Below are 954,827 nucleotides of genomic sequence, written 5' to 3' on the forward strand. Positions count from 1 at the left end.
TCTCCAAATATTATGCTTTGAGGTTTACAACTCGCCGTTATCTGGGCCGGCCCGAGGGGCCATCTGTGCCGGGGTCGGTGCGCAACGCACCCTCGGCACCCATCTCTCCGAGCTTCCCTCTATTTGCTCAGCGCAACAGGAGCAAAAAATAATAATAATAATAATAATAAATCTATCTATCTATCCATCCATCTACACATACAGAAACATCCACGCAATAAACCGGAGCTTGGGCCGACTTTATGGTGGGTCCGACACCCACCATCTGCCGCACCGCCCGGCCCGGCTCTGTTTGTTCTGCGGGAACTCCGAGCTGCTTTGCGGGGTGATGCGCTCCTCCGAGCCGTCGGGGCCGCCTCTTCCTCCCCTCATCATCACCCTCCACCCGCACAGCTCGGCTTCTCCGGCTCTGCTCGGCTCCGTTCGGCTCCGAAGGTACCGAACTCACACATTTCACAGCCACCCTCCTCCCCCCCCCCCCCGGGTCCCGTTTGGGTTCGCGCTCTGAGCTGCTGCGTTCTGTTGGCTGGGTGCGCGCAGGAAGCCGCGCACAGCTCTGCGGAGAGGAAGGGACGCGTCGGGATTCGGTGCGTCCGGGTTTGGGGCTTTGGGGTTCGGGATTTGGGGTTCGGGGTTTTGGGGTTCGGTGCTTTGGGGTTTGGTGTGTCAGAGTTTGGTGCTTTGGGGTTCATTTCTTTGGGGTTTGGTGCATCGGGGTTCAGTGCTTTGGGGTTTGGTGCGTCAGAGTTTGGTGCTTTGGGGTTCAGTGCTTTGGGGTTTGGTGAATCCGGCTTTGGAGCTTTGGGGTTTAGGGCTTTGGGGTTCAGTGCTTTGGGGTTTGGTGTGTCAGAGTTTGGTGCTTTGGGGTTCATTTCTTTGGGGTTTGGTGCGTCAGAGTTTGGTGCTTTGGGGTTCAGTGCTTTGGGGTTTGGTGCATCAGGGTTTGGTGCTTTGGGGTTCATTTCTTTGGGGTTTGGTGAATCCGGCTTTGGAGCTTTGGAGTTTAGGGCTTTGGGGTTTGGTGCATCGGGGTTCAGTGCTTTGGGGTTTGGTGCATCAGAGTTTGGTGCTTTGGGGTTCATTTCTTTGGGGTTTGGTGCATCGGGGTTCAGTGCTTTGGGGTTTGGTGCGTCAGAGTTTGGTGCTTTGGGGTTCATTTCTTTGGGGTTTGGTGAATCTGGCTTTGGTGCTTTGGGGTTTGGGGCTTTGGGGTTCAGTGTTTTGGGGTTTGGTGTGTCAGAGTTTGGTGCTTTGGGGTTCATTTCTTTGGGGTTTGGTGCGTCAGAGTTTGGTGCTTTGGGGTTCAGTGCGTCCGGGTTTGGTGCATCAGGGTTTGGTGCTTTGGGGTTCAGTGCTTTGGGGTTTGGTGCATCAGGGCTTGGTGCTTTGGGGTTCATTTCTTTGGGGTTTGGTGCATCGGGGTACATTTCTTTGGGGTTTGGTGCGTCAGAGTTTGGTGCTTTGGGGTTCATTTCTTTGGGGTTTGGTGAATCTGGCTTTGGTGCTTTGGGGTTTGGGGCTTTGGGGTTCAGTGTTTTGGGATTTGGTGTGTCAGAGTTTGGTGCTTTGGGGTTCATTTCTTTGGGGTTTGGTGAATCCAACTTTGGTGCTTTGGGATTTGGGGCTTTCGGGTACATTTCTTTGGGGTTTGGTGCGTCAGAGTTTGGTGCTTTGGGGTTCAGTGCTTTGGGGTTTGGTGAATCCAGCTTTGGAGCTTTGGGGTTTGGTGCTTTGGGGTTCAGTGCTTTGGGGTTTGGTGCATCAGGGTTTGGTGCTTTGGGGTTCATTTCTTTGGGGTTTGGTGAATCTGGCTTTGGTGCTTTGGGGTTTGGGGCTTTGGGGTTCAGTGTTTTGGGGTGTGGTGTGTCAGAGTTTGGTGCTTTGGGGTTCATTTCTTTGGGGTTTGGTGAATCCGGCTTTGGAGCTTTGGGGTTTAGGGCTTTGGGGTACATTTCTTTGGGGTTTGGTGCGTCAGAGTTTGGTGCTTTGGGGTTCATTTCTTTGGGGTTTGGTGCATCGGGGTTCATTTCTTTGGGGTTTGGTGCGTCAGAGTTTGGTGCTTTGGGGTTCATTTCTTTGGGGTTTGGTGAATCTGGCTTTGGTGCTTTGGGGTTTGGTGCTTTGGGGTTCATTTCTTTGGGGTTTGGTGAATCCGGCTTTGGAGCTTTGGGGTTTAGGGCTTTGGGGTTCGGTGCTTTGGGGTGTGGTGTGTCAGAGTTTGGTGCTTTGGGGTTCATTTCTTTGGGGTTTGGTGAATCTGGCTTTGGTGCTTTGGGATTTGGAGCTTTGGGGTTTGGGGCTTTGGGATTTGGGGCTTTGGGGTTTGGTGCATCGGGGTTCATTGCTTTGGGGTTTGGTGCTTTGGGGGTTTGGTGCATCAGGGTTTGGGACTTTGGGGTTCAGTGCTTTGGATATGGGGACTTCGGGGTTTGGTGCTTTGGGGTTTTGTGTGTCAGAGCTTGGAGCTTTGGGGGGTTCAATGCTTTGGGGTTTGGTGCATCAGGGTTTTGTCCATCCAGGTTCAGTGTGTTGGGATTTGGTGCATCAGGGTTTGATGCTTTGGGGTTCAGGGCTTTGGAGCTTTGGGGTTCGATGCTTTGGGGTTTGGTGCATCGGGGTTCATTTCTTTGGGGCTTTGTGCATCTGGCTTTGGTGCTTTGGGGTTCATTTCTTTGGGGTTTGATGTATCAGGGTTTGGTGCTTTGGTGTTTGATGTTTTGGGGTTTGGTGCATCCAGATTCAGGGCTTTGGAGTTCAGTGCTTTGGGGTTCAGTGCTTTGGGGTTTGGTGCTTCAGGGTTTGGTGCTTTGGGGTTCATTGATTTGAGGTTTGGTGCTTTGGGATTTGTTGCATCAGGGTTTGGTGCTTTGGGGTTCAATGCTTTGGGATTAGGTGTGTCCAGATTCAGTGCTGTGGGGTTTGGTGCATTGGGGTTTGGTGTGTCCAGATTCAGTGCTTTGGGGTTTGGTGCTTTGGGGTTTGGTGCTATGGGGTTCATTGTTTTGAGGTCTGATGCTTTGGGGTTCATTGCTTTGAGGTTTGGTGTTTTGGGGTTTGGTGCATCCATATTCAGGGCTTTGGAGTTCAGTGCTTTGGAGTTCAGTGCTTCGGGGTTTGGTGCTTTGGGCTTCATTGCTTTGAGGTTTGGTGCTTTGGGGTTTGGTGCATCAGGGTTCGGTGCTTTGGGGTTTGGTGCTTTGGATATGGGGACTTCAGGGTTTGGTGCTTTGGGGTTTTGTGTGTCAGAGCTTGGAGCTTTGGGGGGTTCAATGCTTTGGGGTTTGGTGCATCGGGTTTTGATGCTTTGAGGTTCAGTGCTTTGGGGTTCAGTGCTATGGGGTTCAGTGCTTTGGGGTTTGGAGCTTTGGGGTTCAGTGCTTTGGGGTTTGGTGCTTCGGGGTTCAGTGCTTTCAGGTTTTGTGCATCCAGATTCAGTGCTTTGGGGTTTGGTGCATCAGGGTTTGGTGCTTTGGGGCTCAATGCTTTGGGGTTTGGTGCTTTGGGGTTCAGTGCTTTGGGGTTTGGAGCTTTGGGGTTCAGTGCTTTGGGGTTTGGAGCTTTGGGGTTCAGAGCTTTGGGGTTTGGGGCTTTCAGGATTCCATGCACTGAGGTTTTGTATGTCAGAGCTTGGAGCTTTGGGGGTTCAATGCTTTGGGGTTTGATGCTTTGGGGCCCAGACCTTTGGGGTTTGGTGGTTTGGGGTTTGGTGTGTCCAGATTCAGTGCTTTGGGGTTCAGTCCTTTGGGTTTTGGTGCTTTGGGGTTTTGGTGTGTCAGGGTTCAGAGCATCAGGGTTCAGTGCTTTGGGGTTTGTTGTGTCCAGATTCAGTCCTTGGGATTCAGTGCTTTGGGGTTTGGTGCTTTTGGTGCTTTGGGGTTCATTGCTTTGGATAAGGGGACTTCAGGGTTTGGTGCTTTGGGGTTTTGTGTGTCAGAGCTTGGAGCTTTGGGGGGTTCAATGTTTTGGGGTTTGGTGCATCGGGTTTTGATGCTTTGAGGTTCAGTGCTTTGGGGTTCAGTGCTTTGGGGTTTGGAGCTTTGGGGTTCAGTGCTTTGGGGTTTGGTGCTTCGGGGTTCAGTGCTTTCGAGTTTTGTGCATCCAGATTTAGTGCTTTGGGATTTGGTGCATCAGGGTTTGGTGCTCTGGGGCTCAATGCTTTGGGGTTTGGTGCTTTGGGGTTCAGTGCTTTGGGGTTTGATGCTTTGGGGTTTGGAGCTTTGGGGTTCAGTACTTTGGGGTCTGGGGCTTTCAGGATTCCATGCACTGAGGTTTTGTATGTCAGAGCTTGGAGCTTTGGGGGTTCAATGCTTTGGGGTTTGGTGTATCGGGTTTTGATGCTTTGGGGTTCAGTGCTTTGGGGTTCAGGGCTTTGGGGTTTGGAGCTTTGGGGTTCAGTGCTTTGGGGTTTGGTGCTTCAGGGTTCAGTGCTTTCGAGTTTTGTGCATCCAGATTCAGTGCTTTGGGGTTTGGTGCATCAGGGTTTGGTGCTTTGGGGCTCAATGCTTTGGGGTTTGGTGCTTTGGGGTTCAGTGCTTTGGGGTTTGATGCTTTGGGGTTTGGTGCTTCAGGGTTTGGAGCTTTGGGGTTCAGTGCTTTGGGGTTTGGGGCTTTCAGGGTTCCATGCTTTGAGGTTTGGTGTGTCAGAGCTTGGAGCTTTGGGGGTTCAATGCTTTGGGGTTTGATGCTTTGGGGCCCAGACCTTTGGGGTTTGGTGCTTTGGGGTTTTGGTGTGTCAGGGTTCAGAGCATCAGGGTTCAGTGCTTTGGGGTTTGGTGTGTCCAGATTCAGTCTTTGGGATTCAGTGCTTTGGGGTTTGGTGCTTTGGGGTTTGGTGCTTTGGGGTTCAGAGCTTTGGATTTTAGTGCTTTGGGGTTTGGTGCTTCAGGGTTCACTGCATCACGGTTCAGCGCTTTGGGGTTTGGCCTTTTGGGGCTCAACGCTTTGGGGTTTTGTGAATCGTGATTTCCTTCTTTGGGGTTCAGTGCTTTGGGGTTTGGTGCTATAGGGTTTGGTGCCTCAGGGTTCCATGCTTTGGGGTTTGGTGTGTGAGAGCTTGGAGCTTTGGGGGTTCCATGCTTTGGGGTTTGATGCTTTGGGGCCCAGACCTTTGGGGTTTGGTGCTTTGGGGTTTGGTGTGTCCAGATTCAGTGCTTTGGGGTTCAGTCCTTTGGGTTTTGGTGCTTTGGGGTTTTGGTGTGTCAGGGTTCAGAGCATCAGGGTTCAGTGCTTTGGGGTTTGGGGCTTTGGGGTTTGATGCATCAGGGTTTGGTGCTTTGGGTTTCAGTGCTTTGGATATGGGGACTTCGGGGTTTGGTGCTTTGGGGTTTTGTGTGTCAGAGCTTGGAGCTTTGGGGGGTTCAATGCTTTGGGGTTTGGTGCATCGGGTTTTGATGCTTTGGGGTTCAGTGCTTTGGGGTTCAGGGCTTTGGGGTTTGGAGCTTTGGGGTTCAGTGCTTTGGGGTTTGGTGCTTTGGGGTTCAGTGCTTTCAGGTTTTGTGCATCCAGATTCAGTGCTTTGGGGTTTGGTGCTTTGGGGTTCAGTGCTTTGGGGTTCAGTGCTTTGGGGTTTGGTGCTTTGGGGTTCAGTGCTTTGGGGTTTGGAGCTTTGGGGTTCAGTGCTTTGGGGTTTGGGGCTTTCAGGATTCCATGCACTGAGGTTTGGTGTGTCAGAGCTTGGAGCTTTGGGGGTTCAATGCTTTGGGGTTTGATGCTTTGGGGCCCAGACCTTTGGGGTTTGGTGCTTTGGGGTTTGGTGTGTCAGGGTTCAGAGCATCAGGGTTCAGTGCTTTGGGGTTTGGTGTGTCCAGATTCAGTCTTTGGGATTCAGTGCTTTGGGGTTTGGTGCTTTGGGGTTTGATGCATCAGGGTTTGGTGCTTTGGGGTTCAGTGCTTTGGATAAGGGGACTTCAGGGTTTGGTGCTTTGGGGTTTTGTGTGTCAGAGCTTGGAGCTTTGGGGGGTTCAATGCTTTGGGGTTTGGTGCATCGGGTTTTGATGCTTTGGGGTTCAGTGCTTTGGGGTTCAGGGCTTTGGGGTTTGGAGCTTTGGGGTTTGGTGCTTTGGGGTTTGGTGCTTCAGGGTTCAGTGCTTTCAGGTTTTGTGCATCCAGATTCAGTGCTTTGGGGTTTGGTGCATCAGGGTTTGGTGCTTTGGGGCTCAATGCTTTGGGGTTTGGTGCTTTGGGGTTCAGTGCTTTGGGGTTTGGAGCTTTGGGGTTCAGTGCTTTGGGGTTTGGTGTGTGAGAGCTTGGAGCTTTGGGGGTTCAATGCTTTGGGGTTTGATGCTTTGGGGCCCAGACCTTTGGGGTTTGGTGCTTTGGGGTTTGGTGTGTCCAGATTCAGTGCTTTGGGGTTCATTTCTTTGGGGTTTGGTGCTTTGGGGTTTGGTGTGTCAGGGTTCAGAGCATCAGGGTTCAGTGCTTTGGGGTTTGGTGTGTCCAGATTCAGTGCTTTGGGATTCAGTGCTTTGGGGTTTGGTGCATCAGGGTTTGGTGCTTTGGGGTTCAGAGCTTTGGATTTTAGTGCTTTGGGGTTTGGTGCTTCAGGGTTCAGTGCCTCACGGTTCAGCGCTTTGGGGTTTGGCCTTTTGGGGCTCAACGCTTTGGGGTTTTGTGTATCATGATTTGCTTCTTTGGGGTTCAGTGCTTTGGGGTTTGGTGCTATAGGGTTTGGTGCCTCAGGGTTCCATGCTTTGGGGTTTGGTGTGTGAGAGCTTGGAGCTTTGGGGGTTCAATGCTTTGGGGTTTGATGCTTTGGGGCCCAGACCTTTGGGGTTTGGTGATTTGGGGTTTGGTGTGTCCAGATTCAGTGCTTTGGGGTTCAGTCCTTTGGGGTTTGGTGCTTTGGGGTTTTGGTGTGTCAGGGTTCAGAGCATCAGGGTTCAGTGCTTTGGGGTTTGGTGTGTCCAGATTCAGTCTTTGGGATTCAGTGCTTTGGGGTTTGGTGCTTTGGGGTTTGATGCATCAGGGTTTGGTGCTTTGGGGTTCAGTGCTTTGGATAAGGGGACTTCAGGGTTTGGTGCTTTGGGGTTTTGTGTGTCAGAGCTTGGAGCTTTGGGGGGTTCAATGCTTTGGGGTTTGGTGCATCGGGTTTTGATGCTTTGGGGTTCAGTGCTTTGGGGTTCAGGGCTTTGGGGTTTGGAGCTTTGGGGTTCAGTGCTTTGGGGTTTGGTGCTTCAGGGTTCAGTGCTTTCGAGTTTTGTGCATCCAGATTCAGTGCTTTGGGGTTTGGTGCATCAGGGTTTGGTGCTTTGGGGCTCAATGCTTTGGGGTTTGGTGCTTTGGGGCTCAATGCTTTGGGGTTTGATGCTTTGGGGTTCAGTGCTTTGGGGTTTGGAGCTTTGGGGTTCAGAGCTTTGGGGTTTGGGGCTTTCAGGATTCCATGCACTGAGGTTTTGTATGTCAGAGCTTGGAGCTTTGGGGGTTCAATGCTTTGGGGTTTGATGCTTTGGGGCCCAGACCTTTGGGGTTTGGTGGTTTGGGGTTTGGTGTGTCCAGATTCAGTGCTTTGGGGTTCATTTCTTTGGGGTTTGGTGCTTTGGGGTTTTGGTGTGTCAGGGTTCAGAGCATCAGGGTTCAGTGCTTTGGGGTTTGGTGTGTCCAGATTCAGTCTTTGGGATTCATTGCTTTGGGGTTTGGTGCTTTGGGGTTTGATGCATCAGGGTTTGGTGCTTTGGGGTTTGGTGCTTTGGATAAGGGGACTTCAGGGTTTGGTGCTTTGGGGTTTTGTGTGTCAGAGCTTGGAGCTTTGGGGGGTTCAATGCTTTGGGGTTTGGTGCATCGGGTTTTGATGCTTTGGGGTTCAGTGCTTTGGGGTTCAGGGCTTTGGGGTTTGGAGCTTTGGGGTTCAGTGCTTTGGGGTTTGGTGCTTCAGGGTTCAGTGCTTTCAGGTTTTGTGCATCCAGATTCAGTGCTTTGGGGTTTGATGCTTTGGGGTTCAGTGCTTTGGGGTTCAGTGCTTTGGGGTTTGATGCTTTGGGGTTTGGTGCTTCAGGGTTTGGAGCTTTGGGGTTCAGTGCTTTGGGGTTTGGGGCTTTCAGGGTTCCATGCTTTGAGGTTTGGTGTGTGAGAGCTTGGAGCTTTGGGGGTTCAATGCTTTGGGGTTTGATGCTTTGGGGCCCAGACCTTTGGGGTTTGGTGCTTTGGGGTTTTGGTGTGTCAGGGTTCAGAGCATCAGGGTTCAGTGCTTTGGGGTTTGGTGTGTCCAGATTCAGTCTTTGGGATTCAGTGCTTTGGGGTTTGGTGCTTTGGGGTTTGATGCATCAGGGTTTGGTGCTTTGGGGCTCAATGCTTTGGGGTTTGGTGCTTTGGGGTTCAGTGCTTTGGGGTTTGGAGCTTTGGGGTTGAGTACTTTGGGGTCTGGGGCTTTCAGGATTCCATGCACTGAGGTTTTGTATGTCAGAGCTTGGAGCTTTGGGGGTTCAATGCTTTGGGGTTTGATGCTTTGGGGCCCAGACCTTTGGGGTTTGGTGCTTTGGGGTTTGGTGTGTCCAGATTCAGTGCTTTGGGGTTCAGTCCTTTGGGGTTTGGTGCATCAGGGTTTGGTGTGTCAGGGTTCAGAGCATCAGGGTTCATTGCTTTGGCGTTTGGTGCTTTGGGGTTCAGAGCTTTGGATTTTAGTGCTTTGGGGTTTGGTGCTTCAGGGTTCACTGCATCACGGTTCAGCGCTTTGGGGTTTGGCCTTTTGGGGCTCAACGCTTTGGGGTTTTGTGAATCGTGATTTCCTTCTTTGGGGTTCAGTGCTTTGGGGTTTGGTGCTATAGGGTTTGGTGCCTCAGGGTTCCATGCTTTGGGGTTTGGTGTGTCAACAGCTCCAGGATGAGCCCCCCCAGCATGAAGACCCCGCGTCGCCTCTCCATGCAGCAGCGAGGTGAGCCCCCCGTGCCACGCTCCGTTGCACACTCAGTTGCACACTCAGTTGCACATCCTTGCACACCCCGTGGCATGCTCTGTTGCATGCTCCGTGGCACATCCTTGCCCTCTCCATGGCCACGGCACACTCTGTTGCACACTCCATGGCTCACTCTATGGCACATCCTTGCACACTCCATGGCATGCTTTCTTGCACACTCCTTGGCACACCTGTTGCATGCTCCATGGCTCACTCTGCGGCACATCCTTGCACACTCCATGGCATGCACTGTTGCAAACTCTTGGCACACCCCATGGCACATCCTTGCACACTCCATGGCATGCTTTGTTGCACACTTCTTGGCACACTCCTTGGCACGCTTTGTTGCACACTCCATAGCTCACTCTCTGCCACATCCCTGCACACTCCATGGCACATCCCCATGGCACTTTTTGTTGCACGCTCCATGGCTCACACCGTGGCACACCCATGCACACTCCACGGCACATTCTGTTACACACTCCTTGGCTCACTGTGGCACACCCTTTCACAACTCCACGGCACATTTTGTTGCACGTTCCACGGTTCACTCTCTGGCACACCCTTGCACACTCCATGCACGTTCTGTCGCACACTCCTTGGCACACTTCACAGCACACTCCACGGCACATCCCCATGGCACACGCTTTGCTCCACACCCCCCCCACATTGCACAGCCCATCCTTGCACACTCCCACACACCCCACGGCCCATCCTTACACACTCCCACACACCCCACGGCCCATCCTTGCACACTCCCACCCACCCCAACACCACCGATCCCCCCTTCAACTCCACCTCCCCACAACTTGGCACACCTTTCTCTCCGCACACAGAGGACGGGGACCCCCACCTCCCCATCCTCACCCCTCCACCTTCCACGATTGAATTCCCCCCCTTCCCCCCTGCTCACCCCCAGGCCCCAGCAGCATCAACCAGCTGGGGGGGGTCTACACCAACGGCTGCCCTCTCCCCCCATGCAAGAGGCAGAGCATCATCCAGCTGGCAGCACACGGCGTGCGCAGCACCGACATCTCCCGCAGCCTCCAGGTGCGCAAGGATGGGGGTCCTTAGAGGGGGTGGGGGTCCCCAAACCCCCAAATCTCCCCTCATTTCCCCAAAATCTACCCTATAGGTATCCAATGGTTGCGTCAGTAAAATCTTGAGTCGTTATTACCGGACTGGTTCGTTAAGACCCAAAAGTTTTGGGGGTAGTAAACCTCGTGCTGTTACCCCCGCCGTGGTGGCACGAATCGTGCAGCTGAAGCGTGAGCAGCCGTCCCTCTTTGCGTGGGAGATCAGGCAGAAGCTGCAGCTGGAGGGGCTCTGTGGCAACCTGAGAACCCCCAGCGTGAGTGGGGATGGGGGGGGGGGAAATGGGGGTGGTGGGGATGAGTGGGGATGTGAGGACGGGGGTCCTGGGATTGGGGATGCGTGGGGATGCGAGGGTGGAGGTCCCATTTTTGGGGAGGTTGCATAGGAATGTGAGGGTGGGGGTCTCATTTTGGGGGTGAGGGACCCATGTTGAGGGTGGGTGTGTGGGGATGTGAGGGTGGGGGTCCCATTTTGGGGGGGAGATGCGTGGGGATGTGAGTGTGGGGGTCCTGGGATTGGGGATGCATAAGGATGCGAGGGTGGGTGTCCCATTTTGGAGTGGAGATGCGTGGGGATGTCAGGGTGGAGGTCCCATATTTGGGGGAGTTGCACAGGGATGTGAGGATGGGGGTCTCATTTTTAGGGGGTGGCTGAGTGGGGATGTGAGGGTGAGGGTCCCATTTTGGGGGGTGGCTGAATGGGGATGTGAGGGTGGGGGTCCTGGGATTGGGGATGCGTGGGGATGCGAGGGTAGGGGTCCCATTTTTGGGGAGGTTGCATAGGGATGTGAGGGTGGGGGTCTCATTTTGGGGGTGAGGGACCCAAGTTGAGGGTGGGTGTGTGGGGATGTTCGGGTGGGGGTCCCATTTTGGGGGAGTTGCACAGGGATGTGAGGATGGGGTCTCATTTTTAGGGGGTGGCTGAGTGGGGATGCGAGGGTGGGGGTCCCATTTTTGGGGAGGTTGCATAGGGATGTGAGGGTGGGGGGTCTCATTTTGGGGGTGAGGGACCCATGTTGAGGGTGGGTGTGTGCGGATGTGAGGGTGGGGGTCTCATTTTGGGGGCTGGCTGAATGGGGATGTGAGGGTGAGGGTCCTGGGTTTGGGGATGCATAAGGATGTGAGGGTGGGGGTCCCATTTTGGAGTGGAGATGCGTGGGGATGTGAGGGTGGAGGTCCCATTTTTGGGGAGGTTGCATAGGGATGTGAGGGTGGGGGTCTCATTTTGGGGGTGAGGGACCCAAGTTGAGGGTGGGTGTGTGGGGATGTTTGGGTGGGGGTCCCATTTTGGGGGGGAGATGCGTGGGGATGTGAGGGTGCGGGTCTCATTTTTAGGGGGTGGCTGAGTGGGGATGTGAGGGTGAGGGTCCCATTTTGGGGGGGAGATGCGTGGGGATGTGAGGGTGGGGGTCCTGGGATTGGGGATGCGTGGGGATGCAAGGGTGGGGGTCCCATTTTTGGGGAGGTTGCATAGGGATGTGAGGGTGGGGGTCTCATTTTTAGGGGGTGGCTGAGTGGGGATGTGAGGGTGGGGGTCCCGTTTTGGGGGAGAGATGCATGGGGATGTGAGGGTGGGGGTCCTGGGATTGGGGATGCGTGGGGATGTGAGGGTGGGGGTCCCATTTTGGAGTGGAGATGCGTGGGGATGTCAGGGTGGGGGTCCCATATTTGGGGGAGTTGCACAGGGATGTGAGGATGGGGGTCTCATTTTTAGGGGGTGGCTGAGTGGGGATGTGAGGGTGAGGGTCCCATTTTGGGGGAGAGATGCATGGGGATGTGAGGGTGGGGGTCCTGGGATTGGGGATGCGTGGGGATGCGAAGGTGGGGGTCCCATTTTTGGGGGGTTGCATAGGGATGTGAGGGTGGGGGTCTCATTTTTAGGGGGTGGCTGAATGGGGATGAGAGGGTGGGGGTCCTGGGATTGGGGATGCATAAGGATGTGAGGGTGGGGGTCCCATTTTGGGGAGGTTGCATAAGGATGTGAGGGTGGGGGTCTCATTTTGGGGGTGAGGGACCCATGTTGAGGGTGGGTGTGTGCGGATGTGAGGGTGGGGGTCCCATTTTGGGGGGTGGCTGAATGGGGATGTGAGGGTGGGGGTCCTGGGATTGGGGCTGCATGGGGATGCGTGGATGGGGGTCCCATTTTGGGGGGTGGCTGAATGGGGATGTGAGGGTGGGGGTCCTGTTTTGGGGTGTGTGTGGGGATGCAAGGGTGGGTGTCCAATTTTGGGGGGGAGATGCATGGGGATGTGAGGTTGGAGGTCCCATTTTTGGGGGGGTTGCATGGGGATGTGAGGATGGGGGTCCCATTTTGGGGGGATGGATGAATGGGGATATGAAGGTGGGGGTCCCATTTTGAGGGGAAGATGCATGGAGATGTAAGGGTGGGGGTCCTGTGTTTGGGGTTGGGGGGGTTGCATAGGGATGTGAGGGGGGATGATGGTGGGGGGGTCCTAGGGTTAGGGGTACATGGGGATGTGAGGGTGGGGGGTCCCATTTTTAGGGGGTGGCTGAATGGGGACGTGAGGGTGGGGGGCTCCTGGGTTTGGGGGTGCGAGGAGATACGAGAGTGGGGGTCTCATGTTTGGGGTGGGCTGCATAGAGCCAGACTAGGGAGGATTTGGGATGGGGGGGTTGGGGGTGATGCTCCTCGTGCTCCCACAGTGCTGCCCACCCCCCTGCCCCCCCCCCTTCCCATCCCATCTGCAGCCCCATCTCCTCCCCAGGTCTCCTCCATCAATCGGGTGCTGAGGGGTCTGCAGGGCACGCTGCGCCCCACACTGCTGCCAGGGGGGGAGAACGTGGGTATGTGTGCACACGTGGCTTTGGATGCACGCCTGCGGGCGTGCAAACACACGCAAGGATGCATGCACACACCTGCAGGCATGCACAGATGCAAGGGTGCATGGATATTTGCAGACGTGCATGCACAAGGATGCATGCGGGTGCCGGCAGAGATGCACGCACACGTTTGGATGCATGCATCTTTTGCAGACGTGCACACACACACAGATGCATGCACACCTGCAGACATGCACGCATTTGGATGCATGCACACCTGCAGAGCTGCACACGCATTTGGATGCATGCACACACCAGGATGCATGCACAGCTGCAAGCGTGCACACACATTTGGCTGCATGCACACCTGCAGACATGCACACATACATTTGGATGCACGCGTGTTTGCAGACATGCACAGGCCAGGATGCATGCACACCTGCAGACATGCGCACACACACAAGGATGCATGCACACCTGCAGACATGCACACACACACACACACAGATGCATGCACACCTGCAGACATGCACACACACACACGGATGCAGGCACCCACTTTCTCCTTTCCTATCCCCACCCCTCCCTCTCCATCCCATCCCCCCCAGCCCCCTCCTCTCCCATCAGAGCTGCAGAACCCCAAGCCCCCCCAAGGACCCCCTCAGGGACCCCCCCAGGAACCCCCCCGGGCCGCAGCAGACAGCGCAGCAGGACGATGCTGTCCCACCAGCAATCCAAAGCCCTGGAGGAAGGTGGGGGTCTGTTGCTGTGGGCGCTCATCGGACTTCGTTGGGTTGGGGTTGAGTCCGTGTTGTGATTGAGTTGGGGTTGGGTTAGGGTTGGTGTTGGGTTGGGGTTGGGTTGGGATTGAGTTGGGGTTGGGGTTGGGTTGGGGTTGGTGTTGGGTTAGGGTTGGGTTGAGATTGAGTTGGGGTTGGGGTTGGGTTAGGGTTGGTGTTGGGTTGGGGTTGGGTTGGGATTGAGTTGGGGTTGGGGTTGGGTTAGGGTTGGTGTTGGGTTAGGGTTGGGTTGAGATTGAGTTGGGGTTGGGGTTGGGTTAGGGTTGGTGTTGGGTTGGGATTGGGTTGAGATTGAGTTGGGGTTGGGGGTTAGGTTGGCATTGGGGTTGAGTTAGGGCTGGGATTGAGTTGGGGCTGGGATGGCGTTGGGTTGGCGTTGGGGTTGGTTAGGGTTTGCATTGAGTTGGGGTTGGGGCTGGGTTTGGGGTTGGATTGGTGTTGGGGTTGAGTTAGAGTTGGGATTTAGTTGGGGTTGGGTTTGGGGTTGGGTTGGGATTGAGTTGGGGTTGGGGTTCAGTTGACGTTGGGGTTCGGTTTGGGATTGGGTTGGGATTGAGTTAGGGTTGGGATTGAGTTGGGGTTGGTCTGGCATTGGGGTTGGGTTTGGGGTTGGGATTGAGTTGGGGTTAAGGGTGGGATTAAGTTGGGGTTGGGGTTGAATTGGGGTTCAGTTGACATTGTGATTGAGTTGGGGTTGGGGTTGAGTTGGGGCTGGGCTGGCATTGGGGTTGGGTTTGGGGTTGGGATGGAGTTGGGGTTGAGTTGGGGTTGGGGTTGGGGATGGGTTTGGGGTTGGGTTGGGATTGAGTTGGGGTTGGGGTTAGGTTTGGGGTTGGGTTGGCGTTGGGGTTAGGGTTAGGGGTGGGATTAAGTTGGGGTTGGGGTTAGATTGGGGTTTGGTTGACGTTGTGATTGAGTTAGGGTTGGGGCTGGGCTGGCATTGGGGTTGGGTTTGGGGTTGGGATTGGGGTTGGGTTGGGATTTAGTTGGGGTTGGGGTTGGGTTGGGATTGAGTTGGGGTTGAATTGGGGTTGCGTTGACGTTGTGATTGAGTTGGGGTTGGTGTTGGGTTGGGGTTGAGTTGAGGTTGGGTTCAGGTTGGGTTAGGGTTAGGGTTGGGATTAAGTTGGGGTTGGGGTTGAGTTGGTGTTGGGTTGACGTTGTGATTGAGTTGGGGTTGGGGTTGGGGTTGGGTTAGGGTTGGGTTGGGATTAAGTTGGGGTTGGGGTTGGGTTAGGGGTTGGGTTGGGATTGAGTTGGGGTTGGGATTGAATTGGGGTTGGGTTAGGGTTAGGGTTGGGATTAAGTTGGGGTTGGGATTGAATTGGGGTTTGGTTGACGTTGTGATTGAGTTGGGGTTGGGTTGGGTTGGCTTTGGTGTTGGGTTGGGATTGGGTTGGGATTGAATTGGGGTTGGGGGTTAGGTTGGTATTGGGGTTGAGTTAGGGCTGGGGTTGAGTTGGGGCTGGGTTGGCGTTGGGGTTGGCATTAGGGTTTGCATTGAGTTGGGGTTGGGGTTGGATTGGTGTTGGGGTTGAGTTGGGGTTGGGTTGGGATTGAGTTGGGTTTGGGGTTCAGTTGACGTTGGGGTTGGGTTTGGGATTGGGTTGAGATTGAGTTGGGGTTGGGGGTTAGGTTGGCATTGGGGTTGGGTTAGGGTTGGCAGCGAAGGGTGGGGGCTGATTGCAAAGCCAAGCCATCTGCAGAGTTCCAAAGGGAGCAATACCCGGACAGCAGCACGCGGGGACGCTTGGCTGCAGCCACGCAGCTGCCAGACATCACCGTCCAGGTATGGTGCATGGGCACACCTGTGTTGCACGTGCGTGTGTTGCACAGGCCCCCGTTGCACACCCCTGTGTTGTATGCGACTGTGTTGCATGTGCGTGTGTTGCACAGACCACCATTCTGCACTCCTGTGATGCATGTGCCGGTTTTGCACGTGTGTGTGTTGCACAGGCCTCCATTGCACACACCTGTGTTGCATACAACTATTTTGCACATGCGTGTGTTTCACAGACCTCCCTTGCTCACCCCTTTGTTGCATATGCCTGTCTTGCAAATGCATGTGTTGCACAGACCCCCACTGCACACCCCTGTGTTGCATATGCCTGTTTTGCACGTGTGTGTGTTGCACAGACCCCCACTGCACCCCTTTGTTGCACATGGCTGTGTTACACGTGCATGTGTTGCACAGATCCCCATTGTGCACTCCTGTGTTGCATATGCTTGTTTGCACACGCATGTATTGCACACACCTGCATTGTGCACCCCTGTGATGCATGTGCCTGTTTTGCACATGCATGTGTTGCACAGACTCCCATTCTGCACCCCTGTGTTGCACATGTCTGTTTTGCACACGCATTTGTTGCACAGACCACCATTGTGCACTCCTGTGTTGCATGTGTCTTTTCTGCACATGCATGTGTTGCACAGATCCCCATTGCACATGTATGTGTTGCACAGACCTGCATTGTGCACAGCTATGTTGCATATGCCTGTTTTGCACACGCATGTATTGCACACACCTGCACTGTGCACCCCTGTGATGCGTGTGCCTGTTTTGTACACGCATTTGTTGCACAGACCCCCACTGTGCACTCCTCTGCTGCATGTGTATGTCTTGTGCACAACCATTTTGCACACTCCATGGCACACTCCTGCACGTTGCATGACATATTGTTGGCACGCTCCATGGCACACTCAGTTGCACACTCCTTGGCACATCCTCGCACACTCTATGGCACACTCTGTTGCACACTCCTCGCACACTCCACGGCATGCTCCTGCATGTTGCATGGCACATCCTTGCACACTCCATGACACATCCTTGCACAGTCCTTGGCACACTCCTGCATGTTGCGTGGCACATCCTTGCACAGTCCTTGGCACGCTCCATGGCACATCCTTGCACACTCCTTGGCACGCTCCTGCATGTTGCGTGGCACATCCTTGCACACTCCATGGCACACCCATGCACAGTCCTTGGCACGCTCCATGGCACATCCTTGCACACTCCTTGGCACGCTCCTGCATGTTGCACGGCACATCCTTGCACACTCCATGGCACATCTTTGCACACTCCATGGCACATCCTTGCACACTCCTTGGCACACTCCTGCACATTGCATGACATATTCTTGGCACACTCCATGGCACATCCTTGCACACTCCATGGCACATCCTTGCACACTCCATGGCACACCCACACATGCTCCATGCCCGCAGCACAGCTTTCTTGCTCACCCCTTGGCACATTGCATGGCACATCCGTGCACGCTCTATTGCACACTCTGTTGCACGCTCGTTGGCATCGAGCAGGGCACAGAGGGGGCACAACCTCAGCACCCCCTCCCCCCCCCTTCACCCCCAGGTGTGGTTCTCCAACAGAAGAGCCAAATGGCGACGTGAAGCCAGGCAACGGATGGAGGCCAATGGTGCAGGTGAGAGCCCCCAGGTTGGGGGGGGGGGAAAGAGGGGGCAGGACCCCCATCTTCTGGCCTGAAGGAGGGGCTGCAAACCGGGCTGGAGGGGGGGCACGGCCCCTCCTTGTGCCCCCCAACCCAACGCAGGGTCCACCATGTAGGATCCTGCTGTGAGTGGCTCCTGTCCCCCCCTGCCACGACAGCCCCCATCTCCGCACAGGTATGAGAAGGGCTGGACCTGCATGGGGAGGGGGGGGGGGTCTGTACTGTTTCCCAGCATCTCCCCCCCCCCCCCCCCGCCCCTTCCCCCCTACAAATGTCATCCTGAAGGGCTGGAGTGTGCAGCCATGGCGACACCCTCCCCAGGAGACCTTTCCCCCCCTCCCCCAAGGGTGCAGACCCCCCTCCCTCACTATGACCCAGCCCTCCCAATGGATGTTGAGTGATGCTCTGCTCTCTGCTCCCCCCCAGCACCTCCCAGTTGCCCCCCCCAGCTTGTTGGAGCCCCTCAGAGCCCCCCCTTTGCACATCTGCACCCCCAGAACTTGCTCATGGGATGCTGGCTGCTGTGGTAAGGAGGGCACGAGGGGTGGGGTTGGTGTTGGGGTTGGGTTAGGGTTGGGATTGAGATGGGGTTGGGTTGGGATTGAGTTGGGGTTGGGGTTGGGGTTGGGTTGGGGGTTGGGTTGGGGTTGGGGTTGGCTTAGGGTTGGTGTTGGTGTGGGTTGAGGGTTGTGTTGGCATTGGGATTGGGTTAGGCTTGGGATTGAGTTGGGGTTGGGTTGGGATTGAGTTGGGGTTGGGGTTGGGGTTGGTTTGGGAGTTGGGTTGGGGTTGGGGTTGGCTTAGGGTTGGTGTTGGTCTGGGTTGAGGGTTGTGTTGGCATTGGGATTGGGTTAGGGTTGGGATTGAGTTGAGTTTGAGGTAGGGTTGGGTTGCATTGGGGTTGGGGTTGGGATTGAGTTGGGATTGGATTGGATTGGGTTGCATTGGGGTTGGGGTTGGCTTAGGGTTGGTGTTGGTGTGGGTTGAGGGTTGTGTTGGCATTGGGGTTGGGTTAGGGTTGGGATTGAGTTGAGTTTGAGGTAGGGTTGGGTTGCATTGGGGTTGGGGTTGGGATTGAGTTGGGATTGGATTGGGTTGGACTGGATTGGATTGGATTGGGTTGCATTGGGGTTGGGGTTGGGGATTGGATTGGATTGGATTGGGTTGCATTGGGGTTGGGGTTGGGGTTGTGGTTGGAATTGAGTTGGGATTGGATTGGATTGGGTTGCATTGGGGTTGGGGTTGGGATTGAGTTGGGATTGAGTTGGGATTGGATTGGATTGGGTTGCATTGGGATTGGGGTTGGGGTTGGGATTGAGTTGGGATTGGATTGGATTGGGTTGCATTGGATTGGATTGGATTGGATTGGATTGGATTGGATTGGATTGGATTGGATTGGATTGGGTTGTGTTGGGGTTGAGTTTGAGGTTGTGGTTGGGATTGAGTTGGGATTGGATTGGGTTGCATTGGGATTGGGGTTGGGGTTGGGATTGAGTTGGGATTGAGTTGGGATTGGATTGGATTGGGATTGGGGTTGGGGTTGGGGTTGTGGTTGGGATTGAGTTGGGATTGGATTGGATTGGGATTGGGGTTGGGGTTGGGGTTGTGGTTGGGATTGAGTTGGGATTGGATTGGATTGGGTTACACTGGGGTTGAGGTTGAGTTGAGATTGAGTCGGGTTGGAGTTGGATTGGTGTTGGGGTTGTAGTTGGGGTCGAGTTTGGGGTTTGGAGTTGGTTTGGGATTGAGTTGGGTTGGCGTTGGACTGAATTGGGGTCGGAGTTGGGTTGGGGTTCAGCTGGGGGGAGCATAGCCAAGGAGGGGTCTCAGGGCACTGCGTGGTGTTCAGGGGGTGCAGGGACCTCCTCCCCACTTACCTCCAGCCCCATGAGGGTCTGCAGTGGGGTAGGCACCTTCAGCCCTCCCCTACCTGTCCCCTGTGCCATCCCGCAGGCAGCAGCCCCCTCCCAACTCCCTGGCAGCCCTTGGAGGGCCCCCCCTTGGCCCTGCTGCCCTCCTGCCCCCCGCTGCACCCCACTGCCCACCTCCATGCTCCCCCCCTACCCCTGACTCTGAGCATGCTGGGCAATGGGGGGTTGCAGCATGGGGCCCCCGGATCGTGCACCAGAGGAGGATGGACACGCATGGATTCACATTGATCTGAAGACATTGCACCAAAAAGTCACTGTCCTGGAAAGCCCCCACGCTTTGTTCTTTGCTCTAAATAAAAAGTTTTGGTGTTTTGTTTCTGTAGAAATGTAATTTAATGATAGAACCACGGCCAACTCCTCCACTGCCAGCAAAGAGCCTTGTTTTATTTGAGGGAGATTGACACCGGTGTGCAGAGGGGGGCTTTGTATGCAGGAAAAAATGCTTCTTGTGAGCAAAAACTGTTCTATGGGGACCTCTAAGCAAAAAAAACCCACCATCCCAGGAGCACACAGCCCTGATATCCCAATCGTTCCGCCCTGCAAAAAGATCAGGATTGTTCCCTTCCCATTTTCCTCAGCATCTGAGTTCAGTCCTGAGATCACAGAACCATGAAAAGGATGGGATTGGGATTGGGTTGGGATTGAGATGGGTTGAGTTGAGTTGGGGTTGGGGTTGGGTTGGGGTTGGATTGGCGTTGGGGTTGGGGTTAGAGTTGGGATTTAGTTGGGGTTGGGTTTGGGGTTGGGATGGGATTGAATTGGGGTTGGGGTTGAGTTGGGGCTGGGCTGGCATTGGGGTTGGGTTTGGGGTTGGGATTGAGTTGGGGTTGAGTTGGGGTTGGGGTTGGGATTGAGTTGGGGTTGAGTTGGGGTTGGGGTTGGGGTTGAGTTGGGATTGGGATTGGGGTGGGTTTGGGGTTGGGTTGGGATTGAGTTAGGGTTGGGGTTGAGTTGGGGTTGGGTTGGCGTTGGGGTTGGGTTACGGTTAGGGTTGGGATTAAGTTGGGGTTGGGGTTGAGTTGGGGTTGGGTTGACGTTGTGATTGAGTTGGGGTTGGGGTTGGATTAGGGTTGGTGTTGGGTTGGGGTTGGGTTGAGATTGAGTTGGGGTTGGGGGTTAGGTTGGCATTGGGGTTGAGTTAGGGCTGGGATTGAGTTGGGCTGGGGCTGGGATTGGGTTGGGATTGAGTTGGGGTTGGGGTTGGGGTTGGTTTGGGGGTTGGGTTGGTGTTGGGGTTGGGTTAGGGTTGGGATTGAGTTGAGTTTGAGGTAGGGTAGGGTTGCATTGGGGTTGGGGTTGTGCTTGGGACTGAGTTGGGTTGGAGTTGGATTGGTGTTGGGGTTGGGGTTGGAGTTGGGTTGGGGTTCAGTTTTGGGGTTTGGAGTTGGGTTGGGTTCAGATGGGGTCAGAGTTGGGTTGGGGCTGCGGCTGGAGCTGGGATTGGTTTTGGTTTGGGGTTGGGGTTGGAGTTGGATTGAATTGGCGTTGGGATTAGGCTGGGTTGCACTGGGTTGGGGTTGGGATTGAGTTTGGGTTGGGGTTGGGTTGGGGTTGAGTTAGGGTTCAGTTGGGGTTGGAGTAGGGTTGGGGTTGGGGTTCAGAGTTGGGTTGGGTTTGAGTCGGGGTTGTGTTGAAGTTGGGATTGGGGTTGGGTTGCATTGGTTTGGGGATGGGGTTGGTGTTGGGCTGGAGTTGGGGTTGGGATTGGGATTGAGTTGGGTTGAAGTTGGAGTGGTGCTGGGGTAGGTCTGGAATTTTGATGGGGTTGTGTCGTATTGGGGTTGGGTTGGGACTGAGTTTGGTTGGAGATAAGAGTTGGGTTGGATTGCATTGGGTTGTGTTGGGTTGGATCGGGTTGGGACCGTGTTGGGTTCGGGTTGGATTGAATTGGGGTTGGGGTTGAGTTACACTGTGTTGGAGTCGGGTTGGGGTTGGGTTGGGTTTGGGACTGGATTAGGATTGAGTTGGGGTTGTGTTGAGGTTGGGGTTGGGTTGCATTTGGTTGAGTAGGGTTGGAGTTGGGGTTGGGATTGGATTTGGGGTTGAGCTGGGGTTGGGTTGGGATTGGATTTGCGGTTGAGCTGGGGTTGGAATTGGGTTTGGGTTAGGGTTTGGGGTTGGGGTTGGGGCTGGGTTGGGTTTGGGGTTGAGTTGGGATTGGGTTGGGGTTGTGTTGCGCTGTGTTGGGGTTGGGTTGGGGTCGGGGGCTGGGTTGTGGTTGAGTTGAAAGGATCTTTAAAGATCATAGAGCCATAGGATTGTTGAGTTGGATGAGTTCTTGAAATCATAGAATGCTTGGGTTGGAAGGGACCCCAAATACCCCCCCACCACCACCTCTTGCCGTGGTCTGAGTGCCCACCACCAGATCAGGATGCCCAGGGCCCCATCCAGCTCTATTCCTGTTTATCAGTTCCCTTCAGGAGCCAGAGAGGGGTTGGGATTGGGGATGGGATGGGGATGGGGATGGAGAGGTCTGCATGAGGACAGTGATGGGGGCAGCGTTTGGGCACGGGGTTGGGAGTCCAGAATGCATTTTCATACACAGGTCTTCAAAAGTACTTAAAAACTTAACTGCCTGAATAATAATAATAATAATAATAATAACAACAACAATAATAATAATAATAATAATAATGCAAGGGATGTAAAACACCTTCAGCTCTTCCAGTCAATATGGTGGGGATCGTGGCTGCTCGTGCTCCTTCCTCAGAGGATTCTCTCTCTGAGGATTCCTCTGGCTGTGCTGCAAACCCAACCAGTGCCCCCCATGTGGGGAAGGAGGAGGAAGGGGGGGGTTGCTGTGAAATCCCACAAATCCCACGTCTCCCCAGCACTGCTGGAGGTGTGTCAGGGTATGATGCTCATTGCAGAACGACCACGGGAATGCTGAAATCAGGGACCCCCAGGATGGTAACACCCATCGCCTGGGGACATCAGCCCCTTGTCTGTGCACTGCAGCACCCCACAGGGACAGCAGCACCCCATAGGGATGGCCAGCATCACATAGGAACATCCAGCACCCCATAAGGACAGCCAGCACCCCATAGGGACAACCAACACCCCATAGGGACAGCCAGAACCCCATCGGGACAGCCAGCATCCCACAGAGACAGCCAACACCCCATCGGGACAGCCAGAACCCCATAGAGACAGCCAGCACCCAATTGGGACAGCCAGCACCCCAAAAAGACAGCCAGCACCCCATAGGGACAGCCAGAACCTCATAGAGATAGCCAGCACCCCATTGGGACAGCCAGTACCCCATAGGGATAGCCAGCACCCCATAGAGATAGCCAGCACCCCATAGGAACAGCCAGAACCCCACAGGGACAGCCAGCACCCCACAGGGACAGCACTCCACGAGGAGAGCCAGCACCCCGTAGAGACAGCCAGCACCCCATAGGGACAGCCAGCACCCCACAGGGACAGCCAGCACCCCATAGAGACAGCCAGAACCCCATAGGGACAGCCAGCACCCCACAAAGACAGCAGCATCCCATAGGGACAGCACTTTATGAAGACAGCAGCACCCCACAAGGACAGCCAGCACCCCATAGGGACAGCCAGCACCCCACAGGGATACCAGCACCCAACAGGGACAGCCAGCACCCCATAGGGCCAGCCAGCACCCCACACTGACAGCCAGTGCCCCCCAGCACTCATCCCCTTCCAGTGCTGGGCAGGCTCTTTCCATCAGGCTTCATGCAGTCCCATTAATTGCATCCCAATTAGCTTTCCTACACCCCATAGCCGACCCCACAGTCCCAAACCTCTCCCCTGGGCAGCATTCCACTGCGGGACATCTCGGGGACAAATGCACTGCAGAGCTTTGCCCACCTCCTCTGCAGCCCAGCACGGTGCAGGCAGCACTTTATTAAACTCCCATTCCCCCATTCATTTGTGGTGGATAAAAATTGGGGTCCGTCCCAACACTGTGGGTCGGTGAGGTCCAAGTCCTATCCGAGAGAAACACACAGAGACGAGGCCACACTGGAGGTAGGGGAAGGGGAAGGAAAAACATCCCTCCCACCCCCCTCCACTTGAAAAATAAGGATAGAAAAGAAAGAGAACCGAAGAACAGCAGTTGGAGGGGATGTCCCAGCTCGTCTTAACGCTTGGAGAGCTCGTGTGACAGCCAGTCCAGCCCGTCGTACAGCCCCGTGCCCTGCGTGGCACACGTCGCCTGCACGTACCACTGTGGGACAGGAGGGAGAGGACAAGGATGGGATCGTTAGGGTTGGAAGAGATCTCTGCTTTCGTCACGTCCAACCACCAGCCCAACCCCAATGTGTGGCATCAGAGGATCGCAGAGTCGTTGAGGTTGGAAAAGAGCTCAAAAATCATCAGGTCCAACGGTTGACCCAACCCAACCATCCCCAATTATAGGGTCATTCCATCCCCACCATCCCTCTTACAGGATCACAGTCATTGAGGTTGGAAAAGACCTCAAAAATCGTCAGATCCAACGGTTGACCCAGCCCAACCATCCCCAGTTATGGGATCATTCCATCCCCACCATCCCTCTTACAGGATCACAGTCATTGAGGTTGGAAAAGACCTCGAAAATCGTCAAGTCCAACGGTTGACCCAGCCCAACCATCCCCAGTTATGGGATCATTCCATCCCCACCATCCCTCTTACAGGATCACAGTCATTGAGGTTGGAAAAGACCTCGAAAATCGTCAGATCCAACAGTTGACCCAACCCAACCATCCCCAATTATAGGGTCATTCCATCCCCACCATCCCTCTTACAGGATCACAGTCATTGGGGTTGGAAAAGACCTCGAAAATCGTCAGATCCAATGGTTGACCCAACCCAACCATCCCCAGTTATGGGATCATTCCATCCCCACCATCCCTCTTACAGGATCACAGTCACTGGGGTTGGAAAAGACCTCGAAAATCGTCAGATCCAACAGTTGACCCAACCCAACCATCCCCAATTATAGGGTCATTCCATCCCCACCATCCCTCTTACAGGATCACAGTCATTGGGGTTGGAAAAGACCTCGAAAATCAGATCCAACGGTTGACCCAACCCAACCATCCCCAGTTATGGGATCATTCCATCCCCACCATCCCTCTTACAGGATCACAGTCATTGGGGTTGGAAAAGACCTCGAAAATCGTCAAGTCCAACGGTTGACCCAGCCCAACCATCCCCAGTTATGGGATCATTCCATCCCCACCATCCCTCTTACAGGATCACAGTCATTGGGGTTGGAAAAGACCTCGAAAATCGTCAGATCCAACAGCTGACCCAACCCAACCATCCCCAGTTATGGGATCATTCCATCCCCACCATCCCTCTTACAGGATCACAGTCATTGGGGTTGGAAAAGACCTTGAAAATCGTCAAGTCCAACGGTTGACCCAGCCCAACCATCCCCAGTTATGGGATCATTCCATCCCCACCATCCCTCTTACAGGATCACAGTCATTGGGATTGGAAAAGACCTTGAAAATCGTCAAGTCCAACGGTTGACCCAGCCCAACCATCCCCAATTATAGGGTCATTCCATCCTCACCATCCCTCTTACAAGATCACATAGTCATTAAGGTTGGAGTAGACTTCTACGATCACTGAGTCCAACCATCACCCCATTTCCACCATTTCCACTTATAGGATCACAGAGTCATTAAGCTTGGAGAAGACCTCTATGATCATTGAGTCCAACAGCTCATCCATCCCAGCCACTTGTAGGATCACCAAATCATTAAGATTGGAGAAGACTTCCACAATCATCGAGTCCAACCATCATCCCATGCCCACCATACTCTCTTATAGGATCACAGAGTCATTAAGGCTGGAGAAAACCTCTATGATCAAGTCCAACCACCAACCCATCCCCACCATTCCATCACCATTATCCCCTCTTATGGGGTAACAGAGTCATTAAGGTTGGAGTAGACTTCTACGATCACTGAGTCCAACCATCACCCCATTTCCACCATCCCTCTTACAGGATCACAGAGTCATTAAGGTTGGAGAAGACCTCTATGATCAAGTCCAACCACCAACCCATCCCCATCACCCCCTCTTATAGGGTCACAGAGTCATTAAGGTTGGAGTAGACTTCTACGATCTCTGAGTCCAACCATCATACCATCCCCACCATCCCTCTTACAGGATCACAGAGTCATTAAGGTTGGAGAAAACCTCTATGATCAAGGCCAACCACCAACCCATCCCCACCATCCCATCCCCATCATCCCCTCTTATAGGGTCACAAAGTCATTAAGGTTGCAGAAGACCTCTATGATCAAATCCAACCACCAATCCATCCCCACCGTGTCCACTCATAGAATCATTAAAGCTGGAAACAAGAGTTTTCCCCATCCCACATGTCCTGGTGTCTCTGTCCCTCTGGTTCTTTCCATATGGGACATCATGAACTCACTGTTTGGGAGAAGAAAACAAGGGAAGATGCATGCGTGCAATGAGATCTTTGGGGTGGAGGAGGTCACGGCGGTGGGTGCAGCCCCATCTGCTGTTGGTGGATGGGACCCACAGTATGTGGGGTTTTAGAGGGGCCATGGGGTTAGAGGGTGCTGTCCTGACCTTCATAGGATCTCAGAACGGGTTGAGTTGGAAGGGACCTTCATAGAGTCACATAATGGATTGAATTGGAAGGGACCTTCATAGAGAAACAATATGGTTTGGGTTGGAAGGGACCTTCATAGGATCACAGAATCATTTGGGTTGGATGGGACCTTCATAGGATCATGGAATGGGTTGAATTGGAGGGGACCTTTATAGGATCACAGAATGGGTTGAGTTGGAAGGGACCTTCATTGAATCACAGAATGGGTTGAGTTGGAAAGGACCTTCATAGGATCATGGAATGGGTTGAATTGGAAGGGATCTTCATAGAGTCACAGAATGGGTTGAGTTGGAAGGGTCCTTCATAGGATCACAGAATGGGTTGAATTGGAGGGGACCTTTATAGGATCACAGAATGGGTTGAGTTGGAAGGGACCTTCATTGAATCACAGAATGGGTTGAGTTGGAAGGGTCCTTCATAGGATCACAGAATGGGTTGAATTGGAAGGGACCTTCATAGGATCACAAAATCATTTGGATTGGATGGGACCTTCATAGGATCATAAAATAGGTTGAGTTGGAAGAGATCTTTAGAGGCCATCTGGTCCCACATCTCGCAGCGATTCGCAGTGAACAGCAGCAGCTACAACTAGATCAGGTACTCAGAGCCCTTCCAGTCTAACAGCGATGTGGTCACAGCATCTGTGTAACAGTGAGTAGTGGTGTAGACTTGCACGAGCACAGCACACAGGCTCTTGATCATCACTGGTGAAATGGAAATGACTGCTGAAAACTTTGTTCTGTAGATGAGCACTTGCTCTACCAAACGGCGCTACTGCGCTCCTCGCATCTCTTGCAGCTTCCATGGAAAAGGACCTTTTCTTCTACAAATACCAGTTTCCCCCCCAGTGTTAGGACAGTCTCTCCCAGAAATACCAGTTTTATCCCCCAAAATGGGACATTTTCCCCAGAAATACCAGTTTTCTCCACCAAAATAGGGAAGTTTCTCCCAGAAATACCAGATTTCTGCCTCAAAATAGGGAAGTTTCACCCATAAATACCTGTTTTCTCCACTACATTGGACATTTTCTTCTAGAAATACCAGTTCTCACCCCAATATTAGGACAGGTTCTCCCAGAAATACCAGCTTTCTCCCCAGAAATATGTCATTGTCGGCCAGATATACCAGTTTTCTCCCAAATATAGGATATTTTTCTCCCAGAAATACCAGCTTTCTCCCCAAATCAAGACATTTTCTCCCAGAAATGCAAGATTGTTTCCCAAACGTAGGACATTTTCTACCAGAATGGTAGAAACCATGGAAATAACCAGGAGGCATTACTTCCGGAGCGACCTACGGCGTCATCTGCAAGCATCCTCCCACCCCATCCGCTTCTGGGAGCACCTTGCTTTTCCCTTCACACCCACCCAGGCCCCACCACCTCCCAACCTCCAGCACTCACGGTCCGGCTGCGCAGCGCCTGCAGCCCCAGCTTGTCGGTCAGCTCGCTCACCGCCATGGCGTTGGGCATGTCCTGCTTGTTGGCAAACACCAGCAGCACAGCGTCACGCAGCTCATCCTCCTGCAGCTATGGGGGGCAGGGACTGGTGAGCTGCAGGATGCAGCTCTGCAACCCACCTCGCCCACCCTCCCCCCAGCATCCTCCTTGGCTCAGGGTTGATGTTGCTCAGTGTTGTGACGGTGAGTCGATCATCTTGAACTCATAAATAGGGAGCAGCCCAAGAGCCCCACGTTCCGACCCTAATAGTGTGGGTTTGGGTTGGAGGAGAACCTTCATAGGATCACAGAATCATCTGGGTTGGAGGGGAGCTCCATGGAGTCACAGAATGCCTTGGGTTGGGAGGGATCTTCATAGGATCAAAGAATGGTTTGGGTTGGAAGGGACCTTCATAGGATTGTAAAATAGGTCGAGTTGGAAGGGACTTTTCATGGAGTAAGAGAAAGGTTTGGGTTGGAAGGGACCTTCATAGGATCAGAGAATCACTTGGGTTGCAGGGAATCTTCATAGGATCAGAGAATCATTTGGGTTGGGTTGGAAGGGACCTTCATAGGATCATTGAATCATTTGGGTTGCAGGGAACCTTCATAGGATCACAGAATCATTTTGGTTGGGTCAGAAGGGACATTCATAGGATCACTGAATCATTTGGGTTGGGTTGGAAGGTACCTTCATAGGATCATTGAATCATTTGGGTTGGAAGAGACCTTCATAGGATCGTAAAATAGGTTGAGTTGGAAGGGACTTTTCACGAAGTAATAGAATGGTTTGGGTTGGAAGGGACCTTCATAGGATCACAGAATCACTTGGGTTGGAGGGAGCCTTCATAGGATCAGAGAATCATTTGGGTTGGGTTGGAAGGGACTTTCATAGGATCACTGAATCATTTGGGTTGGGTTGGAAGGGACCTTCATAGGATCATAAAATAGGTTGAGTTGGAAGGGCCTTTTCACGAAGTAATAGAATGGTTTGGGTTGGAAGGGACCTTCATAGGATCACAGAATCATTTGGGTTGGAAGACACCTTCATAGGATCGTAAAATAGGTTGAGTTGGAAGGGACTTTTCACAAAGTAATAGAATGGTTTGGGTTGGAAGGGACCTTCATTGGATCATTGAATCATTCGGGTTGGAAGAGACCTTCATAGGATCGTAAAATAGGTTGAGTTGGAAGGGACTTTTCATGGAGTAATAGAATGGTTTGGGTTGGAAGGGACCTTCATAGGATCAGAGAATCACTTGGGTTGCAGGGAACCTTCATAGGATCACAGAATCATTTGGGTTGGGTTGGAAGGGACCTTCATAGGATCATAAAATAGGATGAGTTGGAAGGGACTTTTCATGGAGTCAGAGAATGGCTTGGGTTGGAAGAGAATTCATAGGGTCATAGAATCACTTGGGTTGGAGGGGACCTTCATAGGATCACAGAATCATTTGGGTTTGGTTGGAAGGGACCTTCATAGGATCACAAAATAGGTTGAGTTGGAAGGGACTTTTCACGGAGTAATAGAATGGTTTGGGTTGGAAGGGTCCTTCATAGGATCACAGAATAATTTGGGTTGGGTTGGAAGGGACCTTCATAAGATCACAAAATAGGCTGAGTTGGAAGGGACCTTCATAGAGTCATAGAATGGTTTGGGTTGGAAGGGACCTTTCAAGGAGTAATAGAATGGCTTGGGTTGGAAGGGTCGTTCATAGCATCATAGAATCACTTGGGTTGGGCTGGACGGGACCTTCAGAGTCACAGAATGGTTTGGGTTGGAAGGGACCTTCATAGCATCATAGAATCATTTAGGTTGGGTTGGAGAGGACCTTCATAGAGTCACAGAATAGTTTGGGTTGGAAGAGACCTTCATGAAGTCATAGAACGGTTTGGTGTTGAAAGGAACTTCATGCAATCAAAGAATGGTTTGGGTTGGAGGGGACTTTTCATGGAGTCATAGAATGTTTGGGGTTGGAAAGGACCTTCATGGAGTAATAGAATGGTTTGGTTTGGAAGTGACCTTCATAGCATCACAGAATATTTTGGGTTGGAAGAGACCTATAGGAACGCGATGACACTGTTGGAACAGATAAGGTATCTTGTAATCCCGAGTCAGTGCTTTTCCATCCTTCTGCCAAAATCATTTTCTCCGATTAAGCTTTGGAAAACAAAGGCATGTTGCTTTAATTAACTGCACCATTCACTAATCTAGCCACGAGCATTCTCTCCAGGCCATATTTTCTAAGAGATCCCATTTGAACATGACCAGATGGGTTGGGAGGTGCAATACCTGCGCACCCACCATCGTGATGCTTCACACATCAACCACTAAATCAGAAATCCAGGGCCAAATTGGGCATCATGCTGAATCTAAGCAAATCCCTTCCAGCAAATTGCCCCCTCCTTGTCCATGGGACTCAGTGACCTCCCAGCCCTGCACCAACAATGGGATGGAGCAGCACGACAGCACAGCATGCAAAAACCCCACTGTTTTCTTGGCTGGTTTTCCCCTTTGCAATTGCTCCTGATTGCTGCAGTCTGACCTTCAAGCCCCATGGCTAGGGACCCCCAATTTGGGGACAGCTCTTTGTCCCCAGGGCCAATCCCACAACCAGAACAGGTGTCCCCCCACCCCTCTCACCATCTTCTGCAGCTCCTCCGCAGATTCCTGCACCCTCTCCCGGTCGTTGCTGTCCACCACAAAGATGAGACCCTATAGGAAAAGCCAGAGTGCAGCAGGCATGGGGTGTGACATGAGGCGCAAACACCCCCAGCCCCAGCACTGTAGGGGGGTTAGTATCACCCCCACTGTCCCACCAAAGGACTTTCTTATTTCAGAGCCTTCCTTCCCCACGAGGAACATCCTTGTGGTCGCATCCGGATGGTTGGAACCGGTGCTGTGCCACATACCTGTGTGTTCTGGAAGTAGTGCCGCCAGAGGGGCCGGATCTTGTCCTGGCCTCCAACATCCCACACCGTGAAGCAGATGTTCTTGTACTCCACCGTCTCCACGTTGAACCCTGGAGGGATGTGGGGACAGGTGGGGAGCGCCGCGGTGGGGGCTGAATGCGTGGCTGCATCCCCCTAGGAGCATCCTCACCCATGGGTGCCATGGGTTGGCCATCTCCAAAAAGCACCAGGAGGGATTCTGAGCACCCCCTGCTTCAAAGCTTCACCCAGTACCTTCAACCAGACCCAGTCAATTGCACCAGGAGCACCCATGCTGTGACCCCCACTATGTCCCCCCACATCCCCATCCCCCTGAGGAGCACCAGAGCCCAGCCATGTCCCAGCATAGCAATGCTCTGCCCGAAGCATCGCTGCCAACGCAATGCTGGTGACCACTGGCAGCAGTTTGGGCTGTGGGTGTCCATTGAGAGGGGCCCTGCACGGTGCTGGGCGCTCACCAATGGTGGGGATGGTGGTGACGATCTCTCCCAGCTTCAGCTTGTACAGGATGGTGGTTTTGCCAGCAGCATCCAACCCCACTGCAATGGAAACACGGTGTCACCGGCACCACTCCCTGCACTGGCCCCATTCCCATCCTTGTCTTCACTCAGCTTCATCCTCATCTTCATTCCATCCTCATCTTCACCATCTGCATCTTCATCCCGTTTTCATCATCGTCTTCAACTTTCATCTCATTTTCATCCTCATTCTCATCTTCATCCCATCTTCACCCTCATCCCCATCCTGTCTTCTCCCACATCCTCATCCCATCTACTCTTCATCGTCATCTATTCAACCTCACCCCATCTTCATCTTCATTCTCATCATCACTCAGCCCTCACTCTCATCCTCATCCCCAACTCCACCTCCATCTCATCCTCATCCTCATCTCATCCCCATCCCTATCCCATCTTCATCTTCATCCATACCCTCATCCCGTCTTCCTCTTCATCCTTATCTACATCCCCATCTCCATCTCATCTTCATCTTCATTCTTATTGTCATTCCATCTTCATTCTCATCCCCATCCCATCCTCATCCTCATTTTCATCCCTATCCCACCCTCATCTTCACATGTATCCTCATCTTGTCTTCCTCTTCATCCTTATCTTCAACCCCATCTCCATCTCATTTTAATCTTCATCCCCATCTCCATCCCATCCCCATCCCATCTTCACCCCATCCCCATCCCTATCCCATCTCCATTCTCATCCCCATCCCCATCTCATCCTCATCCTAATCCCATCCCCATCCCTATCCCATCTTCCTCTTCACTCATTACATCTTCATCCCATCTTCCTCTTCATCCTTATCTTCAACCCCATCCCCATCTCATCTTCATCCTCAGTCATTCCATCCTCATTCTCATCCCCATCCCATCTTCACCTACATCCCCATCCCCAACCCCATCTCCATCCCATCTTCATCCTCACCCTCATCTTCCTCCCATCCTCATCTTCATCCCATCCTCATCCTCGTCTTTATCCCTATCCCATCTTCATTTTCACCTGCATCCTCATCCTGTCTTCCCCTTCATTCCCATCCCATCCCCATCACCATCCTATCTTCATCCTCACCCTCATCTTCCTCCCATCTTCACCCTTATCCCATCTTCATCCCCATCCTCATACCCATACCCAGCCTCATCTCCACCTTACCCTAATCCTCATCTTATTCCCATCCTTATCCCACCTTCATCTGCATCCCCACTCTCATCTCATCTTCATTCTCATTCCCATCCGATCTTCATCCCCACCCTCATCTTCATCCCATCCACATCTTCATCCTCATCTTTATCCCTATCCCATCTTCACCTTCACCTGCATCCTCATCCTCTCTTCCTCTTCATCCTTATCTTCATCCCCATCCCCATCTTCAACCCCATCCTCATGCCCATTCCCATTCCCACCCCATCCCATCTTCATCCTCACCCTCATCTTCCTCCCATCCTCATCCTCATCTTCATCCCTATCCCATCTTCATCTTCACCTACATCCTCATCCTGTCTTCCTCTTCATCCTCATCTTCATCCCACCCCATCCCATCCCATCCCCATCCCCATCCCCATCCCCATTCCCACCCCATTTCCATCTCACCCTTGTCTTCCTCCCCCCCCCCATCCCCTCACCCCATTCCCATTGTCACCTCCATCTCTCTCCCCGCCCCCCCCCCCCCCTCACCCATCAGGATCCGCATCTGTTTCTTGCCGAAGATGCGGGAGAAGATGGCAGACACGGTGAGGCCCATTGCGGCGGCGGGACGGACCGACGGACCGACGGACCGGAGGACCGGATGGCCGGGATGGCCGCGCCGGGGCGGCCGCGCTGCGACCCCAACACCTCCGCGCTCCGCGGCGCCGAAGGCCCCGCCCCCTCCCCGAGCCCCGCCCACACCTCTAGCCACGCCCACAAAACGAACCACGCCTCCAATCACCGGGCTCCTCCCATTACCGCGGCACCTTGTACTTCCGGCCACGCCCTCCGATGCTTTTAGCCCCGCCCCTCGGCTCGCCCTGCTCCGCTCTGACACCTGATTGGCAGCCTCTCCCCGAGATGTTCTTTTTGCGCATGCGCAGCGCCCGTGTTTTCCCCCTTCCGTTAAAGGGCGGGGCTTGAAGTCCGCATGCTCATTGGACGCCGGGCGGAAGTAGTTATGCGGCGAACGGAAGTAGTTAAGCGAGGCGGAAGTCGATAGTTGTGGTCTGCGCCTGCGCGCTGGGTGCCGGCACCCGACCCGGTGGTTCGGCCCGAAGGCTGCGGCCTGCCGCGCTCCGAAGGAAAGGCCCGAAACTGCCGCCTGCCAGCCCCCCCGGCCCGGCCTCCCCTGACAGCGCAGCCCCTCGGCTCCCCCTCCTGCTCTGCGGGCACCCCGCGGCCCGGCTTCCATCATAGAGCCATGGAGAAGTTTGGCATGAACTTCGGAGGTGGGCCAAGTAAGAAAGAACTTCTGGAAACAATTGAATCGCAGAAGAAGCAGCTTCTGAATTACCAGGCTCGGCTGAAGGACGTGGTGATAGCCTACAAGAGCCTCATCAATGAGAAGGAAGCCTTGGAAGCCAGCTTGAAGGTGTTGTCGGCGTCTCACGAGGCTGACGTTGGCCTGAGTGGTGCTCAGCCTGCGTGCGTGGCTGCCTCCTGCTCTTCTCCTGCTGATCCCACTGATGATAAGAGCTCGGTTCACAGCGAGGACAGCATGGGGACGGCGACCAGCGCGGACACAACGGCCAGCTTGGCCAGTGCAAAGGGCGAGCAGGGCGCTGAGGATGATAAACCTTCTGCAGCTGCACCCTCTCTTAAAGCAGAAGAGACAAATGGTTCGGAGAGCGGTGTCAGCACGAGCAGTGGGGATGTGTCCTGTGCTGCCAGTGAGGCTGATAAGAGGGTGCTTCAGCTGAAGACACAGCTGGCCACCTTGACCAGCGCTCTGTCAACGGTCACGCAGGAAAAGTCCCGCATGGAAGCCTCGTACCAAGCCGACAAGAAGAAGATGAAGCAGGACCTGGATGACGCTGTTAAAAAAGCAGAGGATGAGACCGAAAGGTTGGAGACGGAGCTGAGGTCTGTCCAGGAGCAGCTCGCTGAGACCAAAGCCCGTCTGATCACACAGCAGCATGACCGAGCCCAGGAGCAGAGTGACCACGCTGTTATGCTGAGAGAGCTGCAGAAGCTGCTGCAGAGTGAGAGGGCGTTGAGGCAGGACGCAGAGCTGAAGCTGGAGGAGACCAGGGAGGTGCTGGCAGGACGGGTGTGCATGGCTGACCGTGCGGAGGGCTACGAGCTGCAGATCAAGCAGCTGAGCCAGGAGGTGGAGGACCTGAAGAGAGAGCTGCAGGCTGTTCAGGAGGAGAGAAAGAAGCCAGACCCCCGGGTGCAAGACCTGCAGGAGGAGCTGGCCAGCCTTAAGAACCACTTCCAAGCGCAGCTGCTGCAGGAGATGAGGAAGGTAATTCCTTGGTTGAGCCCTAGAGCAGCCCGCAGTAGGGGGTACCGTGGCAGCAGCTAGAGCAGAATTTGAGGCTGGAGGAGCCCAAATTCTCCCTCTTTGCCACATGTCACAGAGTCCAAGAGATTTCAGATAGGAGAAAATACCATATCTTCGTTTGATGGGATAATATTTCCTGAGGAAAATAAAAGCTGTTAGTGATGCAGTGTATAAATCAGTTAACCATGGGTGGTGACCACTGGGTGTGGGAGTTACGTAGTGAGTGTCTTCGACAGCATCACTTGGTTCTGAGCAGCAGCTGGATTTGGGAGGAGAGACCAATGATCCAACCCACTGTGGCAATGAGTGTGCTCTCATCTCTGTAAGTGCAATGCAAGGTACAGTTCAGTCTCTCTTAAAGGGAGATAACTTCCACCTCCCCATGGGTGGAACTGTAATTGGCAAGCAGTGAGGCAGCTGGGTGAAAAGGGCAGCCTGGTGTGCGAGGTGCTGGGTTGCACATCTTGCTGGGAGGAGGGATGCAGCGGGAAGGAGGAAGCTGTGTGTCACTGCAGGCTGTGAGGCAGAGGGCTGGAGGGCTTTGCTGCCTATCACTGAGTTGGCAGCTGGAAGTACTCCAGTTTGGGATCCTCATTTCCCCACAGTCTGGAACAAGTTTTCTAATCTGAAGCTTCTAATTAGCAGCTTTGGGGTGATGGCATGCAATTGACTTTGTTTTGGAAGTGATATCCAGCAGCTTCTGTAGGACAGGGCTGAGGATGAGCTGATCCCAGCTGTGAGCCGTGTTTTGGCTCACAGTGGGGACTGAGAAGTGGTGCCACCGTTCCACTTGCTCTTGTGATCTCCATGGTGATAGAAGCTGTGAGCTCCAGGTGTTTGCTGCAGCTACTCAGAAGCCACTGAATTACGTTAATCTCGGTGCACCAGAGCGTAGCGTTTAGGCAGATTGCACCTAGGTGTGGGAAAGCTTTAGAGCACACGCACGCTTGAAAAAATCCCACTGCAGATTGTGAGGTGAGTTTTCTGCTTCGTGCCCTGTGCACACCTCCAGCGATGCAGATAATGCTGCTAACAGCAGCTCTGTGGAGCAGGGAACAAATACAGAAATGCACTCAGTTTCTTTTATCCTTGAGTCTCTGTTTTAAAGACAGGCATGAGAGAGTTGGGGAGGGGATTGTTTGGAAAATTAGGAGACAGTGTGTCCTTGTGCTTGCTTGGAGTTGTTTAGAGCAGAATGAAGGCCTTTGTAATTGCAGAGCTCTGTGCTAGGGTGGTCTAATCCCGCTGCATCTCTTTGCTCACAGACTGCACAGGCAGAGGAACAGCTCCGGCAGCACGCCCAGATGGAGGAGCAGCGTGTGGCAGACCTGGAGGGACAGGTCTCTGAGGTATCAGGGCTGCTGGGCACTTATGAGAAGGCCAAGCAGAAGGACCAAATGGTCATCCAAAAGCTGAAGGACCGCATCGTGCAGCTGGACCAGGAGAACAAAACCCTGGCCATCGCGGCCTCCAGCCGATCCCCTGCTGATGTAAACGTGGAAGAAGCCAATCTGGATGTGAACGTTCTCAAGGATAAGATGGAGAAGCTGAAGAAACTGCTGCAGGCGGCAGCAAAGAAGAGTCAGCCCGCGTTGGACATTGAGAAGCTGTGTGAGCTGGAGCTGCCGAAGGGCACCGAGGCCGGGGATGGCGAGAAGGCCACAGCTTTGTACTATCAGCAGGAGCTGAAGCAGCTGAAGGAAGAGTTTGAAAGGTACAAGATGAGGGCACAAGTGGTTCTCAAGAACAAGTCAGTCAAAGATGGCAATCTGGCCAAAGAACTGGAGGAAGCTCAGGAGCAGCTAGCTGACCTGAAGGAGAAATACGTGGTGCTTCAGCTGTCCTCCGAGGAGGTGGAGAAGCAGCACCAGCTGGACATGGAAGCCAAGAAGCAAGAGTTCTCCCAGCTGCAGCAGCTGCACAAGCAGGAGCTGGAGCGCTGCCAGCTGGAATACAGGGAACGGGCACTGAAGCTGGAAGAAGAGATGCACAAGCAGAGGGACCGGGCGTTGGCGGTGTTGGCTGAGAAGGACCAAGAACTGGAGCAGCTGAGATCCGTTATGTTGCCTTACACCGGGCTCCAGGGCTCCAAGAACTACATGACACCGGGGACTGACACTGCGAGCGGTGACCCCCCAGCTAACGGCTCCACAGAGATCCTCCCCCAGGCTCTCCACCTCTCCACCAATGCAGAGCCCACCTTCATCCTGTATGCGGAGCAGCTGGCCCGCAAAGAGGTGGAAATCGTAGCGCTGAGGAAGCAGAAGCACAAGCTAGAAATGCAAGTTCACCAGCTCCAGGAGAAAGTCTTGGTGGAGGAGGAGAGGCATCGGGAAGAGGTGTCAGCACTTCAGAACGAAATCCAGAAGAACTTCAGAGATAAGAGTAGAGAAGGAGCCAACCTGGAGTACCTGAAGAACATCGTCTATAGGTTTTTGACGCTGCCGGATTCCCTCGGCCGCCAGCAGACTCTCACTGCCATATTGACTATTCTGCACTTCAGCCCAGAGGAAAAACAGGCTGTCAGAAAGCAGTCAGCACACAGCAGCTGGTGGCTGTCGGGGAAGAGATGAGCTGGTTGTGGTTATCCCTCACTGCCTGTGTCTGGGAACACCTTTCTGCTGAGCTCTCCTGCCGTGTGGGGCAGCTCCTCTCCAGCAGCAGCAGAGCAGGGAGCTCTCAGCACAGAGCTGTGCTTGAGCTGGTGCTGTCAGCACAGATTTAAAGCAGAATTGTGCCAACCCCTCTGGTAGGATCACATCATTCTCCTGCTCTGAGCTGGAACTTGATTATTTTTAAAGAATAATCAAGTTGGGACTCTCTTGGACAGACCAGGAACTCCCTCCCTGCTTCCCTGTGTTTCCCAGGGAGGATGCTCTGAGCCCTGTAGCTGCACCAGAGCAAGCAGTGCTTCCCCTCTGGTTCTCTTAGGGCAGAGACCTCGGCTGCTGGACCCTGCAGAGATGGGAGAAGGCTGAAGTCAGCACCGACTGCTCAGCTGACATTTATGAGCCAACTTTGGGAGTTTTGCTCACCTGTAGGATTTTTGCAGTGCTGTGGGAGCAAGTCATGGTCCCATGGAGGTGGAAGAAGCAGAGGTGAGGGGCAGAAGGTGGCAGCTCAGGGAACAGCGTGCACCCTGGTCTCACCACTGAGTGCAATAAGCACTGCTGATAGACCTTGAGGTTATTGCATCAATTCATTGCGAGCCTGGAGCTCCATGCTGCTCAGCCCTGACTTGGGGAAGACATCTGCACATGTATTTTACACCAGCTTGTGAGGGCAAAGCCAGGTCTGTGTGTTAGGCGTGGACAGGCACTGTGGGAAGAGTCCGTGGGAGCAGCAGAAGGGACAGCTCAGGCAGTGCTTCCTCACCCAACAGGGAAAGGGGCAGCCCTGCAGCACAGGAGCTGCCAGAGGAGGGTCCTCATGCTGCTGTCAGCTCCTTGAAGCTCTCACAGCACAGTTCCTCCCTCTGCTCTCTCACAACCCCCCTCCTGACTCCCCTCCATCTCTCAGCCCTTCCTACACATTTCTCCCTCTTTTCCCTCTTTATTCAGCCATCGCCCTCCAAAATAAATTTGAATATGTACGTATTTTATGCCTAACTTGGCTGCTGCTTGGGAACCCATGGTTTGAGTGGTGAGCAGGGTGCTGGAATAAGGAGGGGGGAAATGGCTGTAAGTTAAGAGAGGAGACTGAAGTTAGATGGGGGGGGGGGGTAATCCTTCATCCAGAGGCAGTGCAGCCCTGGCACTGCTGCCCCACCCCTGGAGGTGCCTGAGTCCACAAATGGGGCCCTGGGAAGCTTGAGCTGGGAGGACACCCAGCCCACAGCAGTGTCACCTGTTTGGTGGCCACTGGGACTCCCCCACCACCCGGAACGAGCAAGGATTGAGTCATTTAACATGCCATACCAGCACTGCCATGGAGATACAGTGCTGGGGAGGATGGGGACAGGGTTCCTATAAGATTCTCTGAAAGCTGGTGTGCAAATCTGGACCTCCAGCCAGGGCAGGGCACGAAGCAATGGCACACAGAAGCTTTTAGGAAAGTGAAAATGGTAATTGTGGGCAGCTGGTTGCAAGAAGTGTGATAACTGACCTCCTTGGGAGGAGCACAAAGCTGAAAACACAGTGTTGAGGGGAATAACACTTGTGAACACGAGGATATTTGTACTTCTGCAGAGCAGGATGAGGAGCTGGGGCTGCTGAGTGCCACAGGGTGCACGCTCACGCACTGCCCAGATTAACGAGCAGAATAAATTCCATTTGGAGCTGCAATAGTTATTGCCATTCACACACCTGGAGCTTTGTAGGTGAAGGTCTGCGTGCAGGACACGGTGACACACACAGGAGATGAGAGCTGTGCTGCTTCCACCTGGGGCAATTCCACAGAAACAGCCCCTTAAGGGACAGAAGCACGGTGAGCTCCATGCATGAACTCAGCATCTCTGCCCAGATTCCTAAACAAATTCATCTCAGACCCCAAAACCAAGAAACAGCTTGGCCCAATTCTTTTTTTTTTTTTAAACTATTATTTTCTACTATACATTAGTGCTTCAGTCCACCACAGTCACTGCAGAGCTATCACAGCAGCAACACACGCACAAACTATATACACAATATACACTGTACAGGGAGGGCTGCTGCTAAGGAGCGTGGCACAAATGCATTGCTACGGGGCAGTACGAAGCTCCTCACTTTGCTCCTTCCAGGCAGCAGGAATTGCAGCCCCACTGCCCCTCTGTGCTGTCCCAGCCGTGCTCTGGAGTGGGAGAACTCAGGAAGGATTCCATCACCTCCACTACTTACTGACATTGCCCCAACTCTGTGGGCTGAGGCTGAAGAAGGCGGCAGCTCGCTCCACGCAAGTGCTCAGCACTGCCAACAGAGAGCTGCAGCAGCTCTGCACGGTCTGAGAGCTCACCTCTGCTCCTGGGTGGAAAGGAGTGCATCAGGCTGCCCAGCCCATCCTGAAAAACATTCTGCAGGCACACCAGGGCGCTGGTCAAAGTGGCAGATGTGGAATGCAGTAGCAGCAATGGTGAGACTGCCTGAATCAGATCCTACACTGTGTTTTATCAGCAAGTAGGCTGACCATGTTAGACATACCTTGCTGCCCAAGGCAGAGCTCCAATTCTACACGTTTCCAAAGTGCACATACTCGATTTTTTCCAAGCAGTATAAATTCCAGTTAGAGACCAGCTCCTCTCTGCAGAGCTGTGTTAGCTGATGCCATTCATAACAGTGCACATCTGCCCTCTCCGGAGAGCTCTGCTCCTTGCAGATGCACCAGCCCCTTTTTCTCTCTCTCTCTCTTTGCCTTGAAGAAAAAACAGCGTTCCATGTCCAGCAATTCAGCCTCCTACTCCCATCACAGCTGAAGCTCTCGCTGCTATGAGTCAGGCTGCTGAATGGGCAGCAACAATTCTTTTCCACGTCGTTTCTATGTGGGGAACTAGCATCCCTCTCATTACCAGTAGGATCTGTCCTGAAAACAACTCCCCCATACAGTGCTGATCCCACTTCTTCCAGGCAGGATGACGGCATTGAAATTTTGAGAGCCCAAGCACTAGACAAAGATGGATATGTGTATATATGGGCAAAACATGTTTTGCACAGCCTATCACATGCTGCTGAAAGCCTGGCTGCCGCTTTCTGACCTACTAACAGCCACAAAGGAAACTGTTTTTCATTTACGGGCCCCTAAATCCAGCTCCTTGCAGCAGGACGAGACAGAACAGCGCACGTGGTTTCCCATTTCTGCTCCAGTTCTGATCTGTGAGCTCAGAAAACAAACAGGCTCCTGAGGAAGGTCCTGACGGGGCCGTGGAGGCTGGATTAGGGAAGAAGTTTCCTTTCCAAACGTGACCACAGCTGCTGCTCTCAGCATGAGAGGGCCCTTCCTTCTGCAACAGCCCCTCAGTGCACTCAGTGGTGGTGCAGCACTGCCTGCAGATCCTCAGGCAAGGAGTCAATGATGGTCTCAATGTAAAGGCCCACACGCCGCAGGGTCTCCTCCTTTACAGGGAGGTGCTGGCACCTGGCTCTTACCTGCAGGGAGAGAGAAAAGAGGAAATGAGGAGACCTGAAACAGCTTTGTGTCCTCTTTCTGCTTTGGCGTTGGCTGAGCAAACCTCACAATGTCTCTGCAGTGGGGCTAAGGGAAAACAGATGGAAACTGCCTGGCTCAGGCTGACAGAACGAGACAGAACTTTGAATTCTCTCATAGGCAACCTCTAAGGATTCACCACTGTCCCATTTGCCAGTCCTCCAGATGAGGGAGGAAGAACAAAGCTTTGTAAGCATCAGCTGCAATCTACACCCCTTGGTCACTCCCTGCCAGAGTGATACAGGAAGGAGCGAGTACAGGAAGAGGGGAGGAAAACCTACCAGCTTCTCACGGAGTTTTAGCACCAGGTCTACAATCTCCACCTCTGACTTGTCCTTCATCCATGCCACGATGTTCTACAGAAAGAGAAGAACAGTTTCCTTCAGAGTCATTTCTTCTTTACAGAAACTTTTCTCAGAGACACCCCTAAGCAAAGCCTGAAATAAAAGCGAGGAGGAGGTTTCTCATCCTCTTTCATAACTCTGCTCACAGCACTTAAGCCTAAATGAGCAAGACAGAGCTCTCCCCACTTTTCTGCCCACGACAGCATCAAGCTCTTGCCTGCAAGAGAAGAATCAAGGAAAGATGCAGCAATACGCAGATGGTGCAGGGTTCCCCTCCTCCAGTCAGCACTCTGCATCTCGTGCTGTGCTCAGAACTTACATCTATTTGCCAGAGTCAGGCCTGTTAAGAAAGGAGACAGCTTTGGCATTCCCACACCACGTTCGAGGACCTGCACAGCTAACCAGTGAAGCAAGCATTGCAGCTGGGAGGGATGCCAGAGCTCCTGGGGTGATCCCTGCAGCAGCTCAGTTTTAGAAATTGCACCAGCGATCACTGCTAGAATTCCTACCTATTTTCAACAGGCATTTAAGGGAGCCAGCAACAGATGACGTTTCCAGTCTGGGACTCTTTTGGCTTGGGAAGGGCCTGATAAATGAGAAATAGTTGACAGGAGCAGCCAGAGTGGGTTTGCACTGGCTAAGCAAGTGAGGCTGCTTGAACAACAGCACTTGTGGGGAACAAGGACACCTCTGCACCCAGGCAAGAGGCAGCCCTGTGCTTCCCTTGGGCACGAGGCACTGTCCCCACTCTGCCAGAGAACCAAGAGGCATCAGTGAACATCCAAGGAGTGTTCTCATCTTCCAGGTGTCAGGCCTGAGAATTTCAGCCCTGGTTTGAATACCTGCAGCTGGAACGTACCGCTTCACAAATGGCCTCCAAGTGAAGGGCTTCCAGCTTCTGGGTCATTTCCTTGTGCCTCTGACGGTACCAGCCATCAAAGTTGGGAGACCTGAAGAAACGCCTGCAGAAAGCAAGGTGACAGTGAGAAGGGGACAGGAGGGATCCCAAGAAGTACACACTGGCTCCACATTTCCCTTCCCGTGCAGCAGATGCAGGCATTTTGATTTGGTGTCAACTGCTTATGAGCTAATAAGCTCTTTTCACATCTCCTCTTCCATCAGCCATTAGCACGATGCAAGCTGGCAGCCTCAGCAGATTGTGACCAACAGAGGGATGGTCCCACCTTCCTTTGCATCAGGTCAAGTCTGAGCTGATTCAATAAGCACTGCCCTTCACCCTTCTTATTTATCTACAGCCACTTTTTTGGTGGATGACTAGAATGGTCCAACCACAGGAAGAAATCCACATTCCTCTGCAGTGTCTCGCTTAATTCCCCTTCTTTCCTGACATTGAAAGCTATCAGACACTTGCTGGCACTGACCCGAACCCCAAATAATTGGTCTTTGCATCTCTCCCACATAAGCAAAATATCACCCAGGCGATGACAAAAGATGTGCAATTCCTGCCTCTCCAGCATGGTGCAGCAATAAACAGGTTTTCACTGGGCTACACAGAGAAGCAGATGGCAGCATTACTCCTCCCTTCATCTCAGAGCATTAGAGAACTTCAGAACAAAACCAGTTCTCCTTTATGAAAGCTATGGGCACACTTTCCTATATCCTAAATTCTACCCTAAACAAATCATCTTTTATGTCCAAACTGCCTTGCTGGTTTGCACTATAAACAAAGCAGTATTGAATGCTGTACCAAAGTGTACAACCACTGCAGGATGAAAGCCTACACATCTTCCTGCTCCACCTGCCAAGAACCAGGCACTTAAAAAAGAGACATTCTCTGGAAGTGTGAACAACACAGCTGACTGCAAAAGCCAAGACCCCTTGTTCCCCATCAGTGAGGACCCAGGTGTTCTTCAGTTCTCCACCTTCAGGAGGTTTGCAGGTCCTAAACCCAACTGGAGCTCCTCATTTCAGAGATTACAAGAAAGACATGATTGATTTCCAGGCTGGATGTAGCTCTGGGCAGCCAGGTCTGGTGGCTGGCAACCCTCCCCATGGCAGGGGGGTTAAAACTAGGTGATCTTTGAAGTCCTTTCAACCCAGGGCATTCTATAATTCTACGATTTGACACTCTGTTCTGATCTTCTTGACCAACACCAACCAACTCTTCATAGGAATGAGTTTTTCTTGTGACGGGCCTCTGTCCTGAAATCCCCTTTTTGTTCTCAATTCTAATTCACTATTTGATGTTCATTATAAACTGCACCAGCTGTTAAGGAGATCTTGTATGCAATGAATGAATTCATACCTGTAGAGACCCAACCAGTCACCCTTAAGGACACAGGTAAGTTGGGGACCAGCGTGCTCCAGGGTCTTCATGAAATCATCTTGTCGGAAAGGACGAATCTGTGGGGGATTCTGTGCAATGGAAGGACCACATTACACACACCCAGGAGAAATCAGGAGAAATCAAGGTCTGTATCTGCAATACAGGGGGCTGCGCAAGGCCGATTCAAAACTAAAGAGACATTAACATCTTAACCGGCCTTGCTAGCAAAATTCAAATTAGGTTCACAATAGCTGAGCTTACTGCAAAACAGGAAGCATCTGCCCTCATGTTTGTTTCAACTTTTTTTTTTTTTTGAAAGTGTAATAACCCTCTTCCTTTAACGAGGGAAGTTCACGCAGTGTATCAGAACGCACAATCAGCATATGGCAGAATCATACCCAGTCAAAAGAAAGCAGAAGAGACTGAAGGTTGAACTTACTTTCCATGGGGTAATGGCCCTCTGCAGAGGCATCAGACTTGCAATATAGTGCTCCTAAAAACAAACAAACAAATGAACAGGAAGATGTTACAACAGTCAAGGAGCCTCTTGCACGCTCACTGAGCGTTATGGGCTTCTCCAATTCACCACAATCCCTGACCTCCTACTCTCCCCTTTTCCTTTATAGCTGCATTTTACGTGAGCCTAAGCACCCCAGCCTGCTTCCCACTAGGTCACCAGACCACACGCTGCAAGAATCCTACACAGGACACAAGAAAAGGTCAGGTGGGAAGAACCATGGCTTGGGTTGGAAGGGATCTCAAGCATCAGCTAGTTCCACCTTTCCTGCCATGGGCAGAAGGTGGCAGGAAGCCCTAAAATCCCAGGAGGTGGTCTGTTGTCTCATTTACTACACCTTAAGATGATGTAGAAGAGAAAGTGAAGGAACCAGACATGTGCAACTGGATGGTCACCAATAAAGGACTAGAGGCTCTCTAAGGAAACCAGATCAGGAAGGCCCTGAAAGCAAGCACTGGTTACAGCAGTCTGCCTCAGGGGAACCACGTGGACAAACTCCTGAGCTGCTCAGCGGGGACATCTTCATACAGGCATAGGTTTGACTCTAGCACTAAGAGGAAGAGGAAGGTTTGGGGCTCACGTCTCTTCATCACTATTTATCTGCTTTGACTACCTGGGGAAAAGAGCAAAGATTTGGCATTAGAATCAAATCACGGGGGGTAACTATTTCTGCACTGCAGCAACAAACGTTCTGCCTTCACGTGCAATGCTCCACGTACTCAACCTGCAGACTTTCATGCTAATTACCGAAATTCTCAATCAAGAGACATTTAGCTCCTTTCTATGGAGCAACACATCTCCACGGTGCCACATCCTGAACCCAATACAGATGCTCAAATACAGGCGAATCAAAGAAAGCAAGTGCCAACTTGTCACTTTAGCAAGCATCCCACTCCCTCCCTTTGCTTTCACACCGCCCTGACAAGTCCCTGCCCAACTCACCAGGGGAATAATGAAGCTCTGGGTGAGCTCCAGGAGGTGCCTCCTCAAAAGGGCGCTCTGGACTTCAGACGGGCGTTTCCGCTGGATGCCCTGCGAGCACAAGCAGGGCGTTCACAAAGATGCTATTCTCTGGTATGCAGATAGACACAGGATCTGCAAACTCTGCAGCTAAAAGCAACCAGTCCTGAGCATTTTGGAAAGTGCACTGCCCAGAAAACATATTCTGCTCCCTGGTTCAAGACAACACTCACGGTTCATTACATAGAATCTGTTTCTTCGGACTCTTTTATTCACTCTTATTACTCTTTTGTTCAGTAAGGATTGTCCTCACTCAGCTTATCATCTCTGCCAGCATTTAATCTATGGTAGCAAGTGAAGAACTTTAAAGCTGGCCTGAGAAACGCATTCAAGTGCACTTGACTAAATCATTACGCACTTAAGTCAAGCTAAAGATAAATCTGCTGCTTGTGGAGTTCTGTCTGCTAAGCCAAGCTGCCAGCAGAGTTTTCCCACAACCTCACGCATGATGTGGAGCAGGGCTGGAGCTGCTCACCTTTAACAATCTTTTTATCAGAGTTTTGTCTTTGTGAAGAAACGTTTTGTAAGAAGTGTAGATTCCTAGGTTGGAAAAGAAAGTGATGTTAGAAACAAACTCTTGCCCACAAATCTAGATGAGGCACCATTACGTGGTGCAGGGAGCTGAAGTCTCTAGCACTGTCTGTGTGTGTCAGAGGGTTGATTATAAACATCATATAAAACTCATTACAAAAATTACAACATTGCTAATGCAGCCAGTGCTCACAGCAGCATCAAAGGACACTGCATTACCTCAAGGACCTTCTTATCCTGTGTTTATGGTGAGGTAACTCACTGAGGTGGGCTCATGGCCAGGCCTGACATGAGCAGCAAGTGAACTGACAAGAGCTGCATCCAGCTAAGCAAGTTCCTTTGAGTTCCACCGCATCTTAAAAGCGGACACGATACATGAAAGCAAGAAAATTAGAGTCTGTTCCCCAACACCAAAATAATTAGCCTCAATTAATGTAAATTGTCTTTTTCGATCTCAGAACAAAGATGTACAGCTTTTCTTTATTAGCTGGGGGACGTTCTTACAGAGGGCCACGTAGCAGATGGAGCACGAGGACACCAACATGTCCACTTATTGTGATACCAAATGCGTGTGATGCTCATGTCTGCAAAGCCACTAAAATCCCCTGCCTGGAAGGGTAGATAGAATTAAACCACCACAGGACATACCTGGTTTTGTGTCTAGAGTTTTTAGTTTAGTTAACTTCTTCACCTTGACTTGCTTGGGCAGGTCACCTGGGGAGGGACAGGAAAGAACTCGTTCAGGTTCTGATCTCCTCTCACAGCCACAGCACGTACAAGAGATTGCACATTTGAGAATGTCTGTGCTAAGCTTATATATCACAAACCACATCCTCTCCTAGCTCTGTCCTCCCATAAGCCTTCTCGTGTGCCAACTTTCATGCTGAAAGTTTGGACTGGGAAAGAGTTCAGGAGGCACTGCAAAGCAGCCACACAACCAATACTGTCACTTCTCAGCCCGGAATGCAGCAGTTTGTTGCATTTCATAGAGTCTCTCTTTCTACCTCACTTTTCTTGTCTATGGAATTTTCTCTTCCTGACCCAGCTACTCTCATTTTCTTCATGCTTCAGAAGAAAAACCCAGCAAGTTTTCCTCTCAACCACTCATTCTCACCAAGTTTATGCTCACTTTGCACATCAGCTGCCTCAGTCCAGCCTTCCCTTTGGTTTCCCAGCTCTCACAAGAATACAGATGTGTAAAATGATGGCTACAACTCCCTGCCAGCCCCAACAAGGCACAGCAGCACAACAGGACATGGTTCCACCCTTACCTGACATTTTGAGCTCCCCAACCCGAAGGATGTGTGGCCAGTGCTGGAGTGTTTTGATAAAGAAAGGGTTCGTGACTCCCACAACAATGTTTGGCCTGGTAAGAAGGGAAAGAGCATAGAACAACGTTATCCTCAGGGTTTCCTCCTTGCACACAGCTGCAAGTGGGCAGCATGGGTCTGTCAGCTACTTACGGAGCTTGTGTCCTGGTGGTATATTCTTTAAATTCACTGTCATGGATAGTGAAGTAGGGACGGTAGTCGCAGCAGTACCTCAGGGGAGCAAGGCAGCTGTAACAACAGACAGAATAGTTGCCATCGAAGCTTCATAAATGAGGAATGTGTGCTTACAACAGGTTCATATCCAAGAGCAGTGTTTGGTCCTGCCAGAGGTAACGCTTTGGAGGAGTGCTCAGATGTTTTAGGTTTTTTTTGCTAGAGTTCAAAGCTGGGGAGAGAAAGCTCCTCAGGGCTGTGATCCATCAGCAATCCCAACAGCAGGGACTCACTTTCACTCTTCTCTGCTGTTGGTGGAACATGAACAAGACTGTCTTGCTGTGCTAATTCCTCTCTTACATACTTTCACAGGCAAACTTAATCTAATGCAACTGACCTCTCAAAAAACCGTATCTGAAAAACTGACAGATATTGTTACCATCATTATCCGCATCTCAAAATGAGGGTGTTACCTGGTGAGAGCCAGAACCATTTCAGAAGAAACTGTAGGGGATGGTGCCATCACAACAATGGGCTCTCCCAGTAGCATCAGCTCCCATAACATCTGGACGTGAATTAGCACTGGCTGGAAACACCTGTTAATGGAAGGAAGAATGAGAAGTGGAATTTAGAGAGGCAGTTCAGAAAAGACCAGACACTATTATCACCTAACCAGATGTGCCTCTGGGCATTTGAAAACTAGGACTGATTTCTTGTATCCCACAACAGAACGTCATACATCTTTGCACGAGCTACAGCTCAACCACCTTATATGGGTGTACAGGAAATGCTTTGAGCCATGTAAAGCAATTGATTTCAGTATGCCTTTTCATCTAAGCAAAATAAAATGCATAGGGCTTACATATGTGTAAGTATCTATTAGGATAGTACCTACAGTGTTGAAAGATTTGGCTTGGATGCACAGGGTACATGCTTCAGAGCTTAAGCTGATCAACAGCTGAGATCAAGAAAATAAATTCTCCTCTAACAAGAGCACCAGCGGATGTGATAGAGACCCTCCCTCCATCCCTATGATCTACAGGATGCTCTAAGCAGGAAGGACACAAAGCAGATGGAGAGGACAGGGCTGCAGGGACAGTGGCTCTTACCTGAAGAGATCCAGTTCATGAATACTTGGGAGAACCAGTGGGGCTGGTAAGAGATTCTAAAATGAAAAAGGAAAAAAAACAAACAAATCTGATTTTGTTGTTAAATGGAAGACTAAAATGTCATCTAAACTGATGCATCAAAACAGCTCCTTCCACAATAAGCCCAAAAATAAAAGAATGATATCAGTGTTTGGAGATATGAGCCAGGAATAGACCTAGATTGGGCGTTCGAGGTTCAAATGAATTTCCTTTCTTAGATGAGAACTGAGAATCCCTTCTTTACAAGGGCCCCCTCCATAACTACTCCTTTACTTTCTGGAGCTTCCCCTGGCTGAAGGCAGAGCATAGATACAGACACAGATACAGGCATAGACAGTAAGTGTTGGAAATACGGCTACCAAAAGTTCAGAACTGTGTAATAGACAGACAATAACATTATTCAAAGGAGAGAGGAAGAAAAAATGAAAAGATAAGATGAACAGGAATCAAAATCAAAGCTGAACCAAAGCAGTAAAGATGTTCAAGCTGCAAGCACTATGAAAACAGCACAGAAGACTACATCAGAGTTCTACAAAGACCTACCCATGCACTCATTCCCAGGAAAGAAAGTGAACAAAAGCTGTGGAAACAATGCTTATGCATAACTTGAAGCACTGTGCAGAGTCTTGTTTTGAAAGACACGGACATGAGACCACGCAGTTTGCTCCAAATGAGTTACTCAGACTGAACTCATCCCACACCAAAGTGGTTTCAAATGGGACAAGGCTCAAAGAGTTGCAGTTCTACACCTCCTTTCCCAACAGTCCTTATTCTGCCCATCAGTGACTTGTGCCATGCCACACTTCATCTTACCTCTTGATTGAACTGCTTCACTGGGCTTGATCCTGGCTTATCCACCCTGGATGGGATTCTCACCTAATTAAGAACAGACAAATTAATCAGGGAGATGGAACGAGCAAGCACACACAATGTATTTTCTTCCCTAATAACCACCCTCATGGAAAGCTTTCTCAATTTCCAGTTCTAATTGCACTGTGGTTATGAGTAAAGAAAAGAATTTAGAGCCAACAGCAAAGTCAACATCCAGGAGGAAAGGAAGCACTCGTTACCCTTCTCAATTTGGCCCAGTCTGCTGCTGAGTATCATTCATCAGCAGCACGTACCTGAATGACAACCCCCATCACTGGGAGGTTCAGTGTCTGTCCTGGCACTGGAGGTGGCCACTGGTCGATCTCATTGCACACTGCAGGGATGCAGACAAAGAGAATGGTTTAAACAGAAAGCCAGTGCAGCTAATTCAGCTGGCTCTGCGAGTTCTGCCCATTCATTATTGCTCACTCCTGCTTCACGTGTCCCCATGGCTAGCTGCAAACCAACCCTACATCAAATAACTGCTCAGGTTTAGGTCAGATGCTAGATTTATGCCTGCAGCACTGCTCCCACTGCAGAGCCAGCAGCACTGCACTGACAGCAAAACATGATTAAGTTGAACAGTGCAACGAAGGCCTAAACAGAGACATCACATTAGCAAATGTTTCCCCCCTCTTTGGGAATACATTGTATGCACAACTGACAGCATCATCTATTAGGATTGTCAGACACTTCCCATTAATGCATCTTTTACAGCTGTTTATCATTTTGACAAGCCAGGCACTTGGATCAAAGTCTTTTCCCTGTTGGAATTTGTTTCGGAACGAATTAATTTGGAGCATTTCAGCTGTCTTTCAGAAACCTCCTGATAATACCGCCGAAAGATTTCAATATGCAAACTGTTCCCCCTCAATTTGATGGCTCACCTGCCTCCAGGCATGGCTCCAATTTATCAAAGTATTCCGGAGCAATCAGCTGCAGCAACGACTGGAACAAGTTCACATATGGAAGGCGTGACACCAACACCAGAGACTGGAGGAAAAAAAGGGGCATTAGGAGTCAGAGCCACTGTGCTGTGGCCATTTCTGGCACAGTATATGCCTGTGCTGCTTCCTAGAGGGCTCTGCTTGAAAACCAACATCAACAACATGAAGGTGCTCAAAAGCAGCTCTATCCCTGGTAGAATTCCTCCCAGCTGAGTCTTCAAGGAGTTTCTTCATAAATAAGCACAGCTGACAGCTTCTAGAAGGGAGCCGCTGCAAGTGAGATGGCACAGGTTTGTGACCTAGCAAAAAAAATCAACTGTAGGAGAAAATAAATTGCCAATAGGTTCAAAGCTACCAAAATAACCAGAGCAGAGAGAACAGTGCAAGAAGCAGACGGTCAAAACTGAAATTAGGCAGACAAATAAAATAAAGGAATGCTGGGGAGGAAGAATCACAGACTCATTTGTATTGGAAAAGACCTGTAAGATCAAATCCAACCATCCACCTGACAGTGCAAGTCCAGATATCCAACTTAAATCTTTCTTCCTTCAACTTCAAACCACTTTCCCTCATCCTGCTATTATCCACCCTTTCAAAGAGTTGACTGCCCTGAAATTTTGCCTGATTTCCAATCTAAACCACCTCGGTGCAACATGAGGCTGTTGCAGAATAATGTGATGATGTGTTTCTAGCAGTGGTTTTTTGGTTGTTGTTGCAGTGGCTTTTATTGCTTTTTTTGAAATACATGTGTATTTCATGTGGGTTTTTTCTTTTTCATAAGCATCTTTTCCAATTCAGTCCCACTGGGTTCCTTCATCACTACACTGATTATTCTCCACCTCTGATCATTACAGAATGCAGTGTTTGGGATGCAATGAGTATTTCAGCAGTACTCATGCAAACACCTTATTTCTGAGCCAGAGTTTTGCCACTCAAAATCAAGCAAGCCATCCAAACATGACAGCAAGTTTCACTGAGGAATTCTACGTGCCCTCTACTTCTGAAAGCCTGTAAGAGACCAAGTGCATTAGCCCACGTTATGAAGCTTCCCCAGTTCAACAACTTTTAAAGCAATCCATCCACTGCTTTACTACAGATAAAGAATCTGATTTCTATACTGAAGTGTTTCTTTGAAAGAAACTTCATGCCACTGCCTACAGAAAACACAGAAAAAGGGACAGATGGAGTCCCCACTGCAGGTGCTCAAAGTCCATCTTTTCTGAGGTGAAAGATCACTCCTGAAAGAGTATTTCTATGGATCCACAGAGGAAACAGTGGATCTTCAGATCAAAGTATTTTCCCTGGGGGAAATAAAATAAAGTATTTTCTCTGGGGAGAATCTGAAATCCCACTCTCTTGTGCAGTTACTATACCCATCTGCCTGAATAATTCTAAGCACGCTGCATACCTATACTGAAATAAAGGTTTAAATTCTTTTTTTTTTTTTTCCATGGTCTGTGTTAAAGGAGTTTACGCTGAGAGATGAGGTTTGTGAGGTAACAGCAGCATCACTGCCACCAGCAAGAAGCAGTCAGCACAGCAGCAACCCATTCCCAGATGGCTGCTAGGGAGGAGAAAGATTAATAAGAGCAGGGTTGGGGTTTAATATCACAGACAGCACTAGCTGAGTATGTCCCCTCTGTGTCTGTAACACTAGAGCACATACTGAAGGAACTATTCCAGTACTTCAGGATCTCGTGATTCAGACAGCAGGTCACCACTCATGTGATTAACACACCATGGCAACCACATCCAGGTTTGTTTGGAATTACACTTTCCACATATTCCTCTTCTCCACGACCTTTGCTGCTTCCTGCAGAAGCGCTGTGGGTGTCACGTAGGAAGTGGTGCTATTTTACAGCTATGGATAGGTGCCTTTTGACAGCTACGTACCAGTGGGGTGCAGCAAGCTATCTGGTTTCAGCACTCACCTTCTGAAAATAACCTCTCTTCATCGAGCTGTCCTTGACTTGCCTGAAGTATACGTAACCAAAGTAATGCGCCGACTCCCTCTGCAAGAGAAACAGTGCTGTTATGGAGAGCCCAAACACTGCCATCCACAAGCTCCCTCATTTCAAGCACTCTTTGCCTGTGGGGTTCCCACGGACAGCAAGAAGGAAGGAGAGCTAACAGTGCCAAACACAAAGATTATCCTTCAGGTTGCATTTGGAGGCACCGCTGGCACCACGGTTTAAGGCTTCGTTGTCTTTCAAGTGTTACTTTTTAACAATAGAATCCACTACGTTGGCAATCTTTCTTTACTGCTTTAAAGACAGTATCTCTCATCCTGGTACTACAAAGCAATAAGGATGTACACAAGTTGAAAAAAAGTATCTCTAAGGCAGAATTTTGGCAAAGAGAGCCTCCTACTCCTCCTGAGACCCACAACCCATTTCTTATTGTACACCACAAATGGATGCAGAAGCGTTGAGGTGTGAGCACAGAAAGCATCAGCTCCTGTGACAGAAAGGAGAAAGAAGAGGAATGAGCTGATCTGAAGGCCATCTGCTTCAGCAAAGGAAGCAACAGTGCTGAATGCATCCCTCCTTCTGCGTGGAATGGGCAGAGAGCTTGCAGCTGGACAACACACAGCTCAGGGATTGGTATCAGTGCTTGGGTATGGCCAAAGCAGCCAGCATGCTGCAAGACAAAGCACAGATGTGGAACATGCCTGTTTCCATATGCAAACAACTGCTCTCCCTCAAGCAAGCAGGTAAACATCTCACTCTCCACAGACAAGGATGTTCTTGTTTTGCCTCACAGTAACGCACCCAGGCAGCCGTGCAGCCTGCTGGATGTCACCTGGGACCCACCATTTCTCCCTCCCCTCTGCCCAGACAGAGCCATTGCTTTACAGAGAAAGTGGTGAGGTGCTGGAACAGCTGCCCAGAGAGGCTGCGGGTGCCCCACCAATCCCTGGAGGTGTTCAAGGCCAGGTTGGATGGGGCCCTGGGCAGCCTGGGCTGCTGTGAAATGTGGAGGTTGGTGGCCCTGCCTGTGGTGGGGAGGTCGGAGCTTTCATGATCCTTGAGGTCTCCTTCAACCCAGGCCATTCTGTGATTTAACCTGGACTCCTCCTGCTTCAGCTGCACCTCTTGGTGCAGCCGCAGCTGTCAGCATGGCCCTGCACTCATATTACTGCAGGAGGAATCCCTGCGCTGAATGCTTTCTTCTTTTCTGACTCTTTAAGGGAAAACAACCAAAGAAAATGAGTAATTCTAAACCAATTGAGGGCATATTTGGATTTTATACCCAAAAGCACTGCTGCTTGCTTTGTAGGGGTACACAGAGCACCAAAACACAACTGACCTGCAGTGTGAGGGGTGCTTCTCTGTTGTACTCGCCATCATCCTCGTAGTGAGTGGTCCTCTGCCCCCCAGACTGGCGCAGGCGGAAGCTGAACTGAGTGTCCCCCAGGCCACCTGGACAGAGAAGATCACAGATGTTCAGTGAGAAGTTTCAGCAAGGAGAAAGCAGGGAATAACCCCAATCAAAAGCACAAGACAGGAAGAACTCGTAGCTGAACGCAATAAGCAGCATCACTAAGTGACACCTCACCAAGTCACTGCTGGGAAGCTTACAGCCATCCAGTAGCTGCAGCCACCATTTCTCATCTTACACTGAAAAACCTTCGAGCAGCCTTAATTCGGGAGCACACAAATGCTGATTGAGCAGCAACCCCTTGCACAATGGCTCTAGCAAATGAGCAATACGAACACTGCAGCTGGGAACCTCCCAGGTTATACAGCATTGCTCACCAAGAACTAAAACAACAAAAAAAAGAAAGGGTGTGAAAGCTTGGGAGTGGATAGGATGGGTGGGAGAGCTGAGGTCAAGCACTTAGAAAGAGATTAGTTATGAGGAAGGAATCAAACACACCAGAGCTCTCTGAACAAAACCCAAGGCAAAGCAGACCGAGCTGCTACAGAGGGCTAAGGGGCATAATTCCTCCCAACCACAGAACTGCAAAGATTGCTGTGACTGTTATAAAGACATTCCTGCTAGAAAATAATTGGCTTTCATCAACCTGTCAGAAACTTGTGAAAGGACATCCAAAACCATCAGAACTAAGCTGGGCAAACAGCATTCAGGAGCCAGTCTGAAAGACATGAGTATTCGTATGAATAAACACAACTACTGCATCCCCTCTGGTTTATAAATACAAGCTTTGGGAATGCCTGCTGTAAGAGCATCCCCTCCCCATCTGCTCCTTTTCACTGAGCACTCAAACACAGAAATACTGACAGTCAAAAGCTGCAAAATTTGCCCTTTCTGACTCTTTTTTATTGTATTATTCACATGGGTGAAGCGTGCAAGATATCAGGAAGGCACCCTGCCACCCATTGGATCACAGATCTATACTCAGAGAGCAATCAGAAGGACAATAAGCCTCAGTGTTCAGACCTCGGGGCTGGGTGCTGCTTGGTGCCCGTGCTGCATCAGACAATGACTCACTGCTTCCATCACGAACCCGTTTCTCTCATAACGGCGACAGAGGGCCCACAGGCAAAGCCAGCAGATGCTACCTACCTGAGTAGGAGTCAGGGAAGGACAAGTAGCAGATACTGGTCTTCTGCAAGGAACCAAAAACACAGAGTGAGCAAACCTCAAACCTCCGTCGCTGCCACGCGGTGTTTTTTTAACAGGAGGAGGAACAAAACTGAGTGCTTACCTCTTTCTCTGTCAATCTGAAGTCATAAGGATACACCAACTGCAAAAGAGATGAGAGTCAGTAAGTCAAGCACTGCGTTGCTTGCAGGAGGGTCACTTTTTGTTTTGATTTTTCTGATTCTTGCTCAGAAAACTCATGGAACAATTCACCAGAAACACCAAATGCTCCCAAAGGTGAGAGGAAAGCTGGAGTTCTGAGCAATAAGGAGGTGAGAAGCTGGGGGGAACAGAGTAAGAACAGCTTTGAAAGTGAAGCTCTGCATATACACAGATGGGAAAACAACGTGGAAAACAACATACCCTGCTCACACTGAGTGCCCACCAAGCCTGGCGTGAGGCTCAGCATCTATCAGAGCTGAGGGTGAAACACTTATTTAATGGCTCTGAGCGCCTGGCTGGCCAGAGATGCTGCTCACAGCAACTCCAAAGAATAAATGATGGGCAGGAGAAGCTGGAGAGGATGCAGAGCTCAGTTCGAGCCTCGCTGATCTGAGAGCTGCTGTCAGAAAGACAAGGTTTACTGTGCATGGAAAGAGGCAGGCCTGGCACCGCGTGCTTCGTCAGCATTCCGGTGACAGCTGAACCGTGCAGCACCCTGCTTATCATCCAGCATCTCAGATAAAGGGATCTTCAAGACTTTTGAAGCATCCAGCTGAAGATCCACAGTAAATGCTGACAGTGCCATTCCTGCATTCGCTGTGACCCAATAAAAAGGAGAACTCAGTGGAAGATTTCTCAGCTCGGGGGTGAGCACAGAGCTGCACGCAATCAACACCCACAGCAGAAAGCCACACCAAGGAGCAAGAAATATCACAGCAACAGCAGCCCTGGGCTGCACGTGGCACCTGGTGAGGAGAGGAACTATAATACTTACAAATCCATGGAAGTAAACCACGCAGCCTTTGTAGCACTTACTGCTCGGGGAGTGCAGGTGGCTTTAAAGCAGATGAGAAGCAAAGGAGCCCTGAAGAAGTGCAAGCAAGGAGCTGTGCAGCTTGCAGGCAGCAGCTCTGCTCGAGGTCAGAGTGAGAGCATCTGGAACTCAGAGAGCTCTGCTCAGCACAGCTCTATAAATAGGGTGGGCACCCTGCCAGCCCCAGCACTTCTCTGCTGATTCCTTGGCAAGGTCGCCTGGGCGGCTTCAGAGAGAGCATCAAATCAACAATTAAGAATTACACCAATTAGCTTCGCTGAGAGAAGAGGGAGGAGATGATGCAGGAGCAAATTTAGCCCACACGATGCTGAGCAGGAGGGCTGGAGCACGAAGGGACGCCTCACAGCTGCCCTGCAGGAGCAGACACATTCTTCTGCACGCTTGCTTTTTGCATTAGGTGACCAGACGTTTCCTTGTGGCTGTGACTAATCTGAAGACTGCAGATAATCCACTCTGTTAATTGCTGTATTAACACAGAGCTGCATGGTTGACAATGACCCATCAGAAGTGCAGCAGCCTCGTGCTGCTCGTGATCCAAACCTGAGCTTGAGAGTCCAGGCAGAGTGGAATAGGTTATTCAAGGAGGTTGTGGATGCTCCATTCCTGGAGGCATTCAGGCCAGGCTGGATGTGGCTCTGGACAGCCTGGGCTGGTGGTTGGCGACTCTGCACATAGCAGGGGGTTGGAACTGGATGATCTCAACAACTCTTGGAAAGGGTAGATAACAGCAGGATGAAGGGGAAATGGTTTGAAGTTGAAGGAGGACAGATTGAGGTTGGATATCAGGGGGAAGTTCTGTACAGAAAGAGTGGTGAGGTGCTGGAACAGCTGGCCAGAGAGGCTGTGGATGCCCCGTCCATCCCTGGAGGTGTTCAAGGCCAGGTTGGTTGGGGCCCTGAGCAGCCTGGGCTGCTATGAAATGTGGATGTTGGTGGCCCTGCCTGTGGTTGGGGGGTTGGATCTTTGTGATCCTTGAGGTCCCTTCCAACCCAAACCATTCTGTGAAAGTTTGGTTTTTGTTTTTTGATTAAAAGTTTTATATTCTGTGAAAATAATTTGCATTATCTGACCTCAGTGTTGGGTATCTGGCTCAAATTATGTCACATCCTTTGTGCTACAGCTCTCCCCCTCAGGGCCAACAAGTGGGGAGGTGACACAAGTTGCAGGCTCTGAAGTGTGGCTGTTGGCACCAGCGCTCACAGCAACGAAGAGATCAATCCAGAAAATGACTCAGGGTGACTCTGAAGTGATGCAGCTCACGTGGTGCCTGTGTTTGGGAAGGGAATCCCCTCAAAGCTGTGCTCCCCCCTCCTCATCCTGTTATCTCAAATGGACTCTTTGAAGAAAGTGCAGGAGTCAGAATTGGGAAGGACACTCAATTTCATGGAATCATAGAATCCTTAGAGCTGGAAGGGAAATCTGAGAGCCATCCGTTCCAACTCCCTGCAATGCACAGCTCCATCAGGCTGCCCAGGGCCTGATCCAGCCTGGCCTTCAAAGCCTCCAGGGATGGAGCATCAACCACATCTCTGGGCAACCTGTGCCAGTGCCTCACCACGCTCACTGTGAAAGACTTTTTCCTTAGATCCAGCCTAAATCTCTTCACACTTGAAGCCATTTCCCCTTGTTCTGCCACCACAGACCCTGCTCAAGGATCTGTCCCCTCCTTTCCTGCAGCTCCTTGTTAGATACAGAGCACAAGTCAAGCAGGCATAAGTCATCTCAAAGGAGCTGATAAATGGGAGGAGAACAACTTCAGACAGGCAAAGAATGATAGGATGTGGGGAAATGGCTGTAAACTATAAAAGGGGAGATTGGGGTCAGACATGAAGGGAAATCCTTTCCCCAGAGGTGGTGCAGCCCTGGCACTGCTGCCCAGAGCTGTGGGTGCCCCATCCCTGGAGGTGCCTGAGGCTGTGGATGGGGCCCTGGGCAACCTGAGCTGGGGATGGGCACCACGGTGGGGCTGAGAGGCCCCTTGCAGCCCAATCACTCTATGATTCTAAGATATCTCCAGTCCTGAGATGTCCCCTAATTATTGCCATTGTGTTGCCTGCTTCGTCACACACAGATTTGCAGAGATGATGCAACCTCCAGTCAGCAAGATTTCCCTTCCTTCTGCCTCACTTTGCAGTGTGAGGTGCTGCAAGCCACTCCCAGCACTCATAGCCTGTTGCTACAGACAGCACCTGTGAACCCGCAACACCACACCAGGCTCTGACAAGCTCTGACCTCAGCCAATATCATCCACAGCAAACTTCCCCTGTAGGCTCAGCCAGGCCCAAATCCCACAAGGCGGTGCCACGGAACAACTTCTCAAACCCAGAAACGTGCAGCCCAGAGCCCTGATCACAGAACAGCCTCTTCACTGCTGCAGCCACAGTGTCCAGACCCGACCTAAACAACAGGGAAATGGGATAAGCAGAAAGATAACAACAGCACCAGATCACCGGCAATGAATCCCCCACTACAGTGGTAGGCAGACAAGAAAATGGGTAAGAAAATCCCTTTGTGGGCCTGCAGGCATTCAAGGCCAGGCTGGATGTGGCTCTGGGCAGCCTGGTCTGCTGGTTGGCAACCCTGCACATAGCAGGGGGGCTGGACTCAATGATCTCTGGAAGTCCCTTCCAACCCTCATGATTCTGTGATTCTGTGATCACTGCGTTCCTTTTCAACCCAGGCCGTTCTATGATTCTGTGATCACTGTGTTCCTTTTCAGGCCTTCCTATGATTCTATGCAGCATTAAAACACTCTTGTGAAGTAAAAGCTAATCATCACCCCGTTATTATTACCCTGGTATCCATATTCTTTCCGGGAAGATGCCTGGTCTGACTCGACAGGACAGAACGCAGTGCACGTTGGACTTCAGTCTGTAGCAGATGCCATCTTCAGACCTCGCAGAGCCGAGCAAATCCCCACCGATGGGCTGCACTCCCCATTCATTCCTTCAGAAGCTTCAGAAGCACAGAACGGCCCCATCCTTTGGGGATCAGCAGCAGCAGCAGCAGCTCTGGGACACCTCTCTCCCCGCAGGGATAAAAGGGAAACGGGAACCCCGCCGCAGCGCTGCCGGTTCAGCCCTCAGCTCCGTTCCCCCCTCACGTCCCCCGGCCCTCAGCGCGGCCCAGCCGCCTCCCGTTCAGCTCCCCGCATCCCCTTAGGCCCACCGTTCCCTCCTCGCACCTCCATGGCCTGGCCCAGCTCCAGATCGAAAGTGACCACGCAGACACAATCCAACCAAGCGGAGAAACGGGACCAAGGCAGAGGCGAAGCGGCTGCGGGTCGGCGGGGCCGGGGTTCGGCCCGGCACAGCGCGTCCATGGCAGCGCCCGCTCCGCCCGGCCCGGCCCGGCCCGGCCCGGCCCCCAAGGCTCCGCCCCGCCCCGCCGCGCTGCGCCCCCTTGCGGTTTGGAGGACTCACCCACAGCCCGGCCCATCCGCGCCTACCATAGAGACGGCTCCGGAGGAGCAGAGCGGCCCGCAGCGGGGTGTCATGGCGGTTGTTACCATGGAGACGGGCTGCTGCCCTGCGGCCTGCCCCGCTCCCTGGGCTGGGCAAGATGGGAACTGCTGGAGAGAGATCAGAGAATCATAGAATGGCCTGGGTTGAAAAGGACAACAATGATCATCCAGTTTCAACCCCCCTGCTGTGTGCAGGGTGGTCAACCAGCACACCAGGCTGCCCAGAGCCACATCCAGCCTGGCCCTGAATGCCTGCAGGGATGGAGCATCCACAACCTCCTTGGGCAACCTGTTCCAACCCTCTGAGTGAAAAAGTTCCTCCTAATATCCAAACAACCTCCTCCCATCTCAGTTTAAAACCATTCCCCATTGTCCAATCACTATCCACACTCATAAACAGCCGTTCCCCCTCCTGTCTATAAGCTCCCTTCAAGTATTGGAGAGTCACCAGGTCTCCTCTTTTCCAAGCTAAAATATCCCAGTCCTTGCCTGTCGTGCATTTATGGCTGTTAGACCTCACCTTTATGATGACGTGACACAGAGGGTGGTGATGCACTGGAACAGGTTGCCCAAGGAGGCTGTGGATGCTCCATCCCTGCAGGCATTCAAGGCCAGGCTGGATGTGGCTCTGGGCAGCCTGGGCTGCTGGTTGGTGACCCTGCACACAGCAGGGGGTTGAAACAAGATGATTATTGTGGTCCTTTTCAACCCAGGCCATTCTTTGATTGTGTGATTCTATAACAAGAGAGCTTGGATGAATGCAGGCTCTGTGCCGACTGTCCGTCCCTCTTTGGATGAAGGGTGCATTTTCACTATTAATTCAAGCCTTCCAGCTGTTGTTTTTTTACACTTCTCAGGTATTGTCAGTACTTTGGTTACCCTTTTATTCGCAGTACGTTTTTTTTCTGCTTGGCAAACCGGGAGCAACACGTGTGAAATCAGCTCTGCGCTGCTTGGAAAGCAGTTCCTGGCTGGGTGCAGAACTCTGCGTCATGGGGTGTCTTTGAAAGGGTAGATAACAGCAGGATGAAGGGGAAATGGTTTGAAATTGAAGGAAAGAAGATTGAGGTTGGATGTCAGGGGGAAGTTCTTTACAGAGAGAGTGGTGAGGTGCTGGAACAGCTGCCCAGAGAGGCTGTGGATGCCCCGTCCATCCCTGGAGGTGTTCAAGGTCAGGTTGGATGGGGCCCTGGGCAGCCGGGGCTGCTGTGAAATGTGGATTTTGGTGGCCCTGCCTGTGCTGGGGGGTTGGAGCTTCGTGATCCTTGAGGTCCCTTCCAACCCAAGCCATTCTGTGATTCTGTGGTATCTGAGGGAAGGGCTGGCGTTTGATCCCTGCTTCAATATCCGCTGCCCATGTGCACAAACTGAGTATTTTGGCTTTGATGTTGTCTAAACACGGAGCTTTTGTAAGAAATTTCCTCAGCTCGTCTTGAAACAAAAAAACACGGAGGACTTGAAATGTGCTTCTGGCTCCGCCGCCCTCTGCGAAGCCACAAAGCAGCGTTTGCCCAGCAAAACTGAGCAGCCTCGCAGCGCTGCGCTGCTCTCAGCAAAGCTGCTGTGAATTACAGGCCCGTCATTTCTGGCCTTTTAAGCTCCCTGATGCTGCTGGACCATATTTGGGCAATGAAGGTTGCGCAGAACTTGAGAACTCTGAAGATCTGATCCTCCCTGCAGCCTCAGCCTCGTGTTGTGCTGTGCAGGGCTGGTGTGTGGTTTGTGCACGGCTCCTAAGCAACCTGAGTAAATAGAACGTTTCGCAACCTTCACACTTTCATCTATAATTATCTTTTGCATCAGAGCTCTCAGGAGTGCCGGCCTACCAGATTTTGCAGGATATTTTGCATTTCTGCTTCTATTTGTCTGCCTTTTCTCTTGCACTGCCAGTCAGGGTAATATTCCCCAGACAAAAGCAGAAGCGTAAATACCCCGCAGACCGGAGGAACGTGCAAGGTGCTGTCAGCCAAGAAATGTTGGTGCACCGCTCTTAGTGCTGATTGCTGTTTATATTCTGTGTGCTTCTGAGCTCTGTTATTTGCACAGGGCCTTACAACATGCCCCAGAAGGCAGCCAGATCTCATTGGCAGTGTTTGGAAAGCCTGACGCCCAAATTTACGCCTAGGGGATTCAGAGGGACCTCAACAGACTTGAAAGGTGGGCATGGGTGAATCTAATGAGGTTCAGCACAACAAAGTGTGAGGTTTTGCACTTGGGCTGGAGGAATTGCAGGCATATATACAGACTGAGAGGAGCAGTGCTTGAGAGCAGCCCTGCAGAGAAGGACCTGGGGGTCCTGGTAGGTGGAAAACTGAACAGGAGCCAGCAGTGTGCTCTTACAGGTCAGAAAGCAAATGGGATCCTGGGCTCCATCAGCAGAGGGGTGGCCAGCAGGGACAGGGAGGGGATTGTCCCTCTCTGCTCTGCCCTCATGAGGCCCCATCTGCAGCACTGCATCCAAGTGTGGAGCCCCCAGTGCAAGAAAGACAGGGAGCTGTTGGAGAGGGTCCAGAGGAGGGCCACAAAGATGGTCAGAGGCTGGAGTATCTCCCCTACAAAGTCAGGCTGAGGGAGCTGGGCTTGTTCAGCCTGGAGAAAAGAAGGCTGCAGGGTGACCTCATTGCAGCCTTCAGTACCAAAAAGGAGCCTACAAACAGGAGGGGAATCAACTCTGTGGAAGGGTAGATAAGAGCTGGACAAGAGGAAATGGTTTGAAATTGAAGGAGGGTAGATTGAGGTTGGATGTCAGGGGGAAGTTCTTTACAGAGAGAGTGGTGAGGTGCTGGAACAGCTGCCCAGAGAGGCTGTGGATGCCCCGTCCATCCCTGGAGGTGTTCAAGGCCAGGTTGGATGGGGCCGTGGGCAGCCTGGGCTGCTATGAAATGTGGAGGTTGGTGGCCCTGCATGTGCTGAGGGGTCGGAGCTTCGTGATCCTTGAGGTCTCTTCTAACCCAAACCATTCTGTGATTCTGTGGTATCTGAGGGAAGGGCTGGCGTTTGATCCCTGCTTTGATATCTGTTGCCCATGTGCACAAACTGAGGACGTGCCCCCAAGTATTTTGGCTTTGATGTTGTCTAAACACGGAGCTTTTGCAAGAAATTTCCTCAGCTCATCTTGGAACAAAAACACGGAGGATTTAAAATGTGCTTCTGGCTCTGCCAGGCCATTCTGTGATTCTATGACTTTTGAAATGCTCAGTACTGAGCCCAGGTGGACATAAAACTACGCAAACAGCAAACTGTTTTTTATTCACAGGTGTTCATGTTTAAAAGCAAATTCAAACGTTTGTAACTGGGTGAAATTACTGTGCTGGTTAAGCACAAAACGCTGAAAATCCTTAGGAATTTTGCCTTAAAAGAGGCACTGAATTTCTGCATACAGTTTTGTTGTACAGAACACTGAATAATCATCAACATCCTTGAGTACCCCCCCCCCAGTCCCTCTTCCCCTCACATCCCCCCCTCAGACTGAGATCCCCTCCAGACCCTCCTCTGTCTCCCCATCCCCTCACCGTCCCTTCAGCCCCTCACCCCCCCCTTCAGGCTGTGAACCCCCCCCAGGCCCCTCAAGACACCCTCCAAAATCCCCTCACACCCTCTCATCCCCCCTCAAATGGCTCCCCCCATCCCCTCAAGCACCCCTAGAGACATTTCCCCCCCCTTCAACCCCTCAACATCCCCACAGCCCCTCATCCTCCTCCTCAAACTGTGACCCCACCCCCAACACCAAAAGGCCCCTCTCAACCCCTCAATCTCCTCATGACCCCTTCAAGCTGTGCCCCCCCAAATCCCCTCACAACCCCCCAAAATGTCCTCATGACGCCCTCATGCTGTGCCCCCCCAAAACCCCTCACAACCCCCACTTCCTCAACCTCCCCCCTTAGCCTGTACCCCCAAATCACCTCACAACCCCAAAATCTCCTCATTCCGTGCCCCCTCCCAAATCCCCTCTGCCCCCCCATCTCCTCACACCCCACCCTCATTCTGTACCCCCCAAATCCCCTCAAAACCCCAAAATCTCCTTACCCCCCTTCATGCTGTGCCCTCCCCCAAATCCCCTCAGCCCCCCCATCTCCTCATTCTCCCCTCAGCCTGAAACCCAAATCCCCTCACAACCCCCCAAATTTCCTCATGATCCCCTCATGCTGTACCCCCCCAAATCCCTTCAAGCCCCCATCTCCTCACACCCCCCCTCAGCCTGTACCCCCAAATCCCCTCACAACCCCCAAAATCTCCTCATGACACCCTCAAGCTGTGCCCCCCCCAAATCCCCTCCCACTCCCCATCTCCTCAACCCCCACCTCAGCCTGTGCCCCCAAAGCCCCTCACAACCCCAAAATCTCATGCTGTGCCCCCCCAAATCCCCTCCCACTCCCCATCTCCTCACTCCCTCCTCATTCTGTACCCCCCAAATCTCCTCACAACCCCAAAATCTCCTCATGCTGTGCTCCCCCCAAATCCACTCAGCCCACCCATCTCCTCTCCCTCCCATGCTGTACCCCCCAAAATCCCCTCACCCCCCATTTCCTCACCCCCCCCACGTTGTACTCCCCCAAATCCCCTCACAACTCCCAAAATCTCCTCATGATCCCCTCATGCTGTGCCCCCCAAATCCCTTCAGCCCCTCCGTCTCCTCCCCACCCTTTCTGTACCCCCCAAATCCCCTCACAACCTCCAAAATCTCCTTACCCACCCTCATGCTGTGCCCCCCCCAAATCCCCTCACAACCCCCAAAATCTCCTCATGACCCCCTCATGCTGTGCCACCCCCAAATCCCCTCACAACCCCCAAAATCTCCTCATGACCCCCTCATGCTGTGCCACCCCCAAATCCCCTCACAACCCCCAAAATCTCCTCATGATCCCCTTATGCTGTGCCCCCCCCAAATCTTCTCAAGCCCATCTCATCCCCCCCCTCAGCCTGTACCCCCAAATCCCCTCACAACCCCAAAATCTTCTCACACCCCCCGCATTCTGTACCCCCCAAATCCCCTCACAACCCCAAAATCTCCTCATGCTGTGCCCCCCCAAATCCCCTCACACCCCCATCTCCTCACTCCCCCCCATTCTGTACCCCCAAATCCCCTCACAACCCCAAAATCCACTCAGCCCCTCCCATCTCCTCCCCCTCTCATTCTGAAACCCCAAATGCCCTCAAAGCCCCAAAATCTCCTTATCCCCCTTCATGCTATGCCCCCCCAAATCCCCTCACACCCCAAATCCCCTCACACCCCCATCTCTTCCCCCCCATTCTGTACCCCCAAAATCCCCTCACAACCCCAAAATCTCCTCATGACCCCCTCATGCTGTGCCCCCCCAAATCCCCCAAAATCTCCTCATGCTGTGCCCCCCCAAATCCCCCAAAATCTCCTCATGCTGTGTCCCCCCAGCCCCCAAATCCCCTCACAACCCAAATCCCCTCACACCCCCCCATCTCCTCACTCCCCCCATTCTGTACACCCCAAATCCCCTCAAAACCCCAAAATCTCCTCATGCTATGCCCCCCCAAATCCCCTCACAACCCCCAAAATCTCCTCATGACCCCCTCATGCTTTGCCCCCCTCCAAATCCCCTCAAACCCCCCATCTTCTCACTCCCCCCCCCGTTCTGTGCCCCCAAATCCCTTCACAACCCCAAAATCTCCTCATGACCCCCTCATGCTGTGCCCCCCCAAATCCCCTCAAACCCCCATCTCCTCACCCCCCCATTCTATACCCCCCAAATCCCCTCAAAACCCCAAAATCTCCTCATTCCCCCCCCTTTTCTACCCCCCAAATCCCCTCAAAACCCCCAAATCTCCTCATTTCCCCCCCTTCTCTACCCCCCAAATCCCCTCAAAACCCCAAAATCTCCTCATTCCCCCCCCCTTCTCTACCCCCCAAATCCCCTCAAAACCCCCAAATCTCCTCATTCCCCCCCCATTCTGTACCCCCAAATCCCCTCACAACCCCAAAATCTCCTCATGCTGTGCCCCATCAAAATCCCCTCAAACCCCCCATCTTCTCACTCCCCCCCCCATTCTATACCCCCCAAATCCCCTCACAACCCCAAAATCTCCTCATGCTGTGCCCCCCCAAAATCTCCTCACTCCCCCCCCCATTCTATACCCCCCAAATCCCCTCACAACCCCAAAATCTCCTCACGCCCCCTCATGCTGTGCCCCCGAACCCCCCTCCCCACACACACACACACACACACACCCCTCACCCCCCCTCACTCTCCCCTCCCCTTTTCCCGCCCTCTCCCCGCCTCCCTCCCCCCCCCCCCGCCTTCCCCCCCCCCCCCCCCCACTCGGCTCAGTCCAGCCCCGGGGCCGCCGCCATTTTGGAGCCAGCCTTGCTCCCGCCGCCCGCTGTCAGCGCAGCCCCGGCCGCGCCGCCCCTCGTCGATCCGCGGCCCTATGCCCCGCGGGGAACCCCGCAGCCAGGCAGCGCCTCACCGCGGGCCGGAGGGCAGCGTCCGGGACCCTTCATCGACAACAGGTAAAGAAACCCTTAGGAGCCGAGCTGTCAACGGGCCGCGGCCTTGCGCTTTCCTCCGCCCTCAGGGTTCCGTCAGCAGCGCCCCGTTTCGGCCCCCGTTCTTATTTCTGCCATTTGCGGGGCGTTGATCGCGGAGCTGCGGGGCCTGGAGGGGCCGTGCCGGCACGCAGTCATAGGAGGAAGCGGGAAGGCTTGGGGTGACCGAAACGAGAAGGTTTTTTATGCTGGTGTCGGTTTATGCTGTTTCGGAGCTCAGGTTGGGAGCATGAACCAAAAAAAAAAAAAAAAAAAAAAAGAAGGGAGAGGCGTTGTCGTTATTTCGGTGTTTGTCGGCCTAAACGCCGCTCGGCTCAATGGGGTAACAACGATGTGAAGCTTCGGGAGGGTGGTGGAGCGACTCCTGTAGCGACCCGCACAGCGGTGTCGTGGGAAGCAGCAGTTTTGGCTGTGGGCGATCGCACGGCAGCGCTGGGGGTGACAGGGGGTTGGGAGAGGAGGAAGCAGTTTGGGGTTGGGAACGGCTTTGCTCGTCACGCCTTGGCTTTGAGTGGTTTTGGTTTTCTTTCGGTGGGTTAAAGCCAGGTTGGATGGGGACCTGAGGGGAGATCCTGGGTTGGGATGGGTGGGATGGTGGGGTTGGGATGGATAGGACAGTGGGGTTGGGATGGGTGGGATAGTGGGGTTGGAATTGTGGGACAGTGGGGTTGGAATTGTGGGACAGTGGGGTTGGAATTGTGGGACAGTGGGATTGGGATGGATGGGACAGTGGGTTTGGGATGGATGGGACAGTGGGGTTGGGATGGATGGGACAGTGGGTTTGGGATGGATGGGACAGTGGGTTTGGGATGGATAGGACAGTGGGGCTGGGATGGATGGGGCAGTGGGGATGAAATTGTGGGACAGTGGGGTTGGGATGGATGGGACAGTGGGGTTGGAATTGTGGGACGGTGGGATTGGGATGGATAGGACAGTGGGGTTGGGATGGATGGGGCAGTGGGGATGGAATTGTGGGACAGTGGGGTTGGGATGGATGGGAGAGGGGTTGGAATGGTGGGACGGTGGTGTTGGGATGGGTGGGACGGTGGTGTTGGGATGGGTGGGACGGTGAGGTTGGAATTTGGGACAGTGGGGTTGGGATGGATAGGACAGTGGGGTTGGAATTGTGGGACAGTGGGGTTAGGATGGATAGGACAGTGGGGTTGGGATGGATGGGAGAGGGGTTGGGATGGGTGGGACGGTGGGGTTGGAATTGTGGGACGGTGGCATTGGGATGGGTGGGACAGTGGGGATGGGTGGGACGGTGGGGTTGGGATGGATGGAATGGTGGGGTTGGGATGGATGGAATGGTGGGGTTGGGATGGATGGAATGGTGGGGTTGGGATGGGTGGGACGGTGGGGTTGGGATGGATGGGATGGTGAGGTTGGAATTGTGAGACAGTGGGGTTGGGATGGGTGGGACATTGGGGATGGGTGGGAGGTGGGGTTGGGATGGGTGGAACCGGAGCGATGTTTGGCCCTGCACAAACGCAAGGAGAAGGCAGCAGATGGGAGCACGCAGCGCTCGGCGGAGCTGTGGTTGTGCTGTGGGAGGGCTGGGCTGTGTTTCTGAGTTCATAGTTCAGAGCCGTTGGAGGCCATCGGATAGAAGTGAATCACGGAGGGTGCTTGCTATCTTTAGATGCGCACGCTTTTTATTCCCATTGCATTCGTCTGCAGACAGAGCTTTGAAAGTCATGCTAGGGAGCTGCGGGTTGCTGCTGCCGGCGCCTGTTCTGCAGAGGGAATATCTGAAGCTGAACTCTGTGCTGGGATGAATGGGGACCAACTGGGATGGATGGATGGTGGATGGATGGCTGGAATCCCTGCCAGGTAGCACAGGAGGTGGGAGCACTTCCTTGCCTCTCTCCTCATAAGGGAGACATCCCAGCTGCAGCTGATGGTGTTTTCCCGTGCCCCGTGGAAGAAACTCTTCCTTCCATGTTTGCTTCTGGCATTTATTGGCTGTCAGCTGAAGTGTCAAAGAGAAACCAAAACTGTGTGCCTCTCCTGCGAGGCAGCAGGGTGTGAGTGCTGCAAGATTCCAGCACAGAAAGTCATTTCGGTTTAAAGGGGAGATGGGCTTGTTAATTTTCTGCTTCTGGTAACGAGGCCTGTGATGTGTAAGTGTGAAAGCCGTGGATTATACGTTGCAGAAAATGGATTTGTGTATGTAATCAAGAAGTGTTTTCTTAACGCGCTGGCTTGGAGTCTGAGATGTTGGTGCCCAAAGGGCAATAGCTGGGAGCAGCACCGTGAAAATGGGTGAATGGGAATGCTGGGAGATAACAGAGTGTGTTGGTGTGGGAAATGTTCCTGAGACAACAGCAGAGTGACCAGAAGGATGGGGAAATGATGGGCTGGGTGGCACAGGAGGTGGGTAGGCACAGAGTGAAGCAGAGCTGAGCAGCTCACGGCACTCGTGGGAGCTTCAGCAGGAGGAGAACTCATGGGGAGCTCCGGTCGCTTGGTTGGATGGATGGGAGCTGATTGGAAACCTAATTGAGGAGAGCAGGGTTGATAGACTGTGTTAGGAGTGATGTCAGTGCTCTGTCTGTGCAGGCAGACGCCGGGCTGTGGTTTTGCTCTCAGCCCTGCTGATGGGGCAGCACTTTCTGTCCTTCATTACGTTTTATAGATTTGGGAATCCGTTGGGCTGCTTATTACCTCCTCTCCGTGGGAAATCCATGGATGTGAGTGGGTTTATGGAAGGATCTGGGGAAGAATGGGGCCTCTGTGTGACCGGCAAGGGATTTTGAGTGTCTTCTTTGACTCAGTGCTATTAGAAACAAACATATATCGTTCCTTGCCCGCGCTGTTTCTGAGCTGCTTGTTTCTTTAATTGTGCTTTCCTCCTTCCTCCCCGCGTTCCTCCCACTCCCCCCCCCACTCCTTGTTTTGATCTGCTGAGGCAGCCAGCAGTGCAGCAGCCAATATTGACATTATTCCTACATGCCTTGGTTATTTTTACCTGTGTGTTAACTCCGGCCTGGGGGAAGTTCAGACAGATACATAATGGGGAAACCAAGCTTCATAACCAAGGTGAAAATTACCAGATTAGCAAAGCTTGGATTTGTTGCAGAATTTGGATGCCAGACATCACGTGTGGAGTTCAGGTCTGCAAGTTGGAAGCGTGACATCACTGATTGAAGCACTCTTTGCTGTACAGAAGGGGAAACAGGAAGGCGTGAGAAAATATCATTGTGGTTAAAGGGCAAAGCTCAAGGAGTTCTTTAAGCCACGAGGCACAGCTCCGGACTCTTCACTTACCTGGGCAAAGGAAGAAACTTCCACCAGCTTCAGCTTTGCTTGGTGGGGTGAGATGTGATCTGTGCTGCTGGCAAAACTCACCGAGCGTCCCAGCTGCTTGGACTGAAGGTTTTTGTTCTGCTGGCAAATGATTGCTGCTCTTTCAGTTGTGCCCATGGAAGCCCTTTTTTTTCTCCTTCTCCCCTCTCACTTCTGCAGTTTGCTGCTTTACAGAGCATTTATGAAATCGCTTTGATTGTGATTTTATTGGGCAGAATCAGCAGTGATAGCAGCGAGGCAGAGGGAGCAGGACAACGCTGCACAGCACTGCTGGAGGAAGGGGGAAAGGAGCACAGCACTTCAGCTTCAGCCTTCGTGCTGTCTTCTTTGGTAGGTTTATGTTAACAGAGAGCACGTCTGGTGGATGTATCTTGAGGTTTTCTGATAAATGCCTTCAGTTCTCATCTATGTTATTTGTTTTTTCCTTCGTTTTTATTCTGGATCACCTGGCAGGACCTGTGGGTTGCTTCAGTTTCGTAATCCCACATGGGCTGGATAAGGAAGGTTGTGCTTCCATAGTTGCTTACTGATTCGTTTTATTCCTTCAGCAGATCCTTGGGTACCCCATGTGATGTCATTCTTTTCTCTTGAAGCAATTTTTAGAGGGCAGACTGAGGCTGTAAGCTCTCAGGTTGGAAGCTGGATGAGGGGGAATGGCTTTAAATGAAAAGAGGGGAGGTTGGGGTCAGGTGGGAGGGGAATTCCTTCACCCTGAGGTGGAGCTGAGGGTTCCCCATCCCTGGAGGTGCTCGCAGGAGAATGCAAGGATGTGTGGCCACAGAGGAGAGGAGGAAGAGAGCAGCTCTCTGTCTGCATTTAAATAAGGTGTGGTTCTCATTTGATTACTCTGAGTTTGCAGTGCAATGCATTCTTGGTTCGTCCCATCCTGTGTCAGAAGGCTGCTGCTCTGCTGCCTGCTTTGGCTCCGCACCCCAGGCGGCTCAGTGCGGGGAGGTAGCAGCGCTAACAAGTTTGTATTGCATTAAATCACACCCAGCATAGCAAACAGTTCATGAAGCACTGACACTTCAGCTCCTGAGCTGCACAGTGCCCAGTTTGTGGTCAGCAGGTGCTCAACCAGAACTCTGTTTCACAAACTGGGGAGCTCTAAATGATGGCTTTTAGGTCAACTCTATTGCACGTTACCCTCCCGGTGTTATGTGCCTGCCAGGCATCTTTACAGACTGAAAGGAGCAGTCCTTGAGAGCAGCCCTGCAGAGGAGGACCTGGGGGTCCTGGTGGATGAAGAACTGAACAGGAGCCAGCAGTGTGCTCTTACAGGTCAGAAAGCAAATGGGATCCTGGGCTCCATCAGCAGAGGGGTGGCCAGCAGGGACAGGGAGGTGATCGTCCCTCTCTGCTCTGCCCTCATGAGGCCCCATCTGCAGCACTGCGTCCAGGTGTGGGGCCCCCAGTACAAATCAGACAGGGAGCTGTTGGAGAGGGTCCAGAGGAGGGCCACAAAGATGATCTGGTGGCTGGAGCACCTCCACTATGAAGACAGGCTGAGGGAGCTGGGCTTGTTCAGCCTGGAGAAGAGAAGGCTGCAGGGTGACCTCATTGCAGCCTTCCAGGAGCCTACAAACAGGAGGGGAGTCAACTCTTTGGAAGGGTAGATAAGAGCTGGACAAGAGGAAATGGTTTGAAGTGAAGGAGGGTAGATTGAGGTTGGATGTCAGGGGGAAGTTCTTTACAGAGAGAGTGGTGAGGTGCTGGAACAGCTGGCCAGAGAGGCTGTGGATGCCCCGTCCATCCCTGGAGGTGTTCAAGGCCAGGTTGGATGGGGCCGTGGGCAGCCTGGGCTGCTATGAAATGTGGAGGTTGGTGGCCCTGCATGTGGCTGGGGGGTTGGAGCTTCGTGATCCTTGAGGTCCCTTCCAACCCAAACCATTCTGTGATTTTGTTGTGGTGTTTTTAGTTGTGAACATGGATGATTCTTTTCCATAGTGCTCAGTTCTTTCTTATGATCCATGCACTCTGTCAGTCCTTTGCAGCACCTCTTCATAGCATTCCATTGTCCATGGTGTACGCTCAGTGCTCTCTTGTCTTTTTATTTCCTCCCAAGAGTTTCTCAGCCTTTGTTTCCATAATGTTGTGTTTCAGACCCTGCCTTCATTTCCCTTGGGCTGGGGGTCAGTGCAGCTGTGATGTAAACACCAGCATCAGAGGTAACTTTGGGATTCCTTCTTAGTCAACAAGGAGAAAAAGATGCTTATTTTCTTCTAATGCCAAAGTCTAAAATAGAGTTTTGCCACAGAAGTGCTCATCATCTCTCTCCCACCACAGAGGGAGATGGGGTGACTAATTGAGGTTAGTCATCTATAGAATGCATATCTGTGCTGTTGGTGGGATCGATGCTGTTCAGATCTGTGTGTGCTGGAGACCTCACCCCACTGCATCTGCCCTCTTGGACTGAATGGTTAATGGGTGTTTGGTGCTGTGTTACACCCTCAGCTCTGCTTGGTGATTCTTCTTCCTCTTTCATAACTCACCGATAGGTCTGAGGTGGAAAGCAGCAGCTTTAAATGATGGGGAGCCATCTAGATAACTTTTTAAGACCAATAAGTTGGAGCAAACTTGAGATTTTGCCATGTGCCTGATGAGCACGGATGGATTTGGAGATGGGTTGGGACACACAGAGGACGAGCAGTGTGGTGGCTTGGATCATCAACAGGCTGTGAGCTGTGGGTTTCTTTGTGTCCCTTCAGTGGCAGCATGAAGAGGAAGCTGAAGTTTGCCATTTCTATTGGAAATACAAACCTTTTCCTTTTCTAAAGGTAATTCTGAGCAGTCCTGGGTACTATTCCACACATCTCAGTTCTGCAGAGGTTAAGGATGAAGCAGCAGAGTTGCTTACAAACATGCAGACTCGTTTAAGGATGCCAAATTGTGCAGCAAAGTGCCCGATGTTTTCAGGATGCAGCGCCAGGAAGAGATGCATATTTGCTTTCAATTGATGCTATGCTGTACCCACTGTTTCCTCTTACAACACAGGCAGCTAACTGCATTACTTCTGCTTTTCCTGTTGCTTCTGTCATCTTTGTTTTTAGCTAATTGCATTCGCTATAAAATAAGCCTTTCATATAATTAGCGTGGAGATCTGGAGTGTGCGAGTGCTGGTTTGTACAGTACCTGTAAGGAAGCATTAGGCTGGATGGATGCAGTTCTTGAGAACAAAACTATGTATTTTTAGATTTAGAATAGAAGGGGCAATACAAATGTTGAGCGTTGGGTTGGGGTTGAGTTTTTACAAGGAATTCGGGAAGGAAAGGGAATCAATCACCTCCGTGTGGCAGCACAAGTGGGGAAAGCATCATTGCACGGCCAAGTGGGTGGGTTCTGCCATCACTGTGGCTGTGCTGCTTTTATAGAATCCTAGAACGGCCTGGGTTGAAAAAGACCACAATGATCAACCAGTTTCAACCCCCCTGCTACGTGCAGGGTCACCAACCAGCACACCAGGCTGTCCAGAGCCACATCCAGCCTGGCCTTGAATGCCTTCAGGACTGGGGAATCCATAGCTTCCTTTGGGACAGCAGACCAAACTGCTGATGAACTAAAGGCAGCACTTGGAGAAGCAGGAGAGTCTCCAAGGTCCCTGGTAAGGATCAGAAGGAATGGCTTTGCACTGACCGCTGTGCTCGATGGATGGTTTGATGTGTGGAAGGCACTTCTTGCTGGAAGGAGAGCACTGCAGAGTGACTGTTGGCCACTCTGGGTGCCTGCTGGGGTAGGATGGAGGAGCTCTGAAGATGTGTGAGCTGGAAGCCAAGGAACACAACGTGCTGTTACTGGAGTGGATGCTTTTTCTGGTTCACGGTGATGTGAATGCAGCTGGAGAAGCTCTATGTTGTAGCTTTGCTGGGAGGTGAAGGTAGAAACTGCCTCGAGTGCTGCTGCTCGGGTGAGCTTTGAGTGTGACATGCACGTGTATTTCTGAGCTGAGCCCTTGTCACTGTGTGGTGATTGCAGTGGTGTCCTGGGCTCCATCAGCAGAGGGGTGGCCAGCAGGGACAGGGAGGGGATTGTCCCTCTCTGCTCTGCCCTCATGAGGCCCCATCTGCAGCACTGCATCCAGGTGTGGGGCCCCCAGTATAAATCAGACACGGGGCTGTTGGAGAGGGTCCAGAGGAGGCCACAAAGATGATCTGGGGGCTGGAGCACCTCCACTATGAAGACAGGGTGAGGGAGCTGGGCTTGTTCAGCCTGGAGAAGAGAAGGCTGTGGGGTGACCTCATTGCAGCCTTTAGTACCTAAAGGGATCCTACAAACAGGAGGGGAGTCAACTCTTTGAAAGGGTAGATAACAGCAGGACAAGGGGAGATGGTTTGAAGTTGAAGGAGGGCAGATTGAGGTTGGGTGTCAGGGGGAAGTTCTTTAGAGAGAGAGTGGTGAGGTGCTGGAACAGCTGGCCAGAGAGGCTGTGGATGCCCCGTCCATCCCTGGAGGTGTTCAAGGCCAGGTTGGTTGGGGCCCTGGGCAGCCTGGTCTGCTATGAAATGTGGAGTTTGGTGGCCCTGCCTGTGGTTGAGGGGTTGGCGCTTCGTGATCCTTGGGTCCCTTCCAACCCAAACCATTCTGTGGTGAGGTGAGGCCTTGCTTGGTGCTGTGGTCAGAGTTGAACCCAGAGCTGCTGCTCTGCTCCTGCAGCACGCACTGTGTTTATATTTGCAGAGACAGCCTGCTTTGTGATGAACTTTTATGCAAGATTGATGCTGAGGAGCACTACGGTCACACAGGTGTTGGTTTCTCCTGCCTGTTTGAAGACCCTGTGGGTGGGAGAGGTGCATCTGAAGCCCACAGCTCTTGAAAAGTGCAACAGGAAATCTGCAAATGCTGCCGGCACAGCACAGTGCTTCCTTTGTGGCATTGCTTAATGCAGTGTCTGCAGCAGAAAGCACAGCGTTGGGGTGCAGAGGGCTGTGTGGGAAGCAGCAGGCCAAGTGCAAAACAATGCTCCTGCAGCCTGGTAAGTGCCAGCAGGTTATTTTGGAGCTCATGTAGTGAATGCTGTCCTGATCACCTTCCCGTGTCGCTCTTCTTGTTGCTTGAACACTGCGTAGCAAACATCACAGCCTGCAGGTGAGGAGTGGGCAGTCCTACAGGAGATGGAAATCAATGCTTGCAGCCCTGTGATTCTGCTGCTTGGATCTGCCTGTGTGAGAGCTTTTTAATATTCAGATTCTGTTTAAAAAAGAGAGAGCTGTGCAAATGCTGTCCTTAACATGGGGTAGGGCACTAGTGAGGCTGTTGGACCAGATAGAAGACGAGGGTGAAGTCAGTGATCAAAACGAAGTGCTGCTTGATAGCATCTCTTTATTAGAGAACTTCAGAAGCACAGAATCATTAGAAGTAACTTCTTAATTTTGTGTGCATATTTGTGCAGCAGGGAAGCTTTCATTGCTTGCCTGCAGCAGTTTATTAAGAGAAGGAATAATCCTTTCCCGTGCTGATGGACCCAGTTCTCTCACAGCATTTGTGCCTTACTACAAACATAGGTGTCTTCCCCTTGTCAGTTTGATGCTAAGAGCAAAGGCAGGAATTAATATCCCTAATTCAGAAGGGGAAGACGGGAGCAGGCTCTTGGCTAGCAGGTGAAGTACTATTTTGGTTAAGATTAATTTTTACCCAATAATTATAAGCATATCTCAGTAATTGCAGGTCAGCAGCTCAGGCCTGGCAGTCTGCAGAAGCTGAACCACCTCTCACAGAATCCTGGAACCTCAGAGCAGTGGGAATGGGAGAGGACCTGTGCAGCTCCCCCAGTGCAGCCCCCTCCAGCAGTTCACCCAGGACCCCCTTAAGACCCCAAGATGTCTGAGGACCCCCCCCAGGACTCCCCTCTTCTCCTTGTTGCCCTCCATCTCCACACTGATGGCCAGGATTTGAGGGGGACCAGGGGGGTATGGGATGGAATGGGACTCCCACAATGGGCTTACAGACCCCCTGGTCAGTGTGAACCCCCCCCGAATGGGCTCAGGACCCCTCTGATGGCCTCTGGGACCCCCATGGTCAGTATGAGCCCCCCCAAAATGGGCTCAGGACCCCTCTAATGGCCTCTGGGACCCCCATGGTCAGTATGAGCCTCCCCAAATGGGTTCTGGGACCCCCATGGTCAGTGTGAGCCCCTCCTGAATGGGCTCAGGACCCCTCTGATGGCCTCTGGGCCCCCCGTGGTCAGTATGAGCCCCCCCCAAATGAGCTCTGGAACCCCCATGGTCAGTGTGAGCCCCCCCAAATGGGCTCAAGACCCCTCTGATGGCCTCTGGAACCCCCATGGTCAGTATGAGCCCCCCCAAATTGGTTCTGGGACCCCCATGGTCAGTGTGAAACCCCCACAGCAGACTCAGGTCTTCCTAATGCACTCTGGGATCCCCATTTTGGGGAGTGAGACCCTCAGGTTGGGCTTCTGGACCCTCACAGTGGGCTCAGGGACCCCTATGATTGGTGTGAGACCCTCTTGGATGATGTGAGACCCTCCTCCCCCCCTCCCCTTCCCCTCCTCTTTATCTAGTGAGGATGTATCAAGCTGTAGACCAATATGAATGGGTAGTGATGGGCACCTCTGCTGGGCTGTGCATTGGCTGTGAGGGCTCTGCTTTGCATGGCATTCTCAGTCCCACCACAGGCTGAGGACAGGGAGGATAGTGATGAATGAGCAACGTGTCTACGTGAAAATTCTGGTGTTCAAATCAATGTTTTATTCATGGTGTGCAACTTCTAAAGGCATCCTGGAGCTGCAGCGATGACTTGCAGGATTTCATAGAGAACTCTTCCTGGGTTATGTCCCTTGGTGTTACTGTCACTGAAGCAGCAGTTGGTTCTGGGCAGGGATGGGCCAATGGTATGATGTTAATTTGGGAGCAGAGGAGGCTGCTCTGAGCTCATTTGTGCTCCTGTATTAAGGTCAGCTCTCAGTTCCTTCACTTCCTGCAGCTTTTGCTTATGGAGCTGTGTTCTTGCACCAAAGGCCTGCTTCTCTTTGCTGTGTGAGCTCTGTTTGTTTCACAGAAAACACAATTCCTGCTTTCCTCATGGCTTTGTGCTCAGCCTTTCCCAATAGTATTAAGCTCTGGTTGCAGTGTAGCACCAAAGTAAGCACAGCTTTGCCTCAATGTTTGATCTTGGGAGATCAAGGCTCAGCAAACCTGCAGGAGACAGATTCATATCTTGCTGTTTTAGGGCTTTATTGCTTGCAACAGGCCGTACTTAGAATAATGCCTGCCCGTGTTTGAGCACATCAGGGAGCACTCTGCACTGCCTGCTCTCATTGGTGTGATGCTGGGAGGGATTGGAGCAGAGTCAGCCAGGGTTTGGCTGTCAGGATGGATGGAGAACTGTCTGCTCAGAAGGGCTCCTCCATCCTAAAGCTGAATTTCCTCTTGCTGTCAAAAATAGCATGACTCCAAAGGGCAGGCGTGATGCCAACATGAATTTGGAGAAGTGCATGTTAAGGAAGCCTGAGTCCTTCCAAGTTACAGATTGAGCAGGCTGGAAAGAAGTCAGAGCTTGGTGAAGAAGATCCTTCTGTACTTCCTGCCTTTAATTTTCTGTTGTGTTTTTATTTTTAACGTTGCCTTCCTGTGGCTCAATGGGCAGCTCCTGTGCAAGGAACACAGCTGGCAGTGAGGTCATGACACTGCCCGGGGAGTTGCCTGTTCCCCATCCAGCATTGCTCCAGCTCTTCCCCTTTAATACTTAAGTCAGCCAAAAGGTTGGAAGCCTGTGCTGTAAGGTCATGGAATGGTTTGGGCTGGAAGGGCCCTCTGAAGGCTGCCAGGGCTTCAGAGCAGTGAGCAGGGAGCCGCACAGCTCCATCAGTGCTCAGAGCCCTGAGCGTGGCTGTGTGCAGGGATGGGGCAGCACCAGCTCTATGAGCAACCTGTGCAGTGCCTCGCTGCCCTCAGCCCAAAGAGCTTGCTCCTTACACCCACTCTCAGTCTTCCTCTGTTGGTTGGAAGCCATCTCCTCATGTCCTGTGATACAGAGCCTGCAAAAGAGTGCATCCCCTCCTTTCCCACAGCCTCTTTAGATACTGAAGGCTGCTCTCAGCTCTCCTTGCAGCCTTCCCTTCAGCAGCTTCACAGCCCCAGCTCTCAGCCCCTCCTCGTTGGGAGCAGTTTCATCCCTGGGCCCCTCTGTGTGTCTCTTCTCTGGACACACTGCACCAGGTCGGTGTCTGTCCTGTGCTGAGCACTCCCCATCTGGACGCAGTGCTCCAGGTGAGGTGTCCCAACACAGAGCAGAGGGGCAGCTCCCCTCCCTCACCCTGGTGGCTGCAGTGCTGTGGATGCAGCCAGGCTGTGGTTGGCTCTCAGTGCTGTGAGGGCACAGTGCTGCCCTCAGCTGTCCCCCCACACAGGGCCTTTTTGGCAGGGCTGTGCTCCATCCTTCCATCCCCCAGCTCATGGTGAGGTATTGCTATGACACAGGTCAGACCTTGCACTTGAATTTATTGAACCTCGTGAGTCTGAGGTAGGATCCTGGGCTTAAATGCAGAGTGAAACTGAGAAAAATCTCCTGGAGCTCTTGAGCAGCATCTCATTTCTGGAGATGCTGAGGATTTAAATCCAGGGAGGAGAAGGCTGCTGGTGTGGCACTGCACCAACTGTGCTTCAGCACCAAAAGGTTGGAAGGAGCTGCAGTGCAAGTAGTCTGAGTGCTGCCAGCAGCTGTGCTTTGGGAGGTCACAGCAGTGAAATCCTTGAGAAGCCAAAGCCATGCGTGGCACAGCAAAAGGGAAGAATCAACACGAGCAAGCTCAGGGTGCTGAAATGCATTCAGAAGATGGCAACATCTAATTCATGCTCCATACAGCTTACGTTAAAACCTTTTTCTTTTGTTCTTCAGGGTTTCTCAGTCTGATCAGGCTAAAATCCTTCTAAACAGGAGCTGATGGGGAGGAGATTGGTGAACAGTTGTTAGCTTTGCTAACAACTCATTCCTTGTTCCTGCTCTTAAGCATGTAACGCTCTTCTGGTCGCCTCCTGTGCTGCAGCTGTGAAGTACTTGGAAAACCACAGACATCTCCACGAGTTTGGTTCTTCCCTTTTTGAATGATGCACTTTGCCTGTCCTTTGGCAAATAGCGTAGCATAACTTTTGAAAGAATGAAGTGAATGAAGCACGTCTGGGATTCACGGTGACCTAAACCCAGGGTTAGCAGAGCACGTGGTGAGATCAGCAGTGTGTGAACATGAGCTCCCCATGGAGCTCTGCACTGCTCCCAGCACAGGGCTCTCCAGTTGCAGGCAAACTGGGAACTGCTTGAGAGAGCCCAGCTGAGGGTGCAGAGATGGTGGGGGCCTGGAGCAGCTCCTGCTGGGGACAGGCTGAGAGCACCAGGGCTGCGCACATGGAGGAGAGAAGGCTGAGGGGGTCTGAGCAGTGCTGGTGGATATCTGAAGGGTTGGGGTCAGGAGGAGGGGGCTGGGCTGTGTTTGGTGGTGCCCAGCACCAGGACAAGGGGCAGAGGTCACAGACTGGAGCCCAGGGAGTTTTGTGTGAGTGTGAGGAAGAGCTCTGTGCTGTGAGGGTGGCAGAGCCCTGGCACAGCTGCCCAGAGAGGTGGGGAAATCTCCTTCTGTGCAGAGATCCAAACCTGCTGGGATGCTCTGTGCGCAGCTGCTGCAGGGAACTGCTGGGGGGGGGGGGTTGCACTTAGGGAGCTGCACAGCTTCCTTCCACTCCCATAGCTCTGAGGTTCTGAGGTATGACAAAGGGGGGGTGGACCAGGTGAACTCTGGAGATGCAGAATGAAGGAGACATGAGAGGAACTGGTCCTGGAACAGAAATCTGTTGGCTTGTGTCCTTGTTAAGGTAAAAAACTGCTAACTGTAAGCTGTACACAAACATCCTGACTGTGTCTGAATTTGCCATGCCTCTAAGCCTTCCCATGGACGATGCTGGAGGTGGCTGTGTGCCCCACAGGACCACACAGCTGGGCTGCACTCTTTCATGCAATCCCAGAATGATTTGGGTTGGATGGGATCTTTAAAGGCTGCCTGCAGTGAGCAGGGAGCCCCACAGCTCCATCAGTGCTCAGAGCTCTGAGTGTGGCTGCATGCAGGGATGGGGCAGCACCAGCTCTATGAGCAACCTATGCAATGCCTCACTGCCCTCAACATGAAGACCTTGCTCCTTACATCCAATCTAAACCTCCCTCTGTTAGCTGGAAACCATCTCCCCTAATCCTATCACACAGAGCCTGCCCAAGAGCCCATCCCCTTCTATCCTATAGCCCTTCCCCCCCTTAGTCTTGTTTGCTGGAGAACTGAATCATTCTGGTTGTGCATCCCCCGTGGGTGTGTGCCAGTTGCAGAGATCGGAGCTCATACTGGAGTGTGGGTGATGGTGTTTTTGCTTTCTGTTTCCTGGCTTTTTCAGAGCCAGCTTTAGTGGCTCTGTAGCTTGCCAGTGAGCATCGGGTTGAGTTTTGGAAGGCATTTCCTTGGCTGGTACTGTGATAGCCCAAATGATTGCTGATTTTATTTCAAGGTCTGCTTGAATCAGAAATACTCTTCCTTGAATGATGGTCAGAAGAGAAGTGGAGCAAGCAGGAGAACATGGCTTAAAAGTCCAGCAGCAGAGCAGTGCTTTCACCCTGTGCACAGCTGGTGTAATTAACAAGTAGGATTGCTGGAAAGAAGCTGCCTTTCCTTGTGCAGCTTGTGTTGCACAGCCAGACTTGGGACAACTGACTGATCCAGGATCTGGGGATAATATTGGTGCTGAAAATCCTGAGGAATAAATGCCTGTGATGTGAGGTAGCAGCATGATGTTATGTATTAAACTGGCAGCTTTCCCCAGCCTGTTGGTTGCTGAGCAGCTCGGCACATCTTTAAAATGGATCATAGTTGACTGAAAGTGTCAGCTTGGGAGTGTGAACGAGCAGGATGTGACGCTGGCAGGGGGGAAATGAGTGGAAAGGCAGGGGATGGCTGCTGTAGATCACAAGGTGATGCTTGGCATGCTCTTAACACTGGGAAAGAAGCATCAGGACAGCGTTTGGGGATCTGGCAGCTTGGAAAGCAAATGGGATCCAGGGCTCCATCAGCAGAGGGGTGGCCAGCAGGGACAGGGAGGGGATTGTCCCTCTCTGCTCTGCCCTCATGAGGCCCCATCTGCAGTACTGCATCCAAGTGTGGAGCCCCCAGTGCAAGAAAGACAGGGAGCTGTTGGAGAGGGTCCAGAGGAGGGCCATGTAGATGATCAGAGGCTGCATCATCTCCCCTACAAAGTCAGGCTGAGGGAGCTGGGCTTGTTCAGCCTGGAGAAGAGAAGGCTGTGGGGTGACCTCATTGCAGCCTTTCAGGACCTAAAGGGAGCCTATAAACAGGAGGGGAGTCAACTCTGTGAAAGGATAGATAACAGCAGGAAATGGTTTGAAGTTGAAAGAGGGAAGATTGAGGTTGGATGTCAGGGGGAAATTCTGTACAGAGAGAGTGGTGAGGTGCTGGAACAGCTGGCCAGAGAGGCTGTGGATGCCCCATCCATCCCTGGAGGTGTTCAAGGCCAGGTTGGATGGGGCCCTGGGCAGCTTGGGCTGGTATGAAATGTGGAGGTTGGTGGCCCTGCCTGTGGTGGGAGAGTTGGAGCTTTGATGATCCTTGAGGTCCCTTCCAACCCAAACCATTCTGTGTATCTGTGATTGGGGCCAATTGAGACAACGACTGGGGCCTTCCAGCCTGCTGCAAGTGGTTTTTGGTAGGCCGCAGCATTTAGGCCATAAAACACAGCCCTGGATTTCAGCCACATGTTGCCATGCATGCTGCACTGGGCCGTGTGCTGCTCACACCCAGCTGCTCCTGAGCTGCAGGTGGGACTGCTGAAGGAGTTCACATCCAGCTCACAAAGCATCCTGCAGCCTCTGCCATCGCAGCACGCTGGTGTGTGCATGGGGCAGCTCTTCTCAAACACTGCACAGTGCTCGGCCAACAGCTTGAAATAGCTCCTGGTCTCGGTTACTGCTATAATTACCCGTGTCATTTCATCTGTCTCATGATTTGCATATCGTTTTGCAGATGTCCAGATGGAGAGGAAGATAAATTTGCAGTCGCTCTGAACCTGAATTTGTGAAGAACGCGTGTTTTTTTTTAAGTGAAATTTGCTGCTGAGGGTTTGGGTGTTATGTCTGAGAGCTGGCACACAGAGCAGGGGGTGAGGTCAGCACTGAGTGCAGAGGAGCAGCACGTGTCCCACTCTGCTGTGAGCAGAAAAGGGTGGACATATAAAGATGTTAATCACAGAATTGCCAGGGTTGGAAGGGACCTCAAGGATCATGAATCTCCAACCCCCTGCCACATGCAGGGCCACCAGCCATCCTACCTAATGCCAGACCAAGCTGCCCAGGGCGCCATCCAATCTGGCCTTGAACACCTCCAGGGATGGATGGGGCATCCACAACCTCTCTGGGCAGCTGTTCCAGTACCTCACCACTCTCTCTGTAAAGAATTTCCCCCTGACGTCCAACCTAAATCTCCCTTCCCTCAACTTCAAACCATTTCCCCTTGTTCTGCTGTCACTCACCCTTTCAAAGAGTTGATTCCCCTCCTCTTTGTAGGCTCCCTTAATGGGAGATGAGTTGCTGATGGAAGGGCTGTGATCCTGCAATCCAAGGGCTGTGATAAGGCAGCCGCTGCTGGATGCCAGGCAGTTGCTGCAGAAGTGGTGTCAGCCTGCAGGTTACCCGGAAGACCTTTAAATCATTGCCTGAAACAGCATTTTGCTACTGTGGGATGTACTGAGGCCAATGCTGGGTCAGGAAGGGGAACCTTTCAGCTTTGGTGGGGCAGAGTCTTTGTGCTGTTAAACAGGATGGTGGAGTTTGATAGAGGAGTTTGGGTTTTGTCCACAGATCAAATGGTGCTTGGGCAGTTGTTCAACTTTTGGCAATTTCTGTGAAGTTTTGGGTGATCTGAAAACACGCAGGGAATGAAATTCCCTTTTGACAGTGGCATGAAGAGGCAGCAGAGGGTTGAGGAGGGAACTGAAGGGAGAACACTGGTCATAATGCTGAGTTATATGGCAATAAATCCCCAAAGTATCTGTTAGCTTCCTTTGCTGATGTGTTGTTTACTGCCTCAGTGTGCTGCTGTGGGAATCCTGAGCTTCCTATGGCACAGCTGAGCCTCAGAGGGGTGGCTGGATGGATGATGTGTGTGCTGGAAGGCAAGGAAGTGGAAAAGAGCAACAACTGTGGGACTGGTTTTAGGGCTGCCTGTGGCCTACGAGTGGGATGAGGGTTTTTAAGTGATTAAAATCAACCTGGAAGGTCTGAAGTGATGATCCCAGTCCCTGATGCTCGTGTGTGTGTGCTGCAGCCCTGGCTGAGGGCCTTTCCTTAGGAGTTTTCTCTGTTTGTGAGGGGATTTCCCAATGAGAGACATGCACAGAGTGTGGCTCACAGCTTCGTGGTGCTGGAGCTGACAGCAAAGTATTGCAGAGCTGTGAGCAGCTGACTGTTCTTGGGAGGCTGAAGGCTTGGGGAGCTTTCCAGGACACAATGGAATCATAGAATCCTTAGAGTTGGAAGGGAAATCTGAGAGCCATCCGTTCCAACTCCCTGCAATGCACAGGGACACCACAGCTCCATCAGGCTGCCCAGGGCCTGATCCAGCCTGGCCTTCAAAGCCTCCAGGGATGGAGCATCAACCACATCTCTGGGCAACCTGTGCCAGTGCCTCACCACCCTCACTGTGAAAGACTTTTTCCTTAGATCCAACCTAAATCTCTTCACACTTGAAGCCATTTCCCCTTGTTCTGCCACCACAGACCCTGCTCAAGGATCTGTCCCCTCCTTTCCTGCAGCTCCTTGTTAGATACAGGCTGCTCTCACATCACCTCACAGCCTTCTCTTCTCCAGCTGCACAGCCCCAGCTCTCAGCCTGTCCTATGGAAGCTGTTCCATCCCTGGAATTATTTTTGTGAGAGAAGAGCAAAGGTAAAGAAGAAAAGCAAGGAAGAAAAAAAGAAAGGTGTTTTTAGTAATTTTATATCTATTTGCAAACATACTGGCTGATGAAACACTGTAAATCTGCAGGCTCTTGGATTCCTTTACATTTTGCTCATGCTGAAGTTCCTCAGGTGCTTTGCCAGCCTTCTCCTGCACGGCAAAAGTGTTCCAATCCCTTCTGACAGCTGTTTGAAAGGCTTTGAAGCTGGAAGTCATTAAGTAAAGATGAGCAATGGATTTATCAGCCCTTCATTCCTCGTGTAACAGCTTCATTATTTGCTGGACAACTGAGAGCTCCTTTTTTCAGGGATGTGAAGCCACGGAGCAGGCAGTGATGGGCAATGGGACTGTCCTTGGTGCTGGGATTCCAGCACAAACTGAACAGAACTGAGGTTGGAGTGACACTGTGCTGCCTGCAGGGCCAAGACTGGGGCTGGATGCGATCTTTAAAGGCTGTTTGGTCCCACTGCCTGCAGTGAGCAGGGAGCCGCACAGCTCCATCAGTGCTCAGAGCCCTGAGCGTGGCTGTGTGCAGGGATGGGGCAGCACCAGCTCTATGAGCAACCTGTGCAGTGCCTCGCTGCCCTCAGCCCAAAGAGCTTGCTCCTTACACCCACTCTCAGTCTTCCTCTGTTGGTTGGAAGCCATCTCCTCATGTCCTGTGACACAGAGCCTGCAAAAGAGTGCATCCCCTCCTTTCCCACAGCCTCTTTAGATACTGAAGGCTGCTCTGAGCTCTCCCTGCAGCCTTCCCTTCTCCATCTGCACGGCCCCAGCTCTCAGCCCCTCCTCGTTGGGAGCAGTTTCATCCCTGGGCCCCTCTGTGTGTCTCTCCTGTGGACACACTGCACCAGGTCGGTGTCTGTCCTGTGCTGAGCACTCCCCATCTGGACGCAGTGCTGCAGGTGAGGTGTCCCAGCACAGAGCAGAGGGGCAGCTCCCCTCCCTCACCCTGGTGGCTGCAGTGCTGTGGGTGCAGCCAGGCTGTGGTTGGCTCTCAGTGCTGTGAGGGCACAGTGCTGCCCTCAACTGTCCCCCCACACAGGGCCTTTTTGGCAGGGCTGTGCTCCATCCTTCCATCCCCAGCTCGTACTGATGGTTACTGGGGGTGCAAGACTTAACGTGAGCGTTCTTCTGAAATGGGGTAACGTGATGCTGGGCTCAGCTCTGAGCTCCATGCAGGGCAGTCTGGGCTGACCCTAGGCTGTGCCAGGGTGGGGGCTGAGCAGGTTGAGTGCAGCCCAGCTCTGTGCCAGCCCTGCACTCCAGGAGCTGTTCCTCTTCTGGCTGCCTTGCTGCCTCCATAGCGATGGGGGCCCCAGGCTGGATGTGAAATACGCCTATTGTTGCTGCAATTATTCTTGGAACAAGTGAAAATGACCTTTTAGGTTTCCTTGACAACCTATAACTTTCTTTTGAAGTGATGTCAAGAAAACAAACGTGTTCTTGACTGAGGTACAAGTCTCACAGCTGAGTCTGAGGGCTGCAGAGCAGAGGGGCTGTTAACCCCTAACGCAGTAGGGCAGGGGTAATTAAAAAGAGTTCATTACAAGTTTATCTGGTGGCCAGTGATGGCTTTGCAGGGTGTTTGTCACATACAGCCCGACTCCCTGTTCTGTTTGAATAAAGGGATGTGTGGAAGCTTGTTTGGGAAAGTTGTTGACCCTGCGTTCCCTCTGGTTAGCAATAACTTTCTAACATTTTTTTTTTTTTTCAGGATAGAGAGAGGGAATTCACACTGGATGAAGATAATTATCTGAAGCTGGGTGTATTCCAGGAACCATAACCCAAATGTTTCTCTGTCTGTGGAGAAGATCTCACGTTTGAAATCACTTCTACAGAAGGTACTGCATCTGCCTTTCCTTTTAACTGGAGTGGTTGTGAGTGAGATTGTTCTTCCTATTCAATACCTGGAGGCATTTGAGAGGGTCCTGTGATGCTGCTGGAAAGCTCCTGGTGAGGTTCTGTGATCTAATACTGCAAAGACAAAGCGGTCTTACACAAATGAAGGTTTCCCAGGGGGACTGGGCTGTGAGTGATGTTGTTTCCTATGGCAGAGCACTCATTCTGTTCAACTTTTAGGTAGTGAGAAGGCATTCTTAAAGCTCCAACAAGGGCTTGGGGGAGTTGTATAGGTGATCTGTGAACAGAGGTGCTGCTGGAGCTGATCATGGTTGGAACAGCTTGTCCACAGAGGTTGAGGGTTCCCCATCTCTGGGGCATTCAGGGCCAGGTGGGATGGGATCATGAACAGCCTGATCTGACCCCCTCCAACCAAAGCTGTTTTGTGATAGCTTTGGTAGCTGCCACACCTGCTGGTTTGAAACAGGAGAAAATGGTTCTAGAAGCCATTTAAAAGCTGTAGCACGTGGGTGGTAACAAGATATTTGTGGTCATCTGTGCCAGCAAAATATAGAGAAATAGAAAACAGTTGGCAGTCACAGAGCAGCCCACTGACAAGCACGGTTGTTGTGGAGATGTAGCTGGCTCAGGGCTGGGATCTGCTCCCACTGGTGACATGGGGGGGGATCAACAGAGTGAGGGGATACTGCCAGTCATCAGCTGAGTGCTTTGTTCTGAACCAGAGTGGCTGCAAAGCAGTTTTGGGGGGGGGGAGAGGACAGGGGGTGTCTCTTACAAACCTCCTTCCTGTGAGCTGCTCTCACAAACCTAGTGTTTGAGGAGAGCAGAGCTTTGGGACTCCATAACCTCCTATGGCAGTAAGTTCCACCAGTTTTTTTCTTCCTGTGTGGACCCTAATGATAATTAATGCTCGGTTCTGCCTGTTTTATAATTGGCTGCACGATATCTTTGAGGTGTCTCCATTCTTTGGTTTGTAGGAAGCTGTAAATACCCGCCCGTTCAACTCCTCAGTCCCACTTGTGCCTTTCTTAGTCCCGTGCTGTTTTTCTGAGCTGAACTCATCCATCAAACTGAGCTGAATGCATCTTCCCTGGGAAGCTGTGCGTGTTCTACTTCTGCTCAGTCTCTTTCAGGAGACGCTGCTCCAACCAGCTGTACTTGTTCCAGCTCTGTTGGCTCTTCTCACAGAAGCAAACCAGACCGGCACTCGAGATGCAAACACACGATAGTCAGAAGTGATGTCATACCTTCTGTTTACTTGCTTATTATTCTTCCTTGTGATAACTCCTGATGCTCCTTGTTCCCCCTTCTCCTATCATTCTCATCCTGGTTCTAAGCTCCCTTTAGGAGGGGAGATCTCCCTGCTGCTGTCCCTTCTCCAGGCTGCACTCCCCCCCCTCAGCCTGTCCCATGCAGAAAGAGGGAACAATTTTTAACCCTGCAGAGAAGGACCTGGGGGTCCTGGTTGATGAAGAACTGAACAGGAGCCAGCAGTGTGCTCTTACAGCTCGAAAAGTAAATGGTGTCCAGGACTCCATCAGCAGAGGGGTGGCCAGCAAGGACAGGGAGGGGATTGTCCCTCTCTACTCTGTCCTCGTGAGGCCCCATCTGCAGCACTGCATCCAGGTGTGGGGCCCCCAGTACAAGAAAGACAGGGAGCTGTTGGAGAGGGTCCAGAGGAGCCACAAAGATGATCTGGGGGCTGGAGCACCTCCCCTACAAAGACAGGCTGAAGGAGCTGGGCTTGTTCAGCATGGAGAAGAGAAGGCTGTGGGGTGACCTCATTGCAGCCTTCCAGGACCTAAAGGGAGCCTACAAACAGGAGGGGAGTCAACTCTTTGAAAGGGTGGATAACAGCAGGACAAGGGGAAATGGTTTGAAATTGAAGGAAGGAAGATTGAGGTTGGATGTCAGGGGGAAGTTCTTTGCTCTGAGAGCAATGAGGTGCTGGAACAGCTGGCCAGAGAGGCTGTGGATGCCCCATCCATCCCTGGAGGTGTTCAAGGCCAGGTTGGATGGGGCCCTGGGCAGCCTGGGCTGCTATGAAATGTGGAGGTTGGTGCTTGTGGTGGGAGAGTTGGAGCCTTGATGATCCTTGAGGTCCCTTCTAACCCAAACCATTCTGTGATTCTGTGTGATTCTTCCCAGAGCAGTCAGCACTGGCACAGGGCAGTTGGGGTGGGGGGGGTCCTCTGTTCCCTGGAGGTGTTCCAGGACCGTGGGGATGTGACACTTGGGATCACAGGCAGTGACCACAGTGGGATGGGTTGGAGTTGGACTCGATGATCTTAGTGCTTTGTTCCAACCTTCATGCTTTTCTTTAATATCAATTAAATATGTAAAATCCCTGTTGGGGATTTCAGGTGAACCATCGATCTGTCCTTGTCCGTCTGTACATTTTCAGCTGTGTGTTCACAAATTGCATAACAGTTTGCTTTAAACAAACTTTCTGTAGTCAAGTTGGACTTGAAGTTCACCAGGTTAAATGGTGGCTTTGATTCCCTCCAGTAGTTGTTTAGCAGCTGTGTTTTAAAGCTGTAGAGCTCTTTGAATGCTGTCTAGCTCCAGTGATCTGTTGTCATCCGACTCACAGGTGTGTTCTGAACGTCTCTTTATCAATCCTACAATCAGAGAAAACTTCTCCTTTCACAAAAAAAATATTATTTATGCTTACAGAGAGAAAAAAGAAAGGGAATTTCCTATTAAAAAGTGGAGTGAAAGCCTTATAGAAGCCAGTTCATTTCAGGAATCCGTGCCTGGTAAGTCTGGAGAGGCTGAAGGATGTGAGACCCAGAGAGGATCTCCACCTGTGGTACAGTGCTGATATGACACTTTACCTTTGTGCTTTCACTAAAGAAAAGTCTAAAGAAGGACTCAGGAACATTCTCTTTTTGGAAACATGCAGGATAATGTACTGCTCTCAGCACTTCCATGTGTTTCCACTTAGTTACTAAGTGGAAAACGTTCAGTCTTTTATTTTATCAGGAACAGGCTTAAATAAGCTTAAATAAGGAGTCTGTAAATCTTGGTCATTTCCTCCCAGTTTCCAGGAGGAGATGCCAGCACTCATTTCTGGTCCTCCAATGGCTTTTTTTGCTGATCTTGTTGTATGGAGAGCATTCTGGAAGGTAGGAGATCGGTGTGCTTGCATGTACCCATGTGCAGACAGCAAAGCTCGGGGCAGCAATAATCCCAGACAAAATAAAGCAGATGTGGAAGACCCAAATATACTCAATCTCTTTCCAGCCTCCAGGGTCTCTTTCCGGCCTTGAAGGTGAATCTGTGGTTCTGTTCTATGGTTCCATGACTTCGAAACACACACGGTTAGAGGACTCTGTTTTTCTTCATGTTGTTAATCATCTACCCCAGAGTCTGTGCTGTCACGGGTTGCTTTGTGTGTTGTGCTGGTTCGTGTCTGAAGCCTCTGCATACCTTCTAAATATTAAAAAATTCCTGCAGTGTAGTGTTGGCAAATAGAGAGTGTTTGAGTGACAGTTTAATTCTACAGCAGTTAATCTTCAGAAATGGCATTGCATGGTTAGAGAGAATTCGTCTCCTGAAATCCTTAGGCTTTTCCCCATGGTTGGATGCTGCAGCTCGGAAATAACGTAGGCCTTTTGTGGAAGGCCTTCAGATGTTTGCAGCTGCGTGTGGGGTGAGCAGCAGCACCTGTGATGTGGGGATGTCAGGACAAAGGCACACTCTGCACATGTTGGACCCTCATCTTAACTGTAAGCATAATAACATGCCATTGCATACCATCTCTGCAGGTGTCTGATACCCACCGTTAACACAGAATGGCTAGGGATGGAAGGGATCTCAAGGAGCATGAAGCTCCAACCCCCTTTCTGCATGCAGAGCCACCAACCTCCACATTTCACACCAGCCCAGGCTGCCCAGGGCACCATCCAGCCTGGCCTTGAACACCTCCAGGGATGGACAGGGCATCCACAGCCTCTCTGGCCAGCTGTTCCAGCACCTCACTACTCTCCCTGTAAAGAACTTCCCCCTGACATCCAACCTCAATCTTCCCTCCTTCAACTTCAAACCATTTCCCCTTGTCCTGCTATTATCTACCCATTAGTTTATTTTAATAACCCAATAGAAAGATGGTGGCTGGAAATATTTCACCATCTATTCCTGTGTAGAATGACCAGACTAACAAGATGTGGCTCCTCAGAGGTGTGCATGTCATCCTTCTTGCCCACAAAGCAGGAGGAGGGAGAGGGGACATATTATTGCCTAGAGTGCTCTGCAGGGTGAGAGATGAGTTTATGGACTATCACAACTTTAATCCTGCTGCAGGATTGCCAGAGCTCCTCTTGCTCGGTGCCCACCTGTAGGATCATCCCACTTCTGTACTGTTTCTTGTTGCCTTTTGCACTGCTGAGGGCAATCTGTGGACTGGACAAGCATCGTAGAATGAATCATAGAATGGTCTGGGTTGAAAAGGACCACAATGCTGATCCAGTTTCAACTCCCTGCTATGGGCAGGGCCACCAACCTCCACATTTAATACCAGCCCAGGCTGCCCAGAGCCACATCTAGCCTGGCCTTGACTGCCTCCAGGGATGGGGCATCCACAACCTCCTTGGGCAACCTGTTTCCATCTCTTATAGTGTAAATTTCAACTATTTTGAAACAACAAGAATGCAAACCTCAACCCCAACGTGTTCATCATCATTCTGATTTAGCTTTTTTTTCTTTCTCCTCGTCGTCTGAGGAAGGAAAGTGAAACTTGAGCAGCGATGTAACAGAGATTGTTTTGGATACATCCACGTCTGTCAGTGACCCCTTGGTATCTCAGGCCAATTTTGCTTCTACTACAAATAAAGACAGGCTGCTGGTGGTGGATAACAGCTCGCTGAGGAAATACCCAGTTAAGGAAAGATTATTTTAAGCCGTTCACAGCTGTTAATCTCTACAACATCCTTGCAGTGCTGAGGATGTACCCAGTTTTACGAAATTGGAAATGCAAGCGTGGGGACCATAAGTGAATGTTGGTCGATGGTAGGAATGAGGTTTTCTGTGATGTGACGTTAGGTGAAGGAATGGCAAGTTGTCAGAAAGGAGCACTGCTACTAAAACGAAGGAAATTCAAGTTCGTTTTGAATAACTAGTTATGGTCTAGTCCTTCGTACTTCTTAATTGCTTTTTGTTTGGTGGCTGAAGCCCTCCACAAAGTGCTGCCACGTCAATAAGCACAAGATGTGGATCTGACCCTGCAGCTCAAATCCAGCCTTCCTCCTAACACTTCCCAGACTGTCACTAAACCATGGTCCTTAGTGATGTCCTTTAGTGCCATGTCCACACGTCCCTTCAGTGCCCCCAGGCATGGGATGCCCCCTGCTGCCCCCTGCACCCAATTTGTGAGCAAATTCTTCCTGATCTCCACTCTAAACCTCCCTTGGCACGACTTGAGGCCATTTCCTCACATCCTTTCACCTGTATCCCAAGAGGAGAGGCAGGCACTCATCTCCTTATCCTTTCAGGCAGTTGTAGAGAGTGATGAGGTCTCAGCCTACTCTTTTTCAGACTGAACAACTCCGACATTCTCATCTGATCCTCATATATCCTATTTTCTAATACCTCCACCAGCCTCGTTGCTTTGATTGAGCAACTTGTATTTACAGTCTTTCTTGTAGAGAGAGACCCAAAGCTGTAGGGTCGCCATGATGGAGATGTAGGGTTACCATGAAGAGCACTTGAGTTGCCATGATGGAGGTGTGGGGTTGCCATGAAGAGCACTTGGGTTGCCATGATGGAGCTGTAGGGTTACCATGAAGAACTGTAGGGTTGCCATGATGGAGCTGGAGGGTTGCCCTGAAGAACTGTAGGGTTGTTCTGAAGAGCTGTGGGGTTGCCATGATGGAGGTGTAGGGTTGCCATGAAGAGCTGTGGGGTTTCCATGATGGAGCTGTAGGGTTGCCATGGTGGAGCTGTAAGGGTTGCCATGATGGAGCTGTAGGGTTACCATGAAGAGCTGTAAGGGTTGCCATGATGGAGCTGTAGGGTTACCATGAAGAGCTGTAGGGTTACCATGATGAAGGTGTGGGGTTGCCATGAAGAGCACTTGGTTTGCCATGATGGAGCTGTAGGGTTGCCATGAAGAGCTGTGGGGTTGCCATGATGGAGCTGTAGGGTTGCCATGAAGAGCTGTAAGGGTTGCCATGATGGAGCTGTAGGGTTACCATGAAGACCTGTAGGGTTGCGATGGTGGAGCTGTAGGGTTTCCATGAAGAGCTGTAGGGTTGCCATGATGGAAGTGTAGGGTTGCAGTGAAGAGCTGTAGGGTTGCCATGAAGAGCTGTAAGGGTTGCCATGGTGGAGCTGTAGGGTTGCCATGATGGAACTGCAGGGTTTCTATGATGGAGCTGTAGGGTTTCCATGAAGAGCTGTAAGGGTTGCCATGGTGGAGCTGTAGGGTTGCCATGGTGGAGGTGTAGGGTTGCCATGATGGAGCTGTAGGGCTGCCATAAAGAACTGTAGGGTTTCTATGATGGAGCTGTAGGGTTGCCATGATGGAGGTGTAGGTTTAACATGAAGAGCTTTAGGGTTACCATGAAGAGCTGTGGCATTGCCATGAAAAGCTGTTGGGTTGCCATGATGGAGCTGTTGGGTTGCCATGAAGAGCTGTAAGGGTTGCCATGGTGGAGCTGTAAGGGTTGCCATGGTGGAGCTGTAGGGTTGGCATGATGGAGCTGTAAGGTTGCCATGATGGAGCTGTAGGGTTTCTATGATGGAGCTGTAGGGTTGGCATGATGGAGCTGTAGGGTTTCTATGATGGAGCTGTAGGGTTACCATGAAGAGCTGTTGGGTTGCCATGATAGAGCTGTTGGGTTGCCATGGTGGAGCTGTAAGGTTGCCATGATGGGGCTGTAGGGTGCCATGATGGAGCTGTAGGGTTGCCATGGTGGAGCTGTAAGGTTGCCATGATGGGGCTGTAGGGTGCCATGATAGAGCTGTTGGGTTGCCATGGTGGAGCTGTAAGGTTGCCATGATGGGGCTGTAGGGTTGCTTATGCAACGCAGTACTTGAAGCCTGGGCTCACCAGCACCAACTACAAGAGAAGCAGCTCTTTTGCAGTCCTGCTGGCCACACTGTTGCTTATACAAGCCAAGATGCCATTGACCTTCCTAGCTATCCAGGCACGCTGTTGGCTCGTGTTCAGCTGCCAACCAACACCCCCAGGTGCTTTTCCTCCCTCAGCTTTCAACCGTTCAGCCCAACACCTGCAGCTCTGCGTGGGGCTGGTGCGACTGAAGCGTGACACAGTTTGAGCTGGTTTCATGCTGTACAGCTGGACGTGGCCCAGCAATCCCAGACTATTCAGATCCTTCTGAAGCCGTCATAGAACCTCGTGAGACTGCAAGGATTGTTGAGTCCAACTCCTCGCTCCGCACAGCATCACCCAAAACACAAACCTTGTCTGTCCAAATGCTCCCTGAGCTCTGTCATTTTGGGGTCATGACCACCGTGCTGGGGAACCTGTTCTATGCCCACTGCTCTCTGGTGCAGAACTTTTTCCTAACCCCTCACCTGACCCTCCCTGACCTCCCTCCCTGATCCTCAATTGCGTGTTGTACACAAACTTAATTGGTGTATGCCTTCAAGTCTTGTATCCAGGTCATTGATGAAGGCATGGAAGAGAACTGACCCAAAAATGGAGCCCTGCAGAACTCCAGCAGAGTGGTCCACCCCATCCACCAGCTTAGTGTAACCCTACTGACTACAAAACTCTGAGCACAACCCATCAGCCAGTTACTCACCCAGGAAGTTATGTTTTTGACTAGCTGTATGCTACGTTGTTGTCCAGAAGGATGCTGTGAAGCCGTGCTGAAACCCAAAAGGATAACATCAGCTGGCTTTCTGTGGTCAGTTAGGTGGGCAACCCATCACATAAGAAGGCTAAATTGGTTAAACAGGACCTTCCCCTTATGAACCCATGTTGACTGTGACCAATGACTGCACTGTCTTTCAGGTGTTTTGCCAGGCACCAAGGTGAGACTGGCAGGCCTGTAATTAATTACCAGGGTCTTCTTTCTTGCCCTACTTGAAAACTGGGATGATATTTGCCAGCTTCTATAGAGTCACAGAATGATTAAGGTTGGAAAAGACCTCTAAGGTCAAATCCAGCCATCAGCCCACCCCACTGTGCCTTCTGAACCGTGTCATTAACTGCCACATCTGTGTGTTTCTTCCAGTTGACTGAGACCTCTCTAAATCATCTCACGATGACATCAGACAGCTCTCTGAGTATCCTGGAATAAATCCCATTGGGCCCCTTAGATTTACACCCATCCAGCTGGAGCAGCAAATCCTGCACAAGTTTGAGGTTCACTGGGGGTTTATCATTCCCACAATCTTGCTCCTCCACCTGAGGATCTGGGAGTCCCAGAACCCATCTTAGGTATTGAAGACAGAGCAGCAAGCTGGTTAAATGGAGAAACTTTGGGCAATTCACCAAAAGTGAGTGGAAATGTCTGTACTTAACAGCAGAGTTTTGTACCTGGGGAATTTGGAGGTAGGGTTAAAAACTGGATGAGTTCCTTGCTACATTAAGGGAGGAGGAACTGATTCATCCCTTTGATGTACATCCGTTTATTGACCTGATGTCTTTCTGTCCTAAGATAGAGGTGGTCTGGGTGTTGTAGCTTGGTGAATGCTGAACACAGTACTGTTCTTTAGGCTTCAGGACATACCAATGAGGGCCTGCTGATCTGGGGACTGGGACCTCCTCAACAGCAAAGCATGCACGTGAAAAACAGTTCCCTCCTGCAGAGACCAAGCTGAGATCTGTAAGAAGATTCAGCAGTTCTGCAAGAGGAAACAAACAAGCAGACCACGTGATTATTCAGCCTGCATGGGTTTGTTCCTTCCCCTGCTCTGAGCAGAAAATAGTGTCCTGGCCTCTGAGGAAGAGGCTTGTGCTTCAGAAAGGGCCACTTCTGCTTTTGTCCTCATTCAGTTACAACTTTGCACTGTTGGCTTTCACAGTCACCGAGCTCCTCGTGGTGAGCAGGGTGTGCTTCCTTTCCTCACCTCCCATGACTGACTTCCCTACGTGGCTCTGTTTGATGTTATGTTTCCAAAAGTGGCCTCTGCAGAAGAGTGAAGTGTGCCTTTCAGCTGCAGAGAGCCCTCTGCTTTGTGAGAGCACAGGGTTGTGTTAACCAACCCCATCCAAACCCAAAGCTGTGGCACAGATCTGCACTGCATGCTTTATATGTTTTAAAACCAGCAGAATCCCCTTCTCCGTGGTCTTCATTCCTGGAAATGTGCATATTTTTTATTTTTTGCCTTTAGAGGTATGAGGTGCCCCAGTTTGATTTAATTTCCTGCTTTTCCTTTCTTGGGCTGTGCAGAGCAAGGGAAGGATGCTCCTCTTGTTTCTCACTGACTCCCCATCTTCCTCTGCTTCTTCTGATGTATGGTGACCTTGCATTCCTTAACTTGAGCAGTGAGTTTAGTGCTTAGAATTATGCTATTTAGAAGTTCCTCAGCTTTGTTTCCTGTTGTGTGGGTTCATTTCCTAACACCAGAAATGGACTTTATTTCTTGTTCTGCATCCTGGCTCTACGAGATCACCCCATCCCTTCCACATGGGATGGCTGCAGTGCCCGGGGGTCCTGCTGAGCAGTGGATGCTGCTGTGGTTCCTCAATGAAGCTCAGGTTCTCTCTGGGGACATCTCATTTCTTAGGAGCACTTCTGTTCCAACAGACCTCAAGAGATCATTGAGTCCAAGCCCTCTGCTAAAGCAGGTACCCTACAATGGGTACCAGATCCCCACTCAGTCTTTTCTTCAGGCTAAACAACCTCAGGTCACTCCTTTCCTCATACAGGAGATGCTCCAGGCCCTGTATCATCTTTATGGCCCTCCACTGGATCCCTTCTAGTAGATTCCTGTCTGTTTTGGAACTGGGGAGCCCAGAACCAGACACGGTATTCTAAATGTCCAAGCAGTACAGCCCTGTAGCTCAAAGCTCCACTGGACAGATTCTGGGTTGAGGAATAAGAGTGCAGTGAAGGCTGAGGACAGCTCTTTGGCTTCCCCTGTGACTTGGGCAGCTTTTCTTAATAGAATCATGGAAATTTATGGGAAAAAGATGAAATGGACTGATTGATAAAGGGCTTATCTTCCAAAGGTAGGATTTACACGTGCTATCCGTGCACACACAAGGCATCGTCATGGATTCATGGTTTTTTATCAGCATTTCACATTTTGCACGTGGAATATATATGTATTTAGGTTAGCTGTGCACCCAAACATTCCTTAGATGAAGGCCTTTTATGTCAGCTTTTCTCTTGATGAATTTACAGCTAAGCACAGTTAGTTAAAAATATCTGAAGAACAGTTTGTAATGAACACACGATACGGCCAAGCAGCGTTGCTGGGAGGGTGTCACGTAGGTTGGAAATGCAGATGGCTGCTCTGAACTCAGAAATTCATTTAAGAGCATTTTCAGTAGCTGGATGGGGCAGATGCAGCAGCTTTTGCTTATTGCTGTAATGCTGAAATTTCACTTTTTTTTTTTTTTTTTTTTTTAATATCAAGAATATTGAAAGCTTAGATTAGAAACTGCTTCTTTCTGCCAGAATTTGTGCTATTTTTGGCAGGGGATTTGTTCCCAAAAGGCTGGGATCAGCCCACACTGATCAATCTGACACTTGGGCAGGTTTCTAGGCTCAGCCTTTGTTTGCACAGCTCCTGGCCTGCCAGTTCCATGCAAAACCCATGGCCTGGTACTCATATATGGCTGTCTGGGCGGCCTGATGCTGTGGGTTTGGCTGAAATGGCCAATCCTGGATGTCTGAAGGGAGCTTTCTATGTGTGCTGTGATTTTCTAGCTGTGATACGTGGTCAAGATCCTGCTTCTGTTTCTAATGGGATCCAGCCCATGCATTTGTAGGATCTTGGAATGGCTTGGACTGAAAGGGTCCTTAAAGAGCAAAGAACTATGGTATGTTTGGGTTGGAAGGGACCTTATAGATCATAGATGCATAGAGTGGTTGGGTTGGAAGGGATCTTATGGATCATAGGGCTGTAGAATGGTTGGGTTGGAAGGGACCTTATAGATCATAGAGACAATGAGTGGTTGGGTTGGAAGGGACCTTATAGATCATAGAGCCACAGAATGGTTGGGTTGGAAGGCACTTTAATGATCATAGAGCTGTAGAATGGTTGGTTTGGAAGGGACCTTATGGATCATAGAGCCACAGATTGGTTGGGTTGAAAGGGACCTTAATGATCATAGAGTTGTAGAATGGTTGGGTTGGAAGGGACCTTATGGATCATAGAGCTGTAGAATGGTTGGGTTGGAAGGCATTTCAATGATCATAGAGCTGAAGAATGGTTGGGTTGGAAGGCACTTCAGTGATCATAGAGCTGTAGAATGGTTGGGTTGGAAGGGACCTTAATGATCATAGAGCTGTAGAATGGTTGGTTTGAAAGGGACCTTATGGATCATAGAGCCATTGAGTGGTTGGGTTAAAAGGGACCTAATGGATTACAGAGCCACAGAATGGTTGGATTGGAGGGCACTTTAATGATCATAGAGCTGTAGAATGGTTGGATTGGAAGGCACTTCAAGGATCATGGAGCTGTAGAATGGTTGGGTTGGAAGGGACCTTAATGATCATAGAGCTGTAGAATGGTTGGATTGGAAGGCACTTTAATGATCATAGAGCTGTAGAATGGTTGGGTTGGAAGGGACCCCTCAGCCCTACCCCTACCATGGGCTCAATGCCCCCAGGCTGAGGCTGCCCAGGGCCCCATCCATGGCCATGGGCACCTCCAGGGGTGGGGCCCCCACAGCTCTGGGCAGCAGTGCCAGGGCTGCACTGCCTCTAGGTGAGGGATTTCCCTTCAAATCTCACCCCAGTCTCCCCTCTTTTAGTTTAAAGCCATTCCCCTCTGTCCCATTGCCCGTGTACAGAGCTGCTCTCCTCTTTGTCAGCTCCCTTTAAGTACTATAGGGCTGCAATGAAGTCTCTTGGGAGCCTTCTTCAAGCTCAGCTTCTCATAAAATGTGGGATCTCTGCCTCAGAATGCTGAAGTCCAAAGCCAGCTGGTGAATGGGGCAGAGTTGTAGGGAGAGGGATGAAGCTGGAGGAGGGCCTCAAGAAGAGGTTGGTAAGGATGGATCTGGGCATTTCCTTGTTCTGATATCATGAATGACCTGAGAAGTTGTGCTGGGGAAACTAGCTGAAAAAAGCAGCTAGTATTGGTACAGCTCCCATAGAGAAAGGTCGGGATAACCAGGAGGCAAGTGGTTGGAATGAAAGAAAGGGGTGAGGTGAAAATGAGTAACATAAAGCAATGTGCTCTCCACTTAGTGAGGAGTGGAGTGTCCCAGAACTGGTGTTTGGCTCTGCTCTGCTCTGCTGTAGATTGATGTAAAATGGCCACATGAAGCTTTCTGTGGAGGAGAAGGATGGTGAGGAGGCGTCCCTTGCAGCAAATACTTAATAGAATGTGTAGGAGGAAATGGTGACCTCAGTTGCTATGTTTGGCTTTGGTTTATAGTACCTTTTTGCCACTTCTCTTATTGGTATACACCCTTAAGTCCCAATTGGAACAGCTATAAAATGTGGAGCCCCTGGGCTGACACATGTGCAGGTTGTTGAGCATCGTCTGTTTCAGGATGGTTGGGAACAGAACTTATTTTACAGACTGGATTTTGGCTGCCCAGCCTTGCAGCCTTTAGATAATACAAACCACGCTCTGCTGATTGTAGAACCATGGGATGACTTGGCCTGCAAGGTCCTAAAAGGCCATCCTGCCATGGCAGGGACACCTCCCATAGAACAGGCTGCCCAAAGCTCCATTCACAGCCTTGGGCACCTCTAGGGGCCTCCCCACCCTCATGGTGAGGTATTTCTTCCTTATATCTAAGCTAAATCTCCCCTCTTTTAGTTTAAAGCCATTATAAAGAGGAATAACGAACGAAGGCTGAAAATTGACTGATATTCATCTGCATTCCAGCTAGGTGTGTCCCATCATCATGTTCTGGAAGTTTGATTTGAACACGACGTCGCACGTGGATAAGCTGCTGGATAAAGAAGATGTGACACTTCACGAGCTGATGGATGAAGATGACATCTTACAGGAGTGCAAAGCTCAGAACCGCAAGCTGCTGGACTTCCTCTGCCAGCAGCACTGCATGGAGGAGCTGGTCAACCTCATCACACATGAACCCCCCATGGACATGGATGAGAAGGTCCGCTTCAAGTAGGTGCTCCTTTTCTGTCCTGCATGGGGTGAGAGGTCTGGATGTGAGAAATGAGTGGCTTCGTGACGATGTTGTTTTGCAGGAGAGCTTTCAAGCACTCAAGTGAGAGATATCACAGCGTTTGTAGTGAACTTTCAGAGGTTTGTTTCTCTGTTCTTAATGGCTTTTCGTTAAAAACACGCCTTGCTGGTTGCTCAAAACATTGCACACAAGTTTATCAGTATCTCCAAAATACCTTTAGTGCATTTCAATCAAAATTGCAAGCAAAGCATAAGCATTCTGCTCAGTTACAACTCTCTGATCTCCATCAGTTTGCAGTAGTCAACCCACAGAAGCACTCAAGCTGTTCTGTGAATAGAAGATGTCATGTTTTCAGTGTGCTGCATACGCAGAACCTCTTGGTTTCATTATTCATACAGCAGGGCAGAGCACCCTTCCTTTTGATGGTGAACTCTTGGATGTGCATTTCTCACACCAAGTTGTGTTTATACATTTAAACCAAGTGCACACTTGAAAATATTTGCATTTCAGATTTGGGAAGTTTGGTTTTCTTTGCTAAGTTTACATAAAAATGAAAGGCTGCTCAATGTGTAAATAAATCAGTAGGATGCTGTGGGAGTGGTCAGTGCTGGTTGGTGCTGCATTTGCTGGCAAAATACAGAAGGGATGGTGCTGTTCAGCTTTATTTGATGGAGCAGTTGATCAGGTCTGTGCAGGTGAGTATGTGTAGGTAAGCAAATGCCAGGGAGTGCACTGTGTAGGAAAGTGGAGTGCTGTATGCATGACTTTGCAAGGCTTCTTCCTACAAAGGTGATCTACCAGAAGGCACCAGGAGGGTTAGTGTTACACTGCTGTCCTTATTGGAGAGGATGGATAATACTTTCTTTTGCAATGAAAGTTAACGAGCTGAGGAAATGGTGAATCATGTGAGACTTGTTTCCCTTTCCTGGAATGTGCACATCTTGTGCAGGAGGAGAGAATGAGGGATCCCAGTGCCCTTCTGGTACTTATTCACACAGTGCCCATTGCACTGCAGGGTACTCCCATACTGCTGTTAACCAGGTCATCTTTATGTCCTGTTCCTTGAGATTTTCATGGTGCTGTCATGAGACAGTTCACATCTCTGGTTCTCTGTGCTGTGGGGTAAGCTGGAAACCTTTTCTTATCCGTGCCAAACAGGTAAAGGATGAGAAGATGTGGCTTGACATGAGCATAAACTTCCAGCTGCCTTTAATTTCACATGCAGGTCGTGCCTTTTGCAGGCTCTAAGGATACGTGTGTGCTTCAGGCAGCTCCAGGTTTGCTTTTGGAGATACTTCCAGCACTACACACAAATGGGTAGAGAAGCATTTCCAAAGCACGTTGAGATACCAGAGAGAGGGTGTAAGCTCATTAAAAACCAAAGAGGCTTTTGGGATAGATAACACCTAAGCGGGAGGAATAAACTCTAAATCCAAAAGGAATCCAGTTTTTGGCTCTTAAAAAAAAGCTAGAGAAGTTTTTGAACTGGAGCAGGAAAGAGAAACTTGCTGAGTTTAGAAGGATGTGCTGTTTGGAGTGATGCATGCTGCAGGGCTGGAATCATCACAACACTTTGGTCCTGGAATCACAGAATCATAGAGTCATTCAGGTTGGAAAAAAAATCCTCCAAGGTCACCAAGTCCAACCCGAATCCATCCCAGCATGCCCATGGAGCATGTCCCCAAGTGCCACATCTCCAGTGTTCTGAAACACCCCCAGGGTTGGAACACATCTCCCCAAGCAGCCCGTGCCAGCTTCTGACCAAATGCCAGCAAGGTGAAAGTTCATGAATTGCAGAGAGCAGCTCAGCTTTAAATCCCCATGGAAGCACAGCAGGGAGAACATAGCAACCAGGTGAAGGGCTGTAGCAATCCAAGTGGCACGTTCAACTATTGGAACTGTAATTACTGTTTATAATTAACTTGTTGGCATATCAGGGTGTCTCTCAAACCTGATGAGTGCGTGCTGTTTGAGGAGCACTGCTCACAGGAGAGGCCCAGCTGGTGGTGGTTGTGTCAGGCTGGGTTGCATGGCAAAGAGCTGAGCGTGGAGCACAGGGACAAGTCCTCCTGAAGCACAGAAATGCAATGGATTGGGGTGCAGTGCCTCAATGGAGGGGGTGCAGCATTCAGCCTGAGTGTGAGACTTGAAGATGGAAAGGACTGCAAGAGTGGAACACCCCATAATAATGAGTGATTTCACTTGTTGCCTGGTGGCAGGGTGTGTGTCACAGGGAGGCACAGTGTGTGAGCTCGTAGGAATCATAAATGCCTTTTACATGGAGCAGTGAGCCAGAAAAAAAGGAGAAATAGCTCCTTATAACCTTAGGAGCTGTAAGAAATGTGACTGCTGTGAAATCACTTTGTAACAGTAACCATAATGTACTCAAATTTACCATCCTTCTAGGAGCAAAAAAGACATAAAAACCAAATCCCAAGCTGATGATAACGGTGTTTATAGCAGGAAGAATCAGAACTGCACGCATGTGGAGCAGCTGGTCAGGAGCTGCAGAAGGCTGAGAAGCTCACAGCTGGCCTTGGAAACGTTTCAGTCACTCCTGATCCATGCAGAGCTGGTATTAAGAATGTTTTAAGTACTAGGAAGCTGGTTTAGTTAAAGAGAGATGAATAAGCCATTGCAGGTAAAGGTATACCCTCAGAAGAGGAAGGACATGGGGAAAGATCTTTGGAAGAAAATCACTGGAAGTGTTGCCAGGCTGGTGCTCACCTGTGTGATTTAAAGGAATCCGAGTACAAAGGAGCTCTCCTGGTCAGCCTAAAAAACAGCAGAACAGAGTGGAAAATACAGCAGAGTTCTGGAGGGACTCCAGAGTGATGTCTGAGCCAGTAGATCTGGCTTCTGCATTGTGCAAGTTGAGTCCCCTGCCCCCCAAAAAAGGGATCTGTTTGTGCTTTGTAGCCAGGGCTGGCTCCTGCCATCGTACTGGGCAGATTAGCAGAGGGAAGTCGGGTTCCATGGGTCGTCAGGAAGAGCATTGAGGGATACAGCAAAGCCCATGGCATGGGAAATGTGCACTGCATGGCAGAGCAAAGGTGAGGTCCCTGAAAGCAAGTTGTGGGAGGATAAAGAAAGGCTCTGTCATCAGTAACTGCTTAAATGGAGAAAGAGAGGTGGGCTGTTCAGCTTCCTGGGTTTGCCCTAACCTGAGTCCTCTGCTCTTGGTGATGGAGGATGGAGAAGAGGATTGCCTTTCCATGTTTCCCATCCCTGACAGCAGCAGACATTCCAGCTTTCCCTTTGGGCTGTAGAGATAGCCATACTGGTAGAACAGTGTTTTATATTTCCATAGTTATGAGCTCACGTTACATAGCAACTACAAGTGGGAATTGTGCTGGTTTTGTGTCCCATGGCATGACACCATTCACTGAAGAACACACGTGCATTTGCTGCAGCACTGTTCTGTAGGGTTTCTCATGTTATTAATTGGATAGGTGTTTTTAATTATGTAGCAAATACGGGTTTTGCTGTTGAAAAGTACACAGAAGATGAGCAGCTCTGCTTGCAGACAGCAGCTCGAGCAGCAGTGGGTGGGCTTTGTCTTTCCTCTGTTTCACCTGCCTGATTATAAACAGGCTATTAATTATAAGCACATCATTATCTTTTCTGGTCATGGATGTAAGCTGTTTCTGATGAGCCCACCTGGAAGAGCAAGAAACAAGGCCAGGATAAGGAAGGGATCCATCTGTGCTCAATTGAAATACATAATCCAGTGGTAAAACATCCATACATGACATGCTAGGGACAGTGTTTCCTTAAATGCCCCGTGCACACCAATGACCCTCATTTTGCCCTCATTCTCATGGTGTTTTCTACCCCACGAAGGGCAGTGCTGCTCCATAGCCTCCACAAGTCCCCATTTCCATGAGAGTTTCCATTTCACCTTCAGTTGTGTGCCCACAGATACCCCAACACCGCCTGCGAGCTGCTGACCTCCGACGTGCCCCAGATCAACGACAAGCTTGGTGGGGATGAGACTCTGCTCAACATCCTCTATGATTTCTTGGATCATGAGCCACCCCTGAACCCACTGCTCGCCAGCTTCTTCAGCAAGACCATCGGGAATCTCATCGCAAGGAAAACAGAGCAGGTACCCATTCCATTTGCACACGTTAAGTGCTCTGTAACATCTTTATCAATGTCGTGGATGATGGAATTGGGTTCACTCCCAGCATGTTTGCTGGTGACACCAAGCTGAGTGGTGTGGTTGATACAATGGAAGGAAAGGATGCCATTCAGAGGGACCTCATCAGGCTTGAAAGGTGGGCCCAAGTGAACCTAATGAGGTTTAACACAGCAAAGTGTGAGGTTTTACACTTGGGCTGGAGGAATCCCAGGCATATATACAGACTGGGAGGAGCAGTGCTTGAGAGCAGCCCTGCAGAGAAGGACCTGGGGGTCCTGGTGGGTGGAAAACTGAACAGGAGCCAGCAGTGTGCTCTTACAGGTCAGAAAGCAAATGGGATCCTGGGCTCCATCAGCAGAGGGGTGGCCAGCAGGGACAGGGAGGGGATTGTCCCTCTCTGCTCTGCCCTCGTGAGGCCCCATCTGCAGCACTGCATCCAGGTGTGAGGTCCCTAGTACAAGAAAGACAGGGAGCTGTTGGAGAGGGTCCAGAGGAGGGCCACAAAGATGATCTGGGGGCTGGAGCACCTCCACTACAAAGACAGGGTGAGGGAGCTGGGCTTGTTCAGCCTGGAGAAAAGGAGGCTGTGGGGTGACCTCATTGCAGCCTTTCAGGACCTAAAGGGAGCCTATAAACAGGAGGGGAGTCAACTCTTTGAAAGGGTAGATAACAGCAGGACAAGGGGAAATGGTTTGAAGTTGAAGGAGGAAAGACTGAGGTTGGATGTCAGGGGGAAGTTCTTTACAGAGAGAGAGTGGTGAGGTGCTGGAACAGCTGCCCAGAGAGGCTGTGGATGCCCCGTCCATCCCTGGAGGTGTTCAAGGCCAGGTTGGATGGGGCCGTGGGCAGCCTGGTCTGGTATGAAATGTGGAGGTTGGTGGCCCTGCATGTGGTGAGGAGTTGGATCTTCATGATTCTTGAGGTCCCTTCCAACCCAAGCCATTCTGTGATTCTGTGCAAATTCATTCACTTGTGCTGTTTGTGTCACAGGAAAAAAAAAGGAGAGCTAAAAAGATCTCAGTTCATACTACCTTGAAGCAGGAATGCTGTCCCACGTGCTCTCTGAGAGGGCTCTCAGCCTGCTGGTTGAACTCAGAACACGGAGCATAGGAAACGTGGTGTTGTCACATCTCTTTTTTGCTGTAGCAGCTGATGATGATGTTTCTTTTTTCAGGTGATCGCATTTCTAAGGAAAAAAGACAAATTTATTAGCCTGGTGCTAAAGCATATAGACACATCAGCCATGATGGACCTCCTGCTTCGTCTGATCAGCTGCGTGGAGCCCGCGACGCTACGGCAGGAAGTGCTGAACGTGAGAACGTGCTGCTTTTTTCTTTTCCACATTGGGATCGAGGTTGTTTGTTTGTTGAAGGGATGCCATTCTGTTTGTCAGTTGGATCTGCTCTTCTGAGAACTGCTTTACTGGATGCTAGGGTCAGTGTGCTGGATGCGTTGGCCCTGCAGCCCGCCCAAGGCCTGCCCAGCAGGACGAGCCCCCAGCAGGAAAGGATTTCAGCTCCTTTTTCCATATAGCAACCACTGTTTACTTCAGCTGCTTTTGCTGTAGAGGTTTCACAAAGGAAATTTGTCATCTTTCCCAGTGTTCTGAATTACAGACCAATCATTTGGGGGCAGCGATTGGTTTAATCCTGCACTCTTCTCAAGAGCGTATGTGACTTTTGGAGGTGATATTTCCTCCCCCCTTCTCTCTAACATTATGAAGTACCTCACTGAGGTGCTGTTTGTTGTACAGGTAGGGCAGGTTTGTCTCCCTGGGTGAGGCTGCCTCGTCCCCTGTATTGTGAGCAGCTTTGTAGGGCTGGAGGAGAGCAGCCCGCTTTGACTCCTTGGCACTGCACCAGAGGAGCAATGCACTGTGTGGAAATCTGTACCGTGTCTCTGAAGCCCACAGCAGGCTTTGTATGTTTGGCAAGCTTTGCTGCCCAAGCCTTCTGTGTCCAGAGCACTGAGCACAGCAGAGCTTAGCAGTGTGCTTTGCAGAGCTGCACAACAGCTTTGCAGTAGCAAAGCGTAGCAATTACCGGGATAATGCGATTATTTCTCCTTCTGATCTTAAAGTAACATTTTAACTGAGCAGCATATTTGTGGATGGATGGATGGCTTTCATCTGGGAAACCTCCAAACATCCAGGCTTCCAAATAACCATCCATGAGCAGCCACCTATGTTTTAACCCTTCCTGTTACCTGAATTCCACCTGTGAAAGATTTCACACAGTCAAAAAAGAGCAAGAAAACAAATTAAAGATACAGTATGGTGCTGGTGATGCTGCTGAATTTTTTTTCAAATGGACATAATGTGAGTGCTGTCCTGGAGAAGTTAAAATTTGGTGGCTCAGAGACTTGAGAAGGGCAGAAAGTAACACAGCATTACTGAAATTCAGGACTGCACATCTGGAGCTTTCAGGTTTGTGGAGCTCTGATGTTACACCAGGGTCTCCAAGTTTATGTTCCAGCTGCTTCCCAAGTGGACTGTGAGCACCATCTGTCCAACAGAATGCCTTCTACCACGTATTTGTGTGACTTAGAAGCTGGAAATTTTGTCCAAGAAAAGTTTGAGATGTGTTTTCTGTTACCCATTAGGAAGTGCTACTCTCAAGGATACATCAGGTGGGTGTGAAAACACCACTTTTCCAGCCAGTGCTGGTGAAAACTTTCCCTGTGCTTCACTTGGGTTGTCAAACTGCTCGTTGTGTTTTACAACATCAGGTTTACAAAGATGGTCCCTCACAGCCCAAATTCAACCGAATGCTGCTCTGTGTAACAAGTCTCCCAGCATCTCACTGTGGATTTAATGTTCACATTGTCATCTTAACTTAGCAAATCAGAGACTCCCTGGTGATTGATTGCATGCGGGTCTGTCATTCCCTGCCCTCAATTTTAGAGATTCTGGGATGGTTGGGCAGTGCTGGTGGCTCTGTGCTTTGTATTCAGCTGGGTGAATCCTCCAAGATGTGTATTGGAAGTTTTCTGGGCTGCTCCTTTCTGCACAATGTTGGCCAGGGTGGAGATTTTCTCTGTCTTTAGTAGAAATGTTTGGCTTCCAGAGCTGAGTGGAGCTGGGCCAGCAATCCCACGAGCACTTCTGGTTGGCAGTGCCACAAAAAGAGGCAGTTTTCCTTCCTCTGGCCCTTCATGCGTGTTCTGCCCATCCAGCTCTTCTTGAACCTTTGCCAGCTGAAGTCTTCTTGTGGCTTCAGGGTGACACAGAGCTGGGAATAGATCCAGCAGAGAACACCTCTCTCTTACTTGTGTTCTTTGCCAGGATTGTTTGCAGCCAGATCTCTCCCTCGGTTGGTTGCATTGTTTTCTTGGTTTTCATTTTTGCACAGCCTCATAGCATCGTAAGGGAGTTACAAGGGAGCAGAAGATAAGTGGATGAGCAGCAGCAGGGAGAAGGTTGGCAGTGCCATCTCATACCTTATTAGAGCATCTGGGCTGATGATTCACTTTCTCTTCCCTCATCTGTATCTGAGGGCATACAGTCTACATGGCAAAATGACAATCCTATATCAGCTTCCTTCTGTTCCACACCTGACAGAGAAGTGTTTGGTTGGCATAGATCAGTTTTTTGTTGTTTGGGAGAGCTGTGCCAACAGGAGGAAGCCTTGCTAAGATGTGCTGTTCCTGCATACTTCTGTCTTGAGTTTGAGAAGCACCATTGTGTGAGGGAGCCTCCAGGTTCAGGGTAAGTGCACTGTAAGTGATCTGTTGTCTGCATTGCATCTTCACAGACCTGTCTGCTCCCCAGATCTGGACCTTCACAACTGGAAAGATTTGGAAGAGTCTTTGTCAGAAACCTCTGAAGAAGTCTTTCCAATGGCTTATCTTTCAGGCACTTACCTGCCAGTATCCTCAGACAAAGCCTGCACTGTGCTCACGGATGCATATTTTCTTTGATCACCATCATTTGATCCTGGAAAGTCTCCAGATTTGTGAAAGAAAGAAATAATTTGCTTCTTAAGTAGGAGGAAGACTTAAATATAGATTGCTTCCTGAAGCATTTTAAATGTTGGGACAGATAAGTGGAATCAGAGAAGTCTGTCCTCCATCTGTGTGTCATTAGTGTAGTCTTACCTGGAAAAGCAGACCTGGTCCTTAGAAGAGGCTTCCACATCTGATGGCATATATTTGGAATTGATGTGAAGCAGATCCAGTAATTCCAGGTCTCTTAAACCCTTCATGTCCTCATCCTTGTTAAAGTATAAAGTACAGCTTTATAACCTTCACAGAGGATAATTAGTCTGTCTTCCCCAGTTGGGGTCTGAAGGACAAACCTCACCTGGTGCACACAGCTGTCAGGTTTCCATGGTAATGGGTAGGATGTGATGAGAAATCTGCTGGTCCCCCATGGGTTCCTTCTCTCTGGGCACTGCTTAGGAGCTCTCCCAGCTGAGGGACTTCCATGGTTCCATACCCATCTCCTCACCTCTTGCATCTGGAGCATCGTGCAGCCTTTCCATTGGGGATTGATGTGGGCAGTGATGGTAGCACACAAAAAATGCTGCTGTGTGCTGTCCTGCTTTTCTCTGTTATTGCTGTGTCTCGTGAGGAATACCCAAGCCAAAGTCATGCTGTTATTAGGTATATTTTCAGCAGGTTTTAGAAGAAGGAGTATTGTTGTACAATGGACTCTTTCCAGCTCTGGCTTGCAGCACAGTGCAGGTTGGATGGTCCCTGTGCAGGTCCACTTCCACCTCTGAGCAGGTCCTACCAGAGCAGATTGCTCATGGCCTTGTCCAAGTGAACCTCCAGTATCTCTGAGAGGAGAGACATATCCATGCACTCATGCACTGTTTCACCACATTTTGTGGAGATTTCTTTCCCTAGCATCAAGTTGGAATTTCCCTTGGACATCTTGGGGCTCTTGTCCCATCCTGGCACCTCCCAGAGCAGCCCAGGCGATTCCTGACCCTCACTCCTGCTGTTGGGATTATTCCATCCTCGGTGCATTTTACCTTTGTTGATCTTCCCGAGGTTTCTTACAGCTTCTCTGGTTACTCTGGGTGATGGTTTTCCCCTCCTGCATGTCTGCTCCTGCCCCCAAGTTGGTATTGTGCAGCTTTGAGCAATCTGGTTTGGTGGAAGGTGTCCCTTCCCATAGCAGGGAGTTGGAACTCCATGATCTCAAAGGTCTCTTCAAACCCAAACCATTCTGTGATTCTACAATTGTACGTTCCTGAACTTGCTAAGATCTTTTTCTAAATCTTCAATGAAGAGCTTTAGCAGTACTGCTCCCCAGGGTTGATTCTTTTTAGTGGTAATATCACTGTGGAGGTGGAAGAGTTCTCTCCTTCGATGCCAGCTTCCAGGATGGAAATCTCTATCCTCTAATTCCTGTGCAGTGCTTGACTCTCCTTTCTTCCATGCAAAATGATGGTCCAGGGAACAATGAGCTTTTCCACACTGCAAAAAAAAAACCTGCTTAAATTCATAGCATCGTCTTCTCAGCACTTCTGCACATCCTGCACATCACCACTCTGGCTGTCCTGATCTGGGAGACCCTGCAGTTTCTAGCAGTGCCTCCAGGCCTCCCCATCCCTGCCTGCCCCCCATTACAGCCAACCCCTGGATTTTGGAGCTTGTAAAGGGGTAGAAATTCCTCTGAGAGCAGAGATTGGTATGGCAGGGATTCTGCATGCAGTAAAAATAGGCTGAAATACCACTGTGCCATATCTACGGAGGCCGATGCATGAAGAAAGGAAACCTGCAGGGAAAAGGAGTGTAAGTTTTCATTATCAAAGTCATGCAGTGTGTTTCTGTTGTGGGAATACAGAGGGATTGCAAAATCTGGGGTGTGTAAGTGGTGATGAAAATGAAGCATGCAGACCTAGCACAGGGGTGAGCAGTCTCATTGTTAGAAGGACTGTTGGAGGCAATGCTGGTTAGGTTTTATTGTATTGGTTTTTTTTTTTTTTGGTTGTTTCAAGTTAGAAATGAGGAGATTCTCATTAACCTCGCTGACACTGTTTTGGTGAATTGCCAGTTGAGAGCTACCTTAGCTGTCGTGGGGAGATTGAGGCTTAGGATTTGGAAGAAGGATTTTCAGTGAGCGTATCCAAGGACGTGGAGACGAGAAGGGATGCTTGTAGGTCAAGTGAGTAAATGGGGAATGAACAGGTGCCTTGTCAATGCAATGGAGATGGTAAGGCAACACATGGAGGCATGGCAGGGATCAGCTCCACTGGATGGGCTTTTGTTAGCTGGATTTCATCTCGAGGGCCTTTTCCAGCTGAAGTTGTTCTGTGATGGTTGAAGTTGTGTGACCAGGTAATAAAAAACAGTGTTGAAGGGGAGATGCACAGAGCCTTCTTGGGAAGGTGGGAGGCTGTTGGTTTCCTTCGTGACTCATCTGAAGACTGATGGCAGATCATATCATTGCAGAAACCTCCAAAGTTATTTTCTAATTATGGTTTGGTCAGTCATTTCCAAAGCAACCAAGAGTGTGTTAGCTTGGAGGATGTGAGTGATTGGTGTGATTGATGTTACACACTCAGCCATTTGCCTGGGGTGAAGGCCATTAGGAACTGGGCTGAAGATGGACTGAGGAGCAGAGCTTGGAGGTGGAGCTGGGAAGAGGGAAACTGGAAGGTGTTCCTTGCAGGTGGTGTGCTTTGTTTGCATGTGGTCAAGGAATTGGGGTGAAGTGATAGCTTGAGTTAATAGGAGGAAGTCTGTGGTGTGGGATGGGGCAAGGAGATGAGCTGTAATAACAGCATGGGCAGAGTTGGAGCTGTTTGGTGTAAACAACAGTGGCTGTAAGGGTAGGAAGTGGCAGCAGAAGAGCATCCTGATAGTTTGGCTCATGCTGCTTCAGATAAGATAGCATTTATGGCTGATCTGTTTCATGACTGATCATATTTTCCAAAGATATTTAAGTTTCATTGGCAGGGTGTGGGTTCTGATGGTAACTAAAAGACATCTCTGTCTGACAGGGGGTTTGGAACAAGATGGTTTTTAAAGTCCCTTCCAAGCCAGACCAGCCTATGATTGTGTGATTCTATGACCTGTGTCTTTAGATATTGCCCATGCCTTTGATTCTGAAATAGAAGGAAAGGGCTCTGGGTTATTGCCTTCTCAAGGATCCTCTTGTTTTGAATGCTGTAATACCAAACAACGATTTTCTTTTCCCTTCCTTTCCCTCCAGTGGCTTAACGAAGCAAGAATTATTCAGAGACTTGTGGAGCTGATCCATTCAAGCCAGGATGAGGATGTGAGTATGGCAAGACTTGTGTTTTGTGTCTGTGGGCAGCAGGTCCTGCAAACATAAAGGGCTTTATCAAGTCATTTAGTTTTCTTTGTGCAGGAAGCAGTGAGAAGGAAGGGTGAAATACTGTGTTTGAAAGTCACAAGTTAATACACTTGGTCAGAAAGTTGAAATACAGTCACTAGTTTATGAAATGCAGTCCTCACTGTATGGAATCTTTGACTGAACTTAACTGTTCTGTTCAGGAAGATCCTCTCTTAGGTTTTGAAATCTATTAATGCTTCTAATAATTCAATGTTACATTTAGCACATGAATAATTCAGAGCGTGGTAGCACTCATACAGTGACATTAGTTTCTCTGATGGTCAGAATGAGGCAGATTGAGAAGCTAGCACTGATATGTGCTCCGTGTCATTTACAGAGGCAATCAAATGCTTCCCAGACCCTGTGTGATATCATAAGATTGAGCAGAGACCAGAGCAATCAGCTGCAGGATATACCTGAGCCTGATCCACTTCTCACTGCACTGGAATCGTAAGTACTGCTCAGGGGATTATTGCTAAACCAGCTGCTGTCATTTCTTGCCAGCTGTGTGGGAAGTAGCCATGAGCCCTTGCTTAACTGCTGACAATTATCCCAAGCATTAAATGTTGCTTTTAAGCTGGGGTGTCACTTGGCCACCTCTTCTGAGATGTCTGGGATTGTAGCTCTGTGTGAGCACAGGTTGGGGTTGATGATCTGTGAAGCACACAGCTGAAGACAAAAGCAATCAGTGTCAGTGGGTGTGCTGAGATCTCACAGTGAATTTGGTGAGAGCTGAGATCTGGTGGTGGGAGCTGAGGGAAAAGCCACATAGGCAGCTCTTAGCATTCCCATGTTTCTTCATTAGTGCCACGTGTGACTTGACATGAAGATGCATAATTGGCTTTATCGTTTCCTGGCTTCTAATTGGCAGTCAGGGATTGTGAATAGAGGTGTCATCTCTTTTGAGGCCTTTTTGACAGGAAAAAGCAGAAAAGTTGTTTTGGTTTGTAAGCTGTTCTGGCATGTTTGCACATTGTCCTGTGTAAACTACATGAAGGTAATGGGTCAATGCACTGATCACAGGAGTGGAATCCAGTGAGTTCCATCATTTGGAAACTTGGTAATTGTGGGCTTTTGTAAAGATGAACATGAACATGACCTCAAACAAGGTTCCTTTAGACCTAAAGGTCTGTTGATAGGAACGAGGTGAAACAGAAGACTTGAAGGGAATAAGACAGCATCTGTAAGCAGGGCTTAAAAATTCTGCTTTACAAATCTTGTTGGCCCAGAACTTTCCTCATTTCTGTGACGTTGCTGTCTTCTCCTGATCTGGAGCCCAGTTTTGTTCACAAAGGGCTGAGGTGGTGTGTGAGGTGCAGACAGCTCATGTGCTGCATGCAGTCACTGACAGCTGTGTTCCCTGGAAAGACATGCTGGATCATACAAGCCTGCCTCTGTAAGGAGCTGCTCTTAATAAATGCTTCATTTCCTTGATTGCACCTGCAGAAATGAGGCAGGCCTGATCTTTTGTCCCAGAGTGGTGGTTTGTTGTCAGGTAGCACGGTGTTGGGTTGTTGGTATAGACAGAATCATAGAATCATGGAGCCATTAAGGTTGGAAAAGAGCTCTGAGATCACCAAGTCCAACCCCAAGCCACCTCCACTGTGCCCATGGCACGAGCTGGCTCATCTCAACCCCCTCATCCAATGAAGATATTAAACAGGGCCAGTACTAATGCCTTGTGACTGTTGGATTGAGCTCCCTCCATCACCACAATTGCATATCTCAAGTCCTGGAAACCCTCATCAGGGACTGAACCTCATCAGGGACTGAACTTCATCAGGACTGAATGGCTCCAGAGCCCTTCAGCTGTGGGCTGAGCCTTTCTCTGCTGACTTGCTCACATACAGCTCAGGTCTGCACTGTGTGCCATGGTGCACTCACTCTGGATCTTCTCCTTTCTCATCTGAACCTCCTCCTCTCTCAGAGGCTCAGCAGAGGGACACAGAGCTGTGCCTGGGGCAGAACACTGCTGCCCATGATGAGAGCTTCTGGGGGTAGAACTCCAGCTGAGGTCCTGAGCTGCACAGAGGTTGCAGAGAGCTACAGGTGGAGGTTTGGGTCATACTGCACTCAGAGCATCTTCAGCAGCTGCTTCACCTCCTTCCCTCTCCCTCTCAGTCGCCTTCTTCTGTGGTTTTCTTTGTTGCTGTTCCATTTTCATTCACCACCTGCATTTCCACGAGATAAAGAGAAATGGTTTTGCACTTTCAAAGAGACTTTCTGAAAGTCGTTACGCCGCTTCGTTATTTCAAAGGAAAAACATTCTGAACAGAAGTGACTTTTTGCACCACACGTCTCTGCTGATGATCCCCCACTGTCACGTGGCTCATGCCTTCTCCCAGGGAGTTTTTCCAAGCATTACCAGTGACCTTTTTCATCTATGAACGGTAAATTAACCATCACTTAAGGCCACTGGGAGCCATGGCCAGAGTCACACACCCCTCCCATTCCTCCTGTCTTTAATTCATAGAATGTAGCAGATAGCAGGGAGAAGAGTGGGCTTTTACCCCGTGTTTGTAATTTAGGGTGGTCTTTGAGTGTCAAAATCATGTTTAAATGCCAGAAAAGTCCATTGTAGTCATTCCTTATGACTCCAGCATTTGTCAGTACCGTGCTTGGGGGTTCCCCCACCTTCCCTTGACACTCTCAGCGTTTGGGAGGCATCTTACCCTGCTTTAAAGGCTCAAAGAGCTGGTGAATAGCTTTGAATATTTCAAGGGAGTGGAAGCTAAGACTAATAAAAATAAGCAAATTATTTACAGTTGCCTTCTTTTGGCCTCTTCTGTTGGGTCCTGGATCCCACTGTGCCAGTGGCAGATGACACAGGTTAGCTTCCAGTGCATTTTGCCTTTCTCCTGGGATTCTGGTGGATAATTTTAGACTATGAGCTCATAGCTTCATATTGTCTTTCATAAATTAAACGAACTAAGTTAATACTTGGATTGTCTTCCAGTGTATAACAAGAGTTTTGCCTTGTTGATACCGTGTTTCAGGTTGGAGCCTCAATGTCTGTAAGGAGCTCTTGCCTTAGTGATGAGGAAGCAAGTTCCTAAACCTCGTGTAAAGCCATTTTTGTCTTTACTAAGTGCAAACTTCAGTTCAAGAAAACTCAGAAGTGGGTATTTTTGTGATTAAAGCAGCTGCTGAATGTTACTAATAGTGTAAATCTGTCTGTGCTGACCAACAGGCAGGAATGTGTGGAGCAACTCCTGAAGAATATGTTTGATGGAGAGCAGACTGAAAATTGCATAGTGAATGGAACACAGGTTCTGCTAACATTGCTGGAAACCAGGCGCTCTGGGTAAGTCAGCGTGCTTCAGTCCTGACCAGAACAATTTTAGCAATTCAAATCTAGTTTTAATTAAAGATATAGCAAAGGAGAGGTCTGGGGAGGAAGGGAGATGATGAGAATCCCACTTTTTTAAAAAGGAAGAAATAAGGAAGAATGAAGGAGGTGATGGACGATTAGGAAGACTTAACAAAGGGAAAAACAGACAGGAGATGGCACTGAGCTGACAAGTTGTTAGGCAGTCATGCACGGTTCATGGAATCATAGAATGGCCTGTGTTGAAAAGGACCACAATGATCATCCAGTTTCAACCCCCTGCTGTGTGCAGCATCACCAACCAGCAGACCAGGCTGTCCAGAGCCACATCCAGCCTGGCCTTGAATGTCTCCAGGGGTTGGGCATCCACAACCTCCTTGAGCAACCTTTTCCAGTGCCTCACCCACTGTGGTTAAGGCTGAAAAGCTGAGGTACTGCATCCTCTGTGCCTTGTGCCCTGCATCTCTGAGGGTTTATGAGTTCCATGTGCCATGTAGGCTGTTGGTGCCTTGCTGAAATGAAAGCATTTCTCTTAATCCAACATGAGGTTGTGCTGTTGGAAGGGACTACTGATAGTCACAGTGTGCTGCTGACCAGCAGAGATGTGAGCCTAACTGCTTGGTTAGTATCCTTTAGTAAACTTCTGGAGTGCTTGTTACCATTTTTCACACATGGCACAATTTATTCTTTGAATATCTATGAAGTTTGAGAACCCAGAAAGCACTGCAGCAATTTGTCTTTGTCAGCCCTGCAGACAGCTTCTCCTCTGCCTTCCCACTCATCTCATTCACAATTTTGATTATGTGAATATCATCTTGCAAATAACTTAATAATATGATTATGCACTTACCTTCAGTGGCTGTCAGTTATTCTTCACATTCAGAGTTATTTTTCAAGAGAAAATAACCAACATGGGCAGTGTGAGTGGAGACCTTTTTAAGGTTTGGTCAAACCCTGACTATGTTTTCTTTGTTACAGGGTGGAAGGACTGATGGACTCATACACTCAGGGATTTGAAAGGTCTTACACTGTCAATAGCAGCATCTTACATGGCATTGAACCGAGGCTAAAAGATTTCCACCAGCTGCTGCTCAGCCCTCCCAAGGTAACGTGGCTCAGCCTTCCTCAGGAGCAAACAGCTGCTGGCTGGACATGGGGGTTTCCTCATCCTTACTCGTGGGCTTTGTGGGTATTTTCTGAAAGCACCACTTGCTGGCCAGGCAAACTCTACCTTAAATCTTTTCAAGAAAGATTCACACTTCAGGTTTGTAATTCAAGTGCTAGGAAGTTCAGGCAAAGTGCAGGGTTTTGCACTTGGGCTGGAGGAATCCCAGGCATATATACAGACTGGGAGGAGCAGTGCTTGAGAGCAGCCCTGCAGAGAAGGACCTGGAGGTCCTGGTGGATGAAGAACTGAACAGGAGCCAGCAGTGTGCTCTTACAGCTTGGAAAGCAAATGGGATCCTGGGCTCCATCAGCAGAGGGGTGGCCAGCAGGGACAGGGAGGGGATTGTCCCTCTCTGCTCTGCCCTCGTGAGGCCCCATCTGCAGCACTGCGTCCAGGTGTGGGGTCCCCAGTACAAGAAAGACAGGGAACTGTTGGAGAGGGTCCAGAGGAGCCACAAAGATGATCAGAGGGCTGGAGCACCTCCACTACAAAGACAGGGTGAGGGAGAGAGAAGGCTGCGGGGTGACTCACTGCAGCCTTCCAAGACCTAAAGGGAGCCTACAAAACAGGAGGGGAGTCAACTCTGTGAAAGGGTAGATAACTGCAGGACAAAGGGAAATGGTTTGAAGTTGAAGAAGGGCAGATTGAGGTTGGATGTCAGGCGGAAGTTCTGTACAGAGAGAGTGGTGAGGTGCTGGAACAGCTGGCCAGAGAGGCTGTGGATGCCCTGTCCATCCCTGGAGGTGTTCAAGGCCAGGTTGGATGGGGCCGTGGGCAGCCTGGGCTGCTATGAAATGTGGAGGTTGGTGGCCCTGCCTGTGGTTGGGAGATTGGATCTTCATGATCCTTGAGGTCCCTTCCAACTCAAGCCATTCTGTGATTCTATGAAGTAGGCAGTGGGATTTGGAAGGCAGTGCATCCAAGTGAAGCCAAAAGCAGAGGGATGTGGCTAATGGCTTCGGTGGAAGTGGTGAGGGGACACAGAGGAGGGAACCTGGAGTCAGTGGGCGTTCTGATCTCTTCAATTTGTGAAGTTCAGACCTCACAGTGCTCCCAGGATGCTGCCGAGTGGGAAGATGCCATAGGTTTGCCTGCAGAGAGTATTTATGTAAGAAGACATGGTGGTTCTATTTAGTCAAACAGTCGTGCATCTGCAATGGGGGAAGCGTTGACCTTCACTGATGTTCTCCACCTCCTTTTCTCTGATAGAAAACAGCAATCCTGACTACAATTGGAGTCCTGGAGGAGCCGCTGGGCAACGCTCGTCTTCACGGATCTCGCCTGATTGCTGCTCTGCTCCACACAAACACTCCCAGTATTAATCAGGAACTATGCAGACTCAGTACCATGGATTTATTACTTGTGAGTAACACGGCGTGGCACTGTGAAGGGTGAGGGGGGGAAATGGCTTCAGGCTGAGAGTGTTTTTGCTTTTCTTTTGATCTCTTGGGCACAGATTGGTTTGTGTCATGTGTGCTGGTTATGTTATGTCCCTATTATGATAAAGGAAGGTGAGCAGGCAGTTAATGGGGCAGTGTTCTGATATCATTTGATTGTCAAAAGTGGGAAGATGTATCCATAGTGACTTTTTTTGTTTCTCATTTTATTCCAGGACTTATTTTTTAAATACACGTGGAATAACTTTTTGCATTTTCAAGTGGAATTGTCCATAGCAGCTATTCTCTCACACTCTGTGCAAGAGGGAAGAACTACTGCCAATGACCCAGAAAGCAGAGAAGAGGTGCTGAATGGAAACGTGACCACGGAGAACCAAGAAACTCCAGAAAACAACACAGAGAATATCATGGTTACTCATGTGAGTCAGGTCACGTCACCAGGGAATTTCAGAACCACAGAATGGCCCAGGTTGGAAGGGACCTCAAGGATCATGAAGCTCCAACCCCCCAACCACAGGCAGGGCCACCAACCTCCACATTTCATAGCAGCCCAGGCTGCCCACGGCCCCATCCAACCTGGCCTTGAACACCTCCAGGGATGGACGGGGCATCCACAGCCTCTCTGGCCAGCTGTTCCAGCACCTCACTGCTCTCTCTGTACAGAACTTCCCCCTGACATCCAACCTCAATCTTCCCTCCTTCAACTTCAAACCATTTGTCCTGCTGTTATCTCCCCTTTCACAGAGTTGACTCCCCTCCTGTTTGTAGGCTCCTGAAAGGCTGCAATGAGGTCACCCCACAGCTTTCTCTTCTCCAGGCTGAACAAGCCCAGCTCCCTCACCCTGTCTTTGTAGTGGAGGTGCTCCAGCCTCTGATCATCTTCATGGCCCTCCTCTGGACCCTCTCCAACAGCCCCCTGTCTTTCTTGTACTGGGGGCCACACACCTGAACGCAGTACTGCAGATGGGGCCTCACGAGGGCAGAGCAGAGAGGGACAATCCCCTCCCTGTCCCTGCTGGCCACCCCTCTGCTGATGGAGCCCAGGATCCCATTTGCTTTCCAAGCTGTAAGAGCACACTGCTGGCTCCTGTTGAGTTTTTCACCCACCAGGACCCCCAGGTCCTTCTCTGCAGGGCTGCTCTCAAGCACTGCTCCTCCCAGTCTGTATATATGCCTGGGATTCCTCCAGCCCAAGTGCAGCCTGGTTGATGCAGTCTGAACTTGCATTAAGAAGGAGATGATGTGACACACTGTCCAAGAGCACAGAATTCATTTAGAAGTGTTTAGATATCATTCGTTCTGTCAGTTCTGGTGGGAACTGCATTTACTTTTGTGAATGCATTTTAGCATCCAGTTACAAAATAAACACACAATCAATCTCACGTAATTGGCTCTGAATCCCTTTTTTGTTCCATCATTTTAATAAAGGCACATGTAAAATTGGCCCACACAAGAAAATGATGATAACTGCAACTAGCTGACCACATTTTAGCTTCTCTCATGTGGTCCTAATGATGAAAACTTCTTGTTGTATTTGTAAAATGACAGCAGCGTTCTTCATTGCTGCTGTTGTGAAGCCCGGAACAGACTGAAGCTGTTGGTAGGTTTTGTTGTTTTCTTTGGATCCTCTGCATAAGATACAAGGAGAAAGAAGAAACTTGAGCTCTTGAGAAAGATAAGTGCTGAACTTCAAGTTCTTGCTCTGTCACAGTGAAGGAGTGGAGAGAAGTCCCTGCAGTTCAGTACAGATTTCTGAAGGCATTGAGTCTTTCTATGGCAAACTTCTGAACTCCTATCTCTTTTTTTTTCCTCCAGTTGTTCCAGAAGTGCTGCTTAGTGCAAAGGATACTGGATGCCTGGGAAGCTAACGACAAAATACAGTAAGTAAAGGGTTTGGGACTCAGAATGCTATGTTCTAAGGCTGCAGGCATTGAATATTCCCACAAGATATTACTTCAGTTACTTAAAGTCAGTGCAGTCTGCTCAGCAGCACGGATAGGGTGCAGCAGTTTATAGGGAGGAAAAGAAGATTGCTGCTGTCTGCTGGCTTGGGGTGTGAAACCCCAGGTCTGCACCCAAAAGGCTGTAGCTTCACTCTAGAAACTCATTTCCAGGTGTTAATTTCATTTGAATAGTTCTACACTCTGAATTTGGGGTGCAGGTTGGAGGGCTGTCCCTTGCTGCAAGTAGGTACCCTTACTGCAGTTACAGCTTTGCTTCAGCTCTGGCTGCTGCACACAGGTCTCAGAGCAAGGGCAGGACTTGGGGATCAACTCTTCATAAGGGTAGGCAGGACAAAGGGGAAATGGTTTGAAGTTGAAGGAGGGAAGATTGAGGTTGGATGTCAGGGGGAAGTTCTTTACAGGGAGAGTAGTGAGGTGCTGGAACAGCTGGCCAGAGAGGCTGTGGATGCCCCGTCCATCCCTGGAGGTGTTCAAGGCCAGGTTGGATGGGGCCGTGGCAACCTGGTCTGCTATGAAATGTGGAGGTTGGTGGCCTTGTATGAGGCGGGGTGGTTGGATCTTCATGATCCTTGAGGTCCCTTCCAAGCCATTCTGTGATTCTATTACTTCAGAGTGCACAGTGCAGCAGCTCAAAATGAATTCCCATCCCGTTAACATCCATGGAGAAATGGAAGTGTTCCATGCTGTGTGAGCAGCTAGGAAGGAAGGCTTTACTTTAAGCTGGAGACATAGCAGTGTTAGCTAGAAGCTCCTCGTGAGGGTTTCATGTTCCTGTGCTTCAATTCCCACCCAGCAATGTTATTTGTGGTGGCAGTGTGAATTCTTACTGCTGCTTGGGGTCTCTTGTTACCTTTGTGCTTTTCTTTGCAGGGCAGAAGGGGGAATGAGGCGAGGCAACATGGGCCACCTCACCCGCATCGCCAACGCCGTGGTGCAGAACATGGAGAAGGGCCCCATGCACACCCAGATCAGTGAGTTCATCAAAGGTACGTTCCTCTGTTCTGCTGGTTTGTCCTCGATGAAATAATTGGGAAAAGGCCTTATTGCCCTTTATTTTGTGAGGGTACCTTTTTGAAAGAAAAGACTTTCTCGATAAGCGCCATACATTCACATAACAAACCAGCATTTCAACCAAATTTCAGCTGCTCTTTGTTTTCATGCAGTCATTTCAAAACGGTCAGAACTTTGCTTTTACACCTAGAGGCTGAAGGTAACCACACTGTAACAAAGATTGCTTCTTCCCAGAGCTACCTGAGGACTGCAGAGGGAGATGGGAGAGCTTTGTAGAAGAGACGCTGACAGAAACAAACAGGAGGAATACGGTGGATTTGGTGAGGGCAGTAATGCACATTTCAGTGAGGTCTGCTGTCTTCTGGGTTGTCTTTAATAAAAAAAAAGGAACAATACTGCCAGTCTTCTTCCTCTGTTTGACTCTACGAAGGCAGTGTATCTAAACATATGTGTTCTGCAGTAATGCAGCAACCTTCACACGTGTTGGCAAGCTCTATTCTGTGTTTCTGTGTTACTCCTGGGACAGTTTCTGCCCTCTAGGTAGTTTTGTCTTTGTCTGTTTTTGCATGGTGGTATTTGAGCTTTCTTAGCTTTCCCTTATGCTTGTTTTCTCTGCTTCTTTCAGGTGAGCACTCACCATCTGCACTCATCCAGTGAGGATGAAGACATTGAGAGTGCTTTTCCCAATGAACTTTCTCTCCAGCAGGTGAGCTGACAACTCATTCCTTGCTGCTCCTAGGGAGTTTGCTTCTCCAATTCTCCCTTAATCCTTCCTATTATGGAACAGCTTCATTCACTCTGTCACTCTGTCAGTGTGTTCAGCCTTTCAGCATCTTTCCATTATAGTTACTTAAATGGCAGATTTCAATCTAGACTCCAGCCAGGAATAAATCTGGCTCAGGCTGCGTCCAAGTCCCAGATACAGGATGTCTCTCCAATCCCTGCATATTTCTTTCTCTTTTCCTGGTTCTCTGCACAGTAGTGGGTTGAGTGATCCTGATTCTATAGATGAGCTGCAGCTCGTTGCTGTAGGTCCCTGCCAGCAAGGTGGTTTGTGTCAGCTGCCTGCAGCGGAATTGGTTTCTGCTTCCCCTTGAGCTGTAAAGACTTCTGTTAAAAAATTGAGAGAGCCATACTAAGATGTGAGAAAAGAGCAATAAGAGCAGTAAAAAGCCTTGAATTAAAAAGAAATGGGGGAAATTGAAGGTTCACTTGAATTTAGCAAAGACCTCAGGTTCCTCAGAGTCTGATGAAGGGCCATCAAACATTTGGAAGCAGCTTTTCAGGCTGAAGAACTCAGGCAAGCTCCTCCCCACCACTTTTGACATTAAGAACATTGACAGAAAACAGAAGTATCAACCTATTTAGTGGGAGGCTGCTGCTGGGGATTAGAAAGACAATCACAGTCTGAAATGTGGTGAAGGGTAAAAAAGATCTGAAAGCAGGTTGTTGTTGTTGTTGTTGTTATCTCTGTCCAGATACTGCTGCTGGCTGCACTGCCCTTGCAAATACCTTCCCCACACCTGTGGGGTCATGACAGAGCTGCAGGGTTGGGGGTCCTCAGCTGGAGCTGCAGTGTGCTGACTGCCAGTATGCAGAATTATCCTCCAATGGGAGAAACAAGCTAAAAAATACAGAAGTGGGAGATGGTACATAGAGGAAAAAGGAATTGTTTTCATAAATGGAGAATGAGGTGTGAATGAATAGGCAAAAATGTGACCAAATCAATGTCTGGGCAGCCTGGCTATGAGATGGAGGGCAGAGGGCCTGAGCAGCTATGAGATACAGAAGTGCCTTCTGGGTGTGTGTTGTGCCTGAAGTGCTCCAGTTGCCCAGTAGCTCTTTGTGGGTTCTGTTCTCAGGCCTTCTCTGAGTACCAAATCCAGCAGATGACAGCAAACTTCGTGGATCAGTTTGGCTTTAATGATGAGGAGTTTGCTGACCAGGATGATAATATCAAGTAAGTGTACACAGCTCCAAGAGGCTTCTGTCTGGCGTTTACACCACTCTGCATCTCATCTTTCTTTTCTCTTCTGGTTTTAAAGTGAAGCTGGCTCTGCACCTTGTTTGGTGTGACACAAAAACCAAAGTGTGATCAGCAGATTGGGAAACACCCAACGTCTTTTTCACAGCATTGCTTTTGATAGGAGTCACCCAGCAGTGCTTGTAGCACCATGGAGAAGCACTTCTTCATTCTGGAGAGAAACCTTTTTAATAAAACATGCAGTTATTACTCAGCCACGTTCTAGAATAAATGGAATCGTACAAAAAGCGAAGCATTAGAGCTAACTCCAGGCAATTACACAGATATTCTCCAGTGGCATTAAGTCCTCACTGAAATTAGGAGTGGAGGAATGGTGTTCTAATGATAGCCACAGAAAAAATTAGCCATTTATTCCCATATGAATAAGGAAATGTAGATAAGCTGGGAGCAAATCACAGCTGAAAGGAGGCAGATCGGGTTGAACGTAATGTTCCGTGGCTGCTGAACTGAGTGCTATGGAAGAACTGCTGCAATCTGGTTAAAGCTGCAGCGTTGTTTTCCCACCCTACAGAGGGTGCAGAGGAATTTGCTGGGACTGCAGCTGTCCTGTTTGCCTACAGTGATTTGGAAGCTCTGAGCTTCTGCTGTTACATTTATTGACACAAGAGAGCTCCAGAAGGATCCTGAGTTGGTACAGGCCTGCAGTCTCCAAGGTCTGCTTTCCAGAAATCCCATCCAAAAGGAATGCTGGTGCTCCATAGGCAACTTTCATCCCAGCTGCTCCATGCCCTCTGCATTCCATCAGTAAAACACTTTGTCAGATACAAACTTGCATATTTTCAGAGCTAAGAATCAAGCTTCAACGTCCTGGCGATGTGCGTGACGAGGATTTTTGCTGATCAGCCTTCTGGAAAGGAAAATAGCACTGTCTGAATGTAGAAATACAGCAGAGAAGAACTGCATGAGCCCACGCTGTGACAGCAGTGTGGAGTTCCTTGACCTGCAGCACCCTCTGCTGTTCTTACAGCAGACACTCTTGAGTCTCAATGGGAAACTGGGTTATGTGATGATATTTGTTGGCCATGTTTGTGTCCCAGTAATGAGTCAGGGGTGTGGAACCACTCAGATTCTCTGAGGTTCATGGAATTCTGCTAAGAACAGGCAGGTGTAGCCCCTCTGGGTATTGCTGGGTCTGTGCCCACTATGTAGGATCCAGTCTCTCCCCTGGGTCTTGTCTCATATTGAGGAATCCTTGGTGGATGTAGGACTGGAATTGCACAGCAGTTGGATTCAGCTCCTTCTGTTGTTAATGAATTGAGGCTCTGTTGTGTTTTCATATCAGCTTTGATTCAGCTGGAAAGACTCGGTGAAAAATGTGGAGGCTGCCTTTGTACTGCATAAATAACATTAAGAGCTGCAGAGTAACAGCCAGACATTGCCAGAGGTGCCATGCAGGTACTAAGCAGACCTAGGAGTGAATATCCCACACTGTTATTGTCATGTTATTTCCAAATATTCAAAAATAGGAGATAATCTTTCATCTCAAGAAGCAGAAACCATCACATTGAATAAAGCAGTGAGCAGGGGCAGGCTGCCCTCTGGCTCCTGCTGGGGCTGCAGCAGTGCTGCCATCACTCCCTACCATCACTGAAGGCTCTCCCTTTTCTTTTTGCAGTGCTCCTTTTGACAGGATTGCAGAGATAAACTTCAACATAGATGCAGATGATGACAGCGTAAGTGGATATTTTGGGATGTTTTGTGTAATGGGATGCATTCTAGCAAGCTGGTTCACCTTTGAATCAACCAGTGGTGTTTTGAAGTTCAAAACATCTGCAGGAATTGCAAAGGTGCTCCAGTGCCTGCATGCAGTTAAGGATCTCAGGGTGTGAAATGAACCCTCCTGGTTTTTTGCCTTGGTGCAGATCTTCAAAACCAGTCCTCCTCTTTATGTCAGAAGAATTGTATTCTCTCCCCTTCTGCAGTGTAAATCTGTTGTCCTTGTTCTTACTTTGATGATCTTTCCATATATGATTAGGAAACATTACACATAGAGGGTTGGGATTGTCATGGGTCTGAATATTGCTGTGCTTTGTTTTGCTTCTTCTGTTTTACTGTCCTGCATACCCACTGAAGAAGCTGAAGACTGGCTTACAGAGGTGGTTCCAGAGTCACCTGGCCAAGCTTTGCTTTGATCAGTGCTGAGACTTAGGTGTCCTCATCTTCCTTTTTCACTTGCACTGTACCATTAGTACAGTATTCTCCCTCTGGCTGCCATAGGCATTGCTCTGTAGGTACAAAAAATCGGATTTCTTGGTGGAACTTCCAGCCACGCCTGCAGCCACCAGGAGCTGCTGACAGCTTCTGAGAAGGCAGCTGTGTGCAGGGTAGAATTTCAGCACAGCCATTCTTAGGGGAGTGCACCATCTGGAAATGAGAATCCTCTTTGCTTTGGGGCAGTGTTGGTGAGACACTGTTGTGTGTCCTTCTCGATGTCCCTGGTGTTGCTGCTTCTGCCTGGGTTGGGCTTCAGTGCTGTTGCACTTCTGAGGGCTGCTTGGGATGCAAAGACAGCATGAGATGTATGGTTAAATGCAGGCAGGGAACACTTTCCTGGTATTATTTGTGTACAAATGCTGCTGAACGAGCCTGTTACCATCAAAGCTGTTGTTTCTGTCTCCATTGACTGAATGGATTGTGATCTCTTTATGATACTGTTTCAGCCTAATGCTTCCCTCTTTGAAGCCTGCTGCAATGAGCGAATCCAGCAATTTGATGATAACGAGGAAGAAGAAGATATCTGGGAAGAGAAGGAGATAACCTATGCAACACAAGTTAAATCGAGGACGAGGTAAGGAGAAATGGAAGGATCTTTCCTCACCTTGGGGCAGGGGAAGGTTGGAAGCATTGGAAGGCTGAGGGTAGCAGGAAGAACATTCTTGTTCAAAGTGTCTAAAGAAGACAAATCATGTTTTGCATGAGAATGAGTGACATCCCCCAGCACTGCAAATCACTGTCAGCTTTTCATCCCTTTGTTACAGTCAGTTCCTATGTAAAGTCACTTCTGTAACTGTAAATCCAAAAATATGATTAAATGAGACAGGACAAATGGTCAAGACCGATGGTTATTATTTGCCTAGCATTAAAAATCAGATTGCCTTGATAGGGTACACAAATGATCACAAACCTCTGCTCCTCTCATTTGCTGCCCTTTGTCTGCTCGTATCACTCTCCAGCCCTGAGACATCACTGCAGTTTAATTCCCCTTAGGACTCTGCAAACAGGTTTTGACAAGCAAAGCACTCAGGGCCATTAGAGGAAATATCTTAAGAAGTGCCCAGCTGAGCCTTGCATCTTTTTGGGAACTGAGCTCTACAGAAGGGATTTAGCATCACTTGGTCAGCAGCCAGGTTCTGCTTTCTCCCTGGGGCGGGGAGGGATGAATTGGCTGCTGCCAGGGGTTTACTGACTCTTGAGTTCTCTGATTTAGGTTTGGAGCATCTCAGGCCTCAGAGAGTTCATCAAAAAGTGATCTCGAGAACGGAGATCACGATGGCAGCGTGGACTCAGAAGAAGAGGAGGAGACAGAACAGCAGGTGCCTTCTTCCTCAGCCAACAGCAACAAGAGCAATGCTGCAGAGCAAAAAGAGTCCAACTCTTCTGAAGGTAAAGAGTTTAAAACAGCATCATCCTGTTTGAAGTGACATCTGTAACCATCTCTGCCAGACAGCAGCTTGCAGGTTGCCTCTTTTCCATGGCTGTTCCATAATTTCACCTGTACAGATGAGAAGAGTGTAATTCAGTCTTTGTTTTTTTTGCCTCTGACACCCACCCTTGAGGTGCCCATCAGAAGGCTGGAAATAAACCAGTTTTTCCCCTACCACGATGCAAGTGGGGCTGTGTAAGTTCATGAGACACAGTGTTATCAGCAGAAGAAATTCAGCCAACAGAAATAAAGGGACAGGACTGTTTTCCCAGTAGTTCTTTACCTACTGTCGGTGCAAACCTTTTCTGTTTTAAAAAAAAGGTTTCTTTTTCTAAGTGATATCTCTAGATCTGTGATAGTGAGCACAGTCTGCTCCTGTAATCAGCTCCATGCACACGGGTTTGTATCCAGACCTCTGTAGTCCTTCTTTATTTCTTGAGAAAAGAGGATGAAAAATGCCTTGAGAAAATTATTATGGAATCATAGAATGGTTTGGGTTGGAAGGGACCTTTGAGATCATGTAGTTCCAAGCCCCTCCTATAGGCAGGGACACCTCCTTCTTAGACCAGGTTGCTCACAGCCCCATCCAGCCTGGCCTTGAATGCTTCCAGAGAGCATCCACGACCTCTGTAGGCAACCAAAGCATCTCACAGTAAGAATTTCATCCTGATATTTACTCTAAATCTCCCCTCTTGCACTTTAAAGACATTTCCCCTCGTGTTGAAGCTGCAGGAATGATAGACAGGAATAAAAGATATTCTAGTGAACAGAGAGCAGACTGAGATCTTAAACACCACGTTGCGTGCTTAGTTTTATTTGAGATCTCTTCTGTGATACCAAACGTTGCATCAGTTCCCCACCTGAGGTTGCCAAATATGAACAGTGAGTGATTGAAATGGTTGGAAACCTCACTGCTGAGGTTTTGACAAGAAACTGTGGTTCTTGCACAGATCTCAGCTGAGAAGAATGAAGAAATCCATCAAGTCGTTTTGCTTAATTGTTGCCTCTCTCTTATGGATAACATTAATATTAATCAGATTTCCAAGCTGTAAGCTGCAGCTTCCCAAGGACTGAGGAGTGCTGTTGGATGATCTCTTGAATTCCTTTGTTGCTTTGGGGTGAATCTGGGGGCAGCTGATGCTCTGGAAGCCCCAGTGTGCTGTTGTTTGCCCTCAGGTTCTGGGTGGACCGCAGTGTTTGAGCCTGTCAGCTCGAAGCCCCCCACCCCCTGCGTGGCCATGGATGTTGGATCCAGTGTGTGGGACTCAGCAGCCCCAGAGAATGCTGCACCAGAGAAGGGGTGGGCCAAGTTCACAGACTTCCAGCCTTTCTGTTGGTAAAGTCCAGTTCTTTTTGTTTCTTTTTAACTTCAGAATGAAAAAATACGTAAAGTTACGATGATCAGAATTTTTTCTCCTTGCCTTCCCCCTCCCTTTGCTGCCTGTTTTGTATTATAATGTTGTCTGAGTGCTCTGCGTCGTGGCACCATGCTTCCCTTTACCTTCCAGTCCTTCTAACTACTGGTAGCACACGTGCCTTGTGGCACAGGAGCAGCACATGTCCCATAACTACTGCTACACCAAGACAGCAAAGAATTAAAAAACAAAAGGGAAATTAATACATTTTTTCACACTTATGAAGATGTCAGAAAGGAACAGTGCCCTAAAGCCTTTTTCAGGGTCTCTTGGAAGCATAGCCAGGATTTCTGGACTTCATTCTCAAGGTGTTTTTCCCCTTTCCATTCTCTACTCAGCTCTGAATCAGGCCCACGGTGCAGTTCTCCTGCAGACACAGAAAGCAGTGATTCGGATGGCAACCCGAAGCAGAGTCAGGACAAGAACTGTAAGTGAGAACATTACAAAGGAGATGCATTATTTGTGCTGTTTGAAGCACTCTGAGCCTGCTGGGGAGAGCTTCCCACCTGCGCCATCTGCCTTCCCTTACTTTTGAAGGCTGTTTTTGTTCAATCAGGGAAAACAGTGACTCAGAAATCCCAAATGTTCATTGGGGTTCAGCAAGCAGAGGATGAACTTTGAGTTAGTAAGAATTGATGTCACAGAGGCAATTTATTTGTCAACTATTCAGAAAAAAAGAAACCCTATTTTTATCTGTGTGTTTAATTGTAAAATTACCAAAAATTAAAAGGATGTGATAACTTATCAGTAGTTGTGCCACGTCCATTGGTTAACTTCAGCCTGGTTGCCTTCCCTCCTCCTTCCTGAGTTAAAATGAAGGACTTTGATGGAACCAAACTCAGCTCTGTGGTTGGTGGACGGGACTGCAGTGGAGAGCACAGTGCATTCTTCTGCCACGTGCAAAAGCACCTCAGGATCCCGTGGGTTTTTTTGGGGCACACTGCTGACTCATGATCAGCCTGCTGGCCACCAGGACCACCAGGTCTTTCTCTGCAGAGCTCCTTTGCAGCAGCTCAGCCCCCAACCTGTCCTGATGCTGCAGCTGCTCCTCCCCAGGTTCAGGACCCTGCAGCACCATTGCTGAACCCCATCAGGTTCCTTTCTGCCCCACTCTCAGCCTGCCCAGTTTCCTGAATGGCCCTGTAGGATGTCAGCCGATCTTCCCAGCTTTGTGCCATAAGCAAACTCCAAGTGAAGAGCACTGCTGTTTGTGCTGAATGCAGACATGAGGTGGCAGGACTTTCTCAATGGAAAATGCTGATTTCTTCATCTTTTTTTTTTTTTTTTTTAAATTAATCTCAGAATCACACAGAATCACAGAACGGCCCAGGTTGGAAGGGACCTCAAGGATCATGAAGATCCAACCCCCCAACCACAAGCAGGGCCACCAACCTCTACATTCCATAGCAGCCCAGGCTGCCCAGGGCCCCATCCAACCTGGCCTTGAACACCTCCAGGGATGGACGGGGCATCCACAGCCTCTCTGGCCAGCTGTTCCAGCACCTCACCGCTCTCTCTGTACAGAACTTTCCCCTGACATCCAATCAATTTTCCCTTCTTCAACTTCAAACCGTTTCCCCATGTCCTGCTGTTATCAACCCTTCCAAAGTTGATTCCCCTCCTGTTTGTAGGCTCCCTTTAGGTACTGAAGGCTGCAATAAGGTCACTCCACAGCCTCCTCTTCTCCAGGCTGAACAAGCCCAGCTCCCTCACCCTGTCTTTGTAGGGAAGGTGCTGCAGCCTCTGATCATCTTCATGGCCCTCCTCTGGACCCTCTCCAACAGCTCCCTGTCTTTCTTGCACTGGGGGTCCCACACCTGGACGCAGTGCTGCAGATGGGGCCTCACGAGGGCAGAGCAGAGAGGGACAGTCCCTTCCCTGTCCCTGCTGCCCACCCCTCTGCTGATGGAAAAGTTAACCTCATGCACTGCGTTTTGCATCCCTGTGCATCCTCAAGGTCACCCCTGGGGGTTTCTGTTGGGTCTTTTGGTTCTGCACAGTGCCCCATTTGCTCCCCACAGTCAGCACAGCCTCTCCCTGCGTCTGGAACGTCTGCGTCACGCGGAAGGCACCGCTGGTGGCTTCAGACAGCAGCTCCTCAGGCGGCTCAGACAGCGAGGATGAGGATGAGAAAGGAGATGCCATCACAGAGACCATCAGCACGGGTGCAGGCCAGGAAACAGTCAAGCTGACGATGGATGCGAAGAACGAGAAGGCCGTTTTCACCAGGTGGGAATGGAGTCACTCAGGGGGAGCTCAGAGCAGTCTTAACCCATTGTGTTGGTGGGGATTGGTGTCATCTTCCTCATAGATCCCAAGTGTCTTGAGTGAGGATGTCTCACAGCTTCCTTGTCGAAGGGGTTCTGCTTTAATAAAATGTTTATTGCAGGTTTGTTGTAAGAAATGTGCGTGGCTCATCGTAGCTCATGTCACCCATCTGTCCTCCTTGCTGTGCAGGAGGTTCAGGACTGTGCTGGTGGTGAGGATCATAGAATCCCAGAATAGTGGGGTTGGAAGGGATTTGTACATCATAGAGCCATAGAATGCTTGAGTTGGATGGAACCTTATAGACCATGGAGTCACAGAATGATTGGGTTGGACCTTATAGGCCAGAAAGTGGTTGGGCTGGAAGGGACCTTATGGACCATAGGTTGTTTGGGTTGGAAGAGATCTTATGGACCACAGAGCCATAGAATGGTTGGGTTGAAAGGGTTCTTAAAGTAATAGAGCCAGAGGATGGCTTGGGTTGGGTCTGAGGAGTCCTAAAAGATCCTAGATCCAGAGGATGACTTGGGTTGGTTCTGAAGGGTCCTTAAAGATCATAGAGCCATAGAGTGGTTGGGTTGGAAAGGACCTTATAGACCATAGCATGATTGGGTTGGAAGAGATCTTATGGACTATAGAGCCATAGAATGGTTGGGTTGGAAGAGTCCTTAAAGGTAATAGAGCCAGAAGATGGCTTGGGTTGGGTCTGAGAGGTCCTTAAAGATCATAGATCCAGAGGATGACTTGGGTTGGGTCTGAAGGGTCCTTAAAGATCATAGACCCATAGAGTGGTTGGGTTGGAAAGGACCTTATAGACCACAGAATCAGAGTATGGTTGGGTCTGAAGGAACCATATAGATCATAGAGCCATGGAATGGTTGGATTGGAAGGAACTTTACTGATCACATGGAATGGTTGGGTTGGAAGGGTGTTTATAGGTCATAGAGCCACAGAATGGTCGGGTTGGAAGGGACCTTATAGGCCATGGAATGGTTGGGCCATGGAATGGTTGGGCTGGATGGGTCTTCATAGACCACAGAGCTACAGAATGGTTGGGTTGGAAGGGAACTTACAGACCATAGAGATAAGGAATGGCTGGGTTGGTGCAGGGTCTGGCATAGAATGTGTGCTGCTGTGCAGGAGAGCACTGACATGCCTCCAGCTGTCATTGTTCCCTCATTCTCAAGGTGATATATTGTAAGCAATAAAAGATGAATGGTGCACAGTGCCCCCAAAAGATGTCAGTTCCTGCTTGGCTGGGGGCTGCAGAGCAGTGTCATGGGGAAGAAGTGAGATTGCAGAACTAGGTAACATTCTGGGAGAAACTTCCAACTGGAAGTTTGGATCTTCTTCCAAATGTTTAAGCAACTCTGAATTTATTTCTTAATAAGGACACCAGTTTTAATTTTTGCTGTCTGTTTCAAGTAGCCTTTACTCTTTTGTACTTGCAATGAGTGAGATTCTGGAGCTGTGCTCACTGTAACTGCAGCTGTTATGGTAAATGGAGTTGGATTGTTGAGGGATGGCACCTCCAAGCAGACTGGCTCCACGAATAATGGAAGATGAAGGAGAAGCAGAATGCTGCCTGCTCTGCTAAAAGCAGCCTCTGCTATTCCAGTGTTCAGTTTGCATTGCTTCTAATTAAATCCATTGGCTCTGGTATCTGAAACAAACTGCTCCAGATGTTGCTCCTCTCACCACACGGTGGTTTGGACTTGTGTTACACGTGGAGCTCCCTGTCTTGACTCACAGCAGCAGTGTAAATTTTACTTGGCATGTTCTGAGGTTCTCTCATTTATTTCCTAGCAGGAGCAGGGATGGTGGTTTCTGATTTGGCTGATTGGCTGCTGCAGGCTGCACCTGCTGCTTCACGCAGCGCTACTTGGAATGGTTTTCTCTCTAAAGAAGTGCATATATCAGTAAGCACGAGGCGTCCAGAACCTGCCTGGTTTTTCATGATTGCAGTTCTGCAAAAATGAATTCCATTTTGGCAAAGAAATGACATACTGGAGTAACCACGGTCTCCACTTGAAAGGTGTCTGCAGCCTTTCCCCGCTGTAACCGCAGCCAAAAACAGAAATAGAAGCTGTGGGAGGACAGGACCTGTTGCACAGATTGTGATTTCAGCTGCTCCAGCTCTGCTGAGTTTCTCATAGTGTCTGAGCTACTGACCAGTGGTGACAGTGGAAGCTTCCCATGGCCTCTGCTCTCCCAGACCAGTCCATCTTTCCATGCAGCAGATGTGGTGGTGCACCCTAATGGCCAGTGGAGGATATGCTTGTTTCTCACCACGTTCCTGACTGATTCCAAGTAACTGAGCTGTACTAAAAGCTGAATATGTAGTTCTTGAAGGCTTTCCAGTGGCAAAACTCCAACTCTGGCTCTGAGTCTTAGTAGCCTTGTGCTGCAACAGCTCCACAACTGGATGCAGCAGTTCTCAGGCCCAATTTCTGCCTTGACTTTGGTGTCAACTTTTCGGTGTCAAGTTTCAAGTTTGGATGCCTAAATCTGCTTTTAAGAACGCAGTTAAAACAAAGTTGACTTCTTTCTCTCTCTCCCAAAAGCACTCAGCTTCCAATAAACTCTCTCCTTCTGTACAAACAGGTCTTCCTCCTCTATTTTTCCACCATCCCCAGGGCCACCAAGCTGCAGTGCTGCAGCAGACACCTCTGAGAGCACTCCATGACCACGATGCTGTCTGCTGGTGCTCTCTCCCTGCCCAAACCTTACACCCTGAGCACTCCATTACATCTCCCTGCACAGCTCAGTGGCACTTCTGCTTAAGGCAGCCGACGTGGCAGTAGCTTAAAAATCACATGCAAAGAAAGCATTTCAAACATAGTTAGCTTGCTTCCCATCCCTAATTGTGGAAACTCATAGAGTGGCTTAGGTTGGGAGGGTCCTTTCAGCTGTTTCTTGTGAAGAAATCATTTTGCAGAAGTTCTCTGACCAGAGAGCTTCCAGATCTGTGATAACTGAGCAGTTTGTGTGCCAGGCATGAGAAGGATGCTCGTGATGGGGTATTGAATCTTCTGCTTTTTTGGATACGGGTCTGAGTATTGCATGGGAAGTGCAGTCTTCAGTGGCTGCACGCTCTGAAACCCTTTGGAACATTCCTGCTTATTCTCCTGGAAGGAACCACCTGGGGATAAGGTTGCAAAGTGAACTCTTCTGTCTGTTTTTTCAGCCATCTTTACTGTTCTCTTTCTCTCCCTTCCTTCACTCTCTCCCTGTCCTGCCTCTCGCTGCCTCTCTCTCGTGGTGGGCATTGCTCAGAGTCTTTAGACCTGCAGGCAGAGGGTACGTATGGCTCAGGGTTCCAAACATCCACCGTACACATAGCTGCTCTCAATCCATGCTGGGCCAGAAGCAGAGGAACACTGGGAAACCTCAGCATTTCCCAATCAGTTCAAACAGATCCTAGAAAGAGCACTTCCAAGCACTGAACACGAGGGTGTGTGTTGTCCTTCGTCAAGCATGCTCACAGCCAGCCTGCCTGCTAACAGACGTGGTGCTCGCTCATGTTGTGTGTCCTCCAGCTTCTGCCATTCCTCCCCTGTCAGCTTTTCCTGCAAAGAGGAAACGTGTTGTGCAGTTGCAAAGGGAAGCTCTGCTGCTGGCTGTGGTTTGCAGTGTGGTTTCCTCTGCCCGTGGTGCAGCCACGTGCTCTGCTCAGACTTTCCCACAACAAGAGCAGATGTTTTATCTGTGTGCCGTAAATGTTTTGTTTTTTTTTTTATAAAAATATATATATTTTTGTATGAAGTTTGCTTTCTGTTTTAAACTGGGGGTTTTTACCAGTTATTTTCTAAAGCTCACCCATGTAAACCAGGTTTCCCTGCTGCTGTGCATGCAAGCAAGACTGCTTTGATTTCTATAAGATCAGAGAGCCAAAAGAGAACATAACTGCAATAAGCACATCTCAAGGCTGTTTTGAGAGCACATTAAGGGAAACACTGTGCTGTCATATCCAGAAAGGAGAGGTGTGTGCTGAACAGGAGCTGATCCCTCTGGCAGCACTCAGGGAATGCAGCTCAGCATCACCTCCATCCCCAGAGGCTGCAGAGAAATGCAACGCTTTAACAAGATGATTCCTTATGGCACGTGCTTATTAAATTTACTAATGCAATAATTAACAACTTTGGATATTTTTCAGGCCTCTTCTGTAAGCAGTTGAGCATGCACTGCTTGTTCCCAAGGGCTGCCTCCCAGGCTGTGCTTCTTGCAGGAGGAATGCAGGTGTTTGCATGCCCTGCTGCCAGCTCTTTTTAGTATTGGAGATGAAGGGCAGCTGTTGTACTTGATGCTTTCCAAGTGCTGAGCTGCACAGATGTCCCTTAAAAGATGAGGTGCCCAAAATGGGACCAGGCATTGCATTTCTGTATAACTATGGTAGAAATCACCTCTTGCTTCTGATCACACACAGCTCTGGGGTGAAATCTCCTCCTTCCCACAGCAGTGCAAGCTGCTGCAGCTGGCCCCAGCCCTGAGCTGAGCTACGTGCTCACAGTGGATGTTTTGAGCTCTCCCATTTGGGATGTGTTTTCCTTTGTGCAGCTCTGCTGCTGCAGTGCTGATCTGTTCTGCACGAGGTGGGGGTGCAGCTGCGTGCCTGCAGCTCCTTTTGCTGCTGGAATGGGATGGGATGGGTTGGGATGGGATGGAATGGAATGGAACTGAGTGGAACAAGCATGCATGGAGCATGGAATGTGGCATGGAGCATGGAGCATGACCGCAGCGTTCTTGTAGAACATCAGTGCTCTTCTATTCAGAGAGAAGAGTGAAAATGCAGTGACTTGATCAGAGGTCCCATTTCACCAGGAAACGTTTCCAACCAGAGGTGAACATTTCGTTCAGTAGTTGGCACAGATGGGATCTTTCCTGTAGACATGTTGGCCTTTCCAGTGGCAGATTGCATGTGAATTTGGTGTCCAAACCTCCCCATATCCAACTGCTGCCCACCCAACACCAACAGTGCATGCAGTGCTCTGCTCCAGTAGGGCTCAGCGTGAGCTGTGCTCAGCCATGCTTCTCATCCACATCCTGCTCCAATATCCATCCTACCTCTGTGTTTCCTGGAGCATCTTTACAGCATTTCGTTGTCTGTGACACTGATTGTCTCCCCATCAGAGCAGAGGATATCTGAAAGGAGTCCCAGAGGTGGGTAGGGCTGAGCTCCAGCTGAGGCAGTTTCATGCAACACCAAACCCACTCCTTCCTGAGGTTCTTAGAGCCCAAATTCATGGCTGCAACCTGAATTCCTTACAGGCCCTTTGGTAATGAGATGTAGATGAGCATTGCATGTGACCTCAGGAGCAGCACTACCTGCTGTCAGGTGGATTCCTTCATGGCATAGCTGGATATCCAGCAAAGCTGCAGTGTGAGTGCTTCTGCTGGATGCAAAACCAGCAGTCAGAGCTGAGAAGAGGGGCAGAAGGAGAAGCTGTGGGTTTTGCATGGTGTCATAGGAGTGAGTGCTGAAACTGAGCAGGAGAGAGGTGCCCAAAGAAGTGCAGTGCTAAAACGTTCTCCGTAAAGCCAGGGGAAACCTGCTGAGGTGCTGTCAGAAGGGGAGTGAGCTCCTGATGTTGTCTTCATACAAAGAGCAGCACGTTGCTTCATTTGATCTGGGTATCAGTTTTGCTATAGAATGGGTCTGTGGCAATTTCTGTACTTAAGGACTGTGGATGTGTTTTAGCCCTGTTTTTCCAGGCACTTGCAGGAGAAATCTCTCTCATTAATCTGAGGAAGCTTTGCGTTTTGGCAGTAGTGCAGAACAGGTTGGACAGCCATTCTGTAGCACCTGAATCTCTGCAGAGAATCCCTTCTTGTCTAAAGCAACATGAAGGCATTCCAGGCATCAAAAGCCTTCTTGAAGCCAGATAAAACCACAGCTCCATCAGGCTGCCCAGGGCCTGATCCAGCCTGGCCTTCAAAGCCTCCAGGGATGGAGCATCAACCACATCTCTGGGCAACCTGTGCCAGTGCCTCACCACCCTCACTGTGAAAGACTTTTTCCTTAGATCCAACCTAAATCTCTTCACACTTGAAGCCATTTCTCCTTGTTCTGCCACCACAGACCCTGCTCAAGGATCTGTCCCTTCCTTTCCTGCAGTTCCTTGTTAGATACAGGCTGCTCTCACATCACCTCACAGCCTTCTCTTCTCCAGCTGCACAGCCCCAGCTCTCAGCCTGTCCTATGAGAGCTGTTTAATCCCTAGGATAAGATAATGCTTTTAAATCCCACTTTATTTTTGATTCTTCTTTCCTTATGGCAATTCTGTGGCCTCTGCCAGGAGAGGAGGAGGAGGAATGTATTTTCTCTCGGATAGAGTTTAAACCCCATTCACTGACACTTTAATATGACCATAACTTCTCCCCACACAGCGATTCAGGCTGCATGGTGATTGATAAGCTGACCATCACAGACATGGGAACGACCAAAGCATCCAAACCACTGAACAATGCTTCCCAGCACCCAGAAGAGCACCAGAACACGGCGCCGGTTACGGAAATGGCCACGAAAGACAGGTGAGCTGGTCCAACCCACCAGCACTGCCCATACCAGAGCCCCATGTCAGACAGTCCCAGGTGACAAAGCCAGGCAGGTGGGCTGTCCTATGGAACCTGCTGCTGATACCTGTGGTGTGAGAAGGAAGTTAAGGCCGGTGCTTTGAGCTTTGTGCCACCAGTCCTCTTGATTCCACATCTATTCTGGATATCAGCAGCACTGCTGCTCGCACTGGAGCTGCAGGGGAATTGTAACATTTGAATCCACAGTTTGGTGAGGGTGTGTGGCCCTGCAGAACCATCCAGTGTTGGCCTTACATATCCCTGTCCTGGGATAAGGCAGGGAAGCAAGGCAGCAGGACTGCACCTGCAATGCAAGCAGAGGAGCACTGAGGGGTCTGGACTTTGATTTCACATAGAATCACACAGAATGGTTTGGGTTGGAAGGGACCTCAAGCTCCAACCCAACCCCCCAACCACAGGCAGGACCACCAACCTCCACATTTCATACCAGCCCAGGCTGCCCAGGGCCCCATCCAACCTGGCCTTGAACACCTCCAAGGATGGACGGGGCATCGACAGCCTCTCTGGCCAGCTGTTCCAGCACCTCACCACTCTTTCTGTACAGAACTTCCCCCTAACATCCAACCTCAATCTTCCCTCCTTCCACTTCAAACCATTTCCTCATGTCCTGCAGTTATCTACCCTTTCACAGAGTTGATTCCCCTCCTGTTTGTAGGCTCCCTTTAGGTCCTGAAAGGCTGCAGTGAGGTCACTCCACAGCCTCCTCTTCTCTAGGCTGAACAAGCCCAGCTCCCTCAGCCTGTCTTTGTAGGGAAGGTGCTGCAGCCCTCTGATCATCTTCATGGCCCCCCTCTGGACCCTCTCCAACAGCTCCCTGTCTTTCTTGCACTGGGGGCTCCACACCTGGATGCAGTGCTGCAGATGGGGCCTCATGAGGGCAGAGCAGAGAGGGACAATCCCCTCCCTGTCCCTGCTGCCACCTCTCTGCTGATGGAGAAGCGCAGGATTTTGTGAAGGGACTGGGAGAGGCTCTGATTGGGAAAGCTGATTGCTTTATAGCAGGTAGAAGCAGCAGAAGTAGAGAAGGGATGGCTCAGGTGCTGCTGTAGAGAAGAATATCCAGAATTAAGCTTTAGGAGCAGGAGGACCCAGTGCTGTGTGTCTCTAATATCACTCTTTGGGTTTGTCCTTAGGAAAGAAGAAACCTTGCCTTGTGCTGAAGCCACATTAAATGGCCCTGCTTGATGACACAGATGCAATGGGACGTGTGTGATCCAGGCCAGGCTGCTACCTGGTGATGCAATTTGTCAATTTTTTTTTTTTTTTTTTTTTTCATTTTAATTTTATTTTTTAATAAATGCTGCATTGATGAGAGAGCTGGCATTCAGGACCAGACCCGGAGTTTCAACACCAACAATCTGTTCTGAAAGACACTCGCATTGTCTAAATGTAGCATCGATCAGTTAGTCATCACAGGAATGATGGGGTTCTTCCCAAGCAAGCCTTCTGCCTAACTTCAGTTCCTGTCCCCTTCCCTCTCTCCCTTGGTTTTGTTTTGTATTTGGGGTTCAGTCCTATTTTCTTAGTGTTATTGCACACAGTATTCAGCTTCTCTTCAGAAAGGTAGCAGGTCTAACGCTGGGACACGGACATCACACAGCAGTCCCACAGTCGTGTGACCAAAGTTCCTGATGGAGCTGCCTTTGGGCAGCATTTGCACCGCTTTTGTATAGCAATAAAGCCTTATCAGAAACATTTCATAGGAGGAAAAAGATGCAAACACTTTAAACGGGACGAGGCAGGGAGGGTTTTTGTTGTTTTTTTTTTTTTTGTGGGATGGGAGGGATATCACTGACATCGTCCCAAGCCAGAGGCCAGGTAGCCAACCTGCCGTCGTGCTGAACTGTCTCGAGAAGCAGCCAGGCTCTCAATTAATTGCTCCGTGCTCTGCCAGTGAGAGGCAGGCTGGTTCACTGCAGGACCTCAGGTCGCCAGCAGTCGGGCCTCTGCTGTCTGAGCCATCACAGCTCCACTTCCCAGATGCCCTCCGTTGGCTGCAGAGTATGCAAAGAAGGTAACGCGGCCGAGAGGAGAGCGATGCTTCGGACTGCTGCCGTGCAGGAGCGAGAGCAGATATGGCACAAACAGGTTATCAGGTGTTTGCTGGCTTTTTTGGAGACTATTGTATTTTCAAAATGATTATTATGAAAAATCCTTTTTGTTTGTTTGTTTGTTTTTGTTTTGTTGGTTTTTTTTTATTATTTTGTTTTGTTCTTGTTTTTTTTTTTTTTCCCTTCTGTTTGTTTTGTTCTGTTTGTAAAGTTTTTAATGGATGCAGGAACAGCAACACTTTTGCACTTTGTACCTAGCGACAACATTGGAGAATGAAATGGTCCCAGCACAGGACTCCTGCTGTTACTTTACCCTCCCAAATCCCTTGGGCAGGAGGTCGTGGTGAGCTGGGGGAACGTGGGATGGTTGAGCACAGCAGCACAGAGCACCGGACTGCACCTCACGCTGCCTGGGAGCAAGGTCAGTTACAGATGGGTGCTTGCCCACACAGCACAGGACCTGCCATGCAGGCAGGAGGACCCGATCCTGTAAGGACCGTGCCAGCTCTGCTCTGGTTTTTGTCCCTGTCTCTGCGTTGAGCTCCTTGCCAGATGGACTCGTGCACACAGATCATACAGGCGTAGCTGTTGGGCTTCTGCAGCCCCCCAGGGTCACCGTTTCCTGCCAACCTGCCTGGTGTGTAAGCCGTGTGCTGACACACAGCCATCAGCATCCAGCGCTGCTGCTTTCAGTAGATCTGAGCTGGAAAATCGTTCACTTTGGAATAAAAGCATGAAGCTCGACACGTAGGTAGCCAAATAGCTTCTTTTCCAATGTATTCTCACCTGTGCACAACGAGAGACTTTACCCTGTGAGTATGAAAAGTACCTCACTCCTACCTGTTGTTATGAGCAAAGGGCATCCTAGCCAGACTTCGGGCTCCAAGGAAAACACAACCTTTATATTTAACTGTGATCTGTATGTAGTGCATATGAGATTTTCCTAACCACGGTGGGTGTGTGTTGGGGGGGGTGAGGTGAACACAATGCTTTCACTGCTGGAGTCATTTTGCTCTGCAGGGTCAGTGTCTGATGGTGACATACCTACAGCGTGAGGCTGTTGTATCCCCAAGCATCACACCTTTCCATTTTTGCTCTTAGGAAAGATGTGGCTTCAGAGCACCAGAGCTGGAGATGGGAGCACAGGAGGTGATTTGAAGGCGATGCACTGGGGTTGTGTGCTGCTGATGGCTGTGGTTTCTCCCAGCTGCAATCCCTGGGTGCTCACGTGGCACAGCACTGTTGTTCTGGAATTTTTCCCCCTCCCTCCTCGTAACTTAAAAGAGATAATTTAAAAGATGCTTTGTGCTGGAAGGAGAACACACTTTCTGCTTTGTTACCTTGCTTGCTCATTAGAGACCCGTCCCACTCTTGGCCAGGATGAGTAGTTTGGAGTTCCTCGTTGGCAACATGTTGGATTAAGTCTTAATTTTCAGAGGATTGGTGCTAGAGATTTTCTGGAAACCAGGTTAGGGCGTTCTTTAAACACCCAAAAATGATACTATAGGAAAGCATTCATTAAATACTGATCCCTGCAGCCAATGGAAGGCTGCTATGGGGCTCAGTCCCAGTAACTTCCAGTTGGTGACAGTGTACTTGTCCAGCCCCTTCTCACATACAGTCCCATCAGTGGCTGTGAGCTCTGCCGTGCTGCAGCTGTGACCAGACCTGCTCAGACCCATCAGCAGCAGCAAGATGGGATCTTCCTCCCAGCGTGAGATGTTTTCAGCTCCCTTGTTCTCCTGACACACCGTCTTTGCACGAGGTGCTGCCTTACCCTTGCAGCACAGTGCTGGCTGATATCACAGGAGCCCTGCTCCTCTGTTGGGGTTGGCTTTGGGAGCAGAGCTGTGGAGGTGTGCAAGAATTTCTCTCTCTGTGCCTTCCCCACCTTTTGGCTTTGAGTCTGTAAGTCTAAAGGGAAGCTCATCATCATCTGTTTCAAACATAGCAGGAAGCAGAATGCAAGCGTGGTGTATTTACTGAGGGACTCAGCACCAACCAGAGGGTTTCTCCCCGCTGGTTTTAGGGTTCTGCAGTGCAGAACAGACCCAGAGCCCAATTATATCCATGAGAAAAGCCCCCCTACCTGTGCTGTTTGGTCAGAAAACGATAAATTCACACTTAGCCCCATCCTTCCTCTTCTACGTGCAGCGTTTGGAATCTGTCCACATCTGTCTGGCAGATAGAATTTTAGTTCTGAACACGTGTGAGTGTGTGTCTGTGGGCACACATCTGCAATATGTGTTGGTTCCACGTGTGTTTATGCAACGCACACAGTTGGGTATTGCAAGCTGGAGCAGTGAGATGTGGTCCGAGAGCGAGATGGGAACTCGGGGAGAGGGGGTTGAAGCAACATTTCTCTTTGCTTTGGTTTTTCATTGGACCTCGTGCTTGAATTTTCCCTTGCTGCACAATAAGAGAGAGCTGGTGCTGCATTCCTTCTTCATACCAAGATGTGGCATTGAGTTCTGGGCTGGAATTCCTTTGCTATCCTCGAGAGCTGAGGTCCTCAAACCCACGCATAGGTGATCAGTCCCTCAGATGACAGCATCCCAGTACCCAGCTGGGTGCTGTGAGCTCCGAGCACAAGGTTGGCAGGTTAAAAACCATTTACAATGAGGATTGGGCTGTGATTTACCTCTGCATGTCAACTTGCAAAAAAAAAAGAAAAAAAAAAAGCAACCTTTGGTCAGGGCAGCCGTGCGTCGTTAGCTAATTATGGACAGTGCCTTAGCTTATCTCCAGGGTTATGCACCGTTTTTCTAGGTCTGAGCTGAAGTGGGAGCTTCCAGAAGCACACACAATGTATTCAACCCATCTCTGCAATGTATTTTCGGTGACCATTTTAAGACTCTCTGGGTTTGATGCAGTTCTTATGGACTCGATGTGGCTGAAGTTTCCAGGTTACAGGGAGTGAGGAGGTGATCTCTGGGTGATGGTTTCCCTCCGTCGGGTGCCATCTGATGGCAGGATCCCAGGAACCTGAGCACCATTTGCCATGTACGTATGCATAGAAACCTCCTGCCAGATGGAAGCAGGGAAAATCAACATTTAAGCTCCACTTATCTCACCCAGAATTCACTCACCTCACTGCTGGAAGGGCATTACGGCACTGCTCTGACCTCTCCATTAAGTGTTGTACAAAAATTGACCATTTCCCAATGACTGTTACCTGTCACCTTTCCCAGCCTGCATATAAAGATGTTGGTGAGATGCACTGTGTGCAAAATGTGTTTTTGTATCTCTCCGTGGAGTTGCGGGGCATTTGTAAAGGGCACATTCTCCCCCATCTCTTTATTATTTCCTCATCTGTTTGGACAGATGTCAACTATTAAAAAACCTTTTCTCGGCGGCTCCGTTCTCATTGCTGGTTGTTCAGAGCTTTCTGAAAGCTGCCCTGGTTCGTGCTGTAGGGATTTCCCATTGTTGGTGGGTTCTGATAACAGTTGACTTCTCATGCAGAACGCCGCTGATCCTCATGGAAACCAAACTCAGGATGGGATATCCCAGATGGAGCCACACATCTCCCAGGGGCTCTGAATGGCTGTTGGCAGCTCTCTGTGACTCCCAGTGGCCCTCGGTGGCTCTTGGTGGCTCCTAGTGGCTCTCAGTGGCTCTCGTGGCTCCCAGTGGCTCTCAATCACTTTCAGTGGCACCCAACAGCTCTTGGTGGCTCTCAATTGCTCCCAGTGGCTTCCAGTGCCCCCCCCCAAAGCTCTTGGTGGCCCTCACTGGCTCCCAGTGGCCCCCTGTAGTTCTCAGTGGCTCTCAGTGGCTCTCAACTGCTCTCAGTGGTTCTCAGTGGCTCTCAATTGCTTTCAGTGGCTCCCAGTGGCTCTTGGTGGCTCTCAGTTACTCTCAGTGTCTCCCAGTGGCTCTTGGTGGCTCTCAATTACTCTCAGTGGCTCCCAATGGCCCCCCATAGCTTTTGGTGGCTCTCAATCGCTCCCAGTGGCTCTCAATCATTCTCAGTGGCCCCCAGTAGCTCTTGGTGGCTCTCAATTGCTCTTAATGGCTTCCAGTGGCCCTCAGTGACTCTCAATTGCTCTCAGTGGCTTCCCACAGTCCCTGTAGCTCTTGATAGCTCCCAGTGGCTCTCAGTGGCCCCCTGTAGCTCTCAGTGGCTCTCACTGACCCTCTGAGTTGTTCCCAGTGGCTTCCAATGGCTCTGAATGCCTCCCCCCCCCATACTTCTCAGTGGCTCTTGATCACTCTCAGTGACTCTGAGTTGCTCTCAGTAGCAATCAGTTGCTCCCAGTGGCTTCCAGTGGCTCTCAATTGCTCTCAGTGGTTCCCAATGCTCTCCCCACCCCATAGCTCTCAGTAGCTCTCAGTCCCTCCCAGTGGCTCTGAGTGGCTCTGAGTGGCTCCTTGTGGTTCTTGGTGGCTCTCAATTGCTCTCAGACTCCCAAAGGCCCCCCATGGCTCTTGCTGGCTCCCAATGGCTCTCAGTGGTTCTCAGTTGCTCCCAGTGGCTCTCAGTTGCTCTCTGTGGCTCCCAATGGCCTCCCGTAGCTCTCAGTAGCTCTTGGTGGCTCCCAGTGACTCTTACTCTCAATCACTCAGTGTCTTCCAATGCCTCCCAGTGGCTCCCAGTGGCCCCTCTTAGCTCTTAGTGGCTCTTGGTGGCTCCTGGTGGTTTCCAATGGCTCCAAATGGCTCCCTGTGGCTCTGAGTGGCCCCTCTTAGCTCTCAGTGGCTCTTGGAGGCTCTCAGTGGTTCCCAGTGGCTCCCAATGGCTCCCAGTAGCTCCCAGTGGCCCCTCTAAGCTCTTGGTGGCTCTTGGTGGTTTCCAATGGCTCCCAGTAGCTCCCAGTGGCTCTCATTAACTCTCAGTTGCTCCCAGTGGCTTCCAACGACTCCTAGTAGTTTCCAGTGGCCTCTCTTAGCTCTTAGTGGCTCTTGGTGGCTCATGGTGACTCCCAATGGCTCCAAATGGCTCCCTGTAGCTCTGAGTGGCCCTCTTAGCTCTCAGTGGCTCTTGGAGGCTCTCAGTGATTCCCAATGGCTCCCAGTAGCTCCCAGTGGCCCCTCTAAGCTCTTGGTGGCTCTTGGTGGTTTCCAATGGCTCCCAGTAGCTCCCAGTGGCTCTCATTAACTCTCAGTTGCTCCCAGTGGCTTCCAACGACTCCTAGTAGTTTCCAGTGGCCTCTCTTAGCTCTTAGTGGCTCTTGGTGGCTCATGGTGACTCCCAATGGCTCCAAATGGCTCCCTGTAGCTCTGAGTGGCCCTCTTAGCTCTCAGTGGCTCTTGGAGGCTCTCAGTGATTCCCAATGGCTCCCAGTAGCTCCCAGTGGCCCCTCTAAGCTCTTGGTGGCTCTTGGTGGTTCCCAATGGCTCCCAATGGCTCCCAGTAGCTCCCAGTGGCTCTCATTAACTCTCAGTTGCTCTCAGTGGCTTCCAACGACTCCTAGTAGCTTCCAGTGGCCTCTCTTAGCTCTTAGTGGCTCTTGGTGGCTCATGGTGGCTTCCAATGGCTCCAAATGGCTCCCTGTGGCTCTGAGTGGCCCCTCTTAGCTCTCAGTGGCTCTTGGAGGCTCTCAGTGGTTCCCAGTGGCTCCCAATGGCTCCCAGTAGCTCCCAGTGGCCCCTCTAAGCTCTTGGTGGCTCTTGGTGGTTCCCAATGGCTCCCAGTAGCTCCCAGTGGCTCTCATTAACTCTCAGTTGCTCCCAGTGGCTTCCAACGACTCCTAGTAGCTTCCAGTGGCCTCTCTTAGCTCTTAGTGGCTCTTAGTGGCTCTTAGTGACTCCCAGTGCCTCCAAATGGCTCCCAATAGCTCCCAGAGACGCCTCTTAGCTCTTGGTGACTCTTGGTGGCTCTTTGTGGTTTCCAATAGCTCCAAATGGCTCCCAGTAGCTACGAGTGGCCCCTCTTAGCTCTTGGTGGCTCTCAATGGCTCCCAATGGATCCCAGTGGCTCCCAGCAGCTCCCAGTGGCCCCTCTTACCTCTTGGTGGCTCCCAGTGGCTCCCAGTGGCACAGGGCCAGTCCTTACAGAGTTTGGCTTAGCTGCCATTGCCGGTGTCACTCAGCACATGGAGGATGCTCCATTTGCCTTAAGGTGCATTGATGTCACGTCACTCGTTCATTCCAAAACAACAGAAAACCATTAATTACCCCCACAACGATCCATTTACTTAAGTCTCCTTAACAACAGATGGCTTGAATACGTGCACACCACACAAAAGAGGAGCGTGCAGTCATCAGCTCATAGCTCAGTGTTGGGTTCCATCGTGTGATTGGGAGCAAAGGCATTGGGGGGTGGGAGAGCATCCTAACGCTCCATGCTTCTTGCAGCCATCGTCCCAGCATCTCACGTTGGGTTTAGGGACACCTCTTGGGACCGGGTTGCATCCTTCCCTCCCACCACAGCCCCGGTCCTGCTGCAGGGAGAGCAATAACAGTTCCAGGCAGAACATCAGTGCCTTTCTTTGAGTTTGGAAGTGATTGCTTCTCGTTCCAGCTCGGGAATCACTTTTGGAGTCAGTTTTCATCTCCAGATACCCAGAAGTAAAGTGAAAGAGAGCCCAGAAGGATCCCGTGCCATCAGAGTAATTTTCAAGCACCCCGTTGTGGTTCCCAGTGCCTTAATTACCACCATGGATCCAACAAGAGGTATCGTGGTTCATCTCACTCTTCTCCTCCTCTGCCTCCCTCCCCAGGACTCACTCACACTGACCCCATATCCTTGGGGTGCTCACATCATCCCCACATCCCCAGAAGGTTCACACCATCCCCATGTTCTTGGGTTGCTCACATCACCCCCATGTCCCCAGAATGCTCACACCATCCCCCATCTTGGGGTGCTCACACCATCCCCATGTTCTTGGGGTGCTCACACCATTCTTATGGCCCCAGAATGCTCATACCATCACCCATCTTGGGGTGCTCACACAGTCCCCACGTCCCCAGAATGTTCACACCATCCCCATGTTCTTGGGGTGCTCACATCCACCCATGTTCCAAGAATGTTCACACCATCCCCCATCTTGGGGTGCTCACACCATCCCCATGTTCTTGGGGTGGTCAGATCACCCCCATGGCCCCAGAATGCTCACACCATCACCCATCTTGGGGTGTTCACATCATCCCCATGATCTTGGGGTGCTCACACCATCCTCATGTCCCCAGAATGCTCACACCATCCCCCATCTTGGGGTGCTCACAGTGTCCCCATAATCTTGGGGTGCTCACACCATCCTCATGGCCCCAGAATGCTCACACCATCCCCCATCTTGGGGTGCTCACACAGTCCCCATGTCCCCAGAATGTTCACACCATCCCCCATCTTGGGGTGTTCACATCATCCCCATGTTCTTGGGGTGCTCACATACCCCCATGTCCCCAGAATGCTCACACCATCCCCCATCTTGGGGTGCTCACACCATCCCCCATGTTCTTGGGTTGCTCACATATCCCCAAGTACCCAGAATGTTCACACCATCACCCATCTTGGGGTGCTCACAGTGTCCTTATGATCTTGGGGTGCTCACACCATCCCCATGTTCTTGGGGTGCTCACATCCACCCATGTTCCAAGAATGCTCACACCATCACCCATCTTGGGATGCTCACAGTGTCTCCACGATCTTGGGGTGCTCACACAGTCCCCATGTGCCCAGGATGTTCACACCATCCCCATGACCTTGGGGTACTCACACCATCCCCATGTTCTTGGGGTGGTCAGATCACCCCCATGTCCCCAGAATGCTCACACCATCACCCATCTTGGGGTGTTCACATCATCCCCATGATCTTGGGGTGCTCACACCATCCTCATGTCCCCAGAATGCTCACACCATCCCCCATCTTGGGGTGTTCACACAGTCCCCACGTCCCCAGGATGTTCACACCATCCCCATGTTCTTGGGGTGCTCACATCCACCCATGTTCCAAGAATGCTCACACCATCACCCATCTTGGGGTGCTCACATCATCCCCATGATCTTGGGGTGCTCACAGTGTCCCCATGATCTTGGGTTGCTCACATACCCCCAAGTCCCCAGAATGCTCACACCATCCCCCATCTTGGGGTGCTCACACCATCCCCATGTTCTTGGGGTGCTCACATACCCCCATGTCCCCAGAATGCTCACACCATCCCCCATCTTGGGGTGCTCACACAGTCACCAAGTCCCCAGAATGTTCACATCATCCCCATGTTCTTGGGGTGCTCACATACCCCCAAGTCCCCAGAATGTTCACACCATCACCCATCTTGGGGTGCTCACACCATCCCCATGATCTTGGGGTGCTCAGATCCACCCATGTCCCCAGAATGCTCACACCATCCCCCATCTTGGGGTGCTCACACCATCCCCATGTTCTTGGGGTGCTCACATACCCCCATGTCCCCAGAATGCTCACACCATCACCCATCTTGGGGTGCTCACAGTGTCCCCACGATCTTGGGGTGCTCACATACCCCCATGTCCCCAGGATGTTCACACCATCCCCATGACCTTGGGGTGCTCACAGTGTCCCCATGACCTTGGGGTGCTCACCCCATCCCCATTCCTGCATTGCCCCACTCCTGAGAATCCGATGATGCGTCGTCATGTGCTGGAATAGAATAGTGCTTAATAGGAAATATTTAATTGCTATTTAATTTGTAATGTAAATTAAAAAAAAAAAAAAAAAAAAACACCTCATTTGTCCATACGGCATGTAAATATTTTCCCCTATCAAATATAAATATTCCTCATCCAAATCCTGATTTTTGTAATGAAAAGATTATTATTATTATTTCTGTCGAACAGAGAGAAAATAATGCTGAGAAGCTGCAGTTCAGCTTCTCCCTCAGCAGCAAAATAGTAGAACTGAACTGAATGGAAAGGTTTTAGCGTTTACTGTTACAGTGCTGAATTTTGGCATCAGAACCTGCTCTGATGGGGCTGTGCTGGAATGGAGCTCCATGATGGGATGGAACTGGGGTGGAAAGGAGCTCTGTAGAGGGCTGATACTGGGGTGGAGCTCTGTACTGGGATGGGGCTGTGCTGGGATGGGGCAGAATTGGGGTGGGCTGGAGCTCCATGCTGGGATTGAGCCCTGTTTTGGAATGAGGCTGTGCTGGGATGGAGCTCCATGATGGGGTGAAACTGGAATGGAGAGGAGCTCCATGCTGGGATGAGGCTGTGCTGGGATAGGACAGAACTGGGATGGAGCTCTGTACTGGGATGGGGCTGTGCTGGGATGGGGCAGAACTGGGATGGGATGGAGCTCTGTACTGGGATTGAGCTGTGCTGGGATGGAGCTCCATGATGGGATGGAACTGGGGTGGGCTGGAGCTCTGTACTGGGATGGGGCTGTGCTGGGATGGAGCTTCATGATGGGATGGAACTGGGATGGAGAGGAGCTCCATGCTGGGATGGGGCTGTGCTGGGATGGGGCAGAACTGGGATGGGATGGAGCTCTGTGCTCAAATGAGGCTTTGCTGGGATGGAGGTCCATGATGGGATGGAACTGGGATGGAGAGGAGCTGCATGCTGGGATGGGGCTGTGCTGGGATAGGACAGAACTGGGATGGAGCTCTGTACTGGGATGGAGCTGTGCTGGGATGGAGGTCCATGATGGGATGGAACTGGGATGGAGAGGAGCTCCATGCTGGGATGGGGCTGTGCTGGGATAGGACAGAACTGGGATGGAGCTCTGTACTGGGATGGGGCTGTGCTGGGATGGGGCAGAACTGGGATGGGATGGAGCTCTGTGCTCAAATGAGGCTTTGCTGGGATGGAGGTCCATGATGGGATGGAACTGGGATGGAGAGGAACTGCATGCTGGGATGGGGCTGTGCTGGGATGGGGCAGAACTGGGATGGAGCTCTGAACTGGGATGGAGCTGTGCTGGGATGGAGCTCCATGATGGGATGGAACTGGAGTGGATCTCTCTACTGGGATTGAAAGCATGGTGGGATGGAGCTGTACTGGGGTGGGGCAGAACTGGGATGGGATGGAGCTCTGTGCTCAAATGGTTCTGTGCTGGGATGGAGCTCCATGGTGGGATGGAGAGGAGCTCTGTGGGAGTGGGATGGGACTGTGCTGGGATGAGACGTGACAGAGCCGTACTGGGAGGGAACAGAGCCATACTGGGATGGGATGGAGCCATAATGGGATGGGATGGAGCAGTAGTGGGGCGTAGCTCTGTGCTGGGTGGGGGCTGTGCTGGGTCACTCTCTGCCTGTGGAGCCACATGGCCTTATTCACATGTGGGGTGGGGAGCACCCAAATGCTTCCATGTCTTTTCCCCCATCCCAAGCTGTGCACACGGGGACCATTGATATAAATGGCAAATTCTGAATTCCTTCATTCCAGAGCTGTTTTTCCATCCATTTCACAATCTGGGAGTTCTGCACCCTGCCAGGACCCCAAAAAACCACTGCCAGGACCCGAATTGCTGCTTTTAATCAGAGTGACCCAAAACGTTTCCAAAAGGATCCATCGCCCTGTGGGGCACAGAGAGCCACTGCCATCCTGGGATGGTGATGGTGGTGGCACAGTGGCAGACCCAGTGGTGTCACCATGGCAGTTCCAGCATTGGCACGGTGGTGGTCCTGGTGTTGTCACCACGGCTGTCCCAGTGTTGGCACCACAGTGGTGGAGGTTTGGGCACTTTGGCAGTCTTGGTGTTGTCACCATGGTGCTTCCAGTGTTGACCCCATGGTGGTTCCAGTGTTGGCACTGCAATGGTGATGATGTTGGCACCATGGCAGTCCCAGTGTTGGCACCACGGTGGTCCCAGTGTTGGCACAATATCAGACCCAGTGTTGACCCCATGGCAGTCTTGGTGTTGTCACCATGGTGGTTCCAGTGTTGGCACTACAGTGGTGCCAGCATTGACCCCATGGCAGCCCCACTGTTGGCACTGCAATGGCGATGGTGTTGGCACCATGGCAGTCCCAGCATTGGCACCATAGTGGTCCCAGTGTTGACCCCACAGCAGTCCCACCATCGACCCTATGGCAGTCCCACTGTTGACCCCATGGCAGCCCCACTGTTGGCACTGCAATGGTGATGGTGTTGGCACCATGGCAGTCCCAGCATTGACCCCATGGCAGTCCCACTGTTGACCCCATGGCAGCCCTACTCTTGGCACAGTATCAGTCCCAGCATTGACCCCATGGCAGCCCCACTCTTGACCCCACAGCAGTCCCCATCCAGGTGCTGCCACACCAGTCCTATTGTTATCATGCTCCCACCCTATTATTGACCCCACAGCAGCCCCAGCTCAGCCCTCACCCCTTTCATCCCCCCCCTCCCCATCCCATCATTGGGTCGCAGTGTCCCCACAGCCTCTCCCCACTGAGCCTTCTGCTTACAGGGCTTCATCTTCCCCAACCCCACATTGGCTGCACTCCATATAGAGCAATAAGAATCACAGAGGGAATCCTGAGGTTTGGGGGGAGGAAGGGGGAAAGGGGGGTCGTGGCAGAGACCCACAGAGAGGAGGGGGTGCACACATGGGAGAGGGGAAGAGCCTCTTCCTCCCCACGCTGCCCTTAAAAGTCAAAGTTGGGTCTTGCAAGCAATGTCTGTGTCTGTGTGTCTACGAGGGACAGGTTTTTCCAACGACTGCCTTTTCTCCCTGTTTATTATTATTATTTTTTCTGAGTAATTCCAGATGTACTTTTAAGTCTCTCTACTGTCAGAAAATTTTATATTGTAAAAAAAAAAAAAAAAAAAAAAAAAAAAAACCAAACTGATGCTGGTGGCTCTGGGGTATTTTGGTTTTCGTTGTGCTTTTTTTTTTTTTTTTTTGTAAAAAAAGAGGAGAAAAACTAAAAAAAAAAAGAAAAAGAAAAGAAAAAATAGGAGCCTGCATCTCTCTCTGTTGTCGGTTTTAGGCTGTAAATTCCAACTATCCATCAATAAAAGCTGAAAATGGACTCACGGTGGTGGATTCCTATGGGGCTCAGTGGGGCGGTTCTGCGTGGGTCCTCAGCCCCACAGCACTGAGGCACCTCAAAACGTCTCCTATTCTTTTTTTTTTTTTTATTAAACTCAGTTAGTTTTCTCTTTTTATAGAATAACCTTTTTTTTTTCCTCTAGGCACAATACAATACAAGGACTCTGTAATGTTTGACACAATGTACAGAAACTTCAATAATCTACAACTGCTCCGGGATGTTACAAAACCTCCTTGTGATATCAGCTACCTGCCACGGCCATCGTGGGACGATAAAACAAAGGGGGGGGGGTCAGAATGGGGATGGGGGGAGGGGTTAAGACTGTACAAAGACCTCTGCACTGAAATAAAACATTGTACTCTTAAAAACAAGACGGGTCGGGAGCCGGCAGAGCTGCGGGATGGGGGGGGGGGGGTGCAGGGTGAGCTGAACCCCCTCCCCACCCCCCCCCCCCAACAATGCAGGGCCTGCAGGATTTGTTTGTGTACCGAGTGTCCCCCTTTCTGCACTGATGCTGGGACAGCAATAAGGGGGGTGGGGGGGGCAGTGGGGGCACAAAGCTGGGGGGGGCTCCCCCAATCCTGTAGGCTCAGCCTGGCAGCTCTGCAGCGCCGTGAGCTGAATACATCCCCAGGGCGGTGGGAGAGGGGTGGTGGGGGGGATGAACCCCAACTCCTGCAATGGGGTGGGGGAGGGAAGCAGGGATTGCACAGCGCTCACCGGCACCGCTCAGCCTTTGCGTCATCGCCCGGCACCGCTGCAGCTCAGCTGGACCCCCAGCCTGGGCTCAGCGTTGGGCCCCCCCTGCACAAAGAGATGGGCAGAGGAAGGAGGGCTGGCAGGTTTGCATGCAGGCGTGGGGACAGCAGCCCTGCAGCAGCACTCTGTCCAACTCTGCCATCGCTGCTGCTGCTGTTGCTGCTGCTGCTGCACGGAGCAGGGAGAGGCTTGCAGACGATGCTAACCACAGGGCAGAGCGAGGCCGTGGTGCCCAAAACCTCTTCAGCTCGGCTCAGTCCTCCACAACGCAAATCCTACCACGTGCAGGGTGCAGTGCTGTTCCCACCGGCTCCATCTCCTGCTCTGCTCTGCACTCGCAGCCCCGGCTCAGGGCTCTGCTCCGCGTTGCTGCAGAGGGCCGTGCGTGGGATCGGGGCTCCCTGAGCCGCCCTCAGGCATCCGATAAGCAGCTCTGGATGCGGTCGATCCACTGCTGGGCCAACTGCACGTCCTGGGCGCAGAAATTGTAAACGCGTTTCGTCGTCTTCAGCTGAGGAGGAGGAGGAGGAGAGAAGAGGTGAGTCTTTCAGTAGCCAAAGGGAGCCGATAAACAGGACTTGGGAGTCGACTCTTTGAAAGGGGAGATAATGGCAGGATGAGGGGAAATGGTTTGAAGTGGAAGGAGGGAAGATTGAGGCTGGATGTCAGGGGGAAGTTCTGTACAGAGGGAGTGGTGAGGTGCTGGAACAGCTGCCCAGAGAGGCTGTGGATGCCCCGTCCATCCCTGGAGGTGTTCAAGGCCAGGTTGGATGGGGCTCTGGGCAGCCTGAGCTGCTATGAAATGTGGATTTTGGTGGCCCTGCATGTGCTGGGGGTTGGAGCTTCACAATCCTTGAGGTCCCTTCCAACCCAGGCCATTCTGTGATTCTGTGAGAGGAGCAGAGTGGGTGCTGCACATCCCCCTCCCCGCAGCACAGCACTCACATCGAAGAACGCTTTCTCATCCACCGTCTTTGGGGCTCCCATGGTGGGGGTTCCGGGTGTGATGGATTCCACCTCGGCCAGATCGATGACACCTTTGCACTCCGTGTCCATCCGGCTGTCGTAGTACCGCAGCTGGGGAGAGGCCCACGTTGTGCTCAGCACCCAGGGATGGAGCACTGCGGGCCTCCCCCCTCGCCCGCCCTGCCCGACCCCTGGATACCTGGTGCTTGGTTTTATCCAGCACAAACCAGCGAGGCTTCCAGGGCTTCATGAAGGCTCCCTTCTTGTACAGAGACCCCTCGTAGGACCTGTGGGGTCAGGCAGTGCCTCAGCACCATCTGCATCACCCCAGCACCACCGCAGAACCCATCGAGCCGCCCCTCCCTGGGCAGGTTCCCACCCCAGTACCCCACGCCTGCCTGTTCTCGCTCTCTGACATCTGGAACTGGTTGTACAACGTGCTGGTGCTCCTGCGGCCGCCCTGCTTCCCGCTGGATGGGGTGGATGTGCTGCTGGTGTCACTGTCGAGGCTGAGGTTGAGGGTGGAGCCCACGCCGCTCTCCTGCAGGTACACCCCCAGCGAGCGGCGGTGGTGCGAGAGCCCCGAGGACATCAGCAGGGAGCTGGGGGTCTGCGGGCACAGAGAGCACAGCGTGAGGACGAGGAGGTTGAGGGCAGTGCCAAACCCTCAGCCAGCCCCTCTCCAGCCCTACCCGGCTGCCCTCCTGCCGAGCTTCGGTGCGCTGAGAGGCTTTGATTTTGTCCCACGTGTCCTTCCAGCGCTCCGGGACCTGCCCCAGCTCCATCTCCAGGTTGTGCAGGTCCTGTAAGAGGAGCAGTTAGGCATCAGCACAGCCTGCCTCCATCCCAGGGGGCACAACTGACTGCAGACGTGTCCACGGGCCACTGCCCAATGCAGGGGTCATCACAGAGCCGCTGAATTATAGGACCACAGGATGGTTGGGTTGGAAAAGATTACAGAACCACGGCATGGCTTGGGTTGGGTTAGAAGGAACCTTATAGATCACAGAGCCATAGGAGGTTGGGTTGGAAGGGACCCTATAGAGCAGAGCCATAGAAGGTTGGGTTGGAAGGGACCCTATAGAGCAGAGCCATAGAAGGTTGGGTTGGAAGGAACCTTATAGATCACAGAGCCATAGAAGGTTGGGTTGGAAGGGACCCTATAGAGCAGAGCCACAGAAGGTTGGGTTGGAAGGGACCCTATAGAGCACAGAGCCATAGAAGGTTGGGTTGGAAGGGACCCTATAGAACAGAGCCATAGAAGGTTGGGTTAGAAGGAACCCTATAGAGCAGAGCCACAGAAGGTTGGGTTGGAAGGGTCCTCACAGAGCACAGAGTCACAGAACCCCAAAACAATTTGCCTTGGAAGGGACCCCAAAGCCCCCCAAGTCCCCACCATTGCCACAGGCTGGCTGCCCCCCACCAGTTCTCTCCCCTCAGCCCATCAGCTCCCAGCTCACCTCCAGCAGCTTGGAGATGGCGTCGGGCTCCATGCGGCTGCGGTTGTCGTAGCAGGGCCAGATGATTTTGCGCTTGGTTTGTGGTGCGCTGGTGTCCTGCCTGTCTGCCTCTTCCATGTGCTCAGGCTGCCCCTGCACCAACTCCCAGTCGTAAGAGGGGCCCTCAGAAAGCGTCTCCTCTGTGTAGTAGTCCCACACCTTCAGGTTGGAAATGTTGCTGTACGGCCGCAGCACCTGAGGGGGGTGACAGCCGGATCAGTGATGGTTTTCTCTCCCACTGCTGGTGTTCTCAGCTCAGTGTTGGGATTCCATCCCTTCACACAGAGCTTCCCCAACAGGTGATGCTTTCTTGTTGGTACAGAGGGGATGTGAGGATGTGGGCTGTCAGCAGAGCAGTCAGAGCTGCTGCCAGCATGGGGCCTGGAGGTAATGAAGGCTCTGAGCTGCTCAGCCCCAGCCCCAGCTCACCACACAGCACAGCTCCCTGCTGGGGAACATGCTGAGCTCTCTATCCATGGAAAGATGCTTCCAAATTATGTTGATATGGGGACCCTATCCAGGCCCAACAGCTCCAGCACAGGGTCTCCCCCTGCCTGAGGCTCCTGGCAGTGTCCTGATGTGCCCTGAGCCCCCAGCCGGGCCGGGCAGAGCTCTCACCTCCCCATCCTCGGGGGCATACATGTAGTTGAAGAAGACAGGAGCTTTCTTGTTCAGCCTGTCGATGTAATCCCAGATGGACTTGTAGACCTGCTGGCATTTGCGTTCACCCTTCTCCTCATACAGGAGGCCTGGTGGGGGGGGAGGGGAGGGAGGGCATTATATGGGGCAGGATGTCAGGATGGCAGCCCACACACCCCACACGCTGCCCTCACCCAGCTCGATGCGCTCGTAGTCAGAGTCCAGCAGGAAGGTCCGGAACCGATTGGAGATGTAGTGGTAGCTGAGGAACTTCAGGTAATACAGACTGAACTCAAACTCCATGGGGAACTGCAGGTGGATCTACAAGAAGCAGAACGGCTGAGATCCCGGCACTGCTGCAGTGCTGGAGCTCAGGAAGAGCTGGGAGAGGAGCTCAGAGCTCACCTGGTGCACGCAGTCTAGGAACTGCAGGAAGATGGGAGCAAAGCCACTGCTCTGGCCAGCCAAGGTCTGGGCCCCACGGTGGCTGAAGCGGTGCCCAAAGGACAACCACTCCTTCTCCACCAGCAGGCGGAAGCCCTCCAGCGTCCGGTAGTAAGGGTCTGACAAGAGCTGCACCAAGGAGACCACCTGCAAGGACGTGGGGGCTTGAGATCATAGAACCAAAGAATGGTTTGGGTTGGAAGGGTCCTTGCAGACCAAAGGGCAATAGAATGGTTGGGGTGGAAGGGACCTTATGGATCATAGAGCCATAGAATCCCAGAATGGTTGGGTTGGAAGGGACTTTATGGATCACTGAGCCATAGAATCCCAAAATGGTTGGGTTGGAAGGGACTTTATGGATCATAGAGCCATAGAATCCCAGAATGGTTGGGTTGGAAGGGACTTTATGGATCACTGAGCCATAGAATCCCAAAATGGTTGGGTTGGAAGGGACTTTATGGATCATAGAGCCATAGAATCCCAGAATGGTTGGGTTGGAAGGGACTTTATGGATCACAGAGCCATAGAACCCAAAATGGTTGGATTGGAAGGGACTTTATGGATCACAGAGCCATAGAACCCAAAATGGTTGGGTTGGAAGGGACTTTATGGATCACAGAGCCATAGAATCCCAGAATGGTTGGGTTGGAAGGGACTTTATGGATCACAGAGTCATAGAATCCCAGAATGGTTGGGCTGGAAGTGACCCCCCCATTCCCACCCCTGCCATGCACTGGATGCTCCCCACCAGCTCAGGCTCATCCACAGCCTCAGGCACCTCCAAGGATGGGGCACCCACAGCTCTGGGCAGCAGTGCCACAGCCACACTGCTCTCACGGTGAAGAATTCCCCTCTAAAATCTTACCTAAATTTCCCCTCTTTTAGCTTAAAATGAACAGCCATAGCATCCAGTGGCTGTAGGGCTCCTACCTGTGTGGTGATGTCCCAGCCGTCCTCCAGGCTGACAAGCACAGAGGAACCCGTGTCCAGGAGCTCCACCACCAGCACTGAAATCTGCAGGATCTTATGGATCTGCCAACAAGAGAACCAGGAGCTTCTCAGGAGCAGGAAACTGCTGGATGCGAGGCAAAAAAGCCCCTTTTCCTGGAAACAGCTGAGCCAAATGATGCAGAGCACAAAGGCTCTGCAGAACACAGCTGTGGGCACCCGTTCTCCCCCAGCAGCCAGAGGGGCTGGGCCCCACAGCTCTGAAGCTGAACAGAGTTCTGAAGCAGCTGCTGGTGCACACACTTTCTGGGCCACTTCATCCTCGTTCCTCTTAGTGGCCTTGCTTGCTTTGTGTCCTCCCACCCTGTGCCAGGGAGCATCCAGACCCTGCTTGTAGCCTTTGGTTCACAGAATCACGGAATGGTTGAGTTGGAAAGGTCCTTAAAGATCACAGAGCCACAGAACCATAAGATGGCTTGCTTATACTTCAGAGTCACTGAACGGTTGTGTTGGAAGGGCCCTCAACACTCAAAGTCCCATAGAATGGTTGGGTTGGAAGGGTCCTTAAAGTACAAAGACCCATAGAATAGTTGGGTTGGAAGGGACCTTAAAGATCACAGACTCACAGAATGGTTGGGTTGGAAAGGTCCTTAAAGATCACAAACCCACTGAATGGTTTGGTTGGCAGGGACCTTAAAGATCAAAGTCCCATAGAATGGTTGGGTTGGAAGGGTCCTTAAAGGCCAAAGACCCATAGTTGGGTTGGGAGGGTCTTCAAAGGTCAAAATCCCATAGAATGATTGGGTTGGAAGGGTCCTTAAAGGTCACAGACCCATAGTTGCGTTGGGAGGGTCCTCAAAGGTCAAAATCCCATAGAATGATTGGATTGGAAGGGTCCTTAAAGGTCACAGACTCATGGAATGGTTGGGTTGGAAGGGACCTTAATGATCACAAACCCATAGAATAGTTGGGTTGGAAGGGACCTTAAAGATCACAGACTCACAGAATGGTTGGGTTGGAAAGGTCCTCAAAGGTCAAAGACCCACAGTTGGGTTGGGAGGGTCCTCAAAGGTCAAATTCCCATAAAATGGTTGGGTTGGAAGGGTCCTTAAAGGTCATAGACTCATGGAATGGTTGGGTTAGAAGGGTCCTTAAAGATTGCAGACTCAAAGAATGGTTGGGTTGGAAAGGTCCTTGAAGGTCAAATTCCCGTAGAATGGTTGGGTTGGAAAGGTCCTTAAAGGTCAAAGACCTACAGTTGGATTGGGAAGATCCTCAAAGGTCAAATTCCCATAAAATGGTTGGGTTGGAAGGGTCCTTAAAGGTCATAGACTCATGGAATGGTTGGGTTAGAAGGGTCCTTAAAGATCACAAACCCACTGAATGGTTGGGTTGGAAGGGACCTTAATGATCAAAAATTCCACAGAATGGTTGGGTTGGAAGGGTCCTTAAAGGCCAAAGACCCATAGTTGGGTTGGGAGGGTCCTCAAAGGTCAAAATCCCATAGAATGGTTGGGTTGGAAGGGAGTCCAAAAGCCCACAGCCCTGCAGCAGCCAACTGCAGCCCCTGTCCCAGACATGGATTGGGATCTCCACAGCCCCCAGGAGCCACTGACCTGTGAGAGCCACTCGGACTCCTCCAGGGAGCGCAGGTAGGCGACGCTGGGGTCTGTGGAGGGGCAGCCAGGCACACAGGCCTTCATCAGCTTCTTGAAGCTGGCCTTCACCTGCCGCACGTCAAACACCTCGATGGGCACCACCTCCCAGTGCTGCAGTGGGTCTGGCTTCACCCCCTGAGGACACAGAGCATCACAGAATCGTTAAGGTTAGAGAAGACCTCTAAGATTACCAGTCCAACCCCAACCCACCCTTACCATGTCCAATGACCACGTCCCCAAGTGCCACATCCTTGGGGATGGGGACTCCCCACAGCCCTGGGCTGCCTGTGCCAGTGCTGAGATTGTTCCCAATCTCCAATCTGATCCTCCCCAGTGCACCGTGATCCCATCCCCTCTCATCCCTGGGAGCAGAGGCTGACCCCCATTGCCACAACGTCCTTTGAGGAGGTACCTTCAGCTGTGACTTGTCCCCGATGATGTAGAGCGAGGCGCGGTGCTGACGCAGGAAGCTGGCCTCAGCGGGTGCACCGTTGTGCTGGGCACCCAGCAGATCCTTCCCAGCCAGCCGTGAGCCAATCTCCACATTCAGGGCATAGCTGCTCATACGCCCACTGGCCCGGATGCTGCCCCATTTGCCTGCAGGACAGCTGGTGTCACTGGGGGGGGTCCCATAAACGGGAGGTTCGGGGCCACCCGGATGGGTGAGCAGCTCTCCGTGGAGTGATGGCCAAGCACTCCAACCACACACCAGCACCCATGGAACACATGCGAGGTTTGGTGCAAGTTTGGTGCAGGTTTGGTGCAGGTTTGCTTTTGCTCCTTTCTCTGCTGGGTGCTGCCATGTGCAGGGAGTGCCCCGTGCTGATGCCATGCCCTGCAGCTAGCCCCTCTCCTCCACCACCGCCACCCAGAAGTGTGCAGAGCCCAAAGCAAACCTGCAGGGCGGTGTGGGGCAGTACTTACCGCCGGCACCGCGCTTGGATGGTGCAGTTATGGTGTTACTGGGTGTTGTTAGTGGTGTGTGTGGGGGGGGTGTGGGTCAGTCGGTGGGTTAGCAGCCGGCTGGGTTAACGCCCGGCGGGTCCCTACCTCGGGGCGACTCGCGGCCCTTCGGCGACACGCACTTGGGGGTGGACAGGGTGATGACCCTGGCTCTGTGACCCAGCCCTGGGGGCACAGGATGAAAGCGGCCTCAGAGAGGGTGGAGAGGAGCGGAACCAACGTTCCCTCGCTGGGTGGGTATGGGTGGAAGGGATGGGGGTGATGAGATGGAGATGGGTATGGGATGGAGATGGCACATAGGAATGGGATGGAGATGGCACATAGGGGCTGCAGACGGTCCCTCCCGCCCGCCCTGCAGTTGCCCCACACCCTGGAGCTCTGGGGGAGCACAGGGGGGAGCATCTACTCTACAGCTGCTGCTCAGGAGGCAGCGCTCAACCACACGTCCTCACCTCCACGGCTAATAGTCCCGGGCCCTTCGTCCTTCCCTCCCATCACCTGCTTCATGAGCGATCCCAGCTTAGGCTGCCTCTTGTCGGAGAAATCTGCAGCACCAACAGAACGTCAGCTCCCAGCCTGCATGCTGCGGGACCCTCCTTGCTGTTGCTTCCCCTCAGTTCAGAGGGGAAAGGGCATGGAAAGAACCCAGCGGCAAGCAGAACAGCGCGGGGCTGCACCGGGGGCCACCAAGCAGGAGCCACAGCACAACCGCACCAATAGACCTCAGCACCAGCAGCTCTGCCCCAGCAGCTCTGCCCCAGCAACTCTGCCCCAGAAGCTCTGCCCCAGCACTATGCAGGCACTTTGGACCGGGTAAACCACTTCTCCAAACCCCAGCACCATCCCTCTGTGACCACAATTCCCTTTCTTCCTGCAGCAGGGAGCCCTTTGCCGGGATCCCTTTGGCCCCAGTGCAGCAATGATGGGGTGGGATGGCAGGGACTGGCAATGGATGATAATGGAGCGTGGCCAGAGCCGCTCAGACAGCACGGACACAACACTTACCGCAGCATCCTGCACCAGACCCCACGCTGCTGCTTGGGTGCAAGAGCTTGGCTTTGGGGTCTGCCCCATCCCAGCCCACCCCCCGTGGATCAGGATTCAACCTGGAGCTCCCAGATGTAGGGCCAATGGGCTCCCCAAACCCCATCCCCACCTTCGGCCTTAAGGAGGTGCTCCACAGAGCTGAGTCCATGGTTGTGGGACCCAGCAGTTCTGGCTCTGGGATGCACCAGATCCCGGGGGTCCCTGTGCAGGAGCCCCCCGAAGTCCCCCAGCCGATCCCACTCACCTGCACTGCTCATGTGAGCAGAGGTGAAGCCACTGAGCGTGTTACGCCCGCTGGCATCGGCGTAGTGGGGCATGGAGTTGATGACAGCCTGCAGGTATTTCTCCTGTTCCAAACTGGTGGAGTCCGTCTGCGAGGGACCTGGGGGAGAGCAGGCAGCGTCACCTCACCACCAGGGCAGCAGGGAGGGATGGGGCACTGCTCCAGGATGGGGTGAAGGGATGGGTACCTGCAGTGGGAGCATTCTGTGACTTGAAGAGGCCCACGACACCCTTCCCATGCAGCCCCCCCGAGCGCAGCAGCACGGCTTTGGTGCGGGAGTTGCGCCAGCACACCACGGGGAAGCGGTTCTGACGGTAACAGCGGGAGATGCGCTGGATGGTGTTGTCCTGGATGCTCTGCGGCACGATGAGCAGCCCGGGGTAACTGCAGGAGAGAGCTGAGCTGCAGGGAGCAGTGCTGAGCACACCTGTGCCCTTGCCAGGGCAGAGTAGAGGGCAGGAGAACCTCCCTGCCCTGCTGGCCACGCTCTGCAGTGCACCCTGAGGTCCAACTGGCCTTATGGACTGCCAGGACACAATGCTGGCTCATGGTCAACGTGTGGTCAACCACTGGTCAACTGTTGGCCACCAGGACACCCAAGTCCTTCACAGAGTTTCCAAGCAGCTCTTTGCAAAGCACTCCATGGTCCAATTGGCCTTCTTGGCCATCAGGGCACACTGCTGGCTCATGGTCAATGTGTGGTCAACCATTGGTCAACTGTTGGACACCCAAGTCCACAAAGCTCCTTCCAAGTAGCTCTTTGCAATGCACTCCATGGTCCAATTGGCCTTATGGACCACCAGGACACAATGCTGGCTCATGGTCAACGTGTGGTCAACCATTGGTCAACTGTTGGCCACCAGGACACCCAAGTCCTTCACAGAGCTTCCAAGCAGCTCTTTGCAATGTACTCCATGGTCCAATTGGCCTTCTTGGCCAAAAGTGCACATAGAGAGCTCCTGGTCAACTTTTGGTCAACCATTAGTCAACCACTGGTCAACTATTGCTCAACCAGGACACCACTGGCTACCTTGGCTACCAACACACTTTCCTGGCTCGTGGTTGGGCTCACCTCCGACAAATGGCGTACATGCGGTTCACCGTGGAGATGCGGAAGGGTTCGTTCTTGGAACGTGTGAGGCTGCTGCTGAGTGTGCCCAGCCCCAGGCGCTGGTAGTCGCGGCAGCAGGCGCGCTCCACCAAGTGGTTGATGGTCATCTTCTCTGAGGGTCTGATGGTTGTGGTGGGTGTCAAAGTGCTCCTGTCCATCTCCTCGGACACTGCAGAGACAATGGGGGTCTAGGTCAGCCCTGGCACAGATGATCAAAGAATGGTTTGAGTTGGAAAGGACCTTTAAAGGCCATCTGCTCCAACGTCAAAGGCCTCGCCACAACTCCAGGTAGGTGACATCAGTCACCCCTCCTTTGTCCACCGTGGCAATGCTCCACACAGGGTCTCTCCCATTCCTGCTCCCAGTTCCCTCCAAGAGTTTTCTCCTCCCCAGCACCCTCCCAGCTGCTCCCTCCCCTTGGGATGCTCCAAACCTGAGATCTCATCCTCGTTGTCCTCCGGGAAGTGCTGGCTGCTGCGCTGCTCCCAGGCAGGCGGTGTGTATTTCTTGCGTGTCACATATTGGCGGCCAATGGTTTTCTTGGCATTTTTCACCAGGTTTTTGGAGAGCGTCCTGGAACAGGAGAAAAGTCTGAGGATGGCTGATACCCGTGTGTGGCTGCAGCCCAGCACTGCAGCAGGTCCTGGTGGTTAGAGAAACACCCGCGGTGACACCCAGAGCAAAGCAGAGACGGGAGCACCCTGACCACCATCTGCAGCCTCAGTCAATGCCACCGGAGGGGAGATGTCACCTGCAGGTCCTGGCACCAGGGGAGTGTGTTCCATGGGGCTCCAAACCCCAGATAAAGCCAACAGGCTGGGCTGGGCGCACAGCAGCCTCCCATGGAGCAGCATCCTGGGATATGACACCTGCACTAATACATCTGAGCTCTCAGACACCTCTATCTGTTACTGCCCCGGGTAATCAGAGAACCACAGCATGGTTTGTGTTGGAAGGGACCTTAAAGATCTTCCAGTCCAACCCATGTGCCACTAGACAGGTTGTCCAAAGCCCCATCCAACCCAACTCCAACACTTCCAATGATGAAGTATCCTCTTCCAACCCAAGTCCGTCACTTCCAACAATGGGGTATCCCCTTCCAATCCTACTCCTAACTCTTCCAACCCAACTCCAATACTTCCAGGAATGGGGTATCCCCTTCCAATCCTACTCCTAACACTTCCAACCCAACTCCAACACTTCCAACTATGGGGTATCCCCATCCAACCCAACTCCAACACTTTCAGTGATGAATGATACCCTTCCAACCAAAGTTCAACACTTCCAACTATGGGGTATCCCCTTCCAACCCTACTCCTAACACTTCCAACCCAATTCCAACACTTCCAACAATGGGGTATTCCCTTCCAACCCAACTCCTAACACTTCCAATCTAACTCTAACACTTTCAAAATGGGCTGTCCCTTTCTAACCCAACCCAAACACTTCCAACGATGAGTATCCCCTTTCAATCTAATTCCAACATTTCCCCAGTTGGGGTATCTTCAACTTCTCTGGGCTGCCTCAGCGCCCTCAACATGGAGAATTCCTTTATCTCAAGGTGGGCTCAGTCCCTGGGAACTCCTCTGTCTGCCACCGGCAGAACAGAAAAGGCATGGAAGAGAAATCTTCAAAACCATGCAGGTGCTTAGGCTGCATGGTCGAAGCAGAGCTCTTGAACACATCCTCCTGAAGGTAAGAATGGTCTGAGTGTGTGCAGGGCCGCAGGCACATCATCATCATCTCAGGGAGCTCCAAGAGGATCAAGTGAAGGAGAAGTAGGGGAATGGCTGACTCCAGCCCAGGATAACATCTCATCTGATGCTCAGATTTCCAGCAATTCACCTCTAGTCTACCAGGTGACTTCCTTTGCTTTGCAAAGCAGATCATGAGGAATCCAACTGCTCCCTAAACTTATCAAGGGAAGAAAAGCTTTGGGACTGAGAAGTAACACTGTCCTAAGAACAATTTGCCATGTACCGAGGCAGGTTTCAAGTAGGAGCGCTTAGTAACCAAAGGAACAAGACCTGCAGACAGTGTGGGGGCACAGATGGAGGTAGACCTTTGGGCTGGCAATGGAGCTGATATCAAGATCTAGGGCTGTGCCCAGGCCAGGAGCTGGGCCCCGCAGCTCTGGTGGCCTCTAGAGGTTAGTGAGAAGAAGCACAGCTCCCTGAGCACGTCCTGGGGCACGAGGACGGCCGCTCCTGAGGCCCCAAGCCTGAATGTAACACGCAGCCTGGACAAAGGCAATCCCGGCGTGACCGACCCGCAGCCCAGGCATCATGCAGAGCAGGTGAGAAGAAACCCCAGGAGCAGTGAAGGCCGCAGCCTGAGCCAATGCCACCTCGCAAGCTCGCGCCCAGAGGTGAAGGCATCTTACGTGGTCGAATGGCCAAGGTGCCCGAGGGACATGACCCCCACTGTCAGGCCCTGGAACATATCGGTCACCTGCTGGGAGCTGAGTCACAAACACACGGAGAGAAGCTCAGACTGCGGGCACAGCAAGCGCCAACACCGCAGCACCCAGAGCCCAGAGCCACAGCAGAGGTTCCCCTGGCCACCGAGCGTGGGAGCTGACCCCATGGCAGCACAACACAGCTTCCACGGCCCCACAGCACTCCCCATCCTCTGGCAGAGCAGGGACTGCACTCCTGTGCTCGCTGGGATGTCTCTCCCTCCTTCTGCTTTAGCCCAAGACAGCTGTGCAGGGAGAGCTGCTGAATGCACAGCATGCACAGAATGCAAAGCATTCCCAGGCCTGAGTGCTGCTTCCCTCTGTGGGAAAACCCAAAGGTAAGCAGAGATCCTGTGCAAGCTCTGGGACCCCTCGCTCCTGCCCAGGAGCCCATGTCTAGTGCTTCCCTGCTGGAGGAGGGAGAAGAGAACCCCAGCAGTGCCTGCGAGGGCCAAGCATGTCCTGTGAGCTACTCTCCCTGATCTGCTGCACACATACCTGAGCGAGGGGTTCTTCTCCTTGGCCTTGGGCTGCATGGCTTGCTTGGGAGACTGGCCCACAGTGAAGGCAAAGGTGCCATGCACATGCTGGGGGTAACGCAGCTTGTGCAGGTGCTTCCTGAAGACCTCGGCGCTGTCTGAAGCCACCTCCTCATCGAAGGCAATCTTCAGCAGCTGTGGGGACAAGCAGAGAGCAGGCTTGAGAGAAAGCAGACAGCATCCTCCTCCTGTTCTTCCCACTGGGCACAGCTCAGATCCTGGCCAGAAGTGACGGCCACAGGCAGGGGGCTGCCCCGTTGTCCCCCAGGAGCACACTGTGTTCCTGTCGAGCACTCAGCAGCCACATGCTGTTGCTGTGGTGTTCCCAGAGTACAGTTCCAACAGCCCCACAGGAGCTGAAAACCAGCCTCCAGTTAACCAGCAAGATGCTGCTCCTATAAGAGGACTACAACTGGTCCTGCACCAGGTTCACAGCCCTCCTCTGCAAAGAGCCCTCAGGTTCCACCACCTGTCTCTGAGGCTGCCTTTGGTCCCTGCCACCCCAAACAGTCTCACCTGGAATGTGCACGAGCGCAGCTGCAGGCCCTCCTGGATGAACTGATCCACCTGGGCCTGGATGTTGATCTTCTTCTCTTTGGTCAGCGAGGAGATGGGGAAGGATCGGATCACCACCTGCTCCCCCACTGGGTAGAATGGGAACGGGTTAGCCACATCCCAGTGCCACTCTGAGACACCCCCACCAGACAGTCCCATAGGATGAGAGGGCCAGAATCAGGTTAGAGAAACTACAGCCAGGCCATGGAGATGCAACCTATGATGGGCATGATGAAAATATCATCTACAAAGAATCACAGAACGGCTTAGGTAGAAGGGTGTCTTAAAGATCATAGAATCACAGAATGGCTTGGGTTGAAAGGTACCTTACAAATCATTACAGCCACTGAATAATAGAATGGCTTGTGTTGGAAGGGACCTTATAGATCAGAGAACCATAGAACGGTTGGGTTGAGTTTTGTTGGGTTGGAAGAGTCCTTGAAGATCACAGAATGACAAAATGGTTGGGTTGGATGGGTCCTTATAGGTAACAGAGCCACAGAGTGATTGGGTTGGAAGGGATCTTATAGATCACAGCACCATAGAACAGTTGGGTTGAGTTGGGTTGCATTGGAAGAGTCCTTGAAGATCACAGAATGACAAAATGGTTGGGCTGGATTGGTTCTTATAGATGACAGTTACAGAATTGTTGGGCTGGAAGGGACCTTATAGATCACAAAATCATAGAACAGTTGGGTTGGGTTGGAAGAGTCCTTGAAGATCAGAGAATGACAAAATGGTTGGGTTGGAAGGGACCTTACAGACTACAGAACCATAGGACGGTTGGGTCGGAAGGAACCCCAAAGCCACCAGCCAGCGCTGTTGTCTTGCACCCAAGGACCTCAGAGGTGACTCCTACAGCAAGGCAAGTTGCAGCCACTGCTTCAGGATGTCTTTTGGCCACCTCCTCCCCAGACACCACCAGCCCATGCAGACAGAGGATGTGGTGCATGCATGATCCTTACCCAAGGGGTCTGTGGGAGTGCCTTTGAAGATGATGCGGTACGTGGTGAGGAAGATGGCTCCTTCCGCAGGGAGAAGAGGTGGACCACCAATATTCCCCCCGGCGGCCTCCTCCCGCCCATCGGGCATGAGGTACACACGCAGCCCCTCCATCACACACTCCTCACCCACCAAGAGGTTGGGGCGCAGCAGCTTTGGCTACAGGGGTGTAAAATGAGGAGTTTAGGCTTCTGAAGACTGGAAGAACAGCACCAGAACGTTCCCCCGAAGCGTCGCACGTCAGGTCAGTACCTTCTGGATGGGAGGAAGCCTCTTGCTCTCCCTGTGCACAGCATCCAGTGTCTCTATGTGCATCTGCACAATATCTGTGGACAAACATGCAGTCAGAAACCATGAGCTGTCCCACAAATCACCCGGGCTCCACCTCTTCGCAACCCCATTGCCTCTTCCACAGCCCCTCCTATACAGTCCCCGCAGCTGACAGGGACCCCCGCTGGAACCACGCAGCCTCCCAGCCTCAGCACTGCTGCAGGGCCCATTACCAGGGATCATGACGTGCAGCCCCTTCAGGTGCTCGTTGGTGACTCCGCTCTCAGTGCAGACTTTGTCCACGAAGCGGTTGATGAACCGCACCACGTAGTTGGCCACATCTGAGCTTTCAGCATCCTCAAATCCACTTTCCGTGTCATAGCTCTCGGCCACGCTGCCAGCGATGCTGCCATGCAAGAGAGAGCAGTTAGCTCAGAGTGTTCCTCTCCATTGCCTTAACCCAGAGCAGGAGGGCCATGCCCATGCAGGAGAGCCCAAAGGAGATCCTTCTCTTGAGATGAACCTAAACCCAAAGGAATTTCCACTCCTGCCCTGGGCAGTGTAACTTGCATCGATCCCTACTCGAAGTCAAATAATCTGGATGCTCCAAGGTGCCCCAAGTCCCCAGATTGGGCTGCTCCACTCCCCCTGCAGTCCTCCAGCCCTCCTGACCTGTTGGTGACAAAGCTGTTGCTGACACTCTCCACATCCCCCAGCCCGGAGCTGCGCAGCAGGCGGTTCTTGCTGGTGTCCAGAGGCAGCAGCAGGTAACTCATGCGGTTGGCATAGTGGATGGCCTGGCTGAAAACTGTGCTCTCCTCCTTTTGGATCAGTTCTTGCTGCTTCTCTCGGCTCATGGTAGGCCACAGCCTCAGCTGTTCTGATGCTATCTCAAGGGCAGACCTGGCTTCTTGGGGTTCCTCCGTGCTCTCCTGAAGGAGTTGGAATGAATGTCAGAGGTCTGCATGGACAGGAGAGCTGCCAGCCTTCACAGGGCTTTCCCAGTGCCAGGATGCAGTCCCTCGGGCTGCTTCCAGCACCCCACCCATCCCACGGACATAAGGGGAGAGCTGCCCCCGTGCAGCTGCTCTGCAGGAACCCGGCTGCCCCCACTCACCTCGTCTGTGTGGTTCTCCTCACTGCTGTCCAGGTACAAGGCTCGGATGTGGTTCTGCACATCACTGTAGAACATAGCTTCCCAAAACTGGATGTTGGTCCACACCACGTGCTCCTGCACACAGCTGTAGGCAAACTGCGTGATGCCTGGGCTCAGTTTCTGAGGAAGCAGAAGATGGATAGAAGAGTTTTATCTGAACGCAGCTCTTGTGCCAGCCTCTCCTCTCCAGATCATTCTTGCTCTCCCCTGCTGCTGGGAAAGGCAGCGTGCCCTTTGGCACACAGGAGGGACACCAGCACCACAGTTCCTCCAAGCAGTCCTTGCAAACACTTCTCAGGTTTGCTTAGCACCTATCCTGAGGGCCCAGGAGAGCCTCATGCTACAGATGCTTTTTGGAAGGCAGAATCTTATCAAGCATTGCAATGTGCTGCTCAGGGCTGTGGTAGAGTCTCCATCCCTGCAGACATTTAAGGGACGTGGAGACGCAGCACTAAGGGACTCAGTTTTGTGATGGGACTTGGTAGGTCAGCTTGGTGGTTGGATTTGATAATACAGAAGGGTTTTTCTAACAGATAACTGTGATCGTAGCCCAGCCTGACTGATACATGAAAGCACCCCCAGTTCTGAGCAGCTTTCCCCAGGTGTTTCAGCTCGGCCAAGCTCATGCATGGGCAGGATTCCACACCCCAAGAAACACCAAGGGGACAATCTGCCCCTGACCCAGTTTATGCAGCCTCCAAGGAGTTCTGAGGCTGTGAGGACCACACCAGACCATGGGACACTGCAGATACTCACTCGGCAGAAAGCGGTGACCAGCGGCAGGAGCGCGGCTGCAATCCCATGTTCATCCATGGCCGTGCAGTCCTGGGGAAAAGAGCAGAGCTTACCAGGAGGATCCACTTCAGGATGCCCAGGTCTGCTCCCACCCCCACCCCACACTTTCTCCCACACTGGGTGATGCTCTCCTTCCCTACCTGCAAGCAGCAGTTCATCATACGGACGATGAAGTCGAACTGCTGGTGGTCCAGCACGGCACGGTTCTGCTGCACGTGCAGATTCAGCTCCTGGGTCAGGCAATGACGGGCTGCTCGACCTTTCATGGCACGCAGCACAGCAGGAAATAACTGCAGGGAAAGATGGGGACCAGATGAGCTCCTGAAGTCAGGGTCAGCCCCCAAGGAGAGGTGCAGGAGGGGCACCCCGCCCTGGCTGTGTTGGCTGACACTGTGCTGTCACACATGGATCAAAGCAGCATGGTCCACAGCATCTGGGTAGCTGTAGCACAGCCCCTGAGCTCCAGGCTCAGCCACCTCCACAGGACAGACCCTGCAGTGGGGTGAGCAGCCAAGAACCCAGGGACACAAGAAGAAGGAAGTGCCCAGAAGACATGTGGGCATGGAAACAGAGCTGCCCAGCAGAGATCTGCATACAAGCAAGGAATGCCATGGAGGAGAAGCAGAGAGCCCTCACCACCAGCTGATGGCTGCCTGCTTCTCGGGAGCCCTCCTCACCTTTTTGGCTTCTAACATTTTGTTCTCAAAGACATAGGTGATGCAGTTCCGAACCACCTCCAGGCGGCGGGCGCTGTTGGCCAAGGCATTGCCATTACGCTCCATGATGGCTGCTGGAGAGAGAAGCAATGTGGTTCAGGCAGGGCAGGGATTCAGCCCAGGAGGTGGAAGAATGGGTGCCCCAATGCTCCACACAGGCAGTGCTGTGGAGGACACTGATGGGACTTCAGTAGTCCTCTCATGCTGACTGATGGAGCTGAGGGACCTCTGAGCAGCCAGAAGGGGAGAGGTTAATGGGGAGAGTGATGCTGAGATGATGGCACTACTCAAAAGTACAAGGGCAAGAATAGAGTCCTGCACCTGGGGAGGAACAACTACAGCATTAGGACAGACTGGGGCTGAGCTGCTGCAAAAGGGCTCTGTAGAGAAGAACTTAGGGCTTCAACAGGCTGACCCATGACTGACCACACGCTGATCATGAGCCAGCAGTATGCCCTGGTGGCTCAGAAGGCCAATGCGTGGCACAGAAGATGGCCAGCAGGGCAGGGAGGTGCTCCTGCCTTCTAATCAGCACTGCACCCAGTGTGGGACTCCCCAGTTCCAGGCAGACTGGGAAGAGCCCAGCTGAGGGTGCAGAGATGGTGGGGGCCTGGAGCACCTCCTGCTGGGGACAGGCTGAGAGCCCCAAGGCTGTGCACATGGAGGAGAGAAGGATGAGGTGGGTCTGAGCACACGTACCAATGGGGGGGCCTGAGGGCACCATGCACTTCTTCTCTGCTTTCACAGCTGGAGGAGCTGTCTGTAGCTTGGCTGTGGCCTGATCAATGATCCACTGCACTGTGCCTTCATCCAAACGTGGGAAGGGCTTCTGGTGCAGGCGCAGATGACAGCCTTCCGTGGGCTTCTGCACCTTGTGCATGGTCACGGCAGGGTATGGGTTCTCCTGGCAGAGCAAAGAGAGTTTCTTTTCAGCCACGAGGAAGTCGTGCATCACCCCACAGGCTCACAGGGGCATCTCACAGCAGCCTGTGCTCCTCTCCTCTCCCAGCAGCACTTTGCAGCCCCCAGAACCTTGCAGTGCTGAGGGCAGGCTGTCGGCACACAGTACCATCATACTCTGCTCTCAGGAGCCGCAGGGACAGCATGCTGAGCACACAGCAAAGAGCAAAAAGCCCTCAGGAGCACAGGGCTGGGATGGCTAAGGGCACCCTAAGCCAGTCAGCATGGGCAGCAGCTGCTCCAGAACAAGCGGAAGGAAGTAACTAATGCCCAGACCACCAAAAACAGGAATACCTCCACTCAGGAAGCGAGGGAGAGGCTGAGGCCAGGCAGACACCCTGGGGTCCAGCAGCAGTTTCCATAACAGTGTTTCCAGCACCAGTTACAGTAACATGAGTGGAGGAAGGACAGATGGACATGGGCTCTCAGCCAAGTTCTCCCAGCCCTCCCGTCAGAGCAGGTTCCCCTCCTGCACTCACATTTTTGTAAAGTTTCTCTGCCAGCTCCTTAATGTGCCGCAATATTTTCTGCTTGTTCCCCTCTTCTGCACGCATGCGCTTCACTTCATAAGCAACAAGCTGGAAGAAGAGATGGGTGAGAGGAGCAGCTGCCTGCTGGGCAGGATCCAGCATCCTACGATTCCCTGGCTCTGTCCCCAGCAGCCTCCACCCCCATCCCCAGCAGCCTTCATCCCCAATAGCCTCCATCTTCCATCCTCAGCAGCCCCCATCCCCAGCAGCTCCCAACCTCCATCCCCAGCAGCCTCCATCCCTCATCCCCAGCAGCCCCCAGCCCCAGAGGAGCGCTCACCTCATCGAAGAGGTCAATGGAGCGGTACGGGGCTCCCCGCTCTGTCACAAAGCCAGCAAAGGCCATGCCCTCCAGCACCTTGGTGAGGAAGTCATCCTCTGTCAGCCCCCTCTGCCCCAGGAAGGCTGCCTGCAAGAGGGAAGCACGGTACCATCAGGACAGGAGCTGATGCCACGGCCACGCTGAGCTTGCATCCCTCTGCTCCCGTTGCCTTCTGCTGCGTTAGGTTTCCTCCACAGAACCCCAACACCTCCCATGTTTTCCTCCTCTCCTGCCTTGGCTTTGCCAACAGCCCCAAGGCGCTGCTGTTTCCTCTCCCCGGGTCTTGCTTCCTGTCTCCAGGCATGGGGAAAAGCCGTGGCTCAGCCCAGACACAGCCCCAGCTGCACTGTGCTCGGGCATAAACAGGGAAACGGTATCTGACCCACACAACCTTGGGACACTCAAGGACAAACAAGGGATGCAGGTGGAGCTGGCAGTGGTGCAGAAATCACCTGCTGGAAGCACGAGACTTTACTTCCAGACACAGCTATATTTATGTGACCCTTTCCACGCATTCTCTCTCCCTGACCTCAGTGCAACCCACTACAAAAAGAGTCATCCCACGGCCACGCGGGGCAGTGTGAAGAGCTGTTCTGCGATGTGGCCATGAGACCTTGGAGCAGAGATGCTGTAGGAGTGCGATCCTGCTCTATGCTGGCCCCCTCCCAGCACCAATGCTGGGAGCAAGGCCAGGCCCATGCCCACATCCAGGCCATACCTTGTGGAAGCGGATGACGGGTTCAGGATGGATGCGGATGATGTGCAGACACCAACGATAGCCCTGCAGCAGCTGTGCAAACAAGCGAAGGAAGACAGCCCGGATCTCCTTGTCCTGTGCAAAGGGATGGACAGTGCAGTCAGGAGGACAAAGGGCTCACGGGGCAAAGGGATCACAATCACGTGTCAGGATCAGCCTCTGCTGAGCAGGGAAGGAAACTCAGGGACCTTCTAAAGAATAGAGGAGGTGGGAGATAGATTTCCAGTGCTCTCCCCTTCCCAGCATCTCTGAGATCGCATGCATGCAGGATGCCCTTGTAGCCCTGTGAGGAGCTCTTGTAACCCTGTGGCTACTTGTGGAGCTCCCATCCCAGAGCAGGGTGCTGGGTGCCTGGCAGGGATGGCAGCCTTGTGCCTGGGCTCTCTGCTTCTCGAGGCCCTGTGTTGCCCCCATTTACCCACCTGCATTTTGAGAGATGAAGCAGAAATCGTAGAAGGGGGGAATGCCAGATCTGCCACCTCCAGCTCCGGGTCCAAGACCTGCAGATAGGCACAAGGCATATTTCAGGCCCTGGGGATCTGTGCTCACAGTTGGGAAATATGAAGCTGCGTTCCCCAGAAGCTCAGCAGGACCCACAAATGTGTTCTGAGGGGCCCAGGGACAGACTTGCAGCAACTGGTAGCTATGGGAAAGGCTTCTGCCATGCCAGGGGCTGCCCACAGCCAGGTACAGTGTGTGAGGCCCTGACACAGCCTGCCCTGAAAGCAGCATAGATGTCCCATCCCTGCAGGTGCCATGGATGGGGTCCTGAGCAGCGTGAGCTGGTGGGGGGCACCCAGCCCATGGTAGGACTGGGGCTGGGAGTCTCTGCAGTCCCTTCCCACACTACCATTCTACAATTCTATAATTCTGATTCTCTCCAGCTGCTGTTTGGCTGCACTGTCCCAGCACCCACTCTGCAGAGCCAGCAGCCTGGGAATGCTCTCACAGCCAGCAAAGCAGCTTCAGGGCTGCAGCTGCTTCCTGCCCGAGGGCTGGAACCCAGCCACCTGATTCCCAGAAACCTTTGGCAGTTGAACCCCCAAAGCACAGCCGTGCACCAGAGGGCCACCATGGCCAACAGGATGACCATGAGGCAGCACTGTGCCCTGGTGGCCAGGGAGGCCAATGGTGTTGTGGTCAACCAACAGCTGACCAATGGTTGACCAACAGTTGACCAAAAGCTGACCAGGAGCCAGCAGTGTGCCTTCGTGGCCAAGAAGGATAATGGGACCCTGGAATGCATTACAAAGAGGTGCTTTAAAGGAGCTCTGTGGAGGACTTGGGTGTCCTCGTGGCCAACAGTTGACCACACATTGACCATGAGCCAGCAGTGTGCCCAGGTGGCCAAGAAGGACAATGGGAGCCCAGGGTGCATTGCATAGAGCATGGCCAACAGGACAAGGAGCTCCTCCCTTCTGCTCTGCCCTGGGGAGAGCACAGCTGCAGCACTATGCCCAGTGCTGAGCTTCCCAGTTCAACACAGGAACTGCTGGGAGAGCCCAGCTGTGGTACTTACCATGGAGAGGGCTTCACGGGTCTGCTGAAGGAGAGGCTCAGGGAGCAGGGAGATGTGCACACACTCAGGGACATTCACTGTGCCCCCATCCAGGTCTGCGATAACAACATCCAGCTGAAAGGGGTGAGACAGGAGTGAGACAATGCCAAGCCATGGCCCACACTGGTAATGGTGAGCTCACAGAGAAAAGAGCCAAAGAGGGGATGTGGGGAACAACAATCTGTCTCCTCTCTGCCCACTGCAAGCTCAAGCATTCCAGCCCTCAGCAGCTATTTTCTCTTATCTATTAAATACACAAACACTTGTGATAGATGAACTGTAAGGGGTTCCCATCACTGCCTGCCATGGAGACCACAAGCTGGGTGAGCTCTCACAGGGAACACACTGACATCAGCCTCAGCACAGACTCCTTCCTGCTTCACCAGAACGGCGCTGTTCAGTTTGCTCAGAAGGTTGCACAAAAGCTTGTTTCAGTTGAGATCAGGCTCATTATGCTTTCATTTCATTCAGTTTCTACACTGAAGTCTGTCAGGCTGAAGTGCCAGCACAGCTTCTTGGACCAATGCTGCCAGCTGAGCTTCAAAATCAAATCCTCAGTTAACCCAGCTGCTGTGGCATGGAAAAGAGACCTGACCCAGGCAGAGCAGCCCCAGCCATCCTGGAGCACAGCCCAAGCTGGCAGCCAGCACAGCACCATGAGCATGAGCTGAGTGCTCAGCTGCTGCCCGAAGCGGGGCTTGAGATGTGGCTGCTCACATCGGGACAGGCTGGGGGCTGAGCTGCTGTAAAGGAGCTCTGTAGGGAAAGACCTGGGGATCCTGGTGGACAGCAAGCTGACCATGAGCCAGCAGTGTGTCCTGCTGGCCCAATGGGACCCTGGAGTGCATTGCACAGAGCGTGGCCAGTAGGGCAGGGAGCTGCTCCTGCCCTCTGCTCTGCACTGTGGGGACAAGCTGCAGCACTGTGTCCAGTGTGGGGCTCCCCAGTTCCAGGCAAACTGGGAACTGCTGGAGAGAGACCAGCTGAGGGTGCAGAGATGGTGGGGGCTTGGAGCAGTTCCTGATGGGGGCAGGCTGAGAGCCCTGGGGCTGTGCACATGGAGGAGAGAAGGCTGAGGGGAGTCTGAGCAGTGCTGGTGGATATCTGAAGAGTGGGGGTAAGAAGGAGGGGGCAGGCTGTGTTTGGTGGTGCCCAGCACCAGGACAAGGGGCAGAGGGCACAGACTGGAGCCCAGGGAGTTCTGAGTGTGAGGAAGAGCTCTGTGCTGTGAGGGTGGCAGAACCCTGGCACAGCTGCCCAGAGAGGTGGGGGAGTCTCCTTCTGTGCAGAGATCCAAACCTGCTGGACACTGCGTACAGCTGCTGGGGGGAGCTGCATGGGGACACTGCACTGGGGGAGCTGCACAGGTCCCTTCCCACCCCCATGGCTCTGAGTTCTGTGATCTCATTGCTTCCCTTGCTGCCAGCTCATGGGGTCTCACCAGCTCTTGTGTCTCCGACTGAAAGATGGAGTGGACCCCGATAATGAAGGGTGTCGGCGTGCTCAGTACCTCCAGGAGCTGTGCAGGCAGGATGGGTACGTACGTGAAACTGCAACAAGAGATGAGCATTGCTGCAGCCAGCTGAGCCCTGCCAGGACCTAGCATCTGCTCCCTGCCCTCCTGGGGGAGCACAGCCCAGCACCATGCCCACAGCACTCTCCCGGTCACCAACACCCTTCCAACCCAACCATTCTATCATTCCATGCTTCTGTGATCTTTAAGGATCCTTCCAGCCCAACCATTCAGTAGCTCTATGATCTACAAGGTCCCTTTCAACCCAGCCACTCTATGGCTCAATGATGCAGTGACACACAGAAAAGGCTCCAGGGAAGGAGCTCTGAGAGCAGCCACGCACACCCTTCACAGTGCCCACCCTGCACCAGCAATGTGTACAGCACAAATAATTACTGCCCAGGTAATTATGGAGAAAGGAGTGTTAGCCCAGGTAGTGCTCCAGCTCAATCTGAGGCTTGAGGCTCATCTCTCACCTGTACTTAAGGGGGAACATAAGTGCAAGGAGAGCCCGGCAGGCATCAGTGAGCCGCTGGTAGCTGCTGGAGAGAAACAGGATCTTGTGCTCAGTGAGTGCTGCACAGAAGAGATACAGCACATTGGTGATGCCTGGGGAGAAGGGAGAGAGCAGTGCTCAGAAAGAGGGTTCCCCTCCTGTGCTCTGGGACAGATCCTCACAAGCACAGCAGAGGAGTTGACACCCTCCAGGGGCGCACCCATGGAGCCCCATCCCTTGGAAAGGCACTTGGAGACCTCACTGCAGCCTTCAATGCTTGAAGGAGCTGACACACAAGAGGAGGGCAAGGGCAGCTCTGTACACAGAGAGCAATGGGACATGGGGGAATGGCTTTAAACTGGAAGAGGGGAAAATGGGGTCAGATATGGGGGAACTGCTTCACCCAGAGGCAGCTCTGGCACTGCTGCCCAGAGCTGTGGGTGCCCCATCACTGGAGATGCCCAAGGCCATGGATGGGGCCCTAAGCAGCCTAAGCTTGGGGGGGGATCCAGCCCAGGGCAGGGGTAGAGCTGAGGGGTCCCTTCCAACCCAACCATCTCACGGCTCAATGATCTATAAGGTCCCTTCCAATCCAATCATTCTATGACCCTATGATCTGTAAGGTCCCTTTCAACCCAACTACTCTATGGATCTATAATCTATAAGGTCCCTTTCAACCCAACTACTCTATGAATCTATAATCTATAAGGTCCTTTCCAATCCAATCATTCTGTGATCCTATGATCTGTAAGGACCCTTTCAACTCAACTACTCCATGGCTCTATGATTTATAAGGTCCCTTCCAACCCAACCATTCTATGACCCTATGATCTATAAGGACCTTTTCAACCCAGCTACTCTATGGCTTTATGATCTACAAGGTCCCTTCCATCCCAGGCCATGCTGTGATTCAGTGATTCTACAACCTCTGCCCCTACCCACTGCTAGCACACTGCTGCCCCGTGCAGGAGGGCAGAGCAGGGGTAGCTCTCTCCAGTGGTGTGCAATTGGAGCTGAGCCCTGGGCTGTTTTTGGTGCTGGACCTGCTGGGAAGGAGGTGTGGGGAAAAGTCTCACCGAGCTGCTGGAAGAGCAGAGCCACACTGCAGCTGCTGACGGGAAGAGAGTCATTGATGGGTGTCTGGATCACCTGCCTGTCCCCTGCACCCAGCGAGATCGTCCGCTGCAAGAGAATGCAGGAGGTGATGGGGAGGCACTCAGCACGGCGCCAGCACGAGGACCCAGGACCACAGTGCCCAAGAAGCAGCCCCGTGCCCCCCAGGACAGGGCTGGAGCACAGCGGGCACAGCCTCATCTCTTCTTTTCCTGGGCAGTTTTTCTCCAAACCACAGCACTGGGATGCCTGCAGGTCCTCGGCCTCCCTCCAGAGACACGAGGGCAGCACCGGCTCAACGAGCACTTCTCCAGGGCTGCGCTGCTCTGCAGTAGGTTTGGCCATGTGCCCCATCTCCCTGCTCAGCCCTGTGGGCTCAGGGGGCTGCTCCCAATAAAGGCTTCTGGCCGGACAGAGTCAGCACCCTGAGCTGCACCCGAGCAGCAAGCCGAGCCTCCTAACCATGGGGAAGCAATGCCATGGGGCAGGAACCAGCCCCATGGATGTGGCAGCACCAGAGCTGCTTGCATGACCCTTTGACAGGAAGAAGAAAGGGGGCTAACGAGGACACAGACCCCAGAAAGAAAAGGTGTGCGTACCACTGCTTCGTCGTCCGCGTCAGGCTGAGATAGAGACAGACAAAGATAGCACAGTCGGTTAGAAAGGCACAAACACAGGGGGGACAGAGGCACAAAGCGGGGAGCAGAGCTCTCAGAGGAGGAGAGGTGCACACAGACAAAGCAAAGCAGCCACCACCACACTGAGAAAGAGCATTTGGACACAGCGGGAGCAGAGGGAAAGCACAGGGAGGGGAGTGCCATCAACACACCGTCCTCCCCGCAGGGTGCTGTGTGTCCCCATGGCACAGATGGATTCTGCCAAAATAGGGAGGTGACAAATGGCAGTGCCCAAAGCACAGCTCACTGCCTTCCTCCAGCTGTGTGCGAGCTCCAGCTGGGAGGAACCAGATGAGTTGGGATGTTGTTGGGTGCCTGCACCCAGCCAGGCACGGCCATGGGCTCAGTGATGGCTCACCTGCTTCTCCAGAGCACCAGGTGTGACTGGCAGCCAGCCCCAGGGCCAGCACTGCCCTGGAGCTCTGGTCAGCACAAGGTCAGCCTGAGAGCATAGTCTGTGCCTGGCACAAAGCACCCAAATCAATAGCCAGGGAGCAAAAACCCCCTTGGGGTCACAGGGCTGGCAGTGAGAGCCTCTGCCTGCAGGCACAGAGCTGCAGTGCTGCCAGGCTCCTTCCCCCTGAGTGCTGCCTTTGGCTGAGTGCAGGGACACATGCCACCTCTGCAGCTGCCTTCCAAGTGTTAGTGTGGCAGAACAACTCCAGAGGGGCTGTGCTGCTGTCTTCAAACATCTTCTGTGAGAGGGTCTGCCTGGGAGCTGCCCACCTCTCCCATCTCCATCACTCATCCACCTGCTGCCCTCCTGGAGCAGGAGCACCTTCCACACCAGAACCAGAAGCTATCAACCTCATTTTGTGCCTTCTTTTCCAAGAGTCAGGTATGATATCTAAGTGAGAACTCAACTGCTGTGCTGCTTTAATGTTTAATGCTCAGAAAGCTTGGGAAGTTTGGACAGAGGAGTGTGAAAAAGCATCAGTGTCTTCAGGATGGGAGACACTCAGTACTGCTCCTCTGTTTTAGGACTACCTGAACACTGAAACACATGCCACTCGTTCCAAGTGCTCTGAAGACACAGCCAATGTTTCATCCATTTACCTATGCCCCAAATGTCTTTCCTATCTAAGTCTGTGCTCAAACCTTGGGACCACAGACATGCACAGCCTATGCCTGTTGACCCAGAGCAGTGTTCCTTGCGCTCAGATGGGCCCAAGAAGAGCAGCAGGACCTCTCTGATGCAGGGAGACCACAGACCACAGCAGGGATTTGCACAGCATGAACTGATCTACGCAGCTCCCAGGAAGGGGTGGAGGGAGAAGGAACAAAGCTGCTGACCCACGGCGAGGTGCTCTCAGCTGCCCTAGGGGCTGAGCTGCTCCAGCTGATGGAGCTGCATTGTTCTGCTCTACAGCACTTGGAAAGGTGCTGCCTGCACAAGCCAGGCCCTGCCAGCAGCAGGGCATGCAGCAGTCCCCCAGCAGCTGGTGCAGCGAGCTGCTGCCTGCAGGAGGGTCAGGCAGGCAGGAGCAGAACACAGCCACGCAGCATGGCTCTGCCCCATGCCATGGGGCTGGGAACGAGGCAGTGCAGGGAGGTTGGGAGGCACCCACCTGGGCTCCACCGGTGATGGGGATGGTGCACGTCAACAAGTTCCCAATGACGTTCTCCAGGGAAACGTTCAGCCCATCCACGTAGATGGTGTAGATCAAGCCCAGGCTGTTCTGCAGAGGGAAGCACAGTGTGGCTTAGCGTTGCTGCAGGAACAGCCACCTCCTGGTCCCCAGCAGCACCACGCTGCCCAGTGCCTGTCCCCAAGAAGGAGCACAGCCATGGCTCCTGGCTGCAGTGCTTCAGGTCTTTCCTCCAACCTCTCCCTCTCAGCCCTTCCCAGCAGGGATGGGGTATACAGCACGCACTCTGCCTCCAGCCAGCAACACTGACCCTCCCCGCCATCCCCACTGGGTCAGCATGAGCAGAAGGAGATTCCTGGTCCCTGCAGGTCTGCATCAGGTCCCACTCAAAGCCTCAAACACAGGGCATGAAGGAAGGAGCCATTTCTCTCCGAGGGTTGGGCACTGATTCCTCTCCACTGAGAGCCAGCATCAGCACCAGCACAGGATGCATCACGGGGCAGTGTCCAGCAGCATGTCCTCTGGGACATGGATTGGCTGCTGGAACACCCAGATTAATCAAGAATTTGAGGAATCTCTCTTCAAGGCACCCTCTGCTTTTTCTCTTCAAACCATCTCCCCACATCAGCAAGAAATCACAGAACCACACAACCATGAAGATTTGAAAAGACCCCTGAGAACACCCAGCCTGATCCCAACCCACCTCCCATGTGCCCACTGATCCCAAGTGCCCCACACTGGTGAAATAACAAGGGCTGGGAACCACTGGGAACAAACCTCTGGGGGAAATGTCTTTCTCTTGCAATAAACCAGATGACCCAATTTCAGCCAAAATCATCCCCAAGCATGAGCTGTTTTTCCCCACAACAGCCTGGCTCACCTGGCTTTGCCCTCCAACCCCAAACAAGCTGTGCATGTCAGAGCATCTCAGCTCTGCAGAGGCAAACCCCAACCAGAGGTGGCGATGCCATCTAACGAACTGCTCACAATAAGGGAAATGGACTCATGATCCAAGATCTCCGCTGCTCACATGTTCCCTTGTCAGTCTCACTGCTCTCACTTGCTGCTTTGTGACCACTTATCAGCCAACATGGGCCCAACTCATGGTCAGACACCTCCCAGCAACCCCCACCATCAGTACAAGCTGGGGGACGGAAGGAGCACTGTGTCCAGACGGGCAGTGCTCAGCACAACACAGACACCGACCTGGTGGCTTTCAGAGGGTCCCTCCAGCCCCAACCATTCTGTGACTCTATGAAGGTCCTCTCCAACTCAACCCATTCCATGATTCCATGAGTCTACAAAGGTCCCATCCAAACCAGAAACATTCCATGATTCTGTGATTCTACCTACACACACAGCACTGTGTTATAGTTCAGTGCCAGAGCACTGCACAGGCTGCCCAGAGGCCATGCAGCCTCCATTCCTGGACATCAGGTTGGGTATTGGGAACATTTCTTCCCCAAAGAGCAGTCAAGGACTGGTACAGACTGCCCAGGGCAGTGGGGGAGTCCCCATCCCTAGGCGTATTCAATAAATGTGGGGATGGGGCACGTGGGGACATGGTCAGTGAGCACAGTGGGTTGGGGTTGGACTTGGTGATCTCAGAGCTCTTCTCCAACCTGAATGGTTCTATATTTCTCTGATCTCTAACCCCCACCTGGAAGTGGTCCTTGGCACCCCTCTCCAGCTACCCTGTGCCTGAGCTGGGGTGGGAGCAGTCATCCCCATAGGATGTCCCTTCTAGAAAGCCTGAAGTTTGCAGCTTTAGGCTGAAGATTGGGGCATCCTGTGAAGCCTGACATTTGTAACAGAAGGGGTGACATTATTCCCTGACAGTCCTCAATCCCAGTGGCCGAATACCCTGATGGAACACCCCACTCTGGGACAGGCTAAGAGCAAGAGCTCCAAGCAGCTGCCCAGAAGCAATACCCCACAGTGGGAGGGAAACAAGGAGAATGGGGAGAAGTGTGATGGAGCTGTCCTCTTCCACATGGGGTGCTCAGCCAGCACCCAGGCTAGCAGCAAGTCTTCTGTATGCTCCAGATGGACTCCTCCTTTGGATCCCATGGACCACAAGCAGCAGTGCAAGGCAGCTGGTGCCACCTGCAAGCAGCTTGTGCCCTCCCAAACCTGTCACAGCCACATAACGCAGTGAGTTGGGAGAAAACAAAGGTGGCAGAGATAAAGGTCCCCAAAGGAACGGGCTGTTCTTCACGGGTGTTGCATTTACAGAATTGGGTGGCTGTGCAGTTCTGCAACGCTGGGTGCAGAGTTGGCCCCGTGCTGAGCTGCCAGCTGCTCCCAGCACTGCCAGCTCCATGCTGGGGCTGCTCACTGCTTCCCTTTGCCCCATGCACTCACCCTGAACACCTCGGCATGATCCAGCCTGGACACCAGCACCAGGCTCTTGGGAGCAAAGAGCTGTGCTGGTTGGACGGGAGAAGCCGATTCCTCTTCCTCCTCCTCTCCATTCCTGGTGTGGCTTTGAGGCTGTGGAGACACAGATATCAGCTCCAGCTCAGGCACAGACACCCTTCCCAATCCTTAATCCCAGGTTTTTCCACCAAGGGGACACCCAGAGAAGCCCCCACCCCTTTCCCAGCCCCACACCCACTGTACCTGTGTGCTTTCCACAGCCTCCCAGAAGGTGAAGCAGGCGCAGTAGTGCCTCTCTGAGTTGATGTCGGTCAGCACAGCCACGAAGAAGGTGGGGGGGTTCCTCTCTGTGAACAGCTGCCAACCACTGGGCTGGCAGAACTGCGAGACAGGGCAGGGGATTGGGTCAGCAGTGTGGATGGGGCTGCACGTTGCCCCATGCCCCTCTACTGCTGCAGGAAAAGTGGGGCTGGGTGCTGCAGGGCTAAAGCATCAGTATGTTAGCAACTGTATTTCTCTTAAAGCCCAAGCACAGCCCCACATTAACCTCAGGGAGTAGATTTAACCCAGCCCAAAGCAGGGCACGATGCTCCGGGAGGTGGCACTCCTCGCATTGCCAATGCAGCCCCACAGTGCTTCACTGCTTCCTGGGGACTTCCCGAGTGCCTGTGGGTAATTCCAGCCCCAGAACTTCTCACGTGGTTTCCAAATCTCAAGGGATTTTCCTGCCCTTCCCCTTCTCAGCATCTGCATTGGGTTGGTGAGCGCTGGAAAATTCCCTGATGTTCTCGGGACTCCATGGGAAGAGCAGAATAACAGCGGTTTCTGAGAGCAGGGTGACAGGAGGGAGGTTGAAAACAGGGCAGCAGGGACAGGATGGCCCCAATGTCAGCTCCAGCCCTCGGTGAGTGAAGCAGTTTCTAACCTACTGCAGTTCTGAAACCCTTGGCCGCTCTCCGTGCCCCATAATCACACTCTATCTACTCCAGGACACACATCCAGCTCTACTCTGACATAGCACAAGGCAGCCCTGCTGCCCCAAGCCTGTAGTGCTACACAGGGCTGTTGGATCCCTCCAAATGTCACACCTCTCATTTGGCCTCACTGACTGCTACGCAACATCGATCCCACCTATCCAGATCCTTCTGCCAAACCACCATAGAATCTCTGAAGTTCCCAGAATCAACCCTACAGAACCCTAACCATTCTGTGACTCTATGAAGGTCCCTTCCAATTCAACCCATTGTGTGATCCTATAAAGGTCCCTTTCAACTCAACACATTCTGTGATCCTATGAAGATCCTTTCCAACCCAAATCATTCTATGATTCCATTAAGGTCCTTCGAACTCAAACCATTCTGTGACTCTATGAAGGTCCCTTCCAATTCAACCCATTGTGTGATCCTATAAAGGTCCCTTTCAACTCAACACATTCTGTGATCCTATGAAGATCCTTTCCAACCCAAATCATTCTATGATTCCATCAAGGTCCTTCGAACTCAAACCATTCTGTGATTCCATGAAGGTCCCTTCCAACTCAAATCATTCCATGATTTCAGGAACATCCCTTCCAATCCAAAACATTCTATGATTCCATGAAGGTCCCTTCCAACCCAAACCGTTCTGAAATCCAATGGTCCCTTCTAACTGCAATCATTTTACGATTCCATGAAGGTTTCCAAGCCAAATCATTCTATGATTCTATGAAGTACCCCTTCCAACCCAAATCATTCTGTGATTCCATGAAGGTCCTTCGTACTCAAACCATTCTGTGATTCCATGTGTGCAAGGCAGACCTGCACTATCCTCCTGCAGACTGACGTATGGACAAAGGCTACAGGCCACAGAGGAGGAATTGCACCAACACACACACCAGAGCAGGAGGAACCAGCAGGCACAGCCCTCTGCAACAGCCTTACAACCTTCAGCATCAGCAGCAACCCTCGTTGCTGCAACGCACACCTCACTGGAGCAGCTCAAAGCTCCCAGCTCAAAGCTGCACTGACACCCATAAAACCGTGCACCCAGCTTGGAGACAACCATCCTCAACCATTGGGCACGAGCAATGCTCCCAAAGCAAGAAGTGCTCACGTCCTGTGTCTGTAGAGGAGCTTCCACTGAAAAACCACAAAGATTTCTGTCTGGAAATGCTGTCAGCAAGCAGGAGCAGAAGCTACGACACCAGAAATTGCTCTCCTTGCATAAGCCATTCAGTGCTGATGCGACCACACCATAAAGCACCACACAAGCCCCTCACAGTGAGGTCGGCCCCATTTTCCCAAATTGCCTTGGTTTCAGCTCAAAAGCTGAAGGGCTTCTGACAACTCAGGAACGCCTCAGAGCCACCCAGCAGCTCCCAGAAGGACGAGACTGCTGTTGTTTAGATTCCATGGATTTTTTGGCTGGATGATTCGACCCTTGGGAAAAAAAGCACAACTTTCCTCTTCCTTGGAACGATTCCCGAGTGCCCTACAGACAACAAGGAAGCACGAAGCAGAAAAATCATGTCTATTTTTTGCCTCAGACAAAGTAAATAGCAAAGTCCAGAGCTGTGATGGAATTGTGGTGAGTGTGAGACAGAAGAAGGGTTCACCACTGCTGCTCTGACAGTGCGGCACGCTCACTGCTGGGTGTGATGCAGTGCAGCAGCCACACGACACCTGGATGAGGTATGGGATGAGGATAGGGACTGAGAGACACATCCAGCTCTGATGTTCTCTGCTCAGTGGTCTGCTTGCTCCTACAGGAGCTCGCTGGAAGCTTTCTCTTGCAAACGCCAGCAGTGCCCAGTAGTTTCCAGGTGAGCATGAGGAGAGGTGATGGCCTGAAGATGTGCCAGGGGAGGGTCAGGTTGGATGTTAGGAAGCATTTCTTCTCCAAAAGAGCAGTCAGCACTGGCACAGGTTGTCCAGAGCAATGGGGAGTCTATGTCTCTTGGTGTTTTCAAGGAACATGAGGATGTGGCACTTGGGGAGACAGATGGGCATGGTGGGATGGATCAGTGGTTGGACTGGATGATCTTGGAGGGCTTTTCCAATCTGGATGATTCCACAGTTCTATGATTCCAAGAGGAGGGGGTGTCCTATCAGCCTCACAAGGTCACAGCCAGCGTGGAGGTCCTCCAGCACCAGCACCCATGGGATGATGGAGATGGTGGCCAGCTCTGAAGGATACCATGAAAGGTTGGAGGTGGCCAAGGCAAAAGTCAGGCTGCCGAAGACCCACAGCACAGGGGGTCAGGAGGAGGGGGGCAGGCTGTGTTTGTTGGTGTCCAGCAGCAGGACAAGGGGCAGAGGGCACAGACTGGAGCCCAGGGAGTTCTGTGTGAGTGTGAGGAAGAGCTCTGTGCTGTGAGGGTGGCAGAGCCCTGGCACAGCTGCCCAGAGAGGTGGGGGAGTCTCCTTCTGTGCAGAGATCCAAACCTGCTGGGATGCTCTGTGTGCAGCTGCTGCAGGGAACTGCTGGGGGGGTTGCAGTGGGGGAGTTGCACAGGTCCTTTTCAGCCCTCATGGTTCTGTGCTCTAAGGAAACACACTTCCAAGGCCAAGCCCTCTGTGCAGCAAAGTAGTAGGGACAAGCCTGGATGGGGACTGGATGCACCACCCACTTCTGCACCAGGAACCCATAACTGAGTGGTGCAGCCCTGGCAATGCTGCCCAGAGCTGTGGGTGCCCCATTCCTGGAGGTGCTCAAGGCCATAAATGAGGCCCTGGGAAGCCTTAGTTTGGGGAGGGCAGCCATCCCATGGCAGAGGGCCTGGACAGCCACTTCCAACCCAACCTTTGTATCACTCTATAGTTCTGCGACTGTCCTGGCCAGCACTAAATCTGCTTGGAGATCACCCTCAGCATGTCCCCAGTGGAGCAGCAAGGTGCTGCCTCTGTGGCACTAAGGACAGCAGAAAGGGCTGTGGGTAGCATTTCCACACCCCCACATCCTTCCAAGCATGGGGGGCTCTCAGTGGCACCACCTCTCAGTGCTGCAGCACAGGGTTTGCTGTGGGAACAGGCACCCCTGGAAGCAGGAGGAGCAGAGTGAGGGGAACCACAAGTCATATGGGCCCCAGGATTATCAGGGTCATAAGACAGCATAGAGCCCTCTGAAACCCCACTTGTCTTCATGTTCTGTGCCATGCTTCAGCCAGAAACGAAGAAGATCTGCAAAGGGGAAGAGGAGTGCAGAGCCTCGCCAGGTTGGAATCCACACTGCTGTCCTCCAGAGCAGGGAGAGATGCAGCAGGGAAAGGTTTTCCAAGAACTTCTGTTCAAACTTAGAAACGGAGAACAATCCTCTTAGCCTTGATTAGTTAAAAGCTGGTTTGCAAAGAACCCACACAGTGCCAAATTGAGCTGGGTGTGCCACTCTCTGGGTACGGCCCAGCAGTGGGTACAGCCTCAAAGGGCCGTGCAGCAGCAGGAGAACACGACTGGAGGGTGGGGAAAGAATATCAAAGGATGCCACCCCCCTTGGCACACAGATGTTAGCAAAGCACATCCAGGCCTACAGCAGGGCGAGCTCCCATAGGGGAGCTGCAGCAATGGAAGGTTTTGCAGGGAGGGGCTGTGGTGGGCACGAGGGGGTCCCAGTGGGGCAGACTCACCAACTCGATGCCTTGAGGAAAGGGGTTGTCCTCCCAGTCCTTCTCGGGGAAGCGCTGCAGGATCTGTCCCTGGCCGTCCCCGCTCCCTGTGGGAACAAGAAGGGCATTAGGGGCTGAAGCTGCGTGCCTGGCCACAGCAGGACTGACCCCAGCCCCCTGCACTCGCCCTGGCACCGCTCTCTGTCAGCAGGTGTCCCATCCAGCAAAGCAGAAGTGCAGCGGTGCTCTGGCCAAGTGTAATGTGAAAGTTTCCTTCCTTCTGCTCCTTATCTCTAACTTAGCTCTTGACATTTCCCTGAACAATGGAACCAAGCTGCTCAGTGTTTTTTTGAGCTCCCCTAGGGCTCGTGGCTGCCCCACGGCTTCACATCCTGAAACCCACACCGCTGCTAAAGGGCACTGCCCACGACTTCCCCTGGCTGGGCCAAACCCCAGCAAAGTGAGCGGCCTTCAAGTCATTCCCTGTCCATGCTGCCCCTGAGCACAGAGATGGGGATGTGGGGAATGAAGCCAGCACTGCTTAAGGTCACAATGCTGCAGCACGGAGTCAGATGATGGCAATGAAAACCCCAGGGGTTCTGCTCCTGCACAGCTTCTGCAAAACACCTGATGAGGGATCTGCATTGCTGCAAGACCCAACATCAGCTCTGTCCTGGGGGTATGGACATCCCCAACCCCTGCAGGAGGAACCTGATGGGGGAGTGTGTGCTGCAGGAGTGATATTTTCAGCACCCATCCCCAGCACCACCGCCCCATTCACCACTGTGTGGCCACAGCTGAATTTAGCAGGACACAGCATTGGGAGGGATGCCACTTTTAGTCCAAAAGGACCAAAACGGAAAGGTCACTGCCAAATTAAGAGGAAAACGGTGCTGAGAATCACGTCAGTCAAACCCTGTGCTCAGAGCTAGCTCCAGTGGCCATGCAGGGAACCCAGAGAAGATGTGCCAACACTGGGACACGGTGCTGCTGCTGCCACGCACACAGCACTGCAGCTAGCTCTGTGCAGTGGGGACAGGTGCTCTGTGCTTGGCTTGCTGTTGGTCACAGAATCATAGAATCATTCAGGTTGGAAAAGACCTCTGAGAGCAACCCCAGCCCATCCCCACCGTGCTCATTATGTGCTACATCTCTGCAGTTTTGAACACCCCCAGGGATGGAGACCATCCCCACTACCCTGGGCAGTCTGTGCCAGAGCTGACTGCACTTTGGAAAAGAAATTGTTCCCAGTCTTCAAGCTGGCCCTCCCCAGCACAATGTGAGGCCATTCCCTCTTACCTTAGGAAGAGCACAGAGCTCTTCCTCACACTCACACAGAACTCCCTGGGCTCCAGTTGTGCCCGCTGCCCCTTGTCCTGGTGCTGGGCACCACCAAACACAGCCCAGCCCCCTCCTCCTGACCCCAACCCTTCAGATATCCACCAGCACTGCTAAGACCCCCTCAGCCTTCTCTCCTCCACGTGCACAGCCCTGGGGCTCTCATCCTGACCTCAGCAGGAGCTGCTCCAGGCCCCACCATCTCTGCACCCTTAGCTGGGCTCTCTCCAGCAGTTCCCAGTTTGCCTGGAACTGGGGGACCCACGGTGGGTGCAGTGCTGCAGCTGTGCCCTCCCCAGTGCAGAGCAGAGGGCAGGAGCACCTCTCTGCCCTGCTGGCCATGCTCTGTGCAGTGCACCCCAGGGTCCCATTGGACTTCTGAGCCACCAGTAGACCCAGGGCTTTCTCTGCAGAGCTCCTTGCCAGCAGCTCAGCCTCAGTATTTAGAAACCTCTGTGCTTTCCTTGGCATGTATGCGTGTCTGGTGCTGGCGCAGATGCCACGCTTTGCTCCTTCCTTCCTGCCCCTTGGTGAGGCCAGCAGCATTGGATGGTAACACCTGGACACTGCTGCTGGGGCAGTCTGGACTGCCAGGGTTAAAGTCAGGCTATAACAGGAAAGTTTATGAGATCTTATCACAATACAGGAAACTCTAAATAAGCAAAAAGTTAAACATTCGGCTGACGCACCACAAGCAGTGACCTTAAGTCCAGGCAGGCAGTGCTGGCACATTGGGGACAGTGGGGACAATGGGGACAGTGGGGACAGTGCTGCCTGGGGAAGTGACAGCAATAGGGAGACCTCAGTGCAGCTCTCAGTGCCTGAAGGGGCTGATACACATCAGGAGAGCAGTTTTGTACATGGGCAGAGAGCAATGGGACACGGAATGGCTTTAAACCAATAGAGAGGAGATAGAGGTGCTGGGCAGGGTAAGTGTAGGAGGCAAGGAGCTGCAGCTCTGCTGCCATTTTGTTTTTCTGTGATCTTTAAGGACCCTTCTAACACAACCAACCTGTGGCTGTATGACCTCTGAAGACCCTTCCAACCCAACCATCCCACGGCTCTGTGATCTTTCAGGACTTTTCCAATCCAAGACATCCTAGGGTTCTTATGGCCTTCAAAGTCGCTTTCAACACAACCATTCCTGTGATCTTTAAGGACCCTTCCAACCCAACCATTCTATGCTTTGCAATCTTCAAGGACCTTTCCAACCCAACCATTCTATGCTTCTGCAATCTTCAAGGACCTTTCCAACCCAACCCAACCATTCTATGCTTCTGCAATCTTCAAGGACCTTTCCAACCCAACCATTCTATGCTTCTGCAATCTTCAAGGACCTTTCCAACCCAACCATTCTATGCTTCTGCAATCTTCAAGGACCGTTCCAACCCAACCATTCTATGCTTCTGCAATCTTCAAGGACCTTTCCAACCCAACCATTCTATGCTTCTGCAATCTTCAAGGACCTTTCCAACCCAACCATTCTATGCTTCTGCAATCTTCAAAGACCTTTCCAACCCAACCATTCTATGCTTCTGCAATCCTTAAGGTGTCCATCCCAACCACTCTATAGTTCTGTGATTCTAAGGACCCCTCCAACCCAACCATCGCATGGCTCTACGATTGATGATTACAGGCTTCAAGGAGCTCCCCACACCTCAGAGCTGACATGTCAGTAAGTTCAGCTGTCTGAAAGCACCATGGAGTACTTCAGGCCACAACAGCACTAAGCATGGTCATATAGGTGGTTTCCTTCACACCAGCATTAACCCCCATGACACAAAACCGTGGGATGATCTGGAAGGGGACCTGGGGCTTCTGCACAGAGCTCACTGCTCACACCCAGCACCACCTCCAAGCCCTCTGTGCTGCTCCTGGTGACCCCGGATCCTCATGGGGCCATGTAAGCAGCACTTGGGCAACCACCCTGCAAGCAGCGCGAGTGATTGCATCAACTGAGGCTGCTGTCAAATGCCAGGACAGCTGGCACTGCCCACTGGCACTGGGTGTTCCTCAGAGCAGACTGTGTTTAATGCCAGCCGGTATCAGAGTGCACAAGGTGTCTGAGATTAGAAGCCCACAATGCTGAGCTGCTGTGATGAAGTTAGGAATGATGCAAAGAGCAGAGGATGAGGCGGGACTGCAGAGAATGGCACAACTCTGAACTGAGCCTACCTACATGCATGAGCCCACCACAAGGCAGGCGCAGCATGGGGCTCCCAGCTCCTGCCAGTGGGGCACACATAGGAGAGCAGAACAAGGCTGCAAAAGCATGAGGCTCAACACATCCCTGTGCACAGTGCAGGTGGCACGTCACGCTAGCAGCACAGCTCCTATCACAGAGCCATAGAACCACAGAATGGTTGGGTTGGGAAGGTCCTTCAAGATCACAGAACTATGAAATCCCATGGTTCATGTCTAGCTTCTCACCTACCAGGACCCAATCCATGGGGTGAACACACACCCACAGCCTGAGTGCTCCCACAAAGCCTTCATCACTGCACAGCCCCCACCTACAGCTGCTGCTTTGCTTTCACCTTCACACCAAGCCAACACTGGCTCTCATTTCCCCTGCTTTGCTGTCATGCATCAACCCAAGGGAGCAGATCTGTGGACAGACAACCTCCCCCTTGCCCCATCCTTCTCATTTCTGTCTTTCAGCAGGAAGCACCTTTGAGGTCTGTCCCAGTCACACAATCTTCGTGTGGAAGCTTTTACATTCACTCCCCATGTTTCCTGCAAGAAGATCTGTCACACACCAAGTGGATGGGATGGGATGGGATTGGGGTGGGATGGCGATGGGGATGGGAATGGGGATGGAGATGGGGATGAGATGAGATGGGATAGGGATGGGATAGGGATGGGATAGGATGGGGATGGGATAGGATGTGGAAGGGGATGGGGATGGGATGACTGCTGGGCACTGTGGCTCAGCCAGGTCAGCACACCAGGCAGTCAAGGTGCTGCAGCCCATGGACATCTGCTCCTACTTCCAGGAGAGCAGGGAATAACTCGGGGGATTTGTAAAGCTGTGCAGAAAGAGAATGGGGCAGAAAGTGGGGATGCACAGCTCAGCTCAGGCACATGCCTGAGGTGGGCTCAGGTGGGACAGTGAGCTCAAAGATCCAGTTTCTGACTTCCAAATCCTGCCCCAAGCCTTGCTCCTTCCTCAGCACCCACTCACCCCACTGGCAGGGCCACTTAAGGAGCAGCAACAAGATGGAATCACAGAACCGTTCAGGTTGGAAAAGACCTCTCAGATCACCAGCCCAACCCCAAACCATCCCTACCATGCCCACTAACCATGTCCTCAAATGCCACATCCCCACCGTTCTTGAACATCACCAAGGCTGGGGACACCCGACCCTGAGCAGCCCGTGCCAGAGCCCGACTGCACATTCAGAGATATCCAACCCTGCACATCCTCAGCTTTGCAACAAACACCACAAAGCAGCCGGAGTGCTGTCCCTCCCACTTGGCAGGAGATGTCCCAGCACAGCGGATGTCCCTGGGGTGAGCTCCGTGCCCCCCATCACAACCACAGCCCCGTGGGCAGCGCGCAGGCGGCCCTGTCAAAGCCACCTCGCCGCAGGGCACAGCAGCGCTGGGACAACACGGCGAGTGTCTGCCCCGAGACAATGGCACCACTGTTCCCTCCTTACATATTTATGACACAAACACGAAGAATGGCTTTTCTATGGGGGAGCACAAAAGGGCTGTGTGCCGTGCTGGAGCTGCCCGTTGCGCCCTGCTCCTCGGAGGGAAGCCCGCCCGCGCCCCACATCCCCAGCACGTCCCCAGCACGGCGCTCCATGAGCCAACTGCTTGCTGCTGTTGTGGGCATCAACTGGATCTGTGCTGCCCTGAGCTGTTGCCATGTCTGTAGGCACAGGGCTCAGCCAAACCCTGGGTCATAGCAACCCCTCACCATGAGCTGGGGGATGGAAGGATGGAGCACAGCCCTGCCAAAAAGGCCCTGTGTGGGGGGACAGCTGAGGGCAGCACTGTGCCCTCAAAGCACTGAGAGCCAACCACAGCCTGGCTGCATCCACAGCACTGCAGCCAGCAAGGTGAGGGAGGGGATCTGCCCCTCTGCTCTGTGCTGGGACACCTCACCTGGAGCACTGCGTCCAGATGGGGAGTGCTCAGCACAGGACAGACACCGACCTGGTGTAGTGTATCCAGAGAAGAGACACACAGAGGGGCCCAGGGATGAAACTGCTCCCAGTGAGGATGGGCTGAGAGCTGGGGCTGTGCAGCTGGATTGCCTTTGTTTAAGGCAAAATGTTTTATAATGAACTGAAGTTGTGCCCCAGAGTAACATTTCCAATCCTGGGTACATTCCCCCTCCAAAACAAAATAGATGGAAAAAATGAATGAGTTCAATGTTTAAAGATTGCCGTAGTGATGCCTGAGGACTTGGACTCTTTATAAACACAGGATGATAACAATCAGAAGGACAAACAGTTGAGAATGGGACCGGTGGCCCAAATGTTCCCAGTGAGCTCCTCACTGCTGGGAAAGCCCTTTGCCATCAAGGAACACATCCAAGTGCAGACCAGACGGTTGAGCTTTGGTTCATAGCACACAAAGCACAAGCCCTGGGCTGGCACACACTGAGGGTCCATCAATGCTCAGCCTGAGCTCAGCACATCCTTCCCACACCACACATCCTGCGAGCTGCTCAGCAATGACACCTTTATAGCAGAGCTAAAATTAAAGCCCACATGGAGCCAGACAGCACTGTTCTGCTTCCCAGAGCGCTCATCCTCTTTTCACACCAGCCCTTCTCTCGGTCACACTGACTGTCTCCATGCTGTCATTACTGCCTCAAAGCTGCTCTTAAGCAGTCCCAGTTAAGATCCAGGAGTGTCCATGAGGATCCTTAGCTCCTGCTGCCAACACAAGCCGAGTTCTGCTCTGTCACAAAGATTTACCCTCGCTGTTCCTTGAGCGCGTGCCAAGAGGAGAGTCGTATTTGTCTTTAGAAACATTTAAAGCAGAAGAGGAAGTAATTAAAAAATAAATCATCCGTCTGTTTCCAAGATCTCGTCCCAGGGAAGTGCTGCTTGGGGCCCGTGGGGTTACTGGCAGCCACAGAGATAAGCGCTTCCCAGCTGCCTGCTGCTGCTCCACGACCATTGCTGGAAACACTCCGCAGCCGTGGGAAGGGGAAGTCCTGTGCAAAAAGCCCCAACCCACGCATGGCTCCATCCCCACAGGTTGCCCAAGGGAACACCAGGACCCCCCCAGGGAACACTGGGACCCCCAGTACCTGTAGAGGGTCTTTGGAGGAGTCTTGAAGGAAAATGGTGCAGCCACGGGTCAGGCTAGGGCTCAGTGAGGCTGCTGGGGTGAAGGCAGTGAGATTGACAGTGATGGTGTGAAGGGGAACGGCTTTATACTGGCACAGGGGAGAATGAGGTCAGATGTGGGAGAAATCCTTTGCCCTGAGGAGATGCACTGCTGCTCGGAGCTGGGATGGCCATCCCTGGAGGTGCCCAAGGCTGTGGATGGGGCCTCGGGCACACAGCCCCCAGCAGGGGGGAGCTGGGGGTCCCTTCCAGTCCAACCATTCCGTGATTCTGTGATGAATCACAGCGTCATAGAATCACCAAGGTTAGAAAAGACTTCCAAGACCAGTCCAATCACCCACCAACCACCAATATTTCCCCACTAAACCATGTTCCGTAGCACAACATCTAAATGATTCTTGCAAACTGCCATGGATGGAGACTCAACCAACATGGCAACCTATTCCAGCACCTGACCACTCTTTTGGAGAAGAAATTTGTCCTAAAAACGTGTCTGCAGCAGTTCCCCCCCCACCCAAGGCCATGCAGCACATGCAGAGCAGCAGTACCCGCTCCCCAGGGCCATGGGTGAGCCACAGCTCACTCATAGAGCATGGAGTTCCAGTGAGGACTGCACCCACACACAGGGGAATCACTTGGGCACATGGAGCAGACAGGATGGGTCAGTGCTCTGAGTTCTCTGCTCGGCACTGTGGGGCACAGAGGTCAGAAAGAGGAAGCAATGCTGTGCCCCAGAAGTACCAGAACCACCTCATTTCCTCCTGGCTGTCACAGCTGCCGTGCGATGGCCAGTGCTGATGTTGTGCTATGGTTACAGAATCAAACAATCCCAGAGCTGTGGGAGCTGGAAGAGACCTGTACAGCTCCCCCACTGCAACCCCCCAGCAGTTCCCTGCAGCAGCTGCACACAGAGCATCCCAGCAGGTTTGGATCTCTGCACAGGAGGAGACTCTCCCACCTCTCTGGGCAGCTGTGCCAGGGCTCTGCCACCCTCACAGCACAGAGCTCTTCCTCACACTCACACAGAACTCCCTGGGCTCCAGTCTGTGCCCGCTGCCCCTTGTCCTGGTGCTGGGCACCACCAAACACAGCCCAGCCCCCTCCTTCTTAACCCCACTCTTCAGATATCCACCAGCACTGCTCAGACCCCCTCAGCCTTCTCTCCTCCATGTGCACAGCCCCAGGGCTCTCAGCCTGACCTCAGAAGGAGCTGCTCCAAGCCCCCACCATCTCTGCACCCTCAGCTGGGCTCTCTCCAGCAGTTCCCAGTTTGCCTGGAACTGAGGAGCCCCACACTGGACACAGTGCTGCAGCTGTGCCCCCCTAGTGCAGAGCAGAGGGCAGGAGCAGCTCCCTACCCTACTGGCCACTCTCTGTGCAGTGCACCCCAGGGTCCCATTGGGCCACCTGCTGGCTCTTGGTCAGCCTGCTGTCCACCAGGATCCCCAGGTCTTTCCCTGCAGAGCTCCTTTGCAGCAGCTCAGCCCCCAACCTGTCCTGATGTGAGCAGCCACATCTCAAGCCCCGCTTCAGGCAGCAGCTGAGCACTCAGCTCATGCTCATGGTGCTGTGCTGGCTGCCAGCTTGGGCTGTGCTCCAGGATGGCTGGGGCTGCTCTGCCTGGGTCAGGTCTCTTTTCCATACCACAGCAGTTGGGTTAACTGAGGATGTGATTGATTTTGGCTGGTTCATGGTCAACCATTGGTTAACTGTTGGTCAACCAGTGGTCAACTGCTGTCCTCCAGGACCTCCCAGGTCCTGCTCCTTCCCAGCAGCTCATCCCCTACCTGCACCAATGCATGCTGCCATTCCTTCCCAGGCTCAGCACTCTGCACTTGCCCTGGTTGAACCCCACCAGGTTCCTCTCCACCCTCTCCATTGCACAACGGTCAGCGCTATCGGACCACACCTCAGTGGTGGAAGCCATGGCCATTAAGCTGTAACACAGAAGCAGTGTGAGTCAAAACAGGCAATGAAGGGCTGTTAAGCAGCATGCTGATGTTGGGAGGGGACACAGCTGTGCAGCCCAGGGTTACCTGGCTGTCACATTATCTCTGTATGATCTGCTATAAGATTCAGACTGAGCAAAGAGAACCTTTTTGGGATGTCAGTGGATACAGCTGTCAACTGTGCACACATGCACAGTTCCTGTGCATACAGATATTTACTGGTACTGGGTCATAACAAGAGTCGGGGCAGCCTAATTCCGGGCTTCCACATTTACAGCAATGCATGCTTTATAAAACCCCCAGCCTGAAAAGTTATCAGACACTCCTGCAATTAACGGCAGTTTTTCCTGAGAAACCTAACGAAGTTTCTTTAGGTTTCCTTTCCTGAGAAAGGGGTTTAAGATGCTGCCTGTGGGGCCACGTTCTCACGGCTGGTGTCAGTCCCTGGACTCAGAGTTTCTGCAAACAAAGTGACACTTTGTCATGGAATCATAGCAGAGGACCACAGAATTGGCAGGGACCCCAAAGCTGGGTGCTCCCTCCAGCTTAGGCTGCCCATCCATAGACTCAGGCACCTCCACAATGGGGCACCCACAGCTCTGGGCAGCAGTGCCAGGGCTGCACCACTCACTGATCTGAACAGAGGGAGCATGAAGACTGAAGTTTGCTCCGAGCAAGTGGCAATCCTGGCCCGCTGCATGCAGGCACCAAGCAAAGAGCATAGAGACAGCCACTCTGGGGAGGGACCTGCTCTATTTTTATCCAATGCCAAATTTCAGTTGCTTCCCAGGGGACCCACAGGCCGGCTCCAATGGGTCCTGTCCCCAAAATTACAGGGCTGCACCACCAGTGTTTACCCAGAGCCTAAAAACAGTGCCAGCCATCCCCAGTCCAATGACAGCACACAGCAGCACAGCACGGACCTGTTAGGCACAATGCCTGCAGCACGGGGTGTGGGGGCACCTGCTGCCCACAGGAAACAGAATCACAGAACCAATCCAGTTGGAAAAGACCCCCAAGACCACCAAGCACACATCCCATAACACGGAACCACAGAATGGAGAGTTACAGGTGACCCACAAGAATGACTGAGCCCAACGCCTGCTCCACAGGGAGTGACTCAAAAGGATATCCCAGGTTGCAAGGGTCTCACAAAGATTGTTGAGGCCAATTCCTGGCTCAGCACCTGGATCATACAGAAGAACAGCATCACAGTGCATACATGCACAGCACTCCTTGTATTGGGCACCACGGACACCGTGTGCTCATGCAGCAGGTGTTTCATCCAGGACCACAATGGGGGCACCAACACCAGCATGGCAGGAATCATTGAGCCACAGAATGGTTGGGTTGGAAGGGATCGTATGGATCATAGAGCCATAGAGTGATTGGGTTGGAAGGGACCTTAAAGATCACAGAGCAATAGAATGGTTGGATTGGAAGTGCCCTTGAAGATCACAGAGCCATAGAGTGGCTGGGTTGGAAGGGACCTTACAGATCACAGAGTGATACAATGGTTGGGTTGGAAGGGTCCTTGAATAACGTAGAGTCATAGGATGGCTTGGGTTGGAAGGGACCTTACAGATCACAGAGCAATAGAATGATTGGGTTGGAAGTGCTCTTGAAGATCACAGAGCCATAGAATGGCTTGGGTTAGAAGGGGCCTTAAAGATCATAGAGATGTAGAGTGTTTGGGTTGGAAGGGATCTTATAGATCATAGAGCAATAGAATGATTGGGTTGGAAGGGTCCTTAAAGATAACAGAGCCACAGAATGGTCGGATTAGAAGTGTCCTTGAAGATCGTAAAGCCAAAGGATGGCTTGAGTTGGAAGGGTTCTCAAAGATCACAGAGCCAAAGAATGGTTGGATTGGAGGTGCCCTTGAAGATAACAGAGCCATAGAATGGCTTGGCTTGGGTTGGAAGGGTTCTTAAAGATCGCAGAGACACAGAATGCTTGGGTTGGAAGGGACCTTATAGATCATAGAGAAATAGTATGGTTGGGTTAGTAGGGTCCTTAAAGATAACAGAGCCATAGGATGGCTTGGGTAGGAAGGTATCTTACAGATCACAGAGCCACAGAATCTCAAAAAGATAAGGGGTGGAAGGGACTTAAGAGCCTACCCTGCTCCAATCCTGGCCATGGGCTGGTTGTCCCCCATTTCTTCAGCTCAGTGCACCAAATAGCCCAGTGCTGGAGCAGTGCCCACAGCTGCTGGGAAGGAATAGTCAGAACTCATTGCAGGGAGCAGGCAGCACCAACACAGCAGTGCAAACACCAGGCGCAACGTGAGCACGGGGCGTGTCATTGGTTTGTTCTTGGTGTTATTTGTATTTGAAAACAAATCTGCTTTCATTGCTTTATTCCGTTCCACCAGCAATTTCTAAAGGCTACGTCACACACAAACCCAGGGCGCTGGCAGTGAGGCACACAGACGTCATGCAGCACTGCACACAGCACCCCATGTCTGTGCCCTGGCTGCATCAGGCCCTCACCACTGCCATTCCTGCAAACCACAGCCCCTCAATCCCATCTCTCATCAGAGCAGAGCTTTGGGGTTGGTTGGACTTCCTCTTAACCTCATTTGCATATGCAAATGGTAGCCTATTTCTGATACCCTGCAGAGTGCATTTCAAACAACTGATCAGATTGCATTAAAAAACTGCACAGCAGCACAATAGAGGAGGCAGCGAGCTCACATCCTGCTCTGGCTCCACATCTACATCCCTGCACGGAAGAAAGGTGATAAATACACGGGAATTCCAACTGGGAAATGGAAGTGAAGGCAGCAAGGCACAGTCTTGGGTGCACAGCAAACTAACAGGACATCAGCTCTGCTCCCAGTGACTGCCCCACTGCTCCCCACATCAGCAGGGAGATGAGGGGAAGCTGTGAAAGCTGGTGGGGCACAGCAACAGAAAGCACAATGCTGGGGAAAGGGAAGAAGGGAACCATGTGAGGCTGCTTCTCTCCCCAGAGTGGTGAGGGCCCAGCACTGCTGCCCAGGGCTGGAGGTGCACTGGCCCAAGATGTGGCCCTGGTGGGGGGCACCCACCCAAAGCAAGAGTGGGGCTGGGGGGGTCCCTTCCCCAGTGCTTCTGTGATTGAATGCAGACTCCCAGGCCCAATGCCATGCGTGGTCTCACCTGCACCAAGAAGAAGGAGCAGCTGGGACACAGAAGGAACCGAAGCAGGGCGGTTCTGCAGAAACATCCCCAAAGGAGCTGTGCAGCCACATCACCAGGAGGAAGGGGTTGCTCATGGGAACTGAGAGCACCACAGACAGAGAACCAACTCTCCTCTCATCCCCGGGGCTCTCAGCCTTTCCCCAAGGTTGCTGCTGCAATACCCCAGCACTAGGCTGGCACCGAGGATAGGGAGGCTGTGACAGCTCAGCTGGGCCCCCAGACTCCTCTGCCCTTACATGCCCAACCTCCTCCCCCGCACCAAAGGGATTATCCAGAAAGCCCTTCAGAGGCAGATCTGTCTCTCGAGGTCACCAGAGCTCAGAGGAAGGGCAGACAGCACTGCACCAGGTATGGGGATCACTGTGCCTGCATGGAGCTCTGCTGAGCAGCTGGCGATGTCACCCAGCTGATGGCAGCCCCAGGGGAGAAACTGCAGGCAACCCAAAGCACAGTGGTCACCCAGTGGGGGCACTACGGCACTGATAGGGCACAGAAATGCTGTTCAACACTGCTCTTGTGAGCAGGGAACTAAATCTTCCTCTTCTTCCCCCAGTATATCAGACCCATGGACCAGGTAGACACAATTCCACGTCATCATCCCTACTCACGCCTACAGAGCTGGGATCTCCTCTCTGGGTTTGTAATCCCTGAAAGGTCCCTATCAGGACAAGGGGGAATGGGTTTAAACTGAAAGAGGGGGGGACTGGGGTCAGATGCAGGGGGAAATCCTTTAGCTGGAGGGTAAGCCAAGTCATTTTATAGTTCTATGCACCTCAAGGACCCTTCCAACCCAACCAAAGCCATTCTATAGTTCTGTGCTCTTCAAGGACCCTTCCAACCATACCCAGGCCATTCTATGGTTCTGGGATCTTCAAGGACCCTTCCAACCCAACCCAAGCCATTCTATAGTTCTGTGCTCTTCAAGGACCCTTCCAACCATACCCAGGCCATTCTATGGTTCTGGGATCTTCAAGGACCCTTCCAACCCAACCCAAGCCATTCTATAGTTCCATGCTCTTCAAGAGCCCTTTCAACACAATCCAAGCCATTCCATGGTTCTGGGATCTTCAAGGACCCTTCCAACCAAACCCAGGCCATTCTATGGTTCTGGAATCTTCAAGGACCCTTCCAACCCAACCCAAGCTATTCTATAGTTCCATGCTTTTCAAGGACCCTTCCAACCCAACCCAAGCCATTCTATAGTTCCATGCTTTTCAAGGACCCCTCCAAGCCAACCCAAGCCATTCTATAGTTCCATGCTCTTCAAGGGCCCTTCCAACCAAATCCAGGCCATTCTATGGTTCTGGGATCTTCAAGGACCCTACTAACCCAACTGTTCCATGATTCTATGAAATTGCATTCTAGATCTCAGAGAAGGAGCTGGAAAGTTTCCACGTGGCCTGAGCTTTCACCATCACCATATCTACGTTTTCCTCATAGAACCAAACAGAGTCATTAGATAGTTTGGAACTGATTTGGGGGAGTGAAGAAAGTCAGAAAAGCATAAGAGACCTCTGAGAGGTCTTAAGTGTAAAATCTGTCTGCTGATAGCCTGAAATCACTGCTGATGGTTGCAGGAACCAGGGCCAAGAGTTTACATGATGGAGAGTTCAACAGGAGCCACCAAAGTGCTGCAGGATCTGGAACAGCTCTGCTGGAGGAGAGGCTCTGAGCTGGGGCTGCTGAGCCTGCAGCAGAGGTGCTCAAGGAGATTCCATCTGTGTCCATAAACCCTGCACAGAGGTTTAGGGACCAAATTGTCATAGAACAGCTTGGGCTGGAATGGTCCTTAAAGATCACAGAGCCATGGGTTGGAAGCGTCCATAAGAAGGGTCCTGGAGATGCTCCACTGGACCCAATGCCCCAAAACACAGAGGAAATTCAATGCAAAACACCTGGATTGTGGCAAACCCTGACTGGTCTGCAATACACAGAAGCAATAAACAGTTACTAACTCTCTTTTGCAAGACTGTAGATTTCACAATCTATCCCTAAAGACTCCATGAGAAAAAAAGAATTGTCCCCCAGATGGTTCCAGGAAAGGCGACAGAGAGTCAGCTTGCAACAAATTCAAAACCTTCATTTTTATTTTCAGGCCTTTTGTAAAGAGAGTCACACCTCCAGGGGCTGAGCTTCCAACTCTAGAGGAAATATTAATACACTCAGGAGTTACAACATGGGGAAAGAGCAAACGTGACCAAAATCCAACCCAAATTTGCAGAGGAAGAGCAAAGGGAGAGCAGCTCCTGAACCACACACACCTGCCCTGTCCTGAGCTGCCTTCATCCCATCCCCTCAGGGCACAGAAACACCTCTAACCAAGGAATATATCAAGCAGGCTTTGGCTTCTTCCTCTGATGTGCCTGAAGGTTTTTGTATTTTTTTTGTGTGCAGCAATGGCTCTTCAACACAACCGTGTCCATAAGGGCTGGAGGCAGCAAGGTAAAGCCCACCCTGCAGGAGGGTAGAGAACAAGGTGTTTTCCCAATCCTAGTGGTGCATGAAGCCACGGATGGGGCCCTAAGCAGGTGGGGGGCACCCAACCCATGGCAGGGGTGAGGCTGGGAGGTCCCTTCCAACTCAAACCATGCTGTGATTCTATAGTTTGTTAGGACCCTTTAAATCTAATCATCTTTTGAACCTAACCACTTGATGGCTCTGTGATCTACAAGATTCCAACCAACCCAACCATTCTGTGGCTCTATGCTCTATAAGGATCTTTGGATTCCAACCACTCTATGGCTCTATGCTCTATAAGGATCTTTGGATTCCAACCACTCTATGGCTCTATGATCTATAAGGTCCCTTCCAACCCACCATTCTATGGCTCTATGATCTATAAGGTCCCTTCCAACCCAACCACTCTATGGCTCTATGATCTATAAGGTCCCTTCCAACCCAACTATTCTGGTTCACCCTCAGCGGTTCCAGCACTGCTCACATCCCCTCCCACCCCACCCAGGTACACCGGGGCTGCCTCTATATAAGGGAAGAGAGCTGAAAAGCAGACGTGCTGTGCAGAAAACCCCAGCTTCCTGTTCGCTCCCCTTCAACCCACGTGCTTTTTTTTTTTTTTTGAAGGGTAACAATAGCAAACAATACCAGGAGCGTGATGTGGGTTAGCAGAGCGATGAGCCTGGCCAGTGCAGCAAAGAGGAGCAAGCAGGTGCAGTGCACCCATGAGCTCTGGGGCTTTGTAGCACCCCACATTAGAAGAATGCAATGCTACCACCCCCAGCTTGTTTGAGTTCCCTGAAATACAACAGCTCAGCTCACTAATCGCCGCCTCACAGGAGAGATGCTAAGAGGACCTTGTTCAGAAGCATCCCTTTTGCTTGTGAAAGCTCTGTGCTGGAGCAGGAGAAGCTGCTATAGGACATGGATACAACCCACAGGAAGCCACAGCAGTGCAAAGTGCTCAGACCGAAACCTGCTCTGCTCCTGAGCAAACAGAGAACCACAAGCACACGCCTGGTAACGAGGGTGCCACGCTGAATTCTCTTCTCTCCCAGAAGCCCAAAGGCAAAGAGTTTTGGAGCACACTCTGAGTTGGACCAGGAGAGGCTCCTGAGCTCACCTCCGTATGGTCCCAGCATGCGATGCTCCCCACTGAGAAGTACAACCTTATAATTTAGGGGCTGCATAACAAGACCGCTCCCTGCTGCTGAGTGCAGACCAAGATCTGCCTGCTGCTGCTCCTGCACTGACTCCAAAGCCCTTTAGAGATTGGGGAGTGGTTCAGAATCCCCGACCCACCCCCTGCTCCAGTGCAGTCCCACTTGCAGCCCTATGCCCCCCAGCAGAGCTGTGTTTAGGAGAGGATCCCCCACTGATACAGCGCTGCAGCCATCTGCAGCCGTGCCAAGCCAGCTCTGACAATGAGCTTTGTCAGCTCACAGCTGCTGAGCAGCAGGGACCAGGGCTGTGAAGAACCAATCTGGAGACCCTCCATGAGGTTATTTTGCAGTTTGGGGAGGCTGCAACCATGGCAGGGACAGAACAGCAGCCCCCCAAACCCCTGGAGGGCCAGCTCCTGCCCTGGGACAGCATGGCATGCTGGCACTGAGTGCTTGGTAAGGGGCTGCTGAGCACAGCATCAAGAAAACAACAACAAATCCCAGGATTTACATGGACTCCCAGCAGCCACTCCATCTGGAAGCTCTGCAAATCCCAAAGCTGTGCACACAGCCCTGACCTCAGGACTGTGCTCGTCCCGCTGCTCCAAGCACCATAAGCTCACTGTGCTGGCACAGACCAGAGTCCAGGGTCTGACTGTGAGGTGTTTCCTAGGGGGCAGCTGCTTTGTGCCACATTCCTCTGAGCACATATCCCCAAATGGTCCAGGCTGCTGCCTCACAACAGTTGGGTTATCACAGAACACCCAGACCTGGAGGGTTTGGAACAGACCTCTGGAGATGGATCAGACCCTGTGCTTTAGCTGTGCCTCCTGGGGCAGAGCAGAGAGGAGGACCTTTCTCACCCTGCTGGCCACGCTCTGTGCAATGCACCCCAGGGTCCCACTGGCCTTCTTGGCCACCAGGGCACACTGCTACTTTGTCATCAGGCTGTTGCCACTAAGACCCCCAGCTCCTTCTCTGCAGAGCTCCTTTCCAGCAGCTCAGCTCTCAGCCTCTTTTTGTGGCTTTCCTCTGGAAGCAGAGTGGAGATGAAGAAGAATAAAGGAGGGGGATGAGGTCAGGAACAGATGTCAACTCCATCGATGCACTGCAGCAGCGATGGGCACACGCCCTTCCTGCTGCCCCAACACAGCAAGATTCTTCCTGTTCAGGGGAAAAGGACACACAGACACTTCTGAAGGGCCTTTGAGAAAACATGGCTGCTTTACCTGGGCAAAAACCTATCTGAAAAGGGCCATGACCGCCAAGAAGCAGAGGCTGTGATCTTGGCTTGCTGAGTCCTGCAAAGCTTTTGCGTGGATTCTATGTGATCTGCATAACCTCATCTTTGTGCTTGTGAGCAAGGTGATGGCCGCGTGCTCTGAAGCAGTGTCACAGCACTCAGCTGCCAAAATTCAGTTCTCTGGGGTTTACTCCATCTGTTCTCCTGCCGGCCTGGCACAGGTTTGGGGCTGGAAGCTGCAGGGAGACAGGAGATATACAGGAGAGCAGCTCTGTATGTAGGCAGAGAGCAGTGGTACACAGGGGGGATGGCTTTAAACTGGAAGAGGGGAAAATGGGGTCAGATGTGGGGAAATCCTTCACCCAGAGGTGATGCAGCCCTGGTGCTGCTGCCCAGAGATGTGGGTACCCCATCTTGGAGGTGCCCAAGGCTGTGGATGGGGCCCTGGACAGCCTAAGCTGGGGGGCTCCCAGCCTATGGGGCTAAAGGGGCCCTTCCAACCCAACCATTCTATGGTTCCATGACCTCTAAGGACACTTCCATCCCAAGGAATTCCCTGACACTGGACTCTGCCACATGCAGCCACAGCTCAAGCCCTTCCCTGGAACAGCTCGTTCTGATGAGACACCAAACTAAAGCACAACACAAACCTCAAGTATGCACATCACTGTTTTAAAAACCACCCAACGTATTCATGCTGACATCCTCAGTGAGAGAAATTTCCCAGAGGTTTAACATTTTGGGAAGGCAGTTCTATGAAGTAAGTAGCCAACAAAACCCGAGGGCAAGAGAAATGCATCAGCTTCCTTCTTCTGTGTGCTGAAGGCTGTTCAAGTGACCTCAGTCACCAGCACTTGGAGAACAAACATGGGGATGTAAGAGATGACTGTGAAGTTAAAACTGTGAGGACACAGATAACCATGCAGAACAAGCAAAGAAACCTTCCAACAGCTGAAAAACAGTCCAACAGCAAGGAGAATAAAAAGCACAAACACAGAGCAGAGGAGCTGAGAGGAACTTGGTGAGCCTGAAGCCAGGGGAAGAACAAGAAGAGTGATTCCCCAAAGCAGAAATCCCCATGGGGTGCTGCCAAAGGTAAAAGAACCCCAAGCTGTGGGGGCTGGAAGGGACCTGTTCAGCTCCCCCAGTGCAAACCCCCCACCAGTGCAAACCCCCCAGCAGTTTCCTGCAGCAGCTGCACACAGAGCATCCTGGCAGGTTTGGATCTCTGCACATAAGGAGACTCCCCCACCTCTCCGGGCAGCTGTGCCAGGGCTCTGCCACCGTGAAGTCAAGAAGTTCAAAGTCAAGATGCTCCAGGCCCTGTCTTTGTATCCCCGCAGCTGCACGAAGGCTGTGGGATCACTTGGAGCCTTTTAGGGGAAAAAAATTGAGGCTGCTGCATGCACAGAGCCCAGGGCAGACTCTGTTATCGCGCCCGTGCCGCTCACTAATCTGTGCTCCAAGCTCATCACCAGCTGCACCGCAGCTCCCGAGGAACGTGGCCAAGTTTTGCTCATCCCATTTGAGATCTCTGACAGATGTAACTACCAGGAGCTGTCACACTGAGGCCAGAGCTAACCTGCAAAGTATACAAAGCGCCCACACAGCCCCCATGATGCTGGGCTGTCCGTGCAGAGGCTCCCTGCTGCTGACAGAGACTGCTCTACACAGCAAAGCAGTCTCTGCCTCCTTGACCCACACCTGGGTCACCATGGGGCAGTGAGCTCCCTGTCTCACGGCCAACCCCTGGGTAATTTCTACCCAAAACAGTATTTCCCTTTGCAAGTGGCTCACTCTGTTCGTTTGGAAGCAAAGTGAAGCAGCCCAATCCTCAATGCACCACGCTGCTGCCTGACCTCCTTCCCAAACAGCTCTGCTAAGTTCATGCTGCGCTCACCCAGCAGCTTATCTCCCCTTCCTAATCACCTGGCTCTGTGCGAGGCAGCCTGACAAAGTCCAGCATCACCAAACACAGCATTTTCACCCGCATCCACCCCATGCATGTCTCACGATGCACAGCTCCGTGTGCTTCTAAATCAATCTGATGACACAACCCCACGCTGATACCCCTTCTGCTCCGACTCCAGGAAGAGCTGAAGCAAACGATTGTGCTCCTGCTCAGCTCCAAACAGAGATGCTGTGTCTGTGGGTGAGTGTCAGCCTGCTGCCCGCAGCTGTGCCCGCTCTTCCCATCCCTCTGTGGTGATGGATGGAGCCGTGGGTGATGACAGAGCTGTGGGGAACGACGGAGCCACGGCGCTGCATGGGCAGGATGGGGAACGGCCAAGCCTGGGGAGGAGACACTCATGCACTTGGTGAGATGCTGCCTTTCTAGGGCTCCTGCTCGCCCTGGGGAGGTTCATAGACTCATGGAAGCACAGAATAGTTGAGAAGGACCTTAAAGGGTTGAGCTGGAAGGGTGCTTAAAATCACAGAATCCATACAATGGTTGGGTTGGAAAGGACCCCTCAGCCCCATCACCTCTATAGGCTGGGTGCCCCCAGCACACGCTGCCTGGGACCCCACCCACAGCCTCCAGGGATGAAGCATCCACAACTGTGGGCAGCAGTGCCAGGGCTGCACCGCCTCTGGGTTTCCCTCAAATCTGACCTCAATCTCCCCTCTTTTGGTTTAAAGCCATTGCTCCATGTCCCATCACTCTCTGCCTGTCTACAGAGCCCCCCTCCTCCTGTACATCAGCTCCTTCAGGCACTGAAGGCTGCAGAAAGGTCTTCTCACAGCCAGCCCTTCTGCAGTCTGCATGCCTCCCTCAGCCCTTCCCCACACAGAGCTGCAGCCTCCGACCATCCCTGTGTCCTCCTCAGGTCCTGCTCCAACAGCCCCACACCCAAGCCCAGCAGTTGGGCACCCACTAAGCCAAGCAGCACCAATGGGCACACCTGTGCCCACAGGGGACACACCACTGTCCTGTAGTGGCACACACTGGCAGGATGTGCTCACACTTCAGGACCTGCCCAGCCTGGTTCTAGCATGTACCCAAAACCCTGACCAGGTCCTGCACGTAGTTTACTTCACATGGTTTCAACTAACAGACACTCATCTCCATCCTTCAAACATCAGACGTTTGGCCGCACGTATCTGAATGAGAATCAAACCAAGCAGCATTAGGTCAGGACCTTAAGAATGCCAGAAATCTTCTCCCACCCTTTAAAGATTGAATATTAAGAATGCTTTCTTTTCTAAAAGAGCAGTCAGGCACTGACAGAGGGCAGTGGGGGACTCCCCATCCATGGAGGAGGACCATGGTGAGATGTGGCACTTGGGGACACGGTCAGCAGGCACAGTGGGGGTGGGCTGGGGTTGGATTCGCTGATCCTTATGAATCCCTGCCAACTTGGAATAACCTCATGGTCTCAGAAGTCTTTCTTGGATACCCCGTGCTGGGTACCAAGCTCAGAGCTGCCCATGTTGGGGCAGGGCATCCTCTGCACACCAAGAGTGCTTATCTGGGCCATCAGCAGGAAGGTGACGCAGAGATGAGGGGCGGGCAGCCCAGCTTGTTTTCTGCTCCACTTCCTACAGCTACCCACAGCACAGATGCATCTAACAAACCGAGACGCTCCATTTTCTTCCCCCAAAAACTCCCTGCTGCATCCTGAAAAAAAAGGGATAAAAGCAATGTGCTTCTCTGACCCAATCTCAGACACGAGGCACCAGCAGCTGACAAATTCACGGGCTGTTCCCTGCAAGCTGACACGTGGCTGCTTCTGAGCCACGCCACAAACAAAAGGGGATTGGGATTGGTGCAAGGAGAGGGTCTTTGCTCTGTGGGGTCAGCAGTCCCCACATGGGCAATGCAGACCTTGGCCAGCCCTCTGCATACAGAGCTGGTAGGATGCCCACACTGCAGGCCTGAGGAACGTGCTCCTATAAGGAGAGAATGAGGTCAGATGTGCTCCATACACCCTCACAATTGCACCCCTTCCTATTATGACCACCAGCATCACCAGGGCACGTCCCAGATGCAGGCTGAGCCTCCTTTGTTTGTGTTTGTTTGCTTCCAGCACCGATGAAACCGCAGCTGCTTCTCCCAGCCAGCATCACAGGGCTGCAAACTGGGAAACAAAGCTCGCCGGGAAGCAAATCTGCAGATTCCTCCTCAACTGTGAAAAATGCAAACTAAAAGTGAGAGAAATTTAGAAAAAAAAAAAAAAAACATTTCCAAAATTCTCACTGGCAGCAAACAAAATATTACTAACAGTGAAGGAATTTGGTTGCAGCATATGTTTCAAATTGGTGCTTCCTCCTCACATTCACCCACTCTGCTGAAACCGTGACACACGTGGAGGGCAGCAGACAGCACCAGCCCGGACCTGGTGGGCAAACAACCATAGAATAGTGCTGGTTCTGCAGTCCTGGCACTGTGCACCACCCAACAGCCTCATCCTCCCAACCCTCACCCTTCAAGTATCCAGCAGCACTGCTCAGACCCCTCTCAGCCTTCCCTCCTGCAGCCTGCACACCCCTCAGCCTGCTCCACGCAGAGGTGCTGCAGTCAGACGGGCAGCACTGCACGCACACAGAGCCATCCTCTCCCCAAATGTGGATGTGGCAAATGCAGCCACATGCTGTTAGCAACCACTGGAGGTGGTTCAATGGATGGGGCTTCCACGCGCGTGGAGCAGCCGCTGAGTCAAATGATGACTCACTTGGCTGGGCCGAAAGGCAGCACACACTGAGATCCCACTGCCAGCAGCTGTCCTGCAATAGCAGCAGCCCCACAGCCACCCCAGGGCAGCAGCAGCCCCACAGCCACCCTGGGGCAAATCCTCTACCAACTTCACCCAGCGTGGGGCCAGGCCTTACCCTATGCTCCATACAGAAACCCAATGATAAGCCCTTGGCCAATGCTGGACACGTTCTCAAACTACACTGCTCCTCCCCAGACCCATACAGACCATTGGGAACATAGGAGCCCCCCAGCCACAGCAGGCAGACAGCAGCCCTTAGTCTGCACAGAGAGAACCACAAGCACCAAGAGACCTCAACTCAACTACTGTCAGAATACCATGAGCCATCACGGCTCTATGGGATGAACACCCATAGGGAGCTGGGTGTTCATCCCATAGAGCCCCAGCTCTATGCAGAGCCCCACACTCCCCATAGGGTACCATGCCGGGCTCCCACACACCCCATTTCCTTTCCTGCCCATCTATGGTCTAGCAGCAGCTCCGTGTGCTTTCAGTTTCTGTGATGGCACAGAGCTGCTGGGTTCCTGGCACCCCCCCCAACCCCACAGTACACAGAGGTGGGTATGGGCAGAGCCCATTCCCAGCCCTGCCTGGGGGACTCGAGAGCAGCTCCCTCCCAGGAGGGAGGTGTGTGTTGTGTGGAGCGGGGAGGTGCAGCCCTGAGACCGACCCAACCTGTACAGCAATTAGTCACAAGGCAGAGGGGAGCAACGTGCCCTTCCTCCCAGCCTTATCTAAAAGCTGCCTTCAGGGAGGGGGTGCAGGAAATCCAGTGGGAAGGAAACGCTGTCAGATTGACCCCCGATGTCAGATAGCTGCTCAGAGACATGGGTGTGCATTCTGCAGCAGATGGATGCTCGGAGAGGCTCTGCAGCAGCAGCTCCTCGGCTTTGCCACGTTCATCTGTCAGTCAGTCTGTCTGTCTGTCCCCAGCATGCAACCAAACATCCCACAGACCCCGTGCACCTCCAGCCCCCCTGCGCTAGCGGCTCTGCAGGACTAATTAAAACCTGACCAGAGCCTGATTGCTCTGTGCTAATAGCACAATACCTGCACCTCTGCTTTGTAGCCTCTCACCAGGACAGCTCCCACCAGCTTTTACACCACCAAGAGCTGCTCAAGATCTCCAGGGTCAGGGCTGTGTGCTGTGCCAAGATCTGACATAACACAAGTGAGCACCGTGCATTCTGTGACCTACAGATGAGATTTCCAACTTCAAACACAAACCTTGAAGCCAGCAGAACAGAGCTCGTTCACTGTGAGGTCTCCTTTGTAACATCCCACCAACGTTAATGCCTTCACCACAAAGCACCTTCTGCAGACATGTCCTGAATGATGCCATGAAAATTCATGACGTTTCTCTTTACCTTCTGGGTGTGCAGAATGAGGGGCAAGGACAGGATAGAAGAGGACACTTCAGGACTGTCCCACAGGGCCACTGATAGCCACTGCTGTCTGCATGATCTGTGATCCCAGGGCAGGACCAACACAGTGCAGGAAAGAATCATTCAGGTTGGAAAAGACCTCTAACACTATCAAGTTCAACCACATCCCACCGTGTCCCTAAGTGCCACATCTCCAGGAATGGAGACTCCCCCAATTCCAGCACGTGACCTCCTTTTCCTAGAGGAAATGTTTCCTAACATCCAACGTGCTCAGAGACAGCACATAAAGCAACCAGAAACTGAGCAGCTGTGCCCCAATTGACAGAGTTCAGCATGGATCCCACCTGCAGCATGGGAACAACCTGAGGGCACCAGGGCCATGCTCCTTGGATCCTCACCAGGGCTGCAGCACTAAGAGAACTGAGGAGACAGCAACAAAATTCACTGCAACATCATTCAGAGAACACTGTGACTCCTGGACAGGTCCTGCTCTGCAGCCCAAGGCCTTTCCTGATGCTCTGCTCTTGGTCCAGCAGTGCTGAGGGGCAGCACCACGCAGTGCACTCAGAGCTCCTGCTACTTACACAGCTTGTTGGGACTGCAGGACTAAAACTAGCAGCTGGATCCCACAGTGTGACAGCACTGAGCACCACAAACACCAGCATTCATGTAAGAGAATCTCAGAACTGAAGGGGCTGGAAGGGACCTCTATACAGCTCCTCCATTGCAATCCCCCACACAGCTGCACACAGAGCATCCAGCAGGTTTGGATCTCTGCAAAGGAGGAGACTCCCCCACCTCTCTGGGCAGCTGTGCCAGGGCTCTGCCACCCTCACAGCACAGAGCTCTTCCTCACACTCACACAGAACTCCCTGGGCTCCAGTTGTGCCCGCTGCCCCTTGTCCTGGTGCTGGGCACCACCAAACACAGCCCAACCCCCTCCTCCTGACCCCAACCCTTCAGATATCCACCAGCACTGCTCAGACCCCCCTCAGCCTTCTCCCCTTCACATGCACAGCCCCCAGGGCTCTCAGCCTGCCCCCAGCAGGAGCTGCTCCAAGCCCCCACCGTCTCTGCACCCTTAGCTGGGCTCTCTCCAACAGTTCCCAGTTTGCCTGGAACAGGGGAGCCCTGCACAGGGCGCAGTGCTGCAGCTGTGCCCTCCCAGTGCAGAGCAGAGGGCAGGAGCACCTCCCTACTCTCGCTGGCCACACTCTGTGCAATGCATCCCAAAGTCCCATTGGCCTTTTGGGCCACTAGGTTACACTGCTGGCTCATGGTCAATTGCTGGTCAACCAGTGGTCAACTGCTGTCTTCTAGGACCCCCCAAGTCCTCCTCCCTCCCAGCAGCATACCCCCAACCTGCACCAATGCACGCTGCCATTCCTCCCCAAGCTCAGCACTCTACACTTACCCTCGGGGCTCTCAGCTCTCCCCCATCAGGAGCTGCTCCAAACCCCCACCATCACCTTCAGCAGGGCTCTCTCCAGCCTGCTTGGAACCGAGGAGCCCCGCGCTGGGCGCAGTGCTGCAGCTGTGCCTTCACACTGCAGTCACGGCCATCTGCCCCCCGTGGGTGAGGGCAGGCCGGGGTCAGGGCCGGGGTCAGGCAGGGGCCGGGGTCAGGGCGGGCCGGGGTCAGGAGCCTCCAGGCCGCAGCCCCGCTCCCCCCCAGCAGCCCACGGGCTGCGGCCCCCCCCCGAGCCTCCACAACCCCTCCCCGCAGCCCCGTGCCCAAACCCTTCACCCGGAGCCTCCCTCGCCCCTCTCTGAGGAAGGCCCCGCTCCCACCACGCTCCCCGCCGCCCCTCAGCTCCAAACCCTTCGGCCCTCCCCGCCACGTCTGTGGGGCGCGGCCTGCGCCCCTCCGCCCCGCTCACCGCGCTTCTCCGCGTCGTAGCCCACCAGCACGAAGTAGTCGGCGAGGCGGGCCATGGCGGCGGGCCGGGCCGGGCCGGGCCGCGCGGGGAAGGCCGCGCTCACCGCCCGTCCGCCGCCGCCGCCGCCGCTCTGCCCGCCCGCCAGCGCGCCGCCCCCGCCGCCGCCATCTTGGCCCCGCGCGCTGCCCGGCCCGGCCCGCCCGCACTGCGCATGCGCAGAAGCCGCGAAGATGGGCGGGGCCACGGCACCGCCGTTGGGGTAAAGCGAGTGGGCGGGGTTAATTGGGAGATGGGCGTGGTTTTCCGCTGAGAGGGAGCGTGGCGTGTGGCGGGGTGGGCGTGGTTTGTTGTGGGGTGAAAATAGGCGTGGTTTGAGGAAGTGGGCGTGGCTTGTGTGGAAGGGGCGTGGCTTTGGAAGCGCAGGGCGCTCCTCGGGTGCGGTCCCGGATGGAGGGAGGGGATCTTGGGGTGTTGGAGCTGTGATCCTCGTGGATCCTCTTGGGATAATCCAGCATCCCAGCATCCCATCATTCCGTGTTGCCACGGTGATTCTAGCATCCCACCATCCCATGGTTAAGTGCTGGAGACACTTATGGGACATGCAGGGGTGTGGAGATGAGCTTTGCAATGAGAGCACCCCTGGGTTGTGTCCCAGGACCCTGCAGGGCCGCTGATGGTGCCACAACTCAGGAATGTCCCAGGCAAAGTTCCACATACCACGTCCCCACAGGTGCCCCTATGTCCCCCCACATTCCCATGTCACTGCATCCCTCTGCCCCTATGTCTATGTGATGCCCCTACATCCCTCTGTGACCTCGTGTCCCCATGTCCCTACATCCCTGAATCCTTCTGTCCTCGTGTCCCTGCATTCTGGTGTCCCAACATCCCCATGTCCCCATGTTTCTGTGTCATTGCAATCCCTGTGCCCCTATGTCTACATGATGTCCCTACATCCCTGTGTCCCTGCATTCCTGTGTCCCCATGCCACTGCGTCCCTCTGTCTCTGTGATTTCCTTCCATCCCTGTGACCCACTGGGGTGCTGGGGATACCAAAGGTGCTGGGGACACTGAGGACATTGGGGTCATTAGGAGGATACTGGAGACAAGTGGAGATGCTGGGGAAACAGTGAGAACACTGAGGATGCTGGGAACACTGGTGGCACTGGGAATACTGGGGATATCAGAGATATGGGGCGCTGAGGATGCTGGGGACACGTTTTCCCCTTATACTTCAATTTTTCCCCTTAACTCACCTGGTGGTGACTGACACTGCTCCAGTGCAGTGTTTTAGTGCTCTCCCACCTGACGCATGGATTGCTCCAGCAGTGTCAGGCTGAGTGCTGCCCACTCCTGTGTCCATTGCTGCCTGCCTGCCATAACACCATTCTGCCCCATCTCCAACCCCTACCCAATCCCATGCCATCTCCACCTCTATCTTCATCTCCATCTCCATCCCATCCATCTCACCCCAATCCCCATTCCCATCCTATCTCATCCCCTCCCGCTCCCCATCCTATCCCCACTCCTTCCCCATCTTCATCCCAGTCACCATCCACATTTTATCTCATCCCTACCCCCTCCCCATCCCATTCGCATCAGCATCCCTATCCCCATCCTAATTCTCATCCCCTCCCCCTCCCCTTCCCCATCCCCATCTCCAGTCCCATCCTCATCCTCATCCTCATCCTCATCCTCATCCTCATCCTCATCCTCATCCTCATCCTCATCCTCATCCCAATCCCAATCCCAATCCCCTTCCCCATCCCCATCCTATCTCATCCTCATCCCCCCACTTACCCCGAGTGGAAAAGGGGGAAAAGGGTGGGCAGGGCTGCCCCCCTCCCCTCCCCGTCCCCTTTGCAATTAAACAGACGTTAATTAGCCGAAAATAGCCAAAGACCCGCTGTCCCATTCAGGCTCATGCGGTCACCTCTACCTCCCGGCACTCTGGGGCTGAGGTGGGGGGCACACGGGGTGCCATGGGGATGGGGATGGCACAGGGACCCCCATCCCCACCATGACGTGGCTCGGATAGGCACGCTTTGGCACTGCTTGGCACAGCACGGCTGGACGCAGCTCTCCGAGCCTCGGCACGGCTTGGCACGACTTTACACGACATGGCTTAGCTTGGCACGGCTCAGTTTGGCATAGCTCGGCACGGCACGGTTCGCTGGCGTTCAGATGAACACGGCACAGCTCGGCACAGCTCCCCAAGACGTGGCATCGCTACGCTCCAACCCGGGGCCGTGGGCACAGGTCCGAATTAGGAGCGGACCCGACCCCGCTCCCAGCCGAGCAGTGCCGTGCCAAATCCCGACGAGCGAAGCCGTGCCGAGCCGAGCCGTGCCGCCCCGTTCCCCGTGGCTCCTCCCGCTGCTCCTCCCGCCCGGCGATATTTAACCTGGGCTGGGTGGGGAGCGGCAACGCGCAGAGAGAGAGGCTTCGAGCGGAGCCGACACCGGGACCGGGCAGCCCCACAGGCAGGTACGGGTGACACCGGGCACTGGGCGGGCTGGGCACCGGGGGAACAGCGCTGCTATCGACGCAGCTTCGTCGCTGGGACCCCCGGAGCCACTTCGTGGACGTTGCGCTGAGCCGAACCGTGCCCATCTGCGCCCATCCCATTTGCGCCCATCCGAGTCCTGCCCGGCCCTGAGCCGCTCTCCTCTCCTCGCAGCAGCCGCCCCGGCCACGCCATGAGAGCAGCGCTGGGTTGCATCACCCTCGCTCTGTGCGCTCTACAGCTGCCCCACGGCCGAGCCCTGCCCCACGGCCGCTCTCCCAAGCACAGGTGAAGCGATCCAGCATTGCCCCGCATCCCGCAGAGGGGGCAGATCCGGGGGTCCGTGGAGGGGAGACGGGGGGGGGAGACTCCTATGGATCCTTTTGTGGTGGTCCCAAAGTACTGCGGGGGGTATGGGGACAGAGGGGATGGGGAATGGGAATAGAGATAGAGATAGGGATGGGATGGGGAATGGGAATAGGGGAGGGGATATGGGGATGGGGTGGAATGGGGAACGGGGGTGGGATGGAGATTTATGGAGTGGGAGGTAGAGGATGGGATGGAGAATGGGGGATGGGAAATAGAGGAGGAGGATGGGAGATGGGGAGAAGGAGGTATTTGATAGGGAATGGGGGTAGAGACAGGGGATGGGACCAGGGAATGGAGATGGGGAATGGGAACATGGATGGGGGACATGGGGGATGGGAAATAGGGGAGAATGGGAGATGGGGAATAGGAGTGATCTGGTAGGGAATGGGGACAGGGATGGAGATATGGGGAATGGGAGAGGGGATGGAATAGGAGGCAGGGAATGGAGAATGGAGATGGGGATGGGATGGGGATATAGGGAATTGGGAGATAGGGGTTGGGGAATTGGGACCAGGGATGGGGTGGAATGGGAGATGGGGAATTGGGATAGGGATGAGAATCAGATATGGGGAATGGGAGACAGGGGATGGGGGATGGGACCAGGGAATAGGGTAGAATGGGGATAGGGATGGGGAGATGGGAGATGGGGAATGGGAACACGGCTGGGGAAGGGGGATGGGGTGGAATGGGAGGTGGGTGACGTGGAATTGGGATGGAGGAATAGAGGGGAATGGGAGATGGGGAATAGGAAATATCTGTTGGGGGATGGGGACAGAGATGGGGTGGAATGGGGATAGAGATGGAAGGGAGTGGGGAATGGGACCAGGCAGTGGGGTTGGAGTTGAATAGGAGATAGCAGATGGAAGCGGGGAATGGGGTGGAATGGGGAATGGGATAGGGATGAGGATATGGGGAATGGGAGATAGGGGATGGGGAACAGGGCTGGGGAATGGGAATAGGGTGGAATTGAAGATGGGGAATTGGGATAGGGATAAGAATCAAATATGGGGAACGGGGGATGGGGAATGGGATCGGGGATGAGGTGGAGTGGGGATAGGGATATGGGGAACGGGACTAGGGCATGGGGAATGGGGCTGGGAGGGAATGGGGATGTGGGGGATGGGAGACAGGGGATGGGGACCTGAGCCTGAGTGGGAAGGGCTGAGGGGTGCTGAGGGCTGCACACACACACAGGGGCACCATGGGTGTGTATGGGGCACCTCCTGTCCGTGTGCATTGGGTGTGGGGAGTGAGGATGGCGTGGGACACGCGTGTGTCAGGTGGTGTGCACATGCCTGGACACGCGTGTAGCTGTGTGTGGGGGGTGATGGTGTGCGTGCGTGGCTGCACGCGCTGCGGCACGTGGGTGTGTGGTGTGGGTCAGGGGTTACGGTGCCTTCATGGGTGGGTGAAGGGGGAACATGACTGTATGTGTGGGGTCACCCTGTACCCATAGATGCGTCCGTGGGGGACATCTCCATACCTGCTGGGAGGTGCTGTCTCTGATGTGGGAGGGGGGCAGGTGACATGTTCTAGGGATGGCACTCTGCCCAGTGCCCCCTGTGCACAACCCCCCCCCCCCCCCACCACCACCCTACCCTCTGCAGATTCCCGGGGGCAGTGAACCAGTGCAGGATCAGGGCAGAGGATGGACAAGTGCTTGGGGAGGGGAGGGGGCAGGAGGGCGAGAGCTGAGCCAGGGATGCAGTCACGGTCATGGGCAGCGAGCAGCTAGGTGGGGGGGAGAGGGGGGGAATCTGGGGCACACGCATGGGGGTGTGGGATACAACACTCTGCAGCCCATCCCACCCCACTGACCCCATCTCACTGACCTCATGCCATTCTCTTGCAGGGAACCCCCAGATCGGAGACTCCCCCCAGCCATTCTGCGCTTACCCCACCGGCACCCACCGTCTCCCCATGGAGACCCTCTCCAAGGTCTACAATCCAACCGGCTCAGACATCTCATCATCCCTCGGCCCCAACCGGCCCTATGGCACGGCCCTAAGCTGTCCCCAAGGCACAGACACCGACACCCCCTGGGGCAGCGGGGCCGGCGTCACACCGGGGTTCGGCTGCACCGCACTCAGCCGCTGCGGGTGGGCTGCGTGCTGGGCACGTGTCAGGTGCAGAACCTCAGCCACCGCCTATGGCAGCTGATGGGCCGCCCAGGCCGTCAGGACTCATCCCCCATGAACCCCAACAGCCCCCACAGCTATGGGTGAGGGTTTTCTCCCCCCCAACCCCCCTCCACCTCCCCCTTCCCAGGACTGTGTGGGTTGGGTAGGAGCTGACACTAAAGCACTTCCAGCGGCTGTGGGGCTCCTGTGCGCCTTTCTGTGGGATCCCTGTAGGGGATGGGGCAGGGGGGTGGTGGTGAAACCTCGCAGGGATGTCCCCGTGGAGGGGATGGGATGGACGGAGCGCAGCCAGGGGGGGATATCGACCGTGGGTCCAAGCGAGCAGCACTTCCACGGAGGTAGCGGTGTGACTGCTCCAAATCTGCAGTCCCATGGCTGCAGCTCTATGTGCTCCATTCCTGTGCCAACTCTGGGGTGCACAGCTGCACGGGACACCCCTGGGAGACCCGACACCTCCTGTCCCCATTGGGTCCCCGCCCCAGCGAGGTGCCCTGGGGTCAAACACTGCGATTTTGGCACAGATGCGCGCGGCCGCGTCCCCCAACCCGTGAGCGCTGACCCGGGGGATCGCGATCCTGCGGTGCCGCCTGGCGGCGGCGCTGCTCGATCTGTCCATCCGTCCACCCGTTCTTGTGTCCGCACGGCTCCCCGTCCATCTGTCCGTCTTCCTACCTGGCTGTCCGTCCGCACATCCACTTTTCCATCCGCGTGTCCGTCCGTCCATCCGTCTATCCATCTGCCCGCCTGTCCGTTTTTCCTCCTGTCTGCTTGTTCTCCTGGCTGCCCATCCCCCCTCCCCAGGTCCATCTATCTCCCCAGCTCCTCTCCCCCATCAGGGTGCAGTGTCTCGCCCTCCAGTTCCCCCCCTGTTGGCTGCACTCCCAGGATGCGGGGGGTTCCCACGTTCCCTTTCCCTCCCCCCAGCATCCCCACCTTTCCTCCTACAGGCTGGGGAAAGCCATTGGGCCCTGGGTGGGGGGTGGCAGGGGAGGAGGGGACAGCAGCAGAACCAGGGACCCCCTAACCCCAATCTGCAGCCTGACACTCAGTGCCTCCCGCATATCCCCACCAGCCCGTGCCCCTTTGCCCCGAGCAAGGAGCAGTGTGGTCAGACTTCAGCTCACCCCCCTCACCTCCCAAAGCCCTTGGGATCCTACCTACAGATGAAGTTCCCTCAGCAAGGGGTGGAATGTGGGGGGGAGGGCTCCTCACCTCCAGGTTGCATCGTGGGGCAGCCCAGGTTGTGGGGAGCAGCTCAGGACCCCCTGTTGCAGTGACTGCAGCACCTCAGGTCGCTGTGGCCATGGGCTCAAACATTAACTGGGGGTGGTTAACTGGTGACCAATTGCCCCTGCGCCTGGGGATAAAGGTGGGGGTCCTGGCAGCTGCATGTGTGCCCCCACCCCGGACAGAAATGAAGGTCCTGCAGGCGGTGAGTAGCCCATGGAGGACAGGACAGCAGCTACCCTCCCCTAAGGAAGCCCACCCCATAACTTGGAATAGTGTAGAGCAGCTGCCCATGGGGGAGGCAGAAGAGCCCCTGGGACTCTCTGTGATGTCCTCTGTGCAGTGGAAGGGGGGAGGGGTCCCAGGGCTTCAGTGCCACCACCCCAAAGTGGGGCCCAGGCCCATGAATCTGACTCCCAGCACGTGGATCTGACCGTGCAACACTGTGCAGTGCTGCTCAACGTTGTGCAGTGGGGTGGGGGGCTTTTTTCTGGGGGTCACAACGTCCCTGAACCCTCACTCTGCTCTGGGGTGGTGGAGGGGTGGGGGCACTGGTTGGGTTAAGGGCTGGCCCTGCTCACCTGGAGCCTTCCACCAGGACCCCAACCCTAATGAGCCACAGGCCAGCAAGGACAAGGCTGAGCTGCGCAACTACACGGTGAGGGGCGGCTGTGGGGCTGGGGAGAGGCCATAGGGCTGAAGGGTCTGGGGGGGGGGGTCTGCAAGGTTAGAGGGAATCCATAGGGACGGAGGAAATCCATAGGGCTGAGGGGTCCATGGGGCTGGGGGGAATCCATAGGACTGAGGGGTCCATGGGTCTAGAGGGAATCCATAGGGCTGAGGGGTCCATGAGGCTGGAAGGGAGTCCATAGGGCTGGAATGTCTGTGGGGCTGGAGGGAATCCATATGGCTGAGAGGTCTGTGGGGCCAGAGGGAGTCCATAAGGCTGGAAGGCAGTTCACAGGGCTGAGGGATCCATGGGGCTGGGGAGGGGTCTGTGGGGCTAGAGAGAATGCATAGGGCTGAAAAGGTCTGTGAGGCTGGGGGGGTTCCATAGGGCTGGAGGGAACCTACAGGACTGAAGGATTTGTGGGGCTGGAAGGAATCCATAGGGCTGAGGGGTCCATGAGGCTGGAGAGATATCTGTGGGGTGGGGAAGAGCCCATAGGGCTGAGGGGTCTGGGGGGCTAGAGGGAATCCATAGGGCTAAGGAGTGCATGGGCCTGGAGGGAATCCATAGGGCTGGAGCGGGTCCATAGGGCTGAGAGGTCTGTGGGACTACAGAGAATCCATGGGGCTGGGAGTCCACAGAGCTGGAGGGAGTCCATAGGATTGAGCGGTCCATGAGGCTGGGGGGAGTCTATAGGGCTGAAGGGTGGCCTGTGGGGCTGGAGGGGGGTCCATAGGGCTGGAGAGGGTCCTGTGGACTGAATCCCCCAGCCCTGACCCATTGCTGCAGGAGGGGAAACTGTTGGACCGTGTCTACAACACGTATCTGCAAATGCACACCCACCAGACAGTCGATTTTGTGCGTAGGAAGGTTTGTGTTCTGTGGGGGGTCTTGGGGATGGAGAGGTGGGGGGTCCCTCTAGGCTGGTGCTCACCATCCCCACATCCACAGAGTGCTGAGTACGGGGGCTGCTCACTGCGCAGGATGAGTGCCATGCAGGCACTGGAGCTGCTGGACCAACTGGTGGATGAATCCGACCCAGATGTGGACTTCCCCAACTCCCTCCATGCCTATCAGACTGCAGAGGGCATCCGGCGTGCCCACCCTGACAAAGGTGGGGTGGTAAAGGGGGGGTCCGGTTGCCTGAGCCCCCTCCCCAGGCTCCGGATGGGGGGCTGACAGCCCCTGCTTACCCCCAGATTGGTTTCACCTCGTGGGGCTGCTGCACGACCTGGGCAAGGTCCTGGTGCTGTTCGGGGAGCCCCAGGTGAGGTGGGGGGGGTGAGAAGGGTTGGGGACTGCGGGACCCCCTCCTTGGGGACCCCTTGGGGGACACTGGGGATGTTTGTCACCCCCTGCAGTGGGCGGTGGTGGGGGATACCTTCCCAGTAGGCTGCAAGGTGCAGAAGTCAGTGGTCTTCCATGATTCCACCTTTCACAACAACCCCGACACCAGGGACCCCCGGTACAAGTGAGTGCAGCCCCTCTGCAGATGGGGAACTGGGAGGGGAAGGGCAGCATGGTGCAACTCTGACCTCCTTCCCTGCCCCCCAACTCTGCCCCCCCAGCACCGAGTGTGGGATGTACCAGCCCCACTGCGGCCTGGAGAATGTGCTCATGTCCTGGGGACACGACGGTGAGCGTGGGGGGCACTCAGAGACCCAGAACCTTTTGCACACGTGGGGGGGGGGGGCTACCCTCCATAGCCCCCCCTCCCCTCCCACCATGCACAGAGCATTGGGGTGGGGGTCAGCAGCCCAGCCCCCCAAACATCCACTTTCTCCACAGAGTACATGTACAGAGTGATGAAGTTCAACAACTTTGCCCTGCCCAAGGAGGTAGGGGAGGGTTGGGGTTGTGCAGGGGGGCCAGTCACCCCAGAAGGGCTGAATGCTCCCCCTCCCCCCTGCAATACCACAACCCTGCCCCCCTCTACCCTCCCCTTCCAGGCATTCTACATGATCCGCTTCCATTCCTTTTACCCCTGGCATGCACACGGGGACTACAAGCACCTGTGCAACGAGGAGGACCTGCGCATGCTGCCCTGGGTCAAGGAGCTCAAGTGTGTGGGGGTGGTCATGGTGAGGGGGGGGGGAAGGTGCTTTACACCCCCCTCTCACCACCTCTGACCCCCCCTTCCCAATGTGCTCCCCCAGCAAGTTCGATCTGTACACCAAGCAGGAGGAGCTGCCCGACGTGAGGGAGCTGCAGGGGTACTACCAGGCCTTGATTGATAAGTACTGCCCTGGGGAGCTCTGCTGGTGAGCTGGACCTCCTCCTCCAGCCACAGCCCTCTCCTCCTCCAGCCACAGACCCCCCCAGCACTCAGCACCCACCCCCACTGTGTTCACCTCTGTGCCATCAATAAACCCACTTGCCACGTAGATAACGCATCGGTTGTATTCAGGGTGTGGGGGGTGTGATGGGGAATCCCACCCCCCCAACCCCACAGAGGGAGGGCTGTTCCCCCCATCCCCTCTCTCCAAACCTAAGGGAGAGGTCTGGGGTTGGAATGTCAAAGGCTTTATTTAGAAAATTATAGGAAACCTCTGTGCCACCCACTGAGCTGAGGGGGGGGGGGAAATGCAATGCAGGCAGAACAACCCCACCAACACTCCCCCCTCCCCCCCCCCCCCCCAACCCCAGCACAAGGCAGCTGAGACCTAGCACAGCCCCTACCCCACAGCCCAGCCAACTGGGGGGGGGGGCACAGGGGGTGCCCCAGCTGGGGGATGGGGGCAAGGAAGCAGTCACACACTGCGCTGACCCAACTGTGCATGAAGGCACCGCAGGAAAGCAGCACGCCAGCCCTAGCCAGGAGGCCCCCCCCATGGGGATGGAACTGGGGGGAGGAGCTGGAGGTGGGGATCTGGGGGGGAAGCGGCGGCACTCAGTGCGTGGAATACGGGGCACCCAGCACTGCTACTTCCTCCTCTTGGTGCCACGGGGGCCTTCACCATCAGCTGCCCCCCGGGTTCGGCCTTCACCCTTCTCCTCCGCCTCCCTGCCCTCCTTCCTGCGCAGCTGCCCGTTCTTCTCCCCCTGATCCCCCCGCTGCTGTTTGGGTGCTTTGTGGCGGGTAGGGGGTGCACCCCCCCGGGGCCGGCGGGCCATGGCACGCAGCAGGCAGGCAGTGGCAGCCACCAGGTAGAGGGACCACAGCACAACGTGGGGGGAGAAGGGGCGGCTGAGCTGGCGCACGGAGCTCAAGAGCCAGGGCAGGAACGCATCCACGGGGCGCCTCAGGGGCAGCTTATCCTGAAGAGGGGGGACAAGGGGTTGGGGGGTGAGCTGCGAGCTGTATCTCATGGGGCTTGGTGTGGCGTGGGGAGTGGATCCTACCTTCAGCCCGTGCTGGGCAAGCAGACCATCCAGCGTTGGATCTCCCAGTGAGACAGTGGGGAAGAATTCCTGAACGTGCTGCCTCCGCCACCACCGTGCAGCTCCCGCCCTGCAGGACACAACATCAGGGATGGGGATAGGAACCCCCCACCCCAACCTGCACCACCGTAGGGACACAGAGCTGCTGGAGCCATCACCAGAGCTCCCCCTGCCTTCCCCTCCCTGCTTACCCGCTCTCGGCGCTGTGGGTGAACCAGTACTTGTAGAGCTGGGCGCGGAGGTAGACGGGCGGCTGAGCATTGAAGGGGTACTTATCCTCATCAACCTGCACCAGGCGGATCACTGCAGGGGGAAACAGGGGTGGGCACAGTGTCATGGGGGGGCTGCCCCATCCCACGGGGCCACCCGCAGCCCCGTCGTGCTCACCCCGTCCTGCTCACCGTCCTCCTTGCCCTGCAGCAGGCGGTGGACGAAGCTGGCAAACCAGGGGCTGCTGCTGTGGTGTGCCAGGGCTGCAAACCACATCTGCCAGTCGAGGCGAGGCTGGTGGGGGGCCACCACAGCAGGAGCTGCACTGACATTCCCAGGTTTGTACATGAACTCGATTTCCTGCAGGCAGGGCAGAGAGGGTTGGAGAGCAGATATGGAGCTCTGAGCTTAGACACCCCACCAGCCTGCCGTTCAGGAGGGCACAGCTCCCTTCCCCTCACCCCCAGGATGACAGAACAAAGCCCCACACCACGCAGGGACAGCCAGGTGCCTCAGCAGGATGGAAAACACAAGGCAGAGACCTCCAGCTGCCTCCCATCCCACCATTCCCCCATCCTACCTCCCCCAGCAGTAAGGGGGGCACTCACCGTCCAGCTCTGCTTGTCATAGCTGCCCTCCAGCACCACCTCAGGCCGCCCCCCGACGCCCGTCATCCTGCGGAAGAGCCCGTAGGAATTCACCACCTGGAAGCGCTCGACAGCACTGAACATTTGGTGGATGCCAGGCCACAGCTTGCCATTGGACTCGTAGTCAATGTAGGTGAAGGGCACCTGGGGAGTGGCAGAGAGGGTAGCCACGTCACCCTCCCCCCCCAAAGGAGAGGAAACAGAGGCTGGGGGGCTGGGCTGAGCCTCCCACCCTCAAAGAAATGCACATGATGTGGAAGAGCTGGTGTGCTCCATCCCCAGGGCACTGCTGCCCAACAGCAAACTCCCCCAGCCCCAGTCAAGGGCATAAAGATCACAGCATTGTGCCCCACAGCCTGGCCACACACCCCCATCTGCTCACCAAGCTGATGGCAAACATCCCCATGGTAGCTGTGGCGAAGACAGCCCACTGCAGCGTGGCCCACAGCTTCCAGAAGAAGCCACGGACGCAGGCACACCTGCAAGGGAATGGAGGGGTGGTGAGAAGTCAGAGCTGCGTGGCCCCACAGGCTGCATCTGCTTGAGGAGAGAGGCAGCTCTTGGCTGGGAGCACACTGTGGGGATGGAGACCCAGGCTAGTCCCCGCCTCAGTCAGTTTGTGGAGTGGATGGGGGTTGGGAGCAGCTCCAGCCACCCTGCTTGTGCCCTGCTCTAGCACTGAAAAAGAACCAAAACCCTCTCTGTGCCACCCCCACCCCGTACCCACAGATCCTGTACTGTCTGCTCACCAAAGCCCAGCACAGCCCCCACCCCACTCACCGGTACATAGCAGAGAGGATTTCCCAGGAGAGAGAGAGGAAGCCCAGCCCCACCAAGGGCAGCGTCACTGCTCGTAGCCACTGCGTGAACTCGTGGTAGGTGAAGGCTGCAGTGGGAGACAGCAGTCAGGGCCAGCTGCAGTGCCCATGGGGTCAGCAGGGCCGTGGGGATGGCCACCCCAGTGCAGCCATGACGTACCCACTTTGGATTCCAGCAGCTTCTTCTCCCAGTCGATCTCCAGGCTGAAGTAGTGGATGCTCCAGTAGAGCAGCAAGGCGTAGGTAGCCAGTTCCAGCAGGGTGGAGAGGAAGGAGAGGAGGGTAGGGGGCCAGGCTGCTGGAGGAGGGGTGCAGCTCAGTATTGGCGAGCACAGGGCTTGGCAAGACCAACCCATGGCACACAGTTGGACCCAGGACTGAGTGCTCATGTGCAGGGAAAGCAGAGCTCAGAGCCCACAACACCAGAACAACATCTCCTGGGGTCAGACAGTGATAGTGGCCCATCCCCTCCCCATTCCAAACATTGCAGAGGGGACTGCAGCCCCCAAACAGTGCACAAGCCCACGGACTCACAACTGCCATGCTTCCTCTTGCCGCGCCCCATCCAGCGCCCCACGTGCTCCTCATCCAGCAGGGAGAAGGCCAGGACAATGGTGAGCACATTGAAGAAGTTGTAGTTGCCCGTGAGGATGATAAGGATCTGCAGCAGGACCTGGGCACGAGCACAGGTGGGAATGGGGGCATCACAGAGCCTGAGGGGCACCCTTCTGAAGGCCACACAGCATCCCCACACACCTGGCAGTAGAAGGCAAAGAGCCGGAGGCGACGGATGGGCATGAAGAACAGCAGGGGGACAGCGATCTCAATGACATAGGTGGCCACCACGCTGAACTTCTGGAACCACACAGGCAGCTGGTGGGCATACCAGGCAGCTGGCGTGGGAATGCACTGCGTCTCGTAGTGATAGGTGAGAGCTGGGAGGACAGCAAAGGGTCGGGGAGTTTTGGAGGTTCACAAGGGAGAGCTGCAAAGAGCCCCACAGCTGCTTCAGGGCACAACCCGAGGCTGGAAGCTGCACCAAGGTGACCCAAAGCATGTGCTGCCTGCTCACCTGTGAGCCCCCACCAGGTGGGGCAGCGGCTGGTCAGCTTCACCACGCCAGAGGCAAACATGAGGCGGAAGAGCAGCCAGCGAACCAGCCAGAAGGTGATGCTGTCGTGTGGACGCCAGGCTGTGGAACGCCACTTGAGCAGGCGCAGAGGGGCTACCAGCACAGCCAGGAAGCCTGCTTCCAGCAGGAGGCTGTCCCTGGGAGAATGTCACAACCCCCGCTGTCACTCTGGGACCATAGGCTGCATCCCCGAGGTGACAACAGGGGGACAGAGCCCCTAAGGGAGCAGGTGGCAGGGGGACAGAGTCCCTAGGCAGAGCAGAGGGGTGCACGAGGGCTGACTTACCACTGGAAGTAGAGGAAGACCTGTCCTACCTGCAGGGAGAGCCAGCAATCAGTGGGAGGGAGGCCCCGTGCTGCAGGGAGTTTCCTTCCCGTCTCCCAGCCCACAGAGAACCCACCCCTGAGTGCTTTACCAGCGCTGTGCCAAACCCAAGAATGGCTGTGAGCCAAATCCAGCTGGCGAGGCAGCACTGCTCAGGGCACGGCATGGAGGAGGAAGGAAGGAGGATGCTCTGAGGCCAGATGTGCTGGCAAGACTGTGCTGCCATGAACCGCAGCCCAGGAGTGGCTCCAGAGCTCCAGGCTCAGCCACGTGGCCGGCGAGCAGCGGCACAACAGCCCTGGCTGCAGCCCTGCTTGCAAGCAGCAAGGAGGGGAGGAGGAAGATGGATTTCTCTCCAGCATCACCTTAAAAGGGAAGGACGAGGGCCTGGCACGCAGGGACTGGGAGGAGGCGGCTCCAGACAGCAGGGAGTCCCAGCCCTGTGCAGCCCCCTGTGCCACTTCCCCTCCTGCTCAGCACAATGCAGACAGCTGCACAGCAGGAGCAGTTCCCACACAGGCAGCTTCCTCTCCCATTCCCCGGTTTCAGAGGCAATCACACAACAGCTGAAGTTGGAAAGGATCTTAAAGCTCATCTGGTTCCAACTCCCTGCTGTAGGCTGGGTGCCCCCCACCTCAGGCTGCCCAAGGCCCATCCATAGCCAGGGCACCCCCAGGGATGGGGCACCCACAGCTCTGGGCAGGAGTGCAAGGACTGCACCGCCTCTGAGTGAAGGATTTCCCCCAGCATCTGACCTCAGTCTCTTTTCTTTCAGTTTAAAGCCATTCCCTCTTTCTCTGTCTCTCTCAGCCCACGTACAGAGCCACTCTCCTCCTGTGCATCAGTACCTCCTGCCTGGAGGCCTCAGTGAGGTCTCCTCACAGCCATCTTTATCCAGGCTGCACACCCCCTCCTCTCAGCCTTTTCCTACAAAAAGCTGCTGCAGCCCCCAATCATCCCCATGCCCTCCTCAGGTCCCACTCCCACAGCCCCACGCCTCTGTGCTGGGGGCCCTGACCTGGATACATTACCCCAGACAGGCCATCCCAAGGGCAGGGCAGAGCAGAGCAGGATAATCCCCACCCCGTTTCACTGCCTCCCAACCCCCCTTCTGTTGATGCTGCCCGCAACACAGTTGTGACTGAGGGCGCACACAATGAAAGAGGAACCCCCTCCTGCCGCAACTGCTCTGACTCATCTCAGCTCCTCCAACCAAAACCACAAGCAGTGGGCACAGAGCTCAGTCCCCGTGCCTCCCTCACGTGCACCCATACCTGGTAGAGTGAGAGGTAGAACACTCGCAGGACAGCAAACAGCAGGCAGTCACGCAGCGGGGCGCAGAGCAAGGCACCCATCGAGGCGACGGCACCCAGCAGGCACAGCAGCTCCATGCCCTGCTCCGTGTCCAGCCCCAGGTGTGGGCCGAGCCACAGCAGCGTGGGGACATCACGCAGCTGTTCCCACAGCCCCTTCCCGCTCAGACGCAGCACCCGGCGGGCTGGCAGGATCCCATCACGTCCATACAGCCCTAAGGGATGGAAGGGAGGTGCTGTTCAGGGAGCAGCTCCCCATGGGATGAAGCTGAAGGGCCCAGCACCCTCCCACAGCTCTAAGACTCCATCCCTGCTGTCTCTAAGCCCTTCAGGGAACCTCAGCACCTCTTCATGACACCGATCCCAAGCCAACAGCCCCCTGGGGACCTCAGCTGTCCCTCTGCCACCAGCCTTTAGCACATCCCTGAGGGGGACACCACGCCTACCAAGAGCAGCCTCCCCCTGAGACCCCAAGAAGGGCCCCCTCTGAGACCCCTCCCCAAGAAGGGACCCCCTCTGAGACCCAAGACCCTCAAGAAAGGGGAACCCCAGGCCCCTCAACCCCCAGTCCCTCAGCCCCCCAAGCAGAAACCCCCCTCCAGACCCCTTAAGAAGCCCCCCCCCACTCCCTCCCCCCTCAACCCCCTCAGGAACCCCGGCTACCGCCCCCCCCCAAAGGAACCCTCAGCTCCCCGGTCCCCCATAACGGAGAAGGAGGATCCCTCGGCTCACGCCCTGGCGCCGCTTACCGGGGATCTGGAGGTAGAGCGAGACGAAGGCGGCGAGGTAGGCCGCAGCCAACCCTGCCAGGAACAGCTCCCGCGGCCGCCGCGGCGGCTCCCCCATGGCGGGCCCGGCGGCACCGACACGTCCCCGCGCTCGCGCCTCCCGTGACGTCAGCACGCACGCACGTACGCACGCACGCACGGGCCGCGTCGCGTCACGCGTGACGTCACGTGACGTCGCGTTTGGGCGGGAAACACAAAATGGCGGCGCGGAGAGAACTGGTTACCGGGCGGGGCTGAGGGAGCGCTTCACTTTATTCCTCCTCAACCGAGGGGTTCCTGTGGGGTGAGTTGTTCGTGTGGCTCTTCGCGAGAGTGTGAGGCTGCTGTCGCAGCTGAAGCCCGATCCCAGGGCCCTGAGCCGCTCTGTGGTTCTGTGGAGGCCCTTCCCAACCCAAGCCCTTCTGCGGCTCTCGGTGCTGGCGTAGGGTTACTTTGGTTTTTGTGGGGTGTGTTTACTTAAAGCGTTTATTCTACTGAAGCTGAAAGCTTCTGCTGCCTTTTGAACCTTTTTTTGCCTTTAGGTGTGTGGAGGTGTTAAACTTGGGGCAGAATCTTAGAGTGGTTTGTGTTGGAAGGGACCTCAAGGATCAGGAAGTTCCAACCTCTCTACCACAGGCAAGGCCACCAAAATCCACATTTCATAGCTGCCCAGGGCCCATCCAACCTGGCCTTGAACACCTCCAGGGATGGACAGGGCATCCACAGCCTCTCTGGCCAGCTGTTCCAGCACCTCACCACTCTCACAGCAAACAACTTCCCCCTGACATCCAACCTCAGTCTTCCTTCCCTTAACTTCAAACCATTTTCCCTTGTCCTGCAGTCATCAACCCTTTCAAAGAGATGATTCCCCTCCTGTTTGTAGGCTCCCTTTAGGTCCTGCAAGGCTGCAATGAGGTCACCCCTCAGCCTTCTCCAGGCTGAACAAGCCCAGCTCCCTCAGCTTGAATTCGTAGGGGAGGTGCTCCAGCCCTCTCATCATCTTTGTGGCCCTCCTCTGGACCCTCTCCAACAGCTCCCTATCTTTCTTAGGGCTTAGTGATGTGGGTTGAGATCTTGGAGGTCTTTTCCAACTTCAATGATTCTATAATGCTATAACATTATAACAGGCAACTGCTGGAAAACATCATCCTGAGAGACCCGGGGTGTGGAGGGAGCACAGCGGTCAGCTGATGATGCCCAACTGTGCCCAACCTGCAGCTGCTGCCATGGAGGATGTGGAGTCACGCTTTGCACACCTTCTACAGCCCATCCGTGACCTCACCAAGAACTGGGAGGTGGACGTGGCTGCACAGCTCGGGGAGTACCTGGAGGAGGTGAGGGCTCTGCAACACTGTGGGCACAAAGAGTGTTTTTGTCAGTGCCTGTGGTTGTGAAATCCAGCAGTATCTCACATCTGTCCATTCTGCGTGTTCTCTGCTTTTAGGGGGTGCTGGGGATGTGTTTCTTGCAGTGTGGCTATGGAGAAGCTCCTTGGGCTATAAGGGAGAGGGGGTAAATACTGAACAGTATCTGAAAGGAGGGGGCCAAGCTGTGTTTGGTGGTGCCCAGCACCAGGACAAGGGGCAGAGGGCACAGACTGGAGCCCAGGGAGTTCTGTGTGAGTGTGAGGAAGAGCTCTGTGCTGTGAGGGTGGCAGAGCCCTGGCACAGCTGCCCAGAGAGGTGGGGGAATCTCCTTCTGTGCAGAGATCCAAACCTGCTGGGATGCTCTGTGTGCAGCTGCTGCAGGGAACTGCTGAGTGAGGGCTGAAATGGGGGAGCTGCACAGGTCCCTTTCAGCTCCCACAGCGCTGGGGTGCTGTGAACAGGATGCCTTCCCTCTCTGCATTCACTTTCAGTTTTGGTCCCCTGGACATCACATTAAGTACACTGCTAATATCTGGATTTTATCCTTTTGTTATGCTGCTCTCAAATCAATTCTGGAAACCAGCATTTCATTTTCCCTTTTTCTTCTGTATTTTACAGCTGGACCAAATCTGTATTTCCTTTGATGGTGGCAAAACAACCATGAACTTCATAGAGGCAGCTCTGTTAATCCAGGGCTCTGCCTGCATCTACAGCAAGAAGGTGAGCACTGAGGGCATTGCCACATCGTAGTCCTGGGGCCAAGGTTTGTGCAGGAGCTGCTCTGGGGAGCTGTCCTGGAGTTTGAAAGGCTTGGTTGTAATAAAAGCCAATGGATATAATTTCTGAATCCTGCCCTTTTATGTGTGCTGACATTGGCAAACCAGAATATCTTGGAAAGAAAACAAGAATTTGCTGCTCAACTTCTCTCTAGAGGGTGGAATATAGGGAGGAAAAAAAAAAAAAAGCCAAACCAACAACAGTAACCCTCTCCTTTCCCAAACGTGCAGTCCAAATGGCTTCAACAGGGAAAAGAACAAAGGGATTATCGACAAACTGAGCTCTGGCTGTCTGAGGATAAGAGGAGGGCCGTGGCCATCAGCTGGAGGGGTTTTTCTGGGACTTGCTTTCTCTGTCTCCAAGTCTGGTTCCTATTTTGCAGGTGGAGTACCTGTACTCGCTGGTCTACCAGGCACTCGACTCCATCTCCAACAAGAAGTGAGTAATGCCCTCCATTCTCCAGGCAGACCACCTGTGAAGAGGCCAGGATCTGCCTGCATGATTTCACTGTTGTTGCAAAAAATGTGGTCGTGTGCTTCTCGCTTGATGTCCCCTTCCCCATTACAGCACAGCCCTGCTAAGCTCTCTTCCCTTAGGGCAGTCATTTGCTTCAGCAACCAACCTTCCTATTGCAGAGTTGGTCTCAGGACCTGTAAAAAGTTCTCTGAACCTTAGGGTTTCTGTGGGATGGTGTGAAAGGACACAAAGGGCCTGGAGCACCTTTCTGATGAGAAGATGAGAGCCCCAGGGCTGTGCACGTGAAGAGAAGGCTGAGGGGAGTCTGAGCAGTGCTGGTGGATATCTGAAAGGGTCAGAGGAGGGGATGGGCTGTGTTTGGAGGTGCCCAACACCAGGACAAGGGGCAGCAGGCACAGACTGGAGCCCAGGGAGTTCTGTGTGAGTGTGAGGAAGAGCTCTGTGCTGTGAGGGTGGCAGAGCCCTGGCACAGCTGCCCAGAGAGGTGGGGGAGTCTCCTGTGCAGAGATCCAAACCTGCTGGGATGCTCTGTGTGCAGCTGCTGCAAGGGTAGGAAGCTGAACTGGGTGATCTCCAGAGGTTCCTTCCAACCCCTATGCTTCTGGGATTCTGTAGAAAGCCCCAGCAGGACTTATTTTAGTTTGGAGGGCTTGGCCAAGCTCTTCCCCCAGAGCTCTTCCAGTGGCTTTGTGCTGTGGTTTTGTTACAGCACTCTGCTGTTGTGTAAGAAGAGGGCAGAGCCCAGCATCCTGCAGAGTCCAGTGTGCAACGGCCTGGCCTACATGGCAAAGCAGCTTGTGATTTATTTCTCCACTGTTGCTGAGATTAGGGCACTGCTCTTGCTGTCACCGTTTCCCAACTGTCTTTCATAACTCGTCTGCTGCCAGCCTGGCTCAAGTTCAGAACGTGGTTCCCACTAAGGCAGGATCAGCTTACAGCAGGCAGTTCTGTCTGCCTGCAGACAGGTTTTCTGTAAGAAGATGGGTTTTTTGAGAAGAACCATATAATGGTTTGGGTTGGATGGGATCTTTAAAGGCCATCTGGTCCCACTGCCTGCAGTGAGCAGGGAGCCCCACAGCTCCATCAGTGTTCAGAGCCCTGAGTGTGGCTGTGTGCAGGGATGGGGCAGCACCACCTGTATGAGCAACCTGTGCAGTGCCTTGCTGCCCTCAGTTTGAAGACCTTGCTCCAGTTCCTCTGTTAGCTGGAAACAATCTCCCCTTGTCCTATCACACAGACACTGCTGAAGAGTCCACATCCCCCTTCTTTTTCACAGCCCCCTTTTTTTTTCCTGGGCAGCAGCAGAGGAGCACCAGGAGCACACATGGCAGCTCCCTGGACACGAGCTGATGCCGTTCATGGCTGGCTGATGGTGCTGACAGCCATGCTGTGGTCTGCACTCTCCTGCCTATGCTGTCTGGGATGCTTCTGCTTCAGGGTCATGCTGGAAACTGCTGGCTTGCTGTGTGCAGTGCAGCTGGAGGAAAACTGCCACTGCTTTGCCTTTGGCTAGCACTGGGCTGGGCCTCTGACTGTGCCTTTGCTCCTTGATGCAGGCGGGAAAAGCAGCCCTGTTCCGTGGGACCAGATGGCAAGGATGCAGATGCAACCTTTGGGATGGAGAAGGAAGAGGTAAGGAGGTGGTGGTGGGTGTGCTCCTGCAGGTGTGCTCTGTGTGTGTTCTGTGTGTGTTCTGCTGCTGCAGAGGGTGTTCAGCCCTGCATCTGCCTGCTCCTGCACCCAGGGAAAGCAGGAGCACTTTGAGAGGTTCTTGTTGTGAAATTTCTGTGCTGGCCTCCAAAGGACAGGACCTGCTGCCTTGCAGCCCTGCTGGGAGAGTTTATTCTCTCTGCTCCATTTAGAGATCTCTGCCCTGAGCCTCAGTCTTCCTTTGACCTGGGTGGGCAGAGAGGAGCCTGATGAGGTTCACCAAATGCCTGGGGAGGAACAAGGACAGCATCAGGACTCAGGCTGGGGCTGAATAGCTGGAAAGGAGCTCTGCTTAGAAGGACCTTGTGGTCCTGGTAGCCAACAGCCTGACCATGAGCCAGCACTGTGCCCTGGTGGCCCAGAGGGGAGGGTGCTCCTCCCCACTGCTCTGCCAGTGCAGGACCCCCCAGTTCCAGGCAGGCTGGAAACTGCTGAAGAGAGCCCAGTGGAGTGCTGTGGAGATGATGGGGGGCCTGGAGCATCTCCTGATAGGGACAGGCTGAGAGCCCTGGGGCTGTGCACCTGGGGAAAAGTTGGCTGAGGGGATCTCCAGAGGTCCCTTCCAATCCATGTGGTTCTGTGATTTCTCCTGTAAGTGCTGTCCAGAACAGCCCAGAACCTCAAAAGTCACAGCTGTTCTCCCACCCATATGGTCACAGCCATGGGGTTGCCCCATGTCCTCTCTGTCCCATCAGGGCCACACGGTCCCCAAAGGATACTATGGCACAATGGAATTAGCCCTGTTGATCACTGGTGTGGTCCTCTCTCTGCAGTTCCTTTCTCTGGATGACATCAGCAACACCAGCCAGGCCAGTGTGGACTTGAAAATGGACCATCAGCCCAGTGTAAGGGAAGCTGCTGTTGTCCTTCTGGTCTCCCCTCCCTCATATCAGACTCTTCTCACTGAATCCCTGCTGCCTGCCCAGCAGAGCTCTTTGACTCCTGTTCTCTTGCAGGCTGTGAACGTTGTTCCCTTGACTCCAATGTCTTTGGTTCCCCCAGAAGAGGCTGAGAAGACAAACAACCCTCTGTTCAGGTGAAAGTCCCCCAGCCTTCAGCTGGCCCCCAACTTGCTTCACAGCACAGTCTGACTGCCCCCATTCCATGGCAGAAGGGTCATTCCTTTTCCCCTGGCAGGCAGGCAGGAAGAGTAATCCCAAGTGCACTGAGATGTGGGGGTGGGTCCTGATGCAGGACAGGGAGGCACAGAGGGAGTGGCAAGGCAGGGGCTGCTCTGGGGTGGGCGGGCAGGGCTTTGCATGGCCAGGGAAACCAGAGTATGGCAAGTGGGGACAGTCTGCATTCCTGTTGGCCTGGGGATGCCTTGGCTCTGCTCCCTCTGTCCTGGGGGGGGCACAGAGCCCTGACAGTCCCCATGTCTGCAGCCGGAAGGGGGAGATCCTGGCCAGCAGGAAGGATTTCAGGATGAACACGTGCACCCCTCACACCAGTGGAGCCTTCATGCTGGAGCTGGCAGGGCTCTCCCCAGTGTGTTTGCAGGATCGGCACCGTGAAGAGAACAACACTGGTGGAGCAGTAGGTACAGTGCTGGGGTGAGGACCCAGACTCCTCATCTTGAGGAGTGGGCTGTGGGCTGCACAGAGCAGGGAGGCACTGCTGGGATGCTTCCCTTCTGCCTCGAGAGAGGATGTGAGCAAAAGCAACGAGAACAGCCCAGCTCCTTGGGAGCAGGAGATGTGGCACTGCCTTTTCTCTGCCACCCTTCCTTCAGCCAAAGATTTCTGACTCCTTGAATGGGGTTTGTTGGGCTGGGGAGGCCATCGGCCTCAGTAGGAAGGAGCAGCACCATGGCTGCTCTGCTGGCATTTGAAGTCCTGTGGGCAAAGCACAGTGACCACACCTCTGTCCCTTGGCAGGAGCACAGTCCTCTGTCATCGGTGGGAGGGAATCCCTACGTGTGAGCACCGGTGCGATGCCTGTCCAGGCACTGAACTTCTCAGATGATGGAGGTGAGATGTGCAGGATCAGTGGGGTCTGTCCCTCCATCCTGCTGGGCTGGGTTGTCCTGTCTTCAGGCAGCTGCTGCTGCGTGGGGTGCTCCTCCTCTGTCCCCCGACCCTACCTGGCCTGTTTGACATGGTTTGCAAAGTAATGCCTCTTCCTCAGGGGAAATCCTCATTGGGTAGAGTGGAAAAGGGAGATCCTTAATGATCTCATAGCTGCTGACCGTTTGCTTGCCCCACTAGGTGCTGCAGGACCAGATGATGACCACGATGGTGGGGATGACTTGCTTGTGGACCCTGAGGACAACATGGAAGTGACTCCAGCTGCCAATGAACACATTGAGTCACAGCGGGTAGGGCAGATAGGGCTTGGTAGGGCTCTGGAGCCTGGCTGCCCTGTGGCTCACTGCCTGATGTTCCTTCTGTGTCTGCTAGAGCGTGCCCCAGGTGAAGGGTTATGTGCTGCGGCAGCGAGCCCCTGCTGAGGACCTTCAGCCCCACATCAAGGTAGGGGGGACACAGAGCAAAAGCAAATCCTAGATCTTTTCCCACCTCCATGATTCTCAAAGAAAGAGAAGTCCGACTGTCAACCCATCATCACAATGCACTCTAAACCATGCTCCCAAGTGCTACATCTTCATGTTTCTTGAGCACCTCCAGAGGTGGGGACTCTTTCACTGCCCTGGGAAGCCTGACCACTCATTTGGAGAAGAATTTTTTTTTTTTTTCCTAATACCCACGCTGACCCTCCCCTGGTGCAACACAAGGCCCTCACCTCTTGTCCTTTTAAAGCCTGGACGCTGTAGGAAGCACTCTGCACTGCAGTTAGTGCTGCACCAATACCTGTGAAAGGGTTTGCAGAGCCACACAGCTGCAGTGTGCCCCACAGTGCTCTGCCAGTGCTCATACACACTCGCTTCTTCCACCAGGAGATGCTGGATCCCTGGCAAAGCCTTGACCCCTTTGGTGACTCCGAGGACAAACCCTTCAGGAAAGGTATTTGAGGTGGGGCTGTGGAAGAGTGTCTGCTCACATGCCTTGAGGCTGCTCACCTCCAAAGGCTAGAACAGGGTTCTCCCTGCAGATCATCTCCTTCTGCCCCACAGGGAGGCCCTTCCTGGTGCCACGTGGCATGGATGATGTGGTTGGTAGCAAGCGGAAAAGGAAGGGATCCAGAAAGCTTCAGGACTTCTTGAAATGGTTTTCTGCCACCTGTGAGTGTTGTGGCCAGACCTTACCTGGGTGCTGCTGCCTGTTCTCTTCACTGGACTGCACCTGTAGGGGTTTCTAACTGCAATCCTGTTCTTCTCAGACAACAACAGTGCTGACTGCAGGAAAACCAGGAGGAAAGGGCCGACGTTTGCTGGTGGGTTGGGCTGCAGTGATGCACAGGGCTCCAGGTGCAGCAGTTGTGCTGTGAAGCCCTTGTTGGGTCGGGTTTGCACTGGGAAAAGGCAGTAATCCTTACTGGGGTGACTGAGAGCTGAAAAAGAGATAAACACCTTGGAGAAGGGGCACCCTGCAGGCTGCAAAGCTCAGATTTCTGTGGTGAGGCTGTGTGAGGGCTGAAGCAAAAGACAGGAGGAATAAGCAGTTTGACAACTTAAGATGGATGAGGATTTGTTGTGTTTAATGTTCACAGCACAAAAATCTGTGACTTCCAGTCCTGCAGCCATTCCTCATTTGAAAAGCAGCTTCTAAACGTTGCTATACAGAGCCTTGCCCCTTTTTGCTGCAAAATCTCTTCTACATTCAGGGAGGCTGGGGAGCTTCCAGCTTGTTGGCACAGCAGTGGTGTGACATGCAGAGAGAAGGACGGGTTCTAAGGCAGGGCTGCAGCCCCAAAACCACACTGGGGGGGGGACCCAGGCAGCCTCAGCCTGTCAGGGGCTGCAGGGGGGTGTTGATCTGTGCCTGTGCTGTCTGTGCAGATCTGGAGGTGCTGTACTGGAAACAGCAGAAGGAGAGGCTAGCGGCACAGAGGAAGCTGCAGAGCAGGATGGTGAGCATGCAGGAAGGGTTGGGGGATGGTGGGAGACACGCTGGGTGGGGGCTCAGTGCTGCTTTTCCCCAGGGGCCACCCTTGTCACTACCACTGGAGCATGAAGAAGAGGAGGAGGAAGAGCTGGGTGCGCTGGAGGAGGAGCGGGGCAATGAAGAGGATGGGGAAGCAGCAGGTACTGCTGGAGACCCCAAGGCTGAGCTGCTGCGGGGGCCGTGGGGGTCCTGAGCACCGTCTGCTCTTCCTGCAGATGACTTTGTGGAACACGAGGACATCCAGGAGGAGGATGTGGAGAATCTAGTTGAGAAAGCTATGGGTGAGCCCCTGGGGGAGCTGTGAGGAGGGTACCCCATCCTTCAGCCACTGCGGTGCATCTTGAGCAGCCGTGGGGGTTCTGGTTTTGTGTCCCACCCATGGGGAACGTGCGTCCCTGTCCTCACCTGGTGGCACAGGGCCAGGCACGCAGTTTTTCCCCCACCACACTGGTGACACTGCCCTCTCACAGCTCCCTGTGATGCAGATGCGCTAAGCTATGAGGAGCTGGTGAGGAAGAACGTGGTAAGTGTTGTGCCCGAGCTCAGGGCAGGGGACAGCATGGTCACAGTGGGTGCTGTAGGTGTTCCTTATCCCCACGTTGTCCTTTTCTTCATTCTCCCTGTGTCCCTTTGTACTTGCAGGAGCTGTTCATTGCCAATTCCCAGAGGTATGTGCAGGAGACAGAGCTCTCCCAGCACATCCGCCTTTGGGAGGAGAAGATGGGGCCGGCACTGCAGGAGCAGGTACTTTGCTGGGGGAGTTGGGGGAGCAGCAGTGGGGCTGGAGGGAGGCAGAAGAATCACCCTGCTGTCCTGCAGGAAGAGCGCACTGCCTTCGACATCCACAGCTATGGGGACAGGCTGGCAGCTCGCTTCAGCAGCCTGGGTGAGTGGCAGTCCTTCGCCAGCCTGGTGGCCGGCCTGCCACCCTTCGAGGTGTGCCGCTACATGCTGGCCTCATTGCAGCTGGTGAGTGTGGGAGGGAGCTCCTGGGGGGAATGGTGGGAGGTGGAGAGGGGGGGGGGGTCTTTACTGCAGCCCCCAGGCCTTGCTCCTCTCCTTAGGCCAACGACTACACCGTGGAGGTGGCACAGGACCCAGGGCTGGAGGAGGCAGTGGACACAGTACGGCTGCGGCTGCTGACACGGGAGCGGGCACACGAGCGCTTCCGCACCTACATGGCTCCCTCAGCCTGCCAATGAACCTCTCTCCCCATATGCCCCCCCCATCCACTTTGTACAGCCCCCATCCCCTACGATCCCACAGCATCAAGGTTCTCCTTCCTCTCAGCAATAAACCTCCCAACTTTGGTAAAGGCGGCCTTGTTTTTGGGGATGTGAACAAAGTGTCTCTGTGGGTTGGTGGGTTATAGAAGCAAGAAGAGTCCCTTTGGGGGCTGTCCCTGTCCTGGCAGGGCTGCACTACTCAGTCAAGGAGTGGCTCATAGCTCTCCATGTGTCGCCGCACGCTCTCAGCAATCTTGTCAGCTGTCTTGCTGCGGTTGTAATAATCCAGGAAGAGCCCGTCAGGTGCCAGCAGGTAAATAATGATGGTGTGGTCCACAATGTAATCACCATCCTCATCTTTGGGCCCGGCACTGGCGTAGACACGGTAGGCACTGCTCACCGCCCTCACCTGCTCAGGGCTCCCCGTCAGCCCCAGCAACCGCGGGTGGAAATCCCGCACGTAACGTCCCACCGCCGCCACATCGTCGCGCTCGGGGTCCACAGTAATGAAGAGCGGCTGCACCGGGGGTAAAGCCGCGTCGCGGTCCAACAGCTCCACCACCCGGCTCAGTTTCTCCAGCTCCTCCGGGCAGACGTCGGGGCAATGCGTGAAGCCGAAGTAAAGCAGCACCCACTGACCGCGGAAGTCGGCTTTGCAGCGGGGCCGCCCGCGGTGATCCACCAGCTGGAAGTTGCCTTGTCCCAGCGCCAAAGCTCGCAGTTCCCGCTGCCGTCTCTCCCGCCGCTCCCGTTCCTTCCGAGCACGTAAATACAGCCACGCACCTCCAGCCGCGCCCCCCACCGCCGTCACCACGGCCAGCCGGCGGCCCAGGGGCAGAACCGGGGTCGGACCCCCCCGGGCCCCGCTCAGCCCGCGGGTTGGGGCTGGGAGCTGCGGGGGGCGGAGGGGGAAGAGGCGCAGGCAGCGGGCGGGCAGCAGAGCCATGACTGCGGGGAGGGGGCGGCCGTCAGAGCCTTATGATAGCAGCCGCATCCTCCCCCCCCCCCTCACGCTGCGTTCTGACCCCCCCCCCGCTCCCCTCTCACCCCAAGGACCCCCCGGTCTCCCGGCTCCCTGCCCTACCTCTGCGCCCTGTGACCCCGATGCCCATAGACTGAGCCCCATCTCTATGCCTCCCGTTGCTTTCTGACCCTGTTCTACGCTGCGACATCCCCTTCCCCCCCCCAGTCCCTCCTGGTGCCCTTTTACCGCCCCCCCCGACCCCTCCGCTCCATCACACCTGGCCAGCGCCGCAGCGCCCACACCCGGAAGTGATCAACCGGAAGGGGCGGGGCCAGGCGATTCGCGCGTGCGCGGTGATGAGGCGGAGTCTTGTGTTGTTAGCTGCTTACCGCCAGGGGGCGCCGTAGCGCAGCGGGATAGTGCGGGCCGCTCTGCTCTGCCCGCGATCATAGAGCGGAGAGGGATGGGAGGCAGCGCGAACCATAGAGTACGGTGGGATAGAAGGGACACCACTGCCTCGTACCTTGCTGCGGTTGCACAGCGCCCCACCCAGGTGGTGCAACCACGGCGCTGATGGAGCCGCGCTTATCCAAATGGAAACCCCAAAAAGGGGGAGCCCCAAAAAGGGGGACCCCAAATGGGACCACTAAAAAAAGGGAACCCAAAATGAGAACCCCAAAAGGGGGACCCCGAATGGAATCCTTAAAAAAGGGGACCATCAAAATGAGAATCTCAACAGGGGGACCCCAAATAGAGAACCTCAAGTGGAACCGCTAAAAAAGGGGACCCCAAAAATGTATACCCCAAGAAGGATGAAGACCCCGAATAGAACCCCAAAATGGGAACCCAAAAGGGGAATCCTAAATGGAACCGCTAAAAAAGGGGACCCGCATAATGAGAACCCCAGTAGGGTGATCCCAAATGGTGACCCCAAAATGAGAACCCCAAATAGAATCCCTAAAAAAGGGGACCCCCAAAATGAAAAACTCAATAGAGGGACCCAAAATAGAGAAACTCAAGTGGGACCCCTAGAAAAGGGGACCCCAAAAATGCATACCCCAATAGGTATGAAGACCCCAAATAGAATCCCAAAATGGGAACTCCAAAAGGGGAATCCTAAATGGAACCCCTAAAAAAGGGAGAACCCCAGCAGGGGGACCCCAAATGGTGACCCCAAAATGAGAACCCCAAATAGAATCCCTAAAAAAGGGGACCCCCAAAATGAGAAACTCAATAGGGGGACTCCAAATAGAGAACCCAAAAGAGAAATCTCAAGTGGGACCCATAAAAAAGGGGACCCAATACTTGGATCCTCAATAGGAGGGCTCTAAATGAAGACCTCAAAAGGGGGACCTCAAAATTGGAACTGCAAAATGGGAATCCCAAAAGGGTGACCCCAAAAATGCAAACCCCAGTAGGGAGAACCCAAAGGGGGAACTCCAAAAGGAGAACCCTAAATGGAACGCCTAAAAAAGGGAACCCTCATAATGAGAACCCCAAAAGGAGGATCCCAAGTGATGATTCCAAAAGGGGAATCCCAAATGGAACCCTTAGAAAGGGGGGGCCCCCAAAATGGGAGCCCCAAATGGGGACTTCCAAATTGAACCCTTAAAAAAGGACACTCCCAAAACGGGAACCCCAAAAAGGGGAACCCAAAATGGGACCCCTAAAAAAGTGGACCTCAAAAATGGTAACCCCAATAGGAGGACTCCAAATGGAGACTCAAAAGGGGGACCTCAAAATTGGAACTGCAAAATGGGAATCCCAAAAGGGGGACCCCAAAAATGAGAACCCTGGTAGGGAGAACCAAAGGGGGAACTCCAAAAGGGGAACCCTAAATTGAACCTCTAAAAAGGGGACCCCCATAATGAGAACCCCAAAAAGACACCCCCAAATGGGGCACCAAAAGGTGGACCCTAAATGGAACCTGTAAAAAAGACTCGCCCCCCCCAAAATGGGGACCCCAAATGGAGAACCCAAAATGGGAGCCTCAAATGGGGACTCCCAAGTTGAACCCATAAAAGAGGAGACTCCCAAAATGGGAACCCCAAAAAAGGGGGACCCAAAAAGGGGAACCCCAGAAGGGGAAATCTAAATGGAACTCCTAAGAAAGGGGACTCTCAAAATAAGATCTCTAATAGGGGGACACCAAATGGAAACCCCCAAAACGGGAAACCCCAAAAAGGACCCTAAAAAGGGGGAAAATAATGGAGGATTTGCGGCACTTAATAACAAAAATATTAAACGTTATCAGTAATAATAATTGTGTTGTCAATGACACGTAGTGGTATAAGGAATTGGGGCACTAATAATAATATTAATAATGGGGTAATCGTCAACAATAGGAAATAGAGTGACCAAAGTGGTGGTAATGAAGGGGTTAGGGCACTTAATAATAAAAACAATAAGTCATGTATTAATAGCGAGAAGAATAACAGTATTAAACGTGATGAATTTGGGCAGAAATCGGGAAAATACTGCTGCTAATAATAACGGGGTATTAATCAAAATCGGAAACACGGAAATGGTGATCATGGGGGAGCTGAAGCACTAAGAATGGTTAAAAATAATAATATTCGTAATAATGGGACGTGCAGCGAGGACGTGGTCCAGCGGTGGTTATCGGGTGCTGGGGATGCAGGCGATGCCCGCCCGCTGTTGGTGCTCGCATGGAGGGCGCGGAGCTGGGAGGCCAGCAGCTGCTCGGGAGCGCTGTGACGATGGCCTCGCAGAGGGGACGGCAGCACGGTGTCCCCCGCTGTCTCCATCCCTGCATCCGACACACGGTGCGCGCTGCTCTCCGGGTAGGACCGATCCCCGCCGTCTCCAGCGCAGCGGTCAGGGTGGGAGCTCAGCACGTAGTACTGATCGGCGGAGAGGTTCTCCCTGGAGGGGACAGGTTGACGGCATCCTCCCGCTGCTCCCCTCGCCGTCTTTGTCCCGCTGGCACAGGGAACCGTCGGAGATCCACCTCCCCTGGGCGTGCGGCGGGGCGGCGGGCGCTGGCTGGGGATGCCCGCTGGCTGGGGATGCTCGCAGGCTGGGGATGCTCGCAGGCTGGGGATGCTCGAAGGCTGGGGATGCTCGCAGGCTGGGGATGCTCGCAGGCTGGGGATGCTCGCAGGCTGGGGATGCTGGCTGGCTGTGGATGCTCGAAGGCTGGGGATGCTCGCAGGCTGTGGATGCTCGAAGGCTGGGGATGCTGGCTGGCTGGGGATGCTGGCTGGCTGGGGATGCTCGCAGGCTGGGGATGCTTGAAGGCTGGGGATGCTGGCTGGCTGGGGATGCTCGAAGGCTGGGGATGCTCGCAGGCTGGAGATGCTCGAAGGCTGTGGATGCCCGCAGGCTGTGGATGCTCGCAGGCTGGGGATGCCCGCTGGCTGTCCCTGCGCACCGGAGGCTGCGGAGGCACGGAATGCCGAGCGCTGCGCCGCGTTTCCGCTCCTTCAGCACCTGTCTGCAGGTAAATTGGGTCTGGGGGCTTGCAGGGACCCTCAGGGCCGGCGGCGCCCTCAGGGCGCAGGGATAAAAGGCGCAGTGCCTTTTATCCCAGGTGTTGGAGCTGGATGAGAAGGAGCTGTGGGCTGAGTCCCACTTGCTCAACAGGTGATGGGGTGTCCTCGTAGTAAGAGTGGCCGGGCTGATCCAGGCTCTCCATGCTCCCGATGGAGCTGCTCCGGTCCGTGCTGCAGTGCCGGGACCTCCCCTATGAAGACAGGCTGAGGGAGCTGGGCTTGTTCAGCCTGGAGAAGAGAAGGCTGTGGGGTGACCTCACTGCAGCATTTCAATACCTAAAGGGAGCCTATAAACAGGAGGGGAATCAACTCTTTGAAAGGTCTGATGACTGCAGGACAAAGGGAAATGGTCTGAAGTTGAGGGAGGGGAGATTGAGGTTGGATGTCAGGGGGAAGTTCTGTACAGAGAGAGTGGTGAGGTGCTGGAACAGCTGGCCAGAGAGGCTGTGGATGCCCCGTCCATCCCTGGAGGTGTTCAAGGCCAGGTTGGATGGGGCCCTGGGCAGCCTGGTGTAGCATTAAATGAGGAGGTTGGTGGCCCTGCACGTGGCAGGGGGTTGGAGATTCATCATCCTTGAGGTCCCTTCCAACCCTGGCCATGCTGTGATTCTGTGATTCTGTATTGGTTTATATGATTATATTATCTAAACATATTGTGTTACTATAAAACAGTAAATAATATAATTCTATTGTTGTTATTATTTATAATAATAATTATTATTAACATGTTATTATTCATATATAATAATAATAATAATAATAAACAACGATAACAGTATAAAATATAACGGTAATGGTAATAATAGTCGCGAAGACAATAAAAATAACAAAAACAGTAATAGTGGATGAAAAAAATAAAATATTAATGATGATAATAATAACGAAAGTGATATTAAGCACTAATCAATCAACGCCAAACAACGAGACCGGAAGCGGAAGAACCCGCCCCCGCCCTGCTTCCAGCCAATAGCGAGTGGGAGTGAGGAAAGCGCAGCCAATCGCTGCAGGCAGGGGGCGGGAGGAGCGTTTCTTAAAGTGGCAACGTTGATGTGGCCCACCTTAAAGCGGAAAGGCTCCTCCCCGTTCCTCGCGTCACGGAGCGGGGGCGTGGCGCGCTGTATGCAAATGAGATGCTAATGTGGGAGGAAGCGTGTTTGGAGGGGAGCAGCGAAGGGTGCTGGAGAGGGGTGAGAGTGGAGGGAGAGGCCCGTGAGGGGTTCTTGTGGGGCTGCAAGGGGGTTATGGGGTCTTCATGGTGGGTTCCTGGTGGGGGGCTTCATGGTGGGCTTCGTTGTGGCATCTTGGGGGGCTTCGTGGTGGCTTCATTGCGTCTTCATGGTGGGTTCTCGATGGAGGCTTCACGGTGGGGTCATGGTGGCTTCGTGGTGGCATATGGGGGGGCTTCATGGTGGCTTCTGGGGGGCTTCATGGTGACTTCTGGGGGGTCTTCGTGGATAATTCATGGTGGGATTGTGGTGGCATCCTGGGGGGCTCCTTGGTGACATCGTACTGGCATCTTGGGGGGCTTCACAGTGGGATTGTGGGTGCTTCCAGATGGCATCTCGGTGGCTTTATGGGGTCTTCATGGTGGCTGCGCGGTGGCCTCGTGTCTCCCCTCCCCCTCCAGCCCCCCACCCCACCCTGTCGTGTCACTTCTCCTTTCCATGGGGCATAGGGACCAGTTCCTCTTTCGGTCCCCATTTTTGTCCTCATCCCCACCCTGTGTCCCCAGGGATGGTTGATGTCACTGTGTGACCCATGTGACACTTTTGGGGTGGTGGGGTGTGAGGGGTGGGCGGAGGTGGCTGAGTGGAGTGGGACAGGTCACCCTAAAAAGCGTACATGGGGGGTGACCAGAGGTAAACCAAAACTGACTATGGGTGACCAAAAGTGGCAGGAGACCTTGGATGTTGAGTGGCCAGGTGTGACCAGTGGTGACCATGGGTGACCAAAGTGACAAGAGACCTTGGATGCTGAGTGACCAGGGCTGACCAGAGGTGACCATGGGAGACCCTAAGTGGCAGGTGACCATGGGCAATAGATGACCAGAGGTGACCAGAGGTGACTGTGGGTAACAGATGACCATGGGTGACCATTGGTGGCCATGGGTGACAGGTGACCATGGGTGCTGGGTGGCTGGAGGTGACCACGGGTGACCATAAATGGCAGATGACAAGGGGGTTAGGTGACTGTGGGCAATCAGAGGTGACCATGGATGACAGATGACCATGGATTTTGGGTGATCATCATTGGTGACCAGACGTGACCATGGATGTAGGGTAACCATGAGTGACCAGAGGTTGTCATAGGTGACAATGAATGACCATGGGTGACCACTGGTGGCTGTGGGTGACACGTGACCATGGTTGATAGGTGACCAGAAGTGACCACGGGTGACTGGCAACCATAAGTGATGGTGACCAAAATTGGCCATAAGTGACCAGTGGTGATCATGGGTGACAGATGACTGCGGGTGACCAGAGGTGACTATGGGTGACTTAAGTGGCAGGTGACCATGGGTGATCATGGATGACCAGAGGTGACAGATGACCACAGGTGATCAGAGGTGACCATGGGTGACCATAAGTGACAGGTGACCGTGAGTGTTGGGTGACCAGAGATGACCAGATGTGATAAGTGACTAGAAGCAACCATGGTTGACCAGTGATCAGAGGTGACCAGAGGTGACCACAAGTAACAGATGACCATGAACGATGGGTGACCAGAGGTGACAACACCTATTGGATGACCACAAATACCCCTCATTAACTATAGCATCTCTATGACTGCATCACACAGTTCCCCACGTGCCTCACCACATCCCACACCGTGTCACCTCCTCATCACCACACGACCTCTCCTGGTGTCCCCTCCTGTCCTCGATGGCATCCCCGGTGCCTCGCCGCGTGCGCCTGCGCCCATGGTTGGTGGCCCAGGTGGACAGCGGGCGTTTCCCAGGGCTGCACTGGGTGGATGCACAGCGCCGGCTCTTTGTGGTCCCATGGCACCACGCCACCCGGCACTTCCCGGCACACAGCGGCGATGATGACACCGTCTTCAAGGTGATCCTGCATGACCCAACGGCTGGAGCGACCTGAACCTGAGCTCTGGTGGCTCTAAACCCAACCCTAGTGGCCCAAATCCCAATCCTAATGACTCTGACACAACTCTGGTGGCCCAAACCCCAACCCTAGTGACCCTGAGCCAACCCTAGTGGCCCTAATCCCAACTCTAATGGCCCTAAACCCAACCCTAGTGGCCCAAATCCCAATCCTAATGACCCTGATACAACCCTAAACCCCAACCCTGCTGGCCCTTACCCAACCCTAGTGGTCCAAACCCTGACTCTACTGACCCGAAGTGAAACCTAGTGGCCCAAATCCCAGTCCTAATGACCCTGATACAACCTTGCTGCTCCTAACCGCAAGACTAATGACCATAATCCTAAAATTGATGATACAAACTAACCCTAATGACACTAACCCGACCCTAATGTCCCAACCCCAACTCCAGTGACCCTAATCCAACCCTAATGGCCCAAACCCCAAACACAATGTCCCTAATCCAACACTAGAAACCAAACTCCAACCCTAGTGGCACTAATCCCAAACCTAGTGGCCCAAACTCCAACCCTATTGGCCGTAAGTCAACTCTAGCGGCCCAAACCCAAACCTAATGCCCAAAACCCACTGACCCCAACCCAATTCTGATGACCACAACCCCAATGAACCCCAACCCTGATGTCCCCAGGAGCGCCAGTCCATGACCCCAATACAGCCATCATGACCCCAACCCAATGACCCCAGCCCAGTGACCCCAATCCAACCATGATGAGCCCACCCCCACTAACCACAACCCAGTGACCCCAACACTAATAATCCCAACTAACCCCACCTCCATGACTCCAACCTGATGACCCCAATAAACCCACCCCAATGACCCCAGCCCCACTAACCCCATTTCAATGACCCTAAGCCAACCATCATGACCCCAGCCCAATGTCCCCAACCTGATGACCCCAATTTAACCATGATAACCCCAACCCCACTAATCCCACCCCAATGACTCAACACCAGTAATCCCAACCCACTAACCCACTGATCCCAACCCAATGACCCCAATAACCCCCACCTCAATGACACCAGTGACTCCAACCCAACATTGATGCCTCAACCCCAATAATCCCAGTGATCCCAGTAACCCCAACCATGTTGACCCCAACCCAATGACTCCAACTCTGATGCCCCAAATGCACCATTCATGATGACCCAATCCAATGACCCCACCCTCCAATAACCCCATTCCAGTAACAACAACCCAATGATCCCAACACAATGTCCCCATCCCGATGACCCCAACCCAATCACCCCAACCCAACCACGATGACCCCACCCCCACTAACCACAACCCAGTGATGCAACGCCAATAATCCCAACTCCCTGACTCCACTGACCCCACTCTGATGACCCCAATGACCCCATCCCAGTCACCCTGACACCACTGACCCTGTAGGCATGGGCAGCAGAGACAGGGAAGTTCCTTGCGGGGCGGGATGAGCCGGATCCTGCCAAGTGGAAGGCGACGCTGCGCTGTGCCCTCAACAAGAGCCGCGAATTCCGCCTGCGCTACGATGGCACCCGCGCTGTGCCCCCCCGGCCCTATAAAGTGTACGAGGTCTGTGGGGCCGACGGAGCAGGTATGGGGCTGGGGAGGGCTCAGGTAGGGACATGGGGTCCGTTGGGTCCCAGCATCCCATAAGTGACATGGGGTATGTGAGGCTAAGCACCCTGCAGTGTCCCATCACCCTGTAAGGACCTGGCATCCCACAAGTCGCTATGGGTGCTGTAGAGTCTCAGTACCCCATGGGACCCCGTTCTTCCCTCACAGACACAGTGACCGGGGATGATTTCAGCTGCGGTGGGGAGGAAGAGGAGGAGGAAGAGGATGTCAGCGAGGTACTGGCCCGTGCCACACAGATGGGGGTCCCCCACTCCATACTCGGGGGTCCCCTGCCCCACATTTGGGGGTTTCCCATTCCATAACTGCCTGCTCTCCCCCTGCAGCTGCAGAAACTGACGTCTCTGAGTATCAAAGGTCAGCAGGGATATGAGGTGTCCTATAGGGGAATAATGGAGTGGGGGCAGCCTATGGAGGGGTAACAGTGGGGTGGGGACACCCTATGGAGGTCAGTGGGGTGGGGGATACCTGTGGGGGGGCAGTGGGGTGGGAATGCTTCATGGGGGACAATGTGGAGGGAATATTCCATCAGAGACAATGGGATTGGGTTGCCCCAAGGGGGACAGTGCGGGGGGAGGTATCCCATGGGGAATATTAGTGGGATGGGGGCTCCCCATAGATGATCAGTGGATTGGGAGAAAGGTGATGTGGAGAATCTCGTGGGAGGAAAACCCCACAGGGAGTCGATGGTGTGTGGATTCCCCAAGGGGGGGCAGTGGAGTTGGGGCACCCATAGTGGCAATCAGTGGGGTGGGGGCTCCCCATAGAGGATCAACGGAGAGCGGGGAGGGGTTGATGCTGGGAAGGCACTCTGTGAGATGTCTGTCTATGGGGCAGCAGTGCCCTATGGGGAGCAGTGATGTGGGGGCTCCTCTGGCCACCCCCCTCACCCCACTGTTCCCCAGACTGTGGAATGGACCCGGTGCCCCCCTGGCATGAGGAGCACCCCCCGTTCAGCAACGCCGACTCCACAGTGCCCTTCATCCCCCCTGAGCTGCCCCCTGAGCTGACCCCACAGCTACCCCCTGAGCTGAACCCACAGCTGACCCAACAGCTGACCCCACAGCTGCCCCCACAGCTGCCTCCCCCGGGCCCCCCAGCACTCCTGGAACATGGTGTCCCCAATCTGCTGGCCAGCCCTCACCTGCTGCCCCGTAAGCACCAGGATGGGGTATGGGGTGTGGGGTGGCTGTGGGGTGGGTGAATGTGGGTATGGGGTGACTGTGGGATGGGTGGACGTGAGTATGGGGTGGGTAGATGTGGCTGTGGGCTGGCCGTGGGGTGGTTGGACATGGATATGGGGTGGCCATACGGTGGATTGGCAAAGATGTGGGCTGGCCATAGGGTGGTTGGATGTGGCTATGGGGTGGTTGAATTTGGGAATGGGGTGGCTGTGGGGTGGGTGGGGGTGAGGATGGGGTGGCCATGGGGTGGATGGACAGAGGTAGCTGAATGTGATGGGAGGGGTAGGTATGGGGTCAGGGGAGTATGGGGTCACTAGCCATGGGGCTGAGGAGATGAAAGTAGGGTGGGTGGGCATGGGGTTGGGTAGCTGTGGGGTCAAGGAGGATATAGGGTCACTGACCATGGGGGTGGGAGGCTGTGGGGTTGGATGGCTGTGGGGTGAGAGAGCATGGGGTCAGGTGGCTGTGGGGTCTTTGGCCATGAGGTTGGAGGGATGGCAGTGGGGTGGATGGAGCTGGAGTGATGTGGGGTAGTTGGCTGTGTGGTCCAGGGGATATGGGATCACAGGGTATGAGGTCAAGTGGATGATGATGGGGTGGGTGGGCATGGGGTCAGGTGGCTGCTATGGAGTCGGGGGGATATAGGGTCACGGGGGCATGGGGGGATGACAATGGGAGTGGGTGGGCATGGGGTTGGATGGTTGTAAGGTGGGCAGACATGGAGTTGGGGGGTGTGGGGTGGTTGACTGTGGGGTTGGGGGGATATGGGGTCAGTGGCCATGGCATTTTGGGGATATAGGGTCACTGGGCATGGGATTGGGGGGTTGTGGGATGGGTGGCTGTAGGGTCAGGGGAGTACAGGGTGGGTGAGCATGGAGCTGGACGGTTGTAGGGTGGGTGGGCGTGGGGTTAAGGGGTTGTAGGGTAGTTGGCTGTGGGTTTGGGTGGCTGTGGAATGGGTGAACATGGGGTTGGGGGATGAAAATGGGATCAGAGGAATACGGGTTGGATGGCCATGGGTTGGGGTAGGACTATGACAGTTACCCATGCGTAGATGATCCCCCATCCCAACCCCATTCACTAACCCTGCAGTGACGGACCTGGAGCTGCGCTTCCAGTACCGCGGGCGGCGGGTGAGCGCCCTGACCATCAGCCACCCCCTGGGCTGCCGTCTGTCCCACGGGGGGTCTCTGCCCCCCACCCCGCAGCGCCCCGACCTGCTGGGACACCCCGAGCTCCAGCAGGTCCCCTTCCCTGACCCCGAGGGGATCCCGCACGACAAGCAGCGTCGCTACACCCGCACTTTGTTGGGGGCCATGGAGCGGGGGCTTCTCCTGGAGCTGGGGGGGCAGGACCTCTATGCCACCCGCCTCTGTCGCTGCAAAGTGTTTTGGGATGGGCCCTGCGCACCACCCCAGGACCCCCACCTTGACCCCCGGCCCAACCCCATGGAGAGAGAGAGGAGGGTCCAAGTGTTCAGCCTCCAGCGGTTCCTTGATGGTGAGTGGCACCGGGTGTGGGTTGGGGGGTGTGTGTGGAGATGTTGGGTGGCACTGGGGACATCAAGGAGTCCATGAGGACATCAGGTGGCACTGGAGGACACAAAGGAGTCTGTGGGATCATCAGGTGGCACCTGGAAACACCATGAATGGACATCAGGTGGCCTTGGGGGACATCAGGTAGAACTGGGGACACCAAGGATTCCATGGGGATGTCAGGTGGCACTGGGGGACACCATGAAGGGACATCAGGCGGCACTGGAGGACACAAAGGAGTCTGTGGGATCACCAGGTGGCACTGGAAGATGCCATGAATGGACATCAGGTGGCATTGGAGGACATCAAGTGGCCTTGGGGACACCTGGGAGTCCATAGGGACAACATCAGGTGGCAGTGGGAACACCGGGTGTCCATGGGGACATCAAATGGCATTGGGGGACACCATGAAGGGACATCAGGTGGTAGTGGGAGGATATCAGGGAGTCAGTAGGGACATCATGTGGCATTAGGGACACCAGGGAGTCCATGGGGACATCAGGAAGTCTATGGAGATGTCAGGTGGCTTTGGGAGACAACAGAGAGTCCATGGGAACATCATGTGGCAGTGGGGACACCAGAGAGTCCATGGGTACATCTGTTGGCAAGGAATGACATCAAATGGCACTGGGGGACACTGAACCGTCAGTAGGGACATCAGGTGGAATTGGGGGGACACTGGAGAGCCTGTGGGGACCTCAGGTGGCAATGGGGACATCAGCCAGCACAGAGGGACATCTATCGGCCCATAGGGACATTGGGTGGCAGGGGAGGACGGTGGCTGATGAGGACACTGGTCAGCACTGAGTTGGGGGGGAAGGTGATATTAAGTGACATCTTGGTGCCCCCCAGGGCTTATCCTGTTCCAGAAGGGGCAGAGCCCAACACCACCGCCCTTCGAGGTCTTCCTGTGCTTTGGGGAGGAGTGGCCCGACCACAGACCCAGGGAGAAGAAGCTCATCACTGTACAGGTTGGGGGACTCAGCGGGGACACGGTGGGGTCTTGTTAGGACACATGTTGGGGACACAATGGAGACATGAGGGGGACATGATGAGGATGTGTTGGGGACATGGAGGTGACACGTTGGGGACACATGGTGATGACGCATCAGGGATGAATTGGGGACCCAATGGGGACGCGTTGGGAACTCTCACTAGGGACACATGGGGGACATGGTGGTGACACATGGGATTGTTTGGGTCGGGGACACAATGGGGACACAATAAAGATGAACTGGGGACATGGTGATGATGTGTCAGGGATGGGCTTGGGTCCCAGTGGAGATATGTTGGGGACACGCTGGGGACATGGTAGTGACATGTCAGAGATGAGTTGGGGACCCAATGAGGACATTATGGGACATTTTGGGAACCACCCTAGAGAACAGGTTGGGGGGCAGGATGGGGTCATGGCAGTGATGCACTGGGGATCAGTTTGGGGACACGATGTGAGTACATTGGGGCAAGCACTGGGGACACAGCAAAGATGCAATGGGAGATGTGATGGGGGACGTGTTGGGGCTGCACTGGGGACACGTGTGCCACATCCATCCTCCCCTCCCAGGTGGTGCCGGTGGCGGCACGGCTGCTGCTGGAGCTATTCTCAGGGGAGCTGTCGTGGTCAGCTGACAGCGTCCCACTGCAGATCTCACAGCCTGACCTCAAGGATGCTCTGGTGGAGCAGTTCAAGGAGCTGCACCGTCTGTGGCAGCAGCAGCAGCGCCCGGAACCTGGCCCACGGCCCCCGCTGTGACACGGGGATGGGGAGAAAATGGGGTGTGTGGTCCTTCCCGGGGGGGCAAGGAAGTTTTGGGGGCATTCTTGGTGCTATGGGGATGGTGGAGCTCTGGGGACAGCTGGAGAACCACATCTGGAGCACCACCAGTGCCGTAATCAGAGCGCTAACTCTCCTGGAGCACATCTAGAACACATTTAGTGCACCAGACCTAGGACATTGCTGTACCAGGACTATGGCTGCTCCTGGAGCACATCTGTAAAACCACATCTGGAGCACCACCTGACCTACAGCATTGCTGTACCCAGAGCGCTGCCTCTTCTGGAGCACATCTGGAACACACCTGGAGCACCACCACACCTAAAACATTGACATGCCCAGAGCATTGCTGCTCCTGGAACACACCTGGAGCACCGTCTGACCCAGAGCATTGCCATACCTGTCTGTTGCTGCTCCAGGAGCACATCTGGAAAACACATCTGGAGCACCACCTGACCCAGAACACTTCCACACCTGGATCTTCACTGCTCCTGGAGCACCATATTAAAAAAAACAAGTCACACTTGGAGCACATCTGGAGCCCCGCCATCCGTAGAACATCACCATACCGGGACCACAGTTCCTCCTGGAGTGCCACATCTGGAACACAACACCTGGAGCACATCTGGAGCCCCACCATCCATAGAACATCACCATACTGGGACTGCAGCTCCTCCTGGATCACATCTGGAACACACATCTGGAACCACCCCACCTCGACCTTCCCCCCCCCAAGAAGCAGACAGGACCACCATGGGCTGGTTGGTTTTTTTTTTTGTTTTTGTTTTTTTAACTGATATATTTTTTTTTCCATTTTTGCATCTTTCTTTTTTTTTTTTTGTTTTTTTGTTTTTTTGTTTTTTTTTTATTGTTCTCAAGATGGCTACAACACCAGACGGAACCGCACACCCGGCCCCGGTTCCGTCCCTGCACTCGCACGGCCAAACCCCCCACCCCAACCCTGTGCTCTTCCCCTCAAAAAAAAAAAAAAGAAAAATCGAAACAATTAAAAAATAAAATAAAACCGGAAAAAAAAAATAATAAAACAAACCAAATTTGGAAAAAAAAAGAAAAAAAATATAATATATATTTTAAGCAGTCCGACCCACGCGGCCGCGTCCCCGCGCCGAGTCCGCATCCCCACCCCCCACCAACCCCAGGAGTGCGGACCCCCCCTTGGCTGCCCGCCCCCTCCCCACAGCTCTTCCCATCTTTTGATGTCGTTTCAGGGAAGTTTGGTACTTTTTGGCGCTCGTTGAGGGCCCAGTCCTGGTGTGGGGGGGTTGGTTTGGTTTTTTTTGGGGGGGGTCGCAGTGTTGGGACGCACGCTCCTCTGGTGCTGAGTGAGTGCGGCCCCCGGCGACAGCTGCGGGACCAATCATGGTGGCTTCGTTTCTGTCTTCTGTTAATTAATGGATGTTCCAGGGAGGGGAGAGCTGCAGGAGGTCATTTCCCCAACCAACCCAACGTGATGTCCTCAGCCCCATTCAATGTCCCCAGCTGAACCCAACCCAGTGTCTCCAATCACACACCATGTTCTCAGTGCAGTGCCATGCCCCCAACCCAACACCACGTCCCCAGCTCAGCAGCTTATCTCCAACCCAATCCAACACAATGTCCTCAACCCAACACCATGACCCCAACCCAACCCGATGTCCCCAGCTGAACCCAGAACAATGTCTCCAACCCGACACTGTCCCCAACTCACCCCAACCCAACGTCCCCAACCCAATACCACGTCCCCAGCTCAGCACCATATCTCCAGCCCAATCCAACACAATGTCCTCAACCCAACACTATGACCCCAAATTAACGCAATGTCCCCAACTCAATGTCCTCAACCCAAAACCATGACCCCAAGCCAACTCAACCTGATGTCCCCAGCTGAACCCAGAACAATGTCTCCAACCCGACACTGTCCCCAACTCACCCCAACCCAATGTCCCCAACCTAACCCAATGTCCCCAACCCAATACCACATCCCCAGCTCAGCACCATATCTCCAGCCCAATCCAACACAATGTCCTCAACCCAACATTATGACCCCAAATTAACGCAATGTCCTCAACCCAACACCATGACCCCAATTCAACCCAAAACGATGTCCCCCGCTGAACCAAGAACAATGTTCCCAGCCCACAGCTATGTCCCCAATTCAACACCATGACCCCAACTCAGAACAATGTGCTCAGTAAAGCACAAATGTCCCCAAACCAACATCCCCAACCCAACGCGATGTCCCCAGCCCAATCCAACACAATCTAACACAGTGTCCCCAACCCAATGTCCTCAATCCAACTCCTTGACCCCAACCCAACCCAACACAATGTCTCCAACCCAACACTGTCCCCAACTCGCCCCAACCAATGTCCCCAACCTAACCCAACGTCCCCAACCCAACAGTGGCATGTCCCCAGCTGAATGCAGAACAATGTCCCCAGTAAAGTACAATGTCCCCTCAACCCCACACCATGTCCCCAGTGCAGTGCCGTGACCCCAACCCAATGCGTTCTCCCCAACATGATGTCTCCAAACCAACAAAATGTCCCCAGCTGATTCCATCAGAATGTTCCCAGCCCAGAGCTATGCCCCCAATCCAATACCATGTCCCCAGTCCAATACAATGTCCCCAACTCAATCCAACACAATATCCCCAATCTAACACAACGTCCCCAATCCAACATCCCCAACCCAACATGACGCCCTCAACCCAACAGTGCCATGTCCCAATCCATTGCGATATTCCTGATCAAACCCAGCACCATCTCCCAATAAAGCATAACATCTCCAACCCAGCACCATCTCCCAGTCCAACCCAGCACAATGTCCCCAGCCCAACCTAGCACCATGTCACCAATCTAACTCAACACAATGTTCCCAACAAAGTGCCATGACCCCAACCCGATGTGATGCCCCCAGCTGAACCTAGAACAATGACCTCAACCCAGTGCCATGTCCACAGCCAACTCCATGTTCCCAACCCAATTTGACAGCTCCAGCCCAACATGATGTTCCCAACAGAACCCAGATCAATGTCCCCAACACAGCATCATGTCCCCACCACAGCATAACACCCCCAGCCCAGCACAATGTCCCCAACCCAACATCCCCAGCTGAGCCTACAACAATGTCCTCAACCTAACGTTTTGTCCCCAGTGCAACCCAATCCCACACGATGCCCCCATCCCAATGTGATGCCCCCAGCCCCAGCAAGGCCCCTGGGGGTCTGCTGCCCCCATGGTGGCCCCCAGTCCCGTGTCTTACCTGGGAGGCAGGTGCCGTGCTGGGTGCAGGGCACAGGCTATCGGAATAGGCGGGTGAAGTCCCGCAGAGCCCAGCAGACCTGCTTACATTCCTCCGCGCTGCAAAGGGACGGAGCATTAGGGGAGTGAGAGAGATGCACAGAGGGATGGAGACAGGCAGAGGGGTTGGAGAGATGTACTGAGTTGTTTAGGACAGATGGACCTGCCAGGGACAGACAGACCCCATGGGGATGCACAATTCAGTTAGGGATGGATGGACCTCTCAGGGACACACTGATCTGTCCTCACTGGGGACAGATGGACAGAGCTGTTAGGGACACACAGTCCCTCTGGGGACAGACAGATAGATCTGTTGGGGACGCACAGACACACTGGCGACAGATGGAACCCTTGGACAGACAGATGGACTCACTGGGAATGTGTGGACTCACTGGGGACACACAAATCACCTGGGAACATGGGGATGGCTTTGGCACACAGATGCCCACGTGGTGTTAGAGAGGAAAATCCCATTTGGGGATCAGTAGGAGCCTGGGTTGGGCACGTCTCGGTACAGGGTGGGACCGAAATTCCCACTGGGGGACAGCAGGCAGGGACACATCAGGGGCTGGGGTCCCATGAGATATCGGGGTTCGGGCTCTGATCCCAAACTGAGGTCCACAATTCCATCAGATATTGGGATCCAGGCTCTGATCCCAAATTGAGGTCTGGGGTCCCATCAGATGGTGGAGTCCAGACTCTGGTAACTAATTGAGGGTGAGGCTCCCAGCACTAACTAGGGCCTTTGGGCTCTCACCTCGTCACTTGCTTGTGGAAATCCGTCAGCTGCTTGTGCGTCACCTGGATGGCCCCCCCTGTCGTCTCCTTTGGCAGTGCCTTCAGGGAGTTTTCCAGCCACCGACAGAAGGTCTGCAGGGAGGGGAGAGGGTGAGGGGTGGCTACTGCGCTCCCCCTGGGTCACTCTGTATGATGGGGGGACATGAGGACCCAGGGACATAAGGACAAAAAAGTGTGGGGACATGGGGACACGGAGGAGCGGGGATATAGGGACACAGGAAAGCAGGGACACAGAGATGTGAGTGACATTGGGGACGTTAAGGACATGGAGGATACAGAGACATAGGGACGTGGTGACACAGGGACGTGGGGCTGCAGTGACATGGAGATGGGGGGATGTGGGGACACAGGTCCATTGAGGACTTGGGAACATGAGGGTATGGGGAACATAGGGATATAGGCACATGGAGATCTGGACGACATGAGGGTGTGGGGACATTGAGGATCTGGGGACATGGAGGACCTAGGGGTATAGAGACATGAGGACACAGATGTGGGGGACATGGGGACACAAAGATGAAGGGAAATGGGGGACACGAGGATGCAGATATGTGGGTCACACAGGGATAAAGGAACATGGAGAAGTGGGGATGCTGGGAATATGAGGACAGGGACACGGGGATGTTGGGGACACAGGATTGTGAAGAGACAGGGGACATGGGGCTGTGAGGAACAAAGGGGATGGAGGGATTGTGAGGAACAAAGGGGCTGTGAGGAACAAAGGGGGCTGTGGGGACACAGAGTGGACACGGTGACAGCTGCTCACCGCGCGGTCGCTCTGCATGATCTCCCAGAGCACCTCAGCCACGTCAGGCAGTGTGTAGGGTGGCAGGCAGAAGCAGCAGGTGTGCAGGAGCTGCGAGACGAGCTGCTGCCCCAACTGCCGCAGCACCTGCGCGATCAGCTCCGTGCGCAGCTCAAAGTCCTCCTCGTGCTGTGGGGGGTTGGGGTTCAGCTTCACCCTAAAGCTCTCACTCGAACTCTACAATCCTAACCTTGACCCTAAAATCCTGAGCCTAAAGCTCTGATCTTAATCCTAACCCTAAAATCCTAAACCCAAAACCGTAACCTTAAAACCCTAACTCTAAAACCTGAATCCTAACCTTAAGCCTAAAACCATAAGTTTAACCCTAATCTAACCATAAACCTAAAACCCCCACTCTGGCCTTTATTTTCACCCTAACCCTAAAACCCAAACCCTGAGCCTGAAACAACAAGCCCAGCCCCACAATTCTAACCCTAACTCCAACCCTAAAACTGTGACCCCAAACCTCCACTCCTAATCCTACAATTCTTGCCCTAATTCTCCAACTCCACACCATCTCTGACCCCAACCCACCATCATCCCCACATCACACCGACCCCAAATCTCCAACCTTAACCCCAACATTCGAACCTTAACCTGCATTACCTCCAACCCCAATCTCCTCTCTGACCCCAATACTACATCCCGACCCAGTCCCAATTCCAACCCTACAATCCCACCAAACCCAACCCTATATCCTCTCCCAACCCAACATCCTCTCCCAATCCTACATCCTTTTTGAACCCCATGTCTTTTCCCAACCCCACAACTCCATCCCTCATCTTCTTCCAATCCCACATCCTCTTCCAATCCAACCTTATCTTCTCTTCCAACTCAACTTCACATCCCCTCTCAACCCTACATCCTCTCCCAACCCAACATCCCCTCTCAACCCTACATCCCCTCTCAACCCTACATCCCCTCTCAACCCTACATCCCCTCTCAACCCTACATCCTCTCCCAACCCAACATCCCCTCTGAACCCTACATCCTCTCTCAACCCAACCCTGCCTCCACTCCTAACCCAATCCCACACCCTCTTCCAATCCCACACCCTCTTCCAATCTAACCCCACATCCTCACCCAACACTGCATCCTCCCCCATGTCCTCCTTCAACCCCAACCCCCCTCTCCGACCCCAAATCTTGTCACCCTGTCCCCTTTCCCCCTGTCCCACCCCACTCACGTCGTTGGCCACCCCGGTGTGCACGAGGTCACGCAGGAACTTCATGACACTGCAGTTGGCATCACGGTGGTCCAGCGTGGTGGCAGCGATGGCCCATTGCAGGATGGGGATCATCACCTGGCTGCGCAGCAGCGTCACCGGGCTGCGCTGGATGAACCTGGGGACAGGGACAGTGCCAAGGGGGCGGGGGGACGGGGGGTGGGGAGTATGGGGAGAGGAGAGTGTGGGGATATGACATGGGGATGGAGAGTGGGGACAGAGGGATATGATATGGGGAGAGTGGGACAGGGGGATATGGGTAAAGGGGATGGGAGGATATGATTTGGGGGCAGGGGGGTGAGGATGGAGGGATATAGGTACATAGGAACAAGGGACAGTGGGTTCTGGGGAGAGGGATAGGGAGATATAATGTGACATGGGGACAGGGGGATGTGATGACAGCATGTTATGGGGATGTCACATGCGAACAGGGGGACAAGGAGGACATGGGGACAGGGATGCAGGAAATGGGGACAGAAAGGATATGGGCATGCAGGGAGAGTTAGACACAGGGACATACAGGACTTGGGAACAAGAAAATGCAGGGACAGAGGGACACAGGGGACTTGGAGGCATGCAGATGCAGAAATGTAGATAACACAGCAATGCAGGAACATGGAGATATGGAGACACGGGGATGTGTGGATTCAGGGACATGAGGACATGGAGGACACGTGTATATGGGGATGCAGGGACATGGGGACAAAGGTACCTGGCTGCGAGGCGGAAAAGGTCATCCACGGTGTCAGGATGATTCTGGAGGCCACTGGGCTGCTCAAGGAGCTGGAAGGTGGGGATGCAGAGAGCCTAGGAGGAACACCAGTCATTAAGGCTACTTGGCAATTAATTGGGCATCCTTGGTAATTAGGACTATGGGTCAATTATGTCATTTGGTAAGCACAGCCCAAAGCTGCTCTCCCGAACTCCCCCAGACATGGGCTCATAGGCTTGGGGTTGGGATTGTAGGATTGGGGCTGGGATGGAGTTTTGGAATTGAAGCATTGGGGCAGGGATGGTAGGACTGGAGATGGGTTGAGGTTCTGGAACTGCAGGATTGGAGTTGGAATCGTAGGACTAGGGCAAGGATTGGGGTTCAGGCATTATCGGATTGGGGCAGGGATTGGGGTTCAGGAATTGCAGAAAGGGGCTGGGATGAACCCCACCTGCAGCATGTCGAGCAGCCCCTGCCGACAGCCCTCCTCCATCCCATACTCATCCACCAGGATGCTGCCCAGGTACAGGAAGCACGAATGCTGGTGCGCCCGGTACACGCTCACCATCTGTGGGGCACACACCACTTCAGCTCCTTCCCAATCTCAGCTGGTCTCCCCCATCCTTTCCCAGTCCCAGCTGAAGCTCCATACATCCCTTTCCCAAATCCCTGTCCCGTTCCACCTATGCAGTTTCATTCATTCCTTCCCCATTCCAGCTGAAACTGCACACATCCCATTCCAACTGCAGAAAGTTCCCTGCACCCCTTCCCAATCCCAGCTTCAGATTCCCACATCCCTCTCTAATCCCAGATGCAGTTCCATACATCCCACCTCAATCCCATTAAGTTTCCCTCCCATTCCCCACCCAGTTCCATTGGTTTTCCTCATCTCAACCCATTCCCACTCAACCCTCCCCAATCCTATCTGGCTTCCCCTATCCCTTCCCAATCCCAATCCCACAACTCTCCCCAATCCCACTTGGTTTCTCCCCTCTCTCCCCAGTCCCAATCCCAGTCCCCTACCCCTCCCTTCCCAATCCCAATCTCATTGGCTTCCCTCCTCCCTCCCCAATCCCAATCCCAGTTCCCACTCATCCCTCCATAATCCCAATCCCATTGGTTTCAACCCCTCTCTTCCCAGCCCCAGCTGCAGTTCCGTACACCCCCTGCTCCCCCCACAACCTGTGTGACCAGGGGCTGCAGCAGTGCAGCAGAGCCCTTCCCCACGCAGCGCACGGCGAAGCGCAGGCAGCGGCAGCAGCGCTCCACAATGCGGTTATCGGCGCTGTGCTTGTTCAGGGTCTCAGACAGCACGGGCCAGATCTGGGGGCAGAAAGTTGAGGTGACTCCCAGCACCTCACATCACTGCAGGGGATGCTGCCAGGTCCTGTCCCGCGCTCACCTCCTGGATGACTTTTTGGCACGGGTGGATCTGCCCGTTCTCCACAATGGGGTTGGTGTGCCTGCCGGGAGCAGAGTGGGGTAAGTGCCTCTGAACAACGGGGGGGTGATGGGAGGGGAAATGGGAATAGGAAGGGGACACAATGCGGACAGGACAGGGACAGGGTGGGGACAAGACAGGGACAGGATGGGAACATAATGGGGACAGAATGGGGGTACAATCAGGACACAAATGAGATAGAATGAGGACACAACAGCATGACTGGGACAGGACAGGGACAAGACAGGGACAGAATGGTGACAGGATGAGGACAGGATAGGGACAACACAGGTATATGACTAGGATGGAATGGGGACACAACCAGGACAGTACAGAGACAATATGCAGACACAACTAGGACAGTTCAGGGACTTTACTGGAACAGGATGGGGATGAGAAAGGAACAAGACAGGATAGCATGAGGACAGGACAGGGATATGTTCAGGATGGAATGGAGACAAGACTGGGTCATGAACAAGACAGGACGGGGACACAATCGGGAAAGGATGGGGACACAACCAGGACATGACTGGGGCACATCCAGGACATGACTGGGATATGATGGAAACACAACCAGGATGGAATGGGGACACAACTGAGACATGACCAGGACGTGATGGGGACACCACTGGGACATGGCAGGAGTAGGATGGCGGCACAAAATGGATAAGAACAGCTCAGACCTGAAGATGACGGCGAGGCGGTCCAGGGGCACAGTGGGGTCGGAGGAGAGACCATTGCTTGGCTCCTGTGAGAGCAGCTGCAGAAAAGGGACACGGGGGGAAAGGGAGATCAGTGGCATTGTCCCCAGTGGCAGCCCCACACAGGGGGATGTCCACGCAGAAATGTCACTGCCATTTGGGACTGGTGCCATGGCTGTACCTTTTTCAGGGCGAGCACTTGCACAGCACACAGCTCACTCAGGCACTCAGCGATCTTCTCCAGGGGCAGCCTGGCGAGGACCAACGCCGTCCCTGCAAGACAAAGGCATGGGTCTGACCCTAAAACAGCCTCGTGAAGAAAGGGACAGTGTTTTGGGGTGGGGGGCAGCAAAGCCAACACTGTTCGTATTGCTACACGAGTGGAAAAAACACTATATTGCCTCTTTAGCCACACACTCCTTCCATGCAGCTCCCTCTGCACAAGCCCCATGGCTGCCCTGTTATTAAGATTGTTCCTACAAAGCAAGGGACCAAAGGCATCAGGGATCCCAATGCGGTGAGAAGCACCTGAAGCCATCAGGTACTTCAACACAGCAGGAAGATCCCAAGCCCGCTGCAGATCCCAACAGAGTGAGAAGCACCAGAGCCCATTGGGGATCCCAACACAACAAGAAGGGAACAGACCTTCCGTCCCAGAACTGTTTGGGGTGGAATGGACCTTCAAATCTACAACGGTTTGGGGTGGGAGAGACCTTCAATCCCAAAACTGTTTGGGGTGGAAGGGACCTCCAGTCCCACAGATGTTTGGGGTAGAAGGGACTCTACAGACCATACAAGTCCCAAGCCCTGCCATAGACAAGGACACCTCCTACAGCCCACAGTACCATGGGATCATGTGGGTTGGAAGAGATCTTGAAGGGCATCAAATCCCACCACTCACCTGGCACTGCCCAGCCCACTGCTTGGCCATGTCCCCATGCACCACGTCCATGAGTCCCTTCAGTCCCTCCAGGGCTGGGGACTCAGCTCCTGCCCTGAGCTGCCATCCCAGTGCTTCACAACCCTCCCAGAGCAGGAATTATTCCTTACCCCCAACCTACCCCTCCCCTGGCACAACCTGAGGCTATTTGCTCATTTCCTGTTCCTCACAACCAACTGGATGCAGCCCTATCAGCCACCAGCCAACACAGTCCTGTTGGCCATTACCCAGCACAGCCTCATTGATCAGCTGGACACAGAGCCATTTACCACCACCCAACATGGCCCTGCTGACCAAATGGATGCTGTACCATTGACCAATTGGACACGGCCCTACTTACCACCATCCAGCGTGGGCCCACTGATCAACTGGATGCAGATCTGTTGACCACCACCCAACACAGCCCTGCTGACCACCATCCAACATGACCCCATTGACCAACAAGGCACAGCTCCATTGACCATCACCCAATGTGGCCCCATTGACAAACTGGATGTGTCCCTGCTGACCACCATTCAACATGGCCCTGCTGACCAACTGGACATAATCTCATTGATCACCATGCAACATTACCCCATCGACCAACTGGATGTGGCCCCACTGACCATTACCCAGTGAGGCCCCGCTGACTAACTAGACACAGCCCCATTGATCACCATGCAACATGTCTCCTTAAACAACTAGATGTGGCCCCACTGACGATTACCCAAGAGGCCTTGTTGACCAACTAGATGTTGCCCCATTGACCACCATCCAACACAGCCCTATTGACCATCTGATGTTGCCTCGTTGACCACCATCCAACACAGCCCTATTGACCATCTGATGTTGCCTCGTTGACCACCATCCAACACAGCCCCGCTGACCAACTAGACACAGCTCCACTGATCACCATGCAACATTTCCCCATTGACCAACTGGATGTGGCCCCACTGACCACTGCTGAATGAGGCCCTGTTGACCAACTTGATGTTGCTCCATTGACCACCACCCAATATGGTCCTACTGACCAACTGGATGTTGCCCTATTGATCATCATGCAACATGGCCCCTTGAACAACTGGACACAGCCCCACTGACCAACTGGATGTTGCCCCATTGACCACCATCCAACACAGCCCTACCGACCAACTGGACACAGCCCATCCACAGCCTGACTTGGCCCAGTCAAGGTCCCCTCCTGCCTCACTCACCCTTCAGGAGCCCAACTGCAGCCTCCGGGGACAGCGTGAAGGAGTCAAGGGATCGGGCGATCTCCAGCAGCCCGGTGAAATGCTGCGCCATGTGGTCGCGGCACACTGAGCAGATGTTGTGGATGGCCTTGGCTGCAGCCGAAGCCAACCGCCGGTCACAAAGCCCCTTCATCAGATAGCCCAGCACAGGGTCTGTGGAGGGGGAAAAACCACAGGGTGAGTGCAGGGAATGGAGCAGGGAGCAAGGAAGGGGATCGCTGGGAGGGACTGACCCAGGAACTGTGGGTTCCTGTCCACCACCTCGCTCATCTCGCCCACCAGCTCGATGCTGGTGTAGCGCACGGCCGTGTGCACCGTCTCAGGGAGACGCACCACTCCCTCCAGAACCTCCACCAGCGTTGGGTTGTTCTCCCTGCAGGATGAGGCACATGGATTAGGATGAGGCAGAAGATTTAGGACAAAGGAGACGGATTAGCAGGGTTCTGACCCCCTGACTCCACAAAGATCCCCCTGCACATGGTAGCCAGTGTTGGCATCAAAACGTGGAGCATCCTGAGTGGGAACAAAATCACACAGCAGCCTAGGTTGGAAATGAAGTCACAGAACGTCCCAGTTTGGGAAGGGAATCCCAATTTGAGAAGGGAATCAGAGCATCTTGGGTTGGGAATGGAGTCACAGAACATCTCCAGTTTGGGAATAGCACAATAATATATCCTGGACTGGGGATAGAATCACAGAATATCCCAAGAATGGAATCAGAGAGCACCTTGAGTTGGAAATGGAATCTCCAAACCTATCTGGGAATCACAGAATGTTCCTCAGTTCGGATACGGAATCACAAAGCATTCCCCAGTTTGGAAATGGAATTACAGAATGTTCCCAGTTTCAGAAACGGGATCACAGAGGATCCCCAGTTTGGAAATAGCACCCACGACCTCTACAAAGACCTCCAGCACCACTCACTGGTCAACGCTCTTGGCGATGGAGGCCATGATGAAGAGGACAGCCTCCGTCACCTCCCAGGGTGGATTGCCGTCTTTCAGTGTTGCATAGAGCTGCAAGAGAGAACAAACCAATAAAATAAGCCCCAAAATCACCAATCTCACCCCAAAACAGTGAGCCCACTGTTTTGGGACCCTGTATCTGTATGTTTAAGGGCACAGGGAGTTAATGCAGACCCACCTGTGCGAAGCACTCCACCGAGCCCACCAGGAAGATGAGGTCCTTGACCAGGTCTGAGACACGCATCCGGAACTCACCGAAGTCATCTGTCTCCTCTGGGACACCCTCCTGGGATAGAGGGGATGAGGAGAACAAAATGGGAGGAGGGAGAAGGGTGGGAAGTGAGGAAGAGCCCCCAGCCTCTAACAAGTCATGTCCCAGCAGAAACACTTCTGGGAGGACACAGCGGAACATGTCTCAACGTGGGAAATACTGCAGGGAAGTGAGACAGGGACCAGAGGAAACGCAGCAAGAGGAAGACAGAAAATGCCACAAAAAATGTGGCCTTACATGGTCTGAGTCAAGCTGGCAGTGCCGGGCCAGGGCGTGCAGCAGGCGTTGGATGTAGGCTTTGAAGATGCTGTGGATGACAGCATCCTCTGTCTTGTACAGGTGCTCCCCCAGGCGGTACCAGAAGTTAAAGGAGATTTCGACCACCTGGATGGGAAGCGAGGAGAGAAATTCAGAAATTCAATTTGTTATCAACACTGCCTGCAGGGCTTCCCATACAGGGTCTCTGAGGGTTTATGGGGTTGTGGATTTCCATCGGCACCGCTCCTTCTTCCACCCACAGCAAAACACTGAGTGGTTCCTCCAGCTTCAAGCTCCTTGTCAATTAAAAAAGGGTTTTAAACCCAGAAGACATCTAAAATTTGACCCCCACAAAAAGGATGGGTTGAAATGGGATGGAGGAGTAATCTGCCTTAGAAGAAAGTTAGGATGGAGAGAGTTACCTGCCCTACAAGAAGGATGGTATGGGATGGGATGGGAAGAGTGACCTATACTACAAGAAGGACAGGATGAGATAGAAGAAGTGACCTGTCCTGTAAGACGGATGGAATAAGCTGAATGACCTGCCCCAAAAGGAAGGCCAGGATGAATCTGCTCTCTAAGAAAGGACAGAAGGAACTGGTTCTCATCATCCTGGAGAAGATGAGGCTCAGTGAGACCTCACTGCAGTACCCCCAGGATCTTAATGGTGGCCATGAGTAGGATGGAGCTCTCTTCACAAGGACAACCAATGGAGAAGAGGAGGAACAAAGAGGAGCCGACCCCATGCACACCTCGTACTGTGGATGCCCTGCACAGATCAGCAGCAGCTCCAGTGTCCGCAGGTCGCCCAGCCCCTGGCCTGGAGTGCAGACAATCTTGTCCAGGAAGGTCTCACAGAGCTCGGTGAACACGCGGCAGTAGTTGAGCACCCTGGGGAGGGAAAGCAAGGTGGTCCATGGGGAGCACAGAGTGGGCAGTGAGGGCAACGTGTCCCAGAACCCATTTCAGACCATGGGATGCTACCAACTGTGTTGGGATCTCCAGTTGTTTCCAGATCTTCTTGTGTTGGGATCCCAAGGGGGTTTGGGATCTCCAACAGTTTCGGGATCTTCTTGTTGTGTTGGGATTCCCAGTGGGTTTGGGATTCCCTTGTTGTGTTGGGATTCCCAGTGGGTTCGGGATTCTCTTGTTATGTTGGGATACCCAGTGGGTTTGAGATCCCTAACAGTTTCAGGTGCCTTTTGCTTTGGAGAAACATCTTAAAATAAGGGCAACTCAGCTGCTTGGAACTCAGAACAGAGGGAAAGATTTTTGGAATCATTGAACCATGGACAGAACACAAAGGTGAGAAAGGAGGGAAAAAACCCAGATGCAGCAAATCCTCAAAATAACCGCATCAGAGAGCACAGCAGCCAACTCCTGCTACTCCAACCACGGTCACTCACTTGTCCAGGTCCTCCCGTGCCACGGCCATGTGGTAGGCACTCTCGAGGGTAAGGACCCCCTGGAAGAGCTGCAGGGCCAGGGGCAAGTTGGTCTCCACATTCTCAATGGCATAGAGCGCCGAGCAGACGCAGTCCGAGGCAGCCTCGTGCAGGTTGGAGGAAGTCTTGTCTTGTTGCTGCAAGAAGGAGGAAGAGGAAAAAGGGAGAATAGTTTCGGGGGAATCAGACAGATCTGTAAGTTGTGTTGGCACACGGGGCAGCCCAGAGTACTGCAGGACATGCATTTCTGCAGCATGAGTGTTGTCTGCTCCTTCTCCTGCTGAAGGGAGCTCTTGTTTGCATTCGTCATTTGAATAATTGGCATCATGGAACAGATGCAAATGAGTTTCCTGTTAACGAGGGGAGGAAGTGATACAACATGGGGCTGCAGCTCCAGAAAATGTCAGAATCCCTTTGCTGCTGGTGCTCTGCCACGTGCATAAAAGCACAGAAACTCCTTTGGAATTAAGCAATAAAAGTGTCAGCAAGGGAATTAAATTTTCTGCTGAAAACCTGAAGGATTTTCAGCATCAATTTCAGGGCTAAGCAAATGCAGTTTGTTCAAAGAAGAATACAGACAAAGAAAATGCATTTTTCTCCTTCCCAAGGAATACAGACAACTCCTAAAACCAAAAGCAACCTTGAAACTTCAATTCACAACGATGGCAAATTGATGACCAAGGTGCAAACTTGGCCATAGTGACGACCCCCAGATAGGCTGGAAACGGCATTCCTCAGTCACACCAACCCCAAAAATTGAGAGCCCAGAGCATTCCCACCCAACACAGGGGATGGAGCTGTAGGCAGAGAAGCAGCATCAGGTGGATTTAGGAGCACCACAGCAGCAGGGATACTCACCAGCACCTCAAAAAGGAGAGACAGCAGCTTGCTGTTGGCCATGAAGGTGCTGTCCAGAACCCCCAAGTTGAACCAGCTCCCCAGGCACCGGAAGATTTTGATGAGCATCTTCTCATCGTTGCCTGCTTTCTCCACACACGTCATCTACAGCAAAATGAGAACCACTTACAGCACACACATGATTTGGGAAAATGAGGTTGGGAAAGACATCCATCCTGGAGACTCTGCAGGGTGACCTTCACACCCCCCAAGAGATGCAGGGTTTGGGTTTTGGGTGGTGCCATGCAGAGCCAAGAGTTGGACTCAACACGGGTCCCTTCCAACTTAAGGTATTCTATGGTTTGATTCTAGGATCCTAAGGCACCCAGAAGTCCAGGCTGGGCTTCCAGAGATCCTCACTGGGTTCATAAATTCCAAAGGCAGATTTTGCACTTCTGTCCAGCCCATCGCTGGACCCACAGCCATGAGATTAAGGACATTTATCTGTACTCAAACACTGAGAGCCAGAAGACAAATTGGTGAATGGTTTGGGACCCTCAATCCTACAGTGGTTTGAAGGGGTGAAGGGGACCTTCCATCCCAGACTGGTTTGGTGTGGAAGGGACCTCCAATCCCACAATGGTTTGGGGTGAAAGGAACCTTCCATCCCAGACTGGTTTGGTGTGGAAGGGACCTCCAATCCCACAGTGGTTTGGGGTGAAAGGAACCTTCCATCCCAGCAGGGTTTGGTGTGGAAAGGATCTCCAATCCCAGAACTGTCTGGGGTGGAAGGAACCTCCAATCCCAGCAGGGTTTGGGGTGAAAGGGACCTTTGATCCCAGAACTGTTTGGGGTGGAAGGGAAACTGCATCAGGAGGAGACCCAATGGAGAACGTGCAGCTGCACGTGCCCTTACCAGCAGTGAGACAACAGTGCTGGAGTAGTAGGCCAAGTCCTCGATGATCTCGGTGCGGCGGTTGGCCCCGATGCGCAGCGAGCGGCTGTGCACCTCCTCGGGCAGCACCGTGAGGATTTCCAGCAGGAAGGGCAGTGAGGTGACATCATTGCTGTACCTGGAAGCAAGCGGAGCATGGAGAGCGCGTGGGCAGGGGGCAGAAAAGCAGATGTGGAAATCCTAAATGCTGTCACGCATGGAGAGATGGATGGGAATTCCACCTCAATTCGGAGGCGATCTCAGAGGTTCCTCATTACTGACTGAGCCATAGAAACACCCCCATTGCTGCCCCATTTGCTGCCATGTGTCTTTTTGAGTTGCCTGGGTCTGCCCACCAACAAACACAAACCATCACTTACTTTTCGACCAGCGTCTGCACGCAGCCCTTCCAAGAAGCCATCTGCAGGGCGAGGTCTGCTATTGCTAAAGCGAGCTGGGAAGGAGAGAAAACACAGTTTGGAGTGGAGGTGCAAATCCCTCAAATGTCCCTCATTGTGGGGGTGTTTGTGGCAAAGCTGAAACAGCAATGTCCCCTCTGCTCCACAGCCATCCCATCTCACCAAGCACCTCCACCCCAGTTCTGGAGGGGCAGTCCTAGCCAGCTGGCAGGAGGAGCTCTGCAGGCTCCCTTCCTCCAACTTGCTGTCTGTGTTCCAATAGTACTGGGGGAAAAATGAGCTCAGGTTTGGCATCCCAATTGCCCTGCTGCGTGGCTGATGCAGGCTCGGTGCCCCATGCTTGGTGCTGGGTTATTTAAGGCCTTGGCTGGACTGCATAGCACCACTGAGATTTGGGATAATGGGATGGGAGGGGTTTCCCAGAACACAAGTGTCCGCAGGGGATACAGAAATCAAATCAACAGGGACAAAGCATTGATCAGTTTAAATACAGTTATCAAATGGAGACAGGGAATAGCATTCTGTGCTTGGCAGCATGGCACCAGTGTTCTCCGCTCTCCTTGCTCTACGACGGAGAAACAGCAGCCAAGGAGACCTTTGAAAAGAGCTCTGGTGGAAAAAATCAGCAGCACCCACTCCAGGGGAAGCCCTAACCCCACTGGAAGCAGTCCCAGAGTCACCCCCTACCTGGGTGACGATGACCGGCGAGAGGTCCTTCAAGTTCTGGATGTGGGACAGCAAAGAATCACGCAGGGATGCGTGTGAGTCGGTGGGGAGCTCGTAGAATGAGGTCTGGATCTTCATCTTCATCGTCTGTGCTGCAAAGTAGCATGACTCCACATCCTGCCGGATCTGCAGGAGCTGGTCTGAGATCTCCCAGGCGTGCACCTGTGGGTCAAGGGAGATTCCTAAAGATGCAAACACACCTCCTCGTTCCCTGCACCAACACTGTTAGCACTACAGTGAGCTCCTCATCACCAAATATTGGGCTACTGAACACTGGACCACGGGGGCTGAGGCTGATGGTGGCACCCAACTGGAGTGTCAGTGGAATTGCTTAAAAAGTAACACTTTGTTCCTCTGAAATCCACCTTTCTTTCCCTCAGCCCCAACAGCTTCCTGGATCACATTTCCCATTGCTGTATGCACCAGACACAATCCCAAAGGCTTTGGTGATGGGAAGCGAGGCTGGAAAGCAGTGGATCCATCAAGGAATTGGGGAATGATTCAGACTAGATAGGCCCTGCAGCTCCTCAGCAGTTTGGGGTGGAAGGGGCCTTTGGCCCACCTTGTTCCAAACCCTCTCAATGCCAACCCTAACACACTAACTCTAATCCTAAAATTCTAATTCTGATGCTAAACCTAAAATCCTAACCCTAAACCGAAACCCCTAACTGCATATTAAAAATCAAGGCTCAACTCCTCCCCTTCCCCAGACTCAGCTCCATCACCAATCCGCATCATCCCAGAACCTGTGTGAGGATTTCTTTCACTTCCTGATCCCACCCTGGGCTTCAAAAATGACTTTGGGCTGCAAAACCTGAACAGCAAGAGGAGCGCAACCTGGAACGTCAACTCCGGCACTGAAGGTGGGTGTTGAAGGGGATGAGAAGCACCCCAACAACAAAGATGGGCGACCCAACAAAGACCAAGGCCCTAACAAAGATCACCACCCAAACAAAGTCCTCTGCCAAAGACCACCATTCAAATGAAGACCAAGACCCTAACAAAGACCACCACCCTAACAAAGAGGACCACTGCTCTCAGGATGCACCCAACTTTCAGAGATGAAGCCCAACAGCTCAGCTGAAACTGCACCTTAAGAAGAACCTTAATGATCCTGTGATTTCACATCCGTGTTTCAGGCAGGAGCCCAACCCAGTGCTCCACACCGTGGTGGCACAGCACCATGTCACCATCCACCTGCAGGGTTTCTCTGTGGGGATGATCAGTGTGTCACGGTGCCGAACATGAGGTCGGCTGCTCTGATGCAGCTGCTGTCTGGGGAAGTACCCAGATGTTATTTCCAGCATGCTTTGATTGACAGATCAGGGGTTCTTTAAGGTTAATTCAGAGGTACCTTTCTACTCTCCACTTCCACACTATTCACATTTCATTAATTCCAGGAATAGAACCAAGGAACACCGTGTCAGAACGGGCCATCAATATGAGCCCTGCCTGGCTCCCACCTATCACTAAGCCAAAAATCCACCTCAAAGCACAACCACACTGCACCAAACCATCACTAAAAACCAACCATGTTCACTGCTCTACACATAGCAGCAGCCACAAAACGCTCACTTGGAGCTTGGTTACATCCATGGGACATCCATGAGGACAGTGGGACAGTGAAGGCTTTTTTTTTTTAAAACAGTGGGTTTTTATCTTCTCCCCAAAGCCCACAGCCCCACGTGCTCTGCAGGTCAACCTCTGCACAGCTCCATTGCTGCCAATCCGGAGCATCAGAGAAGAATTAATGTGAGATGGTCCCTTATAGGATCCTGGTGCCAAGATCTTGGCACCAGCTCAGCCTGGCCTCGGCCACCTGACCCTGAGGGGAAAACACAGCCGCTCCAGGAGCATCTGGGGAGCACTGTGGACCTCCTGTAGTCACTGGGGACACTTCTAAGGGAAGCTCTGGAGCCCCAGCTCCAACCAAATCCATACCAGAAGCATTAGGTATGTCATGGGGGGCACTGTAGATCTTCAGGGGGAATCGGGGCCATTCCAGGAGCACCAGGACACTCCAGGGGGGCTCTGGGGCCATACTTGGAGCAGAGGGAGTGTCCTGGGGGATATTGGGGGTGTACAGAAGGGAATCAAGGATCTGTTGGGCGGTATCAGGGCCATTCCAGGAGCACCAGTGTTCTCCTCGGGGACACTAAGATTGTATCAGGAACTCAGGAGACCTCCTAGGGTCACCACGACACTCTTGGAGGACAGCATGGAAGCACTAGGCACCATCAAGACTGTACCAGGAGCACTGGGGATCTCTTAGAGGATACTGGGAAACTCTTGGAGGGCACCAGGACACTCCTCGGGGCATCAGAGCCACACCAAGAACTTCAGGGACCTCCTGGAGGGCATCGGGACCCACTGGGGGGCACCAGAACTGTATCAGGAGCACCAGGAACCCCCCTGGGGGGAATTAAGGAAGTCCTGGGGGACACCGGGATGCCCCGAGGGGAATCACGGCCATGGTAGGAGCACAGGGGATCTCTTAGGGGGGATCCGGAACACTCCTGGGAGCACTGAGTCTCTCCTAGGCGGGTACCGGGACATTCCTGGGGGAGCACCGGAACCACCTCGGAGCCACTCCCCACACCACCCCACCCCTCTCGCCTTCGAGAACCGTTGCCTCCCCAGCTCCAACTCCCCACCCCCCACCACGTGCTCCCCCCGCCCCCGCCCCGCCGCGGCCCGCACCGAGCGCTGCAGCTCGCCCAGCCAGCAGCTGGCCCGCTCCTTGCCGCTGGGGTCGGGGTCGTGGTAGAGGGCCTGCACGGCCTGGTACACCAGCTGCAGGCTGGGCTGGGCCCCGCCGCCCTCCATGGCCGCGCCGCCGCGCTCAGCGCCGCCCTCCGCCGCCCGCCGCCATCTTCGGGGCCTCCGCGCCGGTACCGGAGCGCGGCGGTGCGACGCGGAATGCGGTCCCCCCGGAAACTCCGAAACGGGAAGTTCCGCCCCGCTCGGAAATGCGTTCCGCGCCTACTTCCGGTTCGGCAGTGCTCTGCGAATAGCGCCCCCCTCCCCCACGGAAACAACGTTCCGCCTCAGAGGTGCAATGCGATGAGCGGTCCCCACAGAAACGCTGAGCACAAAAGTTCCGCCCCGCGCCCTAACGGGGTTTCCCGGTTACTGGGACTCTCAAAGGGGATTCTCATTGGGGGGTGGGGGGCGGGGCGAGGAGCAGCGGGAGCGGAGACCGGAAGTAGCGGGGACCGGAAGTAGAGGGTAGAGCTGGTGGCTCAGTAAAGCCGTGGGATTTCATTGTCTCATTGTGATCCCATTAACGCCACTGGGATCTCATTATACCAGCGGGATGCTGTAACCACGCTGGGTTCCTATTATCCCATTTGGATCCCATTAAGCCCATTGCGATCCAATTATCCCTCGTTGGATACCATTATCCCAGTGGGACCCCGCTGTTTCCAATGTGATTCCATTATACCCAGTGGGATCCTATAACCCCTCCGTGATCCCATTGACTGCAGTAGAATCCCATTATCCCCATTGCGATCCCATTGTCCCAGTTGGATCTCATACCAATGGGACTCCATTAACCCCACTGGGATCATGTTATCCCTGTTAGATCCTATTAACCCCCATAAGATCCCATTATCCCCGATTGAGTCCCATTATCCCACTGCGATCCCATTCACTAATGGGAAATGCGTTGGGTTGGAAGGGTCCTTCAAGATCATAGAACTACGGCATGGTTGTGTTGGAAGGGTCTTTAAAGATGAGAGAACCATTGAATGGTTGGGTTGGAAATGTCCTTAAAGAACAAAGGATCGTTGTGTTGAAAGGGTCCTTTTAGATGATAGATCACAGAATGGTTGGGCTGCAATGGATCCCAAAGCCCCCCAACACGAGCTGGGGGATGCGTGTGTCATCCCCCCCACCCTCCCCCCCCGAACCGGACGGGCACAGTTGGGTGAGTCACATCTGTCCTGGGCGGGGCACATCTGGGCGGGGCAGCCCTTGGCAGGTCCTGGCAGCGTCGCTCCTCTCCACGGCTCCGCCCGGTGCAGCGGTGGCATCACCGGGACCGGCGCCAAACGGGCGGTGCCGGAGCCGTTCCGCTGCTCCGAGCGGCGCCGCGACGCTACGGTGAGGGGAACGGGGACCCCCGGATTAGGGGAGGAGGTGGGATAGGGACAAAGGGAGGCGGGACCTCGTGCTGCCCAGCAAAGGGGCGTGGGGGGTCTGGGGGGGGGCTGTTTCTGGTGGGGCTGCCCCCAGCGATGCACTGGATGCATCCTGCCCCATAGCCTGCCCCATAGCGGCTCCAGTATGCCACATAACCAGCCTGGATCCCTGCCCTATAGCTGCATCACTGCCCACCCTATAGCTGCATCACTGTCTACCCTATAGATACCTTCCACTCCAACCTATAGCTTCCCTGAGCCTTTGCTCTATTGCTGCCCTACAGCATGTTCTATAGCGGCCCCACACTCCACCCTATAGGTGCTCTGACCCCCTGCCCTGTAGCTGCCCTACTCATTCCCCATATAGCCACACTAAGCGGATCCTATAGTTATCCTACAGCTGTCTGTAGCTGCCCTGCTTTGCCTTAGAGCCATGTCTCAGTCCACCCTACAGCCACCCCATACGTGCCCTACAGCCAGCTCTATAGCTGTCCCTCAGTCTGCCCTGTAGTTGCCCTGAATTCTTGCCCTATAGCTGCCCCCAGCTCCCCATTCCTCCTCCCCTCCCATGCACTCCCTCCCCACCCTGGGGACACCAATGGGGCGGCTGTTATGGGAGCTCAGGGATGGCACTGGGGGATGGGGTTGGGGCAGGGCTGGGGACAGTGACACCCCGTGCCCCCCAGACAAGGAACAAGGCAGCACCAGTCCCCATCACAGCACTCTGGACACTGACCCCACTCCTCACCATGGCCACCGTGTTCCCCATGGGCTCTGGGGTGACGACAGCGGTGCCACGTGAGTGTCCCCATATCATGAGGTCCCCAATGCCATTCATTATCCACTGGGGTCTAATGGGGGTCTTCCTGCAAACCATGTCCCATCCTTGGAGTGTCCCCATCACCTGCCCATGGGGTGTCCCCATTTCCCATCATTGGGGTGTCCCCATCCCCTGCCCATTTCCCATCATTGGGGTATCCCCATCCCCTGCCATGTCACATTATTGTGGTGTCCCCATCCCCCACCCCATGTCCCCATCAGGAAGCTATGGGGCTCCTATGGGGCTCTGTCACCTTTGGGGTTTCCCAGGGTTGTGGGATGTGGTCACAGAGTCCCCCTCATTTGGAGTCACATTGTAGGAGTCCCTGAAACGTCAGCTCCGGATACGGTGGTGTTGGTGTGCGCCTTCACCGCCGCCTTCGTGGCCGTGGCCATCGTGGTAGTGGTGGTGTGTCGGTGTTGGAAGCGGTGCTGCGGGAGAACAGGTGGGGACATGAGGACGGGGTGGAGTGGAGGTGGGGTTGGGACTAGGATGGGATGGGGGAATGGGGTTGGGGAGATGGAGATGGGGATGGAAATGCTGTGCGGCACAGACCCCATCTCCCTGTGGTTACAGCCCAGGACCCTGCAGCAATAGAGGGGAACAGTGCGGCGGTGCCCATGGGAGCCCCGAAGAGCCCAGAAGACTGAGCCCCGCGGGATCCCCGCGCGTCTCCCCGCCAATACAATAAAGCTCCGCTGCTGCCACCGCCTGCATTCATCATTGGAGCCTCGCGGACACGCCCCCAGCCTGAGCCACGCTCCCTGTCACACCCCCACCCAACTGCGAATGCACCCAGGGCATGGTCCCAGGCCACGCCCCCACTTAGGCCACGCCCCTTGCTACAGGCTCCGCCCCCCCACCTCCACTATCGCTGCCACCGTCCCTGTTCCATTCCCATTGGTGTCTCCATTCCCGTCCCTGCCCACCTCCCATCCTCATCTGTGGCCCCATGGGTGATGGGATCACATGGGTGGCCCTATGGGATACCAGTCCTGTCCCTTAGTGCTGTGGGAGGGCTGGGGACACTTTGGTGGCACACCTGGTGGCAGCTCCATGGGTTGGGAACCACCTGAGTGTCCCTGTGGTGGTCATGTGGTGACACTGACGTGGTGGTGGTGGCACGGTGGTGGCACTGGAGTGTGAATGGTGGTGATTCTGCTTCAGACAGGGACACCTGGGGACAACGTGGGACAACTGGAGGTAGTGGGGAGGCTGGGGACACTTGAGACAATATGGTACACTAGGTACACTTGGGGACAATGAGGGACACTTGGGAACAAGTGCCCTCCATACCAATAACGTTCTCCTCTCAGATTGTAACTGTGCCCCAAAAGCAACTTTCTCCCTCAAAAAGCAGCTTCCATTCAAAAACTGACATTTTTTCCCTTCAAAAAGCAACTCTTCTTCCCCCAAACTCATGATTTTTGCCTCAAAATTCAACTTCCCTTCCCAAAGAAACAGCTTTCCTTGCCAGAGCTTACTTCTTTCTTCAGAAAACCAACTTTCCTTCCCCAAAAAGCAACTTTCACCCTCAAAAACCAACCTTCCCTTCCAAAAATGAACATTTCCTTCCCAAAAGGGCAACCTTCCCCCTTAAAACCTGACTTTTTTTCCCTCAAAAAACTTCCTTCTTCTCAAAAAAACCTTTTCCCTATAACAATGTTTTTTCCCCCAAATAAACTTTCCTTCCCCAAACCAATTATTTTCCTCCTAAAATCAACCTTCTTTTTTTCCTTCCCTAAAACCACTTTTTTTTTCCCCTCAAAAACAACTTTCCTTCCCCCAAAACCAATTTTACTCACCCAAACTAACTTCCTCTCCTCACAAAACAAGATTTTTCCTTTAAAAAAAAAAAACTTTCCCTCCCCAAAACTTTTTTCCCCTCAAAAAAACCAAACTTTTCCTCCTCCCGTCTATTTTTTTTCCTCAAAAACCCCCTTTCATTGCCAAAAAAGCAACTTTCTCTTTCTTTTTCTTCTCAAAATACCAAATTTTTTCCTCAGAAAATTTCTTCCCCTCCAAAATTCACTTTTTCTTCTCAGAAATGAACTTTTCCTCCCCAAAAACTCAGTTGTCCATCCCTAAATCTCACTTTTCCTCCTCACAAAACCAAGTTTCCCTCCCCAAAATTCACTTTTCCTTCACAAGACCCAATTTTTCCTTCACAAAACCCAATTTTTCCTTCACAAAACCCAACGTTTCCTCCCCAAATGTCTTTTTTTCTCTCCCAAACCTGACTTTTCCCTCCCTAAAAGTCACCTTTTCCCTCACAAACCACACTTTCCTCTCACAAAACCCAGTTTTCCTCCTTAAATCTCACCTTTTCTCCTCAAAATCCATCATTTCCCTCACAAAATCCACTTTCCCATCCCATAACCCAACTTTCCCCTCACAAAACCCAACTTTCCCCTCACAAAACCCAACTTTCCCCTCACAAAACCCTTTTCCTCCCTATATCCCACTTTCTTGCCTCAAAATCTGATGTTTCCCTCACAAAACCCACTCTCTCCCTCACAAATCCCAACTTTCCCCTAAAAAAACCCCCTTTCTCCCATACAAAACCCACTTTCTCCCTCTTAAGCCAAACCTTCTCCACACAAAACTCACTTTTCCCTTCCCAAACCCAACTTTCCCCTGGCAAAAAACTTTTTCTTCCAACAAGCCCAAGTTTTCTCTCACAAAACTCACTTTTCCTCTCATGGAAACACTTTTTTTTCCCAACAAAACTCACTTTTCCTCCCGAAAATTCACTTTTTTTCTTCAAAACCTGACTTTTCCCTCACAAACTCAACTCTTCCCTCCCTAAAATACACTTTTTCTCCTCACAAACCCAACTTTCCCTCCCCAAATCTCACTTCTTCTCACAAAACCAACCTTTCCCTCCTTAAAAACTCACTTTTTGTAATATAACCTGACTTTTTTCTCCTCAAAACCCAACTTTTCCCTCCCAGTCTCTTTTTCTTTGCACAAAACTCAACTTTCCTCTCATAAAACTCACTTTTTCACCTCACAACTCAATTTTTATCCTCACACCCCCACTTTCCCCCACAAAACTCTTTCTCCCTCACAAACCCAGCTTTCCCTCCCCAAATCTCACCTTTTATTCTCACAAAACCAACTTTCCCCTCAGAAGCCCAACTTTCCTCTCACAAAAATAACTTTTTCTCCTCACAAAACCCAACTTTGCCCCTACAAAAGCCACTTTTCTCCTCCTAAACCCAATTTTCCCCGCAATAAACCAACTTTCCCCTCACGTTTCCCTCATGAACCAAACTTTTCTCTTCCCAAACTCAGCTTTCCCCTCCCAAAATCCAATTTTCTCCTCCCAAACCTGATTTTCCCCTCACAAAACCCACTTTTCCTTCACGACTGAACTTTTCTCCTTCCAAACAGAACTTTTCCCCTCACAAAATCCACTTTCACCCTCACAAAACCCATTTTTCCTTCATGAACTGAACTTTTCTCCTCCCAAACCCCACTTTCTCCTCACAAAAACCACTTTCTCCTTTCCCAAACCCAATTTTCCCCTCACAAAACCAACTTTCTCCTTCACAAAAAACCCACTTTTCCCTCATGAACCGAACTTTCTTCCTCCCAAACCCAACTTTCTCCCTCACAAAACGGACTTTTCCTTCATGATCTGAACTATTCTCCCAAACCCGACTTTCCCCCTCACAAAATTCACTTTTCCCCCCCATAAAACCCACTTTTCTCCCCCAAGCCCAATTTGGTCTCACAAAACCAACTTTCTCCCTCACAAAACCCACTTTTCCTTCACGAACTGAACTTTTTTCCTCCCAAACCCAACTTTCTCCCTCACAAAACTGACTTTCTCCAAATGAACAGAACTTTTCCCCTCACAAAATCCACTTTCTCCCTCACAAAATCCACTTTGCCCCTCACAAAACCAACTTTCTCTCTCACAAAACCCACTTTTCCTTCATAATCTGAACTTTTCTCCTCCAAAAACCAAATCCTTTTCCCCTTACAAAACCCACTTTTCCCCTCACAAAACTGACTTTTCCTTCGTGATCTGAACTCCTTTCCTCCCAAACCCCACTTTTCCCCTCACAAAATCCACTTTTTCCCCTCACAAAACCCACTTTTCTCCCCCAAGCCCAATTTGGTCTCACAAAACCAACTTTCTCCCTCACAAAACCCACTTTTCCTTCACGAACCGAACTTTTTTCCTCCCAAACCCAACTTTCTCCCTCACAAAACCCACTTTCCCCACACGAACAGAACTTTTCCCCTCACAAAATCCACTTTTTTTCTCCTCCCGCACCGAACTTCCCTCCTCCAAACCCCAACTTTCCCCTCACAAAACTTTCCCTCCTCCCCAATTCCCCTCCTCCCTCCCTCTCCCGCCTCTCTCCTCCCTTCCCTTCCCGCCCCGTCCCACCCCAACTCCCCCCCCCCCCCCCCCCCACAGGCCGGGCCATGGCGGGCCCCGGGGCCGCTCCGCCGGGCTCGGGGGCTCCGTGCGGGCCGTGGGGCGGGGGCGGCCCGTGCTGGCTGTGGGCGCTGGCGCTGGGCCTGGCGCTCGGTCCTCGCCGCTGCCCCGCGGCGCCGCTCAACGCTTCGGCCGCTCCTCCCGAGCGCTGCCGGCGGCCCGCGGCCTGCGAGCGGCTGCGTTTCGGCTCTTGCTTGGGCTCCGCGCTGCCCTACGCGCACACAACCACGCTGCTGGCTGCAGACTCGGAATCGCAGGAGGAGGCGCACGGAAAGCTGCTGCTGTGGTCCGGTACGGGGAGGGGGGGGGAGGTGGTGGTGGGGTGATGGGATGGTGGGGGGTGTGGAGGGCAATGGGGTGGGGGGGGATAATGGGGTGATGGGGGTAATGGGGTGGTGGCGGTGATGGGGGTGATTGGGGGGAATGGCACGATGGAGTGGGGGACGTAATGGGGTGATGGGGGTAATGGGGTGGTGGGGGTGATGGGGATGACGGGGGGTAATGGGGTGATGGGGGTAATGGGGTGGTGGGGGTTAATGGAGTGATGGAGGTGATGGGGATGATGGGGGGTAATGGGGTGATGGGGGTAATGGGGTGGTGGGGGTTAATGGAGTGATGTAGGTGATGGGGATGATGGGGGGTAATGGGATGATGGATGGTGGAAGTAATGGGGTAATGGGGGTAATGGGGTGGTAGTGATGATGGGGTGGTGGGGGTAGTGGGAGGCAATGGGGTGGTGGGGGGTTATGGGATGATGGGGGGTAATGGGGTGGTGGGGGTGATAGGGGGTAATGGCACGATGGAGTGGGGAAGGTAATGGGGTGATGGGGGTAATGGGGTGGTGGAGGTGATGGGGTGGTGGAGGTGATGGGGATGATGGGGGGTAATGGGGTGATGGGGGTAATGGGGTGGTGGAGGTGATGGAGTGGTGGGGGTGATGGGGGGTAATGGGGTGATGGGGGTAATGGGGTGGTGGGGGTTAATGGAGGTGATAGTGATGATTGGGGGTAATGGGATGATAGAGTGGTGGAAGTAATGGGGTAATGGGGGTAATGGGGTGGTAGTGATGATGGGGTGGTGGGGGGTTATGGAGGCAATGGGGTGATGGGGTGATGGGGTGGTGAAAGGTGATGGGGTGGTGGGAGTGATGGAGGTGATAGTGGTGATTGGGGGAAATGGGATGATAGAGTGGTGGAAGTAATGGGGTAATGGGGGTAATGGGGTGGTAGTGATGATGGGGGGTGATGGGGTGGTGGGGGTAGTGGGAGGCGATGGGGTGGTGGGGGGTTATGGGATGATGGGGGCTAATTGGGTGGTGGGGGTTATGGGGTGGTGGAGGTGATGGGGTGGTGGGGGTGATAGGGATGATGGGGGGTAATGGGTGATGGGGGTGATGGGGTGGTGAAAGGTGATGGGGTGGTGGAGGTGATGGGGTGGTGGAGGTGATGGGGATGATGAGGGTGATAGGGTGTTGGAGGTGATGGGGTGGTGGAGGTGATGGGGATGATGAGGGGTAATGGGATGATGGGGGTGATAGGGTGATGGGGGTGATGGGGTGGTGGAGGTGATGGGGTGATGGAGGTGATGGGGTGATGGAAGTAATGGAGTGATGGGAATAATTGGGGGTAATGGGACAAGGGGGTGGTGGAGGTAATGGGAGTAATGGGGGTAATCGGGTGATGGAGGTGATGGGGATGATTGGGGGTAATGGAACAATGGAGTGGGGAATGTAATGGGGTGATGGGAGTAATGGGGTGGTAGTGATGATGGGGTGATGGAGGTGACAAGGATGATTGGGGGTTAATGGGACAGTGGAATGGTGGAGGTAATGGGATGATGAGGGTATAATGGGGTGGTAGTGATGATGGGGGGTGATGGGGTGATGGGTTGGTGAGGAGTAATGGGGCAGTGGGGGGTGATGGGGTGGTGGAGGTGATGAGGTGATGGGGGATAATGGAGTAGTGGGGGGTAATGAGGGTGATGAGGTGGTAGAGGTGATGGGGGTGATGGAGGTGATGGACTGGTGGGGGTGATGGGGTGTTGAGGGTAATGCAGTGGTGGGGTAATGGGGAGGTGGAGGTAATGGGCATAATGGGGTGATAAGGGTGAAGGAGTGGTGAAGGTAATGGGATGGTGGGGATGATGGGGGGTAATGGGGTGGTAGGGGATAGTGAGGTGATGGGGGTAATGGGCTGGTGGGGGGTAATGGGGTGTTGGGAGTGATGAGGTGGTCGGGAATGATGAGGGTAATGGGGTAGTGGGGGTGATGGAGTGGTGGAGGTAATGGGGTGGTGGGGGGTAGTGAGGTGATGGGATGATGGAAATAATGCGGTCACTACTTGGCCATAGCTGCTGTGGTCTGGTATGGGGCTAGGGGATTGGTGGGGTGGTGGGGGATAATGGGATGGTGAGAGATACTGGGGGATCACAGCATGCTGAGCACTGCTGTGGTCCAGTACAAGGCTATAGGGAGTAATGGGTGATGGGGGGCTGTGGGTAACGTGGAGTCACAGCGTGGCAAGCTGGTCCAGTAAGGAGTAATGGGGTGATGTGGGTAATGGGGTAATGGAGGGCTGTGGTGCGATGAGGGGCTTTGGGTAATGGGTGTCATAGCATGGCAAGCTGCTGCTCTGATCTAGTGTGTGATATGGGATAATGGGGAGATGGGGGGCTGTGGGGTATTGGGGGTCAAGCTGCTGTTGTGGTTGGATGGGGGGTAATGGGATGGGTTATGGGGGGCATGGAGGTATTAGAGGCTGTGGGGGTACTGAGTGGGATATGAGGGTAATAGAAGGGATAAGGGGGAGTATGGGGACAGTAGAGGAATACGGGGATAATGGGAAATATGGGGAATAATGGGGTAATGGATGGGTGTGGGAGATATGGGGGCAATGGAGGTGTATGGGGGTATAAGAGAAGTTTGGAGGTAATGGGAAGGTGTGGGTGTAATGAAGGGTGGGGGGTCTGGAGGCGTAAGGGGCTGAGGCAGTAATGGGGCGTACAGTGATAAAAGGGGTGTTATGGGTGTTAAAGGGGTAATAGGGGGCTGTAATGGGTGTGGGGGTTGTGGAGGGGGGTGTGGGGGCAGAAAGGGAAGTGTGGGGGTAATGGGGGAGTATAGGGGTACAAAGAGGGGGTGTGGGGATATTAGAGTGGTGCGGGGGGTAATATGTATGGGGTAATGGGAACTTGGACTGGTAATGGGAAGTATGGGGTTATATGGGGGAATATGGGGGTAATAGAGGAGTATAGGAGTGTGAAGAGGGCATGGGACTATAAGGAAGGAGAGGTGATAGCACAGGAAACTGCTGCTGTGGTTATTATGGGATAATGGGGGGTATAAGGGGATAATAGAGGGAGATGGGGGTGATGGGTATGGGGGTATGGTAGGTATGGTGTAATTGGAGGTAATGGGGTGTGAGAAGGGAGGTTATGGAGGGGAGTAATATGGAGTGTGGAGGGCTATGGAGGGGGCTGTGGGAATAATTGGGGATGGAGGGGAGAATAGTAGGGAGTATGGGGGTGATAGCACAGGAAACTGCTGCTGCAGTCCAGTATGGGGTAATAATGCAGTGAGCTGTTGCTTAGAGGGGGAATGGATCAAACAGGGGTGTGGGGATGTGAGCAAGGTGGGGGGCATAAAGGGGAGTGCAGTGAGAATGGGAGATACGTGAGTGGTGGGTGGTAATGGGGGTGTGAGTGGGTATGGGTGGTGATGGGGGAGGTGATGGAGGTCTGGCTGCAATATGGGGCAGCAATATAGGGGAGCACTGCAGGATCACAGGAACAGACATGGCACCCGTGGATGCCCCATGTCCCCATCATGCCCCCCAGGCCTGCGCAACGCGCCACGCTGCTGGGATGTGATCCAGCCATTGCTGTGTGCCGTCTACATGCCCAAATGTGAGGATGGGCAGGTGGAGCTGCCCAGTCAAACCCTGTGCCAGGCCACACGTGCACCCTGCACCATCGTGGAGCGCGAGCGCGGCTGGCCCGACTTCCTCAAGTGTACTCCTGACCGCTTCCCTGAGGGCTGCCCGGTATGGAGACGCTTTGGGGACACACTGGGGACATGGGGCACATTTGGGGATGTGATGGGGACACGGTGAGTGCCAGCATCCTGCTGCCACACCTTCACATCCCCAGGGGTGGGTAGAATCTGGCTGTCCCCAACTTCACCGTGAGACCACTGTTCATCCTGGTGGTTTGTCATTGGAGCGCCACCTTCTCTTCTTCCTCCTCCTTTCTTTTCCCTCTGCTTCCCTTTCTGTTACTCCTGTCTCTTTCTTTCACTTCTCCCTCTTTATTTCTTTCCTTTTCTCCTCTTCCTTCTCTCTTCTTCCAACCCTTTCTCCCCTTCTTCCTCTCCCTTTTCCTCTTGCCTCTCTTTTTCCATTTCCTCCTTTTCCTACTGCTCTCTCCTTCCTCTCTTTCCTTCTTTTCCATTTTCTTTCTTCTCTCTACCTAGTCAATCTTTTCTTCCTTCTCCTCCTCTACTTCTTCCTCTCTCTTTCCTCCCCCTCTTTCCTCCTCTTCCTTCCCCTCTCCTTCTCCCTCTCCTCTTCTCCCTCCCTCTCCTCTCCCTTCCTCATCTCCTTCCCTTCCCCTTTCTCTCCCCCTGACTTCCCCTCTCCCTGCAGAATGAGGTGCAAAACATCAAGTTCAACAGCTCAGGGCAGTGCGAGGCGCCGCTGGTGCGCACAGACAACCCTAAGAGCTGGTATGAGGATGTGGAGGGCTGTGGAATCCAGTGCCAGAACCCTCTCTTCACTGAGACAGAGCACCGTGAGATGCACGTCTACATCGCCGCCTTCAGCTCCGTCACCATCTTCTGCACCTTCTTCACCCTGGTGAGCCGTGCTGCTGGGAGACACCACACATGACTGGGCCCAAAAGGAGAGCGGTCACCAATGTCCCTGTCCCACTTTAGGCCACCTTTGTTGCTGACTGGAGGAACTCCAACCGCTACCCTGCAGTCATCCTCTTCTACGTCAACGCCTGCTTCTTTGTGGGCAGCATTGGCTGGCTGGCGCAGTTCATGGACGGCGCCCGAGATGAGATCGTGTGCCGTGCCGATGGCACCATGAGGCTGGGCGAGCCCACGTATGTGTCACCATCATCCCCTACCCAGGTGGTGTCCTTGGGAGGGTTTTGGGGTTTTAGATCAAGAGGTCTCCCCTGATCCTAGGGGGGTTCTTGGGTTTCCAAGGCAAGAGATGTCCCCAGCACCAAGGGACATTTTTGGAGCTTGGGGACAAGAGTTGTCCCCAGGATCTAAGGTGGTTCTTGGAGTCTCTGAGTCAGAGATGTCCCCAGGAGGGGCCTTGGGGATTTGGGGCTGGAGTTGTTCTCAGGAGCTAGGAAGGTTCTTCCACCAATGGGACTAGATGTGTCTGCAGGTGGGTCCTGAGGGCTCCAGGGCAAGAAATGTTTCCAGGAACAGGGAGAGTTCTTGGGGCTTCAAGGCAAGAGGTGTCCCCAGAAGCAAGTAAGGTCCTCTGTGGTCTGGGGAACTGCAGGGCTCTTGGAACATGGGGATGCTCCACTTGTAGGGCAGGAGGGCCCCCGTGTCCCCTCCTAGTGACCAGTGGCACCCCTGTCTTGCTCCCCATAGCTCCAACGAGACGCTCTCCTGTGTCATCATCTTTGTCATCGTCTACTACTCGCTGATGTCAGGCGTCATCTGGTTTGTCATGCTGACCTACGCCTGGCACACATCCTTCAAGGCGCTGGGCACCACCTACCAGCCGCTGCTGGGCAAGACCTCCTACTTCCACCTCATCACCTGGTCCATCCCTTTTGTGCTCACCGTGGCCATCCTGGCTGTGGCACAGGTAATGGGGCTGCAAGCCCACCTTCCCCCTGATCCCTGCTTGCTCAGGTGGACGCAGCCAGGTGACATCCCCAATCATCAGGTGGATGGTGACTCTGTCAGCGGTATCTGCTTTGTGGGTTACAAGAACTATCGCTACCGTGCTGGCTTCGTCCTGGCACCCATCGGGCTCGTCCTCATCGTCGGGGGCTATTTCCTCATCCAGGGTAGGTGTGGGTGCACTGTGGGGATGGAGGCACTGCAGGTATCCTCACCCCTGATCAATGTGTCTCCACATCACAGGGGTTATGACGCTCTTCTCCATCAAAAGCAACCACCCTGGGCTGCTGAGCGAGAAGGCTGCCAGCAAGATCAACGAGACCATGCTGCGTCTGGGTGAGGGCAGTCCCAGGAGCACCAGTTCTGTGGGAGTTGGGGTGGAAATAGGGATGTTTGTCCCTTGGATTCAGACATCCCTGTCCCACATCTTGGCACCAAGAGGCAAAGCTATGTTGTAGATGGTATCACTGGAGCTTGACTTAGCCAGGCATGTCCAACTTCTCTTTCAGGCATCTTCGGGTTCTTGGCCTTTGGCTTTGTCTTCATCACTTTTGGCTGCCACTTCTATGACTTCTTCAACCAGGCAGAGTGGGAGCGAAGCTTTCGAGAATATGTCCTGTGAGTGGAACAGGGACAGTGAGCAGGGGATGCGTTTAAGTGACTTGTTTTGAACCCTGTGTCCCCCAAGAGGGGACTGCATTTCCTGCTGAGGGTGCTGGGCATGACTGGGCGTCCCCTTCACTCATGTCTGTCTACACAGGTGCGAGGCCAACGTGACCATCGCCACGCAGACCAACAAACCCATCCCAGAGTGTGAGATCAAGAACCGTCCAAGCCTGCTGGTGGAGAAGATCAACCTCTTTGCCATGTTTGGCACTGGCATCTCCATGAGCACCTGGGTCTGGACCAAGGCCACTCTGCTCATTTGGAAGCGCACTTGGTGCAGGTGGGATCCTGGGATGTCACCCCAGCTGCCACCTAGTGTCCCATGGAGATATCACCCCAGCTTCCCATGGGGATGTCAGCACAACACCGTGCCCCATCCAACATCTGGAGATGTTGGAGATCATCTTTAGTCTTTTGGCTATCGGGTCAATGAGTTGTGGGGTCACAATAGGTTTTGAGGATGGGTTATGGGGTGGCATGTGCCACAGGGTATGTCCTGGTTGTAGGACAATGTCCCATTATGTGTCACCACTTATCTATGCCCTGTCCAACATCTTCAGATATTGGGATGACATCCAACATCTTGAGATGCTGGAGGTTGCCCCCTGACTTTTATCCATTGAATCAACAAATTGTGGGATCACAGCAGGATGGGGAATGGGGTGGTGTGTTGTGGTTGTAGGACACCTCCACCCCCACAGGACACCCGTCAGGCACAGTTCCCAGCCCCTGGTGCACCCCTTCCAGACAGGGACAGTCCCCAGGGCCGTGGCTGTGCATACCCCGTGCCATGGGCCACCACATGTCCCCACCTTGTCCCCAGGCTGACAGGGCAGAGCGACGACCAGCCCAAGAGGATCAAGAAGAGCAAGATGATTGCCAAAGCCTTTTCCAAGCGTAAGGAGCTGCTGCGTGACCCGGGCCGGGAGTTGTCCTTCAGTATGCACACTGTCTCACACGACGGTCCCGTGGGTATGCATGGTGATGGGGAGGGATGGGGCCACTTCTCCCTGTTGTCCCCACCTTTGGGATAGTTTTCCCTCTTTGTCCACACCTTCAGGGTAGATTTCTCCCCCACCTTTTTGATGGATCTTCCCCTTTGTCTTGGCAGCTGGTTTGGCGTTTGACATCAACGAGCCATCAGCTGATGTGTCCTCTGCGTGGGCTCAGCACGTCACCAAGATGGTGGCCAGGAGAGGGGCTATCCTGCCCCAGGACGTCTCTGTTACACCGGTGGCAACACCTGGCAAGTCCCTGGGAATGTGAATGGGGGAGAGTTGGGTGGAGAGGAACCTGAAGAGGTTCATTGAGTGCAGGTGTAGGGTCCTGCACCTGGGGAGGAACACATCAGTACAGACTGGGGGCTGAGCTGCTGGAAAGGACCTCTGAGGAGAGGGACCTGGGGGTCATGGTTGACCAGTGGTTGACCAGTAGATAACCAGCAGTTGACAACAGGTTGACCAGTGGTTGACCAGTAGATGACGACAGGTTGATCATGAGCCAGCAGTGTCCAAGAAGGACTCTGCTCTGCCGTGGGGAGACCACAGCTGGAGCACTGGGTCCAGTTCTGGGCTCCCCAGTTTGTGGCAGACAGGGAATTGCTGGAGAGAGTCCAGGGGAGGGCTGCCTGCCCTAGGGAACGTGATGGATTGGACTGGATGATGTCCAGATGTCCTTTCCAGCCTTTACGATTCTGGGACTCTGTGAGCTGAGCTGTGCCACTCTCACCATCCCTGTGTCCCACAGTGCCACCAGAGGAGCGGAGCAACCTCTGGGTGGTGGAGGCCGACGTCTCCCCAGAGCTGCAGAAGCGCAGCCGTAAGAAGAAGCGGAGGAAGAAGAAAAAGGAGGAGGTGTGCCCTGAGCACCGCACCGGGCTCTCTGTGGCCCCCCCAGCCTCCAGCTCTGTGCCTCGCCTGCCCCGGCTGCCCCAGCAGCCCTGCTTGGTGGCCATCCCCCGGCATGGAGGGGACACCTTCATCCCCGCTGTCTTACCGGGGCTTCCCAACGGTGCTGGGGGGCTGTGGGATGGCCGGCGCCGAGCCCACATCCCCCACCTCATCACCAATCCCTTCTGCCCCGAGAGTGGCTCCCCAGAGGATGAGAGCCCCGGCCCCAGCGTTGGGCACCGGCAGCACAACGGGGGCCCTCGATGGCCCCCTGAGCCCCTTCCTGGTGGCAGTGGGGTGACGAGGACTCGGGGCAGACGTGCCGGCTTGGCTCCCATCCACTCCCGGACCAACCTGGTGAACGCGGAGCTGCTGGATGCTGACTCAGACTTCTGAACCCTGCATGATGCTGGGGACAGCGGATCCCACCGGCATCCAGGTAGCCCCAAGGGGACTCTGGAACCCAACCAACACCGGGGTCAGGCCCAGCGTTGTCCGGATGGATTTGATGCTCATCCCAACCCACCAGCGGGATTTGAGGATGGGAGGAGAGAAACTGGTGGAGCAGCACCCCTCGAAGGCTCTGCCAAGATTTAGGGGTGAAGGGGACACTCCCTCACACCCCAGTGGTGGTAGGCAGGTTAAAGTGTTGATTCCGATCCCCACACATGGACTGCTCCGCCACCCCACAGCTAGATGGTACGTAGAGCTTCCCAACACTTTTACGGTGCCAATAGGGTTTTTAAACAATTATTTTTTATTCTTTGTATTACACCAAGACGTGGCAGCCCTGCACGGGATGCAGCACCATCCCCATTTTTCGGGCTCTGCTGCAGGGATCACAAAGTGCCTTCCAGATCCCCTTTGTCGTCTGGGTGCACCAACCTCCTGAGCAAAGCTTTTTTTTTTTTTTTTTTTTTTTAAAAAAAACTGTTTTTTAAAGAAAAAGGAACAAATTATATCCGAGCCCTGACGTAGGAGGACACCTGTCCTTGCTGGTGCTTTGTATCTCCCCCTTAGTCCTGTAAATGTCTTTTGAGTGTTTATTAAATCCCGGTAGGTTCACGGCTTTCTCCCTACCCCCCCCAGCGACCTCCACGGGTTGATTTTTGCTGTGTAAAGCAGAAACCCTCCTGTATCAGTATTAAATTTGCCAAGTTTCCATTGCTGGCTGCTGCCCTGGGTTCTGTGGGAAGGAATTGAGGGTGGGGAAACACCGACAAAGCTCCTAAAAGGGTCGGTGTTGGCTTCTATGGGAACACCTCAGAGCTGCCCCTGTGCAAATCGGGGTGAAAACGGAGAAGGCTTTTGTGGACAACCAGAAGCAGCGATGGGAGTCGCTTTGGAACCCATTGGCACGCTGGTGGATGATTTGGGATGCTTGGAGGACTTCTTGGGGCACTCAGGACTGGGGGGATGGGGGGAAAACCATTTGCCAGCAGATGGCACTGTGGATCTGAACGTCCCCAAAGCCGTTCGTCGGGGGGTCCCGCGGGCACGGACCCACAGCCACGGATGGAGCGCAGCTCCCCACGCTCTGTCGTGCCCAGGGCGTGCTTGGGTTGTCCCAAAGTCCGGCTTCTCTCTTAAATCTGGACGGAATTGCTCCACCCCAATGCCCACCGCATTTCATCAGCCGCTCCCTTCCTGTCTGATAGCGGCTGTTTTCCCAGATAACGCCTCCGCTGGCGCTGACATCGCACCGTATCGCCGGAGAGCTGCGGCACGGCCCGTTTGCTCAGCGGGCGAACGCGGGTTGACGCCCCGACGCGACGGAGCAGCGCCCGATTAACGCAGCCCGGAGATTAAACCGTGACTTTTCCCCTCGCTGGCAGGCAGAAACTGAGATGAATATCCCGAGGGAAGGGACACGCACGGATCGCGTCCAGTTGGGACAACCCCAACCCTACGTATGAGTGCTGTTCCCCATCTCCGCATCCACTCTTGGGACGCTCCCTAACACTTCTGCTCCCGTTCCCCGCCGCCGCCATTCCGCGCCCCAGCACCGCCGCACTACATCTCCCAGCATCCCCCGCGCGAAGAGGGCGGGCGTGAGGGCGGTGCGGCGCCGCGCGGGGGCTGCTGGGAGCTGTAGTTCCCTCCGAGATAAGCGCGGCGGCCAGGCGACGCGGGGGCCGCTGGGAGTCGTAGTTCCCCTGCCCCCATTGGTCGGGCGGGGAAGGGGGCGGGAGGACTACGACTCCCAGCGCGCCCCGCGGCGGGGCGGGCCCCGAAGCTCTGAGGGAGGCGGAGGCGGCGAACGGCGGCGACGATGTCGGTGCAGGTGGCGGCCCCCGCGGTGGAGCTGAAGGAGCTGAGCGGTCCCATGGAGAAGGGCTGCGAAGCGACGACCGTTCCTCATCCCTCTCCGGGTGTTCCGTGTTCCGGAACGGAGAGGGAAGCGGTCACAGCGGCCGAGAGGCCACCGCCGGGTGCGGTGAAGGTGCCTCAGGCCTCGGCCATGAAGCGAAGCGATCCCCACCACCCGCAGCACCGGCATCGCGATGGGGGTGTCGGTGTGGGGGCGGCGGCGGCGGCGGCGGCGGCGGACGGCGGAGCGGCGGCCGAAGCGCTCGTCAGCCCCGACGGCACCGTTAGCGAAGCGCCCCGCACCGTTAAGAAGGTATGGGGGGGAAGGTGGGGGGGTATCGTGGTGCTGTCCCTGTGTTTGGAGACCTGGGTTGTTCGCTCCCAAACTGGAGCTGTGGTGGTGCGTGGGGACTGGGGTTATCACCCCCCCTCCCCCCCCCCCCGCCCGAAATAGGTGATACTTGTGGATGTGGGGGTCCTCCTTCCCTCCCCCCAGGTAGGCATTGTAGCTGTGCTTGGGAAAGGGAGTGACCCCCACAAACTGAGGCTGAGGGATAGGGACTGTCCCTCCCTCTCCCACCCTCCCCCTCAAAAGTGGGACTCTCCCTGTGTTTGGGGATGCGGGGTGAAACCCCAAAGTGAAACCAAGCTGGTACCTGAGGGCAGGGGCTGTCCTCCATTCGTGGTTATGGTTCTTGGGTACTGGGGTTGAATCTCCTGTAACTGAAGCTGGGAGGGCAGGGGAGACCCCCCCACAAAAGTAGGACTGTGTATGGGGATATTGGGTAACCCCCCTCAATCTGGCACAGTGGTGATGCTTGCTGATAGGATCACTCCCCCAGCTGGACAATATTATGGCTCCTAAGACTCCCCCCTCTCCACCCGTCCCTCCCCCCAAATAGATAACTTGGCAGTGCTTGGTGACCCTTCCTTCCCCTCTACCTGCTTCTTATCCTGTGCCTGGGGACATGAGGTGAGCCTCGATGGGAACACTGCCCTGTAGGTGTGCCCCATCAGGTTGGCTTCCTGTCTCCACCGTTATCTTGGGGACATGGAAACGCCCTGGGTACAGGAGCAGGTTATATGGGAGGGGTGATATGGTGTGTGGCTGTGCCAGGCATGTGTCCGGCTGTACTGCTGTGTGCACAGCCTGTAGGTGCATACCTTGTTTGCATGTGTGTGTCTCTATACCTACAGGTATGTGCACACCTATGTGAGCTGTCTGTGTGTCCGTTCAGACTCGCTGTGTTCTCCTTACACCCTTTGGACTGGGTAATTAGTGGCTTATCTCGCTAGAATGTGAATTGGTGAACTTTTATCTTGTTAGATCTTCAGCTGTGCCAGGATTGGGAGCAAGTTTGTGTCATGGTGATTGCTGCAGAAGGTCCTGATTGGCAGAATTTTGCCCTTCTGTGTTCAACTCAGTGCTGTCACGTCGAAGGGGAGGTCGCTCATCGTAAAATAGGAGTTGGGTTGGGTTGGGAAGGACTTTAAAGGTCATAGAACTATGGAATGGTTGTATTGGAAGGATCCTTTGAGATCATAGAACCTTAGGATGGTTTGGTTGGGTTGGAAGGGTCCTTGAAGATTGTAGAACCAAAGAACAGTTGGATTGGAAAGGTCCTTTAGGATTGTAGAGCACTTGGGTTGGAAGGGTCCTTGAAGATCATAGAACTCTATAGCAGTTGGGTTGGAAGAGTCCTTGAGGACCATAGAATGGCTGGGTTGGAAGGTTCTGTCTTGTCCCAAGCCCTGCTGTCCACTGGGATGCCCATGTAGTGTGTTAATCCCAAATAGTGCTCAATCAGAGCATTGGGCTCCACAGCCGGATTACTTCACACACAAAGCATGAGTCTGGCTTTTCTAGACTATTTTCCCATCTGCTGACCCAGAAACGTTGGGATCTTGCATCAAATCTTGCCAAATCTCAATGCATTTGCTTTCAGACATCCACTGATGTATGGACATCTTCAGAATTATTCAATTTCCCACATCTTTTTCTGAAGTTTGATCATAATTAGTGCTAAAATAGTTCCATGTGCTCTACTTTGTGGAAACAGGAGAAGTTCTCCCAAATGCTTTGAAAAACAGCTAAACACAGAACAGAAGACCCCATGGCTTTAGAGAGGCAATCAGCAACTCTCTCCAAGGCTGCCAAAGCCTTTCTCCCTCATTTCATTCCTGTACCTGTTTTTCCCTCTGTGCTGTTAAGCAGACTGACTTAAAATCTCATGGCAGCACGTAAAGAAAACAGAACCAGTCCAGACCAAAGCTGTGTTTGGGGCCATCGTTCTCCGCTCATGCTGCAGGCTGAGCTTTTGGGTGAGTAACAGCCACAGCTGAACTTACACCTGCAGGTGTGAGTCAGGGCCCTGAGTCACGTTGGCTGCTTGCTGGCCCAGGTTTGTGCTTGCACCGTGGTTGGATGGTAGCATGCTTGCTCATTGAGTTCGCCAGGTGAGCGGTTGCTGTGTTTTGTGTGATCTCTTATTGCGTCCCAAGTCGAGGAGTCCAAAAGTGGTGGAGCTGGTGGTTGTGCTGTTGCAGAATCCTAGGACTGTAGTGGTTGGAAAGGAGCTCTGGAGATTCTCTAATCCAACCCCTGATAGAGCAGGTTCCCTGTGGCAGGGATGTGTCCAGGTGGGTTTTGAATATCTTCAGAGAGGGAGACTCCATTGGTCTTTGTGGCCACAGGACACACTACTGGCTCAACACCAAATCCTTCTCTGGAGAGCTTCTTTCCAGCATCTCAGCCCCTAACTGTCCTGGTGCGTGCAGTTGTTCCTCCCCAGGTGTAGGACTCTGCAGTCACCCCTGTTGGAGCTCATCAGGTTCCTCTCTACCCAACTCTCAGCCAGTTGTTAGCGTGTGCTCTTCCATCATTCTGTGATCTTTATGATCCTTCCATCCCAACCTGTCATGCTCTATGGTCTTTAAGGACCCTTCCAACTCAACCATCCTATGGCTCTGTGATCTTTAAGGACCCTTCTAACCCATCTGTTCTGTGGCTCTTGGATCCTCAAGGACCCTTCCAACCCAACCTTCCATGACTCTGTGATCTTTAAGGACCCTTCCAACCCAACCTTCCATGACTCTGTGATCTTTAAGGACCCTTCCAACCCAACCTTCCATGACTCTGTGATCTTTAAGGACCCTTCCAACCCAACCTTCCATGACTCTGTGATCTTTAAGGACCCTTCCAACTCAACCTTCCATGACTCTGTGATCTTTAAGGACCCTTCCAACCCAACCTTTCATGACTCTGTGATCTTTAAGGACCCTTCCAACCCAACCTTCCATGGCTCTGTGATCCTTATGATTCTTCCAACCCAACCGTTCCACTGCGTGTTTCTGTGATACTTTTGGAACATACCCCATAAATGTGTGTGAATTCTGTGTGATGGAGTGGAGGGATTTTGTGGGAGCCTTGCACTCCGTTCTGCATTCCTTGAGTGCTGCTCTCTGCTTTCCAAGTTCCTCCACTTCTGCCAGGCGGTTAAATGTTCCCCTGAGGCTGCATTCTCCTAATGAGCATGGCTGGATGAACGCTGCTTCGTTAAATCGCATTGCTGGGGGCCATATGCTTTTATTGCACACAACACCCCTGGGCCCATCTCCTGGTGGAGTTTGATTTCAGGAGATGCTGTGCTTGTGGCTGCCTGGAAGAAACCAGAACTCGAATTTTGGTTGAGTAACAGGGATGGAAGTTGCGGGCAGTGCTGGGAATAACGTGACTGAAGGAAGGAAATCACTCCAAAGGCTGTACAGAATTACAGTGGTGCAGGGCATGGAAATATCTGTTTTGCATAGTGATAATCCCACTGAAATGCTTCACTTTCAGCCATAATTGAGTTAATTCCTCCTTTTTTCTCCTGTTCTGTTAGTTGAATCCAGTAGAAATCTGCGTGGGCTGCCAGGTCAACCCATGCACTGAAATGGGAGAAGGCAGCGAGCAGGAAAATGAGGCTGAGGAATGTGAGGCAGTGGTTCTGCAGGGAGCACAAAAAGCATGAGGTCAAAAATTAGAAATATATAGCTGTATTTGAGGGCATTTCTCAACTGAGCCCTTCTGCTGACAGCCTTGAAGCACTGAATTGCTGCAGTGCTTCTACTGTGCACTGGACACTTTCAGAAAACAATTTTGTTCCTGGATGCGTTCTGGGGAGGAAAATGAGGATGCTTAGGAAACGCAGTATGTGAAGAATGCTCAGAAGTTGTATTACATATTTTTAAAAATCCACACCGTCAGGTTGCTATCCTGCTTTTCCCCAAAACTAAGAGCTTTCCTGCAGTACAAAGGGAACTTTTGGCCATCTTTTCTTATATCGTTTTTGAAAAAAGTGCATGAGTGGAGTCCGTGCACACTGAAATCCTTTTTATTGCTGTAGAAATGGGCACGGGTGTAGTGAGTGAAACGGAGAGCAGCTTGGGGCAGCACGTGGCTCCGTGACGTGGTGACATTTGCAGGGACTCTGCTGCTGACCTGGTGACACTGTGCTCTTTCCCTGCCTGGGACAAACAGCGTTTTGCAAACAGAGCATTGGAATAGTGTGAGATAAGCAGGGATAAGCCTGGAAGCACACCCTGAGGAAGACGTCGTGTGTTGCTGCTGTTGCAAGGTAACTCCCCTTCGTCTTGGCTCGTGGCATGCCAAAATTAAGGTGCTTGCCGTCAGGTTTGAGCTTTCTGTTCTGAAATGAAACAGCGACCTTTTTCCTGGGATACCTCAGGCTTCAGCAGGATTCCTGCTGGATCCCATGAAAGGAGAGGAGAACAGTCCCTGGTTATGCCTTTTGCCGTGCACTTTGTGCCCTCCCAGCAAGAGGGACTCAGTACCAGTGCTTCTGCTGCTGACATCTGAGGTTCCAGAGTCAACAAGAAAACCCCTTTTGTTTTCCAGGAACTCCTGTTTAAAGTAAAGCTCCTGAATATTTCATTCTGATGCATGAGGTATTGGTGCTCTGTGTGCTTTCAGCATGCTGAGGAGTGTGTTTTGGATTCCAATAATGAAAAATGTGATATAAATAGGAACGGTTGTGTGCACCCTTTGCTTCTTAGGCAGCTGTGTGTTGTAGAGGTGCTGGGGTGAGGGCATGTCATGGTTTTATGATTTTTTTTATTGGTATTCCCAAACTGTGACAGGGCAACATGAGAGGAGCAGTTGCCATTCCATAATTCAGTGATCTTTGAGGACCCTTCCAACCCAACCATCCTATGGCTGTATGATCTTTGAGGACCTTTCCAACCCAACCATCCTATGGCTGTATGATCTTTGAGGACCCTTCCAACCCAACCATCCTATGGCTGTATGATTTCTAAGGACCTTTCCAGTCCAACCATCCTATGGCTGTATGATCTTTGAGGACCCTTCCAACCCAACCATCCTATGGCTGTATGATTTCTAAGGACCTTTCCGGTCCAACCATCCTATGACCTTTCCAATCCAACCATCCTATGGCAACCATCCTATGATCTTTAAGGACCCTTCCAACCCAATCATCCTATGGCTGTATGATTTTTAAGGATCCTTCCAACCCAACCATCTCATGGTTCTGCTGTCTTTAAGGACCCTTCCAACCCAGCCGTTCTGTGATTTCAGTAGCCCACATCTTCCATCCTGCACACAGATTCCTTTTTCTACACTGGGATCAAACATTACAAGTCATCATGCCTTTACCTATCCAAGTTAAGTGATATTTTTGTAGTTGGTCAGAAATTAAGGATTCCTAGCAATCAATTAACAAAGCACTAACAGCATACAGAAGCTCTGTGACAACATCAGCTATTTCTTCTTTTTCTTATCAGTACTGCCGTGATCTATTTCTCATTATTTCTCATTTGTTACCCCCTCAGCCCTCCTGCAATGAGAGAGGGTTGTAGCTGGTGGGAAGAACTCTGGAGAATAACCAAGCAACAGAACAGTGGGAAGAGCACCGTGCTCCCTGATTTTGCTGTCTGGCTTCGTAATGCATTCCAGTAATGCACAGATGAGCACAATACAAGCAGAACAAATTCGACTTCAATACAAGAGTTGTGGGAGGGGAACTCTATGTCTCCTTGCCAGAGCGGTGTCCTGCCTCACCCCAGCCAAGTGTGGGCTTTCGGCGTGGAAATGCTCCTTCACTTCTCCTACCTGATGCTAACTGAAGCTGATTTGCAGGTGATGGACTGCAGCTCTCACTGCACAGCTTTGCTGATCAGAAGGTGGTGTAGAAAATGGGGTTTTGTGCTGAAGAATCCAATGCAGAGAGCTGAAGGCATGTCGCTGTGCTTTGTTTTCCTTCAGAAGGAAATACAGGGAACCATATTTGTCCTAACAAAGCAATGCATTTCATTTCGGCTCTGCTCTGGCTTTGGCTCACCCAAAGCTTTGGGAAGGACGAGGGTGACAGACACAGGAGATGCGCTTCCCAGAACAAAACAGGTTTGTGTTTTGCTTTTTTTTTTCTTTTCCCTTTCTTTTTGCGTCAACAACCCCTGCAACAATTCAGGCCTTTCACTCAGTTTAAATTGGGTTATTCAGCACTAATGTTATGCAAGGCTCCTGATTAGTGGTGTGGAGTTGGAGTTTGGAGACTATTGGAGCTGCGATGGAATTAAGGTAACCCTGGCAACCATTGTCATTAAAATCAGGTTCCTCTTGTTGCATTCCTTGCAGCCCTCGTGTACTGAAGCAGCACAAGGGTTCTTCCCAGAATATTCCAGTCTGGAGTGTGGAGGCAGAGGGTTTGAGGTCGTGAACGTGGCTCACTTTCTTGTTTAATGCTCTGTGGAATCTTAGAACCATGGAATGTCCCAATGGAAGGGACCCGCTGGGAGACCTGGTCAGGAATTTCTCTTGGTGTGTTCCATGGTCCTTGAGCCCTGACCGTGTGGCTGAGGAGAAAGAGGGGAAAGAAATAAAATTAAAAAGGGATGTAGTGTGATGGCACCCCCCCACCCTCCCACTGACCTCTACGTAGGAGGACACTTTGAGAAAGAGAGAAGTAGAGGAGGAGGAAGAGGCTTTGCTTGACTGTCTTGTGATATGGAGATGAACTTGGGCAAATGGCTTTGGCTGTCGGTGCCTTCCTGTTATCCAATGAGGCGATATCAATTCTCTCTTCTCTGCAGATCTGAGGCTGGTAGATGTTTCATCTGCACTGTTTGAAGATTTCTTGCAACCATGAAATAGAGATGGACCAGTAACCCACTGGATAATCCTCCCAGTGCTTTATTTCAACCCAGCTCATGAGGGTCCTAGTAGCCAATAGGTTGACCAAAAGCTGACCGTGAGTTAGCAGTGTGCCCTGCTGGCCAGGAAGGCCAATGGGACCCCAGGATGCACTGCATAGAGCATGGCCAGCAGGCCCCAGTGCTGGGCTCCCCAGTTCCAGGCAGACTGGGAACTGCTGGGAGAGTCCAGCAGAGAGTGCAGAGATGGTGACGGCCTGGTGCCCTCCTGGTGGGGACATGCTGAGAGCTCTGGGGCTGTGCACATAGAGGAGAGAAGGCTGAGAGAGGGGAATCTGATCAACAGCAAGCCCTTTCAATGCTTGGCATCTCATTTTTCCTTGACTTCTTATTCTTAATATAAATCAACTGAAACGTTTTCTGGTTTCTCCGCAGCAGATGCAGCACAAAATGACCACAAATGAGTCACTGGGCTGTCTGAACATGCGAAGCATTTTGAACTGATGTTCCTCATGATGTGGCTTCCCCGTCACATTCTTGTTGCCTCACGTTTGTGTGGGGAAATGTTAGCTGCTGGCATAGGGATTGCAAAGTGCCAGGAGCAGCTGCTCCCATGGGAGGTGACAAGCTGTATTTGAGCACTTGCATTCATAGAATCACAAAGGTTGGTTGGTTGTTGAGTCCGACCGCCAACCCATCCCCACCGTGCCTACTAAGAGCTTGCATGGGGAAGGACTGGAGCTGTGGCAGCAGCACTCAGGCTGATTCATCACATGGTTTAGGGGTGAGATTTGGGGTTTTTCTACCTCAAATCACCCAGTGGCAATGCTGAGTGGGTGCAGACAGCTGCCAAGCCTGAGCAGAACTGAGGCAGAACATTGAGCTTCTCATCCCGTGGGGATTCTGAACTGCTCTTTCTCAGGATTCGTTTGTTCTGTGCTTCCTGCCTTTTGTCATTAGTTTGAAGGAACAGTAAGTCACTAATTGTGGTGCTGGTAAAAGAGAAGTTCCCAGAGCAGTGTGGGTGTTCCATCCGTGGAGCAACCCATGGCCATGGACAGGGTCTGGGTGGTATGAGCTGGTTGGTGGGCACCCAGCCCATGAGAGGAATGGGGCTGGGGGGCTTTGGGGTAAATTTCCACTCAACTGTGCTGGGACTCTGTGATCTTGAAGGACCCAACCCAACCATACTGGGATTCTGTGATCTTGAAGGACCCATCCAACCCAACTATTCTAGGATTCTGTGATCTTGAAGTACCCTTCCAATCTAACCATTCTTCTGAAGGGATGCCTGTTCAGTCTTGTGACTCAATTATTGTACGGTAGGGAGACAGCCTTCCCCCAGACAGACATATGTGCATAACCACAGAGCTGTGCCAAGCAGAATTTAGGATCCCCCAAACAAGTTCAAGTGCCCTTCAAAGCATCTTTGACTTAATTTGTCCTCTGTCTTCATCAGGCACAGGTGACACCTTCACAGGTGTCACGGCACCATCATTAGGATCAGATGAACTGCTCTTTTGGTTTTTTTGGTTTTTTTTTTAATGACGGTCTGGGAGTAGAAATCTCTTCTTTTCTCCTTACAGGAGTAGGGGGGAAAGTGGCGTGTTGGTCTTCATGTTAGGTTGAGATGGATGCTACCACGTCCTCACTTCTTCCTTGGAGTTGATTTAGTGCCATTCCTGATGCAGATCCTTGGCACTTCCCCATGTTGTCATGGAAAACAAATTAAAACCCATTCCCTTCCGTGAGAATAGCACTCCTCTTGGGCAAATCCATTTCTGAATTGTCAGAATCAGGAAAGCGTTCTGGGTGAAAATCAGCTTTAAATGCTGTTCTTTTTTGCATCGCTTTTGCTGCTCTCCTTTCCCACAGGCACAGCCATCCTTGTCTGATCTTTGAGAGTCTTAATGCATGTGCAGCCCCCGAGCCCTCGCATTTCCTTCTCTTTATTCAGCTTTTGAGAAACCCTGAACAGAGAAAAAGCACAGAACGTGCTTCAGCAACAAACAGAAGGAGAGGACGCGTGCCGAGAGCCAAGCTGCCTACCAGGCACCTCTTAGCACATCACAATGCATCGGGGCAGAGCCTCAATTACCACTGCAAGGATTTTGCTCCCTCATCCATCTCACCGATCCACTCCTTTTGTTTTTTATCCCCACGTAAAATGCATTCAGGTCGTCACCCACCTCCATCTGCAGAGTGGATCAGGGAGGTACGCAACTGAGAAGAACAAATGTCCATTTATTTTTTCTTTCCTTCCTGGGACTCCTTTGCTTCTGCATAAGGGCTGTTTGCTGTGATAATGCAGAAGTGGATAGTGTTGGGTTTTAGCTATTTCAGTTATTTAACTGCAGAGTTATTCTTCACGTGAACTGTTTTGGGAAACTGCAGCTGTGTAATTCAGGGGATGGTTCATGAGCCTTAAAGGGGTGGTGCTGGAAGGCTTCAAGCGTTGGATTTTTCTCATCAATGCCTAAGAACTGCTGAAACCCAAACCCAGGCCATTCTGTGGTTCTGCCATCTTTAAAATCCCTTCCAACCCAACTGTTCTGTGGCTCTGTAATCCTACAGACCCCACTCTGTGCAACCCCGTGGTGCAAAAGGCAGGATGTGTTTCCTTGGGAAGGAGCTGCAAACAAACCTGACAGACGTTTAGAGAAATCCAGCCCCCGTTATTGGCAAGCACGCTGCCACTGTGATAAATGCTGTGAGATTTGTGCCCAGGGTGTGAATGACTCACTTACACTTGATGTGTTGCTGTTCACAGTCTGTGCTTTGTGGGATTTCCAGGTTTCTGGAGGTGTGAGGTGTGCACTCGACGTGGTGTATCACAAAAGCCGCCCCTTGCGGCTCTCCTCTGGCTGAGATGGTAATGCTGGGAGTGATGGAGCTCAGATCTTAAGCTCTGCTGAGCTGCAGAGATGGAGTTGGAAGTTTGTGGGGCTATGGATGCTTCTTCCTGCAGTGTTTGGATTGTGTAAGGGAGCTTGTCCGAGTTCGTAGATCCGTAGTGTCTTCCCATGCTGCTGTGCTGTATTTGCACTTCAGCCACCCATTGGTTTTGTCCATGAAGGAGAGAATCGTGGAATGGTTGGGTTGGAAGGGCCTTAAAGATCACAGAGCCATGGGATGGTTGGGTTGGAAGGGACCTACAAGGTCACATAATGGATATTTGACCTACAAGGTCAAATAATGGATTGGAAGAGTACTTCAAGGTCACGGAATGGTTGGGTTGGAAGGGTCCTTCAGGGTCACTGAGTGATTGGGTTGGAAGGGTCCTTCAAGGTCATGGAATGGTTGGGTTGGAAGGGTCATTCGGGGTCACTGAGTGGTTGGGCTGGAAGGGTCCTTCAAGGTCATGAAATGGTTGGGTTGGAAGGGTCCTTCAGGGTCACTGAGTGGTTGGGTTGGAAGGGTCCTTCAGGGTCACTGAGTGGTTGGGTTGGAAGGGTCCTTCAGGGTCACTGAGTGGTTGGGTTGGAAGGGTCCTTCAGGGTCACTGAGTGGTTGGGTTGGAAGGGTCCTTCAGGGTCACTGAGTGGTTGGGTTGGAAGGGTCCTTCAGGGTCACTGAGTGGTTGGGTTGGAAGGGTCCTTCAGGGTCACTGAGTGGTTGGGTTGGAAGGGTCCTTCAGGGTCACTGAGTGGTTGGGTTGGAAGGGTCCTTCAGGGTCACTGAGTGGTTGGGTTGGAAGGGTCCTTCAGGGTCACTGAGTGGTTGGGTTGGAAGGGTCCTTCAGGGTCACTGAGTGGTTGGGTTGGAAGGGTCCTTCAGGGTCACTGAGTGGTTGGGTTGGAAGGGTCCTTCAGGGTCACTGAGTGGTTGGGTTGGAAGGGTCCTTCAAGGTCATGAAATGGTTGGGTTGGAAGGGTCTCTCAAGGTCAGGGAACACGTTGTGTCTGCAATAAATGGGACGCACTTGCTCTGAATGCAGACCAGAAAGCTGCATTCACTGCTTTGTGTATTCCTATGCCTTAGCCATGAAGCTTACCCTTTGCTATCAAGCAGTTTAATATTTTTAACAACTTTTTTTTTTAATGTGACAACAAAGAGAATCTTCAAAAGGATAATTGAGCTGAAAGCACAGCACAGTGAGATCGTTATCGGCAAGCATGGCTGAATGGCTTTAGGAAGTATGTGCTTATTCATTAACTTTGAAATCTGCTCATGAGACTTTGCAGTTCTCCTGGTGGTGTTGGACAGAAACGTATTTTGGAGACTGAGCCCGGGATGAAAAGCTCTTGGTGCAGTAGGTCAACCTGAGGTGGTTGTAGGCTGCTTTGAAGAGGTTGTAGGTCACAGTGAGGTGGTTGTAGGTCACCATGGGATTGTTGTAGGCTGCTGTGAAGAGGCTGTAGGTCACTGTGAGATGGTTGTAGGTCACCACAAGGTGATTGTAGGCTGTTATGAACACACTGTAGACCACCATGAGGTGGCTGTAGGTCACAATGAGGGAACTGTAGGCTGCCATGAGGTAGCTGTAGGTAAATGGTGTGCTTCTCCATGTGGCCTATATCCCAGTTCTTCCAGGAGACTCAAGCATAAGATTTTTTTTTCACTTTTGTTCAATTCTGCATGGGAAAGCCCCATTGCCTTCTGCACTGCTCTCTGCCACCAAAATCTGTTGGTTTGGGATTTCTGATGCTTGGAAAGAAAAAAGACATTTCAATCTTTGGTTCGTGGAGTGAGTGAAATGTGCTCATTATCATGAGCCTGTTCCAAGCACAGTCTGGATTTGATGCTTGATGTCAATTGAAAGCGACAGTGTATATTTCTGAAATCCATTTCAGTGTTTAATGCTCTGTTGCAAAAAAAAATGAGTCATTACGGGTAATGCTACGCCCATTGGCTTCAGTAACTCTTGTCTCAAAGGCAGTACTCCCAGACTTTGCATTGTGTCTTTTGCTGTTTTTATGGCCCGACTGCTGCAGTTGTGATCTTGGATAACAGCCTCATTCTCTGCTGAACGTTTGAGAAAGCGCTGATAGCAGAAAACAGCTTTTAATTGTGTGTTTAATGGACTGAAATATGGTGGGGCTGATCTCTTCATCCCGTGCCCTGTGATAAATTTGTCATCTCCCAGTTTGAAGACTGGAGAAGAGTCATCTTTTGGTATTCCTTTTAATTTTCATTCTTTGCGAAATCCCTTAAAAAGAGACCGTGATGCTCTTAAATAGAACTTGAGAGGTTGGGAAAAGAACATTTGAGTTGAGGAGTAATTTTTTTGGAGCAGTTTAGAACAGAGCTGCTTTATTTCTTGGAGCGGAATGACGCACGTCTGAACTCTGCACCAAAAATGACATTGGCCTCCATTCGTGTTGCAACAAGCGCTGCTGTCTGGCTGCCTTTGGATTGTGCTTCAGAGCAAGGTCTGCCTCAAATAACAGGTTTGAACAGATGGATATCTGACCGAGCTTTTCTTGCTCAGTGCTGTGTTCCTCAACGTGATGCTGAGGCCGTTCCTGACCCCGTGGGGCACTTGGATGCAGTGACGGGTGCACGGAGCCTGCAGCGATTTCAAGTTGATTTGACACGCCACGGGTTTAATTGCAATACTCTTATGTGCACAATTAAACGCACTTAACCCTTTGGTGGATGAAAAGCTTGATGTGAGCCAGCTGCAGGGAGCCCTTGTTGCAACCTTCCAGGGCTTGAAGGGAGATTGCAAACAGGAGGAGAGCGACTTTGTATGTGGGCAGAGTGTGATAGGACACGGGGGAATGGCTTTAAGCTTAAAGAGGGGGAGGTTGAGGTCTGATAGGGGATATTCTTTCCCCTGAGGCGGTGCTCAGAGCTGTGGGTACCCCATCTGGGAGGTGCCTGAGGCTGTGGATGGGGCTCTGGGCAGCCTGAGCTGGGGGGCACCCAGCCCATAGCAGGGGTTGGGCTGGGGGACTTTGAGGTCCCTTCCAACTCAACCGTTCTGTGGTTCTGTGATCTTGAAGGACCTTTCCAACCCAACCATTCTATGCTTCTATGATATCCTCAGTTAATAAGAAACAATTCAGATAAGATAAACTGTTACAGCCAGCTTTTGATGGAGTGCGCATAGAGTCGTAAGTAAGGTTGGAAGAGACCTCTGAGATCATCAGATCCAACTACAAACCCACCTCTACCACAGCCATTAAACCATGTCCCCATGTGCCACATCTCCATGTTTCTGGAGCACCTCCAAGGACTGCCCCTCCTCCCTGGGCAGCCTGTTCAGTGCATCACCACTTTTTAGAAGGTTTTTTTTCCTAAAATGGGATACGTCTGGGGTATAGCCAGCTCATGAGATTTGAGTGCCAAGGGCAATTTAAATTACAAATGCAAGTTTCTAGCTGCTTTTGTGTTGAATTTAATGACTTGGCCTTTTGTGTATGCACTTCTCCACCTAGAATCAAAGTTTGTATGTTGTGACAGGTCTGAAAGACTTCAAACTGATATGTGAACATTGTGTTCTGGGTGTAGGCAAGAAGATGTGGCTTGAAGGACATCTCTAACCTAAAGACCTTCTGGTTTATCACATTTGTTGGTGGCCTTGGTGTTGGTGTTACCAGCTGCATTGTTTCTGTACACAGTACAACACTGTTCCTAACTTATATAATTGTTAAAAGGAGGAGTGTGAATGCAGTCCTGACCTTTAGAAGCAGTTCAGATCAGCGTTCTGGGACAGATCCTAATCTCACCTCTACACAAAACGTGGCAGAGCTGCTGGCTCACAGCTGCACGCTGGCATTTGGTTTGTGCCATTTGCTGCATGGAAAACAGGCAAAATTGGCTGGATCCTTCTTGTTCTGTTTGCTGGAGCTCTTTGACATCTACATCCTTCTGAAAAGAATTTCACCCAAGCAGGAGTTCAGAAATCCTGGCAATTTGTGCTTCAAAATAGGGCCCCATCCCTGCTGCTGAGGGTCTGCTGGTGTCCCAGGTGTGGGGTTGGAGCTGCATTCCTGCTTCCTATTCTTCTTTTATCATCAGAGCAGTGCAAAATCTGATTTAATTAAACCTGAGGCACCGTCCCTTCAGGCTTGGAGGGAATCACAGCTCATTCCCATTTACTGGGACCATGAAAATCGCAGTGAGAAGTTGGCTGAGGCTCAGAGTGGTTCTGCTGTCAACCAGTGTGGCAGCCTCGATCACTTCCTTCCCACATTTCCCATTAGCTTGGACTTTTCACTCAACTTTCTTTCTTTTTGCAGAGAAGCTCATCCATGTTTGCTTCTTCCCACTTCCCCCCATTATCTCAGTAGGTTACATCGAAATGTGTGGACATTATTTGTTCAAACCAACCTTACTTACAAGCTTTGCTCTTTCAAATGGCTCCTTTTGCTTTTGCCATGTTCCCTAAACACCGTTTCTGAGCTCTAGGGTTAAACAAGAAGGAGGTTGCACACAGCATCTGTATGAGAGAGAATGAGCTGGAACCCCAACTGATGGAAGTCATGATGGTTATGGAACAGTCAGTGTTTTCATTCTACTGCTTCCCCCCAAAATAAAGGGAAAAAAGGTGAGAAATACTATTTGATAACGTGAGCTTCGAAACTTAGAGATGTTGTTCTGTTACATCTTGATCCCAGATTAGGGGGAGGAGGTATTGCCCGGTGTGTTCCCCTCCTGGAAGGAGGGGAGCAGCTCGTGTGTTGGGCTCCTGTTGGTATCTTTTTAAGAAGTGATATGTGGAGCATCTGCTTGATTCCCATAGTGATTCTTTTCATGATTATTTTTTTCCATAAGGCGTTAGTACATAAGGGGATGACTCTGTCTGCATAGACAGAAGGAAGGAGGATTTGAGGGGAACACAGATGAGGGAAAGCTTTGCAGAAGGACACGGAGCACTCTGCAAAGCACAAACAACAGAGCTTTGGCTATTATTTATTACTCACATTGTGATGAGCTCTGGACTCAGGATTCATTTCAAAAAAACAGCATGAAGCAGTCTCTGATTTTGGGAGGGCTCTGGGACAGCTCACCCTCAAAGCAGCTGCTGCCCTTAGGGACTGAAAGCTTCAACCTTGAGCTCCTCTAATGGGAGTCCATCTACTTATGCCCTGCTTGTTTTTCTGGCCATTTTCTCTCATTGAACTTGGAGAGAAGTGATACCTGCAGTTCTTGTGATGAAACTTTTTTTGTCATCTGCTGGTGACCACGTGGATCGTAGGATCACAGAATCATTGAGGGTGGAAGAGACCTCCAAGATCAGTCTGATTTTGTTGATCAGGCAAGTGAATTGGGGCATTTATTTCCACCAAAGACGGATGATCTGTGGTGGAAAATTGTCCCTGTGAAGTTCCCTGAATGCAGCTGCATGGTTTGTTCTGTCTGCATGTTGTGGATGGATTATTTCTAACCACATTCAGTGGTGTTATAGAATCAAATAACTGCAGAATGCATTGGGTTGGAAGGATCCTTAAAGATCATAGAAACATGGGATGGTTGGGTTGAAACGTCCTTAAAGATCATATAGCCACAGAATGATTGAGTTGGAAAGGACCTTAAAGATAACAGAACTATAGAATGGATGGGTTGGAAGAGGTCTTAAAGATCATATTGTTACCAAATGGTTGTGTTTGACCCCAAATTTTCCAGCCCCCCCCCACCTCCTGCTGTGGACTGGCTGCTCCCCACCAGCTCAGCCTGCCCAGGGTCCCATCCAGCCACGTCTCACTGTACCTTGCACACATCACACACTGGTGCATTTATTCAAAACATAAAAATCCCACTCATATTTCACAGTTATTTGGCAGGATTCAGGATTTCAAGCAAATAAATATCACTTCAGCTCTTGTTCTTGGCTGCTCAGCGCTGTTATAACTCAGAGATTGGAACAGAAGCAGAACTCAGTGTGTTTTGGAAGCCTCAGGAATGTGGAGTTTGGGCATCCCCATGGTCCAGACCCAAACAGCACAGACCGTGGGCGATCCAGTGCTGGTGCTTGTATTGCTCATAAGACAAAGCATCAACATCCTGTTATAAAATCTGGTCTTGAGTTTGAAGACTTTGAAATTAATAATTGTGGAGATGTGGTGTTGGGGGACATGGTTTGGTGGGCATGGTGGGGGGTGGGCTGGGGTTGGACGTGGTGATCTTGGTGGTCTTTTTCAACTTTTTTGATTCTCTTTAGGGATGTGGTTTAGTGGGCATGGTGGGGTTGGGTTGGGGATGGACGTTTTGGACGTTGTGTTGAGGGATGTGGTTTAGTGAGAACTATTGGTGATTGGTGGATGGTTGGACTGGGTGATCCTATGGGTCTTTTCCAACCTTAGTGATTCTATGATTCTACGATTCTATGACATGGTCATCTTAGAGGTCTTTTCCAACCTTTTTGATTCTCTTTGGGGACATGGTTTATTGGGCATGGTGGGGTTGGGTTGGGGATGGACATGGTGACCTTAGAGGCCCTTTCCAATCTCAGTGATTGTATGATTCTCTTTAGGGACATGGTTTGGTGGGTATGGTGGGATGGGTTGGGGTTGGACATGGTGACCTTAGAGGTCTTTTCCATCCTCAATGGTTCCGTGAATTATAGAACGGCTCCAAATGTTTTAGGTGCACTGAAAGAGGGAACTAAGTGACATAGAAACATGCTGCTTTTCCAGAAACAGAAGTGTAAATCTGATTGTTCTCAGGCTGTCAGTCCTGTTCTCCACGCCATCACCGAGGCTGTGTTCTGGGCAGGTTCTGGTTTCAGTGTTGGCATGTCATTCTTGAGCACGGGTCAGACAAAGAGCGGAGATGGAGAATGTATTTCTGACCTTCATGAGTGGGGCTTTTCCATGCACCAAGGCGCCGAGCACTTCTGACAAATGGCTCCTCTGGGATCCACGGAGCCTGCATCGCTGCCGGCACGCTGCTGGCTGGCTGCTAAGTGATTAAAACACGTCAATTAGCAGATGGTAATAGTGCTCGTTAAGCTTGATTTCACTGAGGCCTGATGAACCTGGAGATGCTGCCGTCTCATTGACAGTGACTGCGTCTTTTCCTCTCTGGGCACATTTGTTCTGCGCTGAGAGGTTTGTTGTTGTTGTTTTTTAATTTATTTTTTCAAATCTGTATTAATAACACATGAGGTTATACACCGTAGTCCTGGTGAGATGGAGGGATGAGCACAGAGCTGGGAAGCTCACGTCATTCTCAAGCAGAGGATGTGATGTGGGGAGGGATGGGAACTTCACGTTTTCATTTCTGCTAGCAGCACTCAGTAGGACACACAGGGAGAGTTATGGATTATTCGGGTGTTCCAGGAGTTCCTGAATGCCAAGAACCTGCTTTTGATGAGGTCATTAAGAGGACTCGTGAGTAACAAGGGGATAAATGATTTCCTCACTCATGGCCACAACCAGGGGTTGGCCATCCAGAGCTGTGATACCACATGTAAGGGGGGTGTAAGGCAACATTGGAATGGAATGCCTTTTTGCAACACACAGGATGTGATGTAGACGTGACATGAGGGCAGGGTATGGTGGCAGCTGCTGGCAGCTGTCACCTCCATTGGTGAATCTGCTTGGGGTCCTCCTGCTAGGGGAGGTTCAGATGGGAAATAAGGAAAAATCTCTCCATTATGAGGCAGATGAGTGCTGGAACAGGCTCCTGGCAAGGTGGTTGATGCCCTGTGATCAGCATCCAGGCTCAGAGGGGCCCTTCCCAGCTGAGCCAGTCCATCTTGAGATCTTTCAGACCCGGTGCATGCGCTCAGAGCACGGAAGGTGAACACCTGGCATCTGCATCTGCTGGTGACCGCATGGGTCATAGGATCACAGAATAATTGAGGTTGGAAGAGACCTCCCAAGATCATCACCCCAACTCATGCCCACCGTGCTCACTGAATGTGTCCCTCAGTGCCACATCTCCATGGTTCTGATTGGGGCGAAGAGCTGCAGGACGCAGCGCAGACGGCAGTAATCCCTCCTGGGAAAGCTTCTCCGTGTCCCTCAGAGGACCTGTCACTTAATTCCCATGGGAAAATGGAACAGAAGGGGGAGGCGGCCGTCGCTGCCTATTGAAGCAGCTCAGCCTCTGATTACGCCAAGGTCTGCTGATTAAAGCTTTGCTCGTTAACTTAATTTTCCCCGCTTCGCTGACAACCGAGCGGTGTGTGACGCAGCCAGTGTCATTTCCAGCACCAATTTGGGGCGTTTGCAGTCAACCTGGGAGCTTGCAGTGTGCAAGCAGGTCAGACTTGTTGATCCTCATGGACCCCTTCCAGCTTGGGTTGTTCTGAGATGCTGAGCAGGGAACCTTTTCCATCTCAAATACCCGTGTTTTGGGTTCTCTGCTCTTGTTTTATTATTGGGTTGGATTTTTTTTAATTGGGTGCTGGGATAGAGATTTGGCTAGAGGGCCCTGGAATCATAAAATCATTAAGGTTGAAAAAGACCTCTAAGATCATCAGGTCTATCTGTTGACCCATCACCACTGTGCCCACTAACCACGTCCCTAGGTGCTACATCTACATGTTTCTTCAATCCTTTTTGTTATTATTTTATATTTCTACCCTTCCTTTCTCCACCACCCCATGAAGCTTGAAGCAATTTTCCATTTCTCTCCCAAGTTGTCATCCCTTATTCTTGTGCCCAAGCAATGTGATGCTGTGGCTCAGAATTGGAATCTCTTTTCTTTTTTGTCCTAAAGCTGCTGTCAGAAGCAAGCAGCAGCACAGCAGATGGCAGCGTACCAGTATTAAATGGTTCTGAGACTGTAGGCTGCTACTGCTGGCGGCACAGTGCTTGGTGTATGGGCAAAGCATTCTGCCAGCAGAGATTTTTGGCATGTTCTCAAAGGATTGGTCAGCCTGCCCAGGGCGATGCATATACAACATGGGTTTAGGCTTGCAAGGGAATGGCTATAATAAGATTATCATCATTTTCTTTCCCTTGTAGCATTTCTCTTCTGGCTGAGCGTGTTTGTGGAGGGGCAGCTGGCATGGGATGTGCAGAGCCTTTGCTGTGAGTCACATGGGTCAAATGACCAGAGGTCTCCCTGGCCTCTTAAATCCCTTCCAACCCAACCATTCTGAGGCCTTCAAGGTCCCTTCCAACCCAACCATTCTGAGGCCTTCAAGGTCCCTTCCAACCCAACCATTCTGAGGCCTTCAAGGTCCCTTCCAACCCAACCATTCTGAGGCCTTCAAGGTCCCTTCCAACCCAACCATTCTGAGGCCTTCAAGGTCCCTTCCAACCCAACCATTCTGAGGCCTTCAAGGTCCCTTCCAACCCAACCATTCTGAGGCCTTCAAGGTCCCTTCCAACCCAACCATTCTGAGGCCTTCAAGGTCCCTTCCAACCCAACCATTCTGAGGCCTTCAAGGTCCCTTCCAACCCAACCATTCTGAGGCCTTCAAGGTCCCTTCCAACCCAACCATTCTGAGACCTTCAAGGTCCTTTCCAGTCCAACCATTCTGAGACCTTCGCCGTCCCTTCCAACCCAACCATCCCATGATTCTATGATCTTTAAGGACCCTTCCAACAGAGGTCGATTTTTTTTTAATTCTGTGATTGTTAAGGTCCTTTCCAACCCATCCATCTTTGACTCTAAGATTCTAGCATTCCATGACACAAAAGATGATGTGATCAGTTAAAGCCAACATGGACTTGCTGCGATTCTCACTCTCCTGCCCTGTGTTTCCTCTTGCCTCCTCTCCAAGTTTGATTTGAACAGAAATGTTCAATAATTCTTTACTAATTCCCAGTAATTCTTTCGGCCAACATTCAAATGCTTGTGCCAGCAGCACTTTTGCCTTTTAAAGACACAATTTCAAGCTGCATGCTCCATGGCAGAGCCATGTGATATGTTCAGAGTACACTCCTTTCTCCTAGAGGATCCTGCAGCTTTACCCAGCACTGATGTTTTACTGTTCAGAGAGCTCCATATCCCTGGAGCACTGGAAACCTCATGGGGAAAATCATTTGTTTTAAAAATAAATTTTTTCTCTGATGATAAAATCTAGCAGCAGGATCTCATAAACAGCCTGATTGGGTCAGATCTGCATTTGAAGCATTGCTGGAGTGCTGCTGGGTATTGCAGATATCTGTACATCCTGCATATTCCTTATTTCAAAAGAAGTAGTTAAAGAGAGTGGAAAACATTTCGAGAAACATTTTGATAATGCCCTCAGGAATGTGCTTTAATGTTTGGCTATCCCTGCTGTGGGCAGGCAGTTGCCCCCGATGAGTTTGTGGATCCCTTTTGAGTAATTCTTCTCTTCATTCCATTCTATTCTGTGCTTCTCCATTCTCCTCCTCCTCCTCCGTTCTCCTTCTCTTCCTCCTTTTTTCTCCTTCTTCTCCTCCTCCATTCTCTTCCATTCCAGACACCAGCAGATCCATGTGCCCTGGGAAGATGTTTCTTGCTGTTAAAGCCCCAGCCTTCAGTTTCTGCAAACACTTTTGGTTAAGTTGGTGGTTCAAGTAGTCAGCAAGCCCACAAGTATTCCAAAACTGGGCTGTGTGGAAGGCAGAGGGTGGAACACAGGCAGCAATGCAGCGAGTTAATGAGAAAATAAGACTTGAGTTCAACTTTTAAGAGCTGGGTGGCTCCGCTGAAGGCTGCGTCTGTTTTGGTGTTGAGTTGATAAAAAGTCTTGAATTGGGAGAGTTCATCATTTTCTGTCCTCTTGGGAAGGAGATCTCTGAGCACCAGGAGCTGGGAGCAGCCCGACATTAATTAACTTGTCGAACTCACTCTTGCAAATTAGCCTGAAGCTGGGCAGACCTCAAATTCACTCAGCTTCCCCTCGTTTTATTTGCAGCAGAAGACTCGAATGCTTTTTCCTCGGGCTCTCGCTCCCCCTTGTGACCATGTGTGCCTTTTGCAGCCCATCGCATGCCTTAAATTCTCATTATCTTAATTCTCCAAGCAGCCCATCGTGCTGCTGAGTGCAGCCTCATGCCCACACTTCTGGTGCCACAGCAGGAACTGAGCCATTAAATTCCATCCGACTTTTCAGCGGAGGACCTGGTGTGTAAACTTCTACATTTTTCTGCTCATTTCATCCAGAGTTGCTAATTCTCCTCCTCCAATGAGACCTTTGCTCATGTTTTTTGGTGACCGTGAAGACTTGAGCTGGTTCTCTTCTCTGCTTTGAAATATATTGCGAAGAAAAAGAGTGTCCTTGGTTCCTTGAGTCTGGTGCCCATCTCATCTCTGTGAATTGGGCTCTTTTAAAGCTTTTTCTGAACTTTTCTTGTCCCTTGAATCTGTGGCAGCCAGGCTACACAGTTGGTTGTTGTTTTTTTTTTTTTTTTTGCCAGTGAAGGGTGTAGAATAGAACAGCTCCATTAGAAGGGACCTACAAAGATCATTGAGTCCAACTGCCTGAAGGCCTCAGAGTTCACCAATTCTAAGGACACAATGTAGTGATGGGTCAGTATCTGGACATGATGATCTTAGGGGTCTTTTGCAACCTTAATGATTCTGTGATTCTCTGAGGGCATTGTCCAAATGCCTCTTGAACACTGGTGTGGGCAGACTGGAATACATGACCTGGTCTTGATGCAGATGTGCAAGGGGACAGCAATCCTTGCTGCAGATGCAACCAAGGTTGATGGTCTTTGGTGCAAATGACTGCAGGATGATGATGTAGATGTCCACCAGGACTGGACCCAATGTAGTCAGCTCACCCAAAAGGCCCATATCCCATTTGTTGACCCATACTCCTTTTTTGTTGACAGGAACAGCCAAGTGTCCTTGTTCCTTATTTAAGTATTTTGAAGGCTCAGAATAGCATGGGAGAGATAACCTGGAGTGTCAGCATGGTTTGTAAGTCAGCAGCTCTTCCTCCTTATGGTGCTGGCAAAGATGGGAGTGAGTTGCTGCAGTTCACCAGGGAATCCTGCAAGAGCAAATCCTGTAGGTTTGGAAAATCTCAGCTACTTGTCCCTCAGGGCAGCAGCAGTCAGGCTACGTGCATTTTTGCTGGTAAGTATTTGTGTGTTGCTTGGAGCTGAGGATAAAATAGCCCAAAGCTCGAAGCAGTGCTGAACAGAAGCTGCTTTCACTCAGGAAGGAGGAGTGTGCCAGCAGGGCGAAAATCTCACCAAAACCCACCAAACTTTCCCCAGTTTCTGTTCGTGGAGGTGATTCAGACAAAATCCATCTGCTTTGCAGGAAAAGATGAGTGTATAAGGTATATAAGCACTGGATTTTTCTGCCTGTTAGCAGCAGAGGGAGCTGCAGCTGAGTCAGCCAGCTCCACCTCTGCTTTTCCATGGGACTGAGCTACACACAAGTCCTTTAAGACTATTTCTGATTCTTCATACAGCCTTGGGGTTACAAAGTCAATTTGCAACCATATTGAGTTTAAATCCAGTAATAGAGGCATCTGGCTGGCTGCAGCTGCAGAAATGAGCTGGGCAAGGCACCCAGCGTGGGACTGGGGGCAGAAATGAGGAACCCAGCAAAGTCCAGGAGCTGGGCACGGGGCTGATACTGATGAAGCTGGGGGAATGGCAGTGCTTGCACTGCTGCTTTCCATAAGCCAGTATGGATGGTGAGTTACTTACCACGCTATTTTCATTCCCACATCACTGATAGCTACTGTAGGGAACTGGAAGTCTCAGGTGTTGGGCATGCTTGGGTCTCACTGATCTGCATTTGTACACAGTGGTTTTAGGATACAGTGATAGTGCCATTGGGTTACAATAACACTGGGATATGGTGACACTGGTATATGGTAATGTTGGGATACAGTGGCACTGAGATACAGGGATGGTGTTGGGATATGATGGCATTGGGATATGGTGGTGTTGGGATATGATGACAGTGGGATACAATGCAATGGGGGTATGATGGCATTGGGATACAGTGGTGTTGGGATATGGTGACGTTGGGATGCAATGACCTGGTGGTAGGATGGCATTGGGGTACAGTGGTGTTGAGATATGATGACGTGAGGATATGATGGCATTGGGATATGGTAGCGTTGGGATATGGTGACACTGGGATGCAATGATCTGGTGGTAGGATGGCATTATGGTATGGTGGTGTTGGGATACAGTGAAATGGAGATAAGAAGGCACTGAGGGTACAGTGGCATTTGGATATGATGATGTTGGGATATGGTGGCATTGGGAGACAGCAGTGTTGAGATACAGGGATGTTGGGACATGATGGCACACAGCTGGCATGAGAATCAGCAAAGTCCAACATCTCCTGGACATGCTCCCCTGCCAGGACCCTTCTCCAGCATCAGCTACCAAACTGCAGGTGACTGATAACACAGGACATGGTCCCTGCCCTGCTTTGCATTAAGAGCCAATTTTATAGCAGTTTGGGACCGGTGGGGAGGAGGAGTGGGAGAAAACATGGCACGTTTCAGGGGACTCAGTGTTTCATCAGCTACGAGATCAGCATAGCAATTACCGTCTCTTTAACTATTTCAATTCTCATTATCAAATTAATTCTTGAATCAGATTCTGACACTGCCACCTGTGACACTGCAACCATGCCTCAGGGCAGCGCGTGCTTCGTGTCGGTAGCAGAGGGGGTTGGAAACAGGAAAATATACTTTTCTCTGCTTCGTTTTTCTGATGGAAAGAATTCTCCAAGCAGCTGAAAATACATCAACCTTGCTCCAAAAAGCAGGGAGGGCTGGGAGGCAGAGGGTGTGTATCTGGAGCTCAACTCAACGTTGTCCACGGGACTCATTTTCCTAGGTTTCCACTCATCTCTTTCTATTTTTGGAGTCGTGTCTCTTGGTATTTCTTCTAAAAATACTGAGGTCACCAGAATAAGTAGTTTATATGCTCATGCAAAGCTATTCTTAGTGCTTGATCTTTGTCTACAAGTGCAGCCCATGCGTGGAGGTTGGCTGCGAACTCATCGTTCCTCTCCATGTCCTACGTTGGGTGCCCTCAGTGGAGCTTCCTGAGGCTCTGTGGATCTCACAGCTTCTTTCTTTAAGACCACACTTTGCCATTCAGTGCCTTCCTCCTTTTCTGTATTTTTTTTTATCTTTTCACCCACATTGCATGTACATCAGCAACAAAGAAATAAGTTTTCATAGAATAGAATATCTTGAGTTGGAAGAGACCCGTAAGGATCATCGAGTCCAATTCCTGACAACGTTATATTGGTAGTGATGAACTTTGCATCATGTGCCAGCTTTGCTTATTGCTTCAAATTTGGTGGGTTTTTTGGTGCTGATCAGTACCTTGTGAAGATCAAGATCCGTCGCCTCTGTGATCTTCCCCTTTAGGACCCCCAGGTCCTAGCACTGTTGAATTTGGTGCTGCTGAGATGAGCGCCACATGATGACTTCATTGAAGTTCTGAATTTAAGTTCTGAGCAGAGTTTGTGATCCCGATCACAACTCAACTGATTTGAATTCTATGTGCTTTCTCGAGTCAGTGTGGAAACGAACAATCGCGCTTTAAATAATGATTAGCCTAAGCCTCAGAATGCTCATCCTCATTAAGGTCATTATTTCAAGCAGCTTTGTATACTCTTATCTTAACACTCACCTCAAGCCTCTACATTTGTTACAGCACAGCTCTTACTATTAACCAAACATCATAAAACACATGATCCACGTGGTGTCTTATGGCTTGATAGTTCTCCAGCCTTATTTTAAGAGCAGGTATTAATCATGTAGAGCTTATTAAATTACAGTGATGTGTTGGGACTGGTGTTGAAGTCAATGGCCATTGGGCCATTGCTTCCCAGTGCCCTTTGTAGAGAAGTAGAGAATCATGGAATCACAGAATGGTTGGGTTGAAGGGGACCTTAAAGATCACAGAGTCATCGTATAGTTGGGTCAGAAGAGACCTTAAAGATCATGGAATCACAGAATGGTTGGGTTGAAGGGGACCTTAAAGATCATGAAGTCATGGTATAGTTGGGTTAGAAGGGACCTTGAAGATCATGTAATGACAGAATGGTTGGGTCAGAAGGGACCTTAAAGATCATGGAATCATGGTATGGTTGGGTTGGAAGGGTCCTTAGAGACCATCCAGTTCCAATGCCCAAATATAGATTCCACCTCTTTGGTTTGTTATAGAAATATAGGTTCTCCCTTTTTGATTCTCTGGGCAATAAAGTTTCTCTGTAGGAGTCATCTTGGGTGCATTGTCAGAGCAAAATGTTTGGAAAAAAGCTCTGAAAATGAAATGAAAGTGTCAGCAGTGGTGGGGCCAGGTTGGACTCTGGGAGTGCCGTAATGAGAACCCGCTTTGCAGCGTAACAAACACCATCATTGTTTCAGTTGCTCGTTAGTTAATGTTGTTCTAATGAGGCTCTGCTAATGGCATCATCTGACATTGGGCAAAAAGAAGGTTGGGGGAGAACCCGAGTTAAAAAGAGCCTAATTAGCAAGTTAATTATAGTGGGCGAGGAAACGGCCCAGTTATATAAATCAGCTTTTGTTACGCACACACGGTAAAAACCGCTCTGAGCTCAGGGAGCAGAAGCGGGGTTGGAGGTGGGAATGTCACACGGAGCTGGGGTTCCTCAGCTCAGAGGGAGCCCAGGAGCCTCCTGCTGCTGCACCTTCCCTGCCTCCTTCCCCAGCAGCCGCAATAGGAGCCGCCGGCACCCGCAGCATGCTGAACAAGAAGTACAATGTCGATGGCGATGCAGGGAGGAAAGCCCAGGTGAGGGCAGCCCCCAGGCACCTTAAGGCTGTTTCCTGCCCCCAACATCCCTTTCTTTCTGTCTCTGTCCTCCTTTGTTTCCCCAAAATCGCCTCTTTTGGAGCTGGCTGGGGGAAATCCTTCCTTTCTGCAGAACTCCTCTTTATTTTCTCTTGGCGCAGCGGGGCCGGTCTGTGTTGCACTAGGATGAACTGCGGGCACCAGAACCACGGTTCAAAGACCCAGGAACATCCCCAGCTAGAATCAAAGCTGCTCTCATTTGCACATGAGGACTCATGGCTCCTTGCACATTAACACTTGTGGCTCATGTTTCTCAGATTGAAGCAGCTGGAGGTGGAAAACCACAGCATCTATGCAACTCCTAAGCCACGCACCTGCAGCTCTCCATGCCTTCCTATTCCTTCCTAATTAGCACAGCCAGCTGCCACCTGTGGAGGCATTCCTACTGGAGCTCAGGTTCCACCTGCATCCTCTCTGTCTGACCCATCCTGCAACACTGCTTGTTGAACAAAGCCAACATGATGGAGATGCTCCTGCATGTAGAAACACTTTGAGAGGTTTGAATGCAATTACTGCACCACTTGGAATAACTGCACCTTGAATGGACAACATGGGAAAGGGGAATCCCAGCAGAGCTCTGTAATAGCAGTTATTCATTCCCTTGCAAACTATCTCTAGCGTATCCCATCGTTGCAAGCTGATAAACTGGTGCTTTCATGGAGTGGTTCTACTCTCAGGGGATTGGGTTTAAATGAAAGAAAAAGAGTTATTTCAGGCCAACAGCTTCTTAGGAAAGGAATATAAACCCCACTGTGTGTGCTCAGGTGCCCTGTCCTACCGGGACCCACTGTGATTCCCAGGGATGGAGGAGCTCCCATCACCTTTTCCCTTGATTTCTAGCCCAAAAATTGGCTCTGACAGTCCACTGCATGGGCACAGTGCTGCTGCTTAACACCCCCGAACTCAGCTTTATGTTCACAGAAAAGGGTCAAATTCCTTATGCATAGGTGACTTCTTCAAGCAAAACCACCTTCTCAGAATACCCCGAGGGTTCAGTTAATAGACTCAACTAATGGTTTGCAGTAAATTGGAGATGTAAATATTTAATCCCACTGTACCATGTCGCCTTGTATTTTGCCCACAGCAAAGTCCAAGGAGTTTTGCAAATCATGTTTCTGACTGTACAGAATGGGTTGGGTTGGAAGGGGCCTTAAAGATCTTAGAGTTGAGGAACAGTTGAGTTGGAAAGGACATTACAGAGCATGGAATCATTGAAGGGTTGGGTTGGAAGGGGCCTTAAAGATCATAGAGTTGTGGAATGGTTGTGTTGGAAGGGACTTTATAGAGCATGGAATCGTGGAATGATTTGGGTTGGAAGGGATTTCACAGCTCATGGAATCATTGAATGGTTGGTTTGGAAGGGTCTTTATAGATCATAGAATCATGGAATGGGTGGGTTGGAAGGGGCCTTAATGATCAAAGAGCACAGACATGGAGCAGCCCCACTGCCTGTGGAAGAGCACTGGGAACAAGGGGAGCCTGCTGGGGCCACCATCTAGAGCCTAGGAATGGGACATGGGGACAAACCCAACCTCTGTGGCCCAACAGTGGGATCATCTGCAAGAGCAGGTGTTTAGGGCAGGTGGAAACCAGGACTGGGGCAGGCACTGAATATTTGGTCTTATTCAGCCAAAATTGATTAGTAGGCAGTTTTTCAACCGAGAGTGGAGACCAATGAAACGTGGACAGAGAATTCCTGCAACAAGAGGCTTGATGAGGAACGGGTGTGAAGCTGCAGGCAGAAGCCTACCCTGTTGTAAATGCATCTCTTAAACCTCATTTCACCCTAAGAAGCATCCAGATAGGGGTGAGACTGCTCTAATTATCCCTCCTGCACATTACGAATCTGAGTAATTACTCCTAATGGCTCTGTGTGGCGGCTGCCACTCACGTCCTTTTCTTGGCAATGCTGACTGCAGCATTTGGGTCCTTGTTTGACCCAAGGTGGCCTATTTTTGAGGCAGGGGAGGGCTCAGCTATGCTCTCTCCCACTGTTTATCCAAGCATCCTTACATGACCTTGGGTGATAGAAATACCAAATCCTAAACACTCCTTCACACAGTGTGGCTGGAATTCATGACTTGGGGTGGTTTGGGTTTTGTTTATTGTACTTTTTTGCAGTAAGCAAAGGAGTTTCCCATTCATTGCAAAGAACACTGCAGGGTGGGTCAATCCCTTGTCACTTCTGCGGATGCTGGGGAGCATTCAGGCTCTCCTGCAACAAATAACTTTTATTTATAGGGAAAATAAGTTTGCGTGGAATGGGGATGAAAACCATGTAAGTTTTGTGCTGTAAGAAGGCTCAAGGAGGACCGTCAGTTATTCAGAGGAGGGCTCAGGATCCTTCTGCCCAGTCCCTGGGTTTTTCCACCTGCTCTAACTCCCTGTTTCTCTCCCCAGATCCAGTTTGCTGACCAGAAGCAGGAATTCAATAAGCGCCCGACGAAAATCGGCCGCCGCTCGCTGTCCCGCTCCATCTCACAGTCATCAACGGACAGTTACAGCTCAGGTTGGTGCCTCCCCCTGTCCGTGTGTCCCATCCCTATGTCTGTGCATCCCAACATCCCAACAACCTGTCCCATCCTGACATCCACCTGTCCCATGCCAGTATCTTGTGTCCCATCCCAACATCTGTGAATCCCATTTCAACATCTATGCATCCCAACGTCTGCGTGTCCCATCCCGATGTCCATGTAGACCATGGAAAAGGAGAAGCATGGGAAGGGATTGTTGCTTTTATCTCATCATCTTCACGTGTATTTGAGTGGAAAAATATGTTGTTCTGCTCTTAAAACTCTCCTTTTAACCCTTGTGTACGTCTCCTGCTGCCTTTCTTCCTCTCTTTCCCTTTTTCTCGTCCTGTTCTTTGCTTCCTCTCTTCCCCTTTATTTCCTCCTCTTTTTCCCCATCTGATTTCTTTGGGCACTCCCAGTTTATACTGAAAGTTCATTCCTGGAGCAGACTCTGAGGATTTATTAAAACCTAACGGGATGGAGATCAGGCTGACTTCACTGTGTGCCCCACACATGAAATGTCCGACATTTGGTGCTGATGCAGAAACATGACACAGCAAAGTCCTAGAAACAAACCTGGGGGGATTGGCTGTTTTTCTGGGAATGAGAATTGCTCATTGGGGATGTTCTCACATTTTGGGCAATAGACCCATTCAGGGTCCATGGCACAGTGAGGCAGTGCTGCTCACTGCCCGAAATGCAAGTCTTTCTCTCTCTCCCTTCCCCTTCCCTTTCCCTTTCCCTTTCCCCTTTTTCCCTCTTTTCTCATTTTTCCATTTTCTCTCCTCCCCTTTCCCTTCTTTCCCTTCTTTCCCTTCTTTCCCTTCTTTCCCTTCTTTCCCTTCTTTCCCTTCTTTCCCCCTTCCCATTTTTCCCCCCAGTTTTTCCCTCCCTTTTTTCCCCCCCTTTTTTTTCCTCCCCTTCTTTCTCCCCTTCTTTCTCCCTTTTTTTTCCTTCCCCCTCTTTCCCCTTTTTTCCTTTTTAACCTTTTTTTTTTTCCCCTTTTTTTCCCTTTTTCGTCTTTTCTCCTTTCCTTTCCTCTCCCCTCCCATCAGTGTACAAGAATCTGGATCACATCTGGGTGAGATTTGATTTACAAAAGTTGCCTTCAGCCCCAGGAGATCTGCAATTCTACAGAGATCTCTGCACAACTCTGTGATCCTCCCAGAGCCCTCAGCATTGCACAGTGGGATTTGGGGTTGAGCAGCCCTGCTGCCCACCCTTGGACCCGCACATGGGTTTGGGAACAGGCTTCTGGCAGAGACATTCCAGCAGTACTTAATTCCTGCTAAGAGCATTAGAGCTGAGCTCAGTCCTTGGGATCACTGGAGGGTTTTCTAGGAGCCAGAAGGGAAAGAAACTGGATCTGAGGTGCTGCCTGATGGCTGTGCCTCGGATCTTCTGCTGTGGAAATGCAAGCAGAGCCGTTGGTAGGGGATTGCATGGGCTCTTGAGTTCTTGGAAGGTGCTGCAAATCCTTTTTTGGTTCATTCCCATGGTCTGAGTGCCTCCATAGCACTGTGGTTGTGAGCAGAGGTAGGACCGTGGGCTCAGCTGTGATGTCTCTGCAATGCAATTCATCCACCCTTCATGTCATTCTACTCCTCTAGCATTGTTTAAGCACAGAATTGGGGTAGAAAGATACAAATCAGTTCTGGCTGCTCAGCAGGACAACGTCCTGGAGATCATTACCTCTTAGAGACCATCTCAGGAGAGATGCTGGGTGCTGAGAACCTCCAATTCTGGGACTCTTGATTCGTAATGAGTTCCAAAAGGAGCTCAACAAGGGGAAATAAACTCATCAGGGGGCATTTGATGAGCAAGCTGCAGGTCAGTGGTCTGCTCTGCTGAGCTCCCAGTGCTGCTCCAGAGGATAATTTTGATGCCAAGTCTTGTGTTCATGCAACCCACACAGAACAGTGCCACTGTGAGCTGGGGAGTGGTGAAGGGCTTTGAGTAATGCTGTGTGAGGAGTGAGTGATGGGCTCCTGAGTTGGGTGCCAAGGGGCAGCTCCTTCCAGAGAGGAAGGGATAGAAGAGGAAAAGGAAGAGAAAGAAGAGGAGGAGGAGGAAGAAAGAGGGGAAGAAGAGGAAGAGGAATAGAAGGAAGGGGAAGAAGAGGTGGAAGAGAAGGAAGAAGAGGCAAAATAGTGGTGGAATGTTTCTTCCCTTTCCCTTTTCCTTTATCAAACAAGCAAAAGGAAGGAGGGCATGGTTAGTGGGCACGGTGGGGATGGGTTGGTGGTTGGGCTTAGGGATCCCAGACGTCTTTTTCAACCTTAATGCTTCTTTGAATATGAAAGCTTTGCTCCCTCTCTGACCTTCTGTTCTCCCCCAGCTGCCTCCTACACCGACAGCTCTGATGATGAGACCTCCCCCCGGGACAAGCAGCAGAAGAACTCCAAAGGCAGCAGTGATTTCTGTGTGAAAAACATCAAACAGGCAGAATTTGGGCGTCGAGAGATTGAAATCGCTGAGCAAGGTAAAACGCCGTGTTCCTTCAGCTCTGCATTGTTCAGGGCTTGTTGCACTGCTCTTCCTTCTCCTGAAGGTGGAGATTTGCAAAAATGTGATGATATTGAATCCTAAATTGTAGGAAGAAGCTTCTTTGCTGGTAGAAATTTGGAAAATGTGATTATATTGCATTCTAGGAAGTAAAGAAAAATCCTCACAGGGATATAGGATTTGTTTCAGCTGTGTCCTGACTTCTTTGATGCCTCCGTTGAAGCCTTTTGCTTCTCCATGTGTGGCACTGATGGACCTCTCTCTATTTTACCTTTCAGAAATGCCTGCACTGATGGCATTGAGGAAGAGAGCTCAGGGAGAAAAGCCACTGGCCGGGGCCAAGATTGTGGGCTGCACACACATCACAGCCCAGACAGCGGTGAGATCCCATCCATAACCTCTTCCTGTTTTATTTCAGTGTGGGACTGATGGAAATGGGGCTGCTGAGTGCTGTGGCTGCCTGTTGGAGCTGCAAAAACACTTGAGTTCTTTAAGTCCTTTCTACCCAACCATTCTGAGGCTCTGAGATCTTTAAGTACCCTTCCAACCCAACCATCCCATGGTTCTATGACCTTCCAAACCCAACCATTCTATAGTTCTGTTATCTTTAAGGTTGGTCCCTTCCAACCCAACCATTCCATAGCTCTGTGATCTTTGAGGACCCTTCCAGCCCAAGCTATTCTACAATCCCATAATTCTACTGGTAGTCAAAATCAGTAATACAAATTCATATTATAGATTCAACGAACTTCAGATTGCCAGTGGTGAAAATGAATTACTCTCTGTCCATGGATCTGTTCAAACACCACAGATGTGTTTTGTATAACTGCAGGTGGTGTAGCAGAGATGCTCTCCATAGCTCTTCCTAACTCTTAGGATAGGACATGATCCTGAATGTGGTTCTGTGATGCTGTCCTCCCTCTGAGCTTTGTGGACATCTCTGGATGTGCTCAGAAGTGATGTGAGGTGTCTGTAAGGCACTGCTATTGGCAGTGGTAGCAAAATCAAATTTCCTCTATCAGATATGCATGGAGATGTGGTGAGCGGTGATGAATGCAGCTGTGCCATGTGAAAGCTGTTGGTTCTCCTCCAAAAACAGGACAGGAGTGGCAGTGGGGATTTAGGAGGCATGGTGGGGATGGGTTGATGGTTGGACTTGATCTTCGAGGTCTTTTCCAACCTCAGTGATTCTGTAGTTCTCTGGGCATGATGGGGATGGGTTGATGATTGCACTTGATGACCTTGGAGGTCTCTTCCAACCTTAATGACTCTGTGATTCCAAAAGTTGATATTTTCGATTTGTGTAAGGCCAACCTCAGTTTTTTTTCCTGATTTTGTTCTTTTTTTCTTTTTTTTTTTTTTTAAATCCAGGTCCTGATGGAGACCCTGGGTGCACTGGGGGCCCAATGCAGGTGGGCTGCATGCAACATCTACTCTACCCTCAATGAAGTGGCTGCTGCCCTCGCTGAGAGCGGTAGGAAATGTCACCTGCTCTGCTTTTCCTGCTTTGAAAAGATTTCTGCCTGCCCCATCGTATTGATGGGACTTACATTCACTCACATTCTCACGTGTTCACTTACATTCTTTTCTAGTTTTTTTAATTATTATTATTATTCTAAATTTAGAGTAAACCTATAGGAGGATGAAATTACTGTGTTTGGTTCTTTCCATTGGGGAGTGCATGCTGGGTGCAGTTCAATTCTATATGAAATTCAATTCTACGAAGATAAGAAATTCTTAAATTTCAGTCATGGCTTTGGCTACAGGGGGTGAGGGAGAACTTTTTTGGGCCAGCATTGGCAAACCAGGAGCTGTTGATGTCCACCTGGGAGATGCCTTAATTCAAATCCTGCTCTACCTGGGTAAATTTTGACCACTCCCCAGGCGAATTCATAGAATTGTAGAATTGTGGAATGGTTTGGGTTGGAAGAGACTTTAAAGACCATTGAGTCGTGGAATGGTTGGGTTGGAAGGATCCTTAAAGATCATAGAATCACAGAGTGGTACCCATCTCCCTCTCTGTGCCAGGATTCCCTGTCTTCGCTTGGAAAGGAGAATCTGAAGACGATTTCTGGTGGTGCATCGATCGCTGCGTCAACGTGGAGGGGTGGCAGCCCAACATGGTGAGATATTGTCATGTTGGAGCTGTGAGCCAGAGGGAGCCCTCTTCTCAACAGGGCTTAGTGCATTTCCTCTTGGCTTTAAGCACAACTTTGTCTTTTGTGGGGAAAAAAGAGCGAAATTAGAGGAATCATTTACAGCTGCCACGTGTGCAGTTTGCATTGTGATTTTTAGCCCTAGAGCTTGTGATCTAATTGAGATGAATAGTAATTAATGGGAGGAGACAGGCATGGATCCACATTGTTTGTTTGCCAGTCTTGGCTTGTTTGAGTTTCAAAAAGAATTGTGAAGGTCAAAAAGTTCGCCCACAAGTTATGAATCTCAGTCTAGATACAATATTGGCTTTTTTTCTTCTTTTTGAAGAGTAGTTTACCATTGAAAATGCCACTAATTGATAATGTAAAGCTAGGAGAACATGCATACCAATCCCAAAATATGAACCTCTGGTTTGGGAGCTCCACATTTTCGGAGACAATGTGATCAGATGGGAAGCTCTGTATGAAACATGCTAAAATAATGGGAAAATTGGGGAGCATTCTGAGCTCCTTGGGTTGGGCTGTGCATGGCTATCATGGGGCATGACACACGTGGATGGGGCTTTGCTACAAAGAAGGTCCTTTGAGGGAATATTTGGGTGCAGCTTATCTCCCTTTGTGCCTTTTTGGGGTCAGAAGGAATTCCCAGCATGGTGAAACCGTGGTTACTTTTCTTCCAGATTTTGGATGATGGAGGAGATCTCACTCATTGGATCTACAAAAAATATCCCAACATGTTCAAGAAGATCAAGGGGATCGTAGAGGAGAGTGTCACTGGAGTGCACAGGTAATGGGAAATGGCAGAGAAGAGCTGAGGGTGCTGCATAAAGGAACAGCCTTTGGAGAAAGCCCCAAAGGTTTGGACCTAAGCTCAGTCTCTGGAAAAGAGTGAGATGTGGCAGAGGAAATTATGATTGTTTTGGGGTGGGAGTGCAGAAAGGGAGAGCTGCAGAGGTGTGGCTTCATCACAGAGTCATCCTGAAATCAGGGTGCTGCTCAGATCCTCAAGAGTTTATATTTGTCCCTCCAGATGCACTCCATTCCTCCTTGCAAACCAAAACACTGGAGAACACGCAAAGGTAAACCAAAAGGACATGTTTTCCACTGATCCTCTGCTTTTCCCTTATTTCTCACAGGCTCTACCAGTTGTCCAAAGCAGGGAAACTCTGCGTCCCAGCCATGAATGTAAATGACTCAGTGACAAAGCAGAAGTTTGACAACCTGTACTGCTGCAGAGAGTCCATCTTGGATGGGTATGTGCTTCTCCCTACAGTTACACATAAACATGTGCACACTGGGCTTCAGAGTTTGAATTTTGTGCTTGTGGGAAAATCATCCTCCAGAAAATGACATTTCTTCCTCTCCTTGTCTCTGATTTTCTTTCTTTTTATGGAAGTGATTGTCCATCCCCCTAAGTTTTGGCCCAAATTTGCCAAAGACAAGTGAGTTGAGGACAGGTTGCCTTCCCACAGTTCAGACCATGCTGGATCTGGTGGTGCTTGTTGGAGGAGCTGGACTCCTCCTTATGGGTTTCTTCTGGTTGGGATATTCTATGATTCTGTGGTGATGATCCCAGCAGCTCAGTCAGCCCCAAACAAAGGAGAAACTGGACTTCACACAGTGGCAGAGCTGCACTGTGGATAATGAATTGAATATGTAGAAATGCAGACACATCTCCTCCTGCTGAATCCACTGCTGCTGAGCTATGCTCACGCTGCTATGCTCTCCTCTCACCTGGTAGCACCAGAGCATCTCAGAGCTCCAAAGTAGGCTTCTTGTTGACCACAACAGCATCTTTTTCCCAAGTCTTTATGGAGCACCTCATCCCTCATCTTGGTTTTGAAGCAGTATTGATGGTAGAGTATTGATTGGTTTCGAAGCAGTATTCTTGGTAGAGGTTGTTGTGACCAAAGGGAAAAGGATCCATATTTATAATACGTGTCCCAGTAAGAGGATGTGAAGATGACCCTTAAAACAACTGTAAGTGCCACATGAGCTATTGCAGCACCAAATCTTCTTCCCTGCATGATCTTGCAGTTTCATCCCCACAATTCTGCTGCATTTTGCCCTAAAAGATAGATAATGTCTGGGTCGAGTCAACGGCGACGGAATCCAACTCTTCATGCCAAAACATCCCATAGCATGAGCCAGCAAAGAGGCAATGACGTCTTCCTCTTCCTGCCTTCAAAACATGGAATAGTTAAGTCAACACCATCATCTGTCTGGTCCCCAAGATCCATGACATCCACAGAGCTCAACATGTCACAGCTGCACCTTGCGAGAAGCTGCAGTGGAAAGACACCTTGATGAAGTCATTCCTTGACAAAGTAATTTCTTGATGAAGTCTTTCCTCGATGAAGCCATTCTTCAATGAAGCCATTCCTTGATGAATTAATCCCTTGATGAACTAACTCCTTTAATTACACAGCTCTTCCTTCTAATTATGCCCCAGGGCCTGGCCAGAGGCAGCTGTCATGAGGCTTGGTGCCTGGTGAGGAGTTGCTCCCAAATTCTGAGTGTCTGGGGGCAGAGTTGTTATTTTGCTGCACCTTGTAGCAGACTAAAAAGGTTGGAAATCCTTAAACAGATTATTTATTTTTTGTGATTTCATGTTTCATTTATTGTTTCGATTGGGATGGGTGAAGGCTTGTTGTCTCAGTTGTGATAGGACGGGCACTGAGATGGGAATGAGGGAAACCTGAGCCAAGGTGTAAGGAAACCTGCTGGAATTTTAATCTGAATTCCTCGGGAAGTGTGGGGGAATTTCACCTTCCCTGCACTGCTGACCTATTTCTGCATGCCAAAAATAGCCTGTGATGTAGGGCACTCCTGGGGAGGAGGCAGAAGGAGAATGGGTGGGAGGGGGAGCTCTGCTGGGGGAGAGCACCAGGATTCTGGCAAGAAAATACAGCCTCTGCGTCTTCTGTAGGTGTTTCCATGAGACATCTTGGCTTTTTTTAATAAAATGAGACACAAAGAAGTTATTTTTGAAAAGATTTTAGAGATCTGAACTGAAAAAGATACATATGTGTGTGTGATCAAACCCCAAATTTGTCCTCTTTGTTCCAATTCTTAGCACCCCAAATTGGCCAAAGGGAAATTCCCATTTGGGAATAGAAATGATTCCTGTTCCTGCTGCTGGATTTTAATTCTTTGTTTCTCTTTCCTTAGCCTGAAGAGGACAACAGACATGATGTTTGGAGGGAAGCAGGTGGTGGTGTGTGGCTATGGGGAGGTAAGGGGTTCGACTGCCCAGATGAGTGCTCTTCTTGAGAGATGTGCAGCAGAAACCAAACCTGAGCTTTAAGATGTATCACTGCTCAATACTCAGAGCATTTGAACATTAAAGTACCAATACTGAAATGTTAAGAGACACAAAAATATCTGCACGTGGCAATGATCAGAGGCTGAGCTCGGTAGGTGCACAGCTGTAGCACTGTGTGCTGAAAGCTGCTCAAGAAATATAAGTGAGTTTTGCCTTATTGATGTGTTTTTCACCCTCAAATGGAGGGATCCTCTCCAGAAAGCAATCCCATTTTAGGGAGATGTCTCTCCTTATCGGTACTGCTGCGTTCCCTGGGTGGTATGGGGTGGCTGACCCTCAGAGATGGAACTGTGACACTTCCTAAACAGAGCAGAGGTTGTACAGAACTCTGGAATGTTCCCTGAGATAAATGTAATCTCTTGGTGTTGTTTGTCCTTCTGGACACAAGGACGATTTGGGGGGGGGAGTAAAGAGCTCTCAGAAACCCAAATAATCGGCACTTTCATGTCTTCAGCTTCAAGCTGAGCTGCAGCGTGACTCATGTCCTAGACTGCTCCAAATCTGAGAATTTTGGGCAAGCTGAGTTTAGCACTTGTATATTTTTTTGTGCCCCTTCCACCTTCCCATGCCCCAAATCTGGGAATCCTGCATGCCTCAGAAGTCCCTCATCTTCCTCCTTCCTGCACTCCTCTCCTTCCCAGGTTGGCAAGGGCTGCTGCGCGGCGCTGAAGGCCATGGGCTCCATCGTCTACGTGACTGAGATTGATCCTATCTGTGCCCTGCAGGCCTGGTAAGCACCTGGCCTCACTCCTTTCTGGGGATGTTCTGCAGGAAAATTGTGGCCACAAAGCAGTGGGAAGCGTTTGCAGGATGTTTGGGTTTGACCACCCTCAATAAGCAGAATGTCTGGGTTCCATCACCATCACCTGCAGAATTTTTGGGTATGACCCCCAAAAGGGATTTGCAGCAGGAAGAAGCAGTAATTGGGACAAACTGAGAGATCCAGTGGGAAAAAAAAAAAATATTTTACAGTAACTGTGATTTTATATCTCAGCAGAGACAGAAATAAGCTCTCAGGGGAACTGCTGACAAATCCTCCAAAGTCCTGCCCTGGTTCTGCCATGAGCAGAGCGCACCTTCCTCAGTGAAACAACCAAAAATGGACATTTTTGGATGCTGAGTTCACAACAGAAGATGTGAAACCCCAAAAATTCACTTTTCAGTGTCACATCTTGCGCAGCAGACCCAAATCTCTGTGCTTCACCCCAGAAATGCTTGGGTCACAGTGTCGCTCAGCACTCCATGTTGGCTGTTGTGCAGTGTTAAGAATTTAAAATGAGTATCTGAGACACTCATATTTTTTTCTCTATTTTTGGCACATTTTTTGCTGCTTTTCCAACGATCTATTTTTTCCCTCTCAGCATGGATGGGTTCAGGCTCGTGAAACTCAATGAAGTCATCAGACAGGTGGATATTGTCATCACCTGCACAGGTACGTGGTGCTGGGGTGGGCAGATGAGCACCCCATGACCAGGAAAGGAAAGGGCAAAAAAATGGGGAAAGTCAAACCAATAATTTGCATTTTATGCCTGTTGCATTCTCTTTATGCATTCTCTTTTCACAGGCAACAAGAATGTAGTGACCAGGGAGCACCTGGACCGGATGAAGAACAGCTGCATTGTCTGCAACATGGGGCACTCCAACACTGAGATTGATGTGGTGAGCACTGTGTAGCACAGGATGGGCTCTGCGGGGCCATGGGGACCTCTTGGCCCCACTTCAGCATGAAATATTGAGTAAAATAACCCACCTATCCACACTGCCAGGAATCCCAGAGGATGTCTGTGGTCTTTAAGGACCTTCCTAACCCAACTGTCCCATAGTTCTATGATCTTTAAGGACCCTTCTGACCCAGCTGTCCCATAGTTCTGTCATTTTTAAGGACCCTTCCAACCCAGCCATCCCATAGTTCTATGATAGTTCTATGACTTTGACCATTTGCATGCTATCTTTCAGGCAAGCCTGCGCACACCTGAGCTGACCTGGGAGCGGGTGAGGTCCCAGGTGGACCACGTCATCTGGCCAGATGGGAAGAGAATAGTGCTGCTGGCGGAGGTGAGAGGCACACAAAGCGACCACCTCCTGCTGCAGGAGCATGGGGAGACCCTGCCTCGCCCCAGGAGGGAGGCACAGCCTCAGGGTTTGGTGCTTTTCCTCCCCAGGGCCGCCTGCTGAACCTGAGCTGCTCCACAGTGCCCACCTTCGTGCTGTCCATCACCGCCACCACACAGGTGAGTGGGGCTGGGGTGGGCTTACCCCATAGCATACATTGCTGACTCACCAAGTGTCCCCTCCATGCAGGCTTTGGCTCTGATAGAGCTGTACAATGCTCCTGAGGGCCGCTACAAGCAAGACGTGTACCTACTGCCAAAGAAAATGGGTAAGGACTTGCTGGTTGCCTTCTCTTGTTCTTTATTTCCTCACCAATGTTGAGCATACAAAGAGGTTTTGCCATGCTGGGCATCATCCTCATCCATCCTCATCCTTGTGGCCCAGGGGTAGTGGAGGTGCTGTTGGACACTTCACTTCTCCAGACCCAGATCTGGAAGTTGGAAGAGGCACAGCTCAACAGTCTCATTTTGATAAATTTGATTTTTTTTTTTTTTTTGAGTTTTGAGGCTCCTCTCTCAATCTGTCTCAATTCCGACAGCGAGTGTTTATGGGACATGGAGTGCTTCCAAGATATGAACGCTTTGAGAAGGTCAGGGGGAGGGCAGCTTCTGTCTGGGCTGCAGAACAGCTTGCCCAAAGGTTTGTGTTTTATCAAAGAAAAGGACAAAGCCACTTCATACTGCAGCAGCAAAGGCGAATCTCTGCAGTTCCAGTATTCGTGCTGTGATGCTTTGTGAAACTATCGATGCTTTGTGCAGGGGATGGGTGGTGGGAGCTCTTTGCCTCTTTCAGAAGGGCTGCAGGGAGCTGTGCTTACAGCTCTGCTCTCTCTGCTGCTCGTTGCTCAGAGCTGTGCTCTGCTCGTTGCTTGAAATATTTCAGATGAGTACGTGGCGAGCCTCCACCTCCCGACATTCGACGCGCACCTGACAGAGCTCACGGACGAACAGGCCAAGTACCTGGGGTTGAACAAGAACGGGCCCTTCAAACCCAACTACTACAGGTGCAGCTCCTGTCGGGCACGGAACTGTGGAATGGTTGGGTTGGAGGGACCATATAGGTCATAGGATTGAGTTGGGTTGAGTTGGGAGAGTCCTCGAAGATCCTGGAATGGGTTGGGTTAGAAGGAACCTTAAAGACTGTAGAACCATGATTGGGTTGGAAGGTACCCCAGCGTCCCACCACTGCTGTGGGCTGGGTGCCCCCCAGCTCAGGCTGCCCATGGCCCCATCCATGGCCTCAGGCACCTCCAGGGATGGGGCACCCACAGCTTTGGGCATCAGTGCCAGGGCTGTATCACCTCTGGGTGAAGGATTTCCCCAACATCTGACCTCAGTCTCCCCTCTTGTTCAGAGCAGTTCCCTGTTGTTCTGTCACCATCTGTCCATGTACAAAGGCGCTCTCCTCTGTCCATGAGTTCCTCCAAGTTCCTCTCCAGTTCTCCACAGCACCTCACTCTTGCTCTGGTTGCACCCAGGCTGAGGACTCCCTGGGTGGCAGCTGTTCCCACTGCAGTGCCCCCGGGCAGCTCTCAGGCAACCAGGTTATTTTTAAAGCCTGACGCACCGGGGCTGGCGCTCAGCAGCACTTGGGCTCACACCAAAGAGGAGGCACTGAAAAACCCCACATTTTTGTGGGTCACTTCTCCCTCCAGGCTCAGGATTTGGGGTTGTGACATAGCCAGTGCAGCTCTGCACACACACACACAGTGTAACCAAAGCCACCCAACCCAAAAGCCAATGTGGACTTCTCCAAAATTTCCCCTCTTTCTGATAAGTTCTGCTGCTCTAAACCAGGTTCGGGTGCTGGAGGTGGCAGTGCAGCTCCCTGTGCCCTGAGCTGATCCCAACCCTCAGCCCTGTTGGCACCGCTGAGCTTCCCCTTCCCTCACCCCAACTAAAAATATCTCAGAATTCCGAGGGAGGAGATAGGACCTGGCTCCTTCCAACACCATTTCAGCCAACACCAGGTGTTGGATGCAATGGTCCCTATGGGTCCCTTCCAACTCGGATATTCTATCATTTTCTTAGTGTCCAGCCCAAAATTTCACAGTTTTTTGTGTGCTGAACCCTCGTTTTCTCTCTTTTCCAGGTATTAAGTTCCTACCACTGTAGCCATGAGGAACAGAACCCAAATCCTTTCTCAACTACTGTACAGGATGAAGCAGCGCAAGCTTGCTACGCTCGAGCCGGGCTTGCTCTCGTAGTAGACCGTGTGTTAGGTTATTTATTTATTGAATTAGAGTTCTGTGCGCGGCTCTGCCTCGTGTTCGTGCTGCCGCGGACTGGGAGACGCTCCGTTTCTTCCCCTTCGTTTCGTTTCTCTCTTTTTGGTCGTTCCCATTCGGGGCTGTGTGAGGATGAGGGTGAGAAAGGAGCTGATGGGGTGGGGACTCCCCGGCGCTGCGCTGCTGCTCCGTTCCCAGTGCCAAGCTTTGCCGTGAACCAAAGTTTCCTTCCTGCTGCTCGCGCTGCTCCGAATCACGGCTGGAGCGCAACGGCATCCACATCAGGTCCTCTGCAGCCTCATTGGGAACACGCAGAGTCTGATTTCCTGGTGACATTCCTCCATCAGATCCATCAAACCCCCTCTGGGCGGAGGAACCACCTGCACCCCGTTGGTGTAGAGGTGGGAATTGCGACCGTTCCGCGGTGCCAAACCGCGACGCGTTGGAGCCGATGGAGGTTGGCCAACTGTTGGCCACAAAGTGGAGCTCCAGGGCGGTGTCCCAGCACTCCACGTCCCATAGGCAGGCACTGCTTGATTCAAGCAACTTCCTGAAGAATCCTTCATCCACCTCTGGTTGCTGCCTGCCGCAGATCCTCGCCGTGTCCTCAACGTCACTCACGCACAAGAAAGGAGGAACTGTGGAAGCGCGGCTCCGCAGCCACGTCCTGCAGCAAACAGTTCTCCCAGCTCCAGAACTGTGCCCAGATTTGAGATTTTGGGAAGAGTCCACGGAGCTGTTGGATGTTTTATATTGGGGGCAGCACTGGGCTGAGCATCCCCACACTGTGTGTCTGTACATTGAGCGTTCCTACACTGAGCTTCCCAACGCTGAGCGTCCCTACATGGCTCAGTTTCCCAGTGCTGAGCATCTACACATTGAGCACCCCAACGTGGAGCTCAGCACCCCAAAATGGAGCTCAACACCCCAAAATGGAGCTCAGCAGCCAGCTTGGAGCTCAGCACCCCAATGTAGAGCTCAGCCCCCCAACAATGAGCTCAGCACCCAGCTCGGATCTCTGGACCCCAGCATGGAGCTCGGCACCTCAACATGGAGCTCTGGATCCCCACATGGAGCTCAGCACCCCAGCCATGAGCTCAGCACCCAACATGGAGCTCAGCACCCCACACTGAGCTCATTACTGCCCCAGGATCATCTCTCCCGGCGGCCGTGCTGATTTTTAAGCCCTGATTTATCTCTGTTTATCTTCCAGGTGATAGGACAAAAAAAAAATAATTAAAAAAAAATTACCCCCAAAATGGCCCCACCTTTTCCCACCTCTATTTTTAAAGTTCTTCTCCGTGTCATTCTGCTTCTCCTGTCAGCTTTTCCGCTTGCTTGGCTTTTCCTAATCAATCTGGAATTATAATATTCTGTGATCATCTCTAAATTAAAATGTGTAATTTTTTTTTTTTTCTTCTTCTTTTTTTAACGTAACACATTTTTAAAGAATTAGGAAAAGGAGATTTAGGTAACACCAGCAAAATCGCATAAGGAAAATAATTCAGTTCTGATCTTTAGAAACAAATGAGACAAACCCATCATCGTCAGCTGCAGAGAGGGCAGCAAAACTTGGAGAACATTTTCAAAAGGATGTTTTAATTATTGATGTCTGAGTGATTGTATTAGAGCAGCAATAAAGACTCTGTAATCTCAAAACAGAAATAAAAAACATTGGAAAACCGATGTGCTCCAGAATTGGGGATGAGGGATGGGATGTGATGGAGGTGGGGATTGGGATGGGGTTGGGATGGGAATGGAGTTAGGGTTGGGCTTGGACTTGGAATGGGGAAGGGGATGGGGATAGAGTTGGGGTTGGGATAAGGCTGGGATGGAAAAGAGAATGGGATGGGATGGGTTTTGGGTTGGGATGGAGATGGGAGTGGAGATGAGGATGGGATGGGAGCCCAAACCCCATCTGGATGTGGCAAATGTTTGTTGAATGGGACCAGTGTGGGGTCACTGTCCTCCCCTCAACCCACTGCCTCATTGACAGCCTCCAGCTCCCACAGTATAGGGTCACCCCATAGTCCCCCCAGCCCCTTCTATGGGCACCAACACGTGCCCCCCCAGCACCCTTTGTTCCCAGTATCCATCCTCTCAACGGTGCCCCCTCTACACCCCAACACCCCCATAGACCCCACCCCACCCCCACCCAATAGCAGGACGGGGTGAGGAGGTGTGTCCCCCCCAGCTCCGCCCCCTCCACTGAACAGCCAATAGGAGCGGGGGGGCGGGGCGCGAGGTGCGGCCCCCACGTGCGCGGAGGGGCGCGGAGGGCGCAACGCATGGAGGAAGCGGCGGGGGGGGCACCGAACCCGAACCCGAACCCCAACGCGGGGAGGGCCCGAATGGGGCAGCTTCCAGCGCAGCCCCCCGCTAAGGGCCGGGAGCTTTTCAGGGGACAGCGGAAGGAGTCCGAGGTGAGGACGGGGGACACAGAATGGGGCTGGGAGTGCTGTGGAGCTGCGGGTAGGGAGAGGGGGTCGGTTGTTCTGTGGGTGCATTGCTTCCATCCCACAGGCACGGGGAGTCCGAGGGGGTCCTGGTCCGGGGGGGGGGGTTCCCTGAGCAGTCCCCAGGGTCACAGTGCTGGTTATCCTAGTTGTGTGTCCCCTCCCTCCCTGCACCCCAACGACCCCCAGAGCCCGTGGCTGCTTCCCGCACCCCCAACACCCGGGGGCCAATGGCACAATGGCACCGGGGGGACCTGACCCCATCGCTGCGGAGCAGCCATGACCCACAGTGGGCTCCTGTGTTGGGTGCGCTGGGGCTTCACTCCCCTCTTCGTGGCCCCCCTGATCCGATTAGTCCTGAATTCCTCCTGGGATTTAGGATCCCGAAGGGGATCCGCAGCCCTGGGCTGCAAAAATGGGGCAAAAAAGCGGAGTTTTGGTGCAGAGCGCTCAGCCCCGTGCTGCACATCTTGGGGGTACCCATAGAAATGGGGCCGATGTACCTCGCTCCGCCCCACAGCCGGAGGGGAGCGATGGATCCACGACCCATTCATGCGTTCCCTCCCCGGGGTTTCACGCTCCAGTTCCGCTCCCGCTGCGGGAAATGGGGGAGCGGGGAAGGGGGGGGGGGGTCTGCAGACCTGGGGAGGGACGTATGGAGAAGGGACAACCGTGGAATTGAAGCTGGAAGGAACTGGGGAGCAAACGTGGGGCTGTGTGCAGGGTGGATGCGTGCATGGGGCTGTGCTGGATGGAAGCCATGGATTTAAGACGGGAAGAACTGCGGTCCATGCACGGGGCTGTTTGCAGGGTAAAAGCTGCGGGTTTACGTTGGGATGGACTGGAGTGCGTGCGTGGGGCTGCGTGCAGGATGAAAGCCGTGGATTTAAAGCGGAGGGGAGGTTTTAGGCTGGGGAGGAGCGGAGTGCACATGTGGGGCTGTTGGCAGGGTGCAAGCCATGGATTTGAGCGTGCACGGGGCTGTTTGCAGCCAGGGCTCGCTGCTATTTTTACGCACCACTTCCAAACACGCAGGGCTCTGTGGATTTCCCCACCGTGGAGTTCGAGTACGGGGACACCGACAGCCGTGGTGCAGAGCTCGCAGGTGGGGTTATGGGATGGCAGCATCCTGGTAATGAGAGAGAGGAGGGTTTTAATTAACAGAGGGGTTAATGACATAGGAGCATAGGGAATGTGTAGGGAAAATGATGTAGGAAACGGCGTAAAACCCCAAACCCTGGAGCTGTTTGCAAAATTACTGGGGCAAAATTACCCTCCAAAAAAATTCCTATGGCACTGCAGATGCAATGGGGCAGTGGGGAGGGGGAGATGGGAAGTTCCCTTAGGTGTGGCTGTGGGGCTCCTGCATGGCTCTGGGGGTCCCAGATCTTATGCCACACTGGGATATCCACGCTGTCCCCATTGCCTCATGGCAATGCGAAATGGGATCAAACACGATGGGTTTGGGAGCGTTGAGTCAGAACCCAATGCCCAGTGGAGCTCTAAAAGAGCTCAGGGACATTGAGATATCAGCACTGTCCCCATTAACCCATGAGCACCCACCGGGAGAGCTGCTGTAAGGCTCTGTGTCCCAGTTGGTTTTATTGGATTTTAATGCCACGTTGGGATATCTGCAGTCTTCCCATTGCCCCATGACAGCATGAAATGGATGGATGTGGAAGTGTTGAGTGGGAACCCAGTGCCCAGTGGAGCTCACAGAGAGCTCCAGGACAATGCTGGGGTTCTGCTCCACATCTTGGGCACATGGGGATATCTCAGAGGAATTTGGTGGTGATAAGAGGGGTGAAAACCTTTCCGGTAACCAATGACCCTGTTCCAGCAGAGCTGTACAGCTACACTGAGGAGCCCGAGCTCAGCACCAACCGGCGATGCTTCGAGGAGGAGTTTTGCCCCCAAGGTATGGGCTCTGTGTTCAGTGCCCCATGGCACAGGGCTGCCCTATGGCCCACACATCGCTCTGTCCCCTCTGCAGCGCGGGGCCGGCAGTGGCCTGAGCTGGACAAAGCGCAGCAGAGGGCCCAAGTCCTGCGGCTGCTGGAGGGGCTGGAGGTGGTCAGCAGGGAGCGGCGGCTGCGGGCAGCGCGGGCCATCCTCTACCTGGCACAGGGTGAGCACCTGGCTCAGCCTGGACCTGAGGTCTTGGGAGACCAGAGAGATCCTGGGGGGTCCCAGGGCGGCAGTCGCTGACCACATTCTTCCCTGGGCCTCCCCAGGAGTGTTTGGAGACTGTGAGAGCGAAGGCGATGTCCTGCACTGGTCACGGCACAACAGCTTCCTGCTGTATCAGCTGGGCACCTTCAATGCCTTCCTGGAGCTGCTCAGCATGGAGATCGAGTGAGAGGACAGCTCCCACCTTCCTCACCCTCCTTTTCGTCCTATTCTCCTCCACACCCTCCTCTTCATCTTAGTCTTTTTTCCATCCTCATCTTCCTCTCTTCCTCATCCTCCTGGACCTCTTCTTCATCTTATTCTTTCTCCCCATCCTTCACCTTCTTCATCTTATTCTCATCTTCCTCACCCCTATCCTTCCTCACCCTTTGTCTTATTCCTCTTCATTATCCTTACCCTCTTCATAATATTATTTCTCCTCATTCTCCTCACCCTCTTTTATCTTATTCTCCTCATCTTTGCTGTTTTCTTCATTCTCCTCACATTCTTCATCTTATTCTCATCCTCCTCTTCTTCATCTCACTCCTTCTTTGATCCTCCTCACCCTCTTCCTCTCCTCCTCATCTTCTCCACTCTCCTCTTCTTCGTCTTATTGTCCTCATTCCCCTCCTCCTTTTCATCTTATTCTCCTCATCTTCTTCATCTTCCTCTCCTCCCTGTCCTCCTCACTCTCCTCATCTCATTCCTTCTCACTCTCCTCCCCGAGGCCACCACCATGGCTGTATTTTGGGAGTGGGCTGAGGATGAGGAGCCACCCCACTGAGCTCATCCCCTTCCCCACAGCAACAGCCAGGCATGCAGCAGTGCGCTGCGGAAGCCAGCCATCTCACTGGCCGACAGCACCGAGCTCAGGTACCTGTGGTGGTGGCACTGGGATCCACTGGGGATGATGGTTGGGGACCATGTGTCACGTCTCCACCGCACTGTCCCATAAGGGTGCTGCTCAGCGTTATGTATCTGCTGGTGGAGAACATCCGTGTGGAACTGGAAACGGATCCCCCGGAGTGGAAATCCTGCCGGGAGACCTTCAGGACAGAGCTGAGTGAGCCATGGGGGTCACGGTATCCTTCAGTGGGGACACCCCTGGGATGGGGACAGCCCCAAACTCACTCCTGCTCCCTCCCTGCCAGGTTTTCCCATGCGCTCTGATGAGCCCTTTGCTCTCTTGCTCTTCACGATGGTGACCAAGTTCTGCAGCGGCCACGCTCCACACTTTCCTATGAAAAAGGTCCTGCTCCTGCTCTGGAAGGTCCTCCTGGTGGGTGCCCAATTTCCTTTTCCAGGCACTGGGAATGCAGTGAATGGTGCTGGATGCAACCCAGTGCTTAATCCAAACATTGTGGGGCAACGTCATCGAGCTGTAGATGTCCCTGTCATTGCAGTTGGAGTGGGTGACCTCTCAAGGTCCTTTCCGACTCCAACCATTTTGTGATTTAGGATGGCACAAGGGGATGACCAAAGGTGAACCATTTCTTTTGGGATTTCTGGAATGCAGGGTGCAGAAGAAGGCTGGAGAAAGTGCTGTGCTTTCTTCCTTCTCAACTCCCCGCTTTGATAACCTCCACCTAGAAGCCCCAAATTGCTGCGCAGCCCTGGAGTCCATCCCCTCCCCACTCTGCCACCTCTCTCTTTGGTCCCTAGTTCACGCTGGGAGGATTTGAAACCCTGCAGACGATGAAGGTGAGAAGGAGGGAGGAGCTTGGGCTGCCACCCCTGCCCGAGGACAGCATCCAGGTGATGCGCAGCATGCGTGCTGCCTCACCGCCCACCTGCTCCATTGAGCTGGCTGAGCAGCAGCAGAAGCGTGGGCACCGCAGCCGCCGGGTAAGGGCCTCCTCCTTGGGCATGGCCAACCCTTCTCCAACAGGACCTATCATCCACTTGAGATGCCATTTTCCTTCCCATTTTCTAAAAACCTGAAAAATAAAAGCTGCTGCAGATCAGCCCTGTGAAGCAGTCGAGATGGAGGAAGTGAGCAGACAGCCCTGACCCTATGGCAAAGGGCTGATAAGCGCTGAGACCAAACTGCTTGCAGCAAACTTGTCTTTTTTTAGCTCAGTTCCTGGTGTTGTGGTGGTGTGGTCAGAGGATGAAAATGCCTCTTTTGCTGGGGTAGGATGTTGGATGGTATCTCCAATAATTAAAATGGAAAAGGGGGTGACAGAGAGTTTGTTGTACAGAGAGGGGTTGTTTCTTGTCCAGGTTCTGGTGGCAGCCAGAAGGGAAATTCTCACCCAGGGCATATCTGGGAGCTCAGTCCTTTAGGATGGAGATGTCAGGAGCTGTTGGCTGGGAGGAAACTGGAATCCATGGCGTGACATTGATTTCTCCATCCCCTTCTGCTGCAGCCCCTGATGAAGCAAGACAGCCTGGATATCTACAACGAGAGAGACCCCTTCAAGAACGATGAAACAGGAGTTGATGAAGAGGAGGGTGATGAAGTGGATGGTGGGATCGAGGGGGAGCTGGACCTGATGGAGCGGGATGCTCTCCTCCCTACCATACCAGCCCAGCGTCCTCCTATTGAACGGGTGTCATTCCCCAAAGGGCTGCCCTGGGCCCCCAAAGTCAGGTAGATCGTGGGATGTCATTGCCATCCTCCCCAGCCCTAGCCAAGGCTGGCCAATGCATGGAAATGCCATTTGGGGAATCCCGGGTACAATGGGAAGGGATAGAGAGCATGGGCTGGGAGCTTTCCCAGCCAGCTGCAAGGGTTTAAGTAGGGCAGTGCCCTAGGTTAATTGTGTGGTTAATGAGCATGCCCCTTATGCACTGAGTGGTACTCGTGTGTGGCCAAATGAAATCTTCTTGAGGGGCCTTGCTCTAGAGGGTGAGAAACAGGATAAACATGGCACAGTATGAAGGATTGGTGCTATCCCTCCCAAGACCAATTCTGCTACTTATGATATGGAGGGGGGGTGTGTGGAAAAGAGGGTGAAATCTTCAGTCCCATCTCTCAAATCCACTCATGCTGCTTTTTGCTTTTTGCTGCTGATCTCATCCACTATCTGTGAAACACAGGAGCACACATGGTGCCATTCCGCTCCATGTCAACATGCTCAGCTCTGGTTTTGGTTCACGTTGTTCCTAACCAATGTGAGCGATGGTGGCTGTAGTCAGTAGCTATGAATACCTCTAGAAATTGATCCCAGAAAGCTAAAAGTTTCTTGTCCTGCACCAGTGCCCTTTCTTAGCAGTTCAGATATATGTGTGTTTTTCTCCTTGTTTTCATTTCTCTGATGCTGCATCAGGCAGAAGGACATTGAACATTTCCTGGAGGCAAGCAGGAACAAATTCATCGGCTTCACTCTGGGACAGTGAGTGTCATGTGTGAGGGGCCACCAGAGCCTGTCCCCCAGCTCCCCTCGGTGTCATTTATCTGCCAGCAAGCACCCACAGAGACTGGGCTGTTTCAGCTCACCAGCTGTGTGCAGTGTGTGATGCTCATATGTGATAGAAGCGCCCCAGATCTCCTCTCCAGTCTTGCAGTCATAGAATTATTAAGGTTGGAAAAGACCACTAAGATCGTCAGGTCCAACCATCAACCCATCACCATGTCCCCAGGTGCCACATCTGCATGGTTCCTTTTGGAGAAGAAATTGTTCCTAGTTACCTGAACGACCCCTGTTGCAATTTAAGGGCATACCTCCCATATTATCTCATCTTAGCCTTGTATTTACCTTCTGCCTTCCCCTCCAGGGACACTGAGACCCTGATAGGGCTGCCACGGCCCATTCATGAGAGTGTGAAGACACTGAAGCAGGTGAGACAATGGCTCTAAGATGGGATCAGACCAATAGGCATCTCACAGAAATGAGGGAATCTTTGGCCAAGATCACCATGGCCATGGAGAGACTGCGGGGCATCAAGTTTCATATGCATCAGCTTGGTGATACATCACTCACAAAAGGTTTGGAGTTGCTTACGTGCATGCTCTCAGCCCACAGTAAAGGTCTGATGCAGATTCAGTCCTCAGCAAGCTCAGCAAATGCTGTCGTTGCTTGGTGTTGCATCCTGTATTTGTATCATTGCTCTGCCTCTGTGTATTTTTCCAGCACAAGTACGTTTCCATCTCAGATATCCAGATCAAGAATGAGGAGGAGCTGGAGAAGTGCCCCATGTCTCTGGTAAGATATGCTCCCCATCACTACATGGACACAGGGAAGAGATGCCACAGAAACCTGTACAGTTTGGTCACACCTCCAATGCTCTCAAACACCACATCGTGACCCAATCATTAAGTCCCCTAGTTGATTTTTGGGGAGGTTATTGACATATCTCAAGTTTGCAGACCAGAAATACATTTTCCCCCCTTGTTTTCAATGTTTCCCTGTGCTAGGGTGAAGAGGAAGTTCAAGAAACCCCTTGTGAGGTCTTGTATCGAGCAATGCTATACAATCTCCCCCAGTATATGGTAAGCCTGTGTTTCTTAGAAATAAAAGAGAGTCTGTGGGTGTTTGGGATCTGAACACTGGGATTTTGGTGGGAATCAAGAGTAGAGCTGGGTGGAAAGTCATCTCCCAGAGGAGGGTTCCATAGGATCAAGGTGAGCAGATATCCAGGAGTATGGTCCAATGTTTGGAGATAGGACAGTAGGCATCCCTTCCGTCTTTCCTATGGCCTCAAGAGACTCCCACACAATACAATTAAAAAAAATCAAAATTCAGCTCTGTGAAGATGCTTTTTGGGCCACCTACAGTCTATCTGTAGGGAGAGACAAACATTTAAATACATTAAGCTGCAGCGCTTTTATCCATACCACTAGAGCTCAATGCATCAACTTAATACAAAAGCTGAGCTGCCCTGCTGCCTGCAGTTGGGTACAAAAGAAGAGCTGAGCATTGATATAGCTGGCCTATCACCATGAGTGGACCTTGGGCTGGTGGAACCTTCTAGAGCTGGCTTGAAGTTGTCCAAGGAAAAGGAAGGGATTCCCCCTTTGCCTTCACACCTGCCTCCTCTGCAGATCGCTCTGCTGAAGATCCTCCTTGCTGCAGCACCCACCTCCAAGGCCAAGACTGACTCCATCAACATCCTGGCAGATGTCTTGCCTGAGGAGATGCCGTAAGTCCTCAAGGAGATACCTTCAGCTGTTTCAGCCTTGGATCAAGTAGGAAAGCTGGGGGTTGCAAATAGATTCAGGGGGCTCCAGAGGTGGGCACAGAGCTCCAGATGTGGGGATGGCCAGATGTTCCAAGGGATGTGGGTCGGTGATGGTCCCATCAGGTTGATGGTTAGCCTTGATCTTCCCCCACCACGCCAGCATCACCGTCCTGCAGAGCATGAAGCTGGGGATTGATGTGAACAGGCACAAGGAGATTATTGTGAAGAGCATCTCGGCACTGCTGCTGTTACTCCTCAAGCATTTCAAGCTGAACCATATTTACCAGGTGAGCACCGAGAAGGAGTCATGGTTGGTGCTCACAGGGTTGGCACATCCTTAGAGGAGCTCTCCAGGAAGTGTTTCCAAGAGGAGCTGTGGATTGTAGGGATGAACCCTCGCCCTGGGACATGATTTTTAGAGTGTTACTCATGCAGAAATAACCTGCCTGCAATATATCTTTGGCTGTGTGTTGACAGGGTGGTTTCCACTCATGTGGAAAGAGCTCTCAGATTTGTGGAAGAACACATGCTGTGGTTAATCGGGTTAGAATTCCGGAGATGTCAGGAGAAAGAGCCTCTCATGGCAGCAGGGGTGGGGAGGAGCTAAGCAGGACCCCTCCTGCTCTGCCAACCTCCATGACAAGCAGTGGGGCTGGGCAGGAGTCATGAGGTCCTCAACAGGGTTGAGCTCTCAGGGCTCTGGTTTCAGTAGAACAAACTCAGGGTCCTAGATGCAGTTTGATTTGTGCTAAACAATTAGTAGGTGAATTTTTTTTTTTTTATTATTTTTTTTTTTCTTTTTCTTTTTAAAAGAAGTTTCAGTGTGATACAAACCCATGTATGCTATGACATATATAGGAGGATTAACAGAAATCCATGTATTGGATTGGATAGAATAAAAAATATATATATTTCCAATCCTACCTTTGTTCCACGTTCCCCTATATCCTAGCTTGCATTCAGTCCCTTTTTTCACACCAAAGCAGCTCCTTGCATTTCTTCTCCTGGGTGGCAGCACTCCTGCAGACCAGTGTTAGGTCTGGAGAAGGTCTGTTGTTGGGTTTCTTTAATGTTTTCCCCTTCGTTCCGATTTTGGGTTAGCTGTCCAAGCTTCTCAAGCTGCTGGCTGCTCTTGGTGACGCTGATCTGTGCAAACTGGTCTAGGGAGCCTGCTTTGGCAGAGGGGTTGAAGTCAATGATCTCTAGAGGTCCTTCCAGCCCCTACAATTCTATGATTCTGTAATCTGGGAAGGGAAGTTACCCTACATCCTTTGTAGTAGTTAATCTCCTCCTTTTCCTTCCATATATAATGCTTTCCAACAGTTTTTACCTTGAAAGGTGACCTGCAGTCGCTGAGCGCACCTCTTCTAGAGTCTTGCCATGAAATTCTGCATGGCAATGCACTTTTCCAGCTGCTGGGAGTCGTTGTATGTGATGCAAGCCTTACACAGCAGACTTGTGCACAAGGAAGATGGTCTGCCAGGTTCAGAGCAAACCATCCAAACTGGAAATGGAAATTCCCAGCACACGCTTCCAGTTGTTCCTGTTGACGCTGATCCGTTTCGCTTCTCTCCCCCAGTTTGAGTATGTGTCCCAGCATTTGGTGTTTGCCAACTGCATCCCGCTGATCCTGAAGTTCTTCAACCAAAACATCATGTCCTATATCACTGCCAAAAACAGGTACAGCCACACATGTGATGGCCAGTGAAGCTGCAGTGGGAAATACAGCACGATGCTCATACAACGACAGCGCGTGGCACTGAACCCTCTCCATGCCACATGCTCTCAAAAAAAAACCCAAACATTTATATATATAAATAAAATGTATGTGTAGAGTACATTTTATTATTATACACACATACACATATAATATATATATATGTGTACACTTGAGGGTTTTTTGGTTAGCTACTCTTAAAAAGGCAGTAGATCCGGAGGCTTGGAAACCTTCTTGGGCAAGACTTGATGCCCTTGCCATGCATTATCTTGCTGGTAATATTCTTGCTGTCAGATATTTCCATTTTAATCTAAAATTTGCTTTTTGTATGAGTTTTTGTCTGTTTGTTTGTTGGTTTTTTTGTTTGTTTGTTTTGGTTTTTTTTAGTATGCACACAAATAACTGATCTGCCATGTCCTAATGGATCCACCTCCTCCGAGCCCCCACTAATGCATGCCTGGGAGCAGGGAGGGCTCCGCTCATTAGGCTCACACACTGACTGTCCTTAATGAGTCTCTTCTTTCCCATCTTCCACAGCATCTCTGTCCTGGATTACCCGCACTGTACAGTCCACGAGTTGCCTGAGCTCACTGCAGAAAGCCTGGTAAGCAAAGCAGAGCACTTGTGACAGTACTGCTCTATGCAGGTGGGCGAGGAAGGATTTTTCTTTTATTTTTTGTGTTCTTTGCATCCAGCCAGCCCCAAAAATAGAGCTTCTCCTGCATAAAGACTTGAAAATTTCTCTCATTGCTGCTGCTAAAATCTCGAGCCTATGTCATTTTCCTTGGCTGTGGACACGTTGCAATCATAGAAATAAAGGGAAAGGCTTCTTATGGTTTTGATGAGCTAAAGCTGGCCCGATGGGGACATCTAGTGACACATCGTTGTGAGCTCTGGTGGCACACAGTGCTTTTTTACCTTTTATCCTTGTTTCTTTTTTTCCTTTCTCTTGTTTCCTTTTTTTTTTTCTTTTTTCTTTTTCCCCCCTTTTTTCTTTTTTCCCCTTTTTTTTCTTTTTTCCCTTTTCATTTTCTCCTTTTTTCCTTTTTTTTTCTTTTCTTCCCTTTTTCTTTTTCCCTTTCTTTCTCCCTTTCTCCTTCCTCCCTTTTCTTTCCTCCCTTTTCCTTTCTCCTTTTTTTTCTTCTCCCCCCTTTTTCCTTCTCTTTTTTACCCTTCTTTTTATTTTTACTATTTTTTTTTTCTTCTCCTCTTCTTCTTTTCCTTCTTCACTTCCTTGTTTATTTATTGCCTACAGGTCCAGGAATGATGTTAGGTCTATTTCTATAAAAATCCAGTGCCTATTTATAGAAATCAAACACACCCTGGTTCTTCAGTGACGTTTGTGCATGTAGTTGTGTTTCTGTTCCTTAACCAATATTTTATGCTGTTTTTTGTTTGTTTTAACTCCGATGCACTGATTTAACATCACAGCCGTAACACATTTCCTAGCAGATGTAACAGATGATAATGCTTTCAGGGGGCTGCACACAGCAGGATGTGCTTGGTTTGTTTCTGTGAAAAACTAGGACATACTCAGCAGTGCTGTTTCCAGAGTAGGGACTGTGGGAACTGCTGTTCCTACATAGGAATGGATAAATAACTCAGCTGCAGTATCCAGAGGTGGTCGTGTTGGGAAAAGCCTCCCACACAGCCATGGCCTCTGCTGGCAGAAAAGCGCATTTGCTCAGAATGACTTTCACCAAATCCCAGAATTTAAGTGTTTCCTATCAGCAGATTCCTTCTTTTTTGGCCTCCAAAGAATGATATGCATGCCACTGCTTTCACCGTTGCTTACTGGGGTGATATGCTTGGTGCTTGCCTTTAAGAACAAAGACATCATGCTGACAGCATTTTCTTGGGTAAATCTTGTTTTCCGACACTTCCATCAGTGTCTAATCACACTCTTCACCTGAAGATGCCCAGAAGGTGGAATTCTCAACAGGCTGTGATTTTTCCAGTGGTCATTAAGGCTGTAGCTTGCTGTAACTGGCTTATTAAGCTGGCTTTTAAGCTGGCCTATAAAATAAGCAGCACTTGTTTCTGCTCTTACCCAAATAGGTTATCTGTGGGATGCTTGTGCTGCACTCAGCGCTGTGCAAGCATAAACCAAGTGGCTGTGCTGATGGAATTAGTGCTCAGATGTGCCACGGGCACTACTTCCACACACTGGTGCTGGGGGTGCTGACATGCAGCTCATATTTAAAATAATGCATGGGCTGCACTTAAGCTGGATCTTTGCTATAGAAAAATCTTGTTCTCCCAACAGAAATGTTGCTGGTTTCTATCCTTTATTATTTTGTCATTTCTTCTTATTTATCTATACTGTCTTCTAAGCATGCAGTAATTTACGAAGTGATTTATATAATTAGCAACAAAATGTTTGCTGAGCAGTGATGACTAGGCTGTAATTTGCTTGGCAAACAATCAATACAAATCTCCCAAAACACACGTTTCCCATGACAAAGCAATGTGATTTCTCCTGGATAACACTCTAAACCAAAGCACAAATTAAAGCACTGAGGATTTCAGAAGGGTTTCCCTGTCTCTGCGTGCCATTGGCAGTGTGATGGTGAACCATCAGGCCTCTGCTTTCCCCTCTTTTCTTGCAGGAAGGTGGAGACAACAACCAGTTCTGCTGGAGAAACCTATTCTCCTGCATTAACCTGTTGAGGATCCTCAACAAGCTGACCAAGTGGAAGCACTCGAGGACAATGGTAAGGAGGATCACCGTAGTAAAGTTGTCAAGGAAGCAATATGTACCTTCATCCAAGCCACTAATGAATGAGTTAACCCAATGTGGACAACAGTGGACCCAGTGCTGACATCTAAGGACAAAGACCACTTCTTTGTCTTCCACATGCTTTTACAAAGTGGTGCTGCCCAGAGCTGTGCAGGCAGCATTTCCATTGTTTTGTTGAGCTCACTGCGCTGATTTCCAATGCCTTTTTTGGCAGATGCTAGTAGTCTTCAAGTCGGCCCCGATACTGAAGCGAGCTCTGAAGGTGAAGCAGGCCATGATGCAGCTGTACGTTCTCAAACTTTTGAAAATCCAGACCAAATATCTGGGGCGCCAGTGGAGAAAGAGCAACATGAAGACCATGTCGGCCATCTACCAGAAGGTGCGGCACCGCATGAACGACGACTGGGCGTATGGCAACGGTGAGTCATGCTGGGAGGAGTCCTGTTCATGGGCAAGTTTAGCCCTAGGACCTGTTGGAAAGCTATAAATTTGCTTGGGCCAGCACTTGAGTTTTCTTTTTCTGAAGCCTTAATGCACCATCAGGAGGGAACTAATTGCATGAGGAATAATCGGATCAGGATGGGATGCAGTCAGGTCTCCAAGATGAGTTTCTACCAAACCCAGCCCTCCATTTTCATTTTCCCAAATTGATTGCTTTTACCACTGAGGCATCAAACTGCTCTGCACCAAACTTGCATGCCTGGGATGGCCACAGAGGGGAAATCCAAGCAGTGACCCCATACTTCACACCAGAGAGACAGTGTTGGTTACAGCCCAAGGTTGTGAATCCATAAGCTGAAGCACACACTGGACATGCTGGTCTGTTTAAACAGCTCTTCTGTATTTTTAGAAGGCTTTTCCCTCCTTTGAGTGCTGCTGAGACCTTGGCATGAATTTTTTAAATCTTCATGGAGCAAACGATTAGTTTGTGTAGAGCTAGAGCTCCTAAAGGCCAAATATCAAAACACTACTTTTTTGTGTTTATACAATATTAACATATTTAAAGTATTGTGGTTATTATAATCAATTCCTAGTTTTCCAACACTGTTAAATTTGCCCAAAATTTCAATTTTTTTTTTTCAATAGGTTACAATTTGTGACGTTTTAGCAGTGTGCTTTAAATCTTGATCTCTGCTTGAGAAGTCTGTGGAGATTTTGAGCAGAAGTGATGAGGCCTTTCCAAAAAAAGCAGCTTTGTAATTGTTTGGAGTCCTCAAAGCAGAGAACAGAAATAATTGCATTTCTATAGGAAGCTTTCTAACTCTGCTGAATTTACAAGTGATTTTAATACATTTCAGTTAATTACTTCAAATTAAAATGCATGCATAATGGGAACTCGTTATGAATAATTATCATAGAATTAAGAATAACGAACTGGCGAATCAATGCAGGCATGTGATGCTGTAAAACCTTCATCCTTTCTTTTGTTCAAACCTTATTTTTTTCCACAATTCTATGGTCTTGCTTGATCTTAAACCTAGATATTGACGCGAGGCCGTGGGACTTCCAGGCTGAAGAATGCACACTGAGAGCCAGCATCGAAGCCTTCAACAGTCGAAGATACGACAAACCTCAGGATTCAGAGTTTGCACCAGTGGACAACTGCCTGCAGAGTGTGCTGGGCCAGAGGCTGGAGCTTCCTGAGGACTTCCACTACTCCTATGAGCTGTGGCTGGAGCGGGAGGTGTTTTCCCAGCCCATCCGCTGGGAAGAGCTGCTGCGCTACCAGTGAGAGACACCACTCACCCGTCCCATCCCAGCAGGGACTCCAGGTGCTACACAGTGAGGAAAGGAAGATAATTTTAAGTAAAGCTGGAAGAAAATCACCTTCTTAAAGAGTCCAGGCCTCTCTGTAACCATCCAGACACCTCAGCTCTCATTTTCTTGGAGGTCTTCCCTTTGTTGTGACTTCTTGGAGGCCGAGGACCAGGTTCCAGCATCTCATTCAGGAGTGGCCTCACCTAGTTTTCACTGCAGATTTACAACTGTGTATGAGAGATCTGAGTCTGTGCTGTCCCTCAGCTTGTTAAGTCTGCTGTAAGAGTATCTCAGCCTTGATAGGTCTTCATCTCACCCAGATGCCTCAAGCTGAGCTGATGTGTTTTCATTTGTTCAGTTACGATGATGTGTTTCAAACACCACACTGCTATGATGAAGTAAAAAACACAAAATAGGTGGCACCATCTATGACAGTCCCAAGTAGAGTTGGATGACTTGGCCAAAGGGGATGACACTACCACTTGTCCCCAGGGCAGCATCACTGCTGGGATTGTACAGCAGATTTACAGATTTCTTCCACAATTTTTGCATTGGTCATTAGGTATAGTAATGCATTACCTTTACCACTGTTCCACTTTCCTTCACCCCTCTGCTCACTGCTATGAGAGTAAAATGAACGAGTTTGCAGAGCAAAGAGCTGCAGAGGAGGTTCACTGCCATGTTTCTCTCCACCTGCAGTAATCAGAAATATCAGCCCAGAAGTTACTGACCCAAACTACAGGATGTCTAAACATACCACACAAAGGCTTTTTTTCTCATCAAGCAAGATGCTCCATTACAAAGTCCATACAGGGAAATAAAATGCAGCAGGCTGATTGTTTTTGAAGGATAATTACTTCAACATTAGGTTTCCAGAGAGCTTTCTTCATTGCTCTATACCCTTTGCAGCCCTACAGGAGACAGTCTTCTGGAAAATAACCTGATTTTTGCACAGGTTTTTGGTTCTTTGGGAGGATGTTTGTGCTGAGTCTTAAAGTGGGAAGGAAGAGTGCTTTGGGTACCACTTTGCTGCCATCATATGACAGAAACAGCAGATGGTGCAGTCCAGAACATTCAGACTCACACAACGAGCTGTGAGTATGGTGACAGGGTATGAAAGATTATAAAAGATAAAAGATTATATCTTTTTCTACAAAATGTTGTCAGCCATGCACAGGGAATCCTGGTCTAATTTTTCCTCCCTTATGAAATCAGTTCTTTTGTCAAAGAAAAATGTGTCAATATAGTGCAGGCAAAAGTGGACTTCTCCCACACTGTACTGTTACTGATACAGCGAGCATGCAGGTGATAAAACCACAGGTATTTGTCATGGCAGGATTTGTGCTTATTGCTGTGGAATTGAATTGAGAATGTTTCCTTGATGTGGTTTGCAAAAGGCACTTTTCAAAGAGCTGCCATTAGTAAACCCGCTCACCCTTTTAAGAATGCTTCTGTTCACAATAAACCAGTGTGACTTTTCAAGTCTGTTCATTCACGTAAACTTTCTTCTTCGTGCACCTTAATTTACATACTAATTTTGGTTGGTTTTATTTCTTTTTAGAACTCTCCCTTCAAACTAACCCAAAAAGTCAGGTCTCTTGCATATGTAAGTGATAGAAATGCAGCTGTTGTGTGAAATACCACTGTTTTCAGCCACATACTGCAAATAAAAAGCCCAAGACTAGCAGGACAGCTTAGGATTTTCTCTGTGATGATTTATCTGATTTTCCTACCAGATGTGCAGCTTTTACCTGGTGTAGGGATCCTGCTTTGGCAGGGGGGTTGGACTCGATGATCTCTGGAGGTCCCTTCCAACCCCTACGATTCTGTGATTCTGTGATTCCTCATTTCCCTGCAGGTCAGCATCTTGTAGCTGGGATTAATGAACTTGCAAACTTAGAAAAGTCCTTTGTATTTGCCTCAAAACTGTTTTTTTTTTTGGTCTCTTCCCTGCAGTGTTAGTGTAGGTCCTGGTTATTCTGTTTGACGTAAGGTTCGTTCTTCTACATTTTATATTTAAATTGTGCTTCATGTGAGGGTTCCACAGCTTATCATGTTTTCTATCTTTACTGAGAACGGAAATACAAATTCTTGACTGAATCTCTGTGTGGTAGAAAGGTGGAAATAACTGTAATGTTTCAATACTATTTCCACCACCAAAAATTTAAGCTCTGTAGATATTCCCTTATGTGAAAACTGAGCCCATGTGTAAAAAAAAGTAAATAGGAGAAGGCAGAGCTTTTAACTTTAAGTTCTTTTACCCCGTCGTGGCTTTATCTCACTTTTATTGAGGCAGGCCATGCTTTGTAAGGTGGTGTTGGGCTCATGAAAACCACTGTTCTCACTGCATTCTGCAAAGCAGCTGTGGGGCTGACACACCAGTTTAACAGGAATAGGGGGAACCTCTTATTCTAGTTACAACCAGATGTGGGTCAGTCAAACAATGCAATAAGCTCAAGACTTTCCCTCAAGGTGTTTGAGCACTGAGGCCCCTCTGCAAAACTCTCTTACCAGCACTTCCGAGCCCAAGGTGCTGCTTCTCCAGCAGAGCTAGGAAATATTCCATCCTGAGCAATTGGAAATTACCCCCCTTCACAGTGGGGGTTTCCATCTCCCTAAAAGAGAGGTAGGAGGCAGCAGTTATGGGAGAATCATTTTGATGCAGAACAAATGAGTTTCAGAGCAAAGTTTCTAATAGCTTCTGTGCAGCTGAGGGAACCATATCTGTTATCTTACCTCGAACACAGCTGTTGGTTCCAGGAATGGCTATGTGCTCAGTTTCTGTTGCAAACAGCATGCAGAGCTTTTTCTTCACCCTACAGCTGGCCGCAGAAAGTTTTGCTGTTTGCAAGTTGTCTTCTTTACTGCCTGAAGATTCTTCTCCTTCCGTTTTTAGCCTCATTTCCTAGGGACAGAATGTGCAAAGACATTATAAGCAGCTTATGAACTGGTTAGCCAATGTCATGCAAAGTTGAGCAAAGGATAAAAGGCCTCAAAGATATTCCCTAAGTTCCCTTGAAGACAACTGGGTGGGGGGGAGACCACATTAAGGTCTCAGCTAAGGCCCTGGTTGCCCTAAGGAAAGGATGTCATTAATTCCACAGCTTATGGAGCAGCTTATAATGACAGTGAGACGTGCTGGCCTGCCAGCTGCCAGAGCTGGTGCGCTCTTTATTTATCAAACTGTAACTACAGCAGTGACTGTATGAGGTCAGGCTTATTATCCTCCCAGTTTGCACAAACTTCCCTTAATTATTTATCTAAAGCCTTGCATGTGCAAACAGCAGCTTGTTTTTCTTAGCCTGGTTCAAGCATGTTTATGAAAACCAACAGCTGAGTTCACGGGCTGATTTTTGAGTGCTCAATCTAATATTGCTGACACACTTGTCATTAGTGCTACTTCTTTGTACCCTGAGTAGTTAGAAAAATATGGTATCTTGCCAGTTGTTTTTGCTAAAAGGAGATAATTATGATTGCTTCTTTCATGCCATGTGGTTTGTTAACAAAAATTAAACATCATCATTTTTTCTATTAACATAGTAAAAATATGAATTTTTGTATTATTTATCATTTTTCATTCATGATTTCTTTTATTATCTCCAAGCCTCATTCAGAACTGTTCTACTTAGAAAGTCTGCAAAGTCTACTGAACCACAACCATCACATCCTTTCCTCTCCTGTCCTTTTTGGCTCCTTCTGATTCCTTTGAGCTTTCCCTCAGCAATGAAAGTTCTGGCAGGGCTGTTTACAACTCAGAAAGCAAACTGCTGCAGTTACAGGCAGGAGCGGGAGAGCAGTGAGCAGCACAACAAAGAATGGGAGCTGAGCTACCAAAAACTCAACACCCACAACACAGCCATGCCCTGTCCATCCAATACTGAAGGCCCTGCTCCTATTCAAATGGCAAGGAACTTCTTAAGCTTACAATACACCTTCTGCATCACCCTGATAAGCTCAGTCTATGATACAGGGTAACAATATCCCTCATTTTCCTTTGCCACTCAATGCCAGAAGTTCATCACTGAGTGTGAACAGGGAGATAAAGTGCTCATCAGCCTCAGTGAAGCCTGATACTCCCACTGATCAGAAAGCGATTCTCTGACAAACAAAACCTTCTGGATCCTGCTTGTGGCGACAGAAAGAAGTACTGAAAAAGTTAGTGTCTTCTACAGCAAAGAAAACACTCATGAGAAGTTTAAGAATTGGAAATGTATGCTTTCAAGGTCTTATCACTTACCCTTGAAAACATGTAATGTGTCCAGATTACAAGAGAAGTGGATCCCCTGGACTGAGAGAGAGGTACTGCACCATATTCACAGTGATGACATTTGGATGTTATCTCTCATCTTTCCTGAACTCAACCCCTTTCTCTTCAGGGCAAATAAATTTGTTGGTTTCCATTCTGTTTCCAAACTGTTCTTTAAACCATCCTTCCTCCTTGATGCGGGCTGCTGTGGTGTCGAGTGGTGACCTCGTTGTTATTTCCAGCGTTCCCTGGTCTCACTTCTCCACTCAGCCAGGCTCAGCTTTCCCTCTTCATCAAAGAGACAGTCATTAGACCTGTGTTAATGCATTAGAATTACTGCTAGGTGAATCTTTCTGGATTGAAATTTGCTAATCTGTGTAATATATATCCATACTGTGGATGGTATTAACCATTACACAGATGTCTTCTGGATTTCTTTTGTTTCAAAAACATTCCATTTCCCTTCAGTTTCAGAATGAGTGAATCTATTTTTACACAAATATACAAACAGAACTGAATCTTAGAGATATATACTGGAAAATACAACATGTGACCCATCACACCGGGGACAGAACATGATGGGGATCTCCTGGGAGCATTGGTACCATCACACTTGATCCACTATGTATTATGTGGCTCACTTTGTAATGGAAATCTAATGCAGAAGGAGGCTGCTCAGCCCAGCTTCTTTTGCTTTCATTTTTGGGAGTTATTTCAACCATTCTTTAAGCCATGTTTTGTCCATAAGCTTGGCTCATTCTCTATACCCCCTTCTATTTTTCAGCATCGGACTGAAATCCTCTGCCTGCAAACATTTCCTCCACTACAGAGTTGTTCAGTTCCCCCTTCTGCACTTTGGCATTCCTAATCAATTCTATCAGCACGACAAAAAATCTGCACACCTTCTAACTACTGCATCCTATAAGAGCATCCAAAGCAACAGCTAAATGCTGATTGACCATTACAGCCATATGGAATGAAAATATATGTTTGTTATAAATCCAACAATCTCAAGGAAAAGGTGGAAGAGCAGAAAAGATGGCTGGAGAATTTCTGTAAATGAGATTTACAGGTTTACCTACAGCCCTTTCCAGTGCTGATTTATTACAGCAGACTGTAACATGTACAAACCTCAAACTAAGGGAGAAAACAAAGGCTGGACAACTGGTAGAAAAAATAATAAGTGTTTAAAAAAAAAATTAGGCATTGGTTTCATCACTCACCATTGCATAAAACCGTTGGCCTTCTGGACACCAGAAACTTACTTTATAGCCTCTGTGTTGTTTTCATGAAACAGGAAATTAATATATTTGAATCTCTGTGTCAGACTTGGTCAGAATCTGCCAACTTTTGGTTCAAAAGTTATAGCAGAAGGGATAAGAAGCAACCTATGTGGCAGTGAAACCCCCTTTCCTTAGGAAAATGTGCTAAAATCAGCAAACCTCCAAACTCCTACCTGTTATATTAAAGATAAGCTTGAAAATATGATAAGGCACATCTTAAAGGGTATGGGCAAGAAAGTAGATTCCAAGAGACAAATGTTTAAGAAAAACAGAACCGTGATTTAGGAAGCTTCATAGAAGTGCTGGGGTTTGGCAGTGGTATGATCAAGAAGTGGTATTTTCTACTTTTTTTTTTTTTTTAATGAGATGATTCATCTCCTACTGGTAGTTTCCACTTGTGCTTTGGACTCGTTACTTTGCAGAAGCTTGGTGCTGTGAGATGTGGAACAGAAACCAGCTCCCACCCTCTCCCAAAACCAAAACTAAACTAACTAAATAATAATTTAAAATTAAAAAAAAAAAAAAGTTCGTAAAAAAAGGGTTGAAAACAGCCGTTCAGATGCATACCCCTGTCTTGATCAGCGTCTTTATTAACGATAAGGATGAAGGGACAGAGTTTACCCTCAATGTTTGCTGATGGTACAAAGCTGTGAGGAGTGGCTGTGGCACAGCAGAAGGCTGTGCTGCCATTCAGTGACACCTGGACAGGCAGAGCTGGGCAGTGAGGAACGTGATGAGGTTGAATGCAGGCAACGTAGGGTCCTGCACCTGGGGAGGAATAACCACACACATCAATACAGGCTGGGGGCTGGAAAGGAGCCCTGAGGAGAAAGCCCTGAGGAGAAAGACCTGGTGGCCAGCAGGGGGACCGTGAGGCAGCAGTGTGCCCTGGTAGCCAAGAAGGCCAATGGGACCCTGAGGTGCGTTCAAGAGCGTGGTCAGAAAGATGAGGGAGATTCTCTCCTCTGCTCTGCACTGGGGGGGGTTTACCTGGAATCCTGTGTGCAGGGAGGGGCTCTCAGCACCAACACAAATCACAGAATCACAGAATCACAGACTCACCAACGTTGGAAAAGACCTACAAGTTCATCCAGTTTAACCTATCACCGATAGTACTCACTAAACCACGTCCCTCAACACAAAATCCAAACGTTCCTCGAACAGCTCCAGGCTCGGTGACTCCACCACCTCCCTGGGCGGCCCATTCCAACGCCTGACCACTCTTTCAGAGAAGTAGTATAAATCTCTCCTGGCGCAGCTTGAAGCCACAGAGGAGAGGATCTGCTCCCCCAGCACCACACAGCCCACGCCGAGGCCTTCCGCCCTCAAACACACAAAACCAGAGGCTTTTTTTTTTTGACCCTGTTTCCCCTCAGGGCCTCCGCGAAACAGTCTTCCCGCCCTCCTCCTGAGGCGACCGTTAATGACCTCCCGGCTTCCTCTGCGCATGCGTGGGCTGAGGTGGCGGGGCCTTGTTTTCTCTCATTACGCATGCGCGGAGTGAGGGCGGAGCTTGGTGACACTTCCGCTTTCTATTGCGCATGCGTATTTTGAGGTACTGGGCTTGCTGGAACTTCCGCCTTTCACTGCGCATGCGTGAGTTGAAGGGGGGGCTGGACTTGCTGGGACTTCCGCTTCGCAACGCGCATGCGTGAAAATGAGGAAGGCGTGGCGGGCGCCATGGCAACGCGTGGCTGAAGGGTGGGAGGTGGCTGCGAGGGGCGGCCGGCATCGAGATTGGGATCTGGGATTGGGATCTGTTTACTGCTTGGGGTTCACAGGGATGGGGATGGGGATTGTGATGGGGATGGGGATGGAGGTGGGGATGGAGATGGAGGTGGGGAAGGGGATTAAGGTGGGGAAGGGGATTAAGGTGTGGATGGGGAAGGGGATGGAGGTGGGGATGGAGGTGTGGGAATAGGGATGGATGGAGGTGGGGAAGGGAATGGATGGAGGTGGAGACTGGGATAGATGGGAATGGATGGAGGTGGGAATGGATAGAGGTGGGGATGGGGATCGGAATGGAGGTGGGGAAGGGGATGGGGATGGATGGAGGTGGGGAAGGGGATGAAGGTAGGGAAGGGGATGGATGGAGGTGGGGAAGGGAATGGATGGAGGTGGGGATCGGGATAGATAAGGATGGAGGTGGGGAAGGGAATGGGTATGGGAGTGGGTGGAGGTGGGGATGGATGGAGGTGGGGATGGGGACAGAGATGGGGAAGGGGATGAAGGTAGGGATGGGGATGGAGGTGGGGAAGGGAATGGGAATGGGAATGGGTGGAGGTGGGGATGGGGATAGAGATGGGGAAGGGGATGAAGGTAGGGAAGGGGATGAAGGTAGGGATAGGGATGGATGGAGGTGGGGAAAGGAATGGATAGAGGTGGGGATCAGGATAGATAGGGATGGAGGTGGGGAAGGGAATGGGGATGGGAATGGATGGAGGTGGGGATGGGGATAGAGATGGGGATGGGGATAGAGATGGGGAAGGGGATGAAGGTAGGGAAGGGGATGAAGGTAGGGAAGGGGATGAAGGTAGGGATAGGGATAGATGGAGGTGGGGAAGGGAATGGATAGAGGTGGGGATCAGGATAGATAGGGATGGAGGTGGGGAAGGGGGTGGGGATGGGAATGGAGGTTGGTGGGGATAGAGATGGGGATGAAGGTGGGGATGGGGATGAAGGTGGGGAAGGCGATGAAGGTAGGGATGGGGATGGATGGAGGTGGGGATGGGGATGGAGGCGGAGATGGAGATGGGATGGAATAATCCCAGTGCTTCGCACAGTGTGTAACTGATGGCATGGCTGTGTGTTGCAGGGTCCTGCCTTGGGGCTTGGTGTGGAGTGCTGCTCGCTAGGACTCATCCATGGTAATGCAGGTTTGGTTTTTTTGAAGGTATTGGCTCTTTCTTGATGTTGACAGGCAATAGGCTGTAAAACTCTGCATACCTTTTAGAAGGAGCCAAATCTGGTTGCTTGTAGGTGACAGCAAATGCCACACAAACATAGATGATACTTAAGAGTTCAGTTGTCACACTGGGTTGTATGGGATCAATGGGACATTGTTAGGAACTCTCATCTGCCCAACTGTTGCCTCTGCATGCCAAAAGAAGATGCATGCCAAAAAAAAAGAGCTGCTCAGCTTTGGTTGCCTGCTAAACCCATAAGGAACACCACGGCTGTTGGCTGGCATGCCAGACATTAGCTGTGGCACTGCTGTGTGTGCCTGTGTACATATGGATGAGGTGTGACTCCTGACAGCATTTGTGGTGCTATGCTGGAGGAGTCTGTTGGCTTCCCACAAGCGTTTGTCTTCTGGGAAGCCCTGCTCCAGGCTGTGCTGGACTGCGTGAGCTGACTGCAGGCTGCAGCTTACTAATGTCACATTCAATAAGAGACAGAAAAGAGAAGAAAAGAGAGTTGCTGACAAAAACTGACTGCTGACAGTCAAAGCCCAGAGGTCGGACGTATTCGCTGCAGAGAGGCAGCAGGAGCAGTGAGTCAGCTCTAAGTCAAAGACATTCCCTGTTTCTCACTTGCCCTTAGCTGTAAGCATCTTTGTCATTCTGAAAGATCAGCTATGGGACAAATTCTGACTAGGGATGTAATGGTGCTCACACAATCTGTCAGTGGCCCCGCTGGGATTACACAAACAGGGAGTGCAGTTGGGAGGCTGTTTCATAATCTGCTGTAAGCATCCACTCTGAAGCAAATCCATCCCAGGACATGCAGTATTCAACAAATTCTAGCCAGTTAACGTCTGTGAAAGGCTCATCACCCTCTCTGATGAATGTCTGTGTTGAAGTTTGCAGTGTGCAATGACTGAATAGGAAACACTACTGCCATCATCTGTAGCTCACACTGTTTTCTGTTTGTCTTCTTTTTCCTTTTGTGGACAGTGGTTCTGTGACTTTATATGGACCTTGTGACTTTTTGTTTTTCTTTTATACCTGTATGTACACCTCCACGCTGTGCTCTTGGGTGACTGAAGGTTGCATACCAACTGTGCTCTCATTCCATGAAAAAATATGCTACATGTGCTGCCTTCAGCTGGTTTGTTCCCATCTGATAGTTACATACGGCCTTTGCACCTATCCTTAATATTTCTAATGATTTGCACAGAATTGTTTAATTAATGGTGTGCAAAACTAGGTAAATAACAGAAATAGATGGGCAGAGGTGGTAAGTGACAAAAAAAAGGCATTGGATGAAAACCCAGCACATGGTTAATTGACTTTAGGAATGTATTACAATGCATTAATTAAAAAATCAATTGAAAAGACCATGGGATTTCCATTATGCATCGACCTATTTTAGCCAGACAGAAGTGCAGTGGAACACTAAGCAATCCTGTCTGATGTCTTTAAAGATTCTTACAGAGCAAATATAGATTTTGTCTGCGGTGAGGGGCTCTGAGCTAATATAGCCCGGACTGTGATGCCATGAAACTGTTCCAGGATGTCTTGGGATCCTCAGTGGACAATACAGAGGGCTAATTAACTTGTTTCCATGGTCATTTTCTCTCTGCAGGCAGGTAAAAGCAGCAAACCCAAGCGTGGCAAAGGCAAAAGCTCTAAAAACAAAACAAAGAAGGTGGTGAAGGACGTGGATATCCTCAGCTCAGCTGCCATGCTCAACGCCCATTACATCTGCCATAATGTCCCTGCCTGCTTAGAGGTGCGGGGCTTTCCTTGGCCTGGCTCCCCCAAAAAGAAGGGGAAGAGACGGAAGTAGTTGGCTGGAAAGCAAAGGATGTGATGAAAGCCAACCTCCCCTGATAAGAAGAGACTTTTTTGAACTTTAGACTCATAGCAGTATCTCCAGTGGTTAGCTCAAATATTTTGCCATAATCACTGTTGTGTCCACACAAAGACACTCATTATAGCTCAAGCTTACAGTGACAAATGGCAAGTGACACTGGTGCTGTCGTAATTTCAGCTGTGGCCCTTAGACCTTAGTTCTGTGCGGAATAAAACACTGAGTCTCAGCAGTCTGAGGGGGTTGTGGTGGGGTTTATTTTTTATATCCCATACCAATGCTGCTCTTATGCAGACAGAAAGTGCTCCCCAATGTGGGTGTGCCTCCAGCTCTTTCAACCAGTGCTGGTGGAAACTTGAGCTCAGATAGCAGATACCACACTGAGATCATCAGTGTCAAATACTTTTGCAGCAGCTCTGAGAGTCGCCTGGTGCTCCCTTTCTGGGTCAAAAGAGCTGTGCGATGCAGTCTGCATATCTGGGTGATTCACCTCATTTGGACAGATAAGTGATACTTGAAGCCCCACTGAAAACGTACTGCTGGTTCTCTTTTGGCTGCAGTGGGATTCTGGAGATCTAGCTGAGATGCTGGCAGTGACGCTGTGTTAAGTTAGAGGCGATGATGAGCCCACCTACCAAATCTCCCCTTTCGGTAATCGCTGTTAGTCTGAACATCCTGGCTGGAAACCACAAGATTTATGTTACAGATCAAAGTCGTTTCGCTCCATTTCCTCCATGTCAGTTTAAGGCAGCCCTTGGTGAAGCAGTACAGCAAGTGAGTCTGTGCATCTCTCCCAGATACTTCCAGCAGGCCGGCTGGAAGGATGCAGTGGGACAAGAGAGGATGTGTCCTGAACTGACACAGGCTGTGAGAGGTGGGAAGGAATACAAAATAGCCAGAATCTCAGAGAAAGAGTTAGGAAAAGATTATCTGAAGTAGGCTAGAGTTACTGGAAGAGGAGATGTTCCAGGTCTCCCGAATATTTGAGCAAAAGTGAGCGTGCAAAACCACTCCCTACATCAAGCAGCAGTGTGATGTGCACAGGAAGAACTTCAGCTGGTTTCTCAGGGCTGAACATCTGCAGCTGAGCAGTAAGCCAGCTTGGAGCCCTTCCCCAAGGCCATTTCTGATTGATTAACTGTACGTGGTGGTGCTGCACCTTTCTGACTTCCAGATAGCTTTGTGTTACAGGCAGCAGAGCTGCCAATTACAACAGGTCTGACACAAACTGATAAACACCTGTACAGCTTTATGCTATTTCTCCATCTTAACATCTTCCCTCTATGAAGAGACTTAACTTGATAAAATCATGGTTTTGTGGCATTGGTTTGCAGGCCAACTACTGTCGTGTAGATTATGTGAGCTACTGCAGTGCTCTACTGAATTTTTCATGTATGTGCCAAGAAAGTCATGGTGGGGACCCTGTTTCCTTGCTGATAGCCTGCTGTTGGTATGTACTGCTGTATCAGGGATGTGGTTTGCAGTACCATTTTGCTCTGCCACTCATAGATGAGTCTTCTTCAGCACTTATTCAAAGTCTTGCTTCCCCATCACCCACCAGGAAGTCTTTGGTCACAACATATGTTTGCAACTATTTCCTCCTGGTAACGGTGTTCCAAAGCAAGAGAGGAGCAGTTGGCTCTCTATATTTATAATCTTATACTGTTTGTTAAAAAATGAAGCATTTCCTCTTTGTGTGATATACTTGCTGCACAGAGCATTAAGGGACAGATGTTTCCAAGGTAGGAACTACTTGGTGTCACAGGGCTGTCCCCCACCACTGGCATTTCTGTTTCTCATCCAGGGTCAGTTTGCAGGAGGAAAAGCTGAGGAGCAACACCATCTCCTAACATAAGAACAATTGGATGTGGAGCAAATATTTAGGGACATAATTTCCTTCTGGGCAACTTTCTCTACAATCACCTCTTGCAGCATTACTGCAGTTTCCTCTGAAGCTGTTATCCAGCCAGCAGGCAGACAGTATGCTGCTCAGAACAGACGTGTGGGCTGATCTGATACAACTGCTGCAGGGAAGCAAAGCTCTTCTTACATATGAGATAGACTGCAGCTACAACAATTTCAAGTTTTAGTGAGCAAAACTGACTGGAACAAGTAGTGAAATATCATTAGTTGTTTTCTCTTTAAAAACCCCCAAATCTGCTTTTGTATGATGCATACCAGATGGTGACCAGTGAAGTGCAAAGGATGAAGGCTCTGCTTTCAAGAATGTCTGAGAAGCTGCCATTCAGTTCTTTGATAGCAGACAAGAAAGCCCTTCCAGCCATCCCAAACTGCAAAATTAAACACTTTTTTTCCCCCTTTTTCCCTCTCCCACACCCTCATCCATCTCAATTTTGCATGTAATTCAGGCTGTCCTGTGGTTAATGAAGACCAGCAGACACCTTGAAATAACAGTTTGGATTTTAAAATTGGTTGATTCTCTACTTGAATACGGTGCTTCAAACATCCACCAACTGCTGCTGACTTCTGAGAAACAGTCCAGCTCGAATGGATGCAGCTTCATGGGAGACTCCATTGCTGCTGTATAACAGATATCTCTGTTCCATCACAACATGTACAAGTTGAATACTGTGGCAGGCTCTTCTTCCTGCTGGAGTACAGACTTTATAAGCTGAGTTTATGATGAATAAAACTGATTCTGCTCAAATCCCCAAAGAATCTTTTGAGAGGGAACTGGAAGCTCAAGACCCTTTCCTTTACATCCCTTTGCAAAGGAATTTCACAGTGTTTTGCCCATCATCTCTTACATTTCTCAGTAGTAGGGTATCCCTCGTCTTGCTGCTACTTAACAGCCATGCACAGTGTGCTGCTGGAGTACATGGAGTGTCCCTTTTGTGTAGGAAGTTATGTACCAAAACCAGGCTGTTAAAAATACACCGGATGCTGACGTGCATATTTGTGGGTGGGGTACAGTGGGAGAGTCAAAAGACTTTTGAGAGTGATGTCTTTTTGTTTAACTCCTGTAAACAGCCATTATTCACCACACTTGGTATTAGAATATTCTTCAGCCAACACTTGTGTGTTGCATGGTATTTCCTAATGCGTTATTTTGACATTTTAAGAAAAGCATTGCAGAACTTTATGAAACTTAAGAAAGGCTTGAGAAACAGCACATACACATTGTCTCATTTTTCACTTTAGGAAATGCCCTGGATGTTATTTCCCAAGTTCAGAGGAGGACAGCTGAAGACTTCTGTGGTCATAAATGCTATCTCCAGAATGAAGAAGTTACCATGGCAGATATTTAAAGAAAAACTTTTATCCAAAATGCACATTAGATGCTGGCACTAAATAGTGACCACAGAAGTAAATAAAATTGAGGTTTTGGTGGGTTAACTCCTGTCTCATTTGCCATTTCCACTGACTTGGTCCCCTCCAGCCATTTCAGATGTCTCACGGGAATAAAAAAATGTCATCCAACTTTAATGTATTTTTTTCCTCAGCTTCTCACTTCCTGCTTATGCTAAAAAAGGTGTGAGCTTTTTCTCCCTTTTGTCAGTAACTGTTGTACAAAAGATGGGAAGGACCAAAAAACAAGCACTCACAGCAGTGGTTGCTCTCTCAGATGTGCTGTCTGGGTGCCACGACGTTTGCAGGTATTGAAGCTCTCCATTCCAGATGCTGGGGTGTTTTTGTTGCATCCTAGTGTGTCACCCAGTTATTGGTGGTTTTCTGGAGGTATTCAGTGAATTCGGGAGTCCAAACCATCTTCTCATTGTAACTGGCACTGAAAAAGAGAAATGTTTAAGAAAAATGAGGAAAAAGCTTAGTGTAGCTTAGTGTCTTCCTTGGGATGGCCATGACTGTATGTCATGAATGAAGCAGTTTGCCCTTTGGTGAAAATGCTTGGACCAAGTGCTTTAAAAGTTCACCTGTAATTACTGTTGAATGTTAGAGTATTTATAATAGCTGAAACAAAAAGCAATAGGATAAGTGGTCCTGTGAGCTAAAAGGAAGCCCCTCTTTAATGCTAGCAGGACAAACAGCATAACTGGATTATGTGAAGAAAGCCAAAATGTTAAATACTGCTTAGTGCAAGTTGAAACAAACAAACAAACAAATAAAACATTTAACTTCAGAAAAACCTTTTCTTTCTCTCAGGGTGATTCCAATAGGTCGTACATCTCTTGGGGATCCTTTTTTTGTGTCATTCAGTAAGGTTCCTGTTCTGCAAAGTACAAGGATAACCAGCTGGTGAAGAGTCCTCCACGCATCCTGAGATGACATTTCATTTTCACATTCATGGCAAACTGCTCATTTGTTGGACTATAATGTTTGCAAAATAAATCTGCTCATTGACCAAGTGACTGATGCTGGATAATGAAGCACTTGCACATTGAATACATGGTTACAAAAGCTTGGATTGCTCACTGCATTCCAGGAACGATCTGGCTCCCTCCTTGCTTACACAGAATGTGAGAGCTTCTGTGGGATTTTTCCAATGGCAGTTCAGAATGTTACGTAGGTTGGCTGGTCTTCTTGAAATTTGTAATGCTTACCTATGGAGAGAATTCCTTTCCTATGTCATTTGCTTTTGAGGATTCTGGTAGTTTCCCATCCTTGCTTCATAAGAGGGCTTGATAAAGAGAGGCATAGTTGGTTTAAAGCTTCTGACGTGACTTGCAGGAATGGAAGAAAATGAAATTACTTATGAAATTACTATTTCTTTTAATATTGTTGATAGCATTGCCTCCTCTCGTGATCTTAATTTTATGTAATCTCTCCCTGTGCTTCTGTTGTTCAGGATAAACAATGCTCAAGCATTGTTTTGGGCATATTGCAACTTTATTAGCACTAGGCACTGCCTTAATCCAATAATAATTATCAAGCTTTCCATGGTGCTCAGCTCATCTGAATGGTGTGACCTGAAGTGGTGTCCTTGAAAGCAACAGTCCTTCTGTCACCTGTTGTTTTGGCTCCTGAGATAACTTATCGAGGAATTTTGGCACCTTTTGACAACAGACATCTTGGGAATAACTGTTAATTACAGTGTGCCCTCAGAAAATGTCCAAGGAGCAGCTCTGTTTTCTTCTAAGTGCAGATGCTTTGATTCCTCACACTTGTTACATCTCCTTTCCCCTAACATTCCTTCATTTCAGCTTTTTCAGTTAAGCAAGTGCAAAGTGCACTTTTTTTTTTTTTTTACTTTTCATACCCAAGTCCCATTATTGAAACCTGCTATTCTTGTTGTTTTGGTCTGTTTTTTACTGCTGTTGAAGGTAACAATTAGCACTTCTGATGTGCAGTTTTTCTCCTTGCATGTTGCTATATGGGAGAGCCATAAAACTGAGACTCGTGGCATTAATCTCCTATAAATGTCTGCATCTGTATCTACACTTAGACTAGTTGTGTAGATTCTTTAGTTCATTTAGTAAAAGGAGTTCAGGATGTGATTATTCTGACATAAAAATGGGTATCAGAAAGCTCAGAAACTCCTGTGACTCCAGTGTCCTGGATGAAGAGGGTAAAATCATGTGAGAGATTTTCTGTCTAATCTTCCATTAGAAGAAACTCACCCAGCCTGCTCCTTTTGGGCATCCCCGTTCAGAGGACAAGAATTCCTCCCCATTTCAGGACAGCAGTGTCTCAGATGCAGAGTTGAACACAGCTCGACAGCCCCTTGGAGAGGAAACACAGTCGTCTTGAGCTTATCTCTCCTGCACAGTTGTAAACTCAGCCCTTCTCACTCTCACTAATAATAGAGAAGTGTAATTGTGTGCAGACAGCTAGCCCAGCCAAGGGGAAATCGCCTTGTATTTAAAAATAAGATTAGGGCAGAATGTGGGGATGGGAGAGAAAAGTCTTCCTGCCAACAGAGTTCCTATAGCATTTCTTCTTTCTGTAGCGTCTCGTCTCTGACTCTCCATTAACTATTTTGGCTGTAAGATCTGCTGCAATTTGGTGCTGAACATGAAGGAAAAGGCACTGAAAGGCCTAACTGTGTTCTTCCATGCCATTCTCCAGGTAGTTGTTACTATTACTGCTGTTTCATGGAGACCAGAGAATCACACTCGTCTGGATACCAGCAGAACAAAAAATTAATCACTAATTATGAGAGGAAGTGAAATGAAAAGGCATGTTGATGCAGGGCAAGACCAAAAGCCAGACTGGTTACTGGATGCTGCAAGAGAAGAACCATGACTGTAAAGCTGCTGTCTCCAAGAGTAGCCATGTATCAGTCGTACTGCTGCACATTCAGACCCCATTTTGTTGTGGAATCATCACCAAAACAGTGGTTTCAGCCCCAGTCCAGGCTGCTCCTAGATGTTCACACCACGCTGAAGAACTGAGGGTAAAGGTCAGGCTTTGGGTGATGCTGCAAGAATCCTCCATCCAACAGCAGCAGCTCTCCAGAATTACAGCATCTGTGTGGATTTTGATGGCAGCACAAATCATAACAGATTTTTATTGCAGAAATTCTCCCCAAATCCTGACTCAGCTTTGGTCTAATCTGACTCCAGAGGAGCTGCAGCAACCAGAACCCAATCAAGACTACTTCTAACAAACTCATTGCACTATCAACATTCTCCCTAGAGTAATGAAAACCAAGTCTGGCTCTTTATGTGCCCTGCAAATCAATGTTATTGCACATTACTGGACAATAACTGTTGCAAAGATTTCTGTTAAAGGAAAGTAATGGATGCTTTTTTTTTTTTTTTTTTTTTTAATCTGGGAAAAGATGTGTCTGTAGTATTTCCCTTCTGATTGGACTTGAATGTTTAAAAACTGCTCAGTTTCTTCTGCTCAATCATCATGTGCCTCATCCCCTTATAGAAACATAATCTTCCTTTGTGGTCCCTAAAAGTCCACAGAACTTTTTCTCACTTGCAAACCTTCTGATTGTGACACAGCTGCACTCCCACAGCCACACCCTCCATTACTGGAGGCTGCTGTTTGGTTTGTATTTCTGTACTGGCTACTCTGGCACATTATCCCTTCCACATTCTCTTTCCAGGCCAAAGATGTGGACATCTGAGCTTTTCTGGACCCACTCTGTCACCAGAACTCACCTTTTCCACCATGCATTGTTTGCCTTTGCCCAGCTAATCTCTCCCCGTCCTTCTAGATGCTGGATTTGTCATGTCCTGGCACTCCCACAGGTGTGCAACTTATGTTCCCTACCCTTCTGTTTGCAAAACATCCATTTGAACTCACAGTTAGCCTTTTGGCACCTCTTTTCCCATAGGAGTGTGAGCCTATGACACAAGGGCAGCGTGAAAACCTGGGGAAATGCACTGACATTCAATTCTGTAAAAAGAGTTAGTTTGTTTACTCTGGGAAATTCTGCCTCTTGAGGACTTATCTGGTGCATTCCAAATGAATGTCCGTGTCCTTGCCCATTGAGAGGCTTGGGTCCAATCTGCAGTCTTCAGATAAGAACTCTTTGAGAGGGGTAGGGGAAAAAAAAAGGGCATGTGTTAGGCCCAGCCCAAGCCATTGCCTTGTAAACATGCACTTTCAACATCTCGTGGCTTCATCTGCCTATTCCAAACCAGTTAGTGACACGTGGCTGAAAAATGCAGTTGGATGGGACCTTGGTGTAAGCCATCCCTCTCCCTGAGGCACAAACAACTCCACCTGCGGCATTCCTGAGCAGTATTTGTCTAACTTGTCTTTAAAACCTCCACTGTGGGAGATTCCAGAGCCTCCTGAAGCTATTGCAGTGTTATCACATCCTACCATTACAAAAATGTCTTGGTAGCTTGGAGTGAATCTGCCTCCCTGTGATATACTAGAAAGTGACCTTCATCCTGTGGAAGTTTGGGTTATACCACGCTGCTCGGGTGGCATGTGGCCTTGTTCCAAAGCTGATGATTAGCACAAGGGAATTCCATAGCTATTAGTCCACATCAGCTGCTTCCACACATCTGAATGCGCTGGCTAAGCTTCACCCTGCTTCAAGGAGCAGCAAACCCCACCAGGGGCAACTGACATAAGTTACCATTTGGCCCACACTTGAACTCACAGATGACCAATAACAGAAACCTAGAGCATCTCAAACTCAGAGTCCCTGAGTTTATCAGCATTTGTGCAAAAAGCAGAGGTGTTTTTTGTTGTTTTTTTTTTCCCCCCACAACATGCTGTGAGAGTGTGCATGTGGCTGCAAAGCTCCCAAAGAAATGCAGGGGCACTGCAGAGGCAACAAATGGAGTGTGACTCTGCAGAGTGGACATTCGATCCTGAGCTGACCTGACACGCATGCCAATTGACTCAGCTGGCTCTGCAGTTCTTCTTACCACACTTTCCATATTCTTCCACCTTCAGATGGATGCAGTGTGGTCATAAGCACCTGCCCTCGGAGGCCATTTACAGCTTTATTCCATTTGTTAACTGAAAAAAAATTGGTGGCTGTGTTTCATTCCATCGATGGGATGAAGTTATTCCTTCATTTATCAGTTTATAAAATGCGCAGAGGGCTGAGAGATGGTCAGAATGTTAAGATGCTTCCTATTTCACAGAGACTGGCACTGGATATTAGGAAAAATGTCTTCTCAGAGTGGTCAGGCACTGGAATGGGTACCTAGTGGGGTCACTGTCCCTGGAGGTATTCAATAGTGTGGAGATGTAGCAATGAAGGATGTGGTTCAGTGGGCACAGTGGGGATGAGCTGGGGTTGGACTTGGTGATGTCAGAGGTCTTTTCAACCTGGATGTTTCTATGATTCTAAAGGGAGTTATAAACCACCATGAATGGGTATTAGGATAACAACGTTTGTATAACTCTGACATACCCATGGAAGAGGTTTCTACCAGGCACAGATGGTAGCTTGATGTCCTGAAATTTAAAAAATAAGAAATATATATATATTTATGCCAAGAAAAATAAAACTCTGATTACTATAATTGAAAGCAACTGAATATTTCACCTGGCAGATCTCCAGCAGAATGCCTAACACACACCTTAAGGAATATTCCTGAAAATATTTTTGTTTTCCAGCTGCAAACAAGCTCCTGTTAACCTCCCTCCTCGCACCCATCCTTTAGCCATGAGGAAAACATCTCAAACCTGATAGCTTCAGTCTGAAATCCCTTCTTAAAATCCCTCCTCTTAATCAGAATTAGATCTATTTTTAATTTTCTTCCCCTCCTTTTTCCTCTGTATTTCAAATCCTCCTCCCTTACACTTCCCATTGGAAGCACCCATCCTCACCATGCTTTAGACGTGAGGAAAACACCTCATACTCGATGTCTTCATTGCATTTAAGTGATCCTTTCTTAAAATCCTTCCTGTAAAATGGATTTATACCTATTTTTATTATTTCACCACCTTTTTCCTCTGTATTTCAAATCCTCCTCCCTTACACTTCCAATTGGAAGCGCCCATTCACAGCGTCCTTTAGATGTGAGGAAAACACTTCATGCTTGACGTCTTCATTGCATTTAAGCGATCCTTTCTTAAAATCCTTCCTGTAAAATGGATTTGTCCCTATTTTTGTTATTTCCTTTGCCTCCTTCCTCTGTTTTTCAGACTCTCCTCCCTCCTCGCACCCATCCTCCAGCTGTGAGGAAAACATCCCACCCCTGACAGCTTCATTCTGAAATCCCTCCTTAAAATCCCTCCTATTAACCACAATTAGCCCTACTTTTATTATTTCCCTCACCATCTTCACATCAGATCACTTAAATCGCTCATACTTCAGCTTACCACCGGAAGCCCACAGATGTCCCCTGTCACCCCCCCCCCCCCCCCCCCACAGCTCTGAACCCCAAACGTCACACAATAAACTCTGAAGTCCCGCGTACGGCTTCGCCTGATTTTCATCTCCTTTCTACACAACCCAACTCCCCTCAGCAACGCAGCTTCCCCCACCCCGACACTCCCTGGGCGCTTTGCGGTGGCTGAGGCAAAGAAAACGTCGCCGGGCAACGATCCAAAATGTTTATTTTTCACAGGAAAAAAAAAAAATAAAATAAGAGGCGCTGAGGGGCTACGAGGTAACGGGGAGCGCTGCTGCGACCTCCCCAAGATGGCGTCTTTCCCGTCAGGCCACGGCGCCACGCCCTCCCCAAGATGGCGCCTCGCGCTCCTCACCCCAGCCCCCGTCACCCCTCAGCCCTCCCCAAGATGGCGCCGCCGCCACCGCCCCCTCCCCAAGATGGCGCCTCCTCTCTCCCCATTACCCCCACACCGCCCTCCCCAAGATGGCGCCCGCCGCGCGGCCCTCTCCCTCCCCATCATGGCGGCGGCGCCGCGCTATGACGCCATACGTCCTCCTCCCCCCCCCCCCCCTTCTCTCCCTCTCCCCCCGGCCTCCTCCCGCCGCCGCCGCTCTCCGCTCGCCGCTCCCCGCCTCTCCCCTCCGCCATTGCGGCGGCTCCGCCCGGGCCGCGCCGCTTTCCCCCCTCTCCTCTCGCTCTCCCCGTCCCCGGCCGCCTCCCGCCGGAGGCCGCACGGCGCAGGCCCGCCGCAGCGCAGCCGCTCTGAGGTGAGTGTCCTACCGCGCAATCTCCAGCTCCTCCAGCCCCGGCGCAGCCGCAGCAACGCGGGGGCCCCCGCCGGCCGCCAGCACCCCCGGCCCCGCCGCCCCGCGCCGGGCCGCGCCGCCCCGGGAGGGGGTCCGGGAGACCGCGGGGGGGGTCGGGAAGGCCTCGCGGAGCGCTCCCGGCTTTGGGGTCGGCTGGGGGATCGGGCCGGGCCCGCGGACGCGGGGCAGCGCCGGGCCGAGCGCGGGAGGAGCGGCGGGGACCCCTCTGCCATTTTGTGCGCCCCGCCGCCGCTCCTTCCTATCGCGGCCCGTCCGTGGTTCTGCCGGGCGCTCCCGGTGTGCTTGCTCTTTAGTTTCCCTCCTTTTTTCTTTTTTTTTTTCTTTTTTTTAATTTTCCCACCTCCTCTTTTTCTATTCCTCCCCTTTTTATTTTTTGCTTTTTTTTTTCTATTTTCCTTTTTATCTATTTTTTTTATTTCATCTGTTTTTTCTTTTTTATGTTATCTGTTTTTCCTTCTTATTTTATCTAGTTTTTCCTTTTTACCTAGTTTTTTTTCCTTTTTATTTTATCTAGTTTTTTTCCTTTTTATTTTATCTAGTTTTTTTCCTTTTTATTTTATCTAGTGTTTTCCTTTTTATTTTATCTAGTTTTTTTTCCTTTTTATTTTATCTAGTTTTTTTTCCTTTTTATTTTATCTAGTTTTTTTTCCTTTTTATTTTATCTAGGTTTTTTTCCTTTTTATTTTATCTGTTTTTTTTTTCTTTTTATTTTATCTAGTTTATCCAGTTTCCCTTTTTATTTTATCCAGTTTCCCTTTTTTGCTTTCCCCTTTTTATTTAATTTTTTTGCTTTCCTCTTTTTTTATTTTTTTTTGCTTTTCCCTTTTTATTTATTTTTTTGCTTTTCCCTTTTTATTTATTTTTTTGCTTTTCCCTTTTTATTTATTTTTTTGCTTTTCCCTTTTTATTTATTTTTTTGCTTTTCCCTTTTTATTTATTTTTTTGCTTTTCCCTTTTTATTTAATTTTTTTGCTTTTCCCTTTTTATTTAATTTTTTTTTGCTTTTCCCTTTTTATTTATTTTTTTTTGCTTTTCCCTTTTTAATTTTTTTTTTGCTTTTCCCTTTTTAATTTTTTTTTTGCTTTTCCCTTTTTAATTTTTTTTTTGTTTCTTTGCTTTTCCCTTTTTGTTTTTCTTTGCTTTTCCTTTTTTATGTTTTTTTTTTTTTTGCTTTTCCCTTTTGGTTTTTCACCTTTCCCTTTTTATTTTTTCCTTTTTTTGTTTTTCCTTTTCTGTTTTTTCCTATTTTTTCCTTTTTATTTCTTCCCTTATTTTTTTAAAAATTTTCACCTTTCCCCCCCCCTTTTTACTTTTTTTTTTATTTCTTATTTTCCCTTGTTTTTTCTCCTTAACATTTTTCTACTTTTTTTTTATTTCCCTTGTTATTTTTTTCCTTCCATCCATTTCTAAAGTTTTCTCCCTTTTTTCATTTCCTTCTTATTTTATTTTCCCCCTTCTTTTTTTTCATTTGTCCTCCCTTGTAATTTTTCTCCCTCTCTTTATTTTTTTTCCACTCCTTTTTTTTCTTTTATCCCCTTTTTAATGTTTCCTTCTACATTTTCCCCCTTTTCCTTCCTGTTAGGTTTTTTTACTTTGCTTTTTTTTTTAATACTTTTTCCCCCATTTAATTTTTTTCCTTTTCCACTATTTATATTTTTCCCCCTCCCCCCCCTTTTTAAATTTTTCCCCATTTTTTTCTTCTCCCTTTTTTTCCCTTCTTTTTCTGTTTTCCCCTGTTCTCCCCCCTTTTTTTAGTTTGTCCCTTTGTGGTTTTTGTTTTGTTTTGTTTTGTTTTTACTTCTTCCCTTTACTCCTCCTCCCCCCTCCTATTGGGCTGCAGTGTGACCACGGGGTTCCCACTGCTTCCAGAGCTGTTTGGAATTGGGAACCATAAATAACCATCACAGAGCACAAAATCCCCACCCTAACCATGCACAGGAAAAGCTCTTTTGCATCTACTGCTCATTTTGATAACCTGCAGAAATATTTTCTGGGCATATTTTCAAGATTTGGATCTGTACTCCCCTCACCTAGAGCTCCCTTCGCTGTTTCCAGAATTTGAGACCTTTTGGCATGGTGTGCTTGTCTTTGAGCTGCTGGCCTCACTTCTGGCTGGGTGATTTGTGTCATTTTTCACAGTTTTATGCATTTGTGTTTTGATGTTACCTTGGCTGTTGTGTCATCTGTAGCACGTTGCTCATCCTTAGAGCAAATGGGGTTGCTCTTCTCGTGTCCTAACAGTGGAGAAACGGATGAGAAATCGTTCTGTTTTCTATTTTTTTTTTATGTCTGGTAGAACATTGGTGGGAAAGAGGAAGTGTCTGACTGATGGCTGCTTTGGAAGGTTGAGAATCACATTGATTTTCGTTGGAGTTTTCGTCTTTTCCATCATGACTGGGAATCACATTAACTTTCTTTAGGATTTTGGTCTTGTCCAGGATGGCTAAGGATCATGTTGACTTTGGGATTTGTTTTTGTCCGGCATGACAAAGGATCACACTGATTTTCTTTGGGGTTTTGACCTCATTCATCATGGATGAGGATCACATTGACTTTCTTTGGGTGTTTGGTCTTGTTCCCCACGGATGAGGATCACGTTGACTTTTTCTGGGGTTTTGGTCTCATCCATCATGGATGAAGATCACGTTGACTTTCTTTGGGGTTTTCATCTCATTTGTCGTGTATAAGGACCACATTGACTTCCTTTAGGATTTTGGTTTTGTTCACCATAGATGAAGATCGTGTTGACTTTGGGATTTTGACCTCATTCATCATGAATGAGGATCACGTTGACTTTCTTTTGGGTTTTTGTTTTGTCCACCGTGGATGAGGATCACATTGACTTTCTTTGGGGTTTTGACCTCATTCATTATGGATGAGGATCACGTTGGCTTTCTTTGAGGTTTTGACCTCGTTCATCACGGATTTGGGTCACGTTGCCTTTCTTTGGGGTTTTGGTATCCTTCATTATGGCTAAGTGTTACGATGTAGAGTTAAATCATCTAATACATCATTTTCTCCTTGTGTTCACTCTGATAGAGCTTTGTGTCACATTTTTTAGAGCTCTCACGTTGTTAGGTGCAGACTTTGTGGTGAGTGGGCTCTCAGTGCCACAAATCCAGTGACATGTGTGGCATTGGGAAAATGCATGGCGTAAACCTCGTAGAGGATGATGAGCAGAGGCTGCATTCTAACTCCTGTCACACAGTGCTTTTATGCTTGATGGTAATTAGGCTTTAATTACTGGCTTTATTAAGCCCTGTGACCGGTCAGCTGCACAGATGTCAGCTTTTAATTTTAGGTATTTTGGTGTGAGGACTATCAAAAGTGTTGGAATTTGCTGTTTTTTCCACTGCTCACGAACCTGAATCATCTTTGTTAGATTTATCACAACCTGCTTGGCTTCTGGCAGGCTCAAACCTGGAGGCTTTGAGCTTTGTAACAAAAATGAAGCATGAATGGCCACAGGATCATGGCTTGGGAGCCCTGGGAGATTCTGTTCAGCCTCCCTGGAGGCTTTGGGTTCTTTTTCATATATATATTTTTTTACCTTTATTTTTTTTATTTTTTTGCTGTGGCCTTTTATGATCTGGAAAGCAGCCCGGAAAATAACTTCTAGGAAGGAAGCTGGGTTCAGTGCCTCTGTAGGATGCCCTTGCATCCCTTCTACCATGAAAATTTAATAAATCTTCATGCATAATGCCATGTGCTGTCAATAGAACTTAGTTCCTGTTGGTTTTCAGTGCAAGTACTGCTGTAAAATTCAACTTTGGACTTTTGCTGTTCCTGAAGGAAGTCCAGAGGAAGAATGTATTGTTAGCTTTATTTTTGTACCGGTGATTATCCAGTAATTGAGTTCTTTAATAAAATAATTTTGTAATACAATCCTTGGTTGTTTTAAATAACTTTTTGGTGCGTGGTGGGGATCTCGCCTGCTTTGCTCTGTGAGTTGTAACTGTAGTAGAAAAAATGGAAAATGGTGCTGAGGTGGCACTTGGAGCAGAGGTTTTGTGACTCACCCGGCTCTCCTCTAATGAACTTCATTAGCTGTTTTGGTAAATAGCCACTTGCTAAGGATGCTTGTCTAAAATTAGGAGCAGCTACAGCCAGCTGAGGATAAAAGTTCCCTCTTTGGGATTTCAGCTGCCATACCAGAGGTGTGCAGCCCACTGAGGACCCCCAGGTGATGCAGCTGAGTGACACATGGGCACCACACTGGGGCACATCTTACTTGTGTATAAAGGTAATCTGTCCCCTTGTGGTTTAAAACTAAGCTACTCATCTCACATCCAGTTTGGTGGTTGCTCATGTTCCCACTGTCGAACCTGTTGGCCTCCGCCAGCCCAACCCTTTCTTCTTGGCTCTCCCAACAATTCTCAGCCATCTGGCAGAGACTGGTTGGGTTTTTGGTTGTGGATGAGTCACCTGTTGAGCTCCAAGGAGTCTGTACTATTGATGGATAAGGGAGCTGGAAGCTGTATCTAGTGGAGAGCAGCAGGCATCCATCCTGCTGACATGTTGTCATCAATGAAATGCCATTGTTTTTCATCTTGTAGATGTCCAGAGACTTGTGCAGCACTTTGTCTTGCAGGTATATTCCATCTGATCCTGGGTTCTATAGAATTGAGGAGCCCAGCATTATTTTGCAGTTGTTGTTTTTCACCTTTTTGTCCTGCTTTGTGTGTAACGGGGCATGTTGTGCAAGGAGCATGGGGCATTGTTGTGCTGGGCTTCCTCACCTGCATTATTTTGGTTGGTGTTGATGATTTTCTGCCAGTGTGAGGGTCTGATAAAAAGGAGTTTTGTGATGGCTGTAAACTAAAAGAGGAGGGATTTAGGTTAGATGTTGGCAGGGTGTTGGAACTGGATGGTCTTTGAGGCCCCTTTCAACCTACTCCATTCCATGATTCTATGACAAGTAATGCAATCAGAAAGAAACCAGTTCCCACCCACTGTTTATTACGTAACCCTCTAATTAAAGTCATCAAATGGAGATGACTCGGCAGCTTGGGAAACTTCCCCCATGTCTGGGTCAAAAATACTTCCCCCGTGCTTTATTTATATTGCCACATCCTCATTGTTGTGTCAATTAATTCTTATCCCCACAAGCTTATTTTTGGCTTCAGCTGTTGGAGTCTCCTACTGTTTGGGCCCCAGAAAGGTCCTTTAACTTTTCAGTTTTCCCTGTAAAGGAGAGAGGACTTGAGGTAGTGCTGCTCCCTTTCTCCCTAGGAAGGCCAGGCTGATGTGGAGCACTTCTCATATTTGCCCAGTGCTGCAAGTTGTCTTTCCTTTTCTGGCTTCTTTCTGCACCATATTTTTGAGTGAAAGGTAAAGCATTAAGGTGGGTCTCTTGCCCAAGAAGCAAATGTTGTGTGTTCCTATGATGGCTGTAATGCTTAAAATCTGATAATGAGAAGCATACGTGGATGGAGGTGAGGAAATGTTAAAGACCTCCAAAACGCAAAATGCAGCTGCAAATAAAATATTGTGTTCTGTTCTCCAGGCACAAAATAAACCTCCCTCAGCCCCTGTGTTTGTTCAGAACTTGAACAGCCCCGTTTGTATGTAGGCATGTTTGTTATAAACATGTAAAAACTGTTTCATCTTTTAACAGAATTTAGTTTTGAGTGTTCAGCTTGCATGGAAAACAGCTGCATAGTAAGTGATGTGCTTCAAGGAGCAAGGTGGACAGGTTAACGAGCTCTTTGTTGGTCCCACAGAGGAGAAAAGTGTTCTTAAAATGCACTTAAATCCAGCATTCAGGTACTTAGGTAATTACAGAGTGGTCTCATCTACTTTACCCGCAGATAGACTTCCTGCCTGAAGATGCCTAGGTTTGGGCTAGACCATGCCATGATGGCCTCTGGGGCCCTTTCCAAGCCAACCCATTCTGTGAGCTCCTTGCAGAACACATCACCAGCAGAACCAGCCAGCCTTGTAGCCAGGCCTGCCATCTTAGGTCAGAGCTTTGTAATGTAGCGCAGGTAATTGAATTAGGGCTATGCCCTGTGACCTTACCACGTGGTAGATGACTGAGCTAAGAACGTGAGGGCAGACAACACTTGTTGGCCGAATGCTCAGGAAAGCAGTCATGGCCAACAGGTTGATCTCTTGATGTTGTTTCCAAATCTCCTGGTCTGTTGTCTCCAAACCCCAGTGAGCATCTCAGTGCTCTCTGCCAACCGCTGCCCTCTCACTCGTGTGTTCCTTGCAATGCTCCCATTATGTTCCCTTGCAGCAGCCCAGTGTAACAGTAATCCTTTCCCTCTATAAAAGAGGATTAAAAATGGGAACATTCGTACCTTAATTCAGCCTGCCAGGGCTGTGCTCTGTCTTTTGGACAGTAATCCTGTTGGTAAAGGGCCGTCAGCAAACAGCAGATCCTCCGGTCAAGCTGCTGGTGGGGTTAGCAATTCTTCAAATGAATTAAAAAGCTGTAACAACTAGAGAAGAGCAACTTGCTTAGAGTGACTTAAAGGCCACACGGTTCAGAGTAAAATAATTAGAAATTGGGATTTCCATGGTTCTTGAAATGAAAGTGTGCAAATGGACATAGTGGTACCTTTCAGGATGCTGTTTGTCAGATGCTTTGCTGTCCAGACTCCACTTACATGCTTAATAAACAGGTGTGAAATCCTATTTATTTCTTTTCTAGGCTTTCTGTGTTTCTTGCAGCTCTTTTGGGTGAGATGCTGATGAGGAAGGCACAGTAAAAAACATGGGTTTGGTTTTCTAAGATATTTTTTTTTTTTTTAGGATTTTTATGCTGCCACTGTTAGCACAGGGATTATTTTTCCAGCCTAATTAAAAGGATAATTGCATTAAGCCACAGGAGGACGCTGTGGGATGACAAGAGGTGGATTTCAGTCCCTCCTAGGGCTTGAGTTACTGCGTTTCTGCCAGTGCACAACCACAGCCAATTCTCTCCATGAGTGCCAGAACAATGGGATTTTTGCATTTCAATGTGTGTTTCTAACAAGCCAGGGTAATAATAAAGATACAAATCAATCTTGCTGCTGATGGGTGGCATCGTTTCCTTATCAAACCCACATTACTAATTCCATCGAGACACATTGTTGCACCGGAATGGCATCGAACCCTATCTAAAGGTGAATGAGTGAATAATGTTTAACCTGGGAGAGCTGTCAGCAGGTTGGATGCTACGTAGAGACTTCCAGCAGGAGTTCAAAGCCTCATTTTAGGAAGGACAAAAAGGCTTCGTTTTGCATTCCCCTAAGAAAAGCCGGGTCTTGGTGTTGCTTGGCTGTGGCAGTGACAAGAGATGGAGCTGGGACCCATCCAAAATGGGTCAAAACATGGCTACAGTGCTCTGCTACGAGGGCTGATCAGCAGCAGTAGTTTAAGGCATGATTGCAATTGTCCTCGTGGAAATCTCGGTGCATGAGGTTAATTCTCCCACCATTGAAACCTGCTGATGAGATGCTCACGGGGTGAAGAAGCGCCTCTGCTTTGAAAAATGCATAGAGAGCTTTGTGCCAGAACAGCAAAACACGGTGGGAGACCATTTCAGATGCAGAATTTCCCTCAAATAGGAATAGGAAATTTATTTTATCAGTAGGTGGTGAGTGATTAATTTCTCATTGGACCACTTTTCACCTTAGGAATTATTCCAGGCTGTCTTTGCAGGGAGCTGGAAATTCATTGAAACCTACAGCACCAATGGAAAATAGGTTTTAAAATCAAACAACCTGCTGTGGTAAGTGCATAGGACTTACACAGGACAAGTGCTTTCTGATCTCATCCTGTAGAAGAGTTGCAAGCAAGCACCTGAGCAGCACTGAGCACTGCTACCACCTCATCATGGCTCCTGCGAGCTTCTGCAAGATGGGGAGGGAAGGAGGTAGAGCAGCAGTGGTCTGTGTGCTGATGGAGAAGCCCATTTCCTAGCACAGGTGCTGGTGCACGTGGCTGGAAACTACCACAGCACTGCAAGAAGAAGAGCCAGCAGCACTGTTGCATGGGGTTTAGCACACCCAGATCACAGCAACCCCCGAGAACAAAGGTGCCAGTGTGATGGTGGTGGTTTCATGCAAAGCAAATGGCTTATTTACAGGGCAGGCTTGAATCCATTAAAGGCACATTAAACTCCAGATGCTCACCAACTTTACAAAAGGAGTGGAAGAAAGGAAGGAGGTGTTGCACATTTTTTTTGGAAGAAAAAAAAAAAAAATCAGCTCTCTGAGCTTGGAGCAGCATTTCATTGCATTTAAAAGCGTGATGCTGGAATAGTGAGACATTTAATGTTGTTTTCCCTTTTTAAAGCTGGTTTTCAGACTAAAGTGCATAGTGCCAGAAGGTGCTGTGCGATGTGCTGTTATATGCAGGATGCTGTTGGGTTTGCAGCACAGGGATCAAGCTGAAAATGGAAGAGGGGAAACCAGCAGCGTTTCCATTCCTTTGGATCTAATAAGGAAATGAGCCGGAGGGATTATTTGCGGCTATGCCAAATGGGCCCTCTCTCCAAGACCTCTAAATTAACTTCAGGTGCGTCCATCACCACCCAGCAGTCTGAATTATGTTTTATGGAAAAAGCAGTGCTGGGGAAAGCTGTGCCTCGATACTTTTGTGGGCTGCTGCACTTCAGTTTTCTGCCTTTTACCCTTTATCATTTCTCAATCCTTGCTTATTCCATACAGAAAGTGGAGCTGCTGTGGTGTCAGTGCCTCAATCTTCTCCAAAACCTTCACCTAGGAGACATTTTGGTCATAGCAAAGAGCATTCACTTAAAGAAAAGACAGAATTTTTTTATGAAGAAGTGAGTTTTGAAAGGAGAAACCTCCACCCAAAATGTCCAAGCAGAAGAAAAGTCTGGTTGCAAAACCTGAAAATACAGAATTTGGAGTTACAGTCCACACAGAATGGGTCTCAGCCCTTCTCCTTTGGTCTTCATTCACATGGTCCATGCTTTGCATCCATATAGAAATTATTTAAACATCCCAAGATGTTTTTCCATCTGTTTTTTTTTTCTTGTGCGGGCATCTCATCTTTGGCTCAGTTTAAAGCATTCATGAAGCAACGTTATCATGAGTTGGTGGTAGAGGAATTCCTCCAGTGGGGCTTTGTGTTGGTGTGGTTACTTCTACTCACACCACAGGTGACACTGAGTAGACAAGAGCTCTGTTTTCAACCACGTGTCTTTGAATTGAGCATAGAATTTCTGTTTTTGTGCTCCATTTCTGTTGTTTTCTGCTGTTTCAGGTGGTCAGGTTTTGCTATTTTGGGTTGCTTTTCTCCTCCAGCACCTGATATTCTTCCAGCCCTGGTGTCAGCAGCACATTAAAGGAGCCTCCATCACGACCACAAAACAACTGCACTGCGTGGTGAGGTGACTTTATCCTCATTTGTCTGTTTTCAAGCATTTTAAACGATTTTAAAAATACTTCTGGCTCTCATCCAAGGCTTCAGGACTAAGACACAGCTACCAGGAAATGTCTCCACAGGCATCGTCGTGATATCAGGGTTTCCTTGCACCTGAAATTGTTCAAGTTTATAAAGCAGAAGAGGAATAAACGTTCATTTTCTGGAATGAGGAATGTTCATTTCTGAAATGAATCAAGAACAATTTTTTTTTTCCTTTCATGCTCTGTGCAATAATCCCTTTTCCAGTCCATCAGATTCATGGTGGAACTGTTTTGGGTGGCTCTTTGGTGGCTCTTTGGATGGTTCTTCCTCTGTGCTCACAGCCTGATTTCTACCAGGAATCCTGCAGGAATAACATGAAAAGATGGATAATACAAATAATTACCCAAACTTTCAACACACAGCTATAAGGCTTTTGCCCTTCAGATGCTGGAGACGTTTGGGAATTTTCCAGAAGGCAAACGTGCAGACATGAAAAGAGTGCAGAAGTTGGAAAAGTAGAAAATTGGCGTTGAGTGAAGTCAGCTAGCGGGTCAAACTGGAAACAATCCAATTTACGATGTAGAAATGAGTTACTGAAGCTTGTAGTGTTGGGATATGCACAACTGGGCAGGCTTCTGCATCCATTGGAGATTAAGTCCTGGTTTGTGGTAGAGGTATAGTAGTTTCTTGCCCTTTTCCCAGCTTCTATTTACTTTTATATAGCTTGGAATGATGAAGATGAGGGTACAGAAAGGGCAGATCCAGGTTGTGCCTGTAAAAATGAGAGCAAATACCCACACGTTCCTGTCTGCTCTTTATGGGCACCCTTGCGTTGATGTTGGTCACCCGGCTGCTTGTTTGCCCACTTAGGAATGCAATGGCCCATAGTTTCAGTTTGAGTGGTATTGCCCTGGTTCAAGCATTTTTCCTCCTTAAGAAAGCAGTGTCAGAAGCATCGCTCATTTTGCAGTCTGTTTTCCTGGGAAGCTGAGCATTGGCTACGCTTTGTCACATATATTCTGGTAGTATTTCTCTTATGAGGATAAATACTTCTTTATTTCAATGGAAAGCACTTTATGTTGTATGGCACCATGGGGAAAACAGCAGTGAACCACTTCAGACAAAGAAAGCCTAGTGGTTTGGGAAAAGCATGGCTTGCTGTGCTGCTCCATTAAGGTTTTGCCTGAAATCTCCCTTGTTCCCCCCATTTTTCTGTCGTGATAACAAAATAAGTTCATTAGAAGAAGATTATGCTGGATTTGGTTGGATTTCCAACCAAAATACTTCATGTTGCTTCAATTCATCTTGGCATCTCAGACCCTTCCTTACTGGATGTATTTGAATTGATGCTTTTTTGGGTGGTTCTAACATCGCAGTGACTTGTAAGAAGGGCTGAGTAACACCTGGTTCCATGGTGAGTTGGATTGTGAGTGGGAAGGTGGTTGGAGCTTTAACCTCCATAGGTTTGTGATGGTCTCACAACTGCATTTCAGCAGATTGGAGCTCCCCTAGTGCATGCCTACCTAGGAAACAGCCTAAACTCATCTGTTGGGAACCCAAATTGAGTTTATCCATACAGTTTAAGAACACTTAGGGCTTCTCATAGTGTTTCCCAGGTAAAAAACTCACTTTTCTGGATAGGAGATGCCAAAATAAGAGTCAGTTCCACCATGAAGTTGGTAGCTCTTAGTGAAGCCATTCATTTTGTGATTCTCGTTATTAGAAGTATAAGAGAGAAACCAGATTGGGTTTGGCGTGTTTGGCATTTTGAGAAGTTCAATACCACTTTTGGAAAGGTCTAGCTGTATTTCTTTGTATTGGGAATTGAGAAACCATTCCCAAATGCCTAGGTTGCAGTTATCTTAGGAGGACAAAGGCTGCTGCGAAAAGAACCATCGCTGTGCAATCCCATACGTGGAGCAAACCCATCCTAAAGCCCTGGACCTGCTGGCTGGAAGCTGTCCATTGAGCAAGAGGATGTGACTGCCCACAGCCATTTTGGTAATAATGTGATATTTGGAAACTTATTTGCACAATAGTGGGTTTTTGCTTGGTTCATCCTAAGTCTTCTGTGTCAATATTTTCATCTATGAACTTCTTCTCATCTCCACTCAACACCGTATGTGCCTCTGGCATTTGAGAAGGAAGCTTTCCCTTAGTGCTGTCCAGGGAATATTCTCCCTGCGTTTGAGATGCAGCTTTTGTTTCCGATTTAAAAAATAATTTAAAAAATAGCTGTGCACGAGTCAAATGTGAAAAAAATGATTTTGAAAGGGATGGATGAATGTTTGGAGGGTGGAACTCGCTAAAAGAATTGATTTGCTGGTTGTGGTGTCTTAAAGTTGAAGCTGCCTTTGAAAGAACTATTTTATAAACGCCCTTAGTGTTCAGTACACAATGTTGGTGGTACTTCTTCCTGTGGCCTTGGATGTGCTTTGCCCTTCTTCCTCTCCCAAGATCAGGAAAAGACTCAGGTCATCTCCTCCTGCCTTCCACCAAACCTCCTGTCCTCAGTTTGAGGTGCTCTCCCTTCTCCTCCTTTCTTTCCACAGAGCATCCTATGTTTGTAATCATTCCTCTTGCAATCTCAAGTAGTTGTCCTTGGTTGGTTTGTCCAAGATAACGTTGGCCAAGAGCTCTTTCTCCTGGCATGGATCTCACTGTCCCATTTTTTCCTGTGTGGTTGGTCCTGATGATGTCATTTTTGGACTTATCATCAGCCTGGTGACTATTTTGTCAGAGTGGCTGTCATGCTGATCATTTGCAAAGCATTGTGTATTTCTGGCAGGATATATATGATAAAAGTTATGGCAAGCTTTGAAAGAGCAGAGCTGCATGTTGGCATGCTTTGGTTGAGTTGATGGTGCAGTGTACCATGGCTCCTGGCTTTCTCCTCCTGAAAAGCTGAACAGATTTCTATGGAGAGGGTGTGGTAAAGAGCTTTTAATCCCATGGAATTTGACCCCATTATAATGGCCACAAGGTCCCTCTGGTATGTGATGTAACAGTTTGTGATGTGCTGGTGCTTCCCCACCAATGTACAATAGATACCCACTGACAATACCTGAGCATCTTCTGCTCATATTTATGTTCATGCTGCATGCTCTGGTGCCCTGCTGACTGTGTGAGCTGCTGCTCTGCTCAGTGGTTTAGCACTTGGTTCCATTAAATAAATATGCTTTATATAATGCTTATGCTTAGGTTGTAATGATTTTGCCCACTTCCAGACTCTGGGCAAATAATGCAGCAAAAGTCATCTCCAGAACACAACTTGCTACCAGTAAACCTCTGTAGTGTCATTGTAATGCACGTCCTGGGATGTTGAGGTTGGATTATGTATTGCTCTTGAGCATCTTGAGCCTTGGTGTTAAAGTGACAGAAATAAGCTCCAGGTACTCAGCTTGGGAATGCCAGGTGAGTGAAGACCTTTCCTCCAGCAGTGGTGCCTGTTTCTGGTGCTGTGCTGTGTAGTTGGGAAATAGGATTTTTCAGTACCTTTTCTACCTCCTGTATTAGTAATGTCCTTCCTGTAGAAGTCCACTAGGGGAGGTAACCTCTGTTCCTTCCTGCTCACCCAGCTGGCTTCACCTGCTGTTCTCCTTATTTATGGTACACATATCCTTAATACCCACTCTGTGATCTTTCTCTCTCTTCCAGTACCTATTGATGGAAGAACACGGCGTGACTCAAACAGAACACATGGCCACCATCGAGGCCCACGCAGTGGCCCAGCAGGTGCAGCAGGTCCACGTGGCCACCTACACAGAGCACAGCATGTTGAGCGCCGACGAGGACTCACCTTCTTCACCTGAGGACACGTCCTATGATGACTCTGACATCCTCAACTCCACAGCTGCCGACGAGGTGACGGCCCACCTGGCTGCAGCAGGTAAAGCACCAGAGTGCTCAGCGTCTTTCTCATGACATACCATTCATACTGATGTCACCATCTGTGCCTGGGGGTATCCAAGTGGTCCTTTAGCTTCCTTGGGATGCTGTGAATGCTTCCTTTTTGCTTCAGTTTTAAGTAGGGCTTTAAGATCCCTTCCAACCCAAACATATCATGGTTCTGTGACCCCTTAAGGACCCTTCCAACCTAGCCATACCATAACTCCGTGATGTATAAGGACCCTTCCAACCCAGCCATATCATGATTCTGTGACCCTCAGGGACCCTTCCAACCCAACAACGCATTCCATAACCTTTAATGTCCCATCCAACCCATTCTGGGATTTTATGATCTTTAAGGCTCATTCCAGCCCAAGCCATTCTACATATGGAATGAAGAACTGTTCCAGGATCACAAACCCTTTCCAGTAAACCCCTGTCACGTGTCCTCAAAATTTGCCTTGAAGTGGGTCTACCTCTGTAGTAGAAAAAAGCAATGATAATTGATAAATAAGCACTCACAAACTGATCTGGCTCCTTATCTGTGGAATAAAGCTCCTGACCTGCTTGTCAGAAGTTGTGCAAAGCAGCTCAATATCGGCGCTTATAGATGCGGTGAGCGTCCCTGCTAAACATGCTGAGCAGTCAACCCTTGCTACAGACAGTTTGCAGTTGGAAGTGAGGACATGCCAACAGGTTGTCTTAACAAAAAGGTAAAATCTTTAGGAGTTTCTATGGAGAGTGGTGAAAAGGCAGCTGCTCCTGGATAAACCTTTCTGGATACGTACAGTATGAAAGGAGGAGGATTGCGTGCATTAAGAAAGCCCAACTTTAGCTGTTGGAATAGATATTAATGAAGAAGAGATAGTTGAGTAGAGGTTACTGCCAATGGTTTCAAGCTTGTATAGAAGTAAAAATGAAAGTGAAGAAATGGGGAGAAATGGGTAAAGATGTTCAGGTTGAGGTTGGAAGGCTGCAGTGGTCACATACTTACATCTGCTTTGTGAAATTGTTGAATCCAAGTGGTGTGAGGACTTACTGGCCATGTGTGATAGCTTGCTGTGTATCCTGTGTCCTAAAACATTTAAATGAGTTATCACAATGATCTGCCACTACACAGTGATATAAACTGAGAGTTAACACAAAAAACACCCCTGTATCTGGTGACTCCCCAAATGTGTATTTGAGCTGTGGGCTGTGAGCCTACTATCTCCTGCTGTCAGGAGCAGGGCTGGGCTGGGTCCTGGCTTCTTCTCAGTTTTATTCTCCTTGAGAACAGGCTGAAACACAGATGTGAGATCTACTTGAGTGGCAGTGTTCAAAACTAGTCTCTCACCATTCTTGATCACTCTTGGAGCTCTTCTGTGCCTGTACATTGACTCTCACAGCTTCATGGTCCTGAACACCATCCCACTGAGCATTCCACTACCCCATTGAGCATTCCACTGCTTTGCTTATTATGTTTGCAGCCTCAACTCCTGCAGGATTTCCTTTTTCCTTCCCAGCACCCTGGTGGGCAGTTGCAGGAGAGTCTCACTCTAAGGGAACCCCAGGTATCCCCCTGTCTCTGGCTGCACTTCTCATGCCTCCCATACCCAAAGCTTGTGTACAATGCAGCTTTTCTGCCTAAATTGGCTCTCAATACTTAAAATAAATAAGGGTTTCCTGCTCCTGTATCTGCACCTTTGTTAAAGACAAAGCTTTGGGGCCACCTTGTATGGCCTTTCGCCTCTGACAAATGGAGAAACAGCTGGGCAATCTGATGTGCTGGTGGGCAGCTAAGCCCGCAGCAGGGAGTGGGTCTAGGGGGGGCTTTGAGGTCCCTTCCAACCTAACCATTCTCTAATTCTGTGACCTTTAAGGTCCTTCCCAACCCAAGTCATTCTGTGGTTCTGTGATCTGTATGGTCCCTTCCAACCCAACCATTCCATGATTTTATGATCATTAAGATCCTTTCCAGCCCAACCATTCCATCATTCTGTGATCTTTACAACCCATTCCAACCCAAGCCATTCATTCTGTATCTGGAACTGTGCTGATTCACTTCTGTGGTTTCATTTCCAGGCCCTGTAGGGATGGCAGCAGCTGCTGCTGTGGCAACGGGGAAGAAACGGAAGCGACCACATGTTTTTGAATCCAACCCATCCATCCGTAAGAGGCAACAGACACGTTTGCTACGGTAAGGACTTCTTCTGCACTCTGACACCTTGGCTTGCCTCTTCCATCCCTTCCCAGTGCTATTTGTGTGCTGTTCAGAGTCTGCCCAACTCGAGGAGTTGTGGGGCATCATTTCTGGAGGCCACGAGCAGTATTTTAATTTTCAGGAATGGGTCAAAGTGTTGCTTTGGTTCAATCCATCACAGTAACTTTGCTTTCCAAGGCCTTTCCAGTGACTTTACAGCTGTCCTGAGAGCTACAGCCACATTCTAGCTCTGAGGATGTATCTACCAAGTGAAGAATGTCCCTGTGTTTTCCATTATGACATGATTCTTCAGAGTGCTCTGAGCATCTCTGCCCACCTGATGGCCCCCAAGGAACTCTGGGGCTGCAGGATGTTCTGCAAACCTGTGATGATCATGGTCAGCAATGCTGACTTTAGGAACCATTTCTACACATTGACTGCTGCCTTTTAGAACATTTTGGAACAAACCAATTTTTGCTTTCTAAACTGTTCTGACCTCAGTTAGATTATATTAAAGAAGTTGGGATATTTGTCATCCTGTGCTGCTTGCTGACTTCGTCCTGCACACAGTTCATGCACGGAGGCAATGAATTCAGTGTCACCTTTTTTTCCCCTCTGCTTCAAACTCATGTAGAGCTGGTGAGAAACTAAGCTGGTTTCCTTACATTGTGTTTATTCACCTGTTAAGTCCTGTAACACCCTTTGCATGTGACCAAAGTGGAAAGAAATGAAGCAGGTTTGGTGTTAAATAGTGCTTCCTGGGAGTAGGCTCCTTTTCTTTTATAGCCTCATTCTGTTTTTCCCTCCTCCCTGTGACTCAGCCACATGTTTGCAGCATTTGTGAAGAGCAGATTTCTTTCTCCTTTGATATATGAACAACATAGCTTAAAGAAACTCCTCAGTAAAGGAATTACTTCTCCTCTCCTGCAACTGCTTTTTTTATGATGTGTAAAATACTGACAAAATGCATCATTTTTGTACCTCTGATCAATTTAACAGCTCTAAGCAGCAGCGTGCATCGAGTGGGAAGCTGGTTTCTGATTCTGAGATCTCTACACATGGTGGTGGTGGTGCTTTTTGGTACTGTGCTGCCATCAGCAGGTTTCAAAATGACCAGGACAGATCCTAAAATGTCCTCTTATGTCTGTGCTCAGGTTACACAGTGGTGCTTAACGAGGTTCTGCTGAAGTTCCTGACACATTCTCTTGTGTTGCTTGGAAGTTAGTAAGAGGAGGAAGGTCTATGAAGAACCATTTTCTTCCTACAGAGAGCTCATTCCAAGGGGACTTGCTGATGGGGCAGGTGCACGTGGGCTCCCTGTGCTCTGCTGGTGCAACGCTTCTGGCTCTTGCCTCGTTGTGGAGCTGTCAGCTGAATGCCAACAGCTCTGGTTTGGGTAGCAGAGATTTGCAATGTGATGCTACGAACCCAAATGTAAAATAAGCTGCGTTTTCTGGAATATTGTTGAAATAGTCAAATTCTTCTCCTTACAAGTTCTGTATCCTAGTACTCTTGGCCAGTGACAGAATTAAGGACGGCAGGAGATGCACATTAGCTTTGCTGCTCTGTTGATTTCTCTTTCCACTGTGCATCAATGGGAAAAAAAAATGGAGAACAGGAGAACAGCTGATATTTGAGCTGCTCTGGGACTGCGGGGAGCACAGCAGGGAAGCACTGTGTGGCCGATCTGACAGCTGGGGCTCTGCTGCTCACCTGGTTTGTGAATGGGATGCATCCAAAAAGGAAGCTGACAATGGGAAGGGTTGTGTTTCTGCAGGGCTCTCAGCTGACACCTGCTTGCTGATTCTGTTTCAGGAAGCTCCGTGCCACGCTGGATGAGTACACCACCAGAGTGGGGCAGCAAGCCATCGTCCTGTGCATCTCACCCTCCAAACCCAACCCTGTCTTCAAAGTTTTTGGAGCTGCACCCTTGGAGAATGTGGTAGGTGTCTCTAGAAAAAGCCATGCAATAAATTGCTCACCCTGTTGGCAGGTTTAATTCTGTCTCAGAGCAGCCTTGCAAGCCTGGCAGTGATCTGAAGGTCATGTTTAAGGCTCTGGAAATAGAGGTTTTTTGTATGAATGTGAGTTTAGCACCGAGTTCCTGTCTTCTCTGCATAGTTTTTGGCTGTTCAGCACAGCTCCCCAGGGCTAATAACCTCAATTAAAAGTGCAGGTAACGATGGATGTCTTTGAGCACAGCATGCACCTTACCACAGACCAGCTAGCAAATGGAACAGATCCTGATTACAATAAGTCTGACTTCTGAACTTAACTTTGATCCCACAAATCCTTCCACTTAGTGATGTTACCCAACATTTCATCATCACCCTTTCAATGCAGCCAAGCCTTTGGGGCTGGCAGGTGTTTTTACACGGCACTGTTTGCTCTTTCATCTCCCCAGTGCCCTGGGGAAGGCGGCTGGCCCTGCTGCTCACCTCTCCTCTCCTGTTGCTCCTCACCTTGTTTACTTGAGCTTAACAATTCCCCACAGGTACGCAAGTACAAGAGCATGATTCTGGAAGACCTGGAGTCAGCGCTGGCAGAGCATGCTCCTGCACCTCAGGAGGTTAACTCAGAGTTACCACCCCTCACCATTGATGGCATTCCAGTCTCAGTGGACAAGATGACCCAGGTAAGCACAGGCATGGCAGAAATTTGGCAGAACCAGAGAGAGATGTGGCATCCTACGGTCACATCCTGTTATTCTGTACCGGAGTTTGTCTCTGCATCTCCAGGGGATGCACTTGATTTCTTCTTTCTTTCCCACGGGATGTCTTAGATGTGAAGCTTTGTTATTGCTGCTTATTTTCTGCATACAGCAGCAGAGGTGCTCTAAGAGCTTGGAGCTGTAGGGAGCACCCCTCTTCACAGAAGAATGTCTTGGGTTGGAAAGCACTTTGAGGATCATGAAGCTCCAAACCCCCTGCCACTTGCAGGGCCACCAACCTCCACATTTAATACCAGCCCAGACTGTCCAGGGCTCCATCCAACCTGGCCTTGAACACCTCCAGGGATGGATGGGGCATTCCAGCCTCTCTGGGCAGCTGTTCCAGCACCTCACCACTCTCATAGTAAAGAACTTCCCCCTGATATCCAAACTAAATCTTTCCTCCTTCAAATTCAAACCATTTCCTCCTGTCCTGCCATTATCTGTCTGTCCTTTCGAGGAGTTGACTCCCCTCTTTGTGCTGCTTTTCTGACCTCCCATACACCATGAACAGGGGATGCATTTTGTCCTGCAGACTGCAGGTTTTTTTTTGAGCTCTGAGGTCAGGCAGGTGGCTTCTGCTGTACCATTTTGGATTATCTTTCTTGGCTGTTTCTTGTGTGTTCTAGATCATTCCCTCATTTTTCTGCTAGAACAGAGGGGGGCTTGCCAGTTGTTTAAGGCCACATCAAATCTTGGGTGAGATACTAATGGGGAACTGCCCTGGGGAAGTGGGGACTCCCCTTCTGTCGAGGTGCAGCCTTTTCCTGTCTTTATTTCTATGATAAAGTTGGAAATCAAAAATTGTAACATCAAGAATTGCTTAAGTTTTCTCTGCTTCTCTTCCAGTGAAGCAACATTTCCTCCAAAGATCTATGAGAAAAATACTAATACTTCTCATGTTAAGTTAAAAATCAGGTTTTTCCTTCCAAGTGTGACATGTCCTTGGTCTTCAGCAAACTCTGCACAATGATTTAGCCAAGCTAAGGTGCCCCTGGGGTTTGCTTGCTTCCCCCACTCAAAACTGTGTGTTCCCATCCTTCTCTTGGCTCATTTAAATGATAAATGCTTTCACTTCCTTTCTTCCTCCTTCATGTTTTGCAGGGAAAAAATGTGCCAACTGCTGATGCAACAGCACAGCAACGTAGGGCTGCTTAATGCTGCATGAGAGGACTTGAGCTGTGGTAAAACAAGTCTTGTGTTAGAAGTAACTCTCCTCTTTTCAGTGCAATATGATCACCCAGAATAGCTTTGTGAAGGTTTCTCCCAAGCTGTGGACAGTCTGTGCTCTTCACATCCAGCATTGCTGTGCTTTATGTGCGTATTATGGGCTGGTACTGAAGTCCAGCCCTTCTCCTGAGACTCTGGAAACAACACTCAGCCTCAGTTTCCCTGTATATCACATAGGGATGACATACTGTAGATGTTCTCTTAAAATTTTAGAGCTCTGAATGCCTGGAGGCCATCTGAGGACAGAACTGACTGCACTGCAGCCTCCTTGGTGGATTCTCACAACCCAAGAGGTGTTCCTCCTTGCAGAATTTTCAGGGAATAAATATGGTGCATGTGATGGTTATGAGGTAATTCCATTCCTGAAGAGGAGTATAGTTTCTGCCAGACTCTTAAATAGAAGCACAAAGCAGATATGCTAAATACAACGAGGCTGCTGTCATTTTTGTGCCACAGTGGCACAAAATACATTACTTTGAGAGAGTGGGTGATAACACTGACTGCTAAATCACTGCAATATGTTGCATGGCTAGATATGCTGTTGCTTTTTGTAGGAATTCTGATTCCCAGAGCTGCTGATACAATTCCATTCACTGTTAGCAGTTGGAGAGCTTTTCAACCAAACAGCACAAAACCCTATGGAAACACAAAGCCTTGTGGAAACCCAAATATTTGTAAGTACAGACGGAGCAACACCATGAAGAGGTGTGACTATGGGAGCTGCAGGTGTATGCAGGCAGGTGGTAGAGGCATCAGTTCCTCAAAGGGGAGGGTGAAGATCTCTCTCCTTTTAATTGCTCTGATCCCTTGTTGGTCTGGAGGGAAATAAAGGTGAGCAGGGCTGCTCTGAGCCAAGAGCATCACTCAGTTCAGCTGTGCAGGAGATAGGAATGGCTTTGGAACTCTGACCCTGGAAATGTTGCATAGAAATGTCTCCTTACTTGTACAGCTCTGGCATAGGGCATTAGCTTAGCAGAGCCCACATGTGCTATGAAGAAATGCCTGATTCTGCTGTCTTGAGTGGAGCTCCTGCAGCTGGAATGATCTGTAGTCCCACAGCTCCCTGCTTGGAGCACCTTATTACAACCTTGATGCATGCCTTGCTTTTCAATCCATATGTTAAAAGTAAAATAGTCTAAAGTTGGCTGTTGAAAAGCAGCTGCAGTTCTTTCTTTGCCCTCTTCCACTCTCAGAAGCCCCATGTGCTGCTCTTTGAAGATACGTGGGGCCAAGAGAAGGCTCCCAGCCACAGGTTTTTTGCCTTCTGGATGCCTTATCAGGGCTTAAGCCCTGGATGCTCCTCACACAGGACCCCTTGTTCCCAGCACTTTTCTGTGCCGTGTACCATTGCAGATGATAGAATTGAGGTTAGTTTGCTTCCATTGATACTTGGACTATATCTCCAGTCGTCCCTTCCACCCCCTATGATTCTCTGATCAAATTCACTATTAAAACTGAGAAGACCAAAGGGTGTCAAGGAAACATTTCTTACAATTTCTCTCAAATTTTTGATGCTGGAGATTATAAAAGCCTTTCCCAGAGCTGACACCAGGGTGAGCTGTGGCCTTTTTGGGGAGAGCTTTGCTTGTTTGGTGGATGTTTCATGGATGGAGGCAGCAGAACGTGGCTCCCACAGATCCTGCTGGCTGCACCCTTGGAGATGTGGAGTCTTTGTCTCAGAAGTGCTGGGGTGAGGTCTCGTTATGGCACTAATTAGAGCCATCCTCATGCTGAAGCAGCTGATTGTCTCCCTGGTGGATTAAAGGCAAGCCCTCCTAACAAGTGCTTCGAGCTGCTGACCTCCCTAGGACGAGTAATTAATCCATCTGTTAACAAGGAGCATGGCTTGCAGGTAGCAGTTGTGGGAAGAAGCTTTTAACTATTTTTGCACCAGGCAACCCTTAGCAGGTATGCAGTGCAGTGAGCCATGTGCTCAGAGAAGTTGTTTTTTTTTTTCTTTTTCATCCAAGTACACTAAAATTTTTCCTGTTAAGTAAGCTCAGAGCCCATGTTAATTCTTGTAGCTGAACTCTTTCTGCTCTGTGTTCCTGCAGAACTCATAGAACCATAGAATATCCCAATGGAAGGGGACCCATAGGGTTCATCGAGTCCATCTCCTGGCTCCCACAGATCCTTGCTGTTGTGCAGGAGGCAGCATCTGAATGAGCTGGTTTACAATTTCAGGCTAACAATATCAGACTGGAACCAGGGCTGTGGTTGGGATGGTTGGGAGAAACCCCCCTGCTATGGCAGAAGCCCTCCAGAAGTGACAAAAGGACTCCCAGAGACACTGTCACACCAGGAATGTTTTATTGTTGTTGATTATTCCAGCATTATTCTGACTTTTCTCTCCCTTCAGATCTCTTTGTGATAGTTCTTGAGCCTTAAAGTGTGCCGATGCGGTGTGTTAACACAGTGTGTGTCTTGCCTTGTTGATCTAGTTGGTTTAATTTGGTTTTGCTCTTCCATACTTTGTCTCTAATCTTTTCTCTGCTGAGATTCAGCAGAAGATGGTGAAGTTTTGTACATTTTCCTTGGACATTCAGTTCTTCTCCAGTCCATAGTTCCATCAGGATGGAAACTTTGTGCTGCCAGATGATGTGAGTTCCTAAAAACCCTCTGATGTGTTTTGTTTCAGGCACAGCTGCGAGCGTTCATCCCAGAAATGCTGAAGTATTCCACGGGTCGTGGGAAGCCAGGCTGGGGCAAGGAGAGCTGCAAACCCATTTGGTGGCCTGAGGACATTCCCTGGGCCAACGTCCGAAGTGATGTGCGCACGGAGGAGCAGAAGCAGCGGGTGCGTGGCTGTGTGTCTGCCTTCATGCTGGGCCAGGACCACTCTGCTCTCCAAACATGCACTTTGTTTGCTGTAGTGTCTGTGTCGTGGCATCATAAAGCCCTTGAAGGCTTACTGTCCCGTCTTGAGCAGGAGGGACCTCTACATCAAGGGAAGTGCTCAAAGATATGGAGCCAGGAAAAAAAAGGATAGCAGGTGAAAAGGTCTTTAAGGGTATTACAGCAACAGATCTACCAACCTGTTCCTGTCAAAGTAAGCTGCTATGGTGTGCACATCTATAGGCTGATGTGAGCTGGTTGGGTGGGGATGAATGTCTGGAAATGGCAGCTGGGAGTGATGTTCTACTTAGTGGCTTCATTCCCTTAACTGAAGATTCCTTGAAAGCTAGAGAAACAGATTCAGTTGAGAAATTTGCCCTTTCCCCTGGCCAAAGGAGCTTGTTATGTGTCTGTACACAGAAATGTAATAGCTCAGGGTGATTTCTGAATCTTGGGGATGAAGGGAGAGTGATTAAGTACCAAGAACCTTCTGTTTCTTTGAGAATTTATTGAAAAACATCCATCAAGACCCTCCCCCCCCCAAATAAGGAAAGCATGCAAAAGCAATAGCAGCGCTGCAGTGGGTCAGAAAAGATTTTCACATTGATTCTTCACTCCTTGTGATCCTGGCAGGTGTCATGGACCCAAGCACTGAGGACTATCGTGAAGAACTGTTACAAGCAGCATGGGCGTGAGGACCTGCTCTACGCATTTGAGGATCAGCAAACACAGCAACAGACCACAACCACACACAGTATAGCACACCTGGTGCCCTCACAGACAGTGGTACAAACCTTCAGTAACCCTGATGGCACTGTGTCCCTCATCCAGGTGAGTGAAATCCTCATCTCTTCAGTCCTCCATCGGGCTCTCTCTAGCAGCTCCCTGTCTGTCTGGAACTGGGGAGGACCTCCCTGCCCTGCTGGCCGTGCTATGTGCAGTGAACCCCAGGAAACCATTGGCCTTCTTGGCCACTGGAACACACTGCTGGCTCATGGTTGACTGTTGATCAACCACTGGGCAACTGTTGGCCAACCAAAACAACATTGGCTTTTTTCACCAGCAGGTAAACCTTTGGTAAACCATTGGCCAGGCAGGACACCACTGGCCTTCTTGGTCACAAGGGCACACTGCTTACTCATCATGATAAACGTGTTGGCCACCATTAACCTTCTTGGCCACCAGGTCACACTGCTTAAGCTCAAAGAAACAGCTCTGTCCTCTCTCTTTCCCACTCCTGTCCCTTGCTTTCCTGTTGTAGCAGCACACATACATCTGCAGCTGTATGGCTGAGAAGACAAGGGATCCAGACCTGGGTTTCACTCATAAACAGATGCACCATTAATTAGGTGGCCACACAGCGGCTGTGGTGACCTTTGGATGCAGCCATAGGAAGAAAGATAGTGGGCCATTGACTTTCTGGCCCTTCAAAGTTGAGTTCTCCTTATGAACAAAGCTGCACATCTCCCAGATTTTGTCTTTTCCCAACTGTTAAATGGGGAAAAAATGGTAATTTCCAGAGCCAGTGTGATACTGAGAATGAACTAACATTTGCCAAGTACCTGGAGAAGAGTGATAAGCAGTGTTACAAATGATAGCTGATAAGCAGGGTAGGTTTTTTACGTGACTTCCATGCAGTGCTGGGAGAAGCATGACTCTACCTACGCACCGTAACATTCTCTATGGATGCAACACCTTGTCATCTGAGAGCATTTGAGTGTCCCTTTGCTTGTCCCTTTATTCTGCCACTTTCCTTCAGCTGTATCTTGTTGAATTCCATAGGTTGGTACTGGTGCCACAGTTGCCACACTGGCAGATGCCTCTGAGCTGCCTACCACAGTTACCGTCGCACAAGTCAATTATTCTGCAGTGGCTGATGGAGAGGTAAGGATCTGGGTCGTGCACATTAATGTTTTCTGCTGATCACAGAACAGCAAGCCTTGCTTCCCCACTCTGCAGTGTTAACAGTTAAAACACCTGTGAGCACAAGACTATGTGAAATTTCATATAGAAAGTGTTGAAGCATTTGGATTCAGGATTATACAAATGCAATTATGGCAAAAGCCTAAATTCTGAATTTCATACATTTTTTTTGTTCTGTATGTAATTAATCTTGTGAAATCTGCTGTAGCAGAAAGCTCAGGATGTTTCTATGATTCTGGGACGGACCCATAGGAATTATTGTGTCCAGTGAATCATAGAGTACCCCAAATTGAAAGGGATCCATAGGCATCATCAAGTCAAATTTCTAATGACTTAATGAAAGATGCATATGCACGCTCATCTATTTGTGTTGGGTGACTTCTGTGTGCTCTCTGGATGCTGACAGCTGTTTTGTCAGCTCGGGGTTAGGAATGGGATGTTTCAAGCCTGTGTTTAGCAGAAGGTATTGCATGGCTGTGGGCAAATCATGTGATTCTTTGGCTGCTGATCTCTGGACAAAATGAGAATTGATTGTTTTCTGCAGCTTTTGGAGGGGTTTGCAGGTTAAGATGTGGAGAGAACTGCTTAAATGCACATTAACGTTGAGACAATGTCAGGAACCAGGATTTCTGGCAGGGGAAAGTCTGGTTTGCTTTGTATACATGGAGCTTTACTGGCGACAGGTGGCAGCACAGAACAGCTTTGTTCTGAACAAGACCCTATTTCCATCCCAGAAGCAGAGGGAAACAGCCTGGCTGTGATCTTGAAGTACATCAGAGCTGCTTTGAGAATTTTCAGTACCAGCTCTATCTCTTGAGATCTGGAAGAAAGCTACAATAGAAACGAAAGGAGCACAGGCATCTAGTTCCTAATTGAGAGAATTTTCTTCGTCACCTGCTAAGGCATCCTTATTAGTGTGTTCAAGGCTGCTAGTGACCTGAAATGTTTATGGATGAGGATAGAGATGGCAAAGGAAAAAGATCTTCATCTTGGTAGGAATGCCAGCTCATGGACCTTTATCTACCACTTCTCAGTCATTTGATCCAATGCTTATTCTGTGTTCACATCTTAGTTTTGTGGCCGTACAGTCATTACATTGTGGAGTTCCAAGTGGAGAAAGAATTATGGCCAAGGGAAAAATGAGCAACTGAGTCTGGATAAACTCGAAGCAATGTGAAACCTATCAATGTAAAGGGAAGTAGGGGAATTAAGTACCTGAAATAGATGAACAGAATATACTCCATTTGCTATTTGCTTTTTTAAGTGCATCACTCCAGTAAAAGGAAGTCCCAGCTTTGAGCTCAAGTGGGGTTGTGCCAAGTGCTGGCCATAGGAACCCATTAATGGCTGGGAGATGGTTGTAGGGTCCACAATCTCACTTGGATCACGGTCCTGCTCCTCTGATGCTCTTTTAGTCCTGTTGAAGTCTTTGGGAGAGAGTCAGAATTCTGCAAACGCCTCTTGGAATCATCTGGCTCCTTCGTTTTGGGAAGCAGCCACCCATTGATGGGATGACATCCAATCCAAAGACCTTCCTCTCTGTTTTTTCCCATAGGTGGAGCAGAACTGGGCAACGTTACAAGGGGGTGAGATGACCATCCAGACAACGCAGGCATCGGAGGCCACGCAGGCAGTAGCATCGTTAGCAGAAGCAGCAGTGGCAGCATCTCAGGAGATGCAGCAAGGAGCAACTGTTACCATGGCACTTAACAGGTATGCGTGCACATCCTTCTAGGTTTTCATCTCATGGTAAAAAGTCACAGTGCACAGCCCCAGTAAGGGCTTTTGCTTGCAAGCTCCTGATTCAGCCTGTGCCCAGGTGTCTGTACAGTGGTTCTTAGTTTCCACTGTAACTGTAGAAGCATGCTGAATGGAAATTTCCTGCAAGAGGAAAAGATGGGTATAGCTGTACTCTCTACACAATCTGATTTGTACAGCAAGGGTCCAGTTACAATTGACCTTGCTAATGAAGAGTCATAATGTGCTAAAGGTGCCTCTCAAGACACAAATCCATGATGCTGATGGTTGGAGTAGAGGTCCAAAGCAGTGCTATACGTGGATCATAAGTTATCAAAGCAGCCACCTTGATCCTGGAAGCAATCAATGGTGTGCTTCCAAATGCTCCCAGTATTTAAGGGAGCTTATGAACAGGAGGGAGAGTGATGTTTTACATAGGCAGATAGTGATGGCAAAAGAGGGAATGGCTTTAAAAGAGGGGAAATTTACTCAGGAGCAGAGAGGCCCTGGCACTTCTGCCCAGAGAAGGTGTGGGTGCCTCACTCCTGAATGGGGCCCTGGGCAGCTTGTGCAACTGGGAGCTTCCAGTCCAGTGCAGGAGTGGGGTTGGGGTTGCTTTGGGGTCCCTTCCAACCCAACCACCCTATGGTTCTATGCTCTTTTCCAACCCAAGCCATTTGATAACCTTTAAGGTCCCTTCCACCCCAAGTTGTTCTATGGCTCTGGGATCCCTGAGAACCCTTTTAACCCAACCACAATACGATTTGAAGAAATTTCTGTTGAATCACAAACACACTAAGAACTACTTCTGTTTGTGATCCAGATCCAAGTCCATCCAATATGTTTTCTTCTGCTACCACATAAGGCTGATTGATCAAGCTTTATTACTAATAGTTCCACTGTAAAATTGCCTTTTAAAACCACATGAACTTTTTAGGACACTGTAGGAACAACAACTCAAGTAACTAGTTATGGAGCTGCAGGAGAAAGCCTTCAAACCCACTTGCAGACTTCATTTCATCCCATCTCTAATAGCTTTAGCTCTTGAGGTGATGAATGGTTCTTTTCCTGTGTTAGCTGAGGAAGTTCAGAGTCTAGAATCACAGAATCATAGTTTCTATAGATTCCAGAATCATAGATTATATAGATTTAATAAGAAGAAATGTTAAAACTGAAGGGAGACTTCTGGAAGAAAGAAATGGAAGAGCTTTCCAGAGACAGCTGTGTGTGCAAGCTGTGCTTGTATGCAGGAGGGGTTTTATTTCCCAGGTTGCTGCCACCCTCTTTCCTTAATGATCATGACCTGAGAGCTCACCTACGTGATGGGCCCTCAAAACTCTTCCATGTGGAAGGGACATACTTTTTGTTTTATGCAAAAAGACCAAATAACAGCAAAACTTCACTTCTGCTCAGTTGAGCAGATAGAAACTGCAGTTCTCCAATGGTTTGCAAGGCTTGCATTTTGTTCGTTTTCATGGAAGCAGTGAAGCTCATATCCCTGACATAAATACCAAGTTCCTACAGGGTTGGACAAGAGCTTATCAGAAAATAGGAGATCAGGAACTGATAATCTGCAGAGATTCCCTTATCTAACTCATTGCTCTGGTGGGTCGCATATCAGGTTAAACAAGTTCACTTTTCAAGTGTTGCTTTTGGAATTTGTTGAAGATATTCCACTTTCCTCAGCCTTTGGAAACACTCTTTTGAATCTGACAGTTCTCAGGAATCAGAAGCCTCCCACTTTGTATTTAATTCAGGGCTGCTGAACATATTTTGATTTTTCCGAGAGAAGGAAGCAACTCGAGATGACTTGAGCTGTTTAGAAATGAAAATCCACCTTGAGTGAGTTCAGTTGGAAAGTGTGCAGCATCCAAGCAGGAAATTAGGTGAGAGGAACAGTGAGTAGGAAGTACTTATAAAACATTGGAGTCCATTTTATCAGAGAGTCATAGAATCATGAAATATCCTGAGTTGGAAGGGACCCTGGGAGTCTATGAAGTCATGAGAGAATGAGAAGGGAGCAGTTATTTTCCATTTTGTAGAATCATTAAGGTTGGAAAAGACAACTGAGATCAAGTCCAACCATCAAGCCATCACCACCATGCCTGTTAACCAAGTCCCTCATTTCTGGCAAAATCAGACTTAACAGCAAGACTGAGATGGTAGTTTTTTTGGACAAGATGTTGTGGAAGCAAAAAATATATACAAAATTAGGCTTCAAAGGGGTGGTCCAGGTGCTGACTGTGCTGTGTGGAAATCAATACTGACTGCTGGAAGCTGAGAAGGTATAGGAAGGGTAAGATTGTATATGGATCCTAAATACCTGATACTGGCTGCTCTCACAGCAGGGTTGCTGCATTAGAAAGGCCTTTGGTATGACCTCATTTGTATAAAGAAACTCAAGCACGCCATGCTTAGCTACCAATCACTCATTAAAAAGAATTATTAAACCACGTGGCTTGGGAGAAGCACTGTATCTTGGCTAAATTGAGAGCTGCTGATGTGTTCCTGGTAGTGGTGAAGTTCTGGGCAAGGTAAAATTAGTAATGAAGGTGGAGCTGTAAAATCTGGAGAGATTCAGTGGCAAAAAAAAAAAAAAGAGTTTTGTGCCCAGATCCAGAGTCATGAGGGAGCCATGTGATGGAATGTCCTTAGATTGTCCAAAAGCTTTTTGTAAAGCCCACACAAAGAGATGGATATTCTGGTAGGCAAGCTGTCAAAAAGCTACTGGAAGCAGCTTATTGCCATGTAGTCCTCCTCAACTGTAGATTTCCCATTCTGAGTAACTTCTGCTGGCTGTGATGAGGATCCCTTCTTGCTGTGTTTGTTCCACTGACACGCAGTGCCTGATGAAAATGGATCCTGCTGGAGCAGAGTGTTTGGTTTGTCTTTCTTCCTAAATCTCCTCTCTCCTCTCCCATGCAGTGAAGCAGCTGCCCACGCCGTAGCCACACTGGCTGAAGCCACTCTTCAGGGTGGAGGACAGATCGTCCTATCTGGTGAAACTGCAGCAGCAGTAGGAGCACTCACTGGAGTCCAAGATGCCAATGGTAAGGCTGCTGGAAAGCTGTTGTTTTGTTTTTGTTTTACTTTTAGTTTTGTTTCCTCTCTTAGCCAAAGTTTTTCCTCTCTATTTTTAATGTCAAGTTGTCCCTAGTGAAAGAATTCTGTGGGTTATAACTTAAAAGCCTGGAGCTGAATGGTAGTGTTGACTTCTTGTTTGCTCCCCATAGTGCTGGGGATTTGCTATCCTCCTCCTTTAAGGTTTTATGGAAGAAGATTGCTCTCATTCTGTCTTTGCACAGTGTCCAGAACTTGGTCAGTACAGCTACTTGGTGCTGTAGTAATCTCATCTCCAAAATGCTTTGCTGTAGAGTGGCAGCAAATATGACCAAAACTTTATTACACACTCATTTCCTTCTTTTCTTGAAGCTTTTTGCATGCTTGGTGGCTGCTCTTGAACAAAGCTTTTGTGCTTTGCTGGCAGATAAGTCATCCAGCAGCAGTCAGGTCACTGCCTTTCGCTTTGTTTTCCATCTTGTCACCACTGCACAGTCCACTGCTTAGTTGTAGGGAGCTATGTAGTGTCTGTAATGTTTCTTGCTTCTTATCTCAATATCTGTTGAGCCAAGTCTGGTGACTTCAGTAGTCATCCACTACCAGCTCACTGTGAATAAAATGGTGCGTTCATGGAAACTGGAGATGACATTGGAGCACACACGTCTTCTGGTTGGTGATCATCTACCTCCTGTATCTCTCTTTACCCAATTTTTTGAGTTCAGAATTAAAAATGGTGGGTTATTTTGGTGGAATAGAAGGAGGAGCATCGTGGGTTATTTGATGGAGTAGAAAGAGGAGCACCAAAATGAGGATGAGAAGGGTGAAGTTGACCAGATGACCATCAAACTCAACTTCCAACTCAAATGATTCTGTGATTGTAAGTTGTAAGGAAACGTTGCCTTGAGGGTAGGGTTATTTGGGCTCTAGTTGCCAAATTATGCAGCCAGGTGGCTTCTTGCCTCGTTGCTTTGCATGCCAAGCAGATGTCTTCCTCTGTGAGACCTCAAGTTGGCTCCCATCAAAATCCTCATCGCGTGGGGTACCTGCTCACTGTAAAACATCAACATTTAGCTGGGGATATGGAGGCCAGAATGTAACTCGTGGTGTTTAGTTTGATGCCTCTTGCTATGCAGTCAGCCAGCCTGAAGAGGGAGCAGAAATGAAGGGAAAACTCATTCCCAGGAGCAGGGAGTGCATTGGATATGGAGAGGGAAGAGTGAAGCTGTGCTGTATTACACTTTGCCATCAGCGGAGCACGATGGGGAGAGGTGGTGTGTCTGTATAGGAGGAAGAATCTGCCCCTGGATGCTCAACCCCAGCAGCTGACCAGATTTGTACGAGAATGTTAGGATCCTTGAGCAATCTGCATCCCAACTCCCTTTGGTCCACTTTTAAAACGCATTCACAGTGTGGATTCCTCTGGATGCTTCCCTTTAAACCTGAGTCACTCACCACAGTGTTAATACCACTTTAATGCAAGTTGGGTTGGATGTTGGTTTTTTTTTTTGCCTTTTTTTTTTTTTTTCCTAACAGCACTGTTGGAAATCAGATGGGATTTAGAATGCATTAAGGGAAGAGGCTGCAGCTTTCCCTATGCCCGCAGCCCCACTCCCACCTCCTTCGATCCACTCTCCTCCCCAGCAGCATTAAGGGGTTGCTCTGTGGAGCACAGAGCCCCTGGAAGCGTCGTGCTGGTGGGCTCATCACCTCACCAGCTCATGTATCTCCCTTAGGGATGGAGGAGACGTTGGGTATCTGTTCCTCTGTCTCAAGCTGGGGGTGGAGAGCAGATGGATTTCCAGCGGCGCTGAGGATTTTGCTGCCCCAAAGCTTTGGGTGTGAGGGTGAGCATCGCCCTGGTCACCTCCACTTGATGCAATGGGAACCAAGGAGGAGATAATGAGGAGGGATTTGGTGCAATCAGTTGCAGGAAGGAGATGGGGAAATGACTGCTGGAGCTGTGGTGGAATGAACCAGCAAATAGCCCTGCTTACTGCTGCTGGCAGGGTCTTCAGTTGCCAACATTTTCAATTAATGCATCTCCCTGGGAGTATCTCACCTTCCTGTAGGCTCTTTTTGGGGGATTCTCATCCCTCGGTTATAAATTTTCCCCTGTCTTATCGATGAGGAAACTGAGACAATGGTTGAACACATTTGGTTGCAGTCAGGTAAGGTGTTGCTCCTGATTTTAGCCTCTAGATATAATTACTCTTGTGTTTTATTCTATCTTAGTATATCTTTCCCATTCATCCTCTGGCTTGTGACCAATATTAAGTGACCCAAAAGAATGAAACTGGCTGAAAAGAGGCAACTTCTGCATGTTCCTATCTTGGAATCAGGATGCTGGGAGAGATGACTGTGCTCTTTAAGCTGAGGATGTTTGCTCTGAAAGCAAAGCATTAAAACAATGTAATATCCAAAACAGGTGAATGAGACTGCAGCAGAAGCTGTCTGCATATTGAAAACGCTCTGCTGAGAGGGGACTGTGCACTCTGGGTGCTTTCAGGGTGTACTGAGGAAGGAAACCTGATCGGCCCTGGGAGGAGAGCAGACAGAGCCGTCCCCATTCTGCAGCCTTTTGTTCAGGATCGATCCGAGCTGAGGTCTGAAAGCTGCTTTGGCTGCAGCCTTCCTGATGTCATGCTTCAATATTGATGAAGCTCTGCCCACGTGGGGCTGTGCCACCCCATAAATATAACACCAAGCAGAATCCCTGCCCCAAGGATGTCAGTGGAACAGCCTCAGTGCATGGGGTTGACTCTGTTTTGGTGCCATGTGCTGCTTTTTGGACACTCTGAGATGAGTGTTTTGCTTCAAGCTCCTTCTTCCTGCTCACCCCAAAATTCACCCCAGTTTCTCCATAGAGAGATGTGCTGACATCAGGGGTGAGCCAGGATTATCGTGTCGTGATGAAAGCACACCGAGAGCATTAGGGCTGTGACATCAGCAGCTGGGATTAGCAAGCTCCAAGCAGAAGGAAGACGTCAGGGCAGGAGCATACCTTGCAATTAGTGTAGGATAAATGATCCCATAGCAGCATTTTGGGTGACAGGACCTTGCTGCATGGAGCTGGCAATTCCTGCAGCACGTTCAATAGCTGGAAGGCTGCTGGCAGCAGTGGGTGCCAGGTGCAGAGACGTCCCCACCCTCAGCTGAAGGGCAGATGGGAGATGGGAAACCCTCTGCAAAGAGCCCTCTGGGTGAGGTGGTGCAGGAAAGCAGAGGGAGATGCATGGGGTATAGCCAAGCACTGCGTGTTCTTGTCTGGGATATCCTTGCTTTGAAATATCCTTGCTTTGGGATGCCTGGGGACAGGGAGGTGCAATGCACTGACCCTTTTTTCCATGAGAAAGAGGATGGGCAGAGGCTCAGAGGCTGATCTGCTGCAAATGTCAATCTCCTTTGAATCAATAATAAATAAATTTCCCTCCTAGATCTTCTACTTTTCAAGGAAAGAGGATCCAAATGAGCACTAACACTGGCAAAGTGCTGCTGAGCATGAGTGGTCCTGAAGGAAAGGGCTGAGCTCATTGCAGCACCTTCCTGGTGAGAACAGATGTATATTTTTTAATGAATTTAACCACAATCTGAAGGAGAAAGGAGGATGCACAGTTTTGCAGATGTCGCCCAGCAGAGGAATGGTGTCACTGGGAGCTGGATGGATGAATTCCTGAGCAGAGATAAGGAGAGCTGCTTCCTAGAGGACAAATTCCTTTGCACAAACAAACTGTGGTCCGAGTTAAATGCATTGCCATAAGCATCACCTCCAGCAGGTTTATCCTCTTCCAAACCCACACAGCTCTCTGTTTGCTTGGAGCCCCACCAGATCATTGAGACCTACTGCCTTTAAACCCACCGTGGTGGCTCTCCTGCATTCTGCTGCTGTCCTGCATCTCTCCTGGGCTCTAATCTTTACCGTGTGACATGGGGCTTTGCTTGGACATCTTGGCTGATGATTAGGATTTGTCTGCCCACCAACCAGGGCTAAAAATAGTGGCTCAGACATCTCCCTCTCGTGCTGTGCTCAATGCTTCTCCTACCAGCCAGGTTCTGCTACACCAATGCAGGGACCAAGGCTGCTCCCAGCACACGTTTGGTCCCCTTTGTCTGAGTGGGATGCCTTTAGGGATCCCTTGGCTTATTGAGGTCAAGACATAAAACAGTGATTTTTGGGTGCAGTTTGTCTCCTTGAGTAGGGATACTCATATCATTTGATTCTGGAAAGAAGACTTTTTTATAAGGTGGGTGTCTTGGTCTCCTCTTGGCAAAGAGAGGAGTGCAAGGAAAAGCTGTTTTGGGTTTTGTGGGTTCTTTTTGCTTTTGCTTTCTTCATTTCCTTGTCCTTAGGGATTTGGTTTAGTAGGCAGTATTGGTGGTAAGTGGGCAGTTGAACTTGGATGATCTTGGAGGTCTTTTCCAACAGTAATGACTCTGTGAATGGGCATAGAGGGGATGAGTTGATGGTTGGACTGGATGCTCTTTTCCAGCTGCAATATTCTGTGATTCCTTTGCACAAATCTCACATGAAGTCTGATTTTTTTTTTTTTAGCTCCAAAACACATTTGAGCTCATAAAGAAGGAGACATAAGGAAATCTTTGACTTTATCTGTTGCTGTCCCTAAAAGAAATCCCAACATCATTCCCACTGGGGGAAACCAACTTCATTAGGGGCAGAGATCCACTGCCAAGTATTTTACTACTGGATAATGTTGAGCATTTCTTTGGCCCCCATTGGTTTCAATGAGCTCCCATCCAGCCAATGAGCCTGACCCCCCATCTCCCAGCACCTCAGTGACCTTCCAGCAGCCCCAGCACCTCCCAGCTCCCCTCCCCTGGTGAGTTCTGACATCCATCCCTGCTATCAGCAGTTGGGACTTACAGGCTCCCCAGCTGTCACTGCCCTGCTTTAAGCACAGGCCATTTACCTTCCACGTGTCCTGAATTAGGGGAAATGGACAGGAGGGCTGGGCCTGTTTAAAAATTAAAGCTGATTACAAGGCATTAACATTACATTTAAAGAAATAGCAGCCCTCCTCTTCGGGCATGGTTGCAATATGTTCCCTTTTGTTCTGGACTTGGAGAGAAAACAGGGCTGCTATTGACTCTGAGCTGAGCAGGGCTTCTTTAGCTTCTCTTCTCAAATTTACAGCTGTTTGATGCCTTCTGCAGTCCTCTAAAGCAGTTTTGCTCTTGCACTTCCTTCCCAGCTTTGTGCTTGTAGCAGAAAGCTGAAACTCTCTGCTCGTTTTGAATTCTTATTGGAAAATTCAGATTAGATGACGCTGTCCATCCATCTGCCTTCTGAACACAGCATTTGGAAGCTCCTATTTGGGGGATGCCACACGTGTTCACCCTAGTGCCAAAATGCAGCCTTCCTGAGTCAGTTGGAAAGAAAATTTTATCCTTTTTTTTTTGTACTTTGGGGCTTTTTGGTGTTCATGCAAGAGCTGGAGATCCCCCCAACCTTCATTTCTGAATTTTGCTTTTGGAAGCTCGTATTTGGGGAATCCCAAACTGCTTTAGTCTTATGTTCATCTTGGGTCCAAATGCAGCCATCATTGTTCTGTTGGGAAGGAAACCTTTTTTTTTTTTTCTTTTTCCAATTTTGGGGTTTTTGGTGTTCATGCAAGAGCTGGAGATGCCAATTCTTTGTCAAGTTTTTATCTAAAGGCGATGAGCTTCTATTTGGATGGAAGAGGAAAAGCAAGCAGTGTATTTAGCCTGTCTCCCTAAATACGTCTTGAGGCTGGATAGACAAACATTTCCTGGTTGGTTTGCCACTCTTCCCAGTGCAGGACCTGGGATGTAAAATGCTGGAATGGGCAGTGAAGGAGCTCTGCACTGGGATGGGCTGCACCTCCTCAGCACTGTGCTGCTTTATTTATAGCTCTTGCCCTAAAGGAAAAGGCACGGATGGAGGCAGAACAGCAGCTCTGTGGTGCTGCCTGCTCCTCCTGATCTGTAGCAGATGTTGGTGAGTCATTGTTCTGTGCTTCCTTCTCCATGCCCAGCCTCAACCAGAGGTTCTGTGGGAAGAGCTGCACCTGCAGTGCTCCATTGTGCCCACCCCAAGCCTCAACCAGAGGCTCTGTGGGCAGAGCAGGTCCTCCATTGGGCTCCTGCTGCCTTCTCAAACCAGAGCATGGTACCAGGGGAAGGACCATGTGCTGCAATTCCACCTGAGATTCCACTTCACCCTTCCTGGAGCAGAGCAGAGCTCACACCTTATCCACTGCATCTTTTGCACCGTGATCCCAGCTGACCCTGCAAGTTGGGATGAGCAGTGGGTGGTGATGGAGAGCACCTTGAACATCTCTCAGTTCAGATTTCAGCTTGCATCCTGCTTGGAGCAGCATTCCCTCATCCCCATCCACATAGCGACAGGTGAGCTCTTTGTCTGTGGCCACATTTCTACTTTTCTCCCTGTAGCAGCCCACTGCTACCCCCATGGCTATTCATGGGTCTGGGGGAGTGAGTGAGCACAGAGATTACACTGCATCAGGGCAGATGGAGAGGGGCTCCTAATCCCCCCCTCACCCCTGCGTCACAGCAATCTGCTGTTTCATGGCAGCAGGGCTGAGTCCTCGCCTTGCTGGCAGGTAGCCCCATGGCTACGAGGTTAGGATACCCTTCCCTGCTGGACTTTGGGGTCTGAGTGATTGAATAGAGGCTTGCCTGACTCCAGGGCAGCACCAATATCCAGGGTTTAATGTCTGTCAGCGGGCGTAGGGTGCAACCTGATCCAAATGGGAAGCTGGCTGACATCCCAGCAAGCTGTCATAACGACGCAAGGCATTTTATGAAATGATATGGGGGTTTGTGAGCCTCCCCCCCACCACTGGGCATCCCACTGCAAGGAGCAATACCCTATAAGCTATGCCACAAAGCTGTGTTTTCCCAAGCACGGCTCTCCTGAGTACATCAAGGCACGGTTTGTGGGTCTGTTTGCTTATGAATTCAGTAGGTTTTGTACAATAGAGCAAAGTTTCGTCCCTGTTCTATTTCTGAGCATGTCTAAAGGATTGTTTTGTGGCTGTATTTATCCTCTCCGTCGGTTCCCCATAGCAGGGACTCATTGCAAAGCCTAAAAGCACAGCCCCATCTGTCTCATGCCTCTGGGGCATAGTAAAGAGCCCCATCCTGAGCCACTCTCTTGCAGCCATGTGCTCATTGCCCACCAACCCTGCCAGTGGCAGGATGATGGAGATGGAGGGTTTTAATTCATTTCCCCAAGAGGCTGCACTGGAGACCTTCAGACTTTTGTTTTTCCAAATATTTCTGTTTTTCTTCCTGAGTGTAACCCATTCCTCGGCCATGCTGTTCTGTTTTTTGGGGTTGAAAGGCTGTTTTCTTGCAGCTCCTTTGAGGAAGGATTCATTTATTTCTTCTTGGAGATGGCATGAAGGCTTGGAGAGACAGGCTGATGGCAATTTGGGTGGCGTTGTACAGAAGGTTTGATGGCGTGCAAAAGAAAGGTAAAGCTGTCCCTGTAAGGAGCCTGTAAGGCAGAACCATTCCTCTTTGCCCTCTGAGCAGAAGGGAACGCCATGCTTTCCACCTGCAGTCCTCCTGGGAAGTGAATCGAGGGCGGTGTGCTGTCCCTGGCGGCCCCTGTCTCCCAGTGACCTTCTCAGCTCCCGAAGACAGCTTGGCTTTGCTGTAAAGCAGCTCATGTGACAGTGGTAATCCGCAGCTCGTCAACAGCTGGGCAGGAAGATTGCAGGGAATCGCCCTATTTTTCCTGTGCTGCAGCCTCACGCCATTGCAGGATGATGCCTTCTGGGCTCCAGCAGCAGGTTGGAACATATATACTCACAGCACTGCAAAGCTTTCCAGGAGCAAACGTGCTTCTGTGAGTGGAGGTAAAGCTGCAAAACAAGTTCCAAGAGAGGAAAAAAAGCCCAACGCTTTCGTCTGACATGACTTCCTACAAATCTTTTTCCAAAGATGGAGTTGAAGTTGTTCCTCCCATCCCCATCGTATTCTTGGGTTGAATTTATTCTCTAATGTGTATAGATTTCTTTCTACGTTGTGTTTTCTGGTGGTTAATGTGGACTCCTCTGTGATCCAGGGGGAGGACTGCAGTAGACCCATTTGGACTCTTTGCCACATGCCCAGCAGTCTGCTTGGAGAAGACACAGCCTCTAAGAAGGGAGAGAATTAGGCTTGAAGTGAATTGTGGCATTATTTGCTCGCAGATCATAGCAAAACTTTACTCTTTGTGAGTTTTCCTCCTTGCTGTCAGCAATTTGCCTCCGTTCTTCCTATTCCTGTAGGAAGGAGAGGTGCTCTGATCAGGTCAGGAGCTTTGTCCCCACATCATCCCTTTTGGTTTCTCCACCAGAAACCAGTACCAATGCTCTTGTGGTGTCGATATGTTCTCCACCAGGACACGGCCTGAGACAATCCCTCATTTCATGTCAGCCCTCAGAAATGGCCATCTGTTCCCTCTGCCCTGTGGTAGCTTTGAAGGAGAGCCCTCAGCAGTGAAAGGCTCTCTTCTATTCCCCTGAGCTGCCTCATCTCTTCCTTCAAAAAGGAAAAAAAGGAAAGCTCTGTGCTTCTGAGCATTAGGGGGCTCTAATTGGTGTGTGCGTGATAGGGCTGTTGCATTTAAAAGGTGAACATGGAGCTAATGGAAACAGTTTTATTGCTGGTGTAAATATAGCATGCTCGACTCCTTTGAAGTCATAGGGATCAGCAGACAGTGGTGTTCGTATTCAGTTCTGCAGCATTCAGACCCAACCTGCTGGATGCTTCCTATTGCTCTTACCCCAGGTATGCCATTGTGTCCTTGGCTAAATCTTCTTGGAGGACTTTTGTATGGTTTTAGTGCAAAAAAATAAGAGTCTAAGTCACTCTTCTAAATAGGAGCTAAGTATGGAGAGATTTGAGGGCTGCAAATTCGTGGTCACGTGCATGAGGTTGATGGTTGGACTGGATGATCTTATTGGTCTTTCCAACCTTAATGAGTCTATGATTGATTCCATGCAATGAACAAGGATTGGACTTTGCGGGTTCTCCAGCCACCACCTCCTGCTCTCATTCATTCTGCCTTTCCTGAGAACTGAGAGCAATGGACAAACCACTGTGCTTGGTCCTGTGGGTCCCCTTGCACCCAACTTTGCAGCAGGGATGCTTTTGCAGATCCATTTTGTCACCAGAACCCATCGTTTTGATCCCATTCGTTGGCCATGAATGTGCACTCTGTTGCAGCAGCAAGGTTCCTGCTGAACGAGTCAGCAAAGCGCTGGGAAAATGGTTTTTAGCTGAAGCCAGAGCCTATCTGGTTACATATCACCTTACTGCAGAACAATAGCTGCTTTATACTCCCATGTGCTAAATGCTCTGTAGTGTATGCTAATGTCCGTGTTCACGTGTGATCTATGGGGCAGCGTGCTAACTTGGGAAACTCATTTAGATCCCAGCCCCTTGTAGCCCTAAAATCACACCAAGCTCCTCTTGGAGACCAATGAAGACTCAATGAATCTCCTCACCGCGTGCTCTGGGGACGCATAGAAACGCCTCTTTGGCAGCCACTTCCCATTCATTTCACATCCCTGGTTAGTGGAGAGCATTCTTGGAGGTGGCTGGATGGATTTTCTCCATTCTGTGTTTCTCTTTGAACCTCTCTGGTCCAATTAAGCCGTTCATCTCAACGTTTGCCAACTGCACTACAAATATCTGCAAGTATCTCACTGTGCCTCCCACGTCTGCACATAATATCCTGTATACAGTCAAAAATATTCAAGTTACAGTGCCTAATATTGGGGTATTACTTACATGTGAGTAATGAATTAAACCTAGGCTACAAGTGTTTTTCCTACCCAATGCCCCCCATGACTGCAGCATGTGTTCAGCCTTTTACACTTGCATTTCATTGTCAGGCATCCTAGCAGCAGACTATTCAGGCTACAAGTGGAGCCTAGCAGAGAGTTTATCAGGTGAGTGGCTTTTCCTGGTGGTAGTCGTTGAATATTGGGATCTGGCTATCATTGACACAGCCAACACTGTGGTGTTTCTTGGGGGGTGAAAGGGCTTTGTGTCTCTCTTTCTTCTTCTTCTTTTCTTTTTTTTTTTTTCCCTTTCTTTTTACACTGTCAAGGGGAAGACGTTAGGCTTTGGATATAGGTTGAGGTTGGAGCATTGGGCTGGAGATGCCATGGGGTGGGTTCATATCCCGCAGCCCCATCCCGTTGGCCATACACATGCTAACCTCCCTTATAACCATTACTTAATTAAATAATTAGTGAAGAGGGCTGTTTTAACAGCACTCGAGCAACCACAGGTGGGGGCTGTTGGGGGGGGGGGGGGCGTTGTGATCTTTGGATTTGTAAAATTCATCTTTTTAAAGGTCACGGACTCAAGGCAGAGCTAAAGCAGCAGTGGAAAGGGAAGAAAACCCCACAGCCTCGCTTTCAGCACCCATCAGTTTTAAGAAACCATGGGCTAAAGATGGTAGCAGAAACCTAAGTACAGAAGTAGGTGCACCGTACAGCAGAGGAAGGCAGACATGAGAAAGCACCCATGGATGCTTTGCTGGTGCAGCCTCTTGGACTCTGGAAGTGCCTCTCTTTCTCTATGCAACTGTCTTCCCCGTATTGATGATTTTCAAAGATGTTGCCAGAATTTGTTAGAGTATGTGCTTCAAAAAAGAAAAAAGAAAAAAAAAAAAAAGGGAAGTTTTTCGATTCAGATGACTTCTGAAATGGATTTTAGTCTTTTGGGTTGAAGTAATACAATATCACTTTTAGATGGTACTCTGCCTTCATTCTCACGGTACCCTTTAATAAAACCTTACAGAAAATACAGGATCGAGGCTGTTTTAAGAGTAAGAGTCACTCTCTATATACATTTCATAGAATATCCTGAGTTGGGAAGGACACATCAAGTCCAACATTTGTCCCACTGGAAGAGCCCATGTGGGTGTTAAACACATAGCAGGCAAGTTAGCAAAGTTTTTATGGCAAAACAGAATAGGGATCCCATACAGCAATTGCTACGCTGCCTGCCTCTCCTCCCATGAATTTAATGTCTGATGCTATGTAAGAGGAACAAGTTTGATTTATCTGTAGATGTTTCCTGTCTGTGGTTTCTGGGAAGCTTTGCACTGGTAGCGCACAGGTGACACAGCTCTGCTCAAAAGGTGCTCCTCTCTTCCATATCAACAGAAACAAAGCTCAGAATTCCAGGTAGAGCGGCGTTAGGGGTTCCTGTACTTTCTCTATTTTTACCTCTGTTTCCTCTCTCTGATTGACCATGATAGACTGCTAATCTCATCAGGTGTGCCCTTCACTCCACAGCAAAGCCAGCTGATCAAGGAAGCTTAGAAGGGTTATTCGTTAAGCTTTCATCTCTGGAGCATGGTAAAAAAGGCTTCCCCTACATAGGTAGATGCATGGCATGCTCAGCCTCCTCCTTGCATCTTTCTCACTTCTCCTCCTCACCGGGTTGCCCTGGGTTTAGCATGGCTCACTCTGGAGACCCAGTGCTGGTGTGTGTAGGAACAGCTTTATTCTTCCCAGGTCTTGCTATCGAGCTCAAAAATCACCACCAAGGAGAGGGGGAGAGTCAGGTCACCTCACATAGGGCACAAGGGCTGAAGGCATGAGGTTAATCTGTTGGGACATCAGGCTGCTACTTTGCCTTCTTTCCCCCTCCCATTTAGTATTTTTTAGTAATTTTTAATTAAAAAAAAAAAAAAAGTGAAATGGGAGTTATCCATTCCATCAACATACAGATGGAATGGGAGAGCCAGTATTTTGGATGGAAGACCCAACGTTTCAAGGGAGCAGAACGGGAGTTTTCCACTCCATCAATGTAAAGATGGAATGAAAGACCCAACATTTTGGGTAGAAGACCCAACATTTCAGGTGAATCACTTCCAGTGTTAAAAATAATGGTCAATTCTTCCTTTTGCTGTGGATGATTGCAGGTGGAGGGCTTCTGGTGGGTCAGAAAGGGCTGCACAGCCTGAGGTGTGTAGAGGTGGTGGTGAAGTACCGTTGGTGGAGGAGGTGTTGGTCATTATTCCTCAAAGGCCTCACTGTGTCAGGGAAGGGATGGGCACAGGGCTGCCTCCTGGAGCCTTTCTCTTTCCACACGTGCTGGGTTTCCAAAGGGAGAAATCCATGAGCATTGCTTAATGGGTTGGGGATGGGATTTTTGTGAATCGATCGTTTTGCATGAAAGTATTACAACTTCAAAACCAAACATACAACAACAACAATAAATCCAAAGTTAAAAACAAAACAAAGCCAAACAAAAAGACAACCAACTAACCCAATACAAGCCAAATCAACCACCACTTTTTAAAAGATACAAACAAAAAGAAACCCAAATCACCACCCAGACCTAACGTAAAAGCCCTGAATCATTTCCAGGGCCCATGTTGGTTGATTGGCAACTGAGAGTGGTGTCCTTTAGCTCATACCTTTGGGGTGAGGATCCCAAAGGATCCTCATGTGTTCTCTTGGACTTTGTATGGGATGAAGTAACCAAGGTCCCTTTGTGGTGTGGGTTGCCTTCTCCTATAGAGGCAAGACCAAGGAATAAGGGAGATGAAGCTGAAGGTCTTCCAATTCTTGGTAAGCTGGGATTCTACATGAAGAGAAGAAGTCTTAGCTGCCTCTGAAGGATATCCAGAGGTGGAGTCTTTGCAGGTTCCCCACGTTGTTCTGGAGCTTCACAAACGTTATGTTTACTGATTGTCTTTTTTTTTTCCCTTTTATTTTCTTAATATCCATGCATACCTCAAGTCTGTACCTTACTCTTTCCTGCCCTGTAGAAGATGGTCAGGTTGTTCTTTGCTGTGCGTCACTTTTGTTGGGTTTGTAGGCTGTCCTGTATATGGAGGCCAAGGTTTTTCTGGTGCTGTTTCAGTTTCTCTGTGCTGCCAAACATTCTGTTGCTTGGAGATCCTCTAGAAATGGAGTTCCATTGCTAGAACTTGAAGCTTAAATTTAATGTGCATTCTGGTCATTTTGGAGCAGGATTGTGCTAAGCAGACAGTTTGTACCCATTTCCCCTCTGCTAAGTAGGAAGACTGAAGCCAAAGGTCTGTGGATGAGCTGGAGACAAAGAATTAAAATTGAGGTTTTCATTCCTTTCATCCTTCTCTGTTGTTGGCCTGAGCTCTGTAAGGCTTTCAGAGCTCTATCGTTAGTCAGGTAGATTTGTGAGGCCAATCAGTGTTCTATTGTCCCTGCAATGCTTGGAAATAACAACCAGACAACTTTCAGCACTTATCCCTTTGATGTCTGAGAGAACAGGGCAAGTTGTGCCAACTGAACACATCCACTGTGTGGGATCTGCTTCATCTGCTCAGTGCTGAGGATGTTTCTGGTGCCAGTAGATCCCCCAAGAGCACCATTGGGTGCAATGGCCATGGCTTTTTGTCTTCTGCTGGTCTGAAGCAGGCTTTAGATTCCCTGTTTGAAAAAGACATACAACACTCCATTGAGGTCTTGTCTTTTGGTTATGTTACCTAAATTTGAAGGTAACCTGAATGATGTTGTGCTGTCAGGGTCTCCAAGGTGAACGCTGATGTTTTGCCCCATAAAAGAAATCCAAAGAGTTTGTCAGCGTATTGCTTTTGAGTGCTGCATCAGACTCCAGGTCCCAAATGCTGGAGTCAAAGCATAGTTTCTCAGTTTGCCTTTTGCTCCCTCACAGTCCTGAGGCTGCTTCCAGAATGTTACAGGAGATCAGTTCAGTCAAGTTGATGCTAGCAAGGAAGATGATTTTGCGCTTCATGAAGGAAGAGGAGATGGTTTCCTTTTCCAAGTGCAGGTTCAGCATGGTGACAGGATTCAGGAATGGGGCTGGTTCTTCTCTCTCAACCATCCAAAACTTCACTTGTGTTTGAGCTCCAGGCAGAAAGTGTGGCATAAGGTCATGCTGTCCATGCTCCCCATGGTGCAGAAGGATGCTCCAAAGCATTCATCAGAAGAGCCCATCTCTGGGAAGATCATATTGGACGTTTATCTCTGAGTGTTTGAGAGGTGCCCTGAGATCACCCATTCTTCAGTTTCTTCCACTCATTCTACGTATTTGAGTATTGATCTGTGTGGTGGTCCAGCCCATCTGGTTGGCAGTGCCTTCCTTCTGCACTTGCTGTGATCTCAAAGAAGCATAAGAATCAGCAGAAACTGGCTCTGGTGTCCTCATCCCCTGGACACTGGATGGCCAAACATCTCAACCTCCTACACTTCTCCCCCAAAGCCCTTTGAATGGTGGTTTAATGCACACACTTGAAATTTGGGATCAGAACAGCTGTTCTTATGTTGCTGATCTCCACATCAGGTAAGGTGTCTTTATCAGCCACTGCATGATATTTGGCTTCAGAATTCCATGGCCAGAACCTAACTCTTCCCCTTCTGCAAGCCATAACGTCTTCTCTGCTGAAACAAGTGCAAAATCCTTGTCCTGGCAGGCTGCAGGTAAGCAAAAGCACAACCTGGGTGCTATCCAGAGCTGAGGGTAGAGATGAACGTCATCATTTCTGCCAAATGGTGGTAGGAAATCCCAAATAGGCAGCTCCAGCCCAGCTGTGTCATCTCACTGCTCCGTGCATTATCCATCACCACTGCTGGCTCCTGTCCACAGGTAGGAGCAGCTCTGGGCTACTGCAAGCCCAATTCCATTTCTCCACTGAGGCTTTCCCACTCCAGCACGACTCGAGTTTTTTTGGAAGATATGTATTTTCCAGAGACTTTAAGGTTTGGGTTGTTTTTTTTTTTGTAATTTTATTTTGTCTAATGGATTTCCTGTTTTTAATACAATTGAAAGGGTCTGAAATCCATGCTTTAGATTAACATATGCCAGCTAGATTAGGGCTAATCAGGGCGCAGGTCTGAGCAGATGCAGCACAGGGCCAATCCTAGACCTGATTACAGCATCTCAGTGGTTTAATCGCCTCTCTCCCAAGGGCGATCATCTCTGCTTTAATACACAGCAGACTTTCCAGCCCTCGCCCTCTCCTCCTTTGGTTTGTCACCACTCCTGCCAGGAAGGCCACTGCGTCAGATGCTGAGACGATTTAGCTTAATCCCATGCAGAAAGGGAGCTGCGCATCGCCGTCTCTCACGGAGACCTCCCCAGTCTTACGCGCAATGTATCCAGGTTGTAGTTAGCCTTGGTCAAATCTTGGCTGAAACAGGCTTATTTTTCCCAAAGAAAACCCCCCTTTGTTTTTTCCATCTTGCCATATTTTGGTAATGCCTGTCTTTCACAACGGTCCTATTATGGCCAACTTGTGGATCAGATTTTTAATGCTGTGTGCTCGGCGTTTCTAGTGACCCTCATCTTTGGATTGGCCATGGGGAGCAGAGTCATCTCAAAGAGCTCCATCTCATCATCATTTTTTGTAATGCCTGTTGTTAACAATGGCCCTATTATGGCCAGCCCATGTTTAAACATCATGGAGGGATCAGATTTTTAGTATTGCTTTATGGTGACCCTCGTTTTGAGTTGGCTGTGGGGAATAGACTCATCTTTGGTGAATTCCTTCGGGTCAACAACCTGAATCACCCGAAAGGCTTAGTTGGGTCATTGGTCTGGAGTAGGGATTTTGAGTGCATCCCAGGCCACATCTCCCACTCTGTGCCAGAACCTGCTTAAACAGAACTGTGCTGAATGTCTTGAGGATCTTACTGGGGGTTGCCTTTGAGAGAGCTGAGCACAAAAGTTCTTGTTTCAATGCTTTGTAGCCTAAAACTCTCCCCTATTAGAAAGCACCTCAGGAACTTTGTGTTTCTGCTGCCTCCACATCATTTGTAGCTGTTGATGTTGAGCCATACAAAAGGAAGAGATTCCTCGTGGGGCTGTGAGCTGCGTAAAAGTGTAGATTACCCTTTGGAGAGGGGACAGCCCTTTGGCTGAGGCATTGCAAAAGTCCCTATCCGTAGAGTGCTACGAGATCCCAAGAGCTGAGCTCCACCAGGGTCACCCACCTGGGCAGCATGATTAACTCCTAAGCTTTCCTGTCTATGCAGTGAGTTATCTGGGGACACCGAGCTGCACTCTGCTGCCTCTCGTTATTAAATGAGTGCCCTTGGCAGGACAGAGGTCCCTGCCTGCCACAGAAAACTGAACCAAAAGGGATCCTGCTGCCATTTTGGGAAAGCTTGGTCTGATCTCTTTGGATTTTAAGGGCTGTGCCCTACTGTGCTGCTGGGGAGTTGGGGTTTCAGTGGTAGGTTTTCCTTCTTGCAGTTTTTCTTTCTACCTCTGAGCCTCTTCTCATCTCACACGGTGTGATGGGGTTGATTATGGGGCTTCTCTAACGTTTATAAGGGCTGAGCTCCATTAAGTTTGAATAATTACACAGGCGTGATGGTGTGGGTGTGATACCATCTATATGTCATGGGGTGGGAGATTGTCTTCTACCCTATCACTGTCTTCCTTGCAACCATCATTTTCTCCCCTAGCAACCATCTTCCTTCTCCCCTGCCCCCCACCATCATCTTTATTTCCCCTTAACCACCATCATCTTCTGGAGGTTGGTGGCCTTGCCTGTGTTCAGGAGGTTAGGACTTTGTGATCCTTTAGGTCCCTTCCAACCTATGCCATTCCATGATGGCTGTGATGATTCTTTATTCACCCCTCCCCCCCCACCATCTTCCTTTGCCCCTACCCAACATCATCTTTGTTTCCCCTCACCCATCATTGTCTTCTGGAGGTTGGTGGCCATGCCTGTGGCAGGACAGTTGGAAGTTAATGATCTTCAGGGTTCCTTCCAACCCAAGCCATTCTATGATGATTCTTCCTTCCTCCTTCCCACCATCTTCTCTCCTACCCATTGCCTTCTTCAATCCTTGACTTCCCATGAGAACTAAAAGACCCTAAAACCTCCACTGCATCTCCACCCGTATCCAACACAACCCAAAAACCCTTTGTGTCCCACACCACGACACTCAACCGCACCAACCCCATTCATTCCTTGGCAGAACAACGTTCCGTCATCCCTCTCACCACCCCATTTCTCCTTTGTGTCTCCGCAGGCCTCGTGCAGATCCCCGTCAGCATGTACCAGACTGTGGTCACCAGCCTGGCACAGGGCAATGGCCCCGTGCAGGTGGCAATGGCACCGGTCACCACACGGATAGCAGACAGTGCCGTCACCGTGGACGGGCAGGCAGTGGAAGTAGTAACTTTGGAACAGTGACCATAACCCGCAGCAGGATCAAGATGATTTATTTTTATTTTTTGGGTTGTTTTTTTTTTTTTTTTCCCTTTTTTTTTTTTTTTTTTCTCCTCGTCTCTTATGCGAATAAATTTTTTTAACGCCTATCCAGAGATGCAATCAGGTGGCATTGAGTCTCTCCGCTTCGGAAGCAAAAAGAGTTTTGTTGACCATTTTTAACGAAAAATAACGAAGGATGCGTGTGTTAAGTGTGTCTTTATAGCACCACTGATCACACTGGAGCAAGAAGCCCAACGCAGACGGGACTTCCATTCTGAAGAGGTTAGAAAGGAGGAAAAAAAAAGAAACACACGCACATGCAAAAAATGCAACTCCTTGGGCCCCTTTCCTCCCACGACAGATCAGAGCAGGGGAGCATGGATGCTCCCACATGGGGTGAATTAGGTTTCGAAGATTTTAACGTGGACTTTTATATTAAAAAATTAAAAAAAAAAAAAAAAAAAGGAAAGAAAAAAATAATAATAATAACAAAGCTCGGGCAAGGCTCTTTTTTGGGAAAATGCATTTGTGACTGTGGGGACAGCCCCTGAAGCTGCCGGTCCCGGAGCCCCGTGCGGGCGCGAGGACAGCTCGATGACCGCCGCGCTTGGCTCCCCTGGTGCACACTGGAGACACATTCTTCTTTCTCTGCTCTGAAAACCTGCCATTTCAATTCTTTTGTTGTTGTTTTTTTGTGGTTTTTTTTTTTTTTTTTTTTTTTTCCTCTTTATTATTATTATTATAATTATTATTTCCTCTTCTGTCAATTTGGAACGGAGCGGAAATGCCTCTGGAGCTGTGCCGGGAGGGCTGTGGGGACTCGGGGACAATATGACCAGCACATGCCCCGATCCTTTGCCAAAGAGCCACGACCCCTCCGCCAACCCTGGACACTTGGAGACCCCAATCCAACCCTTTTGGGGATCCCTCTGGAGCCACATGCCAGCCCCGCTCCTTGAGCATCTCCTACTGCTGCCACCCAACTCAACCCAACCCACGTCACCCGACGTCTCCCAAAGGAGGGGACAGCTCATGGGAGCATTTTGGGGACAGATCCTCCAGGACTTTCCAACAAGACAAAAGCACCCCAAAAGCCCCCCATGGTGCGTGCTGGTTGTGTGTGGTATTTAATATTTTTTTTAATTATTGTTATTTTCAAGTGGCCATTAACGAAGTTTTCCGCGTCTTTGCTCCGCCTTCGAGGAAGTTTTCAGATTCTTGTATTTACTTGTTTTATAAGGAAAATATCAAATGCTCTTTGTATACACTTCTTCTGTACTTTAAATGAGGGGAGGGAAATATTTCCATAGAAACAGCCCTGGTTTCTCCAGTTTGTTATTATTTTTTTTAATTATTATTTTTTATCGTCGTTGTGAAGATGTCGGTGGCTTTCGAGTCCGTGTTCCTTGGGCGGTGCGATGACATTCTTTTAGTCCCAGCAGTCCCCTTTGCCCTCCCCCCAAAGAGACAAAACCAGGCAAGTAGCAGAGCATGGACCCCTATTGTTTTCCCAGTGTCTATTATTCAATAAATTGTTACAAATGTGTCTACCCACGCTTCTCACTCCTTCTTTGGGGCTTTTTTGAGGATTTTGGGGTAACTTGCCATCTCCCCCCAGGCACTCGGACAGGGTCCCTGATGTGGTTTTGGGTTTGGGGGTGATTTTGTGTTGAAGTTCTTCCTTTGTGCTATATGAGCTTCATCCTTTGCGTGCTTCCATCAGCACCACGGTGAGCGGCACCCCAAAAGCAACCATCAGGGTCAACTCCTCAACCATGCCATGATGGGATCAAGGCCACCTCATCCCTGCTGTGCCCCCATTATCCCAATCATTGTTTGAGCATCCCAAGGAGGAGCCAGACGGCAGCACTGAGGTTTAGCAGCTTTATTTGAGTATGGGGGGCAGGACCAATGGCTCTGACGTGATCTTGTAGGATCCTTTGTAGGATCAGAGCACAGTTCTTGCAGCCTGAAGACAAAGTGGAGTGGAGGATGGATAGAAGGACAGGTGGAAGGAAAGGAGGAGGCACGGGGGAAGTGATCTCAAAGTCAATCTCAAAGCAAGCAAAACATCCCAGCCCTGCTCTACGGGAAGAGAGTTGGCCCCCTCCAGGCTGGGGTTCCCCAATGGGCTCATGGTGGGGGCTCAGCCTGGCAGACGTTGCCCCCAGCCTTTAATCTGTGCTAATCGGGCTTTAATAAGCAGGTCGGGGCCTCCTGCTGGGGCAGCTCACCCAGCACATGACATTTTTATTCCCTTCCATCTCAGGGAGCCCAGCCTGGGCTTCGGGAAGTCCCTGGGTTTTGAGAGGGTCTGAGTTTTAGAGGGTCTCTCCAACCCTGGGCGGCCCACACTGTGACCTAGCTGGGTTTGCTGCCTTTAGCTTTAGCCCCAGTGCTGCAGTGTGCACAGCAACCCCAAATCACAGGATCTGACCTCAAAAACTCTGCTGTCTCTGGGAAGGGACATATTAACAGGGGTCTCTGGGGTGATGCCCACTGGGTGCTGGGGGATCCCATGTGCCTTCAGGTGATTGCTGGGGGTGGGGACTATGGGGATGGGTGGGGCTTTTGTTGGGGTGTGGCTTGTTGGAAGGTGGGGCTGGAGAGGATACTCCACCTCTGATCCCCTCGAGGGAAATGTTAGAGCTCAGCCTTGGGGGACATGGATGGGCAGATGGATGGTTTGATGGATGGACAAGAAGGACAGGGTCAATGACTTGATGAATGGATGGATGGATGGACAGAAAGACAGACTCATAGAAGGCTTAGTGGCTGTCTGGATGAATGGACAGATTGGTAGAGGAATCAATGGATGGATGGACGGACAGACAGACTCAGAGGGCTCAATGGTTGTTGGGATGGATGGACATACGGACTCACAGAGTGCTGGCTGGCTGGCTGGATGGACAGACAGACAGATGGACTGATGCAGGGCTCAATAGCTGTTGGGATGGATGGACAGACGGGTGATTTGGTGGATAGATTGACAGTGATAGAGGGACCAGTGGCTTGACGGATGGACAGACGGATAGACAAAAAGACTTGTAGAGGGCTCAAAGGCTGTCTGGATGGATGGGCAGATGGACAGATGAATGGACAGACCAGCAGATGGAGCAGTGGTTGGATTGATGGATAAATGGCTGGACAGATGGACAGACTGGTAGATGGAGCGATAGCTGGCTGGTTCGATGGATGGATGTGGGGACAAACGGATGGATAGGCAGCTAGATGCATGGCTCAGTGAGTGGACAGACAGACAGGGGGATGGGTGGGTGGCTTTACTGATGATAGCTGAGTGGATGGATGGAAGGACAGACAGACTGATACATGGCTGGACAGACGGATGATGGATCCAACAAGCAAACAGACAGAGAGACAGACAGCCTGTGCCCCCTCCTCACACTCCCACCCACCCCACTAAGCAATGTGGACCCCCACATCCATCTCCATCATCCTTCCCTTCATCCCTCCCCCGGCGCAGTGAGGAGGTTGGGAGCATGCAGCCTTCACTCTAATCCCACATGATCCAATCTCTGCAGGCTTATGGCCGAAAGCTCCGTAATCACCCGGTGCTGCCCTACATATCCCCACCACCCCCCATCCAAACCCAGCCAGGAGCAAGGAACCCCCCCTCCCCACCCCAATGTGCAAACCCCACCCTGCACCACCCCTCCCCAAAATGCTGTCATCGTCCCTCCTGCACTTGGGAACAGACAGGGACATATGGCAGCGGGGGCACATGGCAGCATTGCTCGTGCCTCAGTTTCCCTCCCATCCCATAAGCTGGCACTGGCAAGATGTGGGGCAGGAGCCACCTAATCCACCCCCCCTCCCCATGTCGCAGGGACGGATCAGAGCTTAATGCCTGGAGTCAAGCGGGGACACAAGGCCAAGATGCTCCAATGACCGCTTTCCAGCAGGACCCTCCCCTCTATGAGGACATTTCCATGGTTGCCCCCCAAACCTTCCAAAAAACAGCACATCTGGAACCCAAACCCACTGTCCCCATGGCTGGGCACTCCCTAAAGATCCAGACTTGGAACGCACAAATGGAGCAGGACACTGTAACAACCCCCTTCTTACAGCCATGGGTGCTGGGGGGATCAAGGGGGATGTGTCCGTGGCATTTCCCGGGGCTGTAGTTGGCAAGTCTAGAACCACCGGATCCTGCGAGCGCACCAGTGTGAGTTCTACCATTGCCAAAAGCAGCCAGGACGGGAAGAAGGCAGTGATGGGCTTGGGAAGCTGCAAAAAGAAACCCAAACCCAACCCCGAACCAAAAATTAAAATTGAAATTAAATTAAAAAAAAAAAGGAAAATCTCCTCCTTCCACCCTCAGGAAATCCCTCTTGGGACTGAACATCATCCCAAAGCTGTTTCACAGATGCTCCATGTGCTGAAAACCCCATACCATCATCATTCAGATGTGCATCATATCTCCTAAAAAGGACCCAATTGATGTGAGTTCCCCCCTCCTTGTGCTGGACCCCAGGATGAAAGCACCAAAATTTTGGGTTTCCATCTCTCCAAGGCTTTCCCTGCTCTCACCACCACCCCAAATCCACCCCAAAGCCAACCCTCCATCACCAAATCCATCCATCACTAAATCCATACATCCATCACCAAATCCACTCATCCCAAATCCATCCACCCCAAAATCCATCCCTCCCAAATCCGTCCCTCCATAACCAAATCTATCTATCCATTGGCAAATCCATCCATTCATCACCAAGTCCATCCATCACAAACCCATCTATCCATTGCCAAATCAATCCATCCATCACCAAGTCTATCCATCCCAAATCTATCCATCCATCCCAAACCCATCCATCCATCACCAAATCCATCCATCACCAAGTCTATCCATCCCAAATCCATCCATCCATCCCAAACCCATCCATCCATCACCAAATCCATCCATCACCAAGTCTATCCATCCCAAATCCATCCATCCATCACCAAATCCATCCATCACCAAGTCTATCCATCCCAAATCCATCCATCCATCACCAAATCCAGCCATCACCAAGTCTATCCATCCCAAATCCATCCATCCATCACCAAATCCAGCCATCACCAAGTCTATCCATCCCAAATCCATCCATCCATCACCAAATCCATCCATCACCAAGTCTATCCATCCCAAATCCATCCATCCATCACCAAATCCATCCATCCATCCCAAATCCATCCATCACCAAGTCTATCCATCCATCACCAAATCCATCCATCACCAAGTCTATCCATCCCAAATCCATCCATCCATCCCAAACCCATCCATCACCAAGTCTATCCATCCCAAATCCATCCATCCATCCATCCCAAATCCATCCATCCATCACCAAATCCATCCATCACCAAGTCTATCCATCCCAAAGCCATCCACCCATCATCAAATTCATCAATCCATTGCCAAATCCGTCTTTTTGCCAAACCCATCCCTCCATCACCAAATCCATCCATCCATTAGGGTCGTGCAATGGGAAAATGGCAAAAAATAACACATCCCCTCCCACCCCGTGGTGCTCTCTCCGCCTTCTCCCATATTGGCACTACACATAATTGCTCAAAACACATAAAGCAAAGCAAAAATGTGCTAGTGCCAAAGCGGGCCGGGCGGCACGGCGGCCCCGCGGGGCTCGCGGGTCTTTCTCTGCTCTGTTTATGGCCCTATGGTAATTCACTGACCGCGGGGTTGCACAGTGAATTCTACCAGTGCCATACACAGAACAGGAGTAGCGAGCTCGCACCCTCCCATTTCCACCTGGTTTTACCCCAAAACTCCTCCCCAATCAGTGCTCCAAGAACGATGAGCCCAGTGCCGGCAAGTCCCACTGGCTGCAAATATCCTACAAGGCTGCAAACATCCTAAAAGTTTACAAAGATTCTATAAGGTTGCAAAGACCTTAAAAGGTTGTGACGTGCCCTTAAACGTTGCAAAGGCCCTACATGGTTGCAAAGGGCACTTGTTGCAAAGCAGCCTTCAAAGTTGCAAACACCCTATAAAGTTGCAAACACCCTATAAGGTTGCAAAGAGCCCTAAAAGGTTGCAAAGACTCTATAAGGTTGCATAGTCCCCCTAAGTGGCCCTAAAATGCCCTAAAACTCTTGTAAACTGTAAGGATGGTTGCAAATACCCTAAAAGGCTGCAGACATCCTGAAAGGTTGCAAAGCATCCCACAAGGTTGCAAAGCACCCTATAAGGTTGCAGTGCAACCTATAAGGTTGCGAAAAGCCCTGCAAGCTGGCAAACATCCCCATAAGGTTGCAAATCCCCCCAGATAGTGGCCAACTCCCTAAAATTATTGGAAATCCCCCCCAAAAATGGTTGCACCCCTTGCCTCCAGATGGCTGCGTCGCTGTCCCTGTGGGGCTGTGCCAAGCAGTGGCGGTGGAGGAGGAGGAGGAGGAGGGCACAAAGTCCCCTTTGTGTCGCTGAGCCGCGGCCCCGAGAGGTAATGGGGGTGCAACCATGTGCCAGCCTTGAATTTTGGGGCTGAAAGAGGTGAATCGGTCATTTTGGTTCACCTTGAGCACAGAGCGGGGTTGGACAGTGGGGATATAGGGAGGGATTTTGGGGACGTCAGTCCTCTCCCAGCAGGGACAATCTCTTTGGCGTGACATTGACCACGGTAGCTTCACCTTCATCCCAACCCTATATCCTGACAACTTGTCCCTCTTGGGCATCATTGACCCCACTGGCTTCCATCAACCCCATTGGAAATCATTGTCCCCCAATAGGCAACACTGCGTGCCACCGTCCCTCATTGGGTGCCATAACGCCATGGTGGTGGCAGCCATAGGGGTGCCCCCATTGTTCCCATCCCTGTCCCCATCCCTATCCTCATCCCCGTCCCTATTCCCATTCCCATCCCCATCTCCATCCCCATCCCATCTCTCCACCCCAGCCCCCCCAGCTCTGCAGAGCGATGACGTTGGGCGATGCCGCATTGCGGATGTGCAGAGCTCACCCTCCCATGCCCCCCCCCTCCCACACACACACAGCCCTGCTCCCCACAGCGCCCCTCCAAGGCCCCAAATCTTCATTATGGGGACATTGGGGTCCTATGGTCCCTGAGACAGATTTAGATTGGATTCCACCCTCAAAAAAATTCTTCCCGAGCCCCAAATGGTGATGGCACCAAATGGTGTCCAGCCAAGGCTGTCACCCTATGGGAACGGGGACTGAGGTGGTCAGGGGGTGTCATGGTCCTCAGTGGGGTGGGGGGAGGGTGGATGACTCCATTTGTGGGGCCGTGGGACCCCACTCCGTGGGTATGGGCAGTGTGGGGATGGGGGAGCCTGGGTGGGTATGAGGATAGGAATGGGGATGGAGATGGAAATGAGGACAGAAAGAGAATAGGGATGGAAACGGATGTGGGAATGGGGATGGAAATGGATGTAGGGATGGGGATGGGATGGGGATGGGGATAGAGAATAGGGATGGGAATGGAGGTGGAGTTGAGGACAGAAAGAAAATAGGAATGGAGACGGATATGGGGATGGAGATGGAGATAACGGGGATAGGGATGGGAATGGAGATGATGGGGATGGGGACAGAGAGAGAAAAAGGGATGGGGATGCAGATGGAGATGAATGGAGATGGGAGCAGGAATGGAGGTGAGGACAGGAATGGGGTTGGGAATGAGAATGGAGATGGGAATGGAGACAAGAATGGGGCTGGGAACAGAGAAGGACTTTGGGATGGGGTTAGGAATTGGGAATGGAGATGGGGCTTGGGATGGAGAGAGGGATGAGGATGGAAATAGCAATGGGGACGGGGATAGAAATAGGGCTGGGGAATGGAATAGGGCTGGGGGCTGATGCTGGGGATGGGGATGGAAAAGGGATGGGGATGGGAAAGGACATGGGGACGAGAACAGCACAGCCCCATTTTGTAGCATCTCAGTGCCGCAGTGCCAGCGCCCCCACCCCAGGACCCCCCCCATCCCCATAACAGCCCCCAGATGGGACCAGGACCCCAAATCTCAGAGCTCCCGTTGTCCCCACACTGCGCTGGAGATGCACTGGGGCTGGGGGCTGCTCTGTGTGTCCCTATGGGGCTGGGTGGGGGGAAGAGACCTGGGAGGGGCTCAGAACACCCTCCATGCTGTGAGGGTGCAGACAGTGGGAAAAGAGCTGAGATTTCGTTGGATTCTGCCATTGAGATGGGGCTGATAGAAAGACCCCCCCGGGGTAAAGTGATGCATCGGATTGGGGTTGGGGGGGCACCGCTGTACCCCAAAGGACCCCCTTGGGGCCGGGGGGGGGCTGAGGTTTGGGGTTGTGCTGGGCTTTCGTTGTCACCCTTTTGGCCCGATAATGATGGGAATTTGGGGGCTTTTTGGAGTGGGAAGTGGGGGGATCAGCGAGGGGGGGGCTCAGAAGTGGGGGCGGGTTGGTAGGACTCATTGTAAAGAGAAGGGTCATTATAGGGGGGGAGGACGTCGAGGAAAATAGGGGGTGGGAAATGCATCCTTAAGGATGAATCCTGTGGGAGGGGGAGTCCTAAATCCTATCGGAGATTCTTAAATCCTAAATGTGGGGGGGGGGGGGGGGGGAAGTGGGGGGCGGGGGAGGCGTCCTAAGCTCTATATAGGGGAGGGGGAGCTCACTTCAAAGGGAAAAGTCTTCGGGGGGAGTCACGTCGGGGAAAAAGAGGGATGGGAAATGCAGCCCCAAAGATGGATCCTGCGGGAGGATCCCTATGGGGGGGGGGGGTCCTAAGCCCTATGGGGAGGTCCAAAGGGGTCACCCATAGCTCTCCCCCCCCCCCCCCTCACCCACAGCCTCAAGACTTACCTCAGCTCCGAGCGCTGCCGTCGGGTGTCCCTTCAGAGGGAGTTTTTGGGGGGATAAAAAGAGACCCTCCTCCGCCCCAACCCCACGCTATTAAAAGGGGAGGGGGGGGGTGAGGAGTCGGTCCCCCCCACACCTCTCTCCTCTCCGCCGTTCTCCCCAATAATGCGGAGGAGCGGCGGTGGCGGCCGCCCTTAGCCCGGCCCCGGGGGGACCCCCCCCCGCAGCGGCTGCAATTGGCCCAGGTGGCCCCGGAAGGTGGAGCCGTACCCGGGGGGGAGGACGGACAGAGGGAGGGCTATGGGGTGTTGGAAGGGGGGGGGGGCCGGGCTCACCTTGGGCCGTCCCCCCTCCCCCCCCCTCCTCTATAAGGAGCCGCCTCTCGTTACCCCAAATCCCCAACAGCGGGGCCGCTCCTGTAACCCCCCCACCTTAAGTAAAAAGGGGCTCTGGGACCCTCTCCCCCCCCCCAAGTCTAAAGAACCAAAAGGAAAAGTGCCCCTACTCGGAAAATAAAAGGGGAAAGTAGGGATTCGGGGTTGGGGGGGGGTGAGGTGGGGGGGGAAAGGGGAGATGTAAAGCGGCCGCCCACCCCCGTGGCCTCGGGTCTGTGCGTGGAGGAAGAGGATGGAGGCGGCTGAGGCCCCGCTGCTCTCGTCCCCCCCCGGTGGAAGGATTTTTATAAGCGGCTCCGACCCCCCATGGCCGCTCCGACTCCCCCCCCCCCACCCCCCGGGGCCGCCCCGACCCCCCTTTCTCTCCCCCCCCCCCCCCCGGGGCCGTCCGGCGGCTGTCGGACATCGGACACCGCCGGAGGAGCGTTGAACGGAGCCGCACCTGAACCGCCGCTGATCCGATTTCGGAGCGCTGAGAGCTGCCGGGGGGGTTCGGGAGGAGGAGGAGGGAGGGGGGGATGGAAAGTGATCCCAACCCCATAGGGCAGAGCCCGCAGCTGCCGTGCACGGGGGGTGGGAGGGATGAAAGCGCCCCTCCATGGGTAAGAGACCCCAAAAGGTGATAGGACCCTTAAAAGTATGGGAAAAAGACCTGCAAATATAGGAAAAAAGGAGCTCAAAATGTAGGGAAGGGATTGAATGTGTAAAAACGGGGCGTGAGAATATAGAAAGGGGTGCGAAAATATAGAAAAGGGACCCGAAAATATAGGAAAATGGATTCAAACTAGGGAAATAATGGCCCGAAAATGTAGGAAAGGGGACACAAAATGTAGAAAAGAGATCTGAAAATGTGGAAAAGGGACCTGAAAATGTGCAAAACGGTGTCATAAAAAAGATCCCAAATGTATGAAAAGGGATCCCAAATTGTAGGGACGCCCCAGGTGGGTTTGGACGGTGGTGAAGTGTGGCTGGAATACAGCAGATTGCATTGAAATGAGGATGGATGCACCAAAATGGGCAGAAATTGACCCCAAAGTGACAGGAACAGCCCTAAATAAATACGGATTTCCTGAAAATAGACAGGAATACCCCCAAAATAGAGGCAAAAACCCCCCAAACATGCAAATGCACTAAAGAAAACCAAACACAAAATAGAGGAATGTCCCCGAAATAGACACGAGCATCCCCCAAAAAAGATCTGAATGCTCCTAAATTATACACAAGCACCCCCAAAACAGACACCCTCAAATCAGATACAAATGCCCCCAAAACTGACATCCACAAAACAGACGTGGCTGTTCCCAAAATGGACACAAGTATCCCCAAAACTGACACGAATGCCCCCAAACACCCCCAAAATAGACACGAACATCTGTAAAATAGATAGAAATATTTGGGAACGACCCCCAAATAAATGCAAACACCCCAAAAACAGACACAACCCCCCCTCAAACAGAGGCAAGAGACCCCAGAACAGACACAAACATCCCCAAATCTGATACGAACGCCCCCAAAATAGACAGAAACACCTTCAAAATGAACACGAGCGCTGCTGAAACAGACACAGGCATCCCAATAATACACCCCAAAAAATCCCCCAAACAGCACATATAACACCCCAAAACTGTCCATGTTTGTCCCCAAAGCATATGTGAACACCCCCGAATTGCATTGCCTCCGCATGCGCTGGGCTCAGTGCTCCAAACCAGCTCGACCAGTTTGGGGCCATGGAATGGGATTGGGATCGGGTTGCTGTGGGTCATGGCGGGCGGATGTGTGCTGGACACAGGGATGGAGGTGGGAGCAGAGGGTCTGTTCCTACTTGTTTTGGGGAAATGAGCCCCCTAACCAGCAGTGGTTGTGGGGAGCAGCCCCCCTACAAGAGGGGCAATGCTGGGAGATGGGATGGAATCAGGTGCTGGTGGCTGTGGCACACCAAAATGGTCCCCAAGAGTCCAATGTGGTCCCTAAGGAAGGAGGTTTCTTGGATGACCCCCAAGACCTGAAATGGTCCTCAAGAGCATGGTGTGGTCTCCAAGACATGGGTTGGTCCCCAAAAACTGAGTTGGTCCTCAAGAATTGGGCTGGTCCTCAAAACCTGGCATGGTCCCCAAAAACTGGGTTGGTTCTCAAGAGCCTGGATGGGTTTCCAAGACTTGGGTTGGTTCCCTAAGACCTGGGTTGGTTCCCAAGAGCCTGGGCTTGTCCCCAGGACCTGGGTTGGTTCCCAAGACTCAAGGATGGCCACCAGAAAGGGATGTGCCAAGGATGGTCCCAAGACCTGGGATGGTGCCCAATGAAGGAGGTATCTTGGATGGTCCCCAAGGGCCTGGCATGGTGTCCAAGACCTGGAAAGATCCCAAAGATCCTGAAATGGTCCCTAAGAGCCTGGAATGTTCTTCAAGAACCTTGGGTGGTCCCCAAGAACTGGGATGGTCCCCAAGAGCCTGGAGCAGTCCCCAGGATCCCAGGATGGTACCCAAAGAGGGAGGTACCTATGGATGGTCCCCAGGAGCTTGGCATGGTCCCCAAGACTTGGGTTGGTCCCCAAGGCCTGGGAGAGTCCCCTTAGACCCAAGATGGTCCCTGAGCAGAGGGGCACCATGGGTGGTCCTCATGAGACCGAGATGAAGCCCAAGCAGGGAAGCATCCTGGGATGGTTCTCAAGTCCTGAGATGGTTCCCAAAGACCTGGAATGGTCCCCAGGATCTAAGATGGTCCCCATGAAGGGCATCTCCCTGGAATGTTCCCCACGATCTGGAATAGTCCCCAGGAGATGATAATGTGATTCAATAGGGTTGTCCAGGCTTCAAAACCATCCATAAAAGGGACTTGTTCCACCCCAAACGTGGTTTGGGACTCTTCAGCACAAGGTTCAGTGTTATTTGTATTTTGATTCCATCGGGGTCTGCTTGAAGTTTCTCGGAGGCCTCACCCTGGTGTAAACCGAGCGGAGCAAATGGCCTTCTTTAAAAATTTACACCGTCTCATTTTGTTCCTAACCCGAATATGAAATGTGCAAGGAGCTGGGGGCCGGGCAGGGCCGCCCCATTGGCGCTGGGATGATTGGGGCAGGAGCTCAGCCTGGGTTGTGTTTGTTTCCGAGGTTTCTTGTTGTGCTCAGATGGGGATGGAAAAGATAATGCAATATTGATGCGAGAGCGCAACCCGAGTACATTATCCATGGAGCCAGCACGTTTTTATGGCCGCGGTGAGGTTGGCTCTGGTAAAGCCCGTGAGATTCCCTATGAAAAAATGGGGGTGGGACTTTGGAGAGGGGTTGAGGGAGGTGGTGGGCATCACAATGAGGTGGGTTACGTAGGGTCAGACCTCTAAAGCCCTATGGGGGTGGCACCCAAAGCTCCATAGAGGACAGCCAAAACCCAATGGTGATGGCACCCAGAGTTCCATTGGGAAGAAACCCCAGACTCCATGATGCTAGCACCCAAAGCTCCATGGAGAAAGCACCCAAAAACTCATGGAGGTGGAATCCAAAATCCCATGGAGAAGGCACCCAAAACCCCAATGGGTATAGCACTCAAAGCTCCATGGGGAGGATAACCAGAACCCTATGGGTGTGGCTCCCAGAACTCCATGGAGAATGCATCCCAAACACCACAGGGGAGGCAATAGGGTTGGGTTCCCCACAGCTTTGGAATTTGGGGTGGGTGAGGAGCTTGGGGCAAAGCTGCTGGGCTCAGCTTCACCTGACGGTGAGCCCGGAGAAAATGAGGAAGAAAAATGCCCCCCAAAATGGGAAAAAGAGCTGAAAACCAAGGAGCAAAGGGGAGAAAAATGGGTCAGAATCCCCAGTGATGGGGTCAGGCACAGCCGTTCCCCGCCAGAGCATCATGCATTAGTAATGGCCACCGATCCGCTGGTGCTGACGGCATTTCTTCCAGAGAGAGGAACAATTGGGGCCGTAACCAGAGCCAGCATGGGGCAGGTGGAGGGGCTCAGGTGTCCCCCGCAGCCCTTGGGGTCACCTGTCTCGATGCTCACGTGGAGATTCACATCCCTTGGTCGGTGGTGTGGGTATTGTTGCTGGGGTGGCATCCGGATGGATGTGAGGTCCTTTGGGTGCTTTTGGGATGGGGAGAGTTTCTAGGTGCTCGTGGAGGTGTGAGAGCCCAGAATCTGCTGTGATGTGGGGACAAAGTGGGGAGGAATGGTACCCAGAGTCCCACTGGGATGGCACATGTGTCACATGGGGATGGTACCTAGAGACCCATTGGGATGGAACCCACATCATATGGGGAAAGCTCCCAAAGTCCTCTGAGATGGCACCCAGAGCTCCACGGAAAAGACACTTGAAACACCATGGAGATGGCACCCAGAGTTCCATAGGTAAGAAACACCAGACTCCATGGTGCTGGCACCCAAAGCTCCATGGAGAAGTGACCCAAAATCCCATGGGGGTGGCATCCAGAGCCAAAAAGAAGACAACCAAAACCCCAGTGGTCATGGCACCCAAAGCTCCATGGAGAAGACAACCAAAACCCCAGTAGTCATGGCATCCAAAGCTCCATGGAGAAGACAACCAAAACCCCAGTAGTCATGGCACCCAAAGCTCCATGGAGAAGACAACCAAAACCTCAGTAGTCATGGCACCCAAAGCTCCATGGAGAAGACAACCAAAACCCCAGTGGTCATGGCATCCAAAGCTCCATGGAGAAGACAACCAAAACCCCAGTAGTCATGGCACCCAAAGCTCCATGGAGAAGACAACCAAAACCTCAGTAGTCATGGCATCCAAAGCTCCATGGAGAAGACAACCAAAACCCCAGTGGTCATGGCACCCAAAGCTGCATGGAGAAGACAATCAAAACTCCATGGAGATGACATCTGGAGCCAAACAGAAGATAACCCAAACCCCACTGGACACGGCACCCAAAACTCCATGGAGGAGACAACCAAAATCCCATGGGTGTAACACCTAGAGCTTCATAAAGTCTTCAAAAGCCTCATGGGGATGGCAGCCAGAAACTCCATGGAAGAGGCACCCAAAACCCCATGGGGATGTCATTCAGATCCCCATGGAAAAGACCCTCCAAAGCCCCATGGGGATGGCACCCAGCTCCCCATGGAGGAAGCACCAACAACCCCATGGTGTTGGTACCCAAAGCTCCAAAGTGACAGCACCCAAAGCCACATATGGATGACACACACAGCCCTATGGGAATCCATGCTCAATACGTTGTGTCTTTTGATGTCCTTCAGCATGGACACAATTGGGACAGGATGCTCCTGACCCCCCAGTCAGGTTAATATCCCAAATCCCATCTGCCCCGTACTGGACAGAGTGGGAAGCGACTGGTGTGGCTCGGGGGCCACCTGCTGGGCAGAGGGGACAGTGTCACCCCCAGCTGTCCCTAAAAGACCCACGATGGGAGGAGGATAGACAGAGGAAATAAAGTGCTTCCTCCCCTGCTCCCTCTCTAGGGCAAAAGGAACAAAAGCCTGCAGGGCTGGTGGCTCCAATTGGTGGCAGTGGGGTTGGATGTCCCATTGCCATCTATGGGGCCGAAGGTGGCAGAAGGTGTCAGGCTGGATGCTGGCAGCAGGTGGCACTGGCACGACACGGATCTGCCATCCTGACCTCAAAGAGACAAAAAAAAAACCCAAAAAACCAAGAAATTTTGGAGAGTTGCAGCAGATTTGGGACAGCAGCTGGAAATTAAGCCAGGATGGGGGCAAGGGGTACAAGCTACACATGAGACCATGGTCCAATAATGGGCTTGCATCCCCTTCCCCTTGTCCTGCCCCACAAAACACCAATGACTGGGGAACTCACATCCCTACATGCATCATCCTACATCCCAATTTCCATTCAACATCAAGCCAAACATCACACGTGAGATTTAGGGATGTCATGTAGTGGGCATAAGGGTTGCTGATGGGTTGAAGATTGGACTAGATGATTGATCCCAGAGGTTTTTGGTGGTTGGACTCCATGATCTCAGCAATCTTTTCCTGCCTCAATGATTCCATGAGTGGGCATAGTGGTGATGGGTTGATGGCTGAACTGGGTGGCCATCACAGGGGTCTTTTCCAAACCTAACGATTTCACAGCAAAAGGTGTGTGCTCAGCATCCAACCCCATGCAGCTCCATTTTCAGTCAATGTAGGGTTGGCCTCCATCAGCCAAGAGCTCATTCCCAACCCAAAAAATGCCCCGTGGGTGCCGTAAATCCCACAGAGCCAATGACGTGGGGTAGAGGACCCCTTCCTGCATGAAGCTCAAGCACCAGGCAGCCTCTGAGGTATATACATATTTTTTATTTTAAAAAAAGTTTACAGTTCTGTCATTATACACAACTACCGGAGAGGTTATACTCTTAGAGAAGAGGCATTTTGTCAGCGGGGGCAGATGTGCCCACTACATCACAACGCAAGAAAAAAAAAAAAAACGGGGGAAAAAGAAAATAAAGAGAGTTTAGACTCTGATGGAGGGCAAAACGCCCCGATCTCTTCAAGTATCACACGATAGGTACCAAATACAGTCAGTAAAATAATGGCCATTTCTCACGCTGCGAACACCCCTGCGAAAGTGCTAGTAGAACTTGGGGTGAGCAAAAATGAAGGAGAAAAAGGGTGAAACACCTCTGACCCTACCTAGGATGGGAAGAAGAGCCTTGGATGTGGGGCGTATGCTCGTCCCAGTTGAGGTTGAGTGGTACTGAGCTGATGGCAAAGCTCTGCTCCACGCTGCCTGCAAAGCAAAGCCATGAGATGGAGGAACAAAGCCATTGGGGAACATCCTGTTGACAATGAGGAGTTTCCAAGGACCTAAACTATAGGATGGAGGAACAAAACCATTGTGGAAACATGTCCCACTAACTCCAAAGGAAAGTGTTGATGCCACCAAGGAGCTTCTAATGACCAGCAGGATGGACAAAGAAAGTCGTTGGGGAATGTGTCCCATAGACACTGAGGAGTTCCCAGGAATCAAATCTATGGGATGGAGGAACAAAGCCATTGGGGATACATGTCCCACTGACTCCCAGGGAAGGTACTGATGACACCTAGGAGCTTCCAATGACCAATAGGATGGACAAAGAAAGTCATTGGGGAATGCGTGCCATACACACCAAGGAGTTTCCAAAAACCACATCTATGGGATGGAGGAACAAAGGCATTGGGGAACACGTCCCACTGACCCCATGACACAGTGTTGTGACATCAAGTAGCTTCCAACAACCAGTGGGATGCAAGAAAAAAAGACACTGGGGAACGCATCCCACTGATCCCATGGCAATGCCAATGACACCAAAGAGCTTCCAAGCTATGGGATTAGAGAACAAAGCCATTGGGGAACACATCCTGTTGACATCGAGGAACTTCCAATGATCAAAGCTATGGGATGGAGGAACAAAGCCATCGGGGCACGTGTTCCATTGATCCCATAGCATAGCATCAGTAGTAATAAAGAGTTTCTAATGACCAGAGCTACAAGGTGGAAGAACAGAGCCATTGAGGAATATGTCCCACTGACCCCAAGAGACAGTGTTGATGACACCAGAGAACTTCCAATGACCAATGGGATGGAGGAGGAAAGCCCTTGGGGAACAGATTCCACTGAGCCATGGTGTAGTGACAAGGACACAAAGGAGCTTCCAATGACCTTGCTGGTGGCTCACGCACCACAGAGAAGCAAAATCCTCAACAGCCAAAAGGAGAATTGATGGGAGCAGAAGGCAAAGCCTGTTTCCAATTCAGCACCAAGGTTTGGGATGGGGGAACTCATCTGAGAGCAGGGACATGGGATTACGGGTAGGGCTGGCTGAGGCTCCCATCACTGCAAGAGAGCACAAGGCAATGACAACACTGTTTTGTGAATGCTGATAATGAAAAAAGAAAATAAACACCCTCAAGATGAAAAAAAGAGCTACCATGCTGCAATAAGGCTCCACCTTTTCCTTCCAGTCTACACATACGGTTTTATTTACAAGCTATTGGGTGGGGCGGAGGGAGATTTCTTTCAAGAGGAAGACTTGGAAAAAAAGAGGTGAAAAACGACACAGGAGAAGATGGGGAGGAAAGAAGAGTGGTGCCAGGAGCCCTGACCAGGGTCAGGGCAGCACCAAGCATGGATTTTTTGGGGGAACCTCTGCTTTGCAGAGCACTGATTTCACAAACTGAGGGGAGAACGTGCGAGTGTGATGCATCAAAACAAAGGTGAGAGGGAGGGAGTGATGGGGGTTAACCTGCAAAAAGAAAAGGGGATGAGGTAATTAGAACACTATTTTTATACAATATTGAAAAAATACAAATTTTTATTGTGTTTTTCTTTTTTTTTTTCTTTTTTTTTTCTTTTTTTTTTTTTCTTCTTTTAAACTGATATCACCACCCAGCACTTACTCTACTCCTAAGTAGCACCTACAGTAAAGGTTATAGCACAAGCAAACTGCTAGGTCAGCAGGTAAGCAAGGTAAACAGTGCCAGCAAATGTGGCCCCTCCCACCCCAAATAATGAGAAAACAGCGTGCTAGATAAGAGTTAAGTACACCATTACATGTTAAATAGTTAATATTACCCTTCCAACAAGCCACAAATGCTAGATAGAGAACTTCAGCACAGTCACTAGCCACAGCCCTACATTACTGATTTAAAAGAAAAGAAGAGGGTGGGGGGCAAGGGGAAAAAAAGGAAAAAAAAAAAACCCTTTGCTTCATGCCCGTAATTAACATAAATGAAATTCTTTGTATATTTTTATTAAGGAAAATCATGCTAAAGCAAAATGATACTTTATGAGTTCTTCTCTCTCTTTTTTTTTTTTTTCCTCCTCCAAAACGAAATGAATTGATTGTGCTTTATGAATTAGAAATAGGATTGTAACCTTCCAACCCCGCTGACTCAGAACTCGGTGGCGTTCCTAAAGGAAAACATGTCTGGGAAAATCCAAATGTACCGACCCGACATTCAGAACTCTGCTCAGAGCAGCATGGGGTGGATCAGTTCCCATACACCATCCCATAGGCTGCTCCACAAATTAAAATATCTCACCCAAACCCCTCAGAAATCCCCCCAAAATACAGCAGGTCACGTTCAGGTTTAATATCCATCTCCATTCCGATCTCCAACACACAATTATCCAAATTCAAGTATACCAGCATCCCAGGTAGACATTTGCTCCGTTCCGTAGCATTAAAACAAGCAAACACAAATCTCAGCTTGCTGAAAAACACCCAAAGAAATCAAATATTTCATTTCTCACAGAAAAAAAAACAAAAAAAAAAAAATCAGGAAAAAAATAGAGCAGATTCATTTGCTTCCTCAATCGGTGCTTTTTAGGCTTTTTTTTTTTTTTATTCATCTCTTTTTTTTTTTTTTTTTCCTAGATCACATTCTTTGTTAACTTTAAGAAATTTTAATCCTGTTGTACACACACAAGCAGATGGCTACCAAGCTGGTGCAGAAGGGGAGAAAAGGAAAATAAAATGGGTGCCGATGGATTCGTGGACTGCAGCCAACGGGGCCGATCTCCGTGGATCCAAAGCTCTCAGCACGGCTCATCCATCTGGTCAGAGAGCCCTCCCAGGAGATGGAGGTGTTTGTGAGGTGTTCAACCATACTTCAAGCAAGAGAAAAAAAAGCAAACTTGGAGCCCCGAAGGGCAGCAGTTTCAAAAGGATGACAAAATAAGAGTTGGGTTTCACATGTGCTCCAGCTAAACCAAAGAGCATTGTTTGTGTTTAATTCCTTCCAGAGAGGGAACAGCTCGTAATCCAGACCAAAAGATTAACATCCAGATGAAGGCTTCCAAAAGTCCCAAAAGCGGATGGATGGACCAGTGGTTGTCAGTCCCTACGGTTCAGAAGGGCAGGCAGGAGTCCACATATAAAAACGGACTGAAAATCCAAGTCTAAACTCTTAAGCTTCAAGGCTCTGAATAGCTCCATGCATTTGTGCTGGTTCTATTGAACGTTTTAAAATGTGACTCCGCATCAAATACCATCAGCGAGGTTGACCTGAAGGAGCACCTTTCATTCCACTGTCTGATCTATGCAGTTAATAGCACATCCCTCAGATTTATCTTAAGAGAAAACGCTGTTCCATGTGTGAGCATCCAAGGTGGTGGTCTTTGGAAACATCGATCGGAAAGCAAACATCTTTGCTAACTCCCTACCTACCAGGGCAGCTGTTTGAGCTGACAGTTCAGTAGCACACAAGTTGACTTGGCCAAATGGAATCTGAATGCATGCATTTGGGCTGCATATTGCTACCAAAATGGAATGTGGGAATATGCTATGCACCTCGGGTTGAGAAATGACCAAGAAAAATCAAGATCTAAAGGGTGATATATATATATATATATATCAATGCTATTATTCATAAAAACCTTGTTTAGTAATAAAAAAAATTGCTTTGTTTAAATATGAATATTATAGTCTGCTTCTCATGGTTAGGAAATTAGAGTCTCTCTGAAAAGCAGGTTGCCTCTTCTACTACAACTCCATATCCTGAGCCTCGTCTTCCGAGAAGTCAGACATGGAGCTCTCAGACGAGCTATCCCCGGTGCCTTCTTCCTGCTCTTTTAGTGCTTCTTCTGTTGCATATTTCTGAATGTATTCTGTGTGTGACAGAAAAAGAAAAAAAGCATAAGCAGCATGTATTCAACAGTTAGAGGATGGCTTAAGACTGATCGTCCGTGTTTGGTAAATCTCAAAGTATAGCAGTTTATCGTAGTTTAGATTATTGTTTAGATAATATAGTATATATATTATAAAGTTTAGATTATTGTAGGATTATCTACAGCAGTACAGATGATAGCACTGATCACAGGGTTACCAGATTCCTCTGACTCAAGGCAGCACTGCCCAGCAACGAGGTGTGAAAATGCTCAGAGGTGGGTGTGAAAACGCATGCAATCTCTGTGCTACTACATCACTGATACACACTCACAGCTAGAAACAACCTAAATCCTCCCTTGGATGGTTTAGCTCACATTCCACTTACTGCTGACCTGGAGAACAAGTTTGAATGCCATCAAGCCACCACCACTATTCTATAAGTTGTGGATGCCTTTCCAATTGAACCATTCTATGGCTCCGTGATGCTTAAGGTCCCTTCCAACCCAATCCATTCTGTGACCTTTAAGGACCCTTCCAATATAGCCCATCCTATGGGCTTATGATCTTTCATGACCCTTCCAAGCTAACCTATCCTATGGCCTTATGATCTTTAAGGACATTTCTAACCAAACCCATTCAAACATTCTATGATCCTTAAGGTTCTTTTCAACATAAGCCATTCTAGGATTCTGTGACCTCTACAGTTCCTTCCAACCCAAGCCATTTTGTGATTCTGTGATATTACACAATCTGAGCTTAAAAAATTATTATCTGAGAGTTTTAATTGAGTTTTTCTCCTGGCTGGAAAATAAGGGGCTCTCCATGGGGCTGCTTGTATACTGGGGCACATTGGAGCTATGGCCACACCAATGCAGCTGGAGTCCCTTCCCAATCCAAGTTTGGAAGAGACTGTGCCTAAGCAGAGCTGTCTCTGATCTCCAAGCTCACCTCCTGCAGCCAGTTTCACATCAGCTGTAGGATTAGCCAAGAAGGAGCTGCAGGGAGCCCAGAGCACTGCAGGTCAACAAAAGAAACCATGTCTCACAGCAGGCTTCAAACCACACCAGCTCCAGGCACCCAGATCTATGAACTGCAGCCAGCAGGAAGCCTTGCAGAAAGCAGAGAAACTGGTTTAACTGGGATTCCTGCAGGCAGGTAGAATCACCACTGCCAACTGTGACTCGTGCTGCTTTTCCACATAGAGAGATGGAGCAGCAAAGTAATAAATGGACTGGGACCAAGCAGATTGAGTCTGGGAACTGCTTCTGCAACATCCCCTCTGGGATTCAAGAAGAATCTGGAAACCTGTGTGCTGAGGACATCTCCAGCAGAGAAAATCTATTTGTTACGTGCATGCACACTGAAAAAGCAGCTTCAGAGTATGGACAAGTGCTGGAACAGCAGTATTCCAACAGCACATCCTCCACATTGCTCTGCACATAGGAGAGGAGCCGTTCTCATGCTGTTCTTGGGGAATTTTGGCTGTGAAGTTGTTTTCTTTAAGCTATTACAATGCAACAAACTCTCCTTCAAATAGCAACAGTAAAAGTGAAGGGGAATATCATCATCCCCTTGCACTCAAAGATGAGTGCCTGCAAGGAAAAAGTGCATGGCACACACCAAACCCAGCCTTGCAGCCTTCCAAATTGTGTATTAATTCTTCCCAAGGAACAGGACTTGAAGACAAACACTTCATGGAGCAGCTGTGACCCTGGTAGAGCTGTTCTGCCATGGGAAAGCTGTGAGGGAGAGCTGGCTGAAAGGTGCTTCCAAGCATCTCCATCCAGTGATGCACACTGTTTCAGTCTAACTGTTAAATATATATTTATTAACCTGCTTGCTCCAACGACAGGAGGAGCTATCCCAATCTGTTTTACAAAAAACTTGTAAGAACTGATGAAATATTAAAGGCAGCTATGCAAACAAGGAGCACTTGAGGGCTCTCCACGCAATGCGGAGAGAGACAGATCATCAGAAAGTTCTTAGTGCACATAATGTGAACAGGAAAGCAGTCTTGTGCTCTGTCCTCAGGTCCTGAGCACTAAAATTCCCCTTCTGAAAAGGTGCTTGCATGTGTTATCACGGTGCCTGATGTCTCCTACCTGTAGCAGAGAGCACAGGCTGGGGCAGAGATCCCTGCCAAAAGAGATGGATGCTGCAAAGTGAAAGCAAACCATGTGGCAGACCTAGTTAAACCCAAAGATGAGAAGAACTAGCTGAAGGGGGGGGGGGACACAAAATCAGACATCTACGTGGGAAGGCAGGTGGGCAACAGGCAACCAGCAGAAATAAGGAGATGGGATAATGCCAACAGGACACATTTCCCTGCTGGCTACTCCTTGTGGCTTTCCAGAAACTGATTTTCCCTAGAAAAGAGTTATTTACCCAGATAAGATGCTATTTCTTGTACAAACCAGTAAAGGGAACCCAAGTGCTTTTACTATTTGTATTAGTTCCTTCACTGTGACAAGGGTAACACCCTTACTGGGAACTTTAGGTGACCCCAAATCCAGTGGGTATGGGTATCCCCAGGCATAACATTTTGCAAGCCATCCTACTTAGGACCACCAAGAAAAGAGATCTTAAAGGAGAACTTGGTTCTGTGTTATTCCATTCCTTGATGGACAAGAAGGACCTAATGCTAAGCACTACATTTTCTGTCTCTGTTATCAGTAATATTAACAGATATTTACAAATTCCATGATAAATTCTTACTTGTATGGGTCTCACAGCAGCCACAAACCTTGTGCAATGTTAACTCTAAGCCTGTCTCTTCATTGCTATATCAAGCAACTGCTCTACGTGCCTATAACTAAAAAATGAAGGAAAAAAGCAATAAATTATGTATTTGCAGATCCTGAGCTTCCCAGAGCAGAGAAGCTGTTACAATCCACTGCCTCAGTTTTGACATGTCCAAGGCTATTTTTAAAAACACTGCAATATCAGGAATGACAATATTTAGCTCTATTCTATACTTGTCACGCAAGCCTGGAACAAGACAGGACACTTGGGTACAGGGAACATGAGACACATTTTAAGCACTTAAACCTCCTCCCAGATCATCTTCATAGCATCTGATTGCCGAGATGGAAACAGGGAGCAGCCTCTCCCATTTAACCTCCCTCAGGGATGCCCTGAGCCCTTCCCTGAAGCACCTGCTGTTGGTTAGCATCAGTCTCTTTGCCTTTTCCAGGGTGCATCTGTCATTTTTTTCTCCCTGGTTCATTAAAGCACAGAGGACACCCAAAGTGTCCCTTCATGCTGGCCTTGGAGATTTCATCTGACAAACCATTCTGCCTGGAAGCTTGTTTCCTAAGAAGCAGTAGCAATGGGCTCCAGGATATCAAACAGGGCAGATCTACAGAGTAGTTCTTACCATTCTGTCATGCAGCTGTCAGAGGAATCAAACAGTGTGCCAAATAACTCAGTATTTAAATCAAGCTTGGCTTGACCTCATTTGTAGTTCCACCCTGGAGTCATGTGGCATCACAACACAACGAGTTGAGATTTAACTGCTCTGCAGTGACGTGGCACAAGTGATGAAAGGACTCCAGCACCAAACCCCACCTCTTTCTGGGTTACCTGCACTCCCTGAACAGCAGGGATTTCACAACACTGCTGCCCCATCTCACGTGGGAGGATGGTTACATGGAGCTGCTGACAAGGAGCTGCTCATGGAGGCTCTCCTTGCTGAGCAGGACCTGCCAACCATCCCAGCAAGGCTCCCTGGATGAACAAGTCTGATGGTTATTCAGTAACCACAAACCACACAGGTGGTCACAGCCTCTATTAAAAAAACTGAAGATGCAATCTGGGCCAAAGAGTGGATTAAATGCTGACTGTGTCCACTGGATCAAGTATACAAGTGCGTGGCTTTTGCCATGGGCCCATTGCCTCTGCTCCTGTCTGCATGCAGCTGATCCCAGGGAGCTGCTAGCTAATTATTTCTGACTTGTCTCATTTGTCCTTCCCACCCTTCTGTGAGCAGACACACCAGCACCCTCACAGGTTGTGCCAGGGCTCACCCACCCCCATCAGCCACCATTAATGTACAGCCTAGGCTCCCCTAGCTGAGCTACAAGCCTGTGACCACATCCTGCTCGTGGTGATTACAGGATAAGTCACTCCTTTATTCTCTGAAGGCACCCCTGACACATCAGATCTTACAGCCCCACTCAGTACTCTAAATTAAACTCTCCAATTTTTTACCTCTTGTCTTCAGAGAGACCTTCAAGACCATCTCTACCCCATTACATCCTTCCAGACATCACTAATTGGTCTGCTGCTCTCTTTAATGGCACTCTCTGAACAGCATAGAGCACTAAGCCTCAGCTGAAGTAGGAGGTGACAAGGAATTTGCTGGCATTTACTGAAAATTCCTGCTTTGTCACAGTACAGAACTGCTTTCTGCAATGGTATTACTGATTCCTGCCCTCAGATAACTTTCCAAAGAACTGCTAACAAGCTATTTTCTGTCCAGTAATCATAAAATGGATATTTCCACTTAACCTGAGCACTTTTCCTTGCTCCTTCCTCAGTCACATATCTTTTCTTCCCAATTGTTCTCCGATCTCTAAAACAAATGAGGCTGCTGTAAGGGGAACGAATGGGGACTGACAAAAATCTGCAGCATAGACAGTCCTTGTTCCCCTAGGCAGAATCACAATTATACTGATGCCCTTACCTTTAATTTTCTGTTTGTACTCTTCTGGTCGGTGGAGGTACATGGCTGCAGCGTCACCATTTAGAGGATCTATAGGGTTAGGATAGGCCAGCAGCTGGGGCAGGAACGATTCAAATATATTGGTGAGATCTGCAAGGGAAAGACAAAGCTGCTCACATCCACTGACCCAGAGTTGGTCTGAATCTCTGCAAGCAACAGCACCAAAAAGTTTTGAGGGTAAACGCACTGGAAATCTGAATTTAAAGGAGATTGCATGGGGGAAAGCAAACAGCACCATGCTTCCCCACCTCACTGAGTTCTTCTCCTACTTCTGCCTTCTTCTAAAATCGTTGTTTCGTGTTTCATGACCACAGCACCACACCTTGAACCCAAAACACTGTCAGTGCTTCAGATGATGGTGCTCATAGGAGGAGGTGGATGGCTGGACTGGATGATCTTGGAGGTCTTTTCCAACCTTGGTGATTCTATGACACATGGCCATTTGACAACTAAACTTGTGTGTGCTCAGCAAGCAGAGCCCTGGAGGGATTCTTCCACTGCAGGGATTTTTTTAATTGTCATTATTTTAAAAGAAACCTCAGGGATGTTCCTCCTTGTTTCCAAACAGCCAAAAGCAGCACTGGTTTAACAAGGATTGGTTGAATACATGCAGGAAGCCTAACAATAGCACTGAGAACCTGATACTTCATTAGAGAACAACAGGGAATCTGACCACGAGGTCCCATGGCTTTGTTGGTAGCTATTCTGAGTCTCTTCCACCTTAGTTCCTCCTTGAATTATCTGGCCCATTTCCTCTGCCAGCCCAGGAGTGCTCTGGTTTCACTGCAAACAGCACAACTATGCTGAGAGGCACTGGGGAGTACAATTCTCCCCCTTGGATGGTACATTCAGGTATGTAAGGAGGCAAGGAGGCAAACCCTGGGACTGAAGAGATGGATGGACTCTGGGGGTGTCCTGACTGAAGGAGCAGAGTGAATGCAGTCATCCCAGCATCCTCTCTGCAGCTTCAAGGCATCCTACAGCAAAGCAAGAGAAGTCTGCAAGAAGAGAACAGTCAAAAGATGCACTTTCCAATGCCAAGCTTCACCACCTGCTGTGGAAGATGTTTTGTACAAAATACAAACCTGACACTTTCAAGTTGCCTTACTCTGGTATCACAAAGAGAAATGCAAAAGAATTTTTTTGATATTAATAATCAGAAGCAAAGGAAACGCCAAGTTATTTTTTCTGCCTTTATGAGCAAAAGCAACAGTAAAAATACAGCAGCACTTATTAGGAAGCCTCTTACAGAAAGCTTTCCTGTGAAATTGTTTGGAAATAGCACAGAAACCCCACTGTGACTGCATGAGCATGCTGCAGAAGAGGGCTGCTATCTAGATGTGCTGTCTAAAGCAGAACTCAGGCTGTCAGAACATAAAAGCAGAGTTAAACCAGTGTGATTTCCTTCTGTCCAGCCATCCCCATGATCTACAGGAGGCATTAAGGCTGGAGAACAGCAGCACACTTTGCACTAAGGTGGGTTCTGCTGCTAAATGAACCATACAGGCTGTTCCCCAGCAGAGGGCTTGGTTTGCTCACATCTTTCCTTCCTCCATCTCCCATCAAGCTGCCCCTGGAAGCAGCAGCATCTCCTCCTTCATTAACACCACCACTGGGTCACAGAGCTGATCTCTTATAACAGAAGTATGCAAACTGTATGCCATGCAACTACAATGCAAAGACTTCAGGCATTCTGTTTAGGAGGAAAGTTCAACAAGTTACTATAGTAATTTTGCATCCAGGATTGACCAGGCTTAGTATTTCCTTACAAACTATGCTTGTGAGGTAGGTGAAAAGGCTCTTCTCTCTAGCAATTGCTTGCAAGCTCCAACTTACATAGATAAAGTCGGGCTTTCAGAGGAGAAAAGATTTGAAGTACACATTTCCCCAAGTACAGTTCCACAAAATAGAGTAATTGGAACATCTGAAGAAGTCCACAGTCCAAAAGAGAAGTCAGGCACTTGAGCAGGCTGCCCAGGGAGGTGGGAGAGTCACTATCAGTGTGCATGGTGGGGATGGGTTGGGTTGGACTCGGGGATTTTAGTGGTCTTTTCCAACCTTAATGATTCTATGATTAACCATAGTGGTGATGGGTTGACGTCTGGACTAGAATCTAAAAGGTCTTTTCCAACCATAACAATTCTATGACATATTCTTTTCAACAATTTTAGCTTGCCCTAGATCCTGTTTAAGTGGATCTTCAACTACCAGCTAAACTTTCTACAGCTCTAAAAATGAGAATTATAGACAAACACAACCCACATGGTATCACTGTCAGCAGAAAGGGGATCACAGACTTGTGCCCAAAGCACACCAGTCCAAGTGACATACAAAACATGGCTGGAACTGGATTTCACTTGAGATACAGCCACTCCCCTCTTTCAATGCTGAGTCATCCCTGGATAATATTGTGCAGCTGCCAGACACTACCAAGCAATGGATTGAGTGATCCTTTGTGCAGTTTATGAAATTTTATGAAATATTTTAGCCTCTCTGTCACAAAAACAGGTTAAGCAGTGTTTTCACAGGGATATCTTACTTTTCATGTGATCATGGCTCAGTGAGGAGTCTAAAATTTAATTAAAAAGAGCTGGCCTAAAAGCATCTGTATCCAGCAAGCTGTGTTATGTTAAGACACCACAAAAGGGCACTCATGTGATCAGCTCCAGGGGAATGCCAAAACTCACCATAGAGAGCCGTCCAAGTTTGATTGATTACATCTAGACATACAGTTCCTGACCTGAAACATATGGAAAAGATGGAATTAAACACAAGCACGCTCAGAAACACACTGCAGATTTAACATAATCTATTCCCCTTCCCTTGCCCTGCCTTTACCCCACTCTTTCAGATAAGGAATGATTTACTCTTACCCTGTGGCTAATGGTAAGGAAGTTAACTTAAGACGTGCTGTGGGCTGTTAGATTAGATGAAAGCATGGCTGAACTCACTGTCAAACTATTGCCAAGCTATGGACACAGTTACAATTAGACAAAATTCTGAGCAAAACCACATGCACGAGGGATTTACTTACGCTTCATCGATGTTAGGATGGAAAATTTTATTCATGAATCCTGCAAGAGACACAGTGGTAAATAGTAGAAAACAGCCAAAGCTTCTTTTCTTTTAAAAACCAAGAGAAATCTGGAATTTACTGAACAAGGACTCAGCCTGGCAGTTTCACAGAGAACCCCTACTTTGCTATATATAACTGTGTAACCCTATGTAACAATAAGCAGGCAGCATCCTGACCCCAGGATCCTCAGCCGTTCCCCTGAGCTTCACCCAAACCCCAAATTACAGCAGAACCTCAGCACAAATCTTAAGCTCAACATTTAAGATTATTATTTAATAGTGCTTTCTTTGTTCTGACTCAGAATTAAGTTGTCAAAAATAATTCCTGTGGATTCCAGAGATATGAAATCATGGCAGAAGATGCCTCATACTTTAAGACACTCCTAGTTGCTGCTATCAGATATGAACCCATGCTTTTCAGTCCTGTAGTTCAACCTAGAACTAATGACAGGATCCCAAAATGCACCTCCATGTCCTAAAAACAGAGCTGATAAAACAAGGAGATTACAGGGATTATAACATGCTTCACTTGGCAATAGAGCCTATATAGAAGTAGAGTCCATCTATAAAGACAAACCCCATCTACCCAAAAAGCAAAGTTAAGAATTTCAGCCAATGACTGGGGTGGATGCAGAACTTTGCTCTCCCCTTTTGATAGGAAGAAGCCAAAAAACACCAGTGAGGAACACATCCCCATGCAGAAGGGACAAGGAGCCAGGACACAGAACTGAGTTCTCCAGTTGGTTCATTGGAAAACAGACAGTGTGTCCCCTTCTGCTTTGCAGAATCTTTTTGGGATACTGACTCAATCCAACCCCAAAGCTCATCAAAACACATCAAAGTTCTCCCTCCAGAGCAGCAATACCTTCTCCCAGGCTCTCTGTAGCCCTGATGCATCACTGATGTAGCAACTGCAGTGAGTGACAGCACGGCTCCCATCTGGGTAAGAGCTGACATATGGATTTAACTGCCTTTCCTTCCATGTATTATGACACAAATATAATTCCATGTTTACTCCTACTACTTGGATTTCGCATAAATACAACGCTGCCTGAAAGCAGAACCATCTCTACAAGAAGAACTGCATACACAGCCCTATGTTAACAAGTGGCTTTTGGGACCATTCCGTGATTTAGCTTGAAAAACTGAAGCAGAATTCAAAAGGAAAATTGCAGTTCCATCAAATATTTACACCCAGGTGGCTCCTGCAGATTTAAACTGGGTCATGGATCCACTGTGCCATACAGAGGAGAGATGTAACCAGCAATGATCCCAATGCTAAATTCTGTCTGTTTTAGGGAGAAAAATAATAGCTTTGGAAAAAGCAAGAGAGAATGCAGCAAAAGGCACAAAGCAGAAAGAATAGGATGATAACATGCAGACTTGCTGAAATAAGTGCTGTCTGGTCTGGTTTCTGGGATGGGGACCAGACAGATAGGGGCAGGCATCCCTCTGCCTTTCCTCACTGGGGGTTTTCTGATCTCAGCTGTTTCCTTGTATCTTCTTCCTTCCAACAGTCAGCTACAGTTGGCTGTGCTGCACAAAAACCTGTTTGGGTTTGGTTGATTGCATCCATGCTCCAGTATTTAAGCCAGACTCGATATCCAGAGATGAGATCAAGCAGCTCCTGCACTAGAGATTCATAATTCTTCTCTGCCACCTTTGCATTTATCCAGGCAAAGAACAGTCCCTTCCTTCACTCTGTCCTTGGTCTCAAGCTGCTCACATTAACTAGTTGCTTATCAAGAAAGAGCACGAACATTCTCTCCCTGCTCTCCTCATTTCCTTGGCTGCTGCAACATCTTACAGCTCTTCAAGGTCCCATCCAGCCCTAAAATCCAATGTTTGGGTGGAATTCCAGCAGCAGAGTGACTGCAGCCCACATTTTCTATATGGACACACGGAGCCAAGATTGCATCTGAAGGTAAAGCCAGACTGGATGAAATCTGTATTGACAAAAAGCCTTTGGGTGATAACAGGAGAAAAAAAAAAAAAGATTAAAAAAACCATTTACAAAGGGGTTATACAACAGAAAGAGACATATCTGTTCCACTGCTGGGAGATGCTGGGACTAATATGCAGATGCTGACCTTCAGGAACAGCAACATTTAAGCAATAGCCCTGGAGTAATCAGCCCTTGGGTTGACAAAGTCATTGAAGAGAAGGGTATTTGTACATACAAAGTCAGCTAGCTGGCAGGCTGTCCACCTTCCCTTGGTGCTGCCAAAGCATAACTTCCATAAAGCCCTACAGCTGGATCTATTCCAGTAGAAACTGAAGTTCTTCCACTGAACTCCTGCACTGACCTTGGATGACCACTGCTCACCCATGTGTTGGCTCTCCTTGCTCATGCAGTAGGGCAAGTTGGGCATTGCCCTGCTTGAACTGACTGCACGTTTATATCTATGTAAAATTTCTTCTCTGAGGGTGGTCAGGCATTAGAACAGACTGTCCAGGGAAGAGTCACCATCCCTAGAGGGGTTCAAGAAACGAGGAGTTGTGGCACTCAGGGACATAGAGGTGATGGGGTTGATGGTTAGACTTGATAACCATAGAGGTCTTCTCCAACTCATCACCAGAAAAGCTTGTGTAGAGAACAGAGAGCTCAGGAGCTGGGCTTTTCCTCTGCTTTTGGTTGAGGAACTGTGATAGGAGATGGAGGAGGGGTCACGAGAGTACAGGTGCCCCAGTGCCCCCTGTATTCCACTTGAAGATTGGGATTGATGGTTTAGTAATCCCAGATCTGCCCACCATGGTCCAGCATTTTCAGGTTGGTGATTTCTCACCAGCAAATGAAAGAATATGTATATTTTTAAAATTAATTTTGGAGGCTAGGAGCTCATGCAGGGCACTGAGTCAAATATAATCTGCACCAACTGTGGAGGCATTCATCAAGTGATGGCAGGAGGGGCTGCGGAACATCAGCTTGCTAACAAAAGGACAGTTTATATTACAGCACTCAACTTTTAGGAGCTTCTCAAAACAGTACTATAAATAATTCGGCAGCAGCTTCACGAGGGGAATATCAGGACAGAAAAATACAGCTGGAGGTGTTGGAAATGGTGTCAGAGCTGTAAACTCTGGACCCTCTGCTCAGTGCAAACCACTTCTTGGAAAGAGAAAGGCAGAAGCACCAGTTTCTAAGCTAAACTAGCACAAAGCAATTGCCCCAAATCAATTCATCTCATTGCTTAGGTGCACAGTCACCTGATGCCCAGACTGGCACAGAAGGTGGTGAATCTGTGCCAAGTCTGGCTTGAAAACACCTACCCCCATTTTGTCAGCCTGCTCCCATTCTCTGACTGTAGCAGGAAACCTGCAGAGGGTGCACAGCGTGCGTCAGAGCGGAGTGGAGATGGGGATACAAATTCCCTTCAGGTGTCTCATCTTTCCCTGTACACAAAGATAAGTACATTTGGGAGAACAAACGTTTTCCCATTGCTTATAGGTCAGAATTGGGATCAACATGCACTGCTTAGAGCAGTCACGGGCAAGAAGTGACTCATGAGATTCCGAGCAGCAAAATGTAAGGCAATCCAGAGAGGAGCTGGAAGGGAAAAAAAAAAATAGCAGCTGCAGTTAAAAAGAAGAATTAAGCACAGGCCAGGAGAAATGTGACAGATCCTGGCTGGAGCTGAGTGCTCCCTCGTTCCTGTATGGGTGCCAGCATCTCTTGGTGGAGATGTACACATATAAAGAGGAATGGAAGTGTGTGTGCGTGCGTTTCATTTTGGAAAGCACTTGAGAGAACAGCAAAACACAAAGGAAAGATACCTGCAGAGAGCAGAGATGGAAGGAAAATGAGAGCTGTGCATAAATACGAAGAAGTTCTTGGAGAAACTGAGGTCTCTGAGCACGCTGTGCATGAACTCGATTAACAAGAAATCAGATCTTTCTGCCTAATTTTTCTGCAGGTTTTAGCAATAAAGTAAACACCTAGGAAAGAACTCAGGCTCCCATGTGCCCACTATCACTGCTCTGAGTATCTAACAGGCAGGACATACACCCTGCACTTCTTCCTTATGCGTTTGTGGTATCAAAAAGCTCTTGGCAGAGATACAGACATTAAAAACATGCAAAATGGACACGAAGTGCTCTTGTGAAGTACTGAAGTACTGCTCTGAACTCCCATGTCACAATTCCCCTTCAGAAAAGCAGAAACAGTGTGGGCACACAGTTCCCCTGAAGATAACAAATCCCAAAGGGGAGAAGAAAGCAGTGAAGCAGTGCCAGCTGAAACGAGAAACAACTCAAAATATATTGTCTAGCAGGACGCAAAAATGGAAGCAAACATTGAGCAAGGGAGCACTCTGTGCCCTTAGAAGCACACAGGGATATTTACATCAATTGACAAAAGCATTATGAGCAGCGTTCAGCAGTTCCAAAAACCAACTGGGTGTTTTCCAGGGGGTTGGCTTTGCTTTAATAAACACATTGCTCAAGTTCAGGAGGTTTGTTGGAATTTTGAAGGTGTGGATTTGGTGACTGTAAGCAGAGCTGGTCTCAACAGGGGCACTCAAGCCCAGTGTCAGAATGAGAGCACTGTTCTATGTAGGTGTGCACTCTTATTCTCCTCTTTTCTTGCTAGGAAAAGAATCCAGCACCCAGGTAACATGGAATGGCAAAGCCTGAGCAAGGAACAGGTGCTACCAGAAATACCAGAAAGCTGCTGCACCCTGGAAACCCTCATAGGAACTGCTCTTTTCACATAGGTCCCAAGGTGGTTTAGCTCCATAAATGTATTATGCATATTGTCAGGAGGGCACTATCCCTGAGGTGGCATCATTTAATTGGCAACAGTGATAATTACCAACCTGAGAAGGACTGGAAATAAACGCTATGAGAGATGGGAGCTGTGGATGGGATGAGGGAGCAGAGATTTAGCAGGTAGATGAAGGCTCCTTCAAGAGACCACAGATCTTCAAAGGCAAAGAGGACCACTGCTCTTTTAGGTTTTAAGAAAAGCTCTATGTCATCACAAGCCCTAAATCCAGAGCCTCTTCTTGTTCAGCACACACTGGAAGAAAACACAAAGTTGAGCTGGGCTAAGATTTCACCTACATCATACCCAGAGCCATGCTGGGATAAAAGCAATTGGAAGAGATTAGAGAGCAACAGTTAGCAGTCATTTTTCACAAGTGGCTTTCCAGAATGCATGGATATGCTTCCAGCCATTGTGCTATTTGCTGCAAAAAGCCAATGCTACGTTCAAGATTGCATTTAGAATTTCTGAGGCTGAAAGAAAGTGTTAGCCTACAGCTCTACAGAACAAGGAAAGCTGCAAGAACAGTATTCCTACTTTAAGCTTCAGCATAAAAGAGTAACATATTAAAGGAATAGAAGTTGATTTCTTTCTTTATACATCTCAGTGACTTACACAGACTGTCTGAACTCTGTGTCATCGCTGCAGTGGGATCTCTGCAGTGCTGAGAACAGAAAAGCTGCAGACAAGCTATGTGTGCGCTTTAGGTGACCTTTCTGTCCACTCTGGGGCTCCACCACCTCTGAAATCCTTCAGATTCCTCCCCACTAACTCCTACCCTGTGTTATCCAGAGCTCAAAGTGTTTGAGGATGTCTGGGTTGGGATTCTCATTCTCCCTGGAACTGCTCTCAGCTGATGGGGAGAGAAGAGGACCTTGTCTCACTCTTGAGCTTGTTTCACTTTGGATTCAGCAGGCTGAAGGCTTGCTTGGAGTTATCAGCACAGCCCAACTGCATGTCTGCCTGCAGGAACAGTGCTGCAGAGATCGGAGTGGCCCAGAGGAAGGGGCTGAGACACTGCTTGGCTCTGGCTGCTACGATAAGCTGGGCTGGAGCAGCTGAAATAGGAATCAGACAATGAAAAACAAACCTTTTCCTGCAGCTAGTGGAGAGCTTCCCTGGGTCCCAGCGCTCCCATTCCCCCAGTTTCTCTGCCCTGTAGTTGAGCTCTGTGCCAGCCCTCCATCTAGCATCAACTGTTTATTGAACCTGAAACCTAAGCTACACACTGCTCTACCCAGGACGGAGCCAGCAATGTTCTCCTGGGTGCCAGCGACGCGGCCCTGCAGCAGCATTCAGCCTTTTGGGCAGCTCAGCAAGAGGAGCAGTGCTTTCAGCTGTACAAACAGGGACTTGGAAGGCAATGCTGGAGGGGTCTGCTGAGCCCAGAATGAGGTAGGAAATGGATGGAAAGATGCTGTGTTAAAAAAGGAAGATGTCAGAAAGGACAAAGCAAAAAATCCCTCAAAAACAGGGATACAATGAAGTTGGGCCAGCTTTCAGCTCAGGTTGCCTTTAACTCCTCTGTACCACGACACCCTAAAGCTAAATCACCAAAAAGTCAACCCTACCTCCTTCAGAACAATAACTGAAGCCTAAATCAAAAGCAATACAAATGCACGAGAGCCTCGTTTAGCTGTGTTGGCTTCCCAGGGTACTGGGAAGAGAGTTTGTTTTTGTGTTATGTCAACAAACTTGATTCAAAATACACATAGGAAGAAAGAAAAATGATCCTCAGTAGACTTGTAGCAAAGCATTTAACAACAAAGAAACTGGAGTTTAGGGTTTTGTCTGCAGCCTGCCCACGTTTAGGACTGTCAGTGTGGCAGTGCCCTGATCTGCACCTGTTTGTGAGAAGGAGAAATGGAGAGGGGACAGTGAGTGGCACTGAGTAACACTGTGCATCTCAAACTGTCTCCAATTTAGGAAATTTATAAGAGATTTCAGAGCTGACTCAGGAAGAAGCAGAAAATGGTCAGTGTAGCTGCAGCAGCACCACTGCTCAACTATGTGCACACTGCTGTGCTTCAGTCCAGCTTGCAACAAAAAAATAAAGAAAGGTAAAGGGTTGGGTGAAAAACAACACTGCTCTTTCCCAAAAGGCACAGTTCACTGTGGGAAGCAGACATTACTTCTCACACAGGATTTTAAATAGATGGCAGTCTTAAGTTAATGTCTATTTTAAGAAAGCAGCCAATACTCATCAGCTCCAAGTCAGGATGTTGATATTGGATGGGACCCATCTGGTCCACCCCATACAGTCATGTTCCCACATCACTTCTCTCAATTCTTCAGTTCCCTCTGATGCCTTCAGCCACAAGTACACCCTTCCAGGAAAGAAATGCCACAGCACAAAGTTACCAGCACTTATTCTGCAAGCCAGAATATTAAAATTGACCCTTTGTTCATCTGCTCCAGTTTTTCAGGCAATAGTGGCTATTTACAGCCTAAACGATTGGAAAAGTTTGGTACTAGAAGACATCTGACTTAGATCACTGTTACTCAAGGGCAAAGATAGATGGATACAGTCTAAAGAACATTTCCTTATCAAACTTCCTATTTGCTCTCCAAAGTGAAACAGGTCCAACCAGTCTGGCCAGCTGCAATTCCTCTGCTGATAAGACCCTGCTTCTATATTCTTCCACACAGGCATCACCTCGTCCAAGAGGACAACAGCTTCAGCCCCTGCCTTCATTCCCATGCACTTCAAGGTTTTGTGATTATTGGTTACCTATAGATGGGGATTTGAAGGGGTATTTATCAGGAAGGTCGACTCTAACTTTCCATACTCCACCTTCATACGGTGCTGCAAGGAAAGAAACACAGCTATTAGACATGCTTCATAACTCAGGTGAGAATAAATAGAACAACAGCAATAAACAAAACACATCTTTGGAGGAACACTCAAGTCCCACCAGAGGGTATGATTTCACAATAAACCTCCTATGGTAAAAGCCTTCTGCCTGTACTGCCTCAGAAGAAATACCTGATTTTAACTTATACTGCAAAAGATCTCTGCACAAAGGCCCAAGAGCCTTATTCTAAGCAGAGAGTTTGAATAAGCTACTTAACTTTAGAGATGTTGCTAAATTAAGGCAAGCTGGAGACCTGCCTTGTAATCTAGTCAATGGAAAAGCCACCGTCATTACCAACTCCACAAACATTCAGATGATGGTGATGCAAAATTTAAGTCACGTCTGGAAGAGTTAATGATTAATGAGAGTAGTGCTGAAAGTCACAGCAGAGGGCTTGGTGGTCGATGTCCAAAGCTGTTCAGCACCAAGGGGAAGTTGATCTACACTGCATTTTCCCCACCCTTGAGAGAACAACCTTCAAGAGCCACCAGCCTTGACATCTCACCCCCGTTTGGATTTGCTCAACTATTCCCTTGTTTCAGACATCATGGCACTGAGAAATATGGGCATGGCTGTGATGAGCTGTTGGTTGGGACTTGGTGATCACAGTGGCCTTCTCCAACTTAAATGATTCTATTTAGGGATATGGCTTAATGAGCATGGTGGGGATGGGCTGATGGTTGGACTTGGTGACCTTAGAATCATTAAGGTTGGAGAAGATCTCTATGATTCTATTTAGGAATATGGGTCAGCGGGCATGATGGGGATGGGTTGATGGTTGGGACTTGGTGATCACAGAGGTCTTTTCCAAGCATAATGGTTCTATACCACCCCTACTATGAACAGTTACCTTGTTTTCATAGAAGAGATGTGTCATGTACTTACTTCCTTGTGGTCCATAAAACTTCACAACAAATTCATTGAGTCCTCCTAAGATTGTGACCTCGTGCTTGCTCTCAATCCTGATATATCAAGTAAAGGAAAACATTGAAGCAGAGAAACAAAACCATCAACTCAGAGAGGAGTAACCTGCTGAAAACCTGTGAAACCAAACAGTTTAAGCCCAAACATCTCAAGTACCTGACAACATGCAATTTGAGCATCCTGAAATGCACTGCTCATGCTGGATGTTTACCCTCCTGCATGGATTAGAGAAGTGGAGTTCTCCTTGATTCCTACTCTGACAAATGCGAGTGCTGATGAATTCCATTCTACTTGGCTGCCTTCGGTGCTGTCAGATGGCCTCCCACAGCTACGATGCAAATGACAGCAATCTCATGTTAATTTGACTTGCAAGACCAAAAAACTCGGCGTCTTTGGAGAGATGGCAGAAGGGTGAGATTCTAAGGCACCAGCAGAGTGCTAAAAGAACAACAGTATTTTCCATCACCTAAAGGAAAGAATCAAAGCGCCAGAGCTTTGGGAAGAAGGGAATATAAACTAAAAGGTGAGAGATTTCCATTCCACATAAGGCTCAGTTAAGACAATTAGCACTGATGTTTTGGCACCCAAGCTTGCTGAAGAATTCTGCTACCAATCAGAGTTAATGGATTGTGAATAATATCCTACAGTGATTACTTTTCATCAATAACCTTAATATGAATTATGAGGGAAGCACTGGAAAAGACAGGGCAAGAAGAAATCAAAGGTTTACTGAACTTCAGATTGCCTCAGCACCCCTGAGGTAACCCAGCTTTGAGATAAGGGGGTGGCCATGAACATGCACTTTACATGCTTCTGATACCAGGAACTGCTTGGGACCCACCAGAAGGAGCCAATAATTCCCATCACCAGCCACAATCCCACATTATGATCTATGGGAAGAGGCTCCTGGATCCCCAAGTGGCCCAGGAGCATGCACACATACTCGTATATACAAGAGATTCAAGCTTCATCTGCAGTATCCATCAGGATTTACAGCAGTTCCTGACTCACGCCGACTCTCAGACTGGAGAACAGTTTTTCCCACAGTTCTGGCTCCAGAAGACTTTGGCTGCAACCACCTTTTTTCTCATTCTCATGGGGAGGGGAGAAAAGTTTACAGCAATTTGGGATCAGGAGATTTCTGCTAGCTGCTCTGCCCTGCAGCTTAGCAGCAAAGAACTTCAGAACTGCACTTGAGTGTCACCTAAAGCAGCTCAATACCTTTCTGCCCCAAGTTCTAGTGGTTTCTCTACTAAAAGCCAGATTTCTTTGCACATCCCTAAAGGATATCCATCCACATCACCCTGTGGAAAGCTCTATGTTTTAAACACAGTCTGAATTCCTTTGAAGAAGCACTTGTCTAATGGATAACTATTCCACGTTCAGAAAGGGGCTCTTTCACAAACCCTTTGTGTGTGATGATGCCCAAGAGTGAAATGTTTACTACTGAAGTATGTTAACACTTACAGCAGCTTTGCAGATCAAGTTCAACACAAATGGTTTTAGTTAGGACTAAATCAAGTACCACTTAATAAAAAACAGCTCTCCAAGCCTGATCTTCAGAACAAACTCCTGAGCAGCTGCAGCATGCATGCTATTCAGCTGCACATGTTAACGTTGATCATAAATAAAAGAGTTTTCTGCACTGAGACTCAAGTCTAAGTTAGAAAACCTATTAGCAAGTGATGCAGTGGTATATTTGATTGTTCTCCCTGTTGTGACAAGGCCCTAAAATCCCAATTAGTAAGAAGATATGGAGATATGGCACTTGGGTACCTTTAGTGGGTATGGTGGGGATGGGTCTCGATGCTTAGACTAGATGGTCCCAGAGGTCTGTTCCAACCTTACAATAGCTCCAATGTATTTTTCTCAGGATGGTTATTCTTCCATCAGGGCAGATGCAAGAAGTAGATGGGATGCAAATCTGTGCAAAGCCATCCTAGGACTTCAAAGACCATCAGTGTTTATGGGGGAAACCACATAATCCTCACCTTATCTAAGTCTACTCCGTTCAAATGAACTCCTCTGTGCCCAACATTGCTTGTTGCTGCACTCACTATGTACATAAGCAGAAAAAGAATAATCAGTTAATGGAAAAAGGCTTCAATATTCTTGATTCCAGTGGCAATTCCTGCTGGTGTGAACAGTCTGCCTTGTTTCCAGGACAGGACACACAATGTACGTACACTGAAGCAAGATTAGAACTATGTAGCCAGCTTGCAACTCATCCTATATACTCAAACATTGAATAAAAATCCAGAAATCTCTTTCAAAATTCTCAGCTTGCTCTTACAAATCCAGGCAACTAATGGCCACCTTATCACCTATCTATGCTGCTTTGACTTTGTGACAAATACAGTGCAAAAGATGGGAGAGAAGAACACAACCTGGACACAAGTTCCTGTTTCTGGTGGATAAAGATTTCAACAGCATTACCTTAAGATCACAGCAACCAGGAGGGAGTCCCAAGGACCTAAAGACAAATGATCTCAGCCCCACCTCTGTTAAGGGAGTTTTCAGTATGTGCTGAAAATATTTATGTCATGACATGGAAAGCAAAGCCTATTTTCAAATATCAGTTCAGAAGAGGTTGCTAGGAGAGAGACAAAAGGGAATTTTTTTCTGCAGCTGATTACAGGCTCCCTATATAATGCCTGAAACATGCCAGAAGCGCAAAGGCCAACTGTGCTACCTATTAGCATTACAGTAACATCCAGAGCCCCCTATCAAGATCAAGGCTCTATTGTTCAGGGGTTGAGCTAGTAGGAAATTGCAGCTTTGGTCAGAATCAGAAGAGATTTAAAGCATTTTGTCCCAAAGCAGAATAGACAAAAAAAAAAAACAAAACACAAACCAACAACCACCCAACCACATAAATCTGGAGGGTTAGAGACTGACCGAGCATGCTAGAAATAGACCCACTGCTGTGGGTTTGCCTCTCACAGGGTCAAGTTCCCATTCCCTCATCCTCCCACGTGGCCTCGTGCAGGGCCACCCACTGCCATTGATCTGAAGCAATCCTGCAGGAATGAAAAGCTCTGTCAGGATACGGCCTTACCCCCAGATCTCCCAAAAATCCCAGATGCACGTTGTGGCCAACAGATGGCCAGTCTGTTTGCAGGGCTGAGTGTTTTTTTCCTGGCAAACATTGAGCCTAAATCAAAATAGAAAGCATCCCCACTCTTTATGTTGCCTTGAAATTCACCTCAGCTTGAAGCCTGGACAAATCAGTTTTCCAGCTACAAGTATTACACTGAAAATACTTTTGAGCAATCTGAGCATCCTGATTGAGCTGTAGATGTCTCTCTGTTCATTGCTGGGGAGTTGGACAAGATGGCCTTTAAAGGACTCTTTAAGCTCAAACAATCTGAAAACCCCAGGCTGAACTCCAGGCTAACCACAATGAGATCATTAACATCCATTGGTTTTTCCCCCCCAAGTTAGTGATCCTCACTGCCACAGCTTTCAGTGCTTCTTAGCACACAGCATATCCATTTCTGGTACAAGTACACTGCAAGGCCAGATTGGATGGGGCCCTGGGCTGCCTGATCTAGTATTAAATGTGGAGATTGGTGGCCCTGCATGTGGTGGGGGGGGTTGAAGCTTCACGATCCTTGGGGTCCCTTCCAACCCAAGCCATTCTATGATCCTATGATACAGTGTATGAATCGTGGTGGAGATATCCACAAGCTGTCAGGGAAACACTGGGGCAATTTGCAGTTTGTCCTCATGCACCTGAGGCAAATCCAGATTTTCCTTTGCTTGTATAGGGTTTGTCTGAGAATCCCTCTGCTCTGGAAGGCAAAACTCACCTACAGCAGAGAAAAGGGGAAGTGCACCACAAAGGTTCCACTTGCGACTGTTAACGCAACTGAAAGTGCTCTATAAGCTGGTGAAAAACAAATGAATAATTGAAGAGGAACCTATGCTGGGTTGCTGTTATAGTTTGGATATGAACACTGCTGATACATACACTAAAGGTGGGACTGGGATTTTGGGAGCAGAAGCTGCCATTTCTCCAGCTTGGTTTGCATTCTTCGGAGCTCCTGATGAATTCTGTCTGGCTGTTCTGCACTAAACTTCATGCCAAGAAACTGGAGTAATGAGCATAAGGTAGAAAAGACAAGCCAGCTTTGTTTCCCAGAAGACGTTCTGCATGAGTAGTCCGCTATCAACTGATTCAGAGTCAACTTTTTTCCTATAAAGAGGATACTCTGGGCTTCAAAGTGGTCTTCTCCCAGCAGAAGTGAAAGGAACAACCAACAGGCAATGTAAAGTGCATCCCACGCCTTGCTGGGTGGAGCAACACCATCCTTATCCCCCAGGAGATGAAAGAACCCATTGTCCCCCTCCCCTCCCTACTGTTCCCTTGAAAAGTTTCAGTTTGTTAAGAAAAAGAGATAGGAGACAGATACGTACTCTTGCTGTAGAGGAAAAAAAAAAGACTGGACTCGATTTATCCTTCACAATCAGATTAGATGAGACCACAATTAGTGTCGTTTTGACAGCAGATAACAGCACTGTAGCTCAACTCCAGCTATGCACTGCTGATTAGCGTGCAATTCATTTGCATTTGGAGATGAGGAAGAACATGACACATACAAGCATCAGGCCTTCATTTTACCAGATATCATGAAGAAAGATGAGAAGATGTACAGAGCCAAAGAAACACCTTCTGATTTGCATCACAGCAGAGCTTTTTTGAGTTACATGACCTGGTGAAACCCAGGAGAACTATGATGGAAAGAAATTACTTGAAACTGTCTTGAGTGAGCGCTGCTAAAGAAAGGTTGCTATCAGTCAAGGAAAGAAGAAGCTGATGGATAAGATTATTGAATGTGAAAGGAAAGAACCAGACCTGGTGGAAGGGATTTAGAATAAAGTGGAGCTGTTGGAGTAGGTCTGGAGGAGAGCCATGAGGATGCTCAGAAAGCTGGAGCGCCTCTGCTATGAAGGCAGGCTGAGGGTTTTCAGACTGGAAAAGATTCTATGATCTTTAAGGTCCTTTCCAACCCAATTATTTTAGGATCTCTATGGTCCCTTCCAACCCAAAACATTCCAATGTTCTATTGTTCTTAAAGTCCCTTCCAACTCAAACCATTTTATCATACTATGATATTTAAGGTCCCTTCCAACCCAAACCATTCCAATGCTCTATTGTCCAAAAGGTCCCTTCCAACTCAAACCATTCTATCATTCCATGATAACTAAGATCCCTTCCAACTCAACCTGTGACTGTAACACAACAGCAACATTCCCTCTACAAGCACCAGGAAATGAAATTTATTCAAATCTAAAGAAAAGAGGACATCGAATGAAGAGAATTTAAGTGTAGTCAGTCTATAATTAGTACCTGTGATAAGCAAATTTTTAAAATGGATCCTAGTTGGAGATAACACAGAGGGTGGTGACGCACTGGAACAGGTTGCTCAAGGATGTTGTGGATGCCCCATCCCTGGAGGCATTCAAGACCAGGCTGGATGTGGCTCTGGGCAGCCTGGTCTGGTGGTTGGTGACCCTGCACATAGCAGGGGGGGTTGAAACTAGGTGACCATTGTGTTCCTTTTCAACCCAGGCCATTCTATGATTTTATAATGGTCAGTTTGAAGATGACATCCTATAGGAAAGGAGTAGCAAGGTAGACATAATGTAGAGCAATGGTACAGGAACACAGGGCCTCCCAAAAGAGTTCCATAAGCCACTCACCTAGTAAGAACAAAGGGAAATAAATGGGTACCCTTGCACCCTCAGCCACCAAACCAGAGCCACTGCACGGCACAGAATTCAACACGCTGACATCTACAGTCACAGGAGAAACCAAAGTCACATCCAGAAGCCCTGAAGACAGCAGTGTTAATTTACATGGGCACACACCTGCCTCTGAGCTGAGCCATGAGATATGTTTGCACTGCCACGGCTTCCATCAGGAGAAGTTTGTTACCATGGAGATTGTACATACTGGTGGAACGGAGTATTTAACGCACGAATAATAATCAAACTTCCCAAACAAGCGAGAAATTTCAAGTGCATTTGGAGTGAAACAGCAGAAGGAGAAAACACAATCGTTTCTTTTTCCAGTTGGGCTCAGTACAGTTGACTACCTCTCTTTGAGAGAATTTAAGAAGCTGTAAAACCACAGAATGGAGAGCCTGGCTCCCAACACATGCTACACCTGACACCACGTCTAAGATTTAACCACAGGTCAGATGAGCATTTAACAAGAATATATCAGCTCTCCTAAGAGCAGGACGCTCCTTGCACACGTTCCTGCAATTGCAATCCTTCACTTTTGGCTTCCCAATGACATAGCTGTTCTAAGAATATTCCTTCCCCACAAGTGAAGCTTTCTGTAGGCTTTAACAACATATTTTTTTCCACTCCAAGAAACCTACACAGTCATTTAGAAACTGCCACCTCGGTAACAGCAGCACAATACCCAAAATATACAATATCTCCCCGAGCTGCAAAGCCCCAGGGATACGACATGTTTGTAGTCAACACAGACAGATGCAGAGGAGGTCAGCAGCTGAGCTCCTGCAAGAGCTTTCATTTATGAGAAATCCAGAAATAGCTCAAGCTTTTGATTCTGAATGAGATGAAGAGCTTCATAGGGAGAGGGAGAAAGTGTCAAAGCAAATCTTTTTGTTCTGGTAAACTCAGAGCTATACTGGGTTGAATTTCAAGATGCTTTGACACTGGACAGTTACCAGTTCTGGAAATGGAATCTTCTTTGTTCCCCTCTACCAGAAATGAGAGTGATGAGAATTGTTTTAACAGACACTTCACACTGGGATGTCTCCCACAAAAACCCCAAAGTCCTCTTCCAACCCCACACTAGCAGATGCCAAGAGCACATGGGTATACCCCACAATGCACTTCTTGCTCACCAAGGTCACATCTGCATGGGTTGGGGTTTTTTTTTGTTAACTGTTTTTGAAGAGTTTTGTAAATAATCAAACCTTCATCTTCAGAACCGAGGCAGCATTCACACCCATTCACAACAACAGGCAGAGCAAGCTGTGCTTGAATTGTAAACTGAAGCACTGAAGTGGATGGGGATCAGAACAAGGGGTAGAAACTAGATGGTCTTTGAGGTCCCTTTCAACTCAAGCCAACTTAATGATTCTATGACCTCGTGTGGCACAGGGAAGAGCCATTGCGTGGCTTCAAGCTGAATTTCCTACCTCCTGTTAACAACCCAATCTGAAGTAACAAGCAATGCCCCTCCAGACCCACATGCTTGTTTCGGGGCACATCACACCGTGGCACCTGTAGATTTCTGTTCCTTCTTTACTAGACATGCATGTTTTTCAAGAACAAGTTCAGTTTTGCTCCTCCTTTTCAGCAGACAACTCACAGTGACTCACGAGCAGATGGAAAAATCTATGGAATGGGCAACACCCATGGGGCTGTCCACCTAATATCAATACAACTCGCTTTACATAGGTATGTCCATTAACTCAACACCATCGTTACTGGGCCTGCTGATTCAGCATCCACGTCACGAAAGGACACATCTGAAATCTCAAAACTGAAGTTCACAGAATCATAGAATGGACTGGTTGAAAAGGACCATAATGATCATCTAGTTTCATTCATTCATCTAAGCTTTGAATGCCTTCAGGGATGGGACTGGAACATTCTGAAGTCTTTACAACTTTAAAGAAAAAAGTTATCTCAGGAAAACATGATCTAGAAGAGCAGCTCAGATGGGACTTTCCATACACACACAGTATTTGGGTTTTTATGCCAAACAAATGACCTGAAGGATAGAACAGGAAGTTTTGTACACCCATATCTGAGCTGGTAGAGTTATGACAACTGCAGTTTCCAACACAGACCAAAGCAGAAGAAAGGGATTTAGGAACAAGCACCTTTCAGTCCTTGACTACACACAGCAACCAAAGCTTGCAGATGCTGTTTTCTTTCTTTCCAGGTCACCTATAATTAAAAAAGGTGAAAAAGTAAAATGCAACGTGCCAGGAAGTGAGTTCAGCTGTGCTTAAAGAAAAGGTGTAGGAGCTTCAGATTAGTATACAAATACCTACAGCAACCCAATACACCACTGTTACCTCTACTAAGCCACTTTTTTTCTTGTTTTCTTAGCACACAATGGGGCACTGTAGTGCTTCCTCTACAGATTCCATAGGTAGATCCAAGGTCCCAGTGCATACAGATGAGATGCACAGTGGTTTTGGCCTACTTTTACTTTCTTCAGTCTATGTAGTCACTCGTGTTTAGGGCTTTGTTCATAAAGATGCATCCCTCTCAGCTTCCAGGTTGGATATGAGGAAAAACTGCTTCTCTGAAAGAGTGGTGAGGCAATGGAACAGGCTGCCAAGGGAGGTGGTGGAGCTGGAGATGAAGGCACAGATGGACACACTCTGTGGGCATGGTGGGAGTGGGATGGGGTTGGACTTGGTGATCTTAGAGGTCTCTTCCAACCTTAATGATTCTGTGATTCTTCATCTGGTCTCTAAGCTGAGGCTAAGTCAGGTCAACTTCTAACAAACACCAATAGAGACACGTTCCAAGGTTAAGCATGGGCTCCAGTCATGCCATTTCCCAACCATCGAGTCACTAAGCACAACCATTGCACAGCTTCATTGGATAGTGGCCAAACCACCTGCAGAGTTCACACTCGTTTATCATCCTTGAAAATTTAGGAAATCAGCTTAGTGCTCCAGCCAGCCCTGCAGCAATCCCTCTTGTATCCAATTCTTGGTACAAAAGCTGATGATAGGATCTTAAATCCTCATCTCTTAATGAGCGTTTGTAGAATCCAGGAGCTCTTCGAAGGGTTTTTTGGCCTTTCCCAAAGGACTAACTGTACAGGATTTTCCTGGCATTTAAGATCTGAAGATACATTGTGTTCAAGAGGAAGACATGAAAAAACCATGCTTGGAGCTTAACAATGATCCCCACACCAGCTTCCTTGTGCAGCAGAAAGGCAAGCTTTTGGGGACAGCAGAGAGGCTGCCAAGGAAGAATCCAACAAAGCATTTGGGCCTTTGTTCAGGGCTGTGAATGCAGCAGCAGGCCCCAGCTCATCAGCTACCAATAAAAACCTCATGGGTGCCCGGAACAGGGGGTGCCCTGGTGCTGGGACACGCTCCATGCTGCACTGAGTTATGTGAAATACCTTTTTTTTTTGTGCCTTACAGAGTGGGTCTTGGGCTTGGCAGCTTCAGGAGCAAAAGCACAGTGTCCAGGCTGTTCCTCAGCAAGTAGAATTCCCATCTCAGCATCTCACAGGGGTACAGTAAAGCTTCTTTGGCACCACCACAGTCTCAGGAGGGGAAAAAGGCGTTGTTGTTTTTAACAAACAGAAGTGCAACCAGTAGAACAGCAGCGGGTGCTGCTAAAAGCATAGGGACATGCAGTCCTCAGTGCTTTGAGCAGGCAGTTTCCTCTGAAACAACCTCCCTGAGCCTGAGGGAAAGCGTGAGCTTTCTCCAGAGGCATTTGGGAGGTGCTCTCCACTCTGATAATCTAAGAGTACTTGGGGGTAAGTAGTCCCTGTGTCTCTCATCCTAAAGCACAAAGTCCATTTTGGGAAGGGCAAACACAAACTCACCCTGTCCTGGTTCCCCAGGTCAGGAGCACATCATCCAGCCCCCTTGTTTCCGAGCCAAAATCCTGTCCTAGTCCATCTGCCCAGGCTTAATTATCTCCTTCTCTCCCAGTTCCCTAACGAGAGGCACATCAGTTAACCAGAGACAGAGCCTGGGGGGGTTATACAAATGAACCATCCCAATTTATGTCTGTGGATTTCTGATTGCCAGGGGACAAACACTTGCCTCGAGCCATTCCCTGCAGGAGCAGCAATACCTGGAGTTTGTCACGTGGCTGATAAAAGCAGTTCCCTTTTAAAATGAACTCTGAAATCGAGTTTTGCAAGAATCATCATAATACAAGCCATTCTATCAATACAAACACTATTGTTGGCCTACTGCAATTCTGAGCTCTTAGACCATTCCTGAGCTTTGGAGAGCAAAGGCAAAGCTTTCTTATAATTAGTTAAACTCAGATGAAACAGAAGATTCCTTGACATCATCTGTTTGGGTCATCATTATAGGAGGGACAAAGGAACACCACTGCACTAAGAACTAATTAACACAGTTCAGTCGTTAGCAGTGCAGCTGCCTGAAAAGTGGGATTTTGTCACCGAGTTTGAAGTGTCTCCTCCTTCAATGAAGAGCTGAAAAAAACCCCCCCAAAGCTGGCAATGCCACAGAACAAAAAGCCCAGCAATGACCTCTACCAGATGCTCTGAATTACAGGTGACCTCCAGCAGACCCAGCGAGACTTTCAAAGCCACACATTTATCGCTGCCTCCTTTCACAAATCAGAATTAAGAAAACCTGACACACTTGAAGCCGGTTTTGATGACAATATTCCTAATCCACACACAAAAAAACCCAACCCTAATGAGCCAACGTGCTGCTGCAAACAAACAGAACCCAGAAACAACTGACGAAGTTAAAATACAGAACAGCTTGGGACTGCAGAACCAGCACATCGCTCTCAGCAGGACTGAAACTTCCCACTGTGTTGCCAGCACAATTATTACTCTTTCCCCCTCCTTTACTCCTCTCTTGACTATTTTAGCAGAGATGTGGGGCTTGAAAGAACAATGGTGGGAATGTTTTCTGCTTGAGGTGCCCTAGGTGTGAGCTGCTCCCCCCCAAACAGGCACACACCTCCAGGAGCACTGCAATGTGGTTGTGGATGCAGCTGGATGATAAACCATCAGGTTTCTCCTCCCAGGGAAGCGTCACTGGCAACCCAGACAGGATTCAAGGCAGTAATCCGTGAGGTGAAAAGCTCCAGATCCTATTACTGTGCTCTTCCCTTCCTCTGCTTCATATGTTGTCACTGAGCAACTCTGCAAGCAAGTCTCAGCGGTGCTCTGCAGAACAGAACAGGGGTGGAGAATCTCATCCCTCACCTTCAAGAGATGTGCAAAGAGTTGTAGGGCACAGCCCCAAAAAAATCCCAGAAACTGTAAAGCAGGAGCTGGATGCAAAGCCTCACACTTGTGGCTCATCTGCTAAATTTAGCCCCGTCTGGCAATGACCTAAAAACGGCTGATGTGGGTTTCTGTGACTCATGTGACAGCCTGGTCAGCTCCATTCAGGTCTGGTGAGAAGGACGTGCGTGTTGCACAGCCTTTGTAGCTCCTGGGTGACTTCAGAAGGGAATGGTGAGAAGCAGTTATCAATTCCAACCCAAATGCAGTGGCGTGGATTGAGCCCTGCAACTTCTGTTTCTGATCTGCTGATCCATTTTGCATCTTGCTGAAGAATTAGGGGACATCTCCTGCTGGAAACACTTTGGGAAGGAGTACAAAGCTGGCAATGGGCTCTCCCGGTGTGCAGCAGCAGATTCCCAGTTATTGGAGATAAAAGCCATGAGGGATTACGAAGCTTTCATATTTCACAATGCTTCTTGTACCATCCAAGCCTGCAAAAAGCTGCTGAGAATAAGCTGGCCTAACTAACATCAGGCTTCAGGTAGGAGCAAAGAAACTGTGACTTTGAGAGCCACTAAAAGGCAGGAAGGACAATTTAAGGGCTCACTAACCTGGATGTATTCAGAGGCTCTGAAAGAAAAAAACAGCAATAAAACCACAAAAAAAGCCCTAATGCAGCCTACAGAATCCAGTTACACCCCAAGCAGACTGCACAGGAAGCTCTTGCAAACAGGCAAAATGAAGTCCAAAAAAGGAAACGACATCAAACGCAATACTCCTTAAGTAGAGGAGTAAAACTTTTGGTTGTAACAAGAAAGAGACATCAGGGCAGACCTAAAGCAGCTCCTTATCGATCCCCACTTGCACAGCCAACTCCAGCTAAAAGCAAAAGGTAGAAAAAAAGCATAGGAAGCACCGAGACCATACACACAGAATTGAAACAGAGGTGCAAGAAGTATTTGGGCTCTTCCAAGGCACCTTTGCACAAGTCTGAAATTGCTCTCTGCACAACTAAGCCCACAGAACATGCTTCTGGGTATGACTAAGCAGGCGTAACACACAGATCTTTGCTAAACCTGCAGTCTTTTCCCCCATGCATCATGCTGAAGCGATGAAAGATTCTTCTTTTTACAACAAAAATCACCTCGTAAAAGTGAGCAAAGCTGAGGACCTGCACAAATACATGTGTGCCTGCAGGGAACATGGAGGGAGCTCTCATGTTTGCACTGGATTGTTCCAAATCCCAACATGACAATCCGATCCTTTAGCTTCAACATGCACCACAATTCCAGTGTTCCTTTTCCAAGTCATATTCTAAATTTGTGAGTCCAGCAACAGAGGAAGGGGAGATGATTTAATTGTCCAGCTGATCATTAAGCCTTGCAGGACCCAACATTGCAGTGCATTAGCAAATTTTCTTAATTCTTTCAGAGCATATAGACATTTATGGCATGCCTTCACGAGGAAAACTGTGCCTTTCTAGTGGTGCAAGGGCTCAGCATTCTGAGCACCTTACTGCAAATCATCTCAAGTTTTCAACAGAATCATCACAGAATGGCTTGAGTTGGAAGGGACCTCGAGGATCATGAAGCTTCAACTCCCCTGCTGCATGCAGGGCCACCAACCTCCACATTTAATACCAGACCAGGCTGCCCAGGGCCCCATCCAACGTGGCCCTGAACACCTCCAGGGACAGACGAGGCATCCACAACCCCTCTGGGCAGCCTGTACATAATACACATATATTTTTTTTCCCCGTTTGGCAAGATGCAAATCTCTCGACCCTGGGGAAATTGAATTGCTAATTAAAATGGGGCTTATGGGTTCAGTGACTTGCTGAAGCCACGGGAGTATATTCCTTCAGGTTTGCACAACTAGAGCTGTGGGATTCCCCGTTCTGCTCACTGGCATTGTGAGTGCCCAAGGAAGTTGCTCAAGGAGGTTGTGGATGCCCCATCCCTGAAGGCATTCAAGACCAGGCTGGATGTGGCTCTGGGCAGCCTGATCTGGTGGCTGGTGAGCCTGCACACAGCAGGGGGGTTGAAATGAGATGATCACTGTGGTCCTTTTCAACCCAGGCCATTCTGTGATTCTATGATTGATTGCATCTGTCTTTGGGTAAGTTGACAGAGCGTGGCTATTTACTGGTGAACTTACCCTTACCTTCTGCTCACATCAAACAAAAGAACACATGGCAGAAACAATGAAATAACAGAAAAAAAACCAACCTAACATAACTTTATCACCAGCTACAAACAAGCCAGAATCTGTTTTAATCCAACACCAGGCACACGAGCTCATTAGCACCCACAATCCTAAAAAAGCAAGCAGCAGCTCTTAGCAGGACACTTCCCTGCACGGTCTCCATGGGACAGAAGAGGGTGAGCTGACACCTCGGTGCATACCTTCCCTTTCAAGGAACACAGGCTCTGGTGCTGCGTTACAAGGATCTGATTTCGGACATCTCAACTCCTGCACCACGCGTCACCGTTGTCGTGTTCTTCTTTTGGGATCTGAGCTTACCCCAATAACCACACACAGATTCCTCTGCTTGCTGGGAGGATCGAGTTACCCATGATGGCAGGCTGCTCAACAACGTGCTGATCGTTCTGCTTCCTTATTCCCACTGCTTCCCTCGTGGCAGGTCTTAAAGGGAAAAAGGAGGAGGTGCGCTGGGCAGCACCGAGGAGCAGCCAGCATCACCGTGCTGAGTCACATCAGTTAGATTGAACATTACCAAGAGAAGTGTTTGTCTCCTGAAAGGGCTCTTTCTTTCTTCCAGTTTACAATCTTACAAATTAGAGGATTACAAAGCCATTCCCAAACTCAGCTCACATCTTCTTTCCCAACCCCCAGTCGTGGAGATGCTTTGAGAAGCATTACGCTGCCACATCTCCCCGCACACAGGACCCCTCTGTCACACAGAACATGACCTCAGTAGGAAAGCAGCCTGGTTATTGTGAGGTTTAAAGCTTGTGCTACATGATACCAACCCTCGGCATTCGCATTCAACTGGGTTGGCTTTAAAGATTGGGGAGGGCAGGTCGGAAAGTTTGAATTAATGGCACGAGATGGGAGAAAAACAGTTTTCATTTGGCTTGAAGCAGACAGGACACTCTAAAAGGGCTTTAACTTCCACCTGCTTTGAAGTCCTCCATTAACAAAGAAGTTTTGACTGAAGGCATCAGCCAGGAAACACCTCTCTCTCCCTCTAAAAAACGAATATCCCTCAAAATCAAACAGTTTGGGATCAGCCAGGACACGAGGGCATGTTTTGGATAGCATCTATCATTGACTCCTATCACAAACTGCACATCAATTCCGTGGTTCCATTCCACCACTGTTTAAAAGCATCAGCTTGTTCTCCCAAGGTTAATTCTGAGTTTAAAAAAAAAAAAAAAGAAAAGAAACAAACCCAAACCCAACAAACTCTCCACAAACTGAAAGCCAAACCTGATTCTTTCCAAAAGAAAACGACCTGGCTCCAAGCCATTCAGTTGAATGAGCACGACTCAAAGGAGCAGCTCTGTTTGTCCCTAAAATTAAGATGAGTCTGAACTCTTCGATCACATCCACACCAGCCACTGAAAAATAAACTACACCTTAGTAGCAGTTTTCTAATACCATTTAGATCCAGAAGGTTGAACTCTTTACAGAAAGTAAAGAACCATGAAGGTTGGAAAGACCACTAAGGTCATCAAGTCCAGCCATCAATCCATCACCACCATGCCCACTAAGCCATATACCTAAACAGAATCATAGAGTCATGAATGTATTACGCTCCTGGAGGCATTCAAGGCCAGGCTGGATGGGATCCTGGGCAGCCTGATCTAGTAGTTGGCAACCCTGCCCATAGCAGGGGGGTTAGAACTAGATGATATTTTAAGGCCCTTCCCAATCCATGCCATTCTATGATTTAGGTTGGAAAGACCACTAAGATCATCCAGTCCAACCATCAACTCATGCCAACTGCGCCCACCAAACCACATCCCTCAGCACCACATCTACCCAGGGACACCTCAAAGAGCAACATTTCATTTGAGCTCCCATCAGCCCTGGTTTATGCTCTTATCAGTCTATCTGGCACACACACACACACAAAAAAAGTGGGTGTCTCACTGGACATTGTCCTCAGCCCCAATGCTTCACTTCACAGCTCCAAAGCACGACCAACCCTGCCACCATCGAGACAAATCAACATAATGCCAACAGCCAAGAGACACCACAGCACTGAAGTTAATAATTTATCACTTGTTTCAACATTGCATGTATTAGTTTACCATGCTAGAGGTCAGTTGAGGACATGGGTAACTGCTTTAGTAGGACACTTTTTTTTTTTTTTTTTTTTTACTTTTTATATATACAAAGAACAACAGGCAGTTGAGAAAACTACACCTCCAAAGAAGTTTCTGCCCACACTCCAAGAGTCTCCCATCAAGATTCCTTCCTCCTCCTTCCAGTGACTCGGAGTCATTAAGGTTAGAAAAGACCTCTAGGATCTTCCAATCCAACCATCAACCCACGCCCACTAAATTATGTCCTAAAAAGAGTAACAGCATCATTAAGTTTGGAAAAGACCACTAAGATCATCTTATCCAATCATCAGACCAACACCACCGTGCCCACTATCCTTAATAGCTGCAAAGTACCTAATCCTATCCTCAACCCCAATGGGTTTTAGCCCAAATCTGACTTCTCAGGCTGCAGAAGCCTCTCCTGAGTGCACCCAAACTTAAGGTCACCTTTCAGTGCCACACCTTGCATGGTGGAGAACAGGCACTATTCATCCTCCCTCAGTTCCATGAATACATTATGGTTCCCACCACCTCCTCTCCTCTTGCTCACCTCCACTCCAATATATCCTATCACAATATCATCATTAGAACAGGTCTACAGTTGTTACCTGAGCAGTTCCCTGGCAGCCAGGAAAGCAGCAGTGATTTGCACATCCATAATTCACGTGCTGGTTCCCCCCCCTATAGCCTCCCCCATCACTGCTCAAGGCCAGGTGAAAAGCCCACTGGAATTTGGAAATAATGCAAGATTTATCTAACAATCAACTGTCAGCTTTTAACCTCCATCTTCCACTGGAGGGATGACAAATGCCTCCAGGGTTGAGCCCCCTTAAGGAGCTCCAACTGTCATAAATGCAGACTTTGCCTAACAAAAACATTATAACATTCATTTTTAAGGGAATATCACACACACAAAAAAATTTGCAGCCAGCTGCAGCTAAATGGCACAAAAATGTTTCAGAATATTCCACCCAGGTTTTCTATTTTTACAATCTCAAGGAAAATGTTTTACACTTTTCTTCTGGCCTTTACTCTGAGGAAAGAAGGGAACAATGAAACAATCATTTCTGGAAAAGAAGCATCTGCCATTACGAGACAGATCAAAAAAGCTATAGTAAAAATCCCTTCCTCACACTGACTCACCAATATCTGGAAGTCTACACCAGCTTCTGTGCTTTCCTGTATGATCTGTGTGAGGGATGTACAGACATGTTCTGCAATTTGCAGTTTAAAAGGCATTAAAGACAATAGGATACCAACCACACTTCAGTTTGAGAACAATACAGATGTACCCTCTGCCTGATCTGAAACAGGCCATGCCAAGAACGTGAGCTATGAGCGTTTGGGCTTCGCTTTGAAGGCTGAATCAATTTGCTCTAGAGATGCAGTCCAATGATTTAAGGCCACAGGACAGCTCTTGGAAGCTGCAACAGTAACGAGAACAACAAAAAATTCAGCCCTGAATCCAGGATCAGTCCCAATTTGCAGAGAATCATTAGCAAAGACCCAAGAGGCAATGAAATCACCTTTTTCCAAGGACTGTAAATCCATCCTCAATCTCAGCCAGATCATTATGTGAGGGACTGGAAGATGACAGGGACTGGAGATGACGAGATCACGTTTCCCTATCGGTAGCCAAAAGGACTGAGCAGGAACAGGAGGGGAAAGAACCTGGCAGAACCTCAGCACAGATCTCCTCAGTGACAAATAAGTGGCTGCGTGCACTTCTCCAGAACAGCCAAACAGTCCTCAAACCACGTCAGCATCAAGGAGCAATTTTAAGCATCCCAAGAAGGCAGAAAAAGAAACAGGAATGAATGGTAAGAAAAAGAAAAAACAGCAGTGAGAGGGTCGTGGTTGTGGCAGCAATAAAAGGGATTTGCTTGCATGGGATGCAGCAGGAGATCCAGCACTGGGGGAAGAATGAGATCCAGCATTTTCTGGTGGAGGGCAGCGTGCCCACAGCACCAGGCATGCAGGTTGGCTGACCTACAAGAAAGCAGAGGGGGCAAAGTCGTGTGATGCTGTGGTCATGAGAGCTTTGTTTGGGTGAGGAGAAACAAAAGAGCAGCGCTGTGCGTTTGTTATTCCAGAAATATATGGACAAAACCCACAGGGAAATGGAGGGAGTGAAAGGAGAAGAGCTGAGTGTACACAATAAGACACACAATGAAGGCTGAACTCCTATATGCACACCCACATCTATCAGCCACGCTCAGTATTAAAACATAATATTCAGCAAACTTTGCCAAAATAAGGTCCAGGACTCTGAGACAGCCAAGAAGAAAATCCAGATACCTCTCCCTCCGTGTCACATCACTTCTGATTTAAGCAGACAGGAGAATGGACAGCTATGGGGCTGGGAACCACCCCATAGAGCAGCCTGGCCCTTTAACCAACTCTCCTACCTTAACAACAACCTGTCATGTGTTTATCCTGGTTGTGACTCCGATTAAATCATGGTTTAAGAAGGGCACCGAGTACCAACAGGTGCTGAGAACACACAACCAGCAATCACTGCACACTGGGTTGGTTTCAGATGTACCCTTCCTTCCCTAATAAGCTTGCTGTTGCCCAATTCCTGCTGCTTTAAAAATTAACAACACAGTTAAGGAGAAAAGTTTGTCAGGGCTCTTATTTTAAGCACTTTGGTATTGCTTTTGCAGGAGGAATATACAGAACAGAGGGATCCACAAAGGGGAAGATAATTATGTGAGTTTAGAGTGTTGGTTATGAGCCTGCTGCAGGCATACAGCTGTCCTTACAGAGCTCCTGCCCCTACCAGAGCCTCCATGGGCATAATTATGCAGACCCTATGATCCAACCCACAAAGCAGGGGAGAAGGATTCCCATTGCCACAGCAAACCTGGAGCACTGAAGGGTGAGCTGCAAGCACTGTCAAGGCAGTGCAGCCCTGCAGGCTTCCAGGTGAGCACAGAATCCAGGCAGACACAGGGCAAGACAGCAAGGTGAAGCAGAAATTGATCCACATTCTCCTAAAAACAAGAGGTGACAAAGAGTCTGGAAAGCACATCTTCTACTTACAGAGAGATCAGGTGTGATATTGGGGCTAGGAAATGAAATCACACTGATTCCCATCAGGGGGGCATCTTTTGGTTAATCCAATGTACTGGGCTGTTGCATGATGCACAGCCATGCTACAAGTTGGTGCTGGTGCTGAGCAAGCAGGAAGGCACTCAGAGCTTTTAAATCTTGCAGGGATGTAAGAGAAGTCGTGGTGCCACTTAAAAAAACAATCACCTGCTACAGATCCAAGTCCATCTAGAGCACAGGGTCCCCCCATAGAACAGACTGGGAAATATCAAGCGTGCCTCCTGAGGCACCATTTTGCAACACAAGGCATTAGTTTTGCTACATTAAAAAAAAAAAAAGAGTTGATGCAGGATTTTAAACTGTTACTACAAAGAAACAGCCTCCAAGATTTGTTTAATCAGCATTTAGTCATCTGATGTTTAAGAACTGGGTACTACAAGCACAATGAGGGCTGCTCTGCAATCCAGAACACCAAAATCACCCCAGAAATAGTTAAAATTACCCACGTGCAGAGAGATACAAAGACTTCATGGTGCTTTCTGGTTTTAAATAGGGCTCAGAAAGCACCAAGACAATACCCTAAAAGTTGGCATTTGGGAACAAAGATTTTTGCCTCTCCTCTTATCAATATGTCGATGTAAAGCCACAATAATGGAAGGCACAGTGCCTGCTCTCCTAATAGCAGTGTGCTTTGTTCATAAGGCATAACCTGTACCTGCATTTCAGTGGGGTTTTGGGTCCTGAAACAGAATCATGGCATCATCTATGATGTCCATCAGTGACTCTGTGATCTTGGTGCATTCTGAAGCACCACCACCATTACCCTCATCCCCTGAGATCTCATTAAAGCAAAACCCCAGAAGGGGGAAAAAAAAAAAAAAAAAAGCAGTGTTGCCATTTACATTCCCATTTGTAAAAGTTTCCAGAACTCTCCTTAAAGGGGAAGGAAAAAAAAAAAACAAAAAAAAAACACACACACACAACAGAAAACCAAGTGCTGAACCCTACCAAAACAAGACATTCCAGTGCACATGCTCTTCCCTTGGGGACAGGCCAAGAGAACAATGACACGTGACGGCCCCTATTGCTCAACACAACCTGGAAGGGGTTCAAGTCGGGCGATAAGTGCGGCGTAAGCCCATAATGAGCAGAAAAAAAGAATTCAGCCCAATGTAAACTGCCTCCTACCCTTCGCCTCAGTCGATCCCAGTGGGGCAAACACTGAGGTTTTGAGATTACAAAAGGCTGGGCAGGTAAATGAGAAGCTTTGTGCTCCCATTCCCCCTTGAGCAGAGTCAGTATATCACCCTCCCCAACAGTGTGATGACGCTCAGCCCCACAAACAGCACAGAAACAGGGAGATCTGAGCAAAGCTGGGCACTGTTTAGAATTCCTTCCACGCACACAACGGGGCAGCAGCAGCATCCCCCCCCCCTTTGCTAACATCAGTCCAAACACTCAAAAACAGAGCTCAAATCCTCCAAAGGAAGCCACCAAAGGAGGAAAATAAATCAGTGCGGAATAAACTCCCATCCAAGGGGAAGCTGCAGCGAGCCCACCTCAAGGAACAATAAACCACAGCTCAGAATGGGGACAGCAGCCCCCGGGTGAGCTCAGGGACCCCCAGCTGTGCTCCCTGGTCCAGGTAAAACTGTAGGGTCACCGCTCCCCATCAGCTGTCGGCTCGCTCCGCCCCGGCCCTGGTTTCCGGGTAGTAACAGAGCAGCCAATGAGTGGAGTTGTGAGCTCTGCCCGAGGCCTCCTGCCCGTGAAAAGGGATCTGAACACAACGGCTCACCCTAAAACGGGTGGCACAACAAGGCCTCAAAATCTTAAGGGGTATCTGGAAGGATGCAGAGTTCCAATGGGATACAGCGTGCAGGATCCCAAGGGTGACAAAGCCACAGCGTATGGGGGGGAGGGAGGGGGGATAGGGGTGGGTGGGCAGTGCCCCCCACTCTGTGTCATCCCCAAAAGTCTGAGAGACAACAGTGGGGTCTGCAGCCCCCCCTTCAATGGGAGAACGCAGCACAGATGCCATATCCTCGGTGTTTGCAAGACCAGGAGAGAAACAATGAGTGACTCAGAGTTTCAGCACATCAGCATCATCATCAGCCAGGCGGTTATTAAACATCGGCACATTAACACACACACAGCTCTGCTCCAACCCACCTCCCCCCCTCCGCCCCACAGAGCAACCTCTCCCCGTTCCCTGCTCACAAAGAGGCTGCCACAAAAGGACACGGACGTGTTGGGATTGAGAATGGGAAGCATAAAAGGAGCCCACTCGGCTCCTGAACCTGTCAGAGTGGGAGGGGGAAAGCAGTGGGGCTGTGCAGTAACACAGTGATCCTAAAGGTAAAGGCTGTAAATCCTAAATCGACGCCATCGTTCTATTAAAAATAAGAGGTTGAGAAGGGAAACTGTAATTAAAATGATAGCAAAAAGGGAGGGGGGGGGGGGTGAGGGAAGGGGGGAACCACCATGACAACACCACCCTGGAGCCTCAGGGAGGAGTGCATTCCTTCAGAGGAGTCCTCTCTCATTTGGTCACCACCAAAACCATCCGAGAGCTCCAGGATCCCACACGATTCTGCTTCCACCCCAGCGTAAACGAAGGGAAAATACGTTGGGATCTGGGGCCCAGCGAGCTGAGCTCACCCTGCCAGGCAGGGCGAGTCAGACAGACAAACAAAAAGGGCCATGGGGAGGGAGGGAGGAGCGGTGAGCAGTCATCTGACACATCCAACTTCCTAAGTTTGTTGTCCGTTCCAACCCCACAATAAAAGATCTCTGCTGTCGGAAGAACCCTTTTGGGTTCTTTTGTCGAAGGGGGGAGAACGAGAGCTGAAAGCAGAAAGCGTTTTGTGGGGGGCAAAGGGGGGGAATTGCAGAGATTTGGGGGCTTTCTATCTCCCCGGCTGACTTTAGGAATACAGAGAATAGAGAAGCACTTTGGAAGACCTCTTCTTTGTCTCTTAAAACGCTGCGGCTACAATAGGAACAAAACAGGAATAATAATAAAATGAAATAAATAAAAAAAAAAAATAGAAAGGAACAGGGGGAGGGGAAAGGAGAGCAGCATCGAGCTCAGGTTGGGCCTCGAAGGAAGACACTTCCCCCACCATCAAACAGCTGGAATCACCGACAACCCCCGACCCCCTCCTTCCACAGCGATTAAGCACCGATGGCAATTTGCATCGGGCAGAGAATGACATGTGTGTAACTTTAAACCCCCCCCCCCAAACACCCCCCCCCCGGATAAAAATAGCTGCGATTCAACCATGATCGCGAGTCATTTCCTATCTGCTTTCAAAACAAGGCGAAAACACAGCGAGAGAGGCTTTGGGGAGAGCGAAGCACACGCGGAACGTCAACAGAAGTTTCCTTCGATAAGCCACAAACGGGAGCAGAGCTCCTCCCATCCCCCATCCTCCCCCCCCCCCTTCTAAAAAAACCACTAAAAATAATACAAAATCCAAGCAAGTTTGTTTATCTCGCTGGAAACTCAATCAGACTTCCGTGGTATAGAGGGAGCAGCCCCAGAGGGGCTGGAAAACAGCTGGGGCCAGTGTTGGCTTTTGTGCCCCCCTCCCCCCCCCTCTCAACCCCTCCACTTTGAGGGATGAACTATGAAGAAAGGGATCCTATAGGCAAACTCCCAACGATATTTGTCAACACGGAGAGAGAGAGGAAAGGATTCACCTTCTGTATAAAGGAGGAAAATAAAAAGAAAGGTGGAGGAGGAGGGGGGGGGAAATATAAACATGGAACGGTTGGAGGAGAAATATAAACAGTTCTATCACGAAAGGAGGAAGGAGGGGGGGATAAAACCTTAACCCAATGTGGGATGTTACATAAACAGCACCTTGAGGTGCCTCCCCCCCCCACCCCACACCCAAATAGAGGCGTTTAAGGGGCTCTAAGGCAGGGCCCTCCCCCAAAATATATAGAAATAAATCAAACGGAAGCCTTTCAGCTGAAGGTTCTGAAGGTTTTGTGGGGGGAATAAGGATGGATTTGAGGAGTGTTTTCCGTTGGGGGGGGGGGGGGGGTGTTAGGGTGGGGGTTCTGAGGGGTGTTAAGGTGGGGATTGGGGGGGTGAAAAGGTGGGGATTGGAGGGGGGTGAAAAGGTGGGGATTGGAGGGGGGTGAAAAGGTGGGGATTGGAGGGGGGTGAAAAGGTGGGGGTTCTGGGGGGGGTGAAAAGCTGGGGGAGGGGCGGGGGGAAGCAGGGTCTAAAGGTGGAGATGTGTCCCTATGGAAATATGGGAGGGGTCCAGGAGTGGGGGGGGGAATAATGACAGATCCTGAAGGTGGGGAAACCCCCCTGCTAAAATAATGGGAAGGCTCGAAGCAGAGGGGGGTTGAGGGGGGGGGAAGAGAGGGGGTGAGGCCTTCTCTCTATGGGGGGGGGGAAACAGGGGGGGGTGAGCTCTAGCTCCATAATAAGGGGATGGGAGAGGTAGGGAAGGGAAGCCTAACCCTGCTATAAGGGCAGGCCTCAGCCTGAGGCCTCACAAAGGGACGCTGCCACGGCTGAGGGGGGGGGAGGGGGGGGGCGGACAACACAAGGGGTTTTTCCCCCACCCCCCAACCCGGTGCAGGCCGCAAACCCACATCACGGGAGGAAAATAATAATAATAATAATAATAAAGAAAAAAAAAAAGTTAAAAGGAAGGATACAGCTTGACCACGTCGGTGTCCATCCGCCTCTTGCCCGGGCTGGGGGAGGACATGGTGGTCTCGGCCGCCCCCGGTGCTCCGGGCTGGCTGTCAGCTCCGTCGCCTCTATACCGTCACAGCTGAGGAGTGAATGGAGCTGGTGGGGGAGCCGCTGGGACCCCCCCCTCGGTCGTCGACTGTCGTCGTTGTTGTCGCCTCCTCTTCCTCTCGCTCGCTCTCTTCCCCCCCCTCCGCCCTCTCCTGTGGTGACGGCGCGGCCGCCGCGCGCTCCCTCAGCGCCGCTCCGCTCCGCTCTGCCGGAGCCTCACTCTGGCCGTCTGACGTCACTGCGAGGTGACGTCACAGCCCCCGCCGCCGCGCTGTTATTGGTCGAGAGAGGCGGCGTTCGGTAAGCTCCGCCCAGCCGCGAGGGGTGATGGGAGTTGTAGTGTGGGTGTGTATGCGTGCTGCGCGGTGTGTGTGTGAGGCTGGGCTCGTTGTGGGGTCACGGGTTCGAGGCCCCGGTGGGGACGTTGAAGGAGGGACCCAAAATCACAGCGAAACGTTTCAACGAAAGGACCCCACGGGATTGGCAATGAGTCAAAGTGCCACCGTTGTCACGCCGGGGTTTCCGGTGTGACAGAACTGAAGCATCACCCCGTGTCTCAGTTTGCCCCAGTTCACCCAACCGGATGGGGCAGGTGGCAAGGATGTGACAGCAGGGCATGTGACAGTGATATTAAGGGATGTTGAATGTATCCTCCACGCCCCAGGGTGGACATCCTGCATTCCTGACCCTGACATCATCCCAAATTTAACCCAATGCTACCTCCTCTTGAGTAAATGCAAACGAAGAACCTCATCACGTTGCTGCAAAGAAGGAACCTCGCCCCAAAGTTTGGGGTTTGAGGCTGTTTTCCTCCATCTGCTGACCCCAAAGGGCCCTCATCCTGACCTCCATCCCCCAGCCCACATCCTGAGTGAGTCACGCAGGTCAGAATTTGGGGAGGAATGGAGGGAAGGGGTTTCCATGTGAGCTGAGATGTGGGGTGATGGGATTCCCCCTTTCCCTTTAACGTTCCCTGGGCAGCTGGGAGCACAGAGGAAAATAAAAAAAAAGAGCATTTTTTCTTTATTTCTTCCAATTGATGCACCATTATGGCTGAAGGCAGCTGCTGCCTTCACAGCCAGAAAATAACCCCAAAAAACACGCAACTCAGAAGCACCCCCTGCTCCCAAGAGGGGACAACAGAGAGCCTTTGCTCTGCAAAACAGCAATGACATTTCCCTATGCATTCACCCATGCTTTGACAGCAGCAATAAAGCTACTGGGGGGGGGAGGGGGATGGCTGTGGGGCCTTAGCCCTCCCCAAAACCTCTTCCTCACCATCCTTAAAGGATGGAGATGACAGATTGAGGTTTCCTTCCTTGTCTTCTTCTCCCCCTTTCAGTGGGGAGATCAACACCAAAGCCCCAAGCAGGGTTTTGCAGGGTTTTTGGCTGTGTTGCAGCCTCCCTGGCTGACTTATCAGCCCAGAGCAGAGGACCAGGAATGCTATCTGCTCTCGGCAGGTTGGAAACACACCCTGATGCTTCAATAGAATCCACTTTGGGCAGCTGCCTACCCTGCCCCAGTAGAAAGGGCTGTAACAACTGTAAGAAATAAAAGTGAAATGTTTATTCCCACCTGGCATCAGTTTTTCCTATGCTGCTGCTGGCGGGTCACAGCCAGACAGATGTCACCCTCACCAGGTGACCACGTCTCACCCCGCACATCCCCCAGCTCCAAACAGGGCTGTTGAAACCCTGGGGGGAGAGAAAGATTGGGTCCAAAGCCTCCAGCAGCAATTTGTGAAAAGAAAGGGCTTCCAGGAAGGCAGCTGGGGATGGGGGGTCCTAGCAGGTGCTGGGGGCTCTGTTTGGCACTGGGGTGGCCCATGGCCTTTGCAGCACACAGCTGTGAAGCAGAACCACATTGGATTGACACGATGCCCCACTCTGCCTGCAAGGCTGCAGTTCCTGGAGGCAGCAGCCCGTTCAGGAGGGATTGATGCTCTCCCACTGGCGGAAAATGCGGAACACTTTGCAGGATTTCACCGAGAGGCTCTGCGGGAGAGGGGAGCAAAGCGACAGAGGTCAAAGCAATGCAAAGGGATCCACAGACAGCCAATCTAAGGACTCCCCTCCAGCTCCAGGTACCTGCCACCAAAGCATGCAAGGAGAAACCGTTTCCCCCAGAAAAAGCCATCTGGAATATTCTTTTTGGATATCAAGAAATCAGTTAGCTTCAGTTCTTCCCTGTTCTGGGCTACTCACCGGCATGAAAATGTTAAGAGATCAGCCCTTTTGGGGTCACAACTCATACAAAATGCCTGAAATAAATGATGAAGGAGGACTGCTCCAGCACTCCCTGCAGCTCAGCCCCAAGCAGAGTGGAGGGGAGAAGGCAGGAGCACTCAGAGCAGATAACGGGGCCCTGGAGAGGGTGCCTGCCACCCACTCACAGTGAGCTGTAGCTTCAGTTTTGCTCCCCTGGCTCAGCAAAGCCACCACTCCAGCAGCTCAGGGATGTGGAGGGCAGGACCCAGCGGTCACATCCTCAGCTGGGATGCAAAATGAAACTGGAGCTTGGGCAGCACTGAGCTACTCTGAAACACTATTATTTATAGCAGCCTTTGGACAGATCTGTGCTCAGATGAGACCTATCTGAGAGGCTGTCAGCAAAGCCAGAGGGGAAGCAGAGGCTCTGCAGACACACATTTCATCCTATCCACTCTCTGCTGGGTCTCATCTACCCCATAGGCATTCAGGTTTGTGAAAGGCTGGAGCAAGCAGTGATTGAATGCTTGGGTTCAGGACTGTAGGCTCACCACAGGCTCTGTCTCAGGCACTCGGTCACACTTTCTGCTGGCAAGGAGCGTGCTCAGGACCACTTGCCAGCCTGGCTCTCCCTTTGCAGGCTCCTTCTCAGGATCCTCTGGGGCTTCTCCTCCCTCCACTGCGTTGACCCAGGGACACCAGTCACGATGCTGCGAGCTGGGGTCAAAGAAACTCCTTGGAGAAGTGTCCTGAGCAGTAGGGGAAAGTGACAGTTAAAGAAATCATAGCATAGCTTGGGTTGGAAGGGACCTTAAACATCATCTACTTCCAACTCTACTGCCACAGACAGAGTTGCCAACCACTAGAACACATTGCCCAGAGCCCCATCCAGGCTAGTCTTGAGCACAATGACAGCATGGTTTAAAATAGACTCCAATAACACAACAAAACCCTCTCCATGCCCAAACCCCAGCCCAGATCCATGCTATGAGGACAACACCATCCTATTGATCAGGGACCTTGCCCAGATCTGCCCCCCAACCCAGCCAGACTCTCACTGCCCATCCCCATGGCACTCACTGAGCTGCTGGAAGAGCAGAGCCGTGGTCTCTTGGCTCTACGGAGGGGACTGGATGGCACCTCCATGTTGTCCCCCTGCCCCATGCTGCGGGTAATGGGGCGGTTCCTCTGCGTGGGGCTGGCAGCCTCCAGCTCTCCCCCTCGTTCTATGGGGCTGCTGGGGGGATCTGAAGCCCTCGGGCGAGAGATCGATGGGGAGGGGCTCTTCTCCTGAACAGGAACAAGTAGTTAATGGAGCTCCAAACCCAAGACATGCTGGGAAACCTGGCAGAAAGGACGTGAGGTCCTGGCGGACACCAAGCTGAACATGAGTTGGCAACGTGCCCTTGACACAAAGAAGTGCTACGAGCTGCACTGGCTAAAGTACTGTCCAGGTGGACGAAGGAGGGGATCCTATCCCTCTGCACTGCACTGGTGAGGTCACAGCTTAAGGACTGGGGGCAGTACTGTGCTCCCAGTACAAGGGAGATCTGGGCATACTGGAGAAGTGATGAAAATGATGGAGAGGTTGGAGCATCTCTCCTACGAGGAAGGGTTGAGGGAGCTGGGAGTGTTCAGCCTGGAGAGCAGGAGGCTCAGGTGTATCTCACCATACACTCAAAGAAAAGACTCAAAGAAGATGGAGCCAGGCTTCTTCAATTGATGCCCAGTGCAGTTTCAGAGGCACTTGGGCATAAATTGGAGCCATCTGAACACCAGGTGGGTGCCAAATCCCTGGCATAGAGACTCAGAGGCTGTGGGATCTTCTTAGGAGTCTCCAAACCCATGTGGATATGGGGCTGGGCATAGCTCTGGTGGACCTGCTGGCAGGGTGGAAACCAAATGGACCAAGGTTTCTCCAGCTCCAGCCAGGATGGGATTCTGTGATTCTTCTGGCCACCATCCTGAAGGGGACAGGGAGATGCCACCCAGCTTCAACAAGGGATCAAAGCTCCCTCAGCTTTCCTGCCAGCAACTGCAACACCACAGACATGACCCATGGCTGGAGACACTGAGTCCCTTTAGACATCCCAAACTACAGCAGTCTGCATGCTCTAATAATCACATCAGGACCATGCCATACCTGTTCAGAGCCTGGTGAGATTGTGTCTTGGCTCCGTGTGAGCATCCTGCGTGGAGATGTGGGCACGGGAGTGCTACGCTCTCCAGATGTTGTCAAAGCAGTGCTTGGGCTCCAGGAATCCAGCTCCAGCCCTGCAGATTCCAGCTGGTGGAACCCCCACAGTCCCACCTTCCTCATGCAGCGAGAGCAGGTGATGACTGAGAGCACAGAGCCAGACACAGCGCTATGGGGACAGAGCCAAAGAATGGGAAAAGGTTGGGATGAAGTTGGACTCTTCCCTAGAATCACAGCTTTCAAAGCAGATGCGGGTATTTGTCATTTTTTTTTTCTTTTTTTTTTTTTTTGGTAGCTTGATATGCTGAAGTACATTAAAACCCATCTATAGCACTGATTTAAAACCAGCTTCTTTTCATTTCATGTGGTTTGCCACAGATCAGCAGCACACTCAGCTATCAGCTGAAAGTGCCCCAAGACATTGCTGTCCCATCTTCAGCCCTTCTCCTGTAAGAGCAGAATGCCTCAGGCACAAATAGTGCAGCTGTTCTGCTCACATCACACACTTTGGGAAGCACAAACCTTCGGGTCACGAAACTTCCCTCTTTTCCTGCAGGCCTGACAAGCCATGAGAGCATCCCCGAGTCTGACACCTCAGGGGCTTCAACATCCAAATCATCACTGAATGGGGTGACTGACAGCTCAGAGATCTCATTTCAGATCCTGACATCTCAGGGAAAAACATCTATTTTAGATGAGGTAGGAATTGGGGTTTCTATAAGCCCATCCATTTTAACAGCTGAAGATAATAAAAACTGTGAAATAGGGGACAGCAAACACATCACAAGAGACATATTCACATTCCTGCAGCCCCTAAGATGTGTCACTGCCAAAAAGAGCAGACCCATGGGATCACTCCAGGCATCACCCATGTGCTGACCTGCAGGTCCAGCCGCACAGAGCCAGGACACAGGCAGGAATGTGCACCTGCAGGATTTCTGAAGCAAACTTCATCGGTGGTTTCTCTCCCTCAGTCCTGTGCTCGAGTTCCTCCTTGATCAGCTGGAGGAGCAGGCTGATCTTCTCCTCTGTAAGGGACTGTGGGGCAGAAAAAGCCAGCAGAGATGGAGGTCAGAGGCAGCATTCAAATTCCTTTGATCGTTTTGGAGTTTGGGGCTGAATTCTGCCTCCTGTTTGGTGCCGCATAACTCCTTTCTTACTGCAATGCTGCCCTCAAGACTCCTAATGCTGGCAGCAAGAAAACGAGCATGGGAAAACCCATAGGGACAGAAGAGTGTTAGAGGGTTTCAGGTTAGAAAAGTGAGAATGAAAAATAAATGCTTTTCATACTTTCAGACAAGTCTTTCTCCCCACATCAGGCAAGTCTGTCTGACAAAACACACCATTTCTACCCACAGACCATGCTACATATATGGAGAGATCCCATTTCCACCCACCCCAAGGGTGAGGCACACGAGCCAGCACATTCAGCCCTTCACTCTTTTGGTCTCCACCACTCAGCAGTGGTGACCACAGAACATCTCTGTGCTTTCTGCTGAATGGATGGAGAGTTTCCTGGTTCCTCTGCAGCTTCTCACTGCTGTGAGCCATCTGTTTCCCAGGGAGCGTGTCCAGAGAGCCAGACTTGGCTGCAGCAGAGCAAGGCCTGGCCAGGGTATTGCAAAGAGGCAATCCCACACTTGTTCCTCCTGCCTTTCCCCTCTTTCTCCCTGAAAACGCAAGCTCTCATTTCCAGATTCATGTAGGATTGCATTTATTCATTAGAGAAGTGACCCACAGGCTGCTGCTGTGGTAATGAATGGGAGTTCTCTGCCAGGAGCCTGTAGGACCCCATATCACTCTTGCTGGGCAGCCTGCATGCTAACAAAAGTGTAGAGCAGGAGCCTAATGCTTCAGCCCTATTCTCACTGACAGCACTGTGATTGCACAAGTCAGATGTGCCAGCTCTGAGCTTACACAGCAGAAACCCTTCCAAACTCCTTTTAAGGTGCTTCCAGAAAGGCCAGGTGGAAGTCACCCCACAGGAAACATCCATGCAGAAAGCCAAGGAGATGACATTAACATACGCACACACAGGGATGTCTGGCTTTGTCACCAGCGACTTGAATGTCCTCAGTCCCCCCAAAAACTCACCATGTTCTTCATGTCCTCTGCTTTGAGGGAGGGCAGCTGCAGTTCCAGCTGGCACAGGTTCTGGAAGCGCTCCAGGAAGTCCTGGAGAAGTGCTCTGGGTTCATCCACCAGCAAAAGAGCAAAGCGATCTGGTGAAAGAAAACATGGGCTGTGGCACCAGCTTTCCCCCTCCTTGTTATCCCACAGGAAGAGAGGAAACGACCAGCAAGGGTTTTCCAATCATAGTCTCCTATGTTTTAAAGGAAAAGCTGAGAGTCTCCTGTTCCTTTGCAATCATCCTTCCTAATGCAGCACAGCTTTAAATCACGGAACCGTTTCAGTTGGAAAAAAAACCCAGAGATCATCATGAAGATGAAGTCTTTCACCCTTTGAGTGTCCCATGTCATTTATCCTCCCCTATCTTCTCTCAGTTATATCCTGAACAGCATTTTAACTGCCCAGAAGGCACCGGAAGATAGAGAGGCAGCACCAGGTTCAGCTCTGGCCCAGAATTCAAGATCTGGGGCTCAGTTACCTGCTGAGACTGCTCTGAGCCTTCTCTATACCACTGTTTCAACATCCTTGTGATGGGTAAAAGAGGACTGCTATGGCAGTGCCTGCACTGAGATCTCAGAGAGAATGCATAGGCACAACAAGGAGGGATAACAGCAACAGAAAGGGTGAAAGCAAAGGAATAATTCCAGAGCTGTGCACTACGTGGGCTCTATAGGACCAACCTGGGCAGGGACTGTCTGGCCAGAAGCAGAACTTCTCATGAGCGGTGCACAAGGACTTCTTCAGCTCCACACAGCGTTCCTTATCTGCAAGGCAAAACTCACTTCTACACCTCTGCAGAGCCACCTCCTCAGGGAAGGGCTGGGAAAAGTAAACCAAGGGAGAGAGGAAGGCAGAAGCCTGTGCTCTTGGCAGCTGAGATCCTCCTGTTCCTGAGGCTGTAACATGCAGAGCCTGAAGCTCTTAGCTCCCCTCCAAAAAGAACTGGCAGCATCCTGCCCCTCCAGCCTCCCTGCAGAAAATCTCATGCCAAAGGGAACAGCTGCTTCAGCGAGGTTGGATCATCTGCACAACACTAAGCCTGACCACTGCAGTGCAGCCAAAACCCCCTCCTGCTTCTGGGAGCAGCAAGCATGGATAAGAGGAGCCTGCCACACTGTATGCATGCAGCAGACACAGCTCAAGCTAGCCACCAGCACAGGGGCTGCTTGGCTCTTCCCTATTTTCTGTTTGCCTGAGCTGCTGCCAATCCCTGGCTAACTCAGCTGACCCCACTGCTTGGACTGTAGGAGCCACATCATAGCTGGAAATCAAGCTCCCACCTCCCCCAAAAGAATAGGTACTGCATTTAACTTATTCACACCTTTCAGAACCAAATTATTATTATTTATTTTAAATGTTTGCTTTTCTTTCCCCTCTCTGATTTTTAGGTATTCCCAAACCAGCAGCGTGATTACTAACGGAATAATTAGGCCAAGGTTTATTTAACAAAGATAGCCTGGGCAAACAGAGGGCATCAATATTCAGAGGGAGCCCAAAGGAAAAGCATACAAAGCTTCCAGTTATGCATGAACTGCACTGCACTTGTCAGACACTGGGGCTGCACCCTCTACTATCTTGCAGGTAACAAGAGCTGGGAGAGAAAAAATGAAAAGATGAGATGGCACCCATTGGTAGTAGGTCAAAAAATGTCTCTGCACAAGGGGCAGACCCAGGTGAAGAAAAGTAAGGGTTTGGGCAGCGATAAAGCACAGTTGAGCCCTGCTTCTGTTCTGAAGCCATGGGGCTGAGAGGGAGGCATTTCTGGAGCTGCTATTGCTCTGTGCCGGTGCAGAAAAGTATCAGAGCCAACATTCTGTAGCTAGCACAGGTTAATAGAAAGGGGAGTTTTACTGCTAGGAACCCAAACTTGCTTAAGCAGGTCAGTAGAGGGATTTATGTATTAAATGACAGAAAATGAGCACCTGCATGTGTGGACTCAGTGCCCTGCATCAAGATAAAACAGCAGAGGATCGCAGCAGCAGACCAAGCAGCCTGCAAACCCTGACAATGAGAGCAGGGGTTTTAATTAAGCTCTGCCATACATACACTTGTTGAAGTCAAAGGTGAGCTGCAGGCTGACACAGAGGAAGGCTTGGCAGCTGGAGCACTTCAGCATGTCACATTCCACGTTGGTCCATCCATACTTGGCACAGACCAAGGGAGACAGCTCATGGGGTTTACCTGCCCACTTCAGAGGGTGCTCGTGTTAAGGATAAAACCCCATTAATTACAGGCTGACCTTGTGAGGCATTCCTCATATGGTGATTTGTCCCAAGAAGAAAATCCTCAAAAAAGATGGAGCCTGTGGGGAAACTACAAGGATGGTGACAGAAAGCATCCTGTCAGGGGAGGGGTGCAAGCGGAGGGATGGCTGGAAATTCAGCATCAGAAAGGATATAGTGAACGTTTCTACTCTGCTGAAATAAGCTTCTTTGCTTGTTGACTCCAAGGAGAGAGCATCAATTTGCAAAGATCCATTAGCTGATTCCGACCAGTCAGACGTGTCCTTCCTGAAAGGAATAGCGAGTCAGCAAGTGAAACATCTGTGCTGTCCTGGAAAGATTTCATCAATGCATCAAAAATGCATAGAGCACTTCTGACCATCTCGTCCTTCAGGCTTATCCTTACTGTAATCTCTCCTCTAGAAATCAGTGTCTTTGAGGGGAAACACAAGTGCTCGTTTTTAGTGATATCCCCCAAAGCTGCCCAACAACCCAGTGCCCACCAGTACTTTCCAGTGCTCATGCAGAACCCCCAGTACACACCACTGTCTGTTGGTGTCCCACAGTGCCCCCACATGGTGGGCCTGCATGCATTTGGGGTCAGAGAGCTAATTCCTGGACAGTTCAGCTCATTTAGGATCTTGGAGATCATTTGCTTCCCCTTCCTGCTCTCCCATCACCTCCCATTGCTCATGACTGCCTCCCAGCACCTTCCCAGCGCCTTGCTACATTCCAGGGTTCCCACTCACCTCCTCCCAACGTCTCCTGTGCTTCCCACAAGACCTAGCATCTCCCAGCACCCCTTTAGCACCCCCTGTGTCTCCCATTTGTCCCCTCCCAGTGTCCCCCCATACTTCCCAGTCTCTCCCAGCCCGTCTCAGTGCCCTCTTTCTCCAGAACTCCTTCCCACAACAAGACCCAAAAAGTCCTAATACCTCCTCAGCACCTCCAGTATCTCCTAGTGAGTCCCAGTATCCCCTCAGCACCGCCAAGCGCTTCCCAGTTTCCCACCTCCCAGTTCCCCCATTTCCTTGCCAGTGACCTCCCTATGCTTCCCAGTCCCTCCCAGAGTCTGTTTTCCCAGTAACCAACCCCACAACAATACCCATCACCTCCCATTATTCTCTCAGCATCCTCAATTTCCCCTCTCATTACTCCCCATGCATCCCACTCTCTCCCAATCCCTCCCAGTGTCCCAATTCCCCAGCACCCTTTCTCATAACAGACCCCAGCCCCTCCCCCCTGAGGGGGGAGTGCCCCCTCAGCATCCCCAGGACCCCCCTCGGAGACATCCTTGGGCCCAGTGCTTTCCAATTGTCCCCTCTCAGTGTCCCTGCATGCATCCCAGTCCCTCCCAGTGCCCTGCTTGTCCACAACCTCTTCCCATAACAAACCCCAACATCTCCTAATACCCCTTCAGCATGCCCAGTGCCTCCCAGTTCCCCCCTATCACTCCCAGTCCCTCCCAGCACTCCATTTCATCAGTATTTCTCCCCACAAAGAGACTCAACACTTCTTAATAACCCTTCAACACCTCCAGCCCCCCATCATCACCCCCAGTGTTCTCACTTACCAACCCCCCCCCACCCCCCTATGGTTCCCAGTGCCTCCCAGCCCCCCCCCCCCCCCCCATTGTCCTGTGTCTCCAGAATGCCTTCCCATAACAAACCCCAACACCTCACAGTGCCTCCCTATGCTTCCCATCCCTCCCCCCCCCAGCTCATCTCAGTGCCTCGTTCTCCCATTATCCTTCCCTACAAAAAGACCCAACGCCTCCCAATACCCTTCCAACGTCCCCAGTACTCTGTCAGCTCTTCCAGCTGCTCCCTTCCAGTGCCCCTTCTATGCTTCCCAGTCCCTCCCACTACCCCTTCCCACAAAACCCAACACCTCCCACTGCCCCCTCAGCACTCCCAGCGTCCCTTCACAGCTCTCCCCCCAACCCCCAGCCCTCTCCCTTGGTACCGCACGACCCAGGCCCCACCGCTCTCCCCAAGCCCAGCCGCCGCCCCCCTCACCCTTCAGGCCCGCTGCCCTCAGAAGCGATGCCTCCATCAATGAGGTCCCGGATTTGCTGCGGGGTGACGGCGGGAGGCCTACCCCGACCCCCACCGGCCGCCTCGGCGCTGGGCGCCGCCATCTTGGTCCCTCAGCGCTGCACTGCCCAGGGGCCGGGTGGGGGCACCGCGGCCGCGCACCTTCGTTCCGCCGATTTCCGTTCCCCCTTCTGCGCGCTCTCTCTCAGCTCGGCGCTCCACTGGCTCAGCCTGCCCCATACGCTCACCAATCGATCGTTCGGCTCTCTCAGCTCCTCCCCACCTCTCAACAAGCCCGCGTCTGATTGGCACCGTCTCGGAAAGCCGCTCTCTGATTGGCCAGCAAAAGGTGCAGCTCCTCCCTTATTCTTTCCCCCACTTTCCAACAAGCCCGCGTCTGATTGGCGGAACCCTCAGAAGTCGCTCGCTGATTGGTCGACGGGCATGGCGGCCCTTGGGGAGGGGGGGCGGAGGGGGTCTCCCTGAGGAGAAGCGGTCGCGGCCATGGCGGCGGCTGATGGTGGTCGGGAGCTGAACGGCCTGCGGGGCAGGGCGGAGGACGGGCTCCTCAACCGCTTCGTGCAGCTGCCGGGGAGGCCGCATACGGCGGGTGAGCGGTGGGCGGGGCCTCTTGGGGTTAGTGGGACCCTCGACCCGGAAGGGGCCGTGAGGGCTTCAGTGTCACTCAGCTTTTTTGGGGTGGGGATGTTGGGGGCACTGAGAGGATTGGGGGATATGGAGGGGGCTGTCGATCTTCTCGGCCCCATATCAGTGTATTGGGGGGGGGGAGGGATGTAGTGTCAATCTTCAATACCAATTTAGGATTTTTTCGGGGGGGGGGAAGGGGGAGGTGCCAGCTTTAATATGGGGATTTTTGGTGCTTTGCTGCCCCTCTGGGAGGATTTGGTCTTCTAGAGATTTTTGGGTGCTGTGTAAGCTTAGCCCTGTTCCCTAAAAAGAGCAGCCCTGTTCCTTTTCCCCTATTTCCCCTCAGCCCTCTCTGTGTTGGTGCACAAATGGGGCCATGGGTCGTCCATCCCCCCCCCCAATGTTCTGGATATGGGAGTTCTTTCCTCTCAACAGCCCAAAGCATTAAGGGAGGTGGCTGAGATTACTCACAGTTGGAGCTCCTGCTGTATTGGGGCACCCCATGGTTCTGTGATGGGCCATGGGGGATGTTCCCCATCCTTTTGAATCCCATCCTTGCAAGTACATGGTGTATATTTCTCATCCCTTCAAATCTCATCCCCTGTTCCCACCTGTGCAAATCTGTCATAGAATCACAGAATGGCCCAGGTTGGAAGGGACCTCAAGGATCATGAAGCTCCAACCCCCTTGCCACATGCATGGCCACCAACCTCCATATTTCATACCAGACCAGGCTGCCCAGGGCCCCATCCAACCTGGCCTTGAACACCTCCAGGGATGGACGGGGCATCCACAACCTCTCTGGGCAGCCTGTTCCAGCACCTCACCACTCTCATGGTAAAGAACCTCCCCCTGACACCCAACCAAAATCTTTCCTCCTTCAACTTCAAACCATTTTCCCTTGTCCTGCTGTTATCTAGCCTTTCAAAGAGTTGATTCCCCTCTTGTTTGTAGGCTCTCTTTAGGTATTGAAAGGCTGCAATGAGGTCACCCCACAGCTTTCTTTTCTCCAGGCTGAACAAGCGCAGCTCCCTCAGCCTGTCTTCGTAGGGGAGGTGCTTCAGTCCCCTGATCATCTCTGTTGCTCCCCTCTGGACCCAGTCTGTCTGTCACCGTCTGTGCCTGCATAAGAGCAAACAAGGACACCTTCAGGCTTTGTGTGAATGCTGTCAATGTGCTGAGCAGCTCCACGCCTTCTATTTTTGGGCCAATTCTCAGACATATTTCCTTCTTTCCTTTCGTGATAAGGTGGTATCACAATGGCTGGTTATTTTCTCGTTCTCAGTTTACAGTCATTGGCTTGAGCAAATGTAATCATGCATCCTCCTGAGATGGTTGCAGTGATCCCATTTTTTGGCTAAGGGTCATTCCTAAACCTGGAATTCTGCCATCTGACAGCTGGGAACAAACAGATCCTGCTCAGCTCAGCATATGTGCTTAAAGCCAGCCTCAACAAGCTTGAACATCACTTGGTGAAAAAGTGATGGAAGATCTTCCTGGATCCATCCTTGGAGTTTTCTCCCAATCTGTCACCTGTTAATGTCCAGCACTCCAACAGCAGCTGTTGCATAAACATTGAGATTAAGAGACAGCTTTCTTCCTCTCCTTCCATTACCTCCAACTGGGTTTGTTTTCTTTCCTCTGAATTCTCTCTTGGACTTTTCAAGTCATTCTTTCATCTTCCTCACCATTTAGTACCCTAGATTCTTTCTATAAAGTATGCTGTGTTTGTGTTGTTTTTCTTTTTTTGTTTGGCTATGGGAAAGGAAGGAGCTATGTTTGTTTCTAAGCTTTAGAAAGATCCAAAATGTCAAATATAGGCATTGTGTGTTTTGTTCTTCCCACTGGAAATCTTCCTGTCCACCTTGAGAATGAATGGTCACAATACCAATACATATATTTTTGTTCAGTGTTTTCATCACACTTCTGGGGCTAAGTGGGTAGAAACAAGCTGGAGACCTAAATATATCTGCTTCTTCCATGCTCAGCATTTATACTCATGCCTTGAGCTATAATTTTCCCAGTGATATTTGCATTTTCAGGGCAAACGTTTCTTCTTTTGCTCTGGTTTCTCAATAAAGATGGTTATTTCCTCAGGGCTCCTCTGCTCTGAGTGTCGTTTGAAGTTCACTGTGTGAGCTGTGTCCATTCTGCTCTGCTTCTGATCGATCATTCTCAACGTTTTTCTTTATTTTTGGCCCTTTCCCTCATGGGAAATGCCAAAAATCAATTGCTTTCTTGTATGAATGCTTGAAATGCAAAGATGTGTGGAAGCACAGAGAGAAACAGCCCTGTTCTGCCCATCGATCCAAGCTTTGATGGCTGCATGTGGGATGATGGATCCTTCTCCAAACTCCCCTTTGGAGGCTTCAGAAATGCAAGAGGCTGCTGGGAGGCAGCTGTGATTTTTGTAATGGAATCTACCACATGAATTACAAATGTATTTTGTCAGGCCAGTATGAAGAAGATGAAGCTGAATATGTGTTGGAGTCAATACTGACTCGTTCTCTTCTTTCTCCCAGGAGCCAGTAGTACTTTGGCTTCAGCCCTCAGGCTGAATGTCCTTCAGAAGTCTTGCTGAAGTCACATGTGGAAAGGGAGATACTGAAACCCATTCCATATGTTGAACAGTGTATTGATAACGTGTTAATGAAGCCTTAAGAAGCAGCAAAGAGGATGTGTGCAGGAACCTTAATTATTTAGCGCCAGCATTTGAAAAGACAGTTACCAAAAGACACACTGTATTTGTTAGCTTTGTGTCCTCTACTTATTATTTTGTGTTTTCGAAACACACCTCAGATAGCTGTCAGATATGCTCCAGGAGTAATGAAGAAAGCTTTGTTCCATGTGGTCTGCAGGAGGGGAGAATCACAGAATGGCCCGGGTTGGAAGGGACCTCAAGGATCATGAAGTTCCAACTCCCCCACCACAAGCAGAGCCCCAACCTCCACATTTAATACCACACCAGGCTGCCCAGGGCCCCATCCAACCTGGCCTTGAAAACCTCTAGGAATGGACAGGGCATTCCCAACCTCTCTGGGCAGCTGTTCCAGCACCTCACCACTCCCATAGTAAAGAATTTCCCCCTGACACCCAACCTCAATCTTCCCTCCTTCAACTTAAAACCATTTCCCCTTGTCTTGCTATTATCTACACTTCAAAAGAGTTGACTCCCCTCCTTTTTATAGGCTCCCTTTAGGTCCTGGAAGGCTGCAATGAGGCCACCCTGCAGCCTTCTTTTCAAGTCAAGATGTGAGTCACACATACAGTGAAGAGGATCTGTGGTTGTGTGTGCAAATGGTTCTCATCAGTAAATATGAAAAAGCAAATAGTCCCTACATTCTGAGAGGAACATCTCTTTGGATGCAATTCTTTAACTAGAATGGAAATTCAAGTGAATTTTCAAATGCATCTTGGTTAGAAAGTGCACAAAATGCTTGCTTTTGTCTTTGAGGTTTAGGCACTTTGGTAACTTATTCTTTTCTGAAGGTTAGAAGCCAAATATTTCTCCTGAATTCACTCTGAGTTTCAACTCTGTGTTGTAAACCCTGAACATCAAGATCAGCTGTGTTTTTAATTCTGGTCATCCATGTGGGATGATGTGCAGTGAGTGTGTTCACCTCATTGATCAGTGATGAGCAGAGGTTAGTGCCACATCAATATCTTCCACCAGTTCCCTGAGTGCATTTAAACCTGCTATTGCACTCCAGTTTCAGATGGGTCTCCAATGGTCCTTCAAGATCAAAAGAATAAGGAGGTCAAAGTTCCTAAAGGACTCCTGTAGTAGATTCTGGTGCTCTGGCTGTGCCAAAGGGTATTTTTGGTATGCCTGGCAAGCAGAGCTTAGAAACAAGGCTTCTTTGCTCCCATAAGATCTAGATATTATTTTTCTTTGGCTTTGCTCAGCCTTGGCCACTGCTCAGCCTTGTGCCTATCCATGGTGAGATTGATCTGGGGCTCTTATCATTCTCTTTTTCTGTGTTTCTGAAGAGGTGATGGGATCTGGATCCTGCTAGGGCTGCTGAGGATAAGGAGGCGACAGCAGCTGTGAGTTTGCAACCTCTGGAGAACAGCATTGCATCACTTTGCTGGGAATTGATAATGAGGGATTGTAGTGAGGAAAGAAAACTCCCTTCAAAAGTAAAATCAAATCCTACAGAAGCTGATAGAGGCAGACCTCAGTCTCTGCCAAGAGTTTGACACTGATTAATACATTAATTTGTTTTTCTGGCAGCACAGTCACGATAAGGAAAGGGCAGCTTCAAGTAGGCTCCCAAAACAAATTTGTATTCAAGTCTTTTGTTGATTATTTCTATTTCTAAGAAATGCTTTCACCTAATTAGACCTATTCCACTTCTTTTAAATGCAAAAAAAAAAAAAAAACCAAACAAAGCAAGCCAGCTGGTAGCTTACAAACTGGAATAGCAGGTATCCTGCTCTCCTTTAACCCAGCTGGTGAGATGATGCCAGCATTTTTTTTTTTCCTGCCCTGATGAAAGGGAGGATAATCAGATGGAAAGAAAATGCCTTTGTTCTCTGCAAGTCTTTGTGCTGCTCTGTGTGCAGTGCCTCTCACCTTACCCTTCTTGCTGCTGCTGATGCAGTGGCTGAGCTGAATCCTCATTCACACTTTGATTTTCCCCCTGTGTAACTTTGTGGAGTTGTTGAAATATAGCAGAGCAATCCTGCTGTAGCTGTTGACACACACTGCAGCACTGGGCATGCTGATAGCATTTAATCTGCTGCATAGCTCCAAGTAATCTACTGATTACTTGAAAGCAAGTAGGTTTTTTCATCTTTTCCAGGCTTCCTATATAGTGGTGTGGCTGTGGAGGCTGCAGAGCTGGAATTTAATAAACTTTGATGTCATTCATGTGCGTGATACTTTCCTCCTCTAAAATGAAGGGTGTCTTTAAGTTAATGACATCTCTGTTCTCCCCATTCTGCATTCAGAGCTTTCTGAGAGGTAGGAAACATCTCCTGCATGAATTGCTGCACCGTGTCATCTCAGGGGCAGACATTCACATTGCCTTTTTCCTTACTCTCCTTTTGTTCTATCAATTCTTCACGCTGCAGAGATATTCAATTAGGAATCTGCTCTAATAAAGTCAATCTGGGACATCCCAGCAGCTCCCTCTGAAGTCACTTAATGAATCACTTGGAGAGGGTGAATGTGACAGGGTGTTAACAGGTCAGTGTGCAATGACAGCCAGCACGTTGCTGTCAGATTGCTCAGCCCAAAATTAGAACTTTCCTCCTTCTGTCTCTGCTGTGCTGTTTCAGCTTCCTTCCATTGGTGTGGCTGCATGGTAAGTTTTACCATTCCCACTTCTGCCGTAAGGAATCATAGAATCATAGAATGGCCTGGGTTGAAAAGCAACACAACAATCATCTCATTACAACCCCCCTGCTACGTGCAGGGTCACCAACCACCAGACCAGGCTGCCCAGAGACACATCCAGCCTGGCCTTGAAAAGGAGATGATGAATATTTCCTTCTCACCACTTCTCCAAAGCAGCAGCACTTTGCTTTGGGATCTCAAGCTGGCCAAACAGCCTGTTTTCCAATTGTTGTCCTTTTACTGTAAAGCTGCATTCCATCACTAGCTTTCAAGACCTCTTTCCCACACCTCTCTCTTGGTTTGGATGTTGCCATCTTCCTGCATCAGCTGAAGTTTGCACTTATATAATGGGCTCTTTGCATGCTGTGAATGCTGGAGCAAGAACAGATCCAAAGCTTGCTTTAAAAATCTTGGTAGGAGATGTGAAGCATCAGATAAAACACAATTAAATGGAAATGCATCTCTAAGTGCAAAGCGTGGAGCTTGTCTGCTGAAGAAATTAATCAGAGTTAACTCTTCAGTGCATTGAACTCGTGCAGATTCTTCCTTTAAAAAGATAGAACTGGAGGAATCTCATTTTCAGATTTTCTTCCCGCAGTAATTAAAGTCACTTCAAATCTGAAAAGAAGAGTTGGGTGATGGTTTAACTCAATTTAACATTGTGCCACTTGGTTCATTTCTGAACGTGTCCCCACTGCTGCAAAGTGACTCATAGAATGGCCTGGGTTGAAAAAGACCACGATGATCATCTAGTTTCAACCCCCCTGCTATGTGCAGGGTCACCAACCACCACACCAGGCTGCCCAGAGCCACATCCAGCCTGGCCTTGAATGCCACCAGGGATGGGGCATCCACAACATCCTTGGGCAACCTGTTCCAGTGCTTCAGTGCTCCCAGTCTTCTCCTGGAATTAAGCTCTCCCATCTCTGTTCTTTGCAGCCCCCTTTGAAGACCTTCGGAGAATACCCAGAAGAAGGCACGAATTGGGTGAGCTCCCATTGGTCAAGAGCAAAATTCCTTCGTTTTCTTTCTTCACTTTCAGTTTATTGCTTTTCTAAGTGGGGAATCACTGTGAGATGCAGTTATTACTGGAAGGATTTCAAATCCCTTAGAACTTTGCCTCAAGGGGTTTGCTTGAACCCTGCAGAACAGCTTAGTTCTGCACAAGAGTTGGAGCTTCCAACAGCAGCAAAGTGGGAATGTGATGAAGCACATCTGCCCATGCTAAGCTGAAATCCAGAATTCAGTCTAGACAAATCATTGATTTCACCTTTCCTGTGGGAAGGATGCTTGATGTCTCATTTGTTATTGCTCTGCACATCTGATTCACTGCTGATAATTGCAGTGAGCTGTAAGAAGCATGATGGTTCCTAAGTAGGCACTTCTCTGGGACCTGTTCCATCGTCAAAGTCCATAATAGAGCTGGGAGAGCACACATGGATGAGGGATCTTGGGGGATCCACTTTGGTTTTGAAATCTTCCAAGTCAGTTTGAAATGTCCCATAACTGGATCCTTTGTTCTGAGACCTGATTGTTTTTCTTCCCTTCATGTTTCTCATTCATTGTGTGGTCCTCTGTCTCACTGAAGCACTTCTGTCCCTGGCACTATGCTAGACTCTTACTGATCTCTGAATTAGAACAAGCTTGGAATTACTTTTTTCATTACTTACCAGTTCAGACTTCAATTTATTGCTGTTTGGATTTCCCTGGACTGGCTGCCATATGTGTGCTGGTCTTTTGGCCTGTTCTCATTGAGTTCTGAACCTCAGTTCCCTGCTTCCCTGCATTCCACCTGTATTGTTGTAGGGAAGAGGCAGAGGGCTCCCTTTAGGGAAGGGCTCCTTGTGCCAGTTGCAGAGATGGGCTCCCTGCAGCACACCCTCCCTGTGCTAATGCCTTTGCCTATTGACTTCTTGCAGTATCATACTTGTGTTGCGTGCTGTTATGAAGCCCATGGAAGAACCTAGCTGAGATGCAAGGCACTGGGAGTACTTGGGCTGTCTGTGTTCTTGCTCAGGTGTGGATCTGGCATCAGAACTGTCACCTCCTGGATGCAGATGTGTTCCTTGCTGTTTCACACCAGCTGCTCCTGCTGGAGGACCACCCCAGTCAGGTGTCCTGACCCTCAGTCAGAAGCTCAGCTCCTTTGCTGTTTGTTCACAGAGCTGTTCTGTCTTTTTGCTGCAGGCCAGAGATCTCCACCAGCAAGAAGTGGCCATCGCTGCGTGGCGGATAATGCCAATTTGTATGTGTTTGGAGGCTACAATCCTGACTACGATGAGTCTGGTGGGCCAGAGAATGAAGACTACCCACTCTTCAGGGAGCTCTGGCGGTACAACTTTGCTACAGACACGTGGCACCAAATGGGCACTGAGGGCTACATGCCCAGGGAGCTGGCCTCCATGTCACGTACGTATGGAAATCCAATTCCTATGCACCTAAGCCTGAAGCTATTTTAATCGGTGTCCTTGATGGAATGCAAAACCAGACAAGAACTGGGAAATCTGGATCCTGTTTCCAACTCTTGTGCAATTAGGCCTTGAGTTTGGAATGGGATTTTTGATTATTTCTTTTCTTCTTTGCCCTTTTGCTAGGGCTGAGGAATTAAAAACTTCAAATGCAAGAGAGAGTCTTTGGAAATTTAGCTTAACAGTTGCAGGGCCTCTGCTTTCAGTGGATAGATGCTTGCTGCAGTCAGACAGAGCACCCAAAAATAGATCCCGTTGTTCACTAGCCATTTTTTAAAGTAAGTCTTTGGTTGCCATGGTTTTAGCTTGCAGTCTTTCTCTTTTAGAGCATTTCAAGCCATAAATGCATAGTGTGAGTTGTAGGGTATTTGAACAACAACGAACACTTGCTGCCTTCTCCTTCCAGAGTTCTGTTTCACTGCATTTCACTGCAACAAACATCTCTGCCCTGTCTGTCTCTCCTAGTTGTATTGCATGGCAACAACCTGCTTGTGTTTGGGGGCACTGGAATCCCATTTGGGGAAAGTAATGGCAACGATGTCCACGTCTGCAATGTCAAGTACAAAAGATGGGCCCTGCTCAGCTGCAGAGGAAAGAAACCCAATCGGATCTATGGCCAGGTAGGAGGGCAGGCCCTTTGTCAGACACACTGCGTGTGCTGTGTATCCTTCCTGTTGAGAATCCTTTCTGTGTCAGTGCTGATGCTCTGTGTCCTTTCTGATTGGTTTCTCTCTACCTTCCAGGCCATGGCCATCATCAATGGGTCCCTGTATGTGTTTGGTGGAACAACTGGTTACATTTACAGCACCGACCTGCATAAACTAGACCTCAACACCAGAGAGTGGATCCAACTGAAACCAAACAACATGTCCTGTGACATGCCAGAGGAGAGGTGAGGAGAGCTTTTAAACTGGGAAGTCACCACCTTTACTGAGAAGCTGAGAAAGTACTGTCAGAGCAATGCTTTTGGCTGTGAGCCTTGCACAACCAGTGCTCCAGCATTATGATATGCAGAGGGGTGTAGGGAGTGGGTGTAAAGCCTCTGCCAGAACAATATGTAGTGCCAGAACAGAGCTGGGAACTTGAGGCAGCTGTTGAGTGCTGAAGAGGCTCCAGCTGATCCCTGTTCCTTGCCTCATTCTATAGCAAGGTTTCAGTTGGTGTCCTTCTTAATGAGAGAAAGGAAAGAAGTATTAAGGACTGTTATGGTGCTCTATAAACTGTTGTACTTGAGATCTGTGAGGCTCTGCTCTCAGAAACTCTTTTCAGCTTTTGAGGTGCTGCTTAGGTTGCTCATGAAAACTTCCACATCTGAAAACTCCCAGCCTGGAGGCCTGATACAGCATAGCCATGCTTGGGATGTCTGTTTCAACCACTCAGATTTGCTAGTGTTTCCAGAAAGTTTTGTTGCTGCTCACTTGCATTAACATCTTGTGCTGCTAAATAACCACCTCTGCACCTTCAGGTACAGGCATGAGATTGCACACGATGGTCAAAGGATTTATATCTTGGGAGGTGGAACTTCCTGGACAGCTTATTCCCTAGATAAGGTAAGGTGGTGAGAAGCCTCCAGAGCTTGCCTGAACACATTTTTTGCAGTGAAGCATAACCAGCACAGTCACTTCATCTGTTTGGAGAGCTTGATTTTTAAAAAGATAATGTTAATTAAAAATACATTACTGGGAGCAGATTTTTCTCTAATTTCTGTAAAGGCTGGGGTTACCACAGACATGTCCTGTTGACTTAGAAATGGTGAATCCATGGTAACCCATGACCACATACATCTGCAGAATAATCTGTTGTAGATCTGTTATCAAAGATTCTCATTTAAGAGCACTTAGGATGTAAATGTTGTAACTTTGCCAAAACAGGAAAAGGCCAAAGAAGGGAGCTCCTTGACTTTAAGTTTGCATGTTGATAATGGTGACTCTTTTCTTGTCTTCCTTGCTTCTGTGTTAAAATTTCCTTTCATGTGGTAAACATTTTTCCCCATTAAGACTGGGAGAGGGAAGAGTGAATTCTTTTTGGAGGCTGAGATAATAAATGAAAAAACTTTAAATAGTGTCCCACTTCCAGAAAGTTGAAACTATGAAATAGTGACTCCCTGTGTCTGTCTAATTTGGTTACCCTGTGGCTGCATCATAGTTCTGGCAGAGCCAAGAGGATCTAACAGTTCCTCTCCTTTTTCCATTCAGATCCATGCATACAACCTTGAAACCAACACCTGGGAGGAAATTGCCACAAAACCTCATGAAAAAGTCGGTGAGTTTGCAATTTCACATCATCTCCTGTACACCAGAGAGTGGCTGGGGTGTGTGGCTGTTAGCTGGCCATCTGGAAGCCTTTCTTGTAACCTTGTGTAGACTTGCACTGGCTTCAGCACCCTGCTCCTTTATAGCTTCAGCAGTGAGAACTAACCCAGCTGAAGTATAGCTGAACTATAGCTGGCACTCTGGCTTCTCTCCCTCCTGGATAAGGTGAGGGGATAGGGGCTGGCTCTCATCACAGAAGGAGGTGCAAATCTCAGCTCCCTCTGAGGGAGCAGGCACTGTTCTGCTTAGCAGTGAGACTTCCTCTCACAGTTGAGAGCTGGAGTTTGTGAGGTGTGAGATTTTGGCACACCTTGCCCTTCCCTAGAGAGCAAAGAGGGGCCAAATGTTCCAAAGCAGCTGCATGTCCTAGCTGTGACAGTGGGAGAGCAAAAGCTCTTGTAAGTGGAGATAAAAAGTGATTCTTGTCTGTGATTCTGTGTTGAGATACAGACACCACTTGTGCAAGCACTTCAAAAGCAGCAATAGCTGAGATCTCTTCTTTGCTATGAGAGTGGTGAGGTGCTGGAACAGGCTGCCCAGAGAGGTTGTGGATGCCCCATCCATCCCTGGAGGTGTTCAAGGCCATGTTGAATGGGGTCCTGGGCAGCCTGGGCTGGTATTAAATCTGGAGGATGGTGGCCCTGCATGCAGGAAGAAGATTGGAGCTTCATGATCCTTGAGGTCCCTTCCTACCCGGGCCATTCTGTGATTCTGTTATCTCTTTTCTCATGTTTATTTTTTTTTTTTTTCCTCCTCAGGCTTCCCAGCAGCTAGAAGATGCCATAGCTGTGTTCAGATCAAAAATGGTAAAGTCTTCCTCTTGAAAATTGGTGTATCTTGCTACAGCCTAGCATTGGGAAGCCCATTTCTCCAGCCTGAGAGATGCTGGCCTCCAAAGCATTTGAGAGAACTGCAGGGCATGCGTGTCTTTTCTGAAGGAGGATTTCTTTTTTTTAACCATCCTTAATCTATCCAATTGGCACTGCACTTCATATGAGGGAGCAAATTTGTTTCTGAAATCGACAGTACTGTCACTCTCTGGAATTCTGTAGTATTTTATACAACCTGCAGATTCGTGGAGCATTCCCTCAGTGGGGTTTGCACTTCTCCTATAGCTCTGTTGTCCTCTGAGAATGCTTTTTTCCAATCTTGATGATTATGCTGCTCATAATGGACTGAAGAAGCAGAGTTGATCCTTCTCAAAATTTCTCCTGAATTCTGTATGCTTCAGTGTGCTGAGCCATGGAAAAGAGTGATACAATGAGTTACATTTCTCAGGAGGTGAAACAAGTGTTGATCCTGAAAGGGTTTTAGAAAGGTGATGACAACAGGCACAGCACGTTCTGCAATTCCTGAAGGAAGGTAAGCATTGTGAGTTTCCTCTCTCCACAGATGTGTTTGTTTGTGGAGGCTATAATGGAGAAGTGATTCTGGGAGATGTTTGGAAGCTGAATCTGCAGACTTTCCAGTGGGTCAAGCTCCCAGCTGCCATGCCTGAACCAGTGTATTTTCACTGTGCTGCTGTCACACCAGTGAGTGACTCATTTCTTTCCTCTGTAGCTGAAGTCGGAGCCATTTGTCCCAATGTTTGTGTGGGCTGTAAATAGAGCTGAGCAGATGTTACCAAGGAGGTGACCTCAGCTGCATGCAGCATCCTGGGGGAGGCTGAGAGCTGCTCTAAGGTTACTGCATTGACTTTGTACGCCTGCAGCTGTTTGAAGAGCTGTAGCACACAGTGTGTTCTGCTTTCTGAAAGCAGTAGTGTGGGATTTTAGCTTTTAAAGTGCCTTAGCTCTGGCTCCAGGAAGTAACTCAGTATGTGAACATCCATTCCTGAATGCAAAAGGAGAAAAAAAACACACAAGTACTACCCCCAAGTAAAACTTCTCACCGTGAACTTGGCCTACAGAGCAGAGGTAGGGCTGAAAAACTAGCAAACATTTAAAAAATGTAGGAACACATACAAACTGATAAACACAAAGAAGGAGATAGATGAGTGCAGGAATGCCCTTTATTTTCCACTCTCTTTGCACTTGTGTGGTTCCTGGAGCAGGGTTCTGTTGTGCTGCTGAGCCAGCAGAGGGAATGTAGCATGGCTTCTAGCTTTAAGAAAATATATTTGGCTAAAATCATAGAATGATTTGGGTTGGAAGAGACCTTAAGGATCCTTGAGTTCCAACCTTTCTGCTGTGAGCAAGGTTGCCAAGTACAGATTTATAATAATCTACTCCCACTCTTAAAATTGATTCCTGGGGTTAGAATTCACCGAACAGAAGACATAGCAAAGCACTCTGACTTCATGCATAAATCCTTAGGAGGAGAAAAGAGTGCCCTTCAGCAGCACGACCTCTTCTTAGCTACAAGAGGAGCCCAGGAAGCCTGGCTCAGACAGTAACACTTCTGTTCCAGGCACAGAGAGGTGGTCAAACCCTGGTTTTCTTGTCAGTGTTGTCCTTCAGCATGTGCCTATTTTTCCTGCCCCCATCTAACTTCTTTTCCCCCCTTTCCTGCCTAGGCTGGCTGTATGTATGTACATGGAGGAGTGGTCAACATCCATGAAAACAAACGGACTGGCTCGCTGTTTAAAATGTGGTTGGTGGTACCCAGCCTGCTGGAACTGTCGTGGGAGAAGCTCCTGGAATATTTCCCTCATCTAGCAACCCTCTCCACATCTCAGCTTTTGCACCTCGGACTGACGCAGGGACTCGTTGAGCGGCTAAAATGAGAACACCTGCTTCTGCCCCAGACACACTACGTCCAGCAGCCCCTCCTCCCTCTCCTATTTATGGATACTGTGGTTGGTCTTGCTAAGAACACAGAGGAACCTGCTCAACGCCTTACTCAGCAACTGCATCGATGCCTTTCTAGAAGTTTTTAATTTGGTGGAAATCCACTTTTTATTTATGGATCTCAGAGTTACGTTATGAATGGGACTAACCCATCCCATCCATCCATTATCAGCACATGCTTGCAACTTAACTGGGGGGAGGAAGGACAGTGTTTAATGAATGTCTGAGATCATGCTTACATGTGGTGCATTTGACTTTGTACTTTCACAAGCTGCATCTAACAAAGGACAGCCAACATGGAAAAACACCATGGGCTGGGGGTGATGCTCACAGCCCTGCTGCCCAGCCAAGCTCTCCCTCTCTAAAAAACAATGAACTCTTGCAGTTGGAGGGCTTTGCGTGTGTATAGCCACAGTGCTGGAGGAGGCAGTGAGCAAAGCTCATGCTGCATAGCTCCTGTTGTGCAGTGATTTGAAGTGGCCATGGCTGTGCTCTTAACCTTTTCACATGGAAAGGTTTGCTTAGAAGACTGCTTAAAAGCTGCCACTGAATGGACTACTGTGTAGTTTACTGGAGGTGGTGAGAAAGGAGTCTGTTTAAATCTCCAACAGCTTGTGCCCTTGCTATAAGGAGAGTGAATTAGGCACTTTTCAGCACTGAAATCCATATGCTGATTTCTCCCTTCCCTCAAGAACATTTCCCTACCCTATTAAAACCACCCTCTTTGACTCAGTGCTACACAGTGAGCACAAGATCTTGAAGAATGTTCTGCTGCTTTTCCTAAAGATGTAACTTTTCCTAAAATACAGTCATACAATTGAAGCACTGACCTCACAAAGGTACATCTCCCTTCTGTAGGCTGATGGAGCTTGTGGGGCAGTTAGGTCCCTCTCTGCAGCACTATACTTCCAAGCATGATAACTAGAGTGTTACTGCCAGAGCACAGCCACCTCCTTAAAAGAGAAGGAGAGGATCCCAGTGTCTCCACCAGATATGATGGAGGGGAACTTAGAGCTTCCTGGTATGTTTGAGGCCAACGCACACATTTGCATGCAGAGAGTATCACTCCCCATCCAGCTGCTCACACTGGAGGACATCCCCATGGAGCAACACCCGTATGGGGCTGTGGGGAAGGAGCTGCATTGCCTGTATTTATGTGTCTGTCAGTGTTGAGCTTTGGGTTTTTTTGGTGGTTTTTTTTTTTTTCCCCCTTTCAAAAAGATAATAAACCCATCCAGATCACCCTCTTTGTCCTCTCACTTTGGCTGCTGCTTTCTCCATTGGGAAGGAAGAGAAACAAAGAGTTCCTCGTTGGCAACATGGTGCTGCCACCCTTTACCCCTAAATAGAACCAGACGTAACTCTGACCCCATTTAAAAGCAGGGATGACCTAGGACAGTCACACCAACATCATGATGGCCCTATACTCTGACAATCTCAGGTTGCCCTTCCACCTTTTTGCCCTACACAGTGATGGTGGATCTAATCTGAGTAACAGGTGATGAATCAGCATTGTCCTGTTTCACTACCAGGGTTCTTACTCCAAACCAAAGCCATCCGTGCCCACTCACTGGCACCAACCTTGATGGTCACCGTATCACCCCACGACCATCACTAACCTTTGGAGGGGTCCAGGCAGATGACCAAATGGAGAAGTGAGCTTCTGATTTGTACAAAACTGCTTTAATGGCAAAACAGCTGAAAAAAAGACATTCAGTGCAGCTCCAGTGCCATCACAAAGCCCTGTGAGATGGCCCAGGCCATAACCCCTTCCAGACCCAGGAGAAACCAGGATCCCCAAGGCCTGGAAGGATGAGGGCTCTTCTTAAGCACCATCTCCCAGTGCAAAAATCCCAGGGAGGGTCCATCCTTGAGACCACACCAATGTCCTTCAAGACTCTCCCATTGAGGATATTTTCTTTCAGCCACAGAGACATGAGCCAGAAATTCTTCTGTGAAGTGCTGGGGCACAAAGGCTCCATCTGAGTGCAGGAGTGCTTCTGTTGCTGCTTTCCAGCCCAGATCCAGCCCAGTCAAATCCCTGAGATGCTGGATCGTGGCACACACCAAACCCAACGATGGGCTTGAAGGAACTCAACCAAGTCCCAAACTCAGCAGCCACTGGGTGATGGGGCAAAGAAGTACACAGCCAGGAGGATGAAGTAGACCATCACCAGCACTGTGCCTATAGGGCAGAGAGCAAGTGAGAGGGAGTTAAGTCCTGCAGTAGGGAGGGTGGTCACATTTAGGATCCTTGGGTGGGACACTATCATTTCTTAAGACCTCTGGGTTCATGTCATAGGGAAATTGTGTGCAGTCTTGGTCAAGTCAATTAAACCCTAGAGTTGCTCAAGCCACCCTGAACGTGGAGCAGCACCAAGTGGTGACTCTAAAGTGGTCTCTAAAAGCTCCTCAGCCCTGTTATTACAAGGACAATAGAAACACAAGGACCCACACTGACCTTGGAAGTAATCACATTTGCCATCCATGAAGATGTAGTTCATGAGCACCACGCTGAACATGCTGGCATAGACATGGAGGTCGCTGAAGACAAGCGTGAAGTTCGTTGGCTGCAAAATAGAGAGTGTTGTGCTTATGTGGCCAGCCAAGACAGTCCCTTGCCAATCCCAAAAGGAGACTTGTGTATCACCCAAATCCATGCCATACATAGATTGGGCAGGGAACAGCACAGGCCAAGGTAGGAGGCACCTGAACCCACTTCCCTCTGCACTGAGCAGATGGGAGAGGACACTTGAGGACAGTGGTTGTGCCCTTGGCATGTGGTGCTGTGTGACCCTCCCAGTGGGGTTGGAGTCACTGGGCCTGTCCTGGGACTACTCACATAGAAGATAGTGAAGAGCACCAGAATGGGAATCTGGAGCATGCAGACCTGGACAGCGATGCAGTTTCCGATCTCGATGCTAGGAGAATAGAGGGCTTTGTTAAGCACTATACCTCCAACAGCCCATGGGAACTCTGTTGGGCTTAAGACAAACCCACTTCAGGGAACCAAATTAGAGAGCAGAACCTGGTTCTGACCCTTTTTTGTACCTTGAAACCTTCTCTTAAAAGAGAATATGTGTAAGGCAGCCCATGACTGACGCCTCCACAGAGCTACAGGGCTGGGATGGAGCACAGGGACCACACTGGAGGAGGACACCCCAAAAATTCACCCACTCACCTCAAACTCAGGTTATTCTGTAGGGCAAATTGGATGCCATTGACAATCTCTGGTAGCTCAGGCACCATTGCCAGCACAGTTACACCAATGAAGTACTGCAGGGAAATGGAGGTGTCAAAGCATGCCTTGTTCTCAGCACTTGGAAGCTGTTAGGATCATCTTCCCCATTCCAAACTTTTGGGGTTCACTATGTAGACAAAGCATTTCCCCATCCCCTAACTGGGAAATACCCAACCCCAGAGTCCCAACTGGAGGGCAGATGAGGAGGGGACCTCCTCCAGATCCCCATCCATCCCCCAGTCAAAGGAACCCAAACCAGAGGTCTCCCATCTATTCCCAGTGGAAGAATCCAACTAGATCTCCATCCACACCCTGGCTGGAAGGGGCCCAACCCAGAGATCCTAACCTGAAGGTCTCCAACCATTCCCATCAGAGAGGACCCAACCTCAAGGTTTGTCACTCCCTGGTGAAGGACCTCAACCTTCATGTCCTCCATCCATTCCCTAGTGAGGCAACCCAACCCAGAGGTCCTCCACCCATCCTCTAGTTGGAGGGACCCAATCTGAAGGGCTCCCATCCCTCAAGAAAGGGGCCCAATGCAGAGGACCCCAAAAATCACCCAAAACACATCCCCACACTCACCTGTGAGATGGTAGAGTTGGTGAGGATGGGGCTGATGTGCTCTGTTGCCAGGTCAGCACAGGCTGACATACAAAGAGTGGAGAGCAGGAGGATGACCAGTGCCCGCCAGCGGGACCAGTGGACCACAGCACTGTGGTGGTGGCCAGGCACTGGGGAAGAGCAGACACAGGAATTAGACACATGGACAAACAGGCCCCAAAGATGTGTATCCCGTGGTCTGGGGACACTCACTGTGACAGTCACTGATGTGGATGTCGTAGATGTGCGAGTGAGTTTTCAGGGTGAAGAAGAGGCCAATGAGGTACGCAGCAGGGAGCAGGAGGGACACTGTGTACACCAGGGGTCTGTAGGACAAGATGCTTGGTGTCACCAGAGCCTCCAAACCAAGACCCTGTTGGCACCCTTGTGCTGGCTGGGGAATGGGGTGTAGGATCAGAATCCTTTGGGGTGGCACAGAGGGACACCAGCCCTGGAGGGGACATAGGGCAATGCAAAACCCAAGAGCTCCAAAGACCCCCATGCCAACCCCAGCAGCCATCCCTAATCCTACTCACTGGACATGGCTGTAGTAAAGAGTGCCATTGTTCTCCATCTGTAGAGAGAGAATACCAGTTATGACACAGGGATGCAGGACAGTCCCACTGCCACCATAAGAGCCAGGTAGGCTCAAGGTGTCCTCAGCTCTACTCACCAGGTCAAAGTGACAGTTGTGGCAGAGGTAGTGGCCCAGTGGGTTCTGGGTGACATTGTGGCACTCACCACACACTAACTTCCCATACACCTTGGAGAAGAGTGTTGGGGCGAAGACACCTATGGAGACAGTGAGACAGGAGGTGGGTGCCATCAAGGTAGAACCCCACCGGGCCTTGGGGACATCTCTGTCCCCTCCTCACCTCCAACAGAGAGGAAGAGCAGGGCTGAGCTGACACCTGCTGACCGGCTGTTGAAGCGCTGCTCCTGATGTCGGATGCCTCCTATTACCATGCACAAACCCTTTGGGAGGGAAAAAATACCCCAGAAAAAAATGAAATCCATCAGCACTTTGCTCACCCAACCATAGGGACCAGATGCTTGTGACACACCAGCCCAGCTCACCGGGACAAAAAGGACACATCCCACCAGTGTCCCCGTCAGCGCTGACTTGACAATCTCAGCATAGCAGCTGTTGCCTTCACGCGATCCTTTGATGAGTGCTGTGATGTAGAAGGTCAGCTCCGTGATGGAGCCAAATGTGGCGTTCACCACTGCACCCACTGCAAAGTTGCTCTGGGCTGAGATACTGGGAGAGGAAAGGAGGATGTCAGAGGGGTCAGTGCGTGTCCCTACTGCCACCATTCAGCCCCACATCTCCACTGACCTGGCAATGGCCATCCCAATGTAGTAGGAGAGAGGCATGATAGAGAGCAGCGCCAACGTGAACTTGACTGGAGAGCTTGTCAACTGGTTGTGGCTGTCCACATAACCCAGCACCAGTGTCACCAGCACTAGTGGCAGCAGGTCTGGGATGGATAGTCAAGGACATGACCCTATTGGAGTAGGATTTGGGGTCAGGCCCCAACAACCCCCTTCTACCCCAGAATAGAGAAAGGATACTGACAGCAAAAACATTGATGCCATCCACTGCATATTTGTAGTAGTAGGGGTTGACAGCACGGTAGCAGCACAGGATGACCTCCCCATCCAGTGGCACCTCCGTCTGCAGAGGGACAGTTTGGTGACTCCCAAGCTCCACCTTGGATAGGGTATCCCCAGCCCCACATTGGGCAGCACTCACCATCCTCAGACGACGGATGCACACCCGCTCTGGGGGCAGCAGAAGCACACGGAAAGCTGTGCGGGCACTCAGCTTGGCCACAGGGATGAGGAAGACAAGGAGCCATGCAGTAACACACACTAGCCCATGGGCTAGTGCCAACAGCGGGTAGCCCAGGCACAGCCACACCACAATACCAGCACGCTGCTAAAATAACAGGATGCATTTAGGGTTTTGCCACAAAATTATCCAACCCCATTGCGATTGAGGCACCCATAGGTGCTGTCCCCACAGCAATAGGGGTCCCTGCTGTCCCCAAGCTCAGAAACTCACCCAATATCCTTCATCCACCCAACACCGTGGGTTCCAGCGATGGGGCACAGGGCCACCAAGCAGTGCTGAACTCTCTGTATCAGCCTCACACGCACCCAGTGCCTGTCGGGATTTAGGGGTCTGCAGGAGATTGGGATGGTCAAGGTCCAGTTTGGGGCACCTTTGTCACCACCCCCTTCTCCCCAATCAGATTTGGGAAGCACTGTTACCTCTGCTTTCTGAATCACTTTCCCAAAGGGCCAAAGGAAATAGCCAGCAAGGTCCCAGCAGAGTCGCCCTGTAGGGACACAAGGTTCAGCTCCACTGGGGACACAAGTGCCCCATCCCTCCCCCTCCCTTCCCAGCTATGGGAGGGCCACGCAGTACCCAAAGGCTGGGCCCTTTGATCGTTTTAAGTCCAGCCTGAAGACCCATGGCTCCCCCAGCACTTCCTATGGAGGGCTTCCCCAATTTGGGGCTCACCATAGGGAACTCCCACAACAGTGACAAACATCCCCGCAGCCACCAGAACGTAGAGCAGCGAGAGCCACCAGCCAAAGAGCAGCAGGTAAAGGACATTTCCACACGTCACCGTAGACCCTGCAGGAGAGGACACATCAAACAGGGCCATCACCATCTCCAGCAGCAAATCTTTCATCCCACACTGCCATAGGACATTCGAGGCCACCCACCTCCAGGGCCACGGATGACGTTGAGGTCAGAGTAGAGCTCTTTGACAATCTCTGAGCGGTCTTCCCATGGCCGTGCTGTAATGTGGCTCTTCCATTTCTTGAAGCCAAACTGTAGAGAGATTTTGAGGTAAGAAAAACCCAGATGAAATCCAACTGCTTACTCCCACCCACTCTATGGGCACCCACCTTGTAGTTATTGGAGAGTTTGTTGGCCTCCACAGCGTTTTCAGCTGTCAGTGTGGTTTTCACCACGCAGCTCTCACAAACCTCCTCTGAGTGCTGCTGGCAACAGAGTGGTGGGGACACAGCTGGGGACAAGGGACAAAATAGTAGTGACAAAGAGCGTGGGACCTCTAGAGCCCCCCCTGTCCCCATCCTGCACATCCTACCTGCATGGCCACGAAGGTGATGCTGGTGGCAGCCCAGGTCACCCTGCACATTGTTGATGGCAGCATAGTGACGGTCACAGAGGGAGCTCCGACGGGGGATGTCACCATCACTGTGGGTCTCGGAGACCTTGGGGACATCTGGGGAGGGGATAGGAGTCACTTTGGGTTCAGCACTGTGGTGCTGTGCTGGGATGTCTTAGTCTTATCTAAAGGGATGGGGAAGAGAGGCTCAGCCCACTGACTGATCCTAGAGGGGTCCACTGCTCACATCCAACAGTCCTTTCCCCAACATCCCACTCTCTTAAGTGATTTTTATCCTATTCATCCTCCAGGTGGAGCTTGAGTGACTCTGGCCATAGATATAAATAATCATAGAATGGCTTAGGTTGGAAGGAACCTTAAGGTTCACATGCTGGGTATGATGAGTGAAAGTCTCTCTTTACTTATAAAGGCATAAACCAGAAGAATTCAGAGCACAAACTCAATGAGCCCCATCTTAGAGGATTTTTGGATGGAGACATGCTTTGGGATTTATAACAAGTGAAGCTCCTCCCAAAGCCACTGTTTTGTCAAACAATGACTAACTGATATCTCAGAGTAACAAAGATATGGGTTATCAGCTCCGTAGGACCACAAAGCCCCCATCCCAACAGAGGGAACAAAAAGCACAGCCATGGGCTCTTCACATCCTTTTCTCCTAGCCCAAAGATGACGCCCACCCCTAAGGTTGCCTACAGACTTACTATGGGATGGACACCTTCCACACCACCTGCATTTGACTTTCATACCTTTCCTTAACATGTAACCAACGCTACACTTCCAGCTAAAGTTTAACATCCTTAATTTCCAGCTCACCTCCAGCAATTACCTCACCCACCGATGGACACCACTCTCGGATAGGGACAGCCACCTCCCATACACCAGGACATAGGGACAACCACCCACCCCCAACAAGAGATAAGCACACCCACTCACCGAGCCCCTCCTGCGTGCAGCGGCGGTGGCACCGACCCGGTTCGCCCTCGGTAGCCATAGGGACAGCAGATTCCAAAGGACAGCGGTACGGGGAGCTCCGATCCTACGGGATTTAACGGGAGAGGTCGGGCATGCGCGGGGCGCGCCCCCGGGAGCCGCCCCCGGGAGGGGCCGTGATTGCAGCACCTGCGGTGGGAGAGGGGGTGGACCGGGGTAGGGTGGAGTGTAGCGTATTGGGGGGCACGGATGTAGGATCCATGAGATTGGACGGTGCTGTATTTGGGGAACAAGGTGCGTGGGTTTGGGGAGCACGGTGTATTGGGGTGCATGGGGTTGGGATGTGCTGTGTATGTGGGTTGAGGAGCATGGGTTTGGGGAGCATGGCGTGTTGGGGTGCATGGGAAGTATGCTCCCTAGGGGCATACAGGGTTAGGATGTGTTGGGGTGCATGGATTTGGGAAGCACAGTGTGTTGGGGTGCATGGGAAGTGGGGTGTGCTGTGTATTGGGGTGCACAGAAAATGTGTGGTGCATGGGAATGGGGTATGTGATGTATTGGGGTGCACTGGAAGTGGGGTGCATGGGGTTGGGATGTGTGGTGTATGGGGGTCGAGGTGCCTGGGTTTGGGGTGCATGGGGATGGGCTGCATGATGTATCAGGGAGCATTGGGTTGGGGTGTGAGGTGTATTGTGGTGCACAGGGATGTGAGATGCATGGGCTTGGGGTTCGCTGTTTATTGGGGTGCACATGTAGGATCCATGAGATTGGGTGGTGCTGCATATAGGGGTTGAGGTACATGGCTTTGGGGAGCACAGTGTATTGGGGTGCTTGGGGTTGAGGTGTGCTGCATATGGGGGTCGAGGTGCATGGGGGTTTGAGAAGCATGGTGTGTTGGGATGCATGGGAAGTAGAGTGCATGGAGTTGGGGTGTGCTGTGTATTGGGGTGCACAGAAAATGTGTGGTGCATGGGAATGGGGTACGTGATGTATTGGGGTGCACTGGAAGTAGGATGCCTGAGGTTGGGATGTGCTGTATATGGGGGTCGAGATGCATGGTGTATTGGGGTGCATGGGGATGGGCTGCATGATGTATCAGGAAGCATTGGGTTGGGGTGTGAGGTGTATTGGGGTGCACAGGGATGCGAGGTGCATGGGTTTGGGGTTTGCTGTGTATTGGGATGCACTGGAAACAGGGTGTATGGATTTGGGGTTTGGTGTGTATTGGGGCACACAGATGTGGGATCCATGAGATTGGGTGGTGCTGTATTTGGGGTACAAGGTCATGGGTCTGAAGAGCATGGGGTATTGGGGTGCATGGGAAGTAGGGTTGGGGTGTGCTGTGTATGGGGATTGAGGAGCATGGGTTTGGGGAGCACGGTGTTTTGGGGTGCATAGGAAGTGGGGTGTGCTGTGTATGGAGGTCGAGGTGTATGGGGTTTTGGGGAGCATGGTGTGTTGGGGTGCATGGGAAGTAGGGTGCATGGAGTTGGGGTGTGCTGTGTATTGGGGTGCACAGAAAATGTGTGGTGCATGGGAGTGGGGTATGTGATGTATTGGGGTGCACTGGAAGTGGGGTGCATGGGGTTGGGATGTGTGGTGTATGGGGGTCAAGGTGCCTGGGTTTGGGGTGCATGGGGATGGGCTGCATGATGTATCAGGGAGCATTGGGTTGGGGTGTGAGGTGTATTGTGGTGCACAGGGATGTGAGATGCATGGGCTTGGGGTTCGCTGTTTATTGGGGTGCACATGTAGGATCCATGAGATTGGGTGGTGCTGCATATAGGGGTTGAGGTACATGGCTTTGGGGAGCACGGTGTATTGGGGTGCTTGGGGTTGAGGTGTGCTGCATATGGGGGTCGAGGTGCATGGGGGTTTGAGAAGCATGGTGTGTTGGGATGCATGGGAAGTAGAGTGCATGGAGTTGGGGTGTGCTGTGTGTTGGGGTGCACAGAAAACGTGTGGTGCATAGGAATGGGGTTCGTGATGTATTGGGGTGCATTGGAAGTGGGGTGCATAGGGTTGGGATGTGTGCTGTGTATGGGGGTCGAGGTGCATGGGTTTGGGGTGCATGGGGATGGGCTGCATGATGTATCAGGAAGCATTGGGTTGGGGTGTGAGGTGTATTGGGGTGCACAGGGATGCAAGGTGCACGGGTTTGGGGTTGGCTGTGTATTGGGATGCACTGGAAACAGGGTGTATGGATTTGGGGTTTGGTGTGTATTGGGGCGCACAGATGTGGGATCCATGAGATTGGGTGGTGCTGTACTTGCGGTACAAGGTCATGGGTCTGAAGAGCATGGGGTATTGGGGTGCATGGGAAGCAGAGTTGGGGTGTGCTGTGTATGGGAGTTGAGGTGCTTGGGTTTCGGGAGCACGGTGTATTGGATTGCATGGGGTTGGAGTGTGCTGTGCATGGGGGTTTGGGGAGCATGGTGTGTTGGGGTGCATGGGAAGTATGCTACCTAGGGGCACATAGGGTTGGGGTGTGTTGGGGTGCATGGATTTGGGAAGCACAGTGTGTTGGGGTGAATGGGAAGTGGGGTATGCTGTGTATGGGCATCGAGGTGCATGGGGGTTTGGGGAGCATGGTGTGTTGGGGTGCATGGGAAGGAGGGTGCATGGGGTTGGGGTGTGCTGTGTATTGGGGTGCACAGAAAATGTGTGGTGCATGGGAGTGGGGTATGTGATGTATTGGGGTGCACTGGAAGTGGGGTGCATGGGGTTGGGATATGTGGTGTATGGGGATCAAGGTGCCTGGGTTTGGGGTGCATGGGGATGGGCTGCACAATGTATCAGGGAGCACTGGGTTGGGGTGTGAGGTGTATTGGGGTGCACAGGGATGCGAGGTGCACGGGTTTGGGGTTTGCTATGTATTGGGATGCACTGCAAACAGGGTGTATGGATTTGGGGTTTGGTGTGTATTGGGGCGCACAGATGTGGGATCCATGAGATTGGGTGGTGCTGCATTTGGGGAACAAGGTGCATGGGTCTGAAGAGCATGGGGTATTGGGGTGCATGGGAAGCAGGGTTGGGGTGTGCTGTGTATGGGGGTTGAGGAGCATGGGTTTGGGGAGTACAGTGTGTTGGGGTGCATAGGAAGTGGGGTGAGCTGTGTATGGAGGTCGAGGTGTATGGGGTTTTGGGGAGCATGGTGTGTTGGGGTGCATGGGAAGTAGGGTGCATGGAGTTGGGGTGTGCTGTGTATTGGGGTGCACAGAAAATGTGTGGTGCATGGGAATGGGGTATGTGATGTATTGGGGTGCACTGGAAGTGGGGTGCATGGGGTTGGGATGTGCTGTATATGGGGTCGAGATGCATGGTGTATTGGAGTGCATGGGGATGGGCTGCATGATGTATCAGGGAGCATTGGGTTGGGGTGTGAGGTGTATTGGGGTGCACAGGGATGCGAGGTGCATGGGTTTGGGGTTTGCTGTGTATTGGGATGCACTGGAAACAGGGTGTATGGATTTGGGGTTTGGTGTGCATTGGGGCACACAGATGTGGGATCCATGAGATTGGGTGGTGCTGTATTTGGGGTACAAGGTCATGGGTCTGAAGAGCATGGGGTATTGGGGTGCATGGGAAGCAGAGTTGGGGTGTGCTGTGTATGGGGTTTGAGGAGCATGGCTTTGGGGAGCACGGTGTATTGGGGTGCTTGGGGTTGAGGTGTGCTGCATATGGGGGTCGAGGTGCATGGGGGTTTGAGAAGCATGGTGTGTTGGGGTGCATGGGAAGTAGAGTGCATGGAGTTGGGGTGTGCTGTGTGTTGGGGTGCACAGAAAATGTGTGGTGCATAGGAATGGGGTACGTGATGTATTGGGGTGCACTGGAAGTAGGATGCCTGAGGTTGGGATGTGCTGTATATGGGGGTCGAGATGCATGGTGTATTGGGGTGCATGGGGATGGGCTGCATGATGTATCAGGGAGCATTGGGTTGGGATGTGAGGTGTATTGGGGTGCACAGGGATGCGAGGTGCATGGGTTTGGGGTTGGCTGTGTATTGGGATGCACTGGAAACAGGGTGTATGGATTTGGGGTTTGGTGTGTATTGGGGCACACAGATGTGGGATCCATGAGATTGGGTTGTGCTGTATTTGGGGTACAAGGTGCATGGGTCTGAAGAGCATGGGGTATTGGGGTGCATGGGAAGCAGGGTTGGGGTGTGCTGTGTATGGGGATTGAGGAGCATGGGTTTGGGGAGCACAGTGTGTTGGGGTGCATAGGAAGTGGGGTGTGCTGTGTATGGAGGTCGAGGTGTATGGGGTTTTGGGGAGCATGGTGTGTTGGGGTGCATGGGAAGTAGGGTGCATGGAGTTGGGGTGTGCTGTGTATTGGGGTGCACAGAAGATTCATGGTGCATGGGAATGGATTACGTGATGTATTGGGGTGCATTGGAAGTGGGGTGCATGGGGTTGGGATGTGTGCTGTGTATGGGGGTCAAGGTACCTGGGTTTGGGGTGCATGATGTATTTGGGTGCATGGGGTTGGGGTGTGCTGTGTATGGGAGTCAAGATGCATGGTATTGGGGAGTGTGGTGTATTGGGGTGCATGGTGTTGGGATGTACAGCTTACTGGGGGACACAGGGATGGGTTGCACTGTATGTTATTGTGCATGGTATACTGGGGTGTGTTGTGTTGGGGTGTACAAGGATATTGGGGTGTGTGGTGTTAAGGTGTGCTTTGGGCTGAGGTGCACAGTAAATCAAGGTCTGCAGGAAGCAGTGTGCATGGGTTTAGGGTGTGCTATGTATTGGGGTTGAGGGGTGTGGATTTGTGATGCAGTTGGGGTGTACAGATGTCCATGGAGTATGTGGTATAATGGGGTGCATGGGGCAACAGAGTGCCTGGGGTGTGGGGTGCATGGGGAGCAGAGTCAGGGTCTGCTGTGTACTGGGGTGCGTGGGTGATGTGATATGCATGGTTTTGGGGGCACAGAGAATGCACTATGAAGGACCCAGAACAAAGGGATCCACACTGAGACTTGGGTGTATGGAGAACGGGGTGCAAAGCATGTCAAATGTGTGGAGAATGGGGTACAGAAGGCTCTGAGATGCACAGAGAGCAGAGCACATTGGGATGCACATGATGTTGAGACGTACAGAGCATTAGGATTCATAGGGACTGGGGTGCAGAGTTAGGGAGAGGGATTAGCACACAGGAATTGGGGTGTATGTTTTTTTGGGGTGCAGAGGGGCTGCACAGGAACTGAGTTGCACATGGATCCAGAGTTGCCCATCTGCACAAAAAGAGCTTTTAACACGAGAGCAGCAATGCTACTCCTCAACATCACTTGTGCAAAATGCTCTTGGATTAAATTAGTGATGCTGAACCACAGGAAAAAACACCAACACTGACTAAGATGAACCCATTTAATGCAGGAACCAAATGAGCCATTTTGTTGTCAGCCATCAGGAAAAAAAAATAATAACCTGTGTCTCCCTCAAAACAGAGTCACAAAACAATTGGTTCTTCCATTTACAGAGAGAGGTGACAGCACCCATCCTGAGCAAATCACGAAACCTCAGTTCATGTTGCTGCATGCCTGAGGCTGGTAGGACAAAACTGAATGAAAAAAAACAGATGTATACAGTATAAAAATATGTAACAAAACACAGTGAATGCTCAGTCCCAGTCACAGCCCTGTGTAGTTCTTCCACTTTAGATGTGCAGATGGTTTTTGGCAGTTGACAGTAGCAAATAAAGGACCCTGTCGAAGCTGAGATGCAAAAGGAACAAAGTGACATCCCTGCCTTAAGCTCACAAAAAGCTTCAGCAACTCAGGTCAGTGAATTTTTATCCCTGCTTAACAAAATTAAGCTACATACATTTCTGAAATCTTTCCTCCTACCCATGTTAAAAGGTGCTTTGGTTGTGGTTTTTTTTTTGGCAAATGCCAAATATATCTTTGAAGAACCAAACGTATCTCTGAAACAAATATGTCTCAAAATGGGGACCAGGTTTGCAGAGTTTGGTATCATCCAAAGATGATGAAGCCGGGCTGCACAGCCTCCAGAGTGAGGGAATACCAGGAGTAAAGCTGATGGGAGAAGTAAAATGAGATAAAAAATAATAAAAAACAAAAAAGCAAAGGCAAAGGGAGATGTTGTGGTTGTACTCAAGGCGCCCACGGTGCTTCACAGCTTAGTAAGACACCCCAAATTGCTTAGTTTTAAAGAAAAAAACTCTAAAAAGATCTTACATACTGAAATCAGTTTTCTCTTTCCATCTGGCACAGTTCATCTTCAGAGTAGTGATGGCACTGGAGGGTACACAAAACACCAACAGGAAAGGGCTTTTTTAAGCAGGGTTTGCTGAGGTGAAAAGATGGAAAGAGAAAATCTGCCCAGAATTCATATCCTGGAGTGTTTCAACAACAAAATGTTTTGAAGAATGTGATGGTGAAACCTGTACAGGAATTATAAACACTTCTCTGCTCACAGAGCAGAGCTTGAAGTATTGTGTTTCACAGAGTCTGTGTTCAAGTCAATAAGGCAATGACACTGCTCACTTTGTCTTGACAGAAGCCAGCTCATCATCTTTTTGAACTGCAATCCCATGAGGTGTTATTCTCCAAAAATCCACAGGACATTGACTCCTGACAAGCCAAGGTTTACACGTCTGCAGAAACAAAGTCATCACAATCAGGTGCAAGGAAATCAAAGTGCCTGTTTAAAGCAAATAGTCATGACAGTTCAGCACTGTATCATGCAGGCAGGCATTGTGCTTTGCTCTGAGTTGTGCAGAGCACTTCCAGAGCAAAGAATTCTGGAGCAAGGGGAAGCCTTGACACTGCTTTTATTTCAAGGCAACTTTCAGTGTATACTCCAAACATGTCCTGTTGTGCCAAAAACATGAGGTTATGGCATGATGGCTTTTGTCCCTGGTTATAAACAGCAGAGGTCCTCAGGCCAGAAAACACCACCACTCCTCCTCAGCACAGTCTCCACCTACATATTAGACTTCTCCTCTGAGTGTTCAAACAAATAAAACTCTATTTTTATGAAAAATCTGCTGTTATTTTAAATGAGAAGGTGATTTGGATATTTTTGGTGACCCTGCACATAGCAGAGGGGTTGAAACTACATGATCCTTTTCACTCAGGCCATTCTATCATTCTATGATCACCCCACTGCATTGGTTTTGGTTTGAGGTGCCTTCAGACAACAGGACACAACACATCACAACGACACATTACTCACCCCAGCATCCCAGATTCCTTTGTCTTTATGATATATAGAAACATGAGCAAGGTGTGGAACATGTTGTTTCTGCCCTGAAGTCACAGAAGGAGAAAGGAGCTTAGAAATCACATCAATATTTCAGTCAAGTAGTAAACACATCACAAAATGGCACTGCAGTGCATGTTGTCAGGAGAGGAAAAAAAAAAAAAAAAGGTGAAATGATGATAATACACATCACAGATTGTATGACTTGGTACTTCAGATACCAATTGTCAGATAAAGAAAAAGAACACAAGAAAATATTGCCCAGGTATTTGTGCACCTTAAATAGATACTAAAGCTATTATTTAAGGGCAGATTAAATACTACATAATGGTCAGTGATCGAGCTAAGGTTTGCTTTCTGCACAGAGCCAACATCCCAAATGAGACATTTAAGATCTATTTTCTGACAGTAGCAACACTATTGTACCTTGGGCAGATTGTAGACGTGGCGCTGGTAGATCAGCTCGTAGTGGGGTGGGTTGATGCTGCTTTGGTAGATGCAAAATACATTTTCATTCGAAGTGTCTGTGGATGGCAAGTTGAAAAGGTAATGTGGATTTTGAGGGTGTTGTTGTGACACAAACAGCAGCTCAGGAAGCAAGCTGTGAACACCAGTACCTGGTTTGTCGGGTGTTTGGATGAAGTGCTGGGAAGTGAAGGTTTTGCCATCAGGATACTTGGGGTGAGGTGGGAGTCTGGAGTCCAGGTAGGTGCAGAAGACATGCATTATGATCTGGATTAACAAAAACAAACTGTGGTTTAGCAGCCTTAAAGAGACCAAAGAACAACATGCAACAATACTGCAGGTTTCTTCCCATAACATTAGGCATGACTTACAGCATTTGGTTGCAGCCCTGACTTAACTCCACTGTGTTTGGCAGCTCAGGGCTTAAAGCATGGATTTCAATGGAGCAGGGCTGCCATGTGGGTGGAGACAAATTTATTTCTTCCAGTAAAGGAAAACAGTGCCAGCCACAGCGTGACAAACTGATGCTGTGTGTCAGGAGCTCAGTTCACACATAAGTAACTTTATCCTGGTGTCCTGAAGAACCTGGCAGAGCCATGGATCTTGTGAGCAGATCTGGGCCATAAACTGCAAGCCTTCTGTTTCAGGGATGGCCGAGAAGGGCAGATGCCATCCAACTCAAGTTTTACAACATGACACCTATTTAGCAAGTCTCTCCTTTCTCCTCATTTTGAAATGAAGTCCTAGGAAGAGTACCTTACTGTTTTGCAGACAAAAGAGTTCTCTGGCCTTTAGCCTGCAGAAACATCAAGTCTGAAGACTAACCTCAGAAAGCACTTCTTTGTGACATCAGATGAGATTAACAAAAATGCACATCAGTATCATTTCTTCTAGTAATTGCCTTTGAGGAATTTAATACCAACATTTTACAGCCAGCGTTCATATTAATGATACATCAAAACTTCTTTCCCAGAGTTCTTAGAAGCTTAATATATGTAGAAGTTTAATATCCAACACAACCTATGCTATCTGTTTTTGATAAAAGACTGAATGTAGGGGTTGTGATTTTTTGCCTCAGGATCTTTAAGCACTTCTGAGCTGCTCAGCTTGCTTTCTGCCAACGCAGTGAGAGCTCCTCTGCAGCCACTCACAATTAAACATTTCATCATCTTCACAACTAGAAAAGTAAATCCTGTTTCAAGACTCAAACAGCAGCCACACCACTCCATCTCCATTCTCCCTTTGTCTGTTATAGCAAAGGAAAAGGAGAACAAGGTGAAAGGTTTTCCTTGCATTAGAAATTAATAGGCTTGGTTTGCCCCAGCAAGATCCCTACTAGTAAGGCTGCTCCCCAGAGCTATCTAAGAAACATTTCATGTGAGCTCAAGAACCAAAGACTAAGGTATGCAATTGCCTTTTTTGTAATCTATGCAACGTCCAATCCCATTTGCATTATTCCCCACGTAATCTCACTGACTACAATGGGATTATCTTTGTAGCAATGCAAACAGGATTATTTTTGTGTTCCTCAAAAAGCCTACAGGCCACCACCTCCAAAACCAATGCTGAAAGGTAGCACTTACAGAAGAGTCCGTGGGCAGGTCGGTGTCCCACTTACGGCCTTTGAAATCTCCTCCTCGGTTCCATCGGAAGGAACTCATGCATCCTCCCTGAGAAAGCTCTGAAAGCAACAACATTTATTCTGTTACTAAGAGTATAGGAGAGCAGTGTTTTATGCAAGCTTCAAGGACTTCAGGCATATTTACAGTGCACTAAATAGGAAAAAATATCGGGGGAGTAAATTTACAGAGTGATGTTTATTTTTGATTAATGAAAGGGTTAAACTCAGCACTCTGCACTCCAAGTACATCAGAGAAAAACAAGAAATAAAGCTTTTAAAAACATTTAAAGACAAAGTTATATCCAAGTCCTGCATCATTACACTGCTACAGAACTAGAAAATGGCAGAGAAATGTATCTCCTGCTTAAACACAGCTCTTGTCCCTACTGTGACTGTGTGAACATCCTGAATAAAGCAGTGCCTAATGCCACCATGCTTGACTGTGGTAACTGAAGTCTCTCCAAGTTAGCAAAGCATCACCACACACCTTTGATCCTTTCGACCAAGTATTCCTGGTTTGGTGTAAGATCCAAATATTGCACTATAGCATTCAGGGTTGGAATGAGAGGAGCTTTCACGAGCGCTGCTTGCTTCAGACTGCTGATGCTGGCTTCTGCAATACAAGAAGAGCCAGTACATGTCAACAGACTCCTTTACCAAGCATCATTACAAAGAACACTCCTTTCTGGCAAATTAAACCTCAGAAATATTTAACACATGATACAGCACCTCAGTGTTAACTTCCAGGCAAACAAAAGAGTGGATGACTGCTTTACATCGCAGAATATAAAAGCCACAAAGAACCAATACCCACTTTGAAGAGCACAGACAGTAAGCAGATGGAGATGGGGTGAGCACTGCTCAGTTTTCCAGTGGCATCACAGCAGCTGTAGCCCTTGAGTAGACACTATGACTAGTCCACAAAAAAATGGACTTCATTTAAAGACAGATCAAATCCTCTCATTGGTTAAGGGGACATCAAAGTGACACGAGAAGCAGTTCCTTCAGAATTCTATCATTACATTAAAAAAGAGGATTTCAGTTCATCAGAATTTTATGAAGCCCTTCCAGAAAGCAGTTAATTTTAAGGGTTTGGAAAAGCACTGTTCAGGAAACAGAGGCCACACCAACATACAAGAGAAACAAATATAAATTAAGTCTGATGAAGATTAATATGACACCTATTCTATGCTCCAGCCACAGAGCAGCCCTCTGTCAACCAATATCAGGAATCCCAAAGTGATGGGACATCCTACCTCCAATCTGCAGTTCTGGACACCCCATTCTTCTCAGCTGAGTGCTCACAGACTCAATCTCTTGGACAAGTGGCACCAGAATAGTTTCATTAATCCACTAAGAAAGAAAAAGGTGAAAATTCAAAAGGTCAGAAGTAACAAGAATACCTAAAAATATCCCTTAGTTTATGCCCAGAATACCTAAAAATACCCCGTAGCTTATGCCCCAGTCATCACTGCTGTTACAATCACAAAAATGTTGACCAACAGAAACACTAAGCCACATACAGAGCATGGCAAGTGAATCACAATGCCAACACAGGCTGAGTTTAAATGAATCTAATACCTTCTGAAAGGCCAGAAAATGTAAAAGAGTTAAGAAAACAAATTTCTAGCAGTAATCAGATAAAGTTTTTCTAAACAATGAGGGAAGTGGTATTATGAGGGAGAGCCCCTCATCCATAAAGATACGTTATACTTTGATGGATCAACTCCCTTCTCAAATCTGCTTCAGGAAAACAAGGAGCTGATAACCACCTCAGGAGTATTTGTATGTGACAGGATTTGGGGAGTGAAGCAAACTGGCCCTATTCATGAGCAGATGCTTATGAGTTTGGTATGGATCTCACACAAGTCTTCACTTTTCACCAAGGTCAAAACTATTTTTTCTTAAGCAAGTAAAACCTCACACTTGATATTGGTATGACTGGAGGGGCAATAAAAGTTAGTTTTACTAGTGATGCTCCCATTGTGTGCAATTAGATTCTTCTGCTACAGCAAGTCTTACTGGTAAGATTAAGATCTTTTTAATTTTTAATTATATAGCTGAGGATTGTAAGAAAAAGTCAACTTGTGGGATGGAATTTTCATAGAATCATAGAATGGCCTGGGTTGAAAAGGACCTCAAAGATCATCCAGTTTCAACCCCCCTGGTGTGTGCAGGGTTACCAACCACCAGCCCAGGCTGCCCAGAGCTACATCCAGCCTGGCCTTAAATCCCTTCAGGGATGAGGCATCCACAACCTCCTTGGGCAACCTGTTCCTGTGAAATTATTTTTGTAATTTTCTGTACTTCAAGCTCAGGAAAATAAGTCTGAAACACCATGGATCTATCTATTTAATCACCAAACCACAAAAAGGAAAAGCACATCTTGTATCCAAGACGCTTTTGTGTATTTAATGATGTAATTACTCAGTAATACATCTCAGTATCTCTGTTACAAGCTGTGTTTTCGCCTCCTTGCACAAGCACACCTCAACCCTCACACACAGTGCAATCCTTTCCACCTCCCCAGGCATGCAGGGGACACACAAAACTGTTCCACTCTGCTCTGCTTGTTTCCAAAAGCCACACAGCCTTTAGAGACAGGACTTACATTTCTGAACTTTGCAGTCCAGGAGTCCATGTGATCAAGCAGCTGTCGATTCATCATCACTCGTGCCCAAACCTGTGGAAAGGACATTATTACACAGGAATCCCAAGAGAGTTTTTAAGGTCTAAAACATTTTCTGATGCTAACTTCAGCACATCATTCAAATCACGTTTGTTTCAGAATCTTAGTGTCTGTAGGCTTCTACTACACTCCCATGCTTTATTCATGTTACAAGACCCCTGCAGGAATCCAAATTGAGTTTTAAGCTCTCAGATCTATTGAGATAGGTTTGAAAAGTATTTGAATGGGGAAGCTGCATTGGGTTTATGTGTGAAATACTAAAAGAAGATAAATTTAATTGAAGGCATACAAATAGTGCTTCTTCAAATCAGACTTTAAGATACAGGAGTGAAGGAGAATGTTTTATATCCTTCAGATATACAGAACACGCAGTTGAACAGATGTGTTTCAAGTCATTTTTTATGTTATAAATATATTTTATCCAAAATATTCCTTGCTCTCCAGGGAAGAAATCATTTTACAACTATAATTCACATGCCTTTACAGTGACATGGGATCTTAAAAACTGTAGGATGTAAATGCTATAGGATTTCTAGGATTTCTCTCTCAAACACTTTTAGAGCTCAAATTCAAACCTTTGGATGAGGCTGTATATTTTATGGGCTTGCTTCTCTCGGCTACTTTGCTGCTGAATTTACCTCTTCTGCAGCCTGCTTTGAGCTCAGATCAGCTTCATCTTTGTGTGCTGATGGAGCCTGGGACCTGCAAGCCAGCTGATACTGGAATTTCCTCAGAATCTGTGCATAGTCTCCCATGGAACGGCTGTAGTTCCAAAAGGTTGGGCTGCTGGAAGGAGAGCTGGAATCTGAACTTCCTGAAAGAATAATTCATTAACAGTTAATGTGAAATTATAGCCAAGTAACTCTGGAAGCAACAGTACAGGCAGCAGGTCAGGGCAGTAAGGCATTGACAAGACATGAACACCAATTACCGTGAGTACAGACCCTGAAATCAATCTGATTTCAACACTGATTTCATTCTCTATCTTAACAAGCATTGTATCTATGCAGGACAAAAGCAACCTGCAGGTAATTCACACCCCTCCTCATCTGCAATATCTTCTCTACAAGATACACCTCTCATCAAGGTGATTAAAGCCTTTCATCTTATCATGGTCCACAACAACCAACAAACACTATGGACACAATCCATCAGCACATGCTTCCATAAGGTTGATTTTATGAGTAAGAAGTGCTTATCCTACCCAAAGAAGTACTTTGGAGGAAAACTTTCCAAGCTCCTAAGCCATGGAGATGGGTAGACATTATGGCATTCTACATCATGTCTTAAATACTCAGTAGTAGGCTGAACTGTTCAGCAACCATCATTACCAAGTTCACAGGTGATTAACACTAATGACTGAGGTCTACCAGTGCTTTCTGCTGGAGTCCTTTGCAACTTTCCTCATCCACAAAATCAACTCTAGCATCATACCATCACCATGCCCTTGCCAAGCTTTTCAGATCAAACTGTTTTCTTTCCTTACCCAATTGAACTCGATGCTGCTTCTCTTCTTCACTTCGAAGGAAGGTGTCCAATGACTTCAGGTCTGTCATGTAATCTTCTTTGCCAGTAGGAGAATTATAGAGAATGGGCGAAGAGCGGTAACGAGACCTCAGCCCACCACTTTCCACTGGTCCAATGCTTGTGGGGTACGTCGATCCACCAGGAGAGGGGCTGAAGGTGGAAATCTTGGGCAAATAAAAGCAAACCGTTGCATCACACACAAAGGACAGAACTCCAGAGATGATTTGTAAACGATGTGAATATAAGACTGCTGTGTCAGCTCTCTTTTTGACAGAGAGTTGTTGGAGAGGGTATAGAGGAGGGCCACAAAGATGATCAGAGGGCTGGAGCACCTCTCCTACGAAGACAGGCTGGGGGAGCTGGGCTTGTTCAGCCTGGAGAAAAGAAGGCTATGGAGTGACCTCACTGCAGCCTTTCAATACCTAAAGAGAGCCTACAAACAGGAGGGGAATCAACTCTTTGAAAGGGTAGATAACAGCAGGACAAGGGAAAATGGTTTGAAGTTGAAGGAGGGAAGATTTTGGTTGGATGTCAGGGGGAAGTTCTTTACAGAGAGAGTGGTGAGGTGCTGGAACAGGCTGCCTAGAGAGGCTGTGGATGCTTTGTCCCTGGAGGTGTTCAAGGCCAGGTTGGATGGGGCCCTGGGCAGCCTGGTCTAGTATTAAATGTGGAGGTTGGTGGCCCTGCATGTAGCAGGGGGGTTGGAGCTTCATGATCTTTGAGGTCCCTTCCAACCCTGGCCATTCTGTGTGATTCTGTGTGTGGGACACATGTAAACACAACTCTCAGCTATCTGGTGCTCACCTTCAGCAGGTCAACACAAGGACACGATGACCTAATGCAAAGCTTTTGGAAATGCCTTGGTCCTTACCTTATTGTAGGTGCTGCCTGGTGAATAGGTGACTGTACTGCTGTAAGAAGCACTGCTGTTGGACAGAGCCTGCAGCTGAGGGCTGTATCCTGGGATACAACTGGTGGCAAACTTTGGACTGGCACTAGGAGAGCGAGATGGGCTGTAACTCAGCACACTTTGACCCTGGATCGGAGGAGAAGGTGTTGAAGAAGGGACTTTCTTTGCTGTCAGCTCACGTGGTGGAGTTGTCTGTACCGCTGAAATACAGAAAAACAATCATTATTAGGCACTTTCATGAAGATGACAGAAAGAACATCAAGATTTAGAAGCCTCTCTGATTTGGTTCTTTTTACTCCATGTGACATCAGTATAATATTAAACATAAATATTTGAAGAAGAGAAGGCTCCAGGGACACCTCATTGTGGCCTTCCAATATTTGAAGGGAATGCATAAACAGGAGGGGAAAAGACTGCTTATGAGGGTGGACAGTGATAGGACAAGGGGGAATGGTTTTAAAATGAGATAGGGAAGGTTTAGGTTAGATATTAGGAGGAAGTTTTTCACTCAGAGGGTTGTGACACACTGGAACAGGTTGCCCAAGGAGGCTGTGGATGCCCCATCCTTGGAGGCATTCAAGGCCAGGTGGATGTGGCTCTGGGCAGCCTGCTCTGGTGGCTGGCACATAGCAGGGGGGTTGAAACTAGATAGTCATTGTGGTCCTTCTCAATTCAGGCCATTCCATGATTCTATGATAAACCTGCACTATCTTGCTTCTAGTCTCATACAGAGATTACAAACTCCTCATCCAGCCTCACAGCATTTGAGTCCCTCACTATCAAATCCTTTTTTTTTTTTTTTTTTTTTTTTACTATGTGCTTCCCCTCCAGTTCTACAAAAACTTGATGCCCTGAATTCTAATGTGCTGCAGGTAATTTAAGCTTACTGTTTATATAATTCTGAACTCATTTCCTCAAAGAATCTTGCACTTTGAAAACCAGGAAACAAAACCAAAACAACACAAAAGGGCTGCAAGAGGTATTTATAAACACCCACCTGTATTTTGCAGCCCCAGCAGGGTCTGCTGTCCAGGACTCATAACCAAACTTGTTGGTGCCACTGTGTATTTGAAGTACCTCCAGAAATCAAACAAAGCATTCAAGCTGAACAGAGATGCGAATGCAAGTTCTAGAATAAACACAGAAGTTTCTATAATACCATGGGGGTTGAGAATGAAGAATAAATAACAACTCATGATTTTTCTCTCCCTCTTGCTCCTTTTCACCATTTAGTTGTATTTGATACTGTAGTTTAGAGTCAACTCATCTGAAACAAACTTCAATTATTGTGATGCACCATGCACACCCACAATACAGAAAAGATCTCTGAAAATTAAATGCTGCAGCAACTCACCAATATACCAGAGTGGCCAGTATGTTATGTTGTAATATGTGCTTATGAGTTTTCCAGTCCTGAAAAGAAACAAAATAAGTTGCCATTTTACTACTATACCTAATGAAACACTCAAGAGCTCTGTTTGTTTGGATCAGATGTAGCAGCAAAACATACATTTCAGTATATATCATGCCTGCAAATGACACATTGAGGAGGCCCCAGGCCAAGACCACCTTCCGGGCTTCTGTCTCTTTTCTCATCTTGATGGTCCTGTCAATGAGGGAAGTGGTTGGACTCTGTTCTGGTGTCATGATCTGTAACAACAAGGACAAAATAAAGAGAAAAAAAATCTCAATTTTTAGACAGTAAGATTATTAGTCAGCATAAGGTTAAAGAAAAAAACAGGAATCTAAAACTCAGGGCTTTACCTCTGGGCACTGAGTCACATTTACCAAATAAAAAGCAAACAAACCCTACAGATTATTTTTACTGTGTATATAAGGAATATTTTTCCAGTATTTCTCCAGCTCATTACTGCAAAGCAGCATCCTGTTTCTCCAGTGAGGTGCAGATAAGAGGAGAAAGACAGAATCCAACTTCATTTTTGAAAGATAACATCCTGCAGAAGCAAGAAGCAAAGCTCCTGTATTCTCCAAGCAAGTGCAGCTCAGAAGGAAAAGATTTTGCAGTTTCTCTATGGAAAGTTCCCATTTGCACCTGCACACAACAGTGTTTTCAGACCATAAAGTGGCCTCCTGTGATTTCAGTACATCTCTGATCTCTGTGATAGCTACATGATACCTCTCTGTAAGTACAGCCCAGTGAAGCCATCTCATGAGCTCAGTGAGCCACTCTCAGTACTTTGAGTAAATTACTTCAGCTTTGGCTATGCTGCAAGAAAACAACGAGTAAGAGAAGCATTAATTGAGTTATTTATTTAGATTTAAAATAGGAGACACTCACCCAAAGGACTGGGTGCCTCAACATTGTGTTCAAGGTCAAGTTGGCTGGGCCCTGATCTGGTGCCTGACTGAGTGGGTGGCAACCAGCCCATGGAAGGGAGTTGGAATTAAACAAGCTTTAAGATCCCTTCCAACCCAAGCCATTCTATGGTAAATGCACTGATACAGGTTGTCCATAGTCAACTTGCTCACTGCAGGGGAGTTGGACTAGATGACCTTTAAAGATCCCTTCCAACATAAATGATTCTATGAACTGAACATTGCTTGCACAAAAATCACATTATTTGCAGTTTCATAGAATGGCCTGGGTTGAAAAGGAACACAATGATCATCCAGTTTTAACCCCCCTGCTATGTGCAGGGTCGCCAACCACCAGACCAGGCTGCCCAGAGTCACATCCAGCCTGGCCTTGAATGCCTCCAAGAATGGGGCATCCACAGCCTCCTTGGGTAACCTGTTCCAGTGTGTCACCACCCTCTGTGTGAAAAACTTCCTCCTAATATCTAACCTAAACCTCCCATATCTCAGTTTAAAACCATTCCCCCTTATCCTATCACTATCTACCCTCATAAACAGCTGTTCCCCCTCCTGTTTATACAATCCCTTCAAGTAATGAAGATATATATGATGTCTTCCCTGAAGCTAATGAGAAGAGATGGACCTCTGTCAGTACACTGGATGTTTCCTGGGCTCTGACGCTGCAAAACAAAGATAAAAGCTGGGGAAAGCACGGATGTGTTCAGCTTAGGGACCATTTCTGTGACTGTGGGCAGCGTCAAGCATAGTGAGATTCCAATTGGTGCAACACAGCTGCACAGCATGAAGTGAGAACTCCATCTCTTGGAAAACTGGAGCTGGGAAAGGCAGGGAAAGGAACGAGCAAACCCACACAGAAAAGAGCATGCATGTCTGGCAGAGGAGCTGCACCACGTTCCTACCACAGACTTGTTTACTGCTATGACTCAAAGGTGACACAGGACCACGCTTACTAGCACAATCATATGAGAATAAGCTGTATGGTACATTTCCTACAATTTGAGCTCTGAGACTTCTCACACTGATAAACACAGCCCTAAGCAGACACCTTTACGTTCCTTCCTATACCTTCAGCACCTCTGAGGGCAGCAGTTCCCCACACTCATGCAGATGAGGCTCCACATCTCCCTCTCGGCCCTCACCCATCACACAGATCCGGCCTCACAGCTCCTTCCACACTAAATCCTACTAGACACGGACGATCCCCATCCCAACAGGCCTCACACCCCAACCCCTCACAGGCCCAAACGACCCCCTCCAACCAAGAAGACCCTGAGAAAACTCCCAAATACCTGCTGCGGAGCGGGAAAACCGTAAAGACATGCAATTTCCCTCAAGGACAACGGAAACACCGCCAACCCCACCGCGCTCCCCTCACGCAGCCACCGCCACAACGGCCACACCGTCTGCGCCTGCGCGAGTGGGCGACTGTAAGTGACGTCACTACCTGCGACACGCCGGGGAGAGGGCGGGGCTTGTTGCTATGGGGATGGCGCCTGTTGCTATGGGGACGGCTGCTGGCGGACGGTTTGGGCGGGAAGGGGCGAGTGAGGGCGCCGCCATCTTGGCTCTGAGGTGCTCGCTAACAAGACCCTCTAATGACCTCTATCAGCAACCAGGACTGAAAGCCACGCATTTATTCTGTTGAATTTTCAGTTTGAGGTGCAGGGAACTGACAGAGACTCTAATGGGATGCTTCCAAGAAATGGTGATTCCCCCTGAAATAGTTACCTGAGGGTGAGGAGGAGGATTTGCCCTTAGACTCTATAGTGTAGTACATGTGGGAACACAACCAGCAGAATCCTCAGGAAGTGAAGCTGTGCTCATATCAGCCAGGAGCTTTGAGCCCATCCTATTAAATAGCTTCTGGGAAAATGGGCAAATTCTGCCATAGAGGATGCTCAGGATCAGATGGGTTCTGAAGCTATGCAGATCACTACAAAGGCAGGCGGTGTTTCTTGCTGGAATGGAAAAATGGAAACCCCAGCACCTCCTCATTGAGCATCCTTGGCATCTGCAGCTGCCATTTAAGCTGCTCTGGGTTAATGAAGTAGGCTGCACATGGGGATTATTTGTAAATTTATTCACTATTAAACTTACAAGCAGTTGTTGCTCGCCTTTTTCCTTCCTCGGCCTCCTGTTAATTGACATTCATCCTTCTGGACATGTAGCCAATGGAAGAACGCTGGAGATTCACAAAATATCTTTGTGATAGAATCTGTCAGAGCTCCTGCAGGACTCCAGGAATGGGACTCATCCCACATAATCTCAGTATAAAGGACAGCAGCTCATCCTAATGTAGATAATGGAGAGAAACAGGTGATAAGATGTGGTAAAAAGTGATAATAAGGTGCAGTACTTCTCACCTGGTCAGGTGTTCCAAACATTGTTCTCACTGACAAGAAGGGAGAATGTGTCTCCCAGTTGTCTATGTATGCCAGAAAAGAATCACAGAATCATTAAGGTTGGAAAAGACCTTTCAGATCATCTATTCCACTTACCACCAATGTTGCCCACTAAACCATGTTCCTTAGTACCACATCTACACATTTATTGAACATCTCCAGGGATGGTGACTCAACCACCTCCCTGGGCAGTCTGTTCAGATGAGTAGGCTCTAAACTAGCCGTGTCAAATAGAACTACATGGTGAAAAGTGACAAGAGGGAGAGAAAAATCATGAGTTGCTATTCCCTGTGTTCAGTCCACCTGGCATTATAGAAATTTCTGTGTTTTCTCTAGGACTTGCCTTTGCATCTCTGTTCAGCCTTTTTGCTTTGATTTCTGGATGTTCTTCAAAATACACTGGACTTGTTCAGTCTGGAGAAGAGGAGGCCCAGGGGAGACATGCAAGTACACATTAATTGCCTACAATGAAAAAGATTATTATTTGTGTAACTGCTCATATATGTACTCTCCATGCTAAGGACTACATGCAGAAATGACAGGGTCTGTTCACATGGTAGCCTAAATTCCAAAAGTTCATTCACGGGCATCTGTGGAGCTAAAATCTCTCCTTAATTCCATAATATCAAAGATCTTTATTAATTACAGAATATTTTAGGAATCCTATCATATATTCGAGACTTATACATAAGTGATTTAGAACACATATTATTGTACTTATGAACATACATTTTAAGATCATAGAATCATAATATCACTAAGGTTGGAAAAGACCTCCAAGATCATCCAGTCCAACCACCCACCTCAGCAGGTGTCCTAGTGGTGTTCCCAGTGGGTTTTCCAGTGGTGTCCCCCAATGATCTGTCTTGGGACTGGTTCAGTGACAAAAATAGAGGGATCGAGTGCACCCTCAGCAAATTTGCTGATGACACCAAGCTGAGTGGTGCAGATGACACAATAGAAGGAAGGAACACCATCCAAAGGGGCCTGAACAGGCCTGAGGAGTGAGCCACGTGAACCTAATGAGGTTCAACAAGGCCAACTGCAGGTGTTGCATTTGGGTCAGGGCAAACATAGACCTATATAGACCTATATAGAGGTCCTTGAGAGCAGCCCTGTGGAGAAGGACCTGGGGGTCTTGATGGATGAAAAACTTAATATGAGCCAGCAGTGTGCCCCTGTGGCTCGGAAGGCAAATGGGATCCTGGGCTCCATCAGAAGAGGGGTGGCCAGCAGGGACAGAGAGGTGATTTTCCCCTCTACTCTGCTCTTGTGAGGCCCCATCTGGAGTACTGCGTCCAGGTCTGGAGCTCCCAGTACAAGAAAGACAGGGAACTGTTGGAGAGGGTCCAGAGGAGGGCCACGAAGATGATCAGGGGACTGGAGCACCTCCCCTATGAGGACAGGCTGAAAGAGCTGGGCTTGTTCAGCCTGGAGAAAAGAAGGCTGCGGGGTGACCTCACTGCAGCCTTTCAGTACCTAAAGGGAGCCTACAAACAGGAGGGGAATCAACTCTTTGAAAGGGTGAGTGACAGCAGGACAAAGGGAAATGGTTTTAAGCTGAGGGAAGGGAGATTTAGGTTGGATGTCAGGGGGAAATTCTTTACAGAGAGAGTGGTGAGGTACTGGAACAGGCTGCCCAGGGAGGTTGTGGATGCCCCGTCCCTGGAGGTGTTCAAAGCCAGATTGGATGGGGCCATGGGCAGCCTGGTCTAGCATTAGGTGGAATGGTTGGTGGCCCTGCGTGTGGCAGGGGGGTTGGAGATCCATGATCCTTGAGGTCCCTTCTGACCCTGGCAATTCTGTGATTCTGTGATTCTATATATATACAGATTGGTAGAACTCCTCGAGAGCATCCCTGCTGCAACTTGACCTAGGTAATCTTTAAGGCTCTTTCCAGCCTAAGCCATTCTGTGATTCTATGACTTTACAACTGTCTCGCTCCAATTTATAGGAGGGAGGTGAGGTTCTTTTAATATCTGTATATCCGGTGTGAGATTAAGAAACAACGGTTCATATGTTAATCCAACTAGTTTATTTATAAATCCTAATTAGGGAGACGGGGAAGGGAAGGAGGGCGATAGAAAAGATAGGGAAAAAAAAGCAAGAATGCCATAAAGCAGGGATAGTCACCACCAGGATCCAGCAGCGGTCCCGTTGCACGTTGTTTCGGAGGTCCGAGGCAGGAGCAGCAGGGGGGAGAGCAGCAGCGTGGCCGGCCTTGGGCAGCAAGCAGGTAACAGGAAGAAGTCGCAGAGCCAGTCCAGGAGGGGAAGCAGCAGGACTCAGGTAGCAGGCCCAGGAAAGTCCATCAGTATGCAGGCATTCCGTAGTGAGGAATCTGATGGCAGAAACCCTATCCTCATGGTTTTCAATTCCTCTTTTATCCTACTTCTTCTCCTGCCTACGTGACATCGCTCGGCGCTTCAGCAAGAGTCATGCGAGTACTTCCTGAGATGGCCATCTTCCTTGAGATAAGTCCACACAAAAGACCACTTCACAGCTACGAAGGTGCAGCTTCTCTCTCTCTCGTTGCCCCCGGCCTTGTCCATCTGTGACCCTCGGACAAAAGATTTCACAATCCTTGCCCAGGACTTGTCCATCAAACTTCTCCAGACAAAGGATTTCTCAACCCCTGACCAGGACTTGCCTGAACTTGTTCGTCTGTGTCCTCAGCAAGCTTTGAGACAATGATGCAAAATAATAATCTCTTACAACAACTTGTGAGCACACCGTGGATCAGAGCCAAAGGATTTAACGGGCACTAAAAAGACAAACTCTTGTGATGTCATCATGTCTGTGCTTCCTCTCCAGGTGTTCCAGAGTCTGGCTGTTGGACAAAGGGTTGCTGAGGAGCTGCTCTGAATGCAGCAATGCTGTCCCTCTGGAGCAGGGATAACACAAAGTTCTGTTTTCAGCAACGCAGCTCCATGGGACACCCTTCTTGCTATCTTTGGTGGTATGATCTACAAAATGAGCTCTTGGCCTCTGTCACCAGTCAGAAACCAGATGAGAGGAAATACCATGAAGATGAGGAAGGCTTTGGGAGGATTGAAGGGGAAATCCTGTTTTGGAGCTGCACTGGCATTTTGATTATCTGCCTTTTCTGCTGTGCTTACACTCAAGTAAGATACCATTTAATGCTGTGTTTTGTGCTGACACCTGCTGGACTCCATCAGAAGTCCATTATGAGCCTTGTGAAGAACTTCTGAGGAAGTTATTATTATTTGTAATTATCTCAAGGGATGATGTTGCTGTTAGACTACCTTTAATCTCCAGGTGTAAGTAAGCAATTGTATCTCCCTCAGTACCATTTCCATCCTCTTTTGATTATTACTAGTTAGTAATTAGCTGAAAAGTGGAAGGCATGGATTTCCTGATTTGAAGAAACTTAAGTTGGATATAAATAGCTTCACTGCAATCAGTTTTATTTCATTGGCACAGAGTTACACATTCTCTGGGGAGATCAATATGAGGATTTTGATCCTAAAATGATGCCAGTGCTGTCTAGTAATGGTGAGCCACGTACTTAAATCCTTACTCATTCCTTATCTGGGGCATTGCTAAGGTGCCTTGTGGATTAGGAACGAAGAAGTAATCCATTACTTACAGAAATAATAGTTCTCCCAGCAGTAATCCACAATGAATTGCATCATAGACAATTGCACTGGATTAACTTAGGCCAGACAGGGCAGAGTTACAGATGGAGCCCCTTTGCTGTGCTGCTGTTGCAGGTTGACAAACATTTCTATGTACTGTAGCATATTTTTTCATATCCAGCTTTTCCCCCTGGATCTGAAGGAAGTAGTGTTTATACACTGTTCTAAGTAACAAATGTTATTTTCCTGAAACAGATCTTCTGGAAAGCTCAAGATAAAAGGTTACATTCTGACAAAAGGGAGAATGCTTCCAAAGGTAAAGATGAGTTTTGTAAATTTGTGCATAGGATTCACAGAAGTTTGACACAAAATGCCCCATGACCCCTTGAGAGAGCAGGAGGAGATGTATGAGGAGAGGGCAGAGGGAAAATGAGGGGCACCAGGAGCACTAGGAGAGTAGCACTGCTCATCCTCCCTTCTTACTCCCTCTCCTTCACTTTCCTACAAATTGCCAAACACTTGATTTTAGCCACAGGATAGGAGATAAGTGGAGCCACAGGTCGTAGACTCCATCTCAGACGTGCTCTGAGGGCACAGTGAGAACAGATGCTGCCTCCTTCTACTCAGCCATTACCCTTCCCACATGACAGGAGAGACTGCCATGCTGTATCTTGGTTGCATTTTTTCAGATACAGGCAACGACAGAAGGTCCAAACTTTACAAAAATGAGTGACTCCCTCTAAGCTTGATGGCTTAACTCTTCATTTAACCCTTCACTCGTTAATGTGCCACCACAGGATTTGTGATTCACTGCATGGGACAGCATTTTGGGACTGCACAGAGCATCCCACTCTGCCCACACAAATGTGTCAGGGCCTCACATGGGGCACCCTCCCACACATCCTCCGCCCATTGTGAGCTGCATTTAAGCTGAGGACATTCATTTGGTCATTTGAGCTGCTGTGGATTCTGAGAGTTCTCATAGCTCTAGACAACCTGCCCTTGGACCTGCATTGCAACTGTGGACTTATCTGGGGATCTGGACTGGCTGTCGTTGGTCGGTGTCACCAGACTTGTTTTGCTCCTCGTGTTTGGGTCCTGTGGGGCCGTGCTGCTTGCGGTGAGCTCTCTACATTACCTGCCTTTGCTGTCACCTTTGGCTTCTGGCTCACTGTAGTGGTACACCTCTGCTCTTGCTGCTCCATCATTTGCTCTGGTGTCCTGAACCCTGAGTGGAACATTATGAGGTTGACTTTCAGCCTGCATACGGCTTTTTCCATATGATTTTCTCTGTGGTTCAGCCCTGCAGGATCTCATGGCTACAAAGGGAGGTCACAGACTTCTGTAACCACCTCAACGCTTCAGTGAGGATCAGGAGTGGGTGCAAAGGCTTGGACTTAAATGCAGTGGGTGGAGGCACTAAATGGGACTGGTCAGGGCACTTGTTGGTATGCTCTGGGCTCTGACATAATATTTGTCAGGATCTCTTGGCAGCCTTTAACTCCATGCAGGATATAGCATGACTAATGAACAAGCTGTAATTTCACCCTAAATTAAGCCTCTCCATCCTGTTTTGAAAGAGTGAATCCACAGGAGGTGGCATGGATGCACTGCCAGTTCTCTACAGAATTTTGAAGGCTGCAGTTTGAATTTATGTTCCACCAGAATTATTGCAGTGCTAGAAGCAGGAAATCCTCCTGGTGGGTCGTGTCTTTAAGGAGAAACTCACCTTACCTGATTTACTTTGAGGGGAGAGGAGATCTGCTCATTTCCCATGGACACTGAAGACCTGTGGACTCGCAGGAACCCATTTTTAGCTCCTTGCAGAGTGTATAACTCCATAATATGCCTCCAAGATACAGCCATTGCAGGATGACTAACTCCTTTTTGCCAAAACAGGAATAATCCCTGCCTGAGGCTCCCTTGGAAGAGACTTAGCTATGAGCTATGATCTATGAGCTATGAACTATGTGCTATGAGCTATGCACACAAGTGGTGGATAGGAGTAGCAGGGTAGGAGAGGAAATTGGGGGAGGTGGTGGTAAACTGTAGAATCATTTGAGTTGGAAGGGACCCTTAAAGGTCATCTGGCCCAACTCCTCTGCAGGGAACAGGGACACCTACAGCTTGATCAGGTTGCTCAGAGTCCCATCCTACCCGACCTTGAGTGTCCCCAAGGATGGGGCATCCTTGGAGGATTTATTCAGAGATTTATTTTCCTCAGTGCTTCACCAAGATTTTCAGGGTGAAAGGTGTGGCTCCTGGGAGGGCAATCTGAGGCTGACTGCAGAGTAGCTGAACTGTCTCTGTTCTCTCCCATGTTAGTTCCCAGTAGCCCTGTCTACACATTTTACAGCACTTTCAATGCCTGGCTCTTCCTTAGTAACATTTATAATGGGATAAAGAAAAAGTGCATCCAACTGCCCTACATCTCTACCTGTCACTCTGAGACAACCACAGCGACGTGTTCCTGTGATCAAAGGCAAGAGAAACAGTTCTCAAAGCTCAGCCAGGAGAGAACATCCAATGTTGACAATGGCAACTCATATAGCTGGGCACCAGTGTGGAAGGCCAACAAGATGCAGTCCATCCCCCACGAAGTGAGCCGAAAACAGCATCCAGCACAAAAGCAAAGGGAGGCAGAGAGCTTTTGGATCAGGGAACAGCCCTGTGGGCACTGTAAGGCTGAGAGGCTCCAGCAGTGGCTGCATCAGCACTTTATGAAGCCTTCTGAAAATTCTTCATTAGATAAGGATGTCTGGCAAAATTGTCCAAGGAGGAGAGTAGCTGCAGAGCTGAGTTCCTGAGTTCCTGTTCACCCATGGCTTTGTTTCTGCTCCTACTGTGCACTGCCTTCATGTGAAACTTGCTGCATCCTTCATTTGCTTGAAGCACTGAATCCGTATGAAACCACCACAACTGAAGATTGGAGATGCTAGTTTCAATAAAGAATATATATAATAGAATATGTAACTTGTGAGCTAGAGCTCATCCTTCAAAATAACTATTCAGTTCAAGCATTTTTGATAGGGTGAGATCTTTCTGCTGGGGCAGGCTAATGGGGCAGGAGAAAAATCCAAGGCAAGAATCTATAGGTAGGACTCCTTGCCCCCAGTAACAGTTGGGATAACATTTAATTTCATTCTACTTTCCTCTACCTAGAAAAACATTTACTAGAATTCTTTGTGAGCAAAGCATTGAAAATAATTCTTTACTGGTTTGAACCCGAGTGGAAAAAAATTTCTGGAGCTGAAATTGGCCTCCTATCTGTTTGTTACCTTGAAATGCTGATACATGTGAGAATTTAATCACATGGAATTCATATGTTTTGAAGAAGGGATTCCTAACAAGTCCTGTATAAATTCCCCTTTGCTAGGCTGAGTTGCCCTTCGCATCAACCATGAAGCTGATTTTGATCTTCAGTGCCCTCTTTGGGGCTGCCTTGTGCCTGGAAACTTTTGTTGGGTGAGTCATGCTTTTGTGCAAGGCCTTTCACTGCAAGACTCTTGTTCTTCCTTATCTTTACAAAATCAGCTTGGGGCACATTCTTTGCTTTTTATGACCAAGCTTGTTCCACAGCTTTGGTTCTCCCTTGTTTGAAGGAATCCCTTCTTTAGTTTCATCTGACTCATTTGAGGACAAGGGTTCAGTTGCAGAGTTGAGCTCCAAAATTCACATTCAAGCAAGGCTTTGTTGCAGCTTTGATGCAGATTAAGATCTCAACCAAGACCTAAAGTTGAACCTCACTGCAGCACTTGAGAGAGTTCAGATCTGATCCAGCACAGACCAGAGCCAGAAGATCACAGCCTGCCTTTAGGTCTGAAGGGTCAATAGTTTCCCATTGTTTTGAAGGTTCCTATTTCTCTTTAAACACATAATACCCTTCAGAACCTTTCTAAATAATTTGAATCTTTATTTCCAGCCATTCTGAAGGTTCTTCTGTACATTGCATTGCAAAATTATTTCTGTTTTTCCTCACAGCCTTATTGACCCCATAGGAACTATAAAAGGAAATAATAGAAAACCTAAGAGTAATAGATGTAGTAAGTGAACATTGGATTCTACTGAGTATATCTCTACATTGAAATGTAAGGATTAAGAGAAAGTAAAATAATAATCATTATTTATTAAAATTCTAGTGTTAATATCAAGACCAGGAGAACCTATTAATCTGATTCCTGGCATAATGCAGGTTGGGTTCTTGTGAATTCATTCCTCAGTCACATCCAGAAGTATGGTTAGTGAACCTCATCTCTTCTTCAGGGAAGAATCTAATTCAAAATAAATCTTACAATCATGGACAATCCAATAGTAAGTTAAAGTGGTAAAGCACCTTTTTTGTTGACTTAATTTGGTAAAAAAATTTTACACCTCAGTTAAGCAGATCGAGGAAACTGGAGTTAAAGAGCTTTTCTTCTCAGCAGCTGAGGTCACACTAGCAAATAAATACACACATAATGGAGCTCCTATCTTAAGTTTCTTCTTTGCCTTTTCTTACAATGTGATTTCCAATTCTGCAGTTATTCATATTGATTTGCACTGAGTCATCTCCAATTTCCAGCACTGCTTGCACTGGGTGCCAACAAAGCAGCTGAACCAGGTTGGGATATGGGACCTCACGGATGTTGGTTGTCTCCAACAGTAGCCTGGGGAAGAGAATGCAAACAAACCCATCCCCATATGCCACCAGCAAAGGTAGCATCAGCTCTGCTCACTTTCATTTTCCTAAACCACCTGGATCACTGCACATCATTTTCATGTTCTAAAAACCACTTAGGGACATCGTGATGGCTGCGTTGTGCTGTAGTTAAATCAATGTCTGAGATTACTCCTGTAAGCAGCAGAGCAAGGAGCTTCCAGGAGGGGATTAACCACCTGGATTTACAAGCCACCCTCTCATGGTAACGCAGAGGAATTTGTCAATAGCCTGACTAGACTGAAGAAAAGTGAAACAAACCCCATATTTAGTGTTCTCTCTGCTTTGTTTGCTCTGCAAACATTCAATAGTTCACAAACAATTATTTTTTTCTAGCAAGTTCTTGACAAAGAGGAATGAATAGATAGAGCATGAATCCTTGTAACCAATTAACAACTCATCCACATGGTGTATTGTTTATGATGAGATCTTGAGCATTCCCTTTATCTTGTTTCTAATCCAGTGCTCATGTACCAGGCTGGTTCTGCAGCTTGTAGATTGAACTCCTGGGCAGCACTGTCAACTAAATTAAAGAAGTCAGTATTGGCTGATATGGCTTAGTGGGGGTGGTGGTGTGTTGTGTTGGTGGTTGGCCTGGCTGATCGTGGTCTTTTTTTCAAACTGTATGTTTCTATGGTTCTATAACTACTCAACAAATTTGTAATCTCAATAGTAAGTTCAACCAGACCCCTTCTCAATCATAGGATCATAGATTGGCTTGGATTGGAAGGGACCTCAGAGATGATCTAGTTCCAACCATGGCTGTTTCTAATTTATTGCAGGCACCAGGTTCTCCGTATCAAGACAAGAAATGAGGAACAACTGAAGAAGCTCCAGTTTTTGGAAACATTGGATCATCTTGAGGTATTTCACTGTCACAGGGGCATTATTTAACACTTCAGACTGTAGTAGGACTTAGCCTGGTAGGACTTTGCATTAGATTTGGAAGGTTTGCACCATGACATAGGGAGATACTGTCACAACGTGTTTTTTGATCTACTAGTTCTAGTATCAGCCTTGCAGCCAGGAGTGCCTGCATCCAAATTTTCTCCCTGTTGGGTTTGCAATTATATTTGAACTGCTCTTGATCTTAGAATCAAAAACCCCACTGTGAAAATGGGATGCTAATGCTTTTTTACTTGTCACCCAGAGCAGTGGAAAGAATTTGTTAATCAATCTGCATTATATTGAAACAGGAAATATGCTATTAAGTTCTCAGTTATTACTGCTCTTATTGCCATTGGTGAGAATTTTTCTTATCACTTACTTTAAAAAAATATATTGATTTGAATATTATAGAAACTAGACTTTAGAACAGCCCAACCAAAGGGGAAATAAAAGCAATGCTTTTCATATTATTCTTGAAACTACTGCTGCTAAAAGGAAGAATAGTAAAATGATTATCATTTCTTTCTGCGTGATGGGGAACAACATTGCAGGAGATATTCAACTTTGGAAGAAATCTCTCTTTCTAAAGCTATAGGAAAACTGTTGCAAAGCACAATGTTCCCCAAACCAAATCCATTTTCCCTTCTCTTTTCAGCTTGATTTCTGGTTAAATCCCTCCACCCCTGCCCTCCCTGTGGATGTACGAATCCCTGCTCACAGCCTCCAGGCAGTCAAAGTCTTCCTGGAGTCCCATGGGATTGAGTACTCAATCCTGATTGAAGACCTGCAGGTAGGCAATGTTGTGTGATCAGCTTTTAAATCCTGGGGAACCAAATAGTGATTCACAGTCTGGCCTCTTTCAGTGAGTGTGCAATGCCACCGTTTCATTATTTGACAAACATTTGGTCATAAGTTTGGAAGTAAGCATGCTTTCCAATAATTGAATGGCTTATTTCAGGTCGTTCTTGACAGAGAAAAGCAAGATATAGTTGCCAGTCAACAAATGGAACGCAGCAGCAGTGCTTTCAACTATGGAACTTACCATTCTTTAGCTTCTGTGAGTACTTCAGATCTAGATTTTGGGGAAGATTATTCTTTTTTTCTGGCCTTTTTTTTTTTTTTTTTTTTTTTTTTTCCATGCTGTCTTCAATCATATTAATCATATTTCAAACATATTAAGTTTGAAAATTCCTTTCTGGCTTCTCCTGGTAGATAGTTGGGTTGTTAAATATATTAATTTCATGGTCAGTCAGCATGAGAAGCCAACGCTCCCTCACAGAGTGTTAGAACAGTTAAGTGTTGATTGTACTTCTTGATAAACTTCTACAAAGTTCTGTCAAAGCCCCTCAATTCTGACCTTCAAATGAAACTGAGAAATCAATGAATGTAAAAAAATATAGGGTGCTGGTAACCATCAAGCAGAGTAGAGGGAAAATATGTTTACTACCAGAAGTAATTAAAGAAGGTTTTGAAATAAGTTTTTGAACTTATTCCTGTAATAAATGGATCTTGATCCAGGCTGGATGTGGCTCTGGGCAGCCTGGTCTGGGGGTTGGTGACCCTGCACATAGCAGGGGGGTTGAAACTGGATGATCATTGTGATCCTTTTCAACCCAGGCCATTCTATGGTTCTATGATGTGCTTCTGTTTACATCTGTGATGTTGGGAACAGTACTGACTATGCTGATGTAAGGTGTGGTGAGGTGTTGGCAAGACCACGGCAAGGCAAAAGGAGACAAAAGTGCTTTTCAGCAGGCCCTGCACCTTTCTGGGCAGCACTGTACAGAAATGTGATGTAAATGCCACCGTGGCTTTTCATTTCAGATTTACCAAGAACTGGATAATCTTGCATCTGAGTATGGCAACATTGTCAGTAAGATCCAGATTGGGGAATCCTATGAAAAGCGGCCGTTGTATGCGCTCAAGGTATGATATATCACACATCACAGTGTGAGTGCATATGAATATAGCAATACTAACATCCATACGTGGTGTAGATGAAGCACAATTCAGCCTTGTCTGTATGGGATGATTTTACTGGGTGAGGGTTTTAAATACTTTTTCTTTTGTTTGACAGTTCAGCACTGGAAGAGGAAACCGCCCTGCGATCTGGCTCGATGCTGGCATCCATTCCCGAGAGTGGGTTACCCAAGCGAGTGCAATGTGGATAGCTAGAAAGGTCACTTTGACAGTGATTGATGCTATTTTGTCTTGAGTATGCCTCTACTTAAAAGTTCACTGAACCTGCATGTGTTCAGCCTGCTCTGTGGACTTTCTTTTGCCTGCTCTGAAAGCCAGTCTTGCCTCTGTACACAGTTGTTAGAGGGTAAGAAATTTGCAGATAATCACGATGTACCGCATTGTGTCTGCATAGATTGCCTCTGACTATGGGAATGATCCATCCACCACTTCTCTGCTGAACAACCTGGACATTTTCCTGCTGCCAGTTGCTAACCCTGATGGATACGAATTCACTCACACCACAGTGAGTAAAGCACATTGTATGTCTTAGCTGACTGAGAAAGCTGTCATGCCTTTCCAGGCCAATAAAAGTGAGGGAAATAAGCTCTGAAAGTCCATTTCCTGATGTTTTAGGGTGGAGTTACAAAAGAAGCCAAAGATAGTTGTCTAATCCATCTTTCTTCCTCACTGTAAATTCACCAACCCTTTGATTCTGCAACTCCTTGGCTGTCAGCTCATCAGAAATATTCTCAGGCTTGTGTCTAGCATCCCTTCCTGCTGAATGGCAACTATTTCTAGACAACAGGGTTAATGCAAGGACTGAGATCTGTGCCTTTTAAGCCAAAGTGTGTCCTGGTTTCAGAATCGCATGTGGCGGAAGACCCGCTCCAAGAACTCAGGCAGTCTGTGTATTGGAGTGGATCCAAACAGGAACTGGGACGCAGGTTTTGGAGGTAAGGATAAAGTTTCTGGATTCTAGCTGAAAGAAGAAAATTCCCTTTTGTGCCCCTGAATCCTATTATACTGGACCAGCAATTTCCTTAATATAAGGGACTCTGAAAAAAAATTATCAAATAGAATGGTAGCTGTTTATAAGGATAATTTCATATTGATTGATTACTAATGAGCAAGGGATAAAGGAAGTAATCTGTATCTTCCAGAACTGATGTCCCTTGGGTATTCTGCTCCAGTATTTATCAGCACTTAAAGCTTTTGGATCATAGGAAAGTTCAGCTTAGTGTTGATCCGCCTTGAACTTCCATGAGCACCAATTCTTAAAGATTTATCTTTGTTCTCACTTTGTACCAACAGGTCCTGGAGCCAGTAATAACCCCTGTTCTGACTCTTACCATGGACCCAGTGCCAACTCAGAGGTGGAAGTTAAATCTATTGTAAATTTTATTAAGAATCACGGAAACATCCGGGCCTTCCTCACCCTGCACAGTTACTCTCAGCTCCTGATGTATCCCTATGGTTATAAATGCACTCCACCAGCAGACAACGCCGAGCTGGTGAGACACAATGACTTGGGTTTAGCTTCCTCTGTTCTGTCCAGCTGGCTTTCCACACTGAAATTATCAGGATGAAAACAAGGGCTGTCCATAACAGTAACCATCCACGAGAGCGAGCAAAGACCTGGGGAAATGCAGTGCCTTTAAAAGAAAAGCCATGGTCTTATGCAAGCACATGACCTCCTCCATTCTTGGCCTTTGCTCATCCTTCTTTCTGCTTTAAGGACAGCATTTCAGCTGTAATATCTGTGATAGAATATGAACCACTGTCATAATTGAAGTGGACCTGACTGTCAGTAGGATGAGTAATTAAGAAATTGATTGATTTGGTGTGATTGTATTTTTTTTGTGTGGGAGTGAGAACAGGCTGTAAACGAGTTTGGAGATTTTCCTGAGTACGATTCAGGCTGGTGAAATCTTAACATGTAATGTGGCTACACTCTGACTCATCCTTTATCCTTCCCTCTGCAGAACACCATAGGGAAAGCTGCTGCCAATTCCATCCAGTCCCTGTATGGCACCACCTACACGGTGGGGAGCATTTGCACTACTATCTGTGAGTAATTTTGCTCTTCTGATCCCCTTTTGGGAGCAGAGCTCCTTCTGGAGAGTGACTTTGAAGCTGAGTTCTTCCATGGAAACCTCATACTTGCCCCTCATACAGGCATAAGAAGTATGAAAGCAGAACTCAGATCAATCCTCTGTTCATCCACTGTTTTTTCTCTCTTTCTCTTTCCAGACCAAGCCAGCGGAGGCAGCATTGACTGGAGCTATGATTATGGCATCAAATACTCATTTGCCTTCGAGCTGCGAGACACGGGTCGCTATGGATTCCTCCTTCCAGCTGCCCAAATTATCCCCACTGCTGAGGAGACCTGGCTGGGTCTGAAAACAATCATGGAATATGTACAAGACAACCCATACTGAAAGCAGGGATGGGAATCAGCGGTCAAGATCAGCAAGCTGAGAAATCCTCTTCCTTTGATGTGCTGTAATCATACAGCAGCTGTCTGAATAAAAACCCTGCATGTATTCTGAGTGTTTCATAGAATCATAGAATCACAGAAACATTAGTGTTGGAAAAGACCTCTAACATCTTCTAATCCAGTCATCCACCTGCCAACAGTATTGCCCAATAAACCACATCTCTAAGTATTGTAGCTACACGTTTCTTGAACACCATCCTTGTTATGTTGGTTTCTGTGTGTTTCTGTGGGTCTGGTAGACTCCTACAGGGTGTCACAGATTTTAGGACTCAGCCAAAAGATGAGCTTGGAAAGGAGAAGACTGCATCAAAGCATCCTGCCCTACGGTCTCTTGGGTGCCCTCTGCAGCTCCGTCTTCATTAATAAATGCCAAATGTGTTTGCACCAAGCAACAATCGCCCTTAGCAGCATTTTGTACTTTTATCAAACCTAACCCAAGGTTTATCTCGTCCTCTAATCCCCCAGCAGCTGGTGAGTTACTCACTGCTCCGTGTGCTTGTCAGGAGAGCAAACACTCCTGATACGAGTGGGTGAAATGTTAGTTCAGACTCATTGGCAAGGAATTAAAAGTGGTGGTACTACTGCTATTGGGTTAAACACAGCTGTGATGGGTACAGAGCAGCCTGTACCCTCCTGGCACTCATTTTCCAACCTGTTCCAAAACCCTGTCCTCCAACCAGTGATAAAATGCTGCTGGGAAAATCTTGCTAGTGGGAGGACTAGGGCTGCAGAGCTCTTGGATTCTGCTGAGCTGCAGGGACTCTTGCTGAAGTTGCAGACCCTTGAAGCTTCAATCCAAACATCTATGTTTTGAGGTTACCTGGCCCTTCTTCTGAAGGCATATGGCTGGAAGACTACATCCACTTTTGGGGTCTGCAGTATCAACAGGACCCTGAGCAAGTCTGGTGGAGGCCACCAGGAAGGACAGGAGGACGTCTTATGATGGGACACCGAAATGGGTTGATCTGGCCTGGAAATGAGATGGACCCAATAGCAGCCCTCCTATTCTTATGAGGATATTATTGTGAAAACAGGACCAGAAACACTGAGAGAGACAATGGGATCATCTGAAACAAGAGATTCAGGCTGGACACGTGAAAATCTTCCACCAGGAGGCCAACCCAGCAACAGACCACACTGTGGGGTCTCCATCGTTGGAAGACTCCAAAACAAAACGTGGAAGGACCTGGGCTTCCCCCAGCGCTGAGTCCTCAACAGGCTGTGAGGTCTCTACACTTGGAAGACTCCAAAACCCAACGTGGAAGGACTTGGGCTGCCCTCAGTGCTGAGTCATTTGGGAGGTGGGATACAGCCCTCCAGATATCCCATCTCATCTCAGCTACACCACGATCCACCTCAACGAAGACCTCAATCCTGGCACCACAGCTGGGACCAGCTCACAGTCATCATCACAAACACAAATAGGGTATCCTAGCTAGGAACCCTGTGATTTGGTGTTATGAAGCCATAAAAGACCCCCAACTGTGGCACCATCCCCTGTCCCACCCTGCTCCCACGGAAGCACGTCCTCACCGTCCGTCTGTGGCAGCACTGGACTTGGAGGAAGATGTTATCAGATCCTTCCCGACTTGGCTGCTCTTTTATTGACTTCTCCAAATAAAACAAACATTTGGGCTCCCGGAAGCCATTGCTGGCTTATCTGCTTGTGGCTAGTGGCCCTGCAGGGACGACAGAGGTGGCCTTGGTGGGGGACTATATAGGTGCCCATATATGCATTCGGGGCCCAAGGCTTACCAGCACCTGGTCAACATGAAGGTCCTCCTGGTCTTCACTGCCCTCCTGGTGGGCACCTTCAGCGAGCAGCTTTTTGTGGGGTGAGTCTTGCTGAAAGCAGGGGTTGGGATAGGGATGGGATGGGGATATGGATGGGAATGGGTTTGGGTTTGGGGATGGGGATGGATCCTGCTCACCTTATGCATGAAGAAAAAATCCGTTTGGGTGTTTCCTTCACTGGTGGTGGGACTTCCAAGCATTCCCCAGGGAACTGAGACACATTTGGGATTTTGCAGGAAAGCTCAGATTCTCCAGAGAGCTGTGCTTCAGCGTTTGGCTCCATTTTAAAAGCAAAAAGCTCTGTTAATGGGTTTTATTTCATAATGCTAATCTCTAGAAATCCCTCCCCAAATATAAATCATCGTTATCAAAGTGTTTGCTCTTTTGTTCACCCTTCCTTTCTGCTAAAGCCAAACCTGCCTTATTTCCTACAATTTTAAACACTCTTGTGATCAAAGGAAGGCGTGAGACCACCTTGAGCTCCCTAGTGCTTATTTTTTTTCCCAAGCGTGTTCTGAAAATGCAATTTCTAACTCAATGAGAACCACTCTTATCATCCCCTTCCTGTCCCCTGCACCCACTCATGGCTCTACCTCCCACTAGGGACCAAGTCCTCCGTGCTGTGGCCAGCAATGAGGAGCAGATTGCCCTTCTCAGGGAACTGGGTGAGCAGGTGGACCTGCAGGTGAGCCTACCATAATATCAATTTTTAACTTATTTTTATTTTTTTGCTTGAATGAAGAAGCTGGGTTGCTGTGGGGGAGTGAATCTTGGCAAGAAATTATGGCAGTAGGAGTAACAGAGAGAGAAATCAGTGATAGGGAAGAGACTCCCTGCCACAAACCTGATTTCAGGTTTATCTTTACCAAAAGATCAAAACTGGCACACAGTGACTCCATCATCTCATTGCAGCTGCTCAGTTCACAAATCCTCTTTATTCAAAGATGTGTCAATGAGCGATTTGGGTTGAAGTATGTCTGTAGAAAAGGTCCATTGAGTAAGGTAAAGAGCCTCCCAACCCTCCTGGTCCCCAAATTTGTCTACACATCTTCTTAGATCTTTGAAGACAGTAGGAATGGAGAATGTTTCATATGCTTCAAAGCAGTAGAAATTGAGAACATCTTAGATCCTTTAAGACAGTAGGAACAGAGGACTTCCTGGATCTTTCAAAGCAGTAGGAACAAAGAACTTCCTTGAAGGCAGTAGAAATTGAGAACATCAGATGCTTCAAGACAGATGAAATGGAGGCTTTCTTAAAACCTTTACAGCAGTTGAAATGGAGACCTTGGACCCTCCAAGGCAGTAGAAATGTCTCCTTTTGTCCCCACCAGGTTGATTTCTGGCGCGACCCCACCAAACCTGGGCGTCCGGCTGACCTGCGGGTGCCCTTCTCCAGGCTGCAAGCAGTCAAAGTCTTCCTGGAATCCCATGGCATTTCCTACAGCGTCATGATCGAGGATGTGCAGGTACGGCAGCCCCAATGGGTGGTGGAAATGAGGGAAATAGAAGGCAATGGTGGAAAATGCTTTGCAAAACCTACACATGGGGTGGAGATAGTGGGTTTTGGAGGTAAGAGACAGACTGCATTGGGGCTGGGTTGGATATTTCTCCCTGAAAACTTTCTCTCTAACAGCACTTACTGGATGAGGAAAAGAGAACCATGATGCTGTCCAGGCGGATGGAGAGAAGTGCCAACAAGTTCAATTTTGCATCCTATCACACTCTAGAAGAGGTACTTTGCTCTGCATAGTTTGTTTCGCGTTTGTGGAACCCAAAGCATGGCTGTGTCTGGAGAAGCTCTGCATGCTGTATCTGGTGCCAGACATCCTAATACCCAAAGGTAAAGCTAGGACAAGTTACACATCCCAGCACCTCCTCCTTTCAGATCTATGACTGGATGGACACCCTTGTGGCAGATCACCCCAACCTCGTTAGCAAGATCCAGATTGGTGAAAGCTATGAGAAAAGACCCCTCTATGTGCTGAAGGTGGGTACAGGGCCAACCTCTTTTCATTCCGACCAGGTGCTGGAGCACTATGGGTCTTCTCCTTGGAGTTCCCCAAACCCACCTGGATCTGGGGTTGGGCACAGATCAGATGGACCAGAGTTGCCTCCTACCCCAATCCTTTTGCCATTCTGGGAGCCAGAGGGCTGACATTCCATTCTCTGCACAGTTCAGCACTGGGGGATCAAATCGGCCAGCAGTCTGGCTGGACACTGGCATCCACTCACGTGAATGGGTCACCCAAGCTACCGGCGTGTGGACAGCCAACAAGGTAATCTCATAACACGGACATCACCATCCAAGTGGGTTGGGAGTGTCTGTGAGTGAACGTGACATCACCCAAATCTCACTGGCATGAGATAGCCCACCATCATTGCATCTATCCATGGCAATAAGGTTGGGCATCAGCTGGGGCCGTTCCTGGGCTCACAATCCAAGAATCAATCCCAGTTTCTTAAATAAAGTCCAGACAATGGCACCAACCTCATCCCAAACACATGCATGTGAAGGACATGGAAGGGAGAGAGAAGGAAAAAAAAAGGGATGAACAGGTCTTTGAAGTAAGGGCGATATTCTTGGGGTTGTAGGTTGAAGTCAGGTTGGGATTGTAAGCAGAGTGGGGACTGTCCATGAAGGTTTGGGTGAAGGGTAAAAGTTGCAAAACCAAACCACCTCCATGGATGTGTGGTTGAATCCAATTGGGAATAAAAAATGCTACAGCCTCTCCAGTTCTACAGTCCCTTGTTCCTGGGACACTGAGACAGCTCCCTCTCCCCTCCCAATATAGCTTGCTGAAGATTATGGCCATGACCCCACTGTCACCTCCCTTCTGGACACCATGGACATCTTCTTTGAGATTGTTACCAACCCCGATGGCTTCGCCTTCACCCATAGCTCTGTGAGTGTGGGGATTCTTTGGGGTTACATATCCCAATGGTTGGTTCCAGCCATTATGTCCAGCAGCATTTTTTTTGGATGGCATATGGAGTTGACTTCATGCACCTGTTGTCTCACATAGAACCGCCTGTGGAGAAAAACGAGGTCTATCAATGCTGGCTCATCCTGCATTGGTGTGGACCCCAACCGAAATTGGGATGCGGGCTTTGGAGGTGAGGTATCACTCACATCAAAGCCTTGAACCTTCTTGCTGCTGGGGAGAAACCCTGGGTTGAAACCTTTCCAGTGCACCTCATTGCATGGTTTCTCCTCCATCATGCCCCAGATGCTGGTTCCAGCAGCAACCCCTGCTCTGAAACCTACCACGGTCCCTATGCCCACTCTGAAAGCGAAGTGAAATCTATTGTGGACTTCATCCAAAGCCACGGGAATGTGAAAGGACTCGTCTCCATTCACAGCTACTCCCAGATGTTGATGTTCCCCTATGGCTACAAGAGGACACCTGCACCTGATCATGAGGAACTGGTGAGATGGCCCCAAAAAATGCCTATGGGGCTGCAACCACCAGCTTTGGGGGGAAATTGTTGGAATAGTGGTCTCATCAATCTTGATGATTCTATGATCCTATGAAAAGTCAGGTCAGACTATGCTGGGACCCCAATGTTCCTCCTGTTAGATTCAACCATGCGTGTTGAATCCACCATCTTCCAGGTCTTTTGGGGAGAGATACACCTCCCCAAAAGATGTGCCTCTTTCTGACAAAAATTAAGGGTGTTTTAAAGAAAAGCAAGAGCAGAGGGGTAGGAAAAGATGATGGTCCTGGTGTCCTGAGGTCTCTACTGCCTTGGGAAGATGTTGAGTCTGCTGGATCTCACTGTTCTGGGCTTCTCCTTTACAGAACGAGTTGGCTAAAAAGGCAGTGAACGACCTGGCAGCGGTGTACGGGACAGAATACACCTACGGCAGCATTGCAGACACCATCTGTAAGCATAGCATCCCTACCCCAAAACATCTTGACCAACCCTACAGCATGGCCAGCGCTCAGTGCTGGGGTCACATCTTCCTTCCTCTCCTTACAGACCTGGCAGCTGGCACCACCGTTGACTGGGCTTATGAGAACGGGGTGAAATATTCCTATACCTTTGAGCTGAGGGATACAGGGCGCTATGGTTTCCTCTTGCCCAGCAGTCAGATCATCCCCACTGCCACCGAGACATGGCCGGCACTGCTGGACATCTTGGTCCACATCCAGCAGCACCCATACTGAGCCCACTGGTGTAAAGAGGGAGATGAACCCTACTGGTCCTACCCCAACATACAACTCAATAAAAAAATCCCATACATTTTATGTGGTTTAAGCCTAGATCTTTGGTTTTTCATGGTAGCGCTTCAAAAACTCATAGAATATCCCATGTTGGAAAGGACCTATAAAGATCACTGAGTCCAACGAATCACAGAATGTCCTGAGTTGGAAATGATCCATAAAGATTATAGAGTCCAACTTCTGGCTTCACATAGAACCACCTAAAAACCAGACTATATGGTGGGGGAAAGGGAGGAAAAAAATCTGTTTTTATTCTCCCATTTTTGTTTTGGTCTTACACATTCCCATCCCTGCTCTCTGCCTGTCCCCAAAGGACATTGCAGAGTGTGGATGGATGGCTTACCCCAAATTTATTGCTTTTGGGGCAGCTCCAGTGTCCCTTCCCTTTGCTTTGGGTAGGCACAGGGACACCTCTGGGGACAAAAGGGGGATATCTTTGTGTGCCAAGGGCTTCTAAGAATTTACTGTATTATTTTTCCCAGCTGAGACAACCTGCACCTGTGCTAAACTTTCATCCAATTCCCACCCCCCAAGCAAACACCGTTTGTTGAATCATGAGAAAACCAACACCTTGCAGCTTGCTCAGCCCAACATTACCCTTTTTCTCCTCCTCTGTGGGCGGTGGGATTTGGGATCCAGCACCTGGTGTTACCTTCCCATATCCTGCCCCCTTGAGTCACCGACGGCTCCATCTGGTTTCCAGCTCCCAGAACAGGTTTCACTCAACCTTGACCACACCGTCCAGAGCAGAGCCCTCCCATGGCCCTGGGAATTTGGGCAGGTGGAGGGGGCTGGGCTGGAAATCACCAGGATTTAAGATGTCCCGAGGTGCTGTGAGGACCTGGGACATATTCATTCGGCTTGAAATGAGGGCACTCCTGCTGCTGGCTGCCCTGGGGGCAGTGGCTGCTGCCACCACTGAGAATTTTATCGGGTAGGAGGATCTGGACAGTGGAGGTGGCTGGGATGGGGATATTGACTGGAATGGTGACAACGGGTTATTGGGGACATTGGCTGGGATGGGGATGCTGACTGAGATGGGGGACAGTAGCTGTTTCAGTCCCTGCGTGACAAGGACAGCAAGTGTGTGGGATGGATGGGGTGATGGCTGTGCTGGACCCCACAACACCCTCTGACCCCACAGGCACCAGGTGCTACGCATTGTCCCCAGCAGTGATGCTGAGCTGCAGAAGGTGCGGGAGCTGCAGGAGCTGGAGCACCTCCAGGTATGGGATGGGAGTGGGGGGAGCTTTTAGGGACCCCTTCCAAGTCTTCTAATGTGCACCCCTGAGCTATGGTGCAAAGCAGGGATGTCTCATTGTTGGGGTATGGGGAGAATGATGTCCCATGGTGGGAAAAGGAGTGATGATGTTTCATAGTGCAGTATGGGGAGGGGGATAATGTTCCATTGTGAGATAAGGGGTATGATGTCCCGTAGTGGGATAAAGGGGGGATGATTGTCCTTAGTGGACTTGAGAGGAGATGGTGTCCCATAGTAGGGTACGAGGAATGACATCTTGTAGAGGAATGATTGCTGGAGACGATGATGTCCCACGGTGGGGTAGGAATGATGTCCCATGGTGTAATAGAGGTGAAGAAGATAACCCATAGTGGGCTACATAGAGAAAAACAGGACAGAAGGGGGAGGGAGAGGCACAATCTAAGGCAGGATCTGACCCTCATCCCATTTTCTCCCCAATCCAGCTGGATTTCTGGCTTTCACCCCGTGGCCTTGGGGACCCGGTTGACATCCGTGTGCCCTTTCCCAGCCTGCAGCCCCTCAAAGCCCACCTGGAGGCTAACGGTGTCCCCTACTCCATCATGATTGAGGACGTGCAGGTCGGTGGTGCTGGTGGGAGTGCTGGGTGGAAGTCATGGGTTGGTGAGGGATGAGGTTTCATCTTGCCCCATATCCCACAGGCGCTGGTGGACCTTGAACAGATGCAGATGCTTCGTCGCCGCCGTTTCATGCCATTCTCCACCAGTACCTTTGACTACACCAGCTATCACACCCTGGATGAGGTGATACTCTGCATGGGGGAAGCTCAAGATTTGAGGCATTTTTGGGGGAAAAAAAACATTTTGGAATTGATTTTGCAAAGGGGTTTGTTCTAAATAGAGGAATTAATGAGCCATTCATAGAATCATAGATTCATTAAGGTTGGAAAAGACATCTAAGATCATCAAGTCCAACCGTCAATCAATCAGCACCATGCCCACTAAATCATGTCCTTAAATAAAATCATAGAACTGTTAAGGTGGGAAAAGACCTGTCAGATCACCAAGTCCAACCATCCACCTAACACCAATAGTGCCCACTAAACTATGTCCCCAAAAACCACACCTACTAATTCATCTACACATTCACAATCCCCTACATCCCTCTCCCAAACCCAGATCTACGCCTTCATGGACCTACTGGTGGCTGAAAACCCAAACCTTGTCAGCAAGCTGGAGATTGGCCATACAACAGAGAACCGCCCCATCTATGTTTTGAAGGTATGGGATTTGGGGCCTTTGAGGTGATCAGGTTCATGAGTTGGTTCTCATGCGGTCCCAGTTGCCCCATTTTTGCAATTCCAGTTCAGCAAAGGTGGCACGAATCGCCCGGCCATTTGGATTGACACTGGCATCCACTCCCGTGAATGGGTGACACAAGCAAGCGGCGTTTGGTTTGCCAAGAAGGTATGGGCAGATCTTACATCTCCAAAAGGCTGCAAGGTTCTGTAGACCCCTTATACATGCTGTGATCATCCCAATGGTGCTCCAGCCAGTCCCAAATCACCATCTTCTCTAGATTGTCCAAGAACAAAATGAAGGTCTGGCCAACATCCTGGACCAGATGGACATCTTCCTGGAAATTGTCACCAACCCTGATGGCTTTGTCTTCACCCACACCTCGGTACGGTGCTGGCATTCATCTCATCTGCTGTTGTTTGGAGCTGGGGAGCTGGACGTGGGCATCACACAGCTCCTGAGAGCTCAAAGCCTCTCTATCCACATGTCCTTCAGTTAAAAAGGGGGACATCCATGATCCATCCGTGTCCGCCAAGATGCTTTTGCTTCTCTGCTTGAGGCTGGAGATGCTCCAGCCCTGGATTCTGGTTGAGTTGGTTCTGTCCTTCTAGAATCGTATGTGGCGCAAGACCAGGTCCAAGCATTCTGGAGCTCTCTGCGTTGGTGTTGACCCCAACCGCAACTGGGACGCAGGATTTGGAGGTCAGAACTCTCCCTTTCATCTGACAGATTGTGTTCTGCCCTCTAGGTGAAGGCTCTGATAATGTTTCTGGCTCAGAGAGAGCCACTGGTGGCCCCAAGAAAGGGATGGGCTTTGGGTTCAAGGCATGGGTTTGCATTCCATCAGGTCTTTTGTGTCATCAGGAAAGAGATGGGCTTTGGGGTCAAGGCATGAGCTTGGGTTCCATCAGGTCTTTTGTGTTCTCAAGGAAGGGATGGACTTTGGGGCCAAGATGTGGGTTTTGGTCCCATGAGGTCTTTGGTGTCCCCTAGTGACCAATATGGTAGGGACCACAATTGGAAACCATCACACAATGTTTGTGTGGAGCCCCAGAAGCATTCCTCCTTGACCTCTGAGCCACCCAGGTGCCAACAAATGCTATATTTTCACCATTCTCTTCACCCCAGGCTCTGGGGCCAGCAGCAACCCCTGCTCGGAGACGTACCGTGGGCCCTACGCCAACTCAGAGCCAGAGGTGCAAGCCATCGTGGACTTTGTGAAGAACCATGGGAACATCAAAGCTTTCATCTCCATCCACAGCTACTCCCAGCTTCTGCTCTACCCCTACGGCTACACCACCACTGCCGTGCCTGACAAGGAAGAACTGGTAGGGCCTATTTTAGGGGACAGTGTGAAATACCCACACTACACCCCATGCAAGCAGGAAAGAAGACCCCACCCCCCCATGGGGACTCCTTGAGGCCAACACTATTGAGTTTTGCCATTGTTTTTTGGCAGTAGGATGAGTGTAAAAGCCTTTTTTTTTTTTTTCTTTTCCCCCTATTCTACCATAGACTTTCCCCTTTCCCAACTCACCTTTCTGTGTCTTCCCCTCAGCACCAGGTTGCAAAGGAAGCTGTGGCAGCTCTGTCTTCTCTGTACGGCACGAATTACAAGTATGGTAGCATCATCACCACCATCTGTAAGTAATTGTTGTCCCAGTGAAACCAAAATCACTCCTCCTCATGTCCTACCATGAAACAATCATGAGACACAGAGCGAGCAAAGTTCTGCTCTTTCCTCACCAAGATCAAGCAAGTGGAGGAACCATCGACTGGACCTACAATCAAGGCATTAAATATTCCTTCACCTTTGAGCTCCGGGACACAGGACGCTATGGGTTCCTGCTGCCTGCCAGCCAGATTGTCCCCACTGCCCAGGAGACATGGAAAGCTCTGGAGGTCATCATGGCACATACACGGGGTCACCTCTACTGAGCAGGATCTGGAGTTGAATGGTGGTTGAGTTGACTGGGGAGAAGAATGCAATAAATAAATGAGAAAAAAAAATTAAAAAGGATGGTTTGGGAGGTGTTTCTCTTCTTCCAAACACAACAAAAAAATTTTTTGGACATTCGGTGGTCCAGTTGATAGCCAACATGGAGTGTGTTGACCTATTGAAACTTCCACACTATATAGAGTTTATTCCTTTTTTCCAAACAGTACCAAGTCAAAAGTCCAAAACAAAACAAAACACCCAACCACCCACAGGAACTCATCAAGATGATAAGGCGACTGGAGAGTGCATTTGTTGCCCTGGATTTGAAGGATCTTAAACAGCACAAACAGTTTTGTCCCCCCATTTTGGAAGGTTTTCATGCAGATCAAAGCAGTTGGGTTTTCAGCTCCTTCCCCAACCACTGGAAAACAAAAGGATTTGATTTAAGGCAGCACACACAACTCTGACTCTCATCATTTTCAGCTGGATGCATCTGTAACACCATCACCTCCTTATGCTCAATAGGGTGAAATAATTCCTTTACCCCCACACTGCTGGATCAGGAGGAACATAAATAATCTCCTGGTGCTCTCATGTTCACACTCAGCTTCAGTTGTTATTGCCCCAGAAATAATACCAACCAACCAACCTAGGCAAGCCACCATCTGAAGCGAGCTGGAGATGGCAGTTGGTTCAATACTTTTATTTCACAGGGACATGGAAGTGGAGGTACAATACAGAACAGAAAGAGGCAGACAGCTCAGGACATGGAGATTGAAATATGCATGGGTGTCAGCCCCATCATACCCCAATGTTCATTTCCATGACGTATCCAAAGTGGATATCCCACTTTTCATCTTCCTACAGATGGATAGAAATAAGACACAGCCCTGCTGTACTTTTTATTTGTGTGTCAATACCTGACCAAGCCTTGCACTACACACTTCAGTACATACTTACATGCTCCCTCTGGAGGTGCAGGCCATGAGGTGATCAGAATTAGCTTTCCAGTTCCTGGCTGCAGAAATAGTGAGCTTTTCTGATGTAAGACCCATTGCTAAGTTTGGTGGTCCTCCTCCCATATTTGATACTACAACCAGTGACTGAACAGAGCAGCCCAGAGGCACAAAAGCTGCTCATTGTATCTCTTCCTTTCTTTCACAGGGATACAACATAAATAAAGCTGGTTGTAATTTCCACACCCTGCATCTGTTTTGTCATTGATGAGTTTCAGAGTATCTCAGATACTCCAGCCAGTGCAAGCACTGATGAGAGGAAAGCTCTCATGAAATCTCCACATCCTGTTCAGTTACCAGATTCATTTTTAGGGTTATTTTCAGGACTCTGATGAAAGGAGAGAAGAAGATATCCCCTTCAGCCACCCTAATCTTAAACAAACTACTCCAAAACACGTTGGGAAGGGTATACATAGGAATAAACTTCAATCCCTCTGACTCACCTTCAGAAAAACAGAGCCATTTCATAAATCATCCATAATTAAGGACAACTATCACGCTAGTGCATCACGCTGGTCGTTATTTCCCAAAACATCTTTATTAGAAACACTTAATAAATTAAAAAAAAAAGAGAGTTACGGAATCCTCTCTCCACCATTTTGGCAATTTGCTGAATGTCCATCCCTGCCACAAAACACCATGGTTTCTGCTCACAATTTTCTGACCCGTTTCCTTTCACTGTTAGCACAGCCTGCAGCTTTGAGCCCAGCACAGAGGAACGTTTGCTATAGACACAATTCCTTAGTCTGAACTGCAGGTCTTACAGATCCGTTGCTACTTGGTCACAAGGCTTCACTACCAGTTTTCCCCCCTCCCCTACAAATACCTGTCCTGAAGGTCACTTTGCCAACGTGACACTGCTCCTACAAGACATCACATCAACCCTTCCATCTCCCCAGCCTCACCCAAGCTGCCATTTATACATCACCACCGCTTTCCTCAGCGGATTCCTAAAATGACAAACAGGGCTGCACTGTTCAGGGTTCCCAGAACCTGGACTCTCATTTATTCAGTGGAAGGAGAGACGGCTGCTTATTTCCACGGCCTGTTTTGGAAGCTGCTCCTGCTGAGCATGCGGGATCCTGCCATGCTGGGGAGGCTGGGGCTGCTCCATGCTGTTGTTGCTTTGGAATCACGTCCCGAAGAGCCACGGCTGAGGCGACCTGAAGGAAAAAGATTGGAAACACAAGCTGAAGCTTAGGATGGAGAATGATGACATACCAATGGTTTGCTGCACCTTGTTACTGTCCTAACTCTAATCTTATAGACTCTTCAGTAATTCCGGGACAGTTTCAATCAGACTTTTTTTTTTTTCTGTTCTGCACAGCTTATGAACTTGCAAAATCAGCTCACCACCAAGAAAACCTAAAGGCATTCAAACACAATGGGCAGCACGGTGCATGTCTGCCCCAGCAGAACCAGGATCGTGCAGCCATACAAGATTTCAGTTCTTTGGGAACAGCACAGTTTGGAAATAAACCTCTCCCCTTTCCCAGCCATCTCACTGCAAGAATACAGCAAAGCAGGAGAATGCTGCGTGGCATCTGTCTCGGATTCTTACTGGCAGTGTCTGAAGGAAGCTGCTCCTCTTCGAGGTAGTACTTAATCTTCTGCAGATCTTCTGCTGAGTACCTCCATTTGCTCTCAGCACGTGTGGGTGGCACTTTGGGAACAGCCTTTTTTCGGGCAGATCCTGTGGGAGCTGCCACCTGGCAGGACATGGGGAGTGAGCCAGTGATGAGTCCTTCTGGGACCTTCTGTGCAAGCACCTTCAGCCCTGGAGATGTACAGACCACGTGTTATTAATGACCACCATCCAATGTGGGAGCAGTGATTTCACCATCACATGATGGATCTGACCATTTTTTTCCCCACCTCCAGCTCACACAAAACCCACTGAGCCCACTTGGGTCCTACTGAACCCACTCCCCCCACTGTCCTGCCCATCCCTACTGACCTCCAGACAACATGAACAAGTTCTCAAAGCCCCTCTCACACATGGTGGTGGCAGCCTGGCTTGCGAGCCGTTCATCGTCGTCGTACAAAATTATAATCTTTCCATGGGCATTTTTCTGATGGGTGGAAGAGCTAAGGGTGTATTTGTCAATTTGAGGTGACTTAAAGCCATAGAATCATAGACCAAGGATAGAAGAGACCTCCAAGATCATCCAGTCCAACTGTTGATTGAGACCTAATACGTTTCAGAATGAAGCTGGAGATAGACTCCCTGTGTGATTTCCAGCTATTGGGTAGGAAAGCCTTCCCCTCAGTGTTTCAAAATGATTTCTCAGCAGCTGAAGCAAGCACTGGAAGTGCACAGCCTGATCCCCTCTGTGAGCATATATTTCACCACTGATCTGAAGATTGGTTAGCAACAACCAGTCAGAAACAATTTGTTGACAACCTCCCCTCTCCCCTGCAGCCCTCCCACACTAATAACTTGGGAAATGATCAGCCTAATCCCAGCTAATAATCCTCTTTTTGTCCGCCTGAGAAAAGACAATCCTCATCAAGGTGCTGGGAGGAAGCCAAAGGATTTGATTTGAAGCCCAGTGATCGAGCAACAGCGAGAGACAGCTGCCCAAGGGATACAACTGTGACTGCTTGAAGGCAAGGCCAATCCCAGGAAACACCAAATTCAGACAGCTCCCACTGAAACCAAGAAGTTTCTAAGCTCTAAGGAACTAAAACTCAGCGTCTGATGACTGCAGCAGAGCCCCACCAGGTAATCAAAGCCTGCAGAAAGGAGTTTTCCTCCCATCCTCCTTGGAATCCCAGGATTTTGGTGGTTAAACACCGTCCTGGTCAGAAGAACTGGGTTTGGAATTGGTTTTGGAAGCCCTTGCCAACATGTTACCAGTTGGTTTTTCTCATTGCTGTTGATTCCACACTACATATATAAAGGATACATATTCCAGAATACTGTTTGTATATGGATTCATGGCTCTAGACAGCATTGTAATAGGATAAGAATAAGCTGCAGAGGAAGAAAAAAAAAAAAAAAGAAAAAAGAAATCAGACTGTGGCTGAAACCAACATCACAATCTGCAACACAGCTGACACAGGGTTGTAGGAATAGATACGGAAAACAGATTGGAAACTCAGTGAATTAGGGATTAATATCAGCCCCATTCCCTCATCCCTTTCCAGGGAGGATGGATGTGTGAAGGAGTGCAGAGAGCATCCAAGCAAAGCCCACCAGAACAACACGCAAGCCTTCAGCTGACAGCAGGCAGGGCTCCTCACCTCCAATTATGTGACACTGGTCGTAAGCATCGCGGTCTCGTACATCTAACAGCAGGAAGGGGCAGTCAGGATAAGGAGTATCCTTTGCCTGGGGGTCTGCTTTCTTATGAGTGTCCTTTTCTATATCCAACTCACCGACACCACTGATCAAACTGTAAGAGGAAAGCAGATGTTATGGTGTAGGTGCTCCTTCTGAACACTTCTGTACCTCTTAACCATGAGAAGGTGCTTTTTTCCCCTCCCAGTTTTCCCAATAGTTCATTTATGTCTTAACAGCTGGTAAGAAAACAGTTATCTGCCATGAAAAAAGGTTGGTTTTGTGTTGTTATCAGGCACCTCTGCAGCGTGGAGCGATACGATTCTCCAGCTCCGGTGTTGTTTATGAACAGGACAGGACTGGGGGGTGTCCCATTGGGGCTCTCTTTGCCATTTGTCCCCGCTGTGAGCTCAGCATCTGCATCTGAAGCAGCAGAATTGCCATCTGAGGAGAGAGCAAGGCGGAAAGATTAAAGTGTTGCAGGAAATGGACGAGCAGGTTTTGAGCCCAGGCTCTATTTTATGAAAGGAAGTGCATCTCAGCAACAGCTCCGTCCTCATTCTCTTACAAGGATGACTTACTGAGAGCCCTATGTCAAAAAGGAGAAAGAGCCACATGATTTCTGAGAGCTGAAGATCTCCTTTTTAGGAATTGAGCAGAAATTTAACAGCTCATCTCATTCTTGCTGTACATTATATATTGACTTACTGCACCAAAACTTCTCAGTGTGATGACTTTCCTTCTTGAGAGCATTTCTGCTTTAGGAGTTATGCAACCCAGAGCAGAATGGCTGCAGATGGGGTTATTTCCCCCCTAATAAAAGGGCTTGCTATGCCTGCCAGGGCACAGTTCAAGGTGTGACAGCAATCTACAGCTCCATTTCTTTGTGCTCACAATAAATATTGTTACCTTCCAGCTTGTGGATCTCCTCATTCGTCACTTCTAAGGTTTCATCAGACAGAGAAGCAACCTGAACGACCTGCAGGGAACAAAAGCAAGCCACAAAGCCTTGATACACATACACAGCTATCAGTGAAAGACAGCAGGGATCACCTTAAGGAAAAATAATCCTCAAGCCAACGTATCTTTAACCCAGCATACTTTCCACTGGGCTTAGGGGTCAAATATAGATGTATGTTTGAGAGAGACTTGCAGTGCTAGAGCCATTTATTAAAGGTCGTAACAAAAAGGAAGAATACTCTGCTTCAGGACAAAGCAGGAAAAGAACTGTAGAAGAGCCCCATTAGAAAAGAATTATCTGTTGTCTGAGGCTATGTAACCACAGGGAAGGCTTTGGGTAAAGCAAGGACAATGAGCAAGAGAGAGAGAAGATCCACACTTACCAATTGGGCAAAAGTAGTCACTTTCAGTCTTTTAAAGAGCTCATCCTTTCTGTACCTGTAATCTTTAAAAACAAAACAGAAGAGGGTCAACACATCTCAAACCAATTTTCAGCTCTTGCACATAACAGGGGGAAGGCATCGCCTCAGTTACTTTGCAGATCCTTGCAGAATGAGGCTGAGATACACCCATGCTCTAAGCTTTTTGGGAAACACTAAGCTCTAATATTAAATATCTATGTTCAATCTGACTGTTTAAGACACTCCAGGTTTTCTCATGCTGACAATAAATCACAGGAACTGGAATTTAACACAAAATGAACAACCAACACAAGGGGTTTAAGGCAGGAAACGGAACAGACTGCTGCAGATGCCAGCTTAAAGCAGACATAATTGCTGCAAAGAGATGGGACTAATTAAATCTTAAGCCTGAAGACAAAGCTTAGAGGATGAGAAAACCCCATTGGAACAACTGGCAAGCAAGCAGAGCAGAGATGATGGAGCTCAGTGATGATAGGGATGGAAGCCTGAGTGCTTTGAGTGCTCTTTCTTTCCCTTCTTCCTTGCTTATGAGGCTCTACCCTTCACATCACAGATTTCCATTTGGAAATAAGTAAAATCCTTTGCATTTTTTTCAGTATCTTCAATAACTGTTGGGGGATACACCTGGCTGGCCTCACTCTGAGTAAAAGGAGCTAATAATGCAGCACAGAACCTTCATCCAATCCAGTTAAGCAGCTCTAAATCCCACCATCTGCTGAACTTCCCTCAATAAGCAGCAGGGAGACGGGGGAGGAGGGCTCCAATCCTCATCCCTGTAACTGCTGTATGAGGAACAACTGCAATGCTTCCCTTATGGGAACACTCTGTATGAGATTCCCATCCCATTCCTCCAGAAGCAGGCTGATTCATTGCCAGCAAACAGAAACCAACAGGTTTCAGAAAGTCAAAGAGCTGAAAGCGATGCTCAGAGCTCGTGTAGGATTCCTTGGTTTCAAGCATCAGCTCTGTAACTTTGAGACAACAGCAGTGATTCTCTCTCAGACAGCACCTGCCCAGCACAAAACCCTGGTCATGAGAAGAACAAGAAGTGATTTTGATTTAGAAAGAGAACTAAAAGCAGCAAAACTTACAGTGTAAACACATGCATGTGACAGCAGTGCTTTAATTGCAACCACTGTGCAAAACTGGATGCTTTCTGCCAGTCTCTGTTAAGGAATCTTTACTCCAGAATAAGCTTTTATAGCCCAACTCTTTAGCACCCAACAGTTGCCAGCACTAAGCCTGACCTGGAACAAACAGCTGAACGCCTAAAGAAGGACCTCAACCATCACCAAAGAGTGCAGAAGAAGAGCTGCTCCTGCCCACAAAAGCAATGCTACATACCTGGTTCTGCCCTGGGAGCTCCGTTTGGATTTTCTGACATTGTGCTTCAGGATGCAAACGCTCTGTGGGATATGGAAAGTTCCTCCAGTGCTGGAGCACAGAGAAGGGAAGAGACGTGGCGTCTCTCCTCAAGTCGCTGCTCCAAAGGATAATGATCATGCTCCCAGCTATCTTATTTTTGATTCCACTGCAGGCTCAGGGTATAAAGCCCCACTCTCTCACATTACACAGAGACAGAGAGCTCGCTGTGCTACGTATTCAGAGTTGAACCCAAACGGTGTCATCTATCCATGAGAAATCAAGGGAGAGGAGTTTCTGAACTGCCTGGGAACACAAGGTGCCCATTCAGTGTCAACACAATGGGAAAGTTCCTGCTGGAGCCCAGGACCAGAAACAAAGGGATTTCTACCCAAGGAGAAATCAGATTCACAGGAGAGATTGAAAACCAAAAACACTGACACAACAAGATTCTCAGAGCTGATAAAAAAAAAAAAGTGATGGCAGCGCAGTGTTTGGGACTGAAATCTTAGTCTGTCAACACAGGATTTTGGAAAATAAGGGTGTTTCTCTCTTTGCTTTCCCAGAAGATCTGTGGTGCGTTGCAAACAAACAGCCACAAAGGGTCTTTTTGCATGAAGCCAAACACAAACACGTTTACGTGCTACATTAGTGACCTGCCTTACACACTGAGCACTGCCATCTCACTGTGCTGCACTAAGAACGAAGACTGAAGATTGAAAATCCTAATTAATCCTCTTTAATTGTGGGGATTTTTCTTTCACACCGGTAAACGCAGCTCAGGGGTTTAATAGCTTTGCTGGCTCTGCATGAAAATAGTGCTGACAATGGCTGGAAATAAAGCAGGAAAAGCTCAGCTTTATCAGCATGAATTTTAACAAGCTCCTTTTCGGTGGGAGCACAGAGCAAAGGATGGGATCAGCTGTGCTTCCAACAGCCCAAAGCCTCAGAGCTGTTAGATCCAACCAAATCACCAACTATAGCCCCAAAAAAGCAGTCAAGTGGCATGAAAAAGTGGAAGGTGCTCACAAGAGAAGCAAAGTAGGAAAACTATGGCATTTCTTTAAGCTGCTGGTGTGTGTTGATGGAGTCTCTTCCTGTGGGCACTGTCAGAGAGGAGATCTCTGAGCAAGCAGAAGGCTCAGGATTCAGCACTGCTGCTCAGAGCTCCTTCAGTTTGGAACAAACCCACACAGTTACATCCTGCCTCCCCTCCAGGTACTCACTTCTTTTGATTTCCTCCAACTTCTCAATGTATTTTGTCAGACTGCACCCTGTAACAACAGCAACCAAACAGCTTGTTACAAATCAGCGCTTTTCATCACGGCTAATAAGGCTTAAATAACTTTAAGAAGGAAGAGATGGCCACTCTGATGCTTTGCTGCACCTACAGGCAGGGTGAAAGCCCCTGTATGGGATGCAGGAACTCACAGAGAATAGTCACAACTGAAAGAACTCAAACCTTTGGTGTGCACTCACAACTGAAAGAGCTCAAATCACAGTACTAAGGAAATCCCTCTACAGAATGCAGCCAACTGCTTTATTTTATGGGATTTTCAGCACGGGGCACCAAATACAACCTCCACACCAATCCCTCTCTGCTAGAAAGAAGTTCTGTCGAGATTTCAGAGGACAACATCATTGCCTTCAGGAGGCCATCACCTGCAGCTCTGTACACGAGTCTGAACGTTCAGCCTTTGCAATCAGAGAGCTGAAATCAGTGTTGGCACCCAAATCCCACTTCTGATCTATGGCCCCAAATCCCACCTCTGATTTACAGCCCCAAGAGCAGCTGTGGTTACGCTGTCCTTTTCCCAGCATTGCCTTGGGTGTACCACTGACAAGAGGTAAAATCCAATCACTTTAACTGTACAAAAAGCTCAAAAGCTTTTGAGCAAATAATTACTGTGAATTATATCTTTGTCATATATTAACTTATAGAAGAAAGGCCAACGCATAGCAACTCCAAGCTCAGTAACTTCTATGGGAGTGCACAGATCAGAACCTGACATCAGAACCTGACATGAATAATAAGGCAACTATCACAAGGATCCAAATTACAACATAAGCTCTGGCACTGATGCAGAGGATTGGGGTGAAGCAGCCGAGATGCTCAGCATCTGTTATTCCCCTCCTCTCTACTGGGCAGTTTTTAAGCCCTCTGATGGTGTCACTCACCGGTGTCGAGGCGGGTTTTGATGTGTTGGTACCGGGGGTTCTGAGGGATGCGCCTGGTTAAGTACTGTGGGATGAGAAGGGAGGAATCAACGCAGGAAAGGGGAAACGATGGGACACGGGGACGGCCCTATGAGCACAAAGAGCAGAGAACAGCCCCGCAACACCCTCTGATTGCCAGCAAGCCAGGCTCACGAACCATCAGCTCTGCACCAACGCACCAAAAGGGCTCACAAACCCAACTCCACCCCTCTCTGCCCCATAACCCCCACAGCAAACCCCCAAATCCTAATTACTCCCCACACAGACCCTCTCCCCCCCTCCTTTCTCCTCTCCCCCCTCTCCTCTCGCCTCCTCTCCTCAGAGCCCCCCCCCACTGTTCACCTCAAGGCCCCCCCAACCCTTTTACCCTCAGGGCCTTCACTCCAAGGCCTCCCCCTCTGGGACCCCAACCCCTTATACCTCAGGGCTTCCCCCCCAACGTTCCTCCCTTGCCCCTACCACCCCCCTCCCCGCCCACCTCCGGGTCACCGACGCTCCTCCTGCTCGACATCGTCTCACAACGCTTCACACGCTCCGCCGCCTCCCGCCGTCCGGCTCCGTCTGCCCCCACCACGCAACAATCCCCGCCCCGATTGGCCGCCCGTTGCCCCTTCAGCCAATCAGAAGCGGCGTAGCAACGTTCGGCGAACTGACGGCGTTCTGCCGTTGCCGGGCAACGGGGAGACGCCGGGAGCGAGGAGGGCGTGGCCAGGCTGAGAGGCGTGCGCATGCGCAGGAGGCCCTGCCCACGAGATGGAATGGCGGCGCGGGAGCCGCGCACCTGAAAGCGGGTGAGGGAGCGCCTGGCCTGAGGCCACGCCCACCGCCGCCAGGGGCGTGGCCTCCGCCAGTCAGGAGAATGGAGCGAGTGGGGAGGGGGCGTGGCTAGAGGGATGGGGGCGTGGTCTAACCGGAGCGTGTTGGGGAAGGGGGCGTGGCTTGCTCGTGGAAGGAGGCGGGGCTTAGTGGTGAAGGGGTGGAGCTTAGAGGGGGGTGAGGTGTGCGTGGACGTGGGGAGGGTTATGGGGATGTAGAGGGGGTCGTGGGGGCTGTGGGGAGGTTATGGGGACACAGGGAGGGTCATGGGGTCACAGGGTGGGTTATAGAGCCACGGGGAGGATTATGAGTTGGGTGTTGTGGGGATATGGGAAAGGTTATGGGGACACAGGGTGTTATAGGGATATAGGTATGCTTTGAGAGCATAGGGAATGGTTATAGGGGCATGGGCATGGGAAGGGTTATGGGGATATTGGGAGGGTTATGGGGAGGGAACAGGTATTTATGGGAGTGAGGTTGTAAGTGAGGTTATGGGGACATAGAGAAGTTAGGAGAACAAGGGGGTGGTTGTAGGAATGAGGGATGGTTTATGGGAATGGAAAGGGTTATGGGGACGTAGGGAGGGTTATGGGCTTTATTGGGATTGGGGGTGGGTTATGGGAATGGGTGGGCTGTATGGACACGGAAATGGTTATGGGGTATGGTTATGGGGACTTGGGGAATGGAGATGGGGGAGCATTATGGGGAATGGGAACGAGGACATGGGGGATGGTTATGGGGACTTTGGGGGAGGTTATGGGGATGTGAGGTTATGGAGACATTGGGGGTGGTTATGGAGATGTGAGGTTATGGGGACATGTGGTTATAGGGATGGGGGGATATGGGGTGGACAGACATCGATGGGAATGAAGTTATAGGGACAAGCTATCTCACCTCCTGCAGGATGAAGGAGTGGTGGGTGCAGGTGGGGCTGCTCAGCGTCCCACTCCTGGCCGTGTACCTACACATCCCACCCCCACGGCTCTCCCCAGCACTGCTCTCCTGGAAGGCCTCTGGAGCTTTCTTCACCTACAAACACCAAAGCATCTTCTACAGAGGTGAGGACACCCCATGACCACCAGGAAATTGGGTTGCGGGAGATATTTGGGCTAAAATCCTTTTGTTTTGGTGGTGCCACATCTTGAGGTCCTTCCATTCCCTCCATAGATTCCACTGGTGCTGTGGGCAGTTCCGACGTTGTCATCCTCCTGCATGGCTTCCCAACCTCCAGCTATGACTGGAGCAAGGTGAGAACATGGGGACACCTCGCTGGGATTCCTCCCTTGTGGCAAAACTTCTATTTTCCTACATTTTTTTCTTCCTCGCAGATATGGGAAGGACTGACTCAACGCTTTCACCGGGTGATTGCTCTGGATTTTGTAGGGTTTGGGTTCAGTGACAAGCCTGTAAGTAGCCTGGAAAGAGGAACTATTATGGGTTTGGGAATTGGTGTTCATTTGGGCTTCAGATCCCAATTTCTTCCCCTGTTATGAAAAAAGAATGAGACATTCTAATAGCAGAAGGGATAAATAAGGCTCATAGTGGAGATGGGTTGAGTCAGTACGTCGTCCTTCCTTGGGTGTGAGGTCCTTTAGGGCACATGGAGAATGTTTATGGGGACATCCTAACTGCTTTGAGATGGATCACAGAACACTGCCCCGAGCTCCCAACTCCTCCATCAGGGTCTTTATTTTGGAGTGTTTATGGGTTCACATGCTCTCACAATTATTCTGCTTTACTTGGCAGAGGCCCCACCACTACTCCATCTTCGAGCAAGCCAGCATTGTCGAGCGGCTGGTCCGTCACCTCGGCCTCCACCACCAGAGGATAAACCTCCTGTCCCACGATTATGGGGATACGGTTGCACAGGAGCTGCTCCACAGGTTGCTGGTCTGGCTGTTCCATGGTCATAGAATCAACTGGTTGTTTTGGAAGGACCTTAGAGGCTGTAGAATCATGGGAGATTGGGTTGGAAAGGATGTTATAGAACATAGAATCATGGGATGTTGGGTTGGAAAGGATGTTAGAGATTGTAGAATCATGGGAGATTGGGTTGGAAAGGATGTTAGAGATCGTAGAATTGTGGAATGTTGAGTTGGAAAGGATGTTAGAGATCGTAGAATTGTGGGATGTTGGGTTGGAAAGGATGCTAGAGATCGTAGAATTGTGGGATGTTGGGTTGGAAAGGATGTTAAGAGATTGTAGAATTGTGGGATGTTGGGTTGGAAAGGATGTTAGAGATCGTAGAATTGTGGAATGTTGGGTTGGAAAGGATGTTAGAGATTGTAGAATTGTGGGATGTTGGGTTGGAAAGGATGTTAGAGATCGTAGAATTGTGGGATGTTGGGTTGGAAAGGATGTTAGAGATCGTAGAATCGTGGGATGTTGGGTTAGAAAGGATGTTAGAGATCGTAGAATCGTGGAATGTTGGGTTGGAAAGGATGTTAGAGATCGTAGAATCGTGGAATGTTGGGTTGGAAAGGATGTTAAGAGATTGTAGAATTGTGGGATGTTGGGTTGGAAGGGACATTAGAGATCGTAGAATTGTGGAATGTTGGGTTGGAAAGAATGTTAGAGATTGTAGAATCGTGGAATGTTGGGTTGGAAAGGATGTTAGAGATTGTAGAATTGTGGGATGTTGGGTTGGAAAGGATGTTAAAGATCATCAAATCATGGGATGTTGGGTTGGAAGGGACATTAGAGATCGTAGAATCGTAGGACGTTAGGTTGGAAGGGCTTTCTTAGAGATGCCCCCCCAGCTTGCAGAGGGTGTTTCACCATTTCCCCTTCTGTTCCCAGGTATGAGAACAATAAAACTGGCAGCATCCTGATCAACAGCCTCTGTTTGTCCAATGGAGGTAAGGTTTGCCCAGCACACTGGGATGTGTGGTAGGATCAGATTTTAGAGGTCCTTTGGCTCAGGTTTTCACCAAGATTGCTGAAAGGAAAGACTGGGAAATGCAGAACAACACAGTTACAGCATTACAATTCTGTTCTCTGTGATCCTTCCAGGAATTTTCCCTGAAACGTACTACCCCAGATTCATACAGAAGGTGAGCCTGTGGGAAAAGCACACCAGACTCATCCATCTGTGCCCTACAGAGTGGTGGAGTGGTGCCATCTACTTTTTCTTTCTGCCCCAGGTTCTCAAGGATGGGGGCTTGCTGTCCCCCATCATCACGAGGCTGATGAACTTCTTCTTCTTCTCCAGAGGGTGAGCTGGGCTCTGTGATGGTGGGTTCAAACCATGGGTGGGGGATGTGGAGAAGCGTGAGTGCAGAGATTTACATATCAGGTATTTGGCAAAGAGAGATAAATCCCAGGCACTGTCCCAGCAGAGTTTTGCTCCTGAATTTGAATAATCAAATCAAGGTTGGAAAAGTGGTTTATTTTGCTGGAATCCTTCTCTCCTATGAGGATGGAATAGCATGTGTTAGAGGCAATAAAACCTCTAAACCACGCTTTACATACAGTATAGGATCAGATTCATATTTTCACCAGATATTGCACATTTCTTCGATTTCCAAAAAACCTTCGGGGCGAATGTGAAGCATGTTTGGGGGATGAGCTGTAGGGTTTGCTGGCACCCACGTGTTTCACAGCATAAGCTGGGAGTGCTGACCCTTTTGTGCCCTGGACTCTTTTCAGGCTTGGAGCTGTCTTTGGGCCATACACACAGCCCTCACAGGCAGAGTACTGGGACATGTGGACGGCGGTGAGGACCAACGATGGCAATCTCGTTGTGGACAGGTAGGCTGCTGGGATTGCTGCAGGAGTTCTTGAGTTTGACACTTTTGAAGGTTGCCAGTGCTCAGCCAGGCATCTGGATGTAGGATCCTCAGTCACCAGATGCTTCTGTTGGGCTTTGGGAAAGATGCGGGGTGTGATCTGAACACATCAACTGTGTAACAATGGGCTTCTCTTCAGTATTTTGCAGTACATAAACCAGAGGAAGAAGCACAGAGACCGCTGGGTTGGGGCTTTGATGTCCACCTCTGTCCCACGTAAGTAGGAACTTCTCTTTTCCCATTTGAAGTGAGGCTCCCATCCCTGGAGATGCTGAAGCATGGTGCTGGCTCCTTCCATTCATCAAGGAGCTTCTTGCAATGCTGATGAGAATAACAAAGCTCAAGTTGGATCTGTGCAGGTTCAGTTGGGTCACCTCCTTGGCTTGGTTAAGAATGTCCATGGATACAGAAGCTCAATTTGTGCTTCTTTCTTGCAGTGCATTTAATTTACGGACCCCTGGACCCTGTGAATCCACACCCAGAGTTTCTCCAGCTTTACAGGTAAGACACAGAGCAGCAGTATGCAGCTGGAGTTTCATTTTACAGGGCGTTTTATCTCAGTTCCCTTTCCATAGGTTGGTTTTCCTTTTCACCTCCAATCTACATAGTCAGGCAGGACAGTAGTTTGGAAATTGTTTCCCAGTTTTAGGCATCAAAGTCACAATTCTTAGTCACAGCTATCGTGCATGTGATGATAAATCTTAACTGTCTGATGTGGTTAATTCCAGAAAATAGAACAGGGGTCAGCTGCAGCTCTTGGAGGGTTTTTGGTGCCAAAATCCAAGTTATGGAGAGAATCCCAACTGTGAAAGACAGCATTCACCAGCTGCTGGCTTTCTGTGCCTGCTGCAGTTCCTGTGCTTAAGTCTTGTTCCATTCTTCCAACAGAAAAGTGCTTCCCATGTCCACAGTGTCGGTGCTGGATGACCACATCAGCCATTACCCCCAGCTGGAGGATCCAACAGGCTTCCTGAATGCGTATTTGAACTTCATCAACTCCTTCTGAGCTGCTGCAGCTCTGTTCTCTCTGTTTACAGCTCAAGAGACCTTGAGTTTTATCTCCAGACACAAGACATTGGATCTGTAAGCCCCCAAAGTATAGACAGTGATGCTATGCTATATTTGTGCCTGTCAAGGGGCAACTAAGCATCATAATTTTGGCTTTGGTAATCTTTTTACATGGAAGTCAGCACAAGATCCCTCCTTCCCCCTCTATTTCCAGCTTTTGATAAAGGACTTTTCACAGCTTGAAGCCCAGGAGAAATCTCCAGTGGTGTTTGGTATAATCTGACAAGGTTCAGAGAATTGTTATTCCACAGTACAAAAAGAATATGCCATTCATAGGTGAAGTTTAATCTCTCTATATATTGGGTTTTTTGGTCTCTATTTTATCCAAAATTATTTAAAAATTGTACATTTATGGGCTAGCAGAGTCTGCAGGTTTAGTGTGTTTTTTAACTACTTATATTTTACAGCACCCATTTAGGAATAAGGGACTTCTGCTAAGTAAACAGCCCCAATGGGCTCATTTTGTGAATTGAAGGCTTGGAAACAGAATTAGAAGAAGAATTTTCTATTTTATTGACAGTCATTCATAGGAATTCTACCACTTGGACCAGTGTTTATTTTCTGTTAATAAAAATCAGTTTTGACAAAATTCCAGTTCCATTTTTCTTACCACCTACATCTTTTATTTTCCCTGCTCTACTGCCAGTGGCCAGAGACAATAAGTTAGAGAGGAATGAGCGAGTGATGGTGAGGGAAAGGACAAGGGAAAGGCTCAGTACCAGCCAGCCACTACTGTAACATCATACAAAATATTTACCAAATTGAGGAGTAAAAACAACATGCAGAAGGACAGACAGACAGCTTGATCTGTTATACACCCAGCTGGTGTTTGCAAAGTTTCCACCACAGCTGAAGCACTGTGACACTCAGCCTACAGAAGCCAGGATGACATCTACAGGCATTTCTTCCTTGCTTCTGACTGTCACCTGCATGGTCACGCCATCTCCCAGTGCAAGCCTGGACCTTACCAGCACATCACAACCACCTCTGTATACACCTGAAGACCAAAAACAACAAGAAGACAGATTGAGCTTGTGGCTATTAAAACAGAAACTTTAAATTCCTTCAGCTCTTGAGGCCAAGATAATAACAGACATCCAGAGTCAGCATGAGTTGCTGGGGGGCCAGGCAGATTTAAATGGACAGAAACCAGAAAGGGAATAGCTAAAGCTCACTTCCAGTTTGCAAAGGCAATACACTGCAATTCTGTCATGAAGGCACAGTCCACTGGCTCAACTTCCAGGGGCTGCCCAGAAGCATAAGCCTGAACCACAGTCACCAAATAAACGTGACACAACAGGCCATTTTAGGATGAGGCTTTAGAGGCAGAAATTTGAAAACAAAATAGTCCTAGAAATCTACGTTTGGCAAGGAATTTAGTTAAGTGTTTTTGGAAGTTCTCATTCAAAGGATTCACTGCTGTTCCCACATACAAAATACCTTCATGCTGAGACACAAGGCCTAGCTTGAGCACACCCACAGTGGCAGGCTGCAAAATGAGCACCAGCTGCATGCAACTCAGCTCTCCACAGAGAGGAAACGATGAAAGCAGAATCTCCTAGCCTACTTCCCATCACTTAGTAAAAAATCTGTGTGAGAAACGTGGATACAAACAGTGTGAATACGTACCAGCTAAGTAGAGCGTGTGAGAATTTTTGTTCTCTGGCACTTTATCTGATCGCTCACAGGGCTGCATGCCCAAGAACTTGATGATGTTGTTGACAGCTTCTGCATTCAGAAATTGAAAAAAAAAGTTATCTCCAGCTCAGTGCCAAGCTTTCTGTGAACTAACTTGTGATGTCCTTTCTGCTGTCTTAACAGCCTAGAAAGGCAGCCTTCCCTTCAACCAGCCTCAACCTGAGAACTGTCAAGCTTCCAATCATGACAGTCCCAACACTGCAACACAAAGCTTTGTTGCTGGGACATGATATGTCATTAGAAGGCACCAAATCCTCCTCCTCCCACACTAACTACCTTCTTAGAGTGGAAGATTTACCAGGATTAGTACATGGGTCAGTAATAAATGAGGACAAATCATCTTACCGTCAAGGGTTTTAATTGAACCCAGTGCAAAGGTTTCTTCCTTCTCAAAGTCATCTCCAACTTCTTCCCATGCAGCTGCAAAGTTGGGTTTCAAAACCTTCTGAATATGGTCAGACACCGTCACCTCCAAATCTTCCAACTGACAGAAAAAAAGCAAGGGAGATTTTCAGCTGCCACTCATAAGAATGATACAGTTCTTAGAAAGAAAAACAAAGGCAGAGCAGTACTTTGATGAGACAACTCTGGCCTGACTGGCTTCAATTTCAGAAGAAATGCATAATAATACACTAAAAAAAAGCAGAGAAGAAAAAAAAAAAAATCAGTATTTATGGTGGCCATCTGTAAAGCTTAGAAGAAGAATATACAGAAAAGAAACAGTGGCACCAAAGGAGAGCAGAAAATGGGGCAGTTGCTTTTTGAGTCAGAGCTGTTGCTTCCTTCACACCTGCTACCACAAATCCTATTTTCATAGGGCACTAAAGCCAATCTATCTTTTGGCAGAAGTATGATTTTGGGTAAGGATCTAAGCAGTCATGAGCTATGAGATTTTGGAAATAATGTTTCAGATACACCCTGTGTTCTCCTCTACTGGCTTTAGATCTGAAAGAAAACTATCAGTCCAATGGCCACATACTCAGAATTAATGGCAAGAAGACAAAAGCAGTCCAGAACTCACCACGTACTCATCATCATAGCCATCTTCATCTGGAACTCCTGTGTTTGGGTCACAGTCCCGGACAGTGAACTTCATTGTGCAACTGAAAGTACAAGCAACTGGGGAGGAAAGGAAAAGTCCATACAGGTTAGTGGTGTAGTTTCTTCTGTTTGAGCCCTCGCTTCCCAAAAAGGAGCTTGGAGGAAAATACATTTGCTTTTCCCCAAAAGATACAGACATGGCAGTGGCCAAAACACTTTTCCATCTTAAAAAATTTCCCCTAGATTCCAAGATGAAGACCAAAGGAAGATCTCAGAGGAGGAGCATGCCACAGTGTGACAAGCACAACTCCACCAACTTGCACAGTGCTGAATTGTAGCCCAGTCTGCATCAGCCACCAGGAGAAACACTGCAAGGGTGCCTGACAAGTGGATTATGATGCAAGAAACACAGTTTAGGGATTCAGACTAGTTCTGATCTTCTCTGGTTTAAAGTGCTAACCAAGAAATCCAGCTCACTGATAAGCTGAGTCATGTTAAATCAACTTCAAATCCAACTGAGCTTATTTGAAGTGTGAACAAATTAGGAAAAAGAAATAAAGGTGTAATCTACCCACTGACTTTTCTCCATTAGCATTTTTGTTTTGTTGATTCTATTCCCAAACACTACCCCAGCACCCATGCTTTCATCTACTCAAGATAATAAATTCAGTTTCCCATACCATCTGCATTCTGTTCCTCATTACCATCTCATTTTTAATCATCCAATATGAATGATCAGTTAAAAAAATCATGTGTTCTATTTTGCACAAACATAGGTTCTATATAGGTAAAAACCAGCATGTATGGCAAATGAGAAAAGCAGCACTGGAATCTCAGTATGGACTCCAATCCCACAGCTTGAACATTTCAACAGCTGATTGGTACCTGCAGTGGGGTCATCCTGGGGCATCAGGACGAGGGTGTAACACATGCCTGGCTGGTTGTAAGCCAGGCTGGGTGCTGGGATGCAGCAGATCACATCATAAGCATCCGATGGCTCCATCTGCACAGTGACTCTTTCTAGCAGCTGATCATTTAACGTGTTTGTGCAATCAAACTGCAGAAGTATAAAATGAAAAGGTCTCAAGTGCAGAACCAGCATTTCTAATCAGCAGTTTTCCCCAAATTAGCTAAAAATGCTCTGGCAGCAGTGCTTATTTTCTCTTAGAATCACAGAATGGCTTGGGTTGGAAGGTACCCCAAAAAACCATCAAATTCCACCCCCCTCTCCCCCCGCCACAGGTAGGGACACCAACCTCCAGATGTGGTACCCTTACCTGGAAAACAATGTGATTTGTGAACACGTGTTTGATACAACGAACAAAGTACTCTGTTTCTGCCTCTGTGAGCTGCACTGGTTCTGAAGACTTGAATAATGGCCCCAAGCTCTTGAACTCTGGAATGGCTGCCAGTTGCTCTGCACAGAAAGGAAAAGGAAACAGACACTCAGTGACAGGCTTGTTCATCCCTCCCACCTGACCTGTAGCAATCGTCCCACTACTTCAAGCATTGATCTTCTCTCATACCTTGGAATATATCCTGACGTGAAGGAGCAACTTTTTCAGGTTTGCTGGTTACTAGGGAAATCTCTGTGACAAGAAAAGACATTGTGCTGTCAGCTCCACTGTGTAGTTCTAGATGCCTTTGTATCTCTGCTAAAAACTCATTAGCCTGTAGCATCTCACACCTTCTACTTGCTATCACTGCCACTTCATTACACGTGCATTTAAAAGTCTTCTCTGCTGGGCAATATTGGATTGCATGGAAAGGAAAGATTTGATGAAGAAAGTGCACTGTAATCTAGAATAGCCAGCAAAAAGCTCACTACACTGACTGCATGTCTGCTCCAGTTTCAGTATGCAGCACAACAACAGCTGTGATATATGACTACAGCAATACTCAAGACAAGCTGTCATTTCTCAGAAGTCATTAACTTCTTTACTCTGCTTATGTGAGAACATTCAACCCAGGGAATTTGAAATCCCGTATCTAAAAGATAAGAAAAGTAGAAAGGGAAAAAAAAAAAATCCCACAACATTTTTGCAAGGTCACGATGCAACATCAGAGGAAGCCAGTGAAGTGATTTGATTCTTCTGGAATGGATTTTTTTCAAACATTTATGAGATGATAACTTCTGATGACATACAAATTTCCCTCTGATAAAATCAGCAGAATTAATAACACCACCTTGCTAACCCTTTTTTGGGGGGGAGTGAAGAGAGGTGGGGCAGAAGAGGTGGTTTTCCTTTATCTGTGAAGCCCAGGCAGGCTTGCTTAGGCACAAACTGTGTGAGGCATTCAGCTGAGTCACAGTCTTGGCCTCATCCTACTAGGACAGCAACTAGTTTACAGACTGTAAGTATCATTATGGCAACCTGAATGCTTACAGTCTTGCCTATAACCTGATTATAGAAAGCATGAGCATTACCTGCTTTCTGTTCAAAGATGGGTGCAGTGGCCAGTGGAACTGTTTTCATATCAAAAGGTTTGTCAGAAGGCTCCAGTGTATATTGGTGTAGGGCTTTCTCCATTCCAGGAACAGAGACAGTCAGCCCTGTGACGCAGAACAGCAGACAGAAGATTTGACAGGTGGAACTGTCAAAAACCTACAGGCACTATGATACAGGGTTGGCAAATGAACACAGCCAGTTTTGTATTGTCCACTACACTAGAAGCAACAAGGCATCAGAGTCTGAAAAAACTTACCAGTGTTTCAGGCACATCCTTCTTGAGATCAAGTCAAATTATTCAAAAAAGTTCTTCTCTGTAGCCTGTCCACTGGATCAGACTGCAGAGAAAAACTCCTGTATGGACTCTAGAGTTCACAGCTAGATAGACTTGGACTTTGGCTAACAAACAGCTGGTAAAAGTACTTCCATTTCTTAGTAAATCCACACACTTGCATACATGAACACACATGAAGTACATCAAGATCCTATACAGAATAAAAAAGCTAGTCTGAAGATGATAGAGAAACTTGCCTCTTGATCACTTAAGAGAAGTTCATATTGCAATAGTCTTAAATCTTAAACACTATGTTTGCATGACCTTTTAGCCACAGGACCATAAAACATTTTTATAACCAAGTGTTACAGCAAGATGCGCAACCTCATTTATTTTTTTTCATGGAGAAGACAGAACAAAGGTTAAGAAACTTGGTCCAAGCAGAGGAAGAAGCAATGATGAAAACACCCTGCTCTGTTTATCTAGACAGCCTTTCCCATATTATGCTAAATATGCCATTCTCAGTTGTCATAAATATTGCCCAGCAAACTGATAGTGCCAGAAGAAACACACAGTTATGCTCCTTCTGGCTATTCTGACCCAAGTTACACAAGATGCTTTATAATCAACCTCTTCTTACAGCAACAAAACCCATCCGTAATGTGAAATAACAGCTCAGACTTCAAAAGGTGCATAGAATCCTTCCTATCACTCACCATTAAAAATATAGGCAGCATTCAGGGCTATCTGCCTCTGCTGAAGAACATTCAAATAGAACGTTGCTCTGTCCCGAACTTCATCATCACTGTCCATCATACACCTGTTGTGGAGAACAGGAAAGCAGTTAGCTCTCTCAGGAAGGTAGAGGCCATACATGAAGGCAAGAGATGCAGATCTGTGAAGCTGGAACAGCTGAGGTCACTACTCAGCCACACACAAGTTACTCTCTCCAAGCAGCATGGAAACCTACTTTCTTATTACAGATGAATGCAGAAGTATGCATGCTTACAGAATTACAGAATTGCCAGGGTTGGAAGGGACCTCAAGGATCATGAATCTCCAACCCCCCTGCCACACGCAAGGCCACCAACCTTCCCACCTAATGCTAGACCAGGCTGCCCAGGGCCCCATCTAATCTGGCCTACAACACCTCCAGGGATGGGGCATCCACAACCTCTCTGGGCAGCCTGTTTCAGTACCTCACCACTCTCTCTGTACAGAATGTCCCCCTGATGTCCAACCTAAATCTCCCTTCCCTCAACTTAAAACCATTTCCCCTCGTCCTGCTGTTATCAACCCTTTCAAAGAGTTGATTCCCCTCCTGTTTGTAGGCTCCCTTTAGGTACTGAAAGGCTGCAATGAGGTCACCCCGCAGCCTTCTTTTCTCCAGGCTGAACAAACCCAGCTCCTTCAGCCTGTCCTCAAAGGGGAGGTGCTCCAATCCCCTGATCATCTTTGTGGCCCTCCTCTGGACCCTCTCCAAAAGCTCCCTGTCTTTTTTGTACTGGGGGCTCCACACTTGGACGCAGTATTCCAGATGGGGCCTCACAAGAGCAGAGTAGAGGGGAACAATCACCTCTCTGTCCCTGCTGGCCACCCCTCTTCTGATGGAGCCCAGGATACCATTTGCCTTCCGAGCCGCAAGGGCACACTGCTGGCTCATATTAAGTTTTTCATCTACCAAGACCCCCAGGTCCTTCTCCACAGGTCTGCTCTCAAGGACTGCTCCTTCCAGTCTGTAGGGATGCCTGGGATTCCTCCGGCCCAAGTGCAAAACTCTGCACTTTGCCGTGTTGAACCTCATCAGGTTCACCCGGGCCCACCTTTCTAGCCTCTCGAGGTCCCTCTGAATGGCATCCCGTCCTTCCACCGTGTCAACCACACCACTCTGCTTGGTGTCGTCAGCAAACTTGCTGAGGGTGCACTCAATTCCATCATTGATGTCATTGATAAAGATGTTAAAGAGGACTGGTCCCAAGACAGACCCCTGGGGGACGCCACTCGTTACCAGCCTCCACCTGGACATAGAGCCATTGATGACCACCCTCTGTCTGCGGCCTTTCAACCAGTTTCTTATCCATCAAGTGGTCCACCCATCAAATCCACATCCCTCCAGTTTGGAGATAAGGATGTGGTGGGGGACCATGTCAAAGGCCTTGCTCAAGTCCAGGGCAAGTCCTGAAGCACTGTAGACTTATTGCCCTCTAAGGAACATTCTCATATCAGATTGTCAGATGAGTTGATGACTAATCACATCTTGCAGTGACACCTTCAGCAGTTCTGTGCTCCTTCCAGACATAAAGAGACACCCTCTGCTCAGCAGAGTCTCCACATGTTCTGGTTTGGTCTAACTTGCTTCTTCATGGAAACAGGCTGCTCAGTGTCACCAGCTCTCAGCACATACACAGCAGTCATACCCACTCACCTCTGCAAAAGCACCAAGATGCTTGGAAGAAGATTCTCATTCTGGGCACCAAACTTTGCTAATGCACTTACAGCAGCTAGAAGAGAAAAAAGGGAGGTGTCAGAGGTGCTAAAGCTATCTGCAAACATGTTTTCACAGCCAGATTCAGAGCTGTGTGCAGTGTTCTCCTGCAGTTACAATTACTAAGGTTGTCACTTTCATACCACAAAGCCTTTAGTAATATGTAAAGGCTAAACTATACCCATATTTTCAGAAAGAAATAGTTAAATGTTAGGGATTACAGACCAAGGCCATCTTAACAACCCTGCAACCCTTTTTCCAAGAGAATTCTCCACCTCATTCCAGGTAGCATAAAGTCATTTTCACAAGCAATGCATAAAAGTTAGTTCTTAATACCTTTCGAATAACCATTGCCTCCCACACCCTTTTTCAGCCCTGAGATTTCAAACAGAACTGAGACATGAATCCATCGAGCTTTTGAGGAGAACTTACCAGCCCTCACAGCCTCATTCTCCAGCACCACCCTGTTGAATATAAAACGGATGTACTTGGATGGGGATGGAGTCCTGGGCCCCTCTTTTCCCAGCAGGTGCAGGATCTTTGTGGCAAGGACAGTGTGCTCACAGTCTTCAATGAACTCGCAGAGGTGAGCCAAGCCAGATTCCTTACTCTCAGGATTCTCCTCAATGATGCTAATTATACAGTCCACAATGGCTCGCTTGTACTCAAAGCCTCCCTGGGAAGAGAAAAACAAGAACACTCACCAGGTAGGCAGAGCTCAGACCACAGTGCTGCACAGCTCCCCTCAAGCTTCAATTACTTCTTACCATTAAGAAAAAATAACACATTTGTACCAACTGAAGAGAGAAGGCAGGCTGGATAATCTAATAGGGTCTTCCCAGCTCCCATGGGTCAATGTAGGCACAGCATCTTAGAGTTCCCTCAGATTTTTTTTTTTAATGCTCTAATTCATAAGCATCTTTTAGACAGGTTTGACCCACAAAATAAACAGTTTTGGTGATCACTCAGGCCATGTCATTGCTATGCACCCATTGATGTAAAATAAAAGACCCTTCCCACCATCAGAGCTACCTGCCAAGAACTACACCAAGAAAGTTTCAAACATACATCATCCCTGAGCATGTTGGAGAGGAAGGTCATCATGACGCTGTGTTTCCGAGGGTATTTCTGGCACAAAGCACTGATAGCCTGCACTACCACTACCTGCAAAACAACAGAGACGTATGTTAGTTACACATTTATCTTTCTATGAAGGCACAGGTTTCTCATAATCTCAAATTGTAATCTGTCAAGATGACACTCTTGTACAAGAAGGATGAAATCCGGTGGTGGACTCTCAGCAGGAATGCATTAACAATTCCATGTCAACATGCTGCAAGACATTGCTCTGCTAGGGAGGCTGTATTCTGGAATGAATTAAAAGGCCCATTCCTCCCTCTGCCCTCTAATAACCCTAATCTAATTCTAACTTGACAGGTCATATTTTGTCCCTAGAGCTCTTTGCAGTTTCAAACTCACTGCTTTTAATAAGCAAAAGAAGTAAGTTTTGATAAGATAAGACCTCCACACACTGATATCAGCTGTGCACAGTCATGTTATATTCCTCAAGGCAGCTCTGCAGTATGAGAGGGAAATGTACAGATGAACAATCCCTAGCCAAGTTATTACCTGATTTTACAGTGACTTTATCATATCAGACTGAAGCAATATAGACTCAAGTAGAACAGTTAAAGTCCCTCTCCAAATTGGCAACCAGAAGACAGACAGGAAACTGCACAGGAGATGGTTATCTACCAAATGATGTTTCACCTTTTTTGGGAGTGGTGAGAGGAAATGAAACAGAGTATTTCATAGAATCACGGAATGGCCTGAGTTGAAAAGGATCTCAAAGATCATCCAGTTTCAACCCCCTGCTATGTGCAGGGTCACCAACTACCAGACCAGGCTGCCCAGAGCCACATCCAGCCTGGCCTTGAATGCCTCCAGGGATGGGGCATCCACAACCTCCTTGGGAAACATGTTCCAGTGTATCACCATCCTCTGTGTGAAAAATTTCTTCCTAATATCCAACCTAAACCTCCCCTGTCTCAGTTCAAGACCATTCCCCTTTGTCCTATCACTATCTGCTCTTGAAAACAGCCGTTCCCCCTCCTGTTCATGTGCTCCTTTCAAGTACTGGAAGGCCACAAATGAGGTCTCCCTACAGCCTTCTCTTCTATTTTGATAGCTGGAAAACAGACAAGTACACCTTCTGAACACAAAGCTGCCTTTGCTTTATCAGACTTATTAATAAATCACTGGATGGGAAACACAAATGGGAAAAGCTTAATAAAAACAAGAATGGGAGAAAAACCTGCAGCTGGAAAGAGCAGAGGCCTCCAATGCCACACCTTAAACTCATCTGATATTTCTGACACGAAGGAAGAGATCTGTTTCATGAGTCTGTCCACGCTGCTCTCACTCCCTGTCTTCAGCAGGGTGGTGATGGCGAGGGTAGCGATGCTGCGGTTGGAGTCAGTGATGAGGTTTTCCAGGTCCAGGTTGCAGGCAGTGACTGCAGATGGATGCTTCATGGCCACCTGCAAAGGAAACCATTTCAAAGCTATAAGCGTGTGCTGGAATCCTGCAATTCTAAGCTTCACTGGACATCTGTTCATAATTCTTCAGTCACTGTTCTGTTCCACAAGGACTGCAATTCAACCTACGTCATATGAATGCTGGCAAGATGTTATCAGAGCTCAGCTTTTTCACCTTTTGAAAGGAACTCCTCTAGCTGTACATCACATCTCATGGGTTTTACAGCCACACAGAATCATAGAATCACTCAGGTTGCAAAAAAGACCTTAAAGAACATCGAGTCCAACCACAACCTAACCATACTACCCTAACTGTAAAACATGGCTTGACCCAAGTCTTGCTCTACTACTGCTGTAGCTTTGGAATCAGAATGTCATTTCCTCCATACATTCTATTTATGCCTTTTACAGAATTAAATATTCAAGGCTCTGTATCTTATATAGTTAGGAACTCACAAGTTATCCAACTACAGCTTGTTGTAGCCTTGTGGTCCAGAAATGAGCAAACACAGCTCGAGTGCAGAAAAGATTTCTGTCACACCAGAATATTTGGCATGGAAAAGCCAATCCTCCAACAAGGAGTATTTCTGAATACCGTAATCACATGAATAGTTCCTCTGTTTTAGGCAACACACCATCAGGCACCAAAGTCTGGCTTTCTCTGATGCTCAGAAACTTGTGCTTGTTTAGAAGATCTTGGAAACACTCACTTTATTAAGGGTCCGTACAGCTGCATATCTCAAGACAGGTTTGGGAGAGCTACAGAAAAGCTGGAGCACTGAAAATAAAGAATCAAGAGAAGTAACTCATGACAAAATGCTACATAGGAGAGATGTCAAATAAAACCTGGCTCTAGGCATCTTATGAGAGCCCTCATGCCCATAACAGATGTGGAAAAGGAAGTTGCCTTGTATCACCCCTCTGATATTGAGAGGTGCAAACAATATAGTCAGAAGTCACCACTGCAGAAAACTAAATATAATCTCTTTCTAAAAATAGGAGAGGGAAGTCTCATGTATTCCCATCCAACTGCAGATGGCATGCTGAACATTTATGCAGTTCTATTTGTAATCTATCACTAGTTTCAAAAGCAGATTAAAAATGGCCTTCAGTTTTACACCTTACAATAATAACAAGCTGATTGTCTAGTAGTAAGTGTCTATGCTAAGAACTGTGCTATCAAGTCCTCTACCTTTTCCCTCCCACCTTCTCTTTCTGTAGATAGCACCTCTGCTGCCCCCTCTCTACAGCTCTGAATGAAACGGGGAAGAAGGAATCAAATCACTTTTCATCCAGAAAGGCCCTGAACTTGAGGAGAATCAGAGCATTTACATTTTGACTCCAGCGTTTCAGTTAAGCTGTACTTGTCTCTCCAATGTGTTTTTCCACCCGTTCTATCAGCTAAGAAAGATGGTAAAAGGACTCTTGAACAAACCTGAAACAGCAGGTGCCAGCTCCCTTGCTGTGCAGTTTGGCAAATGGATGATTGCAGAAGCAGCTTCATAAATAACCATTTCATGCTTATTCCGCAGACAGCTCTCAATGAAGTCAAACAGTGGACTTTCATGCCTACAAACAGAAGAAATTTCACACTGTGATGCTGAAGTACAAATCCCAACACGGTGTTGCTGAGAACATGACTGAAAGCACAGTTAGGACATGGTTCTCTTGTTTCTTGCACTGTTGCATTGCTCAACTCATACTTGAACAACAAAACTCCAATTCCCTACTATTCCATTCATCTTTAGCTCATCTACAAGCCTGTGTTCTACAACTCCTGTGTTCTAGAAATACTTTGTTAATTATGTATTACACATTATTAATAAAAATATCCACCAGTCAAAGAATTGCATCAGGAGATGAATTTCTGATAGATCTCTGCTAGCATGAGATCAGATTAGGATAGATCCTTCTGTTTGTATGGCTGTAGTATAGGTAGATATTGTGTTTGAACTGCATCTAACTAGAAAAGCACAAAAGCCTCCTCCCCTCCTGAGATGGCTCAGCAGTTTTAATCCCACTGCCAACTGAATTCTGTTGGTATGGTGTCAAACCCAAACCGAAAAACACAAACCTCATCACACAACCACCACACAAACCTCAAACCACACTACACACTCATCAGCTCTGCCTACTTCTACCTACTCCTTACCACAAAGCAAAATTAATTCTGCAATTCACATGCTGCTTCTTTCTTACCCCTCTTCAGATTCCTTCAAGAGTTTGCTTGCAATTCGGATCAGCATGCAGTATGCAAACTGGGATTTCAGGCCAGACTTTGTGAACTTATTCAGCATCTTGGAAACTGCGAGACGGTCATTTTTTCTAAGGTGGTAGAGCAGCCCCAAGGCATGGTACTAAGAAACCAAAGCCAGGCACAAGAACACATGAAAACATTAAATACACACTGCAGTTGGAAAAAGGCAGATCGTTAGCCCCCTTCTGTGTCTTACAATTGCAGTTTCCTAGCATTACTTCCTTCTAATCTCAAATGATCTGAGTTTCCTGACAAGCAGCAAAGATACGCAGTATTTCTTTTTCCTGTCTTCTCATTGAGAAAGTCTAAAAAGAACTCTTCAGTTACTTTCTTCACTCTTCTCCCCATTAAATGTCAGAATTCTTCAGCTTTCTTAACTGTGATGCACATTAAAGCTTGCTTAATATCCAAGACATCCCCAAGCACTTCAAATCACAGCTGACTAGAAAATCCTTGACACATTGAAAGTTCAAACCATAAAAAGTACAAATTGTAAAGTACAAAAGTCCAAACTGAAGTACAAAGGAACACTTCCAGTTGCTTGCCAAGGTTTTTTTTGCCATAGGACTAATTTACACAAAGCTTAACCAAGCTGCTAATCGAGCACCAACAAAGCTGGTTGTAGATTTGTTGCTCATTCTGTCTCATAACACTGAACATATGGAATGAAGAGTGGCATTCCAGCTACCAGAAGACTTGTGGGGAAAGGGCAGGGGATTGTAATAAAGCACCATCTCTTAATTAATAAACATGCAGTGGGATTGTGGGAAAACTTGTGATTTTTGAAGCTGTGGAATCATTTCCTTCAAGTCAAAATTACCTTTTTTTTAAAAAAAAAAAAAAGAAGAAGAATAAAAAGTAATTGGTATTAATGTTTTCCCCAAGATTGTTTGAAGAACTTATAGAATAGCACTGAAACATACCTGTACCATGATGTTGTCACTAGAAGCTGCTTCCTGAGCTTCGTTGATCCATCGTTTGACTATATCATAACTGATCTTCATCATATGCTGGAAGAAGCCACAAACTGAGACTGCAAACAAGCTAATACCAGAAGCATTGTGAAGTATATGGGCACAGCTTTGATCCACCAGTGAAGCCCCAATGCACCTATAAACCACTGTTTCCCTTGCACCTCAGCCTCAGACTTTCACTTGTACTTCCCCCCTTTAATATAAATATTAAACAAACAAGATACTTTCCAGCCTTTTCTCTTAAAAAACAGAGAGAAAATACACAGTGAAAGTCTTCAGCTGTCCCTTCTACTACCTACCAACAAAAATAATCTTGTATGGCAGTCTTATCAGGGCAGCAATTCCACTGATTTCTTATTTGCATAGCACAGAGCAAGCTGCTTTTACTTTCTGTTGCAGAACTCAAATGCTCTTTAAGAACCACCAGTGCCCATTCTTTCCCAGCACAGAACAGGTTGTTCTTATTTACTCACCAAGCTGTTAAGCATTTTCATGGCCATCAGAATACTTCACTTTTGAAAAGCAAGACAAGCCCTCAGTCGTTTAATTAATGTTCCATACTAACTACATGCAAAGATGACTGAACAATTTGCACTTCAGTTGTTATAAACAACGTACTTGAAAAGGGAGAGAATATTAAAGGAGATGGAGAAGAGAGACTATTTAAGACCCAGGAAATTCCACTGCTACACAAACAGCAGACTAGCCCTCCTAGAAACATAGATTCTCCTCCTAGAATGCACAGTTTACAATGATCTGCTGCTCTACTTACTAAGGAAGACACTAGTGCAGAACTAGACACGCTGGGGACTTTGTCCACAATGGCTTGCTTCATGTATCTCTCAATGGCTTGTAACATTGTACCCTGTGAAAAAGGAGGGGGAGGAAAGTACTGATACTCAAACTCCAGAGGCAGAGCATAAAGGCAGTTTTAAGATAAAAACACATGCAGAACACATCCAAAAAATGGATATTATCCACTTAATCTGATTCTAAAAACACTAACTTCTGCAAGTGCCCACTCCTGAAGGTTCAGTGACATAATCTAAGTCCACAGCAAAGTAATCTTAGAGCAAAAACCTCCTGCCTTTTAATTGCATGGTTTTAGTGCTATAGCTCCACTGCATTATCACATCAGTAACACAGAATCAAAGAATGGCCCAGGTTGAAAAGGACCACAATGATCATCGAGTTTTTATGAAGGGACTGAGTGTACCCTCAGTAAGATTGCAGATGACACCAAGTTGGGAGGGAGCATCGATCTGCCTGAGGGTAGGGAAGCCCTTCAGAGGGATCTAGATAAGCTGGATCACAGGGCTGAGGTGAATGGGATGAGGTCCTGCACTTTGGCCACAGTAACCCCATGCAGCATTATAGGCTTGGAGATGAGTGGCAGGATGACTGTGAAGAGGAAAGGGACCTGGGGGTGGTGGTTGATGCTTGGCTGAATATGAGCCAACAGTGTGCCCAGGTGGCCAAGAGGGCCAACAGCATCCTGGCCTGCATTAGAAATAGCGTGGCCAGCAGGAGCAGGGAGGTGATCATCCCCCTGTACTCAGCACTGGTGAGGCTGCACCTCAAGTATTGTTCAGCTTTGGGGCCCTCACTACAAGAAAGACATTGAAGCCCTGGAACATGTCCAGAGAAGAGCAACCAAACTGGTGAGGGGTCTGGAGCACAAGTCTTATGAGGAGCAGCTGAGGGAGCTGGGATTGTTTAGTCTGGAGAAGAGAAGGCTCAGGGAAGACCTCACTGCACTCTACAACTTACTGAAGGGAGGTTGTGACGAGGAGGGCAGGCAACAAACAGGACCCAAGGAAATGGCCTCAAGTTGTACCAGAGGAGGTTTAGATTAGACATGAGGAAAAACTTTTTCTCTCAGAGAGTGGTCAGGCACTGGAATGGCCTGCCCAGGCAGGTGGTGGAGTCACTGTCCCTGGCAGTGTACAGGAGGTGTCTGGGTGAGGAGCTATGAGATATGGTTTAGTGCTTGTGATAGTAATGGTGATGGGAGGATGATTGGACCTTGTGATTCTACGACTCTATGATTCAAACCCCCTGCTATGTGCAGGGTTGCCAACCACGAGACCAAGCTGCCCAGAGCCACATCCAGCCTGGCCTTGAATGCCTGCAGGGATGGGGCATCCACAACCTCCTTGGGCAACCTGTTCCAGTGTCACCACCCTCTGGGTGAAAAAATTCCTCCTAATATCCAACCTAAACCTCCCCTATCTCAGTTTAAAACCATTCCCTCTTGTCCAGTAGATGGCTTTAGAGCAGTGGCAGCTCCACTTCTATTCTAAGAATGCACCCTGCTACAGAGCAGACACTTATTTTGACACTCTGAAACAAAAGTGTTGTCATTTACACTTACATCAGTGATCCTGCAGAGAGCTCTGATGGCTGGGCCTCGATATAAATCTTCCTTCCCTGTCATGTCTTTGGTCAAGCTGAAATAACCAAAGAGAGCCTGTTAACACTTCCTGAGCATCTCAGTGCCTCAGTTTGTTTGTGACATTCAGCTCCTCTCATTTAATTATTGTTCAAGCAGTTACCACATAACTGCAAGGATCCAGAATGGCTTGAAATGATGTCTTATTGAAAATCAGTAACATTAGAGTCTGTAGAAATACATAACATTATAAAACACACTGTCCATTAAATTGCTTTGCCATGGACCTGGCTTATTTAGCTCCTTCACTCAGCAGGATTAAAGAAAAGCCCAGCAGCTAAACCAAATATGTTTCAATGCAGCTACTTGTTTCAGAGCTCTGCTACTGTGTTTCCTGAAGTTGTACTACCTGCTTGTGACAATGATGACATCCTCAGAAATATTGGCCATCTCTTTGATAGTAAGGTAGCACATTCTTCTAAGGGTTTGCTGTGAAAACACATTGCAGAAAACCATTAAACTCAAAGGCAGTAATGAATGAACACTTCCTAGAAGTTTTAAAAGTAAACAAGACACAGAACTCTTCCCCCTGTGTCCATACAAAGTATGAAAGTAAAACTATGTTTGGTAACCAGACAGCAGCCTTCTTGCTTTCAGACAAATCAGGAAACAAATACGAGAGAGAAGAGAGATGTCAATGAATCATAAAATAGCCTGGGTTGAAAAGGACCACAATGATCATCCAGTTTCAACCCCCCTGTTATGTGCAAGGTCACCAACCACCAGGCCAGACAGCCCAGAGTCACATCCAGCCTAGCCTTGAATGCCTCCAGGAATGGGGCATCCACAACCTCCTTGGGCAACCTGTTCCAGTGTATCACCATCCTCTATGTGAAAAACTTCTTCCTAATATCCAACCTAAACCTCCCCTGTCTCAGTTTAAGACCATTCCCCCTTGTCCTATCACTATCCACCCTCAAAAACAGCTGTTCCCCCTCCTGTTTATGTGCTCTTTTCAAGTACTGGAAGGCCACAATGAGGTCTCCCCACAGCCTTCTCTTCTCCAAGCTAAACAAGCCCAGTTCCCTCAACCTTTCCTCATAGGAGAGGTGCTCCAGCCCTCTGATCATCTTAGTGGCCCTCCTCTGGACCCACTCCAAGAGCTCCACATCCTTCCTGTACTGGGGGCCCCAGGCCTGGATGTAGTACTCCAGATGGGACCTCACAAGAGCTCAGTAGAGGGAGACAATCACCTCCCTCTCTCTGCTGGTCACTCCTTTTTTAATGCAGCCCAGAACACAGTTGGCCTTCCAGGCTGCAAGCACACACTGATGGCTCATGTCCAGCTTCTCGTCCACCAAGACCTCCAAGTCGTTCTCCACAGGGCTGCTCTCAAAGAGATCTTCCCCAAGTTTGCATAAATACCCGGGATAACAGATCGTAAACTGAACACGAGCCAGCTGTGTGTGTTTATAGCCTATAAAGCCAACAGTATCCTGGACTACATCAGAGAAGTGGTAGCCAGCAGGGCAAGGGAGATGATTATCTCTCTCTACTTTGCCCCTGTGAGCCCCATATGGAGCACTGCATCTGGGGTTTCCAATACAGGAAAGGTGTTAAGTTTATGGAGAGGTTCCAGAGGAGGGCCATGAAGATGATCAGAAGGCTGGAGCACCTCTCCTATAAAGACAGTCTCAAGCACCCAGACTTGTTCAGTCTCTAGAAGAGAAGGCTGCAGGAAGATCTAATAACGGCCTTCCAGTATTTAAAGGGAGAAAGGAAAGCAACTTTCTAGACAGTAGAACAGGACAAGGGGGAATGGTTTTAAACTGAAGGAGGAAATATTTAGATTAGATATCAGGGGGAAGTTTTTCACTGAGAAGCTGGTGTGGTATTGGAACAGGCTGCTCAGAGAGGCTGTGGGTGCTCTGTTCCTGGAAGTGTTTGAGAAAAGGTTGGATGGAAGGCCCTGGGCAAACTGATCTAGCACTCGATCTACAACTTGGCAACCTTGCTTGTGGCAGATGAGTTGAAACCTGATGATCTCTGTGGTCCCTTCCAATCCAGACCATTCTATGATTCTACTGCAAACTGATTCACAAACAGAGCAGGCCAGCCATTCAAATGAATAGAAATATCTGATTCACAAGCAAGTTTTTAATTTTATTCAGAGAACTAATGATCCAGATGTGGATTATTTGCAAGTGCAATAACAATTCATAAAATTCTACTAATTTGTATACTAAGCATTCAGTGATTGTTCATATTTTTTTACAAGAGGAATTCAGCTCTGGAAAAAAAAATAATAAACCACCAAAACCAACATGTAGAAGTAACATTATGTTATTATTCAGTCATTTGTTTCCAAATGGTGAACTGCCTCCAGCAAGTGGTTTGCTCACTGAACTTGTTCACTGAAGTGCTTGCCTCACCCTCTTCCCAAAGACTGGAACTGATCTGTTTTGTAATTACTGTGAATCCAGCCAAAACCAAGGAGGCAGAAATCATTAAACACTGGGTACTTACATCATTAGACTGAAACAATCTGGTCATTGCAAAAAAGGCTTCCGTAGCTTCAGTGGTTCCAAAATGTTCACCCTGAAAATAGCACATAAGATGAGAGAGGAAAGAACTGTAATTATCCACTAGCCTCCACTTGTAAACCTCTATTTAGAATATCCACTCACACAGCAAGAATCTTCTCTTCGAAGACTTTTTCCTCTTGTGAACAACAGTCCTACCCTTGCCTTGTGTTTCTCAGGGAATACACACCAAGATCACCACAGTTGCACACTTGGTTTCAATCAAAGTGCCATCCACAATGATGGAATAGTTTGTCAAGTAGCCTCTGTTCCCTCTTCTGACATCACTGTGTCAACAATTGCTTTGGTTTTGTTAAGAAGGATGTACTTAGAGATGACTTGTGCCAATCTGAACAGCACACAGCCACCCCAGCTGATGGTAACTATGTTAGAAACTGCCTGACCCAGGTGCATGCAGGAATCCTGACTCCACAGTAACCTAGAGTAAATCTCCCTTCCTTACCATACTTCCAATTTCTTCACAAACAAAAAAAACCTTTCACTCCCTCACCCTCTGTCTTATGTTCTTATTTCACCTCTACTTCAGTCAGGTGAATATATATGACTTAATTACATGATGCTTCAGTGAACATGGCCAATAACAGCTCTCACTTGGCACTCAGAAAAAGACTGAAGAGCTTTAGGGACATAAACATATCTCACTTTAGTGGGAAAGTCAGAAAGGGAAACATAATGCTACATCACAAGTTCCCTATTTCTGGTGTAGTTGTGCTAAATCTGACTGGAGGAGGTACAAAACCTCTTCCAAAATGAAAGTAATCAGAAATTCATCTTGTGAACGTGCAATCTGGGTGATAAGATACAATTACAGTTACCTGGTTCAGCAAGTAAAGGATCTTGGTAAGTATGTGCAGGCATCTTCGTGGATTTATAGGAGTCTCATTAAAGATACGTGCCTGCAAACTCAGCACAAATACTTATTACAACATAACCCAACAATAATAATTTCTCCTTCACCAGAAAAATTAAAGCAGTTCGTTCTCAGCAGCTTGTAACTTCTTTCATTCTAAAATGCATCCCAATGAACTCTTGAGCATTCAGTTCAACTGGATAGGCAGCAACCTGAACTAGAGACAGTGATTCAGTTTACTGTTTGGTACTAGCAAAATAATTTAAAATAAAAGTATAATCTAGAATATTTCAACTCAGCTCCTTTTATAGCATCTGCTGCCCAATGATTCAGCACAGAACAGAATAACTGAGGCTCCTTTTTGTAGCTGTTTGCCACCCCCAAAATTCTTTGTTTATTTAACCACACTTTCACCTCACCACTTGGTGGTACATAAAGCTGCAGGAAGACTTTTAATACACTGTGCTGAATGAGGATATGAAAGCAGGCAGGTCAGTTCTTCAGAAAGATCGAACTGCCATGCATGAAGCCATCACTGAGTAACACTGTGTGCACTTTCAAACCCACCCACTGTGATTTTAAATTAGCTATCTACATTTAATTGTTCACATTTCCTGCTAGCTGCACTGTAACTCTTCCTCAAGCTGCTAATGCTTTCCAAACAAAACCATTCATACCTCCTGAAGCACAGCACTCTTCTCCAAATTCTGGAAAGGATTGGAGCCACTACCTGAGTAACAAGAGAGACCTCGTGGTTAAGAAAATGCATTCATCAAAACATCAATAACAGTGAACACACTTAAGTTGTATATACAAGAGGTGACAATCTCTCAACACAGCTGGAAAATGAGCAAGAAGAAAATTATTTACTGGTGAAGTTGCCTTAATTCTCCCTTTATATACAAAAAAAAAACCAAAAACAAACAAACCAAAATCTGCAAGACGACTTCAAAAACATTTCAGAAGGGGAAACACGACGTTAATTTTGCTCACATTTATTTCTTTTTAAAAGAGGAAAGAGAGGATGGAAGATTCATATGGCTCTTTCTACCATGGGTCTTTCTAGAGCTCTAATCCATCTCTTGTCCTGTTATAGAGGAACATTTTAACTCCTCTGCCCTATTTTGGAACCAGCTACATCAATCACCATACATCTAATATAATATATTAGATATTAGATACATAAGCTATATGTTAGATATCTAATAAACAGAGTTTGAGTCTGTTCGAGAAAGCAGAGAGAAGCCTTTGGTTTCAGAGAAGATAAGAAAGGTAAAATACTGTCTTCTCTAAGTTTTGAAGAGTGCTGAATATTTAACTTCTTTGAGATGACATTTCTCTGCTGGCAGCATAGAGAGAAACCTAATTCACATTGCTGGTGAAAATACCTCTCAGAATCACTGATATGGACACATAAATCCTTCCAAACCCTACTTCTGAGCTCTTTCCTCCAACAGTAATGTTTCATTTTCCGTTCACTCATCCTTCAGTTCTTGCACTGCAAGCAGAACGAAAGAAAACTCAATCCAACCAGTCCCATCTTGGGAATATCAGAATGGCTTGGGTTGGAAGGGACCTCAGAGATCATCTAGTTCCTCTGCCACAGGCAGGGTTGCCAGCCACTAAATCAGACATCAGATCAAGTTGCCCACGTCCAACCTGGCCTTGAACACCTTTCAGGGATGGGGCATCCATAGCTTCTCTGGACAGCCTGTACAAGCACCTCATCACTCTCAGTAAAAAATTTCCCTGACATCCAAACTAAATCATAGAATCATAGAATAGAATCTCCAAGGTTGCAAAAGATCCACAGGATCACCCAGTCCAACCATCCACCCATCACCAATAGCTCTCACTAAACTCAACACAAAATCTAAATGTTCCCTGAACACCTCCAGGGTCAGTGAGTCCACCACCTCCCCGGGCAGCCCATTCCAGTGCCAGATGGTTTCAGAAAAGTAGTATTTCCTAACCACCAGCCTGAATCTCCCCTGGCGCAGCCTGAAGCCATTCCCTCCAGTCCTATCACTGTTACACAAGAGAAGAGGCCGACCCCCAGCTCACTACAAGCTCCCTTCAGGTAGTTATAGAGAGCAGTGAGGTCTCCCCTGAGCCTCCTCTTCTCCAGACTGAACAATCCCAGCTCGTTCAGCTGCTCCTCATAAGACCTGTGCTCCAGACTTCTCACCAGCTTTGTTGCCCTTCTCTGAACACGCTCCAGAGCCTCAATGTCTTTCTTGCAGGTGCAGCCTCACCAGTGCTGCGTACAGAGGGACAATCACTTCCCTGTTCCTGCTGGCAATAAAATCTCCCCTTTTAAGTTTAAAAACTGTTTGTCTTATCACAATCCACATATATCAAAAGTTGATTTCTCTCCTATCTACGAACTCCCTTTAAACACCAGAGGGCCAGAAGATTTCCCTAGAGCATTCTCTTCTCTAAGTGAAAAAGCCCAGCTGCCTCAGCCTGTATCTGTAGGAGAGGTGCTCCAGCCCTCTGAGCAACTTCATGGCCATCCACTGGACCAATTCTAAAAAGTCCACATCCTTCTTATGCCTAGGCCCAGACATGGACACAGTACTCCAGGTGGGACCTCATGATGTCAGAGCAGAGGGGGACAGTCCCCTCCCTGCCCTGCTGTCTCCCTCTCCATTGACACAGCCCAAGATACTTTTGGCCTCCTGGGCTTCCAGTGCAAGATCTTAACAGTGCACAGATTCAATACAGTGCCTACATGCAACTTGAACTGAGGGGTTAGAAGACCTCAATAGAGAATGGGTTCGGTGCAACCTAAACTTAATTTCCAGACGACTTCATGGAGTGAAAACATTCAGGCTACAGCCCCATTCACCACATGTGCACCCAGCGTGGGCGCTCCCAATGCTGTCCAAACCACAAAGTCTCTATTGAAGAAGGCCGGTGTCCCAACACCGCTCCTCAAGAGCGATGAAGCCGAACCCCTCAGAGGCCGTTACCCGCTCCCCTCATCACCGTTACAGGCCACACACGCCCTGCCCCCCTAATATTCGCTCCCTTCAGGGAAACACCACCCAACCCTGATCCCGCTGCCTCCGCCTCCTCCTCCTCCTTCCCCCCTCCCTGCCGTCAGCAACGGACCGGACTCCTCGTCCTTTTTGTCAAACTTCTTGATCATGTCGCCAGGACTCGCCCTCCTCCCTTCGAGCTGCTGTTCCTACCGGAAGACGCAGCGGCTCCCACCGGAAGATCCGCCTTCCCGCCTGACAGCGTGCCGTCTGATTAGGTCACAGAGCTGTCACTCAAGCTCCTACCCTCATTTGGCCTTGTTTCTCTCTGAGCCACGCCCCCTCGCCCGCAGTTGATTGGGCGGAGGTGAGGAGGGCGGGAATTTGGCCTTAAAGGGACCGTTCCGTCATTTTGTGTGGGGGGTGTTTGATCTTCTCGTCTGACAGAAAAATAAATAACCTGAGCCCCGTAATAAACAATAAACGCACATTTTAATCACCAGATACTCTCAGAAAGGGTTATTGTAACCGAACTACAGGACCCAGCACTTGATCTTGTTGAACTTCATTCCACTGACTTCAGCCCATCAATCCAGTATGTCCAGGTCCCTATGAAGGGCCTTCCTACCCTCAGGGGATCAACACTTTCCCACCAACTTGGTGTTGCCTGCAAACTTACTGAGGGTGTAATCAATTCCATCATTCAGATCATCAATAAAGATATTAAACAGAATGGACCCCAGTACTGACTCCTGGGGAGCACCACCCCAACAGATGGGCAGAGAAAAGGAAAGGGAAGGGGAAAAGAAAGGGAAGATCAGGAGAAAGGGAAGGAGAAAGGAAAGAAAAGAGAAGAAGAAAGAGAAGGAGAGAGGGAAGGAGAAAGAAAAGGAATGAGAAGGAGAAATAGGAGGAGGAAGAAAAACAGAAAGGAGAAAGAGGGAGAAAGGAAAGGGAGGAGAAGGAGAAAGGGAAAGGAAGATAAAAGAAAAGAAGGAGAAGGAGAAGAAAGAGAAGGAGAGAGGGAAGGAGAAAGAAAAGGAATGAGAAGGACAAATAGGAGGAGAAAGGAAAGGAGAAAGGAGAAAGAGGGAGAAATTGAAAGAGAAAGAGAAATAGAAGGAGAAAGGAAAGGAGAAAGTAGAAAAAGAGGGAGAAAGGAAGGGGAGGAGAAGGAGAAAGGGAAGGGAAGATAAAAGAAAAGAAGGAGAAGGAGAAGAAAGAGAAGGAGAGAGGGAAGGAGAAAGAAAAGGAATGAGAAGGACAAATAGGAGGAGAAAGGAAAGGAGAAAGGAGAAAGAGGGAGAAATTGAAGGAGAAAGAGAAATAGAGGGAGAAAGGAAAGGAAAGGAGAAAGGAGAAAGAGAGGGAGAAAGGAAGGGGAGGAGAAGGAGAAAGGGAAGGGAAGATAAAAGAAAAGAAGGAGAAGGAGAAAGGAAAGGGAAGAGGAGAAGAAAGGAAAGGGAAGAGAAAGGAGACAGGGAAGGAGAAAGGAAAAGGAAAATGGAAAGGAAAAGGAAAATGGAAAGGAAAAGGAAAATGGAAAGGAAAAGAAAGGAGAAAGGAAAGGTAAAGAAAAAGAAAATCAAAAGGAAAAGAGTAAGGAAAGTAATATGGTTTCTTAGCCAAATTTAATGTTGGTTCAGTCTCAAGTGTGTTCTTTGAACACACAATGGGCATAGCTGCAAAACCGGCTCCTGTTTACTTCAGCTGTTAACTTCCAAAACCACCTGAGTACTCTCCTCCCTTTATCTGCCCTTTCTCTTGTTTGCTATATTGCTTTAGTAGATTAAAATGGCAAGAGATAAAGGCATTAATGAGCATGATTGCAGGTGCTTTTTGGAGTAGTCAGATGCCAAGTGCTGAAATTGATGAGTGAGCAAACCCTTGGGGCCCTGCTGCCATGTGAGTAGATGGGAGCAGGGGATTTCTGCTGATTCTCAGATTAACACTGCTCATGAGCCAAATATTTTCCTTCCAAAGTCGCGTTTCACATTTGCTCATTGAGTATATTTGCTGAAACACTAAAGTCTGAGGCTAGAATTAATCTCCCCTAAGCTCAGCTAGATAAAAATTGTCTTGTCTTAGATAGTCATCCAGATTTCTTCTTTATTGAGTAGAAGGTGAAAGGGGGAGAGTGATGGAGATGTTGCACATGGACCGAGCATCTCATCTGAAGGTATAGACATCCACTGAATGCCTTTCCTCAACCTCTAAACTTCCTTTTTATCTCTGTTTTGCAGTCAAGAAGTAAAGGAATATGATAGCATGATGTGCTACTAGCTGTGATGGAGGTAAAGGCTCTGGGATGTTTTTACATCATTCCTTAGGCAATGAAATAGGAATGGAACAAGAACAGAATAGAATAGGAATGAAATACAAATGAAAATTGAATTGGAATGGAATATGAATAGGAATGGAATATAATAAGATTGTAATGGAATAGGACTGGAATGGACCCGTTTACTTGATTGTTTTGTTTCTTTTTTAAAAACCTGCATGTGTTTTTTCCATGTTTTCTGCACTTGACTAGTAATAGTCAACTGAGTTGCACAACCAAGGTGATAGCACAAAGGCAAAAGCAAACAGCAAAGACATGATGGGAATGTCTTTTCCTGACAGCATCACTGAAGTATCTCAGACTTGGACCCTATAGAATTTTCTGCTGTGGGCACAGTTTCTTGTTGTGTTTAATACAGTTTAAGTGAGGAGCATTCCAAAACTCACGTCCTCTTCCCATTCCCAGCTACTTGCTTCAGATGATTCCATGTGGAAAACGTTTGTAAACAATTTTCTTCTCAAAGTTGAACTTTTCTTCACAGTTTGCCAACATAGTTCATGAAGAAGATATTTATTTTGTCACAATTTCTTGACTTCTGCTTGTAGTGCTGTCTGTTTACCTTCAGATGGGATTTTTCACAAAAAGGACATTATCAAGGTTCTTGTTCAGTAATGCACTGATATTTATACTTAACCATAGTTCCTTTTAGGGTTGCTGAGGTGCAGCCAGTTCTGAGCCAGAAGGTTAGGAAGTTTTAGACAAGAAATAAAGAGTGGAGTGGCCATTTCTGATATGTCCAACTCAACTCCCCCATTGGTAGTAGAGCCAACTTCTGACAATACTACTTTTTTCCTGAAGAATGTCCAGATAATAAGTTCAAATCTAATTGTTTTCCAATAGCAGAGTGAGTAAATGGGAACGATGGATGAGTTCATTTGTTGGGATTTTTTCCCCCCTATAATAATTGCAAAATGCATGAGAAGAAAGCAATCTAGAAATGGTTACCATTACCACAGACTTAGTTATCTGCTTTTCCTTTCCCATGCTTTATCTTCCTCTTTTCAGGCCATCCTTAAGATAATTTAATTGTGTTTATTAAGAATGAAGAATGATTGCTATTGCTATAAAATAAACAGCATGGCAAAGAGTCTCAAACTCTGATTTCTGTGACCACTAAAGTAATTCAGAAAATTTGTTCTGTCAGAAACCTCAGCACTGCTTTCATATATTTTGGCAGATGGAAGAAGATGCTTTCTTTGTTCAAAAACCAGACGGCTTTTATCATTTGAGCCCCCTTAGGCAGTTTAGAAGTTTATAAAACCTCACTAAACGACATGCATCTTCAAATGTTTGATCTGGATGAGAAATGCAGAGCTGGTATTTTACTCCTTTTATTCCACATTGCAGCTGTTTTTCAGTCTGGCACAAGTTCAAAGGAAGATACAACTTTTCACGAGAAAGACAATTGGCCCCAAGGGTTTTTCTCCCCTCTTGGATATGGGAAAGAAGTGTGGCTACGTGTCAGTGGGGAGGAACTGATATGTTGCCCCCAGTACCTGCAGTCAAGCTATAGGCACCACGTTGAGTAATCATCAACAGCATGAAATTCAATGCCAGGTGCTGCGGCTGGGATAGAGCAATGCCAGACGTGGGTACAGATGGAGGTGAGTGGGTGGAGAGCAGTTCAAAAAGAAGGAACCTGAATTCAGGACTCATGGCCATCTGGCCAAAAGTGGGGAGATTTATTTCCCATGAGGGTGATCAAACACTGGAACAGCCTCCTAGTGAGGTGATTGATGCCTCATGCCTGTCGGTGTTCAAGAGACATTTGGCTAATGCCCTCAATTATATGCTTTAGATTTTGATCAGTCCTGAAGTGGCCAGGCAGTTGAACTCAGTGATCTTTGTAGATCCTTTCTAACTGAACTACTCTACTCCTATTCCTATTCTATTCCTATTCCTATTCTATTCCTATTCTATTCTATTCCATTCAATTTCTATTCCCATTCCTATTCCACTCCCATTCCATTCCATTCCATTCCATTCCATTCCATTCCATTCCATTTCTATTCCCATTCTAATCCACTCGTATTCCATTCCATTTCTATTCCCATTCATATTCCACTCCCATTCCATTCCATTCCATTCCATTTCTATTCCCATTCTAATCCATTCCTATTCCATTCAATTTCTATTCCCATTCTTATTCCCATTCCTATTCCACTCCCATTCCATTCTATTCTATTCTATTCCATTCAATTTCTATTCCCATTCCTATTCCCATTCCTATTCCACTCCCATTCCATTCCATTCCATTCCATTCCATTTCTATTCCCATTCTAATCCACTCCTATTCTATTCCATTTCTATTCCCATTCATATTCCACTCCCATTCCATTCCATTCCATTCCATTCCATTCCATTTCTATTCCCATTCTAATCCATTCCTATTCCATTCCATTTCTATTCCCATTCATATTCCACTCCCATTCCATTCCTATTCCATTCTGTTCCTATTCGCGTTCCATTCCTGTTCCATTCCTATTCCAATCCTATTCCATTCCTATTCCCATTCCTACTCAATTCCTATTCCAATCCTATTCCATCCCTACCTCATTTCATCCCTATTCCATCCCTATTTTTATTCCCATTCCTATTCTATTCCTATTCCTATTTCTTTTTCATCCCTATTCCACTCCTATTCATATTCCATTCCTATTTTATTCCTATTTCCATTTCATTCCTATTCCATTCCTTTTCTGTTCCACCACCACTGCCACTACAGAAGAAATGTCCAGGGCCATGCAGTCACCACAGAGCAACCAACATCTCTGTGTCACCTGTCACAGCTCCAGCGCTTGGTCTTCTGCCCACAACATTAATGAACATGGGCAAAAATGGAGCGTTATTAATAATGTGCCATCATTTGACATGTATAGCAAGTGCAGGTGAGGCATGTGAATGGCTGCTGATTGCAGAGCAGAATTTATCTTCCTGAACGTTGGGTGCCTTACAATAAGGCATCTCATCTGGGCTTCATTTATAATGGAAAGGAGAATACAGTTTCATGGGGCAATTGATGTATGCGTGACAAATAAATGGTTGTAATCATTGTGCCAGACCCCATATTGAATGACATGCATCTACAGCACACATGAGGAACACTCCTATTTGTCAGCTCATATTTAAAAGATGTTCAGATGAAAATAGTCCATTCATTTATTTTCATTCTCCCAAGGCTGTGATTCAGCAATTGTAAACTCAGAGCTAGGCACTGCTCCATTATCAGCACTACTTCCTAACTACTTCCAACTTTCTCCCCTTTCTTTTGCCATCACTACCACCAGCAGGTTCTCTGCCATGAAAAGAAATGAATTTCCACCCAACTTTACCACTTCTGTGTTCAGGTTCTTCTTCTTCTTGCCTCTCTCCATAGCCACCATCATTCCTTTTCTTGAGTTGACTGCCCATGGCAGGGGGGTTGGAATTAGATGATCTTTAAGGACCCTTCCAACCCAACCATTCTATGACTATGAAATCTTCCCAACCTCATGACTAAACTCTCTTTTAGACCTTTCCAGTGCTCTCCTTTGACCACTGCTCCATCTCAGCCCAAAAGCAGACCTGCTGTCCTACAATGCGCTGCAATCCCCTTCTAACAACTTAATGATCTTTCTATACGATCTTACATCAAAACCACTTTTCTTATTGTTCATGGCTCCCTGTCTTTTTTTAGAGTGCTGCTCTAAAGAATGAGCAGAAACAGAGGGAAAAAAAATGGTTTCTGGACTTCTCCATGAGAGATATTCCTTCCAACATGGTGTCATAGCGACATGTGGAGTCAACTGGGATGCAGCCAGAAGAGCTAAGCATAATGAACTACAGCTGCCCTAATTAGCACAGCAGGACCACAGAGCTTGATTTCGTAATCCAATGACCCAATTAATCAGCTGGAGGGAGAACATCTGTGAATCTGTTTGAAAAGGACCAGCTTGAGCTGTTAGCCTTCAGCTAGGGCTGTTGAAGCTGTGTCATGTATGTGTTTATCTGGCTGGATATCCCAGGAAATGCCATGGATCAGTTTTGAAGTGCTGTGTTGCTACCGATTCCTTGGGATGAGGTTCCTTCCAACCCAAGCCATTCTATGAGTCTATGATCCACAAGAAACAGGATGACCTGATTTTTGGTTACATATCTGCCTATCTGGATTATTTTCTCAAGTTTTCCTTCTGTCTGAGCATTCAGAGTTGCTAACCTCTCCATTCCCTTGAGTCTGCATCATCTGGATAATCTGATGATGAGTACTGCCATCACATTTTTCTTTTCAGTCACATAATGAATGCAGCGAGAATACTCTTAGAATATTTCTGATTTTATTTTTGCACACAGCCCAGCAAAGGCAAATCAAGAACAATATGTGTTCCTTCAGTAGACAGTTTGAACTGTTGCTTCCATATGATACATTTATACAAACCCCTTGAACTGCGCTTATTTTCATGTGATTGTATACAATCTTCTGTTGGGAAAAATTCAAGTGGTGGCTGCATAGACCAGATGTATCACCATAATACTTCTGAGCAGCATAAACATGCAGAACAAGAAGGAATCTTTGTTCTTTGGGGCCAGTTCAGCCTTCTACTTTTTCTTTGTGAACGAGCTGTAAAGGAAATTGGACTTAATGATTCTTCCAACTTGGGATATTCCATAAGGCAATTTTTGCTGGGTATGTCTAAATCCGAGGAAGGAATGTTGAAGCATTCAGTGTTGTGCATGGAATGAACAAAAGAAATGATAGAAACACAGAATCATTAAGGTTGGAAAAGACTGCTAAGATTGCCAAGTCCATCCTCACTAAACAATCCCCATCCCACTAAACCGTGTCCCTAAGTGCCACATCTCCAAGTACAGATTCACAGAAAAATGAATCCAGACTGAGACTTATCTGCTATTTTCAGGAATTGTCATTTGTTTTCTGGAACCCTGAACTTCAAATCTGAACTTAATTAATATGATTTTGTTGTCTCAAGCCAAAGTCCATACTCCAAATACTTTGTTCCCGTGGAGGAAGAGGGTGACTTCAGTTCATCTTCTTCAGCTAAATCTTGGAACAGTATTCCTCAGTTAAAGGTACTCAAAAAGACATGGTCAGTGCAATCTGTCTTCTTATTAAATCCCTTTTTACCCATAGTTCTGCACTATCTCACGTAGTAATACTTGTATATCACTGAAACTATTATACACAGAATACAACCCATGAGGTTGTGGCTGCTCACTAGTTTTGAGGAGCATTGACATTTACTTAATCCTCCCCCTGGATGGCATGATGCAGAAAGGCTAAAAATACACCCAGTATATGAAATGTAATAGTTGGATTAAAGAGTGAGCTCCAAAAGTAGAGTGTTGAGTAACCATATATAAATAGCAAAATTGGAGTGTTCCACAAGTTCTGACTCTGTAACGAGCTCTTTCTTTTGACAGCTTATGGAGCTTGTGCAAACCTCCAGCTGAAGTGTTACATCCCTATCTTTCATAAAGGATGGAAAGACCAGTAAGATTATCCAGACCAACCTCATGTGATCGCTCAGACTATTCAATGGGATTGTGGTTGGTTGTTCCATTGTAAATTATGAATTCCTCCCAGGATTGTGACATGGTGGCACAAACTCAAGTCTTGTAACCAAAATATGTGTTTTCTTTGAGAAGAAGTTATGATAACCTTAGAAAGAGAGAATTCCAGGAATCCCAAAGGATAAAAACTAAAGTACTCTGAGATAGAAACACCATTTGTGATCTCACTGGTACTTTCCTAATCTAAACTGGGAAATTGGAAACAAAGCTGAATTTCCAAAAAAACCCAGTGGAGATCCCCACTGAGCCATGTAGCCCCAGGTCTCCCTTATCCCCTGGATTCCTCGATGGTAAAGTCATGCTGAACTCCAACAGGGAGCCTTGAGAAAGGTAGGATGCTTTCCTGCAATGTAACAGGCTCACACCCTTCTGCTTGGCTCTGTAGGGGTATTCCTCTGGACAGTGAAACCCTTTCATATGAATTCTGCCAACGTTCAGCCAGAAATATCAAGTTTTTAAGATGAATCAATATAAATGCATAAATCCTATAACAAATGACTGTAGGTTTCATGCGGTTTATTTTAGTTCCTAGCAGAAAATGGTCTTTCCTCCAGTGCTAATCACAGTGTTGTCATCACTGTTGACTTCTTCTTTCTTCTTTTCCTCCTTCTTTCTCCTCCTCCTCGTGCTTCTATGATTCTACCATTCTCCTCTTCTTCCTCATCCCTGTCACCACCATCACCATCCTTCAGCTCCATTTTTCTTTTGCTCTTTCTGCTCCTCTCCCTCCCCCACATCACCATCGTAACCATCATCTTCCTTTTCATCACCACCACAGTCCTCCTCCTCCTCTTCCTCTCTCTCCTCCTTCATCATCACTGTCACTACCACTCTCCTCCTCCTCCTCTTCCCCTCCTTCATCATCATCATAACAACCACTACCTTTCCTCTCCTCTTCCCCTCCTTCATGCTCATCATCTTCATCATCACCACCATCACCATCCTTCTTTTCTTCTCCATCATCTTCATCGCCATTAATACCACCACCCCTCTTCTCCTTCTCTTCTTCTTCTTGATCATCATCTTCATCATCACCATCACCCTCTTCCTCCTTTTCTTCTTTTTTTGCTTCTTCGTCATTATCATCATCATCGTCGTCGTCGTCATCATCATCGTCGTCGTCATCATCATCGTCATCATCATCACCAGCACAACCACTCTCCTTCCCTTCTTCTTCATTATCATCAAATTTAGCTTATTAACTCACTTGTAGCCCCCATAGGATTAGATATTTTGCATTTATACACACCTGGATGGAAGGACTGTCAGGTCAACTCCATTTAGCACCACCTCACAGGTGTGGGTCACACCGACTTCTGCCCCTCCAAACCCCACACCTGCATTAAACATTTGCAGCCTTAATTGGGTGCAACTACAGCATGACTAATTGTCATCATAGCACCAGAAAATCAGCTCCTTCTTCCATTAGAGAGGCTCAGTAGTATTGTCACTGCCATATGGCAAAATTATGAACATTGTAATTACTTCCTTGATAAGGAAATAATTTAATATATATATTTGAAATGGCTTATTGTGATTTCCAGGTGTCACTGCTTTGGGAGAGAGAGGCCATATGCTACAAAGAGATAAGATAAAATTAAATCAGTTTGATGGGAAATCAACCCAGTGTGCCAATCTGATCTGTACAAATGGTTTCTAGAAATCTTTGGTACTTACTACTACTGGATAAGCCATCCTCCCAACTATTCCCCATTAATGACCTCAAATATTCCACAGAGGTAGTAATGCTTAAAGATGATCTCACATCCCCACTGGTGATATGCACTTAGTGCTGGAAGACACAGTTCAGAATTTTTAAGAAATGAAATAATTCCTGGATGAACACCCCAACAATAGCAAAAACAGATTTATTGTCCCTTCGTAAACAACAGTTTGGGTTGATTTTAGCTGGGAAATAAACCCCATGGAATATTTTTACCCAAACAAAAGGTTGCTGCCCAGCATCTTGGAACAAGCATTGTGTCTCCAAAGACATGGAATCATGGATACATCACAAGTCCTGGTCTGAATCCAGCTTTTCTGGACTTCAAAATCTTCAGCATAAGAGTTGTAGTCAACAGTACAACCTTCCTCCATCCAAGGAGGAACAAATAAACATCAGCTGCAAAATACATTGGATGAGGCAAAAGCTCATCAACTATTTGTATCCAACCTCCCCAAAGGCAAGAAAGCCTGAAAATTATTTTTCAGATGTTACGAAAGACAACCCTTATGTTTGTAGGGGTGGTGAAGCCATTTGAAAATACAAAATTCAAGCTCAGTCCCAGTTTATCTCCATATCCCATGGTTAGGGATGCTCTAGGTCACATTATTGTCTTGGTGGGTAGGGCAAAATGAGAAGGATCCTTTGATGCCATGCATTGAGTTCAGCACACAAAGAGCTTCCTTATGGTAGGGTTTTAATAGGTTGATGCCCAAAACTGTGGCCTCTGATTTTTGTAGAAAATCTTCCTATGGGAAATAAGGCATTCCCAAGCAACACATTTTGTCCAGCTTTGCTAACATAAACTCTCATATGTTGTTTACATTATCCAATAAAATTTCCATAGCTACATGGTTTATTTTTACAGGGATTGCCAAAAAATCCCTTCAGGATCAGTTATGAAAACATTGTGGTTTTGAGTTTTTTTGAATGACTGCTTTCAGAAACTTCTCAAACCCCAGCAACCTCCCATACCAAATCCTGGTGTTGCCCTCAACTATTTATTGCTGGTGAACTCTAACCCACTGATTGTTCTTTGTAACGCTCATGAGAAATCCTCACCTGTCCAGAGTTCACAGATTAAAGACTGTGTTCAATCCACAGTGGAGTGCCTTTAAATATGGAGATTTAGGAATCCGAGATCTCACTTAATTAGTGTGTAATTGGTGCATCTGCAGGACCCTGAATATTTCTGGTAACAAATCTTGGGTACATACAACTAATTCTCAACGTTTCCAGTCTTGTATATTGCTCTTTGTCAAATATGTTTGGAAGGGTTTAATGATTGATCAAATGGTTAGCAACACAATACTGTTCGTCGAACGATAATAATTTAACTGCTTCCCATGAGGGATTTCTGGTTGGACATGAAAAGTTATATCCTCCAAATTGCCCTCCCCTTTGGCTGCAGTAAAGCTATTCACCAGTATTCACCCATCAAGACAGAATGAGTTGTGGGCAATGGAAAAGGACCTGAAGACAGACAAAGCATGGAGCCATGAGGTTGTTTGGGGGAGGATTTATTGTACAGGCATCTTCCAGGGCCTTGGATCATGGCTTCATTTCCAGTTTGGCATCAGCAAACTCCAGCTCAGCACTGAAGGTCTCTGACATCTGCATCCATGAGGTCTTCCACCCAACCCAACCCCAACACAATCCAGCCCAGCTCAATGCAACCCAATGCAATCCACCCCCCCACCCAACCCAATGCAACCCAACAAAAGAGATTTTTTGTTGAGAGTTTGGTATGAGTTACCCAACCAGAGCACAAGAGGCTTTTGGCATTGGATCCAAACAGGGACATCTGAGGGTGTGATTGCATTGCCCCATAGTACCACATTTCCATTGGGGAGCCCATCCCCAGGATAAAGACTTCATTGTTCCCTACTAGGAACTGCATCCCCTCCAGATACTGCATCAAAGTGATACTGCATCCTACTCCAAGTTTTGCATCCCACCCCAGGTACTGCATTCCACCCCAACTACCACATTCCATCCTGGGTACCACATCTTCTCCTCCTTGGGTATCCCATCTATCCCAGTATTACATTTTCTCTGAAGTAATGCATCTCCTGATGCCTCAACCCACCTGTCTGGTCTAGACTTTAGATTTAGGCAAGACTTTCACTTTTTGTGCTAGAGGTCTTCGTGTTGTCTTTTGTCCCAAGTGAATGTGAAACTCTTCCCTCTTCCCAGCAACATTCCTGATGACATGGGTTATAATAAATTTCCCATCAGAATAACATCCCCTCTTTCACTTTTTCTATTATATCCCCACTTAGGATATCACACCCTCCTTACATAACACAGTTGAATCCTCTGGGAGTAATGTATCTCCCTCCAGAACTGCATCCCTCTTTGGATACTGTATCTTTCACCACTTTGGGTACTGCATCCCTTCTCGAGTTCTGCATCCCCCCTTTTGGGTACCACATCCCCTCATCTGGTATCACATCCTCTCTTTGGGTACTGCATCCTTTGAGTTTGGCATCCTCCCCACTTTGGATACAGCATCTCCAATTTGAGTATTGCATTCCCCCCTTGGCCCTGCATGTGGCAGGGGGGTTGGAGATTCATGATCCTTGAGGTCCCTTCCAACCCTGGCAATTCTGTGATTCTGTGTTGCATCACCCGAGTTTTACATCCTCTCCATTTTGGGACTCTCTTTGGGTCCTTCTTTGGGTACTTGGATACCGCACCTCTTTCGAGTCCCGCATCCCGTTCGCATCCCCCATACCCTCACCATCCTCCTCCTTTCCCTCCTCCCCAGCCCCATCCCTCCCCATTCCCTATTGGACGACGTGTCCCCACCGATTACCCCGTGCTGAAACCGAAAGCGAAAGAGAGGGAGAGGCCATGGCCGGCGGTGGCGGCGGATCGCAGAGGGGCGTCGGCGTGGAACCCCTCGGGGAGCGCTGAGCCCCCCCCGCCCGACTCGAGACCACCGCCCATGGATCGGCTGCTGCTGCTCTGCGCTGCTCTCCTATTTCTGCCCTATAGCTCCTCGGACAGCGGTAAGCAGAGCGGTGCGAGAGCTCTCGGCTTGCTGCTGGGAGTGTCCGCGTCTCACTCGTGCTCCCACGGGTGTCCGCGATTTACTCGTGGGGATTGGAGTGGGGACCCACGCTGCGCGCTGGGGTGGGTCACGGGGCTCTCCGCGTGGCTGTGCTGCACATAGGTATTCCAGGTTCCCCTCTTGGTGCCCACGCAGCACCCACGCGTGACCAGGATCCCCTCGTGGTGTCCATGGGGTGCCCAAAGTGCACCTCAATTGTCTCCCACTGGGTGCCTGCAACGCTTCCCCAGCAGCATCCGTGGAAGCTGGGGGTGATTTTAGGATCTCAGTGCTGCACACACAAACCCATAAGGTCCCATAGGATCTGGATGCTGCACTATGAGCCCATAAGGACCCATAGGATCTGGATGCTGCACCATGAGCCCATAAGGACCCATAGGATCTGGATGCTGCACTATGAGCCCATAAGGACCCATAGGATCTGGATGCTGCACCATGAGCCCATAAGAACCCATAGGATCTGGATGCTGCACTATGAGCCCATAAGGACCCATAGGATCTGGATGCTGCACCATGAATTCATAAAGACCCACAGGATTCGAGTGCTGTACCATGAACCCATAAGGAACCCATAAGATCCAGGCACTGCACCATGATCCCATAAGGATCCATAGGATCTGGATGCTGCACCATGAATCCGTAAGGACCCATAGGATCTGGATGCTACACCATGGACCCACACAATGGACCCATAAGGACCCTCAGGAGATCCATCTCAATAGGATTTCCCCATAGAGATCTCCAGGAGAGGCATCTGAATGAGATTTTGTGCTGCACATTTATCATATGGACTGCCAGGAAATTCATCTCAGTGGGATTTCCTCATATGGATCCCCAGGAGATGTATCTCAATGGGATTTTGCACTGTGTGTTTCCCATGCAGACTCCCCAGATCTTCCAATGAGGCTTGGAAAACGTTAGTGGAAGTGCAGGAAATAAAGCTGCATGCCAGCCAAAAATCTCTGGGATGGCTTAATGCTTTTTTTTTTTCTTTTTTTTTTTCCTGCCAAGTCTGCAATATGATGGAAAACGAGCGTGTTCTGTAGTGAGTCAAGCACAGAAGAGCATTTGCTGAAGGCATTGCGCTCCTGCCCTTCCCTTTAAATGACATTTGCAGCAGTGCTGATTCAATCAGGATCATGATTTGGGGCAGAAAGCACCCTTATGGGCTAATTGTGGCTATGCGTCCCCAAAGAGGGGATTCTTCAGTGTCTAATAGTGGTTGTGAGTTTCCATTAATGGTATTCTCCAATGTTTAACAGCTGTTGTGCATTCCCATAGATGGGATTCTCTGGTCTCTAATGGTGGTTGTGCATCCATTCTCAGAGAGGGGATTCTGCTGATTGTCTAACTGTGGTTTTATCTCATGCATTCTGGGATTTCCTGCCTTTGGGAAGGATATGAGATACTCGTGTGTCAGCAGCTGGCCATATCCTTTGGTTTCTCCCATCTCCTGGCTCAATGTCTGCTCCTTGGCACCATCACCAGCCCATCTCATAGTGTTGTGGTGCTGCTGTCAGTGGGATGTTGCATGCTGGTGGGTTGGAGAATGTCTGGGAGGAGGTGGGAATGCTGCAGGTGGGAAAGTGGCTCTAGCCCCCACCACGCTTCCATCCCTGTCCCTATTACCATCATATTCCTCTCCTCATTGCCATCATGCTTTCATCCCTATTGAGTTTCTATCCCCATTGCCAGCATGCTCCTCTCCCTGTCATTCTCCTCTCCATGGGATGGCCATAACTTCAGCCTCACGTCCTGCTCCTCATGAGCCCACACATCACAGAACCGAAGAATCATAGAACCACTAGGGACCCACGAGGACCACCGAGTCCTGGCTCCATGTAGGACTGGCTCGAAATCCAGGCAGCTCTGACATTCCCGTTGTCATCTCCATTTCTATTTCCCCCCTCCGTAGCGGTGCGATGCGGCCGTCCCAAAGATGTGGCCAATGCGATCATCAACGCGGGAGACACGGAGCTGCTTCACACCAGCCTGCGTTACACCTGCAAGCTGGGCTACAAACGCAAAGCTGGCACCTCCACCCTCATCCAGTGCGTCCTCGATCGTGGCAAGCCTGTCTGGACGTCCACTGAGCTGCAGTGCATCCGTAAGTGGTCGTATCTCTGGGGATGGGACGCAATGGGGATGGGGTGAAGGAGAACTTAGGGTGGTATTGCTGCTGTTGATGGTGTCTTTGTTGTGTTTACCCAAAGGGGACCCAGCTCTACCTCTGCAAACCCCAAGCCCTGAGCTCCCAACAGTGAGGACAAGCCAAAGAGGTGAGGAAGAGTTGAATGTGGCAAAAACTCAACCATTGCGGTGTGGAAAAGCAAAAAAGTTCAGTTGCAGGATTGAATAGAATCAGAGAGTCATAGAACTGTAGAATCACTAAGGTTGGAAAACACCTCTAAGATCATCCATCAACCCATCACCACCATGCCCACTAAGCCATGCCCCTGAATAGAATCACAGTCATTAAGGTTAAAAAAGACCTCCAATATCATCAAGTCCAACCACCAACCCAACCCCACCATGCCCACTAAGCTGTGTCCCTAAATAGAATCATAGAATCACAGAATCACAGAATTGCCAGGGTTGGAAGGGACCTCAAGGATCATGAATCTCCAACCCCCCTGCCACACACAGGGCCACCAACCATTCCACCTAATGCTAGACCAGACTGCCCAGGGCCCCATCCAATCTGGCCTTGAAAAATCACACAATCACAGAATCATTATGCTTGGAAAAGAGCTCCAACACCATCAAGCCCAACCACCAACCCAACCCCACTGTGCCCACTAAACTATGTCCCTAACTGTCACATCTACCCTCTTCCCAACTAGGGGAAATTATCCCATTTCAAAGTGGTTGAGATGTATCACCCTTGCCATGTCCAAATTAAAACACTGCGTAGTGACCAGAGTGTGCTGCCCTAAATTAAAAGGTTTTACAACATTTCCCCCTGCAGGAACCAACACCACTTCAGCAGCAGTGCCTGTGCCATTGCCAGAGACATCTGTGCCACCGCCAGTGTCCGAACCACCAGAGATGCCTACACCAGGAGAGGGGACAGCCCTGGGGACAACCCCACTGCCCACCATCCCCATACACGATGCTGCAGGTGAGGAGATAACCCATTGTGTTTCCATAGCCAAGGGCTCTTTCTCTTTTTCAATACATTTTTTTCCCTTCTCAACAACCTTTTAAATAAGATTCTCCCTGATATTTCTCCCCATTTTCCAGGCTTCCCCAGCTCTGCAGCTAAAATCTCTATTTATTTATTTTTTTTTCCAGTTTCCACTCAGACTGTGGCCTCTTCCATCGGTAAGCATTGCTGGGTTGATGGTAAGAATGAGCTGCTTTGTTTTTTTGAACCCTAAAAAACCAGGGCTGTGTGAGATTTATGCCATATTTGAGGGCAATGTTTCCAAGAGGGGCAGCATGCAGCACTCTGATTTCTTCCCTTGGCAAAGAAGATACCTTGAAAACTCACTACAAAAGTTGCGTGTAACGTAGTTTTGACTGTTTGTGGAGCTGTTCCCTTGGCCAACCGTTAGAAGATGCTCATCATCTGCTTTGTTTCTCCCTTAGGGGTCTCATTTTTGCTTGTTGTTGTTGTGGCGGGACTCTGCTACCGGAGGATGAAAATGTAGGTTTGTTGAGCACCACGTGGCTCGTCCACAAGACCCATTGCTTTCCTGAAAGCTGTGAAAGACCCTGTAGGCACTGTTGACACTTCTCTCTCATCCCTAGGCATGCGCAGCGGCACGTAGCAGCAACGACCATCCCCATGGTGGCTCCCAGTACCACAGCAGAGAACGATGAGATGTTGCCACCTGGTGACATCCCCATGGGCTGAGCACCCAGCACAGAGCACGTTGGTTTACCTACCAGTTAGCTAGGAGGATGCTCGAAGCTCAGTGCTTCCCCAAGTGGCAGTGGCATGAGGCATGTCCCCACGTCCCCAGCTGCCCTTCACACGGAGTATCTTCACTCCAGGGACATGTAGTAACTGCTCTTCTCAGCCTGAACAAGTAGATGAGATCACTCCGGTGCCAAGAGGTGAGTGGTTATCCTATTGTATGGCTCAATGAACAACTCAAGTTGGTGTGAACTCAATGGAAATCCTAAATGGGAGCCAAAATTAGGGATAAGTACCCAAGCACAAAGCAGGGCTGGAAAAGTTACCAGTATGGGATGCAAGGAACAGAGCAAGGCCATTAATAGGGCACCCATGGGTGGCCTGAGTCCATAGATAGTGCCCATCCTCTTGCAGACTGGGAGGCTATAGTCAACATGGTCCAGGCTGTTTGCCCCAGTAAAGGACATTTGTGGGATGGAGAATGGAGTTTGGGTGCTGGGGTTGAAGGCAGACTGCCTAAGTAAAACCATTCCCTGGCTAGGAATGGTGGACACTAGTCCCATCCTTAGAGGTGCTTTAACCCCAAATTGCCCCCCAAACACAGAAAGGAGCACTGCTTAGAGTCACTAAATAGAGACCCAGGTGAGTATCCCCTCACTGTACCTTGACTCCCTCCCTGCTCTCTTCCAGCCATTCAGTCATGAACCAACAACCACAGCAAAGGGCTTCAGCTCCATCACCAGTTCAGAGGTCATCCCCTCATCCACACTCAGGGATCTTCAGGGGGCAATTTCAGCACCGATGCCAGCTGCTTGTAGGGGACTGCACGTGGGAGTGATTTGCTACAAACACTACCAAAGCCTGAAGACAAGGACACAGCAGTGATATCTGTTGTTATCCACTGATTTCCCCCACTTGCTACAGAACTGGTGGTTTTGTACTGATGTTTTATATATAAAGGATATATATTGTAATGTAAAAATACACACAGAGTGGCTGTTTCTTTAGTTGGGTGTCTTGCCAGCCACAACGATGGGGAGGACAGTAGGAATGCTGGGACAGTCAGGAGCTGGTTTGGAGTGAAATGCATCCCTGTAACAGCCAGGGCTTGCTGGTGGTCTTCCAGGTAGGACTGAACCAGAGGAAAGGAGACATTCCATGACTGCAGCTCCTTACTGATGGGTATTGGGAACACCACAAATCTGCATGAGTAGAAGGTGGCTTTGAACAACGAGGATGGGTGGCTCATGATTGAATACAGCTGCAGCAACCCACTGCAAACTCTAAATGAGCACTGCCATCCTCTAGAGGTAAAGGGTGAAGGCAAGGTGACGTTCATCATCACCCATCTGGCTCAGGTGGAAGGCAAAAGGGGCTTCATCAGCCAGCTGGAAAGCCAACCCAACGTGTTCCTTCCTCACTTCTCTTGTCCTTGTGTTTGTTCCACTGCTCTGGACTGTCTGAGCTGGAAAACACAGCACTTTGCTGTGAAGACACATGATAAACCAATGTTTCCTATAACTCCAAAGTGCCATGGGATGGTTGGACAACAGATGGAAGGGAATGCTGGAGGTCCATGGTCCTGTGTCTGCAAGAGCTTTGCAGTTGTATTCAAATAAGTTTTAAGCGAAGTTATCTGCACTTTTGATAAGCAGAAAGTCTTCCCGAAGTCACTGTTTCAAAAGCAAAAGGAGAGCCAACAAAATAGCTGCCATTCCACAAATAACAGTGGAAGTCAACAGAATGTGACTCCAAATTGCTCATGGCTCCAGGCTGAAGGCCAGGATCACGCCTCTACCTAAACTGGTTTCAGTTTTGATCTGTGCATGATGTGGCCTCTGGGACAACAAGCCAAGGTGTTATCTTCAAGCAGGCAGCATAAGCCACCCTCTGATTGACAGAGCCACCATCATGCTGGTACCATTGCTATTGTGATGGCTAAAAAATAAATATAACCCAGGAAGACTTCTTAATGGGAGAGAAAAAATGAAGCATTAAAGCAGATTTTTTTTTTTTGCTACAAATTTTATCTCTGTATTAAAAATGTTCTCTGGCTTCTTTCTGATCAGCTGTGTTAGATTGGAATTAAACTGAAGCAGTTCTTCAAATGCTGCCTCTCTTCTCTCAGTGTTTTGCTACAAAGATAAATTAAGCTCGAGGAAACTTCTTGGCTGCAAGTAAGGCAAATGACTTAAATCCAGAGAGAATGTGACTTCCTTCTTCTCCAGTGATCCAGAACTGACAGTGAAAATGTCCCAGTTGAAACAGGCTCTGGGAAAAGGTTCATTTTCTAGGAATAACAAGTTTTTCTGAACTTCTCAGCATCAAGTTCCTGTTTTGTTGGGTGAGGATTTCCCTGAGGCACAAAGTGGAAAAAGCAGGGAAACCCCAGCAGCTTTGTCACTGAAAGTATTTTCCTAGAGATGGAGAGGATGCATGAATAGTGCTCAAAAAAAATAAATAATAATTAAAAAAAGCAGTCCTGTCCAATAGACTATGTATTGTGCATATTCTTCTGTGCAGCGAGATGCAGGTCATGCTGACCAGCTCCTGCAGGGCTTGAGAAAAGGTCTCCACCACTCCTTATAGACAACCTGGATGGTTCCTCTCAGAGCTGGTCCCAAGAATCCAACCTGATTTTAGAGCATGGATGTGACAGCAGTTGTCATCCTGCACTCAGTACAGCTCTGGGATGAGGCAATGGCTCTGGGACTTGGAAGGCTTCGTTAGAGCACGATGGGCTCTTCCTGAAGTGCTGGGAGGAAGGCCAGGGGTGTCATAATGCCAAAACGCTTCTGCACACAGGAATAGCAAAGGTAGCCACCCATATTCTTGCTGCCATTGCTCTGTGGGGGAAAAAGATTTGAGAAAAGAGTGAGGCTGGAGGAATGCAGCCTCCTGCTCCCAACCCTGGGCTCAACCCACTGGACCAGGTAGGACTGCAATGATGTGCCCAAAGTATCTCCTACCACCTCCCATGCAAAGAAATTCACTGTGGGACAGTTTGCTTAATAGCTGCAAGCGTCTCCACTCAGGTTTTCTTTGGGGAGGAAGAGGATGCATGGCCAGGCAGCTAGTATTTCCTCTCATACATGTGCATGGCTCTTTGCAATGATAGGGAGTGAATCCTGCTCTTATCTCTGCCCATATTCCCTGCTGATGGAGCAGAGCCATCTCTTATCTCCTGTCCCAGACATGGAGACCCACTGGATTTACCATGTGCTTCGTGACTGCACTTTCTGGATGAAGATCAACCCCAAAGCCATAAGGTGGAACTCAAGCCAAAACTGGACCCAAAAATCAGATTGTCACCCTCTTGCTAGTTCTCTCACAGCTCCTGGCACGGACAAAGCACACTCTTGCTCATCCCCAGATGGATGTTTGATAGCCTCTGCAGAGTGAGGCAGATGCCCCAAGAGAAACTGGGATATGACATAAGAAAAAGCCCCAAACTGCCTCCACTTGAGACCACAGTCTCATGAGAGAGGTCAAGACCAGAGTGACTCCGTAGGAACTGCACCATTATTCCCAAATTATGCATTCAAGAGGTCAGAAATAAAAGGCTGAGCCACAGGACACTCCTTGCTCACTTCCATAGAAACTTAGCACTGAAGTTGTCCCCTCCCCAGGAGATAGCTCAAAATGCTGACAGCCATCCCATGGCAAGAGCAGCCTGTGAAGCCTCATGATTGAAAACTATGATCTCGTAGGTCTTTGGGGGCTTGCTTGCTCAAGAACAAGAAGTAGTGTTTGGAGGGGACATACATGAATCAGAGGCAGCTTCTTCACAACCAGCCTGGTGCCAGATTGCAATGTCTGCGTACACTGTTGTGCAGAACAAGCAACTCTGGTCTTCACAGCCTCACTCATCAGCTCCACTCGAAGGAAGTGCTCCTAGAAGGCAAGAAAAGCAGAACAACAATAAAATAACACTCACAAGGAGTTGAGATATGGGAACAGTTGATTTTTTGTTTGTTTGTTTTTAACGCCCTGGGAAATTACTTGCAACAGGACGTGCTTATAAAAATACTGCCAAAAAGTGCTTAGTGACAATAAAACCAAGCAGAACTCAATGGCAGCTGGCAAAGAAGGAAGAAAAGTAAGGGCACTGCAACAGAAAAGGGAACCTTGCTCTGAGATAAGGAGGGAGGCTATGAATGCAACTTTCCAAAGGAAGGACTGGGGAAAAACACTGCACCAATGCAACCGTGTGTCCTGCTACTGAAAGCACAGTGCAGAGCAGTGGGAATTATGCAGTGTTCTCAGCTATTGAGGAGGTCATAGTCCACCCTCAGCATGAATCTTAGGGTGATCTCACTACATTCCTATTTTAAGTCCCTCCATCACAAAAAGACCCTCCAAATGTCCTTGGAGATACTCAAGGTCAGGCTGGAGCAGGCTCTGAGCAACCTGATTGAGGAGTTCCTGTTCACTGCAGGGAGGATGGATGAGATGCCTGCTCTGTTACACATCAGGCAGTGCTGCTCAGCCAAATTGATGGCTTTGCTTTGGAGCAGCGTGCCACAAAGTGCAGCTATCAGAGCTCCACGTTGCCCTGCTTCAGGTTTTGCACACTTTGGAAGGATTTCACTTACCCCTGCCAATGCCAAAAGGTGCTCCAGGGACTGTGACATTAGCAAGCATTTCTTTGCACGTGTCACTGCAACATAAAGCAGGTTCCATTCATCCTCAGGATGCATGCCTAGATAGAAGGAAACATCATAAATGCACAGCTCTGTCATGCTATAACTTCATCTGGCATACATGAAAATGACACCAAGAGCTTTTCTAGGAAACTTGTTCTTGCAAACAGAGCTGCCAACAAGCCCTGCCTTTTCCTGATGGCTGGAAAGCTTGGAATAGGGTGAAAAACTGTAGACACGTTTTTGATTTCTGGATGAAAAACTAAGGAATGACTCAGAAGTTGATTAAGAAGAAGGGAAGACGCAAAACGAAAGTTTTCTAGCTGGAAAATGTGATGTATTATCTGGCTGTCTTTGCAAATAGCAAAATAACTAATTAGATAACTCATCATCAGAGCTTGAAGCTGCCACTGGAATAAATAAGAATACTTTTCTAAATAATTTCTATTCTCAAATTCTGATCAAAATGTGGCATTGCGTGGGTTGAGATTTAGTCCAATGCACTGAGACACTGGGAAAAGCTTAATAACTGATTCTGAAACTCTGCCCCCTATAGAATTTTTTTTTTCTAATGAAGGATTTGAAAGAGGCACATTAGAATGATGTTTGGTAGGTCTTTTTCAGTACAACATCATTATTTTTATGCAGATCCTGAGGCAGAGAAAGATTCAATGACATTCTCAAGGCCAGGCAATGAATCAGAGGCAGAAATGATGAATGAATGGCAGTCTTGATTCAGTGGCTTTGGCTTACAGAAGTGGCTTTCACTTCTCTAATCACCAAGGGTCTCAGCATATCCTAATCCAATTGTTTCTACATAAAGGCTGCAACCCTGGGAGAAGAAGATGAGCTCCAAACCACATCTGGCTGACCCTTGGGGTTAGCATGACCTGCATGAAGCTACTGATGAGTACATTGTCCTTGATGGGCCAGCTCCTTGGGGACAGTTTTGATGAACAGCTTCTCATTGGCTATGTTGTCATTCATTCCTGGAAGAAAGTTGTGGGCAGGGTCAGGTGAAGGCTTTCCTGCATGATTTTTCAGATATAGACTGATGTTTAATTTCAAATGACCATGGGATGATACTCATCCCTTGGCTTCCTGGGGTGACGATGGATATCTTTGAGATTAGAAGTCCTGCAGCAGAGTGGTAATGCATTGGAATAGGCTGCCCAAGGAGGTGGTGGAGTCACTGTCCCTGGAGGTGTCCAAGAAATGTGGAGATGTAGCACTGAGGAACGTTGGTTAGTGGGCATGGTGGGGATAAGTTGGCATTGGCCTTAAGCTTGGTTGGACAGCTTCTCCAACTGTCAGAGAATTATGTGATTCTGTGACTTGTTAGAACAGCACAGCAAGATCAGGAGGTGCTACGTGGCTCACAGCGGTGTCTATTCCAAGTGTGGCCTCTCTGTGTTGCCAGAAGGGAACTACAAGATCAAATGATTTCTAGAACAGCACAAGTTTGCAAGATAAACGCCAGCATCATGCTTTGTTTCCCCATTTTCAGGTCAGGATTAGTGCCACACACAGGTATTTCCTTACCAATAATGAATTGAGGTCTTCTCTGGTTATTGTCTATGGGACATGGTACATCCACAAAGTCATCTGCAACCAGCACGGTGTCAAACTCCAAACCTTTGGCTTGGTGGACCGTGCCTATTAGGTAATCTGTAACCAGAGCACATAATAAAAAAATTTTTTTAAAAAAGGAAAAATTATTCATGTTGCTGCAGTGATTGATATTTTTAATTTCACGATGATTCCACCTGCATTTCACCTCTCCCCAAACACAAACTGGGAGCACAGCACTGCTAATAGGAATGTAGATCACTACAGGCAACTTCCCAGCCAAGGATGATGTCTGACTATCAGCATCCTGAGCCCCAGCTCCAATTCCCAACCAGGAACACTCTTCATTTGGTGACTTATCATTGCTTTGTTGCCCATCTCAAAAATTCAGGAAGCTGAAAGGCAAATGCAACAGCAAGCACAAAAAAAGCAGAACAAAGTCCTAGAGCTTCCCATCTATAGAAAATATTGCACCCAGAGCTTTATTTGCCACTAGCAAAGCCACATTAAGCAACCCTTTGGTGGCAGACTCATCGTCCTGAACACCTGGACACTCAGATACACCTTACTGTCTTACTTCCTTTCTCCCAAAAGGACCAACTTCCTCCAACCTTTTTGCAGAACAAGGTGGATTCAGCACTGAAGCTGTGCTGAGAAAAGACCTGAACTTGTTTCTTTATGACACAGCTTGGCTTCACCTGCCATAGCTTCTTGCAACACGTGGCTGCTCTCGATCTTCTGCACCAACTCAGGGATCCGCTCTTTGAACTTCTCCACTATCCTAATCTTCATTTCCAGCTCTTTGTCATCAACACGCGTTGCATAATCCTTCAAACCAATGAAGCCCTCGTTTTCTTCCCATCTCTTGATAAAGGAGTCATTTATCACAAGGTTTGCTGAAGGAAAAGTAACAGATGTGTCTATTTAACAGGCACATATAGTGTTGCTTTTTTTTTTTTTTTTTAATTTCTCATCTAATATTTACTCTGAAATTTGAGAAGGTGGGCGTGCAGCAGTGCATGGACTGCTGCTGTGGGATGCAAGGGCTTGGGATATACTCCTTGCTCTGTCACTGCTGTGATCATACAATGGCTTCAGTTGGAAGGGACCTTAATGATCATAGAATCGTAGAAGAGGTTGGGTTGGAAAGGATTATAAAGACCATAGAATGGCTTGGGTTAGAAGGGACCTTAAAGACCATCGAATTCTAGAGTGGCTTGGGTTGGAAGAGATCTTGAAGACCACAGAACCATAGAAAAGGTTGGATTAGAAGACCATAGGATCATAGAAGAGATAGGATTGAAAGGGCCAGTAAAGATCATAGAAGTTGATGGATTTGAGGAAGGAGCAACAGGAAAACATTCACTGAGCTCACTCATTTCTGTTGCTCAGGAGTTTCCTAAAAAGGCTGCAAACCTTTCATCCCTGGGGTAATTTGTAAATCAATGGGAAAAGGTTCTGAGCAATCTGAAAATGTTCCAGTGGAACTTCAGAGCCTCACCAGGAACTCAGGGACAGCCCCAGGGCCCTTCCAACCTGCATTATTCCCTCCTTGTACCAACACAGCAAGAAGTTCTGCCAGTAACTCATGTTCCAATGATCAGTAATAACGTGCCTATAATCATTTACAGCAGTAATCATTTGTTTTTCTTTGCTCCATATATAACAATGCATACAAATTTCTGCCAATTTTGCATATGAAATTCTGCAGATTTTAAATAAATGACTCATTCCCTACACAATGCCAACAGAAAAAAAGAATTGTGACAGAGGATACAACAAATGAGAATTTAAAACAACAACAGCAAAACCCAACAACAACAAAAACGAATGGACTCAATGATCCTTATGGGTCCTTTCCAACTTAGGATGTTCCATCATTCCATGAATCCCAGAATAGGACTGAAAAACAAAATCAAATCAGAGGGAAAACATCCTAAAGTACTTGCTTATATCATTTAATTGGTTTCTTGGAGTCAAGATAAGGCATTGCAGAAGGATGCTGTGGAGGGCTCCGTAACAAACCCCACAATTTCTGTAGGAAGTCAGTTTGCCACAGACCACTGCATGAGGAAATATAAAACAAAACACCTAGAAGCCTTCCATCACCCCAGCAAACAGAGAAACACCAGTGCTGCTGTAGGGAAGCTCACAGACAGAAGGGTGAGGATACATTGTCTATGATTTTATGTACTCACCTTTTGCCCGTTCATCTGCAGGTTGACTGAGCTTCCAAATATCATAAATTTTGCTCAGGCCAAAACGCACTAGCCCCTACAATAAGAATAATAAAAAAAAAAAAACACAACAATTTGGCTTAATATACACAAGTAAAGGTGCTGCCCAGAGTTTATTTTGCATCTCTAGGTGCAGAACAACATCTCAAATTCAATCACAGCTCCCTGTGTTTCGGAGCGTGAAGATGAACGACTCTTCTGAGGCTTCTGAAATGTGGAGCACTCAAATGTCCCTGCAGTTCACACATGTGAATTTCTGCAGACATGCACACACAGAAGGAGTTGCTTACACTCAGAAGATCAACAACATCTAATTCAAGGTGTTGCTGTTGCTACAAGTGCTGGCAGGCTTGGGGATGTGCAAGATGTGTTGGCAATTTTCCCTTACCCCAATGATGTGTATTTTAATCTGCCTCTCTCTTCCAGCAAGCTTTGCAGCGTCCTCAAACACAGTGAAATTGCTTCGTGATAGCATTGTTATCTTCCCTTCCATGTTGCCTCTTACATCACCTGCACAAAGAAACTGCCAGTTAGTGGGTATCTAAAAAACAAAGACCCTCATAAATCAGGATTAATCTAGAGATGGTTTGTTTATTATCACAGAATCATAGGATGGCCTGGGTTGAAAAGGACCAGAATAATCATCTAGTTTCAACCCCCCTGCTGTGTGCAGGGTTGCCAACCACCAGACCAGGCTGCCCAGAGCCACATCCAGCCTGGCCTTGGATACCTCTAGAGATGCAGGTCTGCAACTCTTGGGCACTGAACAGAGCTGTGTGGTGCAAGGACATGACTTACCCTCTTGGTTTCCACCCACTAATGTCTTATTCCTGATGCCCTTGCAGACATCCAGAATGGTTGCTCCAACATAAGCTATTTCAGGACCAAATCTGAAACTCTGTAAGGAAAAATGAAGGAAATAGCACGAAAAGAAGTTGTTATAACCTACAACAGCATTACTATATATGGAGCATACAGTTCTCATCAAACTTCTGGACAACATCTCTCTTAGAAAAAGCACCCAAATTCCCCCAAATTATTCCAAGAAACCACTCTTCCAGCCAAGATAATAGGAACTGTGCTGTGAGATAGGAATATCATATAGGGCAAAAGATGGTTTTCAGCCTCTCCATTTCAATAAGACTCTTTCCCAGTAGGAATATGCCATATCTGTCCTGTGGGCAGGGACTAGAGTCTCTGCTCCTGTGTAATTGTCCCTGCGTGCTGTCCCTTGGCAAGACTGGCATGGTGCAAGAAAGAAAAGGCAGCTTGCATGGACAGGCTTTTTTATGGCAGTTCTGGCTTAGGGGCTGGCTGCAGTAGAGCCTGTCTTGCTGGTTTAAGCTGATTTATTCTGCAAAAGTCCTAAAGGTGCCTCCTTTACATCAGTTGTGAAAACCATGTAGCCACATGGCTAAAGAGGCCAAAAACAGATTAGAAAACAGATTAGATAACCCAGCCTGGAAATGCAAACATCATGTGTACTGAAAGAAAGAGGGAGCTCTCTTTGGGAGTAAACTGATGCTGCTTATGAAACTTATGCCCTTGGTAGGTGAACAGGGCAGGAGATATCATGGACAAATAGTGCTGGTAGTACAAGCAAGGAGGGTATCTGCCCCTGCACACTCAACAGGAGCTGAGAACTAAAACAGAAAGAGATGATGTCCTCAAAATGGGCCATTCACTAAGGCCTATACTCCACTGCCAATTTTTCAAGCCACAAGATCACTCCAGTAAGAGGCACGATGGGTGTGGAGTTTGAAGGGCACACCACTAATCCATGCAAGGCAGACACTCCATGGCCATGAACTTGAGAGGCCTGCTAGATACCTTCTGAATTTTCCACTCTATTTGTGAACCACCCAAAGAAGACCCTCATCATGGTTTAGTGAGCACAGTACTGATGGGTTGTTAGTGATTCTATGACCATAGGCTCTTACCTGGGTCAAGTAGTAGACATGGGTATGAGGCACTGTATAGAGGGTATTGACAGCACCTCGGAAGGAATAAATCTGCTGATGAGGGTCTCCTACAAGGATGACACCACATGTCTGTGACAGCACAATATCCACAATGGCTGCAGAAAAAACAAGAACATTAAATGAGGGCCTGCTAATAACGTCAGAGTGAACTATGCATTATTTTGTGCCTGTAGATCTCTTTCTTGACAACTCGTGGTACTTAAGAAGGGGTTAACACAGCTGCAGGAGAAAGCAAGTTGTGGAAGAGCAATGAGAAAGAGTGCAGCTCACTGAGAACTCTATAAGCAACTTCCCACTATTTTAGTCTGAGAGTTTTTTTCCTGGACTGGGACTGCACATTATCTGAATCCCACATGTGTGAGCCCAGCACAAATCTACCACCCAGCCCCATTGATCTGGACTTAGGGCATACACTGCAGTGAAGCACTTCAGTTCATAGAATCACAGAATCATAGGGATTGGAAGGGACCCCTGGAAATAGTCCAGTCCTGCTACAGCAGGTTCTCTACACTGCCAGGTTGGTTGAGCACTGATTTCCCCTTGGTGAATCCATGTTGACTACTCCTGATAACCTTCTCTTCCACTTGCTTGGAGATGACATCCAGAACAAGCTGTTTCATCACAAAGATTTAATTCCAGGTGGGTCTCAGCCTTCCTTGTTGCATTCCTGCATGCCCTGACAATGTTCCTATATTCCTCACAAGAGGCCAGACTAATTTTCCATATTCTGTAGACCTTCTTCAGCTGAGTTTTTCCATGATCTCCTTGCACATCCAGGCATATCTCCTGACACCCTTCCTTTATTTCTTACTCTTAGGGATGAAGTTGTTTTGAGCTTGGAAGAAGTGATGCTTGAATATCAGCCAATAATCTTGTGTCCTCTTAACTTCCAGTTCTATAGCCCATGGGATACCTCCAAGCAGATCCTTGAAGAGGTCAAAGTTGGCTCTTCTGAAGTCAAGGGTTTTAATCCTACTTTTTTCTTCCATCTAAGAACCTGAACTCCACTGTTTCATAGTTGCTGCATTTAAGGCTGCCCTCAGCCTTCCCATCCCCAACCAGCTCTTCCCAGTTGGTAAGAACAAGGTCCAGCAACACATCTCCTTGTTGGCTCCTCCACCACCTGCATTAGAACGCTGTCTTCCATGCACTGCTGGAGTCTCCTGGACTGTGTGTGTCTGGCAGTGCTGGTCATCCAACAAACATCAGATTGGAGCCCCCCAGAAGAACCAGTGCCTGGGATCATGAGGCTACTTCCAGTTGTCTGTAAAAGGCCTCACCAACTTCCACCTCCTCATCAGGTAGCCTGTAGTATACACCCACAACAGTAGCACCCATATTAGTCTGTTGCTTAATTCTCATCCTTAAGATCTCCATGCATTCATTATTCACACCTAGGCAAAGCTAAAACCTCTAAGTTCAGGTCTCCAAAGAATGCAAGTGGGAGAAGGTCTGATGAAGCCTTTGAACTGATTTAACAGCTGCTGAAAAGAGCAAGCCATCTTCTGCCCCTCTTCCTGTGTTCTTCAGCACACACTTCAGTCCACTTCGATCTCCTTAGAGAACCTACTCAACATGCTTTGCAGCAGAGAGCTACTCCTCATATACCCCTGGCAAAGAAAGCCAACGGGATGGTTAACCTAGGAAGGCTGCAGATGTTTTTCCACTTACCTGGCGTGCAGTCCTGTGCTTCATCAACAAAAATGGCATCATATCCTGAAAGCTGAGGCTTACTGAGCTGCCAGAGTTTCAAATACCCTGAGAAAAAGAGAGAGGGTCATTTGCTTGTCTTGATATCTTAAGAATAGCAGCTTCCAGCCCTACCCATTTGCTTAGTAGTTGCATGACTGCTCACTACCTGAAGGCTATTTGACATCTATACACTCTTACCATCACAGGTGATCTTGTATTTCCTCTCTACATCTCCATCCAGCTTCTTCATGTTGTGCCAGATCTCTTTTGCTTCTTCCACATTGATCTAGAAAGAGAAAACAGAAGGGTGTGGAGAGATTGTTTTGAGCAGAAAAAGAGTCCATGCACAGTAATACTCGGAATGGTAGAGCAGCTGGTAAAAGCCAATCACGAGCTTGCAGTATTCCTTCTAAATTCCCTTCCTCTTTCCAGACAACTTCTGAATTGAAATGCAGACTGGAATTCTGCCATCTGGGCTGGACCTGATCACAAACGATCAACGCAGAGCAGAAAGCTTTATCTTCACAACTTCAGCCCATTGTCTGCAATGTCAGATCTTTAAGGGTTGTTGATATATGTTTGTAGTCCAGATTAGAATGTTTGGGTTTGGCTTTACTTATCAAAATGGTAAATGAAATGTTTCTTGTGCTCACATGTCATATCACGCCGCTGCTCAGGCACTGATACAAATGTATGCCAATCTCTTCCCTTGTAGGGAAGAGACATTTGCAATGAGCAGCAAGAGATGTCAATCTACTCTCTAGATACCAGCTGTGCAAGCGATCAGACACCAGTTCCTTTGGATTTGGCACCAGAGGAAAAACACTTTTTGACAGTCAGTTCTGAAGCATGAAAGCTTGTGAACAATGAAATATGGGATGACTACAGCCCACAGTCTACAGCTCTTGCAGAAATATGCAAGGGGGAATGGTTTTAAACTAAGACAGGAGAGGTTTAGGTTAGATATTAGGAAGAAGTTTTTCACACAGGGAGTGGTGACACACTGGAACAGGTTGCCCAACGAGGCTGTGGATGCCCCATCCCTGGAGACATTAAGGCCAGGCTGGATGTGGCTCTGGACAGCCTGGTCTGGTGGTTGGCAACCCTGCACATAGCAGGGGGTTGAAACTAGATGATCATTATGGTCCTTTTCAACCCAGGCCATTCTATGATTCTAAACCTTGGAGCCCAACTCTTCTTTCAACATGGGTACTCACTCTCTTTTCTTCTGGGCTGACAAGTTTTCTCTCTCCATGGGTGTTTTTGAACCAAATAGGTGTGTGCTCTTCACATATCTCCTCATCTGAAGAGGCAAAAAAGTTTTCAAGGGTCTGTGAGACTGTTTTCCCTCTGATGTAGACAGATTGTCCCCCACGGTTCTGGATGAGAAAACTCACAGAGTACGCCGAGAGCTTTGAGAAGTTCAGTTTGCCTCTCTCTTTATATCTGTGCCATAAAAATTAAGAGATGTTGAAACACACACCAAAATCTTACTGGAAAAGCTAGCTCGTGATGCACATTAACGCTCACAGAAGCTATTTAATGTACCCTATTTTGACCTGCTAACGGAACACCTTAAAAACCTGTGCCTACTTATCCTCAGTATATTCCTAATGGAACCACAGACTCATTCATTTTACATATTTTTATAGACAGAATGTCAAGGCAGAGAGTTATTCCCATCATTTACCTCTACAACTACAGAGTGTTCTCAGAACAAAGCAAGAGGATTCCCCTCCTCTTCTGTGTTGTGGCTCATTTTCCCCTCTGTCTGCAGTGTAGATTTACCAACATAATTGCTGGTAATGGTGGAAACTGAATTATTAGTACAACTCAGGCTATGAAAAACCCTCCTCTGCTAAAGGAAAGCAAAGTTTAGAGCCACTGGAGTGCAAAGTGAGCAAATAAAGCCAGAAAGAGGGAAAATCCATTCTCAGTGGCTTTCTATCTCCCTGTGAAGTGCTCCTTGGCTACAAACATAAGCAAGATGAACAGCCTCGAAACAGCTATGGGACTGACAGGGAAATAAATCTGTTTCCTCAGGCTCACATGGGGGCTAAAACCACTGATCCATCCCACCTGAGAGACTTTGGAAACAGTAAATCACAGTAAATTTTCATACAGAGGGTGGTGAGGCACTGGAACAGGTTGCCCAAGGAGGTTGTGGATGCCCCATCCCTGAAGGCATTCTAGGTCAGGCTGGATGTGGCTCTGAGCAGCCTGGTCTGGTGGTTGGTGACCCTGCATATAGCAGGAGGGTTGAAACTAGATAATCATCGTGGTGCTTTTCAATCCATGCCATTCTATGGTTCTATGAATCAGTCTGACTTGAAGCAGATGAAAGAAATCAATTGTCTCCCCTATCATTTTAACCTCCTTGAGTTCAGATCTTCCTTTCCTGCCACCTCTTCTCTTCTCCCACATAGGGAATCAAAAATTCCTACTCACCGTTTGCCAACGCTTCCAAATGCTAATGAGTGAAAAGTCTTGCATGTAACATTCCTGGGGAAGACCAGCCTGCCCCTCTCTGCAACAGCTTTATTAAATGTCACGTACAGGAAACTGAGGTCAGCAAACTTCTCTGCATACTTCACCAATGTTGAAGTCTTTCCTGTACCTGAAGAACAGAGTTACACAAAAACTATTGTTAAGAATGAATGAACCTGCACACCTTCTGTTAGCATTACAGAGTAGACAGCACAGGGTAGATAATAACAGGACAAGGGGAATTGGTTTTAAGTTGAAGGAGGGAAGATTCAGGTTGGATATCAGGGGGAAATTCTTTACTATGAGAGTGGTGAGGTGCTGGAACAGCTGCTCAGAGAGGTTGTGGATGCCCTGGAGGTGTTCAAGGCCAGGTTGGATGGGGCTCTGGGCAGCCTGGTCTGGTATTAAGTGGGGAGATTGGTGGCCCTGCATTGGTGGTGGGGAGGCTGGAACTTGATGATCCTTGAGGTCCCTTCCAACCCAAGCCATTTTATGGTTTCACAATTACCTTCCCATACTAACCACATAGCAGGGCTATTTGCAGCTAATGGGGATTTATACACTGACTTAAATGAAATCAGAAGCCATAGAGCATAGTAACTTTGAAAAATTACACTCTGCAGCCCAAAAGCTCTGAAAAATAACCATTTTTGCTTTCCAGTATTCTAGAAGCCTGAACACACATGGAGATACTGGTTCCCTTGAGAGGCAGCTTGGCAAATGACTGCTCCTCTGAATGATTCATGATTCCTATTAGTGATGCAGCCCAGAACATGAAAGGAACGGTACCAAAGCATATTTCATCCATGTTTTGCACGTGAATGTGACACTGATACTCTGCTGGATCCCCTAAAGAAAATTCTGAGGCTTCCAAGATCTTCTACATGCAACACAGATGCAGAAAGATAAAGCTTTTCTGCTGCAGCATCATGACATTAATTTCATATAATTTAATTTAATTTAAATGCTTTGGCAACGATCCCCATTCACACATTTGGAGAAGGGCAACAAGTTTGTCAGGCTCTTTTTCCACTCTATCTGGCTGTGGTTACATGTAACCTGTCAAGAGTTTGTGAACATCCCCATTTTTGTCATTTGAACACAGTGATTTTGTAGAGACACAGGAAACCACCACCATACTGCTTGGCACAGCACGTCCCTTGGCAGACAACATCCATTGCCTCTGAGCCTCCATAAAGGAAAACCCTCTGCAGGTGAAAGGAAATGCTAAATGTTTACAGAAATTGCAAAATTAATTGATAGGGAAGATTCTTAGACTTTACAGTGTTTAGAGAAATGATCTTATATAGTAAAAGCACTGATGTCTGAGCATCTTGAAGCTTTGGCAGTGTTTCTCTTCTCATAGCTCCTAATTAGCCTCAGTTTTATCACAGAATCATGGAATCCAAATGAGTTCATCCCATCTCAGCCTCTGCTAGTTTTATGGTGAGCTCTCACTACACAGGTTGGCCTGCCTGCAACCTTCCAAAATGGCCCCAGTAAGAAGTGTACACCCTTCTCACTTCATTGAAGCAACTGTCAACATGCCAGTGTCCTGTTGAATTCACTCTGCTGCTGACTGGCAAAATTAGGTTGGAAGGAAGCACTGTGAAAGTTATCTGAAAGCTGCAGGACATTGACTTGCATTGTAATGGCTATTTTTTTTTGGCCAGAATGCCTATGAAAAATAGCTCTACTACCAAAGTTCTGCGGTGTAGAGAAAAGAGTCTACTTGTGTACTTCTGAAAGCCAGTTCCAAGGCAAGGTGACTCTAATGGTCTAGTATTAAATGGGGAGGTTGGTGGCCCTGTGTGTAGCAGGGGAGTTGGAGATTCATGACCCTTGAGGTCCCTTCCAACCCTGGCCATTCTGTGATTCTGTGTAATTTACTTTTTCCTCACCTCTTAAATATACTTTCTTGGTTTTATACGATGTTCCTTTTCAGTACAGAGAGTGAGAGCAGAAGATCTCTTGGTTTGTGTTGCTGCTCTTACCTGCAAATGCCATAATTTTCACTATTTGACCACGCTCAATTTTGTGATTCAAAATCCTTTGCTGTTCATGGGTCAGTTTCACTTCAGACAAATTACTAAAAAAGGAAAAAAAAACAAACCCTAAATAAGTAAAAGGAATTAAGAATAAACATTGTCCCACATAGATAAATCTAATAGCAGAAGGAAACCCACAAATGATTTATCCCATCCTATAAGCAGGAGGTTGGCACTGGGGGAAGCTAATAATTGTGCAAAAAGGCAGTACCTTCCACAGAATAAGACTGGAGAGAGGAAAAACAAAAAGTAAACCTTGCAAAAGGTTGTATAGGAAAAGATCCTCTCAGGGGCACTCAGCCATGCTTTCTTGGCTTAGGCTCACTAAAAGCAAACAGCATCTTAGAGTTTGACGTGTCTTCTTGCTTCTGAGAGCACGTATCTTAAATTGCTCTCAGATTCCTCAGTGCAGAACATCAATGATCTCTGCCTCACATGGAAGCTGAGAGTTGTGATTAATGTTCAGAAACGCATTCAGCACTTCCTGCTGGAGTGCAGTTGTTTTATTCATAAAGGTCTGAAATTTGTCATCAGCCCACAGCATAAACCAGCTCTGCTCCCCCACAGGATGTGGAAAAGTATAAAGGCTTCTCCAGATATCCTTGACATTTCAGCACCTGGCTGCTTTCAGGATTTATTTTCTATTAAAGAAGCAAATTTCTGCTTAGAAAAAAATATGCTTAAAAAGGAAGGAGTAGAACAAAAAGTCTGGGAAACCAAGAAGCAATTAAACCCATCACTTGTTTGCCTTCAATTTTGTTTCCATTATGGTCTCTATCACTGTCGTACAACAGATCATGAGTGATTTTATTGGATTTACCTTTTCTAGACCTCTGTGAAGGATGAAAGCATTACTGTGGATGAGGACAAGGAGGCTAAGTGACTCAACCCAACAGAAAGGGAATCAAGCCTAGCTCTCTAAAGGCCACAAAAGTATGTTACCCTTAACTGCTCTTCCTTTCTTGGAAGCAAGCTACCATATAGTGACAATTCACAGCAACTGTATGTATAACAGTTAATATATAACAGTCACCAAACAGACTTCAGAAAAGAAGAGCTGTATTCACAGATGAACCTCCATGTCACCTGCACTACCAAATAATTACCAGCATGTCAGCCCTCATTTTGGATGGCTGCAACCTGCATTTCTAGTGGAACTGACTGTTAAAATTAAAGCAGCACCCCCCCCCCCCTCCAAAGCATCTTATCCACAGGTAGAGCTGTGATTTGGGAGTATATTTACGAGTGATTTAGGCTCTGCAGTATTTCAGTAGCCAGCACTGTGTTCTGCCAACACACAGAACAAAGACTTCTAAATTCAGTTAACTTAATTTTTACAGATTTAAGGCTTTTCCCTAAGAATTCAAGCAGAAGGTGGCAAGAAGCAGAATAAGGTTTTGTGGTAATCCTTATGAATCTCGGAGTCTTGTCAACCAGGCTTTGCTATGAGATGTTTGTTCTGCATCCAGGGCTCACTGCACACTGCCTGGATCACCTGTAGTGTCATTACCTGGACCAGAAATCCTGCCTGCAGCGTGAAGATGGCATTCCCTCTTCTACCATCTGTGGTGCAGTCACAGAAGCATTTTCCATCAGATACAAGCAGTAGAAAATATTGTAATGGATCCTGGCAGGAAGGAAAAGAGAGGGAATCTATCATTAAGGAATCATCAGTAACAGATTAAACTTCTGCAACCACCTGGAAGACAGCAACATCTTGAATGCCTTGTGAGCTCTAGGGGCAATATTGGTATTTCAAAGTGCAGCTCATTATACCTTGAAAAGTGACCACAAAGGCACCACAGAAGCAGCTCTGTTTGTGGCCTCTGCCTTATTTCTGCTTTGGCTTTGCAAAATTTTGTGCCTGCCATGCAAACATGACCTGGGATCAGAGTCCACAGGATCCTTGTGTTCTCCCAAACTGCTATCAGTAACAGAGTGTGGGGCAGATTGAAACAGAATCTGGGGTTAGTTTGGGTGAAGTGAATCAGTTCCAGTAACTGCCATTTCACACAAGTGTGTTAGCCCTGACAGTGCTTCACAGTGCTTTGTTAGGGCAAAGAGAGGAGCAAAACAACTCCATGGCTTTAAATTAACTGCATGCTCAGACTCACTGGCTGCTCTAGGAGCTGTAAATAGGTACAAGACAGTTCCTAGGAGGCTATTTAAATCCCTATGAGCTAAATCATAAATCTTGTGTGGTTTGAAGAGACAGTGGCTGAAGAGAGGTGGTCATTCATATTTCTGCTCATGTGCTCTAAGGAGATGGGGCAAGGGTGACTTTGACCACGTGTAAATGACAGCCTCTGCCTGCCACATCTTCAGCAGACTTTTACCCAAGTTAATTATCTTAGCCAGCAATTAGCTGTCACTGACAGGCCAAATGAGCACCTTGACTTCTCTGCTTGGTAGCATATCACAGAATCACAGAATCACAGAATCACTAAGGTTGGAAAAGACCTATAAGATCATCCAGTCCAACCATCCACCTGTCACCAATGGTTCTCATTAAACCATATCCCTCAACACAACATCCAAACGTTCTTTGAACACCTCCAGGGTCGGTGACTCCACCACCTCCCTGGGCAGCCCATTCCAGTGCCTGACCACCCTTTCAGAGAAGTAGTATTTCCTAATATCCAGCCTGAATCTTCCCTGGCGAAGCTTGAAACCATTCCCTCTAGTCCTATCACCAGTTACACGAGAGAAGAGGCCGACCCCCAGCTCGCTACAACCTCCCTTCAGGTAGTTATAGAGAGCAATAAGGTCTCCCCTGAGCCTCCTCTTCTCCAGACTGAACAATCCCAGCTCCCTCAGCCGCTCCTCATAAGGCCTGTGCTCCAGACCCCTCACCAGCTTTGTTGCCCTTCTTTGAACACGCTCCAGGGCCTCAATGTCTTTCTTGCAGTGAGGGGCCCAGAACTGGACACAATACTCAAGGTGCGGCCTCACCAGAGCTGAGTACAGGGGAACAATTACTTCCCTACTCCTGCTGGTCACACTGCTTCTGATACAAGCCAGAATGCCATTGGCCTTCTTGGCCACCCGGGCACACTGCTGGCTCATGTTTAGCCGAGCGTCAACCAACACCCCCAGGTCCATTTCCTCTACACAGTCTTCAAGCCATTCCACCCCAAGCCTGTAGCGTTGCCTGGGGTTGCTGTGGCCAAAGTGTAGGACCCGGCATTTGGTCTTATTAAACCTCATCCCATTGGCTTCAGCCCAGCTCTCCAGCCTGTCCAGATCTCTCTGTAGGGCCTCGCTACCCCCAGGCAGATCGACACTTCCAGCCAACTTGGTGTCATCTGCAAACTTACTGAGGGTGCACTCAATGCCCTCATCCAGGTCATCAATAAAAATATTGAAAAGGACAGGCCCCAGCACCGACCCCTGGGGAACACCACTCGTGACCGGTCGCCAGCTGGATTTAGCTCCATTGACCACCACTCTCTGGGCTCGACCCTCCAGCCAGTTCCTTACCCAGCCAAGAGTGTACCTGTCCAAGCCACGGGCTGCCAGCTTCTGCAGGAGAATACTGTGGGAGACAGTGTCAAAGGCCTTGCTGAAGTCTAGGTAGACTACATCAACAGCCTTTCCCTCATCCACCAGGCGGATCACTAGATCATAGAAGGAGATCAGGTTGGTCAAGCAGGACCTACCCTTCGTGAACCCATGCTGGCTAGACCTGATGCTCCAGTTGTCCCGCACTTGCCGCGTGATCTCCCTCAAGACAATCTGCTCCATAACCTTCCCTGGCACCGAGGTCAGGCTAACAGGCCTGTAGTTCCCCGGGTCCTCCTTACAGCCCTTCTTGTAGATGGGAGTCACATTGGCAAGCCTCCAGTCTTCTGGTACCTCACCAGTCAACAAGGAGCGCTGATAGATGATGGAAAGCGGCTCGGCTATCACCTCCGCCAGTTCCCTCAGCACTCTCGGGTGAATCTCATCCGGCCCCATGGACTTGTGACAGTCCAGTTGGAGTAGAAGGTCTCTGACCGTTTCCTTCTGAATCATGGGTGGTTTAGTCTGGTCTCCAGCCGAGACCACCTGGTCGAAAAGTGGAATATCCTGAGGATAACTGGTCTGACCTTTAAAGACAGACGTAAAGAAGGCATTCAGGACCTCTGCCTTTTCTTTATCCTCAGTAGTCACATTCCCGGCTTCATCCAGTAAAGAATGGAGATTCTCCTTAGTCCTCCTCTTACTGTTGATATATTTGTAAAAGGATTTCTTGTTTCTTTTTATTCCAGTGGCCAGGTCGAGCTCGAGCTGGGCTTTCGCCTTTCTGATTTTCTCCCTGCATATCTTAACAACTTCTCTGTATTCTTTCTGAGTTGCCCGTCCCTTCTTCCACAGGAGGTAGATTCTCTTTTTCTCCCGGAGCTTCAAGAATAGTTGCTTATTCATCCACGCCGGTCTCCTTCCCCGCCGGCTCATTTTGCAGCTCAGGGGGACAGCCCGCTCCTGCGCCTGTAAGACTACCTTCTTGAAGAGCAACCAGTTGTCTTGGACCCCTTTACCCTCTAAGACTGAATCCCAGGGGACTCCCCCTACTAGTCTTCTAAACAGTTCAAAGTCCGCCCTCCGGAAGTCCAAGGTAACAGTTTTGCTGTTCTTCCTCCTGGCTCCACCAAGAATCGAGTACTCTACCATCTCATGGTCACTCTGTCCAAGACAGCCCCCAACCTCCACATCTTCCACCAGACCTTCTCTGTTTGTGAACAGCAGGTCTAGCGGGGCAGCTCCTCTCGTAGGCTCTCTCACCAGCTGCATCAGAAAGTTATCCTCTATACACTCCAGAAACCTCCTAGACTGCTTCTTCTGCGCTGCGTTGAATTCCCAGCATATGTCAGGGAAGTTGAAGTCCCCCATGAGGACAAGGGCTGGCGACCTCGCAGCTTCTGCCAGCTGCTCATAGAACACCTCATCTGTCTCCTCATCCTGGTTCGGCGGTCTATAGCAGACACCCACCAATACATCTGCCTTGTCAGCCCTTCCCCTGATCTTTACCCATAGGGATTCAACCTTATCATCCCCAGCCACAAGCTCAGTAACATCAAAACACTCCCTAACATACAGAGCCACACCACCACCCCTTCTTTCTTGCCTATCCTTCCTGAAGACCATGGCCCATGGTTGAATAAAAAAAAAGAACGAACTCCTCTTCTGCGTTCAGACTTGCAGATAGCAGCTTACAAAACTGTCCTCCTTCTAGCTACTGATTTGTTTTCCAGTGCAGCTCCTTTCCAGTCTTCCTATATGAATGTGTGTTCTTAATCCTTACTTCATCCTCAGTTTCCCTGAGAAACTGCATGCACCAAGGAACTGCAGAGCCCCAGCCAACGGAACAGAACTGCCCATGAACACTGATTTGTACATTACACATTGCCACATCTTGAAAAGGGCATTTCTCCATTCCTTACCTGTTAGTGATAGCAATGTTCTTCTCCCTCATGGCATACAGCAGTGTGGCAATGCAGTAAAGTGTCTCAGTCACATCCACAAGAGAGAGGGAAGAGCAGGGTCTCTGCAGGCATGCCATCAGCCTTTGGATGTCACGGACACCATCAGAGAAAAGCACCATAGCTGTGATGATGGCCCACATTTTCTCAGGCTGGGAACAAGAAGGAAGACTGAGCAAAAAGCTTTGAGTCTTTAGTCAAAGTGAAATAACCCTAATGCCACAACGAACAGTTAAATTCCATTCCGTCCCCTTGAACAGTACAGAGTAAAGCTTCAAAAGGAAAACTTCTGGATGTGGGAGGGCAGATCTAACCTTAAAGCACCAACAACTGCGGGGTGAAGGAGAGGAATGACTATTGAACCTACCCCTGTCTTGCTCTGTAAGTCTGGCAGTTTGCTTGTGATGCAGACTTCAGCCCTTGAGAAGAGGTGGTGACACTTCAAACACTTGAGGACTGCACTGGGATCTACGTGCCTGCTGGTGGGAATGGCAGAGACAAACCTGCATGGAAGGGGAACAGAAAGCATTTGTACATAAGTCTTATCAAGTAAGCACATCAAAAAGCACCCACATCCCTTGGTAAATCCATGCAGACTACTCCTGATGACCTTCTTGGTTATCATGCCTGAAAAATCATAGAATGGCTTGAGTTGGAAGGGACATCAAGGATCATCAAGTTCCCCATCACCAGCTTCCCCATCTCATTCAGCACTGAGCTTGTGTTTTCCCCACTCTTTATCCTGTCACTGATGTACTCACAAAAACCCTTCTTGTTGTCTTTGACATCCCTGATCAGGTTCAATTACAGCTGGGCTTTGGCTTTCCTAATCTCACTCTGGAAGCTTGGATAACATCTCTCTGTTACTCCCAGGCTACCCAGCCCTGCCCCCATGTTTCTTTTTTTTTTTTTTATGTTTGTGTGTGGCCAGGAGCTACTTTTTAATCCACGTATGCTTGCTGGCATTTGTGCATGTCTTCCTATCCACTGGAATGCATCACTCTGGAGCTTGGAGGAGGTTGTCCTTGAATATTAACCAGCTTTCCTGCAACCTTCCTCCTTCTAGGGCCTTATATTATGGGCCCTTTCAAGCAGACCTTTGAAGAGGTCAAAGTCTGCAGTCCTGAAGTCCAGGAGTTTCATTTTCACTTTCCTTCAATGCCAGGGCTAAGCCCAACCCCCTAAACACAGCTGCTAAGTGCCATTTAGCATCTTGTGCTGTCTCACAAACCAAGATGGTATGCTATAGGTCCTGAGGAATACCTGCTATCACTTTGGATACCCCTGGGCATTAAATAATGCAGGATTTGAACGAATCATAGAATTGGTTGAGTTGGAAGGGACCTTTAAAGGTCACCTAGTTCAACTCCCCTGCAATGAACAGAGACATCTACAGCTAAGAAACTTGTACTTCCAACCTGTTTTTGTACCTAAAGCCATGTAGCCAAGCACTTGACAGTTCTGTTACATGGATGTATATGTAAATACCTCATCGCAGCCAGCTGTTAATCTGAAAGTTCCTTCTCACTGTCTCAAACTCTCCTTCCAGAAGATAGATTCATGTTGCTCTTAATCCAATTTGACTCTTCTTGTACCGTTTAACTGCCATACAAAATTGTTCTCTAGTCTACAGATATCTGAACAGAACACTTGTTTGTATCAGGGACCCAAGTCGGGCTTACTGCTGAGCTCTGGCAGATAGTCAGTAGTGCTCCAAGAAAAAAAAAACCATGCCTCTCAGTAGATGGGAGGGACCAGGAAGAGGAGCACAAATCTTACAGTCTCCATGAAATATTTGCATTTTAGCTAAAACAAGGATATGCTGAGCCTCTTTGAGACCTTGGCTGATCAGGTGGTGAAGTGACAGATCACAAAATGTAAGTGGAAAGGATGCTGAAATGGATGATTAAGTAGAGTCTCACTCACTCCAGTGTGGTCACTCTGCAGGAAGCAGCACCATTTATGTCCTGGCAGTTCATAAGGATAAAATGGGAGGATATACAGCTACAAAGTGCTGAAGCAGACTCACCTGATGAGCTCCAAGATACACTCTTTACGTTGATCTGTTATGGCAAAATCCTGTAAGACCTGTTCAACCCTGCGCAGAGCCATGTCTTCCTTCACCAGGTACTGATGGTACAGCTTTTTCCAAGGGATGAACTGGAATGTGAAACATACACCACCAGCTTTCATCTCAGAGGGCAGGATAATAGGCTTCTACTGGCAATAAGCTAATCAACATGACTTCCAAAGAAGACATGGAGTTCAAACAGTCCCTGGAGCTTGATGGAAACAGGTATCTAGCATGAGACAGAGAAAAAAAGAGGAAAGAGAGAAAGACTTGTTCCTCATAGCCTGCCAACAAAAGGCTGTTTTTTCTAGAGCGATGGGAACAGGGAGACATTGATGTGGCTTCAAATGTCCAAGTGTTAAAGGAATTAGTATGTTTTCAGCTCTATTGTACAGATCTGCTAAGAGAGGGGTCTGAGTGCTTTAAATCCATGTGCTTATGATGCCCTGCCCTCCCATATCCTGCTCCTTAGACTGGGCAAAAGTTGATCAACACCAGGTTTACAACTGTTTGCACTGCAAGAGCCTTGACCATAGGTGAACCAAGCTCTGTAAATACAGAATTAAAGGTCCTTCTCTTAAAACTAACCTACAGCAGACACCACATGCAGGCAGATGTGCACACAGTGATGCACACTGGCTGTAAAAGGATATGGCCCAGTCCAGTAGCCTGGGTTTCCTGCATGATCACAGCTGGGGGAGGTGGGGAAAAAAGTGCAAGGAAAGGAGAGAAAGGAGATTTGGTGGAGTGTTACAGGATGTTCTTTCCATGTATGGGAAGAATGCATCAAGTAAAGTTACCCTAGTATTGAAAGTGTCATCTGAGGAGGAATTCACCGTGGTCATGAATGCCAAAAATATCTAGTAAGAAACAATGTGGGCACTAGGGAATAATCAAGGGATTTAAAGGTAGAAAGAAAGACAGGGATGCTCCTACAGCAACCATAAGACTGAGAAAGAGCAGGGCAGTAAGAGAAAAGCCAGGCTCGAATCGATGTCACAGCAGTCCTTACCCTTGGGTCACTAACAATAATCCTCCAGCGATGGCACACCAGGCTCAGGCTTTGATACAGATCTGTCACTGGTAGGAAAGCAAAGATGCTCCTCAGGACTTCATCAGGCAAGTCTTCAATGCTTCCCTGAGGTACTTCCCAGTTCCGAGTCCCCAGGAGCCCATAGTGTGCATCAGGGACTGGCTCAATCTCTATTTCATCATCAAGCTCTTGCTTGATTTGACTGTGCTCAGGATGAACCACCAGTGCCTTCTTCTCAGGCTCACCCCACAAATCATTCTCTATCTGAAGTCTGCTTGGAGCTGTGGAGGACAGAGGCCGTTTTCTTGAGTTTTCCATGTACTCATCCTCTAGAAATGAGGAGGAATCACCACTTGTCTCCATCACATTGGAGATGCTACTTTCATCATCTTCAGTGAAGAAAGGATCCAGCAATTCTTCCTTGATGCTTATGTTCTCTGTCCTGCCAGCAACTGCCTGCTGTGTCTGAGAGACCTTAAAGTAATCCATGATGTTCTTCTGCTGCCCTTGGGCTAAGGAAAAAGGAAAAGTATCAGTGAAGTCAAGAGAAACAGCACAAAGCACACTGCTCCTGTCTGAGCTAACAAGGAGACCCGAGGTTCTGTTTGACAGTAACTTCAAGGTTTGATTCCTCCACTGCACCATGAGAAGATCACCAAGCCTATATCAGGCTGCCCCAACTGCAAGATAAATTAGATGGATTCTTTTTAAGACCATAAACAGTCATTTCCTGCCAAACACTTCCTGGCTGCAATGTCAGAAAGCACAGGAGACTATAAACAAAACTGAAACTTGGCAAAAGACTGCTCCCAGCTTCTTCTCCCTTTTCTGATCTATGAAGCCCATTGATTCAACTTGTCAGCACCAAGAGTGCACTAGGACCATTCTGTCCTGCTCCTGGTCTGCAACACATCCTGATGCTTAGCTAAGAGGAAAGAGAAAAAAAATCACAAGCTGATTTTAACACATTTCATTCCTGGATGCTCATGAAAGTGAAGCTTAAAGAGGTCTCATTCACAGGGCACTGTCTAAGAAAAGGGAAATAAAAAAAGCCATCCTACTAAGTCCTACTGATGCCTGAGTCCCATTTGAGCTCACCTTGCCTGACATTTCATTCCCCTCCAAGAGCACAAGCTCAAGGATTGATGACCCAAACCCATTTTGTAGTTTTTCTCCCCCAAATCCCTCAGGCTCCAAAGCAAACAGTGTACCTCTTGGTTTCCTCCTTGTTCTATGGGTGGGTTGGAGACCCCTGTTGACATCTCCTCTGCTTCGCCTTTGATTCAGTGGCTGTGTCAGGGAGGATAAACCTTCAGTGCTCTGACTGAGAGTTTCACAGTCGTCAGCTGTAAGGTGCATTTTCTTAAATCGCTTCACTGCTTTGCCAACATGCAAAAACAAATAACAAAGCAAAAGGCAAACTTAGTAAACTGTCATTTGGCATATGGAAATACAGAAATTTCTTTTCAGAAGTGTTACAATGCAGTCTCAGTGTTCTGGTCAAGAGTTTATCCAAATAGCTCCCAGTAAGAACTTTTACAACTCAGAATCACAGAACTGCAGGGGTTGGAAGGGACTTCTGAAAGCCATCCAGTCCAATCCCCATGCTAAAACTCCTTGATGCAATGCAACATCTGAATGACGACTCTGCAACAGTGACCTGGCTCCAAGTCTCCATCCTGTGGTGCCTGACAGTCAGAACAAAACAGGGCAATGTAAAACCAAAACCTCTGTACATTTTGTGTTTGCTGACAAATCAAATACAAGCAGCTGTGTAAAGGCAAAGTGTCATTAGGAGAATGCCAAGGGACCCTGAGCAGTGCAAATGCCTGAGACAGACAGCAGTGACTAAGAAGGACAGGTAGGAAGCCGAACAAAATCATCCAAAGAGTTGTTTGTTGTTTTTTTTTTTTAAAGAAAATCTTACTGGAAATCTGCAGGAAGTCCTCTCTTCTTCAAGCACAGCAGCCAGCAGAAGTCATATAAACAAAGCAACTCGCACCGACGTTGGACACACGCAGAGAAACCAAAACCACCCCAGAGGGTAGGCTTCCTCCTGGTATGAGAATTACCAGTAAAAGACAGTCTTATCACTACTCCTTGCTGCAAAAGATACGCTTCTCTGGCATATCTGTGGCAGCCAGGAGGGTAACAGGCTGCAGGATCCAGGGGTCAGCTCATTTTTCTTGCAGTGTTTCCTCTTTTTCATCCACATCAGCTCTGTGAGGCAGCACTCAGAGGGCCTGTGAAGCTCCTCGTTCTTCAAAATAGGGCACGCAGGCAGAAAAACAGCAAAGCAAGGCAGACTGTGAGCAAAGGAGGTGGGTGTTAAAAACACATATTGCCCTTTTGTCACTTGATATTGAAAATGTTAAATGGCTCCAATTGTTGGAGTACCTCAATTCTCTAAAGCATGAAATTGTGGTGAATGTCAGAGCTGGGGAACCAGCTTCATCCACGGACAGCAAAAGGCCTCACGAGAAATGGGATGCAGGATGGGGGATCCCCTACTGTCAAGGGCCTCATTACCAATCCTCCACCCCACTGTCAATGAACCCATTGCCAAGGACACCTCCACAACCAAGGGGTCCATGACCCCTCTCAGATGCCAAGAGACTCATTGCCAAAGGCTTTCCTGTTGCCAAGGGATCCATTCCCAAGCATCCTCACCACTGCTAAGGGCCCCTTACTACTAAGGGCCCCCATTCCTCGTCAAGGGCCTCCTCTCATTGCCAAAGGATCCATCATCAAGGGCCTTCCTACTGCTAAGGGACACCCTTTGCCAAAGGACCCTCTTACTGCCATGGGACCCATTGCCAATAGCACTCCTATATCCAAGGACTCCTTTCTGTTGCCAAGAAACCCACTGCCAAGGGATTCCCCATTACCAAGAGATGCATTACCAGGTGTCCTACCTCCAGCTAATACCCCCTCCCATTGCCTAGGGACCTCCTTATTTCCAAGGGGGTTTCAACGACCAAGGTCACCCCTGTGGCAAAAGGATCCATTGCCTATTACTCAACCCTTACCTAAACTGTCAAGGGAGTTCCTAATTGCTAACAGCCCCTGCCAACCTGTCAAGAGACCCCTCTTCTGCCCAAGGACCCCCTATTACTAAGGGCCACCCTTCAATGCCAAGAGACCTTCCCCATCTCCAAAGAATCCATTATCAAGGGATCTCCTTACTACCAAAGAACCCCCCCCATAGTCATGGGACCCATTGCCAAGCCCCCCCCCCCCCTATTTTCAACAGACCCATTAACAAGTCCCTCCTCCTACTTCTAAGGGTCCCCCCCCCCATTGCCCAGATACCCCTAGGGACCAATGGCCCTCCTACTGAAAAAAAAACCCCATTGCCGAGGGTCCTCTTCATGACTCAGGCCCTACCCCCATTGCTAAAGAACCTATCACCAAGAGTCCCCCCCCACTGCCAAACTCCCCACGCTCCCCCCATTACCACCAACTCCCCTGCTCGCCCCCCTTCTAACATTTCTCACAGCAGCCCCCACTCTTTACCCCCCTCCATGACCAAGGCCCTCTGCTCCGCTCCTCCTACGGCTGCAGCCCACCTTGTTGCTAAGGGGAAGTGCACTCACTCCACTTCCGGCACGCTCGGCCCCGCCTCCTCTCTCCTCCGACCAATCACGCCCCTCTTCCTCCCGTTGGCCAATCAGAGAGCTCTCAGTGTCGCGGTGCTGGCCAATAGCGAGGTACTTCCGGGTTGGGGCGGGTAAGGGCGGGAGAAGCCATTGAGGGAGCGAAAGAGAGAACGATCACGGAGTTTATCACCACCCGTTCCGGGGGGCGGGGTTAGTGTGACGTCACGGCACCGCTGATTGCGTCACGGTGACGTCATACCGCAGGAGGAGCGCGGGTGGGTCCTAAGGGAGGGGCTGGCCCTATCCCGGTGTGGCAATGGGGGGCGGGGAGGAGGAGGAGGGGAGTAGGAAATGGGGGAGGGGGGACTGAGGAAATGTGGAGGCTCTGATTTCTGAGGAACGAAGAGATGTGGTGAAATGTACGATTCCTTCCTTTGTACGGTTTCGTTTTCCACAAGAGAAAAAAGCCAATTTCTGTTTGTTTGTTTGTTTATTTATTAGCTTCTAATTATTTATTTTTCTTTGGAAAAGGAAATTTGGGGGTTGTTTTTTGTTTTGTTTTGTTTTGTTTTTTTCTGAGAGGAAAAAGAAATTTCACTTTTTTTTTTTTTTTTTTTCCTGAGATAAAGGAAACTTCACATTATTTCCTAAGGGAAAATAATATTTTCCATTCCTCCTTCCCTCCCCCCTCCTTCCTCCCCCCTCCCTTCCTTCCCCTCCTCTCCCCTCCTCCCCCATTTCCTCCCCCCCTTTTCCCCCCCTTCCTCCCTCCTCACTCTACTCACCCCTCTTTCCCCTCGTTCTACCCCCCCTTCTTCCCCTCCTCCTTTCCCCCCCTTCCTTCTCCCCTGTTTTCCCCCTCCTTTTCCCCCCCCTTCTTTCCCCCTCCCTCATCCCCCCCTGCTCTACCTCCCTGTTTTCTCCCCCCTTTTTCCCTCCCCCTTTCTTCCCCCCTCCCTTGTCCCCCCCCCGTTCTACCCCCCCTCCTATCCCCCTTCTACTTCCCCCCTGTTACCTGCTTCCTCCCCTCCTATGCCCCCCCCCTTTACTTCCACTCCCCTTTCCCCTTCACCTCCTTTCCTTTTCCCCCTCTTTTCTTTCCCTCCCTTTCCCTGAAAGGAAATTGCTGCTGCTCCTGTGCATTTTTCTGAGGGAACAATATTCTTCCTATTTCTGCTTTTCTGAGAGAAAAGTGATTTTCCTGTGTGTTTTTCTGAGGGAAAAAGAGATTTCACTTCTATTTTTTTTCTGAGGGAACAAGGATTTCTGATGGTATTTTTTAAATGAGGGAAAACACAAGTCCATGTTTTTTTGTGTGCATTCTTTTTCCCTGAAGGAAAGGAAATTTCACCTTTTTCATGTTGTTTTTTTTTTTTCTCCTGAAGGGAAAACTTCTCTTTTTTTATTTATTTATATCTATATTTATTTATATCTATATATTTATATCTATTTATTTATTTTGCTTTTCCTGAAGAAAAAGGAAATTTCTGGTGTTCCTAGAGAAAAGCCAATTTCTGCTCTTTTCTTTCTCCCCCTTGAGGAAGAAGGAAGTTTCTTTGTTGTTTTCCTGATGAAAAAATGAAAATTCTACTTTTTTCTTCCTTAAGGAATAAGGACATTTCTCTTTACCCTGAGGCAAAGCCTTCAGAACCCTCCAATGTTGCTGAGGAAGAGGGAAGTGCTATTCAGAGTCAACTCTTTGAAAGGGTAGATAATAGCAAGACAAGGGAAAATGGTTTTAAGTTGAAGGAGGAAAGATTTAGGTTGGGTGTCAGGGAGAAGTTCTTTACAGAGAGAGTGGTGAGGTGCTGGAACAGGCTGACAGAGAGGTTGTGGATGCCCCGTCCATCCCTGGAGATGTTCAAGGCCAGATTGGATGGGGCCCTGGGCAGCCTGGTCTAGTATTAAATGGAGAGGTTGGTGGCCCAGCGTGTGTTGGGAGGGTTGGAGCTTCATGATCCTTGAGGTCTCTTCCAACCCAATACATTCTATGATTCTCCTGAGGGGAGAGAAGTGTCCACTTCAGAACAGCAGTAACTTTGCCTTTCCACTCTTCTTTTTCCAGGCACAAAACATGGCAGAGTGGCCAGGGCTGCAGACCTTGGCCCGCCAAGGAAAGTTGAATCTTCTGGAGGTTGCACTGAAGGATGGAGCTGCCATCAACCGACGCTGTGACCGTTCTGGGGACACACTGCTGCACGTGGCTGCTCGCCACGGCCACCTCCACCTTCTGGTGCTGCTGCTGGAGACACTGGGCATGGACGTGGAGGTGGCCAATGGGGACTACAAGAGACCCCTCCACGAAGCAGCCTCCATGGGGCACAGGGAGTGTGTCTCCTACCTCTTGGCCAAGGGAGCCAGCGTGGATTGTCTGAAAAGGGCTGATTGGTAGGTGGGCTTTATCCAAACCCTTCTGAGAGCAAAAGGCAGAGGAGATGGGGAAGGTTTTAGAGGACAAAATGTGTGAGGAGCACCTGAGGACAATTCAACAAGACCAAGTGCTGTGCCCTGCACTTTGGCCACAACAACCCCAGGGAATGCTACAGGCTTGGGACAGAGTGACTGGAAGACTGTGTAGAGGAAATGGATCTGGGGGTATTGGTCAACACTTGGCTGAACATGAGTCAGTTGTGTGCCCAGGTGGCCAAGAAGGCCAATGGCATCCTGGCTTGTATCAGAAGTAATGTTACCAGCAGCAGCAGGGAAGTGATCATTCCCCTGTACTCAGTGGAGCAGTACCTTGAGTACTGTGTTCAGTTTTGGGCCCATTAATACAAGAAGGATGTAGAGGTCTTGGAGCATGTCCAGAAACTGGGCAGCAAAGCTGTGAGGGATCTGGAGCACAGGTCTTATGGGGAGCAGCTGAGGGAGCTGGGATTGTTAGTCTAGAGAAGAGGAAGCTCAGGGGTTATTATTACTCTGTGCAACTTCGTGAAGGGAGGTTGTGGCAAGATAGGGGTCGGCCACTTCTCCCATGGAACTAGTGATAGGATGAGATGGATGGGGCTCAGGTTGTGCCAGGAGAGATTCATCTTGGACATTAGGAAATAATAATTCTTAAAAGAGTGATGAGGCACTGGAACATGCTGTCCAGAGAGGTGGTGGAGTCCTAAAACTGGAGCTGTTCAAGAAAAGTTTTGGTGTTGTACTGAGGGACATTTTTTAATAGGGAAATATTGGTGGTTGGACTGGATGATCTTGGAGGTCTTTTCCAACCTTGGTGATTCTATGGTTCTATGGTTTGTTCAACCCAAAGAGGAGACTGGGGGAGAACTCATGGCAGCCCACAGCTTCACAGAATCATAGAATTATTAAGGTTGGAAAAGACCTCTAAGATCACCAAGTCCAAACCATCCCCACCATGCCCACTAATCATGTCCCTCAGTGTTGCAGCTCCACATTCCATGAACACATCCAGGAATGGTGATTCCACCACCTCCCTGGGCAGCCTTTTCCAATGCCACTCTTTTTGTGAAGAATTTTTTCCTAATATCCAACACAAATTCTGTGCCTGGGAAGCATTTGGACAACACTCTCAGTCGTAGGCTTTGAATTTTGGGTGGTGCTGTGTGGAGCCAGAAGTTGAATCCACAGTGATCATAGAATGGACTGGGTTGAAAAGGACCATAATGATCATCTAGTTTCAAGCACCCTGCTATGTGCAGGGTTGTCAACCACTAGACCAGGCCAAGGGATCCTTATGGGTCCCTTCTAGCTTGGGATATTCTGTGATTCTACAAATCTGAGGGCAGGAGCCAAATCTAATTCCAGCTCTCTCTGTTCTCCCCCTTTTTATCATGGAGGTTATAAATTAGTATTTCATTAGCAGATCCAATTTAAAAGCTTTGATCTCCTTCAGTTTGTTTCACTCCTTTGTGTGATAGGACTCAGTGTATCTCTTTCCTCTAGAACTGGAATAAGAAGCTAGAAACATAAAAACAAACAAACAAATAAAGAACAACTTTGCTCCTGTTTCCTTCTAGCAAACAGAGCCTTTTGGGAAAGATTTGCTACTGATAAAGTAACAGCATCACGACCCAAGAAAGAGCTAGTTTCTTCAGAGCTTTTATTTTTTTGCCTGCTTTGTAGGAAACATGTCATCAAATGCTGAGTGAATGAGCACTGGGGTAGAAAACAAGGTTTATTCCCCGGCGTGCAGCAGGCCTGGTTCAAATAGAATGCTACATCCCTGTCAAACTCTGCTCTTGGGGAAGGAATTCCTTCTAGCACGTTGCAAAAAAAAAAGCAGAGATTTCCCCCTAGCACGAATGAAAGGCGAGCAATGCCTTTTTGAAGCTGCAATAACACAAAAGCAAAGGCAGCTTCCCAGTCCTCCTAATTAGAGGCTGTGCCAGCACCAAGCTGACATCAGGGGGAGCAGAGGAAGGCAGAGATCTCAGAACTGCATGCAAGCCTGGTTTTTGGTGATAGGTCTACAGCACCACGGATTAAATACGGTGCACTGCATACATCCTGGCACGTGTCCTAGTCCTCAAAGTCTCATCTGCATTAAAAATATGTGCTGGTCTGAAGAGCTGTGTGGAAGTGGAGCTGCAGGAAGCAATGAGCTTCAGGCTCAGCTCTACCCATGCCAGGCATTTATCTCATCTCTTCTTAAAAATCTCCATTAATGGAGATTTTTATCTCTCCTCTCAGCACTCTGTCCACATCCATAAAACTGGAAGCATTTGTCCTCATGTCAAAGCCAAATCTTTCACCGTGGTTTAGGTGCTTTGTCCAACAGGAAGAGTTTTTTGTGCTGTTCTTATGAATGGGGGGATGTATTTCTTTTTGTCCCTCAGCTGATACGTGTCAGTTATTGCTGATGAGCTTTTCATCATTTCTGGGACAGCTCAAGGTTTCTATCCAATCTGTGCAAGCACCCAGAGTTTGATGATGGGGTGAAGTTTTTGGATCAATAAAATGGTGAATGTGGCTCCACTTGCAACAGTTAAACCTTTATTATTCCTAACGCCGTGTTGGTTAGGTAACGTGGTAATTAAAGAAAACAAATTGCTGCTGCTGAGATCAGTAGAATGAGTCATCAACATAGAGCCAAATGCTGGAGATGAAGGTTCACTGCCTTAAGTAACCCATGCCTTGCCTTGAGGGTAAGCCCTCAGCTGACACCCATCTCTGTGCTCCCTCAGGGTTGGCTATAAAACCCACAACCTCTCTGGTCCTTGCAAGGGGGAATGAAGAAGGAGATGAGGAATTTCTCCTATCCAAAAAGGAAAAATTAGAGGCTGAACCTTTCCAGGCAGGAGTTGGTGTTGTTAATCTGTAATGCATGGGTTCCAGCTGTGAGTGGGTGTGGGATTGGAAGCAGGGCAAGGTGGGCTGTTGTCTGTGTACAGGTTGTACCTGCTGACTTTGCTTGCCAGAAACCCCACACAATCTGTGCGAAGGACAGCCTTAAAACTATGGGATGGAGAAAATGCTGTTCTGCTGGGGAGTTTTAGAAATGTTCCTCCATACCAAAAGTTGTTCCCAGGCACATGAAACAGGACAAAGCTCTGAAAATCTTCCCTCTCAAACAATTCCTTGGCATCAGAAGTTTTTCAGAGTAGCATTTGCTGGTGCAGTCATGCTAGGAAAAGTGTTCTTGTCCATGGTTTGCTACCTACAACCACAGCTGACCCTCTAGATGACAGGGGTAGGACCAACCAGGATAGGAAACACTGCTTTTAATCATCTCTTTTCTTTCAGGACCCCCCTAATGATGGCTTGCACCAGGCAGAACCTGGAGGTGATCAAAGAGCTCGTGGAGCATGGAGCCAACCCACTGCTGAAGAATAAGGATGGTTGGAACTGCTTCCACATTGCAAGCAGGGAGGGCCATCTCCAGGTCCTCCAGTACCTGCTGGCTGTGTCCCCAAGCAGCTGGGACACAGAGAGTACCATCAGGAGAACACCACTGCACACAGCAGGTCAGGAGAGTCCTGTCCCCAGTGCTAATGAGGTTGGAGGGTCCTCAGTTCCCATTTCACTGAATTTTATCTCTGTGCTTTTCCCAATTTAGTTCATAGTCTCACCAGTTTTTGTAAGGGATGCATCTCTCAAACCAATCCATCCTTGTCCAGATGCTCAGTGGATTAAGCCTTTGTGGTACATCTGAAGAGCAGTAGGTTTGGTAGGCAGAGCACCCAGTAGAATTTCAGGTTTTGTTATTCTTGTGTTCCTCTTAAAAAGGAAGGTAGCATTGAGTGGGCAGAAATACAGACTGCTTTCTGTGCTGGGAAAACACTGAGGCTGAATCTGCTGTGCCCAATTCCCTTTTTAAACCCTTTTCAGTGGCTTAAAAGGGAGGTATATGGGACCTATAAAGGGAGTGACCAGGTCTGAAGGACTTCAGATGTTATCTGTGGGCATCGCAGGAGGCAGAAAGACACAGTTATCTGAATGGCAACCCAGAGGCAGTTTGCATTTGGTTTCTGGCTTTTGGACTTTCCTTCCATCGTTGTTAAGAACTGGATGCCTAGCTGATAAATGCCACATGGTGTACCTCAGTTAAGTCCTTCATGTTTTAGTAAGTTGGATGGCCTCAAAATCTGTTAATGCAGAATTAAGTTTGTCCTGCCAAATCTTGTTTTGCTTGCAGAGTAGCAGGTCTGCTTACCCACAGACATGTGCAAGGTCAGCCATACAGATAACACTTATGTTTCCAGGGCAGAAATCCCATTAACTCTGCCCTCCAGAGATGCAGTGGGATGATGGAGGGTCAGGGAAGGGAAAGGTGTGTGACAGCACATTGGAATGATGGTGTGGGGCAGCTTTGGGGCTGCAGGATGGTGGCTTACCTGAAACTGAAATGTACTGTGTTCCTGAGTGGGGATTTGGCTTTTTTTCCTGGGGCTCATCCATGCCACCGCAGGAGATCTGAGCATGAGGAGCCACTGCTTAAAGCCACAGCTACCTAAATTCATTTCCCAAAGACTGTAATAGGGATTGACTCTCCGGAAAGACCCGAGGTATAGGGAGGAGACCTCTGCTGTGCTTTAATTAATCTGTTGGGTATATCACCCTTTTGGCTGTCATTCTTATTACTTCTTCAGCCCTCAGCAGTCGCCTGTCCACCACGCTGTGCTCATCAACAGTGACAGTCCCAGCCTACAGGCACTGACTGCTCCATAGTCCTTGTGCCTGACCTGAGAGTGAAAAATAGCTGATGTGCTGTTTGATGTTTCATGCTGAGTGGTGAGGAGCAGCTTGCGTGAGTGAGAAGTGGATAATCCTTGCTTATCTGTGTGTTCTGCTCTCCCTGTGTAATCCCAAGTCTTCTGTCCTTGTGCCTACATCAGCAGGCTGGGCTCACAGCTCATCTCAGCCTTTAGATGGATGTCCAGAATATGGGGATGGAGGAGTGGGTATAATATAGGTGAGGAATTTCCTGCTGAACGCCTTGAAGTATCTTTTCCTGCCTCATAACACTTGGAATACGGGGCTAAAGGCAGCAGCATTGTGCTCTACTTCAAGTTATCTCCACCCCACCATGTTTGACTTTCCCCATGGCAAAGCCCTCAACACATTTTGTGTTGATTTCCAGTCATTACACTGATATATCCACTTCAGACTAAGCCACAGTGGAGCAGCAGCTGCTGCAGAAGCAATGGGGCAGCAGGAAAGTCTGGAGCTGTTAAACCACCTTTGCCCCCAGCATCACTTTAACTCAGGACCACGCTGGAGGCTGCTGCTCATTGCAGGCACTGCTCAGTGTTGGTGCCAGCATGCAGATACAGCTCCCAAGGCGAGGGCATGGGTGAGGGGCCAGAGGCAATGCTGGAGCTGCTGGGGGAAATCATGTCAGATGAGCTGCCTTCTCCATGAGTTTACATCCTTGGGTGTGGATATGAGCTCGTTAACCCGTGACCAGGCCAGCTGCCTTCCTGGCACCATTATCCCTGGGTAGATGATGGGTAATGTTCTCCCCTTGCCATTTTTTTTTTGTTTGTTTTGTTTTTTTTAAGGCAGATTCTTCAAGCCTTGCTTCTTCATATATCCATAGCCTAAGGCAAGAGGGGGGGGGAGATGTAATTAGAGGAAGTGGAGTGCTACAGCAGATCCAAGCACAGCAGCTTTCTCATGTCTCTGTTGCTGTACAAGGATATAATTGTGTTGCTTGGGTGGCTTTTTCTTTTTTCAGACCAGCTTGGCTTTTTTTAAAGCCTGTGTTTCAAAAATCCTTTTCACAGCGTGGTTCTGCCTGAATTTACATCAGCCCAGGTGAAGGGGTGCTGTGTGGGAAGGGAGCAGGAAAACACAGCCAACATCAGGGAGGGTGGGAGTGCTGGTTGGGCTTTCAAAGAGCATCTATTGTGCAGCCACATCTGAAGGTTATTGCTGCTAACATATTCACTGGGGGCTGCTCTTGTATGGCATGGATAAACAGCCTGATGTCTCAGCCCTGAGCTTGGCTTGATCATTTATTCTTTATTTCATTTGTTTTGCACAGTGACCTGCCAGAATACAAAAACCCACACATACACGCACACAAAAAAAAGCCTGATTAAGGCTGTCTGTACATTGCTGTAACATGAAGTTTATTAAAAAAAAAAGAGACTGTTTCAGTGCATGATGTTCACATCCTCCCCCACTGCTGTTGTTTTCCCTCGGAGATGCTGTCTAGGCGAGGATGCTTCATTAGGGTGATGAAATGGAAGGGATGGTTGGTCTGAGTGGCTGAGGAAGGGTGGAAATGCCATCCAGCTCTTCACCATCTCTTTGTGTTGGTTTTGCATCTCATAGATTTCACTTCAGGGATTAAGGAATACCAGCAGGAAAAGATCTTTGTGTCAGCTTAATTGTGTGTACTCTCTCACGCATGCAGTCTGCAAGTAGAAGCAAACGGAGCTGATATGCATACTTTTCTCCTGCTTTTCTATAGGATCAGGAGAAGAGAAGACTCGAGACCCAGAGGCAATATTTTAATTACAAAAATAAAAGCAAAAGCTTTGAATACGAAGCCTCTCAGACCTCCTCCCTGTCTCATGAATAAGCCAAAAGGGTCCGAAACCTGATTATGTTTCACCGTAGGCAGACAGCGACATGGAAACATAAATTACCCTTTGCTTCCTCTCTCTCTTGCAGCAATGCACGGCTGTTTTGATGCTGTGGAGCTGCTCCTGGAGCGGTAAGCAAGCTTCCTCCCAGTGCTACATCTCCTCTCTCCCCCGCCTCCATCCAGCTACCAGCACACAAAGGGCATTTATTCCATCCGGGAAGCTCAGCTGCACAGCTGCTCTGCATGCGATTCTGAGGCTGTCTCTGTTTCTTCCTGGCTTTTCATGGCTGGTGTTGGGCCTTGCAGGCAAACAGCAGCTCCGGATGGGCTCAGATGGCCTCAGACCTTGCTGTGACATAAGCCCTGGTTATATAACTCAGCTCTTCCTCTGTGCTGATTCATTCCTGTTGCCTCCAGTGTGGCCATATGATAACAAGGAAAGAGTTTTCTGCCCAGCTTGGTCTTTGTGATCTCCTCCAGGCTTTATTTCCAGGCTTCAGCTCCTGGGAGACTGCTGTGAAATGGCTTTAAATCAGCCTATGCCCCATCATCCTGATCCTGTTGCCTTCCTAAATAGTGCTGCCTGCTGCAAGAGCTGGAGCAGCTTTCCCCAGGCATTGCAGCCACTGCAACCGTTAGCCTTACTCATCCCAGCCTTGTTAATTCATGTTCATGCTTGGCCCAGCATAAATGTAGCCCTGTGATTTGAGCCAGGCTTTCAATTTTAATTCGCTCTTCTCTCATTTCAGTGGAGCTTTAGCCTGATTGAGACCTGTGGGCATTGATTTTGTATGTGACATTGTTGTGTGATGCTAAGATTCCTCCTCTGCAAGGTCTGGGTGCACCTTAGTCTTTCCAGCATCATCTCTTTGGGGAGCAAGGGAAGAGAAAATGGTCTGTAGAGCCTGAATGAGCTGCACCGGCTGAGTGCCACATCTCTGACCCTAAAATCCTTAGCTGGCCTGCATCTCAGATTGTAAAACACCAAGGCAGGTTTATGCATGGTGTGCAGACAGGCTCTATATATCTTCTTATTTATCCACTGATGATCTACTGCCCCACCAGTGCAAAGCAACTGAGATGGTGAGAATTTTGCAGCTGCCACCAACTCTGTCCTGGCTTTTGTCTTCTCAGGTGCCAGTACAAACCTGACAGCAGGGACAATTGTGGAGTCACACCCTTTATGGATGCTATCCAGAATGGGCATGTCAACATTGCACGACTGCTCCTGGAAAAACACCAGGTAAGTGCCAAAAACTTCTGCTCCCCTGTCCAGTGACCTGAGCTATCAGGACAGGTGATCGATCAGTTTGTAACCAAATCGTGACAAAGCAATTCAGGCAAACTTCCCATGGAAATGAATGAGATTTTGCCAGAAGGAGTGGGCTCGTGTAGGAGACCTCACTCTGTGACTGAGAAATATCCCCTTGCTGGTGAAGGGGGATGGAGGGACCATGGCAGGGAAGGATAGGACTTGCCCTCTGCTGCAGGGACAGTGATGTTAAATCCAAAACTGACTCTTGGGAGTGTCAGGGCTCAGTATGAAGGCTCCTCCGGCCACACTGAGGGTGGGTAAACCAAAGGCACATTGCTGAACCAGCAGCAGCTCAGCTCTGACCTCCCTCTCTTGAGACAGCTGCTGCTCCCATCTTTGTCTCCCAGTAATCTCCTATTTCCTCCAGCATACAAGGCATAATAGGGATGTCATTAGAGCCAATTGTGTGTGGTAGGAACCAGACCACTGCATTATTTATTGACTGCTGAGTTAATGTGAGATGGTTGGAGACCACCTAATGGCTGATTCTCACGGAGGTGGAGCTGTTTCTCTCTTCTCACCCCTTCTGCTATTGCATGGCCTTTCTTCTGCACCAATTCCAAGGCTTGGACTTTATGGAAACTGCTGGCCTGGCAGAAAGCTAGCATGGTACAAAGTGAACCTGCCTGTGCCACACTGAACTGTCATGCTGGAATTGGCCAGCTGAGCTCCCAGCATGGCATAGGATGGGCCAGAAGCACATAAAGGGAATGTGGGTCCCCAATTCTCAAGCTATCCACGAGCTGCATGCAGCAGGACAGGGCTGCAGAGACAGTTTGGTGCTCTAAGTATGTTCAAGTGCTTGTTAACTTCAGATGTTCCTGCTCTTGTGTTTGTGTATCAAACAGTATTACAATATGAAATGTTTGCTTACATTTTTTCAGACTCTCACTTCAGATGATGAGGATGGAACTGTTGATTTCATTTCCTCATTCTGGTGCCCTGGCTTACAGCCATGAAACCAGCACTGGAAACATTAATGGCAGTACAAAATGGTAGTAAAACTTTCTAGGTCAGACCATGAGACTGCAGGAGGATGTATTTTATCCTTTTAGACAAGTACGCTGTGTACTATCCCTATTACCCATCTTGTTTTTGTGTATTTGTGGCTGCATTCAGAGACTCATAGAAGAGATTTCTTGAAGTCCTCCATCCATCTCTGTCCCTCGAACCTACACCCAAATTCTTTTCCACAACAGAGGCTGGAGATGGGTTGTTTCTTGCTGCTTTGGCTTGGTTCTTCTATTTTGATACTACTCTTGCTTGTCACTTGAACTCAGCAGAGAGCTGGCTCTGGTCTGCAGATGACAGTGCTACCAAACTTGGTGTCACTTGGTGCTGGTGACATTCCCTGTATTCTTTGTTGCCACTGTGGCTGTGGCAGGCAGATTCTGCTTATCCTTCAAAGTTTGGCCAGGCTGTTCATTGCTTTTCCTTTCCCCCCTTCCCTTTGTTTCAGGCTTGTCCCACAGCTGTGGATGCTCTGGGTGCTCAGCCTCTGCATCGGGCAGCAGTCACAGCACAGGATGGAGCCATCCAATTCCTTGTCTCTGAGCTGGGTGTCGATGTCAATGGGAGAGCAACAGCTCTACAGCTGACAGCACTGCACTACGCAGCCAAGGTTTGTCCTTATCCCTCTGTTTCCTCTGCAAAGCCTTTGACAGTTGGTGCACTACCATCAGGCATCTAAAACAGGCTGGCTTAGGTGTTTGCCACTGATGAAGGATTTACATTCCTAGCTCATCCTCTGTCATTGTCTGTTTGTTCCTGGTCAACCCCATACCTTACTCAGTGTTTTTCAGACCCTTATTAAGTGTGACCAGCCGTCTGTATGATGGTGGATGTCTGTCTTGCTTTGTTCACCAGAAATCCTGACAGTACCTGACTGTGCTGAGGGTGGGTGAACCTCCCTGCATGGAAAGTGGCTGAGTGGCACTGAGTGAGAGCAGAGGTGGGTGGCAATAGGGCAGTTTCCTTTACCACTCATACAGTTTGTCGTGCTGTGGGTAAGACTTGACCCACATCTCTGGTGGGAGTCATCCTTCCAATCTATCACCTTTGGACCAAAATGTAGTGCCTGGTGGGAATCCACTTTGCTGATTAATGGGAGCTGTGGATGTGAACAGTTCATGAGAGGTGATGGTTCTTCACCAGCATCATCTCTCACCTGACAGGATAGGATTGGTGAGACACTGCTCAGATTTCTTTCTCCTCTTTCTTCAGTCCTGCTGGTTTGGACCATGGTGGATCAGAAGCTGGTCTCCATGCCAGCAGCTTGCTGAACAGAAAAAGCCTCATGTGCTGTGAGACACTGTTTGTCCCAGGAGGTCAGATTCTGGCCTTCCTGTAGCCAGACATGGGAAAAGAGATGTAGAAAGGTGGAGGGAGCTCCCAGTGCTTATCAGTGTCCTTCATACAACAGTTGTTTGGAATTCCAGTCGGAGTTGTTTGAGCTTTCTCCTCCTCTTGTCTCAAGCCTGTGAAGAGTAAGGCTGTGGGTCCTGCAATGCTCCCTGGGCATGCAGAGCAGATCCCCAGAGCCTCCCTAATGACCAGGATTTCTCTTAAGGGGCCTGCTGTCTCACTTCTGCTTTGTGCTGCTGACTGCCTGCGCTCCAAAGGAAGCATCCCTGCTCAGAGCCCAGCATGTCAAACCTCATGAGCTTTAACACAGCGCTCAGAATCTTGTAGTGGGAATGAAGCAGCATCCCTGTGCCCCCTTCCTACAAAAGCATCAATGACACTCACTGAGAGTGCTGGCAACAGCATTTTCCTCCAGCAGGACCCAGCCATGGCATTTGCTGGCTCTCACAAAGGAAGCTTTTCTCCCATGCTCTAAGAAACCATGTTGAAAGCCCTTTTGGTTGCCAAGGGTACGTTTAACAGCAAGGCTATTGGGGAAAATAATGTGCCTTGGAGAAGATCCCAGCTCTGTCTTGGTGAGTGGCTGATTGGGGAGCAATTTGATGGGCCTCTCATCCTTCCCGAGGCTCAGTGTCACTTTATATTTATATTTACAGCATCATTTATTTGGCTGGTGGTGTTTTGGTGTTTTGTTTTTTGTTTTGTTTTTTGGTTTTTTTCTTTCCCCCTTATTACTTTGCATTTATAAATAAATGAAAATCGAATTATGCTTTCAACTCAATTTGCTGCCAAGTCTGTGGCAGCAAAAGCAGTTCCTGGCTTTGCTGTCTTTGCCACTGAGAGGGCCTGTGCATGCAGCAGGGAAATGGGAATGTGATGCTACTGAGTTGTGTGATAATGGGGGAAAGAGTGGGTGTAGGGATAAAAATAGGGGCCTTCCACTCTCATGCCACATTACAAAGGCTAATTCATTGCATGGAAGAAGGAAATACAAAATCAGGCGCATTATTTAGGGAGAGGGGATTTATTTCAGGCCAAACTTGTGCAGCCAGGAGGGGTGTGAGGGCTGCATTGCATTTCTCCCTGCAGCACTTACATTTGGCTGCTGGCAGAGGTGTGGTAGAGAGCACCACGGGTTGTGCTGGTGTTTAAGTGTGGTGTTGTACATCTCCCAAGGCATTACAAATGCTGGAGCAATCCTTTAGGAAGTGCAGATGTCTGAAGGTACTGCAGATAGAAACACAGCAGAGCACATCAGCAGCAGATTCTTCTCTCTCAGCTGAAATAAACCTCAAGAAGAGCAGCTGTAGGTCTCCATAATCATAGAATCAGAAGGTTGGAAACGACCTGTAAGATCATCTAGTCCAAATAATACTTGCAGTAAATTTACAGCATGGGACAACAGCAGTTCTATGGTGACATTGTCCTTTTAACAAGCAGCCAGCTGTCCTTTATTAAAGGTAAGTCAGGGATCCTAGGGCTCTGTGACCAGCTGAAGTTAAAAGCATTTTAATTGAGTTACTCGATGGGAGGAGAGGAAGAGACAGGATCTGTTGACAAATCAGTGCACTAATTTGCTATTAAGGAACTTCTTTAGGTCTTGTCACCCAGTGCTAAGTCAGAGGTCATTTGTGCATTAACTCCTCTGTAGCCATCAGCAAAAGCAAAACTGCTCTGGGAGATGGTCCTCCTCTGAGTCTTTAGCTGTAACACCACCACCAGAGACATCCCTGCACTGTAACATCATCTTAAGTACTTGCAATGCTTTTAATTTGAAATTGTGAGGAAAAAATTGCAGAGAGGATTATGCTCCTGGGATGCCTCTCGCTTTTTTTTTTTGGCCTCTGGGTCAAAATTGCTGGCAAGGGTTTTGCAGGAAGGCTGAGCAAAGGCCAAGCTGAGTGTCCTGTAGCAGCAATGTGGCTATGTGTGTGGGCAGTCCCTGGCTAACAGAATGGATCTGCACAGCTACAAGCATACAACAGAGATTTCCAGCTAGTCTAAGATCCTCTGGATCTTTTAACAGTTCCTGGTGGTCCCAGATTTGACCGTGGCAGATTCACTTTACATCTGTGCCTTTGCAGGTGCCTGGAGATTGCTTGTGGCCTTCTTTCTTTTCAGGCCTGTGTCGTTTCTTCTAAATGCAAAGGAACTGTGCTGATTTTGCTGAACAAATAACCCATGTGCCTGTGCTCACCACTGCAGGAAGGACACACGTGCACCATTCAGATGCTGCTGTCCCTGGGTGCTAATATCCATGCAAAGGATGGGAAGAACCGTTCTGGTAAGCATGCTAAGCTGTGTGTTCACACACTGTGTTGCAGCAAGACTGTGCTTTAGAAAGAGGAGCCTCTAAAGCAACCCGTGCTGCATCTTCTCATACAAGGGGATGCCAGGAGCATGGATGCAAATGGCTCTTGAAGCAGCACAGCATATGAACCCTTGGCAACTTTCATTTAGTAGCTCTCTTCTTGCTGGACTTTCTAATGTCTAATGGTGTTTTGGAGCATGTGTTGGGGCTTTTCTCCTGTGTGGACACGCTCATTTGGCTTTCTTTTTACACAGCTGCTTATTTTGCATGAAGCTTTCAGGAGTTTTGATACCCTTCATCAAACGTGGTTGAAATTAGGCAGCTCAAAACTCTTAAGGTAGGCAGACAAACATGATTGCACAATCTCTAAAGCCTTATCAAACTGCCTGGGAATGGCTTATGAGCAAATAGTAACAGAGAGCTTGAAAGTAAACAGAGTTGCTATAGTAGTACCAGTGAGAGTATGAGGCATCTCTTGCATCAGCATCTTTCTCTCTCTCTCTCAAAAAAAAAAAAAAGAGTATATAGAAATGGTTTCAACCATTGCTAAAATTGGCAACTTCCCCAGCCTTCAGGTTTGCTTAATGATACGCTTCAGTGGTGAGATTGAACAGTCTTGCAACTCTCAATCTCTCCCCTCACTCCCTCAAGTGAGTAAATTTGGGTTTTGCTGAGCTTGTCCAGCCCTGGGACCTTTGTGATGTTCTCCTCATACCCTGTTCTCCTTTGCTGCGTTTGTGTCAGTGTATACTGGGGTGTTTCCCACCCTAATCCACTCCTGCAAAGTGTTCTACATGAATTATCCTGCTCCACCCCTCTGGGCAACACCAGCAGGAGCTAATGACCCTCAGCACCAAAGATACTCACCCTATGCAGGTTTAGATCAGGAGAATAAGGCTGGCCCACCCTATAACAGGGCTTTAGGGCTACCTAACTGTGCTGGAGCTGAACTGTATCAGTCTGGAAGGCTCACTGGGATAAGCAGACTCTGTGAGCAGTGCTGTTTCAGCCTCCTCCTGTGGGATGCTCTTTGCTGTGTGCAGTACAGGGAAACCTTTCTGATTTACTCCTCAGCTCTGGAGTGAACTGGCAGGATGCCTCAGCCCATAACAGACCCAGGTCACATCCAGCATCTTTTCAAGCCACTCTCTCATGCATCACTGTTAAATCCACCCCAAATACAGAGCAGTAAGATGCCCACAGCTAACGTGGGCCCATGGGCCTTCTGCTCTGCTGCACAGCCTCCTGACATAGGCACCCTTTTCCTGTGACTCAAAAAGTTGGCTTAAGTCCTCCCAGTCTGTTTGCAGACCTGTTTTGCTTTGGCTCAGCCAGCTTAATACCACTTGATGGGTTGGAGAGACAACCTGCAAAGAGGACATGGAGGGGTCATAGCGTTTCTACCAGCATGGCTGGGCTTGGAAAAGAAGTATCCCATGTATTTATGGGTTCAACCATCCTACTGGGAAGGCTGTGGCAGCTGAGCCATTGTACAACTGCTTGGTTGAAGTTATCTTTTGGTGCGTTTCCTCTGATAATTCGGTTTCCTTCACTGAGGATCCAACATTTGCTTCTGAAGTGGGCTGAAGCTGAAGACAGCATGCAGTCTCAGTTCCTTTTTGACATCCTGTCTCTCCCACAGCCCTGCATGCAGCATGTGCTGGGCAGCATGCAGCTGCTGCACAGATCTTGCTCAGCACAGGGCTGCAGGACAGCGAGGACAGCACGGGCACATTGGCACAGCAGCTTGCAAGGAAACCAGATGTCATCCAGGTTTTCCAAAAAACGAGTGTCAACTCATGAGACCAGCTGGGAAAAAGAGAAACCCACTTCATTTTGGCTTGGTATGTTTGTAATTGCTTAATGAGTGTCCATATTAATGTTTAACACAGTGAATTTTTGCTCAGAGACTCAGCAGAGGAATCAAATTTAGCACTTGGAAAGTGAATTAAGGGGAAAGCATGTTGTAAATACAGTTATTTCAATGAGGGAATGAATATGTTGGGTGTGGGCTGTTGTGCTCTTGTTCTGACCCTATCTTTGTAAGTTCATGGATGCTCTTCTTTCACTTCCAAATTTCAGGGCTGAGCTACACCTCTTCCTGTGCAGCAGCAAATGCATCCCAATAGCTCCACCTTCCCAAAGGAAAACCATCAAAGGAAGGTGTCTCACGGGCTGCTGCTAGATGATCTCTGCAGGGCTTGAACCCATTGGAGACTGCACAGCTCTCAGTACAGCCAGACATCCTGAAGGAGAAGAAACCTGCATCATTTTTACAGCCCTTAATGTAGCTGCTTTCCACAAATCTGTTAAGTTGCTGTGTTTAAAAGCTTCTGAGAGAACGTGGTGCAGCAAAACTGAGCTCTGAGTGCCTCCCTTCGTCAGGGCTAAGCTGCTGTGTAGATGAGTGCAGGGAGACTGCAAGCTGCATCAGCCTCATACGTGGCCTAAGCCTCATCCCAAAGCCTGCTGACATCAATAGAAAGACCTAAGCCTTGTGGGGGTCAGAGTGAAAAAGACTTATTAGTTATTCCAGATGTGTCAAGCAAGGCTTCCTCACCAGCACTGAAAAAAACTGCTCCTTGAATTCCGAGGGGCAGTGGCTTAATATATAATGTAGCCAGTAAGTCTGGAATACACATAAAGGTAAGAGCTATTGGAGCTGTTCAGTTTCTTTGTATCTATATGGAATAAGAAGCTTCCTCTTGCATGGAAACCTACCACAGTCCTACCTGCAATGTCAAGTTGTAGCAGACAATGCTATTCCCCAGTTTAAGTGACAGCAGATGGTAAAAAGGTGAGGCCTATAAGCAGGCTGGGTTTTGCTCTGCCCCAAGCCCTGGTGCTCACATCGTGGCTTGACACTCAGCTCATGTTTTCCCAGGAGGATTTAAGATGATGCTGAGCTCTGTTTGAGCGAGAAAATCCCCACTCTGCATTCCCTGGAACAGAATTTGCTGTGATGATACTGAGCTGGATAACAGCACTGTGCTCCTTTGGGGACTTTTAAATTAGAGCACAAATTGGGGTGATTTTAAGGACCAGAATGGACCTTCTGTTAGCAGTGGTTTTTAACCACACCTTTCTTTCTCCATCTGTGACATGAAGGAGATTCTTCACCACCGAGGAGGATAAGAAATGAGTGCTGGGAGGTTCTAACAGTGCAATGGAAGCTGTGCCAGCCCCTTACCAAGTGGATTTATTCCTCTAAAGATCCTGAATGCTTCTAGAAATCTGCCCTTCATAAAGCAAATAGTAATTCTGCAGCCTATTACTGCTTCGTTCCCATTTTCCATGATGTTAGCAAGCCATGAAATAGCTATTTTCCCCTAATATTCCTCCTCAAGCTCAGCTTGCTTGTGAATCTGAGCTTTTATGAGAAAGCAAATGAGAATATTTTCATGTGCCTTTCATAGCTCTCAGGGCCGTGGCAAACACCTGGAAATTAGAAAAAAGAACTTGTGTTATCTTGCATTATTTGTGAGGTGCTTTACACTTCCTGAAGCACAGATGTGGGCTGCACATTGGGCGTGTGCACCATTGCATGGTTGTGTGTGTTCCCATTGCACTGATGCACACGTGCACAGTGTGTGCCTGCCTGTTGCAGTGTGCATCAGTGCAGTGCACCCATGCATGCAGGCAACCACTGCATTGAAGCACACTTGCACGTTGGGTGCCTGCCTTTGTGCACGGCGCTGATGCACGTTGCCTGTAGGCAGGCTTCCATTGCTCTGATGCATATGCACTCAGGATGCACACGTGAGCATTGCACTTAGGCATCAGTGCAAGGGGTGCTTGCATATTTTCACATTGCACCTGAGCAGGAACCCACTGCACCGATGCACATTGCACACGTGCAGGCACCCAGGGCACTGATGCACATTGTACACATGCAGCACACGTTGCCGTGCACACACACCCGTGCATTGCATTGCACTGATTTGCGTTGCGTTGCATTGAGTTGCGTTGCATTGCATTGCATGCAGCCGTGCACCAGCAGCACGCGCGTGCACGCGCCCCTCGCACCAAACCCCGCAGCGATGCGCGCGCCGTCCACGTGACTCCTCCCGCGCTGCGACGAGCGGGAGGGAAAGTGGAGGTTGGGGTTCGGATGGGGAGGGGGGGGGAAGGATGCAGCGCGCATGCGCGCCGCGCCCCCACCACGGTGGCACGGCCGTCGTCGTCACGGCGCAGCTCCCGCCCCTTAGCGATGGCGCGCTCAGCCAATGGCGTGGCGGCGCGGCGTTGAGTGACAGCCGGGAGGGTGGGGCGGGGCGCGCGAAGCCACGCCCCCCTCCCCCCTCCCTCAGCGCGCTCTCCTCACGGCGGCGGCTCCATTTTCTCCGCTCCCGCGGCCCCTCAACGTCCGGTTCGCCTCAACCTTCGGCCGGCGGAGAGAGACCCCGTGAGAAACCTTTCCCTTTTTCCTTTCCTCCTCCTCCTCCGCCGCCATGAATGAGGAGTACGACGTGATCGTGCTGGGCACCGGCTTGACGGTGAGGAGGAACCGCCCCGCTCGGGCCTGGGCCCTGAGCCGCCGCCCTGACGGCCCCGCTCCCTCACAGCCCCCTCCCTCACACAGCCGAGCTCATTCCTCCCTTCTCCCCCCGTTATCGCCGTGGTTGCTTCACCATTCCTTTCTTCAGGCTTCTGTTGCCCACCTTCCCCCCCTTCCCTTCCGCCCCCCCCGCACCCATTTCATCTCATTCTCTCCCCCATCCCCGCTGCATTTTGTGTTCTTCATCCTCACAGCCCACCCTATGAGAATCCCCGCATCCCTTCTCCTCCTCCATCTAAATTGGGTCTGCCCACCCCGTCCCAATAGCACTGCTGTGTCCCCCTCATAGCCGCCCATAATCCCAGCCCCTTCCCCATAGCATTGCTGTGTACCCCCATACCCCCCCATAATCCCAACCCCTTCCTCCATAGCCACCCCATAATCCCACCCCCTTCCCCGTGGCACTGCTGTGTCCCCCTATAGCCCCTCGTAATCCCAACCCCGTCCCCATGGCACTGCTGCCTTTCCCCATAGCCCCCCATAATCCCAATCCCTTTCCCATAGCATTGCTGTGTACCCCCATAACCCTTCCCCCTAACACTGCTCCCCTATATAGCCCCCCTATAATCCCAACCCCTTCCCCCATAGCCCCCCATAATCCCAACCCCTTCCCCATAGCACTGCCGTGTACACCCCTAGGCCCTCCCTCCCCCCATAATCCCAACCCCTTCCCCATAACACTGCTCTGTACCCCCTTAATCCCACCTCTTTCCCCATGCTGCCTTCCCCCGTAGCCCCCCTCATCATCCCAATTCCTTCCCCCATAGCCCTCCCATAATACCATCCCCGTCCCCATAGCACTGCTATGACCCCTTATAGCCCCCTGTAATCCTAACCCCTTCCCCATAATACTGCTGTGCATCCCTATAGCCCCCCCATAATCCCAGCCCCTTCCCCATAGCATTGCTGCATTTCCTCATAGCCCCCCCCATAATCCCAACCCCTTCTCCATAGTACTACTGCCTTCCCCCATAGCCCCCCCTATAATCCCACCCCCTTCCCCATAGCACTGCTGTGTACCCCCGTAGCCCTTCATATTCCGTTTTCGGGAGGGGGGGGGTCGTTCCCTATTCTCTGCCCCCAAGAAATGCGGTTACTTAAGGAGAGATGTGGGCAACAAAGCGCTAAGGGGATGAATTGCATTCTTTTATTATTATTATTGTTATTATTATTGTGAACCATCCAGAGCTCTGAGCCCATCTTAGGGTGGAGGCAGCCCCGCGCACTGCTCCGCCTTTGCAGCCTTCAGCTCTCCATCCTGACTGCAGCAGGAGGGGGAGGGGAGTGGATGGGGATGCGGGTGAGCCCTGCACGCCTGTCAAATCCCTCTGCTTTCGTTATTTCTTTAATTTCCCCCCCCCCTCCTCCGAATCTGTCCCACCTTTTGCTGCTGTTAACCCTTCCTGACAGCACTCGGGATGAATTGGGGGGGGGGTGAAGGGGTGGGGGGAAGGGTGGAGAGCAGCGCTGTGGCTTTGTCCTATTGTGGAGGATGCGGCCCCACACTGCTGCAGGCGGCTGAGAAGGAGAGAAAAGGAATAATAATAATAAAAAAAAAAAATGGCAGCGCTGCTGCTGGTGGGGTTTGCTTCAGGTTTCTGCCTTCCTTCGAAGTGGGGAGATGCGCTGAGCTGCTGCTTGGTTTATCTGCTGTGATTTTATTCAGGGCTTGGTGCTGGATTGCAGGTTGCAAATCGGAGGCATTGTCTGAAGAAGGTGGGGGGGGGGGGGGGGGAGAAAATCCAATATGGTGGAGAGGTTTTCCTCTCGTTTGTGCTTTTCCTGCTTTTGTTTTTTCCTGTTAATTGGTGAATGGGCAGAGAGAGGTCTTTGGGGCTGGCTGTGATATTTCCCCCACCCCATTTCCCCTTTTGGTGGTCGTTGTAAATAGAAATACGTGCGCTGTGATTGAGGGGAGGCACTGTGTCTGCTGACACATGGCTGAGGACAAAGCTGCTTTCCTATCTGGTTTCTCTGGGAAGAATTGTCACAAAACCACGATGTGGCACAAAGGAAATGTGCAGAGTGTGGGAGCGTTGTGGGGTGAAGCCAACTTTATTGGTTGCTCTCATTCCTGTCTCTGCCTTTGAGCTGTCAGGAATGACCTACAAGGCAAAAAATGAAATAAAAAAAATAAAATAAAAACCTTTTTTTCCCTCTGATAGGGAAAACTGTCCCCAGAAGCTGCATCTGCCTTCACCAAAGCAGGACTTTTGGGGGGAGATGAAATCTAATGAGCTTCTTTAGGCTTCCAATAGATGCGAGCGCCATTAAAATGTTAATTTATGCTTTAGAGGGAAGCTTGGTATCAAGTTGGTGAGTGCCGTGCTTAATTTCAAACTGACAAATACCAATGTAGATTTGACAAAAGGCCTCTTGTGGAATCGCTTGTGAGACGAGCTCGTGCTAATGATCAGCGGTTGGCTTAGAAGGAATAAATTACATCTGGGTTCTGAGGTGAGCTGAGAGATTGCAGGACAGCAGCGTGTGCCGTGTGGCCTTTACCTCTGAAATGCCAAATAGAGCATTATGGGCTTCATCCGGACACGGTGCAGCTGGTGAGTTGGGATGTGCCTCATCCTATATAACAGTCTGGTTGTGGTGTCAGGGCAGAGCCTGGTGCAGGCAGAGCACTGCCTAAACAGGGTGAGATGAATTGGAGATCCTGTTTGCTCATTGCTGCCTGCTGGGCTGTGCCCATCTTTTGTGCTGTGTCTTCTGTCATACATACAATACCTAGGGACTGATGTGGGGACAAAACACACAGAACAGCCAACCCAGCCCATTTGGGAGATGCAGTGAACGTCTGATCTCTCCTGGAGGGATTTTCTTTCTCCTTCCAAAGTGAAAAATCAGCTGTTGGTTATAAATAAAAGTCATTGAAACCTGTATAAAGAAGGTGCAGATAAGTTTGTTGCAGTGGTCAGTTCTGACTGCATCCACAGGGCTGTGTGAGTGCACCAGAGCACGTGTGTGAATGCCATTTCTGATTGACCTGAAAGCATTCTGGGATATTACACTGGGAATGGCTTCTCTCCACTATCAATCTCTTCACCCAGTAACGAAGGCAGCGTGCAGACTGGGACTGAATGCATCCCCTCTTTCCTCTGATGCATGCTAATGGCAGTGCCAAGCTGTGTCTTGGGAGCACGGAGGGGGAAAAATAATCACAGCACATCTTTAATCCTGAATTACTGCTGATACTCCAGGCTTGCACATCAGGTATAATTAACCTCACAGTGCTCAGATTAGGGCACTGTGCTCCTCTCGAGCTTCTCTGCACGTGGTGCAGTGCTGGCTATGGGCAGGTGTTTGTGTCTGGCTGCCCAGCACGGAGCTGCTCTTTCTCCCACATTGCAGATGCTGCTGGGAATGGCTTCTCCAACATACTCTTAAATGACTTAAGGTGGTTATCTGTGCTCAGTGCAACAGTGGGATGCTGGATGTGAACGCTGAGCATAAAAGCAAACCGCCCTGTTCAGCCCCAACAGATGAACTCTGCGTTCCTCTGGGGTTTTCACTCATTGCAGGCACTGCTATGCTGAGCTAAGCTTCTTACCTGCCAACTGCCTCACCATGTGAAAGCAATGTAAATCCATCACAGAGGTACGGATTCACTTTCTATAAGAGCAGAGAGGCCTGGCTCTTTGTTTTCACTTGTACAGGCACAGACCTTGCTGCGTAAGGACCTAGAAAGAGCATCAGAGTGACAGTGAGAACTGAGCAGAGCATCCCTGTCCCTTGCATCATCCCCTGGTCGCTGAGGGCATTGCTTAATGCTCGCTGCTTTTGCAGCTTGTAGGGCCAAGCAGATCTTCCCCTTGGAGCTGTTGGATGAAACAACACTGGCTCAGGTTTCCATCGGTCTGTCTGAGCCTTTCTGAACTGCTGCCCTACTTGGAGAGAGTCCATAGAAACTCACTTTCTTCCCACAGTTTCTGGAGGTGTCTGCGTGCAGAAGGTTGTCTTGTGACCAGTTTGTGGCAGTGAGGGGAGCCACTGCTGAGTTTCTCCTCACTCCTGTGTGTTTTTTTTTTCCCATGGATTTGTATTCTGCGTGCTATACCTCTACATTTCTCACCCCCTGTTACACTGTAGAGCAGTGCTGCACATGAGATCGATTGCTGTAAGACTGCTGCCATTCTTTGGGCAATGTTATGCCATTGCTGGGAGCTGAGAGTGTCATAACCTGAACTGTCTGGAGCCATGGAGTGTAGCAGCACAGCGTGACCAGCACTTGCACAGAGACTTTATTCCAGCTGGACACCTGGACCACCCTCTGCTGTATCTTGCTGCCAGCAGCTGCTCAGTTTTACCCATTTGAGCAGGGTTTATGTCTACAATACGATCAGAAAACCACAAATTTGAACTGAGAAGCTTCCCCCTTTTTTTTTTCTTCTTTTTCTTACCCCAGTCTAAACACTTATTCTCCAGCCCTTCCCTTATTGACGCAGCCTGTTTGTTTTCCTCCTTCCCCAACCCAAATGACACATCTGATGTTTCTGAGTGTGAGAACAGTTACAGCTGAACGCTCAGCCAGCAGAGCTGCCGAAAGGAATTGCTGAGTTGGGAGGATAAACCCATTGTGCATCCTGTGTGTTTGATGAACGTGCCATCAGCTCAGCAGCTGCAATGGGAAACGACTGCAAAGGCCTCTGTGGGATTCCAGCACTGAGAACTGTGGTGATAGGGTGAACCTGATAAAGTGGGCCTTAATCCCCAAATCAACGTTTAATGGGTACGAAATAAGGTTGGAAAGGTAATCAAGATCTCTTACTGGTACCCAAATTTGCTATAGAGTGATGCTGGCAATGTGGCTTGCTGAAGGGATGCTCTCATGGGAAGCAGTGGGCGTGTTGTTCTGGGATGACAGGGCTACAACAAACGCTTTGAAGATTCTTTAAGTGGAGGAGGAAGGAAATCAGCTGACATCTGGGCAGAAGAAAAGTAGCTTCTGCTGCCTTTACTGTATCTTCATTCTTCCAATTGATACTTTGAAATCTTGGAGGGCTCAGTGTGGAGGCTGGCAGTGCTTCAGAAGATGTTCCAGGCAATCAAATCATTTCAGCAAATGGGACCAGTGATGCCAGCACTCTGATTTCTGGTTTCACAGAGGAGATCACAGCGGCTAACAGTGATGCAACAGTCCTGCATTGCTTTGGTAGATCATTAACACTTTGACAACCATAAAACCCAACTGTACTTTCGCTTGTGCAGTGCTTCGTGGCGCTCTCTGCTGGTGTTGTGAGACTGGATGTGCCTGCTGGGAGGGTCTCTGCTTGCTGAAAAGCAGAGGGGCCTTGTAGGATGGGATCTGGAGCCCACAGAGGGTCTCGTGGTGGCTGAAGGAGCAGTAGATCATGGAGAGGTTCTGTGGGAAGAAGTGTCCCATTCTGAGCACAAACTGTTACCTGGATTTAATGTGAAACTTGCTCTGCTCTCTGGGGCCTGAATTACTGTGGCATCCCATTGGTGATGAACTGGCAGGGCTTTGTTCCACCAAAACGAGCCCATAATTGAGTTTGTAAGAAGTCTCCTACACCATGCAGCAGGAAGAAGTGATGGAGGAAGAGAGGTTTCCATGCTCTGCAGATGCATGCAGGCTGCTGAGGAAGGCACGAAACATGGATCTGTGCTGCAGGAGCCAGCTGCTGGTGCTGGATGTGTGATTTCCAGTCCAACCTTCCTGCAGTGGGATGGCTTGGGGGAGGGGGGTCGTTGAGATGTGGCTCAGATCTGCAAATTGGAATTACAGAATATTACAGTGGGAAGCCCCCAGGGATCATTGAGTCTGACTCCTGCTCTCCTCTCCATCTCCTCTTTGGGCTGGACAACCCAAATGATAACGTTGGCAGAGGTTGGTGGAGGATGAACTCATTTCTCCTTTTGGAGGGAGCTGAGGCAGAACAGGCAAGATCAGTAAGTCTTCTGTGATGAGCCATCCCAGGCATGCAAGTAAGCAACTTCTTGTTGAGCTTTTTGGTTTATGAATGCCAGAACTGGTGATCAGGTCAGTTACAAAGTTGTGTTTTAGTGGGCATTCAACCATGCTAGTCCTGCAGGCTGTGTCCCTCCAAGATTACTCTCAGCTTTCTGGTGTTGTGTTGGATTTAGTAGCCGATCTGCTGCTCAAAGTAATCTGGGTGCACACACAGCAAGGGGTGCAAAGTGTCACCGAGGTGGTAAAGCTCCCAAGTGGCTTTATTTCTTCTTTGTGATGCCTGTACCTTCTGAAAGTCACTGCTGACTGTCCTGTGTGACCCAACATGGCAAATAAATAAGGACTTAGTTTTTGAGGAAGCTACCTGGATTCCTTCAAGGCAAGGTTTCATATTCTTGCTGTCCCCTCTAAGTGGTGGTGCTGCCCGTCTGCAAGGATGAGCATCTTTTGCATCTTTTTGTTCCCTCTCTAGGAATGCATCCTCTCTGGGATCATGTCAGTGAATGGGAAGAAAGTCCTTCACATGGATCGTAACTCTTACTATGGAGGGGAAAGTGCATCCATTACACCTCTGGAGGATGTAAGTACAGAGGCTGACGCCCAGCTCTTGTGTCCTCCTCGGGCACATAAAGGGGCTTTATTTCTGGCTGTCCTAGGGGTGGATTCCAAGTAATTAGTCTTTAAGGGTTTCCTTTGACAAAGACTGTTTTATGGTACCCCCACATCAGCTAATGGTGGGGAGGAAACCAGGGGGTGTGTTTCTGCTTGGTAGATAGTGCTTGTTTTCTGCAGTTCTCAGCACGCCATATTTGAGTGATTGCTTGGGAGTGCAACACCCAGCAGCTGGACGTTAAAACCCCTCAGCTCAATCATTTCTGCAGTGCTTGGTGGTAGATGTTGGTCTAAAAAATGCTGTGTGTTCTCTGTGCCCTGGTGTGATGCAGGCTATCTGAGCGCATCTGGCCAGGCGGGCACTTCCTCACTTGCTTACAGGCTTCTGCTGTCAGATTGTGTAGTCCCTAAAGAGAGAGCACTGCTCTCTTTGCTGCTTAACTGGGTTAGAGACTTCAATCTGTTTCCCAGTATAAATACATGGAGGAATCTGTCATCTTCTGAAGGATTTGGATCAAGTTACCTTTAGCTACGTTAAATGGTACTTTGGTTCAGCAGATTCTAAATTGCCAAGCTTTTTAAGCCTTGGAGGAAGAGAGGATGGGTGAGCAAAATAACGCTGCCTGATTTTTATTGTAAGAGTTCATTGGATGTGCTTTGTGTGCTGCATCAAAAGTCAGATTCAAAATGAAACCCTAGCCAACAGCTTGCTGTGAAGAGCTTATGTTCTGTTGGGGAGATGTGAGGGTGGAAAGCGTGTGCCTGTGTGGGAGAAAGTATACACATAGATATTTCCTCTGCTACAATAAGTTTTATATTCTCTCCAAAGCTCTATAAAAGGTTTAATCTACCAGGAACTCCACCAGAATCTATGGGACGAGGAAGAGACTGGAACGTGGACCTAATTCCAAAATTCCTTATGGCTAATGGTAAGCAATACTGAGCTTTCCAATTTTGCCTCATAAGCTTAGCCTGGAATCTTCAGCTTGGAAAGAAATCAGCAGCCCTTCAGCTATCTGTGATTTTGTGATCTCTTGGGGAACTTGCTGAAGCATTGCAGAGCTGCTGGAAGCTTGCTGCCCTTGATTTGCACGCAGATAGGTGTTCATGCAGCAGCTCCTGCTCTGTGATTGCTTTGGCTGTGGATTTCTCCAACTTAGAAGATGTCTCTGGCTCAAAGTGGGTGCAGCAGTGGCATGTTTTAAAGGTTTGAATGGTTGTTTTCCAACGTCCTCTCAGTGTTTGCGTTTCAAGCCAGAGCAGACTTTGCTAATCTGAATGGTGAGGGTGAGAAACTGCTGTGGTCCAAAGATGTGACCTTGTTTGTCATGCTGAGTGCAGATAAACTACAGAGAGCAGAGCAGCAGAGGATTAACTTGCTGCAGGATGGCTTTTACTCCGGGGGCTGATGGAAACTGGAGTAACGATGAGGAGGCTGTGAACTGCCTGTAAGAAAGCATTACAGCTGCCTAATAATAAACCTCTGCCACTCCCTGTCTGTTACACAAAGGTGTAGGAGCTGTGTGGGTGCAACGTGGAGCTCACAGCAACGTGTTTGTGACTGCAGTGGATGAGCTGCTTGCTGAAGGCTGCTTCTGGTGACTTGTGCCAAACCTCTCTTACAGGTCAGCTGGTAAAGATGTTGCTCTACACAGAAGTCACTCGCTATTTAGACTTCAAGGTGATCGAGGGAAGCTTTGTCTACAAGGGAGGCAAGATCTACAAAGTTCCTTCCACTGAGGCAGAAGCCTTGGCATCCAGTGAGTAGCTGTGTTTTACTTTTTCCTCTACTGTGGCTATTGTTGCTAAATAAAGGCAAGACAGGTCCATATAGAAGGATAATTGATCTGTGCTGGTGTCAGAAAGAAATTTTTGGCTGTTCGTGTGGTGGTGGTGGTGTGTGTAACTCCATCACTGTCACAAGTTATGCTTAACACATAGTCCTTCTGCATCTACTCTGACCTGCATTGTGGCTCTTGGGCTTTCCTGAGCTTTGATTTACTGTTTTCTTGGAGCTTTCAGAGCAGGAGAATTTGGCAGTATTTTAATTCATCCAAAGGTTACATTTGAGCCTTATGCTTCCCGTAAATATTTAATGTTGGTTCCTCAGTGGATGGGATGATGAGAAAAATGTTGCATTTGTCAGCAGGCAAACCAGAATGATCGAGTCCACGTGGCACCAAGCTCAGTCTTAATTGTTCTCAGCTGCTTACACTTCCCTCTTCACTGTAAAACTACATAATAACTTGGTGATGTGCATTAGGAGCTAGCAGAGGGCAGCCCATTAGCTTCAGCTGCATGATGTATGTAGAACCATTGCGTGCTCCAGTGACTCCTGCAGATACAGCTCCCTTTATGCAGCTTGGTTGCACATGGGAGCCTTCCTCACGCCAGGTTATTTCTGTGGCTGCTGTGAAGCAATCAGTTGTTCCTTCAGGTTGGCCCCACTGCTGCCTTGTCAGTAGTTTCTGAAGAGACTCAAACTGACAGAGCACGGAGGTGCATTTGGTGCTGTGTTTCAGCAAGCCCTGTCTTGCTTCTCCAATTTGTACAGGATTAAAACACATGAATGGTGCCTTGTGCAATCTTGCATTGGAATTTTGATGCCAGCAGTGCTTGCTAGCTCCTTGGTGAGTCTGTGAGAGAGCCCAGCACCATTTGCTTTGGTGGCAGATGCCAAACACAGGTCTCTTTTTGGAAGCCCATGTCAGGCATTTCAGCAGGTCTGGTGGAAACTGCTCTCCAAGCTTTCCTGCAGTTGGAAGGAGCTGCGTGGAGGAACAGAGAGCCTTGCTTAGCACCTGGGGCCGATATCTGCCTCACTGAGTGATGCCTGAAAAGCTCAGCAGTTCGAGAAACCATTTGGTAGCTGTGTGAGTTCTGACAGAACATCTGTGTTTGTAGGCTTAATGGGTTTGTTCGAGAAGCGCCGGTTCAGGAAGTTCTTAGTGTATGTTGCCAACTTTGATGAGAACGACCCCCGGACTTTTGAAGGCGTTGATCCCAAGAAGACCACCATGCGTGATGTGTATAAGAAATTTGACCTGGGGCAAGATGTTATAGACTTCACAGGCCATGCCCTCGCCTTGTACAGGACTGATGAGTAAGTGTGGCTTCACTCCTCCCCATCAATGAGCACTTAGAGCTCAGAACAGACCCTGTGGGTTGGGTATCTCACACAGCACAGCGTCAGGTGTGCGTGGGGTGGGTCCTCTGCTGATGAGGTGTTTAAATCTTGTGATATTCCTGGAGTTAATGCAGTACCACCTTTCTGAACAACACTTGGTGATGTAGAGTGCTTTTCAGAAAGGGAAATGCTCCCCAGTTGGATGGGGAAGGCAATGTGATGGAAAGGGAAGTTTCCGCTTTTCTGGGTGTATTTTTGCCTCAAGTCTTGGTTTATGAAACACTGCAAATCTTCTAACTTCCCTCTCCAGTTACCTAGATCAACCATGCCAAGAAACAATCAACAGGATTAAGCTCTACAGCGAGTCTCTGGCTCGGTACGGGAAAAGCCCATACCTTTACCCCCTCTATGGCCTTGGAGAGCTGCCACAGGGATTTGCAAGGTGAGAACCTGATTTTGGCTTCCGCTGTTTTCTCAGCCATCCTGTGGCACCTGCTGAGGGTATGATACCCAGCATGGCCTGTGGCGTTCATGCTGCAGGACTTTGTTATGCCAAGTGGACTCCTAGCTGAATGCAATGGCACCTGTAATTCATTCCCAACGCTGATGCATTGTGGGGAGAATCATAGGATCATAGAATGGCCTGGCCACAATGATCATCTAGTTTCAACCCCCTGCTGTGTGCAGGGTCGCCAATCACCAGACCAGGCTGCCCAGAGCCACATCCAGCCTGGCCTTGAATGCCTCAGGGATGGGGCATCCACAGCCTCCTTGGGCAACCTGTTCCAGTGCATCACCACCCTCTGTGTGAAAAGCTTCCTCCTTATATCCAATTTAAACCTCCCCTGTCTCAGTTTAAAACCATTCCCCTTTTCCTATCCACCTTCATAAACAGCCGTTTCCTCTTCTGTTTATATGCTCCCTTCAAGTACTGGAAGGCCACAATGAGGTCTCCCTGGAGCCTTCTCTTCTCCAAGCTAAACAAGCCTAGTTCCCTCAACCTTTCTTCGCAGTAGAGGTGCTCCAGCCCTCTGATCAGCTGCCTCTGAATGGCAGACAGCATCTGCTATGTGGATGTTTAGGCAGCATAGTTTGAAGAGGTTTAAGCATAATGCATGGTTTGTCCAAGCAGGGCTGGAAGGGGTTGTTGGAAAGAAAGAAAAGCCTTTGGGATGTGCTGAAGTGGCTTTACTCTTGCAGGCTAAGTGCTATATATGGAGGCACCTACATGCTGAACAAGCCCATTGAAGAGATTGTGATAGAAAATGGCAAAGTTGTTGGTGTGAAGTCCGAAGGAGAGGTATGGTACCCTCTGGTTCTTTCTTTACTCCCATTATTGCTGTCTTGCCTTTAAGTTGAGGCTATCAGTCATCAATCTGAACAAATGCAGTAGAAAACCCATCAGTTGAAGCTAAATTGTTTGGCTGGTGCCAGTTTGTTCATGTCGTGAGCTTAAAAAGTGCTGATAATGTTAATGTGAGGAGTACAATACAGTAATTCCACTCCTGGAGCCAGAATGATTCTCTAGGGAGCAGCAATGTTGTCTTCTAAATAAACCAGGCTGGTAAAACTGGAAAGAAGCTGCTTGCTGCTGTCTAACCTGGGTATGAAACCAGCTCTGCCCTTGACATTAAGGATTAGCTGCTCAGCCTGCTGGCACACGGCCTTTCCACAGCTTCTTAACTCAGCAATATAAAACTAGCAAGAGTGCAGCGAGTTGCTTGGAAGCTATAAGTGTGTTTGCAAATGGAGTGGGAGCTTCACAGGACAGTTTAGCACTCCGTGGTAGGGTAATGTGTCCCTTCTGGGCATGGGTGATGTATCCCAGCTAGCAGCAGAGGTGATAATCTGTGCTGTAAGACTGATGTGCCCAAGTGCAGGCTGCCTGCAGGCTTCAAAATTGGTCAAATGTGAAAACATTACCATGGTAATGAGGTATAATGTGAAATGGTGAGTTCTTAACAGTTTGATTCAGCCTTGACCACAGCACATTACGGTCCTAGACTGGAAGGACCAGGCTCTGTAATGGTAAGAGCTTAATTATGCACTGAGTAATGAGGGGGAGATGTGATCAGTTACACAGCTCTGTGTAGTAGGGGCTGTGATTTGTGCTGAGCTGGAGCATGCAGCCATATACAATCTTCGTGCAGCTGGGGCAGAACAGCCACCTCAGATTACTGCCATCCTTCCCCCAAAGTCTGCATGCTGTACAGCTGTGCACCTCCATACATTGCTGCCTTTCTCTGCAGGTTGCTCGTTGCAAACAGCTCATCTGCGACCCCAGCTACGTCTCGGACCGTGTCACAAAGGTTGGCCAAGTGATCAGGGTAATCTGCATCCTGAGCCACCCCATCAAGAACACGAACGATGCCAACTCGTGCCAGATCATCATTCCACAGAATCAGGTCAATCGGAAATCAGGTGTGTGGAGAGCAGCGACGCTCAGGGTTTGTGCACATCCCTGAAAGGAAGATGTACTTCGTGAAGCTCTCGTGGCAGATTTCATGCTCTTTTTTTCTGGAGAGGTGCCTCTCAGTGTGCGTTCTCTCCAAGGGAAGCTTCCTGGCTTTCTTCTGGGCTGTGCAGTGCTCACATGAAGCTTTCTAATCCCCAGGTGGCTCTGCTTTTCTGCTCCCTGGCCTTATTCAGTGTCACTGCTTCTGGGCACCCCTCAGTTCCTTAACTCCTGGTGGCAGCTCTGTGCCACTCCAAGAAGCTGTTGCAGCCTTGCAGCGGCACCTTTGTATATGCTGGAATATTAATTACACTTTTCCTGATGTGTTTAAGCATGTAAACCAATGTCTGGAAGTCCTCTGGGTTCCAGCAAGGCTGCACTTCAGCTGTGTCTGTGAGAGAGAGGGAGAGAGAAGTCTGTGTGCCTGTGGTCACAGTGCCACATGGGGAATCCCCAGGAGAAGTGGGTGGAGTGTGTGGGGGCTGAGGGCTGCGTGCAGGATGGAGGGAAATGCAGCAATACGGGAACAGGAAGGAGTGTGGGTGAAGCAGAGGGGGTTTGGGATGGACCTGAGCACCTGGTGTGTCCTGATCTGCTGCTATGTGCTTCCTTCCTCAGATATCTACGTCTGCATGATCTCCTCTGCACACAACGTGGCAGCGCAGGGGAAGTACATTGCTATTGCAAGCACTACTGTGGAAACCGCGGACCCAGAGAAAGAGATCAAGCCGGCCTTGGACCTCTTGGAGCCCATTGAGCAGAAGTAAGCACACAGCAAACCCCTCCTCACCTCCCACACTGCAGCACGTGGCTGAGAACAAAGGCAGAGAATCACAGAATGGCTTGGGTTGGAAGGGATCTCAAGAATCATGAAGCTCCAACCGCCCAACCACATGCAGGGCCACCAGCCTCCACATTTAATACCAGACCAGGCTGCCCAGGGCCCCATCCAACCTGGCCTTGAACACCTCCAGGGATGGATGGGGCATCCACAGCCTCTCTGGGCAGCCTGTTCCAGCACTTCACCACTCTCATGGTAAAGAACCTCCCCCCTGACATCCAGCCTAAATCCTCCCTCCTTCAACTTCAAACCATTTCCTCTTGTCCTGCTGTTATCTTGCAAAGTATCCTGTTTGTAAGCTCCCTTTAGGTCCTGGAAGGCTGCAATGAGGTCACTTCGCAGCCTTCTTTTATCCAGGCTGAACAAGTCCAGCTCCCTCAGCCTGTCTTCGTAGTGGAGGTGCTCCGGTCCCCAGATCATCTTTGTGGCCTCCTCTGGACCCTCTCCAACAGCTCCCTGTCTGTCTTGTAGTGGGGGTCCCACACTTGGATGCAGTACTGCAGATGGGGCCTCACGAGAGCAGAGGAGAGGGACAATCCCTTCCCTGTCCCTGCTGGTCACCCCTTTTCTAACAGAGCCCAGGATCCCATTTGCTTTGGGACTTGAATGAGCCTCATAGAGATGCTTAAATCCTGAATTCCCTCTGCACTGGGCGGAGCAGTGACCTCTTAATTCAGCTCTTCTTACTTGAAACCCACGCTGAAGAAGCTTTCTTTTCCTCCTTCCAGGTTTGTTAGCATCAGCGACCTGTTTGCACCGACCGACCTGGGAACTGAGAGCCAGGTTTGTAAGGGGCTGTGCCCAGGGGTGGTGGTGTGCGAGGAGAGCTTTGGTGCTGTAACTGCTGCCTCTCTTTCCTTCTCCTTCCAGATCTTCATTTCTCGCACTTATGACGCTACCACTCACTTTGAGACAACGTGCGACGACATCAAAGATATTTATAAGAGAATGATGGGATCAGAGTTTGACTTTGAAGAGATGAAACGCAAGAAGAACGATATCTACGGGGAGGAGGAGCAGCAGTAATGAGAGTCTCTAATTAGGAGAAATTAAATCGGCTAATATGAATATATAAGGAACTTAATGAACACTGTATGAAATTCAATATTGTAAGGCCTGCTTTTGTAATCCCATCTCTGAGAGATTGAAGAGTACTGCACTGGTAATGTTCCCCTTTTGGATATCATGTGTTAATTATTTCATTCTAGTAGGGCTGCTGTCCAGAATCTGGCAAATTACTGATTTAATGACTAACCTTTAAGTGAAAGGCAGACTGAACTTTTTTTTTTTTTTTTTTTGCAGACGTAGATGTTGGTGCAGATTGAAATAACTCATTGACAGCTGTGTCTTACCTTGTATTTTTAATCATTTGTAAACATCCTTCACAATTATGTGCTTCTGGTGAGCTAGTAGATGTGACGGTTGTCACTCAAACCTGATATCAAGGAAATTAGAAACTGAGCACTCCATTATTGTGGACAGCATCCCTTGAGTCTCTCTCCCATCAATCTAACTCTGTGGCAAAGTTGTATTATGGACAAAGACCACATCTATTGTAGCAGCAAATGTTGGCTTAGTTCTGGGCACGGAACTTAACCTCCACTTAAGCTTCTAAAACTGTTTACATCGGTTGGGACACAGCTGTGCCTAAGGCTCCTTTGTGTTTTAATCTTAATAAAATTGAGAGAACAAATTACAGAGCAGGCAAGATGTGGGAGTATTTTCTGAACCCCGGTGGCTTCTGGGACGGACCAAACAGCACTGCGGTATTGATATGACAGAGCCTGTGCTTCTTGTGTCTCCTGAAGGCTCCAAATGATTTCTGTACTGCGAAGTAAAGCCAAATTCTGGAAAACCAGTCCTGTGCTCTGGTCTGATTCACTTCAGTTGCACGAGCAGCATCGCCTCTTTGAGTTCCCCTCGGATTTCTGCTCGCTAGGGTGAAACGTGAGTGGGGCAGAGCATTTCCTACTCAAAAAAGGGGCTCGGATGTCCTCAGTTTGGCTTTTGACAGGAGGAGATGCAGCAGCAAGGCCTGGAGCTGGAGGAAGGCACAGGTGCTCTCTCCTTGCCCCCCCCTAGTGCCTACATGTAGAAACAACACCTGCCTACAGCAGTAGTAATAATTCCTGCTGCTGTGATTCCTTTGCAGGGTGCTGATGTGGCTTCAGATATTGCTTACTTTAGGAGCACGTAAGAAAAGTCAATGGAACAGCTTTTCCCTGCTCTGAGATGCTGGGTTTTTACAGGTAGGGAGAAGGTCCATAGAAAAGCTTCAGGCTTTTATTAGTCAAACTATGTACAAAGTCATCCTGTACAGTTTATGTCATTTCATTAAAAAAAAAAACAAACCAAACAACAAAGGACAGATGTTCTCCACGTGAAGACAGAGGGTATCTTACAAAGGTCCTTAGTGCTGTTTTCTTCATGGTGCACGTGGGTCTGAGCTACTATAAATAAGAGGTTCTTTTCCAGCACTTACAGGACTTTCCATCTGCTGGAGGAGACTCACATCCCCACAGTGAAATGGAGCCCAGAGGCAACGAGGGTGACTTGAAATGTAGTGTAGAGTAGATTTCTGCTTCCCCAGAGTTGGACAATGGTCCCCAAATGGCATTTGAAATATACCCCCCCTCCCCCCCCCAGCATCCAACACATGCACTTGTGTACAGTAACAGTCATGTGGAAAGCCAGAGCTCATAGTATTGCTTCTACCCCTCAAGTAAACTGCATTTTGTTTTCCTATTTCTTTCATTGTCAGCTGCACTAATTGCTTAAAACCACCACAATAACTTAAAAACTGTAACATTAACATAACCTCCGTCCTACGCCTAACTCGATGGCAGGTAGCAAATCTGCAAGAGGATTTGCACTGAGCCATCTTTAAATAATTCCTATATACAGAACTGAAGCCACCCTTCCCCTGCCACTGTGTGCTTTGGGGCTGTCCTTTGGAGGGCTGGAAGACCCCAAGCAGAACTGTAGGACTCAGAGAGGAGCTGCCCCATAGCACAGCTTTGTCACCTGCAGGACAGAGATGTTGGCACGTGTTCTTGCTGTGTGCCAACTCCCTGCCAGCCCCCAGGAGCTGCTCCTTGTGCTCTTCATCCCATCCCTATGCCTCAATAAGCAGCCTGGGGGAGTCAATCTCAAGCTCCCTCTTACCAGCAGCTTCTCCTAAATGGGGCAGCCACTTTCTGTGCCATCCCCAGGAAGGTGCTGATGTCAGCCACGAGGATCCCTTTGTTTTCAAAGACGTCTCTGCTGACGCTGGGCTTTTCTGCAAAAAGAATGGCACTGTAATGCAGACGTTCAAATGAGATTCTTCGGAAAGCTGCAGAAAATACCCCCCAGATCCCACTGCAGTTATTCTGTTCTGCAGGTTAATGGGAAAGCTTCCCAGCCTCAGCCAGAACAACTGCCAAAATTGAGTAGACCTCCCCCAAAAACCTATTTGTTTTGCAAGTTACTGCACTGACTCGCAGTACAGAGCTGCTTACCCACACCTCAAATCAGCCACTGCAGCAGCAATGAGAGCTGAATGAGGCAGTATTTTGTCAGGGGGTGCCTTGAGCCTGCCCTCACCTGTGAGATACACCGCAAACCTGGCACCAACGTGCTGGACCTGCAGGTTCAACAAGCACTTCAAGTACTCTGATCTGGGGGACGAGCTGGAATCGCACGCGTGGTAGTGCAGCACCTCAATGAGGTCTTGGCATGACTTCAGGATCAAGTTCTTCCTATGGGCGTTGGCATCCACCCTGCAGGGAGAGGGGCACAGCTTGAGTCCTCGCCAAAATGTGCTGCCCAAAGCTTTGAGATACCTCCCTGCCATAACTCAGCTGGCTGAGAAACCATGTCTTAAAAACCACTGTGTGCTATTGCTCAGGGTGGAGAGGATCAGAGTTGTCCCCATTTGTTGCAGTATTTTCTGCTCAGTGAGAACAAACCAGCTCATGTGCCAAAGAGAGGGTGAGCTGCCTTATGGAGATGCAGCAGGGTGCACAAGGCAACTGCCAGAGCTCTACCTCATCTGGGATCATGTGCAAGGCACAGCATTTTGGACCAGCTCCTCTTCAGGTCCCAGTCCTGCTGCTCCCTCATAGAGATAAAAAAAAATCCATTGTGTTTTACCTGTGCCTGTGCAAATACCGACTTCTGGCAATGCCACACTCACTGATAAGGGGAGTTATTGTGTAAAAACCTTCATGTTCATCTTGTGAGATGCCAAAGCCCAGCTGGAGGCACCTAACACCCCCTGTGTGCCCATGCTCCACTATGGTGCCTACATCCTTGCCCTTTTGCCAAGGACACTGAGGACAAAAGATCTGCTGCTACACGGCCATTACCTGACGTTTTCTCGGAGCTTTTTGCTCTCCTTGTAGTGGAGAAACCACTTCCACCTCCCGCTTCTGTTCAGTTTCTCCAGGACCTTCACCACTTCTTTCAGTTGCCCTGGGGAGACAGCAAGAGTGAGTGAGGGTCCTGTTGGAAGCTGGGCACCATGGGGCCCTCAGGGCTTTGCCACAGTGAGCTGGGGACTCACAGCCTCTTTGGGATACCATCCCGGCGTTTGAAAACACACTTCTGCAGATTTATCCCCCTAATATTGAACAGGGTAAAGTGTGAGACTTGTTCTATCACTGCACATCTCCAGGAGGAGCGTGGATGTGTTTTTTCATCCCACTGAAAAGTTGAAGAGACCAACAAGGTCTCCCTGTTGCCCTCCTTGTCCAGGCTGGACATTACTACACATCCACTGCTTCACACTGATGGTTTTGGTGGCCAATACTTTGATATTTTTAGGAGCCATGATATGGACCCATTTATCCAGATGGGGTCTCAAGCACTGATCAGAGGGCAAAAATTGCTCCCGTTTAGCAAACAGAGGATGCCAATGTTAAGTTTTTGAAAGCAAATAGTTGGTAAATCTGCAGATGGAGCCAGGAGCTGAACCTGCTCATTATCTGCATCCAAACGAGGGACTCACCCAATGTCACCGTTTCCAACACCTCATTGTCTGACACCACAAAGCCACCAGTATGGAACAGCTCCTGGTACGTCTGATCTGTTATGTCTTCGGGGCTGTCCACTCCAGCAAACACCACGTTGGGACAGTGCTTCAGCCTCAGCAAACACGGGACCTGTTCAAGGCAGAATGCTTTTGTGAAAACAGCATGTGGTCCAAGAGAACATTGAGAGCCCACCTCATCCTCTGTCTGCACCACCCTGAGGCTCACATCTCCACAGCCCAGCTCTACAACCATGGGTGCTGACATGGGGAGCTACAGGCAGATCGGTCTCCTGCATATTCCCTGCAGCCCATGAGCCAAAGCCCATCTGAAGGGCTCTGTTCCCATAAATAAATCCATTTTGGGTCAGCCTCAGCCCTCACCTTGTGGATGTGTGAGGAGATGTCCTCGTTCCTGATAATGATGAGCAGCCAGTTGGTGTCCCGATGTTTCGTTTTGCAGAAGCTCAGAGGTTCAATCTCCACGTGGCCATCTTTCTTCAGCAATGTCTGAAAGAGAAATTGTTATGTGTTTGTAGAAGAAACATCTTCGCAACCGTGCAAGAGCCAGGTGTGATGGTTCCTGATTGTAGAGCATGAGAGCTTCTCAGGCTGAATATTAGGAAAAACTTCTTAGAAAGAGTGGTGAGGCACTGGAACAGGCTGCCCAGGGAAGAGTCACTGTCTCTGAAAGTGTCAAAGGAATGGGGAGATGCGGCACTTGGGGACATGGTCAGTGGGCACCATAGGAATGGGGTTGGACTTGGTGATCTTAGAGGTCTTTTCCAACCTTAATGATTTTATGATTCTCTTTAGGGACATGCTTTAGTGGGCACGGTGATGATGGGCTGATGTTGGACTTGATCCTAAAGGTCATTTCCAACCTCAGTGATTCTCCTTCTGCCCATGGCTTTGATCCCAAAGCCTCCCATCCCCATCCAACCATTACCTTCACTCTTGCAAAGAAGGGTTCCTCTCCTGTCTCCACCAGGTAAAACATCCCAGGCTGCCTGCACGCCTCCTCGGCCACGCTGCGCAGGCGGAACTGCAGCGTGCTGCACAGCTCTGTGATCACATCCTCAAAGGCAGCAGTCCTCCTGGGGAGGGACGCGCAGCGCTGAGTGCTGATGGTCTCCCCCCGTGCCAAACCCTTCTCTCTGCTCTCACCCTGTGTGTCAACCCTACTCATCATCACCCTATTGAACTCTGCGTACTCATCGAGGATAACCGAGATGTCGCCACGGGAGTCCTTCAGTTTATTCTCATATTTGAGCTTGCTGAGATGGAAAGGAGCTGCACAGCCCTGGTTTGGGGAGCTGGCTCTGCTCCTCTGCCACCAGCAGGTGTCCCATGATGGAGTGCAATGGGAGATGTCCCTGCGGTGGCTGCATTGCTGGTGGGACCTGAGGCCACGTGGCCATGTGTCCGAGGGCAAGATTGTCACCTGCAAAGGGCTTCTGCTTCGCAGGGAGTGAGGGGCAGGAGCTCCTCGCACAGATGATGGCTGGGGAGAGCAGTCTCTAGGAAAAATGGAGGTAGAATGGGGTGGTGTCCCACTCCTTAGGATCTGTTTTAGCTTATAATGGAAACGGAGGTGCTCCATATCCAAAGTGTGCTGGGTGATTTCTTCAAAACCCCTCCACGTCCCCATCAGTGACTCCAGCAAATGAGTCTGCCCTTGTGAGCTTCCCATCCTGCCTGGGCATTTTGTGGTGACCGTGAAGTTCAGGTAATCCCTGGAGATCCCCCAGCTGTCCGTGATATTGACATAGGGTGGCATATGCCTGCTGCTGGTATTCCATTGGCTGGTGGGCCACCAGCAGCCCTCCTCAGTGCTCAGCGATCCCCACTCCTCACTGCACCCCTCTGAGCACCCCAAGCTCATGGAGGATGAGGAATCACAGTCAGTCCTTGTGGCACCCATGGACCTTGAGCAGTGGCAACCCCTGGGTGTAAGAAGGGGGTGAGCAGTGCGTCCCAAATGCTTCTCCCAGTCTGAGTCACTGGAGGAGGACCTGTAGGATGGATCTTCCCAGCTCAAACCCACACGTTTTTCTGTGCTGGGGAAGCGTTTTGCCTTCAGGAGAGCATCCAAAATGTCCCCAGTGTCACTAACCTCTAAGCTCTCTCCAGTGTCTGCACATAGCAGTGATGTTGGCATTGACGTAACAGGGATTTCTCCCTCTTCCAACTCTTCATCAGCACAGTTTGGATCAGCCAACACAGCGGAGTCACCCTGGCTGCACAAAGACCCAGGCTCTCCCATGAGCATGAACTCCCCTGCTCCAAATGATGGAGGAGGGATGCTGATTCCTCCCTTACAGTCCTCAGGGCTCCTGGGGCAGGCACACTTGCTGTCAGCATCTGAGGGTAGCTGTCCCATGCAGCTGGAGCTTGGGGCAGCATCTGGAGCATGAGTTGGACTCATTTTGGGGTCCACGCCAAAGACTGGGTCTGGCTCAGTCTTGTGGCCATGCAGAGGAGAACAAGGCCTTGATCCTGGCTCTCCAGGTGTGAGCATATCCAGAGGAGGGCTCTCTGCAGGTTCTGCATGGCACAGCCCCAAGTCCTTCTTCACTCCTTCTGCACATCCAGGCTTCAAGGAACCATCCAGTGCTGGTTTCTCAGCAGCCACACTCTGCTCTACAGCAGCCATTGTCTTGCATGGCTTTCCATGTGGGCACAGGTCTGCTTCCTGCTCACTTTGCTCTAATAAGCAACAATGGGGCTCTGCAGCAGTACCGTGAGGAGAAGGGTCCTGATGGGGGGAAGGCAGGGATGGGCTGTTTGGAGAGCTCCGCTGGTGCTGGGCCACAGTGAGAGGTGGTGATATATCACCAACAGGCTCCTCTTCTCTCATTGAGGAGGAAGAATCTGATTCTAACAGGTCACAAAGAGAGGTCTTCAGCTCTTGTGGTGCATCAACTGCGCTCGTTTCATTGCTCCTAGGGGGCTTCTCTGCACCAAGGCACACATCAGTGCTTGCCTCAGTGTCAGAGCCACTTGCCCATGCTGCACAGCTGAAGGCAAAGCCCTGGCCATCACATGCTCCCAAGGGCTCATCCAGCACATCTGTGTGGTTGGCAGGACTGCCATGCTGTCCTTGCTCCGAAACTTCGTTCTGGTCTGGGTGCGACTCACCAGTGCTCAGCAATGTGAGCTCAGCGCTAACATCACCTGCACACCTTTGGGAAAAACTCCCTCCTGGGCCACTCCTTGTTGGAGTCTGTAGGAGTGCCTGGAGGAGAGCTGTGGTCACCTGGTCCTCCGGAGCAGCCCTCACATCAGTTCCTCCATCAAAGCAGATAGAGCTGGAGTCAGGGGACTGGGTTAGGAAGGGTCCCTGGCCTCGTGATGACTCAGGGCCAGCTGTGCAGGCAGCTTTGCTCCCAGCAAGCACCCGTGTTTCTGCAGAGGGCGCACAATCCTCATCTTTCTGTTCCAACCCATCCTTGAGCATCTCGCTGGCAGATCGGCAGCTGCTTGTAATGGTAACCCCACGGACAAGGCTCAGAATGGGGGACAATGGCAGCACAGACATGGGATCGTCTGCGTGTGCCACACCAACACCATTTGTCTCTGCACTTGGGATGGCCAGAGTCCCCCAGGGCTCCTGCAGTGCACCCAGGCTGAGGGCTACATCACCAGAAAGTCCTTGAGGTCCGGTCCCAGTTCCACCCGATGGCACTGGCATTGATCCATTCTCACAGGGTAACACAGAGGCAGTGGGGATGGACATAGGGCCATCTCCAGGAATGCCAAAGTCCTTTGGAGGTGCTGAATTCACCAGCTCTACATCACCTCTTTCTGAAAATGCTAAATCAACAGATCTTGCGAACATGCTTTCATTTTCCAAGTCTTCTTTCTCTCTTCTTCCCTCCTCCACCTTTTCCTCCTCTTTTTCTGTATGTCCTATGGGATCTTGTGATTCCCCTTCTTCTTCACCAAGTCCAATGGGGTTTGAGTGAGTTTTGAGACTTGCTTCTGAGGGCATCGAATCACAGTAACGTTGTGGTCCATCGCTGGTGGCCCAACTGCTGTCCATACCATGTCCAGCATCTTCCATGCTCCCCCTTTCTTCAGGAGGACTGGAGCCACCACCTGAGCACACTGCCCATTTGTTCTCTGGCTGCTCTCCACCTCCATGCTGAGCACACAGGGCATCAATCTGGGGAGCTGGGTTGAAATTCAGAATTTGGCCGTGTGGGTTTTCCCTGCCCAGCACAACCTGGGGCTCACCAGTATCACCAAGCTCATTGGAAGGGCTGGGGATCATCCCAGCATCCATCAGTTCCTCCTTGAGTGGCTCAACCTGAAACAACATAACCGAGAGGTTAACCTTCAAGACAGGAACTGCAAAATCCCATGCATGAGGATGTAGACATTTTAAAAACTCAGACTTTGTCAGTACAACCACCCCAATGGCATCTGTTGAGATAAGTTTGCCTCCCAAATAAGTCCAGGTTGAATCTTTACCCCACAGGAGTCACTGCCATGCCCACAGACAGCCAGGGAAAGGATCTGAAGCTTTTTATCTTTTTTATACAGCGAGGAGGCTTAAGAACAGACCAAACTTTACTGAGATCCCAATAAGGATCAATCACAAGCTGGAAAATGCCCAGAGGAGACAGACAGGCTTTTGAAACCCCATCTTGGATAGTTGTGGTTTTCCTTCTCCCTCATTTAAGTGTAGATTTCTAGTAGAGACCTTTAGACTGATTAAAAAAACTGAGCCATGCTGGATCTCCAGTGACTGAGGGTTTGTTTGCTCAATAGTCTTCTCTCCAGGGTCTGGAGAAGTCCAGTGATTGAGGGTTTGCTCAGACCCTAGAGAGAAGATGTGGCCTTGAGAAAACTGATATTTACTAGCTCCAATTCTTTGAGATTCCCACACATTGTGCTCCCATTCTCTCAGTCAGTGATGGATACAGCTTCTCTCAGAGCCCAGAGATACAGCTCAGTCTGTGAACTGGAATTGAGGCCTGAAAGTTTTTTGTTTTTTGGGTTGGTTTTTTTTTTTTTTGTTTTTTTGGTTGTTTCTGTTTGTTTTTTTTTGAGAACTCTGACCATGTGTGCATAGGGCAGCAAACTACTGAGTGACTTTCATGTATCATGCTTCAGGGAACTGAACTACCTCACTCCAAGAGAGCTCATAGGCACACCTGCTCCATTCCTCCCACAAGAACCTACTTGCACAAAATGTATCGTGTGCCCTGCAGGCTCATAGCACCCACACCCCAAGCTCTTACTGCAGTGACAGTTGAGACGTCATGTACACACTCCTCAGTTCTGTATTTTCCAGCCAGGTTGCTCTGATCTGCGTGTTCAGTGAGGGAAGGGCTCTCTGAGCTCGTGGAGGAAGGCTCCTCCTCCCCTGAAAAGGATGATACTGTACTATCAACAACACCAGGAGTCCCATCAGCATCAGTTTGAGAGTCTGCAGGGTTCTCCTCTGGGTTGAAACAGCCCTGGCAGTGTGTGCTGGGATCCAGAGAGCTGCTAGGAGTCTGGTCAGGATCTGACCGTGAATCTGCAGGGCATGTCTCCAACTCAAAGCAATCATCACTGTCTTCACTCAGCTCAAAAAAGTCTCCGGTGCTGTTTAGTGAGACGTATTTCTTGGGGTTGCTGTGCTCCACCACCTTCCTTGTGCTGCTCAGGAGTTTGCTGGGCTTGCTGTAGAACAGAGCTACCCACATGTGAAGTATCAGCTTCATCTCTTCCACATCGTCGGGTAGATCAGAGTCCCAGGGCCTTGAAGAAAAAGCAAACACAGCCTGAAGTCATGGAATCATTTGAGTTGTAAGGGACCCTTAAATGTCACCTAGTCAAACTCCCCTGCAATGAGCACAGACATCTATATGCCCTCCTCTTCCCACTGCTTGACAAAGGTAACTCATCTCCAGTGCTAAAGCTCAGTGCAGGGGGGCTGTAAGTGCTCAGCTGCATTACTTGATGTGGTTTCCAACTTGAAAATAAGAGAAACTCACAGCTGCAAACAGGCACAACTCCAGATACCCATTCTATCTGCAGAAGCACAGAGCTTTGATGCAACAAAATGGGGCATCTCAGCATAGAGAAAAGGGCAATCATCATACAAAGCAAAGCAAAGCAAAGCAAAGCAAAGCAAAGCAAAGCAAAGCAAAGCAAAGCAAAGCAAAGCAAAGCAAAGCAAAGCAAAGCAAAAAAAGGCATAGAAAACCCATTCCCAAAGTGCTCTAGCAGGGGATGTCCCCTGCAGATGGCCTTCCAGGCTTGACTTACCCATGCAAGGCACGGATGACTGTTTTCTCCAGGGCATCATTGGTGTACCTGCTGTCCAAATGGAAGAGATACTCCTCTTCCCATTGGAACGTCACCTTCACGGACTCACCACAGTGGCTGACCGTGTGGGATTTGGCAAAGTCCACCTTTAGCCTTGGAGGCTGCAGGCTGCTCCTGCACCTTGCCATCATGGCCTCAAAGGGGCTCTGTGGGCAGGTGCTGTTCTGGTGGCGGAAGGGCAGGACCTTCCCAACCAAGGGTGCTGCTCGGGAGCTCCTGGTCCCATTTCTGGAGGGCACTGACCCAGGGTAGGGGACACCTCTGTGTTTCTTTGAGTGCTCAGGCATCAGCGAGGCGTAGGAGTGCTCAGAGGAGATGAAGGAGTGTTTGTTCACCTCGGTGGCCTCCTGTGTTGTCTCCCTTGAAGGCAGCACACATGTCTGTTGGCTGTTCTTGCTGTTAACCCCAAAGCTTTTCTCTCCAGGAATAGGGGTTGAGTCTTTTAATTCTGTTTTTCCAATAGGGGGAAGCTTCTGGTTTGGAGGTGCTTTACTAGATGAGACAGCTGCCTTTGCAAGCTTGTCTACCCTGTGGTATTCGTGGTCGGAAGCACTGCGTGAGGACTTGGGCTTACGATGACTCTGCTGCTCCTTAGCAGAGTCAGTGGATGAGCTGCAGGACAAAGAGATCATCTTGCTATCCATGGGGTTAAAGGGAGGAATACAGGAACCCAGAGCCAGGTCTGCCAGCAAGTTCAAGGCATGGGATTCATAGTCACTGCCATTCATATCGAAAGCATGGCCAGAGATGCTGCTGGGATAAATCTCACCCATCTGGCTGTCTGCTGCGTGGCTTTGGGAAGAAACTTCATTTGGGAGGATGGAGAATGGATCCTTCCACTCTGCATTAAAAAAAAAAATAAAGAGAATAAGTGGAGGTCACAAGAGAGGGGGTTCAAAATGAACAGCATTTAGACAGATGCTGTGGCATCCAGCACCTCTCCAATATCTCCATATTAAGGACCTGTTTGTCAGGAAAAGGATGCTTCTCCAACACGAGCTTTGCATGTTCATAAAAACCCAAAACCTCCATGGTATGAAGGTGACGGTGCTGCAGAAGGATCCAGAGTTGGGATCCTGACTTCAGGAAGTGGGTAATTCTCAGAAATCAATGGGATGGGATCCAGAGGTAAGAACTGTGCTAGAGCTTTATGTGTTATGTTTAATATCCTTGGGAAATGCACAGTGGGACACATCAATTGAGTGTTTTTCACTGCTAAGCACTCTTATTTTGCATTTTTGGCAGATTCTGGTGTTCAGCTTTTATGAGTTACATACAGTGATGTGGGCAGACTCCTCTGAATGAACCAAACTCAACAGCAGGACCCACCCTACACACTGCCCACGCCAGAGAACTGACTAGAACTGCTCCAGGAATCTCCACGTGACAGCAGAACTAATGAAAACTGCCACGTATCAGGAAGTCTGACAGCATGTGGCAATAACAGACTGAGAAAATTGGATAAACTGAGCCAAAGTGGTAAAACCAGTCTTGAAAGCCTCCACGAAGAGGGAAAATAAAGACCAGAGACAGATCTGAAAAGACATCAAAGTGTGTGTGTGAGAAAACATGACAAATTAGCAGAAAGTGTCTCTCCTGTTCCATCATTTATTTTGGCAGCCTAATACTGGTTCTCAGTTTAAAAGCAGACTCCCAGCCAGCACCTGCAGACGTTGCACTTTGGGACTATCCAAGCTGCCTCCTAAATCCACTGCAGTCTGTCTGCAAAAGGTTTAACAGTCCCATTCTGGTTTTGCAGTGTAACAGACCTGACCCCAGTTCAGACCCTCAGTATCAAAAGGGCCTTTGGCAGCTGCTGAACGTGCTGTTACCACTACCTGGTCATGACCTGACAGTGATGTTGGATGGCTCTGTTTTTAAGGTAAATATTTCCATAAGGAGAAGCATTCTTACCGCTTTCTGCTGGCTTTTTGGTGTGAGGTTTTGATGGCCTATTAGCCACGCTTTTTATCACCTGACTCTTCACTGGCTTTGCAGTGCTTTCAGTAACAGGGGCCTTTTTCACATCTGAATTCTTCAGCATCTTTGGTCTCTTTGTTTCTGAGCCAGAACTGCTGGGAGCTGAGGTTCTCTTCTGGACAGGTTCAGACTGTGTTTTGTGCACAAATTCTGCAGACAGCACCTCTGCACCTGGGACAAGGAAAAGGAAGGGCATGCAAGGACTTATTCCAGATCCATCAGCTCTGAGCACCCGGGAGGAACACGAGGAGACGTGGCTCCTAATAAAGTCATCTATCCAAGCTGGATACCCTGGAGAATCAGGAGGAAGTCAGCCCCAATTATCTAACACTTACCTCTTTTCCTTCTGTGAGGAAACTGTAAATGGGCTAATTTAAGCATGGGCTCGTTGGAGTTGGCTGTAAGCCCTGTTTTTTTAGGAAAAGAGAACGTGATGTTGACTTTCTTCTTGGTCGCTTTCCTTTTCCTACTGCTATCCCCCACAGGATGTATTTGCATCTTGAGGGGTGACCATTTCTTCCTGGTGCTTGTCACAGCAGTTCCACTCGATTTCCTCTTGTTCTGCTTCACCCACAGCTTGCTAGATGCACTAACATCTTTTGTGGGCCCTTTGCTCTGGTCCAGCCCCAGAGCAGCCTTTGGGTTTCCACCTTTTACATCAGGAGGAATAGGGTCTGGTGGTACAGCTAAAGAGAAGTCCACTTTATGAGCAGTCTCTGATTTGCTGCAAAGAGACTGAGCAGCATCAGCCAAGCATCCTAAGGCAGCTGACATTTCCAGAGTGTAGCTGCTGGGATTGGAGAGGTAATGCTGCAGCTGGGAGAAAGACTGCTCGGAGTGTCCTCTGCAGGACTTAATACCTTCATCCTTGGCTGGTGACAGGCAAGAAGAACAGGGAGCTTCAGTGTTTTGGCTGGAGGCTTTCTGTGTATTTTCTTCAAGCTTTGCATATTCCTGGAAGTGTTGTTTGATGCACACGTTGGTACCGAGCACGTCCCCCCATGAAGAATTGGTGGCTTTCTGCAAGGCATAGCGAAGTCCAGGCAAAACAGAGGCTATTTTCAAAGAGATGTCACTAGCTTTCCTTTCACATTTTGAATTATGTCCTTCAACTGAAGAAAAAAAAAGAAAAGAATTTTACTTACATTAATAAAGGATTACATTCCCCAAATCATTTTACTATTACATGATAAGAGAACACGAAAGGCATGAGCAAGTCCCCAAAGCCAGCCCACAAAAAGCTTGCCAGGGAGCAATGTCCTGGTTCAGTGGGTGCTTTGCAAGGTACAAAAGAAGGACAAATGGGAATAAAAAATGGATAAACTGAGGATGAAAGACCCCTGTTGTATCCATGAGTTCCCTTCTGCAGGGTCACACACGGCAGTCTTGTCCCCTTACTCCAGCAATTTTTGGGAAGTCTTAACATTTAGGACACTCAGACCTCTGAAAATAATGAAATGAAAACTCTCCTTGCCTGCTTCACCCCCTCCCCAGGTGCCTCTGTATAAGGTCTTGGATGTAGGTGATTGAATGCATATCTATTCTTCTCTGCCTTCTGTAGTGGGTAAGGACACAGAAACAAACCAAAGGATTTTAGCTTTAAGTAATTGGCTTTGTGACTGCAGCTGTTGCCAGAACTTTGGATTTTTTGACAGTCAATTAGCCTATGTGGTACTGGGTTTGTGGGCATCAAATGGGGTTTGTCTTTCTCAAAGGGGGAGAAAGGTCCTTGGGGAAAAGCTAGTGGTGCTCATTGGGAGGGCTTTGAACTTGGTCTGAAGGGAGATTGGGGGAATACAGAGCCTTCCCATGGTCAGGTATTTCCCTGGGAAACAATCCTCATGGGCAAGGATGAGGAGCAAAGCTGGCACATCTTTAAGGAGGTTTTCCAACTCCAGGTATAGCAAGTCAGGAAAGGAAGACAAGAGACCAGCATGGCTGAACTGGGACCTGCTGGTCAAACTGAAGAGCAAGAAGAAAATGCACAGGCAGTGGGAACAGGGACAGGTATTGTGGGAATACTGTAAGGAAACTGCTAGGCTGTGTGTAGGGATGGGGTCAGGAAAGCCAAGGCCCAACTTGAACTGAACTTGGCAAGGGATGCCAAGAACAAGAAAGGCTTCTACAGGTACCTCAAGCAGAAAAGGAAAGTCCAGGAGGGTGTACCCCCCCAGTGAGGGATACAGACAAGCTGGTAACAACAGACAAGGACAAGGCTGAGGTGCTCAACAACTTTTTTGCCTTGGTCTTCCCTGATAGCTGCTCTCCACACAGCCCTCAAACATTTGGTTTGGTAGGAAGGGATCAGGGAAGCAATGTCCCTCTCACTATGAGAGAAGGTCAGGCTTGTGTCCTGATGAGATGCATCCCAGAGTCCTGAGGGAATTGGCTGATATGGTCATCAAGCCACTCTGATATTTGGAAAGTTGTGGTAACCAGGTGAAGAAGTCCCTGGTGACTGGAAAAAAGGCAAAATCACACCCATTTTTAAAAAGGGTAAAAAAGATGACCCTGGGAGCTACCAACCTGTCAGCCTCACCTTTGTGCTAGGGAATGTTATGGAACAGATCCTCCTGGAAGCTATGCTAAGGCACATGGAAGGCAGGGACAGACTCTTTAGGAAGGTCTGCGGTAACAGAACAAGGGGAAAGCTCAAAAAGGGTAGATTTGGGTTAGATACAAGGAAAAAATTGTTTACAGTGAGGGTGGTGAGGCACTGGCATAGGTTGCCCAGAGATGTAGTGGATGCTCCATCCCTGGAGACTTTCAAGGCCAGGCTGGATCAGGCCCTGGGCAGTCTGATCTAGCTGTGGTGTCCCTGTGCATTGCAGGGAGTTGGCTAGATGGCCCTCAGAGATCCCTTCCAACTCTAAAGATTCTATGATTCATCCGCTGCAAGACTGCAGCCAGTCCAGTGCTTTGCAGGCTTGGCCCATCTGCATATTAAAATCCAACTCATGTTTCTTTTGGCTGCAGGGCCAAGCTGACAGCCCCAGCATCCTTCCCCATCATTTCCCCTCGCAGCAAGACTAAATCCAGGCACACCTGGGGCAGGCAGGAGCTTCTCTCACTCTCTGAGATGCATAGTTTTCTTCACTTATTGGTCTTGTGCTGCCTTGCACTGGCAATGCTGTTCCTTGTTATCAGCAAGCCCAGGCATCCCTATGAGTCTGGCTGGGGAACACAGCAGCACGTCTGCACAGTGAGTGTTATGCTGCCCTACATTCCTCCTGTCGACTGTCTGGACAGGAAGAACACAGCTTCAGAGGCTGCTGGTTTTGAAATGGAAAACATTATTCATGCTTCAAGTTAGAGCTGAGCGATTTTAAACATGTGCGTGTGCTTCACTCCCTTTTCTCTTTGTCCCTGTCACCTTCAGTTGCCATTATTTTCTGTCTCCCAAGCCTTCTTGTAACTTACCATCACAGAGAGGAGAAGCCATAAAGTAAAATCTCAGTCCCAGAGGACAGGCACAGCTGGCTGGAGTTATGCAGTTCATAGGAAGAAATGGGACAGCACGTGCTGGCACCAGAGGGAAAACATCTGGAAGCCATCAGCGTTCAGACCATGTCACATAACAACATGGAGCATTTGCTCAACATTATTCTCTCCTCCTGCCTTTTCACTTCACTGTTCTCTGGCTGCCCATGCTTCCACCATCAGCCCTAAACGTCTGCTGCAGCCCCAAACCCTCCTACCAATATCCTGTGCCATCTCTGCTTCAAGATGCTTTGTATGTCTGGTCCAGTCCCACCTCCTTCCACAAGTACCCTCTTCAAGACAAACACCTCTAGGCCTAGTTCCTCCTTCTCTCAGCATTAAGTTCTTGCCAAAAACAAAACCCCTTTGCTCCAGAGGGTATTTTCTCTGTTATGGGGTTCAATATCTGAGTGGTCAGTTGTCTTCAAGAGGAATGTATCTGTGAGGACCCTCTGGTAAGGATCCTGCATCCAAAATGTAGCATCTGAAACCAGCAATGGGAACCTCCTACCTCTCAGACACACTGATCGGGATGAGGAGAACAGAAACAGGGCCAGGAGGCTGACAGGCTCCTTGGGGTCGAATCCTGTGAAATCAAGTGACAGGTTTTGGTTAGACTGAGGTTTTCCATTCTGTCTCCAAACCAGGGCAAGTCATTCAAGCCCAAGCATTGGTTTCTTTGTCTCCATTCATTACCATCATCTTGTGCCAATGCAGAGGACGTCAGGAGGATTAGAACTCCGTGATCTTGTAAATATTTGATGATTGCCTGTAACAGACAAATACAGAGTTAGGGCAATCTCTCCCTTTCCCTCCAAGTCTACTTTAACTCACAACATGACTGTCAGCAAGCCCTGATTGCTGGTGAACACGTGCCAACACCACCAGCTCGTTCCCTGCTGAGGACATTGCCATGCCACTTGAGTCACAGGGACCTGGAACCCAAAGTCTTCCATTTAAGGTTGTTATTTTTCTCAAAGTCCTTCCATCTGTTACTTAAAATGAGATATACGCTTAACCAAGCTGATTGCAATTAATAAACAAGGTCAATGGTTTTAGTCCCTTCAGTTCAGAAGTTTCTGGGCCTCTCAGCAGCACAATGGGAGGGTTTTCCCAGAAGGGAAAGCAAAGTTGGACATGAACATCAGACAGCACAACCCACAGTTCCAGCTAAAAGCTGAAGCTCTGTCCAAGCAGCTTGCTTGTTAGCAGCATCAGTATGAAAAAAAAAATAAATAAAACAAAGAAACAAACAAAATTACATCTGCTGAACCCAGGAGACTGCTGTGACTGTCTCAGAAGCGGATGATTGTATGTCTGAAAAATACACATGTGCTTATGAAGGCTTTCCTTGTAGCTGGGTGTTGCCTCATGCCTCATTGCAGAGCTTGGTTTGGGACGCCCTTTCTTCCACAGGGACACCCGTGTGGATCTCTTTTTTTCTGTGCAGACACATCTTTTAAGGGAACTTACAGGAAATGAGTAACTCTACTGTTTCTAACGCTCTGCGAAACCTCACTGATCCCAGTCACTGCATTCAGACATAACAGAGGATTGGAATGATGCCCAACCCCCACTCTTCCCCATAACAACAGAGCAACTTTGGAAATGCTGAACAATTTCAGTGTATTATTCACTATTCAGAACAGTAGCTCCTTGCTTCCATTGTCTCCAGCCAGCAGAGCAGAACAGATAAAAAGCCAAAATGTTGGCTGGTTCAATGAAACAGCTGTTGTTTCTCACCAATGGGGTGATTTGCACGTCATCTGCTACCTGACACAAAGCTGGGAGGTCACTCTGCACCTACAGAGGTAGGGTTGTCCTCAGGCAACCCCACTTCTTCCCAGGCACTCTTTCATTTTCACTTGCAAGCCTGATATCACGAACCATGGAAAGGGAAAAGAAACAGAGGGCATTTTTCACCTGGGCTTCCAGGAGCTGCTGTCAAAGGAGATTCACCCATGGCCTTCAACAGTACGTTGGGAAGGAAGAAGCAGACAAGAGTGGGCTGTGAATGTTTCCTCACTGAAATATGGGAGGTGATTTAATCCAGTTTGACAGGAATGTGAAGGTGGGGAAGCTTTAGGGAAACGTTCCTGTTGGCTTTCAATGCCAAAGTCCTTATGGCCACAACTGAAGCATCTCATCTCCCCTGACTCCTCTAAAGCTCAGCTCTGTGAGGTTTGGCAGGATGCACTTTTTAACCTTAAGTGATTGCAGACATAATGAATCAGAGCAAATGGTCATTATAGAACTCAGAAAAAAGGCACTTTGGTCTCCGTGCAGATTAAAATCTCTCTCATTGGTGAGAATATGAGAGGAAAACAGGAACAGCATAGATAAACATCAAATGAGCTTCAGTGCAAATGGGTCTGTGCCACAACTAGAAGTCCTCCTGATAGAATCACAGAATATGATAAGTTGGAGGGACCCACAAGGATCACAGGATCCAACTGGGGCCAACCAAAAATCAGATCATAAAGGAATCATAGATGTTGCACAGTTCAGGGCTCCCAGCATGTGAAGGGACATTAACGTTGTCTATTCCATCTCCTCTTTTTTCTTCTCATGTTGCCACCAATTAGAGGCACAATTTGCCTCTTACCAATATTTTATGGAGTTTGAGCACTTATGCCAATGGGAGCACAGCTAGCTGCGTGTTTGTAGCTGTGAATTTACAACCCTGAATCTACAGGAAGTGTCAGATGTGACAAAGCAAGAAGCAGCAAAACCAACCCAACCCCATAGTCCAGCAGATGTAACTGCTGTGAACCTCAGGGATTTGACTCTTGAAGTCAAAAGGAGATGTGAAGATCACACTGAGAACAGAAAGACCTCATTGTGCTGGAAAACTCTTATCAGGTTACACTTAACTTAGCAATGATGGAAGGGAAATTATCTATTAAAGCAAAGATGAATCTCAATATCTTCAGAAGCCCATGAAGCTTCAGCAGTGTATCTGTATCTAGTTGAACAGGGATTGTTTTTTCTGCCATGGGGGATAAAGGCAGGCACGTGACAGCTTGTGTCTTTTGTTTTGTGATTATTATTCTAGCACTGTGGGACTTAGCTTCTGCTTTCCAATAAGATTCCCTTGCAGTATGGTACTTGCAATGCACAGACAACTCAATAAAATAATCTCATCTGACACAAACACAGCCAAAGAGGTCAGCTGGTATACATAAGCATTCCTCCCCAAACATTTCACAATACTTACCAAGTCCCTTTTCCTTAGATTTTCTAACAGCTGATCCATTTTATGTTGATCCTTATTGGATATTTCTACTTCATACAGACTGAAGTAAACGCCCTGAAAGCAAACTGCAGATAGAAGAGAGAGAACTTGATACAAGAGGCATTACTTCAGCATCAACTCAAAACAAAACAGTGCTCCCACAGCAGGAGGATGGATGTGAAATTGATGGCAATACTGGTTTGGGGGGTTTGTTTTTCTTCAAATGCTGTCATCAAGATTTCCTATGCTGGTCTATACAGTTATGTTATAGTGAGTTTCCTCTTCAGCTCATGCTTTAGAGGAGATGTTTCCTGTCTTATCTGTGTAGCTAAGACAGTTTAACTGATGCTGCTGTGTGCTTCAATATATACAGGAAGCCTTTTGGAGGTACAGATCTCATTCTAAAGTGCTGCTGCAGTGCATCCTTATTCTGTCTGCACTCTCATCCCAAGGGGAGTTTAACAAAAGCAAGCTCTCAGTCTCACCCTACTCCTTTATGAATCTCATAGCAAAATTCTTCAGTTCAAATGAGTGTTTCCTCTTTTTCATCAACTAATTGTAAGAATGTAGCTCCACGGCACCTTAATCAAGCATTGCTGTGGCCTCCCCTACTTCTGCTTCCTCCCATGTCCTGGCACTGCCCCCTGTGTAGATCTGCACTGTAAGCTGAATGCTAGACCCCAAAGGAGCCTCATCAGTTCCATGATCAGGCTCAGCAGAGGTGATACACTCATAGGAGGCAGCACTGCAGCAGCCTATGTTTATTTTGATGCAAGATTCCACGAAAATTCACATGGATGTTCTGCAAATCATATCCAGAGCTCTCAGTGTGCAACCTGCAGTATCTGTGTCAGTAACTGTGTGTCTGCTGCAGTCACAGCCATCAAGAGCCCAAAATCCCAGGGCTGAGTTGCCAGGATCATCAAAACTTCAACCCAAAAAGCAAACAGCACATGAATCACAAAGATGCAGGTATAGGCAATGTCCTTCTTTGCCCTCTGCCAAGCAGAGCAAAGTGCTTGACTACAGACACCATACTGGCAGGTTTTTACACTCACCTTCATTCTCAATGTAATTCCTTTTCCCAAATGCAGCTTCTGGAAGCTTTTTCTTCAAGTCAGACAAACCCATAACATGGCTAATGTCCAGGTTGTAAGGACTATGGGGAGAAGGAAGCAGAGGGTCAGAACACATGCATAAAAGCCACAACAAAAATCCCAGGTTGCCCCATCACTAAGAACTAGAGAAAGCAGCTATGGAGAAGTTGGAGATGCAGCTTGCTTAGCATTTAGCTGGTTGGAGGATCTTGCCTGAAAACACCTCCAAACAATGATGATTCTGTTACTGGCTGTTTCAAGTTGCTGACTGCTGGTTAGCCTCTGACTACTGAAGATTTTTAGTATTTCATTTTTTTGAATGTTAGTTGGCAAATAAACCAAGTATTGAGGCAATCTGTAAACATAATTGGTCAACTTTATCTGCACTGTCAGAAAGTCCATTTCTCACAAGCAAAAAAGTCCCACACAGGAATTATTTTTTTAGAATAAACATCCCAAAACAATCTACATAGCAAAGCACTGACAAAATATAACTGTTTCCATCTGTTGTCCAGGGCCTGATCTTGTGTCCTCTCCAGCTGCTACTGTGACACTGTTGGCTGCCCAACACCCCTTCCTGACACTGAGAATTCCCCCTATATATATGGTGGGTGGGTATGGCTGCAAGAAGTTGCTGATCAACAAAAGGATAGAGCAGGAGACACAAAATTGGCTTTTGCTGGCATGTGGATGCTGGAAGTCAACCTGTCTGCTAAGAACCCAAAGGTGATCCCAAAATCATCACTGAAAGTGGCTGCAATGCTGCACACACTGCAGAAAGAAAAGGAAATGGCAACTTACAGCTGTGCTGGAATCGTGGAGCTGTATGGGGTCCTTAGGGCAATGTTGCACAAGAGCTGGCCCTGGATGGAGAGCTGCCCCCTCCATGGGCAGTACAGTCCTAAAGGCAGAAGGGAGAATGTCTTAGGGAAAGAAAGAGAGGAGAGCAAACAGAACAATTCATTTATTAAAATAAAACAACAATGATCAGATGCTCTCTCTTACCTTTGTGGTTAGGTTCAGGTCTAGAGAAAAGGGAAAAAAAAGAGGAATATTTATCAACAAGGAAGGGAAAACAGCCCACAAAAGCAATGCAGTACTTCAGAATAACAGCAAGCTGCTTACAGGCTCTCTCTAGCCGAGATGGGCATTTCCTTTGGCTCCCTGTACTGGCAGGCAATGACTATGTATGGGCAGATCTGCCTGGGGCGCTCCGCAGTGCTGCCATCGGACACTTCATACACATAGTACTGGGGTGAGAAGGGAAAGAAGAAAATAAATGTTAAAGAATGAGCAAAGCACCTCAGCCAGCACTGCTTTTCCCTGCTGCCCCAAACCCCATACCTGGTTCTGCTCAAAGGCTTGGCAGGGGCTGCTCTTTGATGACATGATGCTCCTGCTCATGGCAACGTGACAATCATAGCCAGGAGATGGGCAGGTGTAGCTGGTTGTGTAATTCTCAGATACCACCTTGACTTTCCCCTGTGTGAAAAAATTAAACAAACAAACCATTGACAAATAAAAATCCACATAAATGTTTGCAGAAATATGTTTTAAAAGATCCCTGAATCCTCCTTTTTTCCTCAAAGAAAACTGCAACAGGCAGCCAGATACTCCCTACTATGAGGAGTTTGAAAGCACTTGAATCTTCCCAAGTAGGAGGACTCCTCTGAGCTTGTCATGGCAGACAAACAAATGCTAAGGAGAGACAACAGGAGTAATGTGTTGTCATTGCAGGAGCCCAAGGGAAAGGGAGAGAGGGGCCACACCCCAGTCCCATGGAAGCAGAGAATGGAACTATGATCTGAACCACCCTAAGAGGTGTTCAAGGCCAGATTGGATGGGGGCCTGGGCAGCCTAGTCTAGTGGGGAGGTTGGTGGCCCTGCATATGGCAGGAGAGTTGAAGATTCATGCTCCTTGAGGTCCCTTCCAACCCTGGCCATTCTGTGATTCTAAGGCGTCTGTCTTGAACCCAAAAATACATTACAGTCCAGGGAAAGAAGTGAAAAAAACACTATTAGAAATCTGGAAGGTCTTCTGCATCCCTGCAAACCATCAGCCAAAAACAGTCTGATACCTTGCTTGCTTATCTGACACATCCCATGGTCAAAAATCCCCTACAGCTCTCAACAGAGCTGATTTTACACCTTGCCTCATCACACTTATAAGCATCAAGGCATCCTTAAAAACTGCCTGTATTGTACAGTGATTTCCAAAAACCTATTCCACTTAAAAGGAGACATGCATTTTACCTTAATTAGCTTACAAATGACAATAAAGCCTGATTTTCCATGATACCAAGGTCTCGGATGAAGGCAGTCTGCATACTTGGAAATATACACCCCTGCAAAGACAAAGCAGTGCAAGATTACAAGAATGGTCTGTTTTTCCTGCAACACACGACAGTGCATGAAAATGGATTAAGCAAGGACTTGCCTCTCTGTAGAGATCTTTGTCACACTCTCCTGGAAGAGATATGCTGTAATATTCATCTCAGTCAATCAGGACTAAGATATATGCACAGATAAATAACCACTTCCAGTCTTGCTTGGTTTGGCACTTACTGCTATGGACAATTCCATAATTAGGTGCCTTGGCCTGCAAAGATTTTCAGGGACATTCTGCTCCTGGCAGAAGGATTTCTTTGAGTAACGTGTCCTGCACTGTGTGCCTTAAGACCTCAGGCCTTTGGGCAAAGAACAGGTACAGGCTGTAAAGGGCTTTGGCACAACACAACCTGCTCTAGTTATTAACAGAACTGCTGGCAAAAAGCTCAGCAAGTGGACTTTGTAGAGCAGATGGAGGGTTGCCAAAAAGTCATGTTGGTAGACATGTGTTTATTAGCAAAGGAGAAAAAGTCTGAATTGCAGAGGAGAGAGAATACATTTTCTGGGGTAAATCCCATCCTCATTTTGTTAAAGGGGTAAAAGGAAGACCCTGCTGCTTCTTTGATCCAAACAAGTGTAATTTAACTGGTAAGAAACAAGCAGTTCCCACTGAGTAAATAGAAAGGCAACACCAAGGGTTTATCTGGGCTTGTGCTTCTAAATGAGGCAGTGCTCCCAGAGCAGTGAGCTAAATGGAAATCTTACCTTTTGCTGGGTCACCAAGCATGGAAATGGAACTGCTGTTCACACGGAGGCCAGTCTGACACACCTCTTTTGCCTTCAAAAGAAGAAACAGCCTCTTTTGCTGTCTGTTTTCAAAGGTAAAGGACACAGCAACCAAATCTGTAGTGCAACAGTCAGCAAAATACTTGTAGTGGGCAAACATTTATGTGCTGAAATTCAATTAGAGATCACTGCAGACCCAAAACACCTGCAGCATGAACACGACTAAACCAGCTGAAATCAACAAGAAGAAAATGTGTTGTTTTGGGTACTAAACAACGAGTTGTACTTCTCAAGGATTGCTGCTCCATGGAAACAGAAGGATTTTCTACATTTGCAGGGCAGAGAAAATTCTTTAGAAAGCGTAGAAGAATTTCAACACCTCCAGAAACCAGTGCAAGCATTTCAAAGTCCAGCCTTATCTGCACAGGAAATTTGTTAAAAGATAACTGCAATGGGCTGGTATGAATGCAAACAACACCTTTTACTCCATGCTCACACCTGCTGGGGCACAATTACTTCCTTGGGAGTGTCTCAACATTATTGATTTCATTCACTTTCAAAGAGGATTCATCAAAGCGTGCACCAACCAAAGAGTGACAGTCTATTTGAACTCTTTATGGGTGAGAAATGAAAACAAATCTTAAATTGTACATGTATGTGGCACTTGGGGACATGCTTCAGAGGGCAGGTTGGTGATGTAGTGATGGTTAGACTAGTTAATCTTAATGGTCTTTCCCAACCTTAATGATTCTAGGATTCTCTGTGGGACAATGCTCACTCCCAAACTTAGACTGAATGTGGTTTATTTTGATGTAGTTTGATCCAAATCAAACTAAACTGCATTCAGGCTACTCTCATTCTGAACAGAACTATCACTACAGGGATTTACCATAGTGTCATTAAAGCACGTTACAAATGAATTCTCCCTAGACTCCCTGAGCATCCTTGTGCAGGCAATCTCATCACACAAAAATCAAGCACATCCTCTTGAAAAAACAGGCAGGAAAAATATTTCTCAGAAATGGTCAGGCTCTCTCTCTACGCAGATAGCAAAACCAAGGGAATTTGCTCAAAACCACCTAGTAAATCCTGTCTTCAGTCTTCCTGTCTCCAGTCTTCCTGTCTCTTCTAATTGTATGTGAAGGGTTTTACTTGCCCATACTTGACTGTAAATCTACTGGAACAAAGGCAGATTCCTTACAGTTCCCTACAGAAAGCAAAGACGACCTCAGACAGTAGCCAACTGGAGTGACCTAAATTAGGATCCATCTCTAGAATGTCCCAGAAGCTACTTTCAGAATCTGCTTTGGACCATGCAGCAGTAACTGTACTGATAAGTGGGGTACAAAGAGCCAGCACCTTCTGTCAACAGAGCTGCTGGGTTTTGCTGGGAAGGAGCTCACGTGTCAGCACTTGGCATCGACCTTCTAAGCTGAATAAACATTTGAGGTTACCTCTTCTTCGTTGTCAAACAGGAGAAATGCAAAGGTCTCCTCAAGCTCTTCTTGGCTGTATCCAGCAGCTTCCTTTGCTTGGACAAAAGCTTTGAGCTGTAGAAGACACAAGGACACTTTGTTCTAGTCCATTTGCACCAGAACCAACAACTGAGCAGTACAGGGAACGTGAGCACAGAGTGTCCCACATACCTCCCTCCAGCTGTGGTCACATCAGCTGCTTGTCCAGCACATGTACCCATTCCCACCATAAGTGGCCCAAACCATACAGCTAGGAATATCCAGCATTATACAACTGTGCTCCTTTCACCACATTTTGTCAGGCTACTGGAGAGCTTTTTCCCTGAGCAACATGTGGGCTTGTCAAGTATCACATTTAGTGGCCAGCTGTGGCCATCAGATGACAAACCCTCTCAGCTATGAAACAGATACCAACACAAGAGGGGGTGTTTGGAGAAAACTTTCTCCACTGACCAGGGAAGCCAAAACTATTTGATTAGAGGGCAGATGTATCATGCAATTACAGCTCAGAGGGTTTGGCTTCAGCCAGATTATGTCACCTCTATTTCTTTTGTCTAACAAAGCAGCATGTGTTCCCAGTGCTGACAGCAGAGAACTGCAACCATGCTGCGTTTGCACTGTAATAAAAGAAGATATGGAAGGATAAGATTTTTGTAATGGTGTTCTAAGATAAGAAAACAATGGTCTCATCAGTGCTTTGGCTTATTTTGACTTTAGAACTCACAAGAAAACCATCAAATGACTGAATTCCTGCCCTCCTTGTGTTTTATCCAGCTCTGTAGTGACTTTCCTAGATGGTTCTGCGTGGAGCTAGGAGTTGGACTGAATAATCTTTGAGTCCCTTCCAACTCAGGATATTCAAAGGCCTCCAAGCTCTATTTAATTCATGACAACAAGCAGACCAGCCAGCTCCAGCTTTCAGAGGAGACAGCTTATTCCATGCCAAGAAAACTATAGGAAGGCATTTAAAAGCGGTTTCACAAATGCTGGAAAAAGGAAAACTTGGGGTTAAACCTATTGCTTGCTTAGGCATAATGGCAGAAATACCACTGTGGGCATCTGCCTTGATGTCATTAGCAGAACCATGCATGATATGCAAAGCCATTAAAGCTCTCCTTCGAAGCATCAAACCAGCATTTCAACCTGTGCCTGAAGGCCTGCTCCAGGAGTCCTGCTGAATACTTGGCAATGTTGGACAAATTGACCTTTTGTTCCTAATCAGAATGGGAAGGAAGAAGAAGAAAGCAAAAGCTCTCCAGTTGGGAGCTGCAAATGGGGCACTACAACGTATGCAGGTAAGAAACACTGCCCTTTTCCAAGCTTCCAGCAACACCCTGCTCTCCCAACAGCCTTACCTCATTCAGAAAAACATCATTTTCCACCAGAATTGCTTGGCTGTACCAAAAACCATCCTGAGATGTAGAGTCCAAGTAGGAATTCTGCAGCACCGAAACCGCTGTCTGCAAAAGGGAACTTGATTCTCTGAACTCCGGATATAAACCTGGTGAAAGAATCATAGGATTTTTACGTTTGGAAAAGACCTCTAAGATGATCATAAGAAATAAAGCCATAAGCAGGTGCCAAATATTAATTCTGGATGTTCCCAGATATCAGCACAGGGCCTCAGCAGAGCTGAGTGGCAGCGTGACTCATTTAACAAGCCCACATCTCCACGGGGCTGATCTATCAGCTCTGCAGCAACCAAGGGGACTTTTTTAGCAGTTTCTCTCCAGCCACATAGCACCAGGACTTTGAAAGCTAACTGCCCTCCGCCAGGAGGAATAGGAGCTCCTAGTTTGCCATCAAACTCTTCAGATTCTTCTTTTGCAACAGAAAAAAAAAAGTCAAATTTATCCACAACTGCCAGAAGCAAAACCTGATGGTAAATTAACTTTATGATCTTTGAACAAGTCAGAGTTTTCTCTTCTGCTAAGAAGTTACTGAGATTTCCTGGTCCGTGGTCAGATCAACTTCTCAGGGCTATCAGTTTAACCCTAAAAGCTTTCAGGTCTTAAAGAACATGGTTCTCTCACTTCAAAGCCTCAATTGGCAGTTCTCCCAATGCCCACATTCTCTCCAAACATCTCCTAAAGAAAAAAAAACTCCAGTAAAACACTTCCCAAGAGCATCCCACCAACAGGAGATCCACATCCCAATCAACAAATCAAATACAGACGCATAGACAAACGAAAGCACTGCAGTTTTTACGCTCTTGCAGCTGTTCAAATCCAAATGTTAAATAAAACAGCCATGCAGAAATACAGGAAATCCTGGGCTTGGTCTCTATTGCACATTTAGAAAGCTTTATTACTGGTGATGATTCATAATCTACGGGATTTCAAACCTCAGGCTGATTTTGCAACACAGACGCATCAAAAAGGTTTATTTCTTACAAGCCCATGAACTTTAAACATAAAAAGCAATCACCTATGAGCAAAGAAATGTGGAAACTCCAAACCTGATGTAAAGAGCAAGTTTTGCATGCTGGTTCCCCTTTAAGAAGAACTTCACAGCCATTTTTGAAGATAAGTTCTCATTTTAGCTTCTGCAGCGGAAAGGCCCCTGTTGCTTTGGCAATAAGATGGCATCAGCTGTTGCCCTGAAATCTCCTTGGGGCTTGATTCCTATTTTTAAAGGGTACATTTTGATCTGCTTCTTCATTTCCTCCTAACTCAGGGGAAAAAAAAAAAAAAAAGACAGAAACACTGCCTATGTGATAAATCTTGCTATTTCTCTCAGCCTTTGCTCACTTCTTCCTCACTTGCCTTTTGCTTTGCTCTGTCACCTTCTTGCATCTTCAAGGCAGCAGTCAGGGCAGTCAGGCTCCTTCACATGAAGCAGATCAGGGAGTTATGTCCCAGCTCAGCTCAAAAACTTGAATAGAACACAATGTCCCCTTCTGCTTCCTGCCCAGAGCACCACAATAACACTCGTGTCCAGAGCCACACAATATTCTGCTCCTCCTACTTCGCAGCTCTACATCACTGACAAGTTTGGGAGGTTCTAACTCAAACAATTGCTCCTTCTGTTCCTTTCCAGTTCAGCTGCAACGTAAAAACGAAAGTCCCCAAAAAAGTTGCCTCTGTCATACATAAACAGGCGAGACGGAACAGGCAGAGTGTGGCACTGAGTCCCACAGCTCACCTTGACCTCCGTGTCTCCTTTCAGATGTAAAGAGGCTCCTTCAGCTCTGCGCTTAAAAAGACCAGCAAAACCCTGGCTGCATGGAGTGCAGCCCTTGTGCTGTGGTTGGCAGGCTCTGAGTAGGAGAAAGTGAAAGTGCCTACACCAGAAGCAAAAGTGAAAGTGCTCGCTTTCCCTCGGAGCAGCTTGGATGTGCCACCATCATCCCTTGGCATCTTAAGGGGAAAGGGGGATGACTTCCCACAGATGGTCAGTGGGATGGATGGAAAACGGCTGGATAGACAAAGGATAGATGATGGAGATGATGGATAGATGTACAGATGGAGAAGCCCAGCATGGCGTGACACCAACGGAGCCCAGATGAAACTACACTGGCTGTTATTCATGCCCCAAAAAATCCTCAGGATAAAATTTCACAGTCCTGGTGATTTCCAACCCTGAAAGAGCAGTCACCTTTGCAGTTCATAACGCTCCCAGGAGTTGCACGCTGCTGTTCCTCTTCCAGATTCTGTGCTGGATGTCAGTCAGCAAGGCCAGCTGAGGCCAAGCAGCTCAGCATTTGCAATAGCAGGATCCTCTTTCTGCTCATCCAAATGACCTCTGGATGGCCTCACCATGTGGAGACTTCCAAAGCCAGCCCAGGAGGAAAACCCACGATTTTTGAACCATTTACCAGTACAGGCTTGTACTAGACAACAAGGTTTGCTTATCTTTTCTCTTTTCTTTAACCTTAATGTTTTAGTAGTGCTTGCTGCATGTATTTGAATGCTGTCAGATCTCCAAAACCCATGTGGTCAGTGCAGGCTGAACACAGCCACGCTGCTCGCCTATGGGTGTGCATCCTGCTCTGCACAGCCCCTTCCCACAGCCGTCCTCCATCTCATCTCTTCCATTTTTGGGTTTAGCACCATCATTAGTGTGAGCTGTAACAGCAGGCCTTGCTGCCAGCATCAGTTCTGGCATAACATGCCACTTCATATCACTGGAAAGTCCATGTACTGCAAGATGAGACTCCTTAAGACCACCCTGCTGCTGCTGACATCCACTTGCTCTTTTCTTTTTTCACCTCCCACTCTGATTTTGCTGCTCACCTCCAGCACGTGGTAACTATTATGACGATTACATGAACTGTCCCTTTAAATTCTGCTCTAATTATAAAACACACATTATTACCTGCTTGATTAGCTCTTCACCTGCAAGCTTCTTTTAGCTACAGCCCATGCAGCCCAACTTTCATAATGAGTCTCGGTTCATCAGTCTTGCAGCATTACTGCACAGAAGCCTTTTTACTCATTCAGTGTAAGCCCAAAACGGAGCCAAATTAAGGCAGACTATTTGCAAACTGATCAACCAAAGCAGACCCCAGAGACTGCAGTGTGGTCCCTGCTTTGGAGGAGGAATCCTGTGCCCACGAGGACCAGGTTCAGGCAGTGTAGGATGGTTAGCATGGCACTGAAGCAGAAAGTGATTCGGTTTATTTGAGCCTCTCAGGGTTTTCTTGTGTTTTAATATGTGCTCTTCAAAGCTTTTCAATCTCAAAACACAATCTACTACACCAGACAAGCACCTTGTTCCCACTGTTCCTGCTGCATCAGCCACATTTGCAGCTTTGCTGCTTCTTTTTCTTTCACTTTCTTGCTTTCTTCCTTCCTATTCCTCACACCCAAAGATGGTTACAACCTCACATTTCTAGGGTGGAAAGGTGGGGTTCCAATAACATTCAGCATTTTCCAAAGGTCGCACCACAGGATGCTACAGATGGGTTCTACAATCCCCTCAGATTTGTAGGAAAAAATGAACCTGTTAAACACTAAGATACCAGCTCTTCCTCAGGAAGCCTTCAAGCCACAAACCTTCACAGGCAGCACAAGTATTCAGGAGAAAGAAGAGAAAGAAACCACCTCTCTGCATTGTAAGCTATATTCTTAGAAGAGTGGCTGGCTTGCACAGAAGAGCCTTCCAATTATAGAGCTGTGCTATCTTTTGCAGTTTCCTGGTTTGATATACCTAGAACACTCACAGTGGTTGCTGATAAGCTGGAAAAAAAAAACAAAAAAAACAACCCAAACCAGGTGCTGGGCTGTATTTAAAATTCCCTCTAGAAATGCAGTGAAATGCAGTTATCTAGGTAGACAGTATTTACTTTTATCACCTTTGAGGAGTCAGATGATGCAGGGCACCCTCACAGAAGAGACACCACTCTGCCCAGAGGATCAACAACCTTTCTGGAATTAGAATTTTTTATTTTTATTTTTTTTACCCTGGAGGGTGACAAGGCCTTTGAACAGGTCACAGAGACATGGGAGTGCCCACTCTTGGATGGGCAAAGCCAGAGATGCCCCATTCTGATGTTGGTGACAATCTACTCATAGCAGGAATCCTGCTCTGGAGAAACCTTCCAAGTAAAATTTCTTTGATTTTTGAACCTCCTTCCTGTTACCTTCAGCTGCTCACATAATTGAAGATGTGGTTATTGCAGGCTTTCCCTCCTTAATTCATCACACAGTTGTTGCTGTCTTTCATCTTCACAGATGCTCCTCAAAGCCTCCTCTTTCTGCAGTTCTCTTCTATTGGGTTGCCACTTTGTGAAGTGACTCACCTGCAGGTGTCTGCATTAACTCTTCCAAAATCTAGCACTATCATAACCATTTTAGCATTCAGACAACTAAGAAGTCCCTTTCTTTACAAAACCAGTAGCCACGAGACAATCAGACCCAATGCTGAGGAAGAGCTGTAGAAGTGTGCACAGCAACTCAAGACCCAAACGATGGCAAAGTGATGGCAAAGGTTTACCTTTGCTACATGATGTTTCATCATGTGCTTTCCATTTGGGAAAAGGGGAAGGAAAAAAAAAAGGATAGTGGCTAGACAAATTGGGCAGATCATCGGGCAGACCTGCCTGAAAAGCTGTAGCTATGCTCCTCCAATCAGCCAGTCCTTTTGTGATTGAGAAAGCCTGAAATAGGGTTGAATCCATTCTTCAGTTTGTTTCATGGCATTCCTTTTGCTCTCACTATAGAAGCTCTTCTTTTAGTGTTGTCTTTCTTTCATTTTCTTGCTCTGCTTGACGCAGCTCTACCACACATTCTCTGTGAACCCCTTGGCTCTGGAAATTACCAAGACACACTTACAGTTTCCAGCAGAAACAATAAAATCTACCCACACACATGCCAATTTTAGATAACCACGAGAACTATCAAATCGTCATCTCATCATCAGAAAGAAAAAAAGCCAAACAATGCCAAAACAGCATTTACCAAGAATAAGAACTATTTCACTTTTCTCTCTCAAAGTGATTTTAACCAGTATCCATGCTTCAGTCTGGTAGAGCTGTACAAGTCCCCAATCATCGCAGGAGAGTTGGACTAAATGGCTTTCAAGGGTCCCTTGAAATGATTCTATGATTTGTCCCAGTGCTCCTTCCCTTCACCTACAGTTAAGCTATGAAGAAAATCACCAAATAACAGAAGAGAAATTAAAAGAAACTATTTTTAATATGGACAGGTTAAATATTCTGGATTACCACACAACTCCTCAAAGATCTGTGCCAATGAAGCTTGAAATCTTGCATGATGGTGTTCCATCCTTTGGACCATTTTTGTTGCTCTCCCCTGGGTGTGCTCCACCAGATCCACATCTCTTTTCTACTGAGGACTCCACATGAGGACATGGTACTCCAGGTGAGGCCTCACCCTGCTGACCACACTTCTTTTGATGCAGCCCAGGATATAGTTGGCAGTGTGTAAAGCCAGTTTCAGGGCAAAGTAACACAATCCAGAGAATTCTGTCTATCCAAATTTCCCCCTATTGAGGAGTGCACACAGATGGCAAGCCCAAGCTTCTGTGGGACAGTTTGGCGATGATCAGGAGGCAGAACTGTGCAAAACCAGGGCAGAAACACCCCTCTAATGTCAATTTTTCCATCTGTAATGCTGATTGATTCCCATCCCAACAGGAGTCCAAAATGGGAACAAAGGCCTCCCAGCCTCCATCCTGCACATAAGCTGATGTTTGCATTTTCACATCCTGCTTTCCTGAAGAGCATCTGCATGGCTTCACCCAACTCCCAAGGAGAGACCACAAAGCAACCACAACAAAATAAAGACCACACCTTTCCCAATTTTATCTTTACCACAACACACTGCAAGTGGGAAGGCTGGAATTGCCAATGCATTCCCAAGGAATGCAGTTTGGAAAACCTTGAGATAGGGCTGAGGGGGTCCAAAGGCATCAGGGTAGGGCTGAAGGGGTCTGAAGGAACTGGGGTGGCTGTCTGCAGGGGTTAGAGGGTCTGAAGGCCTTGGGGTAACTGTCTAAAGGACTGATGGGGTCTGAAGGGCATGGGGTAGCTGTCTGAAGGACTTGAGGTGACTGTCTGTAGGGGTGCGGGGGATTGAAGGGCTTGAGATGGTTGCCTGTAGAGGTGAGAGGGTGTGAAGGGCATGGGGTGGCTGTCTGGAGGGGTGAAGGGGTCTGAAGGGCTTACGGTAGAGCTCATGGGGTCTGAAGGGCATGGGGTGGCTGTCTGTAGAGGTGAGGGGACCTGAAAGCCTTGGGGTTGGGCTGAAGGGGTCTGATGGGCTTAGGATGGCTGCCTATAGGGCTCAGGGGGTCTGAAGGGCATGGGGTGGCTGTCTGTAGGGGTGAGGGGATCTGAAAGCATTGGGGTTGGGCTGAAGGGCTTAGGATGGCTGCCTATAGGGCTCAGGAGGTCTGAAGGGCATGGGGTGGCTGTCTGTAGGGGTGAGGGGATCTGAAAGCATTGGGGTTGGGCTGAAGGGCTTAGGATGGCTGCTTATAGGGCTGAGGGGGTCTGAAGGGCTTAGGGTGGCTGTCTATAGGGGTGAAGGAGTCTGAAGGCCTTGGGGTAGGGCTGAGGGGGTTTGAAGGGCTTAGCGTAGCTGTCTCTTGGGGTGAGGGGGTTTGAAGGGCTTAGGGTGGCTGTCCGTTGGGGTGAGGGGGTTTCAAGGGCTTGGGGTAGGGCTGAGGGGGTTTGAAGGGCTTAGGGTGGCTGTCTGTTGGGGTGAGGGGGTTTCAAGGGCTTGGGGTAGGGCTGAGGGGGTTTGAAGACTTGAGATGGCTGCCTGTAGAGTAGAGGGGGTCTGAAGGCCATTTCAAAATGGCTCTCTGAAGGGGTGAAGGGGTCTGAAGGCATTGGGGTGGCTATCTACAGGGCTGAGGGGGTCAGGAGGCCTTGGGGTAGAGCTGAGGGGGTCAGAAGGGCTTGGGGTGACTGTCTGTCGGGCTGAGGGGGTCTAAAAGCCTTGCAGTGTCTGCCTGTAGGGGTGATAGGTCTGAAGGCCTTGGGATGGCTATCAGTAGGGGTGAGAGGGTCTGAAGGCCTTGGAGTAGGGTTGATGGGGTCTAAAGGGCTTAGTGTGGCTGTCTGTAGAGGGGAGGGGGTCTGAAGGGCTCGGCTTGGAGCTGAGGAAGCCTGAAGGGCATGGGGTGGCTGCCCATAGAACCAAGGGAGTCTGAAGGCCTTGGAGCAGTTGCCTGTAGAGCTGAAGGGGCCTGAAGGCCTTGGGGTGGCTGCCTGTAGGGCCGAGGGCTGCTCTCATCCCTCATCCTAAGGAAAAATGGAAACCTCTGAGACGCACCCCGCTTCATAAAGGAGCACAGGGACGTAAATCCACGCCCCAACCCCCCCCATCCCCAGCAGGAAAAGACAGAGCCGGCTCCCCCCGGTTCCCCAGCCGCGTTGCTCACCCGCTCCCGGCCTTCGGGCCGCCTCATCCCGCCGCTCTCCCATGCTCGTGGTTCTCTCCGTTCCGCTCCGTCTCCTCACGCCATAACGCCCGCCCGGCCCTCCCCGCGCGGCTCCGCGGTACCCGGGGCCGGGCGGGCTGAAAAGGGGGGATCAGGAGAAACGGGGAGGCATTGCGGGACCGCAGCACAACGTCAGCCCCCAGGAAGGGGAAGGCAACCCCGGGGAGGGAAGGAGAGGGCGGGCCGAGGGCGGGCGGCGGAGGGGTGAAAAAAACAGAAAGTGAAAACTGAACCGGAAAGACAGCGCGGCCGCGCCCGCGGCTTTCCTCTTCCCGCGGGTCAGCGCGGCGCCGCGGCGTTCCTCTGCCGTCCCTCAGCCCCTTACCTCACTGATCTCAGCCCCCATTGCCTTCCTTCAGCCCCTTCCCTCACAGGTCTCAGCCCTATTCTGCACAACCTCTTCCCTCAGTCTCTTCCCTCAGCCCCCATTGCCTTCCCTCAGCGCCTTCCTTCACAGATCTCAGCCCTCAATCCCTTCCCTCAGCCCCTTCCCTCACAGTTTTCAGCCCTATTCTCCACAGCCCCTTCCCTCAGTCCCCATTGCCTTCCCTCAGTCTCTTCCTTCAGCCTTCAATCTCTTCCCTCAGCCCCTTCCCTCACAGGTTTCAGCCCTATTCTGCACAACCTCTTCCCTCAGTCTCTTCCTTCAGCCCTCAATCCCTTCCCTCACAGATCTCAGCCCCTATTGCCTTCCTTCAACCCCTTCCCTCACAGGTCTCAGCCCTATTCTGCACAACCTCTTCCCTCAGTCTCTTCCCTCAGCCCCCATTGCCTTCCCTCAGCGCCTTCCTTCACAGATCTCAGCCCGCAATCCCTTCCCTCAGCACCTTCCCTCACAGTTTTCAGCCCTATTCTCCACAGCCCCTTCCCTCAGTCCCCATTGCCTTCCCTCAGTCTCTTCCTTCAGCCTTCAATCTCTTCCCTCAGCCCCTTCCCTCACAGGTTTCAGCCCTATTCTGCACAACCTCTTCCCTCAGTCTCTTCCCTCAGCCCCCATTGTCTTCCCTCAGCGCCTTCCTTCACAGATCTCAGTAGCCATTGCCTTCCCTCAGCGACTTCCCTCACAAATCTCAGCCCTCAATCCCTTCCCTCACAGATCTCAGCTTCCAATCCCTTCCCTTAGCCCCTTCCCTCACAGAGCTGTCCACATTGCCTTCCCTCACCCTTTTTCCTCACAGATCTCAGCCCCCATTGCCTTCCCTCAGCCCCTTCCCTCACAGGTCTCAGCCCTATTCTGCACAGCCCCTTCCCTCAGTCTCTTCCCTCAGCCCCCATTGCCTTCCCTCAGCGCCTTCCTTCACAGATCTCAGTCGCCATTGCCTTCCCTCAGCGACTTCCCTCACAAATCTCAGCCCTCAATCCCTTTCCTCAGCCCTTTCCCTCACAGATCTCAGCCCCCATTGCCTTCCCTCAGCCCCTTCCCTCACAGATTTCAGCCCTATTCCCCACAGCCCCTTTCCCTCAGTCCCCATTGCCTTCCCTCAGTCTCTTCCTTCAGCCTTCAATCCCTTCCCTCACAGATCTCAGCTTCCAATCCCTTCCCTTAGCCCCTTCCCTTATAGAGCTGTCCCCATTGCCTTTCCTCAGCCCTTTCCCTCACAGATCTCAGCCCCCATTGCCTTCCCTCAGCGACTTCCCTCACAAATCTCAGCCCTCAATCTCTTCCCTCAGCCCCTTCCCTCACAGGTCTCAGCCCTATTCTGCACAGCCCCTTCCCTCAGCCTCTTCCCTCAGCCCACAGTCCCTTCCATCAGTCCCTTCGCTCACAGATCTCAGTCGCCATTGCCTTCCCTCAGTGACCTCCCTCACAGATCTCAGCCCTACCCTCCACAGCCCCTTCCCTCAGTCCCCATTGCCTTTCTTCAGTCTCTTCCTTCAGCCCTCAATCCCTTCCCTCACAGGTCTCAGCCCTATTCTGCACAACCCCTTCCCTCAGTCTCTTCCCTCAGCCCCCGTTGCCTTCCCTCAGTGACTTCCCTCACAAATCTCAGCCCTCAATCCCTTCCCTCAGCCCTTTCCCTCACAGATCTCAGCACCCACTGTTATCCTTCAGCGCCTTCCTTCACAGATCTCAGTCGCCATTACCTTCCCTCAGCCCCTTCCCTCACAAATCTCAGCCCTCAATCTCTTCCCTCAGCCCCTTCCCTCACAGATCTCAGCCCTATTCTGCACAGCCCCTTCCCTCACAGATTTTTCTCTCATAGATTTTTCCTTCACGGGCTCCAGCCCCTTCCTTCAGCTTCTTCCCTCAGTCCCCTGATTTCTTCCCTCAGCTCTTGGCCCTTTCCCTCAGCTCCATCCCTGATCCCCTCAGAGCAATTTTTTGGTTCTCTCCTTACACCCATCCTTCAGCCCCCATTGCTTTCCCTCACTAAATCTACCTCTAAACCTACCCTCTTCCAGTTTAAAACCATTTCCCTTTGTCCTATCACTACCTGCCCTTATAAAAAGTCCCTCCCCAGCTTTCCTGGGGGAAAGCTATCTATCTTCACCTCCATGGTGTTCTCAGGGAAGTGTCCCTATACAGTGAGAAACATAAAGAATGACTTGGTTGCCCTCTTTAAATAGGATTTTTTTCTAATATATTTTCATCTGGTTCCACAGGTTGTTAACCCCCCAGGAATTTTGTTCCTCTTGACAATACTGAAGTGCAGAGCCTGGGGATGGTTCTGCCCCAAGGATGGGAGGAGCAAATGAGCATTTGAGGAGAAAAAAGTAGATAAATAATTCAGATAAATAAGGGACAGGGTGATCTGGGCTCGTCCAAACACTTTATGCAAAGCATTGTGCAATTGTATGTTGCTGAGGTGCCCAGGCTTTGATTTAGCTCTGGTTGGGTGTATTTCTTTATGCTGAGTAGCTGTGATTTTATGAGTAGACATGGTGATGATGTCTTGGCAGTTGGACTTGAATATTTGGATGTCTTTTCCAACCTTAATGATTCCATGAGGGGCCCTGGTAGTGATTGGTTGATGGTTGGACTTGATGATTGTGGAGATCTTTTCCAAACTTGATGTTTCTAAGATTCTATGAAAAAAAAATAAAGGAGAAAGACTAATGGGATGACAGTGTGACAGCTCACTTGTAAGCCACTTCTTACTCAAGGCCTTGCCAGACGTCAGTGTCACACTGTTGTAAATCTCAACATCATCATCAACACCATCTCAACATCTCACAACCACAGCAGCGGTGTGCAAAAAAGCTGTTAAGCAGTGAAGAACCCAAGATGTGGGGAAGAATAAGGGATTTTTCCATTATCATGCAGTCAGCGATGGCAATCTCATGCTCTGACCATGTAGTTGTGATCACTGATTTGCCAGAGTCCTCCTAGATCCTACTGACATGTCAAAGACTGGAATTCTTGTTACCAAGCTGGTCCTGCTAGCCAAAAAAAAAAAGGCTTTCCAAGTTCCCGTGACATAATATTTCAAAGAATCAGAGACTCTGAGTGGTTTGAGTTGGAAGGAACTCTTAAAAGCCATCTGGTCCAACTCTCCTGCAGTGAACAGGGACACCTACAGCTCCATCAGGTTCCCAGAGCCTGACCCTGAATGCCCCTGAGGATGAGGCATCCACCACCTCTCTGTGCTTCCAGTGCTTCACCACCCTTATTGTAAACCACTTTTTTTTCTTATATCCATCTTCGGGTGAGATGAAACCTTTGAAGCAGTCGTAAGGAAACGCAGATCTGTAATATTGGGAATTATTTCTGATGAGGAAAAGTAAGGTTTCTGGTGAGAGTTCCTTTCTCAGTGATCTATTCCCATTTCGTGTTATGAAAGCATAAGGAATTAGAGGAAATTTTTGTCATTTTTTTTGGTGAGGGAGAGTAGGAACTGGAGCCTGTGGAGCTCAGGCACCATTTCTAGCTGGAGTTTCTCTGTCAGTGGTTCTTCATGCCTTCTTGGGCAGGTCGACACCTGCAGTCTTTGTAGGAGAAAAACCCGTGGTCTAACTTTGGTGTGGGCCCAGTTCCTGGTAATTCACTATTTCAGCTTCTTTGAAAGAATGACTCATATAGTTCTGGTACATTTAAAAGTCTAAAATAAAGAAGTAGTCATCGGAGCACCCACTTCCACTTTTATTCAGACAAAAAAAAAAAAAAAAAGAATGATACATGCGGGCACCGTCAGTCATTTCCTCCTCAGAAGAGACAGAAAATAGTTGCAATGAAATGAGTCAAATGGGAGATGGAAGCAGGGATTCCTGGAAACGGTAGTGGCCCCCTGTGTAAAGATAACAAGCCAGAGATAAAGCAAATAATTTGCTTTGTGATCATTATTGACTGTGTGAGGCAGTGTTAGGATTCCCAGCTGTGGCATGAAGTGTATGAATCCAGCCTACAAACATGGGATGATCCCTGTTTCCTGCTGCATGTAAACTGGAGGGCAGCAGAGGGCATTGAAATGTATGGAGACATTGGGTTGTTCTTTTTAAAATTAATGTATTTTTTATATATGGCATCAAAGTTAGGCTTGGCTTTTTCTTGGTTTCTGCAGCCATAGGCTGGTTTCAGCCCAAGGTGACAATGGTATCACGGTTTCATAGGCTTCTTTTATCCATTTTCTAGAAAACTGATGGCCTGCTGAAGCACCTTCTTCCTCCCCTGCTTGTGGGAGCATCCAAAGTGTGAACTGCCCCTTTGTCTGCTGTGGAAGGAATACAGATGGGAGAAGGCTGTTCATGGCTCAAGGTAATTCTGAGCAAGTACTGGTGTTTGGGTGGACCTCAGGGCCAAATCCGTAGGGTTTGTGTACTCCATGGCTCACTGGTAGCACTGATGCCCAGGTGTGAAAGTCCTTTCATTGGCTATGAGGACAAATTAAAGCCACGTCTTCATTTTTACCTGATTTCTTATGGGTAAAACACAAACAGATGGAAATCTCATGGGTGCCTTTTGGGACCGTGCTGATCTCCCTGGTGATCCTCTTCTACTTGGGAACTGTTGGCTCAAGACCTTAATTGAAAGAGAAAAGTGGAGGTAGAGAACTTTAATTGCCTATTTTGTTGTTTGTGTTTGGCCATTTCTGTTGGTATGCCCACAAAAAAAAAAAAAAACACCTGCAGTTCTCTTTTTAAAGGTAACACAGAAGATTTGTGTGAAGATTTCTGAGCATTTGAGAAGAGGTGGGAGCAGGATGTTAACACAGCCAGGCTGCTGAAGATTCAGCCCTCCTGGTTTAATCCAGGGGGATGGAAACAGCTTTATTTCCACCCATTTCTGCTCTGCTTTCTGTAAATGAGTGTTGAACCAAACAGCAAAGAAAAAGTTGAAACACAAAGTTGTGTTTTTCCAAGCCTACCAATCGTTAATTTCTCAGTAAATCCCAAATAATTCTCCACCTCCTGACAAATTGCTTCTAGTGTTTGTTGGAAAATGCCTCATATTTTATTGCAGTCCAGTATTTGCTTACAGTGTACAGTAAAACACAGTTAAGAGTTTCAGTTTCTGGTTTGATTTATTCTTATATTTGGTTTTTGGCTATTTAAGCATCCTGTAGCTTCCTAGGGAACCAACTTTTGTTCAAGTTGTGATGACAAACACTTGAGTAATTCTAACAACACTGAAGGAATCGAGCCAAAACTGTTAAAACCAACAAACTACCCCCTACAAAAGCCTCTAATAAAACTTCAATTGTTTTATTGTGTTTTTATGATGGCAGAAACACACACCACAAAGCCTACAAGGTCCAGCCAGGAAATGAGTCAAAAATAATGAGTGTCATTAGCACTTTTCAATGATGAACAAGCAATTTTTTTTTTTTTTATCAAGTCCTTTCACCATTGATTTTCCAATCATTATTGAGGAAGCTTTTTAAAAAATAATAATAATAACTGTGCTGCTTACTCACAATGTAAACTGCAGAATAAGTAAGAAGCAATAGATTGCATTCTAAGAAATGTTTTAAATGTCTTCTTTTTTTTTTTTTTTCCTTTTTTTAAAAAAAATTTATTTCTGGTTTCAAACTTGATGCAGCTATGGTTGGAAAGAGGAAACAGGTGTTCTCAGCTCACAGCTCCCAAACCCCTGATGGACACCCACAAAACTGCAAAGTGAATGGGCAAAAAAAGCATGAGCTGCAGCTGCAGTAGTGTGGCTGATGGGTAAGGGAAGAAATCCTGCAGGATCTGCCTTTCAGAGGGAGTTCTCCTTGCAGATCTGCTCCTGCAGATTGTTTAGGGTGAGGGTTTTTTTCTTGGTCTTTGCATTTAATCCATTTCCTATATCTCTTTGTTAATTTGCCTCCAGCACTTTGGAAAGAATATCAGAGGAAGACTGTGAGAGTGCAAGGGGGAAGGAGGACACACATGACAACTGACACACACTCCCTCCTTCCCAGACCTGGATGCAAATGAGAAAAGGTTAATGATGCTATCACATGGCAGAGTCCAAGCTGAAGACAAAGCCAGCAAAATGAAGGTGCCAATATTCTGAGCCTGCAACACAGGAAGCGTGGAGTCAAGTTGCATTTCTCAAATCAGCATCCAAATTTAACTCCTTGCCCGTGCAGAAGCAGGTCTGGTTTCTCTTTTGGGCCAGGGCAAAAGAAACATACAGGCACCAAATCCTCTTACTCAACTACCTAAATAATTCAGAATTAGGACAATAAATGCTTTCTATTTCTGGCCATGAATACACAAGGGGGAACTTTACTCTCAGGGGAAGAAAAAATGGAGATGAATAACAGACAACAGTGCAGCCTGGGTTCTTTTTCCTACATTTCTAATGCAAAAAGCTGTAATTAAGGGACAGAGCAGGAGGGGAAGGCATGAGATGTCTATTACATGACACTGTGGTTTTAGTCCTGGCTGCCAAGATGTGTGAAGCAGAGAAGAGCATGCAAGAATTTAGGGCAGTGCTGCTTATATGCATAACCCCAGTGTGACACGCTCTTACCTCCTGCAGTGTGGTTGCTGTGGCTTATCCTGTGAAACTGATCAGCAATTTGCTCCTGAACTGAAGGAAGGTATGTGCTTGGAGCTGTGTGCCTGCAGCAGGTGAGCTGATACTGCATTTGCCTCCTGTGGCACTGAGACACCAGCAATTTATCTGTGGTTTCATCAGCTGGGTACGTGGCTTTTTTTTCTGCAGGTTCTGCTGCTGCCTCTGTGTGAGCACAGTTATTTAAGAAGCTTTACAATAAAGATTTCCAAGATGGGGGGTTGCACTCTACTGCGTACATCAAGTGGGACTGAAGGGATTCAGGGTTTGTTTTCAGCTCCTCACTGGTTTCTTATTGAAATCTGTGGCAAATCACCTTTCTGTGCTTTTGTTTCTGTTGTTTTTATCTATGTGTACATTTTGCAGAACAGCCATTGGCTCTAACGCTGTGCATACGCAGGATCAGAAAAAAAAACAACAGTGAGCTCATACCTTTATACAAGCTACTAAATCTGCCAACAGAGAGGCCAGAAGCCCAGCTCTACACTCCATGTGTGACGTGCTGTTTCCAGGAGGTAAGACAATCAATGACTTAATTAATGAGGAACTCGCTTTGGTCCCAGTGATGAAGAGCAGCTCACTCCATGCCAAAACCTCTACATTTGTGGTACACACCACGTCCCAGCTGCCCCACTTCTACCCACTCTCAGTGCTCTTCCTACCCCCTCCAACACCCCCAAAACTTCTTTTTGCTGCAAGAACTCCCCCAAACCTACACATACAAACATACCTCATGTATACCAGTACACACAGGACCCCGTCCCTGCACACAACAGCATCCCCAGTAACCTCTCCCCACTTACACCACTCCCCCCAACAGGCCCTCTCACACCAGTGACCCCAAGTACCCCCCTCTCTCCATACACCAATCCCCCTAGAAACCACTCTGTCCACACCCCAGTCCCCCTCTCCCTACACAACAGTATCTTCCATATACCAGTACCCCTACTCCCCTGCACCAGTGCCCCCAGTACCCCCTCTCCTCATATACCAGTCCACCTAGAAACCACTCTCCCCGCACAACAGTTCCCCCATCACCTCCCTCTCCCCACCAGTTCCCCCAGTTGCCCTTCTCCCCACACAGTCTCTCCTGTTCCCTCTCCCCACACACACACACCAGTCCTCCCACTGCCCCTTTCCCCACACACCAGTGACCCCAGTTCCTGTCTCCCCACATCAATCCCCTCAATCCCCCCTCCCCACATACCAGTCCTCCCAGTCCCCTTCTCTCCCTACACACACCAGTTACCCCAGTCCCCCTCTCCCCACATACCAGTCTCTCCGGTACCCCTCTCACCCCACATCACTGCCCCAATCCTCTCTCACCCCACACCACTGATCCCAATCCCTTCTCTTCCCCACATACCAGTGACTCCAGTCCCCCTCTCCCCATACACCAGTCTCTCCAGTACCCCTTCTCACCCCACACCAGTGACCCCAATCCTCTCTCACCCCACACCAGTGACCCCAATCCTTTCTCTCCAACACCACTGACCCCAGTCCCCCTCTCTTCACACACCAGTACCCCCATACCACTCCTCTCTCTCCCCACACCAGTACCTCCAGTACCCCCTTTCCCCATACAGTAATAACCCTTACTCCTCCTCTCCCCACATCAGTACCCCTACTCCCCTGCACCAGTGCCCCCAGTATCCCCTCCCCGTGTACCAGTCCACCTAGAAACCACTCTCCCTGCACATCAGTTCCTCTTCCACCATTCCTTTTTTATACACCAGTGACTCTTCCTCTTACACACCAGTCTCTCCAGTACCCTTCACCCCACACCAGTGACCCCAGACCCCTCTCTCCCCACATCAATCCCTTCAGTGCCCCCTTCCCCACACACCAGTGACTCCAGTCCCCCTCCCCTCACACACCAGCTCTTCTAGAACCCCCTCTCCCCATACACCAGTCTCTCCAGTATCCCCTCTCATCCCACATCAGTGACCCCAATCCCTACCCTCCCCAAATACCAGTGACCCCAATCTCCCTCTCCCCACACAGCAGCCCCTCTAGTACCCTCTCCCCATACACCAGTCTCTCCAGTACCCCCTCTCACCCCGCACCAGTGATCCCAATCCTTTCTCACCCCACGCCATTAACCCCAGTCCCCCTCTCCCCACACACCAGTACCCCCCCATACACCACTCCTCCCTCACCTCACACCAGTACCCTCTTCTCCCCACACATCAGTACCCCTTACCCCTCCTCTCCCCACATCAGTACCATTTATACACCAGTGACCCCAGTACCCCCTCTCACCCCACACCACTGACCCCAGTCCCCTCTCCCTGACCCCACACGCACCAGTCCTCCCAGTAACAACTCTTCCCCCCGCATCAGTACCCCCCTAAACACCAGCTCTCCCTCTCCCCACTCCAGTTACGCCCTTCACCCCATACACCAGTGCCCCTTTTACTCCTCCCCCCGCACTACGTCTCCCAACGTCCCCCGGTGCGTTGCGGGGCGGAGCGTGGGGCGGTTCCAGGGCGGATCGCTGAACACCGGATCGTCCCCGGCGCTTTTGGGGCCATGGCGATCCCCGGGGGCAGCGCCTCGCTGCGGGGTGACATCAGTGCGTGGGGCCGGGGGAGCAGGGATGGGCTGTATGGAGGGGGGTGAGAGGGCGGCTGTTTTATGCTTTGGGGAGGATTTGGGGTCAGGGAAGGGAGGGAAGCGATGGGGCCCTGATTAACCGTCTTATGGGAGATACTGTACTGCTGGTGGGGCGAGAGGTGATGGCCTTAAGATGTGCCAGGGAGGCTCAGGTTGGATATTAAAGGCAATTTATTCTCTGAAAGAGAGGTCAGGTGTTGGAATAGGCTGCCCAGAGAGGTGGGGGTGGGGGGGGGTGTCACCATCCCTGGAGGTATTGAAAGAATGTGGAGATGTGGCACTGGAGGCATGGGTTGATGGTTGGATTGTGTGATCTTAGTGGTCCTTCCAACTCTAGCGATTCTATGAGCCTTTAACTCCACATGGGAAAGATATGGATTTGATGGGTGGACCTTTTGATGGTTATGGGGTTGTGCTCAAAGAATGGTGGTCAGTGGCTGAGTGGCTGGATGGAGATCAGTGATGTGTGTTGTCCTTTAGGGGTCAGTGCTGGGACTGGTGCTCCTTAATATCTTTGTCAGTGACATCAGCAGTGCCATCAGGTGCATCCTCAGCAAGATTGCAGATGATACCAAACTGTGTTGTGCAGTCAACATGTTTGCACGGAGGGATGGGATGGCATTCAGAGAGACCCAGACAGCTCAAGCAGTGCACCCAGGAGAACCTCATGAGGTTCAATAAATCCAAGTGCAAGGTCTTCCGAAATCTCCCCAAGAAAAATCAAAGAAACAGGCTGAATATGCCAAGAGGGAGAGATTTAGATGAGAGATAAGGGGAAAAAAAAAGTATTTTACAGGAACAGTAGTAAAGCACTGGAACAGGTTGCCCAGAAAGTAGGTGGATGCTCCATCCATCCATCCATCCAGGTTAGGGTGGATGGGGCTCTGAGCACCTGATGGAGCTGCAGGTGTCCACGTTCATTGCAGGGCACTTGGACTGGATGGCCTTTAAGGGTCATATCCCACTCAAACATTTCTATGAAATCATCCTCAAACTGTGTAAGCTGAGGCTTCTGCTCATCTCTGCCCTTTCTCTCCCATCCCACAGCTGTGAGTGCTTGCCTTGAAACAGGTTCTACAGAGATGTAGTTTGGGAGGAGCTGTAGTTTTAAGGTGTCATTTGCCAATTGCTATTGTCATTGACCTGAAAGCAAACAGCACCAGACTGCTCCTATAAACTCTGCTTTGGCAGAACACTGAGGCATGTGTTTTTGCAGAGAGGACAAGCTTACCTTACTGAAGGAAGCATGAAAATAGGTGGGACTGTGCTTTTCCCATTGCTGACATCCCATTTCCAGTGATTTTAGCTGGAGGCAGGAAGGACATTGCTCCTAGTGCTGATTATGTGTGAACACAATAGGGTGAATCTAGACCTGCTGGAGGGCTTGTTTGTGGAGGAAAGCTTCAAGCAAATATTGGAAGCATTATGAGCAGCCCAAGGGAGAGTCCCCAGTGCAAAGCATTGCATGCTGGATTGGGGATACAGTAAGAAATAAGTTTTTTATTCCCATCTCTTTCTTAGGGGTTGAGACTGTATAATCTTTAAGGTCCTTTCCACCCCAAGCTAATCTGTGTTTGTGAGTCTATGAGCCTGTTTTCCCATTCCAGCAGAGCTGCTTTTATCCAGCACAGAATCTCCTCTGCGTGTGAATTAAAAAAAAAAAAAAATCATTTATCTTTTTTTTCCTCTGTAGGCTTCTGGGTTGATCGAACCCCGGTTCACGAAGCAGCCAGGCAGGGAGAAATCCTTCAGCTGCAGCAGCTGATAGAGAGTGGAGCCTGCGTCAACGCCGTCACCTACGACTCCATCACCCCCCTGCACGAGGCGAGCCTGCGAGGGCAAACACAGTGTGTCAAACTCCTGTTGGCTGCAGGGGCCCAAGTGAGTGCTCAGTTGTGATCCAACTGGAAACCAAGCCACCATGCTGTAGATGGGGTACTTGCTGTATCTTTATAGATCTCTTCCAGCTTGGGTTATTCTGTGATTCTGTGGTCCATGCTGTAGCTATAGTTCTGTTGCTATGCTCTCGTCTTGCATTGAGATCAAGAGGAGCCCCAGTTGTAGTAGGATGATGTCCATAGAATCATTTGTGTTGGAAAGGACCCTTAAAGATTATCCAGTCCAACTCCCCTGCAGTAAGCAGGGCCACCTACAGCTCAATCAGGCTGCTCAGAGCCAGGTTTTGTCCTAACCTAGAAAAACAATGCCTCAAAGTGCACTTTGTCTTGATGTCTGAACTTTTTTTCTGGGGTCTGGATTCACTCCATCTGGTTCTGAACATCTTGTTGGTATATTAAGAATTGTGAGTGCTCCCTCCTTGGTGGCATTCAAAGCCAGGCTGGATGGGACTTTAAGCAACCTGGTCTAAGAGGGACTTTGAGCAACCTGGTATAAGAGGGAGGTGTCCCTGCCTATAGCAGGGAGGCTGAAACTTGGTGATCTTAAAGGACCCTTCAAAATGAAACCATTCTATGATTTCTGTGAAGAGGAAGCCTGAGTCATCCTGGGCTTTCTTGACGGTCAGCAAAGAGAGGCACACCTCTTCAGAGGATGTTGGAACTTGTGGAGGATTTAAACAACCTCCTGGAAATAGTTCTCTCTCCCACTCTCCACACTGACTATTGGCAGAACCTGGGGTAATCTAATTGAGATGATTCAAGTACCTAAGGCCAGCTGGGATGAGTCAAGGTTCAGAGAGGTGGTGGATGGCCTGTCGTTGGAGATGCTAAAGGTAAGGCTGGATGGGGTTCTGAGCACCTCATCGAGCTGTAGGTGTCCCTGTTCATTGCAGGGAAGTTGGATTAGTTGGCCTTTAATGGTTCCTCCCAACTCAAACGATTCTGTGATTTTAAGGCTAAGAGTGGAGCAGGGAACATGACTGGATTTACGCTTATTCTTAAGTTTCTTCTCTTCTTATTTTAATTTTATTACACGGAAAAGAATCTGCTGAAACAGTCTTCAGTGGATTGTGACATCTCACACACTGAGGTTGGCTGTCCTCAGAGTGAACCTGGTGAAACTATTCATGTGTATGTGTGCTGTGCTCCTCATTGCATATTCAGCCATCACAAAGTAGGACTTTGCACTGGCACAGACAAGGAGTCCTTGTACATCGTGCTGTGCTGGCTCAGCTGCAGCAGTGGTAATGTTCAACAGGAGAGCAACAGGGAAGCATTAGGAGAGAGGGAACATCCTAAACTGTGGTAGCTATTTTTTACATCCCTGAAAGTGTTCAGGATGTCCCTGGGCTGCCTGATCTATTGGCTGGGAACCCTGTGCATGGCAGGAGGTTGGAGCTTGATCATCTTTAAGGACTCTTCAGCTCTTTGGAAGGGTAGATAACAGCAGGACAAGGGGAAATGGTTTGAAGTTGGAGGAGGGGAGATTTAGGTTGGATGTCAGGGGGAAATTCAGCTGGCCAGAGAGGCTGTGGATGCCCTGTCCATCCCTGGAGGTGCTCAAGGCCAGGTTGGATGGGGCCTTGGGCAGCCTGGTCTGATATTAAATGTGGAGGTTGGTGGCCCTGCCTGTGGTGGGGGGTTGGAGCTTCATGATCCTTGAGGTCCCTTGCAACCCAAGCTATTCTGTGATGATTCTATGATATGATGACTCTTCCAACCCAAGCCATTCTATGATTCTGTGATGTTAACACACCCTGGGAGCAATAGAAACAGCATCAGCCAGGATGCTGGGAGTGTCACCAACTATTTCCTGAGCTCAGGACAGTGCTAGGAGTAATAGAATTAAAAATGTAGTCAAAAGGATACTCCTCCACAGCAGCATAAAGTGAGCACATAACATTTGCCCAGGGAGGTTGTGGATGCCCCATCCCTGGAGGCATTCAAGGCCGGGCTGGATGTGGCTCTGGGCAGCCTTGTCTGGTGGTTGGTGACCCTGCACATAGCAGGGAGGTTGAAACTAGATGATCACTGTGGTCCTTTTCAACCCAGGCCATTCTATGATTATGATTTCTTCTTCCTTGGAGGTGGATGCCAGGAATATTGATGGCAGCACTCCACTCTGTGATGCCTGTGCCTCTGGGAGCATTGAGTGTGTGAAAGTGCTGCTGTCCCATGGTGCCAAAGTGAACCCTCCCCTGTACACAGCATCCCCTCTTCACGAAGCCTGCATGAACGGTAAGCTGGTGTGGTCTTATCCTTGCACAGTTATTTGCAGCTTGGAAAATGTACTCAGAATGCAAAGCACAGTGGTGTTGGGGGAATAAAGCAGCCCCTTGTGTTGGGTGCTTTCATCCCATGTGATGGGCAGGGGATCAGATCTTAGGTAGATAAAATGCCATCTTCTCAACAGAGAAAAATTGCAGAAGCCATTGTAAACTGTCAGCTCCTGCTTAGTTTTCTCCTGTTGAGCCTTTTTTCTAAGACTGTGCTGGTGAGTGCCTTAAGTCACATGGAAAAATTAAGGCTGTTGTGGTCTCGAAGGTGATCTCATCCACCCAGGGCTCATTAAGCCATGCAACCAACTCTGCAAACCACAGGCTGCTTAGTGCCAGACCTTGGAATCACATTGATTTGACCATTAGTTTTATCTTAATGCTGTGCAAATGTAGCTGTTTCTTGTGCCCTGTTCTCAGCCTCTGTCCTATGGTATAGCATCTAGCTTACAGGTGTTTCTATTTTGCATCCATCGCCTCAAATATTAAACAGGCTGCTCCTGGCTCAAGCTGATCTCATCTATTTGAGCTGGATTCTTCCTTTTGACTCAGATCTTCCATTTCTAAAGGCAGCTCAGATTGTGTGCAACTCCTCATAGACGTCGGTGCCAACTTGGAGGCTCACGACTGCCATTTTGGGACACCCCTACACGTGGCCTGTGCCCGGGAGCATCTGGACTGTGTGAAGTTGCTGCTTAAGGCAGGTAGGGCAGCTGTGGGGGTTTGTTTTGGGGTGACTGTGTGCAGCATTTCCCTCTTGGTGCTCCACTATGACACTCTTGCCCAAGAGCTTATTCATTCCCAGCATGATGGTAAAGGAGGAAAGTTTGGCATTTACTCGAGCAAAGTCTCATTCCATTCTCCTTTTGTCAGTGAAAATCAGCACTCCTTTAGCCTCCTGGAACAACATTTCAGTGATAGCAGTTAGCATACAAACTTTCAGTTTTGTTGACATGGTCGTATGACCTTGCATAAATCTTAGAGAAAGATTTCAGGGTTTGATGTTATGCAAGAAAGCAGAGATGAGGTCACCTCATGCCTCTGGGAGATCTGCTTAGTGTTATGCCTAGGTGAGTTTGCTGGATTTTCAAGTCAGCGTTACACACTCCAGATTTCATCTTCCAGTTTTCATGCTGCTCACTTGGAACTGGGCTTCTTGTATTTGCCCGTGCTTACCATGAAGTGATTTGACCCAGGGAGGATTTGGCTTTTTCAGTGTTAGTTGTCTAGAAATTATATAGCTAAGCCAATCTGTTTTCTATCCCTCCAGCTCCTTGTTTTGGGCACTCACCTTCAGATTGGACTGATTGATTCCCCAGAAAAGACTTGATCGTGCAGTAGTGTCTGATGGCAAGCTTCTACATCCAATGCTTAACAAGGACATCACTGTTTGCCTTTAGTGTGATCACTCCACTGGGGCAACTGGGAATGGCTTCAGGCAGCATAGGTTCAGGAAGCACTTTTTGAACTTCACACTCAGCAGCTTATTTACTCAGTAACATTGACTAAAATCCTTTCTCTACAAGGAAAACGAAGCCAGAGAAGAAAACTCACGCACTGGCAGCACTGAGAACTTGTTCAGCAGTTTGGTTTCCTGTTTGTAGTGTTTGGTTTGGATCTCTTTCTAGCCACTCATACTTGTGTTAATAGGATTTTGTTCCCTACTTAAAACCACTCCTTAACATTTGGGTCAAATGAGGCTTTCATAAACAGGTTTGTTTTCCTTTCTGGTCTAAGGGGCGAATGTGAACGCTGCTAAACTCCACGAGACAGCCCTCCACCATGCAGCAAAAGTGAAGAATGTTGATCTGGTGGAGATGCTGATTGAGTTTGGAGGAAATATCTACGCAAGAGACAACAGAGGAAAGAAGCCATCAGATTACACCCTGAGAAGCAGTCCCACAGCAAAATGCTTTGAGTACTATGAAAGTGAGTGAAATGTGATCCCCTGCCCTGGGTATTCAGTGGCTGCCAGTGCTATTGCACTAAAGTACAAGGTTTTGCACTTGAGCTGGAGGAATCCCAGGCATATATACAGACTGGAAGGAGCAGTTCCTGAGATTAGCTCTGCAGAGAAGGACCTGGGGGTCCTGTTGGATGGAAAACTGAATGTGAGCCAGCAGTGTGTTCTTGCAGCTTGGAAAGCAAATGGTATCCTGGGCTCCATCAGCAGAGGGGTGGCCAGCAGGGACAGAGAGGTGATTGTCCCTCTCTACTCTGCTCTTGTAAGGCCCCATCTGCAGTACTACATCCAGGTCTGGGGCTCCCAGTACAAGAAATACAGGGAGCTGTTGGAGAGGCTCCAAAGGAGGGCCACAAAGATGATCAGGGGGCTGGAGCACCTCCCATATGAAGAGAGGCTGAGGGAGCTGGGCTTGTTCAGCCTGGAGAAGGAAAGGCTGTGGGGTGACCTCATTGCAGCCTTCTAGGACCTAAAGGGAGCCTACAAACAGGAGGGGAGTTAACTTTTTACAAGATACAAGCAGGACAAGAGGAAATGGTTTTAAGTTGAAGGAGGGAAGATCTAGGTTGGATATCAGGGGCAAGTTCTTTACCATGAGAGTGGTGAAGTGCTGGAACAGGCTGCCCAGAGAGGTTGTGGATGCATTCCTCTTTGTAGTGAGCACCTTAAGACTGATGATTCTCTCATAGGAGAGAATCTCTCTGAATTGCTTTCAGGTTGCAGCAAAGTGTGCTGTTCTGGCTGCAGCTGTTGGGGGGTAAAGAGGCTGAGCTCTACAATGCCATAAATAATTGTTATACCTTGGTCAGAGTTTACTGCCCTGACAACTCAGCTGGCAGAACTGCCTGTCTAGCTGCTTTTTAACACACATTGTTGTAATGGTACTGTGACAACTCTGATAGTATTATTTTTTTGCAGCTTGCCTCATTAAATTCAGGACAGATGGTGATCTTGGATGTTGCTGGTAGTTGAGGATGTGGTTGTAGGGACAGCAGCTTCTTAGCTCCACCCAGAGCAAAGTGCCTGATCATAACCATGCATGTGCATGCAGGCATTGACATCTGGGTTGGAGGCTGCAGATTGGGACTGTCTGGAAGGGGATTGAGCACTTTATTGGAGCTCTGAGCAGAGCAAACAGTCGATGTAGTCCTCAAGTGGAGAAGCAAAGCAGTAAAGCAGTGCTGGAAGTAGGTTTTATTCTTACATGTGCCGTTGCTGAGATTCAGTGCAACATTACTAAGGGCAATCTGAGTCTTGAATGGCACCTGTGGACCACAGCAGATGATTCAGTGCGTGCACAGGTGGACACTCAGCCATCTGCTGAGCTGCAGCATTAACTTTGTGTCCTCTTTTCTTCATTTAGAAACACCTCTGAGTCTGTCACAGCTCTGCAGAGTAACAGTGAGGAAAGCTGCTGGGCAGCGAGCGCTGGAGAAGATCGCCAAACTCAACATCCCACAGAGGTTAATCCAGTACCTGTCCTATAACTGACAGGCACCAAGGTGGCTGGGAAGGACACTGACTGCACAACATGAAGTATCCATCTCTTTCTCTTCTACCTCCCCACAAGAAATGAGTTTTAATTTAAGCAAACCGGTGTAAATAGTATTTATGAGGCAGCGCTTCACGCCCCTTCCTCTTCTCTGTGAGGGATTGTTTGGGCACAGACAACCTTAGGCAAGGCTACAGCCTCTCCCAGGGTGTTCTGTTTGACTGTCACTGTATTTCAGGCTGTAGTGCTTGCTCTGTGCATGGGATTTTTCTTGCCTAATTTTAGCTGTCTCCAACCTAAACACATCTCTGTATGATCCAGCCAGACTCCCTTTGCAGGCAGCGGAGAGAAATAGATACTTCCAGAGCATGATTCATCCCTCCTGTTTTAGATGCCTGTGTTTGGATGATACACAGCTTCTTTGGGACACCTGTCTCCACTGCCTGCAAAGGGATTTGGAGGTGATACTCTGGTTATGGATGTGCATGTCTCTGAATTGGGAACACTGGAGCCTACCTTTCTGTTAATAACTAGAGTGATAACTGTCAGTGCCAAGTAACAAGTCTTGAGTGACCTGTGTGCTCCAGCTGGAGGCAAATGAAGTCCCCAGTCCTTGCTGAAGGTGAGCCAGCTTGTACTGTCGTGTTCCTATAGGATGTCTTTACGTCTCCCCTTGAAGCCCAAGAAAGGAGACACGTCTGTCTGCATGTCCCAGGAAGAGCTTCCTTCCAGATAGCTGGTCCCAAAGAATATTTCTCCACTTACTCTGAGCCACTGTGACTATTTGTTGCTTTTATGTGCAATAAGAGGCAGATGTGCTGCCCAGTGTTGCCCAAAGTACAGAACTCTGTATGGAAGGGCACATCCCTTAAGCAGTGGTATACCTAATCCCTGTGGCATAGACCCACATGTGAGAGGTAATAGTAGGGCTCTGCCCTGGGATTTGGGATTTTTTTCCCTTCTGAGTTTGTCTCTTGGTTCTGAAATCTCACTGGAGGTTGGCAGCAGGAGTGCTGTGCTGCTGAGTGTTGTGCTTGAGTCTTTTGGCTCCAGCAGGTGCTTTGCAGCTTTGTACTTGGGTGATTTAAACCTCCAGGCTGACATTTATATAAGCAGAGCCAAAATTGTCGTCTTCCTTCCAGATAAGACGTTCCATACCACAGGGTGAAAGGGATGGAGCTCTCTGGCAGCAGGTCCTTAGCACTGTGATGAGAGCAAATTCCTCTTCTAAATAACAGTAAAGGTCAAGAAATCCTCTGGCTGATGTGGGATCAAGAGAACTCAGGACTCTCAACATCCTTCATGCTGTGCAGGATGAACGGTAGCTTGCTTTCTGTCTGCAGCTACCATGACAGGGCAAAATATCATAAGCACAGAGTTCAAGAGCTTAGATGGAACTGAATGCACTTTAATGGTGACCAGCAAATTATTATTTTTTAATTTTTTTTTTTTGCTTTGTTGCTTTTTTGTTTTGGTTTTGCTTTTTTTTTTTTCCTCTTTTTTTTTGCAGCGTGATATCGTGTAGAACTGGGACAGGAAACCTTCTGAGCCTGTGCTTTTTATGGGATTATCTATTTATTATTCTATCCAGAGTTTTATGTCTGCCATAGAAGAAATGTGAAGTTGCCAAGAAGCTCAGGGAAGCTCTGGAGTGGGGTTCATCCCTGTGGTTGTTAAGATAAAGGTTTTGTATTGTATCTTTCAACACAAGCTTCCTCTGCCTCAAATGCTTGTCCTTACAGGTAAATCTGTATTAGGAAAGCACCCACCTTTCAGTATTCTGGGGTGAAAACCCTTCCTCTTGATTCCAATTCAAATCCCTCACTGCATTTTTAACATTGCCTAAGCTGGTGAAATGGTGAGATGGTAAAATCCAAGCTTCCAATGTACAAAAGGCTCCTGGAACAGCCAAGAATAAAATGACCAGTTCCTTTTTCTGTCATCTTCATTTTTTTCCTCCACAGTAAGTTTGTGAAGTTTGGTTTTAAGAGACCCTGATGATGGATGCAGACCTGAGACCACGTTGATGCTCTTAATCTTTTATCCATCCTATCCAGCCTTCAGTTCTTTAAATCCTGCAGGGATTTCTCAGCTGGCTGTGAAACAGATTCTGAGCCATTGCATTTTACAGCTCAAAGACAAAGTAAATGCAAGGTTAAACCAATGCAAAGTTTTGGCTTCTGTTAATATGTCAGACTGCATTTTTTGGTGGCAGTTCCCACAGGAGTAACAGAGTCACCCTGGCTGCAGGTATAGTCTAGACAGCTGGAAATCTCTGCAGCCACTCAGCCAAATTAAAATGAAAATCAGAAGCTGTGAAGGTAGTGTTGCCCTAAAATGGAGATCTAAGCTAGATGGGAAGGGTAACATTTATATTGTAGTCTGTTCTGACCTACAGATTGCCATCCTCAGTGCTCTTCTTTTGCTGATTCATCTCCAGAGCATTGCTGCACAGCTCTGCTTGATGAGAGACACATGTGGATGACTTGCAGTTACCCACAAGACTTCATGGAGAGCATAGATGTGGCACACTGTGTCCAATCAGGTTGTCCTGCTGTCTCATGTACACTTACATTGCAGGTAATGAATGGCCAGCTGCTCTTGGAGCTGTGATGATACTTTTAACCCTCTTTGGCAGCAGCACTATAAGGGACTTGGATGGGCAGTTACAGCTGCCCCCCCAGAATTCCTCCTCTGGTTATTTTTGCACTGTTTCTCTTATACGTATAAGAAAGAAGGGCCCAGATGGCCTTATCTGCTACAAGCTGTATGCATCTCATCTGTGTGACTTAGAATCATTAAGGTTGGAGAAGACAACTAAGATCAAGTCCAACCATCAACCCATCTGCTCTGTGCCCACTAACCATGTCCCTCTGTGCCACATCTGCTCTTTTCTTGCTACTCCCCTCTGGCAGGACCAACAGGGGCTGGAAAACTTGGACTGTCCCCAAGCCCCAATTCACACTGAGTTTATAGGGACTGGCCAGTGCTACTTCAGTACCTATGGGTTGGCAAAGAATTTGGGGAGTGCTGAAAAGGAAGGAGGTGGTCTGAATCTCAGGTTCTGTGCAACTCCTTAGCTGGCTCTGCAGGGGCTACACCCTTTGCTTTTATTTTTATGTCAGTTCTGGCTGCAATTTGAGTTCTTTCACTCTTTAATCTGAATGTCAAATCCAGGCTTGAACCCAATGCAAACAAATCCAAACACTCCAGGTCTGTGCTGCTTTCAGCCATGCCCTTCCTGGGCTCCCAGGGCCAAGGAAGAACCCAAGCCCCAAACTGCACCTCCAGTTTACAATTTCAGTCCTCTTCCTCTCTCCTGTGGGTTTCTCCTTCCTGCCTTCTACCTCATGCTTCCAGTGCTCCAAAATAACCCTGCTTCCACCCAATGTTTGGAGGAGTCCAGGTGCAAACAGCACAGTGCTGTTCCTGATGCTCAGCCTTGCTCTGCTTGCTGCTGGCTCTCCAGTGGGGAACTCGATCGTAGCAGCTTCCCACCAACTTTATGAAGTTGATCCAGAAAAAACAAGGTGTGACTCAAGCTGGTGCCTTGGAAGAAAACCTTATGGCTCCAAAGAATTAACTCCTTGTACTGCACACAACCATTGCTTTGCCTGGAAGAGGTGGAGGGGATTCTTCTTCCTCCCCCTGCATGAATGAAGGAATTGTGCTTGGAGTTGCAGGGAAAACGTTGTTGATTCTCAGCTTAAAGAGTCATCGAGTCATAGAATCACAGAATATCCCAAGTTGAATGTGACTCTTGTAGATCATAGAGTCCATGGGTGGGGAATGGAAGAGCACAAACACAATTTCTTCATTTTTTTATTTAATGTCTTCAGGGCACTTCACACATTCAAAGCCCAAATCTCAGCAGCAGCAAACAAAGCCTTCAGTGTGCTTTGGATGTGCATTGCATCATGCTCTAAGCAAGCACGGGCGTGAAATATGCCTTCTACTTCTTCATTAAAAAAAAAAAACAAACCCCAACATGACAGAATACTGACGATCTCAAGTGTTTACCTGAACTTTCTCACACCCAATTCATCACCTACCTCTGTCATGTAAAGGGAAAAGGTGATTTTGCAGCTGCCTGCAAGAAGATGGCGCCTGTCCCATAGGCATGAGCTGAGATTTCCAGCACAGCCATTAAAATGCCTTTTAACAATGTAGTAATGTTGGGTCATAGAATAGCTGGGGTTGAAAGGAGGGTACACACGATCCCACCATCTGTGTCATTGATAAAGATGTTGAAGAGCATAGATCCCAAGATGGATCCCTGGGGGACACCACTCATCACCAGCTCCACTTGGACATGGAGCCATTGACCACAGCCCTTTGGCTACGACCATCCAACCAGCTCTTTAACCACCCTTCAAAACCAAATCTCTCCCGTTTGGAAATAAGGATGTGGTACAGGACCATGTCAAGGGCCTTACACAAGTGTTTTGGAGGAGAAAAATGGGAAATGAGTGAAAGCTGTGCAAGCCTGGATGGCACTCATGTAATGGGCAAGAAGAGGATGGATGGGCCCTCTGGATCCCAGGGGAAGAAAAGATGGAAAAAGCTCCAAATCTCCCCCTGTTCTGGAGGACTCCCAGCATGAAATGGTGGTGGTTGAGCTCACAGCATGATTTGTTTCCCGTTAAATGCCCCAATGGTGCAGGGATGGAGCCTGGAGCAGCTCTGGTAGTGGCCACTTCCCCAACTCCATTAACTCCTGTAGAATTTCTTGCACAGAGCTACTTTTTTTGGCTGATAAAGCCAAATCCCAGCATATTCCCTTGGTGCCTAACATGGATGATATCCCTTGAAGTGGTGAAACTTCTTGTCCCCTCTTCAGGTCCCACATTCTCTTTCCTGATCCAACTTGTCCCATCTTCTGGTCCCATCAGGATAACACTTGGCTTAGGTTGGAAGGGACATTAAAGATCATCAGGGATGTGATTTAGTGGGGAAATATTGGTGGTAGGTGGATGGTTGAACTGGATAATCTTGGAGGTCTTTTCCAGCCTTGGTGATTCTGTGATTCTATTCTATGAACTCAACCCAGTTCCTGTGGGCATCCCTTTCCCTGCCAGCTTGGAGCTGCACAAAAGGACTTTTCCCCACTTTTTAGCACTCCCATTTTCTACAACCTCCCTTTTCTTTCACATCCTCCTTTTTTCACATCCTGTGGAAGTGCTCAGCACAGTTCCCCATTCCTTCTGTGCTGGAGATGGAGCTGCAGTGTTGTTCCTCACCATTTACTTGATTTGTTTTTACAGCCCCGTGGTTGAAACATTATCTAAATGTCTCTTTTGATAGAGTAAATATCTGGGGAGAATTTGGGTCTGATAAAGCAACATCAGAGCTGAAGCACTTCCAACTCTGACCCCCTTGGTTGAAGATGCTGGGAGGCTTTGAGGTTGCTTATCTCCTAAAAACACCATTTTAGAGAAAAAAAAAAAAAAAATCCTAAATCCTGTAATGTTAGGAAAAAAAAAAAAGTTCTAAATCCCATCATTTTAGAGAAAAAAAGTCCCCCAAAGCAGCATTTTAGAGATAAACTGTCCAGTGCCACACAGGATGCAGGAAAATGGGGACACAGTGAAGAGTGGTGCTGGGCTTTCAGCCCCTCACCATTGCAGGGAGTCCCTGTGGGATTTTTGGGGAAGAGATCACCCTCAGCTCATGTCAGGGCAGGAATGAGGTCCCCAGGTCCTATTCCAAGGGATCCTCTGGGTCCTATTCTATGGGGTCCTCCATTGTAGGTGGCCCATCCTAGATGAACCCCTGGGTCTTACCCCAGCTGATCCTTCAAGCTCCATCGCAAGTGATCCACCATTTGCCACCCCATATGAACCCCCCAGATCCTATCTTAAGCAATCCTATAAGCCCCATCCCGGAGGATATCCCAGGTCCCATCCCAGCTGTACCACTCCAAGTAATCAGCCAGGCCTCCTCCTGTCACATCCCGGAGGATCTCATCGAATTCCCTCTTAGATCATCCCCAGGTCTTATCCCAAGGGATCCCTCAGCTCCCATCCTAGATGATCCCCCACCAAGGAACAACACCACGTGATTCCAATGTCCTACCCTAAGTGATCCCCATCCAGGTTCCATGTTAAAGGGTTTACCAGATCCTATCCCAAAGGATCCTCCAGGTCCCACCTAGATCTCCCAACCGCCATTCCTAGTGACCCCCCCAAAGTCCCATTCCACTGTCCTTGAATGATCCTTCGTGATGGTAATGGAAACCTCACCATGCTCCCACGAGCCAAATTAGGGGAGAAATGGGGAAAACGGGCATTTTCCACAGGATGAAAAATGATGATGAGAATGCAGGGCCAGTGTTCCTGGCTGTGGTCCATCCACCCGTTAAAGGCTATCATTAAGAAAAACAGCTCAGGATGATCAGTGTGAAAACGCGCCAGTAATTAAACAATCCCAGAATAGAAGGAGAAAAGGTCAGCCCTAAAAATACAGCGCACGATTTTGTCTCTGAAGCATTCATAAATAACCATATTTTCGGGAAGGTCTAATTTTAGGCACTTGGATACCACAGCCTGGTGTGACCCCTTGGCTTATCTCGATGGTGTTGGATTGGTTTCTTTTTTTGGGGGGTTGCTTTTGCCTCTTTTAATGTTTTCTGTTTCTTGTGTGTGTGAGCAAGAGGGCAGCACGTGGTGAAAGCATCAATGTTGGTGCTGTTGGGTTGGGGTGGAGTGAGCGTGGGTGTGCTCAGTGCTGACACAGCCCTCCCAGCATGCAGGTTCCTGTCTGCTTTTCCCAACGCTGGGAAAACATTTGGGGCTGCCAAAAAAGTTGAGATCCTTATGTTTGGTTGTACATCCCCAGAATTACTATTTCCCACTTGGAATGGTTCCGTCGTGCTCACACCACTGCTCTGCTTGCTTGGTAGTGGTGGAGCATTGATAAGACCCATTGCAATTAATTCTCTTTCCAAATCCTTCAGGCAGAGAAAGGAAATCCTCCCAGCCCCAGGGTGCAGTGGGGTTTCACCTGCTTTGTGGAGAAACTGAGTCAAGGCAGCATCATGGGGTGGATTAAGATAATTCTGTCCTGCCTTGTTTGAAACAGGGGTCTACCAACCCTCCTCTAGGGATGGGGAGCGAGATAAAAGAGCCCTCAATGCCTTTCCTTTGGGAGAAGCCAGAACATGGGTTCAGCCAACAGATTCCAAAAGGGATGGGATTTTGGGATGCAGATGGCCACAACCCAGGAACTGAGTGCTGAGCAGCCCTGGGGAGCATTTTTCCATCTTTTGGGGTGAAAAAACGGAGAGAAGAGGGATGGGAGCGATTCTGTTCCCAACCCCATCCCTGTCACCCCATCAGGGCAGTGTCTTTTTTGAGGGTGTTTCTTAGTAGTGGTCTCAAAGTGAAGCAGAAGGAAGCACTGGTAGACATGGGGAGACATTTTATTGGACTCAGCACGTTTCTTGTGGTGCACAATGACCACTATCACCTCTGTGAACACAAGAGGTACATCTTGAGGGTGAAAGCAGGAGGGTCCCCCCCAAATGTCTATCATCATCCCAAGCTGTCATGACCCAAGCCCTGTCCTGCATCCAACATAGATGTAGGTTGGTGATGCTCCAGTTGGGATAAAAGATCATTTTGCAGCCCAGGATGGCAGACAGAAGGCAGTAGGGGATGAAGGGGCTGGGGACAGCCATGGTCTCTGTTTTCCCTATGAAAAAAAAAAATGAAGGAAAAATTTTTAAAAAGCACCTTAACCATTGCTTTTTCCAACCACCACCATCAGCAGCAATGCAGGACGTGGTCAGGGGTGGGGAACGAGACATTTGAGGTGCCATTGCATTTGATCCATGGCTTTCAGAGCACGTGGGGTCGGGCACGAGTTACCTGTGGGCTGGGAATGAAGCTCACTTCTCCGTCATCATCCTCACAAACTCCTCGTAGTTGACCTGCCCGTCATTGTTGCAATCTGCCTCCTTGATCATCTCGTCCACCTCCTCGTCCGTCAGCTTCTCTCCCAGGTTGGTCATGACGTGCCGCAGCTCCGCCGCGCTGATGTAACCGTTGCCATCCTTGTCGAAGACACGGAAAGCTTCACGGATCTCCTCCTCGCTGTCCGAGTCCCTCATCTTCCTCGCCATCAGCGAAAGGAACTCGGGGAAATCAATGGTGCCGCTGCCGTCCACGTCCACCTCTCCCACCATGTCCTGCAGCTCCGCCTCGGTGGGGTTCTGCCCCAGTGAGCGCATGACGGTGCCCAGCTCCTTTGTGGTGATGCAGCCATCGCCGTCGCGATCGAAAAGGGAAAATGCCTCCTTGAATTCAGCGATCTGCTCCTCCGACAGCCGCTCGGCCATGGCGTCCCGCGCTCCCCGCTTGCACGCGGCTTTGCCCCAGCACGCAGCGCTGGCGGGGAGGTGTGGATGGGGCCTCCTCCTTCCTGTTCTCCCACTCCTCGAGCCCCCTCCTTCTCTTGGGGCCTCCTCCCTTCTGTCCTCCCTTTCCCGGAGGAGGAGGAGGAGCTGAGGCATGCAGGAGTTTTCCTGCTCCTTGCTCTTGCAGGTCCAGGCAGAACCCAGCTGTGATGTACTGCTTGTGCTGCTCGCTGATGGGAACCTGAGTCAGCCATGACACCATGTCTGGGCTCCCCGAGCACGGCCGCATGGCCCCAGGGAGCTGACACGGCCGTAAATCAGGTGAGTTTTGTCATGAAGCTCATGCCCTGGTTAGTCAGGGGTTAATCCTGAGGGGAGGTTAATCACCGTGTCAAGTTATTTCATTTTGTGCTCGTTTTTTACATCAGGGAGTTGAGAAGCACGTGAGGACAAGGGGCTCAGGAGCACATGATTATGTGCTTCTTTGCCTAGTTGTCCTTGTTCATCTGTCCATCCAGTCAACTAACCAACTATGCACCCATTCATCCCTCTGTCCATTCAATCTTATGTCCATCCAGTTGCCCAGCCATCCACCCATGCGTCCATCCATTTACCCAACCACATTGCCATCCATCCATCCATCCATCCATCCGTCCGTCCGTCCATCTGTCCATCTGTCCATCTGTCTGTCCATCCTTCCGTTCATTCTTTTTTCCATCCATCCATCCATCCATCCATCCATCCATCCATCCATCCATCCATCCATCCATCCATCCTTCCATCCATCCATCCATCCGTCCATCCATCCATTCATCCGTCCATCCATCCATCCATCCATCCATCCATCCATCCATCCATCCACCCCCCTCTTTTTCCCATGTCCCCATAATGGCCAAGTGACTTTCACCAGCTGGAACAGAATACTAACGGGACCAGATGACCAAACTCTACAGCAGAATACAATCTGACTTTCTTGTCTACAAGAAAACAACACCACTTTTCCCCATTTTACCCCAGTGAGGACGTAAAGCTGTGAGATTTGGATGGAATGTCATGAAACAGAAGCAAACTATGGGATAGCATGGGAATTGCATTCTCCAGGTGGGACAGAGCTTGGGAGGAGAGCACCTAAGAAAAAACTCATCTGGAAAAACCTCTTGGCACGTTCAGGTGTTGCTGGGAGGAATGGGCTGAGCCATGGTGGAAACCTGTCTGGCGAGAGGCATGGTGTGTTTCGGGGAGGGGAGCCTTTGGGAGCTCCTCTTGTGCAACAAGCTGCTCCCTGATTTTCCATCTAACTGCCTTCTCTTGCTGTTCTTCTCCAGGATGAATCAAAACTGTTGTGAAAGAGCCCCTGGGAGGATGGGAAGAGGAGGGAGCTTGGTGGAGGTGGCTGGGAGAAGCAAACACCATCAGACAGCCTCCCCATCAGCATCGTCCATTACTTTCCCATTGACCACAGCCACTGGGAGAACGTCAGCCCTTGATGTTGACCACGCTTAATTGCACCCTCATTAGTTCAGTGGGGTAATTAACCTCGTCAGACTACCTTCTGGCCCATAAAACGCTGTGGTTTATGGCCAGGTCCTATTTATTGCATCTGGGAGGACAGGAAAGCAGCTCTGAGAGTTTCTCTGGGTTGCGTCCAACCAAGGCTCGAGGGGTCGATGCTTTGATGGAGGAGGGAGATGAGGCCGGTGGGTGCGAGTGGCTCAAGTTCAAGCCTCATGAAGCATTTTCCAGTCGTTCTCTCCTCCTGATGTCTGGCTGATCCATGAAACAGCAAAAAAAAAAAGCCCCAAAATGAGTGGTTTAAAAGCACCCAGACGGATTACCCTGAGCCGGCGTGGCTTGCAGTGCAAGCACAGATGTGTGCAGCAACGTCTGGGTTTGCATTTGCAGACGAGGCAGAGGGAAGGGGAGGCTGAAGAATTTGTGGAAAAAGGAGAAAGTTGGAGGTGGAGAGCAAAACTGCTCTGGCAAAGAACCTCCATGGGGCCCCTGCATGAGCCTGGATGTGCTGGGGCCGGTCCCACCTGTGGGGATGGGGAGGAACAAAGCCTAGGAGGGATTGCGTTGGGGTGCAAGGTACGAAATAGGATTTTGGAAAGGGTCTCTGGGAGTTTGGTGTGGTTTGGGGACTCAGTGCTGCTCCAGGTCCCCCACTGCACTGGGGTGTATCCCACTGCTGTGTCCCCATGTCCGTTGGCAGCAAGGAAAGGAGTGGCTGGGAGCCCAGAGCAGCCAGGAATGCCCGTGTTTAGTCTAGTGCAGTCTGCACATCCAGCCCTGGAGCGCGTGCGGGTTCAACGCAATCAGGGAGAGGAACCACTGGGACGTGCTGGGGGGAAATGAAGTTCTTGGCTGGTTGGCTGTCTGCCCCCTTCATGAAGATCAGACCAATGTTCTGATGTGCAGGAGGCTCAGTGGGCTCACTGCAGGATTTCCTCTTCTTTGAGGTCGAGCCATGCGCACCCACAGCTCATAATGTCTTTTTTTTTTTTTTCTGCCAAAAGAGCCTTTTTTTCCACATCATCTTACTCCTAAACGCAGAGAGGGCTGAGCCCCTTCCAGCTCAAAACTTACATTCAGTGGGCAAAAATGCTGTGCAAACCTCTGACACACAGCCCTGGCAGACCCAGGGCAGTCGGCATGGAGCTGTGCCCATACGCTGCCATACACGGTCAACCTGCAGTGTTTGGGGAGGGAGCAGTTATCAGGGCTGCTTCCTTCTATCCCAGAAGGTACAGCAAGCTCTGCAGGCTCTGCAGTGAGTCACGGAGCTGTGCCCTGTTTTACAGCACCCACCCGTCGCACAGGGAGGGCGGTGTCAGGCCACGTGCTGGGCCATAAACCATTCGCTCATAATTTCAGGGAAAAAAGGGAGAGGATTGTGACACAGAGCAGCTTTCTTGTGAATTCAGGACCCAGCCATGTGCAGGAGAGGCTGGGGGCATGAGAAGTGCAGCTGTAAGCTTATCTCTTCTGTATGAGCTCAGCCTTATAGCCCCAGTGGCATTATCCAGTCCCACCCAGGCAGCGACTCACACAGACAAGCAGGAGGCCGTCAGGAATTTAATTGTACTTGGCACTTGAAACTGTACAAAGACATTTACAGAGAACCGTGCGGGTTTGTGTCTGTGTGTGCACCCTCTTCCCATTTCCAACTAAACCAGAACTTCACCTGAGAGTCAGGGTTCCCAGGTTGGTGTCATGGTGGATGGTGCGGATGTCACCTTCAGCCATACAGCAGAACAACGTTTTGGCTTTGATCAGAGCTGTCACCACTTTGTTTTCTACAACACTTTGCAGCACAGGTTCCAAGCTGGCATCTCACGGGAAATCTTTGGATCACTGTAGAACATGGCAGTGCTACCATTATACACTTATATACAGTCGTATCTCTCCTGTCTTTAACTCATCAGCTTCAGCTGCTTTCTTTTCTCTATGCTTTCTTTTCTCTATGCTTTCTACCACATGCAGTATCCTCTTGGTTGCCTCCAACCCTGCCTCTCACAGGCAGTGAGAAGCGTTTCATTTGCAAAAGACAACAGAACAATAAAGCTACTCTTGCTCCCTCTATTCCCTCTATCTGCTCTTCTTCCCTCCCCAAACCCTTTGCAACGTGCCTAAAACCTTCCTACGCCCCATACAACCCAGTTCTGTGAGTGATGTGAGAAGCAATTTGTACATCTCTGAACAAGAAGGATCGAGTACTCGAAAGGAAATGCCAAGTCTGAAAGACTAAAAGATGACAACAACAATACAAAAGTAAAAAAGAAAACCAAAGAAAAACGAAACAAAAACCCCAAACCAACCCGAAACAAAACAACTAATTAAAAAAAAAAAAAAATTAAATACGTGGCAGGTTACGCGAGTGAAAATGAGGAATGTACAAATGGACACTCTAAAATGAAAGATTCCAGTAGGTAAGTTGAGAACCTGTTGAACCTGGGGTCTGTTTTTTGTGGGATGGGTGGTGATAACCACACGCTGCAAAAGACAGAAAGAAAATGGTGACTTCAGCTTTGGAGCGCACTTTGAAGGGATTTGTGTGGCACTGAAATGACTGCAAGGCTGCCAGGCTCCAGGTGATGGCACAAACTTCTGCTTTAGAAGCCTCAACCACCACATGTGAAAATCTTTCCGAAACCAAAAAGGTGTTCTTCACAAATCTGCTGTAAAGTGGTCAAAATGCTGACTGACAGTGTCAGAGTGGGCTCAGAGTGGTCCCTTTTGTAAAAACAGACTCCAGTTCAACAGTGTTAACTGTATACCAGTAGCTGCCATTACAACATACAAAAAAAAAAAACAAAAAAAGACACTTCTGTTCAGTAGAGCAAATCCAATCGTGCTCACATGACAAGAAAAATGTACACGTTATTTATAAATAAACAGTTCCACCAGGCTGGCATTGAGCTCCTCCCTACACCAGTGTTTCTTTCCGCTTGCTGCTGAGTTGCTTCTCTCTCGTTTTCCTGTGCCCAGACAGTGTTCTGTGTGTTTTCGTGCCCTTGGCTGCTTCCTCTGAGTCCAGGATGGAGCCGCACTCAGCTGTGCTCTCATCGAGCTCCATCTCAGTGATGCCTGACATGGCAGATTGCCTCCTCTGGGCTCTGATGTTGGGCACGGAGGGGTTGTTCTCCTCCGACTCCTCGCTGAGCTCTGGCAGCTCCTTCAGCTCTGTGGCAGCAGCGGGCCGCTGGAAGGGGGCAATGGCGGTTCGGATGCAGTTCACCCACTGCTGCTTGTGGAAGATATCGTTGGCCTGCAGCGTGTGGGATTGGCCTGGGGAGGGGTCTTGGAAACGAACTCTGAAGATATTTTTAGCTGAAGGTAAACATAGGAAAAAGCAGATCAGTCCTGAGCTCAGTATTTAGATTCCATTATTAGACAAGCGACCCAATCAGCCCTGTTTTGCTTCAGGGAAAGCGTTCAACATCTCCCCAACATCCCCTCCCCCCCCCCCCCCACCCTTCCAAAAATCCCCAGCACTGATACGTTCAAGTATTTTCTAATCTTAGCACCGACTGCAAGGCGCCATATAAAAGTTTACGGCCTCCAGATACAACATTGCAGAGCTCAGAAATGGCAGCACTACGGTGGATCCCATAGGGATCCACGACTGGACGTACCCTCTTGTCCTCAAACAACCCCCACACAGAAGGGTTGGGTTGCTTTGTACCTTTATCTGAATTGCCAAACGCTCCTCGGAAAGAGCCTCCCATTTTCACATCGCCATCCTGCAGGTCTTCCAGGATCAGTTCCTGCACAGGGATGGGCTGCCTGTACACTTGGTAGGACTGACGCTCGTTGCGAGTGACCGGCCGGGTCAGAACCAGGATGTCTTGGAAGAGGAAGACATAGAGTTTCTGAAAGGGAAAGCATGTTTGAGCATGAGGAAAACATTGTACTCTATATGCCAAGTGATTACACACCCTCTGGAATTCAAGGTCACATTATCTCAAGTCTCACCCATTTTAACTTTCGGATAGTTTTCTGTTGCAGTCACGTAGGGCTCTAACAGTGATGGCATACACAGGACTTAAATCAACAGATTTATTGTCTTATGACCCTTAAATTGGATTATGATGTGCAGATGGCAAGGATAAAACAAGTAGAAGCAATACATTTCCTACCAAAGTAAAATGCTTCACAGAATCACAGAATGGCTTGGTTTGGAAGGGACCTCAAGGATCATGAAGATCCAACCCTCCTGCTGCATGCAGGGCCACCAACCTCCAAATTTCATACCAGACCAGGCTGCCCAGGACCCCATCCAGCCTGGCCTTGAACACCTCTAGGGACGGATGGGGCATCTGCAACCTCTCTGGGCAGCCTGTTTCAGCACCTCACCACTCTCTCTGTAAAGAACTTCATGTTTCCTGCAGCGTAATGAGTGAATTAAACAAACCAATCAACCACACACAAAAAAACGAAGAAAATAGAAAAAGATTTCATGTTTAAACTGAGGCTAAGTCAGGACAAAAGGCAGCAAACCCTTGAGTACGGCAGGTCTTTCAGGGCTGCTGCAGAGGGAGATAAACTCTTGGCAGTTCATCTCAAAGCCAAACAGGCTTTTGCAGGAACGCTTTTGTTTGGAAGAACCGTGGCCAGCGTTCACAATGGGGAATGTCAGAGCACCTGAAAGTAAACAGCCAGCAGGAAATCCCTTCTGATGGAGTGCTGGGGCACAGAGCATACTTTCTACAGTAATTTTGTGCTAATTATTTTCCAGCTTCTGAAGGCCAATTGTCAAACTGTCAGCAGGAAACTTTCCCTTACACCCTGTAATGCACTCTGCCATCAGGTCCTTTCTCTTCTGCTTCTAAAAATGTAGCTAATTGCCTAAACTAAGGAGATAAGTGCTCCTGGTCATGTTATGACAGACAGTTTCAATTGTTTCTGAGGGAAAGTTTTCAAAATTGATTATTAATTACCATGAACTGAAGGGACTTACATGCCCGTTTTTGTTCTTCAGCTCCCCATGGCACAGTAAAGCTTTGCTTCCTTCAATCCTCGGGTCCTTCTGCTTCTCATCCAGATACTCCAGTTTGTCAATGTAATACTGGCATTCCGACTCTCCCTTCTTTAAGTTGATGTCAGAGAGAACTCCTTGGATTATAGATATCTATAAAACAAAGCATTTAAAAATGATTAAATAAGGACTTACGCTCGAATATCTTTCATTGAAGCGCTACTAAAAAAAATCCCCATGATGGAATCAATGTGGATTGCTCCTCTGCTTTCAGAAGGGGCTCCAGCCACAGGTTTAAACCACTCCACAAAACTATTGAAGGTTTAAGAAAGCTTTTTTTCTTTTCCTAAATGCCACAGTTGTATCAGAAGCACAATCACACAATCACTGTTACTTACGGCTTCTTCCAGAATCTGAATATCAGGATGGTCTTTGGGAGTGTGCCTCAGGATCTCCTTTAGGAGCAGTGGGTATTTGACCAGCCGACTTCGAGGGATGTCCAAGAAGCTCCAGAGGTCCAACTTGCGGCTGAAAGGAGACTCGAGGCAACGCTGCAGGAAGTCCTGCACCCTTCGGTCCTGTTTCTTCTGATCCAGCAGTGCTTTGGCTGCCAGCTGATTGCTGCAGTAACCTTTGTAGGCATGGAGTCGTGGTAACTGCAGGAGAACACAACCATGTTCACAAGTCAAATTCTGCACAGCAAAAGCAGATCACGTTAACACGTCCAACTCAGGGAGATATGCTTCCCAAACTGCTTCCCAGGCTTTCCATTCTTGGCCCAATAAAAAAGCTAACAGAGCATCTTATATGTGTAGCTACTCTTTAGTGAGGAGAACAGGGCGTCCTACATGCAGTGCCTTTGAAGTTCAGATGTTTATTAGTTAGCACTAATGAAATCACATCAGCTGCAAACAGTCCAGAAGCTAGAGATATTTCTAACATAAATCACTAAGTAATTGTAGTCACACTAGTGCAAGTCTCCCAGATGAAATAGTGGCCCATTAAAGCTGACAGAGTCTCATTGTTTTCAGTGCAGTCAGGATTTCCGTTTCAATCTTTCACTCCACGCCACAAAAGCCTGCAAGCTTTTCAGCTTCTAGCTTTAAATGTTCTTTAATCTCACAATCATTTTCAGCCTGATGCCTGAGAGTTATGCACTCACCCACTTCACAAGGATGGGCCCGATCTGCTCCACCGTTCCGTCTGGTTTTGTTGCTTCTCCTAAACTTGCCAACAAATCTGGAATTGGAACACGAAAATAGAAGTTGCCACAATGCCCCAGCTAACTGTTCTAATATGAGAAAGCACAGAGCATAACTCTTAGTCAATACATCATGTTGGCTCTTACCTTCATGCAGAGGAATGTAAGAGTCCAAGTCCCCAAATATGTGGGTGAGTTCCTCCTCAGACATGATAGAGAGTTTCAGCATAGGATCATGATAAGCCTGTCAAAGAAAGTCAGTATTACAATACTTTCTAGAAGCCCAGAAGCTGACAATATTAATACTGGGAGGTGTAGGGAGTTCAGGACAGATCTGAAGTGGAGCTGGTTGGAAGAGTGATTTGGATCAGTGCAAGATAAAACTCCATATAGAGGTACCAAGGCCTACAAATGAAATGGGCTTTCCTGTCTCAACAGGAGGAGTTCCCTTAGTTGTACCTAGGACTGCAAAGCTACACCTGTTTTTGGATGAGCTTGTTGCAATCAAACCAGCATTGTTAGCACTGCTCACTTCAGCTTTCCAGGATAGTTTTCAAAAGGTGGATGCTGGGCCTGACAAAGGTGACGTGTAATGTTTGCAGGTGTAAGTATATTTATTTACAGTATGATTACTGACTGCAGGAAAAACTCACTCACCTTCCTGGCAAGCTTCAGGTCTTCAATCAGGTCCTGTTCTCCTCTGGACATCTCATATATTGCCTGTGAGGAGGGAGATAAAGCACTGAGAGTCATTTTTAATCCCAGTCTTCCTCTGAAAGAGCCATTCAGTTCACATAATGTACATCCTGTCTTGAATAGGCAGCTTTGCCATCTGAATCACTGTATGCCACCTGGGCACGACAACCTCGAGTCAATCTGCCCGCTTTCCCAGCTTGGAGAAAGCTGCATTCCTTACAACTGTGTGAAAGCTCTGCCACTCACACACAAGCCAAATTAAATATTAGCACCTTTTAAATCACTGCTTTTACACAGGCAAGTACGAAAAAGAACAAAACCCAGAAAACCACAGAGGTCAAATCCCAGGCGTCTTTAAGTCAGCTTCTGTGTTGTCATTAGAAGATTTGTCTAAGAACTACAGGAAAAAAGCAAGCCAAGGCCTTGCTATTTGGCTTGCAACCAATTGTCAAGAGCTTTAAGAGAAAGACAGCTGGCTGCACAACGACCCGACTTTGGGTCTGCTGCAGAGCAACCAGTGTGGCTGGGGCTCAAATTTCAGCAATGCTGAGCACCCCTGTGCAAAGCGTTTGGCATCTCTGAAGGGTCAAAGAGGGGAGAGTAACTCCCCAGTGACTCACGAGGGAGAAGTCCGCACCTTTTCCCATGCCTAAGGCTGAAATAAATCTAACAGTTCAGAAATGAGGATGGGGAGGAAGATACAACCACCCAGAGATGCTCGTTTCTCCTTTTAACACCCAGGAAATGGACCCAATCAAGGCTTCAGCTGCCTTTCCCTGTCTTGCTGCTTAATGGGCAGCTTACCTCCTGGCGTTTGATTTCTTTGGTGCTCAGAGATTCTTTCATATTGACATCTAACATCTCAGACCAAAGGACGCTGTTTCTTCTTTTAGGAGGGGTAGGGGCAGCAGATCTGCTACATGACTTCTGGGCACAGCTGGGAGATTTGCTGTCACTGCGAAGGGCAAATGACTACAGGGATGGAAGAAAAAAAAAAAAACAACAAACAGTAAAAAATACAGTTTAGAGCCAACATTTCAGGAGTGCAGAAGTGTTATTCTACGCCCCTCCCAATCTTTCATCCTCTTCTGTTGTGCAGGGCAGGAAAACACACCCAGACACTTTTCCCTCAGATAAAGGAACACTTTAATCAAGCTGCTGAGAAGGCCCCCAGAGCCCTGAGGTTGGCAGCCTTTTCCCTGTGCCTCTTTCTGCACTGATCCAGCAGCACTCAGGAGGAAGGTGGATTGCTAAAGCGTGGGTCTGTTTCCAAGGTATGAGGAAGTAAACGAATTAGAATCATAATTCTGCTTTTAATGGGGCTAATCAGGAGTCACTTGAACTTTGCTCTCCTGATCTGCCATGTTGTTACAACACAGCCTGAGAAGCGATCTTATCTGAGTGCATGGGGTGTGCAGCTCCTTAGACAACACTTCTCCAAGCTTATCACTAAGCAGTGGGGTCATTTCACTTCTAGGCACACGCTCCAGGTACTGCAAGAGTTCATCAACACTATGTGAATCAGGCTTTATTTTTCTTGTCTCCCTAAACCTTCCATCACCTGGTATCAGCCACCTCTGAACTCCTGAACTCTTCTTCGTCCCCCAGGCAAGCTTTGTGTCCTTGCATTAATCAGACAGCAGATTTTCCAAACAATGTCTTGAAATCTCAGTGCCTGTTTCACTCCCACACAGCCAGCATGGCCCAGTGTATCCACAGAGGACCAGAAAGCTCTGCTTTTTACCTGTATCGTTTGCCCAAAGCGCCGAACTGCACCATTTCTTACAGGAGAGATCAAGTTGGCCAAGGATGTGACCCGTGCTAAAGGCCGAACCCGTTTATTGCTTGGCTCCTGTAAATAAAGCAGAGAACAAATTGTACTGGTTGTGACTCCCACTTCATTTCTCAAGCTGTCCGGGGAGGTTTAGAAAGCATCGACACCCTTAAGGAGTGGGAAACACTGCAAAGAAAGCGTTCTGAAGTAGCCATTCATCTTAAATGGAAAGCAGAGGCTGTAAATATTTGCCTGAACTTTAGGGTTACAATTGGATTGCAAGGATCTTGCCCAGTGTGAGGGAGACAAGATAACACACACGTCAGAACTGAAAATAAGGCTCAAACTGGGACGGTTAATGATACAGAAATAGACTGAAGTGTTCTCCTTTACAGGGCAAGCAACTCGTCTAAAGATGGAGCTGTGATCTGCTCCTCCCTTTTATCATGCTTTCCTTTGTAGAACCAATGTGTTTTTCCATTTTTAATTCTATTTTGGAGAGAAAAGGAGCAGCCAGAGCCCAGCACAGCCTCACAGCTCTTCTAACAAATGGCAAACGACGACATGCTGAACATTCCTGCAGAGGATACGCACGCATGAAGCAGATGAAGTTTAAAACCTTTGGTTTCCCAAAGCTCCCCTCCTCCTTCTGCTCTCCCCCCCACAGCAGCTCATTGTAATTTTTCTTCTGCGTTGTTTAGATTGGAGAAAAAGAGCTTCTGCTTTTCTATGCCACTAATCTGTACTGCGAGCCCAGTATGTTAAATGCTGTCCTAACGCTGCCAAGAAAGAGGAAATGGCCCCAAGTAACCTACTGGTGCTTAAGTTCACTTGTTAAAACCATGCTGGTAACCCCACATATTCTGGATCAAAAACACTGTGTTGTAAGAACTGTAAAGGAAAGGGGTGCAACTCCAAGAGGAACTTAGAGCTTGAGGCTGGGAGAAAGGCTGCATAAGGTGCTCTTAAACATCTGGCAAATAGCTGGACGTGACTCATCGGGACAGTAAAGCTTCTCAGCATGAAGGTAGAACGAGTTGATGGAAGCTTCTTTTTTTGAATTGATCTCAGCTGAAGTTTTACCAAAACTGTATTAGGTGTTTTTTTTTCTTCTTTTTGGTTAATTGCAAAGATAGGGAGCCCAAACCCTTTGCTTCTGTATAGCAACGGAAGTGACAAATGCTGGGAATTGAAAAGGGGAATAAGAACACACAGAGCTGGATTCCAGTTACAAGGCTGAGGAAGCATAAAGGCTACGTATGTCAGATCTGCTTTCAGTAATGTGACCCCAGGGCCGCCCTGCCTGCCTGCCTACAGGCAGCGTGAAGCAACAGAGGAGCTTAACTCACACTGAATTAAGCCTTCAAAGTTGCAGGGGGAGAACATGAAAAGAAACCATTTATGACTGATGCAGAGCAGAAAGACCTCTCTGGCACAGCAGAAAGGCTGTTCGAGGCTGTACTTGAAATGGCTGGGTAATTTCAGAGCTATGAAATGGGAAAAAGCTACCAGAGCACCCTGGAGCCCAGGCTCCAACCCTCAGCTGGGTGTAGGTACAGAGCTGAAGTCACTTCTCTCCTTCCAGCCTGAAGATACCACAATCAAGAAGGAGTCAGCTGGGAAAAGGGTTATCCAGACGGCTGGGAAGCCAGGCTGGGCTCAATAGAAAAGGAAACTTTAATTAATGACAGACATTTCTGACCGGAATAAAAGGATAGGTAATTTAGTTCTATAAAACCATGTAACTGTGTGTTGGAATAAAGGGATACAAGCCAAGAGAAACTGCAGGAACGTAAGCAGACAATATACAGACACAAACCATCCACAGCTCTGTCAAAGCTAGAGATATAAATAGCACAGCAAAGAAAAATGTGACACTGAAAATTAACAACCTCAGGACTTTGGGATGCTTGTGGGCTGTTTTACAGCTTGCTGTTGGAGGGTCAGCTGGGCATCCTTTCCAGCTATGAGACACAAGGACACACTATCTGGCCACGGGACGTGTGGGAATGCCTTCCCAGCACATCTGTGCCAGGCTGAGGGACACATGCATATGCACACAGTCTTGCAGGAGGCATTCCTGCCTGTGCTTTGGGATGGGCAGCACAAAGGAGCTCCCTGTTCCTGTGGGATTATAAAGCAGCAGTTGATACTGAGCCATGCAAAGACAGGCGTGGGGTGAACAAGAGCAGCGCTGCTGGTTTGGAGGAGGGAGGGATTTTGTATGGACTGGTGAGATCAGAGTGTTGTTGTACATACGATGCACTTCCTTGGGGTGTTTGACCAGCAGAAAAAACTTCTCTATGCTATAAATTCAGTTTAGCAAAAGGCCACTTCCTATTTCTTAAAGAAAAGGTAATCACGCTTTGTGATGTCTCAGACTTGAATGGCTCGACTGCCAAAAAATGGCATCTGTTTCTTCTTCTCTCCTTCTGATTGTAACACTTGACCCAAAGCAGAGGGGGAAAATTCCCCATCTTTAGGATCCTCTCCTTCTCTGAGGTCTGCATTTCAGTTTGGGGTTACGTCCTCCCCTTACAGACTCAGCCGCATTGGAAACTGAGACTCAGCACAGTTCATCCTATGGATAACTTTGGCTCAGCACCATTTGTTTTTTTTCAAAGCTCCTTATGTGCAAACAATGAGCAGACTGTCTCCACGCTGTATTACTTACGGAAGCCCAGATTAGAAGGAAGCCTGCAAAGTTTCCTTAACAAGTTGCTGGTGTTAAGCATTACAGCACCGACAAATAATTACAACCCCCAGAGCTCAGCAGCACTCTGCTTCCATTCACATGTCCTTTTATTTCCCCAAAAACTCTATTAAAATCATATATACCTATATATATAAAAACTCAGAATTGGACTAGATGACCTTTAAGGGTCCCTTTCAACTTGAGTGATTCTATATCACAAACATACACACAAAATCTGTGTGCTCCCACTGAAGGTCAAGGCTTCCATGTTCAAGAGGAGCACTTGAAGAAGCTCCACTTAAGTGTGAGGTTCCCTCATTAGTGGAGCTTAGAATCATAGAATCCTTAGGGACCTTTAAAGGTCATCTAATCCAACTCCCCTGCAATGCACAGGGACATCCACAGCTCCATCACCTGAACTTCTTTGCTTTGCACTGGGAAGACTTTGCCATCTTGCAGCCTCTACACCTGAAGACAGAACTGCTTCCCCTCAGCAGCACGCACGCATGCAACCTTTACCTCTCTGCTAGGTAATAATTAGTGGTTTTTATAGGGATCATTTACTAGAGGACAATGTTCCAAGTGCCAGCCCCATAGCAAAGCACACAAACACGGTGACAAATCCAAAAACCACGCGTGGCCAAATTTCTACAGAGCCAGACGTGCAAAAGATGATCACAACCATCGGCTCGAAGAATTCCTGCTGGAAGTCATTGCCACCTGACTCTACCTGTAAGATCCACGTGCCAGCTCAACCCGAGCCATCACACCGGGATGGAGATTTCCACCCATTGCCTTTGACCAACTTAATGGGGACAATCCAGTCCTGATAACTTTGGTGGCTCCTGAGAGCAGTGTTGGATTTGGGGGCTTTGCTCGAGCCCAGATCCCGCGGTGTCACTTCTGATAACCAAAGCACTGATTACACCTTCCAGATATACACATTTTTTTAAACAACTAGAGGTGATCTGAAAGACTTTGACTCCTATTGGTTGATTTTTCTTCTCTCTCAGGACCTGGTTTGCCTTTGGTGCAGTGCAGTTGCCCAAATTTGGCCGTTTTAAGGCTGGATTTTCAGTCAGGGAGCTCAGAGCCCCCAGACTGCCTTCTTTCTGCTGCTTTTTTCTACTTCCCCATAATCTCAACAATAAAACCCAGCCCAGGGCACCCTATCTCCCCGCCGGACTTCTTACCTGCAGATAATCTACTAGAAATGCAATTAATTTTATCTGCATAACAACGCAGCATAGAAATAACAACACTTCCACACCGAGTGAAGCAAAAAAAAAGGAAATCCAAAACCAACGCTTTTTCTTTTTTTTCTGCTTGCAAGGCAAAACCACCCTAATAAGGAAAAAATCCTGCCAGCCACGCAAATGTACCATATCTTAAAAGAAAAACCACCCAAACTCCCCCCAAAAACACAGCGCCAACCCTCCGAGCCCCTCTCCTCCTCACCTCTTGCTCCCTGAAGGACTGGTTCTGCGAGTCGATCACCCGGATAGTCCTTTTGATAGGCAGCAGCCCCCCGAGCTCATCGTGAGCCACCATGGCGCAGCCCCCCCTCCCTCAGCGCACCGCTCCGCTCTCCGCGCTCATCCCCACTCTGAGCCCGCAGCCGCGCCGCGCCCCGATCTCACCGCTGGGGGCGGAGCCACGAGCGAAGCCACGCCCACTCCGCGCAAAGCCACGCCTATTTTGCATATAGCCACGCCTACTCGCGCGTAGCCACGCCCCCCCTCGATCTGAGGTCCCCCTGCTGGTGCTCGGGGGTTGAAAACTTAATGGCGTGTTTACCTGCGCTGTTTTCCTCCCCAAATCAGCTTTCCCTGCACTGTTTTTCCTGCTAAAACTCTCATAAGAGAGGCTCTGCTTTAAGGTGGTGTGATGGCAGCTCCCTTAGACTGTCAAGAAGGGTGTGCCATCACTCTGTGTGATTGAAAGTTCTTTACTATGAGAGTGGTGAGGTGCTGGAACAGCTGCCCAGAGAGGTTGTAATGCCCCGTCCCTGGAGGTGTTCAAGGCCAGATTGGACAGGGACCTGGGCAGCTTGGTTTAGTATTAAATGTGGGAAGTTGGTGGCCCTGCATGTGGCAGAGCGGTTGGAGCTTCATGATCCTTGAGGTCCCTTCCAAACCTGTCCATTCTGTGATTCTGTGATCTGTGAAAGTGTTTTGGAAAGCTGAGATTTTCCACTCTTTGTGCTGAAAAAAAAAAGATGAAGCCAAACATTTGGATAGTGAAACATTGGCACAAGTTGCCCAGGGAAGTGGTGGATGCCCCATCCCTAGAGACACTCAAGGTCAGGCTGGATGGGGCTCTGAGCACCCGATGGAGCTGTAGGTGTCCCTGTTCATTGCATGGGGTTGGACCAGACGATCTCTAAAGATCCCTTCCAACATAAATGTTTTTATGATTTCATGTTTTCTGGTCTTATTTTCCTATTCTTTTTGTTCACCATCTCACAAGGGCAGTGTGACACGCTCCTCCTGATGGCAGCGTAAATCATTTGCTGCTGCAAATTGTTTTGGTTTTTTTTTTGTTATGGTTTTTACCTTCTTGCATTCAAAAAGCTGAATTCTTGTCTAGACCTGTGCTTTGAAGTCTGCTCTCAGCTTTCAAGGCTCTGCTGGCACTGTTCTGCTAGCCAGAGGCTGAGCCTCTCCCCCTCTGCTAACAGGGCAGGCAGCCTGTCCTGGCAAGCCTGGCTTTGGATGCAAAGGGTTTTGTACTTTTGTTTGTTTGTTCAAGTTATATTATTCCTGGCACTGCTGCAAATCTCCAAAGTAAAAGGTCTCTTGAGCTGGTAAAAACACACTGAGCTTATTTGGTGGCTGCATAGCTGCTTATAGCTGCTGTTTGGAGGGGGAAGGGTAGCAGGAGGATTTAGTGATAGGACAAGGGGGAATGGCTTTAAACTAAGAGGGGGGGATTTAGGTCAGATGTTAGGAGGAAAGTCTACTTAGAGGGCAGTGAGGAACTGGCACAGGCTGTCCAAAGAAGTGTGGGTGCTTCATCTACAGCTCAAGGCAAGTTGGATGGGGTGGTGGGCAAGCTGATATGGTAGGGGGCAAGCAGCAACCAGCCCATGACAGGGGTTGGAGCTGGGTGGGCTTTGAGATCCCTTCCAACCCAACCTTTCTGTGGTTCTGTGATCTTTAAGGTCCCTTCTAACCTATGATTCTATGATCTTTAAGGATATTTCCAGCCCAACGATCCTATAGTTCTGTAATCTTTAAGGACTCATCCAATCCAGGCCATTTTATGATATGATTCTATGATGTGTTAGGATAAACCTCAGCTGAGAGTGGGATGTTTGGGATCATCTAACATAGGATTCTCATAAACTCAAGGCACAGTGAGTTTCTGCAGACTCTGATGGGGCCAATCCTCTTTTTAAGACAACAAATAACCAACAGGACTGTGACTCTGGCAAGCCATTCACTGAGTTTCATTAGATTTTGGGAGTATCTAAATGCCTGTTTCCCCTTATAACCTAAAGACAAAGGTTTGTTAAACTCACTTTAAAGATCCAGGATCTGTGATCTAGGGGTGGATAGGGGGGAATGCTTATCAATTTAGACAGGCATCTCTTTCTTCATAGATGTAGATGGGCTGTCAACTAAAAATAGGGCACAAACAACCAAGACCCTAGAGGGAAGGCATGGAGCAGTCACATGCATAAAGGCAGCACTTACACGAGTCTTGTTAGGACCAGAACGTGATGTCCTCCTGTGTCCTGAAGCACTTCATGCCATATTAAATGTTTTTTGTTACGTAGGAGTTAAATTGTTCCCCTCCTTCCAAAGCCTTCGGGGAAGGGACAGCTCATGGGCAGGGAGATCCCTGTTTCACCACCTGGTGAGGGTGGCTCATCCATGGTGATGCAAGCCCTGGCTGATGCAGACTGCTGAAGTCATGTTATGGAAACTTAAAGCTCTAGCCTGACACATTGGGGCTCCCTGTTTGCCTCCTGGTATGGCACGTGCAATGGGTTATGTGCCCTGGACACTGGGTTACATGCCCTAGAAGATGAGTTATTGCCCTGGATGAGGTTATTGCCCTGGACAACTGCCCTTTGTTCAAAGTAAGGGCTGGTTAAGGCAAGTATTTCCCAGCTGCCCCTATAGCAGATGGGATGATTTCTGCACATCGGCTATACACTAGAATAGACCTCTGTGTAGATCATCAAGGTCTGTTTCAGGGTAAAATCCAACTGCAAGTAGAGCTGTAATGGGTACTCCCTGAACAATGTGCAACACTGAGCATGCAGAGAAGGGAATAAATCTGGAGAAGCTTAAAGATAGCAAGGGTAGAAGGTGAGCTTGCACAAGTTCCCAGGCTCATGCTGTTCTCTCAACAGCAATGCCATCAGTATGACCTTCAAGCAGCTCAGGGCGTGCTGTGATACCTGTGCATTGCTTCATTGCCTCTGCTCCACTTACAACACAAGCAAGAGGCAGTGAGCAAAGCTGTGGTACTCCAATTAAAGCCGAAACAAATGAAAAAAGAAAGGAAAATCATTCCTTGTGCAGCAGAAGCAATGAAGTCTGACGTACGGATCTGTACCCTACACAAAATCTAGCCCAGATGGTATTTTTCTACCCACCAGCATCTCGTTCTGTATTTCTCATGCCCCCTTACTCCTATGTCCTGGTCCCAGATGCATTTATGCCTTCTCCAACCCCTCTGGGCTCTGGGTAGGGTCTGGCCCACGCTGTGGATCTGAAGCCACGAGAATGCTGCCTGGCTGGTCTCTGCATGGGGTGACGGAAAACAGACGAGTTCTTCCTGCTTTCCTGCCATTGAGTATTAATAGCATTCCTCACCTATACTCAAATGTGAATTTTCACTTCTAGGAGTGAAATACCTTGGTGACTCCTGTCGTGCTATCATCAAATTAGGGAGTCAGGAAGAGTTTGAGTGACAGAGGAATCACCTGGACCTCACTGTTTGACGCTCATTTTTAGCTTGGGTTTTTATTTCCATGGAGAAGAGTGAACTGCTGTTACACTGAGAATTTGCCTGTAGTTCTGGGCAGCTTCACACTTACTACTTTCTTTGCTCCCGTGTGTTATTCTAGGTGGGGATACTCACATGTTCTTTTGTTATTTTAGCCCCTAAAGTGTTGTCAAATACATTTTAGATTAGAAAAGATGAATTCCAATTTCCAGTGTGCAGTTCCTGACTGATCTAAGTTTTCACTGCTAAAAAAATGCTCAGTTGCTTAAGCAACATGTGGTATCTGACTAATGCCAGGGAGTACCAAGCATGCCCTGCAGACCTTTCATGGCAGCAGGAGTGCTGCCCTATGGCTGAATATGTCCTCCAGCCCCTGTGTCCAGGGTGGCCAGCACTCAATGACCTGATATTCTGCTTCTTCTTTTGGCAGCACTCAAGGAAATCATGTGTGACAGGCAGGAAGATAATAATTAATATAAAATCCTAGCAGATCTGAATGTGACTTTCAGCCTATCTCCAAAGGAAGTTATTACAGCACTCTCAATATCCTCGCACCTCAAGTCTGCCCAGGTTACACAGCCCAGCCATCAGCCAGGGCGCTTCAGGTTGCTTTGTTTTATACCTAAACTTATGAGAAGGATGTTTGCTGCTGCAGACAGGAGCCAAAGACAAAAGGTCTCAGTTCTGCCACTGCCTGGGGTGAAAAATTCTCGAGCTGGTGCACAACAGCAGCCCAGAGGCAGGGGGTATTCCTCAGTGGGCACTTTTCCCAGTTTTCACAGGTCCCGGATGCCTCCAACGTGACTGACATCTGGATTCAATTTCTTCAAAGAAAGAACCTGCGACATTTTAATCCCTTTGGCGGCTCGAAGTCTCGCAGAAAACGAAAGCATCCATTACATTCGTGGCGTATTCATTTCCATTGTTGTGTGCGTACAGTTTGAGATCTCGCTTACGAGGAACTGAAATCCAACTGAAAACTATCATTACAGCTATTCTTAATGTGCTATATATAGCATGACATCCAGAACATTCAAGGACTGGAATAAATAAGAACTCCACAGGCAGTCCCCTTCCGTACATTTTCACGTACTCGGAGCAGTCAGACCCCTGCTGCTGTACACAACATTGTTTACTGTCCATGAGCTGTGTTTAACATTCCACTCCCTGATATTTATATTCAGAGCCGAATTCGGAGCAGTATTCTGGAAAATGAGCAAAAGTAGGCTATGACCCATCTAGAGACTATTGGGTCATCTGAAATGTTTATGAGCCGGTCTGGAATTTAGCATTTATTTTGGATGGTGGGAGGTCACTATAATTAGCTGCCATTCAACTCCATTGTAAGTAGGAAAAAAAACCCATCCCACAATGCAGATTGCATTTTGACTGAAATACAACCTACAGCATTTTGCAGAGCTTGCTAGAAAGGGTTACCTCAACTGAATGTTGGTGCGTTCAGGCTAGCAAAGCAATTTCCATCTTATGAATATGAATGCAACACCAAAAAACACAAACCTTCCAAGCCTGTGATATTATTAAACACAACATCTGCCCTAACAACAGGGTAATGGAGCGAGAAGTTGACTTCAGCTCCCAACCTGCTCACGTGCCAAATGTTGTTTTTCAGTTGCAAAGCGCGGCCAATGCCAGCGATGTTCGTTTTGATCAAAGTCTGTTTCCAAATACAAATTGGTAACTTATGCATGGGCACGTTCCTGCATGAATCAGACACGCCAATAAAATTCCCATAAAAGTCCTCTGCAGCCGTTGTATCTTTGAGAGGGAGAAATGGGGGAGGGAGGGACTGTTTATGTTCTTTCTTTAAAGCTTGTGAATATATACTCTAAAGAAAGATGTTACAGCTGCAGTTTCTTGCATTATTTGGTGATGTTCTTTTGGCTGTGTTATCTCTGCCTCAAGCCAAGCTGCTTCTGGGGATTCCGACCATGGAAAGATACTTACTGGTGGTTCTCTGTGATCTGGACCAAAAGAATGCAGACATGTAGGGATTCTCTCTCCCCCTTCCTCTTCTTTCCAAGTCATTTTCTATCTTAAAAACATTCATGGTTTATCTGCCTTCCCTGGGGAGATGGTCGCTGTCAGCTTTATCGTCACAGCCTCTCTCTGCTGCCAACACCAGTACAGCTCCAGGGCTTGTTTGGGCTGGACTCCTCTCTCATCCATGATGAGTAATATTCACACAGCTGGTCCCAGAAGGTGAGTAAGGCTTGGAGAGGCCACAACATGGAGGTTCATGTAAGGGTCTACACTACGACTTCACTTCCTCTGCGGAATCCCTCCTCCTAAGCCTTAAAAAGACATCCTATAACCACCAGAAAACACTATCCAGACCAGACGTGATTCTTCCAGCATTACTCAGCCTGGCTTCGTTTTGCCTCAGGTAAAATACAATATCACATCCGTGTATTCCTTGTCACGCACTGAAAAGTATTTATCCAGTTGCTAACAAACATCAAGATATACACACACCTTCAAAAAACACAGTCCCGCTTCCTCTCGTGAATCATTCATCACCTTAATTAACTGTGGGGTAATATGCAATCAATTAGCAAAAAAAGTAGCTCAGAAACCCACCTGAAATGCAAAAATAGCTTTCATTATTGGAACATAAAGATCTGCTTAACAAATTCCTGTCCTCGATTTCTTGTTTGGTTCCCTGCACTGCAATTCTCCCTTCTGCCTTACCCAGACAATTATCAATAATGCAAGTTGTATGGAAATGATCTGGGGAGAAAATACTTCCTTTTCTCCCAAAAGATGTGTGTTCTGGCACATGAGAAGGGGGCTCAGCACTGAAGGAAGCAGATGCTCTACCTGCCTTCTCAGGTTATAACTTCTCACTCATATTTTGGTAATCTTTGGAGTGTTTTAGGCTGTATGTCAAAGAAGAAGCTTAGCAGGGCTAAGATCTGGTTCATCGTGGAGCAGGACTCTGGGGGCAAGGAGTAGGTTAACAAGACAAAATAAACAGGAATAGCCTGAGCATTGCATACCGTCTGGGCTGGTGTGATCTCCCCTGTCATTTTGCATATCATCTTCCTGGTATGTGGCACAACTATCTACAGTATGTGAGTTTTAAACATTATTAAAGGACTGCTCAACTGCAGGTACACATCCAAATTAAATTAAACCTTCTCTACTTATATTGGAAAAACATTCAGTGGGTAGGGTGCCAGGTTTGGGTATTTGGGTGCTCCAAAACAAGATCACGGTTCTACACTAGGTAGTTTTGTCAGCACAAGTATGTCTAATAGGAGAGCAAATGCAGCATGCAGGCAAAACTTGGTGACAAAACAGCAGCTTGTCAACTGAGCTATATTTGCTGGGTGAGATAGTGGAGCTGAAATAAGAGATACGTGATGGAGTTAAACACTTAATATAGACAAACTCTGAAAATCAGTTCCCATGTATAAGATGGGGGTAAACAATGTATGACCTAACCTACACATAACATCCTTAAATTATCTCGAAATTCTTTTGAGACCTTCTTTCATTAATGAAACAGATACATCTGTGTCTGATGGAGCTAAATTTTAGCCTATGGGGTCACCCTCATAAAACCTAGACAGAGCAAAACATAATCTGTACTACTGCATAAGTGCGTGATGAGACTCTAAAGTCTCAGTGACGTGTTTTGAAAATGTAACTATAAATAGCTGATTGTATTGCTTTTAAAACTTTTAATAACCTTGAGGACTGGAATCAAAAAAGCCTGCAAAGGACAACCCAATGCGTAACATTAATGTATTTTAACAAGGCTACTAGAGTGTGTTTGGTGGGTGTGCCTTAAGCTCTTAAATATCCCCCAGAGCCTGACCCTTTCAAAACAATAAGGTAAAAAGTCAGCTGGAACAAAAGCTGCAGTCTGAACTTTGACTGTTTTAGCCTAGGGATTTCCCTTCTTCTTGGAAGATTCCAGTTAAAACTCTTAAAAAGCGACTACGCAAACTATTGTTGATATTTCAGTTCGGCTTTCAAGTGATTGCATTGTGGGAGAATCTTTCATTTACCCAATTTTATCCAACACCCAAAAAATATAGCCCAATTCAACAGAAGAAAAAAAAGAAAATCCTCTTCCCCGAGGGCAGCTTTCCTAGCTATCTGCATCAGAAAACCATGAAGACCTCAGAAACAAAACAAGCCCCAGAACACACTCAGGTCAGAGGCATCAGCACTGTTGTGTCAGAGCCCTCTGCAGATAATCTTTTCCCTTCCCTACTAGGTAATCACAGGGATGGTCTTATCTGGATCAGAAGATCTAGTCTAGAGCCCTGGAAGCCCAGAGTTAGGACAATCAGCCATGGAACACTGCCAGCAGTAGCCAGGCTAAGTTAGGCTCATAAATAATGCACAAATGCAAAGTAAATGTCAGCAACAGAGGACGAGCTGGTCATTAGGTCAAGCAGGAAATTCCTCACTAACAAATCACTTTTAACTCCAGTTTATTAACTGTAAAACCCACTTGTTAACTCTCACCTCAATAGATCCTATTTCTCTTCCTTCCCTTCTTCAGGTAAGTGATGGTGAGATCTTCGGGGTAGATGGAGAATTGGAAGCAGTTTCCCGTTAACGAAACCAAGCTTGGTTTGTCCTTGGTAAGAGATACAACTCCCTACCCTCAACTTTTTAAGTCGCTTTAATCCTCAGCTTTACAGACAATTTACCACCCAGCCAGTCCAGCTTGTTTGCAATACAATGAAGTGCATTTGAAGGGGTTTTGCACAGTTTTCCTTCTCATCACTTGAAAATGCTTATGTTCTCCCTAAGTGCAGTTTACACACATTCATTTCACACAGGATTCAGATGATTAAAAGAGGGGATCACAAGCAGTGTTATGGATATCCACAGCAGGACTCAGCCCACCCCAGAGGTGTAGCCGAGAGCTAACACAGCTGTACCTGTCTCTGAGCTCTTGATGGTGAAATGCAAACACAGAAAGTATGGCATTACCCAGTATAAGCCACTGGGGTTGCACAACACTTAGAGCAATGTGTTTTCCTTACCTTAAAGTCAAGGCTGCAAAGACTGACAACATCATCGTCTTTGTCTCGGCGTTTCCTCTTCTGTAAGAAATGAAACCAAGTTACAGCAGTGCACTTGATTTGCAAACAGAAACAAGGCTCTGTTTTTTGTTATAGTCAGCAATAAACTTCAGCTTTTTGAAAGAGTCAGATATCGAGGGGGTCAGACTTGGTGATTGTTAGGATTTGAGGTCTCTAGGAGGACACCAGATGCTCTAATTCTCATCGTGTTAATCAGCCTGGCAGGGGTTCACGAGTGAGGGATCCATAGATTTTGTCCTGCATAAAGCAGTTTAGCACTAGGTTACTTGAAGAGCTGTACGCATGTATGTGAGAGCTTTTAGATCTCCTGTTTAATTAATTACAGTGGACAGGGCCAGCAGACAGCTGTGGCTGAAGCATCCCTGTCAGGGATGCAATGGGCTAAGAAAGTAAGCATGTTTGTTGAAGAAAGATGAGGCTTTTAACTGGGGTGCTCTCAGCCATTTTCCTTTCTGAAGAGCACAAGCCGGTGGAACCATGATCAAAGACATCTGCACTGAACTTCCTGATACCTCCCACTATTTCTGTACTATCTGGGCTTCAAAGCTATTTTTTACACTATCCAGATAATGGAAAACTAAACATGGATTCATCCTGTTAGAGTGTGCCATCTTGGAAATCACCTGGTCTAGAAAAAACATGGGTGACGGCATAAATTGTTTGGTCACCCACAGAACAAGTTGTTGATTTTCATCCTGTATTTGATCCTCATCACTCAAAATTAACGGATGAGTAGAGGCCACCTTCTTCCACCTCACTAAGAACAATGGGAATCAAAAACAGTGTTGTGTTTTGTCCCTGCCTATAATGGGGGGGGGGGTAGAACTAGATGATCTTAAAGATCCCATCCAACCAAAACCATTCTATGATTCTGTATTGGTCTAAATGTTACTGGCCTGTGTTAACAGATTAGACATTGATCTGAAGTGGAGAGAACTGCCTCTCAGCAGCTGCAGAGGGAACTGTCACCACAATTCTGCTCTGAACTTCAGCAAATTTCTGTGCCCTGTGCTCTGCCAGTCCAACAGGTGCAAATAGGCAACTTCTTTTTTCTTAGAATTTAATAATCTATTCTAAGAACTTAAAAGTTATTAGTCAGCTTTAATAGATATCATCACTTCGCTGCAAGTATTTAAATTACTTTTAAACGTCGACCCGTCCACCTCCCATGGTTTCTCTGAAAATTTTATGCTGTTGAGGGGATGTCCAGTTTCCCTGCAGGGTTTTCACAAACCTGGTCTCTGGTTTCCTGGTCCCTTTAGACCACGTTAGGCTTTCATACCATTCTTAGGCTCTAATGTGTTTTCTCACCTGTCCGCCTTATGCTGGCTCTACCATTTAACTATAAAATTAAATACATGTATTTAATGGTGAGATATAGAAGCTCACTGACAAGTTTCTTTTATTTGAGGTTCTGGTGTGGTGGTCTTTTTTTTTTTTTCCCCCTCAGTTGATCAAACTAGCTCAATAATTGGATTCAACTACGAAGTTCTCCAATTATTTCAAGCAGTGTTTCTGTTTTGTGTTTGGGAAGACAAGATATTGCTTCTGTCACATCACTCAGCCCCTTCCCTGATACTTGCTAACTGCAGAGGAAAATTATTCTCATGTTAGACTTCTGTCTGACCAAATTCTAGCGTTGACACGGAATTAATGTCCCAGCACACTCCATACTTTTTGAACAGTATTTTGGCAGGCTTGAGAACACATGGAAATGCAGACATTTGTTTTTTAGTAAAATATTCAGGCTTGGTTATTTATCAAAACTTACAATAAAAGGCTGCTATAACCACACCTTTTTGGTCTGCAGATTGTTTTTCCCATATGTAAGTCAAAGATATTAGCATCTATTTAACAGAAGAGAACTTGCAACAAAGACACCACGCCTTTCTGGTCTGAATATTATTCGTTCCTTATGTACTTGAGTATATTAACATCTTTAACATACAGCTCCAGACCAAAGCCCAGACACGAAAGGAAGGCCAAAGTTTTGTTTTTAAACTGGCTAGACTTATGCAATAAGTACTGCATTGGCTGGACCCCATTTCCTTTGCCCAATATAGTTTTGTACAAAAACTGAGACGTTTGAGTACGGAGCCAGCTGTATCATTCCTGTATGGTGCCAAAACAGAAACAGATTCCAGGAAAACTGCCTCTTCAGACTGCTCCAACCTGGGTGTTTAAAGCCACATGACAGAAAAGCAACAGCTCTGGTCCTGTTTTCTCACATTTTTGAGACGGTCGCAATCAAAGATCTGATACGTTCTCCTTCTCATGAAACTCAAGTGATGTGGAAAAAGTTACTTCGACGAAAGTTATTAAACTGTAAAAACCGTGAGACCTGATTTAGGCTCTCAAAGAGGTATTGTAAAGGAGAAGCATTAAAAAAGCAAATCAGGAGGGGAAATCTAAATATTCATAGAGTCTTTTGAGTTTGAAGAGACTCTTAAAAGTCATCTGGTTCCCTTGCAGTGAACAGGGACACCTACACCTCCATCAGGTTGCTCGGAACCCCATCCAGTCTGACCTCAGATGTCTCCAAGGACAGGGCTTCCAACACCTCTCTGGGCAATCTGTTCCAGTGCCTCACCACCCTTATTGTAAAAATCTTCTTCCTTGAGTCCAATCTAAATCTCTCCTCTTTTAGCTTGAAATCATTTCCCCTTGTATTATTTTAGAGAAACCTAATCAATGCCATGAGCATGAATGTTAATTACATTTCAAGGATTCTGATTAAAACTCCAGGAGTGCTTTTTAAGAATCTGCTGGTTTTCAGTTTGTAAATCATTCTAGTCATATAGTTTTCCTTACTTAATTACTACTTTGCGTGAAAGCAGAATGCTTTTTTAATTAGGAATCAGTCTATTTTTGTGTTCATTACTGCCCACTTGAAGTTATAAAACACCAGTAAGGCATTGGGTGAGGAATGCATCAGGACTGTTAAAACAACAAAGATCAAGTGTTGGTTTCTCATAAGTGCATCCTTCTTAATGGAGAAGAAGAAGGGAAAGCAGACTGTGAGTAACCTTGCTTCCAGTCTGAAGCCACACAGAGAAGTGGTGGATGCCCCATTCCTGAAGCAGGCTCTGAGCGCTGTGATTGTGTTGTAGGTGTTCCTGTTCGTTGTAGGGGAGTTTGAGTAGATGGATGGCCTTTAAGAGTCCCTTCCAAATCAAAAGATTCCATGATGCTGTGTTTTGGCCTAGATTGCATTGTGTAGCACATGCATTGGTCCTTCTCTTTAAACCCACTCCATCTCTGCAGGCATGAAAACAACCTTAATGATTGTATGACATTTGGCTTAGCTATCCACTACTCCTGAAACTCAGGCCAGGTATGTTTTACAGGCTGTTGGCTGAAGCACTGCACAAACTAAGGCAGGAAGAGATGCTATTTTGCTCAGCACATGAGTAGTTGGTGGTGGCCACGGAGAACAAAATGCCTTGTGTGTTGCACATGGGAGAGATGACACAGGGAAAAGGGCAGTTCTCACTTGCCTATGGGCTGCTACCAAAATGAAGAGTTTTGGTCAGTATACGTCAGCATAATCTTTTAGCAGAGACCTGGTCCCAGGCCATGTAGCAAGGGTATGTCTGCTCAGCAACTGAGATGCACTCTCCTTCAATGTTCATTCTCTCCTCTATTTTCTTACCTGCCCGTGGTGGGTTTATCTGTCTAAGATTAACTTCCAGGAAAGCTGGGATCTCCAGACAAGTTCTGGAGCTCAGGGATGCTCACTGTAGCTATAAATAAAGCTATTTAGGCTCAGAGGGAAAGTGGAAGACCAGCACGATGAGGGACACAATGGAGAAATGCAAATAAGCAATCAAATCCTTCAAACAGTTTCTTTGCTTTTTGCAGTCTGTGTTATGACTACAAAGCCTAGCAATAAGTTCTAACTGTAACGGAGAGTTTAATTGAAGATGACTATAGCCAAATAAAAGCAGACTTAAAAAAAAACATAGAGAGAACAAGAATGACTTGAAACTCATTCAAAATACTTTTAATTTCTGATGATACAATACAATATTTTTCATTCTGGAAGAATGCAATTTCTAAGGCTTGGTAATATTCAAATGAATATGTTTAATGTAGCTGTAGTCACCAGATGAAAGTTTCTAAAATTAAGCGAAAACCATCAGGTCTTGTTTTTTCCATTCCCACGCTGGACTGGTGTTTGTGCAGCCTCAAAATTGCACATGGCTGCCCTTCAAGGCACAGGAGCTGTCTATATACGTGCTTGCACAAGAAGCTCCAGCTGATTTTAGATAGGATTTCCTTCATAAAAGGTAGTCCTGTCCTTTTCCCCACCCCAGAGATGTTGTCACACCCTTCCTTGTGCCGACACTGGCACGAGAATAATACAGCTTGTGCAGTCATCTGGATCAGCTCATCCAAAACACTGTTTTCTTTTTGGTAAGGCAAAGTTTTTCAGCCAGGTCATTTTTGCTGGCCAATGATGGGATCACTGCTTCTAGGGACAGTAAGGTCAGGTCAGCTTAGGTGGCTCATTGAAATGAGCTTTAAGAGAGGATGACATTTCTGTACACAGCACCTACTTCAGCTGACTAATCACATTGCAATCCTCAGTGCATGAAAGGGGCAGACTTAATGAAGAAGCATAAGAGATACCCAGTAAAAGTCCTCTGTATCATTCTCCAGGGTGGTCTGTCTTTCTCTATCAGCTCTAAAGGCTGAAGCTAGATATGAACCACCTCCCTAATAAGGGATACCTGTTAGAGAATGGAAAGCAGAGTACAAGCCTTACAGCAGTAAGACCACACATTTGTTTTAAGTAGTCTCTATACCAAATAAAATACAGATTTTTGTATTTAAGAAAAAGAATCTTCACTTTTACAGCATGATTTACATCTTGCATTGCTAGTTTGCTTAGCAGAATTTGTTTTTTCCTTTTTTTCAGGTTGGATATTAGGACAAATTTCTTCTCAGAAAGAGTGGTGAGACATTGGAACACACTGCCCAGGGAGGTGGTGGAGTCACTATCCCTGGAGGTGTTCATGGAATGTGGAGAAGTGGCACTGGGGGATATGGTTAGTGAGCATGGTGGTGATGCGTTGACGGTTGGTCTTGATGATCTTAGAAGTCTTTTCCAACCTTAATGATGATCTGCTATCTGTGATCTATGAAACACATCAGAAAGTAATCATAATCTCTATGACATCCTGTCTTTTCTTCACCTACGTGTGAAAAAGCACCCTCCAGCTAAAGCTCAGGAGCCCTGAGTGGCTCAAAATTTACATGTATAGCCAGGGAGAGAGAAGAATAAGTTGATTTTCTTTCCTCTCCAGGAAGCAGGACCTTCACATCACTATTCCTCATTTTGTTCATGTGCACCCACCAGTGGTTTACTTACCAGGGTGAAGTCCCAGTGTGGTCCTGGAGTGAGAAATGTGAAAGAGCTGCCTCGTCTCAGTGGGCACCTGTGAGCAGAAAAAAAAGGATTAAGGTAAATAACTTAGGGTTTGCTGCATTAATAAACTACATCTGTTTTCCACAGCTTTGATGGTATCACAGGCCCTCAGCTCCAAGCCCCCAAAGTCTCAAAGACAGTGACATAGAACAGTCTTTGGGAAGGAGAGAACAAAGGGATTGTGAGTATTCCCTGTGACAATTGCAGGAGTTAGATTAAAAATCCTGGTTTACTCCAAGAAATGACTGTGCAGCAGAGGCAGGCAAAGTCCTTCCACTGAGTCCTCTTTGACCACGAATCTGGCAATTGTTTTAAATCCGACCAAGAGGAAGGATAAAAATAAAAATAATAATAATAAAAAATAATAATATTCTGACCTCATTTTCCAAGGTTAATGAAGCCGAAATGAAAGGAAGCACCAAACTGCACTTTTGACAATGCAGCCTTGTAGTTTCCCATAAACTTACAACTAGGAATTGAGTCGTGGTCTTTCATTAAGTCATTCTCAATCCAAGAAAGTTAAACCACCAGAAAGTAATACATACAATGGACCGTTTGTATAATCCATGCTCTTTGAACAATGGTAAACGAATTGCCTTATGCAAGTCATTTATTGTACTAGCATGGAGTTAAGCAAACAAGTTACATTCCAACTTTCACTGTCTGGTGGACTTAAGGTATGTTTCCAGTAACTATTTTTTAAAGCTTATTCTGGCTGTAGCATGGAAAAACCTTTTTGTCTGTCATTGAGTTTTCTGCATGCAGAACTTTAGTCCCAAATGGACCACACACTTTTTTTCAAAGACAGCCAGCTGCCTTACTGAATGGGGAGAACTTTTCCCCCTTGCTGTCAGAAATTCAGACAGAAAAAGCATCTCCCTGCCAGCTGCATCTTTCTTCTTCATTCTGAGATCCCACAGGACTTTCAAAAACCTGGAAAGAATATAGGAATGCAAATCCTTCCGACTTTCAGGGGACTTACGCACCAGCATTGTTCAGGCATTGCTGAAAATTCATCACCCAGAGCATGAGTAGCATTTAACGTCAACAGCTCTCCATATCAGAAGAGAAAAAGCACTTGTCTGTAAAAGGTTTGTGAGGATGCAGTGTTCCGGATTGGTATTTGGAAAATATAAGTCAACCACCCAGAAAATACTTCAGCACTTCGATGAGCACCAAGATAAATGTATTGTGAGCTGCACCATACTGGAAGAAAGATGTGAAGGAGAACAGGAGGCTTTCAGTGATGAGACAAACATTTTATGCAAATGGTATACACTACAGAGGTGAGTTTATATTAGCAGATTCCTCCCAAAAATGATCCTTTGCTTAGCATCCTTCTATTAATACAGGTGACTTGATGACTATTTTACTTGCTGAGAAGACATCCAACCAACTGCTAAATGCCTAAGCTCATTTTGCACTCCTGACTCCAGGAAGGGCAGCAGATTTTGTTAATTGAGATGACTGTAGAATCATAAAATGACTTGGGTTGGAAGGGACTTTAGAGATCACAGAATCACAGAATGGCTTGTATTGGAAGAGACCTTAAAGCCCATACAGCTCCATTCTCCTGCTGTGGGCTGGTTGCCACCCACCAGATCAGGCTGCCCAGGGCTCCATCCAGCCTGACCTTGGGTTGGAAGGAACCTTAAAGATTATAGAATCATAGAATGGTTGGGTTGGAAGGGACCTCAAAAACTACCAGCTCCAATCTCCTGCTGTGGACTGGTTGCCCCCCACCTGATCAGCCTGCCCAGGGCTCCATACAACCTGGCCTTGAGCACCTTCAGGGATGGGGCACCCACAACTTCTGTGAGCAACCTAAAATGATGCAAGGTACCAAAACTGGTACCTGGTACCAAAAAGATGAAGCCACTCTGTGCAAGAAGGGCTTCTTCACTCCTCATCTGCAATGAAGAAATAGGTCTGCCAAACAAAAGAGAATGGAGTAGGAACAACACTTTCCTGCAGGGTCTGGGGAGGCCGATGTCCCCTTAGGACTAGTTTAGGGAACATTGCAGTTGTGCCAATGGTTTGTGCACAGCAGCCACAATGTAAAAATGCAAAGTAAGCAGCATCAGTGGAAAATCACAAAGCTGGAACATTTAAAGTGGTTAGAATACTAACTATGCCATGTGTGTTATATATACACGTGTATTTAGATATTTAAATATATAGATATCTGTAATACCTAAAAAGTATAAAATATATAAGTATAAAAAACAAGGTTTTTCAAAATATTATATGCACGTATTACAATTTACATGAAGCCAGAGGCAATTATTCCTTAGACCACACCATTTTCAGGTACTTTATGATCAGCCAAAAGCTTTTAATACAATCACTTTGTCTCTGATACCTCTCCAGAAAAGGAGGTGGCATTTCCAAGGGCTGCATACCAGTACATTGGATGGGGAAGAAATTTCTAGAAGGGAACATTCTTTGGGATTTAAAAGAGTACATACTGCTCAAGAAAAAGAAATCTGGGAACGAGCATTGGATTTCTTTGAAATTTAAAATAGAGTAATGTTTTTTGCTCACGAGAAAGCAAAATCCTCCCTGTTTAATCACAACCTGCTTGGCTGCCAAGAACAAAACTTGATTAAACTCTCCTTGAATACAGATAGAAAAGTAAAGAGATGAATAGTCTGCAAACTGCGCCCTGTGCAGCTATAAAAAGCCATCAGAATGGACAAGCCTCAGGCTCTGATGAAGGCATGAGCTTTCATGCTGCGGAACGTAAGTATGATTTTATTTCGTGACTCTTGATCTCAAACAACAGAGGTGGCCAAGTGGTGAGCTGGAAGCCACATGAGGCTTGTAAGCTTTTCAGAGCGGCTCCCAGTCATCCCAATATGGATGTAGGTTGCTGTCCAAGCTGTGTTGTCTGGGACTCCTTGCATTGGAGGAGAGGTGGGATGGTATGGAGCTGCCATGGAGAACCAGATGCAGCTTGGCCCACTTGTATGAGTGCACTCAGTTCCAAATGGGGATTTTATGAGGTTTAATCAAGTAAGTTTGGCAGTAGCAGCTTTTCGAAAAGCTCAGATTTAAAGGTATTCTACACAATCATCACATCCTTAACTCTCATAGGTTTAAAGAAATTGCTCTAAAGAAATTGTGTAAATTTCCATTAACACATCTCTTTCCAATTATGTAGCCGTTATAACATGATTTCAATCCAAAGCAGTGTTTAATTTTGTCCTGTGCATTGTAAGACAGTGTGCCTCACAGGACTGCCTATGCAGTATTTTCCCCTCTGCTCAAGCTGCAGTGTGGATCATTTAGCTGATTGTGTGAGCTGCCTCCCATGTTGGCCCTTGCAAAAAAGCCTTTCTCCATGTCAGTTGGGAATCCACCCAGAAAACAACCCACAGAGACCATCATAAAGGTATTAACTTCTCTGCTGCTATTGCCCAATATCAAGAGCACACAGCCACTTTCTGTTCTTTCATGAGAAGGAGAAATGATCGTGTATGAGAGGCAGTAACTTGCAAACCTTCTCAGCATTTTGAAGTGAGTCACAGAGGTGAGGAGAAGAGTAGGACCAAGGTTCAACAGTCTGCTGACAGCTTGGTTTCCAGTTGTCCAACAGAGATGGAGAGAAATGTCTCCACCTCCCAGTCCATCACCTAAACTTTCTTCGTTGCTCAATCACCACAAAAGGCAAGCAATACAGAAGCATCCACCCCAATGAGAAAGTTCCCTTCAGTTCTCCAAGTGCCCAACACGTCTGCAGTAAAGGAGCAGGTTGCAGACAGGCTGCTCTTTCCTCCTCTCCAGTGGTCCTCTAGGAGGACTCAATCAAGAGAATAAGAGGGCAGAGTGGAAGTCAGAAACTGCTTCTTCCCATGTGCCAACGCCTACAGTGACGCTGGAATATCCTCATTTCTTACAGGTCTTGGTACCATAGACATTTCTCAATAATCTTTTATTAAAAGGAATAAGCCTTTTGTTGTGTAAAGAGTTCTTACTGAACCTCCTTCCTTTTCAAGTCTTTGGTAAAGCACAGGGAGCTGCCATCTGCCAGGAACTGTTGGGATTGGACCCTGAGGGCAGCAGACCTTGGTGCTAAGTGGAAAAAATAACTTCAGGAGAAGTGGCTTCCATCATCTCAAACTTCATCACACCTATTGCCTGTATCACTTCTCCTTGCTAACCAAGTCACAATGAAGTATCATTTATGCAGAGATCGTGGGGACGATTGCCTGCAGAATTTTATCCTCCAGCTTTGCCCGTAGCTTTACTGCTTAAGCCTGCAAAGCTCTCCAAAAATACAGAGCCAAATTTAGTCATCTGCATGATTACCACGTGTATTATGTGCAAATGGATGACTCATGATTGCAGTGCTCAGCTGGGCATCCCTTGCAAGGTCCCTCAAGAACGTGAAGACAGCACTGGTGAAAGCAAGGTCAGCGATGATGGCAAGAGCAATCCTGGGAGTTTTACCTAACACGTCTCACCACGCAGCAGGAGAAGAAGCAGAGCAGTGTGATGGAGCACTGCACTGGAGGTCATTGCTCAAAACATTGCATGATTAATGGAAAGAAGTGCAGAGTGGCTTTGATGTAATGTGTTAGTTCCTGAAGACAGCAGAATAAAGCATTGTGTCGGTGCCAACAGTTGGATGTAGTTAATTGCTGTGTTTACAGCAAAATGTTGCAACAGGCCTGTTGTAGAAAGAACCATAGAAATTACTGCTGTGTCACTCAAACGAAGACTAAATTTGGGTTCCATCACTTCCTGTGTTTCTTGAAAATGATTCTTCTTGATAGACCGTGTCTGCCATCACTTTCTTGTTTATGGCAGGATGAGCAGATACGCAAGGAAAGATGGCCCAACCTCTTTCTTATCTTGTCAGGACTTAAGACAAGCAGAAAGAGTTAATTATAGTTGGCTAATACATTTCAAAGTGATGAAGAACTTTGGAGTTACGAAGAAGATTGCGTGAACAGACAAAAATAATTTTCTAGATGTAAAACGTTGCGGCAACACGTTGGCAAAGAAAACTTCTCCCAACCGAGGGCAGGGGAGGGGCAATAGTGTTGAGACTGTACAGAGAGAACAAATAATTCTGTTTTGGTGCCCTCTGTTTGCTTTGAGAAATGAATGTTCCAGGCTGCTTACCAGCAAGTGATGACACTGCCGTCTTGCCAAGAGAAAATCTTTTCACCGCTTGCTAAAATCAAAGTTGCCATGCTGGTGGTCCATAAAGAGGTTAGCTATGAAACATTCTTAACCTGAAAAGAACGTGTGTATATTTATAATATTCTCAAGCTGGTCTGCAAACAGTTAGAAAACCAGGTACTTAAATGGAGGGAAGCTGGGGAAGTCCTGAGCACAAAACTTGTTTGGCAACATAGCAGGGAAGGCAATGAGGCCCCAATAATCTTAATAGAGGAAGTTTGGGTGCTTTAGTAGATAACATATTGATAAAAGCCACCCAGCAGGCTCAATTGTTTTGCATGAAGCCAGGCTAAGGAAACAGTCATTGTTCAACACCCTCCTTGAATAAACATCAGGATCCTCTCTCTAGTGTAGGTTGGGATGGATGCAATTGTGGCAGGGAGCTAAAGTTGTCCTCAGAATTTAATTTCAAGGTTAACAACACCATTCAGAGCTTGACAGATTTTGAAGCTGAGAAGAACGAGGTAAACAGCAGTGATACAAACACCTTCTCTTAAATCAGTTTATCAGCAAGCAAATGCTTCTGTCAAACAGTTTACACTGTGTGGCTTCTTAAACATCTTTTGCTTGCCTTATCCAGATATAGGTTTTCTTGTTTTGACTTTTGCTTAAGTTTTTGAGGAAGAAGGGGAAAAAAAAAATCATAAATTAGACCTTGGTGTAAACAGAAATCCAAAAGACATCCACAAAAGGCGTGCTAGAATGGATTCCCATTATTCAGCCTAGAGGGCAAAGCACAGCAGAGCCACACTCATCAGTTTAAGGCAACTTCCCATTAATGGTTTTTGAAACATTTTTCTCTCTTTTTACTGTAAATCCGCTCAGCCCAGTCAGCATCATTTGACAATCTGCACTCTTTTTTTCTTTTTTTTTTGGCTTATTTTTGATGACTTATCCAGGAAACTGCAGAAATGCTTTGATCTGGCAGTTCTCTTCACTTTCTGAAGTTCCAAAATACATTCTTCAGACTGGGCAGCAGTTGTGTGTTTCCTTCCCCTCTGACTTCCAAACCATTTTTTTGGGGGAGGGAATGTTTTCAGTGCGAGCTGTTCTTAAATATAAACCACTTGTGCCAGCTAAGGACTGAGATGGTGAATATTACAGCAACATGTTGCCCAAACAAGCAACATCATTTAGAATGGGTGAGCCCCATTTTGAACGACAAGCACGGAAAGCTCCACAAAGAGCCTTTTGAATTTTAATTTAAAGCTTTTCTGTAGGAAAAAGAAAAAAAAGAAAAAGAAACAGCCTCTGGATCCCTAACTTAATGTCGTTAATATTTCCACTCCCAACAATATCCAGAGGCCTTGGCCAGTGTGAGAGGCCTCCCAAGTGCTGTGCAAACAACTGCTGACTAAGGGCACTTACAGTAGAGTTTGTCACGGTTCCTTATCTTGAAAAGCTCCAGGGTGAAAGCCTTAATTGGAGAAAAACCTATTGACAGACATTTTAAATATCTAAAAGCAAGACAGAAGGACTCAGTGCTTTAATGGCTGAGAAGAAAATGGTGCGATGAACTCCGCGAGGAGTTCAAGATTGCAGACTGCTTCTCCGTCATTAATGCTGCCTCATTAATGCTCTCACTGCACACAAAAGGAAGTGGGATACTTATAGCCGTAATTATATGGAGAGCAAAAGAATGACGGGTTGCTCTCTGGAAATGTGGTTTAGAAAGCTGCAATAACTTTCTGGCAGCAGCAGCATCGCACTTTGCAACGCGGGTGCAATTAGGAATTCTAGCAGGCTCAGCTTTCAAACAGCCAAGCCATGAAAACGTGGGGCAGCGGAGTTAAACAGCGATCAAAACCACTTCAACCCATCCACCACTTGGACAGGAGCAAGCAGTGCTACTGCTGAGCTGAGAACTTCTTGTACTTTTGCAGACGCTCTGGAATAGCCATTATTTTCTTCTTTTCTGTTGGAACAAGCCCTGCTTCGAAAGGAAGCGCCTTCAGACACTCTGGGCAGGTTTATACTGTACAAAGAACATTTAATTTTAAGTAGTTTTATGAAGTTCAGTGCAGACTGAAGGGGAAGGCTGCTTTTCCATTTTAGAAGCGTTTGCTCCTCATGGGTAGGAGTGGATTATGGTAGCTATTTGTCTGAAGAAGCAATCTGCAGCAGCAGCACCAAACATGAGCAGATAAGCACCGAGGAGATTAAACACGCGCTGATATCCTGCAATAATCACACGTCTGACCTCTCCAGAGCTGCACACTAACAATCTCTCCACAGCCAACACGGCAACATCTAGTTCCATCTGAGGACTGAAATGATATCTTTGCACCACAGACTTCCCTTATGACCCAAGCATCTTCCTTCCAGTTTGCCTTCAGACTTCCCTCCCCGGCTGCGTATCTGCTCCAAGTTAAAGTCAGCAAACACTGAGCTGCTAGCAGTGTTGCTGAGGCTGCAGCCAGACTTCTCTGCAAAAGAACAAGGATATTTCAACAGCACATGGTCAGGCCTCCTCTCCCCAGCAGCCTCACCCCAACTGCTCAGATTACTCCAGCTTGGCACACAGTGGCATTTTCAAAGGCTTCTGGTCTGATGACACACTGCAGCACAACGTCATTAAATGAAACAGAAAACAATAGTCTTTTGTGATGATTATTTGTAAGAGCACCGTTGCTGCGATTTGAGTTAACAAGGTGACTGAACAAACATTTGCACTGGTCAAACTGAGAGGTAGCAAACATAAGCCTGGAGAGGAAAACCTTTGGTGCTTTGCGAGCTGGCATGCTGAGGCAACTCTCTGTGTCTGCACAATCAATCTTCAGCAGTTGTGGCCTAAGGTCACCTCTACATATGCACACCAACGTGCTGAGAAGGTGATGGGAACACCTTGAGAGAACCTACACTGTTGAGGAAACAAAGCCTACATGCCTCTATTGTTCTTGCAGGGCACAGAAGGGAGATGGTACCTTTACAGACATCGATGTTAACACCTTCATGGCTTCCAAACATGGCCACCCTCTCACCCTGCATTTGTCCTCGCTTCCATCCATGCTTCACTTTGGAAGATCAGCAAGAATGGGCTCTCCTCTGTAAAGTCCCATGGCAGAGCTGGCTCTGAAAGCAGGTATTCTTGTTTGCAAGCATGTAACAGAAGATTGTGGCAACTATCCATTATTAGAAAGAGAAAACTGTATTCCCCTTCATCAGACCAAATGAAAGATACCGATAGAACAAATGTTTCCTGATACACTGCGTGTAGTCATCCTGTCCATTTCACAGAGCTATTTGTACTCTCATTTCCAGAGATATGATGTAAATGCTGAAGCAGAAGGGGGAGGAGGACTTCAGGGAGAAGCAGTGCAGCTGCTGACAAAATATTTTGCTTGTCAGCAGCCATGCAATCGCTCTCACTGCTGCGGGGTCATCTCTGGCAGAAGAGTGCAGTGCATCCTCAGCCCCTGAGCCACTGGGTTTCGTGCACCAGGCCCTTGTCAATCAGCTCTGTCAGTCCTGCACGGCTTCTCAGATGAATGATGGGCTGGAAGATAATCCTAACAATTAAAAAGCAGGAACAAAAATACAAGAGCACCGACCCCGCATGCCGAACCTCGGCTCCCCTTTTCCTGCTGTGCACGTGGCTCATCTGTCAGCCCCCCAACAGGCAGGCAGTTGTCCAGGCTCCCCTGTCAGTCCTGCAGGGAGGCTGACACCTCTGGCCAGGCATTTGAAGCTGCTTTGGCCATGCCCTGGAGGCGCCTCTCTTTCTGCGTGACTATAAAGGAACCTTGGGTGAGGCTCAGATTTAAGCAATCAGTTTTTGGGGGTCCAAAGTTAAATGAAATGAAAGGGAAATGTTTCTAGCAGGAGCTCAAATGCAGTTGTTATTCGGTTATATAAAAGAATACCTACACTTTTTTTGACTCATTTAATCATATCCTAGATGTGCAGGCTTAGAGAAATCTTTAGTCAGGCTTTATCATAAATAATTCCCATCCCCTCCAGCAGTTTTGGTCCCAGATTCAGTAGTGAGCTGTGTTCCAGAGAAACTGCCACTACTACAAAATGAAAGCAGGCTTCTCAGTAGAGCAGTCTTAAACTTCACATCACCAGGTAACAAAGTACAAAAAACACCATCAATAAATGTTTGGCTGCCTGGACTGCATTCAAGAAGGAAAGAGAAAGGAAACAAACGTTGTAAACAATACACAGTCTTACAGGAAAGCATCGTCTCATAGAGACTAGACTTGAAAATACAGTGTTTTGTGTACCATGGTGAAGGCCACCATCTCTGAGTGCTTTATGAACCACTTACCCTTTCTGCTTAACTTCACCTGATGCTCAATTCCCACAAAACCACACTCTCAATTCTCCAAGTGAACATTATGCTTTTTCAGCATTTCCAGGCAGGGAGCAAAAGGTTCCAAGTTCAGCCGAAATGAGTTGTATTTTAAACTGTTTCCATTGAATGCCACCCCCAGAGCCCCTTCCCCTCTGGTACCTATTTTGAATGCTCCCAGGGGAGAGCAGTCAGGACGGAGGAATTCCAAGTGCCCAGAAGCCATGGGAGCGAGCTCTGCGTCCCACAGCCATGCCAGCTGAGGAAGGCTGTGTCCCTTCAAATCCAGATGGCTATTTTGAGTTCTTGTGGGAACCAAGCTTGATGTAATAAATATTACAAATCATCACGAGTGAACGCTCAGGAAAACATACATTTCAATGCTAACAGGCAGAAACTTTTCTCTTTTTTAAAAATTCTAAATGGCTCTGTGTTTTTTCTCCTTTATGCAAGGAGTTGCTGCAGCCCATACTATGAAAGCAGTTATGCCAGTCGTAAGGCTGGAAAAACAACACAGCTTGACAACCAATGCATTCACTATACATTCCCCATGTGTCCTTGCAACCTGCAGAAATACAAGGTAATCTGAATGACAAGGTAGGCTTGTGCTCAGTGAGACAATTATCTGCTTAAGCTGCACATGTGCATATAAAAAAAGCTATGAAAGAACACTGCAATGCGGTTGCTTGCTTGTTTCTATTCCACAGGACTATATTGCAGCTCAGGACTCTTGTAAGTGGAGGTGGGGGATTGATGGCAGCAGTGGAATTGCTCTGTGTGTTTGAAGGGAGCCATCCTGCCCTCTGCTACAGAAACTCACCAGCACCAGAATAACGTGTTTGTAATGATTTATGGTTCACAACAAAAGCAGAGTCACAGGATGACTTTGGCTTGAGCTCATCAAACCTCAGGGGCAGTTCTGCAGAAGCTGTACAGCACAGTGGCAGGGCACATCCCTTTTCCTGCCTATTTCAGTGGAAAAGAGCCCTTTCCAGCCACAGGAACACCTCACATAAACAACTGACCTGAGGGAATTCTTATCAGAAGCTGTCAGAAATGCAAGGTCCACGTAGGGGAAGATGAAACTATGTGAAAGGAGGTTATAGCAAAGTGAGGGTTGGTTCTTTTCCTGGTAATATACAGTAATTAGTAATGGAACAATAATAGAAAGAGGAGTAGTGGGCTTCAGCTGCACCAAGGGAGGTTCATGTTGGATATTAGGAAATATTTCTTCTCCAAAGAGTGGTGAAGCATTGGCACAGGCTGCCCAGGGAGGCGGTTGAGTCACCATCCCTGCAGGCAGACAAGAAATGTGGAAATGTGGCACCAAGGGAAGTGGTTCAGTGGGCATAGTGGGGATGGGCTGATAGTTTGATCTTAAAGGTCTTTCCTTACCTTAAAGATTCTATGATTACCTAGACCAAGCCTAGGAAGAGTTATTGAGATGGTCTGAAAACTTCTGGAGATTGGGACAGTGTGGGAGAAAGGAGCATTTAAATGCCAGTTCTGATCCTAATAGTAGTCCCTTAGTGCCCAGAACAAGCACATAAGGTCAGAGGGACCCTTAGCCTGAATCAGCTCTTAAGTTCTTAGGAAAGTTTACCTCCTCCTCATCTTCAGCAGGGCTATAAAAAGATGCCCTGCATTGCTTTGGAGCTGAAGGCGATTAGCACTTATCCCACACAGGGGAAAAAAGAACAGGAGGGAGGGCTAGATTTGGGCAGGCAGAGTAAGCCAGCAGCAGTCTAGGAACTTCATTTCCTAGACTCCAAAAAAAGCCAGAACTGTAGGAAAAACAGAAAAGGAGACAGGAGAAAAAATAATTGGAAAAGAGTGAGAACTGAGGAGCTGGGCAGGAAATGGCTGCAGGGTGGAGTTGTGTAATGTAATGTCTATACAATTTAAGGGTAAGTCTGTAAGAGAAACAGACCTCAGTAGGTGGGTGGTAAGGCAGCACTGAGTGACTTCATATTTTAAATATTTAAACATTATAAGGACTTGAAGGTATACTTTGCTCTTACAAAAGAGATTGTTTAATGCTTTTACTTTTTGAAGGGACAACCCTTTTCATTCTTTTCTTACTAAATGCAAGAAAAAGTAAACACATTTAGTACTGATATCCCAGGCAGCTCTGCAAGCCAGTAACAAATTAGCCTGTGCTGAGTTGACATAGGCCAGTAACCACCCCAAGAGAATTTATTTTCACAAGCAGGGTTTGCACTGTTCTATTAAATTAGTTTAAGGCACTTAAACTAGTGCACCTTCTGTGCTTAGGCAAGATACTTGTCTCCTTTCACAGAGACTACCCTTCTTAATGCTATTTTAACCTTTAGCAATCTTTTTCCTCCCAATGACTTTACTTCTCATGCAGCATATATTGGGCTTGTCCTTTTCATGGGAACTTCAGCAGGAAGTTACAATTGAAATTGGTCCAGTGGGCTGGCACCTATGTCTGACCTAAGCTTGTAGTCAGAACCCTGATGTTAAGATCACAACAGTGCTGCTCAGTCCTTCCTACCCTCTGTAGCTACTGAAACGTGTTTAGAAACATCTCATGACGCTTTGTACTGAGGCCCTCCAATCCCTTGTGCTGTTGGGAAAGCATTAGAGGAGCAAGTTCTGTTTGCTAAGTTCCAGTTGGCGAGCCTTCCTATTATCCACATCTAGCCCATTTAACTCAGGTTGTGCACAGATGGCAATAGAGATCAGATTAGACAGTAGTAGAGAACTAATTAGACCAGTCTAGAGCCCAAATTCCCTTGGAGGAGATGACAGGCACTGATGTCATCTGGATATCTGACCATAAATGTTTAGGAGGGAGCAGCCAATAAGGAACAGAGTAACGAAAGGCCTGCAAGAAGTGAAAGAGCTTGAAAACCAGACAAAGCAATAAAAGATGAAGGATTAAAAAATGTAGTTACTACAGTAGACGAGGAACCGTTGCCTGCAGGGATAATTTTATGGAGGCTGGCAGGGGAAGGCTGCAGCTTGGGGGCCAAGGAAGACACATAAGCTGGCATACTGAGAAGGGGAGTAGAGTTCAGACACAAGACTCTAATCTCTTTCCATGGGAGAAGCATAAATACACCTGAAGTCTGTTTTCAATTCTTAAACACAGTAGGAATGCAGTTTTAATAAAAGCATTGTAGCCGCTTGCAGCTATAACAGCAAACAAACAAACCACCCACACACAAAATAAATCTCAGTGCAAGTGAAACAAACAGCATTTCACTAGAGAGAACACACAGGCTTTAGAGAAGAGAAAGTCTGCTAGACGTCCACAGGAAACCTGCTATTAAAACTCACTCAGCACAAGCAGTGGTTATACATGTTCAGGAGAACATTCTCGGACAGTTAGTACAAAGATTGCTGTGTCTCTTCTAAAGATTATCCTTAAGTCTTTTTTTTTTTTTTTTTTTTTTTACACAAAGAAAATGGAGTTTGGTTCCAGAATAATCTCAAATCTGCCCCCTTATGTGTATGCATTAGTATTGCAGCAGCCTTGCTACACAAAGACTGCAAAGTGCTGTAATCCGTGCAAAGAGATGAACACAAATGAAATCCAAATGTCCAAAACCAACAGGGAGTTACATCAGTCAGCTGAAATAACAAGCAGCAACACAACACATCACATAGGTAAACTGGGTTCTGAAAACAGGGCCTGATGCAGTGATAAAAATCTCTGCACTGACAACATCATGCATCTCAACACCTCACCCTTTGTAGAGAGCACCTTCTTTCTTACCTGTTGGTGGAACACAAGTTAAAACAGTCTCCTGTGACTGATAAAAACCCCCATAGGGAAGGGGATGTGACACTGACAGCAGCTGGCAATCTTGTAGGTGGGTGAACCAGAGGCCAAGCTGTGTTGTAGTTGATTTTGCTGAACGTCAGCACTTCTGCACTGGCCTTGCTCTGTCATTAACTACTCTGAGTTTTGAAGCTGAGCCCTCTGTGAAACAGTCGCAACAAAATCAGCTGCCCAGACCCACTGCAATGCTTTTGAGAGATTGCTGTGCGAAGTGCAAAGTCCCTAGAAGTAATGCAAATGGCATTAGGGAAGGACTTTGAGTACAGGCCACTAATTAGTTAATGCTTCATAGAACTCTGGGTGATACTTTCCAGCCAGTTCAAGGGACTTATGAACAAAACTGCCATTCAAAAACAACAAAAACCAAACCACTCACAGGAATTAAATCACTTCAGCTCACTGGAAGGCCTTGTTCCATCTAGGGATCTACACTAAGCCAAGCACTATAACTGACTGTTCTCACTGAGCAAAATACAGAAGCAGTTCAGTCTTAACATCTTTATGTGTGCGGGGGTGGGAAATCAGCTTAATTGGAACTTCATGCAATAAACTTTTGTGGTCTCTCTGATGCTGAAGAATAATGTATTCTGAGTTGTCAGAAATCAACCTGGAACCATCCCGACCGCTTTGCAGAAGAGCTTTTAAGTGAAGATGCAGGTGATGAACACTCCCTGCCCTGCTGTGTGCCTCCTCCAGACCACCCACATACCCAGATTTATTCATTTACTTTGGTTCCCTGCTCGCTTTTCTTCCCCACAAGTCAGCTTGGAGCTCATAGAGCTTAAATGGTTTAAGAAAAGGACCTGGTCAGCAGACAGCATGTCATGAAAGAAGATTAATTGTGCAGGAAACAGAAAAAAAACCTGTCATCCTGTAGTAGGCAAGAAATTATTTCCCTTCACCCTGTGTGGGGGAGCATTACACATTTGACTTGGCACAATGAAATTAATTCCAATTGTAGCCCAGCTGGTCGACTTATTATAATATTAAACTCAAATATAAACCCTTAAGTTATACCTTGGGGTGAAACCAAAGGGAGAGCTGTTTCCCAATCCACAGGTGACATCTAGAGGAGGAGGATTTCATTGCATCCTCAGTGATGAAGTAAAGCTCTGCCTGATTCAGCCCCAGCAGTTCTGAAGTCTCTAAGTTTGTACTAGAAAATTCCCAGTGTGCGTGCTCCAAAACACAAAGATGATAGAGCAAGAAGAAAGCTCTTGGTGCACACCACAGGAAAAGTGTATTAGACAGCATCAGTGGGTTGCAAATGATGCTCTGATGCCTCTGGGATCAGAGCCCAGGAGGGCCCAGAACCCCCAGCAAGGGTTTATTGGCTTATGCCTTTCCCAATGCAACTTGCCTCCATTGAATAGACTCAAAGACTCAACTTCCACACACTTTTTTTTTTTTTCAAACCATTTTCTCTCTCCACACATGATGAATGAACTGTTATGCCTCAGCCATAGAAGTGGAGATAAAAAGACATCGGTGAAGCCAGGCATGAGGCAGCTCCACAGGAAATCAGAGTATACCACTGCCTGTCCTTGGGACTGCTTGCTGAAACATGCAGGACACCTGAGCCAAGGTTGTTGTTACACCTACACATTAGGCAGGGCTGACTCAGATTTGCAATTCTAATCACATTATTGCCTTTAGGCCTTTTTTGTTGTCTGTTTTCTACAGCTTCACCAAAACAACCATTGGGAATAAAGGTGAACAGCAAGCCATCCAAATAGAGCAGGGATTATGCTGGGAACGTGAAGTCTGCAGCCATGGTCTTACACAGAAGACCTTACATCCTTCCTTATGGGTGTAAATACCTCTTTTGGAGAACTTGTTGGGAAGTACTGAGGGTCCTGATCAAGGAAAAAAAATTATCTTGTCGACCTGGGAGCATCCATACATCTGAGAGTCAGGTCTGATATTATCTGTGCCTTTTTCCTCCCTGTTAAAAGGCTATTTATTGGGAGGGTCTCCATCCAACTTTAATTTCTGGAAAGACTTCAAAGTAACCCTAAATAAAATTGCCTGAGGAGAGCAAGACACCAGGAAGTCAAGTCCTGTGATCAAGCCTGCCTTCCTGTCCATTTGCAGGTAAAGTTGAAGGTTTGGTCAGGTAATTGCTTGCAATTATGTTAAACATTTAATAAGGTACTTCCCCTCTTACCAGGATGTGGTAACTGTGGGACCACCAACCCTATGGCACTGGAGTTGAGCAGATTTTGCTGGCAGCCTGCAATTCTCCGCAGGGAAACTGTGGAATTATTTATACTTCTCGCAGTGAAGGAAAGAGATTCTGCAAGTGAATCAAAGCTGCAAATGTTAAACTGTTAAAAGAACAAGGCATGTATTTGGGCATGTGAATGCTACGTGCAACTGCAGCTGCTTTCCAGGGACTGCTGAGGTTTGCCCTGCAGAGTCTACAAGCTAGAAGCAAAGAGTATGTGCAGCTAGGAGGGTAAACTTACTGACCATTTAAAATACTATTTGAAAGCAAGAGACAAGCCTCCTGTGTTCTCCAACTCGCTGAGTATGTTAGTAGTATGGTTTTGTTCAGAAGACCAAGTTTCTAAAACTCACACCTGCAGCCTTCGTGATCAGGACTTGTCAGGAGGTGACAAAGTCATGCCCCAATGGGACATGGCTCCTGCATGAAAATCTGCACAAGGTTAGCTGTCCACTGATGACACACATAATACATTTACTGAAGGCTCAGCACTACATGGCTCTCCACTGCACGAGGTATTTCCTAATCTGGAGTATTTTATAGATGTCTTTTGGCATGGCACTGTCATGTTTATACAGAATCATAGAATGGTTTGGGTTGGATGGGATCTTTAAGATCATCTAGTTCCAACCCCCTGCTATAGGCAGGGATACCTTCCTCTAGACCAGGTAATTTTGATTAGCAGATGAAGTAATTCCTGCATTCACCTGCATTTCAGGTTTCTAAGAAGTCCTTCAACTGCAGCAATGAAAGGACACCAGCTTCACCATTACAGACATCCTCACTCAGTAAGAACCCACATTATGTAAGATACACTGGGGGAAAAGGACTTTTCCATCCTCATTAACTGCTTTACTCAGCAGCATCAAGTCCATCACCAAGTTTCCTCCTCACTTATGAATTATTTTTCAGGGAAATTTTCATTGTAGTTTCATTTCTCACTGCAGTGCTTCCCAGCACTCATCCATCTTTCACTATTGTGTTCCTTTCTGGGAAGAGTCTTTCCTTCCACAAATTATTCACAAGGCTCTCTTATCGCTGCTTTCCTTTCTCAGGCATTTCAAAATGTTCCTTTAAGTTTCAGTGCTGCAGGGCCCTGACACTCACCAGAAACCCCACATTTCCGCTGCTTCTTCAGAGCAAGAATGCAGTGATAGCAGATTCAAAGCTGTTACAGAAATTGAAGCATAAAATACATTGACACACCTGACAGGAAAGGAAGAGAAGGAAGGATAAAAAAAATAGAGATGACAACAAGCAACTCTAGCCAAATGGTAGCAGAGGTAGAAAATAAGTATTTGTTGTAGGAATTTTTTCTAGTATCCAAAAGAGGGAGTCTTTACAAGTCAGGTTGGAAAGGACCTCAAGGATTATGAAGCTCCAACCCCTCTACCACATGCAGGGCCACCAACCTCCACATTTAATACCAGACCAGGCTGCCCAGGGCCCCATCCAACCTGACCTTGAATACCTCCAGGGATGGACGGGGCATCCATAGCCTCCCTGGCCAGCTGTTCCAGCACCTCACCACTTTCACAGTAAAGAATTTCCCTCCTTCAACTTCAAACCATTTCCCCTTGTAGTTCCAAAGTAGAAAAATCAAACAGTAAAGACAAGTTCTCAGTACATGTAAGGTCCATATGAAATCAGGTGACTCTAGGTCCAGACAACATTTACAGTCTAAGCTATCTTTTACCAGCATGCCTAGTTCACATACTTTCAATCCTAAATTCTTAAGTTGTTTGTCATAAGCAGCAACATCCTCTACTACTGCCAAAACAATATAAAGATACCTCTTCCCACCAAGGGACCTTGGCACACGTAGGACATTTACTTTGGCACTTCTGAAAAGTGGCCTCAGACGTTTGCTCACATCCTTCCACAAGTAAACAGTTCCCAAAATTCCAGCCCTCAGGAAGAAGAAACATTTTTTAACCCTATTGGGCTGGGTTTTACCTCGAATAACTTTGGCAAGACCAATATCCCAGAAAATTGAAACCAAAAGCAATTAATGCAATAGAAACTGAAAGCCTTGATGTCTGCTATGATGTCAGACTTGAGCACCAGCGTTTATTTCAGCAGAAACAATGAAAATACTTCAACATGTGCTCAGCTCTGGCACTTGGAAGCTTGAACTGACAGTGAAAGCTGCAGATGTCCCATAAATTTTCAGCAGCACAGGCTTGCTCTTCTCTCATCAGATAAGTGAACACTTCTTTAATCTGTACAAGTTTTTCCTCCTCTCTTCCTTGCCCTTAATTTTCTTGAGCCTTCACTTTCACATGGATACTGAGGTCCAGCCCTGCAGGGAGCTGGTAGTGCTATGGCTCTCCAGTTCCTTGAGCTGCTTCACATTTCCATCCATCCATTACAGAATATCAAACACTAAAGCCTATCCACGTGACAGACAATTTCATAGGCTAATAACAGTTCTGCCTCTACTTGACATGCTCAGCACTCTATTAAACTCACTCAAATCCCATTTCTGTGAAGAAGAGGAGTTTCGAGGCTGTCAGTTTTCCTCACTTCTGCAGTTTGCTTAACTATGCAAGCAGGGAGCCTATAGCAAACAGTGATCACTGCCTTCCCTAGGGATGTTTTGGGATGTGTTCAGCAGGCATACCAAGGACATGAGGCTTGCTAGCTGCCACTTGGAAACCCACATGCCATCATGTGAGAATGAATGACAGATGAATGGCAGCTGGTGGAATAGTCCAAGCTCAACAGTTTCAAGGCTTCTGAGTGAAGCTGGAGCAGTCAGCAAAGCAGCTGCACCTTGGGTCTGTGTTGGTATCACAGAAAGAATAAAAGCACCACAATATTGGTCTGAAGCACAGTGTCCACATTCCCAGTTAGAGCTCAAGTTCTTACAATCCCTTCTTATCCAGTAGAGATGCAAGTAAAAGGACTGCTGCATTTCTGGAGTTGAGAAGATTAATAAAGTCAGGCCTTTTTTCCTTCACAGTAAGCTATTCTTCAACCTATAAACTCTTCTCATCTAAGCTCATAAGTCCTCCATATTAACTGCATCATTCTCTGCACTTTCTAGCCCACTTTATAGGATTCCTCTTCTTCTACGGCATCACATGCATTTGTCTTCTTTTAAAGACTCCTCACAAGAGATCTGCTGCTATCTTCAGATAAGCCTGTGCCTGCCACCACTGCTTGGAAGGAAGTCTGCCAGCCTTCCTTGTTCTTGATTAGCTGATATCTGCTATTTCCCAATATAGTCTGAGACTATCTGCTGCCCTCCAGGGCAATAGAGACAATAACCCACACTTGAAATCCCACTGCCTGCCTTTACCTGTTGTCTCTTGCACTGGATTTCAGTCCTTTAAGAAAAACCATCTTTACTTACTGACATTGCAGTAGTGCTTTGCTTTCTTCATTGTGGTCCCTTTGAACCCAGGCCATTCTATGATGAACTACTAACAAGTGAAAAACAGAAGAATAAGGTCTTCTCCCCATCACATTGGGCTGTGTCACTTCAGTGGGCTCACCCCAACCTTTGCCTACATTTAGGCCAGAAGCAAAGGCAGCCAGAAAAGATATTTAGAATTAAGAACAATTATTTTTGAGGAAAAAGTACCTTCAGAACGTGGAAAAAGATTATTTCACTGGGTGCCAAGGCACTGATGGGATCTTCCTTATCATCAAAGGGCTATGTTTACAGAAGAGATGTTACTCTTATCTTTTGACTGTAGGACTGAAGTTGTCTGGGCTGCAAAAGTCTCTCCTCCTCACCCACTGTGATTTACTTATCTGATGGGAGCATCCTGGAAGGCATCTGTGACGAGCTTGCCCTGAAAATATTAATTGCAGCAGTAATAGCTTGGATTAAGCAAATGAACATTGAGGATAATCATTTATGAGTGAAGATAATTACTTGGTAAGCGTAGCGTGACTTCTGTTTTACAAGACAATAACAAGTCAGGCTATCATCAGCACATAGTAATTAAGAGACTGATGTTAACCCACAATCAGTGTTCAGATAAAGGGAAGCTAAGAGTGCTAAGAGCTACCCGAGGTTTTAATTACTGGCTGGTGGCATTTGGTGGTATTTTGGCAAAGCACAAGCATCACGCTTTAGAGAAAAAGCTAAGTTTTGAATGATTTCACAGGTTTTTCCTTCTTCCCTCTGCTCTCATGTCATCTCCCCTATGAGAAACCTCATTTCCAGCATCTCCAAGCACTGAGGTGCACAGGGAGCACACACACAGGAGGTGAGTGCTCCACAGGTGTTATCAACATTTCCTAGATATTTGCACAGAGGCCACTGAAAGCACACACAGTGCGTACTTCAGCTTGTTATATTCATTCTGTCTGTGCTTTAATACACTCAGAATGGCCTAACAAAAAAACACAAGATCACAGGGCTGTGACCAGTCAGGTATGATCACACTTCTTTGCTCCTTGCAGAAGAACACCAGTACTCTTGCATCAGCAGGTGTTAATTGGTGTCCAGTAAGGTCAGGATTTCAATCCAGTTTGGTACAAGAACATACAGATGTTATTAAACCTTCAGACACTCAGAGTGCAGGGAGAGTTGAAAACTATAAAAAAACTAATACGTTTCACTGAAAATGAGTCTATACAAGGCGAAAGTACAGTGCCACAATTTCATCACTTTAATTCAAAGCCCCAGTTTTAGAGATACTTTGTTCCTAGCCCTCTCTGTTGAAAAGTGGAGCTCCTGCGCAAATGAAAACTGAAGAGAAGCAGAAGTAACAAAGTAAAGCTTTTTAAAAGATGAAACCCCGATTGATTCCTGTTTACCACTGCCCAAGTGCAGCATCACCCATCTCCTGTGAGCTGGGCATTTAAGGCCTGTGGAAGCACAACTGACCAAAGCGACTGCATGTTTGCATACCAAGCCCTGAACACACTGAAATCCAGACACTCACAGTCTGCTTTGGAATAAAGCAGTGGTAATATGAGAGCCTCTAGACATTTTCTGAAAGCTGCACTGTAGCTTCCAATTATGTTCAAGCAATGCATTTTAATCGCTACCTTCTTCAGTGGAGTAAAAGTTTCCATTTGTGCTAACTTTGATGTGATAATAGGAAAGAAAAGTGTATGTTTGCACTCTGCATTATTATTTTACCAGTCCAAGAAAGTCTGATGGAATATAGGCTTTAATCACAAAAGAGATCAAGAACAAACAAACATTCATTTCAGAAAAGCCATAATTAGAAAGAAGAAAGGAAAGAGGTATCACCATCAAAACACTTGGCATTAGGTCATAGGCCAACAAACAACTGACATTAAATAGGCTAAATGTGTAGTGAATAAACACAAGCCAGTTGAAGACTTTACTGCAAACTGTGAAGAATAAATGGATGATCACAGATTTTAAAAGACTTTTTTATTATTCAGAAAGGACTTGCTTCAGATGCCTCTTTAAAATCCATCCGAGTTGACAACTTTGCACCAAACTCAGCTATGAAATCTCTCTACAAAGCTCCCACAGCAGCTGCAGCAAAGGCTCTTGCTTTGTGTGACTGTAGGCTGACACCAAAAAATGCATCCCCCTCACAAGCAGAGTTCAGCAATCCCATGGCCGTAAGGAAAGGTGGTTTGGTCAGCAATCACATGTTTTTTGGGGTGTTGGTTCAACAGAAAAACCCTGCAGTCACACTGAGTGAGATTGCTGCAAGGGAAGCAGCAAAAACAGAGTTGTTTTGGGGAACACAAGTCCTCATCCACCTCCATTTAGTAGGGGGTTCACAGTTGCACCACCCATGAGAAAACACACATGGATGCTGTCAGTCTCCAACACCTGCTGCTCTGCCAGTCCCATCCACTCACCACACTGCCAGCAGCTGTCTGTCCTTGCTTTCTCAATCCAACAGTGGCCAGCCTCTTTCAGACCTCAAAGGCTTAATGTAACATGAAGTTGACAACTGAGCAGCTTTTCCATCTTCCACACTAAATGTGATCTACATAAAAAGCACTCATTTCTTTAATCCTTCTGAAGTCAGCAGGATAATTGGGATTAATTCCATTTGAATAACAACTGAGAACTGATGGTTACAATTAAAATGTTTACAAGTACATGAATATGCATCTTTTTTTACATCTCCTTCCGTCCCTGAGCCCTGCATCCCTACACCTCTGGGTGGGGACTGGGGTGGTAAATCCCCCCCTGCTGTGAGGACAGAGCAGGTCCGAGACCGCCTCATGAGACTGAATGTGTACAAGTCTATGGGGCCGGATGGCATGCATCCCAGGGTTCTGAAGGAGCTGGCTGAGGTGGTTGCCGAGCCGCTCTCCATCATATTTGAGAAGTCGTGGCTGTCTGGTGTGGTCCCGGATGACTGGAGGAAGGGTCACGTCACTCCCATTTACAAGAAAGGGAGCAAGGAGGACCCTGGGAACTACAGGCCGGTGAGTCTCACCTCTGTGCCTGGGAAGATCATGGAACAGATCATCCTGGATGACATGCTTGATCACATGAGGAAAGGGCGTGTGATCCGTGACAGCCAGCACGGCTTCACCAGAGGAAGGTCATGCTTGACCAATCTGGTGGCCTTTTATGATGGAGTGACGGCATCGGTGGACAAGGGAAAGGCGACCGATGTCATTTACCTGGACTTGAGCAAGGCCTTTGACATGGTCCCCCACCACATCCTTCTCTCCAAACTGGAGGGATGTGGATTTGATGGGTGGACCACTCGATGGATAAGAAACTGGTTGAAAGGCCGCAGACAGAGGGTGATCATCAATGGCTCTATGTCCAGGTGGAGGCTGGTAACGAGCGGCGTCCCCCAGGGATCTGTCTTGGGACCGGTGCTCTTTAACATCTTTATCAATGACATTGATGACGGAATTGAGTGCACCCTCAGCAAGTTTGCTGACGACACCAAGCTGAGTGGTGTGGTTGACACAGTTGAAGGACGGGATGCCATTCAGAGGGACCTCGAGAGGCTAGAAAGGTGGGCCCGGGTGAACCTGATGAGGTTCAACACTGCAAAGTGCAGAGTTTTGCACTTGGGCCGGAGGAATCCCAGGCATCCCTACAGACTGGAAGGAGAGGTCCTTGAGAGCAGCCCTGTGGAGAAGGACCTGGGGGTCTTGGTAGACGAAAAACTTAACATGAGCCAGCAGTGTGCCCTTGCGGCTCGGAAGGCAAATGGGATCCTGGGCTCCATCAGAAGAGGGGTGGCCAGCAGGGACAGAGAGGTGATTGTTCCCCTCTACTCTGCTCTTGTGAGGCCCCATCTGGAATACTGCGTCCAGGTCTGGAGCCCCCAGTACAAGAAAGATAGGGAGCTGTTGGAGAGGGTCCAGAGGAGGGCCACAAAGATGATCAGGGGACTGGAGCACCTCCCCTATGAGGACAGGCTGAGGGAGCTGGGCTTGTTCAGCCTGGAGAAAAGAAGGCTGCGGGGTGACCTCATTGCAGCCTTTCAGTACATAAAGGGAGCCTACAAAGAGGAGGGGAATCAACTCTTTGAAAGGGTGAGTGACAGCAGGACAAGGGGAAATGGTTTTAAGCTGAGGGAAGGGAGATATAGGTTGGATGTCAGGGGGAAATTCTTTACGGAGAGAGTGGTGAGGTACTGGAACAGGCTGCCCAGGGAGGTTGTGGATGCCCCGTCCCTGGAGGTGTTCAAAGCCAGATTGGATGGGGCCCTGGGCAGTCTGGTCTAGCATTAGGTGGAATGGTGGTGGCCCTGCATGTGGCAGGGGGGTTGGAGATTCATGATCCTTGAGGTCCCTTCCAACCCTGGCAATTCTGTGATTCTGTGATTCTGTGATCTTTTCCCTTCCCACTGCAGAGTTTGACTCAAGTGGAACGTCCTTGTTTTAGTACTGAGACCTCAAAAGCTGAGCAAGGATCAACAGACCACAGAACCACATTTGATCACAGGATCAGCTGCAAATAAGAGTGACTTTGTACTACCAAAACACGAGACACAGACACTAGAGCAGGGGAATGCGAGTTAGGGCTGAAATTAAGTGATGTGACAGTCCACCTCTGTCATCAGCACAGCAGTATTTCACCCCTCCACAATCCCCTCTGGCTGCTTTTGCAATATGAAAGCTATAGACTGTTTCTGGATACCAGAACAGTTAGAATCTGGACAAAGATAAGAACATTTTGCAAACTCCAGGCTTGCCTGGGGTTGGAGGGCACCTGTCTCCTCCCCTCAGAGTACTGAGCCATGGATCTTGCAGCTTGGCAGAAGAGGTATGAGAGATGCAAACAGGGGTTAGATAGTGTGTCTGGGGCAAGAGAACACTTACTGCTTTATCTGTGTTACCTCAGAAGAGATAACATGCCCCTGAGTTGTCAGCTTTACCTGGATTCACCTCAACACGAGATAAACTATGAAGTTAGGAACAGGATTAAAGAACAAACAAAAATCCAAACAAGATTTCTTTTATCCATCCCAGAAGCCTTTCTGCAGTTTCTTTGCCACTCAGCTGTCAGAGCCAAGGACATGAAGTTCATGGAAACACTCCCCTAGCACTACACTCTGATTCCAGGTCTGAAACCAGCTGGCAATAGAGCAAAAAATTTTGGTAAACATATTCCTTTCTCCCACCTCAGCACTGCTCTGGGCACATTGTCTTCCTCTCCCTCTGTTCAACAGAGAAATTACCTGCCCTGCTCATACCTTAAATCCGATTGACATCATCATGGAAGAACTACTGCACTATTGTGGTTGGACTAGATGATTTATGGTTGGACTACATGATCTTAGTGGTCTTTTCTAACCTTGATGAGGGAAAGAACTAAAGGGAAAATAAGATGTTAGAACAGTCCCCAGATCAGAGCTCTCATGTGAAATACCCACAGCCAAGTGAAGTCATTGTCTATGACACTAACAACTGTCTCCTCCCACTTTAGACACAGCTGTGAGATTACACAAAGGGTTGATTACAAATACTCTGTCAAAACAGCATCCCTTCACATCTCCCTGGTCACAAAACAAAATTGAATACAATTGGAAACAAAAATTGATGCTTTCCACAAAATATGGTGGTGAGGTGCTGAAACAGGTTGCAGTTGCCCCATCCCTGGAAGCATTCAATGCCAGGATGAATGGGGCTCTGGGCAGCCTGGTTTAGTACTTGATCTATTGGTTGACAACCCTGCCTGTCAGGTGGCAGAAGAGTTGGAACTTCATGATCCTTGAAGTCCCTTCCAACCTAAGCAATTTTCAGCAGGCTTGAGACTGCTTGGGAACATCACATCCATGAGGGTCTACAAATAGAAAAGCAAAGCAGTGTGTGCAAGGGACACATCTAATAAAGGCTAATTACCTCGTCCTCAAACATTGCTGAATGTATTTCACGCATTCGTAGACTTTCAACGGGAGGCCCCAGGCCTGCAACTGGAGCTCCAGTTTTGCCTGGAGAGATATTTGACTAAAATCAGCCTGGTGGGCAGAGGACTCCTCATCCAGGGTCGGGTTACAGGGCTGGAGACAAAAGGCTTTTTCATGCATGCCTGCACAAGTGTTAAGGCAAATCAATAGAGGATAGAGGTAGCCAAGGTCAGACTGGTTGAAAGCTTTAGAGCAGCAGCATTCAGACATAAGACACAAACTTGGCTAAGGTGTAAACAAAAATAAAGTAGAGAAAACAAACCTACTTTCAGATGCTTTTTTTTTTTTGCTCCCTCCTCATTTTCCACTTCACCACAGCTGAAGGGATTAAGCAATTTAAATGATGTTACTTGTGTTCTGCAGCAAGTGGCTGGATGAGGTGCTACAAGATACAGTTTATAGCTTGTGACAGTAATGGTGATAGGAGGACAGTTAGACTAGATGATCTTGTAGGTCCTTTCCAACCTTGTGATTCTATGATTCTCTCCATTAGTAGGGTAGCAAAACCACAGCAAACAGGTTAAGAGATGACAGTATTGGTGAGAATCCATCTAGGGACCAGGTCTTCCTAGCACAAGGAACATCAGTGACTAGAACACATCCAGCCAAGGCCAAAAGAGAAGGTGCTAGGGCTGGAACACAGAATGAATGAAGAAAAACAGAATGGGCTTCCTCTGCATGAGGAGAGACTGCAAAAATGGCTCTAGCTATCTGAAAAGAAGTAAAGAAAGCAAAAAACAGATATCTTGTGTACACACAGCAGAATGAAAAGAGTCACAGAAAGGAAAAAATTCCACTAGATATGAAGAAAAATGCTTTTGCACAATAAATGTGGTCAGACTTTGAAATACAGACCCCTAGAGGCAATGACATTTGTCTTTGGATTATTCTGATCTCACCTGGCCAATTCTCTGAACAGTTTGAGCTAAATTTGTAGTTGACCCTGTTTTAAGGAAGGGCTGAACTGGAGACCACCAGAAGTCCTTTCTGGTTATTAAACTCTTCTGTTATTCTCAAGCCAGCAGCTTCATCATCTTGCCTATGAGTCTCAAGATGAAGACTTTATACATACATGTCCTTTCCACATGAACTCCTTTCCCAGTTTCTCCACAATTTCTCTGAGTCTCTCCACACAGACAATCCTCACAAAGGAATGTGTGACCATCCCAAAAAACAGAACCAGCCAGCGTGTTTCATCACCTCACCAAGACACTGAAGCCTTCAATTATTCTACATTTTTCAAGTGTAGTAATTACAAGCTACAGTTTGATCCTCAAGACAGTGCAGCATGTTTCTATGAAAATGTGTATTTTAAGGGTCATTGAAACATTCTATCATATGAAACACTCAATGGTTACTAAAGCCAGCCATTATCAAAACCAACATTTTAACATTTATAACACCAGCGTTCACTTTGCTTTCATTTAAATCACAGAGCACACCCACACAGCTTGTGAGGGATTTCAACAGACTTCAAAACAAGGGTTGCCTTCCCAGGGTTCAAGCAAGACTGGAGGAAAAACAGGAGTTTTTCTCACCACTCCAACCCAGGCAGGTTGCAGTTGCCAGGCAGGGTTACAAAGAACTGCAGTCCTGCAGAGGGCACAAAGAACCAGAGCAGTGAGGAAAAGATCCAGATCACAGGCCTGCTGCCCCTAAATCTGTATCTATCTGAACACAAATGTGCTTTCTACACTACCTGCAAAGCTGGAAGTCATTTTCTAACTCCAAGAGCAATAAAAACACAAACCTGTGCTGATCAAACTGGGTTTGTCCTGATAAAAATCAGGAGTTGAGTCACTCAAGTCAACTACTACCTATAAACACATCCAGATATCAGGGTCAACACAGTTAAGATCATCCACAGGTTAACTTAAGACATAGTGGTTTCTTTCACAGGATTTCTCTAGAAAGGTCAAGTCCAGCACATCAAAATAATAGTAATAAATGGCACACAGAGGGATTTAAAAATGAGAGTAAAAGCCAGGGCTGATATTGGATCCCTTCTATACCCAACAGACAGAGTTGATCTAGTGTTATGACTGGAGGAGATCCCAGAAGCTTGGCCAAACTCTCAAAGAGTGCTGGTGATGGCCAAGGGCGATTGACCCCATCCCAATTCTCCCTCCAGGACCCCACAGAGCAGTTCCAAACTTTGTATTTAACAACAGCCACTACACCCAACTAGAACCCTGTAGAAATCAGTATCTGAAATGGGTGACAAAGAGGCAGAGGGGGAGCAGTCTGACAACAGACAGGGGAAAGAGAAACCCCATCCCCACACTGCACCAACACCCACCCTGAGGAGCAAAGAGCTTCTCTTCCTTCTCCAAGACAAACAGGGGCTGCAAGCATCCCACAAAAGGTGGTGGAGAATAACATTTGCACAGAAAAATCTTGGGACAGTTGGGGACACGGGCTGAAATAGGACAAAATACCCCTTTTACGGGACAGAAACAGGCAGGAAAACGTGAGATAGCTTAAGGAATCCCCCCTCCCACACATTTAAAGCATACAACAGAGCACTGGGGCACCCTATGCCCAATTACAGGACACTCAGGCCTCCCCGAAGCCATGGACACAACCACCTTATAAGGTGAGAAAGCCTGCAGCAGCGTGGGGGGAGAAGTGCCCGCTTTGTAAGGTGTGAGAGGTCCCGTAAAGCCATTGGAAGGGAATTCCCCCATTAGACAGAAGGGCGTAGGGTCCCTTTTAGGAGACAAGGAGGCGTATTGCTCCCCGAGGGTTGAGGAAACGTCCCCTTTACATGACAGGAAGACAAGACGAGATCCCCTTTTCACGGTACGCGCGCACACAGGGAGAAGCACGGGCCGCAGCCCCGGACAGAAGGACGGGGAGGGATGGCGGCTCCTACCGGCTGCAGGACGCGGCCCCACCGGGGGTGCTGTCCGCCGGGGGCGAGCGGCTAGCGCTGGTCCCAGCACTGACCCTACTCCTTCTCCGCCGAGGGGGCTTCTGACCCACGGGCTCGGCTTCCATGGTGAAGAGTCAGGTTGAGGAACGAGAGGAAGGGGGAAACCGGACGACACCGCGCCGCTTCCGCTCGGCGGAAAATGGCGGCGGCGAAAACAGCGGCGGCGGCGAACCGGCGGTTTGAAAATGGCGGCGGTGGAGGTGGCAGCCAATCAGCGCGTTGCTGGGAGACGCGGGGGCGGGACGAGCGAGGGGGGAGGTGAGAGGAGTGGTTGGGGGGAAGACTGTCGCCGCCGTTGAGCACAGCGCCCCCTTGTGTCCTGCGCTGCATCGGGCGGCTTGGAGGACCTAGGAGAGGGGAAACTGAGGCACGGAGTCATTCCTTCTCCAACCCCTTCGTCCTCGTCCCATTCTCATCTATTCACAGAATCACAGAATCACAGAATGGCCAGGGTTGGAAGGGACCTCAAGGATCATGAAGCTCCAACCCCTCTGCCACATGCAGGGTCACAACCTCCACATTTCATACCAGACCAGGCTGCCCAGGGCCCCATCCAACCTGACCTTGAACACCTCCAGGGATGGGGCATCCACAGCCTCTCTGGGCAGCTGTTCCAACACCTCACCACTCTCTCTGTAAAGAACTTAACTCCTCGGAAAACACAGAGCCAACACCTCACAGCCTCGAGGAGGGTAGCAGCATCAACCCCAAAGGCAGAAATCACCTGAGGAATAGAGGAAAAATGTGTCCCTCTCAAATCTCGAAAATATACCTTAAATAAATAGGCTGAAATATTAAAAATATACCTCAGAAATAGGCTGAAATGTTAATAATATACCTCAGACACTGCCTCAGAATGCACACAGAAGTGGTTTAAATGTGGAATGCAGGCCAGCGTGGGTGAGATCCCACAGGCCACAGCCTTTTGGTGAAGCCTGCAGCGTCCCAGCGTGAAACTGATGTGTAAACTGTTTTAAATGGGGTCTTAGACTGTGATAGTGCTGGAGAAAAGCAGATGTCTTGGCTACAAAACCCCATAAATTCTGCCTTGGGAAGCTATCATGCACCTGCGAGCTCCCACCCACCCCACTTCAGCTGAAGGGGTGTTTTGAGCAAGGTGCTTGAATGGGAAAATGTGTCCTCCTTGGATGAAATCTCAGTTTTCCTCCATTTCAGCCCTTCCCCTCTGTGAAAAGTGACTGTTAATGGTGGGGCAGAGTCCGTCCTGGAATGGCAGCCCCCAAGGGTCCCAGAAGAAAGGAGAGGTAATGGTTTATCTTCACTTAGAAATTGGAATGATCTCCTTTGGAATGCCTTTGGACCAGAAAGTTTTGGCCAAAAAATCTCCCTTTAACAATGCTGGCACCCCAGAGTGCTGTGCTGGAACCACCTTTTGCAATTTATCGTGTTCATTCCAGGTGCAGGTCGGTCTCAAATTCTGTGCAGCAGTTGGACGAAATGCTTTGAAACCCATTTAAAACCTCACATATGTGCCAGGTATTGGCTGTTTTTTAGTCAGGAATCAGAAATGGATTCTTCAGAGGTACTAAAATACAAACCCAAACTTTTGAAGTGAGATCTGCAGCTTGATTCAGAAGTCGATACCCCTTCTTTAAGCTGAATAGAGCAGCCTGCCAAAGGGTTAAACATAACCATATGCAAAGCAAAGGTTTGAAGGTTTTAGAAAGAAGTTGTACTTCTATTTTGAAATATACTAGTGGGAAAGGAGGAAGAGTGAGCACACGCAATACACCAGACTTAGAGTATGCCAGAGTAGTCAGACTCAGCACTGATACCATGCCAAAGTGAAAGGAATTAGATGCGCTTATTCAATTTTAATACAGAATTAACATAACAAAACTGTGAAGTTTATTTGTCCAAGCCTAAACAGCTTAGCAAATTTTATTGCCCCACTCAGTATTTCTTTTACACTGGCTTATAATCACTGGTAGGCATTCATCTGCACCAGACCAATTCTTTCATTTCTTTCCAGTCCTTCTCCAAAGCTCTGTCTCCTACCCTAGAGATCTTTTTCTCCTCAGCTGAGTCCTGTTTTCTAGGTTTGAAAAGCTCCCAGTCTTTCAGAACCTCCTGATTTTTAGCATTCTGCAGTGGCCTCAGCCACATCCATCCCCCCCAGCACAATAGGCAGCAAGCCATGGACTTGTCAAATGATTTTTCCATCTGGTTGGAGAACTTGGAACAGGCATTTGTGATCTGAAAGGTACTTGGGGCATACTTCTGCTAAAACTATAGGTGTGGAGGTCATGAATGCAAGGCATATCCAAAGATGGGGTCACCAGGCAGGGTCAATGCTCTCTTGGTGAAATCAAGGACAATATGGGGAGAACACCCATGGTAGGGAGATTGGAACTTGATGATCTATAAGGTCCCTTCCAACTTAAGGCATTCTATGATGCTATGACACATCATTTCATAGTACCATCATCAGGTACAGGTGAGATGCTGAGTATCCAGGTTGCAGTTGACATGGCTTTATTGCCCCCTGAGTCCTTCAGGGTAAGGTGGAAGGTCAGCATGGAGCTATGTAGAAAGTGACAAGTTTTCCCATCTTCCAGGAGAACTGCAAAACTACAGGTTGGATCTGAATGACCAGAGCTTGGAATTTTAATAAGCATGAGTGGATTTAGGATACTATGTAATGATAACAGCTCAAAGCCAGGCATTAAGTTCAGTGTAGGTTGATACATCATCCTCTTTCTTGGCAGTCAGGAGATCACAACAGAATCTCTGCCTTCCTGAAGGCGACATCCTGGCTTTATGGCCACATCCCCATTAGTGCCTGAGGCATTTTATATCATTGAAGGTTAACTAAGGCAGCCCAGTGCATGTCAAAGACAAATTAGGGTTGAAGATTATGCCCACACAGGGTCTCATGAGTGGAGCTGAAATAGAACTACTTAACAAAAACACCTCTCAGGGCTTGCTAAGGGGATGATGAGAATCCCATAAATGCTACAGAACCCACCTGCTAGCAAGTGCTGTTGGGTCTGAAAACTGCATTTCCAGAAGTCTGTGATGCTCCAGGAGAAATTTTAATTTTGATCTTTGCTCCATGCTTCATCTTCGGGGTGATAACATATTTTGCTCAAAGGAGGGCTTTTGCTTGCTGGGCTTTCTCCTCCCTGCTCTCAGCAAGGAATAATAGGGACTACACCAACCTAAATGGATAGCCTGTCTCGTTTTGGAAAGACTTTTTGGATTAAGCAGGGAATCAGTGACCCATGTGTTAAGGACTTGTGGTTCTCAAACAAGAAAACTTAATTAAATGAAGATTAAAGCATGCTTCATTGACAGCAATCTTTTTCAGGATTCAGAGCATTGAGTTATTTTACGGAATTTTATACACTTGGCAACATTGCTCATTTAAACACTACTTTGAAAGTAGTCATCTTGAGGATTTGAAGCAGCTTAGACATTTATGATGCAATAAAACCTTAGGCCATAAATTGCACATGATTAAGGTGTGTGTCACCATCAGTATTTAGAGCCATTAAAAAAATTACTGTATTTTCATCTTGAAAAACCTAGAAAATAAATGCCATAACACTACAGGAAAATTGCCCTTGCGTTCCAGGTAGTCAGCAAGCATAAAGATAAATAGCACATGTGGTTCACAGTCACAACAGGAACTCTGCCAAGTGACACAGTGTGTGAAAGCTCTTCCATAAGGCTTAGAAGATATCCTAGCTGCTGCTGTAAGCCTCGAGTGATGCGTTTCCCAACTGTCACACACCATGCAGGATTAATTCCTTTTAGAATATAAAATCAAGTAAATTAATTTGGATAGTCCAAAACACTCTGCTATTCCATTCTCACTTTCTACAGACATTACAGTTGGGCCTCGTTTGTTTGTTGCCTCATCCTATGAGCTGGCCAATGTGGAAAAAAAAAAAAAAAGAAACTGTTCTAATAACAATGCAGCCCTTGCGTGTGTTATTACAGCGCATTCCATCTTTCAGAAAATAAAAGAAAAAAAATGTTTTGCTTTTACATCTTCAAAGCAGTTGTTTACATGGGCTCAACGACAGCACTTACCATTGTCAGAGATTTAGGGCCATTAGACAAGCCCCACCAACTGCAAGTAATCAGAAATGTCAATCATGTGTTGGCTTTGTCTGTGGTGATGGGAAGGACTCTAGCTCAAAACTTTGCACAGCAGGGGAGCAGGTCTTCAACTGCTATGTTACAATGTCCTTTTGACACTGTTGTGAATTTATTTTCAACACCACCCAACCAATCCTTTCCCAAAAAAGAGTGGAGATGCTTCTAGAAATCAGAAGATTTCATACTGCTGAGAACAGTGGAATCGTAGAATCATAGAAGATCCCAAGTTGGAAGGAATCCATAAGGATGACTGAATCCAACTCTAGACAGTCAAATGTGTCTACACGTCTACACAACGTTCAGATTAATCTTAATAATTCAAATTAATGGTGAAACTTAATTCTTCCAAATCTCTTGATGCAAAGCTTCAGTTTTCCATCCCACTAAAGGCAGTGTTGCTAGCTCTGAAATTGAACACAAAGGGAAGCATGAATGCTGAGTTCTTAAATGGCTTGTGAGCTTTCCTTAATCTTGGAGTTGAACTCAATGATCCTTATGGTTCCCTTCCAACAAAGGATATTCTACGATTTTTTGATTTTCTACCTCTACCTTCCTGTGGAGTCAAGGTATCTCTCAAATGACTCTCAGTGAGGGAGGTTTTCAAGAAAAGGGTAGATGAGGCACTAAGAGACATGGTTTAGTGGGCATAGTGGGGATGGGTCGATGGTTGGATTAAATGATCTTAGTGGTCTTTTCCAACTTTAATGATTCTATTAGGGTCAATGAAGAAGTGAATCCAGGTTGAACTGGGGCAGTTTCACAGTATTAACAATAACATCCTAGTGAACAATAAGGAATCTGGCTCAGGTCTTCATCTGTTTTAAACCAAAAGCTTGCAAGACTGGCAGTTGGGTCAACCATTAAGAGCTTCTAGGATACTCTGCAGAACCAGATAAAGCCACATCATTGGCAGGGGAAAAGACACAACCTTTCATCAAGGAATGTGCACATGCTTTTGCTGGATGAGATGGTTTCAGCTTTACAGCCAGGGGAAATGCAAGAAGTTGGTTACTTGGAGTCCAGCAGAACAAATTGAAAGTAAAAGTGCCCATGAGCTGATGCTAACGTTGGACAACATTCAAGGGCACGAGACGAGTTGATGGCAGGGAAATGAGTTGAGGGTTGTTGAGTATGTGGAAACCACACGTGGTTTGGAAAGTCCCTGAGCTGAATTAAAATCAGAAGGGAGTCTACAGGGGCTGTTATATGCATTTTCCATGCCCTCTGCACATCTCTAAGCAGCTGCTCGTGGGTATGGCTAGGAGCAGGGCACAGAGAGGCAGACCTTTGCCTCTCTGAAACTCATTAAAGATTAGAAGTCCATCTTTCTACAGTCTACGTTAGAAGAATGCTTTTCCTTAAAGCATTTGCTTTGTTACTTTTAATGCAATTAAAGGAAGATAGAAGAGAAGAAATAACCTTTTGCAACTGGAGAATAAATAATAATATATTCTTGCTACAGCCCATCTCCACCACAAAGAAGCCCCTACCCCACAGCTGGTTGCTATCTGCTGTAGGGAATGCACAGCTGTGCAGACACAAATAGAGGGTGCTTTCTCCACCCTGGGTTATGGGAATAGCTCTGAGGCAGAGCTGGTTGGGGGAATTCTGCTGGAAGCTTGCTCTGCTGAAATATGCAGTTCCACTCCAATTGAGCTGTCTCACAGAATGGGGATGGGTCTGCCAGGGTTTTATTTGGAAAGAAAAATGAGGGGATAGGGAGGGGAGAACCTGGAACGTCAAAACAACCCATCGTGATAGCTTTGAAATGAAGGTTTTCAGTTTTAACCACTTTTTACTGTACGTTTTTGCATTACAATGGAGAATGCTGAGATTTCCTACTGATACTGAATTCTTTTCTTGACAGTTTGTTTTTGTAGTGACAGTTATTCTTTTTTTTAAAGGTATATCTGAAGGGATCCCCTTGCATCCAAATTGCTCCTTTTGTCTTGCATTGCAAGGATGTGTTTGCAGATGGCGTTGGCCAGGAGTAGGACACCATGTGAGCAAAAGAAGTGGAGTTGTATCCCTCAAGCAGAAAAGCAGGAAAGCAGCAGTGTGAAACCAAACAGTGCGTGAACAGAGGCACACACAGTCAAATGCTAGAGATATCCAGGCTAATGCTTGGATAAATCATCTCTGCTTATCAGTAACAGATGCCTGAGCTGAGGTTGGGGCCTCACTGCATGATAGATAAAGGACAACTGCTATCAGGAGCAGCACTTCAGCTTCAGCCCTGGCAAACCTAAAATAGGGTAACTGTGGCTTGAGGCCTTTTTTAAAGCTTGGAGGGAGAAGCACAGTATCCAGAGGGCTAGGTGGCCCAGCAGTAAATGGAAGCCATTTGGGAGGCTCTTCATTTGCTCACCAGATACAGTGCTGAAGACCATGTAATAAAATTTGCTTGGCCACCAAAGCTCCTCAGGTTCTCAAATGTCTCGTGAGATGTGCCAGCCAGCCACTGGCTGAGCTTTGTGAACTACTGGTGTGGGATGAGTTCCTTCCCAATTGGAAGCTTGGTAGTGGGTATACTGGTATTTGGTGGTCATGGTTTTAGTGTCTTTATGTCTCTGGATGACAATGGAGAAAGATAGAGAGCTGCTGGAGAATGGGATCTGGCAGTTCAGGCTAATGGAAAGGATAGAGATCTTTAGGACTATTGTTCTGAATAGTTTTGGCCAGCCTTAAATTCACTTGAAAAGACAACAGCCGCCTTTAGAGGGATAAGGGTGTGGAAAGTTGGCAGCTTTCACTCCCCTGCAAAAGGCATAATGAGAGCCAGTGACTGAAAGCTGATGCTAGGCAAGTGCACGTGTAGAATGGAGCAAACTGAAGTAGGTGAACAATTAAAGACAGGAGCAAATTACTCTTAAAATGGTGGATTTCGGAGCTAAGTACATCTCTTCTTTTATTTTTCAGTTTAGCTAATTAACCAGAAAACACACTCACACACACAAACCACACATTTGGCTCAGCCCGAAGCAAAATGAGGATTTTTTTACCCTTCCTGATGATTCAAGTGCTTGCCCAGAATGTGGCCACAGTTCTTTCTTCCACCTGAAGACTCTCTCTCTTTTGGGACAGCACTTGCATCCTCATAGGTAATGATTTGCTCCATAGAGGCAAACAGCAGCTGGTGCCAGACCGTGTGGTGGGGACAGCAATAGGAGGACCAGGAGGCAATATTTAGGACACTGGAGTGGGAAAAAAGAGGCAGCAGCTGTGAGGTCTGGCTATAAAAAGGCTGAGAGCTGCTGCAATGGGTCTACAGGGGGGTTGGCCTCTGTCCTTCTCATTGATGCTGTTCTAAATACGTCCCAGAGCTGAGATTGCAGGCAGGTTGTCACCACCAGACTATAGTACTACTCTCCTTTACTTTCCATTTCCTTAGAAAGACAGAGTTTAGCCACCCAAAAATGTGGACTTGGAGTCATGAGCAGTTTTGGGTTGACCCCATCATCCAGCGAATGAACACTTTGTTCTCTGAGCTGCTGGAACTCCTCATTTTCTCATTTCTTATTGAGAAATAGATGGCTCTTGAAAAAAGAAGATCTTGTCTGACTGGCATGCTTGGTGCACATGTTTTGGGAGCTGCTCACAAACAAATAGCTTCTCTGTCCTCAGAGGCCACTTTTATTCCTAGCAGAGGTTTGGAGGCCACAGTGCTGACAAATGTGTTTGCATGATGCTGTATCTAACAAAAGAACCCAGCCTGACCCAATTAGGTCTGAATTCTCCCACTTCCAAAACAGGCACAACCGTGCACTCAACCTGCTTAACTCGATTTCTCTAAACCTTTGGCATAGCCTTAAGCAAGAATAGGGTAAAGCTCCCATCTGCCCTCAGAGACAGAGGCTGGGCTAAACATACCAGTGCTGAGCACAGCTGTTCCATCCATGCCTCCCAGAACTCATCTCTTTGCCCATCAAAACTGCAGCCTTGTGCTTATTTTTTTGGAAGAGTGGGAGGATAAATATCCTATACTTTAGGCTCCACTGAGCCCATATATGATGTTGACATTAGAAAGTTACCTTATTGCTGATGATGTTCTAGCCTGGTCTAGTATTAGATATGGAGTTTGGTGGCCCTGCATGCAGCAGTGGGGTTGGAGCTTCATGATCCTTGAGGTCCCTTCCAACCCAAGCCATTCTACAATTCCACGATTCTGTGATTCTATGTTCCTATAATCATCAGATGCATGTATATCCATAGTGAAAGAGTGAATTTTACTTCCTACAAATACCTTATGCTCATCTTGGGGATTTAGGGATTCAGGTTGTGTGGGGACTTGTGCAGGAGAATCCTGAATATATTCAAGGAAGAAAATTCCTCCATCTTTAGGTTCCTGTTCAATGCTTGACCACCTTCAGGATACAATGAAAGGATTTTCAGCAATGAACGAGCTGCTCTCTAACCCTTTCTTGATATGTCCTGTCCTCCAAACCTGACCAGATTGATTTTGCTGCAGTATACCAATGGAAACATTGGAGAGCATCTCACAAAACAGAGAGAAACTCACTGCCCTTGGCTGCATTCATGTCTGTTGCTGTCTGGGATATGATTATCCCACCTGACCCCAAGAGCTGCCAACTTATTGCAACAGTGGCTTAACCAAAGCAGGTTCAGGAACCTTTTAATGGCAGAATGAAGAGGTAAATAAAGATGTTCCTATACATGTGCAGGATACAGTCAAGGGCAGAATGAACACTCTGTGTCTAGCAGATGGAGCAAACGGGGGATCTAAGCCTGAACCTTAATGTCATGGATGTACAAAAACCAGTGGATTCCCATGGAGGTCAGTTGAGATATGGAACAAAGACCAAAATGACAGGACTGTGTCTAAAACCAGACAAGATACAACATATCACCAACACTGCTCTGAATAATGGCAAAGGGAAGATTGTTTCTTCTGGAAAAACTAAATTACATGGGGGCACTCAAACTTCCCGTTTTCTTCTTTCTAACCAGACTTTGGCATCCATCACCCAAATCTTTGTTGCCTTTGGGTTCTGGGTCTCCAGCAATGTTGGGCTCTGGATCTTTGTCACCCAGCTTTGCGATGCCAGTGGGGTCTGGATCTCCATCACCCGAATCTGAGGTTGGAAACAGCTGATCCTTAAGGTCCCTTCCAGCCCAACCATCCTTTGGTTCTATAATTTTTCTTCTTTAGTTTTATTTTTTCCAGTTGAGGCAGTTTAGAAAACAAAAACAACTCACGCTGCACTGTGCCTAAGGCAGTTTAATCACAGAAATCACACCGTCCAGACACTAACAGATCATTTATCCTTTGCTCTTTCTGGGAATGCACAGGAAAAGGATCTCTGCTCCTTTAAGCTAGCAGAAAGCTTCTTTATATTCAGGTGGAGTCAAGCCTTCCTGGGCTATAAAGTTGCAGGGAGAGGCAGGGGTAGCAGCTGTTTTGCTTAGATCTTAGCAAGTCTCCAGTCTCATCATGGTAAGAGCATGCCTTACATTTGTATTAGCCTAAACTTAAAATACCGACTGTTTGTTTTCCAAGTGTGCTGAGCTGAACAGCTTGCTTGCTCTTTTCTCTCGCCTTTCTCTCGTGGATGTTAATTCCAAGCAGCTTTGTTTAATTGCCAATTACCTTCTGGTTTATTGATTCAGTGTTTGCTCCTTATAAGGGAAAAGTGAGGGATGTGCAGAGCAGCTCTTTCAGTGGCCTCTTGCTGCTTTTTTTGCTCTGAGTTTGCAGCTCCTGACATGGGGTCTGTAGGGTTGTGACTGCCTTTTTAATGCAAGTTGGGTTTTACTTTTTTTTCCAGGTGGGGGGGAACAGTATATCTTGAGACACAACTATACGATATGCTAAAATTGAAAGTTTGACACTGTTGGCCCCATTCCCGAGTCGAACACTTTGTCTCTCACACTGCTGTAGGGAACTTGTACAACTTGCAGAGACCTTTAGGGTTTTTTTTTTTTTTCCTTAGGAGTGAGCTGCCATGTTGCCTTTGTCTTCTAGAAACATTTCTGACTAGATATTAAATGAATGAAATCCCCTCCACCCCCCTTCTATTTTCTTCTTTTCTCTGTTTGAATCTTTGCTCTTAGGAGTTTGCAGCTGTAAAACTGAAGTGGACTGATATGGTTACTTAAAAAAACTGCGATTCCTAACACCACTGGCTGAAACTTTTAGTGAGGAATGACACAACTGTCACTTTGTGAATGCAAAAGGGCAACTTGTTGGAAAATCTGATGGTGTCCTTTTGCGTGTTGCAAGCAGAAAACTTCAAAGTAGCACCCAGTGAGGTAGCTTTTGAACTTTTCCTTTTATCTGCTGACTTCTAGAAGTCTGTCTTGGTTACAAAACAGTTAAAAATTTACGTGGGATTTCCAAAGGGAAAATCAGCTGGACAACAATAGGTTGCTTATAGCCAGAGTCTGTAAAATGCAATTTATCTGGATGCTAAAATTGCAAGTCTGGGATCTCAAAAAAACCTTCCAGCATATGGGAGTGGGGATTAAAAAAACCCAAACCTGCAGAATATACGTCTCTTTTTTTCCCTTCCAATAGGCTTTCTTTCTTTCTTTTTTTCCCCCCTCTTTCCATTCCCTATGCTGAAAATGCCAGTGCCCCTTGAAGCAGGTGCTGGGACTGCAAGCTGGGAGAGGACAGAGAGCAGAGCAGCTGTCCCAGCGGGTCCTGGTGACCCTTGCAAAGTGTGGCGAGGAGCTATTGCAACCATCTTGCTGGGAGGGATGGGCAAATGGCAGCCAGCATTTCCCAAATAGTGCAAATATCAACTGAGAGAGGGAGGGCTTAAAGACAGCCCCCACACCCAGCTCAGACCTGGATTAGATTGTTCTCCCAGCTGTGGGCAAAGGGTTTGCTGTCTCTCTGCAAAGAGTATTCATCCAGTTGGTGTCCAACTTTATGGCAGTTGACCTGGATGCATGGTGGCCATCAGTCTTGCTTGAGTGCTGAGAAATCTCTTGGCACATCCATGGAGACAAAGAGGGGAGAAGTTGCATTGCATCTGTCTCCTGATGACTCTTGCAATGCCATGAGTAATGGGTCCCCAGGGCTGTCTAGCATTAGGGTAGTGCCTTTGAGGGCAGTCATGTCTGTGAGTGTGCATACACAAGGTGTCCTCTCCATCAACACCAGGAAAAACTTACTGTTGGCCATTCCTGGGTGGGCTCACCAGTTCCCTTCAATGGGAACCCATAAATACCAGGAATGATGACACTGGCCATTCCTGGGTGAACTCACCATCTCCCTTCAACGGGAAACCCTATACTATGGATGGATGCAACTGGGAGCTGAGATGTGAGCTGTTGTTACCACTGCAGCACTTTGATCTCAGGGTGCTGGAAACAGCAAAGATGCCAATTATTGAGGGAAATGTACAACCATCAAAAGTATCTCAAAGATGTCAATGCCTCCACCACCCTGGAGGTTGCTGGGATGCTCCTGGAGGATGACCTGGTTACATCAGGACTCTGAGCCTCTCCCCAGGTACTGGCTTCCCTTTGTTCTTGCCCTGAGTGACTGATGGTTTTCTCTGGCTTCGTTTCCTGGTGTGATTCCATGCTTGGCTTCTCCCTGCTTGTTGAAGAGCTCTTTATCTCAGGGAGCCTGGAGTTGTTGTCCTTGGGTCCCCACTGCCCTGGGATGCAGTAGATCCACTGCTCTGTAATGAAACCAGTTGAGCACTGAGCAAGATAGAGCCAGCAGTGCTCAGCTTCTTCCTGCCTTGGCATGAAGCCCATCACCTCCTTCCTTCCTTCTCCCTTGGGCTGGGAGAGTCCTTCCTAGGGATGCTATGTGTCCAACAGCCCTACAGAACACAGTCTGATCCTTGCTCCAAGTCATGGCAGTGGGCGGAAGCCACCTGTTTCCCTCATCATCTGCAGCAGCAAATGGCTCAAACAAGAACCACAGGGGCTAATGCTAGGCCACAGGATGTCTTAAAAATCACCTTAACAAGCCATTTCCCCTTGCAGAGGGAGTGCATTTCCATCCACATCGGGCAGGCTGGCGTGCAGATGGGCAATGCCTGTTGGGAGCTGTATTGCCTTGAGCATGGGATCCAGGCAGATGGGACCATTCCTGGCTCCAAGCTGGTGAAACCTGTGGAACCGCCGTCTGAGCAAGTGGATTCTTCTTTTGAGACCTTCTTCTGTGAGACAGCGTCTGGGAAGCATGTGCCTCGGGCAGTGTTCATAGACTTGGAGCCCACTGTCATTGGTAATAATGGGTCAAGTGGGCGTTGTGGCACCATAAAATGTGAATCCTGGGCAGGGATTGCATTTCCAAATGGATCTGGAAATAACAAATCCATTACTCCTCATATGCTGACTTGTCTTCACCTGGTTGCCCAGAGATCTGGTGGGTGCCTTGTCCCTGAGACATCCAAGATCAGGCTGATGCAGGCTCTGAGCAACCTGATCTAGCCTGTACATGTCCCTGTTCATTGCAAGGGAGTTGGATTAGATGGCCTTTAATGGTCTCCTCCAACTCAAACAATTCTTTGAATCTCTCTTTTTAAGAGACCTGCATCTTAATTCTCAGCAGATGTAGAGAGGTGTGGGTTTGTCAACCTCAGTAGCTGTGGGCTGAATTACACTATCCTATGACTTATTTGGCACATCTGGTTTTAAGACTGCCTCTGACACTTCTTTGAGCAGATGGGTATTCTAAATTTCATGCTTCTGTATATTTTGCTACAGCAGCATTTCTACTTCCCTTTCATCCCCAGCTCTGTTAGTGATCTCAGAGGGTTTGATTCAATTTGGCATTTGATTTAATTCAGAATACCTTCCTAGACAAATTCTTACTTCTCTAGAACCTGGTGGAAATGACCTGGTGGAAATTGCATCCACTTTAGATTGCACACCCAACCTGCCTCTGCCTTCTAGGCTTCTCCTGTGGGTGAATGCGTCTGCTCTTATCTTAACATCTAAGATGTGACTCATTATTTTATTTAATGGAAGGAATGTAGACTTTGTTTTGGTTCCACTTGATTTTAGGCACCCAATCAAGGCACTAAATTGGAAACCAAGTCAGTGAGCCAATAGAATATGAAATGTATCCAGCATTTTGACTGAATGGGTCTAAATAACCTCTGGGGGTGTCTCACAACCTCACTGACTGAATGGAGCCTGGAGAAATTACTCCTAGTGCCTGTCTCCATTAGATGCCTGAAGCTGGGAGGGATGGATCTGACACGAATGTGTTTTGCTGTACCACACTGATGTCCAGAACTTGTAACTGTGCTGCTCTCCATGACCGCTTCTTCCTATAGATGAGATCCGAACTGGCAGCTACCACGGACTCTTCCACCCAGAGCAGCTCATCAGTGGCAAGGAGGATGCTGCCAACAACTATGCTCGTGGCCACTACACCATTGGGAAGGAGATTATAGACACTGTCCTCAGCAGAATTCGCAAAATGGTAAGAGGAACCTTTCTCTTCAAACAGCACACCATGGTCAATGTCATTTAGACTTTGGAGTAATAGACTTAGATAAAGGGCTTTTTTTCTTCTGAGCTCGAGAGTTGCTGATGGCTGGATTAGGTTACCTTAGTGGTCTTTCCAAGCTTAATGATTCTATGGTCTTGTGAGTGAGACTCAGTAAAGTGAGGGCCATCTGATCATGTATGCCTACGCTTAACACTGCACATCATACACGTATTGGGGGCTGGAATGAGAAAATATTAGGTGTAAGAGAGAAAAGAGAAGGACTTTTGACAAGAGGGATTGTAAGATTGTGGAGATTAATTCTAAATGGACAATTGGTAGCCAGGCTGGGAAGACCAAACTCCATGTTTGATAAATGTGAAGCAAGTTTCTAACACTGCACTTGGATGCTAAAATGTTCTTAAGATCTCTTCTAGGGGTCCAGGACCCACAGGCTACCTCCTTTCTCCTCTCAGATGCTTAGATGCACATTGAGCATTGATGCAACGATGTACAACTGAGTAACTTGGTCGGAGTTAGCATTTGACAATGTGGATATTCTGCATCTACTTAAAGATGGAGAGCAGGGTGTAGTAGAATGGAAAAAATGAGTGAATTTACTCTAGGGATTGAAAATGCTCTAGATGGAACTTGGTTTTCATAGAATCATTAAAGTTGGAAAAGACTACTAAGATCATCCAATCCAATCATTGATCCATCACAACCATGCACAACAAACCATGTTCCTCAGTATGACTGATATATACCCACTTCCTGAAAACCAATAGGTGTGGTGACTCCACCACTTCCCTGGGCAACCTGTTCCCCTTCCTGACCACTCTTACTGAAAATAATTTTTTCCTAATGTCTAACAAGAACCTCCCTTGGCACAACTTAAGGCCACTGCCTACATTTACTATTACTATTGTTTAGCTACTTATCTTCTGGTGAGAAGGTGCTCCAAGTAGAATTTATTGGTGTGTTATTTTGAATAATCCTTAAGAGAGAGGTAAATATGCATTGTTCCACTATAGGCTGACCAGTGCAGCGGCCTCCAGGGGTTCCTGGTCTTCCACAGCTTTGGGGGAGGCACAGGCTCAGGGTTCACCTCCCTCCTCATGGAGCGGCTCTCTGTAGAGTACAGCAAGAAGTCCAAGCTGGAGTTCTCTGTGTACCCGGCACCACAGGTCTCCACGGCGGTGGTGGAGCCCTACAACTCCATCCTCACCACCCACACCACCCTGGAGCACTCGGACTGCTCCTTCATGGTGGACAACGAGGCCATCTATGACATCTGCAACCGCAACCTGGACATCGAGCGGCCCACCTACACCAACCTCAACAGGCTCATAGGGCAGATCGTCTCCTCTGTTACAGCCTCCTTGAGATTTAATGGTGCCTTGAATGTTGATCTGATTGAATTCCAGACCAACCTGGTGCCCTACCCACGGATACACTTCCCCCTCACCACCTATGCACCCATCATCTCGGCAGAGAAAGCCTACCACGAGCAGCTGTCGGTGCCGGAGATCACCAATGCTTGCTTTGAGTTCTCCAACCAGATGGTGAAATGTGACCCACGGCGTGGCAAGTACATGGCGTGCTGCCTGCTGTACCGGGGTGACGTGGTGCCCAAGGATGTGAACGCAGCCATTGCGGCCATCAAAACCCGCCGCTCCATCCAGTTTGTGGACTGGTGCCCCACGGGCTTCAAGGTGGGCATCAACTATCAGCCCCCAACCGTGGTGCCTGGGGGGGACCTGGCCAAGGTGCAGCGGGCTGTGTGCATGCTAAGCAACACCACGGCCATCGCCGAGGCCTGGGCACGCCTGGACCACAAGTTTGACCTGATGTATGCCAAGCGAGCCTTTGTGCACTGGTATGTGGGTGAAGGCATGGAGGAGGGGGAGTTCTCAGAGGCCAGGGAGGACCTGGCTGCCCTGGAGAAGGATTATGAGGAGGTTGGAAGGGACTCAGCAGATGGAGAAGAAGATGAGGCTGATGAGGATGAGTACTAACAAACTTGTCTGTTCTTCTTGAAGTCAAACCTCAGATGAAATACAAACTCTCTGTCATCAGGCTAAACTGGTCTTGAGTGCCTGGAGGTGCCAAAGGACTGTTCTGAACCTCAGTGCTACTGTTTGACATATTATACCTTTTTTGCTTGCGTAGTCTTTGTGCTCATAGTGCACTTCTGTAGCATGGGTGTCTTGAGCTTTATCACACTGCTGTTTATCAATGAGTGAAGCTGAATAGGTGCCTGGCCCAGTGTTGAGGATGCATCCTGCCTGGGCAGAGGACCCTGCTTGCTAGCCCAGGGAAATGTTGCAAGCTGCCTGCTTTGGTTGACATGGCAAACTCTTGCTCTGGCTTTTACTGCAAAAGCACCTTTTAATTAAAATGTACCAGTACACTTCTATGCAACTGTCCTTTGTATTTGAATAAAGACATTTTGTCGCTCTGAGTTTTCTGAATTTAATGGATACTTTGTATGGAGAAGTCATTAATGTGGGGATATTGTCTTTGGGGGAAAATGGCCAATGGCCTGAGTACTTTGAATATTACTGATTGTAGTTATTGCTATGGGAAATGTCCTGTATCCCACAGGAGCTTGCCTGGTTGGAGCTGGATGCTGCTTTTATCATCTTAGAGAAAGTGGTATGTCTGGGAGAAGGCACAAAAACTCCAGTTTGACCAGTGTCCCAGTGGTGCCCATGTAAAGGGTACCGTTCCAGTGGGGTTTTGCCACATTCCCATCTCTGGTGCAGCTTGCTGGGAACCTGAACAAGTCCTTCTCCGTGGGGTTATGGTGTCACTTGGACATTCCGTTAGCCTGTTGGTGTGAGCATGAAACCAACCTCATATGGCTGAGGTCAGAGTTTGCCCTGGGAATTCAGGTGACTCAGGAGAAAATGCAACAAAGTCTCCCCTTGATAAGACATGAAGAAAGAGTGTTTATAAACATCTGAGAGGAGAGAATGGCTTTCTCCATGCTGAATTGTGTCTCTAAGTACCCTGTTCATGGTGGGCTGCTTTAGGCTTGATGTTTATTACATACTACAGTCTTAGGTCCATCCTTATTTTAAAGCTGGGAGCCATCTTAAAGTGGAGCCAGACTTCTCCAAGTATTCTTTGTGTCCTGTAGCTATTCTGTCTCATCACATTCCTCAAAGTCATGCAGTGAACACTCAGAGATAGTTTCCATTATTGGGAAATGGAATTGGAAGGTGCTAGAGCTTTTTATTGGATGTTGTGAGCCCAAAATCTATCAGCTGACAGCATGAACGGGTAGTAAATGGAATCTTAGGAATTGTTCCTGTTGGACTGAAGCTTCCATATCAAATCACCATTGTGAAATTTACTAAGCTAAAGTTGCTAGCGGTGTCTCACTGCTATTGGAAATGATGGTCCTCATGAGGGCAAGTATGGATGGGTTGAAGGTTGAACTGGGTGATCTTAGTGGTCTTTTCCAACCTTAATGGTTCTATAAACCAACCAGATCCTACCACATCTAAGCTGGCTTCTCATCCATCTCCAGCTCTTGTATGGCAATGGATCCCCAAAGCTGGTTAACCCAATGAACTCCATGCCCACAGGTAAATGTGTTGAGGTTTGTAAACTTGGTCTCAAGGGCTGCCACCTTTTCCTCATGGCTCCAGTGTCTATAAACAGCAGGGTTTGAATCTGCTGGTTAAATTTCCCCCCAAAAAAGCCCAACAAAACCAATGACATCAGTGTGGATTCGGTTGAAGATCCCTCCTGCCTGGAGCCACGAGCCAGAGAAGGAGCACAGCCACACTCTTGCACCTAAGAAAGCAATCAGCTCAACTCTAGGGCTGATGTCATTGAAAAGGTTATTAATGAAATCAACTACTTGGGCACATCTATCAACATGGCCCTGCTCCAGCCATCCCATGAACACAGTGAGGTAGGAAAGGATTTTCCTTGCAGGGGTAACAGTACTGTGACTTTTGGGGAAGTAGCATCCTTTGTTGATGATTGTAGGAAGCACTTTGCACCCTCCACAAGCAATACATCCTACAGACTCTCTCCCAAGAGCAATGCACTTTGATGTACAGTGTCTTTTTTTCCCCTACTTGTGTACTGAGATAGCAGTGCTGGTCATAAAAAAAAAAATAAGAGTCCTTTGGAATGCAACACACACAGCCCTCAGGTCTGGGATTTCCAGTACATGGTTCCAGCCCATTTGTTAACTAACAAGGGTAGATTGCAGGGTTGGGGGCCAGGTTTGTTCTTCAGCATCCTACAGCAGAGAATGCATAGAGCTCCACCGCTGACTCCTCCCTTGACTGGCAGCCAGACTTCCCCTCCATCCCTGGTGCAGGAAAGAGCCATACACCAGTTCTCTATAGTCATGGCACTGCCAACCCAAGCAGCTTTGCTCCCCCAGGCTGAGGGCAGCTAGAGGTGAGACAGCCCCTAGAAGCTCCTTTACTTGTTGACCTTGGGACACTGCCATTCCTTTGAGCCCAGCTGTGTAATGGTAAGCTGAGACAGGTTTTAATAAGAACTCTCCCCATCATCTCAGGTTGTTTAAGCTTTCTTCCAGTGCAAGCCAGAGCCAGCACTGTCAGCCCTTCAATTACAGCCTGACTACAGATCCAATGCATCACAGCCAGTTCTTTTTCCTCAAATCACTTACTAGGAGGAGACTCCCAGCGGTGTCATAACCTGCTCCAGACCAGAGATCAAGTTAAAAATCAATTTTTCCAACTAATTAGGTGCTTGCAGAGATTCTTGTGTAGCGCAAGGTGGGCAACCCTCACCCAGATTCTTGATTTAATGCCTGGAATGAACTAGACACAGGTCAAACACCCCCCAAGAGGTCTGACAGACAGCAGAGTATTTCAATTTTCATCTCCAGACTCCAATTAGACTTCCAGGCAAGCCCAGCCCTGGCAGCCAGACATGGATTGCTTTAGCAGGGCTCTGCACGATGGTGGGGGACTAGAGAAACCTGATCCCAGCCCCTGCTGCACCTCAGAGGGGAGAGCAGCCTGGAACAGCAGAGCCAGCTGCATTTTGCGACAGGGAGAAAGCAGAGCCCAAGTGGGGTCACCAGCTCAAGGTGAATTTTAGCAGAGCAGTCTGCAAACCCATCCCAGCACCTACAAGTGCAAAAGCCCCATGGGTAGGACTGCAGAAGCAAAGGGACCAAAGCACCCCCCCCCCCCCCATCCAACAATGAGCAAAATTCAGTGGAACTTCAATAAGAGAATTGTTTTTTTCTGGTCACCATTTATTCAAGAGAATTCATGCATAACAAAGAGTTACTTTTGGCCAATCTGTGGAATTTCCCAGTCACAATGCCACAAATCCAGCCCCTAACTCCCTTCCAACTCCTATATAAGGACAAAGATACAAAAGCTATTCACAACCCAAGCTGCCTTCTCATAAGTGGAGTTATTCCTCAAACTCTCCCCCATCTGTTGAGTCCCTTCCAACCTCCTCATAATCCTTCTCCAGGGCAGCCAGGTCCTCCCTGGCCTCTGAGAACTCCCCCTCCTCCATGCCTTCACCCACATACCAGTGCACAAAGGCTCGCTTGGCATACATCAGGTCAAACTTGTGGTCCAGGCGTGCCCAGGCCTCGGCAATGGCCGTGGTGTTGCTCAGCATGCACACAGCCCGCTGCACCTTGGCCAGGTCCCCCCCAGGCACCACGGTTGGGGGCTGATAGTTGATGCCCACCTTGAAGCCCGTGGGGCACCAGTCCACAAACTGGATGGAGCGGCGGGTTTTGATGGCCGCAATGGCCGCGTTCACATCCTTGGGCACCACGTCACCCCGGTACAGCAGGCAGCACGCCATGTACTTGCCACGCCGCGGGTCACATTTCACCATCTGGTTGGAGAACTCAAAGCAAGCATTGGTGATCTCCGGCACCGACAGCTGCTCGTGGTAGGCTTTCTCTGCCGAGATGATGGGTGCATAGGTGGTGAGGGGGAAGTGTATCCGTGGGTAGGGCACCAGGTTGGTCTGGAATTCAATCAGATCAACATTCAAGGCACCATTAAATCTCAAGGAGGCGGTAACAGAGGAGACGATCTGCCCTATGAGCCTGTTGAGGTTGGTGTAGGTGGGCCGCTCGATGTCCAGGTTGCGGTTGCAGATGTCATAGATGGCCTCGTTGTCCACCATGAAGGAGCAGTCCGAGTGCTCCAGGGTGGTGTGGGTGGTGAGGATGGAGTTGTAGGGCTCCACCACTGCCGTGGAGACCTGTGGTGCTGGGTACACAGAGAACTCCAGCTTGGACTTCTTGCTGTACTCTACAGAGAGCCGCTCCATGAGGAGGGAGGTGAACCCTGAGCCTGTGCCTCCCCCAAAGCTGTGGAAGACCAGGAACCCCTGGAGGCCGCTGCACTGGTCAGCCTGTAGCAACCGAGAAAGAGCCAGGACAATCAAGTTATTGGGGCTCAATCAGGCTTAAGCTGGAATTAGTGCATTCAACCATGAAATTTATGGCCCTGAGTTTCACTTCTGCTTTTTATACACCTTCCACTTCCACAAAATGTTAAATACAATATATTATTTTTTTTTCTTATTATAGAGAGGGGCCTGGCCATGGCATTGTGCAGCAGATAGTGATTCATAACATCAGCAGTCAATAGTACCAGGAGAAATTTGAAGGCCACTATGAGGTTCTACCCAAATCAAGCATACTTCAGAGTTATCACTGCACTTCTGAAGTTCTGCAGCAGGAAGACTGCACAGGGAAGGAGAGGCATAAGGAGAAAAAAAAACAGCCAGAAGGTGACCTGTGACATTGGTTGGAATGAATTCTTGGTGGACGTTCAGCCCCTTGTTTCCCATGAAGGGCAACACATACCTGTGTGCATCTTATGTCACTCCAGGTCACAGTGGCACGGTCAATCTACCCACACCATTGCCTTTTGATGGCCAGGGCAACAGCAGCCACTCTCTAGTGCAGAGGACTTCCCCATAGCATTATTACCATTTTATGAGCTCTATCAACAACTGGGTCTATGATCTCCTCCCCAGTGGTATAGCAGCCCCGAGAATAGTTGTTGGCAGCATCTTCTTTGCCACTGATGAGTTGCTCTGGGTGGAAGAGTGTGCAGTAGGTCCCAGTCCTGATCTCATCTGGAAGAAATTGATTGAGATCTCATGATTGCCGCTAGCATTGTCTGCCAGGTTACTTGCTCTGGTTTAGATGCAGTTCCATACTGAAACTAGTAAACTTATTAGGAGTTTAGGTGGCCAACTCCACTCGTCAGGTCAACAAGGGTCACCCCAACAAGAGGTTTTGGGGGGGATCTTCAACAACTTACCAGTGATGGTGGGCTCCAGGTCAACAAACATTGCTCTAGGCATATGCTTCCCTGAACTTGTCTCATTGAAGAAGGTCCCAAAGGAAGAGTCTGATTTGCCCTGAGGATGCCATGGAGGAGATGGTACCATCTGATTGAATCCCATGCTCCAGGCAATACAGTTCCCAACAGGAACTGCCCATCTGGACACCAGCCTGGCCAATGTGGATGGAAATACACTCTCTCTACATTAGGATGGAAGAGGGAAGAATATTATGAGTATGCATTAATGAAGTCTAAAGGAGCCATTTCTTATATTTGTGGAGCATACAGCCCACAACCTCTGTACAAGAGGAGCCTTATCCCAGCTTAGTGGCAGCCAGGACACTTTCTCCATAGCAGGCACTAAAGAAATACTGATCTAGCAGGAAATACACACTCACCCTTCAGAGAGTTGTTGCAGTCTCTCACTAAGGCAGTTGCAGAGATCAGAGCCTGGTGGTAGGTCCTTCTGCATCTCAGCACTGTCATCATATGGCACAATGATTCTGTCCCCAGGAACAGGCCACAGAGCTGATAATCTACAGCAATATTGTTGTCAAGTCAAACTGCTCATGATTTTTCTTCTCTCTGCTGTGAGGCAGAAGGCAGGGCACCACAACAGCCTTCCCATGTTCTCTCACAGCCCAACTGATCTTGGGCAGCAGTGCAAAGACACCCCTCCACTTCACAGATAAGTTTGGAAAAGTTCTCTTGATGAGGAAGTTGGTGGGAGAGGTCCCTTTCACTGTTAGGACCCAGTTATTGACTTGTAGAACAGTTTCTCAACATAATTTAGATTAAGTGTAGTGGGTGTTGGACTCGATGATCTCTGGAGGTCCCTTCCAACCCCTACAATTCTGTGATTTTGTGATCCTGATCAGCCTTCTGGAGATAGCTAGAAGGGATCCAAGGAAGGATGAGTAAGGACTGACAGTTCATCTCTCTACAAGAGTCATCCCATGAAGCAACTGCTCATGGCTTAAGCTATACGGAGAAGAGTTCATGCATAGGATGTAGTTAAGGTTGAACTCTTTGACAGAGGAGACTTCTAGGAGGAACGTGACAAAAACAACAACAACAACAACAACAACCCCCACACAACCCAACATAACAAGCACCAAGCTTTGAGTTACAAAGAGACTAGAGATACCTGAAGAGGGTTAATAGAGAAAAGTCTTGTAGCTCAGGGCCTTCTTGGCTGAAGACAAGATATTTAAGATAGATATGATAGGAAAGTTCATACCCATCTTAAATATCTTGATCTACAGCTTCCCTAATGTCTGGTTTGCCTTTACTACCTGCTTTGAGTTATGGTCTGGGTAGGATTTGTGGCTGGAGATCCAGCATAGCTGTGACACCCACTGCAGGGCCAACACATGGGTGCAGGTACTGTCTCCTCAAGGAGAGACCTTCACCCCCCCCACTCCTAATCTATCCCATCTCTACAGCAGGGCTAGAGGGACATCCAGCTTTGTCTTAATATCACTACCAGCACAACCTCCAAATTATCCTCATAATAAGGTAGAGGAGGATATGAAAATATCAGCAGGCAAGTCCTCCCAAGGTTAAGGACCCAGCACAAGAAGACTTTTTCCAAGGCTTCCACACTTTGTTGTACCCCACAGCTACTTTCCTTTAAGGAAAGCCCAAAGTCAAGGGCAAAGCACCTTCCCCCAGCAAGAAGGAAGACACCTCCAGCTCCTACCCCCTGCATAGCTGTTGAAAAACAAACCCAAGCTCCACAACTACTCACCATGACTGCAAACCACCAAGGCTGCTCAACAAAAACCACAGCACCTAACTCAGAACATACCTGACTGCTCTCTTGGGGACTCTTTTATAGGGAGGTAGAGCCAGGCTTGCACTTAGAGGACTCCCTCCTGGCTCCTTTCCCTTCCTCTTGAACGTGTGGGCAAAGCATTCAGGTGTTTCTGTTCCTAGAAGGAAGTGAATGTGGGGTAATGAGGTACTTTGTAGGACTTGCACCTGCAGACTTGGAGATTCTTTGGTCTTTTAAATTTTCATTGCTGGTGGGAAATAGGACTGTTACGTGCCTCAGTTTCCCTACTTTAAAATAGGGATAAGAGATACGATATGGCAAAAATTGATCAGAGATGCTAAGGCTATTGTGGGATTGATGGATGTCCTGGAGGACCTGAAACAGATGTGGGGAGAGGTGATGATATACAATATAACACCAGGACTGAGGGGCACCAATGAGACCATCACGCTGCAAATGGAAAATGCTTTTATTTTCTATACAGCATACACCAAAGCAAGAAACTCATCAATATGGGATATCCCAGAGGCTAGCAACACAAGTTTTAAAATGTGAAGTACACCAAGGTGTGGGGTCTGGCTCTCTGAAGGCTGCTAAACCTTATTGTATGGTCCCCTGAACATAGTGTGGTCAACCTAACTATGGGGTTACCTACTGTAGGGAATCTGCTTTAGCAGGGGGTTGAACTCAGTGATCTTTAGAGGTCCCTTCTAAACCCTACAGTTCTGTGATTCTGTGAACCCCTATCTCACCACCATTTCTGGGTTCAGCAGTAGTGGTGGGGCTTGTGAAGGACGAGAGAAGAAAATGGGGTGTGATGTGGAGGTTAAGCAGATCTGTGGCTCCCAAACAACCGTGTTTTTCCTCAAAGAGTGGCCAGGATGTGGCACTGGCAGCAAGGGAAGAGGACAGGTTTTTGGAGTTGTAGGTACTTGTTAAGAGTGAGGGAGTTTCTCATCCTTCTTAGGAGAGAGGGGTTGACTTTTACACCTGATGTGTTCCATGCCCATGTCACCAGGTGTGATGCAGGGGATCCATGTGGGCTGCTGAGGTTGGCTCTGTCCCTGGACACAGCCCCTCCTGGCCCAGCTCAAAACAGGACAGGATATCCCAGTAGCAGGATAGGGCATAGAGGAGTAGAACAGAACAACTCACGGGTGGGATGGCACATCCCATGAGCAGGGTAGGGCATACAAAGAGGAGGAGATGTCAACCTGGAACAAAATGGAACATCTCAAAGGTAGGATAGGACATCTCAGAACAAGATGGGACATCTCAAGGGCAGAGAAGGAAGTCCCAGGTGGTGGCTTCTGATGTATCACTATAGAAGATCCCTATGTCCCTGGTGTTTTGTGTTTCTGGTGCTCTACCTTCTGGGATATATGGGATACACCTTTTGTAGTCACCACTGGAAATCAGCTTGTTTTTTCCCAGCCAAGACCTCATAGATGTGAACACGGGCACCTTCCCACACGGCAGGAGAATATTTTTGGCCAAATACTCAATGCTCATTACATTATACTGCCTGAATTCCTTCTTCAGCCAGATAGGCATGGAGCCTCCCTGGTTCCGGGAAGGGATTCAGGACCTACTGTCCTTGGGGAATTGCCAAAATCCCTGCAACATCTCTGGTTTGTGTTTATATGATAAAGGAGCATTGGCATGTGGAGGAGGAGAAGGAGGGTGAAGGGGATCCTGGAGACCAGGGGACGCCTGGGGGAAAGGATTATGTAGAGCTGGAAGGGAGCTGACAGTGGAAACAGAAGGATATGATGGTCTGAGTAGACCTACACTTGACTGCACAGCAAAATGCAATCGATACCTTTTGAATGCAATACCTGAAACTGTGTTCCATCCCTGCACAAAGTGTGGCAGGAAAGTTTGAATCCTCACCCAGCTTTTAGGAAACTGCTGTCTGAAACTCAGTGCTGCCCCTCCTAAGCCTTGGCTCCAGTTGCTCTCAGAACCAGGTGGTGGCTGATGGAGATTTCAGCGCTCCTATTTCTATCCCACTTCCTTGGGAAATCCGGCTCCTCTGACCTTCGCCTGCCTCTTGGCCCCTCTGGCAGCCTCCAGCCTCACTTGGCAGAGGCTGAGAAGGAGGATTAATTTTGGAAAGATTTGTCCAAACCGGTTCTGGCTGTGAGTGAGTCCCTCACAGTGACACAGCTGAAGAGGGAGGATCTCTGCTTTCCCCATCACTTGCCATCAGCTGCTATCTGCTGTCCCTGGCTCAGCTTTGAGCTTGTAATCATGGTCTGGTGCTAGCATACAGATGTAGACACCTATAGACAACCCTATGCTTTGGAAAGACAGCCTGGACAGCCTTGGGACATCTCTGGCTAAACCTACAAAGAGACAAGAACATATCTGACCTTGCTTTGTCCAGTGAGATGTGTGTGAGCATGTGTCTCAATTTTCCATCTGTAAAATGGGCACAACCACTGTGTAGCATTGAATACAGCTCAATATACTCATGGGGGATGGACATGTAGATTGCTGGGCCGTAAATGTAGATTTTTATGTAAAGATCCATATAGACTAAGGCTATAGAATAAACTCACCAGTCCATCCTCAGCTCCAGGGTGCAGGCAGGAGGGGTCACTGCACAGAAAAGCTGTGGGCACACTGGTGTGTTTTCTGTTGGAGATGTGTGTTAGGAGGGGAAGATGCTATAGGATCTGTGTATTTATTTGATTTTTGCTTTTTGGTCAACTTCCAGTTCTAAGGCCCTGGGCTGGGGGTCAGCTAGGAGCCTTGGCTGCCCAAATATGGTCTTTCTGGAGATGAATTCAGATGTTTTGCCTCCAGCTATGTCCTTGCAAATGGCTTGTGGGTCTATCTGCCAACCCTTCAACCAAAGACCTGTCCTCTGTAATATCCCACCTGGAGCTCCCTGTAGCTCTGACATGGATGGGACTGGTGGGAACTGTTTTGCTGCTCTTGGTAAATTTCTTCTGGAGGAAGAAGGCCAAATTTATCCCAATTCTCCCAATTTTCTCTCCACGTGCTGGGATGGAGGTCAGGAGAGGGTTTCATCTTGGAGGTGGGCTGTGAGGTGAAGAGAGAAGGGGATTGAGAGGAAGGGATATATAGCCCAAGGGAAAGCGGGTGCTTGATGATCTGGGGCTTGATGGAGAGTGGGTGAAGGGAATTAGGGTGAGCAGGGATGGTTTGGCCAGGGATATACATTGGGAATGGAGCACCTGAATCTGCATGGATGGTGGGGATGTGGATGGGGATAGATTGGACAACACGGACAGCCCTGCAGGTGGATCTGGAGTGGCTGGTTAATGTCCATGACTCTTGAGGTCCAAACTCACCTTAAGCCGTGGCAGAGAGGCAAAGCCATGCTGCATTCTGTGGTTGCTTATAAATGATCATTTGGACGAAAGGTGGTGGTTTCTTGGATGAAGGTTTTGGCGGGGAAAAGAGTGATTGCAAAATAACCTGAAAATCTAGAGTTCTCAGGAAGAGAAATTGGGAAATCTCTCTGGAGATCATAGTCAGAGAATCATTTGAGTCAGAAGGGACCCTTAACTGTCATCTAGTCCAATTCCCTGGCAATGAGCAGGGACATCTATAGCTGGATCAGGTTGCTCAGAACCATGTCTAGCCTGACCTTGAATGTCTCCAGGTATGGGGCATGATCCTCTGACCAGACAAGGTTTTCCCTTCCCAATATAGTTGTGACTGTGTATGGGGGCAATCTGTGTTTGGAGACTTGAGAGAGAGCACGACCAGGGCTGTTTTAAGAAAGCTTGAACTGAAGGGAGCTTTTAGAAAGGCTATGGACCTGAATGAGCAGCTGCTAGAGGTGATGGGAGAACCAAGCATTGGAAACTCAACAGATCGTAGCTTTAATAGGGACCTTTCCAAAACAACATGTCCCCCTGCCCTGCTGAGGACACCACCCTCTTCCCCAGTGCATGGAAATGTCCAGGTGAGGGAATAGGGGAGATTGGGAAGGAAAGGAGAAGGAAGAAGAGATATGAAACTTAGGTAGCTCTATGGGTCAAAAATATACAACACTGATATCATACATGGCTGTCAGTCCTCTCCAACCAGCAGGTTGGGGCCAGGTGTTGGCCCCGTGTGGTCATCCCTGCTCCAAGTCACCCCCTGCCCCGCGAGCATCACTTCCGCCGCCCAATTTGGGCCATGAGGTGTGCATTGGCAGCAGCCTTCGCCCGCAAGTTCTTGGCTTTGGCGATGTTGAAGAGGATATTCATGATGTTGGTGGGGACGTCGAGGGACAGGGTGACTTTGGTGCGGCGGTCGCTTTTGGCACGGTTTTGGTAGGTCTTCCCCTTCACCTGTGCCTGGGAGGTGTATTTGTAATGGCCTTCCCCTGGGAATGTCCTTTTCCCTCTCTCTTCCTCTGCCTCTTCCTCTTCCTCCTCAGTTGCTTCCTCTGCTGGATGGTAGTCATAGCCACGCTTGTCCAAGACGGTGTTTTCCTCTGGGAGGCTCTTCTGAGCCTCGGTGAGGGCTGCGTTGAGGCAGCTGAAAATGGAGGCGGCGTTGTAGAGGCGGAAGGCCCTGCTGGTTTCTGTAGCACAGAGGAGGGCGAGGAGGAGCAGCAGCTTGGTGTGGGGCATGATGGTGGCCTGCCCAGTGGAGAGAGCGAGAGGAGGGCAGAGATGGGCGTCAGCTTCCTAGCAGGCAAGGGGCAGAGCACCACCATCCCCTCATCATCCCATGTCCCAGACTCATGGGTTCAACACCCAGATCCCAAAACCATAGAATCGTTTGGGTTGGAAGGGATCTTTAAGATCACCTACTTCCAACCCCCTTGCTATAGGCAAGGACACTTTCTACTAGACCAGGTTGCTCAGAGCCCCATCCAGCCTGGATTCACCTGGGTTCACCTCCCATGTTTCAGAGTCTTGACTTCACCTCCCAGATCCCAAAGTCTTGTGTCCACCTCCTGTGTCCCACAGTCCTGAGTTAATCTCCCTCATCCCACACTCCTGGATTCACCTCCTACTTTCCAGGGTCTTGGGTTCACCTCCCACATCTTGAAGTCCTGTGTTCTCCTCCCACATCCCAAAGCCTTGGGTTTGCCTCCCGTATCCTACACTCTTGGGTTCACCTCTCATGTCCCAAAGTCCAGAACTCACCTCCTAAATCCTCAAAGTCATGGGTTCATCTCCCATGTCCAAAAATCATGGGTTAATCTAACAAGTCTCACCCAGGGTCCCATCTAACGTTTGGGGCAAGTGGAAATGAATTACTTTAGGACATCTTCCTCTAAGGTTCAACCATGCACCCATCTGCTCATCTAAAGGTCTACAAAGAATTTCCAGACGGGGATTTTTTCACCTTACCGACAATGGTACAACCAGCCCCACGGCCAGCCCCGATGTCACCCTGACCCTGCAAGCACCTGGAGGTGGGCTGCCATTCCCAATCTTCTGGCCCCATCTTGTGGCAAGAGCATCTTATGGCAAGCAGGACAAGTCACCAGGATGCAACAGCATCTTTTGGGGGTCTTCTGGGTGGGTGGGTGTCCTCCAAAATTCAACCAGCCCCCTTATCCCCAGGAACTGTCATCATAGACTTGCTCTTCAGTCAACGAGTGTATGAAATTGATGTCACTTTAACTGTCCTTTGCTGTCCCTTTGGAGGAGCAGATCAGGGCAGGTTCATCCCCTTAACTCTGCCCTTTCTTTCCCTGGCAGAAGGAGATTAGGGCAGGTTTATATCTTAAATCTGCCTTTTCACTGTCCCTTGCAGAAGGGGTTAAGTGTGGATTTATCCCCTTTATCCAGAGAAAAGAGGGGTGTGAAACAGCTGTGTTATGACCCAGGTAGCATTATCAAAACTGCTAATGCAGGATGGTGAGCAAAACCCTTCCCAGGCACATAACCCTCACATGAATGTGATTTGGGACCTGAAGCTCTTCTTCCTTCAGCCCCAAATCAGACATTGAAATCCCAAGGTTCAGGTTTTGCTTACAAATCCTATCAAGGCGAGCATCTTTTCTTTGCAGATGTCTTTTTTGCCCCAGATGATGCAGCCACCCCAGCAAACTCCCAGCAGAACGGAGGGGCTCAGGGCATGAATTTGGAAACTGCCATCCTTCCTCAACCCTTTCCTGCTACCCTACACATCCCCAGGCTGCTATTGGAATGGCAGGAACAGCTCTGAAAATGCTCACAGAGCCAGTGAGGCTGCTGGCAGTGAACTGCACTGATATGAGAAGCTGCTGCTGAGCATCTCCCTGTCTTCTTCACCTCTCCCTGGTATTTCCCAGCTGTTTGAAATGGGAGGTTTGGCTCCGCAGCTGGGACCTTGGCTGAGCAAAGGGAAAGGCAGGACAGAAATCAAAGCGAAGCAGCAAGGAAATGAAGCATCCTGATGAGCAACTCTGATTTTTAGCTTATTACTATTAATTATTATTTTTGCAGGGGGGCTTTTTTCCCCTGCCTGAAAGGTTCTTTTTTTTTTTTTTTTTTTTTTTTTTTTTAAATAGCTGGAAATGGGTCACCCTTTCCTAAGATCAGGAAGAAGAAGAAAAACTGCAGCAAATCTGAGAAAGTCAGAGTGAAATCTTCTGCTGCTGGAGGGTGACCCATGAGTGGGATTTGCTGGGACCCCATAAGCAATTTCCAGGCATTATTATGGGATGGTGCCCATCGATGGACAACTCTACCTCTTGGATTTAAAAGAGAAAAGTGAATCATTGCAGCACGGCAGCTCCGGCAAAGTGGGGACAGAGCTGTATCATCCACAGCAGAGGTATAGCATAAAGCTGATCTTTTTCCCCATCAGAAATGTAAGTCTGGAATAAAATAATACTGCAAATGAAACTTGCAGACTTTTAAACTCTTTCTATCTGATGTTGCCTCCACTTCCCCAGTGAACCTCTCCTGGGAATGCGGATTCCCAGGGCTCCAAAACCCATGCTGACCCGGTGAAGATAAGGCTGTGCCCTTCTCTCCCCATCCCTTTACCCACAGCAGTGATTTATATTCCCACTTTCTGATTTCCCAACATTTCCATACCCTTCCCCTGCCTGATCTCCCTCCAAAAATTGCTACAATAACCCCAAATCTATTTATTCTGGAGAGTCTTACTACTTTTCCCTATCCCATTTTTATTTTCTCTTGCAGAAAGACGTGGAACCTGATCTCCCGAGCACTGAAATATTTCAAGTTTGTGCAAACGAAGCTGGTTAATAAATGAAATCCAGGCACTCACCTGGCAGTCCTCGGTGCTGGGATGGGAAGGAGCTGCTGCGTGCGGCTCTCACTCCGAGCAGAGAGGCATCAGCGCCTTCCCCTCAACTTCTGCACCCTCTCTTTTCTTTTATTGTTATTAAGAGGGCTGTGATATTTTTTCTCTCTATGGAAACGCTTTTCCCCTCCCTCGTGTATATATAAAAATGAGCGATCACGGGGTTTGAGTCGTAACTCCAGACGTGGAGCCTTCGTTTGGGCATGATTGCATTAAAATGAAATCAGAAGGAGCTGGCGACGTCACGGGGCTGCAGTGCCTCTCCCCATTCAGAAAGTAAAAAAAAGAAAAAGGGGGGGGGGGGGGGGAGAAAAGGGAGAAAAAGACCTTTGAACCCGACAAGCAGGTGAGACTCACCCAAAAACTGAGCTGTCGTCAGTGCTGGGGCTTTGCAGGGTCACGTAGACACGTTTCTTCCACTCTTCCTGCCCTCAGTGCAAGGATATTTTAAATGCAAAGAATTGTTGTGGCCCCTAAGGATGCCTGTCTAGGTTACCAGCAGTGTTATCCCAGTCATTTATTTTCAAAGTGTGGAGATGGTGCATCTTCTTGGCTGGGTTTTGCCCACAAGCCCTGTCCACAGTCCCTCAGACTCCCCAAACCCACTGAGATCCAGCAGAACAAATTCAGATTGCTCCAAGGCTGCAACCAAGAAGAAAACCTCAGTCCATTGCCCCAGGACTCCTGGTGTAGTCAGTTCATAGTACCAGAAGTGCTGTAATCCTGGTGTAGTCTTGGTGCTACAGAGAGAGTGAGATTGGAGGTCTTCCCCAAGTTCTTTACTATGAAAGTGATGAGGTGCTGGAAAAGGCTGCCCAGAGAGGCTGTGGATGCCCCGTCCATCCCTGGAGGTGTTCAAGGTCAGGTTGGATGGGGCCCTGGGCAGCCTGGTCTGGTATGAAATGTGGAAGTTGGTGACCCTGCCTGTGTTGGGGCGGTTGGAGCTTCATGATCCTTGAGGTCCCTTCCAACCCAGGCCATTCTGTGATTCCTATTGGAAATGAGGACTGTTCCATGAGGTTCTGGGATGACAGACCTCAGAAAGTCATGTTTCTGGGAAAAGATTCCTCCAAAACTCACCACAGATTGGATGGGCTGTGGGCTCCTGAATGGCTTTAAAGCCCATTATCTTTAATTGTCATTGTCTGGGAAAAGAACAAATAAAAAGAACTTGGGGAAAGCCCTCTGAGTCCCCTGCCAAAAGTCTTGTTTTCCACAAATGACTCTGAGTGGGCTCTGAGAGAGGATGGGGAGATGTTCTCACCCCTGGACCACACACCTGCAGTGGTCACAGGTGCTCCTTGGAGAAATAAAGCTGTGGATCTTCTTGGATGAAGATCTTTGGGCTTTTTACCAGGCCCTTGAAGTTTCCCTTGAAGCTGAAATGTAACAACTGTCAACAGCAAGAGCTCCCCACTGCCTTCTGTCCCAGGTTGAGCATTTTCCCCTTAACCACCTCCAGCTGTTGGCTGAGACACGTTGGCACCCACTGCTGCAGCAATCCATTCCTCTTTTCATCCTAGGCTTCTAACTTCCAATTTCCATTTCCCCTCCATCACTAAGACCTGGAAGACAGTTTTGTTATCCAAATCCTTGGAGACAGTGGTTGTCACCAGAAACCAACCTGCCTGCAGATGTCAGTGCAAGGAACTGAGTGAAAAACTTCATTGGAGGGACTCCTTCCTAGCAAAGAGAAAGGGAAACCACCACCTGGCCCATGATTCTCACTCTCCAGAAAACATTTCCAACCAGATTTATTGCAGAGGGATGAACTTTCTCTAAGGGCTGCAGGATCTCTGAGCTATTGAAATCCTTCATCCCATGCTTTGTGAAAGTAGTGATGGATGAGAGCTATTTCCAACTCATCCCTCGTGGTGGAGCTCCATTAAAAATGATTTCCCTTTGCTCTCATTGCAGACAGGAGAGTGCTGAATCTTGGCAACCTTTGGCTTCCTTGGGTCGTGTCCTCAACCTTGGTGAGGTGAGAAGGGCTGGGTCAGCCCCATTACCTAAATCTCATTTATCACTGGGGGCCAACTCCCAAGTTTTGTGCCTGGAGTGAGTGGTGAGGGCTTGGCTGGGTTTTATATCCCCTTGTGCCTCCTTGGAGAGACATGTTTGGCATCTTCTTGATCCCTGAGGACCAAAGATAGTGACAGTGGTCCTTGCAAAAAGCTGAGGAGACCCTTGGATCCTGTTGGGCTCAGACCACTGACAACTCCACATGCTTCAGAGTGAGTTAGGGATGATCCACCCACTTCCTTCCTCTGATTTTTTGGGGCTGAGGTTGGAAGAAGGGGGCTGAACTTGCAAATCCATGTGGGATGGGGACTCTTGGAGCCAAGTTGGATGATGAGTGCTTTATGAATGGTGTGTGGGTCCCTCTGTCCCCCTGCCTATCAGAAGGAGATGTCACCATCCCATGTCTCACTAGGGCAGAGGGGAACCACTGAAAGTCTCTTGGGGGGGCATTTTGCATTTAACACTCTGGAGATCAATGGGGGAACTCTTCCTTCTAGCATGAGGTGTGGGTCTGGCATCCCATGGACCCAAAGGTGGGGAAGAACTGCTAACCCCAAAATCAAAGCCTGTTGCACCTCTCTGATACAAGGACCTCATGGCTCTGATCATCTCCAGGAGTTTCAGACCTTCAGATCTAAATGGAAGCCCTGCCATTGCCAGAACTTTGTAACCTCGGGTACATGGGGAAGGGATTATAGGTTAGGGAGCAATATGATGTTAAATTAGATTACCTGACCCATCATAAAACCCACTTTCTTCCAGAGGTGGTCGGGCCTTAAACTCATTTCAGTGCATCACTAAAGTGAATTAAATTGTATGAAATTGCAGTTTGGGAGTGGATAAGGTCTATTCAGCTGCTTTCACAATAGTGATCGGTGCCCTACCTTTTCAATTGGTCTGTCCCTTGTGATGGGGTGGATGTCCTTCCACACTAATGTTTTCTTGGGGCTGAGTTTGTGATGAGAACATATCAGCTTGCAGTTTTTATCCATTGCAATCACTTCAGGTTGTGCCCATGGGTTGTGCCCATGCTCCAAATTGTTGTGCATGTGGTGATCAGCTCTTCTTGGTTGGTGCCAATGGGGACATTGTGGAAAGGCTGCCTCCATGCCAGGAGGTCCTGTGGGATACTGAGGAGGTGTTTGGCAGTACCATCTCTCTCCTGAGCTCTTTGACATCTGCAGCTTTGCATGGGAGGGTGACAAGCAAGAGTCCATCAGGGTTGAGCACATCCCTCTTTGGGGAAATGTGATGGCAGCAGTTTCCAAAGATCAAAAAGCAAGGAAGGAGTTAATGGTTAATAAACTGCTTTCTTTCAGGTTAGAGATGGTTCAAGCCCATGGCTATGAAGTTGTTGGGTGAAAAGCAATCAAAGCCACACTGAAGACACGCTACATTGGAAGGAAATGGGGTATACACATGGATCTTGTTCAAAAGTCAATCAAGTCAATTCTGTAGTGCTAATAACCCATATAATTCTGTGTTGTTGTGGGGTTTTTTTTTGCTTAGTTTTGTCTTTTTTCTTCTTCTTCTTTTTTTTTTTTTTTTCAAATGATGAAAACTACCTAAGAATGAAGCCAAAGCATGGTGATGAATGCACTTATCATCCAGCAGATACTGGTGGAGCCACGTAGTGAAAGCCATCTCCATCTCCCATACTGCCAGCAGACGATGGGGCATATTTCTGTGTCTATTTACCTGTAAAATGCTTCACTGTTGGGCAAGGAGGCAAATCTGCACGCTAGACATGGAGACTTCAGGGTGATTTTATTAGAGGAAAATAGAAAAGAGAGGACAGTTCTTAAGGAAGAGAGATGAAAGAAGTCAAGCTGTCTGGTTCATCTCTATTGGACTGTTTTAGCTGTCACTGTCTGGCTACTGTGGCTCACCGATCCTTGCATTACTCTTTGCTTTTTGCGGAGCTCAGAGGAAAGATTTTCCTGTACAATCTGAAAATATCAGAGCACAAAAATGAACCTCAGGAAAGGGCACTCTCAGGAGCTCGCAGGTGGCCCAAACTCCCCAAAGTTTCTCCAAAGAATTACCTAACTTTGAAAAATGAAGGCTTTGTCATGAGCGTCCTCGCAGGTCTCCCTTTGTGCGTCTGTCTCTCCAGGAGCAGGACACTTTCCCACCTCTCCACAGCCTCTCTCACTCTTGCCAAGCTCAATTTCCTTCTGTGAATCATCGTTTAAGTCTAAACGTGGGCAGCTGGAGAGGATCTTATTAAAATTTCATCACCACAAACGTTCCACTACTGGGAAAAATAAGACACAGTGTCTCATGGTCATAGCACACCAGAAGCAAAACTCACATCCCAGATACCCATACAAAAGTTTTGGTTTGCTCAGGGATGCAAAGGCAACGTGATGCACAGTCCTGGATTTACACCAGGATTGCATAGAGAAGGGGGGACATGGATGCTCTGTAGGTCCATAGATGGGCAAAAAAGGATTTTCTGAGTTGCTCTGTCCCATGTTTAATAACCTCTGGGACTCAATTTGCACTGTCAGGGCTGTGGATGTTGGACACTCAAGATTGCCTATTGTCCATCTCACTCTAACCCAATGGCAAAGGACTCTTATCATAGAATCATAGAAACATAGAATCATAGAATCATAGAATCAGAATCATAGAATCATAGAATCACAGAATGGCCAGGGTTGGAAGGGACCTCAAGGATGATGGAGCTCCAACCCCCCTGCCACATGCAGGGCCACCAACCTCCACATTTAATACCAGACCAGGCTGCCCAGGGCCCCATCCAATCTGACCTTGAACACCTCCAGGGATGGGGCATCCACAACCTCTCCAGGCAACCTGTTCCAGTACCTCACCACTCTCTCTGTAAAGAATTTCCCCCTGACATCCAACCTAAATCTCCCCTCCCTCAACTTATAACCATTTCCCCTCGTCCTGCAGTTATCAACCCTTTCAAAGAGTTGACTCTTCCACAAAGCTCATTTCTGGTGGGATTCTCTGCTCCATGACACACAGTTTTGGGAGTGGTTTTTGCCCCTGCTGACAGCTTGGCAGCTCTAAAAGGGATGTAAAGACCATGTCAGTGGCTTGGAAAGTCCCATGACTTTAAGATAGGACCTTAGTAGTGTGAGTCAAATTTTTGTTGACCAAACCACTTTTTCAAGAACTACCAAATTTTACCACTAACAGCTTATTAGGCATGAAATAGATCTTGGTTCTTGATGATTTCCCTCCAAATGAAGAAAAAAAAATAGCACTGGAGAAGAAATATTAATCTGAAAATCTTCCATATAGCCTTCACCAATGGTTTTTATTTGCTGTGTCATATTTCCTACCTGTTCTCCAAATAGGCATTTCATAAAATAGAATCACAGAATCATTAAGGTTGAAAAAGAGCACTTAGATCATCTAGTCCAACCATCAACCCATCACCACCATGCCCACTAAACCACGTCCTGTGCACCATGTGCATGGCATGTGCCTGTAGCTATGTGGATATCGCACCTCCAGTAAGAATAAACATCTGAAATGAAGAAAAAGTGCAAGAAATATAATGGCTGCATCTCTATTGTTGGGTTATATTGCTTCTCCAGCAATTTTTTGCTGCAGGAGTCACGGCCAAGTGCTGGCCACTGGGTTTCATGAGCCACATGGAGATACTCAGGGTGGCTTTAAGGGTAAAGTGGGACATATGTGGGGGACACAGAGACCTGGTGGTGGAGCTCAGAGTGTTGTGTAGGAAGCGCCCAAGACAGGAGATGGATGAACCAAACTCTGAGGGATCAGAAAGGATTTTCCTTGGTGTTTTTTGAGGTGAGACCAAGGCAGCTCTTGTCAATCACCAATTCCTTGACAAGGAGTGTTTCTCATTGGTTTTGCTCTTAACCCACACAGTAATGATGCTGGAGGTGAATCCATCCCAGTTTTTGGTCTTGCTCACCCTAACTCAGAGCTGCCTGCCCAGCATCAAAGGATTTTGAGGATTTTTCAGTATTTTTCCTCCCTCTCCACCATGTCACAGCCATTGGGTTGCCATTCCACCCTTGCTATGGGCAGAGGATGGTGCTCACCAACGGGATTCTTATCTTCACTAGCAGTGCTGCCAAGTGGCTGTGTACACCAAAGCAGTAGCACAGTGATTGCTGTTAGTCCAAAAAGCAGTGGATATCACCCAAAAGTCACCTCCACCACGCAGACCAGATGAGGAGGATGGATGTTTTTGCAAGATGCATCTTGCTGATGCTTGGGTCCAGCCCTGCATTAACTCCATGCCCAACTGCATCTCCAGAGCCTAAATTACTCTTGCTCTGAAAATACTGGGTAATTAATTTGCCTCGCTGGATGTAATTCAGGCTGGTGACACAGTGGTGAACTTCTTTGTTGCTTTTGACTCTGGCAGGAGTGAAGATGGGGACTTTTGTCAGCTCCCTCCCGAGCAACCTGTCTGCTTTCATCTGCCAGCAAGGCCAGAGGATGCTGGATGATGCTTGGGGCTTGGCTGTCAGCATTGTGGCCGTTTCAAGGACTGTATCATTATTGAATTACTCAATTACTCCAGTCCAGCCTCTTCATTTCTCACGATCCATTTTCTTTTGTCAAGGTTGCTAAGGAACTACCTGCTGACTTTGGATGCCTCGATCGGGCAAGTTTATCCTCTCTGCACCTCTTTGCAAGGCTTTGCTGGCCAGATGTGCCAGACAGAGCTGAAATCCCAATGCTAAGAGACTGAATGTGCTTGAGCTATCGGTGCACGTATGGCCATATATCCCATGGGCTCAGCTCCACAGCTGCAAAAGGAGCAGTGGGGCCACCCGTGCTCTGAAATCACCCAGCACTTTGCACGAGGATTATTGAAGCTGGCTTTATGTTAATTAAAGCCCAAACGTGCACCTCTCCTCCTATGCTCGGGTCTCATAGCGATGCTCTTCGCTTTTTATGGCCATTCTCCAACGTGTGATGTTCAGGAATCTTCTGGCTTCGCCCCGTTTGGAGCAGCCCCAACTCCCTGCACCTGGAAAGCCAACGGCTTGCCAGCAAATCACTCGGCCCTAAAAGTCTCCCCGACCCCACAATCAAATCATTTCAAGAAACTCAATTAGAGTGACGTGACATTTCCAAGGAAACACCGAGGAAGCATTCCGGTAATATTTTGGCCCTGCCAAAATGGTTCAGATGGCAAATCAATAATAAACGTTTAAGGTTAGATGTATTAAAAAAAAAAAATAAAAAAAATCAAGTTATCAATTTCCCATTATACCTAAGCTCACAGAGCACTGATGGGAAATTCAAGCTGCATTTAATACACCCAGCAGAGGAGTGAACAGCTTGATATTACACACTTGCCTACTGGTTTCCAGTCCCCAACTCTTCCAAGCTGCTTTGAAGACTGGATTAAATCCCTCATCTGCCTGGTGAGCTGCTGCTTTGGCCTGTATTGTCAGCATGGTTTAATGGTGAAAGGCTCTGCCCCTCTCCTTAACTGTGAAACCAGGTGGCTAAATCATAGAATCATGGAATGAATTGGGTTGGAAGGGACTTTTAAGATCATATAGTTCCAACCCCCCTGATATATGCAGGGACATTTCCCTCTAGACCAGGTTGCTCAAATCCCCATCCAGCCTCACCAATCTGACCACCAAACTTAGCTTTGAGATATGCTCTCTCCTGGCCAAGCATGGAACTCAAAGCTGCCAAGAAATTCTGCACGTGAGGAGATTAAGCCCTATTTAAGCTGATGGCAGTAGACTTAAGAGCAAAAAAATGTTGTCCCATTCCTTCAGTGTCCTGGGAATAATGAGGCAGAAAGAGAAATTCTGGGAATCCTTTGTGTTCCCAGGTAGGTACCAGATCTTGTGTCCATGGTCCCGCATCCATGTTCCCAGATCCATTGGCTCACCCACAGCTGCCTCCTGACCATCACTGTGCTGCTGATTCACAGCCATTAAAATTATCTTCATGCAATTACCACTGCTTATCTTCTCAGACTTGATGTCAGCATAACATGCCTGCCAAGTGTTTTGCTGGCCCACAGAAATACACCCTTTTCTTCTCCAGTGCCCTGGTAACATTGATAGGTGGACAAAGAAATGTGGGCCTGGGGCCACTGGGAGGGGGCAGCGAGGGATGGAGGAAATCTTCCTGCCTTGTTTTTGATCTGCCCATATAAATATTTTTTGTTCCAATCCAGCTGTGGGCTGGTTTGCATCAGGAAGGATCATTCCATGTCCCTGTTCATTGCAGGGGAGTTGGACCAGATGGCCTTTAAGAGTCCCTTCCAACTCGAATGATTCTATGATTCTATGACTCAGGGCATGGGATGTTGCAGCCACGGACATCCCAGCTGAAGTCAATGTGGATGAACTGTTATGCAGGTGCCCTTTCTATGTCCAAGTCCCTTTTCTCCATCTCTTTTCAGGCTCTGAAATGGTCGCTCTGCAAAACTGTGGCGTCTCAACACACTGCTCCCCTTGGCAAGTTTCCACCTAAAGATAAATTTTCCTACCTGTGCATGGTGACTGTTCTTTCTCAGTCCAGTGTCTCCTGGGCTGCAGCACCTGTGCAGTCAGGCACCCCAGAAACATCACTGTATGCTGTGGCCTCACCTGGAAACACAGCAAAGCTTTAATTTGGATGAGGCTGCAGCCAATATTTTGCTCAGCCAGGAACATTTTGTTTCCACTCTGAGGGAATTTCTTTTTTTTTTTTTTTTTTTTTTTGCTGTGATGCAGTGCCTGAATGTTTTTTTTTTTTTTTTTTGTCTTGCTGAAGTACAGGAGAGATTGGAAATGTTGGTCTGAAAATGTCATTTCTCTTGTTTCCAGCATTTACCAAATTCTGTTTATAATATATATATATATTTAATTTTTTAATTTATTTTTTATTTTGGTTGCAGAAGGAATGAAAAACCCAGATTTTTCTGCTAAACTCTCCTTGGAACCTGGGACATCGTGGGTAAGGGAAATTCTGCTGTTCTACCTGTAGCAATGAGGCAACTCTGCTCAGCCAGGGAAATCTGAGCTCAACCTTTTAATAAACACCCCTGATAATTTCCTAATTATTTCCCCCAGTTTTTCACCACCATTAATCCTCATTTAACCATTACATTCCCACCAAAGCTGTTTGGAGGGAGAAAGGCAATCCCCAGTGCAATCCTTGAAGACGTGATGCAATGAGAGGTGTTGTTTTCAGGCACCACATTTCCTACCTTGATGCGTCATGACAGTGCTTTTTCCACTCATGTAGAAGACAGAATCTTTCACTTCTGTGGTTGCTTTGGCATATTATGAGTATTTGAGGACACAGGAGAGACTTTCACGCCGTTGGATCTACTTTGGCCCTTCCAGGAGTCCATGCCATCCCATAATATGCACTTGGAGGAGATTTTATTGGACAGGAACCTTTAATCTGGGCCCACGGAGCCACCAAAACCCAAAAGTTAACCCTCTCACTTGATCTCCACATCTTTCCTTGAAGACTTGGAGATGGCATCTGTAGGGAGAAGTTCATTTGCTTTCTTATCATATAATCTGGGACAGAGAAGTTGGACTTGCTGAAGATCAAGGGGAGTTTGTCTGCCATTAGGATGGGGCTCAATCTACCCATTTGATTGGACATGGGGCAATGGAAATTTCCACTATTCTATCTGCTTTTCTTAAAAGGGTCACTGGTCCCAAGTTGAATTATGAGCTAGAAAAGATACTCAGCAGCATGAATACACTTTTATTTTACAAAAATAAACTCATGGGTAGGTGTCACCTGGATTTTCACAATCATGCTGCAGGACAAAGAGTTGTGAGCCTCTGGGCTTTCTTGAGCACTCAGATGATTCCCTCTCTTCATACCACTTTATTTCCTGATCATAATTACAAGTATTCCAATGTCTTTTTTTTTTTTTTTTTCCCAACATTGCTGCTTCTTCATGTTAAACGGTTTGTCTTGCTTGTTGAGTCTCTGAGATGTCCCAAATAAACTTCTTGCAGCTTCATTTATCTTTGATTTATGCATGGCAACTGCAGCTGATCACCTCCCTCTGACTGCTGTTGGAAAGCAAAGAAAGAGAAAACAAAGGGGATGTTGGAGTTTGGATGTAGCGTGTAGCGTGGGTTTTGTTTTGAACCTCCCATGTCTGGAGATGCTCAAGAGGTCTCTGACACCACGGGATGTCCATGCCTGATCATTCTGTGACATGCCAGACATTGATACAGCAAATATTCTGATCCAGGTCAGCTTTGGGAACTCTTCAGGGTCAGTGAGGAAAAATCATAAAATCATTGTAGAATCATTCGAGTTGGAAGGGACCCTTAAAGGCCATATAATCCAACTCCCCTGCAATAAACAGGGACACCTACAGCTTGATCAGGTTGCTCAGAGCTCTGAGCCTGACCTTGAATGTCTCCAAGGATGGGGCATCTACCACATCTCTGGGCAACCTGTGCCAGTGTTTCACTACCCTTATGGTGGTCCATGGAGGACACAGACCTGGCCTGGGTTTGTAGAACTATCACTCCACAGTGCCTGCTTCTCTCTATAAAGGAAGACATGGAGCTGAAGATATCTACAGCTACTTCAGGGAGCCTATATGCTCATTAAATGCTCATGCCCAAGGCTTGCAGCTTTGGGCATGAAGAGGCTCTTTCTTATTCAGGGATTTAAAGCACTGAGAGTGACTTCCCCAGGTGTGGTGCACTGCAAAGAAACAGACCACTAAATGTGAGCACTAGCCAGACTAAGTGGGTGCCAACTAGCAGATGAACCTCATCAGAATTATTATTGATATTATTTGTTTTGGAGAACTAACACATTTCTTCTGCTGCCCAGAAGGCTTTCTTCCATTTAAAGAAAAGGCTGAGAGAGGAGCACCTTTCTAGGAAAGCATTTCAGCTGCCTGCTCATGTATTGCTTGGCATCAGTAGCATTTGCATTACTGTCAGGGCCAGAAGGAGCTAATTTCATACAATCATTGAATAGCTTATGTTGGAGGGGACCTTAATGATCATCTTGTCCCCACTCTCTCGCCATGGACATGGTTGCCAGCCATCAGATCAGGCTGTTCAGGATCCCCCTCCAACCTGGCCTTGAATGCCCCCATGGCAAGCTTCCACTGGTGCCTGTGTGGACCCTCCACATCACCCCCACATCCACCCTGTGTTTCCTCAGTGGATGTAGCCCAAGGGAGGAGATGTTCAGGAGCTCTCAGGATGGGCTGGAGGGGATCTGATCGGGAAGTCCACTGGGAGCAAGAGGAGAAACAGACTCTGAAACTAGAGGCACCACTCCAAGTGAAACTTGGGTGTATGGATGGGGAAGGTTATAGGATTGCCTTGGGGGGGCAGGATATGTCAAAAGCCACAACAGCTGGGCTGCCCATCCCAGAGAAGTCTATGGGCAAATTGGCCTCCCTAAGGCCTTTGCTGCCATCCAAAATGGCATCTCTGCCTTGAAAACATCCTTTTTCCCTATAGGTGAAAGGAACAGCTTCTTCTCCTTCTCCCCTTTTCATCTGACCTCTCCACCTTCCTCCCATGCTACTCCAAATCATCCTTCTATCATCCTGACTTATTAAAAGAAGCAGAGTAGCAGAGTTGCCCTCGTCCTGCTGTGGCTTGCAGCCTGGTGGCACACCGTAAGGCAATGGAGGTGGACAGATCCTGGATGTGTTTTCCTGCTTCCTCCTGGGAGAAGGATCAGAGAGCCTAGTGGATTTCTCACCTGCTGAGGTTTTGCACCGCCGTTCACACTTCCTTTTGGTTTCAAAGCGGTTGCTGTTCCCTTGGCATCCCCCAAAGATGAAGGGTCGGCAGGCTTTTGCTTCTGGGTGGAAGTACCAGCGCAGGGTGTAGTGTCGACAGGAGCCCTCGTCCATTGGCTGTAGGCAGGGGGCTGCAGGGAGACACCCCACAACCACTCACATGTGGGATTTAGGTGGGAAAAGACCACCTTGGACAAACACATGGGGTTGGTGCAACGACTCCCATTGTCCCGTGGTCATCATGATGAGGTTGGAAGAGCAAAAGGGGCAAAAAGGACCAAGGGTGGATTCCCATAGTGGGATGAGCACAAAGCTCCTCACTGTAGAGTTGCTTGCTTTCGGGGACATTACACAGAAAACTCTCACCATGCATTTTGTCTTGTATAGTTGGACAACACAGAATGGGCTGAAAAAACCCCCTAGTTTGTTCACCCCAGAACAAATGCAGCTACTTTAAGCCGAGTGCGAAGCTGAGATTTGAACCTCTGCTTGCTGGCGTGCGTAGCTCTTTCAGCCCTACATCCCCTTGATCTCAGAGCCAAAAAGCACTTCCTACCCGAGTAGTGACTTCCCTAAATGTCACTTAATTCAGTTTATTTCACCTGGTAATTGATCGTGAGCTTCTCGGCGCTTGTACAGAGGAAGACCTGTTATTGGCTGCACACTGGAAGCTGCTGGGGAAGCAAATGGAAATCACACATAATAAGGGCACGCAAACAAATTAGCCATCATTTAAATATTGATCATTGGAGCCTTACGTGGCTTTATGCTGGCTAACAAGTTCCCTTAATAAATGTCATGGAGCTGCTGGTGAGGCAGGGGGAGGAATCGGCGGCAATAAAATTCTTAATGGTATTAAACAACTCAGTCAAAAAGGTTGGGTGTTAGTCAGAGAAAATGGAAGTATTTGTGGTTGCTTGCAGGAGATAAATGTCAGGCTGGAGTTTTGTAAATCTGGAAGCTTTGAAAAGCCAGGGGCGATTGTAATCTGGCAGTAATAACCCTCCGACTGCAGAATCCTGTTAACATTTCCAGCGCCTATCGGCACTCATCACTTAGTGGAGCGATTTATGGGCCCTCCTGCCTCAGACCCAGGCTTTAATGGGATTGTCGGCTGGCGACGGCGGCAGCTGTGATTCAATAACATGTGGTACGCTCTGCCGATCTCAAACCGCCCCGATCCCAAATGCTGCCTTGATATAAAGTGAGTTTAAAGCCAGATGGATGACGTCTCCCAAGTGCAACACAGATATTAGGTGAGGGTTTGAGTGATGGGCAAGAGGAAAGCGGAGATGGTTGAGGCCAGCTTCAGGTTTAGCTGGATATGTGGGGATTATTTGTTCCTTAGTGGGTTACGTGGGGAAAAAAATGAGATAATCATCAGTAGGTTTGACTTAAAACTCTTCCCAAAGCTCAGGAAAGTACCATCATGTGTAATAAAGGTGAAGATACACAAAATGTAGGTCAACAACCTGTGCAGGCTGCCACTTGTTTTGAGGTTTGAAAGCGTTGGAGTCACATTTTTAAAATATATTCCAAAGTAGCAGAATTGATTGTCCAACTCATTTGTCTTTTGGAATGCATCCTGCCCTGTGAATACCTCTCTCTCTGAGCTGAAGCAGTGACTGTCCCCCTGCCCATACCAATGGCTGCTCCCTCCATACAACTCAACCCTCCTCCTCCTGTTGACAAAATCTGAGCAGTCATGGTGTAAACATCTGAATGTTTGGTTTGCTGAACTGGAAGAAATGAGACTCAACTCTCCCTCCTCTTGAATTCTGCGCTTCCTTGAGGTATGTTTGGACTTTGAGTACTGAGTGAAGAAAACACTTCATAAGCAAGCCCATAATCCCCCTATTTCTGTCGATCAGCATTTCTGCACAATGCTTTCACTCTCTATTTCCCAAAAATCAAGACTAAAAGGCAAACGTCACAGATGAAGTCAGAAGGACCACGGGTGAATGTGGAGTGGTCTGAAGATGTGATGGATATGTGGGAAGGTGGTTCATATGGGTAACATTTGGTGAAGGTAATTTCCATCTTGCTGCCAAGATTCAGGACAGAAATGCTCAGAAACTCCTAAAATCAGTGATATCAAAGGGCTTTGTTCACCTCCATTAAGTGTGCAGGGCACAGGGATGCCTATAGATCCCCGAAAAGCCACCCATGAATTATTAACCCATGGGGATAGAAGAAGGTATGAGACTTGTATTTGCTGGAGGGATCTGACTGGTCATCAGGTCTGCATGATGTTGAGCAAAGATGTCCCTCACTGTAATGCTCATTACAATGGTTCACAGAAAAAAAGGGTAGATGATCTGAAATTAAGCTGAAACTGCTCCATCCCATTCTTTCCCTGGAGAGATGGTCATTCTTAGCCAAGCATTAATGGATCTCCTGGTATCCAACAGATCCATCTCCTGGGTTTTTCTGCCAGGACACCATTCCAGTTAATCCCAGGGTGGTCCTGGAGCAAACTGGGGATTCATCCTATCAGCTGTGCCTGCAGACCAGGCCATAACATCCTTCCAGTCCTGTACAAACAGGACTGTACTGCATGCATCTGCAGAGCAGGACCTTGATTGTTCTGTCTCCCTCTCTCTCTTGGCCAACATAAAGGGTGAGAAGTAAAGCCAGTTGTTTTTCCATTAGCTACAATCATGAGTTTTACAGATTAATGTGTTCATGAGGCCCTGGGCAGAAATAGTCTGTAATAGCCTGAGTGTTTGGTCTCAGAGATGCAATTTTTAGCTGGTAGAAAGCCTTACTAGAAGTTGCAAAGGACATGAGGGGGACAGCATCAGCCTACAAATGTTGGCTGCTTTCTTCCAGCACTTAAAAACGTGTTCTTTGGTAGGTGGTGATCACCAATGGTGCCACGTGTGTTTGGCATTTCCCTCACCCACACAATGGAATGTTGGATGATCTCACCTCTGAGCCACAGAGAAACATGGGGGATCTCATGTTTCCTTGTTGGAAATCCTGTATCTGTGTCCTTTCTACCACAGAGTAAAAGGAATTCAGCACTGGGTTCATGCTGTGCTCTGGGAGAGGTGAAGACATCATCTCCCATGATAGAAAAGACCAAAAGCAATCAGCCAGGCAGCTCTACTTACCTGTCGTAAGAGGAGGTGTCTCCAGGAAGGACTCTGATGATGTCATCCATGTGGTCATGCTCTGGGTTTTGTTAGGCATTTCTTCCCAGTTTTCACCATCCCTTTCAGGGTGTTTTTGAGGCTGAAAATACCCTTGAAGCTGCCTCTTGAGTTCAATTGCTTCCAGGCCTGTGGATTTAATTGCTGGGTCAGTGATGATGAAATCTGGCACCACAGTTTGACAGCTGAGCTCTCTTGCTTAGAAAAATAATTGTAGTTCAACAAAGTGACTACTAGTATGGGAGAAAAGTCACAACTCAACGTTGCACCTTCAAAAACTCACAGACCACAGGTATGGCATCAGGTTAGGAAACCATTTTTCAAATCATATACACTCTAGAGAAGGGCAAGAACTTATGGACAGATCATACTGTCTCCTGTCTTCCCAAGGAAGGCTGGGACATGCTAAACTTATTCAGAATAAAGGCTGGTTTTAGAGGAAGCTGTTCCCAAGGAGTGTGGTGGAACTCATCAGTCCTCCATGGCTGCATTCACAGTGTCACTTGGGATGGAGTTCTGATCAAAGTTATAATTAAAGGTCTGTGGGACCTGTAGCATCTTCATGACACGTTGAGCTGTGCCAGTCTTCTTGTTGGATGGGCAACATGTTAGCAGGGCAGAGCTTTTATGAAGTTTTGGCTTTACGTTTGTACAGGGTTGGAAACTACAGGGTGGTAGATTTGATGGAGGCTGGCTGTGCAAAATTGACCCAGAAACATGTTTTAAAGCAATGTGGACCAGCAAACTGAATCTATTCCATATCAACTCTGTAGCATGTCCACTGTGGTTTTGATCTGGCTTTGCAAACTTACTGCTATTTCTAAAAAGATGCCTTGAACATGAGTTGGAGACAGGACGATGTGCTTCTGGCTGAGCATCTGGATAACACACAGAGCCCTTGGGTAACATCCGAGTTATGAATGCAAAACATTTCAGCAAAGGTTTTTTTTTGTAGGAGCACGGAGGCTTCTGTGTCCAAGAGCATTCAGCACGCAGGATTCATTTGCCCTGATTTATTACAGCAGCAAGTAGAGGCCAATGCAAGGGCAGGATCCCAGGGATGGGGCCATGGATAATACCAGGGAGAAACCTCTACCCTGACAGCTTTGCTTTCTAAATACAGAGCAGGAGAGGGGGAAGAAGAGTTTGGAAAGGACTATATTGTTCTGAATGTAATTGGGAATGTCCCATGCCAAGGGAGTCCCCGGGTGCTCCGTGTGTCTGTGATTACATTGGCTCAGTACAACCAGAGCAAGGTTGCTGCCAAGCAGCTCAGCTATTTACTTCTTGACCCATCTCTCTGTTTAGTAAGTCCCTGGCTTTGTGAAATGCTCTGCTTTATATACTATGAAACAACGTGCTAAAACAACAACAGCAATAACAACAACAACAACAACAAAAAACAATTATGGAGGAAAAACTGAAGCAAATCCATTTCTGGAGAAGATATATTCATTTTAGAGGCAAGTTGCTGCTCATCCTTTGATTATGCCTGTTTCAAGCACTGAACAGGTAGGAAAAGACTAACTGCACTGGCTGCAAGGAGAGTGTATGATGTCATTCAAATCAGTAATGTCCTCATGTTACAAAGCCCAAAAACATCCCATGATGACATACAGAGTGTAAAATACATCCACGCATATCTTTTCTGGGGTTGGATGCATCACCTTGGTCACTGCCCACCCAGAAAGTGACTCTTCCAAGTGTTGTTTAATTCAGCACAGAGGATAAGCCCTTGGCCAAATGTTGGAGTTGGACTCCATGATCCTTATAGGTCCTTTCCAACTCGGGATATTCTAAGATTCTATGATTCTGAAGGTGGGGTCTCCTATATATCAGCAGATTAACCATCCAGATGACTTTACCATAAGAAATAGGTCTCCAAAGCAGGAGATGGAATGTTGTATTCTGTCTTGCAGTAGAGGGTGGAAGTTGGTGACCTCTTGGTTTCTCTCTGTACCCTGTTTCTTTATGTTTCCCTCAAGAAATAGCCCTCCTAAAAGCTGGGACCTAAAAACATTTGGTGATCCAGGGTCATTTTCCATGTTGAAACTCAGAAAAAGGCATTTAATGACATCTTTTCACTCAGTCTAGGGGTAAGGAGAAACATCCTTTAAGCCAATGCACATTCCCATGTATTTCTACATGGATATCAGCAGACTTACCCTTTCCTACAAGCATTCTTCCCAGCTCATCTCCACAATCTGCAAACAGAAAACAGGACAGTTTGTTGCTGCTTCTTTTTTGGTCATTGGAAAGATTTTTTTTTTTTTTAAATGAAATTATTATTGTTATTGACAGCAGATGCTTTCATGGATTATATTCGATTTCTACCCCTTAAAACATTCAGATGCTTCCTGATGTCAGAAACAAGTGTGACTCCATTTTAATCATCTTGGCAAGTGCAGTGGTGACCTCCAATTCTCTTTGGCCATAGGAATGCTCGAGAGAGTTGGGCAGCTCTGCAGGGCCTTTGCAGGGCAAGGAAGCAACAAAAGCCAAAAAACCTTTGTGATGTGGGGTTTTGGGGGTTTAAAAATCTCCAGGTATGGTTTTCCCCACTATTTTTTCGTTACCCTTCTGGTCCTGGTTGACAGATATGGAACAGGCTGCACAGGGAGGTGGTGGAGTCACGTCCCTGGAGGTGTTCAAAATATGAAGAGATTTGGCACTGAGGGACATGGTTAGTGGGCAATATTGGTGGACAGTTAGGCTGGATGATCTTAGAGGTCTTTTCCAGCCTTAATGGTTCTGCTTTCACTGAAGAGGTGTCAAGAAGTGCCATGAAGCAGAGAGGAATTAAAGTGTTGTTATCAAGCAAAATGCAGCTCCAAACTTTCCCCCGTGACCCAGAACCTTTCACCAATCAGTGGGGAAATGGAGATGAGCGGGGAGGAAAGCTTTGCTGACAAAACCACCGGGGAAGAAATGTGAAGACAGAGGGTTTAAAGGGAAAGAATTAAAGAGTGTGACTAGAAGGTCAGGGTTACAGCAGAGACTCTGCAGCCCAAAAGCCCACACTCATCTCCAGGTGTAGCGAGGTGACACGTCTCTGCTCACTGCTAATGGGGTGATATTTGCTGGGTCGAGCAAGCGTGTGCTGCCACTCAAATCACTCCAATTTAGTTGCTGCCAGGAGTCAGAGCGATGGCCCCAAGCAGCTCGCCAGCTGACTTACCGCATTGGCCTCTCATTTCGCTCCTGACCACCTCCTTCACTTCTTCCTCCTGTGCCACAGGGAGAAAGGAGTGATTAATAGAGATTTTCTACCCCTGCTCCATCTCCATCTCTCATCTTCTTCTTTCCCATTCCGCTGGTGCAACCTCGCCTGGTGCAGTTTTGGGTGCCACAATAGAATAAAAACATAAAACGACTGGAGAGCACCCTAAGGAGGGATATGAAGGTGGGGAAGGTGTGTGAGGAGTGGTTGAGGTCCCTTGGTTTGTTTGGCCCAGAGCAGAAGAGGATGAGGGGAGGCCTCGTGGCTGCTGACAATCACCTCGTGGTAGCCTAGAACTCCTTAATGGTGGCCCTACAGCCTTCTCATGTTAAGAAAAGGTTCTGCATCAGAAGGTGGTGGGCATGGAGCGAGTTCCCAAGGGGAGTGGGCCCAGCACCTAGCTGTTGGAGCTGAAGGAGTGCTTGGACACCACTCTCAGACATAGGGTTTAGGTGGTGTGGAGTCAGGGTTGGGCTCAGTGATCCTTGTGGGTCACTTCCAAGTGGGGATATTCTATAATTATGTCTCAGCCAGACTTCTCTTCATAGAATGACAGAATCATTAAGGTTGGAAAAGACCATTAAGATCATCTAGTCCAACCATCAATCTATTTTTATGATAAAGGTATTGAGGCACTGGAACATGCTGCCAAGAGGTGTGTGGATGCCCCATACTTGGAGACATTCAAGGTCAGGCTGGACCAGGCTCTGAGCATCTGATCAAGCTATAGATGTCCCTTTTCACTGCAGGAGAGTTGGACTAGATGTCCTTTTAAAGTTCCTTCCAACTCATATGGTTCTATGATTCTGTGAGTTTAAGTTGAGCATTCTCCATGTCCAGTGGTGGGCATCCTAATGCAACTTTATATGATATGGCTACTGTCTTTTAAGGATGACAAATCTTGGGGCATTTACTGTGTGAAAGCTTATCTTAACTCAGTATCCCATTCATAGGACAATCTTGCCATTAACACCTATTCTAAAACGAATACTGCCAGACATCTACACACTGAAAAGGTGCAAATACAGCGTGGTATCAATCCTATCTGCCAAGCATGAGTTTGAAACATCACAGTAAGGAAGGAAGAGGAGAAATATGCCCCAAACTCTGGGTCATTGTCTGCACTCTCATCATGCTGCCTAGCACATTGCTCCTGCCTCAGCCAATGCAAATCTGACATGTCTGGGTAAAGGCCAACACTCTCATTTCCCAGATATTCTCTGCATGAATTTATTTCTCATCATTTCCCTCCTCCCTTATGCCTCTTAGGGGCATTTTGCCCTATTTTCTCTATTCAGCCCTGTGTAACACGATGTCATCTTAGACTAAAGTACTCACAGAAAGACCAGGATCTCCCTTTTCTCCTTTCTGACCAGCCGGACCATTTTCACCCTGTTAAAAACACTTAAGTCATTACAAAAGCTCAGTAAATTGAACATTAAACGCTCCAAGAATAAGTGCACCTTAGAGAGGAAATGATGCTCTAGAAATGGAGATGGGGAAAAATGCTCACGTGTTTTCCCATAAATTTAAGGGTTATCAGTGAGCAGGAAGGTCTCAACCACATGCAGGGAAACAAAGTGTGTATCAGAGGGCTGGTGCAGGCTCCCTCACCAGGACACAAGGATGGCTCATCCTCATACTGACCATTACTCCTTTCTGCCCATCCATGCCTGGAGGACCTCTGAGGCAGAGCTGAGGTCTTCCTCTTCTCCCTCGTGGACCCTGGAGAAGATGAGAACTGCTCCATTAGCAGTACTGGGACAACATCTGAGATCCTTCATGACACAACTTGGGGTATTTCCCCTAAAGCTCAATGTGGGTATCAGTAGAAGAAAATACTCGGAGTCTTCTGGATCTCCAAACAGATCAGATGTGATGAGACAGAGCCCTGGACTTTGCACCATCTGCCCCATGTGGGCAACCACAAGGATCTCCTTATAGCCACAACCTTCAGAAAGGGCAAATGCTATGGGGCAGAAGTTTTCTTTCCTCAGCTCTTTGTTCAGACTAATTTAAGAAGCAGAGTCTCAGCAGGAGGAGAAGGACTTGCAGAATAAGATAACACCCTCTCACATTAGAAACAGTTCAAACCCAGGGACTTTCTCTTTTTATTTAGGGAAAAGACAAGTAGAAGTGTGGGTGTAGAAAGCGGCATCTCACAGTCTCTCGTTAATCAACGTCTGAATGGAAGTCATTTATTATCTCATACATGGCTTTCTGAGCATGCAGTGCTAGTAAATGCTAATCTAAAAACTTCCAGCCTTTTTAAACATACATGAAGGGCTCTCGTACTTTCAGCTCCTTCCTCCCTTGTGTGATTCTTTCGATAAATTTTTCATGACAACGTGCAGCCTGGGGAATGAGGAAGGAAAGAACAACGGTCTGGGGCTGGATTTGGTCCATACTTTAGTGTTCTAGAAGGGGGATTTCTAAACCTTGCCCACTGTAGGGGCAGTTCTTCCAATAATCACCCATGGTTTTGTGATGAAACATGGCGTGGGATCCAGCTGTAGCTGCTGAGCAATGCTGGAATCCCAAAACTTCCTCTGTACTCAGATTGCTCTGAGTCAAGCCTTTATTTGATGTCAGAGGACAGTATACAGATGTTCAACCTGATTAACACTGCAACACTTGGCTCCACCACCTTCCTTAATTCTTCCCTGGGACTTAAATCCCAGCATTGGGTATTCCTTGTGTCCTGGTTACAAACTTTCTCAACACATGATATTTTGGGGGTTAATAATCAACAAACCTACAGAGATAACTTTAACCAATCTTCTGCTAGGCTCCAGTTGGAGTTGGAAGGCTCTGGAGTTGGAAGGGATTTTTAAAGGCCATTGGTCCAACTCCCCTGCAATGAATAGGGACATCTACAGCTCAGTCAGGTGCTCAGACACCCCATCCTGACCTTGGAGGCCTCTAGGGACAAGGCACTTGTGTCACTGGGCAGCCTGTGACAGTGCTTCACTACCTTATTGTAAGAATGGTAGTGAACCTAGTTGATCTAATGAGGTCCAGACTCATTTGGACTTCATACAAAATTGGGTCTGAACAAGCCCAAATTCTACCTTTGACAGCAAGAACATTTTTCACTGATGTATCTTCACCAGCACAGGCCTGTAATGTCAGATGTAGCTGCACATCAACTAAGTTCTTTGTGCTTTTAAACGTGTTTGTAATTTGGCACAGGACCATGATGCAATGGCCATGAGAGTTTGGATTATTTGGCTGGGATGAATCTGCAGTACATAAAAAATTAAAGCCAGAGTTCCTTCTTCTCTTTTCCATGCCTCCAAATTACAGTGCAATTTACTGCCCATCTGGCAGCAAACTCAAGTATTTTTTTGCATTTGGGGTTATGGTTTAGTGGGCATGGTGATGTTGGGGTTGATGGTTGGTCTTGATGACCCTTGATGTCTTTTCTGGCCTTAATGATTCTATGATTTTGCAGACAGTATGTGTACACGTGTCCTCTACATACACACACAGAAAGATTAAATCCTTAGACTTACTTTTGTAAGGACAAATCACTCAATGGTGTGACATGTCACACCAAGTGAGGCCAGTACGAGTTAAAACAAGGCTGTCTCTGAGATGGCTTATTTGACATTGTTCATCTTTCAGGTAGTTAGCCAACTTCAGCTTTTCTTTTGTTCTCTGTTCTTTCATATTAATATATATATTCTTTCATTCAAGCCTTTATTCTTTCATTCAAGCCTAAAACTCAGCCAGTTCCATCACTTGAAAAAGGTATTTTCACTTCCAGTCCTTTTCCACTTGAAAAGCTTTTCTTACTTAATGGATGCTACCTAAGGGTGGATGATTAGCATTAATCTCTAGTATTGTCCTTCTGCATTGTGTTGGCAGCAGCAAGACACCCTTCATTACCATAGAATCTGGAGGCAGCATGTTCCTACTCATAAACAGCATTATCATGTCTCATTTCCAAGTCTTTTTGTTACATTCAAAAGATGCCTAGCATGTCTTGCATGCAAAGACACCTGTTAAGAGTGGGCTTCAAACAGGGTTTGAAAGCCACTTGCTCCTTCTGGAGCCTGGGTATCCTGCTCCCTAATTAGCAACAGGAGGGGTGCACTTGATGCTAACTTGAAATTAGCAGCCTTCCTTCCTTCATTGAGAGGTCATGTCTTGCACTGCAGATAGGAAAAGAAGAGAGGAAAGGAAAAAATACTTATGGGGATAAATACACCAAGAGATGAAGTATATTGACCAAGATCACACAGAAAGATAGCAGATGTTGCAGCCATCCTCTTTTAGTTTGGGAGACCTCAGGTGCCAGTTTGTAAGTGGAGGATATGTACGGAATCATAGAATCATTAAGGTTGGAAAAGACCTCTAAGATCAAGTCTAACCATCGACCCACTCCCACCATGCTCACTAAACCATGTCCTCAAGTGCCACATCTCCAAGGTTCTTGAACTTTCAGGGACAATAACTCCACCACATCCCCAGGCAGCCTGTATGCATGGTGATGTGGAGGGATCCATCTGGGGTTCTGTGTCACATGAGGGTGTAAGATGCAAACCCTTGGATGGCAACTGGGGAAGAGACTTCTAGCAGAGCTCTCCAAGGAAGATAAATCCATGAGGTCTAGGGCAGCATCTTATCTCCTCCTGCTCTTGGAGAAGAATGGCTACGTGCAGATCCTTGCTGGTGTTGCTCTGTAAGTGTTGGTATATGGGTTTCTAGACAGCACAGGTGTCATGGCATTAAGAATCACAGAATCATAGAATTGCTCAGGTTGGAAAAGACCTTAAAGATCATCAAGTCCAACCACAACCTAACCATACTACGCTAACTCTAACAACCCTCCGCTAAATCATGTCCCTTGCTGCTCACCTGTGGTCCTGGTTTGCCCTGGGGCCCTTGAGGTCCATCTGGTCCTGCAACTCCAGCTTTTCCAGGCCATCCCATTTGTCCTTTGAAGCCTCCCAAACCAGGAATTCCCTTTGACCCCTAAAAATCAGCAGGAGAGAGCGGTTCAGATATTTTATCAAGCACAGATGGTTTTAGAGACAGGCAAACCAGATATTATCCAAATATTTTCATGGGCCTTGGCTATACAGTGAGACCCTTCATTTTTGCTTTCCATTTCTACTCTTCCAGAAAGCACCTCATTGCTTGGTGACATGGATGTTCCTCCCCTCTAGGACGATGCCCAACAACTTCTAATGCCCAACTTTCTTTAAATATGTAAGAAGATTCCTTTAGTCTGTCTTTTTCCATATCCATGTCCAAGGCATCTAGGAGGCAGCAGTGTTATCCATTTTCTCTCCTCTGCAGCATGCCCAGCATCCTGTGTATGGTGGTGTTAAAATCATAGAACTACAGAATATCCCAAGTTGGGAGGGACTCATAAGGATCATTCAGTCCAAGTCATTGAGTTGAATAAACTCTGACAACTCATCCCACTTCAAAGGTCTGGATGGCTTTTCCTCATGCTAAGCATGCACCCTCCTGGGGTTTCATGCATCAGCAGGAGGTGAATTGAGGAAGACCTCCTTCTCCTGCCCTTTCCACCTGCAGTCCCAGCCTTAATGCTCCAGACAGTTGACATTTGACCACTGAAAAGGGTACCTATGATGCATAAAGTGCATAATATCGTTAACTTGACCTGATGGATGTGGGATTCATTCTTTTATAAATGGCAGCTCAATGCAGTGTGGCAAGCACTAACCTTTTCTCCTTTCTCTCCAGGAATCCCAAAGGCACCGTCATCACCTGGTGCTCCTTGTTCACCCTGGAGGGAGCCAAAATAAAACTACAGCCGACGCAGACTTGGCATGGTTGCGATTTTCTGAACAAACCACCTCTTCTTCACATTACAATATTATTTATTAAGTGTAACCCATCAGAATCTCTCATTGCTTTAGTGGTACTCAAAGAGACTGAAAGTAATCATGTTAAAAAGCCCCATTACTTATCATGTGCAGTAGTGCATGAGAAGCATCTGGGCTGGGGTGGATGAAGTTGACTGAGTTGAGTGAAGAGGTCCCTCACCCCAGATGTCTAAGAATTTTCACCCAAATATATGTCAGGTTATAGGATTAGATACAAAATAGCCCCTGTTTGTGCTGTCAAGAAGAAATAAGCACATTTCACAGGTTGCTTCCCAGAGGTTTTAGGCAACTTCCCATTTGCAGGCAGATGTGCAATTTAGGTATTCACCTTTGGTCCGTATGGTCCATCTGATCCTGGGATTCCTGGCTTTCCAGGACTGCCAATTTCTCCCTACGGATGCAAAATCAATGAATAGGATGTAAGCAAACACAATCTCTAAAGCACTGGGAAAACTAGCTCCAAAATGTTAAGGCAAGTAAATGGTGCTGTGGAAGGTATGGAAATAATGACACTTCTGGTAGGAGAAACCCTAAATACAGGAAAATTCCTACTTCAGATTGATACAGACTTTAGACTGCCCTGACTTCATAACCACTTATATGAAAGTAGCTGGGAAGTTCACTGAACAGTACTTAATTTACCCAATAGGCCAAGGCAGATGAAGGAAAATATTAATAATAAAAATATATCCCCTTGGTTCAGTTGTCAAGTGTTCCCTTACATCTTACTGAGCTCTTCAAAACCCTTCATAAAAAGACCATTAAGGGCCATTATCCCTGTTTATAGAGAAAGGACCGTTGGTGCTGGCAATCAGAGCAATGTGCCTGGCAGTAATTGCAAATTAAGTCCAGGCAGTTGCTAAGCCACAGACCAGAAGGATATTTCGAAAGGAGTTCAGATTGTAAAAAAAAAATATGTGTCAATCCCCAAACTGTGACCACAGGCTGCAGCCTGCAGCTTCAAGCCATAGAATCATAGAATCATTAAGGTTGGAAAAGACCACTAAGATCATCTGGTCCAGCCATCAGTCCATCACCACTGTGGAGAGGGTCTTCTGCATGAGCTAGCATGGTTTCTTCAAGCACAGTGTTACCCTCGTAATGAGTAAGAAATAGGAATCACTGCTGGAAATGGGGCTACCTGAGTAGGAGATAGAGCTGGGCTGAGCTCACCTTGATGCCCTTGGCTCCTGGAGCACCAATGCGTCCTGGCAGCCCACGTAAGCCCTGGGGAGAAAGCAAATCATGGGAAGTCACTGATGACGTATCAAGGTGAAGGCAAGTAGGATGAAAACTGTGCACATGGTCAGCCCTAATGCAAGAATATCCCTGACCCACAGAACCCTTCCCCATGAACACCATCCAGCCTGGAGTCTGAGTTCTCCTCTCTGCCTGTCCCAAACTTTGATTCACGGGATGACAAAGTGGTTGAGGTTGGAAGGGACCTCTGGAGGTCATTTTACCTGGTGTAGGGATCCTGCTTTGGCAGGGGGGTTGGACTCGATGATCTCTGGAGGTCCCTTCCAACCCCTACGATTCTGTGATTCTCTGATTTTATCCAACCATTCTGCTCAAACAAGGCCATAAAGTGATGGCTGTCCAGGACAACATCCAGACAGCTTTTTGAATACTGAGATTTCATAGGATCTCACCCAGCCCCTACCTTTGTTCCTTTCCGCCCGATGTCCCCAGTGATCCCAGGATCACCTTTTTCTCCCTAAAAATAAAATAAAATAAAATAAAATAAAATAAAATAAAATAAAATAAAATAAAGTAAACATATAATACACATCCTGACAGATTAAGAATGCTACCCTGGTGATAGCATCACTTCCCATTTATATTGTTCTTTTAACCACTGGGGACTCCTGAAAAACTTGCAGATCATAGATTCATAGAATCACTGGATGGTTTGGGTTGGAAGGGATCTTTAAAGATCATCTTCTTCAACATTCCTGCCATAAGCAGGAACAACTTTCACTAGATCAGGTTGCTTAAAACCCTGTCCAATGTGACTTCCAGTGATGGGAAATCCACGGCTTTTCTGGTCAACATATTCCAGGGTCTCTCCACTCTCATTATTGAAAATTTCTTCCTCATATCCAATCTAAATCTATACTTTTTTTTCTGTTTAAAACTTTTCCCCCTTGTCCTGTCATCATAGGCCCAACTAAAAAGTCTTCACCTGTCTTTCTTATAACCCCCTGTTACATATTGAAAGACTGGAAGAAGTTCTCCCTGGAGACTTCTTTTCAGTAACAAAGGAAAACTCATGGTGAATTACATGGGAGAAGTTGAACTCCACCACTAGAGATACACACATAAATTCTCTACTGGCATCTACAGAAGTCTCCTAAGAACTGGGCCAGGATGTGCATTAGAGCCCTCTCTAGGAAGTTCAGGCAGAAATTTCATCTCTCTTTTGGAAAGAGTCGCCCTCAACTCTTATTTCTAATTCTAGTAATGGGAAACATGGGATGTGGGAAGAGAAATGAGCTCAGGTTTGAGAAAGACCAGGAACCTCTTTCTGCCTTCCAAACTAACCATGTCCTTTCTTGCTACTCACTGGCTTCCCCTTCTGTCCCTGAAGACCTCTGTCACCTTTGGCTCCCTTGATTCCATTCTTCCCATCAAGGCCTGCTGTACCCTGCCAAAGAGGAGCACAATGAATTTCTCTATAGCTTTTGCAAGGAGACCACAGAGTACAGTCATCAGGGTGGAAATTCAATAGTAAGAGCCTGAGTAGAATGTTTCAACAGTTGGAGATCAAAAGCCATCCTAATACTAGCACTAGATGAGGCTTGGGTTAACAACCATTGACAACCACTAGCGAGTGCAACCCAGAAGCTGGCTTTTTTTACAATCACAGGTTGGGAAACTGAGGCACACAGAAGTTAAAGATTAGTTCTGGGGAAGAAAATTGGGATGGTGATGATTGCAGGTGGAAATAGGAGCAGAAACACTAAGCAGGCACTGTGTGAGTTGCTTTGTTGGGTTGCCCACAATCCTGGGCATTAGGTCAGCAGCTCAGTTTAAGACATGCAAGTCCCATTTGGTTAAGGGAAGACATGCTAGGTGGTGAAATTCAGTTTGTGAACAACCATTCTACTTGCATGGGGTTGTTCACTGTTTCAGTGCAGAGAACATCTCCCATCTGGGGATAAAAGAGATTCTCATCCAGTCCAAACACGTAGGCAATACAGGACAGAGTCACTCCTCCATGAAAACACCACAGCATTGCAATCTGGAGGTCTGTGAGCCATTCTGCAGCTTAGCTCAGCCTGGGACATACAATACTTCATCAAATATTTATTTATATTTTGGAGTAAAGGCAGTATTTGATGACACACAACGTGCTCCTCCATGACTCTGTTGATCACGTCTGGATTGGGTAAAGTCCACGCTCCTCAAGCCCTGCTTGCATGACCAGGCCTGAATATCTCATGCATGCTGTTTATTTATTGGTAACTATTTATTGAAACAATCAATATGAAGCTCTTGCTGAGGAAGTAAATGGACTATAAAAAGCACAGCTAATTAGAATTCCTGTTTGCTAGGACAGATTGCACGTTTGGAGGGTAATAAACCTTTTGGTTCAATGGTTAAATCTCAAGAGCCCAGGATACCTTCAATTGCCTGGCATTTTTCAGATTGCTCTGAAGTAGGTACAGATCCATCTGGCTAGGGATTTATATATATACACCTGTACCCAAGGGGATGGGCTAAGGTTTATTCTTGAATACTGCCTGATCCTGAAGGAACTTGACACTAGTTAGCAACTTCCCAATTAGCTCTAATAGCCCTCTCAGCACCTGAATTTATTCATCCATAGGGGTTTCTGTGTTAAAGTGAGATCTTTCTGTCTTTTCTTGTGCATCCCCCACCTTCTTGTCTCCAACTCATAGCTCTCCTGTGAGCCTTAGACTGCAAGGTGCTTCTTGCCTTCAGCCTGAAGGGAACCCAAATGGCTTTAGGAAGATTAAAGCTCAGAGTACGTGCTGTTAAGTAGAAGGGTAAACGGTCTTAGTTGTGCCTACTCAGAAAATCATAGAATCATCAAGGTTGGAAAAGACCTCTAAGATAATCAGATCCAACCATCAACCCATTCCCACCATGCCCAATAAGCCATGTCCCTCAGTGCCAAATATCCTCATATCTTGAACACCTCCAGGGATGGTGACTCCCCCACCTTCTCGGCCATCCCGTTCCAATGCATTATCATTCTTTCAGAGAAGAAATTGCCCCTTATAACCAACCTGAGCCTCCTCGCCTGAAAAGAGTCAAGAAGGAAGAGGATTTAAAAATGAGAATGAGAGGAAAATGTTCATGCACTGAGCAAGGGAAACAAGCTGAATGGAAATTTGTTCCCTGAGATTTACATTCTGTGTTTTGCCAGGGCAAATAAAGGCCGGGCAATAAAAGCTAGTAAAATGGCAGTTTAAAGGCAATTACTGGTGGACTACTGGAAATGGCTCTTGCTGTTTGGTTCTGTTATTAAAGTGTTGCTGGAACAGGCTTCATTTAACTGTAAAGACACCAGGTTGCACGAAGGCACGGCAATGGAGAAGCTTAGTCATAAGTCCTGACGCAAAGATGACTTTGAACTGAGCTTCTCTGCACAAATTCCTGCAAAGATTTGGGTTGGAGCCAGGGAGGAGCGTGTGTGATCACCAGGCTCAACGTCTCCATTCAGATGAGCTGGGAAATTAGCTGGGTCACCCTAGGAAAGCATCAAATCCATCTGCAGGAATGCACTGCAATCCGAAAAAATAAATCTAAAGCAGCAGGAAAGACATATCAAAGGACTAATGCATTTCCAAACCAGGATGTAGGTCAGCCACGTTCAATCCAGGCACAGGGAGGGCAGTGCTGCACAGTGCAGACTCAAGTGATGGCAAATAATTGTATGCATTTTGCTGCATTGGCTAAACTCAGTGAAGAATATGCAGCTGTTCTTTCCATTTTGATAAAGGAGTTTGAAAACAGGTTTCAAGATTGCAAAAAAATAAATAAATAATAATAAAAAATTACGTTTATGACACCATTTTCAGTTCATATCAATACAAGACCTGCAAGTCTTGGAACACATAGAGTTGCAATCAGATATGCAACTAAAAAAACCTGATCGTGTCTCTTTACCCCTTTCATTATCCCTCTCTTACCAGAGGAAAACATCCCTCGCTTCACAATCACACCTTATTCATGTGCATACTGCCAAAAAGCAATGGCATTCGTGAACAATCGTCAAGGATGAAGTGCAGGAAAAGTAAAATTTCATCAAAAAATCCCTGATGAACACCTTGAGGGATTTCTATGAATCGCAGCCACTTCCACTCAACCAGACTGATGCATCAGCTTCACAAAATCATGGTCAAATATTCCACCACTTGTATGCTTTTGTTCCTCTCTCTCTTTATTTTTTTTTTTTTAACACTTTAACAAAAATATTAAAAATTAAAATGTTTTGTTACTTATACTCTAATGATAACATATAATTTAACTAGGGTTGCTCCGAAAGTAACGCCTCCTGCTTTATTATGTTGGCCCATTATGTCAGAGGCGGATGTTGGTGATATGGTAGTAGAATTTGAACCTTCCCACCAGTATCCTCTCACATTTTTGTTGCTGTGTGTGACAGATGGCAGCAGAAGGGCACAGTCACGACAGAACGTCACCTGACGTGGAAGTGTGTATGAACAAAAGGTGTATCACTGAATTCATCCATGTGGAAAAAATTGAACCCACTGGTATTCACTGACACTTGCTAAATGTTTATGGAAACCAAACAGTAGATGCTGCACAGTGAGGCAGTGGGTGGTGCATTTAAACAGCGGTGGTAATGGGTCACCTCTGCTGGTGCACATTTTTATGAGCACAACACACAAGCTCTTGTCTATCACTGGTGAAAAATCATAGCTGCTGGTGGTGACTATGTTGAAAAATAGTGGTTCATAGCTGAGAATTTGCTCTATCAAACTGTTATTCTGCCCTCTGTACCTGTTGTAGTCTCCATGGAAATAATTAGGAGGCATTACTTTTGGAGCAATTTATGTGCACGGGGCCCAAGCAAGACAAAAGTTTGGAAACTCATGGCATAGGCTGTTACCTTTGCTAAAATGTTTCCCACTTCTTGGGCTTCAGTGCTCAATATTTGATGGGGTGATACATCTGAAGTAGCTGAGTGTCTCAACGTGAGAGTTCCAACTGTGTTTTTTATCCCTTCCCTGTTGTGTCTTCTGTCTAGACATCAATTTATTTGGGCAAAGATTTCCACCTGTCTAGAAGGTCTGGCTGACCAAGTTCCTGATTACCTTGAATTTTCCAGAAATGCTCATGGCACCCTCTTTGGCCAAAATCATCTCAGATAATGGCTTTTCCCACTCTAATTGGGAAGTCAGAGGCACCTCTCGTCAAGCCCAGGATGGACATGACACCTCAGCTTTCTTCACCTCTGTCTTGAATTCACCCACTGGTCAGCAGGCAGGAGAATTGGGTTTCCAAATGGGCTTACCTATTAGGCTTTCAAGTAGGTTCATGCAGCTGGTGGAGGGAGGTAGGGCTCTCATGTTGGTTCCCTGAATAGCTCTTCAATAGCTCAATCTGCTTCAAGAGCTCTAGTGCTTTTACGTTGTCTGATAAAGTCAAATTCAAATGTTGGGTATTATCAAACCTAACATAGTCTTGAGTTAGAGGGCCTTGGTTGTAATGTAACGAAGTGGTTCTCTGCACAAATTCCTGCAAAGATTTGGGCTGGAGCCAGGGAGGAGCCTGCGTCAACAGCCTTTTGGCTTCCTCAGATATAGGGCAAGGATCCAAGGACTGCTGGGCAGCTATAGGGCCCAGTTCTCAAAAGGACATGAAAAACATCTCTGAGACTCTATTTGTAAAGCTAGTGAGGAGGACTGCAAGCCAGGATGGAGAGGTCCTAAGAACACTCATAACTGTAGACTCCGCAAACACAAAATAGTAATAGCAAGAGATGGGGAGAAGAGTATTCATAATACAGCTTTAGGGAGAATAATGGGTTAATCTGCCAGAATTTTAAGGCATGAAAGACGAGGTATATAGAAGAGGAGTTGGAAGCCTTAATACATGATCAAGATTGCACTTTAATAGGCGTAACACAGACTAGAATATTAATATCAAAGGGTGAAGCAGGGCAGGAATATAAATGTAAGTGTGTAGTGCTTTTAGAAAAGAGGGAAGTGTCTTGAATACCAAGAATGCACTCATTTGACTTGAAATCCAGTTGTAAAGTCATCTAAATCCACTGAAATTCTCTGGGCAATGATTATAGGGAGGGGATACAAACGTTGTCACTTGGTTGGGAAGTCCTATAGACCACCAAATCAAAAAGGTAATTGGATGAGACTTATTACAAGCTGGTTTACAGGAGTGATTTTTGGTCGTGCTGGAACTTTTGTCTCCCCAGATATCAGCCAGGAGGGAATTCAGTAGGATGGAAAGCAAGTGGAGAGTTTTTGCAGTGGTGGTAATTTGTAGATACGATGGATGGAATTAGAGGGGGCTGAAGGAAAATGAAGACAGCGAGATATTATCATTGAGGCTTTGCATAACAGACATTGGGTACAGGCAGAATGGAACAAGTCATATCTGCCTTGAAGAAAAGGGAAAAAGAAGACTAGAGCAATGATAGATGAAATAGCTTAAACCCCCCTCTCCCTTAACATGGGAGAAAGCAATCAAAGGATCTGTGAACACTTTGAAGACAAAGTGAGACACTGTCAACCTGGTTTTGTGGAAAGGAAGTCAAACCAGGATGTCATGTCCTACCACGGGTGTCTGAAATAGATGATATGAGTCATGGTCTGAGAGTACCCTAAAGCTCTCTATTAAATAGTCTCAGTCCAGCGTGCTTGGATGCGGAAAGCGAACACGGCAGACATCTAACCTGAGGTCAGATGAATTTCATCCAGGCTGTCGTATATCATGGTTCCTCTGTCACAGCCCTGGCTTTGATGTGAGAGTTGCAATTTTAGAAATTTAATGAAAAAACAAAACCAAGCATAGTGTTCTTAGTCCAGCTCCAAGCACAGCAGGGATAGTGTTCCCCACACCAGCAAAATCACCAAATATTTTCCAAAGAATGATTACTTAGCTCTCCTTGGATAATGATCGACAAGATGCCAATTTCTGGCCATTAGTTATGTCATGAATTGATCCTTATGGGTGCTGGTAGAAAACTGCACGTTTCCCAACCACAAGCAGACTGCTGCTGGTCAGGATGGTGGATTCCCACTGGAATTCAATTGTGCTTCCTTTGATGCTCTACAAACATCTTTATTCACTCCCTGCACTACCAAATTTTAATGCTAACATTTGTCACCCATGGACTCAGGTGCTCATAGTGAAGCAGTTTCCAAAATGTACTCTATGTGTGGTGATCAGAGAAGCATAGAGTGGCTTGGTTTGGAAGGGACCTCAAAGATCACCCAGTTCCAACCCCTAGTAATGAGGAGTGCAGCATACTGATGTCTTATGTCATCCTCATTGCTCTGGTAAAGTGCTCATCAGCTGCTTGCAGTCAAGCAGAGGTTGAAATGCTTAATTGAATGAGGGCATTTTTCTCAGTAAGCAATTACCAGTTTGGATCACGAGCTCACAAATACTACACAACCATCACCAGTAATCAGCTGAGCAACGTCATCTGTTCATGTCTGGAAATGCTAAAGGCATTAAAAATAATAAGTAGATGCATATTTCATGTGCATTCATATTGCGTGTTTGTGATGCAAAACACAACATCCTATTACAACTTACCTTTGGCTTTGGTCCCTCTTGCCCAAGGCTGATTTTCCAGCAAAACCTCTCTGAAAGTGGGCTTTGTGGAAAAGCACTGAGCCAACATCACCTCACCTCCCCCATGACCCATTCATGTGGCCATAGGTGGAAATGCCAGCCCAACTATGTGCCCAAAGACAGAGAAACATGCTCCAACTCACGGCAGAGCCCAGCAGGCCTGGTTCTCCTGGCTCCCCCTGAAAGGAAAGTGATGATGAGTAACAGTGGGAAAGTGCTGCTGCACTTCCTCTGGAATTGGGGATTGTCAGAGGACATATCTACAGGAGATGGAAGGGGCAGACAGGATTCCTTAAATATCTCAGATGGGCAACTGAAGGGAGCCCTGTGTCTCCATTGAGTATAATTTAGACAGGAATTCATACCTTGCATGTAAATGCTGACATTTCAGCAAATCATTACTATCTTAGCACAGGGAAGATGTCAGAGCACTGTGCTGCTTTAGGAAAAGGGAAGAATCTCTTGGGCTCTCCTGGTTATTTCTACTTTTTGGTAGCTCCACAACATTTAAATCAGTGCTTTCAAAGAAGGAATCATACAATCAATCATAGAATCATAGAATGGTTTAGCTTGGAAGAGATCATGCAGCTCCAACTTGTGGGCTGGCTGCCCCAAACCAGATCAGGAAGCCCAGAGCTCCATCCAACCTGGCCTTGAATGCCTCCAAGGATGCAACACCCACACCTTCTTCGGGCAAAGAATCATATGGTGAAAAAAAAAAAGTATATAAAATCCTGTCGAAGGATTTTTATATATCAGTTCATGTGTGGTTTTAATGTTTAATCCTTAAAGAGGATACCTTAAAATAGGTGTTGGGTGTACTCACTTTCTGTCCCACTGGTCCTCTTGTTCCAAAAAGCCCCATGGCTCCCTTGGAGCCAGCTTCACCTCTGATTCCCTAAAATTATAGAATACCTGTCAAATACATTCTAAGTACATTGTGCTCCTGAAGCAGCCCCTCCTGAGAAAAAATCCTATGAAGATGGAAGAGTGAAGGGCAGTAAGAATCATTTCTATAGCAAGCTTCACCTCCAAGGATTCCAAAGATCTTTATGGCAGCCAGTGCCAGGGAAGGAAGCCACCAGCTGCAGAAACCTCATAGCTCAGTCCTGAAAGGGAATTAGTGCCCACTGATGGGAACTGAAGGAAAATAAGCAGAGAAGGGTCTCAGATATTTTAAAGAAGTTGCCTCTTTGCTAACGCTGAAGTACAAAACCCTGGTTGAATGTCTAGTGGTGGAGTAGTGGTGCTCCACCTAAAGACACTCAGATATTCAGGTGCTGTTTCATTAGGAGACACTTACATATTATTATTAATATTATTATTTAATAAGAGGGCAGTCTGACAGATACTGTGTGTGAGACTTCATCTGACAAAAACACAAGTATCACCCATGGGACCTTCTGCACGTTGCTTTTACAGTCACTGGGGATCTAATCAGGGATGCTGATGTTGTAGATACTTATATTTGTTCTGCACTGTGTCAGACTTTTAGAACAAAACCCATTAACATGATACAAAAATAGGGATGACTGGTGCATGGAGATTTAATTCATGACTCAGTCTGAGAGTGGGAGAGTTATGTGATTCCTTCCAGTGGAGTTATGGGTTGAGACCTAACACCTCCACAGGTGCCAAGGCTCAAGTCCAACCCCAGCCCATCCCCACCATATCCCTCAGTGCCACATCTCCACATTTCTTGAACACCTCCAGGGACAGTGACTCCACCACCTCCCTGGGCAGCCTGTGCCAATGCATTACCACTTTTTTTCTGAGCTTCAGGGTTTCAGGCAGCATGTCCAGCTCTTGGAGAGAAATGGGACTCTTCCAGTGTTATATGTCTCTGTCACATTGGGAGGTTCATACCTTTTCTCCTGCAGGCCCATCCTCTCCCTTCTCGCCTTTGTCTCCATCAAAACCTGGCAGGCCTTGTTCACCCTGAATGATAGGACAGAAATTAGTGGGGTTGTGCCTCACTCAAGGAAGGACCCATCTCTCAGTCAGTGGCTTTGGACCAAAGCACTGGTTTGCAATGGATACCCAAGCTGTTCCCTGTGCTGAATCACAACAATAGTAAAACTTATAGAATAACCCTAATTGGAAAGGACTTATAAGGGTCATCAACTTACAGGATCTCCTTTACTGCCTTTGTAGCCTTGGGGTCCAAAACCAGTCATGGTCTCACCCTAGAGAAAGGAGACACAGAAGAGATGCAGATAACAACTGATACCTGAATTCATGGCTCCCATTGGATAGGACCAGACTTACTATGATGGGAAAAACAGCAAAAGGGTAACAAACATCTGCAATGAAGGCGAGCATTTTCCAAACTGTGGTCCATATGGAAGGTATGGTGGACAGTAATAAGTAAGTTTAATTTATTCCCAACTAAAAGCTAGGTGATGAATATGCATAGAAGATGACAAGTTCTGAATTTTGACAGTGATCTCTTGCTCAGGAAAATGTTGGGGTCCAATGGCATAGCCACAGTCTAGATGTCCCAACTAGAAGTGGAGCTGTGCATGGGAAAGTGGAACCCTGAGGTTCAATTCCCAATCTGAAGCCATCAATGATTGGACAGGTCCATATCTGACATGGTGGCTTGGCTCCTTTGTCGCCATGTGTCACTTGGGATATCACGTTTTGCATCTCCTCCCATGTGCAGGACCTGGTTGTAGGCTCATGGTGCCCTGATTTATAGTCATGCAGTTGGAGCTGAGGTTGGCAAGTAGTACTTATGGCACCCATCAGAGCTAGCTTTTTTTTTACATCAGAAACATTGATTCTGCAAGCCAGGGCACTGTGACCAGCTGACAAGTACATGCTTCTAATATGCTTCCCCAAAAGGATTCCAGAGAGTGCCACTAGCATCCTTGGGGCACCCTGAAACTCTACAAAGCAATAAGAAGGACAGGTGCAGCAAAGCATTGGTTTTGGAGGCAGGACAGACCCAGTATGGAAGGTGATCTCCTGTTACAGACACAGAAAGGAGCACCTTTCCCCTTTGGAAGATTTTTACATCTGATTTGGATGCTGAGTGCAGCCTGCAGTTAGTATTTCACTATTGTTATTAGCAGCGTACAGCACTGATTTATTCATTTTTTTCCCCTTGGAAGGTAAATTAACCCCTTACAGGCTGGTAATTCTCCTTGCTAGCCCCTTTTAGCAATCGTAGCCTATTTGAAACAGTCTCCCTTTATACCAGCTCTCTTCAACACTGCAAATATCCATCCCTTTTTGGGGAGACTGTGCTTTGCTGCTGGACTCTTAACAAACATCCACGAATCAACATTCCCCAGAATTTGACCATCTTTTGCAACTCATACAATGATCACTATCAGATCCTGCTCCAAGTCTATCTTCATATACCTCCTGCTTTTCTGCATGTGAGTGTCTGTAATGGAGATGGGATGGGGCTCGATCAATTTTGCAGACAAAAGTGAGCATAAAGATTCTGTAGTTTAATCCAATGCACAGCACAGACCCTGAAAAGCACACAGTTCCACTTGTATTGATGGAGAGAGAGTTATAAAGTAAATCAAAACTGTAACCATGGGGAATGAATCCAAGCCAATCATCCCTCTCTCTCAGTTCTATCTCATACGCCTCTTTATATTTTATTAAGGTATTCTTTGGAAAATGCATTACACATTCCTTCGACTCGGGAAGTGTTTTGGGGCCTCCTCACGAAGCAGATTAGGAGTTGATTTGTCTCTGGAGCAAGTCCCTTTTGAAAGCAGCCTCCTCAGAGACAAATTGGCCCTGATCATTTACTGCCGCATGACTCAAAGGCGAAATCATCATGTAGGTTTTCGAAAACTCATTTTCTTACAAGCCACCTCAGTAAGGGAGGAAGTTAACAAACCACTAGACAGAAATCCAGCATTTTCTGTTCACTTTCTGCACTCGGGGTTATTTTGCATTACCTGCCATGAGCCAGACTGGGGTATGCTTTGGGGTGAGCTGGTTAACAAAAGTCAGTGGAACTTTTCTTTCTTCCCTTACATCAGAGGAAGCATTTTTGTGCCCAAAAAACAGCTGCTGAAATGATTTCTTTTTTGCTCCTATCGACAGTGGCTGTTGTAGGATTCCATTAAAACTATGGTGCAAGCTCCACTCTGAGCATTGCATAGAGCGCAAGCAAGAAGCCCACAAAGTGGATTGAACCCACTGGAAAATCCCATAAAGGAAGGAAGCATCTAACTCTTCCATTCTACTGCATTCTACTGTGGGTGTATAATGTAGAGAGAATGGTCCCAAACTCTTGGATGTACATAGTGAAGGGACCAGCTGTAAATAGGGTAACACCCATTAGACAGAAGGAAAACACATACCAGTATTTCTTATCATTTATGTCCCTACTTTTTCTTATCATTTGTGTCTCTACTTTGTCTGATCACTGAACTGTTTAAATAGCTGTCCATCTGCTCACAGGTAACGATAAAGCCCTAACAGCATTTTACCCCATCTGCCCCAAAAGGTCACAATCTGGAACATTCTTACTCTTTCTCCCTTGGGTCCCAGAAGTCCCCGATCACCCTGAAAGCAAGCAAGAAATAAAGACAGTGAATGATTCCCTTTTTACTCACTCTTTCTGTGCTATTCAGTCCACTGATTTGCACACCAAGCCCATCTATCACAGCTGGGAGTCAGCTCCCCTGGGAATTCTGACAAAGCTTACCATGGGAGACTGTGCACAACTAAAATATATTGTGCTGACCAAAAATAAAGACCTGGGACTGACGTGTTTTGGTTGACTTCATGCTTATGATGTCCACAGTGCAGAGCTATCATTGGATTTCTACCTTCCAATGGGGCATGGCAGCTCTGGTAACATGTCAGTACTACACCTAGGGTGGGAAGGCATCCTGTATTTTATAGGATTTCCCATATTTCAATCTCAAAGCTTGGATTTTGCACTAAAAGCGTATAAAATACTAACTGTTCCACAAGGTTTTATGTAGGAGGTGGGATATGAAGCTAAAGGGCAGGATTTGGTACTGATGGCATCTCATACCCTTCTCCAGTGCTCATGACTGGCAAACTGACAGCAGATGGAAGAGACTAGAAGGACCAGGTGGGTCCAGCAAAGAGAGACTGTAAAACTGCACTGAGTTGCATTTGAGTAGCAGCACTATACGTGGTTGCCTTCATTCCAGTGTCTGATTGCACATCCCTATATTTGGACAAGATTTACTCTTCCCATTGCTGCACTTTTCAACTTTCCAAGGCTTGCAAGAGGGAAATGGCAGAAGGATGTAAAATGAATGGGTATGTGTTGTCTGGAAAGTAGTCTTTATCCTGCATATGCTGCAGGTGAACTGCTCCTCAGCCCACCCCTTCACACTGAGGGATAAAATGGAATACGACAGGAATTCCTTTCTGTCCAAACTCCCAAATTTCCTCCCTTCCCACCATCCTAAAAAATATTATAAAAAGAGGCTTGCAGAAAGATAACACGCACCCTGATCCCAACCCAGACCTTACAGGGGACTGTTTGTTGCTTCAGACTTCCATACATTGATTAAAGTCCCCTCCCAATCTGTCCCAGAAATATTCCCAACAATGGTGCCCTCCTCTTCAGGAGCTGCATAGGAAAAGGTGACAGTGACTTTTGCTTACTCTTTCGCCTTTCACACCTGGGAGACCTTTTAGACCCTGCAAGAACACAAAATAATATGATAAATGAAAGTGAGGGAAGATATTAGGAAAGAAAGAGCAGTCTCCACTCTAAGACAGAGCTGCCTCCAAGAAGAGGTTTCAGCATAGAGAAGCTGCTGGTGGAAGGGGTGCAGAAGCAAGATTGGCCAACTTGCCCTATTTGACAAGCCTTCGTGTGGAGACTTTTGTATGCTTAACATCAACAAGACACAGCCACAATCTCTCAGGTCTCCCATAGGCCCCTCTAGGTGGAGATGACAGGATCTCCAGTCGTCCCTCATCACAGAAGTGAGCAGGGATAGGATAGACTGGGATGGCACATGGCCAAGTGGCCAAGAGGATAAAGCACTTATGCTTGGCATGACAGCTTATGTCTCACATGTGGCTAAAAGTTTTACAGTCAACCATTCCAACCCAACATAAGAATTTGGGTTCCCCAAGTTTCTATTTCCCACTGGAAGCATCAAACTAATTTTTTTTTAATTGCTCATGGGGATTTTTTCCAGCCATGAAGCTGTCCATACTATAAACATCAAGCCGCCCTGAAATTGTCCATACTGTGAAATCAATTCAGTGCTACATTTATACTCACCATCATACCAATGGGGCCCTGGACTCCCATGATGCCCTCATCACCCTGTTAGGAAAGAGAGGTGTAGTGATGGCCATCAACAGACACATGCAACGTGCACAGTCCCAGATCCACAATCCACCCATGGGGGACAATAGGAGTTGAGAATGCAGAAGCCTAGATCTGTAAAGGGAGTTTTGCAGCCTTGTTCACTTATATGTCTACATGCATTAGGTGTCCTATGGTTCTGGATAAAAGGACTTAAAGGGCTCCATACCACACATGCCACTGAAGTTGGACAATGTACTCTGTATTTAGAAAATACTCTGGTCAGCTTCAAGCTTCAGCTTCTCCTCAGCTTTCAAGAGAAACACATCTGTAGGATGATCTGAACCTGATTCAGCATGATATTAATCACTCTAAAAAGGTGCTTCTTCTCTGTTTCTATAGGGAGGCACTGGTTGGAATGGCTTGGGAGAAGCAACCTAAGGTTGGGTGACCTAGTCTGTCCTTTCTCAAGCTGTATTTACACATGACAAAAGCATGGACAGCAAAGGGCAGAGGTCTGAAATGTTCCCAGTGTCCCAGGAGAATTCTCACCCTCAATCAGAGAGCTCAGTTGCTTTTTATGTGCATTCATAACTTGATTTCAGTAGGACTCACCTCAACAAAAAGGTAATCAGAAATTCATCTGGAACCCACATAGCTGGCTTTCAGAAGGAAGATACCACCACTCAACTGCTCAACTCATAACTTTGGAGACCAACGTGGGGCTTATCTTCATACTCAGCTCTTGCTCCCAGATGTCAGAGAACTTTCTTCAAGTGTGCTACTGACTCTTTTTAAACCTTACTACAAGGGATACCTGGTGGATCTGTGAAGTGCTTCAGTGACTTCACTGAGTAGAACCCACAAGAGATACTTGTCTTTGAGATGCCTAGACGTGGGCATCATCCCACCAGGCCAAATCTCTCCTATCTAGTCAGTATAGTCTGTGATTCTGTAATTCTCTCCAGATTTATGCTGGAGTCAGAAGAGCAGAAACATTATTTCATCATTCCATTCAGATAATAAAGCTTGAGTGAGGTTTACCCCAGACCTTTCACAGCTGTTGACATTCTCATTAACTGTTTTGTCTCAGGGGCCTCATCGAATCATTCTGCTGGCAGATGGGGAATTTGTCTAAATGGATTGCACCATAAAATCAGTTTATTCATGGAACAGCCACAGACGGAGCAAATTGAAACATGGCCCTTGATTATGACTCAAGAGGGTCTCCCTGGAGTCTTTGCCAGAAGAGGACCAAAACTTCTCAGCAGCCTGAGGAAAAATGAGCATTGCTTCCCCAGAGATGACAGAGGGTCAGGAGGGAAGGGGGGAACAAGAGTAAGAAAGCTGGAGGTGGATGATGGAATGAGTTTGCAGGTAGCATCCCTCAAGCATACAAAATGAGGTCCTTCCTCACTGAGACGTGCAGATGTATGAATGTAGATGTTACCACTGAAGCTTCCATCTAGCCAGCAAGGGCATAGACATGTTGATCAATGCAACAAGCAGTATTTGAGGGTGTCTAATTGCAGAGGGGATTCTAATTGCAATCTGTGGAGAGAATCTGGTCAGTGCCAATTCCAGCTGGGTGTAGCAGTGCCTATCACTTCCAAATCTGACCAATGAAAAATTAAAGCAGGCTCTTTTGGCATCTTCTATGATGGGTGAGCAGACAGTGATGGTATGAAGTTGCCTCCAAAGGACTGTAGCTTGCAAAAAGCCAAGCAAAGAACATTGACAGAGAACCTACTTGAGAACCTGGCAATCCTCGGGGACCTCTTGGACCAACAGCTCCAATCCCAGTTTCTCCCTGCAGGTCAGAAAGACAGAAGTCTAATTTGGAGGAAAGACACCATATGCCATGACTACTGCTCAGTTTGAACATAGAATCATAGAATCATTAAAGTTGGAAAAGATCTCTAAGGTCATCTAGTGCAACTGTCTACCTACCACAGTACTGCCCTCTAAACCACGTTGTCCTTAAGCACCACATCTCACGTATCTTGAACATCTCCAGCAATAATGACTCCACCACCTCCCTGGGCAGCCTGTTCCAGAGCCTGACCACTCTCTTAAAGAAGATTTTTCTGATGTCCAACATTGTGGTTGGACTTGAAGATCTTTAAGGTCTTTTCTAACCTCAGTGATTCTATGATTTTGTGATTCTATGAAATGATGTAAAAGTTACAGAAAGAGCAGGGGACTCCTTTCCATTGACTTTCTGCAGCTCTCTCTGGAAGATGCCCCAACAAACGGGGAAGAAGGGCATGAAGGTGAGAGGGGGTGAAGCATCTAGATAGGATCAAGGATAAGGAGCCAGGAGATGGCAGTGGACTGTCCATTACTACCCAAGGATCTAAGCTATTTGTGCCCTTCTTGGCAGGCTGACACTCACCTTGCTGCCTTTGGGCCCAGGTGTCCCAGGAATCCCCTATAGGATGAAAAAAAACCAACACAACAAACTTTGTTTTGCAAGTCTTTGATGTTCTCCCATCCCAATGAAAAGATAAAAGCACACACAGCCCAGATACAAAGGCCTCAGCCTCTCTCCCCAGCCAAGTCTCTACAGTCTCTCAAAAGACAAAGGAGGTGATGTATAAAAGTCACCTCTTTTCCTGGGGATCCTGATGGTCCTGCAGGTCCAGCAAGTCCATTCCGGCCTCTCTTCCCACTCTCACCCTTGAAAACAAAATCCTTTAAGGAGGAAAACACCAAAAGGCAAAGTCCCACTTCTCCCAAGCCAGCCTGAAAGCAGGAGCGTGTCCCCAGGTGCTCCTAGGAGGAGTAGTCTTTGAAATGCTCCCAGTGTGGGGGCATCATTGAAGAGAGGTGGACTTCAGTGGACTGGTGTAGGCAGTATCGGGAGGACCACACTTGTTTTCTCCTTGGGTTGGACAACACAACATGCACAGTGCCACCACACCACCTGCCTTCTGTCCTGGTGTCCCAGGTAGACCTGGAGCCCCTCTGTCTCCCTGTGAGCCAGGAATGCCAGTGTTGCCACGAATGCCTTGAATGCCCTGGGCTCCTGGGGGTCCTGGAGCCCCTGGCTCACCCTGTTGAATGAATAAGAAGGAATTTAGATGTGAGGTGAGATTAATAGCCCTCCAGAAGTCCTGAAGAAAGCCCAGTGGTGTATCCTTGAATTCACATAACTGATATGTAGAACTGGGGGTACTCCAGTAAGAGATGTTCATAGGGATGGAGTAGGGGCTGTGCCATGGCTTAGTAAATGCAGAAGACCATGGACAGACATTTTTATCCTCTGGACCTGACTTGATCTTGGAGGACACAGAGCACTCCCTCCATCCCAAACCCTGTTACTGTCTTTGCAAGTTGGGTCTAGCTTCAGTGCCATTACCATCTTCAGTGTCTTTCCCATCTCAATCACCACTGTGCCCCACACCTAGCAGTGGGAAGATCAACATAGACAGTGGAAGGTAACACCCACAAAAAAAAACAAATAAGATCCTATCTAGGGGAGAAGAAAGATTTACCTTAAATCCTGGGGGTCCAGCCTGACCAGCAGGGCCTCTGAACCCAATTCCTGGTTCTCCCTGTGAAGAGAAGAAGGTCAGGAAAAAGCAAGACCAGTCTTCACACTATGGGACCATCAGAAAGCACAAACTGGGACACAAGAGATTCCATGTCAGGAAGCACTCCTTTCCTGTGTGGATGGTGGAGCACTGGAACATGTTGCCCAGATAATCCTGTATCTTCTGACATTACCCTTTTATGATGTGTGCCCTGACTATATGATCCATCAGGAGTCCCTACGTAGGAGGGATAAATGCTGGGTCCCCTGTGAGTATCCCATCCCAGCTATGCCGAGCCCACATCTCAGGAGGTTATCTGGACTCCTCAACTTGAGATGGGAGGTTAGATATTGGGAAGACAGAAGAGCCATGGTGGGAGAAGAGACACCTATGGTACCAGTGCTGTTCTTTACCTTCTGACCGCTTTCACCTCTGTCTCCTTTGGTGCCCTGTGAAATGAAGAGAGAGTTATCAAGCCTGCTGGAGTGGTTCTGTGAAGCACAACCTCGCTGGAACCCCGAGTAAGAGAAAAGGTTTCCAGTTGTGCCCATGGACTGTGGCGGGATGGAGTAACTGGAAGTTCAGGGACACCCCTAATGTCCAGTTCTTTTCACCTGAGAAAGTTGGAAGTAGCTGTGTGACAATGGAGGAGCCAAATGCTCTAACACAAGACCATGTCGCTCCTGGTGTGTTACTGGGCTCTGGGTCTACTGGGCTGAGCTCAGCTGGTGATGGGTTCATATAGGGGCCAGGGATTTCACTTCTCTATGACAACCCCCAGTGCTGGATTTGGGCCACTTAGCTGGTGACACTGTCCTGTGCCAGAGGCTGAGCCTGATTCCACATCTCACCTTTTCTCCAGGCTCCCCCATCTCCCCAGGCTGCCCCTGCAAGACAAAAAGATCCATCTTCCAGCCACCTCCCTTCTCATGCCCATGGTCCCTGCACAAAGGCATTGAAATTCATGGTAACCCATGCAAAATACCCTCTTTCCATCAGACTGTGAAACAAAGGTTGTCCACCTTTCTTTTGAATATCTGGGTCCCTACACCTCAGATCTCCTGTTTGTCCCTTATAAGAAGTGCTGTGAAGAGGCACTTTGTGTGGCTGTATGCCTGCTTTGATGGCAGAAGATACCATAAGAAACTTTTGGCTGGGTCTGACCCTTCCCTCTATCCCTGTTTACATCAGCACAATCTCCCACAGACCCTGAATGTCCACTTCACCAGGATGTCCCAGCTTCTTATCTTCCAGACCCTATTAGCACAGGGAAGGGAACCTTCTCCAAGTCCCAGAGGCTCACAAAAGCCCCACTGCTACCTTTTCTCCTTTGTTTCCACGGGCTCCTGGAGCTCCCATTTCTCCCTGGAAAAAAACAGACAGCCCCTTTAGTTCAAGTAGAAGGAACATCTCCTCTTTTTGGTCAAGCTATGTGCTGCCTTCATTCCTGCATCATATTTCAGGAAGCAGTAATGGAGGATCATCTCCTTTCCATTGCATTTCTGATGGATCATCCGGTTGGGCCCAACCAGATCCAAATCATAGAATCATAGAATATCCTGAGTTGGAAAGGAGCCATAAGGATCATTGAGTCCAACTCCTAAATTCTACCACAGTCCAAACAGATTAGGACTGTCCCTGAACCCATCCCTCCTATCCTGCACAGTGGAAGTGCACAGAGAGAAAACAAACTGGAGTAATTGTAAGATATGAGTGGTACTGTGAATCCCTCAGGCCAAAAATAATGCAGATATTAATGTAATACTGCAGATACCACGAGTTTGAGGGAGAAGGGAGAAGTTCACTGAGGAGAGAATTACTGAGGAGCCAAAAAAACACTACAAACACATCTAGAGCAGATGTGAAAGACTCAAAGTAGGGTCTTCTGCTCATTCCCAGTGGCCCAAACCACTGATTACTAACTCTTGAACCCACCAGCCTGGCCAATTTTTACTTGTGATTTTTAGCCTGTAAATGAAACTGCCTTGGGGAGATCGATCTCCATCCTGTCTCACCCCATCACTTGTTGGGTATCTGCATTAAAGGTAGAACAAAAGCACTGACCTTTTGGCAATGGTAGAGCGGAACTGGAGGGCCCATTTCCTCCTTCTGTAAGAAAACAAATGATCATACAAAACAGAGTTTGGATTCTGCATGATGGGAGAAAAGACTATTCACATCCTCATCACGTGCAGTGGAGGTGAAAAGAGCCCTGGGCATGAATATTATAATATTATACCTTAATTCTCCTTGGGCGCTGAGGACCTGGGTATGTCTTGAAGAAGAAAGGAAGAAAGCATGAGAGCAGGTGGGGAAATGTTTCCCCTCTTGAGTCGTGGAAAGGGTATCTTCAAGCAGTGAGATGTTACACAGCAAATCAGTGCATTGTAGCAGGGGTAGAGGCATCTTGCAGGGAATCCATGTGTGGTCAAGGATCATGAGATCCTCACTGAAACACTCCTTGTTGGATATGAGGTGGTCTCCAGGCTCACTCTGAGCCACTCCAGCCTGGATAGGATACCTGAGATCTGGTTGTACCCATTGGAAATGGGCTGTAGGGTCCACAAACCATGAAATGCCTTGGCACAGACATCCCACCACAACCCTGACCCTCTACAGACGTCTATAGAATCATAGAATCATTTGAGTTGGAAGGGACATTTAAAGCTCATCTAGTCCAACTCCTCTGCAGTCAGCAGGGACACCTACAGCTAGATCAAATATGAGAAGCAACATGTCACCTCATGGCACAGATAATCTCAGCCCAGTGCTACCATAGCCCACTGTCAAGGACAGGGCAATGGTCAATTACTGCTTTCAAGTAAATTAAATTAATTCAAACTCCGAGATCTAGATCTATTTGTTTATAAACACCCATTTACATGTTTATATACTCCTACGAGTATCTTCTATACTCTCAGGATGAAAGAAACCAAATCAGGTTATCATGTTCCATCATTGATTAAGTTTGATTTTCTCCACTTCTGCTTTGTAAGCATCACGTTTCCCTTGCCAAACACAGCAAGAACACTCTGCTCTGCCAAGAAATTCAGCTTCCTCAGCAGATGTTCCTTGCTATATTTATTAATATTTATCACTAACCTTTCACATACACCCTCTACATTCGTCATTGAGAAGAAGCAAATTGGGCTTCTTTTGCATCCATGTGTTTGAAGACAACCTTGTATCAGGTATTCACTCACCATGGATCCAGATGGAGATTTTGGAGCTCCTGGGGCACCAGGAGGGTGAACCTATGATAGAGCCAACAAGAAATGGTCCCCACTCCCTTATGGCTCTGCTCTTAGACATTGCTAGCCCAAAGCCATTGGGGTATAATGAGGCTTTACCATGTGTCTGTCATGCTGGGTTGATCTCCTGGCTCTAGGATGCCTTGGGAGTGCAGAGCCATCTTCTGAACTCATGTTTTCCTACAGGAAAGAAAGCAGCATCATAGAATCACAGAATCCCTAAGGTTGGAAAACACCTCTAGTCAACTGTCCACCTACCACCAACTACATCTTACAAGCAATCATCCCACTGAACAACTCTTGTGCAATTAACTTATGGCTATTTCAGAGGAATAATACCTAAAATCTTGCAACTTTGAACTCTACTTTCCTCCCTGCAGCATCCATGTCTGGGTAACACACGTGATATGCATTTACTGCACCCAATATATCTGATTGCAGTAATACAACTGTTGATGTTTGATCACTCGACTCAGTAATCTTGCTGACATTTGCAATGCTCATAGTTTTGGCTGGTACATATTTAAGACACACATTGTAAAGCTTGTACAAATAGTTACTGGCTTGTATCGTAAATTGGTCATAAAACTAGCAACAGTAATTTATCTGCTTGCTGTTTTAAAAACAATCATATTCCTAGCTCAGTGTACAGCAGTTATTCCCTGACCCACACCGTGGTGAACTGCAGAGCAGCTTTGGCAAATATTCTGATATGAAAGCAAAAAAGCAATGGAGTGATTCACAACAACAGAAGGCAGGAAACCTCCATGCACTAAAACCTCAGCCCTGAGCCTTGCCAGGAGCATAGGTAAAAGAGGAACGTATTGGGATGGGATGCAGTTATTTGGCACTATTTCCACATTCGTATTATTATTATTTTCAGAATCAAAGACCTGGATTGACCTCAAAATTTAATCCAGAATCATGTGTTGAGTTCTGTTTTGATGGATTTAACTAACTGGATGATAGTTTCATTTACTGGCTAATAAACGCAGGAAGTTTCTGACTCACTAAAATACATAATGAAAAAAGATATTTTTGCCCAAAGAAAACTGAAAGTCTTTACTGAATCATGGTGAGGAGCAAGAAAGAGGAAGAAAAGATTCAGCAGTGATGTGCTGGCACACATTGCTCAGGAGTGCTCATTTGGGGTGGGTTTTGGCCATCCTGCACTGGGTTGCAGCTGATCTGCATGCAGAGCAGATACAAAATGCTGCAGGTGTTTTGCTATGGGTCCGTATTCATTGTGAAGAGCATCATAAGGAAAAGGCAAGGCAAGTCCATGGGTTGCCAGGACCTTGCAGAGATTTTATGGCAACCCATCTGCATGGGATCTCATAATGCTGACATTTACAAGGGTGGTGGGAAATTGCAGGGGGTAATAACTCCTTCATTCTGCAATTCCTCCGCAATTTTAGCAGTTTCCAGCTCTGAGATGCCAGCAATAAGGTACCTCAAGGGAAAGGAGAGAAGCTGCTGCTTTCTGAAGCAGTGATTTGCTGATAGTGAGTGGCAGTGTCAGGAAAAAGGAAAAATGAGAAGGAAAAAGGGAAAGGAAAAAAATGAAATGATGAGGAGAGGAGAGGAGAGGAGAGGAGAGGAGAGGAGAGGAGAGGAGAGGAGAGGAGAGGAGAGGAGAGGAGAGGAGAGGAGAGGAGAGGAGAGGAGAGGAGAGGAGAGGAGAGGAGAGGAGAGGAGAGGAGAGGAGAGGAGAGGAGAGGAGAGGAGAGGAAAGGGGAGGGGAGGGGAGGGGAAAAGGGGAGGGGAGGGGAGGGGAGGGGAGGGGAGGGGAGGGGAGGGGAGGGGAGGGGAGGGGAGGGGAGGGGAGGGGAGGGGAGGGGAGGGGAGGGGAGGGAAGGGAAGGGAAGGGAAGGGAAGGGAAGGGAAGGGAAGGGAAGGGAAGGGAAGGGAAGGGAAGGGGAGGGAAGGGGAGGGAAGGGGAGGGAAGGGGAGGGAAGGGAAGGGAAGGGAAGGGAAGGGAAGGGAAGGGAAGGGAAGGGAAGGGAAGGGAAGGGAAGGGAAGGGAAGGGAAGGGAAGGGAAGGGAAGGGAAGGGAAGGGAAGGGAAGGGAAGGGAAGGGAAGGGAAGGGAAGGGAAGGGAAGGGAAGGGAAGGGAAGGGAAGGGAAGGGAAGGGAAGGGAAGGGAAGGGAAGGGAAGGGAAGGGAAGGGAAGGGAAGGGAAGGAGGAAAAGAGGGAAAGAGAAAAGAGAATAGCAGAGGGAAAAGAGGTGATGTAATAAGGTCTGGAAAGAGAAAAACAGAAACAAAATGAGGAGGAAGAAATAGTTCTGCAAAGAAAGAGAGAAACAGCAAAGAGCATGAAGATATCAGATTTGAAAAAAAAGGAAGAAAAAAAAAAAGAGAAGCTGTAGGTATATCTGTATGAAGAAAACAAGGGGCATTTATCTGTATTAACTCTGAAAACGAGTGAGTTGAGGCTGGGAGATGGAGGGGATTGACCTGTCCAATCCCATAATGCCAAAGAATTGGTTCACCCACGGAAAGAGTCACCACCCATCTCTTCTTGCACGGGCATGTGTACCAGGGCTCATCCTGTCTCTATATCAGTTAATTTGCTTCCCCCATTAACTCCTGCCAGTCAGAAATTGCATCTCTGAGATGAAGCTTCTTGGGCTATTACAGACTGCTTCTCTCCGGGGCCCTGTGAACCTTTTAACAGGTAAAATTCGTGATTGCAGCTGCTGCTGACGGGAAAACAGGCGGCTCTTATTTTGTTCTCTTTGCATTGTGGGGATCTGTGCTGTGGGGAGAGAAAGACTGCTCCTGGCTCCCTGCCTATGGACCATGTTTTTTTCTCTTCCTGAGGACAGAGGGGATAAATGGGGCAGGTGGTAAACCCAAAGTCCTAACTTTTGGATAAAGACCATAGGTCTCAAGTGATAAATGAGCCCCTGGTAAGAAATGATTGTGGCTCTGCTTCTCATGTACGGGATGTAATCCCAGATGTAGGGATTAATTGAACTACTAACACCCCTAATTACTGATGAGAGCACTACATTTGGCCCCAAACATCTCTTCCTTCCCAGTGCCATGGCCATAGTGTTTGTGCACACAGAGGCACTTAGTTCCCTTAAAACAGACCAATAGGGCTCATTCCCTTTTCATTAAGGTGGAAGATGCTCTGTCTGATTGATTAAGTCCAAATGCATAAAACTGTGATGTGGTTGCTCGTGAGAAGCATCCAGCATAACTCAAGTCCACAATTTCAGATTTGGGATGGTCTAATTCATAGACTGTGGGTGCTGATCCATAGGGTTTGAGTTCTGTCTACTTAAGAGAATGGGGCACCACAAAGCTCCTACCTCAGCCAGGGTTCTACACCCATTAGAAAGGAAGAGTCACTGTCCCGGGAGGTGTACAAGGAAAGGGTAGATGCAGTACTGGTTTAGTGGACGTGGTGGTGATGGGTTGATGGTTGGACTTGTTGATCTTAGACATCATTCCAACCTGAATGATGCTGTGACTTTATGATTCTCTGTCTGCTGGAAACAGGCTCTGTGTGCTCCTGACTGCATGCACTGTGGCTGCAGCTCATTGCTCAGGCTGCAGCTTGCACACAAACACGTGTGAATACTCCTGTTTGCGTGTTTGTGCTGGGAGCCCTCTCCTGGCTGCTGCAACTACTGTGAGTCTGTGCAGAGGTAATTTGCAATAGGAGAGGAGGCAACTTTCCAGCAGACTATTCAAATCAGAGCATGATTTCCTTTTGACGGAGCCTCTCCACTTTAAGCTACCTCCCACATTGCTATTCCTAGAAATACTGGATGCTGTTCATAGAGAAACAGTGCTTGCAGCTGTAAGCAAACACTCAAGGGATTTTTCAGGCTGTAGGCATCCTGTCTTCAAATGTTTTATACGGTCCCACATGGCATCCTGGTCATCAAATGGGAGAAGAATGGATGTGATGGATGGACTCTGGATAAGGAATTGGCTGGATGATCGCACTCAGAGAACTGCAGTCAGTGGCTCACGTGGGAAGACATAATATTGAAATAATAGAATTGTGGAATCATTAAGGTTGGAAAAGACCTCTAAGATCACCCAGTCCAACCACCAACCCATCCCCACTATACCCATTAAACCATGACCCTCAATGCCACATCTCCATGTTTCTTGAACACCTTCAGGGATGGTGACTCCACCACCTCCTTGGGCAGCCTGGTCCAATGTCTGACCACTCTCTTGGAAAAGGAATGTTTCCCAGTATCCAACCTGAATGTGTTAAAAACAGCACCAGATGACTGCCTTTGTCCTCTCTTCATCACTGAGATTCGCATCACTTAGTACATAGTATTGGGGTAGGGTCTACCAGCATGACCCACTGCTCTCATAATTACAATGATGTGAAAGCAAAAAGATGTTGGGTTTGGTAGATGGAAGCTGAGCATGACATGGGCTCTTGGAAGAAAATGCATATCTGGGAGAGCAGAAATAAAGAGTGAATTTGGATGCTAGGACTCAGACAACCATGTCTTTGCAAAACACCAATGTACTGATCATCAGCTCACCTCTGATAAGTGCTATCAGCCTCAATGTACCCTATAACTTTGCTGCAAATGGTATAACACAACTTAGAGGGTATGTGAACATGGACTTCTAGAGCAGCTGTACCTCCAGACTATGGAAGAAGCCTCTCTCTTTGTTACTGTCCCTCAGTAATTCATCTCATCAGTTTTTTAATGGACAAATGTCTCACAGATCTTGGAAAAGAGCTGTGTCACCGTACAACATGTTTTCTCTGGGACAGTCACTTTGTCTCAGTTTACCCACAAAATTTGTTAAGTTCCAATCTCCTCTTGTTGAAATTGTCATTTTTTTCCCCCCAAAGTGTGTAATTAACCTCCAAGAAAATTTATTAAGGGTTCTAGGGGATTCCCTGACCATATATGAAGAACACGGTTGGCCAACAGCATCCTACCCAGACCCCATGTCCAAGCAGTGGTCTTCTCTATGGTTGTGTTTGGGGGCTGTTCCAGGGCTCAGAGCATTGGGTGTAAGATGAACATCCCAGTCTCCTTCAGTCTATCACTGATCTCCACAATGGTCCTAGTATGACCTAGTGCTGCTGGGGAATACCTACAAGACTGTTGTCCTCTTGTGGTTGTCCTTCCACTCTTTCCTCCAAGGATTCAAGAAGCTCTATGGACAGGTTTCCTTCCAGATCACCTTCTGGATGTGGTGAGGGCACAGAGAAGCTCTGCAGAAGGTGATGGATGAATGACAGCATAGTCTTAATGATTACCAGAGTGGAATATGGAAAGCAAAGTTTCAGGCACTGAAACTGATTCATGCAGAAATCCTTATCCTTTCACTAAATTAACTTTTCACTGCAGTAAAATAGAGGAAGAATCCACAATATTGCAAAGGGTTTGTCTAATCAAGTTCTTCAAAATCCCTTTGCATCTATTTAATCAGCACAAGTAGGAATGTAATTAAAAGTCACTGAACAGGCATTTACATACACTGCTGAGAGAGATATTTGTCACTTTTGAGTCTCCCTCTCTCCTTCTCTCCTCAGACTCCAATGATTCAGGAGTGTTCCCCAGGAGTTGGTGCTCGGAGTCAGAACCATCAGCAGATGGACCCTGTGGAGACCAAAGAAAATTACTGCTTTTCTAAGTCAAGACCTAATCCACCACACACTGCTTTACCCACACTGCCATTCATTAGATGCCCAGGACAAACCTGGAGAACCAAGTTGCCAAGTTGCCAAGTTGCACTTTACTTGGGAAATGCAAATTATGTTGGACTGTGGCATCCAACAAAGATCCCCAGTGGGTTAGGGGGCTGCTCAGGAGCTTAGAGGTGAATGTTTTGTCTCTTCTCACCTTAAACCCCAAACCAGGTCCTTAGAAAGAAGCATTCAGCTCTTTCCCACACTGTCCTGGACAAACAGCCCAAGCCATCTTATTATACCCCAGACCCCCATTCATAGTGGCAGAGATAGTGACAACATTTATGAAAAACCCTGATCATTAAGATGAACAAAACTTCCTTATTGTCATAGCTTTGGTGTCTTTGCTTCCCAAATCTGGCTCCAGGCTTGCTGGTGTTTGTCCATTTTTGGTTTCTTGGGACCTCTGATGCAAACAAACCTACTGGTGAGCACTTCTTTCCCCCTCAAGGCCCTAAAATGTTGTCATCCTGGCTGCTGTGATCTGGAAAAGCAAGATCACTGTAAGATCCTGGAGCAGAGTGAGGATGAGCCTGCCTTACCCTAAGTGCCTGAGCAACAGGTCATCATTGAACCAACCACAGAGAAAGACAAATTCACCATGAGCTGGCTCCAAACACTCCCACATCTCTTGTGCTCCAGTTACAAGCAACATTTCCTACCCATGACTAACAAGGGTTTATGGTGAGTCACTTTTTGACTGTCATAAGAGAGAATTAGAAAAGCCTCACCACAGCTGCCAGTGATGTTTTCCAGACTATCCTTTATAAGACTGTCTACTATGGGCAAGTTAAGACCCAGGACTTCTCTTGCAGCTATGAGAGGTAGCCTGGATACAGCTCTCTATATTTATTCCTGGATGTGTACTGCAACATCCAGGAACTTGGGTCCAGGATGGAGATGAGCCATAACATCACTAGTAAATTCCTAATTTCCTTAACAACAAATTATCTGTTACTTGCAATTGCCAAGGCTGTAGGCAATTAGATTATCTCTAGCAATTAGCATGGTTACTTGAGCAAATGAGAGCTATGGAGTCATGGCAGGGACAAGAAAGAGCTGTGTTTGGGTGGAGGGAAAAGGAGGATGAGGGATGAGCAGAATGCATCACTGGAGCATGGAATGGAAGCTCTGGCATGCATCAGAGGTGTGAGCTCTTAATGTTATTCCTGCAGCAAATGGAATGGACAAAAGCACAGATCTATGACTATACTTCATGAACTCTGCTGCTTGTTCTCACCTTAGGGAGTCCTTCAGACACCAGCACCCTAAATGGAGTGTCCACTGCCAGACTCTGTGCTTCTTCTGTCACCCCAGTGCTGGTCAGGACATCATGAGAAGTATCAACTGTCAGTGAACCCTGTAACATCAAAAAAAAAAACAACATGGCTTTGTGTGGCCATGACAAACTTGAGCTCCTAGGCACCACAAATGCAAAAATATGGATTCTGATGACTTATTTCTGCCCATTACTCTGGAACTCCAGCAGCCTCTGTCCCACCTGCTGGTCTTCCTCTATCAAGATGGAGAGAGTAACAAGCAGTTCCTGCTCACCATTTCATAGAGTCTTGGAATCATAGCATCAGTCCCAGCACAGACCACTGAGGGCCAACACCTGTCATTGATCTTCATCTGGACGGTGAGCCACTGACCTCTACTCTCTTTCAAGTTTGGAGAGAAGGATGTTATGGGAGACTGTGTCAAATGCTTTACTGAAGTCCAGATAGATGACATCAGTGGCTCTTCCCTTGTCCATTGCTGCAGTTATGCCATTGTAGAAGGCCACGAGGTTGGTTAGGAGGGACCTGCCCTTAGTGAAGCCATACTAGTTGTCCTGTATCACCCCTCTGTCTTCTAAGTGCATTAGTACATCTTCCAGGAGGATCTCCTCCATGATCTTCCCCGGCACAGGGATGATGCTGCCAGGTTGGTGGTTCCCTGAGTCGTCCTTTCTACCCTTCTTAAAAATGGGTGCAGAATAACCTTTTTTTCCAGTCACCAATGCTCTCAGGACTCTAGGATGCATCTCACTGTGACCCCAACCTTTCCTACCCAGGTTGTTCTGTGTCCTTTACTTTTGACCTGTAAGGGTCCCTTCCAACTCAAATTATTCTACGATTTGATGATTTGATGATGATTTGAAGCCAAACTCGTGGTCATTTCTCATGTTTTCAGCTGCTTTGCTCTCCTTGCATAACTCGAATCCAACAAACCCCAGTGGTTGATTAATTCCTTCATTTCCACTGAAAATTGTGTGTTTTGCAATCTCATCAATTTAACTGGCAGATCCAAAATCCTGGTGTGAGCCATTAGACTCTTCCAGACTAACATGCCTGCAAGTCACTGTAAACTGCTGGATGACTGAGGTGACCCTGAAGCTATCATTGTCTCATTTCCTTCTAGGTCTGTCCATGCCCTGAAGATGACAAATACTCACGTCATGTTTGGGTGTGTATGGAAGTGCCTGCTTTCTCCTGGAGGTCTTGGAGCTACCCAAGTGCTGCATCAGCCAATCCAGCCCCTCCTGCAGGATTGCGTTGGAGAGGTCCTTCAACAATGCCAGCTGCAACCAACAGAGCCCAGAGTTGTTTACTGTCACTCTCCCATCACCAAGAAACAACAGTGCTATAGCCAACCTGGAATGATGACTGATGTGTTTCCAAGAAGGTAACAGAGCATTTGGCCCTGACTGCCAGCAGTTGATTTAAATGTAAGTGCTTATGGCTTGGGCATCTAGGAATTGACTGATGGAAGTTATGCAATGGCTCTCTCCATTCTAAATAAATCCCCCTATACTTGATTAGATAAGCCAGATCCTCATCTCCCTTATTTGCTTCTCCATGCTTCTCTCTTACAATAAGGAGCTGGGGGCAATGAGCTCATCTATAAGGGTTAATGGGACACTAAAAGCTGGGCTTGTCACAATTATCACAATTACTGAGCTTGTTGACTGCCATGAGACTGGAATGACACCATGGCTGTATTACACACTAAGAAGTGGGTGCACTGTGATTTGGGTTATCAGCAAAGGAGAAACCCCAACTTTATGCTAAAGATAGACAATATGACCAACATGTACAACAGGGCCCTGTGGCTCTCCTCTTCTTGGCTGTGCAGATGCAGAACTGAAATACACTTCATACAAGCTAAGCCAATTGGTAGCACCAAGCTCTAAGTGAGTATTTTCTAAGATCTCAATTTCACATGGGCCTCAAAGCCCCCATTCACCCTATAATGGAGCAGGAGCAAAGCTGTCCAAGAAGAAGTTACATACACATGGCAAGTTGTAAAGTGAAATCTAATAACCCTGACTTCTTGTGAGTGCCAGTGATGGACTAGGAGGTGCACATGTCATCTCCAGAAGGCCACAGGGGATAGATGGAAAAGTTATTACAGTCATCAGAAAGAAAGTCAGAGCATTACCTACCTTGATACCATTTTCTTCAAAAAGTCTCTCCAGATCCTGAAAGAAGAAAAAAGTGTAAGAATACAACCAAAGCTCTGACTCAAAGAGCAGCAGAAATGTCCCCCTCTGAGCAGGAGCCTGACTCCAATGTTCTGGGAAATACTGGGTGTAAGAAAATGACATTTCTCAAAGGACTGAACACAGTGATATCTCTCCTCTCCAACCTGGGGAGCTAGTCCTGCAGGTGGCAATGGCTAAGCCTGGGGCATTCATAAGGTCTCCTCTGACATACTGAACACAGGCAGAGGAAAGATGTTTCCAACATTAATATCTTCTATAGTTTTTATTTTCCTTACCTTCATTTCCACTCCTTTTCCTGGTGGACCAGGGTCTCCCTTCAAACAAACAAGAACAATTCATTATGATTGGCATCAAGAATGAGCAGAAGTCACAGAAATCTGGACCTTTGCTGCTTATCCTGCTCCATGACCCCAAACAAATGTTTGTTGGCTCACAGAAGGATTTAGATCCCACCCTGATAAATTGACTCCTTCCTCTCCCACCAGACACAGCTAGTGGTTGTGTTCTGTAGAGCAGGGATGGACCAGAGCATTGCCAAAAAAAGTTCTTGGACTGGAGCTTTGCACCACCTCCTTGACTGAGGGAATGTGTTTTGTACTGAATTAGCCATGTTTCCCACCAGAGTTATGCAATTATTTATTGAAAGGAGGGAGAGAGACCTGAAAACTGGTCCTCAGCCATTCATAATATGTAAACAGTGAAATCTGGATGATCCTTCACTGCCACCAATGCTGCCACTACAACAGCAATTGTGTGGAGGTGGCAACAAGGCAGAGGATGGGCAAGAACAAGGCAGAGGATGGGCAAGTTGCTCCCAGGGTTGGTGGTGGTCTCATTTAGAGGTGGCTGTGGTCCTGGTGGCCCTTCACACTAACACATTTGGTCTGGGTCAAATATCTCTGATAGGTTTAAGTGTGGAATCCCATATACAAGTCCCAAGGACAGGTTGTCTTTGGGGCTGTCTGTGTCTCCTTGCCCAGCATGATGTGGGCCCCGGGCTGCTGACATGGATGAAATGCCAGATAAGCTGTAGCAGCTTTGGATGTCCTCTGGTAGGGGAAGGAGCTCTGATGAGACCAGGAGCTGAGCTGCCTCTCTGATGGGCTTCATTTCACTGAAATCTGATTTCTGCATTGACAGATTCCGGTGGAATGAAGGGCATCAGGAAGGCCCTAGTAGTATATCCCATCCAGTTTCTAAACATCTTCCTGCCTAAATGTTGTATATTTACCAAGTGGAGTTGTAGAACTACAGCATCACCGGGACCACAAGTTTACAAGCCCAGCTCATGACTTCTGCTTTGAACAACCCAATATTCTGGGGAATGAGAAGAGATCTGAGATAGGTGTTCTTCCCTTCTGTCCAACCCAACCCAATGGCACCAACGCAAAGATCCTTCCATGCATCTGAGAACATACCTTTGGGCCTGGAGGACCTCTTTCACCTTTCAAACCATCCTTCCCTCGATCTCCCTGTAAGATGGCAGGAACATGTTAGTTCTTCATCCCCTCTAAAATTCACAGTGATCATTGCACATTACGGTGTTTCCCATGTACTGGCCTCAGGCTAACAACATCCAAGTCTTCGTCCACATGGACCAACCAGCCTTTTCTTCCAACTACCTCACTGACTCACATAATTAAGGAAAAATCAGGAGTATCTCTGTTCTTCACTCGAAATACACTATTTAGGTCCTTGAGAGGAGTTCCCATGCCTGAGACTTTTTCTATTGATTCTTTTCCCTGATAGTGACTTTGGTTAATAATACCATTACTGCCCCTCACTGATGCTTCCATCTGTGCTGGATCCATTCTATTGTGACCCACCCAAGCACTAATAAAATCTCTTACCCACTCAGAAGCAGAGCTATTGCTATATCAAGGGAGCTTCTATAATAGCAATATACTTGTGCTAGAAAAAACACCAGAGTCATTCCAGCATCCAAATCATCTTATTCCCTTTAAGCCAAGCAGTCAGGCTGACAGTGGCAGAACCTGAATGTATTCCCCTCATTACTGAGTTAACTCTTGTTTGCCCTGCAAAAACACAAGGGTCTTGGAAGGAGAGTTGATGTTCACCTTTTGAACATCAACTTCAAAAGGGATACATTAATTTTGAAGTAGCTTTGCTGTTGAAGGTGGGAACAGCAAGAATTTGCTTACGGAGCTTGTGAGTTTCAGGATGTGCTTGCAGTCTTTGTCTTATAAAAGTAATGAAGCTACACAACATCCGAGAAATGCAAAATAATCACATATTCAGCTTCAAAACAAATATTTTTAAGCAAAATACCTTTTCCCCTTTCAGGGTGATGGTATTCTCCAGAGAAGACATCTGCAAAAGATGGAAGAAACCTGGTGAAGGAAGATGTCTCATCTCCATGTGCCTTTTATCCCAGATAAACCATAGGCACAAAGCCAGCAGCTTTCTCTCAACCAGCAATGTGAACATGTTGTGTTTGGACTCAAAACAAAAGGGAGTCAGTGTATCCACTTTCTGTTCATGTCTCAGAGATTCAGGGTGGTTGTGATGTTGGTCTCTGTGTCTACGTTTCCAAAGGACAAGTTCATACCCAGGTTTTATTCTCTTCTGTGTCACGAGCTTCTTGCATGACCAATGATAAACGATTTGGATGGATATTCATTTGACCACACATGCAGAGGAAGTAGCTGTACTGCTTTGTCTCTTCTGATAAGGCTAAGAGGGAAATTGCTCTACAGCAATTTCCATATTTCTGGCAGTGTGTTCCCTGTGGTACCCAGGATTCATGATATATCTCAACATAGAATCATAGTATCATTATAGTTGGAAAGACCACTAAGATCATCAGGTCCAACCATCAGCATACCCCTTTCCTGATTAAATGCATGAGTCAGCAGAAGAAGGCAATACTCACAATGCTTCCAGGAGTCCCAGGCAGCCCGGGCATACCCTGTGAAGATACAACATCCCCATAAAAAGAGTGAGTGGTACAGTTCAGCATTTTAGCCACCAAACAGACATTCTATCATGCAAATTTATAAATGAGAATGTGCAAACCTACAGATTCACCCTTGTCTCCCTTCTCTCCAGTAATTCCCTAGGAAGGGGAGAGAGAGGCAGGGTGAGAACAAGCTGTGGTAGGGGAGGGGAGCCTCAGCATCTTCTAGCTGGCACAGCCTTCAATAGACTAACAAACCCTTCCTTGAGCAGCTTAGCTAATAAAATCTGGAATTCGCCCTCACTCCTGCAGAGGAACTCTGATATTTAATAAGGGCTGTGATTGTAGCCTCTTCCTCAGCAGGTAGACTCATTAGGGACATTCTCTCTCCCATTCAGTTGCTCATTTTCACAGAGTTTGTAGATCTTTAAGATCTCTGTCCTTTTGTTAGCCAGTGTTTTCCTAAGCTGTTAGAGGGAGATCAGACAGAACATAGGTGCAACTGCCCTTTTAGGATTTGCCTTACATCCTTTCCAGGTTCTCCTGGGTCGCCTTTTATCCCCTGCTCTCCAGGTCGTCCTGGGAGTCCAAGTGGACCCTAATGAGAAAGGGTTCCGAGAAACAATCAGAAATAGAACACATCCAGTAGTTCCAAAAAGTGAAGCAAACAAGAAAAATGCTCACCTAGGCAGAAAATTATGATAATAACAGTAATTACCCTCATTCCTCTCTCTCCTGGTTCTCCTGGGGCACCAGCTTCTCCCTGAAAAAGAGAAGTAGAAGCTTTAAAAAGCCTTCTTCGTTCAAGCCTGAACCTTCACTGGTGGTACTAATTTTACTGCACTTTCACATGGAGAAAACATTTTAGAGGGTAAGTACCAAGCCCTACTACTGTTCCAACAGCCCTAAAGCAGCTAAGGTCTCCTCTTTGGAGCTTATGAAGTTGGTACCAAAACAGCCCTATGGTGATCTGAATTATAATTAACCAGCATTGATGTTTTAGATCTACCCTAGTGTTAGAGTAAATGGATTTGAAGGTATATGGTAACATCAGACTACTCATATCTATGGAGGAAATTTCCACCAGACCCCACTATGAGTTGTTGTAATCTGCTTTCTGCTGCTGAGCATAAAGAACTATCTCCCAAAGGAAACACGACTTGATTCTTGTTGGTCTTTCTTTTTTATCCTTTAGCTTTAGAAGATGAAAAACCAAAGCCAAAACAAAATAAAGTCATAGAAAATATAATGAGTATTCTTCATAGTCTCATGTAATTCAAGGGCAAGGCAACAGAAAATAAAATAAGTAGGAGTTAGTTTCAAAACAAATCAAAGGGACAGGTTTTGCAGATGCTGCTCAACTAACTCATGCTTAGTTAATTGGAGAAGAGATTCTGGGCTACAAGGAACTTCACCCTAAGTACTACTATTCTCCTACACTGCTGTACCCACTGCAGTCATGAGTGAGGCTGTTGTCTTTGGCACCTACATAACCCCAGAAGAGTTGGACATCCCACTGATTACCTTCATCCCAGAGATGCCTTTCTTCCCTGGTTCTCCCTAAAACACAATGCAAAAATGCTAGGTTACATTTAGCCTTGTAACCAGTTTATTTTCACTATAATTTCCTTTTTTTTTTTTCTCAAGTCTTCTCTTGGTGGTCCTATTCCACTTGATGCTCAGGCATCAACTCAGCCCTTTGGACTAAAGGAAAGTCTTCAGTGACTACTGATAGGAGAGGTTTACCTGAACCCAGACATGAAGCTCTTGGGAAATGCCACCTTGATTGACTGAAAGAGGGATCTATTGTACTGTAAAAACAAAAGATTCAGGGCTGGTGTGACTGCACACCATGGTTGTTCCTTGTATTTAACACTGATTCAATGACAAAAGCTCACCATGTTGAATAGCAAGTCAACTATGGTGCTGTGTGCTCACTTCACTTTGACCAAAGGTAAAGAGACTTCACCCCAAAACAGAGCCTGAAAAACACCCCAAAAATGATCCCTCTTCTCATTTGCTGTGAAAAGACAGAGCAAATAAGAAGGTGTATCCCTTGATGAACAACCCATGTCTAATTTGAGGCAGCCTGCCTAGACTCATGTTGTTGGCCACTGTTGGGCTGAGACTTGTCTCTTCCCCAGCCAGACTTATAAAAGATGTGTGTTTCTGACTGGTCCCATGTTGTCTCTTGTTCCTAATTCTGCAAGGGTGTAACCTAGGGTTGTTGGCTTGGCACAGAGCGTATCAGCACAACCATCCACCTGGACTTGTAGCTTCTACTTACATCTTTACCTCTTAGGCCGGTCTCGCCTGGTTTCCCAGGTAATCCTGGTTCACCTTTCTCTCCCTTCGGACCTATTTCCCCCTAAAGAAAGCAAGGTAGTTGTTATGTTCCTCTTGTATATTTCATACTGCTGTCATTTTAGACATCATGGGACAGGCTCATGGCACAGTGGCCATGCAATTTCTTCCACACTGCTTGCTGAAGTTTCGGATCAGAGCATCTACCCTGCACTGGGAAAGGCTGTGTTCTGCTTTTTTGCTTAACTGGCTCAGATGGAAACATCCATCTTAAAATTGGTCCATTCAGACCCCACAAGCAGCCATTGCTCACAAATCCTACAAGACAGCGTTTGTAGAATTTATGCCCTTTTCCACGTCATCTTGTCATTGTTTACCTGTGCAAAGCTCTGTGCGTCACATGGAGACTCCAGCAAAGCAGGATCTGTTCAATCTTTTCAGCTTTTGAATGTCCCTCACATCTTGACTCTACCCCCACAGCAAAGATACAACTTCACTGGCTCAAGTTATGTTGAGTGACACAGACATCAGTCATGAAACGGGGCTGCAATCACTGCATCATATACTCACCTTGTAACCTGGTCTGCCAGACAAGCCTACGTTTCCCTGCAGAAATAGACACTATTAGTCACATGGTCAAAATGACAGAAGTAGGAAAATTTCAGATAAGGGTCCTTTGCCATATCTAAAGGGTCAGCATCAGACTTAATGCTGCAGAGCCGCTCCTTGATTGCAGGTACTAGCAGATGGAAAAGATTAGTATGATGCAGAGAAGGAGAAACCATATGGTGTCCCAAGAGAAGAAGGGCTGCTGCAAACACACGTTGTCTAGATGCATCTATCTTCACCACTTCTAAAACCATTGACTTTGATAGAGGGGTGGGAATCTCAAAGATTCTGAATTTTACAAGTCATTGCTGGAGTAAAGCAAAATGGACCATGAATACTCTTGTAGGAGGAAACACAAACTCAACCCTTGCTAGATATTACTGAACACAAGTGGGAACCACCAGATTCTTGCACCTTTGACACATAAGTCAGGAAGATGAAGGTCAAGTTTCCTTTCATAGAATCATAGAATAATTAAGGTTAGAAAAGATCACTGGGAACCTCTAGTCCAACCATCACCAAGCCCATCACCATCATGCTCACTAAACCATGTCAGGACACAAAGCCACTGGAAATTGGGTTTCCTTGGTTTTGTTCCCCACAGAGTTCCCAGATGATCTTTGACTTCCCATGCTTTCTTCCAGAATCAGGAGTGTTGGCTCCACAGCTGGGTGCAGACTGCTCCATAACACACGATGAACATGGGAGCACCAAAGACAGAGTGACAGCCCAGATTCTCATTATCAGTGTGGTATTAATTTGATGATGACTGGCCTTGTGAGTGACAGCCACTGACCTCATATGCATGGAGGTGACTGAGAAATTGCTTCTGATTTGTCTCCTTAGCTGTTCCCTATTTACATCCAGTGTGTTGCCCCACTTACCCTGTCCCCCGTGTCTCCCTTCAGACCTGGTTGACCAGGAATGCCAAAACCTGGATTTCCCTGCAAAAATCAATGACAATGACATAGTGTAAACCCTCTGCCAGTCTCACCTTCCAGTTCTCTGTATAGCTATCACATCCTTCTCCCCTCCTAAACACACTGCTTGCCACCTCTAGAAGATGCTATTGTGGAGAGAGAACTTTCACTAAAACATGGACTGGGGAACCCAGTGTCTCAATTTCCCCATCTGGATTTTGCACATCTTGGCTACTATTCTTCAATTGTCTTTCATTAGTTGTGGAGACACTATCCCACTCCACTCTTCATTCATGGTAGCATGCCCTGTGCCATATTAATTGTTAGCTATCTCCAACCCATTATCACTTTGCAGCCCCTTAAGGGCCAGCCTGTTCCTCCTCCTTTCTATAACTGTTGGGAATTAGTTGCTAATGTTTGCTTGGTTCTAAGCAAGATGCAAAAGGAGATGATGCAGTGTCTTGCAAGAGCAGCTTCCAAGCTCAAGACATGAATCATAGGATCATTAAGGTTGGAAATGACCACATCTAGTCCAACCATCAATCCTCCACCACCATGCCCACTAAACCACATCCCTAAGTGCCACACCTACCCCCCTCTTGAAAATATTCAGAGAACAAGAGCAAGTATGTTACCTTCTCTCCTTTGTCTCCTTGTATTCCTTTGTCTCCTTGTGGTCCCGGGGCCCCCGTTGGTCCAATATCTCCCTGTTTATAAAGACATCCCAAAAGGCAGTAATATCATGCACCAACCCATTTTCAAGTAGCTTGCTAAAGCTACATTCTGCACTTTCAATCCACTCTGAAAATCCATTCTGTTGGGAAATCTATCCATACCATTCATCCTTCCATTCAGTCCATCCACCCCATTCATCTTTGGGTTTCTATTGAAGTTTTCCCTTTATTACTTGGGGCTTCTGTTATACAAAGCCCATCACAACAGCTAGACTCTCTCATGCCATGCAACTGGTGATATATGAAACTTTACGCAACTATGAAGTGCTGTGTGGCTTTAGAGTAGTATCAAGCATGATAAAATTCAGGCCCAAGGTCATTATCTAACATCATCGAGACTAAAAGAAGAGAAACATTTTGATAACCACTATTAACCAGTCTGGAGAATAAAACCAATGAATGGAGGTGACTCCAACATTCAAGTTCAGACAGAAGGGCAGAACTCATTATCTCTAAAGGGCAAGGGAAGTATGAAGATAATTTCATGAATGCCAGGAGTCAAAAAGCCAAGAGGAGTTTCTCCTGCAGTAAATACTCCTTACAAAGATAAGAGAGATCTTTTATTTCTCTGCAGATTGACAATAAATTATAAAGAATAAAAAAAAATAGATGTTTCAAATACTCCAGGCCCTGTACAACCACAAAGACTTTGCAGAAGTGAACTATATGTGTTGCAACATAAAGCAGATGATGTACAATATGGCCAACAGTCAGGGAACAGCTCTATCTCAGGAATCTTTCTCATTTGGGAAATTCAGATTCCTCCAGGCATGGAGAGGCCAATCACTTGATCTGAGCCCCAGGTATTTGGGAACTCTATGCCAACTCTATGGTTGAAGCAATCTGACCTGGTATTGAAGTTGGCCATGTTTTAAGGAGGAGGTAAGACTAGAGACCCTTAGAAGTTCCCTCCTGCCTCATCTATTCTTTGGTTTAATGTCAATGCCTCCCTTGTCTGGATAGTAATTTCTGTGTGTAGGCTGGATCTGTGCTTCTGTGAACTCTGTGTCCTAAAACTAGCACATGGAAATACCAAATTTCCCCATGGACTAGAGGAAGAAGGAGAATGACAGGCACAAAATGTTAATAAAAGCAAAAGAATTATCAGCAAGGCAAGATTACTTCTATTTTTCCAACCTCTCCTCTCCCATTCATCACAAGGGATATATGATTCAGGCAGTGAAACATAGTCCAGGCCTCCCTTTTTCAGGCAAAGTTTTATCTAAATTTCAAGCAGAGCTAATTAATGGACTTACCCTGACACCTTTCTTGCCTGGTGGTCCCAAAACCTGAGGATAAAATAAATCACAGAAGTACCCTCTTATTTAGTCAATAGTCTCCCTTTCAAAGAGGCTCATATGGCCTCTTCCTAAACAAGATAATGTCAGCCTTGCTATGGGATAAGAAATGCATCGCCTACAGTGGATCATAAAATGCCCAAGAGGGATACAAGCTAAATCCCAAACTCAGTGAAGGTAGTGACAGAATCCCATCATTTTCAGTAGGTTTTGGGTCTAAGGATGTGACTGAAGGATCATTCTTATAAAAAGGGTAGTTGGCAAATAGCTGCTTTAGCCCATGCTAATATACACCAAGGACTGACCTTTGGACAGCAATGAATCTTCATGACTGTACTATGACCCTGATTTAGGGATTATAAAGCTGTCTTTCTACCTTTTGTCTCTAAATCAATTCTGCCAATGCTACTGTGAAATAAACCAGCAGTGCATGCCCTTGATCATAAAATATCATCCAGGATGCACCATTCTGTCTTGGTGATAGGTCTCGGCAGAAGACATGGTTGGAGGATCAGGGGTGAGGTCTTACAGTTTTCTCTGAAGTTTAGTGGGACACATCTCCCTTGGTCCTTAGTTTACTGGCACCACTGTTGGTGGTACTCAATGACTATAGCACAAGAAAGGCTGTAGTCCACTCATAATTACCCCCAGAGCTGGAGCACCTGGAAATCCTGTGTTCTCTTGCAAAGCAAGATGACATGAAGTGAACAATCTGGGGCAATGCTCATTGCTCTCCTCCATACACCTCCTGAAATCAACTCAAAACTCAGTTCAGAAGCAGAAGAGCAAAACAGGGGAGATTCTGAGCTTCCAGGGATGCTCACTTGACTTCTTCTCTGTGTAGTCCCACCATAAACACACCTGACTGTGTCTACAAGCTGCAGAAATTCAAGTCACCTTCAGCTGAGCTAGTCAAACCTATTTTCTTCCTGTTTGACTTACTTGGACTCCCTTCTGCCCTGGAGGTCCTGGAAGTCCCTATAAGACATCAAAAGAGAATTTCCACCAGACTGAAAGCAGATTCAGTACTTTCAACATGTGGGGTATAGCGTTAAGTTATAAGTCCTTGGGTATGGCCAACATCACCAGTGACCACCCTAATAAAGTTTGCTTTTCCTCAAGAGGAGTCCACAGAGCATCTGGCCACAGGCTCATGTTTGTGTGGACCAGGACTGTGCAATTCAAAGACATCTTTGCTATCATGAAGAGCAAGACATGAACAGCAAGCTGGCTGTTACCATTTGCAATGACCTTACATTTTATGTAACGACTGTCCTCCATTTTGTGATATATACAAAACAAACAAACAAACAAACAAAAACCCAACAAAAAAACAGCAAAAGGAAGAAAAATATTTTGTTGAATGGAACATCTCTTTGGAGATTATTTTTTCCTTCTCTTTTCACATCTCCTGAAATTATGGCAAGAATTTATTTTGGGTTCAAGGTGAACATTTTTGACCTTACTTGACCTAAATTGGATATTCTTGACCTCATCTGACCTGAAATAAGTAATTGGCTTAGATTCAATTGGTCATCATCTCAATGCATAGCCTGAGCTACTTGTAGAAAGGGACATGCAGAAGGGGACAACCTGATTATAAGCATTTGCACCTCCAAGAGCTATAAGAACTTGGAAGAGTAATGAGGTGGCTTATGTACCACCTGAACCCATGCCTGGCACCCCCTGTGCTATGGAAATTCAGCTCTCCTGAGCAAGGCCTGTGGAAATTTGGTGTATTGGGTTGCAGTCTTGTTCTGCTATCAAACAGCAATTCAAGGACATCTTTCTGCCCTCTTGACTTCATTCCTGACCAGTCCTTGCTAAGCTTCATCTACCTATGGTTCACAGCAGCCTTGCCAGATAAGGACTGGAGCTACAGTAATCCAGACCCCCAAATCCTTCCTTCCCACAGCCCTCAAGCCTTTGAGCAAGCTGAGAGAATTGGCCAAGCTAAGGTTTCCTCTTTCCTCAACAGCTGAAAAAGATGGGCACTTCTTACCAAGACAGTGCATCTCACTGCCATTCCAATGTCTCCAACATCCCACAACGATGACCTTTATGGGTCAATGACTTCCATGGGTCAATGACTGCTGATGTACAGAATTATTTCCATTGTTTTTGAGTAAGAGGTTCACGTTTCTACAGCATCTGATGATCATTAGAGCTGGTTTCTTTCTTTGGCATTTTTAGTGCCAGGCACAGTGACTCGGGTTCAGTGTTTTGGTACCTACCTTTGGTCCAGGTACTCCTGGAGGGCCCATCACCCCCTTAAAAAAAAAAAAAAAAGATGAAAAAATGAAAGCTCAGACTTTAAAACTCACTTTCTTCCTTTCTTTATCCCTTTCCATTTGCAGCCAGAGGATGTACCCACCAGGGACAACCTACAGAAGAGGTACTGGAGAAGACTCTGGAGACAATGAACACTCCAAGGGGATTTCAGAAGAAATCTCACTGCAAAATGGCAAACCCACCTGCTGTCCTTCTTCCCCCTTTGGGCCAGCAGTGCCAGGAATGCCAATTCCTGCCATCCCCTGCAAGGTAAGCACAGCATTGTGCACACAAGTACCAAATGCTAAACTGCAAAGTATGATACATCCTACCCTCCCTGCAGTCTGCTTCAGAGCTCTGTTCTCCTCCTGCTGAGGATGAGGTGAGAAATTGGCTCTCTAACCATTTAGCTAAGATATATGTCCAGCCAATAACCTCAGACAAGGCACAAGCAATGATTTGGTGAAGAGAATTAAAAGCAAGGATGTTTTCAGGGACTACTTGAAGCAATCCCATACAGGGGATAGGAAGCATGCAGGGCTTGGGAGGCAGCAGGAACTGCAGAGATCTTCCACTGGGTGGAAGAAAAAGGATAGGGAGAAAACAAGAGCTTGGATGGAAAGGAAGCAAATACTCCACCATGCACAGACTGAGCACATATGAGCTGGGAGTAGAGGGGAATGGGGGAAAATCCCTATATATCTCCACTTTATTTTCACATTGATATTACTTTATCTCAGCTACTCTTAGCTCCCTCTTGGGATGATGGATCTCACAAGAATCTAATAAGAGTAATGACCTTTTCTCCCTTTTCTCCCTTTGGTCCAGGCAGTCCAGGAACACCATCCGGCCCTACAGGGCCTGGCAAGCCAGGTTTCCCCTGGAAAGGAAAATACATTATCATGTCTTTCTTCTTCCAAACTGTTTGTTACCAATCATACTAAAGAGAAGTCTGCAGAGACACAAGCAGAGAAATATATTTCCTGATGTGCCTGTCTTGCCAGTTGCTTTGCAATTGAGGATTTACAGAGATGATTACGTGTACCCAAGATGTCCCCCATCTCCCCCCTCCCAGGAATGAGTTATGGATGATTGGTCAGTCAGGAAGGGAAAAATAGAAGTGTTTGCTATATGGGAAGATAGAGACTGGGTACTCGTCTCTCAAGTTTGAATTATTTGTACACACTTTCCAAACCAGACTTAGTTTCTTTATCCTTAGTAGCTCCCCATGGACTATTTCTTTTCTTGTGTCTCTCTTCCAATGCTGAAAATATCCATGTGGGATTTCTTGTGTGAAGAGTCACCTCCTTTTTGTTTGTCCCAAATCTGCCACCCGCACAGTCTATTTACGACCCTACACTTTCGAGCCACCTTATTCTCTCCTCTGGATTTGCCCCAGCTCTTTTCTGTCCTCCTGAGGCGGGGAGAAGTTTGGGATGTGGGAAGGAGACGTGCTGCACTCAGCTGCTCCATGGGTAATACAGGGGCTCAAGGTGGAAATCACTGCCACTTTGGAGCAGCCTTCATCATGCAACATTTTCTACTGTCCATCAGCATGATTGATCGTGTCAAAGGGTTTGTGGTCATTGTGAGCATGGTAATGGATGTAGTTATCTCAGGTTTGCTCTGAGCCATGAGAACATGTCCTTGCTTTTAGTATAATGAGTGTCCTGTTTTGTGCTCCTAACATTTTCCTTTTGGTTATTCATAAGTGGTGGATCAGCAGGATGAAGACTACAAGGTGAGAAATGCTTAACTGGCCCTCCTTCATGTGCCAGTCCTCATCAGCAGATCAAAGCATCTCACAGCGGTGGCTGACATGAGCTGGCAGTAGATGATGTCCCTCCCCACCCACCCTATGTGACAGCTGGTGTTCCCAGGCCAATGCCCAATCCCAATATGGCCAATGGCTCTTCCATAGTGATTGAACACTGATGGACAACTCACCTGCTCTCCCATGCCTCCTCTGTCCCCTTTGATGCCATTCTTTCCACGAGGGCCCTGCGTGAAGCACAGAACAATCTTACATTTTGTCCCACTGACCTTTTCAGGTCTGGATGGACATCTGGAAAGTACTGAAATCAGAACCTATTGGGTGAGTTATAAATAATAAAAAAAGAAGATTGCTATCATACAGTAACATGAAAGTCAATCTCAGGTACTTACCCTGAGACCTGAATCCCCTGGTTCACCCTGAAACACAAAAGACAAGGAGTATTACTGCAGGATAATAATCTCTCTGCATTTAGATCCTGGCCAAAATCTCCTGCAGGATGACAGCCCCAGAGACCAAAACTTCCCACTCTCGAAGGAAATTGAGCTTCAGTAGAGGTGTCTGCTATCTTGCATGGGCCAGACTCAGCCTGAAAAATTTATCAGCCACTACACTTGGGATAGATAGGAGGGGAGTTCAGGTCTCTAGAACTCTTCTGAGACTTTTTGACACATATTATTTATGTGGTTTTGGCTGTGCACAGCACAAGTAATTCTGAGTATTTCACTCCAGCTACTGAACAACCTTCATGGGGACCCAGAGTTGTAAACGTTGGATATTGGGAAAACGTCTTCTCTGAAAGAGTGGTCAGGCACTGGAACAGGCTGCTCAGGGTTGTGGTGGAGTCACTGTCCCTGGAGATGTTCAAGAAACACGGAGATGTGGCACTGAGGAAAATGGTTTAGTGGGCAATATTGGTAGTGGTAGGGGGTGGATGGTTGGACCAGATGATCTTAGAGGTCTTTTCCAACCTTAATGATTCTATGTCTTAGTGGCCACTGAATCTGGTTTCACATCAGGCAAAGCTGACTGTATTACAAGCTCCATTATTGATCTCCACTGTGTTGAACAGCAGGGTCCTGGTGGCAAGGAAAGCCATGCAGAGTTCATTCTTCTGTGTCTCAATGAGATCTTTCCATGATGGAGAGAAGAAATGTGTGTTCTTAGGGCCCTTGAATAAGCAGAGTATCTAGAGGTTCTGGATTATGGCAGATTCTCCCTTTCTGGGATGAGTATCACAGAGCCATGGTGCAGATAGCTTTGCTCACCTTGATGGAGATGCCTGGTGGTCCCTGTGGTCCTGGTAAGCCAGGTAAACCCTGTGGTCCTGCTACCCCAGGAACTCCTGGCTGTCCTTTCTGTCCCTGTAATAATGAAAACCAGGGGAAATAGAGATGTGAGCTCTTTCCCAGATCCCTTTGCTGCTCTGTCAGTGCCACAGACTGAAGGGTCCACCACACCTGGGAACAATACTCACGGGGGGACCAGGATGCCCATTTCGGCCAGGAATCACCTCCACTCCTCCCAGGACATAACCAGGTTCTCCCTGCATGCAAGGAAAGAAAGATGCACATTCAGCTGTGTTGGGAGATCCAGGCAAAAAGAGGGCATGGTACAGCCATACAGACAGCTCAAGTGGATGCAAGGAAGGAGTAGAAACAAATATCTGGGGATAAGGGAAGGACAGGATAGCTGTTTCTAGGAACTGCCTACAACTAGTCTTGAAACCTTACCTTTCTGTGTCTTAAATGTGTATAAACAGGCTTATTCATAATGAAAACCCTCAAAAATGCAGAATGACTCAACCAACAGCTACCTGCTTCTGCAGATATCCAACTGAAACATGCCATGGACCTGTGATAAGAACTGAGCAGTTTTCTCCATGAAGACACTAAATATCTCCTAGCTGAGCTGAAGGACAACTCCCACAGTTGATGACTATAGTTGTTATATATAACTCAAAAGTTCATATGCACCAAAGGTCCCTGTGCAACTGCTTGGAAACAAGAAATCACAGCAATATAAGAGCTTTTTTTTGCAAATAAACCCAGGAATGAAACTCACCCTGTCACCTTTTGGCCCCACTGGTCCCGGATAGCCTGGAGATCCCTGGAATTAAAAACAAATCATGAAACATTAAACCATAGAGCACCCACAAGATCATCACTGTGAAATGATCAAGCTTTAGGTTCCCACTGTATTGATGACATTCACTGCATTCGAAATACTTACAGTATCACCTTGGATGCCAGGGAGACCCTACAAAACAGGAAAGAGAGAATTGAGAGCCACGCTCACTTCTCCATTAAATGCCATTCTTATGGGGTTTGCTAAAGCAAACACATACCATGAGTCCAGGGGGACCAGGAGGACCTGTTCGTCCAGGTCTACCTGGCAGTCCAGGAATGCCATCCTTCCCAGGTAGACCCTAAATTAAAAATAATAGTCTGCAAGTTATGGCTGCAGACCTGCCAACTGGAATGTCTTAATGCATCACTGACTTTCTGCACTGCTTGAGGGAATCCTCAGTTGCCAGAAAAATACAAACATTTAAAAAGTTCCTTTTTGCCTGATTTTCAAAGCCAGTGTAGGGCAACATTTATTAAAACACCAGCATAAAAAGATCTGAAGATCTCCTTGTTGTTACTAATCATTTAATTGTATATTAATTAACCAAGCAAATGAAAATGGACTCACCCTCTCTCCTTTCTCTCCCTTCATAGTAAACCCATATGGGTCATAACCTCCACGAGCTGGTGAGCCCCTGGAGTTCTTGAAAGGAAAAGGAAAATGGAAGAAATGACCTATAGATTCAGCAAAGAATGGCAAATAAAACCAGGAAACACAGGCTAGCACATCCCTTGTCTTACAAAGCAGAAGTGAGAGATAAGCTCTACCACTATGGATTGGTTCCTATATAGTTTAGTGATGGGACTCAGTGGGTCAGGTTGGTGGTTGAACATCGTGGTCTTGAAGATCTTCTCCAACCTAGATGACTTTAAGATTCTATGTATTATTTACATTCCTGTGAATCAGTAAAGGAATTCTCACCTTTAGACACCAGGGACCACAAGCCTCCACTCCTTTCTTGATGTCTGGTTCAGCTGGTGATGGATCGGGGAGGTGTACCTTGTTGTCTGTGTCATCAAAAGGCAATTGCTTGTCAGCTTCAGGTCTGGCAACCTACAGCATGGAGTTTGGGTTAGACTGATGATCGACCAGGTTTTGGGCCAGACATCACTTATCAACCCTTAACATGTCTCAAGAGGTTACTATGCTTTCATGTCACCAGCCTATTCATTGAAATAGCTGTATCACAGTTGGAGAAAACCCATCATACACATCCTTACCAAAGATCCATAAATCAGAATTAGAAGAAAGTAATATATTTATAATACATTCAAATACTTTGGCCCTGGAGGGGCTGTATATGACAAAACATTTGAAGCTCTGTTCTGTCTTCTCCAGTTCTACTGCCTTGTTTTCAGTTTTTGTTCTTCACGTTGATGGGTTGATGGCTGATGGTTGGACTAGATGATCTGATGGGTTGATGGTTGGATTAGATGATCTCAGTGGTCTTTTCCAACTTTAATGAATTTATGATTCTATGTCCAGGACTGGACAGTGGGTGAATTCAGGATTAGGTCCAGTATTCTAAATCTGTTACTTTCTTTGAAACTTTATTTTGGAAAGAAGACTGTCCTTGTGCATGACCTATGACAGATAATTTGCCTTTTATTCAAAGTTCTGTAAACCAGCTCACCTCCCCAGATGGCAGTGGGGCCCTTGAGGGCTGAAGGTCAGAGCAAATGACTTCTATTAGCTCTCGGAGAATATGGGGGAACTCATCAAATGTGCTCACATAGAAAACATTCTGGAGATTCTGCTGCAGTAAAATGTCGTTGAGCTCAGCAGGGTCAGCTCCCGAGACACCCACAGCAATGATGCGGATTCCTGAAACACATCACTCTTTCAACAGAAGCAAAAATGTCTAACATCAGAGTTTCCAAACCCCTCACCACAGCCTTGCTGTTAACAACCTCTGATGGAACTAGGTACTGAACTAGCTGCTACAGAATTCACTGACAGCAGTGTGTGTGAGTTACAGCAATACAAAGGTTCTCAAGTCAAGAACAGGAAGAAGAAAGGATGAAGAAGTGATAAAAGCCAACAATGCACTTGAAGTGGATAGGTTGCCCAAGGAGGTTGTGGATGCTCCATTGCTGGAGGCATTCAAGGCCAGGCTGGATGTAGCTCTGGGCAGCCTGGGCTAGTGGTTGGTGACACTGCACATATCAGGGGGGTTGAAACTGGATGATCATTGTGATCCTTTTCAATCCAGGCCATTCTATGATTCTATGAATTCACACAACAGCATCTGGCTGTACATGGAGGACAACCAAGACCTTATGGAAACACAATAGGGCAATTCTTACCCAAAGCATGGGCTGCTCTGGCAGGTGGCAACACATCATCCTGGGATCGCCCATCAGTCACAAGCATCAGCACATGAGGGAACTCTGGTCTCATCCCTCTGGAGGGTTGAAATAATTCCTTTAGCATAAAGGCTATACCACGACCTGGGCAAACATGGAGAGAAACAAATTAAATCTACAGAAGTGTTAGGTGTACAGGCAGGTTCCCATTCCATGCACAGAGGGATGAGGGGATTCAGTGTGGTCCCATAAATAGCCAGTAGGCCTTAAAGAGGGGCAATGCATTTTGAGGGAAGACAGCAGTAAATCAGACTGGCTGAAATGGTTGCAGATAGTTTTGGAAAAGGAAAGACACATTTGGGAGATGTGAAGCACTTTCCATAAATTTTAGGGAAAAAAATCACAGAATTCTCGTTTTCAAATTTCTTTAGAAAGATCAGGAAAGTTTCCTAAAGGACTCCCTTTCCAGCTGAAATGGGTAAGAAGCCCCAGAATAGCATGGAAAGACTCCTAAGGGAGGTAAAATGCCTCCATTGACACAAATCCCACACACACAAAAATAATAGTACTAGAGGCAAGGTAACTGAACAGTTTGCAGTCTGCCCAGTTTCACAGCCACTTTCCCTATCTATTTGGATTTCCCATCCAAATTACTGCATTCTGACCAGCCCTATGTGTTCCTGACCAATACCACTGAGCCAGGATGAGGTTTACAAGTCTTCATTTAACGTATGTGGATTCCTCAAGGCTTCCTTCCATGTTTACTGACTAGAAGACATTTAGGTGTGCCATTTAAAAAAGTTAAAACTAATCACCTTCAATTTAATATTACTGCTTTTGTACTTTCAAGGAAGTAGGTATACCCCACCATGCTTCTGGGAACGTGTAGGTAGAAAGTGTTGCCTGAGTTTTTGACAGTATAAGACAAGTTTCTGAATTTCTGAGAGATTAAGCTGATGGTGAACTGTGCTATTTGTACATCAGGAGGAAACATTTATGTGATGGCAAGTCATGAAAGTAAGACTAGGTACATTGTTTTGTTGTTAGGGCAGCAAAGCAATAACAATCGGAACTTGCTGATTAAAATGTGCATGGAGAGGGTAATAAGGATGCTTCAGCATCAACCATCCTTATCTAATGTTTACGGGCTAGGTCTCCAAGCCAGGTATAAAAATCTCCCTCAAGGTTATAAAACAATGAAGAGAAACCCAGCAGTAAAACTAGGACACAAATAAAGGACACCAGAATAGCTGGATAGATCATCCCTGGGAATAAAAACACACATAATTCTCTGCTCTCAAATTTTACAGAACTTTAGACCGTAACTTTCTAACCAGGTAAACTGGTTCAAAACATTCATCCACCTTCCCAGGCCTTGACCCTCTGTCTTGGCCCAAAAGAGCTTCCCAACGTGTATAGATTCACACATACACACCTGTTTTTGTGTTGCCTCCAGCATAGTGCAGCTCCTTGACAGCTTTCAGAGCACCTTTGCGGTCCTGATGCTGGTTGAAGTGGAATGCGGCTCTGGGCTCCTCACTATACTGTGCAACAGCAACCTGATTTAAAAAAAAAAACAAAAGGATGAGAGATGTGGAGGGCTCAGGAGCACAGCAAAGGTGCCATCACTTGGAGACATCCACAGCCAGGCTGAACCAGGCTTTGAGCAACCTGATTTAGCTATAGTTGTCCCTGTTCAATGTTGGGCAGTTGGGTTAGATGGCCATTAATTAAGGTCCCTTCCAACTCAAATGATTCTATGACTCAGTGATCACTCAGTAAATCTCCTTGAGTGGATAACACAGCCAGTGGCACTGCAGTAGAAGTGGTATTTCTTAGTCTGTATTTCTTAAAGATAAAAAAACAAAAAACACTTGGTTCACAGACAACACTTACGTTACAATTCAGATGCTTAAGCATGGGCAAGGTACTATTTTGTGCTTAGGGCACCAGAAATTTTGGCACAAGCTGGTAGATACAGCACAGACCTGATGGGAAATACAATTCTGGCAGCTCATGGATGGGTGGGAGCAGCATCTCCTCAACCAAATCTTCATCCTCCACCGACAGCAAAGAGAGCTCAGCTACTCAGTTCATGTGACACCAGCCTAAACTGAGGTGGCTTCACCTCCTCAGAATTATTTGTTAAATTAGGGTAAATTCATCACACGCCTAAACCTTCAAGGCTACCTGCAAGGAAAGAGTGCAAGAAGCTTCCCATTTCCTTTTCAACTGAAAGCTACATAGGTCCTCATTTCAATGGGATAGTTCACATATAACATTAATTAATCACAAACGACCCCCCAAAAAAACATCTACAGAGTCCTCCCACTGGCTTTGCTTGGTCACGGTTTTAATACTGTGGGCTGCATTTTGCCCTTGAGAAGTTTCATACCATGGATTGAGAATCTGGATTTCTTCTCATTAGTGGTCTGGATGTGGGATGAAATAGGATCCTAGAAAGGCACCCAAAGGCTGATACATCACTGGGCGCCATAAACTAGACAGTATTTCAATAGGTTTGAGATTTGCTTTATTCCTAATGACTTGGTCTTAGCAAAATAACCAAGCAATGGGAATATCTCCATATGAATAGGGATTCAGGCTGAGATTTAGAAGACTTCTATTCTCGTCTTTGTTAGATGCGTGTTTTTAGTCAAAACCTCTCTGAATCTCAACATGAGTGAGCAGACTGCGGTCATTGCAGAGGTAAGCAATGGGTAAAGACTTGGACGGAAATCACCTTCAGGAAACAGATTAACAAATGCTTGCCTGTGTCCCTTCAGGCCCAATCTTAGGGAAATAGGAAATGATCCGGAAGAGGAAATCCTTCACTTTGTTGAAATTACTCCAGCCAATACTTGAGGATTCATCCACCAGGAACCCAATGTCTGCTTTGAACTTGCCACAGACTGCAGAGAGAAGAGAGGATCTCTATAAGCTGTGGGGTCCTAGAGTGTATGGAACAATGAAACAAATGCCAGCTCAAGTATATTCTGTGATGCCAAGTGTTGGTGAGCAAGCACCTTCACCCCACAGGATGGTGCTGAGAGCTTAATTGCATTATATATATGGCTTGAATCTTCAATTTCCCCAACACTGGCTACTCTCACTACATACTGAACGAAGACTAGGATTTTGGCTCCTGAGATCAGAGGAAAACATCATTCCTGGTGGTCTGACCCAGTTCTACATCATCCTGAAATCAAACACAGATACACACTCACTTGGACCAGGGAGAGCTGTCAGCAGTGCAGAAGCTGTGGTAGATGACAGGAGGGTGTTTAGGGTTGGTTGTAATGTAGTGGTGGCTGACAGAAGAGGAATGGTCTTCACATTGCTTGGAGATGGGGATTTCATCATAGCCACTTTTGCAGAAGTCACGGGAAAGACTGGTGGAGGTGAATCGCCGTGAGGTCCAGCTGTCAGCCAACACAGAATCATAGAATCATGAAGGTTGGAAAAGACACTCGGATCATCGAGTCCATCAATCAACCCATCACTGTCAACATCTTAGTTATGACAGTATTACCTTGTAAAGCAACAAAATTTTAGGAAAGCAAAACAAAACAACAAGAAATTAACTACAATAGCAATTACCTAGGAAAAACTACAGAATGACCTTCCTGACTTCATACCTGTTTGCCCAACGAGTGTTGTCTCTGGTCCCTCTCTATCTCCAAAGACTGGTCTTATAGAAAACAAATACGTCTCCTCAGAGCTCAGTCCTGTCACTCGATATGATCTCAAAGCTGCTGATAGCACTTCCAGGGAAAGATCAGAAGCTGAAAAAAAGGAAGAAACATCCGTTATAGTTTGCAAAGGCTGGTGTGTATAAAAGCAGGACTCTTTGTTAATGAATGGAAAGCTTGCTGAGAAATAAGCTTAACTTGAGAAATGTTTTTTGAATACCACAGATAGTTCTAGTTTAAAATGGTGGGGAAAAAAAAATCTGTGTAAAAGTCATAACAATGTTTTGACATTTTAAAAGCGTCTTATATTTGGAAATGCTGAATGATGAGTTTTGACAGCGATCAAAATGAAATCTGTACCTTTTCATTCTGAAATAACATTTTTTCCTTAAAAGAATAATGGTTAGTTTCTAGGGAAATAAATTAAGTAGTTGTAAATAACCTGTTTCATTTACATTAAATTACATTTACACTGTGGCTGTGCCTCTATCTAGCACTAAAACCCTTTGTTTCATGTTTGGTTTTTCACATAATGAGAAAGTGTAAGGTTACCACACTCTGGCACAAGCAGAAGTTGGTAGTAGACTGAGGTAGGAAATACCTTTGATCACACCCAGGGTAGAATACATGGCCTGAGGCTGGGCAAGCTTATGGAGGAAGAGGTCTACAAGCACTAGAAAAAGACAGTGGTTTTTCTGGAGACAGTTTTCAAAGAATGAATGCAAAACATTGATTGAGTAGAAGCAAACTTCATGGCTTTGGTAGTACTCAAGAGATGAGAGAAAGAAGAGAGAGGAAGGCAACATGGTGAAGAGTTGATGGCGATCTTTTCCAAAATTAATGAGTCTGTGATTCTATAACATCTAGCTGAATCTCTCTAAGGTCCCTCCTTGTCAGAGAGGGCAGGAAGATTGCATATGGATGGAGCCCCATCAAGGTGGGTTTGTTTTATGTAGCATCAGAGATGGAGATTTACAACTGTGATGACCTCCAGCTGAGTGGAAGGGGATCTCTTACAGAGCAGGGTGGTTAGAGTAGGCAGGTAGGGAGGAGGGCATTAAATGAGCCCAACTTGAGGGAAAGGCAAATGGGTAATGAATGAGCATTCATTTAGAAAAAAAGTTCAAGTTGCTGAGAAGAAAATTAATAAAGGCACCAAGAGGAAAAAAAAAAAGGCAAAATTCTTAATAGTCTTTCTATACTTGGATAATTAAACAAGAGAAATTCGAACTACTCATGAGCATAAATTTAATCTCATTGGTACTACTGAAACTCAGTGGCAAGATTCATGGGATTGTGATGTTAAATCAATAATTATAAACCTATTTCAGAAGGATCGATCGAGTGAGGGCACAGTGGGACTGTCAGACGTGGTATTATCCATTTCTGAGCCCCTGACAACTCTGAAACCAATGATTTTTGAATACTTACAGATCGATACTTTAACAGCACAGCACAGGGGAGGAACAGTTGCATCAGATCACTTAAATCACCCTAGAGAGCTGAATGTTCTGTTCCCTAATCATTTATCCATAATATGTAGAGGGAAAAAAAATGATGTTATCGCAGGAGACTTCATCCTGAGTGACATATGCTGCAAGCCTTAGGCTGCCAATACTAAAATGTCCTCAGAATTAAAAAAAAATTAAAGTTGATGACCTGGTAACTCATAAAAGCACTGCAGGGAGCACAGGGGAATTTTGTCAGATCTGTTTTCTTTATTGACTTGTGAAGATTAACTGATTCCTAGCAAAAGAAAAAAAAAAAAAAAAAAGCTAGTGGCTGAAGCAATGACAGGAAAATTGCTATGTTGAAAGAGGCTTAAGCCTATTCCTGAAAAAAATAACAAACCTGGTTCTTTAAAATGGCAAACCCATTAGGGCCAAATCAACTGGGGAAAAAAAAAAAAAAAATTATGCTAAAAATTACGAACAATGATCAGGAAAGTTTTGAAAGACCTTTACTGTATAGGAAAGCTTTTGAACAGAAAGGAATTAAGGCTGTATGGAAAACAAAATTGACCACTTCTTAGTTAGCTCTTAACTATTCCCAGTGGCCTCAAGTTGCACCAGGAGAAGTACAGGTTGGGTATTAGGAAAAGATTTCTTCTCAGAAAGAGTGGTGAGGCATTGAACACACTGCCCAGGGAAATGATGGAGTTATTGTCCCTGGAAGTGTTCAAGAAACATGGAGATGTGGCACTGAGGGACATGGTTAGTGTGAATGGTGGGGATGGGCTGATGGTGGAACTGGATGATACAACCTTCATGATACTATGACTCTGTGGACAAGCAGAGACTCCAGAGGAAGAGACTATATTGCTAACCAACAGGCTTTTTTTCTAAGTAATTTTCACTTCTTTTTCTTTCTCTGAGGATTTTGCAGTGGTCACGTGGGTTATCTTTTGAACCTCCTCAATGAGCCAGTCACGTTCTTTTTGCCCTCTTTTCCACCCAAATGAAGCTGAGATTAAGGCATGTGATGTATGGAATCCTGCAGGGTTAACCTTCTCTTCTCCCATCCAGATATGGTTAGGAGAAGCTATGGCACTAATGCCATCAGTAACAGCATCATTTAATCCTGGTCAAACTAAGCACCAGTTAGAGACAGAAGTCATGACACTGGAATGAACTGGCAGAGACTTAGAACCATACAATTGTTTGAGTTGGAAGGATCTTTACAGTTTATCTAGTCCAACTCCCCTGCAATGAACAGGGACATCAACAGTTTCATCCCCCAGTTTGTACTGATAGTGGGAGTTGCCACAAACCAGGTGCAAAGCCTTGCACTTGGCTTTCTTGAACCTCATGAGGATCACCTGGGCACACTGCTTGTGCCTGCCTAGGGATCTCTGGATGGCAATTAAGGCTGCTGGTGGAAAGAAATTTCTTCTATATTACCTGCCACTTTCATCTTCTGCTGCACCAGCTGTCTCTAAGACCAAGTACTGAACTGAATAGACCACAAGCCAAGCCACACTTGTCCATGCTCCATCCTCAAATACTCTTAGTTAGGGCAGCTTACGCCAGATGGGTCCAAATGACAACTCATCCTTCCTTTCCCAACCACATAAATATTACCTGAGGACAAGCGCCATGTTAGTAGGTATGTGGATACTCCAGGAACAGCAGTCCAAGTCAGCAAAACACTGGTCTCTGCAGCTTCCTGCATAGTGAACTCAGTCACTTTGGGTAAGTCCACTGTTGGAAAGAAAAAGAAAGCAAGCTTATCATAGAATCATCAAAGTTGGAAAGACCACTAAGATCATCAAGTCCAACTGACAACCCATTACCTCCATGCCCACTGTATCTATGTCAGAGTGCAATGAAGGGTATGCTAGAAAACACATCTTCATCTGTGATGAGTTTCAGAGACCTTCACCATTAAGGTTGAAAAAATCCACTAAGATCATCTAGTCCGACTGTCCACGCACCATCAATACTGACCACTAAATCATTCCCTAAATGGGAACCAATACAATTTTATCAAATAATTGTCATATCTTCAGCCTGGATCCCGGGTTTTAATCCCAACTAATCATTAAATTTGAGTTGTTGAGGTGGGAAATTAACTTTATGCCTGTTCACTTGTGCCAGATGCTATTACTCCTTGAAGCCTCCATGACTGTTCTACACACCTGATCTTCTCCACCCCTGGATTTCCAAATCTCCCTATTCTGCAGCATCAATCACATTACACGATGCCATAAACTCATGAATCATATTTACAATTACCTGCTGAGAATGGTGAAGATATTTCCCATCGATATTGCACCAGCTATATTTCTCCTTGCCCAATCCCATCTCCCATCACAATCCCTGGCACTGCCCTGGTGACATTTATTCCCCCACCTGGTGGCTTCCATACTCACAAGTTTTGGCTGTGAGTAGTGTGGGGTTTCCCTCCTGTCCTCCAATCACTGCTGACACAGCAATGGTGTACGTGGTGCTCTCCTTCAGCTTGGGGATGGTGAATGAGTTGCTCTCAGCTCCAACTAACTGTGATGTTTCCAAGCCACCTAGCCACAATTGCAGCGACACCACAAAACAAATAAATCCATGATACTACATAGGAAGAGCAGGGTGACTGCTATAAACAATTACTGTTACGGTCATTTTCCTCCCTGGCCTGGCATCATATACACTGCTGGAAGGGAATCCCTTCCCTGACTTCTTGAATACAACTACACTTAAATCCAACTGATCTCTAGATTACAGATGAAAACTTGGCCAACTTTCAAGCCTTCAACCTGTCCCTGGAGATATTATAGCCCCCATCCACCCCAATGATCTGTGGGAAAAGGACTGAGTTAAGTCTGGGTTTTCTGGTGATCTTTGTTCTTTGTCCTCACACTGCACCAAAGGGAGGAGGATGCTTACTGCTGAGTGGCACCCAGGATATCTTATAGTGAGTTGCCTCTGGAAGCCTTCTCCAAGACAGCTTCAAACTATTGACAGCAGTGTTGGTAATCCTCAGATCTTGGATGGTGTGGATGGGGCTGGAGTCTGCGAGAGAAGCTGCAAAATAGAAAAGTGTAAAAATTCATGCACTAAGGGCAGTTTAATAAGAAAGAAATAAGGGGAAATTAAAAAAAAAAAAAAACAATTTTTAAAAAGTAAGTGATACACAACACAGTTCCTCACCACTCCCTGACTCTGATGTTCAACCAGTCCCTGAGGAATGGTGATTCCTTTGGCCAACTCCCTCAGTTTTACTGTTCAGCACGATGCCATATGGTACAGGATGTCCCTATGGCCACATTGGGTCAGTTATCCTGGCTCTGTCACCTCCCAGCTCCTTGCCAGCAGGAGAGTGTGAGGAGCTGAAAAGTTCTTGTTTTAGCGTAAGCACTGCTCTGCAACAACTAAAACGTTGTGCTATCAAAGTTTTCTCACTCTAAATCCAAAACGCAGCATCAGATCAGCTACTGGAAAGAAAAATTAACTCTATCCCAGACATAACTCGGTTAGATGTTGAAAGTAATGAAGTGCTTGTTGTTCTAGGTCATGACACTGAAGAAAAACTCAGTAATTATGAATTATAACTCCCTAGTCGTTGACTGCATTTTGGAAGAAAAGGCAAGAGGTGAAGTTCAGGTTCAGGTTGGATATTAGGAAAAATTTCTTCAAGCATGGGAACAGACTGCCCAGGAAAGATGTTGGGTCGCCACCATCCCTGGAGGTGTTCAAGAAATTTGTAGTTATGACACTTAGGGACATGGTTGGTGGGCATGGTAAGGATGAGTTGATGGTTGGACTGGATGATCTCAGAGGTCCTTTCCAACCTCAATGATTCTATGACTCTATCCAGAGATACCAGGCTGTATTTACTAACAGAATCCATGAAGCACAGCACTGTGCAGTTAAATTGAGGGATCTCATCCATATCTTTTATTGCCCAGACTCTGGTTGCACATCACAGGGACGTGAGGGGAGGAACAAGAGAATAGATCATTCAGAGGCATATTCAAACACTATGGGTTCTTACAAACTAATGTGAAAAATACACTGAAAGAAGCAAAACCCCATGAATCCAACCCCAGTGTCCCAACACAGAGGGCTGTTCCATAAGGATGTACCTGTGCGGTGAGTCAGAGTCACCTCTGGCCCTTCAGTCTTGCTGAAGACAGCCCTAATGCTGACTTTATACAGGGTGTCAGGTAGCAGGTGATCAATCTGATGAGCCAACAACCTGCTGCCCAGGTATTGAGTCTTGGCCACCTGTTTTCCTGTAAAAGAAGGGATGTTTCTTGTAGGCTGGTGGCATCCCCTTCAAAGGAAACAGCCTTTCTTTGCTCTACGGCAATTCCAGAGCTTTGGGGATTAACTTCATAAATAGAAGAGCATGAACACAAAGAGGGAAAGATCAGCAATGGGTGCTGGCTGAAGACTGTTTCTTAGCAGTGAGATCTCTTTCCTGCTCCAGGCAGTGGATCAGGACTTTGGAAAGGTATCTTCCATGGCCATTGACACAGGTCTTTGACAGGAACAAGTATGTGCACCCTTTTTCTGCTCACCATTGCTGGCTCCCACAGGTCTCCAGGTGACTTTGAATTTGGTGGCAGCCAACATGGCGTTCCATGCCAGAGACAGGCTTGAGCTGGTGTAGGATGTCACCTTAAAATTGGAGATGTAGCCAAGAGGAGCTGTAAGATTAAGCTGGCATTAGACAGTGCCCTGATTGCTGCCCCAAAGGGCCCCATGTTGGCAGTATAGCAAAGCCAAAATTGGAGAATGTTTAAAAGTGCCATCTTTGCTTATTCCTGGTGCCTCATTGTTCTCACGTGGAGGGAAACTGGTCTGAACACTCTTGCATGTACACCCTATTGCCTTTAGCACCAAAGCATATGTTTCGTTCTAGCTTCAGCTAAGAGCATGTCTGTGAACCCAAAAGAGGCAGCGTGGGAATTCAGGCAGCTATGGGATCCTATGGGTGATGTTGACTCTTTAGTCGTTCTCTACCTTTCAACCTCTCAGATGATAAATCTGGAACCTCCCCTCAGCAGACATACACCAAGTTGAACCATCCACCCAAGGGATGCGTGCCTATGGTAGTTACTTGAACACTCTGCCCATACTCACATGTCCTGGCTGTGGTTGTGATCCCTGGTCCTTCCACTGTGCCAAAAAGCACATAGAGGGAAATCACATACTCAGTGTCATGGGCCAGGTTGCGGAGCTGGTAGGTTGTGATTGAATTGTTGAGGGCCAGCTGCCGAGGTCGGTCTTTCCCAAAGAATTCTTTGCAAAAGAGAGAAAAAGAAATAGAAGAGGATAAAGACTAAAATCTGGGGAGTAGCTCTGTCGTACACTAAGAGATGCACCATGTTTTCCCCATCTTTGACTCAGCTGAAGATGTGTAGTAGGACATCTTCAGCTGTCCTACTGTGTTTGTTGGAACAAGAAAATAGTCCTTTGATTGTTTATTAAAGAATCTGAATGACCAAAGCAACTGAACTCACCAAGAGGATCCAAAAGAACCGATCCAGGTCTCACACCCAAGGCCACAACTAACATAATATGGGTCACTGGAGGCACCTATATGATCTTTGCCTCTTCCAAGCCCTCCAGGGAGTTGCAGAGCCCCTGCACTGCTGATGTGACTCAGCTCATCCCCAAGGACCAGGCAAGGTGATGTAGAACCCTCGTACCCACTGGGATATGAATTGGGATGGGGTCAGGTTGCAGACACCCTATCTGCCAGCACTGCAAGACAGGCCCTGGAATAATTTCAGCTCATGCCCTGAAGTAGCTTAGGCCAATTAATAAGCTGGACTTGTTCCTATGTCCATCATTCCTGTGGTTCCCAGAGCCTTATCCCTCTGTGCTACAGGAGGAGGTGTGGGTGACTCAGGATGGAAGACAGTGGGATCTTACCTGGTGTAGGACCCCAAGCCACTCGGTACCCAGTGGCCCCAGCAACCGAGTCCCAGGAGACCAGAGCACCATTGGTGGATATCTCACTCACATTCAACATCTGCACAGTGCTTGAAGCCACTGCAAGAAAGATTTGCTTGTTCATTTCAAGGACCCCATAGCTTCTAAGTGACCCCCCCCCCCCCAAAAGCTACTATGAAAGTAGGATAGGATAGGATAGGATAGGATAGGATAGGATAGGATAGGATAGGATAGGATAGGATAGGATAGGATAGAATAGAATAGAATAGAATAGAATAGAATAGAATAGAATAGAATAGAATAGAATAGAATAGAATAGAATAGAATAGAATAGAATAGAATAGAATAGAATAGAATAGAATCAAATCACTGAGGTTGGAAAAGACCTCTAAGATCATCAAGTCCAACCATCAGCCCATTGCCATCAAACACACCAAACGATGTCCCCAGGTGTCACACCTCCACAGCTGCTCTTTACATCAGATAACAGGCAAGATGGTGACTACAAATGACACCAACCTATCTCACCTCAATCTAAGTCCTCTTGGGCTTCCTCCCCTGCCTATACACCTGCTTTGGGGCACTCACCTGTGGTTGCTTTTCTGCTCACCACTGGCCCCTCAACATCTCCAAAGATGGGGTTGATGGTGACAGTGTATTCTGTGCCAGGCTGCAGCCCCTGGATCATGTAGTAGCTGTAGGTGCTGCTGAGGTTCACATCCTGGATGCTGCCATCTGTGAATGGAAATGATAGTTGATGAATGGGTCAGGTCAAGGAGGACCACCCAGCTGAGATCCTACAAACAATCACTTGAGGATGATAATTGTTGCATGAGATTGAATGGCATTTGTCCTCCTAGCTTGCACCTGTGCCCATGAAATCCTCAAACCAAGGACAGTAGGGACAGGGCAGAATGAGCACAAGTGTTTGTTGCGGAGATGATGGAAATAACCCACACCACCCAGTAATCACCAACAGATCAAGGTGGTTTGGGGCTTTTCAGGTCAAAGAAATCAGGTAGAAACAGAAAAATCATAAAATCATTAAGATTGGAAAAGATCACTCAGATCATCGAGACTAACTGCACACCCATCCCCACCATGTCCTAACCCTAACCCTAACCCTAACCCTAACCCTAACCCTAACCCTAATGCCATGTCCCTCATTGCCACATCTACCCTTTTCTTGAACACCTCAAGGAATGGTGACTCCATCAGCTCCCTGGGCAACCTGTTCCAAATGAATGTATATGGGGCTCAGAGCAGTCCTCTAACAGGGTCCACACTCTGTCCAGCCCTGGGTGACTTGGTGTTGAAGCCATCCTTCCTTCCCTGCTGGACATGGGAGACAACTAATGCCACAAAAGACATTTTCTCCGTTGGTTTTGTATCCCTGCTACAGGCTAGAATACTCTCAGCAGAGCTTCTCAGCATCACTCTAGAGGGAGGCACGAACAGAGAAGAGTTAATACCTAATCCCTGCCGGTCGCAGCTCGTTTTCGGAGAAGCAGAGAGATGCTGTCAAGACGATGGGACTGAGGGAGGGGTGAACAGGGGGATGCCATTTCCAGTTTGGTCACTGGAGGGTGCCATGTCCCCATTTTCTGCTTCCATCAGCACGCTGCGCCCCATCCCCCTTTCCCAACCAATACACCATGGACGGTATAAGGAGTTGTTTTATTTTTGTTTATTCCCTGTTAAAGAAGAAAAATCAACATCCTCCAGCACCCGTGATGGCTGAATGGGGACGGACAGCGTTGATCCCAGTGCCACTGTAATGCATGACCTGGAATGGGATGGAGTGCGGGAGGAGAAGAGTGGTGATGGTGGGATTTTTGTCACCCCTGGATTTGGGGTGAGCTGGTATTGAGTGAAAGAGCTGCTCAGATACGATAAACCCAGCACAGAAGTGATGTGATCACACTTTGGCTGAACACATCTTGCTCATTCCTCTTGAGAAGAGGTGGAAGGCTGAGTGTGCTCTATCTGGCTTGTAAATCAAAGACTGGATAAAGAGCTGAGTTTTGGGGTACGCTTGGATTTCTTTTTTTAGAGAACTATTCTTTACAAAGCAATAAAAGCAGTGTTATACTTTCCCTGGAAAGATTTTTCCCTTCTGATTAACTTAGAGCTGTTCTCCATCTAATCCCCTCCATCTCCAGTGGGAAATCTCTTCTTATTTCATAAGCCATAAGAAGGAATGCTGTTTTTTTTCAAAGTTTGTGATGGAGTCCAGGTGTCCTGACACACATCTCATCTTTGAACCAAAGAATCATCCATTTCTCAAGGCCAAAATATACTATCAAGCCTGAATTTCTAACTCCTGCTCTCCCACACCAGCAATGAAGCTATGTTTGGGTACAGGGCACGGATAGGCTCCAGCTGCATATGCAGATCTGTCTTGAAATACAAAAATCTGCCTGAGAAAGAGGGTACAATATGGCATGCTGGCAGATTAAGTCAGGTCTTGGCGCAACAGACCCAAAAAACCTGGGTTGTGGAATCATTTGAGTTGGAAGGGACCTTTAAAGCTCATCTACTCCAACTGCCCTGCAGTGAACAGGGATTGTTGTTGCGTGCTCAGCAGAAAACTGGTCAGTGCTTCCAGTGCCTCTCCATTTCCCTGACCACCATTGCTTGCATCTCATTCCCATGCTTTTACCTGCTGATGTCCAGGTGAGCCTGTAGCCTGTTGCTCCCCGGACGGAGCTCCACCGCACCTGGAGTGTATCAGTGGTCTCATTCTGCAGCAAGATGCTCTTCACAGGCAGGAGCTTCACTGGAAGGACAGGAAACAAATATTTCAAAGTGCATACTGACTTTGTTGGCTGCCCTCCTTGTGCTGTTGTCTCTCAAGTGGAGAGGGATTTCCGAGTGCTCTGGCTTTGCCTGGAAGGACGACAGCATCTTGTGAAAATAGTGATGAGAAAACCCAAACCTATGGGCATTGCTTTTCAGGACTGATCCTTCACAGGCACCAACATTGCTTGCTTTCTGCAGCATGGGTACATAACACATCTCCCTCCTTTCCTCTTGACTGGTGTGGTGGTGTTCAAGGGTGGCCACATCCATGCATGGCTCAAGGATGGACTTAGAAAGGACCTGTTGAGTAATGCTTTTTTGGTGCACACATGCCATGCCCAACAGTGGGGTGCTTATCAACAGCAAAAGGTGTGAATGCAGTGCCCAAGGCAAGAAGGAGTCAAAGAATCAAACCTCTTACATGTTCTCCCCATGGCAGTCACGGGCTGGCTTGGACCCTGGGGGTACACTGCATAGATGCTGATGCTGTACTCTTTATCCTCCTGCAAGTTATCTAGCATGTGGGAGGAGACATCACCCTGCAAAACCCGCTCATAGGTCATTCCAGGTCTTTTGGCTGAAAAACCAAGGAGAAGAGTGATGGTGAAGCCTTCCCAGTGCCTAAAGTCTACACCCTATTGCAATGTACTCAAGACACAGCAAAGAGCATGCCTTTGAAATTTTGCTAACCCTCAGCTCTGTAGTTAAGACTTGATGCATCTGTGCTGTCCCCAGCCCTGCAAATCACACAGAAGTGAATGCTGGCTATACCAAAGGCTTGAACTCATCCCACATCCCACACCAAAGCAGGCACTTGAGTATGAAAAATATCCAGGGAGGTAGTGCAAATGGTACAATGCATCCCCATCATCATCCCCATCTCTTCTTTCAAAACTCTTGTCCTCCATTCTAGAGGAACTATACTGCCTGGAAGAAGCTAACTTGGCTTTATTCTGGAGTGATATCACTCTTTTCTTGGATGAAAAGGCACCTTTCCTGCCCTCAGGTCACTGCTCTTTTCAAAGCAAGCTCCAAGGAAACCAAACTCACCTCCGGGGATGTAGACTTTGTAGCCTTCCAGCTTGCCCAGGGGAGGAGTCCAAGCAACCTTCAAGCTAAAAAGTCCTTCTTCAATCACACGGAAATTAGTGACTGGAGGCACTGGTGCTATGGGGTACAAAAATTGATGGAACACTGCTTTAATAGAGAGCCACATCAAAGACACCTGGAAAAGCTTTTGACTTCAAAGACAAAGAGACATAACAGTGAGCAGCAACGTTTCTCCCTATTCTGTCAGCCATATCCTCAAAAGTAAACTTTCCCCTTGATCACACCCTTGTCCACTTGAAAAATGAGCATACAACCCCCATGACAGAGTGCCTGGGGGCTTCCTCTTTGAATGGTGTTGGAAACTGTGAAGTATCTACCCACAGGGCATTGTCTCCTGAGCAGAGAAAACTCTGCAGTGGTTTCAGGCAGGCTGAGCAAGAGCACATGAATCAAATGTTGCTCGTGCCTATGGATGCGACTCCTACAAAGAGGAGCCCATTTCGATCCAGCCAGCCATGACAGGCAGATTTATGGCTCCTGCCTCTGTCTTCACGTTGGGGATAATAAGAGAAGAGATGAAATGACTTTATCCCAACCCATAGAGCCATTCCATCTCATTTGTGGCAAGTACATATGAGTCAACCTTATTGAGGCTCTTTATTTATTCATCCTGTCAGAGATCTTCCCTCAAGAAGACAAACAATTTAGACACTGCGGGGATAGGGAGAAGAAGTAAAAGAAAAGGAAAAAGGAATCATTCTTTTCAAAACCCCTTGGGCAAAGCAGGCTTGGTTCTTCATGCAAAACAGAGAGAGGAGTACAACTACTGTACTCCTTTAGCCTTTACACCATCTGAAAGTAGTGGAGAGATTTCTGGGTCAAAACTTGCTCAATTTATCACTTCTGACCCAATGTCTTGCACTCTAAGGCTTGACCAAGAGTGAATTTACCTTTTTGTTTCCAAGAACCTCAACGTTACAGCCAGCAATATGACAGCAAAGGAATGTGGCATGGCAGACTGTAATCCAGAAGATGTTCACTACTTGGGACATTTCCTAAAGGCCATGATCTTGCTCCTTTGGTGTTCTCCTTAAGTGATGTGAAATTCTAAGTGGTACACAATGCCAACCCAAAGTTTTTGGACCATCTGCTTCCAAACCAAGATATTTAGAACATACATCTCTCCATAAAACTCATGTTTCTAAACACATGGTTTCCAGAAGCTTCTTTCATCCCATGTACATTAGAGTTACAGTAACTAAACCCCAGCCTGGATTCATTAAATTCCACATCACATTAGATGAGCTATCCAGTGGGCTGTACACATGGTACATGGTTGGGTTACTCTGCATCTGCTCATAGTGCTTCATTCCACACCAGGGACATTTCTATAGATGTTTCTCCTACTCCTACATCCCCCACTCCTTGCATGTATGGCTCTGAGGTGGTTTCTTTTCCTGTGCCCACGTGAACAAGAAGATGGGATGGTTTCAGAAGAGACACTCACTGGTTTTCCCCTTGACAGCTGCTGACTCCCCGAGGGCATCTCTATAGATGGCTCTCACTGTGAAGATGTACTTGGTGTTGGGTTTCAGATCAGTCACCAGCACAGTGCATTTGTCACCATCCACCAAAATCTGTCACACAGGCGGACGAGAGTTATCATTACATCTCTGTGAGGGTAGAAGATTCCCACTTTCACAGCAGGTTAGAAGCACAAGGCTTCTCCTCTAGTGCAAGGTGCTTCCATGAGCAGGATCAGTGTACTGCAGTGCTTGAAAGATAACCAGGCTCTCAAGGGACATGTCACTGACACAGGATAATGCCAAAGCTGGATTCCATGGGGTAAGAACTCCATGAAAACAAGAACACTCAAAATGGTGAGGCTGTTCCCCAACCCCCACCTTAAAGAAAATGGAGGAAAACCCACTATTTTTGACAAAGATAGTTTCTTTGGAGCTCATATAGGAAAATTTCAATATAGCCTGAGGGCGAAAGAAATAAACATAACTTCTGTGTTTTTACAACGTTCTTATGAGATTCTGAAGCAGTCAAGGATGATCATTCTTGTTAAATGCAATCTGAATAATTAATACAATTAATAATCTTAACTTTAATATTTTATGCTTTCATAGGTTTGTTCTATTATTAGAAATGAAAGCTTTCAGGCATACATTTTCTATCCTTCAGTCCTGCTTTGTTCAGTGACCAAGCTGTCCCAGAGTGAGCTGGTACACAGCATCATCCTTCTCACAAAGATATGGGAAAATAAAAATGTACAGAAGCCTTACCAAGATTTAAGGATAACAACAAGAGGAATAGGAGCTGCTGTGGACTTATTTGAGAGGTCATGTCACAGAGGTAAGGAAAGAAAGGAGTGGTTCCCATCAACTTGTTCTTATCGATCCCAACAGTTAGTGACAGCTTGTGTCATAATCTCCTTCCTTTCTTCCTTCCCTGCCTCACTCCCATAGTAATGCCATCACGCACAAACAATCGACATGTCTGCAAATTTGATGGTCCCCCTACAGACCTTCACTTCAAAAAAGCAGTTTCAGCAATTTATTGGGATGCACTCAGCTATAACCTGGATGGCTGAGTGACATGGTGCCATCTCCCAGCTGGGCTGTGCCATCAACAGCATCAGGAGAGGATTAATCTCTAACACTGTGAGCACAACTGGGGCTCTACAAGATGGGAATGCAAGTCTACCTGCTGCTGATCCTCCAAAACTGGCTGTCCTGAAGGCAACAAGGGATACACGTGGACACGGTACCCCATCACCCTCCCCGTAGCTGCCATCCATGTGAACCTCAGTGAGCTGTGGCTGTGCTCACTGACACGCAGATCCCGGGGGCCAATGATCTTCTCAGCTGCAAAAGAAGATAAGAAGGGTCTTTTGTTTGAACCATGATGGCATTGGTGTTGGATGCGTGAAGGTCTTTCACTGGGGGACTCAGCATATTCAGTGCAGAGAAAGAATTTGGTGTTGGACTTTATCCACAAAGTTCTCCCAAGCTCTGCTCTAAGCTTTTTTAACTTATCTTTTTTGTGAGTTTGGGTTCCAAGAGAACGATAAGAACTTGTTGCCACCACCTCTGGACATGCTGCAAGATCTGCATCTTTTGGGAGAGATCTAGATCTCTCTTGGGATCTTTTTGTCTGCTCTTCACATCTTCTGTAAGGATGAAAATAATACCCAAGACTATGCTATCAGAATTCACCATGATAAGCCCATCATGAAAATGCCAAGGTGTAGAACAACTGCCCCAAAATATTGCTACTCTACTGTCAAAAAAGACAGTAAGAACTTCAGCATCCAGTATCACAGAATCATTAAGGTTGAAAAGACTACTAAGATCATCCAGTCCAACCATCAACTCATCACCACCATGTCTACTAAACTATACCTTCAGTGCCACATCTCCATGTTTCTTGAATGCCTCCAGGGACAATGACTCCACCACCTCCCTGGGCAGCCTGTTCCAATGCATTACCATTCTTTTAGAGAAGCAACATTTCCTAATATCTAACCTGAGACTAACCACAGTAATGCAGACACAAGCAAAATACATAGGACCACCGCTCCTGAGCAACAGATGCTCCATTGAACTGGTTGGTCCTCCAGGGTCAGCCAACCCATAGAGTTCCATTGAGATGAATGAGAATATGGGAGACCCATCACCATGGTGTGGTTGGCACATCTATGGATTAGGAATTGGCTGTTTGGGGCAGGATAAAAGGAGAATCCCAACAAACCTTGCAGAGGTTGTTTGATGGGCCGTGGGGGCTCCGAGGCAGTGAAACAGAGCCTTCGTGAGAGTTTCTGGGCTGCATTGTGGAGCAGGTGAAAGTCATCAACATAAATCACATGCTCTGCTGTGGGTTCCGAAGCTATTTTGCTCAGTTCATGCTTGTCAGCATCTTTAATTCCTATAGGAAGAAAAAAAAAAAGAAAGAAAGGAGGACCCCAGAGACTCGCAGTGGAGTAGGTCAAGCATTAGTAAAAGTCTTTGAAGAATGAATGGGACAAATGTACTGGAATGGAATGGAGCCAAAATCTGGGTGGGGGGTTGTGGAGCAGGTGTGGCCTCTTGCACAAGGGACAAGAAGCCAAGTTTTTTTTCAGAGGCATATTAGAGACTGCCCAAGGGGGCCTGGCAACTAATGGGATGCTTTGGGTGGACAGTGAAAGGGAGGATCTGCCCTCATTCTCCCCATTAAGTACAGAGGCATTTCTATCCTTCTGACAGACAATCAAAGAGACTTTGAGGAGGCTGTGTGAAATTTTTTGGGTTTTCCAGTGGCTGAATTAAAAAAAAAAAAAAAAAAAAAAAAAAATCAACCAGAAATTTTGTGCTTCCATTGATCCAAATTAACCTAGCTGCTCTCCATAATAAAACACCACCAACTCTTTTTTCTCCCCAAAACGCCTGGCAAAGAGAAGGGTTTGAAGTGTAATAAGTGGCTGTATTTGGCTCTTGGAAAGGGGTTAAAATTTTTCCTTGCCTATGGAATTATTCTGATGGACAACTTAACGCAGCTAAAGTCAGCCTCTAAATCCCATTAAGAGAAACCTTCAAAAGTAAAAAAAAAAAAAAAAAAAAAAAACCATTTCATTTTTGAAAATGCCGCATCAAAACATTTTGACTTTAACGGAACTATTTATTGAACTCCTCCTGAATTTGCAAGTCGTTTTGACAGATGCAAAACCACAGATACCAACTGAATAAATCAGCAATCGACAACAACAAAATCCAAGTACAGCACAGATGTGATTTTCCTGTTCATGCAGGAGTTGCTAGTGGCTGTGCCAGGCGATGGATGCAGCGTTTGGAGGTGGGTGCTGTTGTACATCTGCAGCCTTTCCTGGTGTGTAGACTGTGAACAGTGTTTGTGCACATTGTATTTAGTAGCTTAGCACGTCTATAATCTAGCTGTAAATATCTCTGTTCATTGTAGGGGATCTTTGAAGGTTCCTTCCAACTCAAACAATTCTATGGTTCTATGTCCATACATACCAACAGCAAACACGGTCACTCCTGCATCCTGCAGGACTTGGGCTTTGTCTTCAACCAAATCACTGGATTTCCCACTCGTGATCAAAACAACGACCTACAAGAATTGGAATCAGAGCTAGAGGATGAAAGAGCACAAGAGGAGGAGTTCAGAGAGTCAGCTGTAGGATTTCCAAACCAACATCTCAAATCTCGGTTGCAATTTAGCCCACATGAGTTAGGAGGGAAGGAGAACACAGATGCTTGAGAGACATTCAGTCAGTCCTTTGAAAATCTGGGCTTGCCTCTCTTTCTATCTCAGACCTGAAGCTGAATGAGCTCATAAGTGAGGAACCTCAAAAGCAAAAAAAAACCACAACAACAAAACACATAGGGTGAATGCAACCCAACTGGCTCATTCACGCCTGTGGGTGAAACATCAGAAGTCTGATCCCTACTGAGTGTTACATCAGAGCAATGGTAGCAGAAGGGCTGCTTACCTTTGCTGCATCCTCTCGCAGCGTGTCTGGGCGAGACATGGTGTGAGCTGCAAATGCCAGGGCAGACCCCACTTTCAAGCTGCTGCCTTTGATTGAAATTTCCTGAATTGCCACCAGCATTTCTTCGATGGTCACGTAGTCTGTCAGTTCAATACACATCCTAGGAATGAGAAATGAGTGAATAAAGGGCAAGAAAATGTTATTACAGCAAGGATGTATCATTAATGGTGATGGCCAACAGTGACGTTGGCACTTAGATGGTTACACAAGGCTTGTAGGTAGTCAAAATCCTCTTTACAATGGTCAGGGAAATCCCAAAGCCTTAAAGCAGTATCTGACATTGGAGAGCAGGGAGTTACTTGTGTATTAAGTGTCACCCTCCCTACCTGGGAAGAGTTCCCCATGGCCAAATACTTTGCTGACCTTGTTAGGGGTTGAACTCTTGCTTTGTTCTCACAGTTGTTCAACCAAATAGCAAGAGCTCTTTAATGAAAAGAAATAGTTCCTTAGCAAAAACTGTCCCCATCTAGAGCTGTAGGGATATAGGGACCCATGTGCTGGTGGTAGAGGATGCACTGACCCACCTTGGTTTCTCTCCATAGAGTGCCACAGCCAGCCGGATGCCTCCTTTGCCCATCACCACATTCTCAAAGGAGCGAGCCATGCTGCTGATGAAGTCCTTGAGCAGTTGGGAGCTCTCTCTCCCTGCCCCCTGGGAATGCCCCACGAGGAACAGGACATCGGCCACCTCTGCTGTCCTGCACACTGAAGGAGAAGAAGGGCAGGAAAGCCCATCTCATGAGTTGGATGCATGATCTTTATGCGTCCCTTCCAACTTGGGATATTGTATGATTCTATGATCTCACCACACAATGCGGCAGCCAGGGAAGAAACCCTTCATGTGAACACCTGAAATGTTACAGCTAAGAGAGAGACCCTGATCACCTTGTCATCAGGGTCTCCAGAGACACTGTAAGTCATCCAATGCACCTGTAGGACCACCTAAAAGAACCAGGTCTTCCAGACTTGCATGCAGAGAGCCTGGGACACTCCACACATTCAGACCTGCAATGCAGACCTCTTGCTAAAATTCCAGCATAAAAAATAATGCCATTTGCAAAGAATGAACAATTTGAGTGTTTTTTCTGTACAAGCCAGAACTAACCAATGGCAGCTGGCAGAGAAGGGACAGGTGTATGGGGAAATCTGTTTAATGAACATCAAGGCACTGTTTAGTTGTTTTAAATTTAATTTCACTTTCTTTAGGCATTCAATAAATACATTTCATGGACACGAATCTGGTGACTTTTAGGGATGCTTTAGGGACGGCTTTAAAGGGGAAATTCAAAATTTCTATTTTCTTTGGCATTTCACTCTACTGCAGATAGATGCTGAGTTATTACTGTACTCTACTAAAAAGTAGAGTGTTCTGACTGCTGGAGGAAGGCTTCCACAGCAGGACTGGGGTCAACCTCTTCACATTTTTTTTTCATTTTGTTTCATTGATGCTTTGGACTTCATTCAACTACTGCCTTGACTTTCAGCTGGGGACCCAACCCACACTCACCCAGGTTGGAGCATTTGCTGGGGAGAAGTGCTAGGTGGGTTTTTCTCACTCTCTTACTATAGAAAGCCCATTTTAGCTCATCCCCTGCAATTTACCCAAGTTTTACCCCATTCCTAAGAGCAGGTTTCCTGTAGAGATTAGAAGGATGCAGGTTTTGTGCTCTCCTTCATTTCTACTTGTCCCTGATCAATCCCTTTGGCCACACAGCAGGAAAAGAGCATCATTTGCTGGCTGCAAACGGATGTCTGTCCACAGCTCTTTGTTGCCCAGGGTTTTTCATTTCTTCATTTTTCTTTGTGCCTCCTGATGCTGAGCTCTTTACAACTTAACAATTCTGTTTACTACAGAAAAAAAAATAATGACTGGCTCTTTTTGGTTTAACTTACCCAGCTGGAAATACAAAGTACTTTCCCCTGACAAAAAATGGCAGACAATTATTCCAATTTTCCTTTCTAGAGCTCCTTTTTAAGATCTCCTTTCCTTTCTCCATAAGTGCCTTTCAGCTGAGATGTCAGCGTTGTCTTGGAGGCAGCTCAGCCATTAACAGCAGATCACCATAAGCTTATTTTTGGATCAACCCCTTTCCCAAAGCCTGGACCTTGATGTCCCTTCAATCCCAGAAGACTCTGAAGGAAAGCAATGCCAATCTCTGGCTTCCTCACGGCTTTCCAAGTTATCCATAACCTGTGATAACATGAGAAAACCCCAACAAAAGCTGAACAAGACTGAGAACTTTTTCCAAAATCTCTCCCAGAATCACCCACCTCTTTGGGTTCTGTGTATAGAAATTTCCTGGAAGAGCTGCATCTTTGTAACCAATCTGGAAATCTTGCTCAGAATGCTGTTGATATCAGAGGGCTATCTACCTCTACATCCCAAAACCCCAGAGAGAATTCCTCAATCCATGAATTGTCCATGGGAGTCTTGCTCACCCTACACAATGCTCCCACCCTTGTTTGCATTCAGGGATAATGAGGAGAAAGACAACAGTGAGCTGCAGGAGTTCCATAGGATTAAAAAGAGAAGCACAGTGCCCTGTTCTCTACAAAGGGGCAACCAGAGCCCATTCTGTGAGATACTAAGCAAGAGGGGGCTGGCTTGGCAATGAAACCCAAATGCATTCACTACTTGGATCAGGTATATCTGAAGCTGTCACTGGAAACATGTTATGTTAAGCATATTTGGATTGGTACCTTCTGGAGAAAATACCAACATAGACAGCTATATTAATCACCAGAGAATATGATTTTATTTGAAATTTTCCATGCACCTCCAAAATTACCACGTTTCATCAATCACAGGTTTGCCAGAGACATCTGTAAACATTGATTTATTGCACTGTTCCCAGCTTCAAATTAAATAGCATTATAGTTGAGTATATTGGCTTAATTGATGGACAGGAACTTAATCAAGTTAATTTTGTCTTTGATGCCAAAGCTTCCATTAACTCCTTGTTGAATTCACTGAATTTACTCTAGGTGAATTTACACTTTCAAAGCTTGAGGGCTTGTTCCTGGAGAAGGATTCAAAGAGAAGGGACCCACTGTTTCATGCTCAGCCCTATGGCACTCCTGGGAGCTTGCAAGGAGCCCTCCCTTCCTACAGGACTCTGAAGCTACAGAGACATGGACTTGATTATGCTGTAAGTGTTTGAAGCTCTTCTCCAGGATCCCTTTGGCTCTTGTCTTTCGGATCTGGTTATTCCTCATCAAAAACTCTTTGGGTTTGCACAGACATTGGGGAGCCAGGGAGGAAATAAGACAATATTATCATAGAATCACTTGAGTTAGAAGGGACTATTAAGGTCAACTAGTCCAACTCCCTTGCAATGAACAGGCATATCTACAGCTAGATTGAGGTGCTCAGTCTTAACTCTAAAGAGCAGCAGGAGGTTTCAAGGTTACCTTGAGGTCCTCAGCCTCATGTCCTCATGTCCTCATGTCCTTGTACCAGCTTTCAGAGATCACTGTTGGCCAGCCACTCCCAACCAAAAAGAAGAACCCTAATGCAGAAGTCAAAGGCACCAGCACTACAGCTGCACCCCATAATCACATTAGCAAAAACAGTTGCTTGGAAAACACTTTTTTCTCCTCAGTGTGTCTCATCATCACCCCCAGGGGTCACAGTTACCCACTTATCACATACCTTCGTGAACAGCCATGGCTCTGTAATGTGCCATGGCCACTGCCAGGGCAAGGATCTGGGCATACATTTTATTTTCCATTTGGAAGAGGCCACACAGCTCCTGGAGTCAACACCCAGCCTGGAAATTCATTCATCTGCAGGAGAAAAGAGGTTTTAAAACGTGCCATCTGAATGAGATGCTCCTACCTGCTTGCAGTGGTAAGGGAAGCCTTCCTCCATCTACCAAGGTTCATCTTGACTTAGGGAATCAGCCTTAAACTCCTTAAATTTCTCCATCACTTTGCTGAGGCTGGCTACAGAGGAGAGCTCTGCTTTGTTTTCCCAGCATCTTTCTCCGACAGCACCCTTCTTCAGGCAGTAACAACCATCATCAATTAAGCCTAAAGGTGAGCATTACTGCTGCAATAGAAGAGGGAAGCATCTGCTGCCTCAATCACATGGGGAGCAAAGATCTGTCCATGAGCATCATTGCAGACATCAACCACCCACACTTTATCGTCCTGTTTTGCAAACAGCCTCCTGACCCTCCTGGGTCCCTAAATCCCATCCCTGGAAATCCATCCTATCATCCTGGAGCAGTCAAAGAGGGCTGAAAGCTGTGGTTACTGCTCACAGGCAGTTTAGCAAAGTCCCCAAACAAATGCTCATTAGGGCTATAGAATAGCCCTTGGCAAAGCAGTGACTTATTTCTATGACGTAATAACTACAGCATTGCAAGAAGGGGTTTCACTCCTTTTTTTAGCAGGCAATAAAAAATTGTTCTCCTGTTCTCAGTCTCACCTGCACATCTGGGGCTGAGCAGACTTCAAAGGGAGACACAGACTGCTTCCAGGGTGGAAATTACAGACTTGGGGGGAAGATGAGCTTGATTACTTCATCGAGCTTTTTGCCATGGATGGAAATTTTCTTACAGCTAACAACATTCAGCTTCAAAATTCCACTGCATTGTAGGTTTGGTCCCTTTTGGAAAACAAGACTGAGTGTGGAGTAGTCCAACCTAAATAAATCCTCATGTAAGATGAAGGTCAAGTGTCCACAGCACCTTAAAGAGGGCTGGTGTCACTTTGTCTATCATGTACACCAGTCTTGCAGGCCATCAGGACTGAAGTGTCCCCAGTGTGTTTTCTGTCTTTTAATTTCCCTTTCTATTCTAATTGCTGTCTGTAGTTGGAGATCTTTGCCATGCAGTGGTTGACTTGTGCTGCATACTTCCTTCCTACCTCCAGTGCAGTTGCTGTGGAAATGACTTCAGGGTGAAAGCAACAGCAAAAATAATGAAATCACCACAAATTGCAAATTTAAAACATTCAAATAAGGGCTTAACAACAGTATTATGCATCTAGGAAATCAAGTATTGGAGCTAAGGTCTGAGACAACTGTTTTATCCCATATCTTCTGCAAGAGTCACATTATAAGTTTGGGTGAGTTCACCCCACCACCTCTTGCAATCCTAACCTGACAGCATCCCCTTTTCCCTTCCCATTTATTTAATTCTCAGCTATGCAGTACAGGGTCTGTTCTGGACCATGAGTGAACCCAGCATGGAGCACAAGAACACTCCTCAACACCTTGACATGGACACTGAGCCACTGACCACAACCCTCTGGCTGTGACCATCCAACCAATTCCTTATTCACCAAATAGTCCACCTTTAGAACCCACATTCCTCCAATACAGAGGTAAGGATGTGATGTGGGACCATGTCAAAGGCCTTTCACAAGTCTGGGTATATGACATCAGCTGCACTTCCTTTATCCACTGATGCCATCACTCCATCATAGAAATATAAACCAGGTGAAAGATAATTTAGATTGTAAATACATCACTTTTTTTTTTTTTTCTGGGAATATATGTATTTAAAATAACATCAGAAATGCCATATATTATGCACCAAGATAGCTAACATATCCACTTCATGAGCACATATCTGGCTGAGACTGAAGCCTGCTCTCATGCACTTGCTGGTCTGTATGGGGTAGGCATCCAGAAAAGCTTAAATGCTAACATACATCTCTCTGCCTCCTTGTAATTCCAAGAAAATATTGTTCTGCTCTTAAAAACTTCATTGGCAGAGTGCTGAGCCACAGGGAAGGGGTCCATAATGCCATGGTGATGTCCTGGGAGCAATACACAGCCAAAGGGACAAAGAACAGAACTAAAAGCACATCTGAATGATCAGCAATTGCTGTCCGTGGTCACACATACACAGAAAAAAAAAAAATGGCCTAAGCAGCAATAAATAAATCTGAGCTTTTGCAGTCCCCATGTGCTATGCCAAAGCACATTTTTAAACATCTGATATGCAATTCTTTTTTTTTTTTTTTTTTTCCTCCTCAATATTGTTTATTGCTTCAGCTCTGAACAAATACGCTAAGAATTCACATTGCAAAGGTGAAAGAAAGGATGCAAAAGGGTTTCATAATCCAGATCCCAACATTTTGGGTTGGCTGAGGCCAACGAGGGCTGCCATTTGCTGCGCCATCCAGCCTAGAGCAGCTGAGTTCAGTTATCACTTAGGTGTCACTTAGGCTCATTTTATGCATTAAATATTAGAAAGATGCAATCCAGCAGCTCTCAACTCATTTTGTAGACACTGACTGTCATCACCCTTGTTAAAGATCTCCTAAATCATTACAGAGAGCTACCAGGTTTGGTAAGAACAGGGCAACGACCCCATAAATTTCAGGATTTTGCGAGCAATCCCAGCAAATTCCTTGATCTTTTACAGTGCCTGGTAAATAATCTATAGGAGCAAATGTCCCCGGGTTCTCCAGGAGAACAAATAGCCTCCAAACTCCAAAAAGCTGACGGACAAAGTTCTCCACAGCTGGAACAGAAGAGTGAAAAGCACAAAGGGGGGAAGGAAGGAACAGCTCTCACATACTTAACAGCAGTGCCAGAGGCTGAGCTGTTTCTCTGAATTTATTTTTCCCGTGTATATGTTGTAATAAACTCATATTCCATTTTGCTATGCCAACAAATATGGAGATAAATAAATAACTCCTGTCAGCAAGATCTGTGTAAAAATGATGGGACTCAGTGGGTTTGCAGACCCATCTGCCTGACGCTTGCCTCCTGTTTGGCTGCATCTCCAGCTGGATCCCATGCTTCTCCCATCCCTGGATCTCCCATAGCAGATGCTGCATCCACTAAATAACTATCCTCGTTGCATACAGATAAAAAACCTTCATCACAGTGCTACATCTGGGCACCCAGAGCCTTTCCAGATGATCCACTCAAACTTACATCCCTACGCCTACCACTGTGCCGTGGTGCATATCACACAACCAGACAGATCTTCCACCTCACAACCCAGCAAAATCTTGACAACTTCAGTCAAATCTAACAAAGGAAAACAAATATTGGAAATATTTTCATACAAGTCTCCTGCAAACAGCTGTCTGGGCAGAGGAAGTATATCCAAGAGGTAATGGCCTTTAGTTGCGTTCAGGGAAGGTTCAGGTTGGATATTAGGAAAAATATATTCTCAGAAAAAGTGGTGAAGAATTGGAACAGGCTGTCCAGGGAGGTTGGGGGAGTCACTGGAGGTGTTCAAGAAACATGGAGATGTGGCACTGAGGGACGCTGTTAGTGGGCATGGTGGGGATGGGTTGATGGTTGGACTTGATGATCTGGGAGGTCTTTTCTAGCCCTAATGACTCTATGATTCTATTTGCAGCCACAGCACTTCTTGGGCTTCTGTTCAGGGAGCATCAAGGACATCACAAAATCCTATTGAGAAAGAGCTCAGCAGTCCCACAGGAGATCATACTGAGGTGTGTAATAGAAATAGTGAGGTTGCCCTAAATGAAGAATTAATAGGGACTTCAGGATGTGGAATCAGCAAGATCCCAGCAGGACGAGGGTACGAAGTCCAATATTTGATGGCATCAGTGTTAATGGGTAACTGAGGTCCTAGCACATAGATAGACAAACTGTTTTGCAGGACAACAAAAGAAAATGAAGAGACAGACTGCACCCAACCCAAAGCAAAGGCCAGGCACAAATCATTCGAGTGTCAAGTTGAAAGATAAAAATAAGGACTTGAGGCTTAGCACACCTACAAGGATCCAAAGGATGGAATAAATCCTAATGGCTCATAAAGATGGAGAGAAAATGTCAGAGTTTTTCCCAGTTCCTAAAAGAACAAGAACTTACTCAAAATAACCAATGTAAGTAAAACTCAGGAGGCAGGTTGAAGATGCAATAGCTGGTGTCAATTTGAGCCATGTCAGCTTTGCAAGCAAACGTGTTCATAATTTGCTGCAGAGGAAATTCCAGCTCAGATTTTTGCTCCGTCCCATGCATCTCTGCAGTTTTAAGACTTCAGGTGCCATACACAACACACACCTTGATCTGAACACATAGACTCTGAAGAGTCCACACTGGTTACCAACACCTCAAACTTCAGACCATCAGATAGAAGGAACTGCCATGAAGTGAATTGATCTTTTTTGTCCCAGAAAGCAACCTGCAAGCCCTGCAGCAATTGGCATTCCCTACCCAAGGCACCTCCTGCTCCCCAGTGCCAATTGCACCCTTGCTACCAGGATATCATAGAATCATTAAGGTTGGAGCAGCCTCTAAAATAATCTAGTCCAACTCATGCCTGTGACTGCTCAAGACTGTATCACTCAGTTATGTTGCATAGGCACGGACATCTCAGAAGAAAGTGCAGCAAGCCATGAGCTCATTCATTGCCATATGACAGTGCTAGTATCATGGAACACAGTCTTGCATCTAGACGTTGAGAGGATGGATCAAAGTAGATGCATCCTCCTGAACCACCCCCTACTGTTAGTGAGAACTATGGGTGATTGGTAGATGGTTGGACTGGATGATCTTTTCCAGTCTTGGTGATTCTATAAGTCTACAACCCCAGACTCTTGCCAGATGATATTTTGGGTAACACATTTCCATTCACCCCAGGTGGCTGTATTTGACCACATGAGCTTTTTAGAACAAAGCTCAAATTCTGATTCTGATCCAGCACCATCCCTAGACAAGGTATACCCATAAAGAGTGTCCCAAAGGAAACCTAAAGAGTCAAGAAGCTGCTATAGGGGCATAAATTAAGGCATCCCTCATGCAGGTGCTCACATTTTGGAACAGGCTGCTTGGGAAAGAGGTGGAGTCCCTAGATGTGTTCAAGGAATGTGAAGATGTGGCACTGAGAGATGTGGTTAGTAGCCGTGGTGGAGATGGGTCAGTGTTTCTCCCACCCTGGAGGACCTGCCCTCTCTGCTCCAGGTAATTCTGCCATGAAACAGGAGAAATTTAAAGCAATGAAAGGAGCACACACTGCAGCACAGAGCCTGTTTAAACAGCAGCATCAGCAATAACAAGAAACTGCTGCTTCTTGCAGAATGGGTAAATGGCTAAACAGCTCCCCTCCCTCTTTCAGAGCAAGAGCTTTGAGCAAGTGTTTTGTAGTTTTTTTTTGTTTTTTTGTTTTTTTTTAAATGTAAATATCATTGATTTCCAGATTTAAAGGGGTTGCTCTGTCTAGTAATGCTTAACAGAGATGGAGAGAGAAGGGGGGGAATCCTGCGAGGCTGCTCAATAAAAGAAGATGAAGTGAGAGCAGGAAGAAGCCTATTTTCTACTTCAGCACCCAAATGAACGTGCCTGGTTTGTCTAAAGGCAACGACATTCAAGGGTTGTGCCTACTACCCAGCCCCACTGACTCATGGTTCAGACCCCACAGCTCTTGATTCCCCAGGAAATGTCATTGTGGAAAGACGAAGCTAGATATTAAAAGAGGACAGATTAACATCTGAGGACTACTGAGAGCATGGTAAGGTCTGGCTACAGCTTTTCTGCAGGCTGGAAGATGTGTTTTAGGGAGAGTTTCTGCCCCATGCATCAGTGTATCTCCAATATCCTTCTCCATAACTCGTTGCAGTTGTTCACGTCAGCATCACAAAACACAGGGCAAAGCACAGGTTAGGATTTGTGCAGATCCAGTGGAAACATCCACCTGGGGGCAAAACGACATTGAGAAGAGACCTCGATGGACATTTTGGGCATTCCTTTCTGGGAAGAGGGTAGAAAAGTTGATGAAAAGGTGACAAACAGTTAAGTGCAGGTAACTGGTAGGTCATACCTCTTCCCCTACTATGGAACAACTTGAAAAATACATCCAATTGGGGCAGGTTTTGCCATTTTCCACCCCCTACAGAAAATATTCATACAGCTTCTAGGACCACTGGATAGAATATTTCAGCTTAAAAGCACCAAGGAGGAAAGCAGAAAAATATCTTATAAACCCAAACCCTGGAAATGAAAGCTAGACTGCTTTTTTCCACACCGTGGTGACTTCCCCACACATCAGGTTTTCACATTAACAATAGTAAAAATACCTTCTCAGCTAAATCTAGAAAACTTTCCAAGCAGAATCACTGAATTGCTCAGAAAGCTGCAGTTGGATGTTGGCTGTGATGATCGTCTCCATCCAATCTCCTACAAGAGATCCTGTTTGGAGGGGATGGAAAGTTTTGCTTGCGTAGCAAAGGAGGGTTTGGTGGCTCTCCTTGCAAAATTATGCAGAGGATGCAGTAAAGATTTGTTGTGAATAACCAAGGAGAGTTTTGATGGAGACCCTTGGTCACCAGAAGTTCACATAATACAAATGGCTCTGTCTTGACCCCAGTGGATTCCCAATGGGAGTCCACAAGCTAGAAAGGAACACAACGCAGATCCTATTTAAGCAGTGAAAAATTCACTCAAAAAAAGTTAAGAGAGACACATAGTAATGCTCAAACCATCATAGCATAAGTCACCTGAAACAGGAAATACCTCCAAAACAATTCAGCTTCTTCCTGCCACCTCCATACATTTTAACACTCTGCTTTGGAACAAGGCACCCTGCTTCAGGTTGCAAGGTTAGGACAATCCCTTCCCAAGCACAACACAAAGACATAAGTTGCCCACTAAACAGGTCTCCCAGCACTCATGGTTTGAGGATGTTTGCATCTTCTCCATCCTATTGCCATCTCAGACATTCATGAGATGCTACTCATTAATCTGTCTTCCCGTAGTGGAAGCGAAAGGTCTGCCCTGCAGTATTATGCATCAGCAGTGTCAAAGGCAATATTTCCAGGTGGGCATACAGATGTTACAGGCAGGGAGATCAATAAATAGAAGGGGAGGTTAAAAATAAAAGGGTTAAGGAAGTCCAAAAGGATGAATGGATTGACTGCTTGGCTGGCAGCCAGGTCCGCATTGCTCATGTTGCTCACTCGAAAGGCTGGCTGCTTTCCAGGAGGCTGTTTGCTTTGCAAAGTGCCCCTCAGCATGACTGAGGGGAGTGGAAAGATGGAAAAAGATCCCGGCCCAGGTGCCACATCCCCTGAGAGCAGAGGAATCTTGGTTTTGGGACAGGAAAAATTCTCCCTGCTGTTGCTGGACCAGTGCTGGTTCATTGCCTCCAACAGATTTGTTCTGCTCTTGGTGAACCAAAGACTGTGGCTGATTGTTTTGGAGTAATAGAATGGTGACTTGTGCATGGGACTTGTATGCCCCATCTCCTCTTCAGGACTCTCAACCCTATCAATCTGCTCCTCCAACCCTCCAAGCAGACCCATAGAACCCCCATGCTGCTCTAGTCAATGTGTGATACCATGTGATACCATGAACCCAGGTCATGATGATACCTGAGAGCTGCACTTGTATACATCCTCTACAGTGAGTATTGACTCTGAATCTTCCGAAGTATCTCCTGGCATGATCGTGAAGCAAACTCCAATCACAGATTTGCACTGACAGCCCCTGCTGAGTAGGATGGAGCCACCACAAATCTCCACTTTTGTTTTTATGACGCAAAATAAACCCTTATCAGATTCCTCCTCCCATATTTTCCACACTGCTGAGATGGTGCGAAGGGATGGCCATGTTGATTTGAACTTTTATCTCTGGGCACTGAGCAACAGGATTCTCAGATAGATATTTCCTTGAACAGACAGCACATGACATAATTCATCACTTTATCTTGCTTTTATTATATATATAAATATTAATTTGTTGTACCTGTTCTTGCCACCTGGTGCAATCATATTTTATGTTCACCACAAACGGGCATTAATGGTTAACAAAAGGAGAACTGGCTTCACTTCTATGTCTAATGTCAGGTTAGGTTTTTATGGACTGGCTGTACAAACAAAATCAATTGCTGAGATGCTGGTGACTGAGGGTTCCTGTTGATGAGTGAACTGTACAACCCTTTCCCAGAACACCTTCCCTCCCTCTGTGGGGCACCACAGGGTGTTCATACCAAAGCCTTTGCAGATGCAGCTAATCTCATTTTGGATATTTCTCACCCAGAAGTGACTGCTGGGTCTGTGCTCAGCAAGGCACAGGAGAAGGATTTTTGGTTGATAAAGTGGAGTTATTGAGTAAGGCATCCATTCCCCAATCAGTGCAAGAATATCCAGTCCTGGAGCCCTCAACAACCAGCCTATGGGGTCCATGAGAAGATTTGGACCCAAAGCTCTCATTACTACATGAATTTCTTTCCTTCCACTCACTGGTGAAGTCCAAGATGAACACATCACCTCCTCTTCACCATCACCACCACCTGCATCACCTCCTGAATTCCCCTCAAGTCTGCTCCCCACCATAGCAAGATGACAAGATGACTTTTCCCATGGACCAGGGGACATGGTGCCCACACTACATCCTACAGCAGGGTTCCACATGGCTTGATAAAAGAGCTGAAGGTGTATTCTCTGTCCATTACCTCAAAAGCAATGGTCAGAGGGACAGAACTATCAGTGAAGAGCTATTTGGGGCAGAAGGACCTGAAAACAGCTGAAATGTGAGACCAGCCATGCCAGGTGGAAAAAGCAGACAGCCTTTCATGCACATAAGCTCTCTATCAGACAATAGCCCCAGTGCACCAATATTTAAGACCAGGGAGAGCTGACTCCATTGAGAAACTTCTAAATGGCCATTATCCAAATAGCCTCTGGAGAGGAAATACTCCACTCCCAAACATTCCCAGCCTCACACTGTATAAAACATCACACCTTCAGCTCCTGCCTCAGCCAGGTTCACTCCTCCTGTGGGACTGTGCCAGGACCTGCAGGTAAGGACATGTCCCCATGTTTATGTCATTTATGTCATTGAAGCACTGGAACAGGTTGCCCAGACAGGTGGTGGATGCCTCATCCTTGGAGGCATTCGAGGTCAGGCTGGTGCAGGCTCTGAGCAACCTGACTGAGCTGTGGGTGTCCCTGTTCAGTGCAGGGGAGCCAGACCCAGATGACCTTCAAAGTTCCCTTCCAACTTAATTCTTTGATTCTGTGATTCCTTCATACAACCCCAAGCACTTTCCAGCCTAATGCGTCTCCCCACCCACAACTAACCTGATGTTTAGGACATCAGAGGGACCACTTTGCAGGAGCATCAGGGAGCCCAAACAGCATCCACCATCCATCCCCTTTTTGGATAGATCTGCTCCTTCAAGCATACAGAATGAGGTGCACACTCCATCCTACAACCCAATCTCCTCATCAGAGCCACACAGACTTTTCAGACACCCCATGAAATCACCTGCCTGGTGGCCAATTTTCCTCTTTCCCTGGAAGGAAGGCATTTTCTTGTAATTCCCGATTGTAAGCAGAGATTATCTTATTTTGGGCCTGTGATGGCTTGCAGCCAAATGAAATTGTTCACCACTGCTGTTCCCTTTGAGATATCAATTTCAGAGGTTACAGGTGGGCTGAAGGACCTCAGTCACCATAACCACTGGTGCAGCCGAGGTTTGAAAGCCTCTGGGGTGACCAGCTGAAAGATCAGGAAAGGAGCAGACCCACAGCGTAAAACTTTATAAACACAGTTTGCATTTGACTGGTCACTGCATTCATTGCAATTTATTGGATGCTACAATCATTACATCTCTGCAGTCCCACCCTTGTCCAGCTGTACGAAAGCAGAATCCAGCCCAGATGTATATAACTTCTCCCCTTGAAATAATCTAGCTTCCCCAGCCAGGAATGGCCTCAGACCAACCCTTTCTGCTGTTTCTCCCATAACTCGCTGAAATATTCATTGTGTCTGGAGTTATAACTAGTCCTGGAGGGGTCTGCTCCGTTGTTGCAGCTTTGATCCAGGGCTTGCTTTCAGTGCCAGCTATTTTACCAGCATCCACCTCACACAATCCAATTGAACAAGAGAAATACTGTTTCTTATTCCACCAGCAGGAAGATAATCAGGGAAGCGTTCTGCCCATTGCAATGCTTGGACCCTCCAAGCACATGAAATTACACAATCAGAATCCAATTCCCCCCAGACATCCTCAAAAAGAAAAAAGAAAAAAAGAGAAAACCCCACCAAAAAAAGCATCCCATCAATCCACTGGCATTTCTTCACCACCTCTGAGACCAGCCACAAGTCACTTCCCATCATAAGGAGCCCAAAGTCACCCCCAGGTTCACACTGCAGACTGGTTTAGGTGCTCTGGGAAGCTATGCTGCCGTTTGCAGCCCTTTCTTCCCTCCCCACAGCCCCCAGCCCGTTCTCACGCCATTGCTCCTTGAACTGCAACCTGAGAACAGGAAGAGTGGAAAAAAAAAAACACAACCAGGCACAAAACCCAACACCTGAGCAGATGGACAGACAGCCACAGGCGGACGGCACCTCTTACCTGCACAAATCAGCTGCAAGTTGGTTTCTCCCCATGGGTAAGAGGGGCTGGCAGCCCTAAGAGCCTGTGAACACGTCAGCCAGGCTGTAGCGCAACTCCCTGCACACTTGGAAGGAGTTATGAGGCAGGAGGAGGGGCTGCTGTGGGTATCCCCCCCACCTCCAGCTCCTTCTGCACTGTTCACAGCTGGGACGAGCACCGGGCATGGGATGCCGCCCCGCAAGCTTTTGGCAGGAATGTGGGAGAGAAGGAGGGGAGAAAAAGGGAGGGGAGGGGAAATATATATATATATATCTTTACTTTGTGGGTACAAAATAATAATAAAGTAACTGGGATGTTTGAAATCGAAGGGGCCGGCTTGGGGAAAAGGTTAAGGAGGGGGGAAAGTCTCTGTTTGCAGGCAGCTAAGGAGTTTTTCCCTTGCTGGAGAGGATGGAAACTCAAGGAGAAGGGTGCAAATCTAATTTATGGCTCAAGTGCAAGGGTCTGTTGAAGCATCTCAAAATGGAGAACCAAAACATCTCAAATAAAGTTGTGATTGCACTTTGTTCCATTGCACAACACCAGAGAGCTTTCGACAAGACCGCCTCTTAGACACATTCTTATGGAGGATGTTAGCATTGCTATTGACAGAAAAGAAGCTGAGGTACAGGGTGGTGAAAGGAACTGGGATGTCCAGTTGACATATATGGGAAATAACCCCCAAAAGACTCCCACCATCTCCTGCACCCAAAGCCACAGGAGCTGCATCCTATGGCAACCAAACAAGAGGCTGAGACCCATCCATCCCTAGAGCTCAATCCTATGACTACCTAACCAGGGTGAAAATCACCCATCCCTAGAAGTCAGAGCACCTAAATATAGGAGATTTTATCTCAGAAGACACTCAGAAGAAGAACCAGAGCTTTGATACTACAAGAGGTTGAGCTGCTTGAAGTTGGTGATCACAGAGGTCTTCTCCCTGCACTGATGGTCATTTTGTAGTGCTGTGTGTCCCAAAAGCTCCAGACCCAACAGAGCTTATGCATCACCATGGTTGGATCCATCCATCCCTGCAGACCTCACAGCCAAGAAATAAACAGGCCAAAAAGGTGAAAGACAGAGGAAGAGTGAAAAAATAGGAACCTCTATGGGGGAAAGGAAGGGCACTGGTTTGAGAAGCAAAGTGTGAGTGAACCCTTGTCTCAACCCAAAGTCAAAACATGATGCATAAAGTGGTCTTGGAGCTCTATTTTGATACAGCTTATGGGAGCATCACAGCCTCAATAATAAATAACCACTTCATGCACATAAGTAAATAGATTATTTTTTCCCCATTCCTGCCTCAAAGCTCTCTAGAATTGCACCAACAAAGGACTGCCTGAAGATCCAGGACTTCAAAATAGTGCACCACAAGGCTCAGATTTAACAATTGAACCTAATTGAACCATATAAAGCTCCTAAATCCCTGAATGTCTTGTTACTGGGCTGAATAGGCTTAATTTCAATTGCAATTGCTGCATTCAGCAATTAAATCTTTTCACATCCCCCGAGTAGGGCAATCAGGACATATTTGTGTTCCATCAGGGCTTCAATTGCCATTTGGAGATGTCCAGAATGATGGAAGCCATCAAGCTGTGGGACCACCAGATCCACTGGGCTTTCTCCTGGGCGTATTTGGCCTCTTGCTGCTCTGTAGAAATGCACTGAGCAAACAAGTAGGTTCTCAGTGACTGCAATATCCACAGCAGCTTCCTCTTCAACACAGAAAGAATTGAGATCTCCCATTGCTTGTGGGATTTTTCTCCCAAAACTCAGCCAACATACTGTCTCAAAATCATACAAATACCAAAGTCTTAAACAGGGATATCTCCACACCAGTTTAATCAGGTAGCTCTTGTTTCTCCAGGCATCTAAAGCCCTCCCAGCCTAAACAACCCATCAGAATAGGGCAACAGGGAACAAACAAGGAGACAATTAAGTGGTGGACAGAAAATCCCATTTTCTAAACTCGTATTTATGACACCTCAAAGAAGACTTAGTGAAGTGCTTGGGATATACAAGTCTGCACACACAAGACCAAAGCCAAAACACCCAGAAGCCTTATTGTGGCTTCAACTCACATTTTGGGAACTGCGTCTACAAGAAAAGGCATCTCTGTAGGCATCTGCATTACATCTATGTTTGGGTTGTAATGTACAGAGAGCTGTCTTGAGCAATGAGAAGAACCCAAGGATGTCCAGCATCTCCATTGGGCTGTTGAGAAGAGGCCCATTTAACTTTTATGTCACTGGTTACCTTTACCCAAGGAAATGGTCCCAAGCCATGCTGCAGATTTGAGTTAGGTCATTGAGAAGTAGGTGGGTGTGATGTGAACACCCAAAGCTGAATAGTGAGGCATACTTTTACAAAATCCTACACCCAAACAACTTCTACTAAAAGGATGGGGCAAGGGTATAGAGTGAAATTATTTAATTGTCAAAAAAAAAAAAAAAAAAAAAAAAAAAAGGAATAAAATATGAACAGAATACCAAACTCAGGCCAAAGGCAAATAAAAAAAACAACTGCACTGAAGTATATTTGGTAGATTTCCAAGAGAGTCTTCTCAGCTACTTCAGCAATCAGCAATATTTTAAAGCAATCAAGTGAAAGTAAGATAAGGCAAACAAAGAGGATCATTCATGTGCAGTTGTCACTTACCTTAATGCCAACCTTTCCGGAGAGGAAAGACTTTCCATTTTCTAAAGTTCAGGCTTAATATTTAGCCAAATGTCTCAGCACTCACACATAATTCATCAGATAAAAGCCAGGAATGCTCCGGCAGTGTTTTCTGATCCCCTACCACTTCTTGCCTCAAAAAGCCTACAGAAAAGAGATCAGATTGTGTTTCTCATGCCCTTGTCCTTCATTGGCTCATGGCCTGGGAAGCAGTGATGGGACCAGTATGGACACAGCAATGTCCTCATTGAGCTGAGAGCCTGGACAAGGTGTCTGAAAGCAAGCAAGATGTTACATGAGCTCTCATCCAAACCAGTTGTGCCCTGAAAATGCCCAGTTCCCAGGGTAGTTCTTATCAGTCCCACTTCAAGCTAAGTGCTCTCATTCAGCTTTGATCAATTCAGCCTCAAGTTCACTGGATCAGCTTTTCCTTGCAATTTTCCTTGCTGAGCTTTTCCACCACACCACTACCTCTTGCAAATTGCACCCCTCTGTTCCCATTTATCCACCACTTCACTCCTGACAGAGGCCCTTCACAGCTTCATTTCTTCAGTCTCTTCCTCTGCTTCTCTAACTGCCTTTCCTCAGCTTCCAAGGGCACTTCAACATCTTTATACAGCCCCACGATCCTCCAGAAATGTCTTTAACTATCTGGAACATAGACTTGGTCACTCCTTTCATAGATGTTTGCACTTCTACACAGTTTTTTTAAGAAGTACCTGGGCCTATTTCTTATTTCATCCTCAACTCCTCTTTCAAGAAGAAATGTCAACTAATGTTACGCAAAAAAGTGGTACTGCGAAGGAGAAAAGCTGACCTTACAGAGAACAGGTCCTTTATGGATGCAGCCTTGTAGGATCACCTCCAAATCATGAGGCTGTATTGAGGCATAAGACAAAGCAGAATTTATGGGAAAGAGTCATTATAGAATCATTAAGGCTGGAGAAAACCATAAAGATCATCTAGTCCAACCATCAACCCATATCCACCGTGCCCACTAAACCACGTCCCTCAGTATCACTCCTACCCTTTTCTTAAGCACCTCCAGGGATGGTAACTCCACCACCTCTCTGGGCAGACTGTTCCAACGTATCATCACTCTTTCTGAGGAGAAATTTTTCTTAATATCCAACCTGAACATCACCCTGCAGAGACTTAACATCTTTAAGACTACTGATAGAAGGACTGTAGCCCCATTATAATGATCTTGTCCAGAGCAATTGAAGCCCAGCTTCACCTGGTCTTGAGCAGACAGCAACTTCACCAGGAGGTGATATCACATGTATCATATCTGACAACCCTACACAGATTTTGAGTATCATAGGCAATGAGATCAAGGGCAGAAGCCATGAGATACTAGAGAAACTGGGAATAGGGTTAGATGGAATTTTAGTGTGCAGTGAAGGGAATGGAAAGCACCAATCCTTCTCCATGCTCATCCTGATGGATCACAACAGCCATGGGCTTTCCAGCCACTTTGGGAACATCAATGCCCAGGTCCCTGGTGAATGGCATGAGGATGAGGGGAAGCACTGGGAAACAGCAGGGACACCTCTGCTTCTCTGCCTTGTCTCATCTTGGCAAACCATCTCAATGCCATGCACGTGGATTTCCCAAGGTACAGAACAAAGATGAGGATATTTAGCTCTCTTCTAATGCATAATAAGGTCTCTGAGAGAAAAACAAGCAGAATGAAACCTGGAGCATTGCTTAGAGACGACAGAACACATACACATACACACAGGGTTATGGTTTAGTGGATATGATGGTGATGGGTCAACAGTTGGTCTAGAAGATATTAGTAGTCTTTTTCAACCTTAATGACGACTCTTTTTCAATCTTATATTGTAGATTTTCCCAATCTATGATATAAAAGGTAATACAAGAAGTGGGTCATTCTGACCGCTGCAGTTTTAAATGGTTTTCCCTGCAGACACTTGTTGCCTTTTAATTTATTTATTACCAAGCTAAGATTTGCTCTTTTTTCAATGGGAAATGTTGATAGCAACAAGAAATGAGCTCCCAGGGAGACAACAGCAGCCGCCCTTAAAACAGTGGCATGGTTTTTTTGTGGAAGACTGCTTCAATGCATTGGAAAAATAATTAGAAAATGAAGATGATATGACTGAAATGACTTCCTTACATGGCCTGTGGCAGCGAGCCACATTAAATTTCCAGCAAGAAACTGAGCCATTCACATGGGATATCAGGGCAAACACGCATAGAGAAGTAAAATTGGCAGAGGTTTGGTATGCAACACTGGTACTTACCAAAGCATGACTCTCTTTATGTATCCTTTTGGAATACAGTGGAAACAACTTTAAATGTTCCCTGTCTATATTATTCATTAGCTTAGAAATAGGAACTAAAGAAAGAAAAATCATGCAAACAATTGCTTTTTGGACAATAGTACATTTTAGGTTTTCCAATCTTAGGATGAAAAAGATTTCATGGGAAAAGAGATTTTGCTTATGAAAATCAGAAAAAGGCTGTTATAGTACCCTGCTGGGGTCCTCTAAATTTGTACATCCAAGAAAATAAATGCTAATCTAACTCAGAAATACAATCCAAACTAGTCACAGTGGACAGGTCAAAAAAATGAAGGGGATGAAGAAATGACCTCATTCTGGTAACTGAGCACAGAAGCAGACTGAATTTCCAACCCAAGAGTCATGTTCTCATCGGTCTATGCAATGCTTTGTAGAATGAAAGGTCATGACTTCAGTGCTCTGCTTTTGAGACAGCAATGCTAGGTCTCAATGCTGGACGACTCTGGCAGTGTGTTCTGGACTCATCCCATTTCAATAAGAGTGCAGTTCAGGAACTCAGTAGTGCTGGGAATTTTGGGCCATTCCATTACAGGGACAGAACAAATCAGGGAAAAATTCTGGTGTTGAAAAAAAACCACCAAAAACCAAACCGAACCAAAAGACACCTTAACTTTCGCTGAAGACTTGAAGTATTTAAAGTTTTATCCACGCGATACATCTACTTTCACCATTTCAAAACACATCTTTGAACACAGGACAGTGAAATCTATCATTTCAGATGTTCCCAGCAAGCCGTTGCATTCTGACACCAATGGGAAATCAGTCTCTGACACATCCTCCTGCAGCCCAGCAACATCCAGCAGTGAAGCTGTTAACCCAGCACTGCTTGCAAGTGGTACCTTTGCCCCTCGCTGTTGTACAAAGTCTTCCTTGCAGGTTTTAGGAACTGAGGCTGATTACTTTCCCACTCAGGCTGGAGATTACAGCCGTTTTCCCATCTCTTCTGAAAGCTGTTTTCTAAGGCTGCTTTGGTCTATGAGCTCATTTTCATCTGGCACGCAGAGCCAGATAGTATTACACTCCAGGAACGGATATTATTTGCAATTCAGTGCATTAGGGACCAAGGTAATTGCAGAGCAGGGTGACCCCTTGCTTACAATTCAGCAGCAATTTTGCCTGCCTTGCTTTTGTAATAGAATAAAGTCACATGCAGCCATTTATTTCGAGTACATTTGCAGTTAGCCAAAACCGTGTTCAAAATTTACTTTTTCTCCTTTTAGCATTTACTGAATGAAAAAGGAAATAAACTGAAGGAAAGCCTTCAGAGAACTCAACTGTGGTTAAGCCTGTAAGTACCTATAAGTTAAGCCTATAAGTACCAACCACACAATGAAGGGCAGAGACCCAGTCAAAACCCTATCCTTGACTCTGCCCACATCTGCTCAAGCACTGTAACATTATGCATTTTAAACATGCAGAAATGTTATGTTTTTAAACCAAAATGACACCAAATCGTTGTAGGTTGTACCATTTCATAAAAGCCAGGGAGATTTAGGGCTTAAATCCATGAGCAAATTGCCATGGCTTAATGAAATGTCATGTCCAAGTGGAGGGGAAGCACTGCAGCAGGAAAACGCTTCTTGCTGAGAGTGTATACAAGGGAAGAGTGCTTTGTTTTAGGCACAGAGGAATAGGTATAAACTCATCTGCCTTAAATTTGATGGGTTGATAGTTGGACTTCAGCTTAGTGGTTTGTTCCAACCCTAATTATTCCATGATTCTAAATCATAATGGCCATGGACAGCTCAGAACCATGCACACAGCATTATGCACAGCTGTTTAGGTTCAGCTGGTGCCCAACAATTTCCTGAGGCACAGTGGGTTTGGTTCTTTTGCCTAAAAATTGGCATTTAGTGCCATAAGAAGTGCCACTGGACAGCTGGGACACCTGTTCCTTGAAAGCATTTCAAATTTTGAGCTATTTCCCTTCTTGCAAACCAGAGTTTCCCAAAAGAAATGCACATGGAGCACTCGAAACAATTCATTTTTTCTTAATGAAGATCAACACCCAGAAAGTTCACCTGTGCTATAAAATACTTGAATATAACCTGAGCAATGTGAAAACAAATAAATGAAGAAAGGATCCTTTGAGCAGACAACCACAAAAAGCACTTTCACATTCATGAGCCCTCTTGCAGCATCTAAACTCCTGTGGACACTTCCCTGGTTCTGTTGCCTTCATTTTTCCTAACATAATGGAGTTGGCCTTATTTGCTGTAAGGACACACTGCTAAGCACAGCACCCACCTTACTCAATTTTGTTGTTTTTTTTTTTTTTCCACCTTTTTATGTGCATTTCTTGGAAAGGAGGCATGTGCTGGTGTATTATAGCTCAGCCTAGGGCTCCTCGTTCACTGAGATCACATTTTACATCAGTTCTTTCCCCCTCGAGCAGCAGACACTGCCTGTACTTGACAACCTTCCCATTCATTCCTGTCCTGTGCCAACTTAAAATGACAGCTTCCAAATTCAATTTGGAGACATGAGAAGAAACAGGAGCTCCTGGGCTTTTTTATATTTAATGTCGCTCAGCAAGTTCATTAATCTTCCCTGTCAAACTGCATGTTTCAGCAGCCCACAGTCCCTGCCATTCCTGCACCTGAAAGGAAAGAACTAAACACCTGCTCACTTATAGGATCATAGAATAGTTTGAGTTGGAAGGGACCCTTAAAGGTCATGTAGTCAAGCTCCCAAGCAATGAACAGGGACTCCAAGGTCTCAAAGCCTCCTCTTCTTCTAGGACACATGGGTGGAAGTGATAGGAAGGGTTGCACATCTCACTTTCCTCACTTATCTCCTTGGAAAGGTCTGGTTATTGACTCATTGAGAAACTGATGACTGTGGTTCACCCTAAATTCATGCAATACTAAGATAACTGGAGAGGATTTGGCAAGTCTCAGGTGGACCATCGGCATAATCCTTTATCCCCAGCCCTCTTGACCAGACCATGCAGACAGATGCTCTTGGCAATAGGTTGCCAGAACTGTTTGAGAAGAGCTTCTTCTTCTCGTTGTCCTCTCCCAAATTTATTTCATGTTGCTTCTATGGTTGTACACGGAGGCCAGAACATATGCCTACTGAGGTCCCAACATCTGAAGAGAATGTCTCAGCTCCTAGAAGTTCTTGTATAGCCATTCTCATCACCCTACATTTGCAGACCTGCTGTATCCACAAAGTTTCAGCATAGACCTCCCTTTGGAAGAGGTATCTTCCACAGGACATGGTCTACATCTAATCATGTTCCCAGCAGAATTACCACTGTTGGACGTGTTCTTGCATTGAGCCAAGCCATGGCCATGCTCAGTCCAACAAAGGATGAATGGATCTGTCCAACCAGCACCTTTTTGGGTTAGCATGTAGACCAGAAGATCAAATCTGGATTAGGAATCACATTCTCCAATGTTCTTGAGTTTTCTATGTCTGAGGACACTGTAATCAGGTTGCAAGCAATAGATGTTAAGGTTTCACCCGAGGATTTGGTCCTCACTGGAAGCAATTGAAACCCCCAATCCCAGTAATTTACACAACATTCAGCTGTTCATGTCCTACTTCACTCAGCACTATCAAAAAAATCTACTATTCCTCCGCCAAGTTTTATGGTAATCTCTGGTCACAGCTCTACTTTTGATGGAGAGAAGGCTGGAGGCACCAGCCTCAGCTCAGGGCAAAGCACCACATTTTCCAGACAACAGAAAAAAACTGCACACAAAGGGAGGAGAGTCAAGATCACAGATGAAAGCAGAAAACAAAACCCAGCAAAAATGAAAGGTTCAACATTTTAATATCTCATGTCTTCCCTGTGCATTGTTTGGAGTACATGAACCAAATCAACCACTTCCAGCCTGTGACAGGTCACAAACTAGCTGAGGCATTTTCAACAGGCAATGATCAAAACACATGTACAGGCATTCTCAAAACCTTTCTGCTTAGGCTCACGTTATTAAAGCAACTCTAGCATGGCTCTGGAGGCTGCCAAGGGGTTATGAAATATCTCCCCTCTGGCCTATCTGTTCATCTTTGATCACAGTTGAGCTCCACAAGCATCTATCAGCTATTGTGGCTAAGGGACCACCCATGTACAGTGACAGACCAAAGAAGAACGGTCCTCCAATACGTGATAGGAAAGCCTATCCTATGGATGGGGAAGAAATCTCTCAATCCTATTTCTGGATCCAAGTGGGCTGTGCAGCACCTTGTTGAGAAGGGCCAAAAGCATATTGTGTTGTGTTCATCATGCCTTTCAATGTCATATGTATAGAGTCCCAGATTTGCCCTATACAGTTATAAAGGGCCTCAGTCTTCCATATCAACAACATGAACTGGAGAGCACTGATCCACATATTGCTTCAGCCCATGCACAACAGCCTGGGAGGTACCACTTCTGAAACTTTGGATGTACTGTACAAATTACACACCTTTGGGAACTGACATTCCCCTTTCTGGTATTCCACAGTGTTGATCCAGCAAGCACTAACCACCAAAAAAGACCAAAGCAGACCCTTAGAGCTACATATGAAATGTATTGAAATGGTTTCATTTATGTCTTGTGATGCTAAGCCAGATCTCCAGACTTATCCATCTGTACATCCATATCTTTGGGGTTTTGCCATATTTTCCATAAAATTCCAACTGAAATTCCTACAGGTTCCACAGAAACAAGCAGCCAGGAAAAGTCTGGTAAATGTCTCATCCCAAACATCCCATCCACAGGAAAAACCCCCAAAAATCCTCTAAACAGTGTTACAAATAAATAAAATTAAGCCTGATCAGAAAGAATAGAGACCTCCTTCATGCCTAACCCTTAGAAATAATACAGAGCACATTTCACTGACTGCAGCTGAATGCTCTGCAGGAGGCACGAGGAAATATCCTGCTGGGATACATTCCCTTCCTATCCAGATAGCATGACAAGATGTGATTGGGAAAGCTGGGCTTGAGTGTCTGATGGACTGGTCCCATCTCCCATTCCAGTTACTGAGACCGTTCGGCAGTCCAGTTCAATGTCACAGAAGACAATCAGATGGTAGATGTTAGAAATTGGAAACATGGCAGGGCATAAGTCCCAAGCCTACACAGGGACAGATGTACAAGGAGCTCAAGATGGTATTTCCTTAGGTGATGGCAGCAACTGTGCTTGCTGGTGTTGTGTCTTCAGTTGGGGACATCTAATCTAATCTCTTTGTATGGTGCACCATTTGGATATGGTTATGGTATATACATCCACTCTGTTCAGCCATTCTTTAACAAGGCAATACTCACTAGAAGTAGATCTCTACTCCAGATACAAACGTTGCTCCCAATCTTGCTAGACATTTTGTGTCTACGATGTCATCGCCTTTCATTTCCCAGTGGTCAACATCCAAGCTTGATGGGTCTGGAAAATGACAGTAATTGGCAGATCAGATGAGTAGTGGGTAAAGTAGATCATGGATTGTCTTGGAAGTACTTTCATGAGTTCACTGAACACAATGAAACAACTTCTAAATATCTCCAGACAGATGGAAACCAACTACTAAGACAACTCAGGTTTGATTCCCAGCAAATTTTAGCAAGAGCTCTGATGGCTTGACTTCGTCCTTCAAGATCTCAGAACGAGTGGTGGCCAAAGAAACACCTTCTCTATTATGAGCAGATGTTGGAATGAGTGAAAGATGCCTGATCACTCAAAAATGGGCTCATCAGCTTAGAGTTAACAGTCCAAGGCTGGAAAGCAGCACTGTCAAGTTCTGTAAGTTGATCATATTTTTAATTATTTAGAGTTGATGTTTAAAAAATTCCATGTCTCAACTGAATTTTAGTTTCAGCAGTTCAAGAAGTTCTTGAACAGAACAGGTGTAGAAGAAATGAGCATCTTTTTCATTTTAGGGTAGGGGATCCCTACATAACCCTTCACCCTACAGAGGTATCACAACAGGATTCACTGGGATAAATACCATCCTGCAAAATAGTAATTAGCACCCTTGCTTCTGTGGATAATACCCACTGAAGTTAGTTCAGGAACAGATTTACCTGGAAAGCCCAAGCATGGCCTTTACCACAACCACTACCAATGGCCAGCATGGCCAACACACGTGACATAGTCACACCTCTGTCCAGTTGTCTTTTCCCTGTTCCCTTTGGGTTTTCTAGTGATCATAGGCTTTATGTCACATTAAGAAGCATCAAAGCCCTTCCACTAAAGGTGGCAACAATGTGTGATAGGTTACGTTGATTTAAACCACACAAGAATTGCCAGTAGGGCACCCTGCTCAGAGATCTCCAACCTGGTAGCAATAATGAGAAGAAAACAAGACCAAACACCATTCCTTTGGAATACTGAACAACATTCCCAGACCTTTTGACCCTTTAGTGCTAACACCCTTTGCAGGCTGAGAGCTAACAAACGATTTTCTTCCCACAGTGTAACAAAGGCAGATTTTGTGTCTTCAGCAGGAAGCTTCTTGCTTGTGTATTCAAAATTTGTATCTGCAGTGTGGTTTCCATGTGGGTCTACGAGACTGGAAGCACAATTTGAATGTGGGATTGCAAACTTAAAGGCTCAGTCATACAGGGAAAAGCATCTGTAGTGGTGCACAAGGGTCCTGAAGGACCTGTGGAAACACTGAACGGCAACGGTAATCTCAAAGTGATTTATCTACAGATATTTAGCATGGCAAGGAGGGCTTCAAGTCAGATATCAAGTGGGTTGACCAATGCTGCACTCCTGTATGTAGGACTGAAAAGCTTGGCAGGATACTGGCACATCTACAGCTTCAAGTAAATAAATCAACAAGGGCAAATGGAGTGATGTGTTAGCACCGAGATTAATGAGGACAAAGTCTGAGAGGACTCCAAAGCCCACCAACCAAACTGATGTTCCCTCAAGTCAAAACTCCCTTCGTTCTGGATCAAATTATCAGAACTAAATAAAGAAGTTGAAAGGGAAAGGACTCTCGCCTGCATTTCTTGACCCTTCCTGAGATCATCATATGGCTCTTTAGTACCAGGGAAAGAAGCCATTGTGTTTGCATTAAAGGAAACTAAATGGACAGTAGAGATGAAAGGGAATAAAATAGGCATTTATGACATTAAACACCACCAGGCTGATAATTGTTACTTTAGAAGAGAAAGAAACGGGGACAAAATAACACTGGGTGCCACATACCCAAGTATTCACATCACCAAGAGCCGTTTGGCCACATAACCCACACGGCTGAAGGTTTGGACATGACATCACCTCCACGGGCTTCCTAGGATGGCACAGGGATTTAGGAATGCTGAATGGCTCCAGGGCTAACTGGGGCCCTTGCTTACTCGCTATCCCCTGTGATATCATAGCCTTGATGACAATGACCCAGCGCAGACCTGGTACAGGATCTCAGCTGTTGTATAATTGCAATTCTCATTTACACAGATGGAGATAACAAGCACTGATCATTAAAAATACTTAAAGCTACTCGTACACATGAGATTTTAAGACTCTGCTTCAAATCATATCTACTCTGTAAATATTAAACCATAAGATTGGATTTAATGCTGAGGATCAAGTTATCCCAAAAAGTGCATCATAACCAGCTCACATCTCCTGAAATCAAGTTTCCAAAGGCGGAACTCACAGCTCTCCTCATTTTTGTCCTTTTCCAAATATGTCTTGCTAAAAGAAGGATTTTCCAAACCGCAAATTCATTAGAATATCACAGAATAACACTCCAGCACAGTGGCAATAACAATATACAGAATGCCCCTCACTTTCCTTCTTCACAATATTTTTTGCAGTATTCGAAATCACAAAGAGAGTTACACCATCTCATCTCCTCACCTTATTATTCCAGAGTGTTTGGACTGTGACTCACAGTGACTACAATATATATATTCCATTTTCACTTACCTTGTCAATAAGAGACAAAATGGAGCATCAGATGAACCTGTAACATGTTCCAGACTGCTTCTCCCTCTGAAACCTCGCCAAAGACAAAGCTTGGAGAAAGAAGATGAAAACTCCAACCTCTCTGGAGGATACTGTGAAAATCCTGCAGAGTCTGGGAAAGCTAAGAGAGCTGAGTGTCAATCCTGCTGGCTCTAATTCTGCCAGAGAGCTGCAGCTGGTGCCAGGGAAACATTTATGCAAAGACAGCAGATACTATGAGCAATGGATGGAGAAAGAGATGAGAGCAGCATTCCTAGGTTGGGGCACCCAGTGCAGCGTGTGCTTCCTATAGTGACCAACATTAGATGGCTAACAAGAATGTAAGAACAGGACAAGCTCATCTTTCCAGTCTCCAGAGACCTATAGCCTAGAGACTGGGTAGAATAATAGAATGGTTTGATTTGGGAGAGACCTTTAAAGGTTATCTAGTCCAACTCCCATGCAGTGAACAGGGACACCTACAGCTCAGAGCCCAGTCCAGCCTGGCCTTGAGTGTCCCCTTGATGGGGCATCCACCACTTTTCTGGGCAACCTTATGCAGTGCCTCACTACCCTTATTGTAAACAACTTTTTCCTTACATCCAGTCTAAATCTTCCCTCTTTTGGTTTGAAACCATATGATAGACTGCATCCTGCAGCCTTTGCATTCAAAACCTTGTGTGAACTTTCCTTCTTTTCTTTACTAAATATCTGATTCTTCTATACCATCACTACCATCTCTAAGGCTTAGGGAAATTTGTCTGTACATCAACAGAAAGATGAGAGATAACATTTAAGCATCAGTGTTGCATACTGGATGCTACTGAAGTGCCTGGGGTCATGAAGAGACTGAAGAAACCTGGAATAATGGTTGGAAAAGATCTCTAAGATCATTATGTCCATATTATCATCTACCACCTATACTGCCCACTAAACTGTATGCATGAGCACCTCTTAACACAGAGCTCAACTGAACCCAGATCTTGGCTTAGCAATAACTACAAATGTCATGTTGCTCCACTGCTAAATGTGAATATTTAGAGCTTCTAGAAACGCCCAATGTCTGCCTGGTATCAGCCTCCTCTCAAAGAAATTTTTGCAGCTAAGCAAAGCCCACAAGAAGCCAGATTGGCTGGTGCTCCAAAAGAGATGGGCTTAGCTGCATCCCATGTGAATCACAGAACCAGAGAATACCCCAAGTTGGAAGGGATCCACAAGGATCATTGGGTCCAACCTTTGGTTTCATTTGATATAATCCCTCGAACCTGACCCATCAGCTAATTGCTCACTCATCACATTATAAATCTTCCTAGCTGTATGCTGGAAATAAATCTAAAATTCACAGTTTTGGTAATAAATACGTAAAGAAAAGGTATGAGAGAGCTGTTGCACTGCTTGCTGAGGGGTTAAATGCAGTGCTACCCAGAGATAGCTCCTTTCCCAGCTCATCTCCTAGCTGCTGGGCTCTGTAGTGTTTAATGAAGATGGATTGCCTGCAGGAGGCCACCTCTGTCTAGACTGCCTATGGCCCCTTTCTGTTGCACCCACCCACGCAAGTGAACTCAGGGCCCAGGCATGGTGAAATTCCAGACAGCAAAGCAAGAAGTGACTAAATTGAGTTTGCTCAGGGGAAACAGATCCAGGTCTTCCCCAGCTCTTTCTTTCAGGTGTGGGTCTAACACAGGCTGAGACATTGGCATCTTTTTGTCAACAGGGGCCCAGAGAATGTTTCATTTCTCTACCTTGACCTATATTCATGAAGTCTGCAGTAATCTACTGCCTCCAAGGCCTTTTGTTTTTAGGTTATGACAGCATGGGGGAAGCTTGTGTCTTCGCTGCAACAACTTTGCTCAGCTGTTACAGCTTGTGCATGCCTGCCTGCAGAAAGGCTAAACTGCAGAAGCTCCTGATGAGAGGACCCAGGACTGCAGGACTTGTGCCTTACAGGCTTATCATAAGACAATGGGAGACAAAAGGAGAACATGAGATTATTGATGGCCAACTAAAGAAAGCCCTCAGGCCATGCTTATGTTAACGAGAAATAGGAGTAAGGGAATGTCTTCCAGCTCTGAGGCCAAAAGACAATATCATTTCTGTCCATAGAACTGGATTATCTTAATCCCACCAACCCCAAATAGGAGTCATACTGGCACTGCTTAGTCTTTGGGTGTGCATTATTTGGGAGTGTGATAGTTCACTTTGACTGAAGGCATGCCAAGGACTGTGCTAACCATGGAACAAATTGGCCATCCATTAACTCAGAAGCCCCAGTTTTGTTCACACAACAGGAGTGAACAGAAGTCACAGGTGGAGCAATAAAGAGAATCATAGAATCATTAACGTTGGAAAGACCACTAAGATCAACAAGACCAACTATCAGCCCATCCCTATCATGCCCACGAGTCCCTAGAGGGGACCTAGATGCTATGTCTGTTCTCTGAATGCACTCTTGAAGACAGTAAAAGCAGAGAAGGGGAATGAAGACCAGTACATGGGAATGGGTAGGTAAGAACCAGACATGGGTATATTCAATATGGGAAAAATTTAGAGTAGTAAAATGTTTCTCATTACCTCGCTACCATGAAGTCATGTCAGCTTGCTCAAGCAGTATCATGGTGCCAAAGGTCTTTGCTAGACCACAAAACTTCTTCAGAATAGGTGGTAGGTCCAATCTTCAAAATCTCACATGTCCCCTAGTGCACTGAAATGACAAACTGGTACCACAAGGTTGGGAAGAACTAATTCCCATAGTGTTGGAGGCAGTACAACAAAGGTACATTAGTAATGGACACGACACTTAGATAAAGACATCTTAGTGATGATTTCTATGGTTTTTATTGAAGGAAAAGTGAATTTAGGGCAACCATTTACAGCACACTGAGGAAAGGAAGGTCTGAGCAGTGGACTGCAATGCCACAGCTTGCACAACTCCCTACTACCTAGAGAAGTATTCCCTTTAATTTCCCTGTCACTAAAGGCTTTTAAAGCAACAAGCTCTACCCGGGGTGAACGCATAGTTTAGATGTTTAATGATAATGATTCTCTGATGCCTTGAGGGTAAAGTGAATTAGTGCATTCATTCTTCATCTCAAGGCATGAGGGGGGTCAAACTCAGCCTTAAATCATACGAAAAAAATGAATCCTGTAGTTATCACTCAAGGTCATGTGCCTGCAACCCGTTATGAACACCCAGCCCTCTCGTTGCAGAAAGGGAGCAGCTGTGTTCAAGGAGACCCATTGGCACGACTTCATGGAGAGGATAAGCTGAGCTCACTCAAATGTTGCTTTCCAGGGGTAAGGTGTGTTAAAGCTGGGGATCAGGACTGGGTGTTGGGAGGGAAGCCAGTTAAATGTGAGGCTCCACAAAATGAGAAAACTTATTAGTGTTTGGATGCAGCTAATTCTGATTTACTGCCTAGGTAAACCAGGTAAATTTTTTCCCCTATCTTTGAATGTGTGGAGGTTATTTTAATTGAAAGAACACTTCTACGAGGTCCCATCAATCACCTCTGGAAAGTCATGTTCACTCACCACCAGCACTGAGAGATACGTTCAGCGTGGGGAGATTCTCAAAACTGCTTCAGGTTGAAGTTCTTCCAGCTCATGTTAAGAGATGTCAAGTTAATGATTCTAAGGAATGAAGAGGAGGAAGGGGGAGAGAGTTTAAAAAAAAAAAAGAAAAAAAAGAAGTTATTTCCAGTTTTCCCCCAGGCAACCCCCCAAATATGCCTGGAGTTTATAGCCTTTACCATTTTTGACATGTAGAAACACACATAGGGAATTCCAGCATCAGTACTGCTTGATGGAGTGGGTCTGTCTTGGAAATCACCCAAATAAAACCTGGCAGGGAAAAAATAGAAGAAAGAAAAAAAGAAAAAGAAAAAAAAGAAAGAAAGAAGGAAAAAGGAAAAAGAAAGGAAAAAAAGGGGAAGGGGAAAGGAAAAGGGAAAGGGAAGGGGAAAGGAAAAGGGAAAGGGAAAGGGAAGGGGAAAGGAAACGGAAAGGGAAAGGAGAAGAAGAAAAAGAAAAAAGAAGAAGAAAAAGAAGAAGAAAAAGAAGGGAGGGGAAGTTTAAGAAGTGACAAAGAGGATCCTCAGCTGAGCATCCCTTCTTTGTCAAGGGAGCCCTGCTGCTTTAGACTACTAAGAGACAAGTTCTGAGCATGCAGAAAAACATTTGTGAGCAAACCAGCTCATGTCCCTCACTGAAAATGAAATGGTTGGAGGAGCCAGCAGGAATGTCTTCTGCTCTATTCAGAGACATGGTGATCGTTTCTGATCTGTACAGGATCGTTCACGTTGCTGAGCTGGGATGCATTTAGCAAATACTTGAAATTGCTGAGAAAATATCTACTGGGGAAAGGAGGAATGTTTGGGGGACCGGGAAGTTGATCGAACACGTAAATCCAAGGAATGTGACAATTTAAGGAAAGGAGAGAGGTTTGCCTCATCTAATGCACGTAAAAACGCATCAGTGATTTCTTTTGTTATTTGAAGTGATGTGATATCACAAAGGAAAAGGAAATTTTAAGCTGACTACCACAAAAACCTTCCCAACAGAGAAGGAAAAGACTCCTCCCCTGGCCAGAGCCATAAAAGCCCAAAGGTTGAGGGCATTTAAAACAAAACTGGTAAAAGTAAAGTATCACTTCTCAAAGGTTTCCACTGCCATATCCTGAAAGCTCCTAGTTTGTAACCAAAGAGATGCAGCTCAGCCCCCCCTACAGTGGGTTACACTGGAAGGGTTTGCACGTTGGGAAGTGCTCAGATGAGCAGTAATGGAATCTTGGTCATAGGATGACCATATTTGCTCACAGGTGCTAAGGAGATGAGAGTAATGCTTCCTTTTGGAGTGAGACTCTCAACACATCAAGTCTCACCACTGCTTGCTATCCTGTTATATCCATTCTCTCACCTTGCCAACACACTATTCAGAGAACATGCTTGTGATGAAAAATGGTTGAAATAAACCCATGAGTTCACCTTCTGCATTTTCTTCCCCACATTGACAGAACTGATGTTGGTTTAAAGTCTGAAATCTCTTCTTTACCTTTCAGGGAATTCAGTTATAGGAAACAAGAAGAACTGAATCCTTCTGATAGGACAAAGGGATAAAAATAGTTCCAAACTAAAAGAGGGGGGATTTAGACTGGATATAAAGACAAAAAAAGTTATGATAAGGATAGTGAGGAACTGGAACAGGCTGACCAGAGAGGTGGTGGATTCCCCATCCCTGGAGACAGGCTGGATGGGGCTGTGAGCACCTGATCTGGTTATGTGTCCCTGTTCACTGCATGAGAGTTGGACTAGATGGCCTTTGAATGTCCCTTCCAACTCAAACCATTCTATGACTCTATGAAATAACTTCCTGGAAGTGAAAATGAGTCCAGCCTTGTTAGCACAGCCAAATACCTCGAGAGTTCTTCATCTTTTAGTATGATAATCAGCATGATTTGATTCAGACCTAAGCAGGGTCACCACTGCCCAACATTATTGTTGTCAAAATGACATTGTCCTTAGAGATGATACATCATCACATTCCATTTCAGCAGACATCATTCCTGGAAGAGAGAGGTTTGAATGAACTGCGTAATATATAGAATCACAGAATCATGGCAAAAACCTCTGAACATCATCAAGCATAGCTGCCAATCCATCCCCACTATGCCCACTGATCCATCCCACAGTGCCACATCTCCATGGTTCATGAACACCTCCAGGAACGGTGACTCCACCACCTCCCTGGGCAGCCTGCTCCAATGCATCACCACTCTTTCAGAGAAGAATTTTTTCTTTATATCCAATCTAGTGACTAGTGAATCAGCACAGACACTTATCATTAATATTTATATGCTTGCTGATATGTGTATATCTACAATCAAACCAGAACAGCGCTCACCAAATTGCTTGTTCTGGCTTTAGCTGGGATGGAGCTGATTTTTGTTTCGGATACACCAAGGGTTCTGGTAAACAGGAATCATAGAATCATAGAATTATAGAATCACAGAATCACAGAATCATAGAATCATAGAATCACAGAATCACAGAATCATAGAATCATAGAATGGCCTGGGTTGAAAAGGACCACAAAGATCATCTAGTTCCAACCCCCCCTGCTATGTGCAGGGTCACCAACCACCAGACCAGGCTGCCCAATTAATGTCTCCATTGGCTCCAGCTCTGTCTAATAAATGGTGTATCCTTATGTATCCTACATATCTAAATGGCATATCCTATGGTATCTCCATTTGACCACAAAGTCACACGTGAAATAGTCTATGAAATCATGACTGGCCAGGACTGCAGAATTCACTGTCTGAGAGATGCTTCAATTAAACATGCTGCCTTGGCAGGTCTGCTTCACAGATTGACACTCAACACCCCCATTGGTGAAAGTCTCACCATCATTGGTATCCTGGGGCTCCACTGGGCACCTGCAGCACTGAAAGAACATACAATTTTAGGCTGAGCCAAAGGTCTGAGACGGATTCATGGATTGCTTCTGTCCTGCAACCTCTGCAGAGCAGTGTCCATTTTAGAATGAGGTGCCCTTTCCTGGCTTTTCCATATGCACTGACTGCAGAACAGGAAAAATTGCTTTGATTGATCTATTGCCCACACGTTGAGAATGCAGTCAGTTTACTTCTTTTTTTTATTATTATTATTATTTTTTATTCTTCCTGGAAATGAATGAAACAAGAACTTTTCATGCTGGAGCTTGCAGCTTTGTCTGGTTTTGTTCATCACTGCATTTGTTCCTAAAGCAAAGACTGAATATCTGTGTCCCTTTGGGAAGTCAAGGACTGACTGTGTATTGGAGCAAACAAACTACCAAACAGAACTGGCTTCTTACATGCTTTGTTTTCATTTTCTTGCTGATAACACGGGCAAGCTCTCACAATGTAGTTTCCAGACAGAGCTGAAGGACAGATTTCTGATATATTCAGCAAGACAACACCAAAGAGCCGACACTTTCCTCCAGCAAAAGGTCCGCAGTTCTGCTTTGAGCTGTGTTTCAGAAGACAGGAATTCAAAATGTTTACACAAACCTTGAAGTGCTGCAGATTGGTACTACAGAAAACATTGCCGTGCACTCAGCCTGCCTGCTTTCCAGGCAGAAACAGACTCCCCAGTGTTTCCCTGATGTGAAAACACATTCTGTTTCATTTTAGCCACCTCAGAAGGAAACCCAAATAACGGTGGCAGAAACAAAGTGATGTTTGCAGGTAGAAGTAATATCTTTTCTAAGAGCATCTTGGTGGGGAAAAAAAATAATACAGATAAGCCCTGGGCAGTAAAGAAAAGCCTTTGTCCTATAGCTGAAAGCTTATTTAATTTTCCAGCTACATTATTATGACCTACAAACCTCAGCTTGTCTGTTTGTGTTTAGACTGTTCCAGCTGCAGAATATGGCCTTGAGAGCAATACTGTCCAATCATGGTATGCAAGAATTACAGAATCATTGAATGGCTTGGGTTGGAAGGAACTTCAAGGATCATGAGGCTCAAACCACTCCAACACAGGCAGGGCCACCAACCTCCACATTTCATACCAGACCAGGCTGCCCAGGGCCCCATCCAACCTGGCCTTGAACACCTCCAGGGATGGACAGGGCATCCACAGCCTCTCTGGGCAGCTGTTCCAGCACCTCACTACTCTCATAGTAAAGAACTTCCCTCTGACATCCAACCTAAATCTTCCCTCCTTCAACTTCAAACCATTTTCTGCTATTATCTACCCTTGTAAAGAGTTGAATAAGTGTTGAATAAGAATGATGGTGGCTGAAAAATCACTCCTGATCATCAGACGTTTACATTGACATCACTGGGCTTGTGCCTTTTCAATACAATTTAGTTGAGCTGAATTTAAATAACTTCTGAAATCATATTTGTTACGTAAAACGTTTTTTTTTCCCCCTATTTCCTGACATTATTTGTCATTCGTTGCAATATGATGCAGAATCACAGAGCACTATAATTGATATGAGTTTCCAACAATGTGAATTTTGATTTTAATGAGAGAGAGATGTACTCCTAGGTCTGTGACTGGGATTTCTTGTGAGGAACACATGAATCTGCAAACAGGGAGTTCAGCAAGTTGGTCCAGCAACACAGCTGGGATGAACCAAGGGAAAAAAGCAAGCCCAGGAATGACACCCTCTATCCCTCCATTGAGGTGACCTCGAAGTTTCTGCAGAGATTTGAGCCTCCATCCCCGAAGAATTAGAGCATAAACTCAGCCTGACAATTCATCCCAGAACCTACCCTGTAGTTATAACATCAGGAAGGATGTTGAGTACTCACTAAGCCATACAGAACCTCCCTCCCAGAGGTGTCAGGCTACGATGCACAGCTCAAAATGCTTTATGAGCTGAGATTTGGGTTTTACTGTTACACTGGAGCAGTTCAAAAGAAGCAATTTGTTCTGTGGCTTAATGCATTTAGCAACGGAGGTGCGGCACATTTATTGTGGCAGAAAAACAACCTCAGCCCCCCTACCCTTTGAAGCACAAAGAAAGCAAATGAAAGGCAAAGAAGTGAGCACCTACGGTAGCAAAATCTTATTAGTGGAGGGAACGTAAAAATCGATCATTCTGACCTATGCAGCAGCTGAGGATGTGGAAGCAGGAAACCCTGGAGACGTTACAGAGAGCCAGCGAGCCTGAACAATCTTCTTTGTTTGTTGCTAATGAACCATGGTGCTTTTTAATAATATATAAGCCATTTAAAAGGACTTGATAGGAAGCTCAGGAAAGTAAGCTGAGGCATTTCTACCTGGAGCGAGGTCAGAAAACACTGATTTTTTTTTTTATTTTTTTAATTTTTTTTTATGGTAGAAAGGGGGAACAGTGAACTTCAGCCAACTACAAGAGTAAAATCACAGGGGTTCCCAGAGAGTCTGATAGTTGGATCCCCAAAGTACTGTTTTCTGGCAGACTGCTCTCCTAGAGAATGTATCATCAGCCAGGATACCTAGAAACACCACAAGAGAGGCCCCAGATTCCTTGGGTCTCTGGTACTTTTATCAAGAAATACAGGGTTTCTATTTGTAGGCAAAGCCCAGCAGGTACCCAAGGATTCCTTGATGTCATTGCCATAGTTTCCAGGCTTTTTCCAGGCTTTCAGCCACAGGTTGTGTAAGCCATGATGTCACGCAGATTCATAAAGATTGGAAAAGACCACTAAGATCATCTAGTCCAACCATTAGCCCATCAAACTACAACAAGTCTTGGTTTCCAGACCCTAATAAGGAACTTGGAAGTCCTGAGATCATCAGCTTGGAGTCAAGGAACTTAGAAACTCTCACAATGAGCAAATAAAATGGGAAATTTTGGCAATTTTACCACTGTCATTAGTTGATTTTGATAACAGGGAACCTGCCAAGTCTGGCATTCCTCAAAGATCTGGAATTCATTAAAAAAAAAATAATAATTCATTTTTGGACTCACTGTAGTTCTTTGCAATATTTTCGTGGGATTTCACACTTGTGGGAAAGAAAGGAAAAGAAGAGATAAGGAATTAATGAAAGGGAAGAAAAAGAAAGGAAGGGAGGAAGGGAGGAAGGGAGGAAGGGAGGAAGGGAGGAAGGGAGGAAGGGAGGAAGGGAGGAAGGGAGGAAGGGAGGAAGGAAGGAAGGAAGGAAGGAAGGAAGGAAGGAAGGAAGGAAGGAAGGAAGGAAGGAAGGAAGGAAGGAAGGAAGGAAGGAAAAGAAGGAGAAGGGAAAAGGAGAGAAAGAGAGAAGAAAGGGAAGGGAAGGGAAGGGAAGGGAAGGGAAGGGAAGGGAAGGGAAGGGAAGGGAAGGGAAGGGAAGGGAAGGGAAGGGAAGGGAAGGGAAGGGAAGGGAAGGGAAGGGAAGGGAAGGGAAGGGAAGGGAAAGGGAAACAATAGAAGATTTGGTCTGTAAAAATCAAAATGAAACATCTACAGGATAAAAATCCCACTTTTTGATCCTACTGGCTTTATTTGATCACAGAGGGCTTGGACAGATGCTGGTACATCTCAGTAGGGCTCCACACAAGCTTAGGAAAGAAGACCCTACATCCATAATGAATATACATACACAGCTGTGTTAATAACATTAAACTTTCAGTGCTCCAACTGCAGGGATGCAAGAACAGGGATCAGGAATGGAAAAAAAACCCCCACACATTAGGAATAGGGATGAAGAATAGGCGAGCAACAAAACAATGTGAAATATCTGTAGAAATGTAGTATCCTTTTTTCTTTTTACAATCAGTTTCCAGAGCAGACAGAAATGGATCTTTTGTCTGTAGTTACTGCTGGTCCTTCCCATTCCTCATCTACTACTGAGGGTGTTTGGTTCACATAAAACTCCAGCAGTCTTCTCACCTGATATTCCCTTCTAGCCTAAAGAAGGACGTTGGGATGACAGCTTATCAAGCAGTGAAGATTCTGAAGAGGATCATGAAAGAGAGTCCATCTATTGGGACAGGATCATAAAATGATAGAATCATAGGATCTTTGGGACAGGACATGGCAGTGGTAGGTCAATGGTTGGAGTAGATGATCTCAGTGCTCTTTTCCAACCTTACCAGCATTTGCACTGTTTTGATTTGTGTTTCTTCCAGCATTGACACAACAATTGATGAGAGAAGCCAAAGCACTGAGACATGAGGGTAAATTATTCACTGTGGATGGGTTCTTCCATGTGTCACGGGCAGAAACACAAGCAGGACACGTTATTTTTTCCTCTGTCTTCTCCACGAAGCAGTTGGCACCTCATGGTGCCGATGGGTTTGGTGGTTCCCCAAAACACACTCAGAAGATCACACCACCAGCATCGGGTCAGCTCGATTTCACATCACAGCAAATAATTCTATTATCTAAAACCCAAAACGGCAACGGCCAGCTGCTCCTCGGCGGGGAACGGCGTTCGAGCCCGTTCCCTTTACTCGTTCTCATCAGCCACATCAGCGCCGCCATTACAGCCCGCCCCCCCACCAGCGTGGAACTACAACTCCCATCATGCCCCGCGCGGCCATCCCCATGGGAGGAGACGGAAAGGCGCCGCGGGGGCTGCTGGGATTTGTAGCCCTGACCGTGACGGAGCGGCGGTGATTGCGAACGTGCAGCGGGCGGAGAGCGAACTACCGGCGGCCGGGAGGAAGCGGGGGTGGTGGGGCCGACAGCGGGGCAGAGGCCCGGGTACGGGATGAGGTGGAGGCCCGGGAAGGCCGCTTCGTTGCTTGGGGTTGCGCTATGCACCCGGCCTTGGCGGTGTGTTTGGTGTTCTGCGGCTGCTGCAGCAACGTGGTGTTCCTGGAGCTGCTGGTCAGGTGAGGGCAGGGGGGGGGGGATGGGGAAGGAGAGGGGGGGATGCAGAGCCTGGGTGCACATTGCAATGGCAGTGATGGGTTTTATGGTTTTATGGGGGTTGTCCGGCTCTACACGTGCCTGGGTTGGTTTTGTTGGTGCAGGCACGCTTCAGCATCCCATTACAGATGTGGGGGCCGCCAAAAGGTCCATTTAATCCTTTCTCTCTGCTCCCAGCTCCTCGTAGAGTGGAAATCCCAAAGGAAAAATGCACAAGAGCTGGCTAGGGACAGCAGGCAAGGCCAAGGGAATGCCATCCATCTGCATATACCATCTTCAACAGCAGCAAAGCCAAGGCAGCGAGGATGAGGAGTTCTCAGGGTGAAGGTGAACTGTCATGTGGCAGAGAAAGGAGGGCTGATGTTTGGGATACATCTGAGCTCTGCACATCGCCTTCCTCACCCTGATGGAGGCAGAGAAAGGAGGGCTGGTGTTTGGGATACATCTGAGCTCTGCACATTGCCTTCCTCGCCCTGATGGAAGCAGCGAAAGGAGGGCTGGTGTTTGGGATACATCTCAGCACTGCATTGCCTTCCTCGCCCTGATGGAGGCAGAGAAAGGAGGGCTGGTGTTTGGGATACATCTGAGCTCTGCACATTGCCTTCCTCACCCTGATGGAGGCAGAGAAAGGAGGGCTGGTGTTTGGGATACATCTGAGCTCTGCACCCATCACCTTCCTTGCCCTGAGGGAGGAAGGCTGCTGCAGCTTGGAGGAAGCGATGGTCTGTTGGTTTGGTTTCCAGGTCAGGTCTGCCAGCAAAAGTGCTAGATCTGACTGGAAAAAATAAGGATTGAGTTGGTTGTGTGTCTATCTTCATACTTAGTCAGCATGGAATGGCATTCCCTGACTGACTGTTGGCCATGCGCACTATAATAGTGCCCAGGCTTTAGAAATAATAAGCCTTAAAACCTGTCCTTACTTCCTCCCCACCCATCACTGTCCCAAACTATTAGAGAAAAGGGAGTGGGAAAATTAACCCAGTACTCCAGTTGTAGGGTTAATTGCTTCAAAGTGGAAGACCAGTTACACAAGGTTGCACAATCACTCAGCAATCACTGGATAAATCAAGAAGCAGTTCTTGGAGGGAGAGACCTTACATAACAAAATATGCCCTTCCTCTTGAGGATTGCTCTAATCTGTGCTACAGCATCACTGAGGGAGAAGGAATGACCCTTCCTCCCCACTCCCCCGAAGATAAAAAGAGCTTGGGATTGGGGTTTTTCCATTTGCTTGCCACCAGATTTCTGTTTCCTCCAACCATTTGGCCCTGCTTGAAGGCTGCTCAAATATATCTAGGAAAAGCAGCTTTTCACAAGTAAGCTTCTCTTGAGCCTTGCCCCATAGCCACTGTAGAAATTCCCCTGTTCCTATCAGTCCAGTTCCTGTGTCCTCCCTTCCCCTGTTCACCTTCAGTACCCAAACTGGGGCAGTACTGCTCGTTTCTTTGGGTCTGGCTGTTGTCTGAAGGCAGGAGGCCTTGAAAATGAGCCAGCCTATAACAAAGGTGATCTTGGAGCTGAACAACAGAAAAATGCAGTAACCAGAGTCTAGTGGGGAAAGACAAAGGTGACTGAAAGAAATTTGCTTGGGATTGCTGTGTTAAGAGTAAAGGAGTGAGGACTGCTTAATCTAAAGATGCTGAAGGACAGACAGAAGACTTGAAATACATGGAAAATGGCTGTGGAGAAGAGGAGACAGGACAAGAAATAATGGGCTTCAGTTGCTATGAAAGTGATGTAAAGCAGGCCAAACAAAAAGCTTTGCTCCCTCTCAGCTGTGGTCCCTAAGAGGGAGGGCAGGGAAACTCCTTGTTGGATGTTTTCAAGAGCATGTTAAGCAATCTCTTGTCTGAAGAAAAGGGGCTTGAGTAGAGCAAGAAACACTTCAATTCTTCCCATCTCCTGCATTCAGAGCCTTTTCTGCTGGCATCCTTTCCTCGTTGATGCTGTGGGACTGCCCTTGAGCCATACAGGCTTGCTTAGAAAGCCTATAATATGCATGTGACCTCCTGAAGTCGTGTCCTTGGGAGGTGTCTCCCCTGTAAAGATGTTTGAAGCACTGTATGTTAGATCTTATCAGGGTTTCTCCCCTTGTCATCCACCGTCTGCTGAGGCTGCTAGATGCTGATAGCCCGGGCAGTTCAATCCTAGGAAGCATCATAGATTGACAGTGCTTTGCTTCTGAAGGTCTTTCAATCAGTTGTCTACAGCTGAAGAATTCCTTTGGTTGATATCTGCAGACTACTTGCTGTTTCTTTTAAGTCTATCAGTGTGCTAGGATTGTGAGTCAAGCATATGGGTGGATACAGCCTGGGTTTGTTTATTTTGGGGCTTTTTTTTTTGTTTGCCTTTTTATTATCTGTCAACACGTAACCCTCTGCCAACGTTGTATTGGTAATGTAAGGTGATAATGTACAGCAGGCAGCTGGATGCAAGGATCTGTGAATTGGGAGGAAACAAAAGCTAGTACTAGAAAACAGTCTTGGCTTGTTTTCAGCCCAGGTTTACTCTTGCTTTATGTTTTCCTGCAGAGATATGGTTTATAATCCTGTAGTCTGTGATTCAGTCTCTCTTCTTTTCCCTTATGCAACCTGGCTTCTGTCTCAGGTTCGCTCTGTTTCCTATTCCCTCATGTAACTTCTGAACCTCTTAACCACTCTGGACAGCAGGGATTGGAGTTCTGTGGATTATTAATCTCTGCAATATGTGGAAGTTGGCAGGTAGGTAGAGGGGTGGCACTCAGGCTGGTGCCATGAAACATACAGGGAGAAGATGGCCTTTCCAGGAGCTGTTTGGTGGTAGGATATTTCCATGAACAAGCTGTGTGCTGGTGCAGCGGGGACTTGGCAGCATGCATTTCCTCCATTAAGTCCTTGGCCTCAGCTTCTGTCTTGCAGCAGAGGAAGGAGAAGTCCTCCCTGTGTCTCCTGCTGCAAATAACAACAAGCTTTCTGATCATCTGACATCTCATAGCCTCTCAACAGCTGACAGTGTGCCTGCTGGGAAATCCTCTCCTGTTCCATGTGAGCTTTTTAGAAAGAAGGCAGAGCCTGCAGCAGGCACACCTACCAGGGTTTCCCAGCTACCAGGGTCTCTTCTTTGAGGTCAGACACCATTTCGTGCCTTTCAGTACCTTGTAGTGTTAGAAAACTTCAGTGCAAAGCACATCACATTAGCAAACTCGCCATCTTGCTGTCTGTCCTGTGGGATTTAGTGCTGTCACCTTTTGGGATTCCAGTGCTGAGCTGTTGTAGGCTCCTTGCCTGCAGCAATTGCAGCAGGGCAGCAAGCTGAAGTTTGCTGAGTGAATTAAAAGCAGCTCCAAGCTGATGTTTGTGTGCTGTGGGATGGGGTACATGCAGAACCAAAGCCATAAAGCTTTGCTGTGCTGACATGAGCCTCAGCTCTTCCTTCCCATGGTGGAAATAGGGGTTATGAGAAATCCTGCTGCCTTCCTTGCAGTCACAGTCATGGTTTCACCTGGCCTGTAGCACACACAGCAGCATGCATGTAGTGAGAGAGCTCTATCAAAATCAGCTCCCCATGAGAATGGAGACCCTCCTTCAGTATGGTTATATCAGTGCTTGATGTTGTGCATTCACACCCTATACCATGGTGGGACACTATGCAGACCCAGACCAGAGCAATTTCTTCTTTCACTTCCTGACCTGTTTCACTGTGTATGCCATGAAGGGAGTGGTTGTTTCCTTCATCTTTGGAAATAGAAGGGAAAGGGATTGCTGCACGTTCATCTACACAAATCCAGGTGAGTCAGTGTCTGCAGGGAAGCATTTAACAAAAACAATATGAGAATCTGGGCAGATAAAACAGTGGAGTCCCTCCAGGTTGATGTTCGTTCTGAGATTGTAAGCTGCTAGCCAGATTTTATTACAGCCCGGTGCACTGTGCTCTGTGACATTGCTCTTATGCTTGTCTTTCTTCTCCACACCTGCAGGCAGTTTCCAGGATGTGGGAACATAGTGACATTCTCCCAGTTCCTATTTATTGCAGTGGAAGGCTTTATCTTCGAAGCCAACTTCGGGAGGAAGCGGCCAGCCATACCAATGAGGTACAGTGAACCTGAATGTTTTCACTTGTTGCAAATTGACTGGGCTATGTTATCTCAAGAAGTGTTTAATAAAATGGCTTATCCCTTTATCCTGTCCAAATCCTATCCATTCTGCAGCATTTGCAAAGCCTCATTGAGAACCTGTCATGCCTGGTAAAATACAAACTCCTTTTTTATCGAGAATACTTAATAGGAAATTGCTGTCAGATATGCAGCTGTCTGAGAAACAGGGCAATGTTTTGTACATTTAAGAATCTGTTGTGGTTGAAGAGCTCACTGTCTCTCTGGAGCTTTGTGCAGTGGGGTTGGAAGGGAGAGCTTTACTGGAAATCTAGCTGGATTCACTTTCAATTTTCTGCATCAGGGCTTAATTTGTCTCAGGTATAGCCTGGAATATTCATGCTCTCCTCTCTGGCACTCTCTAATTGATGTGACATGGGGAAGATTTGTGTGGTTCCTTAGCAGACTGCCTCACCTGCAGCAGAATGCTGTGCTCAGCACTTGGGACAGAGATTCTCATGCTAAATGCAAGTGCCATTCATGGCTGCATGACAGCAAGGAGCTCCCTAGCTTAGGTGTGGGACCATAGAAGTGTTCAGCCTAGGTTTGAATGGTTTCTTCTTTTGTTTAGGGTAGCGATGCCTACTGATAGAAATCAAATTCCTCAAATCAAGCCCTGTTTTAAACCATACTCCTTAGGTGAAAGGGGTCTGGAGGAAATCCATGCTAAGAGATTCCAGCTGGGGTATCCTCAGCTCCCCTTTGCTTCTGCAGTTGGAAAAGGGAGATGGGAGCCCACTTCCAATTTCACTTTCTTGCTGCATCCAAATTGTACTGCTCTCTTTGTTCTTGTCACAGACCAAGAGTTATGTGGGTTCCTGCTCAGCTCCAGGCCTCTCTTTGTACCACTTGTCTCTTCTCAAGGTGTGTCTCAGCCATGGGCTGATTTTGCTGAGTTCCACTCTGTGTTTGTGTTCCAGGTATTACCTCATCATGGTGGCCATGTTCTTCACTGTCAGCGTGGTGAATAACTATGCTTTGAACTTAAATATTGCCATGCCACTGCACATGATCTTCAGATCAGTGAGTACTGCCATGCTGTCCTTTCCTACCTCATGTGACATCTCTCTCCATCACCTCTGCAAGCACTCTCTCTGGTGCATGTGTTCTTCCACCATTTTTTTTTTCCTGAGGACAACAAAATCCTGTGCAAAAACAATTCCAGCTTAATTGTGGGGAGAGCAACTTTGCTGTGATGGCTCAGCTCTAAGTCTTACTTTCATAATGTTAACCATTAAATGTCCCTAGACAGATGAAGAAACTGAAGCTGGAACATACTTCATCTTTCCTGAGGTGATGAGGAGGTTAAAGTGACAAAACCAAGCCCAGGCTTTGTCTGTCAGACTTGCATGGGCTCAGTTGCTGGCCAGAGGGACTCAGCTTTCCTTTCCACCTCATATTTAAACAAAATGGTTCATGTTCTACAGTAGGTGCCTTTGTTAAATGCCTTGGGTCAGAGAGGATGGATTTAGCCATATGTACTGATCCTCCCTGGGCCTCTGCTTTGGAAGATCCTATTAAAATGCATCTTCACTTAAGAGTTTGCATGTGAGTGTCTGGCTAAAAATATCTATTAAAACCAAAGAAAATAGAGCCCTGGTTGCTGGGAATAAGAAAATCTGCTGGGCACATCTGCTGGGTGGAGACTTCTCTTGCACAACCTGTCACAGCATTGAGATACATGCAATCAAGAGGCATTAAAAAGAAGAAAAACAGACAGTGCTGTAGGAGCCCTGTCCTGCATTAACCATGAGAGATTTGTGTATTACAGCCCTGCAGTCAATCTCTGCAGCTGCACTCCTGTTCCCAATTAAAAACACAGTGGTTTGGCTACGTGCTGCTCTGTAGCACATGGAGTGTTGGGAGTGGGCCAAGAAAGGAAAGGTCTCTGGGCCAGGAGACCTTAGGAGCCTGTTTGCATCCTTGTTTCCAAAACACTTGGCTTGATTTCTCCCTTTCTGATAGTTGAAGTGAGACTCACTTTACCCTGTCAGACTCCCTGATCCCGTTCTGCCATTTCACTTGATGTTTTCATAGTAGTTGTACTGAGCTCAAGGCAGCTCAGTAGGTACTTGTACTGAGGCAGGTGCCCCAGTGCAGGGAATTCTGTCATGCTGACCTTCTGTTTTGTTGTTTTTTCTTTCTGTCTTTTCCTTTCCCCAGGGCTCTCTCATAGCAAGCATGGCTCTAGGTATCATCATTTTGAAAAAAAGGTAAATCACAAGCACTTTTCTTATACCATCATGCAATGCACTGCCATTGACTTAATCCTGACTGATGTTAAGTGCTTTCCCCTTTCCTCATAAATATCCTTGTTTTATTGATAGTGAAGATGAGGCACAGAGTATGCCTGGACTAAAGGTCCTTTTCAACACTCCCACTGCTCCTCACTCCTTCACTTAAGCCAAGTGTAGACTGGATGAGAGTTTTTAAACATGGCTGCAGACCACTGTTAGCTCTTTTCTTTCCTATTCCATCTCACATTTACTTCTCTTCTATTTGGTATACTGACTCTGGCTGGGAAGGAATGAACTTTCTTCATAGCAGCCCATAAGAGTTCTGTGTTTTGGCTTTCTGACTAAGACAGTATTGATAACACACCAACGTGTCCAGGCTTCTTCTTTTTTATGAACTCTGCCCCTCTGCTCAGTAAGTTGGCCTTCTGTGCCCAGCAATGTCCAGCATTAGGTAAAGAGTTTTTGGCCATTATGCCAAGACTGTAACAGTGTAATAGAATAAAATACAAAGCAGTGGAGAAATAGATGAACAATCTGAGCTGGATCACTGACATTTCTCTTCTCTCCTGTGCAGATACAGTTTGTCAAAGTACATGTCCATAGCCCTGGTTTCCATGGGGATCTTTACCTGCACTTTCATGTCTGCAAAGCAAGTGGTAAGGATTGGAAGAGGCCTGAAGTCACAGCTGTGAAACTTTTTGACAGGAGGAGCTGCCCTGGGCACCTTCATCAGTAATTCCCTTTGCCTGAGTGTTCATAGAGAGGCAAGATGTCTCCTAGATCTGCTCCCTGAAATGATTTGTTCCTCATTTTTCAGTGGGCCAGAGGGAAGGAAAACACCTGCATATGGTTTAATTACAGATGCCTTACCCTGTGTTACTCAAGCTGCTTTTTGCTGAGAATAATCCATTATTTTTTTGCCACACAGGAAACAACTAGGAGCTATTTTCTCTTGCTCCTACTGTGATGTGTTACAATTAGGAGCAAGAAAATCCTTAACAAAAATGAGCCATTTTATTTCTTTGCTCTCTTTTTCCTGGAAGAGTCTGTCAGGATTCACAGTTTTCCAAATCTGTTAGCATCCAACATGACTTTCTCTGACCCTTTAAATGAAGTACATATGCTTGGAAAACAGGAGGGAGTGAAGAAAATCCATGGGTAGCACCAGTTTGGGCTTTATTTGGGTCAGCATTCACAGCCTGATCTTGTCAGCTGAAGACAGAAGAGTGGTATAAAGTGACAGTCAAGTGAAAACTTGTTTCACTTCATCCAGCTCTGAGAGACTGGATAGCTGTCAAGCACAAAGAATGCCATCGTTTCATAGCTACTTATCCTCTCAGGGTGTCTGAGGAAGGTCTGTGCTTTACAGCCTTGCTCTGTATTAATCCAGATTAACTTTTCATAGGTGTGGGGTTTTGGAAAGAATGACATATGGTATGCAGAGTTACGGAAATCTAACGTGGAATCTAATTTGCCCTAAACCATAGCAGAAGAGTTTAGACAAGTCATGCCACCAAGTGTTTTATCAACAGCATGGACAGGTCTGGTTCCCTCAGTCCCTTGACCATAAGCCAGTTTTAGTACCTAACTGGGACTTGGCCAGAGCCCTTGTTTCCTCTATGCCCACTGTGACATGTGGACAGAAGAGACTGCCAGTGGGCCCTCTGAGAGCTTTCTAAGCAGCACTGGTTATTTTTATGGTTGAAGAATTCAGAAATGCCAAGCCAGGGCATTTCTTTAAGAAAAATGCCTTTCTTGATCAGACACTTATATTTTTAACTAGAATCTGGTTTGTTCCTCAAAGCAGAGTGGAAAACAGAATGTGCTATAGTTGCTGTCACCTCCATTCAGCTGAGGAAGTGACTTCTTTATGGGCTTGCTTGAAGCATAACACAAGCCAGGAATGAGGTAGAGGCAGGTCTGAAGGAATGCAGAGTTGTGGTAGCTCATGGTGACTGCTGTGTCTTCCTCCAACAGGCATCTGACTCCAGCTTGAATGAAGAGGATGGACTCCATGTTTTCTTGTGGTGGCTGCTAGGTATGTGAGCACAACTCCAGCCACCCTGCTGAGATGCAGGCAAGGCTCAGCTCTCTGAGGTCTCATCCTTGGACATGTGGGTTGAGCAGAGCAGACTGTGGTGGGAGTCCATGTGCTGGTGTTGTTACTCTGAGCTTCCAGTAGATGTTGATTTACAAAGAGTGGGAGTTTGTGGCACTCATTAGGAGCAAGGAAGTGCTCTTCATTTGGCCAACAAGTCAAATACAGCACCTGAAGGATTGTTGCAAGGAAGTAGTGTAGTGAGAGAATGAGACTACAGTCAGGCATGGTGGCAGGTACTTTCTTGATTCCTCCCTGCCTTTTGTACCTGTGGCTGTGAGCTAGGCAGCAGTGAGGAAAAGGGGCAGTTGCCAGTTCAAGTTTTTACTCAGCACAGTCCTTCATGGAGGATATTTTACAGTCTGCCAGTTGAGTTTTATATATCTCCAGCCTACATTTACTGATGGCTTTTCAGGGAACCTGAGATTGATATTTCATCCATAGTTACAAGTAACTGTATATTCCACCAGCTCTGTTTTCCAGCTCTGTGTCCCTGCTTTTAAGATGTATTCAGGACTGTCTTGGCATCTCAAGCTTTGCAAATAAGATACCTGTGTCTCAAGAACCATTAATAGTTTTCAGCCCATCCTGCCAAGTCTGGGAGTTCTGTCTTCTGTCAGTCTTTTCTTTCACTGAAAGCCAAATCACAGGAGTCCTCAGGCTGGTTGACTTGAGCTGAGCCATGCTTAAGCAATGCTTCCAGGCTGTGTTTCTCTTCCAGGTATTGCTGCACTCACCTTCGCCCTCCTCATGTCTGCAAGAATGGGGATTTTCCAGGAGACGCTGTACAAGCAGTTTGGGAAGCACTCCAAAGAGGCCCTTTTTTACAATGTGAGTCACTGCATCTTTTCTGTTTCTTTTACTGGGCAGAGAGAGCTACTCAGAGAACCTTTCCCTCCCACCCAGAACTCAGATCCATACATGCAGCCCTGTGAGCTACTTCAAATGATAGTGATTTCAGCTATGTGTAGTCCTCAGAACCCAAAAGTTTCCTTTGGAGGTGCAGCCCATGTAGTGAATTTTAAAAAGAGGGGAGGTTTGGCTTCCTGAATTTCCCCTGCTCAGCAGCAGATTGGTGACTTTTCTACAACAGTGCTTTGCATGGTGGAATTCACAGTCTGTATACCTGGGCTGTAGTAGATCCTTCTTCATCAGGGGGAAGTTCTTCACAGAGAGAGTGGTGAGGTGCTGGAACAGCTGCCCAGAGAGGCTGTAGATGCCCCATCCATCCCTGGAGGTGTTCAAGGCCAGGTTGGATGGGGCCCTGGGCAGCCTGCTCTGGTATGAAATGTGGAGATTGGTGGCCCTGCTTGTGGTAGGAGGCTTCATGACCCTTAATGTCCCTTCCAAACCAAGCCATTCTTTGTTTTATGATCCCATCTTCCCCCTTTGCTTCCTAGAGGGAGGAGGTTTTTTTGCTGCTGTAGGTGCACAGAGCATGTTAAAAACAGGCAATATTCCTGGGGCAGAAAACCAAAGGATCACATTCTATGAGGACAGAGCTGTGAAACGTGCGCTTGCATCCACAGAGATGTGTGAGACTGATTTTTCAGAATGAGAAGTGAGTGGATTCACATGATTTATTAACATCATGCCTTCCTTTACCTTTTCTTGCCAGCATGCGTTACCACTCCCTGGCTTTGTCCTCCTGGCTCCAAACATCTACCACCATGCAGTTCTCTTCAGCCAATCTGGTGAGTGTTGCATAAGTGGAGCCTTGTTCTTATACCTTTCTGTCCTCTGGAAAATGCTGGATGAAGCTTTTGTCATTCATGGACAGGAGAAACATTCTCCTTGCATCTCCTTAGTGTTAGCAAGCCTTCTTCCTTCTGCCACACACTTTGTGTGCCTACAGCAGATACATTTTTCTTGAAATAATTGATGTTGAGAGACCTCCTTGTCCTTTCTCCCCACAGAGCCATTCCAGATCCCAGTGATTGGGCTGACCATGCCAATCATGTGGTTCTACCTCCTCATGAACGTCATCACTCAGTATCCTTCCAATGTGCAGCTTGAGATAAGCTGTAGAGATAACAGCACGATGGGAGAAGGTGAAATAGAATGGGGATGCTGAGCCCGTGGTGCCTTCCCTGCATTTTGGTAGCTGATGTTTGTGTAACTCTTGGAAAATACAGAGTGGAATTTAACCTGGAACTTCGACGTTTTCCAGGATGGCTGAAATCTGCCACCACTTCCCCAGGGCCAGGCTGGCTGGTAAAAGCTCACAGTGGTTCAGCCAGCCATTAGAAGGGATAACAGCCACTCATATCTGTGTGCAGTCTCCCAGGCAGCGAGGGCGGATTTGATGAAGCCAAGATACCCTGGAAAACGGGGCCCTTCAGTTACCAATTTTCTCACTGTTGTCAGTGAGAAAGCTGCTCAGGCCCCTCCGTGAGACCAGCCATTTATCTGCCTTTCCTTTGCCCCTTTCAAGAGGAAAGGGGACTTCTGCTGATCCACTACTAGTTACAGATGGAGAAGTCTGATTTTAGTTTCCCTTAGCTCCATTGCAAGAACTGCAAACCCTGTTTGCCATTAACCTTTTGCTAACATATCAGCTCTGGCTGCTCTAGTGGAGGACTTTTGCTTTCCTGTAGAGCAGGCTGAAGGGGATTTTGAGAATCCAGGGTGTCTCTGAGGCTCAGCTGTAGCACAGCTGAGCTGAGAAGGGACTTTTATTCCCTCTATAACCAAACTGGGGTTATCCGTTGCCCAAAATATTGCATTCCTGAGGCTAGGAGAACCTCCCTTTTCAGCTCTGATGCTCCCTAACCTCCCACCCACCCAGATACGTCTGCATTCGGGGCGTCTTCATCCTCACCACGGAGTGCACCTCCCTCACTGTCACACTGGTGGTGACGCTGCGCAAGTTTGTCAGCCTCATCTTTTCCATCCTCTATTTCCGCAACCCCTTCACAGCCTGGCACTGGCTGGGCACTGCCTTTGTTTTCGTGGGGACTCTCATGTACACAGAGGTGTGGAACAGCCTCGGGCCCCTCCTGGCCCGCTGGAGGAAGAGGCCGAAGGAGGAATAGCAGCTGGTTACTCTCTGCATGGACCTTTTTATTGTTTTATAGAGCAGAGCAGCAGGAAATCCCCCTAAAAGGGGTCCTTTTTATAACACAGGGGAGGTGTTGGCTGTGCCAAGCTCCTGGGAAACATGGAGCCTCTGCTGGGAACCTGCCTGGAATAATGGTTTGTGGTGGGAGGATATGGTTACTTTTGAGTGGTGCATTTTGTTATGCAACCCCTTTTGCTTTCTCCCCCCCCCGCCCCCCCCCCAGCCCCTTTTTTTTTTTTCTCATTCACATTTAAATAACCCTTTTAAAGTAATTTTAAAAGCTGACCCAGTTCTTGATTAGGATCCCAACCTTTCTTCAGTCCTCCCAGCTTTGTTGAGCTGAACCCTGAGCCTGTTTGGTGCCGTCCTTTAACAGCCAGGTTACTGTAGTGGATGGCTGAGCCCCAGGGAACCACCAGACACTGCTGTTCATGGAGCAGGTTTTTAGTAACACTGGAAATGCCAGGCCTGGCTCTTAACAGAGTCCTTGTTGCCTGATCCTACCACTTTTGCTGGGAGGACATTTGGTTACAACCCATAGCTTCCACTTTCTGCAGATTCTCTGCCAGGAAGTGGCTTTGAGGTCTTAACCTCTAAGCCACCAAGCTCCTGTCACTAATATCATGATGTTGTGCTGATACCTGATGAGGTGGAGGGTGTCAGGGGTTCCTGCTTCTGGTAGTCCTTAATGTAGGTCACTTTTCAGCCACATCTTCCTCCTTTTTCCATCATCCTAAATATGGCCACAGGGGAATTTGTTACCTACAGTCAGCTGCAGTGAGTTGTGCTGAACCACTGGTGCTCCTGGGACACCCCAGTGTAGAATCATGGAACAGTTTGGCTTGGGAGGGACTTCTTATGAACCCTCCCACTAGAAAAGGGGGCCTAAAGCCCCATCCAGCCTGGTCTTGAGCACTTTGAGGGATGGGGCCTCCATGGCTTCTCTGGGCAGTCTGTTCCAGTGTCTCTCTACCCTCAGAGTGAAGAATTTGTTTCTAACACCAAATCTCTTATTTTAAAACCTTGCCCTATCACTACACACTTCAGGGTAGAAACATTGCCAAGGAATTTCAGAAGGGCCAGAACAGCTGAGCTTACTTCTGTTGCTGGGAAGGGGCTGGTTTTCCTGCCCTTTTACCCAGCCCTTCCCTTTTCTTTCTGTCTCCCTTGGGGCTCAGCTTCACTCATGACATTTCTAAGCATCCACCTGGTGCAGGACCAGTGTCCCATACCATCACCTCTTGCATGACATGCATGTCTTCCAGCAAGGCAAAGAGCAGCACTGTTCTAGGAGCTGTTTGTGGTTGAGGAGAGCAAAGGTTGACGAGTAGCCTTGTTTTTCTTGGTCTTGGAGCAGCAGGGGAGCACATGCATGGATTTTATTGTCTTGAATTTCCTTTAGCACCGTGGTTACTTCATTGTGATGCTTCCCCTATTCAGCCATGAGAGCATCCAGTAGTGTCAAGTTGATCACATCAAGCTTGGCCAAGGGGGGACGGCAGTGATCTGATATTCATCCACCAACATCCTCGTGGCTTTTGGCTTCAATATTTACAGCCCCTCCAACATGGGAGCTGTGCTTGTGATGCATTGTTCCTGTCAGCAACAAAGCACTGCACAGCCATGGGTGTAGGGAGAAGTAGAAGGAGCAAAACCTGCAATACTTGTGAGCATTGCTAATAAGCAAAGAAAAGAAGAAGAACATGATGCAAATGAGAAAGCATTGACCCTGTGCTGCTCAGCAATAGGTTAAACATTGGTGTACTGTTAGCATTAACCCCATCCCAGCCAGAACCAGATGAAGGTTTTGTCCTTCTGGTTTGATTTCTCCTGAGCCTGAAGAAAACCTTTCGTATTATCAGAACTGGGATATTTCCAAGGATTTTCTAAACGTGGAAACTGTTCCCCAGCAGCTTCCCTGTATGTCGTGCAGCTCAGCTCTTGCTCCTGGCTGTGGTTTTTGCAGTCTGGGTTGAGGAGTTAGCAAAGCAACAGCTGAGCAGGTGCCTGAGTGCCTGTAACATAGTGTACATAGCCTACTCCCCAGGTTGTTGCCCTTTGTATCAACAAAATTGCATGTTGTCACCCATTTCTGTGTGATGATGGTACATTTGGAGATGTCTGGGTTCCTTCTTTTTAAGCTGTAATTCCCTCAAACCAGGTATTGATCATGGGTTATATTTTTATGTTGTTATCCCATATATTTTTTTTAACTGTCTGTAGTGTAATTCTGTGTGTTTCCAGATATTTATTGTTGTAGAAATGTCAGCGATTCCTTTCCTGCTATGGGAGAGCTCTCCTGGTTGTGAGGTGAAGGGAAGGTCCGTGCAAAAGTGCCCCAATAGCCAAAAATAGTATTTGAATCCTCCTCACCCAGAATGATCTGTTTGGGTTTTATGTTTGCAATAGAAATGATAGAGTGATAGGACACATTTATATTTTTTTTTTTTAGCAGAGGCAGGCAAAGTGATGAGCCAAGATGCTTTTAGACCAGCGCTTTGGATCGACAGCTTTTGGGTTGGCTGGTTGGGCTTGGGGGTATTTTTGATGTTACTGAGGTTTGGTTTTGTTGAACAAAATAAATATCTCCTGTTCAAAGCACGAGGGTCCTTTTGTTTCTCCTTGCGTATTTTGCTTCTGGCAGTCAGCTGGTGGCGATCAGAAAATTATTGGGGAACTGAAAACACACAGTTTATCCTCCCTTTAATATGAGGAAAGGTAGGAATGATTCAGTCTTGCTGAGCTTCAAGGGAAGAACTCAGCCTTACCTCCTTTTCCTGCCGGTGCCACACAGCAGAAGATGTGTTTTTCTTGGCAAAGCAGCTGGAAGGAAAAGCCAAATAAAAGACCCTTTTCCCTAATCCACCCTCCTGCAGCAAGGAGATGGTCGGGATGTTCTTGAGCTAGTGGTTATGCCATGGTTAATGGAACAACGCCAGCAACAAAATGTCCTGTGGCAAAGTGTGCTGTGAGACTCTCTTGCTTATGCCATGATTTATAGATGAGTCCATCAACACAGCCCCGTTTGCCTGCTTATGGGGGACAACTGCCCTCACCTTCACTTATCAGAGAATGGCTCAGGTTGGAAAGGGACCTTAAAGTTCACCCACTTCCAACCTCCCTGCCATGGTCTTACCACCCATCAGATCAGGTTGCCCAGTACCCCGTCCAACCTGCCCTTGAGCACCTCCAGGAACTGGGCATCCATTTTGGGCACTTCCATCTTGCACAAGGGAAATGCAGCTAAAACAATAATGAGCTACACATCTATGATGCCTACAGAATGGTGGGGTGGCTGTTTTCTTCCTCTGCAGCCCTAAATCGTAACCACTTTTCTTATCCCCTTGTATCCATCCTTTTTAGCCTTGATTCCTACTGACTGGGGGGAAATTACGTGACATCTGGGCTGAGTGCAGGAAGAGGAAGATGGCAGGAAAGGGTGGCCATGGGGAAGGCTCCTATTTAATTGCATTTATAGTAAATGATAGAATAACAGTCCTAATTGCACTCAGGTCGGTGAGTGAGCTGAGGTGCCCATGTTCTGGACTTGGGGCCCATGGCTCAGATCTGGATCAGAGCTGGAAAACCAACTCAGTTGGTGCTGAGGACACCAGCAGGATTTGAAGACCCCAAACTAGACCCATTGGTTGCTTCAGGCTCCTGGGAATCTTGTCCATGCTGCACTGCTTTACTTGCCATGGATTTATCCCCTCAAACCTCACTGCATCAATGGGCGTACAACTCCCAAGCAGTTACCAAGTATATACATTTCTAACTCAACAAATCATCTTTCCCCAAGACTCTTTCATTTAATAAACCTTCATTGGCTGGGCACTGCTTTCATCAACTCAACACTTCTGTTTCAAATCTTTACCTTTCATTAAATTCAGGTTTATGTTTATTAATGCTTTCAATCTGTCCTCACCATGGCTCACCACGGTGGGATGGAGAAAAACAAGGGATTTTTTTTTTTTTTAATTAACTGAGAAGGAAACTCTTGAACTCCTTTGGGAACCTCCATGAGATCTCTGTCACTTCCAAAGTGTAAAAAACTTACTCCGTACACTAAATTAAATGAGAAGGGAAGGAGAGGGATAAAGATGTCTCTGTAAATCACTTGGAGCCACACAGTTAGTTTCTGTTCAGCATCTTTCATTATACCGATCATAAATCAGCAGCTGAAGCCCAAGAGAGTATGAAGGTGAGATTTATTGACATGGGAAACCTGGGAGAGGAACAGCTTGGAGGATAGAGAGCCATTATTTTTGCCTCCAGCATGGCCCAGGGTTGTGGGTCTCTTCTGGTCCCCTTCCTTCTCCAAAACGTGCTGGAAATTTTTTGTAATTATTATTATTTTCCCTCTTCCATACAATTATAAGCAACTTGGCTTCACCCTTCACCCTCTTTGTGAACAGCTGGAAGATGGATGCGCTGACCCTGCATTGACCAAAGGACAGCAGTGCAGGGAATGCATGTTAATTTACCCCTTTAAAGCCTGAGAGAAAGGAGGCAAAGTAGGAGCATCTGTCAGAGCCACACGGTCCCATTTGGCATGGAGGAGGTGCTTGGGGACACCCAGCCATGGGAAGATGCATGTTGTCTTCTACATCCAGACAAAGGGTTAAACCTGCTTTGAATCACCATGGGTGGAAATAATCCCTGGGCTGGTAGCTGCCCAAAGCTTAGCACAGAGGTGATGGCTGGTGACCTGGTGACCTCAAACCAAAACGAGGATAACGAATGTTGTGTAAAGCAGAGATGTCTTTCATCAGGATCACAGAATGGTTGGGTTGGAAGGAAACCTTAAAGCTCACCCAGATCCAACCCCTGCCATGGAATGGTTACCCCCTACCTGATCAGGCTGCCCAGGGCCCCATCCAACATGCCTTTAGCACCTCTGGGGATGGGTCATCTACAGCTTCTTCATGCAGCCTGTTTCAGGGCCCCCCACCCTCCCTGAGAAAAGACTTTGATCCTCACATTTCACCTAAATCTCTCCTCTTTTAATTTAAAACCCATTGTCCTGTCACTATCAGACCATATTAAAGGGAAGGGAAGGAGAGCAGCACAGTCCTTCATGGTCTCCATGGTTGATTACTGGAAGCCATAACGCGTGGGATTAATGCAAGAAAAACCACTCCAGGCTCCTTTTGAACCAAAGGAAATCTCTCCTTTCTCCCTGGACAGGAGTGGCCTCTATGTTGATACCAGCAGGGAAGCACAAGATTGCCACGTGGGTCCAAAGAGGAGATATAATCTCTGGAAATACCTTTGGCACAAGGGATTTTTCACCATGGAGCTCTCTGATGGACATTGATTTATACCTTCATGCTTCTACTTGCTCTGAGGTATAAGCAGGGAAAAGCAAGAATGATAAAAATGTAGGAGCTGCATCCCCCTCCTCCCCACAGCAAAAAAGAAATTCAGGCTCAGCAACAAGGGCTCTTCTCTCTCCACCTTCCAGGAGACAGAACAAATATCTCAGAAGCTTGAAATATTTCAGGAGGGTTACCAAAAGGGTATGTCCAAGCAGCAAGATTTACTGCAGAGACTATGGTGGGTAGCAAGAAGCATTTGCTTAAGCTCCAGCTCCAATGGAATGGGCACCCACCTCCTATGGAATGGGCACCTGAGTTGGGTTTGCAAATGCAGCAAAGTGGAAACAATGGCAAGGAAACAGACCCAACATTGATGGAAGAGCTGGAGCTGTTAAATGGGGTGAGATCAAGGAAGGACCTAAACGGGCCTTCTTCAAACTCCTTTCTGGCTCTTCCTTAACTGAGGGATGCAAAGAGAAACATGGTCAGTTGGTGTAATCACAATATGCAACAACTTCTCTCACCCCCACTGCTCTTCTGTTAAAAAAAAATATTGTAATTCAGTTTGACAGCTGCCAAATTAGCAGTATATTATGCAGCATATTCAATTAGACAAGCTCCTGAGGGAGCAGGCAGAGCTAGCAGGGCAGCCAGCTGCTGTCGAGATGCAATGCAGTGCTTCAGTAAGGTATTTTTAGACATGGATGTGGGTATTCAGCAAAGGGATAAGGATCCCTTTGGTCAATCCAAACCAACTCTTCACTACCTGTTTCCAGAAAATATTTTTTTTAAAGTAAAAATAAAAAGGTGTGGCTGCTGGATTTACAGCAGTCCTTACATCAAGCCTCTACCAGCCTGTATCAGTGAGGTTAGTTGGGAAGGAAGCAGGGCAGTGATGGTCCAAAAGTAGCAAAACAAATAATTTTATGTCCATTTTTTCCCAGGTCCAACTGTCGAATTTGGGAAGTAAATGCTGGAGAATTGAGCCAGCACTTGTCTCCTGCTCTCGTCTTCCACTGAGCCCATAGCTACTTGCCCTGGCTGTCTACATTTTCCTTGTCTATGGAGCACTCAGCCTCTAGCACTCAATGTGCTCAGCAATTTGCAAGAAGAGACACTTATGGACCTCTGGAAGTCTTTCTTGAATTGTAAAACTTTTAGCCAACAAATTTCATATCCCCTCATTTGGGAGGAGGTCTGAATCAATACACTCTACTCTTATTCATCATTCCCTAATTCAACAACTCCTTGTCCTACAGCATCCACATGGTCCTACACCATCCACAGTTACTCCTACCATCTTGCTATTGGCTTGGGGGAGGAATGGGGATAACAGAATCATAGAATCATTAAGGTTGGAAAAGACCACTAAGATCATCCGGTCCAACCATCCACCTATCACCAATATTGCCCACTATGCCATGTCCCACATTTCTTGAACACCTCTAGAGACAGGGACTCTATCACCTCCCTGGGCAGCCTCTTCCAGTGCCCAATCACTCTTCTGGAGAAGTTTTCCTTCCAGCATCCAATCTGAAGAGCTGCCTTCAGCTTTTCAAAACACCTTTGCATAAAGCAAAAGTCTTTTCCATTCACGTGGCAGAAAGCACCAGTATGGATTTTATTGGATGCTGAATGTTTAATTAAAAAAAAAAGAAGGGGAAATTAAACAGCTTATGCTCCCCTCCATAAAATTTAGGACTCAGAGACTTGTTTGACTATGACTAACTTAAGGTGTTACTCTGCTGTAATCCAAACACGCTTTCTGCCAATGAAAACAGAGTTCCCCAAAACAGCCCTGCTTTTATCTGCCAGCCTATAAATAAAAAGGCACTGAGTTGCAAGTTCTGTACTTTCAGCCAAAAATAAACCTTCTAAACTAAGAACACCGAACTGCAAAGCTTCACAATCTGCTGAACAAAACTTAAATATTGCGCGTTGGCAATCCAACAGCACTGCTGCCTTCTGACTTGGCCAGATGTTCCACGCTTCAGGGTGCTGTGGGCAAAGGACGAGCCCACATAACATGGTTTTTGCTGGGAATCTCGTAAATTGGGTGAGCAACTTGATCTGTAGTCTGCTGGGAAGTGGGAGAAGAGCAAGCAAGAGTGCATGGAGGTAAAATGTTGGGGAGGGAAGGCAAGAAATGGTTTCTAACTATAAGAGGGGAGATGGAGTACAGATGCAAGGGGAAAAAAATCACAGTGAGGTAGTGAAGCATTGGAACAGGTTGCTTAGACAGGTGGTGGGTGCCACAGGTGGAGACATTCAGGGTCAGGCTGGACGAGGCACAGATTGAGCTGTAGGTGTCCCTGTTCAGTGCAGTGGAGTTGGACCAGAAGACCTTTAAGGATCCCTTTCAACTCAAACAATCTATGAAATTGAATATTTAGCTGAATTGGCTTCAGCATGTTTCTAACCTGAGCTTCTCTCTGGTATTTTTAAAATCCCATGGTCTATTTGCCCACTGGGGATGAGTAACCCCATGGAATGTCCCACGTTTGGAAGTATTTGAGAGCTCAGGGTCCAGTAATTGCTTGCAAACTGGAAGATTCTCTTCCAGTTATGTTATTCTGATACATGTTCTATTATTATATGATACAAACCCAAGCTAACCAAAATCCCAAAGGAGACACTGATGTACCTGGGGTGTCACCCACCACTGCCCTGATTTTCCAGACATACAGAAATTAGTGTCCAGGAAAAAAAACCAAACAAAACAAACCACAAAACAACTGATCCATCTGCACTGCATCCCTAATTTAAGCAGCTCTGTTACCAGGCTCAGCTAGGAGGTGTGATCACCCCTGGCTCTGCTGCGTGCGAAACACAAGGTACCTTGTACATATTCATTAACCATGACATTAACAATACTACTATCACCTGTACAACAGCACAAACTGATGCCCTGATCAGCATCCATGTCAATCAAGCGTGCAGCCAGCCGAAACAGGCAGGATAACATCTGCAAAGGTATTTATAGAGACAACACAGCCATGCAGAGATCTGCTGGAGATATTGTGACAATGTAGTGGCAGTCAGGCAGAATCACAGAATCACAGAATCGTAGGGGTTGGAAGGGACCTCCAGAGATCATCGAGTCCAACCCCCCTGCCAAAGCAGGATCCCTACACCAGGTCGCACAGGTAGGCGTCCAGGCGGGTTTTGAATATCTCCAGAGAAGGAGACTCCACAACCTCCCTGTGCAGCCTGTTCCAGTGCTCCGTCACCTCACCGTAAAGAAGTTCTTGCGCACATTGGTGCGGAACTTCCTATGCTCCAGCTTCTGGCCATTTCCCCTTGTCCTGTCTCCGCACACTGCTGAAAAGAGTCTGGCCTCGCCACTTTGCCCCCCACACCTTAGATATTTATAGACCTGGATCAGGTCCCCTCTCAGTCTTCTCTTCTCAAGGCTAAACAGACCCAGCTCACTTAGCCTTTCTTCACAGGGGAGATGCTCCAGGCCCTTCACCATCTTTGTGGCCCTCTGATGGACTCTTTCCAAGAGATCCCTGTCTTTTTTGTACTGAGGAGCCCAGAACTGGACACAGTACTCCAGATGAGGCCTTACCAGGGCAGAGTAGAGGGGGAGGATCACCTCCCTCGACCTGCTGGCCACGCTCCTTTTAATGCACCCCAGAATGCCATTGGCCTTTTTGGCCACAAGTGCACACTGCTGGCTCATGGCCAACCTGTCGTCCACCAGGACACCCAGGTCCCTCTCCACAGAGCTCCTCTCCAGCAGGTCATCCCCCAACCTGTACCGGTGCATGGAATTATTCCTCCCTAGGTGCAAGACTCTACACTTGCTTTTGTTAAACCTCATCTGGTTTCTTTCTGCCCAGCTCTCCAGCCCGTCTCACTGAATGGCAGCACAGCCTTCGGGTGTGTCAGCCAATCCTCCCAACTTCGTATCATCAGCAAACTTGCTGAGGGTGGCCACTATCCCCTCATCAAGGTCATTGATGAAGATGTTGAACAGGACCGGACCCAGCACCGACCCCTGGGGAACACCGCTGGTTACAGGTCTCCAACCAGACTCTGCACCACCAACGACAACCCTCTGTGCTCTGCCAGTCAGCCAGTTCTCAACCCACCTCACTGTCCACTCATCTATCCCGCACTTCCTCAGCCATTCCTCAGCATCACAGCCAGGCACTCACCTGGCTGTGATGCTATGGTCAAAGCCATCAAGGTTCACACTGCAGCCTCAGCTACTTGAACTCCTCCTGAAGCCAGCAGAGCTGCCCTGCTTTTTGTTCTGCCCAAAAAGTGGTAACAACTGGTGCTTCTGAAGGGCTGTGCTTCAGCTCGAGGAAATGGTCAGCTGCAGTGTGGAAAGGAAGCTACTTAGTAAAAGGCTGAGCTGTTTTACAAGCTTGCCTGGAATTTAAGGTCAGGGTATCTGCATCTACTCATTACTTACTTTGCTCAGTTCATCCTATTTAAACAACATAGCCAC

The 954,827-nt window shown here is 48.3% G+C and overlaps 43 protein-coding genes and 6 long non-coding RNA genes across 126 annotated transcripts; 26 read left to right on the plus strand and 23 right to left on the minus strand.

Annotated features, from left to right (window-relative positions):
- The first annotated feature begins 264 nt into the window (after window positions 1-264).
- PAX4 (paired box 4) lies at window positions 265-19,261 on the plus strand. The gene is made up of 11 exons (XM_090134392.1): window positions 265-435; window positions 8,808-8,866; window positions 9,807-9,937; window positions 10,023-10,238; window positions 12,708-12,786; window positions 13,371-13,514; window positions 15,269-15,351; window positions 16,933-17,002; window positions 17,146-17,204; window positions 17,456-17,555; window positions 18,983-19,261. The coding sequence occupies exons 1-11, from the start codon at window positions 329-331 to the stop codon at window positions 19,186-19,188; spliced, it is 1,254 nt and encodes a 417-aa protein (XP_089990518.1). The 5' UTR covers window positions 265-328; the 3' UTR covers window positions 19,189-19,261.
- Window positions 19,262-22,764: 3,503 nt separating this feature from the next.
- Window positions 22,765-32,357, minus strand: ARF5 (ARF GTPase 5). The gene is made up of 6 exons (XM_090127285.1): window positions 32,137-32,357; window positions 30,415-30,495; window positions 29,918-30,027; window positions 29,649-29,720; window positions 26,970-27,095; window positions 22,765-23,155 (listed from the first exon to the last, which is right to left on the minus strand). The coding sequence occupies exons 1-6, from the start codon at window positions 32,201-32,203 to the stop codon at window positions 23,069-23,071; spliced, it is 543 nt and encodes a 180-aa protein (XP_089983411.1). The 5' UTR covers window positions 32,204-32,357; the 3' UTR covers window positions 22,765-23,068.
- A 297-nt stretch (window positions 32,358-32,654) lies between these two features.
- GCC1 (GRIP and coiled-coil domain containing 1) lies at window positions 32,655-37,543 on the plus strand. The gene is made up of 2 exons (XM_031605045.2): window positions 32,655-33,898; window positions 35,203-37,543. Exons 1-2 carry the CDS (start codon window positions 32,852-32,854, stop codon window positions 36,508-36,510), a joined length of 2,355 nt encoding a protein of 784 aa, XP_031460905.2. The 5' UTR covers window positions 32,655-32,851; the 3' UTR covers window positions 36,511-37,543.
- Window positions 37,544-37,625: 82 nt separating this feature from the next.
- DENND6B (DENN domain containing 6B) lies at window positions 37,626-58,159 on the minus strand. 5 transcript variants are annotated; one of them, XR_016460507.1, is made up of 22 exons: window positions 57,989-58,159; window positions 53,872-53,910; window positions 53,730-53,772; window positions 52,509-52,621; window positions 51,131-51,211; window positions 49,140-49,245; window positions 48,507-48,586; window positions 48,196-48,258; window positions 47,344-47,399; window positions 46,708-46,830; window positions 46,214-46,309; window positions 46,022-46,116; window positions 45,399-45,464; window positions 44,695-44,759; window positions 44,142-44,231; window positions 43,122-43,175; window positions 42,662-42,771; window positions 41,255-41,357; window positions 40,905-40,981; window positions 40,613-40,735; window positions 40,333-40,407; window positions 39,931-39,993 (listed from the first exon to the last, which is right to left on the minus strand). XR_016460507.1 is itself a non-coding variant. In XM_031605047.2 (20 exons), exons 1-20 carry the CDS (start codon window positions 58,124-58,126, stop codon window positions 39,871-39,873), a joined length of 1,719 nt encoding a protein of 572 aa, XP_031460907.2. In that variant the 5' UTR covers window positions 58,127-58,159; the 3' UTR covers window positions 37,626-39,870. The 5 variants fall into 5 exon arrangements, 3 of the variants coding, with proteins under 3 accessions (XP_031460907.2, XP_089983226.1, XP_089983327.1); XR_016460529.1 differs by lacking the exon at window positions 40,905-40,981; XM_031605047.2 differs by lacking the exons at window positions 40,613-40,735; window positions 40,905-40,981 and having other exon boundaries at window positions 37,626-39,993.
- Window positions 58,160-64,559: 6,400 nt separating this feature from the next.
- On the plus strand, window positions 64,560-136,247 carry PPP6R2 (protein phosphatase 6 regulatory subunit 2). 5 transcript variants are annotated; one of them, XR_016460745.1, is made up of 26 exons: window positions 64,560-64,748; window positions 83,764-83,890; window positions 96,897-97,142; window positions 101,086-101,272; window positions 102,483-102,620; window positions 108,474-108,539; window positions 108,955-109,067; window positions 111,808-111,921; window positions 112,924-113,050; window positions 114,323-114,475; window positions 114,726-114,929; window positions 116,326-116,390; window positions 117,345-117,460; window positions 117,720-117,805; window positions 118,111-118,191; window positions 119,348-119,445; window positions 121,145-121,202; window positions 122,190-122,317; window positions 122,957-123,132; window positions 124,349-124,508; window positions 124,926-125,014; window positions 126,609-126,816; window positions 130,129-130,152; window positions 133,240-133,383; window positions 134,580-135,534; window positions 135,709-136,247. XR_016460745.1 is itself a non-coding variant. In XM_090127948.1 (25 exons), the coding sequence occupies exons 3-25, from the start codon at window positions 96,916-96,918 to the stop codon at window positions 134,629-134,631; spliced, it is 2,814 nt and encodes a 937-aa protein (XP_089984074.1). In that variant the 5' UTR covers window positions 64,560-64,748; window positions 83,764-83,890; window positions 96,897-96,915; the 3' UTR covers window positions 134,632-136,247. The 5 variants fall into 5 exon arrangements, 3 of the variants coding, with proteins under 3 accessions (XP_089984074.1, XP_089984250.1, XP_089984139.1); XR_016460747.1 differs by having other exon boundaries at window positions 135,756-136,247; XM_090127948.1 differs by having other exon boundaries at window positions 134,580-136,247.
- On the minus strand, window positions 98,357-99,201 carry LOC149919317 (uncharacterized). The gene is made up of 2 exons (XR_016460780.1): window positions 99,116-99,201; window positions 98,357-98,743 (listed from the first exon to the last, which is right to left on the minus strand). It is a non-coding gene; the product is annotated as an uncharacterized LOC149919317 (long non-coding RNA).
- Window positions 136,248-147,139: 10,892 nt separating the features above from the next.
- Window positions 147,140-206,443, minus strand: SBF1 (SET binding factor 1). 8 transcript variants are annotated; one of them, XM_090127421.1, is made up of 43 exons: window positions 206,313-206,443; window positions 181,704-181,789; window positions 177,347-177,484; window positions 177,089-177,217; window positions 174,704-174,814; window positions 172,422-172,527; window positions 171,326-171,458; window positions 170,778-170,886; window positions 169,298-169,411; window positions 168,201-168,278; window positions 167,740-167,853; window positions 166,980-167,108; window positions 166,649-166,747; window positions 165,909-166,113; window positions 165,171-165,280; window positions 164,634-164,783; window positions 164,455-164,523; window positions 163,660-163,818; window positions 163,215-163,474; window positions 162,776-162,948; window positions 162,525-162,598; window positions 162,236-162,431; window positions 161,232-161,359; window positions 160,675-160,850; window positions 160,102-160,179; window positions 158,152-158,291; window positions 157,680-157,887; window positions 156,795-156,991; window positions 156,569-156,706; window positions 155,730-155,822; window positions 155,365-155,442; window positions 154,727-154,911; window positions 154,273-154,449; window positions 152,639-152,740; window positions 151,670-151,855; window positions 151,459-151,585; window positions 151,244-151,374; window positions 150,587-150,820; window positions 149,819-149,929; window positions 149,525-149,736; window positions 149,326-149,413; window positions 149,106-149,237; window positions 147,140-148,671 (listed from the first exon to the last, which is right to left on the minus strand). In XM_090127421.1, the coding sequence occupies exons 1-43, from the start codon at window positions 206,365-206,367 to the stop codon at window positions 148,573-148,575; spliced, it is 5,817 nt and encodes a 1,938-aa protein (XP_089983547.1). In that variant the 5' UTR covers window positions 206,368-206,443; the 3' UTR covers window positions 147,140-148,572. The 8 variants fall into 8 exon arrangements, with proteins under 8 accessions (XP_089983547.1, XP_089983490.1, XP_089983616.1 ...); XM_090127364.1 differs by having other exon boundaries at window positions 165,171-165,283; XM_090127490.1 differs by lacking the exon at window positions 160,102-160,179 and having other exon boundaries at window positions 165,171-165,283.
- Window positions 206,444-208,650: 2,207 nt separating this feature from the next.
- Window positions 208,651-211,702, plus strand: ADM2 (adrenomedullin 2). Of its 2 annotated transcripts, none has more exons than XM_090129146.1 (3): window positions 208,651-208,792; window positions 208,990-209,103; window positions 211,037-211,702. In XM_090129146.1, exons 2-3 carry the CDS (start codon window positions 209,009-209,011, stop codon window positions 211,407-211,409), a joined length of 468 nt encoding a protein of 155 aa, XP_089985272.1. In that variant the 5' UTR covers window positions 208,651-208,792; window positions 208,990-209,008; the 3' UTR covers window positions 211,410-211,702. The 2 variants fall into 2 exon arrangements, with proteins under 2 accessions (XP_089985272.1, XP_031460919.2); XM_031605059.2 differs by having other exon boundaries at window positions 208,659-208,796.
- Window positions 211,703-212,628: 926 nt separating this feature from the next.
- MIOX (myo-inositol oxygenase) lies at window positions 212,629-215,620 on the plus strand. The gene is made up of 10 exons (XM_031605042.2): window positions 212,629-212,757; window positions 212,989-213,210; window positions 214,012-214,092; window positions 214,174-214,336; window positions 214,422-214,489; window positions 214,584-214,693; window positions 214,791-214,858; window positions 215,011-215,060; window positions 215,172-215,284; window positions 215,379-215,620. The coding sequence occupies exons 1-10, from the start codon at window positions 212,629-212,631 to the stop codon at window positions 215,485-215,487; spliced, it is 1,113 nt and encodes a 370-aa protein (XP_031460902.1). The 3' UTR covers window positions 215,488-215,620.
- LMF2 (lipase maturation factor 2) lies at window positions 215,621-221,958 on the minus strand. 2 transcript variants are annotated; one of them, XM_031605053.2, is made up of 14 exons: window positions 221,798-221,958; window positions 221,010-221,263; window positions 219,697-219,725; window positions 219,351-219,547; window positions 219,035-219,213; window positions 218,813-218,951; window positions 218,439-218,573; window positions 218,241-218,346; window positions 217,843-217,939; window positions 217,422-217,604; window positions 217,005-217,173; window positions 216,795-216,906; window positions 216,565-216,673; window positions 215,621-216,480 (listed from the first exon to the last, which is right to left on the minus strand). In XM_031605053.2, exons 1-14 carry the CDS (start codon window positions 221,892-221,894, stop codon window positions 216,145-216,147), a joined length of 2,142 nt encoding a protein of 713 aa, XP_031460913.1. In that variant the 5' UTR covers window positions 221,895-221,958; the 3' UTR covers window positions 215,621-216,144. The 2 variants fall into 2 exon arrangements, with proteins under 2 accessions (XP_031460913.1, XP_031460912.1); XM_031605052.2 differs by having other exon boundaries at window positions 218,439-218,576.
- A 46-nt stretch (window positions 221,959-222,004) lies between these two features.
- On the plus strand, window positions 222,005-231,462 carry NCAPH2 (non-SMC condensin II complex subunit H2). 9 transcript variants are annotated; one of them, XM_031605056.2, is made up of 21 exons: window positions 222,005-222,119; window positions 222,943-223,149; window positions 223,801-223,902; window positions 224,342-224,397; window positions 225,993-226,068; window positions 226,920-226,991; window positions 227,103-227,182; window positions 227,532-227,686; window positions 228,024-228,116; window positions 228,354-228,463; window positions 228,546-228,617; window positions 229,040-229,106; window positions 229,217-229,324; window positions 229,423-229,476; window positions 230,042-230,112; window positions 230,185-230,287; window positions 230,363-230,428; window positions 230,618-230,670; window positions 230,790-230,891; window positions 230,967-231,116; window positions 231,212-231,462. In XM_031605056.2, the coding sequence occupies exons 2-21, from the start codon at window positions 223,006-223,008 to the stop codon at window positions 231,347-231,349; spliced, it is 1,872 nt and encodes a 623-aa protein (XP_031460916.2). In that variant the 5' UTR covers window positions 222,005-222,119; window positions 222,943-223,005; the 3' UTR covers window positions 231,350-231,462. The 9 variants fall into 9 exon arrangements, with proteins under 9 accessions (XP_031460916.2, XP_031460915.2, XP_089984592.1 ...); XM_031605055.2 differs by having other exon boundaries at window positions 230,042-230,287; XM_090128466.1 differs by adding an exon at window positions 222,358-222,451 and having other exon boundaries at window positions 230,042-230,287; window positions 230,618-231,116.
- On the minus strand, window positions 231,444-232,684 carry SCO2 (synthesis of cytochrome C oxidase 2). The gene is made up of 2 exons (XM_031605058.2): window positions 232,615-232,684; window positions 231,444-232,321 (listed from the first exon to the last, which is right to left on the minus strand). Exon 2 carries the CDS (start codon window positions 232,317-232,319, stop codon window positions 231,573-231,575), a length of 747 nt encoding a protein of 248 aa, XP_031460918.2. The 5' UTR covers window positions 232,320-232,321; window positions 232,615-232,684; the 3' UTR covers window positions 231,444-231,572.
- Window positions 232,685-236,935: 4,251 nt separating this feature from the next.
- Window positions 236,936-245,517, plus strand: IRF5 (interferon regulatory factor 5). 2 transcript variants are annotated; one of them, XM_031605063.2, is made up of 9 exons: window positions 236,936-237,039; window positions 238,652-238,914; window positions 240,365-240,548; window positions 240,740-240,807; window positions 240,916-240,946; window positions 241,495-241,743; window positions 242,866-243,273; window positions 244,161-244,279; window positions 244,873-245,517. In XM_031605063.2, the coding sequence occupies exons 2-9, from the start codon at window positions 238,735-238,737 to the stop codon at window positions 245,059-245,061; spliced, it is 1,428 nt and encodes a 475-aa protein (XP_031460923.2). In that variant the 5' UTR covers window positions 236,936-237,039; window positions 238,652-238,734; the 3' UTR covers window positions 245,062-245,517. The 2 variants fall into 2 exon arrangements, with proteins under 2 accessions (XP_031460923.2, XP_089985696.1); XM_090129570.1 differs by lacking the exon at window positions 236,936-237,039 and having other exon boundaries at window positions 237,136-238,914.
- A 388-nt stretch (window positions 245,518-245,905) lies between these two features.
- Window positions 245,906-267,399, minus strand: TNPO3 (transportin 3). 4 transcript variants are annotated; one of them, XM_031605062.2, is made up of 23 exons: window positions 267,312-267,399; window positions 262,055-262,255; window positions 261,329-261,402; window positions 260,931-261,087; window positions 260,036-260,179; window positions 259,139-259,314; window positions 258,485-258,623; window positions 257,712-257,858; window positions 257,382-257,489; window positions 257,163-257,254; window positions 256,472-256,611; window positions 256,200-256,391; window positions 254,248-254,339; window positions 254,049-254,125; window positions 253,327-253,387; window positions 253,107-253,247; window positions 252,376-252,492; window positions 251,925-252,019; window positions 251,174-251,330; window positions 249,949-250,116; window positions 249,142-249,254; window positions 248,347-248,444; window positions 245,906-246,484 (listed from the first exon to the last, which is right to left on the minus strand). In XM_031605062.2, the coding sequence occupies exons 2-22, from the start codon at window positions 262,175-262,177 to the stop codon at window positions 248,384-248,386; spliced, it is 2,574 nt and encodes an 857-aa protein (XP_031460922.1). In that variant the 5' UTR covers window positions 262,178-262,255; window positions 267,312-267,399; the 3' UTR covers window positions 245,906-246,484; window positions 248,347-248,383. The 4 variants fall into 4 exon arrangements, with proteins under 4 accessions (XP_031460922.1, XP_031460921.1, XP_089985413.1 ...); XM_031605061.2 differs by lacking the exon at window positions 267,312-267,399 and adding an exon at window positions 264,794-265,051 and having other exon boundaries at window positions 245,906-246,448; XM_090129287.1 differs by lacking the exon at window positions 267,312-267,399 and adding an exon at window positions 264,794-265,051 and having other exon boundaries at window positions 245,906-246,518.
- Window positions 265,065-268,092, plus strand: LOC149919318 (uncharacterized). The gene is made up of 4 exons (XM_090129672.1): window positions 265,065-266,200; window positions 266,925-267,036; window positions 267,378-267,503; window positions 267,635-268,092. The coding sequence occupies exons 1-4, from the start codon at window positions 265,937-265,939 to the stop codon at window positions 267,706-267,708; spliced, it is 576 nt and encodes a 191-aa protein (XP_089985798.1). The 5' UTR covers window positions 265,065-265,936; the 3' UTR covers window positions 267,709-268,092.
- Window positions 268,093-271,497: 3,405 nt separating this feature from the next.
- Window positions 271,498-280,849, plus strand: SMO (smoothened, frizzled class receptor). The gene is made up of 12 exons (XM_031605064.2): window positions 271,498-271,805; window positions 275,349-275,554; window positions 276,155-276,364; window positions 276,445-276,617; window positions 277,129-277,348; window positions 277,430-277,553; window positions 277,630-277,722; window positions 277,896-278,004; window positions 278,147-278,332; window positions 278,876-279,024; window positions 279,164-279,298; window positions 279,799-280,849. The coding sequence occupies exons 1-12, from the start codon at window positions 271,502-271,504 to the stop codon at window positions 280,335-280,337; spliced, it is 2,448 nt and encodes an 815-aa protein (XP_031460924.1). The 5' UTR covers window positions 271,498-271,501; the 3' UTR covers window positions 280,338-280,849.
- Window positions 280,850-282,165: 1,316 nt separating this feature from the next.
- Window positions 282,166-324,634, plus strand: AHCYL2 (adenosylhomocysteinase like 2). The gene is made up of 17 exons (XM_031605071.2): window positions 282,166-282,564; window positions 310,457-310,565; window positions 312,908-313,051; window positions 313,353-313,453; window positions 314,446-314,548; window positions 315,103-315,197; window positions 315,911-316,017; window positions 316,367-316,483; window positions 318,402-318,465; window positions 319,197-319,285; window positions 319,917-319,987; window positions 320,120-320,214; window positions 320,512-320,610; window positions 320,718-320,786; window positions 320,857-320,935; window positions 321,550-321,670; window positions 322,759-324,634. Exons 1-17 carry the CDS (start codon window positions 282,214-282,216, stop codon window positions 322,763-322,765), a joined length of 1,821 nt encoding a protein of 606 aa, XP_031460931.1. The 5' UTR covers window positions 282,166-282,213; the 3' UTR covers window positions 322,766-324,634.
- Window positions 324,635-324,895: 261 nt separating this feature from the next.
- Window positions 324,896-340,340, plus strand: STRIP2 (striatin interacting protein 2). The gene is made up of 21 exons (XM_031605070.2): window positions 324,896-325,317; window positions 326,386-326,455; window positions 327,194-327,268; window positions 327,344-327,478; window positions 327,585-327,705; window positions 328,324-328,392; window positions 328,476-328,582; window positions 328,671-328,798; window positions 329,182-329,364; window positions 329,889-330,112; window positions 330,792-330,857; window positions 331,240-331,303; window positions 331,596-331,667; window positions 331,880-331,954; window positions 332,507-332,604; window positions 332,804-332,930; window positions 334,223-334,323; window positions 334,898-334,964; window positions 336,970-337,074; window positions 337,315-337,519; window positions 338,582-340,340. Exons 1-21 carry the CDS (start codon window positions 325,183-325,185, stop codon window positions 338,830-338,832), a joined length of 2,478 nt encoding a protein of 825 aa, XP_031460930.2. The 5' UTR covers window positions 324,896-325,182; the 3' UTR covers window positions 338,833-340,340.
- LOC116236446 (uncharacterized) lies at window positions 325,977-345,807 on the minus strand. Of its 9 annotated transcripts, none has more exons than XR_016461489.1 (6): window positions 344,328-345,807; window positions 343,096-343,418; window positions 341,595-341,763; window positions 341,370-341,473; window positions 329,775-329,917; window positions 325,977-326,479 (listed from the first exon to the last, which is right to left on the minus strand). It is a non-coding gene; the product is annotated as an uncharacterized LOC116236446 (long non-coding RNA). The 9 variants fall into 9 exon arrangements; XR_016461465.1 differs by lacking the exons at window positions 325,977-326,479; window positions 329,775-329,917 and adding exons at window positions 339,137-339,246; window positions 340,610-340,961; XR_016461499.1 differs by lacking the exon at window positions 329,775-329,917 and having other exon boundaries at window positions 326,391-326,479.
- A 182-nt stretch (window positions 345,808-345,989) lies between these two features.
- On the plus strand, window positions 345,990-349,404 carry SMKR1 (small lysine rich protein 1). 2 transcript variants are annotated; one of them, XM_031605078.2, is made up of 3 exons: window positions 345,990-346,088; window positions 347,203-347,254; window positions 348,915-349,404. In XM_031605078.2, exons 2-3 carry the CDS (start codon window positions 347,252-347,254, stop codon window positions 349,116-349,118), a joined length of 207 nt encoding a protein of 68 aa, XP_031460938.1. In that variant the 5' UTR covers window positions 345,990-346,088; window positions 347,203-347,251; the 3' UTR covers window positions 349,119-349,404. The 2 variants fall into 2 exon arrangements, with proteins under 2 accessions (XP_031460938.1, XP_031460937.1); XM_031605077.2 differs by having other exon boundaries at window positions 346,021-346,095.
- A 2,107-nt stretch (window positions 349,405-351,511) lies between these two features.
- On the minus strand, window positions 351,512-360,031 carry LOC116236447 (uncharacterized). 4 transcript variants are annotated; one of them, XR_016461515.1, is made up of 5 exons: window positions 358,466-358,832; window positions 358,314-358,390; window positions 357,895-357,938; window positions 352,709-352,890; window positions 351,512-351,750 (listed from the first exon to the last, which is right to left on the minus strand). It is a non-coding gene; the product is annotated as an uncharacterized LOC116236447 (long non-coding RNA). The 4 variants fall into 4 exon arrangements; XR_016461524.1 differs by lacking the exons at window positions 358,314-358,390; window positions 358,466-358,832 and adding an exon at window positions 359,603-360,031 and having other exon boundaries at window positions 351,512-351,753; XR_016461513.1 differs by lacking the exons at window positions 358,314-358,390; window positions 358,466-358,832 and adding an exon at window positions 359,603-359,695.
- NRF1 (nuclear respiratory factor 1) lies at window positions 359,395-407,315 on the plus strand. 6 transcript variants are annotated; one of them, XM_031605073.2, is made up of 13 exons: window positions 359,395-359,589; window positions 372,673-372,904; window positions 374,968-375,082; window positions 376,901-377,027; window positions 377,580-377,720; window positions 381,664-381,822; window positions 382,494-382,691; window positions 383,643-383,744; window positions 385,339-385,496; window positions 388,446-388,570; window positions 398,468-398,524; window positions 399,884-399,946; window positions 405,584-407,315. In XM_031605073.2, exons 2-13 carry the CDS (start codon window positions 372,682-372,684, stop codon window positions 405,745-405,747), a joined length of 1,632 nt encoding a protein of 543 aa, XP_031460933.1. In that variant the 5' UTR covers window positions 359,395-359,589; window positions 372,673-372,681; the 3' UTR covers window positions 405,748-407,315. The 6 variants fall into 6 exon arrangements, with proteins under 6 accessions (XP_031460933.1, XP_031460934.1, XP_031460932.1 ...); XM_031605074.2 differs by lacking the exon at window positions 359,395-359,589 and adding an exon at window positions 366,390-371,016; XM_031605072.2 differs by lacking the exon at window positions 359,395-359,589 and adding an exon at window positions 371,040-372,429.
- Window positions 407,316-422,929: 15,614 nt separating this feature from the next.
- UBE2H (ubiquitin conjugating enzyme E2 H) lies at window positions 422,930-465,212 on the minus strand. Of its 2 annotated transcripts, none has more exons than XM_031605083.2 (7): window positions 464,886-465,212; window positions 441,837-441,913; window positions 440,828-440,902; window positions 433,294-433,333; window positions 432,947-432,999; window positions 430,221-430,349; window positions 422,930-425,535 (listed from the first exon to the last, which is right to left on the minus strand). In XM_031605083.2, the coding sequence occupies exons 1-7, from the start codon at window positions 464,936-464,938 to the stop codon at window positions 425,411-425,413; spliced, it is 552 nt and encodes a 183-aa protein (XP_031460943.1). In that variant the 5' UTR covers window positions 464,939-465,212; the 3' UTR covers window positions 422,930-425,410. The 2 variants fall into 2 exon arrangements, with proteins under 2 accessions (XP_031460943.1, XP_031460944.1); XM_031605084.2 differs by lacking the exon at window positions 464,886-465,212 and adding an exon at window positions 442,032-442,197.
- A 1,315-nt stretch (window positions 465,213-466,527) lies between these two features.
- Window positions 466,528-475,896, minus strand: ZC3HC1 (zinc finger C3HC-type containing 1). The gene is made up of 10 exons (XM_031605081.2): window positions 475,751-475,896; window positions 473,909-474,020; window positions 473,557-473,707; window positions 472,191-472,274; window positions 471,475-471,602; window positions 470,261-470,418; window positions 469,327-469,549; window positions 468,264-468,473; window positions 467,735-467,932; window positions 466,528-466,970 (listed from the first exon to the last, which is right to left on the minus strand). Exons 1-10 carry the CDS (start codon window positions 475,870-475,872, stop codon window positions 466,902-466,904), a joined length of 1,455 nt encoding a protein of 484 aa, XP_031460941.2. The 5' UTR covers window positions 475,873-475,896; the 3' UTR covers window positions 466,528-466,901.
- Window positions 475,897-476,211: 315 nt separating this feature from the next.
- KLHDC10 (kelch domain containing 10) lies at window positions 476,212-490,526 on the plus strand. Of its 2 annotated transcripts, XM_090131639.1 has the most exons (10): window positions 476,212-476,378; window positions 482,697-482,744; window positions 483,945-484,166; window positions 484,691-484,845; window positions 484,969-485,117; window positions 485,691-485,775; window positions 486,421-486,487; window positions 487,296-487,343; window positions 487,930-488,069; window positions 489,053-490,526. In XM_090131639.1, the coding sequence occupies exons 1-10, from the start codon at window positions 476,273-476,275 to the stop codon at window positions 489,260-489,262; spliced, it is 1,230 nt and encodes a 409-aa protein (XP_089987765.1). In that variant the 5' UTR covers window positions 476,212-476,272; the 3' UTR covers window positions 489,263-490,526. The 2 variants fall into 2 exon arrangements, with proteins under 2 accessions (XP_089987765.1, XP_031460942.1); XM_031605082.2 differs by lacking the exon at window positions 482,697-482,744 and having other exon boundaries at window positions 476,214-476,378; window positions 489,053-490,521.
- Window positions 490,527-490,626: 100 nt separating this feature from the next.
- LOC116236451 (uncharacterized) lies at window positions 490,627-497,428 on the minus strand. Of its 2 annotated transcripts, none has more exons than XM_031605087.2 (20): window positions 497,271-497,428; window positions 496,296-496,433; window positions 496,093-496,214; window positions 495,907-496,015; window positions 495,698-495,814; window positions 495,445-495,512; window positions 495,236-495,355; window positions 494,924-495,106; window positions 494,743-494,845; window positions 494,507-494,648; window positions 494,245-494,428; window positions 494,043-494,142; window positions 493,841-493,959; window positions 493,704-493,741; window positions 493,381-493,493; window positions 493,150-493,298; window positions 492,508-492,602; window positions 492,169-492,247; window positions 491,788-491,896; window positions 490,627-491,511 (listed from the first exon to the last, which is right to left on the minus strand). In XM_031605087.2, exons 1-20 carry the CDS (start codon window positions 497,326-497,328, stop codon window positions 491,438-491,440), a joined length of 2,220 nt encoding a protein of 739 aa, XP_031460947.2. In that variant the 5' UTR covers window positions 497,329-497,428; the 3' UTR covers window positions 490,627-491,437. The 2 variants fall into 2 exon arrangements, with proteins under 2 accessions (XP_031460947.2, XP_031460946.2); XM_031605086.2 differs by having other exon boundaries at window positions 494,924-495,109.
- A 5,197-nt stretch (window positions 497,429-502,625) lies between these two features.
- TMEM209 (transmembrane protein 209) lies at window positions 502,626-515,480 on the minus strand. The gene is made up of 15 exons (XM_031605088.2): window positions 515,335-515,480; window positions 513,219-513,358; window positions 513,063-513,121; window positions 512,706-512,837; window positions 511,670-511,908; window positions 510,758-510,962; window positions 509,910-510,085; window positions 509,194-509,265; window positions 507,839-507,935; window positions 507,070-507,195; window positions 506,545-506,642; window positions 505,114-505,228; window positions 504,923-505,020; window positions 504,470-504,543; window positions 502,626-503,888 (listed from the first exon to the last, which is right to left on the minus strand). The coding sequence occupies exons 2-15, from the start codon at window positions 513,353-513,355 to the stop codon at window positions 503,834-503,836; spliced, it is 1,683 nt and encodes a 560-aa protein (XP_031460948.2). The 5' UTR covers window positions 513,356-513,358; window positions 515,335-515,480; the 3' UTR covers window positions 502,626-503,833.
- An 83-nt stretch (window positions 515,481-515,563) lies between these two features.
- On the plus strand, window positions 515,564-530,135 carry LOC116236454 (carboxypeptidase A2-like). Of its 6 annotated transcripts, XM_090131469.1 has the most exons (13): window positions 515,578-515,617; window positions 515,699-515,779; window positions 516,784-516,894; window positions 525,525-525,606; window positions 526,286-526,420; window positions 526,589-526,687; window positions 527,455-527,556; window positions 527,708-527,809; window positions 528,005-528,115; window positions 528,455-528,545; window positions 528,904-529,103; window positions 529,575-529,659; window positions 529,843-530,135. In XM_090131469.1, exons 3-13 carry the CDS (start codon window positions 516,830-516,832, stop codon window positions 530,028-530,030), a joined length of 1,260 nt encoding a protein of 419 aa, XP_089987595.1. In that variant the 5' UTR covers window positions 515,578-515,617; window positions 515,699-515,779; window positions 516,784-516,829; the 3' UTR covers window positions 530,031-530,135. The 6 variants fall into 6 exon arrangements, with proteins under 6 accessions (XP_089987498.1, XP_089987535.1, XP_089987651.1 ...); XM_090131372.1 differs by having other exon boundaries at window positions 515,564-515,779; XM_090131409.1 differs by having other exon boundaries at window positions 515,564-515,750.
- Window positions 519,284-523,012, plus strand: LOC149919319 (uncharacterized). Its single transcript, XR_016462030.1, has 3 exons — window positions 519,284-519,572; window positions 520,302-520,362; window positions 522,372-523,012. It is a non-coding gene; the product is annotated as an uncharacterized LOC149919319 (long non-coding RNA).
- Window positions 530,136-530,218: 83 nt separating the features above from the next.
- LOC116236453 (carboxypeptidase A1-like) lies at window positions 530,219-536,270 on the plus strand. The gene is made up of 11 exons (XM_031605089.2): window positions 530,219-531,924; window positions 532,487-532,568; window positions 533,215-533,349; window positions 533,517-533,615; window positions 533,769-533,870; window positions 534,058-534,159; window positions 534,676-534,786; window positions 534,907-534,997; window positions 535,111-535,310; window positions 535,684-535,768; window positions 535,865-536,270. Exons 1-11 carry the CDS (start codon window positions 531,821-531,823, stop codon window positions 536,050-536,052), a joined length of 1,299 nt encoding a protein of 432 aa, XP_031460949.2. The 5' UTR covers window positions 530,219-531,820; the 3' UTR covers window positions 536,053-536,270.
- Window positions 536,271-536,896: 626 nt separating this feature from the next.
- LOC116236427 (carboxypeptidase A1-like) lies at window positions 536,897-540,614 on the plus strand. Its single transcript, XM_031605043.2, has 11 exons — window positions 536,897-537,043; window positions 537,254-537,335; window positions 537,814-537,948; window positions 538,030-538,131; window positions 538,507-538,608; window positions 538,693-538,794; window positions 538,907-539,011; window positions 539,238-539,328; window positions 539,755-539,954; window positions 540,185-540,269; window positions 540,377-540,614. The coding sequence occupies exons 1-11, from the start codon at window positions 536,928-536,930 to the stop codon at window positions 540,562-540,564; spliced, it is 1,308 nt and encodes a 435-aa protein (XP_031460903.2). The 5' UTR covers window positions 536,897-536,927; the 3' UTR covers window positions 540,565-540,614.
- A 1,943-nt stretch (window positions 540,615-542,557) lies between these two features.
- On the minus strand, window positions 542,558-550,404 carry CEP41 (centrosomal protein 41). Of its 2 annotated transcripts, XM_031605091.2 has the most exons (11): window positions 550,304-550,404; window positions 549,787-549,850; window positions 548,835-548,882; window positions 546,208-546,269; window positions 545,774-545,843; window positions 545,164-545,308; window positions 544,828-544,979; window positions 544,491-544,558; window positions 543,539-543,653; window positions 543,143-543,358; window positions 542,558-542,744 (listed from the first exon to the last, which is right to left on the minus strand). In XM_031605091.2, the coding sequence occupies exons 1-11, from the start codon at window positions 550,334-550,336 to the stop codon at window positions 542,614-542,616; spliced, it is 1,104 nt and encodes a 367-aa protein (XP_031460951.2). In that variant the 5' UTR covers window positions 550,337-550,404; the 3' UTR covers window positions 542,558-542,613. The 2 variants fall into 2 exon arrangements, with proteins under 2 accessions (XP_031460951.2, XP_031460952.2); XM_031605092.2 differs by lacking the exons at window positions 543,539-543,653; window positions 544,491-544,558.
- MEST (mesoderm specific transcript) lies at window positions 550,398-555,888 on the plus strand. Of its 5 annotated transcripts, none has more exons than XM_090132321.1 (12): window positions 550,398-550,616; window positions 551,545-551,699; window positions 551,809-551,888; window positions 551,970-552,047; window positions 552,388-552,524; window positions 553,441-553,499; window positions 553,654-553,694; window positions 553,785-553,855; window positions 554,290-554,391; window positions 554,569-554,645; window positions 554,867-554,930; window positions 555,318-555,888. In XM_090132321.1, exons 1-12 carry the CDS (start codon window positions 550,579-550,581, stop codon window positions 555,433-555,435), a joined length of 1,020 nt encoding a protein of 339 aa, XP_089988447.1. In that variant the 5' UTR covers window positions 550,398-550,578; the 3' UTR covers window positions 555,436-555,888. The 5 variants fall into 5 exon arrangements, with proteins under 5 accessions (XP_089988447.1, XP_089988540.1, XP_089988500.1 ...); XM_090132414.1 differs by lacking the exon at window positions 550,398-550,616 and adding an exon at window positions 550,798-550,823; XM_090132374.1 differs by lacking the exon at window positions 550,398-550,616 and adding an exon at window positions 550,802-550,818.
- Window positions 555,889-555,986: 98 nt separating this feature from the next.
- Window positions 555,987-578,306, minus strand: COPG2 (coat protein complex I subunit gamma 2). Its single transcript, XM_031605093.2, has 24 exons — window positions 578,176-578,306; window positions 575,736-575,788; window positions 575,024-575,104; window positions 574,132-574,203; window positions 572,015-572,094; window positions 571,588-571,663; window positions 569,986-570,078; window positions 569,163-569,249; window positions 568,182-568,339; window positions 567,418-567,551; window positions 566,693-566,760; window positions 565,797-565,985; window positions 564,514-564,609; window positions 563,878-564,121; window positions 563,386-563,461; window positions 561,677-561,780; window positions 560,665-560,790; window positions 559,763-559,825; window positions 559,514-559,653; window positions 559,122-559,293; window positions 558,217-558,314; window positions 557,541-557,679; window positions 557,127-557,225; window positions 555,987-556,494 (listed from the first exon to the last, which is right to left on the minus strand). Exons 1-24 carry the CDS (start codon window positions 578,210-578,212, stop codon window positions 556,364-556,366), a joined length of 2,616 nt encoding a protein of 871 aa, XP_031460953.2. The 5' UTR covers window positions 578,213-578,306; the 3' UTR covers window positions 555,987-556,363.
- Window positions 578,307-590,511: 12,205 nt separating this feature from the next.
- Window positions 590,512-594,630, plus strand: IL15RA (interleukin 15 receptor subunit alpha). 2 transcript variants are annotated; one of them, XM_031605098.2, is made up of 7 exons: window positions 590,512-590,688; window positions 592,666-592,857; window positions 592,964-593,029; window positions 593,719-593,871; window positions 594,045-594,074; window positions 594,342-594,399; window positions 594,504-594,630. In XM_031605098.2, exons 1-7 carry the CDS (start codon window positions 590,625-590,627, stop codon window positions 594,607-594,609), a joined length of 669 nt encoding a protein of 222 aa, XP_031460958.2. In that variant the 5' UTR covers window positions 590,512-590,624; the 3' UTR covers window positions 594,610-594,630. The 2 variants fall into 2 exon arrangements, with proteins under 2 accessions (XP_031460958.2, XP_089989834.1); XM_090133708.1 differs by lacking the exon at window positions 590,512-590,688 and having other exon boundaries at window positions 592,220-593,029.
- FBH1 (F-box DNA helicase 1) lies at window positions 593,918-623,475 on the minus strand. Of its 8 annotated transcripts, XR_016462520.1 has the most exons (23): window positions 622,234-623,334; window positions 621,764-622,142; window positions 621,048-621,212; window positions 619,816-620,348; window positions 618,762-618,892; window positions 617,100-617,235; window positions 616,694-616,884; window positions 612,781-612,897; window positions 611,217-611,311; window positions 609,184-609,352; window positions 607,953-608,181; window positions 606,934-607,021; window positions 606,715-606,801; window positions 605,002-605,138; window positions 603,860-603,959; window positions 603,450-603,571; window positions 603,023-603,098; window positions 601,523-601,720; window positions 600,798-600,923; window positions 599,208-599,314; window positions 598,378-598,506; window positions 595,276-597,458; window positions 593,918-594,877 (listed from the first exon to the last, which is right to left on the minus strand). XR_016462520.1 is itself a non-coding variant. In XM_090132827.1 (22 exons), coding segments are annotated over exons 2-22 (3,057 nt in total). In that variant the 5' UTR covers window positions 621,765-622,142; window positions 623,406-623,475; the 3' UTR covers window positions 593,918-597,338. The 8 variants fall into 8 exon arrangements, 7 of the variants coding, with proteins under 7 accessions (XP_089988953.1, XP_089989021.1, XP_089988897.1 ...); XM_090132827.1 differs by lacking the exon at window positions 622,234-623,334 and adding an exon at window positions 623,406-623,475 and having other exon boundaries at window positions 593,918-597,458; XM_090132895.1 differs by lacking the exon at window positions 622,234-623,334 and adding an exon at window positions 623,406-623,453 and having other exon boundaries at window positions 593,918-597,458; window positions 621,764-622,096.
- A 94-nt stretch (window positions 623,476-623,569) lies between these two features.
- On the plus strand, window positions 623,570-642,648 carry ANKRD16 (ankyrin repeat domain 16). Of its 4 annotated transcripts, none has more exons than XR_016463009.1 (9): window positions 623,570-623,710; window positions 625,501-625,823; window positions 629,145-629,365; window positions 632,523-632,565; window positions 633,571-633,679; window positions 635,211-635,372; window positions 638,321-638,399; window positions 638,681-638,763; window positions 640,069-640,205. XR_016463009.1 is itself a non-coding variant. In XM_031605101.2 (9 exons), exons 2-8 carry the CDS (start codon window positions 625,510-625,512, stop codon window positions 640,227-640,229), a joined length of 1,089 nt encoding a protein of 362 aa, XP_031460961.1. In that variant the 5' UTR covers window positions 623,570-623,710; window positions 625,501-625,509; the 3' UTR covers window positions 640,230-640,270; window positions 640,509-642,648. The 4 variants fall into 4 exon arrangements, 2 of the variants coding, with proteins under 2 accessions (XP_031460961.1, XP_031460962.1); XM_031605101.2 differs by lacking the exon at window positions 638,681-638,763 and adding an exon at window positions 640,509-642,648 and having other exon boundaries at window positions 640,069-640,270; XM_031605102.2 differs by lacking the exons at window positions 623,570-623,710; window positions 638,681-638,763 and adding exons at window positions 623,748-623,854; window positions 640,509-642,648 and having other exon boundaries at window positions 640,069-640,270.
- A 92-nt stretch (window positions 642,649-642,740) lies between these two features.
- On the plus strand, window positions 642,741-657,818 carry GDI2 (GDP dissociation inhibitor 2). Its single transcript, XM_031605100.2, has 11 exons — window positions 642,741-642,922; window positions 649,398-649,505; window positions 650,367-650,466; window positions 651,163-651,297; window positions 652,442-652,640; window positions 652,975-653,106; window positions 653,865-653,964; window positions 654,914-655,085; window positions 655,738-655,882; window positions 656,689-656,743; window positions 656,831-657,818. The coding sequence occupies exons 1-11, from the start codon at window positions 642,878-642,880 to the stop codon at window positions 656,984-656,986; spliced, it is 1,347 nt and encodes a 448-aa protein (XP_031460960.1). The 5' UTR covers window positions 642,741-642,877; the 3' UTR covers window positions 656,987-657,818.
- Window positions 657,819-657,921: 103 nt separating this feature from the next.
- Window positions 657,922-690,944, minus strand: TASOR2 (transcription activation suppressor family member 2). 2 transcript variants are annotated; one of them, XM_090132621.1, is made up of 24 exons: window positions 684,442-684,766; window positions 684,135-684,343; window positions 683,032-683,177; window positions 681,656-681,751; window positions 680,181-680,253; window positions 679,341-679,432; window positions 678,432-678,569; window positions 678,213-678,337; window positions 678,093-678,112; window positions 677,889-677,988; window positions 677,049-677,149; window positions 675,973-676,076; window positions 673,452-673,524; window positions 673,267-673,341; window positions 669,611-670,387; window positions 669,210-669,446; window positions 667,236-668,136; window positions 666,221-666,725; window positions 661,921-665,283; window positions 661,356-661,481; window positions 660,951-661,104; window positions 660,310-660,415; window positions 659,546-659,721; window positions 657,922-659,240 (listed from the first exon to the last, which is right to left on the minus strand). In XM_090132621.1, exons 2-24 carry the CDS (start codon window positions 684,157-684,159, stop codon window positions 659,122-659,124), a joined length of 7,632 nt encoding a protein of 2,543 aa, XP_089988747.1. In that variant the 5' UTR covers window positions 684,160-684,343; window positions 684,442-684,766; the 3' UTR covers window positions 657,922-659,121. The 2 variants fall into 2 exon arrangements, with proteins under 2 accessions (XP_089988747.1, XP_089988690.1); XM_090132564.1 differs by lacking the exons at window positions 684,135-684,343; window positions 684,442-684,766 and adding an exon at window positions 690,530-690,944.
- Window positions 690,564-696,335, plus strand: LOC116236466 (uncharacterized). 2 transcript variants are annotated; one of them, XR_016463358.1, is made up of 3 exons: window positions 690,564-690,647; window positions 695,160-695,282; window positions 695,657-696,335. It is a non-coding gene; the product is annotated as an uncharacterized LOC116236466 (long non-coding RNA). The 2 variants fall into 2 exon arrangements; XR_016463357.1 differs by having other exon boundaries at window positions 695,671-696,335.
- LOC149919320 (uncharacterized) lies at window positions 695,174-699,954 on the minus strand. The gene is made up of 4 exons (XR_016463356.1): window positions 697,965-699,954; window positions 697,488-697,697; window positions 695,436-695,546; window positions 695,174-695,238 (listed from the first exon to the last, which is right to left on the minus strand). It is a non-coding gene; the product is annotated as an uncharacterized LOC149919320 (long non-coding RNA).
- Window positions 697,920-709,867, plus strand: ASB13 (ankyrin repeat and SOCS box containing 13). Of its 3 annotated transcripts, none has more exons than XM_031605104.2 (6): window positions 697,920-698,047; window positions 701,842-702,029; window positions 704,134-704,284; window positions 704,892-705,026; window positions 706,060-706,251; window positions 707,649-709,867. In XM_031605104.2, the coding sequence occupies exons 1-6, from the start codon at window positions 698,023-698,025 to the stop codon at window positions 707,774-707,776; spliced, it is 819 nt and encodes a 272-aa protein (XP_031460964.1). In that variant the 5' UTR covers window positions 697,920-698,022; the 3' UTR covers window positions 707,777-709,867. The 3 variants fall into 3 exon arrangements, with proteins under 3 accessions (XP_031460964.1, XP_089989630.1, XP_089989756.1); XM_090133504.1 differs by lacking the exon at window positions 697,920-698,047 and adding an exon at window positions 699,984-700,107 and having other exon boundaries at window positions 707,649-709,865; XM_090133630.1 differs by lacking the exon at window positions 697,920-698,047 and adding an exon at window positions 701,599-701,632.
- A 5,798-nt stretch (window positions 709,868-715,665) lies between these two features.
- Window positions 715,666-716,115, minus strand: LOC116236465 (calmodulin, striated muscle). Its single transcript, XM_090133792.1, has one exon. The coding sequence runs from the start codon at window positions 716,113-716,115 to the stop codon at window positions 715,666-715,668; it is 450 nt and encodes a 149-aa protein (XP_089989918.1).
- Window positions 716,116-719,195: 3,080 nt separating this feature from the next.
- NET1 (neuroepithelial cell transforming 1) lies at window positions 719,196-772,405 on the minus strand. Of its 2 annotated transcripts, XM_031605107.2 has the most exons (12): window positions 772,193-772,405; window positions 744,401-744,467; window positions 738,967-739,026; window positions 726,253-726,360; window positions 725,313-725,480; window positions 724,470-724,532; window positions 723,960-724,056; window positions 723,774-723,850; window positions 723,010-723,267; window positions 722,594-722,764; window positions 721,319-721,505; window positions 719,196-720,963 (listed from the first exon to the last, which is right to left on the minus strand). In XM_031605107.2, exons 1-12 carry the CDS (start codon window positions 772,315-772,317, stop codon window positions 720,560-720,562), a joined length of 1,785 nt encoding a protein of 594 aa, XP_031460967.2. In that variant the 5' UTR covers window positions 772,318-772,405; the 3' UTR covers window positions 719,196-720,559. The 2 variants fall into 2 exon arrangements, with proteins under 2 accessions (XP_031460967.2, XP_031460968.2); XM_031605108.2 differs by lacking the exons at window positions 738,967-739,026; window positions 744,401-744,467; window positions 772,193-772,405 and adding an exon at window positions 730,436-730,621.
- Window positions 772,406-781,739: 9,334 nt separating this feature from the next.
- On the plus strand, window positions 781,740-788,240 carry LOC116236468 (tubulin alpha chain). 2 transcript variants are annotated; one of them, XM_031605109.2, is made up of 4 exons: window positions 781,740-781,835; window positions 784,349-784,592; window positions 785,650-785,798; window positions 786,839-788,240. In XM_031605109.2, the coding sequence occupies exons 1-4, from the start codon at window positions 781,833-781,835 to the stop codon at window positions 787,820-787,822; spliced, it is 1,380 nt and encodes a 459-aa protein (XP_031460969.2). In that variant the 5' UTR covers window positions 781,740-781,832; the 3' UTR covers window positions 787,823-788,240. The 2 variants fall into 2 exon arrangements, with proteins under 2 accessions (XP_031460969.2, XP_089989949.1); XM_090133823.1 differs by lacking the exon at window positions 781,740-781,835 and adding an exon at window positions 783,485-783,860.
- A 1,841-nt stretch (window positions 788,241-790,081) lies between these two features.
- On the minus strand, window positions 790,082-794,972 carry LOC116236423 (tubulin alpha-1D chain-like). 2 transcript variants are annotated; one of them, XM_090133807.1, is made up of 5 exons: window positions 794,892-794,972; window positions 793,540-793,677; window positions 793,118-793,341; window positions 792,781-792,929; window positions 790,082-792,197 (listed from the first exon to the last, which is right to left on the minus strand). In XM_090133807.1, the coding sequence occupies exons 2-5, from the start codon at window positions 793,611-793,613 to the stop codon at window positions 791,229-791,231; spliced, it is 1,416 nt and encodes a 471-aa protein (XP_089989933.1). In that variant the 5' UTR covers window positions 793,614-793,677; window positions 794,892-794,972; the 3' UTR covers window positions 790,082-791,228. The 2 variants fall into 2 exon arrangements, with proteins under 2 accessions (XP_089989933.1, XP_089989937.1); XM_090133811.1 differs by lacking the exon at window positions 793,540-793,677 and having other exon boundaries at window positions 794,892-794,947.
- A 3,664-nt stretch (window positions 794,973-798,636) lies between these two features.
- UCN3 (urocortin 3) lies at window positions 798,637-799,519 on the minus strand. Its single transcript, XM_031605038.2, has one exon. It carries the CDS (start codon window positions 799,517-799,519, stop codon window positions 799,055-799,057), a length of 465 nt encoding a protein of 154 aa, XP_031460898.1. The 3' UTR covers window positions 798,637-799,054.
- Window positions 799,520-811,876: 12,357 nt separating this feature from the next.
- Window positions 811,877-898,707, minus strand: LOC116236422 (uncharacterized). Its single transcript, XM_090133832.1, has 87 exons — window positions 898,634-898,707; window positions 895,506-895,686; window positions 894,922-895,081; window positions 894,446-894,539; window positions 893,184-893,357; window positions 892,137-892,297; window positions 890,932-891,061; window positions 889,425-889,541; window positions 888,796-888,951; window positions 888,235-888,351; window positions 886,161-886,307; window positions 885,552-885,671; window positions 884,757-884,915; window positions 884,192-884,320; window positions 883,754-883,903; window positions 882,555-882,692; window positions 882,047-882,193; window positions 881,256-881,375; window positions 878,122-878,268; window positions 877,711-877,905; window positions 877,256-877,395; window positions 875,919-876,042; window positions 874,484-874,627; window positions 873,811-874,001; window positions 873,099-873,230; window positions 872,745-872,819; window positions 872,395-872,475; window positions 872,280-872,306; window positions 872,112-872,156; window positions 871,525-871,593; window positions 871,316-871,411; window positions 870,440-870,466; window positions 870,221-870,274; window positions 869,073-869,153; window positions 868,477-868,536; window positions 868,237-868,272; window positions 866,945-866,980; window positions 865,961-865,993; window positions 864,606-864,677; window positions 863,935-863,994; window positions 863,012-863,047; window positions 862,425-862,505; window positions 861,662-861,697; window positions 860,856-860,900; window positions 860,664-860,735; window positions 860,114-860,149; window positions 859,510-859,551; window positions 858,639-858,692; window positions 857,496-857,534; window positions 857,161-857,196; window positions 856,171-856,296; window positions 854,974-855,093; window positions 853,522-853,644; window positions 853,140-853,256; window positions 848,138-848,218; window positions 847,991-848,041; window positions 847,027-847,062; window positions 846,852-846,896; window positions 846,108-846,152; window positions 845,639-845,674; window positions 845,201-845,236; window positions 844,749-844,808; window positions 844,182-844,307; window positions 843,859-843,930; window positions 843,647-843,682; window positions 843,002-843,061; window positions 841,225-841,269; window positions 840,594-840,629; window positions 839,475-839,510; window positions 837,101-837,157; window positions 836,838-836,909; window positions 835,798-835,869; window positions 835,115-835,150; window positions 828,718-828,798; window positions 827,815-827,868; window positions 827,325-827,378; window positions 826,480-826,542; window positions 825,989-826,051; window positions 825,151-825,267; window positions 821,935-822,012; window positions 821,626-821,679; window positions 820,246-820,294; window positions 819,233-819,271; window positions 817,029-817,196; window positions 814,515-814,586; window positions 813,873-814,043; window positions 811,877-812,200 (listed from the first exon to the last, which is right to left on the minus strand). Exons 1-87 carry the CDS (start codon window positions 898,698-898,700, stop codon window positions 812,184-812,186), a joined length of 7,473 nt encoding a protein of 2,490 aa, XP_089989958.1. The 5' UTR covers window positions 898,701-898,707; the 3' UTR covers window positions 811,877-812,183.
- Window positions 898,708-933,238: 34,531 nt separating this feature from the next.
- On the plus strand, window positions 933,239-947,642 carry SLC35B4 (solute carrier family 35 member B4). Its single transcript, XM_031605110.2, has 10 exons — window positions 933,239-933,485; window positions 937,478-937,591; window positions 938,572-938,674; window positions 939,815-939,864; window positions 940,463-940,544; window positions 941,866-941,926; window positions 942,708-942,817; window positions 943,605-943,680; window positions 943,903-943,978; window positions 944,775-947,642. The coding sequence occupies exons 1-10, from the start codon at window positions 933,409-933,411 to the stop codon at window positions 945,019-945,021; spliced, it is 996 nt and encodes a 331-aa protein (XP_031460970.1). The 5' UTR covers window positions 933,239-933,408; the 3' UTR covers window positions 945,022-947,642.
- The last annotated feature ends 7,185 nt before the right edge of the window (window positions 947,643-954,827 follow it).

The sequence above is a fragment of the Phasianus colchicus genome, chromosome 1 (assembly GCF_987193195.1).
Source record: "Phasianus colchicus chromosome 1, bPhaCol1.hap1.1, whole genome shotgun sequence".
NCBI classification, from domain to species: domain Eukaryota; kingdom Metazoa; phylum Chordata; class Aves; order Galliformes; family Phasianidae; genus Phasianus; species Phasianus colchicus.

What these genes read in the sequence shown, in the direction of transcription:
- LOC116236468 (XM_031605109.2), top strand. An exon ending in CTTGGAGCCCACTGTCATTG is followed by an intron (nt 784,593 to 785,649) that starts GTAATAATGGGT and finishes TTCTTCCTATAG; the next exon opens with ATGAGATCCGAACTGGCAGC. An exon ending in TCAGCAGAATTCGCAAAATG is followed by an intron (nt 785,799 to 786,838) that starts GTAAGAGGAACC and finishes GTTCCACTATAG; the next exon opens with GCTGACCAGTGCAGCGGCCT.
- PPP6R2 (XM_090127948.1), top strand. Translation starts at nt 96,916, where the DNA reads ATGTTCTGGAAGTTTGATTTGAACACGACGTCGCACGTGGATAAGCTG. An exon ending in CTGGAAACCAGGCGCTCTGG is followed by an intron (nt 111,922 to 112,923) that starts GTAAGTCAGCGT and finishes TCTTTGTTACAG; the next exon opens with GGTGGAAGGACTGATGGACT. An exon ending in GAGAAGGCCGTTTTCACCAG is followed by an intron (nt 126,817 to 130,128) that starts GTGGGAATGGAG and finishes GGCATTGCTCAG; the next exon opens with AGTCTTTAGACCTGCAGGCA.
- SLC35B4 (XM_031605110.2), top strand. Translation starts at nt 933,409, where the DNA reads ATGCACCCGGCCTTGGCGGTGTGTTTGGTGTTCTGCGGCTGCTGCAGC. An exon ending in TGCACATGATCTTCAGATCA is followed by an intron (nt 938,675 to 939,814) that starts GTGAGTACTGCC and finishes TCCTTTCCCCAG; the next exon opens with GGCTCTCTCATAGCAAGCAT. An exon ending in ATCATCATTTTGAAAAAAAG is followed by an intron (nt 939,865 to 940,462) that starts GTAAATCACAAG and finishes TCTCCTGTGCAG; the next exon opens with ATACAGTTTGTCAAAGTACA.
- KLHDC10 (XM_090131639.1), top strand. Translation starts at nt 476,273, where the DNA reads ATGGCGGCGGCTGATGGTGGTCGGGAGCTGAACGGCCTGCGGGGCAGG. An exon ending in CAGAAGAAGGCACGAATTGG is followed by an intron (nt 482,745 to 483,944) that starts GTGAGCTCCCAT and finishes TTTTTGCTGCAG; the next exon opens with GCCAGAGATCTCCACCAGCA. An exon ending in CTGTGTTCAGATCAAAAATG is followed by an intron (nt 487,344 to 487,929) that starts GTAAAGTCTTCC and finishes CTCTCTCCACAG; the next exon opens with ATGTGTTTGTTTGTGGAGGC.
- LOC116236454 (XM_090131372.1), top strand. Translation starts at nt 516,830, where the DNA reads ATGTTCTTCAAAATACACTGGACTTGTTCAGTCTGGAGAAGAGGAGGC. An exon ending in ACGAATTCACTCACACCACA is followed by an intron (nt 528,116 to 528,454) that starts GTGAGTAAAGCA and finishes TCCTGGTTTCAG; the next exon opens with AATCGCATGTGGCGGAAGAC. An exon ending in GAGCATTTGCACTACTATCT is followed by an intron (nt 529,660 to 529,842) that starts GTGAGTAATTTT and finishes TTCTCTTTCCAG; the next exon opens with ACCAAGCCAGCGGAGGCAGC.
- TMEM209 (XM_031605088.2), bottom strand. Translation starts at nt 513,355, where the DNA reads ATGACACCAGAACAGAGTCCAACCACTTCCCTCATTGACAGGACCATC. An exon ending in GCTGGGGCTGCAAAATACAG is followed by an intron (nt 511,909 to 512,705) that starts GTGGGTGTTTAT and finishes TCTGTATTTCAG; the next exon opens with CGGTACAGACAACTCCACCA. An exon ending in CTTGGTCGAAAGGATCAAAG is followed by an intron (nt 506,643 to 507,069) that starts GTGTGTGGTGAT and finishes TGTTGCTTTCAG; the next exon opens with AGCTTTCTCAGGGAGGATGC.
- MEST (XM_031605094.2), top strand. Translation starts at nt 551,483, where the DNA reads ATGGGGTGGACAGACATCGATGGGAATGAAGTTATAGGGACAAGCTAT. An exon ending in TTGGGTTCAGTGACAAGCCT is followed by an intron (nt 552,048 to 552,387) that starts GTAAGTAGCCTG and finishes TTTACTTGGCAG; the next exon opens with AGGCCCCACCACTACTCCAT. An exon ending in TTCTTCTTCTTCTCCAGAGG is followed by an intron (nt 553,856 to 554,289) that starts GTGAGCTGGGCT and finishes GACTCTTTTCAG; the next exon opens with GCTTGGAGCTGTCTTTGGGC.
- TASOR2 (XM_090132564.1), bottom strand. Translation starts at nt 690,572, where the DNA reads ATGGGAGAGCGGCGGGATGAGGCGGCCCGAAGGCCGGGAGCGG. An exon ending in AAGCCTTTGAGCAGAACCAG is followed by an intron (nt 678,338 to 678,431) that starts GTATGGGGTTTG and finishes TTCTCACCCCAG; the next exon opens with TACTATGTGTATGAAGTGTC. An exon ending in CCGATCAGTGTGTCTGAGAG is followed by an intron (nt 670,388 to 673,266) that starts GTAGGAGGTTCC and finishes TTTTTTCTTCAG; the next exon opens with TTGAAGGACATAATTCAAAA.
- COPG2 (XM_031605093.2), bottom strand. Translation starts at nt 578,212, where the DNA reads ATGATCAAGAAGTTTGACAAAAAGGACGAGGAGTCCG. An exon ending in CAAAAAGGACGAGGAGTCCG is followed by an intron (nt 575,789 to 578,175) that starts GTCCGTTGCTGA and finishes CTTGTTACTCAG; the next exon opens with GTAGTGGCTCCAATCCTTTC. An exon ending in GCTATGATGATGAGTACGTG is followed by an intron (nt 557,680 to 558,216) that starts GTGAGTTCTGGA and finishes TTTTTCTGTCAG; the next exon opens with TTGGAAGATTTGGAGGTGAC.
- ARF5 (XM_090127285.1), bottom strand. Translation starts at nt 32,203, where the DNA reads ATGGGCCTCACCGTGTCTGCCATCTTCTCCCGCATCTTCGGCAAGAAA. An exon ending in ACAGATGCGGATCCTGATGG is followed by an intron (nt 30,496 to 32,136) that starts GTGAGGGGGGGG and finishes TTTCCATTGCAG; the next exon opens with TGGGGTTGGATGCTGCTGGC. An exon ending in AGGCGCTGCGCAGCCGGACC is followed by an intron (nt 23,156 to 26,969) that starts GTGAGTGCTGGA and finishes CCTGTCCCACAG; the next exon opens with TGGTACGTGCAGGCGACGTG.
- UBE2H (XM_031605083.2), bottom strand. Translation starts at nt 464,938, where the DNA reads ATGTCCTCCCCCAGCCCGGGCAAGAGGCGGATGGACACCGACGTGGTC. An exon ending in CTTCAAATCCCCATCTATAG is followed by an intron (nt 433,334 to 440,827) that starts GTAACCAATAAT and finishes TGTCTCTTGCAG; the next exon opens with GATTCATGAATAAAATTTTC. An exon ending in CATCCTAACATCGATGAAGC is followed by an intron (nt 433,000 to 433,293) that starts GTAAGTAAATCC and finishes CATATGTTTCAG; the next exon opens with GTCAGGAACTGTATGTCTAG.
- TNPO3 (XM_031605061.2), bottom strand. Translation starts at nt 264,919, where the DNA reads ATGGAGGGCGGCGGGGCCCAGCCCAGCCTGCAGCTGGTGTACCAGGCC. An exon ending in GCACTGTTGTCTCACTGCTG is followed by an intron (nt 260,180 to 260,930) that starts GTAAGGGCACGT and finishes ATTTTGCTGTAG; the next exon opens with ATGACGTGTGTGGAGAAAGC. An exon ending in TTCCACAAGCAAGTGACGAG is followed by an intron (nt 248,445 to 249,141) that starts GTGAGAGCCCAA and finishes GTCCCTTTGCAG; the next exon opens with CGCGGAGGAATGTAAGCAGG.
- NRF1 (XM_031605072.2), top strand. Translation starts at nt 372,334, where the DNA reads ATGTTGAGGTTGGATTATGTATTGCTCTTGAGCATCTTGAGCCTTGGT. An exon ending in GGCCCACCTGGCTGCAGCAG is followed by an intron (nt 372,905 to 374,967) that starts GTAAAGCACCAG and finishes TTTCATTTCCAG; the next exon opens with GCCCTGTAGGGATGGCAGCA. An exon ending in GCTTTCATCTCTGGAGCATG is followed by an intron (nt 399,947 to 405,583) that starts GTAAAAAAGGCT and finishes GTGTCTCCGCAG; the next exon opens with GCCTCGTGCAGATCCCCGTC.
- AHCYL2 (XM_031605071.2), top strand. Translation starts at nt 282,214, where the DNA reads ATGTCGGTGCAGGTGGCGGCCCCCGCGGTGGAGCTGAAGGAGCTGAGC. An exon ending in AGGGGTGGCAGCCCAACATG is followed by an intron (nt 315,198 to 315,910) that starts GTGAGATATTGT and finishes CTTTTCTTCCAG; the next exon opens with ATTTTGGATGATGGAGGAGA. An exon ending in ATCTGTGCCCTGCAGGCCTG is followed by an intron (nt 319,286 to 319,916) that starts GTAAGCACCTGG and finishes TTTCCCTCTCAG; the next exon opens with CATGGATGGGTTCAGGCTCG.
- STRIP2 (XM_031605070.2), top strand. Translation starts at nt 325,183, where the DNA reads ATGGAGGAAGCGGCGGGGGGGGCACCGAACCCGAACCCGAACCCCAAC. An exon ending in GACAGCGGAAGGAGTCCGAG is followed by an intron (nt 325,318 to 326,385) that starts GTGAGGACGGGG and finishes CCAAACACGCAG; the next exon opens with GGCTCTGTGGATTTCCCCAC. An exon ending in GACCTTCAGGACAGAGCTGA is followed by an intron (nt 328,583 to 328,670) that starts GTGAGCCATGGG and finishes CCTCCCTGCCAG; the next exon opens with GTTTTCCCATGCGCTCTGAT.
- LOC116236451 (XM_031605086.2), bottom strand. Translation starts at nt 497,328, where the DNA reads ATGGCTACCGAGGGCGAACCGGGTCGGTGCCACCGCCGCTGCACGCAG. An exon ending in CGTCATCCGTGGCCCTGGAG is followed by an intron (nt 495,815 to 495,906) that starts GTGGGTGGCCTC and finishes CCTCTCCTGCAG; the next exon opens with GGTCTACGGTGACGTGTGGA. An exon ending in GATGTGTCCTTTTTGTCCCG is followed by an intron (nt 494,143 to 494,244) that starts GTGAGCTGGGCT and finishes TCCCTCCCAAAG; the next exon opens with GGTTTGTGCATGGTAATAGG.
- ADM2 (XM_090129146.1), top strand. Translation starts at nt 209,009, where the DNA reads ATGAGAGCAGCGCTGGGTTGCATCACCCTCGCTCTGTGCGCTCTACAG. An exon ending in GGCCGCTCTCCCAAGCACAG is followed by an intron (nt 209,104 to 211,036) that starts GTGAAGCGATCC and finishes ATTCTCTTGCAG; the next exon opens with GGAACCCCCAGATCGGAGAC.
- PAX4 (XM_090134392.1), top strand. Translation starts at nt 329, where the DNA reads ATGCGCTCCTCCGAGCCGTCGGGGCCGCCTCTTCCTCCCCTCATCATC. An exon ending in ACATCTCCCGCAGCCTCCAG is followed by an intron (nt 9,938 to 10,022) that starts GTGCGCAAGGAT and finishes TCTACCCTATAG; the next exon opens with GTATCCAATGGTTGCGTCAG. An exon ending in GATGGAGGCCAATGGTGCAG is followed by an intron (nt 17,003 to 17,145) that starts GTGAGAGCCCCC and finishes TCCACCATGTAG; the next exon opens with GATCCTGCTGTGAGTGGCTC.
- MIOX (XM_031605042.2), top strand. Translation starts at nt 212,629, where the DNA reads ATGGGCTCAAACATTAACTGGGGGTGGTTAACTGGTGACCAATTGCCC. An exon ending in CTGAGCTGCGCAACTACACG is followed by an intron (nt 213,211 to 214,011) that starts GTGAGGGGCGGC and finishes CCATTGCTGCAG; the next exon opens with GAGGGGAAACTGTTGGACCG. An exon ending in TCGATTTTGTGCGTAGGAAG is followed by an intron (nt 214,093 to 214,173) that starts GTTTGTGTTCTG and finishes CCACATCCACAG; the next exon opens with AGTGCTGAGTACGGGGGCTG.
- SCO2 (XM_031605058.2), bottom strand. Translation starts at nt 232,319, where the DNA reads ATGGCTCTGCTGCCCGCCCGCTGCCTGCGCCTCTTCCCCCTCCGCCCC.
- LOC149919318 (XM_090129672.1), top strand. Translation starts at nt 265,937, where the DNA reads ATGGATCCCAAAGCCCCCCAACACGAGCTGGGGGATGCGTGTGTCATC. An exon ending in AGCGGCGCCGCGACGCTACG is followed by an intron (nt 266,201 to 266,924) that starts GTGAGGGGAACG and finishes CGTGCCCCCCAG; the next exon opens with ACAAGGAACAAGGCAGCACC. An exon ending in GGTGACGACAGCGGTGCCAC is followed by an intron (nt 267,037 to 267,377) that starts GTGAGTGTCCCC and finishes GTCACATTGTAG; the next exon opens with GAGTCCCTGAAACGTCAGCT.
- GDI2 (XM_031605100.2), top strand. Translation starts at nt 642,878, where the DNA reads ATGAATGAGGAGTACGACGTGATCGTGCTGGGCACCGGCTTGACG. An exon ending in CCATTACACCTCTGGAGGAT is followed by an intron (nt 649,506 to 650,366) that starts GTAAGTACAGAG and finishes TTCTCTCCAAAG; the next exon opens with CTCTATAAAAGGTTTAATCT. An exon ending in AAAATTCCTTATGGCTAATG is followed by an intron (nt 650,467 to 651,162) that starts GTAAGCAATACT and finishes CCTCTCTTACAG; the next exon opens with GTCAGCTGGTAAAGATGTTG.
- FBH1 (XM_090132827.1), bottom strand. An exon ending in AACAAGGAGGAAACCAAGAG is followed by an intron (nt 620,349 to 621,047) that starts GTACACTGTTTG and finishes CTTTTTCCTTAG; the next exon opens with CCCAAGGGCAGCAGAAGAAC. An exon ending in AGAAGCTGCCTCTGATTCAT is followed by an intron (nt 597,459 to 598,377) that starts GTATGTCCCCTC and finishes TTTCCCCCACAG; the next exon opens with AGCAATGGCAGCAAGAATAT.
- LOC116236465 (XM_090133792.1), bottom strand. Translation starts at nt 716,115, where the DNA reads ATGGCCGAGCGGCTGTCGGAGGAGCAGATCGCTGAATTCAAGGAGGCA.
- IRF5 (XM_031605063.2), top strand. Translation starts at nt 238,735, where the DNA reads ATGGCATCCCCGGTGCCTCGCCGCGTGCGCCTGCGCCCATGGTTGGTG. An exon ending in CTGTGGGGCCGACGGAGCAG is followed by an intron (nt 240,549 to 240,739) that starts GTATGGGGCTGG and finishes CTTCCCTCACAG; the next exon opens with ACACAGTGACCGGGGATGAT. An exon ending in CCTCCAGCGGTTCCTTGATG is followed by an intron (nt 243,274 to 244,160) that starts GTGAGTGGCACC and finishes GGTGCCCCCCAG; the next exon opens with GGCTTATCCTGTTCCAGAAG.
- SBF1 (XM_090127364.1), bottom strand. Translation starts at nt 206,367, where the DNA reads ATGGCCCGCCTCGCCGACTACTTCGTGCTGGTGGGCTACGACGCGGAG. An exon ending in CTACGAGCGCATCGAGCTGG is followed by an intron (nt 151,375 to 151,458) that starts GTGAGGGCAGCG and finishes CCCCCCCACCAG; the next exon opens with GCCTCCTGTATGAGGAGAAG. An exon ending in ATGTCAGAGAGCGAGAACAG is followed by an intron (nt 149,414 to 149,524) that starts GCAGGCGTGGGG and finishes CTGACCCCACAG; the next exon opens with GTCCTACGAGGGGTCTCTGT.
- LOC116236427 (XM_031605043.2), top strand. Translation starts at nt 536,928, where the DNA reads ATGTCCCGAGGTGCTGTGAGGACCTGGGACATATTCATTCGGCTTGAA. An exon ending in GCTATCACACCCTGGATGAG is followed by an intron (nt 538,132 to 538,506) that starts GTGATACTCTGC and finishes TCCCAAACCCAG; the next exon opens with ATCTACGCCTTCATGGACCT. An exon ending in GCGTTTGGTTTGCCAAGAAG is followed by an intron (nt 538,795 to 538,906) that starts GTATGGGCAGAT and finishes CATCTTCTCTAG; the next exon opens with ATTGTCCAAGAACAAAATGA.
- NCAPH2 (XM_090128466.1), top strand. Translation starts at nt 223,006, where the DNA reads ATGATGCCCAACTGTGCCCAACCTGCAGCTGCTGCCATGGAGGATGTG. An exon ending in ACCTTCAGCCCCACATCAAG is followed by an intron (nt 228,618 to 229,039) that starts GTAGGGGGGACA and finishes TTCTTCCACCAG; the next exon opens with GAGATGCTGGATCCCTGGCA. An exon ending in TGCTGGCCTCATTGCAGCTG is followed by an intron (nt 231,117 to 231,211) that starts GTGAGTGTGGGA and finishes TCCTCTCCTTAG; the next exon opens with GCCAACGACTACACCGTGGA.
- CEP41 (XM_031605091.2), bottom strand. Translation starts at nt 550,336, where the DNA reads ATGTCGAGCAGGAGGAGCGTCGGTGACCCGGAG. An exon ending in TGACTACTTTTGCCCAATTG is followed by an intron (nt 545,844 to 546,207) that starts GTAAGTGTGGAT and finishes TGTTCCCTGCAG; the next exon opens with GTCGTTCAGGTTGCTTCTCT. An exon ending in GCTTCCTTCAGACACTGCCA is followed by an intron (nt 542,745 to 543,142) that starts GTAAGAATCCGA and finishes TTTTTCCTTCAG; the next exon opens with GTCGCCTCAGCCGTGGCTCT.
- LOC116236453 (XM_031605089.2), top strand. Translation starts at nt 531,821, where the DNA reads ATGCATTCGGGGCCCAAGGCTTACCAGCACCTGGTCAACATGAAGGTC. An exon ending in AGCGAGCAGCTTTTTGTGGG is followed by an intron (nt 531,925 to 532,486) that starts GTGAGTCTTGCT and finishes ACCTCCCACTAG; the next exon opens with GGACCAAGTCCTCCGTGCTG. An exon ending in CAGCATTGCAGACACCATCT is followed by an intron (nt 535,769 to 535,864) that starts GTAAGCATAGCA and finishes CTCTCCTTACAG; the next exon opens with ACCTGGCAGCTGGCACCACC.
- LOC116236422 (XM_090133832.1), bottom strand. Translation starts at nt 898,700, where the DNA reads ATGTATGCCCAGATCCTTGCCCTGGCAGTGGCCATGGCACATTACAGA. An exon ending in AGGGAGAAAAGGGAGAAAAG is followed by an intron (nt 868,537 to 869,072) that starts GTCATTACTCTT and finishes CTTACCTTGCAG; the next exon opens with GGGATGGCAGGAATTGGCAT. An exon ending in GAGGACCAGTGGGACAGAAA is followed by an intron (nt 835,151 to 835,797) that starts GTGAGTACACCC and finishes CTTTCCTTTCAG; the next exon opens with GGGGAGCCAGGAGAACCAGG.
- ANKRD16 (XM_031605101.2), top strand. Translation starts at nt 625,510, where the DNA reads ATGGCAGAGTGGCCAGGGCTGCAGACCTTGGCCCGCCAAGGAAAGTTG. An exon ending in TGTCTGAAAAGGGCTGATTG is followed by an intron (nt 625,824 to 629,144) that starts GTAGGTGGGCTT and finishes CTTTTCTTTCAG; the next exon opens with GACCCCCCTAATGATGGCTT. An exon ending in TGCTCCTGGAAAAACACCAG is followed by an intron (nt 633,680 to 635,210) that starts GTAAGTGCCAAA and finishes CCTTTGTTTCAG; the next exon opens with GCTTGTCCCACAGCTGTGGA.
- ZC3HC1 (XM_031605081.2), bottom strand. Translation starts at nt 475,872, where the DNA reads ATGGCGGCGCCCAGCGCCGAGGCGGCCGGTGGGGGTCGGGGTAGGCCT. An exon ending in CAGAGGACATGAAGAACATG is followed by an intron (nt 470,419 to 471,474) that starts GTGAGTTTTTGG and finishes TCTGCCCCACAG; the next exon opens with TCCCTTACAGAGGAGAAGAT. An exon ending in TCTGCTCTTCCAGCAGCTCA is followed by an intron (nt 467,933 to 468,263) that starts GTGAGTGCCATG and finishes CCTACTGCTCAG; the next exon opens with GACACTTCTCCAAGGAGTTT.
- GCC1 (XM_031605045.2), top strand. Translation starts at nt 32,852, where the DNA reads ATGGAGAAGTTTGGCATGAACTTCGGAGGTGGGCCAAGTAAGAAAGAA. An exon ending in TGCTGCAGGAGATGAGGAAG is followed by an intron (nt 33,899 to 35,202) that starts GTAATTCCTTGG and finishes CTTTGCTCACAG; the next exon opens with ACTGCACAGGCAGAGGAACA.
- SMO (XM_031605064.2), top strand. Translation starts at nt 271,502, where the DNA reads ATGGCGGGCCCCGGGGCCGCTCCGCCGGGCTCGGGGGCTCCGTGCGGG. An exon ending in CCATCCTGGCTGTGGCACAG is followed by an intron (nt 277,349 to 277,429) that starts GTAATGGGGCTG and finishes CCCAATCATCAG; the next exon opens with GTGGATGGTGACTCTGTCAG. An exon ending in AGCTTTCGAGAATATGTCCT is followed by an intron (nt 278,005 to 278,146) that starts GTGAGTGGAACA and finishes CTGTCTACACAG; the next exon opens with GTGCGAGGCCAACGTGACCA.
- UCN3 (XM_031605038.2), bottom strand. Translation starts at nt 799,519, where the DNA reads ATGCCCCACACCAAGCTGCTGCTCCTCCTCGCCCTCCTCTGTGCTACA.
- IL15RA (XM_090133708.1), top strand. Translation starts at nt 592,690, where the DNA reads ATGTGGCCAATGCGATCATCAACGCGGGAGACACGGAGCTGCTTCACA. An exon ending in GACTGTGGCCTCTTCCATCG is followed by an intron (nt 594,075 to 594,341) that starts GTAAGCATTGCT and finishes TTTCTCCCTTAG; the next exon opens with GGGTCTCATTTTTGCTTGTT. An exon ending in TGCTACCGGAGGATGAAAAT is followed by an intron (nt 594,400 to 594,503) that starts GTAGGTTTGTTG and finishes TCTCATCCCTAG; the next exon opens with GCATGCGCAGCGGCACGTAG.
- LOC116236423 (XM_090133807.1), bottom strand. Translation starts at nt 793,613, where the DNA reads ATGCAGAAGGACCTACCACCAGGCTCTGATCTCTGCAACTGCCTTAGT. An exon ending in CCTGGAGCCCACCATCACTG is followed by an intron (nt 792,930 to 793,117) that starts GTAAGTTGTTGA and finishes AATTTCTTCCAG; the next exon opens with ATGAGATCAGGACTGGGACC. An exon ending in TTGATAGAGCTCATAAAATG is followed by an intron (nt 792,198 to 792,780) that starts GTAATAATGCTA and finishes CGGTTGCTACAG; the next exon opens with GCTGACCAGTGCAGCGGCCT.
- ASB13 (XM_090133504.1), top strand. Translation starts at nt 700,065, where the DNA reads ATGGCGATCCCCGGGGGCAGCGCCTCGCTGCGGGGTGACATCA. An exon ending in TGTTGGCTGCAGGGGCCCAA is followed by an intron (nt 702,030 to 704,133) that starts GTGAGTGCTCAG and finishes TCTTCCTTGGAG; the next exon opens with GTGGATGCCAGGAATATTGA. An exon ending in GAAGTTGCTGCTTAAGGCAG is followed by an intron (nt 705,027 to 706,059) that starts GTAGGGCAGCTG and finishes TTCTGGTCTAAG; the next exon opens with GGGCGAATGTGAACGCTGCT.
- LMF2 (XM_031605052.2), bottom strand. Translation starts at nt 221,894, where the DNA reads ATGGGGGAGCCGCCGCGGCGGCCGCGGGAGCTGTTCCTGGCAGGGTTG. An exon ending in GTCTTCCTCTACTTCCAGTG is followed by an intron (nt 219,548 to 219,696) that starts GTAAGTCAGCCC and finishes ACATTCTCCCAG; the next exon opens with GGACAGCCTCCTGCTGGAAG. An exon ending in GGATGTTTGCCATCAGCTTG is followed by an intron (nt 217,605 to 217,842) that starts GTGAGCAGATGG and finishes GCCACTCCCCAG; the next exon opens with GTGCCCTTCACCTACATTGA.
- DENND6B (XM_031605047.2), bottom strand. Translation starts at nt 58,126, where the DNA reads ATGGACGCGCTGTGCCGGGCCGAACCCCGGCCCCGCCGACCCGCAGCC. An exon ending in TGAAGCAGTTCAATCAAGAG is followed by an intron (nt 47,400 to 48,195) that starts GTAAGATGAAGT and finishes TTTTCATTTTAG; the next exon opens with AATCTCTTACCAGCCCCACT. An exon ending in TAAAACTCCGTGAGAAGCTG is followed by an intron (nt 39,994 to 40,332) that starts GTAGGTTTTCCT and finishes CTCTCCCTGCAG; the next exon opens with GTAAGAGCCAGGTGCCAGCA.
- NET1 (XM_031605107.2), bottom strand. Translation starts at nt 772,317, where the DNA reads ATGGAAGCCGAGCCCGTGGGTCAGAAGCCCCCTCGGCGGAGAAGGAGT. An exon ending in CACACTGGGACTTCACCCTG is followed by an intron (nt 739,027 to 744,400) that starts GTAAGTAAACCA and finishes CATTTCTTACAG; the next exon opens with AAGAGGAAACGCCGAGACAA. An exon ending in TTACATTCCTCTGCATGAAG is followed by an intron (nt 723,851 to 723,959) that starts GTAAGAGCCAAC and finishes TTCCAATTCCAG; the next exon opens with ATTTGTTGGCAAGTTTAGGA.